This window comes from Antechinus flavipes, chromosome 2 (genome assembly GCF_016432865.1).
Source record: "Antechinus flavipes isolate AdamAnt ecotype Samford, QLD, Australia chromosome 2, AdamAnt_v2, whole genome shotgun sequence".
In the NCBI taxonomy this organism is placed as follows: domain Eukaryota; kingdom Metazoa; phylum Chordata; class Mammalia; order Dasyuromorphia; family Dasyuridae; genus Antechinus; species Antechinus flavipes.
In genome coordinates, this window is record NC_067399.1 from 376,085,638 (window position 1) to 377,072,954 (window position 987,317).

Here is a 987,317-nt window from a genome sequence, read left to right on the forward strand (position 1 = left end):
TAAATTTCTAAATGCGTAGTACTGTGGCTGTTTATCTTGCTTCTGAACACTTCCCCTTCTTTCTGCTTAGCTTTAGGGGGATTGGCTTTCTTAGATATAGGATTAAGGGAGGTGACTAAGAGCACAAACTTTTTTTAGCAAAAGGAAAGAGTGCCTCTCAAATCAGTCTAGACCTAGAGAAAACTGGTCAGTGATTCTAATTATAGAATTTTAGAGATCAAAAAATAAATAAATAAATAAACTTCCTCTAGCCTTAGCCCCTCATTTTATAGGTTAAAAAAAACTTAGGGAACAGAAGTACCTGGCCCAAGGTCACACAAATAATAAATTGAACTTACTATCTCTGACATCAAATTTAGCCTTCTTTCCAATATGCTATAGTTATTCAACCTGTTCCATTGTTTGACTCTGCGACCTCATTTGGAGTTTTTTCTTCAGTATCTTGAAAAAGAGAAGTGGTTTGCCATTTCCTTCTTCAGTTCATTTTATAGATGTGAAAACAAAGGCAAACAGGATTAAGTGATCTGCCTAAGGTCACAATTACACCAGCTCTTTCTAACTCCAGAACCAGTGCTCTATCCACTGTGCCACCTAGCTATCCTTTCCACTATTGTACTATCCCTGTGATGTCTTCAGCTGCTCCTTTCAACAAAGAAATTCCTTGAGCAACGAAACTATGTTGTCTTCCTGTCACTCCCACAGCATTGTCCCACTACTAGCCAAAGCATTATGAATATAGGAGTTTAATCAATTTTCTTTTTGAGGGCTCAGGATAAGATGAGGGAGAGTCTTTGGATACCCTCTGGACTTTGAGACACACACACACACACACACACATACACACACACACACACACACACACACACACACACACTCACTCCTGGCTACTTTCCTGACATTTTCTACCTGAGCAACCTCTGATAAATCACAAATCTTCCTCGGCCTCAGTTTCTTCATATGTAAAGGAGGGAATTAGAGTAAGTAGCTTCTAAAACCCTTTATAACTCTATTATGTCAAAGATCCTCATGAAATTCTTTTTCTTCCATCATTATGGGGGGGAATCAAGGGGTGAGGGGGAAATGAGGAGGCAGAGAGGGATGTGTAAAAGAGACAATTCATGTCTCCAGAGTTATAAATATAGCAAGAAGTAGCTGTCCTTGTTCTTGCACCCACCTTTCTTTCTCCAATGAACTATTTTCCATAGGAGAACTACAAAAGACTCTAAAAAGTGCCATATCCAAACAACTTGCCCAGACAAGGATTACTCTAGGGGAGGAAAGTTGGTGCATGAGTTTTTGTTTGCAGATGATTGTGCACTCAGTGCAGTCTCTGAAGAAGAGATGCAACAAAGTATGGATCACTTTTCTGGGCTTGTGCTAATTTTGGCCTAACAATTAACACCAAGAAAACACAGGTGCTACATTAACCAATACCACACCATCCATATGGAGAGTCATCGGTTACAACAAATGGAGAAATTTTAAATGCTATGGATACATTCACTTATCTTGGCAGTATATTTTCTAGGATGTCCATATAGATGATAAAGGTTATGCACATATTTTCAGAGCTAGCTCAGATTTTGGGAAATTCTGAAGGAAAGAGTGGGAGAGAAGAGGTATTGGAAGCCTACCAAACTGAAGGTCTACAGAGCCATTGTGCTAGTATCATTGTTGTATGCCTGTGAAACTTGAACAGTATATTAGCACCATGCCAAGAAAGTGAATTGCTTCCATTTGTATTGTCTTAATAAAATTCTGATGATTACCTGGCAACATAAGGTACCAGACACTAAGATCCTTTGTTGAGTTAACCTGCCAAGCATTTAAACTCTACTGCAGAGCGTGCAATTCTGATGGACTGGCCATGTTGTTCAAACATCAACTGTATATTTGCCTAAAGACTTTTTTCCACGAACTCACACAAAGTAGGATCACAAGGTGGTCAGAAGAATGATTCAAGGATACTTTCAGTGTCTGCCTGAAGAACTTTAGAATGGATTGCATAACATTGGAGTCACTGACAAAAGACAGCCCAGCAAAACATGCCCACATGACAGAAGGTGCTTTGCTTTATGAGCAAAGCAAAATTACAGTAGCTCAAAAGAAATATGAAATACTCAAATTTAGAGACATCGCCACTCCAAATGCTCAAGTGGACTCTTTGTGTCCAACCTCTGATAGAGCCTTCCCAGGTCATATTGGTCTGATCAGCCATAGTCAGACACATTGTTCCTTGGCCCCAGTGAAATGATGTCATTTTGGTCTTCTTAAGGATAACAGCCAACTTCCTATTACATAGCAAACCAATGTTAGAGCTAGGACTGGATCCCAATCTCTCCTGATGCCCTTGTTAGTGTTTTACTCCCAGACTACTTTGCTTCAACAGGACAGCAAGGTGACATAGAGAATAGGACACTGTGTTTGGAGTCAGAAAGATTCATCTTCCCGAATTCAAATCCCATCTCAACACTAACTAGCTGCATGACCCTGGACAAATCACTTAAACATGTTCCTCATCCACAAAATGAGTTGAAGAAGGACATGATAAACCACTCCAACATCTGTGCCAAGAAAACCCCAAATGGAGTCACAGAGAGCCAACTATGACTGGAACAACAATAACAAACATTTCAACTTACTGAAAGATTCTTCTAGAATTGTTGTTTTATTCTGATTAGTTATTTTTTGTTTATTTTGTTTTTGTTTTTACTACTTTACCCATGTGTTTTGAATAAGGGTTTATTTAAAAATAAAAACTCAGAAATAGTCAGTATATTGTCAACAATATCACCTATATCTTCTTAACTACATCCATGGTCCTGAACAAGGAAATAATGTTCACTATGTTGGCCCAAGGCCTTGCTAGAATGATTGGCAAATATTCTTTCAAATTGTCCCCCCTGTAAAAAGTATCCAGCTTTCACTTTCCATACAGATTAATCAACCATCATTCAGTGTCTCCAACTTACACAGCCTTCTGCTAGGTGAAGTAAAGGACATTAAAAATAGACTTGACCCTTTGCCCTACAGAGGATTTCACTGAAAGTAGAGATACAATCATAATATAGTTTGGCCTTAAATTCTGTAGTACTAAGTGAGATTGGAAACCAAAGAAGAAGGTAATCATCCTAAATCCTAGATCCTAAATACTAGAATAGTTAGGGAAGAAGGAGAAAATGAAACTTAAACTAGGCCTTGAGGAATAAATGAGATTTCTATAAGATAGAAAAGGGGGGAAAGGGAATGTAAGATGAATTACAAGTCTGGAATAGCAATTACAAAATTTAGATTTTAAACAATAATGACAAATAAAAGTTATTATATCTCACGTGGTATAATATAAAATACTAGAGTCAGGAGACCCAGATGTGAATCTCAGCTCCAATATTTAATTGTTGAATCAATCCAGGCAACCTATTCAATTTCTTTGAGTCTCACTTTCTTTATAATACTTATCTCACAAAATTGTTGGGTACAAGTGCTGTAGAAAGGTGAGTTGGGTTGGGGGGGTCAAAGCAGGGAAGAATCACACACAGTTGGGTACAGAAATATATTTCACTATATAGGGAATTAGGAGAGAAAGGGAAGAAGAAAATTAGAGAGAGGATCGCTTGAGAAAGGAATAAATCCCTAAGGGGTAAAAACTTCTAATTAAGGATGTGTAGAAATATTTATAACACATTTTATGGTAGAAAACAATTGGAAACTGAGGACATACTCATCAGTTGTAGAATAGCTGAACAAATTATGGAACATAAATGTGTTATAAGAAATGATGAAAGGGATAGTTACAGAGAAGTCTGGAAGGCACTGGTTGAATTATGCAGAATGAAGAGGAAAGAACTAGAGAACAATTTGTACAAAGACACCAATACAACTTTGAAAGACTTAGAATCCCTGATCATGACCAGTCATGATCAAGAGAACTGAAACATACTTTTGTTGTTGTTCAGTCACTTCAGTCAAATACAACTAATCTATTTAGGGTTTTCTTGGCAAAGATACTGGAGAGGTTTATCATTTCTTTCTCCAACTCATTTGACAGATGAAAAACTGAGGCAAACAGAGTTAACTGACTTGCCCAGGGTCATATAGCTAATTAGTGTCTGAAGTCAGATTTAAATTCAAGAAGAATCTTCTTTAATTCAGGCCCAGAATTCTATTCATTACACCACCTAACTGCCCACTGAAACATACCACCCATCTCCTAATAGAAATGTGAAAGATTCAAAATGAAAAATGAGACCTTTGTTTTGTTTTGTTTTGTTTTGTTTTGGCGATAGGCAATGTGGAAATTTGTTTTGATTGATAATGCATATTCATTATTTACATACAAAGGTTTTGTTTTTCTTTCTTTCTCAATTGGGAGGGGTGATTAGAAGAACATAAAATAGATTTTTGTTGGTAGAAAAAAATAAAATTTAATTTTAAAAAAAAAGGAACATGAGTTGGTATTTAATACCTTAAGTTTTGTGAAACAAATCAGCTTCAAGAAACAAAAATAAGGCCAAGAATGGCTGTCATCCCAGACATGAAGAATGGTAAGAATGAGCACATCATCTATTAGTTCACAAAAATTTGACACAAGAAAACCAATGGGAACAAACATGGTTTGTTGCAACCATGAGTTCAATGGCCATAAGCATGTCAAATACACTCAAGAGAATTATCACTTTATTTGGAGGAAGCTGATGACCAACAACAAGGATTGAGAAATAAGCAATAGTAAGAAGACTTAATTTATTAAAAATATTGAATGTTTCATATTGAAGCAAAATGAAAAAAAAATCTGCTGAAACTGGTTAGTGTTTGGAGAATATTAAAAAAATTTGAAATAAATTTAACAGATTTTATAACCAGTTTAAAACATTTGAACAGAAGGTACCTCAACTGAAGAAGAAATTGGAAAGGCCTTCGTTTATAAGAAATTAAGCAAGCCTAGATAAAAAAGAATTATTAACATATGCTTAAAAAGAAAATGCTAAATTGAAACAGCAAATAAAGAGTGTTGATGCCATAATTCACTTCTCAGCACAGAAAATTGCTGAGAAAAGCATTGCTTGAAGGAAAGTAGAAACTACATAATGAAACCCAATAATTGCCTAGGACTGAACAGAATTAGGGAGGGTTGGGGGGTAGGAATGAACCCAGCAGTAATACCTTTTTGCCTAGAACTTCAGTTGTAGAGTCCCTCGAGGTAAAGAAGCAAGTCATGAAAGTTAAAAATACTAGTAGTGATCCTATTTTATCAACCCACTTAGAAACAAATAATAGAAAGATCAATATGGCAAAATACATTTTAAATCAACCAGCCTATAGTTAGGATTACTATTGTTTTGTTGTTCATTTTTTCAAAGAGGACGCTGTCAGGAAAGGTGATGTTATAACATGCAAGTGAATTGGATTTAAGTGAGGGAGGGCTATGAAAAGTGATCAGCTTTACTTTCTCCTCCAGAGCCATCTGGGTCAAGTGTAAAAATACATATCAGGGCCCAAGGAGATGGTCCTTGTTAGATTGTGATAGTATAGAAGTGATTGTTTTTTAAATTACATATAATTCATTGTTGAATTATACACAGTGCTGTTTTTATACTTTTCAATGTGTTATCCATTATTATTATTCTTTTATTTAACTATAATATTATCACCATTGCTAGTGCTAGTCTAGAGAAAGCAAGGAAGTGCTCCAGGATATTTCATGGCACCCCTTCACATAAATATTTGAAAATATGTGGAAGATATCACATAGTATGGACAGGAATGGATGGGTGTGAATCTATGAGATCAGTGAGATCACCAATATATTAGAATAGTAATAGTGCTAAATTGTTTCTCTCCGTATTTAACCCAGATCACCAACTAGTGCTTTGTATTATAAGCCCATTGCATTTAATATTAATCTGGAATTGATAAACTCAAAAATTATTTTCAGTTGGGGAGACTGTTTCAAATCTCCCCAATGGAGGTTACTAAAATTGTTATGATCTTTAAGAAACCAAGCTTTTTAGCTTTGATTATAGTTATAACTATCATTCTTTTAGATGTTTCTCCATTAGGCTGAGGGAGAGTATTGTGAGTTTAATTTTGACCTAGGAGATAAATTATGGGGGAAAAAAAACAAAAAGGTGAGGAGAAATGTCTTTCTTGTTAGAACCATCTTAACTATAATTTTAGGAACATAGTAGCAAATTTTATAAGTCGTAAATCTGAAAATACTCCATATTAAAGGTGAAGACTTGAGAGATGCTGAAGACATTATTTCCTAACCTGGCTAGAGACAAGTTGGAAATGACAAAAAAGCATCGTTTTTTTATTTCATGAAGCTATTGTTAACTTCTATCCCTAAGATGAAGAGAATACTTATGATGTTTTTATTTGATACTCTAAGTAAACTAACCTGTGTGGGACTATGTTCTTTGATGTGATGAGAAATCATCCATAGTTGCTATGATGGTTTGAGATGACTAACTGTAAATTTTCCCACAGCTAAAATATTGTAAATAATTATTTATGCCTTTTCATTGTTACTATATGTATAATATATTATGTATATTACAAATAAATATAAGTTATATTCTTTATGTTTTTATATTAAGTGATTAATGTATAAATAAGAGTCCCTATTTATAGGAAAGGTAATTTCTCCTATTTATTAAACTAATAATATTTGAACTGGAGTAGGGGTGCTCGGGTTAATTGTAATTGATTGAGAGATGTCAAAATTTAAAGCAATGAAAAAAATATACAAACATTCCTGTTGATTTTTCCAGAACTCAGAATTACAAGATTTAATGTGGGAATGGGTTAGTAGTAGATTGAATGTGAAATACAAGAAAATGTGGGCAACCCCAACTTGTTAAGTTTCTCATTCTGTGAGATGTGACTATTATCTTTATTTTATAGATAAGAAAAATAGGGTCAGAAGTAAAATAACTCATTCAAGATCATATACTTAGTAAACGTTGAAAATCTAATCTATAATTTCTACGTAAATTATGAGACCCACAGAAAGCATCTCTGACAAATACACATCTAGCTGTTGCTTCAATAAGGAAACTCACTGTCCTATCTGAATCTTAAGCATGTATCACCTTAAGGATAAGCATGATATTTGGGAAAGAGTAAGGAGATGAATCTGGTTAGTTTGAATAATATTCTGGAGAGGCCAAACTAAACAGAAGAAAGTTATAAACACCTAGTATGGAATTTTGGAAGTAATGAAATAAGAAACCTTAGTGATTTCTCAAGCAAGAAAACAACATTGTGAAATTAGGAGTATGGTAAAAATTATTTACTATCTATCATTGATGGTCCTATTCAATAAATAAATACAAAAGGCATCAGATATGGCAGAAAGGAAGGGGGAACTGGATTCATGTTCTATCATTAATTGGGTGACTTAGTGAAGCAACTTTTCTCTTTGAGTTTGTTTCTTTATCTGTAAAATGGTGAAGTTGTGACAGACAAATCACAAAAGTTCTTCCAAACGCTAAAACCTATGATCTTTTGAGATATACATATTAATGATCTAAAATAAATTAATCCCATTCTAGGTCTTTTCTCCTCTGAGCCCTCCAAAAATGTGGCCTCTTGTCCAGGTGCTGACAATTGTCAAGCTTTGTCACTCCCACTAAACCTTTCAGAAAGCTTTGAAATGAATTAAGAAATCAGAACATCTGTTCTGAAAAATCCTCTTGGCCAGAGGGGTAAGAAGGAAGCAAACTTCAATCAGTCAAAATGCCATTCCAAGAAAGAATATGGTGGTACCTGTCTGTCTGTTAATAGTAATGGATAGGATCTTATTCTACATGCTTCCATTTTTAAAAAGAGGAGAGAGGAAGAAAATGTTTCATTACATTGAAAAGAGTGGCTTTAGCTGGTGTTGGTGTAATAGGTCACCCGTCTGTCCCTGTCAGAGAGAGTACTTGATTGAAAGAAAGATATTTCATTATGAAGAGAGGTGACCTTTTTGGAAAATTCACACCACTGAGGGCCAAGCCATTAGTGCCTTGTCAAAAAGGGAATAAATACCTCTGACTGATGGCAGGTACCTTCCCTACTAATCATGCTTCTTTGCTCCAGATATTTTCTAACAACATTAGTTAAGCTGCCAGGCAAAAGTAGAGAAGGCTTTCCTGATAAGCTTTCTAAACCTAAATGCTCCTTTGGTTCCTCCAGTTTCCTCCTGTCCCCTACCCAGTGAGTATTTCTTAAGTGCCTGTCTTTAGCCTATATACTCCCTATATACTCCCCAGATCTCATTTTCAGGACTTTAAAGTATCACCTCTGGTTCCCAAATCTTTAACCCTGAGCTATTTCCCAAGTTCCAATTCCACATCTTCAGAGTGTCCTGGACAGCTATCCCTACCTAAATGTCCCACTAGCCCTTGAAATGCAGTGTAGTCAAATGCCTCATCTCCCTCACCAAGAATTCTCCTTCTGAATTTCCTGTTGCTGTTAATAACATTCTTCCAGTCTCCCAGACTCAACCTCTGAGTCATCTTTGATTCCCTCCCTTCACCCCCAACATCTAATCAGTCATCAAGTCCTATTGATTCTGTCCCCAAAATATCCTTTGCATTCATTCTCTCTTCCATTCACAATCACTATCCTGCTTCAAGTCTTATCACCTCTTGTGAGAACAACTGGAATAGTTTCCCTATTAGGGATATTTTTACCTGAAGTCCATCCTTTATCCTGTAGCTGTTGCCAACTAATTGTTCCGAAACAAAAATATTATGGGAAACAGGGTTAGATTCAGAGCCAGAAGACCTGGGTTCAAATATTGGCTCAGCTTCTTAATTCATTTTGTTATCTTGGGCAAGTCACTTTACTTAAATAGTTCTTAATTCAAGTAAAAGAAAGCATTTCTGCTACCTACTTTACAAGGTCATCTTGAAGCTCAAACAAGATCACAGGGGATTAGAGATTTGGAGCTGGATGGGATCTTAATGGTTATCTATTAGAATCCTCTAATTTCATATATTGTAAATGATAAAGTACTAGATAAATATAAATCAATATGATGATGCTGCATTCTTACTCTAGAACCTTCAATAGCTCTTAACTGCCTGGGGTGGGGGGAGATTATTGAACTCCTTAACTAGCATTTGAGACACTTCACAGTCTTCTTCCAGCTTACCTCTCTAGACTTATCAAATATTGTTCCTGACCCATTTACTCAATATTCCAGGCAAATAGCTTGGTTTTGTTGATACTTTTCTAACTCCAAACCTTTGCTATTCCCCATGACTTAAAAGGCTTTCTGCCTTCCTCATCACAGAATTTGGCAAGGGATCATGTTGGAATCTTTACAAACTGCTAACACATTAGAGTTGATAGATTATTGATCTGATCTTACAAGGAGATTCGAATCTCCCAAACTTGTGAATTCCAATGAGAAAAGGTGTAAACACAAGCATTGTATTAATTAGTTCTACTTAGTACCTTGTTTCAGGTTCTGGCCCAAAACATCTTCTTGTAAGATTAGATCAATAATCTATCAACTCTAATGAGTTAGCAGTTTGTAAAGATTCCAACAGGATCAAGGGAATTTTTCAAGCCTAGTAAGTGAATATTTATCCATAGCAGATATTAACTATTTATTTAAAAGCCCCAAAGTCCTCCACCAACAATAAGGCTAGTCTCTTTGGATTTAGCTTGAGACTGTCTTTTTTACTTTGCTAAGGAGGCAGCTAAGTTCAATGACTAGAGCACAGGACCTGCAGTCAGGAGGACCGGAGTCTAAATCCAGCTTTGCTAGATGTGTGACCTTGCACAAGTCACTTTTGTCCAACTTAACTGTAAAATGGGAATTATAATAGCACCAGGATTGTTGTAAGGATCAAATAAGATAATTTTTTAAACTATTTAGCATCAAGTATGGCACATAGTAGGTTGTTATTAAACATTATTATTATTATTATTACTATTATCTACTTACCTTCTCAGTCTCTTCAGTCTCCTCCTTTTCCTCCTCCTCCTCACCATCATCATCATCATCATCATCATCATCATATCATCATCATCATTATTATGATCACCTTTGCAGTCTTATTGCCCTGAACAGAATATATTTCTGGAAGCACAGCTTCAGTATCTCCTGGGCACTTAATATGTTTCCATAAGTAGGTTAAACAAATCCTTACAGAAGAATTGTTTATATTCCAGTTGAGGAAATTAAACTAATAAACATAGAATTAGGTTACTATACAAGGAAGAAAGAAATAAAGTTCGAATAACTGTACCCTGTGGCAAAGATTTTCAAAGTATGAAAGATGTCTGTGGATCTCAAGAAAGACTCTATGGAGGAAATGTGACTTGAGCTAAGGATAAAAAGAATTTGAATTGATGACAAGTGAAGGAGAAGGCACATTTTGGATAGTACTCAAATAAGCAAAGACAGAATTTAGGAATAAGGATGGGAAAGTGACTGCACTATAATGGAATTACTGAGTAATAGTAATACTTCATTGAGTAATAGTTGCAACATGACTCAGAGTGGGTAGAAACCTAGGAAAAGTAGATCATTTAGGAGGTTATTGTGGTCATCCAGGTATAAAAAGGGCAGATAGGTGGCAGAATGGATAGAATGTCAAAACTGGAATCAGGAAGACCTGAATTCAAATCCTGCCTCAGATACATACTAGATGTATGACCCTAAACAAGTCACTTAATCCTGTTTACCTCAGTTTCTTCATCTGTAAAATAAATTTAAAAAGGAAATGGCAAACCACTCCAAGAAAACCCCAAATGAGGTCACAAAGAGTTGAACATGACTGAAAACAATTCAACAACAATAACAAAAATATAAGGGTAAGGAAGGTCTAGATCAGGGTTTCTTAAATTTTTCCCACTCAAAACCTCTTTTCATCCAACAATTTTTTTTATGTGACCCTAGGTATACCGGTGTATAAAACAAGTATACAACCAAGCATCTACTGATAATAAATCATAATTTTGCAACTCCCACATTCAGTTATGAGACTCCATATGGCAATTTAAGAAGCTAGGGTCTAAGCTAGATGTTGTAGCAATAGGAATTAAGAAAGAACAATTATGAGATATTGCAAAAATGGAATTATAGAGTCATAAAACAGTATAACTAGTAGAGAAATATATGAAAATTCATAACTGAAAGCAATATTTGCAATATTAGAAGAAAAACTATAATTCTTATGTCATAAATACCTTTGTGAAATGAAGGGCCCAGATAGATATTGTTGATATATATTTGTTTGTTTGCCCTTACCCAAGTAGAACCTAGGAAACTGGATATATGGCATTCCTCCAATTGTAATGTGTGCATTACAAGCACTCAGGTATACATAAAGCATCAAGCACAAATAAGACTTTAGCCATGGAGAAGGATTCATACCCATACCAACTTAGTTAAGTCTAGACTTTCCTTCTTTCTGGTGGATCAGCTTTGTCCTAATTGCAGAGACCTGTAAGGTTCCTGTGGTTCAAGGATACAAAAGTAAAAACAAATAAGTATCTGCTCTCAAGGAGCTTAACATTCATACAATGCACACATTTAAAAAGACTAATGAAAGGGACTTTAAGGAGTTCAGTCATTTCTAGTTTTATCCAACTCTTCATGATCCTGTTTGAGGTTTTCTTGGCAAAGATACTGGAAAGTTTGCCATTCCCTTTTGCAGCTCATTTTTACATATGAGGAAAATAGAAGTAAACAAGGTTAAATGATTTGCCCCACTCAGTTAGTAAGTGTTTGAGATCAGATTTGAACTCAGGAAGATGAGTCTTCCTTAACTGTCACTCAATCCATTGCACCACCTTGCTGTCCAAATTGAAGGGGGCAACATTGATAATAAGAAAATTAGGAAATGCTTCACAGCATCCATTGCATATCTAATTTGAGCCTAGAAGGAAGAAAAAAATTCTGAGAAATGGAAAGGAATAAGGAGTAATTTCCACACACAAGGAATAGCTTGTCAGGATGTACAGAGGAGAGAGAGGAAACATTGAGTTGGATTATTATTTAGCTTTCCAACTGGTTCACCTCTGGTTGTAGGGATAATTTGCCTGTAGAATCTATCTCAAATATAAGTCCAGTAGGATGGTTGTACTGCTGTCTTGGCTGCCAACATTACAGCTCTTTTCAGCAATATTTAATGTATCTGACAATGTATGCCCTGTTCTCAACCCCTCACATGGACAGCTGTAGGACTGCTCTCTATTTGCCCTGTTCTACCAAATTTCCTTCTTGCTTCTGACCAAAGATAAATCAATCCCACTTATCTAATGACAACCCCAGGACATCAATGATTCCTGCTCAGTCTCTCTAAGTTCTTCTGTAGGTTCATAAAGGTTTCATATTCTTTTCTTTCCTCTGAGGCAACTCTATGTAAATTAACCCTGGCTTCTTCCAGAAAAAGTGAAGGAGAAGGGCAAGAACCAATAACCACCACAGAAGCAGCAATTGTAACCCAGAAGAAGGGAAAGCAACCAATTAACAAACATTTGGGAAGTACTTTCTAAAGGCCAGACATTGGATCAAGTTCTAGGAATAAAGAGACAAAAACAAGTCAGTTCCTGATCTCAAAGAGCTAATATTCTACAGAGAGGACTGGCAAGACTTATATGAACTGATGCTAAGTGAAATGAGCAGAACCAGGAGATCATTATATACCTCAACAAAGATACTGTTTGAGGATATATTCTGATGGAAGTGGTTCTCTTCGATAAAGAGAGCTAATTCAGTTTCAATTGATCAAAGATGGATAGAAGCAGCTACACCCAAAGAAAGAACACTGGGAAATGAATATAAACTGCCTGCATTTTTGTTTTTCTTCCAGGGTTATTTATACCTTCTGAATTCAATTCTCCCTATGCAACAAGAAAACTGTTCGGTTCTGTACACATATATTGTATCTAGGATATACTGTAACTTATTCAACATGTAAAGGACTGCTTTCCATCTGGGGGAGGGGGTGGAGGGAGGAAGGGGAAAAATCAGAACAGAAGTGAATGCAAGTGATAATGATGTAAAAAATTACCCTGGCATGGATTCTATCAATAAAAAGTTATTTTTAAAAAAAGCTAATATTCCAATTGAAGAGATAACATATACATATGATTTATGTGTATAAGTTGTCTTTCTTATTAGAAACATACAAACCAAAAAGTAAAATCAAGAAGCATATAAAACAAACACATGGTGCTTGGGTGGAAAGACAACAGAACTGGAAAGACCCTTAAGGAAAGACAGAAGATGAAAGTTGAAATAATACTTGCAGAAAACTCGAGACTGCTCTTGTGGTAAAGATTCATGTTGTTGCTTTGGATTGTCAGAACTAGAAGGAACTTTTCTGAGGGAGCTCTACAAGACCTTTTTATGGACCACATACTGGAGGGAGATAACTTGTCCAAGGTCACATAGCAAGCTAGTGATGAAGTCATTAACTAAAGTCTGGGACCAGCATCTCCAGAATCAGCAGGTGTGGATGACTGATTGGTTACTGGAAACAAAAGAGAAGGAGCAATTCATTTCGAGCCTGAGCTATTAATGGAAGGCCTGCAATGTCATTCTTCTATAAATACAGAACAACCCTAGAGTACATGGGCCATAATCTGAACCAGTGGAGCTCAATCAAAAATGTTCCCCTCAACTCCCCTCCTCCCCACCCCCACCATCTCACCAGCCATCTGCTGCTTTGGCAACCAGAGATGAAACAGAGCCTGCTGAATGTTCCAGCACCATCTGAAAGGGAACCTTGTAATGTGGAAGGGCAGGGAAGAGTGAATGGAAATATTAACAAATACACCACTCTTTGTTGTATGTGTTCAATTTGAGCAAAGCGAGAGATGAATTTTGTCCCTCTATGGCTGCTCAGCTCCATCTACCTCACAGGGTGAATTCTTTTACTTTCACTTAGTCTTTTGTCAGCAATAAGCATTTATTTATTAAGAACTTACTATGACAGAGACATTGGGCTAGATGCTAGAGATGCAAAGACAAAAATGAAACAATTCCTGTCCTCAAGGAACTTACATATTGGGGGAAGAGAGGAGTGTGTGTGTGTCTATTTATCTATCTATAGATATATATATGTATATATAATATATATATGAGTGTATGTGTATTCATATATATGCATGTGCTTAAATATATGCATATGTGTATGTGTACATATATTATTTGGGGGGATGTATGTAGGGGAGGTGCTAGATGTTTGGAGAAAGACAAGAAAAGTTTCAAATTGAATGCATTACAACTGAAGAAAATTAGGAATTCTAAAAATCAGAGAAGAGAAGGGATTTTTGTCCAAGCATTAAGGGCCTGTTCAAAGGTATGAAGAGAAGAGATGGCATATTCTAATGAAGAATAGCAAGAAAATTAATTTGTTTGCACCACTGAGTGGATGAAAGAGAGTATGGTATAATAACCCTAGAAAGGTAGGTTATGAAGAGCTTTAAATTAAATTTGTATTTGACTCTAGAGTAATTTTAAATAGGGGGATGACATGATTAGAACAAGGCTTTCAGAAAATCATTTTGGCAGCTATATGGAGGACAGATTAGAGAGGTGAGAGACCAGAGTAAGTGATACCAATTGGGAGGTTGTTGCAATAGGCCATGTTAGAGATAATACTAGAGGACCTTGTAGGGACCTTATAAATAGTAACATCTGGATGGGTGTGAGAGATGCTCATAGGAAGAAACTACAAGATTTGGGACTATTTAGGGGGAATGGAGATTGAGGAGTTAAGGATGACTGAGATAATGAACCTGGGTGCCTAGAAGGATGGTCATGCTTTCATTTCAACAGGTAATAGAAAAGTTCAGAAGGAGGAAATGGAGATAAAGTTCCATTTTGGAGATAATTGATTTTGAGATTTTTCTGGAACATCCAGGTTAATACATTGGTACTATGGCACTAGAGCTCAGAAGAGAATATATAGATCTGACAGTCATCTATATAGATATAATTAGTTCTGGCTTGTAGACTAGGGAATGCAGAGTTCATCATGACCTATGATAGCATGAAGTATGGAGATCACTGATAAGATTGTGGATGTGAATATACCTTTATCTATTCTCTACATCATTCCCCCGATTAGATTGTAAGCTGTTTGAGAGCAGCACATTTTCTATATCTATCTTTCTATCTTTAGGATTCAACATGTTTGGTACATAAAAGGTCTCTAGTAACTGTTTAGTAAAATGAATTCTCCACTGAATGACTGAATTAAAGAAAAAAAAAGGTATTTATTAAGTGCATACTGTATGCAAAATACTGGACTAATCTCAGAGAGAAGAATAAAAAAGCAGAGATAGTCACTATTCTCTAAGAGATCACGTTTGAAAGGAGAAAAAAAATACAAAGAAAACACTCAGCTATATCAGATGGAAAAGTCTTTAGTCCTTAGAATTTGGAGGCAAAACAGAATTATGATATATATTCTTTAATGCAATTTTCACTGATTAAAAACCATATTTATATCAGAGTGATAATTTGACAAGGACAAAGACTTTTTAAGAACTTTCTTTCATAGATCTCTACTAAATAAAGCTCCTGAGGAAGCAAGGGCTGTGGCATTTGTCCATTGGTGGCTTTTGGTCAGTAATTGGAGATGGTGGTCAAGGTTTACCTTATCTATCTCTCCCTGAGGATACCTCATTGCTTTTCAGTAGGCTAACTTTTCAAAAAAAATTGTGCTAGATTCTATTTAGTATCACTGTATCAATGGCCAAGAAATTCTACCACTACCACCCCCGGTCTTGGTTTCCATATCTGTCAAATGAGTGGGTTGAATTAAATGATCACTATTACCTTCCTATTATGATATTGTATATCTACAACTTACAATTTAATCCAAGCCAAGTCAACCTGACTTGGTGCTTCAGCTAGGTGAACAGGAGGAAAAGAGCAAGCATTTATTAAATTTCTATTCTGTACTAGTCATTATCTTATGTGCTTAAAATACAAAAAAAGGCAAAAGACAGCCCTTGCCCTTATGGAGTTCAAAGTCTAACAGGAGAGAGAACATGCAAACAATTATGTACAAACAAAATCATATATGGAATCAATTGGAGATAATCTCAGAGGGAAGACACTAAGATATTAATTAGGACTGGAAAAGGCTCTTATAGAAAGTTAAATTTTAGTTAAAACTTGAAGGAAGCCAGAAAATCCAGGAGGTAGAGTTAGTGTTTCCAGACATGGGGAACAGCCAGAGAAAATGTGAAGACTGAAGCGATGATGTCTTGTGAGAGGATTTAGTGTTGCTGGACCACAGAATATATGGGGAAGAAAAGTGAGAAGGAAGGAATAAGGTATCAGAAGACTTTATAGGTAAAAATCGGCCAGGTTATAAAGGTCATTGAAAACCAAATAGATGATGTTATATTTGGAACTGGAGGTAATAGAGAGTTACTGGAGTTGATTTAATGGGGAAATGGTAGTGATAAGATCAGATCTGCACTTTAGGAAGATCAGTTTGACAACTAAATATAGGATAGACAGGAATGAGGAGAGACTTGAGGCCTGAAGACCAAATAAGAGGCTATAACAATAGTTCAGTCATGAGATGAGGAGAACCTATGCTAGGTTGATGGGAATGTCAGAGAAATAGAAGTAAACAAGACATATTATAAAGGAAGAAATGACAGGATTTAACAATTGTTTAGAAAAAAAGAATGAATGACTTGAAGATGACACTGACAATGTGAGGTTGGGTAACAGGAAGGATGATGATACATTTGAAAGTAAAAGAGGAGTTAGAAAGATGTGAGAGTTTGGGAGGAAAGAGGAAAAATATAGTTGAGGACATTTTGAATTTAAGATGTTGATGGGACATCCAGTTTGAGATATTTTTAATTAGTTGGAGATATAAAACTAAAGGTCAAGAAAGAAGTTAAGAATGGATTAGTAACTCTAGGAATCTTTGGCATAAAAATAACAATTAAATCTATGGGGATTGATGAAATGATCAAAGAAAATAGTATATAGGAAGAAGAAATGAGAGCCCAAGACAGAGTCATAGAGGACGCCCACAGTTAATGGACATGACATGGATAAAATTAAGTGAATGAAATTGAAAGCATTGGTCATATTGGAAGGAAAAGAGCCATGAGAGAGCAGTGTCTTAAATACCTAGAAGAAAAAGACAGAAGATAGTGTTAATGAGCATGAAAGACTATAGAAAGGTCAAGAAGGATAAAAATTGAGAAAAAGAATCTTAGATTTGGTGATTAGAAAGTGACTTTGGAGAGAATAGTTTCAATTGAATAATAAGATCAGAAGTCAGTTAAGAAAAAAGTGAGAGCAAAGGAAGTGAAGACAATAGTATACAATTAGCTACAAAAAGCTACCTTTCATGGAGAAAAAGCTTCCTTCAATGTATAATTTTTTTCATTCTTCCTCTCCATTTTTTTACCCTCTCAGTACCTTCCTCTTTCCACCTTTCCATTCTTATTTTGATATCATACAAAATACTAGACTTAAACACAAGTCCTCTGTCTAATTAGACTCCCTCTAATGTGCCTGTGATGATAAAGTTCTAAGGAGTTATATGTATCATCTCCCTATATAAGAATGTAAACAGTTAACTCTGTGTTTAATCCCTTATGCTTTCTCACTATTTACCTTTTTACTTTTCTTTTGAATCTTGTATTTGTATGCCAAGCTCTGGTCTTTTTATCAGGAATACTTGAAAGTTCTCTATTTTATTAAATATTTATTTTTTTCCCTGAAAGTTGTCCTGGATAGGTGATTCCTGGTTGTCATCCAAGATCCTTTGTCTTCTGAAATATCATGTTACAAGCCCTTTATTTCCTTTTAGTAAAAGCTGCTAAATCTCATGTAATCCTGACTATGACTCCATGATATATTAACTATTTCTTTATGGTTGCCTCCAACCTTTTCTCCTTAACCTGGGAGGTCTGGATTTTGGTTATGATACTCCTGGGAGCTTTCATTTAGGGATTTCTTTTAGGAGGTAACTAGTAACTTTTTTTTTCATTTCTACTTTGCCATCTAATTCTAAGATATATGAATAATTTTCCTTTATAGTTTCTTGAAATATGTGTAGGTTCGTTTTTTTTCATTCATGACTTTCAGGTGCTCCAGTGATTTTAAATTATATCTCCTTAATTTATGTTTCAGGTCAGCTATTTTTCCTATTAAATAGTTCACACTTTTCCTTCTATTTTTAAGTTTTTTTGACTTTACTTTATTATTCCTTCATGTTTCAAAAAGTCATTAGTTTTTATTTGATCTCTATTCAAGTTTTCAGCTATTTCATTTATTAAAGTTTTACACCTCTTTTACTAAGTTATTAAATATCTTTTCATAACTCTCTTGCATGTTTCCAATTTTCCCTATGCTATTCTGTTTTGGCTTTTGTTTTTTGTTTTTTGTTTTTGTTTTTTTGCTCTTTTTTAAAATTCTCTTTAAGTCCTAGAAATTTTTGTTGGGCTTACATCCAACTTGCCTTTTTTATTGAGACTTTACTTTTAGATCTTTTTGAATTATTATTTTCTTGTGTTGAGTTTCCCTCCCTAGAGTAATTTTGTATGGTTGAGGTTTTTTTCTTTTTCTTTTTTTTGGATATTCATTTTTCTAGTCTACTTTTTTTTATTTTAGAATTTATGTTAGGATTGAGCTCTACTCACTTCTGAGAGTGGGGATTGTCTGAATCTGCACATCAGTGCTTTTATGTTCTACTTTTATAGCTCATTCTTGGAGGTTGGACATTTTCAGTGATCCTTAAGTAGTATGATGGGGAGAGAAGACTATTCACCTGCTCTCCTAATCTGAACCTGGTAAGACCCAGGTTTGGATCTAATGGCTTGTGTGTATTTAAGTTTCCACAGACTCCTATTAAACTCAATGACTCTTAGCCCATAGGAAGTTCTGTAGATTCTGAGTGACTGAAATGAAATTCTTCATTCAACAATGGTCTCCTGCTTTGATTATTTTGCTTCAGTCATATATGCTGGGGAAAAGAACTCAGTTCTGAGTTCTGAGTTAGAACTCAGTTGCTGCTCTGCTGCTAGACTCAGAAACATATAGCTTCTAAAACTTCCAAGACTTGTTCTGTGTTTAGTAGTCACCTAGGATCCATGCTTGTTCACAATTCTACCTCTCTGCAATCTGCTCTGGAACTGGGCAATGGGCAACAGCACTGCACTGTTCTTGTTCTTAGCACTAGTTCAAGGATTTCTTTCTGCTCAATGCTTCCTATGCTGATGTTCTGTCTCAATTCCCCTTCCTTCTATGAGCATTGGAATGCTCCTCTACTATACCAGCTGTGCTCCTGGCCATTCCCCTAACCACTATTTCAAGAGCTCTTGTCTCTCTGGAAGCTGGCTAGGGCTGGGAGCGGGGCAGGGGAATGACTCACTGTGACTCCTTGACTTTTCCAATCAAAATTCAGTCTGGTGCATTTTCTAGCTTGGAGATGTGCTAAGTGAGATAGGAAAAAAAATACTTCATCTCAGTCTGCCATTTTGATTCTGCCTTCCAGAGCAGAGCTATTGGGAAGATTTGCATTTTAAACCTGAACTCACTAATAGCTAACATTTTGGATAGGGCCAGGAGGATCATTAGACTTCTGAAATAAAGAGCATTCTTGACAGCACTGCTAGCTATAAACAGTGATGCTTTATATACAGATGATTAGAATGGAATTGTGATAAATTGGTCCTTAATTATCTATTTAGAGTATTTCAATATATGTATACACATATGTTTATATGTGTGTGAAGGTGGAGATTGGGTTCTCCAACTGACTCTGAGTGTTGCTTTAAGTTTTCCAAACTCAGTTATTAAGGGAAGTTAAAGTTTGGATTTTCCCAGATTTTCTCCTTATATAGTCGAGGATAGACTAGCAGATTCACCTATTAAGCATAAGAATAATACGGTAGGATAGTAGGAAGAGTTCTGGTTTGAAAAGCTAGAGGCCAAGTCCTTTCCTTAAGTTTGCCTCAATTTCTTTACCAGTAAAATAGGGGGTTTGAACCAAAATATTTCTATTGTCCCATCCAGCTGTGACACTCTGAAGTGTATAATAAATCTCCTCGGACATTCTGGAGTTTATTATAAACCCCCTTAGTTGCCTTACAATAGTTGATCTTTTCATGTGGATTTGTGTTTGTGAGGAAATAGGATGTATTTATGAGTTTTGCAGTGGATGACACTGGATAGTGAGTGTATTAATCTTTGGATGGTATATACTTTATTTATAGTGATTATAAAGCATGGGAAGGAGATTTATAACCACCCCTTATGGAGTAGTTTTCCATTTGTCTGTGATATTAAATGGGTGCATTCTAATGGGCTAAATCCCTGGAACTGAAAACTAGGCAGAGCCAAAGACCTCCCTACTGGCTGAAAAGAATATTATCCTGGCTAGAAAACCTCATAGGCAACTGCTGGGATTCTAATTAGTACATGATTGCAGCTGTGAGCCACTGGGCAACACTAGTGAATTAAATTCAACAAATATTTATTAAACACTTACTGTGAGCAAAGTATTATACTATGTGTTAGGGGAGAGACAAAGTTGATCCTTAGCCCCTGACTCAAGATCCTCAAAGCACCATTTTTAGGGGATGGGGAGACTCAACATTCTCACAAAATCTCTCTGATTTGTTTCTTCACCTAAGAAAAAACCTAGGTCTTTATCCTTTGGCCCTCCCCAAAGGGGTCCTAGGCTCTTTTGCAAGCATTCAAGCTAATAAGATGTCAAATATAGAATAAGTGTTATTGAATCCAAAAACACACAGAACAGGCTTGTATCTGAGCCTTCAAATATCAGTCTCAATTCCTCTGACTAAATCCAGATTTCTTTCTACTTTAGCAGTCTGCTTTGTGCTTTATGATTTTTTGATTCTATATTACGCAATTCTCAGTACTAAGTTTTAGATTCAGTGTAGAACTTGGTAAACAACAAAAAAACCTTTATGGGCCTCAATTTCCTCATCTGCAAATCTGACAAGATTACTCCTTCTAGCATTAAAGATTGTGCTTTCAGCACAAAATCTCAGTTCTTGCTCAGCTAAAGTTCAGTTTAGTACAGAAAAGAGGAGAATGTTTGATGGGCCTTTGTCTGGGGCCACGGCTTCCTGTGAAATGGAAGCCAAATGGTTCCTCTCCATCATTCCACAGAAGGCAGGTTTCCCAGCTTTCAGAAGCCACCCGCCTCTTTATGAGAGCGATGACTCAAAGCCTGAGCCTCCGGCAGAGAATGAAATTCCTCCAGCAAATACTTTATTAAGAAAACAAGTGGAGCTGAGCGTTGCTAGGGACCCATCTGGGGGAATGTGGTTGTATTATCCTTGCGTCTCTCCCCTCCCTCTCCCAAAATGTCCTCTCCCTAAGCAGAGAGGAAGGAGTTGGTGTGTATTTAAAAGAGCATTGGATTTAGAGCTGAAAGAGCCTCAGAAATCATATCATCTCAACCCTTCATTTTACAGTGGCTAAAAATTATGGCCAATTAATTTAGGTGATTTCCCAAGAATACTTTCCTTTAAGTAAGGGGCAGAACAAGGATTTGAATCCAGGACTTTTGATGGCAATTCCAATATTCTCAGGAGTCTTTCCTTGTGTAGATTCTGCCCCTAAACACCTCCACTAAATATATATTGAGCAAGAGGGGAGTGTAGGGGGGTTTGCATAGCATTTACAACCTTTTAGTGAAAGCTACTAGCTGCTGTCTCAGATATTTCTGGAGTGGGCTTATCAATCTTTTGTCCTTGCAATGTGAGGAGGATGTTGATGATGAGTGAAACTGTGAGGGTTACTCTAGAAACTATAGGGCAGAATCCCTGCTTCTGCACAACCTTTATTCTCACATGGTGTAACCACACCATACATCTCTAATATTTATTCATTTTTCTGTACCTCAAACATTTCCTGAAAACCTGCTGTGTACAAGCTTTCCCCAACTATGGGAAACATACAACATGGTCTCTGCCCACTGGAGATTATACTCTAATACGGTTTTGTACTCACTCATTCATTCATCTATTCAACAAATAATTCCTAAGTACCCACTATGCATGTGGTCCTGTAGAAATACTATGAGAAACAAAGACAGTGGCCTTGTAGAAAATACGTGAGGGAATATACATGGTCCCTGCTCTCTAAAACCTATCCTCTGAGGTGTTATTAAACATGTGTTTTCATTCATCTATTCAGAAAATATTTCCTGAACACCTCAATTCAATTTAACAAATATCTATTAAGCACCTGTGTGCCAGACACTATGCCTGGCACATTGAAAATACAAAAGTAAAAATGAAACAGCCCCTGCCTCCCTTATATTCCTGAGGGGAGTGGTGGGAGGAAAGGGAGGAGAGACACAACATGTATACAGGTAAGTAGCTACAAAGTTGGGACCAAATAATGTCAAGAGACGAAGACCAAAGAACTTGAGGTGATGACCTCAAGTATTAGAAACAGTCTTGTGCAGGAAATAGCACCTGAGCTTTCCTGGGTAGGAAACCAGGGATTCCAAAAGTCAGGTGTGTGTATTCTAAAATTGAGAAATTACCTATGCAAAGAAAATTTTAAAAGACATGGAGAAGGGAGATAGAATGGTGTGTATGAGAACAAGTAGGAGATCAGTTTGACAAAGAATAGTGAACAAAAGACTAGGAACATAGACACTAAAGAAAGGGCTTTAAATGTCAGGTGGAAGATTTTCCATTTTATTATACATGCTGTGGAGAATTATTAAAGATTATAAATATGGAGTGACTTGATCAAGCCTGTGTTTTAGGAATCCAAATTTGGCAGGTCTATGAAGGAGGATGGATTGGAAAGGGGGAAATCAAAAAGCAGGAAAACCAATTATGATGCATTTGAAATAACTTAGGGGAGACAGTGATAGAATAGATGGCATGTGAGTGGACAGAAAGGAATGAATTTGTAGTGTTTTAGGCACTGGCACTGTAGACAACACCCACAATTCTTCCTCTATAAGCCAATGTTGAAATGTCAGAGGTCTCTGTCAGTCCAGCATGTCCTGGGAGGAAGATAATGTAGTAAAAGATAGTTTCTGCCCTCAAGGTTTTGTGATTGTTCTTTTAGACTATGTGTACCTTGAGAGTCGCTAGGTGCAATGATAGATAGAGTGCCAGGATGGAGTCAGGCAGACCTGAATTCAAATTCAGCCTCAGACAAACTGTGTGGTACTCTGGATAAGTCACCTGTTTCCTCCTCACTTTACAAATATAATCTCACTTGATCCTCACAACAATCCTAGGAGATAGGGGCTATAATTATTTCCATTTTGCAGTTTACAAAACTGAGGCAGAGTTAAGGGGCTTGACCAGGATCACACAGATATTAACTGTCCTTGCCTGAATTTGAACTCACTGACTTAAGGCCTGGTCTGGCATTCTTTCCACTATGCCACCAGTTGTTCTCAAAGTAGACCGTGACATTAGGGAGGTGATTCCATGACATACAAGTGAATTGGATTTAAGTGATGGAGGACTGTGCAAAATCACCTGCCTCACTTTTTTCCTCCAGAATCACCTGGGTGGCAAGGTATAGATCAAGAAAATTGGAGATGGCTTTGGGTGAAATGAGAGATCTTGGCTTTTCTATACTAAGGTCTTCAACAAGTCTCCTTTTGACTGAAGTTGCACTCATTCATAGTCCCTTCCCCTCATTCATTTATTTATTTAGATTTTTTGGATGAGGTGAAAGAGGAGCTTCTTTGCCTCAATTGCTATCTATCCTTAATCATCGAATGGATGTGGCCTCAGTCAAAAGAAGACCTGTTAAACACTTCAGATATTAATCAGGAGACAGTACCTAATCTGTCCTGGGTAGGAAGCCAAGTATTCCTAAGAACCTTGACACCTGAATTGATCAGTGCTATCTCTGTCTCTTGTGAAATTACTTGGTAGCTACATTTTTATTCTATTCTATTCTATTCTATCTACTATATGGTCCCTTGCTCCCTTCTGCTTCTTCTACATCTTTCTAGCTGTGTCAACCTGGGCAAGTCACTTAATCTCTGCCTAAGTCAGTCTCTTCATTTGCAAAATGGGGATAATAATGGTACCTACTTCCCAGGATGGTTATGAGAATAAAATGAGCTAATATCCATAATGTTCTCTCAAATTTTAAAGAGTTGTATGAATGCTAGCTATTATTATTCATAATATCGCTAGTTTACATATTGCTTTAAGATTTACAAAATGATCTCCCTGCCAAGAACCTTAGGAAATATTTTGACAATGGTATTGTCTGCCCTGGAACAGGTGCAGGCAAAGAAGGAGATGAACTCTTCATACCTGGGTCCCCTCTAGGGTTTCTCAGCTATGGGAGGACAGATGTCTGTTTGTGTGTACATGAATATGCACATATTTGTATTTGTGATGACTTCTGCACAGTATGGGAAACTAAGGGTGACTGCATGTCAAGGAAGAGACCATGTGGTGAGGAAAATGAAAAGGAATGTTACTTATCTAAGAAATCTGAGAAAAGATTTCTCAGAACGAATCTTTCTGTAGTCTGTCAGTCTAAGAGCTAGATGGAAATATTCACTAGTTTCTGCTTCCAAACTTCCTCTTTTCTGTAGAGTGCATTATCCTCTTCTCAGTCACCAGATTAACAACCTCAGAGCAATCCATGGCTCTCTCCCTTCCTCTCCCTAGCCAGGCAATTACTAGTTGCAGTTCGGTGACATTTTTTTTTCTCTTCATTCACATAGGAACCACCATAGATAGTTCCAACTCTTGACACTTCTCATCTGAACTTTAGTGACATTCTCTTAGTTGATATCCTGTTTCCAGTTTCCTCCTTTCTTATCTGTCTTCCAACATTTTTCTCTCTTTTTAATAGTATTTTATTTACTCAAATATATGCAGAAATAGTTTCCAACATTCACCTTTACAAAATCTTGAGTTTCAAATTTTTCTCCCTTTCTTCCTGCCTCCTCCCTCAGCAAGACAGCAAACAATCTGATATAGGTTAAACATATGCAATTCTTCTAAACATATTTCCATATTCATCATGCTGCATAAGAAAAACCTGATCAAAAGGGAAAAACACAAGAAAGAAAAAAACGACAATAAAAAAGGTGAAGATACCATGCTTTGATCCACATTCAGTCTCCATAACTCTCTCTCTCTCTGAATGCAGATGGCACTTCCCACCACATCTATTGGAATTGCCTTGAATCATCTCATTGTTGAAAAGAATCAAGTCCATCACTGTTGATCATCACATACTCTTGTTGTTACTATGTACAATGTTTTCTTGATTCTTGATTCACCTCCCTTAGCATCAATTCATTCCATCATTTTTTGAAGGCATAATTCTATGTCATTCTGGATAGTAATAGCACCTACCTTTCAGAGTTGTGAGGATCAAATGAAATAATAAAATGCTTAACACAATGCCTGGCACATAGTGAGCACTATATTGTTATTATTTGTTTCTTATTGCCACTAAAATAAAGTACCCACTTCTTAGCTTTACATCATTCCCCTTCATATATTATTCATTCCAGCCAAATCAAACATTTCATTTTTGCATTGGAAGAAGGTTTACCCTCATTCCCCCATTCCTGGAATGTACTCCCTTCTCATGACCAGATTCTTGGAATAGGCATAACTCGGGTGCCATCTCCTCCATGCAGTATTTCCTAATGCCTCAAATTGATTATATTCTCCCCTTCTTCAAATCATCTTGCATTTATTTGTATAATCTATATAAATGCCACATCCTCAGTAGGACATAAATTTCTTGAGGTCAAAACTCTCTCTCTCTCTCTCTCTCTCTCTCTCTCTCTCTCTCTCTCTCTCTCTCTCTCTCTCTTTCTCTCTCTCTCTCTCTGTCTCTCTCTCTCTCCCCCTCTTTGTAATCAAAGCACCTAGCATATAGTAAATGCTTAGGAGTGTTTATTGAATTAAAGTGATATTGTAGGAGTATAATTGCACAGGACTGATTTGATGTCCTCTGAGCTCCATTATAGCTCTGAGAATCTGTGATTTGCTAGCTATATAATCTTAGGTCTAACATATTTGAGGTAGAAAGCAAGCAAATTCAACATAAACAAAATTCAGTAGGAAAAGCTAAAAAAACACATTCAGAACCAGTTCTCAGTTATTATAAGTCAATATAAGATTTTTTAAAAGAAACCTGAAAAAGAATGTGTAGTTTAAACCCTTCATTTTATGGCTGCAATGAGAGCACTGGTTAATGGGTGTGCAGTCCTCGGAGAATATGTAGGGGTTGGGTAGGTAGGAGGTGGTCTTCCCACTGCTTACCCCCAAGGTGGGGTTGGAGAGTGTGCTTCTAGAAGTGTCAAGAAACTTATAATGGAGGGGCCCTGCAGTTATTGTAAAAGTATTCAGTAAACATTTCCTGTCTACTTACTGTGGAGTTACAAAAACCCTTTTAAATGACTCTTGTGCCAGATATGAGACTGCATACAGAAAGCTCCTATGGAGAAACTCTCTCTTCCCTGGTAGCAAGCAAGGCAAGAACTTCTATAAGCCTTCTGGGTAGAACCAGCAGGATATTCTCTCCCACCAAGGTAGATAACTAGCTGTGAACATATGGTGCTTCTGTTTCTTCATGTTTCTTCTTTCTTGGTCTTAGGTGAATGAAAATTGAATACAGAAGAAACTAGTCTTTACACTTTTTTAGCTTGAAAGGTGGGAAGAACCACCAGAAGTACAGCAGCTGAACAAGAAGGAACCAGCCCTGACTTATAACCTGCTTTAATCAATCTAGCAGTAGATCAACCAGGTAATAGAAAAGTAGGTTCTTTAAAGCAAGGGAAGGACTTGTTCCTTGTTGATGCCACACTTAAAAATTAATTTAGTGATGGAAATGATTTGTAGTCACTACATTTAAGTTTGAACCTACTCTTCCCAGATAGGAAGGGAAGGATGTGTAAAGGGGAAAGTGTGCTCCTAAGTTCAAAAGTATTTTGGTTCTTGCTGTTTTCTTTTGTTTTTAGTAAATATTTCTTTGTAAAAGTTCATTGATGTCAATTGGTTAACTGATATTGGAATGATAATCACTGGTGATATTGGGAAAGGGGGAAACACACTGTGATGAGGATTTAAGAAGTATTAGAAAGATATTTCAGAACTTCAGGGTTTCTCCCTAAAACTCTTAGAAGGAAACGTGGCATCCCTCTAGCGAACCAATTTCCCATGTCAAATTGGAGTTGGGATAAGGAACCTCTACATTTATATAAGCTACATAGTTGATGGAACTGAGGCCTGGAGAAGGGAAGGAGCTCCCTAGGTCATATAGTAGTGTGTAGCATGGTTAGAACCTGAAGTCAAGTTTTCTCATTTCAAATCCAGAGTACTTTCCATTATATGTAGTATGCAAATTAACTAAGATAACCAGAGATTGACACTCAAGGCTTCTACTGGGGTTAGGAGGGAGCCATGTTCTCGTGCTACAAATGCAGAAATTGCTTTCTGGCTTCATGCTGGGAGACTATGTATCTTAATGCAAGAAGTACAAAAAAGAAACAGGAAAGCTCAGCACAAGTTCTCTGCCACTGGATAATGAAGTGACCTTGAGCAAACCTTTCATTTCTCTTGCTTTTAGTTTTCTCATCTATTAAATATTGATTAAAAAAAACTAACATTGCTTACTTTCTGGGTTTATTTGTAGATCAAATTAGAATGGATGACATTCAGTCAGTGTCAGAGCCATAATCTGAATCCTAATCATCTCCAGATACAGTATGCATGGTAAAAGAAAGGTCACCACACTAGGTTTATGATTTAGGTCTGATACCTATTTATGTGACCTTAGATCAGTCATTTCAACTGCCCAAAGTTCATTTTCCTCATCTGTGCATCAGGGATACTTGCACTTTTTGCAAGCAAAATGGCTTTTAAATTGTAAAGTACTATAGTAAAGTGAATAATAATAAATATATGACCCAACTGAATCCTATCCCAACTAACTCCTTTCTTCCTTAATTCTCAAGCTAAGAATTTGGAATTTCAGACTAACCATCCTTACTCTAACCACAAGATCCTGGAAATTGCCTGGCTAAAAATCAGCAACCTAAGAAAAATAATATTCAATTTAACTTAACTAGCATTTATTGGCCATCTCTTTTATGCCAGGAGGATAGAAGGCTAGCTTTGAATTCAGGAAGAACTCAGTTAAAACTCTGCCTCAGAGTAGACTACAGTTTATGTGGGACAGGTCATGTAATTTCTCCCTGACCCAGGCAGCTATCTGAGACCATATCTTTATTTTTTTTTAAGCTGTAGATGTGCTTTAACCAAAGGAATTTCCCCACCAGAAATTTCAATACACCAGTGAATTCATAGGTCTTGGTAAGAAAAATGAATCAGCCAAAGAGCCAAAAAAAGACAAAAGAAAGTCTCTGGCCTCAAAGAGTTTAAATTCTATTAGGAAAAATACTGAGTATATAAATAAGTCTATATGTAGTCTTGGAAGGTGAAGACTCATAATCGGAAAATGAGGATAAGGCTCCTGTAGAGGAAAGCCAACCTTGAAGGGATCAAATCTAAGGATTCTGTGATGGAGATTGAAGGTGGGCGTTCCATAGCATGCCAGACTCGAAGGGACTTTAGAGATCAGCAATCCCTACTGGGTCATTTACATATGGGGAAACTGAGGCTCATTGAGGGAAGTCACAGAAGAAGTTGGGTCACGACTTGGACTCGAACCCTTAGCACAACGTTTCCTCTTGGTTCTTTCTCCGCCTGCGGTTCTCCCTCGAGCTGCATCCCAGGGAAGAGGACCCGAGCTGGGGTGTCTGTGTAAAGGAAGTCAGGAATGGGGTGGGGGTGGGGCGGTGGTCCAGCCTCTCGCCTGTTCCGTCATGAAGAGTCCGCGCGGGCGCCTCCCAGCCTGGCCGAGCCGGGGCCGCGGCGCCAGCCCCGTACGCGCCTGCTTGGCTGCCTTGCTCTCCGCGGGAGCAAAGCCTCCCCAGCTGCCGCGCCTCGTCCCCGCGGGTCACCATGTGGAGCAGCAGCGGCTGCAGGCGAAGGGCCGGCCGGCTCCCCCGCGCCGTGAGTACCTCTTCATCCCCTCCTTTTCCCTCCCGCTCCCTGTCACCCCCTCCTTTCTCTCCCTCCCCCTTCTCCCCTACCTTATAGTCTTCCTTCCCTCCCTCGTTTCTCCCCTCCCCCTTCCTTCTGTCCCTCCTCTTCTTTCCCTCTCCTCCTTCTCCTACCTCACCCCCTTCTTTCCCATCCCACGTCTCCCTTCAGCTCCCCCTACCCCAGCTTCTGCTGTTCGCCTGCAGTGGTCTCGGGGGACTGCGGAGGGAGGTAGAGGGAACCCGCCACAGGAGCTGTCCAGCCCCCGGCGACTGCAGGACTTCCCCTCGGTTCGCACCACCACCGGCCCCAGCCTAAAGAATCTCCCTTCTGAAAAGCCCCCTTTAGGTTAGCCTGACAAGAATGTTTGGGTTTGGGACAGAGGCGATTCGGTGGTAATTTCCAAAAACCATATGGACGCATTAACCGAATAACGCCTCCGCCTGATTTCTTTCTTGGCTCCCTGGCCCGGGAGTGGCGCCCCGGGTCTTCCCTGGTCACTGCGTGCGTGAAAAGCACCGGGAAGAAAACTGCAGTTATGCTTTTGCAGGGGGAGGAAATATATGTATATACACATATATATAGTTCCCTCCCCGACTGCTTTCGGTCTGAAGAGCATGCATGTTTCAACCTTCAGCTAAATGCCTAGTTGGTTTCGGGATTTTCCTGTACATGCTTAAGGGCTGACTCCCTAATTGAGAGCAACCACCAAGCACTCAGCACCCACCTACCTTGACCCGAAGGTTGCCACCCTCCTCTCCTGCCCCCAGGTCACAATCACAGACTGTTAGAACTTGGAGGAACCTTATTGATCATCTTCTCCAAATTCAACCATCATTTTATAGAGAAGAAAATTGAGTCCCAGAGAGAGAAAGGGATTTGCCTAAGGTCACACAGTTAACTAACTGATGGTAGTGCCAGCACTGAGAACCCCTGTCTTCCAACTCTCATTAGAGTGTTCTTTGCACTTCAGCTCACAACTCCCTTTGCACTTCATTGGGTATGGTCTTGGGGTTCAGAAAGAAGCAGAGGGTCAATATTGCAGGCAAACAGACGCTGCTGCCTTAAATAAGCTCTGGAGATTCAGAGAGAAGAGGGAGTCCCTGGAGCTACAGCAGCTGAGCCAGGTCGCAATAAAGCCTGTTTAGTAAAACCTGTGCTTCCCCATCCTCTGCCCCTGCTGGCGGCTCCAATTCAGTTACTGCACCATGTGACCGTCCCCGCCCCCATCCCCATGCTGAAAGAGTCTCTGGGGAGCCTAAGGTTTTTCAGCACTGGAGGAAAGGAGAACCCTAGGGCAGAGGCCCAAGGTAACAATCAGAGTAGCAGCTCACCTTTCTCTGATGCTTTATGCTTTCCTGGCTATCTGTGTGTGATTCAAGCAATGCCTCAGTTTTAACAGATGAGGAAACTGAGGTCCAAAGGTGAAACAACTTGCCCCAAAGCTCCAGCGATATGATGGATCAAAGCCAGGATTCCTCCCAGGTCATTTGGCTCAAAATCCAGGGTTCATTCTACTGTACCATGCTGACAACGACTTAAGGATCCAGAGATGAAGGTGCCCCCTGGCTCTTTCATCTTTTGTTTCTTTAGCGCTGCTTAAGTAGGCATTAACATTCTAGTTGAATTGAGGCTCAGAGAAGGGAAGGACTCCAGTAGGACTGTCTAGTCCAGTTCCCATAATATCTCCAATAAGTGGTCCTTCTCTGATCAGTCTGGAAGGAAAGGGGGCACATTTTCTAACTGATACTGACAAGCTGAAGGGCACCAAGAGAAATGATTGACAGTGAAAGGATAATATAACAAAGGATTTGTTAAAGCAAGTTGGACTATTTAGCCTGGAAAAGAAAAGAGAACATTATTGATGTCTTCACATGTATGAAGGGCTGTTATGAGAGAAATGATTATTAAATAACCTTTTTAACATTTGGGGAGATTTGGGACTTTTCCCCTTCCTATTTCCTCATTTGGAGATTAGGTCAAAGTTTAGTACTGTAAAGGGTATGACTGATGATGAGATGTAATTTTAGGTGAGACTTAGGAACTAGGAAAGTTTAGGTCTGATAAAAAGGCTAATCTAGGTGAATCCAGACCCATTGTGTTCTGTTCAGACAGGTCTGAGTGAAAGTGGATTTCTTTTGCTTATATTGCCCTAATCTGAATAGTCTAAGTAGATATAAGACTCTGTCCTAGACTGAGAGATCAAAGCCATGTCCCCCAGCCCTCATTAGAACAGGTCTACCTCTTGTTAAAATATTCATTCTTTCATTCTTTTGTTAACAAATCAGAATTAATTTCCATCTATTGGAACACCTACTATTCCAAGGATACATAAATATCAAGAGATACTCCAGAAGAATCTTTGGTTTATGAAAGACACCAAATGACCACTTTTATTAATTATTTGGTAGCCACAAATAATAAAATGACTAATTACACATAAATTATGTCTCCTAAACATTTTATACATTGTGATGTTATATGAAAAGAGATTACGAGATCAAGGGTTAATAAAAGAGGTCAGAAACCTTATGTGGTTAGCCTTCATCCCCATTTTATAGAAGAGAAAACTTAGGCCAGAGAACTTAAGGAACTTTTCTAATGTCACACAGTTAGTATCAGAGGCAGATTCTGAATTCAGTTTTGAGTCCAGAGGCATACTTCTTTCTGCTCTTGTTCTGCTTTGGTATCAGAAGGCAAGAGGAGTAACTAGTTCAGTAAAGCAACAGAACAGGGTGAAGAGGTAGGAATGGAGAGACACTTTGTAACAGTCTATATGTAACAAACTGTCTCAAGAAACATTAAGTTATCTTCAGATCAGTAGAATCTTCAGGCAGAGGTTAAATGACCATTTTTCATATATTTTTAGAGATAAAATCCCTACTTAGGTGCTAGTTGAACCAGTCCCTTTTGGTTTCAAAATTCTATGATGATCCATTTGCCTAGGATTATTCAATACTGTGAGTTTTAAGGAAAATCATCAAGGCCCACAGTTATCAGGAAAGACTTCTTGGAGAGAGTGATATTTGTGAGGGCTCTTGAAGGATAGATAAAATTTGTATTGAAGAATGAGAAGATGTGTCTGGTTGGACCCACCAGAGAAAAAGGATACATGCTGGGCCAAAGGAGGTTGTGAAATTGGGTGGATTGAATGGGGCACCCTAATGGAGGTCATTGAATGGCAAAGTAAGAAAAAAAAGAAGAGCAAAACCAGTTCTGTAATTAGCTACAAATAATAGGGTTAAAATTCTTGATACTTTGAAATGATTAGCCCAGAGAAAGTAACAGAGATTACAAAGAACATAGAATTTAGAGCAACAAGGAGTCTCAGGAAATCATCTAGTAATCCTCTTCTTTAGCAGCAGAGAAAACTAAGGTCTATTAAAGTAAGTGATTCTCTCCTCACCACTTAGGTAAGCAACAAAACTAACATCTGAAGGAGGAAGACCTCTGATTCCAAATTCAGTGCTTATTACAGCATATCCTGGGTTTCACTTCTGGAGAAAAGTGATATCAGTCTTTGTTGATCTAAAATTTAGCAATGTCTCACTGGATTTCTTGATACCCTTGAGTGATGGGAGAGCCCTTTTTCTTCGTGCAGTCAGCTCCCTGTCAGTGAAGTGGAACTAATAATCACTGCCCACCCTTCCTCCTCCTTGGAACTTCCTGAGGGAGATGATCGATGATCAATGATCCTGGGCACCTTTGAGATGATATCACCACTTGCGGTGATGTTACCACTGATGGAGACACAATTCAGATACCTCTAGTTTTACATTTAGTTCCTAAACTAGTCTGAGAGGAAATGCAAGTACAACTTTGCTTTGTCTTTAAAACCTTCAATTTGCCTGAATATTACTATAATCAAGCTGTGCTGGGGGAAGGGAGGAATCTGTTAGGCAATGCATATGGGCTCCTCTCCCTTTGGACTGCACAGCAAGCTGTGTGGAGAGAGAGAGGTAGCATTGCTTAAACCTCATGAGTTATTTTCATGTAGCTATTTATAGATTGTTGTTTGGAGTATTAAGTCCACTGGCAAAAAAAACCTTGTTCACCCCTGGAATATTGAGTGGGCTTCTGGGCTCTTTGCCCAAAGAAGAAATGACTCTATTCAGCTGAGCTGTAATAGAATTTAGAGATGGGGATGGGTTACACTCTCTGTTCTCTGACAACTCCTGGTTATATGATTTTGGATGAGTCATTAGAGTCACTTTGAACCTCAGTTTCCTTCTTTGTAAAATAGGGCTAACAATGCCCATACTACCAGTGTTATGGGGGTAAGATGGAAGTGATGGTGTTTTTGAGAATTGAATGAGATATTGGTTGTAAAGAGCTTTGTAACAAGCTGTGTACATGTCATCTATTATTATTATCCTTTGTTTGATAAATATTCCCTGAGCACTTGCTTTGTATAGGATTCACTATTGAGCACTGTGGTCAAGGATAGATACCAATAAAAAACCACCCCTAGTTCTCACGGAATTCACTCCGTAGGAGAGGAAGATGAGTTATGTCTGATACTTTGTGACTCTATCTTCAGTTTTCTTGGTAAAGCTACTGGAGTATTTTGCCATTTTCTTCTCCTGCTCATTTTACAGATGAGGAAACTGAGGCAAATAAAGTCAAATGACTTGCTTAGGGTCACACAGGTAGTAAGTGTTTGAAACTATATTTGAACTCAGAAGATGAGTCTTCCTGACTACAGATCTAGTACTCTATTCACTTTACTACATGTAACTGAAATATCCAAACATATAACTATAATTCAAGAGTAAAGAATTTTTTTTAAAAAAAGAAGCTCATGTAAAGGTCTTTCAAAGGCAGAGGACAGAAAGATCACTTCCAGTTGGACAGATCAGAGAAGGCTTCCTGGAGGAGTTAGTATCTGAATTAGCTTTGAAGGATGGATTTTGTAGCCATAGACAGAGATGGAGTAGATGGAGAAGGGAAATGTTCCACAAAGAGAGCATAGCATGGACAAAGTTGAAGAGTCCTGTAACTGTGTGTATGAGTCACGTTTCAGAATGTTCAGTTGTCCAATTTGGCTGAAGCATAATAGGAGTCATATCCGAATCATTGATGTAAAATCTTATGCCCCAGAAGTATCAGTGCAGCTTCTAAAGATTCTCAACTTGCAAATAGGCAGTTATTTCTTGCAGGGATTTCTTGCAGGCCATAGCACTGTCTGTGAAGCTGATGAATTATTGCCCCTGAAGGCAGAATCCAGAAGGGCAATTCCCTATCTTGACTCAATGGTTCCTCCACTAACAAGGCAAATATTAGGGCCAGCCAAGCAAAAGATGTGCCCTTGAGGAATACATCTATCCTCCCAAAGATGTTTTAAATGGGGAGGGACACATTACCAAGACATACATGAAGTTCTTATCCAATACTGTCTCCATTATCATCAAAGTATGAAGGAATTTACTTTTATTTCCCTTTTCCAAATGGATTTGCATTGGAAGCAATTTTCTACTTGAGGAATGAAAAGTTTATCTCTTCCCAAAATGAATATCAAGAAATAGGAAGCAGAATCAGGGTTTGAAATTATGAAGAAGAGGCTTTCTCAAAGATTTGGGATCTAATTCCTACCTGAATACTCCTGTATAAAGGCAGGCTTATTTTCAACCTTAACTTTCAAACCCATTACCCAATGGGGAGGACCTGTGTCATGCATTTCTTTTCTTTGTTTTTTTTTTTTTGCTAGTACCTAGAGTATAGCATTTTATTTTTTGGTTTGTTTTTCCTTTTTTATTGTTTTCTTTTTTCTGGTTATATATGTACATTAATTTTTAAAAATACACATTTCTTTATGAATCATGTTGGGAGAAAAGAATCAGAATAAAAGAGGAAAACCAGAAGAGAAAAAAAAAACAGAAGAAAAAAAAGAGGGAAGTGAAAGCATGTGTTGATTTACATTATCTCCTTGGTTCTCTCTCTGGATGTAGATGGCGTTTTCTATCCAAAATTTATTGGGATTGCCTTGGATCACTGAACTGCTGAGAAGAACCAAGTCTTTCATAGTTGATCATTGTATAATCTTGCTGTTACTATGTACAATGTATTCCTGGTTCTACTTGTCTCACTCAGCACTATTTAGTGTAAATTTTTCCAAGCCACTCTAAAATCAGCTTGTTCGTCATTTTTTATAGTGCAATAATATTCCATTACTTTCATATATCAAAACTTATTCAGCCATTTCCAACTAATAGGCATCTATTCATTTTCTAATTCTAATTCTAATTCCACCACAAAAAGAACTGTTATTAACCTTTTTTCATATGTGGGTCCTTTTCCCTCAATGATTTTCTTGGGATACAGACTCAGTAATAGCACTACTGAATCATAGTTTTATAGTCTTTTGAGTATGCTTCCAAATTGCTCTCCAGAATGGTTGGATCATTTCACAACTCCACCAAGAATGCATTAGTGACCCACTTTTCCCACTACCCCTTTAACATTTATCATTATCTTTTCCTGTCATCTTAGCTAATCTGAGAGGTGTGAGTTTATATATCAGAATTGTTTTAATTTGCATTTCTCTAATCAATGGTGATTTGGAGCATCTTTTCATATGACTATAAATGGATTTAATTTCATCATCATGTCATGCATTTCTTAATGAAAAATCATGAATATCATTCTCATCAAGGACTAAAAAGTGGTTCTAGAAGAAAACCCTAAATGGTGAAATATGGAATACAGAGATGAATAGGTAAAATATCATCAATCATAAGATTATATGCTAGAAGGGACATTGGAGATTATCTCGTCAACCCCTCTTCTTTATTGGATAAATTGAAAATATAGATTAAAAGAAGGGAAGAAATTTCCAAAGCCAGTGGCAATTCTCAATTATTAGTGGTAGCAGTGGCAAAATCAGGATCAGAACCCAGGCCTCTTAGTTTTTAGTACTGTGTTCTTTTCACTATACCACAACAATTTCCCCCCTAGGAATCAACCTCTATGTCTTATCTCTTCCCATACCTTGCCTGTGTCAGAACAGCACAATAATAGATGTCTCTGAATTAGGGGGGCCTGTGAAAAAGCTGTGGACTAGAAGAGGGAACTGAATAGGAGATAAAATAAAGAACATCAGAGATTTTGAACTAGGCCTACTGTCATGTCCCAGTATCTCCATAGTCCTCAAATACCTCAGTTTTTTTCTAAAGTTACAATCCTTACCCCAGGCCAGCTATGTGAAATGTGACTGCTTCTTCTCTATTAGAAGATTCCTGTGATTATGAAAGCAACATTGACAAAGGAAAAATTTGGAATAGCTTGGAGTACTCTTAGAGCTTGTGTCATATATTTACCATATTGGGCCTATACTATCAGGAGATCAAAAGAGTGAGCCCTCTATAGTAGTGATAGAAAAATCTAAGGGGCCTGATGTTGATTCCTGATGCCTGATATTTTGAAACATCATTTATCCCAAACTATAGAAATAATCTTGGTTCCTTCTGTTTTTGCATCCTCATTTTTAGCACCCCTTCCAAAGCCCCAAAATAACATGTCTTCAACATCAATTGGCATTTTTGCCTGCATGAGCTTTGGAATGAACTCACTTAGAAATGTCATAAGGTTTTCAATTATGTTTGGAGTCATAATATCATACAATTTAAGAGTTAGAAGGGTTTTCAGTGGTCATTTAGTCAACCCATACATGAAAGAAATCCTCACCTATTATATAGCTAACTGTCATCCATTCTTTCATTGGAGACTCTGAAGGAAAAGGAATCTGCCATCTCTTAAAACAACCCATTTCATTTCTGGAAAGAAGGCATTAACTAATAGGGAGACCACTGAATTTGGAATCAGAAAGCACCCTGGCTTCCATTATCTGTGTGATCTTGAACAAGCCTCTCAAGAAGCCTCGGGCATTTGTTTAGCATTTTTAAAATTCAGAAATTGGTCTGGATGATCTCTAAGGCCCCTTCTAGCACTAAATATTGTGATTTTTACACTCTCTCAGAACCTCATCTATAAAGTAAGCAAAATGATACTTGCATAATTTACCTAACAGAAATGTTGCAAGGAAAGCACTTTACAAGGCTTAAAATGCCCTCTAAATGTAAGGAGTTGTTGTGTTGTAATTTTTTTCTGAATGGGTTTTAAGGGCAGGTTTCTCTAGGGCGGGAACTCATAACCCAGAGAAGTAAACCAGGCCAATTACTTAAGAAAAACCAAGCTTCCCACACAAGCCAAAGACAGCTTACAGTCTAAATCAAAGAAGAAGAGACAGAAGGCATGGCAATGATTTCTTAAGTTATACTGTTAAAGTCCTTTTGCTATCAGCAAAATCCTTCCTGGAAGGAGCTAATGATTCCTGCATAAAAGCCAGGGCACAGGACACACATTTATCTGCTGTTATGGTCCCTTGCATTAGTGTTGGTTGAGGGTTTCTACTGGAAGAGTGGCTGGCTACTGGGATCCCAAAGGAAGTCCATGGATTTCTGGCTCATATGAAATGGCATGGTATGTGATACAAAGACTCCTGGATTTGAAAGCCTAAATTTTAATCTTTGCTTTTATGGTATCTCTGTGACTCTATCAAAATTTCTCATCTTTAAATAGGAATAAGATTACTAAAAACCTCATGTGGCTCAAAAGAACTTAGGTTTAGAACTGAAGGGGAGTTTAGATGACATTGGAGTCTAACCCCTTCCATTTATATATGAGGAACTGGAGATATAGAAACATTACATGACTTTCCTAGGTCAAACAGTTAATAGGTATTTGAGGTTGGTTTGAATTCAGGTCTCCCTGATTCCAAACAATCTTGCTGTTACTTATACAATGTTCTCTTGATTCTGCTAATTTCACTCTTCATTATTTCATACAAGTCTTTCCATGTTTTTCTAAAATAATCAAAGTTATCATTTCTAACAGTACAGTAATATTCTATCATGATCATAGATGACTTGTTCAGATTAGCACTCTGTATCAGTTGTGAGGAAAATTCTTATTAGGTTTTAAAGCCCTATAGAAACATCTGAGATGTTTCATAGTGGAAGTAACCATGGCGAGAGAAAAAATATATAAATATAGGGTTAGGAGCTAGAAGACTTGAATTTGAAGCAAAGTTCTGCCATTTACTTTGTGATAACTTTCCTCTTCTCAGTTTCTCTTTTCCTATCTATGAAAAGGAGAGGATTTACAGATGATCGATTCTAGATATGATGTCAGGGATTCTGATTTGGAAAAAACCCTCCATAGTGCATTCAGTGCTGGGTGTGGAGTCAGGAAGATTCATCTTCCTGAATTCAAATCCATCTTTAGACACTTACTAGATGTATGACTCTGGACAAGTCACCTAATTCTGCCTCAGTTTCTTTATCTGTAAAATGAACTGAAAAAGAAAATAGCAAATCAATTCAGTATCTTTTCAAGAAAACCCTAAATGGGGTCAGGAAGAGTTGGACATAACTAAAATGACCAAACAATAACAATAACAAAAACATTGACTGTTAAACCAAAAATCTTTCCCTCTCTTAGTAGCACTGGTAAAGTGGAAAGAACTCTTTCCCATTTTGGGCCCATTTTGGCCACTTACTGTATGAATTTGGACAAATTACTTATCTGCAAAATGATGGGATTAGACTATTCTCTCCAATCTCTTCTTCTTGGTGATAGGGTACAGAACTGGGGCTTTCCCAAAGGAAAAAGGAAAACAAAGAATCTCAGAGACATAGAAAGGTACTGCACTTAGGCTAAATTATGGGTGAAAAAAGAGGCAATGAAAGGAAGACTTGTGAACACTAGATAGTGGGACAGACATTTGATTCCTTGTGATCTCGTTTATTCAGTCCTTTTAAACTTCTTAACTTATGTTGTTTTCCCCTATAGTGCTGTTTGCAAAAGGCAACCAGATAGTACAGTGGATCGTGTATTGCTCCTAGGGTCAGGAAGCCTTAATTCAAATCTAATCTCAAATACTTCCTGGTCATCTTTATTTAATCTCTGCCTGTTTCTGCATCTGTATATTTGGGATAATAACAGTGTCTACTTCACAAGGTTGTCATAAGGATCAAGTGAGATAATAATTGTAAAGCACCTGGCACATGCCAAGCATTATATAAATGCTGCTGCTGCTACTGCTGCTGCTGCTGCTGCTGATGATGACTGCCAGGTTAAGTATCAGGAAGAAGTGAGTTCAATTCCTGCTCCAAATACTTACTAACTGTATGACCTTCTCAAAGCACTTAATCCCTCTGCACTTCAGTTTTCCCAACTGTTGTTTGTCCTTCATTCTCAAAGAAAAGCATGACACCAGGGAGCTGTGAATTAAAGTGAAGGAAAGCTTGGAAATAAGATAGCACCTACTTCTAAGGGTTGTATTGATAATCAAATGAGATGATATTTGTAAAGCACCCGGCACATATAATAGGTCCATAATAAATGCTTGTTTCCTTTTATCATGACCCACCTCTTTTTCCTCAAAGTGTTTCCTGGCAAAGAACTCTCCTCTTTCATCCCTCCTACCTACTTACTACAGCACTGAATTCATATTATAAAATTCAGCACTTATCTTTCTTCCTATATGATATTGGGCAAATCATCCTTTTGGGACTTAGTTTTTGCTTTAAATGAGGACCTAGATCACAATTATATTGGAGTCATAAGTTTAACACCGGAAAGAACTTGGTAGGTCATTGAGCTCAATCCCCTCATTTCATAGAAGAAAAAGCTTAAAACTGGAAAAGTAAAGTAACTTCCTCAAGATCATATAGATCAGAGCTTCTTAAACTTTTTTTCACTCTTAGGCCCTTTTTGCTTGAGAAATTTTTGCACTACCCTGGGTAATAGGCATATAAAAAAGATATACAAATCAAACATTTATTGATAATGAATCATAATTTTGTGACCCCCCCCCATTCACACAAGATCCCACATGGAGTCAAGGCTCACAGTTTAAGAAACTGGATAATAAATTGCTGGATTTGAATTGACTAAATATATGAAAGGATATTAGAAATAACTTTAAAGTGTTTTTATTTTGTTTTGTTTTGTAAGAATTGTTGGTCTCAGCCAAATAATTAATCCACTAACTGCATGATTTCAACCAAGTATTTTACCTCTTTGGTCCTCAATTCCCCCATCTGTAAAAAGGGTTTTAAGTTCCCACTTAGAAATTCAGCAATTCTAAGGCCTCTTTCAGCTCAGTCTGTTTTCCATGATTGTATGGTTATTTCCAATTCCGTAACTCTTTGACTCCCTAATTCTTAATATTTTTATTACCTAGGATTGTATAATAAGTTGTCTCCCTTCATTTGGGCCAGAGGTGTGTCTGACAAAATACTTGCATAGTGTTAGTATATATTTAATCACAGTGTAGTAGAAGAAAGACTAGTCTCAGAATGAGAGGATCTAGGTTGATTCCTTACTCTGCCATTTGCCTGGAAAGTCACTTAACTTGCTCAGATCTCTGTTTCCTTAGCTAAACAATGAAGATAATGATTCTTGCCCTACCCATCTTACAAAGGTTTTGTAGAAAGTATTTTTCTAATCTTCAAGACCACATCAGCACAAAAAATTTACAAATGTGAACCTGTTGTTATTAATAATAAATAGGAGTGGCACTGTATTAGGAGAGAGAGAGGTGAAGAGAGTGTCAAGCCTTTAGCTTTTCCAGAAGTAATGGAATTATCTTGCCTTAGTTCTTTCCTCTTCCCCATCTCCAGTTCTAGATGGCTCCTTGTTTGCTTCAAGGTATGGGGTCCAAGTAGGACCTCTCCACTACAAAGGGAGATCCCTTCTGAAAAACAGTTCTATCTCCATTGGCGTTAGGCTACAATCAGCACATCGAGCAGCTGTGGAGTGTTGAGATGGGTAATTTGCCATAGTTTGCAATGTTCACTGATTAAGTAAGCATACACCAAAATTTAATTAGAAACATTTACAATTTGGGGAGAAAGAAATCACCTTATATAATAATCAACTATAAGATCCCAGAGTAAATATTTCTCTGGGAAGTATGCTGTTTTTATAAAAAACAAAAAACAAAAAACAAAACCTACGCATTTTAGAAACATTGCTGGCCTAATGGATAGAAATCTGGTCTTGAAGTTAGGGTGACCTGCATTCAAATCCTGATTCTGATTTAACTAGTCTGTGTGAATACAGGCAGTTTTTTCACACTAGGAATTCTCTGCATGAATAAAATCATAGGTTTGTCACTGCAGGCTCCCCATCTTCCCCCAAAAAAAGGATTTTGTTTGTTTATTTTATTGTTTTTGTAAATGTTTATTCTTTTTTTTTTTTAAGCAAAGGTTTTTTCCTCTTTGGGAGTGGCAAAGATTGGAATGAGCCTTCTTTACCAACATAAGCTTTTCCCTAGGGGGCAGCACCTTCAGCTCAAATGTAGGAGATAAAACAAAGTCATCAGTTGAGGACTAAAGTGTCTATAATTGTGATAATAGGGTAGCAAACCTGTCATCCTGGGGGATGTATCATGAGTATAATGGATTTTCTAACCTAGAGATTCATGGGAAAAAAGGTTTTTACACTCATAGGAGAAAGAAGGAAGAAGGTAAAAAAAGGTGGTCATGGGATGCCAAGTGCCCTTGGAAATCTGAGCAAGAAAAACCATTTCATTCTAGCTATTTTGCCCTTTGTGCTATGAATTCTAATGGAAGGGGGCAAGGTCTTTAGAAGCTGAGTCAAACTACTTAGAGAGTGATTAAGTTCAACCTAATTGAGAATAAATATCTTGAGTAGGAATGTAAGGACATTACTGAAATATATTAATAGGATCATTTAAGGGAATGACAAATAACATTACATTTGGTATTAACAATTTTCTATCATTATATAAACAATTTTCTGTCAGAACCAGTCAACCAATTAGCACATCTGTACTGGATGCCAAGACTGCTGAGCTCTAGGGTAGACTGACTCTCGGTGAGACGGTGTTATAAGACATGGGTTTCTCAAAGAGCCTAGAGAGTGATTGAGGAAACAAGTTTCACACAGAGAAGACAATTAGAGAGTAGTATATGATGATGATAAACTGAGATACAGACCATAAATGCTGTAGAAAAGCAGAGAAGTGAGGATAACAGTGTGACTGGGTTAGTCAAAGAATACTGTAGAGGAGGATAATATTCCAGATCTTGAAAGATGAATGGGATTTGTTTGTTTTTTTTTTCAAAATAAAATCTCAAAGTGAAAAAAAAATCCCAGAAGCCATTTAATTTCATCCATTACTGAAAAGAAATTCCCAGCAAGGGATCATTCTGCTGTTACTTGATGACCTTTAGTAATGGGAAACTCACCACCAGTTATCCACAGCACCTTTGAGTACCTCTACATTTTAACATTTTTTTAAACATTAAATTGAAATCTATCTCTGTTTAGAGTCCTCCTATCAGTCCTGGTTCTGTCCTCTAAGGCTAGCCTGAAATTTTATCCTTCTATGTCATTGGCTTTTCCATCTCCCTGGGTATTTTCTTTTTCAGGCTAAATTAGACCACATTTAAAAAAAATAGTTCCTTATAAGTTATCCATGCAGTCATAAAAAACATATTTCCAAAGCAGTCATGAAGGAAGAGAGACCAAAAACAATAACACAACAAGAAAAATAGAGAAAGTTTAAAAAGTATTCTTCAATCTGCTTTGAGACTTTTTTTCAAATTATTCATTGTAGAGAAAGAAGAAGAGAGAAAATAAGTGCTTGTTAGTCAGAAAAACTGGAGCAATCTTCCCACCATACTATTGTCCCATTTCTGGAAAGGCTCCAGTTTCATTTCCCTTCTCTGGACCTCTGAAAAATGAGAGGGTTTTATTAGATTACTGTCTGCTGGAACCAGCAGAAAGAAGACTCAGAATATTCCCTACCAGAATTCTGAAGTCTGAATTGATGTCATTCTTGCTTGAAATCTCTATCTCTTGACAAGTTGACATGTTTACAGCAGTATAGTAACAAACCTGCAAAAGGGCTCCACTTCAAATATACAGCCTTGGGAGAGAGACAAAAATAAATAAAAAGTCTCCTTCCCTCAAGGATTATGTTTCATCATGAGTTCTTAGGACTTGTGGTGAATCATTTTGTTAATTAAAATAAATCAAGTTAAAAGTCTTCACAAGTTTATTATCTTTACAATTTTGTTATATTGTTATCATTATATAAATTGTTCTACTGGTTCTGGTCACTTAACCTTGCAAGAATTCATCCTAGTCTTTCCCAGTTTTTCTGAAACTCTCTCCTTGATCATTTTTTTTTACAATGCAATCTTATTCTATCCCATACATATCCCAGAACTTGTTTGGACATTTCCTAACTGATGGACATCCCCTCAGTTTTTAATTCTTTGCCACCACAAAAAAAGCTGAATATAGGTGTATATGTGTATTATGTATATGTATAAAACTAACATATTGATCCTTTTTTATCTTTCTGGGATATAGATTTAATAGTAGTATTAATAGGTCAAAAAGTATGCACAGTTTAATAGTTTGGGGCATATTTCCACATTGTTTTCCAGAATAGTTCAACTAGTTTGCAGCTTCACCAACAATGGATTAGGGTACATGTTTTTCTCCCATCTTCTCCAGCATTTATTACTTTATTTTTTGTCATTTTAATCAATCTTGTAGGTATGAGATGCTATCAGAATTGTTTTTATTTTTACTTATCTAATTATTAGTGATTAAGAGCATTTTTATGGCTATTAACAACAGATTTCTTCCTCGAAAAAATTGCCTATATATTTCTTTTGACTATTTGTCAGTTGAGGAATAGCTCTTGTTTTTGTAAATTTGACTCAGTTCCCTAGATATCTTAGAAGTGAAATCTTTTTTGGAAAAACCTGCTATAATGATTTTTGTCCTCATTTTCTGTTTTTCCTCTAATTATAGCTATGTTACTTTTACTTGTGTAAAACCTTTAAATTTTATGTAATCAAAATTATCTCTTTTATCTTTCACAAACCTCACTATCTCTTGTCTGGTCATGAACTCTTTTCCTTTTTTTCATGACTACTAACTAATTTGTTTATGTCTATTACTATGGATTTTTCAGAAGCTAGATAGGTAAAAATCATTGTCGTAAAATGCATCTGTATTCAGGTTCAGGATGGACTAGATGGTTTTAGTAATCCCTTCAATTCAACAATTCAATTCTATAAATATTTATTAACCATATGTCATGTTAGTTTCTTTGCTGGACTGATAACACAGTACTCTCCAAGAGTTTACAATCTAAGGAAGAGAAAGATATGAAAGCAAATCACTATGTTACAAAGAAGAGGAAAGCATATAGAGAAGAGGCCAAGAAAAAATGATAGAAGTTAGAAAAGGGAGATTCAATAATTTCTATGAATATTTAAAAGATCTATAATTTTTTTAATGAGGAGGAGTTCCTTGAAGACCACATATAACACTTGTTTTACCCTGTTCAGATACATTTATCTAATTATATCTTAACAATTATCTCTTTTCTAGATTGTAAACTCCATGAGGGCATGGAGTAAATAGTATGCAATCTAAGTTTTTTATTCTTCCTAGACTCTAGTACAGTACTCTGCATGCAGCAAGAGCTTGATAAATGTTTGTTGGATTGAATTAAAATGTACACTCATCCTTATTTCTTGTCCATTTTCTCCATAAATCCTCAAGAGGTAACATATTGGAGGCCTCGTAGTATTTTTAATATCTTGAAGATAATAATAATTTACATATATATTATTGTAAAGATAAAATGTCTGCAAAGAACTTGGCAAACTTTTTAAAGGCTATATGATATCACCTATAATCATCATCATCATGCTACTTTAAGATTTTCAATGTACTTTCTTCACAAGAACCATGTGAATTAAGTTATGTATCATTGCTCTTCTTCTATAGCTAAGGAAACTGAGATTTGAAGAGAGAAGAGATTTGCTAAGTATCATAGCTTTATCAATAGGAGAGTCAAGGTTTGGAGCAAAGTCTATTGCCCTCAATAAGGTTGTCATTTTCTCTATTGCACAGGGTACCATTTGTACCATCTAGATGTTGTCCCTCATTCTTGTTACATGACCAGCCCGTTTGTTTTCCCAATCACTCTTGAGTTTTTTATCCATCCCTTTCTTCACTCACATGGGAAACACTCCAATCCAGACTCATCTTCCCTCCTAGGCAGATAGGTGGCACAATGGATGGTGTGCCAGGACTTACATCAGGAAGACTCATCTTCCTGAGTTCAAATCTGGTCTCAGATATGGGCTAGGTGTGTGAGCTTAGTCAAGTTAGTTAACTTTTTTGCCTCAGTTTCCTCATCTGTAATATGAGCTAGAGAAGGAAATGGTAAACCCCTCCAGTATGAAGTCATAAAGACACAACTGAAAACAAATGAACAATAACAAATCATCTCTCCCCTGAACTATTGCAATTGCTCCCTAATTGATTTCCCTTAATGGCAATATTTTCTGTTTAGCATTTAAACCATTTCATAGCTGAGTTTTAGCCTGTCTTTCCAGATTCATTTCAGTTATTCCCTTCTGCATTTGGGCCAAAGTATTCCCTTCCATTTAGGCCAAAACAGTCCATTTGTTATTCTCTGGACTTGATATGCCATTTCCCATCTCACTACCTTTCCAGAGATTATTTTCCATGCCTTGGAATGAACTTCTGGGTATGAGAAACCTCATTTCTTCAATCTCTTAGAATTTCTAGCTTCTTTTGAGAATCTGTTATAGAGGTCACTTCTCACAGGAAGCCTTTCCTGCTTTTCCCTAATTGGGAGATGTTTTCTTCTTTAAATACATTGTTCTTGTTTATTTATATGAAAGATGTTTCCCTCCTCCCTACACCTAGGATAATGTAAGCTTCTTGAGATCAAATACTGATTTTAATTTTCTCTTTGTAGTCCCAATATCTAGCACAATGCCTTTTACATAATAGGCAATAAACATACACTTGGTGAATTGAATTTTTCCAGGCAACTGAAAAGCCATAACTGAGCATCCCTCATCTGTTAACTCACATTCAGGATTTGAGCTTTGGAAAGGTTCAGTTGACTGTTAATAGCATACAGAGATTATTGGGACCTATCCATGCAGGCAGCAAGAGTGAGTGGGTTATTATGACAGCTGGAAGCTTCCTGATAAAGTAGGCATCTCCAGAAGAGGTACTCATTTTCTGGTCAGAGCTTTTACTGCCAAGAATACTCACACTCAGGGAGAATTCAGAGACTAGCTATTGACAACTCTAGGTTGGATGCCAAGGGAGAATTCTCAGTTATAAAGCCTTGCACAGAGGAAGCTCTCAGTTATTAAATGAGTGAAAGTATGTCTTCTTCAGGCTCTCTTATAGTATCCAGCACAAGATTGGGCATACATTAGGTGCTTGACACAATTTTGTTGGATGAATTAATGAATAAATACCCCAAAAGGTGGAATGGGCTGTTTCACTGATTAGTGAGCTAGCTCTTTATCAATGGAGAGATTCAGACAACCCATTTCCATTCAAATTCATCTTAAGTAGGTACTTCCTATATGAAGCTTATCATGATTTCCCACACACACAACCCAGCTGTTTGTTTCTTCTCTTCACAATCATCTTGTTATTATTATATGTATAATTATATACATGAGATATCCCCCCAATAGAATATAGGATCTTTGAGAGTAGAAGCTGGTTTTCTTTTCTTTTCTTTTTGTCTTAGAATCCTTAGCTTCTCTTCTAATGTCTGACACATAGAAGACAATAATTATTATTATTGAATCATTTCAGTCATGTCTCATTCTTTGTGTCCCCATTTGGAGTTTACTTGGTAAAGATACTGGAGTATTTTGCCATTTCCTTCTTTAGCCCATTTTATAGATGATAAACTGAGGCAAACAGAGAGGGTTAAGTGACTTGTCCAGTGTCACATAACTAGTAAGTGTCTGAGTTCAGATTTGAATTCACATCTTCTGCAGAAAAAAGCATTTGATAAAATACAATACCTATTCCTATCTAAAAAAAAAAAAACACTAGAGAGTATAGGAATAAATGGACTTTTCTTTAAATTGATCAGTAGCTTCAACAAGCATCATATGTAATGAGGACTAACTAGAATCATTCCCAATAAGATCAGGGATGAAACAAGGTTGCCAACTATCATCATTACTATTCAATATTGTATTCAAAATGTTAGCTTTGGCCATGAGAAGAACAAAAGATTAAAGGAATTAGAATAAGTAATGAGGAAACCAAATTATCACTCTGCAGATGATATGATGGTATACTAAGAGAGCCCTAGAGAATCAACTGAATTCACATCTTCCTGACTCCAGGGTCAGTGCTCTATATATACACTGTAATATTGATTGATGTTTCCTCATTTATAAATGAGGCAATTGGACAAAATGATCACTAAAGTCCTCTACAGATCTAAATCTATTATCTTATTTAGGAATAGGAACTGGACCCATAATTTCATTGTTCTAGGGAACTGTTATAGAGAACTCCTCTTACAATTGTAAGTGGAATATAACAGCATCCTCATAGCAACTTAGACTTTTAAAGAGTTGCCTAAATCACTGAGAGACTAAGTTACTTGCTGGGGATTCTTACCTATTTATATGGGAAATTCACCTTATTCCTGGGTTTCTCACATTAGAAGTATTCTCCATACTGAGGTCTCCACTTTTGGTCGGCTACTTCCCCTCAGTACCTCCATTTCTTAAAATAAGTATATCTGAATATAAGTAAGCTAGCTATGGCTTCATTACTTTATAGACTGCATTCCAGACTTTCCATACTTTCACTACCATAACTCTTATAACAGGTATTTTTATCTCTCCCCCCCCACACACACACACACAATACACATACACACACACGCACCCCTTTCATTTTCCTTCTTCTCCTTTTAGAAGATAAGATCTTCACTTGAGTGCAGATATTTTTCTTTTTTGCTTTTCTTTGTTTCACATAGTGGGCACTTAGTGAGCATTTAATAAGTTCTTGTTGACTTGACTTCACTGGATCACACAATCAATATGTCAGAGACAAGATTTGAATCTATTCTTCCTGACTTTGAGACTGGCTTTCTATCTCCTACACAATGTAGTTTCTGCATATTATAGATGACTAGAAAAATAGGTAAAAAAATCATCATTAAAAATGAGGGATGACAGATAACTTAAGGATTTTAGCATAAAATAGTAAAGGAACTACAGGAAGGAGTCTAGCATGTTAAACTATCTGAAAGACATAGACAACCATTGCACAAAAATGGAAATCTTAGAGACCTTGCCAACTGCATTAGCAGAAGGAGCCTCCACTGGATAGAGGACTAGTCCTTTGAAATATTGAAACTCTATGATACCTCTTATAGGCATCATTTTTTCATTCCAACAAATATTTATCAATCTCCTGCTTCATAAAAAGTATTATTCCAGAGTCTAGGAGGAATAAAAAGCTTTGAATTATATGCTATTTAGTCCATGCTCTCATGGAGTTTACAATCTAGAAGAGAGATAATTACAACATATAATATTAAATAAATGTATCTGAACAGGTAAAAACAAAGTGCTACATGTGGTATATATGCTTTTTATAGGACGGGGTTCACAGAAGGTATTCAATAAATGTTCTTTGAAATGAATAAAATGAAATGTACTGGCTTGTGTGAGATGATAAGTGCCATGTCACCATAAGTTTTCAAATAGGAGCTTGATGACTACTTGTCATAAATCCCATAATGGCTATTTCTAAGCAGGAAGAGAGGGTAGACTAAATGCTATAAAATCCAGGCTAGCTTTCTGGAGGATCTCTGAATGGGCCATGGTCTTTAAGTGGAGAAGTGATGAAGGTAGGAGAGACGAAGCTGGTCAAAGATGGAGTCTGGAATCGGGTCTGGAGTCTGAAGTCTTTTCTATGTTTTTGGCTGAGAGACTCTCAGATCCCAGTTCTCTCAGCCTTTAAATATCTCAGTATGATTACGTCACTACAGCAACTGAGTATGTGCCAACTAGAGGGATTATAGCATTACATCATATTAAGTATATGTTTAACTAGAGAACCATTATCCCATCAATCAAACTATAAGCACCCTGCTATCCTTGATTCAAGTACACCTTTCCAGAGTTTCGGCTCTCTACAAAATGCCATCTGAAGGCTTATCTAACTTTGATATCCTGGAACTCTTCTAAGTTTCTGTGATATTAAAAGGAAGAAAATAGAAGGAATAGGGTGTTAAAAACAGAAGATAATCAATACATATTGCTGATTTGGACTTATGAATGCCTAATTTTTAAAAAGCTCCAACCAGTCCTGTTAACATTGTTAAAGGATTACCTTCCTGAATTCCATGTAAGGCAGAGATATCTGAGGCTTCCTCTTTCACTCATTCTAGTGAAATACAACTTTGCCCTCATTATTATTGTCTATTATTCAACTACAGTGGGGAGCATAGAAATAAAAGTGAGATGGGGTGGTGGGCAGGCATATAAAGGCTCTTCCTCTTTTTAAAGAGCTACAGTATAGTATCAGCTAGATAACATAGTGGATAGAGTGCCAGGTCTGAAGTCAGAAGGTCTCATCTTCCTGAGTTCAAATTTGGCCTCAAGACACTTACTAACTGTATAACTGTGGACAAGCCACTTAGCCTTTTTTTACCTCTGTTTTCTCATCTGTCAAATGAGCTGGAGAAGGAAGATTGTTCTAATATCTTTGCAAAAAAGGAAAAACAAGCCCTAAATGGGGTCACAAAGAGTCAGACATGACTAAAACAACTGAATAATAGCAAATTGCAGGGATCTTCAAACTACAGCCCTCAGGCTAGATGTGGCAGCTAAGGATGTTTATCCCCCTCACCGGGGCTATGAAGTTTCTTTATTTAAAGGCCCACAAAACAGAGTTTTTGTTTTTCCTATAGTCTGGCCCTCCAACAGTCTGAGGGACAGTGAACTGGCCCCCTATTTAAAAAGTTTGAGGACCCCTGGATCATAGAGTGCTGGATTTGGGAATTAGGAAACCTGGGTTCATATATTGATTCTAGTATTTGAAAGCCCATACATATACATATACACACAGAGAGCTATGCATATATATACATATCCATGCATATATACATAGATAATATGTGTGTGTGTGTGTGTGTGTCTGTGTCTGTGTGTGTGTGTGTCTGTGTGTGTATTTGGACTGTGACTTCCTTGTGAGGGAATTCTTTCTACCAATGTAGATCACTACCTATTCTGCAATTTGTAGTCTTAGAGAGTCTCCAGGACTTGTCCAATGTCACATAGGCAGCATGCATCAAATATACATTTTGAAATCAGGTTTTCCTGCCTCAGAAGCCAGCTCTCTAGTTACTATTACCAGACTGCCTTTTTTTCTCATCTATGGGATGGATATAATAATTCTCATTAATCACATCAAAGGGAATCACTTTATAGAACATAAGGAACTACAGAAAAATTAGTGATTAATCTTGGCACATCATTGTCCAAACAGAAAGCATGCTGAATTATAAAGATTCAGAGTCATAAAGGTCGTCAGAGGACACCTGATCCAGTTCCTCCTCCAGATGGCAATCCTTTCTGGCATCTCTGACAAGGGATTCTCCAGCTTCTTCTGAAGCCTCCCTAGTGATCTGGAACTCTCCCCGTCATTGTTGAATAGGGGAACTTACTAAGATTTTAGTCCAGCAAACATCTATCAAATGACTACTATATATATGTAGTAGAGGCCCGAGAGATGCAAGGAACAAAACATCAAAATTTCTGCCCTTTGGGAGCTTACAATCTATTATAAAGTTCTTTATATTGAGCTGAATCAAACCATATCAGGAAGTCTTCATTGAATATTTTTGCATGATGCTTCAAGGGAAGCTGGAGGAGAGGCCATACCACTGCTGTGATAAACACATAATCTAGCTGGGGAAACCAAATTTATAAGTAGAAAAATTAGAGAGCATTGTGGATCAATGAACAGCCTGATCCCAAATGATGTGGTTCATACCATTCATAGAATAGGAGCCCAAGAGAAATGGCACATCCTTGATTTAGTGAATGAAAAAAAAAATTGCCCAGATGACATAGATGGACAGGCAGCCCACTAGATTAAACCATCAATATACACATACATATACATACACACACATACATATACACTACCTAACATCCTACTTTTTACCTTACCCTATTGCTTTTAATTCTAGTGCCTTCCCCTTGTTGCTTATATTAAATTTATCCTATATATCACTCACTGATATGTAGTTATTTTCACATGGCCTCCCCAATAAAACTGTGGACAAAGGACAGAGATTGTCTTTGGTACTTTTTTGTTTCTCTCCAGTGCTTAGCTCTGTGCCTGGCAATATAGTAGGTACTTAATGATTATTGATTGATTGTCTCACATATACACATACACACATGTCTTATAGGTACTACAGATCAATGGCTGGGACTACACTTGAGGAGGAAGAAAGACAAGGCTGGAATAAAAATTTTTTAGAATTGGACAGAATATGAGTGCATCTGGTTGGTGATAGTTGTCTTTCTGTTAGAGTTGAGGTACAGTGTGTCCGATTGTGGCTTATCAGATCAATATGAAGTCGGAATGTTCCACCTCAAGCCCAGCACATATGACCATTTAAAGTGGATTTTCTAACTAACTAAATATCTCATGTTTCTTTTGAGCTAATTCAATTCTGCTTTGCTCATAGAGTACAGCTTCTTCTCTGATGAGGGCATGCTACGCTGGACAGTCCTGTGCCAGTGTCTTCTATGTCATTCATTTAATTCTAAAGTTCTTAAAAGAGACCTTGAGAGTGTCTTTGTATTGCTTTTTCTGACCATCTTGTGAGTACTTCCCCTCTGTGAGTTCTTCATAAAATAATCTTTTTGGCAAGTGCACATTTGGCATTCAAACAATGTGGCCAGCCCAACAGAGTTGTGCTCTCTGAGGAGAGTTGGAATGTTTGGCACTTTAGTTCTAGAAAGATTCTCAGTGTCTGGTATCTCATCCTGCCAGGTAATCTTCAGAATCCTCCTAAGAAAATTCAAATGGAAGTGATTAAGTTTCCTAGCATTCGGTCTTGAAAATTTCCAGTGATAGAAAATTCACCACCAATAGAGGCAGACTCAAAAATCAATTTTTGGACAATTTTCTTAAGTTTTTAAATTAAATATATATTTATATTAAATATAAAAATATAAATATATTTTTTTATTATTGAGATAGTTTGGTGTAGTAGAAAGATCACTTCTAGCTCATAGCAATTATAGACCCTCACATATGGTAGGTTTTTTAATATTTGTGAAATTGAATTGAATTCTCAACACATTGGAATAGTACCAATGACAATATGACCTCTGATACACAGTAAAGGTTTTTTTTTTCCTAGTTGCTCAGAAACCAAGGTCCTACTTAGTGAAAATTGATTTGAATTGCCAGAGGTCATCCACCAACTCACCATTAGCTCATCAGTATCGATGGAGGCACGTGGAGCTCTGCAGGGCTTCTTCCACCCTAGCCAATGGATTTATCCTCAGGATTTAGCTGTTCAGCCTGGATAATGAGGATGTGGGATTGATCCACTGGGTAGGAGGAGGGGTCAGGGGGCAATGAGTTGTATCTAATCCTGCAATGCCAATAAAGCAAAGACCAACTTAGATTTCCAGATAGACTCCAGTGACCTTGTGAAGACAAGAGTATGACCTGTGGTTCTGAGTACTACTCATTCTTGCACACTGGAGTTGGTGGGCTGAAAAACATTGAAGATATGTAAGTTGAAATTTAATCCAAGGTCTTCCTCTTGTACTGGGAGGGCTTGTGTCTTTGTTGGGAGTACAGGAAAGCAAGAGAATGGCGGGACAAAGATCTTACTGTTCTTCTCCATTTTCGTGGTCCTCAGAGGCAGGGAGTGAGAAGAGCTATAGTCTTCGGAGGGTCCTTTCTGGGATTCTCTCAAGGAGATTGTTCTCAAAATCAGACAGCTCTAGCAAAAATGATGATGACTCTCCCCCTAGCCCCAGAGCAGGAGTTCAGAGTTTGTTGCAAAGCAGAAGGGAGGGTGAAAGTTGGAGGCTACCTCATCCTCGCAAACATAGTCCTAGAAGGAGTTTTAGATCACGGAGCTTGGAACATCTTATTTCACATCCCATCAAAGGAGGCAAACAGGGATGGGGGCCTCCAGAAGAGGCTGTGGAGAGAACAGGCTCATCCACTTCAGATCTGAGCACAACCAGCAAACACTCATTTGCAGTTATGGACAAGAGACAGGAAACCAAGCAGCAGTTCTCCCAATTCCTGGATGAAGTCACTTTCCAAGTGCTAGATCCCCAGAGCCTGGAAGCATTCAGGGTATCTAAAGTGAAGACTTCTTCCCAAGTCCCAAGACACTATCTGGAAGACCAACACAGCCCTGATTCTGCAATGAGACAAAAGGGAACTGGCCGAGGCCAAGCTGGCTTGCAGAGTGAGAAAGAAGAAAAGAGTCTGGTGGTCAAAAGAAAAAGACACCAGATGTTCAAGTATTTTGCTGCAGATCCTGAGCCTCCCTTTCTCCTGGAGGATGCTATTAGCCCTTTGTGTAGCATGGAGTCAGCCCCAGCAAAGCAAACCACCATTTTCCAAGCCAGCAGTTTTCAGGGAGACTCAAAAACTTCCCTCTACCTGCCTGTTCCTTCGGTGAGTTTTACTAAACCTATATAGCTCTCTTTTAATTCCCTGTAGTCTGGAAACTGGTAGAGGGATATGAGAGGGAGACAAGCCCAGGTTTTACTGTGATCTGGGATTATTAAATGAAATAAAACCTGTTTTGGGAACCCACCTACCTTTTCTTTTCTTTCTCTTATTCCCTATCCCTCCCCCACCCCCAGATTCCTTGCTAGGCCCTCTCTCTCAGGGTCTCTTTCTCAGTTGACTGTCAACTCCTCCCACTAACATATTAGTGGATAAGATTTCAGATGTATAAACAATTTAGAATGATTAAGTAGAAATTAGAAAGATTAAAACCACTCTAACTGTGGAATGTGAAGATTTAGGTACTGAAGAAATTTTAGGACAGAAGTTCTAATTTGAAACCCTTCATAGATATGCTATGTGATACTTTAAATACTGACATAGCTAGAATTGGGATAAGAAGTGTAGCTAAATAGGAAGATCATTGATTTGAGAAATAAGAGTCCAGTATCTACCAATAACTCATTTGTAACCTTTAGAAAGTCAAAATGACCCATAGAATTTAAATCTAGAAGCCAATGAAAAGTCATTGAGTCAAATGTTTTCACTTTTACAGATGAATAAACTGAGGCCCAGAGTGGGGAGATGATTTGCCCATTGTTACATAAGCAGCAGAACCAGGATACCAATCCTGATTATCCAATAACAATATACTTCCTACCATATGATATCTCTTCCTCTTCGAGGAAGTTGAACAGATGGTCCCCATAGTCTTTTTTATCTCTAATATTATATGGTTATATAAATCAACAAGTATTCTAGTTAGATTGGTCCTAGTCAAGTAATGTTTCATGGTAGGAAACCTTTAGGAAGTCAATCCTTTGATAGAATTACATCAGAATCATAAATGTAGAATTGAAAAAGACCTCTGAGGTCACCTAGTCCAATCCCCTCATTTTGTAGATGAGGAAACTGAGGCATTGTAAAATGAATGAACTTTTCTACAGTTACACAGGTAGTAAATGTCAGGTCTGGGATGTGAATTCAAGATCTTTGATACACTAGAGCCAGTAAATTATATGATTCTATGTCCCTGGAAGGGACCTCTGAGATCACCACATCCAATCCAGATTTGAGAAGGAATTTCATTGACAAAATTTGATAAATGGTTATTGCTTTAAAAGTCATTGCTTTAAAACTTAGAGATGAGATCCCCGCTCTTGGATAGTCCATTCTACTTTTAAACATCTCTAATTGTCAGGGCAGCTAGGTGATTCAGTAAATCAAGTGCAAGGCCCGAAGTGAGTAAGCCTGAATTTAAATTTAGCTTTACTGATCAGCTATGTGATCGTGTATAAGTAACTTAAACCTATTTGTCTCAGTTGCCTCATCTGTAAAATGGACTGGAAAAGGAAAAGTCAAACCATTCCAATATTTTTGTCAAGACCCAGATGAGGTCATAAAATGTTGAATACACATGAAATAACTGGATTGTTAAGAAGTTTTCCTCTATATTGGAGCCTAAATATTATCTTATCAGTGACTTCAACCCACTGTTCCTGGTAATGATTTGAGATCAAAGCACATCAAATCTAATTCTTCTTCCATCTGAAGTTCTTCATATAGTAGAAGAGGCCAATTTTGAGACCTCTCTCCTTCCTTCCACACACATACAAGTCTTCTATCCTCCAGCCTAAACAAAGTTCTTTTAATCAATTTTACCAATATTCATGCAGTATGATTTTTAAGTCTTTCCATTGAAATGTTACCTTCCTCTGAATATTCTCTAGCTTGTCACCATCTTTCCAAAGTATAATCACCATATTGAAATACAAATACTTTAGCCTAGGTCTGACCAGGGCAAGGTTCAAAGGAGTAGCCTTTGTCTTGCTAGGGATGTTATTATTTCTGTTAATATAATATAAAATGACATTAACTCTTTTAGCTCCCATGCTACACAATTAACCAATTTGAATTTATAGTTCATCAAAACACCCAGGTCTTTGTTCAGGTTTTTGTTATATTCTAGTCATCCATCCACTACTCTACAATTGGTTTTGTATTTGGTGGGGGGAAGGTGAGCTCAAGTATAAGATTTTATATTTGAAACTTATTCTTTTTTATTTTAGGACCATTAATTTGAAACAAGTAATAAATAAAAGAAGTCATATTTGAATTCAGGTCCACCAACTCCAAATTTAATTCTCCTTCCACTACACTATACTAGTTACCGACTTGTTTCCTTCGGATCACAGTTCAGCTTAAATTTTTTTTAGGAATCCTGATTTTGTCAATGAGCATGTTGTCTCTCCTTCCAGACTCATATCAATTTCAGATTTGACAAGCATGCCTTCATCCCAGTCATTAATAATATGTGGAATAGCACACAGTCAAAGATGGAGCAGGTTTACATCAATCAATTCATTGTCTGATCATTGAACCCATTCCAAATCCACATAACTACATTATCACCTAACCTACATCTCTCATCTTATCCAAAAAGCATAGCACAGGAAACTTTGTTAAATGGTTCACTGAAATCAAGGTATATCTGGCATTTCTCTGATTTACCAGTCTAATAATGTTCCTTCTGGGCTTGGTTGCCATTCAAATTGATGGAGCTGGACCAGTGAGGATTGACTACTGTTTCCTAGGTAACTACTCAAGATGGAAAATTACAGGAGTGAGAGATAATCATTCTATGCACTCCCAGTCAGACCATGTCTAGAATTTTGTGTTCAGTTCTGGACACCACATTTTAGGAAAGATATTTAGCTGAAGAGTGTCCCAAGAAAAACAACCATGGTGACTGGAAATAATATCAGAGGGGGAATCCATTGAAAGAACCAGAAATATTTATCTTGAAGAATAGGAAATTTATAAGGGAGCAAGATACCAGGCTTAAAGTATTTGGAGGGCTCTCATATAGAAGTGGGATTAAATTGATTCTGCTTGACCCTAGCAGGCAGACCTATGAGCAGCCAAGATGCATAATTAGACTTGATATAAGGAAAAAATCCAAAGGATTAGAGCTTTTGCAAAGTGGAATGGGCTATCTTAGGAGACAAAAAGCTCTCCCAAACTGGAGGTTTTCAGTCACCACTTGTCAAAAAAAGCTGTAAAACAGATAAAAGTTTGACTAGGTGCCTTCTGAGTCTCTTCCATCCTTGATATTCAGGGATCACTTCTCCTTGCTTTTTCCTAAGTAAAATGTAGATTCAGCTGCCCTGTTACTATAATACAGTGTTGTCAAACTCAAAAAGAAATGTGGCCACTAAAAAAATCACCTGCATAAGTATCTCTGAAGACCACATGTTTATTTAGAAAAACAGGTATTAACATTACCCTATAGTCTATTATATTTTATTTTGTTAAATATTTCTTAATTACATTTTAATCAGGTTTGGGAAGTACTCTAGAACAAAGCAGGCTGCATGTTTAACCCCTGTGATACAGTGGAAAGAATACTAAATTTGAAATCTATAAAAATGTGTATTTGATTCCAAAAGTTTGGATTTAAATGCCAGCTTTTATTGTGTAACTTTAAACAAGTTACTTATTTTTCTAAGATTTACTTTCATCTCTTAGGCAGGAGAAAGGATGTTAGATGAAATTATTTTTAAAATATTTTTATTCTAAATCTCTTATCCTATGATTTGCTATCCTTTTATTAGAATGTTAGGCCCTGGAAATAATCAGTCCTAAGGTATGTGTATCTTGGCTGCTCATAGGTCTGCCTGCTAGAGTCAAGCAAAACCAATTTAATCCCATTTCTATATGAGAGCCCTTCAAATACTTTAAGCCTGCTATCTTGTTACCTTTTAAATCTACTATTCCTCAAAATAAATATCCCTGGTCTGCAAATGCCAGTGACACAAACTTGAGAGTTTCCATTTCAAGAAATCAAGCATTTACTAAATACTTACTATATGCCAGGCACTGCTTTAAATGCTGAAAATATAAGTGAAAAGAAAGACAATTCCTATCCTCAAGGAGCTTATATACTAATGAAGAAAAACTATACATAAAAGGAAGCTTAAAGGGAAACAAAGGGAGTTGGGAATGGAGGAAGACATGAAAATAGCCAGAGCAGATTCTGGGAGCCAAACAATCAGGGGAAGAGGCTAATGGGGCCAAAGGCACTAATAATGTGAGAAATACAGGGGTATAATGAAATTTCAGAGTTAAGAGATTTCTGTAGTGTTTCTCTAATCTGAGAAAAAAAAGTCCAGACAGTTAGGAGTGCAGCCTGGAATCCTATCTTCATCTTTAATCTGCAATATTCCATCTGTTGGCTTCTTAAGGCCATTAAGTTTTGTTGTATGTGGGTTTTTTTTGGCCACCACAAACCAGTTTCCAGTTTTGCAGATATAGATTTAAAGATAAAAGGTACCTCAGAATTCATCAAGTCCATCCTTCTTATTTTATAAACTGAGACCCAGAAAAACTTAGTAACTTGCTCAGAATCAGAATAGCTAATAACTGTTTGAAAAGAGATTTAAATATAGGTTCTCTTGCTCCAAATCGAGTCTCTTATCCACTACACTGGACTGAGGTTTCAAAGGGCCATTTTCATCCCTGATGGGTAACAAAAACTTTCTGGCAAGGAACAACAAGGCTCATTATCCTAAAAGAGAAGAAGTCATCTTTGACATCTCTCTGGTAGTGATATTTCCCCTGCTTCCTAAGAATCAAGATTATATATCTTTGAGTATGAAACTTCTAAGGGTTTCATGATCGCTAATAGTAAATGTCATATACAGACCTGCCTGAAAGACTAAAAAAGGGTAAAAGTCTGACCATGGATGTAGCTGTTACTGACATTATAATATAAATTTCCTGACTGCTCAGGCTTGAGGAATATGTTGTCTTAAGAGCTCCAGCAATTTGAGGTACCCACTATATAAAACAAATCAACAAGAAACCTCTCTCCAGGGCCAGACACTGCACAAAAGAACACAAAGACATATAGAGAAAACCACATCAGTAACCAAACTCCTCATAGTTATATTATTATTTCACAAAGAGGGCTCATCTGACCCTTTTGACACTTCTGTTTTTTCAGTCATGTCAACTCTACAGTAAAGGAATCAATTTAAAAACATCAGCCCAGAAGCTTGAGCTTCTTTCACCCAACAGATTCAGAAATTACACTTCTTGGTATCTGCTACCTTCCTACCCTCCACATAACTCTCCTTGCTATCCTGATGGGAATAATATAAGCATGAAGACAGCCATGGGAAACCTCCCCAAGAGCCCTGTGGCAAGAGAAATCTGAAAGCACTAGAGACAAAGAATGTATCCTTCACCATTTTATTGAAGGCTGATCCTATTTCACCCCTGTCAAGTTTTTAACCTTCTTTCCAGTGAAATTCCACAGTTAACATCCATTTGATAGTAATATAGTCTTGTTTTGTCTTGTATGGAGTTGTATTTTAAATTACAAGGAAAGGAGATGTTACTATGTCCTCTAATTAGATTTGCTCCAGTGACTACTCTGATTACAGGACAGAAAGTGAAGGGGAAAATGGCTTGAATATACAGTGTAGGCTCTGTTGAGAATCTTGCTAATGTTAGAAGTAAGCAATCTATTTTTTAAAAAAGTATCCCTTAGTGGGATATTATAAGAATCAAAGGTCTCAACTTGAAAAATCTAAGGTAGGCAGAGGACTCTTAAAAGGGAATAAATGGAACAAACATTAAGCACCTATATGTGATGATTACCATTTTACAGTTAAGGAAACAGAGGCAGATAATATTGGATGACACAGCTACTTGAGTATCTGAGGGTGAATTTGAACTTAATTCTTCCCGACTCCAAGCCCAACTCCCTATACACTGACAACCAGTTGTATTTTGTCAAATCATTTTGTGACATTATGAACTTTCCAATTTGGAAGGGACCATATAGATTATCAAATGCAACACCCTTCTTAAAGGTCCCCTAAGGTCTCTGTCAATTCTAAATTCTATGGTTTCTTTATTCCTGACAAATGTTCATTCAGTTCTCCTTGAACAATTACAAGAATGGAGAATTTGATATCTTTAACGTACAGCAATACATTCCATTTTCAGATAGCTGAAATCACTGGAAAGTTCTTCCTTTGAGCAAAAGTTCACTTCCTTGTCATCTCCATTCTTTGGTCCTAATTCTCTCTTTTAAGCTACACAGAACAAATAAATACGAGAAAGAGAGAGAGAGAGAGAGAGAGAGAGAGAGAGAGAGAGAGAGAGAGAGAGAAAGAGAGAGAGAGAGAGAGAGAAAGAGAGAGAGAGAGAGATAGAGAGAGACAGAGAGAGAGAGAGACAGAGACAGAGACACAGAGAGAGAGAGAGAGAGAGAGATGCCCTTCTGGCTTACAAAGCCTTACAACTACTCTGTAAGATATGTAATAATAACTACTCACTTGATAAGTGCATCAAAGTTTATACAGTGTATTCTTCACCACCATCCATATGAGTTAGAATGAATAACTGTTAATGTCTCCATGTTACAGATAGAAGGGCCTACAAGGCTCAGTGTTGTACAATGCTAAAAGTTATACAGCTAATGAATGTAAGAGGGTGTCACAGGATTTAGATTTGGAAGGAATGTTGGAGACCATCCCTTTCGTTTCACAGATGAGGAAACAGACTCAGAGAGGTTAGATTCCAATATCACAGATCTTTGAATTCCATGTGCAAGGAGATCAACTATAGGATGCTCCCTCCTTACCTGTTTCTGAAAATGTTTAATGTAAATGCTATTAGTAAATTGGCTCTGAGTTGAAGTGTACTTCAGATGATGGCTATTTTACAGGTGAAGTTCTCTTATATTTGGACAAAACCAGAGAAGCTGTGTGCCTTAATTATGATTCCCCAGTATATGGATAGCTTTTTATACATTTTTTTACAGGGCTTTCAAAACATTATATCATTTGATCCTCACAACACTTTGATGATATAATTCAGGCAGTTATTATCATTATATTTCTCCATTCTCTGAATCTCATAGCCCTTTGAACTTCTATTATTGGACTCTAACATTCAACCTTGTATTATAGTAACTTGAAGAGAATATAGAACTATAATAGAAAGTCAGAATCAAAATGACCTTAGAATCACAAAACCATAGAATGTTAGAGCTAGAAGAGACTTCAGAATCACATCCTGGGATTGAAACTCAGGTCGTCTGAAATTTTTTGATTGTTTCTCTTACTTTTATCTTCCCTATTAGGCTGCAAATTCCTTAAACACAAGAACCGAATTTTGAATCAATTCAATTCAACAAAGATTTATTGAAGATTTATTACATGGAAAGGAAGCAGAGTTATAAAGCATTGGCCTCAGATCCAGGAAGACTTGGTTTCACCTCTCTGATATATATTGGTCTATAACTATGGGGGAGGTCATTTTTCAATGCAATTCAATAAACATTTATTACATACCTATTATGTTGCAGACACTCTGCTAAGCCCTAGGGATACCAATAAGAAAAAAGGTAAGACCTGCTTTCTAGGAGCTTACAATCTAAGGGAAGTAAACACAAAAGGAAATCCAGTGGGGGAAAGGAAAAGGGTGAAGGAGAGACATTAGGGAATATCTGGCACCACAACATCTTGTCCCAGGGAGATGAAACAAAGTAGAATTGTAGATGGAAAATGGAGTGAACTAGAAGCCCAATTCAAAATCCTTGAAAGACCAGGCTACTCTTTTGAGATTTAAAAATTTGCAGATAAGATGCTGGAATTCATTGGTAGATGAAGTTCCTCATCAGGAGATTCCTATCCTAATGAAATCAAAGAAATGGGAAAAATAACAATAATATCACTGTCTGAGTAAAAGGCTACAAAGAAGAAAAATGACAGTTATTGTCCTCAAGTTGCTTACAGTCTAATAGGAAGGATATGATATATGTAGCATAATGGACTAACCCCCCTCCCAAAACTTGAGCTCACATTAGCAGATTGGGTCTTCCAGAGGAAGGATACTACTTCTTTTTTCCCCAATAGTATATGTAAATAGTATATGTAAAGATAGTTTTCAATATTCATTTTTGTAAGATTATGCATTTTAAACTTTTCTACTTCCCTCTCTTCCTCATCCCTCCTCAAGTCAGCAAGCAATCTGATATAGGTTATACATATACAATCATTTTAAACATTTTCATATTAATCATGTTGTGAAAGAAAAATAAGAACAAAAGGGAAAAACTGTGAGAAAGAAAAAACAAATAAAGAAAAAAAGAAATGAGAATAATATACTTCAATCCACATTCAGTCTCCATTGTTCTCTCTCTGGATGTGAATGGCATTTTCCATCCCAAGTCTATTAGAACTGTTTTGGATCACCATTTTTCTGAGAAGATCTAAATCTATTATAGTTGGTAATCATATAATCTTCTTGTTACTGTGTACAATGTTTTCCTGGTTTTGTTAACTTCCCTCAGCATTAATTCATGTAAGCCTTTCCAGGCTTTTCTGAAATCAGAGGCTACTATTTCTGATTCAAGATTGCACTAAGGATCTGTACACCTAAAACTAAAATTATGAATTCCCATTTGTGTTTATTTTTAATAGTCAGTAGACACAACTCACAGGAAAGAAAAAAATAGTAGTTACAAAATATTTCCCCCCATAAACCTGAGATGCTCTCTCTTGCAAACACGCACAGTCTCAGTGGGAAGAAGAATGGACACAAACTTCAAGTATACTGTGAATGAGGCACATATATTGTTGCTAAGGAACCACATACCTCTGAACTGCAGACTCTGATATCCTTTACCTTTTCAGGGTGTCCTCATGTTGTAGGGCACTTAGTCTCCTGAGGCCCCTCTTTTCTGTATTTTGACTACTTACTGTAAGAGATAATTGTCCTTGGAATGCAAAGTTGCTTCATGTTTTCTCTCTTCTCTCCTTTCTTCTCCTCTTTCCTCTCTCTCCTCTCCTCTCTTCCCTCCTTTTTCCTCTCTCTCTTTCCTCCTTTTTCCTCCTCCTCCTCCTCCTCCTCCTCCTTCTTCTCCTCTTTCTTCTTCTTCTCCTCTTTCTTCTTCTTCTCCTCTTTCTCCTTCTCCTTCTCCTTCTCCTTCTCCTTCTCCTTCTCCTTCTCCTCCTTCTCCTTCTCCTTCTCCTTCTTCTTCTTCTTCTTCTTCTTCTTCTTCTTCTTCTTCTTCTTCTTCTTCTTCTCTTCTTCCTCTTCTTCTTCTTCTTCTTCTTCTTCTTCTTCTTCTTCTTCTTCTTCTTCTTCTTCCTCTTCTTCCTCTTCTTCTTCTTCTTCTCTTCTTCTTCTTCTTCTTCTTCTTCTTCTTCTTCTTTTTCTTCTTCTTCTTCTTCTCTCTCTCTCTTTTTCTCTCTTTCTCTTTCTTAGTCTCTTCCATTTTTCTCTTCATTTTCTCTTTTCTCTCTTCTCCTCTGTCTGTCTCTGTTTCTATCTTCCTCCCTCGTTCTTTCTTTTCCTTGATAGATGTAGTGTAAGCTAGTGGTCAAGGATCTCTACTATAAGATGTCATGGATAAGGCTGGAGGTAGAGGGGAAGCAAATTCACAGAATGTGAGAGAGACAAATGGGAGATCCATACAAAAATATTCTAGAGAACTTTAAGAAGGATATTTGATAGTGTATGAAAGCACAGAAACTACCGTATATACTCGAATATAAGCCGAGTTTGGGCAGAAAATCCCCTCCTCGGCTTATACTCGAGTCACTAGATAAAACATGTGTAAATATCCCTTTGAATGCCCCCCTGCTGTGTAGTATACAGCACGAGTGCCGACTGTGATACAGGGCCGGCCGTTGCTACGGTGATGCGGCTGTTCCTGTAGTATCACAGTCGGTAACCGGACTGTATACTAATGCTGGCAACCACTCTACATACATATACCGGCACCTGCTCTCCTCCTCTGTGGGCACCGGTGCGCTACCTAAACCTACTGATATAATAAGTTTTCCCAGATTTTGGGGTTAAAATTAGGGGCCTCGGCTTATATTCGGGTCGGCTTATACTCGAGTATATACGGTATATGAAGAAGACCTTGGAGTTCATCATGTCCATTTGCTTCATTTTTATAGACATGGAAACTGAAGTTTGTAGAGGATAGGAATTATTAGGATAGTTAGTAGAGCCAGTATTCAAACCCAGGACTTTTAAATCAGAATTAAGTAGCTTTATACCTACTACAGATTTTGAACACATCTCCTGATGTCAGAAGCTGCTGATATCAAGGTAGCTTATTACATTTCTCATTTGGGAAGATGGTTGGGTGAGAGAAAGTTTGTGCAATTGATACTGGTTTGTTTGTTCAGTTGTTTTTCAGTCATGCCCAACTCTTTGTGACCTCAATTGGGGTTTTCTCCACAAAGATATTGGAAAGATGCTTCTCCAGTTCATTTTACAGATGAGGAAACCTTGGCAATTGGAGTTAAGTGATTTGCCTAAACTAGCACTGTATGGTAAAGACACTGGTAAATCATAGGATTTTAAAAGTATAAACCTTGAAGCGAACTGGGTTTGATTCCTAGCTCATCACTTCCTTTCTAGTTCTATGAACTTGGATCCTTCCTTGGACCCCAAAAATGCTTCCTTGTAAAATGATAATCAGAATAACAATTTCACAGGGCTGTTATGAGGTTTAAATGGGATAGGAAATGGGTATAGAGACTGGACATGAAATATCATCATCACAGAGAACTCCCAGATGGAAAAACTCTCCCAGTCAATGGAGGCCAGCACCTTCTTCATGACTGAGTTTTAGAAAATGGCTAATAGCCACTGCAAGTTCAGTAACTTCCCCAGGATCACTCACCAGTATACTACAGAGGCCAGACTTGAAGTCAGTTCTTCCTGGATCTGAAATTGGCTTTCTTTGCCATACTTTGTTGTTGTTGTACAGTTATTTTTCAATCATATCAGACTCTTCATGCCTCATTTGGAGTTTTCTTGGCAGATATCCTGGAATAGTTTAACATTTCTCTCTCCAACTCATTTTACAGATAAGAAAACTGAGGCAAATAGAATTAAGTGACTTGCCCAGGATCACACAGCTAGATAGTTGGCACTGTATGGTAAATGGTAAGGTTCTGAGGCCAGATTTGAATTCATAAAGATGAGTCTTCCTGACTCTAGACTAGGCACACTATTTATCGTATTCATCTATCTGCTCCCTTTGCCATATTCTTCCTTAATAAATTAATTAATAGATGAAAATTCCTCCATAAATCCATGTGGCTATTTTACATAGGTCATTTAAGAAAGAAATCCATGCTATTTTGAGGACCATCCAGAGAAGTGGGACCGACTGTGAGGAGCCAACACTTTGATCAGCCTCTGAGGAAAGGGAAAGAGTTGAATTCCTAAACTCTTAATGGCGTGGAGCATACATCTGTCCTGTGCATAGAGCCAGAGGCTGTAGGATTACCCAGCATGAGCTAGTGTCAGCTTGACAGAGACATAGTGAAGGTGAAAAAGATTATTATGAAAAGAACAACTAAAGGAGATGATATAAAGTTTTTCCAAGAGAAGCTGTGACTGCAGGAATCAGCAATCTCTCTCCCCAGATTTTTACAAAGGAAAAGAAGAAATAAAATGATCCATTTCATCCATCAGTTACTAAAAACAAATTCTTCTATAATGACTTTTATATATTCATCATCATCATCAAGATTAATTTTGTCTTTGTAAGGACCTGGGATTTTTTCAATCCAATAAGAAAATTCTACCAATCTTTTACAAAACTTTACTAATGAAGATCTGCAACTTTTAAATTTAAGAATTTAAATTTAAAGTCATTCAGTGATAGGGTAATTTATTAGAGGAATGTTTAGAAGGCAAGAACCATATCTTAGCTACATGAGAATCTAGAGGCAAAAAAGGAGAGTTGACTTACTCACAGAAACAAAGTGGTAATAGCAAAGTTGAGATTCCAGTTTAGGTTCTCTGATTCCAGATTCTCAGAATCTGGAAATTGGACAAAGGGAGGAAGAAGGAGATAGACAGAGACATCAAGAGAGACAGAAACAGAGAGAAAAATAGAAAATGAGACAGTGACAGAAAAACACAGAGAGCCACAGACAAAGAAGCAAAGAGAGACAGAAATTAAAGACAAAGAAAGATAGAGAGAAACAGAAAATAAGAGACAGAGGCAGATATGGAGAAAGAGATAGAGACAGAGATAAAGAGAAACAGAAATAGAAAGTAAAAGACAAAGACAGAGGTGGAAAGAGAAAGAGGCAGAAAGGGAGAGAAAGAGCAAGAGAGAGAGAAAGAGAGGTGCAATATATTTTATGCATTTTAAAAGCATTATTCTGAGATGGGGCCCATAAATTTCATCAGAGGATTGCACTGAGATATGAATTGACTTGCCCAAGATCTCATAGTTAGTCAGTACATATTAAAAATAGAATTTGTAGTTGTTCTGAATCCAGTATCAGTCCACATTGCCTTATTGAGATTGTTATTAATAATAATAATAGTAATAATAATGAGAAAAATGAGAGTCAAGAGATGAATTGAACAAAAAGTCATTTGGGTAGACCTAGCTAAGAAGGGAGGGCATAGCTGATATGCTTTTGCTACAAAAGACCTCTGTCTCAAACTGATACCTGGTACTTTTGGCTTTTTCTTCTGCAGTATTTCTTGCCCTTTTGATATTTGTACCCTTTCTTTCCCAACTCCGGCTTTGGACCAGTTTGACCTGCTCTCAGTTCAGTCATAGTTTCATAATGTTTAGAGCTGGAATAGCCTTGGAGAACCTGTAGTCCAACTAACTCCCTTTATTTTTTTGTTTCTTAAATTTTTAATTTTTATTAATATATTTTTGTATCAACTATTTCTAAATATAACCTCTCCCCACTTTGCCAACCAGCAAGTCATTCCTTATAACAAAATATAAAGAAGAAGGGGGAATTTCAGCATAACTGATTAACACATTAACTGAGGCTGATAATATATGCAACATTCCACACTCATAGTCTCCCATGTTTAAAAAAAAAAAAGAAAAGAAAAGAAAAATGCCTTTTTTTCAGAAGAGGAAGAGTTGATATCAAAAAAGGAGAGCTGACTTACTCACAGAAACAAAGTGGTAATAGCAAAGTTGAGATTCCAGTTCAGGTTCTCTGATTCCAAATCCAATTAATCTATAGTCACAATATCATCCCTGTCTAAGCCCCTGGATTGATTGTCTCTGTGAATTCTAGGCCTTGACTATGATGTTTATATCATGGATTATTCCAACCCTTTTAATTTTTTAGTTTCTCCTCAATCTCCTCCAATTCCTGTGGGACTGACCAGAAATGAGGTCGAATCTACTATCTCCACTAGACAGATATGGTTCTGAAAGTAAGAGTGGGGACAAGACAAGAAGGCCTTGACAGATTGGACTGAAGAGATAAAATGAGATTGAGGGACGTGAAGGTACTAGGAAGAGGCAACTGAACAATGTTAACTAAGAGAGGTGGCAAGTTATTTGCTGCCAACTTTCCTAGGACTTCGTCCAGCAAGGCCTGGATGCCAACCTCTTTCATACTTCTAGAACAGCCATGTTCTCTTGAGCCCTACACAAGTAGCCAGGAAAAATATCTTAATTGCACTCATTAAAAAGCATATAAGTAAAATGTTAATGAAATGCCAAATTTGGGGGTTGAAGCTATACTGAGTAACAAATAACTTCCTTTGGTCCATATTGCTTTATGGATTTGTTTTGGTTCTACTGGCTAATGAAATGGGCCACAGCCCAGCCTTAAATTACACAAGGAAATTCTTCATCCCACCCTCACAAACACAATCCAAATCATCCTCTGGCATGAAAAGAATTTCATGCTTCACTTCTAATTTCCTCATACAGTAGGTAAAACAGCAGCCCAGTAGTCATTCAGTGGTAGGGTAATTTATTAGAGGAATGTTTAGAAGGCAAGAACCATATCTTAGCTTCATGAGAATCTAGAGGCATTTTTTTGAGTTGGTTATGGGCAATCCTTGCAGTTAGTGACATATGCTTTTTGAAAAAAATCTTGTAATAGTGGTATAGCATCTAACTTCCTAAAGGAGAAGTTAAGAGAGTTGCAAGAAGAAATAGACAGCAAAACTATAATAGTGGGAGATGTCAATCTTGCACTCTCAGAATTAGATAAATCAAACCACAAAACAAATAAGAAAAGATGTTATAAGACAAAACTGCATTAAGTTGAATTTGACTTTTGATAGAAGGCAGTTATGTTTCTCCTTTGGGCAGCTGCCCATGTTAGATAGATGGATAGATTAAATAGAGCATTTATTAAGCACTTACTATGTGCCAACTATAGTGCTAAGTTCAGGGGAAACAAAAACAAGGAAATAAGATAGTTCCAACTCTCAACAAACTTAAATATAATTATGAAAACAAAACTTAAAGGGAAACCAAAAAATTGAGTGAGAAAGAGAGGGGATATGGAGCAGTCTAGATAGAGAGCCAAAAGCAGAGAGTGAACAGCATGATTAGATCCTCTCATGATATGGTGGTTCCAGTCAGGACTCATCAATTATTGAGGGTGGAAATCAAATAGTTTTAATTAAATATCTACTGCATAAAAGACACTGTGCTAGGGACTGGTGGGAAATAGGGAGAGAGAAAAATAGAAAAAACAAAAAGCAGATTCCAAGTTCTAACTGAATTACTACCAGCACTGTATTGAATCAGTCACACATTTATTTTTATGGATAACTCGAAGTATTGTGAAGCATAAAATTAACAAAAATAACAATAGTTTAGCTTTGGAATTGAGTCTTAAAGATCTGAATTCAAATCCTGCCTCAGTTACTAGCCAAGTGTGTATCCATAGGCAAGTCATTTAACCTCTTAGTCTCCATTTCTTTATATGTAAAATGAGGATAATAATAGCACCTATTTCAGTGAATTATTGTGAGAAAGAAATGAGATAATAGATATTGAATGCATTGCAAACATTAAAGTTCTAAGTAAGTTGTAGTAGCTAGGTGGTTACAGTGGATATAACACCAAACCTAAAATCAGGAAGACCTGAATTCAAATCCAGCTTCTGACACTTATGAGTTCTGACTTTAGACAAGTTATGCAAACCCTGTTTGCCTCAATTTTCTCATGTGTAAAATGAAAATAATAATACCTATCTCACAAAGTTATGGGGAGGATCAAATGAGATGATACTTGTAAAATGCCTGGTACATATTAAGTACTATAAATATTATCTATTATTATACCTATAATTATCATCATTATATACAAGCTATCATTATTTTATAGTGCTTTAATGATTACTTTCCACACAATACTCCTGTGAGGTAGGAGTGTTTCCCTTGTTTTTTTTTTGGCAAGAGTGCTGACATTTATAAAGAGAAAGTAACTTGTCCTAGCTAACATGGTTAGTAGTAGCTAGACTTCTTCCCAAATCAGGTCCTGCAATTACTGTTCAGTCCTCCTTCCACTGCACTTCTCTGCCTCCTATCAGAGCAGTTCCAAACTTCTTCAAAGCCACACTTCTTTAAGAGCAAGTGTTGTTGATCCAAATGTAGAAGTCCACAGTTGCCTTCAACTGAGTGTAGGGGATGGGACAAATAAAAGCAAGAAGAATTTATTAAGCACTTACTATGTACCAGGAACTGTACCTAAATGCTGAAGATACAAATACAAGCAAAAATAAAAACAGTCCCTTGTCTCAAGGAACTTAAATTCTAATTGGGGACTGGAAGAGAGATTACTTGCACAAAGATAAGGTGGAGAAGACCAGAGAGTTGAGGGTAGAATCCAGATAGGAATGAAGGAGTGAACCTGGCTGACTTGAACACTTTGTATAAAATGGAAGTTCCTAAAGTAAATAACTAATCAGTGAAAGGACCTTCAAGAATTAAATAGTCTTACAGTGAGAAAGTTTCTGGGGAGGAATTATAATAATAGTTACTAATGTTTAACATTTCTATAGCATGCTTTGCACGTATTTTCTCAACTGATCATGCTGCTCTTGTATGGCACCTATAACATGGCATCTGTTCTAGGAAAGGCCAGACTGAGGTCAATTCCCTGATAATTTAAATTCAATCTTGTAAAAAAAGATTATATGACCATTGACAAAAGGAAACTTAATTAGTGATGGCAAGAAAAGAATATTCATCCAGATATGGAACAAAGCTCTCCTCCCTCTCTTTTGCTCATGGTTATCTGCCAGTCAAGCATGAGGAAGGACCTTGAGACTCTCCTGGCTTTTTGTACTTGGTCAACCTTGAAGCCACATCAGCAGCCTAAACTCAATTTCCCTGAGTTCATTAAGTCTCCAAGATGGTTTCAGTACCTTTAAAGAAAAAACTAGTCTAGCACATGGCAAAGGTACCTCTGTTAAATATTCCCCCTATCATAGCATCAAAAAGGAAATCATTCATTGCAGTTCCATTTCCAAGGCATTATAGCATTAAGAGCTGGAAGGTATATGATAGATCAACTAATGCAACTCTTTTATAGGAAAGGAAATTGTGCTATAGGGCAGGAAGTAACTTAACTAAAGTCACCTAGATTATAAGTAATAGTACTTCTATTGCCTAGGTCATCATAAAGGGAAAGCATATAGGGAAAAAGCGGTTCAGGATAGAGTCCTGGAAGCTAAAACCATTTAGAAGGTAGAATCAGGAATAAACTAAGAAAGCATTGTCAGATAAGAGGACCACAAGAGAGGGATACCGTAGAAAATAAGGAAGGTAAAGAGTATCAGGAAAGATACTCAATAGAATAAAAAGTTTTTGAAGAACAGGGACTGTTCTGGGTTTGTTTTTTCTTTGTTTGTTTGTTTGATTGTTTTTTTTGTTTTTTGTGGGTTTTTTTTTTTTTTGCTTTTTATATGTGCAGCATCCAGAATAATGAGCCTTAAAAAGAGAAACTTAATGAATGTTTGATGATTTGTTGGAGAAAATGATCAATGGTGTCAAATTCTATAAAAAGTTTAAGTAAAGTAAGAAATGAGATAAGAGGGAATTGGATTTGAGAATTAAGGCTATTGGTGATTGTGCTTAGCATAGTGCCTAGCATATAGTAGATGAATGATAAATGCTTATTGACTCACTCACTGACTGACCATAAAAAGCAATATCTTTAGTCAAGTGATGGAACTAAGAGCTAGAAACTAGGAGCTAGAGGTGTGAAAAGTGAGTGAATGGTAAGGAAATAAACAGTGAAGGAAATAGCAATGAAGGAGAGAAGAAAGAAGATGATATTTGCAGAGATATCAAAGAAAAGAGAGAGACCTGAGCATTTCAGAAATAAAGGAGAGAGATTCAATATAAAGGAAAAGATTGAAGATATTTGACAAGTAAGATAATTTGAAGGGAATAGGCATAAACACAAATGTTACCCTTGGCAAGAAAGATAGCTATCCCACACTCTGAGATTGAAGAAGTTGTTATAATGAAGTCATAATGAAATTATATATATAATATATATAGTGAAGTTATATAAAAAAGTTATAATGAAGATTTAAAATTGTGGATCAATGGGAAAGGGGGGTATCATAGTATTATATATCTAGATCTAGAAAAGACTTCTCACACCATCTAATAAATTTCTCAGATTTTATAAGTGAGTAAACTGAGGCCTAAAGAAGTTGTAACATCTACAAATTTATTTAGCATTAGAGTAGAATTTGGATCCAGGTCCTCTATGGAAGGAAATAGTGCTCTTTCTATTGAACTCTGCTGCTTCTAGCTAGGGAAACATGTCACTGAAGGTCTCAAACTTCTCAGTTAAGTAGGGGGGGAAAAGAAGTAGAAAGGATTGAAGTAGAGTTCTAATCTTGAAGAAGGAGGAAAATATTTAGATGAGTCACTGTGGGCAATAAATAAGAAATCAGTCAAATTAATAGTATTGTTATACAATGATGAATACCCAAATAATATTTGATACTACATTTTTAATATTCCTCAAGAAAAATTGGATGACTCAAATAAGAAAAAACTCAAAATAAGATTCAAATAAGAAGCAAATAAGAACAAAAGAACAAAAATGGTAGTTAACAGGCATGACTTGAGTTTCAGAATTGGCAAAGTGGGAATGGCAAAACAAGGAGGCATTCGAAGACAGAAAATGATACACTATTTAAATGACTTCATATAGAATCAAAGATGTAAAGGTAAAGAAGTGAAATCTCAGCAGAGGTAATTGACTTGGAGAACAAAGGGATGGATCAAGGAATCAGATCATAAATTGGTAGGTAACATGAAGGTTGAGAAGTAAAATAGTAGGAGAGGTAGCAGAACAGAAGATTATGAGCAGAGAAATGAACCTCAATTAGGCTTTTGGAGGTAATGGTTTAGTCTAAGAGATTTCTTAATTTTTTCCACTTGTGACTCCTTTTGCCCATGAAATTTTTACAGGACCCCAGGTAGATAGATATATAAAATAAATATACAAATCAATACAAATAGGTATAAATAAATCATGATTTTGTTTTCCCCCTATTCAGCAATGAGACTTAAGAAGCTGGGATCCAAGGTATACTCCATCTATAATATTGGTTGACTTACAGTTCAACAGCCTTATTTTACAGAAGAAATTGAGGCTCAGAGATGAATACAAAAGGCACAGATATGGGAAAACAATGGCATATTAGAGAAATGGTAAGAAGACCAGTCTGGCTCCAAAAAGAAAAAAAGAAGGAAATAAAGCAATTCAGTAGTTGTGAATACCAGTGATTTTAAACATATGTGTCTGTATATATATATATATATATTAAAAACTGACACAGGATTTTAAAACCTATATATGTATATATGTGCGCGCATGCGCGCATACACACACACACACACACACACACACACACACACACACATATATATATATATATACTCTGGAAATTGCAGTCCCATTCTAGGTTTAAAAATGCTGTGTCAGTTGATGGGGAGTGTCTGCATGAGTACTGTGGAAGGAATCCTCAGAGATAGGTACTTTTGTGATGGGTAACTTCTTTTCTGTGAGCTTCAGCTATAAATACCACATTTGAAGCTCATTTAATAATTTAGTGTTTCGTTAAATACATTGTTTTTTTTTTTCCCAACTGTTTGCACATGTGCTAAATTCTATGCCTTTCTCCCATCTCCTACACTCTTCCCCCAAGAATTACTTGCTAGCTAGAAGTAAAGCAGGACTCGATCTTTTTCTGTCTTATAGATTCCATTGGCACTCTGGCCAAATATTATCAGAATATTATTAAATGCACAAAACAAAATACATAGGCTAAAAAGAGAACCAATTACAATTACATCATAATACTTTGAAAAAAATAAATATTTTTTATATTTAAACAAACAAAATCCTAACATCACAGATATCAGTCTAAGAACTCTTGGACTAAAGAATATGTATGCAAATGTTTTCTCTGAATCTTTGAACTCCTTGGAACTAAAACATCTATATTAACCAAACTGATCTCATCCTCATCATATCCTAATCATATTTTATCTTTTCAGCATCTATTTGATTCAGAGCCTCAGGGACCAGTCAGAGAGGGAAAAACTATTGGGGCCTGGAAATTCTGGTTTAGTAATTGCTAAAACTGGGTAGAATCAGGAGCATCTCTGCCAACAGGCTGGTAAAGAAGCTGAGAGGAGCAGGCTATAATGGTTTCTGGTTGTGGAACAGAAAGCATAGCCCTTTGCTAAAGATTCACAGCATAAAACAAATAGGAAGGAGGAAATAAAGCTTTGAGTCTTCATATTGTCAGTGATTCTAACAATGTGGTCTCTCTCCATTAACCTAGATCTTAGCTTTTTCATACATAAACTTTATAAAGTTGCAGTGGATAAAAAGAAAAACAGTGCCCCGATGGCCCAGTACTTGGTGATAAGCCCCCAGATGGCAGGCATGGTGTCTCTTGCCAAGCCTGCACTCCAAGCCCTTCCAGTTTGGGAGAACTTGCCAAAGCTAATGCTCTATTGGCATAGTCTGGTTGAGCCCAAGGTTATCTTCATGCTCCAATGTTATCTTCATGCTCCAAGGACTCACTGGAATTGGATTTTAAGGGAGCAAATAACCTGAGGACAATTTCATAATCCTAGTTGTAAGTGACAATTCCAAATAGAGTTTCTAGGGAGTTAATCAAATTGGATACAAGAGTCTCCTATGTAGAGAAATCACATGGATGCAAAGAGAGTTGATTCACTTCCCTTTCTACTCACTAGCAACATTGAATTGCACAGGGTTACATACACAACTGATGGCAGCTAGACAGTACAGTGAAGAGTATTGAACCTGGAGTCCGACTGAATTCGAATCCAGCCTCAGATCCTTACTAGTTGTGTGACCTTGGGCAAGCAACTTAATTCTATTTGATTCAGTTTCCTCATCTGTAAAATGAGTTGAAGAAGAAAATGGCAAGCCACTCCATTATCTTTACCAAGAAAATACCAAAATAAGTCACAAAGAGTTGGACATGACTGAAAATGACTGAACAACCACAAAACATACATTAGTTGGCTACATCTACATCTTTCCTTTTTTAATTATTTGGGGGGGGGGTTTGTCTTTCCTTTGATCAATGTCTGCCGATGTTCTGACACCTCTCCCTTTCCTAGGTTGCCTTCTCGCCTCTCTTTCTATATAGAAACTACTCAGATCTAGAGTCAGAAAAATTTGAGTTCAAATCCTGTTTCAGACACTTCCTAATGATGTGACCCCCACTAAAGTCTCTCAGTCTTAAGTTTCCACATCTGCAAAATCAGGATAATAATAGCGACTACCTCACCAAACTGTTGTGAGTGTCACATGAAATAATACACATAGAATACTCTGCAAACCTTAAGGCATTATATAAATACTAGCTAGTTGTGATTATTAAAATATTTTTTGTATCATATGCCACAAACTTTTGTGAGTATGATTACAAGTTGGGAAGACATTTTATTCCTGGAAAAGTTCAGCCTCAGCCTGCCCATCAGAAGCCACCCATCAGAAAGTTTCCTTGCCTCAGGTGCCTGTTTAAATGTGTGATTCTCCTGTTATCTTCTTGGAATTGGCATGTAGGGCTCTTTACACCCTTGCAAAGAAACAGCTCATTTCCTACACAAAAACTAGGTGGTTGTGTCATTTCAGTCACCTTCAATCCCATTTGGGGGTTTTCTTGGCAGAAATAGTTTGCCATTTTCTTCTCCAGCTAATTTTACAAGAAACTTAGAGGGTTAAGCAGGATTAAGTGACTTGCCCAGGATCACACAGTTAATAAGTACATGAGGCCAAATTCAAATCCTCCTGATTCCAGTGCTGGAGCCCTACCAACTTTACCACCTAACTACTATAGCAGTGAATAGCAATATCATTCACAAGCATTTATTAGGGACACCTACAGTATATCAGGTACTGTGCTAAGAACTAGGAATATAACAACAACAATAACAACAACAACAAAAAAAAAAAAAAAAAACAGCACCTACCTTCATAAAGCTCATAGTAATAGCCCTTCCTCTGAGTTTAGCCTTGCCCTGATCCACATAACTGGCAATCAGTTAACATTCTTCTTACTCTACCATTGAAAAAAATGGTGGTGTTGTTTTTGTGTGTACATAACTATCATTTCTGGAGATAACCAGTATGGTCATGAACCCTCCGATGTAATAAGCATACCAAAAGAAAAGTTCATCAAAAGCACCATCTGACAGTATACACTATTTTAGCCTATAATCTCCCATCTCTCTGCTGATCTGAGGGAGATATTCTCATTATCTACCCTCTGGGACTAGTGTTAGTTTTTCAGTCACTCAGAAGTCAGATTCTTTTTAATTGGTCAGTCCATTTTTGTTTTCACTTCCTATAGCATTGCCTTAACTCTGCTGAGGTTCTGCAACCTCATTCCCAAAGCAGAATATTGTTAAGAGGTATTATCAAGGACACAGCTATTGTGAAACCAAATTAGCAACAGCAAACCCTTCAGCAATTCACAGCATAGCCTAAGACTTCCCCAGGGACACATAGAACACGGGGGAAACAAACATACAAATAGGGAAAACCCTTAGGATCTCACTAGTCCTCCCCTATTTCCCCTCCTCCCACCAAAGATACTGTTTAGGCTTGGAGCCCTCTGGCTCATTATCTCTTCAGCAACAGATCTGTTAGAGCAGTAGAAAAGGGAAGTGTGACAAAAACAGAGGTTCTGGCTCTCTATGCTTTTATCTTTTTCCTCTGTTCTCCTTGTTAAAGTTCTTGCCCATAACTCCAGTCTTCTTGCTCCATAACTTGATTTCTTGAGTCTGCTAAAAGGTTCATAATTCTGTTCTTTCCTTTATTCTTGTGACCATGTATATCCCTATTACATACCCTTCAACTGACATTCTCTGTACTTTCCAACCCAGCCTGTCTCAGGTCTACATCTCCGAAGATTCTCCTCACTGATCCTGACACAAGAGACCAATGCTGTACTTATTGACTTGTCCTCTGTAATCACAGGCTCATCTTGGTGCATTGGGAAAAAATACCAGCTTTGAAGTCAGAAGTGCTGAGTTCACATGCTGACTCTCCCAGATTACTTGTGTAATCTTGGGCTACCAATCCACAATCACTTATTGATCACCTTCTATAGGCTTTGCACTGGGGATTCAAGGACCAAAAATAACATGGTACCTCCTCTCAAAGGATTCAGATTCCATAGGGAAAAGAAAATATACTTTTATGGGAAATGACAATGAGATTTTTAGGAACCAGACTTTAGTAGCTGGGAAATACACTTTTATGTCTGAAGACCAGCAAGAGGTAGGGAAAGGGGAATAATATTTTGTCAAGAGCCATGAGTTTTCCAAGTTCCCATTGCTAGTAAGTATCTCTGATGAGACTTCAACTTAGTTCTTCCCAATTCCAGATCCATGCTTTCTCTACTGTTCAGCCAGTTGCCTGAGGAATCCCCTTTAGTTGGACTGCAAAGTTTGAAAGGAGATGAGTTGAAGCCAGGGATTAAAATGCCAAATAATGGTGTTTGTATTTGATCCCCCAGATAATGGAGAGACCCAGTTTATGGAACAGAAGAATAATATGGTCACAATTGTATTTTAGGCATATCTCTTTGGCAGAGATACTACTTATGGCAGTGACAGTGGAGGGGATAAACCTAAGGCAGAGAGATTAAATTATAAGGCTATTGTAATAGAACAAATGAAAATTAATGAGGGCTGGCCTGGGGCAATATCCTTATGAGTGGAAAAAAGGGGGATTGATTAGCAGGTGCTTGAACAGGTGGGGGAAGCGAGAGTGAAGTATTAAGGATAACACCAAGGTTGTGAACTTGTGTAATTAGAAGTATGATGATGTCCTTTACAAAAATAGAAAAGCTTGAAATAATATAAGTTATGGGGACAAGAGAATGAATTCTGTTTTGAATATGTCTGAAATGCATATAGGACATCCAGTTCAAAATGTCTAATGGACTATTGGTGATGGAGAACAAGAGTTTGGAAGAGAGCCTAGAGCAAGATGTATAGATCTGGAAATTAACAGCATAAAGGTAATTGAACCCATCAAAATGAATGAGGTCAGTGAAAAAGAATGGAGAGCAAAGAACCAAGAGCAAAGCCTTTTGAGAGGTACATTTGCAGTTAGAAGGTAAAATTTGGTGATCTCTGATCCTCTTTTTTGATATCTATAAAATGAAGGAATTGAAAACTAAAGGCACCTTCAACATCTCTATTGAATTTTTGACTTAGAATTATGTATTACAGAATTCCTTAGTTGACTTCTGTCACTCTATAGATCACATTGATAGCTCCTCCTTTGTAACTCACAGAGCCATTTTAAGTTATGACTATTTCATCCAAGTCCTCCCCCATACAACTCTTAGCCAATTACAGTTCCATCCAAATTTATTTGTCTACCCCTGAATAGAGTATGGCTTCATTCAAATCATTAACCATGAACATTGCCTCATTTCACTTCAAGTTATATCTTTTGGACTCCCCAATATTCTATTGGAAAATGAAAAGTTCTAGCAGTAAGGGGTAGAGTCACAAATGCTCTCCAAAATGACCATTGGGCTGAATTCAATGCATTCTCATAATCTAATATATTCAAGCATTTTTCAAGTTTAGCTATTGCTGAACTTGTTTTGCAGTTAATCTCTGGGTCAGGTCATGCTTGCTGAGTTGGCTTATCACAGTGAACTAACTCTTAGACTAAGAGGAGAAGGGAGAGGTAAAGAAATTGTTAATAATAATGGATATCCAAAACAAGTGAGAAGATAGTGAGAACAAGATCAAGTCACCAGACTAGATCAAACTATATATCAGGCTACAAAAAGAAATGGCTGATGTGATTGCTGAGCTACTATTAATGATCACTTAAAAGAACTTTGGAGAATAGTAGAGGTATTATGGGCCTAAGAGGGACAGATGTTTCAATTTTCAAAGTGGATTAAGTTGATTAGACTATTGATTAATGAGCCTGAAATTTATTCCTGATAAAATTCCAAAATGCATTATTAAAGGGATAACTTCTGAGCACATAAAGATAATCACTAATAATCAGAATGCAATTATCAAAAATAGATGGTAGCAGACAAATTTTTTTTTTCCTTCTCAGGGCCCCTGGACAAATAAATAGTTTCAGAAAATGGACATCATATTTATAGATTTTTGACAAGGCTGTTGATAGAATTTCTCAATATACTTTTATGAATAGGTTTGGGAAATATGGATTGTGTGATAGTAGAACTTGGTGGCCTCTAAAAAGATGGAATAAATAGAATTAATTAGTGTTTACTGGTGGATAAAAATTAAATTGTAGGAAAATTTCTCATAGATTACTGTGAGGATCTGTCCTAGGTGCTGATCTATTTAGTGGTTTTGTTTTGTTTTTTCCCCTTCAATTACTTTTAAGAATATATTGGACAATATGAAATGGAAAGGGATAGCTAATACATTGGATGACAATCAAGATCCAAAATAACTTCACCAGGCTGGAGCAAAGTGTTTAATTTAATAACACTATTTTTCTGTTTGAAAACAAATTTTATTGAAGTGTTTTGTATTTCTTTTATATCATCAAATAGCTTTTCCCCTTTTATATTTCTCTCTCAGAAACCTATTCATATAACAAATAATATTGTAAAGACAAAAAAAGGATAATAGAAAATTCAGTATATCTGATCAATACATTGAAAAAGTCTTTAAATATGTACAATGTGCAATACTTGAAGGCCTCCGTTTCTGCAAGGGAAGCACTTTGCCTTCTCATGTCTCTTTTTTCAAAACATGCTTGTTCTTTATAATTTCATAAAATTCATTTTGGTTTTTTATAGTTGTTTTTACTTTGTTGAGATTATTATATATATTATTTTCTTGGTTCTGCTCAATTCGTTCTGATTCAGTTGATGTAGGTCTTTTCATGCTTCTCTATATTCTTTGTATTTACAACTTCTTACACCACATTACATCCATATACCACAATTTGTTTAGCCATTGCACAACTAATGAGCAACTATTTTACTTTCTTTTCCATAATTCTATAAAAAGTACTACTAGAAATATTTTTATATTTTAGGGAACTTCCTTCTCATCAATGGCTCCTCAGGGCATTAGCCTAGTAAATGGATACTAAAATTAAGTATAATAGAAGTAAATGTCAATCCTATTCTTGGGTTTGAAAAATCAACTCTAATAAGTACAAATTGGGTAAAGTAAATTTAGGCAATGGCTCCTATGAAAGGGACCTGGAGGTCTGTAGTTCAATATGAGTGAACATCATGAAAATGATATTCAAAAAAAAAGAATGCTTGGACTGCATTATTTGAAATGATCTAGAAGGAAGAAATAAATAGCTTGAAGGCTCTTTGCCTTAATCTTACTACATTCAGAGTTGTGTCTAGTTCTGAGCACCATATTTTTAAAAAGACACTGAAAGTTGGACAAACCCAAAGAAAGAGCACCCAGACTTGTGAGGTGAAGCAAAATGAGACCATATTGACTCTATGAAAGGAAAGATCATCATTATGAAGGAAAAAAAAACTTAAACATGAATTCTATCTTCAAATTTTTGAAAAGTTATCATAGGGAAGAATTATTATTCTATGTTGTACCAGAGGGCAGAATTATAAGCAATAGATTTAATTTATAGGGAAACAGATTTAGACTCAATATAAGGAAAACTCCAAATTATTTTAATTTTCCCAAAGGAGGATGAATACTTTGCATGGTAGGGAATTAGTTCTCCATCCCTAGAGGTCTTCTAATGAAGGGTAGATGATCATTTGTCAGGGATGTTATAGATAGAATTCATAATCTTGAACAGGTTAGACTCAAATGATTTCCTAGCTTCCTTTAAATTCAATAATCCCATGTTCCTTTGAAAAAAAAGACACAATCCTTGCACAAGTCTTGAGCATTCAAGATAAGAAATATAATAAATAAATATATGCATATATGTGTATGTATAAGAAATGTGTTCTAGTAACACTGAAGGAATAAAAATATCTCCTATAATCACAGATTGTCTAAGCCAAAAGAAAGCTTAGAAACATAAAAGCTCTCCATAGTGTGGTCAAAGAAGTGCTGGACTTGAAGTTCAGAGAGACTTGTATTCAAATTCTGCCTCTAATAGTAGGTACATGCCCTTGGAAAAATCACTTAATCTCGATGAGTCTTACTTTTCTTGCTTGTAAATGGAAATAAAAATGGCATCTACTTCTAAGAGGAATCCTAATGATCAAATGAGTTAAAAATATATGCAATGCACTTTTCAAACCATAAAACATTGTACAAACATAGTGTCATATAAAACAAAAAACGTCAGAGAGAAAAGGAACTCTAAAGATCATCTAATCTAACCATCTCATCTTATAAATGGAAAATTGAGGCACACAGAAACTTAATAGAACTAGGGTTAGAACCAATCTCCTTATGATACAGTGGAAAGAGTTTTGGACTTGGAAGCAGCAGACCTCAGTTCAAATTCTAGCTTAACCACTTACCACCCATGATCTTGGACAAATCTTCCAATTGAGTCATGAAAATCTAAAGAGGAGAGAGTAAACAAGAGGAGAATATAATGACCAAATAATGTCAAGGATTACAATAGGTCAAGAAAAATTAAGATAGAGGAAAAAATCACTTAGATTTGGATGTTAAGAGATTATCAGTGACTTAGAAAGAATATTTTCAGTTGAATAATGAAGATGGAAGCTGAACTGCAGAGAATTTAGAAGGGAGTAAATGAAGAGGAAGCAAAAACACAATGTAAGTGATTTTTTAAACACAAACACTTAACAAAGAATCAGAAGAAAGATTTTGGAGAATAGAAGAACAATTGGATAAAGTAAGAATTTTTTAAGGGATGACATAAGTGTATTTACAGACAACAAAGAAGGAGCCAGTAGATAGGAAACTATTAAGGAGAGAAGAGATGAGATAAGCTCAGCAAGCAAAGGAGCCACCTCTTCATGAAGAATAGGAGTGAGAAAGAAGATAATGAGAGCAGGAGAGAGAGAGAGAGAGAGAGAGAGTGTGTGTGTGTGTGTGTGAAAGAGACAGAGAGACCAAGAGAGACACAGAAGCTGGCAGCATGGCCCAGCAGAAGGAGCTCTGGATTTGAAGTCAAAAGCTAAGCCATACTATGCCTCAGTTTTTCCACTTGTAAAATAAGGGACTTCAATGGCCTCTAAACATCTATGACCTTTTGAACCACTGTACTCTAATCATCATATGAGTCTCAGACACAAACTGTGGTTGTAAATCAAATAAGTTATCACCAGATACAGCTAGTGTTCAAAATAGGTGATTATGAGGGAACAAGACAAAAACAGAGCAAGAACAAAGAAATAGGAAACCAAGCTGGTAGCTTTGCTACCAGTTGGAAATGGTATCTGGAAATCAGTGAAACAATTTGTTTCACTCTGTTAACCGTGTTTTTCACCCAGTCCTTGCTCTAGTTATAACTGCTAATTCAGACAAGCTGGGAATGTTTACCCCTTTAAGCAAGAAAACCTTTTCATTTTATTTTGAAAGGAAATCTTTCTGTACAGCACATAATTCCCTGCTTTCATAAATAGAGAATAACAAACCTAATCTAGCCTTTTCTCAATGACTCAGAATCATTAGAATCAAGGGATTTACAAAAGTTTTCCATCCATTATTTCATTTTATCCTGATAGCAATCTTGTGAGGTATGCAATGCATACATTATCCTTACTCTGTTCTATAGATAAGGAAACAGAAAACCAGAGAAGTGGCTTCCAATGAAAGAAAGTAGCAGAATTAGTGTTTAAATCCCTACGATATCAAAAAGTCTTTTTCACTATCATTTGTATCCAAGAATCAACAAATTCACAGAAGCAATGTAGTATCTTGATATCAAACTCAAGTAGATATGGGGGGTCCTAAATGTTCATATTGTAGGCCATTACCTAGTGACCTACAAGTAGAGTACTTAGTTTTAAAATGTAATATTATCTATGATCAATTGTATTTTTTTTTGTTTTGCTAAATATTTCCTGATTACATTTTAATCTGGATAGAACCATTCTTGGGAATATAATGGGGCTCATGTACCTGGCAAGTCAAAGATTTGGTGCCTCACGGAAAGAGCATTGGATTTGGGGTCAGAGGAATTGAGTTTGAATAGCCTTTTTGCTACTAAATATGTAGCTAGTTATTTCTATTTGCAAAATCTGTCTCTATAAAATGAAAAGAGTCATCTTCCTACTACCTCATAGCATTTTTATGAAGAAAATGTTTTCCCCTAGTTGGGCTCAATGACCTTTGAGATTTCTTTCAATTCTTGAAATTCTCTGATTTTATATAACATAGTTAAACTGAAGTGCTAGAGAAATGGGATTATGATTATTAATCATAAAGAAGAGGAATTCGATCAGTTCTACTTGCCCTATGAGGATATAATAGCAATATGTAAAAGTTGTAAGGAAGTACATTTGAGTTTGATGCAAATTTTTTCACTATTAGGCAAGGGCTATCCAAAAGCAAAATTAAATGTGTTCCCCTTCCTTGGAAGTCTTTAAGAATATAGTAGAGAATCACCTATTGGGCGTCTAAAGGTATGCTTTCTCCATATGAATTGGACAAGTTCACCTCTAAAATTTTTTTCAAATCTGAAATTCTGAAATCCCACCATTCTGATCTGAGCGCATATTTCCTTGGATGGCAGAATACTCTGGCAACAGTAGGTAGAAATGGAAATCTAGTCCATTTTTAAAAGCCTGCTAGTGAAGGAATTCTAAAATCCCATCCCTCTCCCACCCCTGCCCTAATCAGGAAGTCCTTTATTGTGTCCAGCCTAACTCCTTCTTCACATTGTTTCTTAAGCCTACTCCTTTTACAGATCTCAGTGGAGATGTAAAACAGCTGGTCGCCACCCTCTATATAATAACCCTTCAAACGCTTGAAGACTGTTATTAAGCATAAGAAGGAGGGTTACAATAGATTTCTGAGTTGTGATGCAGCTGGGAGGGAATAAGTTGAAGGTTGGCTATTAACCTATCCTGAGTCTTCATAGAGAATGGAAAATTTTGTGGCTCAGAGATTTTAAGCATGTTCATTACCTCATATCTTTATTTGCTGACTTACCTAATGTTCTGTTTCTGTGTTAATGGGTTAGTTCATTTATTGTGCAGTTTACTCAGAAGCACAGTCTCACTTATAGAATCATAGGATTTAGAGCAAGAAAAGATCTTAAAGGTGAATTATTCCATTCCCCTCATTTTACAAATGGAGAAATTGAGTCTCAGAGGGCAGAGATGTCTCTAGATACTAGAAATTTTTTTTTAATGTCTCTTTTCAGGAAGGTTATATTCTACTGGAAGAAAACAGCATGTATTGAGATAAGTATGCACAAAAATATAAAATGTAACTACCAAATAATTTGGAGGAAAGAGAGGACACTAATAATTAAGGAGGTAGTAAGAAACATTTCTTAATGAAGTGACACCTTAGCTGAGCTTTGAAAGAAACCAGGGACTTGATAAGACTAAAGTGAAAAAGGAAGACATTAAAAGTATGGAGACCCATTTTGCAAAAGGGACAAATTTGTACTTTTTCCTAGAGCTGATAGGAGTCCACATTTGAAGATGTCTGAGCATGGAGTGATATGATCAAGTCAGTGCTAGGTGGAATAATAGCTAGAGTGCTTCAAATACTTTCAAGCCTCATGACATTGGGCAAGTCATTTAATATTAATAAAATTGGGCAAGTTTCCTCAGTTGGAAAATCTAGATGATAATAGGTATCTACCTCATAGTAATAATAATAATAGTTATTGATATTTATGAAAATTTGTTTCAGTTATATCTGATTCTTTGTGATTCTGTCTGGTGTTTTCTTGGCAAAGATAATAGAATCCTTCCTTCACTATCTAATTTTACAGATGAGGAAACTGAGGAAAACAGGGTAAATCATTTACTCAAAATCATTCAGGTAGTAAATGTCTGAGGTTAGATTTGAACTCAGTTCTTCCTGAGTCCAGGTTTAATGCTATGTACACTGCAACACCTAGCAGCTTATAAAATAATAATGCCAAATAATAATAGTACCTACTCCTTATAGGGTTATTGTGAATCAAATGAAATATTCAAAACACTTTGTACAGTGCCTGGCACATAGTAAGTGTGTAATAAATGCTTTTTCCCTTTTCCCCTTCTAAACCCTTGTTCTTTAGGAATATCAGTGTAGTGCAGTCATGGGAAGGATGGATTGAAAGTAAATAAAGTCTGGAGGCTTAGAGACCAATTAGCAGGTTATTGCAATAGTCCAGGTGAGAGGTGAATTATAGCAGTGCCCTTGTGAGTGATATATGAGAGATGTTTGAGGAGGTAGAATCAATAGGAGACATCTGTGAGGTTATAAACCCAGGTGATTAGAAGAATAGTGGTATTCTTGGGGGAAAAAAAGATGTAAAATTAAGAAAAGGGGCAGTTTTGAGAAGAGAAGGAAGATGATGAATTTTCTGCTTTAGATATATCAATCAACAAGCATATAACTATGGCTCAGAGAAATTATCCCTAATAACAATCTACAACTTGGATTTTTCCTCTACTTGAAAAGCTTCAGTGATAGAGAATCTGCAAAGCCTTGAGGCAGCCTCGTCTATTTTGAGACAACTCTAATAGTGAAGACTTTTTTTTTCTTTTGATGTTACTGAAATTGGTCTTCATATACTAGAAGGCATTGGTCATGCCATTCCAAAATCTTTTCTTCTTTAGTTCAAACATCCAGCTTCTTAGCTGGTATTTATCCAATATTTTAAGATTTATTGCCTCATTTGATCTTCCTATATAGGAAATAGGAACATAGGCTCTTACAGTGGAAGAGATTCTAAGCATTTCAAGCTGCTTACAAGACATCTCAACCTTGATTTCCCTCTGATGCTTCAAATTCAATATATCCAAAACTGACTTTTATCTTTAATCTTAACTCAGTTTTTTCATTCTAATTTCATTATTTATGTCTGCTGCACCACCATGTATCCATTCAGCACCAATTGTGTGAGGTAGATACTATTATTATACCCATTTATCAGACAAAAAAAAAACTGAGATGGCAAGAGATTAGGTGACTTGCTCAGGGTTAGGGTTAGGGTTAGGGTTAGGGTTAGGGTTAGGGTTAGTGTCTGTCTCCATTAGTGTCTGTAGCAAGATTTAATCTCAGATCTGCCTGACTCCAAAGTCCAGTCTACCCAATATGCCACTAGTTCCTTTAGCTAATTTAGTTAATCTCTGGTCCCCTCCATCACCTAATTCCAAATCCCATGCTCTATTATATCCTTTTATTGACTTGACCCAAATAATGCACTAATTTTGTTTTATAGTTTATTCTTTCTTCATATACTAGCAACAGTCTGTATTTTCAAAGAAAGTATTTCTATCAGGGAGTCAAAGTGAAATGTAATTTTTTAATGATGTAAGGTTTTCCTATGAATCATGAGCAGCAGAATAATTGTGAGGAGATCTAGAATCTAGTTCTAGTAGTAGAAAGGAGTTGAAAAGATGACCTGATTCCATGATGTGGTAGAGAAAGACTGGAATGCAACCTCAAGAGTATTTCATTTCTAATATTCCATGATTCTATGATTCTCTCCCTTAAGTTCCTACCCCCCTTTTTATTAAGTATTATTCTAGGTGCCAAGTACCTTCTTGCCTTCTTCATCACTTCTTCTCATCAAAACAGGGAGTTATTCTGATGTTGTTTTCTTTTTCAATTATCTCCATTTTTTTCAATGTGATGCCTTTTTAAGAGCTTTCCCCAAATAGGATGAGCTGTCTCTAGAGGGAGTGAGGTCTCCATTACTGGAAGTATTCCAATAAAGACTAGATAACCACCTGTCATGGAAACTACTGAAAGAGTTCTTGCTTTAAGTCTAAATGGTCTCCAAGGATTCTTTAAGCTCTGAGAATCTACAATCCAATTATTCACTAATTTGAGTGAATTGAAGTGCTTTGAATCATCATCTACATGTTCAACTATTATTTCTAATGACAGAAAAGAAGATTCTGTCCCTTTTTTAATCAATTAGTTTTTATTTTATTTTTCCTTAATTACATGTAAATAAAATTTTTTACCATTAAAAAAATTGTTTACAAATTCTCATTTTCTCTCATCCTCTCTTCTTCAAGAGAAGACAAGAAATTTGATATAGAATCTACATGTGCAGTCATGCAAAACATTTCATGTTAACCATGTTGCAAGAGAAAACAAAGACAAACCCCAAGAATGTTAAAGAAAGCAAAAGTAAAAAGTATGATTCAATCTTCACTCAGAGTTCATCATTTTTCTCTGGAGTGGAATAGCACTTTTTATCATGGATCCTTTGACATTTTTTTGGATTACTATCTTGATCAGAATAGCTAAGGCTGATCATTGTTATGATACTGCTATTACTATGTATTGTGTTCTCCTGGTTCTGTTTGAACTTTGAACCAATTCTTCTAAGTCTTTCCAGATTTTCAGAAACTATCCCCCTAATCATTGTTTACAGTACAATAGTATTTAATCATAATCATGTACCATAACTTGTTCTGATATTCCCCAATTTATGGGCTTCCCCTCAATTTCCACCAGCTCTTTTTTAGAACTGTTATAAATATTTTTGTACATATAGGTCCTTTCCCTTGTTCTTTGATATCTCTGGAGTATAAACCTAGTGATGGTATTGTTGGGTCAAAGGTCATGCAGTTTTATGGCCCTTTGGGTACAGTTTCAAATTACTCTCCTGAATGGTTGATCAGTTAACAACAGATCAGTCAACAGCACTACCAACATTGCATTACTGTACCAATTTTTCCACATCTTCTCCAATATTTGTAATTTTCATTTTCTGTCATATTAGTCAATTTGACATATGTTAAATGGTAGTTCAGAATTGTTTTAATTTACATTTCTCTAATCAATATTGATTTACAGAGTTTTTTTTATAAGAATATAGATAGATTTTATTTCTTCATCTGAAAACTGCCTATTCATATCCTTTGACCATTTATGAATTAGGGAATGACTAGTATTCTTATAAATTTGACTCCATTCTCTATATATTTGAGAAATAAAGCCTTTATAAAGTCATCTCTAACATCAATGAGAGTATGATAAGATTTGTGGGGATAAAGTGGTGAAGAGAACCTATAAAATGATTGTTGTCATTCAATTATCAGTTATGTCCAACTTTTTGTGGCCTCACAGACAATAACACACAAGACCCTTCATAAAATCCACTATCTCTCAAAGTCTGTCCAAGTCCAAGTTCATGTTCATTATTTCCATGATACTCTTTACTTTTCCTTTTGTCTTCAATCTTTACCAGCATCAGGTTCTTTTCCAACAAGTCTCATCTCTTATTGAATGGCCAGAGTATTGAAGTTTCAGCTTCTGTATTTAACTTTCCAGTGAATAGCTTGAATTAATTGCTTTAAATATTGATGGAATTGTTCTTCTTGCTGTTCAAGGGACTCTCAAAAGTCTTTTCCAGCACCACGATTCAAAAGCACTGATTCTGTGGCACTCAGCTTTCCTTATAGTCCGGTTTTCACAGACATACATCGCTCCTGAAAAAGCCGTAGTTTTGACTACATGGACTTTTGCTTGTTAAAGTGTTGTTTCTGCTTTTTAGTATGCTTTTCATATTTGTCATAGCTTTTCTTCCAAGGAGCAAGTATCTCAATTTTCATGACTGCAGTCATTGTCTGCAGTGAAATTTGAGTCCAAAATTTAAAATCTGACACTGCTTCCATTTCTTCTCCCTCTATTTGCCAGAAAATGATGCCAAGATCTCATTTTTTTGGATTAGGCTTCAATCTAGCTTTTACATTTTTCTCTTTCACTTTCATCTAGAGGCTACTTAATTTCTCTTTCTTTCTGTCATCAGAGTGATAGAATTATAACTAAGGCCAGCCCTGAAGGTGTATCAAACTTGGTTCTTTTGATTGGGAAATAAGCTCAATGATGGCTATAATAATCACAGTGATAGTCCTTCAAATGTGTGAAGTACTTTACAGTATGCAAAAGATTTTTTGTTTATTTTAGTTCTTTTAATAGTATTTTTTTCTAATTAGATGTCAAGAAATTTTAACATTTTTTATGTAACGTTCCAAAATGGTCTCCTCTTTCCTATTCTTCCCTCTTCCTTAAGTTAAAATTTGATGTAGGTTATATACACACACACACTTACACACACATACACACATACACACACAATATAAATATATATATATACACATATATGTATACACACACACACACACACACATATATATATATACATATATATATATATATATATATATATATATATATATATATATATATATATACAAAATCATGTAAAAACATTTCCAGATTAGTCATATTGTGGAAGAAAGAACAGACCAAAGGCAGAAAAAACATGGAAAAATAAAGTGAAAACAGTATGTTTCGATCTACATTTAGACTCCATCACTTCTTTCTCTGGAGCATTTTTCATCATGAGTCCTTTGGAATTGTCTTAGATCGTTCTATTGCTGAAAAGAACTAAGTTATTCATAATTGATCACTGTACAATATTGCTGTTACTGAGTGTAATTTTCTCTTGTTTCTGCCTACTTCATTTACGCAAAAGGCTTTAACATCTATTATCTCATAGGGACATAGGTCATAGGCTCTTACACTGGAAGGGACTCGAAGCATTTCAAGCTGCCTACAGAACATTTCAATCTCAATTTCCATTGAAACTTCAAATTCAACATGCTCCAAATTGAGTTTATCTTAAATCTTAAATCTGTTTCTCATTCTAATTTCATTATTTATGTCTGCTGCACCATCATTCATCCATTTTCCTATGGTCACAGCCTTAATATTTTCTTTTCTTCTCTTCCTCTATTATTTAAAAATTACCCATTATTGCTGATTTTATAATCTCTCCAAATTTCCCCAGTCAGAATGGTATCATGGATAATGAGCCAGCCTCAAAGTTGGGAAGACTTCAATTCAAATTCTGTCTTTGACATATGCTGTTTATGGTACCCTGAATCAATCACTGAACCTCTGGCAACTGTGTTGTAGAGCAGATGCAAACCTGCATTGCATGAAAAAGGTTTCTCACCCAGAGTCCCTTGTACTATTGAAATTAAAAGTTTGAGAAAAAGCTCAAAAATGTTCCCTTTTCTCTATTTCCTCCACAACCTTCAAAAAAAGACTTTATTACCATTCCCTTGGACTATGATCAAGAGCAAGAGATTTCGTATCTAACCTATTCAATATGTCTTTAATACCACTGCTTGACATGAATAGTTCATGTCACATCTTTGCTCAGAGATCTTCAATGACACTCTTATTGATCAACTTTCAGCTGATTCCCTCTTTCACTACCTATTACTGCTATTTCTTTTTGGGCCTTTCACAATACTCCAATCCAAGCATTCCTATTCCCACCCAAAGATATTATATTCTTTCTCACATATTGGTTCCCTTGCCTATTTAAATTATTTGCAGAGCCAGCAAAGTGGTACAATGTATGTGTACTCAGTATGGAGTAAGGAAGACTTGAGATGATACTGAGCATCAGATACTTACTATGTAACCAACTATGTGTCACTGCTTGTTTCCTTCCTTTCCTCCTTCACTGTACTTAAAAAGTCCTTTAAAGAGAGACTCAAATCTTACCTTCTCTATAAAGCTTTCTTTTCTCTTTCCTTTTTGGATGGTAATAAACTCCTCAAACTTCACATAGCCCTTGAATAGGTTTCTGCTAGACATAAGCTTTTAGCTCATCAATCCCAGCTATTCATGTCCTGTTTTGTCCAACAGCTGTTCACAATCTGACATGCATAATAACATCAACAAAATAAAAAATAAACCCCAATCCCAATGGGACCAACAAGGAGCAACCCACTAATCAGGTAAGATCTGATTTGATCAACAAAAGATGAAATATTTCAATAAAGATTAAAGACAAAAAGAACTTGTTAGAAGACTGATGGTACTTTACAGCTTGGTAACAAATTAATGATACCATTTTTGGGGAAGTGGATTTTTTTCTGCCTAAGTAATCTCAATAAGAATGTTCCAGGGAGTTATAATGATGATTCTTTGGATTACTTACATTTTTTTTTCAATACTAATCTGACTGGGAATGCTTGGAAGGCTATTAAAATGATGACTTTAGGTATTCAGAGATTGCTTTATGAATTTATTTTTGACAGACTTTCAAATCTACCAAAAAAAAAAAGATTAAAATCAATTGCTAGCAGAGTTGCAATGTGGTGGTAGGAAATGACCACAGGATTATAGGATTTATCGCTGGCAATCATTTGATCAATCCTCTTATTTTATAGATGAGGGAAGGGGAGGATGGAGTATAAAGTGACTTTCCTAAGATCTTACAAAGAGGAAGTGACAGGGCCAAGATTCTAATATTGAAGGGAAGGTCAGTTAGAGGATCATTTTTTATAACAATAGTCAAGCTTCCCTGTAAGTCTGCAACCCAACGAAACCTAGACTGAAGGTAATTAGGATGTCTTAATTAGCTTTCTACCTGGGGAGAGAGACAAAGCATATAGCCCAAATGGGCCTTGGGAACTTGGTGTAAGAAACAGGTTGGTCATATCAATAAACTCTTAGCGTTGCTGTAAAAAGAGGGGTTAAAAATATAATTAAGATTTTATGGGATGCAGAGATGGGAGGCAGAAAAAAATTACAAATGTTCTCAGGACATGCAAAATTTCAAAAGGTGAAGTTTGGCATTTCTGCCCTGGCATTCAGTGTCTTGCATAGTTTAGCCCTATCCTACTCATTTAACATTATAACCTGAAGGGACTTAGAATCACAGAAACATAAAATGTTTGACCTTGAAACTTAGAATCATGAAGTTTTATCTGAAACAGACACTAGACATCTCATCCCACTCTTTCATTTTCATACTATCTAGGAATTGGGAATAAAATAAGCAAAGATATGGAGGTAGGAAGATATCTGATATGACCATGAAATAATAAGTAAACTAGTTTGCTTGGAGCATAAATTATATAAGAATAATGGATAAGTGAGGCTGGCAATGGAGTTTGAATTTTACTTCATGATGATAATGAGGTCAAGGATTCTCTTTAAATCAAGCAGGGGCTAGATGACCACCCTATGTTGCAGTGGTGATTCTTGTTCATATATTAGGGATTAGACCAGATGGTCTCTAAAGTCTTTTTCATATTTGACATTCTGTGAATCATTATAGTTTTATAGCAGAAGAATGAAAATTTGGAGCTTTATGATTTTTAAATCCCTTACCTTAAAGCATTCCTGTGAGGTAGACAGTACAAATATTCTTATTTCCATTTTAGAGATGAGGAGCTATCTCTAAATGTTTCAAGAAGTTTGTTATTTGTCCATGGTCAGATAGTTCATTTAAAACATAGGCTACCTATTTCCACAAATCAAAAAAAAACCCAATTATGGTAAGAAGGCTAAAATTGTTATACCTTTGTAAATTATCCTGAATTTCTCATGCTCAAGAATCAGAAATTCTTAAGAGTTGAAAGGGATCTCAGAGGTCATTTAGCTCCACCCCTCCCTAGATGGGAATTCTTTTTACAATATTCCTAAAAAGTAATTATTCACAAAATATATCCTAGGATCAGAACTTCATTAACTTCCAAGGATGTTTCATTTTAGGAAAACTCAGCTTTTCTCATATGTTGAACTCTAGATATTATCAGAGATGCCCAGGAGCAGATCTAGCCATGGTGCTGACTTAGCTCCCTCATCCCTCAGCTATGTTGATATTGATGAATCTTGGGAAAATAATAGGAAATATTCACATTTATCTAACAGTATAGGATTGGTATCAGGCTTTCCATACAAAATTCTATGAGGCATGGAATAAAAAAAATTACTTAGTTAAGTGATAAGTTCAAGATTAGTAACAGAGTTGGAAATTAATCTCAGCATTTATCATTCCAGGGTCAGTGCTTTTTCTGCTACACTAAGCAAATTGCTCATTTTCCAACAAATGTTCATTCCCCTAACATGGCAGTTAATGTTGTTAACTGCTAACATTGAACTGGGGTTCTAGCTATCTTGATCATCATGAATGCAAGTGATGATTTTAATGATCAGTCCATACAAACATGGTTACCTACAATATGTCTGTTGAAAATGAAGAGCTAATATTATTGAAAGTGTGCTTACACTAATTGAAAGATCCTTGTTTGATCCAGTAATCCAAGAATTCCTACCATCAATGTATCTCCTGAGTAAGAGTCCTTCATCCCTGGTATAATGACTTTTGTGTTTCTCTCACCAGCTGATAGCCAAGTGTATGGGTACTATAACAGAGTCATTGAATTTCAGGGTTGAATGGGACTTCAAGAATAATATAGTCCACCCTGTGTCTGGATCAGGAATTCCCTCTAAAGTACCCTGACAAGTGGTTATCCAGTCTCCAATTATAGAATTTCAGTTGCTTAGTAAATAGAATGATAGTGTTTGAGTCAAGAAGATCAGAATTCCTTAAAATCCCTTAGAAGCTGTCCAGTTTTGTTACCTTAGTTGTCACTGAGACTCTCACCCTCATTTTACCTATTTGTAAATATGGATAATAATAGCATCTGTTATAAAGTTCAAAGGGAAAGCACATAGATAAAGCAATCTGTGAACTTTAAAGGACCATATTAATGTTAAATGTTAGTATTGTTAGAATGCATATTATTTATCTATGAAGGCAAAATCTGCCTGATGTCAGCTGTCCGGCTTCTCCCGGAGAGATAGGAGAAGATAAGATGGCACATTCATCACTCTCCATGTACCCCCCCATATGACACTATAAGAACTTCACCAATCCCTGTGCACATTCTTATCTAGCATTTTCATGATTGGTGAACTACCAAAGTATGTGAAGTCTCAGAACATCTGAAAAAATATTCAAACTCCTTTTTTCTTTCTGAGTATAAAACAACTAACTAATTCTGTTATTTGGATCTAGCCTGTGTTATAGAAATATAAAGGATTTCCTGAAACTATATTGCTACTTTACCTTTCAGAGACCAAAATAGAAAGCTGAAAAACTAGATGGCCAATGGAGCTGATTAGTATATTCATCTTTTCATCCTTTTTGTATGTACCACCAATGGTTTAAAATACAATAAAGAAGTCAATAATAAAAACTTATGAACACAAATGTCTATATACAAATGTCAAAAGTTTAAATAGGCAAGAAATAGAGATCCTAACTCATGGAGGAAAATTGCATCTCAAAAGCTTCCTTGAAACTACAATATAACATTCCTGAGCATACCTTATTCAAAGCAGAAGAGATAAAAGGAGGTGAGGTACTCCTGTATATTAAGAAAGTAGAATTATTTAAGGAGATTCAGGAACCAGAAGAGAAAAACATGATTGAAAGCATTTGTATGAAAATAAATGAAATAGAAAAGGAAGTGTTTTTGTATATTATAGACCATCTGACCAGGAAAAAAGATAGATTCGGAGTAAGGACAAAAGATTACAAGTCTGGCCCAGAAGTATTACATAGTAGTAATATGATACCTCAATTATACTGCCATCAGCTAAAACTATTTTTTTTGCCAAAAAACAAAACAGCTAATAGTTTCTTGACCTGCCTACATTATAATTTCCTCCTTATAATGACAGAAGATTCCAAATAGGAGATCTTCTAGTCTTGATATGATTCTGGAAATTTGGGAGGAATGTTCCCCTCCCTGCAGGGACAGGAAGAAATAGTAATTCCCTTCTCAAGGCCTTGATAAGAAGAAGAGGAAAGTCAGATATAGTCTGACACCCTACATTTTGTGAAAGCTGATTTCCTAGGAGAATGATAGGCACAATCCTATGGACCAAAATTCTACAAGGAAAGTTAGTAAATTTTGAAGACATAAAGGGAAACAGTTCTGATAAAGAAGAAAATTAGAATTTCCATGAAGAAACTGATATGATTACAAAATTAACTTACCAACCAAGTTTAATTTTTAGAGGTAATGTTCAGAAGATAGAAGCAAGAGCAGGGAACAGAGGGTTGATATCAGAGCTCCTCTCCTGTAAAAACAGTGTTGGGAATGCTAAAGTTCAGAATAAACTAAAGATGATGAGGAAAGGTAAGGGCAATAAAAAATTAGATTTTCTTAGCTATATTTGTGGAAAGATAAAGAGGAAAGAAGGGATAGGACTACCATTTGGGGAATATTGGATATTTGATAACAAAGAGAAAGAAAAAATTGTCCAATTTGTGTTGTTCTTCCTCTGCCAAAGGGAATGACATTGCTCTTGAAAGGAAAGAACCAAGGTGACTAATAGGGAGTTGTTGCCAAAGGTAAGTATGAAGATAATGAGAGTCTCTAGCTGCCCTTGTTAAATTCAAGTTATCTGGTCCAAGAAACAATATTTTTGGATATTAAAAAAATTGATAGATGTTGTTGCTAAGTCACTGTCAATGATATTTGAAAGACTGGAGAAAGGGACATGTACTATTGAACTGGAAAAGAGCAAATGTCTCAATTTTGGGAAAAAAAGAGAACAATGTCTGCAAATTGTGTATCAATGAACTCTGACTTTGATTACTATGAAGAACAGACCATTTAATAGATGGCTAGTGTACATTTAGGAAGGGAAAATGTGATTATGGAGGACAATCATGGTTTCAAAAAGAACAGGTCATGCCAGATTAACCTTATTTTCATTTTTTGACAGAATTACCATCAGAGGAATGCTGTAGATTTAGTTTACTTAGATTTTATCAAAGCATTTTATCATGTATCTTAAATTACTCTTGTTGAAAAAAATGAAGAGACGTAAGATTAGAAAATGATACCATTAGAAGGATTCATAAGTGACTGAATAATAGTAGTCATCAATGGTTCAAAGTAGGCAAAGTGAAGATCCCCAGTATTTCTGCTTAGTCTTATGCTATTGTATTTTTTAAAAAATCAGTGGCTTGGATAATAGTATGTATGGCACACTTATCAAAGTTGTAAATAACACAAAGCTGAGAGGGAGACTAATATACTGGATGACAGAGTCATCCAATCTAAGAACCAAAAAGATCTAATCAGATCCAATGCAAACACTTACACTTGGGTTCAAAAAAATCAACTTCAGAAGAAATTTGTCTAAATAAGAGCTAGGGCTTTTTGTGGGCAATGAGCTAACTATGCTAATACAGTAATCATCAAGAGGCCAAAATTTAATATGATTTTAGATTGTATTAAAGGAAATATAGTTTCTAAGAATAAGAAAATGAGCTCTTCTGCGCTCTAGTAAGACTAGCTCTGGATTATTCTTTGGTTCTAGGTATCACAGTTTAAGTAACATATTGATAAACTAGAATATCCAAAGGAGAGTAAATAGTGTAATAAAGAACTTTGAGTACGTGCCATATCAAGGTCAAGTAAAGGAGCTGGGGGTGTTTAGTCTAAAGAAGAGAAGATTCAAGGTGGGCATGATTGCTGTCTTCAAATATTTGAACAGCTATCCTATAGAAGAGAAACCAGACTTCTGTCCTCTTAGATCCTAGAATAAAGAATCATCAACAGTAGATAAATGGTGAGAGGCAGGTAGGTGATGCAATGGAAAAAGCACTTGGCCTGGAGTCAGGAAGACCTGAATTCAAATATAGTCTCAGTCACTTACTAACTTTGTGACCTTGTGCAAATCTCTATTTACCTTAGTTTCCTCAACTAGAAAAATGGGACTATAATACCATCTCATATTGAAAGGCTATCATTGGAATCAAATAAGATAAGATGTTTAAAGTGCTTAGCACATTATCTAGAATATAGTAAGCACTATATAAATACTTACTCTTTTCTCTTCTTCCCAAAAGGAAAATTTAAGCTTAATAATTTAAACTTGTTGACAATTAAAGCCCTCCAAAGATAGAATACCTCTAGGGTATGAGATGGATTCCATATCCATACCACTGAGTTCCCTTCGTAAATTTTTAGTCTGTGTATATTAACAACAAACCCTAGATCTGAGTTATGTGACTTTGTTTCTATTCCTGAGTTATATGACTTTGTTTTTATTCCTTAATAATTTATACAGTACTAATTTGATGCCCTTCTGTAATTTTTAGTCATTGTTCCTTCTTTTAACCCCCGGGGCAATAGAACAAAGTTAACCCCTCTTATATAGAACAAACTTTCAAACTCATTGTTCATACTTATTATCCTTACTATAGAACTCTTGGTAAATCATTTTATGTCTCTGAGCCTTAGTTTTCTAATCTACAAAATAGAGATGTTAATAACACCTAACTCACACGATTGTTTGATATGGTCAAATGAGGAAATGGATATAAAGCACTTTGCAAACAAAGGGCTATATAACTGTTAAATATTATTGTTATTAGCTATTCCAGATTTTGAGCATATTCAATGTTTAGCCAAAATCTCTTTTCAGATTAAATATCTTTAGTTCTTTTAACTGTTCCCCAGGTGATATCCTCTGTATGCTTTTTCTCCCATGGGATCTTGATGACCTCTATATTTGCTCATGGATGGGGGACAGCAAAGATAAATTCTGCATTAGTAGAATTACTTCCAAATCATTGGCTGGGATTCCTTCATTCTTATTAGCTAGGAAAGTTGCCTCCCAAGTATTAGACTTCTGCCAGATATAACATCCTGGAGCTCTACCCTCATCCTAGTAGAAGAAATAGACTTGGGGGTTGAAAGATTAGAAATAGCACAACATTTATAATGTATTTTAATGGGTGCAAAGTATTTTATATACATTATCTCACTGGATATTTATAACAACCCTCTGAAGAAGGTAGGTGCTATTATTATTTTTTACAGGCAAGTGAACTGCAATTAATAGAGGTTGTGTGCCTTGTCCTGGTGTCTATAAATAGTAAAAGGTCTCAGACAGGATGTGAACTCAGGTTTTCCTGACTAAAGGCTTAGTTCACTATCATATAGCTGACTGTTAGCAATCCATCTAGTATCCAAAGCTCCACAATGTAGACCTGTAAATACTTTTAGGTCAAAGGCACTCCCAAGTTAGTTGTGATTTAATAAAGAATAGTGGACTTCAATGAATCCACCTTTATCCATCTAGATCTCTAATTTTTCTCTAAAAGTATTTTTTCTTTTGGATCTAAAGTTTGATAGCTTATGCCTTAGGAAAGTGGAGATAGCATTGCCTAAATTCAAATAAGAATTTGGAAAGCACTATATTTTAAAAGATGCCCATGAAGAAGCCATACATATGAATAAGGAAGAAATATAAGGCTTGTGTTGTTTGGCTACAGAGGAGAAAAGTGGGAGAAATGGGCAGTAGTTGCAGAAAGTCAGGTTTCAACTTGATATAAGGGGAAAAAATCCTACCCATTAAAAATATCCCAACATGGAAGGGACTTTCTTGTGAGCTAGTGAATCTCGGCTCCCTAGAGGTCTCTGAGCATGTATACAATGGCATTTCTTCAGGTATGTTATAATAGAGGTCCCTATTTCTTTATAGAGAGACTAGATTTTGCTATATCTTTCCAATCCCTTGGCAGACATTTAAGAAGATATAGACAATATTATAAGGGGCAGTTAGGTGGCACAGTAGATAAAGTGATGGATCTGGAGTCAGAAAGATTTCTTTCCCCAAGTTAAAATCTATGTGATTCTGGGCAAGTCACTTAATCCAGCTTGCCTCAGTTTCCTTATCTGTAAAATGAGTTGAAAAGGGAAATGGCAAACAATTCTAGTACCTTTGCCAAGAAAACCCCAAATGGGATCACAAGGAGTTAGACATGACTGAACAACAGATCATATTATTCAGGAAACTAGCCTGAGTGGAATAGGGAAGATGCATGTCAGGAGACATCTGAAAGATCTCTGTAGAGGTGAGCAGTTTGGATGCTAGGATGACATTTTACTATCAGTTATACTTAGTATCTGACAAACATCCCTCCTAAAGCTTGAGTCCCCATCCATAAAGTCTGCTTTATAGCAAAACCTCAGTGTCCTTTCTATCCCCATTCTCACTATCTGAAACATCCTAAACTGACAGGCTCTGGGGAGGATGTAGGAACAGCTGGAGGCCTCACTCTGTTTACCCTCATTCCCTTTGAAAACTGTAATCTTCTAAGCCCTAAATCCCAGAAGTGTTCTGCATTCCTTTATTCTAATGTCTGTTCCCATTACAATCCATATACCTCCATCCCCAGGAAACAACAGTGACCAGGCAGCCATCCCTCAGGTCCCACTCAATGCTTCATTGGTCTTCATATACCAAATTATCAAAATCCCAAAATCTGCAACAGCATCTAGAACCCACAGTTTGTCCTGCCTCCTATCAGACCCAGCAAGGGAAGCTGAGCCCCTAAACTCAAATTTCTGAACTTAAGGGTCTGCAAGGGTTCTCTCCATCTGTCCCCATTACCCAAAATCAGTCACCTATGCAATCTATATGTAGATGTATGAAGTAAGGATTTTTATAAAATCCCAAAGCTAGAAAGATTTAAAAGAATTTCCTCAACTTCATCCTTGAGGATTATCCAGCCTCAGAATAAAGTCTGTAATATGATACATACTAATAATAACATACATACTAACAATAAAGACAATCAATATTCCATAGCCTTTTAAGGCTTGTAAGGTTTTTTCCATATATTATATCAAAGCTTTTTAAACTGTGAGTAGAGATCCCACATGGGATCACATATCTGAATGCTGAATGAAATTATTATTTATTATCAGTAAATGTTTGATTTGTATACCTATATACCCCATATACATAAAAATTTCTCAGGCAAAAAGAGGTTCTGAGTGGAAAAAGTTTAAAAAGCCCTGCATTATAGGACTGTTCATTCTCTTTATTGTAAAATTGAGGGAAATAAGTCTTAGAAAAGGAAAAGGATTTTCCTTCAATTAGTTTAGTAGTCAAAATGAAGCCAGATTCCAAGTTTCTTTGTTTCAGACAAATTTCCTAATTCTTTTGAGTCAATGGCTTTTTTTCTAATCTAGCGTGATCCTTCCTCTCCATACCCTTTTGAATCTGATCATCATCCCTTGCCCTAGATTTCTTGAAGGACTTCCCCGCAGAAGAAATTTATCTATCATTGGGAGATCACCCTATTACTCTACTCCCACTCTCGAACCCTCTACTGTATCCCATCCCTGCACCTAGGCTTTCAACTCAGAAATTATGTGATTTCACAAGACTAACACATGATTTAACTAAGCTGAAGCATGAACTGATAAGTGATTATCCTTCAATTCTTAAAACCCTACTCAGCTAGATTGGTCACCTCCTGAGAAGAACCCAGGAGATGAGAGAGAGAAGGAAAGCATTTATATTGGTCTTGACAGTATTCAGTGGTTTTCTAAGTATGTATCCAGATAATCTTTCAGACTTTATTACAAGAACTGAATAGATCTCAGGAGCCCTAATGGTCTCCTTCAGTCATTGGGGAAGAGTAAGTTTGGGCAATTAAGAAATGCCTTGACTTCTTAAAGTGCACCTGTTCCTAATAAGACATCATTTGCCTTAAGCCTCTGTGTAACTCCATTGGTCTGTTGACTAAAATCTGAGCTCTACTTCATCTAAAAGGTATTTTTTCTTTTCATTTCTTCTCTATAGCCCAATCCCTGCCCCTCCACCAAATAATAAAATTATGTCATCTTTTTGGTTTTCTATTCATCTGAGCACCTATTGTGTGAAAGACTCTGTGAAGGATACAGAGATAACAAAGATAATTTGTCTGCCCCCAAGAAACTTCTAACCTGGTAGGTAAAAGATAGTATAATGGAAAGAGCATTGGTCTTGAGGTTGAGCGATCTGGATTCAAGTCCTAGCTCAGGTACCTATTAGATTGTATGATACAATTTCTCAATATTTTAATTTCTTTATCTATAAAATGATAATCCTTATATTATCTATTTCATAAGGTAATCATAAAGAAAATATTTTGTAAACATTAAAGTGCTATAGAACTGTGAATTAATATTTAAGGAGCAATAAATCATATACACATAAAGTATAATTTAAAAGTTAAGGCAATACAAAGAATGAGATGATATAATGGGATGAGTACTGAAGCCAATACTGTCTGAATAGCTGTATGATTTGGGGCAAGGTCCTTCACCTTATTGCCTCAGTTTCCTTCCCTTATAAAATGGAGATAACACTCACCGCTCCTTGTCTCCCAGAGTTGGTATGAAAAAAGATCATGGTAAACTTTAAAATGCCCTAGAAGTGGGAGTTGATATTATAATTATAGTCTTTTCTGATGCCATGATTCTGGATGGGGAAATGGAAAGGAGGCTGATCCTAGGTTTTCAGAAGACTCCCAGGGCATAAGTTCTGAAAGGTCCTTTCAAAGGCTTCAGATATTATGTTCAGAAATGGATTCTGGGTTGCTTATCTGAAGATTGTCCTAGCCCAATGCAGAGAAACTCAACCTGAAAAGACTGGCCACAGATGGAATCTTTTTCATTCACAACAATTTAAAATACTCTTTACCAAAAAACGGAGAAGCTGCTATCTCTTTCAATAAGGAGAACACTCACACTGAAAGAGAAGACTCACACTGATTAAATCATGGGTCCTAGGACATTTGCCTAGCACTGAAATATTAATAATTGATTGGGGTGCAGTGAGAGGTGTACACCATAAGAGTGGGAAGGGTTGTCTATAAACTGGATTGGACTAATCAAAAAAGGCTTCCTGGAAGGAACTGCAATAAAGGCAGCTTTGGAGATCCAAGCTGTGGGAATGGAAACAAAGACTTGGAGTCAGTGTTTCCCTTATCCTGTATAGGAGACAAGGAATATTAGTTGCCACTAGAAATTGGGGGGAAGGATACATACTCAGCCAATAAAAGAGCAGAAGATAAGACAGAAAGATTGTAAAATTAGGTCTGAAAAGGATCTTAGGGTTTATTGAGTCCACTCTCCTCATTTCTAAGTTTTTGAGCTTTATGCTGACATAGAAATGCAGATAGATCAACTATACTGCAGAAAGGGAATTTTGATAGATCCTAACATGGTGAAATTAGATTAGGAGCAAAATTTTAGAATTTGGAATTAGATTTGGAGGTCCCACAAGTGCAGTGCTCTATGTCTTGGACCTACTTAGGCATCTAGATAATACAGTGGATAGAGTGCTGGGCCCAAAGATGGGAAAACTTGAGTGCAAATCCAGCCCCAGATACTTATCTGTGAGCCTGGGCAAGTCACTTCACCTCTGTCTGCCTCAGTTACATCAACTGTAAAATTGAAATAATAATAGTGACTATTTCCCAAGATTTTTGTGAGGATCAAGTGAGATTATATTTATAAAGTAATTAGCACAGTGTCTAGCACATAGTAAATGCTTTCTAATTGCTTATTTACTTCCTTCTTTCCTAGCTTCCTCAGTAATAACATTGGCACTTAGGCTCAGATTAAGTATATGATATGAATAGAGGCAAAAAGACCTTGTAAGGGTAAAAGGCATTGCAGTAGGGAAAGTGACTTTGGTCTTTTTCTATTAGTGTCTCTATTGCTGCAAGGTCAGGCTTTTAGCAGTATATGTGATCTATGGTGGTCAAGGGTGATGACATTTTTCCCCCAGAATCCAGAATAAGGGAAGAATTGACAAAGCTGTGTCCCTAGGGATCCAGTCTATAACTGCTTGACTGATTTCATGGACTTTCCTCCTTAATGATTCTTTCCATAAGGATTAGGTATTCATTAAGGGGCATCAGAATGTAATGTATGTCAAAAGAGTGGATGTTGGAGGAGGCAATACCAAATCCAAAAAGTAAGAACCTGTCAGTGAACTGTATACTTGTCCTTCTAGGTTTGTCAAATTAAGTGCAGAGAGGTCCATTACTAAAAAGCTGGCCACATTTTTAAGCCACTATAATTTTCAAATATCAACAACTGAACCATAGAAAGTCTGTGTATCTATGAAAGGAGGACCCAGATTGGTCAGACTGTGGAAATCTGATGTTCATATTCAGCAACAGCACCGCCCATCCCTATCATGATCATCATCATCACCATCACCATCATCATCATCACCATCATTACTATCACCATCATCATCATCATCACTGTCATCATTAGATTTCAAGAACTTGCCACTTAGTGAAATTCTCAAAATTCACCAGGTACTTAGGTTTCTAACTGTTAAGAGCAGGTAGAGACTTTAAATTCATATTACATAGACTCTTGGAGTTCATCAAGTTCAAACCATTTGCTGACCCCACTTTAAAATTAAAAAAAAACAAACACCCAGAGGATCAAAATGAATCAATCAATGCTCCCTTCACAAAGAAGATGACTAGACATTTAAGAACTAGGGAGGGGATCTATAATTTCATTGGAATAGTGAGCAACCAGTAAAGTACTTTCCTCTACCAATGAAGGTCAGAACCTTGGAGAGCTGCCTTCTATACTAAGGAATTTGCCCAGGGTCCCAGAGCCTGTATATATCAGAGGTATAACCTGAATTCAGATTCTCTTCTCCTGAGACCAGCTCTCAACCTCCAATTATGCCAAGCTGCTTCTCTAGGTGTTTAATAATCAAATACAATGGTCTCCTTAGCAACTATCTCTAACAGGAGTAGTAGTTCTTAAAGTACTTACAGTGCTTTATTCTATATTACTTTATTGTATACTCACTATAACTCTGGGAATTGTTAATTGTGTCTAACTCTTTGTGTTCCCATTTGGAATTTTCTTGGCAAATGGTTTGCCATTTCCTTTTCCAGCGTATTTTACAGATGAGGAACCCAAGGAAAACAGGGTAAAGTAACTTGCCCAAAGTCGTACAGCTGGTCTGTGGCTGAATTTGAACTCAGGAGTCTTCCTGACTCCAATACTCTCGCACTATGGCTAGTTGACCATAATCCTGGGACTTAAATGGTATTAAAACTCTTCCTTTATCAGTAAGGAAATTCAGGGTAAGAAAAGATTACATATCCCAAGAAGTGTCTGAATTCATATATCCAAAGAAGTATTAGAATTCAGGTTTTCCTGACCTCAAATCCAAAACACTCTCCACTCTGCTAGGATTCTTTATATATAGATTTGCAGGATCCCTTACTACCTAAAGAACAAAATTGTGGCAAAGCTCAAACAAGGGGATGTCTAGAGAGAATTTGTAGACCTAAAAGGACACTACAAAAATGATCATTGTTATAATGTCATTATGACATCATGAAATCATTATGATGGCATCATGTCATAATTATGATATCATGATACCATTATGACAGTATCTTATGTTATACTATAACATATGTTATACAATTTTTAAACCACAATCAAGTGATTTCACCAAAAGGGCATTCATAGAGCCTAGGCAAATTCTTTGCTGTGTAATTATTTATGATGGAAAAAGTCTGGTTAGGCAGGAGACAGGTAACCAGACTCAGAGGGACCCTAATAACACTGGTGAGGTTAAGTGATTTTCCAGAGCCATTCAGCTTTTAAATATCTGAGGTGGTAGACTTTTAATTCAGGTCTTCCTGACTCCAGTCCAACTTTGTATCCATTGTACCACTTAGTTGCCTAAGTGAATAGCAATACTTCCACAGGTTTGTTGTGATAATAGTGTTTTGTATAACTTAAAGGTATTCCTTCATTGAACTTGGAGTTCCACAAAAGCAGATAATCAGTTTTTTGTAGCCTCCTATAGCTGGCAGCAAAGGACTTAACTTCCTTACCATCTCCCAATACTTCTCCTGTCTCCATGGGAGTTACATAGTCAGGGAGTTAATAATTCAGGTCGTTCCCCAGTATTTAGAGAAGCAGGTAGAGTGAGCATAGGATAATAAAAAGAACACTGGAACTGAAAAGGGAAGCTACTTATAAAAAATATACAACTATTAAGTACTTAAGCTAAAATTCAAATGTCCCTTTCAGTTATGCTGTGCTATCCCACACATTTCCTTCTGATCTATATTTTGCCACTAGACCCAGATTACTTTAAAGGGAAAAGTGAGGCTGGTGACTTTAAACTGCTCTCCCTAACCTAAATACACTTCACTTGCAAATTGTGACATCACCTTACAGATGTTATGGTCCTCTTTGAGAATGAGGGACAAACAAACAAACTATCCCACAGGTCTAACATTTGCAAAGCCTTTTGTAAATTACACTGTCAAAGGAGCCAGAATTATTTAAATAATCTAAATTAATCGTTTCTCTTATTTATCAAATTTTGTAGTTAAAATTCATTTTCCCATTCATTATTTCATTTCATGTTCAATATAGCTCTCTTCTCATTTTATAGATGAGGAAGCTGAGGCTCATAGTGAACAAATGACTTTCTCTAAGTAATTTAAAAATGGTACCTCCAGATCTTCTGGCTCTAATTCCAACAATCTTTCCACTCTCAAAACTCACCTGATTTTCTGCTAGCCAATCAATAAGAACTACATAAAGCCTCTTCACTCCTGACTTTCTCCTGTACTCTTTGTCCTCTTCCCTGACTCTTTTTCTGTCTTCTACCCCAAAAGGCACTTTGGAAAAACAGAGAAGACAGGCATTTAAGAAACTGCCCTTCCAGTTGTCTTTGGGCATAGACTGCCTATTCCAGATGAATAATTCATTTGAGATTATTCATGAAATCTTAATACACTCTAATTAATTTTAGATAAATGTGTGGGCAGTCCAGTCACAGCAGGTTATTAAGGGAAGCCAAAGATTTAAGAGAGGTCTCCCTCCCCTCTTAGGATCATGACTTCTGCCCTTTGGGGCTGTAATTGAGTGGTTCCAGAATTTCATATTTCAAGGACTTTCCTGGTGATTCTAGCCACCTCAGTGGAGTTTTTTTTTAATTACCATATAAGATCTGTATTTTAATTCCAATTCCTCCACTTACTGACTGTGACTTGAGACTTAATCCTTTTTCACCTTCCTAAATTCAGATACGATCTCAAACACTAGCTGTGTGACCCTGGATAAGTCATTTTATCCTATTTGCCTCAGTTTCTTCATCTGTAAAAGTGAAAAGGGATATGTCAAGCCATTCCACTGCCTTTGTCAAGAAAACCCCAAATGGGATCACTAAGAGTCAGACATGATTGAAATTAGTGAACAATGACAACTTTTGGCAAACAACTTCATCTTTCAGAGTCTTAGTTTCTTCTTTTACAAAATTTGGGGTTGGAAAATAGGATCTTTAAGGTCCTTTTCAGATCCAAGATCCTATTATTCTATAGAAATGTTAGTTTCTATTATTGTTTAATTTAACTTCTCTTCCCACCCCAGTCCCATTCCCATCTGCTTAGTGAGTAGTTGAAATTAAAGGAAAGAATTGTGGAATGAACAAATATTCCAAGGTTCTTTTCTGAATGTAAAATTCCTAACAGAATAATTCAGTAATAGCACACCTAATACTCATATGTTGCCTGGAAGAAGGCTTTTACCTACATTGTATCCTATTCAATTCAGGAAACACTTAAATGCCTACTGTTTTCCAGTGCTTCTAGAGATAAATAGGAGAAAAACAGCAGAGTTGCAAACCTGAAAGAATCCACTTCTTTTCAAGTAATCCTCACAATAACCTTTGAGGATTATGCTTCCCATTTCACCGATGTACAAACTGAGACCTTGAGAGGGACTGTGGACTCTTATCCATTAAGTGGTAGAGCTAAGACTGAAACTGTTTGGGTCTCCTGACTCCCAGTCTAGGGGTCTTTACATTTTATCATTTTATTTGATCCTCATAATTGTTCTGGTGGAACAGGGATGATTATTTCTATCTCGGAAGTGGTGAAATTTAAGTGATTTGCCAAAGGTCACAAAAAATTAGTAGCTAGGTTGATACTTGAACCCAACCTTCCTGACTCCCATGCCAATGTTCCTTCTTTTGCCTCCTCTGATATTATACTGATTTTATCCTTCCTGATCTTTTCACTGGGTAGACATAAGTTTCCACAATATACAGAACACTGGACTTGATCCTAAAGGATATGATTAAGCAGATGGACAAATAGGCTTTGAGGAGCTTACTCTCTAAGAAGAAAGATAAAACTCTGTTAAGACTGCTGACTTCTGCTGCTGGGCTTTGGATAGGATTGAGCCTCATCCTCTCAGAATGGAAACCTTTAAGTCTCTGTCCCCTGTGAAGTGAAAAAGTGGGACATCAAGGAATATTAAAAAAAAACAGGAATGGTGTAGTAACCAATAAATATATTGGCAAATTATATACAGTTATGGGGAAGGCCACACCCTGAAATTCCATTTAAAATACTTCCCTACTGCTCACTAGATGGGATTTCAATGCTCCTTAAAATCTAAATGATTCTTATGTCTCAATTTAATGATTTACTTATTCTATATTTTGAGTTAAGTTACTTCTCTCTCTGGGCCTCAGTCTCTACATCCTATAAATGGTTGAGGAGAGAAAACTTTCTGGGGTAGGAAAAAATATTAGATCTCGTCATTAAGTAATAACATTCTGTGATTCAAGTGAGAGATCTTGGCACTGTTGAAATAGCATTGCACTAGAAGCCAGGTGATTAGAATTCTGGCTGTGCCAACTGAGTTGCTGAAGCAAGTCCTTTCCCCTTTCCCATTTGGGTACCAGTTTCCCTATCCATAAAGTGAGGAAGCTGAGATCAATCAATCCAATAATTTATTAAATTTCTACCATGTGTTATGGTAGAGAACCCAGAAAACCTGGGTTCAAATTCAACTCATGACACATACTGCCTGTGTAACTCTGGAAGTAGCAGAGAAAGTGTCTATCTGCTTTGATAGAGGTGATTTCCTCCTCCTGTGGTTCCCTTTACCACAGAAATTAAAGGTCCAGTTCCTGTGTGTTAGATTTACATGTTTTTGCATGGATGATGAAAAGACAAAAAATAAACAGTTAAGGTCACTTCCACTTCTAATAATTTATGGATATGGTTCTGATTTTAAGCCTCCTTTCTGGTGTTAAAATCTGTGAAAAAATAAGGTCCAAATTGCCCTTTATGCAGTGACTGAGAGTGATCTGGGAAGGTAGGGAAGGAAGGAGGCAGGAGTGGGAGAAGACTGAGGAACAGACTCTGAGCCCTTAGAGCAATGGCCCCTTACCCAGGAAGATAATTTCTGAAGAGTTAACAACCACACACCCAACCCTACCCACTCCCCACCCTGATTAGCAGAACTCCCTAGAGCTGGGAAAGAGCGGCTGCTAAAGGGTTAATGGGGCGCAGCTTCTCAGTTGGCTACAACCCGGAGCCTCCACTCCCATTTCGGGGCCTGTTAGAGCGCACGGATGGTAGGGAAGGGGTTAAACGTTAAACAGAGGCTGGCCGCCTTTGGGGCGAGGTCTGGAGAGAGGACTGAGGAACACTCAAAGAAGCAGATTGCAGCCCAGAGCCTCTGTGGGTGCTTTTAACCTAAACCCTGGACATCCCTCTCTATTTTGGGGTTTTTGCTGTTCCTTACGCCTCTGCCTTTTGCTTTTTCAATGTACCTCCGTGTGTATCCCTGTCTCTTGCTCTGTGGGTGTCTCTGTCTTTCTATGTATGTGTCTCAATCACTTTTTCTTTCTTTCTTTGTCTTCGGGTGCCCATCTCCTTTTCTATCTGTCATATCTCTGTCTCACCCAGTGTGTCTCTGTCTCTCTGTGCGCCTCCTTCCACCTCTGTGCAGTTGTGGGTCTTCTTGGTGGGTCTCTGGGTGTTGCGTGTGTGTATGTATGTATGTATGTATGTATGCGCGCGCGAGCGCGCGCGTGTGTCCGTGTGTGCCGCTCTCTGTGCCGCTGTATGCGCCTTGCCTCTGTTATGTGACTGTCTCATTAGTCACACCCTTGCCTCGAAATTGCCCCCCTCCCCCCATGGCGAACTAAGCCTCCAATTCCCTTTAGAATTCAGTAACCTTCCTCCACCTGGCACGTGGGAGTTCGGGCTAGGGGCAGCGGGCAGGTCTCCCGGTCCAGGGCGTCCCAAGCCTTTCAACTTTTTGTCTGGGAGCCAATCAGCGCGGTCACCTGTTACTTGCTTTGGCCGGGCCCTCCTGGGCGCTCCCACTGAGTCATTCGGCAGCGCGGGGCTCTGGAGGGGAGGCGGGCGGGAGGGCGAGCTAAGCGAGCAAGTAAGTGCCTGCAGCCTCCTCCTCCTTCCCAGTCTCCCTCCCCGGCTTCCCCCGGCTTCAGAGCCGTGCGCGGGGCGGCGGCTGCTTCTCGGGATGCGGCCGCTAAGCCGCCGGGCTTCCCCAGCGCGCCGGGCACACCTGCTCGGGAGCCCAGCGCCCGGGATGAGCCCATGCAGCGCGCCGTGGGCTGAGCCCTAGCCTTCCTCCTCTTGAAGCTCTTGTTTGGTTTCTCCCTCCTAGGCCTCTGCCGCAGACATGGAGAAAATCAGGTAAGCTGCACAGCCTTCTTGTCATTCCAGATTTATTTGACAAAATACTATGTTCCTGGGCGCCTGTGGTGGGCAGACAGCAAGGACTGGGGAGGGGGAAGGGGACAGTGCATTTATCCGGGGACGCGGGCCAATGCCCATGGAGGGTTGAAGAGAGAGAGAGAGACAGAGAACCTCCGGGGTCTCAAAAGACAATAGCCAATTTCCCTGGTGCTATTACAGAGTATGGCTTTTGCACACTCCTTTGGGCGGGTCTACACACCCGTGGTGGCGGATATGAAACCAAACGTCCCTCCCCAGCTTCTGGCTCTCCAGAGGTCGTTTTATGAGACCTAAAAGATCCAGTAGTTGCTTGAGGCCCTAAGATTTCCGGACATTCTGGAACTGGAGAGGGGTGGGAGTCATTTCGGCCGGACTGGAGCAGCGGATCGCCCGCGCGGGATTACTCTCTGCCTAGGAGCTCTTAGAAGCCTTCTGGCTCCTCTCTGGTTTTATCAAATCCTGTCATAGCTGGTTGGATCTGCCAGCTCAGGTTTGCATAAAGCAAAGTTGTTGCTGTTTTGATGGGCGTCTGAGTTTATGTGGTCTGATGCTCTAGTATGAGCTTCCCCTCCATTCACTGAGCACTCCATCCAGAGCTTTTCCCATCTCATTCTGCCGTTTCTGACTCCTTGATTTCAGACAGCTAGCCCTGCCCTATTCCCTTCTGTCCCAGGAATGCACTCTCCTCAGCTGCCTCATTCAAATCTTTCTCTTCCATCAAGACTTAATTTAGGTGTTGTCTCCCCCTTGAAGCCTCCTTGATTCCTACTGCCCAACAATCCCGATTGAAAGTGATTTTCCCTCCTAAAGTTTTCTTAAATAACTTTAAATGTATTTGTCCTTTGCCCCTTTCATTTCAAGTATACCTACATCTCCTCCACACACATCAGTAGTGTGTAAGCTTGCGAGAAGGATTGTGTCTTTTCCCCATTTTTCTATCCCCTCTGTTTTTCCCGTAGTAGATACTCAATAACTGTTCTACTTAAATTGTTCTATCGAACTTAATTCTGTGGCGATTGTAAAGCTCTTAGGATGTGGGAAGTGGCTAAGAAAATATCAATTCTAAAGATTAGGCGCCCATTCAGAGTCCTCCTGGTTAAGCCCAGCATATGAAGTATAGCTTTCAACTATCTACTATGTATACTTTGCGTATTTTCTAGTCCTAGGATCAGGCTGATTTAAATATTCGTGGTTCCCCTTTTCTCCTCACCACATCTACTCATTTGCTCAGATAGAAGCCTTCTGGAGTAAGTGCTTGAAGATTGTAAGGAGCGGGAGCTGTTTAGGGTCTCAATGTGGTCTTCCTTGATCAGCGTCAAGAATATATATTCATTCAACTACTATTTATCAAGTATTTGGTTTATGCTTAGTATGTTCTGTACAAGGGATAGATACTAAAATAGTTTAAACACAGGCCATAGAATGTCAAAGCTGGCAAGGGCCTTGTACTTACAAGATGACAGAAGATGGGAACTGGAAGGAATCTCGGAGACCTAGTAAAAATCTCTTCATTTATGGATGAATACATTCAGAAAGATTGTCCAAGGTCATGTGTCCTGGAAATACAATACTTTGTACTTGAATTCAAGTTGCCCAACTCTCAACTGTAATATTTCCACTGCTTTGTAGAAGTGTATCTAAAGTCGTACATAGAAAAGGGAGAATAAAGTACATAAGAAAGATTCAGGCAAAAGGCTGTGGGCAATTTGAGAAGAAAGACATAGCTTTCAACTTGTTTGTTCTGAGAAGGCTTCATGATCATTTTGGCATGATCACACTCGGCATTGATATGAGACATCCCCAGGAAAGCATTGGGGTTGAGAGAAGAGCTATTGTTTCCTGGTGTGCAAATTTTACATGACCCCACAGTATTTCTGGGACAATATTCCTTTACATAACAATCATTTGGTTCAATTTCCTCATTTTTTAGGTAAACAATCTGAGATGAAAGATTTAATAAATACTTGATATGTGCCAGGCATTGTGAGAAGAGTTGTTTTTAGAATGAAAATCTCTCAACTATCAATTGTTAAAAATTCCATTGTGCCAACAGGAGTGAGGATGTGTCTTCTTGGTCTCAAGATGACCTTATTATGCAAGACCTCTTGCTATGGTCTTTTCTCCCCACTCTTCAGTTGCTTCTAAAGGTGATTAGAGATAGCACAATGCAGAAACAAGAAAACTAGACTTGAAATCAGAAGAGCTTGATTGAAGTCTTGTCTTTAACTCTTACTAGGGGCTGCTAAGTGGAGCAGGGGATAGAGTTTAAATTTGATCTCAGACACTTATTAGCTTTATGAACCTGGAAAGGACACTTCACCTCTGTCTCACTTGTGAGTATTGCCTTAGTTTCTGCAATTGTAAAATGGGAATAATAATAGCACCTACTTCCTAGAGTTTAAGGTCAAATACCATAATTTGTAAGGGTCAAATGTCATAATAAAGCACTTATAGCACATTGCCTGGCACGTGGCATATATAAATGTTAGCTGTTTAACTTGGGCACTTATTTCAACTATGAACTATTCAACTTTCTGCAGTTCTGTTACCTCATTTATAAAATGGAGAAAAATAATCCTTGTACTTAAAGAACTGTGAGGAAAGCAACTTATTAACCTCAAAATATTGCTGACATAGGAGTTGCAATTTATTATATGGAAAATTATTCATTGAATCAAGGCTAAAAGGTTTGGAGATATGGCATGTGTAGAATTTCTCATGGAGCTATTGGATTTCTAGATTCTCTGAACATAACCTTGATCTAATTGTCCAGAGGTGCCCCAGACAGCCAAAAGACTCCAGGAGATCAGCTCAGAGATCCAGCTGTGGCATTTCTGTAATACTCCTTGAGGAGTTGACTTGGCCAACAAGTAGTTGTAAGGCATAATGGGTATTTGGAACTAAGACCTTGAAAGGTTTTGAAGCAAAGCCCATACACTTATTTAGAAATTTTGATACAAAGAGGATTCCACACACACACACACACACACACAAAACCTTGTTGGTTTCCCTCTCCCAGAGAACTTAAGCCATTTTGAGGAAACTGGAGATTAGAAAAATGCTTAAGGAGCAAGAACTCAGGCCCTATTATGAGGCTGTAGGGGCAAGTTGTGATCAAAGTAGCTTTGGACTAGGGATGTATAATCTAATCAAGGGAATAAAGGAATTTAGTGTCCTCAATTAATTTCTTGAAGAGACCTTCTAGGTTATCTCATCCAACCTACTCATTTTACAGATTTGGAAACTGAGACCCAAAGTGACTTTCTCAAGATCATAGAGCCCTAAGTAGCAGAGCTGAGAGTCAAATAAAAAATTCAGAACTTTTTCCACTATAGGGAGAGAATAAGTATGTGTGCGTGCACGTGCACACACAATGCACACATGTGCGCACATACACAGCCCACTATGTGACAGTCACTATACTGCTTTTAACAAATATTATCTCACTTATTTGATCCTCACAACAACCCTGGGAGGTAGGTACTGTTATTATTTCCATTTTACAATTGAGAAAACTGAGAAAAATAAAGGTTAAATAACTTGCCCAGTATCATATAGCAAGCCAGGATCTGGGGCCAAATTTGAATTTGGATCTCCCTCACTCTAGACCCAGCATTCAATCAGCTGTGGTTACCAATGCTGCCAGCCCCAAAATCCAATTCTCTTTCCACTGGCTATGTAGTTTCACTTCTAATGCTCTGAGCATGATAGGGTGAGGAAAAGAAATTTTGATATTCATGGTTCATAGGTAAATACTTCCATAAATTTATGTGACCACTAATCCTTTTGCATCCAACAAGGTCAACTAGATATATCATGGGTAGATGCCTACATGAAAGTTGAATTATGATCCTCCAACTTTTTCCTTCCTGAATTTATCTTTAGCCCCAATTCTCTCTTGCACTCTATGTCTGCTTAAATAACTCTTACAACTTTCAAATATTTGTAGATATCCCTATATCTATTTGCTTATTTCTTAGTCAGGCTGTGAGCTGTGTCAGTGCCATTAATCCTCCCCAAATCAATCCTTTCATTCCCTTTAATCTCTCCTTCCCAATCACCAAGGGTTTACCCCTTTTGTCAGTTTTCTACTGAATTCTCTGAGATTCAGCCAAAGACTTCTGCTACTTATTCCAAACCACAGCCTTATCTAGTGCCTGGTTCACCTGCTAGTACAAAGACACATTCATAAACTAATAATGAGAGGCACCGTGGTATAATTAATAGATAGGGCAATGGATTTAGAAAGAGGCTGGTTCTAATCCTGACTCAAACACTTACTAGCTGGATAATTGAGTAGTCTCTTAACCCCCCTGTTCTGGACAGAAACTCTGAGGGTTTCCTCCTCCCAGACCAATTCTTTTGTGAAGGCAAAATAGGACCATATTTTGCCTCAATTCTTAACTAGCGTTTTAATTACTGAATGGATTTTGCCTCAAACAAAATAAGACCTGAGAAAAACCTTAATTTAAAAAGACCAAGGTCTCTCACTGCATCCTGACCTATGTCTTGTGTACCTCTGCCTCACTTTAATTGAAGTCACTTGCAGCATATTAGTCTCCTGATACTATTTGGTCCCCTTTGAAAATGAAGGACAAATTATATCTTTAATGATGTCATTGGTGGATTATACTAGTTTGTTCTCCAAGGTTGCCTCAATTGTCAATCTATAAAAATGTTAGAACTGGTGGAAACTCTTATTACATTGAATTATGGAGCTGAAAAGGACCTTGGGGATAAATTAGTTCAAAATCTTCATTTGTCCAGTGAAGAAACTGAGGACCCCAACAGGACAAATGACTTGTTAAAAGTCATAAAGGCAGCTTCTGAAAAAGCCAGAATCCTAGTCTCCTTGGATGACCATCTCCAATCCAATGACTAGCTCCTGGTCATTGTATCTTTCTGTAATACTTTCCTCCTATACACTCTGGTTTTCAAAGCCCTTTATAATTTATCTGCCTTCTAAGTCCTAGGAAGGTAAATGGACATGGTAGTGTGTGACCTGGAGTCAGAGAGACCTGGGTATAAATTCTGCTTTGGAAGTGTACTTACCTATTTTACTGAAGGGAGATCATTCCCCTCCAGGAATCTTAGTATGTAATGGAGATATAAAGTATCTACCTCACAAGATTGTGGGTGAGGCTCAAAGAAAAGAAAAATATAAATAAAATGCTTTGCAAACTTTAAAGCATTGTATACGGATGTTATTATCATGAGATCATGGCATTAAAATTAGAAGGTAAATTTGAGGTCATTGAGTCCAATCCCCTGAATTTTAGAGATGAGGAAACTGAGAGATTTTCAGTGACTTTGTAGTCTTTGAACCTTGATCTGCCTGAATCCCATTTATTCTTGATTATGTGCTACCCTGCATGTATCATCTGTCTCCCAGCACTCACCTTCCCATTTATACAGCTTAGTTTCACCATTGTGTTCTGCCCTTGATGATACTGAGGAAGCTAAGTGAATAGAGGGTTGAACCCTGAGTCAGTTCTTACACAGCTGTGTGATCTTGGATAAATGTCACTCTCCTTTTCCATCAATTTCCTTATCTATAAAATGGGAATAATGATAGCACTTACCTCACAAGTAAAATGTTTTGTAAACCTTAAAGCTCTACTGCAGAGAGCACAATTCCATTGGGCTGGTCACGTTCAAATGCCAAATGTATACTTGCCAAAAAAAAAAAAAAATCATGGAGAACTCACACAGGGCAAGGGCTTACATGATTGTCAGAAAAAGTGATACAGAGACACACTCAAGGTATCATTTTATGACATAGAAGACACTAGCATAGGACCTTTCAACATGATGTGCTCTCATCAGAGAAGATGCTGTGCTCTATGAGCAAAACAGAATCAAATTACCTCAGAAGTTCAATTTGAGTTGCGTAAAATTAGAGAAGCTTCCCCAAATGTTTACATGACCTGTAGCAGAGCATTCTGAGCTTGATTTGGTCTGATCAATCATAGTCACACACACACACACACACACACACACACACACACACACGCACGCACAATTATAATTTGACTCTTAACATAGTGATGTCATTTTGGTCTTCTTTGAGAAAAAAGGACAACAACCAACCAACCAAAATGTTTTGTAAACCTTAGTCCTATATAAATGTAATCTATTATTTCCCTGTCTAGAATTCACCTTCTCCCTACTCGTACAGCTATTCCTTTCCCCTTTCCCCAATGTCTTTCCAAATCTCCTCCATATCTTTCAGGCCCCAACTTAGCTCACCATACAAACCCAGTTTATTCATTTGTTTCTGTTAACTTAGCTTGCTATCTGAATCAATAAAATATACTTAAATACTTTAATTGTTCTCTAATTATTTCACATGCATTATTCTTATTTTTCACCCCACTCCCCAAGCTAATTAAGAGTAAAAACTGGGTGCTGTAATGTCTTTATCTCATCAAGGACTGAGAGGGCCAGGTATGTAGTATAGAATCAAGGAGTCATAAAGAATCACTATGCACTCAATTTGAATCAGTAAATTTGTATTAGAGTCTCAGTTTTTTCATTTACATATATGAATCAGGGTAGCTGAGTGTCAAAGTAGATAAAAGCACCTGAATTCAAATTCAACTTTAGGCCACTTTACTCTTACTTCAGTTTCCTCAACTGTGAAATAGAGATAATAATATTTTACTTTAAAGTACCTGTCTTAAAGATTGTTAGGATAAAATGAGATTATAATTGCAAAGTACTTAGTATCATGAATAGTACAGAGCAAATGCCATATAAATGTTAGTTATCCTTGCTATTAAAATTCCTGGCCTTTAGATTCCTCACCTGTAAAAATGATGGTGTTAGACTTGATAATATTTAAAGTCTCTTTGAATTAAAAAGAAATTCAAGAGATAATTTTGTATATTCCCTGCCTTATGGAAGATAAGAGATCTATAGCTGGAAGGAACCTCAGAGACTTCAAATTCATTCCCTTCAGTCAGTCAATAAGCACTTATGAAGCACCCACTATGTGCCAGGTATTGGGCTGAATTCTAGGGATACAAAGAAAAGCAAAAGACAGTCTGCTTTTAATAAATTTTGTCTAATGGGGAGAGGCGGAACAGGAAAGACAGCATGCAAACAGCTATGTACATACAAAATATATACAGCATAAATTAGAGATAATCAACAGAAAGAAAATGCAAGCATTAAGAGGATTAGAAAAGGTTTCTTGTGGAAGACGGAGCTTTAGCTGGGACTTGAAGGAAGCTAAGGAGAGCATTTCAGGCATAGAGAGACAGTCAGGGAAAATGTCTAGAATATAGAGATGGTGCTTCTTGTGTGAGGAGTATCACTGGATTTCAGAGTATGTGGAGAAGTCTAAAGTCTAAAAAGAAAAAAGGTGGGGGTGGGAGCCAGGAAGTTTTATACTACTAGAAAGTGAGACCTAAAGAGGATTAGAAATAACCATTTGACAATATTTGAGCATCTGTCCTCTGAGTTCTGAGACAATACTTACGAAGTTACACAGAAGGGAAAAAAAATTTTTTTTGATTGGTTGTATTTTTGTTGTTGTTCAGTTGTTTCAATCATGTCCCACATGTCCCTTTCTTTGTGATCCCATTTTAGGGAGTTTCTTGGCAGGGATACTAGAGTGATTTGTCATTTCCTCATTTTACAGATGGGGCAAATAGGGTTTAATAACTTGCCCAGACAGCTAGTAATTGTCTGGGACTGGATTTGAACTCACGTAGATGAGTTTTTTTGAGTCTAAGTCCAGTGCTGTATCTACTGCGCCACTAGCTGCCCCCAAATTGATTATACATTTAATATCTAATTTGTTGAATAGTTTTCCTAAGATACCAGTGTAAGTAAATTTTCCTCACAAAGAAATGTGCTGCTGCCTTGGGCCTGGCAGTATATGTGGGGTCTCTTAAATCAATTCTGAGCTGCTCACTTCTTACCCTTTGGAGTCGATGAAAGGCATGTCTTGAAGATGAGTTCCCTCTTCTAGTTGAATTCACATCTTTCATTGTCTGATTTACTTCTTCTTTTGAAGGTTCTTTCTCCTCATCCCCACCCCCAGCCTTTTCATGATTCTTTTGAAGAACTGTGCTTTTAACTCCTTGAAGCATTAGGTCCATCTGGGTTTTCACTGGCCTTAGATATGAGAGCTTCCTACATGGCCTTAATTAAACCTGCAAATTCTCATTGGCTTCTCTCCTGTTTCTTCTATTTTACATTGATTTTTTTTCTCCTTGAGGACAGATGCCCAGCTCTGCTGAACAGGCCTTAGCTGACTCTTTCAGAAGGCACTTTAATTTTCAGCTGTCTTTCAAGCAAGACAGCCTCCTTTTTTAATGGAAATGCTTTCCTCTCAGTTACTCTCCTTAACATGGAACCTGAAACTTCTCTAAAATTGAGTTGGGGCTATCCCAAGGGTTCTGTTTCTTCTTCAGTTCAATGAACATCCATTTAGTCTTTACTATGTACAAGGCTGTCAATGACATTCACCTTCTGTCCTATCCCTATTTAAGTGACTCTTACAAGTTTCACTCTGATCTTTGATTCTCAATTTTCTCATTGTAAAACAGGGACTAATATTTTCAGGACCATTGTAAACTTCAGAGTTTTAGAGACATATATGGCCATTAATTGGTCATTATCATGGTTCTACACCAGTAGGACATAAGGTCTTCAGACCTAGCAATGGATTTGTGGCCATTTTTCTAGTACATTTGCTTCTCATGTCACTATTGTGTAATAGAGCTACCTAGGTTTTTTGTCTTAAGCTCTTACTAAATTAAGGACCAGGAATAAATTTATCATTGCCTCTAGTGTTGAGTACAGTGTTTTGCACATGATAGGAGCTTTAAAATATTTGAATGATGAGTCAGCTAAGTATAAAGGTCTGCTTTGACTACCAGATGATTTTTTTTTTGGCCACAGGAATTCAAGAAGAATCTTCAAAGGGGTAGAATAATCTATTTATTCATAACATGCATATTTAAAATTTTTGAGTTCCAAATACTTTTCTTCCAGCTCTGCCTCCACCCATTGAATAGGTAAGCAATAACTCTTGTACATGTGAAGTCATGCAAAACTCACAAGGGCAGTAAGCAACATCAGTGAAAGAGGAAGAACTATTGCAACAAAATGACAGACGTCTTGAAGGATGTACTGTGCTAGGTGCCAATAGAGATACCACTACTAGAGAGTATAGCACTAATGCAAGTAATGGACATAAAACACCACATAAGTAAATAAGAAGATAGGAACAAAAAGCTAGGTGAGGATCAAGAAAGTAAGATGATTTCCAATTGGGGATGTCAGGAAAAGCTGGACTTTGAAGGATAGCTAAGAGTTCTATGCATTGAGATAAGCAAGGAGGGCATGAAAGGCTCAGCGAATAATAAACAAAGGAATTCAAATCCTGCCTCAGACACTGTTTAGTTGTATGATCCTGGGCAAGACCCTCTATTTGTTTCAGTTTTCATTCCTCTAATTTAGAAATAATAGTACCTACATCTCAATGTTGTTAGAATAAAATGAGATTACATTTTTAAACCATTTTGCAAACATTAAAATGCTAGGTAATAATTCTCTCAAAATATCCTTCTTTCCCTAAGTCTTGAAACCCTAAATTTTGATAGATAGACTTGACTGAAAAGTCAGAGTCTGGACTTGATTCAGTAGGCAATGGATAGTAGTATTCTTTTTTTAAAAAGCCAGTTTTCACCAGAAGTCCTTAGAATATTGCTGACCCTGCTACAATGTGGCTTAGGTTGACATAGGACCTTTTTTATAAGCATTTGCAAACTAAAGCTATTCTATCACAAGTATTGACTAAGAAACAATGGAGAAGACTTGAGAGAAAGAAAAGGCAGGACTTGATTCTCTAGTAGCTCTTACATCAATTTGAGAGGTCACATATACATATGTGAAAGAATTAAAGAGCAATACAAGACATGATTCAATCAACCAGTACTTAAAGACCTGCTCTTTCACCTGTGGAGAAAACTAGAAATAAGGAAATATCAGCACTGACCTCATGGGGTTTAATAGTGTGGTAGCAGGAGTAAAACATATTCCTAGAAATATAAATTAACAATACCAGACAGCTATATAAAGGACTGAATGAAGGGTAGACATGTTCTTCTTGGCCCAAAAGGATCACTTAGTCAATAAACATGTATTAAGCATGAAGATGCTTAATATTTATCAGGTATTGTGCTAGGTACTGAGGATATAAGTACAAAAAAAAAAATGTTCCCTAACTTCAATCTTATAATCTAATAGGGGAAGATAACCCATGAAAAGAAACTGAAAGGGGGAAAGCAGAAGGGGGAAGGGGTAGAAGACACCAAATATCAGGGCATGATGGAGAAGTCAAAGGAGTATAGCCAGGTGGGAAATTAAAAGATGACTGGTTTGGGCCCCTAGGCAGAAAGAATTGGTGATAAATAAGGCTCAAGTCTGGGATTAATGAATAGATGTTATGAGAAGGTGAATTTTATGTTGATTTTTTGACATGACAACTCTCTAGAACTACTTCAAAGTGAGTTCCATTTCACTTAGGTTGAGTGACTGATTGTCAGGAATACTGTAGGAGAGATTCTTGTTCATATGGGGAATCAAAGGTTTACCTGTGACAAGATCATAGAGATCCCAGTGAGTCTTAACTATTTTTATGTGTGTGAAGCCTATACAGGACAGCTTGGTGGCTCCATAGTACATAGAGCACTGGGCTTAGAATCCTTTTCTGAATTTAAATCTGGCCTCAGACATTTACCAGGACAAGTCACTTAACCCTGTTTACTTCAGTTTCCTCATCTATCAAATGAGCTAAAGAAGGAAATAGCAAACCCCTCCAGTAGGAAAACCCAAGTGGAGTCATGATTGAATAACAGTAACCAAAAAACAGCCAATTACTTTGAAATATAGTCATCAAAATATTTTTAAAAAAACACAACATCATATGATCAATTCTGATGGACATGGCTCCTTTCAAGAATGAGGTGATTCAGGCCAGTCCCAATGGTCTTGTGTTGGAGAGAGCCATTTGCACCCTGAGAAAAGACTGTGAGGAATAAATATGGTACACAACATAGTATTTTCCCTTTTTTGTTGTTGTTTATTTGCATTTTGTTTTCTTTCTCACTTTCTTCTTCCTTTTTGATCTGATTTTTCTTGTGCAGCATAATAATTGTGAAATATATATAAAAGAATTGCAAATGTTGAACATAGATTGGATTACTTGCTTCTAGGGGAGGAGTGGGGGGAAGAGAGAGAGAAAAAAATTTGGAACATAAGATTTTGCAAGGATGAAGGTTGAAAACTATCTGTGCATGTATTTTGAAAATAAAAAAGCTTTATTTTAAAAAAAAGAAACATCATCATAGACTCCAAGTTAAGAATCCCTGATTTACTTGAGGAAAATTGTTTTCCTTTTTTGTTTTTGTATCCTGAATACACATAATAGAAGTACAATAAATTCTTGTTGAATTGAGGAAACTGAGGTCCAGCTTAGTTGTATAACTTATTATGGGTTTGTAGGTTTAACTATGAAAAATACCTTAAAGATCTTATAAAGATATACACCTCATCACTTTGCAGATTAGAAACTGAGACACAATGGTTCTGATTTGCCCCAAGTCACATACCTAATAAATAATGAAATGGGATTTAGACACACATTCTCTTAACTTCAATGCCAGTGCCCTTTTCATTAATCTATGCTGTCTCTCTTGCCCAGTATCCCGTTGGTGGGATTTGAATGTAGGTCCTCTGACCCCTAAATCTAGTACCTTTTGAATTCTATCAGATAATCTCTTGAGATCCTTTTGAGCCCTGAGCATCTGAATCCATTAGAGAATTTGGTAGGAAGTTTTGTGATGGTTCAGTTTTTTTCAGTCATGTCTGACTATACACTGCACATTACTGTAATTTTTTTTTTAGTAACTTCCACTAATTGCTTTTGTGTTTTTCCTTCCTGGTAGTTAACAAAATGTCTTTAAAAAAAAAAAAAAAAAACTTTGATAATGGCAATAGTAGCTATGCTTTTGTAAGTGTTCTTGGTTAAAGACCATATCTACACATACAAATAAAAAGTACAAAACCCACGTGTAAATTTTTTTTTCTTGAGTAGCTCGTTGGGTAGAAAATTGTTTCCTCTCCTGGCAGAACTTTCAAGCTTTGCAGGATGCCTTGTAATCTCTCATTGAGATTACACCCCCATAATGTGAATGAAGTATCTTCAACATGAAGGTTTTTTTTTTTTCCTGTAGGATTTTCCATGCTGTGGTCAGGCTGTGCCCGGTTTATTAGGGCAACCTGGCTTAGTGTGAAAGAAAGCCAGATTTACATCGAACACCCTGAATTTGTGTCCAGATTTTGATGCTTCTGAATAGAGACCTGGAAGGGACCTTCAAGGTCATCCAGTCAAAATCTTCTCATTTCATAAATAAAGAAATTCAGACCTAGAAAATGTCTGAGGTCACACCAATAGGTGGGCAATAAATAAGAAATTAAGCTTTTCTGAATCCAAACCTAGTGTCCTGTTCTTTTCTCCATGGTGTCTCTACTAACAATATTGCTGGGAGAACGCCTTGTTTTGAGCCTTTCTCCTTTGCAAAGTGAGAATTATATTTGTACTATCTTTCCTAGTTTATTGTGAAAAACAAAAGGGCTTTGTAAACTCTAAGAGGCTCTGTCCATGTGAGTCATTGTTTTGAGGTCATTTACATTCAGGCTGGATACAAGACTTTTATATAAATAGAACTCTAGAAATAGTTATGGAGCCCCCAGTTTCCTCTTCTCTAAAATGAGCAGCACATGTTAGATAATTTCTTGAGTTCATGGATTCCTAGGTCCCTCGTGGATCAGCTTTGATAGTTCTCTGAAAAGATATTAGATTCCAGCACCTGCTGGTCTTAATTCCTAAGTGGAGGCACATCTTCAGGCCTCAGTTTTTTCCTCAGCAAAATGGAGGATTTGACTTAGATGAACACTAAGGTCCCTTTGAACCTATGTAAAAGTGAAGGTTGTAGGGGTCCTTCCAGCAGAGGCTGGGATCCCCATTTGCAGCACTTCTCTAAATGTAGGCTGTCTGACTGGAATGAAGTTGAATAAACATTTATTATGTACTATTATAGTTGTTATTTGTCCTTCATTCTTTAAGAAGACGAGGACATCAGGAAGGCTATGTCATAACATGCAAGTGAATTGACTGAAGTGAGGGAAAGCTGGGCAAGGTCATCAACCTCCCTTTCCCCTCCTGAGCCATCTGGGTCCAGTGGCCAGAAATAGATTAGGAGGACTGGAGATGACCCTGGATGCAGGGGGAGAAAGCTGAGATCTTTAATAAATCTCAGTTTGACTATGGCAATACTCAACTAATGATTAAGGCTAATTTAATCAAAGAATGTTCTCTGTTACCTAGTCAAAAAAAAAATCAGTTTGTGAGGGGAAGACCCTACTAGCAATATTGTTGGGAAAAAGCCTTCTTTTGAGCCTTTCTCCTCTGCAGGGGGTGAGGGAATGTGTATGAAGACTGTGTGAGGCCCCAGTATACAAATAAATATATAAAATGGTCCTCTGCCCTCAAAGAGTCTCCATTTTTTCTGCTGGTATGTATGGATATCATATGTACACAGATAAGTAAGAACTAGGTATATGAGGAGGAGAGAACTCTCTCAACTTGGGGAAATCAAGAAAGGCTTTGAGTAGAAAGTGCTAAGCTAGGAGTAAAAGGGAATTGTAACTTAGGCATGAAAGGAAGAGTTGGAAGATGAAATGTCAAATTCAGGGAATAGTTGGGATGCTATGCCAGAGTGAGTGTGAGAAAGGGAGCACTATGAAATAATCTTGGACAGGGAAGTCAAAAGAATATGAGAGGGAGCAGAGATTAATGCACACAAAGTCAACCTCAAAGCTACAGAAACCTGAGTGCAAGGCCTGTCTTTATAGTTTTGGCTAGCTGTGTAATCCAGGACAAGTCACTTAGCATCTCAATGATCATTCTAGACAACTTTCTAAGAATAAAAGTTTCAGAGAAGATAGTGTCCTGCATTAATAGAAAGAATTTCTTCAATAAAGAGCTCCTCCCATCAAGGATTACCCCTAGCCCTAAGAGGGAGATGTGAAGAAGGGAATAGCTAGATTATAGAGGCTTTTATTTTGGAGGGGAAAGGGGGAAAGATAAATGAAGTTGCCTCTGAGGGAAATTGTCCTAATTGCCTCCAAAATTAAATTTTAAAACAGGGAGGAAAAAAATGATTAAATAATTTGCCTAGGGTCACACAATTAGTAAGTATCTGAAGTCAGATTTGAACTCAGGGCAACTCAACAGCCAGAGCTCTATCCTTTGCACCACCTAGCCGAGGGCTTTTAAATGTGAAAGGTTTGCATTTTATCTCTGAGACATGAGGAAATAAAAATGGGCAGTTTCATCAGGTAATTAACCTCCCTGTCTCTGGATATGCTCAAAAGAAGGCTGAATAGCTTCTTGTCAGTGGTACAGAAGGTGTCAAGCATCAAGCTACTGAATCCCTATGGGCTTATGAAGAGAGATTGTGGTAGATGGAAGTATTTCATCAAAGGAGCTCTATGGAAGAACTTGAGATGGACTTTGAAGAATAGATGAGATTTAGAGAGACAAAGAGGAACAGAGAAGGCATTCCCTGGCAGGGCATACTGCCATAGGGAGTTACATATTACTCCCTATTACATAGGAGAGAAAAGTTGGTGGAGAAGATATTGTGGTAAGTATCATGTTGTATGAGAGAAGGAAAAGGATGATTCAGATTAGCTTATTAAGAACACAGAGACAACAAAACAAGGATATTTAATAAATATTCAAACACTGAATGGATGTCAGAACTGAAGGGGTTGTAGTGACCAAACTTATTCTATAAATGAGGAAACAGACCAGAAAATAGAAATGTTTTGCCCCAAGGTCAAGCAGTGAGTTAGCAATGGAGCTAGGAAAACCACCCAGAAACTCAGTCCTCTCCTCTTTCTACTGAGCCAAGCCAGAACATCATGGTAAATGTATACTAGATGGTCAGCAGATGTGCACCTGAGAACTGAACCTTTGTTTTTCCATCTACAAAATAAAATAACCCATTTAGTTAACCTCTAAAGTTACTCCCAATTTCAGTGTTCTAAGGCCCTTCCAGTTCTGACATTCTATTATTCTAAAGCTCCTCCCAACTCTGACATTCTAAATCTATAGTCTAATTTTTGTTTTTTTCCTTTCCTTACATATCCCCTTTACATCACCATTGCTATTTGAAAGTACTATAACACAAGGTACCTTATATTTAACAGAATGACTGAAGTACATTTTTGTTTGCTTGCTTGTTTTTTCTTTCTCATTTTTTCCGCTTTTGATCTGATTTTTCTTGTGCAGAATGATAAATGTGAAAATATGTTTAGAAGAATTGCACATGTTTACCTAATATTGGATTACTTGCTGTCCAGGGAAATTTGGAACACAAGGCTTTGCAACACTGAATGTTGAAAACTATCTTTGCATGTATTTTGAAAAATAAAAAGCCATTTTTTAAAATACATCACCCACTTCTAATACCTCACAGATCTCAGACAACCATTCATTCTTTGCCACCCACTCTTGTCCACCTTACTCTTTTTCTATCCCTTTCCATCCCTCATCTTATATCTTTTCCCTTACACCGTATTATCAAGTTTTCCATTTTCCATCAATCCAGATTGTCCTGGGCTTAGCAGGTCATACAACCCAGGGATCATTTAGTAAGCTCTGACTCAGGACTCATTGGTGGGTTCTTTAAATTCCTGATGAGAAAACCACTTAGCACATAAGGCATTTCCACTCTGCCATTTCCATCTCTAAATAACTATTTTGCTGCTTGGCAACAGTTGAAACTGTCCTCAGGTGCTGGGGAATGCAGCATGTGCCATTATGGAGCTTGGATTCCTACCACTTTTCCTGGAGGATCTGGAGACCTCCAGGGTCTCCCTGTCATTGCTGTAAGCTGTGTTCTTTCTTTAGTTTTACCTATGGGAGTTTACTCTCTATTTGTAGATGGGTTTAGGCTGCATCCTGTGTGTAACTTTGAGTCTTGCCTCTCTCTTCTTCTCTTCTTTTTTTTCTGTCCTTTCTTCTTTTTTCTCCTCCTTTCTCCTCCCTCCCCTTTTTCTGTCTCTCTGTCTTTTTCTCTCTGTGTCTCTGTTTCTCTCTGAACCTCTCTCTCTCTCTCTCTCTCTCTCTCTCTCTCTCTCTCTCTCTCTCTCTCTCTCTCTCTCCTCCCTCCCTCCCTCCCTCCCTCCCTCCCTCCCTCCCTCTGTGTGTATGTGTGTGTCTCTCTCTCTCTTTCTCACTCACTCTGTGTGTTTATGTTCTTCTGTCTGTCCTCTCTCCCTCTCTTAGACCCAATTCAGTGAGGTTGTTTGTATCCTTTCTCACAATAGGGTATGTGCTTGTGTAAAGTAAGTAAGGTATTAATTTCCCTGAAAATCTCTGGAACCTAGAATGTCAGGGCTGAAAGGAAGAGGAGAATTGACCCATTCAGGATCAAACAAGTTAGGTTGCATCAGAACAGAAAATATAATTTAGTATTCCTTATTTCCAATTAAATACTCTTTCTTTTATCATCTCAGGAATGTTTTTCATTTCCCCAGGTACCAGTTTTTTATGATATATGTAAAATGGTAAGGAGATGAAAGGAAGGGGCAGCTTGGAAACCTAATATCATTTCCCAGTCTAGGAGTGAATTATCTCACTGCAGCTTATCTCTTCCAATGCAAAATCTTGTTTGTTTTTTAATTTTATATTTAAGCATTTGGGATGGAAAGTTTTCTAAAAATGGACTGCACTTATCCCTGCCTTCCCAATTAGAGGATTCAGAACATAATTTAACCTTTTTTCTTGATGATTCAGGTCATGATTATAAATGCCCATTGTTGTACTGTAAAATAATGTATTTCTCTGTCTTTTAAGTTTTTTTTTTTCCTCTCTGCTTCACAAATGTGAGGCTGTTATTTTTCTCTATTTTCTCACAGCTCTCACTTTCTTTAGTCTTTATAGTTTCTTATCTGCTGTGGCCATGTGAGTCAATAACTGATTTTGCTAGAATTGGGTGTTGAGTAAAAGTCAGTCATGCTGAGTGAATGCTCAAGTATAAAGTGGCTGGCAGTATGACATGGCAATCCAAAAAGCTAATGCAATCACAGATAATATTTAGGAGAGACTGTGACCATCACAGTGTCTTCTCTTCCCATGTGAATTAAATGGAATAGTGGAATAGTGTCTCAAGTTGCTTCCCAACATCATTCTCCCCCTTGCTTTTAAAAAATTAAATATTTTACTATGCATTTTTTTTACCTCCTCTCACTTTTTAGTGCATACCCCTCTCCTCTAGCCTCTTACTTGCAACAAAAAGCTATAGTTAAAGAAAACAAACTAACACATTGGTCAGTCAATCAATAAGTATTTGTTAATATATTCTAACTGCTAGAGATACAAAGAAGGGCCAAAGATTGTCCCTGTCCTCAAGAAGCTTACAATCTAAATGGAAAAAAACAACATGTAAAAAGGAGGGGGGAAGAGAGTTTGAGAGGAGCATTCTAATGTTTATCCTCCATCGTCTCCAGTCAGAGGGGAGGGAAGGACCCAAGAGGAAGGGGACATTGAGGAAGTTTCAAAATTGATGTGATCTTGAAGGCAGATAAGTTTCCAGAGACACTGATGAAGTCCAAGTAAACAACTAGGTGGGACATTGGCCATGTCTGATGATATATGCTTCATTCTACACATAAGATTCCATCATCTCTCTGACTAGAAAAGGGAGGTATACTTGAATGCCAGTCCAGATTAATCATTATGTTGATCTAAGCTCTGTTGTCTTTCCATGTTGTTCTCCTTCACCTTATTGTAATCATTGTTTAAATTGTTTTCCTGGTTCTTTTTACTTTGGCCTGTATCAATTCATGTTTCTCCCAGAATTTCTCTAACTTTTTCATATTTGTTGTTTGATGTGGCACAATAAGAACAGGAGAAATAATTTAGGATAGATCTTCATCTAGTATAACTCATTTATATTATAGATGAGATGAGCAAACTGAAGTCCAGAAAGTATTTTGCCCAAAGGTATATAAGTACTAAGTGACTAAGGCAGAATTTGAACCCAAGTCCTCTGACTCTAAAAAGATTCTTTCCACTTTGGTACTCCATAACATTCATGTACCATGATTTAGCCATTCCTCAATTAATTTTCACCCTATGCTTCCAATTATTTGCACCACAAAAAGTGCTGTCAAAAACATTTTTGGATGGGGCATATAGGTAGCATAGTGGCTAGAGTACTGGCCCTGAAAGTCAGGGTGGACCTGAATTCAATATTGCCTCAGAGTTACTTGCTATGTGACCTTGGACAAGTCATTTAACCCTGATTAGAAAGAAAGAAATATTCTTGGGTGTATTCTTTTCTAGGATGAAGGGATTCAAAGCTATTGCCATATGGGAATTAGATGAAAGAACTGGGGATCCTTAGCCTAGGAAAGAGAAGACTTATAATGAATATTCTTTTTTTAAAATTTTTTTTATTATAGCTTTTTATTTACAAGTTATATGCATGGGTAATTTTACAGCATTGACAATTGCCAAACCTTTTGTTCCAATTTTTCCCCTCCTCCCCCTTCCCCCAGATGGCAGGTTGACCAATAATAAATATTCTTTTCAAGTTTTTGGAGGGATATCATGTGAAAAAGGATTTAAACTTAGTCTGCTTGATAATCAAAGGAAAAATCAGGAACAATTGGAAATATGCAGATATTTGCTTAATATAAAGAAAAGTTATCCAATAATTAGAACTGTCCCAAAATGACATGAGAGTAGGAACAGGAAAACCTAAGTTCAAGTCCAGCCTCAGACACTTACTGTGTAACCCTGGGCAAATCACTTGACGCTGTTTGCACCAGTTTCCTCAGCTGTAAAATAAGCTGAAGAAGAAAATGGCAAACTATTTTTCCAAGTAAACTCCAAATGGGGTAACAAAGAGTCAGACAAGTCTGAAAAATGACAACAAAAAATGGAATGATCTGCCTCTGAAGGTCATAGAATTCTCATTACTAGATCACTACTTATCAAGAATAAAGAAGAATTATAGAAAAGATTGTTAGGCTGGACCAATAAATCTTGGAGGTTTCTAGATTCCTAGAGCCTGCAATTTAATGCTTTAACTTTATGACAACTAGCTTAGGTGCTCAAGGGACTTTCCCCTTCATATCTCGATTCAGGAATGTTTTCCTAAGGATTGAGGTTATCCAAGTCTGAATTCTGGATGGGTAAATTATAGCTTGCATTTTTACAGTGCTAATCTTTTTTCAACACATTTTCATTCTGATCTTCATGAAGTCCAGAGACCCAAAGTAATTGCTTAAGATGATACAGAACGTTAGTGATAGAACTGGATCTACAACTTAGGTTCACTATCATTCCAGAGTCTGATTCCTTGTCTGATACCTTTCCATTTCTTTGTGCATGTCACTGCTTTGATGACTGAATCAGATCTCCTATGGCATGCTGTGATCACATTTAATGAATCAAAATATTTATTAGGTACTTTAGGAGAATTTGTCATTTGGGCAACACTGGGACTATGTAAGACCATGGATTTAAAACTGGAAAGCCCTAGAGATGATCTGATTCAATGCCCTCATTTTCCAGATGAAAAAATTGAAACCTAGAAAGGTTCAGTCACTTGCCAGGCTCCCCAGAGGTAATGACAGTATTAAGATTCACACCCAGGTCCTCTGGCTCAAAAAAAAAAAAGAAAAATCCACACCACTCTCCACTGTATCACACTGCCCCTGCTATCCACCATCTTTCTTTTTAGAGAACATCCATCTGACTTAGATTTCTTTCCCTTTGAAGGCAACACTTGATATCCAGATCCAATTCTATCTTTTCTATTATAAACATTGATTTTTCTAGCACTTTAGCATTTTCTTCACAATTACTTTGTTAGGAAGATTGCACAAATATTATTATCATTCTTGAGCAGAAGAGGAAACTGTAAATCAGACTATGACACACATAACAAAGACCTAGCACACTTCTCACTCCATCTCATTCATTCCCCCATTCTACTCCCTAAGCATGGAATGCAGCCTTCTTCACCTCTAATCTACCTTTTAGAATTCTTTGCTTCCTTCAATTATCTGCTCAGTGGCTGGCTTACAGCCTTCCCTGATTTTTCCTCCCCATACTACCTTTTGTTATCATCATTTATGTAATGTGGTATCCTCTCTCTAAACTCCTGGGAAGAATATAAGTAAAGCCTGGAGCTTTTTTATTTCTGAGTTTCTGTCTTTAGCATTCAACACATAGTACCTTGCTTAAGAAATTTTTGTCAAATTTGAATGTTGTAAAATTAATTTTGACTTTATATAATGTATATATACATATATATTTTATATAAAAATGTATGTATACATTGTGTATATATGTAAATGTACATATATACATAATGTATATAATGATTTATGGTTTACAAAGCAACTTCTTATAACTGATCAGTCGACAGGTAAGTAGATTGAGATATTTAGCTCCATTTGACAGATGGTAGAATTGAGGCCCAGAGAAGAGAAATACATCATTTCAAAGTTGCACAAAGTTAGCTAATGCTGTAGCTGATGCTTGAAAGTAAAATGTTAAAGAAGGTCGTCGTGCCAAATCCGGAAAGTCAACAGCCTTCCTGATGAGCCTTCCTTGTAGCCCCTTAGTCAAAGGACTTTTCCTGGCAGCCACCCAGTTTCCCTGTGCAGATGAAGAGCAGATGGCTGTCCCTTTGACTTCTAATAAGCCCCTGTGCACATACAGACACTTATTAAAAGCCATAGAATATTAGATTTGGATAGGGCCTTGCATGTCATCTAGTCCAGCTGGCACTGAACAAGAATTTTCTCTACCAACTACCTGACAATAAGTCATTCAGCCTTGAATTCAAAATTTCCAGGATAGGAGAGTCCCCTACCATTCAAATTAGCCTATTTCACTTTTAGAAGGCTTAAATTATTAGGAAGTCTTTCTTTGCATCTATCTTAAAATCTGCCTTCTTGTTCCATCCACCCATGCTTCTGGTGCTCCTTCTGTGGTCAGCTGAAACAAGTTGAACCTCCTTGCCATAGAATTTTGCAAATTTGAAGACAGCCATCACATTCCCTACCAACTTCTTCAGCTCATTTTCATAAGGCTATTATTCAGCTATATCAGAAATTAAGCATAAACACAGAGGATGGAATCTTATGAGAAGACAAAAGATATCCATCTCCCTAAAGAAGGGACTGCTTGTGTATGGTGATATAGATAAAGGTTTCCTGCTCAAGTATGGGATGGATTAAATGTCTTTGAGATCTCCTTGACCTCTAAAATTCTGTGATTCCATTGGATCATAGAGTAGGCAATGTGGTATGGGGCAGCTAGGGTATGTATTAGATAAAAGCACAGAGTATGGAGTCTGGAAAACCTCAGTTCAAATCTCATTTCAGATTCTTACTAGCTTTGCCACTCTGGACAAATCAGTTTGCCTCAGTTTCCTTACTTATAAAACAGGGTGATAGTAGTACCTCTTTCCTTGAGTTGTTGTGAGGAGCAAATATAACATTTGTTAAAGTTCTAAGCACAGTTCCTGATGCAGTAAGCACTATACAAATGTTAGCTATTCGTAGCAGTGAAAAAAATACAGAACTTAAAACTAGAATGCATCATAGTTCCCTCTCTTAGGGCATATGTTTTGTAATTTTGGGCAATAACCCTCTCTGAGCTTTCATGACCCCATCTGTAAAATATAATAGAAAAATGATGAGTTAAATTATAAATAAAATAATACTATATGTAACATCTATTTTATTGAATGCTTGTAAAGAGAAAGCATTTGTTTAACTCAAAGAATTGTTGTGAAGTCACAGTAGCTTGTTTTCTCTGAGTTTTCATTCACCGTCTTCTCTTCCTGGCTCCTAATTCTTTCGTCCTTATTTCCCCATCCTCTAATAATGCTGATGATTCTCTCTTGGATCCCTTCCAGGGCTGTCTCATCTCTCTTGTTACATAGCCCCAAGCTGGACAAAGGCTCTAATAAGCCATTGACCAGAACCCAGTTTAATGAGTTCATTCCTTTGAGGTTCCAGCAACCTAATGCTTCTCTCCAAGTAGCTCACTATTTCCAGACTTAAAGATTCCCCAAGTGCCCTTGAGAGAGTCCCAGTTTCCTGCCTTATGGAGTCAGGATTAGCCTGCAGGAAAATTAAGAAGTGTTTTCTTCAATGATAGCCCATCTCTCTAATAGAATCTATTCCATTCCCCATGGTCCCTCAGACCAGCTCATTCACAGAATCACAGAATTTCTGAGTTGGAAAAGACAGTAGATTGGCAATAGATTGGTCATACATGAAAGTAATCCATTCTATAAAACACATAACAAGTGGTTATTCAGCCTCTAGTTAACACTTTCATTTAGGGAATCCACTCCATCTTGAGGCAGAACATTCAATGTTCAAACATCTCTAATTGTTAAGAAGCTTTTCCTGGCATTAAATATGCTTCTCTGAAAGTTCTAGCTATAGCATCTGATTTTACCCTCTAGGGCCCAACAAAATAAGTGTAGTCTTTCTTCCACATGATACTATTCATATACTTGAAGATAGATATCATGTTTCTCCTGAGTCTACTAAAATAAGCTAAGTTTTTTCAGACTAATTCTCTTGTAACATAGACTCAAAGCATTTTACAATCTGGTTTGGCTTCCCTTAGATACTCATCAAATTATTAGTATCTTTTTTAGATCATGTTGCCATGTTGAAAGCTATATTCCACATGAGGTCTGACAAGGGCAAAGTACATTGCAACTATTACTTTCATATTCCTGGAAACTGTCCCCAAGATCGCATTAGCTATTTTGGCTATCACATAATGCCGCTGACTCATTCAGAACTTGTGATCCAATAAAAATAAAACCTCAGATCTTTTTTAGAACAATGGGCTAACCATGCGTCCCCCATTTTCAACTTGAAAAGATGATTTTTTTGGTGCCCATGTGCAAGACTTTACATTTATCCCAATTGAATCTTACTAGAATCATCCCAGTATTTTAGCCTGACTCCATAATCCATTGAATTAGCTTTTCTTCCCAGCTTGATGTTAGTTACCAATTTGATGAGCATACATGTTATCTATGCCTTTTTCCATTTCATTGATAAAAATATTAAATAGCATATGGCCAAGGACCTAGCTGTAGAATATTCTTCTGGAGACCACCTGCCATGTTGGCCTTGAACCATTAACAACTATTCTTTGAATCTGGCCCTCCAAGAAGTTTTGAATCCATCTTATTGCATTATTGTCTAGATTATATCTTTTCATCTTCTCCACAAAAATAGTATGACATACTTTGTCAAAAAAAAAAACTTGCTAAAATAAAAGTAGACTATAATCATAATATTCCCTTGATTTATTTGTTTAATAAAAGTACCAAACAAAGGAAATGAGGTGAGTTTAACATGACCTGCTCTTGGTAGAGTCATGCTAACTCTTTTTATTTACCACTTCCTTCCCTTGATGAATACTTATTCAGCAATCATCTCTTAACAACCTACTCTAGAAGTTCCCAAGAACTGAAATTAAGCCTCCTGGCCTATAGTATGCAGACTCTGTTCTCTTTCCTTTTTTGAAAAATTGGACAACATTTGGTCTTCTGAAATATTCTGATACTTCTATTTTCCATAATTTTTAAGTCTTTTAACAGTGTCTCAGCAATCACAAAGTTTTTTTCAGGATCCAAGATATAGTTCATCTGGGTCAGATGACTTGAAATCATCAAGTACAAATGATTGCCCTATATATAATTATATCTCGTGTGTTTGGTATCAACTTCTTAAAACATTTTTGTTCTACCCTTTACATTGTAAAGGTTTTTCTCTTGTGCAGAGGAAATAGAAAAAACCATTTAAATCATCCTATCTTCTCTATTGTCAGTTGTCATCTTTCCACCCTCAAGCTAAGGTCCTATCCTTTTTATCATCCTTTTTCTCCCTGAATATCTAAAATACAAACCTTTTTGTTGTTCTTAGCTTCCTTCAACAGCCTCAGCTCATTTTGAGCTTTAGCATATCTGATGTTATTTTTACAGTACTGTGCCACTCTTATATTCATCCTGTTACTTTGTCTTGCTACCATTTCCTGTGTGTCTCTTTTTAAAATCTAAGTTCCCTATGAATTTACAACAGTTTCTTCAGAAAAAAATATCATTTTTCCTCCTCAATGGAATTGTTTTTCTTTGTGCCTTCAGATTTTTCATTCTTGAGCATTCTTCTATCCTTCTTAAGATGACTTGTTCAAAGCATTTCACTCCATAAGATTTTGTCTTTCCTCTGACTTCTTTGAAATCTGCTTTCTCAAAATCTAGGGTATATGTCAACCTATCCCAATTAACTCACCTTCTCTATTATAAACTTAAGGTGGCATGCTCTTCCCTTTCTCAAAGGGGGAAATTATTTTCTTCATTTCTATTCTAGTACCCAGTTCATTCCCATTACCAAATATCAGATCCAGAATTGAATTTCCTTTTGTTGGAACCTCTGTGTTTTGAAGAATGAAATGATTATATGCGATATAAATAAGTTATTAGCTGTTCTAGTTTTGGCAGGTAGAAAGTTCTAGTAATGTCCAGATCATTAAAATAAAATTATAGCTATACAAGCTTTTTCTCAAAATTTTTATCAGTTTCTTCTTTCAGCCTTGGTGGATTGTAGTATACATCAAGGATGATATTCTTGTCTTCATTTTTGCTGTTTTCCCCAATTAATAATTATAGCTATATAAATAGCAGGTATAGAGTATTTTTATATGTTGTTTTCATTTTATCCTTCTAACAACTTTAGGAGATCTGATGTTATTTTTACAGTACTGTGCCACTCTTATATTCATCCTGTTACTTTGTCTTGCTACCATTTCCTGTGTGTCTCTTTTTAAAATCTAAGTTCCCTATGAATTTACAACAGTTTCTTCAGAAAAAAATATCATTTTTCCTCCTCAATGGAATTGTTTTTCTTTGTGCCTTCAGATTTTTCATTCTTGAGCATTCTTCTATCCTTCTTAAGATGACTTGTTCAAAGCATTTCACTCCATAAGATTTTGTCTTTCCTCTGACTTCTTTGAAATCTGCTTTCTCAAAATCTAGGGTATATGTCAACCTATCCCAATTAACTCACCTTCTCTATTATAAACTTAAGGTGGCATGCTCTTCCTTTCTCAAAGGGGGAAATTATTTTCTTCATTTCTATTCTAGTACCCAGTTCATTCCCATTACCAAATATCAGATCCAGAATTGAATTTCCTTTTGTTGGAACCTCTGTGTTTTGAAGAATGAAATGATTATATGCGATATAAATAAGTTATTAGCTGTTCTAGTTTTGGCAGGTAGAAAGTTCTAGTAATGTCCAGATCATTAAAATAAAATTATAGCTATACAAGCTTTTTCTCAAAATTTTTATCAGTTTCTTCTTTCAGCCTTGGTGGATTGTAGTATACATCAAGGATGATATTCTTGTCTTCATTTTTGCTGTTTTCCCCAATTAATAATTATAGCTATATAAATAGCAGGTATAGAGTATTTTTATATGTTGTTTTCATTTTATCCTTCTAACAACTTTAGGAGATCTGTACTTTTATTAACCTTATTTACAGAATAGGAAACTGAAATTGAGAGAGGTTACTTGTCTTACTCAGTGACACATAGTTGGTAAGTGGCTGAACTTGATTTAGACTCAGGTCTTCCTAAATTCAAGTTCAAGTGCACTTTATTTACTGTACTTCTTAGCTATCCATCTCTGCTCTTTTCTGCCTTTTAAAACCTTATCCACCTTTTAAGATTCAAGTCCCACCTTCTCTAGGTAGTCTTTTTTATATACCTCTGCCATCACTTATTCCTTTTAAATTTTACAGAATTTTATTGTCATCTAATTAAATGATAGCTTGCATTGGCTTTAAGGTTATAAACCATATATAATAGTCTATTGGTAGAAAAAAAAAAACACCTTTGGTTTGGTAGTTTAAATATTATTTTACCCATGTTCTTACTCCCAGCACATCTTTCAGTCAGAAATTGAATTTCAGAAAAGTAACTTGCCCAGTTCACATAACTCATAAGCATTAAAGTTAGAACTTTAGCCCAGATCTTGTAACTCAAAAGTCAGTCTTTTTTTTTTCTACTATATCATTCCATTAGAGCTCAAGAGGACCATAGGGGATCCCTTCCTTACTCTAATCTCCTCATTTTAGCATCATAGAATCTTGTTTGTTTTATTTTTCTTTCATTTATTCAAAATTTGTATAGATATATTTTGTTTGTTATACCACATTTATCTAAATATATCCCAAAAATGGGGTGGAATTCAGCAAAACTAACACATTAACTGAATTTGACACATTATGCCATTATTCCACACTCATTTTCCTCAACTTCTACAATAAGAGAAGGGAAGTACATCTTCCCTGCTCTTTGGGGAAGCTGAGCTTGGTCATCATAGTAGGATCATAGAATATTAAAATTCAAACGAGTTCAACCCCTATCTAAAGCATGTATTATATTATTTATATATGTATATATAAAGTATGTGAGTATATACATAAAACAAATACATGTATGTATGTGTACATGCATGCATATGCATACATGATATTGCATATATATAACTATTGTACCTATATAATACTTGTAATATTATATGTGCCTATGTGCAATGTAATTTGTGTATACAATATACATATATGTTTTGTATATGTTAGCCTTATGTGAATATGCATACATTATATCATATATGCATATTATATATACATAGACATATAATGTGTTTGTGTGTGTGTATAAATATACATATATATGCTCAGCAAGTGGTTATCCAGTTTCTACTTACAGGCTTTATGTATCTTTTTCATTTTTCTCTCCTTCACTAATTATATTCAAGTACTCTTTTTTTTTTTTTTACCCATAGACTATTACAATATCAGTTTGCTGGGCACATCATTGATCTTCCTGTCTCTAATATCTACATAATCCTATATATATTGATAGTCTTCTTTATTAATAACAGTGGTTGTGTGGCTCTTCCATGGCTCCCACTATGTACAGAATAATTTCAGTCCCTCAAGGTACCTTACTACTCCCTTTCACATATCTTCTATTCAGCCACACTGTGCTATTCATCCTCCATGCCATTGGTTAAATCATCTCCACTCCTTGAGGTACAAACTTCCATCTCTATCTTTCTTCCAAGCAGACTGATGGTTGATCACAAAGACATGATCACAAAAATACCTAGTGTGACTTCACCAAGACAGGGTCATGCCAGACAGATTTTTTTAAATAGGATTAATAAATTGGGGAATGTGGAGGTAGAACTTACCTAGAATTCAGCAAAGAATTGACAAATTTTGGTTTCCTTTTCTTGTGGGAAAATGAAGAGAATATGAGCTAAATGATAGTACAATTAGGTAGATTGGGAACTGGTTGAGAAAATGAAGAGAATATGAGCTAAATGATAGTACAATTAGGTAGATTGGGAACTGGTTGAGAAACTCCATTTAAATTAATGATTTGATGTCATCTTAGAAGGAGTATTTGAATGCTCCAGAGAGCTGTACTTGATATTGTGCTATTTAACATTTTATCAATAATTTGAATAAAATATAGATGACATGTTCATTGTATTTTCAAATAATTAGAAAATCTAGAAGGAATAGAAAACAATATGAAGAACATTCAGAGAAGGGCAACCTGAATGGTGAAGGACTTCAATATTTTGCTATATGAAGAGGGAGAAAAATAAGGTTCTTTAGCCTGAAGAAAAGACTTAGGAGAAATGTAAATAGTTATATATTTGAAAAGTTATCACATGGAAAGAGGTAAAACTATTAGCAGTAACTATAAGTCATAGAAAAGGAAAATGTAGTCTGATATGAAAAAAGCTTCCTAACTAAGTATGCCCCAAATGAAATAGATTTCTTTAGGAGATAGTGATACTGCTCAGTGAATGCCTTGCAGTAAAGGCTGGATGACCATGAGTTGGGAATGTTGGAGAAGGGAGGGCAAGCTTCAGCCTTCTCTGTTTCTTGACTTTTCTAAAGTAAGGTAAGTACAGGATAGGTACAATAATACCAGCGGATTCATGGGATCATTAAATTATAGGTATATTAACATGAGGTGATGGAAGAAAGATGGGGGGGCAGGAAAGGCATGTCTATGAAGAACAAAAAGCTAACTCTCTGATCAAGCTCAGAGTGAGTTTGAGTTCTGTTTTTTCCAGAGAAAATAATAGCAAAGATCATTGGTAACAGCTGTCCTTATTTTTAAAATCATAAAGATCCTTCTGCCTCCAATACACATTTTCAGAGAAACCTTTTTATTAGAGACATGAGATGTCTCTAAATAAATAGAATGATTGTACTTTCTGTCAAGGCTGAAATCAGCTGGAAAGTGAGCGTACCCCATTAAATAGAAGCAGAAAATAAAATTTGTCTAGTTTCACAAAGGCAAAGGAGGAATGAACAGGACAGTTTGGATTTTATCCTGTATCCACAGTTGTCTTCACACTAAAGGAAGTCTATTTATTCTGTTGTTGCGAATAGAATCATGAGATGTTAGAGCTAAGAGGGATCTTAGAATAATAGTATAATATATAATATATATGTGTATATATAATATAACAGACCTGGAAGGGTCTTAGAGCTCATCAACATCTCATTTGCCAGTTTAGGAAACTGAGGCCCAGAATAAATTACTGACTTGGTCAAGATCACACAGTTGGCTTTTTTCTCAGGAGACCTTAATGAATACAATTCTAAAGGGAATCTGGCCTTTTAAGTTTAAAAATCCTGAAACATTAGTGCTCTGTTTTATCCTGTCCTTAAGCATTATGTCCTCATAGAATCACAGATTTTAGATTTGGAAGGGACCTCAAAAGCCATTTAGTTTAATATGTGCCTAAAAAGTTTTTCCATCTGCAATATCTCCACCAATTAATCATTCAATCTCCCATTGTTTTAGTGATTGAGTCTACTCTTTAAGGTGTAAACTGTTAAGTTTTTACCTGGTCTTTTCTAAGCTGCTGATTCTCATTCATTTTCTTGAATTCTTTCAAAGTCATTTCAAACATCATATTTCCATCCTTCTTTTATAGCTCTTATGGAATTTCTGAACTACTCTGTAAGTTTTTACCACATTCATGTTACCATATTTATACCATTATCTCTTCTAGGGACCTAATTGTTTTGTGGCCATCTTATTTTTCCCTTAGAAGATTTTCACTTTCTTTTACTTAATTGTTTAATCATTGAATCTCAATTTTATATATTTTTAGAAATATATTGGTATTTTCTGTTTTGCTATCCTCTTCATTTTTAAATATGTCCCTCTCTGCTTCCTACCCCAAGACCAGCCTTGTAGAAAGAAAGAAAGAAAGAAAGAAAGAAAGAAGGAAAAAAAGGAAAGAAAAAAGGAAGGAAGGAAGGAAAAAGAAAATCAACTTGTCAAAATTAATCTGCTCAGTTTGACAATATACCATATCCATGATCCTTTACCTCTGCAAAAAAACGGAGAAAGGTACACTTTTTTGGTTGAGCCCAAGCTTGGGCATTATAATTATATGAAATTCAGCTTCATTTTTGTTGTTATTGTTTCCATTTAAATTGCTGTAACTGTGTATAATGTTTTCCTGGTTCTGCTTAATTCACTTTACATCCATCTGTTCATCTAAATTCACATTTTCTTACAGCATAGTAATATTCCATTACATTCTTGTATCATAATCTGTCTAGATGTTCTCCAATTGATTGGCATATAGTTTATTTCTAATTCTTTGCTACCACAAAGAAAAAGTATGAGTTGGATCTGACTGAAATAACTGAAGAATGAATATTTTGGTGTACATGGAACCTTTTTGATTTTGATTTCTTTTATATTACTAGAAATAGGATCTCCTAGTGGAAGGGTATAGATATTTTAATCAGTTTCTCAGCATAAGTCCAAATTGCTTTCAATAATGATCAGGCATTTTACAGTTCCTGTCTTGCCACAGCCTCTCCAATAATAATTATGTCCCAATTTTTTTAATTACCACCAACTTTCTGGAGTTTAGTTAAAATCTCAGCATTATTTTGATTTTCATTTATTAGTGATTTGTAGCATTTTTTCATATAATTATTAATAGTTTACAATTTTCAAAAATATTTTTATTTTAAATATTTTTACTTCATTGAATATATTTAATTATATTTTAGGTATGTTTTATTGATTTCATTAAGTATTTCCCAATTACATGTAAAATTTTTAAATATTCATTTTTTAAAATTTAAAATTTAAAATTCTATCTTCCCTCCCCCACTTCTTAGGTAGACAAACAATAGATTGAGTATATATGTGAAGTCAGATAAAACAGATTTTCATATTGTCCATGTTGCAAAAGAAAATATATACACACAAACAAGAAAAATTAAGAAAGTAAAAAAAGTATGCTTCAAATTGTTCATCAGTTCTCTCTTTAAAGTTGGATTACATTTTTTATCATGACATCATTTTCTCTTGGAACTGTCTTAATCAAAGTATCAAAATCTTTCACAGTTGATCATCATTACAATACTGTTGTTACTACGTTCAATGTTTTCCTGGTTCTTTTAGCTTCACTTTGCATTAGTTCATATAAGTTTTTCCAGGTTTTTCTAAACCTCCACCCCCACCATTTCTTATGGCACAATAATGTTCCATTACAATCATATATCACAATTTGTTGAATCATTTTCCATTTGATAGGCATCTCCTCAATTTCCATTTCTTTGAATTGCTATGAATATTTTTGACAATATTCATAGCCCTTTTATCTTTTTAAAATGTCTCTTTGAGATGCAGATCTATAGGTGATATTGCCGAGTTAAAGTTTTATAACCAGTTTTATAGCTCTTTGGGTATCATTCCAAATTGTTACTCTGAAACCTTCTAGCATTTGTTATTTTCCTTTTCTGTTATGGTAGCTAATCTGATAGGTGTGAGGTGATATTTCAGAGTTGTTTTAATTTGCATATCTCTAAATCATAATAGATTAGAGCATTTTTATGTGATTAGAGATAGTTTTGATTTCTTTTTTTGAAAACAGCCTGTTCATATTCTTTGACCATTTATAAATTGGGGTATAATTTATAGTTTAATAAGTTTGATTTAGTTTCCTATATGTTTGAGAATTGAGACATTTATCAGAGAAACTTGCTATAATTTTTTTTCTAGTTTAATGGTTTCCTTTTAATTTTGGCTCTGTTTTGTTTGTGCAAAATCTTTTTCATTTAATGTAATGAAAATTATCCATTTTATTTCCTATGATGCTCTTTATCTCTTGTTTAGTCATAAACTCTTCTATCAGTGAATCTAATAGGTATACTTTTGTACACTCTTCTCATTTACTTATGATATCACCCATTGTGTTTAACTCATTTAACTTTTTTGACCTTATCTTTATATATAATATGAGATGTTGGTCCATACCTAGTTTCTTTTAAACTGCTTTTCAATTTCCCCACAATTTTTCTTAAATGTTCTTACCCCCAAAGCTTAGATCTTTGGGTTTATTAAACACTAGATTACTATGGTTGTTTACCCAATCTATTCCATTGATCCATCACTCAATCTCTTAGCTAGTACCAGAATATTTTCATGATTACCACTTTGTAACATAGTCTGAAATCTGGTACTGGTAGACCACTTTCCTTCACATTTGGTTTGCATTGACTTCTTTGATATTTGACCTATTGTTTTTCAGATGAATTTTGATGCTATTTTTTCTATTTCTGTGAAATGATTCTTTGGTAGTTGGATTGGTATGGGTTTATAATTTTTTAAAGATCTCTTTATCTCTATCCTTTGACACATTACACTTTGGGAAATGATTCTTGGTTTCATATTTGCTTTAGTTTACTATGTATTTTGGATAACAGACCCTTATAAGAGATACTTGACACCTTGATTTTTCCCCCTATTGGTACTCTCAATTTCACATGCATCTAAGTGTCATACAATCAGTTAGTCAACATTTATTAAGTAAGTGCCTGCTTTGTGCTAGACATTGTCCTGGGGATAAAAAAAATTTAAGAGATAGTCCCCATCCTCAAGGACAAAATCATCAATTTTTTTCTAAGTTGATAACTTTCCTTTCATATTTGCTTTAGAGCTTTCTCCACTTAACTACAAAAGGTATCTGATTTGCTTCTCTTTCTAATTAAAAGAAAAAGGTGATCTATGTTTAATTTAAATTTCATGTTCATTCTAAACTTATTTTGATAATATTATGTGAGATGTTGGTCACAACCCAATTACTGGCAAACTGCTTTTGAATTTTCTCAGCAGTTTTTGTCTAACAAAATTCTTTGTGTATTGCTTCACTCTTCTTTTCTCCTTGTGAGAGCTTCTTTCTTTTCCCTTTTGATTGGCTTAGTCATGATTTGTTATTTGTTCACCATCTTGTCAGAACTTTTAGAACACCTTTGTCCCTTCTACCTCCAAGGAGGGAAAACCTAATCTTAGATAGCCCATTCTATTCTGAGATAGTTCTAATATTGAATATCTCCCTTATAATTAACCAGCACTAACCCCATTCTCACTTCTACCTGTTGTCTTCATTCTGGCCTCATAGACCAAATAAAACAAGATTAATCCTTCTTCCAAATGGCAGCCCTTCAAATACTTGAGGAGAATTCTCATATTCATTCCTTGTTCCCCATTCATCACCTCCGCTATTCTATGAGAGCTGCTTATAATTCTGATAGGTATTCAGGTACATTGTTATTGTTGCCACCATTATCATTGTTATTAGATAATCATATTAAGAAATGGTTTACAAATGAAGTATTACTCAACTAAAATTGAGTAAAGTTAAAGCAGCATGATTAAAGTACCTGAGTATAAGAATACTTATATGTTTAATGTTTCATAAACATGTTACTACTATCACTTCACCTGACAAAAAGGAGAATGTAGATGAAGAAATTCTGAGAAGCTTGGATGAAAACAGGGTATGGGAGATTTAATTACACAGACATATGTACTATTTTTCTATCTGTTGAAAGTAAAGCTATTATCTTAATGTAATTGTCTAATCATTATCCCATCCAGGCAGGGCCAGATCTCATAGTTGTATATTAAGTAAAGATAATAAAGGTGATAAAGATCACCTGCCAGTTGTGAATCTGCTTCTCTCTTAAAGGTTCCAACAGACTCTAGAAATGTTTATTTCTATAATTTATAAAATTAATAAATAAACATTCCCCATGTTCAGACCCATCTTCTACCCTTCCTTCCAACACTCCAGAATCAGGAGATGAAGCTGTTGTAAAAACAGAGACCCTCTCTTTCTATAGACAAGGTTGTGCTTGTGCTGATGAAGAAATAGTTCTTCTGAATTTGGAGTAGTCGATTAGCCTGTTTTCATCAAGATACACACTTGTTTTTTTTTGTTTTTTTTAATTCTCTCCTTGTCTCCAAGGAGGTGGCCCCTGGTATCTGGATTGGAATTTTATTTTATTGAAGCATTGAATTAGAAACATAGACTTTTCATTTTAGATCTGAAAGGGGTCTTAGTGAGAATTTATTCTAGCTGCTTATTTTACAGATGTGAAAAAATGGAAATCCAGACAGGAGAAAGGGATGTTTGCATATCATAACTACTCACATTTCTTTGAAATGAAGTTGGCATAATGGATAGAGGACCAGTCTTGAAGATTAGAAAACATGGGTTGAGTTTCTAATATACTGGTTATGTAATCATGAACAAGTCACTTAACATTTAATAGCTCCAATTAATATTTTAAGATTCTAAGTTATGGATGAGCAGCCAATCTGCTTCAGTGGAGGTAGTATTCCACACTGGGGCTTCTACATACCAATGAAATCCTACTTGCAAGGAGAGGAAATGATTCTGTAGAACTTTAAAACATAAAACACTTTTTTTTTCAAGAAACCCAAATTTTTATAGTATAGGTGCTGTTATTTTCATTTTGTGGATGAGATATTGTGGGACAGAAGGTGAGAATCGTGTGGGACAGGTTCACATTATCAGTAACAGCACTCAAGCATTCAAGTACTTTCGATCATTTAAGGAAATCAAAAATTCATCAGCTATTCTACTTATGATAGAAAGAAAAATAGTACATATATCTGTGAATTAAATCTCCCATATCCTGTTCCTATCCCAGCTTCTCAAGATTTCATCATCTAAAGTCTCCTTCTTGTCAGATGTGTTGATAGTATATTACTACCATAACATTTTTACACAGTGATTCTTATATCCAAATGTGTTCCACCATGCTGCTACCTTTAGTTGAGAGATTTCTTTGTATGAAAATCATTTCTTAACATGTAATTGATTTTCTTTTCTTATTTTGTTTAATTCTTTCTTTTGAATAAATAATATCTTTATGAAATCATATCCTAAAGGTATAGAACTTTTCACAAAATCTCAGAGATAATCTGGGGTCAATGTTAACATCTTACATTAAAATTGTTCACATTGTTCATTTTAGTTCATTTTAGCAAATGCTTTTGTGCTAGGAATAGAAAGACAAAAATTAAACTTCGACTTTGCTCTCTGTATTAAATCTGGGAGGTAGAAATTGCAGAGGCAGATTTCAATTCAGTTTAAGGAAATTCTTAATAATTGGAACTATACAAAAATGGAATGGGCTATCTTGTGAAGCAGTAGCCTTCCCCTTCTCTGGAGGTCTTCAAACATAAGCAAGATGACTTCTTGTTGCAAATGATGTAGAAGAGATTTTGTTCAGTTATCTGTTGAACCCGTAAGTCTTTGATTTTCTTCCAAATATGGCCTGCCAAATAAAGGCAGCTAGGTGGAACAATAGATAGATAAAAATACCTGAATTCAAATCTTACCTCCGATACTTATTAGCTGTGTGACTCTGGGAAAATTACAGCTTGCTCTAGTTTCCTTATCTGTAATAGTTTGTTATCGTCATTTGTAAAGTGGTAATAAAATAATTGCATCTACTTCCCAAGGATTATTGGAAGGATAAAATGAAATCATGTTTGTAAAGCACTTTGTAAACCTTATATTGATATATAAATACTAAGTGCTGCTGCTGCTGTGGTTTTCATCATCATCATCATCATCATCATCATCATTATTATTATCATTTTCTAATTGTGACTAAGAGAGAGCTTGGATTTCTTTGGGAATTCTTAAGGAAAGACGTAGACTGTTTTCATTTAGTCATGGATAAGTGCAGTCTTTCAAAGCCTCTGGGTCCCTTCCCCCAAACTATAAAACAGTTGATTCTGCAGAGCCAGGGCCCCGTGTCCTCAGATCTCAAAAATCTGATTCTGTGCCTGCATTGTCTCCACCTCACTGGTCTGAATAATAAAGTGTCATTTTGAGAATTTGCTAATTAGACTCTGGTATCCTACAGCTGGCCCTGCTGTTAACATGCTGTTGCATTTCTCAGTGTTGCCTCCTGAATAATTTGGGTTCCCATGAGATTAAATCTCTCCCTGGGTCATTCTTTCTTTTGAATCTTCAAAGCTAGTGACATCCGAGAAATAAAAATTTTCTTCAGACTTCTCAATGAATTCCAAAAATACGGGAGAGCCCCAGGTGACTGAGCTAGATTTATTAGCAGGGTGCAGGCTGTCATAGTGTTCTGATGCTCATCTTCCAAAGAAGCTAGCCTGCAAAAGAGCTCCCCTGGGTTCTTTTTTTTTTTTAATTTTCGTCATTGATTGCAGGGAGCTCTCTTGCTGATATGACAGTGTCAATAGTTCCTGAACTGGCAAATACTTATTAATGACCACAAGTATCATGGAGAGCAATGAGGTCATGGATTTGGGTCCATTGTGACTATTGGATGCTGAAACCTTTAATTTCACAGGATTTGACTATACTGCACAGCAAATAAATAAATAATGAAAAGCAGCTTATCCAAAGATATTTCTATCATTAGCTCACTACAATGCCTGGAAAAAATCTGATTATAGAAAATGTCAGAGCTAGTACAGACTCTAGAGCCGAAAGACACCTTTAAGATAATCTAAACATTTGCTAACTGGATGACCCTGAGCAAGTCACTTGACTATCTTTGAGGGTTGGTTGATCAAAAGATATAATGTGTGTGAAAGATTTTGTAAGTCTCAAAGCATTAACTGGTAGCTATTATCTATTCTAGCCTTTTCATTATACATAGAATGAAATCAAGGCCTATCATCAGAAAGTGACTTGCCCATAGTCAAACAGATAATATGTTCAGAACCAGAACAAAACTCCAATTTCCTAACTCTTTTCTTTCTATTAGTCATTTCCTTTGGTTTAAGGAAAGAATACTTAACTTTTTGGTCAGTCTGGTAAAACCTGTGGACCTTTTCTCAGAACAATGTTTTTAAATGCATAAAATAAACTATGTAGGACTGAAAAAGAAACTAATTATATTGAAATATAGTTATCAAAACATTTTAAAACCTATCAAAGATATTAAGTTAAGAACCTCTTGTTTAAGGATTAGAAGACTTTTTTGAAACAAAAATCTTCACACATAGAAGAATCACAGCAGGAACTGAAAGTGCTGTGTTATAGGTTTGGAAATAACAGATGCAGAAAAGATTATGTTCAGAACTAAGTTCAGGACCACAAAATAAATAGCATAACTGGGATGAGACCCTAGTCAGAGAGTTTGAAGGAATAGAGGCCATCTAGATTTTTACCCTAGATTTGAAGAGACCAGGCTTGGAAAAAGTAGATATATGGCAAAATTCCACCGGGATCTCTTGGTCTTACTGCCATCTTGTTCTGTTTCCACTTTTCCAAAAGGACCAAGTGGAGGAAGAAACTAACACAGAAACTAAAAAGCAAGAAGAGAAAGATGAGGTAGACCCAGATAGCGTGGCCGGGTTGACCACAGCAGACACAAGAACAAAAGTAGAAGCCAGGCTTCCAAGCATACTTGGCAGAGATATCACTCTGTGAAGTATTGTATCAGTTCGGCCCTACCTGATCCACAACTTCTATCTCTAATATCCATAGTGATACAGAGAATAGAATATCAGAGCTGGAGTCAGGAAGAATTTTGAATTCAAACTTGGCCTTTAGACATTTATAGCTGTGTGTCCCTAGGTCAGTCACTTAACCCTGCTTGCCGCAGTTTTCTCATCTGTAAAATGGGCTGGAGTATCACTTTATTATCTTTACCAAAAAAAAAAAAAATCCTCTAAATTGGACCATGAAGAATTAGACATGATTGAACAACAGGAAGAACCCAAAATATCACATAAGTACTTTACTACAATGGACATTACATCTTTTAATGAAAAGTCTGCCTCCCTGAAATCTATTTCCTTAATTATGCACTATGGACAAACCATAACTCTTGTTTTTCTTGGCTGTTTTCTTTTTGGCTAAATGTTGTTGAAGCATTTCAGTCATGTCTCCCTTCCCTTGACTCTATTTGGATCATTTCTTGGCAGAAATTGACATTTCCCTCTCCAACTCGTTTTTCAGATGAAGAACTAAGTCAAATAGGGTTAAAGTGACTTGCCTGGAGTCACACAGCTAGTAAGTATCTGAGACTGGATTTGAATTCAGATCCTCTTGACTCCAGGGCCAATGCTTTATCCACTGTGCAACCTAACTACCCTTGACTGAGTGTAGCACTTATATAATAAATCATATTCATTTGGAGGTTTGGAAAAAATTTCATGGGAGAAATTAGCCCAGAAAAGATAGGAAGTTCCTAATTCTGAAGACATAAGAAGAAAAATTTCTGACCAAAAAAAAAAAAAAAAGTCATTTGTCCTAAGAGACATGTATGTGGACAGGGTGAACACATCTTAAAAAAGATAGCAATGAAAATTAAATGTTGTGAAATTATAATAACTAAGCTTGGCACAAAGAAAAGCTATAAGAGTTTACCTCCCTCCCTTCTTTAGGGGTTTATATCAGACTTGATGATGTTTTGGTTACATTTACTGAACTATCTCTCCTCCTCTTTGTTTTTTGTTCTTTGTTATATGACCTCTAGGAAGGAGAAAAGGAAAGGATACATTAAAAATGTAGATGGTGTAAAAAGAAAAAGTTAATAATAAAAAAGCTTTTTAAAGATGTTAGATATATGAGGGAAGCAAAAGATAAATCACAATAAATACAAACAAGGTCAGGTTCTGTAACAAAGTGTCAAGTGTGTTAAATCTCAGAGGCTGATAAAGGAAAACAAGGATACAAAAAAGTTTGGATTTTTTTTAAATCTACACTTTGGGAGAAGAGAAAGATCAAGGAAAGATCAAGCTGTTTTTTGGGATAGGTGGAACATTGATAACAGATGATGGAAAAAAGCTAAGTTATTTATCTCTTACTTCTCCATCAAAGAAACCAATATTATTGTCATCCAGTTCCAAAAAGGACCCATGATGAAAAATACTATCCACCTGTAGAGACTGAATTGATTAAACTTTAAGTGCATATTGAAGCATACTCCCTCCCTCCCCCCCCCTGCTCCCTCCTCCCCTCCCCCTCGGGACAATTGGTGTTAAGTGACTTGCCCAGGGTCACACAGCTAGAAAATGTTAAGTGTTTAAGACAAGATTTGAACTCAGGTCCTTCTGACTTCAGGGCTGGTGCTCTATCTACTGCGCTACCTAGCTGCCCCAGCATATTTATTTTTTAAAAACTTTACTTTCTTCTATATTTTTGCCTGTGCGTTTGGTTTGTGGTTTTTTTGGGGGAGGGGGGTTGTTTGGGGTCTTTAGCAACATGGTTAATGTGGAAATATATTTAGTATAGCTTCACATGTATGATTGATATTGAATTGCTTACCTTCTCAAGGGGGGAAGGGCAAAAAAAGGGAAAGAATTCAGAACTCAAAATTTAAAAAAAGAATTTTGAAATTTTTACATGTAATTGAAAAATTAAAAAAAATATTTTTAAGAAAACAATCATGTCATTATTAAAAAGGAAATTTTCCTGGTTTTGCTCACTTCATTCTGCATCTTACAAGTCTTCCTAATCTTTTCTAAATCATTATTTCTTATATTACAATAGCATACCATTGTGTCTGGGTACCATGATTTGTTCAGCCTTTTCTCAAATGATAAATGAATGCTTCCCTAGTTTTAGGGATTTTTTTTATTTTTTATTTTTTGCTACAGCAAAGATTGGTACTCTGAATATTTTTGCTCATTTGGGTCTTTTTTGTCTTTCTTTGATATCTTGGACACATGGATAAGCATAATTTAGTGATTTGGGGAATATAATTCTAAAATGCTTTCCAGAATGGTGGAAACAAGCCTTGGCTTTCCCAATGGTTCATTAGTGTGTCTGCCTCCTCAAGTACTCTACCACAATCGTCAATTTCCTTTATTCTCTTTGCCAATCTTAATTCTGCTTTTAGATGAAACCTCAGTTTTTTTTTAAATTTTTCTTACATTATTAGTGATTTAAAGTATTTTTCATACAATTGTTGATAACTTGGGTTTCTTCCTTAAGAACTTACTATTCATATCCTTTGACAATTTATCAACTGAGAGAATAGCTCTTGTTTTTATATATTTGAATCATTTTCTTATGTATCTTAGATATCATAAATTTCTCAGAAAAATTTGCCACCAAGATTTTTTTCCCACCAGTTAACTGTTTCCATTCTAATTTTAATTGCATTGATTTGGTTTGTGTAAAAGCTTTGTGGTTTTATGTAATCAGAATTGTCTATTTTCTCTCTCATACAATCCTCAGTATCCCTTGTTTGTTATAATTACTTCCTATCCATAATTGTGAAAAGCATTTCCATCTCTTCTCTAATTTGTATAGTAGGCAAATTTTATATCTAATTCCCTTATTTATTTGAAACTTAATGTGTAATATTGGGAGATGATGCTCTCCTAATTTCTGCTAACCTGCTTTCTAATTTTTCCATTTTGAATTGTTTAGTCTTTGCCCCAGTAGTTAAAGTCTTTGGGTTTACCGAATACCAGGCAACTATTTTTCATTGCTTTTGTTTCTTATATACTTAATCTATTCCACTAATCAATTTTTCCATTTTTTCTAACCAGAACCAATTAGTTTTGTTGATGATTATAGGTTTGTGATGTAATTGATATCAATTCTTGGCCAGGCTCTTTACTTTCTTATTTTGTTTCAGTATTTCCTTTGAGAGTCTTAACTTATTCTTCATAAAGATAAATCTTATTTTTTTCTAGTTCTCTAAAGTAGTACTTTGATCGATTTATTTGTAATGGCACTGAATAAGTAAATGTAAACAATATTGTCATTTTTATCAAATTGGCATGACCTGAACATGAGCAATTAATATTTGCTCAATTATTTGTCTTTATTTCTTTAAAATGTTTTTATGGATTCATATAATTCTTGTGTGTGTCTTTGAAGGTGAACTCTCAAACATTATATATACCCTGCTATTATTTTGAATGAGATTTCTTTTACTCTTCCTGCTGAGTTTTGTTTGTACTATTTAGAAAAGTTGATTGTTTGTGTGCATTTATTTCATATCCTGCCACTTTGCTGAATTATTTTTTTCAGTTAAGTTTTTAATTGAATTTCTTTGTTTTTTTATTATACTATATTGTCAGTAAGAAAATGATAATTTTGTTTCTTCATTTGCTTGTTTTCTCTATTTCTTTCATTTGTTTGTTTTACTGCTATAGCTGGCATTCCTAGAACCATATTCAATGAAAGTGGTAAAAATGGACATCCTGTTTTTGGTATTATCTGCAAGTGTTTCTTGACCCATGATACACCTTCATGGTATTCAGTTTCTTTTTCTGTTTATTCATGTATCTAGTCTCGACCTTTCATTTGAAACTTTGATCTAAGACTGAACTGTACCTCCTCTTGCAATCTCAAATGAGATGGCTTTTTTGGACCCTGAGCTTCTATCATTGACTTCCATTTCCCTTGGCATATCTTTACTCAGAGTACTGACAGGTTGCAGGACCTCTAGGTATGTTCTGATTCTGATCACTTTAGTCTTTAAGACCCTCTGGAGTGTCAATAAGTCACTTTATGTTGAATTTCCACAGTCAGAATGCTGTGAATTTTGACCTCACTTGAGATTTTTATATCCAAGCATTGCAGGTCCCCCTACTATCTCCTAACAGAGCACTGCAGACAGAAAATATCTCTGAAATATTCCGGGCCAGAGTACTATAATTATGCTCAGCCTGTAGACTCCCTCATCAGAAGTCAGTTGTCAGAATGTTTTAGATTTCCAAGTCCCTATAGTTTTCCCATTCATTCACTCTGGGCTTCCTGCCCTCCAGGTATTGTGCACTGCTCGCTTCAGGGGCCTCATGCTATTATCAGCAGATTATCTCTTTGCTCACTCCTTGGCTATAAAACAATCTCTAAAGTAGTCTTTCTCTGAATGTTGTTTATGCAATCTGGTTCTAGTTCTACAATTTTGCTGGAATACATGTGGGAGAACTGGCTCCTCTATAACCTTCCATGCTGTCATCTGAAAAACCAAAAGGAGCATTGTGGCCTTACCAGTCAATAGAAATTTTGGAAGAGGACTAGACTAGGGAAATGGGAAGGAGGGAGAGTTGAGATAATGTTATGATGTTTAGTGTTGATGACTATCCTTTCCTACTCATCGCTGTTCCTCATTTTCACCCAAAATGGAAAGGGGGCATGAGAGACAGGTTCTTAGTCACCAGTCACTGCCCTGAGCACAGGACCTCTCCTCCCAGGGGGGCCTGACCCATATAGAAAAGGTTCTGGAGGAGAGAGAATAGAAATAGACTTTTCCCAGTGGTACCCAAGGAACTGCTGCTATAGGGGTACCTAGAAGAACCAATTCTGGATTCAGGATAAGAAAGTGGGACCTTGGGGATGATAATAGATCAGGGTACTTGTATTGAGATAAGCCCCCTAATTGACTATTGTAATGAAATGTAGAATGTGATCTTATATTTCCATTCTCCAAATAGTTGATCACACATCCCCCTCTAGTTAGTCACACAGGTTCCCTGGGCAAAGGTTTTTTCCCCAAGCTCCACTTTAGAGATCACAGTTTTAGAAGTAGTAAATACAAAGAACCAGCAAGGCTTCATCAGGGAACAGTACTGCCAGGCTAACTTTCTTTGCTTTCTTTTTTTTAAACAGAATTCCTAGATGAAGTCAGGAATATTGTCAATATCATTTATCAAGATTCAAACTTGGCAATTGTTTCTCCTGTAATTTTGTGAATAGACAATGTAAGTTAGACAATGGTACAATGATGGGAGATTCAGAACTAGTTAAAAGACTGAACACAAAGAACAATAATTAATGATTCAGTGTTGGCTTGGCAGGAGTTCTTCAGTGGAAAGCCCCAGGGATCTGTGGTTGGCCCCATTTTATTTTTTTTTATCACTGAGAAATGTGGCATATTGGATAGAGAATTGGCTTTGCAGCCAAGAAATAGGGTTCAAGATCCATTTCTCACACATACATGTCTTTGTGACTCTGGACAAGTTACTTAACCTTTGGATTACTTAACAAGTTCCTTAATCTTTAGGCCAGTCATTCTCAACATTTTAAAAACTTCTTTCCTCCATGTCTTAATATGCTACTAATAATTTCTGCAATAATTTACTGCTTGAAGTGTCCTTAAATAATTTTAACTTAGATTCTTTAATTTTTTTTCTTGACATCTTTAGACCATGGTCTTGAACTCCACTAAGTGGAAACCATTATTTTAGACTTATTTCTAAAATATAAATTACAGAAATGATGTAAATCTGCATTTTTGAGAGTTTCTCTATTCAATAGCTTGTTATATACCAAGTGAAATCACAGAACCTGTCCCTACCTCTATCCTTTTGTTCATAACTTGGGCAAAGACAAAGTATGCTGATATATTTTTCAAATATTAGAAATTCAATAGGGATTTATAAGACAGAAGATGACAGTGACAATACAGAACATTAGGCCAAACCTAATGAGATTAAATTTCATAGGGATATTTTTAAATGTAAAGTCTTCTTTGGTTGAGTTGTTTTGGTTGTATTTGACTCTTTATGATCCCATTTGAATTAAGAGACTGGAGTTATTTGCCATTTCTTTTTCTAGGTCATTTTATACATGAGAAAACCGAGGCAAGTAGGATCAAGGGACTTGCCCAGTAACACAACCAATAACTGTCTAATATAAGATTTGAACTCAAAAAGATGAGTCTTTGTCTTTCCGAGTCCAGTATTCTACCCATTATGCCAGTTAACTATCCATGTTAAAAAAAAATTAGTGGACTGAGTCTAAGTTAATAGTGGGGGATATGGTGGGGCAGCTAGATGGCACAGTGAATAGAGCACCAGTCGGGAGGACCTGAGTTCAAATGTGACCTCAGATACTTAATACTTCATACCTGTGTGACTCTGGGTAAATCACTTAACTCCAATTGCCTTGCCAAAAAAAAAAAAAAATTAGTGTGATTGTGGCAATAAAGAAATCTTGGAATACATTAAGTAAAGTATAAAATCCAGGATTAGGAAAGTGATAATTTCACCTTGCTTTGCCCAGGTCAGACCACACCTGCAGTTCTGTATTCAGATGTAGGTGCCAAGTCTTAAGAATCACATTGAGAAACTGGAGAACATCCAGGCTAGGACAGCCAGAATAGCAACGAGATTTGAGATCCTGCCATGTAGCTAACATTTACACAGTGCTTTAAAGTTTGCAAAATGTTTTACATATATTACTTAATTCTCATCATAGTCCTATGAAGCAAGGGCTAATTATAAATAGGGAAACGGAGGCTAAGAGAGAATATATGATTTGCCCAGATAAAAATGAAGAAGAGACAGGATTTGAATTCATGTCTTCCTCACTGCAAGTTCAATTCTCTGTTCCCCATAATACCTGACTATCTAAGGAGCAGTTGTAGGAAATGAAAATATTTAGCTTAAAGAAAAGACTCAAAACGGGATATAACAGCTGTCTTCAAGTATTTGAAGGGCTATCCAATGAGAGTTTGAATTTGTCCTTATTGACCTTATAGGGAAAAAGTTAAATAGCAGTAGAAATCATGAAGAGACAAATTAGGTTTGATGGTTAGAGCTATTTAAAAAAAAAAATGGGCTGTCTTAAAAGGGAATGGTTTGCTACTCACATTGGAGTGAATACAGAGGTGGAGTCCCTCTTAAAATCATAGGACCAGATAATATTAAACCTGGCAATTGTGTTTGATCTGAGTTTTATTCAGGTATATTATAAAAGAATTGTTGTTCCCAAATAGTTTGGACTAGATAATCTGTAGAGCAGCTAGGTAGTACAATGGCTAGACACCAAGTTCTAGAAAAATCTTAGTCAAGAAAAATTTGAGTCAAATCCTGCCTCAAAGTCACTTTAACCCTATTTGCCTCAATTTCCTAATCTGTAAAATGAACAGGACAAGGAAATGGTAAACCATTCCAATATCTTTGCCAAGAAAACTACCAATGAGGTCATGAAGAGTTGAACATGACTGAAATCATACTGAAAGTATTTTCTAAGGTTCCTCCCATCACTGAGATTCTAGGAGCTAGTTCTTAATGGCTCCCCTCTAGAACATTCCTAAGAAGCAGATGTCTGTTCTTTGCTTAAAGACTTTCAGTGAAGGAGAACCTACTGCCCTGAGAAGCAGTCCATTATCCATTAAGTAGTTTTATAGAAATCAAATTTTTAGAGCTATCCAACAAATTCTATAGAGAACCTAAAGTACTCTTAAGAAGTCATACCTTTTATCTTCCTGCTAGAGGTGGAAAGGACCTGAGGCCATCTAATGCAACCTGCTAAATTTCACAAATGGGAAAGTTGAGGTCTAATGAGATTAATTAAGGGCCTTGCCTCAGGTCACTTGGTAATTGTGTGGTAACTGTAGAATTTGAATCCAGATCATGGACTCCAAATCCTGTTTGCCTTCTGTTGTCTCACTCCTTTTTCCAAGTTTATCACTTTTAGACACAGCAAGCCTTTAATACTCTAGAAGGAATTAGTTTGTCTGATGATCTTCAGGAGCCCTTGTAGAGATTCCATGGTCAATAATTTAGATCTTAGTTTTCTCATTTGTAGATAAGATGAGTTGTACTTGGATGTTGGTGGATATAGCAAAAAGAGAAATAGACTTAGAGATGGGAAACTGGTTTTGCCGCTTTCTTAAGAGTATAATGTTGGCTTATGTCTCCAGACCTCAGTTTCTTCATCAATAAAATAACTGCAATAATTCTTGTCCTGCCTCCCTTCCTTCTGTGAGTTCTGAAGCAGATCATAGGAATGTCTTCCATGATTGTAAATCTTGTATGATAATGCTGGTATTTTTATCAGATGATCACTAATGTTTCATCCTGCTCTGACATTCTTAGGCTCAGTGGAGAGAAAATAAAAAGAGGAAAGACACTGCCTCATTTTGCTGAGGGTTGACTTTGCTGTAAACAGTCAAGACCCCATAGGATTGAGGAGAATGGAGGCCACTTTCCTTTAGACTCTGAGAAAGAAATTTAGTTCTCTCCTGAGTGGACTTTACCTCTTAATCATTTCTTCATAATATTATGTGAGATAAATGAATAATGTCTTAGTGTATCTCCCTTTCCCAACTATCTAAAGCCACAGCACTCCTGACTAATTGAAGTCATAAAGATACCACTTTTATAGTTTCTGTGACTCTGGGAGTTGCTTGATTTTAAATCAAGATGATTTATTCATTGGCTCAAAACACATAGTTAAGAGCTATAAGAAGGCCCCAGACTGCTCTGGTCACTCGTTGCTTAACAACTGAATGTGGGATTGTAACTTTCAGCTTGCAATTTCATTTGGAAAACGGAGGAAGTAAAAAAGGAATATTTAGTATAATTTTCCTTAAATTATGGCCACAGATGAAAATTTCTGTCTTCCCTTCAGTCTGCATCACTGAATATCTCTCTGACTCTGTGTGTGTGTGTGTGTGTGTGTGTGTGTGTGTGTGTGTCTGTCTCTCTACAGCTATCTCTCTCTATCTCATTTTTTGCCTCTCCAAATTAAGACAAGATCATTTTTTTTTGGCAAGGCAATTGGGGTTAAGTGACTTGCCAGGAGTTACACAAGTAGAAAGTGTTAAATATCTGAAGCCATTTGAACTAAGGTCCTCCTGACTCTAGAGTCAGTGCTCTATTCACAGAACCATCTGACTGCCCCTTACGATAAGATTTTGATAGATAAAACTGTATATTGCAAGGGATGCCAGAACTCCTACCACCACCTAAACTCTAAGGTCTTTTTCTGGCCCTTGTGAATTTCTGAATGGGGAAAGATGAGAGCTCCCTGGCAGCTGTCCCCTCTCAGGAAGTGGTATAATGCAGAGGGAGTCCCACTTTTGGAATTAGGAGACTTATAGAACATAAAATATCAGAACTGGAAGAGAACTTGGAATCATAAAACATTAAATGCTGGGCCTGGAAATGGCTTTAACACCATAGAGCTGTAGAACATCAGTGATGGATTTCCCCAGAAAATAGAAGAACTGGCAAAGTTTCCAGTGCAAGCTCTGCAACTTGCTGCATGACCTTGACCAATTCATTTAATTACGGTAGCTCAGTTTATTCATGTGTAAAATGAAAGTGGTGTAACTATGAGATCTCTAAAATCCCCTTCATGAACAGTAATTTAATGACACAAAGATTACCTGAATTTTTACCCATCACTATAAATTTTCAAACTCAATTCCATTCAAATTTTTATAAGGCCATATCATTGATGGAGGGTGTTAGCTCCAACATTGTCACAACTCATCCACAAATACCCATGCTGGCAATTCTTGTTCCCATAAACTCTTCACAGGTAGTCCACCCATCATAGTAAAGGCTTTCCTTGATTTCTTTTGTTATCACAAGATGCCAATTGAGTGCATAATCTCCCTTACACTCACCTCATTCACCAGCTCATCTTTTTTCATTTGTGCATTTCTTTGATGACACCTTCATGTATTCTTTCAGTTTGCTGTGATGATACTAAAAACTGCTCTGCTTTTCTCTGTCTTCTGTTGCTCTTTTCTGTGTATTTTTTGAAATTTTATTGACTTTGCTTCTTCAATCACTATCATCACCTACACAGTTCTTCCCTAACCTATCTCCCAACAGCCCTCATTTGTAATCATGAAGAAGAGTCAAACAGAAGAAATATTCATACTGGGCATTTTTGATTATATGTCTCAATCTGACCCATCACCTCCTTGTTAGTAATTGCAAAGTTCAATTTGTCATCTCTCTTTTGGTGTTTTATTTGGCAATTGCCTAAATAAAAATCTTTCGAAGTTATTGGGTTTTTTGGTGGGTATGTGTATAATATCATCATCATTGTTGTTTAAATTGGTCTTCTCATTCTATTCCCTTCACTGGGTATTAAATGGTTTGAATTTTCTTAGGTTTCTCAGCTCTATCCCTTTCATCATCTCTTAGGGCACAATGATATTCAATAATACTCATATTCCAGCAATTCCCCAATTGATGATCATTCATTTTGTTTCCAAACCCACTTAGCCACAACAAAAAGTGCTGCTATAAATATTTTTGTACATAGGGAGATTTTCTCTCTGCCTTTGTCCTCTTTGGATACATGCCTAATATTGGTATTGAGGATACAGGAAAAAAAGAGAGATTCTTGGCAATTTTTTCACACTGCTCTGAATTTCAGCCTCAACAACTACTGACTGAAGATCATAAGAGGTCACTAATCTGAACCTCAGTTTCTTCATCTGTAAAATTGGAATAATAATACTTCCCCTTATTTACTTTACAAAGTTATGAAAAAATGCTTTGTAAAACTGAAAGCAGAATAGAAATTTTAATTGTTAGTATTATTATAATTGCAATATAATTATCATAATTCCTTATATCTGAAATAGTTTCTTCACCTCCTCATTATAGTTTCAGTTCCAAATATTGAAATCCTAACCATCATTCAAAACCCAGGTCTAATGCCATCTCCTCCATGAAGACATCTTGATTCCCTCATTCAGAAATAAATCTTTCCTTCCTCATTCTTGATATTGCATTTTGTATTTCTCAAATACAATTTAGCAAATATTATATAAGCACCAGTTCTATACTACTCCTTGTGCTCAGGCTGGTCATGCAAAAATAAATCATGACATTGTCCATGCTCTCAAGGAACTTAATAATTTACCTAAGAGGATAATATGTACACATATAAGCAAATCTAGAGTATTATAAAGATAAATAGAAATCCAGGTGCAATACTTGAGGCAAATTTGAGGAAAGATCTCTTTCAGTTGGATTCAGGTGAAGATTTCATGGAGAAAATGGCATCTGAGTTTGGTCTCTAAGGATGAGAAAGTTTTTAACAGATGAAAAAAATAGATGAAACTGTAACAAACTGAATAACAGAAGAAAATAAGCAAGTTTCAGCCATGATGAGGACAAGCATGTAAATGTTTTTGAAAGAGAGAGAATGGAACACTTGGAACATAGAATACATGTGAGAACCTGGAGCAAAATAAGATGAGAAAAGTAGGCTGGAGATAGGTTGTAAATGGACCCTAATGACCAATCTGAGAAATTTATGTTATTTTTTGAAAATCTCATGAGCAATAACAATTCTTTGAAGATTCTTGAGAAGGGGAAGCATATGGGCAGACTTGTACTTTAGGAAGCACATAGGTTAGACAAGAAAGACTAGACTTTAAAAAAGAGATGGGATGACACAAGGCTACAAAATAGTCCTAATCAGAACCATTTTGATGAACAGCTTGATGAAGAAGGAGTGGCATTTTTTTCTGTTCTGGTATTCTGAATTCTAAGAAGTAAGAAATATTAATACCCCACAAATTTGTATTTGTAAATGCAAAGATAGTACCCTCCAATAAAGCTAGCAAATCACAGCTGTACACAAAGTAGATTCAAAATATGAATGTTTTATTATGCACCAATACTTACATCATTAAAAATGGAAACAATATAGGCAAGGAATATATACTGCTTTTTGTCAATGGCCCTTTCTGTCAGAGATCCTTTCATCTCCAAGCTACATAACAACTTTTTGGAGATCAATCCCTGGGGATAATAACTTATTCCTAAACCTTCATTAATAAATGAGTGGAAATGTTGAACTACTAAACACAAACAAAACAGATAAGGAAAGTAATGCTGATGTTTTGAATAGTTTTGAAAAACAGATGAGCATACTTATAAATGACATTTCAAAAAGTTCTTTTTCATTTTGATATTAATATGGGCATATGTTAATATTATTATTAATATGATATTAATATGCTCAGAAGAACTAGAGTCTGAATGCCTTGAGCTTGAATCAAGAGGTCAAATTAAAGTAACAGATGAAGACAATACTGACAAGTATCTTGCTTTTCTTCAAGCATATTAAAAAACTGAGTAGGTTCTTAAAACTCAAAACTTCATAGGAAGAACATCCCTACAGCGATTGACATCTATACCATATGGGCTTAATTTTTAATTCTGAAATGGCAAAATGAAAGACAGTATAGCTAGAAGGTGTCTAAGCAAAAAGCCTTAAAATATTAATTAAACACAGTAGCACAGGGAATCTATAGAAAAGTTTAAACTTCCTGAGAAAGGATAAAGACAATTGATAGGTATCTTCAAAACACCCTAAAAAAGGTTAACATTTTATAATTCATACTTTTATAGCAACAGACCTTCTTTCATAAAGCAACAGAGATGCTGACAACAGAGATGAAATTGTCTAATGAAATAAAAGTAGTCAATCTTCAGAAAGAACCCTGTGAAAACCACTGAGATCCAGGTGTAGGATCTGAAGGTACTTCACAGGTGACATTCTGCTAGTCAGCAGAGAGGCATTGAACAAAAGGCCACCATGTAGCCTTGGTTTATAGAGTCTGAGGAATTAATTATACTGATTCAAGGTCAGGTCATTGCCACTAGAAATTACAGGAAGTTTATCCTTAAAGAATTTACAGTAATTATTGTTCAACGCAAATTACTCAAGGTGCTGCAAACTTCAAAATCTCTCACTGCAGGATGCAAAAATTTAGCATCCCCAATAGATCTAGAAAGACATGACCAATGCTTAGGACCAATTAGGATATACCAGATGCTTTTTTTGCTTTCTGAAGTTGCAGAGGACAAATTGCAATGTTACAAATGAACATCCCACCCCAAACAGCCTTGAGAATTCAGCAAATAAATTTGAAGTGTCCGGTCGTTTTTCAGTCATCTCTGATTCTTCATGACTCCATTTGGAGTTTTCATGACAAAGAAACTAGAATGGTTTGCCATTTCCTTCTCCAGTTCATTTTACAGCTAAGGAAATTGAGGCAAATGGGATTAAGTGATTTGCCCAGAGTCACACAGCTAATATCTGAGACCAGATTTGAATTCAATCTTCCTGACTCCAGACATAGCAGTCTATCCACTATGCCACCTACCTACCCAAACCATATGGGAACTAGAACATATTACATATAGAACTATTGTGTATAATTACCTGTCTGCATATAGCATTGATCAATAAAAACTAAAGAACCAATTATTTTAATAGATGTTGCTATACTAAATACCATATCTACAAATTACGTGCAATGAAAAACTTTTAAAAAGCCCTAAGAGAAGAAATTAGCACCATTCCAAAACCCCTTGTCATCCCCATCATCCTGTCTATTGCCAGAGTCGTCTCAACACTACTTTCACTGGGTACACAGAAAATGAGCTTATATTCCATACATAATATATGATATTATATATTATAATTATGTATGTGACCATTATTATATTCTGTTGATAATATTTTATATCATACAATTGCAAAAATTAAATCCAATGTGCAATAATCTGCCAAATCTTAGATATAAAAGAATAGTTGGACAATGACTTGTCCTTATATTATTTCTATCTGAACCCTCTTAAAATGAGTCAAAAAGTGCAATAATATCTCACATTTCTTCATGCTTTAAAGTCTATTGCAGCACATTCTTTATAATAACTCTATAAGGCTATTAGTTTGAGTGAAAATGCTATTTAGATACATTTTATAAATTAGGAACCTAAGTTTAGAAATGAAGTGGTTTGTCAGGTTGCTGTTAGTTAAGTTCCAGGCTGAGAATTCAAACTGAGATCTCCTGATTGCTAACACAGTATACTATACTATAGTCTACAAACTTCAGAATACTGTGTATGCCAATATAAGTTTCTGCTGTCTTCCCAATAATATCTCTACCTAAGCCTACTTCTGATGTTTCATCATGGCAAGAAGGTGACCCTAAGTATTACGAGGATATGTCAACAGAGTGGAAACGTGAGGCTGTTACCCCAAAGCCTGTCAGGATGATGACTGTCTGCTAAGGACTAACCCAAGTATGGAAAAGTTTATTACCAATTTGTTGATCACTAAATAAGAGATTCTGGGGCCATGAAGAAAAATACAGCTTTTCAAGCCTTTGCAACACTTTTCTTCTGCCTTAACAGGATAAGAGTGGCAAAGGGAGGGAGTGGGGGATGAAAGAACTAAACATCGCATAGGTTTTAGATTATCTTAACATTCATTAAACTTGGTACTTTAAATTTGAAATCTGTGTTCAACAAGCAAGAATTAAATGTTCTTTTTGGGCAGATAATTCTGTGCTCATTAGTCTCTGAGTAGTTGAATCTCCTCAGGGACACCTAAAGCCACTATGGGGCTGGACTTTGAGGAACAAAGAAGTTTCAAATTCTGCTTCTGACATTGACTAGCTTTGTGACCAAGCTCAGGTCAGTTCCTCTCTCTGAGTTAATATACTACTGGTGAATTTGGGCCACACAAGTATTGATAGCATTACCATAAATAAAATCAGAAAACTAGACAAAAGCTGCAATTAAAAGAAAGGATGGCTCAAAAGTTCATCTTGAAGAGGGAATGCAAGAATTGGTAGATTTGTTATCATCACACCTCTAAAGACAATTTAAAGACATCATTTGATAGAACACTGCTTATTCCTCTTTATAGAGTTCATGATGACTATAATCAAAAAGATCATTAGGAAGACAATTATAGCTTATTAGACAGAGAACTGTGGCAGGAAAATGAAAGGTCTTGGAATATATACAAGTACATGCACAGAGAAGTTTGTATGTGTATACATACATACAGAAAGATAGGCTACATCTATATTGGCTCATAAATATATGATATATCTCCCTTACATGTAATAGATATAATATGTTATAGCCATGTATAGGATTGCATATATATGTATATGTACACATACTTGATCCAATATGTGATCACTCTAAAGATATAGATTCTTCTCTACATATATGTACATGTATGTATATGTGTTTTCTTCAATTAGATTAACTCTAAAATGATAGAGAATTAAAATTAATCCAGCCTTCTTGAATGAGAGATTATATTATATATTAGCTCATATAACTGATATCCTAGCTCATATAAATGATATCCTTATAAGATGTATATATACATGATATTTCCATATATAGGATCACATATATATGTGCATACATGAAAATGTGCATTTATCAAATGTGTATTTATATGATCCAGTGTGATCTCCCTCTAGATATAGATACTTCTCCATAAATGTATGTATATATTTCAGTTAGATCAAGTCTAAGTTGACAGACAGAACTAAAACTAATCCAGTTCTCTTATTTTTTTTAACATATTAAGAAACTGAGCCCCCATCAAAGATTGTGATTTTTTAAAGATCATACAGTAATAAATAACAGAAACAGTTTTTTAACTCAAGCCCTAATTTCAAAGTGTCTATGTTTGTTCCACTATACCATGCTGCCTCTATATAGGTGATCTATAAGAACTTTAGCAAGGTATTCTAAACCAAGTCTGCAATCCCTTTTTTTTCATTTCAAGACATTTTCAGGACAAATGAAGATCCAGGGGAGCATGACAAAAAGCTATATTTTAAAGTAGGTTTTGAGATTAAAAAAAGAAAAAGGACATAGTGTTATAGACTGCTCAGAAGTTCATGCCCATATGTCATAAATGCTGAATTCAAAAAGAGAGTTTAAAGGAAATGAATGTGGTGAACCCCAAACAACATTCTAAAAAAGGAAAGTTGTATCATTCTAATCAGGAAATAACAAGTTATTTCTTGTTTCTGAATTGGCTCCCCATGTACACACTACAAACCAGTTACATCAGATTGTACACCACCAAATTTAAAGAAAAGATAAAAGGTAGAAAGATAGTGTAATGTACTGCAGCAGCTCCTTCCTGATCTATCCATACAAGCTACTGATGACTGTAAAAATAAAAAAGAAATGAAGATAAAAGATATTGATTCATATTCTCATCATTTCTTACATAATGGATGCACAGTAACTGACACAACAAAGGGAGTCAAAGGAACCCCCAAACCACCTTAACAAGCAAATAGTTACCTTTGCTTGCAAAGAATTTGAGCAAAGTTGGCATTTTTTTTAGATTATAAACACATTTGTAAAATATGAAAGAGAATGGTGACATATTATGAGCAGGATCATTTTCAAAAATAGCAAAGTTTGGTAGATGAGAGAGACTGCAGAAAGCTTGATATGAGATTCAACTAAATCAGGTCATCTTAGGACAATTTTACGACAAATTGGAAGGAAAATGGCAGATTTTAAAAATGGAATATTTGCTATCATTTACATAGCAATGTAGTATGATCATCAGTGGCAGTGAAAACAGCAAATTTAGAGTCAATTTGTCACCCCTATATGCATGATATATGAGGAAGTAGAAGTAAGTGTTAAGGTGATGAAACAAAAAGATTATCTAAATTAGACCATATATGTCCAGAGCACATCTTTGCTAGAATGAAGACAATTTCAAGCATTGAAACAACTTTTTCAGATATCTCATGGTGGGAAATGGAGGAACCAAGTGTTGTGAAAAATTAATTGTTAAAAAAGCAAATGAATAAAGAATGTTTCTTGCTCACATCATGAAGTATGACATGAAGTTGGATTTTTAAAATCCATTGAATTAGTCCATATAAGGTTCTATAGATGGACAATGAGATGGACTTAGAATTTGAGAGACTAGTACATCATTTGACAAAAATCAATCCTTTAAAAACCAGCATTCTTCTGGTGATAATATATGACTATGGATCATGGAATATCAGGATCTATGAAGAACAAAAATTTAAGCACCAAAACCATTTGATATTGATTTAAAATTAGAGAAGTAGATGAATGGAACAAACTAGACAAAGGAGAATCAGTAATAATGGAACTCAATAACTCAGCATTCAATAAAAAATATCTTAAGAAAGAACTCTCTTTTTGAAAAGAACTGCAAAAAAAACTGGAAAACATTCTCATGGAAATTAATCTTAGATTGATATCTTATACCATATTCCATAATAAACTCAAATGGGATATACAATCTGAATTTTTAAAGACCATAACAAAAAAATAGAAGAAAAACAGTTCAGATAAACTTTTATCGCTATAGAGAGAAGAGAGCTTCTTAAACAGACTAAGGATAGAGGCAATTACAAAAAGTAAAATAATTTGATTACATTAAGTTAAAAAGCTTCTGACAAACAAAATTAATTTACCTAGGATAAGAAAAGAAGTAGTTAAATGGGGAAAAAAAATCTTTGTAATTTCTTGAATAAAAGTTTGATATTCAATATGTGTAAAAGATAACAAGAAAAACACGTAGTGGACTGCCTGCCATCTAGGGGAAGGGGTGGGGGAAAGGAGGGAAAAAGTTGGAAGAGAAGGTTTTACAAAGATCAGTGATGAAAAATTACCTATGCATATGTTTTGTAAATAAAAGGTTTTAATAATAATTTTTAAAAGCTAAAAAGAAACACTTAAAACTAGAAGCCATTCCCTAATAAATAAGTGGTAAAAGGATATGAAAAGTTTTCAAAATAATTGCAAACTACCTTTGGGAAGAATGCTCAAAATGATTAAGAAATGCAAGTCAAAATAGATTTTAGATTTTATCTTTCATCAACAAATTAGCAAAGATGACAAAAGATGAGAATAGTCAATTTGGGAAGAAATATGGACAGACAGGTACATTAATGCAGTAGTGATAGAACTTTGACCCAGAGTTTCTACTGCTAGGCTTATACCTCATGGAAGTCACTGTGGGGGGGAAAGACCCACAGATACATTAAAATGTTACCAGCCACATTTTTTATGGTAGTAAATATCTTGAAATAAAGTAGATGTTCATCAGTTGGGGAATGGTCTAACAAATTGTGGCACATGAATGTAATACATTATAACATTGTTATAAAATAAATCATGAATATGATAACTATAAAGAAGTATGAAGAAATCTCCATGAAATAATACAAAGTGAACTAATTAGAGCTCCCCTCCAAAAAGATTCACATACAATGACTACAACAATGTAAATGGAGGCAATAACCAAAAGTAAATGTTGCAAAATTAAAGAAAACAAGCATAATTCCAAAGAAGGGATATGAGAAGACACTCTTCCACTCCTTTGCAGAACTGGGAGAGATGTGAAGCATAGCATATATTTTTAGATTTTGTAATGTATCAATCAGTTTTACTGATTTTTCTCTTTTTCTTTTTTTTTTAAAAATAACCTTTGTTTTAGGGGATCATTCTCTGAAAAAGGAGAGGAAAAGAAATACAAGGGAAATTTCAGATGATCAGATAAAAGAAATAAATTTACTTTTAACAAAATAATATCACTTTATATCTCCAAAAAATTAACACAAAAAATGAGGCTATAGAATCAAAGATTTAAAGACAGAAAGAACCTTGGAAGCCATCTAATCTAATGATTTCCATACTTTTTTGATCTTGACTCCTTTGCCCTCTTAAAAATAATATTGAAAACCTTCTTCAAAAGATTTTTATGTAGATTATATCAATTGACATTTACCATGTTAGCAATTTACCATATTAGAAAATATCTTTGTATATTAACAGAAATGCAAATAATGAGGTAAATTATGTCATTGAAGGAGTGTATAATCAGAAAAAGGAAGGGATGGTCTGGCCATGTTGTGAGAAGCAAGGAAAACAGGACAGTTCCTCTGGTATCTGGAGGATACTAGTTAGTTCTTCTCTGAATGGTAGAGGGGCAAGGAAGGAGGCCAAGGGAGAAATTATGGGATTATATAGACCAAGGTTGTATGGGATGTGAAAGAATGGAAAGATTGTGAATGGCATTCTGGATCCATTGAAGAACTGAAACCTACTCTCTATTGACATATTCCCCCAGTGTCTCATTTTAGCAGGGACATGTACTAGATTCTTAAAGGTTATGCCTACAGAATAGGAGTGCTGGCAGGTGTTATCAAACAAGGAAAGCTTTGTGAATGGGTCAGTCCAGTGAAGACTTATATGTTGGTCTCTGAAAAACCAGGACTTGTCATCAGAAATTTTGTCAGTGGCCAATGCATTTTTCTGGCCATAAACAAAAAGGCAAACAGAAAGGCCATTGTAGGGTTAGGATTTTAATGGACCCATGTTAATGAAATGACTGATTCTTTAAGCATTAAATATCCCTCTACAAAGAGATCATGTCTTGTTGACCACTTGTGAGTCACAAAGTCATATTTCAGAATTAGGGAGGATTTCAAAGGTCATCTTGTCCAGCTTATACACTAACAAGAGTCTCTATATAAAATATCCAACAAGTAGTCATCTAGCTTTTTCTAGAAGGACATCTGGTGGGAAATAAATCCACCATCTCCTGTGGTGACCCATTCTATTTCTGGATAGCCTAACTTGGGGCAAGTTTTTAATTCTATGGAGCTGAAATCTGCCTTTTCTTTGCCTCAACTGCTACCTAACAATCACTGAATGAATATGGCCTCAGTCAAACTGAGATTTGTTAAAGATCTGAGCTTTAAAAGGCCAAGATCTCCCATTGCATCCAGGGCCATCTCCAAAGGTCCTGACCTATATTTGGCCACTGGCTCAAGATTATCCTGGAGGGGAAAGTGAGGCAGGTGACCTTGCCCAGCCCTCCCTCACCATAGTCCTCTTCGAAAATGAAGTTTTACAAACAACAAACACCCAATGCTTCTAATTTTGCCCTCTGGGACTAAAGAGAAGGATGCTAAACCTACTAATAAATTAGAACCCTTCTAACCACTTGATGACAACTATCAAATTTTTCCTCACACTTCACCTTTCTCTTTTCCAAATTAAATATCTCCAGTTACTTCAACACACCCTCTTATGGTACTGTTTTAAGACTCTTGATTGATCCAGGCCAGCCCAAAAAGCATTTATTAAGCACTAGATGTGTGGAAGATGTGGGATTTTTCTTGAAGAAAAATCTAGTTTCAGTAATCCTAATGTTGTAAAGGGAATTCTTCATTAGGTTCAAGTAAGTAGCCTCTTTGGTCCCTTCTACCTCAGAGATTTTGTGATCATTACCAAGCTTTCTGGTTCTGAAGCTTTTAACGCTTTCTTCTTCGATTCTTATTGAACAATGTTCTCCAGAGTGCATATCAGAGCCATCTGTTTTGCCCCATGGCAAACTAGAGAGTTGGGGTTAGCAGAGAGTACTGAATGCAGAGTTCCTATGAAGAAAGATCAGGGTCATATGTTTCCCTTCTTCCTCCAGAGTGGGATCACAGTCAGAAAGTCTTTGAAAGAACGATGTCTATGATGTGCTAATGTCTGCAAAAGGTTTCATGTATGAATGGCTCCACCTTCAAAGAAAGAGTTGTGGGCTTTGTTTCATACATTGTAGAGTAACTTTGTTTACACTATGTGTTGCCTTTTGTAGTGGAAATAATACAGGATTTGAAGTCTCAGGCCCCATATTCAGATAACCTGGATGGCCTTGAGTTAAATCCCTTCCCTTTTTTCCAGGGCTTCAATTTTCTCTTCAGTAAAATGAGATTAAGTCACAGCAGTAGTTCTCAAATAATAGACCAAGGAATTCTGGGAATCCCAAGATCTTTGTTGGAGGTCCACCAGGTCAAAATTATTTTCTTAATAATACAGAGATGTTTTCTAATATGGTAAATATCAATTTATATAATCAAAATAAAGTAAAGTTCTTCTGAGATAGGTCCTCAATATTTTTTTAAGAAGGTAAAGGATTCCTAAGATCAAAAAGTTTAAAAGCCATTAGATTGGATGGTTTTTAAGGTTCCCTTCTGTTTCTAAATCTTTGATCCTATAGTCTCACTTATTGTGTTACTTTTCTTACCACAGTGATATTATAGAGAATAGTGATGGAAAGAGGGCAAAGCTATGAATCTGAAGATCTGAGTTGAAATGCTTCAAATTTCTAACATACTAAGTACATGACCTTAGGCAAATGGCTCAAAATCCTTTAGCCTTGGTTTCTTTATCTTTGAAATGGAAGAAGGAAAAAGATTATGCTTATACAAATATCTCACTTATAGAATGGTTGAGGGGACTGCTTTGGGTAAACATTATTGTTATTATCATATTACCAAAGCAGAGAGGAGCAAATCCCAAGTTTTCAGTCTGGTTCAAACTGTAAGAAAAATAGAATATGGAAATTCCTCACACAGTCCTTGTAGCTATAGCCAGCACTGCAACTATAGCTGAAGCCAGAAAAGAAGACAGTTCCCATGTAGGTATACTAGTGATGCAATGGATTGAGTGCAAGACCTGAAGTCAGGAAGACCTGAGTTCCAACTTCAGACACTAGTTGTGTGACCCTGGTCAAATAACTTAATCCTGTTTGCTCAATTTCCTCATCTATAAAAGTTGGAGTTGGAGTGGAGACTTGGAGAAGGAAATGAAAAATCACTCTAATTCCCTTGTCAAAAAAAAAAATCCCCAATGGGGTTATGAAGAGTCAGACACAACTGGAATAACTGAACAACAAAAAGTTCCCATGTGAAATTGAGTGAATGCCCCTCAGTTGGGGAATGACTAAATAAGTTATGGAATATGAATGAAATGGGAAATTATTGTTCCATAAGAAATGAACTGACACTGAATGAAGTGAGCAGAACCAAAAGAACATTGTATACAGTAACAAGTTTATGTGATGATCAACTGTAATGGACTTAATTCTTTTCCCAATGAGGTGATTCAAGGCAATTCCAAAAGATTTGTGATGGAAAGAGCCATTTGATTCCAGAAAGAGAACTATGGAACTTAAATATGGATCAAAGGATAGTGTTTTCACCTTTTGTTGTTGATGTTGTTTATTGTTTGCTTGTTTAGAAAAATTGTACATGCATATATCAGATTGCTTGCTGTCTTAGGGAGGGAGGTTGGAAAGGGAGAAAAAAATGGAATACAAGGTTTTACAAAGATAAATGTTGAAAACTATTTTTGCATGTATTTGGCAATATAAAATACTATTAAAAAGAAAAAGAAAATTTTAAAAAGTTACCATGTGCTTAAAAACTGATTTTCATAAGATTACAAATTTAGAACTTGAAGGTTATTTACTCTTATACTCTACTCCCATATATATTATGATTCTATGATGCTGGTTTCCATACAGTTCACCATCCAAAACATTGTATCTCCCATTTCCACGTATTTTCAGTAGCCATCTCCCATGCCTGCAATGATTACCCTCCTTTTCTGTGCCTTCTGGTTTCCCTGACTTTCTTCAAATCTTAGACAAAATCTTATCTTCTACAATAAATTTTCCTGTTTCTCCTTAGTGTTAGTTCCTTCCCTCTGAGCTACCCAAATTTATCCTTATGTTGTTGTGCATCATTATATGTTGTCTCCCAAATTCCTTGAAAATAGGAATTGTTTACATTTCTTTGTATCCGCAGTATTTAGCACTGTGTCTGGCATATAATGAGGCTTAATGAATGTTTCTTGATTTTTTGACTTGTTGACTGAGAGGTGATCTAATCATCAAACAGCTAAGTATTTCAATAGCTAGAGTGCTGAGTTTAGAGTCAGGAAGACCAGAATTCAAATCTAGCCTCCAACACTTATACCATCCTTCAAAAAGAGCCTTGTGAGATAAATAATATTGTGAGATAAATATATAAAATGGAATCATCCTCATTTTATAGAAGAGGAACAAAATCCTCCCCAATTATGTCATTGTAACATGGAGGTGACCTTGGGTTTTCCAAGGCCATGTTGGAAGAGTGCAAGCCCTATTAGAGCCCCCAAAGATAGAAATGGAGTATGGGCCTGGAAATATTCTGTCTTGTTTAACAATCTGTCAAGGTAAATGTGAAATTTTTCACTAATAAAGGATTGAACATTAGCAATTTAATCACAAGAACACTCATGGAACATGGGAGAGTGGGAGGTGTGATCTTTATAGATGGAAGGAATACCCGGACTGACTAAATCACAGGTTATTTAGTTTAGCCAAAGGTGGAAACTTGACTCACAAACAGTAGAAGTGACTTGCCTGAATCTCTCTCTGGCTCAAGTGTAGGTTCCAGCACTTATGTTCACATCTTCTGATCTCCAGAACTTGTAAGAACTATATTTAACACCACTACCTTGAATAGGAATTTAATTCATCTAGTGACTTACAAGATTGACACTTTGATGTTCTCCAAGTGAGGAATAGAGTAGTCTGCCTAATCAAATGCCTTTGGAACTAGTGAGTAATTCTTTATATAAGAAAATCCTAGGTAGTGAGAGTAATGTTATTCTGGGTTTGATGTGGACTAACAAGGAAAAATTAGTTACTTGAGTAAAAATTATAGAAACCTTAGAAAGAAAATAACTATTCTTCTTTCCCTTGGAAAGTCTGCTAGAGAAGGAGATAAAGTCCATTCATAATTTGATATGCACATGAATTCTTGAAAGAATAGATTTTAAAAAGTTCTACAAAAAGAGAGGTAGAAAAAGACCAATGAGGAAGATATGCTATGGTAGAAGTATATCAACCTCCGGATAGAGAAGTAATGGATTCAAGATATAAAATGGGATATATATATATATATATTTTTGGATATGACAATATGAGGACTTGATTTGCTTGACTATGCATATTTGTTATTGGGCTTAGTTGTTCCTTGTTGTTTTTTTCCCAAGTGGAAGTGGTGGGAGGGAGAGAGTTAATGCTTGTTTATTTAAAAAAAATTTTTTTTAAGAATTTTCTTTATTTTTTTAAAGAATAAGCAGATAAAAGATGTCATAGCTTAAAATTCCACATAAAAGTCAACCAGGAAGGGAAGGGAAGCTTTCAAGAATGAAATTTTATGACAATAATAAGAAGAAAAAAACTTTGAAAGACTTAAGAACTCTCACCAATGTAATGCTCATTCATGATCCCAGAGGATAAATGATGAAGCATGTCAAGCACCTCTTGACAGAGAGGTAATTAAAGCAAGTTACAAAATCAGACATACCTGTTTTGAAAATATTTGTTTTGTTCGACTATGCATATTTGTTACAAGTGTTTTTCTTTTCTTTTTGGAAGAGAAGTAGGAGAGGAGAGGAAGAGGAGGAAAAGGAGTACAGTTCCCTCTCCAAACTGAAAAGAGAACAGAAGGAATTCCAGACCAGCAGTATAGCTTTGAAAGTTACATAGTAAATGTATCATACTGAAAAAGAAAAACAAATGCTATATGATATATAGAAAATCTATTTCATATACAATCTCTTCTACATTGTATATGGAAATGCTCACTTTATTTAGAGTTTGTTAGGTTCAGAATTTTTAAAATGAAATTCTGAAAACTCCAAGAGAAACCATTCAGATCAAATAGGAAGCAGCATGGTATAATGAAAAGAGCTACAATAATATGACTGAGAGATGATGATGCCTTGAACTAGGGCTGTGTAAGTAGTAAAGAGAAGATTTATGTGCTAGATATAAATATGTGAAAAGAGACATTACAGAGTTTGGCAACTGATTGGATATGTGAATATGTGTCAGTGAGTAGTCAAAAATGTCACTAACATTATGAATCCTTGTGACTCAGAAGAACAAAAATCCAGTGAAAAGAAGTATGTCTTGAAAAGCAGAACTAGTCAAATGGAAAAAGATGTACAAAAGATAACTGAAGAGAAGAACTCTTTAAGAAGTAGAATTGGAAAGATGAAAAAGGAGGTACAAAAGATCACTGAAGAAAATAATTCTTTAAAAGCTAAAATTGGCTAACCAAAAGGTAATGGCTTTATCAGACATCAAGAAATAATCAAATATAATCAAAAAAATGAAAAAATAGAATAAAATGTGAAATATTTCATTGGAAAAACAACTGTCCTAGAAAAGAAATCCAAAAGAGATAATTTAAGAATTATTGGACTATTTGAAAGTCATGATTTAAAAAAAAAAAACAGCTTAGACATCATCTTTCAATAAATTGTCAAGGAAAATGCTCCTTATAGTCAAACTAGAGGATAAAATAGAAATTGAAAGAATGCACCAAAGAGATCCCAAAATTAAAGCTCCAAAGAATATTGTAGCCAAATTCTAGACCTTCTAATCAAGAAGAAAATGTGCAAGCAGCCAAAAAAATTTCAAATGTCATGGAGTCAGTCAAGATAACACAAGATTTCTACATTAAAGAATCAGAGGGTTTAGAATATGATATTCCAGAAGGCAAAAGAGCTAGGATTACAGCCAAGATTCATCTACCCAAAAAATGGGAGGGGAAGGAAATTAAATTCACTGAAATAGAGGACTTTCAAGCATCTTGATGGAAAGACCAGAACTGAACAGAAAATTTGAATTTTAAATACAAGATACAAAATAATCATAAAAAGGTAAACAGGAAAGAGAAATTATAAGAGATTCAATAAGGTTATTTATATTTGTGTTTTATATTCCTTTCCTGGGAAAATGACATTACACCTAAAAACTTTTTCATTATTAGGTCACTTAGGAGTATACATAGACAGAAAGAAGAAGTATGAATTGATTGTGGTGGTATTATTATCTAAAAAATAAACAAAATTAAGGGATGAGAAAGAAGAATTCCCTGGGAGAAGGGGAAAGGGAGAGGTAGAATGGAATAAATTATCTGACATAAAAGAGGTCTGAAAGAAATTTTACAGTAGAAGGGGAAATGGGAGAAGCAGAAAGGGGAACAAATGAGCCTTAACTCTCACTGGAATTGACTCAAAAGAGGGAATAATATATACACTTAGTTTGGTATAGAAATCTATCTTACCATACAGCAAAATAGGAAAGGAATGAGATAAAAGGAGGTGCCGATAGAAGGGAAGGCATTTGGGGAGGGAGAGGTAAAAGTCAAAAGCAAAATGCTTTTGAGAATGAACAGGATAAAAGGAGGGGGAGATAAATGGGAAAAATCAAATAGAGGGAAATACATAATTGGTGAAATCATTACTGTGAAAAAATATTTTATAGTGAATTTTTCTGATAAAGACTTCATTTCTCAAACATAGAAAATGAGTCAAATTTATAGAAATAAGAGCCATTACTCAATTGATAAAATGGGCAAAGGTAGTTTTTAAACACAGTAATGAAAGCTATCTATAGTCATATATGAAAATTCTCTAAATCACTATTGATAAGAGAAATGCATATTAAAACAACTCCGAGCTGCTCCCTCACACTTATCAGATTGGCTAATAGAAAAGGAAAATGACAAATATTGGAGGTTATGTGGGAAAATTAAAATATTAATGTACTATTGATGAAGTTGTATACTGATTCAGCTATCTTGGAGAGCAATTTGGGATTATGCCCAAAGGATTATAAAACCATACATACCCTTTGACCAACCAACACTACTGCTAGGTCTGTCTTCCAAAAAGATTTTTTTTTAAAGGAAAAGGACCTACATGTACAAAGTATTAATAACTACTCTTTTAGTGGCAAAGAATTGGAAATTGAGAGGATCATAAATTGGGGCATGAATGAACAAGTTGATGTATATTATTGTGATGTAATACTGTTGTGCTTTAAAAAATGATAAGCAAGATGCTCTCAGAAAAACATGCAAAGACTTACATGAACTGATACAAAGTGGAATGAGCAGAACCAGGAAAACATTGTACATAGTAATAGAAATATTATATGAGATCTACTATGAATGATATGACTATTCTTAGAGGTGCAGTGATCTAGGACAATTCTGTAACGACTTAGGATGAGTGCTGCTGACTTTCTCCAAGCAGAGAACTTTTGGGTCCTGAATCCCAATAATCAATAATACTTTTTTTTTTCCTTTCTTTTTTTTTTTTTTTTGGCTGAGGCAATTGGGGTTAGGTGACTTGCCCAAGGTCACACAGCTAGGAAGTATTAAGTGTCTGAGGGCAGATTTGAACTCAGTTCCTCCTTGTTGCAATACACAGGAGAACTGTTGGAATACACAGGAGCCACCTGACAGTGGCTGCTGGAAATCCAACCCAGAATGGATCTCCTCTTGTTCTCACAAGGAGACTGAGAGGCAGCAACACCTGTGTCAGGAAAGGCTGCCCTGCAACTCCTTCAGATGTTATGATCCATAGCTGTGGAGGCTCTTGGAGAATTGATCTGTCCCATAACACTCCTGACTTCAGGGTTGATGCTTTATCCACTGCGCTGCCTAGCTGCTCCCAATAATACTTTTTCTTTATTTTTCTTGAGGGTTTTTTATCTGAATTTTCTTTTACAGAATGACTTATGTGAGAGGTTTTGCATGACTGACTGTTCATATATAACCTGTGTCAAATTGTTTACCTTTTCAATAGGGAAAGGGAAAGGAGAAGAGAAAATTTGGAATTCAAAATTTGAAAAGAAAGAATATTAATATTGTTTTTGCATGTGATGTTACATGAGAAAAAATAAAACATTAAATAAGATTTTTTAAAATGTGAGGACTGAGAAGAGACCATTAGGTGTAACATTTAATTAAAGGATGTCAGTAACTTTTGGGAAAACCATTTCAGTTGAACAATGATTCCTGAAGTCAGATCATAGAAAGTTTAGAAGAGAATGAGGAGAAAAACTAAGTGGTTTTAGGAAAATTGGAAAAAAACAGGGTATGGGGGGAGATAATAAGAAAGTGCCTTGATGCTCTCAGTGAGTTCCTCACTGAGCATGACCAAATGAAGTTTAGGGTACAGTGGTAACTGATGTAAGTGGTTACTGAGACACTGACAGGGCATGGCTTTGAAGTCATGAAGAAAAGGAGAAATAGTATAGGACTGGTAAGAGGCCAAATGTCCCAGTTTTAAGAAAAGTAAGAAGAGTTTGGTTGGAGAAGTATAGCTTACACTGAAGCAGGAATGATCACTGCTTCCTTTTCTAGATGTTCAGAAACCATCTCTGTTAAATTTTGCTATATATCAAAGATTACAAAGAGCACTAACATTACTTGAAGAAGAATAAATTATGTCAAGCTAGCCTTATTTCCCTTTTTGATGCGTTTGCTAGATTACTAAATCAGAGGAATGCAGTGGACTGACTATACTTGGATTTCAACATAGCATCGGACAAAATTTCTCAGGCTATTTAGGTGAAAAAGTTGAAGATATGTGGCCTGGATAATATTATAGTTGAATGTATTTTGAGCTAGTTGAATAATGGGATTCAAAGACTAATCTTCAAAGACTTAAACCTTAAAGAAAAAGATTCAATACCTCAGAGATCTATCCATAGCCTTGTCGGCTATTTCTATTAGCCTTTTCTCTCTGCTCTGCATCATCTTCAAGTTAGATAAGAAGTCTTCTCTACTTTCATCCAAGTCATTGAAAAAATTACTAGTGTCCAATAGAGAGGGCAAAGAGGAGAATGGCTTATCTAGAAGTCATACCTTACAAGGAACAGTTTGAAGGAGCTTGGATAGTTTAGCCAAAGGAAGAAACTTTAATGAACACCTTATAGCAGGTTTGCAAATCAAATGGAAGAGAGATGGATTCCTTTTGTTCACCCTGGCCCAGAGGTCAGAGATCAAGATAATGGTTTGAAATTGCCGGTCAGATTTAGTCTTGAGAATTAGGAAAAGGTTCCTAACAAGTAGAGCTATTCAGAAGAGGAATTAGCTACCTTGAAAAGTAGCTGCTTTCCCCTTATTAATGGCCTCTGAGGTCCCCACCACTTCTAGAGCAATGATCCTATTGTTGCCTGTTGCTATTGTTGGGTTTTTTGTTTGTTTTCATTGTAGCTCCTCTCATATTGTTTAAATTAATTCCAGAATTCCAGAATTATCTATGGGATCATTTGCCTAAAAGTTTAATTTTTTTAAGGAGAGATGGCACTCTTCCAGGGGATAGAAGCCTTTTAGGATTTATATTCAAAAAAAATTTTAAATTGTAGAATCCCAGGGTTGAAAGAAATTATATCATCTACTCTAATCCCTATCTGAAGCAGGTTTACTAGTTAATAGGGGTTCCTTACATTTTTGTAGCATAAACCCCTTTGGCAGTCTGATGAAACCTATAGATTTCTTCTCAAAACTATGTTTTATAATGCATAAAATAAAATATGTAGGATTATAAAGGTAATCTCATTGAAAATATTAAAAGTTCTAAGTTCATGGACTCATCCCTTGAAATCTATCCAAGGATCTCTTGTGGGACACATGTTGTGGACCCCAGGTTAAGAACCCCTGTTCTGTGATAACTCTCACAAATAGTTGAAAATGCTAAGCCCATGGATGGAAGGAAGAGAGAAGTGAGAAGACTGCAGCTACATGGCCATCTAATTTCTGATTTTGGTGATAAAGATAACTTGACCTGTTATGCTTCTTGAAAAGTAGAAGTAACATATATCTCAATATATCTCAAATTTTGGATTTGGATGCCAGCTTGTGTTATGGGGGAGGAGTGGTGAGTGACAGTTGATAGTAAAAAATAATAATAATAATAAAGAATGAATGTGATTTTTGAGGGTTCAGTGAGTGATTGCTTATCTCTGCTCACAGACCAGTTAAATTACCATTATGATTCCTTCTTTAGACCTCAGTTTTCTCTTCTATAAAATGAGGGAGTTAGTCTGGATCAATAGTAAAATTTGTCTGCTCTAATGTTCTATGTATGGTTTTATGTTAGTAGAAATGCCAAACAATGACTGAGACATGTAATAGTCTTTTCTCTCTGGTTACCCATAAGTGGGGGTTGCCTCTCCCTTTTATTTGTTCCAATCATCATTGTACTACTCATCAAATCAAAATTCCTATTTACTCCAGTGAGGAAAACAATATTTCAACATTTCAAAGATCTGTAATTTCTCATGAAATTACAGGAAATTACAAGAAAACAAATTTGTCAAATATCTCACAATAGGCACTCAAAATATCCTCTGTATCTTATTATTTTGAAGATACAGGCAACTTCATCTGATTTACAAAGGTCAGAGACCAGAGATACACAAAGAATGACTTATCTATCAGTCAGTATATTTGTACTGAGTACCTTTGGTGTGAAGATCGTGAACTGGGTGTCAACTGAAGATAGATAGGAATCCCACACAGTCCCCCTTCTCATACGGAAACAAGTCACATGTTGGGAAACAAGACATAAACACATGAAAAGTTAATTAATGATACAGGAGTTGAATAGCAATTACTTAAGAGATGTGTCATAAGGCAGTTTGTGTTGAAGTGCCAAAAGTAGGGTACAGAATGTGTTAATGTAGGAAATTCAGGGGAGGAAGAATTTCAAACGTAGGAGGGGCTCTAGAATGATAGAATTAAATGATGATTGAGCTGGCAGAGACCTTAAAATCAAAGACAATAGTTTGTCATTTCTGGAAGGGACTAAATGTTAGAACTGAAAGAGACCTAAGAGATCACCTAATGTAGATTCTTCATTTTATGTAATAAAACTAATGATCCTACTGTGGGCTGAGATGATATTTTGTTGTTATTGTTATTATTAAGAAATAGAGTTTGTTTCGGGATTTAAATAGATGAATAGGAACAGAGGCATGCTGGTAAATGTTTAACAACCAGCTTTTAGAGGAGGAGAAGGGGAAAGGAAATATATGCATGACACATTTTTAAAGTATAATATCCATCATTATTTATTCAACATCACTTTCTTATCTCTAGAGGCAACAAAATAAATTAAGCCTTGATTGGTAGTGTTTGCAAATTTCTGAGATACAAAAATAGGACCAAAAAAAAAAATCTAGCCCTTGCCTTCATGGATCTTACAGTTTACTTGGGGAGCAATGGAAGAGCGATATGTACATTGGGAAGTAATGAATGTGATATAAATGCAGAGAATTGTGAAGAAGAAGGAGGAAAAGGAGAATAAGTTTCATGCATTCACTGCTTCATGTGGATTATATCTACATTAGCAGTTCTGAAGTTCTATAAGTTCAAGCTAACATTCTGTGTTTTTTACAAAGAATCATGTGGGCCAGTGAGGAAAACTTTTCCAATTTGACCAGCTTTATGAGACCTGACACTCTTCTGATACAGTCTTTGAGACACCATTATAAGATATTAGCATAAAACTTGAGTGGGATGTGGTTGGACTACCTATTTCATTTTAATGAGGGAAAAAATGTAGTTAATTCCAAAAGACCATTGTTAGGTGATAGAAACAGAAATATTTGGACAGATTTACTGGAGAAAATGATTCTGCTTTCTCTCCAGATGTGTCCCTCTTCCCCTGCAGACAATTGCCTGTACACCTGAGTGAATTCTCCCAGGCGCCAGCAATGAGGGAGTATAATTACCTTTTAGGAAGGGGTTGTATGCCTTAATCATCCTGTTATTTCACATTAACTTTATGATCCTTGGCTAAGCCAAAAAGGCCCCTCTCACATTGTTTAAATTAATTCCAATTGCCCACCTCTGTTTACAATTGGAAGCTGGAGTGGTTTGGTCCAATTAGTTAAATAAACAACAGCTCATTTCCAGACAGCATAAGTGAAAAAACAGAAGTGTTTAATTGGAGAATGTGCCACACCTGTTCATTCTAATAGGCATTCACTCTTGGCCATTTAAAGGAAGGAATGAGCTAGATAACTTTTTTATTTTTCATAGAATGTGATAAATGCTGTGATTAGGGAAGGCAGCCCTGCCCTTCAGATACTCTTGATACTGGGGAAATGAGACACATGCTAGATATTAGTTAATTATTATGTTTAAGGCCTTGCTCTGAATCCTATGGGGAATAAAAAGAAAAATAGCATATAGTCCCTGCCTCTTGGGGGATTGTGGTTTGGAATAAAACTCCTAGAAAAATGGTTAATAAATAAGGAATTAGACTTGTTCTTTGGCTCAAAGGAAAGAAGTGGAATCAATGAATGGAAGTTTTAGTGTTTCAGTTTGTTGTTGTTATTGTTGTTTAAATTTTAGTTTGATATAATAAACAACAAAAACAAAAACAAAAAATCTTCCTGAAGCTGCTAGATGGTACAGAGATCAGAGCATTGGCCCTAGGATTAAGAAGACCTGATTTCAATTCTGGTTTCAGGAGCTTGACCCTTGCTGGCTATGTGATCCTGGGCAAGTTTTTAACCTGAATGTCCTTGCCAAAAAGAAAAAAACAAAATAAAACAAAACTTATCCAAGCTAAGAAGCAATAAACAGGTAAAGGAAATTTTTTAAAATAAAAAACTTCCCACTGATTCAAACAAAAGTAGAATGAGCAGTTGAGGAAATAAAGAATTCCCCATCATGGATGTATTTAAGCAGAAAGCAGAAGACCCCCTGTCAATAGAAGACCCCTTGTCATACATATTATGTAAAGGGATTCCTTTCTTTCTTTTTTTTTTTCTTTCTGAAATTTTTGTCTTTTTTTTTCATGCCACTACAATTTCCCCTCGGTATTTTCTCTCTCCCATGTAACAAATTATATCTTAAAGACAAAAAAGAAAAAAAAGCATAACTGATCAATAGTGAAAAAGTCTGATAGTATATACAGAATATCATACCAATGAAACTCTCACCTCTGCAGAGATCTTCTTTGGAGCCAGGATTTGTTCTATGCAACTTTCCAACAGTCACTTATTTTTATATGTGGGGTAGGTATTTCAAATTACATTATTGCAGTCATTTTGTATGTTAAGTTCTGCTACATGCAGGAGATTTCTCCTGGGATATGGATTGAACTAGGGATTTCTCAGCTGATTTACAGCATTGAAATGGTAGGTTTCCCAGATTTCTAGTATTTCAGATTTGGAAGAAATCTTAGAATCTTATAACAATTGCATTTTAGAGATAGAAGGGACTAATGCAATAATCTAATCAAATACCCTCATGTTACAGAAGAGTAAACAAACCCAGAGAGGAAAAAATACTTCGTACAAGGTCTCTAACCTCACAACTGACAACTAACGCCCTATGCAGATTGCTGTAATCATACTAATTATATTTGATTCTCACAACAACCCTGTGAGAGAGGAGATGTTTATATTATGAGAATTATAATTCAACATTACTGAGTTTCAACGAAGGCAAGTACCATAGGGACTCAGAGAAAGGAAAAAAAAATCTGGGCGAAGGTAGCCAGAGAAGAATGGGATGATGGGAGCAAAAATCACCTCAAGTCTCAGATGCCTCAACTGTAAAATAAAGGGATTGGACTAGATGTTCTCCTAGTTTTTTTCAGTTCCAAAATACCCATTTAACAGATGAAAAACTTGAGTCTTCTAACAGTGAAATTATTTGCCTGAGGTAAAGTAGGATTTGAACTCATCTTTTACTTCCAAGTTCAGTTCACCACACTATGCAGAATGTAGTGGAAGCTTTATACAATTTTGGTAGAGAAGGATGGGCATAAAGTATTTTAAATCACAAAATGTTCCCATTCAGATACTGGCCCATTCAGATGTTGTTGACAAAGGTCATCTGAGCTGGAAATGTTCAAGGTTTGATAGCTAGATTTATTTGTGCACACAGAACAGACCAGTGTCCAGGGATTGAAGGTAATTGTTTTTCTCTCCCTCCTTCTCAATGTGTGTATTAAGGCAGATGGCAAGAAATAAAATGGGAAATTTGATTTTTTTTTCAGCTTGGAGCTCAATAATCTACAAAGGTGCCAGGTACAAATATGTATATATTCGAATTGGGGTTTTAGAATGTAAATGAATGGATCTGATGTGTATGTGCATATATATATATATATATACACACACACACATATTTTTAACTATTATTTTTCCAGTTAACCAAAATCTACTTTTTCTTCCTCCCACTTTCTTTGACAATTTCCTCAATTGAAAACAACATCAGCAACAAAGTAAGTCTTTGTGACAAATATGGATAGTCAAACAAAACAAACTTCTTCAAGTTAGCCATGGTTGATCTATTTTTAATTTGTAAGTGAAAAGACCAGGGGCTCAAAATTCAAAGATTCTAGAATCTGGATCTGGAAGGAACCTCATAAATCATCCAACCACTTGTTTTATGGATGAAGTCAGAATCATACAGATGACAATCAACACTGTTCTTGCTCTGAGACCAAATTGAGTTATTTTCCCACTATTCCACTTTAGAATAATAGGATCTCAGAACTGGAAAGGATCCCGAGGCCTTCTCCCAAGTTGTATCTTAACAAGAATCCCCTCTATAGTCACCCTTGACAAATGATCATTTAGTCTTTTCTTTAAAACCTCCAATGATGGGGGACTCACTATCTCTAAGGGCAGCTCACATCACAGTTGGTTAGCTCTAATTATTAAGAATTTTTTCCTTCCATAAGAAGAAACTAAGGAACAAACAAAAACAAGGAATTATGGAATAAACTATGGAACAGAACTAGGTCTATTTACATTTTCTAACCACTGTTCCTAGTTCTGTTCTCTGGGACCAAATAGAAAAAAAAAAAAAAAAAAAAAAACAGCACTTCAAATACTTGAAGACAGTATATCTCCCCTAAATCTTCTGTGATCCAAACTTAACATCCCCAGTTTTCTCCACCAGTCCTTGTATGACAGGAACTTGAAGCCTTTCACTGATCTGATTGTCCTTCTTTAGCCATTGTCTGGTTCATCAAACATTGATCCCATAAATTAACATAATATTCTGGATGTGATTTGACCACAATAGAGTGAAGTGGGGTTATTCCTGCATTCTCTATCTTATTGCAATTTAGCATTGCTTTAGCTTTTTTTTTTAACCACACTGTTGATTCATATTGAACTTCAAATCTGCTTAAAGCCCCAAAATATTTTAGCTGCACACTCCCCATTTTGCACTATGAAGTTGATTTCTTTAAATCCAAGTGTGAGACTTTTATTTTGATTACATTTCCTCTTATTAGATTATATAAACTGTCTACAGTTTCCTCATCTGTCAAAAAGAACTGACACTTCATGCTTTATGTCTAATTTACAAAATCTAGTGACTTTCATGTGTTTGATCAAGAGACTAGCTTGTGGTTTTTCTTGGCAAATAGGCCTCAATCAAGCTCATTCTTATCAGCCAATATGTACTGTTGCATTCTAAGTATATTTTCCATTCCTTGTAACAAGGAGGTAACTATGGGTTCTCAAAGACTTTAAGAGATCATATCAAGCAGAGAAGGCTTCAAGCAGTGGCCCAATGATAGTAATCCAAAGCTTGCGAAGACTCTATTACCTCCTTCCACTATAGCACAATGTCTATCTTGTTAGGGAAGCAAAACTACCCTACATTATCTTTTTATAAATGTTATCTCATTTCTATAAATATTTCCATTTTACAGATGGGGAAACTGAGGCAGCAGAAGTTAAGTGTCATGCCCAGAGTCACACTGCTATTGTTTGAGGCTGAATTTCAAATCAGGTCTTCCTGATTCCAAATCATGTTATATGTATTAGAATTCAAATTCAGTAGATATCACATCACCATGGGCTGGGATATCTTGAGGAGACAAGACCTGAATTAGACTTTGAAAGATATTTGGGATCTGGAGAAGCAAAGATCAGGGTAAAGTAAAGCCATTTTGGAGCTCTGGAGTTGGCTTCAGATTGAAAACAAATTTGGTAATTAATATATCCCTGCCAAGGTGGTCAGTGCATACTTTTATGGATGATTCATTGATAGTGGAGGAAGTGGTAGGCATGAGAGTTCCATATGTTGTTGTGGTAGTAAACAGCTTTTCTTTCATCAGTTTGGCAAACTCTCAGGAACAGGAGGCATTTTCAAGAGCTGAATTCGAGGAGAGAAACATAATCAATGTTGGAGTCTGGCCATACAACTCTTATGCCTTGGGGAGGGAGTGTTTTAGTTCATCTTCAGATCTCTTGCACAGAGTAGGTCTTTTATGAAAGAATAAAAATTTTCAAAGTTCTAGCTGTGACTCATTCAATGCTGCTTGACTTTGGATAGTTCACTTAAACTCTGGGTATCATTCATAAAATGGGGACTGGGTATACAAGATGAACATCTCTTCCCTTTCTCCATAGAAGTTCCTTGAGCTTTTTGAACCCTGTCCCAGTGCTTTGTACATGATGGGGATTAAGCATTTTTTTATGCTTGCTGAATTGAATTGAATGATCCCTAAGGTTCCTTCCAACTTCAATATTTTATAATCCTATTTCTGCTGCACTGAACTAGGTGGTTGTTTTTTTTTTTTAATAACATTCATCTTATGAAAATCAGAACTCTTTTAGCCACTCAGAGCTAATCCCTGGTACTCTCAAACTCCACAATCAAGTGAATCGGATTAGCTCCAACTTCAGCTGTTCTCAAGCCAAAAAAACAAATATTCAGAAAGCAAACCCAGATTCAGACCTGCTGAAAATGTCAGGGAACTAAGGGAAAGGTGGCCCATCTGGGTTTGGGTGAATCAAGCTTTTGAAGCAGCTTTTATTTGGTCTACATTGATAGCCACTGTAGTGATGTGGGAATTCATCAGACTTAGAAGCTCTCCCGTGATGTATCCAGTCTCTGCCATTAGTTGGCTAAATAGCATTAGGCTGATCATTTTGCCCCTTATCTCCTCAGTTTCTTCAGCTATAAAATGGGGAGTAATCAGCCCCATATTGCTAATCTCCTCAGCATTCTCAGGGGAAAGAAAAGTTCAGAGTCTTTCATTTTTCTGCCTGATGAATCCTCAATGGTTCACAGCTGTGGTCAACAAGGTAAAATATGAGCCTCTCAACTTTTGTATTTAAGATTCTTCATGACCTGAATCCTACCTACTTTTCTTTCTTCAGTATTCTCAAAAGTTATGATTGTTTATTACTTGCCAGTCTAGACCTATGATTTCCTAGGTGTAGAGAATTCTTAGTTTGGAAATCCTTCCATCAATGCAAAAGTCAACTCATCAGTTGGAGGCTACCCTGGAGCACAGAGACATTAAGTGATTTGTTCAGAGCCAGCTTTGGCAGCTGCTTCTTTTATTTTTCATTGATCCAGCTTAGTGAGGTTTTTTATGCTTTTAAAAAGTTTTATTGATGCCTTTTGGATTTTTTTTTAATAGCACAGCCACTTCCTGATATGACCTCCAAATCTCTTGACCTTTTCCTTGTACCCAATTTTATTTTACTTTATTCTTCCTCAATTCTCTGTTTCAATTAAAGGGATATATAAAGTATTTTGCTTTCCTTTGTGGCTATTGAAATCCTATCTATCTTCAATAATTGCTTCCTAACGTCTTCCCTGATCTCCTCTACTCACCCACCAGAAGTGGTCTTAGCCAGAAGTGATCTTCCTTCTCTGTAATTCCTCATAGCATTGTGTTTGTACCTCTCTTATAGCCCTTAGAATATTTTACTTATATGGTGATTATATAGGTCTATCCTCAAGGACAGTTAATATGTCTTTGTCCTCAAGGACAATGTAATATATGTGTATATGTGTGTGTTGCATATATATATTATAATGTATACTATATGCTATTATTTATGCATATGCAACATAGATGCATATATATTATACTATGTATATAATATACATATGTATATATAGTAAATACTCTAGTATATATAGATAGATCAATATAGGTAGGTAGATATTACACATAGTAAATATTCTCTGTATCCAGTATATAGACAGATATTCTAGAGTATATATGCGTAAATACAATATACTATAGACTATATATGCATATATATTATATATTTCTCTTATAGATCTGAGAAGATGGAGGGACAGAAGTGGGGGGGGAGAGAGAGAGAGAGAGAGAAGAGAGAGAGAGAGAGAGAGAGAGAAACTTAGAGTCAATCAGCATTTATTAAGTGCCTGCTAGGCTGTGTGCTAAGTGGTAAGAATATGAAGAAAGAAAGAAAAAAACAGTCTCTGATCTCAACCTCCTCAGTCTAATGGAGGAGACAACACAAACATTTATGTGTATGTAGTGTGTGTGAACTATGTATATAAATTGGGGGTAGTCTCAAAGTAAAAGCATTAAGGAGGACTGTGAAAAGGTTTCTTGCAGAAGTGGGTCTTTAATGGAAACTTAAAGGAAGCCAGGAGGAATCTAAAAGGAATCTAGGAGGCAGAGATGAGGAAGAAGAGTTTCAAGCATGTGGGACAGCCAGTGAAAACATGGGCGGGAGAACACAAGAGTCATTATGGGGATGGGAAGATATGGGGGGAAATAATGAGAAGAACACAGAAGGAAGAGAAGATGAGAAGTCAAGGGAGTTTGAGACCCTGAAAAAAAACTTCTGGGGCCTCTCAATTTTATCAAGAGGATATGATGGGATGAACTTGATGAAAGAGGCTAAATGAGCTCTCCTGCAAGGGAGAGATAAGAACCAATAGAGGAGAGGAGGAGACAAGCAGGAGCGTGATGCTGGTAGATTTCCAAAGTGGTTTTCTGCTCTACAAGCTCAATTGTGACACTTTTGCCAGTCAAATTATAACAGACGTGGAGTAATCAAATTGCAGAATCTACTGTACTTTAAGCATTCATCTCATGGAAGAAAAACACAGAACTGTGTGGGGAACAAGTTTAGGAATGGAGGAGTTGTTTAGGTCATCCCCTGCTCTGGGTAGGAGATTCTGTCCTTTGTTCCTCCTGGGACAAATATTACCAGGACTAATCAATAAGTCTGTATTGAGCATGAGCAATTATAACAACTGTATTTATATAGTCTTTCAGATTTAAAGAGTACTTTTGTAGCCAGGTTTGTGTTAGCATATTGAAGTTTGTAGAAGACATTCACCCAGGAGATATTCACATTTTTATCAGGAAAAAAGTTCACATTTTATCATAGACACACAAATACAGACACACACACACATGCACATGCACATCCCACAGAATTTTTCTCACTTAATAACATTTTTTCCAATTATATGTAATGATAGTTTTCAACAATTATTTTTGTAAGATTTTGAATTCCAAATTTTTCTCCTTCCCTCTCTCTTCCCCAATACAGCAAGCAATCTAATATAATTTAACATGTAAAATCATATTAAACATATTTTCACATTAGTCATGGTGTGAAAAAAAAAGAATCAGAGCAAAAGGGAAAAGCCACGAGAAGAAAAAACAAAAAAGTAAAAATTGTATGCTTTGATCTGCATTCAGATTCCACAGTTCTTTCTCTGGCTGTGGATAGCATTTTTCATCATGAATCTTTCAGAACTATCTTGGATCATTGTATGCCTGAGAAGAGCTGAGTGTATTATAGTTGATCACACAGCGTTGTTGTTACTCTGTACAGTGTTCTCTTGGTTCTGTTCACATCATTTTGCATCAGTTCACATGAGTCTTTCCAGGTTTTTTCGAAATATACTTGCTTATCATTTCCTACAGCAAAATAAAATTCCATTACAGTCAAATACCACAACTTGTTCAGTCATTCCTCAATTGATTGGCATCCTCTTGATTTCCAGTTCCTTGCCACCATGAAAAAAAACTGCTATAAATATTTTTGTATATGTGAGTCCTCCATTTTTTATAAGCTCTTCGGGATATAAATCTAGTAGTGGATCAAAGGGTATGCAGTTTTATAGTTCTTTGGTCATAGCTCCAAATGGCTCAGAGAGTATTTAAGTACAAAAATATCTTATTCTGACTCAAAAACTTATCAGAATTCAGAAAAGTGAGAAAACAAAGTGGGCTAGAGTAATCCAAGGAAGCCTCACAGAAGCATTATATTATAACAACTACACCTTGAAGGAATTTTGTGGTGAAAAATTTAAATTAGCATCTTTTTCCCCAACCCTTCTTCTCTTTTGTCTTCTCTCTCAGGAATTTGTCCATGTTAGCTGAATTCATGTTCAAGACACAAACTCACAGACCAAGAGATAAATGTGGTCTCTGCTCTTTCTGATGGTCAATATTCGGCTGACCAGAATGCCTACCAGTGACCCTTATTTTATGTTTTCATTCAGACTTTGTTCTAAGCCTGAACTGTTTCTCAGAATTCTTTGAGATTTAACTTACTTATGGGTTACTAATTATGTCAAATTTCCTAACAATATGTGACAAGACAGTCCAAAGAAATAATACGGTGTGAGGTGAGGTGATTTCCTTTTGCATTTTCATCCTTTTCCTCACTTAAGTTCTGAAACCCAGCTGCCTAGATGAGTTACAATGGCCAAAGCTGGTCATTCCCTGGTGCCCATTCCTCCAGTAATGAACTCCTCCATAGTTAGAAGTCTAGTTCTCAGATGACAGACACATAATCCGTTACTAGGCTTGTATTAAAAAAAAAATCTTTCCAACTTGGTAGAATCTGATAGCTTTAGAGAGCCTACGGCTACCTTCATACCAATTGGAGACCTCAGAGGATTACTTTACCAGAGGTCCTGACTTTTCTAGGTTCAGAGAATTTTAGTAGGCATGGGTCCAGGGAAACAGATTTAAGTACTTTCAAAAGAATAGATGACTCAGACTAAGATAATTCACACTAAAAAAAAAAAAAATAGGCACCAAAAGAATTGGCCAACTATAAAATCCAGATTTGAGTCAAGAGGAGTCTTGTCCTCCTCTATCTAGTCTGATCAGAGACTTTGGGAAGAAGCAGACTCCAGAGATAAGGATCTCAGCTTTGTGGTCTCCTTACCAGAGTGCACCTCAGGGCCCAGCTGCCCCACCAACTCAGGAAGCTTCAAGAAGAGCAGAAAATCTTCTCTAAAACTGTGGAAGGACGCAGAGTATAAACAAGACAACCCTACCCAAGAATGCTAAAGAAGATGAGGTCATCATTTTTGGCAGAAGAAAGAGCCTACCATGTTCTCAGGTCTACTGTATCATCAAACCTAATGGACAGCTAGAGCACAGAGATAAATTATCTAAGTTTAGCCTTCCTACTTAGGACCACCATCTCTACCATGTTGTTCCCATCAACGAAAGAGCACGTGACCAAGAAACCATTTTCATCCAGACTTGCTGGCTGCCTCATTCTAGGTCTAATACTGATAGTTTACACACCCCGCTCCCACTAGATCTCATAGTGATGGACCCCAAAATTACATGGATAAAAGAAGTTTACAAGAAATATCAAGTAACCTTTGCAAGCCATTCCTAGAAGAGAACTTGAAGAAATGACCTTACAAAAGAAAGGTCTATACTACACTAAAGAAAGAATATGGGTTAAGAGAATCCCAAGATAAAATTTCAGAATAAAATAGTTCTATATAAATTACAAACATAACTCTGATAGAGAGAAAGTGACTTGGCCACAAGGACTTGAAGAACAGTTGGAAGAAATGGAGGAAGAATTCAATCAGATAATAAAGAATGACATTAGAGCTCAGTTTCAGTTCTAAGCTGTTTGTCCTTCCAAGTAACAGACAACTGACCTGAAAAACAGGACAAGGAGAGAGAATTTAATAACCCAAAGGAAAAGGACTCATATATATAAAATATTTATAGTAGTACTCTTTGTCCAGTAAAGAATTGGAAAGTAATTAGAGGGTAACTGGATAATTCATAATGTGTGAATGTAATGGAATGTTGTTGCATTGTTGGAAATGGCAAATATGATGGATTCAGAGAAACACAGAAAGACTTATATGAACTTATGCTACATGAATTGAGCAGAGCCTTGAGAATAAGCTATACAATAACTACAATAATGTGAAGGGAAAATAACTTTGAAAGACTTAAGGATTTCTGTAATGTAAACAGTTGTGACTTCAGAAGACTAATAATGAAGCATTTTTTCCACCTCTTGACAGAAAGATAGCACACTACAGCTATAAAATGAGACATACATGGCCAAAATATGGATTTATTTTGCCCAACTATACCTACATGTTACAAGGTAGATATTGAGAAAGAAGTGGAGGACATGGAAGAGTTGGATAGTGATAGTAATTTTTAAAAAGAAAAGAAATAAAAGCACATAAGTGAAACATTTTTTAAAAATCTAAAAAAGCAGGAGCAACTTCAGAAGAGAAAATAGACAAGCAGGAAAATTTTGTTAACAATTCAAATTCAATTTTTTTACTAATAAAATTAATTTTTTAATGTAATAAAGACTCACAAATTAGATTTTAATTTTATTTTTCTGTATGTTGAAATGACTGATATTTAAGTTCATAATAAAAAAAATAGAAAACAGTTTAAGTACTTCCACTTTTGAAAAGTGTTCTCTGTTAAGCTTGAAACCAGTTTTTCTCCATTGTCTGTTGCTGGAATTTTTCTGATTTTTCTGTAGTGACCCATAAATTGTTTTACTTTTCTGTTTACTTTACTTCAGAAAAGTACTACCTATTGTAGAAGCCACTTAAATGACCATTAGGTGGCCCTTAGGTACTTCAAAAATTGTTTGTTCTTTTCCATTGAGCTCTCCCAAGATGTGACAATTCTGAAAACTCAGAAAATTCTGAACTAGAAAAGCTACTTTGCTGCTACCCAAACAACACTCTCCTCCCCACACACAAATTCTTTGTTTTTCCCTTTTCTTTTTTATTGATGGATGAAGATACCCAAAACAAGTTTCCTAATGGGACTAGCCCTCAAATGATCATTTCTTTATAAGATTTTGAGCAGTCCACCTTGCCTACCTGACAGTGATCTTTATTCCACAATAAAACAAAATAATAGTCACTGACTTTACTAAAAAACCATAATGAAACAAGAACAAAACAAAACAAAAAATAACCCTAAATTTCAAAAAAGTGAAAAGCACAATTTCTAGGGAACATAGTGAAAAGAGAATCCACAGATCACTCCTTGAAAGAAACCCTAAGTTTAATACACTTCAAAACATGATTCACCAAACTCCAGAGCTTCCAAGACAAAGAAAAAATACTAGATAAAATACCAATAAACTAGAATTAGGATCACACAAGATTGTACAACAAATAGAGGAAAAGAAAGGATTCCACTTATACCAATAAAACAAAAGGAGGAAAAATGACCCAAAAGTGAGACCTTAGGGAATGTTTATAGTCCAATTTGGTTCTTGTACTGTTTATGTGAAAGAATTATGGGAAGAGAGGATCTTGGGATGGAGAAGGCTCTCCATGATCTGTATGGCATTCCATGTCAGCTAAGAAATTTAATTTTATTCTCTGTAGGATTTCTGAGCAAAGAAGTGACTTTGTTAAAGCATTAAAAAGACAATTTGAGTAACATATATTATAGCATGAATGGAGGGGGAAAGAATTACTTTGAAGACTATTATAATGATACATAATAGCACATTTTAGTTCAACTTTAAGATTTTCATTTTTAAATTCTCCCCTTTCCTTTCCTCACCCATTGAGAATTCATATATGTCATATAAAGCTTTTTGACATGATAAAGGAGTGGATTAGAACAGGGAACTAGACAAGAAATAGAAAAGTAATGAACCAAAAAGAGAAACAAGCTTGTTAATTTATAAATAAACTTAACAAGTTAAGTTTATTACAACAAAAACCTTCCTAACAATTAAGAGTTCTCCCAAAGCTAAATGATTTGCCTCTGGAGATGATTTCTCATCCCTGGAAGTGTTGAGATAAAATCTACATGACCACTGAAGGGATTCAGTAGAAAGGATTCTCATTCAGTTAAGTTTAGACTAGATATCTAAATTGTATAACCTATATCTATAATCAAATCTAAAATTCCATAACCTAAAATATGAATTTGGCAACTGCTAGTGCCTTTTTTTTATTATTTTAGCAGTTTATAGTGCTTATGATATGAGTGGAGGTTGGGGAAAGGAAAAGAGAGAAGAACTAAAAGTCAAATGGGTCCATTTCAGGTAGTGATTTGAGAGCTGGCAGAGTCCCCATTTGGATGCTTTTCAGAGTTACTCAGAACATTGAAATGGGAGACCTCATTTAGGCTGTCATTTTCAGGGCTGTCCCTGAGGAGGGATTGCTACATTTTCAATAGCTCTATATGGTCTGGGGAAAATCATATCTAGCAGAAGTTTTATTGAATTCAATTTATTGAATCATGTCTGATTTGTATATTATACTGACAACCTATGGTCTGGGATAATCCATTCTGAGGAGTTTCCCTGGTCTTCAATACAAAAGGGTTGTGAACTCCTATCGTGAGCCGTCATCTGAATTAGTTCCTTAGGAACAGAATAATAGACCTGGATGTCATCATAGATATGATGATGATGACATTAATTAGCTTTTATGTGTTGCTTTAAGTTTTGCAAAGTGCTTTGTAGATATCCCATCTTATTCTTACACAACACTTAGAGATATATGTGATGATACCCATTTTACAGATAAGATATTGGAGACAACAGAGGTTAAGTGCTTTGCCCAAGATTACACAGCTCTGTAAGTGTCTAAGATTGGATTTCAATCCAGTTCTTAAGTCCATATCATCTAATCATTGTGGCACTTAGCTATCCAGGTATCATTTAGTCCGATCTCTTTATATTACAGATGAAAAAACTAAGGTCAAAGGAACCTAAATTTAGGACTTGATTGTACTTGAAAGAGCTTGAATCTGGCCCAATCCTTTCACATTTTTAGAAAAGGAAATAGGATCCAAAAGATTAAGAAAAGAAAATTAGGATTTTAATTCAGGCCCTCTTATTACAAATTCAGTTTCCTCTATAGTATGCTGTCAACTGACTTTAAAAAAAAAAAAAAGAAAAGAATTTGATCCAAGGTTATACAAGAATGAGACAGCAGAATTTGAGAATCCTATTGTTGTTCAGCTATTTCTGTCATGGCTGACTTTGTGACTTCATTTGGAGTTTTCTTGGCAAAGGATACTGTAGTAGTTTACCATTTCCTTTTCCAACTCATTTTATAGATAGGGAAACTGAGGCAAACAGGGCTAAGTGACTTGCCCACGGTTACACAACTATTAAGTGCCTGGATTTAAACTCAGGTCTTACTAATTCTAGGCCCAGCACACCATACATTATGGCATTGTCTAACTGTCCCTTTAAAGAAAACTTAAAATCATAGGTTCCCAAAGATGGAAGGAACTTTAGACATTATTTGGCCCAGCTTCTTCCTTTTCCAGACAAGACAAGAAAATAACAATAGAAGTACATAGAGATTAGGCTTCTAGCAGGGCCATAACTAGGGTGAGTTGGCTGGGGCTTTGCCTCATTGTTTACACTTCTATCCCAAAAAGCCCAGAAGCTCCTTCCTTGTGGTCCAGAGACTGACTTCTTTACTCAGCTGCCAGACCATCTTCTCTTTCATAAGGATTCTGAGCCTATGGTACCTTCTTCTGGGACCTATTTCTCTCTCACTGGCCCCCTCCCCAAATCTGCCCAGTAAAGAGGATAGTCTGACAAGAAGGACACAGCATATAATCCAATAGCATAGTATACAACACCACTCTGGGTACACTTGTACCTGGAGAAAAAGTGTCTATAGATTTGTACTCTGCCAGTGTGTATCCCAATCCCTTCCCTTTCCCCTCCTCCTACTTCTATCCCCCACCCCCTAAAAATGTTTTTAATATAGGTTAAAAAATTTCTTGCTTTCAGTTCCTTTTTTTTTTGAAGAATTATGGCTCTGATCCCTTGTATTATAGTTAAATAATCTTTTTACTCCTCTATGAGGTAATATATCAACTCTCCTTTTGGGGAGAAAAGATAAATGTATATGACACCAAGCATTTATTAAGCACCTCTTCTATGCTAGCTGTTGTGCTAAGTACCAGAAACATTACTCTTTGCCTATGCTACAAGAGATACTCATTTGATTGCTCTAGAAAATAAACCATATAGCAGGAAGTTCAGGAAAGAAATAGTTCTTTGGAGCCTGGGCAGTCAGAAAAGTTTTAATGGAGAAAAAAATGACTTGAAAAGGACTTTAAAGAATGGAAGGATTGGAAGGGAGGAATCATCCTTGGGCAAGGAATTTAGCACAGCAAAAACAGAGACCAGTATCCCAATACCTGCCATTTATTTTATTGTGAAAGTCCAAGTGAAGAAGGGTAATATAACTCCTAAGTAATCTGAGGGTCATCTACTCATAGAACTCAGACCAGAATTGCCCAAGAAAAGATGGTGAACTTCACTGGAATCAATAGGTTTTCCCAGATTCATAAAATCATTTATTTAAGCTGTAAGAGACTTTTGTGGTAATCTTATCTAATTCATCTTCATTTTAAAGATCAGGAAACTGAGGCCCACATAGGGTTGAATAATTTACCTAACGTTATAAAGGTAGTAAGTGGTGATGTCAGCATTTAAGTCCATTTCCTCTAATTTCAAATCCAGCAGGCTTTCTACTAATCAAATTTAGTTCAACTATTATATGCTTGTTTTCTCTCAAAAAATTTTACTCTGTTCTTCATTGTGGCATAGAAGTGATCTTGGGCTGTCAAATGCAATGCCAAAAAGTTCATTTCTATTTTGTAAATTCTATTTTTCTGGAAACTACTTTTTCCTTGTTATTCAGAGTCTGGTTCAAAATAACAGATTGCATCCCCAAACTCCAGCCTGAGTATGGAATGTCTCTTCACTAAATTATTACACTCTTAACTATAACTACCATAAAAAAAAGTTATAATGTATCTCAGTCTTGTGTGCCACCTTTTCATTTCCATAGTGATGTTGGTAGAGAGATAAGAGGAGGGATCAGTAGTTGCTAAGGATCCTATAAACCCTCTATAAACATGAACATATTTATTGATGATTGTAAATGTGAGAACTTGTCAGATGATCAGCAAATCAATGCATTGTTGGAAAGAGAGAATAACATCATTTTGCCAATTTTGCAACAAATGAAACTGAAAGACAAAGGGAATGGCAGCTAAATGGAAGGATGGCTAACAATTTCTCATAGAAAAAGGCAAAGGAATTTTTACAGCATGGTACAACGCAAAGAGAGCTGAATTTGGAATTAGAGGACTTGAGTTCTACTTCTGTCCAGGCAAACTGAGACATGTCATTTAAACTCTCTAGACCTTAGTTGCATCTTCTGAAAAATTAGGAGATTCGATTATATTACCTCTAAGGTTTTCTTCCAATTTTAAATCTGAGATGTGTGATGCATACACCAAAGACAGCAAGAATCATTTCATAATCATCTCATTTTACAGTGATCTTGTAATAGAACACAAATACGAAGATATTTAAAGTTTATGCATAAAGAACTAGTACAGACAGATGAAGAAGGAAAAAAATTCTAGAAAGAATTTGGCAAAATTCTCCAAGGCTATATATACACTCTGATACTTGAGTTCAGTGTGAAGGTGGGCACGGGAGGATGCCAAAAAGTATGTTGGGTAATATCATCACTCAGGTTTAAGAAATAAGAGATTTGTGAACTACTTAGAAGCTCTCCATTTTTATGTCATAATTTTCTGCCAGGAAAAAGTCCAAGAACATTGGACATGGTATACTCTATATGACTTGATTAAAAAAAGAAAGAAAGAAATAGATTGCATTTTAACAGACAGGAAATGTTTTCTCATGAGGTTATCCTATTACCATCCACTAGCCATATGAAGTCAAAAAACAACTAGCTAAAACAGATGTCAAAATCAACTTAAATCTTTTTAAGTTAAAGAGAAACCATTGTGTCTAATTGCATCAATTGAAACATGACCTGTTTAAATAAAATGTTTCCCTTTCCCCTCACCCCAAGAAAAAGACAAATGAAAAAGGCACTAAAAAATTAAATCACCATTTTTCTGCAAAAGTTTAACTAATGTAAAGGCACTAAAAAGTAGTCACCATTTTTCTGCAAAAGTTTACCTAATATATGGCAGTCACTACAATGAGGAGGCCAAAAAGTGTCAGCAAACACTTGTGCCTGCCAATCATAGGCAGATGGCAGCTAAAGGCAACACAAGTTTAGAATAAAAATGTATTTTTTACCCTACCAAAAAGAATGGGAGAGAGTTATAAATAGTATCTCCTCATAAAATAGTAAAAAATCAGTAGAAGTTAAAGTTTTCAGAAAATTTGACATTAAACCCAAATTAGTTATACTATCCCAATATAAAGTCATACATACATGAAATGGACAGGAAATCTAACAAATGGATGAAAATTGGAACAGATTTGAAATGTTTGCTTCATCAAAGATAGTAGAACCAACACACTTAGACTCTAACATCTCTGGTCCCATTGTATTATATATTAGGAAATAGAAATGGCACTTGGCAATCAAATCGGGGGAAATGTTTGAACTGTCTTAGGTAGTTAGTTATTAGGGAAATCCAATTTTTTCTATTTTTATATTTTTTCCCTTTGGCATTGCTTTAATTATTTGTGGAGGAAAACCTACTCTATTTCCACATATCCCTGATCAAACTTTCTTTGTTAACAAAGGAAAACAAATGAACTAAAATAACAAATACAGTGACCACATCAGACAATATGTAGATTATTCTTTCCCAAAAGTCATTTGTCTTTCAGGGATGGGAAGGTATTTGTCTTTCACTATCATTTCTCCAGGAGTATCACTTGTTTTACATTTACTCAATCTGGTTTCCTTTCTGTGATCTTTTCATGTATGTTGCTTTTGTCATTGAGTTATGATATTCTCTTGGTTCTGCTCATTTCATTCTGCATCAGTTCATTCAAATTAAGTTCAGAACTGAGGAGGAAGAGAACAAACTGGATTGCATTTGGGAAATTGTTCTGTGATTTCAACATTTCTAAGCAGCTTTCTGACAATGAAATTCTTTTTAATATGAAAGTTTTCCCAGTGAAGCTATGAAGTTGTGTATCTCAGAAAGCCACTATCTAAAAAGAACCAGAATTGTAGGTGACCTCAAGGGTAATAGAGAGATGTGTTAGTGGCAAGTCAGCTGCAATATATTTCCAAAGATGATTTGAGCACAAGAAATATCATAAGAAAAATCAGCAAGCAAATCTTTGATAAGAAAAGAAGGCTGGTCAGTCATGTGGGAAAAGCAAAGATAAAATAAGGACATTTAACAATTATGGTGCTCACAAAAAAGTAAAAATATATGTAGAAAAAGAAAGTTTCCTGCACTATTGTATATCCTTTATAGAAAACCTGTGGGAGAAGGTGGATCAGCATCACACAAGGCAGAAGCAGCTAATTAGTGCGGTGAATGGCCCTAGAGTCAGAAAGATCTGTGTTCAAATGTGGCCTCAGATACTTACTGTGTGATCCTGGGCAAGTCACTCAACCTTGATTGCATCCCTAAAAAATAGAATTACAAAGAGTGAAGAGCTATGATTAGATTGTAGTCTGTCAATGGAGGGAATTCTTACATAGATGAAATCACAGATCCATTAAACTTTTGAGGGAATTTCAGCTTAATTTTTGGTTTCTTTTTTTTAAAGCCGGGTCTTCCATCCTGCCCAGGCTACAAGTATAGCAACCACTTAAAGTCCCAATTCCAATAATAATTGGCACATAAACTTTAATCTGTCCCATTTCTCCGACCTGCACTAATTCATTCTTCTTTAGGTATTATTGTAGCTCTTCATTCCTGGGGGCTTACCATATTGGGTCAGACTTAGTGCAGGCTCCTGATTGACTTACTGCAGCTCAGAACTCCAGAACTCAAATGATCCACCAACCTTACCCTCCCCATCAATAGAGATTTCAAGGTACACCATCACAGATAACTACTAAAATATGAACATATATGCCAAGTCCTGTGTTGGGCATTAAATGATAAGGGAATCAAAGAGTGAGAAATCATGGTCTCTACTTTTAAAGAGTTGCAGAAATAGAATCCTTGTCCAAAGATAGCTGGGGACTGTCTTCAGAGAATATAGGCTTGCTCCAAATAATATATGTTTTAAGGTTTGCAAAGCATGTCACACGCATCAACTTATTTGAATTGTCCTGTTACCCTTCCCCAGTTCATCATCATCACCCTCTCTTTCAGAGAAGCAAGATTCCATTCATCAAATGCTTATATATGTGTTTGGCATTTAAAACTGATACTCAATCAAGTTTTTTAGGTGATTAAAAAAAACTTTTTAAACCATATATGTGTGTGTGACACATATAGATATATGTATATATAGAGACACATAATTTATTGCTTTCTTCATTCATGTCTTCTTCTGTCAAATCCTTATGTTGGGGAATAGTTCCAACCAAGGGGTGGAAAATCACCAATTCTCCCCTCCCACAGTTTCAGCCCAGAAATATGGTATATGATTTAGAGTTGTTCTTATCACCCAATCACTAATTGTTTTCTGTCTGCCTTTCTGCCTAGGTCAGTTTTGGTCTTTCATTCTTGATGTTCAGCAATAATTACTTTGTTTTTCAAAGGATCAGGCTGTAGTTAGAGACACTGGGCTGGAAAGAATTTTCATCAGAAACCCAGCTTTTAGTGACTTTTCTGGTGCCATCCATGGCTGTGTTAAGCATTTGGCAGCTTTGAGATACTCTCCTGGAATGTGTGGCAGAGTCTCAGAGCTGTGCTCTCTAATGAACTTAAGCTTAGGTTAGGGGTGGGAGTGGGATTTCTGAGGAACCTTAGCAGGATGTCTTGTGCCAAATTCACTGTACTGCTTCTTGGTGACACTACTTAACCTTATTGGCCTACCCCCCAAACACAGCCAGGGCTCTTACCGACTCATGACTAGTCTTATACCAAGGCAAATACTAGCTCAATACTAGCTATGTGACTGAGGAGGTCACTTTAACTTCCTGAGCCTCAGCTTGTCCTCTATTCACACTACAGGGTGCGCAATTCCTGGGTACCCGCTTGTCTGTGGCAGCCTCGAATTCTCCAGGGCAGGCTGGCCAAGTCTTCCCCCGCTCTCTGGGACAGGTAATAAACCCTTGATATTTGCTCTCCCCAGATCCCTCCATTCTCACTTTTTTTTCTCTGTTCCATTCCATCTTGTTTTAAACCTCCTCCCAAGGCCCCTCTAAACTGCTCCCCAAATGTGTGCTTCAAAAATCAGAAATGGATTTAGGAGTATTTCTAGAGTAAAATAATTGAATCCTGGAGTGTCATAACAAGAACAGACCTTAGATTCATGGAACCATAGAAGCTGAAAAGTAGAAGGGCCCTTAGAACTAAAAAACTGAAGAGCAGAAAGATATATAAAAGCCATCTACTGCTATATTAGGGGTTCTTAAGCTGGGGACCTTGAATTTTTTTAAAGAATTTTAATAACTGTATTTCAATATAATTATTTCCTTGGCAATCCAGAAATTTTATTTTATGGATTTAAAAATATTATTCTGAGGAGTCCATTGAGGATAAAAGTTAAGAACCTTTGGTCTCCTCCAGCCTTCCTCATTTTCTAGAGGAAGAAATGAAAGTCCAGATATATCCAATACAATGAGTTAGTGGTGGAGCTAGAATTGAGATCCAGGTTTCTATGCTCTAAGGGTTTTCACAACCTCATGATAGATGGTCTTCTATGATACCACCTAAGAAATATGAATCCCACCATCACCCATCTTTCTAGATTTATAACTTAGCTCTATTAAATCCTTGTTATCTCTATGCAATAAAAATTCAGGGAGAATTAAGACCACAAGAGAAAAATAAACTTCCCAGAACCCACCCTGACTTAGAGGCAAACTCAGGAGTAGAGGCCAGGAACCCTTGTGTGCTTTTTCAGGGTTCTTTCCACTTCACCAGGATACTTCAGACATAAGTACATTCCAGATAGCTTCCTTTCTATGCTCTCTTTTCCTTCCATGTACTTTTGACATCTATTTTCTTTAATCTTCCAAGAAAAAAATTGATATAGTTGCCAGGACAATGTTTTCCATTATGTGAAGGTCAAAGGGAACAAAGAGCAGGGTTTTTTCCATTGGCCCTTAGAATACAGAAGTAGAAGCAGTTGGAGGGAGATGGGGAAGGTGAGGTGAGAGTTAACAGGGAGGACGATTTTGGCTCATTTTAAGAAGTTCAGAATGAGTTGTCCAGTACTGCTATGGAGATAGTATTTCTGAATTTTCATGAGCCATTCGACAAAGTCACAATACTTTTTTGTATGAGATGAAGAGATATAAGTTTGACAACAGTGCATTCAGTTGAGGATATTTCAGCTGCAGATGAGGAGAAGGCTTGAGCAGGAATCTTAGAAATGATGAGCTGTCTGAAAACATTTGAAGTATTCTCCTGTGGAAGTCATTTTCTGTTTGGTCCTAGAAAGGAGAGCGAGGAGTAATGAGTAATGATTACTGAGGCTTTTTTTTGGATTCCACAAATTGAAGAATTTCTTAATAATTTGAGCTTTCAAGAAATGAAGTGCAGGACCTCCTGAGAATAGTGAGTTATCCCTTACTGAGATTTTCAAGCAGTCAATAGATATATATGTTTCAAGATATTTTATAAATGAGAGTTGAACTTCTGATAGGGATTACATTAGATGGCTACTAAGTATTTCCTGGTTCTGTCACCCTGTAATCTTTAACTATTTTATTTCATTTTTAAAACTGGGTTTTGGTATTTTGTCAGGCATTCTAGCCTGAATGCTGAGGTCACTCATGGGCCCAATTTCATTACTGATTATCATGAAAGTTTTGGCCTCCTCCCTTTCCAACCTAGGCTAATTTTTCTCTAATTTAGACCAAAGCTTCTTAAACTGTGGGTCATGACCCTATGTCGGAGTGCATAACTGAATGTGGGGGTCATGAAATTATCATTTATTGTCAATAAAACCTGTTCTGCTGACCTAAAAATCTATTTTATATACTTATATATTTGGGGTTGTATAAAAATGGTCTAACCAAGGCAAGGTATTGTATTTGTGAAATTAAATCTTTTTAACCCAAGTGCAAAGCTTTACACTCCTCCCTTACTAAATTTCATCTTATCCCTACTAAATTTCATCTTATTTGACTGAAGCTATAATTCTAGCCAATAAAAAATCTTTGGATTATTACTTTAATATTCAGTGTGTTAGCTCTCCTTCCAAGCTTTATATCATTTGCAAATTTGATAGATTATCATCTATGTCAAGTCATTGATTAAAATGTTAAGCAGCACAAGGTCATCTTTAGAGTTCTAAAAGCTACACAGTAGGCCTCCTCCTGATTTATTCAATCAGGCAAATCAGTAGGCATCTATGAAGCACTAACTATGTGCTAAGTTCTGTTCTAACTGCTGAAGATACAAATACAAGGAATGAAATAATTCCTAATCTCAATGAATTTATTTACATACTAATGGGTAAGACAAGTGTATAAACATATACAAAACAAGTAATTGATAGTAATAATAATAACCTACATTTTCAAAGTACTTTACGATTTACAAAGTTTTTTATAAATATTTTTCTACCCTGAGAGGTAGATGCTATTATCACTTCATTTTGCAAATGAGGAAATAAAGGAGATAAGAGTTTAAGTGACTTGCTTATGGACTTCCAGGTAGTAAATATCTGAAGTTGGATTTGAACTGAGATTTTTCTAACTCCATTGTACCACCTAATAGTTAAAAATATGGTAGTTCCCAGTGAGAAGGCACTAGCAGTTAGAGGAATGAGAAAAGGCTTCATGAACAAATTGTTGCTTGAACTGTGTCTAAAAGAAAGAGAGAGTTTCTATGAGGCAGAAATGAGGAAGGAGTACATACCAGGGCTGGAGAAAGGTCGGTGCAAAAGTATGAGAAGTGAAAAAGAGTGCTATGTGTGAAGAAGAGTAAGAAGAGCTGTTTGGCTAAATCTGAGTGTGTTGGAGGAGATCTAATGCACAATAAGGCTAAGGAAAAAAGTTTGTGCCAGCTTGTGTTAAGGGTGTTAAAAGCTAAACAGAGTAATTTAAATTTGATTCTGAGGCAATAGGGAGCCCCTAGAGTTTGTTGAGTAGAGGAGTAATATAAGCTCTCCACTTAAGAAAAAACATTGCTTGCTGTCTTGGGCATGCTGGAGGGGGAGGAGAGGGACAAAATTCTGAAACATAAGGTTTTGCACAAGTAAATGTTGAAAACTATTTTTGCATGTATTTGGCAATATAAAATACTATTAAAATATTTTTAAATATTCCATATTAAAAAAGAAAAATCATTTGGGCAGCTGTGTAAACTATAAGCTGGAAAGAGATGAGGTAGGAAGATAATTAGGAAACTGTTGTGACATTCTAGGCAAGAGATGATGAGTATTTGGATTGAGGCCATAGCAGTGTAAATCAGGAGCAAGACTTGGAAGTTAGAGATATGAAGAGGGAAGCGGCAAAATTTTACAACTGATTGACTATTTGAAGGTGAGGGAAACTGTGCGATCAAGGGTGATGTCAAGACTGTAAATTTGGGAGGTTGAAAGAATAGTGGTGCTTTCAATAGAAAGAGGAAAGATTAGAAAAGGAGAGGGCTTGGGGTTTAGTTTTGAATCGGACGAATTTGACAAATCTTGGAGATATCCAGTTTCAAATGTTCAACAGGTGACTGGTAATATGGGCCTGAAACTCAGGTAAAAAACTGTGCATGTACATACAGATCAGAGTCATATTGACATAAAGATGATAAACCCCTGAGAAAAATAGACAGAGAGGGAGATATCAAGAGATAGCACCTAGGACAGCGCCTTGGGAAAGGGTCATAGTTAGAGTGTATGACGGAAATGATAGCCAGTAAAAGAGACTAAAAGGAAGCAGTCAGACAGGATAAGAGGAGAACCAGAAAGGAGTAATATCATAAAACTTAGAAAAAAGAAAACCTCAAGGAAAAAGTGAGTAACGATTTCAAATGCAACAGATAGGTCCAAGAAACAAGAGAACTAAGATAAGACCCTCAGATTGCTTCATATGACTTTTTTATGATTTCCTTTTACTTTCTACTTAATGGTCCTATTATACATTTTCCCCTTTTGGACACAAAGATAACAAGGACACCTAGATGGCTCAGTGGACAGTGTGTTAGACCTGAAATCAAGAAGATCTGAGTTCAAATCCAGCCTCAGACATTTACTAACTATGGAGTCCAAGCAAATCATTTAATCTGTGTGTGCCTTAATTATAAAATGTGAATAATAATAGCATCTAACTCTCAGGGTGATCATGAAGATGAAATGAGATAATAGTCATAAAATGCTTAGTACAGTTTATTTCCTTCCTTCCATCATAGATTTTCAATGTTTTCTTGAAATCTGGATAACCTCTGTATAACATTTATCTGATTTATTAATGTGGTAACTCTAACGGAATGACAATACAATTCGTCTATCATGATCTATTCTTTTTTTTTTTTTGGCAAGGGAAGACTTGCCCAGGGTCACACAATTAGTAGAGTGTTAAGTGAGTGAAGCTGGATTTGAACTCAGGTTCAAATCCTCCTGATATCAAGGCTGGTGCTCCATCCCTGTATCATCTAGATGCCCCATAACCTATTCTTAATGAAGCCATGCTGGCTGTAATTGATCACTACTTCTTTTTCTACATGCTCACTAACCATCCCTTTAACATGCTCTAGAAATTTTTTTAGTAATTGAATTTAAGTTTATGTTTCCTCTCTGCCACTTTTTAAAAGTTCAGGTTAAAGTGGCATTTCTTATCCAAGGTTTCTATCTTTTCTTTTTCAACCAGTTCGTTTTTATTAACCATAATTTAGTCTAGAATAGCAGGTTTACTTAAAAATTTGAAATACTTTCTCTGCCTTTGAAAGGAGCAATTATCTTTAAAGCAAGCCAAAAAATTGTTAGCTTCACACACATACACACAAACACATACAGACACACACACACACACACACACACACTTTTAGCAAAGAGAGTGCTTCAACCAATGATCACAGAGTTGAAGTCCCCTGTCACTACCATAATATACATCTTGGCCAGGACTTAAATTTATCACTCTACTTTATATGCACAATTGCTCTTCCTGGTTTCAACTTTGCAGAACATGATGCCTCTGCCAGGACAAGCTCCTTACTTCTAATCTGATCACCTTGCTGCTAACTCAGATCTTGATTGACCATATGTCTCTCAGCCTCTTTTTTTCCTCTGATTGGAGGATTGAATTGGAGGGCAAAATACCAAATTCTTCCCAATACCTTCCTTTATAAATGGCAAAGCCTAGACTCAGATCACTTTACTTTGCATCTACTGCTATTCCTGGTTTCAACTCCATGAACAAGATGCTCCTATAGAGAATACTCTTTGCCTCTTCATTCCTGCCTCCTTTAATGTATTGTCTCCTCCCTTTAAATTGCAAGCTCCTTGAGGACAGGGATTGTCTTTCTTCTTTATTCATTGTACCCCTGGAGTTTAACACAGTGTCTGGAATATAGTAGGTGTTTAACAGATTGGATTAGATTGTTATCTAAATTCTTATTTATTGCCTCCTTCTAATGATGATATCATTTGTTTCTCCCTCTGTTGATCTCCATCCAATATTTGCCACCATGCTTTCTCCCTGTTTCTAGATTTCCTCATGAATCCATTGTCCAGTGCTTTTATTCTCTCCTTCCCAAAACATGTACTTTTAAAATCTGTTCTCTTATTTTTAGTAAGATGTAAACTTTTCAGAACTCTATTCTAGTCATATGTTTTTTGCTCTGCCCTTTTTTGGACACTTTTCTGGTACAGGTCTGGATCTACAATTTCATCAGGATAAGAAATTGTAAATGGAGAAACCCTTCCACCAAAGCAGATTAACAGCTATCCTGTAACTTAGAATCTTTAAATATAGCTTGGAGGCAATGAGAATCATCCAGGATTGAGCTAACAGTATTCACTAAGACTTGAACTCTTGACTTGAATCTAGTCAACTCAAAACTAATGACAGCTAGTTGTCATTGTAGCATCGCACTGTATTTAGAGATTCAGTCTCTGTTTTAGGTTCTTTACCACTTATTTCCCACTCATTGTACTTTTGTTGATAAATATCTGAATCTATGGGTTCACTTCCTATATTTTTCCACTGGTTCGCTTCGTATATTTTTGTCTCTTTTGAATTACTGCCCAATTCTACTGAGATTCTTCTTCCTTCTTTATAACTCATAGTTTCTGTTTGGGAAATAGATACAGGCATTTTTTTATCCTCTTTCCCCTCCCTTTTCAGTTTCTTCTTAAAAGATTTTTGAGGACCTAGACAAGTATATCTTACCATCCCTCTTTAGGTTCACTCCTTCCCTGGCCAAGAAGAGCTCATAATTTCTACATTTTAAAAATATCTGTTGAATAAATCTGAATTTTCTTCTCAGTCTGTTAGCTAGCCATTCACTTTCAACATTCACCTTTCTTATCTGAATCCCCTACTTAAATTGGCTAAAGGGGAAAGAATAAAGTACACTTGTGCCCCTAAAGCCTTAATTTTTTTCAATGAGGATTTCATCAACCCTGGCAAGGCTTCCCAGATTCTTCCTGGCAATCGCATTTGTCGCCACATGAATCATCAAAAGTAGGTAATTGTCATCATTTTTGACAAGTCCTTGGGAGACTTTCCATCACATTGTTGATGTAAGTCCTAGAAATACAGCAGATCTCTTTATTGTTAATGTCAAGTTGACAAATAGCTACCTTGATACCCCTCAGCAGGAAGTCACCAACCACCACGATTTTTTTTTCCTCATATCTTCCCCAGATGACTTTTTCCTGTGCTAGCAAGAGATACACATTCATCATACCTTGGAATACAGAGAGCTACTTATTCCTTAAAGGGACTAACTCCCCCTCCACTACCCACACTCCCTACCCCTATCACTTTAAAATAAGAACATTATTTCTATTACTTAGCTTCAAGTACTTGGTTATCTTTTCTTCTTTCCCTCTTCCAGCATCACATTTTTCTACCCTCTCACTTCTTGATGTAGGTCAGCATTCTGTTCAGATCCTTTTTCTTCAGAGTTTTCCCCTTGATGCCTTTCTTTCATATTTTCCCCCAAGGAACATTTCATTCTCTCTGTCTTGGGGTTTCTGCTGTGAAAATAGACAAAGGAAGGTTTGGAAAGGATTTCTAGTTCCCCAGAGAAAGGTAGCAATTCAGCTGCTCCTTAGATTATTATTTTACCAAATACCATTGGCCATGAAAAACTTTTCCAGCATTTTAGGAGAAGCACAAAGCCAGAAAGAAATCTATCTGTCATTCCAAAAAAATGCTTCAAAATAATTGGAGGTCTGGAACAGCAGAAAGGGTAAAGGTAAACCTTGGTCTCATATGATATTCCAGATGTGTTCAGAAATGCCTTCTAATTGAACCCTAATTCACTAAGACTGTGTCTAACATGCAGAGATTGAATACAAATCCACTCATTTGTTTGCTTTCCAGCTTTGCTTGCATCTAATAAATAACTACAATCTTACCATTTTCAATTAAAATATTTTCTGGAATTTGGTACTAGAAAGAATGTCCTTCATATGTAGCAATAACATAATTGTTTTCTTGCATCCAGACAGATGGCATAAAAGCCCATTCTTTTTAGCTATTAGCATGTGTCTTAATAATAATAATAATTACATTACTCTCTTACAGGTGAGAAAATGAAATTCAGAGAAAGGAAATAATTTACACAAGGTTAAATAATTAGGAAACAGGAGATTTGAGACTTAAAATTTGGTTTTCTGGAAAGTTATTATAAAATGAGAATCAGTAGGGATAGGATTCAGGAGAGCTGGATTCTAGTCTCAGGCTCTGCCAGTAACAACAGGCATTAAGTTCTCAATTTATGCCACAAACTGTTCTAGGCACTTAAGATACAAATATAAAGGATTAAATAATTCCTTCTGGGACTTAGTTTTCTCATCTCCATTAGGAAGGAACCTTTTCTCTGTAAGTTTCCTTGACTCTGCTGACTTTTTCTTTGAAGCTACCCTAAGTCCTCCTGAATGTTGCTCTCTTCCACCAACCTACTAACTCCTTCAAGTTCTTTCTCCTCTGTTTCGGTTAGGGAAGAAAATACTTGATTGAATTAAAGTCTCTAAGTTCCCTCTTCCAAGGGACCCAAACTGAACCCTCGAGAGGAAAGGTTTGGTTCATTTCATCTCAAATTTCAGAGAGCAAAGGGAGAAGAAGGGTCTCAAGTAGGAAATGTAACCCCTTCCAGTTTGGGTCAGAATACCTACAGGGATAATTTCCATGAAGATAGAATTTTAGTTTTAAGACTTTCCCTCTGTGGGATCCCTAACTTGTTTTCTTCACCTTCAAAAAGGTTACTTCTTCTCCCTCATTAAGATTCATTTTCTTTACCCTCCATGAGATTCCTATCCCACTTTTTTTCTTTCTGTGGAATCCCTTTATGGGGTTCAATTCTAAGGGCTAATACTTGATGAAAATTCCATTTAACAATGATGGTCAATTTACTTTCACTAAATATTGATTTACTTTCAACAGAATTAATTTCCAGTGCTGCCAATGGGCAGTAGATGGGACTTAGGCATTGATTTTTATTAAAACACAAGTACCTTATAACAAGAGAATAAAACCACAATCCTGGAAGGTTCTGATGACTGTTTAAGTGATTCATTTCTATGTCTTCCCCTGGGTACCTGGAATAGAGAAAAATATATAAAAATAAAAAAGTCATATGCTCAGCAAAGATGAGTTCCACAATAATAGCAAATGTTTATATGTTATTGGGTGCCACATACCATGATTTACAATTATTTCATTTGATCCTCACAACAACCCTGGGAGGTAGATGCTGTTATCACTCCCATTTTACAGAGGAAGAAACTGAGGTTAAATGTCCTACCCAAGGATACATAGCTAGTAAGTATCAGATTTTTGTCAGATTTAAATCAGTTCTTCCTTAATACAGACCCAGTACTCTATTCTTGTGCCACCCAGCTGCTCCCTGGGGAGGTTTGAATTTCAGAGGCAAATGCTTCATCAGGATAAAAGTTCTGTCTAAAAGATTATAGACATATCTCTTTTATCTTCCTTTAGATTCTAGGAGTTCCATTCCTTTATTTGTGTTCAGATAAGTCTTTGCTTTCACTTGGGAAGATAAGACCCAAACTTATTGTTGACTCAGCTATTCCAAAAGGTCAGCCTTCTCCCAGCAAAGCCAATGTTTCTGTCCTCCCTGTGCCCCTTCTGAAGACCAAGTTTAGACAAGAATCTCAGTGGAGACTGTGGGGGAGGGGAAGCAGTCCTCTCTTACCCAGCGTTCTCACAGTCAGCTGCGCTCTGGAGTTAATCAGGGCATCCAGGGCGCATGTATCCCAACAAAGCCCTGGGCTGCCCTCCATGCTCAATCGACCAAGCTATTTTTAGGCTTCTGCTTTGTGAATAAATCACCCTCATTATTTCTTACACGTTCTAAGCAAGAACCTCAATTAAGAATTCTTGGACTTCTGCCCAGGTTTGTATTGGGAAAAGGAATCACTTTTTTTTTTATTTCACAACTTCAAAAAAGTATAGGACCAATGCTTTCTGACATTGGCAAGAAAGGACATTATCTTCTCAAAAATTTCCTAGAGTACTAATAATTTTTGCCTTTGTCATATATCATAAGTATATGTGTGTGTGATATCCCCTCATTTGATTATAAACTCCCTGTGGACAAGGAATGTATCATTTTTTAATTTTGTAACCACAGCATAGGAAGGATCTTGCATATAGCAAAGGCTTAATCAATGTTCATTGAATGAATGGTAAGAATGGAAAGAGATTAATGAACATGAAAACCTATTCTTCATCTTGGGAAAAGCAAGTTAGACTGTTTGCTCCTACTGGTCCCACTGCTGAGAAAATTTTCTTGTTGTTGATTCATTTTTTTCCAGTCACATCTAACACTTACTATGTACTAGACATATGATAAATGCTTTAAAATTATTATCTCATCTGATCTTCACAACATTAGAAATAGGTATTATCATTATCCCTACTTTACAGATAAGGAAACTGAAGTAGCTATTAAGTTATTTGCCCATGGTTACATAACTACTGAGTATCTAATGTTACATTTGACTCTATCTCCAAAACTCCAAATATTGCACTACCTCCTTTTAAAGAAAGTACTGTAATGTCAAGTTGATAGGTCAATTAGGACCCCATTGAGAAGGGCCTAATGCCAGGATAAGTAATTGGGACTTGATTTTTATAGGAAGATGTCTTTTAATGTGAAAGTATCACGATCAGAACCAAACTGAAAAAATTAATCCTTTTAAAAGAAAATTCTAAATCATTATCACTTCAAAATGATCTTTTCCCCTAATAGAAACCTCCCTTGTAATAGAGAATCATGATCAAAAAAACATGTATCTCAATGGGATATCCTTCACTGTGCCAGTCCTCCGAAGTCAAGACTGGTGAATGTGTTAATCAGAATTACATGCTGTTTTCATTTTTACAGTTGCAATCAATGTATATGTTGTTCTCCGTTTACTCTGCATTGGTTTAATGTTTTCCTGAACTTATCTAAATTCTTCCCATTGGTCAATTCTTACAGTACAATTACATTTCAGTAATTACAGTACAATTATATTTTTGTCTACTACAAATTATACAATCAAATTAGTTCAAATTTCATGCCTTCTGTGGAATGGATAAGAGAATCCCTTCTATGATATCATGGCAGGTGACCCTCTAAGCCTTTGTTTGAACATCTCTAGTTTCAAGGAGCATACTATCTTTCCAGGTTTTCATTGTTATAAGCTATAAGTCTTCTTTATATTTGGTCAAAAATTCCCTTCGACCCTCTAGACCTTTGGTTTTGCCAAACAAGCTAATCCCTCTTCCCCATTAGAGCCCTTCATATTTTTCTTTTCTTCTCCAAACAGCCCCCATCTTTCACCTATTCAAAATAAAGACCACTGCTGTGTTATATATATAGCACTAGGTTAGGCAGAAAATGTCATCTAATTAAAACTTGAGTGAAGAAGAAATAAAAGGAATACACCCCTGCCCTTATTTACCTTTTTTGAGCATCACAGCATTCTTAGAGTTGTTGCCATTAGGAAATTGGATGTGGTAAAAAGAGAACTTGTTTTTGATTAAGGAGGATCTGACTTAATTTTGGCAGGAATCTCTTTTTATGAGCCTCAGTTTTCTCATCTATAAGAGGGTGGATAGTAATACTCATGCGCCTGCTACCATTGGACTTTGTAAATTCAAAAGTTCCATACAAGTGTGAACTACTTATAGTTCATCGCATTATGTATAATTTCATTTGATCCTCAAATCATCCTTGTATTTTGGCTGATGGTCAGATAACATCACCTTCATTTTTGTATTAAAAACTTGAGAGAATTGGCTGACTTTTGTCTTTTGCAGAAAAATCTAGGAATAGACTCCAGGTCTCCTACATCTCAGCCCCAGCGCTATTTCTCTAAGACCAAACTAAAGTTCCTGATCTGCTGAATCCCCTTCCTTTTTTGTCCCTCTTCCCAGACCATTACAGGCAGTTTTGCTTCCACTGTCAGATTTGATGACCAGGTCTTCCTGAGATTGTGGCAGGGCTTCATGCCTTGGTATTATTAATTATCTAGTAAATGCCCAGTAACTTAGTATATGTCTGACTCCTGGGTTTGTTTTTTAGTATTTTATATAGTTTTTTTTTTCAGTTTCTATTTCCTGAAAAATTGATGCACTTGGGGTTTGGGGGTGGGAGTGGGAGGGAAATAGTGCATCCTCTGCAGGAATGGCTAAATTAAGCTATATTTGGTCTCATGAGCACATCTGCTCCAGCTGAATGGGGGACATGATTGATGAAAACTGTCTTAGAAGATTGTGGGCACACAGGATTGTAAAGAGGGCTTTGCCTCCTGTGGCCATTTATTCCATATTTCTTATTCTTTCTTCTCTTTCCTTCTCTCTCCCCATCATAAAATCAATTAGCAGATTCTATCACTTGATTGCCTGAGATGAGCTAAAAGATAATGTGGTTTAATGCAAAAAACCCTTAAACATGGAGGCAGACAACCTGAATTCTAGGCCCACATGTACAACTTATTAGCTGTGTCTACCTGAGCAAGTCATTTTATATTCTAAATAAGGATAATCTTACTTGTGCTATTCCCTCCATAAGCCATTATCATTTTGGTTTTGACAGCCCTTTCACATACAAGTCTCATTTGATATAGTTTCAATCTTCACAACAACCTTGTGAGGATTGAATAGATAATATATATTAAAGAATCATTATCGTCATCATCATCATCATCATCATCATTAGGAAAAGTCCAAATAATTATTGGCCTATAGGATACCAGAGATCTAGAAGCATAGAACACAGAGTATTCTTTTTAAAAGGCCCAGCAATTCTAATGGACTGATGGAAAGGGTCACCTACATCTAGAGAGAGGACTATGGGGACTGAATGTGGATCACAGCTTAGTATTTTCATCTTTTTGTTGTTGTTTGTATGCTTGCTTTTTTCCCCTCATTTTTTTCCTTTTTCTTGTGCAGCATGATAAATGTGGAAATATCTTTAGAGGAATTGTACATGTTTAACCTGTATTGTATTGTTTGCTGTCTAGGAGAGGGAAAGAGAGGATTTTTCAAGGGCGAATGGTGAAGACTATCTTTGCATGTATTTTGAAAATAAAAATTTATTATTAAAAAATCTTAATAAAAATTTTAAAAATCATATTAAATAAAAATTTTTAAAGACCTAGGACAGGATCTAATCCAGGGATTCTTAACTTGGAATCTGTGGACCCCTTTGTGAGTAGATTTGATCTTCATTGGGGAAAAGTTACATTTTAATTTTCATTAATCTCCAACTGAAATTTAGTTATCTTTAATTATCTAAAAACATTATTCCAAGAGAATATTTATGGGCTTCATTAAGCTGTGAAAGAGGTGAATGATAAATTTTTTTAAAAGTTAGGAACTCCTGATCTACTCCAACTTCTTCATTTTATTGATGAGAAAATAGAGGACCAAAAAGCAGAAGTGACACAGCCATGGTTACATGATGAGGTAGGGAAACTGAGTCACATAGAGACCTTTTTCACTCAATGTAGTCAAGTAACAAGTTATTTAAAGCTTCAAAGTGAGTACCTATTTCAGGGGATACAAGAAAATAAGACAAGGACTAACTCATAAGATCTAAATTGAAATTTGAAGAGAAATGGGCACAACTGGATGTGGAAAGTTTGACAGTTTTGCTTAGAATTTCATTATATTTAGGCCTTTCTGGGAATCATTAAAACTGATAAGAATCTACCACATATACTAATAGCTCAAATTTATATAATGCTTTAAGCTTTGTAAAGCATTTTACCTATATTGTCTTATTTGGGGAGTTGTAAAGGATATAGATATGGCTATAACATAGTGCCTGCCTTCATGAAGTTCATAGTCAAATAGGAATAATGAAACCCATATCCATGTAGCAATATAAGATCCATATCCATGTAATAGTAGAAGACCTATGTCCATGTAGCAGTAAAAGACCCGATGAATGATAAAGTGCTACAAGGGCTTCTAGGAAGGAGAGATGACTGGGCTGGGATATTCAGGGAAAGCTTCTTGGAGGTGGGACTCAGGCTGAGCACTGAAGAATGGAGAAGTTTTATAAAAAGAAATTGGGGGGAAAATCTAGAAGAGGAAAATGGAATGTAGATTTCAGGCATTAAGATAGTGTACCCTTGGTGGCTCTGAGACATGGAGAAATGCCTGATGAAAGATGGAATTCTGTGGCATATTGGACATAATTGCTTGGGTTATTGAGACTAGGATGGGCATCAGAATACGTGGAAGAAAATAGATTTGGTGCATATGTTTGAATGGCATGCCATTATCATTGGTGAGATTCAAAGAGAATTTAACAAGTTAGAGTGGGAAGAAGGAATGAATGGAGGCTGGATTGAGGGGCTGTTCACTGGGTTATTGAGTAGCCACTGTTTCCACCAGTTCATTCCCACTGAAGAAATGTGTGGTTGGAATGAAGTGAGAATAGTTTTCTTTGGGAGATATGAGAAAGATGAAGTACTTTTAACACTCCGTTTCTTTCTCCCTTTGTCCACAGATAGGGAAGAGATATAGTGGATAAAATACTAGTTCTGGAGTAAGACTATTTTCAAACTGAGCTAGAGCTACCTCATACAAGCTCAGGAAATCCCATTGTTTAATTTTTGGTGTCACACAGAAATTGGCAAAAACCACAAATCAGGGCTTGATTTATTGTTTAGTTGATTGTCTAGACAAGAGAGTGATAGAGAAAATGTTAATAGTCCATATTAAACATAAAAGTGTCCATAGAGGAGACTAGGTGGCACAGTGAATAGAATATTAACCCTGGAGTTAGAAGGACTGAATTAAAATCTGGCCTCAGATATTTATTAACTCTATGACCTTGGTCAAGTCACTTAACTCCAATTACTTCTGCTACCCCCAAAGAAAAGTGTCTTGTATATTTTTGGGGGGAAGGCAGCTAGTTATTTACCAGCACACTACTGGTTCAACCAGAACTCCCCACTTTATAGCTCTGTTACCTGAAACAAGTTGTTTAAACTCTGTAGATCTGTCTCCTTACTTGTGAAATAAAGGAATTAGACTTAATGACATATAAGGTCCCTTTTGGCTCTGACTCTATGATTCTATAATAGCAAACTTTTATTCCAAAGTTTATATGTTCTTTAAGATTGTACAAAATTTCTAATTTCTTAATTGTTAATTTTGTTTTTTAATTCTAGAATTTATAAATTCTAATTTAGTACTTTCAAGATGGTTTGCCAATCAAAGTTATGATTGACCATAATTGCTTTTATCTGTATTTTATCTGGGGTTGCTAAAGGGAGAAGTAATATTTGTTGTCTCTTTATAAAGAGAGACAGACAACAGCTTTTTGTCTAAGAAAAAAAGTGGGGAAGGAGAGTTCTTCCTCCCCCCCACCAGACTAGGATTTTGTTGTGCAGTCATGTCTAACTCTTTATGACCCATAACATGCCAGGCCCTTCTTTCCTTCACTATCTCTCAAAGTCTGTCTTGTTCATGTTTGTTGTTTCTGTGACACTACCTATCCATCTCTTCCTCTGCCATACTATTTTTCTTTTGACTTTAATCTTTTCCAACATCAGGGGCTTTTCTAGTGAGTCCCATCTTCTCATATAAAATCTGATATTGCTTCCATTTTTTCCCTCTCTATTTACCAAGAAGTGATGAAACTAGTTGCAGGAACTTAATTGGGCTTTTTGTTGTTTTGTCTTGTTTTTTATGTTAACTTTGAGCTAGCTTTTATACTCCTCTTTCACCATCATCAAGAGGCTTCTTAATTGCTCTTAACAAAACTGGATGCTCAACATCTAAATGAGAGAAAGTGATTTTGATATATTAATTTTTATAATGTTCCCAAACCAATCCTGTTTTTTTTTTCTTTCATTTATTCACAGATAGATTTATTTGTTAATTGTTGTTATCTGATAAAAGGTATGGGGATGTTGAATCAAGATGTTCCTCTCATCATTTTCACTCTTTCCCCAATATTCTCAGAAGATAACTCTTTTTAGGAGTGGAGTGAGAGTAATGACCAAGGAGTAGATCCAGCTTTGTGAGAGGAGAAAAGAAATAGCTAAAAATTCCTAGCCCACACACATTTCAAGGGTAGAGGCCAGCCTCTCCAAAAAGTGTAGAAAGATTTTCTTCAATTCACTTTATCACCAATCTTGACAGGCAGCACACTTGGTAAATGATTTCCTGTGGCTCATATCCTACCATTGTTTTTCAATTTTCCTATTTGAAAAATCTTGGGGTTGGATTAGATCATTTTTAAGGTTCTGTCCAGTTCTACCATTCTATGTTTTAGGATTCTAAAGCTCATTATAAGTCTGACATTCTATGTTCTGGAATATAAACTCCCTTCTTACTCTGATGTTCTGTTTTTCATAATCTAGAGTTCCTTTCCAAATCAGGCTTTCTATTATTCTTAATACAATCTGTCTTAGTCCTTTCCTTTCTTTAGGTTTTGGTGTGAAAATAGACCAGGCTTGAGAGAAACTCTGGACTGATACCTGTTTGTTTAGGAGTTATCTGCATACCAGCTTAGTAATTTTCTAACTTATTATTAATGAAAGCTTTTGATATGGCTATGTTAATGTTACTTAATAGAACAAATAGAAGGAGGACAAAGAATTCTCTCTGTCATTTCCTTATCCTTAACCCAATCCTTTCATATCTTTATGCTCCTCTGGTCCTCCTTGAAAGTGAATTTGGTAATCAGGAAAATACATCTCAATGGGAAAGGGGAGGAAAATCCACTGTTACCTGCTGTCAAACTTGCCATTCTAAATGTGAAAAATGACTGGTCCCAAGGACTCCTCCTTCTCCAGCTTCTTCCTCTCCATCTTCCATTTGATGATGAATTGCTTAGAATAGCTTCATAATATATGTTTGTAGGCAGATTAATCACAGTCCCTGAGTTCTCAACCAAAGAACAACAATTTTGCCCCAGGGCCCAATTTTCAACATGGAAAGAACTAGACTGCAGCAGCCCGAGTATCTGATGCCTTTACTAGAAACTGTTCATTTCTGTCATTATCTTGTCCAGCCTCCTAACCAAATCAGGAATTCTGCCTCTACATCATCTCCGATGAAGGTCACAAATCCAGTGACAGGAGGATTATCCTATCCCACATTTTGACAACTTTGATCATTAAATCTCTCTTAGGAATTTCCACCCATTGGTCCTATCATTTCCAGAATGATTCAACTTATCTTTCCTAAGTCTACTCAAATATGTATTTCAGAAAAATAATCCTTCACTTGAAGATTTACACTGTTAGAGTATTAATTTCCCTCCACTAGGTACCTCATTTCATGACTGAACAAATCTAAATGGGTGTCTTATCCAAATGTTGTATCCCCTGAACTCTCCTAATACACTCTCTAACACAATGTTCTGTACGCAATTTATGCTATTAAATTATTTGTTAAATAGTATTTTTTTAATTAGGCTATTAAAATCTATACACAATTTATGCTATTAAATTATTTGTTAAATAGTATTTTTTAAATTAGGCAGCTAAAATCAAAATCAGTCTTCTTATAACTTCATCCCATTCATCTCATCTTTCCCCCTAATCTCTACATTCTTCTTGTTAAGGAAGCCACTATTCTTTTGATCAATCAGATTTAAAACATATTCCCCTTATCCCAACAATCATTTGTCAAGGCACCTTGATTTTCCCATCACAGCATACCATCACATTTGTCTTCGCTCTCCACTCCTATCACCACCTTCCTGGTTCATGATTTATCACCTCTTGCCTAGACACTAAAATAGCTCCCTAAATGGTCTCTCTGCCTCCATTCTCCCTGTATAGTCCATCTTCCATACTTAAATTCTCTTAAAACACAAATCTGACCATGTTACTAGCTTGCCCAAGAAACTCAAGTGACTCTTCCTTCCATTTAAAATAAAATATAAATCTCTGTTTGCCTTTTATGATGTCTTCACAATTTAGCTACAGCCCACATTTCTAGGAAAGTTGTCTATTACTCTCCTCATACTTAAAAGCTCAACCAAACCAATCTACTTGCTATTCCCTCTAAATCATTTTCTTTCTTTTATATCCTACCTTTGTATAGACTGTCCCTCTTATCTGTAAAATTCCAGTTTCTTTTAAAACTCAGCCTGAGATACACTTTCTATGAGAAGTCTATCCTGATCGTCCCAATTACTAATACCCTTCCCCTCTAAATTATTTTTAGTTTAGATTGTTAAGATAACAATTAACTTATAATTATTAATTCAATATTTATGATTAATAACAAGGTCTGGCATTTACATAGCATTTTAAGATTTATAAAGCATGAGGTACTATCTTATTTAATCCTTGCTAAAGTCCTGAGAGGTATATAATATTATTAATCCTCATTTTACAGCTAAGAAAACAGAAACAGACAGAAATGACTTATTTAAGTCACACAAGTAGAAAGTGTCTGAAGCATGATTTGAACTCAGAGCTTCTTGAATCCAGGCCTAGTTCTCTATCCACTGCACCACCTAGTTGCCTAGAATTAATATTCTTTGCATAGAAAGTTAGCTTCTTGAGAGTAGAGATGGTATAGTTATTTTTTGTCTTTGAATCCTTAGTGCCTAGCAGAATTCCTGATAGTTGATACTTAATAAATACTTGTTAAGTGGAGCTAAATTGAATTAATCCTAGTTAGAATCATAAAATCATGGCATCTTAGAGTTGAAAGGAATTTCAGAAAGCATCCAATTCATTTTGATGCATGAAAGATGAATTTCCTCTACAGCACCTTTTTTAAAGTAGCCATTAATTGTCTGTGTATATATTTTAAATGATAGGGAAGCTCAATAGCCACACAAAGCAACCCCATTCCATTATTGAACAGTTTTAATGGTCAATCAGTTGAGTCAGAATCTTTCTCCCTAGACCAAAGGTATCATATTGCTCTTCCAGGCTTTCTTTTCTCTTGGTTATAACATCCCCAATCCTTCAACAGATCCTTAGATGACATATTCCTCTCCATCCAGGCTATCCTTCTCTGTTTTCATCCCAGCTTCTAAAACCTAGTGTCCAGAAATGAATGAAATGAACTTGGTACTCCAGATGTCTGAATAAGGCAGAGTACAACAAAATAGTTTTTTTTTCTTCTTCTTCTAAATGCATTAGTGTATCTTGAAATCAAATGAACTTTTCTGATTTTCATGTCTCACTCTAGACTCATAGCGAATTTCATTGAAGTGGAGGGAAAGAACTGAGAGGGTGAGAGAGGTAAGATTAGTATACTCATTAGAGTGCAGATGGCATACACTGCTGACTTACAGTTTAGTGGCAAAGTTGCTCAGTTTATCTACCCATTTTCCTCTGTTCATTGGCCATTCAAAGTCACAAATATCAGAATCTTCCTATATTAGGCCAGATCACACATATAAGTTTGGACCTTAAAAAACAAGAATAGCACTGCAGGAAGGGATCGTTTGTTTTATTTTTCTCAATATGGACATATATCTGGGAAAATAAAGTAATCCTGAATCAGCTTTGTTCTTTTCTGGGAAAATTCATTTGAAAGGGGAGATTGAGTCCATATGTACATCTGCTTACTTGATGGACATAGCTAGGAGATATCATCATACTCAGGAGCCATTTTCCTGGAAAAGGTTGACTAAAGGAATTCCTCTAACTCAAAATCAGATAACGTCATACTTTCAGCCATTTTAATTGGTTAGAATTTCTTTTAAAATGACATTTATTTCTTATCCTTTTTTTATTTTAGTCTGTTTCTTATTGTCATTGTTCAGTCTTTTCAGTTTTGTTTATTAGTCACTTCATTTGGGGTTTTCTTAATCAAGGTACCAGAGTGGTATACTATTTCATTTTCCAGCTCATTTTACAGAGGAGGAAACTGAGGCAAACAGGGTAAAGTGACATGACCCTGGACAAATTACAGCTAGTTACAGCTAGTAAATGTCTATGACTGGATTTGAACTCAGATCTTCTTGACTCTAGGTCCATTACTCTATCAACTGTACCACTTAGCTGCCATAGCCTATTTCTAGATTCTTCTAGGTTTAGAATTAGGACATCAGAACTCTAGTATTAGTTTTGATACTTATAGCTGTGAGAACACATCCCATTTTCATCAGATGGAAGATAAGGATAATAATACTTATATTAGCTACTTTACAAAAGGGCTTCATAAAACTATAGAAATGTATGTTGTATGTACACTGCATGTGGAATAAAAAGTCCAAAGTTCAAGTTTTTACTGTACCACTTATTACCTTGTGTGATCCGATCACGTTATTTCATCTTTATAGACGGTTCCTAAAGTGAAAAAATTAGAATAGATGACTTCTAAGGTTGTTGGTCTGTGATTCTTGTCATTATTATTTTTATTGTTATTAGGTTAGGCGTTGTCTACTATTGCTAGAGAATAGAAAATGACATGATAAATTGACCCTGACTCTTTCAGAAGAGAAAAATTAAAGACATGGGGCTCTTTCCTAGGGTGATGATTTTGACTATGTACATATCTAGATGGCTTTGTGGTTTTAAAAGTGTTTTCTTTTTGTGGTAGAAATTGTAATTATTATCATCTCCATTTTACAGATTAGGAAACTGGAAAAATTTCTAATCTGGTACTTTTCCCTTACACACTTATGCTCACTTTGTAATGTGAATGCTAAACTTGGAAGCAAAAATAACTTAAGTTTGATTCCTGCTTCTGACATTTACTAAGTGTTATGACAATAACTTTAAGCTTCAGTTTTCCTTAATTACAAAACTTTAAAATATTTTAAATGAAATATACATAATCATTTAAATATAAAAATGCTCATACCTAGTTCACTGAGTTTTTGTGAGGACCAAATTAGATGATAAATATGAAAATATTTTTTAGCCTTAAATAGTTTTTATATTGGAATATGTATTCATTCAGTCACCAATAAGACTTTGAATACTTGGTATGAGTGTGCCAATGTACTTGCCATGGATGAAATACCATCTTTATCAGCTAATTGGTACAACGTATTGTCCAGAGCATTGTACTGAATTCAAATGTGCCTGCCGACACATTTCTATCTGTGTGACTCTAGGCAAGTCACTTAACTTCTGTGTTCCTCAATTTCCTCATCTGTAAATGGGAATAATAATAGCACTTATTTCTCAGAGATGTTGAGGACCAAATAAGATAATATTTGTAAAGTGCTTTTTAAACCTTAAAGTACCATGTCAGGAGTCCTCAAACTTTTTAAATAGGGTGCCAGTTCACTGTCCCTCAGACTGTTGGAGGGCTGGACTATAGTAAAAACAAAAACTTTGTTTTGTGGGCCTTTAAATAAACTTCATAGCCCTGGGTGAGGGGGGTTAAACATCCTCAGCTGCTGCATCTGGCCCATGTATTGTAGCTTGAGGACCCCTGAATTTGTAGATGCTAGCTATTTTTATTCCTGTCAGCTAAAGGAATTTGTTTCATTAGGGAAACAAGGCATAGAAGCATGGAACAACTGGAAAATGACTTAAGCCCACATTAACTCAAGGATTCAATTATTTGCACTTTGTTTTCTCCCATGCTCAGTCAACAAACATTTTATAAAGCATCTACTATATGCTAAGTTCTGGCCTAGCATAGCAGGCATTGAATAGGCAGATAGACAAAGAATCGAACTAATAAAGATATTCTGCACTTGGAATTAGAAAAAAATCTACCCAGGTATGTATGGGATGGACAAAGCTGGAGAGTATTTATTCAGAAAAATATCTGGATGTTTTAGTGACCCACAGGCTCAATATGAAAAACTTGGAATGTGGAAGTTAAAAAATCCAGTACCATCTTAGGCTACATTAATAGAGACATAGTGACCAACATAGTGAAATTATCACCCTGTCTGCTCTTTTGATGTATAAATGCATTTTTTCAATTGAATGGAGTCAGACCATAATTGGAATATTCTGTCCAGTAATGGATATAACATTTTAGGAAAGTCATTCACAAATAAAATGTTCTTTAAAGGAGAATGTTCTGAACAGTGAGAAGATATGAGATTGTGCCAAATGAAGATCTCTTGAAGGAAATGGAGCTATTTAGCCTGGAGTAGGGAAGAGCTGGATGTAATGGAATAGTATGGTTCTAGAATTTGAAAAATTTGTCCTCTTGAAAAGGGTTTAGAATTGCCCTGCCTGGCCCCAGAGGGCATGTACTAAATCTTATTTGCTTCAGAAAAATATGCTAGTACTCTCTTTTTTCTGAGAAATGAAAAGGTCAACATAGGGAAAGATTGACAAACTGTGGAGTGGCCAGTGACCAAGGGAAGAGATCAAGAATAGCCCAGAGAGTCAGGATGACTCTCTTCCATAGAAAATCAGTTCCTGAAAGATGAATGTGTCTCAGAATGGTTTCCCCAAGCTGCAGCCCATCAGTAAGAGGGGTGACTCAGCTATAGTTCTGTCCCAGCCAATAGTCAATCTCTACTATAACAAACATCCTAGTTATTAAATTGAGCTAGGTTTTCTGTCTGTTCAAAGAGGGTATTAACTTGATCTTTACAGTTCTTAATAGCATTTCAGTTCCCTCTAAATATAGACATTCACGAAACCCAAAAGGAAGCTGAAAGGAAAAAGGAAAGGTAACGTGTATATTTCTTTTCCTTGGCTGAGTGCAGAAAAGTCAGATAGTATAATAGAAAACTGTCTTTATATAGTGAGAGCTGTCTAAACGTGGAATGGGCTATTTTATTCCTAGAGATGTTTAAGTGAAATCTGAATGACAAGGATGTCACAGAAGAGATTCCTATATAGTTCTGGGTTGATTCTCCTTCTGAGTCTGGAAAGGAAAAAGAAGCTATAGAGCAATTCCTAAGGGTCCTTGTCATTGACTCTGGTAAAGGATTAGGTGAATAAGTGTTAGAGCTCATAAATTGATCTCTTTAGAGTTCTACAAAAGCAAACCCTTTCCTTAAAAATATTACCATCCAGTTCAGAAAGAGCGCAGCTCCCTGTGTTTCTAGAATTGTAATCCCAGAGATACTAATAATTCACTGAATGAACTGGCAAATCACTTTTCCCACTCCACACTTCTGTTTTTTTTTCTGTAAAGTGAAGGATTTAGATGTGGACATTTTAAGATCCCTTTTAAAATTCTATATTCTATAATTCTATGACATTCTATGAAATCTGACCAAGAGTATGATGGTTAATAGTTAACAACTGGCTTCCCAAAATGCATGACTCCAATCTTAAATTTAATCTGCATTAATATTTTCTTCATCACTTTCACAAGAATAGACAGTCAGCAAACTAACAAATCAAACCCTGATGTGTATGTAGCCTTTTTGGGGTGTATATTTTCTCATTGAAAAATTAATAAGAATTGGCTCTAACACATCTTTGCATTTAACTCTTTATTAAGGGCTGTATTGCCTTCAGAAAATAAGGAAACACAGGTCTTTCCTCTTTCATCTCCCATTGGAACAGTATTTTAAAACTAGCCACAGAAACTCTTCCTAAGGCTCATAGTTGGTTCTCTGTTTTTTGTGGTCCCTCCCAGCACTCTACAGGAACAGAAAGGAGAATTGCGGAAACGTCTCTCCTACACCACCCACAAGCTGGAAAAACTTGAAACTGAGTTTGATTCCACTAGGCACTACTTGGAAATAGAACTGCGGCGGGCACAGGAGGAACTGGAGAAAGTCACTGAGAAACTGAGAAGGTGAGTATCAAACTCAAGAATGAGAAAGAGACATAGAAACAGAGAGAGAGAGAGAGAGAGAGAGAGAGGGAGAGAGAGAGGGAGGGAGGGAGGAGGGAGGGAGGAAGGAAGGAAGGAAGGAAGGAAGGAAGGAAGGAAGGAAGGAAGGAAGGAAGGAAGGAAGGAAGGAAGGAAGGAAGGAAGGAAGGAAGGAAGGAAAGGGGAAGGAGAGGGTGAGAAACAGAGAGACAGAACATCTGTGAGTGTCACTCCATTCTCAAGTATGAAAGGCAGGAAAACAGTCTAGGTGCACAGGGTTTTCATTGGGGGAAAGCAAATTTGAGTCAAGTATTTCTTGTTTCTGAAATATTGAAATACAGACAATATATGTTTATATAAATACCCTGTGTGACCCAACTAACCAGTTGCTTTATATAACCTGCATTTCCTTTATATGAAGATTTATTTAATCTCAAAGGGCACCTTTCAGGTAATGAACTATGTGAGGGCCCTGTGACCTCTACCCAGAAGAAAGGAAGGACCTCTATGGTGTTACCAAGAATATATTTGTTGCTGACCTTGTAATACAGAATCTTCACTCCTCCACTCTTTGGTGTATAGTTGTTTAAAATCTCCAGCAGTTTATAGCACAACTTGTAGAATCTGATTAGGAATTAGGATTAATTCATTTCCTAGTCTGTTCAATTTTACTGAAATTCAGTTTAACTTATTCAATTTTATTCGACCCTGGAATCACTACCTACTGTAACCTACTACTTTCAGTGAATTTCTGTGTTATTATTTTCTTCTTATTATTTTTCTTCCAGCACTGCCATCCTTCCATTAGCCCTCATTTTTTTGACATGCTTGCCATTTTTCTATATTGACCTCTTCCCATTTTTGTTGCTTATACAAACTAGCCTCCAGACCATTCTCCTAATTTTCCCATCAATTTTAGAACCTGACTCACAATCTCCAACCCATCTCATATCAGTAGCAATAGTCATGCTGCCCATTCCTCTAAAAATCTTACTTCTCAATTTCTCTATCATCTTCACTCCTTCTCTGTTCTACTTCAGCTGCAGACCAACACAATCACACTTTGGGTCTCACCAACTAAAGAACTCAGAACTCTGAACTCCCACAATGTCCCATCCTTCCACTTCTACTCCACAATTCACCAAAATAAAACTTGTTTTTTTGCTTTTACTGTTACCTCTGTTCAATGGAAGAAGCTCTGGATTTAGAATCAAGAAAGAGCTTGAGTTAAAAGTTTTTCTAAGTTTCTATATCCAACAAATAAGTGCAATCATAATACTCACACCATCCATTTCATCATGTTGTAAAGATCAAAAAAAGATTTTACACATATACACACACACACACACATGCACAAGCTTTGCCCTTCCTTCTTTTCCTCTTATTAGAGAATAAATCCCATAAAGATAGGAATTGTCATCTATTCTTTTTATCTCTTCTAGACCTCTGAAGAGTTTTTTTTGCAGAATTTTGCATTCATAAGGCATATAATGTTTGTTGATTTTAATAAATCCTCAATTAACTAGAATGTTTGGGTACTGGAAAGTTTTAACTATTAGGTTACTTTCATGTATTTGAGCTTCATAATGGTCCTATAAGGATGTAAGGCAGAAATTTCTCTCTCTACCTTATAGATGGGGCTAATGGAGGCATTTACAAGAGCAAATGGTTAATAAGTGGTAGAAATAAATCTGTTTCCTGCCTTTACTTTTTTCTCAACTTTAAAGACATCATTCTCCTTGTTCTTTCTCATACCATTATTGTCATCCCACATCTGGCTCTTCATTCTTATATATGTCCTTTTACTTTGGTTGTTTCTTTGTCTTCAGTCCTGACTTTTGAGCTCACACCCACATTTCCAGTGCCTAGAGAAATTGCTACCTGGATGTCCCAACAGCAGTTTTCACTCAGTCCAATCAAAATGGCTATGTATTTTTCCCTTCTCCTTCCATTTTATTCCTTCCATCTTTGGCCCAACTATTTAGTTTGTCTTCCATATTCCTTAAAGTAAACAATGACTTTTCCCTCTCTTTTACCTCATTTCCTCATTACTATCTGCCTGAACTATTACAATAGCCTCTTTATGGGGTTTTTGCTTTTTTAAGTTCTACCATCAAATTGATCTTCACAATACTGCCAGAGTATTTTTAATCTTATAGATCTATTTGTTACTCCTCTGCTCAAAATTTTTCATTAGCCCCCTATTGCTTAACAAATAAAGTTCATTTTTTTTTTGCTCATCATTCAAGACCCCCTAGAATTTGCCATAAGTCTAACTCTTTAGTTTCTGGATTTTTTCCTTATGTTATTCCCCTTCATATGCTCTTCTCCATATAGTGTGGTTAACTCTCGGAACACAGATGTTGCTCTTCTGTTTCCATGCTTTTATTTAGAATGCCCTTTTGTCAAAAACTTTCCTTTCTTCCAAACTATAGTTATTGAATTCTTACACAGAATTACAGAATATTAGATTTGGAAATGCCTTCCAACAAAGGCCATCAAGTTTAAGCTATATCGAAAAAGAATCCTTACTATACCATTCCTGAAAAGTCATCATCCAGCCTCTGCTTGGAGAACTCCAAGGAAGGGGAAGCCACTACCTCTTGAGACATCCCATTTCACTCTGAAACAACTCTATTTAGGAAATGTTTCCTGTCATCAAATCTAAATTAACTTTTTTATAACTTCTTCCTACTGCTTTGGATTCTGTTCACTAGGGCCCAATATACCAAGTTCAATCTTTCTTCCATTTGACAGCCCTTCAGATCCTTGAATACAGATCTAGTCTCTCACCTGCTTTTTTTTATTTCCCCAGAACAGACATTTCCAGATCCTTGAACAGATGCTCTGATGACATAAACTCAGGGCCCTTCACCATGCTGGTTCCTTTCCTGTAGATCTAGATAATCAGTGGCCTCCCTAAACTATGGTACCTAGAACTAAACCCAGTACTCCAGATGTGGCTTACCCCAAGCAGAATAGTGATTTACATGTAACTTCCTTATTCTGGGAGCCATACCTTTCAATGCAGAAAAGATGGCATGAGCCTTTTTGGCTGCTGCATCACATTGGTGACTCCTATTGAATTTACAGACGCCTAAGATGCTCAGACCTTTTTCAGATGAGCTACTGTTCAATGAGGCTTCTCCCATACTATACTTTTTTCCCTTTTATTTTTTTATTAAAGCTTTTTATTTACAAAGCATATGCATGGGTAATTTTTCTAACATTGACCTTTACAAAACCTTTTGTTCCAAATTTTCCCCTTCTTTCCCCCACTTCCTCCTCTAGCTGTCAGGCAGTTCAATACATGTTAAATGTGTTGAAATACATGTTAAATCCAATATATGTATACATATTTATACAGTTCTCTTGCTGCACAAGAAAAATCAGATCAAAAAGGTAAAAGAAAAGAAAAACTAAGAAAGAAACCAAAATACAAGCAAATAGCAACAGAGAGAGTGAGAATGTTATATTGTGTTCCATACTCTATTTCTAGGGTTCTCTCTCTGGGTGTAGATGGCTCTCTTCATCACTGAACAAGTGGAACTGGTTTGAATCATCTCAATGTTGAAGAGAGCCACATCTGTCAGAATTGATCATCATATAATCTTGTTGTTGCCTTATATAATGATCTGCTGATTCTGCTCATTTCACTTAGCATCAATTCATGTAAGTCTCTCCAGGCCTCTCTGAAATCATTCTGCTAGTTGTTTCTTATAGAACAATAATATTCCATAATATTCATATATCATAATTTATTCAGTCATTTTCCAATTGATGGGTATTCATTCAACTTCCAGTTTCTTGCCATTACAAAGAGGGCTGCCACAAACTTTTTTGCACATGTGGGTCTCTTTCCCTCTTTTAAGATCTCTTTGGGATATAATCCCAGTAGAAACACTGATGGATCAAAGGCGATGCACAGTTTGATAACTTTTTGAGCATAGTTCCAAACTGCTCTTAGGAATGGTTGGATTCATTCACAGTTCCACCAACAATGTATCAGTATCCCAGTTTTTTCACATCCCTTCCAACATTCATCATTATCTTTTCCTGTCATCTTAGCCAATCTGACAGGTATATAGTGGTATCTCAGAATTGTCTTAATTTACATTTCTCTGATCAGTAGTGATTTGGAGCATCTTTTCATGTGGCTACAAATAGTTCCAATTTCTTCATCTGAAAATTTTTCATATCCTTTGACAATTTATCAACTGAAGAATGGCTTGAACTAGTATAAATTTGAGTCAGTTCTCTATATATTTTAGAAATGAGGCCTTTATCAGATCCTTTGGATATAAAAATGTTTCCCCAGTTTATTGCTTCTCTTCTAATCTTGTCTGCATTAGTTTTGTTTGTACAAACACTTTTTAACTTAATATAATCAAAATTATCTATTTTGTGATCATTAATGATCTCTAGTTCTTCTTTGGTCACAAATTCCTTCCTCCTCCACAAATCTGAGAGGTAAACTATCCTATGTTCTTCTAATTTGTTTATAATATCATTCTTTATGTTTAGATCATGAACCCATTTCGACTTTATCTTGGTACAGCAGGGGTCCTCAAACTACAGCCCGTGGACCAGAAGTGGCAGCTGAGGATGATTATCTCCCTCACCCCGGGCTATTTCTTTATTTAAAGGCCCACAAAACAAAGTTTTTGTTTTTACTATAGTCTAGCCCTCCAACAGTCTGAGGGACAGTGAACTGGCCCCCTATTTAAAAAGTTTGAAGATCCCTGGTATACAGTGTTAGGTGTAGGTCAATGCCTAGTTTCTGCCATGCTAGTTTCCAATTTTCCCAGTAGTTTTTGTCAAATAGTGAATTCTTATTCCAAAAGCTGGGGCCTTTGGGTTTGTCAAATATTAGATTGCTATAGTTATTGATTATTTTGTCCTGTGAACCTAACCTATTCCACTGATCAATTTCTCTATTTTTTAGCCAGTATCAAATGGTTTTGATGACTGCTGCTTTATAATATAGTTTTAGATCTGGTACAGCTAGGCCACCTTCATTTGCTTTTCTCTTCATTAATTCCTTTGAAATTCTTGACCTTTTGTTCTTCTAGATGAATTTTGTTATTTTTTTTTAGGTCAGTAAAATAATTTCTTAGGAGTCTGATTGGTATAGCACTAAATAAATAGATTAGTTTAGGGAGTATTGTCATCTTTATTATATTTGGTTGACCTATCCCAAGAGCATTTGATATTTTTCCAATTGCTTAGATCTGACTTTATTTGTGGAAAGTGCTTTGTAGTTTTGCTTATATAGTTCCTGATTTTCCCTTGGCAGATAGATTCCCAAATATTTTATACTATTGACAGTTATTTTAAAATGGAATTTCTCTTTGTATCTCTTGCTGTTGGATTTTGTTAGTGATATATAAGAATGCTGATGATTTATGTGGATTTATTTTGTGTCCTGCAACTTTACTAAAGTTGTAGATTGCTTCCAATAAGTTTTTAGTTGATTCTCTAGGTTCTCTAAGTATACCATCATATCATCTGCAAAAAAGTGATAATTTGGTTTCCTTATTACCTACTCCCATCCTATACTTTTAAGGTTGGTTTTCTAACTCATGTAAAACTTCAGTTACTCCTACTGAATTGCATCTATTTTGATTCAGCTTGACATAAGAACAATTCCATCCATTGTGTTATCCTTCCTTCTAAGCTTTGTATCATTTATAGATTTTATAAGCATTTAATCTATATCCTTATCTAAAACACTGATGAAAAATATTAAGTACCAAACAGCTAAGCATAAATCCGTGGGGCAATGGAGAGATGCCAAGTTGACTTTGAACCATTCATGGCAACTCCTTTGAGTTTGGCTAGTTCAGATGAATTCATCTTATTCATAAGAATATTAGGAAATAGTTTATCAAATGCTTTTGTAAAATCTCAGTATCAATAGTGCCCCCTCTTCAATATAGCTTTCCTGAAATCCCCTATCAGAAAAGACTTTTCTCTGCAACTTATAACATCTGTCTGTGGCAGGGGATATATGCCTTACTTCCTTCCTAGCTTGACTTCCTCCATAGCTATTACAACTCTGAATATAAAAGCATTGGCCTGGGAATCTGGAAACTGAATTTGAGACTTATTTCTACCACTATTGGCCATGTGCCCTTGTGAAAGTTATTTCATTGAACTTCCATTTGCCTCAGCTATAAAGTAGAGAGAGTAATCCCTGCCCAACCATCCCCACAGGATCACTATGAGGGTCAAATGCATGAAAGTAATATAATTGTTAAAACTTCCTGGTACCCAATATTAATTCAATTGATTGATTAATTCAATTCAAAGTAAGTGAATATTAAAATCAGCAAACATTATCTGCCTTCTGCATGCAAAGTATTCTATAGGATTCTAGAAGGGATAAAAAAGATTAGATGACAGTCCCTGTCTTTATGGGATATATTCTCTAATAAGGTACTATGATGCTCAATATGTAGATAACTATAATATATACTAATGTCCAGTAAGAAGAGAACAGAAAGCAATTATGGGAAGTCTGAAGAAACCTCTTTCAGATAAGAGTTAGCTTGGTATAGTAGAAAGAATGTGGGACCTGGATTTGGAAGTGATTTGGATTTGAATCCCATCTCTGGTACTGAGTAGCCATGTCACCAGGGATAAATCACTTCATTTATGCAAACCTCAGTTTTCTTATCTGTAAATTAGAAATAATAATACCCATCTTTTGAGGGCTATTGTGAGGCTCAGATTAAATACTGAATGTGATGTGCTTTTTGCAAACCTTTAAGCAGGATATAAATGTCAGCTATCATTATCATCCTTTCAGATTGGGAGAAGGAAAGGCTCTGTAAGCAGGTGGCATTTCAGCTGGGTCATTGTGTGGGTGAGGGTATTTAGAATGGGCATAATATTTCCACTCTGCTTCACAGGGTTGTTGTGAGAAAAAGGCTTTGTAAACCATAAAGCATTAACAAAATGAGAGGAGTGGTTATTATCATCATACTCCCACTTCTCTATGGCACTGTGTATTTCATGCATGATTTGCTCTGCTTTTCCCACTTGATGTGCATTGCCAATCCTCCCAAGAAAGCAGCAAAAACTGAAAGGCTAACTCAAGGCTGACGTGGCACTAAAGACTTAAGTTTTACTTTTCAGAAATGTGGAGCCATGAGCTGAGTAATAGCCAAGACCTTTCAGCAAGTCTTTTTTTCACATATAGTTTCCATTACTCAGGAAAATGTTTACAGAACAAAAAGATAGAGGCTTCCTTCTTCTCAACCTTCCAAGTCTCACTGAGAAATAGTAGCCAATCCTGTCTTTGGATGGTCAGAGACCTGAAGGCAGTGCAGAACAGTAGCAATTGATGTTGAGTTTTAAAATAGTGAGGACCTGAATTCAGATTTCAGCTCTACTATTGATTACCTATGTGAACCTGATCAAGGATTTTAATGTCTTTGAGACTCTTGTTTCTACATCTATCAAATAAGAAGGGTAATAAATAAAAAGTGAAACATGATTTCTGAATAATTAATAATCAATTTCATCAGTGATAGCTGGCAGATAACAAAATGATGATCATTTGGCATTCTTTTGTAAATCAAAGATGAATCATGGAGGCCATTCAGTGATTATATACTCTTGGAAGAATGGCTCTTCCCAATAGGCAAAATCAACTTAGTTAACAATTAATAAGGAAATGAATATTATAATGAAAGGTGGGCCTATTCTAATGAGGGGCTTAGTATGTGACTCTGATCATATCATTCATGGACAAAGAGAAAAAAAGCCAATTCACTCCTCCTCAATACAAAAAAGATTTGTCCTCCATTCAGTCAGTGAACTGTGGTAGGATAAGAATAAAATGTTCTGGGTGGGGCGAATTTTTTGGTTAAAGTCAGACATGTCCTAAAGAGGCTTAGATTTTTGAATGAGGAAATGGGGAAAAAAAAAAAAAACCTCTACTCCCTTCCTCCATGTTAATTGGTTATTAATATGAGAGAAATAATAATTTCTTTTAAAGGGTTAGAACACATGACTTCTAAGGGCCTTTCCATTTTTAAGTCCATGGTAGTCTATGTGTCCCACACTGCACACAGTGCACACAGATTATGTGATGTTGAAAATATTTAAATCATTTCCACTCAAAATCCCAGTTTCCTCCTATGTGAGAAGAGGGGGTTGGCAAGGAGAGGAAGTAAAAGATTTTGGAAATTCCCTTCTGAAATAATGAAAACAACAAACAAAACCTTTGTAACCATTAGAGTTATCTAAAAGTAAAATAGGTTGACTTGGTACATAGTGAAGGCTTCCAAGATTCTAGAAATCTTATTGCAATTTTACCAACTTTGAAGCTAGTTACAACTCTTATTGAATGACATCTCTATATCCCTATAGAAATCCTGGAGCTGCCACATCTAATAGCATCTAATTAGATGTGGAATCTAATCTACTCTGTAACTTGACAGGTAAAAACTAGACACCCTGTATCTTCCTAGGCTATAGTTCTTGAAAAAATAATAATTCTAGTAATAACTGACATTTATCTAGCACTTTACAATATGCAAAACATTTGGTATACATTATCTTGGCCCACTCAGCATAGTTAAACCAGAGAACAGTCTTACCTCACTAGCTCCAGTGTGAAATCATGAATATTGTCCAGAAATAGAGGAGAAATCAGCTGGAGAAGGAGGTAGGTTAATTGCCATGGCTCCAGGCATGGTTAGGCTCAGCAATTGTAAAGCCCTCTATAAATGACAAAAGATTGTGGTTTACAAAACCATTTACAAAGTCCTTTATGGTTTACAGAGGCCAGAGAACACTGATACTGAAGAACATCTAAACAATCAATCTTGATAAGATGAAATTTAATAGGGTTAAATAAGTTGATTATTAATGATAATTAAATAAGTTGAGTCCTATGCCTTTGTTCTAAAAAATTAACATCACAAGTATAAGATAAAGGGAGATATAATTGCAAAATAGTTAATTAGTTAATTTTTTTAAAAAAGAGATCTGATTTGGAACACAAGGTTTTGTAATGGTGAATATTGAAGGTTATAGATAAAAAGCTATTAGTAAATTAGTAAAAAATAAAGAGAGATCTGAGGAATTTTAGTAGATGGTAAACTCAGCATGAATCATGAATGTGATAAAATGGCAATCAACAACAAAGATTGCATTAAGGAAGGTACACTATCCAGAACTATTAACCATACTATTTAGGGGGTCAGACTACATGTGAATACTGTGTACAGTTCTACACATCATTTGTTTATTGAATGGGAGCAGGTGAAGATTTCTCAAAAAGTCTATGAGATAGAGTGAGTCAGACCTTAGGCCTAAATTGCAGGAAATCAGAGAGCTGTAGGGCAGAAAAGGACTATAGGACTAAGCTTCAGAAGTTACTGACCCACAGGAAGTAGACAGCATTGCTGACCATTGGTCAATGGTTACTTCCTTTTCAGTCTACCCAATAAACCCAATAATAAATAAATAAATAATAAACTCAAGTCTTTTGCTATTTAATCAATTCATTGTTTTTTGGCCCAGGGCCAACTGAGACTGGAGCTCTCAGCTCTGGGTCTACTCAGCTAGTATTCTTGGAGCTCTCCTTGAAGGATTGAATAAATGCTTTCTCTTTGTATCTGAAGATGCTGAGGAGTTAATTTGGATAAGCACTTATAAGCACCATAAGCATCTAGCACCCATAGCACACGTTTATCATATTGATAAATAAGTGTGCTCAGAATCAGGGTAACCAGGTAAGGACATTTGAGTTCATTCCATGTAAAGTTTGAAGACCCATGTAAAAATTTGAAGAAACTGAATATTTTACTTGGAGAATTTACTTAGAGAAGAGAAGACTTAACATGGCTGATATGATAGCTTACTTCAAGTCTTTGAAGGACACAGATGATAAATTACATTTCTTCTATTTGATTTTGGGTGCAAAAGCAATAGAAATATATACAAATTATAATGAGCCAAATTTTAGAGTTCACATAACAAAAAATGTCCTAACAATTTTAGTTATCCAAAAGGAGAAGAGGCTGACTTGGTTGGTCGTAGGTTTCAGGACCCTAGAGGCTGAGTGACCTTTTCTTAATTGTGCTGGAAAGGGGATTTTTGTTTGAGTAAAGATGGGTTGGATCATATAACCACTATGGTCCTTTCTAACTCTTAGATTCTGAGACTCTGTGATAGAACTCAAAGATTTACAGTGAGTAATAAATGCTTACTAATTGACTGCCTTATTGACAAAGTTTTATATATATATATCATTCCATTTGAGCCTCTGAAATGATTAGTACAAGTATAGTTATCCTTACTTTATATATAAGGAAAGGGAAAACTAGGAAGTTAAGTGACTTAATTCAATTATTTAGCAAGTGAATAGTCAATTGAGTTTGGGATCCAGATATTTTGAATTCGAAGTCAATATTTTCACCATACTACTTACTCTCTGCTTATTATTCTTATCTCCCCACCACCACCACCAGCATTGCTGGATTTTGTTGCTGGGCTCATCCAGTGCCTGGCACATTTCAGGCCAATAATAATACTTTGAATTTATATAGCGCTCCTTTTATCTTAAGGAAGAACAAAGTAAAACAAGTATAAATATCCCAATCTGGAGAAATTGAAACTAAAGGAAATGAATGACTTACCCAATGCCACAATCTGACAAGTCAGAGAACCACTTGAATCCACTTTTTATTCAAAAGAATATATTCCTTTAAGTCAGACAATGTTTTATTTTTCTCTAAGTTTCTAGGGCCCACTGCAGTGCTTTGAATTTGTTTAATAAACACTTAACAAATGTGTTTTGAATTGAATCAACCACACTAAGTCAAGACCCTGGATTTGAATCAGGTCACCACTGTCAGTTCCCTGCTCTTTCTTCTCCTTAAGATCCACTGTTTACATTAGAGACATATGGCTATGTTGTGTTTTGACCATGCACTTTGGCTCAGTGACCATAGCACAAGACTGGAAACTTAAAAACCGCAGGTATTATAAGAATCCCAGAGGTGAAAGGAACCACAGTGGTGGTTCCAAAAAATCACTTCCTAAGTACAAGATGCTAAATGTGAGTCAAAGTATAAATTTTAACTTTTTTAATGCACAGATTTTAGTGGAATTGAATTCATAGAATCACAGATTTAGAGCCAGAAAGTGAAATTGTTGAAAGGTGAGGATACCCTAACAGCAGTGGGGGACCCCATGCTGGTGCGGGTTTGCAAAAGAATTCACAGTCCCAATCTGCAAGCAATGTTTTTGGCAAAATGGGTTCATTTCACTGAGAAACTATTTCTTTTATTGGCCCACTTCCTGATTAGGAAGATAGCAAAGTTTGGGATACAGTCTTGATATTTATTTAGCCTTCTATGGTTTGGGGCTAGGGAATAATTAGGAGCTAATTTCCAAATCAATAAGGATGGTGATTGTTTCCCAGACCAAAGTGATTCCCAGATCAATTGGAGGTGGGAGCTTCCCACGGGAAGTTTTCCAGAGCCGGGAGATTCAAGTGAGTGGGGATCATGGTTAGGAATTTCCCCAGGCCAGGTAGCCTACTTCCCCCAAAGATCAAGGGTACACAGTTCTATTACATCATTCCCCCCTTCAAGCAATCACCCCAAATTCATTTGGGGCAAAGGGATGAAGGTCTCATCTTCTGGAGCTGCTTCAAGCTGACAAGGACCTTAGAGCTACTCAATGGGGTTCAGGCCAGGATGGGAAGTGCAAGATCTAAAGATGGCAGTAGCAATGTCTAGAGGATGTTGAGTGTTCAAGTCATTTCCCATAGTTTCCCATGATCTTCAGAATGAATGAATGGTTGGAAGTTCATAGCTTGGAGTCTGGAGGAAACAAATCTCACGCATCCAGGGTAGAGATGGTGACATTTGGGAATGGGGCTTTGCAAATAATGTATCAGTCCCATCTGTGGGCTGCCCTGAAGATGCTGATGGCCCACCCAATAATCCTGAATGCCCCCACTGCCCACAGAAAAAGTTCCCAGCTGAAAAGTTAAGGAGTTAATTAATGGCAGGGGCCATTGAATGATATCAAGAAAAACCAGAGAGAGGATTCTAGGAGCAAAGTTCTCTTCCTTGGAGTGGGAAAAAGTAAGGAAGAAAAGAGAGTAAGAGAGAAAAAAGAATATAGATAATTTCACCCTTCTTTCTCCAGAGTGTTTTCAGGAGTCATGCATAAAAGTAGCTTCAGGTCCTCTATGGGTTTACAGGAATGTTCTGAAATATTTGAAGGAGAAGTAACAGAAGCAGCATTTTTAATCCTAGAAACATGAGTCCAGCTGGGGAATCCTTCCAGTTAGACTGACATTGGAGTAGTCAGAATGACCTTTTTTGGTCCTTTCCACTTTACACCTAGGGGGGCAGCACCTTGAGGCTTCCAAGATTTCAAGTACCCATGTCCCCTGGATTTACAGGGGAGACAGTCTGAGCATGAGCATCTGTAGGTTTGGGGAGATGCTCGTTTGCAAATTCTGGACCGCACCAAGCAGTGTGGCAAACTGGGTGACCAGATGCTGTTCTGGATCTACAAGAATGTCAGTGGTTAGGAAGGGTCCTCTATACAGAAGTTCAAAGGGGCTCAGCTTAATGTTCTCCCAAGGTGCAATGTGGATTCTAAGAAGCCCTAATGGGAGATTCTTCACCCAATGCTCTCGAGTCTCTAAGCACAGTTTAGTAAGGACTTGCTTGAGGGTGTGAGGGTGTGAGGGAGGATTTTCTCCACCTTCCCAGAAGCCTGAGGACCCCAGGCAGAGTGGAGGTGATTTTAATCGCCTTGGATATGCTTTGAGTTACCTGAGAAGTAAAAGCTGGACCACTCTTCAAGGAGCTGGGCAGGCCAAAGACAGGTATGATCTCTTTTAGCAAGCACTTTGATACCTCCTGAGCTTTCTCAGTCCTGCAGGGAAAAGCTTCTACTCAGTTAGGAAAGATGTCAGCAAAGACCAAAAACAACTTGTAACCTCTACAGAGGGTATATATGTAAAATCTAATTGCCAACCTCCCTAGGTGTGTGGTCTTTCTCTGAACAGGCTTCAGGAGTGGGGGGAGGAGGTTTAACAACTCCTTCAGGATTTACTTGGGCACAAACTGGGCAGACATGGCAGACCTGCCTGATCGTTTCGCCCAGCTTGTGACCAGTGAAAATGTGTTTCACAGGGGATTGAAGAGCATTTCTTCCCAAGTGGGTAGCTTGGTGAAGACCAAAAATAAGTTTCCACTGGCTTGCCTCTAGGATTAAAAGCTGGCCTGAGGGTGTTGGAAACCAGCCAGAAGGGGAAAGGGTGTATCCCCTTTCTTCTGAAAGGACTTGTTCCTGTGAGCTATATGGAGGGGTGTAAGAATTAGGGAGCCGGAGGATTAAAGGTGCCATAGTCAGGGATGAATGGGCAGCAGCTCGAGCAGCTGAATCTGCAAACCTATTCCCCGTGGCCTGAAATGAATCTCCCTTCTGGCTTCCTTTACAAAATATGAATGAAACCTCTCTGGGGTCATAGACAGCTTGCAATATTGTAGAATTTCCTCTGCATATTTAATAGGATAATTCTTTGCTGTCAAAAGTCCCCTTTCTTTCCATATAGCCCCATGAATGTGCAGAATATGAAAAACATATTTAGAGTCTGTATAGATGCTCACTCTCATTCCCTTCCCCAGTTCCAAGGCTCTGGTTAGAACAATGAGTTCAGCTTTCTGGGCAGAAGTCCCAGGAGGCAGTGGCTTAGATTCTAGGGCGCCATTGAGGGTCACTACAGAATAACCTGCCTTTCTTTCCCCATTTTCAAGAAAATAAGACCCATCTGTAAACCATTCACCATCTGGATTGTCAAGAGGAATGTCCCTCAAGTCAGGTCAGCTGGAGTAGACAGAATCTAAAGCTTCCTTACAATTATGAATGATGTCTCCGGACTGAATGTTGTCAGGGAGCAGAGTGGCAGGGTTAAGGGTGTGACACACCTGGAGAGTCAGGTCGGGGTTGTCTAGCAGGAGAGCCTGATAACTAGTGAGCCTCCCACTAATGAGCCACTGATGCCCTTTGGCTTCTAAAATGCTCTGAACCTGGTGGGAGGTTAGGTTATGGCCCAAATGTTTGACAGACTGGCAAACAACCCTGTAGCCCCTAGAGGCCAGAAAATTAAGAGTTTTTATGGCTGCATCTAGAGAAACCTTTCAGATGGGGCTGCAGATCAAGATATCATCCACATAGTGGATGAGACTGCTGTTAAGCAGCTCCAAATCCCTTAAATATATAGTCAATGCTAAAAATTTATGCTTAAGAAATTTCTCAATCAGGAGTTGCAATCCCTCCCTAGCTTCTGGCTTTATTGGATATTGGTGTTTATGGGGGAATGCACTCGGATCCTGCAGCCTGACTAAGGTTGGGGTGGTGTGAGTGACTATTCCAGGGATTCCTTGGTCCCAGACAAGGAATCTATTTTCTCTCGGATTTCAGAGGCAATATAGGAGAGGTTTGAAAGAAGCACAAAAAGGTCACCTGGAGTTGGAGAAGAGAGAATTGGGTCCCCAATTTCACCATTAAATCATGCCCCAATAAGGGAGCGGGACAGGAGGGAATAATAAGAAAGGAGTGTTTAAACAACAGGTCACGAAACTGGCAGGGCAGAGGGAAGGTCTCAAAACAGTTCTTAAGTTAAGGGAGTGAGACCAGTGTTAACATGTGATAGAGAGTCCCCCATAGCAAAAAGAAATTTAATGGTCTTCCTGGCCACATCCAAGGATACCCAGGGTTCATTCGGCTTCATGATGGAGCAAGGGGGAGTTTGGATTCTATAGCTCCTGTCCTCTCAGGTGTCCCTAGAGAGGGAGAGAGGTGACAGAAGTTCCCTGGTTAAGGTTACTTCTGCTAACAGATGCAGAAATTCTGAATCTAGGCATCCCTAGTCAAAGAAGTCTGCTGAGCATAGAGCTCCTGACAGCCCCAAACTTTCCCAGGTGTTTGGGTTGTCATTTGCTATAGAACAGAGACAACAGAGGCAAGAGGAGGCTTACCTTGGCCCAGAGATGTACAATTTCAGGGATCCCTATAGTGGGCCAACAAAGGTCAAGGGGTAAGGATACCCTAACAACAATGTGGGTCCCCAGGTCAGTGTCAAAGGTTTTGTGAAAGAATTCGCAGTCCCAGTCTGCAAGTGACTGCAAAAAGTGCAATTTTTATCAAAATGGGTTTATTTCACTGAGAAACTCTTTCCCTCAATGGGCTACTTCCTGATTAGGAAGATAGCAAAATTTGGGGTATAGAGTCTTGATTTTTATTTAGCCTTCAATGGTTTGGGGCTAGGGAGTGATTAGGGGCTAATTTCCAAATCAAAATAGTAAGTGGTGATTATTTCCCAGACCAAAGTGATTCCCAGATCAATTAGAGGTGGGAGCTTCCTGTGGGAACCAGGTAGGAGAGTGGGGATGGGTTGAGATTCAGGTGGGGATCATTTTTAGGAATTTCCTGTGGAAACCAGGTAGTTTTCCCAGATTCAGGGTTTTTCTAATCCAGGTCACCACCCCCCAAAAATCAGGGCGACACAATTCTATTACATCAAAATAAAGAGCATTTATTTAGCTGTTTTCTATTTTATATGCCTGTATTCTAGGCATTATGCCTTAGCATTCTTTACAAATATCCCATCTGATCCTCACAAAATATCTTAAAAGCAGTCTAGTCTAACGAACTAATTTTACAGAGAAGGAGTGGAGGCCCATAGAAGTCAGGTGATTGATTCAAGATCACACAATAATTGATTTGTACCCAGATCCACTAAATACAAACCTCACATTCTTTCCACTGCACCTGAATTTACATTACGAAGTAATAGAAAGTAGACAAAAAATACAAGGTAAATATCAATTAATGATAGAAGTTAATGCTAAACTATGGCAACCATTTTTTAAGATGTGATGTGTAGAGCTTGAGTGGTGATAATCTCAATGTCTTGAGCTGACTCCCATCTGTAATATTATGTAGTAATAATAATAATAATATTGAGGAAAAGGGTTGGTCTTCAGGAGTTTTCCTTAAGGTGGGTGGCCAAGCTAATAAGGGGATGAAGCAAATAGAGATGCCATGTCTTAAAAAGACTTGGGAGGAGACCTGATAACTTATCTTTGAGCATTGGAACATGGAAGAAGAGTTAGATTTGCTATTTGGTGAAACAAGGAACACTAACTAGAAAATGCAGATTAAACGTGTGATGAATTAGAGCTGTCCTAGACAGTGAAATGGGCTGCCTTGGGAGATGGTTATTTCCCTTCATACCTCACTGGAAATTAGTGTGGAGAAGGAACAGTCAAGAAGGGGTGAAATTAATTGTTCAGGTATAAATTGAACTAGAAAGCGTTTCCTTCTGCCTCTCAAATTCTGCATCTGAGATTCTGTCATCTGCCTCTACATCTCCTTTACAATGTCCCTGGTGGGTGATCATCCAGCCTCTGAAGGCCTCCAGTGATGGGAAACATTACATACTGACGTAGCCCATTCCATTTTTGGACAACTCTAATTGTTAGGAAAGTTTGGGTTTTTTTTTCCTTTATATCAAGCTAAAATTGGCTTCTCTGCAACTGTTGTCCTTTTTCCTTTTTCCTGCTCTGTTTGACCAAGAAGTACAATACTCCTTTAGTTATTTAAAGACAGCAGTCATGATCCCCACCATGTCCTCTCCACTCCTACAGTCTTCTGTTCTCAAGGTTAAAATAACCCCTATTCTTAAAGCGACTCTTATGATGGCATAGTTCCTAGTTTACTCCTGACTTTCCTAAAATGGGGGTACCAAGAACTGAAAACAGTACTCTATAGGTGGTTTGACTAGCACAAAAGACAGTGGGATCACCACCTGCTTCATTCTAAGCCCTAGACTGCTATCAATGCAATTTAAGTTTGAACGGAGTTTTTAGCTGTCATATCACACTAGTGATTAATACCCAACTTTTGGTCTATTAAAAACTGCCATGGTATAATCCTATCTCCCCCATCCTGTGACTTCTCCAGTCAGGTTTTGGATCTTAAGTAGACTGCCCAATCTCTGGTACATAAACCATTTTAAAATTTATTAGTCATTTTGTTTTGACCCACAATAATGATCAACATCCAAACAAGCCCCCCATTTCCCAAATATGTTTCTTTGTCTAAAAAAATATTGTTAATAATCAAGTTTTAGCAGAATAGAGGGAGGTGTCCTTTAATATTGGTAGCATGGTGCTAATATTCACCATGAGAGTTTTTATAAATTTCTGATGTATTTTTGATCAGAAATCAAATAGCCCAACAAATCCACATCAAGAGAAAGAATTGATGCAGAGCAAGTATACTATTTGTAACTTTTTATTTTTTAATAGTTTTTTCTTTTTATTCTATTTATTTTTTTACAACATGACTAATATGGAAATATATTTTACATCATTACACATATATCACCAAAATTAAATTGCTTACTGTCTTAGAGAGGAGGGAAGGGAAGGAGGGAAGGAATTCAATCTTATTGTTAAAAAAAAGTTAAAATTTATCTCTACATGTAATTGAAAAAATAAAATACCATTTAAAAACAAACCCCCCAAAAAAATGTCCAGACAACTTTAGCTTTAAGTGTTGGCCTTGTGAAAGACAATGTCATCTCCAGGATATGAATATAAATATAAATATAAAATCCTCTATATGACGTTTAAAGCCCTTCATGACCTGGGCTTCTTCTACCTGTTCAAGCTTGTTATACCTTATTCTCCTCACTCCCAAGTACTCTGCAGTCCTGTTCCCCATACCTAGAAAAAGATCTTTCCTCACCTCTGCCTCTAGGCTTTCCTGGCTTCCTTCAAGTCCCAGCTATAATATCCACCTTCTACAAAAAACATTTCCTGATTACCTTGAATGCTAGTGTTTTTTCTCTGCTGATTATCTTCAATTTACCCTGACAAGATCTTGTTTGAACATACTTGTTTACATATTATCTATCCCATTTGGCAATGAACTCCTCAAAGGCAGGGACTGTCTCATGCCTTTCTTTGCATTCTCAGTGTCTAGCACACAGCAGATGTTTACCAAATGCATATTGATCAACACTTGTCTTGTCCTAGGACCAACCTAGCTGATCACTCATTTGGCCAAATGCAATGAATTTTTTGGCCATCTCTCAGAGAGAAGTTGTAACTTGAAATGGTGAAGGGCATCCCCACAATCAGGGTATCATGAACTAATTGTCACTTAACTCCTAAGGTTATGGGTGAGGAAAGCACTTGCCCCTTATGTTCCCTTAAACATAGGAGTTACTATTATTGATCTAGTTATCAAGGAGTAAGTTCTGCATAGGGAGGAGAGAGACATGTTTTCATCAGTGAAACAAAATAATATGGTATTCTGAATTCTAATTCTGAGACGATATTTTTTTTAAAGTGTTGTCATTTGTGTCTTTAAGGAAAGAAAAACTGTTATTGAGCACTAAGAAAATTGGCAAACTTGATTTAATGCATTCTTTATACAGAGTACATATAATCAAGAACTCTCAAAGAAGGGCATTTCCAATAATGGAGAATTTAAATCAGAGAACTTTAACCTATTTTATATCATGAACACTTCTGGCAATCTGGTGAAACCAAAGGACACCTCAAAATAATGTTTTTAAGGCATAAAATAAAATACATAGGATTACAAAGGAAAACAATTATATTGAAATATAACTATCATTATTTTTAATAGGATTTTTCTCCAAATACATATAAAGATAGTTTTCAACATTCATTTTTGTAAAGATTTTGTGTTCCAAATTTTTCTTTCTTTCTACCTTACCTCCCCCCAAAAAAAATCAAGCAATCTGATATGTTATACATGTATGATAGTTTTAAACATATTTCCATATTTGTCATGTATCAGCATATTTTTTTAAAAACAAGTTTGTGGAATTCAAGCTAAGAACTCCTGATTTAAACCTTTAGGCATCAACATTTTAAAATGGTACTGATATAGGTGACAACATCTGTGAATCACACATTTCCCTGCCTTCTTAAATAGGGGATGTGTAATTTAATTTCCTTTAGTATTAAGTCCAAAAAAGACCTTAGGGAAGAAGATAGTGTTTTATCATTGCTATTTATCAAAAGGAAGAGTTTGAGAAGAGCAAGGCACATCTAAGAAATGACCAGCTATTCTCAGTGTAACTACTTCTAGCAGTCCTACATAATTTGCTACTTCTAAATTTCTGTGATCTGGGAAACTAGGTAACCAAACTTGGTAGAAATAGGTGTGAAAAAGAAATCAATAGGCCCTGAGTGGCAACAAAGGCACTTCTGTGAATCAAGTTCATGAGCTTTCAATTCTGGGCTTTGTACAATGATCAGGGATACTCAAGAGTCTTTCTTACTACTTTCCTAACTTTCAACTGTTGTTCTGCAGATGAGTTAACTACATTGATAGGCAGAAGACAGAAATAGGATCACTAAGAAAATATTATAAGATCAGTTGTGATTGATTAAAGGGAAGGTTTCCTAACAAGCAAAAGTGGATTGAGCTGCTGCTATAGGCAATATGCCTGCCATCACTAGAAGAATTCAGAAAATTCAATTTAATTCAACAAGCCTGACCACCGAGTCTATAAAGCAAAACACTAAAATAGTTCCTGCACTTGGGAAACTTGCATCCTGCTAGGGCTTGGGTGGAGGACACAGCAGGTACACAAATAAATAAATTCAAGGTAAGAGAAGGGAAAGACTGAGAGCTGGGGTAAGTGAGAGAAGCTTTCAAGTGGAGATGGCATCTGAGCCATATAAAGATATGGATTCTGAGAAATGTATGTAAGAGAGTACAGGCAAGGACAGAAGGGCAGCCCATATGAAGTCATAGCATGAAGGTATGCAATTGAATATGAAGTTTGGGAAATGACAAAGTAATCCATCTTTCCTGGAGTACAGAATCTGTTTGAAAATAGTAAGGTGGAATCAGGTTGAGAAGATGGGAGTGGGGATAGTTAAATGCTAAACTGAAGAGTTTCTGCTTTATCCTAAATTTGTCAGCAGGAAACTGGCAGGGTCAGATAAGTATCTTATGAAGATTGTTTTGGCAGCTATGTGGCTATGTGGGGAGGAGAAACTATTATCAAGGAAACTATTATCAAGGTTATGGGGTTCTGAATTAGAATAATGATTGTAAGTAGAAAGAAGGGAATGTATGTGACATGTGGATGTGAAGCAAACAATTTGGCTATGGATTGAAACAAGGAGTAAAAGAAAGGAAAGCATCATGTTAATTTCAAGGTTGTTCAAGATGGTCATTAGTCATCAAGGTGGTGATGACCAAATTTGGATGCATTATATAGCTTTGGTACGCATCAGCATAGAGATGATAGAATTCATATATTTGAGAATATATGAGATCATCCAGGAAAAGAATGTGGAAAATGAAGAAAAGGTATAAATAAAGCACTCTTGGAGATTAACACTTAGGAAATAAGCAGAGAATACTGACAAAGACAGGTAAGAAGAGAATCATGAGAGAGCATGGTGATGAAAACGAAGATAGGAGAGAGTATCCAGGAAGAGCAGAAGTTAAATTATGGTATATGAGGATTGAGACAAGACCATTAAATACAAAGAATGTTGCTAACTTTAGAGAGAAGAGTTTTGGAGCAGAGTGGTGTTCTAAGAATATAGACCACAAAGATGAATTATCTGTTTTGAGGAGGAGGTCAGTCAGTTAATAACCATTTGTTAAGTGCCTTCTATATACCAGCACTGTGCTAAGTGGTTATGATATAACGGAGGCAAAAGCCAGTCCCTGCTCCTAAGGAATTCATAATCTAATGGGAGAGGCAACAAGCAAATAAATATGTACAAACAAGCTATGTACAGGGGGAGGCACTAGAATTAAGATAGATTGGGAAAGTCTTCATATAGAAAATGGAATTTTAGGTGAAACTTGAAGGGAGCCAGTAGGTGAAAATAAAGAAAGATATTCTTTATTCATACCTTTCAGACATGGGAAATAGTCAGAGAAAATGGATGTCATACTGGCTAGGAATAACTACACTATGAGCTCATGAAATCAACTATCTGGGTTTTATCTAAATATTCCCTCCCTCCCCCCAACTCCTGCAGCCAGCATAATTTTCTGCAGTGTAAGTACCAAATCAGTGTTTGTTGATGGATGGATTGGTTGTTGGAGAAAGCAAATGAATTAGATGATCTCTGAAGTCCCTCCCACCCCTGAGATTCTGTGATTTGGGCATGAATAAAAGTATAATAGAGCAGCAACAATAATTATAGTTCCCACTGCTATAACACTTTTAAGGGGGAAGGAAATAAATATTTATTAAGTCCTACTATGTGCCAAACACTGTGCAAAACTTAAAATATTTACTACTATATGTATATACTACTTAATATATTTACACATATTAGCTCATTTAATCCTTACAATAACCCTCTGAGGTGCTATTATCCCCATTTTATTTTTTTATAATAGCTTTTTATTTTTTGAAATACACACAAAGATTGTTTTCAATTTATCCCTTCCAAAACATTGTGTTCCAAATTTTTCTCCTTCCCTCCCTAACTCCCCCATCCCTAGATAGCAAGTAATCCAATATATTAAATATGTGCAATTCTTCAAATCATATTTCCAAATTTAAGTCAGTATCCCCATTTTGTAGATGAAGAAACTGAGATATACTGAACTTAAATTATTTGCCCAGAGTCACATAGCTAGTCAGTGTCTGAGACCAGCTTAACTTGTCTCTGAGTTTATAAAGTATATGCTTGGGGATAACTATGTGAAAGCATAATTTTCTCTATTTACCAGAAATTCAAGAAAGATTCAGAAAGCTAACATGACTTGTTCCATATCATACAACTAGTTAGGGCTAGTGTATAGATTCCAGCCCATATCTCCCAACTCCAGGTTCATCTCCCTTGCCATTAAACCATGTTGTACATAACAGGCACGTGAATTCACAATGGAAAGATTCAGCTGTGTATGTACATCTAATACAGATGAATGGCCTAAATGCTATTTTATAATCCTATATTTTACCTTCTCTCATGGTGTTTTATTTCATGCTGAGCCACCTTGTGTTTGGGGAAATGGAGAATTTATTGAATAAGTGATCAAGAGCCTTTGGGGTAAAAGGGTGAGCAAGTAAGATGGGTATCATCTGGAAAGCTTTCCTGGAAGAGAACATCATGAGTGAAAAGCTTGTGTGTGTGTGTGTGTGTGTGTGTTTGACTTTGAAGTCTGATTCTTTAGCAGTAATGTATAACTTGTTTCCTCTCCCTGTCCTTAGGACTCTGGTGAGGGGTCAGTGATCCTAATGACATAGTATTATCTTTTCTTTCAGAATACAGAACAACTACTTAGCTTTACAGAGGATTAACCAGGAGCTAGAAGACAAGTTATATCGAATGGTAAGTTCTCTACCAGGCCCTACATGGATGATCTTGGGCTTGTGGTCTTTAGATAGCTGGGTAAACATGAGCATTAAGAAGAGGCATCCTATCTCAGAAGTTGCTACATGACTATTCAGCATTAACCTCTTATGCCCTATTAGAAAGATTTCTGCCACTGAATCTCTTTGTAAGCCTGGCCATGAAAGATCCTATGTAGGAAGCCTAGGATGGAAAATATTCTCTCCTTTTTTCTAAGGCCAAGTTAAAATGGATCAAATAGAACTTAGAATTTAGAAATCTAGAAATTGCTTCAGGTGGCATCCTTGTGGCTATATTGTTCAAAGTGAATATAGGAACAGCAGGCCACTCATAGCAACTCTCTATGCTTTTGATCTCCAATGAAGATTTCTTATCCAGGTCTTTAAAAGGTTCTCCTAACAGCCCCTCCCTTTATTCCTTGTCAGAAAACACAACCTAAATAAAATCTTACAGATGGAAATGACATAAGAATCATAGAATGTCAGAGCTGCAAAGGGACTTAGAATCACAGAACAGAGAATGTCAGAAATGCAAGGAGACCTTAAAATTATTAAATATATTTAAATTGTTCACATGTAAGCTATATTAATTTGCTTATTGTCTTAGGGAGGAGGGAGGCAAATGAGGGAAGGAAAAAATTTGGAATTCAAAATTTTATTTTAAAAATAAATGTTAAAAATTGTCCATGTATAATTCAAAAGATAAAATATTATTTAAAAGAGAAAAAATTTAGAATATTTAAAATGCATAAGGCTTTCAAGTCAAAAAAGATAATGCATTAGAGCTGCACAGGGCTTTAAAATCATAGAGCATATACTACTGGATCTGTATCCCAAAGAAATTATAAAAAAGAGAAAAGGATCGACATGTGCAAAAATGTTTGAAGTAGCTCTTTTTGTGGTGGCACAGAATTGGAAAATGAATGGATGCCCATCAATTGGGGGGGTGGCTGAATTAGTTATGGTATATGAAAGTACTGGAATATCATTGTTCAATAAAAAATGATGAACAGGCTGATTTCAGTAAAGCCTGCAAAGATTTATATGAGCTGATACTATAAAGCAAGCAAAACCAGACCAACATTGTACATAGCAACAGCAAGATTGTGTGATGATCAACTATCATAGATTTAACTCTTCTCAGTAATTCAATGATCCAAGGTAAATCCAATAAACAATAAAATGTCATCTGCATCCAGAAGACAAACCTACAGAGACTGAATGCATATCAGAGCATACTAGTTCCACCTTTTTTTCTTTTGTTTTTTTTTTTCTTGTAACTTTTCCCTTTTATTCTATTTTTTTTCCAACGTGACTCATATGGAAATTTTTTAAATGAATGTACACCTTTTTAAAAAATCATAGAACAGAAATGTTACAACTCAATAGGACTTTTGAACATAGAATTAAGAATGCTGGAGTTTCTAAATCACTGTTGATTAGAGAAATTCAAATTAAAACAAATCTGAGGTACTATTTCACACCTCTCAGGTTAGCTAAGATAACAGAAAAAGGTAATGATAAATGTTGGAAGGGATGTGGGAAAACTGGGACGTTAATACATTGTTAGTAGAGTTGTGAAGTGATCCAACCATTCTGGATAGCGATTTGGAAGTATGCCCAAAGGGCTATCAAACTCTGCATACCCTTTGATCCAGGAATGTCTCCACTGGGTCTTTATCCCAAAGAGATCATTAAAAAAGGGAAAAGGACACAAATTTGCAAAAATGTTTGTAGCAGTCCTTTTTGTAGTGACGAGAGAACTGGGAATTGGAAATGGATGTCCATCATTTGGAGATTGCCTGAATGAGTTATGGTGTATAAATATTATGGAATATTATTGTTCTATAAGAAATGATCAGCAGGATGATTTCAGAAGTGCCTGGAGAGACTTACATGAACTGATGCTAAGTGAAGTAAGTAGAACCAAGAGAACATTGTACACAGTAACAAGATTATGTGATGATCAACTATGATGGACTTAGCTCTTTTCAACAATGAGGTGATAAAGGCCAATTCTAGTAGACTTGTAATGAAGAGAGCCTTCTGCATCCAGAGAGAGTTCTAGGGGGACTGAATATGGATCACAACATAGATTTTTGCTTTTTGTTGTTCTTGTTGTTTGTTTTTTTCTTTTTCATTTCCCCCTATTGATCTGATTTTTCTTGTGCATCATGATAAATGTGGAAATAATGTTTAAATGAATTACACATGTTTAACCTATATTGGCTCGTTTGTTATCTAGGAGAAGGGAAAGGGAGGGAAAGGAGGGAGAGAGAAAAATTTAGAACACAAGATTTTGCAAGGATGAAAGTTGAAAACTATCTTTCCATGTATTCTGAAAAAAAAAGCTATTATTTAAAAAAAAAAAGAATGCTAGAGCTTGAAGGGATCTTAGAATCAAAGGACACAAAATTTCAGAGATGGAAAGCACCTTAGAGAACTCATTCTCCTTACTTTACAAAGTAGAAAACAAAAGTCAAGAAAAGTTGTCATATTCATGACATGGTGCGTGGAATTAGTAATCTGTTGAATGATGCATAAATGAATGACTGGAGTAAGTTTGCCAGAAATTAAAAGACCTTAGTCAGGAACAATTGTTCCAAAACACACATTTTTTAAGACTCTAAAAACTGTTAATGTATTTTTTATTTTTATCCCAGTATATCTTTCTCTTCCCCCTCTCCAGAGATCTATCCCTTATAAGAAAAGATTAAAAAGAAAGGAAAAACCTAACCAATATGTCAACCAAGTCTGAGGTTCTGTATCCATTGTCCTGCCCCATTGCCAAAAAAAAAAAAAAAGATTAGTTTCCTCTTATATCTCTTCTTTGGGACTAAGTTTGATCATCATAATTTCACAGCATTTGGTTTCCATTTGCTTTATCTGTTATTTTTCAATTTGCTTTGCAGTCATTGTGTGTGTTGTTTTCCTTGTTCTGTTTGCTTCATATTGCCTTGATTCCTATAAGTCATCCTATGCCTATATGATCCTACAAGATGATTGCTGAAGGTTTCATGGAGTCTTCTTTTCACCTGAAACTCCGTAGCAGTGAGCAGGAGGAATATTTGAAGGAAGATAGAGATTGAGACCCGGAATTAGCAGTGCTGGTGACAGTTGATTAGACATTTATAAGATAGTGTCTAGAAAGAGAGCTACTGAGGTAGCTGCAGAGATAGATGGGGTAGTATAGTCCTTAGCATCTAAAGGAACCTGAAAAGGAAGTATAGTGAGACAGAAGGAACAAGAGTCTCAGCTCTGTTACCTCAGTCTTATGACCTCAGTCAAGTCAGTTAATTTCCATGTAAAATAAGAGATTTGGAATACATACATTTGAGATTCCTTATAACCTTCAGGATGTAAAATTAAGAAGCCTCCCAGACAAGAGCTCTCAAATCTTAGCAGATGAACTCATCAAGTATTATCCTCCACTCTTTCCAAGAGCAGTCTCCTCCCTGTCTCCTGAAAGGGGGTCTCATTTTTAATTCCCCTTGCTTGTAACATATACCATTGTCTATCTCAGTCTCCTTTGTTTGACCTTCTCCTGTTGAGTTCCTGTGTTTCACAGATAGAAGAATGCTCAAAAACCATTCGTTGTCCTTCTCTCTTTAGAATCCAAAGGGAAATATTTCATCAACTCCTTTGTGGTCTGGTACCTTCTTGAGCCCCACCAAATGACAATATATTATTGACTGGTTGGTAGCCTTCAAGAACTACCCATGAAATATTTTTGAACTGTTTCCTTTTTTATTCTTAGAAAAAATATGGTTAAATGATTCTGGTAACACTTTTTTAAATTTTATTTTAAGTTTACAAAGTGATTTCCTTGCAGAACTCTCTGAGTCAGCTATAATTTTCCCTATTGTACTACTTAGAAAATGAATGATCAAAAGTCCATAGAACTTATTTCAATATCAGGGGCATAATCTTTGCTAAGTTACCTGATGTTACATCATTCCTGTATGTATTATTCATTCATTTGAACCAGGATACAAGTCCATAGATTCCAACTATAAATCCCATATTCTTTCCATCACAGATTGTTAGGGAATGACATTGATGTAGTCCAGTCCTATTTCTCTTCTTTGTGGTCCCAATGTAGTTAGAGGCAGCCAGAGAATAGAATTAGGATTGTTGTCAGAGGAGAATCACTGTGGCAGGACAGGAATCAAGGAACAGGGGAGTTAAGTATTCTATACAAGTAGATACTAGACAAAGACATTAGTAAGCTAGAAACAGAAATGAATGATACACACATGTTGGGGGTGGGAATCAAGGAAAGGCAAAAGGGCAAGAAACTAAGCAAGTAGTTCTAATACAAATGAAATCTTGAAATAAAAATAACCAATGCTTATATAGTACTTTATATTTTAGAATGCATTTTATATACATTATTACACTTGAGCTTCCTAACAAGCCTTAAAGGCAAGTACCAGAGCTAATATTCCCATTTTATAGATGATACAAATTAAATCTTAGAAAGGCTAAGTAATTCGCCCATGGTTACATAGCTACAAAGTATCAGAGACAAGATTTTTATGCAAGTCTTCCTAACTTAAAATACAGCACACTATTTTCTATGCCAAACTTATTCTCTAAGCAAAACCTACTTCAGACATTAAATTATAAGATCATGGATCATAGATCTAGACCTTGAAGAGACCTTGGAAGACATCTATCTAGTCTGCCTCTTCTATTTTACAATGAAGGAGGAAACTGCTTCTTTTTATGATTCCTACTGGGAGTGGAATCAATCCCAGGATGTATCTCATCCAAGGGCTTCAAGATGGAAGCAAACCACAGCACTGAGCCTGAAATAAGAAGAATATGGTTCAAATACCAACATTATACTTCCTACTTGGATAAGTCATAGGCTCAGTTTTGTAGGACTTAAGTTTCCTTATCTGTAATATAAATCGGTTGGATTAGATGAACTTTAAGATCCCTTCCAGCTCTAAATCTATATATAGTCCTATAGTGTCTGAGGTCTTTTCCAACTCTAAAATTTTATGATATGAATTTTTTGAATGAATGAATAATATATACAGGAATGATGAATACAGGTAACTGAGGAAAGATACTGCCCCAATATTGAAACTAGACTTCTTCAGTGCCATATCTCATTCCTTTGAACCTGGTAGAAAATGTGAAGTTATTGTCTGTTTCCATGAAGCCACTGGATATGGGAGAGCAAATCATGAGGTCAGTACCAACTTGCTTTACAGAACAGCCTAGCTAATGAGACAAGAAGCTGCCCATGGAGAGAGAGCTCCAGGAAAGGACCAAACAACTCAGGCTGGCACTGTGCTGCCAACCCTGCTGGAGGCAAGGTTAGTCAAGCCAGTTAGTTCTTCTAATTGGAAACAGATAAGAAACACCTTGTGCCTGGGAGTTAGAATAGAGAGAGTGAGAACATATCTGAAAGACATGGATGACTTAGTAAAAGATGGAAAATTCTTTTCCCTCTGTCTTCAGATGAAGTAGATTAAATACAAATCCTATTAAAAAAAAAAAAAAAGAAAGAAGGAAAGTTAGGGCCTTACAGTTTTTTGGGGAAAGGAGATTGTTTTCAATTATTCTGTCTAGTTAACCAACACATCCATCTGTCCTTTCCTCTATATCACTGGGATTGTCTGCCCTCCTACAGTCCAGGACCTTAATGCCTTCTTCCCTTGTCTTTTGGAATAATCTACTGATGATCCATTTGCCTCCAGTTTCTTCCCTTCCCACTTTCAAACATAGACATCAATCTTCCTAAAACATAGTTATGATTTTGTCACCTCCTGAATCCAAAAACTACAGTGATTCATGACTTTACTGTTAGCTTGCATTCAAGAGCTTTACAATTTGACTCCCACCTACATCTCACTGACTAAAGGATTTGCTATATAAACTTATGAGCTCTTTCTACAGTTGAGGTTTATTGGTTCAAGTAGTATATCTAGTTCATGAGTCCATGCCACATACAATAGGCATAAGTTTCAACTAGACATTGCCCCAGTGGATGCCACAAATTTTCTAAATTGAGACAACATGAAGATGTAGCAGCAGGAACAATGGGTTTGGGAATTCAGATCACCTGTTTTCCAGACAGCTCTTCTTCTTACTACCTATGTGATCCTGGTTGAATAAAATCATTCCTCAGGGTCTTAGCTTCCTCTTCTGTCAAATGAGGATGAGAAGTGATGTCTCTGCCTTTCTCAAGCCTTCATTTTCCTATCGCTCTCTTTCCTCCTTTCTTTCCTTCTATACATGTTTCAAAACCAATCACTATCTCTGCTCCATCATGCTTTTTCCCTGACTGCTGAGCAATCTTTCTACATGAAGTCATCTCTTTCATCCCAATTCCTGTAGTACTCACTTATTATGTTAAACCTGACTTGGCCTTCATTGGTCTGGCCCTATAGTGATATCATTTATGTTTCCACCTTACGTCTGCCTCAATTCCCCTCACACAATAGACTATAAATTCCTCTCTGCATAAAACTTTACAAATAGTAGAGCCAGGGTTTTAATATGCCCTTTAGTTGCCCAAGTAGACTACAGTGTCTTGATATCCTACCACTTTATATTTCACTTTACACATTATCATACTTTGAATCTTATAACAAACTATCAAGTGTAAGTACTAGAACTATTACTCCCATTTTATGGTTATCAAAATTAATATCTAGAAAAGAAAGGGAAATATTCATGTCCATATAGCTATTAAGTGTCAAGAGGCAAAATCTTTAGCTAAGTCTTCTTGACTTAAAGTCTAGCCTCCTTTTTGCTTTGCCAAATAACTTTTTCTCCAAACAAAATCTATTTTAGGCATTAAATTATAATATCATGGGATCATAAATCTGCAATTGCAAGGGACCTTTAAGGCCATCCAGTCCAACTCTCTCATTTTGCAGATGAAGAAATCACCTCTTAGAGAAAAAGGTAGAGTTGTTTCTCCATTTAGATTGTTATTTGGTAGGAGGAGGTTGAGGGAGTTTTGGAGGAAATCAGGAATTGAGTAACTTGTCCAGGGTCAAACATCTACTAAGTGAGAGCAGATTTGAACTCAGATCTTCCTAATACTAGGCTTAGTGCTGTACCCACTGTCACCTAGCTGCCTAGTAGACAGCTACTAACTAGGCAGCTAGTTAGTAAATCCCCTTGCCTGTAATATATACCATTGTCTATCTCGGTCTCCTTTGTTGACCTTCTCCTGTTAACTTCCTGTGTTTCACAGATAGAAGAATGCTCAAAAACCATTCATGGTCCTTCTCTCTTTAGAATCCAAAGGGATTGAAGGATTTAAAGTTAGAAGTGCCCATTTAACCTATCTCCTTGCTTTACTAATTTCTTCTTACTTTAACCTTCTTTTTCCCCCTGAGGCAATTAGGGTTAAGTGACTTGCCCCGGCATAAAGCTAGTAAGTGTTAAGTGTCTGAAGCCAGATTTGAAATCAGGTCCTCCTGACTTCAGGGCTGGTTCTATATTCACTGCACCATCTAGCTGCCCCCTTACCTTAACTTTCATAGAGCATTTTGTCTGTATCTCTCCTTTGCCTAAGTCACATTCTACTGTAAATCATATTTATTTGTCAAAAATATCATCCCCTCCCTGAGTAGAGAGTAAGCAGCCTGAGGATCAAAACTGTGCTTAGCCATGTTCAAAGTGGTTATCCCACTTCCACAAACATTTTTGAGTACCTACTATCATCAATGAAGATACAAAGCTACAACCAAAAAAGTCCCTGCCTTCAATGAGTTTACATTCTACTAAGGAATCTAACATATATGCTAATAAGTATAATATATGGTAATTTAAGAAGGAAGAAATCCTAACACCTAAGAGGATCAACAAACATTCTGTGAATAATATGGGCCCTGAGCCAAACCTTAAAAGAAGATAAATGTTTCTGATATTGAATTTAGTTTAATTGAATTGAGTTATTGACTAAGTAATGGCTGAGTGCAAAATCTTCTTAGAATGACCAGAAATCAAATTAGGGTATAAGATATGTGAATTTAAAAGTGGTTTAGACTGATTTTCTAGAGAGAAGGAAGGAAAAATGATTGATGGCCCAATGTTCCATTGAGGAGAAAGAAAACCATGGGAAGGAATCCAAAGGCAATTCTAAGTCCAGTGTTGATTTTTTGTTTTGTCTTTTGTAAAATTGCCAGGTTCTCTAGCCTGTTGATTGTGGACTTGGGAGAAATAAATAATATTGGGGTTCAGAGAGATGGAATAAATCCATGGGACACTGAGCAGAAAAAAAATCAAATAGCACTTGAAATAATTTTGGATCTTTGATTTGTTATTTAGTGGGTTAGCTACTTATCTATTCCATCTCTGTGTTATTCACAAATTTAATAAGCATGCTTGTGATTTAAAATGCTGAACACACAACAGAGCCAAGAACACAGTGCATAACCACATTTTTAAAAGCCTTCTATTAATCAGGATGTTTGTCTGAACAACCATAAATCTATCTGACTGTCCTATCATCGACTCTACATCTCACCATCTTGTCCATGAAGATCCTATGAGTTAGGAAAGAGCCTATAAATAAGCTCATGAAAATAAATAATATGGTGCTCTATCCACTGCACCACCTAGCTTCCCATCTAGAGCACCAGTCCTGAAGTCAGGAGAACCTGAATTCAAATGGGCCTCAAGACACTTAACACTTCCTAGCTATGTGACTCTGGGCAAGTATTTAACCCCAATTGCCTCAGCAAAAAAGCAAGAAAAAAATCTAGAGCATAGAATGTCAGCGCTGAAAGGAATATTAGAGATCATCTAGTCCAAACACAATCACTTCTGGACATGGGGAAACTGAGGCCTAGAGACTGCTACATTGTAAATTCTGACCAAGTCTTCTATAACTTTGATTCGTATGTAGTTCCTAGTGTAATATAACACCCATTAATTTAATTTCCAAAAGGAATGCACCAAATCAGAGGCAGCCCCAGATCTACAGACTGTTATTTTTAAAGGTAGGATTGTAATTAGATTGAGGGAGGAGCCCAGTCTGGCTCTTCTCTTCTGAACCTTGTGGAAAGTAGCAAGATGGAATGAATGAGTAAGTTTGATTTCATTACATGCTCCTTGGGAATAAGTATCACTCCATTATCCAACAAGTGATTGGTGCTTCCAAACTGACTTCCTTGAAGAGCATGTCAGTCCCTCCACAAGTGTAAGATTAATAATTATTTTATAATTATCCAAGGAGCAAATGGAAAATAAGAATAAGAAACTCCTCACAAAATTAGCTCCAATTTCTCCCCAGGCAGTAAAGAGTAGTGTGTATGTGATCAGCTAGTATTCCTAGGCATAAGGTTCCTAGGTTGAAAACTGATATAAAATGGGAGCTTAGATCTCCAGCTAGAAAGATGAACTAGAGCATGGAGAGAGCAAAGGCAGTGGGGAAGGAAGGGAAGAAAATGTTTGAATATGTTTGGAGGGGAGAATTTGGCTGTAAGAAAAAGATATGAATGGATGAAGCATTTATTAAGGTTTTATTAGTTGCAAAGCATGATGTTAAATGCTGAGTATACAAATAGAAAAGTAAGCCAGTTTCTGTTCTAAAGTTCAAGATCTTAAGAGTTAGAACTGGAAAAACAGACATTATCTAGTGCACTATCCTCTCTTCTCCTCATTTTATAGATAAGGAAACTGTAAAACATGTAACTGAGAATGAAAAAGCATGTATTAGGCACTTACTGTGTCAAGGTTCTGCACTAATAACTAAGGATGCAAATTAGAAAAATAAGATGGGAAATTAGTATAAATAAGAGGGATCAGCAGAAAATCAGATAGAATGACCCAGTGGCAAAGTAATTAGTCAACATTTATTAAGCACCTACTATGTACTAGGCACTTTGCTAAGCACCAGGGCAAAAGACAGTCCCTGGTTTCAAGAAGCTTATAATCTAACAGGAAAGACAACATTCAAACAAATATATTCAAAGCTACAAACAGGATAAATAGAAGATAATTAACAGAGGGAAGATACTGTAATTAAGAGGGATTAGGAAAGACTCTATATTAAGTGAGATTTTAGTTGGGACTTAAAAAAAGCTAGGAAAGTCAGTAATTAGAGGAGGGAGAACGTTCCAAATATAGAGAAAAACCAGAGATACGTGTCCAGAGCAGAACAATGGAGTCTCTTGTTCGTGGAACAGCCAAGAAGCCAGTATCACTGGATCAGAGAGTATGTTTTGGGAATAAAGTATAAGAAGGCTAGAAAGGAAGGAAGGACTTTGAATGCCAAACAGAGCATTTTGTATTTACTCCTGGAGGTAGGTGATAATGCATATTCTTTCATGTTATTTCCACTGATAAAACTTTCTTATGTTGGATTTAGTTATGGTGATGAGAACTTTCTTTTCCTTATCTTCACTAGTTGTGGCTACTGGGGGAGCAGAGTCTATAATGCCTGTTCTATCTTTTCCAAATTATCAGGAGAGTTTTCTAGAATTGGGGATATGGACTAATATCTTCCAAAGCACTCTCATCTGACTTGTTAAAAGGAACAAGTACTTGACTAGAGAAAGCATATTACAAAGGATGAATCAAGAGAGTCCCCAATCAAATATGGACCACAGGGAACTTCATATTGGTTTACTAAGTAGCAGTTGCTGTCCTTATGACATGTAAAAGTACAATAGAAATCTTCTGGGACTGGCAGCTCTTGAGGACTTATTCTTTATACTTTGCAGCAAGAAATAGGGGAAGCAGATTTCTCTCTCTTACCTCCAGACTACCTCAGAAGTTCATGTTGTGTGCAACTCAGCTAAAATTTCACTTTCTACAAGAAGCTTTTCATGATTCACTTGAGGCTAGTGTCTTCCCGCTAATTTATCCTGTCTATTTTTTCTTCACATATAATTGTATGTTTCTTCCTTTAGACTTTGAGCTCCTTGATAGAAAGGACTATTGTCTTTCTTTTCATTCCCAATACTTAACACAGTTGCAGGCCATTTAATAAATGTTTGTTGATAGAGTGACTGACCAATTGCCATCAATGGGTAGATGAATACAGGAACCCTGGAAGTTAACCTGCAAAAGTGGTTGCCTGCTCACATCTCAATAATTATTGAAGGCTTGGGTCTGGGGTGGGGGAGTGGGGGAGAAAGGGGAAGAGAGAGGAGAAAGAGGGGAATTCTGAAATTAGGGACCAATGTTCTTAAAGGTGCTCTCATTCCAACGACTTTGGGGTCCTATATTCTTCACTATCTCCCCCAAAGTCCAAAGGAAGTTGTTGCTGCTGCTTTGACTCATCTGGCACATGCCACCTTCCTGACTTTTTCTTGTTGCTTCAGCTAAGCTGGTTTGCCAGCCTATTAGTCACATTTAGTAGGCAGTTGCTGATGGTGTCTAGGATGATGAATCTCTTTTTCTTGGGTTTGTTCCCCTGAAGCCCTTGGTACAGGGATCATACCAGAAATAGGAAAGATGGTAAGGGGGAAATCATTATTTCTGGAACTTGAGGTGTCCACCAGAGTGTATGGGAAAGTGGTATTGGAAAGGCACATACTGTCTCCTGTCTTTTTGTCAAGATTCCTTGGAGTTTCAGTAGGTTCCTTGCCTCCTTCTGGGCACCAAGATGACCCTTAGAAATTACATAGTCCAGTTCTATCATTTTACAGATGAGAATGTTTCCCAAAGAAGGAAAGTAATTTGACCAAAATAATAGAAAGATTTAATGGCAGAACCAAGACTAGGAGCCATGTGTCCTGCCTGTAGTATCCATGTAGTTCATGCTATAGTCACTTCCTAATAGGCCATCTCCAAACTGATAGAATTCTGTTTTCTTGGATGTTGGGTGAGTTTTTGTAAAAACAGAGGGTCAACAAACCATGGAGATTTAGATACTTTAAAGTACCACTTCACTGAGAGACAGGAACCCATTTGGAATCCCATTATCTCAAGTTAGAAAAAATTAGCATAATTAAAATGAAACTGAAGATGCCAGTAGAAATGGAGATCTCAAACTTGGGGATCCAGAATACCTGGAGAAGTAGAAATAGTAGACACAGTGCATGCATTGATTTGGTTTTCTTTAAGAGATTGATGATTTGTGGTTCTATTTTAATGATCCTTGTTCTGTGACCACCTTAGTATATAAACTCAGTTTTCACCTTTGTAAAATGGGCATAATAATTCCTCCCTTTCCTCCCTCAAACAGCTATTGAGAATCAAAAGACATAATGAATGAGAAAGTACTTTGTAAACTGTAAATTTGTCAGGGATTATTATATGAATGTGAAGGATGATTATTATTAGTCTAACACCTAAAAGCTGTCTAACACCTAAAAGCTGAGAACCATGAACTGTCAAAACTGGAGGCGCCTTGTGAATGAACATGGCTAGATTTGCTGAGATGAACTTGTTCCATAGTCTGACAGCTGCAAAGCTTCCTTCTTTCAGACCCCAAACATTCCAGGAAAAAAGAAGGAGGAGAGGAGTAAAGATGAACTAGACAAAATCAAAACAGAGACTATATACCATTCTTTCTTTTATTCAATTACTCATTCAAGCATCTTGTAAATCCCAAAGTTCTATGGACATGTGAATCATTGTTAATCAGCTAGTATTTATTAAGTGCCTCTTTTGTAATAATAATTCAAGCATTCACTTTTTAGTAATTGTTTTTCTCAGAGACTCCCTCATAAAATCAATGGCCCAGCTACAATGGAAACTTCAGTATCTGGTACACCCCCAGGTTTTAGCCATGAACTTCCTTTATAAGCATCCAGGTTCACAAGGCTTCAAAATATGGAATTTATACAGTAAAAGTAAATAAATAAACTCATCTCAGAGCCCAAGAGATGTATTCGATACCTCCACCTGAGCCATTTTCCCAACCATCCAAATACCTACAGAATCTTCATTTACTTAAGTCCCAGACCCACACTTAACACCGTACACCAAGATAAGGTCAAAATGGGTTCATGATCTAGGCATAAAGAGTGAGATTACAAATAAATTGGAAGAGCATAGGATAATTTACCTCTAAGACCTGTGAAAGACGAAGGAATTTATGATAAAAGAAGAACTAGAGATCATTATTGATCACAAAATAGAAAATTTTGATTATATCAATTGAAAAGTTTTTGTACAAACAAAACTAATGCAGACAAGATTAGAAGGGAAGCAATAAACTGGGAAAACATTTTTACAGTCAAAGGTTCTGATAAAGGCCTCATTTCCAAAAGATATAGAGAATTGACTCTAATTTATAAGAAATCAAGCCATTTTCCAATTGATAAATGGTCAAAGGATATGAACAGACAATTCTCAGAAGAAGAAATTGAACCTATTTCTAGCCATATGAAAAGATGCTCCAAGTCATTATTAATCAGACAAATGCAAATTAAGACAACTCTGAGATACCACTACACACCTGTCAGATTGGCTAGAATGACAGGGAAAGATAATGCAGAATGTTAGAGGGGATGTAGGAAAACAGGGACACTAATACATTGTTGGTGGAATTGTGAATACATCCAACCATTCTGGAGAGGAATTTGGAACTATGCTCAAAAAGTTATCAAACTTTGACCTAGCAGTGTTACTACTGGGCTTATATCCCAAAGAAATCTTAAAGAAGGCAAAGGGACCTACATGTCCACAGATGTTTGTGGCAGGTCTCTTTGTAGTGGCCAGAAACTGGAAACTGAATGGATGCCCATCAATTGGAGAATGGCTGAATAAACTGTGCTATATGAATATTATGGAATATTATTGTTCTGTAAGAAATGACCAGCAGGATGATTTCAGAAAGGCCTGGAGAGACTTACATGAACTGAAGCTAAGTGAAATGAGCAGGACCAGGAGATCATTATACACTTCAACAACAATACTATATGATGATCAATTCTGATGGACGTGACCATCTCCAGCAATGAGATGAACCAAATCAGCTCCAATACAGCCGAATGAATTGAACCAGCTACACCCAGCAAAGAACTCTGGGAGATGACTATGAACCATTACATAGAATTCCCAGTCCCTCTATTTTTGTCCGCCTGCATTTTTGATTTCCTTCACAGGCTAATAGTACACTATTTCAAAGTCCGATTCTTTTTGTACAGCAAAATAACTGTTTAGACATGTATACTTATATTGTATTTAATTTATCCTCTAATGTATTTAACATGTATTTGTCAACCTGCCATCTTGGGGAGGGGATGGGGGGAAGGAGGGGAAAAACTGGAACAAAAGGTTTAGCAATTATCAATGCTTAAAATTACCCATGCATATAACTTGTAAATAAAAAGCTACAATTAATAAATAAATAACTTAAGTCCCAGCAAGGGAAAAGTGTAGGGCTCACTCTTCCATGTCAGTGCTTTGGGCTTTTTTACCAGCAGCTGTACTCTCATGGTATTCCCCTGCCATTGCCATTATCTTCTACTTCCTGTAAAGGGGTACATCTTTTTCTCAGGACTATAATTATGCCTTGTTGCTCTCCACCATTAAGCTCTCCTGTAATATGGCAGCTCTCAAGTACTCAGACAATGAAAGAAACATACTGGATTTTTAGCTGATATAGCTGCATATATAACTGACATAGTTGCAGCTTATTCCCATTCTGAAGTACCAAAAGTCTCTATTTAAACCTGTTGCCTTCTTAGTCCTTCTACATAAAATATATTTTCATGATATTGTGGGAATGTTCCTTTCCTAGATTATTCAAACAGGTTCCTGTTCCATGTTAGCTTATGGCAACTTCATTTAACTTCTAATAAATAAGTGAATTTCTAATTGTTAGAGTTTAAAGGAGGAAAGGGAATGAGAAAAGTGAGATTTGAAAGTTTATAAATTTAAAAGGTCACTGCCTATTCTCTATTTGTCTTTCATTTTTCTCTGGGACAATTGGGTCAAGTTATACAAATTGCCACTGTCTGTTTCTTCAAAGAAGAAAAGGAGGGGCCCTATTCAATAGCTACCATTAGAATATGTGCCTGTGGCTGAAAGAAAGGACAGTTCCTTGCCACATTCTTATTTATCAATAAAGTGTTTTTTGGATAAATATGATTTGCTGGTAGTATGCTTTGTGGACCACGTGTCTGTTGAATCCAGTGGGCCCATTCCCCTCCACACAAGTATTTCTCTACAATCTAACTTCTTCTTCCTATGGCTTTGGTTCATCAGAAGTAAGAATCATAACCCTAACTTTGCAAATTGCTGGCTACCTATCTCTGTTCTTGGCTATTGGCAAATTGAGGAATAGCTATGGGTTCCCTGATTTCTGACTGGTTTTGCAACTGTTTTTATCTTCTTTTTTCCTCTTCCTTTTCCCTCTTTCCTTTCTTTCCCCCCTTTTTTCCTTTCCTTTTCTTGGAAAGCTAATATGTAAAACTGAACATGAGTTTAATTATATGTAAATGACTTCCAAATCTACATATTCTAACCTAACCTTTCTGCTGAATTTCCTGCTGGAATCATCCCCTAGATATTCTGTAGCCATCCGAAATGCAATATGATCAAAAAACAATTCATTATGTCCTACTTTAATCCTACCGTCCTCCAAATTTCTCTGTCTCTGTGGTTGGTACCACTATTTTCTAGTCACGCAGACCTATATCCTCATAGTTATCCTTGACTCTTCCCTCCCTTTACCCTATCCATTTTCTGTCAGATAGATCAAGCATATTAAGTGCTACATGCCAAACATTGTGCTAAGTAGTCAAGACACAAATACAAAAAAAAATAGTTCCTGGTCTCAAAGGAACTTATATTTTAATGAGGGAAAACAACATATAAAAAAGAGCCTGAACAGATAGGATATAGTATGATCATAATAACATAACATGAAGATGGCCAAGAAATGCAGAGGAGACCTGGACCCCAGCAAGATAAGGCAAAAAGTCACTTATCATATCATCCTCTCTAGATTTCCATCTATCAGAAGGAGAGACCATATTTATTGTGGAGAGGAGATAGAAATGATCATCTGAATAGAGGAAATATAATGTGTGGAGATAGCCAGAGAGTTAAGTTACCAAATGTTTACTGTTTCTTATGTGCCAGGCGCTGTCCTAAGTGCTGAAGATATGTAGAAAAAAAAAATAGCCATTAAGCTTAGGTTCTAATGGGGAAGCAACATGCACATCAGTAATTAAATAGTAGATGTATCTGACCTGGCCCTGAAGAAGGTCACTGTCTGGGAGACAAGAGTGAGGTATGGGTGGGGTGAGTGGAGGAAAGATTATGCTAAGCATATGGAAGTTGAAGTGCCACATAGAAGGATCAGGAAGTGAATCAGTATATATTATGAAGTGTGTTGAAGGGATTAAAGTTTAAAACTGATAAAGTACAAAAGAGCCAAACTAGTTGACCATTTGTCAGAGATGTCTTAGAATAGATGATTATATGGACATAGATTAATCTAAATGACTGATGGGACTCTGCAATTCTGTATTATTCTGCAAAAGTATCTCTCTGCATGTGGATGTACAAATAAATTTTTCCCCCTGGGGAAACTAGCTGTGTGATAACATTTTTAGTAATGACAGTGCTGAATTATATTATCACACTCCAATCTTTGGATGCAGCTGGAGTCTAGATGTTTCCCAAACAGAAAGAAACTAACACATTTTTTAAAAGGAAACATTATTCTAAATGTGGCTTGACCTGGAAAAACTCACAAGAAAATGAACATTCAACTCACCAGCTCTCTCACTTTGTTATAATTCATAAAAATTAAATAAATGAATAAATAAAAGGAAAGATAAGCCTTGTGCTACATAGTATTTCTAAGTTGACACAAATCAAGAGGCCAACTTGCTATGTTCATAATAATTATTCTTGATTATGTATGAGATGGAAGGGACTGGCACCAAGATAGGAAAAGAGAAGAAACTCCCTCTCTTGTGGAATTAAGCAAACAAAGCAAACAGCAAAGTACCAAACCACAATTTGGTCTCGGTATCTTAAAAATTAGACTTTTTCATTGGTATAATAAGGACAGAAAGAGTGTTCAGCCTGGAAAAAACGGCCCACAGCCCTGGAACTGGGCATTCTTGATTTCAGTCCTGTGTCTATCACATAATAGCTGTGTGACTATGGGCAGATTACTTATCCATTTTCTAAGCCTAGACATTACACAAGATTTGCTGACCTATATCAGTAGAAAAATTTCCATTTGATGAATTCATCACAGCTATTAAATTGTAATTTCTGAACCAAAAAAGTATAAATGTAGAACCTTGGAATAGCCATATTATAATGGGAGGTCATTGGGTAGCATAGTGGATAGAGCTCTGGACCTGGAGTCAAGAAGATCTGTGTTCAAACCCAACCACAGACATTCACTGTATAGCTCTGAACAAGTCATTTAACTTCTATTGGAAGTTTCTTCACTTGTAAGATAAGAATAAGTATACCTACTTCCCAAAGTTCTTGTAAGGGTAAAAGGAGATCATATTTGTAAAAAGCGTGGGATAGTGCCAGGTAAATAGTAAGCATTTAATAAATTGCTTGTTTTCATCCTTCCTCAAGGACAAGATTATATTGAGAGGTTGGAAGTTGTTTTTAATGTCCCCACCCTATCCATAACCTATACTTTTTAGCTTTTTTCTTTTTTCTCCATACCTACTATAAATGTCCAAGGTGTTTATGCTATCCAATGTCTCTTTTATTGTGAAGGAAATATCTTTATTACAAATTCATTTATACTGAATTGTAACTCAATCATACTCTCTTCTTTAACCAATGGAGATAGAGTATATAATTTTCTTTTTAAAAAGAATCACAGGGACAGTGATAATGAATACTTCAAATAATTATTAATTCAAATTTCTAATAATGGAATTTTAAATCTCAATATAAATGAGACTTGTTTGGAGTTGAGAAGAAAAGTGAGCTTCCCAGAGTCCTTTATATCCTACCATGCATAAGCTTGACCTTGCTCAGGATTGTCAAATGATCAAAAAGAGAGAGAGAGAGAGAGAGAGAGAGAGAGAGAGAGAGAGAGAGAGAGAGAGAGAGAGAGAGAGAGAGAGAGAGAGAGAGAGAGAGAAAGAAAGAAAGAAATGCTGCTTGATCTCTACTTGATGAATAGTTTGTGCTCTGTAAAAGTTATTTCACTTTACCTTGGTCTAGATGGCCATATATATTTTATTCTCCTACTATACCCTGAAATTATTATTTTTATTATTATACTAAGCAATTATAAGTGGAGAAAAAGGAAAACCACATTTACCAGCATGACTTAGATGGAAGTATAGAGATGGGTACCCAAAAATTACTCCTGCCACATCCACCATGAAACTTCACATATAAGCTTGCTATTAGTGAGTGGCCAAGGGAAGTAAATTAGATTTTTCTTAAGAGGAACAAGAAGTTTCACAAATGTGATACTACTGTAAAAGAACAGATTCTTCTGCCCACTGTGCCAAATATGAAAACTGTCCTGCCATAATTGTGCAAATTATGTCAATGCTACTAATATACCAAAGAAAGAGAGTCTCATAGTTTGGTTATTAATAGATTTTATTAAGGTTAATTAGATTGATTGGTTGGAATAAGGAACTTAATTCACAAGAAGCCAGTCACTGCAGGCAACAGCAAATTAAAGTAACACCATGGATCCCCATATCTATCCCAGGTCAAATCAAGTATTCTATAGAAACAGATTAAAGAAAGCATAGTGCCAGGATGGTTCGTTTTCCCATTGGACAGTTAGAGCTTCTTTTGCTGTTTACATTCACTTAAGGTAGTTGATATTCCCTGTAAGACTCGAGGGAATATTTCTAGGCTCTGGCTAACTTCTTAGAGCTAACTGGTAGAAAGGAGAAAGTCCTGAGTCTTATGTCAACAATGTCACTTGTTGTGGGATTCTGAGTGAGTCATTTTCTTATTCTCTATCCTGTTTTCTTCTCTATAAAATGGAGAGAGATTTTGAAGTAGCATGGATAGAGAGCTGACCTCAGATTCAAGAAGACTGAATTCAAGTCCCTGCTCTGACACACAATGGCTATGTGTCCCTAGACAAGCATCCTCTCAATATTCTACACAACACTCAAGACTAGAAGCTGTAGAAAAGGTGGCTCCTCTTAAGATCCACAGAATAAGGCAACCTACCTTGGCAGAGGGATTTTGCTAATTCATCAAATTCTTTATTTCAATGAACTCAAAGGCCTAGTCCTTGTCCCTAAAAAAGGGAACAATTATTCATATGCATAGTGACTCAGTATCTACAGTCTTTTCTTCATAATCATGTGACTTTTGCAAGCACAATTATTCCCATTTTACTGATGAGGGAATAAGCTCAGAAGTATTTGCTTGGTCAGCCGCTTCTAGAAAACATTAGTCAGAGCTGGGATTTGAATCTAGATCTCTCCTGTCTTGGCTTGGTATTCTTTCTCCACTGTATCACTTTGCTTCCTCAGTAATAATCCTTAGCAGTCTGTCTCCCAGGATGATTGTGAAGGTGAAATAAAATGAGATAATGGATGTAAAGTACTTTGTTAATTGTACAGAAATATGAGTTGTTATTAATTAGTAGTTAATAAATGAGGACAGAGCAGTAGAAAATGCACTTGCTAAGATGAATTCAGTAAATGTTTATTAGTTTACTGTGGGAGAGGGAGAGAGAAGACATGTTCCCTATCCTCATGGAGTTTTCCATCTAGGAAAGGATAGGAAACAGATAGCTAGAAAACAAATGCAGTTATCTATCCATCAGTGCACACAGAGTACTATATGAAGTCTGACAGTGTTTTTACTAAAAGGAGGTATCAAGGAAAGATTCCAAGAGGAAATGGTAGACTTTTTTCTTTCTCCACCACTGACAGAAGAGTGACAATGGAAAGTACTTCCCTGATTGAATATCATGACAGAATATTGTCTAGATTTTCGGATGCAGCCACTTAGAGAGAATGAAGGCCCAATCTTAGTCTAGGCCTCTATTTTCATATCTGTCAAAAGGGACTAATCACTAACCTTCCTCAATGATGTAAAAAGTTAGATGCAATTTATAAATGCTTTGAAAATGTGACTGTTACTGTTTTAAAATATATTTTAAATATGTTTTTGTGTCTTTTGTATTTATATCACTATGGCTACAGATCAAATTCTCCCTTGGGATAAAACAATTAAACAAAACACCTGTTAGAATGTCTGCATTTGACAGACTAAATAATATTCTGTCTTCATAGTCCTCTGCCTCTTTGCCACAAATAGATAAAACAGAATGCTATTCAATTAATAATCTTGGCTCATATTTATTTTAAAAAGAACTTTATCCAAAACAATCCTGTGGAGTAGCCAATTCTACAGATGAAGAAACTAACGTTCAGAGAGAAGTGATTTGACCCCAAGTCACACAGTTATGAGAGTCAATAATTGAACGCAGGTCTCTAGACTCCCTACCCAGTGCTAGTCTTTCTAGGGCATTCTGTCTCCAAGATGATCTTAATAAACTTATACAGGACCACTAATGAATTCAATTGCCCAAGATCAAGGACTACATTTTAATGTATCTTGCCAATGGTGCCAAACACAGGACCTTAAACATAAGAAATATTCAGGAAATATTCGCTGAATTAATATTAGAGCTAAAATGCCTTTTGGCTATTCCATATTTTTATCTCCCTCAAAAAGTAGATATGTAAAATGCTTCAAAGCCCAAGTTAGTGAAGAAATTCATCTTCATGAGACTTTTCTATTCTTTCCCTGCTACAATCCAGACATCTTCCTTATTTCTTGCTCAGAAACTTGCACTAGCTCATGACTCTCTAAACAAATAAGCTTAATTCTTTTTGCCCAAAAGATGATAAAATCTGACATTGATCATACTATTCTCCTGTACATTCCATTTTCCAACCAAATTGGATGATTTGTTTACCTGTGTACTTTCCTGCTTCCATGTCTTTTGCCTAAGTAATTCTCTAAGCCTGGAATGCCTTCCCTTTGGTGAATTTCCATGCATCCTTCAAAGCCCAGTTGAATTGTTAACTGCCCCAGGAAGCAATTCTCATATTCGCAGTAATAATAGTTTTTCCCCTATTGGACTTCATAGAGCTTTCTTTATATATCTCTAATCAATCATTATTCAGTACCTTTTGACTGTGCTAGGTGATAAAAAAACTCAGACAAAAATTAAAGATTCTTGCCTTCAAGAAGTTTATATTCTATCAGGAGACAAAAAATAGGTGAGTTTGTATAAGCATATCCAAAATACACATATAATAAAAGTATTAGGAGGTAGAAATACTAGAAGTTAGTGTGACCAGATGGGATTTATGTGGCCCTTTCCTTTGAAAAAGGAATTCTAAGATCAGAATGGAGGAGAGAATGCATTCCAAGAATGGAGTCACTTCCTACAGAGGGACAGGAATGGGAAATGGAGAATTGAGTGTAAGGAACATTATGAAGGCTAGTTGGGTAGGATGTAGAGAGTTAGAAGGTAAATAAAGAATAATGAGAGTGGATATATAAGTTGGAGTCAGGTTGTAAAGGCTTTTAAAGCCAGACTGTTTTTTTTAATCCTAGAGGTAACAGATTGCTGCTGAAGTTTATTAAATGAAGAAAGACATACTTAGACACACTGCTTTAGAAATATTGCCTTGACAGCTATGTAAGGGATGATTAAGGAGAGAAGAAATTCAAAACAGAAATCATTTAGGAGGCTATTGCAAAAGTTTAGCAAAAAGGTGATACAGATATTATTTTGTATTGTGGTTATGTGGATATGTGCCATATCCCTTTATTAGAATGTTAGTTCTGTGAACATGGGGACTATGTCTTATCTAAGTTTTATGGCCCCAAATAGCTGGCGTACTATCTTACAAACAGTAAGAAGGCACCTGATAAGCATTTGTTAAATTGAATTAGCTCATGCATTAATGTCAGAGCAAATTTTTAGACATCTCTGGCTGCCATGGTTCCCCTACACAGCAAATCCCCTCAGGCTCAGTGTGGGTAGGAGAGGAGTTCATAGAAAGCTGAGCTTCCCTGAGTAGTCTCTGCTGAGATTTGGGATGTTTACTGACTCTGGAGGATTACACTTTGTCTGTGATGCTGGTGAAAGTAGATAGAGACTGGCTGCTTCCTTACAGGTCAGAAGGTCCTAGATCCTGAACCCTAGGCAAAGACGCAGGGAATTCCTTCTCTTACTTTGGCTAAAAATGAAAAATTTAATAGCCAAACAATCATAGGAATATGATACAATGTAGTGCTGGAAGGGAACTAACAGATAATTTAATCCAGTTGCCTCATTTTTGGAGAAAACAGGTCCATAGAGGTTAAGTGACTTGCCATTCAAATCATGTCAGCAATAAACAGCAAATTCAATTTTGAATGCAGGCAAAACAAACAAAAAAAATTCTTCTCCATGTACTTCATTAGTTTGTTGGATATCCTCATTCTCTCTTTTTCTGTGGCCAAATTTAAATAAAAGAACTTGCCCCCTTATAAATCTAGAATTAAACAGGATTTGATAAATTAATTAGATTTATAGCAGGTTTTTTTGTAGTGGTAAAGAACTGGAAGCTAAGGGGGTGCACAGAAGGCAGGAAATGACTGAATAAGTTATGGTATATGAACATGATGGAATACTATTGGCCTATTAGAAGTGAGGAAGGAGAGGATTTCAAAGAAATCAGTCAAAACTTGTGTGAACTGATGCAGAATTCAGAACCAGGAGAATAATTTATAAAATAAAAACAACATTGTACAAACACCTTTGAAAGACTTAAGAATTTTAATCAATGCAATAAGCAATCACAATTTCAAAGGACTCATACAACTCACTTCCTGACAAAAAGATGATGGATTCTGAGTGAAGATTGAAACATTTATTTTTTGGATATAATCAGTGTAGAAATTTGATTCACTGTGCTATGTATTTTTGTTACTAGGATATTGTTTTTCTTTTTGGGGGAAAGAGAGGAAGGAGATAAGGTGAGTTTTTATTCATTAAATAAATAAATACTTTTTTCTAAAAACAAGTAGCCTAACCCAACCACTTGCCTTAAATAGTTGAATGTCTCAACAAACTATACAATATTAGTCATCATCATCCTTCAGGATTTCCTCAAGATTTCATAGCATTCTTTGCCAAATATCATAAAAATTGTTCTTTATATCTTATTTTCTTTTGTTCCTTGCTATATTTCCTGCTTTCATTTATGTTCCCTTCCTATTAGGCATGTGATCAACACCCCTTTATAAAATAATTCACATTGTTATGGGGGTAAATGTTCAAAAAGTGTTTTGCTTGCCAAAACCCTTTTAGATTATAGAAGTTCTAAATACTATTTATTTTACAAATAAAGAAACTGAGACCCAGAGAAGTGAAGTGATATAGCTAAGTAGCAGAATCAAGTCTCAAACCCAGTCTTCTAGATTGGATCTAGTTGGCCCTGTCCATTTTGCTACATCCTCCCCCTCCCCTTACACACACATCTAATTTTCTATGCTATGGTCTTTAATCTTTTCTGAGCCAAGGAATTTATATTCCTTAAATTGACATTTCCAGCTTTTCATCATTTCCAAAGCTCTTCTCCAGTCCTTCTCTAGCACTGCCCCAGTTTTTTTCAAAGCTCAGTGACCATGAGACCTGAGCCTATGAGATGTTCAAGATGAAAGGGACATTAGAGAACATTTTGTCCAATACCTTCACTTATAAAAGAGGAAATTTAGGTCCAAAAAGATAGACTAATAAGTGGAACAATTATTATATGGATTACTATATAGTGTGTTGTTAAAAAGTGAAGAGAGTACTTATAATGTTGTTTAGTAATTTTTGGTCATATCCAACTTTTCATGACCCCATTTGGAGTTTTCTTGGCAAGAATACTTAAGTGGTTTGCATTTACTTTTCCAACTCATTTTACAGATAAGTAAACTGCAGCAAACAGGGTTAAGTGACTTGTCCAGGGTCACACAGCTAGTATATATCTGAGATAGGATATGAACTTGGATCCTCCTCCCTCTGGGCCTGTCACTCCATCCACTATACCACTTGTCTTGAAGGTACCTGTATTACTTTGTATCTATTTTCACATGATTTTTTATGGCCCTAGGATTCCCAGTATAGTTCTTAATCTCCATCATGATGAAAATATTTTTAGCCCTTTCTTCTGAAATAGGTTTATTTGTAACAATCTTCCATCCTTTATTCTAAGGGTTATCCTTTTAGAACCAGGAGCTTGATAAAATGAAAACAACATTGTATTTGGACTCAGAGGACCTGATTTTAAATTCTCATATGTCTTTATAGGCCTTTGCTGTCCGGTTTAAAAATTGAAAGGCTTGAATTTTAAATCTTCATTCTAGTTCTAAACTGTATAATCCTATATTCCCATGGTCATCTGAATTACAGAATGAAAAGGGCACAAAATTGAGCATTGTTACATCTTAAGTCTGATCCTGGTTCTGTGGTTAACTTATTTTCTGAACTTGGTCAAGTTACTTTAATTCCCTGGACCTCAGTTTCCCCACCTGTAAAAATCAAACAACAAATATTTGTTAGTCACCTGTTATGGATCAGACACTGTGCTAAGTGCTAGGCAAACAAATACAACTAAGGAAACAATCTCTATCACATGGAGCCTACATTCTGTAGAAGGAGACAAAATGTACATCTATCCGTCTAGCTACATATTTATACACATACATATATGCAGAATAAATATGAGGAGAATAAATACAAATAAAAAGCAGACCATTAGGTATTTTGAAAGGACAGAAGTCTTAGAAGATCACTAAGCCTAACATTCTATACTTTATGATTTTAAAGTCCTTTCTAACACTAACATTCTTTGTTCTTTAATTCTAAATTCCTTTCCAATTCTGACATTTTTTGGTTCCATGAATGTAAGGTCTCTTATATATCTAACATTCCCTGTTCTAAAATTCTAATATTCTGTGTCATAAGGTACCTTTTGCTTCTAAATAAATGGTTAAAAAAAATAGCTCCTGACCACCTTATCTTCCCTTAGTTGTGATGGAATCACTGTCAGATCCCCAGCTGTCTGGTCTCTTGGAGCTCTGCCCACTGGTCAGGCACAGTAGTAATTAATTGGACCTAATTGACCATCCTACTTGGAGGACTCAGAGTACTGGCCAAGAATTCCAATAGCTAGTGGGGAATTTTCTAAGCAGCAGAATAGCTCATCCCATTAATGTGACAGCAGCATTCTCCCTCTACAGAGGGGATTAGAGTGTTGTCTTCAGGGCTTCTACAACCTAATTTGAATTGCTGGGATAAACAGCTATTGGATTAAGTTGCCACTAATGGAAACATTTAGAAAATCAATAATTCAGTCCATTCCTTTCATGAGAATGAAAGTTAACTTCACATCTTTGATGAACCTCCAGATCAATATTGGTTTCCAGAGAAAGATTTTCAGTTAATTGCTGAGCAGTGTCCTCTTCTTATCATAACAGTATCTATTAAATTCACCCAAGATTGTCACAGCACAACTGTGACAATGGAGATGGAACAGATGTGTAGAAGTAGTCAATCAGACATATATCATTGGGGAAATCCTTGGGTTCCTAAGATTAGGAGACCTTGATTTTATCTTGACTTTATCTCTGGCTTCCTTATTTTTATTCCCTGAGCTCATTTTTCTCATATGTTAGAAAATATGGTTTTAAAAGAATAAGAAATAAGAGAGACCAAAAATGTATATACTACATGGAAGACTCATACCTATATAAGCTGTCCTGAAAGTCTTAGTGAGACTCAAAACTGCATTTTAGATTTGTGGGATACATTTTACTTCACAGATACTTTGAAAAAAAAATCAAAAATACCAACTTGAAGATCAAATAACATCACAAAAATACAATTGATTATATTTTATCAGATAGGAAAAGGTTCATTATTGTGGTGGCAGTCATTCCTGAATTAACTATTCATATATAATCTGATCATTTTGTTAGATCAAAGATAAAAATTAATAAGCTACAAGAAAGAATTAAAATGAGAAAAAAATCTAATATTATTTTAAAACAACTGCAGCCTTACCTTTTTAAATAATATATTAACTTCAGAAAATGAGGGAAGAATGGAGGACATCAACATCAATCGGTATTAATTTCATATAGAAGAATAACTGACATAAATCAATTGACAAAACAAGGAGGCCAAGAGAGACTTTAAAAAACCCCAAACACCTGATTTATTTGCCAAATGGAGAGATGACTGCCAAAGATAATGTTTTTTAGAACAAGATGTCTCGTGAAATGATGTTTTTGTCTTTGTCATTGCTGTTGTTCCAATCATTTCTTTGTGACCCCATTTGGGATTTTCTTGGCAAAGATACTGGAGTTTTCCTTCTCCAGTTCATTTTTACAGATGAGAAAACTAAAACAAACAGGATTAAGTAACTTGTCTGGAGTCACATAGCTAGTAAGTATCTGGGGTTAGATTTAAACTCAGGCCCTCCCGACTACAGATTTGGCATTCTATCCACTGTGCCGTCTTTAGGTACATGATAAAACCAACTGCAAAATCTTCTTACTTTTTCAAGGAGAATTTGTGAGCCATTCTTCCATACAGATTCAGTTTTCTTCTTTTTTCTGGTTATGGTTATAGTGAGAATATCAAGTTTGAAATAATTCATCTTCTCAGTAGTATGTCCATATGTTAGGCATTGGACAAGAATCTCACATTTAGGAGATTGAATTGGTTATCAGAGTAGTATAAATGAGGTTTTCTTTCTCCCTTCCACTAAGGTTTATGTCAAGCCCCACCTCTCTCAAAAACCTTTCCTAATGCAATCCCCCTTTCTCAAGTTTCTCTCAAGATTTCACTTTGCTCTCCTATCTCAGCTTGTTTATATCAGTTATGTTATTTTCCCCTCTCCGGAGCCATTTGATTGCAAGCAAAACAAAGGCAGCCTATGTAATAGTTGTGTTTGTGCAAATAAATGGCCTTGAAAATAGTTAACAAACATTACCAAAAGTTTATTGAATTTAGTATTTCTGTTCTTGGGAGAAGGCCCTGAAGCAATTCTGGTTTGCACAGAGTACAATAGATAGGTATAAGAAGCACTGGATTTGGAGATACAGACCCCAATTCAAATTCTGTTTCTGAAACTTGCCACATATATGACCTTAAGCCAACTCACTTCTTCAAGAGGGGTCGCAATGTCTTCCTCTATTGGATAACCACTGAACTCTCCTTCAACTGTAATAGCCTATGATTCTATAACCTGGATTTGTGAAATGTGAGTTAGGCAACTCTATTTGTACCATCTACTTCACAGAGTTATTGTGATGAAATAATGTCTATAAATGTTGTCCCAAAATGTTGGGAAAATGTTTTCCCAAGGAAAAAATACAGCCCAAACACATCTTTTTGGTGATGCAGCCATAGGCTGCCATTTTAAAAGCACACTCTGAAAATACACAATTGTGGGTCACCTAAAGGAAAGTGCAGAGTTATATGGCGGGTGCAATACAAGACAACATCCTATCAATAATAATTAACATCAAAAAAATGAAGAGATAGTATCCAAGCAATGTGTGCCCAGAAAAAGAAATGGGCCAAACATAGAACAAGAATAAGGGCTAACAGATGGATAGTCTACATGATACACTGGTATCCACCTAGATTTCTGCAATCTACAGTAATTTTCCCCCTAAAACTTTCTATAGAAAAGACATCGAGTTAACAAAAGCTTTTCTTTGTTCATAACCCTATAGACACACTGGCATGGAATGGCAAGCAAGAAGGAAAAATGAAGCAAGGGAAACAGATCTTTCAGGATCAGTTTGTATATATATCCCTTGTTTGGATTTGTTACATAGGAGCCTTCAGGGATTTCTTCTTTTAGGAGAGAGGGAAAGCATAACATGATTGTTGTTGCTTTATAAAAGGATGAAAATTCCAAAGCAGCCTATTGCTGTGTGAACAGCTGAAATATTTCAGGGAGTAGATAATTACCCTGGTCATGGTCCTATATAGCTTTTTAAGGACTTCCTTTAAAACATCCTTGTGATGTAGGAAGTGCAAATAGGTTTTTTGTTTTGGTTTGGTGTGGGTTTTTTTTTTAACTTAGACTTCCACAAAAGTGTTGGGAGTTCCCAGGAAAGAATTAGCTCACAATCAATGTAGATCAGCATCTTGGCAATTTAATATCTTAGAGAGTTATTGGGGAATAGAGAGTAGAAGCAGAGAAAATTTGTGATTTTGCCTTTCTTTGTATCCTCATTGCTTAGCATAGTGCCTAGCACACAGTAGTCATTTAATAAATGTTGATTGTGCTCTGTGTGGGAGAGAACAGAGCATTAGAATTAGACTACTAGACTAGCTCTGCCAGGCACTATTCTTTTTTTTTTTTTTTAATTTTTATTTAATAATTACTTTATATTGACACTCGTTTCTGTTCCAATTTTTTTTCCCTCCCTCCCTCCACCCCCTCCCCTAGATGGCAAGCAGTCCTTTATATGTTGGATATGTTGCAGTATATCCTAGATACAATATATGTTTGCAGAACCGAACAGTTCTCTTGTTGCATAGGGAGAATTGGATTCAGAAGGTATAAATAACCCGGGAAGAAAAACAAAAATGCAGATAGTTCACATTCGTTTCCCAGTGTTCTTTCTTTGGGTGTAGCTGCTTTTGTCCGTCATTTATCAATTGAAACTCAGATCTCTTTGTCAAAGAAATCCCCTTCCATCAAAATATGTCCTCATACAATATCGTTGTCGAAGTGTATAATGATCTCCTGGTTCTGCTCATTTCACTTAGCATCAGTTCATGTAAGTCTCACCAGTCCTCTCTGTATTCATCCTGCTGGTCATTTCTTACAGAACAATAATATTCCATAACATTCATATACCATAATTTACCCAGCCATTCTCCAATTGATGGGCATCCATTCATTTTCCAGTTTCTAGCCACTACAAACAGGGCTGCTACAAACATTTTGGCACATACAGGTCCCTTTCCCTTCTTTAGTATTTCTTTGGGATATAAGCCCAATAGAAACACTGCTGGATCAAAGGGTATGCACAATTTGATAATTTTTTGGGCATAATTCCAGATTGCTCTCCAGAATGGTTGGATTCGTTCACAACTCCACCAACAATGCAATAGTGTCCCAGTTTTCCCGCATCCCCTCCAACATTCATCATTATTTTTTCCTGTCATCTTAACCAATCTGACAGGTGTGTAGTGGTATCTCAGAGTTGTCTTAATTTGCATTTCTCTGATCAATAATGATTTGGAACACTCTTTCATATGAGTGGTAATAGTTTCAATTTCATCCTCTGAAAATTGTCTGTTCATATCCTTTGACCATTTATCAATTGGAGAATGGCTTGATTTCTTATAAATTTGAGTCAGTTCTCTATATATTTTGGAAATGAGGCCTTTATCAGGACCTTTAACTGTGAAAATGTTTTCCCAGTTTGTTGCTTCCCTTCTAATCTTGTTTGCATTAGTTTTATTTGTACAAAGGCTTTTTAATTTGATGTAATCGAAATTTTATATTTTGTGATCAGTAATGGTCTCTAGTTCATCTTTGGTCACAAATTTCTTTCTCTTCCACAAGTCTGAGAGATAAACTATTCTATGTTCCTCTAATTTATTTATAATCTCGTTCTTTATGCCTAGGTCATAGACCCATTTTGATCTTATCTTGGTATATGGTGTTAAGTGTGGGTCCATGGCCAGGCACTATTCTCTGCTTCTTTTTCCTAAACCTATAAGTAATCTCCACTATGACATACTTGATAGTCACCTATCCTTTACTTGAATACCTCCAAGAAGAAGTCATTCCCCAAACCTTTCAAGGAACCTCATTCTGCTTTTGAGTAGCTCTAATTATTGGGAAATTTTTCCTGACATCAAACGTACATTTGCCCCTTTACAATATCTCTTTTAGGTGGTACAATGAACAGAGTACTGACCATGGAGTTAGGAAGACCTGAGTTAAAATCCAGACTCAAATACTTCCTAGCTGTGTGACCTTGGACAGGTCTCTTAACCCTATTTGCTTGGTTTCCTCATCTATAAAATGAGCTGGAGAAGAAAATGGCAAAACTACTCCAGTATTTCTGCCAAGAAAATTCAAATGGGGTCTTGAACAACAGTTGGACACAACTGAAATGCTAGACTACAAAATATCTACCACTTGGCCCACTGAAGCCAAATAAAACATGTCCAGGATCAGAAGTCTAAAGTTGGAAAAGACCTCAGAGACCATCTAGTCCAACTCCCTCATTTTATAATTGAAGAAACAGAAATGTTAAATGATTTGGCCAAAGTTACAAAGGTTGTATGGATTTGTACCCATCCTCTGATTCCAGAGTCAGTACTCCTTCCATCATAGTGTGTTGCCTTGCTTTCAATACTTCTAATTCCTCTTCTATCCTTTCAAATACTCAAACACAGCTCACAACACCCTTCTTCCCCAACCAATTCTTCTCGTCTCTAGTCTAAGCATCCCTGGCTCTTTAACTGAGCCATATATAACATGGACTGAAGACCCCTTCACCATCTTGAATGCTTTCCTCTGGACACTTTCGGCTTCTTAGTTTGTGGTGTCCAGAACTGAACATATGTGGTCTAAGGTAGGGTTTTGTTGTTCAGTCATTCATCAGTTATTTCTGACTTTTCATGACTCCATTTGAAGTTTTCTTGGCAAAGATACTGGAGAAGTTTGTCATTTTCTTCTCTAGCTCATTTTGCAGATGAGGAAACTGAGGCAAACAAGGTTAAGTGACCTACTAAAATCACACTGCTGCAAGTGTCTGAGTCCACATTTGAATTCAGGTCTCCTAACTCCATGACCAAGACTCTATCTATTGAACTACCTATCTGCCCCCAAGGCAGAGTATAAAGGGACTATTGCCTTCTTATTTCTTGAAGCTATTCTACTCAAAACAGATCCCGGATCTCATTAGCATTTTTGGCTCCCACTTCACTATGCTGATTCATATTGAATTTACAATCCAATAAAACCCATTTCTCAACCTGCTACAATCTGACTTCTGATCTTACCACTCAACTAACACTTCTCTCTCAACCCAGCAATCATCAAGTTATAAATCGAGTGACCTTTTCTCAGTCTTTAGCCTTTTTGACCTCTTTGCAGCATTTAACATTGTTAATTACCCTCCCATGTAGACTCTCTCACTTTGCTGGGGGTTTCTTTTGAAACTGTTTTCTCCCAGTTCTTCTCTTATGGCTCTGACCATTTCTACTCAGTCTTATTTGTTGCTTTATCCATTTTCTTCCTAAGTGTCTCTCAAGGCTCTGTACTAGCTCCCTTCTCTTCAGAGCTTCAGGGAGTAGATAACTACCCTGGTCATGGTCCTATATAGCTTTTTAAGGACTTCCTTTAAAACATCTTTGTGATGTAGGAAGTGCAAATAGTTTTTTTGTTCTGGTTTGGTGTGAGTTTTTTTTTTAATTTGGACTTCCACAAAAGTTCTTCAGTTTCTCTCTCCTTCTCTCTCTCTCCTCTTCTTCTTCTCTCTCTCTCCCTTCTCGGCTCTCTCTCTCTCTCTCTCTCTCTCTCTCTCTCTCTCTCTCTCTCTCTCTCTCATTTGCTCCCATGCCGAAGCTCCCAACTTCAGTTATCAATTCATATAGATAAATTAATCTCTCTCTCTCTCTCTCTCTCTCTCTCTCTCTCTCTCTCTCTCTCTCTCTCTCTCTCTCTCTCTCTCTCATTTGCTTTCATGCTGAAGCTCCCAACTTCAATTATCAGTCAATGTAGATGAATTAGTCTCAGCTTCTCTTCGGAGTGCTAGCCCCAAATTATCCATCTAGATACCCTGTAGGCATCTCAGACTCAACATATCCAGAACTCATTATTTTGCTCCCAAAAGCCCCCCCTTTCAAATTTCCCCATTTCTATTGAGAGTATCCTTCCTGGAACTCAGATTCACAATTTTGGTTGCATCTTTGTTCCATATTCCTCACTTAACATCTTCAAGGATGATTAATAATGATAACCTACATTTATATAACAATTGCTATGTGCCAGTCACTATACTAAGTACTTTACAATCATAACTCATTTAATTCTCACAACATCTCTGTGAGGAAGGTACTGTTATCTACCTGATGAGGAAATTGAGATGGTGGGGTAAAATTTGCCTGTGGTCCTACAGTTCATACAGGAAGTGTATGAGACTGGCTTTGAACTTGCATCTTCTTGACTCTATCCACTGCTGCCCAGGACATCAAGTCTTCTCAATTCTTCTTTTTACATCATTTTCTGTATCTATTCTTTCTTCACCAAGCTAACCCCTAGTTCAAGCCTCATCATCATTTCTTTCACCTAGATCATGGCAACTGCTTACCTGTTTTCAGCTTCTCTCCTAAGACACCCTCCAGGGAGCTGCCAAAACAATTTTCCTCAAGCCTAAGATTCACCACACCTGTCTCTCTCCATACTCAAGAGTCTTCAGTAGCTCTCTGTTACTGGAGAAGCAAGAAGATGGAACACACTTGTTGGTGGTACAATAATAGACATTAATAAAGCAGCCCATTGTTCCATGAGCAGCTGGATTATTCCAGATGGCAGATAACTGTCCTGCTCATAGTGCTTTAAGGCTTATCAAGGTCTTTCTTTAAAAATAGCTTTGTGAGATAAAGAGTGGAAGTTTTTTTTTGTTTGTTTGTTTAGTGTTGGGTTTTTGGGACAGGACTTCTAATTTCAAAAAGAGTGTTTTCCCAGGGAACTAGCTCAACAGTCCAGATTGTCTTTTTGGCAACTTAGTCTCTTGGAGAATTGCCTGTGAAATTAAAAGATTTACCCAAAGCCCCACAGCCAGTATGGGACAGAAATGGGACTTGAACTTAGGCTGGCATAGGGAGCAGCTCTGACTCCTAGGCCATGCTCCCTGTCAGTATTAAAATATTATTATTCCATTTTACAGGTGAGGAAAATAAAAATTATAGAGGGCTGGCTACCTTGTACCAACAGTAAATCAGTCACTAAATGATAAACAGACAATGCTCAAACCTAGCTCTCCTGACTCCAAACCAGGAGTTTTTTCACTTTACCCCATTCCTTCCCACAGTGTCTCATCTCTCAGATCGCTAACTCTCCCTTTCCAATGACTGTTCTAGAAGCCAGACTCAAATTTTAAATTGTTTGCTTGACAGGAAGATTGTCTTGTCAAAGCCTCAGCCTCTGCATGGCTAAGACTGCACTTCTCTACTCCCTTTGCTAAGCCTATCCCTCTTTGTATCCCCATCTCAGTTGATGGCAAATGCTATCCTCCAAGTCATAGAAACTGAAAATCTTGGCATAGTCTTTGACTCTTCCTTCACCCTCACCTAATCAATCCCTATAATGTCAGAGCCACCTCCACAATGTCCCTCTCCTTTTATTTTCCCACTTCCACCCTCCCATCATAGGAACTTCATCACCTCTCACATGGGCTGCTACAATAATTCTCTAACTGGGCTCTGTGCTTCTAATCAAAGAATCTCAGGTAGAAGAGCAGAAATCATCATGTTACACTTATATCTGAATGGATTGCTCTTTGCAATATCCATGACCAGTGGTCATCTTGTCTCTGCTTGAATAAATATAATAGTATTGATAGATAGCAATCAAAATAATAGCTAACATAGGGCCACTTGGAGTAAGTATCTGAGGCTGCATTTAAACTCAGGTCTCCTTGGTTCCAGGCTTTGTGCTTTATTCACCTAGTATTCATCGTACTTACCTCGTAGGTGAAGTTAAAGGAATGAAGTCAATGAAAACTTCTAGTAATAGAGATCCCAACATGATACTTCATTCTACTCTAACAAAAAGTTTTTCCTGATAGAGAACCAAAATCTACTTCTCTCGTAAATCAGCAACTGTTCTTAGTTCTTTTTCTGAAGCAAATAATGAATAAATGAATGAATAGTATTTATAAAGCACTTGTTATGAGCTAATCTCTATCTTAACCAGTAACAAAAATAGCTGTGCCTTCAAAAAGTGTATCATTTATTGGGGAGACAACACACGTAAAAGAATGGTAGCCATGGAGAAACACTTGACAGGGGTGTTGAGTGAAGTTATTAAAGAAAAAATGGTCACAACCCATTGATGACCAGGGACAGAGCTGATTTGATCCTAATTGTGGCTGGAGTTGGAGTTGGGAAAATTTGAGTTCAAATCCAACTTTAAACACTTGCTGTAGGGCCCTTTGTTCATCACTTAAACTCTCAAGGCCTTAATTCTTCATCTGTAAAATGAGAAATTTGAACTTAACCCTTGAGTTCTCTTTCAGCTGCAAATCCATGATCCTGTGAACTGGGAAGTAGGAGAAAACTGGAGAAGGAATGGATATCTGTGAAACATCAAGGAGATTATGGGGATCAAGGAGGGAGCTAGAGAGGAAGAAGTCCACTATCTCTCAAGCCTCATGGAATCACACAGATACAAAGTCAGAAGGGACATCTCTTTCTCTCCCCCTCATTTTACAGATAAGGAAAGAGAATCAGAGAGATTAAGTGCCTTGTGGGTTGACATATAGGTAATAAGTTGAATAGCTGAGAATTGAACCCAGGACAGGAGCAGAGATATGTCAAGCTGAAAGGGACTTTGAACCAATCAGCTCTTCCAACCTCCTTGTTTTGTAGATGAGAGAACAGAGACCCAGAAACAGAAAGTGAGCTGTCCAAGTGACTCTGGCAGCATCACAGAAGATAAAACTGAGGTCCTGTGACTTCCTTTCACCACAATCCCTGCTGACACCTTTAACTCCAGACATAGTCTTCTTTATGCCAGGCCAGGTTACCTTCTCTAGGCTCAACATTAGCTTTAATCTTCCCTCCTCCTGCCATCTTGGTCGCCCTCCCCTGGGCATGTTCTGGAACCAAACTTATCTTTTCCTGCCTCAGGAGACAGTATCAAGAAGTTTCAGTCTTGGTTATAGCTTTTGAGCTCTTTAATTCTGACAGTTTTGTTGTTATATAGTCAATTAGTCATGTTCGAGTCTTTGTGATCCCATTTTAGGTTAACCATTTTCTTCTCTAGTTTATTTTATAGATGAGGAAACTGAGAGAAAAAGAGTTAAGTGACTTGGCCAGGGTCACACAGCTAGTAAGTATCTGAGGCTACAGTTGACCTTAAGTTTTCCTGACCCCAGACTCAGAGTTCTAACCACTGCCCATTTTAACAGCATATTCCACCAAAAGAGCTAGGATGGCATGTAGAACTGAGTTGGTTTTACATTCAGGAAGAGATCCAGCCAGCCAACTAAGGGCAAGGTAAAAACAAGGATGGTCTGGACCTTGGCAAAAACAATGACTGAACAACCCACTCTCCAACCTGCCACTTATTTCTCCCTTCTAACCATGCAGGAAGGAGAGTGTTGAAGGAATATTTTGATCAAAGCTGACTGTCACCCTGTAGTTTATTTACAACAATGAAGTGTTTCACTCATGTACTATCAACCTTCACACTCTATGTGTGAGGCAGATGGTCTTGTTCCCCAGTTTACAGCTTTAAAAACTAAAGCACAGAAGAGAATTGACTTGCATAAGACTATAGAACATCGATGACAGAGCTTGGAAGAAAACCCAGTTCTTCCCAAACCTTCATGTTGTTCAGTTTCATCAAACCAGAAGTTTTTAAATATCAACCACCACACAGCAAAGAATAATGGGAAAGAGAACTGGGCCTGAAGTTAGGAGAGATATAACATCATAGGTTTAGAGCTAGCAGAAACTGATCTAGACCAATTTATTCCCCTTACACAGAGAGGCCCTCATGCTCAGAGACATTGGGACTTACTTTAGGTCACAAAGTGGGAAATGTCAGAGATGGGTTGCCACCTAGTTCAGCGCTCTATTCATATACACCACTTACTAACTGTGTGAGGGCAAACATTGGGTGGACTTCTCTTACCTGTAAAATGGATTAATGCACCTCCTCCATCACAGGGCTGTTATAAGAAATTAATGAAGTCTGGCATGTTAACTAAGAATTACCATTGCCTAGGGCTATATTGTCTGTTTTTGTACCTCCTGGCCATAGTCAACCTCTGATATCTATGGCTATGTGGAAAAAAAAATCACAGAATGTTACTGCTACAAGAGTTCCAAAATTATTCCATATAATAAAGATAGAGTTAAATATATAGATATATACCATAGAGGAATAGGAAGCCCAGGTGGGGAGAAGGTAGATTTGCATAAGAGATGTAACTTTAATCTAGTTTTTGCATTCTGTAAGATTAATGTTCCTAAAGCCTGTTTCTCATAATGCAATCATCATACAAAGCAATGAAATAAAAATAATACTGGACCTAGAGTCAAAAGATGTGGATTTGAATCTCCTTTCCTACAGTTACTAGCTGTGTGATCTAAGTCAAATTACTTAATCTCACTGAGCTTTGGTTTATTAATTAAAAAATAATAATAGCTAACTTTTATATAGTATTTTAGGGTTTCTTTATCACAACCCTGGAAAGTAGGTGCTATCATTTTCTCCATTTTGCAGAGCAAGAAATTGAGGCAGACAAAGGTTGAGTGATTTACCCAAAATCACTATGCTAGTGTCTGAAGAATTCAGATTTTCTTGACTCCTGATACAGCAATCTATCTAATAAAATGGTGCTCGTATTGCTTTGACATTTTTACATGTTTGTGTGAAGATAATCAATTAATGGATAAGCATGTATTAAATTCCAAGAAGGAGAGAATTCCAGGCTTGGGGGACAGCTTGTGAAAACATTCAATCAGCATATTGTGTGAGGAATAATAACAATATACTTTTCTATAATACATCTAAGGTTTTACAATGCTGTTTCCTGTACCTGGAATACTTTCCTTCCTCATGTGCCCATAGTGGCTTTGCCAGCTTCCTTTAAATTCTAATTTAAAATCCCACCTTCTACAGAAAGCCTTCCCCAAGTCCCTTTAATTCTAATGCCTTCCCTCTGTTAATTATTCCCCATTATCCTATCTATAGTTTGTATATATTTGTTTGTTTGTTGCATCCTCCATTAGGCAAGCTCCTTGAAGAGTCTCCTTGGACTCTTTTTGTCTCATTAGCACTTAGTACAGTACCTGACACATTAACAAATATTTGATTTGACTTGATCTGACTTCTCTAAGCTTCCATTTTCTCATCTATAAAATGGCTACATGAAGTCTAAGAACTCTTTTAGTTCTTTGTGATTTCTTTGCTCTGGTTTAGCATCTCCCCAGCTCTATGTAGCTCTTCAGGAAGTCAGTCTCCACAAAGGGAAGTCTACCATTAAATCATCACTTCACCAGTCCACCTGGTTGCTTCTCTGAATACTCGACTATCTCCAGCTATCTGGCCCTGAAGTAGTGCAGGGCGTGGGGTAATTATATTCCATTCTACCCTGGGAAGATCTCTGCATCGGTATTCTCCCCCTTCCCCCGCCTCTCCCAGTCAAATAATAATGCACAAAAAATATTAGCTAGTCCTGCCTAGGTGAGGTGATGTCCAAGCTTCCCACTGTGTATGTTGGCTGACTATTAGTTTCCCTGTTCAGAAGATGCACTCATTGTAGGAGAAATAGGTTGTGTTTTCTCAAAAGGTTCTCTGTTGCAACTAAAAATAGCCAGCTAGGGAGCATGCTCATTTGAGAAGCAGGGAATTTGGGATTACAGGAAAGAAGGAACATCCTCACTGCTCTTTTAAAAAGAATGTTTGAAGAGGAGTCCTCCCTTAACTCTTCTACCTGATGCTAATTATAAGTGCCTGCTACATTTGCATGTCAACTGACTTCTGATTCATATTAATAACAGAGCTATTTAAATTCAGCTGGGCTAGGCTGTGGCCTCTGTTCTAGAGTCTCAGAATGTCAGAGATGAAAAGGGCCTTAGAATCCTGGAATATTGCTTGTCAAAGCAGGAATGAGACTTAGAATCCCAAAATATAAAACATTAGAGCTGGAAGGAGTCTTGGAATCCTGGAACATAGAATGTCAGAGGTGAGAAAATCTTTGAAATAATCTAGTCCAGTCTTCTCATTTTACACATGAAATGAGAAACAGCCACCATCTCAGAATGAGCTTACAGTCTGTAAACACCTCTGTCAGGATGAGTTGCTGTGTCAGCTATCCAGTTTACACATCCTTTCTCTTTCAGAAGACCTGGCAGTAATGAGCTGACATTTCCATATCACAGTCCCTCAGCGTCTTGAACTTCCTAACACAGATTCACAGGATTGTCCAAATACAGGTAGCTAATTGTTCCATGTCTTAGCATTCTCTGGAGCTTTTTATGGATGAAAAGGGCCTGACTTATATGACTATATAGTTCTAGGGACCTTAGAATGTTTTTTTTTTTTTTTCAAAAATAACTGAAATCCTTTCCCTGGCCTGGGACAGAACCTTTCAGTGGTTAGGTGGACAATTTATCACTTATTTTGATTAGGTGAAAGAGGCCATTCTTTACCTCAATTTCTACCTAGCCTTAATCACTGAGTGAGTATGGCTTCAGTCAAAGTGAGACCTATTAAAGACCTTGACTTAAAAAGGCCAAGGTCCCCCATCTCCAATAGTAGACCACTGAAGCCATTGTACCCAGATGTCTCTGGAGGGGAAAGTGAGTTTGGTGACCTTGCCCAGCACTCCTTCACCTAAATCCAATTCACTTGCATGTCACTGTGGCTTCACCTCCCTGATGTGCTGGTCCTCTTCGAGAAGCACAAACAACAAGCTATCATAGGAGTCTTAGTCTCAGATTTATTGGTCTCATAAGGACTTGGTCTCAGATTTCTTCTCTTAGAGAGGAATTTGGTGTAGTGGGGCTGGGAAGGTGGGATCTGGCTCAGGAGTGAGTGTTCATCTTCTTTTGTCATGATGTCCATGTGTCACCTGGAACCAAAGTATGTACTCTCTAGCCTTCATTTTCCCCATTTGTACAATGAAGAAATTAGATTAAGCTTTCAAAGATTCTGTGTCCTGATTCTCCATCTCTGTCGAGGGTACCAACATTCTCAAGTCACTTAGTCTGGACTCCTCAGAGTCACCTTTGACTCTTCCCTTTCCAGGCAGCTCACCTGCATTCAATAACTCCCAGGTCCTGTCAAGTCAAAAAATGATAATAGCAATAATCTTAGAGCTAGCAAACCTGTGGCATACATTAAGCATATAATAAATGTTTGTTGACTAAGTTTAAATCTTGGTCCTGGTTCTCACTAGCTAATCTGGTCATCCTGAGTCTTTATTTCTTCATCTGGAAATAGGGATAATACCACCTGTGTCACAGTAAACTATCACATTTGTGAGGAAAGCACCCACTGTAAGCCACAAAATGCTTAAGAAATGGGAGTTAATGTTATTAGACGAATGGTCGACTTTAAATATAATTTCTAAGAAGGATCATCCAATAAGAAAAGCTGTGAAGGATCAATAGAGAGCTGCACCTTGAGGGCTCCAAACTAGCCAGTGTTTTGAATGATTCTTTTTTTTTTTTTAACTGAAAAAGTTTAGCTATGGCAAGCACTTCCTTCCCAGCCATCTTCACTACACATACACACATTCTCTCTTTCTCTTTACCTTTCCACTTCATTTCCTTCAGTCTACCTTTTCTTCCTCTTTTTATCCCTTCTTCTCCCCTTCCTTTCTTTTCTCCTTCCTTCTTCCCTTCTTTCCCTTTTTTCCTGTCTTTCTCTCCTCTCCTACTTTTTCCTTTCCCCTTCTTTCTCAATTTTCCCTTCTCTTCCTTCTTTTCTCCCTCCTACCCTGCTCTCCCTCTTCCCCTTTCCCTTTCTCTACCCTTTCTTTTCTTCCCCTCCCATCCCTCTCCTCCTGCCTCCCCCTCCTCTCCTATCTCTTCTTTTCTCTTTTCTTATTTTCTTTCCATCTTCCCTTACTTTTTCTTTCCCCTTCTTCTTTCTTTTCTCTTTCCATCCATTCCCTTCCCTCTCCCCCTCTTTCCCCTTCTCTTCCTTCTCTCCCTTTTTTTCCCTTCTCTTTCTCCCCTTCTCTACTCTATCATTCCCTATATTCCTCCCTCCCTTTTTTCCCTCTCCCCCTACCTCCTTTTCTCTCTCCCTCTCCCTCAGACCCAGGGAAACTCAGATACACTTACATGTTCCCAAATACACAGCTATACAAAGATTTGGATTCACAGAGCAATTCACATGTTCACTCACATATACAAAAACACCCAGAGCAAGATTCACACATACAAAGAGACAGAGAGATAAAGACGTAGAGAGATGAGGGGGAGGGGGTGTTACACTGAGAATATACATAACCCTTATAATAAGCATCTCTTCCTGGCTTCTCCAGAATATGACACAGCTTGGCTGTACACATATGAGAACAAGACTCCCCATACAGGAAAAAAAAAAATTAGCAATGGCAATGTGATGACAGCTGCTTCCAGGTGAGATTGTTCTTTTTCCCCAGTTTATCCTAGATGAACCAAGTATTTTAGCTTTTCTCAGGTTGTGATCTGTCAATCATTTGATAAATATTTACAGGAGACTCCCTGGAAGTGGGAAGAAGGGTAGTGTTAGGTTGCACAGTGCTAAGCCTAGAGTCCTGAAAGATCTTAGTTCGAATTCAAATACTTAGTAGTTGCATGACCCTGGGCAAGTTACTTAGCCTTGTTTGCCTCAGTTTTCTCATCTGTCAAATAAGCTGGAAAAAGAATTGGCAGACCACTACGGTATCTTTGCTAAGAAAACCTCAAATAGGGCCACGGAGAGTGACACATAACTGAAATAACTGAATCACAACAACGACATTCTGTATACACAATTATGTGTTAGGTGATTATATTGTAAGGAAGACAGAAGGATGTTGGATAGTATCAGATAATAGGCTTTGAAAATCAGGCAGAAGAATTTAAGCTTGATGAGATTGAAAATAAGGAGCCACAATATGCTCTTGAGCCAAGATTTAAGTAATTAAGAATGTTACTAAGGAAAAATTCATCTTGAAACTATAAAAGGTAGGTAGAAAGGGAAGAGTCTGGAGACAAGGTAAGGGATGAGGGGGTCCTTCAAATCCAAAATAAATCTATTTTAGACTGCATTAATGACCAGAGCAAGGGACAGTAAAAGAGTTCCATTGTTTTCTGTTGTGATCAAAGTACATCTAGAAAATTATATTTTCTAGATGCCACATTTTAGAAAGAACATTAACAAAATGTAGGTGGGCCAAGAAGGGAAGTGGAAGCGATGATATATAAGGACTGGTTGTGGAAATCAGAAATGTTCTTACTTATAGGAGAGATTTAGTGAGGACATGATTACTGCCTTTAAGTTTGTGACTATTTAAGTCTTGAGATGGAAAATCTCATCTGCATCCTGAGAAAGAATTGGGAGACTGAATGTGGATCAAAGCATAGTATTTGTGCCTTTGTTGTTGTTTGCTTTTTTCCTTCTTTTTCATGTTTTTTTCCCTATTGATCTGATTTTTCTTGTACAACAGGACAAATATGGACAAAGGCTTAAAAGAATTGCACATATTTAACCTATATCAGATTGCTTATTGTTATAGGAAGAGAGGAGGTAAGGGAAGAAAGGAGAAACATTTGGAACATAAAGTTTTATAAAAATGAATTTTGAAAACTATACATGTGTTTTGGAAAATAAAATACTATTAGAAAATTTTATGACTACTTAAAGGGTCTGTCACATGAAAAAGTCTAAACGTGTTTGACTTGCCTGCAGATGACAGATGACAACCATAAGGAAAAGTTTTGGAGAATTTTTTATTAGTAAAGAAGGAAAAGCTTCCTAACAATCATAGCTATATAAAACTAAAATTGACTAAATTGGGAAAGAGTGAGCTTCTCATTGCTGGAGGACTAGATAAATGTAGATGACTCCTTCTAAGAAAGGGAGGCAGCATGGTATAATAAAATAATATTGACTCTAAGTAAGAGGATATGAGCCCAAATCCCATCCTTGAAATTCATGGTCTAAATAGTCTTGGGCAGGTCACTTGAGCCTTAGTTTCCCCATCTGTAGGAGGGTTAGATTAGATTGGCCTCTAAGGTCTCTTTATAGATTTCTGTTCAGATGTAAGTTGCCCTAAATGACCTTTAAGGTCAAATCAAAAAGCATTTATTAAGCATCTATTATATATTGGATGTTCTGCTAAATCCTTTGGATACAAGACCCCTTTTAGCTCTAAAATACTATTATCCTAGTCCATAAAGGGCTTATATCTCTTAAGTCACTTGATCCTCACAATGTAAAGCAGATAATGTAGGTATTCTTTTTCTCATTTTAGAGATAAAGTGCCCAGAGAGAGGGAGTGGTTTACCTAAAGTCACAAATCTCAAGCTTCTGGCTCCCAAGTCAACATTCCTGTACAACACAAAGATTTCTCTATAGTACCTATAACTATGATTGAAAATGTCTAACAAAAAAGTCTACATTGATGCCCGTGAAAGAAAGAGGAGGGATGGACAGGAAACAAGCATGGAAATCTGATAGCTTTTTTCAGCAATGACCCTGGAGTCCCATAAATTGAAGACAGTAGGGGAAGGCAGAGAAGAGGTATCCCTTTTGGGAACCTCCCTCACACAAGGTTCCCACCCACCTTCACTCTCTTCCAATGCTTATCAGTTTCCATGGGAACACCAGTGTATCAGTTGTCAGAGCATTCTTTGCTGAGCCTGAGTCTGAAGGCTTTTCATAGGTCCCTGGGGACATCTTAGGACCAGCACTTCTGAGGTCTGAACTTCCCCAGTGCCAAACAGAAGGGTTTGTGGCACAGCAGAAACAAGGCTAGATTTGGAGTCAGATAATGTACTAAATCCTGGGTCTCAGTCTTTCACTTTTTGTGAATTTGAGCACAATGTTTTTAAGCTTCAGTTTTCTCATCTATAACAAGGACATTGGACTAAATGATCTCTGAGGTCCCTTCCAGCCCTAATCTATGGTCTAATGTTCTCCCATCTGTAATATTTTGTTATTCTGATTATACCTATTCCAAATAAGAAGTGATAACTCATTCAGGAAGAAGCAGCTCTGAGAGGATTAAATATGTGACTCCCAACACTCCTGCAGAATTCAGAACCAAATTAAAATGTAATTGGGAAATATTTAACAAAAAATACAGAAATTTAAAAAGTGATCCCTCATGCCCCAAGAAAGAGGAGAATCCCATCCCTAATGCTCTGAACCTCCTTTATTTACTTATATTTGATTTTGCATTATAGTTATCCATGTATTTGCCTTATCTCCTGTTGTGCAAAGCACACAGCAAATGTAGAATAAAAATCAATTTAAAAAGTAATTATTAATTCCTCTTCTATGTTAAATACTGTGTTAGGTACTGGCCTATAGTCTTTAAAGAATTGGCCCAACTTCCTCATTTTATAGAAGAGGAAAATCAGGCCCAAAGAACTAGAATGGCTTAGTCCAAGCCATATAGCAAATGAGCCACAGAATAGATTGAAAATCAAAACTCCTAGGTCCTGACACAGTGTTCTACCCTCTCCACCAATCATATTTTCGTGACTACCTTAAGAATCCCCAAGGGCAAGCCCTATCCCTAATACTGCTCTATATTTTCTATTACACATAGTTAAGGGCTATCTCTCTCACCCCCCCACCCCCCCATGAAGCTCAGTATAAACTTGCTAGCTGATTTGATTTTCCTAAGCAGCAACAACAATAATGATTGAAGCAGCTCAGTGGGCACCAGGAGTGCAGAACTGAAGTCCTAAGACTACTTTTAATGTAATGACTAAGGTACAGTGGGAAAAGTCAGAAGACCTAAGTTGAAATCCTGCTTTCCCTCTTCTCACCTGTATGACCTTAGACAAGTTGAATTTTGCTTTCCTTGTCTATAAAATGAGGGGATTGGATTGAGTGATCTCTAAGATCACTCCAGGTTTTAGAAATGTGAAGGAGGTTAGTTTTTTTTTTTTTTTTTACTGAGCTTACATGACCTGGCAAAAAGCCAGTCTGGCAGTCCCCAGTATTTCTGCCTCCTATGTGGCTTCTCCTTTCTTCAGTATAATATTGGGGGAAGAAGCCCTGGACAAGAGTCAGCATAGTTCAAGTTCTGGCTCTTAACAAAAACTCACTGGGTGAACATATGCAATTGATCTGAGCTCTTTGAGCTTCTGGTTCCTCTGTCAAGTGACTATTGAACCACTTGGTCTAGTACCTTGCAGCTTTAATGTTTTTATTTTTATTTTGCATATGAGTCCTGTGACAGGAAACTCAGCAGCCTGAAGAATAGAGAATTCTCTATTCAAAGCAGAAAGGGCCCTCTGGCCAAAAGCTGATTATCAAATTATGTCTTCCAAGCTTTGAAAGAAATGTGTATATTTTATGCTCATAAATTCTCCAGCTCAGGCTGTGCAGACGGTAGCATTGCCTGTGGCTTTGGCATTTGGGAGAGGGTAAATTGCTGTAAACAAGATCTCTAATGCAAAGTTGCTGTGATAAACCTTTAATTACTCTTCCCAATCATTGGCACGCAGAATCTTAGAATTGGAAGTTATCTCAAAGGCTGTTTGTCCAAATTATGCCTAAATATGAATCTCCTCTTCAATATATTTGGCTTCAACTTGAAGACCTCCAATGAGAGTGAGCCAGCTGTACGCCAAGGCAACCCGTTTCACTTTAAGGAAGCTTTTCTTTCCTAAAACTTGCCCCAGAGTGCCCAGTTCTGCCCTCTGGGGTCAAGCCGAGCAAGTCTCATCTCTACACGTGATAAATTTGAAGTTCTTCCTGAAGAGGAGGAAGCTCAAATGTAAGAAGTAGTACTTGTCCTCCAAGAAATGACAGAGTAGAACCACAGAGTTCATCCAGAAAGGGTAAGAAGAATAGGAATGATTAACAACTTCTTGCTTAAAGGTCCTGAGGTACCTATGTGTCAACCTGATAGCAATAGAGGTGTTTTCTAAGTTATGTAGATAAGACAAATAGCCAAGATGTAACAACAGATCCTCCTACAATTTGCCAATATGGCTAATTAGTATCCACTTCTTTGATTTGTGCGATCACATATGATACTTCCAGAAAAAACCCAGAAAGTATTGCCAAAATTGACGGTCTTAGACAATAAACTGAAGGCCATAAAGTTGTATTGTATTGTAAAGTATTGAAGGACAATAGGTTATTGATTTTTTCCCCCTCACTACTGCCCATTAAAAGTAAAAGATCAAAATTTGTAACTCAGAAGTAAAAATGAATGCTAAAAACCATCTTTATATATAATTGGGGGGAAAATAAAACATACTATTTAAAAAGACAAGAGATCTGAAAAAAACAGATTAATTTAGGCAGTAAACATCTGGATAATAAGGTGAGACCTGAGAATAATATTTAGATTTTTGAACCACGAATTAAAAATATAGGAATATATATACATATATGAATATATATGTGAATAGATGACATTTCAATGGGAATAGAAAATAAAACTTGTCTGAAAACAACTCTAGTTTTCTCTAGAGGTTGTAGGAGTCCCAGGACAATAGGAACTACAGTGTCTTAGGAAAAATAACTTTTTTTGAAGGAGGAAGTTCATGTTTCCAGCAGCAGGTGAAATCCTTAGCAAAGCTCCTACAAAATAGCAATATTCCTTGGAGAAGGCTGACAGTCTGATTTCTATGGATTTCTCCTCCTTCTAAGTAAAACCAGTGCATTATTTATACAGTGCAAGCCCAGTAAAGAGAGATTTGCTCAGCAAGTTCCAAAGCAAGTTACCTCACCAGTAAATCTAAACCATAGGATGGTTATGTCCAAGACTTGAAGAGACTGGGAGACTGAGATTGAGAAGGACTAACTCTAATGGTAGAGGAATGCCCTGAGAGCATCCCTAGTTTTCTTCTTAGAGATGAGATAGAGAACTATTTGAGCCCTCTGTGTTCCCATATTAGTTTAGAAGCTTCTCAGAGATCTTAGGATCATAGGCATTTTTTTTGTGTGAAATAAAAGCTATCCCATACTTAATATTCAAATTGAACACTGAATATGTATACTGAAATGTGGAATCACATTTGGGGAAACCTTAGTTTTAAGTCATTTGTAAGCTTTGTTTCAGAGATTTATTTAGAGGTTTGGTTTGGGGTTTTTTTTAGAATTTTTATTTATTTAGCGTTTTATTTACTCTGGGCTATGGGCAGAGACAAAGAAAGTAAAACTGAGTTCATGTGAGCCCAGATTTTGTAAAGGTCCTTGAACCATGTACAATATGAGCAATTAGAGATTAGTCAGGGCCTACAAGGAATATCTAAAACCAAATCAGATTGAGGTTTCTGACAGAGATCTTGTCTTTAGTAAGCAGGAAGTTGGCTTAAAAATAGACTAAAATTTGAGGGCTCTACTTATTTTGTTGGTTGTTCTGTGAGCCTGTTTCCTTGGAAGATTGGATTTTGATGGTTGTAGTGAGGGATCTCCTTCTGGAGAAGAAATGTTTGTTACAATAATTGTTCTGAGAACTCATAGACTCTTTACAAGTGAAAGGAGAAAAGTCAATCTCATAAAGTGTTTTTCTCAAGTCTAGTGACAAATTATATGATGTCTTTGCCTTTCTGAAAGAGATAAATGTTAAGCCTCTGAAGTTTCAGCTAAAAGAAAGATGGCAGAGCTTGCCATTTCTATCATGGGGAAGAGGCAGTATCTCAGCTGTTGAGTCCAGCTAAAGCCAAAGTAATTTCCCCAGTGAAAACATACTGGGCAGCATCCAGCAGTGACCACAGACCAGCAGAACACTGTCAAGCATGAGTCTCAGAAGACCAGCTGGAAACAATACCTAGAAGAGACCAGATTGCATGCCCATACTCAGAGGCTACTGCCTGGAAGAAACCACTGGGCTTCAGGTCTAGTGAAAGAAGAATGAAGACACAGCCCAGAGACTTCACTGGTACTGTCATACCAAAGTCTCCAACAGTGCACTTTGGCCATGGGTTCCCTATTTGTGTGTCCTGGATACATGAGTTTCCTAAGTGTGTGCTCCTCCATATTGCACGTCGATTTGTCCCACTGATGGCATGTACATTTGAGGGAAAATATATTCCAGGTTCATCGACATACGTGGTTTGACTTTTCTTATTGTAATAGTACTTAAATTTCTTCTATTGAAATAGATGAGTAACTGTTCTTTAACTTAAAATTTTGTAGTTTCATTAGGGAAATTTAGAACGGATCACCTAGCCAAGGTATTGAACTCAAGTGACTTTGATTGAGATGAACTTTTTTCCACTGGGTCAATTTCTTCTCAGAACTAAACATGTACAACTGTGAGATTTTATCTTTTATCCCTAATCAGTTTTGGCTTGACCATAACTTTTCAGAATCTGATTATTTCATATAACATCATGTTATTCATTCCTGCCGTTTTATGTACTTGGCAAATTTGATTATCTGTGCCTACATCATTTTGCATTTCAGCTGGGGACTGAGCCACAGGATTCCCTTAACCTCTTGGAAATTATGTTCTTGGGATTTTCCCCTCCTAAGCAATGAAGCCCTGGGCATAGATAGCACTCTTCCTCAGTGTTTCTCCTCCCCATCCGCCACGAGCAGGAGGGAGCTCTAAGCAGCAGCCCCTCTCCTGAAGCAACCCTACTGACCACAGCTCCCTTTCTGTGCCCAGGGTCAACACTATGAAGAGGAGAAAAGGGCCTTGAGCCATGAGATTGTGGCGCTCAACAACCACCTCCTAGAAGCCAAGGTGACAATAGATAAGTTGTCAGAGGACAATGTAAGTATTGATTTGGGAACCATTCCCGAGCTACCCAAAGTGCTTGTGGGGAAGAACATTCATTGTATTTACTCCTCCCACATAGATATTCTTTCATGCTTGACTAAGTTTGCCTAGTCCTTGCAAGGTGAAAAAATTCAGAGAAGGGAGCTCAAGATTTTGGCTGTAGAAGAAAGTTTCTAACTCTCAAGAACATTGAGGAAATTCTCCTTTGGTAAAGTTTCATGGCCTCTCATGAAGCATGAAAGAGTTAACTATCACAGGAATACATCTAGAACATGGCAGAAAATGTTCTCATTACAGATATTCTATCTAGTTTGGGGGATATGGTCCCAGAGCATCTAGATCCTAAAGTGAGGGAAAGAAAAAAAGTTTGAAGTTTAGAGGGGGAAATATTAATTGAAATAGAATGGTTTTTCAAACTATAAAATGATTGCTATAAATCAGAGCTGGCCTTGTCCATGAGTGGAATAGACAAGTAACTCTCTACAGAATTATTTCAGGGATACCAATAATGTCCTGATAGCCAAAAAAATCTCTTCCTGTCTGCTAAGAGGTGTCCAAAAATCTGCCATTAAGACTTCATCCTTTTAACTGGAGACTTGGACCCTTGTTACAGGGATGCCCTATGTTGTATTCATAGTATTTGAAGGAAGTACATGAAATGTTAGAACTGAAAGCAACTTTAGAGCTCATCTAGTTCTAGTTTGACAGAAAAGAATGAGAGGCCTGAGGAGATAAAATGGCATTGAACCTAAGTCCTCTGAATCTAAATTGAATTCTATCGCATAATGTTTTCAGGGAACTTGCTGTAATCTCTTTTTAGTTTTTGATATTTGAGTGTACATGATCTAGGAGCAGATTTGAATTGAAGTGGGGGTGAAGATAATAGTGGACAAAGGAGTCAACTTTCACCAGCTATGTGGGGGGAAGGGAGAAGAAAAACGGTATATGGACAGGTGAGATAGCCTCAACACAACAATGTGGCTGTTTGGCAGTACTGACAAGGGATAATATGTGATGGATACCCTGATTCTCCAAGGGTTAAATCTGGCATGTAAAGTCCAGTGCCCTCTGGACTATGCTGGGACCATCCAGCCTTGAAATAAGGAATGAGTTTTGGATGGAGTTTGTTCCCATAGCAACTATGGGGTTGTTGAACCATCACTAAGGGTGGCTTTCCATCCAAGCCCATCATACAGCTATGTGAGAGTAATAGCAAAAACTATGTGCACATGCAACAGAGATTTTTAAATCTATAAATTTAATAGTTGGTGTTCCTACTGTTTGCATCTGTTTTCCCAGCACCCAAAAGGTTGATAGTAACATATAGGTTCATCAGCTTAGATTGGGGTGACATTAAAGCCAATTCCCTGCCCCCCCATTCATTTCCTTCCCAATATTCTCTTCTGTCACTTTTATATGGTAAAATATAATAGAAATAAAGTAATAGTTCATATTTCTATAGTACTTCCTGGTATAAAAAATGCTTTCTTCACAACAGATCTGTCAGGCACAGGTCTATTAGGTTGTCCAAGTATTATTTCATCCTTTTTACAGAGGAGGAAATAGAGACTCAGAGAGGTGTTGATTTACCCAAAACTATTTACGGTAAGTAAATATCATTGTCAGGACTTGAAACCATGGCCTTCTGAAGTCCAAGTCCAATGTTCTTTCCTTATACCACTAACTTCTAGGACGTGATTTCCCTGGCATAGAGTAGTATGAAACATGAATAGGAAGTGATCCCTCACTCAACACAATGGTATTCCTAAGTCCTCCAATAACAGAAGAGGTCATCTCTCAGAGAAACACAAACACATCTGGCTCTTTTCCCTTCCCATAGTGTTTCTGCTGACCATATTCCTCAAGTCATTTTTAGAAAGAACCCAGAATAATTTGGAAACATCACATTCTCTATCCCATCTATCCCCAGAACCAAGAGGAAAAAATACCTCATTCTTGAGAATTTGTTAGCCAGACTTGTGTGAAACAAGAATGTTGTTGAGAGGAACTTGGCATAGAAATTAAACTGGACCTCCGAGGTCACTTCCAAATTGGAGATTGTGAGTCTGAGATTTGAAAGTTTGGAAAGAAATATGTTTCTGTGGCCCATAGCAGGGCCTTTAAATGCAGGGAATTTAGACCTTTGTTGTCTAGACTTGAGCAGAGGACCTGCCAGACTGACCTAAAAGGTCAAGAGAATCTAGGGAGGGATTTAGGGAGGGACAGATGCTCCTTTTGGTGAGATAGAAGGAGTAACAGTGAGGTGCCTCGATTCCAGAGAGATCGGTAAAAGACATATGTCAGCCTACAAAGGGATTCCAGGAGGCAGTCCCAAGCTGCCCCTTGGTCCTCTGGCTGGAATGAGTTGGTCTCCTGTCTCCATTCCCCGCCATGTACTTCATTTTCTGCTGCTTCTGCTAGGTGCCCCTAGTCTTAGATATATCATTGCAATGCAATGGCTTTTCTGGGTCTCTTGGTCTTTGTGCCTTATTTGACTATCCTTTGGAAACCATGCGATATAGTAGGAAAATGCGCTGTACTTGGCATCAGAGGACCTGGGTTCAAATCGAAGTTTTCCTCCTTTTTCCTTGTATAACCATGGGCACTTCCCCTCCCATGGCCTCAATTTCCTCATCTATAAAATGAAGAATGGGACCATAAGACCTCTGAGATCCCTTGTAGTTCTAAATGGTAACTTCCTTCTGAATCCTTTTCAGAACATATAAGTTCAGAATTCAGAGGAATTTTAGAACCAAAATATTCAGAGGTCATAAAAGTTCTAAGTTTAAAGAGACATTAGAATATAAAATGTTAAAGCTCAAAGGACCTCCTTCATTGGACAAAATTAAGAACTGTAAGTAAAGGACTTGCCTTGTCTCACATATGTAGTAGAAGATAAAAGTGTTGTATTTTTTTCTGTGTTAAAACCTTCCCATTATTAATCATGTTGCTTTCCTTTAAAAAAAAATTATACTATAAATTATTCCCCTATGCTCTAGGGAAGCCAGGTTCAAGTGCTGAACCCAAGAGCAGAAGAAAATGGTCTGTTCACTTCCCAGGAGCCTTACTCTGGTCACTACCAACAGTGAGCCATCTTGAGCCCCCTGTGCCAATCAGCCTTCTCTTGTTTTTTAGGAACTCTATAGGAAGGACTGCAATCTAGCTGCTCAGCTGCTTCAGTGCAGCAAGACCTACGACAGGTCCCACACAGTGTCAGAGGTAATGTGACCAACCTTTGTGCCTTTGCCAAGAAACCGTGTTGACTGGGCTGTGGGCACTGTGTGGTAACTCCCAGGGCTCTTATCCTAACAAGAGCTGGCATCTGGTGGGGGGAGTTATGAGAGGGGAGTTTAGATAGAGCAGGCTGCCGTGTAGAGGGTGGGCAGGCTAGGGAGCTGAGGACAGGGAACCTTTCAGGTGGGAAGCTTTAAGGGTTCTGATTCTCCTTTTCCTTAACTGATACCAATACACTAAAGACAGGAAAAACTGTGAAAGTCAAAGCCCAAGTATAATTCCAGATCTCTTAAAAGACCTTTATTGACCCTATATGGGGACTAAGACTTCCCCTGAAATCAAGCTTCCTGCAAAATCTTTTTATCTAAGTATATTAAATTCCTAATCCAATTGGTCTCAAATAACCAAGACTAGGGCAGACAGACCCTGAAGCAGTTACCATTTGTTATTTCTATTATAAGTATTTCATTATTAGAATCATTATTAATGGTCTAGAACAGATGTGTTAAATTCACAGCAGACTGCTGAATGTAGCCAAAATTATATTAAAATTGGGAAATGTTTAACAAAATAAATAAAAATACAACATAGATAATGTTCATTTGTTGTTTTCTAAGTCAATATATAATCTTCAGAGACCATTTCTATCTGAGTTTGATACCACTGGCCTGGGAAAGGACCATTAGAAACAAACACAGCAATTAAAAGTCTTCATATGCCTCCCTGTGCTGAGGAGTTATTCCTGGGTCCCCCGGAATTTCTGGGGGAGAATTAGCTCCTGGGCTATGATATTGGAACTAGTGAGCTCCAAGTGCCAAGTGAGTGCCAAAATGAAAAGACTTCCATTATGGCTTTAATGTTCACCTTGGATTGAATTGCGCCCAAAGAAGGAGACTCTTCTGAAATAGCCCAATAACTCTTCTACAGGCAGCTCTGGGCCTTTCTCCCCTCACACTGTTTCTTCTTCAGCCTTTTGTATTAACTAAGTAAGTATAAATATAGGATCATAAGTAGCCTGATTCTTGAAAATTAAGAAGTCACTTTGACCAAAGAGGCCTGTTCAGTGGCCTCTCCCTCCCTGCTTATGTCTCAAGCATTCACTTTCTAGGAAACTTCTCACCCATTCCTTATTCATCCCACTTCTTCTCTTTCCCTCTCAGTCTTCTTGTCATCTTATTCCCTTCCCACAAATCTACTACATCTTTGTTTTTTTATTCTTTTCCCTATTATCTCCTTCTTTTACTATCCTCTAACTTAATCCAGACAAAGCCCTATAGAAGTAATTCTCCACTTTTGAGAATGACATATTCAAATTTCTAAGAGTCAACAAACAAATCACACATTTTAAAAATTTTCATTATTATTATTACCTCTTCATTAAAGGGACATCATGACATAATAAATGGCCTCCAAGCCAAGGAAGCTTGGGTTTTGCTCCAGCCTCTGACACATATTGGTTCTGTGACTTTAAGCAAATCTCTTAATCCAGTGATTCTCAAACTTTTGTTCTCAGTAGCTTTATACTGTTAACAATTATCGAGGATCTGCCCAAAGAGTTTTTATTTGGATTATTTTAATAGTAATTTACCTTATTAGAAATAAAAATTAACTTTGAATTTGTAGACTCTCTGAAAGGATTTCAAAGAACCCCCTGGGATTTTCTGGCCCATACTTTGAGAACCACTGTCTTAACCTCTCAGTACTCTTTGCAGAAGCTCTGCAGAATAAAGATTTGCAGAAAAGTTAGTAACCTGCCCTGGTACAGGGAATTCCTTCATCAGTGAGTTCTTTGTTCCAGTGATACTCTAGTCCTCATCATCAGAAGAATAGTCCTTTTTTTTTTTTTTTTTTTTTTTTTTTGGACTAAGGCAACTCTTTTAACTGCCAACTATAAGGTATTGAATAGATTGTAGTCTCTGTCAAAGAAGGAAGTCACAAACCTTGAAGTAAAAAGCAACTGCTTACACTTCTTTTTAACACTTTTAGCTTTACAAAGTACTTTCTTCATAATAACCCTGTGGGGCAGGGTGATGCCCATTTTGCAGATTATAAGCCCAAGGCTCATTGAAGATTGACCCAAGGACACCCCACTGATACACAGCAGAGCCTGGATTCAAACCCTCATGTCACAAACATCTGCTTAGTGTTCTGATAAAACAAGTTGTTTGGAATATCTTGGAAGGAGCACACACAAAGCACTGACAAATAGATCAAACAGTAGTGTGATAATTGTAGAGTGCCTGCCCCAGATCTCTCTCTCTCTCTCTCTCACACACACACACACACACACACACACACACACACACACACACACACACACCTGGGATACTGGAGGCACAATTCTCTTGATTTTGTCCTTGGTGGTAAGGCCATCAGTCTCATTTTACTTGCCTTTCTTCTTCAATCTTTGTTGCATCTGTAGCTGCTGTATCTAATATTGCTGCTGGCAGAGCCTGCCTCTGGCTATGGTGTCAGCAATATTACCTGCCTTATTTCAGGTGGTGGTGACTGAGGGAAGGGAATGCAGAGTATAGGAATGGAATGAGAGTTTGGTTTAGGGGCTGCCTGAGAGTTGGGGGATGAGGTATGTCTAGCAAAGAGCTGGGGGCAGTGAATAGAGAGGAATCTTAAAATTTCTCTGTGTTTAGAAAGGCAAAAAAAGCCTTCTTGGCTGAAGTCCTCAATCTGGAATTCTATTGAGATGCCCCAGTTATGGTGGGGCAGAGAAAAAGTAAGGAAGATGAAGGAGTGAATAAAAAAGCACTTTTTATTGAGCTGCAGAAAAAGACTAGATTTTGTACATTAATAGAATTTAGAGTTATCAAAGCTGGAAGGTCTTCAAGATCATCTAGTCATCAACTGTCATTTTAAAGACGGCAAAACGAAGACTCGAAAAAGAGAAGAAACAAGGTCTCCCAGCAAGTCCCTGGCAGAATCCCGACATTTATGTTCCTGTCCCCAATATTTCCATGCTATTTGTAAAGGTTGGACTCCTCTTTGGGTAGGGGGATGAAAGGGAGACAAAGTGGAAGGAACTTTTTCTTGAAATCTAGGTCTAGTTCCAGAGCATCCCAGAAATATCCAAAGGTTTTTTCGTTTTAGATTGTATTCCTCCACAGTCCCTCACTAGGCCCCCAGGCTGTTTTATGAGCACTCTGTGGAAATCTGTATCGTGCTCACATTGGTCTGGTTGGAGGCTGAGACTGACTTTGACCCTTTTCTTTTCTCTCTCTCTCTCTCTCTCTCTCCTCCTTCCCACTTTACCTCCCTGTGTTCCAGCTGCCATCTGACTTTCAGGAGCGGGTCAGCCTCCATATGGAAAAGCATGGCTGTGGCCTGCCGGCCCCCCTCTGCCACCCATCCTTTGCTGACACCATCCCCACGTGCGTCATTTCCCAGGTCCTGGAGAAGCCTGAACCCAGCAGCCTGTCCTCCCACCTGTCCAATGCCTCAGCCAGGGACCTGGCCTTCCGGGATGCGGCCGAGAAAGTCAGCCCTCGGGCTCAGTTCAAGTCCGACATCTACTGCAGTGACACGGCCCTATACTGCCCCGAGGAACGCCGGAGGGACCGGCGGCCGAGCATGGACATGCAGGTAAAGGACGTGGGCTTTCTGCGGTCCCAGCACTCCACGGACAGCACGGCGGAGGAAGACGGCTTCCACTCAAGCTTCTCCCACGAGGCCTTCCCCGAGTACGTGGCCTCCCTGCCCACCTCCAGCTCCTACTCCAGCTTCAGTGTAACCTCCGAAGAAAAGGAACATGCCCAGGCCAGCACGCTGACAGCTTCTCAACAGGCAATCTATCTGAATAGCCGGGACGAGCTCTTCAACCGACAGGCAACTGCCGCCTACGAGCGGCCCTGCAGCCCGTGCTTTGCCACGGTCCAGCCCCAGCCGCACGTGGAACTAGGCCCGGAGGGTCAGGCCACACCCCCCTTTGTCAGGACGCTGTCCCCCTATGCTGGGGACCCCTTCCGCTTCCCTGTCACGATGGAGGCGCAGCAAGCCCTGGTGGCCCAGAAGCTTCGGAGTGAAAGCCGAGGCGCCCACCGCTCGGATGAGGAGCTGCCGGGCCGGTGGCGGTCTCTGACGGTGGAGGACATTGGGGCGTACTCCTACCCTGAGGCTGGCCGCATCTCCCCCCACAGCTTCCCTGAGCAGTACTTTACCGGCAGTCCCGGCAAGAAGGCAGACAGCCGAGCCAGCCCCATCTACCCGAGCTACAAGGCGGACAGTTTCTCAGAGGGAGACGACCTCTCCCAGGGCCAGCTGGTAGACTCCTGCTTCCTGCCCCAGGACAGCAACATGAATCTGAACATAAGCCCCGGCCGCCCACCAGACCAACTGCCTGCCTACGCCCCCAGTGAGGCCGGCAGTGAGAGGCTCACGGTTCAGATGTGTGGGGACGGCAGGGTAAGCCCCGCCCCTGAGGGAAGTCCCAGACTGGGGGGCAGCTACGCCAATGTGAGCCCGGCGAGTTCAGCCGGCTCCCTCGAGCCGAGTTCCATGGAAGCGTCCCCAGAAATCCACCTGTCTTCTAAGGAACCAGGCCTCCACCCATCCATCCACAGCAAACAGCCACAGTTCCAACGGACTCCGAGTACCGGCCTGAGCCGGAAGGACAGTCTGACCAAAGCACAGTTCTACGGGACCCTCCTCAACTAAGCCTCCCCCCGAATGCAATAAGGATCACGTATGTAGTGCTTGGATCACCCGTCCCAAAGTCCAGCAAGAAAGAGAGAGAGAGAGAGAATGAGCGAGAGGGAAAAAGGCCGAGAACATTTTCTCCTCTTCCCCACCCCTACTCATTTGCCCCTGGGGATAAAAAGTTTGCAGCACCAAGAGCATTTTTTTCACACAAACATCTTTTCCACCTATGAGATGAACCCCCTTTTATAGATCTAAACTATTTTTATAAAGAAAAGTGGTATTTATTAATACACAGCCTCCAGCTCTCTGGACAGTGAGCTGTCTTTTCCCTTTGAGTGCATTTTCAAACAAAAATTTCCTTTATTTTTCTGCATGAGGGCCACTTGTGCCTACCTCTTGGAGGGAAAGGATGGAGCCACTGCAGTAGAGAAACACATACACACACACACTAGATAGAAATTTCCACAAACCACAGAACAAAGCAATCCCAGGAACTGTCCTGAGTAAAACTTGAAAGGAAAGGGAATTGAAAAAGGGCAGGGCAGGGGGGAGGGGAGAGTCTATTTTTAAAAGTATAAAAGAGACAAGCCCCAAGGTCTTTCATAATATTCTATTTCTGAGTAAAACCTGACTGCACACAGTGAGGCAGGTATTTTGTTCTCCTAGCCCATCGTGTTTCTGCTTTCCTACTCTCAGTTGTCTTCTACCTCAAACATAATTGAGGTGTTCTTTGTCACCTATTTTCTGTAGGCTTGCCTTTATATCGTCCATGATGCATGCAATGTCCCAATTAGTACTGTATTTTGCATTACTTAATAAAAGAAATTGGTGGACATAGTTTGAGGAGTCTGGTTTTTGACCTCATGAAAAGTTTTTCCCAGAAAAATGAGATTATTAGCATTGTTTTATCCAACTTCTTTCCCTCAAAAACAACAATAAGGATCTGACAGGAAGAGAGAGAGAGCACTATGTTAGATGGGATAGGCAAGAAAACTGCTTCCTAATGAAAACTGAGCCCAAAGGCAGATTGGGGGTGGGGATTCTGAACACAGAGGGTAAAGACTTGTTCATTTTACAGATGTTTATTAAGTATTTACTATATGCAGCTAAATGTTATAATAGATCTGGGTTTTTCATACTTTTTCCATTTGTGATCCTTTTTTGCTTGAGAAATTTTTTTTCAACCCCAAGTGTGTAGGTATATAAAATAGGTATACAAATCAAGCATTTACTGAAAATAAATCATAAAGAAATTTGTTTTAAAACAACTCTTTGTTATACATATAATTTTACCATTTATTAAACACAAAAGTAAATTTGCATACTAACAAGATGAATGTGATTGTTTATTTTTACATAAAGAAGTAAATCTTGGCAGAATATTTGATACTGCAGAATGTGGAGCATTCAAAACACTTAACTGTTGCCAAAGTTTTCACAACTTCCACATTCAGTTACATGACCCCATATGATCACGTTGACCATTATTTGAGAAGCTTTATGATAGAAAGAATACTGGTCCTAAAGTCAGGAAAACTCATCATTTTGAGTTCAGTTATGACCTCAGACACTAACTGTATGACCCTCAGCATATCGCTTAAGCCCATTTCTCTCAGTTTCCTCATCTGTAAAATGAGCTAGAACAGGAAATGGCAAATCACTCCAGTGTCTTGGTCAAGAAAACTCCAGATGGAGTTTGGAGATGGGCATGGTTGAAACTATTGAATAACAAAAAATTTGCAGACCACCATATCAGCCACCGGGGAATTCCAAAGTTTAGATTATTCATGGTTCCTGTCCTCATGGACAAGATAAAACAAAATCACCAGGTTTTGGTATACTGTTGTTTGGTCAATATATTAGGTGCAAATAAAGTATTAATTGAGAACTGAGGGGGAAGACCATCTCAGTTAACAGGCATAGACACTGGATTTGGAGCCAGAGAACCCAGTTCAAATCCTGCACATGCATATGTCACCTGTGTAACTTCAAGTTATCATTAAAGGCTCCATAGTGGCATTTGATTTGGGTTTATAAAGATCCTGGGCGGGCTCCAACCTAGTGATCCAGGTTTCTGGGGGTTCCGAAGACACTGCTGACAATGAATTTCATAGTAAACCCTATTGTAGACAGTGGTCCTTAAAGAATACAGAGTGAGTATTTATATGTCCTAGTCTCTGCCTTGAAGGATGATAATACCTTACATTTGTTAAAGCTGAATGTAATTTCTAGGAGTTGCCACACACATGATCCCATTTGATCCTTATTAAAATCCTGGGAGGAAAGCAGGGCAGGTATTATTCAGATGATGAAACAGACCAAGTGACTTCCAAAAGAGTTCATGGCAGAGCTGGGACTTGAAATCAAGCCTTTTGACTCTTGTCTGCCATGCCCAAACCTCATGCTTACCTTAGCATATCACACTTTCCCCAGGAAGCACATCCTCTTTGCTCAAGTCATATATATATCATGGAATTGTAAGATTTACAGCTTAGAGATTATCTCACAAGTCAGAAACCTGAGAAAATTCAGTGACTTGTATCTTATCCCAGCTCAGAAATCAGGTAGCATTTTTGCTTGAACTATGGATTCTAGCACTTACTATTTAATCTTGCTTTATAGTATCATTAGCAATAAACATTACTATTGTCTATAATATATAAATATGCTATGTTAATACTGAGGGTTTGTGATTTGGTCAGCATGAGTTTTTTTTTCCACTAATGGGGACTGTACTTTTTCTCTAGCTTTAAGAGATGGTCTTCATGAGTCAATGTGACCAAAAATTTCATTGCTGTAAGGCTGACCTGGTGGTAAGTCTCTCTGAGCTTAATTGGTCTAGTCTCTAGAAGCCAAATTATTGCTGAGGCTATTTAAGGGCTTTCCAGCTTGGCAGGAATGCTTTCAAGCCAGCAAGTGCCCTGATGGATTCCTTATTATGGTTTGTGGTGTTTTGGGTGGTTTCATGCAATCGTGTTAGAGGACCAGAAGAGATGGAAGTCTTTTTGTAGAACTCTTACCATCCCTTGAGAATGAATTGTCTATTAGATCAGGCTGCTTTGAAGAGACTCCATTTGGTATGATGCCTAAAGGACCTGAATTCATAAATTGGATTTTCTTTTTTAACTCTTTCTCTTAAAAGCAAAGCTTGTAAGAACAGCTTTCAAGTGTTTTAGTTTCAAGACCTACTCAGGTAAATTCATAGAATTAAAATTTAGACCTAGAAGGGAACTTATCACCTGGCCCAAATTTTTCATTTAACTGATGAGGAAACTGAGCCCAAATGAAGAAGACAATTACTTAAAATACCACAGATATTAAACAACAACAATAATAATAGCTATATAAAAAAGAGGGCATCCAGGTGGTCCAATGGAGAGAATGCCAAGTCTGAGTTTAAATACAGCTTCAGACCTTTATCAGTTAGGTAAGCACTTCATCCTGTTTGCCTTAGTTTCCTCATATTTAAATGAGCTAGAGAAGGAAATGGCAAACTGCTCCAGTATCTCTTCCAAGAAAACCCCAAATAGGATCACAAAAAGATTCACACAACTGAAAAACAACTAAACAACAATGATAGTTGACATTTTATTGTTTACAAAGTGTCTTACAGATACCTTTTCATGATCTATGAAGTGTTACAGATACCATTAACCTCATCTTATGTTTCAGGAAACTGAAGTTTAGGGAGATTGGAACTGCCTGCTATCGACATAGGTAATATGCTGGGTTTCAAGCCCAGTCATAGTATCATCATAAATTAAGAGCTGAAGAAGAGCTCCTTGATGTCTCTCTTAGATAAGTGATTTGTCTTGAACTTGCACAGGTGACATGTGACTGAAGCAGGGCTTGAACTGTGTTCTCTGACTCCAAATCCAGAATGTCTGTGCTGGTCAACTGAGGTCTTGCTGTAGATGGTGTTTGTGTGTAGCATGATTGTGTGCAACTTGGGTGTATGCAAGTATGTGTTCTGTTTTTTATCTGACCGTGAAAGAAAAGACACCATTATTCTCATTAATAATAATATCTCGCCATTCCAGTTTAAGGCTTCCAAGGTACTTTCCTCACAACACCCCTGTGAAGTAGGTAGTGTAAATATCTGAAGCTCCATCTTAAAGGAAATTGAATACAGGTTTAGAATGTAAATTCTTTGAGGTAAGAGACTGTTTTTGTTATTGTCTCTGTGTCTTCAGAATCTAGTACAGTAGCTTGCATTTAATACACATTAACAAATGTTTGTTGAACCTAACTGAATGATATTCTACCCTGTATTTTACTTATCTATGTACATGCCATTGTCATTCATCCAGTAGTTTGGAAAATAGAGAACATGGACTGCCATTCTTTTATTTTTTTCCCCTAATGTCTAGTGCAAGTGGTTTGCATTACAGATGCAAAATAAACATATATGTAATTTGAATTTAAATTTGGTATGACTTACATATGGTCATATATGCAAGTTTTAAGTACTTATAGAGCATTACTTTGGGAGATAATAAGTTTCCCATCATTGGAGGTATTCAAGTAAAGGATGAATCACTATTTGTTGAGGGTGACAGACAAAATTCAGGTTGGACTAGTGTCTGTTTACAGATAAAATTCAGTTTGGACTAGTAGACCTTACAGGTCTTTTTCCAGCTTTAAAATTCTCTAATTTCTGTGTTGACTTATCAGAATGAAAAAATGGATTTTGCTTGATTAGGATAGAGACAGAGAAAAAAATTCAATTCTATTAAATGTTACTGTGATCTAGATAATATACTTGCTCTAGAGATAAAAGTTAATACAACACAGCCCCATAGGAATATGTTACAACTCATGAACCAAACTCCAGGACCTGTGATTAGAGTCCATGTCATGAAATCACATCTACCTGGGACCACTTTGTGATTCCCTGTGGGTTTAAAAAAAGAGGGAATCTCTTATGATGTTATATATTCCTTCTCTTCAAACTGGGCACAGTAGCCTTTTCTTTTCCTGTGGACCCTTTATATATTTGTCTTGCTGGAAGGTTTATTCCCTAACTTATTAATAACCCAGCCCAGAGATACCAATTTTTTCTACCAATTCAATTCAATTTACCAGATGCCATTGTAGGTCAAATTCAGCATTGAAGATCTAAAGACTGAAAAATTATAGTCGAGTTTAAATCTAGTGAAGAATAAGATGTATTTATACAAATAACTGTGATACAAGATTGACGGTGTGACTAAGGTAAAGAAGAGATCCAGACAAAGTACTCAAGGGAAAACTTGAGGAATTATTTCTTGAATCTAACCTAAATTAATCCAAGTATGGATGAGATTTATAATTGAAAAAACCCTAAAGGTCACCTAGATCATCATATCACTTTCTCATTTTATAAATGAAGACATTAAAATCTAAGGTCACACAGGTTGTAAGTTGAATGGACAGGAGTTGAATCGAAGTCCATCCACTAACTTCAAATCTTACTTGCAGAAGGGGCAACATGCTAGCTCTCTTGATGCAAATTCCTAGTTTTGGAGAGAAGCTTTGGCCCAGAGGATATCCTCCTTCAAGCCAGCTTGCAAAGTATGAATGCAAGTATATGTCCTGACTTTGTTGGGACAAGGAATTGTATGTGTGTCTGTGCTGTGCTGTGTTTGTATATGAATCTCAAGTCCTCAGTGATGAGAATGACAATGTCTCTCATCCCAAAAAATAGTAGGCTCAGGGTTATTGCTGACCATTGATGCCATCTCATTTGGCCTTAAATTTCCTTACTTCACCCATCTTTGTACTTTTGTCTATAGTTCTTACCAAAGAGAAGTCACATAAGGTGGGCAGTAGTACTTGGGGCTTCACTCAGACTTGTTCCGAAATGTCCTGTCATGAGTTGTCATATGTATCAATGAGGGAAGTTGCTTTCAGAATTTAATACTATTTCTGCCCCCACAAGGCTCAACTGGCAAGACTTTTCCCCTCTATAGGCCATAGTTTTCCCATGTGGAGATTGGACTCAATCACCAAGGTTGCTCCCAATTCTAAAATCCTTTTTCAAATTCTAAGGAACAACTAAGTGGCAAAACTATAGAGTATCAAGCCTAGAGTCAGAAAGACTCATCTTCCTGAGTTCAAATCTAGCCTCAGACAACCTACAAGTTGTGTGACCCTGGGCAAGTCACTTAATCCTATTTATCTCAGTTTCCTCAACCGTAAAATGAGCTGGAGAAGAAAATGGCAAACCATTCCAGTAGCGTTGCTAAGAAAACCACAAATGGTGTCATGAAGAGTTGAAGACAATTCCTTTATCAAAGAATAAAAAGAAAAACCTGTAAGAGCATTGTTGATGATTCTATCTAAAGCTCCTTTCAACTCTAAATCCTGTACTTCTATCTGCCTGTTGCTTTTTATTATCTTTACAACACAGAATGTACTTTGCTACTACAGTTTGTGAAGGCAAGAATTCAATCCAGTTCAATTAATAAAAGCAGTTATTAAGCACTGGCCACTGTGATGGATTCTGAAAATACAAATGTAATCAATGAGACAATGAATCTTATACTTCACAAGGATCATGCATTATATAACAAATAGAAACATACAAAGTATGGTTCAAGAAGCAGAGATATTGGAGTGGCAATGGGAGATCAGAGAAAATCAGCAAAGTATGAGAAGAATTATTTTATATTAATATAAATATATTTAATTTATATATTTTATATGTATATGTATATATGTATACATATGTGTGTGGGTGTGCCTAATGGTAGCCATCTCCAGGACAGGGAAGCTTGACAAGAAAAAAAAAAAGAAAGAAAAAATATAATCTCTATAAAATGTAAACTCTTAGAGAAAGATAATTTTATTTTTAGCTTTGTTTCTCTATTTCACAGATGAAGAAACTGAGGCTCAATCAATAAATTTCAGTTGCTCCCTGTACTTCTGAGATAAATGTACATATTCTTTTGTTTGACATTTTTAAAAAGCTCTTCCCAAGCTGGCCCCTCCTTCCCTTTCCAGTTATTTACACATTATTCTTGGTCCAGCTATATTGTCTGGCTTGCTTTTTCTCAAAAATGATACTTCATTTCCCATCTCCATGCCTCTACAATGGCTGTGTTCCATGCTTGGAATGTCTTCCTTTCATTCTTCTATTTTCTGGAATCTGGCTTTCTTTAACACTCAGTGCAAGCACCACATACTTCAAGAGGTCCTTTCCCAGTGTCCTCAAGTACCTTCTCTTCCAAAATTACTTTGTGTTTTATTTGTATGTGTTTTGCATGTGTAGAATTACATTTTACAGGGGTTATAAGCAAGGTATAGATAAACAGAAAATAGTTTCAAGAAACAGAGTACTAATAATTGAGGGAAGTATATGTGGGAGAAGGTGGTGTCAGAAAGGCCTCTTGTAGGAAATTGGCCCCAATTGTTTGAAGAAAGATAGAAAATCCTCAAAATGCTGGTGAACCTACCATCCTTATAGAGCAGTGATGAGTATGAAGCACGCATACACTGAGCATCCTTTCCCACCTCATTTTTGTTCATACTGTTCTCTGAGTGTTGAAAGTCTCCCCTTAGCCTCTTCCATATGCCCATTCTTCAAAACCCTGTTCCAAAGTAGCTTCCTTGGGGTAGCTAGATGGTGCAGTGAATAGAGCAGTGCTCTGTCCACTGTACTGGTCTTAGGGTCAGAAGAACCTGAGTTCAAATTTAGCCTCAGGTACTTAACACTTCTAGTTGTATGACCAGAAGTCACTTAACCTCAATTGCCTCACATAGGAAAAAAAAATTTTTTTTTTAATCAAAAGTAGCTTCCTCTAGGAATCCCACTAAATCATAATAAATGACCGTTTTTTCCTTGGACCACAAAGGTCACTGACTCTTTTCTCAAGTTATATTTATTCAGTTCAGAATCTTATCTTAAAAACAGGGACTAGACTTGTAATGTGGTTGCTTTAGGAAACTCTCCTTTGTTTGCTGCATGCTACAACTTTTAGTTTCAGAATTTCCTAGAACCCTGGAAGGTTCAGTAATTTGCCAGTATGTATCAAAACTTAAGTATTTCTGGCTAGAAGGCCAGCTTTCTATCCAAAATATTAAGCTAACTTACCTGTCTTCCTTTTTTTTTTTTTTTTTTAAACTAAATTGTGAATTCTGGGACTTCCCTCCCTCTCAGAGCTAAGCTCAGTATCAGGAAGAAAGTAGGGGTTAAAGAAACATTCCAGAAATATTTATTTTGGAGTCAGAGGTGACCTTCTAGCCATTATGAATAGAAAAACAATAGTACCCTATCTTTTTGCTCTGGGAAGAGGCATTCAAAAAATCCAACTCTGAAAATCCTTGGTGGCAGGGACTATGTCATCTTTATATTCCCAAACTCTGTGCAGACAGCCTCAAGCATGAAAAGCTATGATCAGGTAAGGCAGACTCATGCTGCACATATGAAGACAGATCACTAGCCTCAGCTCCATGCAGCCAGGGACCATTTTCTTTGGTAAGCTTCCCCTACTCCAGCACTCAGAATGCAATTAAGAATTTGCTGAATGGAATCAAATACTTCATGGCTTCATAGAATGCTGAATGTCAGAATAGGAAGGAACTAAAATCCAGGTCATATATGGACTAATTAAGTGCACTTTTAAATTCACTAAATTATTTTAATTCTCTAAATTTTCTAATTTAATTCTAAATTAAGTGTTCATTTTAGTGCTATTTTCATTATAATTTAATTCATAAATTATTCATAGTAAACCCAGTAGAAATGTACAGTTCCCATTTTAACAAATGGAGTCAAAGTGAAAATGGGTTGCCTCAGATGATAGACAACTTGGAGTTGTCACAGAGGCAGAGGTAGAAGGGACTACCTGTCAGATATATTGGAGAGGGGACTCCTCTTATGACTCTACTGGTTGGCCTCTAAGGTCCCTTCACCTTTGAAGGCTCTGTGGGGACTCCACAGGCATTCATTTTCTGTCTTTTACAATGCACTTAACATATAGTACTTTGTTGTCAATACTTTCTCGGATGCTTTATCCTAGCACAGAGAAGGCCCTGTTCTTAAAGACTAAACCAGTGGAGGATAAGGTCAAAGCAAATACTCCCAAGTTGAGAAAGCCTTTAAGCATAGGCCTGGCAAAACATTAGGGGAAAGTTCATCACCTTAGAGATGGGTTTCTTTGACAACAGCAACTCATAAAGTTGAGGTTGCACGAAGGAAAAGCCCACACTTATGAATCTTTTGGAGTTTCAAAGAAAAGCATATTTCATTTTTTCAATTATATATTTCTTAAGAACAAGGACTTCTTTATCCCTCACAACTCTAAGTACAAGGGCTGGCTCAGGTGCTGAAGAATTGTTTGTTCAACAAATGAATGGATGACTATGGCAGGGAAATGTCAGTGCTATAGAGATTCCATATCAAAGAAGGCTGTTGAGTTCCTTGGAGACAGATCTTGTGGCTTCATTAACCTCCTCCCTCCCCCCAACCCAAGTCAAATATTGCAGCATGATGGAAAGAGTCCTAGATAGACTGACTAGGTCTGAGTGAGAGTTTTTTGTTTTGTTTTTTTAAAGGTGCTTATCAAATGCCCTGGGGATATAATACAAACTAGTTAATCCCTGCCCTCAAAGAGCTTACATTCTAATAGGGGTAGACTGCACATTTGAGGAGGAGGAGAGGGGAGAGCTCATCACACCTTCACATCATGAAGAAGGCTAGAAAGTGCCTTATTGGGCCTGTAACCAGAATGTATAAACAAAGAGGACAAGTAAAAAATTCACCATCAGATTAGTCCCAGAGTCCCAGAGGTCACAGGGATGGGAGTCTAAGAATCAAGAGAGTTAGTGTTTATTCTTAGTTGTGTCACTAACTGCCTGCTTTGTCCTAGGCAAGTTGTTTTCCCTGAAAATGGGTGGGGTGGGGTGGAGGATAGATGTTCTCTAAAGTCCCACCTAATTCTTAACATTAGTTCAGAATTTTATAACTTTTATATAAGCTAAATATAGCACAAATAATTTCACAATTCTATATGTAAATAGATTTTTATAATTCAAATACCTCTTTCAGCTATGATATCCTTTATTCTAAAGATCTTTTTTGGTTAATTATGTGGTTCAGAGTTGGCTCTGTGGCTGTGTCTCAATAAAGATAAGTATGTGGAGGAAGTATTGTCCAGTTATTCATTTTAATTACAGAAAGTTAGACTCATTGGGGGAGGAGGAGAGGGGCACAAGACATGGAGGGAAAGGAAGAAAGGAAGTGGAAAGGGAGTAAGAAAAGAATATTCTGAAGGCTGGCCCCAAGGAGATTTTATAAAAGCCCAACTCTAAATGCCTTGCCAACAAAAAGGGAAATAGTAGGCTGCAGATGTGTTATATTTGAGAAAGTGTACATCAATCTCCTAAACATAACAGCTCTCTCAAAAATAGGATCTGCATATCAGCTTCCTCTGGAATTGAGGATGTTAGATTGCTATTGCCTTAAGGCATGTAGATCCCTAGTATCTTAAGATCCTAAATTGTGGATATCTCTCTTTTTTTGGCGGGGTTTGATGTGATTTATTATTCTTATTTTTGCCCATTCAGTAGCTCTTAGCAGCTAAAAATAGAAGAGCTCATTATCTTTCTACATCCACACATTAGGTCCCTAAAACTGAGGGCTGTTGGCTATGCAAACCTCCTGTCTATGTTAATAGCAAGCTGCTCAGAACATATCTCAGGCATCCAATCATCCCATTTAACTTCAATGTTTGCTCTCCAGAATTAAAGGGGAGAGGAAAGGAGGAGGTATGAGAAATGACAAGATAGAAGCATTTTACACACTATGTGCATTTCAATGTGAATCTACACTCTTAGAATTCTAGTTAAAGTTTTTAAAGGGGGAAGGGGAATCTTAAAAATCATTTTGGCCAATTCTTTTTTTTTTTTAATGAATGAAGAGGCTTAAGACCCAGAAAAGTCATGTGGGGCAGGTAATAAACATCAGAGTTGGGATTTGACCCTAGGTCTTCAGACTCCAAATGTGATGTTCTTTTCCTACACTGTGAAGCCTCTCCAGACTTGTTAGGGCTGGAAGAATATTAGAGATCATTTAGTTCATTTTAAAGAAAGAAGAGGAAAGTGGGATTTAGAGAAGGAAAGTAATTTGTCCAAGGTCACACAAATTTAGATTTAAGAAAAAAATCCCTATTAATTTGTTATCCAGAAGTAGAATGGGAGCCTTGGGAGGCAGTGATTTCCCCTAGATGTCTTAAAGCAAAGACTAGATGGCTACTTGTAGATTGTTATAGAAAGGATTCTATTTTTTTTCCAAGTATATATTTGAGCAGGTTGCTTTCAACTCTAAAACTGTGATTCTATGAATCAAATTCGAGGTAGGAACACCAATTAGGAAATTATTACTTTTAGGAAATAGCCACCTAATAATTAATTTGGGTCTTTGTCTTTTTTTTTAATCAAAGAATCTAATGACTAGAAAGAACCTCAGAGAACATTTAATCCAATCTTTCCCTGAATAATAATCCTCTCTACAGTTTCAATGATGAGATACTTAAATGAAGGAATGAATGATGGATAAATGAAAGAATGAAGGAATGAATACTACTCATGGCAATTGTAATGTCAACCAACAATCACATGGAAAATGTCCCAAAAAATGACAAAGCATTTCCTATTGAGTGGTATGGGGTTCCCCAGAGGTAGCGAGCAGCTAAGGAAAATTTTTGCAGGTGATGGCAAGTCTCCCACAATCGTGACAGGCCACAAAACTCAAACAGACATAAGAGGAAAGAAGGTTAATGCCTTCAGCACAACTTTCAATTATAGGCATTTCCCATCAGTAATGGTACCACTGCCCCCTGGGCAGACATTGCTCTGGTAAAGACAAACAGAGTTTTCTTCTTGATGAATGTTATCTTTTGACCCAGAGTCAGACTCAGACTCAGAGTCAGAGTCAATTATTCAATTCAACAAACATTGATTACATGCCTACTATGTGCCTTGCATTGTGCTGCATGTTTAGGAAAAAGAGGTTAAAGGAGATGTACACAACTAAGTCTGATATAAGCTGTGATAATACAAAGCAAAGAACTATACAAAGCACTTTAAGAAAATGTGAGGAAAACAGGGTTGTCTGGGGTAGGATCAGGAAAGTGTTAGTTCTTGAAAAGTCCTTTGAAGAAAGAGAAAGATTTCATCAGACAGAAATTGAATTCAAGTTAACAAACATTTATTAAGCACTTCTTACATTCTAGTTTCTGTACTAGAGGCTAGCGATACAAAAACAAAGATATACTCAGGTACTTAAACACAAAAAACCCTCACAAAATAATGTAGAGAGAAGAGCACTAGGGCAGGGGAAGTAAGAAGAGAACACTAACAATTGGGGGAAAAAAAGGAAAGATCTTCAATAAAAGTAGTAGGGGAACAATTAGAATAGTTTTCCTGGAATGTGTCATATATAATGATGAGGAGAAAATGTGAACTAAATCTGGAAATTTAGACTGTAGCTTGACTGAAAAGGGCTTTAAATGCCAAACAGATAAACCTATATTTTATCTTAGAGGCAACAAGAAGCCTCTGATGCTTCATGAAAGAAGAGTGTCATGGTCAGTCCATAGGAATGTCACTTTGGTAACTATGGGGAGTATAAATTGGAAAGGGGAGAGACTGGAGACAGAAAGATCATTTAGAAGTCCCAAATTAAGAGAAGAAAGACTTTCAATTGCCTTATCATATCCTTACTATATAAAGAAAATTTTTGACAGACTTTTTTCCCCTAAATCCCTGAGTACATTTATATGTGTTGTTAACCTACGCTTTTATTTGCATCACTAGTACAATAGAAAAAAGCTTGGATTTGAAGTTAACCTGGAATTGAATCCTAACTCTACAACTTGCCATTCAAATGACTTTGGACAAGTCACCTAACCTGGGCCTTCAATTCATTCTATATAAAATGAGATTAGATAATTTTTTAGGTTCCTTCTAGATCTAAATTCCATCATGCTGTATTTGAGAGACAGTATGGATAGTATAGGTTAGATGGAGAGGGGCAGAGAAAAGGAGAGAAGAGAGGAGGTAAGGTCAATGGCAAGAATTAATAGATGAGGTATTAGAAAATCCAGGTTCAAATATTGATTTTACTACATGTGATCATGGACAAGTCATTGAAAATCATAAAATTTCAAAGCTGGGAGACATTTCAAAAGACATCTAGATGCAATTTTGTCTGAATCACAAACCCCCTCAACAACACCTCCAACAATTAGTTATCAATGAATCTTCTTGAAGACTTCCAGTTAGAGAGAATGCAACACTTCCTGATGTAGTCTGCTCCACTTATTGCATGTGTCCAAGCCTTAGTTTCTTTATCTAAAAAAAAATAATAATAAGGAAAATGACCCTTCCTTTTTAGCCTCGTAGAACTAATGAATAGCCAAATGAGATGTTGGATATGAAAGTACTTAGTGATGTAAAGAGTGATATAAAAAGAATTTACTCAAATTGAGATCTTTTGATGACTGCCCAAAACACATATAGTTGTGACTGAAATCAGCTCAGTGAGGTAGTTATGTCCCCAAGTTTAGAGAGGCCAATCTTTTCATTTTAAAAAAAAGTCTTTATTTCCTTTTTTTCTTTAACATTAATTTTGAGGGTGTAGAGTTTTAAATTATTTTTAATATCTTTTGTTTTGCATCATTTTTATTTTTAAATATATTCCTCTACCTACTCTACTAACTCAGTGGTCATTCCATGTAACAAACTAAAAATAATTCAATAAAATCAGCCAGTCAATACACCAACCATTTCTAACATTATATGTGATATGTCCCCAATCAATCAATAAATAAGCCCCAAACTAGGTACTAGAGGAACAAAAATAATGAAATAATCACTACTCCCAAGGAGCTTACATCCAAATGGTTAGTTATTACGCATGGTCCCCTACCTTGGCAAAGAAAAGAAGGAGGTACATTTTCATGACTCTTCTCTGAAGGCATATCTCAACCAGATCATATTGTAAAAAATATAAAACCCAGAAATGTTTAATGAATTGTAAATAATAATTAAAGAAAGAATAATAATTAAGCTCATAAAATAATAGCACAGTCAGGACTAGATAAGAAGTCCACTAAATCTCATATCCAGGACTCTTCCCATAATACCACTTTAACTGGAGGTTTTTCCTTTCCTGCCTCATTATTTGCTGACTAAAACACTCTTATAATAATAATAGTTCTAACTTGCATTTCCATCATTCATAGAAGACTTTATATACAACAACCTCATCAGACAGGTAATATAATTATAAAGATCTCCATTTTACAAATTAAGAAATTAAAGTCCAGAATGTACTCTAGGACATTCTATAGCATATCATTATTTTTTTTCTTTTTGGTTAAGACAATTAGGGTTAAGTGACTTGCCCAGGATCACCCAGCTAGGACGTGTTAAGTATCTGAGGCCAGATTTGAACCCAGGTCCTCCTGACTTCAGGACTGGTGCTCTATCCATTGCACCACCTAATGGCCCCTTATCATGCCATTCTTAGTTGTCCTCCCCCCACAAAATAAAACACAACACCTTTCATCTTCTCTCCTGTACAACTTGTTTCCCTTTACCAGAAAAGCCCTCTTTTCCCTTATTTGATCCTATTTGTGTACTTCTCACAAGAACAAAAAATCCTTGAGAACAAAAAGGATGCCAATTTTCCTTTTTCTTTCCTCAGCACCAAGAACAGGACCCTGCATATCAGGTGTTAAAAACAGATGGTAGTTAAATTGAACTCAAATGACTTGTCCAATGTCTGTGGCTAGTAAATGGAACAATTGAAATTCAGCCCATATCTTCTGACTCCAACAAATATTTACTCATTAATTATTCAAAAAGAAAAAAATAAAAACCTCATAATACTGTAACATTCCCATGAGATAACCACAGTGTTCCACAGCCCCCAGAAACTTGACCAGCTTTTAAAAAAAAAAAAAAAATCACACACACACACAAAGATATCACTTTACTGCCAGACTTTAATCTTCCCACTCCAGTCACATGTTGCGAGAACAGAGGGAAGAACTGGGTGAAATGTAGCGCCAACACATGGATGACTATGTGCAGAAAAAGAACAAATGATCTTTGAGTTATAATAATTGTAGAAAAAGACATTGCCATCAGCACTGCCAGACACTAAAACTGCCCCATCCGGAGAACACTCACAGGTCACAGCATAGCCTTCTACCTGCATGATTAGGAAAGAAAGAATAATGTGAGCTGACAAGGAATATAATGAAATTTAGAGTGATGGCCCAGTTCAAAATACATTGGATTTATAATGCTAATAACAGCTAGCATTTACATAAGGCTTTGAGGTTTGAAAAGTGCATTATAAATATCATAATTTACTTTATCCTCAACAACAACTCAACAACTTTTTTTTTGGAAGTTGTGTTAATATTATCCCTGTTTTACAAATGAGGCAAAGGAAGCTAAGTGGCATGCCCAAGGTTAAACTGCTAGTAAGTATCTTGGGCCAGATGTGAACTCTGGTGTTTCCCGACTTCAGGGCCAGTGCTCTAACCACTGTGGCAGAAGTCAATTCTTCTGAATTCAATTCAAATTGTCAGTAGTCAGATAGGACTCTCATTCTCTGTGTGATGTGAGATGAGTTACAATTTCTCTGAGTCTCAGTTTCCTCATTGGTAAAATGAATATGGACCTGTAATTTACAAAATGGTTGTTGTAATGAAAGTGCTTTGTGAACTTAAAACTCTGCAGATCATGAATTAGTAGTAGTGATAGTAATACCATATAGGAAATAGCCACCTTTCTCACTAATGTCATTAAAAAATATATTACTGATGCCTTTTGTCATTTTTTAATATTTTCCAATGTATTCACCTCTATTGAATTCTCTCTCATAAGATGATCAATATAAATTTACAGCAACATCATTAATACATTAAGTGCAAACCCCATTTAACATCTAAAAATTCCTTTGTAACTTTATTCAGCCAAACGTCTGAGATATGAATCGTACATTTGCCAATGGTTGAGCTGTTCCCCTAAGAACCAGTCTGCTTACCATCCCATTTATAATATTATTCCATGAGAAAAACTGCCCCCAAAATACTGTGTTTATCTGAGATTATTTGATATATGACTGACAAGTAGGCACCATGTCATAGTGGAGAGAGTAATAAATTTTAAGTCAGATGACTTGGATTTAAGTTCTGGCTCTGGCAGTTATTATCTTCTGTGACTCAAACAAAAACCCCCATAAAAACTTTGTTTTTTAATCTGTAAAATCTGTAAAGTGGGCATAGTGATATTATTAACATCATAGAGAAGATGAGCCCTTAGAAATTATGTAAATTTGATTATGACCTTCATTGCATTATGATCCATTAAAAAATGTGTTTACTATTTCTGCCTTTTTACATTTACTTGCAGTATTTCTAAGCTCTAGTACATGATCAATTTTTATAAAAGTTCCATGTGGTGCTGAGGAATGTGTATATTACTTAGCAGTCCCTTTTAGAAGATGCTATAAGTCTTTTTGCTCTAGTTTCTTGTGCAACATGTTCAATTCTATATTTTTTCCCCTTGTCTTTCTGCTAGATTAGCCTAAAATTTAGAAAGGAACATTTAAATCTTCTGACACTATTATTTTGCAGTTTTAATTTCCTTGTGATTCAATGTTACCTAAATCAATCTATAGATTTTGTGTCCTACTAAATTATCAAAGGGTTATTTCATAGACCTGGAAAAAAAAATCATCTGAAAACTGAATCTTAAGGGAAATAATCTAAAATGAAAAAATAATGGGAAAGTGGGAAAGCAGCATTATATCTCATACTGTTAACAAAGCAGTGGTTAGTTAAACTATATGATACTGGTTTTAAAAAATGGAAAAGTTGGTCAATGGAACAACTAGGGACTGAAGTCCCAGAAGCAATTGAACATCCTGGCATAATGCTCAATAATAAAAGTAAGTACACCAACTTCTGTATTAAAGATACACTATTCAATAAAAGCTTTTGGGAAAACTACAAATCAGAAATTAGGCTTATACCAAAATATCATACTACATACACTAATGATATAAAATAGATTATAGTAATATACAAGATTATAATATTTAAAAATTAGAAGAGAAGGAAATACCTATTCACAGATATGGAAAGGAAATAGTTTTTGACAACCGAGATGAAATAGATCATAAAAGATAAATGGATCATTTTGACTTGTAAAACTGAAGTTTTTCCACAAAGCCATTGTAGATTTAATTAGAAGAGAAATAGTTAAAAAAAATTTCTGCAGCAAATTTCTCTGAAAAAAGTCTAATATCTTAATATACATACATATAATATGAATAAGGAATTGATGCAAATGAAAAAGAAAAAGAGTAACCTATCTTCCAATAGGTAAATGCTACAATATATGAATGCACAAAAAAAAGAAAGACCATCAAAAGTCATATGAAAAAATGTTTCAAAGAAATGCTAAATAAAATAATTCAAGATTATTCCTTATCACATTAACAAAGCTGATCAAAAAAGGAGAAATGACAGTCATTGGAGGAATTATGGGATGACAGCAATGTTTAGAGGAGTTAATCTATAAATGTTATCTCCTCTTTTATGACCTATAAAGGTCATAGCTCATTGTGGTATATAGTATAAGATTTTCAATGCCCTTCAGATAAAGCTAGGAAGTGGTTCAACTATTCTGAAAAGCAATTTGGAATTAGACCAAAAAAGTAATTAATTCTTTGTCTCAATGATACCACTAATAGGTATATTTTAAGATTAATACAGTATTTTAAGGTTTGCAAAGTACTTTATAAATAGCACCTTTTGTCCTCTTACAACAACTCTATAAGGTGGTTACTATTATTATACCCATTTTATACATAAAGAAACTGAGGGTGACAGAGATTAACTGATTTGCCCTGGCATCACATAAGTAGTGTTTGAGGTAAAATTCAAACTCAGATCTTCCTGATTTCAAGCTTCTCATCTACTAAGTCACCAAAGAAAAAAGAGAAAGCAATCACATGAACAAAAATATTTATAGGGTGCCCAATTAAGAAATAACTGGATAAATTACAGTTTCTGAATATAATAGAATATTATAAAGCCAAGAGAAATGACAAAGGGGGCAAAGTGGGAAATCAAGAAGATTTTTATGAACTGAGAAAATGACATTTACAGAACCAAGAGGTCAATTTATGTAGTGATTACAACATTATAATGATTTAAGAATCTGGATCAATGTATGACCCATCAGGATGGCAAAAACCTTATTTAACCATGTTTCCTACTTTAAGGCAAAGATAGCAAGGCCTGTAGGTGCTAAGTGAATTGTACATTCTCAGACGTAATCTATGAATGAATTTGTTTTGCTTGACTATACTATACTAATTATTGCAAGGGAAGCTTTTTTTATTTTTGGCAAGGAAAGAGAAAGAGTTGTGAGAAGTAGTAAAGCGTGATAATAGTGATAGCAGAAAAAAAAGAAAGAAAGAAAAAAGAAAAAAAAGAACACATGCAGAAGAGAGCAGGATGACATTCAAAGAGGGCACAGAAAGCAAAGCAATGTTGTTACTAATGTGTTAAATCTGACATGTACTTTAAAAGAACTATACGTAATAGAAAATCAGTATTCCACAATTCTCTTTTTTTTGTTCTTTGTATTGGAAATGTTCATGTTTACTGATTGTAGTCAATTTTATAATTTCTTTAAAAAGTTTGAAAAAAGAAAATATTTATAATTAATAATTAATGCTAGTGGCTTTATGAGCTACAATATGACATCATAATTAGGATGAATTATGTAACAAATCATTTGGGAAAGTGATTCTGATGGTTCACTAAGGAGAATATGGGGAGAAATTAATAAATACCTTATGTCCTTCATAACGTTTCCTTTTATTAATCCGGTACGGCCTCAGTGATGAAAACAATGCCATATAGTTTCCATTTGTCTGGGCCACAAAAGCAGATTCTCTTGGGTGTAAAGTGAGGCTAGGACAGGTAAACCGCTCCTAAAAATGAACAGGGAATAGTAAGAGAGAAAAATGTTTTACATTGTTTGCAGATCACACAATTCAGTAATAATCATGTGTTTCCTATGACTCATGTTTTTGCAACACTTTGAGCTCCCTGAACTCAAGGACTAGGTGCCTTTTTATCTGTTTCCCATAATACTAAACACAAGAGCAGGCAAATGGCAAATGCTTAACAAATATCTCCTTAAGTAATCCAATCCCAAGAGCACTGACATTGGAGTTCAACTCTGCTGAGCCTCTTACTAGCTAACTAGTACTGCCACATAATCTCAATCCAACCCTTAGTCAGAGGATAATACTTGTCCAGCCATTCTCAGGTGAGAATCACTCTGTAAATTATATGTATTATCATTATAATTCATGAACAAAACATTTTACAGTTTACATGACTCACCCACCATCTCATTTGATAAGCTATCAAGCAATGAGTGCAGGATAATAAAGATTATTCCCATCTTAAAGATGAAGTAAGAGGTTCAATGTGGGAAAGGACATACAGATATTAGAAGTTAATTTCAAACCCAAGTCTTTTATGAATCTATTGCTCCTTTTCCACTACATGCTATCCTTTTGGCCACTTCAGTGGGATCACCATGGGGATGTCGTAGAGCAGAGTCACACTTCAGACTGCAGTTCAGCTAGATGACATCTGAGATGTCTTCTGGCTATAAAATTCTATGTGACCCAGTCTATCAGTCAATAAGCAGCAAAACAAAGACATGGACCCAAATCTCCTGATTCCAAGGCCAGTCCTCTGAGTGAAATGATTACTTTATTCTTGTATCAATAACTAGTTATTAAATCAGAACCAAATCCCCTTTTCTACTGCCTCATCCAGAAATCAATTAGTATGGAAAATCTTTCTCAAAGACTTACCCAGAGTAAAGATCTAATCAAAAAGAGTAAAAGAAATTCTCCATTTGGGTTAATGGGTGTATTCCTGCTCATTGTGTTTACTCTGACATTGTGTGATTTTATAGGGAAATGTGGAGTTTCCCTTTTTTTGGACAGGTGATAGGAAAATCGATAAGTCTTTTTGACCAAGACTTGAGTGATCCAAATTACATACCCTAAGATCCTCATAGGAATAAAACCGACCTTTCACTATAATATTCATTTTCTCATTAACTGTTAATCAATCAGAATTGATTGCTGCTCTTAGGAATATCTTCCATGGGCATATAATCTGTGAGCCCATCATCATGAGGGATGTTTGGCATTTGAGAGTGTCACTGACTTCTTTTATAAATAATAAGCTAACCTTATTAATAAAGTAAGATACCCAGAAACTATATGTCTTGAATTTTTAAAATGTATTTCTAGCATACTATATTGGTAAAGGGCTGCTTTAGCCCTACACAGTTGTGAAACTTAAAAGTTTTAAGACAATGTGATTTCCTTATCCATCAGGCCTCTATGGCTATTTAAGTACTGGAAGAGAGTGTGATGAATAGAAGACATAAATTTCTCTCTGGCAATTCTAGATGAGAAGCAGCAGCAAGATAAAATGAACTAAGAATCAAGAGACATATACTGTAATCTTGTCCCTGTACTAATTCATGATATGACTTTGGGTCTACCTATACACTTCTGGAATGAAGTTTATTTTTTAAGTAAAATGAGGACCATATATTAAATAGACTGATATTCTTTCTACATCTGAAATTTTATTTTCCATAATCCCTTCTGTATTCATATCAGGAATTTACTTACTATCCTCTGCCACTCATTATGTATTTGATGTTTGAGCTTTCTGGATTATGACAAATAATTATTTTTAAAATGTATAACAAATAATTATTTTTTTAAATAAGGACAACATACTCAGCAAAACTGATCAGTACACACACACACACACACACACACATACACACACACACACAAAACCCTCACTGATATTATATGTAATATTCCCCACTCAGGAATGTCGGCTTTCCCTATCTCTTTTCTTTTCCCATCTAACTATGCAAGGGGAAGTGTCTTCTCATATCATTCTCCAGGGCTAAGTTTGTTTTTTGTAATTTGCAGCATTTACTTGCTATTATTTTGTGATCACATTTGAAAGGTAAGGGTTCTGAGCTAGACCATCTCTCAGATTTCTGCTTGCTCTAAACCCCAAAATCCTACTCTGCTATGATTCTACTTCCTTCCTGCTCTGACATTATATGACTTTGTTAGTCAAAGTAGATAGCAATCAGCAGCATACAATTTCCCAAATGCCCGTGCTATTGGTAAAATATTTCAGAAACTAGGCTGAATGATATTGCCACTTATAGTCATTAGACCATTGAAAACTTTTTTAAAAAAATCACTCTTTCCATTGTATGTCATTTCTCTGACACAAATGGAATGTCCCAAAGTCCTTTATTAAAGTCAACACATTAACAGTTTCATATTTCACTGGGAATAAGTTAAAACTATAGTTATGAATTAACAAACCGCCAATTGCAAAAGTATACACTCCTAGGATCAGAATTTTGGAACAGGAGATGGCATTAGAGATCACTCAGTCTAGTCTCTTCATCTCAAAGATGAGAAAATTGAGATTTAGATAGGAAAAATGACTTGCCAAAGACTACACAAACAGTAGGCCAGGTCTTCCTAAGTTCAGCACTCCTGTCCACTTTGCCACTGCTTTGTCTGCTCTGACATCATGCTATCTACTCTGACACCATCCCATACACTTTGCCACACTGTCTTATCCATTCTGACACACCACTCTATTCTGTCACTATCCTATCTAATCTGGCACCATCCTATCCACTTTGCCACTGTCCAATTAACTCTGCTACACTACCCTAGTCAGTCTGCCACAGACCTGATTTAAGAAAATACTATTTAAAAGTATTTCTTTATCATAGAAAGATTTACATGAACTGGTACAAAATAAGCAGAGCCTATAAAACAATACACAATGACTACAATAACATAAATGGAAACTTACACAAAATAACAGAAGATAAATGTTGCAAATTACAAAAATCAAACTTGGCCCTGAAGAAATTATATGAGAAGACACTTCCCCCTGCATAGTTAGATGAGAAAGGAAAAGGAAGAAGGAAAGCTGACATACATGAGTGGGAAACATTACATAGAAGATCAATGGTTTTTTTTTTTTATGTACTGATCAGTTTTGCTGAATTTCTTATCCTCTTTTTACAAAATAATTATTTGTTATACATTAAAAAAAAACTATTTATTACAAGTTCTTTAGGAGAGGAAAAGGGAAGGCATATAGAACATGTTAAAACAAAATAGATTAATACAAGTCTATCATTTTTCAAGGCATTTGCTTAAGCTGTTCCTTACACTCCCAAAGTGGCTCCATTTTTACCTTTTGATATCCTACCTATTCTTCAAAGTCCAACTCAAAATCCATCTTTTTTAGATGCTTTACACTCCTAGATCAAAGTTAGTTCTCTTTCAACAGATCTCACATCTTTTGTTACTCTTTTTTTTTTATCATATTTAATTATCATAATCTAATTTTCATTATACTTATCTCATTTCCCCAACTGGCCTGAGAGTTCCTTGAGCAAAGGAACAAATCTTATTTATCCTAAAACCACAGCCCAGCACTGATACAGGGCATCAAATACAAATAGGCATTTAATAAACATTTATTTTATGTCTAAATTCATAGGTATTCAGTTAATTGAAAAGCTCATTCTCATTCTTAATCTGCATTCTACTCATTCTTCTATTTATACTTAATCTACATTCTAATCTATTCAACAAATATTGTAATAGCCTTTACAGTGTGCAATGTACTATATTCAGTGCAGAGAAGGCAAAGATAAAGGGGTACCCTATCTCAAAGCCTAATAGCAGGATATGATACACACACAAATAACAATGACACATAATAAATGCACATAAAGTAAGTGCTGAATGAAACATGACAAAAAAGTATTACCAAATGGGAGATTTGGGAAGAGACAACATTTGAACTGAGCTTCAAGGTACTGAAAAGAACGCTACAGACAAAAAGGAAGTAAAAGATGAAAAGTGTAAGAAACCACATAAAATAAGATATAGTCAGGAGAGTCATGGTCGTATTTGGGAGAATCAAAGTCTTCGAGATGAAAAATGCCCACTTGACTTACATGAAAGATCTGATTAGAGACTCTGGCAGCACTGTGGAGGTCCCACGCAATGATGGTGCGGTCGGCAGAATCGCGGCTTACAGAGTCTGTGCTGCTCAGGAACTCTTTTCCATTATGAAGAAAGAGGATATCTAAAGTTTGTTGGATTGAAGCTTTGTAGACTTTGATGACCTGTCAAATACAAATACAAGTTACATTCAGGTTTCCAGAGAGAGGGGAGGATACTAAAAAGAAATTTCACTAAAGTAAGTAGATTCACTCTTCATCCTCCACCTCTTGCCAAAATGTCAGTCTCCTTCCAAAATACCTGTTGTATCAGTATCCTCTGTACCACTCCCACTGCCACCATTCTGGCTCAGACCCTCATCACTTCTTATTTGAGTTATGCCAATTATATATTAACAAGTGATTACTTCCATTCTATAGTCCTCTAATCCTTCCTTCTTATTCATACAATTTAATGTCTACTTTATTCATTTAAAGTGATCAATTTCTGAAACTATTTCTAGCCACATGAAAAGATGCTCCAAGTCATTATTAATCAGAGAAATGTAAATTAAGACAACTCTGAGATACATTCTGTCATACAGTCTGACACATTTGTCAGATTGGCTAGAATGAAAGGGAAAGATAATGTAGAATGTTGGAGGGGATGTGGGAAAACTGGGACACTGATACATTATTGGTGGAATTGTGAATAAATCCGGCCATTCTGCAGAGCAATTTAGAACTATGCTCAAAAAGTTATCAGACTGTGCATACCCTTTAATCCAGCAGTGTTACTATTGGGCTTATACCCCAAAGAGATACTAGAGAAGGGAAAGGGACCTGTATGTGCAAGAATGTTTGTGGCAGCCCTGTTTGTAGTGGCCAGAAACTAGAAACTGAGTGGATGCCCATCAATTGGAGAATGGCTGAATAAATTGTGGTATATGAATATTAGAGAATATTATTGTTCGGTAAGAAATGACCAACAGGATGATTTCAGAAAGGCCTGGAGAAAACGTATATGAACTGATGATGAATGAAATGAGCAGGACCAGGAGATCATTATATACTTCAACAACAATACTATATGATTATCAATTCTGATGGACCTGGCCATCTTCAGCAATGAGATGAAACAAATCAGTTCTAATGGAGCAGTAATGAACTGAACCAGCTACACCCAGAGAAAGAACTCTGAGAGATGACTAAGAATCATTACATAGAATTCCCAATCCCTCTATTTTTGTCCGCCTGCATTTTTGATTTCCTTCACAAGCTAATTGTACACTATTTCAGAGTCTGATTCTTTTTGTACAGCAAAATAATGGTTTGGACATGTATACTTATTTTGTATTTAATTTCTACTTTAACATGTTTAACATGTATTGGTCATCCTGCCATCTAGGAGAGGGGGAAGGGGGAAGGAGGGGAAAAATTGGAACAAAAGATTTGGCAATAGTCAATGCTATAAAATTACCCATGCATATAACTTCTAAATAAAAAGCTATTTTTAAAAAAGTGATCACTTTCCACCCTTCATAAAATATTTATGTGCTTTTTATACTTTTGTTCAGAAAATTTTACTTATTTGGAAATTATACCTCTATGTGTTCATGCATGGTACATGTTATGTTGAATGAAATAACCTATAAAAGACCTTTCCAACATTAGGATTTTTATGAAATATTACTATGGTAAGCATAATTGACTTCCTTATTAGCTGGGTGATAAAAAAATTGCTATTCATTATTTTTTAAAATTTCAATAATTTTTGAAAATTTCTTCCAATGCTGATGTATACATCTCTGATAGGTCCTCTTCTTTCTTCTGACACGACCACTACCCCAGCTCAAGAACTTATCACAAAACAACTACACTATTGCAGTAATCAAGTTGATTGGTCTCCCGACCTCAAATCTTTTCCCCACACAGTCTATCTTCCACTTAGCTATCCACATGATCTTCCTAAACAAAAAAAACAAACAAACAAAAAAAAAAAAAAAAACAGGTCATCCCCCCATATAATAATAATAAACTCCAGTGTCTCCCTATTTCCTTCTTAATCAAATATGAAATCCTCTTTTTGGGTTTTAAAAATCTCTTCATAACCTGGCCTCTCCCTATCTTTCCTGTCTTAGACATTATTTCTTTCCTTATACAATGTGATACAGTGACATTGATCTCCTTTCTGCTCTTTAAAAGCACTGAAACAACACTTTATTTCCCAGTTCTGCATATTTTTCACTGGCTATCTCCCACGTCTGGAATTCTTTCCCTCTTTATCTTCAACTTCTAGATTCCCTGGTTGCTTCCTTTAAGTATCAGTTAAAGTTTGACTTTAAGTTTTTTCAAGTCCTCCTTAACTTTAGTGCTTTCCCTCTAAGATTATCTCCAATTTATCCTATATATATCTCACTTATATATAGTTGTTTTGCATGTTATCTCTCCCATTAGATTGTGAAGTCCTTAGAGACTGCTTTTGACTCTTTTGCCATCTCAGTACATTACCTAACACACACTAATCACATCATAAATGTTTATTAATCTGTTGACATTCTATATTCAATAAATGTCCTTTTTCCATACACCAAAAAAAAAAATTAGAGCCACTCATTTTTGTGATAGTAAAAAACTAAAAACAAATAAATATTCATCAAATGAAAATAGCTAAACAAGCTATAGTACATAAGGTATCTGTAAGAAATAATAAGAAGAATGCATACAGGGGAAGTCTCAGATAAACTAATGCAAAATACAATGATGAAAACCAAGAAAATAATATTCACAATGATTACAACAATGTAAACTGAAAAAATGACAATTTAAAAAAATACTATGAAATAAGAATGACCAAGCATGATCTTAAAGACAAGATATGAAATGCATCCCACTTTCCTTGTAGAAATGAGAGACTATGAGAGTTAAATATTCCATATAATGTTGGACTTGGATGATGTTTAGGTTAGTTTTGTAAAATTGTTGTTACTTTCTTGTTTTTATTCTTTGTTATAAGGAATGACCTTCCCGGAAGAACAGGAGGATGGAACAATAACATTCTAGGAAATGTAGGTATTGTTAAAACAAGAGATATTCTTAAAACATTTTTAAAAGAAATGATCCTTTAGTAAATTAAGGATATTTGGTATACTGCCTTCAGAGAGCATAGATTTCTATGAAAGAATAAGCACCACATTTAAAATTTAATAGTAATAAAAGCAAGTAAAGAAAAAACAATTTTTGTTTCATGTTTCTAGTCTATGAAATCGATATATGACAAATCTCACTAAGCATCAATGGGCTATCGAACTAACTGCAGCAAGGTTTATAATGCAGAGCATTTATTTGGCTTTTTTTTTTCTCCTCACAAGATAAAATCCCAGGCAGAGGTACCTGCCAGCTCTCTTTTTACACAATTCCATGACTCTTCCCATTTACTAATTTAATTTGACTGTTAGCAAACATCCTGATAGGAAGGGCACTGGTACTATTCTATTAATGAGGTGCTGATGGCAAACTTCTCAGAGGGATGAAACTAGAGGAGCCAAATTAAGTGCACCATGGGAATAATAGTGTTCTTTAGAGGTAGAATCATTTAGCTGGAGTTTACCATTCCTGTATCATTCTATGGAAATTAATAATATGAAGATCATAACAATAGTTTATTCTTTAGCTACTGCTACTTAAACATGAGTTGTTTTTTTTTGTTGTTGTTTTTTTTTGTCCACTGACTAAGAAGAGAACATACTGCTTTGGGATTTTTAATTTTTTTGGACTCCCTTTAGCAGTTTGATGAAGTTTGTGGACTCCTCAGAATAACATTTTTAAATCTATAAAACAAAATATACAAGATTGCAAAGGAAACTAATGAAATGCCACTCATTTTTTTCTCCATTAAGATCCCCTACACTAGAGAACTGAATCATATTAATCTTGCCCTTCTCATTATAAATGAAACCAAAAAAACAAAGGAAGTTGCAACAAAATGGAAGAATGGTTCACAGATTCTCCTTAGAAGGCACAAAGGAGATGGCAAAATAGGTTTTATCATGTACTCAAAGGCATTTCATAAGATATTGATCATTTCAGATTATTATGTTTATGATATTCATTTCAGAAAGACCACTATGAAGATAGTTGAATATTATGCATCACCACTGAGTACAGAGGATAAAAGGTAGAGACATTCTATGAAGAACTGAATAAGATAATAGAAATTAAGTCATAAGATATTGTAATTATTGGCTATTTGTATCAGAGCAACTGAGTTTTGAGATTCAGCAGAGCTGAAGTTAATCAATCAGCCACACTATGTTTGGAACAAGTATGGTAAGCTCCTAGGAGAGGAGGGGCACAGGCTATTTAAGGAGGGGTGAACTGGACCATATTGGAAAAATAGACAGTTAAAACTTCTATGCTGATTGGGATTGAGATTGAGACTGGGAAGAGAAATAATGGAAGAAGTTGAAGGAGAAGGAGGAAAAAAGGAAGAGAAAGGGAAGGGAAAGGAAGAGAGAAGGGGAAGGAGAAGGAAAAAGGAAAGGGGGAAGGGAAAATAGGAAGAGAAAATGGGAAGGGAAAAGGGGAAGGGGAAGGGAATTATACTCAGAGAAATTCTAAAACACATAGAGGAGATGGCTTTTGAGAATCAGAATGATCATTCATTAAGATTAGGTCACAGCAAGGCTGAGTGATTTAATGAATAGAGAATAAATACAGTCTTAAAGGCAGCTGGTTAGCTAAATGAATAGAGTTACTGGGCCTGGCATCAAGAAGACCTGTATTCAAATCTGACCTCAGATATCTACTAGTTTTGTGATTGAGCAAGTCGTTTAGCCTCTGTTTGCCTTAATTTACCAGAAAAGGAAATGGCAACCAAACCAGTATTTTTGCCAAGAAATTCCATTTATAGTATGGTCCATATAGTCATCAAAAACCATACACCATTCAACAACAATACAATTAGAATCTTGCCATACCTCTGTTTGAATCCTTCCTCTGACAATAGTTTTAAAAGGGGGGAAGGGAGGAGAAGAGAGGGAGGCCAAAAATGCATTAATTTTTACAATTATCTGAGAGACAACATGGCATAGTAGATAGGAGCATGGCTTAATGTCAGGAAAACCTAGGTTTAATTCTTATTTCTGAACAAGTCAATCTCCGTTCTCTCAAAGTAACTTTAGAGTAAGTGCCAATCTACATTGGTAGAAGAACTTTTCTCCCTGGAAGTTTCCCATATCAATAAAATCATAGGTCTGTTCTCAAAAAACAACAAAAAAAGATGAACTTCATTTTCTTTTTGACATAGTAACTTATCTAATAAATCAGGAAACTGCAATAGATACTATATACTTAAGTTTTAGGAAAGAATTTGAGAGTGTCTCAAGAGAACACTCAATGAACCATAAAAATTAATGGAGATATATTAGCTAGTGATTAGTACAGTTAAGTGGATTCAAAACTGAAAGACTAAGCCCAAAGAATGACCTTTATTGGGTTGATAACAATTTGAAAGGGGTATCCTTGTGGGCCCACGGATGTATCCTAGGCTCTGGTTTTTTTTGTTTTTGTTTTTGTTTTTGTTTTTGTTTTTAATATAGATGGCATGCTTTTAGAATTTATATGTGACACAAAATGGAACAGGCATCTTACAGGTTGGATAATGAGAAGCAAAAGCATGAACAGAACACTAGGTTGGGAGTCAAGAAGACCAGAGCTTGAATGTAGCTTCACTTAGCAAATATAGGACACTTTTGTTGCAAGGATTAAATGAAACAGTGTGTGCAATGCACTTTGCACACCTTAAAATGCTATTTGTGTGAGCTACTGTTATTTTTATGATGATTGTCAGGATCCAAAAGGATCTCATCAGGTCAGAACAAACCATTAAATCAAATGAAATGAGATTCAATGGGGATAACTTCTACATAGACATGGATATAAAATCAAGTTCACAATAACAAGACGAGGAAAACAAGGCTAGATAACTTTAAATGAAAAGATTTGAGGGTTTTAGTAGAGTGCAGACTCTATATAAGTCATTAGACTGACCTGGCAGCCAAAGAATAGTTAATGATAGCTGGACCACACTAAGAAACAGAATGAGGGATGACTCTGACCTGGTCACACCACTTTTGAAGCACTGTAGTCAGTTCTAGGTGTCACATTTTGGAAAAGACATAGACTAGTTGAACATCTTAAAGAAGGGCACCAAAATCATAAGACTGGAGACCATATCACACAGAGATAAAGTGAAGGAATTCAATTGTAAAAGAAAAGATATAAGGATGCATAAGAACAGAAAGTGAATGAAAGAGAGATTTAGGTTCAATATAAAGAAAAACTTCCAGGCAATTAGAGTTGCTCAAAGGTAAAACTGGTTACCTCACTTCAGGACTTATAGCCAATTATCATATGACTGATATGATATGATATGATATGATCATTTGTCAGGGATTCTGTAGAAGGGACTCTTAGGTTAGGATTTGATGTGAAGGCTTCCAAAGATTCTTCCAACTCTGAAATTTAATGATCCTGAATAAATAAAGAATTTCTCCCTCAGCTCCAAGTATAGATTCATATTCAGATAAAAGATACTGACATCATGAGACTGCCACGTTCATTGAGAAGTTATTATTGTTTAACAAGATTCCTCATGATCATATGTTCCAAAGCTAAAAGGTCATCTAATTCAAGTCCCTCATCATACACATGAAGAAAGTTAGTCCTAGAGAAAAGAAATCATGTGCCAAAGTCACATGGATTTGGGTCTTAAAATCAAGCATTCTGTCTCCAAACCCACTGCTTTATTGGCTCTGCAGTGCTGCTGGGAGACAAAGCAAATGATGTCACTGTTGAAGCTTCCCCATTAACTTGTAGATTAAAGTTCCAACTTCTCAGCCTGACATTTGAGGCTATCACCTTTCATCAAACAACAATTCTGAGGAAAGCAGCAAAGACTGTAGGGTGCTTGGGCCTTTCCTGATCCTTCCCTCTAGTTGTTAGTACCAGATTTACTTTTTTAATATTTTGCATTTTCTTATTTGTGTACATAATTTTCCCCAATTAGAATGCAAGTCCTTTGAAAGAGACTAACTTTTGTTTATTTCCACACTATGTAGGATAGTATCTAATGCTTAGTAGGTGTTAACAATAAATGCCTGTTGAATTAAATTTCTGATCTTATTTCATATGATACCCTTTCAAAAATTCCATGACAGAGCATGTTCTCAAAGTGCTTGTGATTGCTCCTCCCTTCACATACAACTGTCCACCTAAGCTGGAATAGTCTTCCTACACATTTTGCTACTGAATTTTTTTTCTTTCTTCTCTTCAAGGGTCAGCATATATACCATATCTTCCATGAAACCTTTCTTGTTCTTCTTCACTATTCCTTCCTCTCTGACTTGTGACATTTTATCATTTCCCATCTTGTATTGTTTTTACATATACATATGACTCTAATAGACTATACCCTCAAGGACAAGAATCATGTTACATTTATTTTTGTATTACCACTGCTGAACACAGGAGCACATCAAACAGGCACAATAAATGTTTGCTGAACAAATGGATAAAAGTCAGGGTTGTGAGCAGCAGAGACATGTCCTACAGCAAGTGGTCAAGTCGAGTTTCAAAATCAACCAATAAAGTGTGATATATTTGTTAGGATCCACTGCCATAGTAAATTTGCTAAAGTAATAATATGCATAGAATTATAGGACTTCAAAGTTTGAAGAATTACTAGATATCATCTCATTCAACCATCTCAATTTACAAAGCAGCACACCAAGTCCAAGAGATATTAAAAGTTACTTGTTCAAAAAAAAAAAGTGATTTGTTCAAGATCACACAATAAGTAGCTGAGTCTGGATTCAATCAAACATGGTCATTCTGAATCTAAAGACATTGCCTGTCCTTCATAGAATATTATCTGCCAATACTACTAATAATATTTTACAGAATAGTTAAATATTATTCATAACAATAATAAATTAATCTATAGCTCAAATAACATATTAATTATTTATTTTCAAGTTAGGTCTTCCTATTTCACTCAGATTGGAATTGCAGTGGCTACTCACAGAAATGATCAGTATAAAAACTTTACCTTGCTGGGTTTATGGATTTTTTTTTCCATCTTGGGCTTACCTCTCCTTAGGCAGTGGTGACCCTCCCTTGGAAAGATGGGGAGTGGGAATGTGCAGACACGTGATTGAGTTTAGTCCTTCTGCAGTTCAGAACTTTAAGGGTGTTCTTTCCCTTTCTCATCACTTCCCTGAAGCAGGAATTACATGCTTATATTGCATTGTACTTTGTCTTTCTAAAGTATTTTACAATGATTTCATACTAAGGAGTACAAGTGTTATCATCTCCAACTTAAAAATGCTGTGACTTGCTCAAGGTCACAAAGCTAGATGGTAGCAAAACCAAAAGGTGAAGGCAGGACTTCTGTCTACAAATGCAGCATCTTTTTCTCTATACAACATTTTTGGCTGAATAGCCACTTTTAAAAGCTGTCTCCTGGGAAAGCTGAAGCAGGCAAGGATGAGCCTGTGGCTGGAGGAAATGTTACTATGGTTGCATAAGTGAAAATAATTGAAGTACCTCATCAGTATACTTGGTGCTGGTTGGTGCTGGTAGTTTCTATAGAAACTAGAGGAGAATGATATCTCTGAAAGCAGTGCATATCTCCACTGGTCTACACTGCCTTTGTTCACATTCACGCATCAACATACAAGAATGAATATATCAAATTCTTTGAGCAGTCATAGGTATAGAAGCTCATAAAGCAAATGTTCTCCACATGTTTCCAAGGAAACAGAGAGAGACCCAGTGTTTCCCGCCCTCTCAAAATTCATTTGCATTTACAATTCACTAATGAGGTGGAAAGATAGAATGCTTTAGCAAGCACATGTAAGAGAATTCCTTTAACCTTTATATTTAGTGATAACTGGTAGTTTGAATCTTCATCCAAAGGGATAACTATAAGTTATCTCCACATCTTCATTAAAGGGCTGTTCCTCCAAGGGTTACCAAAGTGTGTATGCTTTAGAAAGAATTCCACTAACTCTAAAATCTAATACTGGTGACAAATAATAATCATAATATTAGCTCACTATTTGGGGGGATTTAAGATACACAGAAGCAGGTAGTATGTATATATGATTTCTATATTACAGATAAGTAAATGGGCAGTGATTGGCTAGCTCATTCCATAAGCACTCTTGCATTAAACCCAGGGTCTCCCCCCACTTCAAATGAACTACTAAGAAATATGTTTCTGCTCTTTCTGATGGTTTCCATGGTAATAGGCCTTCCTAGAAATATGGAACTAAGCAAGTCCCTTTAAGACAAGAGAATTAAGGACACAGCTAGTGAGAGTAAGGACCAAGATTCAAACCCAGCTCTCCTAAAGCAAAATTTAACACTCTTCATACTTCCCTCATCTTACAAATTACATGGTTCACTGAGTGTTTTGTCACAATGTAAAGACATCAATGACAGAAAAATACATAATACTAAAATCAACATCCCCTGAAAGCAGACAAAATGGTACAATGAAAAGAGTGATGAGTTGGGAACCAGAAACTCTAAGTTCATAACATCCACTGAAAGATGGAAAGAAGTTCAAGGGTCATCTAGTCCATCCTCAACTCAAATCATGACTGTTATCTACAGTAATTCCAGCAACTAGTAATCTGGCATTTGCCTAAAGACCTCCAGTGATGGGAGGATTCATTCTCATCAGAGAGGAGTCCATCCTACTTTTGGACAACTCTAATTGCTATCAAATTTTTATATGGAATCAAGATCTACCTTACAGTATCTTCCACCCAAACCCCCAAATCTACCCTCCGAATCCAAGCAGAAAAAGTCTAGTCCCTCTCCAAGTTATAGCCATTCTGATATTTAAAGATGGCAATTATTTCCTATTCATCTTTTCTTGTCCAGATGAAATATCCCTAATTTCTTCAATTATCTCTACACACATTCCAGAAACCTAAGTATCTGCTACTAGGCTAGGCAATGGGGAGAAGTGCAAAGTCAGCTAAGATATGGTCCATGGTCTGGTGGATCTTATGACAGAAATTTTATCTTGCATGCTTTTAAATTCTGCTAATGATCCTAGTGATAATCCCTTGACAAGCTCTAGCTTGTCAATGTCCCTTTTGATAGAGAGCACTAAGAAGTTTACAGACTATAAATCAAACAGATTATAAGTTCCTTCATTCAACTACTATTTGTAGCCTAAGATGTTAGGGTTTGGGGGAGGATTGTTTGGGTTTTGGGGGATAGGTAGCTCTTTTAGTCTTGTTCTGTCACTAACTAGAGGTAGGATCTTGAGCAAATCACTTCTCATCTCAGATTCAGCTTCCTTATCAGTAAAATAAGATGAATTTCTAATATTTCTATAAGGCTTTAAGGTTTGCAAAGTACTTTATCCATATAATCTTGTTTGTTTCTCACAGTAACTTGTGGAGCAGGTGTTATTATAATCCCCATTTAGATGGAGAAACTGAGGCTGAGAGGTTAAGTGACTTGCTAGTCACCCAATTAATTTATATCTAAGAACTTGATGTAAATTCAAGTGTTATTGACAAGTTTGGCATTCTATTTTAAGGGCAGCATTGCCCTTTTGCCCTATTGTGGATAGACTTGTAGTCAGAAAGGCCTAAGTTTAAATGTGGCCGTAAGCCACTTTATAGTTGTGTGAACCTTGACAGGTCACTTAATTACTATCACTGTCATCTCCTGTAGAATGGAGGTAACAATAACAGCACCCACCTCCCAGGGTGTTTGTGAGAACCAATGAGATAATAATTGTAAAGGGCTCAGCATGATGCTTGGTACATGGTAAGCGCTATAAGTTATTATTATTTTTAATTTTAGATAGCACCTAAGATAGTGCCTAAATGAAGGAACTGAATTAAATGTTCTCTAAGGTCCTTTCTTCTCTAAACAACCTATGTTCTATGATTATATGGTCCTTTTTACCTTTGACATTTTGTGTTCTCAGTCTGATATTCTGTGGTTTTTAACATTCTAAATTTTATTCTAGTTCTTAATGCCATTATTCTAAAGGACTCTCAGCTATATGAGAAGGAAGTAGCTGCTATCACTTGGAGAAATAAAGTTATGAATCCATACTTATTATTGCAAAACAGGCTATCCTGAGTGGGTCAGAAAAAAAAGAAGTCAGTTGTAGTGATTGTGATCCCCTGACAATGGAAGTCATGTGCTGATTTAATATTAATAAAAAGGGATCTGCTGTTTTTCTATTCTTTTCTTTCTTTTTTTTTCTTTTCTTTTTTTTCCTTTTCTTGTTGTTGTTGTTGTTGTTGTTGTTGTTGTTGTTGTTGAGGTAATTGGGGTTAAGTAACTTGTCCAGGGTTACACAGCTAGGGAGTGTTAAGTGTCTGAGGCCAGATTTGAATTCAGGTCCTCCTGACTTCAGGACTGGTGCTCTATAGGGTCTGCTATTTTCCTAGCATGTATATCTCATATTATCCAAACTGTTGATTACTACCTACTTTTACTGATTACACAAATGCTACTGACATAAAGAACCCAGAAAGCATTACTCAAGGATTATTAATTCTTGGGCAAGAATTGAAGTCTTTGGGGGCACAGATGGTGTTTTATCACTACTGCCAATGGAAGACAAAAGCTTCAGGAAACAAAGGAAGACATGGGAAGGAAATAAGTGGTTTAAAATATTATGTTTGAGAATGTAATTCGAATTTCTGGACTGTGGCTTAAAATATGGAATGATATTCTTGTCTGATGAGGTTCATTTAACAAGAGATTATAAAAGTACATTTGCCTGGAGTCTTGAAAATCTAATCAACAGGGTGTTAAAATAAAAAGAATGGAAGGGAAAAGGAAATGACAAGAGAAAACTGCTGATTTGGGTGCCAGAATAAGCAGCTACAATGTAGGAAAAAGAATATCAAGTAGAGATAACTACAAATTCATAAGAGATGAAAACTAAGAAAGGAGTTAGAAATAAAATCTGTGGTTTCAGGTACCTATACATAAGTGTATAAAATATGAACGACAAGCAATGGGAATCAGAGTTTCTCATGCAAGGAGAGAATTTTTACTTCATGTGTGTGCATATATATATTATACATTTTTATATATAATGAGTATATATATGTGTGTGTGTGTATTAATACATATGACAATTTGTAGAGTGGGACCCATGACTGGAACAAAATACTTCTTTCTAGATGCTGGAAGGTATATATATTTTATTTAAAAGCAAAAGGTATTTCCACATGAGAAGATCCAGAAGAATAGAAAAGCATGTTGAAAATTAAGGGAGAAATAGGAGAATTGTCATTGAAGGACACACCACATATCTCAAGAACAGAAGTTAATGGGGATGATAGGATCAAGTGAGAATTTTTTTAAGGATGGGAGAGGGGTAGTACTGTTTGTTGGCATCAGAGAAAAAGCTATCACAGATGGAGAGACTGAAGATTAGCTTAAAAACAAAAAAGAGGACAAGGAACTGAAATGGTCGAAGAATCCATAAAGAAATTTCCCTGGCAAGAAGAAAGGCAATATCTTCATATGAGATAGAGAAGGAGATAGTGGGAGACTATATCTGAATCATGTGAAAGGAGGGGAAAAGAAAGAGCTCTTGGTGAATAGCTTCAATTTTTTGGTGAAGTAATTGCCATGGTTATTTTAGGGGCAAAGGGAAGAGGACACTACAAGAGACATGAGGAAGGATAAAAAAGGTTTAGAAAAAAAATCTGCCACATGACTTAATGAATTGATTAAAAAGGTATAAAAGGATTGCTTTGATACAGTAAGAGCCCAGTTAAGATTATGTAAAACCCACAACTGTCTAACATGCACCCGAGATTTGGGAAAAGCAAATTAAACCTATTCCAAAATGAAATGGATTGCCTTAAAATGCAATGGGATTTCCCTCGCCTGCTTGGAAGTCTTCAAGCAAAAAGCAGGATAATCATTCCTAGACAAGGGATGAAACAGCTTCTTTTTAAATTTTTAATGATAAATTTTATTTGTATATCATCTTCATGTCTGAATATTCCCCATTCCCCTACTATGTGAGTCATCTCCTATGACAAAAAAAAAAAAAAATTAAAAGAATTTTTTTAAAAAGAATCCAATAAAACTAAATAACAAATCAACCAATTCCATATCCCTAGTCCTCCACTTCAATCAATCAACAAGCATTTATTAATCATATATTATATATTAGGCATTGTGGTATACACTTTTTTAAACAGGGGAGAGAGGTGCATTTTCTCATGTTTGCTTCATGGTTGATCTTGGTCATTACAATTACACAAAATTTGTCTCCTTTTTAATCTATCTATATTGTTGTAACAATTGTTTATATTGCTTTCTAGTTTCTGCTTAGTTTATTCTCTAACCCATAAGTTCTTGTAAGTCTTCCCACATTTCTCTGAATTTTTCATATTTGTCATTTCTTATAATGATAATATAATACCTTCACATTCATACATCATGATTTTTTTAGTCATTCCTCAATTAATGGTCTCTACTTTGTTTCCAGGTTTTTGTCATATAAAAGGGATTCTTGCTTATCAATGGGTTTGATTAGAAAGCTTTTGAAATCTTGTATGATTCTGAGATCCTGTGTATCTTCTTCCAAGTATGTAAAAGAATTAAAGAAAGTCAAAGGTGAGTCAAGCATATCTTAAAATTCTTTATCATGCTCTAATGAAGAAGAAAGAGGAAAATAAGAAGACAAAACACAAAGGGTATTAACTGAACAGGTGGGAGAACTTGGTTAAGGGTCATTAAAATGATTAAATGTACTTACAAGGACAGTTGCTAAACGTCTTTCCTTAAGAGAGCTTTAAGAGTAGGATGGACTACCATCTGTCTAGGATGGTATGTAGGAGAGGCGTGGGCCAGGCTTAGATGAAGCAAACAGGAAAGTTCCCATGCAGATGTACACACTGTCCCTTTAGTAGGTACTTATTGGCCTCAGCTCCATTCATTTTCACTGGGCATCAATAGAAACAGCATCAAAATGAATTAACCCTTTAAATTCAAATCAAAACATCATCAAATCTCTACAGGCTACTCAAATGCATCCTTGTAAGAATAAAACTGAAGAAAATCAACCAAAAGACCTATTTTTGAGGATGTGACAATTGGAGGATAATTTTAAAAACTGCCTACAGAAGAAAACTCTCCTCTGCTTCACTAATAAAACCTAATCAACCATTTTAAAACAAGAGAGGATTCTAGTCATTCTGAAAAGGAATTTGAAACCATGCCCAAACTATGCACATCCTTTGATCCAACAATACTACTACTAAGCCTATATGCTAAAGACACCAAAGAAAAAAAGAAAGGGGCTATTTAAAAAATAAGGGAATGCCCATCTATTGGGAAATGGTAATGCTAATTATGGTATGTTAGTATAATAGCATATTGTTTCACCAAAAGAAATGATGAAAAGTATAATTTCATAAAAACCTATAAAGAATGGTATGAAATGGTGCAGACTGAAGGAAGCAGGACCTGGAGAATAATTCATACATTAACAACACTGTAAGAACAAATAACTTGGAAAGATTTTAAAAATCTAATTAATTCGATGACCAACTACAACTCCAGAGGAGGGATGAAGAAGCATGCTATCTATCTCCATAAAAAATGGGAGGAAGGAAGGAAGGAAGGAAGGAAGGAAGGAAGGAAGGAAGGAAGGAAGGAAGGAAGGAAGGAAGGAAGGAAGGAAGGAAGGAAGGAAGGGAGGGAGGGAGAAAGAAGGATGGAAGGAAGGAAGGAAAGAAAGAAGGGAGAAAGAAGGATGGAAAGAAAGAAGGGAGAAAGAAGGATGGAAAGAAAGAAGGGAGAAAGAAGGATGGAAGGAAGGAAGGAAGGAAGGAAGGAAGGAAGAAGGAAGGAGGGAAGGAAGGGAGAAAGAAGGATGGAAGGAAGGAAGGAAGGAAGGAAGGAAGGAAGGAAGGAAGGAAGGAAGGAGGGAAGGAAGGAAGAAAAAAGGATGGAAGGAAGGAAGGAGGGAAGGAAGGAAGGAAGGAAGGAAGGAGGGAAAGAAGGAAGGAAGGAAGGAAGGAAGGAAGGAAGGAAGGAAGGAAGGAAGGAGGGAAGGAAGGGAGAAAGAAGGATGGAAGGAAGGAAGGAAGGAAAGAGGGAAGGAAGAGAGAACGAAGGATGGAAGGAAGGAAGGAAGGAAGGAGGGAAGGAAGGAAGGAAGGAAGGAAGGAGGGAAGGAAGGAGGGAAGGAAGGAGGGAAGGAAGGAGGGAAGGAAGGAAGGAAGGAAGGAGGGAAGGAAGGAGGGAAGGAAGGAAGGAGGGAAGGAAGGAAGGAAGGAAGGAAAGAAGGAAAGAAGGAAGGAAGGAAGGAAGGAAGGAAGAAGGAAGGAAGGAAGGAAGGAAGAGGAAGGAAGGAAGGAAGGAGGGAGGAAGAAAGGAAAGAAGGAAGGAAGAAAGGAAAGAAGGAAGGAAGAAAGGAAAGAAGGAAGGAAGGAGGGAAGGAAGGAGGGAAGGAAGGAAGGAAGGAAGGAAGGAAGGAAGGAAGGAAGGAAGGAAGGAGGGAAGGAAGAAAGGAAAGAAGGAAGGAAGAAAGGAAAGAAGGAAGGAAGGAAGGAAGGAGGAAGGAAGGAGGGAAGGAAGGAGGGAAGGAGGAAGGAAGGAAGGAGGGAAGGAAGAAGGAAGGAAGGAGGGAAGGAAGGAAGGAAGGAGGGAAGGAAGGAAGGAAGGAAAGAAGGAAGGAAGGAAGGAGGGAAGGAAGGAAGGAAGGAGGGAAGGAAGGAAGGAAGGAGGAAGGAAGGAAGGAAGGAGGGAAGGAAGGAAGGAAGGAAAGAAGGAAGGAAGGAAGGAGGGAAGAAGGAGGAAGGAGGGAAGGAAGGAAGGAAGGGGGAAGGAAGGAAGGAAGGAAGGAAGAAGAAGGAAGGAAGGAGGAAGGAGGGAAGGAAGGAAGGAAGGAAGGAGGAGGAAGGAAGGAAGGGGGAAGGAAGGAAGGAAGGGGGAAGGAAGGAAGGAAGGAAGGAAGGAGGGAAGGAAGGAAGGAAGGAAGGAGGGAAGGAAGGAAGGAAGGAAGGAGGGAGGAAGGAAGGAGGAGGAAGGAAGGAGGAAGGAGGGAAGGAAGGAAGGAAGGAAAGAAGGAAGAAGGAAGGAAGGAAGGAAAAAAGGAAGGAAGGAAGAAGGAAGGAGGAAGGAAGGAGGGAAGGAAGGAGGGAAGGAAGGAAGGAGGGAAGAAGGAAGGAGGAAGGAGGGAAGGAAGGAGGAAGGAAGGAAGGAAGGAGGGAAGGAAGGAGGGAGGAAGGAAGGAGGGAGGAAGGAAGGAAGGAAGGAAGGAAGGAGGGAAGGAAGGGAGGGAGGGAAAGAAGGAAGGAAGGAAGGAGGGAAGGAAGGAGGGAAAGAAGGAAGGAAGGGAGGGAGGGAAAGAAGGAAGGAAGGAGGGAAGAGAGGGAGGGAGGGAAAGAAGGAAGGAAGGAAGGAAGGAAGGGAGGGAGGGAGGGAAAGAAGGAAGGAAGGAGAGAAGGGAGGGAGGGAGGGAGAGGTAGAGGGAGGAAAGGTCTAAAAATATTTTTTTTAATATACAAAAGAAAATAGAAGGCTGAACAAAAGTAATCACAGATAAGCAGTATAAAATTAAACTTACATGATGAATTTTTATATTCTGAAAAAGAAGCAGCAATCTGTACATAATAAAGATTCACAGTTTCACATACAATCCTTTTTATGTTCTCCTATGTATATGGAAGTGCTCATTTTAGTTGGCATTTATGGAAAAACACCTCAGAAGTGTTTTTTAAAAGAACAAAAACAAGGAAAAATCAAACCAAAAGAAGTTTAATTCTAAACTTGAATTAACATACATTAGTCCCTAGATCAAAAGACCCTGATCATAGATTTAGAGCAATAAGGGACCTCATATGTTATCTAGATCAACTCCCTCATTTTACAGATGAAAGAACTAAGGCTGTTACTTGCTACAGTCATAATTAGTAGTTATAGGATTTGAACTTAGATCCAGTGACTCCAAGTTTGTCACTCTTTAGTACACATTGCTTCTCAAGGACTAAGCCTTATAGGCAAATAAATCCCTTGATTTCTCATAGATGAAATATCAGCTCTGTCAAAACTAGATAACCATAGGAGCAGCCCTTCCCAACAGATCGATCTCAATCAACCAGAAGGACATACATCATTCACTCAGCTACATTCTCCTAACTTCTTCCTGAACTCCATTATAGTAAGTATTATGCTTGAAGCTCTCAGATATATGCTGAAGTTGATGGGGCAGAAATTCAGACAATAGCCATGAGATGCAGTCTCAGCTGTCTCAAGAAAGTCGCATTATCACAGACTCTCTTTAATATTGTAAATAGACACTACAGCTTTTAAAGAGAAGGGAAATACAAGATAACCAGAGGCAAAGAAAATAATCACACACATGTTTGCCCTGTCCATCTTTTAAGAGTCAGCTTCTCGGGAAAGACACACACAGGGACATAGTCAGATCAAAGAATGTTCCTAGGAATCCTGACAATGTGGCTACATTGTTCCTAAATAATAAAAGCTCATCTACCTCCACAATGCTCTCCTGACACCAAATTTATCACAAAGCTCCATCCAATCTATTAGTACCAGAACTAAGGTCTGTTTTCTTCTTCATTAATTTCTTTATCATGCTGTCCTTGGTATACCCCCAAATGATAGAATCTTACCACAAGAGGTTCTATGATGTCCTTCAGATAATGCTAATCCAACCAGATTCTTAAGTTTCTTACTGCCCCTGGCCATGGTTCTGAAAGGTGGCCAGGACCAGATCCTTTTGAGAAATAAACTAGAGCAATACTATCAGGAGTACAACTAAGATAATAAAGGTCCTTCAGAGGATTTCACACAAGAATTGACTAAAGTAACTAGAAACATTCAGTCTGCAGAAGAGAAGACTTAGGGGGATATGGTGCTCTCTTCTAGTTCCTGGCGGTATTTATATAGTAGAGAGATTTGATTTTTTTTTTTTTTTCTGGTTGCTCCAGAGGGCAGAACTAGCATCAGTGGGTAAAAATTGCAAAGAAAAAAATTTCAGTCTGATATATGAAAAAAACAACTTAAAACTGTCTAGAAGTGGAAGGGGCAGCCTCAGGAGACAGTGAATTGGTTATCCATTAGTCAGTCAGTCAACAAGCATTCATTAGGTGTTTACTATATACCAGGTATCGTGCTAAGTACTGGGAATAACAACAACAACAACAAAAAGTGGAGAAGGAATGTGGGGAGGCAAAAATTCTTTCTCTCTCTCTCTCTCCCCCCCCCCAACATAAACTATAAGCTTTATAAGGGTAGGACTAAGGGTGTCTATCTTTAGAATTTGTTTAATCCCAAGTATAGAGCTCTGCCTACACTGAATGTTAATTTGCTAAATTCCCTTACCTCTCAGCTAGATCTCTCTCTGCCTTTCCTTTCATTCAAGTAGTAATCAATAATTTAGCAAACATTTATTGACTATCTATTATGTTCAATGCACTGTACTGGGTTTTAGAGACACAAAGATGAAAAACAAAAACATGCCCATTCTACATGGCATGCATACAAATGAGAACTATGCAAATGGTAGATAATGATAGAAACAAATAAACAATAAAAACAAATACTCTAAGAGAATTTGAGGATGGGAGGATATCTATTTAATTCACTGGGAGAACAGGAGAGGGAAGGCAGGACTACATGAGCTAGACCTGGATGGAAAAGAAAGATTTGAGTATACTAAAGAAAACATGGGGAGATGACATATATAAATGCCCAGAGGTTAAGAAAACAGCAAGATAAGGTCAGAAAAAGTTCTATGTTCAGTTTCCTAGAACATAAGATTATTATTCACTATTTGACTATTACATGGTGGTTCTCTTCTTACCTGTCTGACCATTCATTCTCAGAAATCTTGGTTAAGATCATCATGGTTTTCCTGTCTAATAAAGTGGTCACCCTTCAAGGTAAGCCCTCTACTCTTCCTTCTTTTTATTTAGAGATCTCACTAGTTCCCAGGCATACAATTATTAGGGACATCTGGGAAGTAAAGGGAATAAAGTGTTGAACTTGGAGAGAGAATGACTTGAATTGGAATACTGCCTCAGATATTAGAATACTGGGCAAGCCACATAACTAATCTCAGCCTTAGTTTTCTTATCTGTTAATTGGGGATAATAATAGCACCTATCTCACAGGGTTGTTCAAATGAGATAATATTTAAAGTTTAAGAAGTATATAATTGAAAGCTATTAGTATTATTATCAATATTAATATCACCATGCAAATGATTCCTAAATCCTTTTACTTGGCTTTAATCTTTCTCCTGAACTGTGCCCAGGTGTGAGGATGATATCCACTTGGATCCACTTCCTCCAAAGCACAGCTCAGAACCACCTCCCACTGAGGCCCCTTCTGACTCCATAGTTGTTAGAGTTCTCTCCCTCCCAAAAGATTTTTGTATAACTTTACATACACTTTATATAGACCCATCTGTGTACATATTTTACCCCCCACTTTTGAATGTAAAGTCTTTGTTCCTTTTTTGTCTTTTATTCATAGTTGGTACTTCAGTATCTTACAAATAGTAGAAGAGCAATAAATACCTATTTATTTGAACTAAATTGAATAACATAACTTGTTCGAATGGTGAAATCCGACCTGCTCTCTAAGAAATTCTATTTTAGGTTGGAGAGGTTAAGTGAAAGAAGGTGACAGAGGTAAACAGTGAAAAGCATAGTTTGGGGCTAAACCTGATCAAACTCAAAAAATAAAAAGCAAAGGGAGAAAAAAAAGTAAAATGATATAAAAGAGATGGAATAGGAAAATCAAACACATATTGGGGCAACTATCTAGGATATCATTGACACAGCAACCAAGGCTGGAGCACACTCAGAAAAAGCAGGGAAATTTTATTATAGAATAATCCAAACAGATGTAATCATAAGAATGCAAGCTTCAAAGGGAAAATGATTGCTCAAGCCAAAAACATTTAGGATTAACATTTTGGAAACACCATCATAAAGAAAGTCTTTCTGCCCTCAAATATCTTCCTTCTCCAAATTTCCTTTACAGAGATGTCAAAATAAATCTACAAGGTCACTTCTCTTCTCAAAAACCTTGAATGGGTTTTTCTTGCCTTTCAAGATAAAATGCAAAGTTTCTAGTCTGGCATTCAAAATTTTCCACAATCTGATACCAATTGACCTTTCCAGCCTTATTCTAAAATATGCCCTACTCATGTTTTCTTTTAAAGTCAAAAGGAACAACTAATCTTCCCTGATATGTCTGCTCTCTCTTTTGTCTATTACACACATTCACACTAGCCAGTCTGCCCTACTTAGAATACACACCCTCCACATCTCTGCTTGCTGAGATATCTCTCTATTTTGTAGTCCTTGGGTCAAGTGATACATCCTCCAATGAAGCCTTCCCTGATCCCTCTCCCACCTTCTCTTTTTCCTCAAATTTTCTTAAAATACTTTTCTGATTCTCTCTTGTACCTTCTTCATAATCTATATTGTAGCATGTTTCATGTTGATATTATATTCCATAAAAGATCGCATCCCCCAATGTCCAAAACAATGCCATGCATCCAGTAATTAGTGCTTAATAAATGTTTATAGCATTCAAATGAGTTGAAACTCAGCAACACTAAGCACTTTCCATTTGTTTAAAAATTTCATCTAACTTGATTCAGCTAGTCTGAAAAATAATAATGATGATCATGATAACTAATAGTTTAGGGTGCTTTGTCTGTGCTAGGCACTGTGCTATAAATGCTTTCCAAATAACATCTCAATTGATCCTCACAACAACCTGAGAGCAGGTGCTATTATTATCCCTATTTTACAGATAAGGAAATTTATGCAAATAGATGTCAAGCTCTTGTCTAAAGTCACAGAACTAGAAAGTGTTTGAGACTAAACTTGAACTCAAGTTTTCTTGACTCCAAACCTGATGCTCTATCAACTGAATCACTTGGCTAACCCTACCCAATAAACATATTGGTACAGCTTTTAATCAGCATCTGAGGCCTTGAGAAATGAAGGGCATACAGCACCAGAGTTGGCCAAATTTTTTTTTTCTTCCTTGTGAATATTAACTGATGTTTGGCTTTTGGGCATAACAAGGAAAATCCCACTTGTAATGAAGGTCTGACTTACCTACTCTAAGATTAATTCATTTGATATATCCCTTTAACAAACATTTGGTTATTAACTATCTATTTGCAGAGAACTGGACTAGACTTGAGAAAGATATAATGTAAATACAACTCATTTGAGCATCAGAGAATACACAGTTTAATAAGGAAAAAGACATACATAAATACCATAAACCATACCAATGTTAAGTAGGCAGGTAGGTCGTACAGTAGATAGAGAACTGATTTTGGAATCAGGAAGATTCATTTTCATGGGTTCAGCTCTAGCCTCAGACACTTCCTAGCTATGGGAACCCGAGAAAGTCACTTAACCCTATTGACTTCAGTTTCCCATCTGTAAAATGAGCTGGAGAAGGAAATGACCAATCACTCCAGTATCTCTGCCAAAAAAACTCCAAATGAAATCACAAAGAGTCAGAAATCAGACACAACTAAAGGGACTTAATAAAAATGTAAGTACATTTTATTAAAACAAAATGTTATTATGTAAGGTCTAAGGATACCAGACAATAAAAACAAAATAATCAGGAAACCACAGAATAGACTTTGAACACTTTTCCATCCTTCAAATAAGCTAACAGACACTTTTAAGCAATTAAGATTTTTACCAGAGAGAAGCTGCGATTAGAATGAAACAATTGTTGGATTTGGAATAAGAAGACCTGACCAAGTCTCATCTCTGATACCTAGTAACTCTATAACTTTGGGCAAAGCTTTTTAACTCTGAACTTCAGCTATTTCTTTGGCTATTAAATCAGCTTAATAATTTCTACTCCACTATCTAATGAAGCTGTTGTAAAATTCACCTAATATACATAAATTGCATCTAATTTTTTTAATCTGACTTTTTATTTCATTAGTATAAGGAATTCTCAGATAAGGAACTCCAACATAGATCAGCAACTGCTCTCCAATTTATAACCATAGAAAGTTGCTTTTTTGCATGCTGGGAAGTTAAGTGACTATTCAAGCTTATATAGTTAACATATGTCAGAGACTGGGCTTTTAACCCAAGAAATGCAAGTAAGTTCTCTAGCCACTACAAAAGGAATGCCTCTTCATAATATACTCCATAAACATAAATTATGATTGTTGTTGCTTTTATTGTTGTTACTGTTCTATTCCCTCTGCATGTAAGAAAATATAACTTAATAAATATGGAATCACAAGACCTTAAAATATGATATCAAGAAACCAAGAATTTAAGAATTAAAGATGTCACTGAAATTTTTCCAAAAAAGTTCTATAAACCAAGTATTAAGGATGACTGAGCTTTGTAAAATCCATACCAGTGTGTGTGTCTAGAAAGTGAATTGTTATGTCAATGTCAATTTTATTATAAAAATCCTATCATGCATAGTAAAATATTATACTCAAAAAACCAATAGGAAGGCCTGGAAAGCATGTAACAGGGTATGAAGCAGAAAATATAAGGAAAGGGAAAGGAAGACTGAAGAAGACAACAGTAAGCACATCAAAGGCAACAGTTCAGGATTCAGCCTGACAAATATCACTCTTAGCTCACAAAGAATAAAAACAAATTGTGGTAGAAAGAGAAAAGAATTTATGATTGAAGGATGGTCACTTGCTATCTTTGTTACCTTTCAATTCTCTTCCTCTTTCTGAGCTTCAATTTCCTCATTTTTTTTTTTAAGTAAAAGATTAGATTTTTTTAGGGTGCCTTCCAACTTCAACACTAAACCCCATAATTACTGTTACTGCTATTAATAGGTTATCTAAATTTTATTTCTTGATGACTGAGTTTCTCAAGGCTGGATTCCAAGTTAGTTTTTCAGTGTTTCCTATAGAATCCTATTGAGGCTCTTACATATATCAACTATTCAATCAATACTATATTGGACTCATTTTAGGCTTTGCACCTAAAAATCAGAACTCTTTGAGGGAAAAAATTATGGAAAATTGGAGAGGAAAATTACTGTATAAATTATATTTTTTATAATTCTTTTAAATCAAATAAAAACAATTCATTACTTTTCAACATCAGTATTCTACTTGTCTTTTTCACTCTAATTGTCATTTCCTTCCTAAGTTCAATCAGATTTTCCACAGCAAATATCAGGGAAGAAACATGTTGCTTATGGTTTAACTACTGGCTAGAAAAACCCTCGCTTTTTGGTTGTTGTTGGCACTTAGTAATGCCAAGAGTATGAGATACCACTTTGGTTCAAGGGTATTGTCAGGTTATTTTAATGTATCTGTACTATTATTTTAAGAGTAATTTATCATCATCTATGATATACATGGGAAGAGGAAAAGGAGAAGCTGCAACTAAATTCTAGCTATGTTACAGGGCACCTATGTAATTAAATGACTTTATTAGCTTTTGGAAAAACTGGTCAAACCTTATATACAAGACTTTTGAACAATGCTTTTGTTCTTTTTGTGTGTAATTCCCAATTGTTTTGCAAAATGGCTTTATCTATGCAGCTGCACCATCAATGCATCAATGGGCTTATTTTTCCACAACCTCTACCCCATCTATTCTTTTTTCTTTGTCATCTTTTTCAATCTGATGAGTGTGAGGTAGAATCTTGTAACTGAACTTCCCTAATCAGTAATCATTTAGAGCATTTTTTTCATATGATTGTTGACAGCCAGGATTAATAAACCTTTGGGTTCATATTTTTATACCACTTATCAATTGGGGAATGGCTCTAAGTCTTGTAAATTTGTAGTTGCTTAAATATTTCGGAAATAAGAACTTTATCAGAGAAAAGTGCTTCAAAAATTTTCCCCTGGCAATTTGTTTCCCTTTTAGTCTTAGTTTTTATTGGATTTGTTTGTGAAAAAAAATAATAATGTTGTTATTGAAATTATCCTTTTATGTTCTATTCTTTCTTTGGTCATCAATTTCCCTCCTATTTACAGACCTAATGTAATTTTTTTTCTATGCTTCTCTAATTTATTTATGATGTGACATTTTATATCTAGATCATTTATCCATTTGAGTAGTTAATAAACAGTCTATGCCCTTTGACTAGCTCTATCAATGCTATACTCAAAAGAGACCAAAGGTCCTGAATATACAGAAATATTTATAGCAGGGTTTTTTGGTTGTTGTTGGCAAAAAAAAAAAAAAAAAAAAAAAAAAGCCCTGAAAACTGAAGTAATCACCTATTAAGGAATAGCTGAATTAGTTGCGATATATGAATGTGATAGAGTTACACTGTGGCAGGAGAAACAAGGAAATAAATGGTTTCAAAGAAACATGAATAACTAATATGAACTGAAACAGTAAAATATGCAGAATCAGAAGAAAAATGTATGCAACATAACTTTAATATTGTAAAAAAAATTTTTAAGACATAAAATGAAGACCAATATGAGCAAAATCCTAAAAATAATTTTGAAACAACTCTGAAAGCTATAAAAATTATTATCAATACAATGACCTTCCATGATTCCAGAAAATCAAGAATGAAACATGTTGTGCATCTGTAGAGTGGTAACAGATTTAAGGTACAGAATGACACATATATTTTTACATATAGCCAATCAAGGAATCTGTTTTGCCTAACTGAATGTTTTTTACAAAAATGTGGTTTGTTTTTCTTCTTTTTGTTTTCAATGGAGTTGAAGGTGAATGAGAGCAAACAGATTTCTGTTCATTTTTTTTTTTTAATTAAAAATAGAGAAAGAAAGTGCTACAGATGTGGAATGTTGTTTACACTTTCAGATGAAATTACTGTTTTGCTTTACTGTTTTACTTTTTAAAAAAAGACTTCTCAAGGGTCAAGACAATCCATAAATGCTTCTACTCTAAAACAAAAATACATCCATAATACTTAAAAATTTTTAAGAGAGGTATTCTATATAAACATTTACTGAATGGATGGATACATGATGAATGAATGAATGAATGAATAAATATTAAGGTGAGTATTATTGCCTTTGGTTGACATATCATTCTGAGCCTGACATGATATAATGTCACTGTTGTTTCTCTGAATATTTTATAAATCTCATGGGGCTCAGACGGGGGAAGGATCTTAGAACTGTAGAATACAAAAGCCAGAGGGACTACAAGGTCACCCATCCCTGAACACTTTAGGATTTCCACAGATGAAGATACCTACATCCTGAGGCAGTCCATTGATTAGCTCTCTGATTTGGGGGGAATTTTTTTCTTTATACTAAGTCAACACTCTCATCTTGTAAAGTAAAAACCAAGACCCAGAGCCCAAATTAACAGAGATATATAAAAGAGTTGTATTTTTAACCCAGATCCTCAGTCTCCACATCTAGCATTTCTCTTACAGTGTGAGCTGCTGGAGCCAGTGCCCCATTGTTATTTGCCTCACCAGCAGCAAGCACAGGACTGGCCCATAGGCAGCGGTCTAGGAGCACTACCAATATATTGACATAACTAGTAAGTGCTTATGGGACATGGGGAATGACATGGAGGACAGAGGTTGGGATGGACACTCATTGTCATTGATACAAAAGTCTATTTGACAGAGGTAACTTACAGGCCATATAGACTATGCCAGTATCCATCACAGGAACATCTGTTTCCAATCTAACACCCTTCTGAGTCGTCATCATTAGTGTCTGCCTTAGGACAGAGTCTGGTATTTTTAACAGACTGCTTAATCAGATGCTGAGTAATTTCTTACGTGTTTTATCTTCAAGGCTAAAAACAGTCTAAGCACCTTTAATTGATGAGGCTGTCAGAAGGAATGGATGACAAGAAATCTCTCTTTTCACTAGAGCTAACATGATGAGGCATTTCACACTTTTAAAACAGTTTCAAAAAAACCAATGAGGAATTCTGACTCCCCCCCCCTTTTTTTTAGTTTCCTCTCTTAGACTATTAATTTTCCTCACTCCCCACATATAACCAGTTCCTAAATCTTGTTCCTAGCTCTGTAACATCTCTTGCGCTCATCCCTATATCTCCATTTATTCTGCTATCACCCTAGTTAAAAGATTTTTATTGTCTCTCTCCTGTTTTAGCTCTGTAATAGGTCTACCTACCTTTACTCTCTCTCCACTTCAATCCATCCTTGATGAAGCTACCAAATCATCTTCTATTTAATGTGCAGACTTAATGAACTGCATGTTATATTAACTCCTGTTTCTAAGTGCTTTCAGGTTTACAAAGTGAATTCCTTGCAAAAACATGAGGAGGCAGATAATTTAAGTGTTACTGTTCCCATTTTAGAGCTGAAAAAATTAAGGCTCAGAGAGACTATTTTTAATTACAAAAAGTATTTTCACAGACATGCATTTATCTAAAGAATACTTCACTAGAGTAGACTATTGATTATAAATGTATGAAAAGGTTTTCTTTCTCTCTGAAACTCTACTCAAAAATGTGTATAGTCCCCCTTTGGCTCAAACCTACTATAGTCTAGCTTTATTCCACTCTACATTCTAAGCAAAAGGAACTACTTGTCCAATATTTATCTGATTATGCCCACCTTCAATCTCAATACATTTTCCATGTCTAGAATTCATGAGGAATAGCTTGTACTAGGAACTGGAAACTGAGTGGATGCTCACCATTTGGGGAATGACTGAATAAATTATGGTATATGAATGTAATAGAATATTAGTGTTCTATAAGAAATGATCAGCAGACTGATTTCAGAGAGGCCTGGAGAGATTTACATGGTCTGATAATAAGTTTAGTTAGCAGAACCAAGAAAACATTGTACACAGTGACAAGACTGTGTCACGATTGATTCTGATAGACTTGGTTCTTTTCAGCAATGAGGTGATTCAATGCAACTCCATTAGACTTAGGATGGAAAGGATCCATCTAGAGAAGGACTAGGGAGACTAAATGTGAATCAATGAAAAGTATTTTCACCTTTTTGTTGTTTTTTTGTTTGCTTGTTTTTCTTTCTCATCATTTTTTCCCCTTTTGAAGTGGGAAAGATTCTTATCTTTGATTCCCAACCCCCCCTTAGTTAATATAATTACCCTTTAACTCACAAATCCTGGTCCCTTTGTATTCCAATAGAAGATCCGGGCCTGTCCCAGCCCCACCTCGATCTGAGCCAACTTTGGGGTTAACCCAAAAGCCCCTCGAGCTAAATCTCTCATTACAAAAGAGACATGCTGGGACCCCCTCTTTCCAGAGGTCCCAAACATGCTAGCCATGTGAGGACCCTCTATCCACTGGACCCTCTGTCTGGTGCCCTCCTTATCTCTACCTTCACCTATCTCCTTACTTCCAAACCCAATAATAAACCTCTTTTATCAATATAGCTCTCAGGCCAATAAATGCCTTTATTGGGGACTCGCCCTGCTACTAGACTTCATTTACCACTATATCCTTGTATTGAATACAAGGGGATTGCAGGGGAGCCCTGTTTGACTCCCTGTACCGCAAACCTGCCACTAGAGCTCAACTAAACCCCAATTTCATTTAGGTACCTCAAATCTAGATCTCATCACTTTGGTCTGATTTTTTTTTATTTACACAGTATGACAAATATGGAAATATGTTAAGAAGAACTGCACATATTTAACTTATATCAGATAGCTTATTATCTTGGAGAGGGATGGAGGGAGGAAGCGAGAAAAATTTGGAAAACAAGGTTTTACAGAGGTGAATGCTGAAAATCATCTTTGCATGTATTTGAAAAAATAAAACACTACTGAAAAATAATAATACTTAGGTAGAATTTAAAAAAAAAAAAGGAATAGTTTGCACTGATGTATGAAAGTAGTGCTACCAACTTACCATGTAACATAAGGATCACTTCACCTTTCATAGTCTAAACTGTAAAATCAGGATCATATCCATACTCCCTTTCTCACAAAGTCATTAGGAGAATAAAGAAAACAATCTATTAAAATCCTTTTCAAATTCCAGTTAAATTTCTATCTTTTCTTTGAGTACTCCTCTAATCCATGTCCCATACCTCCCATCTTTAACTGGTCTTGATGGGAACAAAAAGACTACGTCCTTGGTAACTAGGTCGGCCATAGAAGAAGCATTGATTAGGAGAAGCCTTTATTAAATTTAAATATCCTTAAATGGGCCTTTGTTGAAGTGGGCCTTAGCTGAATTCTTTACATTGAGGGGATCTTGACCCACAGTTACTGTATCCAATCTGGAACTCAAGCTATAGATATCAACCCCTGAGGTTTTTCTTTCACTATATAAGGCCTTATCCTCTCACTTCATCAGGAACTTGCCCACCTAATGGCATCTTTCCCTTTGTTAATGACTAATTCATTAGGAACTTAGGCTGTTTACAAAGCATCATAATCACTAGTTCATTAGGAATTTAGTCTCTCTTATGGCAGTAAGTTATTCCTGTTTTTCCCTCTTGATAATAGTGAACACTAACTCCTTTTTTGGAACTTAGCCTACCAATCAATGGCATAATCCTCCACTTCTTTGCAAAGCTCCCTTATGGAACTTAGTCTTCTGCCAACAGTGTAATAAAAGCTTTGCCTCTTGATTTGGAGATGGTCTGAGCCCACAAATTCTTTTGAGACACCTCATGACACTAGCCACAAACTCCAGTATATTTTTGGGATTCAACCCCCATACTCCATCAGTATCCCTCCTGAACTTTTCTTAGAGCACTTTGTCTAGTTCTTCTTTTTGCCATTATAGATGAATATGTATCTCACACACTTCTCTTCATCATATAAATTCTTTTTATTACTTGACAGCAGGAGTTTGCACTATATCGTATCCTTATATCCCCTGAATCTAGAATCTAATCAGTCAGTTAACTGGCAAATATTAAGTGTTTTCTATGTGTCATGCACATAAACATATATATGTGTATATATATATGTATATATATGTACATATCTATACATACATACACATAATAATATAATAAACATGCATAAATATATATAAGGAGCTTTTATATGTGTATATATAAAAGCTCCTTATATAAGAAACTGGAGCTCAGAGAGGCTATTTTCAAGAAATACCACTGTTACAGACATGCATTTGTCTAAAGAATATTGCCCTAGAATGGGATGTTGATTATAAATATATGAAAAAGTTTTCTCATTTTCTCATTCTCTCCCTCTGTCTCTCTCATAACTTCCATTTAATTGCACCTTTTATTTCTTTGAAACCCAAGCATGTTTCAATGTAATGTTCTAAGACCAATTTAATAAAAACAATAGTGCTCATTTATTCAGTATTTTATAAATACAAAGCATGATAAGTGCTTAAAATACATAAAAAAGACAGTCCCTACCCAGAAGGAGCTTACATTCTAATGGGAAAAATATAGCTTAATAAATATGTGTGGCTGTTAGTTAAGAAATATTCATTCTCTTAGTTATAATCATTTTAAGGAAGTTACTAGTTTTGACAAAATTCTTTTCTTTTGAAAACAAGACCTTGAACAAGTCAATTCCTTTTTTCATGCCTTGATTTCCTCTTTTGTATGATGAAAAAATTGAAACAAATGCTAAAGCTTAAAAAAAAAAAAAAACAGGTTTTAAGCCTAGCATCTAGGGGAAAGTGCCCCAGCTCTTATAAGTTCCCCTCAAAAAATGGTATTCCTATGTCAATAGCTGCTTGAAAAAAATAACTTGTCTGGAATATTACTAATTTGGTTATGTGCTATGCTTTAATATTAATTTAGATTACTAATCTAAACTCTGGTAGATTTGAGTCTCCTTGCTCAGAGTTCATCACACCTCCTGACTGATTTCTGAATTAAAGAGAAAATTCAGCTATCATCAATAGAATCTGAATTCATAATAATTTTACTCTATTATTATTATTATTATAAACATTCTTAAAATCTGTATTTTCCTCATTCTTTTCCTCAAAAAGACAAGGATGATAAAAGAGGAGGCACTGAGACACTACAACCAAAAGCAAGTCTTTTTTTCCTCCAAGGAAATTAAATTTGGAAAGGATTTTGCTCACAATAAATAACTCCCTGGGAATAGTGCAAGTACAACTCTCTCCATTTTATAGAATCAGAAATGGAATCTTCAGAGAAGAAAACTTATTTGTCCAGGGTAGAATAACTAATAAGTATCAGAGACAGAAGTCAAAGCACTTTCCCTTCAAGAACTCCATAAGGTATAATTTAAATGTCATTGTCCTCATTTTAGAGTTAGAAAAACTGAGGCTCTGAAAGGCTATTTTCAACAAGGAAAAAGTATTATCAGACACACATGTGTCTAAAGAATAGTGCTCAAGGGTGAACTGTTTACTATAAACATATGGAAAGGTTTTCTCTCTCTCTAAAAGGAGGATAAGACCAATTAACGGTACCTTTTTTCCTTTGAAACCCCGTTTTATTTCAACACAATTGTGTTGTCTAAGATCAATTTAACAATAACAGTAATTCAGATTTATGGGTGTGTCAATGATTGAAAAATAATTCATAGACTCATTAATTTTGTGGATCCTTCCAACAACTCTGGGATAAAAGTAATTTTAACGTTACTTCTATTTTATAGCTTAGAAAGGTAAAGAATTGGGATCAGAACCCAAGCATCCTGACTCCTGAGTCTAGTGTACTTTGAACTATATCAATTACCCATATGTCAAACATTACTTATAATACACATGTCACTGATTATTAGTATTATCTCAGTCTTCTCATCAAATGGGATTGTTGTGAAATTCTTGTGAGGCTCTGATAATATTGTACAGCAATATTAGTGGCTAACACATAGTCGATGCTATATAAATGCTTATCTCCTTCCCTTACGTGGCCTATCCAGAGTCAATGAACTAGTAAGTGTCTGAGGCAGGATTCAAACCGAAGTCTTTCTGGCTCCAAGCACCTTAGCTGACTAGCATACACTGAAGAAGAAAAAATAGTCTCAACCTAACTAATGTAAACATGTGATTTTAAAAACAATCCATTCAATTTAAGACTCATTTTTAGGGGCAGCTAGGTGGCGCAATGGATAGAGCACCAAACCTGATCAGGAGGACCTGAGTTCAAATCTGTTCTCAGACATTTACCACTTCCTAGCTATGTGACCCTGAGCAAGTCACTTAACCCTAAATGCCTCAGCAAAATAAATAAAATTAAAAAAAAAAAAAAAAAAAGAATCATTTTTTGAAGCACCTATCAAGGCTCTTTTTGAAAAAGATGCAGGGATGAATAAGGCCAAGTCTGTGCCCACAAAGAATAACTACAAAATAAGATAGAATATGATAAGAACCATGAGGGAAGTTCAAACTGGGGGAAAGAAGCAATGAGAGGGAGGCAAATGGTCAGGGATGAGGTCCAGGCTCTGCCATTTTTTAATACTTGATTGTGTGAGCCAAGCACAGTTACTTTTCTGGGCTTTAGTTTTCTCACCTATAACTTGAGAGGCTTTAGCTCAATGATCTTAGAGGTCCCTCCCAGTTCCAAATCTACATTGTATAAACTTGACCTGGATTGATATCCTGGCTCTTCCCACTCACTACAACTCAACAACACTTCTAAAATGAGTTATGTCAAAGGTCCTTCCCAGCTGTGTAATCTCTTTCCCTGTGAAGAAAGAACATTTCTGGCTGAATGGAATCTAAAAATCTAAAATGGAATATATGAACTTTCAAAACATGAAAAGAACATCTAAAAACATACTTCCCACTGATTAAAAACTAAGTGCTAATTATTCTACCTCAAGAGCTCTATATATAGCTGATGAGTTCCAAATTTACTCAAGTGACACAAGCAATATGTCCCCTAGAAAGGCCAAATAAGGAAGAAGTGTTTTACCTTGCAACTCCTTGTATCCCAAGCTTTAATGTCTGGACTGAATCCTCCACAAAGAAAAATATTAGGCTCATCTCGATTAAATTTCACAGTGCTGATTCTAAATTCATTTTTACAGCTAAACAACTGTGTTCCTATAATAGAAAAAAAGAGATGAAAATGGATTAAAAACATTTAAACCAAAAAATAAATGTTCCCAAGAAGTAATAGTGAATGAATGAATGAAAACATGAAAACATGAATGACTGTGAAACATCACAACCTGAGTAAGTAATGAGTTTCCTTTTCCAAAAGATATTAAAACAGAGATCTGATTATGTTCAGTAATACTAACAGAGTGAGGTTCAGATATAAAGCTGGGCAATAGACTAAATGATCTCAAATTTCTGAGATTTTGTGATTCTACTGGTAAGATCATAGGAATGAGAGGAGCTGCCCTGTAAGGGTCCAAGGTCAGGCAAGAGCAATTGACCCTTACACCGCCTTATAGGAATTTTAGGAATGAGACAGAAAACATAACAAGGAAATATCCATTGGTTCTTTGTTAATCACATATGTACTGATAACATATGATTTCCCTTTATAGGAACTTAAGTATTTTCATTTATTAATTTGATAAACATTTCTTGAATTCATAAAATCAATGATGGAAGGTCAGAACCAAAAAAGGCTTCTGGTCATTTCAGGAATCTTTCTTGAATTCATCATCACAACATCAATCACTCCACAAACATTTCTCAAACACTAACTGATTATATAGCATTATTTATTAAGTGCCTACTTTGTGCCAGGCACTGTGCTATGAAACAAGGCAAAAAAAAGTCCTTGCTTTCAGGGAGTGCTCATTATAATGGAGAAGCCAATAAAATGCCAATAATTACTTATATATATAAAATACATACAGAATAGGTGGAAAAGCATCTCAGAGGGAAGACATTAGCAATGGAAGGAATGAGAAAAGGCTTCTTATAAAAGTTGGGAATTGAGTTAAGTCTTGACAGAAGCCAAGAGGTTAGGAAGAACATTCCAGAGATAAAAAATATGAAAAATCAGTATCAGAAGATGAAATATTATAGGTAAAGAACATCAAAACAGCAAGGAGGGGTCACTAGATTATGGTGTAAAAAACTGGGACGGTAGAAAGAGGGTAGGTGGTAAAGAGCTTTAAAGACCAAATAAGGATCTTAAATCTCATGCTGGAGCTAAGAGGGAATCGAGGGAGTTTACTGTGGTAGGTAGGGATTAGGGGAAAAGGACATGGTCAGACGGTCTGACTTTTGACTTTGAAGACACTTTGGCGATTGATTGGAAGATGGCCTCACTCAGGGAGACTTGAGGCAGGGGTTTCAGACAGTAGACTATACTATAGTCTTGGTGTAAGGTGAAAAGAAGTTGCACCAGGATGACAGGTATGTCAATGAAGAAAAAGACAAATATGAGACATTGTGAAGGTAAAAATGACAAGACTTGATAACAGACCAGATATGTGGGAAAAATGCAAGTGAAGAATCCAGAATGAGAACAAAGTTTCATTCCTGGGTGACTAGGAAAATGATAGTACTCAATAATAAGAAAGTTTGGAAGAATAAAGAGCTTGGGGAAAAAGATAATGAGTTGTTTTATACATATTAGATTGAGACATTATTATGCCAGATACTGGAAAAGGTATACAATTTTGCTAAGATGCATGGTTTTTGTCTATGTACAGCTTACAATCTAAAAGGAGATAGGGGTGGAATGAGGTAGTACAATAAATGTTATACAAAATAGAACCTATATAAAATAGTTATAAGTAAAATGCTATGTAATATCTGAGGGCAGAGGAGTCACCTCCTATTCTTTTGGCGGGAGTAATACTTAAGAAAGGCTTTAAGTCAGAAGGACATTTGAGCTGGGCTGAAATAGTTAATTAGAATTTCAATTAATACATGTGGATATAATCATTTAACAATTAAATAGGCCCTACTTACATAGAAGGTCCTAAGTTCTGTATTGTGGTTCCAAAGGCAAAAGTGGGCACAGTCCTTCTAGTTATGAAGTATGCAATTTCTATGGAAGATAAGGTACATAGTACATACATGCATAAAATTTATACAAGGTAGAATGCGATAGGAAAAAAGGACAGTTCTAGATAAAGTGTCTTTGGAAAATGTCAGACAGGAGAGATGACTCTCAGCTGGGAGGATGTGGGGAATAATACTTCACCAAAAAAAAGCAGTACTTAAGTTGGGCCTTGAGGGGAGAAAAGGATTTCTAGAAGCAGAGTTGAAGAGGGAGTATTCCCAGGCAAAAATGATGACTCATATAAATGCATGGAAATGGGAGAAAGACAGGAGATGATTGAAGAATCATTAAGAGTCAAGTTTAGCTAGAGAATACGGTGCATAAAGAAGAGTTTTAGTGGTAAAATAGGCTGAAGCCAATCTGTGGAGGGCCTAAATGCCAGGACCAAGAGTTTATAGTTTATTTTATAAGCAAGAGGGAGTCACTGATGAGTTTTGACCAGAGAAGTGACATAGTCAAAATTAGGCAAAAAGATTATTTTGGTAGCTGTCTGAAAGCAGATTAGAAAAGAAGAGAAACCAGGAGAAGTGAGAATAATTACTAAGGCTAGAGTGATGACAAGAAGTGAGGGTCTGAATTTGGGTGGTCACTTGTGAAAGTAAAGAAGATGTGAGATGTGAGATGTTGTAATGCTAGATTCTATAAGATATAATCTGATTGGATGTTAGGGTAAAGAAAAGAATCAAAGTCAATGCCAAAGCATTTGCAAAGATAGGAAAACTGCTCAAAAATGAGAACTATGACTGCAAAATATTCTGAAAGAAAGATTAATAATGAAAGCAACCAAAACAGCAACATATAACTAATTCATGTTTTAATAATGATTCTACAACTGAGAGCAGCTTATATTTATAAAATAATTTATACTTTTTTATATGTTTTCTCATATATCCCTCATGATAGCTCTATGCAGTCAAGTTTGTTTTGTTGGGAGGAAGGAGGGAGAGGAGAGGATCATTACTTGTGAGTCCATCAATGTGGGCATTTCCTCGTGTGAAAAAACCTCCACCAACACAGATCAGCAATTTCTCTATAGCTTATGGTCTTAGAGAATTGCTTGAAATATTCTTTTTTTTTTTTTTTTTTTTGCTGAGGCAATTGGGGTTAAGTGACTTGTCCAGAGTCACACAGCTGGGAAGTGTTAAGTATCTGAGACCAGATCTGAACTCAGGTCTTCCTGACTTCAGGGCTAATGTTCTATCCACTGCACCACCTAGCTGCCCCAAATTGCTTGAGATATTAAAAAGAAAGATGCCTTTCACTTTGTGGATATTCATTGAATTTGTTGATTAAAGTGCCTTCTTAAGCTGATAAATATTTCCTAACTGGACTCTGCTTTAAATACTTCCAGATACTAGATAAATGTCAGAGTTTTCCCCAGAGTTGCTTCTCTTTATATAGTCTATATTCTACTCAACCAAATCTATCTTGTGATAGAAACTATAATCAATTCATAAGATAGAACTTGAATTGAACCAAAAAAATTACCATTCAAAAGAATTGTAAACAGAACCCTAATTCATGAACTCCCTAATTGTTTTTCCTTGGAAAATGGAAGGAATGAGAAAAGGCTTCTTATAAAAGTTGGGAATTGAGCTAAATTAAGTTTGGTTCCTTTAAGAAAGGGGTTAGCTAATAAATGGAAAAGCTGTATAAAGAAACCTCAAATGAAATTTTTTCTTATAGTTGACTTTTCTCTCCTTTTCCTGAAGCTTCATGCTAGAACCCATCTTCTCTTTCTCCTTTTATGCAGGCTAGCTGGTGGCCACATACAGAAAAAGATGTGCCCAATTACTGAACTCTCCCACGGAGGGGGGAAAATATATGAAGTGTTTCATCCTATATTCTTTCTGACAACATGGATTCAAACAACCCAGGATCAATTAGCTTCCTGCTCTCTAGAAGCAGGAAATGGGTCATATTTCCAACTAAGTAAAGGATCTCCAGAAGGTTATTTTTACTAAAAAAGTAATAACAATCTAGTCAGAAACATGAATTGGAGCCATAAAATCATGGAAACATAGAATGCTAAAGAAAGAAGAGATCCATAGGATGTTAGAATTGAAAAGCTATAAAATTATGCTATGTGACCTGTACTACTTCTAGACACATATTCTTGAATTCATTAGTAGAGAGAAAAATTACCCACCAAAGAAAATTCAAGCCTGGTATTCAAGGTCTTTTTTTCAAGATTCAGCTCCAATCTCTTTATTCAATCTTATCTCTCTATGCCCCATCTTGTACTCTCAGGAATTCAAGCCAAATTGGAAAGTGTTTTGCTCTATGCACTCCCAACTTGTACCTTTGGCCAGAGATTTCCTATTCCAGAAATTCTAACTTCCTCACTCCCTTCTTATCTAGCTCATAATATGGAAAAAAGTTTTGTATAACTTCACATCTAAAATTGATATCATATTAATAGCCATCTCAAGGAATGTGGGAGGGGCAAGAGGAAGGAGAGAATTTGGAACTAAAATTTTTTAAAAATTAAATGTTAAAAAAATTTCCCAATTACATTGGGAAATATTTAATGATATAAATAAAATTATGTTTTCAAAAAAATAAGCATAGTTTCCAAAAATAAAAAAGTGAAAGAAGAAAATCTAGCTTAAAAATATTTTGTTGAAGCATTTTTAACAGCAATTCCAGCAAGTCTTGTTGCCTTTTGAGGATGGCTTAAAGTCCTGAAAAATCTTTGGCAGTATATTCCTTCCCAACTCAAGAAAAAAAAAATATTGAAATATTGATATGAGTTTTTTTCTGCTACAATGAGAGTTTTAAATTTCCCTAAAGGACATGGAAAAGAAGCTAGGGATTTGGGAGAAGTAAATGAATCTCTAGAACTGACCTTGAAACAATCAAAAGTATTTGGGCAACACGCAAAAGGAGAAGAAAAAATACAGCTGAGGTACAGCCGAGAGGAGAGAGATCAAGGAGTTCAACCACTGACCCTATAGCTTTCTCACAGAAAGAAGACTCATGCTAAAGCAACCAGTTGGAGCTACTTCTTCCAATACTGGGGGAATTTTCAAAGAAAGGTTTGCTTTTTCCCCACTTTACCCCAGTAAGTGTCTTATCTATTAATAGATACTGCTCACTTATTTACTCAACTGTTTTCCTGTAACCTGAATTTTGCTTCATCCATAAAGAAGTTAAGATTAGCTAGAGATAATCATAAATTTAAGTTGATACAGAAAACCAAACCTTTGCCTAAATGTTAAGAATCTTCTCAATTGAGGGCTCTGAACATTGTAACTGCTTCTAATTTTTGGGTTGCCATCAATTTTGTAAGGCAGTGGTTCAAGGGAAGGATAATATCACATGAGACATTGGTGAACAAGACTCTAATATTACTCACAAATAGTTGAAAAGGAGACAATATCCAGTTATATAGATGTAGTTCCTGTGGCCCCTGCAGCCCCAGGGTTACATATAGGGAAAAAATTTGAAAGGGAAAAGGAATCAGACATGCAGAAGGTTGTTCAATCAGTTCAAAGGCCCAGAGCCACCTACATAGAGCCCTTAGGCAAAGAGCTGATTTGGCACAAACCAATGCTCTATTTTCCAGTGGGTTAATATGATTAGAAAATATTCTCTAAGTTGATTTAAAAAAAAAAAGCAAGGAAAACCAAGAATCACAATTTTAATTATGACCCAAGACACCAAACAAAAAAGTAAAGATTAAAAACTGCACCACAGCAAGCAAATGGATGGGGATCAGTCACTTAACAATAAAAATGGTGTATATACCATAAGCCATAGTGGGGACTGGACTGAACCAATTCAAACTGGCTCCTGACAGCTCACAAAACTCTATAATCCATTGAAGGAAAGGAATATGTGGAATGGAGGGGCCACTGTACTATCCCCCACATCCCTTCTGCTGCATATACCTGAATGTTACCAGCTGAAAGTTAGCCCCATAGAACCAGAGAAGTCCAGAAGTGTTATCAAGTAATTCTCTATCAGAATAAGAATCTCCTTTACATCTTCCCTAAGTAGTCATACTTAAGTAGTCATACATCCAGTCTTTGCCTGAAGTTTAGTGAGGGGGAAAATTATTACCTCCAGAGACAATCTATCTCACTTTTGGATAACTCTAGTTTTAGGAAGGACTTTAGGGTAATTTTAATTTATAGGGTATCTATATAAATTTTTCAATAATTTTCACCCCTTATTGTAGTCCTGCCTTCTGCAGCAGAGCAGAACAAGCCCAATTCCCTGTGCACAAAAAACTACTATGACCCTCCCCACAATTTTCTCTCTCCATGCTAAATAGTTCCAATTTCATTAACTGATATACATATATATATATATATATATATATATATATATATATACATATATAACATGATCTCAAGGTCTTTCACCAGCATAGTCTCTTAGAGACTCCTGGACTCTCCCTTTTATTAACTGCCTTACTAAAATGAGGCACCTAGCTCCAAATCACTATTGATCAGAGAAATGCAAATTAAGACAACTCTGAGATAGCACTACAGACCTCTTAGATTGGCTAAGATGACAGGAAAAGACAAATGTTGGAGGGATGTGGAAAAACTGAGACACTGATACATTGTTGGCAGAGTTGTGGATGGATTCAGCGATTCTGGAGAGCAGTTTGGAACTATGTTCAAAAAGTTATCAAACTGTGCACATCCTTCGATCTAGCTGTGTTTCTACTCGGTTTATATCCCAAAGAGATCTTAAAGGAGGGAAAGGGACACCCATGTACAAAAATGTTTGTGGCAGCCCTTTTTGTAGTGGCCAGAAACTGGAAACTGAGTGGATGCCCATCAATTGGAGAATGGCTGAATAAATTATGGCATATGAATATTATGGAATATTATTGTTCTGTAAGAAATGACCAGCAGGATGATTTCAGAGAGTCTTGGAGAAACTTACATAAACTGATGCTGAGTGAAATAAGCAGAACCAGGAGATCATTATACATGGCACCAAGAAGACTATATGATGATCAGTTCTGATGGACGTGACTCTCTTCAACAATGAGATGATTCAAACCAGTTCCAGTTGTCCAGTGATGAAGAGAGCAATCTACACCCAGAGAGAGGACTGTGGGAACTGAATGTGATTCACTACATAGTATTTTCATTCTTTTTGCTGTTGTTTACTTGCATTTTATTCTGCTTCTTTTATTTTTTTTAACTGGTTTGATTTGGTTTTTCTTGTGCAGCATAATAACTGTATAAATACATATGCATATATTGGATTTAACATATATTTCTACCATGCTTAACATACATTGGACTACTTGCCATCTAGGGGAGGGCATGGGGGAAGGGAGAGAAAATTAGAACACAAGGTTTTGCAAGTGCTAATGTTAAAGAATTATCCACGCATATGTATTGAAAAAATAAAAAGCTTTAATAAAAAAATAAAATAATTACATAAAGTATAAAATTAAAAATTTTTTAAAAAATAAAACTATTTTCACACAAAATTCCAGGTACAGTCTGACTCTGGCAAAATATCTGAACCCTCACATCCCTCATTCTGACAATATCCAATTAAAAGAAGACTGGCTTAGGAATGAAAGAATCTTTAGAATTGAATTTGAATCTTGTTTCTTGCACTTGATACTTGTGTGATCTTAGGCAAATCATTAATTTCACTGGGGTTCAGTTTCCCCATTTGCAGAATAAGGAAGCTTTAAAAGCACAGAAGGCTAAGATGGTATCTGAACAAGCAAGTTTCAAAGACATTTTAGGAAGAAATCACATTCCAAAAATGATATGTTTGGGAAAAGCATCTTGAATTTAATCTTTCCAAGGTTCTTTCTCATATGATTTAAACATGCTTAAGTCTATCAAATGCTTTTTTGAAATTTTTATTTTATATTTAATATTTTATTTCTCCAACTACATGTAAAGATAGCCATAAGATTTTGAGTTCCAAATTTCTTTTTCTCTCTCCCTTTCCTACCTCCTTCTTCCCCAAGCAATCTGATATAAATTACACATGTACAATCATTTTAAACATATTTCCATGTTAGTCATGTTGTAAAAGAAAAATCAGAAAAGAAGGGAATAATCCTAAGAAAGAAAAAGCATATAATTTTTTTTAAAAAGGTAAAGATAATATAGTTCTGGTTCTCCTATTCCAAAATAATACTCCTGGGGAGAATTACAGTGATTTGTTTTACCTATCCCTTTCTGTGAGGGAATCTATCAGCCACTTGTCCCAGCACTGGAAATCACTCAGTTTGCTTCTCTTGGCAGGGTGAAAGCTTCCAAAGCTTAGGGACCTTATCAGTATGTATAAGTCTGGAATGTATCTGAGGAAAGCTCTACAAATTTATCAAGGAGGGACATACCCCAAGAAAACCTTGGATGGTATTTTGAAGGCAGCATTTTTAGGCCTACTTTGCCTAGGAACTGGGAGGGCACCTATACACTGGTACAATTGGCTATTCTTTTTACCCTAGTATTCAAAGAAGAAATTAAGACTGGTTTAGGAAAAGTAAGCCAATAGGAATGCCTGATGAATTCAAAGTTAGAAATCAAGTGGCCTCTGGATTTGAAACATTCCTATTCTGGTGGGTCCTGTGTCAGATTTGTGCAGAGGTTAAGAGACTAATCTGAGGAAGGTAAGAACAGGAAAACATATAAAGAGGGAAGAAAAAAGTATTAGACAAATTTAAGGGACTAGAAAAGGATGTGGAAACCAAATTATGAATAAAAAAGGGGAAGATATGAGAATTGAATGGGGTTTAGTTTCCACAGTTATTAAAAATTAAATTAAAGGAATACAGAAAAATTAAACTAGAAAATTGAAACCTAAGAAAGGGAGGCTAGGAGAACTAGGAAATAAAAATTTAAAAAGGAAAATATAATCAGGGATGGGGGATTCAGAAACAAAAATTAAAAAAGAAAAAGTAATCAAGGTTAGAAATTTAGAATAAGAAACACTGTTGTTATGAGAAGTAGAGAACCACTGGGGGCGGGGGGGGGGGGGGGGGCGGGGGGAAGGGGGAGGAGAGGAAAGGGAACGGATGTAATGATGTGATTAGAGGAGGAAACTTAGACTCAGATGGGTGAAATGGACTCCTCAGATAGGATAGTACCTAGCCAATAAGGAATAAGGGAAAGGCCTGAACTATGTCTAAATAAGGTGAACATCAAGGGAGAAATAATGATATATGGATGGAAACTCACATTCACATGGGAGAATAACATACTCCTCATAAGTTGTGCTCTCTGGTACTCAGCCAAAACAGCATGAAGGGAGAACCCTGAGTTTCAGGTATAAAAAAGGAGAACTACTGATTCCAAGGGTTCTTATTCTATAGGATACCCACTTCTGCAGTTGTGTAATTAAAGGCTTTTAACTTAAAAAAAAAAAAAAAGGGGGGAGGGGGGGAAAGGAAGAAACACTATGCTTCTCTCCACATTCAGTCTCCATAGTTCTCTCTCTGAATGTGGATAGCATTTTCCATCCCAAGTTTATTAGAATTGTCTTGGATCACAGCATTGCTGAGAAGACTAAATCTATCATAGTTGATCATCACAATCTTGCTGTGACTGTGTATAATATTCTCGTGGTTCTGCTCATTTCATTCAGCATCAGTTCATATAGGTCTTTCTAGACTTTTCTGAAATCATCCTGCTCATCATTTCTTATAGAACAATAATTTTCCATTAATATTCTCATACAATTCCCCAGGTGTTGGGCTTCCATCAATTTCTAGTTCCTTGCCACCACAAATAGAACTACTCCAAAGTTCTTGCATATGTGGGTCCTTTCCCCTCTCTTTTGATCTCTTTGGGATATTGACCTAGTAGTGACACTGCTGGATCAAAGAATATACAGTTTTAAAGTCCTTTGTATATAGTTCCAAATGGCTCTCCAAGATGGCTTGGATAAGTTCACAACTCCACCAACAATGAATTAGTGTTCCAGTTCTGTCACATCTTCTCCATCATTCACCATGACCTTTTCCTGTTATCTTAGTCAATCTTATAGGTATGTAGTGGTACCTCAGAATTGTTTGAACTTGCATTTCTCTAATCAATAATGATTTAGAGTACGTTTTCATATGACTATAAATGGCTTTAATTTCTTCATGTGAAAATTGGCTGTTCGTATCCTTTGAGTATTTGGGGAATAACTTGTATTCTTATAAATTTGACTTAGTTCTCTGTATATTTTAGAAATGAGGCCTTCATTAGAAACACTTGTCATAAAAAAAATTTCCTCCCAGATTTCTGCTTCCTTTCTAATTTTGGCTGCATTAATTTTGTTGGTGCATTTTTTTTTTATTTAATGTAATCAAAATTATCTATTTTGCATTTCATAATGTTTTCTAGTTCTCTGGCCATAAGAGCTGCATAAAAAGGGGAAAAGAACCCAGATGTATACAAATGTTTGCAGCAGCTCTTTTTGTAGTGGCAAGGAACTAGAAACTGAGTAGATGCCCATCAGTTGGGGAACAGCTGAATAAGTTACAGTTTATGGATGTAATAGAATATTATTGTTCTATACAAAATGATGCACAGGCTGATTTCAGAAAAGCCTGGATAGACTTATATGAACTGATGCTAAGTGAACTGAGTGGGACCAAGAGAACATTGTCCATAGTAACAAGAGGATTATGTGATGATCAACTGTGATGAACTTGGCTCTTTTAAATAATGAAGTGATTCGAGGCAATTCCAAGAAACTTGTAATGGAAAGAATCATCTACATCCAGAGAGAGAACTGTGGAGACTGAATGTGGGAAAAAGCATACTATTTTTACCTTTGTTGTTGTTGCTTGTTTGCTTGGGTTTTTTTCTTTCTCATTTTTTTCCCATTTGATCTGGTTTTTTCTTACATAACATGCTATACATGGAAATATGTTTAGAAGAATTGCATATGTGTAATCTATATTGGAGAAAGGGTGAAAATTTTAGAATACAAGGTTTGCAAGGGTGGATGTTGAAAACTATCTTTGAATTTATTGTGAAAAGTAAAAAGTTATTATTATTTAAAAAAAAAAAAAAAAAAAAAAAAAAAAAAAAAAAAAAGCTCTGACAGGTAAACTATCCCTCACTCTCCTAATTTATCAAATACTTAAAAAAAATTTTTTTTAAGAATTTTCCATAGACCATTAATGGTATATCCATCCCTTTTCTCTCCTGTACTTCATATCAATCTTTTTTGAAAAACCCATCCAGTGCTCCCATTAGATTCTCTCAACTCCTTGAAATTGGGTTTCTGTCCCCTAACCACTTTACTAAAAACATCAATCAACCAACCAACCTATTAGGTCAGGCACTGTTCAAAACACTGGGGACACAAAATAAAAGAAAAACAGTCCCTGTTCTCAAGGAACTTATATTTTATGGGAGAGACAAATATATATATTGTACTTATAAGATATTTATAGAGTAAATGGACAGTAGTTTTGGTGACGAAGACACTAGCAACTGGGCCAGAAAAACTTACTAAAGAAAGTGGTAATCAATTTATGTCATAAAGAAAGCAAGGAATTCTAAGGGGCAGAGAACCTGGCCTCTTCTTACTTTTCTAGTCTTCTTGCCCTATGCACACAATAATCCAGACACATAAATGTCCTTGCTGTTTTGCATCCCCTGGAATCCCTATTCTCTTCTCTGTGTCTTTACATATCTGTCCCCCAGATCTCTTAATTTTTTCCCTGCTCACTCTTACTCTTAGCTCCAATCCCACCTTCTTCTTCAGGAGGCCTTTCCTGGTCTATCCAGCTTTTTATGCCTTCCCCTCTAAGATTACCTTCCATTTACTCTGTATATATCTTTTAAGAACCCAGTTTTTACGTTTGCTTTCCCCTTCAGAATATGAGGGGAATGCAGCTTTTAGAATATAAGTTACTTGAAGATCTCCCACTTTCCAGATGGAATACTGAATTCACCTTGGGTTTGAAACTCAAGCTCCCTTGAAATGATTTGCTTTCCCATTCTTCCTATTCAATGTTTTGTCTTTTCTCTAAAAGCATTAATCTGCTCCTACCAATCTTGATATATCAGTAGGGAAATACAATTCAATAAAGTCCTATTTTCTGAATTTGAGATAAATAGCACTTTGGAGACTAGAGGGTTATTACTCCTCACTTCACTTCATGGAGAAGAACCCAAGAGAGAAAAATTACAAAAGAATCAGGGAAGAATGGGGAGAGGAGTCCTATGGAAGTAGAAAGAAGCACACCCAGCCTTAAGTATGGAAAGGAAAACTAGAAAACATAGGATCTAGGAAGAAATATAAACTACACAGAAAGGGCATTTGAACAGGAAAAAAAACCTTCCTTAAACCTCATTATCCCACTGAGCTATTGTCCTCTATCTCTCTTCTTAACATCTTCCCTTACTATTACCTATTCATTCCTCAATGCTTTTGCAGTTAGCCTTTCAATCCTATTCTTCTACTAAGATATTTTTCTCAAAAGTTGCTAAGAATATTAACTGTGAAATCTATGGTCCTGTTCTCAGTCCTCATTCTTTATGAGAGCAGGTAGGTGGCCCAGAAGACCTGTGTTCAAATCCAGTCTCAGATACTTTCTAGTTCTGTGACCTTGGGCAAATCACTTAATCCCATTTCCTCAATTTCCTCATCGATAAAATGAGCTGGAGAAGGAAATGGCAAACCAATCTTTGCCAAGAAAACCCCAAACTGGATCATGAAGAATCAGATATAAATGAAATGACTGAACAACAACATTATGATTGCGGCAGTCAGTTTTTCATACTACTAAACACTCGCTTCCCTTATTCTGGGTACTTGGTTAATGTTAACTTTAAAGACACTGTATTCTCTTGGTTCTCTTACCTACCTGACTATTCCTCAATCTCTTTTGCTGATTCTTCATCAAAATTCCATGGTTTGAGTGTCCTCCTAAAATGCAATCCTTTCTCTTTTTACCTTCCAGCTCAGAATATCTGATTCAATTGTTATACACAGATTACCCAAAAATCTGTATCTGTGATCTCTCTTTTATTCCTAAACTCCAGCCTAGTATGTCTACCTATATCCCCTAAGGGTACCTGAAATTCAACATATCCAAAACTTAAATAATCAACTTTCTCCCTAAATTTGCCTCTCCTCTAACTCTGATTTCTCTTAAAGATGCAACCTTAACCCCCTTAATCATTCATATTCAAAACCTCTTAATCCTTCCATAATAACAGTCTCGATTTAACAAGGGCTTTAAAGACCATTCTAAGCTTACTGTAGACCTGCCTGAGGATCTCTTCTACAACATTCCCAGACATCCCTGTGGCCACCCAGAATCTGCTGGAAAAGCTCCAGAAGAAGCACCACTGCTCTCAGAGGCAGACCGGGCCACCTTTACATAGCTGACAATGTTAGAGAGCTTTTATTTAGACTGAATTGAAATCTGCCTCTTTGCAGCTTCCATCTATATTGCTCCTGGATCTGCCCTCTGGGGTCAATTCTCTTCCATCTTTCAGATCTATATTTTTTCTTTTCCAAGATCTGCTCTTTTCCAAGCTAAACACCCTTAAGTCCTTCAAATGATTGTCTATAGCTTGATCTCAAGGCCTTTATGCCATCCAGGTCCACTTCCACACACTCTCCAGTTTATCAACACCTACCTAAAATGTGGTCAAGGTTTTCACTTTACATAAGCGGGACATTCCCAGACTTGTATACAGAATGATTTTTATGTGATGTGAATTTGCCCATGGGGAAGGGAGAAAAGAGTGGCAGGAAGGAGGCTATGTAACCATGGCGAGAAGGAGCAGGCACACAGATCGTGGATACTTGGGGATCAGGAACAGAGAACCAAGAGAGAAAAGGAGCATGCTTGGGTATTGGGGACACATACGTGAGAATTCAAGCACTGGTAGACAGAAGACAGATATCTAGGAATAAGATTGAGATCACAGATTCAGTGAGGAATTGGACATGTGGGCAGGTGAGTAGAATGGAACAAGGTTTCAAGGTCTCAATACAATCTTCTATGAACCAGGAATAGTGGTCACAAGCTCTCTACTCATCCTTTTTCTGCTTTCACTTGAGGAATAGTTTTTTCTAAGATTATTTTTTAGGGGGAGGAGGAGTCTACAGAGTACCAAGCAATGGAGCAGAAGTGGAGACACAGAGAGGGAGGGAAGTACTGAAGTTGTGATCCCTTTAAGAAACTATTTCCTATTGATTCATGATTCCTTTCAGATTCCCAGCCCCTCCTGGCTGAGGCATATCCTCTCCAGAAAAAGTTGTCTTTCCTGAAAGCCAGGGTCTTTGATTCACAAATCCTGGTCAAAAGCATCCAAAGAATTCCAATAGGAGATCCGGGCTTGTCCCAGCCCCCACTGGATCTGAGCCAACTTGGTCTCTCCCAGCCCCCACTGGTTCTGATCTGCTCTGGTTGTCCCAGTCCCCATTCTGACTTGCTTGGATAGCCCAGCCCCCACTGGTTCTGATGTCCCAATTCCCACCAAGACAATCAATATAATGAACTTCTATCAACTAGGATCTTTGCAGATGGACCTTGGCATTTCCCTTTACTACCAGGTCTTTCTGCCCACTGAGAACTTCATTCTCAGTGCAAAACTTCATTTTCCAGAGATCTGCCTGCTGGAATAATAATCTTTTCCAGTATTATCCTCTCCTTACCCTCACCTATTTCCCTAACCAGACTTTATGCCTCTCTGCCAGGATTTCTAATTTTACTTCCAATTCCTATAATAAACTTCTTTTATCAATCTAAGATTTCAGGTCCGTAAATTCCTTTACAGAGAATCTCTGCACCACCAGAAGAGAGTCCCCAAAACTCCCTACCCTTGCGCTGAATCCCAAATGGGAGCAGGGGAGCCAAACCTCTCCATTTGGTTCCCTGAATCCCAAACCTGCCACTAGACCTTATCATTTAACTCCCTGACCACCAGAAACCCTAATTTCATTTTGGTTCCCTGAATCTAAACCTCATCAGTACTACTGAGTAAAGTTTGGACAGGTGTTTTGGTTTTTGGTTTTGGGTTTTTTTGGGTTTTTTTGGTTTGTTTTTTTTTTGGGGGGGGGTGATGGAATGCAGATTTCTTTTAGAATGCTTCATATAATGTCAAATTTGTATAATACAAATTTACATAAAATGAAAATTGTCTCCACTTCAATTAATATAGCTTAAAAATCATGTTAGGTTTTGTTTGTTTATTTGTTTTTGGTTTTGATTTATGTTGCTCTCATCACCATTCAGAACTTACAATAGCATAGAACTTTAGAACTTGACTAAATCAAACCTCTTATTTTACAGATAAGGAAACCAAGGATCAGTGAAATTAATTGATTTGTTCAATCAAGATTTGTTCAAATTCTAGCAAGACTAGAATTTGAAGTCCACATAGGTAAGTCTAAATCACAAATTATTTTCAATTATATCACATTTTATTAATATTGTTGAAAAAGAAGCAATTATTTTTTGTTAATAACATTACCAAATTATAGTACCATAAAAAAAAATCAAACAATTATAACCTTAAATGTAAAAGTACTGCACTCTCCTATTTGAAAAAGCTATTGAATGTTTTTACATACACACATACAAATTCAAGAAACATATGCATTTAAAAAAAATAAACAAAACTAAAATTTATGTTATTTCAACTGATTTTAGAAAAATTCTTAGAAAATATTGAGATGAGAAACAATGGTACTATCACACACTGATAAAGGATTACTGATAATAAAAGAATAGAAATATCACATTTTTAGTTATATTGAGTTTATACTCTCCTCAAATGTCCAGATAGTTTTCAAAAGAACTATCCAGATATACCTTTTCCATGTTGTATTCATGAATCTGATTTTTCACTCTAATATAAGACTTAGATAACTTATCCATACATTAAATTTCATCTTAATATATTTAGCTAAAAGACCTTTTTAAATGAGATCACCCAATGTATTACTTATCTTTCTTAGTTTTGAGTCATCTAAAAATTTAATAAGCAGGTCATCTATTCCTTTATTTATACATTTATTACTGTTAACTACTCTTTCCTCTTATATACCTTCTTCTTGATGGGTTTTTGTGATTTGGTACTCATTTCTGATTGAATGCTCATTCTTTGTCTGGATCTTCCTTCATATCTCACTCCATATTTATAAGTGTAACCTGAGTCTTCTTTATATTCTTTCTCTTTATGACCCCAACAACTTCCATGGGTTCAACTACTATTTCTATATACAACAATTCCTATATTATATATCCAATCCCACCTAATCTCTCTCAAGGTTTAGACTCACATCACAAAATATCTATTAGATGTTTCAAACTGAATGCCATTAGGTATTTCAAGTCACATAATCAGAACAGAACTCATTTTTTCTTCAAATATCCCTCTTTTCTCATAAGGGAATTCCATCCTTATTTTCCAAAATTACAACTTCAAAGAAATCTTTAATTCCTCCTTCTCCTTCCATCTGCATATGACAAGACCAATTACCATATTTTATCAATTCTACCTCCACAAAGTAGAATTCTCTTGAATCTATCCCCTTCTTTCCATTTACAAGGCTACCTCTCTGATTTGGGCTCTGATTACCTCTCACTTAAATTACTGAAATAAGCTTCTCCTTGGTTTCCCTACCTCAAGTTGGTCATTCCATGCAGTTGCCAACACAATATTCCTAAAACATGAATCTGAATATTGCTCCCATGTTCAAGAAGCTTCAGTCAGTTGTTCCCTAACGTCTCTAGAATAAAACACAATTCTTCTGTTTGATTTTTATGACACTTCATGATCTAAATGCAGCCTACCTTTCTAGGCTGATTTCATATTAACTTTGACTCTGCCCTCACCTTTTCCCTTGACATTTAATCAGTTGCCAAGTATTATCAATTCTACAATACATCTAACAGCCATCTCCTCTCCACTGAAATAGCCACAGTCTCATTCAGGCCCTCCTCACCTCCTATATGAATTACTGCAATAGCCTAAGTGGTTTTCCAAATTCTAGCCTCTCTCTGCTGTAATTCACATCCTACAGAGCTGCCAACTTGACATTTCTAAAACACAGATCTGACTATATCATTCCTTTAAGAACCGCCAGTGTCTCTCTCTTACCTATAGAATAAAGTACAAACTCCTCTGTTTGGCTTTGAAAATTCTGGGTCTAATGAACATTACTTTCTGTGTTCTACCCTCAAGGCTTGATTGCTATCCCTATACAAGACATTCTAACTTTAGTCTCCATCCTTTGCAAAGGCTGTCCTCTAGCCTGGGCATATGTCTTCTTTACCTTCTCTTTCTCCTACAATCTCTACCTTCCTTCAAAGCTAGGTGTAAGACTTTTGTTCATATGGTATATATATGCATGACATATGTATAACTCAGTTAATATGTATTACATGTAATATATATGATTTTATATATCCATATATATTTGTGTGTGCATAGATATGGAATCACTTCTGTCTAAGGAAGATTCTGAAGATCATCCAGTAGGATAAAATACCAGATACTGTGGTCCTTTCTCAAACAAAGCATTCCAACTCTACTGCAGAGAACACAACTCCACTGGACTAACTACATTGTTTGAATATCATATGTACTCTTGCCAAAAAACTTATTTTATGGAGAACTCACACAGGGCAAGTACTCACAAAATGGTCAGGAAAAGTGATACAAGGATGCTCTCAAGGTATCTCTTAACTTTAGAATCAATCGTATGACATGGAAGACACTGACACAGGACCACCCATCATCAGAGAAGGTGCTGTCCTCTATGAGCAAAACAGAATTGAATTGGCCCAAAGGAAATGCAAGATACATAAAAATAGAGAAGCTACTCCAAATGTTCATAGGGACTATTTGTGTCTGACCTGGGGCACAGCATTCCGAGCTCATACTGACCTGATCAGCCACAGGGGGACATACTGTAACAAGGCTCTAATGTAGTGATGTGATTTTGGTCCTCTTCAAGAGCAAAGGACAACAACTAACCAATGTAGATATATAACATTTTCCTCAATCATATATAAGCTTGTTGAAAACTATTTCATTTTTGCCTTTGTATCTCAAGCTCCTAGAATGGTGCCTGTCATGTGATCCCTTAGTCAATATCTGCTGAATGAATGAGCATAGATTAGAATGCATTTTTTGAGTAAAATTTTATAGAAGAAGTAAAAATTGAGGTTGAGATGAAAAATGAATGGGATTCAGATTACTGCAGTGGAACAGAAAGATACCTTAGGAAGTAGATTTAAAACTTTAAAATAAGTTTTAGTTGTACTACACTCCATTTGAGCCTAATAAAATTGTCTTGGTGAATTCCTTTGTCCAAAAGTATCACCTGACAGACACAATCTATAATCAGGCCTGAATCCAAAAAGCCTTTTTAGTTTGGGTGGCCCTGCCAGCGCTTCTATCCTGCCAATGAGAACTCAAGTTATCTTCATTCTTGAAGAGGCAATGTCAGATAATGCAAACAGAAGCATCACCATGGGCCAAGGCAGGGAGGAAATCACATAACCAATGATTTAGAGCTGGGTATATTCAAAGTCCAGTATCATAGGATCATATGCCAGAAAATAATCCAGATTTTCCGTAAGGTGAATGAGAAATAAAGATGAATTGGAAGACTGGGTCATTAGATATCACGCTATCACTATCTTTTAAATAAGAAGATACTGCTATTAAGAAATTAGTGCCTTTTGGGAGATGGGCAGAGGCTAGCATGACAGCTGAAACTTAAGTGGGACTGGAAGCCAGTTTTATTCATTAAAAAAAAAATCTTTTAAGTATCTACCCTGTACAATACACTGGACAAGCACTGGAGATAATACAACTGCTATTGATAAAACTTGGATTTTTTGGAGACATTTCTTCTAAAACTGTTATCTCCCCAAATATCGGCCCATCAGTCACTGTGATAAGCCAGGTCATTTTATCTGCTGACAGTCACCATCCCCCAGAGCTACAGTGTGGCTAGAGCTGAGATTCAGCAGAATGGTGTTAGAAGCAGAGGTCAGGATCACCTAAGGAAAACTTGACAGTTTTCTCACAAGCCAGTACTGACAGGAACTGTTACTTTTGTATTAGATTAGTCTGGTGTCTGGAACTAGCATTTGAGAGAAAATAAGGATTATCTGCCCAGCAATAGGATCATTAAATCAAAAAAAGAAAAAAAGATGAGCTTTAGCAGAGATTACATCAGTCAACAATCATGCATTAAATGCTTTCTATATTGTCACATATTATGCCAAGCACTGGGGAGACCAAAAAAGCAAAAAGCAATCCCTAGCCTCAAAAGAGGACATTAATTAATATGGGAAATCAAATATAATCAAATATATATATATGTATATATATTATATATACATATATATATTTTTTTTTTAAACAAGAATCAGCTCTACAATATCCCCAGCAAGTGGTTTCCTAGCCTCCACATAACTTCCTTTAAGAGGCAGAGATACTGCATGTTAACCTAGTCTTCTGAACCCAAATCCAACCTCCATTCTGCAGCACCATTTTGTTTCTAATATTTCATTGTTGCAAGAGCCACAAGTAGTCTTCCATACCCTTCCATACCTTGGTAAATGGTTTCATAACAATTTATATTCATATCATGTTTGGGGTATAATTCTGGAAGAAAGGTAATATGAGGATCCATTTTATAGATGAGGGAACTGAGAATAAAAAAAGCTTAGTGATTTACCAAAAGTTACACAGCTAAGAAGTGTTGGAGCCTGGATTCCAGCCCAAGTCTCCTGATTCCATATCTAGCATTCATTCCATGCCATATGAATTGTTGTGGACAAAAAAAAATCATGACCAGGTGGCAGCCATCTGGCAATAAGCATCTCTGCAATTTATTAGGCTAGTCCTCCAACTGGTCTATTAATGGGTCCATACTTAGCTAAAAGCAGGGCCTCTGAAAATATTCATGTCCCATCACTAGTCCCATGCTTGAAGATTTTCCAGCTTGGCATGTCCTGCCAAGAACATATGCTGTATAAACACAGCTTCATAGAATCTAAGATGACCTTAATATCCAGAGGATGCACTGGAGAAGGACTTAGAGATAGAAAGTAGTACAGAATCATAGAACTTAGATTTATGAGATTCCTTAAATCAACCATACAATCACTAAGCATTTCATAAGGATTATCAAGTCAGTTCCCTCATTTTTCAGATTAGAAAACTGAGGCACAAAAAATTGAAGTGGTTTGCCCGATTTGACACAAGCCAAGTGCCTGATGATTTGCTGAAGCTTGTTTTTATTGCAGTTTTCCCCCTAAAAAAGTTCTTGTATCCAGTAGCAAAGCTGAGATCCAAACTTTAAAACTGAACTCGCCTTTTCTTAAAACCTTTTCTGTTCCAAATTCCCCCATTTCAATTAAAAGTATCATTCAGATTCATAACCTCAACTCTTCTTTCTCTTTCACTCCATGAATCTAATCAATTGCCAAATGATGTCATTTCTATCTTTACAGCAAAACCCCATCTCTCTACACACACTCTCTACACAACTATTGCCTTAATCTAGGTCCTTATTGCTTCTCACCAACATAAATGGCCTTCTAAGACAGACCTCCTAATTAATTAATCTCTTGACCTCAAGTTTCTGACAATTTTAGTCCATTCTACACTTGCTGCCAAAGTAATTTTCCTTGAGTTCAGACGTTACCATGTGATTATTCTTCCTACTGACATTAGAAGAAAATATAAATTCTTCTGTAACTTTTAAAACCCTTCCTGACTTGACCATAACTTACTTCTTCAGCCAGACTGGACTGTACTCTGCAATCTAGACAATTTGGCATTCACTCTGTTCCTCATTAACAACCTTCCATCTCCAATTTCCATGCCTTTCCACTGAGCAGTTCCCATTTCTGGAATAAATCCTTCCTTAACCTCCACTTTAGAGTCCCTCTCTTCCTTTAAGATGCCTTTCAGATACCATCTTCTACATGAAGCCTTTCCTAATCCTTCCAAAAGCTAGTGTGCCTTCTCTCCCATAGTATTCTGTGTGCAGGTGTATATATATCTGGGTGTGTGTGGGTGTGTGTGTATACATACACAGATATACACACATATTTTACATATTTGGTAACTTTCAATTTATGCTGTAGATCAGGGATCCTCAAACTATGGCCCGCGGGCCATATGTGGCAGCTGAGGAATTTATCTTCCTCACCCAGGGCTATGAAGTTTCTTTATTTAAAGACCCACAAAACAAAGATTTTGTTTTTACTATAGTCAGGCCCTCCAACAGTCTGAGGGACAGTGAACTGGCCCCCTATTTAAAAAGTTTGAGGACTCCTGCGATGTTTTTATATGTACTGATTGTCTCCTTAATTGTAAAGATGAATTTCATTCTTTGTAATTGTATTTCCAGCTCCTAACATAGTGTCTGGCACATCACAGAGGCTTCACAAATACTTGCCAATTGACTATTTCTTAATTAAAACTCAGATTTTCTGACTCTAGGTTCAGTGATCTTTCCCTTTTACCATGCTGTAGTAACCAATCAAATCCAGGTTACCTTCCTAGGCTAAGAGGCTCCCCTTCCTTTTGGTCCTAAAGGCCAATCTGATAACAATAACTAAGTGAAGTGGAAAGTGATTGTTTCATTCTCTCTCCACAGAAGATTCAAGTTTTCCCTGTTGAAGAAGATTATTCATGATGCTCACATGAATCTAAAAATAAAGGCGGCGGACATTTTGCCCTCTCTGGGCCACTTCTCTAACATTCTTCTTTTGTAGACAGTAAAGAAGTCATCCATGACATCTTGCTTAGAAGAACAGTGAGCTATTACTATGTACCCCTTGTTGCTAAAGAACAGTATGAAAAGAAAGGGCCTGATTCAGGCCCAAATATTTCCCAGGAGGACTCAGCAAGAGTCAGATACCACTTTAGAAACTTAGTCAATAGAACAAAATTTTCATTCCTCTCATTCTTTTTCAAATGACTGGAAATTTGCTGAAGCTTGTTTTTATTGGGTTGTTTTGCTGTTTGTTTTTTGTTTTTGTTTTTGTTTTTGTTTTTCAAGAATTTCTTACTTATCTTGATCCAGGAGCTTAACAAAAATGTCAAGGATCTGCCAGGGATAAACTGTTTTCCCTAGTAGGACAGCCATCATCACTAACATAAGAAGTACTTCAGTACTTTAAATAGAATAATCTGCCCAGATCAGGACACATCTAGAATACTGTGTTCAGGGTTGGCTGGATGCCATGTTGTAAGAAAAGCATAGAAAAGCATAAAGCAAAGAACACCCAAGAGTAGGAAATAAAAGGAGAATTTACAAAGCTTCTGATAAGGGCTTGCTGGAGAGAGAGGGAGAAAGAAAGAGAGGAAGGGAAGGAAAAGAAGGAAAGGAAGGAAAGAAGGGAAAGAAAAGAAGGAAGGAAGGAAGGAAGGAAGGAAGGAAGGAAGGAAGGAAGGAAGGAAGGAAGGAAGGAAGGAAGGAAGGAAGGAAGGAAGGAAGGAAGGAAGGAAGAATCAGTAAAAGGTCAGTTAAGCCCAGGCCCCAATTAAGGTAAGAAGTGCTGAAGAAGCTTAGCACTTCCTGAACTAAATTAACTCATCACTCAAATAATGAAAAAGCATTCTATTATCTTTGTGCTAAGTATCGGTGATGCAAATAGAAAAGCAAGATAATCCTTGCTCTCAAGGAGTTCACATTCTAATAGAAAGAGGCAATATGTATGAAAGATTTCAGCTACAAGTCAAATGAAAAGGTTCCATGGTTCTTAGAATGCCATAGCAAAGTAGATGGCAATACTTCTTTAATGCTATTTCCACTGATAAAACCATATGCATTTCTGATGTTGAACTACTTGACAAGACTCTAATGTCAAGAACTTTCTTTTCCAAGCTTTCAGTACCTGTGGCTAAAGATGCAGGAGCTGCAGAGCTTGAAAAAGCAGTTGCTAGGTTACATCACCACAAGGATGATTCTCCAGATGATGGTTTGGGGAGCTAAGCTGAAAGCAGCACTGGTGTTCTTGCAGGAGACAGCCATCTTGAGGTTCTTGGGCTCAAGATCCTGGCCAGCAAGGGGAAATGGATGCTGAGCATATACATATGAATATGAGAATATAGCATTCTCCCATTCATACTATGGCTAGCACCTGTTTTGTTTTCTCTTGTGCTTATGTGTCCCACTTTTCTATGTAATCCTGGTTGGGCACCATTCAAATAAAGTCAATATAGCATCACCAATGAGATGAGAACACAGCCCCTTTGCACTCCATCATTTAGGAGACAACTTCATGCCAATGCCCTGTTTGTTAAATTCTATTTTGGGGTGAAATGACACCCAAAAGTCACTGAATAGTTAAAAAGTGGTTGACAGTGCAAAGATATGCAACAATGACAGTGACATAGCTTCTAAAGACATGGACCTCTTTTTCTCCTTTTGGAAAGTCATCCCTTCAGATGAGCAGGATGTATTGACTCCTGAAAAACATCTTTCTTTAGAAGGATGACTTTAATATCCACCAAATTGAAGGGACTCTATAATTCCATGAATGAGAATCTTTATGCATTAGGTGACCACGGAGTTGCATCAAGGGAGGAAGGAGCCAATCAGGTCCTAAGAACCTGTTGTTCTTTTGGGAAAACTAATCCCTTGAGCAAGAGATGGAAAGGAGGGGAAAGCCTGGTTCTATCACATAAAACCCAAATAATTGGTAAACAATTCCAAGAACAATTAGTGAGGCAGGACAGCTGGGCTATGATAACAGGAAGGAAAATGCTGAGTGAACTAGTCCTAACAAGAACTCTTTGAGGAGATCCATAAGAGAATGAAAATTGAAAGCACAAAGAATGAGCATTCTGTAGCAGAGAAATGTATGTAGCTCTTGCAAGTCTGGTTATTTATATGGTTTAATTATGTATATGTGTTGGTGTTCTCCCCAGGTCATACAGATAAATGAATATAGTATGAAATACTGGGTTGTACTATAGATGCTTAGAAACTTAAGAATTAGATCCCAAGCCAGTGGCTCAGTTAGAGATAAATTTGTGTCACAAAGTCTTCAACAAGTACATATTGCCCTTGACAACCCCCTCTGAGCTTTCCCCCATTCTCTTCAAAGAGAACCTCTGGAAAAAAACGAGATCCTTGCAAAAATACCTTCACACTTCACAACTTAGAAAACACATTCAAATCAATTTTATATCCTCTGACATCTAGCATAGAACCTTTTGACACGACAGGTACTTAATGTTGTTTAGATGAAATGTTAAGGCAAGAAGGTAGAAGCAGTGCTCCAGGAAAAGTTTTCCAGTCCACTGAGCTTCTATGTCATGTTACTCTTTCCCTTCCCTTTCCTTCCCTTCCCTAAACTACCAAACATCTGAAAGCTCTCTTCTTATCTTTACTTCCTCACCACTGTTTCTTTAGTCCTTTGAGGTCTGGGAGTCCACTCTACTAAAATCACTCTAAGCTAACCACTAATCTCCTCAGCACCCTATTCAAAGCCCCTTCCATTCTGTTGTAACCTTATTTAACCTGCATGTTATTTGATTTCTTTCAGAGATCCCTGTTCTTTTCACTGATGTCTTGAGGTGGGAATTTTCCAAGTTTTCATCTCAATTTTTCTTTATGTATATTTTATTCATGGACACTTTCACTGACTCCCTTGGCTTCAACTGTCAACTCTGCACAGATGACTTCTAAATCTCTATCTCTAATTCTGACCTCTTTCTAAGCTACAGATTCTTATCTCTAATTGACTTTAGAGTACCTCCACCCACATATCCTGTCAGCACCTCAAACTCAAAATACACAGAATTAAATTCATTTTCAATTCCTTTAATTTTATTTGTTCTGGATTTGCTATTTCTGTCCATAACACCATCATTCATCCTATCTGCTGTGTCAAAATTATCGTTTACTAAACTCTTGACTCTTCATTCTATCCCTTATCTATTCAATTGCCACTCCCTACTGGATCTATTGACAGACATAATAGATTTCACCCACATTAGCAGAGGCCCTCATTACTACCTACCTGGATCACTGAAACAACTATAAGGCACTAAAACTAAAACCAAAACTAATTCAGCTATGATCCAATTCAGATACATATTATATCAAATCTGATTCTATAATTCTCATAACTGCTTGTTCCCCTTTAAAATGTACTGTATGGTAACATTAAAACATAAAACACAAAAACTACAATTAAAAGTAAAAATCTAGGAAAATATGCATACTTACTTATTCCAATGACAAGAGAAGGGAAGGAAACTAAAGGTAATTATCATGACATTCCTGCTATAGAATTCCCAGCTTGTTCTGCTCCTTCCTGGCACTTAATTCTCCCTTGCTAAGTAGTACAGAACCAATCATAACTAATGACTTTCCAAAGATGCTCTTACACTTTGCACATCATGGCTGGTCCCTTCATCTGCCACCTTCCACTAGATACTGGCAATATGTTTTTTTTCTAGGAATCCTAAGTACCCTACTGTGGAAGTGCAAACAATTCATTCCCTCCCATGATATTCCAAAATGTGACAGCTGTGGAAGAAATTTTCCTATATGAACACCAACATCTGCATCTGTCTTCTCCATCCCAGTTATACTTATATTCTAATCCCTTGACAGTCAAATGTCTTCCGAGTTCCATTCTCTCCTCATTCTAAACCACACATAATAATATATACATAGATATGTATATGTATGTGTGTGTGTGTGTGCATGATATGTTTTAGTCTTCTTCAACACAAAAGCCTGTAGTACTTCACAAGGACCTAAAAAGTAAAATTCCTACTCTTGATTCTGGAGTGTCACTACCTACCTTTCTTTTCTTATTTCATACTACTTCCCTAATTCTGTCTGTTAATGTCTTATGTAGCCTTCTCATCAGCTAAAAGATATTGTCCTATAGACTTCATATAAATACTCTACTTTGCATCTCTTGTTTGCATTTTGTTTTGCATTTTTCATGTAATATTTTGTATCATAATTATCTTGTTATAATGGCATATAGAAATATAATCATCTTTATAAATTCTACATGTATGTTTACATAAATATACTGAATATTATTTTAAGTATATTATGCATATAGGTAGATCACATTATAATATCATCTCACTCTAAAAAGCTAAAACACTCTAAAAGCTAACAGGCCTGGGACTGTCTTATCTAAACTTTATACCATCCCTCAACTTTCTAAAATAGCGCTCTAATACCACTACACACCTGTCAGATTGGCTAAGATGACAGGAAAAAATAATGATGAATGTTGGAGGGAATGCGGGAAAACTGGGACACTAATGCATTGTTGGTGGAGTTGTGAACGAATCCAACCATTCTGGAGAGCAATCTGGAATTATGCCCAAAAAATTATCAAATTGTGCATACCCTTTGATCCAGCAGTGTTTCTATTGGGCTTATATCCCAAAGAAATACTAAAGAAGGGAAAGGGACCTGTATGTGCCAAAATGTTTGTAGCAGCCCTATTTGTAGTGGCTAGAAACTGGAAAATGAATGGATGCCCATCAATTGGAGAATGGCTGGGTAAATTGTGGTATATGAATGTTATGGAATATTATTGTTCTGTAAGAAATGACCAGCAGGATGAATACAGAGAGGACTGGCGAGACTTACATGAACTGATGCTAAGTGAAATGAGCAGAACCAGGAGATCATTATACACTTCGACAATGATATTGTATGAGGACATATTTTGATGGAAGTGGATTTCTTTGACAAAGAGACCTAACTGAGTTTCAATTGATAAATGATGGACAAAAGCAGCTACACCCAAAGAAAGAACACTGGGAAACGAATGTGAACTATCTGCATTTTTGTTTTTCTTCCCGGTTATTTATACCTTCTGAATCCAATTCTCCCTATGCAACAAGAGAACTGTTCGGTTCTGCAAACATATATTGTATCTAGGATATACTGCAACATATCCAACATATAAAGGACTGCTTGCCATCTAGGGGAGGGGGTGGAAGGAGGGAGGGGAAAAAAATCAGAACAGAAACGAGTGCAAGGGATAATGTAAAAAAAATTACCCTGGCATGGATTCTGTCAATATAAAGTAATTATTAAATAAAAATTAAAAAGAAAAAAAAAAAAAGAAAAGATAGCAATGCGGGGCAGCTAGGTGATACAGTGGATAGAGCACCAGCCCTGAAGTCAGAAGGACCTGAGTTCAAATCTAGCCTCCGACACTTAACATTTCTTAGTTGTGTGACCCTGGGCAAGTCATTTAACCCCAACTGCCTCAAGAGAAAAAAAGATAGCAATGATAATAAGACAAAGATATAAAACAAAACTATTCTTATTTGCTGTGATGATTTATTTAGAAAACCGTTGTGTCCTGCTTTCTACAGCCCCCAAGTTGGGGTAACAAAAGATATCGTGTTTTCTAGAGACCCCACACAGGGGTGATTAAAATATACCCTCTTAGTAGAGGAGTGATGAGGCGGGACTCCTGAGGATGGTGGAAAAATGGAGTCCATTTATTTCAAGGACTTTCCCCTTTTTATACCCTCATCCTCTTATGTAACAAAAACAATGGGTATGCATCAAGTATATACTGGGCACATAGAACCACATAAACAACTTGCTATTGTACACAGTTTGCCCCGGCTATCACTCTGCTTCAATCACAACACAGGTTGTCACCGCCCTCTGACTTCTCAGGAAGGCCAAGAGCCCTTAGGGGAGATGGGAAGCTGAATCAGACATTGCTAGCCGGTTTCCTCTGGGCTAAAAGGTCTTATACCTTAAACTACTGTCTGTGACCCTGGACAGAAAACCTCAGAGAGTCAACAAAGAAAAGGAGAAAAATACTAACTTCAATTAGATAAACAACTGCATATAATATAACAGCATTTCAACATAGCAATAACAAAATACAGGGAAAAAAATAATAGAAAGGGAAGTCCCTCTGAAAATAACTACAAATCAAAAACTACCTGAAAGTTCATGTATAGAGAGACACTTAAAACTTACATAAATGCAATTAACACCACTCTCTAAAGAAATAAAGAATGACTAAAATAATTGCAAGGGTATATATCGTTCAAGATTGGACTGTAACAAGATAATATAAAGTGATACTACCAAAATTAATTTAGAGATTTATAATAATAAAATTTGCTTGGAGAAACAAAAAATGTAGAATATAATGGAAAAACAATGGAATGGAAAAAAAATGAATAAAAGCAATGTAGCAAGAGAATTGAAGGGAACCCTTAATGAATGGCTGACTCCTCAGGTCCATGTGATGAGATTATATGGTGGAAACTTTGGTTAGATTGTAACATCTCCAATAGAACTGGACAGGCAACCTCCAAAAGTCCATATCATTTAATCTGAATACATAAAGGAGAAAACAGGAAAAGCCACCAAATCAATCTCCCTATCACTGCTGCTACATAAAAATGAAGAGGATTGATATTTTCAGATCTCAAATTATATCATAAAACAGTAATCATCAAAACAATGTTAATATCAGTTTTTTTTAATCAATGTAGATTAACTCAACAGACACATAAGAAAGAATCAGAAACAATTAAATTCAGTAATTTAGTGTTCAATAAATTTGAAAACATAAATTATCTGGGGAAGAATTCCCTTTTTAAACAGTACTGGGAAAACTGAAAAGTAGAAATTCAGTCTACAACAACATCTTAACCATATATACACTCAAAATGAAACACATCATCTGAATTTTTATGATCATACTATAAAAAATTAGAACTGGGTCACATATCTATCATAGATATGGCTGATAAACAGTTTTTTAAAAGAAAAGATGCATATGCAAAAGATAAGATAGATAATTTTTCATCAACAAACCAATACTACTAAAAAAAGAAAGGAAATAATACCTTGTATCAACTATCTCTGATAAGGATCAGACCTGCAAAAATATAAAGGCCATGAACACAAACATAAGACTAAGAGTCATTCTCCAACGGATAAACAGTTAAAAGTTCTCAAGAGCAGAAATTATAAAAACTATTAGCAACTATGGAAAGTTTGGAATTTCTAATAATGAGAGAAATGCAAATAAATACAACTCTTGTGGTTGTTTCAATAAATACCTCACACCCAGTAAATTGTTAATGATGACAAAAAACAGGAATGGTCAATGTTGAAAGGTTGTAGAAAGAGAGGTGTTGTTAAAACTATAAATGGGTCCAATCATTATGGTAAGTAATATGGAACTATGTCAGGGAAAATTATCTAAGTGTCTTTGTATCAAGTATCTAAATATCAAAGTACCTTTGAAGCAGAGATTCCACTATTAAGCATTTGGCCTAAGGAGGTCAAAGAAAAAGAAAGAAAGGCCCCCTAAATGCCAAAATATTTATAGCAGCACTCTCTGCAGAGCAAAGAATTGGAAACAATTTAGATGCCTACTGAGAAAGAAATGGGTAAACAAATTGTATTGCATGGACATAATGGAATATTATTATACCATAAGAAAGTATAAATATGAAGAATACAGAAAAACATAGGAAGACAACATAATACAAAGTAAAGAAAACAGAATCCAGGAACATAATATATACCATACCTACAACTATGTAAACAGAAAGAACACTGTTAAAAGGCTACTGTGAAGTGTATAATTACAAAGACTAAAGTAGAGACAGGAAAATGTACTTTTTTTCACAGAGATAAGGGACAATGGGTATTCATTACTGCAATCAATTCCAGAATACTTCCAGATTCCATTGATGTATTGATTGGTTTTGCTCAGCTACTTTTTTCCTCTTTTTTAAAAAAATAGTTTGATATAAGAGTGACTCTCTAGATCAGGTACAAAGAAAAGATATATTAGTAAGTTAGTCAATAAACATTTATTATCAACTATGTGCCAGGCACTATGCTAAAGCACCAGAGTTACAAAGCAAAACAGAAGACAGACCTTACCTATAGAGTTCATGGAAAATAAAAGTGATATAAAAACATGTAACTTAAAAAATTTAAAGCATCAAACACACATAGAAAATAAATCATTAATCCTCACTGTTTAAAAATGGGAGAGCAGGAAGGGAAAGAATAAAGCAGATAAGATGAAGCAGAAAGAAGACATAAAAGAAAGAGAAAAGGAATATAAAAAGGGATTGAAGGAAGGAGAAAAGAAGAAAAAAAAAGAATGGAAATGGAAAGATGGGGGATTGAAAGAGTAGAAGAAAGGGGGAAAAAGATAAAGATAAGGAAGAGGATAAAGAGTAGAGATCAAAAGGAATAAAAAGAGGAGAAGGTGGTAAAAGGGAGGAAGGAGAAAGAACAAAGATAAGGAAGAAGAGGGGAATAAAAGAGAAGAGTTGATTTTCATTTACAATTTACAAAGATATTTCTAGCTCATATGAACTTGGTCACAAAAATATTTTTATCTCCACATAACAGCTGGCTAAACTGAGGCTTGCAGAAGTGAAAATTAGGCATACAATTAGAATTTAAAGAAAGCAAGTAGCCCAGGTTTACTGACTCTATATTCACTATACCAATACTCTCTTGCCAGGAACCCCCAGCTGCAGCTATCAGAGAAAGGCCTAACATATGACCACTTCCAAATCATAGCAGCATCAAATGCAAAATAATAGTGATATCCCATGGCAACACTGTGGGATATGACTGATTTCTATCCCTTTGTTCAGCAATAAAATCACTCCCTTGTCTTTGTAAGGGTAGGAGCAATTTAAAACAAATGAAAGGGGGAACCAATTAGAAATAGAGAATCTATATTTGGCAAGTTTAGCAAGCCAGTTAATCAAGAATGCAGAGAAGTTAATTCAGAAAACAAGAAACAGTTAGGGGTCCTTGGGGCAGACCACTATTCCACTGAGATAGCCCTGGATGAAAGCACTGTTGATGCTGAATTGGGAAGATTACAGGCTGAGACAAGCACACTAAAAATAATTAATCTGTGAGAAACTTTTATTTAAATTCTGATTCATGGTAGCTCTCTAAGTCAAATAACCACTCAGTGCTATAAATTAAGCAGATAAAATATGGCTTTATGAGGTGAGCACAGCTTGTTTCAGACTCTTATATTGACATTTATAATGTACAGATTTTTAACAGTATTGATTTTGAACTCCAGGATAAATGTCCTCACTTCCAAATCCCCATTAATGATAACAGATACTACATGGATAACCCCCTGGATACTGCTGGAAAGCAAAACCCATTACTTTAAATTGTTGGTGTGTTTCTGTTAGGTTGTGGGGAGGGGAGCAAACCTGGTGGAGGGAAAGAAAGTAGAGACAGGAAGAAGGGTAGTAATGGGGGAGTAAAGAGGGAAAGCAGACACAAAAAGAAGATTGCAGAGTATAAACAAACTCCCGATCAAACCTCGGCAGAGGGAGGAGAAAAGACACTAAAGCTCATGACACCACTGCCTCCAGTACATGCCACTGCTCTGTAAGAGTTCATGTTTCTCTATCCCAGTGAAGTAGGTAATGTTATTCTCTACACATAACAGATAAGGAAGCTAAGGCTCCGAGGCTTCGACATGCCTAACACAGAGCAAGTTAGGGGCAGGTCTGGGCCTGTAATCTATGTCTTCTGACTCCATACTGCCTTACATGAGCTTCAGATGATCAGGTGAACCTATCTTCCCAGAAATCCTCACACTTGGTGGCATTGAAGCACCTAGAAGGAGGCTAAAAGATGCATGAAAGAGAAGGCCTGAGTTCCTGTCCCTGCTGTTACCACTTGCCAAATATGTGACAAATTGTGAAGTTTCAATTTCTTTGTCTAGAAAAAGGGATCACAGCACTTGTTTGGTCTGCCTCACAGGTAAGGTAAGGGAAAGCACTTTGTAAACTCTGTGATATGGGAATAGGGAATTCCTACAGGAATAGGAACTGTTGTTACAAACTGTTAAGGGAGCAGTTCCTACATCTCCCTTTGTGCTTGCATCTAAAATTAAGTAAGCAAGAAAAGTGGGAGAAAGGGAGGAAATGTTCTCTTTCTCTTTGCCCCCTCTGGCTAACTTCGTTCCTCACTTCTTGGATAGAAAAGAGAAATGAAACAGGGAGGGCATGAAGGGGGTGCACTCCAACTCAGAGTAATTTGCCATCACAAAAAAAAGATAGTCTGAATACCAGGCAAAGAAGACTCCTGTATGACTGCAAATGACTGCTTTTTACTTGTTTCCTGATTCAATCAATTCAATAAACCTTTATTAAGCACCTCCAGCACTGCTTGACATGGCCAGAATAATGAAGATTAATAAAATGCCATCTCTACCCTCATGGAGCCAAGGGGGACAATTAGCAGTCCCCTGGCCTGGGACACTGTTATTTCATAAGTGTGGCCTGAGGACAGCAGAAGCTTGTTTGGCAGCCCCATCACCCTGTTCCTATTTCTTAAGCCTACAGACCATTAAAACTTCTCATACCTTTAACACATGAACTGCTTTTCAGATTTCTTGGCCTATAACTTCTGCAGCTAATTTTTTGGATCCAAATGTAGGCTTCATTTGAGCTTCAAAGCATGTCTTAGGAAATAGTTTCTTCATTTATAAATAAAGACATTGGCTAAAGAATGGTGCAATTGTGAATTCTCTGATCTTCTGATTCTATAAAAGGTGGAACAGTATGGGTAGGGCACCTCAGAGATCATTATCATCATCATCATCATCATCATTATTATTAGAGCCAAATCAGCATCATCATTGCTAGCATATATATAGTACATTAGAGTTTGCAAGATACTTTATAAATAGTATCTCATTTAATCCTCACAATTATTTATATCTCCAGTTTTCTGATGAAAAAATTGAGGCAAACAGAGATTAAGTGACCTACTTGCCCAATCACACAGAGAATAAGTTTCTGAAGCCAAATTTGAACTCAGGTCTTCCTGACTAGGTTCAGCAATCTATTTATTCACTGAATGGCATAGCAGCCTGCAGGCATTAGAATTGGGTAAACAAAGAAAAGCTCCAGATACTAAAATGACTCTGATCTTTATTCTTTACAAAGATATAGAGCACAAACCATTCATGTCCTTCCTTAAGTTTGCCAATCAATGTGCTGGGGGCCTGCCTCAATTTCCCAATTTCTTTTGAAATTAAGAGGATGCCAACAGTGCTCACAGTCTGTCCTTCCATTACTCACACCACATGATTGGCTCATCTTTCAAAAAAAATCATTGTCTTAAGGTCTAGACAGCATGCTCATCAAATGATGTGACAGTGAGCTAGAAGGACAACTAACATACCAGATGGCAGGATCAGGACCCAAAAGCATCTTGGTTTAATCTAAGAAAATGAAATGCAAAAGGGATAAATGTCTTATACTTAAATCAGCTCCACAAGTACACAGTGACGAGGCATGGTTAGATAGCAATTTGCCTGGAAAAAAAATGTATACATAACATACACACACACACACACGTATGTATGCATATATTTAGGTATTTTTGAGGACTGAGAATTCAACATAAGTCATCAGGATGATATGATAACTTTACTTCTCTCTCAATTTCTTGCTGCCTCAGCAATGGTACTATCTTGCATATGCTCTTAGATCCAGTCAAACTGTACTAACTGTCCTATGTGGACTCCCTAACTATAATGTAATCTCCATGAGGGTAATATATCAATTGATAAGTATCTAATTAGCACCTTCTATATGCTAGAGCTGAGGATAAAAATATTAAGACTAAAATGGTCCCTTCTCAAAATGAGCAACAAGCTGATTAATTTCTTTTTTCATTTACATATACAATGTATAGTACAGCTCCTGAAACATAGTAGGTGCTCAAAATTTTTTTATGAAGTTACTACCTTGTTTTCATAGTTCTATTATTGTTCTTGGGGTTCCCTGAGTACTACAAGATAAAGGTGGATGGGGGAGGGGCATATGCATCAGGGGAGAATAGTTTCAATCTTAATTGGTTATTATTTACTATTCAATTATTAGTCATTAAAAGATTTTAAGTAAAACAGCAGATAGAATCAGATAGCAAAGATTACAACATAATGAAAATTACTTTGGCAGAAGTATAAAAGGAGCTGAGAAGACTTATTAAGAAAGAATAGCCCACGTTGGTGCTGATGGGGTCTTCTCCCAGGATGGTGGCAATAGAAATAAGTAAAGCAGAGGGAAAGATTAAGAGCATATGGAAAGATAGAATTGGAAAGATTTAAGAGGCAGCCCAAAGCAGTGGAAAGAGCAATGAATTTGGAGTCAGAAGCCTTGAGTTAAAAATCCATCTAGTACAAGTTGAACTTCACTTTTCTTATCTATAAAAAGAAGGAGGAAGGATTGAATGACCTTTGATATCCTTTTTGTGCCTACATTTACAAGCCCATTTATGTCTGGAGATGAAAAGTAAGGAAGAAAAAAGGGACAAAGATAGCCGTTAACAGAAATAGGGAAGTGAAAAGGAAAAAATAGGAAAGATAATTCCTCCTGACCAATTGGAATCAAAAACACTCAAAATTTTTAATTAACAGTTTGTGTAAGTTACACTCTAGAGTAAAGTAAATCAATGCAAGTTAAAGGAAAGTACATTGCTTCTAGAGTTTAGATATTTGGGTTCAAGTCCTTGGACAAGAAGGGAGTAGGTTCTGTGTAAAATCTTTTAAGATATATTTCAGATCTGACATTCTTTTTTAAGGAAAAGCACTGGGCTCAGAACAAAGTAAATATCTCAGTTATACTATTTACTATCACAGTCCTCAGTTTTCTTTTCTGTAAAATGAGGCAGCTAGAATGGATAATCTAAGGTTCCTTCCAGCTCTAATTCTATGATCCAGTTCTATGATTCTTATATTACTGATATACTATAAGAATCCAATCCATTCACTCACCCTCTGTGAGCTGTCCTTTTCTTCCATTTCTTTTGGCTAGAATCCCAGTATTGCTAAATTGGGCAGCTCCCTTCTCAGCCAATGGCCCTGAGGATTTATCCAGACACAAATCCATCTCACCAGAATGCCTTTTCAATTTGGGGCATTAAAGCTCAACTCTTTCCTCATGGGCCAGAATTATTTTTTATTGCCTTTCAAAAATGTAAAGTTACAGAAATGCTAAACGGATTCTCCACAAACGATGCTGTAATAAAGTTAAATCCATTTTAGTACAAATGAAGTGTCAAAGGTTTATTAAAAATCCATCCCTTTATCAGGCCCTGTAGTAACATAAAATGAAGAGGCTTGGCAGAAACTAAGCTTATAATATCTATTCTCTGGGGTTGGATGGGAAGCCTGTCATGGGGCTGGCTTTATGGCATCCTGAAACTAGAATGGCATTTATCTCAAAGAAATTTTTTAAGTCAGAACAGAGTGTATTATAGAGAGAATCACAATATAGAAAGCATAGGTCATACCCTCAGTTCTGGGGCAGTCCAAACTGGAATGAAATCCAAGAGTTTCATCACAACACACAAAACTGTACCTGTTTCAACATCTGTCAAATGAAGCTGAGAATCAAAGCCACCACTGAGGATCTGTCTTCCACAAGAGGACCACTGCACAGCACGGACAGCACCACTGTGAGAGGAATAGGTGTTCAAACAGCGACCTGTGTCTACAGCATTCCATACCTTTAGAGCAAAAGACAGACAAGCAATTCAAAGTGACAAAATCTCTTATTTCTTAATGTTTAGTCACTTTTTTCCACACAAAAACCTTGTGGGTCAGACAATGAAAGTTTTAGTAGCTCTCTTTTATGGATGAAGAAACTATAATTTAGAAGAAGAAATTTCTGTGAGGTCTCATGAATAAGAGGTGAGATTCAAATCCAGATCACTCCTAATTCCCAACACCTCATTTTTCCCACTGAGACAAGCTGACTCTCCTGAAACAAATGACCTTTCTTTTCACAGATTTCACAAAGCGTGTTGTTTATACTTCTCTCTTGTAATGTACTGCTGCATGTTATGTTAATGATGAATTATAGATCACATTTTACTACTAGAGATCCAGTGATGGATCATAGATTCATAACTAGAAGGAACCTTAAGAATCATCAGGTTCTGTCCTCTAATTGAGCCCCAGAGAGGCTGTGACCTTCCTAAGGACAAGTAGTGAGAGAGACAAAATCTGAACCCATGCCCTGTGATTCCAAATATACCATGAAAAGGGAGGTCATTATCTTCTGATGCAACCCATTATATTTTTGAACAGCTTTAGTTATTAGAGCTTCTTTTCCCCAGGTGGCACATTAGAGAGAATGTAGAATCTAAAATCAAAAAGACCTGAGTTCAAATCTGTCAGCAGACACTAACTGGGTGACTGTAGGAAAGTCACTTAAGCTCTATCTGCCGTAGTTTCCTCAATTGTAAAACAGGAATGATAATAACAGCACTTAGATTTCGGAGCTTTTGTGAGAATCAAATAGATAATATATATAAAGTGCTTAATATAATATCTGGTAGGTAATATAAGCAATATAAGCTTGTTCTCTTCCCTTTCCTCCCTTTCCCTCACAAGTAAGACAAATCTACCTTTTTGAAATTTTTACCCCATTTGTTCTAGTTCTTCTATCCTCTAGGAAGTCGAATAAGGCTAGTACCTCTTTCATATGCCAAAACTTTATATTAGGAAGACAGTATCATACTTTCTACCATTTCTTATCTCCCCTCCCACCCTCAATTCCCTTCCTCAGGTTAAACATTGCCATTTCCTTCAGCTTATCCTTCACATGGTCTCCAGTCCCCATCAAACTGTGTCCTTCCGAAAATGTGATTCCCATCAGCTATTTTAAGTTCTGTGTGACCAGATTTGAGGATATCAGGATTATTATCTTCTTCAGTACACTAGGGAGGACACTAAAGCTTCTGGGCTGTTTTCATAATGCACCACTTTCTAGTTCCTCCCTCTCCTGCTCCCTTCTATCCTGTAAGTGCTTAGCTGGTTTTTTTCATATCCAAGTGCAGAACATTTATGGCTGTTAAGTTTCTTCTCATCAGATTCAATACAGTGTTCCAGACCAATAAGATCTTTTGGGATCTCATTTTGACTAGTCCAGCTTAATATTATCCATAAATTTGATAACCATGCCATCTATAGCATCATTAAAGTCATTAATTAAAATGTTGGATGCTATTAAGTTAACAGTACTGAATACTATTTAAAGGAATTTATTAAGCACTAGAGCAGATGCTGCAGGAGACCAGGTTAACATATACATTCTTTGCCATCCAAGAATTTTAGCTGTATAATATAAAACAGAACAAATGTACAACAAATCTATATATAGCTAACAGTCAAAACATAGACACATTGGATACACAAATGCACGCATGTGCACACACACAGAGCAAGTCCATTCTTTCTGAATAAGAACTTGATTTCTAGTATCTCACACTGCTGCACTCTGTGATGGGGAAAGGGAGCCTACTGTATACATCTTGATTTAAAATGTGCTTTAAATCTACCATATCTAAAAAGTGTAAGATGAAGACAATGATCTACATGTTTAGAGATTGGACAAGAAGTAAAAATTTAAAAACGTGGCAAGTAGTGATTTGTGAATGAATTTTTATCAACTTAAAAAGAAAAATCACAGCCCCAATGATGGCCAAGTCATTCAAAAATCTACAGCTGAAATGAACCACAAAGTTCATTTAGTCCAAATCCATCATTTTACAGATGAAGAAATTAATGTAAATGTAGATATATGTATACATAGGTGTATAGATATAGATACAGATATATAGATTATATATAGTAGATTATATAGATTACATATAGTAGGTTTGTGGGTATATATGTGTATGTATGTATGCCATAAGTAAAAATGCTAAGAGACAAAGTTTTCAAGTATTAATAATCAATTTCTTAACTAGTTAGCCAATAGTCAACAAATTGTTGGTCCTTGGTTTCTCTCAGTAACCAAAGATCCCAAGGGAGACTATGAAACAGCTTAAGTCAGATATGTTGTTTTTGACAGGACACTCCTCTGACAAATTAAATTCAATTGTGATTTGGCAGACATTTAATGAGAAAGTAGGCTAGAAATTCCCAGTCCCTCCCAATTACCACATTGTAAGATCAGGAGACATCATCTGAGAATGTGGCCTGGTTTTGAGCTCCATCTAGCAATCTGGGCATCCAATCATGTTCTCTTTATTTAGGTTTCTCCTTTATGAACTAAGGTTGCCCTAAACTCTACTGAAAGAGATCAAGGACAGGAATTCTTTTGCCCAGGAACAGAACTCAAAGCCAGAATGGATTTTTTTAATATTCTAAACAGAAATCAGATCTTCCAGTTAGGTAGGGTTCTCTCTCGCTCCACTCTCCCTCTCTCCCCTCTATGCTTTGAATAGAGCTGAAATGCTTCTGACCTTCTCTAGAAGGGGATAAGGAAATATTACAAATTATTCTTAATAATCAAATGGTACAACATTTAATTCACACACACACACACACACACACACACACACACACACACACACACGAAATTACTTGCCCAAGGTCACACAAACAATAAGTACCAAAGGCAGGACTCAAACCTAAGTCTTCTGAATTCAAATCCAGAGCCCTTTCCATCGCACTATACCTAGAGTATAGAACTAGAAAACAAGAGGAATTGACTCCTTCCAATATCTAAACACCTCAAATTCTCCAAAAATGGAATGCCCTTCTTTGGTGGGTAGCAAACTTCCCAGCACTGAAGGATAACTAGGAGTTATTTAATAATCATTTAATAAGCATTCCTTTTAGAAGATAATGTTGATATGAGAGTAAAAAAAAAAAAAAAACAAAACCTAGATTCAAATCCTAACTATATTATTACTATTTGTAAGAAACAAGTTTTAATCAGAACTCTTTCAAATAGAATTTGTGACTTTTACCAAGTCACAATTTCTTTGTGCATGAGTTTCCTCAAAGACAAAATAGATACCAAAGGCCCTTGTGCCATGATGGATAGAATGGACCACCGGTGAAGCCAAGAAGATCAGGGGTCAAGTTTCACCTTGACCACTGCAGTCCTGGACAAATGGCTTAGTCTCTCAGTGTGCCAGGCATTTCCCTAAGACTATAAGTCGCAGAAATGCACTAGAAGAGGTAATTTTCTTATGGAAGATTGCCTAGATCAATAAAGTCAAAGGTATAGACATAAAAAAAAAAAGTACCCAACAATTTAATTCAAGAAATATTATCAAGGATTGTAATGCCGGAGAAACTGAGGCAGGAGAGAGATTAGAGAGTTTTTAATATTTTATTAATGGGAGAGTATGATTGACTGGACAGGACTCTTGTCTCAAATTATCCAATCAGACAGAGATAAAGATATACTGGGACCAAGGAATCCATGTTGGTCCCAGGGCTGGAGGAGACTGTCATCTCAAAGAATCCAGCATCCAGCATCCAGCCGCCATCCTCCAGCAATGAATGGAGGAACCCCAACTTCTGAAATACCTTTTCTCTAAACAAAGGAAAGGGTAAGAAGCTGTTAGGATGGGGGAGGCCATAAATCCTAAAAAAAAAAAAAAAAAAAAAAACCACAAACCCCAGAGACAGGATGTCTGAATACACAGAGATATCTTGGAATATTTTAGAGGGACATTGTAAATTCTTGAAGACAGAAAAGAGTCAGGAGGTCTACTCTCTTGTTTATCTTGCTTGGGCTAACCATTTATAACCTTAGAGTAATTGGTCCTCAGTAATGGGGAGGTTTACAACTTAGGGGATTGACAAAGAACAGTTAAAGAAATTGAGACAAGGGAAACTAGTGCAGGGAAACTGAGTCAGGACAGTTAAAGAGAACTGTGGCATAACAGGATCTACCAGTGTAAGACATTGTGCTAAGCCCTGGGGCTTAGAGAACAAGAGCCCTAGGGCTCTTTAGCCCTGGGACTAAAGAGAACAAGATGAAAAAGATTCTTCCTTCAAGGAACTTAAATACAACTAGGTGGATACAAATGCACATACATAAGGTAGGGAGGAAGGAAACAAACATTTATTAAGTTGCCTACTATGGGCCAGGTGTTAACACTAAGCACTTCATAAATATTAGCTCCAACAACCCTGGGAGGAAAAGATTATTATTATCCCCATTTATATAGGAAACTGATAACAAAAGCAAAATTACTTGACCAGTAAGTGTTTCAGGGTCAAATTTGAAGTCAGATCCTCCTGTTTCCAAGTCAAAAACTCTATCCACAATCACCTTTTTGTTTTATATTTAGTATTTATATAGACTTTTAAGGTTTACAAAGTACTTTACAAACATTAGCTCATTTTATCCTCACAACACTCTGTGAAGTGGTTATAAATTCAAAGTATATACAAAGCAATTCTAGGAATAAAGAGCATTAATATATGAAGGGATCGGGAAAGGGATTAGAATATGAAACTGGAGCTGAGTATTGAAGGCGGATGAGAAGCTAAAGTGAGGACCCCAGAGGTAGAGTTTTTATGAATGGCAGCAGAAAGAACAGCTTAGCTGTAACCATGCATGAGAAGGGGTCATGATATAAAACAAATCTAGGAAACTGGGTGAATGATCAGAACCAAAGAGAAGACATTAAGACCTGTAAGAAACCACTTTGAAGGGAGGACTCCCTAGGGAATTAATTGGCTTTGACCTTGTATTATTTAATATTTTTATTGGTGATGTAATTAAATAAATAGATTGCATCTTTATGCAGATGACACAAAGCTAAGGATAGTTAGCACAATGGATAACAGTCAGGACTCAAAAAAAGTATAGCATGATAGAATATTAGGTGAAATCAAGATGAAATTTAACAGGGATGCATGTTGTCTTCTGTCTTATACTTGAATTCAAAAAATCAATTTCACAACTAAAAAATGGTGGAGACATGGGTAGATTGCAGTTTGCTGAAAGGATCTGGGGATTTTAAAGATATGAATATTTAATGTGTCAATAATTTAATATGGCAGCTAAGAAAGCCAATGCAAACTCATATTGAGGGAAGGAATAAGATAATCATTTCATTGTTTCCTTCTTTGCTAATAGTAAAAGATAGGAGCACTGTGCTCAGTTCTAGACACCACATTGTAAGCTATCAATAGACAGGAGAGCATCCAGAGGAGGGTAAACAGAAAGGTGAAGGATCATAGAAGGCCAGGATGAAGGAAATGGAGATTGGTCTAAAGGGAGAACTTGAGAACATGTGATAGTTGTAGGCTGGCTCAAGGCAGAATGAAGAAAAATAGAGGAAAGAAGATGCACAGAGAGAAATTTAGACTTGCTATAAGAAAAAACTAACAATTGGAGCCATCAAAAGAGAGAATCAAATAATCAATCAATCAATAAGCATTTATAAAAAGTCTGCTGTCTGCTTAGGGATACTAAGAAAAAATATTTTCATGTTCTCAAGGAGCTTATGTTCTATTCCAGGAGAAAATACATACATATATAGCACATATTGGATAAATACAAAATAAATATAAAGAAGTTTGAAAATAAGGTAGTTAAATAAGGTAGTTAAAATGAAAATTAGTAGTTGCAGGAATCCAAAGAGGCAGTGGGGATTAAGCTGAGTCTCTAGATAAAAAGCTGGTGATTAGAGGGTGGCCATCAGGCTAATCTAGAAAAAAGAAATTTTTTCCAGGCCTTTGTGGGAAAAGAGTACTTTCTAGACCTGGAGAAAAAGACATAAAGATGGAAAGACTGCTATGTGAAAAGAAGAGAAAGAGAGCCAGTTTGGTTCCACTACAAAGTGAAACACATACTTAGGTTGAAAAGATAGATCTAGACCAAAACAAGCAAGTCATTTATATTTTATTCTGAAGACAAGAGGGAACCAGTGGGTTTACTCTTTGATCCAAAGAAAAAGACCCTCCAACTCTCCCTTCCACACATTTTTTTCTGGCTGTTTCCTTTGCCAGAAAAGCCATCCCTTCCTTTGCTCTGACCACTGAACTCCATGGTTTCCTTTGGGTTTCAACTAAAATCCCACCTACTACAAGATTAGAAGGGAAGCAATAAATTGGGAAAACATTTTTACAGTTAAAGGTTCTGATAATGGCCTCATTTCCAAAATACATAGAGAACTGACTATATAAGAAATCAAGCCATTCTCCAATTGATAAATGGTCAAAGGACATTGTTGGAATCCTTACAAAGTGTTAACTCATTAGAGTTGATAGACAATAATTATCTAATTTAGCATGGTTCAATATGATTGATCTGATCTTATAAGGAGATATTATGGGCCAGAAGAAACAAGGTACTAAGTGGAACTGATAGAAACAATGCTTGTGTTCACACCTTTAGAGAGCTCATATAAGCAAGAAGCTCTTAGGGCTAGAGAGCACTCTGGCACAGACATAGAGGCATTCTAGGACAGACACGGAGCACTCTGGGAGAGCCAGAAGCCCTCTCTTGGAGGCAAGACAGATTCATTCCAACTTTCACCTTGGTGCTGGCTGGAGATATTTGGAATGGTGGCTGGCATCCTACACTTCCCCCACTGAGACCAAGGCTGGTCTGAAAGGCTCTCCAGAAAGCTGCTCAGCCCCAGGCAAAGAGACAAGAGATTCACTCCATTTTCCACCTTTGTGCTGGCTGGAGGCTGAAGGACAAACCTTTGGATTTGGAGACATTCGGAGGGAGCTCTTAGAACCAAGCAGAAAGATAGGCCTTTAAGAAAAACTAACCGGGCTATTTTAGAGGAAGCAATAAAAGATTGAACTTTTAACACCTGGCTGCATTTGGGTGATTATTACTTTTAACTGAAACTAAGGCTGCCTCCAGAAAACCTCCCCAAGAAACCTGCTCTCAGAGAGAACCATTATATTATTTTAAAGAAGAAAAACATCACAGGATATGAACAGACAATTTTCAGATGAAGAAATTAAAACTATTTCTACTCATATGAAAAGAAAGGCGTTCCAAATCATTATAGATCAGAGAAATGCAAATTAAGACAACTCTGAGATACCATTACACACCTCTCAGATTGGCTAAGATGACAGGAAAAAATAATGATGAATGTTGGAGGGGATGTGGGAAAACTAGGACACTGATGCATTGATGGTGGAGTTGTGAATGGATCCAACCATTCTGGAGAACAATTTGGAACTATGCTCAAAAAATTATCAAACTGTGCATACCCTTTAATCCAGCAGTGTTACTACTGGGCTTATATCCCAAAGGCATCTTAAAGGAGGGAAAGGAACTTACATGTGCAAAAATGTTTGTGGTAGCCCTTTTTGTAGTGGCTAAAAACTGGAAATTGAATGAATGCCCATCAATTGGAGATTGGCTAAGTAAATTATGGTATATGAATGTTATGGAATATTATTGTTCTGTAAGAAATGACCAGCAGATCAAACTGTGCATACCCTTTGACCTAGCAGTGTTACTACTGTGCTTATATCCCAAAAAGATTTAAAGGAGCCTGTATATGCACGAATGTTTGTAGCAGCTCTCTTTGTAGTGTCCAGAAACTGGAAACTGAGTGGATGCCCATCAACTGGAGAATGGCTGAATAAATTGTGGTATATGAATATTATAGAATATTATTATTCTGTAAGAAATGACCAACAGGATGATTTCAGAAAGGCCTGGAGAGACTTACATGAACTGATGCTGAGTGAAATGAGCAGGGCCAGGAGATCCTTACATACTTCAACAACAATACTATATGATGATTAATTCTGATGGACGGAGCCCTCTTCAACAATGAAGATGAACCAAATCAGTTCCAATAGAGCAGTAAAGAACTGAACCAGCTACACCCAGCAAAAGAACTCTGGGAGATGACTATGAACCATTACATAGAATTTCCAATCCCTTTATTTTTGTCTGCCTACATTTTTTATTTCCTTCACAAATAATTGTACATTATTTCAAAGTCTGATTCTTTTTACACAGCAAATTAATTGTTTGGACATGTATACATATATTGCATTTAACTTATACTTTAACATATTTAATATGTATTGGTCAACCTGCCATCCGGGGGAAGGGGTGGGGGGAAGAAGAGAAAAAGTTGGAACAAAAGGATTTGCAAGTATCAATGCTGAAAAATTACCTATGCATATATCTTGCAAATAAAAAGCTATAATTAAAAAAAAAAAAAGAAAGAAAGAAATGACCAGAAGGATGAATACAGAGAGGTTTGGAGAGACTTACATGAACTGATGCTAAGTGAGATGAACAGAACCAGGAGATCATTATACACTTCAACAACAATGCTATATGAGGCTCAATTCTGATGGAAGTGGCTATCTTCAACAATGAGAGGATCCAAATCAGTTCCAATTGATCAGTAATGAACAGAACCAGCTACACTCAGCAAAAGAACACTGGGAAATTAGTGTGGACTACAACATAGCATTTCTACTCTTTCTGTTATTGTTTGCTTGCATTTTTGTTTTTCTTCCCAGGTTATTTTTACCTTCTTTCTAAATCCAATTTTTCTTGTGTAACAAGATAACTGTATAAATATGTATACATATATTGTATTTAACATATACTTTAACATATTTAACATGTATGGGACTGCCTGCCATCTAGGGGAAAGCTAGAACAGAAGTTTTTACAATTACCCATGCATGTTTTGTCAGTAAAAAGCTATAATAAAAAAAAAATCCCACCTACTATAGGAAGTCTTTTCTAATTCCTCTTAATTCTAATGCCTTCTCTTTTTAAAAGTATTCCCTATTAATCCTGTATATAGCTTGTTTTCCATATGTGTTTGAGCATTGTCTTCCCCATTAGATTCAGAGCTTCTTGAGGTCTTTTTGAATTCCCAGCACCTTCCCATGCTGTTTGGCACAGAGATGCTTAATTAATGTTTATTGACTGACTAATTGACTGATTACTGAATAAGGGAGTGAGAAGATCAGAATTTTCTGGCAGCTAAATAAAGGATGAATTGGAATGTGGAGAGATGAATCAGGGAGACCAATTTAGAGGTCAATTATAAAACTGACACACTGGAAGAGTAATGACACCCCAGATAGGGTATCCATAGATATCCAACTCACTTCACAGGGTTACTATAAGTATTAAATGAGGTAGTGGATATATAGTGCTTTGTAAAGCAAAAAGGGTTATATAAATAAATGGCACTTTTAATCATGGTTATTTATAATAATATTAATAAAAATAATTGTAAAGGAAATTCCTTTGTGGGATAAAGGATTCTAATAGACATCCTTTAAGTATCCTTCCAAAATTGGCATTATATGGGTCTTTTTCATATATTATGACTTAAAATAATATTTTCAATGACAAGAACTTCCTGACTTGATTTTCACTGTACCAGTAAGTGTGAGGGTGCTTTTTTGTTGTTGTTTTTAATGAACTCAGTAGTCTTCAAAAAGCAAAGGAAAAAAAAGTAAACAGTGACCACACCATGAACAGCGATCTGTAAATGAAATTCCCCATGGAGATGAAAAATCTCATTTTGGCAAAAATGGATGGAGCTCAAACTTCAGAGGATTCAGATGCTAAAAAAGGACTGTTCCCTTAGAAAAAATGTTTTTGTAATGTCAGGAGGAAAATATTTCAATTGCTAGTTTTAAAAATTCAAATTTATTTGGGTAATATTAACAAAAACATAAGGATATAAGTGTTCCCTTCCTTAAAGGTTTATGAACTGAAAGAGTGAAAGAATTATTGTCCTCATTTTATAGAAGATAAACTTTAAGGTTCAAAGTTCACTTGGCTAGATGAGACTCAAGTCATAAACCCTGGTTTTCTGATGGCTTATTTCAATTCTTTTATGTTGCTTATATTTAATTCAATTCAATAATTTAATTTAATTCAATAAACATTTATTAAGCACCTGCTATGTGAACATCTCTGTGCTGAATAATGGAGAGATACTGAAAAGATAATTTCAGAGGCCCTCAAAAATCTTAGGTTGGGAAGATAGAGAAGTGCAGTAGACAAAATATACACATCTAAGTATAATACAAGATGACGTAAAGTACTAACAAGGGTGAGGAAAGATTCAGAGAAGCATTCCTGGATGAAGTGGGACTGAAGCTTGTGAGAAGGGAATGAATGGGGAGGAGCCCATTAAAGCAAAGTTGACTCAGAAGATAAGGTAACAAGGTAAGGAAATAGCCACTAATAAAGTATAGTCGGAACATAGAATTTATGAAATAAGGCCTAGAAAAGACAGCTATAGTCAAATTATGAAAGAACTTAAGGTGAAGAATTTATATTTTATGCAAAATGAAACAATCCTGAGGTATTACCTCATTCTTCTCAGAATGGTTACTATTACAGAAAAGGAAAATGATAAATGTTAGAGAGGGTGAAAATTTAGGACACTAATGCATTGTTGATGGAGTTGTGAACTGATTCAACCATTCAGAAGAGAGATTTGGAACTATGCCCAAAGGACAATCAAATTGTGCATACCCTTTTATCTAACTATATCATTATTAATATTTATCCCAAAGAGATTTAAAAAAAAAAAAAAGGAGGAAGGGACCTACCTGTACAAAAATATTTATAGTAGCTCTTTGATATAGTAGTAAAGAATTAGAAATTGAAGGAATGCCTGTCAATTGAGATATGGCTGAACAAATTGTGGTATATGAATGTAATGGAATACTACTGTGTTGTAAGAAATAATAAGCAAGCTGATTTTAGAAAAACATGGAAAGATTTACATGAACTGATGTTGGGTGAGAACAGTATACATGGTAACAGCAACATTGTGTGATGATCAACTATGATTGATTTAACTCTTCTCAATACAATGATCCAAGACAATTCCAAAAGACTCATGACAGAAAATGCCATCCACATCTAGAGAAAGAAGTATGGAGTCTAAATGCAGCTTAACGCATACTTTTTCACTTTTTTTGTTGTTTTGTCCTTTTTTGTGACTTTTTTCTTTTGTCCTCTTTATTCTTTCACAACATGATTAATGTGGAAATGTTTATATGATTGCATGTGTATAACCTATAGCAGACTTGTTAGCTGTCTTGAAAAGGTGGGGATGAGTGGAGAGGAGAAAAAAATTGGAACTTAAAATCTTGTAAAAAAAAAAAAGTAAAAAACTACATGTAATTGGAAAAAATAAAATACTACTTTAAAGGATTTATATTTTTATCCTAGAGCCAATTAAGAGTCATTCAAGGTTTTACATTTACAAGATAATTTATATACTTAATTTTATTTACTGAGTAATATACTTTATCTCATTTGATAGTCATAGCTATCTGGGAAAAAGATAAAGAGGAGAAAAAGGAGAGAAGAGAGGGGGAGAAAAAGATAGAGGGAGGAGAAACACAGAGAGAGACAAAAAGAAAAGAGACAGGTAAAGAGGGAAAGAAGAGAGGATAAGGGTGAGGGGGAGAGACAGAGACAGAATTTTTAAAATGCAGAGGGAATGGCTTACATGGTATGGTTTAGGAAAAGAAGTGTGTTAGAAGCCTGAATAATGGTGAGATAAAGTAAAACACCTAGAAGAGCTTCTTTCACCTAGAAAAGCTAGTAGTATTGAGATGGAGACCAAGTTGTTTTTTTGTTTTGTTTTGTTTTTTTCTGGTGGGAAGAGGAGAAAGAATGGTCCAAGTGAAGAAAGCATGGTGTGAAAATGATTGGGGGACAGCTAGGGGATGCAGTGAATAGAGCTGGACCTAGAGTCAGGAAGGTCTGCTCAAATTCAGCCTCAGATATTTACTAATTTTGTGGCCCAGAGCAATTCATTTAAATTGTTTGCCTCAGTTTTTTCATCTGTAAAATGGGGACAATAATAGCACCTACCTCTACAGGTTGTCTTGGGGATTCAATGAGAAAATAATTGTAAAGCACTTAACATAATTCCCAGAAGATAGTAAGTATCATACAAATGTTAGCTATTATTATTGGCATAGTAAACCCTCTCTCCACAGAGGGACAACTGAAGTAAAAGCAGGGGTGCTCCTTTTGCCCTTAGGGCCCAGCAGAAACTGCTGATGAAAGCAGCAGATATACCATCCTTAAACTTGAGGAGAGAGGAAAAAAAAGTGACTCATCATAAGTCAGCTTGTGAGTTTCATGAAGAAGAGGTCCCCTTGTACCCTTCTAATCACTCCTCCAGTTCTGAGGTGACATTTGGATCTATGGAAGTCACCTACAAAAGAAGGCATAAGGATAATAAAAAAGAGAACAAGGGGAGGATAAGTTATTAAAAAAACTCTCAGAGATTTGTCTCCATAAGGACTAGGTTAAACAGTTGGTCACTTGGGAAAGGATATTAAGTCCCAAGTGCTAGAGCAGTGCTAGAGCCAACTATAAAGAAGAAGGAGAGAGCAGCAGCAGAGGGCACTCAGACCACCAGCTCCCTAGCGGGCTAAGGGCTGAGAGCAGAACCCAAGAAGGTACACAACAACAAAGGCCACCTCCTGGGAAAAAGGGGAAACAGCTGAACCACAGAGGCCAGCTGCAGAAGCTGTAAACACAGAGCAGAACTGGGAGAATAGGGGATTAGTGGCCAAAAAAAGCAGGAACTACCTGGGCAGCAGGTAATCAGTACTTGTGGGAGCTCAGGAGAACCGCGACCACAGATCAGTGGAGGAAAAAATTGGACAGCAACATCAGGAGGAAAGAGCAACATGCAATACCTTGCCACAAGAGGCAAGGCTGCCTACAGTGAGTGGCAGGGGAGACAGTTAAGGACAGGAGCACCAAGACCCAGCAAATACGATCCTCAACTCCACATTATAACTTTATTCAGCCCCAGGTTATGAAATAACTACCAAAACAGTAGAGGGTTGGGAAAGGGCTACTATGAGATAGCATTGCTTCCTATGGACTCAAGCACAAAACGCAGGCTCATAACTTTATAAATACAATTTTGTATTTTAAAACTATATGTTTACATATTGTATTACAAACCATTCTAATATCTTTGTCAAGTTTTCTTTCTAGAGGAAGGGATAGAAGGAAGAGAGGTCAGAACACAAGATTTTGGAATGGTGAATGTTGAAAATTGTATGCATATATTTTGAAAATAAAGCTTTAATAAGAAAAAAAAGTTAAGAAAAGAAAACTAATCTATAAGAGGACTAGATAATCTCTATGGTCCCTTCTAGGACTAAAATTTTAAATTAGTTATATCTAAATTTCCTTAAAATTTTGAAATTCCCAGGATTCTAAGAATTCTAATTGAATTCAATTCTAGATTTGAATATAAAAGATATTCAATAAAAGGTAGATGTTCAATTAAAAAAAAAAGATTACATGTTTATAAGAAGAGTTTATAAGTATATAAGAGCGTATGGTAACTTCTCTTGGGAATGTCAATGAAGTTACTAGATCACATGGATGGGAGCAATAAGCCAGAGAAGGTAGAAGCATAGCTTTATGTAAAATGGGAGCCTTTGACTAAATGGATTACATAGTAAAGTACTATGTAAATGAGTTATTAGGGGCATCTAGTTAACACAGTGGATAGAGTACTGAGCCTGCAATCAAGATGATTCATCTTCCTGAATTCAAATCTGATCTATGATACCTACAAACTCTGTAATCCTGGGCAAGTCACTTAATACCGTATGCCTCAGTTTCTTCATCTGTAAAATGAGCTGGAGAAGGAAATGGCAAACCACTCTAATATCTTTACCAAGAAAACCTCAAATGGAAACACAAAGAATTAAACAGGACAGAAAAAGACTGAAGAACAAAATTGAATTATTACAATAATTATCATTATTGTTTCATTATTATGCTCCAGTTGTGGTAACTAGGTTATAGTCTTATCTTTTGGTTGCCTGAGACTCTGTCCTGGCTCCCTGTTCTGATTTTATTTTTAAACAAGGCTGAGATGATATCCACATGTCTCCTTTCTGTAGTTTCTACAACAGGGCCCTGATTTTACTTCTAGTGTCAAAGTTTATCTTTCTGCCTCAGTATTAGTTTTTATTCTACTGAAGATGAAAACAGGCTCAGAATGCAATAGAGTTACATCTTGGGAATGGGCTGGTTTTCAGAGTCTGGAATAAAAATCTCATGAACCATCACAAGCCCAACTTGATCATATGATACACACATAAATAAGACAAAACAGGTCCCTTCTTCCTTTATCATCACTACCATCATCAATTACAATTCAGTTAGCCCCATAATAATCTTAAAAAACATATTACAAATTCTTTTTGCCCCATTTTAAAGATGAGAAAATTGAGATAATGAGAAGTTACATGAGAGGATTCAAACAGGTTTTCTGACTCTAAATATAGTATATCTTCTTCCTGCAATATTATGTCACTTTAAAAAGAAAGATGGTCTTCTACTTTTAGTGAACAACAAATAGCAGACAATACTGGTGCTGCAGGAGGAGCAAGAGTCCAGGGTGACTTCCATGTTGGCTTCAGCAATGGGAGCCATGGTGACTGTCAGGCAATGGTCCAAGTCAGTAGTGGCTGTGGGGGCCCAGGAAGGAAAGATTAAAGACAAGGAGTGGGTTCCTGTCACTAAGCTGGGCTGGCTAATAAAGGACATAAAGATCAAGTTTTTGAAAAAGATAAATCTTTTCTCCATTCCTATCAAGCAGTGAGATCATAAACTTCTTCCTAGGATCTTTGTTGAAATATGAAGTTTTGAAGATCTTAACTATGCAGAAACAAACTAGAGCTAGACAAAAAACCAGGTTCAAGGCTTTTTGGTCACTGACAACTACAAAGGCCACGTTGGCAAGCGTTTCAAGTGCTCCAAGGAAGCAGGCCCGGCTATTCATGGTGCCATCATTCTGGCCAAATTGTCCCTCATTCCTGTGAGATGTGGCTACTAGGGGAACAAGACTCGCAAGTCCCACCCAGTGCCATGCAAGGTCACTGGGCATTGTGGATCAGTTTTCATTCCTGCTCCTAAAAATACTGGCATTGTCTCATCTCCTGTGCCTAAGAAACTCCTGATGATGTCTGGAATTGATGACTGCTACTCTTCTGCAAGAACTGACTCAAATTTATAAGAAATCAAGCCATTCTCCAATTGATAAATGGTCAAAGGATATGAACAGACAATTTTCAGAGGATGAAATTGAAACTATTACCACTCATATGAAAGAGTGTTCCAAATCATTATTGATCAGAGAAATGCAAATTAAGACAACTCTGAGATACCACTACACACCTGTCAGATTGGCTAAGATGACAGGAAAAAATAATGATGAATGTTGGAGGGGACGCGGGAAAACTGGGACACTGATGCATTGTTGGTGGAGTTGTGAACGAATCCAACCATTCTGGAGAGCAATCTGGAATTATGCCCAAAAAATTATCAAATTGTGCATACCCTTTGATCCAGCAGTGTTTCTATTGGGCTTATATCCCAAAGAAATACTAAAGAAGGGAAAGGGACCTATATGTGCCAAAATGTTTGTAGCAGCCCTGTTTGTAGTGGCTAGAAACTGGAAAATGAATGGATGCCCATCAATTGGAGAATGGCTGGGTAAATTGTGGTATATGAATGTTATGGAATATTATTGTTCTGTAAGAAATGACCAGCAGGATGAATACAGAGAGGACTGGCGAGACTTACATGAACTGATGCTAAGTGAAATGAGCAGAACCAGGAGATCATTATACACTTCGACAACGATATTGTATGAGGACATATTTTGATGGAAGTGGATTTCTTTGACAAAGAGACCTGAGTTTCAATTGATAAATGACGGACAAAAGCAGCTACATCCAAAGAAAGAACACTGGGAAACGAATGTGAACTATCTGCATTTTTGTTTTTCTTCCCGGGCTATTTATACCTTCTGAATCCAATTCTCCCTATGCAACAAGAGAATTGTTCGGTTCTGCAAACATATATTGTATCTAGGATATACTGCAACATATCCAACATATAAAGGACTGCTTGCCATCTAGGGGAGGGGGTGGAGGGAGGGAGGGAAAAAAAAAATTGGAACAGAAACGAGTGTCAATATAAAGTAATTATTAAATAAAAATTAAAAAAAAAAAAGAACTAGGATTCCCTTCTCTCCCATATTGCCATTGTTCAGTCACTTTAGTTGTGTCCAATTCTTCATGACTCTACTTTGAGATTTTATTGGCAAAGATACAATTTTTTTGTCATTCCTTATATATTTTAGAGAAAAGGTACTGAGGCAAACAGGGTTAAGTTATTTGCCAGGTCCATATAACTAGTAAATATCTGAAGCCAGATTTGAACTCAGAAAGATGAATCTTTCTGGTTCCAAGCCCAGGATTCTATCCACTGTACCATCTAGTTGTGCATCCTCTCCCATATACCCACACACATCCTCTTAGATGGTGTGATCAAACCATATTTGATCCTAACCTCATTTTCCTGTGCTTTTTTCATTGTTTCTATCTTCTCTTTCATGTTTGTGCCTGAAGTATTGGAAGATTCCAGGCTTCTCAAACACATCTCAGGTCACAGTGTGTATGTGGACTTCTGACTCCCTTGGGATATCCTGGCCAGAATGCTGACTCCTGGCTCCTGGGGACAAAGTATTTCAGGTTCTGTAACATCTATGTCTTCTATGTGCAGTATGTTTACTCAGAACTAAATGGGATAGTCTCAAGGTCATCAGTATTAACCACTGCTCTAACACTGTTACACCGCTAAATACTTGATGGGAAAGGATTTGAATGTACCAAGTGCTTGGTCAGCTACTTTTGAGCTTGTTTCCCAAAACCTGCTTCCTAGCTTGAACCCATAACCAGGGAGGGTAGAAGATGGGAAGAGGGAGGAAACCTTGTCTTTTTCATAAAGCTTAAGCTGATGGTATTCTCTTTGTCATTGTGCTCAGAAGAAAAAAAGGCTGCCACCAGCAAACTCACTCCCCCTTAACTGCTGATCTTTTCACTGCCAAAGAAAACTTGGCTCCCAAAAGTTCCTGCTGCTACTTGCCTTATTTTATTTTAGAAGCATTTCCCCCTTCTGTTTGCCTGCTGTGCCCCCTGCTACTACTCTGGCTTTAAGGAAGCACTTCCCATCCTCCTCCTACTGCCTCTCTCAACCATCACTGGTCCAGATGTAAACCACGAGAGTCCTCCCAACAGCAGCAGGGTTCATTCTTATGGCTAGTCAGCTGTTCAGTAGCCTGTCAGGAGGTATCTGAAGTATAATGGAAAGAGTGCTAGATTTAGAGCCAGGAGACGAGCTCACATTCCAACTCCCCACGTGACCCAAAACAATTCATTTCACCTCTCTCCATCTCATCTGTAACATGGGGATAATAGAAATGAATATTAATATAAAGTCAATTACTTGCAAGCCAGGATTTAGGAAATCTTATGTTAATGGAACTCTAGAAATAATTGTGGACCCCTTGAGTTTCTTTCTTGTAAAATGAGCAATTGAGATTAGATGGTCTCTAAAGTCCCTTAGTCACTCTGACAATCTATGATTCTAGAATTCTAAAATCACTTTCAGTTCTGATATTCTTTGGTGAGTGACGTCCTAAAAAAATATTGGGTTCTTTCTCTTCACTTCATGCCCTTTGCTAGTCCTGTAATTTTGGGCAAATCATTTAGCCTCCATTTTCTCACCTGTAGCAGGAATTGTGACTTGATTGTTAATCACTACTCACATGATCTTGAACAAATCATATAAACTTTGTGGAGTTCAACTTGCTCCTTTGTCCAATGATGAATCTGTATTATAATCCCTTAAGGTTCCTCCCAGATCCAAATAATGTAAGCAATTTGAGAAAGACCTTCCAAAAGGCATCTGCCATTACCAAATGGGGGTAATTCCCAAATTTAAAAAATGACTGAGTGGACTGTCTTGGTAAGTGTTCAGCTCCCCATCTCTTGAAGTATTCAAGGCCACTTACTGGTATCACTATAGCAAGAATTCATGTATCAGACACACTCAAACTAGATTAAGTCTCAAATTGTTTCTAATATAAAGAATCTATTGTTGTTGTTCAGTGATGTTTCAATGATGTCTGACTCTTTGCTATCCCATTTGGGATTTTCTTGGCAAAGATACTAGAGTGGTTTTGCCATTTCCTTCTTCTATTCATTTTATAGCTAAGGAAACTGAGACAAACAGGGTTAAGTGAGTTGTCCAAGGTCACACAACTAATAATTATCTGAAGGCAGATTTGAATTCAGGTCTTTCTGACTCTAGGCCCAGTACTCTATCTACTGTGCCATCTAGCTGCTCATCTACTACTTTTACCTAAAGGAAGCTGAATATATATGTGTCGTAGCAACTTGATATATTATTAGCAGTAATAATAAAACTATTGATCTGAGTTAAAGTTTTCTTTCGAGACTGAACTATGAGAATGAAAAACTATATACTGAAAAAAGTGACCATACTTTTTGAATCCTAGATCTCAATTTATATATAAATATAGCTTTATAACTAAAGAGGTCAAAGACAGAAAAAAAAAAAGATGACAAATGCACCAAAATATTCAGAGTAGCCCTTTATTTGTGGTAGCAAAAACACTCTTAAGGGCTTCCTTCAGAGATCTACATAAAGCCTTTCCTGCTTCCCAGAGATTAATATCTTCTGAAAAATTATCCTATTCCTATTTGGCATATATCTTGTAAATACTTATCTATGTACATGCTGTCTCTCCTCACTAGATTATAGTTTCCATAAGGGCAGGAATTATTTCACTTTTGTCATATTCCCAGTGCCTGGCATGCAGTAGGCATTTAAATATTTGTTGACTAACTGGAACAAATTAGATATCCATAAACTAGAGAATGGATAAACAAATTATGGCACAAAAATATTTTCCCCCATCTTTTCTTTTCATTTTTTAAAAAACTTATTTATTTAAAACAAATACAAAAGAAAAAGAAAAAAAAAAATTGCCATGTGCCCAGCAGAATATCAGAGAATTTGAAGTATGTAGCAAATCATTTCCATTTCAAAAAAGCATATATAATAAAGAAAACATATTCATGACCGTTGATCCAATGTAAGTTTTCAGAACTACCATCCACCTTCTTCATCCATCTAATGTCTGTCTCTATGTCAGTTCTTCCTCATTCATTAAATATAATTACTATTTTTACCTTTTCCTAGATAGTTTTGTTTTTTAGAGTTAGATTATACTCAGCTTTGCTCCAACCATTCTTTGGACTATCCAATTACTGATGTCAATCTTAGACATATGGTTTACATTTCCACATATAAAACATAAATGGTTTAGTTTAGTTGAAATTAGTCTTTAATGTTGGCTCTTATATGTTAATTTTTCTATTGAGTTCAATGGTTGAGACAAAATCCTGAAAATATGAAAGTTCATTTAATTTCCTTTTTTTTCATTCAATATTATACTTAATTTTGCTGGATATAATATTTTCTGGCTTAATTAATCTGGCTTAATTCTTTTGATTATCAATATATAATATCCCAGGATTTGCAATTTTTTTATTGGAGCTGTTGATAAATCTTGTACAATTCTAATTGTAGCTCCAAAATATTTGAAATGGGTTTTCTAGTTGTTTCTTCTAAAATTTTCTCTTTGATATTAGGGGTTTGAAATTTAGTAATAATGTTCCTATGTGTTTTTCTTGTAGGATTCCTTTGAGGTGGTGATCAATAGATTTTTTTTCTATTTCTATTTTCCCCACATGTTCTATCACTTTACAATAATTTTCTTTGATTATTTCTTCTATTGTTGTGCTAAGGTTCTTTTTTGGTAACATATTTCAGTTATTTTTGTTTTCTCTTATGTTTTCCAGATCTGTTGTTTTTCTTATATTTCATATTCTCTTCTATTTTTTTCATTCTTTATATTTTGTTTTGTTATTTCTTGAGCTCTTATAGCTTCACTGGCTTCCCTTGTCCAATTCTAATTTTCAAAGAATTACTTTCTTCTTTAAGACTCTGGATCTCCTATTCTAGTTGACTGATTTTTTTTTTTCATAATCTTCTTGTTTTTCTTGGACAGTTCTTATTTATTTTAGTTTTTCTTCAATCCCTCTCATTTGACTTTTAAAATCTTTTTTGAGTTCTTCTATAAATTTTCTGGACAAATAGCCATTTAATATTACTCTGGGATAGGACAAGGTTTTTTTGTTTTTTGGTTTTTTTTTGTTTTTTTGGACTTACTATTCCCATAGTAAGTTTCTATGGTTGAGTTCTTTCTTCCTTGCCTCCTCACTTTTTTTTCTTTTAATGAAAACTTATCAGTATAACCTCTCTAATCTTGGGATAGAAGAGATGGTAACTTTGGCTTTGTTTGGTTTTCTCACTGGCCTGGAACCCAAAATCAAGAACTCCACTTCCACTGCCCACAGCCAGCAGCTTCCCTGCTCTCATGCTTCTACACTTACCAGGCGTGTTGGTTCCTTCTCCACTAGGGCCTTATCTCAACAACACACCTGAGCTTCCTATCAGCCAGGTTCCCTCAGTCTTCCCAGATTCAAATTGTACTGTCCATGCTGTCCAGGAGGTAAAAGTTCCTGTGGTTTGGATTGAGGCTACTTTTAAATCCAGCTAGTCCTAGAACTTCCCCCTTGTTTCTGGGGAGCTAGCCTGGAGATGTTTACACTTCACACAGGTTAAAGCTCTGACTTTGGGTTTCTCTTAGGTCTTCTCAGGTTGTTCCAGGAGGACCCCTGTTCTGCCTTTAGTCTTACTTCTCACTAGTCAGTTAACCCTGAGACACAATTTTGTTTTGTTTGTGAAGGAAATCTGAAGAGCTTGAAATTTTTTGACCTTCTCTGTCATCTTCCCAGAATCCTCTGGCAGAAGAACTTAATAGAATATTACTTTGATGTAAGAAATACATATAAGTAATTCAGAAAAGCATGGAAGGACTACTATGAGCTGGTGCAAAATGAAATAAGCAGAACCAGGTCTGGGATCAGGACATCAGGGTCTTACTTATGCCTCCTTCATTCTAAAATCTTTAAACTACTCCTTTTAAGTATTCTTAGCTACACAGTGGAGACAATAATCTCCTTCCCAGAGTTGGTTGTTGGTTTTTGTTCAGAACCTGTGATTTCATCAGTATATCCAGCTGCCAGAGAAGGAAACCACTCTACCAATTTAGCTCTGCATGTTATAGTCTTAGAAAGGTCCTTGGGTCACTAAAAGAGACATGAACCTAAATACTATTGATAGGGCAGTTTGCACTGTTAGTAGTTGAAATTCCAAGTCATCCATGTACCTTTTAAGCTGACTGAGAGCTCTTACTTGGGCCCTAGGCAAGAAAAATTCACAGACCCCTAATCTACCAACATACTACTTGGCACCCAACATGTTCTCATTCTGAAGCTGGTCTCCTCATTTCAAGCCCAACTCCTGGGGGAGGAAAGTTTGCTGAGGTCTATTCTTAGGTTGTTTTCTTTAATGTGTTCGACCAAATCCCTACATCATTTCTACAGTCCTCCTCTAACTCTCAATTGCTCTGAACATCTTTCTTCCTTAAGTCTCAAGCTGCTAGTATGATCAGCTCTAACCCAACCACATGGGTAGGCAAATTTTCACAGGCCTAGTTCCAGTAATCTCCTCTTACTTCCTTTACTCTCTTTAGTCCAGCAACTGGAAAGACAAGTGTGGAGAAGTTTAACAATTAATCCTATTTCTTAGGTCTGTTCCAATAGTCTCACCTTCAAGTTCACTCATTTTCTAACTACTCTTCCCCAAAAATTGCTGCTCTCATCAGCTCCAAGCCAGCCCCTATAGAAGACAAATTTGTAAAGAACTGTTCTTCAGACCTACTCCACTCATCAGTACCACCAACTTCCCCTAACTTGCTGCAATGAACTAACCTACTCTTCAAATGCATGCTTCTCATAAGACTTCATTTCTTGCAAGCCCTGATTCAGCAACTAGAAAAGCAAGTTTTCAGAGATTTTTCCAACATTTTCCCTCTCCAAATTCTAATTACTCTTTCCTCTTTAACAACCATCCCTCTCCCTTTAAATATGCTTTACCAGCCCTCCCCTTAATGCATTCTCATTTCCTTAGCTCTAGCCCAACATATTAAGAACTAAGTTTGCAGACACCCACTAAAGGACACATAAGAAATCTAATCCCCCTTCACATTCTTGAGTTCAGCTACGACATAGTACCCCTCTGTTTTTTTCTTCTCTAGAGTAATTTCAGTTTCTTGAGATGACACTTTTGCTTATGGCATGGTTTCCAATTACTGCATAATTTTTTTCAGATCAGAACTATGGTTTCATTGTTGAGAATTACCATGATGGAAACTTTATCAAAGACTAGCACCAGTTCTGCAAGAATTAGAGAATTGCCTTGGGTAATGAGACATTAAATGACAAAACCAGTGGAGGTAAGCCTTGAATTTAGGCCTTCCCAATTCTGAGGCCATCTCTCTATTTACTATATCATAGATACCTCTTACAAAATATTGACATTATTGAAGGCATCTATTTCATGTGCCTTATACACCAAGTATAGTATTTTTGTCTATATAATAAATTCTGCTACAATGTTTATTTTGAAATTGCTAATTTGTTCATATTCTAACTAATATTTTAAGAAACAATTAGAGCAAAATGCAAATTTTGCTTTTCCTTACAAGCAATTTCATACATGAGAAACAGTGAGAAAAGAGAAAAATCCACCATTTCACAATAACTCACAAGCCACAACCCTAATGACACTCATTTCACCAGATTAGAACATACTATATGTTTTCCATCACTATATAGATATGTTATTATATATATGTAACATATATTAATTATATTATATGTGTGTGTATATATATACACATATACAGTTATACAGCTTGGACAAACAGTGGGAAATGGACAAATTGGACCTAGAATTAAAGAGTAGAAGGAGAATTGAATGGATTGCTCTTTTTTTGTAACCTCAAACTGCTTTCATAAAACAAAGACCTACACTTGGTAATGACAGCTTTTCATCAATTTTTAAATGACTATAAGTCCTTAGAGACCATAACCTTGGAAGAATTTTAAAAGTGTATCAGTAAGATGATAATGAGAGGCACACAGTGAATATGAATATACTACAAAACACAAAAAATAAGTAGCCACGAAGAAAAAAAATGGGATAAAATATGTCATCACACTAATCTGTGATCAAAAAAGGAAGTCATGTAGTCTGATGATAAAAGCAATGGATAACTGAAAGGCAACAATCAGGAAAAAGTGAGGAATTAGCTAGACCACTTATGATGAACTTATGGGATAACATGATCAAGATTGGGAAGGCATGGATGAGCTGTTTTTGGAGGGAACATTTACGATGTCTATATCAGAATTTTATACCTATATCAGAAATTTAGCAGAGAATTGGCATACCAAAAATGCAAAGGTCCTGATCCTAGGGCTTTTTTGAAATTTGTAAATGAAAACTTTGATGCACGAAATCATAGACTCATGGAACATGTGACTTGGAATAAACCTAAAAAGCATAGATCAAAATATCATTACTGGGAGGAAATTTATAATCATGGAACCATAAGATGTCAGAAGGGACCCTAGCAATTATCAAATCCCACCCCAGTAATTTTAGAGGGGAAATAACTTTCCTCAAAGGGAAGGTGACTTGCCCCAAGTGACACAGCAAAGCCATGAAAATCAAAAACTAAAACTCAACCCTCTTCTTACTGCATCACAATTTATATATTTTTGAGTGAAACAAAATATATAGTACTATCCAATTGACACCTAAAAATTTAGCATTAGTCTTTCTTTTGCTACTGTTAGCACCAACAAATCAAGATGTATTATTTAGTCTGTGACTGTTAAAATTCCCTAAATTGGCTTGATAAGTAGTTATTTCATAAATTTACCAATCTATAGAATTCCTGAATATTCTTTCTAGAATTAAAAGTGTCTACTCTGGTTGAAATATAAATAACAGCCAAGTCAAAGTAAATGTGAAGAAATCAAAATTCTTCCAAAAATGAAACAGAAAAATTTTTTCTTCAAAAATAATATTTGCAAAATAACTACATAGATTACTTTCCACATTTTAAAATAATTATTAAATTATAAGATTATTTTTAACATACCAAAACAGCCTAAAGTTTATAGCATTTAAAATTAATCAAACTTCTGCATTCTCAAGATTCATTATTTGATTCAAACATTTAACAAATATTTGTTGAGCATCTACCACACGCAAAAACATTCTGTTAAGCTGTGGAAGATAAAGATGCAAACAAGAGCCTGAATTCCCTTAGAACTTTTATATTCATTTTGCACAATCAGGAAGGTAAAGTAATTAAGTTATGAGGACAAGAAGGCAACATAAATCTAAAAGGCCAGATAAGGTGAGTCTCTTCTACTCTAAAGATGCTTTGAAGAAGCAAGAAGACAACTGTGCTAGTGTTTCCTAAATTGGCCCTTATACTGTATTTTAAGATGGTTTGTCTTGATAAAAAGTAAAAGAAGAGAGCAAGATAAAACCTTGTAACAAGAGAGCAATGAGGTAGTAGGAGTACCTCATTATCTGAATAGCTTTCTCTAGGTCTGCCATTTATGGTTTCCTAAACCTGGGGAAATTTTGTGTGACAAGTTATAATGCAACTATTTGAGGTCCTGGGAACAGAAAATGCTGGAGATTTTGAACCATGATGACTCTGTGCCATAAGGTCAGTAATAAATCCCTGAAAATATCTTCTGAGCTCTACTTATTCTACAGGGCATGCCTGTGTCAAAAGTCATAGGATTCTGACATGTTCCATTTTGTATTCATGTAATATCCCCCACAAGTAGAGGGTGATTTCAATATCTTCTTTATACATCCCATAGCCTAGCCTAGTCTCTAAAAAGGGTCCTGTATATAGAAAAATGACCAATAAATATTTGTGGAATCAATGAGCACTGAATTTATTCTCATTAAATTTCATTCTGTTGGTCTGGGTAAAAGGATCTTAGAGTTAATGACTGTTTGGGATACTGAGTTTGCCTGTCAAAGTATTCCAAACTTTGAGTTTTCTGTAAAATGATCAGTTTAATCTTATATCTTTGACCATGCCAGGGATTAAATATCCCTGATAATACATTAATTCATCTAAGCAACACTTCTGGGGACTGATGATTCAATAAACTTTAATATTATATATAAATTATGCCACAATTTCCCTATTTTTTTCCACATCATGTGAGTTAGCATGTTAAAATATCTTACTAAAATCAAGATATATTATGTCTATAGCATTCCCTTGATGGACCAATCTATTAAGTATCCCAAAATGAAATTATGTTCATAAAGAACTCATGCTAGTTTCTTGTGGATATTGATTTCTTAAGTACTCATAAACTAACAGTTTTAGAATTCATGCTAGAATATTTCTTAACATTATGTCATTAACCCATCTATCACTTCAAAAATCTAACTTCTTTCCTGCCTCCCTCTATGCTTTCAATAATTGGAAAAACATTTGTCCCTCTCCATAGTTTTCTCCCATTCTCCAGCCTTTCCCATTTTGCATAATTTCTTAAAGATCATCAACAGTGGTTTTTTAAATCACATCTGCAAGTACAGCATGCAAGGATATAATTCCAATAAGCCTGAAAAATTAAATCCATTTAAAGAGTCAAGGTGCTCTTTTATTAACATTTTAGTCACTCAATAAGTATTTATTAAGTCCTTATTCTGTATTAAGCACTGAGAATACTACTGCTGTTATTACCTACTAATCAGTGCTTAAGTTATTATTTTGTAGATTGTCGAGACTTTAAACAACATGGATTAAATGTTAGTAATGCAGACTAAACTTAAAAGTCTATATTGTATATTGGGAGGAGTCGGGGCCTGTTAAATACTTAGTAACACACTTTCGGATAAACAGACCTTAGAATAATTATATATGAATTATATGAAGATATACTGAGAGGAGAATAAGGGGGAAGGATAATAAACTATATATTATAGACTGTTCTTTTAAGGAGGTTAGCCACACAAGAAACTGGGCTCATTATTGGAGAATGGCTGAATAAGTTATGGTATATGAATGTTATGTAATATTATTGTTCAATAAGAAATGATCATTAGGATGATTTCAGAGAGGCCTGGAAAAAATTCTATGATCTGATACTAAGTGAAATGAGTAGAAGCAGATCAATGTAATGGCAACAAGATTATGTGATGATCACTTCTGATGAACGTGACTCTTTTTCCAACAATGAGATGATTCAGACTAGTTCCAATGATCTTGTGAAGAAAGTCATCTAAACCCAGAGAGAGGACTGTGGGAACTAAATGTGGATCACAACATAGCATTTTCACTCTTTTTGTTGTTTGCTTGCATTTTGTTTTCTTACTCATTTTCTTTCCTTTTTGATCTGATTTTTCTTGTGCCACAAGATAATCCTATAAATATATTTACATATATTGGATTTAACATATATTTTAACATTTATAAAATATGTTGGATTGCTTCCCATCTAAGGAAGGGAGTGGGGGTAGGAGGGGAAAATTTGGAACACAAGGCTATGCAAGGGTCAATGTTAAAAAATTATCCATGCATAAGTTTTGAAAATAAAAAGCTTTAATCTAAAAAAAAAAAAAAAAAAAAAAGGAGATTAGCCATAAAAGTGAGGAAAATAAAAGGATGATAGCCAGTAGGGATGAATGGATTAAGTGATTTTTTTTTTAAGGATGGTATGATAAAGAAGATATTGAAGGAAGGCATCTGAGTGACATGAGGACAAGTAAAAGAGAGGAAGTGCTCAGCAAATAGCTTTAATTTTTCCAGTAATATAATTGGCAAAGTTCTAAGGTTAGGTAGGAAAGAAGACTTGCCTTGGTGAGTGTAAAAACCTTTGGAAAAGTTACTATGAAGACTAGGATAATAAGCTGATAAGGGAGTTGTAAAAGATTTTCTATTCTTGCAGTGAAAATCCAGTTGATATTACATACCTTAAATCTACTGTAAATCTAATCTTCATCAGCCTGCTTTGGGGTTTTCTCTAGCTCCTTTCATCAGCACATTAATAAGAGCAATACCAATGGATGATAGGAGTAATTCAAGGTTGGCACCTTGACAGGATAAGGAGGCAAGGGATTGGAGAGTAGAGGACAGTGTGGTATTGAATTGGTTCATCAAGGGGTCAAGATGGGGAAAGAGGGAGACTGTAAGTAGTGCAAGGGGTGATGGCCTGAGAAAGAACTAAATGATGGAACTAAATGTGGATGATAGGAAGATTAATCTATGCTTTCTAATCATTCTTTTTACTGAAGAAAATGAAACAAAAGTCCAATAATCCCATTTCCTATCTATAATTGCTTACCATGCCATATGCCCTTTAAAGAAATGGGCCTGCTTTTTGCTATAAACACAATCTTGACTTTCTGCCCATTATTTCTCCACAGAATTAGCCCCTTCTTTGAAAACATAGGACAGGTTTTCTTTTTGCTGAGATTGTTTAGGTGAACTATGTAATATAAAGAGCACTGGTTTATCTCTTAGTTCTGCTAACTACCTGTATAATCTTGGATAAATCACTTTACCTCTCTCAGATTCAGTCGCTACATTTTCAAATAATTAATAACAGCTCTTTTTGTAGTGGCAAAGAACTAGAAACCAAAAGAATGCTTATCATTTAGGAAATGGCTGATCAAATTATGGCATATCAATACCAAATGACATACAATGTAATAGAATATTATTTACTTTTCTTAAAAATTATGAAGACAATAATTTCATTGAAACCTGGGGAAGCTTTGTATAAAATGATGCAAAACAAAGTAAGCAGAACTAAGAGAACAATCTATGTAAGGATAACAACATTATAAGAACAATATTTAAAAACAATGAAACTCTGATAGATAAAATGATTGTCAGTGATTTCAATGACATCATTGTGAAGTATATTACCAACCCCCTAAAGAAGAGGTGATAGCCTCAAGATACATAGTGATAGTGACCTTGGAAGCAACTACAATAGCAATAATAACAGCTTTAGGAGCTTGCAATCCAGAAAGGGGAGCAAACAATTGGTCAGAAGAAGATTACAGGGGCCTCTAAGCAGACATCGGGCACAAGATCAGCTACTGTTTGACAACTCTTACTCAGAGTGTTTGCAGTCAGTCACAAAAAAAGCACAGGCCCTGGTCACATTTCCGGGGCTTAGAGGAGCACCTTTTCTTAAATTTTTCAATAGCATTTTATTTTCCAAATACATGTAAAGATAGTTTTCAACATTCATTTTTGTGAGATTTGTGTTCCAAATTTCTCTCCCTTCCTCCCTCCCTTACTTCCCTTCTCTCCAAGAGAGAAAGTAATATGATTAAGATTAATATGTGCAATTCTTTTAAACATATTTTCATATTTGTCATATTGAAAACACCAGTTTTCAGCTGTAAGAGAACAAGGACTCTTCCTGAGAAAAGACCAGAACATAAATCAAGAGAAAAGTAACCATATCTCTCCCTGCATTACACTATCTTGAAAGTACTGAAAACTTACAGACCACCAGAACTTGCTCAAAAATGTCCCAGGAATTCAGAACTCCATGTCAAGGAGAAAATATTGCAAGCGGCCAGAAAGAAATCACTAGCTCTGTCACACAAGATATATCAGCTTCCCCAGTAGAATAGCAGAGAGCTTGGAATATTATAATCTGGAAGGCAAAGGAGCTAAGATTACAATAAATAATCATCCAATCCAGAAAAACTGAGTATAAACCTTCAGGAGAAAAAAAAAAGATATTTAATAAAATAGAGGACTTCCAAGCATTCCTAACAAAAAGATAAGAACTTAATAGAAAAGTTGGCATTCTATCACAAATCTTAAGAGAAACATAAAAAGGTAAATATGAAGGAGAAATAATAAGGGACTTAAATAAGATTAAACTATTTCCATCCTTATAAGGGAAGGTGATACATATAATTCCTAAGTACTTTATCATTATTTAGGCAATTAGAAAGAGCCTACATAAACAGAGGGCAGATGTGTAAATTGATTCTATTGATATGATCTCAAAAAAAAAAAAAAAAGGAAAAAGAAGAAGAAAAGAAGAAGGAGGAGGAGGAGGAAGAAGAGGAGGAGGAAGAGGAGAAGGACTATATGCTAGGATATACTAGGCTAAGGGATAAGAGAAAGAAAAATGGGAAATTTTAACATAAAAGAAGCACATAAGGAAGAGCTTTTATCAAAGAGAAGAAGTTGGGAGTGCCTTAAAGCATGAAGAGCAATGCTTGAATATCATTCTCATCAAAACTGTTTCAATTGGGCATAGAAATCTATATTACCAACAAGTAAGTAGGAGATAAAGAGAATAAGAGAAAGGAGGGAATAGGTATTAAAAGGGAGAGTGGATTAAAGGAAGTGGTGATCATAAGCAAAACAGACTTTTGAGGAGGAAAAGGGTAAAGAAAGAAAGAAAGGATAAACAGAAGAAAATATAGATAGATAGATAGAGGGAAATAAATAGTTATTAATTATAACCATGAATATGAATAAGATAAACTCGTCCATAAAATGGAAGCAGACAGCAGAATCCAATGATTTGTTGTTGATAAGGGATACACTTAACATTGAAAGACACTGAGTTAAATTAAGGAGCTGGAGCAGATTCTATTATGTGTCAACTGAAGTAAAAAAAGCAGAAGTAGTGATCATGATCTCAGACAAAAAAACCAAAAGTACACTTAATTAAAAGAAATGAGGGAAATAACATTTTACTAAAAAATACCATAGACAATGAAGATTAAAAATTTTTATAGCAAGTTCTGTGATAAAGACTTTATTTTTCAAATATATAGGAAACTGAATCAAGTTTATAAAAATTAGGCATTCTATAATTGATAAATGGTCAAAGGACATGAACATCCAGTTTTCAGATGAAGAAATCAAAATTATCAATAGTCAAAATGTGAAAAAATGCTCTAAATCACTATTAATGAAAGAAATGCAAATTAAAACAACTGAGGTGTCATCTCATAACTATCACAGTAGCTAATTTGACAGAAAAAGAAAACAACAAATGCTAGAGGAGATGTAGAAAAATTGGGACACTAATACACTGCTAGTGGAGTATGAACTAGTCCACCCATTTAGGAAAACAATTTGTAACTATATATAAAGGGCTATAAAACTCTGCATACCTTTTAATCCAGCAACATCACTACTGGGTCACTATTACAAAGAGATTACAAAGAAAAAAAGGAAAAGGATGTATAAATACCAGATATTTAAAGCAGCTCTTTTTGTGACTGCAAAGAATTAGAAATTGAGGGGAAGTCCATCAGTTGTATTATATGATTGTGATGGAATACTATTATGCTATAAGAAATGACAAGGAAGGTGGTTTCAGAAAAACCTGAGATGACTTATATGAATTGATATAAAATGAAGTGAGTATAGTAAAGAGATCATTGTATACTGTAACAGCAATATTACAACAATGATCAACTGTGAAACACTTCGCTAACTCTTATGTAGCTACACTGTACTGGGATAATTCTGAAGGATTCATGATGAAAAATACTATCTTCTTCCAGAGAGGGAATTGATGAATTCTGAGTGCAACTGAGATATAATTATTTCATTTTCTTTATTTTGTTTTTTATTTTTTTATAACATGGCTAATACAAAAATATGTTTTGAATGATTTCACAGGTACAATTTCAGGGAAGGCTTCATGAGGTAGATGTAGCAGCTAAGTTGTGCTTTAAAGGAGGGGTAGAAACCTAATGGCTCAGGGCCTGTTCACACTGGGCAAAGGGTAGTTCAGTTTGGCTAAAGAGTAAAGTATGTATAAAAGGAATAACATATGCTAAAGCTGGAAAGCAGGCTGACAAGAGATTGTGAAGGATCTTGAGTGGTTTCTTATATCTCAATTTGATTCAATTCTACAAGTTTAATCAATATATCAGGTTTTGTTGATACAAACACAAAAATGAAAATCTCTACCCTCCAAGAACTTACATTTTACTTTAAAGCTTGTATTCAATAGTTTAAATTTTTTGTACAATACCAAGATGTCAAAAACCACATAAGAAGCTGAAAAACAATGTAAGAAAGATTACTACATTATATGTAGAGACTGTTCATATTCCCACAAAATTGACATAACTCTGTTATTTAGCTCTCATGTCAAATTCATTAGAAAATACCTTTGGGATTTAGTCATTATTGGTTTTGAAAAAAATAATTATAAATTTACATTTCCATATTCCATCTCTTAGAAATTGCTCCTAAATGGATGAATACAGAGAGGCTTGGAGAGACTTACATGAACTGATGCTAAGTGAAATAAGCAGAACCAGGAGATCATTATATACTTCAACAACAATACTGTATGAAGATGTATACTGATGGAAGTGGATTTCTTTGACAAAGAGACCTAACTCAGTTTCAATTGATCAATGATGGACAGAAGCAGCCACCCAAAGAAAGAACACTGGGAAATGAATGTAAACTGTTTGCATTTCTGTTTTTCTTCCTGGGTTATTTCTACCTTCTGAATCCAATTCTTCCTGTGCAACAAGAGAACTGTTCATATATAGGACTGCTTGCCATCTAGGAGAGGGGAGGGGAGGGGAGGGAGAGAGGGGAAAATTGGAACAGAAGTGAGTGCAAGGAATAATGTTGTAAAAAATTACCCTGGCATGGGTTCTGTCGAGAAAATTTTATTATAATAAAAAAAAAAGAAAGAAATTGCTCCTGAATCGAACTTACTTCTAAAAATGACAATTAAGGCTCATTTAAAGTTTCTGAGCATAGGATATGATATTTAAGCCTAGTGTTTTGGGTTTGTTTTTGCTGTTGTTTTCACTAAAAGTACATTAATCTTTATAACTAACTCTGACTTTAAGGCCTTAAATGGTTTTATAAATGGAGCTGAAAGTGCTCTAAAGATATAGCATTAATCTGGATAATTATATTACTTCAATGAACATAAAGTAATTTTTACTTATAAAGATTTAACAAGCTATTTCAAGGGAAGCATTATGTTATGTTATAATAATGATGCTTTTGTCACACTTAAGTTGAAAATTCCTACATGTAATAAGTATATTTCTGATTCATTTTGGATGTGAATATGAATATGGAACCCAATTTGAGAACTGCTGCTTTAATTTTTACCCATTATTCTTTCACTAGTTGTGATCCTGGTGATGCAGAGTAACTTGGACTCACAGAAGATGAAAAGTATCACGTAACTTTATTCCCACGTTATGTACAAAAGGACCAAAGAAGACAGTTCTAAGACAGAGCAAAAGGTAAGCCCAGCTTCCTCAAAAAGACAGCTCTTTTTAATCTCATTTAGCATTACCCTGAAATTTACCTTCATCTAGAAATGTTCTTCCAGTGATCATGTGCTATATAACACAACATAATATGGACATCTTTTATCTTCTACTCAACTCAAAATAGCAGAAAAATACAATAGCAGAATGTCCCCTGAATGGATGATAGGATAACTCCAGAAGTGGATTGACGTTTCTGAAACTATAGGTCATGAAACTCCCCACTAGCATATATACCTTAACAGGTAGCCAGGGGGCGCAATTAATTCCAAGCATTAATTGTGGTATATGAATGTTATGGAATATTATTGTTCTGTAAGAAATGACCAGCAGGATGAATACAGAGAGGACTGGCGAGACTTACATGAACTGATGCTAAGTGAAATGAGCAGAACCAGGAGATCATTATACACTTCGACAACGATATTGTATGAGGACATATTTTGATGGAAGTGGATTTCTTTGACAAAGAGACCTGAGTTTCAATTGATAAATGACGGACAAAAGCAGCTACACCCAAAGAAAGAACACTGGGAAACGAATGTAAACTATCTGCATTTTTGTTTTTCTTCCCGGACTATTTATACCTTCTGAATCCAATTCTCCCTACGCAACAAGAGAACTGTTCGGTTCTGCAAACATCTATTGTATCTAGGATATACTGCAACATATCCAACATATAAAGGACTGCTTGCCATCTAGGGGAGGGGGTGGAGGGAGGGAGGGGGAAAAAAATCGGAATAGAAACGAGTGTCAATATAATGTAATTATTAAATAAAAAATTTAAAAAAAAAAAAAACAAATAATATGAATTTAAATAACTCAAAAAAAAAAATAATAATTCCAAGCATTTACTAAAACGGCAAATGCATATTTTGTCTGGAAAAAGTCATAACAAAAGCTTCTATTTTAAACCTGATTCTAATCAATAAAATGGAACTGATTACTTTAGTCCCATAGCACCTGCCACCTACTAAACATTTAAATGAATACTCCACAGGCATCTCAAACTCCACATGTCCAAAACAGAACTCATTTTTACCACCATTCCCCAAACCTACCACTCTTTCAAATTTCCTATTACTGCCAAGGGCACCATTATAATCTCATTCACAAAGATTTACAACCTTAGAAAGTCATCCTTGGTTTCTGACTTTCACCTAACATATAGAATCAGTTACCAAGTTGTGTTTTCCATTTTTACATCTCTCACATAAGTATTTGTTTCCAAGCTCACAGAGGCATACTACCTTAATTGTCTAGACTATTGCAAGAGTTTCCTACTTGATCTCCCTGCCTCAAGTCTCTCCCTATTCCAATTCATTCTCCACTGCCTAATGGATTTTCATAAAGTATGATTAAATTACTCTGCTACTCAATAAGCTCCAATGACATCCAGAATCAACTATATACTCCCACTGTCAAACTTTTCACAATCTGGCTCCAACCTGAATTTTCAGGCTTATTAAACATTACTTCCGTAGTCAAAATGGCTTTCTTACTGTTGCTCAAACATAGGACTTAATTTCCTACCTCCAGGCTTTTTTGCATTCCTAATTCCCTCAGGCCCAGAATGTACTTCTTAGTCTACTTTTTAGTATTCTGAAGGATTCAGTCTAAGCACTACCTTTTACATTAAGCCTTTTTTAATCCTACCTGCCAGTGGCCAGGAAGTATTTCTAGGGGCCAGGACAGTGCCTGGTACACAGCAGGCATTTAACAAATGTTTATTTACTGATTAGTTTCATGAAGTAGCCTGCTGTAATAAATAGTATCAGACTTCAAGGACAGAAAATCTGAATTCAAATTTCAATCTGGGTCTCAGACTCCTCATCTGAAACAAGTTAATATAGGTAAAACTGGCTTGCTAGGTTGTTGCGAAGCTTAAATAATAAGATAATAAATATAAAATATTTTAACAATGTAAACTAATGACTAACAATGACAACAATGTTGATCTGATGACTCTAAGAATCCACCTTCTATAGACATTTCCCAGATCTATATATCCAGTCCTAGTCTCTCTCCTGAGCTCATCCCACATGAAAAACTCCCTTTTGGACTCAAACTGGATGTCCCACAAGCATCTCAAATTCAACATACCCACAATAGAAGTCTTTATCTTTCTTCATAAACTTTCCCTTAATTCTAAAGGACACCAACTTCTTCCCAGTCACCAGACTTGTAATCTCCAGACTGGACTCATCACTGTCACTTGCTTCATATAACCAATCTGGGTGTCAAATCTTGTTCTTTTTACATTTACAATATCTTTTCCTTATCTTTCTCTCACAGGTCCCCTTCTTTCCACTAACACAACTTCAGCCCTATTTCAGGATTTCATAGACTTTCCTCTGGACTTAGCTATGACCTTCTAACCTGACTCCCTGCCTCAAGTCTCTCTCTATTCCATTCCATCCTCCTCCACTCAGCTGTTATGGTAAATTTTCTAAAGTGCATTTCTAACTATGTCACTTCCTGATTAAAGAGGTCTAATAGCTCCCTATTACCTCTGGGATCAAATATAAACTCCTTTATTTAGCTTGAAGCTCTTCCAAATGTGGCCCCTTCCTATATTTCCAGTCTTCTTACACTTTACTTTTCAACATATATTCTGTGTTTCTAGGAACATTGGCCTCTTGCAGCCCTTCAAAGACAACATCCCATTTCCTATGTTTTCCCTGTCCCTCATTTCTAAAATGCTCTATACCCTTCCTTCTGCCTCTTAATTTTCAATTCAAGACTCAGCTCAAACACTACCTGCTCCAGGAAGCCTTTCTGGACCCATTCTTTCCCTAACCCCATATCCCACTCCTCTCAATTGCTAATGTTTCCATTTAACTGTACTGATCCTTCTATCTATTCTATATATATCTCATATCTACCTAATAGAATGCATGTTGTCTCCCCAATTAAACTATAAGTTCCTTGAAGGCAGAGGTAGTTTACTTTTTTATTGTTGTTGTTATGCCCAGAGCGTAACACATTGTGTGATACAGAGTTAAGTCCTTAATTAAGTATTAGTTGACTTAATGTGATTTAATGATGATGAAGAAAAGGCAGGTGGACAACTAGATGGTAGATTGTATGGAGCACTGGATCTGGAGTCAGAAGACTCATCTTTCTAAGTTCAAATGTGGTTTTAGACACTAGCTGTTTGATTGCAGGCAAATCATTTAATCAAGTTTGCCTCCATTTTCTCATCTGTAAAATGAACTGAAGAAGAAAATGACAAACTACTCAAGTATCTTTGCCAAGAAAACCCAAATGAAGTCACAGAGAGTCAGACATAACTGAAACAACTGAACAACAAGCAAAACAAAAACAGATATTAAACTGTTATTTTATTTCTGGTTCTAAGATGATAATCACAGAAGCTGAAGGAACAGAATAAAAGAGGCTAAAAGCTGGAGCTGAAGCTCCAGAAACTAAGGAGGTATTGAAATCACTAGGCTCAAGTGAACTACAACTCGTGATAATGAAAGAATTAGTAGATTGTCCCATATTATTGCTGAGTTACTACCCACAATTTCTGAAAAATCACAGAGAAATAAAAAAGTGACAAAGAACTGGATGTGTACAAATATGGATTTAGTTGTCAAATGGGGAAGAAGTTAATGTTTTTTTTTTTTTTTAATATAGGTTAGTTAAAGCTTGACTTCAATTCCTAATTAATTTATTTCATCTATAATCAAAGGGGCAGTTAATAAAAAAAATGTGGAAAAGGAGATTGGAATCACCAGTATAGCTTCATCAAAAAAATTTTAATTCCAAATCCAGAACTCTTCCCATTATAACAAGGAGTAGGGGAATGCTAGAAAAACTGCTGATAAAAATGGATATAGTACTGGACTTGAAATCAAATAAAATTGAGTTCAAATTCTGTTCTTGACACTCCATGTATAGTCATATATAAATCCTCAATCCCTCTAAACCTCAATTTCTTGATATGTAAAATGGAAACAATACCAATAGTTTTTATTTCATATCAAATTAAATAATATATGTAAAGCATTTTTAAAATTTTAAATCTTTGTAAATGTCAATTATTACAATTTGGGGTGAAGGGAATACCTCTGAAAGGTAATTATGCTTTGGTAAAGAAGTAAAGGGGAGTTAGGGTAAGTAAATTTGGTTATCATGGAAATTTTCTCTAAATTGGAAACACAGTCATGAGGAATTCACAATATGGTATGCCTCTAAAATTTCTTTTTTCTAGAGAAAAAGTCAAGTTGGAGGGAAGAGAGAGGTCATACAGGAAAAATTCTCTCCTAAGCAAACAAGTATTAGGGTTATGATCAGTAGAACATACCAATGACATTCTGTGAGTAAATTTTTTTCACATTTGAAGAAATAGCAAAAGTGTCCACAAATGGCAAGCAGAACTAGGACATGAGCTCAGATCTCCTGATTTCTAGTGGTATCTTCTTTTTAACCCACTATAATATCGGTCTTATAGGGCCTGGAATAAATTCCTCTACAGGATAACTCCACAAACTCAAAAATAATTTAAAAAATCAAAACTGTTGGCAGATTTCATCATTTCATTAAGTATTTTTTAAAGTGTATTATTTATCATGATATTTTTTAGCTTGCAATATGTAGTCATGACATTCTTTGGATTGCAAAATATATATTATGCTAGTTGATAATGCAAATTAACATATATAGATAAGCAATAAACCTAGTACAACCAAGCTACTATATATAGAGAGAGACTTTTTTCCCTTGGAAACCTAGCAAAACAAACTGTTACTTATGATATTTTTTTCCACACATGTTTATTAATGGGTAGCATATTCAGGACAAGTGGGAAGTATCATTTAAGTGACCAAGTTGTATATAAACATTCATCATTCAAGAACAGGAAAAACAATAAGGATGGCCAATGATGGAGCTTTCATTTAGAAGGTAGGACATGAGTTGGATCTTAAATAATTAGAATTCAATTAAAAATAATGAGAAAGAATTATATTCAGCACACATTTGTTTAACTCCTGTGTGCTTAGAACTGAGGCTATACAAAGATGAAGAAAGCAACCAAATCTGCCAATAACAAGAAAAACTAGTACAGGCACAGGTTTTGGAAGAAAGTTCTGTTCAGTTTTAGACAAACTGAGTTTGAAGTATCATGAGGAGGTCAACAAGCAATTAGAAATTGGTGGTCAGAAGCTCAAGACTAAAAGCATAATTTTGGAAATCAACTGTATAGAGATGTGAATTGAAGAAATGGAAGTGGATAAGGCTATCAAAGAAGAGGAGGGAAAAAAAGAAGACAGATACTTTAAGGATGCTTAGGATTTACCTAAAGGTAAAATAGACTTAAAAACTATGAGAAAAACTCAAGGGAGAATAGTGTCATGGAAGCCATAGGAAGGGGGCAGGAGTAGGAGTTAAGAGCATCAAAGGAGAAAGGTTAATCAGAGGAATGACAGAGGATTTTTTTATATGTATTTATATCATTTTTTGTATCATAGTTTTATTTCTGTGCAACCTTCCATACTATATAAGACTGACCAGAGGCCATTTTATTCATTAAATTTAAAGTCCCTGGTGAGAAAATATGGTACAGCCAGAAAAACTGGATTTGAAGTTAGAGGGCATGATCTTGGATTTGTAAAGTTTTCATCTCTCTCAATTTTAGTTTCCCTCATTTTAAAATGATGTATTTGGACTTGATGACCTCGAAAATATCTTCTAGCTCTCAATCTGCGATCCTATGGAATAAGAAGCCCTAGATTCAAATTGCAAATAAATGCTATTTATTACCATGTGAGCTTTCAATAAGCCTTCATGTCCATAACTGGTGGAATGTAGGGGTAGGAGTGAGTGTCAAACTGGATTAGCTTTAGGCTCACTTTCAACTATAAATCTCATGACCTTGAAAAGAATAAAGTAATAGGAAAAAATGCTAGATTGAATCAAGTGCTATGAAATTGGAGGCAGTGAGCAGACAAAAGACAGAATAACGGCTTAAAGGGGAGCTGGGATCAAAGTAAAGATTTTGTTGTTTTGTTTTAAGATTAGGAAGATGAGAAATAATTGTGGGCACATCTATTTGATGTGTTAAGAGTTATGAACTAGGAGAGATAATTGATAGAACAAAGTCTCAGAGAAGATGGAATTACAGACATAAGTAAAGAGTGATTTACTCGAGCAAGAACAAGAGTAATCTCTTTTCTTTTAAGAAAAGAGAAATAAGAGGGGAAAAATAAGAGAAGAAACAGGAAGGTTATGAAGCATAGAGGAGAGAAAGAAGAGAATTCACTTTTTTTTTTTGTTAACCTGATTTTATTTTATTTTTATTAGCTTTTTATTTTTCAAAACATATTCATGGACAATTTTCAATATTAGCCCTTGCAAAATCCTGTGTTCCAATTTCTCCGTTCCCTTCCCCCTCTTGTGCCACAGTTTCCTTTTATTGTCCTGCCTCAGTTTCCCTAATTGTCCTGCCTCAGTTTCCCTAATTGCTCTGCCTCAATCCCCTTAGTTGCAATGCTCCCCCCTTTTGGTTCATTAAGACTGATATAACTCAGGGCTACTTATTCTATGGTTACAAATTGTTAATGTGTAAACTCAAGACAAGGGGAAGTCTAGGGAGTCTAAGTCAACTGGCCATCTAAGTCATCAAGAATTTATGGTCCTATCCCCTATCCTGTCATTGTTCTTCTTTATCCTAACTTATCAGAATGTCCCGTGCCTCCCCGCACCCTGTCAGAACTGGATTGATAGTCTGTCCCCACTCTCAGTGCTCTGATTCCGCCCTTGCTCTGTATGTGTGTGTGTGTGTGTGTGTGTGTGTGTGTGTGTGTGTATATATATATATGTATCATTGAGAACTTTAGATTGATTGCTGGATGCTTTGGACATCAGCATCCCTGGGGGCAGCATGTCCCCAACACAATCTCTCCCTTTCAAATAAAATATTAAAAACTTTTAATCTCTATCTTGCCTCAGTTTCTCCGGCATTACACCCCATACCTTCTCCTAGATGGCAAGTATTCCAATATATGCTAAACATGGTAGAAATATATGCTAAATCCAATATGTGTATACATATTTATACAATTATCATGCTGCACAAGAAAAAAAGAGAAACAAAATAAAATGCAAGCAAACAACAACAAAAATGCTATGAATGAAAATGCTATGTTGTGAACCACACTCAGAGAACTCACATCTAATGCAAAGTGATGAAAGTCTGCATGGGTTAGAGTAAGAGCAGTGAGAATTGAGAATAGTACAGGAACAAAGATCTGGCTTGCCTGGCTTATCTCTAGTCACCTGGGCTTTACTTCATTCAATAGACATTTGAAGAAAATTTATTTCGTGTTTGTTTTTCTATGATAGATTTCCTTTTCCCACAAGTAAAAAGAGAACTAAAATAATACTCAATATGAACCTTTCAACAATGAAAAAAGAACAAAAGTCTCAAGTTTCACATTTATGAATTACAATTCTTATAATGCTATTCAATTAAATTGAACAATTACTAAAAGTGACTACTAGGCACATTCTTGGTGCTAGAAAGACAAATAGAATCCCTGTCTTTAAGAAGATTACAATTCAGTTTCCCTAATTGTTCTCAGTTTCTAGTATAAAACATACATACAAATAACTATGATTGACTAATACATAAATATATTTTGCATGACTATATATATAACCTGCATAAAATTGCTAGTCTTCTCAGTGATTGAGGAGTTGAGGAAAGAAATGTGGGAAAGTGTGATGATCACATATTTAAAATCAGCCGAAGTCAGGAATTCAGGTTAAGGGAAAAATCTTCAATCTTTATTGAAGTGAAGCCAGCTAGCAGAGGGAGATCTGAACTGAAGGGCCGTCGCAATGGCAATCCGAGCAGCTGTGTCAGGACGCCAGCCAGTAGTCTCTCCTTCTGCTTCCCTTTCCACTCTCTTGCCTCCACCCACCAAAAACGTCATTTCCTATACAATACATCAGGACTTGCACAAAGAGTGGGCAGGGGCCATTCTTTCTCCAAGCATATATATTAATAGAGTGTGGTCCAATTACTATTTAGCCTCATGTGCTTGGGACCTCAGTGCATCAACTCGAGCCTCAGCCCATTACAGGAGAGAATTTAGAATTCAAAAATTTTAAAAATAAATGTTAAAAATTGTTTTTATGTATAATTGGGGGGGAAATAAAATATTAAATATTAAGTATAAAAATTAAATATAAAAATTAAGAAAAGTAGTATAAAAAGAGAATGCTGAGGGAAAAGAAGAGTAAGACAAAATTCTTTAAGAAAATTTGAGGAAGGAGATATAAAGTCAAGACAACTAGAATATATTAAGGACTTAACTGTGTATCAATAACTGTGCTAAGTTCTGGGGATAGAGAAAAGATAAAAAATACTGCCCCCAGGGATAGCTAGTTGGTATACTGGATAGAGCACCAGCCCTGAAGTCAGGAAGACTAGAGTTCAAATCTGACCTCAGACATTTAACACTTCCTAGCTGTGTGACCCTGGTCAAGTCACTTAACCCCAATTGCCTCAGGGAAAAAAAATACTGCCCTGTCCTTAAAGGATTTACTGTTCAAAGAGAGGAAGTAAGTAATCAATTAGATAAATACAAGATATAGATAGAGATCTATAGATCTATAAAATAGATCTATAAATACTGCCCTGTCCTTAAAGGATTTACTGTTCAAAGAGAGGAAGTAATCAATTAGGTAAATACAAGATATAGATAGAGATCTATAGATCTATAAATAGAGATAGATATATCTATTTATATCTATATAGATCTATTTATCTACATAAATATATAGATCTATATAGATTTTATATATATATGGGAAGAGAGAGAGAATTAGATAGAAGGGGTCAGTAAAGTTAAATGGAAAGCATTAGCAATTGAAAGAGAAGAGAGGATAATTTAGGAAGGTTTACTAGAGCAGATCAGATTTGAACTAAATTGAGAAGAGGAAATTTAGGGACAGAAATGAGAGGGTAGAGCATTCCAGGCATAGGAGACTGTGGTGTTCTCTTCTTTTTTATAATATATAATCGTTCTCTGGGAGCTGTTTCTTGGGGGGGTTTTCTGAAGGCAGCCTTAGTTTCAGTTCCAAAGAATAATCATCTGAAATGCAACCAGGAGTTAAAATCCAATCTTTTATTGTCTCTTCCAAAATAGTCCAGTTAGCTTTCTTTGGTTCCGAGAGCTCTCGTTGCTAGTTTTTTGCTTCTGCCAGCTTCTGCCTCCAGCTCAACTCCGACTCTTGGCAATCTTCTGAACTGACTGACTGACTGAAGTTCTAAGAGCTTCTTATATATGATCTCTTAAAGGTGTGAACCCAAAGGTTGACTCCTCCTCTGAGAGAATGGGATTGTGGGTTTCTGACTTGTGAATCTCCCAAACTTGTGAACTCCAATGTATGAGCTAATGTATGAACTCTCAAAGGTGTGAGCTCTAATGTGTGAATTTTCCCAAAGATGTAAATCCTAAGCACAAAGCATTGTTTCCATCAACTCATCAACTTAATACTTTGTAAGGATTCCAAGAGGAGACAGCCAGTGAAAACATAGGAGATGGGAGTGTTATAAATAAAATGTTGCCAGAAACACAGAGAACATGGAGCATGGAGAAAAATAAAGTGTCAGAAGACTAGAAAGATAGGAAGGGACCACATCTGAAGGGGTTTTAAGTGTCAAACAAGGAAGTTTATATTTGATCTTAGAAGTAATAAGGACCTCCTGGAGCTCATTGAGCGGAAAATTATATGATCAGATCTACACTTTTAAAAATTTACCTTGGCAGCTGAATGAAGGATGAAATGGAATAAGGACAGACTTGAAGAAGGCAAACAGGCTAGAAGGCCATTTCCGAATTCAGGGGAGAGTTGATGAAATCCTGGAGTAGGGTAAGGTTATATGAACAGAAAAAAGGGGAGTTAGGAGAGAAAGATGAAGGAAGAGATATTGTAAAGGTAAAAAGGACAGATTTGACAACAGATTGGTTAAGTGGAGCAAGTGACACTGAGGAATCAAGGATGATACTGAGATTACAAGTCTGATGACTGGGAAGATGTTGGTGCCCTCTAGAATGAAGGGAAACTGGGAAGAAGGGAAAAGTTATAGGGAAAGATATAGAGTTTTGTTGAGGGGATGTTGCATGTTAAGTGTCCAAGAAGAAGGAGAGAGGTTAGCACTAGATATAGAGGTTGGGAATCACTTGAATAGAGATGACAACTGAACCCACAAGGATCACCAAATGAAATAGTGTAGTATCAAAGGGTCTAGGACAAAACCCTAAAGGACATTCTCAGTTAGGGAACAAAACACGGACAAAGAAACCTGAAAAGGGACAGTCAGTCAAAAAGGAGAAGGTCCAGAAGGTAGCAGTGTCTTGAAAACCTAGAAAAGTTAAGAGTGTCCAGAAAGAGGAAATGAGCAACAGTGTCAAATGCTGAAGGAAGTCAAGAAAGATCAAGATTTAGAAAAGGAATTAAGAGATTACTGATGACAAAGGATATAAACAAATAGTTTTTAAAAGAAGAAAAGCAAACTATTAATAACTATATGACAGAATACTCCAAAACAACAATATGAAAAATGAACATCAAAACAACCCTGAGGTTTATTAACTAACAATTGGGAAGGATGACATAAAGTGGAAAAAGTCAATATTAGAGGGGTTGTAGGAAGACAGCTACACTATTACATTGTTGGTAGAGCTGTGAATCAGTATAACAATTTAGGAAAGCATTTGACTTTCAAACCACTTGGAATTGTACAAATAAAAACTGTTTAAAATATCCATGTGTTTTTACTCAGCAATTTCATTACTAGTCTTATGCCTCAATGAGCCTTTGATAAGAAGAAAGTGCCCATATACACCAAAATGTTTATAACAGTACTTTTATGATAGCAAATAGGAAACAAAGTAGATGTTTGTCAATTAGGGAATGTTCATTTAATTAATGTAATGAATTATTACTGTGCTATAAGAAATTATAAATGTGATAAATACAAGAAAGCAGGGAAAGATCTTCGTGAACTCATGTAGTGAAGTCAAGTGAGCAGAATCAATGTTTATTGAAAACAACATACAGAATGATTACAACAATATAAATAAAAGAGAAACTTTAATATATTTAACATGTATTGGTCAACCTGCCATCTGGGAGAAGGGAAGGGGGGAAGGAGGGGAAAAATTGGAACAAAAGGTTTTGCAATTGTCAATGCTGAAAAATTACCCATGCATATATATTGTGAATAAAAAGCTATAATTTAAAAATCTTTTAAAGAGTAAAAAAAAACATAATGGAAAATTTCATGACAGACATGAATCAATAATGCATGCAGACATAGTACAGAAAAAACTGCTGAGGAAACTAGAAAGCAGTTGGTAGAAAATGGGATTAGACCAACTTCTTAAGCTGTAATAAGTTTGGATACATGATGAATATAAAAGGTTATATTGTTTAAAAAAAAAACTAGAAGAGAATAGAAGGTAGTCTTTCAAACTCTGGCTAACAGTAGAATTCTTAAACAAAGAAATGAAGTGTTGATAAAAAAAGATAAAAAAGAAAATTTTATTTATATGAATTAAAAAGACGTTTACCTAAACAAATCAATTTAGAAGCAGTATCAATAAAAGTTGTTGGATGGGAAAGCAGGTTGGCAATAAATATTTCTAATAAAAATTCTGATATTCAAGTATATGACTGGTTGAAAAATAATAACTTTAGCAAAGTTGTAAGATATAAAATAAAAATACATAAACCATAAAAATTTTTACATATAACCAAATAAAACAATGAATGAAAAGAGAAATTCCATTTAAAATAACTATAATATTATCCATTAAAAATAAAATATTTGGATATTTACTTTCCAAGATACAGAAAGGAACGCTATGAAAATAATCACAAAATAGTGTTTACAGAAGTAAAGTAAGGCCTAAATGACTGCATAACTATTAACTGTTCATAGCTAACTGAACCAACACAATAAAAATGACAATACTACTTAAATTAACTTACCTATTTGGTACCATGCCAATGAAACTCTCAAAAGACAGAATAGGAGAAATAATAATGAAATTCATTTAGAGGAACAAAAGGTCAATAATTTCAAAGGAAATAATGGGAAAAAAATAAGTGGGAAGGAAGGAAGACTAGCAGTACCTAAACTCATAATCATATAACTATTTGGTAACAGATTAAAAAAGAGAGGTAGCCCAGTAGAACAGATAGAGTATTCAGTATAATAAGGAAAACAAACTAATAGTATTTAATATATTCAAAGACTTCAGCTAATAGGGTAATTATGTACTGTTTTTTTTTTTTAATGTTAGGAAAACTGGACAGCAATCTGACAGAAATTAAGTTTAGACCAATATCTTATACCATATTCTAAAATAAGCTCCAAATGCCCACATGACTTAATTATAAATGCCAAATCATGAACAATTTAAAGTAACAAGGAAAAAATTATCTGGCAGATCTAAGATTAAGAAAAAAGTCCAAAAACAAAACATTATAGAAGATAATATGGATAATTTTGATAATGTAAAATTGTAGTTTTTACACGAACAAATCCAACAAAGTTAAAAATAAAAATTTTACAATAAGTTTTTCCAATAAAGGCCATATTTCCTGCAAATTAAAACAACTCTGAGATACCACTACACACCTCTCAGATTGGCTGAGATGACAGGAAAAGACAATGATGAATATTGGAGAGGATGTGGGAAAACTGGGACACATAAATTGTTGGTGGAACTGTGAATGGATCAAACCATTCTGGAGAGCAATTTGGAACTATGTTTTAAAAGTTATCAAACTATGTATACCCTTTGTTCCAGCAATGTTTCTACTGGGCTTATATCCCAAAAAGACCTTAAAGGAAGGAAAGGGACCCACATGTGCAAAAATGTTTGTGGCAGTCCTTTTCATAGTGGCAAGAAACTGGAAACTGAGTGGATGCTCATCAGTTGGAAAATGGCTGAATAAGTTATGGTATATGAATGTTATGGAATATTATTGTTCTATAAGAAATGATCAAGAGGATGATATTAGAGAGGCCTAGAGAGACTTACATGAACTGATGCTAAATAAAATGAGGAGATCATTGTACACAGCAACATCAATATTATGCAACAATCAATTCTGATGAACATGATTCCAACAATGAGATGATTGATACCAGTTCCAACGATCTTGTGATGAAGAGAGCCATATAGGAAGTGGATCTCTTCGATAAAGAGATCTAATTCAGTTTCAATTGATCAAGGATGGACAGAAGCAGCTATATCCAAAGAAAGAACACTGGGTAATGAATATAAACTGCTTGCATTTTTGTTTTTCTTCCTGCGTTACTTATACCTTCTGAATCCAATTCTCCCTGTGCAACAAGAGAACTGTTCGGTTCTACACACATATATTGTATCTAGGATATACTGTAACCTATTTAACATGTAGCTTGCCATCTGAGGGAGGGGGTGAAGGGAGGGAGGGAAAAAATCGGAACAGAAGTGAGTGCAAGGGATAATGTTGTAAAAAAAATTACCCTGGCATGGGTTCTGTCAATAAAAAGTTATTTAAAAATAAAAAATAAATAAAATTTTTTTTAAAAAGAGAGAGAGCCATCTATACCCAAAGAGAGGACTGTGGGAACTGAATGTATATCATAACATAACATTCTCACTCTTTTTGTTGATGTTCCCTTGCCTTTTGTTTTCTTACTCATTTACTTTCTTTTTTTGATCTGATTTTCTTGTGCAGCAAGAGAATTGTATAAAAATGTTTATACATATTGGATTTAACACATTTAACATATATTTCATTGCTTGCCATCTAGGGGAGGGAATGGGAGGAAGGAGAGGAAAATGTGAAAAACAAGGCTATGCAAGAGTCAATGTCAAATTATCCGTGCATATCTTTTGAAAATAAAAACCTTTAAAAATTAAAAACATTTTTTAAAAGGGTCACATTTCCAAGATATATAAGGAACTAATCCACATTCATTAAGCATAAGAGCTATTCCCCTTTATAAGTGAGTTAACTGAGGTGAGTTTGTTAAGTGACTTTTTCAGCTAGTTAAGTGTCAGAAGTTACATATGAACTCAGATCTTTCTGACTCAAGGCCCAACATTCTATTCACCATGCCCTATAGCTGACACAGAGAAAGTGGAGACTAAGAAACATTTTTTTTTTTTTTTTGGCATAGCCAATTATAGGAGTTTGTTTGGCTTAATAATGCATATTCATTATAAATGGGTTTTTTCCTTTTTTTTAATTCAGTAGATGAAAGGAAAAGGAAAATATTTAATACTTGAATAAAAAACAAAATTTGTTAAGAATATAAAGAAAATATAGATAGGTTGGTCATTTAATGAAAATGAAAGACATGGATTTAACCAAGTGGTATACTGCTACCTCCCAAGATTCTTTAAAAAAAAAAAAAAAAAACAAGAAGTGGTTAAGAATGGAAATAATTTCTCCAATGCATTAGGCAAATTGACTTTAGAAGATATATAAGAAAATATGGATAAAAAAATCACATAAAATGAAAATATGTGGAGGAATTGCAATATGGTAATGAAGACAAGTATACACACCAATGAAACTGAAGAGGTGTGAGAAAGTGGCAAGGCCTGAGAAAGCCTAAGGCTACCTGACCTTGGGAATGCTATTAAAAATGCTTGGCCAAAGCAATAATTCAATACGCATTCTATTAGTCTGTAAGTTGGAGAACTCAACAATGAGAACTACCACACTCTTACCATTCCTCAACTGTACTTCTAAACTATAATAGTAGTATATCAACCTAATCTTTGGTTCTCTTTCCCATAAAGTTATCTTCTTGATTCTAAATCTGCTAGATTCCCTTAGAATTTTAGTACAGTTCAAATGGCATCACAATTATCTCCTTCCTTCTCTTTACTAAACTCCCTTTGTTAAACTCCTTTGGAAATTAGCCTGTTGTCAAGCAGTGCAATAAAACTGAGTGTGCGAATTCTTTTACCAAACCCACATCAAGCAGGGGGACCCTAATCTTGTTGAGGTGTCTTTCTCCTCAACAAAACCACAAACTTCAACAAAACAACAAAAATAAGTCATTATACTATAAAATTGTTTCTCTCTCTCCATTTATGATATATGTGCATCTTTTTTTCCTTCCCATCTTGGCCATTGAAACCATCATTTCATTGAGGCAATTTAAGGTAAAAGAAAGACTACCAGACTTATAATAAAGTTACCCGGACTTGATTATCAGCTCTATTGCATACTTGAACAAAAATCCCTTCTCTCTGAGACTTAGTTCCTTCTAATATAAGATGGGAATAATAACACTTTTACTACCTACTTCAAAGAATTGTTCTAAGAAAAGTAATGTATATAAATCCCAATTGTGGTTTTTACTACTCAATTTCACCAATTTAGTGTTGCTACATTCAGCTAGAAAAATTTCATGAACTTTTAAGGCAAAGGGATTCTCCAAGATCAAGCCACACACTTCATACAATCTTTTTCTATTGATAGGAGAATCACTTAGGTTGCATGCATTTCCCAACTTAACTCATTTAAAACCAGCTAGAGCTCCCTCAATTAATCAAAGAACAGATTACAGTATCATTAGTTTGGCTTAATTCTGTAATTAAGGAATTTTAAGACCTGATGGGCACCAAATAATTAATATTTCTGCAACATAAATATTCAGCTCTATGTAGAAAAGGAAGCCAAAGGAAAAGACAACAGTTCTGTGGAAGTACAATGATTCCTATTGCCAAATAGACAAGAAAAAAACCTGCAATTGAGGAAAATAATTTACATTTTAATTAAGAAAACTTAATGGATAGAAGACTTTGCCTACACGTCAGAAAGGTCTGGCTTAAAGTCCTTTCTTTGGACATGTCACTTTAACTTCTCAATGGACAAGCACAGTTTTTAAGACTATTCATTCTAAATGAGTGGTCAATTTATATCAGTGGAAAGTTTCAATACCAGGTGTTCACCATATTAAGGAAAGTTTTCCTTCATCTGCCAAAAAAGCTCTTGCTAGTAAGTGCTAGAGGAAGAGAGAGATGGAATGGTAGATACAGTGTTGAATTTGGAATCAGGAAAACCTAACTCAAACTGTTAGTGTCAATCTCCTCCTCTTTGAAAGTGGAATTGAATTAGACAACATAATTGAAAGCCCCTTGCAAATGCTAAACTTGTTGTGGCACAGTTCCCTTTTATTGTTCTGACTCAATTTCCCTAATTGTCCAGACTAGGTAGGATAATTTCCTAAACTGTCCTGCATCAATTTCCGTGAATTGTTCTGCCTCAGTTCCTAATAGTTCTGCTCAATCCTGCAATACTACCCCTCTCTCCTAATCATCATGATCCAGATAAGGAAAAAGACTTTCTATCTTAGACATCATTAGAATGTTGGGGCCTCTCCCCATCCCAACTTATCAGAATGTCCTGTGCCTCCCCCCATCCTGTCAGAACAGGATTGATAGTCCGTTCCCACTCTCAGTGCTCTGACTCTGCCCCTGCCTCAGTCTACTCCTTTAGCTGAGTCATGTGTGTATATATACTTCCTGGGAAGCACACATTAGTGACTGGATGCTTTGGACATCTGCCCTGCACAATGTCTCCCTTTCAAATAAATTATAAAAAACTCTCTAATCTCTATCTTGCCTCAATTTCTCCAGCATTACAAATTGAATTATAAATTTTATCTCTTGTTATTACCAGATGAGAAAAGTTTGCAATCAGTTGGGTAACCCAGATAAAACCAAGAACTGGTGAGGGGAGGAGAGATTCTGCCAAAAACTGGTAAAAATATCTGGATTATTGGGATTGGATTTGAAAGAATTTAGGAATTAGAAGGCTCTCATTTTTCTTTGATATTGAGGAAATCCTAGGTGGTTTAGTCAAGGATTTCCCTATTTTGCTTTGGTAAGATCAGGTGATTCTCTCTATTAGAGAAGACAAGATACTGTGAATCATGGGAAAGGAACAATCTAAGGAAAGTAGCCTTCCAGATAATAGCCTTAAGAACTGGGACAAAATACCAAAATATACAGGAAAGGACAAAAAAAAAAAAAATGATTAAATGTCATTTTGTTTGGGCAGGTGCCCCACTGGGAGGAAAAGTCTTCTGGCCAAGATACTATCTTCTGAGGTCTGGATGTGTCAAAAATTGAATCAGCATGTAAATTTAAAGAAAACTGTTAATTCTGAAGAGAGTGAATATGCAGCCTAGTGGTTGCCGACTGTGAGGACAATCTGTTTTGAAGGAAGAGGTAGAGGAGCCAGAGAAATTCTATCCTTGAGACCCTGCCTTGACTAGCTTGTTCTGACTTAGAGAGGTCCCACTTTCCCAACGAGGAATCGGGTTTGTAAATGCTCCCTTGAGTAGCATGGAGGTATGAAACTTTAAAAAAGAGATGAAAGTTCTTTTAGAAGATCCTTCCCAGTTAGAGAAATAGTCTGACCACTTCCTTGGTCCAAATGATGGAATATAGTTTCTAAGGGAGAAAGCAATAATTTTAAGGTCCCCAAACCTTAGGGTCCTTCTGTTCTAATAAACTGTCAATGATTCTAAATCTTCTGGCTTTGGAATCTGTGTTCCTGAGGCCCTCTGATCTAAGAATGATATTTTTCTGTCAATGATTGGAAAAGTCTTCTGGCCTAGGAATATAATAATATTTTTCCCTTAAACTTTAGGGAAGATATATTAATGATCCTGAGACTCTCTAACCATAGGATGCTATTGTTCTAACAATCTTATCTGTCAATGATTCTAAAGTCTCCTGGCTTTAGGATAATCCTAGGTCTGCTGGTCAGTGATAATCAAATTCCAAAGACCACTCCTTAGTTCTACTTCTAGGCCATAAAAATGAGCATGCCAATGACATGAAGAGCTAGATAAATATGTCTCCTTGCTTCTGGTGCTTTGCTAAATTTCAGTCTGTATCAACTGGCATTTCAATTACAATAAGCTTTGCCCCTTGACTTGAATATAAGTTCAAGCCTGCAAATTCTTTACAGATACCTTGCAACACTGGTCTGTGACCCCAACCTTTTGGGGTCCCTTCCTAACTTCACCTCTAACATTTACACCTGGCCAGAATTTATGTCAATCTTAGATATCCTCTTCAATGGAGAAGAGAAGGGGCAGATTAGAAGAGCTGCAATGAGGACTTCGGATAATGCCCAATTCCCCTGGAAGAACACAGGGAAAAACAAAAATTCCCCCTTCAGGATTCCAATTGAGATCATAACAATACAGCTCATAAAGAAAGGATGAGGGACCTAAGACAGATGATTGTTCAGGGTATTGGAAATGTGGTCCCTCTAAGTTAAAAATATATGAATATTGAGGTTGAAAAGGGACCCCAAAAGGTTGGAGTTTGAAGACTGATGTCATGAGGTGTCTCAAAAGAATTTACAAGCTTGAACCCATATCCATGAAAAAGAGCAAATTTTATAGTAATTGTAACACCAATTGAAATGGGCTAAATTCAAAAAGAATTTAGCAAAGAAGCAGAAGCAAGAAGACACATTTATCTAATTCTTCATGTCATTGATATGCTAATTTTGTGGCTTAGAGGTAGAACTGAGGGGTGGTCTCAGGAATTTAATTATCACTGACCAGCAGACCTAGGTTATCCTAAAGATTGTCAGAACAATAGTAGTCTAAGTATTCTAAGGTTAGAGAGTCTCAGGATCACTAATATATCTTTCCTAAAGTCTAAGAAAAGAAACATTATTATATTCCTAGGCCAGAAGACTTTTACAGTCATTGACAGAGACATAGCACTCTTAGATCCAAGGGCCTCAGGATCATAGATTCCAAAGCCAGAAGATTTAGAATCACTGACAGAATCTGTCCTAAGGTCATTCTAAGGTCAGGGGACCTTAAAATTATTGCTATCCCCTCCAGAAGCTATATTCCATCATGAAAAAAGTAACAGAATTTAAACAAGAAAAGGAAAAGACCTTCTCAGCCTTTTTAAATAGACTCAAAAAACCTATGAGGAAATATTTAAGGTTAGGAGAAAACGATGCTATGGTGCAAAGTCTTCTTTCGGCATACTTTTTCACCAGTTCATGGCCAGATATAAACAAAAAGCTCCAAAAGCAAGAGGGGTGGCTGATCAAGCCCTTGGATGAATTATTAGATGGCCCAGAAGATATATGTAGCCAAAGGGACTGAGGAGAAAAAAGATAAATTATGTTATAGTACCTCAAACAGAAAGAGCACACTAAAATTATGCTTCAGATGGTGCGAGCAGTTGCCAAGTTTGTAATGAAAAATCAAGGGCAACCTGGTAGAGGCAGAAGAAGAAGGGCTTTTTACCCTAATCCCAACCAGCAAGAAATTCAGAAAGAAGAAGGGGAGTGGAATACCCAGTTTGGATTCCATTAATTTGTTTCAATTGTGGACTAGAAGGACTTAGGAAGGGATTGCTCACAGGGGAAGAGGGAACAAAAGATCTACTCTCTCATTTAAGGGGGGAAAAAAAGGTTGTGAAGGGTTCATTAAAAGAACCCATCCAGAGCCCTTGATAAATTTAAGGGTGATACCAGGTAAAGAGGAATTGGTTTTCTTGATACAGGGGCTTCTAGATCTTCTATAATTCAATTGCCCCAGGAGTCCAGATTGTCCAAAGAAACTCTTAATTTCTGGTGTAAAAGGAAAAAATTTTATTGTATTTCTAACTAAGATTTTGGAATTAGAATATGTTGGGGTGTTGACCTTGGGGAAATTCCTGCTAATTCCAGAGGTGGGTGTAAATTTGTTAGGAAGAGATTTAATTAACAAATTGTCTATCCAATTGATACCACAGGGGACTCAGATTATACCAGTCAGAAGAATGTTGTTATTGAGAAAAGAGTAAGAAAATAGAATTAATCCTGAGGCTTGGGCTCAACCTCATTGTTGTGCCCTGTTTTCTAGAGCCCCTAAGTTGGGATGACAAGACATATTGTTGCTTTCTAGAGCCCCCATGCCAGGTGATTTAAATATACCTTCCTAGTGGAGAAGTGATGAGGAGGGACTCCAGAGGATGATGGAAAAATGGAGTCCATTTATTTTAAGGGCTTTCCCCTTTACATAAGGCAACAAAAATAACACTATGCATGTGGGACCACATAAACAACTTGCTATTGTACATATGTCCCTTGGTATCACTCTTCCACCTACTATCACTCTGCTTCAATCACAGCACAGGTTGTCACTGCCCCGACTTCTCAGGAAAGAAGAGCCCTTAGGGGAGATGGGGAGATGAACCAGACATTGTTAGCAAGTCTTCTGCTGGGCTGAAGAGTCTTATACCTAACCCAGAGTTTCCCCACTGACTGACCCTCTTCACCCCATAACAGAGTCCAAGTAAATATAAGCCTCCCAAAAATTAGATTGAAGGACCCAAATATGGTGGTTAGGGTCAGACAATATCCCATTCTTTTGGAGGGAAAAAGAGAACTACAACCAGTGGTCCAAGGATCAGTAACAGATAAATTGCTAGAATCCTGTATTTCTCCCTTTAATATCCCAGTTTAAAAGGAAGAGGTGCAACTTATAATTTGGTGCAGGATTTGAGAGAAGTTAATAAAATAGTCTTCTCTTCTCATCCAGTAGTACTATATCCATATACAACAGTGGGAAAAAATGTTGAAACCAGTAAGTGGTTTAGTGTTATAGACTTTAAAAATGCCCTCTGGCTTTGTTCCTAGATCCTAAAAGCAGAGATATCTTTGCCTTTGAATAGGAGGGATTTTTCTTCCCATTGGAGAAAATAGCAGTATAAATGGATATTGGGATATCCATAAAAGGGCAGGGATATTGAATCCCCTAATATGTATGGACTAATACTAGAAATTTAGAAAATTTAGAAATATTATGCATTTAGAATTCCCTGTGCCCAGATTTTGCAATTTGTGGTTGAAAAAAAGGAGGTCAGTGAGGTCTCCATTGAATTGCTTAACTACGTCAGGAAGGAGGGGTTCAGAATCTCAAAAAGAAAGCTAAAGGAAAGGGAAATAAAATACTTGAGATACCTAAGTAATGGAGCAAACTTTATGTGCTCAATCAAGCCCTGAAATTATTGGATAAGAAGGAAGGGAATATTAATACTGATTCTAAGTATGCCTGTCCCCCTTCTACCCCCCCCCCCCACAAAAGGGGTGTGTGTATTTAGAAAAATTTGGGAACAAAGGGGTATGGTCAAAAACCTCTTACTGCCTGAGACCACTGCCATTGTACATGTAAAAGGGCACGCACGAACTTGGTCAGTTTTTTGAAGCTAGAGGAAGCCGAGCAAGAAAGGCATGGAATGAGGAACCTGGAACCTGAATGGCTGACCCTCTGTTGGTCCTAATCCCTTCCTTTGCCCCAAGTCTAGCTCCACCTTTGTCAGAACAAAAGAAAGAGACAAGTCCAGAGTTGGGAGCCCAGGAGAATTATAATGGTAAATAGTACCTTCCTGACGAGGGTAAGTGCTTTGAATAAGGCAAGTATGAGACAGACTTTGTTACAAGGCAGAGACGTGAAGACATCCAAAACCTACATGACACAGTCTTTACCAGTTCATATCTTCTGACCTATATACCTTTGCACGCCACCTAGTGAATGGTTGCCTTATTTATTAAAGGATAAATAAGTCTGCCTGAGCCAGGCCCCAGCAGGAGGAAAGCTCTTGGGGAAGTGGACCTTTTCTGAGCGGACTTTACTGAGCTGCTTTTGGTGGGTCACCTCAGATATCTGCTTGTCATAAAAGACCATCTGACCTCTTGGATAGATGTCTTGCAGGTGACCCAAACTACTGCTTGGGCTGTTAGATCTTATTAGAACAAAAACATCCCTTGGATATGGGGTGGTGGGATAGACACAGACAAGGGGACGCATTTTACCTCTAAAGTTTTCCAGTCCTTGGCAAAGGTCTTAGTTATTACCTGGGAGATTCATACTCCTAGACACCCTCCTTCTTTGAGTAAGGTGAAAAGAATGAATCAGGAGATCAAAAGGCAGCTCACTAAATTAGCCTCCTTCTGAAACTCCTCAGAATTAGGACCAAACCCTGGAGGGATATTGGATCAGTAAATGTTTGATTTCTATACCTATAATATCCAGGGTCAAATAAAAATTTCTTGGGTGAAAAAGGGTCACGAGTGGAAAAGTTTAAGAAGCCTTGATCTAGACTAATAGTGTCAAACTTAGGAAACCAGAAAGTAACATTATGTTGTACTGTATTTTTATTTTGTTAAAAAAAAAATCTCAATTATGTATTAGTGAATTTTCTGAGATCTCATTGATGCACTGGACCTTGTATTTGACATCTCTGATTTAGCCCATGTTTATTAAAAACCTCTAATGATAGAGAATTCACTAGGGCTGAACAAATCTGATTATTTCCTTACATTGAGCCATAAGAAGCTAAGGCATAATGACCCTTTCCTCCTCCCTATATCAAATGACTCAGATTTACCTGGTGATTCCAGAAGGATTGTTTTCCTTCTTTTTTTTTAATCTTATTTATTTATTTGAAATTTTTCCCCTGTTAACATTCAAAACAATTTTTTTACATTTGTTTTAAGATTTTTGTATTCTAAGTTCTTTCCCTTATCCCCATTCACAATTAAGAAACCACATGTGAAATTCTGCAAAACATTTTTATAAAAGTCAAATTGTGAAAGAAAGCATAGATCTCCCACCCTAATGAAAATAAAGATCTTTAAGAAAAATTAGGTTAAAAAGAAAGAGAGAGAGAGAAAGAAACAGAGAATGTTTCAATCTGTATTTGACGAGAGGAGCCCTGAAACTCTCTTTCCTTCTCTCTCTGACTTTGGGAATGAGCCATGAGGTAGAGCATTTGAGAAGCTCCTTCAAGGAGAAATTCTTCTTGAATCTTGCTCCTATGAGACCCATCCCAAGGAACCAAAATAAAGTAGTTTATCTTGGTGGGAAGAGTTGAAGTACTCAAATATTTTCTACCCCTATTGTTGGCTCAAAACCACTCCCAGTAAGTGGTCTCATCTAGGCCTGGAGGCAGTGATAGCATTGAGGGAAACTCATTCAATTGAAACTTCTGTCTCAGATTTCCTTATAAAAATGGCAATTTTAAACTCACTCCTTGCAGAGGACCTAACACATCATGCCATGCCATGCTATGCTATGCTATGCCATGCTATGCCAAGGAAACCTCTGCCCACTGAAATAATATTCTCTTTCGGCATTACCTCGTTTTATCCCCCTCACCTATTTCCCTAACAAGACTTCATATCTCTCTGTCGGGACATTGTCACTAAGGAATTCAGCCTTTCTATTCATGCACAGCAAAGGCTGACTTCCCAATGTCTACAATAAACCTCTTTTTATCAGTTTAGCTTTTCAGGTTCATAAATTCCTTTACAAAGGACCTCTGCGCCATCAGAAGAGGATTTCCACAACTCCCTACCTTGTGCTGATTCCAAAGGGGATTTAGGGGAGCCAAACCTCTTCATTTGGTTCCCTGAACCCAAAACCTGCCACTAACCTCATCAGTTAATTTCGTGATCACCCGGAACCCTAATCTCATCATTTTGGTTCTCTGAATCTAATCTCATCATATTCAGATCAAATCAGTTCTTTCTCTGGATATGGATTGGATTTTTCATCATCAGTCCTTCAGAGCAGTTGTAGATGCTTGTACTACAGAGAATTGCAAAGTCATTCATAGCTGGTCATCCCAGAACACTGCTATTACTTTGTGTACAATATATTTTATTTTTGTTCATGAAGGACTTTTTAGGTTTTATTGTTTTTCTTTTTCCTGAAAGTATCCTGCTCATCATTTCTCAGAGAACAATAATATTCCATCACAAATACATATCATGGTTTATTGAATCATTCCCCAATTTAAGGGCATCTCCTCAATTAATAATTTTTTTGTACTGAGAAGAGAGTCGTATGAATTTTTTTGCACATGTAGATCATTTTCCTTTTTTTCTTGTTTTTTTCCCCAAATAATTTTTTTTTTTTGCCTAGTAGTGGTGTTGTTAGGTCAAAGGATATGCATGAATTTGTAGCCCTTTGGGCAGATATAACTTTTGATCATTTACCAATTGGGCCAAGAGTCTTATTTTTTAAAATAAATTTGACTCAGTTTCCTCTGTGTTTGAGAAATGAGGTCTTATCAGAGAAATCTGCTTTGAAAATTTTTTTGTAATTACTATTGCTAATTTTATTTCTCCCATTTATTCTATCCTTTCACTCTGTCCCTCCTCAAAAGCACTCCCTCCCCAAATATGCCCTCTCTTTTATTACCTTTCCCCCCAACTTTCCCATATCCCATTGTCCTCCTATTTTCCTGCAGGGTAACATAGATTTCTACACTTCTATTGAGTATATCTACCATTTCTTATTTGAGTCAATTCCAATGAGAGTAAGGTTCACTCACTCTCCCTTTCCTCCTCTTCTTCCCCTTCACTATAAAAGATTTTCTTGCTTCTTTTTTTATGGCAGATAATTTGAGCCATTCCACTTCGCCTTTTCCCTTTTTCCCAGGACATTTCTCTCTCACCACTTAGTTTCATCATTAAAAAAAAAAAAAAACACATTATCAACTCACAACCATGTCCTTTGTCTATATATATATATATATATATATACTCCTTCTAACTGCCATAATAATGAGAATATTCTAAGGAGTTACAAAAGTATCATCCTCCCATGTAGGAATATAAACAGGTAAACCTTATAAATATAAATGTGATATCACTTTCCCAATTACTTACTTATGCTTCTTCAAAGTCCTGTATTTGGAAATCAAAATTTCCATTCAGTTCTGGTCTTTTCATTACAAATACTTGAAAATCCTCTGTTTCATTGAATGACCATCTTTTCCTCTAAAGAATTATACTAGTTTTGTTGGGTAGGTGATTCTTGGTTGCAATCCTAGCCAAGAAAATCATTTTCTATCAAAATTTCAAGAGTATGTTCCATTAAACAATCATAGTTTATTGGCCATTGCTAAGGCCACTGAGACAGTGATTTCTAACAACATCCATCAACTGAACTATACATGTTATACTGTCATAATCCTAGTGCCTAAGTATTGAGTAGCAAAATAACAGAGGTCGTTCTTCCACAGGATATCATTTCAAATATATGGGTTCTATAATAATAATGGTTTTGAGTTACAAAAGTTATATTAGAGATAAAGACTAACATTATTAGAATTAAAGTCTTCATCTTACAAAGAAAAAACATAAGGGAAATGACTTATACAAAGTCACATAGCTAGTAAGCGGAAGAACTAGATCAAATCCCAAATCCAGGGTTCCTTCCTCCACTAAACCAAAATGCCATAACAAGAGATGCCAGAAAGTTTTATGCAGGAAATAAATAAAAATCTATTTATTGATCCAACAAAACACTTTGTCAGTCAGTCAATAAACATTTCCTGAGCACTTGTGTATCAGATGCTGTGCTAAATGATGGTGATAAAAAGAAAGATAAAAAAATAGTACTTATTCTCAAGAAGTTCAGAGTGGTTCAGGAGATAACTATGTATAAACAATGATATAGAATAAATTGAAAAAATAAACAGGAGGAAAAACTAGGAATTGGAAACACTAGGAATGGTTCTTGTAGAATTCTTTTAGGGATTTTATCTGGGACTAGAAAAAAGCAAGGGAAGCCAGAAGATAGAGATGAGGAGAAAGAGAATTCTGGGCATGAAGTTAGCTGACAAATGCCCAAAATCTAAAGATGGAATGTTTGGTTTGAATAATGACAAGGAGGCCAATGACTATAACAATCTAGTATTTGACAAACCCAAAGGCCCCAGCTTTTGGGATAAAAATTCACTATTTGACAAAAACTGCTGGGAAAATTGAAAACTACTATGGCAGAAAGTAGGCATAGATCCACACTTAACACCGCATACCAAGACTACCCTGCCAGCTATGGGAGGGAGCAGGGAAAGACGGGGGAAAAATTGGATCAAAAGGTTTTGCAAAGGTCAATGTTGAAAAATTACCTATGCAAATGCTTTGTAAATAAAAAGCTTTAATTTTTAAAAAATTAAAAAAAGAAAAAGAAAAATGACAAAGAGGTCAATCACTGGATTGAAAAGTATAAATTGGAAAGAAATAGGCCATAAAGCATAAAAAGCCTGAAAAGACTGTGGGAGACAGACAATGATTTTATATTTGATCCTGAAGAGATAGGGAGCCACTAGAGTTTTTTTGAGGGAGTTGCAGAATGATTACAGGGTCAGAATGAACTTAAGGAAGATCACTTTGACAACTACATAGAGGATGAACTGAAGAGGGGACAGATGTGGCAGGCTTGTGGCCCACAATGGTACCACAGCAACTGAGACAGGGGCATGTTTAACACAATAATGCCATCAAAGGAAGTTGACCTGGGCAGACACCACGAGGGAGAAAAATCCTCATCTGCCAATTCTACAGCATTTTTGGCCTGTTAACCTCTCTTTCCTCCCTCCTACACTATATTTTCTATTTCACCACTGCTATCTCTCCCCCTAGAATGGCTTACCCCCAGAAACTCTCTAGCTTTCTCTGGAACAGCAATGTGATTATTTTGCAGCATTGTGCAGACTGTGTTCCATTATTTATTATTATTTGTAGTAGTAGTAATAACAATAGTAATTCACATTTCTATAGCACTTTTAAGGTTTATAAAAAAGCACTTTTCCTCACCATGATGCTAAAGGTCAGGTAATGCAATTGACGAATTATTATCCTCACTTTACAAATGAAGAAAGCTAAAAGAATACATTACAGAGAAAAGGATTTAAAATTTGAAGTCAATAGACCTGACATTCAAAGTTCAGCTCTACAATTTACTATCTGTGTGACCCATGATCCTGGAAAAGTTACCGAATATCCTGAATCAATTTCTCATCTATAACAGAGGTGTATTAAATATCTCTAAGTTTCCACGTTATTTAGTCCTAAGCAAGTAATCTCTAAAACAGTCAACAAGCATTTTATTAAACATATTAAACATAACATATTAAATGATGTGAGAAGAGACTAGAATTTACATGCCAGTTAGTTCTAAATCCTTTGTGATTCCTATTACATACTCTCTACTACCTTTCCTCTTATTCTTTTCTCTTTCTTCAATTCCCCATCAATTTTCTTCTTCTGGGCTTATTAACTATCCTAATCACTGGAACTATCAGTTCCTCTGGCTGAGACCCAAATGTCTGGGTACCTAACAGGAAATTCATCAGTAATTTCTCTAATCATTTTAGGACAAATTGAAAAAGTCAATTGCTTTTGCCATTAAAGATATCCCAGGAGCATAATCCCACTCTACATGCAATATCTGATCTATCACCTGATAGTCACACATTCTTCCAGCAACCTTTCTGTTGGATTAATGTAGCTGGCGAGTTCCCAGAGATCACTCATTCATAAATAATAAATTTTAATAACTATCTCATGAATAATTGTAATCTAAGATACATGTCCAGATGCTATTTTGATCCTATACCAAAACAAAAAACAAAAAAATGGAACAATATTTTAAATCCACTAGGATGTAAAAATGCTCATCAGCTCCTTCTGAAGTGATAATAGAAGAATCATAGCTAAAGGTTGTGTACATGGGGACCAATTACAACTAAATAATTTCTGGTCCCTTTCCTCCACAACAGCATAGAATGGCTTTAGCCCTTCCTCTATTGGCTAGAGACTGCTGACCCACATCACATGCCAGAAAAACCTGGCAAGACCTTTAAAAGGTTTCAAAAGGCTGCCAAGGCACAGAACTCTGTAGTGTCTGGGGATTCAAACAGCCTAAATGTGAGCTGGAAATGGGCCATCACCAACAAGTTATAAACAGTCTAAAAGGTTCTTGCAGTACCCTAGGGATGATTTCCTTGTGCCAAAGTTTGGGATTATTATAATAAGTGATCCCCTCCAAAATGAAAATAAGAACTATCAAAAAATAAAATTAATTTTAAGGATGAAAATTTCAACTGGCTTCATCAATCTAACTTTCTATACACATGGATCCCAGGAACCAGAACTATGGTAGTGTATTTGAGTAGCTCAGAGGCTAGCTAATCCAAGTAAATCAGTTTTATAATCAGAAATCAGCCCCACAATAACGTCTTCTAAAACCCATGACTTCTTTTTTTGTTTGTTTTTATTGTTTTATTTTACTATATTTAAAAAGTAAATGGATGACAAAGTACTAATACATGTTTCTTTTTTTTTTAATTATTATAGCTTTTTATTTACAAGATATATGCATGGGTAATTTTTCAGCATTGACAATTGCAAAACCTTTTGTTCCAATTTTTCCCCTTATTCCCCCCACACTCTCCTTGAGATGGCAGGTTAACCAATACATGTTAAATATGTTAAAGTTTAAGTTAAACAAAATATATATATACATGTACATGCTGTACAAAAAGAGTTGGACTTTGAAATAGTGTACAATTAACCTGTGAAGGAAATCAAAAATGCAGGCGGACAAAAATAGAGGGATTGGGAATTCTACGTAGTAAACCCATGACTTCTTAACAGAGCATTGTGCCTTAAGGAACTTGATTGAGATTGATCTTCTAAGTTCTAAATCCTCCATTCTTCAGCAGATTTCCTAAGAGGTGTGGTCCCCAAAACTTTCATCACCCATCAGCCAGCCTTTTCATGATGAATCTATTTATACTTAGCAATACTGACTTTAAAATGACAGATGCCTAACGAACCTGGCTCAAAGCTTTCTTTTTTAATGGGACCGTCAAGGAATTATATTCTATTGATGTAGCCATCAAATTTTTTTTTGAATGATCCATGAACATTTCTTTACCATGAGAAGACATCAGAGAATAACCTGGGTGGAAATTAGATATCTAAAGAAAAAACAAACAAACAAAAACAACTTCTAGAGAACATCTAAAAGAGAATAGAGCACCCAAAGGGTTGGGCATTCCTGGGGTAAACAATATTAAGACTCCAACATAGGACTCCATTCCTAAGTATGATGAATTTAGTAGACAATATAATTAGCTTCTTAAAAAATAAGACCACATAAAGGATTATTCTTAAAAAAAAAAAAAAAAAAAAAAGAATTCAGAAGTACAAAGGGTTAAGAAGCAATGAGACAGGGAACAGCTAAGTGGTGCAATGGTAAAACACTACAGTCAAGAAGACCTGAATTCAAATGCAGGCTCAAACACAATATTCCTGGTCAAATCACTTACTCCTGATTGAGGAGAAAGAGGAAGAGAATGTAAAAAAAAAAAAAAAAAAAAAAAAAGGAAGAAGAGGAAGAGGAAGAAGAGCAGGAGGTGAAGCAATGTGATAGAAATGAAAGACTTTATGACCTTGATAATTGTTCTCAACTTTAGCTTTTATATCTGTAAAATGCTTATAAATCCTTTTTTATTTCACAGGGCTATTTTAAAGGAAAGTGGTAAAAATACAGGGAGCTGTATAAATGTAAGTTATTATTACTGTCATAACTGAGTGGTTGAGTGGACTCCCATGAAGAATTTATGGGAAGACATACACAGAGATGACACAGGGCATTGATTAGATGCAAGGTGCCGGACTACAAGGAGTATCTACAGATACAAACAGATGGATTGAAGACTTGAAGTGGGGCTGGGAGGTGTGTGATGGGGGGAAGAGGGTATAGGTAAATGATATTTGCCTCTATTAGATCAAAACAAGAACACTCACGGAAAACAATCCTAGAGTATAATTACCTCCTCTAGTTAATATGATAGAGCTGTGGAAAGACAAGCACTCTAGTTAATTACCTCAACCATGTTGAAAAGTAACTAGAAATGATGGCAAATAAAGTTACTAAAATATCTATATCTTTTTTTTTTTTTGAGCCAATTGGGGGTAAGTGACTTGCCCAGGGCCACAAAGCTATGAAGTGTTAAGTGTCTGACGTAAGATTTGAACTCAGGTCCTCCTGACTGCAGGGCTGGTGCTCTATCCAATGTGCCACCTAGTTGCCCCAATGTCTATATCTTTTGACCCAGAGATTGCATTACCAGGTATATACCCCAAGGAGTTATATTAATAAGAAGAAAGTCCCATATACAAAATATCTATAACAACAACAATAACAATAGATCATATTTATATAGTGCTTACCATGTGTCAGGCACTGTGATAAGCACTTTATAGTTATGATCTCATTTTATCCTCTCAACATCTCTGACAGACAGGTATTATTATTAACTCCATTTTATAGATGAAGAAACTGAGAAAACAGAAGTTAAGTGAGTTGCCCAGAATCATACAGTTTGTACATGGCTGAGGTTGGATTACTTCTTCCTAATGAGATTGTCTTCCTAATGGAATGCCTAAGGTTCTATTCATTGTGCCCACCAGCTGCTTCATCTATTTTGTTATTATGGAGAACATGTACTTTCCAATTCTCAAACATAAAACATTCAAGAGGAAAACACTTTACTGATTTGACTATTATTTAATATTTAAAATAAAGGAGTCATTTTGGAGTGGAAGAAAGAAATCATGTCTTTTAATTCTAGTAGTTAACAAATCATTAAAATAATTAAAATTATAAAATTCTGCTAAATAAAAGTTTATTCTTTATACAAAGATTCAGAGACCAGTTTTTAAAAAATTACTTCTTTCAAGCAAATATAAAAAATTTTTCCCATATGGATTTTTTTAAATAATGTATGCCTGATACAATTTAATCATTTATAATATCAGCACAATAAATCAAATTTATTTCATTTTCAGGGAAACAAAATCATACTATTAAGGATCTGTTTCTAGCTTCCAGGCTATATTCTAGCTCTGCTAAAACTCAATTTGCCCAAAGACCACTTTCCAGTATTTTGGGTTGCTTTTTAAAAAACAGATCTTATTGTATTAACATCCTGAGCTATCAAACACCCTAGAGATGGATGGAGCCTTAGATATCAACATACATTTATATAGCAGCTTAAAGTCTATAAAAGGATTCCTCACATTTGTTCAAGTAGAGAGTATATAACTCAACATTTTACAAATGACAAAGCTGAGCCTCTGAGAGACAAATGGCTTGGCCAAAGTCAGGGTGAGAACTGAAATTACAACTCCTATACTCACATCACTCTGGGTCTTCCCGTTTGGCCAATCATAAGTTCTGGCCTCATTCACTCAATGTTTGGGTTTTGATGGCTCAGAGTATAGCCCTCATTTCTATTTTCCTCTTCCAGACTGATGTTTTTGAATTTGGGCCATCTTTTGCCTCAAATTTTACTTAGCTTTAAATCACTGAATGGTATTGCCTGACTGAGGTAAACTGAGACGCAGGAAAGACCTTAGCTTAAAAAAGGCCAAGATTTTCCACTAGGCCAGAGGCCCTTGCTAGTCCTCCTAAATATGTCTTACCACTGGACTTCAATGACTGGAGGAGAAAATGAGGCTGAGACTTTGCACACCCCTGCCTCATTTAAATCCAATTCACTTATAACTCAAAATATCACTCTCCTGAAGTCATCAATCCTCTTTGAGATTGAAGGTCAAACTACTACCACAGTAAAAACTATCTCTCTTTAGTATCTTCCTTTTGGGGAATTGATCCCCTGCTTCAGGGAAGGTACGACATTAGTTGCAGTACATCTTACTCTACAGTGCAGGCTTTAGGCATTTTCTCTGGCCATTCAACATGGATAGTGTGCTCTCCTTCCTCAGTGGAGACTACTGACTTCCTTACTTCTTTTAAGTCCCCACCAAAATCCCACCTTCAACAGAAAGCATTCTCTAACACCTCTTAATTCCAGTGCTTTAGTTCTTATTTATCCTTTATAAAACTGGTTTTGTATGTATTTACTTGCACTTTGTTCCCACACATACACACTCATTAGATAGTGTTCCTTGAGGACTGGGACTGTCTCTTGCAGTTGCACTTAAATGTTTTTACTCAATTGAATTGAACTGAGTATCACAATTACCCCCTCTCCCTGCACAATTACCCGCAGGGTTTAAATATATCAGCAGAGCATACAAAATACAGAGGAAAAGGAAAACTGAGAATTTCCCACCTATCTGCAGCTATGCCCATTCCCATTCAACAGGACTTATTTGGGTTGGTTCATCTCTTCACTGATAAACCAATTCTTCACAAAGGCCATTTTCATATTTCCTGCCAATATTAACTACCTGATAGTCTCCTTAAATAATTGTTTTTGTTTGCATTGCTACTTGGGCACCTAAATACTTTGTTCCCATGGGAAAATAGCTGTTCAGTTGTAAGAAAACATATTTACATTAGATTCTCAAGACCTCACAACACTTACTATTTCAATGAGTTTTATTTTGAATTGAAAAAATAGTTTTTGTAGATAACCAAATATTAGTTATTTCCTTTGGGACCTTCAAGTCACTAAACCTTCCAAGATGACATTTAAAGTTTCTTGCATATCTAAATCCTGCGATCCTAATTAACTTCACAAGATCATAATCATAATAACAGTTGACATTTATATATGACTTTAAGGTTTGCAAAGCTTTCTTATATACATTACATCACTTGATCCTTTTAACAACCCTGTGGATTTGAGTTTCATAAGCATCATTCATCAGGCTTTCCCAAATAATATTCTATAGCAAATAATTGAATGGAAGGAACTACTTTGTAGTAGAAGATTCCATTGTATTTATTGTTTGCTGATTATAATACAGCTCTTTAGTAGAGAAAACTGACAGCTAAAAGGTAATCCTCCAACAAAACATATTGTATGTATATGCTAAAATGATATAAGATTGCTTCATAAGAAAATACAGAAATAACTTCAATAACCCTCTGATCTATAGCAAATGAGACAAAAACAGGGGAATATAGGCTCATAACAAAAGGTGTCCATAATATAATAGAAGATGTCCAGTATAGAGTACAACTCAAAGAGAGATTTCCTAAAGACAGCAAGTCTTCTAGATGTTCCTGTGTACAGGTGGCACTGCTAACTCCATCAAATAACAGAATATTGAAGAGATTCCTAAATAAAATCCAATTTTACTTATAAAAGCTCATTTTGGGGCAGCTAGGTGGTACAGTAGGTAGAGCACTAACCCTGAAATCAGGAAGACCCAAGTTCAAACCTGGACTAAGACACTTAACACTTCCTAGCTGTGTGGCCGTGGGCAAGTCACAAGACTTCAACTGCTTCAGCAAAAAAAATTTTAAAATAAAATAAAAGCTTATTTTAGGAAGTACACATTCACAACTATATGAGTGAAGAATGTCTAGTGTTTATGTTGTGATATGCATTTGCTATGAACAATCCACAGAACTGGTTCATTAGTACTTTTACCTTAATCATTGCAGATGAATAATGAACCACAACTGAAGAGGAGGAAAACACATTAGAATAAATTTGGAAATCTACATAATACCATTTAAGACCCCAAAGTTTCCCTTGGAAAAAAAAAGGGCCCATTTAAAAAAGAATACTATTCTTCCAACAATCCCATATGGTTATGAAAAGAGAATATTACAGTCTTTGAAGATTCAAATTTTTGTTCAACCAAAGAACAATGATAACATATGATGGGCATATATAGCATAAAACAGTGGTATTGAACTCAAATAGAAATGGGGTCATACATAAAAATTCCTTTATTCAGTTGTGTCTGATCCTTGGTACTCCTATAGACCATAGCATGTCAATACTATTTATGGGATTTTCTTGGCAACAATACTGGACTGGTTTGCCATATCCTTCTCCAGTGGATTAAGGAAACCCACAATTAACCAGGAGGAAGCCATTAACATGGCAAGTTCCAATGAATCCTAGACTCTATTAAGCAGGCTAACACTAAAAAAGTTTTAGGAAGTTAGTTAATTAATGAGGTACAGGTAGGTTCTTTTATAAGGAAAAAATAACCTTGGGGGTTGACATCATATTTTGGCTTTCTGTTTGGATATAGCAACTGTAGAATTATGAAGGTTTTGGCAATGCAAAGAATTCAAATAAGAATTCAACCAGAAGCTTCTTCCTGGGGTGGGACTCTAATAAAGGTCCACTCAAAAGACAAAAGACTCAATTAAGATCAAAAGGTCAAGATAATTAGTACTTCTTCCTGCTTTCCTCAGGAAGCAGCTTAGGCTCTAAAATTTAGGCTACTCATTGCTATCAAATATCATTCTCTCCACCAGCACCAGTAAGATTTTTGTTTGTTTGTTTGCTGAGACAATTGGGGTTAAGTGACTGACCCAAGGTCACATAGCTAGGACATGTTAAGTGTCTGAGGTCAAATTTGAACTCAGGTCCTCCTGACTTCAGGGCTAGTGCGCTATCCACTGTACCACCTAGCTGTGGTGCATCATCACAGTATTTGAGGCCTCATCAGTAAGTATTTGAGGCCAGTTTTGAACTGAGGTCTTCCTGACTCCAGACTCAGATTTCTATCCATTGAGCCAACTATCTGTGTTACATATTGATAATTATATCAATTATAGAAAATGTACATTTATATATGTTATAATATATGTTATATTATATATATTATAGTGTTTATGTTGGAGGAGGAGTTTAGCAGACAATCCAGAATTAGCTATAGTAAGAAGAAAGATATATAATATGTATATATAATATATATTATAGAAAATACTTAGAAAATGTATATTCACATTACCTATGTCCTATTGTAGTTTTATTTATTTGGTTAAATATTTTCCAATTACATTTTTATCTAATTCAGCTATACTAAAGATTGCATATCCAAAGTCATGTGTTTGGCACTTCTATAAAGGATATAACAATCACAGAGATGTATGAATGCAAAAATAGTTGACTAATCATATAAAAAAGTTAATGATTTACAGATCATCCTTGTGCTCCTATGATATCCAATCAATGTCAACAGATCTAAAGAAAGGTCCCCAATGTTAAAAAAAAAAAAAAAAAAAAGACTTCTATGGAGAATTTACAGGATGATGAAGACAAAAATTGAATGGGATATTGGATGGGTTGATTGCCCTGACAGGAGAAGGTACCCATATTCATGAGAATGAATATAAATCCCACAAAGTAGTTGTAACACTGGACTGTAATACTAAAAATTAGCCTAACGAATTGAAATTCAACAGGTATAGATCTAGTCGTAATTTTGCATTCAAAAAAACTTTAGAAGTATAAGATCGAAGAGACATTATTTAGACACAAGTTTGTCTAAAGATGATGCCGGGGTAAATAACAAATTCAATATGACTCAGCAGTGTGGAGTAGCAGTCACACAAAAAGAGAGAGAGAGAATCCAATCTTGAGCTGTATTTAAAAAGACATTTCCATTTCCAGAAAAGAGAAGATGACAATCCCACTAAGGAGGTTGGGATAGCAATTCCTAGTTCAAAATAAACATAACAAATTCACAATGGCCATTCTCTTTGCCAAAAGGTAGGTTTATTTAGGGGAAGATGTTACAGACAAAATAAGAGGTAAAATAGGCACCAGGAATGGCAAATATAAAATAGAGTTGGGAGAGCATGTAGTTAGCAAGGGAAAAACAAGTTCCCTAGGAGAACTCACAATTAACTAGGAGAAAGGAAATATTCCATGAAATAGGAATATCTGGCAGCTTAGACCCACAGAGGAATTTAGCAGACAATCCAAAGTTAGCTATAGTAAGAAGAAAAATGCCATCAAAAGGAAGGCACTATGTGGAGAGAGAGAGTAACTTCACAGTTAGTAAAGATTTTCATCATGATCATCATGAGCAGATTTTTTACAGGAAAAACATAGCCTTGGAAGGTTTCTTAGCAAAACAGAGAAGTAGAGGGAGGGTTCAAGGAGGAGCCAGATAAAATGTACAGGTTTTTACATTTTACATTACATTAGACCAGGTGCCAGACCTGTCTAAAGATATGCTAATCAATATCTCAAAGGTTGTTTAAAGATGCACAGAGGTGGGGGGATAGACAATGAAGAATGATTTCTTAATCTTAAATCTAAAGTTCCATCTCACAATCAATCTAGACAAACAGAATAGTTTGGGACTTGGTTATGCCTGATAATAGCTGGTTGGGCTTCTTCCTAACAAGGGAAGAGAGAAAGTCCAAATCACCATTGCATTCTTCCCTGGTCAGACAACATCTAGAATACTCTTGACATAATCTATAATGTGAGGTTTCTCATCAAAAGTTGAATCAGGTGATTCATGATCATGTGAAGAATTCACAAAGGCTATTCTCTTTGGTGAAAGATAATTGTATTTAGAGGAATAGGTTACATGACAAAATGGAGAGATACAATAGACATCAGAAATAGTAAATATGAAATACAGAGGGAGAGCATATGAAAGACAAGTTCCTCAGTGGAACTCATAATTACCCAGAAAAAAAGGGAACACCCCATGAGGTTGGAGCATGCCCTTAGAGAGTGGATCTCAGGAGTTGGATTTCAGACTGGATCACCTCCCTAAAAGGTGGGACCACTGAATTAAACTGATCTTTATCAGTGCCTTCTCCCTGCTTGCCTTAAGACCAATTCTTTAGTTTCTCTTGGTCCAAAACACCATTCAGGACCTCATCATTATTATTCCACATAACTATGATCAGTCACAGACAAAACAATGCATAAGCATATCATACTAAGGTCTCAGCTATGTTATAAAAGGGCAACTAGATAGCATAATAGATAAGAATGTAGAATTTAGAATCAGGAAGACTCTTCTTAAATTCATATCTGGTCTCAGATTCTTATTAGATGTGAGATCCCAGGCAAGTCACTTAACTCTGCTTCAGTTACCTCATTTGGAAAATGAATTGAAAAAAGAAATGACAAACCATTTCAATATCTTTGCTAAGAAAATCCCAAATAGAATCAGACATGACTGAAAAATGACTAAACAGCAGCAGTAATAAAAATTAAGAAATAATATTATGATATCTGAAGTTTTAGGTATCACATGAATTATCTAATAAATCTTTCTTACACAGAAGACTTAACAAATTTCAGCTTATCTTATTTATTGAAATCAAACTGAATAAAAATGTCTCCCATTCTTCCTAGGACACTTAACTAGCTATGTGACCCAGAAAGTCTGAACCACTATCAGCCTCAGTTTCCTCAGTGAAATGAGAATAATAACCCTACCTGATAGGGTTGTTGTAAGAACTAAATAAGATCTGTTCAAAGTATTACACAAATGGTGGCTGCACAAATTACTATTTTTGTTTAAACCATTAAAAAAAAATCTGTTAACCTTGTAAGGAAAATGAGAAGATGGGTTTCAACAGATACTGTCAAAAACAGCATGAATGGGAGGAGTCAAATATCTCACAAAGATATTTCCAGCCAATCACCCTATGAAGCAGGGAAATGGTTAAACAACAAAGTTCTGGACAAAGGGGCTCAGGCTTAAACCTTCCCATACTGGCTAGGATAAATGACTGCAACACAAACCTTTTAAATCTAAGCTAATTGTCATTAGGATGGTAAATCCGACCAATTGGAACTAATCCTGACTGTAAATCCAACCAATCTAAACCTTGAAGGGAGGAATAAGGAACTAAACCAACAGTATAAAGCTTATTCCCGCTTAGGTATTTCATGTGTCTCATCCATGATTATACCATCTTCTCATGAGAATCATTCAAAAAAAAATTCTTCTTTCACTTTAAAAGAGCACTGGTTGTAACACTACTCCTGGACTAGCTTGCAACTGGGGAAGCAGTGGGCAGCAGCAGCTCATTCCAGACTTACTCCTCAGCCCTGTTGAGTTTCAGAGTATTCACATAACAACCTTTGACCAGATTAAAAGGGATTTAATTAAACAGAGAGAAATTGATTCCAAGAAGATATTTCCACCAAGAGTGTCTGTCATTAACATCATTTTTGTTGCATTTAGTTAATCAAAACCCTAAATTCTACATCCTTCAAAAATTTTTGCTATGGAATTTTGTCATGTTTCATGATTTCCAGAGAATATAAATTGTAAATTACTTCAGTTAGAGAGTAAATTAGTAAATGCAATTCTACTCATCTGAATCTCTAAGCTGAAATGCTTATATGCTAATAAACTGTTTCTTGGCAAATTTTGGATAAAACATAGAGAATCGATTGTGGGTTACACACACACACACACACACACACACACACACACACACACACACACACCAGTTTAGGAAAAATACTGATTGTCTGGAGTCTCTCTAGAGATGACCAAACAAAATCATGATGGAGCCACAAATCCACATCATATGAAGATTAGTTGAAAGAACTGTGGATAATTATTTTGAAGAAAAGAAATCATGATAGCTGTGTTCAAATATGTGAATCAATGTCATAAAGAATTAGTTTTGTTCAGTGTGTCCCCAGAAAGTAGATTCCAGATAAAACAAGATATGAAATTTGTTGCATATATGGGGTTGGGAAGAAAGAATAATCAAAGATGAGTTTATAAATCAAGGTTACTAGAAGGATTGTGGTACACTCAAGAGAAACAGCAAAATTTAGAAGAGAATTTTTGGGAAAATGAGTTCCATTTATATAACAATTTTAAGATGCTTATAGAACATACGGGGCACAGGGGCAGCTGGTGGTTGATAATGCAGAATTATATTTCAGAAGATAAAGCTTAATATGTAGATTTGAGACTCATCTATATAAAGAAGATAATTAAATCTATGAAAGTTGATGTGTTCACTGAGAGCAAATAGAAATCAAAAAGGGGGCCCAGAATGTCTCCCACATCCCCTCCCATTTTTTCAGCTTCCTTTTTTATGTTGTCTTTCCCATTACAAAGAAAACTCCTTTATATGTGTATCCACAATGTTAGCACAGGGTGAGCTCAGAGTAAGCACTTAATAAATGTTTATGGACCACTGATGATATCAATTTCCCGTTTTAACTTGCTGAGAAACATTCCAACTTTCTGAAAGAAAATTTCTCTTTGCATTCATTCTGATCTCTATTCACAATGTCTTCAATTAGCATACCTTATACACTTTGTTGGTGGCCATCTGTTTGAGGAAATGCAAATATCTAATGAGCTCTCTCCAAGCTAAAGATAGATTTATTCATAATCTGGAGAATGGAGGAAACACAAATGATCTAAACTAAAAACCCAAATCCCTATGAAGCCTCTGCATTTTATAATAACAGCAATATCACCTTACTGGAGAAATACAGCAGATAGCGCTAAATACACTCAAGTTAAAATTTGAAGACTTGTGTCCACCACTAAACTGCAAGGCCTTAGGCAAGTCCTAACACCTCAAAGCTTCATTTTCTTTATCTGTGAAATGAGATAAATGTGGAATTGCAGAAAAATCTTGTGGTCATAAAACAAAAATATATCTATACATTCATGCTAATCTAGATATAAATAAATAGCAACATCATAAAATAAGGGGAACATAGACTCATCCAAATTCCCTATCAACTTTGAATTGTTTAGCTTTCACTGAAGTGGGGGTTTTTTTTGCATGTTATTCAGTTTTGTAAGATAGACAGGGAAGTTATTATTATTTCAATGGCTTATACAAATAAAGTGACTTGAGTTCCTACTTCTGCTAATCTAGATATAAATAAATAGTTAGCGACATAGTAAAATAAGGGGAACATAGACTCATCCAAATTCCCTATCAACTCTGAATTGTTTAGCTTTCACTGAAGTGGGGATTTTTTGCATGTTATTCAGTTTTGTAAGATAGGCAGGGAAGTTATTATTATTTCAATGGCTTATACAAATAAAGTGACTTGAGTTCCTACTTCGATTCTGCCGGTGACTAGCAGCTAAACAGCTGGACATGCCACTTTACTTCTCCCCACCCAACTCTTTATGTATCAAAGGAAAAAATTAGAACAGAGCATGTATAAGGTCCCTCCTAATTTTAAAATTCTGTGATTCTATGATCTGCACAATACCTATGATAAATAGATGGCATCATTTCTGCTTCAAGTCAGATTTATAGGATCTATCTCCTTTAAGAAACTGTTTCTAAATGGCAAAACCAAAAATATAACCCAGGTCTTCCTACTCTTTAGGTCAGCATTCTTTCCATTGCCATCACACTGCAGACAAAAACATTTTTATATTCAATGACAATATTTTTTTAAAGTATCTCTTGAATTTCTTGAAGTGGTTACAAAGTAAATCTTCACAGGAAAAAAAAATGAAGTGGCTTATGGAACAACAAAATACCTGGAAGGATTTTTTTTTTTTTTAATGAAAAGAATTCTTTAAAAAAAAAAAGAAAAGAAAAGAAAAGAAAAAAGAAAAGAATTCAAGAATCCTTGACTTTATTTCAACTTATTTAGCAGTGGCAGAACAAAGGAAAGCATTTAGTATTTGTATCCATATTTCTTTGCATCTAAAAGTTAAGCTTCATTATTAAAGGTAGGAAATGAGAAATTAATAACAAATGGTATAGTAGAAGTAAAATTTTTGTTTAAATTGAGAAGGTCTGGGTTTGAATCCATATACTAGCTGATGATATTGAAGTCTGGCACCAAATGAGGTTTGGCACCAAATTGAACAGGATAAACTAAGTGAAGACCTCTCATGGAAATGTGACTTTGAATTAACAAATTGAGCTACAGCTAAAAAGTTGCAAGTGTTCGATTGTCTTGGATGAACATTTCTCCTCCTGTTTTTCCCCACCTCTTAATTAGTATTTGAGTACTTCTTTTAAAGGTGATGATAGCTTTGGGAATTCAGGTAACAGTTCTCTCATCCAAGAATATCTGCTTGTATAGCAGTTCTCTAGGGAAATTTGAATTAAGAGTTTGTTATTTATTCTTTTGTTCTGGGATAGATTTCCATATTTAGAGTATAAACCTGGACTCCCCTGGACAATGGGAGAAAAAGTGGAGTGAGGAGGAGCTTCTGCGTTTTACTCTTGTATTTTGCAGTTTGTGCTTTGCACTCCTCTACTGACATCTTGTTAGAGGAGTTGCCCTTTCTTTCGATTGTAATAATTTTTTTTTTTTAACCTCAGGAATCTCTGTTTGTTTTAGTGGTCACTACTGTCCCACATAATTTTGAGGGTTCATTCTGAGACATTTCCTGTTCATGAGAGGTCTCTCCCAAACCGAATTTTTTAGCAGGCACCCTCTGGAGAGTTATCTGGTAGTCCTTGGACTCAGCTCAGAAACGCCTGCTCTAATCGGGTAAACTCCCAAAGAGAGACTCAAGAAAAAGCAAAAACAAAAGTAGGCTAGCAAAGATAATAGATTAATTCGGCCCAGGAGATAAGCCAGCTGAGCAAAGGTTTGAAATCAGTTGCGTGAGTACACAACCCAGGAAGCTCAAGCAACTGGTGAGGGGGGAGGGAAAAAAGGAAGGGGAGGGCTTAGACTCTAAGCTGTTCAAGTCCATAAGATGGTTTTCCCTTTGCCAAGAACTGGTGAGCCACCTGGGTGTCTGGAATTGGGACTGGGAGAATTTAAGGCTCCCATTTCCCTTTGAAAACTCTGAGCAGTTCAAGTCTGTAAAGGTTCTCTCATTTTCCTTTGGTAAGATCAGGTGAGTCCTCCATAAAGAAGATAAGATACTGTGAACTTTGGGAAAGGAACAATCTAGCTGGCTCTAAAAAACTATCTGGTGTCCCAGGAAGATAGCACTGTAAGAAGAAATGAAGTACCAAAATGTATAGGGATTAAATACTGTTGTTTTGTTGATGTGGAGGAACAGTCCATCACTCAAGGGCTGGGTAGACAACTCCACAGCTCCTCTCCTGATTTCCATCCCAACAGAACCTTGATGTAGAAAAGCAGTTTGTATTTATGTGTCTGTGTGAACCTGTGTTTTGTCTTCTGCATTTTTCTCAATCAGCCAAATTACAAAAGAAAAAAGATCTGGCTATTTGGGATTTAGAAGTATTTGTTTTAGCTAGAGAGGAAGGACTAGTTCTGAGATGGGGAAAGTTTTTAACTGCTATACCAAAAAGGAAAAAAAAAATTGACATATTTCTGTGAACCTAGAACTGGTTGGAAGAAATAATTAAAATTATAGAACTGGTAAAACATTTTAGCAGATTCTGGGTTTTTTTGAGACTACATTTTAAGTTGAAGTAGGCCTTATTTCTGAGGACCTGAACCTGAGGCTTATAGAAAAACTGCAAAAGGAGGAGAAAAAAAAAAAAAAAAAAGCACCACCTTTTCTGGGATTTTCCATGCTTCTTTCCCTTGGAAAGGCTTGTAGAATCTGTCCTGGGAAGGCTGGCATCCCTTGCTGGCCTGGATTCTTCTGGGGTTTGCACTGGTGTCCCAACATCTTCAACATGACTCTCCAGCACTTCTGGCATGGAGTTTAGGCTAGTCATTGGGCCACAGACCTGCTTCTGGACACTTAGGTCCAAATTTCTTCAACTCTCTCCTCCAGGTCCTAAAGTCTGATAATTTCTTAAAGCCCAGTAGACAAACTTGAAAGGGCAGTTTTCTGCCATTTTAAATTTGGAGACTGTGGGTGTCACATTGAAATTCTGAAACTGTATGAAATAATTACCTACTAACTAGTGTACACTAAAATTGTGAACTTGTTTATCTGGTACATGATTTTAGAAATATGTGTGCATTATTGGTACTTTGCAATTAGGAATGTTTTGGTGGAAGGGGAGATTAATTGTGTTTAGAGGAATTTTAACAATATTGGTCTTAAACCTGTTATTTATATTTCCAGAAAAGTTTATAGATACTCCTCAACTGGAAGAAGTTGGATTAACATTTTTTAGAAAATGAAGAAATGATTGATGATAATTCTGATAGGGTTCTTTAATGTGAAATCAGGACAGTATATTCTATATTCTATGTGAGTTTTAATTAGTTGTGCTGAATCATTTTAAAGCTATTCCTTCCCATTGTTCAGGGAAATTCTGAGAACAGTGTCTATGTCTTTGTCCCTCTGAATATGGTTAATACCTGAACATGTTTTGATATTGAATTGAAAACCACCTACTTAGATATGAAGATAAGCTGTGAACTAAGATGAATCCCTTACTGTTATCATTGTAAGATCATATCAATACTTACTTAGGATATTTGATTCTTGAGAGCTAAATTTGATTAATGAGACTTGGTATTTGAGATAAAATCTCTTGGAACTATAGCTGATATTATTTGGAGTTTTGAATTCAGGTATGATTATCTGATGGAACATCAAGCCAATATAACCTACCATCTGAAAGGAATATGCCACAAGCTACTCAGAGGAATGTGATCTTGAATTATTACAGGGAGCTATTAGTATCTGGGTAAGAGCTGGGAGGACGATCTTGGCCTCCACTTAAGGTGGGATCTTTCTGACTCAGTTCCCAGTGGTGTTTCTTTGAATAAGAACCCACCTGATTATTCCTAAGTCCAGCAATAAGTTAGAATTGTTATTGAATACAATTAGCTAAGAAGGGATTATCCTGTCATGAATGAGCTCTCAGGCTAAGGCCTGAGGGAATATAATCATGTCCCTGACTTTTCCTCTTATGGCAAATTTCTACAATCAGGCTAGGTGTTCAGTAGAAGCTACAAGCACAATTCAAGTATCTGAAAATATGTGGTCATTATATCCTAAATAAGTAGTTAAATGAGTATTTAGTTTAGTCATCTATGTGTTGCTAGATGTATATATTTGTCTGTTTCTTTTAGCATTTTTGTTGCTGCTGACTTTCGTGATAGGCATTTTTGTTTGTGAAAGGTTATCTACTCCAATTACTAGGGACACAAATGGTTGGGGTGAGAAATGGAACCAGATGGGAGTTGGGGGAAGAGAACCCCAATTTGTGTATTGAATAGGCTAATCAGACTCCAGACCATGGTTGAAATAATTACTAACCAGATGACAAAGACACTGGATTTGTTAGCAGACCAGGCTGTTTAGACTAGAAAAGCAGTACTCCAGCATAAGTTGGTATTAGACTACTTGTTGATTGAAGAAGGTAGGGTTTGTGAGAAATTAAATTCTTGCTGTCTAAAAATTTATGATAATGGACATGTATTGAAGGAAACTGCCAAAGACATCAGAAAATTGGCCCATGTCCCATTCCAGACCTAGTCCTCACTGATGTGACCTATGGTATGGAGTCTGTCACCAAATGATGGCAGGCACCAGAAGTTGGAGATCAGTCATTTGAGGAGTTTGCAATGGCCATTCTCTTTGGCAAAGGGTAGATTTATCTGGGGAAATGAGTTACAGACAAAGTACGGGGATACAGTGGACATTGGGAATGGTGGGAATTGGGAGAGCATTGAAAGACAAGTTCTCTCTTGAGGTGGGAGATAGCCATTGTTTGGCAGACTGACCTGAGTTAACTAGAGGGAAGGTACTGTGAGGGACAGAGAGTATCTTATACTAGGTTTGGTCCTAAAGAGAATTTGGCAAAGATTTTCATCATAAGCAGATCTTTTATGGGGGAGAGATAGCCTTGGGGGTTGCTAAGATGCACACTGAAGACTTTTCATGAAAATGTGGTCTTGAACTAACAAGCTGAGCTATAGCTAAAAAAAACCTGCAGGTGATCTATTGTCTTGGATGAAAATTTTCTCTCCAGTTGTCATCACCACCACCTCTTAATTAGCATTTAAGTACTTCTTTTACAGGCGATGATGGTTTTGGGAATTCGGTAACAGAATTCTCTCATCCAAGAATATCTGCTTGTATAGCAATTCTCTAGAGAAATTTGAATTAAGAGTTGTATTTATTCTTTTGTTTCTGGGATAGATTTCCATTTTAGAGTATAAGTCTTGATTCCCCCAGACAATGGAAGGAAAAAAATCAGGAGGTGGGACTTCTGCATTTAGGGTCAATTTAAGCATATGTTTTGTAATTTTTGCTTTGCATTCCTCTACTGACACTTTATCTGTTAGAAGTTGTCCTTTTACCCCAAATCGCAATAAATCCTTCCCCGCCCCCACCTTGAAAGTCTTTGATTGTTTTAGTGGGTCACTACTATTCCACACACAATGATGGAGTTTAGATTGCAATCCCTAGTTCAAATAGGATGCACAAGGCTTAAAACACATGTGAAGAATTCACAATGGCTTTCTCGCTGCCAAAAAGTATTTTCATTTATGAAAAGACATTACAGACAAAGTGAAGAGGTAAAATAGAAACTAGGAGTGGTAAATATAAAATAGATTTGGGAAAGCATAGGAAAGGTTTTTGTTGTTGTTGTTGTTGTTCCCTCGTGGAACTCACAATTAACCAAGAGAAAGGGAATAGACCATGAGACAGGAGTATGCCATTGGCTGAAAGGCTAAATCCATAGAGGATTTCAGCACTTCTAAAAGTTAGTTAGGTCTAACAAGAAAGCATGGGGAAGGAATAAGGAGAAAGACACAATGAGGCAGAATGCTGTGATATGCTAACCCAAATCATCAAAGATGGTGGAGGCTATGGACAGATTTTTCAGGGAAATTTAACTTTGGGGGTTTGATATCATAACTTGGCTTTCTGATTGGATATAAATAAGATGGTATTTCCTCAGACCTTCACAAGGGAGTAGAACTGTAAAGTTTAGCTGATCTCCAATCATGCCCTTTCCTCAGGGAGTAATCTTATCAGTAGTTCAGGCTTTGTCTACCAGCCCTGCCTAGTTACCCTCATCACTAGTCATGTGACCTAAAGTAAGTCACTTCAAATCTTTTTAGGCCTCAACTTCCTAAGATGTAAAATAATGAATTATAGGATACCTTTTAGCTCTAAATTCTTTCATCCTCTATGGACTTTAGTTATATGTAATTTAAAATTTTTTCACAAATAAATCCAATGAAACTTAGAATAAAAAGGAAATAGTTTAGCAGGGAAGGAAATCTTTGTAGTACATTTTGTATATTTTCCAAGATGGGTAAAGAACTCATTCAAATTTTTAAGACTAAGAGCCATTTGTCTAATAGATAAATCATCAAATGATATGACAAGCAGTTCTCAGGATAAGAAGAAACCCAAAATATTTGTGGCCATCTAAAGAAATGCTTCAAATCACTAATAATTAGAGAAATGCATATTAAAGTAATACTGAGATTCCATCTGATATGGCAAGGTTGACAATAAAAGGAAAGTGACAAATGTTGACAAAGCTTTGAGAAAATATGCTCATGGTTACACTACTGTTAGAACTGTGAATTGGTACATTCATTCTAGAAAGTAATTTTTAATCATGCCTCCAAAATTACTAAACTGTGCACACCCTTTGAGCCAGTGATATTATTACAAATTGTGTCCGTCTTGACTTTTGGGGGTAAACTCTGAAACTTTCCTCTGACAGAGACCCACCCTTCAGGGTAGTTTCATTCTGTTGGAAAGCTATTGAATAGCTGTACACTCTACTGAGTTGAAGATTAGCCCAGGATCACTCCTAGTAGCTCGAACTTAAGTGGTCTCATTCAGTTGGAGATCTCAATCTGATATTTCTATTGAGTAGCTTGAAACTCTAAGATAAGTAGTTTCTTTTCAACTGGAAACCTAGGCCTGAGGGAATTAAATAGAAGCCCCAGTTTCAGACTTCTTATAAAAAGGCAATTTTGAACTCCAAATCTCTGCAGAAGTCCAAAGCAAGATTATGTTTGCCAAGGGACCTCTCTTTTTGGCACAGCTACCTGCCAGGACTCCTGCCCGCTGTGAAGATATCCTCTTCTCAGTGTTAACCTTTATTTCCCTAACAAGACCTCTTGCCACTAGGGAGTCTGGCTTCTCAGTGCCAATAAAAAAAATCCCTTTTCTTGCCACATTCAGATTTCAGATTTGTGAATTCTTTCACATTGGACCTGCACTGACCAGAGATTGGGATTCTCATACCCCAATTCTCTACTACTAGAACCATATCAATATCACTAATAATTCTGTCCCAAAGACATTAAGGAAAGATGAAAACAACCTACATGCACAAAAAATATCTATAGAAGCTCCTTCTGTGGTATCAAAGAACTGGAAAGTAATAAAGTATCTATCTGCTAGGGATAGGCTGAACAAATTATGGCTTAAGAATGTTACCGTGCTATAAAAAAGATTATTGAAAAAATTGTTTCATGAGCAGGGCCAGGAGATCATTATACTTCAACAACAATACTATATGATGACCAATTCTGATGGACCTGGCCATCCTCAGCAATGAGATGAACCAAATCAGTTCCAATGGAGCAGTAATGAACTGAACCAGCTACGCCCAGCAAAAGAACTCTGGGAGATGACTAAGAACCATTACATTGAATTCCCAATCCCTATATCTTTGCACACCGGCATTTTTGAGTTCCTTCACAGGCTAATTGTACAATATTTCAGAGTCCGATTCTTTTTGTACAGCAAAAAAACGGTTTGGTCATATATACTTATTGTGTATCTAATTTAACATCTACTGGTCATCCTGCCATCTAGGGGAGGGGGTGAGGGGAAGAAGAGGTAAAACTGGAATAAGAGGTTTGGCAATTGTCAGTGCTGTAAAGTTACCCAGTTAACCTGTAAATAAAAGGCTATTAAATAAATAAATAAAAAGAAAAAAAGAAAAAAAACTGTTTCAAAGAAACTTGGGAAGATGTATATGAACTGATGTTAAGTGAGCAGAACCAGCAGAATCAGAAAAACTAACAATTCTGAGTCTTAAAAATTCTGGTTATTAATAATAAATATTTATAGGATGCTTACTATATGCTAGATATTATGCTAAACACTTTGTAATTATTTCATTTGATCCTCCCAATGCATTATTATTCCCATTTTGCAGATGAGAAAACTAAAGCAGACAGAGGTGATGTGACTCACCCAAAGTCACATGGCTAATAAACTTCAGAGATTGGATTTGAACTCTGGACTTCCTGATTCAAGGTCCAGTGCTCTATTATCCACTGCTCCACCTAGCTGCCTCTAATGCAATGATCAAACAAGATTTCAAAAGATGGATGATGACAAATGCCACTCTATCTCCTAGCAGCAGATAGACACATACTTGGGTAAAGCCAAAACAGGAATTTGTTCTGCTTGAATATGCAAATTTGTTACAAGTATTTTAGTTTGTCCCTACTGGGGAAGAGGGGAAGAGAGGTGGAATGAAAGAAATAATGTTCGATAATTGGGGGAAAAAATTGTTTTTAGTGTCTAAAAGTTATTTAAAATAAATAAATCCTATGATTCTAAAATAAATGTGCCACAATGCTCTGAAGCATTTCCACAATTTCCAGAATAATCCTACTACAAATTCCAGTTCCAAAGCCTCTTGTGGTATGGTGGTAAATCTGAGTTATAATTTATCCCAAGATAGCTGTCTCTGATAGATTCTCCCAACCTGGCAAAACTTGAAATTCTCAAAAGATAATTCCAAACTCAGTATGGAGAAGTTCATCACCAAGCTGGACATATTAAAAAAAAAAATTTTTTTTTTCTGCAATAGAAAATCTCAAAGTTATAGGCGCTTAAAGATTAGCACCAGTGAAAGGATTATACAGAGAAATCATACATCTTTGAAATAATGACTGGGCAACTAGATGGTACAGTGAATAGAGCACCATCCCTGAAGTCAAGAGGACCTGAGTTCAAATCTGGTCTCAGACAATTAACACTTCCTAGCTGTGTGACCCTAGGCAAATCACTTAACCCCAATTACCTCAGGGGGAAAAAAAAAAAAACAATGAAAAAATATCCTTCTGTTGTGTAAACATACCTATCATACTTCAAAAACAAAATGTCTGTTGACCATTTATTAAGTATAAGATTTTGTCCTAGGTACCAAGTATACAAATGTTAAAAACCAAAGCATTTCCTGGTTTCAAAGAAAATACTTTCTCCTGGGAGAATATTTGTAAGCAGAAAGGTGCTAGAATTAAATCATACCAGCTAGCTACAGCTATGGTTAAAATGTTGGTCTGAGCATTTACAAACTAAAAATCAAGGCTTGCTGTATAATTTTGTTGATTGCTTAGACAAGAAAATGATGGAGTAAATATTAATAACAAATTAAAATTAAAACTATGTCTTGCATACAGTTTTCTTCATAAAACTGACTATTAAACATTTACCAGCACATCCCTACATAAATAAAATACAAAATAATTTGAAGAGGGAAAAAAGGATTATCAAATTGAAGGATGAAGAAAGTCTTCAACAAAGAGACTACTTCTGAATTGAGACTTGAATGAAACTAAATATTCTGAGAAAGGAGTGGGGTAAAAGAGTAAGGGTTATAGTTTCTAGAAAGGGAAAAAAAAACCCAGAATGCCAAATTTGAGGAACAATTAGTATGCGGTTTGGTTGGAATTTAAAGTCTACATGAGGAAGTAAAATAAAACACAAAGAACAATAGATAGGGGCCATATCATGTAGGGCTTTAAATGTTGAACATAGGAGTTTGCATTTTCCTTTAGGAAATAGGAAGTCATTGATTATTTTTGAAGAAGGAAATGACATGCCCATCTTAGAAAGACTGTTCTGTCACCTTTGTGGAAGATAAATGGAAAAGGCAGGAATTTGAATCAAAAATATTGATTAGAAGGCTATTATAATATAAGTAAGAGGTGACAAGAACCAGGACTACAGAAATAACTGTGTAAGAGGTAGGCAGAAAATGAATGGGAGAGAGAATTGTTGTAGAGTAAAAAGCAACAAGCAACAAAACCTGGTAAATGATTGGATATGATAGATGACTTGGGGGGGGAGGGGAAGGGGAAGGGAAGGGCGCGAGGGGGAAGAAGAGTCAAGGATGAATTAAAGTTTGGTAATGAAAGGATAAAAGAGCCTTCAGCAGAAATAGGAAAATTTAGAGGAAGGTCAGGTTGTCAAAAAGGATGAAGCATGAAAGAAACTAGAGAAATGGAAGACAGAAAAAGAGAAATGATCAAAAAGACAAGTTCCCTGAGAAGAGTGAGAGAGATGAGACCAAGCACTCAAATTACAAAGTTGACTCTAGCAAAGAAAAAGGCTACTGCTTCTTCAAAGACTGTTGCAAAAGTATAATAGAATAGAAGACAATGCAAAGAGATTTAAAGGTATAAAACGGAAGTTTAAACACCATTGGTTTTTCTAAATAAAGAAGGAAGCATATAAATATGTCCTCAACTGTAGTTTGGGAGGGAGATGGGAAGCTGAGAGAAAGGGGGGAAATGAAGTAAAAAGTGCATAACAGAGAACAAAAGAAAATCCATAAGGAGGAGGGAAAAAATGGACAGTTTTGAACACAGTGTGTTGCATTTATTATATGAGCTTTCTTGAGGTGGAAATTTATTTTTTATTCATTATTTATTTATTTATTTTGTTGAGACAATTGGGGTTAAGTGACTTGCCCAGGGTCACACAGGAAATGGAAATTTATTGTTTTATATTTTGAATCTTCTCATGTTCTGCTGGGCACATAGAAACTTTTTTCTTTTCCTATTTTATATTTAAGTTTTAAATAAGTTAATTAAAATAAAAAATAAAGAAGGAAACAATGTTTTCTTGAGAGGAAAAGGGAAGGAATCAATATTGGGAATATTAAGGGGTGGACTGAAAAGAAAGTGAGATAAGAACAAAAGAATTGTTTCTAGCAGTAAAAGATAGAGTAAAAAGTAAAAAGCAATAAAACAGAAAGCATGAAAATGCTATGTTGTGGTCCACACTCAGTTCTCACGGTTCTGGGTATAGATGGCTCTCTTCATCACTGCACAAGTGGAACTAGTTTAAATCATCTCATTGTTGAAAAAAGCCACGTCCATCAGAATTGATCATTGTATAGTCTTGTTGTTGCCATGTATAATGATCTCCTGGTTCTGCTCATTTCACTTAGCATCAGTTTGATGAGGTACGAGAATTGAGGGTAAGAGATCCCCTCTGGTCGATGTCACAGAAAGAAGTGTGTGGCAAAAAGGGATTTATTTATACTAAGAAAACAGCCCACTGGGAAGACATCTTTCTTAATGTGCAAGATCCCTTCAAGACTATTGCAAAGATGGGTTTGCACTGAGAAGAAAATATCTTCATCAGTGGGCAAAATCCTGTCAGGACTTCTGCAAAGATGTCTGGACATACAGAGCTAGATATATTGGGGCTGCTTTGATCTTTGGCTCCAAGCAAGGGGCCAACTCCAAATGAATCTGAGACTGATTTTCAATTCAATTCAATTCAATTCAATTCACAATTGAATGAGATTACTTATCTGAGTGTTGCCCTTATGGACAGAAGGGTGTACCTCTTCTAGAAGAGGGTTTGAGACCCTGAATCACCCTTCCACCACAGATTAAAGGGGACACAGTTTACATCAAGTTCATGTAAGTCTCTCCAGGCCTCTCTAAAATCATCCTGCTGGTCTGGTCGTTTCTTATAGAACAATAATATTCCATAACATTCATATACCATAACTTATTCAGCCATTCTCCAACTGATGGGCACCCACTCGGTTTCCAGTTTCATGCCACTATAAAAAAAGGTTGCCACAAACATTTTTGCACATGTGGGTTAGATAACAAATTTGTAATGAATCTAGTCAACATGATTATGAGTCTTCCTCCTTCAGTATTCAATAGCACCCATAAAGGAAAAGAGCAGGGCAAATGATGGGAATATGCAGGTGCAGTTTGAGTAATGATAAGACAAAGGGGTAAGGACTACAAGAGTAATACAGTGGAACAAGATAATAGAGCCCATGAAGAGAAAAAGAAGTGTCAACTTGGAAAAACATAGAGGAATAGAAGGAGGTTCATAGTGAAAATAAAGAATGAATTTAGGAGAAGCAAGCCTAAAGAAGAAATTGGACAGAAATTTATAGTTATTATCAAAAGACCCTGTGGAACTTAATCCACAGGGATTAAGGGATCAGGGAGTAAGCCCGGGAGGAGCTGCCACTGCCCAGTGTTTTCCTGGTTGTAAACTAGTTCAGAAGAAGTGTTACAAACAACACTCTATAAGAGTAAAAGAAGAATTTTTACTTGATTCTCCTGAGAAACAGGTATACTCCAAGGAGGACACACCAAAGACAGAATCAGAAGCAAGCTTTATATTGTTAGTTTGGTTGCTTACCTCTTCTTTCCTGGATTGGTCAGATTTACGTTCAGTTAGTTACAATTGGTCAGCTTTACAATCTAAATTACAATTATGTTGGATTTACAATCAGAGTTTCTTTAGAATCATCTTTATTTGTCCATTTGGAAAAGGAGTAAGAAAAAGAATGACAATATTTTGAAGGAATATAAACATAAATCCCAAAATATTAGGGCAAAAGTGGGAATGGAATGGAGAAAACTGAGTATCAAGTACTGAACCTTTTAAGAAAACGGGGAAATAAGAAGATGACAAAAACAAGTATTTTGATTGAGTGATAAAGGCAAATGGAATGAATCTCAAAGAACAGACTGCTGAATAATGAAAGTAGGAGGGTCTGGAAATGACAGTGAGAAATAAGAAGCATGCCTATGATTCTTCCCAGCTATGAAGGGTTGGTACAGAGAAAGGAGTCATGAGAAAAAGGGTATTTAGTACTGGAAAAGGTGGTCAAGGATACATCTTCTAGAAAATAAAGAACCAAGCAGGGGTCACCACCTCACCTGAAAACAAAAGGAGGAGTTTAATTCTAAAACAAAGCCCAAATTCAGGAACTTAAACAAGAGGACTCAGTAAATAAAATAAATACCAACAAGTATTTTTAAAAAATAATCATTCCAAATCTAATTCAAAGCAAATTGAAAATTGAAAATAGAGACGTATGGGGAAAAAATAGAGTTTCAAAAGAGTTTTGTGAATACCTATAAGAAATGAAGCAAGGGATAAATTAAATTAAATAAAATAAAAACGAGAGGAAAGAAACAGAAGGAGAAAAAAAATGATGTATTTACCCAAGCAGTGGCCTCCCTTAACAGAAATCAAGGACATGAGTAAGAAATATTAGAAAAGAACTTTTAAATTTATAAAAATAGAAGAAAATATGTAATCTAATATTTTTAAATGACTTTAAAAAGAGATAAGGGAAAGAAAATTTAAAAATCCTTGAGCTCCCTGAAAAGCATGATAAAAAAGGAGGAAAGATTAATATATTTCCCCCCAAAAAAAAAAAATCACAAAAGTAAACCACCAAGATCTATTTGAACTAGTAAGCAAAAAAAAAAAAAAATAGTAATACATAAATATCAAAAAGAATCTACTAATCACCTACTGAAAAGAACCCTGAAGAGGAAAAAATCTAGGAATATAATAAAAATCTAAAACTCTCAAGTCAAATAAAAACACCATCCACATTTAAAAAGAAGCAGTTCAAACATGATCATCAGTCATGATCATAAAAAATTTGGTAGCAACTACTTAAAACCAAAAATCGTGGAATACAACATTCTAAAAGGCAAAAAAAAAGATTTGTGACCAAGAATAATTTATCTGAGAAGGTGAATATAATCCTATAAGATAAATGTATCTTTAATAAAATGGAAATCTTTTAAAAACTGAGCTAAGTAGAAACTTAGAAATACAATGCAAAATTTCAGAGAGACTTAGAAAGACAAATTAATGTAAGAAAATGAAAGGAGTTAAATGATGTGATGTTAAAATTCAACTAGAGAAAATTAAATATGTGTTCTTTCATATTTATAATATTTTCAAACATTGAAGAGGGAACTAAATAAAAATAGAGGTTCTGGAGTGCACTGCTTACATTCTAAGGCTTTGCACAAGGAAAAAAGAATAGAGTACAAAAGGAGGAGTACATTAATGAAGAAAGGAGGAAGAGAGAGGGATTGTTATTTTTTTCAAGGCTGAGATATATAAAAAGTATATAAAAATAGAGGTAAGGGTGGAAGGAGTACATTACACTCATGTAACTTATTTACCTATTCTCCAATTGTAAAAAAAAATCTGTAATTTGTTTCTATTATTTTTATAAAACTGTTTATTACTATAGCTTCTTTTTATAGCTTCTATTATGTTATGTATTCTATTATGTTATATATGAACATTTTTATAGTAGTAGGTTCTTTCCATTTTATTTATTTATGTTATTTATTCTAGCATAAAATTTTAGCAATAGAATTATTAAGCTAAAAAGTATGAACTGCTTTTGAGAATCCTATTGCACAAAACTCTATTAGTGTCAAAAAGTTTGAACTAATCACCAAAATATGTCTCTTATCTCCACAATTCTGGCACCACTGGATTTTATCATGATTTTGCTATTTTTGCCATTTAGTAGATGTAAGATCCTCCCTTATGATTTTAATTTGCATTTTTCTGATGCCTAGGGAATGTGAATATTTTTCATGAAGTTATTAACAGTATGCATTTCCTCTCTCAAAATGATCAGTTTATGTCTTTAGACCACAGTTCATACGTGAAATCTGTATCATAAATCTTATACATATGCATTCTTTCCTTAGATATTCTGAAAGTCAGACCTTTATCTGATACATTTACTACAAATATGTTCAACAAGAAGTTTCTTTCCTTTTCATTTTAGAGAAATTAAGTTTTTGTTATTTTTTAAAAATTGTTCTAAGTTTACATAATTCAATAATTTTGTCTCTAATAATTTCTTATATTTATTTGCTTGACAAAATGGGTCCTTCTTTGTAATTGGGACAAACATATTATTCCTTTACTTCTGAGCTTCTGTAAGCATCTTTTCATTCCAAAGATTGATCTCCTGTGGTGATTTTTTACTTTCCTCGAGCTCTTCTTTTCTGTGACCTTGTGATTTTCTTACCAGGGCCAAAACTCACTTATTTCTTCTAATATAACATTTATTTATTGGAAGATATCTCTTGAGTTACCCTCTATTGTTAATTTTCCCCAATTCTGTTGCTTCCAGTATCAACTTTTCTATGGTGTTTTTTTACAGTACTGGCATTCTTTGATTGTTTTGTCTTAAATTTTGGTTGATATTTATTTTCTAGCGTGCCTTTAAACTCTTTTTCTTCTCTTTGGTATTTTTTTGGGGGGTGAAAAAACTTGATTTCTTTGATCCTCTTTAATATCTTAGTGTTCAGTCAAGAAGCATTTATTAAATACCTATTATGTGTTAGATCTATAAATGTATACAGTACAACATATAAAATCAACATATAGAGAATATGAATGAAGACAAAAGATATTTTTGAGAGGGAGGGCACAAATTAGTAGGAATCAAGAAAGGTTTCATGTAGAAGGTAATGAGGGCACACAAAAGAGAGTGTGGGACTTTGAGTCAGGAAGACTTATCTTGTAGAATTAAAATCCAACCTGAAACACTTACTAGCTGTGTGATCTTGGACAAGCCACTTCATCCTTTTTGCCTCAGTTTCCTCATCTGTAAAATGAGCTGAAGAAGGAAATGACACAACACTCCATTACCTTTGCTAAGAAAATTCCAAATGGGATCACAAATAGTTGGACACAACTGAACAACAACAACAAAAACGTCATACTTGAGGTAAGCCTTAAAGGAACAAAGATTCCAGAAGTCAAAAGTAGGGAAGAAGTGCATCTATGGCCTTTTGGACAGCCTGTGAAAAAGATCAGCAACAAGAGATGGATGATTGTATGGAAAATAGTGAGGGGGGAAAGAGGATTGAAACATAAAGTTCATAAAAGGGAGTAATGTGTCAAAAGAGTGAAAAGATGCAAAGGGACTGCCTTGTTTGAATGACAAAGAGAGTTTGCTGCTGCTGCTGCTGCTGTGGTTGTTTACATATTTGATTCTAGAGGTAATAAGATGAGGCACTTAAGCTTATCAAGTAGAGAAGGTAACAAGGTCAGACTTGCACTTTTAGAAAAACCATTTATTGGTTTTGGAGAGAATGAGTTCGAATGGGAAGATTTGCCTCAAGACAACTATTACAATAGTCTAAATGAAAGTTGCTAAGAGCCTGAATCAGGGTGATGACTACAGGAATAGACAAAACTGTTCGGTTCTGCAAACATATATTGTATCTAGGAGATACTGCAACATATCTAACATATATAGGACTGCTTGCCATCTAGGGGAGGGGGTGGAGGGAGGGAGAGGAAAAATTGAAACAGAAGCAAGTGCAAGGGATAATGTAAAAAATTACCCTGGCATGGATTCTGTCAATATAAAGTTATTATTAAATAAAATAAAATTAAAAAAAAAAAAGAAATGTTGTAGAGGCAAAAAAGTTAATATTTGGTAACTGGTGGATACATAGGATGTGAAGGATAATTCTTAGGTTGTAAACATGATTGACTAGAATGATAGTAGTGCCCTAAACAATAATAGGGATTCCAAAAGAGGAGTAGACTTTTGAACAGATTCGGTTTGTGATTCCCATGGAACATCTGTTTAAAAATGTTCAATAGAAAATTGTTGAGACTGGAGCTTAAGAGAAACTAGACCTGGATATATACACTGGGAGTTATATGCATAGAGATGGTAACTGAATGCATGGGAGCTGATGAAATCACCAAATTTAAAAATATGCCCCAGGACAAAACATTGGGATATACCATGGCTTTTTGGGTCTTAAAATGTTCTATAAATGTGAGTTATTCTTATTACATTACAATGAAAAGTCAATAGTCACATACTAAACATTTACTATATACTACGCATTGTACAAGAACTGAAAAACAAAGAAAGATAAAAATTCTCTTCCCCCAAAGGTGCTTAAGGCAAGGCAATCAACTGGTATAATATTACAAGGGTATGATAATAAGGGCCTGGCACTATGATAGTGGCAATAACTGAAGAAAGAAGAGGCATATGCAAGAACTGTAATGAGGCCAAGGACTTCTTTGATCACTTCTTATTAAGAAGCTTACAGATTACTAAACTGTAAATTTGCTGAGGGCAGGAGCAGTATCTTATTTTCATCTTTAATATTCAACACAGAAAACCTGCAAATATTTCAATACTTTAGCAGATACATGATTTTGTTATAATTGAGATTAAAGTAAACTGGGGCACAAAGTTCCAAGTATGTTCAATTTTATTGGTAATATTATCAATTACTAATAAAAAGGGTCTTTGGCTCCTCAGCAAGAAAAAAAGACCCAAGAGATCATTTTTACAGACAAAAGGAGGTACATCAAAATATTAGAAAACAGGATCACAGATGGAGAAAACAATATGATTGGTTAGAAATGTGGAATGCAGGACTAGCAACAAACCTTCCTTCCCTTTTATCACTATGGAAGCTCATTGGTGGTGTCCATCTGCATAGCTAATTAGTGTCACAGTAATAGCAGAGCAAACTGTTTTGAAGGATAGTCAGTGTTCCAGGGATAACAGACCAGATTCCCTGGCTTCTACTCATATCCTTCAAGAGTAACAGATTTCCTTGACACAAAAATAGAGCAGTAATTAGCAGAAAAAGTGAACCTCTAAACTTAATTTGGAGAGGAAATCTAAACTCGTAAATTTAACTCTGAGACAAAGAAACATTACTTAGGTCATATATAAAGTGTCACCAATGATACAGAAAAGAATCAATTACAAAATAAAATCAATTTGATTTTCTCAATTTCAACAATGCAGGATATATATATATATATATATCCTTCCCAAAGTATCTGCCCAATGTACTAGAAAGTCTCTCTCTTGGATGAGACTAAATCAAACTTTTTCTATAACCCATAATCTTAAAAAGTTGTCTGAAGTTCTCCATTGTCAAATGACTTACCTTCTCATAATTAAATAGCCAGGTCTTCCTAACCCCATGCCCAGCACTTTATCTATTACACTATGTTGTCATTCATAGTAATATTATGGGTTAGAAATACAACAGAGTATAGGGAAATGTCATTCATGTGTAATATTTATAGCAACTTTTTATAGTAACAAATAACTATAACAATTGAATAGGTAGAGAAACTGGTATAAGAATATAAAGAAATAGTGCTTGTTGTACTATAAGAATAAAGATGGAATATGGGAAAACTTCAGAAAACTTGAAAAGACCTCTTCTGAGAAAAAAGCCAAATCAACAAAAAATGTATTCAATTTCCCCTGTAATGAAAGGAAAAACAACTCCGAGAGACTTCAAAACTTGTCAATGCAGTGACAATTCATGACTCTAGTGAACTGCTGAAGTTTACTTCTTCCTCTCTTCATTAGGATAGAGGTATAGAATGAAGCACATGTCAAGAATGGTATATGTGTTGATTTTTTTTTTCTTAGCTATACTTTGGTATTGTGAGGGAAGGCCTTAAAATAGAATGATTAGGAAGTATCAATCACACAGAAGCATGTATTAATTAGACATTTATTTATTGTTTTTAAAAATTAAAAAATTCAGGCAGCTAAATGGAGCAGTGCATAGAGCACCAGCTCTGGAGTCAGACGGATTTGAGTTCAAATCCAGCCTCATTCACTTAATATTCACTGGCTTGTGTGAGTGTAGGCAAAGCACTTAATCCCCCCAAAATTGCTGTGTCCCTCCAAAAAAACATTTTTTAATTATCTAAATTAGCATATTATTTTTCCTCCCTGGGCACCCCAAAAACAAAATTGAATTATTGACTTTCTAAATTCTTACAATGTTCCTCATGGCATCACTTATGAAAAAAAGGGCACAGAATAGGCTATGCTCCTGTTACCTGGAGATCACTCGAGATAAAGTTTAGAAACGTTGATCACCAGAATGATGGATATCAAATAACAGCTTTTCTTGACCATAGCAATTTATAAAAACCACCTAGAAAGGCAAAGATGGGGGTAAGTTGGAATGACTTTTAAAATCACACTTATCAAATCACTGGTCTATTGAAGTATTGGAGTTGACTACTTTATATAGCTTTATTTGAATATTTGCTCTCAATGTGAATGGGAGCTTAGTCAACAATTCATTGATAAATGAATACTTTAAATACAAGTCTTCAGAGGCCTTGTAATGATGCCATTGCTCTCCATTATGAAGTAAAGTTATGATGGCAAAATGATTTCCCTGGAAATCCATGGAGATGCTATTAAGAAGCCATTAAAATGCAATTAAAACTTGTGATCTCAGTGTAAAACTAGTCCATTGAAAATTATATTGCTATAAAACAAATAAAGGCAACAAAGCCCTAAATACATTAAATGGGTATTAAAAGAGAATTGTAGCCTTTTATCTAAAGTTTAAAAAAAATTATAAGCAAATAAACCACAACATCCTCAGATTAAATGGCAGGGAAGTCACCCAGTAAGGAAAGTTAATAGATTAAATCTATTACAAAGAAATAAAAGACACTGCCTCACTTACTTTTTTTTTTTAATAGCTTTTCATTTACAAAACATATGCATGGGTAGTTTTTCAGCATTAACCCTTGCAAAATCTTCTGTTCCAACTTTTCCCCTCCTTCCTTACACCCCTCCCCTAGATGGCAGATAATCCAATACATGTTGTATATGTTAAATACAATATATGTATACATATTTATACAGTTATCTTGCTGCTCAAAAAAGATCAGATCTAGAAAGAAGGTAAAATACCTGAGAAGGAAAATAAAAATGCAAGCAAACAATAACAGAAGAGTGGAAATGCTATGTTATGGTCCACACTCATTTCCCATGGTTCTCTCTCTAGCTGTAGCTGATTCTCTTCATTACTTTTTAAGAGAGCCACATCCATCACGTGAGCATCATATAGTATTGCTGTTGAAGTGTATAAGGATCTCCTGGTTCTGCTCATTTCACTTAGCATCAGTTCATGTAAGTCTCTCTAGTCTTCTCTGAAATCATCCTACTGGTCATTTCTTACAGAACAATAATATTCCATTATAATATATACCATAACTTATTCAGCCATTCTCAAACTAATGGGCCCAATTTCATGTGTGGCTAAACTCCTTGAAAGAATAGTCTACAATTTATTCAGCCATTCTTCAATTGATGGACATCCATTCAATTTCCAGTTTCTAGCCACTACAAAAAGGACTGCCACAAACATTTTTGCACATACTTTCCCTTCTTTAAGATCTCTTTGGGATATAAGCCCAGTAGTAACACTGCTGGATCAAAGGGTATGCACAGTTTGATAACTTTTTGAGCATAGATCCATATTGCTCTCCAGAATGGTTGGATCTGTTCACAATTCCACCAACAATGCATCACTGTCCCAGTTTTCCCATACCCCCTCCAACATTCATCATTATCTTTTCCTGTCATCTTAGCCAATCTGACAGGTGTGTAGTGGTATCTCAGAGTTGTCTTAATTTGCATTTCTCTGATCAATAGTGATTTGGAACACTCTTTCATATGAGTGGAGATAGTTTCAATGACTATTATTGTTCTAGAAGAAATGATGAGCAAGCTAATTGCAGAAAAGTCTTGAAAGACCTATATGAACTGATACTAAGTAAACTGAGCAGAACCAGGAAAACATTGTATACAGTAACAATAAGATTATGTAATGATCAACTGTGATGGACAATGTTGGTGATTCAAGGCAATTCCAATAGACTTGGGACGGAAAATGCCATCTGCATCCAGAGAGACTATGGAAACTATGAATTGGAGGGAAGCAGAGTATTTTCATTTTTTTTTAATTTGTTTGTTTTCTTTCTCGTGGAGTTTTTTTTCCTTTTGGTCTGATTTTTCTTGCACAACATTACAAATATGTAAATATGTTTTAAAGGATTGTACATATTTTATTTTTATTTAGCTTTATTGAAAACTGAGTAAATCTGAGTTTATTGCAAATTTATTTTCCAGAGACAAACTGACTTTTTAAAATAAATATTACTAATATAGCTGTATAAAAATGCTGAGAAAACGAATTGAATGATTTATTTCAACTTTAAGACCAAATATCATTAATAACGACCTGGATTATCACAAAAATCAAGTCTTTCCACCTCTTTCCCCCTACAATCTACCCTTAATACTACCATCAAAGTGTTTTCTTCAGATGTATAAATATGTTCGTGTAATTGCTCTGTTCAATGCTTGCTGTCTTGGGGAGGGAGGAAGTTAAGAGTAAGGAAAAAAAAATTTAGAAATGCAAAGTTTTATAAAACTGAATGTTGAAAACTATCTTTATATGAATTTGGAAAAATAAAATACTATTAAAAAAGAAATGAGACAATGGATCATAAATCTGATTAACCAATGGAAAAATAATTCTGTTTCTTCAAATACATACTGTGTAACATGAGGAAATTTCATTTATTCTATCACTTCCCTATAAATAGGCATCATTTAACTTTGAGAACTCCTTGTGGAAATAAGCATCATGCAGGGCTCATTCAAAGGGCTGGATAATTATCATTATCAGAACAAAGCTAATGGAAAAGAATGTCAATATATTTCTCTAGCCTGGTTTTTAATGTCCACTCGGTGGCTCAATTGCTTGTGGTGTCAGTGTCTATCATAGGTTGCTATAATGGGTACAGCTCCAGGATTAACATGTTACTTATCTTCCTAAAACCCCCAAGTTCAAAAAAACCAAGTTATCATAATGAACAAATCTAACCTGATGGCTTTTCTCATCAAATTCGAAAAGCACTTCAGACTGAAAAAGACCTTTATTATGAATTTCCAAATTGTGTCCCCAGAGTGAAATTGTGGATCCTTTTTAAATTTTAATCTAATTCAGTCTGAACAGGAAGATTGCTGTTTGCTTGAGAATATTATCTTCTTTCTCTTTAATAAGAAAGCTGAAGTTTCTTATCTATATTAGAACTGGAGCTTCTGACTTGGATATCAGACCTCATTTGTATTTGCTATGTTACCTCTCAACACTATAACCAGACTTTAGCAATAAAGCTTCTCCTCATTTAAACTAGGAATGATTATTTGTATCATGGGAATCTTCTTTTGTGCTTTATTGAAAACTGGGTGAATCTGAGTGAATTGTAAATTTATTTTCCAGAGACAAATTGACTTTTTAAATAAATATCACTGATGTAGCTGTATAAAAATTGCTGGAAAAAGGAAATGAATGATTTATTTCAACTTTAAGACTGAATATAATAAATATATACATGGATTATCACAAAAATCAAGTCTTTCCACCTTTTCCACCATTCTAATATGTACTTCATAATACTATAAAAAGTATTTTCTTCATTTGTATAAATATGTTCATGTAATTGCTCTGTTCAAATACCTTGGTTAGCTACCCATTGCCTACTAAGTCAAGTTCAATCTTCTGACTGATATTCAGGACTATTCAAAAAATAGTCCTCTAGCATCATTCGATCTTTACACTGCTTCCCTCTATCACATAGTCAAACCAACAACTACAGAATTCTAATACCTCCATTCCTTTACTTAAGACAGTTACAATACTACAACACTCCATTCTGTTTGCCTGATTAATTCAATGAATCAAAAAAGTTGAGAATGTGAAGGTCATCTAGTCTAGACTACATACAAAAGAAACTCCCATTATAATATCCAAAATTTGGTCATCTAGTCTCTTCTTGGAGACTTCCAAAGATGGAAAACCTCTTACTTTTTATTTTTTTTTTATTATAGCTTTTTACTTACAAGATATATGCATGGGTAATTTTTTACCTTTAATAACTGCAAAACCTTTTGTTCCAATTTTTTCCCTCCTTCCCCCCACCCCCATCCCCAGATGGCAGGTTGACCAATATATGTAAAATATATTAAAGTATAAGTTAAATACAATATATGTAAAATATGTTAAAGTATAAGTTAAATACAATATATGTATACATCCATACAGTTATTTTGCTGTACAAAAAGAATCAGACTTTGAAATAGTATACAATTAACCTGTGAAGAAAATCAAAAATGCAAGAGGTCAAAAATAGAAGGATTGGGAATTCTATGTAGTGAACCTCTTACTTTTAGACAGATCAAAGCTTAGGAACACTTTTCCCCATAATATCCAGACTAAACTTATGTCTAGAAACTTCCCACACACTGTTCCTAGTTCAGCAATCTGGGACCAAGCAAATTAAGTCTAATCCTTCCCATAAATGTCAGTCATTCAATTGCTTAAAAACTGCTATTATGTACCCCATCTTTTCCTCTCCAAGTGAAATTCCCAATTCCTTCAGCAGATCCTCATGGGTAATTAACTTTAGGCACTTCACCATCCTAGTCAACCTCCTTTAGAAGATGTCAAGTTTATCAATATCTTTTTAAAATTATAAACTGAACAAGTAAACACAAAATTCCAGAAAAGATCTGATGAAAGCAGAGTTACAATAGGAAGTATTCCACTTCCATTCATGAAATTGTTTTATCTGATCTTACTTTTATGATTCCATCTTTCCCAATGCTTTATAACTCTGCTCTTCAATCTCTTCATGACCTCCAATACCTCAGTTCTTTCCCAAGATCCAAAATTTCCTTGATTCTCCATTTAACCTATGAAAAACTGGTTCAGTTCTACATTATCTTCTACACTGGAATCCTTTTCCTCCAATCCTAGCACCTATCAAACTTTGCCAAATTCTAATCTTGTATTATTCCCATATTCTACTACCTAAACTCTATTTAATGCTAAATGAAAGAGGAAAAATCATGAAACTATAATCACTGTATTCATCTAAATTTCTGTCATATAAATTCAATTGTTCCCTCACTGTAGCAAAGCAATCCTTTTACAACTCCTGACTCTATTCATTATCTCACTCATCACAGTAGCCTTTCCAAATCTTTTCATCTCCCCTCAAACCTCCCATTGCTATTTCTGCTCCTAATATCTCAGCTGAGAATCTTGTCTCTTATGTCATTGAAAAATATTTAGATCATTCATCAAGAGCTCCTTCTTCTCTTCTTATCTCACATCATTCAGATGTTTTTCCCTATTATCTCCACCCCAGTTTCACATGAAGAAGTGGCCCTTCCAAACCACACTATATATACACATAATGCTACCATTCCATCCAGTTCTTCTCTAGAAGATTGCCACCTCTATCATCCCCATTCTAATTAATCTTTAATCTCTCCCTGTCTACTGGCTATGTCCTTGCTGCATATAAACATGTCCACATCTCTTACATCCTTAAAAAATCTACACTAGATCTATACATACTGATAGCTATTATCCTATTTTTCTAGATAGATAGATAAAGATAGATTCAAGTTAGCCTCTCTCCTGAGCTTTAATCCTACATTATCAACTGCCTTTGGACTTTTCTTGAGTTGGGTATCCCATGGACATATTAGAGTCAACATATCCCAAACAGAATTCATTACTTCCCCCCAAATCCTCTCTTTTAGGACATCACCAAAGGCTGAGTCAACCATTTTCATAATTTTAGTATTTTCTTTTAATTCTTTATTTACATTCACTTTACATATCTAATTTGTAGTCAAGTCTTATTGTTTCTACCTCTTCCCAGGACCATCACAGTATTAGCCCTAATCATTAGGTCATACCCAAAATGCTGAAATTGACCTCAAAACCTTCCCTACTATAGTTCATCCTCTCTTAATCTGTCAAAATGGCTTTTCTAGAGCACAGGTTTGATTCTACTGGTTCCTTATTATCTTCAGAATCAGAGGTAAAAACCCTTTGCATTTAAAACCCTTTAAAAGCTGGCCCCTTTTTGTAAATTTACATCTTACACTTCACTCCCCTCCATGTATTCTATAATCTAGCTACACAACTGCCTTTGGACTTTTCTTGAGTTGGGTATCCCATGGACATATTAGAGTCAACATATCCCAAACAGAATTCATTACTTCCCCCCAAATCCTCTCTTTTAGGACATCACCAAAGGCTGAGTCAACCATTTTCATAATTTTAGTATTTTCTTTTAATTCCTCACACACCAGCTCTCAGGTCTTTTCACTGGCTGTCCTTCATGTCTAGAATGTTCCCCCTCCTCACCTCCATCTCCTTCAAAATTCAACTCAAATCCCTTTAGGAGGCTTTTCCCAGCCTTCCCTATTATCAGTCTTCCCTCTGAGAGAATCTTAAGGAGTATGAGAAGGATCCTACTCAAAGTACCACAAGCAAAGCAATTTATTCCTCACAGGCAAGTAAACATAAGTGGTTCCCTGTGGCTCAGGCATAGGACTACAGCAAACTGCATAACCTGATCAAAAGCCCAGATCTCCTGCCTTTATATACGATTATTGTTGGTGGCCAGATTCACAGGGACTGAGTGGGAGTGGACTTAGGAGCTGTCAATTATCATGTAATCTGAACATCATCAACCCCACTTTTATCAACCACAAGATTACTATGATCAGTAAAATTTTCTAACATTACATACCTGGATAAACAAAGTACTAAGACAACAGCTTGCTGTTTTTGCATTCCTAACCCAAAATGTAACTAATCAAGCCAGTTATTGGAAACATGGGAACTTCCCAGTATATAAGTAAGTCAATCAAATCACTCTGTCAATCACAGAATAGCAATAGCCCAATATCCACATGTTCATGCAGATGCACATACAGGGTATATATATATACATATTTACAAATGTATATATAGACATCTAATTTATATATAATTATGTTCATGTTGCTTCTCTCATTATAATGTGAGCTCTGTGAGGGCATGGGTCATATTTTTGTCTTTATTTCTATCCCCAATGCTCAGTGATATACCTGTGTCATGTTAATAAATGCTTTTTTGACTGACTAAGACTTAAAGTAAGTGAAACTTAGAAAAAGAACACAGGGTCTGCATAGTCACAGTGGGTAGCAACCTGGATCTGGGGTGAAGAAGTTTTACATATTGGAGCAGGTCAGGAAATAAAATGATTATGCCCAAGTCGTCATATGTGTTGTTAATAATAACATGGTTGTAACTGGTAGAATATTATGTAAATCCCTCTATATTAAATTGCTCTATATTAAATTTAAAGAATTGCCTATCCTAATTCCCTCTGCTAGAATTACCCTTTTCAATTTCTATGTGTCAGTTGTTGTTGTTTATATTATTAGCATGGTCATTTTTTTTAACCTGGTTGCAGTTTAATAATGATATTGTATTATGCTTGAAATTAGCACACACTAAATGGTTACAGATAGAGAGTACTCCCTTGCTTATTACTGCATGATCCAGATAACCAACTAATTTTCCACTTAGTTATTCCTATAAAATTAGAAAAAACTAAGAGTATTGTAACCACATAATTTCTGATGATAATTTTTAAATGATACTCATTTTTGAATACTACTGAAAGAAAAAAAAACTGTGCTAGCCAACTCTTTTTCATTTACCCTAATTTGTTTTAGTATTTTCTAAGTATATCTTACCACCCCTTCTAGATAGCAAATTCCTGTAGAGGAAAAAAAAATTCTCTTTTCATCCTATATCTATAGAGTCTAGCACAGTGATTTGTATGTAGTAATAATTCAATCCAATAAATATCTATTAAATATCTCTGTATTGGGTGCTGATTACACAGTCCCTGCCCTCAAGAACTTAATAATATGATGCCAGTGAGACACAAGATGTATCATGTGGCACATGTACACATCTAATATAAAATGGGAGGGGCAACATAACATTGAATGTGGAAAGGCTTCATGAAAGAGGGCCACCTAAGCTGGGCTTTCAAAAAGGAAAAGGATACTGAAAGGCAAAATCAAGGAAAAATGGAGTACATACTTGGAAGATAGCTTGTACTAGTGCACAATAGCAGAAAAAAAATTTCAAATTCAGAAAACAGTCCAGTTTTGCTAGTACATACAAGAATAAGAAAAACAGGACAATATCATAATCATCAACAAAAATTTATTAAGCACTAACTTTGCACAAGATACTATGTTAAATGTTAGGATTACAAATAAAAGGAAAAACAGAGCTTCTGCCCTCAAAGAGCTCAGATTCACTTTTTATCTCTTGCTTCATTTCTTCAAACCCTAATTCTTATTTTTTTGACTTTAAGTTTCTGCTTATAGTTGTTAAGAGTTAGGTTTACAATAATGTTTTATAATGGATTTTTTTTTTTAGTTATTCATATCTCCAGCCTTAGTTCCTGAATTAGGGCTTTGTGGCACAGTCAGACTTCCTCTACTATTACACTTTGGGATAGGGTAATAGATTTTGCTTGGTATCAGTCTATGTTCCCTGGGTTCCTGCACTGGAAATCCCTACTGGAATTTGGCCATCTTTAAGGTTCAGAGAGTTACATCTCAGGACTCGAGATTTTAAATGCCTCAGAGCCCCTGAGGCTGATCTAGCATGATCTGACCACTTCAGCAGCATGCTGATCTGTCCTGTGCTCCCTAACTAGAGCTGCTCCCTGAAAAAGTTCCCATTTGGGAAGATAAGTTCCCAATCCTAGAGTTCTCTAATTGCCCCACGATTGAAGAACCCTCCACTCTTGCTACCTACATACAGAAAATGTAACCCTGCATTGGCTCTTTAATAAGACCTTAGAAGATTTTTTGTATAGTTCTGAAGTAGAAGACACTTAATTGTAGTTTGTCCCTGGGTTTCTGGATCATTATTAGGGTGCAAAATTCAGGATTTTATTGAAATAGGAATATAAGTGATGTAGTTTACCTCCCATTCAATTGGCCATCTTGGCAATACCTGAAGTCCAAAGAAAAGAAGTAACTTTTTCAAGGTTTGGTAGGATCTATCGTCAACCCCAGGTCTTCTGATTCTTAGGACCCTAGCTCTTCCCATTATACCTGCCATCTCACAGATAGCCAGTCATGTTATTCTTCTGCTCAGATCCCTCCCTACAGTAGCTCCCTACTGCTCCTTGATCTTATATCTGGAATATTCTCTAAAAAGACACTGCTTTACCTTTCCAAGCTCACTTCAAATTAATCTCTTTCAAATACTACATAATATAGTCAAATTGTATTACTTGCAATTCTCCTTTCCACCATGTTCCTTTAAATGCATTTTGATGGATCCTCACCTCCTCCAAGAAATGTTCCTAATATTCCCAGTTAGTTACGGTTTTTTTCTCCCTTTTCTCACATAGCACATTCCTCTGTTACATATTTATATAACTATGTTGTATTAAAGAAGGCTACCTTTATATTTTGTTCCCCTATTGCAAGATCCATGAAGACAGGTACCACATTTTGTTTAAACTTTGTATCTTCCCAGAACTTAGTTCATATAATGCTCTGCACACAGCATAGTAACTGAGTGCTGAATTACTGAAGACAATAAATATTATTTTTGCAGTACACTTCATTTTAAAATAATGACAAAACCAATAGGAAATAAAAAGTTAGACTATATATTTTTTAACAAGTCTCCCAATTCTTAATTTTCTATGAGAAAAGAAAAATACATTTGGATAAATTTTACAAAAAAGTGCTATTAATTAGGGAGAAACATTTGGGGGACTGAATTGCTCTTTTCAACCTCCAAAAATATTTATTGCTGATTTCTATCATGATTACCTCAATGCATTATTTCAGATCCCTAAATCATCTAACTTTTACATAGAGAACTATACATGTAACAAAAGCACATCTAGCATCTTAGAGCTAAAATACAGAGATTTTCTAAGTCCAAGCTCTCCGTTTTTACAGATAAAAACATTGAGGTCCAAAGTGGGAGTGTGACTCACTTAGAATCACACACAGTCAATATGTTTATTTGTTTTGCTTTATTATCCATTTGGAAAAAAGGGAATTGATAGATGAAGGAGGAAAAGGGGGAGGGAAAGGAAGGAGAAGGGAAAAGAGAAAAAGGAGGAAAAGAAAGGGAAGGAAGAGAAGACAAAGGAGAAGGAAGAAGAGGAAAAGGAGAAGAGGAGGAAGAGGAAGAGAAATAAAATGAAAAAGAAAGGAGGAATAATAGCATTGATGCCAAATTTTAAAATATATGGAAGAGATCAGAGAGAAATTATGAAGGAACATAGACAAGCAAGGTAGTCATGTTCATGTTCAATGAAATATACATTTATTTAAAAGAACAAATTGTTTATTTCATGAGCAATCCTCTTTTCCATTCCTATACATTGAAAAAGAATGTTTGCTAAAGTTTAAGTTCAAAAGAAAAGAAGAATGTATATGTGTAAATACATACACACATACATATATGTACACATAATAATATACATATTTTCATAGATATGTTTCAAAGTCAGAGGAAAAAGAGCTAGGGTTTCAACACAGATCTTCTGTCTATAGAGTTCCAAGATAAGATACTTTAAATAGCAACTTCCTCAACTGAAAAACTTCAAATTATGCCAAATTTATACAAGAAAAAAAATTCCTTTGCTTAATTTTTTTCATCATATATTCCTAAGGTGGCTTTTAGAAATTCAGGGTATTGACACAGCTATTCCTTTTAATTCAACAACTATCTATTGATGATACTAATTTATTATTTGAATATTCTTTCATATGGAAGACTACATAGAGTAGTGGGAAGAATACTAAACAAATAAATACATTCATAAATAAGCATTTATCAAATACTTAAATACATACTAGGCACCATGCTAAGAACCAAAGATATAAATATAAAAAGTAAGCATCTGCTTTCAAGCAGTTTACATTATAATGGAGAAGATAAACATATAGTGGAAGTGGCAGCCACAAGTGTCTGGGAGTTAAAGGAATGGCTTGTAGATTCATAAGGAAACTGATTAACATATCCTTTCAAGAAATAATAGTATTGATTTAAGTCCCATTAACAGAAGAAGACAGAAGGAGAGGAGCCAGAGATAGCCCAGGAATATGAATATTTTATCATATTATGGTTAACTCTAATCAACCAGGAGTATATAGCACCAGGGCCAGAGTGACAAAGAAAGGTAGCGAGTAGCACAAAGTAACATGACAAGATGGTAGTAATAATTGACTTGGGTTCAAGTCCCAGCTCTGACACTAAATTGCTATTTATTCTTTAATACATTTGAGATTATCTAGTCAAACCTATACACAAAAGGTATCCCTACCATAAGATACCCAACAAATCATCCAGTCTCTACTTGAAGACTTCTAATCAGGGGGGACTCATCTTTTCTAAGGTAACTTATCCATTTGACGGCTTTGACCGTTGAGAAGCTTTGGGGAGAGGAAGAGTTATTTGTTTTGTTTGTTTTACATCAAACCTAAACTGGACTCATCTACATCTACTTATTATTCCAGCTTCTGTCCTCTGGGTCAAACAGAACAAGTCTAATCCTAATTCTATAATGATAGCTCATTTTTTTTAAAAAGCCATCATTAAAGAAAGCCCTGAATCTTTTCTTCTCCAAGATAACTATTCCTTCAACCTTTAACCAATCTGTATATGAGATAGACTCAAGGACTATCCTGGATGATATCTTCTAGAAAGTATCTTGTCAGTGAGCTTCCCAGTATTGTACCCCCAATTGAACAGAGTCCTCTGGATTTGTCCAGACCAGGACCAAGTACAGCAGCATAACCTTCTTTGTTGCTAATTCAATGAATTTGTCAACAGATCTTTTTGAGATCTGTCCATGTTTCTACTGTCCTATAATTGTGAAAATGACATTCTGAAAAATAAGACATTAAATTCAGTTCAATGCTATTACTTTCTTTATGACTCAGTTTTCTTACCTAAAAATGGACAATGCTCTATAAGACATTTTCCAGTTATTTCTATGAAATTAATGAAATGTTTGGGAAACCCTGCATCAGCATCAAATAAGTGTATATTTTGGGAAACAACTTTAATAATGAAATCAAACATCTGCTAAAGTCCTCTTCTGATATGACACTGTAGCCCAGGCCCTGCCATAGTGAAAAAGGTTCAATTATGGTCCCAGTCATGGACTGTATGTCTGATGTCTAAGGATTTACCTAGACTTGCCTGTCTAAGTCTAAGTCCAAGGCAGAAAAAAAAAGCCATTGCCACAGGATTATCTACAAAGTGGCAATCTTTTTTGGTCACAGCAACTAACAAAAAAAAAAAATCTACTAAAGCAAAATCAAACACATAGCCAGAGGCAGCTGTCAAACCCTGAGTTCAGCCAGTACCAGGTTAAAATTTAATTGGGAAATATTTAACAAAACAAATAGAAATGCAATAGAAAATTTGATAATGTTGATATGTGGTTTTCTAAGTCAATATGCAGAATCCCCAATTTTATTTGAGTTTGACTCCACTACACTAAATATTATAGAATTAGAAATCTTCACTATTGGAGGGTGTACCTTACACCAATGAAAACATGGACTTTTTGAAGAATATAAATAATGAAATCCATGCTTCATTACAAATACTTATAGCCTGCTCACATTTGAAATGCAGCCCACTGAAATTACCATTTGCCTAAGGAATACATTTTTAATAAGACTTCAATGGGAAATACTCACTCATGCAGGTAACACAAAAGCCCTGGGGCTAAAACAGAACTCTCCTATACATAGGAGTGCTATTACACTGTCTTATCCAGTACTTCAATGCTGATCAGTTGAGTCCCTTCAGTGAAGCTTAAACATCCTAAGTGCTTTGAAAAGATTTAATGAGTCACTAAAAATGTTCTGTGGTTGTTAACCACATAAATGACTATTATACAGTCTTTAGTAACCCCCAAATGGTACCTTTTCTTATGCAATTTTCAAATATTTAGTCAAACCTTTGAAGATATTACACGTACAACCTATTTTTGATAATTAAAAAATATTACGGGCATATCAGAAAATGTTATCCCAACCAATATCATTTTACAGTAACTCCTAGTACATTATATTCAAACCATATTTTTACTAATCCACCAGAAACACACATCAGATGATCAGCAATAGTCCCATGGACCAGACATTGCCAAATAACACAATATCTTCCCAGCTTTCCATTCCCCTATACCTATCCCTAATACCTTGCTTGCTGCATCCAGACATTAGACTTTGGGAGCATTTGACTGATGAAGACAAGTATGTACAGTAGTTAAATCCTCCATCCTATTCCCTGGATAAATGTACTACTAATGTACAGCATTGATATGCTCCCCCCAAAATCCAACTCTACTACTCCTAAAGACAGAAAATCCCCAGGATTCCTTAATCTGTTAATGAGCAGATGATTTCCTCAAAAAGAAATGCCCCTCTGAGTAATCACAGCCTGGATGATAACAGTAATCTGCCATCTAAGGATAACTATTCCACAGGACTTATCTTGCTGATAGGCAAATAATGTATACTTCAATTTAAGAAAAAAAACTAACAATTAAAATTGCTTGCAAATGGAACAGATAAACTCAGGAAACAATGAATTCCCTGTCACTAAAGATCTTCCAAGAAAAATTGACTAAATACCTAGTAGAAATTTTGTAGAGTGGATTCCATCTTCAATAATTCAACAAAAAAATTATTAAGCATACAAGTCAATGTGTTAGGTGCTAAAGACAAATGAACAAAAGAAAAAAAAAAAGTCCTTTACTCTAAGGAGATTACATTATACTGGATATAAAATATGCAGAGATAAGTAAATACAAGGAAATTTGAAGAGATCATGAAAGGCTACATGACGAAAGAATACTAAAAGGTTAATCTACTGGAGAAATCTTTTTTTTTCATTAGTAGTCTCAGACAAACAGTATGTGTATGTGTATGTATATACATACACATACATATCTATACACATATACACACAAACATCCTTAATCTTCTAAATATAAACAGCAAAGTTACTGTAACATGGTATAAAATGTTGATCTAAACCCAATTTCTGCCAGATCAAAGAACTCTTAAACAAAGAGGAGATATAGGTGAACATGACAAATAAAATGGGCAATTTCAAAAACATAAAAATTTTAAAGTTTTTGCAAGACCAAAAAAAAAAAAAAATGGTATCAATTAAGAATTTGAAGTGAAGTTGATAACTGAGTACATATAAGGTGACCTGATAAATATTTTCTTTTCTTTTTCGGAGGAAGCTAAGGTTCTCCTGTGTTATGGGCCAGAACTTGAAACAAGGGGCTAAGTCAGTGGAATTGATAGAAAGGATGGTTATTAGCATGATTCTTAACAGTTCTCTAGTTCAGTACCAGAGACTCAAAGTGAGGAGAGGGGAGGAATAGATTTTCCAGAAAGATTACATAAAGACCTATAGCAAAAGAAAAGATTTTTTTTTTAATGAAATAGAAGATCAGGAAGAAAGAATTAGAAGGAGAATAAGGAGTTTAGAGAAAAATGTGGTAAACCATACCCAAAAAATAGATTCCTTGAAAATCAGAATAAATCAAAGAAGAATCAAAGACTCCATGAGAAAGCAAGAAATACTAGATAAAAATCAAAAAACTGACAAATGGAAGAAAATGTAAGATAGCTATTTTTTTTAATTGCTCTAGAAAAACAGGCAAGGAGATAGTTTAAATAGCACTGGATTCCCTGAAGACCACGATTTAGGGGAAAAAAATAGCTTGAATATTATATTTCAAGCAACTATAAATGAAAGGTGATCTATTCAAGTCAGAGGGCAAAGTAAAGATTCAAAGAATCCATTCAGTACTTCTTGAAAGAAAATTGAGAGGGAAAAGTGCAAAGAATATTACAACCAACATGTAGAAAGAACACTTTCTTGAAAGAAAAATATTGGAAGTTTCTAAATGCTTTTGTAATTTAGAACAAGAACTAGCAGTTTCTACTAAAACTAAAAGGAAATTTTGGAATATGGTATTTCAAGAGACAAAAGACAGACGCTTACAACCTAAAATAACAAGTAAAGATGACTATAAGCCTATAAGAGGAAAATGGCTCTTCAAATATTTCTGAAGAAAAGACAGAACTAAATAGGAACTTTGAAATACAAGCATAAAAATTCAGAAAAACATGGATAGGTAAATTTATTTAAGCAATTAAAAGGAACTATATAATAATACAGTCGTTTAAAAAATTCCCAATGGGGAGAAGAAACAAGTGTCTTGTCAGAATCTTAATATCCTTCAAAAGATATTGAGGGAGTTAAACAGGAAAAATTAGTTCTATTCTGAGAATTTGAAGAGGTTGAAAGAAAAGAGAGGGTTAAAAGAGGTACAAACAAAAAAGTGAAGGGGAGAAAAAGATTTGCTATTTCTCATAACTGAGAGGAGTAAAAATAAAGGAGTAAAAAGAGTGAGCATTAAATGTGTCACATTTAAGTGAAACAGAAAAGAGTTGAATACATACACAGAACACAGACACAAACATCATATACATACACACACACACACACACACACACACACATATACACACACAGAGAGTTTGGTGTAGAAATACATCGGATTTAACAGAAAGAAAGAGGGAGGAAGAAGGGGAAAGCTAGTTAAGAAAGAGGATAGCAATGAGAAGAAATAGTGACAAGCAAAACAAACTTCCTGATCCTGAAGAGGAATATAAAAGGGAGAGGAGGAAAGTGGAAAAAAAAAAAAAAAAAACAATTTCAGTCTAAAAATTGCCTCTAAGACAGTTGGGGAATGGCTTAACAAATTATGGTATATGAATACAATGAAATATCACTGCACCAGAAAAAACAATAAAAGATATCTGAGAATCCTAAGTAGGATGAATTGATAACAGAATTAAAGGAGCAAATGAAGAAAACAAATCAGATATAAGAACAGAAACATTTTTAAAAAAACAACTCTGATAAATGCAATGGCCAACCATATCTTCAAAGATTCTAGAATATTACTTATCTCCTGCAAGAGAGATGAAAGACACAAGGTACAGAGACATACGTTTTTGGACATAGTCACTGTGTGAACATGTTTTGTTTGACTATGTTTATGTATTATGAGGATTCTTTTTGTTGTTGTTGTTGTTGTGGCAATTGGGGTTAAGTGACTTATCCAGAGGCACACAACTAGGAAGTGTTAAGTGAATTGAACTCAGGTCCTCCTAACTTCAGGACTGCGCCACCTAGCTGCCCCGAGGATTCTTTTTTTTTTTTTTTTCATTTTCTTGGTTTTTAATAAGGAATGGGAGAGGACAGAATTATTGTCACTATAGGTAACAGAAGCAAATAGTTGTAGACATTGGTTTTGGATCAGTTGAAGGAAGGAAGAGCCGGAGGGATGGAAAGAGGGAGGGAGGGAAAGAAGGAGGGAAGGAAGGAAGAGAGGGGAAAGAGGGAAGGAGAGAAGGAAGGAAGGAAAGAGAAAGGGAGAGAAGAAGGGAAGGAAGGAGGGAGACATCACACATTTAATATATGAAAAACACTGTGCTATTTTAGCACTAAGATGCAAAGAGAAAAGATAGTCCATGCTCTCCAACAGCTCACATTCTAATTAGAGAGACCATATATATAGTTTTTAGGTGCATGTTGAATAAGAAGGTTTGATGATCCTTAAGTTATATTGGCAAAAGACAGGATAATGCATCTTCTTTAAATGATTTCCACTGATGAAATCATATCAGTTTCCAATAGTGAACCATAGATAATACCAAGGACTTTGGTTGCAAGAACTTTTTTATCTTTAGTAATTCTGGCTTCACAAAAGCACCAGGCTAAGTTTCCAAAGGGGTTGCTTTCTGGAATTACGGCTTTGGGCACTGAGCTAGAAGCAGTGTTGTCATTCTCAGATTTTTTTGTACTGGTGGTGAAGAAGGTAGGATCTTTTCTATAGAAATAAGTTTCTTTGATTGATAGTGTTTTGGCTTGTTCTGGAAGCAGAACCAGTGTGGGGAGGAAGGACTGCTATTCTCAAAGTTCTCGGGTTCAAGATTCTGAGGTATAAATTCTGAGCTCAGCATATCTTTAGTACCTTCCAAAATATGAAGACTAAAGTTTTCATTTAGTAAACTACAAGCCAATTGCATATCATATTTGGATGTGTTTTTCATCTTTTTAAATTTTATCCAATCAAATTATATTTTACATTAATTTATAATTTCAGAGATTCTGCATCTTAATGTTTTATCTTTAGTTGGCAGTTCCTATTACTCTTACTTAAAAATTCTCAACTTAGTTAGAGAACATTAGTAAATCTATAAGAAATACTTAGCTGCATTAAAAAAAAACTCATAATTTTCCAGAACTCTGTCATGGATTCATTTGTGAAGGAAATTATTCTTTGTAATATGCATTCATCCCCTAATTTATTTATTCTGCAAATTCAGGCATAGAAAAAATGAATTATCTTAAAGTAGGGTTTTATCTATTAGAGAAAGTTTTATAAATATAGCATTTTGTGTGCAATATGAATGATATTAGATTTCCAGGCAAACTAAAAAGTTTCAGTAACTACTATTCTTCCTTTAATAATGCTTTATTTCAATATTTGTGAGGACAAATTTTGAAATATTGAAAATCCTTTCCAAACTTAATTTAGTAAAAAATTTTACAAGGATATCTAATAATCTGCTCACTTCTAAAGCTTGTAAAAAAGTACATAAATATTAATTAATATGTGCTCACATTCGTAAAAGAAGCCTTTCATGGTGTAAACAGCTGTTTATGTCTACATATTCATACATGCGCACAAGCAAATTATATTTTACTTTGCACATATTTCATATACTTTTATATGTATATCCACATTTCCCCAAAAGAATATAAGCTTCTTGAGAATTGGAACTATTTCATTTTTATCATTATATTCAAGTACCTAGTATAGTGCCTGGCCCACTAAATGCTTAATAAATGTTTATTTGCATGCATTAAGAGATATGATATTTTATGAGTTACCAATTCTATATCAAATAATGCTAGATATGGAGGAAGGGGAGGCAGTGTAATAGAGATCACCTAATTTATTTACAGATGAGGAAAAATGAGGCCTAAGAAGATAAAGACAGTTATTAGAATCCAGGTGTCCTAACCCCCAATCTATTGTTACTTCTTCTAAATCACTCATTATTTGTCTTCTCAACTATTTATAATGGCGGGGGGAAGAGATATTATCCAGTTATTGATTACTACATATTAACCATTTTCTTGCAAGGCAAAAGCAAGGGGGGGAATAAAAAATATATATATATTATTTCAAATAAGTAAAAGTCTTACAGAAAAGATGGATAAAGAACTTTTGATTTTCAAGCACAATTTTATGATACCATGAGTCCTTCACACGGTGAGAAAACAAGGATAATCATTGCCCTATATAAAAGAGCTAATGGAAAAAAATTACAAAAAGAATCCCCTCATTCCTATATAAGGGGTAGAATCATTTTCCCACACACACATATACATGTGGTCATGTCATTGCTCTACTCAAAATCTTTTACAGTTATCTACTATCAGGTAAAATTCCTTTGCCTAGCATTCAAGGCTCTCATGAGCTTATTAAATGCTTACTTATTTAACATTTCTCTCCACAGACTGGACATTTGTGTCTTTGTGCAGCTTCTTTAGCTGTCCACTATGCTTAGAATATCCTCTCTGCTTCCATTCTTTGTGGTCTTACTCAAATGCTACTTCATCAATGAAACCTTTCCTCAACTCATTAAAACCCTGCCCCCACCTCATAAAGCATTTTGCTTTACAATTATTATATTTGTAATACTAGGGGTTACATTTACCTCTATTTGTGCCTTATTTCCTTCTACTAGACTATTATCAATGATACCATGATACTCCATGATACCACTTGCTATTTCATATCTAAATGAATCAACAAAAAAAAAAAGTGTTTGTTAAGTACTTATTGAAAATTGAGAGCTCTGTTAAATAAAACACTAGGGACAAAAAATATAAAATCAAAGATTGTCTCTTCCCTCAGTGAATTTACATTCTAATGGAGGAAATAACATACATAGGAAACTAGTGACCAAAAAGTGAGCCAGGTCAGACACTGAACAATGAGGGGGAAGAGTGATGAAGGTTGGAGAAGTAGGTAGGAGAGTAAGGAGTAAAGTGACATATGACTGGGGCTTTCCTGAAATAGTGAGCAAAGTGAGGCATTCGCCAAATGTATCTTTTCTAGCATCTAACTCAGAAGATATTTAATTTTTTTTATGAATGAATAAATAAATGGATATTAAGTAATAACCTTATATGAATTATCAAAGTCAAAAGCAAAATTGGAATTTTTTTTCATCTGGGACAAAAATATTTGGGGGGAAAGGGAAAAGTAGACTCGGTTAGGGAGAAGTAGTGGTACATGGATTTGAAGGCATAGTCTGAGCCAGTGAATCAATATAGGGCATGATGTAGAGACAATGGTATTTGTGGGAGAAGGGATCCCCACCCAGAAAACCAATGCTAATTATGAATAATGAATAATGAACAATAATGAAATCATGCTGAAAACAAGGTTGAAGATGAGATTTTGAATATACTGCCCCACAAGGGGCAGGTATGTATAATGATCACAGTGACAACATAAGCCTGAACCATCAAGAGGCTACAGATATAATAGTAGCTATTAGCCTGTGTTCTCATTTCCTCCTGGGTAGCAGAATTAGCTAAAAGAAAAAGGGAATGGTAGCAGCTAATAATAATGTCAGGATTAACCCATCTTCTATGACTTTCCTGACCCAATCAATAGTCCTTTGCAAAAGTCTTTATCACAGAGTCAGATGACTTGGACCTACATGGGCTTTATTCTCCAAATAATATCACTAAAAGAAGAAAAAGAAATAGTCAATAAAAAAGAAGGACATGATAGACATAAAGGTATCTACCCAAGTCTTCCCTCACCATGTCTTCATTGCAGTTGCTCACCAGCTGACTGAACAACCAGTCCTCATTAACAGAACTATGGGAATCTATACGTATATTGTTTCTGATACCGAGCATAGGATGACTGAAACCTTTGTAACAACCAGCTATGGTAAAGGTTGTACATTATCTAAAGCAAAATCTCAATATAATTGATGTGAGCATTGTTCCACATTGCTTCACCTAAACTGGTTGTGAAAGAGGCTCTGGAATCATATAAAAGCAATATAGATATTGTGAATAGCCATGATGCTAGAATTAGCAAGAAAGTCATTAAACTGGGACTGACTACAGTTATCAAATGCTACTATCTCTACTGGGCACACTTGAGACCAGTGATGTAGAGGTAAATTGAAGGGCTCTTCAAATGTTTAATTTACTGACCAATCTAATTCAAAGAGTTCCACTGTAAATTTTCCATTTGAAAATGACTGAGAGAGGGGATGCTCCTTTAATTATCCAGCATAGTGAAGATGCATTATGATAGAAGCCACATTATCTCATTTATAGCTTACAGGCCCCTACTAGAATATTTACCTTTAATAATCAATTAGTAGACACAATTATTCAAGACATTAAAGAATGGCTGGGGCAGCTAGATGGAACAATGGATAGAGCATCAGCCCTGAAGTCAGAAGGACGTGAGTTCAAATCCATCCTCAAACACTTAACACTTACCAGCTGTATAACCCTAGGCAAGTCACTTAACCACACAAAAAGCCTCACACACACACACACACATAAAAAAAAAAAAAAAAAAAAAAAAAAAAAAAAAAAAAAAGGAAGAAGAAAAAGTAACTACAAAACATTCCCTTCATAAATTTAGGGCATACTTTCCTACAAATACATATACTGACAGTGGGAAGAGTGAGCACAGAGTAGATTGGTAGTGAAACACACACAAGAGGAATGTATGTGGCCAAATGACACAGGCTCCCAGTTCTACAGGGCCTTTCTGTCCTTTCCTCTAGCGCCTTCACACTACACCCCCTTGAATCCAGAATCTCTGCTCAGACTACTTGTCTGGGTTTCTCTGTTATTTTTTCCTTTAACCTTTTGATTGTCAAGACTAGTTCATATGATAGAATATGATTAGGTTTCTTTTGCCACAAGTCACATTCTTTAAAGTTGCTTCCTAACTAGAATGTTAAACTATGTATATTTCTCCAAAGAAAGTACTTAGTTATTGTGCCTTGAACTCTAATTGTTCCCTATCAGTAGTAGGTTGTCTCTTATGGGGCAGACTGCCTCATAATAAGACCAGAGTTAAAGTCACAATCCACAGAGCTGTAGCCTTTTTTCCCCACCTGGAACTCTTAAAGCAAGGGCTACCCAGAACATGAGCAATCTTCTCTCAGTCAATGACCAGCTTTTCCTTCCAAAAGAGAGAACTTGTTCACACTTCACAAAGGAATAATGCCCCCACACACAACTCTGTTACTTGCCACTCATTTTCTGTGACTATGTTAACTAATTAGGGGGAATGGGAAAGGGAAGAAAATAGTCCTCTTTCACCCCATTCTAACCCCAACTAGACAGATAGATAGATGATAGATAATGTCATCTGGGATAGAAATAGGGACTAGAACTATGATTTCATTGGTAAATTTCTACCATTAGAATTTTAGATTAGAATTAGAATTATCATTAAATCTTCATGGGAGTTTTTTAAATAAAAGAAAATTCATACTCAAAAAAGACATTCAGTAATAAATAAACCATCAGTGAATGAAAATAAGCTCATTTAGTTATTCTGACAGAAGTAATTTATTGCAGGTTTCTACCAATGCAAATTGAAGTCTCCTCTGTATATTGTCTTACCAGTGTTGACCAAAGCACATAAGTTTATGACATTCCCTGGATTCTACAGCCAATCATTTTATGCAAGAATTAAGACTTGAACTCAGGTTTCAAGGCCAGGTTATTATCCAACATAATAATATTATAATTATAATCTACACCAAAAACAAATTTGAAAAGAGAGGTCAGTGTAAACTGAAGATATGGAGAATGATAAAAAGGACAGGGAGGATTTAATCTGGGCCTTAAAGATTAGATACAACAGAGACAGTTAAATGGTGCAATGCACAGAGCACTGGCCTGCCTTAGAGTCAGGAGGACCTGAGTTCAAATCAAAATTAAGAACACTTAACACTTCCTAGCTGTATGCCCCTGGGCAAGTCACTTAACCTCACAATTGCCTTACCAAAAAAAGAAGGAAGGAGAGGAAGTGGAACAGAAGGAAGGAGAAGAGGAGGGACAGGGAAGGAAAGAGAAAAATTAGGTAAAACCACAGAAAGGCTGGGAGGAAAGGGGAGGCTATTAAAGGATAGAAAGTGATTGCAGCATGAGTATCTGATAACTTACCAAAAGCTGGGTGAAATTACTGCAAGGGAAAAAAAACTGAATTATGAAACCTACAAGCAATAATTAGTTAAATTACTACTTCTATCTGAATAACTAAATGAGCTTATTTTCATTCACTGATGGTTTATTCATTACTGAATGTCTTTTCTAAAAATTTTTAAGTATGAATTTTCTTTTATTTAAAAAACTCCCATGAAGATTTACTAAGCTAATTTCAAACAATCTTCTGAAATCGAAAAATTCCCTAGTTGAACAACATTAGTTACTACACATGTGGTCCATTACCAACTTTAATCAGAGAAATTGTGGGGAGACACTGTAGGTAGTTGTGAATTTATTCACAGAATAAAACTACCTCATCTAAAAATTCAGTACAGAAAGGAGGACATTTAAATAAGCACCAAGTGATTATGAAAATAAAAGGCCACAATCCGAGATAGTTTTACACTTCTATTGCAAAAAGCTTCTTACTAAAAGAATGTAAACCTATTAGCATATAAAAATGTTTACACTTCTACAAGTGTTTGCATTTCACAATTCTAACATTTTATACCAAGCAATCAGGCTACTCAATATTTTCATTTAACAAGAATAGTAACAGAGACATGAAGTTTTAGGCAAATAATTACCTTTCGGAAAAATTATAAATTTAAATTCACTACTCTTAAACTTTCCTTATGCTGAATTAGCTAGGTAGATACAAATTCTAGTTATTGTTAAGACTTTACAACTTCTCCTACTAAGGGTGCCCCAACTTTTACTATAGATACACCCTAAGGGAAAAAGAAAATTCAGAACACAATTTCTAATAATATTATAAACCAAATTAATTTACTTTATATTCATATATTTTCTGGGCCAGGGGGGGCAAGCTTCAGGCAATCTCAAAGGACCAGGGAAATATACCAATGGTTACCAAAGGAAAAAAGGGAAAGGAAAAATTATTTATTAAGCACCTACTATATGGAAGGCACTCTGTTTTATAAATATGTCACAATCTTCTGGGATATAGTTATTATTATTATTTCCATTTTATAATTGAGGAAATTGAAGTAGACAAAGGGTGTTATCTATAGTCTTTCTTACCCAAAGTCATATATCTAGTAAGTATCTTGGGGTTGGATTTGAACTCAGATATTCCTGACTTCAGACCCACCACTTTATTCACTAGGTCATGTAGCAGTCAACAGAGGCAGTCAATTATATCTAATCCCTTTAAATACATACCTATGCAAGGATGAGGTCCTCCTCCTTTCCTCTTTCTGAGTTTCTTAATGCACAATGATAAGGGTTTGTTGCCAAACACTAGCACTGGAAACCCTGCCTAAATGTGCTGTTTGAATGAATATTTGGCATGAAGCCAAAGCTGATGTACTTTTCAGAGCTACTCACTACAGTTACTGACTTTTTACACCAAGGAATTCAAATGCACTTTTTTTCATCATCACTAAATTAGTACCAGAAATTACCAGCATGTCACAAATTTAAATAATACCTTTTTAAGTCTAATTAATGTGTGAACTCTTTCCATTAGTTAAGAAAAAAAAATTATTTCATTAGAGTGGTCCTTACTCCAATAATACAGATCACCTAATCCCTTATACTTCCAGAGACAACAGTGATGTAGTTGCTATGGTTGAAAAAAGTCCTCAGCTGGAAGTCCAGCCTCTGGTAAAGATAAACTTCTCCAGATTGAGCAGGGCTACTCAAGAAAAATATGCACTCAACTTCTACTATTGAGTTTTATAGGAAATGCTGGAGCTTACATTCCTTTGGCACAATTGTGGAGAACCCAGAGATATCTCTCCATCACAATAAAGCACCGAAGAAATGATGGGGTTCTAGTGGCAGTCAGAGAGTTGTGGGAATCCCCTTTTAGTCAGCGCAGGTTCTTCCTGAAAGAATTCACAAACCCAAAATATTAATGGCAAAAAGGCAGAGGTCAGCTTTGCTAGGAGACTGACTTCCTCAGTGGCAAAGAAATAACAAAGGTTTTTCGCTGAAAAGAGAATGTCTTCACAGCGGGCAGGGGTCCAGACAGGCCTTTCTATACCAAGGCACGAGGCATAGTCCTGCTTTGGACATTCTGCAAAGAAATGAGTGAACAGAAACATACTTTATGAGCAGATCTTGGCAGGGGGCTGGTAGCAGTTTGAGCTGATTTTCAGACCAAGACCTTTTTCAGGAACCTGGAATTTCCTGAAAAAGTGGCACCCACAAAAGATCAATGGAGTGTTTTTTACCAAGATTTCCAATTGAATAATGCTGTTTAACTTGTTTGGGAAGATATGCTCTCTCTCAGACTCTTGAGAGGCCAAGAATCAAATGGGACAGAATTTCAGAGTATTAATTTTACAGATCAAAACGGAACACAGTTTTACATCCCCATCAGAAAGACACTGGGCAAGGGAATATAAAGATTAATTAGTCAATACTAACCAGGTTCAATTTCACACAGCATAGATATCAACTTTGATGTCTAAGGATGAGAACAAACATCTGAATCCTAATTGGTTTAAGCACTGTATCTATTTTAACTAGTGTGTTTTAATTTACATTATCCAATTTAATGGGATCATTCATCAAATTTGAGGAAAATCATTTTATTTTCTTTCTGGCTTTCAGATCTCTGATTGTGGCTTCATGCTTCCAAAAGTATGTTTTCTCATACTGGAACTTCCTCTTAGCTTCTAGAATATTCTTTTCCTGAACCATCTAATCATTCCTGGGGCCTTTTCAACATGGAACATTCCTCAGAAAGATCTATTTCTCCTGGAGCCTCCATTTTGTGTAGGTTGGCTTTCATTCCCTCTCCACCTTATTGGCTTCCAGACCTCAAAATCATGCCCCTCACCGGGCATTTTCATGCCTTCCCCTCCCCATTTCAATTTCCTTTTGTGTATTGTCTTCCCTCATTACAATATCTCTCATAATTTTTGAGGGCACCTCCCCTCTTTCTTTTTGTGCATTTATATCTCCAATGTTTAACACAGTTTCTGGCACATTGTAAGTGATTAATAACTGTTTGTATCTTTCCTTTCCTTCCATTTACCACATTTTTTAAGTCTTAAGTTTCAAATTTTTATATATACAAAACAACTTTTTTTACTCTATAATCTGTTTGTACTTTATAAAAAGAATTCTGAGGTAATATTGGTAGAGGCTTACCTAATACTAGAATCCTGTGTATTTCAAATAATTTTCTTTATGGGTAACCAAAGTGGAGCAAACTCTTCATAGGTTTCTGTTTCCGTGGCAACAGCTTTACTGTCCCAGGGAAGAAAAAAAAAGGAAACTGAAGACCAGAGGGGAAGGGAATGAAGGGGAATTAAAAGAAGGCAGGGAGAGGAAGCGGAAATAGTAGGAGTATTAGACATGCATAAAGACATCTTAGCTCCTCCCTTTTCAAAAGACCTTTACTAGTCCAAGTTCAGCAGGGCAGCTGCTTTTGTGTAAGAGGGAACAAACCTATGAGCCATGAATGATAGACATAGAAAACAACATGGAACTAAGCATACCAGAACAAAGAGGTAGCAAATCAAGAACAGAAAGGAAGCCTCACTATATGGACCTGGAGGCAGAAGTAGTAGAGAGAATGAGTCAGTGCTGAACAGAGATGTCAAACTGTAGGAAAGGCCTTGCACCAACAGATCCCCTAGAAGCAGCAGAATGAAAGGGGCTGAAGTTGCGGGGCGGGGAGAGGGAGAAAAGAAAAAGCATATGCGGCAAAAAACTAAAGACCACAGAGAGTACCAAATATGAGGTGCAAGCCACAAGATGAAGTAACAAACTCATTCATGGAACCAGCAAAGAGAGGGAAAGATGGGAAAGAGTGAGGGGTGACCCTAGTATGGAAGGAAAGAGGAGAAGTTATCTTTACAATTTGTGGATTTGGGTCTATATCATTTCCCCCTGTGTATTGTGTAAGTAAAACCTTTTCTCTTTCTAACATCCCTACTGGCCTGAATACTAATAGGTAAATTCAGAATTTTTTTGTGGGAAACAAAGGGAACCCAGTGCTTAAGTTCCCAAGGTATCCCCCAGTGGGGATATGGGCCAGATAAATTATATATATTTCCCTCATGTCAGGGAGGGAAACTGACGTATTCCAAGGTTACAAACGCAAGAGATTAAAAATGAAAAAGGTAGAGGAAAAAAGTGATCAAACAGAAAGAATAAGAGGGAAAGAAAAAAGAACAAAAGGGAAGACATAACAGAAGAATAGTAGGAAGAAAAATCACAATCAAGATTTTGTAAAATAATCACCTGGAAAGTCTACATATACTAGTAATAATGGAATATATTTTGTTTTACTTAAAGAACCATAATAGTTAATTAGGAAGATGAAACCTAGGAAACTATCCAGTATAATTCATTTTATAAAGGGAGGAAACTAAACACTAGGAAAGGGTTAGTTACTTGCCCCTGTTCACATAAGTTAAGAAGCAGAGCCAATATTAAAATCTATTTTCTCTGGCTTCAACAATCTTTTTAATACACAATTTCAATTGCAAATTACTTTTTTACTTAGCACTATGTCTTGAACATAGTAAACATTTACTAAATATTTGATGAATCAAATTTTATGAGTATGGGTGTTACCTATTCCAAAGAACAGCATAACCCTCTATGATTGAAGAGTCAATGTAGTTGTAGCCAACAAAGATTATCCAGAGCCCAACATCCAGTGATGAGCTTCTGCATCTTTAAGCAGGCTAGTCTGCACTTGCTTTAGTGCCTGGTTTGTACTTATGTCTTTCCATCTTGGCAGAACATGCCAAAATTTGTGTTTTGCTGCTATAACCTTGAAAAAGGAGTGAAACTAGTGGCAGAGCCCAGATCTGGTATTCAGTCGAATATTCCTTCCATTACATCATACTGTTTTCCTCTCTTCTCCTAATTTAACAATCAGAAAATTTCAATGTAGCTACTTGTTTAAATGTCTCAATAACATAACACTTTCTTGCAGTAAAGTAGATTGTAACTCAAAGCATTCCAGCAACACCTCTATGCCTCTGAGTATAGTATGTTAACATCTCCTGAGTGTTATGTTACTGAGCAAAGAGTCTAAAATATATCTATTTGTTCTTTAAACATTTGAGAGAGAGCCTCTTTTTCTATTCTTTTTTTAAAAAGAAAACCATTTTTTCCTCAGAATTCATCAGTCTAACAGCTCTTACACACAGTGTGTACACACAGAAGCAATCCCTAAAAAGGAAAATACCAACAGGACCCTTTGATCTTACACTAAAAGGTCAAGAAGTTTCTATTTATAGACACAAAAGGACACAATCTCTTTTAAAAGAAATGGATTTTGATGCAAAATAATGTGTCTGTTTCCACAGCCAAGATAAATACTATCCAAGTAATCTCTTCCAACCAGGGAATCTGAAGAAGTAGAACAAGCTTTTTCAAAGATTATGGTTTCCTTGACAACAACATTGCCTGAGACAAGCAGGAAAATAATTAAAAAGTAAATCGTCTTTGTTTCTAAAATCTGTAAACGTATGTTAGCAGTAATGAACAAGGTTTTAAAGAAACAACAGGGATTTGATCAGACCCTGAAGACACCAAAGGAAGAAAATAAAAGACCACCACAATGTAATGTACTTTGTAGAGATACCTAATTACCTTTATAGAGGGCTTGGGTTATTTTTGATAAAAAGTAGAAGAGAAATTTAGACCCACATAATATTTACTATCTTAAAAAAAATAAAAATTCATAGTTATATTCTTCCACATTGTATTCCCTGAAATAATTGACTCTATTTTCCCTTTAAAATATAAAGTGTCAGAATATGGAGATGGCCATTCCCCACTGAAACCAGATATTTAAAGTCAGTAATATGATAAGAAAAGTGTAAGAAAATACTTTCTTCATTCAGGTCTTATGACAGTATGCTTGAAATTTTAATATTTGAGTCATTTCTTTTGTTTTAAGCATTTTCTCGTCCTGTAGTACCTAAAATCAAATCCTCCTAGAAGTAGTAGCATAGTTATAAGAGGCTAGATATATAGAGCTTTGAACCTGCAGTCAAAAGACCAGGGTTTGAGTCATAATTTAGATGCTGGCTAGCTATATGAATCTCCCTGAAGGATATAATATCAGCCTAAGGGTCCTAAGAGATCCACATTATTTTAGTCTTCTTGCCTCTTATCTCCAGTGTCTCTCCTCTCCAATCAATCCTTCATAAAACTGTTTCCATAATAGTCCTAAAAGCTCACCTCTGATATCTTTTGTCTTTTTTGCATAAGTTTTCAGTGACTTCCCACTGCCTATATATTTGAGTCCTCTATAATCTTGGCCCAATTATCTTTCTAGCTTTATTTCAGTGGATTCCTGTTATCTCCAGGATTAAATATAAAATCTTCTGTTTGAATTAGCGATAGTAATTGTAAAAAAAAAAAAAAAAAAAAAAATTGAAGCAAGTTTATCTAATGGAATATTACTGTTCTCTGGGAAATGATGAGCAGGATGCTCTCAGAAAAAAAAAAAAAAACTGGAAAGTCCTTTATAAACAAAGTGGAATATACTGTATACAAAATAATAGCAATGTTCTGGGATGACCAGCTGTAAATGACTGTGTTATTCTCAGTAGTATAATCATCCACAACTACTCTGAAAGATTTATAATGAAAAATTCTATCCATATCCAGAGAAGGGATTGACTCTGAATATAGATTAAAGCATTCTCTCTCTCTTTCTTTCTCTCTCTCTCTCTCTCTCTTTTTTATTTTTCACTTAATATTTTTTAAGGGTTTTTATTTTATTTTCCTTAGGGTGGGAGATCTAGGTTTTATTTCACAACTTGACTTTTATACAAATGTTTTGCATAACTTCACATATGGCTTCTTAATTGTGGATGGGCCTAAGGGAGAAAACTTAAAACTAAAAAATCTTAAAAATAAATGTAAAAGCATTATTTTGAATGTAATTGAGAAAAATACTAAATAAGTAAATAAATGGGGAAAATCCCCTGCTTGATTTTTAATGCCCATCATAACCTTACCCATTTCTAACTTCCCAGTCTACTTAATATTTTACCCCCTATCCTCCCTATACTTTTCAATTAAATAATTGCTAACAGGCTATGGATTCTTCCTTCCATATTTGACCTCCAAACTTGATATATTTTCATTGACTGTCCCCCATGCCTAAAATGTTCCTCTGGATTCCTTCAAATCTAATCCAAAATCTTCCTTCTTCAACAAATTCTTCTCAGTTCCCCTCAGGGATAGTGCTTTTTGCTCTGAAATTAGCCTCCTCACACACTCTGTATTTTTCTTGTATATACATAGCTATTTGCATGTTGTCTCCATTAGAATGTGAGCTCAAGGACAATATGTTTCTGCATTTCTTTTTATGCTTAGCACATAATACGGTGTATGGCACATAGAATAAATGATAACAATAATAAATTCTTGTTGACTGAATAAGACAATTGCCTGTCACATTATATAGTTTTAATTAAACTATATTTCATATTGCCTATTTTCATCCTGCCCATTTCTTCCTAATCAAATTAGACAGGCTAAGTATGTAAAGCATTTTGAAAACTTTAAAGTGAAAATATTAGCTATTCTTATATATATGTTACATATATAGCATATGTTTTATATATATAACAATATATATTTAGTCTTTGTTATTTCTTTTGTTATTCTCTGCTCTTTCCATTGTTATTCATGTGAATTTTCCTGAAAGCTAACATGTGGTCAAAGATTTTTATTAAGAATTTTAGATCAGAAAGAGGATAGATAACGCTGCTATCTCAACTGCACATGCTCAAACATTCTATTGTGTTAGGGCACTCAAAACTCAATTTCAAATAGAAGTATCTTTTACCTATATTTGACTATAAATTCCACAAGAATCACTATTAGATTAGAAACTAATCACATAACTCAGAATATTTTTTTAAGAGTTATATAAGATCTAAGGTAACGAGAGGCTTATAAAGAAAGAAAACCAAAGATCAGAAAATAAAAAAATAAAAGAATCTATGAAAAAAAAAAAAAAAGGAAAGAGAAGAGGGGGAGGGGGAAGCGGAAGACCATATGAGAAAAAAAGGCAGGAGAAGAAAGTTAACAAAAGAATGATCACTTTTATATGGAGGGAGGGAAAGTTTGCCTGAGAAGATAGCACCTGGATTAGTTGACACCTCAGAAGAATAATATGAGTATGGCCCTAGAAACAGCATTATTTTCTATGGTAAACAGTGACTTGGAGGATTATCATAAAGGGTTTAGAGCTATAGGAGGGAAGAGATCATTTAGTTCAACTCTCTAGTATTTTAGATGAGAAAACTTAGAAAGGGGAATGACGTGTTTATTGATATATATATGCATTAAGTAGCTGAGTCTTCAACCCAAACTGTCAGACGCCAAATGCAGGCTCTTGCCAGTACAAGGTGAATTGAGGATATATTCAATAAAATGGTGAGAGTAGAATTATCAAAAGAGCAGAAGTGAAGAACAAAATTCAACTGGAACCTAAGTAAAACGCAATCTAGGTAGCATGCTTAAAAATAAGTCAGTCCTTCAAGTTCTGATATGACCAATTAGATACCTATCTGAACTAAACAACAACTAAAAACGCCTGACTGGATGGGAAAATCAATCATCACAAAAACTATCAACTATCAAAACTACTTGGTGTTCGATAAATAGAATAAATTATAGAAGGAAGAACTAAAGCAAACATGCACAGTAGCCTAAAGTTCAATAAACAAAGAACACAAAAATTAATCAATGAGAATTTTGACTAAGCTCCTATTATATATTGGGGAAGGGCAACTAGAAAGTTCAGTGGACAGAGTAACAGAAGACTCATTTTCCTGAGTTCAAATCTGGTCTCAGACAATTATTGTGTGACCTTGGGCAAGTCACTTATATCTGTTTGCCTCAGTTTCCTATCTAAAATGAGCTGGAGAAGGAAATGGCAAACCATTCCAGCATCTTTGTCAAGATAACCCCAATGGAGTCATGAAAAATTGGTCACAACTGAAAAACAATTGACCCATAAGAAAAATATATCAGGCAATTGGGATACAAAGAATCTTCATTTGAAAAGAACAGCTGACATTTTCTATAGAAAGCAGGTTAGTAGAAAATATGTTTAAACTAGTATCTTATCCCATGTATCAAAATAAATTCCAAGTAGATAAAACCTAAAAAGAACCAAACTATTTTTAAAAAATTTAAAACAGAATAAAAAGTCATTGTTTTATAACTTTGGATAGAAAAATTCACAAAGAAAGGATAGAGAATATTACAAGGATAAAACAATTTTAACAAATAAAATTAAGGTTTTTCCACAAAATCAAAGCATCCATAATAAGAAAATATATGAATTTAGAAAAAACTTGACAGCAAAAATCTTGGATAAATATCTAGTAGTCAAAATTAGCGAGAATTAACAAAATCTATAACGTTATGAGACACACTCCAAAAAACAAACTGTCAAAGCAAAAGAATACTTTTCAAAAGATATAAAAATATATATGAAAATTATCCCCAAATTATTAATAATAGAGAATTGTTCATTAAAAGCACTTAAATACAGGCACATTATTTCACTACTAGTGGGGCTAGAAATTGGTTTAGTCATTATACAAGAAAACTTAATAAATTACTAAATTATTCATGATCTTTGTTCATCCCACTACTGGGCTTATAATTGGAAAAGATGAATTACAGGACAAAAGCCTTACATGCACTAACAGCACTGCCTTTTATACTAAAATATGGAAACTAGTTTATGTATGTGTTCAGTAATTGAAAAATGTTAGAACTAATTGTAGTATATTAATATAATGTGCCATAAGGAACAACAAAGGTAAAGAATTCAGAGAAATGTTTACATGTATAAATATATTTACAATAGCTTTTTTTGTTGTAGAAAAGAACAGGAAACTTAAGGGGTGCCCACCAATTGGGGATTAGCTGAATAAGTTATTATATATGAATGTGTAAGAAATCTCTGTATATGTTATAATGTATATAAGAATCTGTAAGAAAAGATCAAGGCTATGATTTCAGAGAATCATGGGAAGACTGATACAAACTGATGTAAGTGAAGTGAGCAGAATAAGAACAATTTATAAAAAGACAAGCAACTTTGAAAGACTTGTCAACCTGTTCAACATAATAGTTATCAACTATAATTGAAAAACTCAGGGTGAAACATTACCCACCTCCTGATAGAGAGGCAATGGATTCAAACTGCAGACTGAGACTTTACCTTTTTAGATGTGGCCAATACAGGCATTTGTTTACCTTCATTATATGTGTTTGTAACAAAATCTTTATTTTTCTTACTTTTTTGATGGGAAAGAGGGAATTAGAAAGGAGAGAATGTGCATCTGAAAATAAAATCTAACTTAATTTTTAAAAAATTAAATGGGACAGCTAGATATTGCAGTGAAGATATAGCCTTGGTGCAGAATTAGAAGGACCTAAGTTCAAACCTACCTCAGATAATACTAGCTATGTCACCCTAAGGAAGTAACAACTCCAATTGCTTTCCAAAACAAAGAAACAAACAAACCTTAATTTTTTTAAATTCTGAGAAACATGGATAGTCTTATATGACGTAGTGCAGAGTAAAGAAAGCAGAATCAAAAGAACATACATAATATGACTACAACAACAATGTTGATACTAAATAAGGAAAGTTAAAACACATATACATTCCATAAATAGCCAGCAAACTATAAAACTTATAAGTAACATAAACTATGATTCAGTTACTATATTAAGAAATTTTGCTTAATTGTTTTTAATAAAAAACTATTATATAAGTCGAGAAGCCAGCCTCACAATTTATCAGCCAAACGTTTCTGTAAGAGGAAAAAAGTAGAATAAGATTAAAAATACACATTTCTATGTTATTTTAAGGTGAATTATTCATAATCACACTATGAAGAGGAGAGTGTTAAATATCATCATATTATCTATGAGGAAACTGAGGCTAATAGGGTCTGACTCAGTCATGATCAAAATCATAAAATCTTAAGAGTTGGAAGGAACTTAAGAGGCCACCTGGTCCAATCTATACATAAATAAGAATCTTCTCTATCACATCTATGACACATGATCTACTAAAAAAATCTCCACTGAGTAGGAACTCACTACTTCTAAGACTGTTAACTTTTGGAAAGCTCAAATTGTTGGGAAATTGTTCTTTGCATCAAATTGAAATCTTCCTCTCAAGAACTTTATTCATCAGCCCTAGTTCTATCCTACAGGAGTATCATCTGTTAGAATGTAACTTCCTTGAGGACAGGGATTGTGCTGTTTTTCTTTGTGTGCCCCAGATCCTAGCTTAATATAGCTTTATCTAATAATTTATTGATCTGGATCAAAACAGAATAAGATTAATGCCTATTCTATATAAAAGAAGCTAACAAACTGGTAATATATAATAGTTAATATATGAATCACAATATAAACTTTCTCTTTTTATCGTAGTGTATCATGGTTTCCAATCTTAGTTTGAAATTCTAAGATCACTATGAGTCTATATATAGCAAGATCTCCAGTGTTCAAGAAGAAAGTGAGGACATCTAGCCAGGGCCACATAAAGACTAACCAATACAATACATAGTCTTATAATTGGAAAATGAAAAGTTAGTGATGCCCTGAAAGGTCTCACATATCCCTAAAACAAATGAAGTTGTCCAGGGTTATGAACTGAATTGAGATCATAAAATATATACTAAACTACAGAAAGAACAAAGTATACTTATATAGTTCTGGGTAAGACTGTGCCCTCATTCTGTTCACAAAAAAAAAAAAAAAAAAAAAAAAAAGCACTCCAGTAACCTGGCATACAAAAGTTGTGAACTCCCACCATAATAAGCACAGAATACTGTTCTATTTTATATGTTGCACAGTCAAGTTCTTATTTCTACTGCAATATGAGATTTGTATATAAAGTAAAAATTTTAAAAACTAGTTCAACACACACATAAAGCCTGAAAAATGTTTTGTTTTTTTTTTAACCTTGAATCCACAGCAGCCTTTACATGAGCAAAGGGAGCAAAAAGAAATTTTGTGCCCACAAAAATCTGATTCTATCTCAATAGTTCCCATCGTGTGTTCTGCAGGCAGAGTGTCTTCCGCCCATTTGAAACTCCCCCACATTCCCCACCCTTGCACGTTTACATAATTATGAATATACACACCAAGAAAAATATTCAGATTAGAAGAACATAATAGGCGTGGGAATGAGGAAAGAGAGAAGCATGCTGTCCTGGTTTTTCTTAATCTTTAGAACAGTTTCTTATACAAACTATGATTTCACCTAATTCCTTCCTATGTTGTATCAAAGCACATATTTCCCTTCTGTTTTCCTCTTAAGATTTCATCTCTCTTAGGATTTTGTGCTATAAGGGTTCCTTTATTTTACAAATGAGAAAACTGAAACTTAGAGGAGAATAAAAATAATACACATTTTTATATCACTTTAAGATTTACTAAGTATTATCTTCACAAAAGCCCTGTAAGAAAGGCTCTATAATCCTCATTTTATAGGTAAAAAAACTGAGACTCTGTGACTTAGGTGACTTGCCCAAGATCACATATCTAAGAAGTTTATGAAACAGGATTCAAACTCAGGTCTTCTGAATTCAAAGCCAGTTTTTCCCATACCTCACTGATGTCAAGCAATTGAAATACATACATATATATATATATATATATATATAATCACTTAGGACTTACAGTCAAGATAGGTAGCTGAACAGAGCCAGCTCCCAACTCTCACATATCTACCCCAGTAAAAACATGAAATTCATACCAAATAATGATCAAGAAGGCCAATGAGAAGCTACAACAAGTGGCTTCTTCCGCTCCAGAATTATACAAAATGTCAGCCAGAAGCCCATGTATAACAGAAAATAGGTCTGCCAGCAAAGTCAGTGCCACACACAAACAAGATGATAACCTTGTAGTACGACCAGACATGCCAGAGATGTAATAGAGTTCGAGGCCCTCTGTTTAAAGGCATTGGAACAGAGGGTTCCAAAGAAAGCCCCAGGGGGTTCAGAAATCAGCTACAGCCGTTCTTAATTTTAGAAGGCCCCCCAAATGTGAATGCAATGAAATATCATCATGGGATATGAAATAATAGAAGAAGTGATTTCAGAGAATTCTGAGTAATTAATAATTAATGCAGATTGAAAGAAGAACCAAGAGAATAATATATACAAGGACAATAATACACTTTGAAGAAAAAGACCTTTGAAAGACTCCAGAACTCGGATCTGAACAATAACTAACCACAGGTCCTGAAAACTTAGGTCAAAACATGTTGTATACTCCTGAAAAAAAAGGTGATAGCCTCAAAGCACAAAAGGAGACACATTTTTTTTTTTTAATGGTCATTGTACAACTAAGCTTATTTGTTATGGTTATGAGTGTTTGGTTTTTTCCTCCTTGATTTTTAATTGGGGAGATCAAGGTAAGATAAAGGGAGATTAGCAATAGTGATGTTTAATTTAAAAAAAAAAAAAGAGCAATTGTAATTTTTTTTTAACTGAATAGAACAGAAGTAAATTCAGGAGTAAGGCCAGCCAGAATAATTCTGAAAGTTGCATGTGGATTTTATTATATGCTTCCTTTTGTAAAAACAACTAAGACAAAATGAAATATGACAAATGCTACAAAATATAAGGTTAAAGATTATTCAGCCTATCTAAAATATACCATGTGCAATTATATGTTAACAATAGAAGTGACCGTGCCTTAAGGTTATGGCCAGTGAAGCACATGCAAGAAAGGCCTTGAAGACAGGCTCTCATCTCCAAGTTAGTCACAAGGTGATGATTTTGTACAGGGCTATAAACTGAGACCAAAGAAAAAAGACATTACTAACATAAGGAAGTAAATTCAATTCAATTCAATTCAGATTTATTCAGTCTAATGGTTCATTTTGAGGAAACAAAGAGAGTAGCACACATTTGATTTTTTATAAATAAGACAGGCTGAGGGATTTTTTTTCTCCCCATTCGGGAAAAAATACCACTCTTGAACCTTAACCAATTCCAATTGTACTTATTGAGAAGGTAAAAATGGCATTGAGGTTGCAGGTAGATGGCACAGTGGATAAAAGATTCAAGTTTCCTATGAAAGCAAAAGCTTATCTTTTTATTACCAACATTCTACTAGCACTGCTATGGAAAAGACAAGGAAATCTTCAAAGAATTAAAGCACAGAAGAAACTAGGCATTGATCCACACTTAACACCGTACACCAAGATAAGGTCAAAATGGGTTCATGACCTAGGCATAAAGAATGAGATTATAAATAAATTGGAAAAGCATAGGATAGTTTACCTCTCAGACCTGTGGAAGAGGGAGAAATTTATGACCAAAGAAGAACTAGAGATCACTGTTGGCCACAAAATAGAAAATTTTGATTATATCAAATTGAAAAGTTTTTATACAAACAAAACAAATGCAGACAAGATTAGAAGGGAAACAATAAACTGGGAAAACATTTTTACAGTCAAAGGTTCTGATAAAGGCCTCATTTCCAAAATATATAGAGAATTGACTCTAATTTATAAGAAATCAAACCATTCTCCAATTGATAAATGGTCAAAGGATAGGAACAGACAATTCTCAGACGAAGAAACTGAAACTATTTATAGACATATGAAAATATGCTCCAAATCATTATTAATCAGAGAAATGCAAATTAAGACAACTCTGAGATACCACTACACACCTATCAGATTGGCTAGAGTGACAGGGAAAGATAATGGGGAATGTTGGAGGGGATGTGGGAAAACAGGGACACTGATACATTGTTGGTGGAATTGTAAACACATCCAGCCATTCTGGAGAGCAATTTGGAACTATGCTCAAAAAGTTATCAAACTGTGCATACCCTTTGATCCAACAGTGTTTCTACTGGGCTTATATCCCAAAGAGATACTAAAGAAGGGAAAGGGACCTGTATATGCCAAAATGTTTGTGGCAGCCCTGTTTGTAGTGGCTAGAAGCTGGGAAATGAATGGATGCCCATCAATTGGAGAATGGTTGAGTAAATTGTGGTATATGAACGTTATGGAATATTATTGTTCTGTAAGGAATGACCAGCGGGATGAATACAGAGAAGACTGGCAAGACTTACATGAACTGATGCTAAGTGAAATGAGCAGAACTAGGAGATCATTATATACCTCAAAAATGATACTGTTTGAGGATGTATTCTGATGGAAGTGGATCTCTTCAATAAAGAGAGCTAATTCAGTTTCAATTGATGAAGGATGAACAGAAGCAGCTACCCCCAAAGAAAGAACACTGGGAAATGAATATAAACTGCTTGCATGTTTGTTTTTCTTCCCGGGTTATTTATACCTTCTGAATCCAATTCTCCCTATGCAACAAGAAAACTGTTCAGTTCTGCACACATATATTGTATCTAGGATATACTGTAACCTATTCAACATGTAAAGGACTGCTTGCCATCTGGGGAAGGGGGTAAAGAGAGGGAGGGGAAAAGTCGGAACAGAAGTGAGTGCAAGGGATAATGCTGTAAAAAATTACCCTGGCATGGATTCTGTCAATAAAAAGTTATTTTAAAAAAAAAAAAAAAAAAAGAATTAAAGGACAGAGGGCAAAGGAGAGTCTTATGGTGAGTATTAACAGGATGCAACTACGACCACTGAAGAATTTCAAAAAACACAAGTAAAAGTCATTACCCTGGAAAGATTTAATAAGAAAAGAAAATAGTATTACTATATGAGTAGATAGTTCCCCTGAAAACCTCACAATTCCAGGGAAAAAAATAAAACAGTCCTTCAACACAATGGATAGGCTCTGAAGCAAACTTAAGGGAATTTGTGAAAAAGAGTTACAAAGGATGGAGAAGCATAACCAAATTTCAATCTGCATCACTGAAAGGAATTCCCAAATTAATGAGATCAAAGATCCATTTGGGTATCTGAGCATGAGAGAAAGTATTTTTTCGAAGGGGAAAAAAAAATGTGATCAAAAACTTAGAATGGTAAACTAGCTCTAGGCATGAGAACTAGAGCAAAATAATTTCCTCTCCCTGATCCTTAATTTCTTCTTCTATAAATGAAGTGGTTAAATGAAAGGGGTTTTTGTGACCGATGACCTTTTTGGTGATCAGATGAAGCCTATGGACTCCTCAGAATAATGTTTTTAAATATATAAAATACACAAGATTACAAAAGAAACTAACTATATCAAAATACAGTTATCTAAATACCACAAAAAACAAGTTCATGGGCCCCAGGTCTCTCAATTATGAAGCCTAGATTCTATGTAATGAGTAAGACCCTTCATTCTTGATCTAATGGTGCCATCCAGTGGTCAGAGAGAGATATGCATTCAAGACATATTACTATACATCAATTTTTAAAAGGTTCATGATCATTTTTAGTAAAAATATAAACAATTCAGGTACAATCTGATTCATTTAAAATACTTGCAATCCACCTCCAGCTGCAGTCTTTTCTAGGCTCTACAGGGACCATCAGTGAGAGTATTCTGTAATATCTCTGTATGCAGATATAGATCTCTGACGTTTAGTCAAAAACTTCTGTTTAAAAGTTGTCTGGTCACTTCCTGGTCACTTTTCTTCCCAGCCTACCTTAATGTCAATCAGCAACAAATCTCAAGCAGATGCAAGTCCCAGACTAGACATCTAGATCTGGACATTCTGAAATCCTAAATAAAGGAAGGACCTTAGCTTGAAAAGTCAACAGAAATTCCATATTTTTCACTGGATCTAAAGTAAAGGAATTAAAAAGTCCTTCTATAAGAAAATAACAACCGTATCTTGGTTGATACTTATATCTTTCCTTTATGGAAGACCATCAGTTATGGTATTTTGATCTCCTATCAGAATCCCAGAGTGGCTTCTAATATCTTCTACCTGTCCAAACCCTCCCACTTGGAACAGAAATGAGCCAGAACAAGAAGATGGTGAGCCTTGACTATGAGATAGTGGGCAGAGGGCCTACAGCAACCTTACTAGTTGCTCAGCCAAATGTAGTACTGTAAGTGATAATGGTGATGTGTTTATGATAAATAAATCCACCCTTCTTACAAAACTGTGGACTATAAGTGAAGTAATATAAAGAAGGAGCTTAAGATTAATGTCATCCCCTTTTAAATTTCCCAGAAAGAGAACTTCCCTTGAAAACCACATAAACCTAGCCTCTGAACAGAGTCTGAAGGAATGAAACCTCTCTAAAGCTCAAGATGGACTGAAAAAAAACTTCAAGAAAGGACAGTCTCACTGGGTGGGGTAAAAAGAGTGTTCAGCCCAGATTAGACAGACTCTGGGAAAGCTGGTGAGAGGGCAAATCACAGCAAATCAGAAACTAAGACCTCAGTTCTGGCTCAGTAGAGGAGCAGATCAGAAACATTTTCTAGTCCCAGTTCAGAAGGCAAACTCTGGGAAACCAGGCTGTTTCCTGAAAAGAACAGGCAAAGCTACCCCTGCAAACACAAAATTGGAAGTGAGCAAGTAGAAGTTGATGATTCTATGAAATATGAAATGCAAAATGGATAATTTTGACTACATTAAATTAAAAAGACCTTACACAAACAAAGCCAATGCAATAAAGATTAGAAAGGAATCAGGAAGCTAGGACAATTTTTATAGCCAGTGTTTCTGATAAAGACCACATTTCCCAAATACATAAGAGAACTGTGTCAAATTTATAAGAATACAAGTCATTCCCCAATTGGTAAATTGTCAAAGGATATCAACAAGAACTTTTCAGATGAAGAAATTCAAGTTATCTATATAGTATAAAAAAATACTCTAAATCATTATTTATTAGAAAAATATGAATTAAAATAACTCTGAGTTACTACCTCTCACCAATCAGACTGGCTAATATAATAGAAAAGGAAAAGGACATATATTGAAGAGGATATGGAAAAACTAGAATACTAATACATTGTTGGTGGAGCTGTAAACTAATCCAACATTCTGGAAACAAATTTGGAACTATGCCCAATGAGTGATAAACTCTGTATACCCTTTGATCTAGCAATACTACTACTAGATCGGTATCCCAAAGAAATTATTTTAAAAAGGGGAAAAGAACTATGTATGAAAATGTTTATAGAAGCTTTCTTTATAGTATCAAGGAATTAAAAATTGAGGAGATGACCATGAATTGGGGAATGGCTAAACAAATTGTGTATATGAATATAATGGAATACTATAGTCTTTTGTTTGTTTGTTTGTTTTAAGAAATGATGAGTAGGTAGATTTCAGAAAAATCTGGAAAGACTGCCATGAAATGATACTAATGAAATGAGCAGAATTAGGAGTAACAGCAATTTTGTGCAATGATAAACTTTGATACTTAGTTCTTCTTAGCAATACAATGATCTAAGACAATTTCAAAAAACTCATGAAGGAAAATACTATCCACATCCAGAGAAAAAACTCTGGAGTCTGAATACAGATTTCACTGTGGGGTTGTTGTATTTTTTTTCCTCGTGGTTTTTCCCTTTTGTTCTGAATCTTCTTTTACAAAATAACTAATATGGAAATATGTTTAATATGATTGTACAAATACAAGTGTTTGCTGTTTTAGGGAGAGAGGAGGGAAGAGAAGCAAGGAGAGAGAAAAAATAGAAATCAAAATTTTATGAAAATAAAAAGTTGAAAATTAAAAAGAAAAAAGTATACAAATAAAAAGAAAATATTAGAGAATCAACTAAAAAAACTACCTGAAATTAACAATTTTAGCAAACTTGCAGCATACAAAATACACAAAAAATTATCAGCATTCCTATATAATACCCAAAAAGTCCAGCAGCAAGAGAAAGAAAGAGACATTTCATTTAAAATAACTGTAGACAATATAAAATACTTGGGAGTCTACTGCCAAGACAAACCCAGGAACTATATAAACACAACTATAAAACATTTCCCTACCTCATCCTGGATAGAAGTGCATCAATTACTCATGGGTCTATCCCATTACTGAACAGAACTAAAACCCTGATCTACTGCTTCTTTTTTGTATCTCTCTTTGGGCAGCCTGGTGGTCACCCACACCAGAGGGCTCACCATAGATGACCTGGACAAAACATATACACCTAACTGAATTTAGCCTACTCCAGCTGAGAACTCCCAAATTCAATTAATCCACCTGCCTTGATTTCCCCCAGTAGTGGGGACTACAAGCATTCATCACATCCAGTCAGAACAAATCTTCATAGGAAAATTACCATATGTCTTGTTATAACCCCAAATATAAGAACATCAATTCGGGAAACACAGTTCAAGGACACCATAGCCCTACTAGAACAAACTCTACAATTATGTCTACTCACCCTTTATCAATGGAGTTCTACCTATTGATAAGTGTAATAACAACAATAATAATAATACCTGGCATTTAAATAGAAGTGGAAGGTCTACAGGATAATTCATTCCATGGGCACTACATGACAAACTTAATAGATGGAAGTAAAGCAAGGAGTAATTTGCCAGAACTAATGACAGAAGAAGGATTTAAACATCTCTTTGGAAACATCTAATCTCTTTTCTTCTTTTAACTAGGCTCATCAGCTGCTTGTGATTGTAAATTGTAAGAGTGTAGGGGAACTGTGTCTTATGGATCTTTTTAGAGTGTTTACCATAACTTACAGTGTTTTTAATGATAATGGAATCAGATTATCTAAATATAAGTCTAGGCTCCAAAATAAATTAGAGACCACTAAACATGTTAGTTATATCTAAAACCTTCTCATCTGTAAAAAAAAAAAAGGTGATAATCATACAATATCTACCTCATATAGTAGTGAAGATAGCTTTCTGAACTATAAAAACTTAAGATATTACATTAATGATGAAAATTATAACTGTCAGATTCAGAAATCTGGCTATAAGCCAGTAATATTAAAATTCTAATTATTCAAGAGATGACCTACTGACAATAACTCAAATAATTAAGACTGAAAAAAATATTCCTTTACTCAACTTGTCCACTTAATTATAGCCATAGGGTGTCACCTTTTAACCCTGTACAAATGTCTTTTTCATTAATTTGCTGTTTTGCAACATCAAAAAAGGGGGAAAACTTCCACTAACATTCTCTGTTGACGGCTCATCATAGCATGGGGGTGAACCTGGGTTCAAAGGCTTTAGCTAAGGAATAAAAGCTGAAATTTAAAGTAAGGACCAGTTATAAACTGTGGATCTGCCATACATAGACCAGTCTATCTAAATGCAGATAGGCTCAATCACCAGAAGTTTGGCCATTATTTTACATCAGGAACAGCAACTCAAAGACATCTGCTAAGGTACAATGAGGAGAGGAAAGAGGAAGGGGGAAAAAGTGGGATACACAGAAGTGAAAGCAGCCTCACATGGAATAAATACGATGTTTAAGATACTGAAATCTTTTAAAATAGGAAGATATTTTACATGTCCAATACTAGATTTACTATGTGATACTAAATACATGTTTAAAAAAAAAAAAAAGCCAGCTCAATTTCTTCATCAATAATCATATAATGAGGTTTCTAATCTCCCTCACCATCTAAATTTATTATTTTAATGCACAAAATGTTATCATAATAATATCTCACAAAATGATAGCAAGCAGTGAAGGTAAAAAGCTCAGAAAACTTGGCAGTAGACCAAACTAGGCCAGAGCAAACCAAGACCATTTACTGATGAAATTGGGTGGATAACAGGGATAAAATACTAAATATTTGTAAGCATTTCTAAAGTAATCCATTTTTAAAATCATGTCAAGGCAAACACCACATTTGCCCTCTAACACTTCATTACTTGATGATATGAGGAAGAAGGAATAGCACTTAGGAAAATATAAAAGGGAAGAACAGGTACACGAAGAAGAAATCTGTAATGAAGGTTAAAAAAAAGTTTTCAAGGCTCTCAAATGTCCAGAAAGGGGAAAACACCAAAAGAATGGAAAATATCTCAAAAAAGGCTATGGAGAAGTCATTAGCAACTTTTCCCTGATTTCCAATAAAAATGGTAGTGTAAAAGGTCATAAAGGAGCCTCAGACATATAAGCCAGGAAAGGTCTGAAAAGAACATGAAATGAAATCATGATCAAGATATTCAAACTAAAAAAAACTCCTTTATCTAGACCAAGACTTCATAAAAAGATAGCCAGAAACAAAAGTTTAAGACCTCTCTGATAAATAAATCAGAATAAACACAAGTTTTTAAAAAAAAAAAAGACCCAGAAGTACTCTGATTAATTAGAGACCCAACAGAACACAATGAAGTCCATAACGATATGTTCCAAGTCAGGAGCTAAGCATTCAGTTGAAAAATCTCCAACAAGGTCAGAAACAGGCAGAGATCTGAGGAAAAAGCAATCTGACAATCTCACTGGATTGATGATAGGAGGCCAAAAAGTCCACAGTCATCTGACTTAAATGGCTTCAGAGGGCCCTGATATTCATGGTACTCTGACCCCAGATGACCTGAGGGGCCAAAAACCTGCCAGTACTTTGAGTACAAATATACTACAGAAGCAAAAGTCCAGAAAATTGAGATAAGGTCCAAACAAAGCCTGATAACACATCCAAGAGTATGGGAGAAGACAGAGTCTTATGTACAAAATGCCAAATTAAGAACTAAGATTGACAATACTAATAACTAGAAGATACCAGACACTAGGAAGAAATAGTAAGGATCAAGAGAAGAAGCACAAGAGGCTAGGCCAAAAAAAGAGTGGCTTCAAAACAAATACTAGCAGAGTCTCAGAGGTGGAAAAATGGTTTAGTCTCAAGGAAGAAATAAAGAGGGGAAAACAAAATGAAATAACAAGTGACATAAGAATTGGGAGGAAGAAAGGAAGAAAGTCTAAAAGAAAAAAAAATTTACCCAGCCAGAGAAGCAAGGATAAATAGACAAGTAGTTAAATAAGAAACAGCTTCATGTGTACAGATCTATCTGAATTGAACAATGACATCAAATCCTGCAGCCCAGAATTAAGTTAATCAGAACACATAGGTTTTCCTTCCTCATATACATCTCTACCTGATTTTTTGATTATCCTCTCAGATACAGAGTAAATTAATGAGTACGACTCAGGTTTCTCTGGGGATTATGATATATCACATTATCCAAATATTTGCCGAATTTATGAAAACTTCTGATATCATTCCTTTTTTCTACCTTGTTGCTAAGCAAAGGCTTTATGTTTCAGATCTAAAACCATCATAATTGTGAGTACCTAATTGGTATTAATAGAAACATAATGGTGGAGGCTAAAACAGTATATAACACAATCACATCCCTTACAAAATAATTACCTTACAGATTTTAGTTTTGATTGCATGGTAGTAGTCCTTCTCCAGGAACCCAGACTGCCAATGTAAAGGTTAGTTAGTAATGGAGTCAGCCCAGAGAGTAAATGGGTTTTCATATGCCTAAATGAAAAATATGAGACATTAGAATGGAGTGGCCATTCCACATAGGAAGAATTACACCTAAAAAATTAAATATATTGGAGCACTCAGAAGGTGGTAAAGTTCAGAAATTCTTAACATAGGAAGAACTTTTTTTTAAACACTTTGATAACAGCATTTCAAAATGCTTGATTTTCTTTGTAATTCTATGCATTCAAAAACATTATCCTGAGGGTTCATAGACTTCACCAGATTGCCCAAAATTTTATGCATTCAAAAGCATTATCCTGAGGGTTCATAGGCTTCATCAGATTACCCAAAAGGTGTATAACACTAAGCATCCCTAAACTAAATGATAAAAGTATTTATATTCCAATAAAGGGAGGGAAAAAAGTATACCTTCAAAGTGCTAATGAATTCAAGAATCATAGGGGGTGTTTAATATGACCGAGGGTCCAGGAGGGGTTGGTTCTATTTTGATGATCTTAAAAGATGAAATAAAAGAGAAGGGGAAAGAATAAACCAGGAATTAGGAAAAAAGGACTAGAACTTATTTCTCATAAATGGAGTGTGTTACAAAGATAGTATAAACATAGAGAAAGAGGTGGAGGCAGAATGGATATCACTTGAATCTCACTTTTACTTCAACTACATGAAGAAGGATGAGAGAAATAGCAACAGAGACAGAGACACAGAGAGACAGTGAGACAGAGACAGTTAATTGGAGAATATATTAAACTCAAAAGGGAAATGGACTGGGAGAGAGGAAAAAGGTATTTAAGTGAGAGGGTAAGGTCAAGAAAGAAACAATCACAAGAAAGTTCATCTTCAGAAACCAGAGTATAAAAAAAGGAATTAAAAGAAAAAAAAGTGATAGTGACATCAAAAATGGAAAGGAAAAAAAAAAAAAAAAACGAAGCATTTAAAAGAAAGAAGAGAAGAGAACATTAGAAGGTTCAAAGGGAGACAAACAAGCAGAAAAGCTTTGGAAGCAATGTGTTGAATTTATTAGAGACTTTTAAAAAGGAACCAGGTTGAACATAATACAGACTTCTAACTTCATATACAATTCTTTTTTTGTGTGGAAATGTTTGTTATTATTTGTCAAGTTTACAATAACAAAAAATTTAAATTAAAAAACTACTGGTGGCTATGTCTACTTTCTCTCTAAAAAATGTGAAACTATTCCATGCAGTATATCAAAGGTAGTTGGGGAATGGAGAGGGGAAGAAATGTGTTTGTGTGTGTCTGAAAGACAGACAAAGAAGAGGGAAGGGGAGAACAGACAGAGGGGGGATAGTCAAGTTTTCATAAACTTTCTACAGAAAACAGCTTCATAATTCTAAACTAACTGAAAATTATAACAAATACCAGATCCCAACTGTGTGTGATTAGAGAAAAAAAAGGACCTAACTCAATGGAATACAAAGCAACTTTAAAGGCTCTCTTCCAAAAAGGAATCTTCCATGTATATATCATTATTATTTAAGAATCCTTGAGAGAAGCATGACTCAAATGAAGATACAAAAGGACACCCCCAACCCACTCCTTCTTAGAGAGAGGAGGTCCACAAATGTTACAAAGTACAATTTTTCCATCAGGTGCACTGATTTTTTTTTTCCTTTTTAAAAAACACCATTTGTTATACAGCATAACTCTCTGGGAAGGACAGGAGAAGGGACACCGGAGATAAAAAAGACATAAATGAAAACTTATTTTTAAAAGATTTCTTGATAGGTACAACCACAGAGGTAATTTACTTCAATGATCCTTGATTATGGATATCAAGTGAAGCAACATAAAGATGTTCACTACCATCACAGAATGGGGCAAAAGTTAGCTAGGTAGCACAGTGTATATAATACTGAGCCTGGATTCAAGAAGACTTGAGTTCAAATTCAGTCTCGAACACTGTGTGATTCGAGTCACTTAATCTATGTCTACCTCAGTTTCCTTATCTGTAAAATGGGGATAACAATAGCACCTGCCTACCAGCATTATTGTGAAAATAAAATTATATAGTATTTGTAAAATACTTCATAAACCTCAAAGCATTATATTAATGTTATCTATTAGGTTATGCCTGGAAAAAGGGATTCCCTATAGATAGTAAAGTCCTCCAAATACTTATATTTATAAATTACATTTTCCCTGTTGCATCAAATCCTGAGATATTAAAGGACTTCTGATCAAGATCAACACACAAAATAGCCTAAAATATACCAGAATAAAGACCAAGTGTCTAGTGAATACCTATAGTCCAGATTAAGGTATGCAGTTGCATAAATGGCCATTCATTCATTTGCATTTTCTCTCAAACAGACGTCATAACTGGCTTGGACTTGGGAAAGTGAGCTTGACACAGCCCTTCCAAAGATTCCTAATTGATAACACACACACACACACACACACACACACACACACACACACACACAAACACAAAATCACCTTAATAAGACCAGTATTCTTCTGATGACACTGGTAAGTATCACATGGAACACAGCAAAAGGTAAAGCTTGCAAACTACAGGTGACCCACAAAGCAATAAAAACTGCACACTGCACACTGAGTATTAGTAGCCTACAGTATGTCACTAGTAGTGACTGCAATGGCTGTATCAATTGGTTTAGCTTAATTGTTTCTCTGTGACAAGGGAGAGTTCTACTAGTAGAAGAACCTCATGTATTTTCTTTCACATTAAAAAATATCAATAAAACTTTAAAAAAGGAAAATCATAAAAGTCAAGAAAATGAACAACTGAAAAAGTCACCTCACTTGACAAAGAGCAACAATGAAGATGATACCTACCTGCTCAATGATTAGCAAACTCCCATTTCATTATATTCACTCCATCATCAGTGATCCTGAAGCCCAGCAGCTGAGTGGCTAACATACAATCCTAGTTCCCATCCTAAACTCAAAATTCCTTCAGGATCCCCAAGGTTCCACTCCAGATCTGCCCACACTCTGGAGTGCATGCTCCATAATTAATAAATTTCCTTTAATGTAAAATCTCTTTCTTCTTCACTCTTTCCATCTCCTAATATTTGCTGAGATATGGGGTCTCTCAAAACATCCCTATTCTTTTTATTATTGGCTACATGTTTATTTAGTAATAACTCCCTCTCAAGAAACTGGTAATAATGGAACTGGAATATTCCTTGCTCCCAATTGCCATCTGCAGTCCTCCCTCAACTACCTTGACTTAGCAACCTTTCTTTCTTAGAGGCTTATGCCATCCAATTTAACAGCCAATCTAAATCTTTGTGGCTATTATCTTTATCCTAGAACACTCTTCTTCCTACTTCAATGAGTTCAGTGCCTGACTCACAATCTTTCTTCCCCACCTCTATGATCATGAACTCTGAAATTCCTTTGATCACAATCTTTTATCATTCCATCTTTCCTTATGAATGAACTAATAAATGACTTTAACCCTGTTCTTCATCTTCATTGTGGTCTCCATTCCCTCTATCTCCTCTGTTCTTCCCCAGACTATATTCTCTGCCCTGGTTATACTCTTTCTCTCTTGATTACTTGGGAAATCAGTTCAATTCTACATTCGTTATACTCTTTCTCTCTTGATTACTTGGGAAATCAGTTCAATTCTACATTCAAATCCCTAGCTTTCTTGTCCTATCATACCTTGCCAAACCCCATTCTTGAATTATTCCACCATTTATATCCTTTGTTCCTATTCACAGGCTGTTAAAGGGAGCTAGAGAAAATCACCATACCAAGTTGGTTTGGCATGGTACAAATTTGTGTCATATAATCCCAATCAGGTCCTTCCTCCAGCAAGACAAGCCTTCTATTCTTCCCACAACTGATTTGCTAGCTAAGTATCCAGAGGGGTACTCCAAACTTTTTCATGTCTTCAGGTTCCTATTATACAGTCTGTATATATCCTCTCAGCCATAAACCTTACATCAGATTTCAAGTTATTTACATATACTAGAGATAATAAGATGAAAATTTTTATTTCAAACCAAAACTATAATTTCTACTCACAATTACTAGCATTTAAAGTACATTTGTATGTATGTGTATGTATATATATATGAAATTATAGTAAAATGATTTTTTAAATTCTCCTATTGATTAACATGTTTGGTCATTCTGGGATTACAAAATGATCTTTTCTTAATCCTGATCCACCTTAATCTATCTGTAGCATTTAACAATATTGATCCCCTTCTCCTCCTAGCTTTTGTCTCTTCTAGATTTTCATGACATTATTCTCTACTGCTTTTCCTCCTATCTTTTCTAACTATTCTTTTTCAATTTCCTTTGCTGCTTCTTCATCCATGTCAACTCCTCTAATGACAGATAAGCAAGCACAGCTCTGTACTTGGCCTTCTTCTCTACTAGCTCATTGCCAATATTATCAGCTCCATTAGATTCAACATTTATTTCTATACAGATGATTCCTAGCCCTAGTCTCTCGACTAAGCTAGTTACATGTTATTAATTTCTTCAACCTCTCATTCATCCCACATACCCAGTCTGTTGCAAAGTCCTATAATTTCTTCCTTCACAACATCTCTAGAACATATTCTCTCGTCTCCACATCTAAATAGTCAAAACCATGGCTCAAGAGTTCATCATCTCTTTTCTGGATTTTTGCAATACCCCATTGTGTGGTCTTCCTTCCCAAATCTCTCCCCACTCCAAATCACCCACCAAAAGTAAAGGTTATCTTTCTAAAGCTTAGGTCTAATTATGTCATCCTCTGCTCAAGATGCTCCAGTGATTCCTTATTACTTCCAAGACCAAATATAAACTTCTCTACTTGATGTAAAAGTTCTTCATAACCTGGCTCCTTCCAGCCTTTCCTATGAAAAGATTAAATTGATTCCGTATTTTTTAAATTAATCCTATTTTGCAATTAACTGATTTTGTTCCATAACTACTAAAGCCATGGCTCTTCGTCTCTGAATTTAGTTGCAGAAATTCTGTTGTCCAATAATGAATTAAGTTTAGAAATCAAATTCTTCTATTATTCACTGTTCTAGTCTTGCCTCAACAAAATTCATTGTTCTTAAGGGATACAGGTGGACTTGAGGGAATCTGGTCTAGTATCTTTACACCACCAACCCATCCTTCAAAAATGTCTAATTTGCTATCCCAAAAAGTCTGAGTCACTATGTCTAATTTTGCCAAACAATAAACCTTTTCACAGATAGAAAGGAGAGGATTATTGCTAGCCCCTCATTCCCAACTTCTGGCCAATCAACTTTTCCCCACACTTCAACTATGCAACCAATCATGTTGTCCCCAACCCCATGCCAACTCTATACCCAATTGTATTTTTTACTTATCTACCCTGTTCTGTTCTTTATTTTGTACTTCCCAAAAACTATAATAGGGGAGGTATCCTACTAGGGTTCTTTGGCTTAAATGAGGCAGCCATTCACTCATTCTGTTGGTAGGTAACATCCCTGTTAGTAAAACATTATCTTGCTCAAAGAAAATGTACCTCAGTGTATCTTTGTGAATTTGTCTTTCATGACACCTGCCTTCTTATCCCTTACTACTCTCTATAACTGTTATATGTCAGCAACAAGTTTCTTTAATGTGAAAAACTATCTTGTCTCCACACTGGCTGGTCACAAGGCCTAGAATGATCTATCTGTCCTCTGATTTCCACCTCTTAACTTCTCTGGCTTCCCTCAGGTCTCAGTTCAACTTTCACCTTCTAAAGAAAGCCTTTCTTGTTTCCCCCAATTTCTAATGCACTCCCTTCTCAGATTACTTTCATAAAATCTAGATATGCCTTGTATTACCTAGATATTCATATGTTGTCTCCACCATTAGAATGTGAAATCCTTGAGGGCAAGGACTATGGAGTTTGAATTTGAGGGGGGGGGGGGGGGGGTGGGAGGGGGAAGGGGAGATTTGTTTTGTTTTAAAAGATTTGACAATTCAGAGCTTAATTCAATAACTGCCACATAGTAAGCACTTAGCAAATATTCATTGACTATTTTGAAAATCTCCTTTACACATGACCGGTTTACCTGTTATTTGACAAACATACTTCATACTTACCCTTGTCAAACTCTACCAGAGGGCATTCCTTCTGCTCAACATCTCTGCTAACTAAAATATTTTTTAAGACCCAGCTGCAATATTTGCCTCCTAAGTGGAATTCTAATTTCCATAGCCAGAAGTTTCCTCTCTCTTATAAACTCTAAAAGTTCTATAAACTATTCATATCTCTCTCATATATCCTGATATATACTTTATAGATTTGTGTACTAGTCTTCTCCTCCACAGTCTCACTCTAAAGTACCAAAAGTCCCTTGAGAGAACTCATGTCTTATTAATCTTTATATAATAACAACCACTCATATTTATGCAACACTTTAATGTTTGAATAGTGTTTTCCTGACAGTAACTTTGCCAGAAAGGAATTATTAGAATCATCATCTCCATTTTACAGATTAAGAAATTGAAACTCAGTCTGGGAAAATCACTTGCCCACAGTCACAAAGGCGGCAAATGGCAGAACCTGAACCAGCATTAGATCTTCTAATGCCAAATCCCAAGTTCTTTGCACTACTTACTACTGCCTCTCTCTATTTCCCATAAGGCCAAATGCAGAACCTTGAAGACAAGAAGTATTTAAATAATAATGAATGAAATCTTATGAGACTTTTTTTTTTTAATTAAGGAATGTTACCTTGAAAGTTTTATCCATAGAAGCCGAAAGAAGCATGTGACTGTATTGTAAAACTGGACACCACTGGACACTGTTGACTGGTCCTTCATGCTCAGACATCTGAAAGACTGACTTCTTTGGAATTGCTGTTGATTTATACTCTGCTTCTAAATATGGTTTAATAAAATCAGAAATCACTATAGCTGTGCATTTTCTCATAGGGCATCCTTCCAACAAGGATGGACAATCCATTTTCTGGTTTTGTTGCCCAGATTTCTCTCTCTTATTAGTTTGTGCAGTTAACGTTTGTGTTTGTCTCAGTCTTTTGGGGATGTAAGGCTTAATTCCTCTTTCAACAAAATCCTTGTTCTCCCGTCTTCTTTTTTCCAAAAGGCTTCTATGTTGACCCGTGGTTTCCAAAGACATTAAAGTACAGGAAGATGAGTTGGGGACTCTGAAGGCTTCATATGAAGGTCTCATTTTATTAACAGATAGACCTGCTACTTCCCTATTGCCTGATGATATAGAGTTGGGAGATGTGGAGTAATCTGAAGGGATGAATGTGTAGGGTTTCTCTTGGACCTCTGTGGTAGGCCACTGGCATCTAGGCTCTGGACAAGACTTCCAAGTTTTTCTCTCTGCCTGAGGTTCTAGAAGACCACATATCCCAGAATATTCCTGAATAATGCCCGAACCAGTATTTAGGTTGTTGCATCTAGGTTGTGGGTTGTTTTCACACTTTGTAGCTAATGTGTCAGGTGGTAAAAGCTGACCAAGGTTTCTGATGCTCTTTTTTTGGCAAGAACCATTAGAATTGTCGACCTCTGTCTCAGAGTCAGAGTCATCATAAGCTACCAAGGAAGCCATCGAAGGATCAAAAAGCTTTTGAAATCTTCCCTAGGAGTATAAAATACCTAAAATTATTTAAAAAAAAAAAGTTATCAGAAAATATTGTGATGAAAAATTTTCAGAGGACCATAAATTTACATATAGTATAAAATGAGCTGTATGAATAATAGCTATCTATGTCTGTGTAGTGCTTAATGAACCAAGCAAGGTCTTTCCACCATAAAATATTTATTAAGAATAATCATCACATCAATTCTGATGGATGTGGCCATTTTCAGCAATGAGATGAACCAAACCCATTCCAATAGAGCAGTAAGGAACTGAACCAGCTACACCCAGCAAAAGAACTCTGGGAGATGACTATGAACCATTACATAGAATTCCCAGTCCCTCTATTTTTGTCCGCCTGCATTTTTTATTTCTTTCACAGGCTAATTGTATACTATTTCAAAGTCCGATTCTTTTTGTACAGCAAAATAACTGTTTGGACATGTATACTTATATTGTATTTAATTTATACTTTAACATATTTAACATGTATTGGTCAACCTGCCATCTTGGGGAGGGGATGGGGGAAAGGAGGAGGAAAATTGGAACAAAAGGTTTGGCAATTGTCAATGCTGTAAAATTACCTATGCATATAACTTGTAAATAAAAAGCTATTTAAAAAAAAAGAATAATCATCACAACTCACATGAAATTCAATACTAATATCACTCAAGAAATCCCAAATGTTTCTGGGTCACCTTCCTTAATAGTCAGTTGCCATGTACTGAAAAAATCCAAACTCATTTAAATACTATTCTAAACAAGAAAGGAAGATATTTGATGAAAACATTTTTATATCTTTATTTATATCTCATCTTATTTGTAGAGTCTTTGAGGGTAAGAATGATGCCATCTTAACTTTTGTATAACAATGGCAAGTATAAACAAATATCTATAATTCCCATTTGCCTTTGGAATACATTTTCAACACTTTTACAAAATATTTCAAAAGCAAAAAATGATAACTTTTTAATGATTCAATGTTCTTGAACTCAATTCTATTCATAAAAATTAAGGACCTACTATGTGCAAGGTATTGATGATTCAAAATGAAAAAGCAACATAGATCCTTGAGTAATTTCTAATCTAATATAGAGGGGTAAGGAGAGAGGAAAGAAATAAAATTAAGTATGATCCAAAGTAGAATATGATATGGGTAAGAAAGAATATTCTACATAAAAGCCCATCAAAGATAACAGGGGAAAATTCAAATTAAAGTATCAAGGCTCCAGCCACTCCTAAATCTGTAAAACAGAGTTTTATCTGCTCATCCCTCAAGTGCATCCTTGTCTAAAACCTCAATCAAGACTTAAAGCACAAGATTTTCCCTGTGAATAAGCAAAACATAAAAGAAAGTCATCCAGATAATCAGACCCCCTAGAGATTACCTGCTTTGATACAAATTCTCTAGTTCTCCTTACTAAGAAACCACTTCTTAATATAATTGGCCAATATATTTGCATCCCAAAGGCCTGAGTTCTCCTGATTTATATTCTATCTATACATAGGTTATGAATAAGAGGAACACTGGGCTCCTGGAAATGGCTGTTGCCTTCCTGCTGCATCGATTGATCAATCAACAAGCATCTTATTGTGCCAGTCATTGTGCTGGATCCTGGAAATACAAAGACAAAAGCAAAAGAGTTTCTGCCCTTATAAATCTAGCTTATAAAAAGCTTATAATCTAGTCTAAGAGATAAAATGAATATATAAAGATATGCAAAATAAATATATGATAATTTGGGGTGAAACACACTGAGGTAGAGGAGTAGGAAAAGTTGCCTATAGAATATGTGCTTAAGCCATACCTTGGAGGAAATCAGAGATTCTAAGAGTCAAAGTTGAGGAAGAAGAGCATTCTACACAGTTGAGACAGCCCTGGTAAAGACTAGTAGGATGAGGGATGCACATGTTCAAATCAGTGTTTTAGGAAAAGTACTTTGGTGGATGTAGAGAGAGATATGTAGCATGGCCACTAATGATAAAGCTATTCCAATAGTGCAGATGAAAGCTAAGAAGGGCCTAAACTAGAGTGATGATTGTGCGAGTCAAGAGATGGGACATGATTCAACAAGATTTAACAATTAATAATATGTTAGTTGAATCAGAATTAGGAGTTGAAGATAGCATCAATGATGTGAACCCAGATGACTAGAAAGATAGCAATGTTTTTGAAAGAAAAAATGAAGATGAATGAAGGATGCATTTGGAAGGAAAGTTAATGACTTTCTGAATACATCAATTTTCCTGTTTACAATAAAGAGACAACAAAGAGATCCTAACAAGGTACTAGGAACAAATAGGAGAACATCACTTTCAGCTTGGAAAGGAGGGGAAGAATCAGAAAAGGTTTCCTGAAAGAAATAGGCCTCAAAGGAAGAGGATGATTTAACAAATGAAAATGAAAAAAATAAAAAGGTAATATTTCAGAGATAAGGGATGGATAGACTATGTGCATGCACAGAGATGAAAAAGGGAAAAATTAGATCAGAAATAGGTAAGCAGTTTGGTTTGTCTGGGACAGAATGTATAATCGATCAATCAATAAACAAGTATTTCAATCTCTAGTCTCAGAGTTGAGTCTAAATATGAAGTTAATTTAATGCATATCAATAAAATAGCCATTTTTTGAGTCACGAAATATAATGCCAAAAAATAAGCTAGAACTAGATTGTGGAGAGTCTTGAAATCATAAGTTTGTTCTGGAGAAGCAGAGGCAGTTTACAAGGGAGATAAAAATTAAGAAAGTGAGATAGTTTAGGATTGGCTAACAAAAAAATTTGAAGGAGAAAATTACCCAAAGTATGATAATTAAAAACAGTAAACATCTATTAGGTACTTGTAGTAGTCTAATAACTGTAGCAGTTCAATGTTACAGCAGTTAATAATAAATGTTACAGCATTTATATAGCACCTCATGGTTTGGAAAGCACTTAAAAATATTAAGTCATTTGATCTTCAGAAAAACCCTCTGAAGGAGATGCTACTGTTATTCCCATTTTACAGAAAAGGAAATTGATTTGCCCACCTTTATATAGCTACAAAATATCTGAGGCAGGATTTGACTTCAGATCCAGAGTTTGGCCCACTATGCTATTTAGTAACCAATTCTAGTACAATTTCTGGTACATCTTATATAGCTTCTGCTATAGCTCAAAAGAAGCAATCTTTATTCTATTGATGACAGTTTGTATCTTATTATGATAATAATATGAATTATATAAATATAAAAATAATATGATAATAACTTGGAAACAAACATGCAAAATTGCTCAGCCCCACCTGATGCAGGCAGTTATGGAGATCTATCCAAAAGGATTCCTTAGGCTTCTCAGATATTTTTGTATCTACTTTAATTTAGGTTTAGGAAAAAGACATATAACCTATTCCCTGTCATCTTAAAAGTTTCCTACCTCCATGATGATCCTTTAAGGGAGTGTTATGTAATAAATTTAAAATACATACATAATGTAAAATATCACCCGTTTTATCAGGTGATAGCAATTATTTAACTGATAGGTTTCAAGATATCTGTGATAATCTCATATTTTAAGATCTAGGATAAGTTTTAGCTTTTAAATGGATAAAAAGGCCTTTGGAAGTAAGAGGCAGCATGTTTTTCTAAATCATTAGTAACTAATCTTAGGTTGAAACCCAAATTAGGGTTACAAAGTATTTGAATCCAGAAATCAGGATACTTAAGTCCCTTCATCTATTCTACTACGTCTTTCTCTTTCAAGTGAAGTCAGTAATTACTAGAACTCTGTGGGGTAGATCTCCATAAACAGCTGAAGATGAAGCTGAGCAGTGATGAAAGGTAGTCTTCAACTTATTATCATAGTAAGGTAATATGAGTGGAAGGAACAAAGATTGTTTCTTTTGAGCTCTGATAGAAAATAGACAAGTACAAGAAGATGCACTAAAACTGACCACTAGATGGCACAGTGGACCAAGCGCTGGATCTGAAGTCAAATCCTATTCAGACTTTAGCTGTGTTATTTCCTTATCTAAAAAATGAGACTCAGAATAGTATATATCTCACAGGGTTGCAAAACTTAAAATGCTAAATAAATGCTAGTTGTTGCTATTATCACTATACAATTATTAGTACATTACTATAATTAGTATTATATTATTATTATTATTATTATTATTATTATTATTATTATTATTATTATTATTAGGGGTAGCTAGGTGGCACAGTAGATAGAATGCCAAGTCTGAAGTCAGGAAGACTCAATTTTCTTTTCTTTTCTTTTCTTTTTTTTTTTTTTAATGGAACTGTTTTTTTTTTTTTTTTTAATATTTTGTTTTATTTTATTTAATAATAATTTTATATTGACAGAATCCATGCCAGGGTAATTTTTTTTACAACATTATCCCTTGCACTCATTTCTGTTCCGATTTTTCCCCTACCTCCCTCTACCCCCTCCCCTAGATGGCAAGCAGTCCTATATATGTTAGATATGTTGCATTATATCCTAGATACAATATATGTTTGCAGAACCGAACAGTTCTCTTGTTGCACAGGGAGAATTGGATTCAGAAGATAAAAATAACCCGGGAAGAAAAACAAAAATGCAAATAGTTCACATTCATTTCCCAGTGTTCTTTCTTTGAGTGTAGCTGCTTCTGTCCATCATTTATCAATTGAAACTCAGTTAGGTCTCTTTGTCAAAGAAATCCACTTCCATCAGAATACATCCTCCTACAATATCGTTGTCGAAGTGTATAATGATCTCCTGGTTCTGCTCATTTCACTTAGTATCAGTTCATGTAAGTCTCTCCAAGCCTCTCTGTATTCATCCTGCTGGTCATTTCTTACAGAACAATAATATTCCATAACATTCATATACCACAATTTACCCGGCCATTCTCCAATTGATGGGCATCCCATTCAATTTCCAGTTTTTAGCCACTACAAACAGGGCTGCCACAAACATAAGACTCAATTTTCTAGTTCAAATCTGGACTTAGTAGCTATGTGACCCTGGTCAAGTTACTTAAAAATCTTGTTTGACTAGATTTACTCATCTGTCAAATGATCTGGAGAAGAAAATGGCACACCACTTCAGTATCTTTGCCAAGAAAATCCCAAATGGGGTCATGAAGAGCTAAACACAACTGAAATGCCAGCAATAAATTATTATTTCATCAGTCAGCTATCATAGTTGTTAGACTACTACAATGGACCCAATAAGATGTTTGCTTAGTTTTTAATTTTTATCATATCCCAGGTCAAGACCCAGATTTTCAATTTCTGCTTCTGAGTCCAATTATATAGCCAGTCCCAGACAATCTCATGTTCTTGTTTTTTTCCCCTCCTGAATTACCTCTTGTTTCTCCAGAACAGGCATATGAGTTCAAGGCTCTCCACAATCTAATTATATATACATATATGTATATGTGTACAAAAATGTGTGTATATAGACATATGTATATATAGACACACATGTATTTACTTATTAGTTCCATATTTAGACTATATACATATATATATTTTTAGATATATTTATTAACTCTCCCATTAAGATGTAAGTTCTTTGCAACCAGGGAATATTTCATTATTTGTATTTGTGTCCTCAGTGCCTATAACATAAGTGCCTAAAAAATACTTGTTTACTGATTGATTGATTGATTGATTGATTACACATTCTACACTAGATAAACTAACCATTTTCTGATATAATTCTTCCCCCTTTCTCCTCCATGCATTCACACAGGCCATCCTCCTATGGAGGATCTATTACTTTCTCATCTTCATTTATTAAAATCATCCTTTTCCTCTAAGGCCTACTTTTTCCAGGAAGCTTCCTCTGATTTCCCACATCCAAAGGAAAGCGATGTTCTCCTGCTCATATTTGCTAAAAGTACTTTATTGAGATGTCTGTATTACAATAATATTATAAAGGCTACAAGGATCATATAGCTGTAAAACAGAAGCAATCTGTGGCCTTGTTCATTCAAACCTCCATGGTCTGGGCTAATAAAGTCCTCAGGATCACTATATACCTATGTTGTACAAGGTTTTATGACCTTAAGATACAAAGACAGATAACTGTCACAACAATTCATATTTTATGGCATTTCATAGCTTATAAAACACTTCCCTTGCAACAATAAAGTTCAAGTTTTATCCCTGATTGCTAAGCATATACCCCAAGGTCAAAAATAGAAAGGATGATCCCATATAAATCAAAACATACATAGCAGCATTTCTATGGTAGGAAAGAATTCAAAACAAAGTAGATTATTATATATTATTGTGCCATAATGTAAACATGAAGAATTCAGAGAAGCATAGGAAGACATAGGAAAGGATGCAGTTAAGAAAAACACAATCAGAATAACAATATACACAACTACAAAAATGTAAATAAAAAGGAAAATGAATGCTGTGTAATTATAACTAAGCTTTACACAGAAGAGTTAAGAAATAATAGCAGCAGCATATTGTTAAGAGTAACATACTGCAATATAATGTCAAACTCAGCTGATCTGTTTGTTTTGAAAAGAATTTTTTTCTCTTTCTTATTGTTACAAGGAATAACTTGTTGGGAGATTGAAGAGTAAGATATATTTAAAAACGGAAATGACTGGAAAAAATATCACAAACAAATTCCTTACCCCTGTTTTGTTGATGTGAAAACTACGGTTCAGAGATGTTAAGTCATTTACCTATAACCATATGGGTAATAATGATCAGAAGCAAGATTCAAGCCCCTATCTCTAAATTCCCTCTCCAGCATTATTTATCCACTCCAGCTATCCATCCTTGTTTATAGAAGGGCTCTGATGTTTCTAACAAATGCCATGTAAATAAAAATAGTATTTTTAATACAATGACACATTAGCACAGAAAGAAGTCATTTCTGTTTAGAGGAGAATCTAAGAGGAAAATGTTAACTGAGTTTAGGATTATTTCCTGTGGCATACATTACTACAAAAGACAATACTAATGTGTACATCATGAATAATCTATTTAATCTATGTCTATGTTTCATCCCCTAAATTACAAACTCCAAGAGGCAAAATACATGTCTTATCTGAACTTTATATATTCCCCAAGATCGAGCTTAGTTAGGTGTGTTTTTTTGATATTATTTTAGGATTTGTAAAATAAGGTAGGTGTCAGGAAGGAATGTTGTTGTTTGTCCTTAATTTTCTAAGATCATAACAGGGAGTTGATGCCATGATATGCAAGTGAATTTTATTTAAGTGAGGGAGGGCTGTGCAAAGTCATCAGTTTGCTTTCTCCAGGGCCATTTGGGTCCAATGGTAAGAATCAGACCAGGCTGACCAAAGATGATCCTGGATGTTAGGAAGGAATATATTTGATAACAAAGAGGGTGGGGAAAGAGAGTGAGAATTCAGCTTCAATTAAACATGCTTATATGAAAAGGGAAAATGAGATAAAGTTTAGAAAGATAGGATTTAGGCCAAATATATATATATATATATGTATGTATATATGTATATACTACCAAGTGTCAAGAAGAGAATCAGCTCAGATACAATAAACCTTTGGTTCATACTACATAGAATTCCCAATCCCTCTATTTTTGTCCCCCTGCATTTTTTATTTCCTTCACAGGTTAATTGTATACTATTTCAAAGTCCCATTCTTTTTGTACAGCAAAATAATTGTAGGGATATGTATACATATATTGTATTTAACGTATATTTTAACATATTTAACATGTATTGGTCAATGTGCCATCTGGGGGAGGAGGTGGAGGGAAGGAGGGGAAAAATTGGAACAAAAGGTTTTGCAATTGTCAATGCTGAAAAATTACCCATGCATATATCTTGTAAATAAAAACCTATAACAAAATAAATAAATAAATAAAGTTAAAAAATAAATCTTTTGTTCATCTCCACTGGTCTACTCAAAGGAAAAAAACCAAACTATAACTGATTAATCATATAATACATTCATTCTCCCTTCCTGACAAGGAATATAGAAAGAACAATGATGGAGATGGGGAAAACATCTACAGAATGGTATCGTTTTAGAACCATTCTCAGGGGAGAACTTTTAGCTTCCTCAATTTTAATGGGATCATAATAGAATCATCAGACATATATTCCCCTAAACAGAATGGCTCTGCACAAATATAAAATGCAATATATAAATTGGATACATTTTTAGATGTTTAAATAATGTCAAAAGGAAGATTAAAGTGGCCTATTTTTTCCCTCTGAGATAAAAGTCAGCTAATATGCTATTCTTGGTAGTTTCAGCTTATTGCTGGGGGGGGGGGGGGGGGAGATGGGGGAGGAGAAAGGGAGAGAGGAATCTGCAATTCTGAGCTAACACTTAACCATAAATCTTTTATTAATATCTTGTCCCTAGAATAAAGATCATCACAAGTAGGACCATAAAATAAGAATTGTATTTCAATCTGATATCACAATCCATTTTCTTTTGATTAAATTTATGAAAAGAAAAATAAAGGGAAGGGAAAGGAAAAATATGAAGCATCTAACCCCCTAGAGCAGGAAACAACTTTTTTTCATTACCAAGGACTACTCCCTTCTGCCACAACCAAGCAGTCTGGTGAAGCCTTAGGAACACTTTCTCAAAATAAAGATCTTTTAAAGATGCACAATTGAAAGTTAGCAAAAATAACCATGTAATTTTTTTTTTCCCAATTCAACTTCATAGACGTCCTGTAATCTTAACCCCAGGTTAGGGATCCCCGCACTAGGAAGTAACTGAATTATATTTCCTCAACATTAAGGGACTGAATTAAATGAATACAGGTAAAATTTGGGTCAAAGCTTCAAACCCCTTGACAAACCTTTTCACATTATTTCATTCCCTTTCTTCTTCTTTCCCTTTCTTCCTCTCCTCAGTCTTCTTCTCCATCCTATCCTCTACTACCATCATCAGTGATTTCAATATTTATCAATAACCTCCTAATCTCCTGAATATAGAAGTCCTCAACTTCAAATCAAAATACTTTCTTCATATATCATAATCTCATGTAGTAGGCAATACAAGTACAACTAACCTCATTTGTCAATCAGCTACTATTTATTAAGCATCCACTATATACCAGGTACTTTGTTTAGCAATGGGAAAACAAAAAAAAGCAAAAAGCAGCCCCTGCTTTCAAGGAGCTCATGGTCTAATAGATGAAACAACATGCATACAGGTAGGAACAAACATTATAACAGAATAAATTGGGGACAGTCTTAAAAGGAAGGCACTAAGATTAAGGAGAACTGGGAAAGACTGATTGAGGGAGATAGGATTTTAGTTTACCACTTGAAGAAAGACAGGTGGGTACTAGGAGGTAGAAACAAGAAAGGACAAAGTTCTAGACATTAAAGAGGTCAAGCTATGGAGTCTCCTATTAAAGGAATAGCAAGAAATCCAGTGTCACTATATCAATGAATAAGTGGAAGACAGGAAGCTGTAAAAAGATGAGAAAAGTGCAAATGGATCAAGTTAAAAAGGCAAAAATAGCCAAACAAAGGACTTTACATTTGAACTTGGAGGTAATAGGGGGTCATAAAAGGTAGAAACAATAGGACTCAACAAATGATTGGTTTAGGGAAGAGTGGAGAGTGAAGATAAAAAATAAGATTGCAAGCCTAGATGACCAGAAGGATGGTAGCTTTCTACTACAGAGGAGAAGTTAAGAAGAGGGAAAGGTTTAGGAGGTAAGATGAGTTCAGTTTTGGACATGCTGAGTTTAAGATGTTTACAAATATGCAGCTGGAGATGTGAGAATGGTGATGGGGAGAAAGATCAGAGCTCAATAAGTAAATCTGAGAGGCGTTTGCATAGATGATTACATAGATTGCACAGAGAACTGAATTAGTCTACAGCAAATAGTAGAAAAGAAGAAGAGGCACAGGACAAAGACTTGTGAACTCTTAAATTCAGCAAAGGAGACAGAAGAGCAACAAGACAGGAGAGTAATGTCATAAAAACCTAGATAAAAGAAAATATCAAGGAGAAGAAAGTGAGCCACAGCATCCAAAGTTGCAAAGAGCTCAAGAAGGAAATGGACTGGAAAAAGGCCACTGTATTTTTCCATTAAGAGATCAGAGACTGACTGAATGAAACCAATCTCCAGCTCAAGATAGACTGGAAAAACTTCAAGAAAGGTCATTCTAACTGGGGTGAAAAGAGTGTTCAACCTAAGTCAGACAGACTCTGGGAAAGCTGGTGAGAGAGGCTTAACCACAGAAGATCAACAAATAAGATCTTCGGTCCTGGCTCAGTAGAGGAGCAGATCACAGAAGGCAAACTTTAGAAAACCAGGCCATTTCCTGCACAGAAGAAGCAAAGCTATCCCCTGAAAACACAAGGGGCTCCTGGGCTCAAAGCCAAAGTTCAGAGCTGCACAGAAACTTGGGACAATGCTCTCTTTATCGCAGGAACAGAGCTCAAACCTAAAAGTAAAAAAAAAGAGGAAATAGCAAAAGAAAAAAGAAAGAAAACAAGCAAGAAACAGAAAAGAACCTTGATGATATAAAACTATTATGGTGACAGGGAAGACCAAAACAAACTCAGACGAAGACAGAATGTCCACATAAGAAACCTCAAAGAGTGAGATAAATTGGTATCAAGCTCAAAGAGGCTTCTTGGAAATGCTCATAAAAGACTTCAAAAGGTAAATAAGAGAGGTAGAAGAAAAAATGAGAAAAGAAATCAGAGGTATACATGAAAGAGTCAACAGTTTGGAAAAGGAAGGGAAAAAATTGTCTAAAGAAAACAACTCCTTAAAAAGAGAATAAACCAAATGGAAAAAAGAGATACAAAAGATAACTAAAAAAATCACATTAAAAACTAGAACAGGGCAAAGGAAAGCTAACGACTTTGTAAGACATCAAGAATCAAACAAACTAAAAAAAATGAAAAAATGAAAGAAAATATGAAATACCTCATTGGCAAAACACCAGACCTGGAAAATAGATCCAGAAGACAATTTAAAAATTATTGGCCTGAAGGCCATGACCAAAAAATGGACTTGGATAGCATTCTACAATAAGTTATTAAGGAAAACTGGTCCAATATTAGAATATGTATTTCTAGAGAAACAGGGGGAGAAATAATCATTGAAAGAATCCATCACTCACCTCTACAAAGAGATCCAACAAGGAAAACTCCCAAGGAACTTTGTTGCCAAACTCTAAAACTATATCTTCAAAGAAAAAATACTGCAAGCTGCCAGACAAAAAACAATTCAAATATCAAGGAGCAACAATCAGGATTATCCAGGTTCTGGCAGCTTCTATAATAAAGGCTCAGAAGGCCTAGAATACCATATTCCAGAAGGCAAAGAACCTGGGGTTACAATCAAGAATTATCTACCTAGAGAGACTCAGAATCATCTTTCAGGGGAGAAGACAGATTTTAATGAAGTAAGAGATTTTCAATCATTTCTATTGGGGGGGAAAAAAACAGAACTAAACAGGAAATTCAATCTACAAACAAAGGACTAGAACCATAGAAAGGTAAACAGGGGAAAATATATGTATATTTGAAAGTTAAACTGTTTACATCACTAGATAGGAAAATAATATCTGTAATATTAAGAATTATCTGACAGGAAGGTAGACAAAGGGAGACATCACATGGACTGAAGGTGTGATTGTGAATGGACTTTGATGTGATGACATCAAAGAAAAAGACATTAAGGGATGGGAAACATTCTGTACTGGAAAAAGAGGAAAGGCAAGGTATAACGCAACAATTAATTCATATGAAGAGATGCAAAAAATCTATTACAATGGAGGGAAAGGAGGGGGATGAGCATTGTCTGAAGCCTGATCTCATCAGTTTTGGCTTTAAGAGGGAATAACTTAATCATTCCGTTGGGTATAGAAATTTATCTAACCCTATAAAGAAGTATAGGAGGAGAAAAAGGAAAAGAAAAGGGAGGAACAGGATAGAAGGGAGGGCAGAAATACTAGGGGAAAAGGTAAGAGAAGGGGGAAAAGGTTGATAAAAGATAAGTTAGTAGGTGGAGTGGGTTAAAAAAACTAAGAACAGGCTGAAAGAGAGAACAAAAGTATATACAGGGGAGAAAATACAATGGAAAGCTGGTAATCAAAATTGTTAATGTGAATGGCATGAACTCTCCCATAAAACAGAAGCAAATATCAGAGTAGATTAAAAAATAATCCTAAAATATGTTGTTTATAAGAAACACATTTGACACAGAAGACACATATAGAGTAAAGATAAAAGGCTGGGAACAGAATTTATTATGTTTCAATTAAAATAAAAAAAGCAGAGGTAGCAATTCTGATCTCAAATAAAGCAAAAATAAAAAGAGTGCTTATTAAAAGCGATAAGGAGAGAAAGTACACCTTGTGTGTATGCACCAAATGGTAAAGCAGGCAAATCTCTAGAGAAGATTTTAAGTCATTTACAGGAAGAATCAGATAGCAAAACTATTCTAATGGGGGACCTCAAATTTATACTCTAAGAATCAGACAAATCTAACCACAAAATAAACAAGAAACTAGGGAGGTTAATAGAATGCTAGAAAACCTAAATATGATAAACCTCTGGAGAACACTGAATAGGGACAAAAAGGAATACACCTTTTTCTTGGCAGTACTTACACAAAAATTGACCATGTATTAGGGTATAAAAACCTCACAATCAAATGCAAAAAGGCAGAAATAGTAAATGCTTCCTTTTCAGACCACAATGCAATAAAAATTATATTCAATAAAGAGCCAGGGAAAGATAGACTAAAAACCAATTGGAAATTAAATAATCTAATTCTAAAGAACAGGTTGGTCAAACAACAAATCATTGAAACAATCCATAATTTCATCCAAGAAAATGATAATGATGAGACAACACACCAAAACCTATGGGATGCAGTCAAAGCAGTTCTTAGGGGAAATTTTATATCTCTACATAGCTACATAAATAAAATAGAGAAAGAAGAGATCAATGAATTAAGCATGCAACTGAAAAAATTTAGAAAAAGAACAAATTAAAAACCCCCAATTAAATACCAAATTAGGAATTTTGAAACTCAAAGGAGAGATTAGTAAAATAGAAACTAAGAAAACTATTAAACTAATAAACACAACTAAGAGTTGGTTTTATGGGGGAAAAAATTAACAAAATAGATAAACTTTGATTAATCTGATCAAGAAATGAAAAGAAAACAACCAAATCACCAGCACCAAAAAGGAAAGGGGGAGACTTACTATCAATAAAAAAGAAATTAAATAATTAGGAGATTTTTGCCTAACTCTATGGCAGCAATTTTGAATGTCTAGCTAACATGCATGAATATTTACAAAAGTATAAACTTCCCAGATTAACAGAAGAGGAAATAAAATACTTAAATAGTCCTGTTTTAGAGAAAAAAATATTGAACAAGTCATCAATGAACTCTCTAAGAAAAAATCTCCAAGGCCAGATGCATTCACAAGTGAATTCTACCAAACATTTTAAGAACAATTAATTCCAATACTATGTAAATTTTTTGAAAAAATAGTTAAAGAAGGAGTACTGACAAATTCCTTCTATGGCATAAATATGGCACTTATAACTGTGGTGTTCTCTTCTTTAAAATATAATGGTTCTCTCTGGGAGTGGCTTTCTCGGGGAGGTTTTCTGGAGGCAGCCTTACTTTCGGTTCAGAATAATAATCACTTCAAATGCAGCCAGGTGTTAAAGTTCAGATCTTTTATTGCTTCCTCCAAAATAGTCCGGTTAGTTTTCTTGGTGGCCTATCTCTCTGCTTGGTTCCAAGAGCTCCCTCTGAATGTCTCCAAATCCAAAGGTTTGTCCTTCAGCCTCCAGCCAGCACAAAGGTAGAAAATGGAATGAATCTGATTTCACCCCCAAGAGTGGGCTTGTGGGCTTCTGTATCTCCCAGAGTGCTCCTGGCTCTCAGTCTTTTCAATTGAACTAACTCCCCTGAAGCTCTGAGAGCTTCTTTATATATGATCTCCCAAAGGTTGACTCCTCCCCCGGAGGGAGGGATTAAAGGAGGTGTGAATTCACAAAATTACAAAGTTAACTTTGTCAATCTTCTATACTTGTGAACTTCAATAAGTACTTAAATACATTAGTGAGTTAGAGGATTTGCTAAGTACCATGCTAAATTAGGCAACTGACTGACCACTTTGTAAGGATTCGATCTTAAGGTGTGACCAATAAGCATTGTATCAATTCCATTGAGTTAACACTAGGATTCTAAAATCTCCCTTGAGTTATCACCTTGTTTCAAGTTCTGGTCATAACAGATACCTAAACCAGGAAGGACCAAAACAGAAAAAGAAAATTACAGACTAATCTCCCTAATGAATATTGATGCAAAAATTTTAAATAAAATATTAGGAAAGAAATTATAGCAACTTATCAGCAGAATAATACACTATGACCAAGTGAGTTTTTTTAACCAGGAATGCAAAGTTGGTTCAATAACAGTAAAACTATTGCCATAACCAACCATATCAATAACAAAACCAATAAAAATTATATGATAATCTCAATAGATGCAGAAAAAGCTTTTGACAAAATACAGCACCTATTCCTATTAAAAACATTAGAGAGAATAGGAATAAAGGGAGCTTTCCTTAAAATAATAAGCAGTATCTAAAACCTACAGTAGATATTATTTGTAGTGGATGCATTCCCAAAAAGATCAAGAGTGAAACAAGGATGCCCATTATCACCACTATTATTCAATATTGTACTAGAAATGTTGGCTTTAGCAATAAGAAAAGAAAATGAAATTAAAGGAATTAGATTAGGCAATGAGGAAATAAAACTATTACTCTTTGCAGATGATATGATGATATATTTAAGAGAATCCTAGAAAATCATCCAAAAATCTACTGAAACAATTCACAGATTTAGCAAAATTGCAGGATATAAAATAAACCCACACAAATCATCAACATTTCTATATATTACTGGCAAAGCCCATGAGCAAGGGATAGAAAGAGAAATTCCATTTAAAATTACTATAGACAAAATAAAATACTTGGAGGTCTATCTGCCAATACAAACCCAAGAACTATATGAACATAATTATAAAATACTTCTCATACAAATAAAATCAGATCTAAACAATTGGAAAAATATATAAATTGTTCATGGCTAGGCTAGTATAAAACAAATGACAATTCCACCTAAATTGGTCTACTTGTTCACTGACATATCAAGCAAACTGCCAAAATATTTTTTTCTAGTTCTATAAAATAATAATAACAAAATTCATCTGGAAAAACAAAAGGTGAAGAATATCAAGGAAATTAATGAAAAGAAAAATATAAAGGATGGTGGTTTAGTAGTATCAAACCAAAAATTATATTATAAAGCAGCAGTCATCAAAACCATTTGGTACTGGCTAAGAAATAAAGTGGTGGATTAGTGGAATAGATTAGATACATACAATACAATAAGCAAGGCCTATCGCAATCTAGTATTTGATAAACCCCCAAACTCCAGCTTCTGGATTAAGAACTCACTATTTAACAAAAATTGCTGGGAAACTGGAAAATAATGTCAATAATTCAGCATAGATATACATTTCACACTCCATTCCAAAATAAAAGTCAAAATGGACTCATGATTTGGGCATAAATATGATTCCATAAACAAAGTAGGAAAACAAGAGATAATTTATCTATCAGATCTTTGGAGAAGGGAAGAATTTATGACCAAAGAAGAACCGCCTATGAAAGGCAAAATGAACAACTAGGTACATTAAATTAAAAAGGTTTTGCATAAACAAGATTAAAAAGGAAGAACAAAGCTGGGGAAACATCTTTACAGCCAGTATTTCTGACAAAGGTCTCATTTCTAAAATATATAAAGAACTCTGACAAATTTATAAGAATACATGTCATTCGCCAATTGATAAATGTTCAAAGGATATGAACAGACAATTTTAATAATGAAATTAAATAATGATAATGAAATTAAAGCCATCTATAGTTATATGAAAAAATGTTCTAAATCACTATTGATTAGAGAAATGCAAATTAAAACAACTCTGAGGTACCACTTCACACCTCTCAGATTGGCTAAAATGCAAGAAAGAATAATAATAAATGTTGGAGGGAATATGTGAAAACTGGGACATTAATGAATTGTTGGTGGAGTTGTGAAATGATCCAACCATTCTGGAAAGCAATCTGGAACTATCCCCAAAGGGCTATCAAACTATATAAATACTTTGACCCAGCAATGCCATGACTGGGTCTATATCCTAAGGAAATTTTAAAGAAGAGAAAAGGACACACATGTGAAAAAATGTTTGTAGCTGCTCTTTTGTGGTAGCAAAGAATTGGAAAAGGAGTGGATGTCATCAATTGGGGAATGGCTGAACAAGGGGAATGGTACATGAAGGTAATGGAATGTTATTGTATATTGTATATTGTATAAAAAACAATGAACAAGCTGATTATAGAAAGATTTGGAAAGATTTATATGAATTGATGCTGAGTAAAACAAGCAGAACCAGGAATACATTGTACACAATAACAACAAGAATGTGCAATGATCAACCATGAAAGGCTTGGCTTTTCTCAGTGGTTCAATTATCCAAAGCAACCCTAATAGTTTTTGGACAGAAAATGCTATCTGCAACCAGAGAAAGAACTAAGGAGAATGAAGGTAAATCAATATATGCTATTTTCACTTCCTTTTTGTTGTTGTTTCATCTCTCCCATGGTTTTCCCCTTTTGCTTTGATTTTTTTCTCTCAAAACAATTCATAAAACAATGTGTATTAAAAATAAAAAATTGAAATTAAAAAAAAAGAGATCATTAGTAACTTTGGAGAGACCATAATGAGGTCAGAAAACAGATCGCAAAGAGAAAAAAGGAAGCAGAGGCACTTGATATAAATGGTCTTCTCAGGGAGTTTAGCCACAAAAGGGAAGAGAAATAAAGAACTATAGCTTGTGAGGACACAGATGAGGAAGAAGATTAAAAGATGTAATTACTTGCCTATGGTTACATAGCTACTAAGTATAAAAAACAATTTAACTCAGGTCTTTTGACTCTAAATGAAGTACCCCTTTCACTATATCATGACTGCTCCTCCCCCAACTCTGGCCACACACCAACATGGTCACATTCTAGGCCTCCCTATCTTAAAGAACTAAACTATTTCACCTCTGCAAAACCTTGTGTAAAACTGAATTATAAATCCCAATTTCTTATACCTTACTATCTCCTTCCATGTTTTTTACATTCTTTGTAATTTCTCCATCTTTTTATCCTTTCTAATTCCCCTAGTCTTATCTTCCCAACCCCACCCTCATTTGTCTCCATGTCCAGTCTTGACTTGTATTGCCTTCTCACTCTATTAGCCACCTTCCACAGTTCCTGATCAACTACTATTCAATCCTAGTACAGAAAGTATAAAAATTAAGATGATTTCATCCACTATGAGTTTATAATGGGCATTCACTGGTATTAGGCAATCCTACTTTACATTTTTCTGACTCCCTTATTTCATTCTCTACAATGATTTCCACACCTTTTCTTCTCAAGCCACCAACAATATTTAATGCAGATAAACTGTCTCTAACTTCACTGAAATAGACATTGTCCAACAGAAATTCTCTCAACTGCTTTCTTCTATTCAATACATAGAGGTAACATTCACTACTTCTTCCTATATTTTTACCTTAGAGGAAAAAGTCAGCCTTCCTAAACCTAATTCCTCTTTCTGTGACCTTGAACTCATCTCCTCTAGTCATCCTAAGACCAAATTCCAGCATTCCTCCTCTCTCCTACATCTCTCCTTTTCTAATGATTATTTTCCCACATACCTACAAACATGCTTGGGTAACTCCAGTCTCCAAAAGATTAGAATTGTCTTTGTCAGGATCCAAAAGTGCTCCCTCAGCTCCCTCATGGAACTACTACCATCTTCTCCCTCCTTCCCTACTAAACCACTTGAATTAATAATCCCATACTTCAAAGATATTGACATTGTCTCCTCTATTCTTTACAATCTAACTTCTAGACCTGCTACTCTACTAAAGCTGCTCATTGCCCTCCTAATTAAAGTTCAAAAGCCTTTTTTTTTTCCTAACATCATCCTCCTTAGCTTTCTATGGCCTGTATCCGAAGCTTCATTTTCCTTCTTCAGCTTCTCTGCTTGTCCACTGAATATATGTGCAGCCCAAGATAATGTCCTTCACCATCTTTTGTTTGCCCATCCCATTTACTCTATCAGGGTCAACCATAACTCATACAGAGAACTTCCGTATTATATCTCTGGTCCTAACCTCTCTTCAGAGCTACAGATTTATATTTCTATTTGCTCACAGAACATCTGCACCTAGATATTCCACTAGGACATGAAACTCAACTTGTCTAGTTTTTGATGATTATCTCCTTAACATAATCTTCCTTCTTACTTCACTATTTCTAAGATATGCTCTCTCCCATTTACAAAACATTGGTATTATCTTTAAATTTCCCCTCTTACTTAACTCTTACATACAATTACTACATTTTATGAATGAGACCTCTAGAATATCTTTGGAATTCACTCCTTCCTTTCTATTCTCTATAGCACTGCCCTAATATAAGCTTTCATTATCACCTCCCTAGACTATAGTGAACTCCTAATATTTTCTCTTCAACCCATTCCACAGACTATTGGATTTGTCTTCAACCTACCCAAGTCACTCTTGAATGACTCTTGCCAAAAATCTTTTATTAAAAGCTCCCTACATGTTCCTCTAGATTCCTCATACTCATGCAGCACTTTCTCACTTCTGTGGCTTTGCTCATCATATTCCCTAAATTTATAATGCCTTACCTTTCATTTCTGCCTACTGTAATTCTCATCATGTTTTAAACCTGGCTCAAATGATACATCCTTACTTCTTTGGTAATGCCTCTAATATTTTTATGGTTGTTCAGCCATGTCCGATTCTTCATGATCCTGTGGACCATACTGTCCACGGGGTTTTCTTGACAAAGATATGGGAGTTGTTTCTCATTTTGTTCTCCAGTGAATAAAGGCAAATAAGTATTTTTCCTCAGATATTTTTAGGTACTTTCCTCAGGGTCACAAAGCTAGTAAGTGTCTAAGGCCAAATTTGAATTTAGGTCTTCCTGATTCTGGCCCCAGAGTTTTATTCACTGAGCCACCTAGCTGCTCCTTGTATTTTAGTAAACTGGATCAGATTCTCTATAAAGTCTTACTCAGATGCCTCATCATAGAGTGAAAATTATTCTCTTTCTCAAACTGAGGTTACATTAATGGGAGAAGGTTCTGCCAAACTGGAAAGGCTTTGAGTTCACTGTCTGAAGACCAACTTATCCAAGCACAGAGAGACTTACCAGTCCACCAATATGTGACAAATTATTTGACCATGACAAACTATGCAGTAAAGAAAAATATAAATGGCCCTCAGAATTGTGCAGCCCTCTTCTCCCCTGTAATGACAGTGGTAGAACAACAGAAAAGAAATCAGAGAATGAAATCATAATGACCCAAGATGGATACACCAAGGTCACAAAATAGTTCTCATGATAATCTTTACTAAAGAAGTAGCAAAAAGGATGCTTGGCACTCAGGAAATGTATGATGTGAAAGAGAGTGGGTCAAGTGGTTAATAAGAAGAAATAAGAAAAATTATGCGATTATACACACACACACACACACACACACACACACACACACACACACACTTATACAATGCAGAGCCTAAGACTGAAAAGGCCAACAGCACACAAGGAGTTCCTCTGTAGATCTATGAGAGTATATGGAAAAAAAAAAGTCAAGCTCAAAAAAGAAACATATGAACAAGAATTTTCATAAGATTAAAAAGACATGGGTAAATTCCAGTTTATACTAATATAGAAGATACTAACATTGATGAGACCAGATCTGATTAAGTTTGATTCTCTTACTAGTTTCTAAGCTCCTTGAGAATAGGGAATAAATCTTATCTAAAATGTGTATCTCCCCTAGTATATAGCACAGTATTCTGTACATAAAAAGAGCCTAATAAACATTAGTTGAATGCACTCTTTATCAATTTTGGGTCCTTTACTCTAACACCTCCCCCAAATACTAATTCCTCCATTGATTTTTCCTTTATTGATTTACAAAAGTGACAGCTTCCAAAACATTTCCATATCTTCATATAAAATTTCCATAATAGGCCACCCATCAATCCTTAACAATTTCCATTACCCATAGCATACTTTCAATGTAAATATATATTTTGTTTGGTGCATATTACTCAATTGTCTGCTAATCTTCAAAATATTTTGCCATATCAGTATTATTTGAGTAAATTCAAAGCAAGGCAATATTTATTAAGTGCCTCCAATATAGACCAAAAGGTATATTTACCCTCTGGTAAATTGGGGATATACTGATAAAATAAGACACAATTTTTGGCCTCATGGAATTCAGAATCTAGTAAAGAAAATAAAACAAGTATAGGAAAAAAGTATAGAAAAAATGAGAATACAAGTATAAAAGGGGTGATCCAAGCAAAATGTTATGAAAAATATACGGAGAGATTATGTCAATTTAACTACAACAAATATTTATTAATCACCCATGAAAAGCATGATGCTAGGCAAGATACAAAGTTTGAATAAGTCATAATCTCTGACCCCAAGGGTTTACACTCTAATACAAATGCAAAGATGGATTAATATTAGGAAGTAACTGTAATTAATTACTTATTTCAGTATTTGAGGATCCATGATTTCAATGATTTGTGTTCTTCCTCCAAAGTTTCCCAACCCCTACATGTCTTGGGAGATGGTCTTTGTGAATTGCTGAGGACAAAAAAAAAAAAAAAAAAAAATCACCAACTGGTGGCTAACCATAATGATTTTCTCCTGTCCTCTTTAGTTAATCAACATTTATGAAGCACAATTTATGGCTTTGGTGCTGTATTAGGCACTTGAGACACACAAAAGACAGAAACAAAACCCATGTCTTCAGAGAGCTTGCCTTCTATTACAGGAAACAATATGTACAAATAATTAGATATAAGACATATACAAAGTAAATATGAGATAATTTCAGGGAAGGAGAGAGGTAGTAGTTATTGAGGGGGATCATTAAGGTCTTATGTAGGAAGTAGCACTTGAAAGGCTAAGGGAACAGAAGGCTTTCCAGGCTTGAGAGACAGCCTATGATGCAAAGGCACAGACAGAATATCATGTATAAGGCATAGCAAGAAGGCCAGCCAGTTTGGCTGCAATATAGCAATTCATGGGAGAGTAATGTTCATTTAAAAAAAAAAAAAAGTATGGCTCTCACTCTATAAAACACTATTATGGCATCTCCCCAGCAATTCTTATCAAACCAACTTAAAAAACAATCCCTCACCTACTTATATATGTGGCTTTAAAAGAACATACAAGATTCCTGAGTTTCAGGAGTTTACTGTCTGAGACACATATAGTTTAATTAGAATAATAACTCATATCTACATTACACATCACAGTGTTTTCCTAACTACAACTTTGTATGGGACATTTATTTATTTATTTATTTATTCGTTTATTTGTATTTCAATAATCTATCACCTTAATAGTGGGCACTCCCTCACAAGCACAAATCAGAAGATGGTCTTGGAGAATTGCTATGGATGAAAAATGTATCATTCTGCAGATAATCGGAAGATGAGCCTCTCTGAACTAGAATGATATTCCATTGACAGTGTCCACACTAGGGCCAAAGCAAGTACATAATCAATTAATAAGTATTTATTAAGCACCTACTATGTGCCAGGCATTGTGGTACACACTGAAGATACACATATAAAAAGTGAAATAAACACTACTCTCAAATTTATATTCCATTGGTAAAACATCATTATGATATACATGTATACAGAATAAATACAAAGTAATTAAAGAGAAAACACTACCAGTTAAGAAAGAAAAGAAAGTCTTGAGCAGTATTTTGAAGGAAGGATCTGATGAGGTGGCACAGAAAGAATACTTTTTAGGTAGTAGGGACAGGAAATAGAAGAGCTGTGAGATGAAGTGAATGCCTTGAGAAACAGAAAGGCTAGTGAGCCAATTGATAAAGAGTATGAAAAGATGAATAATGTAGAAAGAAGTCTGAAAGATAAATTGTAGAGAAGCTGTAAAGGGATTTGAAAGACAAACAGAGCTTATACTGCAGACAATATGAAGGCATTCGAGTTTATGGTACTAGGGAGTAACTCAATCATTTTTGCACTTACAGAAAATCACTTTGATAAATAAGTGTGTGCAACAGTGAACTGGACTGGGATGATGAAGTAAGGAGTATGATTAGGAAGTCATTGCAACAGTTCAGGATAGAAGTAATGAGGACCTGAGAAATATTGTTAAAATAGAACGGCAAAATTTAGGAATAGATTGGATAAGAGGGTGAAAGGAATAGAAGATGAAACCATAGACTACAAAACTGGAACACTTGAAGACGTAGTAATTGCAAGTATTCTTGCCATAAATAATAAAATTAAGTAAAGAGAAGGATAGGAGGAGGGATGGCGACAGGTTGTGGGTAAGGAAGATTGTTTTGGACATTTAATTTGAATTCTCTCTAAAACAGAAGTCAGCAAATTAAGACCCTTCAGTCAAAATGCCACCCTATCTTTTCATTAATCAAGAGCTAAAAATAGTTTTTACACTTTTCTAGATTTGGTTCTCAGGCCATAGTTTGCTGATCCCTGTTCTATACATCCAGGATGAGAGACATCCAATAAGCAGCTGGTACTATGGAACTCAAGCTTAGGAGACAAACTAAGACTGGATATACAGTTAGTATAGTAATAACATTTCTGATGAAGCAGGTTAGGGCAGGAGATATAGCAAGCAGAGAAAAGAAGGCCCAGGCCACAATCAAAAATAAGGTACAAAGTATGGATGATAAACTAGCAAAGGAGACTGAAAAAGACCTGTAACTATTATTACCCCCATTTTATTTATGAAGAATTAGACTCAGAGAGGGGACATGATTGGCTAAGGTCATTTAGTTAAGTGACTAAACCCATTAACTACTGCTTTTATCTTATTTATACACTAAGTGGACTGGTAAGGGGGAGAAAAGCAAGGAAGGAGAATGGCGTAATTGTCAAAAGGACAAGAAGTGGACAAAAGAAGCAAGGAAAAAGAAGGAACATTGAAAATGGAGAAGAAAAGAAATAAAGAGGGAATCAAATGAGCGGGAAATGTAAATAGGGGAAAAGGAAAGAGATGAGAATAAGGAATCTAGGTATGGAAAAAAGTAGGAGTGGCATTTATGTTGCCCTTTTAAGTTTGCAAAGGATTTTACAATCATGTTTGTTTCATTTGCCCTTCACAATAATCCTGAGATATCTATCCCCACCCATTTTACAGATGAGAAAATTGAGGCCGGGCAGAGGCTCCGTGACTTGTGCAGGATCACGCAGCTATAGGTGTCTGAGGGAGGATTTGAACTGCGGTCCCCACGTTGATGAGGCCACAGAACGGAGAAAAGAGAAGCAAGTGGCCAGGAAAGGAAAAACGCTGCAGTCCTGGAGGCAGGAGCTGAACTGGTAAGAGAAACTGGGTCGAGGGGAAGCGAGAGAAAAGGGAATTAGAAAGGGGTCCGAAAAGCAAGGGACAAGAGGCTGGGTGGGAAAGGGACCCAATGTCGGCGCTGCCACCCCCTCTCTCACCCTCACCTTAGCCCCCAGCCTCAGTCCCAAGGCCCGGAGCCGGATCTCCACTCGACCGGAAGTGCTGTGTCCTCGAGATCCGAGTACAACCCTTATTCTGGAAAGGCCCGTTCCGTCACTCCACGAGGGTGCCACCTACCCAGGTAGGAGCAGATGGTGGATGGAAGATGACAGAAGCCTTCCCGAGGCCACGGAACCTCCCTCTGTAAGCCCCGCCCCCATGCCAAGCCAATCCCCGGCCGAGCAGCCCCGGAAACTGTTTCTGTACGGACCGCAGTGCTGCTGCACGCCCGGGTGCCGATGCACGCCCGGCCTCCGCTGCCTGTGAGGCAGGCGACAGCTGCTGCAGCGCTGGGACCACGAGACAGAAAAGGCTGAGTGAGTCGTGGCGGGAGGGCACGGGGAGGCCCGGCCTGGATAAAGGGCCGGGTGCTGCTGGGGTTCCCCCACTACCGGCCCCACCAGGGCCCCGGGGGAGTAACGGAAGGGGACCTTCTAGCCGTAGCCACCGCCTAACCCTTGGGGAGCCCGGACCCCCACTACTCTTCCTCTGACATCCCCGGCCTTGCACTCTCCTCACTGTCGCCTCCTGTCCCTGCTCTTGTTGCTGCAGCTTCTTCCTCATCCTATGGGATGATAGATGAAAGGCGCTGTTGAAATGACAGCTGATAGGATTCCTCATCCACACCTCCAGCCCAACCCTTGAATTTCATCATCTCGTAACGTGATGCAGTAGAAAGAGGACTTATCTGGGATCAGAGGGCCTGGGTTCAAATATTGCCTTTGTCACTTACTACCTTGGTCCCTGCATAAGTCACTTTACTTTTTCAAGTTTCCATTTCCTCAACTACAAAATTTAGGGTGTTGGACCTCATGTGCTCTTTTTTAGCTCTAAATCGGTAATCATCCGGTCCCCTTTAGGTTATTTCATTCCTTTCCCCTTCCCCCACCTTTTCAGTCGCCTTATTCTCTACTTGTCCAAGCCAAATGTTTCCACTGTTATCATTACTGGGGCAGATAGGCAGGGTAATGGATAGTGGACATTTCTCTTTGAGCAGTTGGAAAGAGCTATATACTAATGTAGTTATAGAAAGAAATTAGTATATAATAATGGAGTCAGTATTGGAATTTTATCTCAGATACTAGAACTTAGCTGAGTGCCTAGGACATAGTAGGTCCTTAGTAAAGGCTTCTTTGCCTGACCCTAAACAAGTCCCCTTAATTTGTATCTGTTTCCTTATTTGAAGATAATGGAAGTAATAATAGCTCCTTCCTCACCCATAAAGTGATATACAAACTAAATATAAATGTTAATTATTGTCCTCAATTATCATCATTATCATTGTTATTTTTTTCTCCATACTAGTCCAAGAATTTATAATAATCATTTTCTCCTGATCAAAGTCTGGAATTTTATAACAGTGTAACAGTATCAAAGGCCCTTTCAACTCTTGATTTTCTGACCTTCCATTCACCCCACCTACCTTTTTTTTCCTCTTTCTCTTTCTTTTTCTCTTCAGGTCCTGGAAGTTTATCATGCTCTCTCATCATATCCTGGAACTTCATCTATTGTCTTCCATGTCTGTTTCTCCCTAGTCCCTGGATCTTCATCATCACTTTCCCTTTGACCATTATCACCTTTACAACAACAAGTAATTTACTTAACTCTCATGGTGAGTCTGGCACCCTTGTATAGAACTAGAGAAATGTGACTAATAGGCGACCCAATGGGTAGAGTACTAGGTCTGGCAGGGCCGTAATCAAGAACTGATTTCAAATCGAGCCTCAGACTAGTTGTGTGACTGAACCAGTCACTGTCTTCAGCTGTAAAAATAAGAGATAATAAATAACACTTTGTAAGAGTATGATGAACATCAAATAAATTATTTGCAATTTGTTACACTGCCTGATACATAATAGGTGCTATATAAATGTTTATTCTCTTCTCCTTTATGACGGAAAACTTTCTAACACATAGAACTATCTAAGAAGGGAATTAATCACCTTAGTAATAAGTTCCTTATGATTGGCAGATTTTCCAATGAGAACTATTTTAAGGAATATTGAAGATTCCTTGTCAATTAAGCTCAACAATTCAGTCATTGATTAAGTCCTGAACAAGGTGCTCTGAAGTTGATCCTGACCTTAAAGCACTTGCATTCTCTAGAATCTCCTCTAGGAGATGCTAAGTAACTTCCAGAAAGAAAAATTGTTTAATCAGGTGTTCCTGATTAAAGGTGCCACCTGAACTGAGCCTTCAAGAAAACCCAGTGTTCTCAGAGATGGAAAGAGGAGGGAATATATTCCAGGCAAACAAGACAGCCTTAGCAAAGGCACAGAACTAAGAAGTAGCTTGTTCTGGCAGCAGGGTAGCACGGTGGAAAGAACATTAGCTCTGGAGTCAAGGATCTGGATTCAAATCCTGTCTTTAACATTTACTATCTGGGTTTCCTCATCTATAAATTAAGGGAGTTGGATTGTATGCTAATCTGTCTTCTAAAGATATATCAAATCCAGTTATCCAGAGTAGATTTTTTTATCTTTATCTTGCTAATCCTCTTTTTTCCCCCTGAGGCAATTGGGGTTAAGTGACTTGCCCAGCTTGGAAATGTTAAATATCTGAGGCCACATTTGCACTCAGGTCCTCCTGATTAGTTGTGCTCTAACCACTGCACCACCTAGCTTTCTACTAATTCTACTTCTAATTCTAATTCTAATTCTAATTCTAATTTCTACTAATCCTCTTGTAAAGTCCCTTCCAATTCCAAATCTATGATCTTGCATCAATTTGGAGATCTTTATAGGAGATTAACTTGTCTGTTAGATAGAATAAATAAAAGGGTCATTTATTATCTTTATGCAGATGACCTTCAAATCTGTATCTCCAGTCTAAGTCTCCTGAACTTCAAGCCCACACTGACAACTTCTAGACATTCCTGCTGGATGCTCCATTAGTTACTAAATTTAAAATATATTCACAAGAATCTAGAGGAACCAAAAGAGGGACAGATACATTTCTCTTTGAGCAGTTGGAAAGAGCTATATACTAATGTAGTTCCAAAAAGAAATTAGTATATAATAACAACTAACACTTATATAGCACCTTAATGTCAACAAAATATTTTATAGATGTTACCACATTTGTTCCTGATAACAACTCAAGAAAGATGCTAGTATTATCCTCATTTTATTGGTGAGGAAACTGAGGCAATCGGAGCTTAAGTGGTTTGCTCTGTGTCACAGAACTAATAGATATCTGAGATTATATTTGAACTCAAGTCTTCCTATCTTCAAATCCTACACTCTGTGCATTAGAGGGGCCACCTAGTTCATCTCTTCAGAACTTTAATGTCTTCAAAAATCATTGAAAAAAAACAAAAGTCTTAAGATACGGATTGATTCTATTCTGACAGTTTCAATAGAGGATACAGAAAGTATCCTGGGTAAAAGGAAGAATATACTAATGTAGAAAAGAGGAAGTAAAGTGGGAAGGCTTCCTATTTTTTGTAACTGAGGTCTGTGCGAATATGTAAACATGGAAGGAGTGGACATCAGATGATTCTTTGAAATGAATTCACACAGCTTGGTATAAAACTATAATAAACTCAATGGGAAAACAAACAAGATTAAGGAACAGGGAGGGGGTCAAGAAAGAGATGTATTCCAGAAAGAGAATAATTGCAAGCAAAAAAAATTCCTGATTCTGAAGAAGGGACAAAAAGGCATGGGGAGGGGAGTCTAGAATCCAAGAGAGTACCTTGGAGTGACTTTTAGACAATTAGGAAATGTCTGCATAAACTGTGACCGATGAATATAATGAAGCATTCTTCTATAAGATATTATAAAAGAGATTATTTCAGAGAACCATAACTAGGGTGAATGATTAAGAGTGAAGTGAGCAGAACCAGAACAGTTTATACAAGGACATTGTTATGTGGCAAAGAAAAACAACTTTGAAAGATTTAAGAAATATGATAAACTAATGACCAAATTATATCTCCAGAAAATTTGATAAAACATGTGTAACCTATCTCCTGACATACTGAAAACAAGGTAAAGAAAGAAACATGTATTGGACATAGCCATTACTTAGATTCATTTTTGATTATGCTTTGTGACAAAGGTTTTTTTTGTTCTCCAGTTAATAGGAGGAAGGGGGAGAATGCTGAGAAAGGTGGAGGAAGGAAGGGAGGGAAATAGGAGAAGACCATTCAAACAAGATTTTTATTTATTTGTTTCTGTTAATGAATAAATGAGTACAGAAATTGAAACAGTACAGACAAGCAAGTCAGTTTTTCAAAGTAATGGGTTAAGATTAGGCAAGATGGGACTGCCAGTAGGACAAGGAAGCAAGGATTCAGAAAATAGTGTGTTTATTTGAGCTGTATAGTCATAAGATCAAGATAATAATGAAAGGGAAAATGAAAGCAAAGTAGGGGTAATAAAGACTTAGAAAAGGGAGTTATGGCATAAATAAGGTCTTAGAAAATGGGGTTTAGAGGTAAGAGAGAAATGAAAATGTATTTTCTAACTGAAGAGAAGAATTTCAGGGTTCTACATCTTGGAGGGAGCACAAGGTTATACCCATCCCTATGGACAGCTAAGGTGAACTGAAGGTGTCATTCATGTTTGATGATGAACCTTAATTTATATATTTGTCAAACAGTGTAGGTATAGCAACAGTGGTGAGGCACAACAGCAACAATAAGGCAGAGTTATTTAGTAACAAAGTCTGTCCACAGTAGGGCTTCATGTGAGCCTGTTGGTGCTTGCCTGGGCTCAGGCACCATCAGTTCTGTGATTTAGTTGTAGCAGTGTTCATCCAGAGATTAAGTACAAAGGGTTGTTATGCTAAACTCAGAGCTCAGTTTGTTTGCTGGACCTTAGCTCTGGAAAACAGGATGTCTCCTAACATCTTGACAGACAGCAGGGTTGAGGGAAGAGGAAAGTTGTTAACCCAGTTATTGGGGTCCTTTGTGTCAGGGAATAAGTGTCTGTTATGTACCGGGCATTGTCCTAAGCACTGGGGATACAAAGAGAGGCCTGCTCTCAAGGAGTTCATAGATTTAATGGGGGAAACTGTGTAAACAACTGTGCTTATTTGTACACATAAGCTATACACATAATAAATTAGAAATAATTAGCAGAGACAAGGCAGTACTATTAAGAGAGATTAAGAAAGCTTCCTGTAGAAGGTGTGATTTTAACTAGGACTTGAAGCAAACTAAGAGGTGGAGATGAGGAGGAAGAGCAATCCAGGCATGGGATACAGCCAAAAGAAATGCCTGGAACAGAGATCTGGAGTGTCCAGTTTGTGGAACAACTTATAAGCCAGTGTTCCCAGATCTAAAAATATGTGGAAAAGTGGAAGCCATAAGACAGGACAGAAGTTGGGACAAGAAAGGACACTGAGGAGGGAGTTCTCTAAAGGACTTTGAATACCAAGAATTTTGTATCTAGTCTTAGAAGTGACAGGAAGCCACTAGAGTTTATGGAGTAGGAAAGTGACATGGTCAGACCTCTGCTTTAGGACTGACTTTGGCAACTGATTGGAAGATAAATTGGAGTGGGAAGAGACTTGAGGGAGGCAGCAGGCTATTGGAAGAGTCCAGGGATGAGGTGATAAGGACCTGCACTAGAGTGATGGCAGGGTCAGAGAAAAGAAATAGAATATTTGAAAGTTATTGTGAAGGTGAATGGCATGTCTTAGCAACAGCTTGGATATGAGGAATAGGAGAAAAGATGAGAACAAAAGAAATCTAGGTGGTGAGCCAGGCTGACTGAGAGGGTTGTTGCACCCAGTGGAAGAAAGAAAGTAGGGAATTTAGGGGGGGAAGAGGTACAAAGGGTTTAGAGGAAAAGATAATTTCAGTTTTAGAAATGTTGAGTTTGAGATGACTACAGGACATTAATGTCCAAATGTTCAAAATATCTGAAAGGCAATTGGAGATTAGAAGTTAGCACCAGATAGGTAGGTTTGAATTTTATCAGTTTAGAAATAATAATTAACTCCATGGGAGTTGATAAGGTCATCAAGTGACATAGTGTCAAAGGAGAAGAAAAGAAGGTCCTAGACTTCTGAGAAAAACCTTTGGTTAGAGGGTGTGATCTGGAGAGGAATCCAGCAGAGACTGAGAAGAGCTGTCTGACAGGTAAGAGGAGAACCAGAAGAAAGTAATGTCCTGAAAACCAAGAGGGAAGAAAGTGTCAAGGAGAAGAGTGATCAGCAGTGTCAGAAGCTGCAGAGAGGTCACAGAAGATTGGAAAAAGACCATTGGATGTGGCAACCAATGGTAACTTTAGAGAAAGTAATTTTGGTGTAATGGTGAGATCAAAAGCCAGACTCAAAGGAGTTAAAGAGAGAAGAGTAAGTTGAGACACCTATTGTGTATGACTTTCTCTAAGAGTTTAGCCATAAATGGGCAGAAGAGATAAGGACAGAAATGGGGATGAAATCATCAAGTGATGGATTCTCCTCACTCCCAAGGGGGAAAAAGAGAAAGAGCCAGTAGAGAGGGAGAGATTGAGTGGTGATGAAAGAAAGGACAATCGACTGAAAGAAATAGGATGGCCAGAGACTGCATGTACAGGGAGAGGGGGTTATCCTTGACAAGAAGGAGTCCATCTCTTCATGTGAGAGAAAAGGAGTGGCAAAAGGCATTTGAAGACAGAAAATGAAGAGGAAGAAAGAAATATTCAGGTATAGGTGAGACTAGATAACTTGTGAGGTTCTTTATAACCTTGATGTTCTATAATTCCTAATGCTTCCCTCCCTTTCTATCTCTCCATCTTACATACATGAGACACTGGTGGTGAAAACGGGAGAAAAGTATAAGATTTAGGATAAGGATTGCATTTCAGTAATACTTTAAGGTTTTATAAAAGACTTTACCCATTTATCTACTTTATCCAGATAGATAACATTATTTTCTCATTTTATGTATGAGAAAACTAAGAGATTATATTTTATATTTTATTATATATTTTATGAGATTATAAAATGCTAAGTCTTGAATTGCATGAGCCAATCCTCTAAGAAATGTAATCATCCCTATTTCATCAGCCATGCTAGATTAGATTGTCATCAGGAAGGGCAGCTGATTGCTTTCGGTTTTGTTAAGTATTCTCAGATATAGAGTAGTTTCCAGTAACCTACTTCTGACCCAAGTGGAAAGAAGGCGGGGTTCAGGAGAGAGTTTAAATTAGGAACAGGGAAGAGATTTGTAGAATATCTCTTGCTGAAGCCTGTGTGTGAAGAATCTTCTCTTCTGCTGGGGTCTGTATTAACATCCTTAATTTTAGCTTTTTTTTATTGTATATAATTACCTTTTATCAAAGTATAAGAGAACTTAAAGAAGATAGAATATGTTGAGGGGAATAGTCAGGAACAGGAGCATGTCAGCTTTTTGCACCTTCAAATAACTCATCAATAAGGAAAATTCAGAAATTAGTATAACATTACTGTGAATCAATATATAGTGTCTTTGTTTCTAAGATTTTGGACTGGAGAGGGAAGTGTTCTACTTCATTTCTGTGTGGTCTGAGTGGGCAGAACTTGAGGAAGGAATCATTTTTTAAATTGGATTTTATTTATTTCAATTAACATATTGAACCATTCCATGAAAAGAAAGGAAACAACTTTGTATCAAATGTGCATAGTAAAGCAAAATCAGTTCCTGCATTGGATATATCTAAAAAGATATATCTTATTCTGCATCTGAGTCCATAATCTCTGTCAAGAGAGACTAGATGCTTCATCATTGATCTGGAATCATGGTCAGATGCAGATCATTCACTGATCGGTTGTTTTGTTTTTAGTGTTGGAAAGGGTAGAAGTTTTAGGGAGATACATTTCAGCTCAATGGAAGGAAAAACTCCACCTAACAATTATCAGGAAAACAGATCTGTAATGAAAAACTTGCCAGGAATATTGTGGACATTTGTATCTTGGGGTTGAATGTGATCTTGAAATTCCAGGAATGTCTAAATATTTTGAGTGAGAAACCCAAATTCTCTAATTTTTTTCCCTGATTCTGCCTCTTTAATAAGGAAAATTTGTGCAGTATTATCTTTCCATGCTATTGCATGAATGTGTTGTTACATTACCTCCCAATTATTGTGAATAAATCACTTATCTACCCTATTTAAAGCATATTTTTATGACATGGAGAAAAACCTATGTGAAAAGAGAACTCTTTTCCTTTTAGTTGAAAAATGACTTTTTGCTAAATTGATATGGGATAATAGAATGTGCATAGTCTTCCCAGCAGAAGACTCGGGCTTCTGTGCTTAACTAGTTTTATGATTTCTTCAGTTTCTCTGAGTTCATATGTAAAATGCAGATAATAATCCTTGCACTAGCACAGGAATGGGACAATAAAAGTTTTGTAAAATTTAAAGTCTTACAGAAAAGTAATCAATACAGAAACATAATTCTAGAAATGTTAATCATCTTCATCACTACTAGGAAGATTTGATGCCTCACTGTATTCTTTTCTTGGTGGTAATCTGTAATAAAAAGAAGCAGGGAATTGTGACTCCATTTATCTTTGTGAAAGACAAGCTCTTTATTAGGTTGATGTTATAAACAAGTTCCCCATGCTAAAATCCGGAAGTTAGTGGGGCTTGTTTAAGACAGGTTTGTGTTTGGGTGGTTTTTTGTGCGAAAAGTCTCTTTGCACTGCCTTTGATTCCACAGGGAGACTGGGATGGCATCAAGAAGCCTAATATATATATATTCACAACTCAACAATTTCCCTGTTTTCTTAAATAGTACTTTGTTCTAGGCACTAGAGATGATAAGGTCAAAGTTAGGTGTGGTTAGCAAAGGAATTGATAAAAATAATTTAAAAAATAATCCCTTAGGTGAGCAGGAAGAAGGCTCTGATAATGAAGATAGCATAGTTCCTTATCTTATCCTCTAAAGGTAATTCAGTCAGAAATGCCAGTTGTATCAAGACCCTGTGACTATTAAACAACTTTTGGCCATGGCTTTGCTGCTGCCCTCCTTTGGGTCAGCTCATCACAGCACTCTGCCTTGTGGTGTCTTTCCCTTCCCCCATGCCACATGGCATCTCCCCTAACCTCCACTATATTTCCCAACCTCACTTCTCCTTACATCTAACTCACTCTTTTAGAGTGCTGAGTCCCCTTCAAGATTTAGCCTGCCAGCTAAGGTCTTGCCCCAACCTCATGGGAAGCTCTCTTTCTACTGGGAAATTTGCACTGAGGAATTATCTTTCAGGTGCTCTCCCAACTCTATTTCATATTTATCATTCCCGGTGTCTGTGGTATCTCCATTTTTGTCTGTGACCCCTTCCTAAATAAGTCTACCTTTTGCCAAAAAGAATGGCCATTGTGAATTCTTCACATGGCCGAACCCCAACTTTTGATACCTGCCATTATTTGGTGTCAAACCCCACATCATAGATTGCATCAGAGATAGAGCCTCTACTCCAAGAGCTTACATGTTACTAGAAGGAAGACAGCAAGTGAATTCAAAATATTTCTGAGAGAAATCAGGAAGTGTTTCTTGTGGAAGATGGCACTTGGACTGAATCTTGATGAGAGCTAGGAATTCTAAAAGGTGGAGGTGGGAAAGAGGAGCGAGCATTTGTGGCCTCAGAGGAGTAGCGAAGGCAAGGACTCAGGAGATGGAATGTCATGTCTGCCTACTGCTAGGCAAGTTTGGCTGGAAGGTAGCTTGTGTAAAGGAAACTAATACATAATCAGTCTGAAAAGATAGGTTGGAGTTCTTTAGTGCTGGGCTTTAATTCCCAAACTAGAGTTTATATTTTAGCCTCAAGGCAAGAGGAAACTGGAAGCTTCTTGAGCTGGGAAGTGACTTGATCAACATTTAGCATTTAGGTCATTGTGAAAGAATTCTGATTTAACCCTTCCTGCTCTGAATTTGAACCACTGCCATCATCCCTATTGTTGCCCTCTCCATAAAACTAAAAGGTTGTTTGGCAGCTGTGTTCCTGAGGAATTGGGGAAGGGAAAGACTTAATGCAAGGAAACCATTTAGAAACATTTGCAATAACATAGGCAAGAGGGGTTAGGGATGCTTTTTAAACTATCAAAACTTTCATTGGAAGAGGATTTTTAATTCAGATAAGAGTATTATAGTTATATTATTTTAGATAGCAATATTAAACTATCCTTTGGAGGAGGTCAAGAAACTACTTTAGGACTATTAGAAGCATTTATTTATTAAATTCTCAAGAAGAAAATAATCAGGGCAGAAGAAAAGGAAGAGAACTAAGTAGGAAAAAAAAAGAAACAAGAAGAGAAGAAAGAAAAAGTGAGAACAAGTAAAAACTTTATTTACTTGTAATTGCATTAGTTAATCACCTTATTTTCCCTATCTCAGTTAAGAGAAAGTGAAAATACCCTTTCTGGCTTTTTTCTCCTGGGCTAGGCTCCGCTCACCAGGTAATCAGTTTGTATGTAAAACGGGTTTACTACGGTTCATGACTCCAGGGAATTTCTAAGACAAAAGGGAAAGAAAAATAATTGGGCAGCTACCCATGCACTCAAAATAGATGTCCACATATTCTTTCTTTATAACTAAAGAAAGGACTTATGAGAAACCGAAAGTTAATTTCTCAGAAAGATCCCAGCTCTTGAACAAAGGAGAATAGATCCCTGAAGGGACTGGGTTTCAGACAGTTGAATTTCCTTAACCAACACTGGACTTTAAAAAGAAATTCAAAGGGACTGAGAACTCTTGTGGATTTTCTTGACAAAAATTTTATTGTGAAAGGGTTTGGAAATTGGCCCGTTATTTTAATTTTGTTTATTGACATTTGGGAATGGATAAATCTGCTCTCTCCTGTTGCCTTACTGAATACCCCTCCAATCACAGCCTACTCTCAGTCTAGAAAATAGAGGGAAGCCAGAAGTCCATCCTTTAGCATGGCTAACTTTCCATAAAGAAGGTCATGATTTTTAGCTAACATTTTCAAATTTAAGAAGGAAATAATGACAAATATACAGAGACATTTTAAAAAGGTACAAAATTAAAATAGGCAGACTTAATAATAAGAATTACATATAGACCCCCATTAATTTAACTTTTGTCACCTGTAAACCTTCAACTGCCTGGGAATATTACAGCTGGCTAGCAAAGGACACCAAATGGTTGTTTTGTAACTTCAGAAATGTAAGAAATTGAAACTGAGCATATATGATTGTAGAAAGCTTAAATTTACTAAAGTATCATATTAATTTGTTGTACCTAGAAAAAGTAAACATGTATCTAGAAAAATAACTAGTATGCAGAATATTCTTTTGGAAACTAATATTTGGATTTTCATACAATTTAAAACTAGGATTTTTAATTAGAGTCCAAGTATGTACAAGTATTATTATGACAATGCACATTAGCAAAATTTTTAAATCTCCCAGGAGATGTTACTAAAATTAATTATATATTGTTAAAACCTACTTTGATTTCCAAAATATGATATTGTACAACTAAAAACAGTTGTTGTTTATTTGCATGGGCCATTTGATTTCAATAATAGACTTAGAGGGTTGGTCCTATAGAGGCCAAAGTACACCAGCCTCATTTTTACAAATCAGAAAACTTGAGTAGCACTTCTTCCCCGTCACTCCTCCAAAAAAAATGTATAAAATGATGTATAAATTTTATTAGCTTTTATAAATAAATTATATAATTTTCAAAACCCATTTCATGGTATTGTCTATCAATGATTTCCATACATCTAGCTTATTAGCCTCAAGTTAGGGTAAAATTCTCTTCTGTCCATCTTAGTTCACTAGTCATCCATATTTTCAGTTACTTTTATGGAAAAGTGAATTTGAAGTAAGCTGAATCTTATGAACCTAGGAAACTAAATGGATAACTTGAACAGTCAATCATTTCTAAATGTTTTGAATGGTTTTATTTGGCTTACATATTTCTATTAATATAATTTAACATTTGAGTATGAGTCATGGTAGATGCTCAAAACAGTTAAATAAAAAGTTTGCCAATTTTTTTCCTCTTGAGTATTTCTTGTGGGATTTAGACTTGAAAGAAGCCTTAGAGATTGTCTAATTTAACCCACTCTCCACCTTGCTTGAAGATAAATATTGGAACTCCTTATTACCATTCTTTGACTTATCAAGAGATTAATAGATAAAAACACTAGCAGGCTCTGTTCACATTATACAGAAAAAGTAAAAATGCTACAGTTTAGATACCTCTGGAATTTTTCCAGTGTCACAGATTTGTAATTTTTGAAACCTTCCATTTCTAAGAATATATTTCTTATGTAGTTGTTTCAAGCAAACTCAAGATATTATAACTTTTAAAGGCCTAGGATTTTTTTTTTTCAATAATAGACCAGCTCTTTACTCCTGCAGCTACAAATATGTCTCTACTACTTTTTCCTCTACCACTGTCATTCATGAAGAGATGGCCTTTTTCCTTGCCTGGGCAAACCTCTTTTACATGCATCTTTGATCTTTTGTTTTTTCTGCAGCAGATTTCCCTGTCAGTCATGCTCACTCTATCTAGTCTTCAGCCTCTTCCCAACAAGTGGTTCCTTCCTTGCTACCTACAACAGGCCCATTACTATTCTATCCTAAAAATTCCCTCAGTTGTTCTTACCTTGCTTGCTAATTATCATTCTATATCTCTCCTCCCCTTCTTAACCAAACTCCTCGAGAAAAAGCATCTACATTTACTGACCATCACACCAAGCCACACCATTAATCCTGATAGCCCTTTGATGTTAAACAGTTCCATTCTGCCACCTATCTAGTGATAAGAGATGTAATGATAGGTATAACGCAAGACTTGACCTTAATTAACAATCTAATAAAGAAGAGATCCAAGTATAAAGATAATTATGGTAAAAGAGAAAGTATGAGGTAAGTGCAAATGAGAGATACAGGAAAATAAAATACTGTGAGAAATTGGAGGAGGGAAAAATTCTTTTGGGAGAGAGGGGGAAGAAGTATCATATGAGTTGGAAAGGAAGGAACTTCAATAGACAGTTATGACAATGAGTTGCACATTTCAGAGATGAAGTATGGTATAAAGCAGTTGGATTAGATAACCTTAAAGGTTTCTTCCAACTTTAATATTATACATTTGATGTGCTTTAATATCTGAATAGACCAGAAATTTGAAATGCAGTTATTAAGCTGACAACAGTGAATAATAGCTTTTATGCCTTCTCTCTTTTTTCTAGGCCTCTGTTTTATTCTTCTGACTTATTGAGTACAATCAGCTATTATCCTGAACCATTGCAGCGTCACACTTCTAAGCTGTAGAAAATGGCCGATGTTCTGAATGGTAAACCTTATCCTTCCACTCCACAGGAGCTATTCAAAAGTATAACAGCACAAGGAGAAATTGTCCGATCATTAAAAGCAGAAAAAGCACCAAAGGTACTTTGGAATTCTTTGCCTATTAATCTTAGTTTCTAAAAACAACAACAATAACAACAACAAAAAACAATTAGTTTCTTTCTAGTTGTTCAATTTCTATACATAAATTGAAATATATATATGAGTCAGGAATGATTTGATCCCCTACAATTAACTCTTTCAAAACAGGAGAATACTGCTTAATATGCTAGAAGCAGCCATGGTTTTTTGACTTCTCTTACCAGTGACTGCTTCTATAGGTACTTAGTTTTTTCATTTTTATTCTTATTAAATACTTATAAGGAAGAAGTCACTTTGTATCAGGAAGACAGTGACAAACAGTTCTTTCCTTTGGAGAGTTTACATTCTGCTAGTGGGAAACAGTATGTACAAGATAAGGAAGTCAAAGGTTATTTGAGAAAGGAAGGTATACTAACAACTGAGGAGATTGGAAAAGGCTTCAGTAAGAGGAATTATTGGAGATGAACCTTGAAGGAAAATAAGGAGTCTGAGAGGCTAAATTAATGCAAGAAGGCCATTCCAAAAATGAGGACTAGTTTGGGCAATGCACAGAGACAAGAGAATGGTGAATTGAGGGAACAACTACTAAATCTAGGCTGGAAAGAAGGGATATGAGTGAAGAGTAATAATAATATAAAATAAGATTGGCAGTATAGTTTGGAACTAGATTGTCAAAGACCAAAATACCTTTTTTCAGCATCAGGACTGAGTTATTTCATCATTGTGAGGAATTTCCAAGTTAAGGAAAACTCCTATCAATACCTATCTGCCACTAACAAAACCCAACAGAGTTACAAAGAAAAATTCCATTTAAAGTAACTACTGATTGTGTAAAATATTTAGGAATCTATCTGCCAAGGGAAAATCAGAAACTTTATGAGCAAAACTACAAAACACTTTCCACATAAATTAAGTCTCATCTAACCAACTGGAAAAATATTAAATGCTCTTGGATTGAACAAGCAAATATAATAAAGATGACAGTACTATCTAAACTAATCTATTTATTTAGCACTATACCAATCAGACACCCAAAAAACTACTTTGAAGACCTAGAAAAAATAACAACGAAGTTCATATGGAAAAACAAAAAGTCAAGAATTTCAAGGGAATTAATGGGAAAAAAAATCAAATGAAGGTGGCCTAGCTGTACCAGATCTAAAATTATATTATAAAGCAGCAGTTACTAAAACCATCTGGTATTGGCTAAGAAATAGACTAGTTGATCAATGGAATAGGTTAGGTTCAAAGGACAAAACAGCCAATAACTTTAATAATATAGTGTTTGACAAACCCAAAGATCCCAGTTTTTGGCATAAGAACGCACTATTTGCCAAAAATTGCTGGGGAAAATTGGAAATTAGTATGGCAGAAACTAGGCATTGACCCACACTTAACACCGTACACCAAGATAAGGTCAAAATGGGCTCATGACCTAGGCATAAAGAATGAGATTATAAATAAATTGGAAGAGCATAGGATAGTTTACCTCTCAGACCTGTGGAAGAGAGAGGAATTTATGACCAAAGAAGAACTAGAGATCACTATTGACCACAAAATAGAAAATTTTGATTATATCAAATTGAAAAGTTTTTGTACAAACAAAACAAATGCAGATAAGATTAGAAGGGAAACAATAAACTGGGAAAACATTTTTACAGTCAAAGGTTCTGATAAAGGCCTCATTTCCAAAATATATAGAGAATTGACTCTAATTTATAAGAAATCAAGCCATTCTCCAATTGATAAATGGTCAAAGGATATGAACAGACAATTCTCAGATGAAGAAATTGAAACTATTTATAGATATATGAAAATATGTTCCAAATCATTATTAATTAGAGAAATGCAAATTAAGACACCTCTGAGATACCATGACACACTTGTCAGATCGGCTAGAATGACAGGGAAAGATAATGCGGAATGTTGGAGGGGATGTGGGAAAACAGGGACACTGATACATTGTTGGTAGAATTGTGAACACATCCAGCCATTCTGGAGAGCAATTTGGAACTATGCTCAAAAAATTATCAAACTGTGCATACCCTTTGATCCAGCAGTGTTTCTACTAGGCTTATACCCCAAAGAGAAACTAAAGAAAGGAAAGGGACCTATATGTGCCAAAATGTGTGTGGCAGCCCTGTTTGTAGTGGCTAGAAGCTGAAAAATGAATGGATGCCCATCAATTGGAGAATGGTTGAGTAAATTGTGGTATATGAATGTTATGGAATATTATTGTTCTGGAAGGAATAACCAGCAGGATGAATATGGAGAGGACTGGCAAGACTTACATGAACTGATGCTAAGTGAAATGAGCAGAACCAGAAGATCATTATATACCTCAACAACAATACTGTTTGAGGATGTATTCTGATGGAAGTGGATCTCTTCAATAAAGAGAGCTAATTCAGTTTCAATTGATCAAGGACAGAAGCAGCTACACCCAAAGAAAGAATACTGGGAAATGAATATAAACTGCTTGCATTTTTGTTTTTCTTCCCAGGTTATTTATATCTTCTGAATCCAATTCTCCCTATGCAACAAGAAAACTGTTCAGTTCTGCACACATATATTGTATCTAGATTATACTGTAACCTATTTAACATGTAAAGGACTGCTTGCCATCTGAGGGACGGGGTGGAGGGAAGGAGGGGAAAAATCAGAACAGAAGTGAGTGCAAGGGATAATGCTGTAAAAAATTACCCTGGCATGGGTTCTGTCAATAAAAAGTTATTTTAAAAAATAGAAAAAATAAATAAATAAAATACCCATCTGCCATTTTGCTCAGGGACAACTTAAGACTCTTGGAGAATTGGTCCAAAGCGTGGTCCAAGGACCCCTAACAATATGCTAAAGGTGAAAACTGTTTTCACTCATGATCACTTCCTTCTGCACAGCAGAATGTCAATATCATCCCAAAACACAAATTGGACAATTATTAATAAATTGAGCCAGAACCTATATCCCCACAACATTAACTATCATGAGTGTCAGTCAGTCACATTACTGTCTCATTTGTAGCATTTTTAACACAATTGCCTCATTAATCGGGATATGCTATGGTTTGTTGCTTATGGACCATTGTACTCAATTCATAGCACACAATATTTTTCTTAAATTTAAAAAGCTTTTTTTTTGGTAACTTTTATTTAATATTTTTATTTTCCCCTAGTTATATTTAAAACATTTTTTGCATTTGTTTTATGTAACTTTTCTAAAAAATTTGAGTTCCAAATTCTCTCCCTATTACTTCTCCCCTCCCTGAGATAGCAATTAGATAATTATATATATAGTCATGCAAAACATTACCATACTTGCCATTTTGCAAAAGAAAACAGACGAAAAAACCAAAAAATGTTTTTAAAAAGTATGCTTCAATCTGTATTCAGATTCCATAAGTTATTTCTCAGAAGATAAATAGCATTTTTCATCATAAGTCCTTTAGAATTGTTTTACATCATATATTACTGAAAATAGTTAAGTTATTCACAAATGATCAGCGTGCAATATTACTATTATTGTATACAATGTTCTAGTTCTGTTCACTTTATTTTGCTTCAGTTCATGTCTTTCCAGGTGTTTCTGAAAGCATCTTGCTTAACAAGCTTTTATTAATACTACTTGTAGGATACTGATTTAGGTACCAGGAGTGATATATGGATCTTTCCTCATGTATCTTACAGTTTAGTAGGAAAAGGTGATTCATTTGTAAATCAGTGTAATTCAAAATAATACATTTTTAGTACATATGAGAGATGCAGAGTTCTGTGTGAGGTCAGAGGAAAGAAGGTTGTTACCCACTTGGGGAAGCAGGAAAAAACTGATATTGAGCAGATTGATCTTTAAAATCAGAATTTAACAGGTAGAGATAGAGAGGGAAGAATGATTAGAGATAAGAATAAGGAAAAGCAGGTAGGTTCAAAGCTCATTCTGTGAATCATGAGTCCAGCAAACATCAGGGGACATAAAATGTAGACTCAAAAATCCCAGGATGTAAGTCATTTCTAATAGTATTTCACAGAATAAGTTTATGAGTTCACTCTTTATCTTCAATAAGTTGCTCTTTATCTTCAATGAGTTTATAATCTATCTAGTAGATGAGATAAGACATATGCACATATAATGTCAATACTAGTTAAAAGTGCTATCATAACAGAGAAGATGAGACACTTAGTCTTAATAGCCAACTTAATAGCTATAAAAATAGCAACAGATACAAAAGATAATTTTCCTTTTCTATTTTCTCCTCAAAATTAACAGAGTACTAATTTATGCTGCTAGTTATCCAACACAGAAATTAATGGAGCCCTATTAAGGAGATTGATTGTGAATTTCCCTAGTAGTCAGCAGTTTTGAAATGTCTGCAAATCATTAATACTGCCCTAAACATCTTTACAGTGTGTGGCCCGATGATAGTCAGCATATCATTATGACACTGGATAAAATATATTGCAGCATGGATTTAAGCTCTTCTTTGTAAAGCAGATGGTTTCAGCAAAGTTCAAGCATTCACCGTCTCCTGAAACAATTCTTATTTAAATTTAAGCCTTTGTTGATCATACTAATTCCTGAGAGTTTTCCTTCATTTGTTAGACTTACAAAAACAGTCCCATTTTTCAGTATTCCTTATTAGATTGGACTTGAATCTATTTCAGCTGTTTATTTAACATCTACATCTAGGACAGCTATGTAATATAATAAATAGAGGACTAGACCTGGGATCAGGAAGATCTGAGTTCAACTCCAGTTTGTTCACAAGATCATGAAGAGTCAGACATGACTGAATAACAACAATAACAATCACTAGATCCCTTAAGGCAAACCGGAAATACAAATAAAATCCAGGCCTTACCTTTAAATTGCTCATACAGGATAAGACACATGCACAAATAATTATTAGACAAAATAATAATGTAAGTTCATAAGAGAAATCAAAACAAAGTAGCATAGGAGGTCCAAGGAGAAAAGTTTATTATCAACTATGGAATTTGGCTTCAAATAGCTGTGTGACCCTGGAGAAGTCATTTAACTGCTATATCAGTTTCCTCCTCGCAAAGTAGGAATAATCACATCTTCCTTTCAGTGTTGTAAGGACAAAATGAGGTAAGATTTATAAAGCACTTTGCAAACCTTAAAGTGTTAAATGTCAGCGATGGCTATTATTGTTATTATTATTATATGGGCAGACTTTCTGGAGAAAGTGGCACTTGAATGTTATTAAAGAATGGATCAGAAGTCCAACATAATTGGCCTTCCAGATTAAGAACTTGAATAAAGACAGGAATGCATATAAAGTTCTTAGAAACAGCAAATAATGAAAAAGTATCAATGATGGTTATTGTGGTATTCTCTTCTTTTTTATAATATAATGATTCTCTGTGAGCAGGTTTCTTGGGGAGGTTTCTGGAGGCAGCCTTAGTTTTGGTTCAAAATAATAATCACCTCAAAAGCAACTAGGCATTAAAGTACAATATTTTATTGTTTCTTCCAAAATAGCCTGATTAATTTTCTTAGAGGCCTATCTCTCTGCTTGGTTCCAAGAGCTCTTGCAGCTTGTCCTTTGTCTCTTCCAGCTTCTGCCTCTAGTTCAACTCCGACTCATGGCTTCTCAACCTCCAACTGATACTCCCCTCTCAGTCTTTTCAATTGAACTCTCCTGACTGAGCTCAGCTGTTTTTATGCTCTTTTAGAGGTATAAACTCAAAAGATTGACTCCTCCTCCTCTGGGATTATAGAAGGTGTGAATTTGGCTATCTCATACTGAACCCTGAAGTCTCCCAAAGATGTGAACTAATGTGTGAACTCTCAAAGATGTTAACTTAAGCATTGTTTCTATCGATATTAGTGACTTAACACCTTGTAAGGATTTGCTCTAATGTGTGAACCAATAAGCATTGTATCAATTCCATTGAGTTAACACTAGGATTCTAACAGGTTATGAAGAATGTCACAGAGAACATTGTATTGATTTCTATTCTAGGTGCTGGGAGAGATAAAAAGATGTTCCCCAGTTGACTTCCACTTATGTTAAAAGAGGCCATCTTTATGTAGAACATATTGGCAATTAAAATGTTTTGGGTTTTTTTTTTTTTCCATTTCCTTTTTTTCAGGATGAAATTGATTCTGCTGTAAAACAGCTGTTGTCACTAAAAGTAAACTACAAAGAAGTGACAGGACAGGATTATAATGCTGATTCTCCTCCCACAAACTCCAAACCTGATGAGAGTGGGGAGCCTGGGACTACTGAAGGCGAAGAGGATTTTGTAGATCCCTGGACTGTACAGACCAGCAGTGCCAAAGGCATCGACTATGACAAGCTCATAGGTACCCTCCATTCTGCTTTGTGTGGCCCCATCCTACTTCCTGTCCCTACTATCCTTTCTTTTTTTGTCTACTTCAAGAGTACAAAAGTTTTTTTTTTTTTTTTTTAATTAAGTTCCTAATATTGCTTCAAATTCACAAAGATAATTTTCAAGTTCTAGTAGTCAGGAAGACTGAGGAAATGGACCAAACTGCCTTTTGTTATTCCGTGTCAAGTTTCCACTTCTTTTATTACCTTAGAGAGGCATTAAGATGTTCCTATTTGCAAAGCTAAAATATTAATAGTGTACATTTCCATGTATTTACAAAGCATTTTCTTCACCACAGCCCTGGAAGTAGTTAGTATAAATGTTATCTCCATTTTGCTAGGGAAAGAAGCAAGCATTTATATAGGACCTAGCTTGTGCCGGGCATGGTGCTTAGTGCTTTTTATTAATGTTATCTCATTTGCTACTCACAGCATACCTAAGAAATAGGTATTACTATGATTCTCATTTTATAGTTTAGAAAACTAAGGCAAACAGAGGTTAAATGATTAGCCCCAAATCACCCAGCTAATAAATGTCTGATGTGAGATTTGAACTAGGGTCTTCCTGAGCTTACTGCACTCTCAACTGAGCCACCAGTTTGCCTAAGAGGAAACTTGACCATCAGAAAGATTTAGTCCATTGGCACACAGCTAGTAAGTGTCAAAGTCCAGATTTGAACTCGGCCAGGTGGAGTCTTCTTTCCATTGTGCCATGGTGCTCTGTACTTTTGGGATGCAGCCTCCACAGGTCCTGCTTAATACAGAGGCTCCAAGACAGACCATGCCAGCTAGAAACAGCAGGTTTTTGATCTCCTCAGTCCAAGGTTGGGTACATGTGATGAATTGTTTTGTTTTGTTTTTTAAATTAAGCAATTTACCAAGCCTTTTTCGTAGGTGTGGAAAGGCTGTGGTATCCATCTGTTTATTCTCTGGAAGAAGAAACCTTCATGCTGATGAAGTATCTTGTGTCCCCAAAGTATTGAGAGGTCTAAAGTACCAAATGAATGGTAGACAATAGGCAATCTAAATTTATATGAATTCACCTGAACCGTTCTGAGTTTGGACAAAGGGTGATTATTTTTAGTGTAGCATGTCAGCAGTTCTCCCTTTTCCTTCATTTCTTCGAAGCAGAATGATGTGTCATCTAATCTCTGGGTCTCTCATCCTGTGGAAACAGAGCTGCAGTAGATCTGCCTCATGAGATTGGAAAGAAGCAAGGGAGTAATCCATAGACATAGTTAAAGCCATTTTCTGGAACTCCTAAAGAAGGTTAGAGAACAATTAAAAAGAAATTATTTTTCAGGAAAAGGACCACTCAGGAACAACTGATGATCTTTACTTTGACCAGGTCATTCCTCCCTTAAGCCTCAGGTTTCTCATCTATAAAAATTTTTTTTGGTTGAACAACAACAAATACAATTTTATTATAAAGCTAGGATATTAAGCTACCCATATGGTATAATTTGAAGAGTTTTGAGAGCTAGCTAAATATCTACCCCCTATTGATCAACTATTATTGCCCGAAATTCTCCTTATTAGAGTTTTATTCTTTTAGAAGAGGGAAGTCTCTTCCAAAATATAAATCCTTCTTTCTTCTAATTCTATATTTTTTTTATTTTGAAAAAAATTTCTTTACAACATTATCCCTTGCACTTACTTCTGTTCTGACTTTATCCCTCCCTCCCTCAACCCCCTCCCCCAGATGGCAAGCAGTCCTATACATGTTAAATATCTCATCTATAAAATTAAAGATGATAATACATGTGCTATGTTTGTCATAGAGGTTTTTGTGAGGATACAAATTTTGTAAACTCTTTACCTCTATTTGCAGTGTAAGACTGTAAGAGCCCAAGATAGTTTTTAATTATTTAAAAAAAAAAAATCATCAATATTTTTTCCAAATGTCATTCTCCATACTGTAACTCCAATCTGTATGGAAGTTCCAGTTAGGAAAACAGACTGCCAGTAAGAGTTTTTACTCATGTATTGATAACATACTTATAGTCAACCAGCAGTATCCTTTAAAAAAAAAAAAAAAACACCACTACCACCACTTAGGATTCTGAAAGGAGCAAACTTGAAATGGATGGATTCTAGATAACGAAACATAGAAATACTCTAGATTAGGGTTTCTTAAACTTTTCCTCTTTCAATTCCTTTTCACCTGAAAATTTTTATGTAACCCCAAGTATATAGTTACATAAAATAGTTATACAAATCAAACATTTACCGATAATAAACCATAATTTTTCTATTCCTACATTCAGTTACATATGGAATCATAATTCACCGTCTTATAATCTCTGCTCTAGATAGATTTCATATTTCAATCAAAATCATTTTTAACACATAGTTTATTTTTTACTATTTGATCTCTATTCTTATAGACACAAACCATTTACTAAAAGACAACCCCTTTTGCAAGCTGGAAAAAAAGTGATATAAACTACCGACAGGCAGAGTCCTCTTTTTGTTCATTGCTGATGGCAGGAAATTTGGGTGAAATCAGGTTATGGGAAGAAAACAAGTAGGTCCTAGGCCTGATCTTTATGGCACCTGGAGTCTACCAACCTATACCTTCTTAGCTTTATATTATTTCTTTTACACAATCTACATTTCTACAAAACTGACATACTCATACTACAATATTCAATGCCTGCTCTCCTCTAACTCCATGTATTTGTACCCATTGTACTACCTAGAATTTCCTACTTTTCTTCCTCAGGAAGAGAATATTTCTCATTTTAACTTTCATCGTGATTATTCATGTTACTCATTCGGCTTATTGATTCTATGACTCATGCTCTAACAGAATTGCAAGTTTCTTGAAGATAAGGATAGTATTATTTTTAATTTTTCTGTCATCAGTACCTTTTATATAACATAAGTTAAACTGAAATGGCTTAATTTAATTTTTAGGCACAATGTTAGCTAAGGAGGGTATTTCTATTAGTTTTACTCATTTTTCTGCTTTTTTTTTTTCCCCCAGTCCGGTTCGGAAGCAGCAAGATTGACAAAGCACTGATAGATCGAATTGAGAAAGTCATAGGACAAAAACCTCATCATTTCCTTCGTAGAGGCATCTTCTTTTCTCACCGGTGAGATTTTATTTTCCCATGTACCTCTTCATTCTGTCCTCTCCTGCAGAAGGACAAGTGCATAAAATATGTCATTGCCCATATTTAGAATTTCCCATATATCTAACTCTAGCTATAATAATTAGAATAAAAAATGTGGGGAAAAGGGGGAACAGAAATTTCATGAAGCTAACACAGTGGAAAAAAGGAAGTATTTTGATTATTGTTACTTAAGTGATACTAATTTAAAGATTACTTTTCACCCAACATGCTACTGTGGTAGAATCCACAACGCTTGCCTTAAAAAATCCCCAAATTCCTGGGTAAGAAGAGAATTTTTTATGAAGATGGTATGGTATATTTAAAACATTGAACCTAGATAACATTGTTATTTCTCAGTACTGTACTCTCACCATTATATAGTCAGTATGATGTAATTTTTTTAAAATATTGAACCAAATCACTAGAGATCCAAAAACTGTAGCATCATGCACATCTCTCAGGTTTTAAGACCCAACCCACCAAAGAGATCAGAAGACCTGCACTACCAGGAATTTTAGAGTTAGATCTTATCCCACATATAGAATCATTCCTGGAAGTGTCTCATTCCCACTACTTTGAAATAAGGTTATAGAAATGGCAATGACTGTGAGCTTACTTTAGCCAGATAAAATCAGCCATCTGATATTCACTAACCCAGATACCTAGCCAGAATGCCCTTTCATCTCAATATCTACATTAATATTTGAATTGACAAGCCACCGGTCTCTTAATGCTACATGTAGTCATCATGGGACCTTCTAGGATAGAATCTTCATCAGCTGATTCTTTCCCCATCCTATGATTTAAACTCACATTCAGGGCTTCACTTGTGCCTGTGATTCATAATCCCAATCAACAATCCCAACAGTGTTGTCTTACAAAAGTCCTATTCTGATGCCTCTTCATGGTGTGGAGTGGACCTGAGGTTCTCAATGACCACTATCAGAGTTATAAGATCTTTATATATTCTCCCAAGCTAGAAAGACCACATGCCTAGCCATAGATGGTATTAAATTTTTGTTATCACCAAATTGACTTTAAGATGATATAGTTTTCCAATTAAAAACTATTCCTTAAACTGCAAAAACCATTAGAAAGATTTCAACCTATATAAATGAAAGTAGCCATCCTCACAATCCCAGATCTTTGAAGCATTATAGTGATTTATATGTGTTTGTGTTATTTCTTCCTACTAAACTATAAACTAGAACACATTAGGTGAACAATAAAAGTTCATTGGATTGAATAGTAAATGAAGAAGGTGTTCAATCTGATTTGAAAATATAAGGAATTAATGATTTTAAAGAATGTCAACTGTATCAGTTTTTAGAAACATTAAAAACTATGTCTTAAATCATTCTTTTTTAAGAATTAATTAGAAAGGAAGCAATTTAATTAGAAACTAATATTCATTTATTTGCTTGATTTTTTTTTTTTCACTTTCAGATGCAAATTTGTTTAGTTGCCTTTCTTTCATATTTTTCCAAGAAAATCACACTGTTTTTCTGTTCTTTTCTCACTTAGGGATATGAACAACATTCTTGATGCATATGAAAATAAGAAGCCATTCTATCTTTATACAGGCAGAGGGCCCTCTTCTGAAGCAATGCATGTAGGTCATCTCATCCCATTTATTTTCACAAAGTAAGTTGCACTATGTTCCAAAGGTTTTAAAAATTACCTCTACTATACTTCTTTTCATAATTATTATATTTCTTACATAATAAAAATAAATTATAATTACATCTTTTATTACAATTTTAATTATTAAGTTCAAACAATATATGTGAATGTATATAGAGAGAGATATAGATAATATGTGCATGGATGGATGAATAGATAGCCAGAACATGGTATATGTTTAGAAATAGATGTGACAATATTATTTTTAATTATTTATTTTTGCTGAGGCAGTTGGGGTTAAGTGACTTGCCCAGGGTCACACAGCCAGGACGTGTTAAGTGTCTGAGGCCAGATTTGAATTCAGATCCTCTTGACTTCAGGGCTGGTGCTCTATTTCCTGCACCACCTAGCTGACCCCGACAGTATTATTTTGTAAACTCTCATGGCAACCAAATTGTTAGATACTTAAAAATATAGAATCAAAAGCTAGTTGAAGCCTAAAATCTTAGAGACAGAGGGACACAATCATGAAACCATATGAAATCTAAGTTGAATAGCATCTCAGAATCATAGAATATGAACTAAAGTGAACCTTATAGAATATCTAGATTAACCCTTATCTGAAGCACAATCTACTCATTAGCATCTCCCCAAATGTTTGTTCTACCCTTGCTTAAATCTCTAGTGATAATGAACTCACTGTCTTCATTTTTCAATTTCCTTTTTTTTACTTCACGTCTTCTCAGGCTTGTTTTAAAGAAATAAATGTCTTTGTAATTGATCTTAAGATAAAGATTATACAGCTCTATAGGTAAAGCAATCTTAATGTTGTCATTCAGAATATTCATTGAAAAGTAAAATACTGATGGCTAAAGTTTAAATACTTTGGCTACATAAATGAGAAGACAGAACTCATTGGAAAAGACCCTGATTATAGGAAAGATTGAAGGTAAAAAGAGAAGGGGATGGCAGAGGATGAGATGAATAGTGTAGTGGAATCGAAAAACATGAGCTTGGACAGACTAGAGGAAGATAGGAAGTCCTGATGTGCTATGGTCCTTGGGGTTACAAAGAGTCAGACCCAACTGAAGAACAACAACAAGATTCTGTGTGAAGAAACTGTTTGGTAGGAAAGATTGTAATGATTTGGGGTCTGGATTTTTTAGGTGGCTGCAGGATGTATTCAATGTTCCCCTGGTTATCCAGATGACTGATGATGAAAAATACCTATGGAAAGAGCTAACACTTGAGCAAGCATATGGCTATACAATAGAAAATGCAAAGGATATCATAGCCTGTGGTTTTGATATAAATAAAACGTTCATCTTTTCTGACTTGGAGTACATGGGGTAAGTATAAAATCCTTCACTCTCTTTTTGATAACCACCTAGTCTTAACAGTTTACTCAGGGGTAAATACTTAAAACACTTGGGGCAACATATTAAGGTCCAAGTCCTGGCTTTGGTTCTTACAAGTCCCTTCACTCTCTTCCTCCTCAGCATCTTGCCTCAAAGGGATATTCTGGGAATCGTGCTTTATAAAAACATTAGAAACCAGAGCTCTCACTATTACTGTTATTAGTGTTCTTTTATAAAGAGATCTTATGTTAGAACTGAAATTAGATCTTTTCATTTTGAAAAGACTAGAAGGTCATTTAGAAAACTAACACCTATTTTTCTGAAATAATTTTTCACCTTTTAAAAAATTTGTATTTTCTTCCCTTTTTTTGATATTTGACTTCAAATCTCCATTCTTAAAACTTTTTTATCTTAACAAATCAGTCCCTTTTTGCTGGTTTTTATTTTTAAATCTCATTATAACAAAAGTTTGGAGAACATCCAAATAGCTTTTAGTAGAAATTTTGTTTAAAAACTTTATTCCAAAAATCCAGGACAATCATGTCTAGTAGGAGCAGAGGAAAGACCCAACTCCCTGTAAAGAACTAAGAAATCTTCAGTACCAGTAAGAAAAAGCAGATAGTTTAAAATACATAGCTGATTCCTCCCTCTTTTCTCCTTATTTTCCTAGATCCAAATTTGGGAATTCAGGTGAATTTTTCAGAAGGAAAGGACTGGGTTTGTATAATCTGAGGTCCTAGGTCAGAATCTCAGCTTGGCTACTTACTACTTGTGTGACTGTAGGCAAGTCACACAATTTCTTCATCTGTATAATGAAGAGAGGTTGGCAGCAAACCAAAAAATGTTTGAAGAACCTTCTGGCTTTTTTCTGTGATCCTATGAGAAAAAGTTTGCCCACGTTCATGTAGCTAGTACGAGCCAAGTTATTGTCGGAGTAATGATCTTAATTAAATTCATTTCTTAAGTTTACCCATTTTTTGTGAGTCTTAGAGGAATTGAGGTAAAAGAGAGAGAACTCTGGATTTAGTCAAAGGTCTTGAATTCAGATCTTGGTTCTGCCACTTAGTACTTGGATAAATTGGTTAATCTCTCTGAGACATTTCCTTGTCTCTATAAATATCAAATTTGGAGCAGCCAGATGGTGCAATGGATAGTTCACAGCCCTGGAGTCAGGAGGACCCGAGTTCAAATCCAGCCTCAGATGCTTAACACTTCCTAGCTGTGTGATCCTGGACAAGTCACTTAACACCAATTGCCTCAGAGGGGAAAAAATGAACAAGCAAAAAAGCTAGATGTTAGAAATAAATAAATAAAGAGCAGATTGGACCAGATTGCCAAGAAGACCCCTTCCAGCTCTAAATCTATTCTCAGTCCTATTAACAGAATGGTTTAGGCTGTATCATTGAGTGTCTGCTGGCCTCATTTTAGGTGCTGTGAGGGAATACTACTATGAAAACTGAAAAGCAACTCAGTATTCACATGTTATGGTACAAACAATACTGTTAGAAATCTAGAGACCAGGGACTTGCCTGGCTCTACCCACACATTCCTGTATATTTGAATTGTGCCTCGTCATTTCTCCTTCCGGACCTCAGTGTACCCAAATGTCATATGGTTTGGACCAATGATCTCTCTTTAAGGACCTTTCCAGTTTGTTTGTTTTTTTCCTATCCCTATTATGCAGCACAATGTATAATCAGTCATCTTCATTATAAAAAGTAATTGTTAACTTGATAGAACAAAGTAAGGATTTGTCACATAGGGTTCAAAGTGTGATCTGCACTGTTTGCATTTTAGTTTGGCAGCCACTGATCTGTAACAGGAAGCCCTATGCTTGGCATTGGGTTTACAATATAGGTTCAACTCTTCCAAGTCTAATACAGGAAAGAACACATACACATATAACTGTGCTACCAAGGAAAATAAGTTAAGGCTCATGTAAAATACTAGGAGAAGCCTGGGAGAGAAAAAGTTTTAGAAAAAGCACTAGATCTGGGCTTTCAGGGCTGGGACCTGGATCCTGGTTTTCCTACTTATTATCCTATGTGACTTTGAACAATTCATGGCTTCTCAATGAACAATTCATGGCTTCTCTTGAGATCTCCCACTACAAAATGAGAACATCGTATTAGTTCCCTCAAAGATCACTTCCAATTCTAACACCTATAATCTTAGCAATTTTCTCTAGGTATTATTCGTGTTCTGTATTCAAAAGGGTATAACTGGAATGCCCCATATTTGAGAAGGTGTTCATCACATCGGCATGCAGTGTTCCTCCTTGGTCTGTGCAGTAGGTTTTAAGGACAGCTGTTAATGGGTTCCTTCCCCCCAAATCTCCCTTCCTTTTTCACTAAGAATGGAGAGCCAGCTTGTTGCAAAGCCCTTGGTATTTTTTTAAATTACCCTAATTGAGTGTCAAAAATTCTGTTTGTTTCCCTTTAGTATTTTTCATCTCTTTTGCCCAGTTTCCCTTTTGGCCATCAGGTTCCTCATCTGTGAAAGGAGGACATAGGTTATTACAAAGGACCCTAACATCCTGTCCAGCTCTAAAATTCTGTGATTCCAAAGTCCCTTCCTTGCCTGCAGTTCAGGTCTTCCTATCATGACCTTAGACATTTCCCAGGACTTTTGGATATTTCTAAACTAAGTTTTTTTTTTGTTGTTTACGAGAAGTAGGGCAATATTATGAATGTGTATCACCTGCGCATTCTCATCTTCCCTGCCACTATTCTAGACCAGACCCTCATAACATCATATTTTATCCATAAGAGTAGTTTAAAAATGGATATTATATTGTGCTTTAGAGTTCACAAAATGTTTTTCTTAACTGATGATGAAGCATGCCACCAACCTCTTATAAGAAAGGTAAAGCCTTAGAGTTATGGAATGAGACATACATTCTCAGACATGACCAGAATGTGCTCGACTGTGCTCATTGGTACAAAAGAAGGCTTTCAAGGTGTGAGGAATGAAGAGTGGGTAGTGATAGAAATGCTAAAGAGAAGAGAAAATGAGAGAATATCAACATAACATTTTTTAAAACAGAAGAAAACAAATAAGGAAACACAAACAGTGGGGACATTTTATTAAATTTGAATTTCTATTAAATGTATTTTTAAAACTATTCAACAAGTTCTTGATTTCCTATACAATCAGTCTTCTTTTGTTGGTCTTCATATATTGAAATATTCCTGCTTGGTCAACAGTCAGTCAACAGTCAAAAAGCAGATATTAAATACTTAATTCTGTGCCAGGAAGTGTGCTGTGTTTCAGGAGCACAAAGACACACGAAAACAGTTCCTGTGTTTAAGGACCTCACATTTTAAACAGGGAAACAACATGCAGATACCTGGATATACATGTATAGAACAGAGAAAACTCATACGAATGAAGCTCTGGCGGGGGAAGGGGGGGGCAGAGGATGATGTGCTCTTATCATTCTGCTCCATAGAAACTGTGAGTGACTGCCCACTCTGAGACAACCAGGTATTAGGGAATAGAGTGTTAGGCCTGGAGTCACAAAGACTTCATTTCAAATCTGACCTTGGACACTTACCAGCTGTGTGATCCTGGCCAAGTCATATAATCTTCTTTGCCTCAATTTCCTTAACTATAAAATCAATATACTAACAGCAGAACTTAACTCAGACGTCTTTAGACAATAAATATACAGTCAATTATTGGACTCATACACAAAGTCTTTTCAGCTTTATGAGACCTGCCAGAACACAAGTTCTGCTGACATAGACTTCAAAAAGCCCAGGGTCTCTTCCATGTCATGACAAGGCATCAGAGTTACCGAATCAGTCAGCCATGTGTCTCACATGATCAATCCTGCAAACCCAAAATTGATCTAGGATCAAACTTCATGTTTGCTTCTTGTTGATACTTTTTAGACATCAATTTCTCATCCTGAGCAACCCCAAGACCAGAATTTTATTTTTGATTCTTCTTTGCAGGTCGAGTCCAAGTTTCTACAAGAATGTGGTCAAAATCCAAAAGCATGTCACATTTAATCAAGTAAAGGGCATCTTTGGCTTCTCTGACAGTGATTGCATTGGTAAGATCAAATTCAGCTGTTCTGGAATCATCTATTTTTAGCTAAAAGATAATCTAATTATGCAAATCATTTATATTCTATACTAAGTGCTGTTCTCTTTGTGGAGACGCCAGACAAGCACTAGAATAGCAGCTTAGACAACAGGATAATGTATGTAATTTAGGAGAATAAATAAGAAGGTATTTGGTGCCTGCCTCAGGGAATAGGGATTCTTTCTGAAATTTCTACCATGTCAGTTTATCTCATTAAACACAAGGATGAGTAATTCTAAAGCACAAACAGCTGGTATAATATCTTCAATCAGGTTTATTTATCCTTATGTGAAATTTTATTTCATTTTGAATATTTATTTGTTGATCTTCTAGAAGTTTCTTTTTGTTGTGTTGTTAAGAAAGAAAATTGAGTGGTTGTCTAGTTTCCTTTTGTTTATTATAGGATCAGTGAGGTATTATGTATGTAGAAAATAAATTGTAAATGGAACTTTCTATCATTAAAATCCTAGGGCAGGGATGAGCTTGGGAGCTGTCCATAGAATTATGGACAGGTAAAGCTAGAAGGAATTATGAATTCATAGAACATAACTGGAGGTGGCCTTTGAACCTTGGAATATCAGATGAGAAAGATTTTAGACATTCTTTTCATTTTACACAAGCAGAAACTGAGACGTAGTAAATGAAAGTGGCCTGCACAGAAATTATCTGGGTTTTCATCTCAAGTCTTTGAATCCCAGCATCAGTTAACTCCACTGTTTTCCTATCCATTAAAATTTTCACATTTTTATAAAAACTAGAACTGCTGTTTATAATCTGTAATTATCAATAGATGGCTCCAGCCTGTATGACCTATTCCTTCACTTAAAGTTGAATAAATGAAATGAGCAGATATCTTTCATGAGTATGGAAGGAGTAGCTGATGCACTATGTTTTTAATCATATATCCTCCAGTTAGCTCATGCACTTGATCAGCTATCTTAAAGGCAAGCAATTTTAAGATCAAGGCATCAGAGAGTTTTACAGTTGGAAGGAACTTCAGAAGTCTTCTGCTTTAGTAAACATTCATTCACAAGAAAATTTGTTCCTGGTGATTTAAATAATGTGAAACCAATTAAAATGATTGTGAAACCAATTCCGTTACAAGGAATTTGAAGTCATTTTATTTGGCTTAGAAGCCCAGATATTTTCTATCAAGCAGAATAGTCAATCTTGAATTTAAGTTTTGATTATATACCGCTCCACTTTTTAAAACATAGTGCAAAGACTGGGAGTTGAAGGGCATTTGGGATAAAGTCCTGGCTTTGCCACTAACTGGCTGTGTGATCCCAAGATCACACGTGATTTCTTTTCTTTGGGCTTCAGTTTCCTCCTTAATCAGCTGTGGGAAGGATAGGCTGGGTGATTGCTTTTGGAGCAGATCAAAAAAAATATTACAAAGGTGGAATACTAAGTAAGAAAGATAGCTTGAATGGTAAGGAAAATCATTTTGTAGGGGAAAAAAATTACTTTGATAAGAAATCAAAGATATTGAAAACATAAAAAATGCTCTAAATCACTATAAATTAGAGAAATTCAAATTAAAACAATTCTGAGGTACTTCCTCACATCTATCAGATTGGCTAACATGACAGAAGAGGAAAATGACAAATGCTGGAGAAGGTATAGAAAAAGTGAAACAATAATACACTGTTAGTGAAGTTATGAACCACCCAGCCATTCTGAAGAGCAATTTGAAACTACACCAAAGGTTTATAAAACTGTGTAGACTCTTTGACCCAGCCTGAACACTACTAGGTTTATATTCCAAAGAGATAAGGGAAAGGGGCCTATATGTACAAAAGTATTTATAACATTCTCCTTCTGGTAGCAAAGACTTGGAAGTTGAGGGGATGCCCTTTTATTGGGGAATGGCTGAACATATTCTATATGACTGTATTAAATACTCTTGTGATATAATACATTATGAAGGCGATGGTTTCATAAAAACCTGGAAAAATTTATATAGGAAGTTATATAAACAGGTACAAGATAAAGTAAGCAGAACTAGGAGAACATTGTATACAATAATAATGTTACAATGATCAGCTGTGAAAGATTTATCTACTCTGATCAATACGATCTAAGACAGTTCTATGGGATTCATGTTGAAAAATATTGTCTACCTCCAGAAAGAGAACCAGTGAACTCTATGTGAAAATTAAAGCATATTTTTTTCTTCTTTATTTTTCTTGCTTTTTTTTTGAGGGGGGGGGAGGAGGGGAGGGGGACAATGACTAATATATAGAAATACGTTTTGTTTGATTTAATATGGTAAAATGGGTATCATACTACTTATATTCTCAATGATGGGGAAGAGGCTGGGGAAAGAATTTGAAACTCAAAATTTTTTTAAATAAATGTTAAAAGAAAATATACTAAAGTTAAAGAAAAAAGAAAGAAAATAATAACTTGTAATAGCATCCCAACTTGATGCTTTAACTATAGAATTTTAAATGAAGAAATGGCTGCTGCTTCTTTCAAATATAACTTAGAGCAGAATTTGATTAGCTAGGATCTCGTGGCTTACTATGAGCTAGTCTGTAATTACTGATTTGCCAAAGCTTAAGTATCAAGACTAGTGAGTAGAGATTCATAGCAGAATTAGCTAATAGCAGTAGGAGTTGTCCTAAATTGAAAAAAAAAATGTATTTTGTCGTTTTTTTCCTCTTTCAGGAAAGATTAGTTTTCCTGCTATTCAAGCTGCCCCATCCTTCAGCAACTCATTTCCACAGATTTTCAAAGACAGGACAGATATTCAGTGTCTTATTCCATGTGCCATAGACCAGGTGAGAAACTATTTACATCTTAATTGGAGCAGATTTAGTTTCTTTATACTGTTAAGATTTTGATTGGAGTATTATCACTTTGTATTATTCATTTATTAAGATCTGGACCTAAACATGGGAAATCTTCTATAATTGATGCAAAGTGAAGTAAACAGACCCAAGGAAAGAATATACTTAATGGCTATAACAGCATAAAAACCAAAACAAAAAAATCCAGGATTAAATGATTAGGTTGGGCCTAGGAAAAGAATTGAGAAAATGGTTCCTATTCCACAAAAGGTACTGTGAATGTACTGTCAGATTCAGTTTGGGCTTTGATTACTTTTGTTACTTTATTTTTATTTTTTCTTTGTCAAAAAGATTAAGAAGAATAGAACAATAACTTTAAAAATGAAGGTGATATAAAACAAAGGGTATTTTTTTAAATCTGATGTTAAAATAGAATAGAAAATAATCAACAGCCCAATTGAGCAGGAAGAGTCTTGGTCTTGAACATAGGAGACCCAGATTTGAATCCCAGCTTCCACATTCTGTGTTCTAGACCAGAGACAATTTTTCCAGTAGAAAGTGTTTTGGTCTAGAAAACCAAATATTCGAATCTAGGTCCAGGGTGACTTTGGGCATGTATGTTTACTTGCCTGAGCCTAATCATCTCTAAGGAATAATAATATTTGTACTCTTTCCATCAAGAATTGTAAATTATTATATATAAATTAAATTTGTAAAAAATCAAATTACATATGAATTATAAGGAAAGAGCTTTGTGTAATCCTTAAAGCACTATCTAAAAATTATTCCAGTTTCTACCTCCTTTCATCACTGATTCTTTTTTTGTAGGATCCTTATTTTAGAATGACCAGAGATGTGGCTCCAAAGATTGGCTATCCCAAACCAGCCTTGCTTCATTCAAGCTTCTTCCCAGCTCTGCAGGGAGCCCAGACTAAAATGAGTGCCAGTGACCCCAACTCTTCTATCTTCCTTACTGACACAGCCAAGCAGATTAAGAACAAGGTAAAAGACCTCCCTCAGCAGAAAAACAACTTGCAAAAGGAAGCTTGTACACGTATTGGTCTACTTGCCATCTAGGGGAGGGGGTGGGGAGAAGGAGGGGAAAAGTTGGAACAGAAGGTTTTGCAAGGGTCAATGCTGAAAAATTACCCATGTATATATCTTGTAAATAAAAAGCCATTTAAAAAAAAAAGGCAGCTTGTAGATGTGGGTAGATAGTGGAGTCAGGAAGATCTCAAATGCTTACTAGCTTTGTGATTCTGGGCAAGTCACTTAGTCTGTGTTTTCATTAATCCCCTGGAGAAGGAATTATCAAACCACTCTAGTATCAATGGTCTGTGGGATCACAAAGACTTAGATACAACCGAATAACAGTGTTTTAGAGAAACATTCACTTTTCCTTCTGGTGAATACTTGTTAAACTCTTTAAGCATTCACCATTGTAGCAATTTATATACTACTAGAATACTTATCACTATAAGTTGCTCTACCTATTTGGTTTGAAATATTAGGTACTATTTTTTGAAACCAGCCTGACCATATCAACACTCATATCCAAAAGTGTTTGGAGTGTAACAAAGTGTGGTGTAGGTTCCCCATCGTCTTTAGTTGTCTTATAGGATTCTCTTCCTGCTTCTTTTTTTATGACTCCCTTTTGTAAGTAGGTTCACAAACTCTTCAATGTTTAAAGGAAACTAAAGAGATGATTCCAGGGGCTCACAGTTATGTGAAAAAAAGTCCACATTTAGACTCTTAACAACCTGGAAAGGTAATAGGCATGGAGAATGTATCTGGCCCGACACTGTATATATTTGTCATCCAAGAACCAGACAACCAAGACCAGAGAGATCATCATCAAATGGAAAAAAAAAAATGTTTTAGTTATGAAAACCATCACTTACCCCACCATCAATCGCCAAAGGAATGTAGCTCCTTAAGGAAAATAATTGTTTTGTTTTGGTTTTAGATTCAGTTGACTCTGAAAGAATACATCCTTCAGAAGTGGGTCTGAGACTTTTCTTGGAGAAATCCCTTTGTCAGTCAAATCTTAGATCTTGAAATGTTGAAATAGCATTGATGGATATTCATGGATACTGCTGTTTTTATATTTTCTGTTGGCTTATTTGTTTGAGGCGGGGTCTCCCTATCTCAACCCAGTCCAGAAATGTGTCAGGCACTCACAGATCCATTAATTGATATAGAAGCTTTCACATGCCTCATTTTCCCACCCTAGCCCAGTCTACCCTTCCTTACACAGGGGTCACACCTGGTTGTCTATAGTCCCCATCATATCTCAAAATTCTCATCCTTGTGGAACAGAGACTCTGGCATGAGTCACCACTCTTGCTTCATTCTTTTTATATAAAAATATTCATTTATTCAAATTAGCACAAATTATGTTTTCATTAATTTTGTTCTGCAGGTCAACAAACACGCATTTTCTGGAGGTAAAGACACCGTAGAGGAACACAGACAGTTTGGAGGCAACTGTGACATTGATGTATCTTTCATGTATCTTACCTTCTTTCTGGAGGATGATGATAAACTCGAGCAGATAAGACAGGTATTTCTAAGGGCATAATGGAGCACTGCATGCATTCTTTATCAGACTTTGTGAGTAGCTAAAAAGCAGATTTACACTACATTAAAATATTTCAAATAAATGAGCCAAGATACTTGTTCTCTTCTCTCTCAAGAATTGAATTTTGCTAATTTGGCTTCAATTAAAGTTTGATTATGTCTGAATTTAGTTAATAATATAGTTAATATTATATTTTTGATAAATGTTTTTAGAACACCTATTGCCATAGATGTGACATAAACAGGGATATAGAGGGGTGGGAGAGAGCACAAGTCATACTGGATTGTCTACAAATAGGGCAAGGTAGCACCAGATTTGAGAGAGCCTTAAAAAACAGGATAAGAAGTTTGAAGCATACTTAATAGAAATCCTTAAGCTGGAATTAACTAACTTTTTTTTAAAAGTATATGTTAATAACCATATTTCAAAAATAACTGATTTCCTTTGTATCTATGTATTAGATTTTGTGCATTTAAAAATATTGTTCTGAAAAAGATCCATTGGTTTTCATCCCATTGTCAAAGAGATCTGGAGCTAAGAACTACTTTAAATATTTAGATTTTGAGTTTGAGTGTATTTGCAGTAATGTGTCCCAACAAAGTTTTGCATTCAGATTTTTTTGATTTTTGGTTTTTGTTTCGTTAAAATATGTAAAAGGAATAAAGACACATTGTACCTCACATTATCCTTCTACTCTGACAGATAAGAATGATTGGTCCTTTTCCGAGGCTATTCACTAATCACCTGGACAAAGAGTTTAAGAATATGTATTTTTGAACATTTTGCTAAGTTCCATAGTTTGGTGATAGAAACAGTGTCAGACCACAATGGGATATAGTGTAAAAAAACATTGGTCATGATGCCAAAAAACCTGGATTTAAGTCCCAGCTCTGTCACTTCCAAACAGTCTTCCTGCTTCACATTCTTCATCTGTAAAAAGGGGGTCTTATACTAGATGCTTCACAGAGTTGTGAAGATCAGTTATGAAAGCGCTACAGAGAGATGAAGCACTTTGTAACTTTAAAGCATCTCAGAAATGTGATTTATTTTTTTTAACCTGAATATCAGGCAGCCAGGTCTATTACAGACAAACTGTATGACTTGGAACAAGTTGATTGTGCCTGCATTTCTTTGTATCTATGGTCCAAGTTGAAAGTTTTGTCAGATTAACCAAGAGAGCAGGTTTTAGTAGACTTTACCCATTATACAAGAGTTGGAAGGGATCAAAAATACCATGTAGCTTGACTCATCTAGGAAAATGAATCTGTCCCACAATATATCTAATAACTTGTCATCTTACTTCTGCTTGAAAGCCTCCATTGAGAGGAAACCTACTGCTCCCAAAACAACCCATCTCAATTTTGGATATCTGTGATTGTTAGGAAATGTTTCCTTATAGCTACATTCAGTCAAATTTTATAAATCTCATAATTTCACACATCAATTCAACATCTTAAGTTCTTTTTTTAATTTAGAAATTTTTATGCACAAAATTGTTATAGCCTTTTTAAAAGCAAAAATAACAATAAAACTAGTAAAATGAAATGGTGAAAACATGACAGTATCCAAAATTAAAACAGTTTTTAAAAGCAAACGAGCTCCGAAAGTTCAGTCTACCAACTGGAGGAACCCTACCAAGACAAGAATGATGAATGGGGCAATGATATTTCACAAACAGAATTTTATGTAATTGAAGGAACCTTTCTGGGATATAACTGTCCTCACAAGCAATTGGGGGAGGGAAGGTGAGGAGTAGGAAAAGATAGGAAAAAATGAAATTCTAATGTTCCAAATAAACTATGCCAAGATAAAAGGGATGTGTGAGTGACCTTCAGAAAGCTTCCGGTACACCGAGGGTGTACACAGATAGTCAACTGATGAACTAGCATTTTGGCCTAGAGACCACAGTAGCCTACTGAACCTTTTTGGGCAAGAAGGCGATCTGGTTGAAGCTTTGCTTCAGGGGGATTGTTTTGGCAGCCTGGAAAGAACAGTTTGAAGAGAGGCGAGACAGAAGGCGGAGACACCATTTATGAAGTGGTCGTCGTAATGGTCTGGGTAAAAGGTAACAAGGCCAGAATTAGTGTGGTGCATTGAGAGTGGAGCAGAAGGAGGGACATGAGATGTACATTATGGTAGAACTGGTGGTAAAAAGGACCTAATTCTCTATGGAATTATCTTTCAACATTGTGTAAATGCAATTTAGCAGTAGGGATGCTGGTAGCATAGACTGGCAGATGTGGACTCATTGTGTCCTAGGCTTGTTACTAATCCCCTCTGTGACTTGAAACAAAATGATTGTTTCCCTTTCTGCTACATATCTGCAATTTAGATAATTCCCATAATTTCGACCACTCATCAGAGATATTATTAAGAAGAGTCTTGCTTCAACTTTGGGTTGAATTTGGTGCCTTCTACAGAAGTCTCTTCCAGAATCTCAGAACTAAAAGGAACTTCAGGAGTCACCAAATCCAACTCATACTGGAACAGGAATCTCCTCCCTCTCCACCATTCCTGACAATGAGCATGTGAATTTCAGAGAATGGTAATTTTTTTGATGATTTTGTTCTCTCTCTGGCAGGATTACACAAGTGGAGCTATGCTCACTGGAGAGCTAAAGAAGACACTCATTGAAGTGCTACAGCCCTTGATTGCTAATCACCAGGCCCGGCGCAAAGAGATTACAGAGGACATTGTGAAGCAGTTTATGACTCCAAGGAAGCTATTCTATGACTTTCAGTGACATAGATTACATAGACATCTGTGTTTACATGCAGACAAATTCATAAGTAAATATCCATCTGGTTGGATTGCTATCACCCATAGTCATCCAACAATTGCTAATTATCATAGTCAACTGGGAGTTGGAAGGGAACCTCTCTCAAATTCTGTCTACAGCATCCCTGATGAGTGATGATTTTATCTTACTTTATTATCTGTAAGCCATATGTTACCATGTTTCTTCCTGTGGATTAGCGTGTACCAGCTTAATGTAGACAAAAATAATGTGGAAAAGCCCATGCCATGTAATAGTGTGTAGGCAAAATAAAGAATTCTAGAAGTTTACTCTCTACTACAAAATAAATGAAAGATTCTGGGTCCAATGTTTGAAGAAAGTTGATCATCCATTACTTGGTAATTCAAACCCTTAAATTCTCAGCAAGTTGAGAAAAATAGAGTATAAGTAGACAGAATCTCATGTTTTTTAACCTAAAATATATTAATCTGTGCTTATGATTTGGTACAAATTCTGAAAATGTTCTTTTTCAATCTTCCTCAGTATTCTGAATCTGTTGTTTTACATCCACCTTTGAGCAAAAATGTAAACTAATGTATAGCTAGAATCAAAATGCCATTCCTGTGGTATTAAAAATACTGCTTAGGAAATTGATATTGGCATTTAGTGAGTTTAACTTTGGTGCATGCTGCCTTTTCCTAGTACTGAGGAAAAACTTCATGATAAGTTTTACTAGAACATCCTCTCTCAGATGACTCAAGAGCAAACCTTGACACAGTTCTGGTATTAAGGATGATGCTTCAATATAATGTAACCAATTCTTATGAAATTATCAAGTTCTCTATTGGCAGATTTTTCTATTTAGTTTCCTACACTGCTTTCTGCTCCCCCTGCCCATGGCCCTTTCTCAGAAATCATGCTTTCTTAACTATGATTTTCCATTATTTCTAAACCAAAGAATCAAAGAAATTTCACACTCCATTTATGACAAAGGAATTTTGAAATGATTTTGTCATTTTGTTTTTCATACATAAAATGCTGAAAAAATATCTTGCCTTTTCAAATCATTGTCTCACTGCTTGACTGACTTAGAAATGCAAGACAGGAAATTTCTCTTAACTGTTTCTGAATTCTTAAGGACAATAAAAATAGCCAGAAAGAAAGTGCTGACTGTGCCAGGTTGATAATATGACCCTGAAAACTCATCTGAAAATTATATAAAATAACTTTATAGTGAGTGAAATTGGCCTATATCAACTTAGGTCAACTCCTGTGGTTTTCTACTCCCAGATTCCAGAGTGGGGGTAATAATTCCTAGTGGAATCTTTGTTTAATCTTTCTAGAAGAAAACACTTCCCTTCCTTCCATATTCCCCTTGGCAAACAACTGTGAATTTTTGGAAGGATCTTCCTTGATTTAAGAGCACTCAAGATGAATCAATAAGAAAGTGATTGAGAAATTTTCAATTCATACAAAGATTTCAGGACCCCGATATGAGCATTTGGTATCAATGGAGCCCCATGAGGAGGTCATACTTCCTTTCTCCTTCCATCACTGTCACTGGCTTATTGGACTGCCCTTTGCACCACACCAACCAACAATAGGGTTGGTTGGTTGCAAAACCAGTCATGCAATTGTTTGACCAAGAGGCAGCCTGGTGTAGGAGTAATAGTCTTAGACTTGGATTCATGAAATTGGGTTTGACTACAGACTCTCTTATGGGACCTCTCCAAGCGTTAGTTCCCCAATCTGTGAAATGAATGGGTTGGACTAGACAATTTCTCAGTTCCCTTTCAGTCTAGGACCTTAGGGTCCTAAAACACAGAATATTAGCATTTCAAGAGAAGTTGCATATTATCTGGATCTAGAGAATCATCAGTCCTCTATTTTATTGGTGAAGAAACCCAGAGAGAAATTGTGTCCAAGGTAATTAAGCTAGTAAGGCATTGAGTTGAAATTTTAATTCCATATTCTTGAATTCCCCCTTGGCGTGGCAACACAGGATTCTTTAGGGGATTGACTACTCCAGGAATAGTCCTTTTTGGCTACTATACATTACTCTTCCACACCCTTACCCCCTATTGTCAGGGTTGCCCAGCTGGGAAGTCTTGAAGTTAAAATTTAAACTCAAACATACAGGTCAAATCAACAACTTTCCACTTTCTGGTCCATTCCATTTCTAAGAGACCTAGACTTTGACAGGCTTGTGTCCAAAAGCCTGGATCCCTGCTAGAGTCACATACCAATTATCTCTAAAAAAGAAAAATTTAAGACTTTTATTTCTATGGTGTTTTAAGGTTTTGCAAAACACATTCACAACAATATTGTCCTCATCTTGCTATTTTATAGAGAAGAAAAAAATACAGGTTGAGATTCATCCATAAGTATACAACTAAAACATTTTTAAGGCAAGATTTGACTACAGGCTCCCCACTTCACAGACTCCTTGCACTCTAACCACTATACTACATTCCCTTTCAAATCAGGCAAAAAGAAGCAGCTTTTCAAACTCTGTCACTTTTGAATGTAGGTTATTTTGTTGTTTTTTCAACATGAGTCATTGTTCTAGGGAGGCTAAATTAATTAAACTTGCTTATCCCATTTGATCTGAAACTCTTATTTGCAAAAGAGACCTCAGACTAATTACTTGCTAGACCTCAGCTTTTTCTTGATATCTAAAGTCTCTACCAGCTCTAAATCCTATACCAATAATAATAATAATCTATGTTCATGAACTCTGAAATTCCTTAATCAGGACATCTTTTAGGAATATTCTATATTCCCTCCTATCTTATGGCCCTTAACCATTTTTTTCATCCTCACTGGAACCTCTACCCATCTTTCCTGTGCTGGATACACTCTCCTCCCTACTCACTTTTGGGCCCTTGATGAATTAATTCAAGCCCACACCAGCCTCTATATCCAAATCCTTTCCCTCCCTATCCTATTGCCAATCATGCCTTGACTTACTTTCACCATTTATTACCTTTACTCCTATTCATGTGCTACTGTGTAGAGCTAAAGAAACAGACACAATTGTAATGACCAAGTCCACAACTAAACTATGTTATATAATTACAACTTGGTCCTCACTGCAACAAGGCAATCCTTTTAGACCTCCCTAATCAGTTTAGTCCAGAATCTTCCATCCCTTTTCAAATTTTCCATAGCACTCAAGCCAGACTCTTAGATGAGAACCTTATTTCATAATTCACTGGAAATTTTATCTATTCACTCAGACCTCCCTCTTCTCCCCTCCTCAATGTTTATCCTTCAGCATTTCTCCCATAGTGTCTTCCTTCACCACTGACTTGCATGAAGTAGACATTCTTTTTTTTAATATATATTTTTATTGAAGCTTTTTATTTTCAAAATTATGCAAGGAAAATTTTTCAACATTGATCCTTGCAAAACCTTGTGTTCCAGTTTCCTCCCTGTTGCCCCACTCCCTCCCCTAGATGGCAAATAATCCAATGGTATGTTAAACATGATGAAAATATATGTTAATCCAATATAAGCATATGTACTTATACAATTATCTTGCTACACAAGAAAAATCAGATCAAAAGGAAAAAATTGAGAAAGAAAAATTCAAGCAAACAACAACAAAAGAGTGAAAATGCTATGTTGTGATCCACACTCACTTCTCACAGATCTCTCTCTCTTGGGAGTAGATGATCCAATGATCATTGGAACTGGCATCAATCATCTCTGTTGAAGAGAGCCGTGTCTACCAGAATTGATCATCATATAATAGTGATGTTGCATGTACAATGATCTCCTGGTTTTGCTCACTTCACTTAGCATCAGTTCAAGTAAGTCTCTCCAGGCCTCTCTGAAATCATCCTCGTGATCTTTTCTTATAGAACAATAATATTCCATAACATTCATATACCAGAACTTATTTAGCCATTCTCCAACTAATGGACATCTACTTAGTCTCCAGTTTTCTTGCCAATACAAAAAGAGGCAGCCATTCTTGCAAAGGAAAGCCCATCTAGATGCACCTTTGTTCCACTGCTTTCTATCTTTTTCAGCAGATTGCCCCCTTCTGTTATCATTTCCTTTCACTTTCAGTCTTTCTCTGTGTTTAGCTATTTTTTTCCTTTTCTGTATTTTCATGTTTCTCCCATTCTTAATAAATAAAGAAAATTTAAAACCCTCAGTAGGAGCCAAACCCAGAGAATATTGTATACAATAACAGCAATATTGTATAATGATCAACTGTGAATGACTTAGCTATTCTCAATAATACAATGATCTAAGAATTTCAAAGATCCGTGATGAAATATGCCATCCACCTTCAGAGAGAGAACTGATGAACTCTGAGTGCAGATTGAAACACATTTTTTTAAAAAATCTTCTTTATTGGGCTTTTGTGTGTGTGTTTTCTTTTTCGGCATGGCTAATAGAGAATATTTTTTGCTTGACTTCACATGTATAATTGATATCATTTTGCCTTCTCAAGGAGTCAGGGAGGGAAGGAAGGAAAAAAATTTGAAAGAAAAATTTTTTAAACGAATGTTAAAAATGTTTGTGCAATAATTGGGAAAAATTTAGCCAAATGAATAAAAATAAAAATTTTTAAACTCTCTCATTAGGTCCAGTCATTCTGTCTTTCCCCATTTTTGAGGTAAAACTCCTTGAGAAATCTATTTACAATCGATGCTTCCACTTCCTCTCCTCTTAACTCTCTTCTGCTTTCTGATTTCTATCTTTATCATTCAACTGAAACCTCTCTCCATTGTTATTGATCATTTCTTCATTTCCATACCTAATGGGCTTTTTTCAAGTCTCATCTTTCTTGCCTTCTCTGCAGACTTTGACATAATTAGTCACCCTTTTTGGCATTCTCTCTTTCTGTCTCTGTCTCTGTCTGTATGGGTGTGGGTGTGTGTATGTGTGTCTGTCTGTCTCTCTGGCTCTCTATCTCTTGCTGTCTCTTTCTTTGTCTCTGTCTCTCTTTAATGATGTAATTTATTTTTTCCTAATAAATTTATTTATTTATTTTATTATTATAACTTTTTATTGACAGAACATATGCCTGGTAATTTTTTTTGCAACATTATCCCTTGCACTCACTTCTGTTTCGACTTTTCCCTTCCCTCCCTCCAGCCCCTCCCCTAGATGGCGAGCAGTCTTATACATGTTAAATATGTTACAGTATATCCTAGATACAATATATGTGTACAGAACCGAACAGTTCTCTTGTTGCACAGGGAGAATTGGATTCAGAAGGTAACAATAACCTGGGAAGAAAAACAAAAATGCAAGTAGTTTACACTCATTTCTCAGTGTTTCTTCTCTGGGTGTAGCTGCTTCTGTCCATCATCGATTGGTTGGAACTGAGTTAGAGCTTCTCTTTGTCGAAGAAATCCACTTCTGACAAAATATGTCCTCATACAGTATCGTTGTTGAAGTACATAATGATCTCCTGGTTCTGCTCATTTCACTTAGCATCAGTTCATGTAAGTCTCGCCAGTCCTCTCTGTATTCATCCTGCTGGTCATTTCTTAAAGAACAATAATATTCCATAACATTCATATACCACAATTTACCCAGCCATTCTCCAATTGATGGGCATCCATTCATTTTCCAGTTTCTAGTCACTACAAACAGGGCTGCCACAAACATTTTGGCACATACAGGTCCCTTTCCCTTCTTTAGTATTTCTTTGGGATATAAGCCCAATAGAAACACTGCTGAATCAAAGGGTATGCACAATTTGATAACTTTTGGGGCATAATTCCAGATTGCTCTCCAGAATGGTTGGATTCGTTCACATCTCCACCAACAATGCATGTGTCCCAGTTTTCCCACATCCCCTCCAACATTTATCATTTTATCCTGTTATCTTAGCCAATCTGATAAGTGTGTAGTGGTATCTCAGAGTTGTCTTAATTTGCATTTCTCTGATCAATAGTGATTTGGAACACTCTTTCTTATGAGTGGAAATAGTTTCAATTTCATCATCTGAAAATTGTCTGTTCATATCCTTTGACCATTTATCAATTGGAGAATGGTTTGATTTCTTATAAATAAGAGTCAATTCTCTATATATTTTGGAAATGAGGCCTTTATCAGAATCTTTAACTGTAAAAATGTTTTCCCAGTTTGTTGTTTCCCTTCTAATTTTGTTTGCATTAGTTTTGTTTGTACAAAAGCTTTTTAATTTGATGTAATCAAAATTTTCTATTTCGTGAACAATAATGATCTCTAGTTCTTCTTTGGTCACAAATTCCTTCCTCCTCCACAAGTCTGAGAGGTAAACTATTCTATGTTCCTCTAATTTATTTATGATTTCGTTCTTTATGCCTAAATCATGGACCCATTTTGATCTTATCTTGGTATACGGTGTTAAGTGTGGATCCATGCCTAATTTCTGCCATACTAATTTCCAGTTTTCCCAGCAGTTTTTGTCAAATAATCAATTCTTATCCCAAAAGTTAGGATCTTTGGGTTTGTCAAACACTAGATTGCTATAGTTATTAACTATTTTGTCTTGTGAACCTAACCTATTCCACTGATTAACCAATCTATTTCTTAGGCAATACCAAATGGTTTTGGTAACTGCTGCTTTATAATATAGTTTTAGATCAGGTACAGCTAGACCATCTTCATTTTTTTTTTCATTAATTCCCTTGAAATTCTTGACCTTTTGTTCTTCCATATGAATTTTGTTGTTATTTTTTCTAGGTCATTAAAATAGTTTCTTGGGAAATTTATTTATTTCTAATACACATTACTTTATGACTCATATTGAGAGAGAGAAATCAGAGTAAAAGGGAAAAACCATGAGAAATTTAAAAAAAAAAAAAACAGAACAAAGAAGTGAACATAACACGTGTTGATTTATAGTCAGCCTCAATAGATCTTTTTTTTTGTATGCAGATGGTATTTGCTGTTTAGAGTCTATTGGGATTGCTTTGGATCACTGAACTAGTAAGAAGAACTACACCTTTCATAGTTTATTGTTGCACATTCTTGCTGTTATTGTGTACAATGTATTCCTGGTTCTGACCGTTTTGTTCAGCATCAGTTCCTGTAAAACTTTCCAGGCCTTTCTATAATCAGCTTGTTCATCAATTTTACACAACAATAATATTCCATTACCTTCATGTCCCACAACTTATTCAGCAATTCCCCAACTGATGGGTATCTACTCATTTTCCAATTCTTTGCTGCCACAAAAAGAACAACTACCAACATTTTTGGTGAACTCTCTCATCTCAAGGCTTTCCTACCCCCTTCTCTACTGATTCCCTTTCTGTCTGACCACTCCTTAATGATCTGTGTGGCTTTTTCATCCAACTTGCCTAATAGAAAAAGAAACCCCAACAAATGACTGACTCATATGGATTTGTTTGTGGAATCAGGGGTTTATCAAGGCCAGTTCATCACCACCAGAAATTACAGAAAGGTTATTCTTAGGGAGACAAGCAGCCTAGCATAATAGAGAGCCAGCAAGAAGACCTGGTTTCAAGTCCTAATAAATACAATGATTGAGCAAGTGAGTAATTTCTCAGTGCTATATGCCAGCAGAGACAAATGTAACCATATGTGGCCCAGAACTTTCCTGGGTTGGCCAACCGAGATTTAAAAGTAATTGGGGAGTGGAGCCAAGATGGCAGAGTAGTCAGGAAGCTTCTCAAGCTCTCCCATTTTCCCTAGAAAACCACATGAAACCAAGCATCTGAACAGAGACTGACTGAATGGAACCCCCCCTCTAGCTCAAATTAGACTGGAAAAACTGTAAGAAAGGTCATTCTCACTGGGATGAAAAGGATGTTCGGTGGAGCCCAACATGGGGGCAGCTTCCAGTCTCAGCTCAGAAGGCAAACTCTTGAATACCAGGCTATTTCTGTCCAGAGCAGGCAAAACCTTCCAAGTTCCCTCTCTTGCCTTGTAAATTGGACTCCATCTCCAGCTGCACCTTTCCTAATCTGCATTCTTCAGAGGGAAGAGGAATAGTGTAGTTGCTTTTCCTATCTGACTATCTTATCTGATCATGTTTCCCCTCCTCTCAAATATACTTGCCTCCAACCAGATCTCTATCCTTCCTTGGGAAGTGCAATGGTGCCTTTTACTCAGTTATAAACAATTCTCATACTTGTACCCTTCATATTCCCAGGGATTCTGAACTACTATAGCTCATCATTCAAACCCCATTTCCACCTCTTGATTTCTTATGCTTATCCTCCTCAACCCTCCCATCCCAAAGCTTAAATATCATGAGTCTTTCCATTGTGTCCTGTGGAATGCCTGTTCCATACATATCAAACTTCCCTTTATTCTAAATCTTTTCCCCGCCCATTTCTTCCTTTTACTAGTACTATTGAAACATATTTCCTCTCTGATGATAGTCTCCCTATCCATCCTTTCTAATACAAGCTGTACCTCCACTCATTTTCCTTGTCTCACTGGTTGAAGCAAGGGATTTGGAATCTTCCTTGCTTTCCATTGCAATGTCCAGGTTTTCCCCCTATTTCCATCACTTAGTAACCTCTCCTTTGATATTCATGTTGTTCATAACTACCACACAATCAAAATCCTAATAACTGGTCTACAAATTCATTTCCCCTTCTTCCTCAATGAGTACAAGAGGTTCCTGACTCACAGTTTTTCTCTTCTCCCCAACTAATGTCCTCATACTAATGGACTTCAACGTACATCTTTTTTTTTTAATTGCTATCAATTGTTTTATATCAATTTGGAAGGAGATTCCTAGTAGGATGCTTACTTTGTAATATTTTAAATTTTTATCAATTTTCCCCCTATTTTATAGAAGCTTTTCATTTTCAAAACATATGCAAGGCTAATTTTTCAACACTAACCCTTGCAAAACTTTGTGTTCCAATTTTTCCCCTTCTTCCCCCTATCCTTCCCTTAGTTGGCAAGTAATCCATGTAAAACATGGTAAAAATATATGTAGATCCAATATAGGCACACATATTTATACAATTATTTTGCTGCACAAGAAAAATCATGTCAAAAAGGGAAAAAAATGAGTAAGAAAATAAAATTCAAGCAAACAACAGCAAAAGAAGTGAAAATGCTATCTTGTGATTCATACTTGGTTTCCACAGTCTGAGTACAGTTGGCTTTCATCATCATAAGGTCATTGGAATTGTCCTGGATCATCTTATTGCCTCAACATATATCTTGTCTCAAATACTCAGTTCCTTGACCTACTTATTTCCCATGATCTCTTCTACCCTATCTCAAACACACACAAGATGTTTTTATCCTCAATCCTACTATAACCAAAAAATGCATCTCTTCCAAATTCAAGAATTCTGAAATCCCCCTCACTGACCATAATTTATTAGCTTTTAATGTCTCTCTCTGCCTTCTCTTAAGCCCTTCTCCTCATCTGTACCATGACTTCCAATTCCTTAACACTTCAATTCTACCCCTGTATTAGCCATTCTCTCCTGTTTTCCCCAGCTTAACCTCTTGGTGAACCAGTTAAATTCCGCATTGTTCTTTATTGGATCCCTAACCTCCTTATCATATCATTCATTATACCCAATCAAGCCACAAACTTGGATTTCTCTCACAATTCCTAAATCACACAGTTCTTTTGACTCAGTTTAAGACAAATTTATATTACACAGCCTCTAGTTAGACTAGGTAATTTTACTATACTTCCTTTATCAATTCACTATCTCATTCTCCAAAGCAATTCCTCAAACTTCCTATGGTAACAATTCTCCTTATCTTCTCAATTGAAAATTTCATCTCATTTTATAGATTTTTGGGGGGTGGGGCTGAGGCTGAGGGTTAAGTGATTTGCTCAGGGTCACACAGCTAGGAAGTGTTAAATGTCTGAGGTCAAATTTGAACTCAAGCCTTCTTAACTTCAGAGGTGATACTCTATCCACTGTACCACCTAACTGCTCCTTATAGATAAAATTGAGACCATTTGTCCTCCCCTTTTTCTCATTCCCTATCTCTTAGAGACCATCTACCCCTATTTCTTCCTTCACCCTTGTCCTACACAAAGACGTTGCCATAATTCTTACTAAAGCAAACCCTTCTACCAGCAGAACCCTTTCTATTCTATCTCCTCCAACAACAAGTGCCTCTATTTCCAATTTTCTCACTCTCTTCTTAATCCTTTTCAATCTGGTTTTCAACTTCATCATTCCACCAAAACTCTAATGTTACCTGTGATCTCTTAATTGCTAGATCCAAAAACCTTTTCCAATCTTCATCTTTCATGCCCTTTCTGCAGCCTTTCACACTAGAGATCATACCCTCTTCTCCTTGATATCTACCCTTCAGGTTTTTAGGACACAACTTTCTTCTGGTTCTCCTTCAACCTATCTAAGCTCTTCATCTTTCTCTATTGTATTCTCATCCAGATCATAGCTGTAAATATGACACAAGGTTCTGTCCAGGGTCCTCTTCTCTTCTCCCTCTATATTCCTTCTCTTGGTTTTCTCAACAGCTTCCAAGGATTTAATTGTAATCACTATGCAAACGATTCTCAAATCTAACAATCCTGTTCTAACATCTCTGCTGGCCTCCAATCTCACCACAAAGGCTCAATCTTACATTTCAAATATCTTGAACTAGATGTCTAGTAAGTATCTCAAGCTCAACATGTCTAAAATTAAATTCATTATCTTCCCCCCTCCCCAATTCCCTATTATTATAGAGTGCAACACCATCCTACCAAGCCTTCAACCTAAAAATCATTCTGGACTCCTCACTATTTCTCACTCCTGTCCTCCACTCCCCCTATTTAAGCTATTCCTGAACCCTGTCAAATTCACCTTTGAAAACATGTCTTGAATATTTCCCCTTCTCTTGTCTGATACTTCCACCATGCTGGTACAGATTATCCTTACCTCAGACTCAAACTACTGAATTAGCTTGCTGGTGGTTCTGTTTCCCACAGAACTCCACTCTTAATAGCCAGTCATTTTCTTTTTAATTTTTATAGTATTTTATTTTTCCAATTACATGTAAAGATAGTTTTTAACATTCATTTTGTAAGATTTTGAGTTCCAAATTTTTTTTCTCCCTCCCTCCCCAAGGTAGCAAACAATCTGATATACATATACAATCTTTTAAAATTTATTTCCATATTAGTCATGTTGTGAAAGAAAAATTAGAAAAAAAAAAAGAGGAAAACCATGAAAAAAAGAAAGAAAAGAGAAAGGTGAAAATAGTATGTTTTGATCTGCATTTAGTCTCCATATTTCTCTCTCTGGATGAGGATGGCATCCCAAATCTATTGAAATTGTCTCAGATCATCACATTGCTGAAAAAGCTAAATCTATCATATCACATAATCTTTCTGTTACAATGTTCTCCTGCTTCTGTTCACTTCACTCAGCATTAATCTATGTAAGTCTTTTTTAGACTTTTTTGAAATCAGCCTGCTCATCATTTCTTATAGAACAATAATATTCCATTCTATTCATCTACCATAACTTATTCAGCCATTCCCCAGTTGATGGATATCCAATCAATTCTCAGTTCCTTGCCACCACAAAAAGAGCTGCTTCAAACATTTTTTACACATGTGAGTCCTTTTCCCTCATTTATGAACTATCGAGGATACTCTTTGCTGAATATAGACAATTTTATAGCCCTTTGAACATAGTTCCAAATTGCTCTCCAGAATGACTGGATCAGTTTACAACTCTACTAACAAGGCATCAGTGTTCCACTTTTTTTACATTCCTTCCAACATTTATCATTATTTTTCCCTGTCATTTTAGTCAATCAAAGGGATGTGAGGTGGTACCTCAGAGCTGTTTTAATTTGCATTTCTCCGATCAGTAATGATTTAGAGCATTTTTTTCATATGACTAAGGTAGTTTTAATTTCTTCATCTGAAAATAGTCAGCTCATATCCTTTGACCATTTATCAATTAGGCAATGACAAGATCAGTTTTCTAACGCACAAATCTAACCATATCACCCATCTATTCAATAAACTCCAGTAGCTCTTTATTGCCATTAGGATCAAAGACAAAATTCTTTGTCTTCCCAAGTCCTTCATAATTTACCCCTTGTCCTACCTTTCTAGTAGTCTTACACCTTACACCAAGTACAAGTGGCCTTTGGTGTTTAACAATCTCTTGGTTCTGAGCATTTTCTTTGGCTGCTTGCCACCCTCCTGCTTGAAATGTTCTTCCTCATCTTCTTATTCTGGCTTTCCTGACTTCAAATAATAATTAAAATACTACCTTCTACAAGAAGCCTTTTTCAAACCCTCTTTCTTCTAGTGTCTTCCTTCTATAAATTATTTCCCATTTATCTTATAATTAGCTGTCTGTACATATTTGCTTATTGTCTCCCTCAATTAGATTGTGAGCTCCTCCAGGGCAGGGACAATCTACTGTCTCTATTTGTATCATTATCCTTAGCAAAGTGCACGACACACAGTAAGTGCTTTAGTGGCTATTAATAAATATTATCACCCCCATTTTATGTATAAAAAAACTGAGATTCAGAGAGGCTAAATGACAGCCTCATGATCATAATATTATATATGCTAGACAACATTCTCTGAAATTAATGCCAGCTCTATCAATGAGAGTCTGGGCTAAGTCATGTATGTAGGAGATAAGAATATTAAATTTGTAAACAGGAAACGATTTTCAGGCCTGGCTCTGATTTTTACTGATCTGGAGAACTTAAAATTTATTTTTCCCTTTGAAGCTTTGATTTTTCTCATAGAATGTACTTGAACTGTTTATGCAGTCTTGAGAATCAATGAAATAATATCCATAAAAAAAAACTTTGTAAATATGAGCTATATAGGTGGCATTGGAGATAGTTCTCAGAGCACTAAAAAAAAAGTTGAATCTGATCCTACTACTGACTAGTTCTAAGATGTTGAGCAAGCCATTTACTCTGTCCCATCCTCATTTGCTTCATCTGTGAAGTGGGTATAATAATACTTTCATTACCGATCTCTCAGTGTTGTTTAAGACAAACTTCTTGATCTGCGAAGCTCTGTTGACAAGTGAACTATTATCATATCATGATGGAGAGTTCATAGGAAATATAATAATAACTCTAGAGCTGGATGGGAGTTCAGAGGCCAGCTTCAACCCACTTATTTTACAGATGAGGAAACTAAGGTCTGAAGAGGCTCCCTGTTACTAAAAGTCTCCAAGTGGAAGTTGGATGCTCACAGGTGAAAAATTTTGTGGCGTTAGGTACAATTTGGCCTTGAAGATTCCTTCAATCCTGCAAACCACGAGAATGTCAAGTATTTTTCCTTCTTAGCATTCTTAGTACAAGCAACCAGAATCTTATCTAGGGCAGATCAGGGTTTTGCCTCAAGGCACTAAAATTTAAAGAACTCTGATAACACTTTCACTCCTTTTGCCTCATGGAAACAAAGGAATTTAGCACCTTGTGAACAAAAATAATTAGTTTTAAAAAGGAAGCTACTAGATGAGCAAACAGGCTCCCACTCATCCATGAGACCCCAGGTGACCTCCTTCTTCTCAGTTCACACCTTAGGAGACTTCATGGAAAACTCAGGTCTCAATCTCCTCACCTTCTCCTCATGGAAAAGTGCCCCAGGGTCTCCCCTTTCCCTCAGCTAAATTTGTCTTAGAAAACTGATTGAAGGACATGCTTCTTGCTACTTGCCTAGGTGCCAAGATTGACAGTCAAACTGCCTACAGAATACAGTGACAGCAACATTGTGTGATGATTAACTGTGATGGATTTGGCTGTTCTCAGCAATGAAGTGGTTCAAGACAATTCCAATAAACATGGGATGGAAAATCGAAGCATAGTATTTTCATCTTTGTTTGCTTTTTTCCTTCTCATCATTTTTTCCCTTTTGGTCTGATTTTTCTTGCACAATATGACAAATATGAAAATATATTCAAAAGGATGGCGCATGTTAAACCTATATGAGATTGCTTGCTGTCTTGGGGAAAGAGGAAGGGAGAGAGAAAAAAACTTGGAACACAAAGTTTTATAAAAATGAATGTTGAAAATTATCTTTACTATATATGCCTATATTGGATTTACATATATTTTTACCTTGTTTAACATATATTAGATTATTTGCCATCTAGGGGAGGGAGTGGGGGAAAGGGAACACAAGGTTTTGCAAGGATCAGTGGTGAAAAATTATCCTTACATATGTTTTGAAAATAAAAAGCTTCAATAAAAAAAAGAAAAGAAAAAACTATCTTTACATTATTTGGAAAAATAAAATATTATTGAAGAAAAAAGAGAAAGAAAATAGTTCAACTTTTGTAAAGGAAAGTAGTTTCTACTACTCTCATTTTCAATTAAATAACAGGCAAAAAATAAAAAATAAAAAACAAACTGCCCACAGAACTTTTCCTAATTGTGGCATTGTATTCTGAGCCAATATGCCGAGTCAATTATTTCTTTTAAAATCAGTACCATTTTCATAGACCATAAATAAGCAAATAATGCTTATTTATATATGCGTTTAAAAAAAAATTTATCTGGACTTGTGATTTCATCATTGTAAAGAATTCATGTTGGGAGAACACTCTCCAAATCCTTGATCACGATCATATGATTATTATGTCACTCAGGGAGAGAGAGGCAACATGAAGAATAGAGCACTAAACTTGGGTCATGAAGACCTGAATTCATATTCTGCTTTAGATATTTATGAGCCATGTGATCCTGAGCAAATCACTCAACCAGTTTTCTCATCTTAACCTACCTCTTACGTTAGCTATGAGGATCAAATAAAACGATATATGTAGGGCTCCCATACCTTCAAATGCTTTATGCATGTTAACTGTTATTATTCACTCATTTTAAAGAATAGCCTGGGTTACTTAAAGGTGATGTGAATGGCCTGAAATCACACAGGTGATTTGTCAGGGCTAGACCCTAAAACCAGTTCTCTACCCACTAATCATCTCATACAAGTCTTTTCCCTCCAGATTTGATTACTATTGAAGATGGCAGCTCTTTCACTTTCTTTTTTTTTTTTCTTTTTCTTTTTCTTTTTCTTTTTTTTTTTTTTTTTTTTTTTTGTCCTATTTTAAAGATTTTTTATTTTATTTTTTTCTTTATTAAAGCTTTCAAAACATAGGTGTGGACAATTCTTCACCATCAGCTCTTGCAAAACTTTGTGTTCCAATTTTCCCCCCTTCCCCTCACCCCTTTTCTCCCTTTCACTTTCTAAAAAGAAAAACTGGGGGGGGTAGGGGGAGAACTTCTCTCTGATTAAAGTGGGACTTTAGAAATTGTATCTGAGACCAAGAGGAAAAAAATCACAATGAACTCCAACTCTATGCCTAGAATATGCTAAATTAAAGAAATTCAAGGGCAATTACTCCGTGGGCAGATGTTATTTTCTGAGACCCTAGTCTTGCTGAAGCACATACATAGTTCATTAACAGGAAACTCAAAACTGAACCATAGTAACCACAGTATCCATTCTCTAATGATCATAACTACTGCTATTTATAACATTTAACAAAGCACTTTACACATTTATCTTGTTTAATCCCCATAACAATCTTTTGAGGTAGACACGGTAGGATGAATTTTCCCCTTTGTACTGAGCCAGAGAAAGGGAAAGAAATGTTTCAGGTGACCCAGCTTGTGTCAGAGCCAACATGCAAGTCCATCAGAAGAACAGAGAATATTAAGATGGAGAAGATCCTTCATTTTACAGATATATTAAAGGAGCCTTAAAAAGACATAGGAAATTGATATAGATATAGACAGAGATAGAGATAGAAATTAAATGATTTATCCAACACCTGAACAATGCTTGAAATCTATTTTCTCCGTACAAATCTAGAATCCTTCCCAGCAACCCCCAAATGTGTGCTGTAAACTAGGAAGGAGGTCGGGATCACAACCAGGAAACAGGAGTGATAGCAAGTTGAAAGTAGATGAATAATGTTTATAGCTGAAGATAGGAATCTCCATGTACTGTTCCAGTTTGTGGAAGACCAGCAGGGAGAGATATTGAAAGTAATTCTATAAACTACATATCTGGACCAAGCACTATAAATTCAATCCCATCACAAATGAGATTTCACCATAAATGCAATTCCACAAATAGGTTTTATGAGCCTACTCTGTGCAAAGTCTTGTGAACTGCAATGGTGATACAAGAATAGAGAAGGGGCCCAGCTTTAAAGAAGCTTATAATTTGGGGGGTCTTGGAGGGGCGGTTTAAAGGTAGAAGATCAACGCAAATAAGCATGATACAAAGCAGAATGAAATGAATAATTGGAGGAGAGATCACTGTCAGTAGGAAAAACACTTGAGTGAAGGATCATAGGAGTGGAGTCTTGAAAGCTTACAGGTGTCCTCAAACTACAGCCTGGAGGTCAGATGTGGCTGCTGAGGATGATTATTCCCCTCACCCAGGGCTATGAAGTTTCTTTATTTAAAGGCCCACAAAACAAAGTTTTTGTTTTTACTATAGTCCGGCCCTCCAACAGTCTGAGGGACAGTGAACTGGTCCCTTATTTAAAAAGTTTGAGGATCCCTGAAAGAGTTGGGGTAGTGAGTGAAGGGAGGGGTGGTAAAGTTTATGGATATATGATATATGGATGATCAAAGTCACATAGATAAAGAAAAGTCAATGTGAGAATCAGAAGGAAGTCTAGCTTGACTGACTTGTGAAGGATAGTTAATTATATGACAGCTGACATATCATACCTACATGCATACGTTACATCTGACCCTCATTAACAACTCAATACCATAAATAGTACAGGTGTTATGAACCTCATTTTACAGATGAGGAAATTATGATTCACTTCCGTGTGCTGTCCAAGGTCACATAACTCGTGTCAGAGCTAAGATTTTGAACTGCAGAAGCATATACTAAAAACTTCCTTTTTAGCAAAAATAAAAATTAAGAAATAAGAATTTCCTCTAACATTCTTAGAAAAGTTGGAGAGAAAATAACACATAAAAGAGAGCTGAACAGTCACTTAACCCTATTTGCTTCAATTTCTTCATCTGTAAAATGAGCTGGGGAAAGAAATAGCAAACTATTCCTGTATCTTTGCCAAGAAAATTCCAAATGAGGTTACAAGGAGTCAAACATAACTAATCAGCCAAAGAGAGAGCGATTTAATAGATTTTATATATAATCTATACGCTTATTTTATAAATATAATTAAATTATCTGTACAGTGCCTGTTATATATTTATGTGTCTGTATGTAGACATATGTATGTGTATATATTTATATATATGTGTGTGTATATACACATACACACATATGAAGAAAGAGAGGGAAAGAGCCTACTATAAGAGACACAGTTCTAAGTGCTTTACATATTATCTCATTTGTTCTTCACAACAACAATTATTATCCCTATTTTATGTGTATATAAAGGAAAGGTTTATATTCTATCCATGCACCACTTTCTAGAGATCTTTGTTCTTGTCATTCAGTCACATCTATGTCTCTTTGTGATCCCATTTGGAGTTTTCTTGGCAAAGATATTGGAGTGTTTTGTCATTTTCTTCTTCAGCTCATTTAATAGATGAGGAAACTGAGGCAAGCCATGTTAAGTGACTTGTTCAGAACCACATAACTAGTAAGTGTTTGAGGCTAAATTTTATTTCCGGTTTTCTTTCTTCTTGCCCCGCCCTCTATCCACGGATTCTAGTTGCCTGAAATTCTTTGGTAGAAAAAGAGTTATCTCAAAGATGAGGGATCATACCAGTCTGAATCTCTTTTCAGGCTAGAAATGGTTTGAATATAGATTATGCCAAATTAAATAAATTTGCATTTGAGCCTTAAGAAAAAAATAAATATTTCTATTAATGTTTTTCTTCAGCAGAACCCAGATTATTTTTTACTCCAAGTATAATACTTTCAACTAAACCATACTGCTACTCTTGTTATATGAGACAAAGCTGGATGGGAATATTGGAGACAGATTGTGGAAAACATATAATGCCAGAATGAATTTATACTTTGTTCAGTAAGCAATAAGAAACCAGAAAACCTTTCTGATCTGATATAATATTATGACCAGCAGATGTTGCTACAAAGCAAGACTGTCTGAGGATTACATTTGCTTCCCAATATGGGAATGTGGATAAAAAAGATTCTTCCCAAACCATAATTTTCTTTTTCTTTTGGATGACTTAGGAGATATGACTTCCTAGGAAGACACCCGTATATATAGAGCACCTGGCTGTGGCTCACCTTAGGGACTTAGTTATTTGGTTCTTTCTCTGCCATTTAGAAGCTTAGAAAAATTGTTTATAAATCACTGAGATTTTTCTCAGCCTAGTTCCATGCATTCAGTTAGGGAACAGCCAAATGTTCTAGAAAGATATTTAAACCCCTGACCTATTCAGTCCTGTGTATCCGGCATCCTCCATTGCACTACTCTTCTAAAATTGATCAACCAACAAACATGAGTGACAGATTGGTTTTTTTTTTCAATCACAGTTTTCTGTCAGTCAACAAGCAATTAGTGAGCGCTTAGTATATGCCAGTAACTATACTAGGCACAGGGAATACAAAGGAAGTTATAAAATAACAAGCAGTCTCTGCTCTCAAAAAGCTCACAATCTAGGGGCAGCTAGATGGTGCAGTGGATAGAGCATCAGCCTTGGAGAAAGAAGGACCTGAGTTCAAATCTGGTCTCAGACACAACACTTCCTGGCTGTATGACCCTGGGCAAGTCACTTATCCCCAGTTGCCTCCGCAAAAAAAAAAAAAAAAAAAAAAGAGAGAGAGAGAAAGAAAGAAAGACAAAACAACAACCTCACAATCTAGAGACAAATAGCTACATACAAACTAAATATAATTAATATAAATTGGAGATAATCAACAGAGGGCAGACACTACCATTAAGGGAGATCAGAAAAGGCTTGAGATTTTAGCTGAAACATGAATAAAGTCAGAGAAATTAGAGAGTAGGAAGATGAGGAGGGAGAAATAGCCAATGAAAATATCCAGTGTCTAGAGATGGAGTGTCTTGTGCAAGGAACAGCAAGGAATCTAATGTGGCAGGATCACATATAGGAAGGGAAAAAAGGGAAGAGAGCCATTAGGGTTTATTGAATAAGGAAGGGAACAGGGTAAGAATTGCACTACAAAAAGATCAGTTTGATATCTGAGAAGAGGAATGATTTGAATAAGAAGACTCCAGAGGAAGGGAACCCAAACAGAAGGTTACTGCAATTTTCTACGGATGAGGTGAGAATAAGCTCATGGTGGTCATTGGATAGTGGTGTCAGGGGAGGAAATTAGGGTATTTATAGGAAACATTATGAAAGTAGAATACTTTCTAAAAAGTAGAAACAAGGCATGGTAACAGATTGAATATGGAGATAAGAGTGTTAGGAAATGAGGGTCACCTAGTTTTTGAGCCTAGGTGCTTAGAAGAGTAAGAGAATGTCCAGTACAATAATAATAAAATTAGGAAGAAGGGAAGATCTGAGGGGAATGATAAAAGACTTCAGTCTGGGACCTGTTGAGTTTAAGATGTTTATAAAACATCCAGGTCAAGATGAGACAAAAATCAAGAATTAGAAAAAGCACAACTAGCATAGAAAATTATGAATTGGTGGCTTTAGAAAAATATGGATTCAACAATGAGAAGATTCAGGCCAGTTCCTGTTGGAATCCTAGTGTTAACTCAACTTGAAACAAGGTAATAACTCAAGACAGATGTTAGAATCCTAATGTTAACTCAATGGAATTGATACAATGCTTGTGTTCACACCTTTAGAGAACTCATATAATCAAGAAGTATTTAAATACTCATTGGATTTTTCTTATGCAGCATGATCTTTGTGGAAATATGTATAGAAAAATTGCACATGTTTAACATAGATTACTTGCTGTTTAGGGAAGAGGGTGAAGGGAAGGGAGGGAAAAAAATTTTAAACACAAGATTTTGTAAAGGTGAATGTTGAAAATTATCCATGTACATATTTTGAAAATAAAAAGCTTTAATTTAAAAAAAAAAGAAAGAAAAATATGGAAAGATTTGTGATGAGGTTTCACTTTGGGGTACCCAAATAAAATTAGCGTTTCTGGTGGTCAAAGAGTTAAATGAGGTCTAGTGGCGGGTTCAGGGTTCAAGGAGTCAAATGGCGCTCCCCTACAACCCCTTTGGATTCAGCACAAGGGTAGGGAATTTTGGGGAACTCTCTTCTGGCGGTGCAGAGGTTCCCTGAAAAGGAATTTACAGATCCAAAAAACCTAGATTGATAAAAGAGGTTTATTATGGGGATTGGAAGTAAGGCTAAAGTCTGGTTAAGGAAATAGGTGAGGGTAAAGAAAAGATAGCACTGGAAACAGTATTCCAGGGGCAGAGACCCTTGGCATGCCAAGCATAGGGCTGGCATGTTTGGAACCTCTGCAAAAAGAGGGTTTTAGTTTGGCTCTTTTTATAATGAGAGATTTAGCTAAAGAGGCCCCTGGGTGGAGTTCCAAGTTGACTCAGATCAGGTGAGGGCTGTGAAAGCCCAAGTTGGCTCAGATAAGTAGGGGCTGGGACAAGCCCATATCTCCTATTGGAATTCAAAGGGGTGCTTTTGACTAGGATTTGTGAATCAAAGGTCCTAGCTTCCTGAATTGATAATGCATCAGCCAGGAGGGGTTGGGAATCAGAAAGGAATAAATCAATATGAAAGGAATCACAAATGTAGTTTCTTAAAGGGACCATAACCCTTTTCATTTGGACCTAAGATGGATGATATATAACTTCAGAGAAACAGAGAACAAAGATAGTACAACCCTACAAAGAGGTATATGAATATATATGTGTACATATGTATATAATTATAGGTATCTATATAGATGTATTGTGTATGTTTATATACATATGTACATATGTGTATTGTGTATATACATATATACATAAATATATCTGTGTTTAACTGTAGCCAGTAAGAATAAGTATAAAGTAACAAAAAGAATAAAGTAAAAAGTGCAGAGCACAGAACAAAAGAAAATCTACAAGGAAACAAGGAAAAGATGGAGAGTTCTGAATACAATGTGTTCTATTGCTATATACACATTCTTGAAATAGATTTATTGTTACATATTTTGAGTCCTCTCTTATGTTCTGCTATTCACATGGCAATGTATTTTTTCTATTTTGCATTTGTTTTAAATAATTAAATATATTTTAAAAGAACTAGAAAAGCTAAAAAAAAATTATATAAAAACACAGACTGATTGTAAGTATAGAGAATAGAAATAAAAGAAGTTAAATCTTCATTGTCCTTTGGCTGAGCTCCATGAGTGCCAAAAGCCAATTTTACCAGTTCTTTCCCCTCACATAGTTCTTCTCTAGGATTTTTTTAAAGTTAACTTACCAGCAAACAAAGAAGACAACTCTAGCTATATCATCATCATCTCTCAAGATTAGTTTCCAAAACCAATAGTCCTCTCCTATCTTGGTGCTCATTCCAGGAATGAGAGTCCATTCTACCATCTGGAGCTTGTGGTCCAAACAAAAGGAACCAACGTTGTCTTTTCTGTAGCCTGCTTATGTTCAGCTCATTTTTCTTTTTTTAAATCAACATTTTTGTAAAGTTTTTTGGATATCTTTTGTTTTTTAAACACAATTATTTCCTAACAGGCAATCAAATGCACATGTCTCTAGAAGCCAGTCTTTGAGCACTGAAGATTTGAGTCCATGTGACTCTGGGCAAATCACTTAATCTCTGATAGCCCAGAAAACTCCCTAAAACTGTCTTTCAGAGTAGTTACTAATTCGCATTGGTAAAAGTAGTCTTTCACAAGTCCATATATTTTTTTAAAATTCATTTCCTGATACACCCCCTTCCCCACTTTCCCAACTTCTTGCAACAGAGAAACAGTTAAGCAAAACCAGAGCACAATAGCCTTATCTATTAGTCAGTGTACACATTTGGCACAGTGAATAGAGTGTCAAATCTGGAGTCAGGAAGACTCATTGTCTGGCCTCAGATGCTTACCAGCTATATGACCTTGAACAAGTCACTTAGCCCTGTCTGCCTCAGTTACCTCAACTGCAAAATGAGCTGGAAAAGAAAATGGCAAACCACTCTGAAATCTTTGCCAAGATTTTTATCATAGTCGATATGACTGAAAATGACTATACCATAACAGTCCTCATTCTCTCTATCCAACAGACCCATTTCTGTGGAAGATAACACTATTCTTCCAATCATCTGAGTTCTCAACCTTAGAGTCAATCCTGACTTTTCTTTCTCCCTCATTCTCCATGGACAATCACTTCCCTAGTCACTAAGATTTCTACTGTTATGCCACAGTTCTCTTTTATTGTCCTGACTCAGTTTCCCTAATTGTTTCCCCAAATTGTCCTGCCTCGGTTTCCCTAATTGTTCTACCTCAGTGTATAATTGTTCTGCTCAATCCTGCAAAACCTCCCCTCTCTCTTAATCAGAATATTTGATAAGAATAAAAGATCTTATATTTTAGAATATCAGATTGCCTCTCCCCATCCCAAGCTATCAGAATGTCAGATACCATCTTATCAAGATGTCTCTCCCCATCTCCAGGGTGCCTTCCCCTTTTATGTCATCCCCCTCTCCAGAGGCTCATCCACCCTATCAGAATCCCATTCCTGCTCTCAGCACCCTGATTCCACCCCTGCCTCAGTCTACCCCCTGTACCTGAGCCATGTGTATATATATCATTGAGAACTTACATTGTTTGCTAGATTCTTGGAGACAATAGTCTCATCCATCCCTGGGACCAAACCATGGATCCATTTGGTCCCAATAAACCTCTCCCTTTTAAATAAATTATTAAATACTCTCTAATCTCTATCTTGCCTCAGTTTCTCCAACATTACACTACTTCTATAATAACATGGAGATTCTTTGAACTTTACTCACTGCCTCCAATTAGGGAATATCCTAATTTCTAAATTGATATTTAAACCCCTGATCTATTCAGTCCTGTGTATACAAAGCTAGTATTTCTTTTAGTATTCTTCATTGCATTCTCCTCCTGAATACTAATTTGCTGAGATAGGTGAGTCACAGATTTCTTTTTCTCAGTTATTGTTTTCTAGCAGTCACCCTACTTCTCTATACCTCTTGGCCATTGTAGATCCTTAATAGATGTTTGTTGAATTACAATAAATTGAGGTGTATTTCAGTGCCTCTGGAAAATTGACAATTGTATTTAACCCGAGTTCAACTGCCATTCAGTATTGTTCTTATGTCATTTTAATCAATGCATATACTCTTTTCCTGGTTCTTTTTGTTTGTTTTGCATCAATTTACATGCTTCTGAATTTTGGTCTAGGTCAGTTCTTACAGCATTGACATTCTTCTCCCCAGTTTGGGCAGCCATTTCCCCCATCTCAGGCAGGTTTTTTTCTTCCCAATTTTTTTTAACAGCTCCATTTTTGCAATACTTGACTGTTGACAAAGCACTAGAAAACTGTGAATTTCAGGACTGAAGAAATCACATGGGGTCATATAACTGAATATGGAGATTGTGGAAAATTTAGCAACAGGAAAAGGTATCAAATATTTCTCCAAGATTAATTTTTTATGTAAAAATAAACATACATATCTAATTCAATATGCAATTTTGAGTTCATCTTTAATAAATGGTGAAATGTATATGTACCAAAGAACTGATTTAAAATAAATTTCTTCAATCAGCAGGATGATGTAGGAGAGGCCTGGAGAGACTTCCATGAACTGATGCTAAGTGAAGTGAGCAGAACCAGGAGATCATTGTACATGGCAACAAGAAGATTATACTATGATCAACTGTGATGTGTGGGGCACTTTTCAGCAATGAGATGATGCAAGCCTGTTTCAATGATCTTGTGAAGATGAGAGCCTTCTATACCCAGAGAGAGGACTGTGAGAACTAAGTATGGATTACACTATAACATTTCACTCTTTTTGTTGTGGTTTGCTTGAATTTTATTTTCGTTCTCAATTTTTTTTTTTACTTTTTGATCTGATTTTTCTTGTGCAGCAAGATAATTGTATAAATATGTATGCCTCTTTTGGATTTAACATATATTTTTATCATGTTTAATATATATTAAATTATATAGGGGAAGGAGTGGAGTAAAGGAGAAAAAAATTGAAACACAAGGTTTTTCAAAGATCAATGCTGAAAAAATTATCTTTGCATATGTTTTGAAAATAAAAAACTTCAATAAAAATAATAAAATAAATTTCTTTATGATTTATTACTACTGTTTGATTTGTATATTGATTTTATATACCTGTAGACCCAGAGTCACATAAGAAACTTTCAGGATCAAATTGGTCATGAGTAGAAAAAGTTTAAAAAGTCCTTGTCTAAACTTTGTGTCTTTCCTAGGATCCAGCATAGACCTCTGTATGAATTATCTCATTTGATTTTCACAACTCTGTGATATAGGAAGTACAAGAATTGTTATAACTAATATGCAGAAAAGCAAACGAAATTCAGAGAAGGGAAATCATTTGGTCAGTGTCACACAATTACTAGGTAAAGATTCAAAGCCAGATCTCCTAATGCCAAAATTCTTTCCACTGCACTACAATATTTCTCTGCCAAGAAAAAAACCTCAGAGACAGAGAGGTGTGTTTGGCTGTATCCTAGTCAATTGTAATCTCAGGAGTGGAGGAACAGGTTTGTGGAAAGAGAACATAGGTTTCACTAGGCATCTATTGGTCATCTGTGCAGATAATGTACTCTCCTAGTGCAGGATGACCTTGGAAGCCTCTTTTATAGGAGGACAGAGCATTTGTTCATTGATCAGCTGATCTTCTGGAAAATAGGAGTCCATGCAAATTCATGTGGAGCCAAATTAGTTGCCAGGTAACTTTTTGTTTTTTGATTATGATCTTGAAAACAGTCTGGACTTCTTTTCTTCTTGGTCCAGCAACTACACTGGCTCCATAAGGTCATAAAATCAGTGCCAGTGTTAGAAGAGAGCCCAGCAAAAAGTGCTGCTGAAACTAGGAATCTACTTCAATTCCCTGAAGGTGATTATCCATCCTCAATCTGTTGCTCAAGAGCCTCCAGCTATAGGGAATGCATTATATCAGTATGCTGTCATAAAAAAATTCAGAAACTTGGATTTAGGAGACCTAGATTCAAATCCAGAATGTTCTAATTGTTGTTTCCCCTTAGGTTAGTCACTCAATATTTCTTAGTCTCCATTTCTTCAGTGATAAAATAGGAATAGTACTTTGAGTACCTATCTCTCTGTAGTTGGGGAAAGTGCTTTGCAATCCTTAAAACTCTAAGCTCCATTTACTATTATTGATTCTGTCTGAGTGGTCTAGATTAGTGGCTATAAGAGAATTGTTAAAAATCCCCTTTAAATTGGCTTCAGGTTTTAGGAGTGAAAGAATTCACTCATTCCCAAATTATTAGTTGCAAAATGAAAGTTTATTGTTGAATAGAAATCCTCATATTTTATAGAAAAAATTAAGAGGGGCAACTAGATAGCACAATGACTAGAGCAACAGCCCTGGAGTCAGGAAGACCTAAGTTCAAATCTGGCCTCCAATATTTAGCAATTCCTGTGTAATCCAGACAAGTCACTTAACCCCTATTGCTTTGCAAAAAAAAAAAAAAAAAAATTGAGAACTCCCTCCTCTCCTCTTTTCTTCATCTTCAGATGCTTTTTGCTATGATTTCCTCCTTCACTATTTCACATGATGGAGTATTCTTACTTCCTACCAAGGCTAACTCTATTGAAATGATTCCTTTCCATGCTTTTTACTCCAATAATTTCCTCCTCTGTCATCCCTACTCTCACTTATTAATCTGTCCCTCTCTACTGATTCATTTCTTACTGCCTACAAACATATCCTTGTCTCTCTCATCCTGAAAAAAAAAAAAAAAAACTCATTTGATCCTTTTATCCCTACTATTTGTCCTCCTATATCTCTTTAGCCTTTTGTAGCTAAACTCCCTGAAAGTCTTTCATAGTTGCCTGCAGTTTCTTTCTTCTTTATCTTTTTTTAATCCTTAACTCTCTGGCTTCTCCTTCTTTTAATCCCATAGTAACTAATGATCTCTTAGTTGCCAAATCCCAAGGTCTTTTGTTACTCCTCCTCCTTGAGCTCTATGGAGTCTGAAACTATTGATCACCTTCTCTTTGATACTCTCCTCTCTCTAGGTTTTCAGGATATCTTTCCTGGTCTCCCTCCTATCTATCTGACAGTTCCTTCTCTTTGCCAGAAGGATCCTTGCTAGATCCTTCTCCAAATCATTCCTCACTACCATAGATTCCATCCTAGACCATTTGGTCTTCTCCCTCTATACTTCTTCACTGGATGATCTCATCAGCTCCCATGGATTTAATTACTATCTTCATGCTAATGATTCTCAAATCTACCTTTCCTACCCCAATCTCTCTGCTGACCTCCAGTCTCACATCTCCAACTGCCTTTCAGACGTTTCAAACTAGATGTCCAATAGATACCTTAAATGTCATATGTCCAAAACAGAATTCTTTTTCCCCTTAAATTTCCCCCTAATTTTTTCCTACTTCCCAACTTCCCTTTTATTGTAAAGAGCAAAACCATCCTTCCAAATTCAGGGTCATCCTGGGTTCCTTACTATCTCACCTCCATCATATCCAATCTGTTGCTAAAAATCTGTGAATTTCTCCTTAGCAAGATCTCTTGAAAAAGTCCACTATTCTCCTCTGACACTGCCACCATTCTGGTGCAAGTCTTTATCACCTCACACCTTGATTACCTGGTGTGTATAACCTGGTGGTGGACCTACCTGCCTCTAGGCTCTTCCCACTCCAATCTATACTTCATTCATTTTCTTAAAAAGGAGATTCTGTGATACACAGAGACCTGGAGAGACTTCCATGAACTGATGCTAAATGAAATGAGCAGAACCAGGGATCATTATACATTTCCACAACAATACTGTATGAGGATATATTCTGATGGAAGTGAATATCTTTGGCAATGAGAAGTTCCAATTCAGTTCCAATTGATCAATGATGGACAGAATCAGCTACACTCAGAGAAAGAATACTGGGAAATGAATGTGGACTGCTTGCATTTTTGTTTTTCTTCCCAGGTTAATTTTACCTTTCTGAATCCGATTTTTTCTTGTGCAACAAGAGAACTGTACAGATGTGTACACATATATTGCATTTAAGAAATACTTTAACATGTTTAACATGTATGAGACTGCCTGCCATCTAAGGGAGGGAAGGAAAAAGTTGGAACAGAAGTGATTGCAAGGAACAGTGTTGAAAAATTACCCATGCATATGTTCTGTCAATAAAAAGCTATTAAAAAAAAAAAAAGTAAATTCTATCCCTTGCCCAGTAAACTCCAATGGCTCCCTATTGCCTTCAATGATAAATACATTTGGAGTTCAATTTCAAAAATTTGCTAAATTTTTTCTTTCATAATCTCGCCCCTTCCTATCTTTCCAGTCTTCTTACTGCTTCCTCTCTGACCCATAATCTTCAATTAAATGACGTTGGCCTTTTGGGTTGTTCAACTAACAGACATGCTGTCTCTTGTCTTTGAGCATTTTCTCTGCCTGTTTCTCATGTTTTCAAGGTTCTCCCTCCTCTATTCCAATTACTGACTACCTTTAAGTCCCAATTGTAATCCCACTTTCTACAGAAAGCCTTCCCCCAACCCCTCTTATTCCAGGTTCTTCCCTTTTAATTATTTCCTATTTATCCTGTATATAGCTTGTTGTGCATATATTTGTTTACATGTTGGCTTCCCCATTAGATCTAAGCTCCTTACTATGCCCAAAGGGCTATATACCCTTTGATCCCACAGTGTTTCTGCTGTAAAAGATATTGCTCTATCACAAAGAGTTCATAAAAGAAGGAAAGGACCCACATGCACAAAAATGTTTGTAGCAGTTCTTTTTGCAGTGGCAAAGAACTGAAAATCAAGTGGAAATTGTGCAGCATGATGAATATGGAAATATGTTTAAAAGAATTGCATATGTTTAACTTATATCAGATTGCTTGCTGTCTTGGGGAGGATGGGAGGAGGAAGAGAGCGAGAAAATTCGGGAACACAAGGTTTTGCAAAGGTGAATGCTAAAAACTATCTTTGCATGTATTTGGAAAAATAAAATACTATTAGGAAAAAAAAAGGATCTAAGCTCTTTGAGGAGAGGAACTCTCTCCCTCACCCTTTTTTTTTTTTTTTTTTTTTTTTGCATCTCCACCAGTTTAGCACAATACCTGCCTCTTTATAGATGCTTAATCAATGTTTATGATTAATTAATTGAAAAAGATTAAGTGACTTGCCCACATTTCTGAAACACATTCAGCAAGTATCACTCCAAAACTCTGTTCACTAAGCCAATTGAGGCTTCAATTTCTTTATCTCTCACCACATGACAGCTCTGCAAATATCAACGATAACTGGCATATCCTCCTTTAGTTTTTTTCTTCTTCAACCTATATATCCTCTGTTCCTTTCATTAATTCCCACATGGCATAGTTTTCCTGTTTTTCTAACATTTTTTCAATAGTATTTTATTTTTCCAAATATATAAAAAGATAGTTTTCAACAGCAAAATTTTGAGTTCTAAATTTTTTCCTCTCCCTCTCTTATTTTCTCCTTCCCCAAGACAGTAAGCAATCTGATGTAGGTTAAATATGTGCAATCCTTTTAAACACACTTCCATATTTATCATGTTTTGCAAGAAAAATCAGTTGGTCTCCTTTGGTAGCCACATTTGTCCTTCTTAAATAAAAGTACCCAGACCTGCATTCAATACAGCAGTTGTGATCCAGCCAAGACAGAGGACATCAGAACTATTACCTCCTTTGTTCTGAACATTCTGCAGCTAATAAAGAAGCCTTAGATAACATTAGCTTTTATTAGCTATGATATCATGATGACTCATAATGGCCTTGAGGTCTAGGAAAGTTTTATCAGATGATGACGATAATAATAATAATAAGGACTAGCACTTAGAACTTCTCTTTACATTTGGTCTTCACAATTCCAGGAAGCCAGCAGAAAATAGCATATCCAGTAGATGCTGTTATTATCCCAATTTTACAGATAAGGAAACTGAGGCTTACAGAGACTAATTGGCTTGCTTAGAGTCACACAACTAGTGAGTCTAGGGCCATATTTGAACTTAGGTCTACCGAATTCCAATTCTAGCATTCTTACTTTTTCCTGCTATACTAAGACTCAAAACAAAAGCCATCCAAAACATTCCTTTTATTTATATGTAATTTAAAAAACCTCTGAAAGGTTGCACTCATGACCTTTGCGAAGAGCATCTGAAAGTGGGACACGTCATCAGTATGTACATCCTGAAGAACCAAGCCATCCTTCTCAGAAGCTTTAGAAGAGATAGGTGAGGTAGGCAGGCCCTATCTATAAACAGGGCAATGCTGAAGTCCCAGAAGGTAGATATGGAGAACTCATTTAGTGACCTGTAACCTAACCGCCCACTTTGGGCTGAAATCAGTCCCTGGATCAATCTTCGGTGAGGAGGTAGAACCTGTCCCGAGAGCAGTCCTGAGACGCCGCGGGGAAGCAGGGGATGGGAAGCCGCCTGCACCTTGTATCTTGCAGCCCCAACAGCCAATGACTGAGATGTTGCTGCTTAGAGACCTATTACCCCGAGCCCGAAAGGCTGGAATTTAAGTCCTTTCCGCCCCGGCTTCTAAGTCCGGTTTGGTTTGCTTCCACACATGGAGCCATCTTCGTGTTGGATAGAATGAAACGAGTCAGTTAAGTCATGAAACTCCGGGTGAGTTTCAGGACCGCTTCATAGGAGACAAAAACCACCATGTTCACAGGAAAGGCTCTACAACAGTTCAGAGCTAGCCCTTTAAACAAGACCCTCACTCCTTCTTCCTTCACGCTCTGGGTGATGCAGTGGATGAATCCTCGGTAGCGCTGCTGGCCCAGCCCATCGACCTGAAGACGAGACTTGATCACATCCATGGGGGTGGCCACAGCCCAGGCCAGGACGCCGGCACAACCCCCGGAGAACAGCACACCCAGGATGTCTGCGGAGGAGAGATGGAGAGACGCTCAGCACAGGCTCGTTAAGGAGAAGGGAACACTCCAGGTCAGAGTCTCGGGCCACTGCAGTAGCCTCCTACTTTGGTCTGGCTCCTTTTTCCAAATCAGCTACCATCATTACCAAAATAATCTTCCTGACTAGGTCACATACACTCTGATCAGAAATCTTTGGTAGTTTCCTATTGTATGCAGAATAAAATTCAGGCTCATCGACCTGGCGTTTAGAGTCCCCCCCTCCCTCTTTTTCCCCAATGACGGCTGTCTTTCTAGACATTTCCTATAATTCCCCTTCATTCGTTCTCCTTCCATCCAAACCGATCTATTCTGAGTTCGATGACCCCACAGGCAATTTTCTTCCACGTCTGGAAGGCTTTTCCTCCACATCTGGAAGGCTCTTCCTCCATACTCCCACCCCTGAAATTCTTAGCCCTTCAAGGTTTAATTCAGTTACCACCTCATAATTGAAGTTCTTCTTAAGCCCCTACTCATTACTGCTAGGTGACATGGAGGACATTGGATCTGGAGTCTAGAAAAGCCTTAGTTCAAATCCAGTCTCAGACACTATGTAACCCTGGGAAAATCACTTAATCTCTGTCTGCCTCAGTTTTTTGATCTTCAAAACAAGAGACAATCACAGCATCTGCCTGCCAGGGTTGTGGTACTTGTGATAATAAAATGAGAAGAGCTTTGTAATCGCTTTGCAAACATTAAAACAATATGTAAATGCGAGCTATTGTTGCAGTTCTCCAAAAATGTCAGCTCTTTGAGGGCATCTGAGGGGTGATCTGACATCAGAACCCAGGCCAGTGTCTGGCACTGCTAAAGCACTTGGTCAGTCTTTGTTCCGTGGGTGCTAGCCTTACCTGGCTTACTCTGCCCCGCTGGAGTGAGCCATTCACAGATGATGGAGTAGGAGAGGAAGTAGGTGGCAAAGGAATTGCAGTCTCGGAACATCAGGGCCAAGCTGCCCTTGTAGAGGCCGCCCAAGCCTTCCTCCTTAGCCACAGTCCTCAGGCAGTGCAGGGGACCCTGGTACTTGAGTGGAGGGAGGAGACCACTGGGAGACGAAGACGTAATCGAGGGGCGCTGCTTCTGGGTCTGCAACCGAATTTTGGCCACTTCCGTGGGGGACGTCAGTGTGACCTAGGAAAGCAAAGGAGCGGTCAAGAATCAAACCGCGACTGGTCATTGGAGGGCAGTGAAAAGGCTGCTGGGAGTCAGAGAAGCCAACCCAATCCCTAAACCAGGATCTGAAAATTATCTGAGTAACCCTGTGTAAGTCAATTAACCTCTTAGCTTCAGTTTCTCCATCTGTAAAATGGAAATACCCTCTCCCCCTCTCTCTCCTCTCTTCCTCTCTGTCTCTCTTCTGTATGTGTGTCTCTCTCTGTCTGTTTCTCTCTTTCTCACACATAAAGACACACACACACATCTAATGCAGAAATTTGTTTTGCATGATTAAGCATTTGTTACAAAAGTTTTTCTTTTTTTCTTTTTCCCAGTAAGGGGAAGTTATTGGCATAGGTAACTGATTTTTGTTAATTTTTTAAAGTTTCTTTTTAAAATCTCAGTCTTACAGAATTGTTGAGAAAAGCATTTTGTAAACTCTAAAAGCATAACAGAAATCGTTGCTGTTACACTATTGTCATATGGATTTGCTCATTTTCAATCAGATTCTCAGAGAAGTTAATTGACTTTGCTCTAGATTATACACCAAAGACATATTTAACGGCAGGGTCAACAATAGAGCATCATGGGGACCTTCAGCCTCTCAGTTTAAGGACTATCAGAGTTTATTCTAGAGGCCTTGATAAGATTAAGTCATTCCAAAAGTGAGCAGCTTTCTGAAACCACTAAGAGATCCAATGTATCTCTCTCCACCACATCCAATTCCTCTTCTTGGAGCTACTTATTAAAGCCCAATCTAATGGTAAAAAGCCCTGAGCTGTGTAACTAATCTAACCTTAGGCAAGTTCATAGGACTCTCTGAATTTCAGATTTTTCTTTAGTAAAACAGGGAAAATAATACTTTTTACTTCCCAGGAGTGTTGTAAGGAAAGGAATTTATTAATAAATAAATAAATAATCTTTTATTCCCTGGGTGGATGAAAGATCATAGACATTAGAAAGGACCTTAAAGGTCCTTTCATGTCTTCATTTCACAGTTAAGGGTTTTTTGGAAAGGAATATAATATTTTAAAAAAGAATCTGCTTACTAAAATGTTTTACTTTAAGCACTAGGGGAATGGGAACTGCTATATAAAGGTCTTACTGTGGGTAATATGAAGTTCATATTCTGCTTGGTGAAATTAATTGTCCATTATACATTTATGTTATGGTTTTCCAATTAGACTGTAAGTATTTCAGTACAGGACAAAGGATTAGAGTCTGTCCCAGAGATCTGTCTGACTGGTTGGAGAAGAAAAACTATGCCCATTGGGGCAGCTACATAGTACAGTGGACAGAGCACCAGCCTTGAAGTCAGGAGAACCTGAGTTCAAATATGGACTTAGACACTTAACACCTCCTAGTTGTGTGACTCTGGAGAAGTCATTCTGCCCCAGTTGTCTCATCAAAGAAAGAGAAAGAAAGGAAGAAAAGGAAAAAAAAAGAAAAACTGTGTCTATTTGACGTTTTACTGAAGTGGGCCCTTTATCCCAAGCTTTTCTCTAAATCCTGCCAAGCTCAGAAAACTGTCAGTCATTCCATGAGTCAGAAAGATTTCTCAATTAAAGAGACAGAGCTCAGTGGGAAGAGGAAGGAAGGAAACAAGCACAGTGCCAAATGTTTTACAACAGCAATCTCATGTGATCCTCACTACAATCCTGGAAGGAACCTCAGTGGAGGTTCAGTATCCCCCCTGCCTTTTTGGTTATATAGAGGCATTTCAGCTGGGTGGCACTTCCCAACCCAGGAAGATCTGAGTTTAAATTCAACCTCAGATACAACTATCTGTGTGACCCTGAGCAAATCACTTATGTCTACTTCGGTTTCCTCAATTTTGAAATGAAAATAATAATTACACCCACCTTCTAGGGCTATTGTGAGGATCAAATAAGAAAATATTTGTAGTCTGTTATTTGGCACATGGATAATAGATACTTGTTTCCTTCCTTCTTTTTTTATTCTCTCTTTCCCTCCTTGCTTCCTTCCTTTTCATTCCTTCCTTCCTTCTTTCTTTTGTCTATCTTTCTTCTTTTTCCTTCCTTCCTTCCTACCTATCTGCTTTCTTTCCTAATAGGGTAAACTGGAGTAGGGGACTCTAGATCCCGGACCCTTTCAGTCTTCTAAACCATCTGCAATCTGCTTTCCAATCTTATTTTTCAATGAAACTGTTCTCTTTAAAATTATCAATGATCTCTTAATTACCAAATATGTCAATCTTCCTTCTTGACTCTTTCACATTATCTCTCTTTTCTAGATTTCTCTAATATACTATTCTCTCCTGGTTCTCTTCCCATCTAAATTGTTCTTTCTCAGTCTCCTTGCTTGCTCTTTATCCACATAGTGCTTAATAAACATAGAGATCCCCTAAAGCTCTATCCCTGACCCGCTTTTTTTTTTTAGTAGATATCTTCTCACTTGACAATCACATTGGACCTCATAGGTCGAATTGTCATCTCTATATAGATGACTCCCAGATCTATATGTCTAACCCTAGTCTTGGTCTTGAGTTCTGATTCCACAATGTGAACTGCCTTTTGGACATCTCAAATTGGATGTCTTATGAGACTTAACATATCTAAAACTGAATTTGTTATCTTCCCCTTCACCCTCAAAAAAAAAAAGTCCTTTCCACTTGCATGAATTGTTGCTAAGTGAAATGAGAAGAATCAGGAAAACATTGTACAAAGTAAAAACAAAATTATGTGATGATCAATTATGATAGACTTAACTCTTCTCAGTAATGTCATGATCCAAGACAATTTCAACAGACTTGGAATGGAAAATGTCATATGCAACCAGAGAGAGAACTATAGAAGCTGAATGTGGCCAAAGCATATTTTTACTTTTTTGTTTTGTCTTTTTTGTGGTTTTTCCCTTTTGTTCTTTCTTTCATAACATGACTAAAATGGAAATAGATTTTAAAGGTTTGTACATGTATAACCTATATCAGATTGCTTGCTGTTTGGGGGAAAGGGAAGAAAAGAGAAAAAAAATTGAACTCAAAATCTTATAAAAGTGGATGTTGAAGACTATCTTTAAATTACACATATTTAACCTATACTAGATTGTTTGCTGTCTGGGAAAAGGAAGAGGTAAAGGAAGGAGGAAGAATCCAGGGAAGATTGGTATGTATGGCCCTAGCGATCAGTAGCCCAAGAGTGGGAGAGGTTACAGAACACAAAGTTGAAAACTATCTTCACATGTATTTGGAAAAATAAAATACTACCAAGGGGAGGGGGGAAAAAAAAGTTCTTTCCCTCTTCTGAATTCTTCTTTTATTGTTGAGGGCACAACCATTCTCCAGTCATCCAGGCTTGCAAGTTCAGTATCAATCTCAATTCCTCACTCTCACTCACCCCATATATACAATCAATTCTCGAATCTTGTTTTTTCCTTCACAATTCCTCTCATATATGTCTCTTCTACTCTCCACTCACACAGCTATTACCTTAGCAAAGTCTCTTAGCACTTCTAGAGCCTGGGCAACTACAAAAGCTCACTATTTAGTCTCAGCTTCAAGACTCCTTGCACTTCATTTAGTTATCCAAGAGATTTTCTTAAAGTTCTGAACATGTCACACCATTTTCTCAATAAATCAAAATAGCTAAGTGTTACTTACAGGATAAAATGTAAATTCCTCTGTTTGGCATTTTATTATTTGGCTCTTTATAATCTGTCCCCATTCTGCCTTCCTAGTCTTCTCACACACTCCTCCTCTACACACTTTATGATCCAGACACACACAACACTCCAATTCCAACCCAAGCTTTGCTGACTCTCTCTCATGCCTGCAAAGTTCTCCTTCACCTCACTTTGCCACAATTCCCCTGGCTTTCTTTCTTAAAGACTCATCTCAAATATCACTTCTGCAGGTGGCTTTTCAGCCCCTTCCCCAACCCCAAAATTAACTTCCATCTATTCTGTGTATATTTTTATGCACCTAGTTGTTGACACATCTCTCATTAGAATATGAGCTCCTCATGACAGACTGTTTTTTGCATATTTCTGTAACCCAGGACCTGGCACAAAGTAAATGTTTAATAAATGCTTCTTAAATGATTGACTGTCAGGTCAACAAGTCCACCCCCTATTTTAGGCAGGATTGTATCCACTCAATGGAAAAGATCTTCCTAATCATTTTTCCATGTCTTACTTCATGAGAATTTGTGCCTGATTAAAGTAGTAAGGACTCAAGGAGGTAGCCTTCCATCTAACCCTATCCCTATCACTAATTCTGGGGATGACTCAGATTTCCCTTCCCTGAACCTCAGTTTCTCACCTGTATAATGAGAGTGAGCTCTGTTGGTTTCTAAGGCCCTTTCCAAGTATCCATTCTATGATCCCACAACCTCATTGCTTGCTAGAAGCTGCAAATACCAGGGAGATCCTTTTCTGTGGGATTCTAAATCTCCATGGATTTATTTCCTCCACTTTAATCAGGATTCCCAAGAACAAAGTATCCTTCCTTACCCTGACAATGCCAGAGGCACATCCTGAAAGAGTGATGTCCATTTTGGAGGGCTTTACATCCATGTTGCCATATTTGAGCTTGCAGATGTGAGACAGGCAGTATCTGTAGGTGCCAAAGGAGATTGAGGAGACCAGAGACACTGTACACACGGGCAAGGAGAGCCCCCTGTAGAACCCTGAGAGCTGGGGTCAGGAAACCCGCCGAAAGAGAAGAAAAAAGAGATTGAGAGATCATTAGAAAAGAGAATAGTATCAGTCACAATTTGGAAGATCTAGTTACCAGGTAAAATATCTTTCATGAAACCTTCCCTGATTTTTCTTAGTCCATTGAGATCTTTCCCTGAGCTAACCTCTAAGAGCATTTTAATGTCTGTATCTCCTCCATCAATTCTTGTTCTTATCAATGAATAAAACAACTAAGTGCCTTCTATGTAGTAGGCACTGTGCTAAGCCCTGGAGAATCAAAAAGAGGCTAAAGGCAATTCCTGCCCTCAAGGAGCTTACAGTTTGACAGGGGAGATAACCTATCATACCAAGAGATCTCTTATTGTTCTTAGGTTTTCTTTGAGTTAATGTGTCCACAGGCACAAAATGTCTTCTGTCTTCTGCAGAGTTCAATCTAGCATAAGAACCCAATATGTATTTAATAAAATAAGATAATTCAACAGAAGGAATAACAGAAGACAAAAGTGGGATATAGTAGAAAGAGACTGAAGACTACTATTACCACAGGAACAGGGACTGGACCTCTGATTTTATTATTATGGTGAACTTCCAGGTGACAAAGTCAGTTTGCTTGTTGCCTCTCCCATTTGCCTCTTTCTATATCCCCAGTGCTTAGTTCAGTGCCTGGCACAGAGTAAATGCTTAATAAATTTTTATTAAATGAATGATTAAAATATCTGCTCCAACCAGAACTGGGTTACAATGGGATTGAACGCTCTTCCTGTGGCATTAACTCAGGGTCTTGGCTGTAGTCTGTACTATAAAAAGATAGGTGATTTTAAATAAAGGAAAGATTGTGGGCTATTATAAGGGCTATATATAATCTCCATTAGTGGAGATGCTGTTATAAAGGCTGAATGACTCCTCCTACCTCCAACAGAGATGTGGTGGACAGTAAGTATTCCTTTGATTGAGAGGTTGAACAAGGGGATGGATAAAGCTCTTAACACTACAATTCTCCCAATTGAATTGATTTTAGAGAGGTAACACTGCTGACAGATTAAAGTACCTGTCTCAATCCTATCTCAGGTACTTATTGTTTGTGTGACTGGGCTTTCTGGACCTCAATCTGCAAAAGGGGAGTGATAAGAGCATACAGGGCTCTCTGCAGGATCAAATGGGATGATTTAGTTAATGAATTGATTATTTTTAGTTAAATTTTTTTTATAATTTATAAAATTTGTATATATTTTATATATGTATATAAATTACAAATTATTTTAATTTTTAAATCCTGACTCTAGCCCTAACTATCCACTGAATCATCTAGCTGTCTCTGCTATTATTATTCATCTCAGAAGGAAAAAATATTGAGTTCAATTCTATACTCATCAAAAAAAAATACTTATAATTTATTTGAATTTTAAAATGAGTCTGGCAAACTATCCTTTGGTCAGAAAATGGAGGAGACTAGAAGGCAGTGTCCTTCCCAAATATTAATATTTGCCCCCTGGCTGAAATAAACTTCTAAATGAAATGTTTATATTAACCAAGGGTATAGCCTTACCTTTTCTGCTTTGTATAATTCTCGAACACAGTGCCAGATACTAGTATACTTCTTCTCAGTTTGGATTCTGACCTGTAAAAAAGGAGATAATTTAGAGCTTGGCTAAACTCAAGGCAGCAATTATAAACTTTCTTAGGGATTCCCCTAAGGTATCTTATAAATTCTGTTTCTAAATCAGTGAAACCAGGTGGAAAGAAATAGAAGGTCATGGAATTATCAAGCTGCCAAGTTTTTTAGGATAGAAGAAAACAGGAACACAAGGAGAGCATTATGGAAAAGCCCTAGAAGTCTTGAATAATGAAATGACATCCTCATCAGTTGACAAAATGAGATAACATGTAAAATATTTTGAAAATCATTAAGTGTTATAAAATACTAGTTATTATTATTATCATTATTATTATTATTATAACCCACAAATGGGAGATATAAAAGAACTAGTAATTCTTTAATTTTATTCTATTTTCAGTTTCAAATCCTAAGAAAGAATTTTTAAAGGCTAGAAATTTCCACTGTTCCCTCACAGATCTGGTGCTTTATGCACAGGTCTGGGTGATACATTTTATTGAGGACATTATCAAAATAGAACATGTCCAAAGACAAACAAAATCGTGAGGAGACTCTCCAGGACACTGGAGATGGAGGCAGGATTGTGGATAAAGTGCTGGACAGTCAGCCTAGGTTTAAATTCCACTCTAGACATATATTAGCTGTTATCCTGGGCAAATCATTTAGCCTCTCTTGAGTCTCAGTTTCCTCACCTGTAAAATAAGAGTGGACTGAATGATCTGAATGATCTCTAAGGTTCCTTCCAGTTCTAAATCCATAATGCTATGTTCAACCTAGAGAAGTGTTGACTTAAACAGAGAATAGTCTTCAACTATCTGAAAGATTGAAGTAGGAAAGAGAATAGACTGATTCTGAATATTTCAAGAAGTCATAGCTAGAGACAATGGATGTGTATTCCAAAAAGATTGACTTCAGCTCATTAGAAGAAGGAACACTCTAATAATAAGATAATGACTTTCCAGTCACCAGAAATGTTCAACTCAAGGCTGAATGAATGACTAGGGGGAGGGAGAGTGGGGGTACATTCTGACACGCTAAAGTTCCATCTGGCTCTAAGATTCCATAATTTTATAAATGAGTTGGTTTAAGTTATCAAAAGGGGCTAGTCTGTACAAGTGAATAAAAATTATTGTTAAGAACTGAAAGTAGGTAATAGAATACTCAGAAGATCAAACTGAAAAAAGTACAAGAGTACACTGATGAAATCAAGGTCCCTCTGAAGTAATACCCCCATTGGACCATTCTCTCAATGAAGGAGTCATTCTCACATGGTTGGAAACCCAGAATGTAGCTTCTACCTTAGGGGTAACCTTGGTAAGATGTATGATAGCTTGCAAGCCATTGTTGGTATGTTTCTTTTTAAACAATTAGTCAACTGATAGAATTAGTAATTAGAAAAGGACTCATAAACATTGATTTGAATCTCAGCTCTGATCTTTATTATTTGAGGAATACTGGTCAAATCACTTCACCTCTAAGGAGCTCAGTTTTCTTTTTTCCTCTATGAAATGAAGATCTCTAAGGTTTTTTTTTCATTTCTCAATCCTACAATCATATGCCAGTAAGCCAAGTTAATAAATGGTGATTATTACTGAGATAAATACATTGAAGATAGAGAGGGAAAGAGGAAGAGAAGAAAAGAAGAAAGAGCAATGGAATAAAAATTCTGGGCAATTGTAGAGCAAAAATCAAAATACCTTCACTGTGTCCAGGGGGTAACCCACAGCAACACCACAGACACCTGAAAGAAACAGACAGTTTGCAGATAAATGGCACATCATTCCTTAATCTATTAACTATTTTAGAGGAATTTATTAAAGAGATGAGAGGACTTTCAAAGAATGAGAGGCCCCTATCACAGTCAAGACTAATGCTCTATTTTAGGCAGTCTTTCCCAATGATTTGGTCCAGTTCAGACACCCTCCTACTTGGCAGTTTCCTAGGTTGGATCTGTGGGTTACATTATTACCACTCCAACTCCTTGTGTCCTGTCTCCCAAGCACTATGGACTCTAATTATGGGCCACATAAGACTACCAGAGGAACACAGTCATAGAACTCTAGTTTGAGGAACAAAAACATTAAGGAAGATAATCAGGAAAAACCCAGGACCACCACAGTTGAGCCACAGCAAGCACTGGATAGAGTACAAAGCCTGGCGTCAGAAAGACCTATATCCAAATCTTATCTCAGACATTTACTAGCTAAGTGGCCAATGGCAAGTCACATAAGCCTTTGCCTAAGCTTTCTAATCTGTAAAATGGGGATATTAATAGTATCTATTTCCCCTGGAGTTGTTGTGAGGATCAAATGAAATAATATTTGTAAAGCAGTACAATAGTACAATAGGTAGAACAGTATCTGACTCTACAATAGATGTTGTATAAATGCTAGCAATTATTTTGTAGTGATTAGCACAATACCTGGCAAATAGTTAACACTATACAAATATTAGCAATAAATTATCAATTAACTGCTATTCACCTTCTCACTCTCTCCTACACACGATCTAGGACTTATAAGCTCTCCAGAGTTAGGAGAGCTTGAACAAGACTCCTTTATAATATCTAACCAGGTATTATCCAGATTTGGCTTTGAAGACTCTGAGTGAGTGGGAGGCTACTGCTACCAGAGACATCCCGTTCTGTGGCTGAGACTGTTATGTACTTTATCTAAACACTAGCGCTCCACAACTTCCACCCATTGTTCCTAATAATACCTTCTGGGTAAAGTTACCAGCAGAATGAGGTTGCGTTATGGTCTAACTTGCTGGAGAATTGGGGCCATGTATGCATAAAATCAAGATAAGCCTGCAAGGAAGGTACTGAAGGCCAACATAAATTCTTTGCTGACTGGAGCAGAGTTTCTAATGATTTGTGGTACAAAGCCTTCTTATTCCCTTCTTTTTTTGCTAACATTCTGATGTTCATTTCTGGTACCCATTCTCAGCAGTATGCTGCTTATTAACATCAGCAGTCTTACACAGTGGATATAGGCTGAAGGTCAACAGAAATGGTATAAGATTGAGATTAGTGAGAGCTTCTGGCCTGTTTTATATAAGGGAAATAATCAGTCTTTTGTTCAAACTTAAATCTCTCTAAGCCTCAGTTTTCTTATCAATAAAATGAAGATGATGATGATAAAGCACATTATCCACTTTACTGAGTAGCTTTAAGGAATGAGCTATATGGACCTTAAAATGCTGTATGAATGAGTTATGATCATGCTTTTTTAAAATTAGGGTCAAAAAAGATTCAAAGAAATCTGGGTGTACAGAGAAAGGAATGACAACTTTGGGGTAGGGAAAGAGATCAAGAAAAGTTTCTTGTAGGAAGGTGTTTATTGTTATATGCTCCCTCTCTGAATTAAGAGGGATAATTCACACTACTTAGTCAGTGTCTTTAAAAGCATGAAGAAAAAAGGGGGGAAGAAAGGAAAGGAAGAGAGAAAGGGAGGGAGAGAGGGAAAGAGGAAGGAAGGGAGGAAGTAAGGGAGAGAGGGATGAAGGAAAGAAGAGAGAGAAGAAAGGAGGGAAGAAGGAAGGAAGAAAGGAGAAAGGGAGGGAGAGAGGGAAGGAAGAATGAAAGAAAGAAGGAAGGAAGTAAATTAAAAAGAAAAAGGAAGAGAATGGAAATAAAGAAAAAAGGAAAGGGAAAAGGGAAAAGAAAAGAAAAGGGGGAAGGGAAGAGAGCTAGTTTGTATAAATCCAGAGCTTTAGTTCTGGGTCATAGGTTACAACTCTATTCTTTCTCTTAATTCCATTGGTACCCTCCTTTTATATCTCACTGAGGTGCCAATGTGTATCAAGGCTCTTAAAGGCTATGTCAATGGAGCACAAACTGGCAGTTCCTACAAAGTTGGAAAGGCTTCAAGTAAGGGCCCAGACTTTGAAGTTCAGAAAGACATAACAAGAATTATCTGCTAGATCATGAAACGTTTTGGCCACAATTCACAAAGACTATATAAAAAGACATAGAGGGACTATGACCTTCAGACATGGAGGAAGTGAACACAGTAGTGAGCATTGAGGTATAATACTTCACTGGACTACTAGGAAGACACTTACATAGGCTGAAAACTTAGAAGATATCTTTTAAGGTTAATCCTGGTGATTTGTACTTAGGTCACAAGCCCTTATCAATGTGCTTCTTTTTAAACAGTCAGACAACTGATATATTAACTCTTAGTAAAGGCATTTACTTACTAAGATGCATAGTTAAACTAATAGCTATAAAATATCTCCCCTTCTCCAAAAGATGCACTCTTACTGACATATACAACTGTATTCTAGGAAAAACCAAGCACAAACTGAGAATATCACAGAAGGAAGAACACATATAGGGAATAGATTTTGCCAAAGTAGTTCACAATTACTGGTACTGCAGAACATAAAAGTCCTTTTTCCTTTTGTGGAGTCCTCTAGAAACTTTCCTTTATGTTCAGAAACTCTGCTGGGCAGTTTGCTCAGTTGGGTTCCCAGGGTATGCTCCTTTCCATAGTTTGATTGATAGGACCAGAATCACCTTTCTTTGCTGCCAGGGTCACATTGTTCAAAGCTCTTTCCTCCCTGGAATAACTGCTTTTCTACATCTGTTTCTGTCTGTAGTATATTTCTTTACTCCCTCAAGTATACTTCCAAGTTTCTCAAACTGATGAATTTTTGAACTGCTAGAGGGAACATTCAAATTGCTGATAGAGGTCATGGCCAGTGGGAAGAGGAGAAAGAAATCTCTTTGTGTACCTCTCCCAGAAGTCTCCCTTAACTCACAGGTCACCATGACTGATAGAAAATGCAATCAATGGAATTCCCCTTCTGATCTACTCAAAGGTATCACATCTCAAACAAAAACACCTTATTAATAAATTATGACTTCACTATGTATGAGTAAATTGTTTTAATTGAGAATTACATCTCCCACCATTATAGGAAGAAATATAATTCTTTGTTCTTTCTCAACAATTCTAGCCCCCAAGTACACAGCCTACTGTATTAAAGACATAACTAGAGGGAAATCAATTTCCCAGGAATAATTTTGAAGATACTTAAAAAAAAATTTTATCTCTAACTTTAGAACAGAAAAGGGACTTTAAAGCCTGATTTGTATAACTGATTAAACTGAAGCTCAAAAAGAAAAAAGTGATTTGAAAAAAAAGAGAGAGAGAGAAAGTAATTTTTCCAAAGTTACAGAATGAGTCATCAGCAGAGTTGTGCTGAGGACTACTTTCTCCAACCAGGTTTCTTTATTCAAAGTCATTTCACTATATCACACTGTCATCACCCTGACCTAAGGACTATTCCTGGCAACTTTCCAGAGATATCCTCATCTAAGATCATAGATCACTAACATTTGGAATCATTGCCCTTTCTCCTCCATTGCCCTCCTTCTCCACAAACTCCAGTGTCCTGAAAAACATCAATTTGTTATTTCACAAGGTAAATATTGACCTGATATGACACCATTTCTTTTGCTTAAAATAGAATTGTCAGAACAAGGTTAGCAGCTCTATTTGGCATTAATTTTGAACCATATTACTCAATGCTGATCTTTAACCCTCTGTATCACAGTTCTGCAACTTGTCTTTTCATTGTATGGGGTAGGGGGAATCAGAAGGGGGGCACACAAAAATACCAAAATTTTGAATAGATTAAAATTTAGCCTTTGTATGATCTCAGTTTTTTTAATCTATCACACAAACTCAGAGTCAGAAGAGACCAGAGAACTAATCAAACCAACATTTACTCAAAGAGGAATCTTCTTTAGATGCTTTACAGGTAATTACCTAACAATTCTCTTTTTTGAAGATTTCAAGTGACAGAAAATTTATTGTCTGTGGTCCAAGAAAATAAAAGCTCATGGAGGGTATGAACTGTTTCATTTTTGTCTTTGGATCTGTAGTACTAAGTTATACATATATATATAGTAACTTAGTATTAAATATGACACATAGTTGGGATTTAATCAATGTCTATTGCTTGATTAATTATCTGATGAAACAAACCAATACATTGTTGGCTACCTCCTATTGTTAGGACATTTTCCCTTCTATTGAGCAGAAATCCCTGTGATTTTTTCCCCATTGGTCATTGTTCTACTACCTGGGCTCCAAATAGAGTAAATCCATTCACTTTTCTGTTTAATAACCCTTCACATACTTGAAGACAGACATTATATCCTCTTTTAGTCTTTTTTATCAACTGAACATTCTAAATTACTTTAATTTATCCTCATATGCCATGGTTTTTGAGACTTCCTTATCATCCTGGTCACATTTTCTGGACATGGTCCTCTTGGCAATGTCTCTTTCCAAATATGATGGCCCAAAATAAATGTGAAACTGCAGAGTGATCAGGGTAGAGAACAGCCTGACTATCACTTTCCTCATTTTCCTCATTTTCAACATTGAGTTCCTATTAATGTGGCCCCAGATGACATTAGCTTTTTTTGATTGCCATGTCAAATTGCTGACTCATTTTGAGCAGTCTATTAAAATCCCTAGGTCTCCTTCAAATGGTTTGTTGTAAGGATAATTTTTTTTTAATGAAATTTTTTTAAAAAGTGCTTTGTAAACACTGGAACACTTTGAAAACTATACAGCACTATATCAGATATCATCATCATTACCACCATTACTAATGCTATACACTGTTAAAGAAGTTCAGTCTCACTTCATTTTTTATGCTTAGGAAATAAGGATATATGTTCCTGTCTTTTCTCCTTCTTTTACTTGTCTTAGCAAGGTTATAGAAAATTGCTATGGATAGAAGATGTGGTTTGTTTTTGTTTTTCAGTCATTTCAGTCATGTCCAATTCTTCATGATACTATTTGGGATTTTTTTGACCAAGATACTAGAATGATGTGCCATTTTTTTTCCTCTAGATCATTTTGTAGATGAAGAAGTAAAGCAAACAGAGTTAAGTGACTTGTCTAGGGTTATAGAACTAATAAGTGTCTTGAAGTCAGATTTTAATTCAGGGAGATGAGTCTTCCTGATTTCAAGCTAGACACTCTATCCACTATCATCTAGCTATTGTAGGATTCAAGAAAGATGTTATTTGAATTGTTGGAGGGGCTCTGGGAGGATAGGCACATTGAAATCTTGTTGATAGAACTATGAATTGGTTGCACTCTTTTAGAAAGTGATTTTCCCCTTTTCTCAGTTCTCCTGAAGCAAGGGATAGGCAATTGGGCTCAAAACACACATGAATCACTGTTGTAATGTCCCCCCTCCCACCCCTTGGGTGAAGATGGGATTTCTGTTTAAATCACAATTATTGATGGACATTCTTTATTTGTCTCTTCTATCCAGATTTCAGGGTCAACAGGCACATTTAAACCACAATTGTCCATGCCATCAAGTCAATTTTTAGTAGTTGACAGGCAAATAAAGATGGCAGATAGCTATATGAGGGCAGTACCAACTATTATTTATCCATCTGCCCCCTGGAGCTTTACACAATGTTCTGCATACTGTAAGCCCTAAAATACCTATTAATTTGAATTTAATTACTAATTTACATAGGCCATAGTTGTAATCTAAGGAAAGGTTTGGGTTTTAAGAATGCCCTACTAGAATTTTAATGAAGAAAAAGAAATTTATTTTTATATACAAATTAAATTCATGCCAATTGTATTTTGTTAAATGTATTATTCAATTAAATGGCCTTAATAAAGTCTTTTAAGAAGAAAGTGATTTGATATTATATTTCAAAACTCACTAAATTCTGCATATCCTTTGAACTACATAGTAATACTACTACTGATAGTTATGCTACTATGAGACATGTACCCACTAAAGAGATCAAAGAAAGGGCCCATATGTACAAAAACATCTATAACAGCATTTTTTCTTATGCCAAAAAAACCTGGAAATAGGAAATGATTTTCCTATGAGTCTTGGCAAACTGAGGAATAGTGGAACAAACCATGGCGAAACAACACAATAGAATATTAGTGTGTTTTAAGAAATGACCAAAAATGAAGATTCAAAGAAATCTTTGAAAATTTGTATGAACCCATGCAGAGTAAAGTGAGCAAAATCAGTAGAACAAACTTTGCAAGACTTCAGAACTTGATCAAGCAATAATCAATCATGACTACAGAAGAATGATGATGAAACATTCCTTCTCAACCCTCAGCAAAGTGGAGGTGATAAACTACAGGTCTGGATTTAAGACATAGACAACAAGGCTCTGTGTGCACTAGAATGTTAAATGTCATATATTCTTAAGCGTGTATGTAAGCGTGTAAGTATGTCTCACTTCCTCAATTCCTTGATCTAAATTAAATCTACAAGCACTAAGGTCCCTTCTACTCCAAAATTCTAGCTCTAACATTCTATATTTTGTGATTTCCAAAGTATTTTCTAATTCTGAAAATCTATATTCTATATTTCTAAGTCAGATAAAAAGCATTTATTAAATATCAACTACATGTCAAGCACTGTGCCATATTCTGAGAAAGCAAAGAAAGACAAAACTCTCAAAGAGTTTAGTCTAATGGGAAAGAAAATATGCAAACAACTAGTACAGACAAACTATAAACAAGATAAACTGGAAATAATCAGCAGAGCAAAGAATTAAGAAACTAGGGAAGTCTTCCCACACAAGGTGGGATTTTAGCTAGGAGTTGAAGGAAGTCCAGAGGACAGAAATGAGGGAGAGCTTTCCAGGCCTCTTTAATCTCTGACATTGTATATTATATGATTCTAAAATAAAGCTCAAACAAGTTGCTGGACATGATGATTTTCCTGTGAGTCTTGGCAAACTGAAATATCAGATTAACTCTTTGGATCTTAATTTTCTCCATATAATCCAACACTTTCCATGCAAATACTGTTCAGGACTCTACCTAACAGATGGTTTTTAATCATTCCTAACACAACTCTTTTTTTTCCCTATCTCTCATTTCTTTCTTTTTTCTTTCTTTCTTCCTTTTCTTTCTCTCTCTTTTTCCTTTGTTTCTTTTTCTTTCTTTCTTTCTTCCTTCATTTCTTTCTCTCTCTGTCTCTGTCTCTCTTTACCTCCAATGGCTCCAGCAACGAAATCCATCTGCAATCTAGAAGATTGTCTTGTATTTCCTGTTCAGAAGTGTAGAAAGAGATCCTTTTAGTTGGCCAGGAATGAGGTCCTCTTTTCTCTACTTCCCTTCAGGATTTATATACAGAAAGGAGGGTGTTTGCACTGTGGCACTTCATGAATGGTGGGTGGGAAAGGAGAAACAGAAACAATTCCAGGAACATAGTCAATGAGTAATCCCCATGAGAAGAGCAGCCAAAAGTTCACCAGAGACTTTCTGCATCCACTGCTCTTCCTGCCCCCAGAGAACTGAAAAATAATATAAAAGGTCAAATCAGTCAATCAGTCCTTACTACCTCTTCCTTCCCCTGTACCCCACCTCCTCTGCCAACCTTATTATGTATTTTATAACTATTGCAAATACTTTATTCCTTCTGGAAAATTATATGATTTGGAGTCCAATTCTCCCATTTTACTGATGAGAAAACTGAGTGACTTGTCCAAGATCACTCAAGTAGTAAGGAAAAAGAAAAGCATTAATCATATCCATGTTCTCTGACTGCAACTCTAATGTTCTCCACCCCCAGAAGCCATCCAAGAAGTCCTTTAAAATTCTAATTAGAATTCTAGATCCTCTAATTCTGACATATATTTTATCATCTAAGAGTCCTTCTAATTAAACATTATGTTCTATGTTTTAGAAGTCCTCCAAGAATTAACATTGTTTTAGCATCCATTGTTTTATGAACCTTTTGAACTCTGACATTATATGTATGTATGGTTCGTTGTGTGGTTCAATGCATAAAGAACCACAATTGTGCTCAGAAGATAAGTCAGACGGATGTGATATGTTAAGACTCCCTTTAAAGTCTTACATTTGATGATTTTATATCTGGAATAAAATAAATTGAATCTAAGGCTCAACTATCACTTTGGAATCATTTCAAACATGAAATTCTGGCCGCTGCTCTCAGGGTTAGTCCTAGATAAAATCTTCAGTAGGGAACTCATTGGGGCACTTAGATATTTTTTAAAAAGATACATGATAAAAGGAAGAACAGGTACAATTAGGTGAATGTGAAAGCACACCATGGTCCTAGAAATGTAATATCAGTTGGAGCTGAAAGCATTGGCAAGAAAAGCTGAGAATAACAAATATACCAATGTCAGGAAGAAGAAGACCAAAGAAGGAATAGATAGGACTATTGCTTGGAGTGAATGGGAAAATGATGAAAAACAATGGAAAGAAGGCAGGACTTCTCAACTTTTAGTTTGTTACTATTTTTTTTTCTGCCAAAAAGAATGGGCTTTGTACTTGAAAGAATAGAATAAAAATGACTAGAGAGTTGAAACCCAGGGAAGGGGTACAGTAATAAGACAAAAGCTGGTTGTCTTCAGTGGATGCAAGCTAATGGGGCAAGATAAAACTACATGCAGGGAGGCTAACAGAACTGACAAGTGTGATGGCTGAGCCCGATGAGAATTGGATGAGGATTTAGTTTCCACAGTTACTTAAATTAACTTAATTAGTTAGTTAGAGAAATCCAGAGAAATGAAACAAATCAAAGAAATGAAACTAAAACCTAAAGTTACAAAACTTATAAAGGGAAGCCATAAATCAGAATAAGAAACACTATGAGGTGTAATCAGAGTGGGGACTCACACTCAAATCGGGGAATTAGGTTCTCCAGATCGACTGTATCCTCTGTAGTAAACAGTCAATGAAGAATCAGGATAGAACCTTGCATTTTGAGGACAGGATATAAAAAGGTATGTCTTATTGATTTTAAGCAAGCCTAGGACCTTAGATGTCCACTCTTGTAGAAATGTAAAATAAATTCTACAATTATCTTGATTTCAGCAAAGCATTTAATAAAGTTTTTAATGTTGTGGACAAGATGAGGAAATGTAGACTAGGTAATATATAGTATGGTAGATTCAGAACTGATCAAAGACTACTGCAGACAGCAACTGCAGCTCAAAATTAAAAGACACTAGCTCCTTGGAAAAAAAGTTTTGGCAAATCTGGACAACATACATGAAGAGACATCACTTTGCCAACAAAGGTCCATATAGTCAGAACAATGTTTTTTCCAGTAGCAAGATATGGTTGCTGAAAACTGATCTATCAAAAGCCAAGCATTACAGAATTAATCTTTTTGAATTGTGGTATTACAGAAGACTCATAGGAGTCCCTTGAACAGCAAGGAGATCAGTTAATATTTAAAGAAATTAATTCAGGCTATTTACTGGAAGGTCAAATGCTAAAGTTGAAACTTAAATACTTTGGTCACATAATTAGAAAATAGACCCTGATGTTAGGAAAAATTGAAGGCAAAAAGAAAAGATGGCAGAGGATGAGATGGATAGGTAGTATCATGGATAGACTTCAATAAATTGTGGAGGACAGAAGAATCTGGTATGCTATGGTTCATGGAGTCCCAAAAGGTAAGACACGACTGAATGATTGAATAACATAACAACAAAATAATCCTTAGTGACTGAATGTCACCTTCAAGGGATGTCTCTAATAGAGTGACAAAGGGATCTGATCTGTTTAACCTTTTTTATGAATGATTTGGATGAACTCATAGATTGCAACCTTATCAACTTTTCAGATGGCACAAAGCTTGAAAGGATAGTTAACATTTGGAATGATAGAATTAAAATCCAAAAAAAAGTTCAATAAGTCCATGTTGGATCAAATCTAATAAAATTACATAATTATGTAATACATAATAATATTGTTCTTTACTAAAATAGAACTATTGTTCCTAATGAAGTAATGGTTTCATTGTACCATGACCTGGTCAAACAATGATTTGTACCTACTATATGACAGATAGGATTATAAGATTACACCTAGACTACTATGTTTAATTCTAGGTATCATATTTTGTAAATAAACAGGAAGCTATAAAGTGTACTGAAAAAGTAAGTTGAAGTAGCTGGACAGGAATGTATTAGTAAATATTTAGTAACCAGCTTTCTAGAAAAAAAAATTATGGACATGACAATTATAAGTTTAGTCTGAACTGTAACATTTTCTCCATCACTTTCTTAAATCTAGACAATCAACAAAACAATAAATCAGATCCTGATTTTTGGCATTTGCTAATTTCTGAGATGTGAATGTTCAAGCTGAAAATTTAACAATCAGCTCTTCCAAGCTAGTTGTGCTGAGCTAGCTCTAAGACATTCTTGGAGTTAAGGATATCTAACCTGAGAAGAGAAAACTTAGGGATGACACGATAATAGTCTTCTAGTATTTGGAAAGCTGACATATAGGGATTAGATGTTCTGCTTCAGAAGGAAGAACTTACAGAGAAGTTGCGTTATCAGATGCACAAATTCTTCATCCTAACTAGAGCCCCTCGTGGGTAAAGATCGTATTTTAAATATAGTTTGCAATAAGGGGCTTTGGCTAGGTAATCATTCTATCAGCGATTCTTTCTGTAGTAGTGATGCGGGAAAGATTCCTTTCTAGATTCCCACTCTTTCCTAGTTAATAATGTAAATTGCCCTTTAACTCACAAATCCTGGTCCCTTTGAATTTCAATAGAAGATCTGACCTGTTCCCAGCCCCACCCGGATATGAGCCAACTTTGGGGCTACACCCGAAAGCCCCTCGAGCTAAGTCTCCTATTATAAAAAGGCCACGCTGGGAACCCCTCTTTGCAGAGATTCCAAACATGGCTACCATGTGAGGACCCTCTGTCCACTGGACCCTCTATCCAGTGCCCTCCTTATCTCTTCCTTCTCCTATACTTTAACTTTGCTTATCAAATAATAAATCTCTTTTATCAATCTAGCTCTCTGGGCCAATAAATGCTTTTATTGGGAACTCGCGCCGCTACTAGACCCCCTTGTGCCGAATCTGTACCCCAAACCTGCCACTAGACCTTAACCCTAATTTCATTTAGGTACCCCAAAGCTAGATCTCAACAGTAGCACTAGAGAGCAATAGATAGAACAATGGATTTGCTAAGAAGAATACTTTTCAGGTACTTTCTAGTTGATTGACTCTGGACAAGACACTTGGGTTTCTCTAAATCTCAGTCTTCTCATCTATAAAATGGGAAAAATAATAGTACCTACCTCCCAGAGTGGTGAGTCTCGGTTGGGATAGTACATATGAAGTATTTGGCAAACCTTAAAGTACTATATAAATATCAGCTTTTATGATGAAAGTGACATGAAGAGTTTAAATACACTTTGAGTTCTTTCTCTCTTGGTTCACAGCCCCAGCCTAGGAAACATGGGACAAAATATTCATGGGACACTTAAGATGTAATGCTAGATTCCCTATTTCTAATACATAATATAATAAAGAGAGAAACAAAAGAGAAATCCTTCGGAGTCCCAAGAAGGAAAATTCCACTGGCAAAGGCCCTATCTTACACCTATGGCACTCTGACTATGGAAAGGGGAGAGATGATGGTGGTATCTTTCTCTCTCTCTCTCTCTCTTTCTCTCTCTCTCTCTCTCTCTCTTTCCCCCCTATCTGTCTCTGTCTCTGTCTTTCTATCTCTTGGTCTCTCTGTCTCTCTCTCTCCCCTCCTCTGTTTCTCTGTCTTCTGTCTGTGTCTGTCTGTCTCCCTCTCTCCTACTTCTCTATCTCTGTCTCCTTCCCTCCCTCCTTCTATCTTTCTCTGTCTCTGTCTCTGTCTCTCTCCTTCTTCCTCTTTTTCTCCCTTTCCCTTTCCCTCTCCTTCTTTCCTTTTCTGCCTTCCTCTTCTCTCTAATATCATAATAATCCATAAATTTCTCCAGAACTGATAAGGTTCTAAAGGCTCTAGAATTTACACAGCCTTCTAACCCTCCTGTACCATTCCTTCCCCTCCCACTGCCATTGGTTTCTTTCTTCTCCTTCCTTTTGTTTCTAGTCCCTCTTTACATACAGATGATGGAAGGCTAGGATAGATGAAGCTGTATGTGAATTCCCTCTGGGCATATTGCTCTTAGAGGAGCATTGAATTTAATAAATGCTAGCTAAATTTGAATTGAATTACTCTTCTTTGTTTTCCCCCATGCCTAACCCAGGATCTCTAATTAGGCTCAGGAACAGATGGCTGCTGATTATGGCAATAATGGTGATCTGAAAACCCAGACACACAGCTTTGCAGACTAGGTAGTAGTGAGAGGAGGGGGGGGAAAGAATTTCAGTCAAAAAAATTATATTCTCATTGTTGTTTGAAATCAGGAAAGGGGTGGTTTAAAAAATTAATTTCATTGTCTTTTGAATTATTGTTTATTTAATCAAGTGCTTTTTTAAAGCGATGATTTCAGCATTATTAAAGTTAATATAAATTTAAGATTTTTTTTACATTACTAGGCCTTATATATAGTGGTACTTAAATGTTTGATGATTGAATTGTTACCTTTACTGGCTTTTGAGACCTAAATCAATCTTTTTTTTTTCTGTTATTGCTCCCCCCGCCCCCAATAATCTACTTTTCGATTGTGCTTTTTAGGCATATGAACTAAGAGACATTGATGAAATTAGTTCTTAATATATACTAATAGAACAGAAAAAAGGGCACAGATAACATAAAATATTGGTTCATCTAAAAATCATCTATCTTTTGCCAATCATTCTGGCAAGCATATAATTTTTCTTCCCTGTGACTGACCCAATACTTCAATACCAGAGGCAGGATACTGTATCGGAAAAACATTGGATATCTTAAACCTTAAATTCAAAATGATTACATAATCTAAATATTAAGAGTCTTACCGAGAAGTCTATACCTTTCATAGCTATAGATGAGATGAAATCTTAAGAAATGGAATAAATGAATATTTAATTTTTCTTTATATGTAATTGGAAAAATAAAATACTATTTAAAGAAAAATGAAATGAGAAACAAAGGCAACTATAAAAGATAAAATAGATGGATGTAAATATAACCCCAATCCCTTAGCCCATCAGTAAGGGACTGTCCCTTCACTGGTGGAAATGAATTACATGCTTGGCAAAAATGAAAGAGAGAGAGAAGGGAGAGACAGAGACAGAGACAGAAAGACACACACACACAGAGAAAGACAAAGAGACAGAGAGCCATACAGAGACAGACAGACAGGAATAGTCAGTTTCAGACAGGAACACTGAGGCAATGCAGATGGACCTATATAATCATTCTGGAAAGAAATTTGGAAATGTGCAAATAAAAGAAAAAATTTCAATACCCTTGGATTCAAAGAGTTCACTGCTAGGCATATATACTGCAAGGGCATCATTGACAAAAAGAACAACTCTCTCTATATTTCAATATTTATAGTAGAAAAGAAGTGGAAACAAAGTAAATGTCAATTGATTGGGAAATGGCCAAACTGTGGTACATACATATAATAAAATATAACTATACAAAAGAAAATGTCATGAAAATAGTGAAGCATGGAAAGACCTCCCTGAAATAATGCAAAGTGAAGTAAGAAGAGCCAGGAAAACAGTATACTTCATGACAACAATAATGGAGAAGAAAACAATAGTAACTGCAAGATAAAGAAACCTAAATGTTGTGAAATTAGAAAGGTTGGTCCCAACAACTAAATAGCAGAAGATACCACCCACTTCCCTCTTTTACAATGATGGGGATTCACAAGAATGGAACATTATGTGTGACATCAGACTTTTTTGATATGCTGATCATTTTTGTTAAAATAATAATAATAATGATGTTTTCATCTTTAAAAAAGAAATCTTTGTTGCAAAGGGGGTAGAATGAAGGAAAAGGATATGAGAGGGAATCTAAGATATAGAAAAATAAAATATGTCAATTAAAATCCACTTTAAAAAAAGCAAAGAATATTCATTCTAGATTGAGGAGATCTGAGTTCTCACTCAAGCATTTAGTACATGTATAACCTTGGCTTAGTCACTTAATTTTTCCTCACATCAGTTTCCTTAACTGAAATGTAGTCATGTTAATTTCTTTCTTGATATTTTCTTAATGTTGGAATGAAAAATTAAAGCATATTTCCAATCATTTGTCAGTATTATTAATTCTATCTCCACAATATTTCTGACGTTCGTCCTCTCTCCCTAGTTCTATTACCATTATTCTAGTACAAGCCCTTATTGCTACCAATCTTGATAACTGTAATAACTTCCTAGCAGGGCTCACTTTTACTTTCTCCTGCCTCAATTCCATCCCTTCAAGAGCTGCCAGATACCTTCCTTATGGATAGAATTCTGCTAAAAGATGTTCAGTTGCCTGCATAGTACATTTCAGATAAAACATTTGTTGAATGTTGAAATTCTTCCACATGTCTTTCAGGGTCTTGTATGATCTGAAGCTACCCTATTACTTCATATTATTGCTTCCCATATACAGGGTATCCCTCAAAGTCAATAAATTATATCATAGATTTTAGACTAAATGCAGAGAAATACTTAAAACTGGAGAGGAATTCCATAGGAAGCGTTTGAAATAGACTAAGAAGATTTGATCATGCCCTAGGAGTTGTCTATAAATTATCAAGCAGGTTGAAAACCAGTCATTCCAGAAAATGCAACCAGCATAGTGTTACAGATTACTAAGGGGTCCCCAAACTTGTCTTTAAGAGTTGCCACATTTTTCAGAGCATGCAGGAGACCTTAAGCATGTCAGAGATGACATGCCCCACATACCCCAACTGACATAATTTGTTATTTGTAACACAAGCTGGATTCCCTGTGTGTCCTTGGGAGGCAAGACAGGTGCCAGCCAGTCTGTGCCAGGTTGGAAATAATGCTTGTGCAGCTGGGGTCCTTTGTAGATAAGCGGACCCTTCTATCTTCAGAGTCAAGTGGTTCCGGAGGGAAAAGAATGTGGCTTTTGCCATTGCCTTGCTCCTCTCCTTAAATCAGATTTACTGCATCTTTCCATTCCAATGCCTTTTCCTATTTTCTCCTTCTCCTGTTGTACTTCCATAAATATGCAAACTTCTGTAAGGATTGTAAACTCTTTGGGTTCCACATGCATGTTACATTTCTCCTGTAATAACCTGGTTTTCACATAAGTCTCATGATATTGTATTGCCCATTGACACACAGCATTCCAGTATTTCTCAGTAATTGGAGGGGGGAGGATAAAGAGGGTTTGGTCTTGACTTAGATCCCCTTCTCCCTCTTCCCCAACTTTTGGCCAGAGGAGGATCTTGCAAACTTTGAAGAATCTAGGTGTGAAGGATTTGGGATCTCTCATCTTTCCATCAGTATCCTAGCAGTGTCTCAAGTTCAATTGATGGCAATGCCTACATGGAGAGCCAAGGACAGAGATCCATGGTTTCACAAGGTATCCAGCAAAAGAACTATATTATGGCTAAAGAAACTTTCTTGAACTTACTATGATGGGAAGAAAAGGACTTCCCCTAACCAGGAACTATCAATTACCCCTTTGCCATATATATTTTCTAAGCTTGAACCTATTTTTCCCAGGCTCTATATGTAATTGTGTGAGAGTGTTATATATTTTGGGGGACAGTTTTATAACAACTCTTCTTTATGTTCACCTTAGGAAATATCCCTTCCTAAAAAGGAATTGAAATTGACTGACTAGATGTTTATCAACCCATAATCCTAGGGAAGATATGGGTGATAAAATTAATAATATTAGAGAACCACCCCTTATTTCTAGAATCCTGAGTGGAAATGTAACTCTTACTCTAGAATCCAAAACATCTGTGAGAGTGAGCGTTGGGATAAGGACTCTTAGAGTTTACATAGGTCCATATAAGACACATACAAAGCAGACAGTATAATCTTGGATGGAAAGACACTGGTAGCTAAGGAGAACAGGCAGGTCCTCACACAGAAAACAAAGCTTGAAGTGAGTCCTGAATCTCCAGGGATTATAAGTAATAATGGCAGGAAAGAGCACTCCAGAAATGGGGGATGAGGGTTGTGGTGATAGAGTGCAAAGGCATACTGTGTGAAAAATATAACATACTGCACATAGGACAATATGATTGGGCTGTAGAGAACACAGAGACGAATATGTAAAAAGACTAGATTAAAATGGATGAAACCAGGCTATAAAAAGCTTTAAATGTTAAATTTGCCCTAAAAGTATTGGGGAGCCACTGGGATTTGTTGATTTGAAGGGCAGAATGGTTAAACTGTGCCTTTGGAAGAGAACTTTGGTATAGTTATGTGGAATTTAAGACTGAAATAGTGAGACACTTAAGGTGATAGAACAATTAGGAAGCTATTGCAATAATCCAGGCAAGAGGTAATAAGGACCTGAACTGGTGATGGCCATATAAGTGGAGAGAATAAAGCAAATATGAGAGATATTGTGGAAATTTTAATAAAAAAGATTTGCAATTTTATTCAGTAAGTGAGGTGTTAGTAAACCAATAAATGTTTATTACTATGTGCCAGGGTAGTATGTTAAGCGTGGAGATACAAAAAGAAGGAAAGTCCTTTTCCTCAAAGAACCAATGGGAGAGACAATAAACAAACAAGTCAAATACAGGATAAACAGAAAATAATTATGAAAGGGAAGGCACTAGAATTAAAAGGGATTGGGAAAGGCTTCCTATAAAAGGTGGGTTTTTAGCGGGGAATTAAAGCAAGTCAGGGAAGCCAGGAAGCAGAGATGAGGGAGAGCATTCCAGGCATGGGGGACAGTCAGAAAAATGCCTGAAGTCAAGGGATAGAACATCTTGCTTATGTTACAGAAGAAAGACTGGACTGAAGAGTATGTGGCAGAGAATAAAGTATAAGACTGGAAAGGTAAGAGAGAGATAGATTATGTCATGAACATAGATTAGAGTTAGAACATGGCATTTTATATTTGATGCTGGAGGGAACAAGAAGTTATTCTTCATTTAGAAGTGGAGGAAGAAAGGTTGACATGATAAGAACTGTGTGCTTTAGAAAAATCACTTTGGCCATACTAATTAAACTCCCAAGAAATTATCTTACAGAACTAGAAAAAATAATAACAAAGTCCATCTAGAAGAACAAAAGGCCAAGAATTTCAAAGGAATTAATGAAAATGCAAATGAAAGTGGTCTGGCTGTACCAGACCTAAAACTATATTATAAAGCAGTGGTCATCAAAACCATTTGGTACTGGCTAAGAAATAGACTAGTTGATTAACGGAATAAATCAGGTTCACAATATACAGTAGTCAATGTCTACAGTAATCTTGTGTTTGATAAATCCAAAGATCCCAGCTTCTGGGATAAGAACTCACTAATTGACAAAAATTGTTGGGAAAATTGGAAATTTGTATAGTAGAAACTAGATATTCACCCATACCTAACACTCTATACCAAGATAAAGTCAAAATGGGTTCATGATTCAGACATAGTGCTACAATAAGCAAATTAGAATAACAAAGAACAGTCCATTTCTCAGCTTTATAAAGAAAGGAATTTGTGACCAAAGAAGAACTAGAGTACATTATGGAAGGCAAAATGGATAATTTTGATTATGTTAAATTTAAAAGGTTTTGTACAAACAAAACCAATGCAAACAAGATTAGAAGGGAAACAGAAAACTGGGGGGAAAATTATATCCAAGGGTTCTGATAAAGGCCTCATTTTAAAAATATAGAGAATTTGTTCAAATTTATAAGAATACAAGCCATTCTCCCACTGATAAATCATCAAAGGATTTGAACAATTTTCAGATGAAGAAATTAAAATCATTTCTAGTCATATGAAAAAATGCTCTAAATCACAATTGGTTAGAAAAATGAAAATTAAGACAACTCTGAAGTAGCACTACATATCTCTCAGACTGATTAAAATAACAGGAAAAGATAATGACGAATGTTAGAGGGGGTGTGGGAAAACTAGGACAAAGATACATTGTTAGTGGAGTCATGAACTGATCCAACCAATCTAGAGATCAATATGGAACTGTTAAAGTGCTATCTAATTGTGCATTACCCTTTCACCCAGCAATGTTTCTACTGGGCTTATATTCCAAAGAGTTTATAAAGGAGTGAAAGGGACCCACATGTACAAAAATGTTTGTGGCAGCCCTCTTTGTAGTGGCCAGAAACTGGAAACTGAGTGGATGCCCAGCAGTTGGAGAATGACTGAACAATGTTATGGAATATTATTGTTCTATAAGAAACAATGATCAGTAGGGCCCAAAAAGCCTGGAGTAGAAGAAGTGAGTAGATCCAAAAGATCATTGTACACAGCAATAAGATTATGTGATGATCAAATCTGGACAGAATTCAACAATGAGATGACTCAGGCCAGTTCCAATGGACTTGTGATGAAGAGAGCCATCTACACCCAGAGAGAGGAATGTGGGGACTGAAGGTGGATCACAACATAGCATTTTCACTTTTTATATTGTCTGCTTGCATTCTGTTTTCTTTCTCATTTTTTTTCCCTTTCTGATCTGATTTTTTCTTATGCACCATGATAATTGTGGAAACATGTATAGAAGAAGTGCATGTTTAATGTATAGAAGAAGGAATGTTTTATTGGATTACTTGCCATCTAGGGGAGGGAGGGAGAGGAAGAAGGAAGGGAGAAAAAAATCGGAATACAAGGTTTTGCAAGGGTGAATGTTGAAAAGTATTTATGCATATGTTTTGAAAATAAAAAGCATTAAAAAAAAAAGAAAAATCACTGTAAGGAATCAAGAATAATATTTACAGAAGTGATTATTTCTCTCTTTTATGAATAACTAATTGTTGAATCAGAAACAAGGTTTTCCCCTTTTCTACTTCCTCATTCATGCAGTGTGGAAAATCTTAGGCAAAGACTGAGCATTGTTATTCATTGTATTTACTCAGACAGGTCTGGGAAAATGTGGATTGTCCCTTTTGTCAGACAGGTGATATGGAAATTGATAAGTCTCTTTGACCAAGATTTAGATGATTCAACTCGCGTCCATCAAGACCCTCATTGTAATATAGTTCACCTTTCCATGTAATATTAATTTTATCATTAATTATTAACCAATTAGAGTTGATTGCCATCCTCAGGAACACCCACTCTTCCATAAGCATATAAACTGTGAACCCATCAACATGAAGGGTCTTTGGCATTCAAGAGTGTTGCTGACCACTTTTTATTAATAAACATTCTAGACTTTTTAATAAAAATGATTAAATTGTCTCTCAGACTTTTAAAATATTACAATGTAAAGGTTGCAAACCTGGATAACTACAAAGATAATATTGTCCTTTATAGAACAGGGAAGTTCATAAGCAGAGTGAATTTGAGGGATAAAACAATGAGTTCTGTTTTGAATGTGTGGAGTTTAATAAACTTATTGAAAATTCACTTTGAGACCTGAAAAGAAAACAGAAGTGTGGAACTAGAGGTCAGTAGAGCTATTGGGTCAGGAGAGGTAGATTTGAAAGTCAGTAAGGAGATAATTAAATCTATGGGAGCTGGTGAGATCATAAAATGAAATAGTATATTAGGGGAAGAGAAGGGCTGGAACAGAAGCCTATAGAACATCTACAATTAGTGGGCAAAAAAGAGAGAGAAGGAGGGGTCAGATAGATAGGAGGAAAACCCCCAGGAGAGAATAGTGTCCAAAAACCTAGAGAAAAGAGTAGTCAACAGTGTCAAAGGCTTCCAAGGGAATGAGGATGGAGAAAAGCCATTGGATTTGGAAATGAGGGAACCATTCCCTCTACCTGTATCCTATCTCCTCCCAGGACTTTCATGACATTTCATGACATCCTACCCATCTGAACATCCTTTCTCAGCCTCCTTTGCTTGATCATCATTTCATGACCTTTCTCCCTTTACATGCTTTCTTAGAGATGTCATTAACTCCTATAAACTCTATTGTCTCTATGCAGATTACTCCCTGGAGAAGCCTAACTGCTTTTCTATTGCCTTTAAAAATAAAATATAAATGCCTTTTCCTAGAATTAAAAGCCCTTCCCAATCTGGATCTACTTTATCTTTCCAGAAATTTTAAACCTCTTCTCTTCATATATTATTACATCCCAGCTAAACTAGCTTACTGTTCCCCCTTCATATCATATTTTGTCTTTACTCTCTGTGCCTTTGCATATATTTTCCTTCTGCCGTTTGTTAATTCCTAGCTCTCTTAATAGCTCAGCTCAAATGGTTCCTTGCACATGAGGCATTTTCATATTCTTTGAGTTGCTAAGGCTCTCCAATTCCTGAAATTAATTCTTATTATCTTTGTATTTAGTTCTCTGTGTACATGCTGTTTGTTCCCAGTAAAATGTAATTATATTCCTTAAAGGCAGAAATTGTTCCGTTGTTGTTTTTTTACCTCCTGTACCTCTCAGAGTGCCTGGCAAATAGCAACAAATTAATAAATTATAGTGGAGTTGTTGAATTGAATCAATGAAACAGGAAGGATGATGGAGTCAGGATCCAAATAGATCTTGGGAGCTTAGACTGATGAGCCAAATTAAAAATAAAAAGATGAAATTTCATAAGGAAAAAAAAAATGTAAATTCTTCAAGTATTTGAACTTAAAAAAAAAAAAAAACAGTCATTCAATTGCAAAAAGGGAAAATAGTGCTAGACAAAAATTTCCATAGAAAAAATCTGGGAGTTTTAGTGGATTGCAACTACAATATAATACAATCATGGGTATAGCAAACAAAAAGAATGTGATTTGAGAACATATTAAAAGTGGGACTACTAGGATCCAGAATAAGGAAGATGATAGTCTTCTAGCCTATGTCCTTACCTACATAGCTTGACTTTGTACTTTATCAGATCCCATCTTAAATAATAGGCTCAAATACTCAAAGGCCACATTTTGAGAAATATCTTATTGCTCTCCACATACTCTATGAGTATAGAGCATACACAGCTATGTGTATATATATGTAATATATTCATAATTATATATACACAAATATATGTGTATGATATTTCTTACTATGTCTTTTTTTTTTTTTTTTTTTTTTTTTGCTGAGGCAATTGGGGTTAAGTGACTTGCCCAGGATCACACAGCTAGAAATTGTTAAGGGTCTGAGGCCAGATTTGAACTCTGGTCCTCCTGACTTCAGGGCTGGTGCTCTATCCACTGTGCCATCTAGCTGCCCTGATATTTCTTACTATGTCTTGAAGAAAATCCTTCTTACAACTCCATGCATTTTTATTCACTATTCCCCTTCCTAGGAATTTTCTCCCTCCTTGTCTTCTGTCTCCTTGTTTTCTGGCATCCAAGTATGAGGTAAAACCCCACCTTCTAAAGAAACTTTTCCTGATTCTACTTAATATTTGTCTCTCTTCTTTATACCTTTCTTAATTTATCCTGTGTATATCTTATATAGACAATTGTTTTCATGTTGTCCTCCTAATTAGAACGTGGGCTCCTTGAGTTGTTTTTGCTTTTATACTCCTAACCTTTAGCACAGTTCCTAACACATAGTAATCAATTAATATTTACTTATTGACTTAATATCAAGAGGCTGTCATCCACAGAAAGGTAACCAGAAATTGAGAAGATGTGAAGATCAAATGAAGAAAATAAAGACATTTAGCAATGACCAAAGAAAATATAGGAAGGATAAGGACAGTCCTTAAAACTGTCATATGGAAAGACTTGTTTTGCTTAATTTCAAAAGTCAGAAGTAGGAGCAATGGGTAAAAATTACAGAAGGGCAGATTACAGCTCCAAAGAAGAATAAGAGCTGTCCACAAATGGGACATTTCTATCTTAGACAGGAGTTGTCTATTACTAGGTCCCTTCAAGTAGAGATGGGACTCTTGTTTGTGCATCTCCATTTCCAATTCAAGATTCTGTGATCTTCTTAAAGCCAAAAAAGGCAATGTCCCTAAACATGAGACAAACATGAGTACAGGGTTTGGACTTGGCCCCATCTAGAAGGTGCCCGCTGTTGTGGCAGCTGGCACTATCTCTCTTGCTTGATACTTTGCCTCTGAAACCAATAGGCAGGCCAGTGACTGGGCCACCCCCTCAATCAATAGCCAGACAAAGGTCACTCTGTCCTGCCACAGGCCAGCCAGCCCATGCTTGAAAAACAATCCCTGGGAATACGTTTCTGACCCGCTTCCCTAGACTGACCTTCCCTGAGAGCCTAAGAATAAACCATAAAACAAATAATCACTTCTTCAAATAGGAAATTAATGATTATCATCCTGACCAAATAGGAGAAGGAAGACTCATCTATGGGATAGAGAGATGATGAAGGTATCATAGAATTCCCATCTTTCCCCACCCCCACTTCTTGTAGAGACAGCCAACTCCTAATTTCTCTTTTGTACCCTATCAAATAACTTAGAATTTTCAGTCATGGAGAACACATAGGGAACCTGAGTCTCATCCCAGATCTAGCTAGATAAGAGAAATTAGGAGGTGGCTGTCTCTATATGGACCCTGTTTTTCTCAGCTATAAAATATAACATTTGGGATCATAAAGTCCCTTTATGATTCTCCTATTCTGTGCTTTATTATTACAAGAGCTCTGACTCAAAAAAAAAAAAAAGTGGACTAATAGCTTTTCCCAATCTTGTCTTGAACTATCCTGGAATATACTACCTCTTCATCTCATCACTGCCTACTGAAATGCCAAGCTCAAGTGCCACCTTTTCCTTAAAATCTTCTAGTTTCCATCCCTATCCCATCCCCTAAGTCATACTCTTATATAAGCCATTTCTCCCTTTTCAAATCTTCCCAGGACATTCTTGGTTTTCTCCTTTGCTCCTATCACATTCTATTTTTTATCATGAACATTTGTGCACTCTACCACTGAGCAAATAAGTTGCTTTGATTCTGTGATCCCTTTCCAAGTTTATCAGAAATTCTGATACCTTTGACCTTTTTTTCCTTCTTTCTTTTTTCGATTTTTTTTTTTTGTTTACAAAATCTGGATTGAATAGATAATAGTTTTATATTATGAAGCACATCATCTAGCATAAATAGCAAAATATAATCCTTCTTAGAAAAGTTGTGAAAAGCCAAACATGTGAATTGGTTCAACTATTCAAGAAGAAATTTGGAATCATACATATATTTTTTAATTATGTTTTTATTTCCTGAAATATTTTTAATCATATTTTTAAAGTTTTTAACATTCACTTTTGAAAATTTTGACTTTCCAAATTTTCTCCCTTATTCTCCCTTTCACTACCTGTTGAGAAAGCAACCAGCATGCTATCAGTGAGATATAGATATAGATATGAAGTCATATAAAATATATTTCCATATTAACCACATTACAATATATATACACATAAAAAAACAAGAAAAATATAAAAGTTCTTTTAAAAAGTATGCTTTACAGTAATAGTTCATTAATTCTCTCATTGGAAGTAGATATTTTTTTCATCTTGGGTCTTTTGGAATTGCTTGGGATCATTGTCTTAACCAGAATAGTTAAGTCTTTCAGTTGATCATTGTTACAATATTGCTATTATTGTATATGATGTTCTCCTGATTCTGCTCTCTTCATTTTATACCCATCTTCCCAGTTTTTTTTTCCCTAGAATCATCTTCTTCATAGTTTCTTATAGCACAATATATTTCATTACAATCATTTACCATAACTTGTTCAGCCATTCCCCAATGAATGGGCATACTCCCAATTTCCAACTATTTGCCACCAAAAGAGCTGCTATAAATATTTCTGTACAATTATGTCCTTTTTCCTTTCATTTGATCTCTTTGGGATATAGACTTAATAGTGGTATTGTGAGAACTGGTCACAACTCCACCAACGATGCATTAGTGTCCCAATTTTTACGAATATGCAAGGTAGTATGTCAAAGTTGTTTTAATTTGCATCACTCTAACAAATAGTGATTTAGGGCATTTTTATATGACTATAGTTAGCTTTGATTTCTTTATCTGAAAACTGCCAATTTATATCCTTTGATTGTTGGGGAATATGTATTCCTTCAATCAATTACTCCCAAAAAAGGTCCCATAGTCATAAAAAATATTTATAATGGCTCTTTTTATAGTATTAAAGAAATGGAAACAAATTAGATACCACATAGTGGGGTGTGGTAGGATGATTAAATAAATTGTTGTACATGACTATAATGGAATATTACTATGCTCTAAATAACAATAAACTAATAAATACAGAGAAGCACATGAAGAGAAAGACAATAATAAATGCAAAGTAAAACAAGCAGAACAAGGAAAACAATATCTATAGCTACAATAATATAAATGGAAAGTATAATAACCAAAACAATACAAATTAAATGCTACAGAATCCTAATGAACAACCTTGGTACTACAGAAAAGATATAAGAAGATACCTTCCCTTACTTTTTGCAGAGGTGGGGAAACTATGATTGTGCAATACTGTATATAAAATCAAAATTTTGGATATGCTGATTAGTTTTGTTTTACTTTTCTTCTTCCTTTTCATAATTCATTAACATGTTGAATTTATTCAGTAGTTATATACAGTAGCATTATTTTATACATATTATAATTGATAGCTCTATGAAGGGATGAAGAGGGGAATTGGGAATTGGAGACAATATAACAAGAAAAGATATCAATAAATTCTTTTTAAAAAGACACATTATCTAACTCTGGGCACAATAGCATTATAAAATAGTGCTAATAATAATAAATCATGTGACAAAATCAAAAGATATCATATTAAAAATTATTTGAGGAATTAAGTCCATGATTTATAAGGTATTACATATAAAGAACTCTTATTAAGGAAACTCCCTCTATCCATGCAAATTATACTCTGATGTTTATAATCTTAAAGCATTTCCTGGCATACTGAGAAATTAAAAGTGACTTATCCATGATCATATAGCCAATATGAATCAGAAGTAGGACTTGAACCTAGTTCCTTTTAAGATCAGCTTTCTGTTTACTGTGTCACATTATTTCTCATCATTATCATCATCTCTCCATTCCTTTACTTTTCTCTCCTCCCCCTTCTCTGCTACCTCCTTTTTTTTCCTCTTATTTTTTAACTGGGAAATTACAAAGAAAGGAAGATTTTTGGAGGAAAGAAAGTGAGTTCTTTTGTGGCTGTGTTGATTTTAAGATACCCATAGATCATTCAATTGATAATGTCCAATTGATAGTTGGTGATGTGGGGTTGGAAATCTGAAAAGAGATTAGGGACAACATATATATATGCTTCTGGATATAACTACTGGATAAATTCAACAGGAACTCCCTTCTACAAAGTACTAACAATCTTCTAAATGCTAAATACGATGTCCTTTTTTTAGTCTTCATCTTTCTTGATTTGTCCACCATTTAGAAACTGCTAACTATACTTTCTTTTTGATACTCTTTTATGAGTTATCACCACATAGTTATTTTTTTAGTTTTCCTCCTACCTCATCTGACTACTCTTTCTTGGTCTTCTTTGCTGTATTAACTTAATTTTATCTGCCCATTGTTAGTATTCCCCATGTCTCTGCCCTAGAACCTCTTCTCTTCACTACATTATTTAGCTTGATGACTTCATCAGCTCTAATGAGGTTAAACAGAATAGCTATATATCTGACTCCCACATCCACACTACATATCCATCCTTACTCTCTTATCCTTGACCTCTAGTCTCACATTGTTGTTCAGCTGTTCAGTTATGTCCTACTCTTTGTGACCATATGGACTATATCAAAGGGTTTTCTTGGCAAGGATACTGGATTTGTTTGTCATTTTCTTCTCCAGTGGATTAACCCAAACAGAGGTCTAGTGATTTTCCCAGAATCACATAGCTATTAAAAATCTGAGGTTGGATTTGAACTTAGATCTTCCTAATTTCAGATCCAGTGTTCTATCCACTGAGCAATTTCATATTACCAACTGCCTATTGAACATTTTGAACCACATGTTTTGTAGACATCTCAAACTCAACATGTCCAAAACAGAATTCATTATTTACCTTTTTTCTTTAAAAAAAAAATTAAATATGATTAGAAAAATTGAACATGTTTAACCTATATCCACGAGCTAGCTGTCTTGTGAATGGGGGGAGGAGAAGAAGGAAAAAATTTGGAACACAAGGTTTTTCAAAGGTGAATTTGTTCATTTGTTTGTTCTCTATATTTTTCTACTTATTTAACATTTCCCTCAGTTACATTTAAAACATTTTTTACATTTGTTTTTTAAAACTTTTCAATTCCAGATTCTCTCCCAATAAGGGAGATATCCTTAAGGGGGACAACCCACTCCCAGCCCCCCTTAAAAATCATGTTTTGGCAAAAAACTTAGATATCCCCAACTAAAAAGACCCTCAAGAAAAATGAAATTTAAAATTTGAGAGAGAAAGAAAGAGAGAGAGCATGCTTCAGTTTATTTTCTCTGGGTATGGATAGGATTTTTCATGTATTGCTGAGATCATCCCAGAATATTTCTATTACTTTGTACACAATACATTTCATTTTGCTTGAGTTTATAGACGACTTTCCAGGTTTTTCTGAGAGCAAGCTACTCAGCATCTACCAGAGAATAATAATATTCATCATAATCATATACCACAATTTATTCAGCCATTTCCCAATTGATAGGCATCCTCTCAATTTCCAATTGTTTGCCTTGAAAACAGAGCTGCTGTACATATTTTTATACATATAGGTCCTTTTCCTTTTTTAAAAAAAATTCTCCTTTGGGATTCATGTCTAGTAGTATATTGTTAGGGCAAAAAATACATATTTTAGCCCTTTGGGCATAGATCATATCTTTTGATCATTTATTAATTGGCGCATGGATCTTATTTTTTTTTAATATTTGACTCAGTTTCTTTTATGTTTGAGAAATGAAGCCTTATCAAGCTTTATCATTTTGTTTCAAAATTCTTTTTACAATTACTTTTGCTAACTATATTTCTCCACATTTTTTTCTATTTTCTCTCTCCTTTCACTGCATGCCTCCTCAAAAGTGTTTTGCTACTGACTATTCTCTCCTCCAATATGTCCTTTCTTCTATCACCCTTTTCTTTTCCTATATCCCATTTCCCTCCTATTTTCTGTGGGATAAAATAAATTTCTATATCCATATTGAATGTGTATGCTATCTCCTCTTTGAACCATTTCTGAAGAGAGTAAGGTTCACTCACTCATTCTCTCCTCCCCTTTATCCCCACCATTGTAAAAGCTTTTTCTTGCCTCTTTTTATGGTAGATAATTTACACTGTTCTACTTCTCTCTTTCTTTTTTTCCTAGTACATTCCTCTCTCATCCCTTAATTTCATGTTTTAGATATTGTTCCTTCATATTCAATTCACATTTGTGCCCTCTATATATAATCCCTCTAACTGCTATAGTAATCAGAAAGTTCTAATAAGTTACAAGTATCATTTTCCCATGTAGGAATGTAAACAAATAAACTTTATTAAGTCCCTTATGATATCACTTTGCTGATTATCTCCTTAAACTTCTCCTGAGTCCTGTATTTGAAAATCAAATTTTCCATTTCCTTCTGGTCTTTTCATCACAAAGGCTTGAAAATCTATTTCATTGAATATCCACTTTTCTTCTGAAGTATTATATTCAGTTTTGCTGGATAGGTAATTCTTGCTTGTAATTCTAGCTCTAATTATCTCCAGAATATCATATTCCAAGCCCTCCTGTACTTTAATGTAGAAACTGCTAAATTTTATGTTATCCTGACTATGACTCTATTATACTTGAATTGTTTCTTTCTGAATGCTTGCAATATTTTCTCCTTGTCCTGGGAGTTCCAGAATTTGGGAAATTTCATTTTGGGATTTCTTTCTAGAGATTCAAGGCAGTTTTCCTTGATTTCTTGATAATTTCTTGCAAGATGATGTCAAGGCTCCTTTTTTGATCATTACTTTTGGGTAGACCAATAATTTTTTAAATTATCTCTCTTGGTTCTATTTAAAGGTCAGATGTTTTTCCAGTGAGATATTTCACATTTTTTCTTTCTTTTTTTTTTTTGTTTTGCTTTATTGTATCTTGACTTATCATGAAGGTATTAGCTTCTATTTGCTCAATTCTAATTTTTTCCCCTAAGGCAAAAAAAAAAAAACAAAAACATTCCCTGGGGTTAAGTGACTTGCCCAGAGTCACACAGCTAGGAAGTGTTAAGTGTTTGAGGCCAGATTTGAACTCAGGTCCTTCTGACTTCAGGGCTGGTGCTCTATCCACTAGGCCACCTAGCTGCCCCTCAATTCTAATTTTTAAGGATTTATTTTCCTCAGTGAGCTTTTGAACCTTCTTTCCTATTTGGCCAATTTTGCTTTTTAAGGAATTCTTTTCCTCATTAACTTTTTGTATTTCATTTTGCACTATTCTCAATTCTCCTAATTTTTCCTCTATCTCTCTTATTTGATTTCAAAATCCCTATTATCTCTTCCATAACCTGAGATCAATTCTTATTTTTCTCAGAGGCTTTGGATGTAGGAACTTTAACTTTGTCATACTCTTCTGAGTGTGTGTTTTGAATTTCCTTGTCATCATAATAACTTTCTATGGTCAGGAACTTTTTCTGTTGTCTGCTTATTTTCCTAGTTTATTACTTGGCTTTTAATTCTGCATGATTTATCTTTGACATTGGTAGTTGAGTTCAGAGCATCAGAACACTCAAAAAGAAAGAGTAAAACATTTTCCAGTCAAAGACAACTTAAAAGATCAACAGAAAAGGTCTGTGAGACCAGGGTGGTTCTGGTGCAAGCCATATTAGTTGGTCTTCTTTGAGAGTGACATATTATACATAAAGGAATTTAGAAGAAAGCTATGTCTCTCTACATCAAGAGAGTTACTGATACCTTGAAACTAAACCTCAATGTGAAGAAAATGATTAAAGTAATTAACACATTTCTAATATTACTTGTAACATACAATTTTGGTGAAATAAAATGGGGGAAAAATGAAAACATTCAAACTAAAACCTGGCTAATGTTAAGGACGCACAGGATCCATTGCCCCAAAGCAAGTACAGGAATAATTTATTCAGAGTCATTACTTAAAGAAATTTGGAGCCATTTGGGGGAGTGGTTGGTGAGTTCCTGCCTTTACTCCACCATCTTGGCTTCACCTCTATACAAAAGTGAATATTGAAAATGTTTGCATGTATTTGGAAAAATAAAATAGTATTTTTTTTTTAATCTTAACAACAAACATCAACCAAAATGAGTTTCCGTACACAGTTGAATAAAAAAGAGTTGTACATAAAACCATGAGTCTCAATTACATGTAGTTTGATTTTTTTAAGTGTAACATATTTATTATTAAGTATGGCATGTGCTTATTCTTTTAAAGTCTAATAAATTCAACATGTTACTTTCAAAGCTATCCTGCTTATGTATGATTCCTTCTGGCCTTCCTTCTGTTCTCTTAGTATATTTCAAAAATATATTTTAACAAACCTCATTTGTTTCTTTTTTTTCCTTCTTTTTGTTTGATGATCTATTTCTAGTTTCCTTCTCTCTCCCCAAACTAAGAATAAATATAAATACATACATACATACATATGTGTGTATGCATGTGTGTATCTATAATCTTGGTAACAAATACATATATCTATATAAGTAAGCAAAACTAATTTCCACTTTAGCTACAATTTAAAATGTGCCACTCTGCCATTTCAACCTATTACCTCCCTGCCAGGAGGTAGATAACAGACTTTTATCAGAGGTCATCTTGTATGATGATTGCTCATTGCATTGATCAGAGTAGAACTTATCATTTTCTTGAAACCCTTTCCTCAATTTTCTTTTTAATCTGAAGATCATCATCATTTTATTCTTGGGATCACCTTCAGTTTCTGAATCTTTCCCCATAGATTCAATAATTTGCCAGATCTTGCCATTCCTACCTCCAAATTAGCTTTTAAATCCATCTTCTTTTGTCCATTCACACAACTACCAATTTAGTTTAGACTCATATTATCTCATAAAAGCTTAGAAAGTAACATGTTATGTTCAACTTATATCATATTGCTTGCTGGTTTTTGGAGAGGGAGAGGGAGGAGGGAAAGGGAGAAAAAATTGGAACACAAGGTTTTACAAACGAATGTAGAAAATTATATTTGCATGTATTTGGAAAAATAAAATACTATTAAAATAATAATAATAAAGAAAGTAATATATTAAATTTATTATGTACTAAAAAGTAAAAGCAAGATGAATGTAGTAGAGATCCATAGGTTCATATACAGTATTCTTTTTCTGTTCTAGTTTGCACATGGAAGTGTTCCTTTTGTTTTTTAAATTTAGAATTAAAAAAAAATTTTAAGATGACCTTTCTGCTATTTTTGGTGTCTGGCCCTTGTTCTTGTAAAAATATCGGTATGACTCACCTGTTGACATTGGTGGTGGAGTTCATATAGCTGTTACCCAAGCAGAGTCTTTTGAATCCACTCTTGGACCTTTGCCACTTCATAGAATCCATCTAGAATTGAATAGTAGTTATATGAGAGATTAAGCATTCTTATGGCTTGTGCCTATTGTCAGCATTTACTACTATTGCATTGTTCCATGAAACTGGCTGTTCTAGCAGTATTTTGTAAGTTACCTGCTTATCTCTTGATCTGAGAACATCTAAAAATACTTTCCTCCTTTCTGCAAGGAAGTGTTGTTCTTTTTATAGTTGCCTTGGAGCAATGCACGCTGTGTTTCCTTAATATTAGACAGATTTTGGGTTGAATATTTTCTAAATCCTAACATATATATTTTAACATGTTTAACATTTATTAGATTACTTGCTATCTAGGGGAAGGAATAAGAAGGGGAGAAAATTTGGAACATAAGGTTTTGCAAGGGTCAATACTGAAAAACTATCCATGCATGTGTTTTGAAAATAAAAAGCTAAAAAAATAAAGAATATTTTCTAAATCCATTTTTCATCCATTTTAATTTACCAAAATTGCATGTTAATAGTGTTAGAAATGCATTAACTACTTTAATCATGTTCTTCTCATTGAGGTGTAGTTTCAAAATATCAGTAACATTCTTGATGTAGACATTTTTCTTAATTTCTTTATGCATAATATGTCATGCTCAAAAAAGATCAAAGTAATTATAAATTTTGCTTTTATTCCTTAGCTTTATTTGACATTTGGATTTGAACTCAGGGCTTTCATTTTCTATTTTTCTATTATATACCTTAAGAATTTTTTGCTTAGAATTTATGTGATATTTTGATAAGATAAAGTTTCAGTGAAATGAAGACATTTCATAATTCATTTTTTGTGAAGCCAGTTATTGGATGTTACTTGTATACATATGAAAATTAATATGATGATGTTTGGTTTGGCTTTCTCTTTCACTTGGATGTCATACTCATTTATACTCAGGACAGATGACATGTTTATAATTATCATTAGTAGAAATAGTAGGAATTCATTTTTTTAAATCTTTCTTGATGGAAACTGACCAAGAACAAGTCAATATTGGCTTTCAATTTTTTTTTTAATTTTTCAATAGTATTTTATTTTACCAAATACATATAAAGATAGTTCTCAACATTCATTTTTATAAGATTTTGTGTTCCAAATTTTTCTCCTTCCCTTTTTTACCTCCCTTCTCCACAAAAAGAAAACAATGTGATACAGGTTAAATATGTGAGACTCTTTTAAATATATTTCCATGTTTGTCATGTTGTGCAAGAAAAATCAAACCAAAAGGGAAAAAAGAGAAAGAAAACAAAGGTGAAAATACTATGTTCCATCCACATTCAGTTTCCGTAGTTCTCTCTCTAGACACAGATGGCATTTTTCATCCTAAATCTATTGGAATTGTCTTGAAAATCACCTCATTGTTAAGAAGAGCCAAGTCATTCACATTTGATCATCACACAATCTTGCTGTTACTGTATACAATGTTCTCTTGCTTCTGCTCACTTCACTTAGCTTTAATTCATGAAAATCTTTCCAGGCTTTTCTGAAATCAGCCTGCTTTTCTTTCATATTTAAGGTTTGGCAACTATTATTCATTTATTCAGACTTATCTGACTCTGTGATCCATAGAATTCCAATACTGTGCACAGGGTTTGTTTTTTGTTTTTTTTTGTTTTTGGCAAAGATACTAGAGTGGTTTGCTATTTCCTTCTCCAATGGATTAAGGCAAACAGAGATTGAATGACTTGTCCAAGATCACACAGTATCTGAGGCCATATTTGAATGCAAGACTTCCTGATTCAAGACCCTGTTCTCAATTTACTGAGCCTCCCAATTACCTGTATCCAAATTCTTTAATGAACTTTTACACAAATAAATAAAATGCCAGCTTTTTATAAATGAAGCTCATCTTCCATAGATTGATGTAAAGAATCTTGTTATAAGCTCACTAGAAGATAGTGCTAAGTGAATGATATTACCTCATTTTATTCCTGTGTGTTTTTAATTTCTTCTGAGAAATCTCTATGTACATGGCTAATGTGGAAATATGTTTTTCATGATTTCATATATATTAATAGATATTGTATTTCTTGCCTCCTCATTGGGTTAAGAAGGAGCTGTAGAGAGGAAGAAAATAATTTTTTTTAATTAAAAAAAAGGTCTCTATGTACTTTGGATATTACAATTATTCAGAATGAAGACATCTATTTAACTTCTTATTCTTATTATTGTTATTATTATTCAAGGTCACATAAATACAAGGGCAGGTCAGTGGCTCAGTAGATAGAATGATAGGCCTCGAGTCAAAAAGACCTGAGTTCAAATCCACTTCATTTATTAGCTGTGTGACCCTGGACAAGTCACTTAATCCTGAGGCAAACAGGGCATGAAATAAAATGAGTAAGGAAACAGCAAACCACTCGAATACCTCTGCCCAATGGGTCACATGGGTAGTAGGGCCACAATTCCATAGCCTCATTCTTTATGAGCCCCTAGAATTGTAAAGTTGAAAAGGATATCAGAGAATTATCTGGTTTTCAATCACTGCTTTTAGGCAAGAATGCTGCTGTTACTTTGAACAGAAGGCTACATTTTTCTCTTGAGCACCTCTTTTGTAACAATTCAGTTCATAAAATGTAAGATTTAGAGCTTTCAGAGATCCCACTCCGACCCCTTCATTTTACATAGAAATCAATAAAGTCAGACACTTGCAGTGACATTCTTAAAGCTTCACAGGTAAATCAAAGGCAGAACCAAGATTTGAATCCAAGTTGTCTGACTCCAAATCAAGTATGCTTTAGCCTACACTCTTCTCAAATCAAATTAACAAGCATTTATTGAGCACCTACTGTGGACAAGGCACTGTGCTAAGTACTGAAGATACAGAATAAAAGTCCCTGTTCTCAAAGAGCTCATAGTCTAAAAAAGGCAATAACACTGTAGAAATTTATGATAATTTTAAAGTTGTTCATTGCGCTCAATCTCATTAACATATGCATCCATCCCTGTGCTAGATACTATAGGGAATAAAAGAAATGTAATTTCCTGTCCTTGAGTCATAACTTCCCTGAAGAGTCAAAATTCCTAGTCATGTCACTCATGACTTTCTCCACCTATTTTTCCAACCTTATCTTAAATTAATCTGTTTCATTGACTACATGCTATGAACCTATTAGTGCCTGTTCCTGTACTCATTTTGACTACTCCTACCTGCATATCTTTGCTAATCTTGAGCCCATTCCTGTTAGAAAATTCAATGCAGACAAGATTAGAAGGGAAGCAGTAAATTGGGAAAAATATTTTACATCCAAGAGTTCTGATATAGGCCTCATTTCTAAAATGTATAAAGAATTGACTCAAATGTTAAGAATATAAGCCATTCTCCCATTAATAAATAGTCAAAGAATATGAACAGACAATTTCCAGATGAAGAAATTGAAACTATTTCTAGTCATGAAAAAATGCTCTAAATCACTATTGGTCATAGAAATGCAAATTAAGACAACTTTGAAGTACCAGTACACACCTCTCAAATTGGCTAAAATGACAAGAAAAGATAATGACAAATGTTGGAGGGAATGTGGGAAAACTGAGACTCATACATTATTGATGGAGCTGTGAATTGATCCAACTATTCTGGGGAGCAATTTGGAATTCTGACTAAAGGGCTATCAAACTGTGCATACCTTTCAATCCAGCAGTATCACTACCAGGTCTGTATCTCAAAGATATCTTAAAGGAGGGAAAGGAACCCACATGTGCAAAAATGTTTGTGGCAGCCTTTTTTGTAGTGGCAAGAAACTGGAAATTGAGTAGCTGCCCATTAGTTGGAGAATGGTTGGGTAAATTATGATATCTGAATGTTATGGAATATTATTGTTTTGTAAGAAATGACCAGCAGGATGAATACAGAGAGGCCTGGAGAGACTTACATGAACTGATGCTAAGGGAAATGAGCAGAACCAGGATATCATTGTACACAGCAACAGCAAGAGTATACAATGATCAATTCTAATGAATGTGACTTTTCAACAGTGAGATGATTCAAGCCTGTTCCAATGGTCTTGTGCTGGAGAGTCATCTACATCCAGAGAGAGAACTGTGGGAACTGAGTATGAATCACAACATAGTATTTTAATTTTGTTGATGTCATTTCCTTTTTTTTGTTTGTTTTCTTTCTCATTTTTTTCTTTTTGATTTGATTTTTCTTGTGCAGCATGATATTTGCGGAAATATGTATAGAGGAACTGTACATATTAGGGGCAGCTAGGTGATGCAGTGGATAGAGCACCAGCCCTATCATCTTTGGCTGATTTTCTAGCCAAATCAGGAGGACCTGAATTCAAATGTGGCCTCAGATACTTAACACTTCCTAGCTGTGTGACCTTGAGCAAGTCACTTAACTCCAATTGCCTCAGGGGGAAAAAAGAAGAAGATTGCACGTATTTAACATATATTGGATTATTTGCTATGCACATATTTTCAAAATAAAAAGTTTAAAAAAAGAAATTCTTCCTTTTAAGTCCTCATTTAGTTAACATCTTTTCCATGAAAAAATTCCTCAATCTTCCCAAAGAGAAGGGATCACTCCCTTTTCACACATGCTATTTAGATCTCTCTAATACATCATAGCATAACTTATGTAATGCCGGAGAAACTGAGGCAGGAGAGAGATTAGAGAGTTTTTAATATTTTATTAATGGGAGAGTAAGATTGACTGGACAGGACTCTCGTCTCAGATTATCCAGTCAGACAGAGATAAGTATACTGGGACCAAGGAATCCATATTGGTCCCAGGGCTGGAGGACCCAAAGAATCCAGCGTCCAGCATACAGCTGCCAGCCGCCATTCTCCAGAAATGAATGGAGGAACAACAACTTCTTAAATACCTTTTTGGAGACAAAGAAGAGAAAGGGAGGGAAAGTTTTTTTATCAGGGAGGGGAAGCCATAAAACCTAAAAATTCCAGAGACAAAGAAGTAAAGATATCATGGGTTGGTCTTGGAATATTCTAAAGGAATATTGTAAATCCATAAAAGAATCAGGAGATCTACTCTTTTATCTTGCTAATTCATAACCCAAGAGCGAATAATCCTTAGTTTTACTGGGTCAGAGACAGAACAGTTAAGGAAACTGAGACAGGGAAACTGAGTCAGGACAGTTAAAGAAAACTGTGGCATAACACTTACAGCCATTTGTATGTTCGTATTTTTGTATTTACTATATTCTAAACTCCTTGACTTTTCTTTTTCTTTCATGCAATGTGCATGAATCAAAATACAATAGCCAGAGCAGTCATTATGTTGAGGTCTAGATTTGGGGGACCTAAATGAAATTAGGGTTAAGGTCTAGTGGCAGGTTTGGGGTACAGATTCGGCACAAGGGGGTCTAGTAGCGGCGTGAGTTCCCAATAAAAGCATTTATTGGCCCAGAGAGCTAGATTGATAAAAGAGGTTTATTATTGGATAAGCAAAGTTAAAGTATAGGCGAAGGTAGAGATAAGGAGAGCATTGGACAGAAGGTCCAGTGGACAGAGCGTCCTCACATGGTAGCCATGTTTGGAATCTCTGCAAAGAGGGGTTCCGAGCGTGGACTTTTTATAATAGGAGACTTATCTCGAGGGGCTTTCGGGTGTAGCCCCAAAGTTGGCTCAGATCCGGGTGGGGCTGGGAACAGGTCAGATCTTCTATTGGAATTCAAAAGGACCAGGATTTGTGAATTAAAGGGCAATTTACATTATTAACTAGGAGAGGGTGGGAATCTAGAAAGGAATCTTTCCCGCATCAATTAGTGTGGGATGAACAGGTATTAGTAATTAGAAGGTCATGAGATGCACAAGTCTTCAATACTAAATGGCCAAAGCTGTTGCTGTTTCCAACTCCACCCACTACAAAATTATATCACATAATCTCAGCTGAACCTCCAGTACTTCCAGGGCTATATTATTACCTTAGTAATCATTGGGCCAAGAGGCCTACAAAAAATTTAAAAGTTTGCAACAAAAATCTTTCTAATTGTATGATAAAAACTCTGACAGAATTATTCTTGAATATAGCTATTCTCTATCCCATATATATATACATACATACACACACACACATATATATATACACACACAGATATATATGTGTATGTATATATGTTTGTATTTAATCCAAGTTCTGTTCTCTTTTCCCCACCCTGAGAAGCACAGCAGAAAAGTATATTTGAGATTCTAAAATTTAAGAGACTTTATAGTAAGGTATCTGATAGAAAATCTATAAAAAGAAAGTGACTTAGAAGTATTTTAAAATGATCGAGAATACTAATTGACAATCTTCTCTACGTGGGTCTTTTGTATTTTTTCCCTTGTTAATCACTAAACTCCCTTTTGGAATTTAGGCTGCTGCCAACAGCATAATAAAATCTTTCCTCTTGATTTGAAGATGTCTAAACCTACAAATTCTTCTGAGACACTTTATGACATTGACCTGAAACCTCAAGGGGTTTCAACCCCTGCCCTCCATCAAAGAAAACTCATATGACCCAAGTGAGCGATTTCCTCTTCTCCAAGCTAAACAGCTCCAGTTCCTTCCGTCAATTCTCAGATGGTATTGTTGAGGTTGGGAAGGATCCCAAAAGGTTCGGGTCACAGACCAATGTCTAAAGAATTTGCAAGCTTGAACCCATATCTAAATCAAGGGACAAAGTTTATTATAATTGTACCTCCATTTGAAGTGGACTAAAGTCCAAAGATTTTAGCAAAGAACCTGGAGCAAGGAGACACATTAATCCAGTTCTTCATGTCATTGATATGCTAATTTTATGGCCTAGAGGTAGAACTGAGGAGGTGTCTCAGTAGACCTAGAACTATCTAAAGCCAGAAGATTTGGAATCATTGACAGACAGATTGTCAGAACTATAGCACTGTAAGATCAGAGAGTATCAAGATCACTAATATAGCTTCCCTAAAGTTTATGGGAAGAAATATAATTATATTCCTAAACCAGAAGACTTTTACAATCATTGACAGAACAATAGCACTCTTAGATCAGAGAGCTTCAGGATCAAAGATTTCAAAGCCAGAAGATTTAGAGTCACTGACACTTGTTAGAACAGAAGCCCCCTAAAGATCAGGAGACCTTAAAATTATTGCTGTCTCCCCTAGACGCTATATTCCATCATATGATCTTGAGAATCTTCACCATCTTGCATGTTTTCTAACTTATCAATAATGCTTTCCAAAACATGACACCAAGAACATGAGAGAGTCTGACCTGAGTATCATTTATGTAAAAATTTTGCACTGCAGTATAAAACTTGACAGTTTTCACCTCCCTATTAGCCATTTTTGTTCCACATATTCTAGTCCAAATATCATTTTGTTTGGCAAAGAAAAAAGAACAAATGTCAGAGCTGAATGTTCTTTCTCTGTTGTTAATTATCAACATTCCATCTGCATCTGAACAATAGTTTTATCTGTCCCTTTTTTTGATCCTCTTCTTTTCCTCAATATCGTTTTTATAAAATTGGTCCTTATATACCAAATAAACTGATTCATTTTCTTTCCATGAAAAATGTTACCTCCCTTATATATATCTTTGTTCATATTGTCTCTCATACATGTAAAAGTGCTGCCTCCTTTTCTTTACCTTTTGATCCCTGCCCATTCTTTTAAAAACACAACCAATACAACTTGTTCTATGGAACTTTTCCATCTTTTCTCTGATAAACAATATATTTTCTAATCAGGCAATGTAACATTTTTAATCTTCATAAATATTATTGCCTCATACTCCTCGTATAATGTATATTATAATTAACTGTGACTGTGACATAACTTGAATTATACATAAATTATTATATATAAATTTGATAGTGACTCCATCAGGGAAAGAGTTATGTCTTAATTAAAATTACCCTTATACTTAAAAGTGCTCTTCAATGATGTAAACAAAAATTACTTTTTGTTTAAAGTTTGGTACCACTCAATTCATTTCCTTAAGAAAATCTTTTTGTCCAAAATACTTTTCTATGAATTTTGCAAAGGGCTTTAGAGGAATATATCATTCTTTAATATTCTAAAAGAGGGTGGATTTTCTTTTAATGCTTGCATGGAATTTAGGAGTCATTACTGATAACTTTCCAAACAGAAGCAAAGCAGCCAGTTCCCTATCCCTCAGGGCAGCAGGTCAGGTACAGGAAGGAAGGGAAGTCCATAAACAAAGAAGGTTAAATGTCTTGACTACTAAAGGAATTGACATTATTTCTCCATGAGTCACTTCTGGGATTTTCATAAATATTTGCCTATGCCAACTCTCTCATACTCTCAAGGATGGGAGCCAGAAAATAATTTGAAATCTCCATGAAGTTATATCTGGGTGTTTTACTATGTATGAGAAATGGTGATCTAAGCAATGAGATCATCCACCGTGTGGTGGAAGAGAACGAGTGATAAACTTTGAAATCTATATTTAATCCCAACTCTGATGCTTACTAAGCTATATTCCTTGAATGTTAATTACAAAAATTTTCATTTCTATAAGCAGTTTGCTCATCTATAAAGTGGGGATAATTATACTTAAACTACTCTCTGACAAAGCTGCTATGAGAAAAGTGAAACTGTTGTTATTCATGAGTCAGTTATTTTCTACTTTCTGTGACCCCATTTGGGATTTTCTTGGCAAAGATACTGGAGGGCTTTGCCATTTCCTTCTCGAGCTCATTTTATAGATGAGGAAACTGAGGCAAACAGCATTAAGGAAATTGCTCAGGATCACACAGTGAATAAATTTTTGAGACTGGATTTGAACTCATCAAGATGAGTTTTTTTGATTCCAAGACAGTGCTTGATCTACTGTACCACCTAGTTGTCCCTTTCTTAACTGTAAAATAATATAAAAATGTGAATTGATTTCGTTCCCAAATATACATCTTTTGATTCTGCTCTAAGAATCTCTTCTCTTCCATTCTTCCAAGTCCATTTCTATCTTGGTATCTTTGCTCATTTTTTTCCAAAATACATGCAAAGATAGTTTTCAACATTCACACTTGCAGAACCTTGTTTTCCAAATTTTTCTCCCTCCCTCCTCACCAATCTCCTGCCCTTGAGGAGGAAGTAAAATCAGATCAAAAGGGGAAAAAATGAGAAAGAATGAAAAATAAGCAATATAACAAAAAAGGTGAAAATACTATGTTGTGATCCACACTCTGTCCCCATAGTCCTCTTTGCTGAAACAAAGGCTGGTCCCAAGACCTCCAGAAAACTAACCAGAATATTACAGGAACTGGGTGCAGTTGGCCCTTTCTATCACAAGTCTATTTGAATTGACCTGAATCATTTCATTGTTGAAGAGCTAAATCCATCACAGTTAATCATCACATAATCTTACTGTTGCCATGTACAACAATCTCCTGGTTCTGCTCATTTCACTTAGCATCAGTTCTACATGAACAGAGGTCTCTCTAAGCCTCTCCGAAATCATGCTGCTGGTCATTTCTTACAGAACAATAATATTCCATTACATTCACATACCACAACTTATCCAGCCATTCTCCAACTGATGGGCATGAATTTCCAGTTTCTAGTCACTAAAAAAAAGGGCTGACACAAACGTTTTTCACTTGTGGGTCCTTTTCCCTTTTTTTGGATCTCTTTGGGATACAAGCCCAGTAGAAACACTGCTAGAGCAAAGGAAATGCACCATATGATAGCCCTTTGGACATAGCTCCAAATTGCTCTCCAGAATAGTTGAATTGATGCATATTTCCACATCATTTAAAGTATTTTCCTCATAGAATCTCTTGTATGTAGCCCTTCTCTCTGATATGGTCACTACTCTGATGTAGGCTCTCACTAGCACTCCTGGACTACTATGATAGACTAGTGTTTCTCTGACTCATCTCTCCCCACTTCCGTCTATCTTCTATTTAGCCATCAAAGTGATCTTTCTAAAACACAGGTCTTAATCTATTCCCTCAGTCTTAGTGTATCCCTCTTCTATTCAATATACTCCAGGTGTTGTGGCCCAGTTTCCTCTGCCTCAGTTTCCCTGAATTGTTTTGCCTCAGTTTCCCTAAATTGTTCTGCCTCAGTTTCCCTTAATTGTTCTGCCTCAATCTCCTTGGTTACAACCCCCCTTTCCTATTCATTAGGACTGAGATAATTAGGGCTGTGGAGATCTGGCCACACACTCTGGCATTCCAAAAAGAGTCATAAAATTCCAGAGATTCTATCTCAGATACTTAATTGGCATCCTCTACCTCTATCTCTCCAGACTTTCTGTCTCTAGTGAATACCTCCTTCATTCCCAATTTATCAGAATTTATGGTCCTTCCCCCATCCCCACCTGTCCATTCCTGAAAATTCCCTTTCACCAGTGTTTGGACTCCACCCCTTGCCTTTTTTCCCCCCGTTCACTAGAACCCTATAAAAATCATTGGAATCTCATTAGATGTTAAATTCTTTGAGACAAAAGTGCAATTAAGCCCTGGGGGGACAAATGGATTCTGCTCTTCCCCCAGACAATCTCTCCCTCTCAGAAATTCAAATAAAATATTAAAAACTCTCTAATCTCTATCTTGCCTGACTTTCTCTGACATTACAAAGGAGCTTTCTGTTATGTCCAAGATCAACTATAAAATTTACTGCTTGTAAATACAAGCCCTTTATAACCTATCCCCCTCTTATCTTTATCTCCTCCAAGTAATATGTAACCTTCATTTCCAGACTGACTGGTCCTCCAAGACTAGAATTTTCTTTACCTTTATCTCTTTCTCCCAGCTTTATTGGATTCCTTCAAGTTCCAGCTAAAATCCTACCTTTTTATATGAGATCTTGGGGCAGCTAGGTGGCACAATGGATAGAGCAGCAGCCCTGAAGTCAGAAGGACCTGAGCTCAAATCCAATTTCAGACACTTAATACTTCCTAACTGTGTGACCCTGGCAAGTCACTTAATTCCAATTGCCTCAGAAAAGAAAAAAGGAAATCTTTCCCAAATTGGAAATTAGTATGGCAGAAATTAGGCATTGACCTACACCTAACACTCTATACTAAAAGAGTAGATTCACGATGTAGACATAAAGAGTGATACTATATATATTTTTCCAGTTTATTTTTTTAATTCAAAGGAATTATACATATATCCACATAGTTTTCAATATTCATTCCTGCAAAACTCTGTGTTTCAAAATTTTTTCTTCTACCTTTATATGTTAAACATGCAATTCTTCTATACATATTTTTACAATTATCATGTTGTATAGAAAAATCAGGAAAAAATGAGAATGAAAACAAAATGCAAACAACAACAACAACAAAGTGAAAACATTATGTTATGATTCACTTTCCCACAGTCTTCCCTCTGAATGCAGATGTTTCTCTCCATCACAAGACCATCAGAACAGGCCTGAATCACCTCACTTTTGAAAAGAGCCAAGTCCATCAGAATTGATCATCACATAATCTTGTTGTTGCTGTGTACATCATTCTCTTAGTTCTACTCAAGAGTAATACAATAAGCAAATTAGAAAAACAAAGGGTAGTCTACTTCTCAGATCTGTGAGAAGGAAGGAATTTGTGGCCAAAGAAGAACTAGAATACATTGTGGAATGCAAAATGCATAATTTTGATTATATTAAGTTTAAAAGTTTTTGTACAAACAAAACCAATGCAGACAAGATTAAAATGGAAACAGTAAACTTGGGGAAAAAATTACATCCAATAGTTCCATTAAAGGCCTAATTTCTAAAATATATAAAAAAATTTATAAGAATTTAAGCCATTCTCCAATTAATAAATGACCAAAGGATATGAACAGATAATTTTCAGATGAAGAAATTAAAAACCATTTCTAGTCATATGAAAAAAATGCTCTAAATCTCTATTAGTCAAAGAAGTACAAATTAAGACAACTCTGAGGTACTACTACACACCTTTTAGATTGGCTAAGATGAATGGAAAAGATAATGAAGAATGTTGGAGAGGATGTGGAAAAACTGGGACACTAATATATTGTTGGTGGAGTTGTGAAATGATCCAACCATTCTGGAGAGAATTTGGAACAATGCCCAAAGGGTTATCAAACTGTGCATACCCTTTGATCTAGTAGTGTCTCTACTGGGTCTATAGCCAAAAGAGATCATAAAAAAGAGAAAAGGATCCTCATGTACAAAGGTGTTTCTAGTAGTTCTTTTTGTAGAGGCAAGGAACTGGAAACTGAATGGATGCCCATCAGTTGAGGAATGGCTGAATAAGTTATGGCATATGAATGTAATGAAATATTATTGTTCTGTAAGAAACGACCAGCAGGATGATTTCAGAAAGACCTGTTGAGACTTACATGAACTGATTCTAAGTGAAATGAGCAGAACCAGGAGATCACTATACACGGCAACAAGACTATGTGATGACCAATTCTGATGCGTGTGGCTCTCTTCAACATTGAGATGATTCAAACCAGTTCCACTTGTGCAGTGATGAAGAGAGCCATATACACCAGAAAAAGGACTGTGGGAACTGAGTGTGGATCACAACATAGTATTTTCACTTTTTCTTGCTGTTGTTGTGTGCTTGAATTTTGTTTTCTTTCTCATTTCCCCCCTTTTGATTTGATTTTTCTTGTGCAGCTTGATAATTCTGGAAATATATGTAAAAGAATTGTACATGTTTAACATATATTGGATTACTTGCTATCTAGAGGAAGGGGTGGGAGGAAAGAAGGGAAAAATTTGGAACACAATGTCTTGCAAAGATGAATGTTGAAAATTATCTGCATATATTTTGAAAATAAAAAGATTTTTTGTTTTTTTAAAAAGTCTTTCCCAATATCTATTAATGCTGGTGTCTCTACCTTGTTGATTATCTTAAATATATCCTGTCTATATCTCAGTTTGGACATAGCTGGTCATCTGTTGTCTCCTCCATTAGACTGTGAGTTCCTGCAGGCAGGAACTTTTTTTGCCTTTCTTGGCTTACCTAGTGCTTACCACAGTGCCTGGAACACCGTTTTTCCTCCCTTTTTTTGAAGAGGACCAATGGCATCATGGGGTGATAGCTTTACTCATGTCTGAATTGGATTTAAGTGGGGCAGAGTTGCACAAAGTCATCGGCCTTTCTCTTCTAGAGTCACCAAAGTTCAGTAGCCAAATAAAAATCATCACCCCTGGCAACTATCTGTGAGCTGGTGGATGATTTTGGTATCTTCCATGTCTGACCAAACTCTAAGAGCTTGGCAGTCTTCATGGCCACTGGAACAAATTGCTCGTCATCCACTCATTCCAGCAGGGGAAGTCTTCATGGGCATAAGGTAGACATTTTCCTAATTCACCAATGGGTTTGAGGCCTTTTGGTTGCTCTCGATCTTGTTTAACCCATCTGTTGATACAGTTTTACCAGGATGTCTACCGTTCATGCTACAGCTTCTTGTAACCATGGGTGAGAGGTGAGTGACAGGTAGACAACAAAAGTGTCTACTTTTCAGCCTTCCTGAAAAGGGCTTGACAAGTCCCTACACCAGAGGTACTAGTTCTTCCTAATTACTCCATATGCCCCTGACACATAATAAGCATTTAATAAATACTTATTACTGACTGACTGTCTGAAAGTCCTTTGAGGAAAGCTACTATTTTGGATGGATTTTGATGTATTACTATCCCTATTTTTCAGATGAGGAAATTCATTCTCAGATAAATTTAAGTGACTTGCTCAAAGCTATCCATATAGTGCTACAAGCAGCTACCAAAGTCAGCCCCTCTTATTCCATCCCAGGACAAAGAACATGTAAAGATTCTGTGATTTCCTCAATGAGGGTTTTCCCTCTGTCAACATAGACCCCAGACAGTGCTTCCAAGTCTCTTTATCTGTCATCTATATCTTAATATAAACTCAGAGCATCCACTCAGCATGGTAGAAGTTTCATTGCATCATTACATCAAGGGTACTAATGTGATTCTTGAAATGCACATTTCAACTGCATCACCATAGTTATCCCAAAGTCAGGTAAATGACTCACTGGTTAGAACTCCAGGACTGAGTCAGGAAGCCTCATCTTCCTGATTTCAAATCTGGCCTCAAACACTTCCTAGATATGTGAGCCTGCCTATGCAAGCCACTTAACCCTGTTTGTCTCAGTTTCCTCATCTATAAAATGAGCTGGAGAAGGAAATGCTGAACCACTGCAGCATCTTTGACAGAAAAATTCCAAATAGAGTCATTAAGAGTTGCGCAAAATTAAAATGACTGAACAATAACAACAAATTATAAAACAAATGTAGGTAGAGGGAGTTTTCTCACTTGGAATTCTGCATATTGATGAAATCAGAGGTTAGACAAAAGCAACAACAAAAACAAACTAAAATGTTCAAAATAAAAGACTAGTCTTTTCTTGTCCAGGTCACATAAGAAGTATTATCTTCAGTTTGGGAGATGGCCAAGAGGTTATTGATATGTTGAAGTTAATCAGTTATACATTATATATGCTAAATTCCCCAAAAAGGATGTACTATTTTGCCTTTGATACTTGTATCTCTAATAATCAGCAAGCCACTTAGCACCTAATAAGTGCTGACTAAATAGTTTTTATTCATTCAGTCATCTAGAGAAATATAACCAGGATGATGAAAAGTAGGCACTTAATAAATGTTGATCAGACTGAATTATTGAATTGAATATTACATGCCGAGCATTGTGTTGTGTTAGGGATACAATTAAGAAAAAGAAAGACAGTTCTTGCACTCAAAGAACTCAGAATTGGGGTGAAGAAAGACACAACAAAAAGGAGACTGGAAAGGAAGTTGGATGGGGACAGGTGGTGGGGTGGGAACGACAGGGAGAATGGTTCTCAGCAATTGGAACCAGGCAGAGCAGCATTTGCCATTTATTTAATTTGTCTGCCACTGCATATTTGTGAGTGTTCATTTTACAGTTCATTTCTATGCCAGAAATAAATACCTGTCTAATACTTGATTTATGTTGTACATTGAATAACTTTCTATTTCAATGTCTAAAGAAAATGAAGCAAACCTAAATGAAACCAATCTAAACTTTAAGTAATTTTTTCCTTAGGGTACTGAGATAGAGAGGTAACAAACCAACTAATGTTCAAAAAGAACTCCTTTTTTTAGGAGTTTTCAAATTCCTCCCAGAACAAATTCAGTCCAAGTGCTTAGATCCCAAACAAAAGTGTCCTTTTGTAGAGAGGCTACTGCATCCCTGCCCTAATAAAGAAGGAAACTGGTGGGCAGAGAAGTGATAGAATTTAGGATTAGAGTGATCATAGATATTGGTAGAAGGAACTCTGGAGCTATCTATTTTGAATCATTTTATGAATCAGCTAAGCAGTACAATAGATGGAGCTAGTATGGGACCTGGAATTTAGCACCTGTCTGAGGACACATTTGAGCTCAGATTTTTCTGGTTTTAGGCCCAAAGTGCTACCCACAAAACTATCTAACTACCTTCTAGAGCCAGGAAGATCTGAGTTCAAATCCAGACATAGACAACTTAGTCTTTTTCTGCCTCAGTTTCCTCATCTACAAAATGAGAATAATCATAGTATCTAACCCTCACAGTTATTGTCAGGATCAAATGGGACAATATTTGTAAAGCCCTTTGCAAAAAATTTTTAAATTATATGAATGCTGGCTTTTAGCATTATTAATGAGGAAGCTGAAGTTCAGATTCAATTCAATTCAATTAAGTACCAGTAGGTACTTAATTTTTTTGAAATTGTTATACATTCTAGAGATGATTAGATCTATTTATTCAATGCTATTTATTAAGCACCTACTATTTTTTTGAAATTGTTACATATTCTAGAGATGATTAGACAAAAATTAGCAATCCCAATGATCTTAATAGAGTGGATTAAATTTATAGCCATAGTTTCTCTACAGCACTTAATAGAGAGCAGGGCCTAGAGGAAACTTAGGAAATGTTTGCTGTTTGTAGAATGGATTGTTAAAACATAACTTTGAGAACAACATGAAGAGAAAGGCTGAACTCAGCATGCAATGGAATTTCCAATTAGGTGGAGGGTGAGTGACCTGAACCTGGCCAGGAGGAAGAGGATTGACTTCTCACCTACTTTGCTGTGACTGCTGAAAGGTCGCCCTTCTTCCAAAACATTTTTGGGAAAAGACTTTCAGGGAATGAGTCACTGACATGCACTAAGTCAATTGGGGAAATATAAAAGTTGTCCACAGTCACATAGCTAGGAAGGAACATATCTAGAATTATTTAACATGAAACCCAATGCTCTTTCCACTCTAACAAAAGCTATACTAGCTCATTTAGCCAACTTATACCTGAGCAGAAACCTTAGTGACCATTCTCTGACAGATGGTCATCTAAGTCTCCACTTGAATATTTCTTATAATGGAAAGCTCAAGACCACCTAGTGAGATGTAAGCTCCTTGAGGGCTAGAAGGATTTCAGTTTTTTTTTGTTGTTGTTGTTGGGTTTTTTTGCATCCCCAATACTAAGAACAGAGACTTACTGGGATCATTTTGTTGTTGTTCAGTGTCTGACTCTTCTTGACCCCATTTGGGACTTTCTTGACAGAGATATTAAAGTGATTTATCATTTCCTTCTCCAGCAACTCACATATGATTGAACCAGAGCATCTCATTGTTCAGCTGTGATTTTTTTTGAAACTTCTTCCATATACTGCACTGAAAATTCTTCCTTAACATTATAACTACTCCCTCAAGGAACCGTAAAGTCCTATCCTGCACTATATCCTGTGTTCTCTCTTTGCTGTAAGAGAATTATCTTACCTTAAGCACCTCACCCCCCATTCTCAAGGTGTCAATTTCACACAGAATTCTCAGACAGAATAAATAATAATTAATATAAACTAATAATTAATATTTACTTAATGACTACTGTATTCAGTACCTCTTCTCCCCTGTATTCAGTCTCTTCTTTCTCAGAGAAGGCAAAGGAAAATCATTTTTGCACTAAAAATAAATAATAATTCTTTCGAAGAACCCCCAAGTAGATGCAATGGAAGTAATCTAGTGGAGAGAGCAATGGATTTGTTTTTTTGTTTTTTAAAGAGTTTAAATTTTGTCTCTACTATTCATTATCTTTATTACATGGAACAAGTCACTTTTGTTTTGTTGCTGTTGCACATCTATCTGAAGTCATGTTTGAATCTTTGTGTCTCCATTTGGAGTTTTCTTGACAGAGATGTTGGCGTGGTTTACACTTCATTCTCCAACTCATTTTGCAGATTATGTTTGAGAATGGCAAGTCCAATGTCACTGAAGAGTGGAGCATCTGGAGAAGATTAAAATGTAAGAAAGGGCCAGATTATGAAGGACTTTAAAAGTCAGAGGATCTTATAATCGAGTCAAATAAGGAGCCACTATAATGTACTGAGTAGGGGTGATGTGGTTAGGGAACCAAATGATGCAGTTATTGGCAGTGCATAGAGTAGTGGTTGGCGCAGATCCAACGTGAAAGAATTCATGAACCCGAAATATTAGACTGGCAAAAGGAAATTTATTGTTGGCATTATAGAAGCCAGTTAGTTTTGCTAGGAGTCTGACTTCTTCAGTGGCAAGGTCCTGGCAGAGAGATAAAGGTCCTAGCAAAGAAATCCTGGCAGAGAGATAACAAAAGGTTTATCACTGAGAAAAGAATGTCTCTTCACAGCTGGCTGGGGTCCTGGTAGACATCTGTGCCAAGGGGAGAGAGATCCCTTGACATGGCATGATTCCTACTTCAGGCCTCTGCAAATTATGAGTTTAAAATTGTGTGTTTTTATAAGGAATCTGAGACTGAGGTTTCAATTGAGTGAGATTCTCTCAATGCTGTCACTGTCCCCAGGCCTAGATTTCCAGTTGAATGGGATCACTTACTGGGAGTGGTCCTAAGCCAATTTTCAGCTCAACAGAGGGTGCAGCTAATCCCACCAAGATAACAGAATGAAAACACTTTATTTTGGTTCCCTGAGGTGGGCCTGTCACAGAGGAGAGTTTCTCAGAGTTCAAGGAGAGTTCCCCGCCCCCCTCCACCAAAGTCAGGACAGTTTCGGAGTTCCCCCCATCAGGGGGGAAATTTTTTTTTAATTACTGAATAAGATAGTAATATAATCATATCTGCCCTATAGAAAGATCACTTGGGAAGCAGAGTGGAAGATTGGAGAAGAGTAAGGAGAGATTTGTAAAAGACAGAGCAACCAAAAGACTGATGTCATAGGACTCTGTTCCCCTGATATTTGCAGGGTGGGCCTGGGTTGGAAAAATCCTGAATCTCAAATTCCTAAAACGATCCCCACCTTCCTACCTGGTTCCCATGGGAAACTCACACCTCCAACTGAGCTGGGAATCAGCTTCGCTCCCTAGTCTCAAGCCATAGAAAGCTAAATAAAACCAAAACTCTGTACCCCAATCTTTGCTATTAGAAGGGGCCCACTGAGAGAAAGAACTCAGTGAAAATAAACTCATTTTTGCCAAATCTCGCTTGGAGACTGGGACTGAGAATTCTTTCTCAAAACCAGCGGCACTGGCTTGGAGACCCCCATCGCTGTAAGGGTATCTCACCCCTCAACAAGGCCACTGCGATTCCCTAGGCAAGAGGTGGTTGCTCCAGGGCTTGCTCCAGGGTTCAAACTATCAGAAGAAAGGAGGGGACACATGAAAAATATTATGAAGTAAAAATTGTATGACTTGCCAATGGATTGGATTTGGAAAATGAGAAGTGAGGGAAAAGGATTGGGAACTTAGACAAGCTGCAGAGTGGTAGTATTTTAAATTACTATTATTACTATAAGGAGTTTAGAAGAAAGGAAATAATGGAGGGAGGGACAGAATAAGATCATTAATTCCATTTTAAACTTGTTGAGTTTAAGATGTCTACTGAAAGCTGGGATCATGTAACTGAATGTGGGGATTGTGAAAAATTGAGCAAAAGTAAAATGCATTACATATTCTGCAGTGATTTAATTCTTTAGGTAGAAATTAAACACATCCATCTCATTAGAATTTTGTCTTTAATAAATGATAAAATTATGTGTATAAGAAGAATTGTTTTAAAATAAATTTCTTTATGATTTATTATCAGTAAGTGTTTGATTTGCATACCTATTTTATTTACCCAAGGTCATGTAAAAATCTCTCTGGCAAAAAAAGATCATGAGTGGAAAAACGTTTAAGAAACCCTGGTCTATGGGATATCCAATCAGTCAATCAAACACTCATTAAGTGCCTGTTGTGTTCCAGGCACTATGCTAAGTGCTAGTGATAGAGGGAAAGAGAAACGATAGTTCTGTTCTCGAGGAACTCACAATTTCCTGGTGGAGACAATATACAATCAACTGTGCGCAAATAAAGGCAGCTAAGAGGTAGCATAGATAGAGTGATAAGTCTGGAATCAGGAAGATTTCTCTTCCTGGATTCAAATCTGGCCTTAGACATTAACTAGCTGTGTGACAAGTCACTTAACCCTGTCTGTCTCAGTTTCCTCATCTATAAAATTAGCTGGAGAAGGAAATGGCAAACCACTTTAGCATCTTTGACAAAATCTTTGTTATAAATTCAGACATGACTGAAAATAAAAGGATAAATGAAAGGATAACTATGGAACAAGTATTGCAAGGGGCACAGTTGAAGGAGAAGGAAGATAGATCTAGAGTGGAATAATGTGGGAGAATTGAGGCAGATGAGGATAAAGGAGCAGGCAATGGGGAAAAGGGAATAGGGATTATAATGACATCCTAGGGTTTAAAATCATTGATATCGGGAGGATATGATCAGATGGGAATCTGCCAACCACATGTAGATTTCCAGTGGTTAGAGACAAGTCCATTGAGAGACCCAACTCCCAGGAGGCCAGAACAGGTAAAGATACAGCCTTGGAAAGTCCAATAAAGAAGCAGAAGTTGGCAATTTGCAGTGGGTCTGATCTGGAAACTGCCTCCAGAGGACTGGGACAAAGATAGAAGCCAAAGACCCAAAACTGGGGTTCATAAATACTCCCTGGAAAGGTTTAAGAGGAAGGAGGGCACAAGCACATAAATGAACTGAATCTGGAACTAAGGAAGGACACCTTCAGAAGCTCTATCCCAACAGTGAAGTAATGGATCCAAAATGCTGGATGAAACATATGTTAGAACAGAGATGATAATGGGATTTTGTTTGCTTAACTAAACACATTTGTTGTAAAGATTTTGTTTTATTTTTTTCTTTCCTTTCATTTGCCACATTGGGAAGACCAAGTAGGAAGTAAAGAAAACAAAATTTTATTCATTGAAAAAAATAAATTAAAAAAAAAAAAGACTGATGCTAAGGTTCAATAAGAAAAGATAGAAAATGGCACAGTCCTTCTCTCCAATTATCTGTAGTCCCTCCACCACTACCTAATCTCAGTTTGTTTCTCCAACTTTGACTTTATTCTAGAAAACTCTTATAGATCAGAACAAGTGATATTTGGTCCAAATAAATAATCTGGGTCCAAATAAATAACAGTGTCACTTTTCCCTGAACATTTGTAGGCACCCTGCGTCAATATATTATTTGCAAATTGCACAAGTTAGTTGCCTGGCTTAGTGATAAATTAGGCAGAATCCCAAATGTGTGCTGCCAGTTGAGTGACTGTATGCCTTTGCTATATTACATAACAATTACACAACAATCTCAGCCTATGGTTTCATAAATATAGCAAAAATCCTATGTAGAAACACTTTACACCAATGTGATTTGCAAATTGTCATCTTAGAGAGTTGCTTCATAGCTAGTAAGTGTCAGAAGTAGGACTAGAGGAGGTTTTCCTCATCTCAAGGAAATTCTTCTATTCATATTGATAATTAATTTTAATAAAATTCCAATTAATCTAATAAAACATACTACTACAATAATGATTCTCTGGCCTCCCACTGTCTTGCATTTCATCCCACTTATCATAATGGGCTTGAAATGTCTCTCTCATTTCTGCCATTGACTAGAGTCCCTTCCCCTATGTTGTTCTCCCAATTTTAGGACATCAAGGGACCCCACTTTTATTTAACTACTTAATAGATTAGCTTTTACAGAAAAATAGTAACTTTAAAGGTATATCAAGAGTAAAAATGCAAATATTTTCTTATCATTTGGGGGGCATAATTCCTCCCTATATTACTTTATTATTTATGTGGGTATTATCATTGACTGAGATAACTGTCAGAACAATAATTTGTGAGGACAAAGATTAAAATGTATAAAAATCAGAAGAAAAATGAGAAAAAAGATATGGTATAGTTGAAGCAATTTAAGATTGAATTGTCTAAATAAGTAATAGGCAATAATAAATGGGAACTAAGAATGAGAAGTTACATCAGAGGATGGATATGCAAAAATAATAATAACTATATAAAGGACTTTCATCATTATAAATCTATTGCCACAATGAGTAGAGCAAAAAAGTCCAGAAAGAACTTTAGTCAACAAATATTTTATTTGCCAAACAGACAAAGATAGTGACCAATGCCAATATTGGTCTAAATCAAACAAATAAACCAAACCTGTTTGTAATCTTTTACAAAGGAAAAAAAATGATCATAAACAGCAGCATTTTTTAATGCAAAAGGAAGTGTGGAGAGTTAAATCAGCTAAAAGAAAATTTGGCAAAAGAACCAAATAATCAAAGTCATCCTACAGACATTTATGGATAAAAACAAAAGGATCACAAATAAATATAATTTTTTAGAAGAAAAGAAAAAATCTGCAAAAATTATCATAGCAAACTTTTCACCATCAAGGACAGTGGAACTACCACATGTGGACCCTGACATTAAAGTAATTAATGGGCTCTTAGAGGAGGGGTTATTAAAGAAAAAAAAGATAGGAAAAACAGCTTCATGAAGCCAAGAGAGTAGAATCACATTGGAAAAGACACAATTCTAAAGATGCTGAGGATAGATAGAAGTAAGATAAGTTACTAAAAGATATAAAAAATACTTTTTAAAAATCTTACTAATATTTTTAAATGGTACAGCAACAATTAATCACCTATGAGCCTAATAACATGAGTCAAAAGCATCTTCAAAAAGAGTATGTTTAGAAAACAAACAAGCTTTTGCAAGGTTCAACATTGGAACCTACCTTTACCATGTTTGAGTTTACTGAAAGATATAAAGAATATACAATGCAATTGTATTTATTATTTCTTGATTAAAAAAAAAAAAAAGGTACTTAATTCAGTGGGACAAAATGTTCGTTAGAAACTTTTTCTCCACAAGGTGTCTCCCATCCATAAATCAAAAATATTCAAGATTTTTTGAAAGACATAAGTGAAATATCCCTGATTAATGATTCTGATAGCAAATATCAGGCAAGGAATAAAAAAGAAGTTTAGTACCATGATGAAGATAACTATTGCAGTGTTCAAGTTGAAAAGATTTTCTCTGTGAATAGTATATATTTCTGTTTGTGGGGGTCAGTGTTGCAAAGCTTGCAATCCAAAATGAAATGTTGCAGAATCACCTATAACCAATCAAAATTATTTGGCCTGATCATTCATACCAAATGGATAAAGAATATTTGTTGCCCAATTCTGTCATTAAATTAACATTAAATTAAATTGAGTGAAAAAAAAAAAAAAAACTATAGGATTTGTCCTAAGTATCTTTAGCTCTGTTTATTTTGAAAATCCAAATTTGTGAATTGGAAAATGATTGGATGCCACAAATTTGGGAATGGTTGAATAAATTATGGTATATGAAAGTAACAAAATGTTACTGTTTTTTATGATGAAATGACTTACAGATTGATTTCAGAAAAACCTGGAAAGACTTAACATGAACTGATGCTGAGTGAAGCAAGCAGAATTGGGAAAACATTGTACACAGCAACAGCAAGATTGTGTGATGATCGACTATGATAGATTTAACACTTCTCAGCAATTCAGTGATTCAAGCCAATTCCAATAAAATTTGGATGGAATATGTCATTAGTATCCAGCGAAAACCATGGAACCTGAATTTGAAACAAAGCATAATGTTTTCACTTTTTTTCTTCTTTTGTTTCTTTTTCATGTTTTTCCCTTTTGTTCTGTTTTCTCTCCCAATATGACTCATATGGAAATGTTTTTTAAAAAATGAATAAACATGTATAACCTAAAATAAAAAAAAATCAAATAAAAAACTGCAGAATTGTTCCAACACAACTGATATATTAGGGACCAATTTGAACATAATACAAATTTCAGTTTGCTTGTGTACAATTTCTTTTCCAAGAAACAATGAAAATGTAGAATTATACCACTTCACAAAAATTCACAAGCTGCTACAGTTCCAATGCCAAGGCAACTTCAAGTCTTTGTCAACATACAATGCCATATTTGTCATATATGTTCTAGTGCAGTAGAAGCTGTAGAAAAAAGAGAGTTGATCCATTCATAATGATCTCTGACCCTGTCAAGAGACTCCTCAGTCCAGGTCCAGTAGAAATGGGGACAGTAGCAGAGCCTGCAATTGTAACCACTATTTGTCATAGTATTTCTATATTTCTTAACCATAACATTTATGAAACTGCTACCATTTTTATTAGGTTTCCATCTTTTTTTTTAATGTCCCTAGTGAAGTTTTTGAGCATTTTTTCCCCAGTCCCATTTTTCCTCATAAGTCCTATAGTTTTTATTGCATAATATGGCATGGTGTTATGTTTTTGGGGAATACATATATTTAGAGCAAACATGCATATACACCTAAATATGAGTATCTTTACATATAAATATATATATATATGTACATATACACATATGTATGTGTATATAACATATGCGAGATAGGAACAGCTAGGTGGAATAATAGAGTGCCAGGTCACCTTCCTGATGATGTGATCTATGATGGGGGTTTGTCACCAGATGATAGGACATCAAAAGTTGGGGTTCAGTCATGTGAAGAATTCACAATGTCCATTCTCTCTGGCAAAAGGTAGATTTATTTAGGAATGGGTTACAGACAAAATGGAGGGATATAAAAGACACTGGGAATGGTAAACATGAAACAGAGGGAAAGCATATGAAAGTCAAGCTCCTCAGTGGAACTCACAATTACCCAGCAGCAAGGGAGCTCCCCTTGAGGTTGGGGTATGCTGTTAGCTGGCAAGTTAAATCCTGAAAGGGACTGAGCAACATAAAGGAGTTAGTTATCTGTGAGGAGGTAAAGTGGGGTTGGGAAGCATTTAGTATTTCTACATTTCTTAACCATTTAAAGAGGGGAAAAGGAAGGGGAAAGACACCACAAGGCAGAGTGCTGTGGTGGGCTGACCCAAAGAAGGGCAGTCACTATGGAATGAGCCATAAATTGTCTTATAGGGAGACTTTAGCTTCAGGGACATGATATAATTTAGATTTCTGACTGGATTACCTCCAGTGGGAACTAAACTGATCTTGATTATCAGAGTCTTCTTCCTAGCTGCTCCAGGGAATAATTTTATCAGTTCCTCAGTTTCTCTCTGCCCACCACACCTACCATTCAGGACTCTCTCACTAAGTTTAAATTTGGATGAAGACAGATATATATATCCCTGGACAAGTCACTTAACCCTGTTTACCTGTTTCCTGTAAAATGAGCTGGAGCAGGAAATAGCAAATCACTCCTGTATCTTCAACAAGAAAACCCCTATAGGGTCATGAAGAGTCAAATATAACTGAAAAATAACTGAATGATAACATGTGAAAGAGCTATATATATTTTAAATAAATGTGTATATGTATGAAAATACACAATATTCATTTCTAACAATGAGACAATGAGGCTGATGGATTCTGGGGCTAGGGTTATACATGTTCTCTTTTCATTTAATGGAAATGAATGCTCTGCCTGTGTGAGAGATGAGAATGGAATTGGTAATTGGTAAGACAAGGAGAGAAGAGGGTCTTTCCAATTTTCTTGAGCTCTCTTCAAGTTTTGAAAGGCTTTGGGGACTTCTGGCTTTAAGTTTCAAGAGAAAGATGGAAGTGATGGGATAGAATGGGCATTGGAAGTGGTAAATAGGAATAGCTTCAGAAGAGCAATAAATTAAAAAAAAAGAATATAATATAGAAATATCATAATAGAGATTCAGTTCATGACATGGAATAACTATGACAAGATCTCCATCACATAGTATAGTTTCACTATTTATTATATGAATTAACAAGAGGAAAGAAGAGTTTGCTAGTAGAACTCACAATTATCCAGCAGAAAGATGCTATGAGATGGAGTATGCTTCATAGGGGACTTATTCTGGGAAAGAATTCAATAAAAATCTTTATCATATAATTTATACTTTAACATATTTAACATGTATTGGTCATCCTGATATCTAGGGGAGGGAGTGGGAGGAAGGAGGGGAAAAATTGGAACAAAAGGTTTGGCAATTGTCAATGCTGTAAAATTACCCATGCATATAACTGGTAAATAAAAAGCTATTAAAATTTTTTTTAATAAAAACAATCTTTATCATAAGCATATTTTTATAAGGGAAATATAGCATTGGAATTTCTCAGGGAAGAAGGGAAAATAAAGCAGGAATAAGGATATAGAGAGAGATATTGAGACTGCCTTGAAGATACTAACAAAGGCAATCTGAGAAAATCTAGGTTCCCATCTTAAGTATCTTAAAGATGTTATTCAAGGCTGTCTAGGTATATTGCGGTTGCTTTAACTATGATAAGATAGTCTGGGAAACTAAGTTCCCAGGATGAGCATTTCAGCATTTCCTGACTAGGGAGAGAATAAGCTGGTTTCAGAATTCACATCAAAATTGCTAAACTAAACTTCAGGTTCCTGAAGGAAAATACTCTGGTAAATCCTGAAAGACACTGGTAGTTTCTATCATGTCCCTATTCCCAGCTTGTTACACTAGAAACTTCAGGGAGTTTCCCTTTGAGTAAGATCCAGGACTTTCTCTCTTGGTTGAAACTAGTTATCTTGCTCCCAGTAGGAGAGTTTATTTACTCTGTGTTGTCTCTATATATTTTTCTATGCATAGCTTCTTTGATTTCTGTCTTGCTATCAATTTTAATAAGTGGACTTCCTTGCCATTCATTAGGTGTATTAACTGTGAAACTGGGTGTGGGAGAGAGGTAATGGAGGGGAGTGATAGTGGTAAGAGAATTAAGCCTTGTATACAAAGCTTCGGGTCCTATTTCCTCCCAACAATGAAAATAGCAATCAAAAATTAAATTGAACCTGAAAATAATATACCCCCTAGACTTAAAATATTTAAAGTAGTATTCAGATATAATACTAGTTCAATATTCCTGTGTGGAATAGCATTCCTTACCCAAATTAAAATCAGAGATTCTCAAGGTAAAAAGCAAAAAAGAATTTATTACAATCTTGCAAGAAAGGGCAACTCCTAACAGAAAGGAGTACAAAGCACAAACTGCAAAACACAAGATTATATAGACTCTAATACAGAATCCCCAACAGCCTTCTGAACTTTTCTCCCATTGACAAGGGAGTCCAGGAAATCTACTCCAGAGAGAAAGAATATTAGTTAATAATAAATAATACTCTTTACTGTATTAGGTACTTAAATGCTAATGAAAAGATGTCAAGGATGAAGGGAAAGAAAGGAAGGAGGGGAGACAAGAGGGAATGTAAGTTTATCTAAAATAATCAAATACCTGTGGCTTTAGGCTACAGCACAACTTGTTATTGCAAAGTCTTAGATCACAATTAGAATATAGATCGAGGCCATATTTTATGAGCACTTCTCTCAGTTTATCCCATTCAATTCCTCCTCTTATTTATTAACCTTTGAAGACCTCTCATACTGTTCTTGATCTCACCTCAACCATCTCACTTTCAGTCTCCAATCCCTCTGGCCCTAGTCTGCTAACAAATCCAATACCTTAATTATTTTAACCACAGCCTGGAGTCTACTGACCCTATTCAGCATAATATATATATTAATATAATTAATTATATATATATATTTATATAATTAATATAATTAATATATATCAATATAACATATTGATATAATTAATATAATAATTAATAATTAGGGATCTGTAGCTCCAGCTCCCATCTGGGGCTACCTATCACCCCAACCATTTGCATCCCCAGTAACTGGAGTAGGTAACCCTTCACAAATAAAGATGTCCATCATAAAAGTCAGCAACAACAGAAATGCTAAAAAAGCAAACAGATATGTGCATCTAGCAAAAGAAAGATTACTACCCCTGTAATGACCAAGTATTTAAAATCAGCCGGAGTCAGGAATTCAGGTTAAGGAGAAAATCTTCAATATTTATTGAAGTGAAGAGGTGAAAAAGGATTGCGATAGCAATATGGGCAAGAAGGATTGCGATAGAAATATGGGCAGCTGTGACAGGAAGCCAGCTAGTAGAGAGAGACCTGAGCTGAAGGGCCATTGCAATGGCAATGCAAGCAGTCTCTCCTTCCGCTTCCCTTCCCACTCCCCTGCCTCCACCCACCAAAATCATCATTTCCTATACAACACATCAGGACTTGCACAAAGAGTGGGCGGGGCCATTCTTTCTCCAAGCTTATATATTAATGGAGTATGGTCCAATTACTATTTAGCCTCATGTGCTTGGGACCTCAGTGCATCAACTCAAGCCTCAGCCCATTACATACCCCAAACATTCCCTTACCTACTTATTTAGGAGATAATGAGTACATATTTTCAGATAGGAAACTGCAAAATTTTACATACTGGAATTGTGCTCATGGACTGACCACTTGCCCTGATTATAGAAATTTGTATAAGAGGAAAAAGCAGGGATATGATTATAATCAAAAACTGGTCCTTCAGGCCTCTGCCTGAGAGCACATACATGACAGGATAAAGCATCCTTAGTTAAGTTTGACTTTAGGGAACTGGATTCAGTAACAATTCCACCTTACAGCCAGACTCAGTAACAATCAGGTGAGTTGTTATTCAAAGGAACACTCCTGGGAAACTGAATCAGAAGGACTCAAGCAAAGGCTAGGGTTGTCCTCTCAACTCTTGCCCAGATACTAACCTCCACCAGTAACAATTCAGGATCACATTCCTCTGAGTGGCTTGTGGCATATTTCTTTCAGATGGAAGATTACTGGCTTTATGATCTATCAGACAATCATAGATGAATTCAAAACATCAAATAATATCAGCTGCAATCCCAAGAGAATTTATCTCAAATAACAAGTTTTGTTAATCAAAGCATCAGGTAAATTTAGCTCTCTTGAGAGCTAAATATCTTAAATAATAATATATCTTAAATAAATATTGATTATACCTACTTACATTAATAACAGTAAAAGATTCATCCTAGAAAGTTCACAATTTATTTTCATATCTAAGAATGTTTTAAATTTAACATTACACAAATTATTTTACTTTAAAGATGTTCAATAACCCAACCTATATCAAGAAATGTTCAGGTATTAATCATGTTAAGAGGCACAAAGACATAGATCACTGTTCTCAGAATCCCCCTAAACAAGGGGCACAGCTTTAAGATGAGTCAATACATGGGGCAGCTAGATGGTGCAGTGGATAGAGTACTAGCACTGAAGTCAGAAGGACCTGAGTTCAAATCTGGTCTCAGACACTTAACACTTCCTAGCTGTGTAACCCTGGGCAAGTCAAAAAAAAAAAAAAAAAAGATTCAGTACAACCAATTAAAACTCACATAGAATATAGAAATGGGAGGGACTGTCTTAATTTCACATTAAAGAATCTCTGATAATTAACATTAATAATTTCTTCATTTGGAAAAAGGTTAATTCAACTTCCTCCAATTGAGGAGTCCCTATAAAGTTTTCTAAGAATATAAATAACAGGTACAACATCAATATTGTTAAAATTCCTCTAAACACAATTAATCTTCCTTCCTACCAAAACATTCCTAATTGCCCTGGTACAAAGTCCTATTCATCTATCCTTGCAGCAAGTTGTGAGCATAATGGGACTTGGAGAGAGAAAGAAACTTTCTCTTTAAAATCTTCAATCTTATCAATTGCTTTTCCAAACAATCTTTGTTGTTTCAAACCGTCTTTTTCCTACAGAATTTTATATATTCTATCCTTTACGTATAAAAGGAGAAAGCAAAACATACCTTCAAGATTCAGAATATAGATAATATCTAAATAACTTTGTACCAAATTTCACACAATTTATACCTTATGTCCAGCAAAACTGACAAAATTTTAAAGCATAGCTCATATAATTTTTACAAACTGCCCAACATGCAATTTAATAAGCAATATAGTATCTTAAATGTATTTCACCTAATTAGGAAATACAAATATGTGTTCTCTTTAGATAAGTTACCAGAGAACTTTGTTTTAATACCCGATTTTTCTACTTAAAATCAAATCAAATACAGATTCAAATTTCTAGTAGCAATATTTGAACATCAGTGCACCACATATTTCTAAAATCTTATTCCCAAATGCATCAATTGAAAGGAATTCTAATTATATAAAATTTAAATTTTAATTTCAACACAAATTTAGGTCACATTTTTTGGAAGAAAACCCCTCTTCCCCCTCAAAAATTTTACCAACTTATATTCCTATAATCTTTACAATAAGTCCTATCTTCTGCCCAAAATTTATACTCTTCCCTCAACCCATGTGATAGGGAAGGGGGAAAGATTTTATTTCCCTAGATTTTCCCAAGCCACATAGGGATAGACCATACTTTTAAATCTCATATGGCCAGATCTTTTCCTTCGCTATTCAGCTGATTGAAAGAAACATAGAAGACAAAAATACAGGCTCACACACAGAGAGACAAACACAAACTGATTTTTTAAATCAATCAAGCTCCTGTTCTCGGCTCCTCCTTGGGGTGGAAGTGAGGAAGGGAGTTCCAGAACCATAGTCTTAGGAGCAGTGGCTGGCTAGATATTAAAAGCTCCTTTAAATTTACATTCAGTCTTTGGGAGATCAACAGTTCCTTCAAGCAGAGAGCCTGTCCAAAATATATATATATATATAAAATCATTTTCTTTTTGTCCTTTCCGGTAAATTTTGGCATTTCATCCCACTTCTTCCTAAAAGGCAACCTTCCAGGTGTTTATAGTCAGCCAGGCCAGATTGTACCTTTCTCATGGTTCACAGTATCTTGTTTCCTTTGATGGAGGACTCATCCCATCTTACTAAAGGGAAATAGGAGCATTCTTATGGATTTTAAAAGCTTAAAGTCTGCCAGGAGGTTGTTCAGTTCTTGTCAAAGGGAAAGTGCTCTTATGGACTCTAACCACTTAGAGTCTCTTCCCTTCTCACCTGTTTTTTGCTTCCTGGGTTGTGTCCACAACTTACCTGACTGATTCCAAACTTTTCTCCTCTGGCTTATCTCCTGAGCCAAATTAATCCCTTATCTTCTCTAGCCACTTACTTCTGTTTTTGCTTTCTCTGAGTGTCTCTCTTTGGGAATTTACCTGATTGGAGTGGGAGTTTACAAGCCCAGTCCAAAGACCACCAGAGAACTATCTGCTGCCTGCCCAAGGATTCACTGTGGGAGAAACCCTTCATGAACAGGGAATATTTTGGACAAGCCCCCAAAACTGTGTGGGATAGGAATCCTTATCCAAATTAAAATCAAACACTCAAAGTAAAAAACAAAAAAGGATTTATTATGATCGCCTGAGAAAGGGCAACTTCTAAGAGAGAGCACAAATTGCATAACACAAGATTGCATAGATACTAACACAGAAGCCCCCATTCCCTCTTCTGACAATTTCTGCCATTGGCTAGCAGAATCCATGATTACATCCTAACATGAAAATCTACCTCAAAAACAAAGAATACTAGTCAATAACATACTTTTTAAAAAAATGATATTAGGCACTTAAATGCTAATAAAAAGGTGAGGGGGAGTGAACAGGAGGGGAATGTAAATTTATCTAAGATAATCAAACACCTACTGCTTTAAGTTATAGTACAACTTGTTTATTTATTTATTTATTTATTTATTTTCAAGTAATTTTTTGGGGGGTAATAATAGCTTTTTTTTTTTTCAGAATACATGCAAAGATAGTTTTTAACATTCACCCTTACAAAAACCTTGTGTTCTAAATTTTTCTCCTTTTTTCCTATTTCTTCCTTTCCCTAGATAGCAAGTAATCCAATCCAGGTTAAACATATACAATTCTTCCAAATATATTTCCATATTCATTATGTTATTACAACTTATTATTGCAAAGTCTCAGGTCATAATTAGGGCAAAGGTTGAGGCCACGTTCTTTTGAGAGATCTTTACTCAGTTTATTCCATTCATTCCCTCTCTCTAAGAAGAGAAAAGTAATCAATCTTTTGGCCCCAATCTCCTGCTTCCCTTCCTGGCAGAAAAAAAAAATCTCTCTTGAAGAAAGGAGGGAGGAAGGTGAAAAGCTTAGAGATATCTATTCTACCTCTCATCAAGTCATATACCGATATCCCCCATACTACATGTGGGGTTTTCCCTCACATGAATGTAGTCATACATATATGCACAGAGAAACAGAATACAGAGAGACAACAGATTGGGTCTGGAGTGGAACAATAGAAGAGGACTGTGGGGGGGAAATCACAAAATTCCTTTACTGGACTGAAGCTTCACATGAAAGCAAATCTTTTTTTAATACCAGCACTCAAAAAAAAAAAAAAATACCAGCACTCTATCAGTATTGCTATTGGACAAAAGACATGGAATATAACAGTCTCTGAAGAATTAAAAATTAATATTATATGGAAGGCAATGGAGATGTGAGCAGTTTGCAACATATAACTAAGTGAATCATCCAATATAAACCAATATAACCAATGTAACATTGAAGACAAAAGATCAGAACAATTATCAAAGAAATATATGATAAGAAGAGAAGATGAGTTGGTTATGTGGCAAGGGAGAGGTATGAGAAGTGGACCGCTGAGGTGTTCCACCCGCATTATGAGTGTATTATGCAATGTCAGAAAGAAGTCCAAAAAGCTTCCAGTAGGTTGGATAGACCCCTTGTGGTGACTATAAGGGAAGACAGGACTCATACAGGCTAGGCTGGCATGGGTGGTTCGGGACTACATTGTTGTCAGAAGTTAACAAATTAATGAGATCCCCGATCCATTTAAGCATTTAAGGAATATAACCTCCTCAGTGAAAGTCTGTCTAGTACCTCATCCTGCTGTGGAGCTTCTTTTATTTCCTATTTATACTGACTCCATATATAAAAATAAATATTCAACAAAGATTTGCACTCCTGTTTATCCTTTTGGGTCACCTGCAACCATAGTTCCCTTTGGTCAAGTGATTTAAGTGCCGCCACACCCAAACCTGCAAAAGAACAGCTTGCTTATCAAATCAATATATTAATTAGCCAGTTAGGGAGCTGAACCTAAAGTAACCACCAGATGGCAGACTAATCGAGCCTTATGTCACAACAGACTTTTTCTAGTCCTCGAAGAGAATTTTATGACTTCAGCAAGTCATTTAAAAATAATAATAATAATAGCTTTTTACTTTTCAAAATACATGCAAAGATAGTTTTCGACATTCACTCTTTTTTTTCCAGTGTCCTTTTTTTAATAACTTTTTTTTGATAGAACCCATGCCAGCGTAATTTTTTACAGCATTATCCCTTGCATTCACTTCTGTTCCAATTTTTCCCCTCCCTCCCTCCACCCCCTCCCCCAGATGGCAAGCAGTCCTTTACATGTTGAATAGGTTACAGTATATCCTAGATACAATATATGTGTGCAGAACCAAACAATTTTCTTGTTCAACATTCACTCTTTTTTTTTTTTTAATTTTATTTTATTTAATAATAACTTTGTATTGACAGAATCCATGCCAGGATAATTTTTACACAGCATTATCCCTTGCAATCACTTATGTTTCACTTTTTCCCCTCCCTCCCTCCTCCCCCCCCCCCCAAGATGGCAAGCAGTCCTATATATGTTAAATATTCAACATTCACTCTTGCAAAAGCTTGTATTCCGAATTTTTCTCCCTCTCTTTCCCTCCCACCACTTTCCCCTGGACAGCAAGTAATCCAATATAGATTAAACATTAGCAATTCTTCTAAACATATTTCCACTTTTATCATACTGCACAAGAAAAAATCAGATCAAAACAGGGAAAAATGAGAAAAAAACTGGTAAAAAAAAAAACAATAAAAAAGGTGAAAATACAATAATTTGATTCACATTTAATCTTCATAGTTCTCTGGATGGGGATGGCTATTGGAATTGCTGTAAATCACCTCATTGTTAAAAAGAGTTGGACAAGTCATTTAACTTCTTTGTGTCCTCGGCAACTTTCCAAAACTATAAAATGCAATGCAATTGCTGAACTGCATAGGTAAAAGAAGTTTCTCATTAGCAGTGGCAAAATGGGAAATTTCTGCACCACTCTTGTCCAAAGGTTATAGAAAAGATGGAAGGAAAAAGTGTATTTTGAGAACTCTCTCTGCATCATGAACTGAAATAAATGGAAGTAGGAGAGAAGAATGATGAGAAAGCCTTAATGCCAGGATAGCAGCTACTCATGCCATCACTTACATGGGAATCTGGAAATTCAATTTTTCAAGGCAACAGAAAGAAAATAAAAGCGGGAGCCAAAACTGGAAAATTTAAGACAAATACATCATACATACATGCATGTATACATACATAACCCACATATGTATGCATATAATTTATATAATAGTCTGACCCTACATCTAGAAAAAAGTCATATACTGTAGAGCCAGTGTGGTTTCAAAGGATTCTTCCTAGAATCTAGCATAAAGTAATTTTGTATAACATAGACACTTAATAGGTGTCTTCTGAATAATAAATAATGGGGCTTGTGGTCAAGATCTAGGCCCACCCAACTGCCATGAGGAATATTTATTAACAATGCATCAATAGCATTTTTAAGCATCTGTTATGAAGCAGTAGTGACACAAAGAACAAAATAATTCCTATTTACTGGGACTATACATACTTTTTTTTTTTTTTGGAAGTTTTTTATTTTCAAAACATATGCAAGGATAACTTTTTCAACAATAACTCTTGAAAAACCTTGTGGTCCAAATAAAGTCAGATCTAATTAGTTGGGAAAATATCAAGAGCTCATGAGTAGGCCAAGCAAATATAATAAAAATGACAATACTAACTAAATTAATCTACTTATTTAGTGCCATACCAAACTCCCAAAAATTACTTTACAAAGTTAGAAAAATTAATAAAATGAGTAAGAAAACAAAATGCAAGCAAACAACAAAAAGAGTGAGAATGTTATGTTGTGATTCATATTTAATTCCCACAGTCCTCTCCTCTATTCATTACAAGATCATTGGAACTGGCCTCCATCAGCTCATTGTTGGAAAGAGTCCGTCCATCAGAATTGGAATTGTTCATCTGGAAGAACAAAAGATCAATAATTTCAAGGGAATTAATGAAAAAAAAAAATGCCAGTGAAGGAAATCCAGATCTAAAATTATATTATAAAGCAGCGGTCATCAAAACCATTTGGTACTAAGAAATAGGGTAGTCAATCAGTGAAATAAGTTAGGATCACAGGACAAAATAGTCTATAACTATAGCAATCTATTGACCCCAGTTTTTGGGATAAGAACTCACTACTTTTGCGGGGAAAATTCGAAACTAGTATGGCAGAAACAAGACATTGACCCACATTTAACACCACATGCCAAGATAAAATCTAAATGGGTTCATGATTTAGACATAAAGAGTGACATTATAAGCAAATTAGAAGAACATAGGATAATTATCCCTCAGATCTATGGAGAAGGAAGGAATTTGTGTCCAAAGAAGAGCTGGAATTCATAATTGAATACCAAATAGATAATTTTGATTATATTAAGTTAAAAAGGTTTTGTACAAACAAAACGAAGGCAGGCAAAATTAGAAGGGAAACAATAAATTGGGAAAACATTTTTACATTTAAGAATTCTGATAAAGGCCTCATTTCTTAAATACATAGATAATTGATGCAAATTTATAAGAATTTAAGCTATTCTCCAATGGTCAAAAGATATAAACAGACCATTCAGATGAAGAAATTAAGACTTTCTAATCATATGAAAAGATGCTCTAAATCACTATTGATTAAAAAAATGCAAATTAAGACAACTCTGAGACACTATTGGCTCTCTCAGATTGGCTAAAATAACAGGAAAAAATAATGACGAATGTTGGAGGGGATGTGGGAAAACTGGGACACTGATGCATCGTTGTGTTGTGAACACATCCAGCCATTCTGGAGAGCAATTTGGAACTATGCTCAAAAAGTTATCAAACTGTGCATACCCTTTGATCCAGCAGGGCTACTACTGGGCTTATACTCCAAAGAGATACTAAAGAAGCGAAAAGGACCTGTATGTGCAAGAATGTTTGTGACAACCTTCTTTGTAGTGGCCAGAAACTGGAAACTGAGTGGATGCTCATTAGTTAAGGAATGGCTGAATAAATTGTAGTATATTAATGTTATGGAATATTATTGTTCTGTAAGAAATGACCAAAAGGATGATTTCAGAGAGGCCTGGAGAGACTTACATGAACTGATACTGAGTGAAATGAGCAGAACCAGATCATTGTACATGGCAACAGCAGGATTATAGGATGATCAATGAGGATCATTGATGGAGGCCAGTTCCAATGATCTTGTAATGAATAGAGGAGAGGACTGTGGGAATTAAATATGAATCACAACATAACATTCTCACTCTTTTTGTTGTTCGCTTGCATTTTGTTTTCTTACTCATTTTGTTTCCTTTTTGAGCTGATTTTTCTTGTGCAGCAAGATTCTCTTGTATAAATATGTTTACACATATTGGATTTAACATAAATTTTAACATGTATAACATATATTGGACTGCTTGCCATCTAGGAGAGGGAGTGGGGGGAAGGAAGGGGAAATCTGAAACACAAGGCTATGCAAGGGTCAATGTTGAAAAATTATCAATGCATATGTTTTGAAAATAAAAATCTTGGGAAAAAAAAAAAAAAGAAAAACCTTGTGTTCCAATTTTCCTCCTTTCTCCCCACCTCCTTCCCTAGATGCCATATAATCCAATATATGTTAAACATGGTAAAATATGTGTTAAATCCAAAATAGATATATATATTTATACAATTCTCTTGCTGCACAAGAAAAATCAGATCAAAAAGGTTTTTTTTAAATGAGAAAGAAAATAAAATTCAAGCAAACCACAACAAAAAGAATGAAATGTTATGTTATAATGGGAGTTCACATTCTAATGAGGAAAATAGTAAAGATCCATGTAAGTACATTCAGAATAAACATGAATAAAAGTAAATACAAAGTAGTTAATTATGAAATAGAGTAAGAGGACACTAGTAGTTGGGGAGAATCAGGAAAAAGCATGTAGTAGATAGCACCAAACGAAATTCTGCAAACAAAGTAAAATACCAATTAGCTGTCTCTTAAAAGACTGAAAAGATTGCTCCGGGTAAGAGGGGAAGGAAAGGGGAGGGAGAGGGGAACGGAGGACAACGCACCCAGAAGGTCATTCTAAAGCCCCCTGTGGTGGAGCTTCTCCAGGGGCCAAGGCTAGGGTAGGCTTGAAATCCCAGACCTGGAATAGATCGGGCAACAGGTGGGGCCAGAAACCAAGACGTCAGTGATGTTCTAACGCACCATTACTAAAACAAATGACCCAAGAGGGATCGCTCCAGTTTCAGGTAGCAAGACCCGCAGCCCCAGCTCTCGCGGGAAATTGACAAGCCCAGCGCAGCGACCTAGGGAAGCTCTGCAGGTGAGAAAGAAGCTGTAGATTTCAGACCGCATAGCGTGCTCTTGTCCCAGGCTAATGCCGTGGCAGGAGGCAAGAACTGGAGCCAGGGAAACTCCCATCCACGCGTCTCCTAGAGGAAGGAGAACCCGGCCCCTGCGCCACTTTATCCGTCCCTTGCAAAAACTGCAGTGGGGTACGGCTAACCTCGTCATTCCTCTAACAGTATGCAGAAATGCAAGTGAGGACAAGGTGGGGAGGAGAGAGGGGCTAAATCCTATCTTTTTACTAACAATGAAAAATACTAGGGGCAGCTAGGGGGCGCAGTGGAGAGAGCGCCAGCCCTGAAGTCAGGAGGACCTGAGTTCAAATGTGACTTAACACTTCCCAGCTGTGTGACCCTGGGCAAGTCACTTAACCCCAATTGCCTTAGCAATAAATAAATGAATGAATGGATAAATAAACACTTAACCCCAATTGCCTTAGCAATAAATAAATGAATGAATGGATAAATAAATAAAAATACTATGGATTAAAAGAATTGCAATATGCTGTTAACAGAAAATATACATGAAGCAAAGATTCTATCTTTGCTAGACCTAAAGAGATTGAGGAAAGAGAAAAAGGACTCATACTTGCATCAATATTTACAATAGCTCTTTTTATAATTGAAAAAATTAGAAAGTAAGGGGATGTTGACTAACTAGGGAATGGATAAATTATGGTATATGGATATGATGGAATATATTAGTGCCATAAGAAATTACCAATCAATGAATCATTAAATATTTATTAACTGCTTCCTATTGATAAAGTCCTGGGTCACTGGGTTTGGCAGAGAAAGCTTGAAATACTGATAAAAAGTACTCACACAAACAGGAAGAGCGCTGATAGATCAGCTCAACCTTACAATTGTCCCATCGTCTATGGAGGTTGTAGGTAGCTCTACCTTGCTGTGTCCAGTCAGAAATCCAAATTATCTCAAACCTCTGAGGTAAATTTCCCATACATAACTGTCCATGGCCCACACCATCTTTGCTGAATCCCAAATCTATTTCATGTTTACCACTCCCAGTGTCTATTGTATCTCTCCATTTTGTCTGTAACTTCTCCTAAATAAACTCACCTTTTGTCAAAGAGAAGGGCCATTGTGAATTCTTCACACAACTGAACTCCAACATGTAATACCTATGTCAATCTCATCATTTGGTGCCATAGCTCAAACACATCACTATGTTCCAGACATTCTGCTACCAAAGGTGTACATTCAAAGAATGATGGAAATACTTACATGAACCGCACAGTGAAATGTGTGCCAGAAGAATGATTTATGCAATAATAACAGCATCATAAAGACAAATAACTTTGAAATGCTCACAATCTCAGATTCATGCAGTGACAAATTATTCCTCAGGACTGATGATGAATGATCTATCTTACCTAGTTCCTAGCAGAGAGGTGATTGATTCAAGATGCAGAATAAAACATACATTTTGGGGGGATATGAACAATGAATTTGTTTTGCTTTACGATATGTACTTGTTAAAAGTTTTCTTTTTTTTTTTTTCCCCCTTTTAACTGGGATGAGAATAGGAGAGAGAAAAATAGATGCTTGTTAATTCAAAAAGAAAAAAAAATTTAAAAAGGATTTACATAGTTAAAATGAGGGATGAAAGAGAATCTATAAGACCCTATTTGAATTTTTAAAAAACAAGAGTAAGTAACTTCAAGTAAGGTAACAATAAAAATAGGCATGGTAAAAAGAGATAATAGGGAAACTGCATTAAAGGAAACAATTATGAATTAATATGAATATACAGAACAATTAAATAATATGAAAGTAATTTCTGTTACCAAATTCCTTTTAAGAAATAAACATGGTGCTCAAGTTCAAACTGTAGAAGAATAAATCAGAGAAAGTTAACTAAAAAATACTCTTTTTAAAATTATTTATTAGTTTTTGACTTTTACTCTTATAAGATTTTGATTTCCTTTTTTTTTTTTTCTCCCTTACTTTCCTCACCATTCCTTAAAATGGTAGTCAATCTGATATAGGTTATACTTGTACAATCATATTAAACATATTTATGTTAGTCATGTCATGAAAGAAGAATCAGAACAAAAGGGAAAAACCAAGAGAAAGAAAAAAAAGCAACAGTCAAAATAGTATGGTTCAATCTAAATTCAGACTCCCTAGTTGTTTCTCTGGATGTGGATAGGAGTTTCCATCATGAGTCTTGGAATTTTCTTAGATCATTGTATTGCTGAAAAGAGCAAAGCATCAAAATTGATCAAATGCCCAATGTTGCTATAATGGTATTTTGCATATTTCATTCAACATCAGTTCATGTAAGTCTTTTCAGGTTTTTCTGAAATCCTTCTGACCGTCATTTCTTATAGAATAATAGTATTCCATTACATTCATATACCATAATCTGTTCTATCATTACTCAATTAATAGGCCTTTACTCAATTTCCAATTCTTTGCTACCACAAAGAGAGATGCTATAAACGTTTTTATACATGTGGATCTTTTCTCATTTTTTATGATCTCTTTGGGATATTACTATTTGGGGTATTACTGGATCAAAGGGTATGCACAGTTTGATTGTTTTTTGGGCATAATTCCAAATTGCTCTCCAGAATAGTCAGATCACTTTACAATTCCACCAATGCACTAGTGTTCCAATTTTCTCTCATTTTCTCCAACATGCATCTTTTTTTTTTCTTTTCTTTCATATTAGCCAATCTGATAAGTGGGAGATGGTACTTCAGAGTTGTTTACATTTGCATTTTTCTAATCAATAATTGTAAAGGGTTGAAACTCTTAAAAGGTATGTTTGAATCAGACAACCCAGCACTTAAGGCTAATTACATATTTGACAATGACTCTATTAGCATATGTTTGGAAAAATGACCCTTCTCACTGATCAGTGCTGACTCAATCTTTGGTATATACAGATAATCTTAGGCAAGGATTAAAGGATGGAGTGAGACAAGCTAGACTCATTTGGCAGCAGGACAAGGAGGAGAAAGGTGCAGATTCTGGACTCCAGAATCAAGAAGAGATCTTTGGCTAAATTCCTGGCAGATGGCCTGCTTGTCCCCCTAAGACCAAAGATTTTTACTTATCCTGATTTTGGCTGATCCTGAGGCCTTCAGGGAGTCAGCCCAGACTTAACATTTTGGCACCCAATGTGTGAACTAAGGACCCTAATTTCACTGAAGAAGGCCCCAGTGACCAGGAATTAGGGTGAGTATTTTTTTTTTTTTAAATAACTTTTTATTGATAGAACGCATGCCAGGGTAATTTTTTACAGCATTATCCCTTGCTTTCACTTCTGTTCCGATTTTTTCCCTCCCTCCCTCCACCCCTTCCCCCAGATGGCAAGAGTCCTTTACATGTTGAATGGGTTGCAGTATATCCTAGATACAATATATTTGTGCAGAACCGAACAATTTTCTTGTTGCACAGGGAGAATTGAATTCAGAAGGTATAAATAACCCGGGAGGAAAAACATAAATGCAAGCAGTTTATATTCATTTCCCAGTGTTCTTTCTCTGGGTGTAGCTGCTTCTGTCCATTTTTGATCAATTAAGGCTCTCTTTATGGAAGAGATCCACTTCCATCAGAATACATCCTCAAACAGTATCGTTGTTGAGGTATATAATGATTTCTTGGTTCTGCTCATTTCACTCAGCATCAGTTCATGTAAGTCTCGCCAGTCCTCTCTGTATTCATCCTGCTGGTAATTTCTTATAGAACAATAATATTCCATAACATTCATATACCACAATTTACTCAACCATTCTCCAATTGCTGGACATCCTTTCATTTTCCAGCTTCTAACCACTACAAAAAGACCTGCCACAAACATTTTGGCACCTACAGGTTCCTTTCCCTTCTTTAATATCTTTTTGGAGTATAAGCCCAGTAGAAACACTGCTGGATCAAAGGGTATGCACAGTTTGATAACTTTTTGAGCATAGTTCCAAATTGCTCTCCAGAATGGCTGGATGTGTTCACAATTCCACCAACAATGTATCAGTGTCCCTGTTTTCCCACATCCCCTCCAACATTCCGCATTATCTTTCCCTGTCACTCTAGCCAATCTGACAGGTGTGTAGTGGTATCTCAGAGTTGTCTTAATTTGCATTTCTCTGATTAATAATGATTTGGAGCATATTTTCATATGTCTATAAATAGTTTCAATTTCTTCGTCTGAGAATTGTCTGTTCATATCCTTTGACCATTCATCAATTGGAGAATGGTTTGATTTCTTATAAATTAGAGTCAATTCTCTATATATTTTGGAAATGAGGCCTTTATCAGAACCTTTGACTGTAAAAATGTTTTCCCAGTTTATTGTTTCCCTTCTAATCTTGTCTGCATTTGTTTTGTTTGTATAAAAACTTTTCAATTTGATATAATCAAAATTTTCTATTTTGTGGCCAACAGTGATCTCTAGTTCTTCTTTGGTCATAAATTCCTCCCTCTTCCACAGGTCTGAGAGGTAAACTATCCTATGCTCTTCCAATTTATTTATAATCTCATTCTTTATGCCTAGGTCATGAACCCATTTTGACCTTATCTTGGTGTACGGTGTTAAGTGTGGATCAATGCCTAGTTTCTTCTGTGCTTTAATTCTTTGAAGATTTCCTTGTCTTTTCCATAGCAGTGCTAGTAGAATGTTGGTAATAAAAAGATAAGCTTTTGCTTTCATAGGAAACTTGAATCTTTTATCCACTGTGCCATTTACCTGCAACCTCAATGCCATTTTTACCTTCTCAATAAGTACAAGTGGAATTGGTCAAGGTTCAAGAGTGGTATTTTTTCCCGAATGGGGAGAAAAAAAATCCCTCAGCCTGTCTTATTTATAAAAAATCAAATGTGTGCTACTCTCTTTGTTTCCTCAAAATGAACCATTAGACTGAATAAATCTGAATTGAATTGAATTGAATTTACTTCCTTATGTTAGTAATGTCTTTTTTCTTTGGTCTCAGTTTATAGCCCTGTACAAAATCATCATCTTGTGACTAACTTGGAGATGAGAGCCTGTCTTCAAGGCCTTTCTCGCATGTGCTTCACTGGCCATAACCTTAAGGCACAGTCACTTCTATTGTTAACATATAATTGCACATGGCATATTTTAGATAGGCTGAATAATCTTTAACCTTATATTTTGTAACATTTGTCATATTTCATTTTGTCTTTGTTGTTTTTACAAAAGGAAGCATATAATAAAATCCACATGCAACTTTCAGAATTATTCTGGCTGGCCTTACTCCTGAATTTACTTCTGTTCTATTCAATTTAAAAAAAATTACTATCCTATGCTCTTCCAATTTATTTATCATCTCATTCTTTATGCCTAGGTCATGAACCCATTTTGACCTTATCGTGGTGTACGGTGTTAAGTGTGGGTCAATGCCTAGTTTCTGCCATACTGATTTCCAATTTTCCCAGCAATTTTTGTCAAATAATGCATTCTTATCCCAGAAACTGGTGTCTTTGGGTTTGTCAAACACTATATTATTAAAGTTATTGGCTGTTTTGTCCTTTGAACCTAACCTATTCCATTGATCAACTAGTCTATTTCTTAGCCAATACCAAATGGTTTTAGTAACTGCTGCTTTATAATTTTAGATCTGGTACAGCTAGACCACCTTCATTTGATTTTTTTTTCATTAATTTAGGGTGAGTATTTTAAAAGACAAACAGGAAACTTTGTTAAGAGCTAAACTAGTAACTCTCATTTTCTAGCTGAAATGGGGCAGATATTAGGAAAAGATTCTCCCCCATCCCCAACCCCAACCCTACCCAGAGGGAGATCTACAGGAAACATACTCAGATTCATAAAGAGACAGGGTTTGACTGTAATTTGGGAGCAGTTAGAATGTATGTCCCTTTGGTTCTTCCAGGAAGAAGAAATAGAGGCAGATAATTGGAAACTAGGAGATCAACTATGTGAATATTACAGTGATAATGGTCCTGATTCAATTTCTAAGGAAACATTCTATATGTACAACTTAAAAACATTCTATATGTACAACTTAATACAATTGGTTTTAAAGAATCCTGCAAGTTATAGAAAAAAGAAAAGTTTTAAGAACAGCCAGATGAGGAAGTGTGAAGAAAAAGAGGAAGAGACTGGAGAGGGTAATGCAAATATTTCCAGAGGGCATGGGGAACTTAAAAGAATGTGATTCCCACTCTCACAGTCCAGATTCAACTCTACCTATAACGGAGCAGGTTCTTGACCCTTCCCCATCAACTTCACCTTATTGGGTGGAGGGAGGAGGAGGAATGGACGGGGCAGTGATATCACCAGCACCTCTCCCACCTCTTCCCCCCCTCCCCCCCCCAGCAATCACCCCCTCCTATGACTCAGTTACAAAAGGCATGATTTAAAACCACAGAGGAAGGACAGAATACAGCTGATTTGAGAAAAGAAATGGATCCTGTAATTAAACAGCTTGACTCTTCAGGTCAAGAAAGCAGAAAATTCACTCCTTTTGATCTAGAAATCATCAAAGACTAAAAAAGGCTTGCACTCTTTATGGGGCTACATCATCTTAAGATGTTATTACAGAATTTGGCTTATGAAATTTTAAATCCTAGTGACTGGAAATTCCCCAGTATTTGTTGTAAGAAAGAAATCTGGAAAATGGAGGATGTTGACTGATTTAAGAAAAGTAAATGAACAGATGGAAACTATGGGAACTCTTCAGCCTGGACTTCCATCTCCTACTCAATTGTCTAGAGAATGGCCTCTTTGGGTTATAGATTAAGGATTGTTTCTATTCTATCCCTCTAGATAGGGAAGATATGAAAAGATTTTCCTTTTCAGTACCCAGTGTTAATTTACCTGAGCCTTATAAAAGATATGAATGGACAGTTTTGCCACAGGAAATTAAAAACAGCCCTACTATGTGTCAAATGTATGTTGCTGCTGCTCTTACTCCAGTAAGAAAAGCATTTCCAAAAGTTTTGTTATTACATTACATGGATGATATATTGCACATGCACCTGAGGAACAAATGTTAGAAGCATGTCTGCAAAAGACCATAAAAACACTAAGGAACTGCAAATTGCATATAGCTCCAGAAAAAATTCAAAAGCATGTTCCTTTTCACTATTTCAGATATGAAGTATACCCTAAAGTGCTTACAGTAGAAAAACTTTCCTTAAGAACAGAGAAGCTAAAAACCTTAAATGAATTTCAGAAATTGATAGGAGATATCCAATGGATGCATCCAGTGTTAGGCTTGACTACAATTGCAACCATTATATGGCATTTTAAGGGGAGACAGTGCTTTAAACTCACCATGCCAGCTTACAAAAAAAGTTCAAGAGGCTTTGAGAGAAGTTGAACTGGCTTTATCCAATGTGGTTGAAGGAGTCACTCAAAAACCCTTGGAAATATCAGTTTTTTTCTGCAAAATAGGCACCCACAACAGTTCTTCATCAAGGAGACAGTGTGATAGAGTGGATGAACTTCCCAGCACACCCAGACCAAAGTCTTACTCCTTACCCAATGCTTACCCAGGGCTAGAATTTTATTAAAGGCCATTAAGCAAGCAGTACAATTATCTGGGATAAGACCTGACAAGATATGCACCTTTTATACTAATGCACAAATTAATGTATGCTGTGAAACTATCCCAGATTAGCAAATTTTATTGGCCATGGCTCCAAATTTTGCACATGGGTCTCCATTAAAGATAACCTGACTATTACATAATTGGCAATGGATTCTTGATAAAAAGTTTTCTAAAGTTCCTCTTAAAGAACCAACTCTCTTTACAGATGCATCCAAACATAATATTTGTGCTGTATACTCTCGTGACTTAACTATAAAGAGAGTAGTCAGAACTCCTTTTCAGTCCACTCAGCAGAATGAATTGTATGCAATCATTCTAGCTCTTACTTATTATCCAGGAGATATAAATATAATATCTGATTTGGCCTATTCAATAGATATGGTACAAAGAATTGCCACAGCCCAAATAAAATTTATAGCTTCCAATATATATCAGCTCTTTAAGGAACTTTAAGAGCAAGTGAGAAAGAGTCCAGTTAAGATTTATATTTTGCATGTCCACTCTCATAGAGGACTTCTAGGTCCTATTTTTGATGATAATCCAAAGGCAGATAGCCTTCTAACTATGTTGGCCAATACTCCTTTATTTCAGGAAGCCCAAGAATCTCATTCTAAATATCATCAGACTGCTTGAGCTTTACGTTTACAATTTGGAATAACAAGAGGAAGCTAGGAGTATAGTAAAAGCCTGTACAGCTTGCCTTCCTTTCCACATGCCTATACTGCCTCCAGGGAAGAACCCTCATGGTTTGAGACCCAATGAAATCTGGCAAATGGATGTGACCCATTATAAATGTTTTGGTCATCATTCTTTTATCCATATTGTAGTAAACACCTTTTCAGGATTCACTTTTGCAATACCAGCAGCAAAAGAGACAGTCCGAGTGGTCATTAAATTCCTTATACAAGCATTTGCAATTATGGGTGTGCCACAAGCAATAAAAACAGATAATGGACCTGCATATACTTCTAAACATTTTGCACACTTTTGTGCACAGTTTAAGATTTTACACACCACTGGCATACCCTTTAATCCTCAAGGACAGGCAATAGTAGAGAGGAGAAACAAGGACATTAAGACACTCCTCCAAAAACAAAAGAAAGGAGAAGCCACAGGTAACCCTAGAGAGCTTCTAAATCTAGCCCTTTATACTATTAACTTCTTGATTTTTGACAAAGATGCACTGGCTCCGGCAAACAGGTTTTATAACCCACCGGAAGGGCAGTGTCCAGTGCGAGCAGCTCCCCTATTTTTAGATAATCACCAGGTGATGTGGAGAGACCCAGAAAGTGGTAAATGGAAGGGACCAGATAGGCTAACTGCTTGGGGGAGAGGGTTTGCTTGTATCTCTACAGATGGAGAAGGGATCAGATAGGTGCCAAGGAGCCAATTTGCCTTGCTCATTGGAGAGAGACTGAATAGACCTTTGAAACGAAGGAGAAGAACCAAGAAACATCGGGGGTTCTGTCACTGATTGTGCTCACCAATGAAAGAGCATGGCAGTTATGAAATTTGACTCATGGATTGTAATGTTCTTCTCTGAAATATAATGTTCTCTGGGAGCAGGTTTCTTGGGGAGCTTCTGGGAGTAGCCTTCCTTTCAGTTCAAAGTAATAATCACCTCAAATGCAGCCAGGAGTTAAAGTCCAATTCTTTTATTTTCTCTTTCAAGTATTGTCTTCTTCCTTGGGCCCAATTAGCTTTCTTAGAGGCCTATCTCTTTCCTTGGTTTCCAGAGCTCTTGCTAATAGTCCTTTGCCTCTGCCAGCTTCAGCCTCTCCTCCTCCAAATGTCTCCAGCCAGCAAAAAGGTAGAAGTTGGAATGAATCTGACTCTGCCTCTGAGAGTGGGCTTGTGCATTTTTTTTTATGGGCTTGTGGAGCTCCCCCTTATATATGCTCTCTTAAAGGTGTGAATCTTGTGGAATTGTAGTAAGCTAACAATATCTGGCTTGACTCCTCACTTCCCTTTGGTGTTTTTCATCTTTCTTCCTGAGATCTAGAGAACTGTTAAACACCCTGCTAAACAACCATTGTCTCTATCAATTCCACTGACTTAGCACCTTGAAAGACTAACAATGGACGTCAAAAATTGTTGGACTTCAAAACCCTCAGGAATCATTGGATTCTCTGAGACATGATAAGACTGTTGCAGGACTTGAAAACCTCAGGATTCATTAGATTCCCTGATAAATGATAAGACTACTCAAACTTCAAAATCTGCAGAAATAATTGGATTCCCTAACACATAAAAAGACTGTTGCAGGACTTCAAAAACTTGCAGGGATCATTGGATTCCTTGACACATGAAGCAATGGAAAATAGATTGGTTTTGGACTATCTCTTGGCTGCTGAAGTCCTCCTTCTAGGACTTCTGGAAATCTTTTACAACACCAGGTTGCTTTATACTGTTTGTTATATCACTGCTTGCCTGTACAATTCATGTTTGTTACACTACATTAAGCCTGCACTGGTTGTGGGGAGAGTCATCCCTGATAGCCTGTGCTGTATTGCTATGTGCTTGTGTAATACCTCTCATGTGGATGGATTTGTGTATACCTGTTTTTAGTAAGACCTTTCAGCCCAGAAAACCACTAACAATATCTGGCTTGACTCCTCACTTCTCTTTGGTGTTTTTCATCTTTCTTCTTGAGAAGTCAGGGAGGATGTGTGCAGAACCTAATAGTTCTTTTGTTGCACAGGAAGAATTGGATTCAGAAGGTAAAAATAACCTGGGAAGAAAAACAGAAATGCAAACAGTTTACACTCATTTCCCAGTGTTCCTTCTCTGGGTGTAGCTGCTTCTGTCCATCATTGATCAATTGGAACTGAATTAGATCTTCTCTTTGTCAAAGATATCCACTTCCATCAGAATACATCCTCATACAGTATGTTGTTGAAGTATATAATGATCTCCTGGCTCTTCTCACTTCACTTAGCATCAGTTCATGTAAATCTTTCCAAGCCTCTCTGTATTCATCCTGCTGGTCATTTCTTACAGAACAATAATATTCCATAACATTCATATACCACAATTTACTCAGCCATTCTCCAACTGATGGGCATCCATTCATTTTCCAGTTTCTAGCCACTACAAAAAGGGCTGCCACAAACATTTTGGCACATTATGCTTATAAATTTGACTTGGTACTCTATGTATTTAGAAATAAGACTTTTATCAAAAACATTGACTATAAAAATTATTTCCCAGCTTTCTGCTTCCCTTCTAATTTTGGCTGCATTGGCTTTGTTTGTTAAAAAAAACTTTTTAAAATTTATTATAATCAAAATTATCTTGCATTTCTTAATGTTTTCTATCTTCTATTTGAGCATAAATTCTTCCCTTCTCAACACAGATCTCTGATAAGTTAACTATTCCTTTCTCTTCTAATTTGCTACCTTTTTCATCTAAATCACATGTCCATTTTGACTTATCTTGGTATGGGGTATAGGTATGAGTTATTAGTCAAATGCCTATTTTCTGCCATCCTATTTTTCAAGTTTTCCTAGCAGTTTCTGTCAAATAGTGATTTCTTATCCTAGAAGTTGGAGTCTTTAGGTTTATCAAACAGTACATCACTACAGTCATTGACCACTGTATCCTGAGTACCTAATCTATTCCATTGATCCACCACTTTATTTCTTAGTGTACCAATTAGTTTTGATAATTGCTGCTTTATAATATAGTTTTGAGATGTGGTGTGATTAGACCACCTTCCTTTGCATTTTTAAAATTACTTTCCTTGATATTCTTGACTTTTTGATCTTCCAGATGAATTTTGTTATTTTTTCCAGCTCTAAAAAATAATTTTTGGCAGTTTGATTGATATGGCACTGAATAAGTATATTAATTTACCTAGAATTGTCATTTTTAATGTATTAGCTCAGTCTACCCATGAGCAATTGATATTTTCTCACTTATTTAGATCTAACCTTATTTATGTAAAATGTGTTTTTTAACTGGGTTAATATAGTTCCTGTGTTTGTCTTGGCAGGTAGAGTCCCAAATATTTTGTATTGTGTACAGCTATTTTAAATGGAATTTCTCTATCTCTTTCTGCTGGGCTTTGTTGGTAATGTATAGAAGTATTGATGATTTATATGGATTAATTTGACATCCTACAACTTTTCTAAAGTTGTTAATAATTTCAAGTAATTTTTTTAAGTTAATTCTCTAAGAACATCATCATCATCTGCCAAAAATGACAGTTTTTATCAAACTGTACATATCCTTTGACCCAGCCCTGTTTCTGTTGGGCCTATATCCCAAATAGATCTTAAAGGAGGGAAAGGGACCCACATGTGCAAAAATGTTTATGGCAGCCCTTTTTGTAGTGGCAAGAAACTGGAAACTGAGTGGATGCCCATCAGTTGTAGAATGGCTGAATATGTTATGGTATATGAATGCTATGGAATATTATTGTTCTATAAGAAACAATCAGCAGGATGATTTCAGAGAGGTTTGGAGAGACTTACATGAACTGATGCTGAATGAAATGAGCAGGACCAGGAGATCATTATATACTTCAACAACAATACTATATGATGATTAATTCTGACGGTCGTGGTTCTCTTCAACAATGAGATGATCCAAATCAGTTACAATTGTTCAATGATAAAGAAAGCCATATATACCCAGAGAGAGGACTGTGAGAACTGAGTATCTGAGTATGAAACACAACGTGGCATTTTCACGCTTTCTGTTGATGTTTGCTTGCATTTTGTTTTCCTTCTCAGGTTTTTTTTTTCCTCTAGATTGGATTTTTCTTGTGCAGCAAAATAATTGTATAAATATGTGTGTGTGTAGGATTTAACATATATTTTAACATATTTAACATGTATTAGATTACCTGCCATCTAGGAGAGGGGGTGGGGGAAAGGAAAGAAAACAGTTTACACTCATTTCCCAGTGTTCCTTCTCTGGGTGTAGCTGCTTCTGTCCATCATTGATCAATTGGAATGGAAAGTTTTGCAAGAGTCAGTGTTGAAAAATTAACCATGCAGATGCTTTGTAAATAAAAATTTTAATTTTTTAAATTTAATTTTTAAAATTTTTAATAAAAAAAAAACAATAAAAAGACCTTTAAAAAGTGACTTTTATTTCTTCATTATCTATTCTAATTCTTTCCATTTCTTTTTCTTCTCTCATTGCTAAAGCTACACTAATAGTTCTATATTATTAATGATAATGGTGATAATGGGCATCCTTGTTTTACCCCATCTTATTGGAAAGGCTTCTAGCTTATCCCTATTACATATAATGCTTACTGATAGTTTTAGAGACTGCTTATCATTTTAAGGAAAAGTCCATTTATTCCTATTCTCTGTAGTGTTTTTAATGGGAATGGGTACTATATATTATCAAAGGATTTTTCTGTGTCTTTTGAGATAATCATATGATTTCTCTTGGTTTTGTTATTGATATGATCAATTATGCTAGGGAATATATACATATATATTTTACTAATATTGAACCAGTTCTACATTCCTGGTATAAATCCCTGTGGCCATAGCATATTATCCTAGTGATAAATTGCTGTAATCTCTTGCAATTTTTTTCATCAATATTCATTAAGAAGATTGGTCTGCAATTTTCTTTCTCTGTTGTGGCCCTTCCTGTTTGAGGCATCACCACCATATTTGTGTCATTATAAAAATTTGGTAGAACTCCTTCACCTATTTTTTCAAATAAGTTATATAATGTTGTAATTAATTGTTCTTTAAATGTTTAGTAGAATTCAGCTGTGAATCTATTTGGCCCTGGGGATATTTCTTAAGGACAAAAATATCTTTAATGAATATTGATGCAAAAGTATTGAATAAAAAGTTAACAATTGGGCTATAGTGACATATTATTTTTAAATATATTTTTATTTCTTTAAATATTTCCCAATAACCTTTTACTCATTCATTTTCTAAAAATTTAACTTCTAAATTCTCTTCCTCCCACCCCTTGGGAAAGCAAGCAATTTGATATTAATTATATATATGACATCATAGAAAATGCATTTCCATGTTAGACATGTTGCAAACTTTCCCCCAAAAAAAGAAATCAGGAAAAAGGGTGTGTGTGTATGTATGTGTATGCATGCATGCATGTGTATGTGTGTGCATGTATGGGTGTGCTTAAGCATGCTTCAATCTGTACTCAAATTTTAACAGTTCTCTCTGGAGATAGAATTTTTCTTCATGAGTCTTTTGGAATTGTCTTAGATCATTGTTTTAATCAGAGAAGATAAATCTTTCACAGTTGGTCATCTTTACAATAGTGCTATTATTATGTATAATGTTTTTCTGGTTTTGCTTACTTCTCCTTATATCCATTTATATAGATTTTCAGGTTTTCTAATGACTCTACTAGTCATTTCTTATAATATGATAGTATTCCATCACAACATATACTACAATTCATTCAATCATTTCAATTGATAGGCATCCCCTCAATTTTCACTTCTTTGACACCACAAAAAGAGTGGCTATAAATATTTTTGTACAAATAGTACAGCAAAATATTTTTTAAAAGATTATCCATTATGGTCACATTGATTTGTATCAGGAAAATGTAAGAACATTATATATAATAAACAATTTAAATAATAAAAACAATAAGAATCACATGATTAATATTAATAAGCTCAGTAGAAGTTTTGAAAAACATAAAACTCCTTAAAAAAAAAACAACACTGGAAAACATAGTAAAAAGTTGGCCTCTCCTTAAATCAGTAAACAACATTTATTAAAAACCAAGAACTAACATTATTAGTAATTGAAAACATTACTGGCCTTTCTAATGAGGTCAGGATTAACACTAAAACTGTCACTGTTATGATGACATATAGTTCTAGGACCCCTAACTATAACAATAACAACAGGAAAAAAAAATTGGGAATATAAAGAAGAAAACAAAAATTTTCGTTTTTACAAATGTGACATTTAACCTTGGGAATTCTAGAATATCAACTAAAGACTTGATTGATAGTCTCTCCTTTTCTTTTCTGTGCTGTACCTATAGTCACGATTATTGTTCAGAAGAGACTTGCCTGCAGTATCCTTCAGTTGAGAAAGATGAAGAGATAGTCTCACCCCAGTAAACTCAGTAAATTTGGAATCTAATATAAGATGAACTAATCATCTTCAGACTTGTTAATGTCTAATATTATACCCATTGCCAGGAAGAAAAAAAAAAAAGCTCTGTCTGGAAGAACAAGAATGCTGGTATACCTAGTGCTCATATGCCTAAGGTGATTTGGATATGAAGAATGGAGATTCTATTCCATTTACTCAATGATACTTCAACTAACAGCTTTTTAAAAAGTATTAACATAGCCCATGGGCAATTAGGTGGCAGAATAGATAGAGCACTGGGCCTGGAATCAAGAAGACTTATCTTTCTGAGTTCAAATCTGACCTCAGATATTTACTACCTGCGTGTCCCTAGGCAAGTCACTTAACCCTATTTACCTTAGTTTCCTCACCTGTAAAATGAGTTGGAGAAGGAAATGGCAAATACCCCCAGAATATTTCCCAAGAAAACCCCAAAGGGGCTCACAAAGAATTGAACATGATGGAAAGTGACTGAACAAAAACAATATAGCACAGCCTGTAATTGAAGATGATGGGAAATGTGTTCAAGGACAAGCCTATTCTCAGGAAATACTTTTATCATCTGAAAGTAGTCAAGGCCCACAGAAGCTCTTGGATGATCAAGCTGAGGTCCATAGATTCAAAATCAAGGAAGCACAAAAGCACTAGGAAGAATTTTATAGGCCAAAAGAAAGATTATCAATACTTTGTCCAAATCTCAGAGACCAAGAAATGAATCTTCTCTCATCTGCTCAGTATCCATCTACAAAGCTCATTCAATAAAACTTATCAATCTACCAAAAATTTTAAATGAAAACTTCATTAAAGTCCCAACACAAATCATCAGTTTATTTATATATTAACAACAAAATTGAGAAGAGACTGAAAAAGAAATTCTATTCAAAATAACTACAGAATAGATAAAATATTTGAAAATCCACCTACCAAGCACATACATCAACACTCTCTATAAAAACAAGACAGAGTAAAATAGAGATATGAATTTCATGATTGTTCTATAATCAATGTAATAAAAACACAATATTGCCTACATTAATTTACTTTTTTCAATACCATACCAACTTCCAACAAACAACAAATCCCAGAATTCATCTGTGTTATGGGCCAAAACTCTGAACTTGAAACAAGGATGCTTACAAGGTACTAAGTGGAATTGAGGAGACAATCGTTATCTAGTTTAGTATGGTTCGGTATGACTGATTTAATCCTACAATAAATAATGGTTTCCTAGTGATGTAATGATTGGTGTATACTCAGTGTAGAGCACGTAAACTAGGAGTCTCAGCCAGGATTCATTCTGAAAGATTCAGAGGGCAGAGAAGACAGGCGGGAGCTCAAGTTCTGGGAACCAAGGAGAGAGATAGGCCTCTAAGAAAGCTAACTGGGCTCCAGGAAAGGAGTTATCTCTTTGAAAGAGATAATAAAGGATTTGAACTTTAATCCCTGGGGACTCGTGTGGTGATTACTGAACTGAAACAAAGGCTGCTTCCAGAGACCCCAAGAAAACCAAATAAAAGAACATTGCAATCTGGAAGAATAAAAGATCACAAATCTCAAGGGAAATAATGAAAAAAAGGTGGAATGGAAGAGAGTCTAATAGTATTAGGTCTTGACAGAGATGATTTTAATTAGACTCCTACTTCCAATCAGTATGATTCTATAAGGGATAAATAATGATTAATGTTGTACTTATCTAATAATAGTAATACACATTTAGTTAGACTAATCATCTATATTAATTTGAGGAATTATATGTTTCATATATATTATATTTAGGGGTAATTAGATGAACTGGATTCTTTCTTTTAATGGGCCATAAACTTTAGATTACAAACTAAAGCCTCACTTTGCCTAAAGTTCACTTGCTTAAGAACAAAAGTGCTAACTAGAAGACTGTCATCCTTTTGGGTGATGAGTATGGAATCAAGTCTATTATCAGATGGATGTCTTGATGTAATATGAAAAGTCCCCCAATTATTTTTTGTATCTTCAGAGCATTCTTTCTGCCTAACATGAGGAGTAAACCATCTCATGACCACTTAATGGAAATGACCCTTACCTTGCCCATCCTATTTCATCCTTTCTGGTCCTCCTAGAGAGTCAAAATCAAACTCTATTAATTAATGAGACTCAATCTTTTGCTTTGCCTCTTCTGTGTGTCTGTGTATTAAGTATTATTAAAGTAAGGCTCTAGAAAATGGGGCATCTCAGATCATGAGAGAGAGAGCTGAGGTTCCTTTTCTTGAAGAGATATGGTTCTTTTAATAAATGATATTGGCTCAGAGCTCTGACTCAGTTTCTTTTATTAGTAGTATTGGATAATTTTGGATTCCACAATCTCAAGCTATTATATGCAAGTAATTATCAAAATAATTTGATATTACTGTGACATATTTAACATGTATAGGACTGCTTGCCATCTAGGGGAGGGGGTGGAGGGAGGGAGGGGAAAAGTCAGAGCAGAAGTGAGTGCAAGGGATAATGTAAAAAATTACCCAGGCATGGGTTCTGTCAATAAAAAGTTATAATTATTTAAAAAAACAAAAACAAATAATATACAATCAAGCAAAACAAAAAATAAAAAAAAGTTTTTTAAAGATAATTTGATACTGATTTAAAAAGTTAAAAGTTCAGCAGTGGAAGAGATTAGGTATATGACATATAAAAGCAAATGAACATAGTTACATAGCATTTAATGAATCCAAAGACTTCTTTTACTGTTATAAGAACTTATTGAAAGAATATGAAAGGATTCACAAAAATTACTGGGAAACATAGAAAGAATTCTGCTGGAATTAGATTCAAAACAACATTTCACTCATTTTTTTTGATAAGATTAATATCCTCTTGGGTTTTCCTCCACCTTTCCATAACATGAATTAAACTAGATTTTTCTTAAAATTCTGAAGGGTTGGAACAAAACTCAAGTTACATTTCCTTTGATGCAGCTTCCTTCTGATCTCTAACTATCCTAATCTGGTTTCCTGGGTCCTTACAGACACAGAAAGAACCATGCAAGTGGGTTCTGTGCCCTTTAGACTTGGTTTATGCCCTAATGTAGAGAATTTCCAGGAAGCTAGAAACTTCAGTAACTGGGATGTTCCCCTCCTCCTAAGATTAATCAAGGGTGAATTTAAGCTTGAAATCATGAGAAAACAGAAGGTCCTGGCATAATTACTGGGGCAGAAGATTGAGTCCCTAGAAAATAACAATATGCTTCAGAGAATTAGATCATAGAAAACAGAAACCAGGGTTGATCACACAACACTGCCTTTCATAATAATATATAGTTTTAAGATATATAAGCAGCATGATTTCTCTTAATAAATGGCTCTGTTGGATTATCAGCAATCCCATCCCCTTATTTTCAACCATCATTAGCCCATTTGTGTTGTGCTGGCCACATCCTAACCCCACTCAAACTACTATACCTCATCTTAACTGACCAGATAAGTTTCCATATGGAGACAAGGTGGGTAGGACTACTCAGGCTAAGTACTATTGTTTCATTGTTGAATAACTCTTTTACATTAAGGCTAAATCAACTTTCTTTATTAAATTGTTCAATAATGTATGAGTGTCTCATGATTCGGCACTGAACCTGAATTAATAGGGCCCTGACTTGAGTCAGGTTTGCCCCCAAAATATCTTATACAAGATATATAAGGAACTGACTCCAATTTATAAAAATAAGAATTATTCCCCAAATGAGATAATTCTCAAAGACATCTGAGCCATCAATAATCATATTTTTAAATGCTTCAAGACATTACTAAAGAAATATAAGTGAACAATTCAGAGATTCTACCCCATGTTTCCCATTAGTAAAGATGACAGAGAAGGGAAATTACAATTGTTGAAGGATATAAGGAAAGATAGATTACTATAAAGTAGTCCAGTCATGATGAAAAATAATTTGGAACAATATCCCAAAAGTCACTAAATGATGTTCTTTGGCCTACTGATATTATTATACTATACTATTTCCCAAGGAAACCAATCAAGGACAGATAGAAACACTTATAACAACTCTTTGTGTAGTAGTAATATAAACAAAATAAATGGTTATCCATTGGGAAATGGTTGAATCAAATTATGGTATATGAATGTCTTGATATTTTGATGTATCATAAGAAATGAGGAACAAAACTAATTCAGAAAAAGATAAAAAGACTTTCAAAAACTTGTAAAGAAAGGGTGGAATGAACAAAACAGAGAATTTAATTGATGACCACAGTACTAATAAATAATAAGAGGGAAACAACTCTGAGGGACCTCTAGACCATTTATAGCCTGAAAATACTGATGATAAAACATACCTTCCACCTCTTGGACTTACTACAAGACTTCTTAAACTGTAGGTTGTGACCCCATATGGAATCATGTAACTGAATCTAGGGGTCACAAAATTGTGGTTTATTATCAATAAATGTTTGATCTGTATACTTATTTTATATACATATATACGTGGGATCACATAAAAATTTCTCAGGTGAAAAGAGTCACAAATGAAAAAAAATTTAAGAAGCCCTGGTCCAGCAGACTTGATGAGGTACAGAACCAGACACTTATCCTGAGACATGGATGGGCTGGTTTTACTTGCCTTTGTTTCCTACTGTGGACAAATCACTTCCTTTTAATTTTTGCATCCATAAAATGAGGATCAACCCATATAAAGACAATGTGAATGACCATTTTAGCTTGAGCTCTTTCCCTTTTATGTAGATGAATTGGTCCTGAGCCATCTACATTCTTACCAATTTTGCAAGATGTAGGTCAGAGTAAAGGGAAGAGGGGACAGTCTATAGATTAAATAGAAATTCTCTTGCAGAATTAAGCAGCTTTTTCTGTTCATAAACCCCTTTGGAAAGTTGGCTGATATATGTATGGGTACTGGAGATGGGATCAGCATGAAGGAAGATATAACGACATGGTTTCACTCATACATGGTCAACTTACAATTACAAGAGCAAGAGTAGTGCAGTGACTTTGCTTTCTCTCTCAGGACTTTTACCTTATGTTTCTTCTTAAACTCTTCTGATCCCTGAAATTTCATAGTGCTTGGGTTTAAAGGTTAAGCTTGTCTAATCCCTAATTTTCTTCCTACCATCACCATCATTACCACTGACTGCCATCTGTTACTACTGTAACCAGATATTTCCATTTGTATATTCTTTATCTTTTACAACCCATATTTAAAATAACTGGTGTATTCCTTTTTTAGCTTTTTAATTTCAAAATATATGCATAGTTTTTAACATTCAACATCCCCTCCATCATTCATCATTATCTTCTCCTGTCATCTTAGCCAATCTGAAAGGTGTGTAGTAGAATCTTAGAGTTGTCTTAATTTGTATTTCTCTGATCAATAGTGATTTGGAACACTCTTTCATATGACTAGAAATAGTTTCAGTTTCTTCATCTGAAAATTGTCTGTTCATATCCTTTGACCATTATTAACTGGAGAATGGCTTGATTTCTTATAAATTTGAGTCAATTCTCTATATATTTTAGAAATGAGGCCTTTATCAGAATCTTTGAATGTAAAATGTTTTCCCAGTTCAACATTCATTCTCCTCCCCTCCCCCGAGGCAATTGGGGTTAAGTGACTTGCCCAGGGTCACACAATTAGGAAATTTTAAGTGTCTGAGGTCAGATTTGAACTCAGGTCCTTCTGAGGTCAAGGCTGATACTCTATCCACTACACCACCTAGCTGCCCCTCAACATTCATTCTTGCAAAATATTGTGTTCCAAATTTTTCTCCCTCCCTTTTCCCTCCCCCCCCACCTTCCTCTAGACAGCAAGCAATCCATTATAGGTTAAATATGTTCAATTCTTCTAAACATATTTTCACATTTATCATGCTGCACAAGAAAAAATAGATCAAAAAGAAGAAAAATGAGAAAGAAAAAAAAGCAAGCAAACAACAAAAATGGTAAAAAAAAACAAACAAACAACAAAAAAAAACCTATATTTTGATTCACATTAATCACCATGGTTTCTCTTTCTGGAAGTAGATGGCTTTCTCCCACTGGGCTAGCAGAACAATTTGACCAATTTCTGGGCCCTAATCTCTTTACTTGGGGAGAACTTATGTCTATTTTAAATGCCCTCTTCTCACAAGAAGAGACAGGACTAATTAAAGGAACAGTTATGAAGGAGTGGGACAGGAGACACCCTCCAGTGGCAGGAATAGTCCCAGCTGACCAGAAATATCCTTTAGTAGATCTGAATTGGGATCACAATAACCCAATATATGGGGAAAGTATAAGGGATCTTAGAGAACTGATAATTACAGGAATTTGAAATGTAGTGCCAAAGGCACAGAACATGAAAAAGGCCTTTGGGATGACTGGGGGAAGCACGAGTCACCAGCTGAATATCTGAATAGACTAAAGCTAGCATGAGGAGGTACTCTGGATTTGATCCTGACGACCTAGGAGTAGAAGATACCTTGAAATTACACTTTGTGACCCATGCATGGCCAGATATCGGTAGAAAGTTACAGAAAGTAGAAGGATGGAATAATAAGAGCCTTTCCAATCTATTGGAAGAGGCCACCAAGACATATGTTAGAAGAAATGATGAGAAACAAAAGTAGAAAGCCAAAATCTTAATTCAGACAGTACAGGGAATTGCAAGGAATGCAGAAAAGCAAGCCCCAAGGAAAGGAGACAGGGATATTCGGTAAGGAACTGGTGGCTTGTCGTTCCTGCCAGCAGAAAGCCTTTGAGATGTTGGGGATGTCAAAAAGTAGGGCATACACAAGAAGATTGCCCCCAGCAGAGGATGGAACAGCAAATATGTTCCCTTGTTGAGCTTGATGAAGATCTGGAACCCTTGGTAAATTTAAGGGTGGGACCCCACCAGGAGACTGTTGTGTTCTTAGGAGACACAGGGGCATCGAAATCTTCAATGACCTGTTTGTCTGAGGGGGTTAAATTTAGTGATTTCTGGGATTAAAGGAGAAAATTTTCTCGTACCTATGACCATGCCCTATAAAATTTCTATGGGAAAAAGAGAAACATTGGGCAGCTTTCAGCTCATCTCAGAAGCAGGAGTAAACTTGCAGAGGAAAGATTTAATAATTAAACTAGAAATCATGTTGATTCCACATTTTCCCAGTATATACCCCATTAGAATAGCACTAATGAATGAAGAAGAGCGGAGTAGGATAAACTCTTAAGGTTTGGGCAGGACCTGACAATCCAGACAAAGCAGACATAATCTCAGTAAAAATCACATTGAAAAACCCGAAAGAGATGGTAAGAGTCAAACAATACCCAATTTCACTAGAAGGAAGGAGAGATTTACAGCCTGTGATACAAGGCTTATTGAGAAATGGACTAATATAACCCTGCATTTCACCCTTCAATACACCCATATTTCCTGTCAAGAAGAAGGACAGGAAATACAGGTTAGTTCAGGATTTGAGGGAGATCAACAAGATTTTGTTACCATCCCACCCTGTGGTTCTGAACAGTATACCATTCTGGGCTGGATTCCCAGCTCTGCCAAGTGGTTCAGTGCATTCTGGAGGATGCTTTTTGGAGCTGCCCTTTAGAGGAGAGTAGTAGAAACCTTTTTGCTTTTGAATGGGAAGATTCAAAGACTGGAAGAAAACAGCAATTTAGATGGTGTGTTTTACCCCAAGACTCTACTGAGTCCCGGAGTTTGTTTGGTCAAATCCTTGAAAACTGCATGGGAGACTTCATCCAGTAATGGGAACTTGGGTGTTGCAGAAGTAGATAATCTATTAATAGTGGAGGATACAAGGGAACACACCAGTAGTTGTTGAGCTATTAAACTTCTTAGGAGAATGGGGATTTAGAATATCAAAAGAGAAATTGCAGTTTGTGGAGAGGGAGGTGAAATATTTAGGGCATTTGATTAGTGAAGGCAGCAAGAGATTGAAAACTGCCAGAATCGAGGGAATATTACACATACCCGAACCTAAGACGAAGAAAGAGCTACGCAAATTTCTGGGGTTAGTAGGATATTGCTGGACATGGAAAGATTCTTACAATGCTATCACTAAACCCTTGTATAAACACCTGCTGGAGGAAAGTCCAAATTCTATCATGTGGGATAAAAAAAAATGATCAGAAATTTGAGAACTTAAGACATTTGTTAATTTCACCATCTGTACTGGCTCTCCCCACCTTAGAAAAACCTTTCCACCTGTTTGTCAATATTGAGGGAGGGGTGGCTCTGAGAGTTCTTGCACAAATAAGAGGGGGGCAGGGAAGACCAGTGGCTTTCCTTTCTAAGATATTAGATTCAAAATATTGGCCAAGGGAAGGCCGACCTGTGTACAGGCAGTAGCTGCTACCATCCTATTGGTAGAAGAGAGTAGGAAGCTCACCTTTGGAGGCAGTCTTATAGTAAGTGTCCCACACCAAGTAAGAACAATATTAAATCAGAGGGCTGGGAAATGGCTCATAGATTTAAATTAAAATTAAATAAAAATTAAAATTCTGAAATTTTAAAATATGAGGCAATAGTATTAGAAAAGGATAATCTAGTAATCGCCCAAGACCATAATCTTAACCCTGCCTCCTTTTTGTCCTCTGGATCAGGACATGGTCCTGAAGAGTAACCTTGTTGCTTAGAATTAATTGATTATCAGACAAAAGTAAGAGAGGATTTACAAGAATCCCCAATACTTGGGGGAGCAAATTGGTTTATAGATGGTTCTTCTAGGATGGTAGATGGGAAAAGGAAAAATGGATTTGCTATTGTTGATGGAGATAAAATTTCCACTATTACCAAGGGCAATAGTGGGCAGTCTACCTGCCCATTGGTCAGTTCAGACTTGTGTATTTACATGTGTATGAAAAACAGGGAAATATTCCCAGTTCAACCAAGGAGTCACAACTTTAGGGGGCCTCTGGAGCATGTCTAGACATGGGAAACTCTTGGTTCCCTACCACATGGGTAGAAGTAACCTTTGATTGGCTATTTGACTCTTTAAAACTAGTGAGAAAAAATGGTTTTGTTCTCTTTTCAGCGGCTCTCAACTGCTGTATACAGAGGGTGCAAATCCTGCCCTTAAATAAACTGATGGGAAGGGAAGGACTTTCTTTTCCGTGCTTCCTCTCTTTTACCCTGTTTTCAGAAAACTGGCCTTGAGGGTGCTTGTTTCTGTTTTGTTTTGTTTGTTCTCCTGTTTTAGGTGCTGGAGGTGATCTCCACAGGACCAGGAGTAGTGACCTTGGAACCAGGAGTGCAGGTGAAATAATGCAACCAGCCAGCCAGTCAGCCTAGCATGGAAGCCCAGAGAAGCCAGAGGTCCAGGGACTGGAGCTCAAGGATTGCAATTGGGATAAACTAAACTTAATTCCCTACCCAGAGGCTTAAATGGTATAAAGCAAGGAGAAGGATCATTCCTCACACAGGTTGGAGAGTGAGTTTGTGTATTTATAATTATTCCTTTGGAAATAAATATTTCTGTGTAAAGGCTAATCTGACTATTAGTGGCTAAGTGGAACTGTGGTGCTATAATTGAAGAAATACCATCAGTAGTGCCTGGAGTCACTTGCAGAGAGCCTAGATAACCTTCTGTCTCCTTAAGGATATCACAGAAGTGGGTGGGGAGAAGAGAAGGGTAAAAATCGAATACGCCTGGCCTTCAGGCAATGGAGGCCGAGGTTAAGAGACAGAGGCAAAGAGAGAATGACAAAAACACAGAGTGACACAGGCAGAGAGACTACACACATATATGTAAGGAGTTTATTTTATGTGTATGTATACACATACATATGCATACATGTGGAGTTGTTATATATGTATATATACATGTGTGTATAAGTATGTACATATATAGATAAATTGATGGATGGATGGATAAGTAGGTAGGCAGGTGAATGGATGCATGGATGGATGGAGGATGGATAGATAGACAGGCAGATAGATAGGCAGACAGACTGATCGGTAGGTAAGTAGATAGACAGACAGATAGCTAGGCAGACAAATAGATAGTGTATATATCTAAAATATGAAGTCACCCAATCTTACAACCTAGTTATCTTCAACTTTCTCTCTCTCTGTGTGTCTCTCTGTCTCTGTCTCTGTCTCTCTCCCTCTCTCACATACACACACACACACACACACACACACACACACACACATCCCACTGTTGATCTTCATAATATCTCTAGCATATACTCTATTTTCTCCTCCGACACTACCACCACCTTGGTGCAGGCCTTCATCACCTCACATCTGAACTATTGCAAAAGTCTTCTGGCTGCTCTCCTTATCTTAAACCTCTCCCTACTCTACACTATATTCCACTCCGTTGTCAAATTGACCTTCCTAAAGTGACCATATCTTTATTCAACCAATTCTAGTCAGTTTCCTATCACCTTTACCATCAAATACAAAGTCCTTTTTGGCATTATAACCCTTTCATTAACCTGTTTCCTTCTACCTTTGCAGTCTTATTATACCTTATTCCTTTTCATGTGCTGACTTGACACTGGTCTCTTTGATTTCCGTCAAAGAAACTACTCTATACGGTGAATCTGGATGTTTTTAAATGGGACTATGATTCTCTTCTTACCTAGGAGTTTTAAAATGGGGAGAAACTAATAATTTCTCCTCATTTTAAAACTCCTAGAACACAGTGAGGCCCCCTTCCAATTGCTTCAGTGAGTGGCCCTAATTTAATAGCCACAGAAATTCACCTACTTGAGCTTCATGGATTAAATTAATAGGTTTTTAAGTAGTTAGAAACATCCTGATTGAATAACTAGGTAACTAACTGGTCTTCACTCTACCTACGGGAAAAACAAGGGAAAACAAACATAAATAAGAATAAATTCCATCACTTCCAAAGAAGAATAATTCAGCAGCACATAGGTCATCTCCAAAGTTCATAAGAGATACCATTATTCTTTACATGGTACATCACAAAACCCTCAGGGGAGATTTCCATTCACTCTGGACAATTTCTATGTGTAGATTAAGTGAGATGGTAAAAGTCTGGAAGAGTTGGCAAATAGAACAAGACGATTTGTTAGTATAGTAGATATATACAAGAGGAGCCAAACCCAGAATTACATTTCCCATGATCCTTAGGACTGGAGAATATCACTTACTGGGAGAATTATCAGGCAACTCTCCATTTCTAAGGAGACCCTGTTAGGCTCAGGGTAAATGTGTCATAACTGTAACCAACCCCTACTTCATTCTGCCTCTCATTCAGCTATGGAGCAGTGAATAATCCAATGAGGAAGAATCCTAAAACCAGTTTAGGTTGATATTAACTATCTGTCTGATAGTTCTGATATTAGGAGGTTTTTTTTTTTTTTCAGAGATGGAGATTTGTCAAGAGTAACTACAAAGGGCAGCCCTCTTTGTAGTGGCCAGAAATTGGACACTGAGTGGATGCCTATCAATTGGAGAATGGCTGAATAAATTGTGGTATATGAACGTTATGGAATATTATTGTTCTGTAAGAACTGTAAGAAATGACCAGCAGGAAGATTTCAGAAAGGCCTGGAGAGACTTACATGAACTGATGCTGAATGAAATGAGCAGGATCAGGAGATCATTGTACATGGCAACAACAATACTATATAATGATCAATTCTGATGGACCTGGCCCTCTCTAGCAATGAGGTGAACCCAATCAGTTCCAATAGAGCAGTAATGAATTGAACCAGCTACACCCAGCAAAAGAACTTAGGAAAATGAGTATGAACCACTACATAGACTTCCCAATCCCTCTATTCTTGTCCGCCTGTACATGTTAATTGTACACTATTTCAAAGTCTGAATCTTTTTGTGCAGCAAAATAACTGTATGGACATGTATATATATATATTGTATTTAATATACACTGTAACATATTTAACATGTTTTGGACTACCTGCCATATGGGGGAGAAGGTGGGAAGAAGGAGGGGAAAAATTGGAACAAAAGGTTTTGTAATTGTCAATACTGAAAAATTACCCATGCATATACTTCTAAATAAAAAGCTATTAAAAAAAAAAAAAAAAAGAGTAATTACAAAGGAGCTGATAGAGTGAAACTGCAAATGGGTCACCAGACTCCAAAACCGCCCAGACAGGCTTGAATAGACTCTCCACTCAACTGTCTTGAGAAAAGAGAGTAGCCAGAATCCTAAAGTGGCAAGGGGCAGTTTCCTAGCAGCAGCACCATCAGACAGGATAAAGTGAAGGCTGAGGTCTCAGATTAGACACCACAGAGATAAAGGCAGGAGTAGAACCATGTGGGAGGAGAGATAAAGGCCCAAAGACTTCCCTCCACTTCCCCTTCTCCCCCCAGAAGCTCACCACCCTCCTCCCTGGAACACTGCCAGGTAGAAGATTGGCAGCTGCTTTCTGTACCCTCAAAGTTCTGCTTTAGAAGCTAATCAAAAGGCTCATCTTCATGAGTGAAGCAGCCAGGAAACAATCCCCATGTATGTTTTCAGGTATTGCACTGGCAGCTAGGTAGCCCAGTAGATAGGACAATGAGCCTAGAATCTGAGACACTTCTGAGCTATGTAACCCTGATTATCTCAGTTTCCTCATCTGTAAAAACAAGCCGGAGAAAGAAATGTCAAACTGCTCTAGTACCATTGCCAAGAGAATCCCAAATGGGGTCACAAAGGGACAGGACTGAACAATGACAATAACAAAATGTTGCATAAACTCTGGTCAGTGGATCCTAATCCCACATTCTCTGTGGGGCCTCTGTGGGAGGGAGAGAGCTTAGCAGGATGAAGCTGGTGCCATCTGCACAGATTAGATAGAGGGATGGACGTAGATAGAGATATCTTTATGGATACAGCTATATCTATTTATCTAGATCTAGAGATTTATGTAGCTCTAAGCTGGATCTGTCCACAGCTTCATTTTCACTCCTATCTCTCAAGTTTGGGCACACTCTTCACACAGGTTCCAGTTAAACTGGTCCAAGTTGTTCCAAATACCCAACATTCTACCTCCTGCCTTCTTGCCTCTGCATGTTTTTCCCTCATAGCAGGAATGCACTCCTGATTCATCTATGCCTTTTAGAATCTTTAGCCTCCTTCACAATCTTGCTCAAGTACCCCCCATCTACAAAAAGTCTTTCCTGATTCCTTCCCAACTATTAGCACCTTCTCCACCTTAAATTTTATTTTATATTATTTTCTATATACTTTGTGTTTAGTCATTTCTGTTGCACTCCTTCCTCCCAGGAAAATGTAAGCACCTTCAAGTCTCAGTTTTTGTCTTTATATTTTTCCCAGAACCTAGCATTGTAGCTTTTGGTACTTGGTGCTTGTTAAACTGACCACTCAATTCAATCAACCACTCAATCAAACCCTGCAAAATAAAACAGATAGAAAGTTTGCATCTTTCCAGTCTTACCAAGTGACTCCTTAGCAAACATTCATATGGACTTTTTCACATGTATCTTTCTCCCTGTTTCCACAGCTAAGTTAAAAGAGCCATTATCTCTATTAACCAGGTCTAACACCAAACCACTTCCTTCCTATTTTGGAGGGAAGTGGAAAGGAAGGGAGTAGAGAGAGAGAAGTAATAAGCATTTATATAGCACTTACTAAACGCTAGGGACCATGCTGCTGTTTTTTGGTTTTGTTTTGTTTTGCTTTTTTACAAATGTTATATCATTCAATCCTCATAACAATCCTGCAAGATAGGTGCTATTATCATTCCCATTTTATAATTGAGGAAACCGAGGCAACCTGAGTTTAAGTGACTTGCCCAGCTAGTGTCTGAATCTAGGTCTTCCTGACTCCAGAACCAGTGTTCTATCCACCCTTTTCTACCAACTCTCTCCCAGTATAGTACTCTCATACTGATATATATTTCAGAGCTCATAATGCTAGATCTTACAGAAGCAGAAGAGAATAATGATGAAGATGTTTACTCAGTAAGGTGGAGTGAGAGGAGCAGATTACTTTGTCAGGTCAGGTTCAAAACCCTGACACAGGTTTTGAAGAGAGTTATAGGAAAGGTTTGTTAAGAACAGGGATGTCACTGACTTTGGGATGATTTGGTTATCTAAACACTGGGTCATTGGGAGTCTTATGTGCTGTAAGAGTTCCACAAGACTACAATACACTGCAGCAACATATACAACCAGCACGAGAGCACAAAGGAGACTCCTACAGAAAGTCTGTACAGAGGTCTGTCTCTCTCTCACCTGGTTCCTCACGACGACACAATCAGTTTAGACTTAGGAGAGCCATTTTAGGAAACCCCAGCTCTGAAGTCTGGGCCAGCTTTGCTTATGTAAGCAGGCAACCACAGAAGGGAAGAGAAGCTGGTTGACGGTCAACAGCTGCTGGTTTTGTTTGACAAAGCCTTAATGCTTTATTATCATCTCGGAAAGGATTTCTGGACATTTAACTTGGAGAAGAATTGCAATGGAGATGATAGCTTGTCTTCAATACTCAACGGAATGCTCAGAGACTTGTTGGGGGTGTTTTAGAGGGGATTCTGGTTCAAGAATCTAGCCCTGTTAGAGAAGATGATCTCTAAAATCCTTTTAAAAACAGATTCTGGGGATTCTTTGAAGTTAGTTGCCCTGCTTCTCTGACTGTGGTAATAGGCCTCTTCCTCTAAATTCTATTACAAATATATGAAGAATCCTTATTCTTCTCAAAGTAGGGGCATAGCTCCTCTTAGTATATAAATCCTAAGAAGTTATATGAAGTATATATAAGTTTAAAAGTCATCACTAACAAGTAGTCCATGTCTTTCTGACACTCCATCCATTTGGATTACATCTAACTAGCTAAGGAAAACTCCCTAGAGAAGGCAGAAGACTATAATGGACAATCCCCCACTCCAATCTTGACTCCACAGCATGAAAATGAGGTGAAATGTTGCAGCACATTCACATGTGGTTTCTTAATGAGGACAGGAGATGGGGATAAGGGAAAGAATCTGGAACTTAAAAGTTTAAAAAAACAAATGTAAAAAATTGTTTTAAATATTACTGAGGGAAAATAGTAAATAAATACATTTTTTTAAAAGGAAAAAGAGAAAAATAATCCAGTGTTCCCTAATAATGATCCCATAGATAAAGTTTCCATCTGATACAAAGTATTTCCACTGGAGTGCATTCTATCACAAATACCCATAGCTTCATGGGAATGGCAGGGTCTAACTTTAGCTATTTTCTTGTTAAGTTTCACTTTTGAAGAGCCCCAATAACATCATGAGGTGATATTTTCACTCATAGATGAATTGTATTTAAGTGAGACAAGAGTTGAGCAAAATCATAGCCTCACTCTCTCTTCCTAAATTATCAAAGTCCAGTGTCAGGATCCAAAGTCCAGTGTCAGGATCCAAAGTCAGGATGACTGGCGATGGCCTGAGATGCAGTAGATGACCTTGGTTGTCTTCAATTTCTGACCAGCACCTGCTCCAACTGCCTTCATGGCTATCCTGTTTAGTTAGCATCTTTAAAGACATTCACAACTGTTAACTTTAAGACAACCTTGTTGGCATAGTGTCTTACTACCATAAGTTAATTCAGCTATAAACTCAATCATAATTGCATACAAAAAGAAAGTTAGCATTCCCAGACTATCTTTAGACAGGTCTGGGAATTGGTTTTCCGGTGCATTTCATCCAGCTCTCTGTCCCTCCTTCTTGAGCTCATACCTTTGCACTTGAGAAACTCCAAGATATGATTCCCATATAAAAGATCTGGTTAAAATGAAGATCTTTCCTAGGTTCCTCTCAGAATTAAGCCCACTATGAGGTACTCTCTCCATCATAATGCCTTGCCTGTCTCCTTACTCTGGCTGATTGATTATTCTGCTAAACTCCTTTATAGATTTAACCTGCCAGTCAATGGAATGCTTAAGTCTCACAGCACATTGCTTTAATGGATTCTTCCAAATTCCTTTCTTTTCTAACTATGTGCTCTCCCAACTCTATTTCATATTTGCCACTCCTGGTGCCTATTTTATCTTTTATTTTGTTTGTTGGCAAAGAGAATAGTCATTGTGAATTTGTCTCATTTTTATTTTGAATTAGGTCTTGCTACTTTGACCACATCATCTCTGCTTTGTGGACCACTCATCCAGGCTCCCAAGGTCTTCTCTTTTCTTCAAGTCATATGCAGCAATTCCTTTTTTTTTTTTAACAGTGGTTCATGCTCCCTGAAGCTGCTTCCTCCCTTGGATTATTGTCTCTCTCTCTCTCTCTGTCTGTCCTAAGGGCTTTGCCCCTGCTCGCAGCTGAATGCATTTTCTTCTCTTAATTCAAAAACTCTAATGACATGGCTGATGGTGAAGGAGAAGGGAAAATCCCTCTTCACCTTGTTGCCCTCTCTCCAGATGCAGAATTAGTCTTTTATAACTGCCTCCAACTTTTGAACTGGAATTTTGAACTTCTTCCTGCTATTTAAAGCTTCAAGAGGCATGATTATCTTATTTACTCAATCAATTGATTGCTGTTTCCTTGACATCATAAAAGAAACATCATAAAGTGTAACTACAACTTGTTTACATTATTAAACTATCATCACATACGACTACATTCTATGATTATATCTCCTGAGGTTGAGAGAGAAATTCTCTCTATTCCACATGTATATAGTCTATAGAAAGCAATATTAGTTCATTTCATACCCCAGAAGGAGGAAAGATAGCTCTAAAAGTTACAAAAATTTTAAGAAACGAAGCGAAAGTTTTATATACATAATAAAAAATGGGTAGAAAACCACAAACACCAGACAATATGGGAAAAAATTGGAGAAATTAAAGTTTTATTGGCCCAGCCACAATATTCCCTTCAATAATGCAGATTACAACTCATCCATGCCTGCTAAAGAGAACAGAATGTCTTTTACAGGGAAAAGCATGGAGGTCACTTTGGTTGGAACACCAAGTGCTTGAAGAATAATATGCAACAATTCTGGAAAGGTGTCTTAGAACTAGACTGAGAAGGGTTTTAAAAGCCAAACCAGAGAAGTTTGTATTTTATCCTGTGGTTAAGAGAGAGTGCTGTTTCTGTAGCAGAGAAGTGACATGTTCTGAGGTACATTTGAAGTATTTTTTTTTTTTTTAGACATCTCTTTGTAGCTTAGATTTGAAAGAAGAGACACCAATAGCTATCAGAAATTCTCTAGAGAATTAGAAGGCTACTTGAATAAGTGATAGGAAATAAGGGCATGAACTAGAGTGGTGAGAAGGGGATAGATACAAGAATGTTCAGGTAGAATACATAAATGTTGGCAACTGATTTGATATAAGGAATGAAGAAGGAAGAATTAAATATTTTATTGAGGCTGAGTACCAATAATTGAAAAGATGGTGGTTTCTCAAAAAAAAAAAAAAAAGGTAGACAAATTAGGAAGAGAATGGAGTTGTTAGTTTTTTCTTTGTGATAGAGGAAGGAATAATAATTCTCTTTTGAGCACTGAGGACTGAACATAAAGATCTGGAAGTCATCTACACAGAACAAATTTTTTGGAACCCTTCAAATGCTTTGAAGAGAGAAGAGCCCAGAGGAATAATCATACAAAGGACTTGGGGCATTGAAGAAAAGATAATTCAACAAAAGAAAGGAGAGGTTAGATAGATATGGGGCTGGGAGGTGGGACTGGAGTGGGGGTGAGGGTGTAGGAAATCAGTGGCAGAAAAAAACCTGAGAGAAGAGAAACTATCCAAGAGAAGGAGGCCCATCCATTTTCCCTAAGGAATTCTCAATTTCAGATCTTTGGAGACTAGAGTTCAATGATTCTCAGCCATATAATACCAAAATAAGAAATGCCAGTATTAATAATCAATGTAAATAATCAATCACAACTCCAGAAAACTAATGAGGAAACCACTATGCTTCCCAAAAATTGACAGAGAGTAAATGGTATTGAGGCTTTTACAATGAGACATACATTTCCAGATATGGACAATGGGTAAATTTGTTTGGCTTAATTATGCTTATTTCTTATGAGAGAGTCTTTTAGGAGAAACTTAGAAGGGGAAGAAAAAAGCTAAAGATAATGATGCCAAATAAAGGAGGAAAAGAAAAATAGAAGCCTTGATAAGATATTTTTAAAAATATATAACAGAGAACAGGAGTTTCAAAGGAATAAACAGCTAAACATTAAAGTGCTTAAAAGGCATAGGACTAATCTGATTAGACTATTACAGAGATGGATAGATAGATGGATAGATAGATAAACGATAGATGCAGATATAGAAAAACACTATAAAACAAATTAGAAATAGCAGAAATTGAGGCTTTCATAGGCAATCCTCTTTCAGTTGCTTCTATATGGAAATGCTCACATTTGATAGTGTTTGTGAAATTCAGAATAACAAAAAAAATTTTTTTAAAGAATATTGGTATCAAATGATGGGGCTTTGTTTCATGGAATTCTGAGAAATGCTACTCATAATAAGATAGAGCTATTCAGCTGAAAATCATTCAAGGGAAATTCTTCATCAAGGTGACCTTATGCACTGTCATAAACATTTATTAGCCAATAAGAAACTGAGACTACAAACCTTCTGGACCCCTACACTGAACTCAGATGGATGTTGTCCTTATACTATTGAATTCTTCTCCCTGACCTGAAGCCCTAGCTCTTTCCTTGCACACTGAATTCTGGGGTCTGATTGTGCTTCTGATTTCCTACTTCTGACCCCTTAGCTCAAAAACCTGTATTCCTGCTAACTGTAGCCCACATTGTACATGATTAACGATGCTTCTAGCACTCCTTGAGTGAGGGCCAAACAGCTACAACTTTTCTTCTTGTTAATCAGTTTGGGAAATCCTATGCTATGGAAGAATCCCAGCCTAGATAGGATCCATACTTGGATCAGATCTATGAGAAATAGTATACTTTTAAAAAGATTTAAAAGAATTTTCTGTGTACCACACATAAAAAATTAATTGCAATGACATCTCTGGAGGAAAATGAATTAGTATTTAAAAATAGTGATTCTAGCATGTCATCCCATGCTTGGAAATTTTATATTTGTAATGAGAATGTGGTACCCTTGATCACTGAATCCTCCTAATTCACCAAGATAATGGAGATATAAGGGCAACTATTTCAGACTTTGAAATAGCCCATTTGTACCTTATAAAGGGAATGTGTATCCTTTTTAAACTTTGACTCACTTGTGAATAGGAGTGTCAGGAAACTTGGCTGAGAATTAGCAGAGACAACAGACCTGCTTATAAACAGAGCTAGCCTTGGTGGGGATTGAAAAGGAAGGGAACAGATGAGTTTCTTAGTCATTTGAGAAGAGGGCCAGCCATGGAAGAAAGTCTCAGCTGTTAAGAGGTTTATTCTTCGCCTTAACCTTTTCTTTCTCTGAAGTGCAGCAAACTAAGTAGAAAGGAGATTTCTCTGTCTTCTCCCTTTCTACAATGGCAACAACATCTGGAAATAAGCACATGGCACAGTCTAGCTGCAGAGTTGAGGTGAGTCAGGGAAAGGATGTGGACTGGCACCTGGAGCTGGGATCCTACTCAGGAGATGGCAGGCCTGGGAGGCCACACTCCTGCTGGTTCTAGGATATGGGTTGTGGCTTTTTTTTTTAATTTTTTATTTAATAATTACTTTATATTGACACTCGTTTCTGTTCCGATTTTTTTTTCCCCTCCCTTCCTCCACCCCCTCCCCTAGATGGCAAGCAGTCCTTTATATGTTGGATATGTTGTAGTATATCCTAGATACAATATATGTTTGCAGAACCGAACAGTTCTCTTGTTGCATAGGGAGAATTGGATTCAGAAGGTATAAATAACCCGGGAAGAAAAACAAAAATGCAGATAGTTCACATTCGTTTCCCAGTGTTCTTTCTTTGGGTGTAGCTGCTTTTGTCCGTCATTTATCAATTGAAACTCAGGTCTCTTTATCAAAGAAATCCACTTCCATCAAAATATGTCCTCATACAATATCGTTGTTGAAGTGTATAATGATCTCCTGGTTCTGCTCATTTCACTTAGCATCAGTTCATGTAAGTCTCGCCAGTCCTCTCTGTATTCATCCTGCTGGTCATTTCTTACAGAACAATAATATTCCATAACATTCATATACCACAATTTACCCAGCCATTCTCCAATTGATGGGCATCCATTCATTTTCCAGTTTCTGGCCACTACAAACAGGGCTGCTACAAACATTTTGGCACATACAGGTCCCTTTCCCTTCTTTAGTATCTCTTTGGGGTATAAGCCCAATAGAAACACTGCTGGATCAAAGAGTATGCACAGTTTGATAATTTTTTGGGCATAATTCCAGATTGCTCTCCAGAATGGTTGGATTCGTTCACAACTCCACCAACAATGCATTAGTGTCTATGGGTTGTGGCTTATTCCCAAAGTGCTTATCAGTCTCCTGAGTCAGGATTTCAGATGAACCTGACTTGGAACATGGAAGAGACTATGAGGAAGTTTTAGAATCAGGCGTTCAGCTTCTGAACAGACCCCAGGAACCCAGAACAGCAATAGGGATGGCCCATTCCATGAGGAGTAATGAACAATATCAGGGCCTTGACACACTGAAGTTGTAAACAGCAGCTCCTTGCATAAGGAAACATGTTTCCTATACCTCCATGTTTGTCATTGTCTTTGATAACCCTGGGTACTTTTGTGGGAGACTGTAGCTCAGGTTTATAGGGAGAGCTCTGTTTTCTTATTATGACAATTTAGTAAATATCTTTGCTTTGAACTAGTTGTGTCAAGTGACTGATTACTGATGATAAGCCCTTTGATGAGAATTCAAGAGATTTAGTAGTAAAAGCCTACACAATACCTTAAAGCTGAAATAATCATCCTTTGCAGTACCTAATTAATGAGTACAAATTGGAGCAGGGAGTAATCCATTAGAAACTGAATTATATTTGCTGTATGTCAAATTCTGTCATTTCTACTTCTGATAGATGTAGCCCAGAGTCACATTTTGGGCCCACACAGATAAGGTCCAATCCTGGAGGCTGACCCGATTATTTGCTCTCTCATTATTTCATTATTCTCTTTCACATTTAAGAAGTGTTATGGCTCAATGGAAAGAACAATGAAATTGGTATCGGGGATATGTTCAAATCCTACATATGTACTTTCTTGGACAAATCATTCAACTTTTATGCTTATGCTTTAATTTTCTTATATATAGAAAAAGTTTAGGCTATATGGCTCTGAGGTCCCTTCCAGTTCTTTTCCAGATTTATTATCTCCTACTCTGTGGAAAATATCAGGAAATAATTCATGAATAGCTCATGTCTAGATTAATACAGAAATGAGTGTATTCTTCTGTATCTTGAAGTGGCCCATTTGCATCTTGTAAAGGGTATGTGTGTATGTGTGTGTATGGTTGTCTTTCTCAAACTTTAACTCATTTACATATAAAAGGAAACTTGGCAGGGAATTAGCAGCAGTTATTTTAGGGAAAAAAATTCTTTTAAATATATTTATACAAGTATTATGTTTCTCATCAATAAACATCCAGAAAAAGAACTCTGGAGTTTGAATGCAGACTGAAGTATACTATTTTCTTTTTTAAATAATATTTTATTTTTCCAAATACATACAAAGATAGTTTTTAAGCATCACCTTTACAAAACCTTGTGTTTCAAATTTTTTCTTCCTCTCTCCCTCCCTCCCCACTCCCTAAGATAATAAGTAATCCAATATAGATTAAATATACGCAGTTCTTCTTAACATTTGTTGAAGTAGTTTTACGTACACAATCTATATCAGATTACTTGCTGTTTTCGGGACGAGGGACAAGAGGCAGGAAGGAAAAAAAAATTGGAACTCAAAAGTTTATAAATGTTGAAAACCATCTTTATATATAATTAGAAAAAATAAAATACTATTAAGTGTGAGGGGAAAAGAAGACAAGTTTCTTCAGGGCAGATACAATGCCTAGCATAGAGTTATTTTGTTCATCCTTTTTTTTTTTTTTTTTTTTCTTTTGAATTAGCTGATCCCCTTTTATTGATTGGTTTAAATCCAGAAGTCACTAACTACTAAAGACATTGTATGGGGAAGGGAAGAAATTAAATTTCATCATTAAACATGGGTTTTCAAGTCTTAAATGTTTTCAAATTAGCTGAAAATGTTCAACTGCTTTCGTAAATCATGATTGGAACAAGACAGAACCAATTCATCGGGCTCCTGGCATTTGAACCAACCTCCACTTGGGCTCTGGGTGCTGGAGTCAATAAGGGAGCTGGTTCAAGATTCACTTCCGAGAAGAGGACTTAAGAAGGCCAGAAAATCCATCATCCTTTGTTTTTGAAAAGGACCAGTGACATCACAAGATGGTGCCATGACTGGCACATGCAATTCGGATTTCAGGGAGGCAGAGTTGCACAAAATTTACCCTCTCTTCCAGAGTCATTGAAATCCAGTGGCAGGTCAAAAGTCAGGATAACTGATTGGATGTAGTGGATGACCTTGGTATATTCAATGTTTGACCAAGGATTAAGCGCTGGACAACTCCTGCTTTGGCTGCCTTCGTGACTATTAGAACAAATTGTTCTAATCTATCCATTCCAACAAAGGAATTTATTTAGGCGAATTTGTTTAGCATCTATTCTGTGCTAAGTAAAGCATGTTGATTTACTGAATATCCAGCAAAGGCTGTGCTGCTACAGATATGTTTTATTTAGAGATAGTCAGGTTAAGTGACTTGCCCAGGGTCACACAGCGAGTATATATCTAAGGTAGGATTTAAATTTACGTCCTCCTACCTCCAGGTCTGGCAGCTATCCACAATACTACCTAGCTACCCCTGCTATAAGTACTTGATAAACATTTATTGAGTTGAGTAGAAACTCATTACTTTAGTAATAAAGGGAAACTTTGAATTAAAGATTGGTTTTGAGTTTATTAATTTAGAGCCCCATAGTGAAGGACTTACCTCTACCAATGGAAGCTGGAAAACCTTTGCAAACAAAAAAATTGCCTAGTGCAGTGAGAGGTTAAGTTTATTGGTCTGGATTACATAGCAGAAGGAAGACTTGAATTTAGTTCTTCTTGACTTTCAAGTCCTCTCTCTAGCCACTATACCAAAAGGTATCTCTCTTCAGCTGAATAGCTAGATTTTGTTTATCCAATTATTTCAATAATAGATATTTGTTTGAATTTACCCATTTATTTCTAAAATAAGGGGTTATCAGACTGATTCACGAGGTTATTTTCAAAATAACCAGTAGTTGCATTAAATTGACCCAATTAAAAAACAGATGCCTATTTGTTTGAATGAATTCATCTGATTATTTCCAAACCAGTTGGCAAAAGTAGCTACAAACTCGGTAAAGGCACTCTCTCCTTAGATTTCCTACACTTCAATACCTCACAGTGTTTCTCCTTCTCAACTCTATTTTTACCAGGACAAACATTTGACATGTGTCTATTTATAAACTTTGCTCCTTCTTGTGATTCTTGTCCCAGTTGTATAATCCACATCATGTAGCTTTTTGTGGCTTCAGATCTCAAGGCTATAGACTCCTAGTTGCTAGAGATGTCTGAGAATTATCTTATTAACACTTATTTTTTAATGGCCATATGTTGAGGGAAATGTTTTTTGTTATGGCCCCAAAGAGAAGAAATCAAGACTTTTTTTTTTAATGTTGCTACTAAATTTGGAGTTTTACTTTATTCTGTAGCAAGCTTATTAAAATCAATTAAATTCAGTCCAGACAATATTTTTGGTCTCTATAACACCCAATAATAGGAATTCTGCAACATATACCCAAGAGAAGAGAGACAGGCTCGGTAGTGTCATCAAGGACACAGCTGTCACAGCCTTGTGATCCAGCTAGATAGCTGGCCAGACCATTAATGTATTCTGTGTCTAGGGCTTTCTAAGGGATACACATGACATGGAGGATTGCAAACAAGGGGAAAAGCACCTACTTATTTCTTTATTAAGCATTTATTGTCTATTGTGTGTCAGGTAACCAGGGCCCACTCTATTCTACTCTATCACAAAGAGTTACTGAATCTCTTGATCCTTTTTCTTAGAACTTTCATATTATATCAGGCCAGCTTAAAAGTGGATTAGAGCCTCTGCTTCTCCTGGCTCTCATTTATTACCTCTTGTTAAAGACCTTAGCTTAAAAAGGCCAAGATCTCTCACCGTATCCTGGACCATCTCCAGTCATCCTGATCATATGTGGCCACTGGACTCATAATTCTGGAGGACAAAGTGAGACTGGAGACTTTGTGCAGCTTTCCTTCACTTAAATCCAATTTCCTTGCACATCATGGTATCAACTCCCTGATGTCCTGGTTGTCTTGACAAACAACAACCTAAGGAGTAGAAATTGTCAGCATCTGTCATGTTTCATAGGTCTATTCCCTGTTTGTAGAAAATAAATCTTCCCTTACCCTCATATAGAAAATAATATACTGTCTCATCTTGCAATATGGTAGATTATTTTGCCCAAGTCTTATTTCCCAACTATCCTTTTATCTCCATAGGAGCACTGTTCCTGTTAATAGTGTGACACAGAAATTCACTTGAATTCAGACTGAATTAACATAATAACTGGATTATTATGTGATGATAAGCATGAGAGAGGACCATTCTGTTGTTGTTGTTGTTGACCAGGTAGTCAAGCTTCATCTAGAGCACTCTTTGGAGTCCTGGAAACCTGGGTCATGTCCTGTGCTAATGATCCTGAGGTTTTGCCAGAGTATATAAAAATTTATTCTAAAATAATCTGTTGAAGGATCTAGAGATGTTTTGCTTAGCTGAGACAAAAAAAAGACTTAAAAGAGACATGGTTGTTAGCGCCGAGCCTTTGAAAGACTAGTTAGTGAAAAAGGTAATAGTATAGAAAAGCAGGTTACATTTCATTGTAAAGATAACTTTCCTAATCTATTAGCATTCATTAAATAACTGCTATGTGCTAGGAGCCAGTAATATAAAGATAAGAATGAAATAGTTTCTGACCTCAAGGAACTTATATTCTATTAGGAGAACCAACATGTATACAGGTACACATATGAGGAAACTGGGTCACTTAGTAGATAGAGTGCTGGGTCTGGAGGCAGGAAGACCTCAATTCAAATCCATCCTTTCAGACATATTAGCTGTGTGACCCTAGGCAAGTCACTTGGTCACCCCTGACTCAATTCCCTCAACTGGTAAAATGAGAATAATAATAGTACATAACTCCCAGAATTGTTGTGAAGATTAAATGAGATAATATTTGTAAGGTACTCAACATAGTACTTGGCATATAGTAGGCACTATTAAATGCTTATTTCCTTCCCTAAGTGCCTACTAAGTCCCTAAGTTATATCATGCAGAGGAGGACTATCCCCAAGTTCAAGGCACTCTGTATCTGAGCTCCCAAAACTATAGTGCACAAGTCTGCCTCGATATTTGCTTTTTTCCATTGTAGGTAAAAGAATGGAAGGTGAGACACTCATGAATTTCAGAAGGACATGAGAATGAGTGTAGAGGTATTCTACTACCCCAAAGTTTAGGTTTTGTAGCCAGCTTAACATCAGTGGTCTAAGGAGCAAGGAGTTAACTTTGGGAGTAGTCTTCAGGACTTATTTTGGTGGTAGCTAAAACAAAGAGTCATTCTTTAGCATCTTCATTATGTTAAAGATGGTAATATCATTGTTTCCAAACTTTTGGATAACCCCACCTGATCTTTATCTACTGTTTTGATAACTAAGTTGTCCCTTTTGAGTATTAGCTAGAAATAATATTTCCCAATATGCTAAATTTTTTTTACTCAGTCTTTCTTCTATAATTGCGTGTAAATCTGTTTCTAAGATTTTTGAGTATTTGTTATTAGTGGGACCTCTCACCTTTGATCAGCAGTAGACAATGCTCTACCGTAGCACAGATAAAATCTCAGACACTTGTCATTTGTAACCCATTTTCTTATGAAGGATAGCTTTTTTTTTTTTGAACAGAAATAAAGTTTTCCAAGGACAAAAAGATAAATAAATAAAATAAAAGAAAGAGTCATCTGTCATCAAGGTTCATTTGGATGTGAAGTTGGTGGGATTAATGTCATGTAGGAAATGAGCTAAGTTTGAGCCTACTGTCTCCAAAGACTGTAGTGGGGTAGAGGAAAGTGTATTCCTAAAGTGTTTTGTTTCTTCAAAGTAAATATCTTTCTGTAATAGCTCATCAATGGAATGGGCTAAATGGAACTGGTGTGCTAACAAGTTTCCAACAATTCAGGAGAACACAACCAGTGGGGGCTTGAGCCAATGGCAGTAGAGAAAAATAATTTTAAATATTGTAAAGTACTCTTAACACCCTGAGGATGAGATATAACTAGCTTTACTCTAGGCCAATGAACAAGAGAATAAAAGTCAGACAAATATGCAAAGCAAAGCAAAACAAATTCCTTCATTGTTTTTGTTCAGTCATTTCCCACTCTTCTCCACTCAGGAGACCATACTGCTCTTGGAGTTTTATTGGCAAAGCTATCGGAGTGGTGTGCCATTTCCTTCTTCAGTGCATTAAGGCAAACAGAATTTAAGTAATTTATATAGGGTCCTACAGCTAGTAAGTGTCTAAATCCTAATTTGAATTCAGGTCTTTTTAATTTCAGGCTCAGGACTCTATCCACTGAGCTGCCTAATTGCTCTTTAGCCATGTCCAAACTTTGAGTCAATTCCATCTTTCAAGAGATGGATAGCATTCTTCATTACTGTTTAACTAGAATCTGGTTGGTCATTGCAATGATCAAAAGTGAACATTGTCAATTTTAACAATGTTTAGCTACTGTATACATGGTCTTCCTGGTTCTGCTTACTTCACTCTGCATCAGTTCATGAAAGTTTTCCCAGGTTTCTCTGAAACTGTTGCCTTTATCATTTCTTAACTACTCTATATTCATTTATATGTATTATATATTTTGATTTCCTTCTTTCCTCTGTTAGAATGTAAGTTCTTCTGATCCAACCATTCAGGAGAGCAATTTGGAACTATGCCCAAAGGGCTATAAAACTGTGCACACCCTTTGATCCAGCTGTGTCTCTACTAGGCCTGTATCCCAAAGAGATCATAAAGGAGGGAAAGCAAACCACATGTGCAAAAATGTTTGTGGCAGCCCTCTTGGTAGTGGCCAGAAACTGGAAACTGAATGGATGCCTATCAGTTGGAAAATGGCTGAATAAATTGTGATATATGAATGTTGTGGAATACTATTGTTCTATAAGAAACAGTCAACAGGATGATTTCAGAAAAGCCTGGAAAGATGTACATGTACTAATGCTAAGTTAAGTGAGTAGGACCAAGAAAACACTGTACATGGCAACAAGATTATGTGATGATCAACTTTGATGGACACAGTTCTTTTCAATAATGAGGTGACTCAAGCAATTCCAATAGACTTGCGATGGAGAGAACCATCTGAATCCAGAAAAAGGACAGAATGTGAATCACAGCATAGTATTTTCACTTTTCTGTTGTTGTCTGCTTGCTTTTGTTTTCTTTCTCCTTTTTTTTTTCCTTTTTAATCTGATTTTTCTTGTGTAACATGATAATTGTGGAAATATGTATAGAAGAACTGCACATGTTTATCATATATTGCATTATCTGTTGTCTAGGAGAGGGAGTGGGGGGATAGAAGAGAGAAAAATTGAATATTGAAAACTATCTTTGCATGTATTTTGAAAATTATAAAGCTATTATTTAAAAAAATAATAAGTAGAATGGAGAAATGTTTAAAAAGTGTAAGTTCTTCGTAAGATTTTGTAAAGGTGAATGTTGAAAAGTATCTTTGCATATATTTGGAAAAATAAAATACTATTTATACCTGAAAAAAAATCAACTCAAAAAGAAAAAAAAAAAAGAATGTAAGTTCTTTGGAAGTAGGGATCATTTCATGCATTGTGTTTGCAAACACCTAAGACAGTTCTTGGCAGAGGAGGTATTTAATAAATGTGTATAGATGAACTGATTGATTTAATATGAACTTTGTGGTACCATAGTCCTCCTATATCCCCTACTTAAAGTTTATTTTTCAGATCTAAGAATTGAAGTTTACATTAATACTATTACGTTTTTATTGTTATAGAATATATAGAGAGAAAGATAAAGAGAATCCCCCCCCCCAAAAAAAAATGACAAAGTAAAAAGAATAGAAGAAAAATACAAGGGAAAAGTGGGGGAAGTTGTTAATGACACCAAGGAAGCTTCCAAACCAACAATATCTCCCCTAATACTCTGAAGCTATGGATAAAATTCTACAATTAGTGATTTATTCCTCTTTTGTCCCAAGTGGTTTCACTTTAAAATGCAAATAATTTTTTCTCTTTCCTTCCCCCATCCCCAACCAATAGTAAAAGTTATTCTGTTATTACTCACATTCAACATAAAAGAGTTTATCAGATTGAATTTAGTCTTTTCTCTCACATATCTGGGAAATGTTCTTTGAGCCTAGGAGAACTCTGAGAAAGTGAAGACAAGAGGTCATTTCAAGCCTTAGAAAGAAGCGGCCAGGAGTTCAGAAAAGTGAGCTTATAGAGGAATAAAGTAAGGAGAGGGAGTGATTATGTCACCAGATCACAAGAGTTCATTTAAGCAACTGTCATTTTTACAGATAAGGAAAGTTAAGGTCAGGACCCAGGAAATAACTTGCCCAGTTCCAATACTGCAGCCCAAGTTTGAACTCCCAAATATTCTTTTTCCTGTTATCCTGCCTCAACAGGTTTAGAGCAAAGAAAAACTTACCATCTCATCATTTCCCATATGATTGTTTTCATCAACCATAGTCCTGTCGAACTGGATTACTCTCCACTCTATTGCTACAGGGTCTTTTCTCAGCGTCCACCTTGTCTATGCTGGATTTCTATGCTTGAAATAGACTCCTTTTCTCTCCTCCTCCCAACTATACAGGTAAAGATCTGGGAAAGACCTCCAGTACTCACTAGTTCAACTTCCCATTATGATGTAAGCTTCTCCAGGGCTCAGCAGTTTGTGATTGTTCCTCAGTTATTTCAGTCATATTCAGTTCACTCAGTTCTCGACTCCCATTTGGGGTCTTCTCAGCAAAGAAACTGAGGTGGTTTGCCATTTCCTTTTCTGGCTCATTTTACAGATGAGGAAACTGAGGCAAATTGGATTAAGTGACTTGCCCAGTGTCGCATACCTAGAAGTATCTGAGGCTGAATTTGAACTCAGGAAGATGAGATTTCCTGACTTCAGTCCTGGCACTCTATTCATTACACCATGTAGCTGCCCCTGGTATATAATAGCTATTTAAAATGCTTATCGATTGATTTTTACTGGTTAGAAAATTAAGGGCTGAAGAAATGAAGCCACTGGCCTGAGTTCACAAAGGAAAGATGTATGGAAGGCATCCCACTTTCCATGAGCTTAGATGTTCTGTTTCAACTGTCCCATGCTAATATCCCCAAGCCTCTTGAGAATCTCTCTCTTCAAGGTCCAACTTAGGCATCACTTTAACCTAGCAGAAGTGGAAACCTCTCTACTCAAATGTCTCCAAGTCTTTCAGGGCAGGTAGATGACACAGTGCATAGAGCTGTGGAGTCAGAAAGACCCAAATTCAAACCCAGCTTTAGATAGTCCTTGGTTGGATGACTCTGGAAAAGTCCTTGTTAAATGTGTACCTTTCTTTCCTTAACTGTAAAATGGAGATAATTACTACTAATAACTACTTTGCAGGTTTGTTGTAAGGATGAAATGAAGAAATATTTGTAAATCACTTCGTACAATGTCTGGCACATAATTGGTACTATATGAATGCTATTTCCTTCCCTTCTTTGCATATCTCTCCTTTTTCCTACTTATTTATAAATGAATTTTTATGTCCTATAGAATTATAAGTTCCTTGAGAGCAGCATTTATGTCCTATCTATTTTTGTGTCCACCCAAATCTCACCTGTGGCTCCAAGAAGTGATACAGCAAAACACACATCAGTAAAACTGTCTTAGCAGATGGGTCAAAAGCATTTGATAAATGCTAATTGAGTAATAGAATTGAAATTATATTAGCTACTTTTTATAGAGTATTTTTTTCTGGTCATGGAACTCATTTATGCAAGGTAAATACATTCTATGATCCTTTTATTTATAAATATATAGGCAGAAACTTTAATAGCTCTATGAAAAAGAAAGCCTAAATACAGTGTAATAGATTCTGATGTAAAATTTAGCATATAGCTACACCCAAGATTGCTAATCCAAGGCCATAAATCATAAAGAGCATTGTCAGAGTTGAATTAGTCTTTGCTTTATATCTAGGATTTTTTTGTCTCTGCTATTCAATGGAAACCTCTCTTTCTCTTGCTTTTTCTTTGGATGAATCTCATGTTTAAAAATATGGTAAAATGTGAACTCATGCTAACTGAAGTGAGTAGAACCAAGAGAAGATTGTGCACAGCAACAGCAAGATTATGTGATGATCAATTCTAATGGACACGGATCTTTTCAAAGGCTAGGTGATTCAGGCCAGTTCCAATGGTCTTGTGATGGAGAGAACCATCTGCATACAAAGAAAGGACTGTGGGGACTAAGTGTGAATCACAACGTAGCATTTTCACTTTTTTTGTTGTTGTTTGCTTGCATTTTCTTTTCTTTTTCTTTTTTTTCCTTTTTGATCTGATTTTTTTTGTGCAACATGATAATTGTGGAAATATGTATAGAAGAATTGTATATGTTTAACATATATTGGATTACTTACTTAGGGAAGGGGGTAGGTAAGAGAAAGGAAAGGAGAAAAAAATTTGGAACACAAGATTTGGCAAAGGTGAATGTTGAAAAATTATGCCTGTTTTGAAAATAAAAAGTGTTTTGAAAATACATGGTAAAACTCATCAGGCATGTCAGTTTTCTACCTTAACCAATTAATATTTTAAATTAATAATTCATTTTCTTTTTTTTCTTTTTTTTTAAATAACTTTTATTGACAGAACCCATGCCAGGGTAATTTTTTTTACAGCATTATCCCTTGCACTCACTTTTTTCCCCTCCCTCCCTCCATCCCCTCCCCCAGATGACAAGCAGTCCTTTACATGTTAAATAGGTTACAGTATATCCTAGATACAATATATGTGTGCAGAACTGAACAGTTTTCTTGTTGCACAGGGAGAATTGGATTCAGAAGATATAAATAACCTGGGAAGAAAAACAAAAATGCAAGCAGTTTATATTCATTTCCCAGTGTTCTTTCTTTGGGTGTAGCTGCTTCTGTCCATCCTTGATCAATTGAAACTTAATTAGCTCTCTTTATCGAAGAGATCCACTTCCATCAGAATACATCCTCAAACAGTATCGTTGTTGAAGTATATAATGATCTCCTGGTTCTGCTCATTTCACTTAGCATCAGTTCATGTAAGTCTCGCCAGTCCTCTCTGTATTCATCCTGCTGGTCATTCCTTACAGAACAATAATATTCCATAACATTCATATACCACAATTTACTCAACCATTCTCCAATTGATGGGCATCCATTCATTTTCCAGCTTCTAGCCACTACAAACAGGGCTGCCACAAACATTTTGGCACATACAGGTCCCTTTCCCTTTTTTAGTATCTCTTTGGGGTATAAGCCCAGTAGAAACACTGTTGGATCAAAGGGTATGCACAGTTTGATAACTTTTTGAGCATAGTTCCAAATTGTTCTCCAGAATGGCTGGATGTGTTCACAATTCCATCAACAATGTATCAGTGTCCCTGTTTTCCCACATCCCCTCCAAATTAATTCATTTTCAATATATATTGCTTTATGAATCATGTTGGGGGAGAAAAATCTGAACAAAAGGGAAAAACCATAGGAGAGGAAAAAAAAAAAAACAGAAAAAAAGAAGTGACATAGCATGTGTTGAAATACATTCAATCTCCATAGTTCCGTTTTTGGATGCAAATGGCATTTTCTGTCCAAAGTTTATTGGGATTGCTTTGGTTCATTGAACCAACACTGAACCAAACTGTACAATTCTCACTGTACAATTTAGGAAACTGAGGTTGAACGTTCAGTGACTTGGGTCAAAGAATAATAAGTGACTATGATAGGCACTGATGAACTTGATTGTTTCTAACTCCAAGATCATTGTACTACCTGGCTGCCCAATTACAAAGGAAATCTAAGGATGTCAAAATATATGATCCAAGACAAACCCAAAGAGTTCATGATGAAAAATGCTATCTATCTCCAGAGGAAAAAAAAACTGGTAGTATCTGAATATAGACTGAGCATACTATTTTTTTAAAAAAGTTAAAAGTAAAATATCAAAACTTGAAAAAAAAATTTAAGAACTCCTGGACTAAAAGTTGCCTTCACTAGGCCCTATTCCTTATTTTCCACAAATTACCCTGTGATTGGAAAAAAAATAAAATACTGTTAAGTGAAAAACAACAACAAAGAAATTTCCCCAATCACCTAATTCTGCATATTCAATTCTCTTATATTTGTCACTAGACCTAATATGAGCTGCTAAAAATGATCTGTCAACACTACTGGAGTAGCTATGTAATTGATCCTCCTATTTCCGCTCTCTCCTTCTTCCCAACCAGCTTTCATACAGTTTCTTCTGTTTTTTAAGAATAGTTTTTTTGTTTATTTTCAAAATACATACAAAGATAGTTTTAACATTCACTCTTGCAAAAGGTTGTGTTCCAAATTTTTCTCCATCCCTCTCCCTATTCCCCTATCCTAAACAGTAAATAATCCAATATAAATTAATCATGTGCATTCTTCTAAACATATTTCCACATTTATCATGCTGCACAAGAAAAATCAGATCAAATGGGAAATGAGAAAGAAAAAAAAATCAAGCAAAAAACAAAAAAGATGAAAATGCTATGTTGGACTCAACATTCAGTCCCCACAGTCCTCTTTCTGGATGCAAATAGCAATCTCCATCACAAGATAACTTTCATACAGTTTCAAAAGTCATTTTCCCAATGCATAAATTATCTTTTCATGTTTGCTCAAATGCCTTTACTTGGATTGTAAGCTCCAGGAGGACAAACATGGCATCTTATCTAAACTCTGAATTTCCTCCAATACCTAGAGCTGTGCTATTCTCATCACATTTTGGTTTTATACCATCAAATTGGACTGCTCCATCTCCCAAACAAATTCTGTTCCATAGGCCTGAAATGTTCTCTGAGTCTTTTGTGTATTGCATTCCTTCCTTTTTTTTTTTTTTTCTCCCAGTCACAAACGAAGTCCTGTAGATTTAATTAATCTTAGACTTTTGGGGGAGGGATGACCAGGGACCAGCTCAATTACCTATTATTCTGGATACCTAGGGGGAGGTCAACTGGGTGAGTCAGAAAGATGGACCTGGGTTCCTTTGTAGGGAGTGGGGCTGTAGTTTCAAGCCACTTGTTCCTGAGGTCAGAAGTAGGAACTGTTTGAACTGGTCAATCTTCCTAGGGCATGGGAGGAGCTTATCAAGGCTTCTTCTGCATTTCATTCAGTATCCAGACCCAGAAACCTCAGGTTGGTATTTGGCCAGAGCACAGTGTTCCATGACTCCAGACACAAGATCCTAAGGGCTCTATTTCACTTCAATGAGCCTCTGGAGTCATCCTGGCAGTTCTCTCCACTTTTGGGGTCCCTGGTACAGACCATGCCCACAGTGATGGCCTTTTTTATTTATTTATTTATTTATTTTTTAAATTTTATTTTATTTAATAATAACTTTGTATTGACAGAATCCATGATGCCAGGGTAATTTTTTACAACATTATCCCTTGCACTCGCTTATATTTCGTTTTTTCCCCTCCCTCCCTCCACCCTCCCCCCAAGATGGCAAGCAGTCCTATCTATATATGTTAAATGTGTTGCAGTATATCCTAGATATAATACATATTTGCAGAACCAAACAGTTCTCCTGTTGCACAAGGAGAATTGGATTCAGAAGGTAAAAATAACTCGGGAAGAAAATCAAAAATGCAAATAGTTCACATTCGTTTCCCAGTGTTCCTTCTTTGGGTGTAGCTGTTTCTGTCCATCATTTATCCATTGAAACCCAGGTCTCTTTGTTATAGAAATCCACTTCCATCAGAATACATCCTCATACAATATTGTTGTCGAAGTGTATAATGATCCCCTGGTTCTGCTCATCTCACTTAGCATCAGTCCATGTAGGTCTCTCCAAGCCTTTCTGTATTCATCCTGTTGGTCATTTCTTACAGAACAATAATATTCCATAACATTCATATACCACAATTTACCCAGCCATTCTCCAGTTGATGGGCATCCATTCATTTCCAGTTTCTAGCCACTACAAACAGGGCTGCTACAAACATTTTGGCACATACAGGTCCCTTTCCTTTTTTTAGTATCTCTTTGGGGTATAAGCCCAATAGAAACACTGCTGGATCAAAGAGTATGCACAGTTTAATAACTTTTTGGGCATAATTCCAGATTGCTCTCCAGAATGGTTGGATTCGTTCACAACTCCACCAACAATGCAAGTGATGGCCTTTTGATAAGCATTTCTGTATTCTTCTGAAGATGATGATTCTGATTTTTGATCACTGGAGGGTGCTGGGATATTTGACAAAATGATTGGAAATAGTTCCCCAGCCAAGCTTGTCACAGCTATTGGAGTATGTCTATCTTCTGACAAATACAAATTCCAAGAATGCAGGAATTTTGTCTCAGCTAAATGTTATTTAACCTACCCCAATCGGCTCTGCATACAGTAGGTACTTGATGTTTATTTTTTATTTTAATTTATTTTATTCTGAACTTAAGAAATAAAACAAGTATTTCTATAACAGAAGAATAGAAAAAAAAAGGATTGCATATGAAACTGTAAATCTATTATATACAACTTGCTATTTCTTTTAAATACATAATAAAGTTATTGTGTAACTTTCTTTTTTTCTTCCCTTCCCCCTAAAAAGGATATATATATGTATGTATATTATATATATGTGTGTGTGTGTGTGTGTGTGTGTATATAAAATCATTCTACACATGCTTCTATTTGTCAGTTCTTTCTTTGGATGCAGATAGTGTCTTCATAGGTCTTTTGTAGTTAATTTTGTTCTCAAAATGATATTGTTATTGTAAGTAACATTTTCTTGGTTCTGTTCATTTCATTCTTCCTTATTTCATGTAAGTATATCTATGTTTTTCTAAGATTATTGAGTTCATCATTTCTTATAGCACAGGAGTATTCCAAAATGATTATATATCACAACTGTAGAGTCTGAATGCTGCTCAAAGCATACAATTTTCACATTTGTTGTTGTTTTTTCTTTCTTTTGGTTTTTCCTTTTGTTATGATTCTTTTTTCCCAACATGACTAATACTTAATATGACTGCACATTTAGAATCTATGTCAAATTGTTTGCCATCTTGAGGAGGGGAAATAGTAGGAAGAGAAGGAAAAAAAATTAGAACTCAAAATTTTATAAAAGTGACTGTTGACTCAACAACGATACTGTTTGAGGATGTATTCTGATAGAAGTGGATCTCTTCAATAAAGAGAGCCTTAATTGATCAAAGATGGACAGAAGCAGCTACACCCAGAGAAAGAACACTGGGAAATGAATATAAACTGCTTGCATTTTTGTTTTTCTTCCCGGGTTATTTATACCTTCTGAATTCAATTCTCCCTGTGCAACAAGAAAACTGTTCGGTTCTGCACATATATATTGCATCTAGGATATACTGCAACCCATTCAACATGTAAAGGACTGCTTGCCATCTGGGGGAAGGGGTGGAGGGAGGGAGGGGGAAAATCGGAACAGAAGTGAATGCAAGGGATAATGCTGTAAAAAATTACCCTGGCATGCGTTCTATCAATAAAAAGTTATTAAAAAAAAAAGTGAATGTTGAAAACCATCTTTACATGTAATTTGAAAAGATAATATACTTTTACCTGGGGGAAATGGTTGGGTCAGCTTGCAATTCTACCAACAGTGAATTAGTGTTCCAATTTTTCACATCACTTCCAACATTTGTTGCTTTTCCTTTCAATCATTTTAGCCAATCTGATAGGTGTAGAATGATATATCAAGATGGTTTTAATTTTAATTTCCTTAATCAATAATGATTTAGAGTATTTTTTCATATGAGTATATATAAATTGCTTTAATTTCTTTCATTGGAAAACTGCCTAGTTATATCCTTTGACCATTTATCAATTGGGGAATAACTCATATTATTATAGATCTAACAAAGTTCTTTATATAAAAACCTTTATATATCTATCTATAAATCTCCTCCCCCCAATTTTCTGCTTTCTTTCTGACCTTGGCCGCATTTGTCTTATTTGTACAAATCCTTTTTAAGTTAATGGAATCTAAATTATCCATTATATACCTTATGTTGTTCTCTATCTCTTGATTGTTAATAAATTGTTCTCCTAGCCATAAATCTTGATAAATATTTGTTTGACTGAATTGGTCCTTTCCAGCTGGAAACTTAATATCCTATGAACTGATTTTGTCAGCCACTCCCTAGACAGAATATTCTAATCCGGAAAGGGAAGGTGAAGTTTAGCAGCAGTTTCTAGACCAGCTTCTGCCTGTGAAACTACCATATCAATAAGCTTTTATTAAGCTTCAAGGAAGCTCAAGTTAGCCTAGTTCTAAATTGTAGGCAAGAGGACTTAAGGAGGGAGTTCAGAAGTAAGAGTTGATTCAATCTCCTAGGATGATTCTTAGAACTCAATCCTATCCTCCCACCCTGGAGCAAGAAAAATTTTGCAATCCAGGATTAACTTTCACTTTCAAATGAAGAAAAACCATCTTGGGTGAATTTAAATGGTCACTCTCACCTCCACAGCTCAGAAAACTGGTAGTGCTCTGGGATTCCAGGAGTAGTTTTTCTCTCTCATCCTTATGAAACTCCAGTGTTTTATCCACTGCTCTATCTAGCTGTCTGCTCTCTAGCACTTGGAAAGCTTTCCTCTACATTTACTAAGTTTTCCCCAAGAAAGAAATATGGTTCTTTTTTGGACACAATCTGACAAAGCTGGAATTTTGCTCCAAATGATATTCTTAGTCAATGAGAATCAATTAACACCCTGATCCTGGGGAAAATTGGCATGCCTACTTTTCTTTTTATAGGTTTTGAGAATACAAGAAATAGAATAGGACACCTGCATCCTTACAGGAAAGTCTAACTCAATACCCACTGGCTCTTAGAAGCTTTCCTCTACTTCTCCAGACCATCCATCTCTCTTCCTCTCCCCCCAAGTCATGAATGTCCATTCTTGTTTTTTTTTTTTTTTTTTAATAAATTATTATTTTGTGATTTAACTTCCTCTAGTTAGGGAGGGAGGGAACCTATTATCTCAGTTCTACTCTTTACCAGCTGTGTGACCTTCATCAAGTCACTTCTAAATCTCTCTAGTATATGGATACTAGAGATGTCTTCTCTTTCATGACACTGCCACCATTACTAGGTCATGTCTAGATTATTGCAATAATTTACTGGTTGATTATTGCAATATCTTCTTTGCCTCAAGTCTCTCCATACCCCAGTCTATTCTCCCCAATGAAACACATGTTTACTCAACAATATCCAATGGTTCCCTATCACCTCCAGAATCAAATATAACTCCCTGTTTGGTTTTTAAAACCCTTCATAACTCTTCCTACCATTCCAATCTTCTTATACTTTACTTACATCATTTCACTGGCAATAGGGGGATACTACATCTGTGGGAACAAGTGCCATGAAAGAGCTAAGTTCATCTTAGTTGATCATCAAATAATCTTGTTATTGTATACAATGTTCTTCTGGTTCTGTTCACTTCACTTTGTATCAGTTCATATAAGTATATCCAGGCCTTTCTGAAATCATCCTGTTGATCTTTTCTTATAGAACAATAATATTCCATTGCATTCATATACCATAACTTATTCAACCATTCTCCAACTGATGAGCATCCGGTTTCCAGTTTCTTGCCACTACAAAAAAGGCTGTCAGACATTTTTGCACATGTGGGTCCCATCTCATCTTTACCAGAAGATTGCCCCCTCCATCATTGCTACTCTCTTTATTTATCTTCAGTCTCCATCTAGGTGGCTGCCTACAAAGAGGTCCACATCTCCATTAAAAAAAAAAGAACACAAACACAAACTTCACTTAATCTATCCATGTCTCCTAACTATCATCCTCATATCTTTTCTCTCTTTTCTGGCCAGTCTCCTAGAGAAAGAAATTTACAATCAATACCTCTACTTCTTTTCTTCTCCCTCCCTTCTTATCTCTGCAGTTTATTTTCCAACCTCATCCTCATTTAACTTAAAATGCTTTCTCTAAAGTTAACTATTAAGTTAACTTAATTGCCAAATCTAAAAGCCTCTTCTCAGTCTTAAGCCTTATTGATTTCCCTGAAGCCTTATACTGTGCAGCAGCTTTTTCTCCTAGATATCCTCTTTTCTTTAGATTTTTGAGAAACTGTCTCTTGGTTCTCCTCCTGCCATTTTGATTATTCCTTCTCAATCTTCTAGATTATCCAAGACACACCCAGGTAACCTTGAGTGTTCCCCAAGCCTTTGTCTCTTTTCTCTTCTCCCTCTATACTATTTCAATTGGTAATCTCAATTATCATCTCTATGCAAATGATTCTGGGATTTACTTATCCAGTCCTAACATCCTTGGAGTTACAGTAGATAGAGCAATGGACTTGGAATAAAAAAGACAATTTCATGAGTTCAAATCCAGCTTCAGTTATTTGCTAGTTGTATGACCCTATACAAGTCACTAATTACTGTTTGCCTCAGTTCCTCAGTGTAAAATGTTTTGGAGGAGGCAACTGGCAAACCACTTCAGTAATCTTTGCTAAGAAAACTTCACATGGGTTCATAAAAAGTCAGACACAACTGAACAAACAACAAACTGCTTTCCTGACATCCAGTATCTTATCTACTGTTGAACATTTCAGACTTCTTAAACTCAACATGTCCAAAAATGAACTTGCTATATCCCTCCCCACACTTTCCCTTCTTCCTATTAAGATGGAAGGTTTTGTTGAGGGATGACACTCAAACAGGGTTTGGGGATCATCAGCTCGGTGTTGCAGGTATGGGGAAAGAATTTGCAGATCTAGTTTCCAAGTTAAGTGGCAAAGGGTTTACTGATGCTGAAAACAGCAGGCTAGATTCCAGACTGGATAGCATTGAGGGGTGGTCTCCAGAATTTGATTATCACTGACCAGATTATCAGTCAACAAAGTGTTATGCCACAGTTCTCTTTAACTGTCCTGACTCAGTTTCCCTGTCTCAGTTTCCTTAACTGTTCTGTCTCTGAACCAGTAAAACTAAGGATTATTCGCTCTCGGGTTATAAATTAGCAAGATAAAAGAGTAGATCTCCTGACTCTTTTATGGATTTACAATATTCCTTTAGAATATTCCAAGATAACCCACGATATCTTTACTTCTTTGTCTCTGGATTTTTTAGGGTTTTATGGCTTCCCCTCCCTGATAAAAACTTTCCCTCCCTTTCTCTTCTTTGTCTCCAAAAAGGTATTTAAGAAGTTGGGGTTCCTCCATTCATTGCTGGAGAATGGTGTCTGGCAGCTGTATGCTGGACGCTGGATTCTTTGGGTCCTCCAGCCCTGGGACCAATATGGATTCCTTGGTCCCAGTGTACTTATCTCTGTCTGACTGGATAATCTGAGACGAGAGTCCTGTCCAGTCAATCTTACTCTCCCATTAATAAAAATATTAAAACTCTCTAATCTCTCTCCTGCCTCAGTTTCTCCGGCATTACAAAAGAACTGAAGAGGAGCTTGGTTCCCACTGACCAATGGGATCAATGAATTAGGAAATAGTCTATTCAGTATTAAACAAATTGAGTATGGGAGTTTCCTGAGGCAGACTCCAAAACCAAAAGATTTAGGATTTCCTGACTTATTGTTAGAACAGAAGCCCCGCTAAAATCTGGGGATCACAAAATCACATTACATCATTTTCTTCCCTCAAGCAGTCATCCCCAAATTCATTTGAGATAAAGAGACAAGAGGTCTCATCTTATGAAATAGCTTCATGCTGATCAGGAGCACAGAGCTGTCCCTACTCAGTAGGGGTTCAGATTGGGAGGGAAGGCATGTGACTTGAATATGACAATAGCAACATCTAGGGGATGTTGAGTGTCCAAATCAGTTAGTCCATGATGTTCAGATTGAATGAGTAATTGGAAGTTCATAGCTTGGAGTGTGGGGGAAACAAATCTCACAAGTAGTTTAAAAATGCAGGGGCCAAATATAAGTAAAAAAGAATTTTTAAAAGTGGAGTTAGTGTAGGGGTTAGTAGAGACCATAGCCAGGACCCCCACCCAGAGGAAGATTTGGGGTGTGAGATGAGATTTCCATGAATGTCTCACACCCACCCAGCTTTCTCTAAGATTCTCTCAGTACGGAGAAGCTCCAAGGAAGATGCTGTGGAAGCATTATGAATGAGTTTGCCAGGATAATCTTAGAATGGAAACCCAACAGTTATTTTATAGCTAGTTCTTGACCCACCTGTGCAGCTGGTACAGGTTGCCAAGGTGAAATTGCGGCAAGTGAAGGGAGTTACACTCGCTTGCACCAACAGTATTGGTGGTACAAGTCAGTGTCCTCACATCAGGGATGTAAATTTGGCCAATATGGGCCACGGTGACCTCTATTGTCCCTGTGATATAGGCATTGAGATATGTGGGTAAGAGATCCTTTCCATCAAGAAAACAGGGGATAATCAGGTAGTTCCCCTGGGGGGTAGTTAGTACAAGTGAGGTAGTGTTCAGGGTGGAGATGACGACATTTGGGAAGGGGACTTTTGCAAAAAATACATTAGGTCCCATCTGTGGGCCACCTTGGGCATGTTGATGGCACACCCAGCAATCTTGAATGCCCCCATTACCCACAGAGTTCCCTAGTCTGAGATTGTCTCTCCACTGGTGGGGTCCCACAGAGGAATACCAAGAGAGCTGGAGAGAAAATACTAGGAGCAAAGCTCTCATCCTTGGAGTGTTGTTAAAGATGCACCTGGAAAAAGTGGAAAATAACAAGAAAGAGAGAAGGACACAGGTAATATCACCCTTCTTTCTCCAGAATGTTTTTAAGAGTCCTGCAGAAGAATAGCTCCAGGTCCTCTATGGATTCACAGAAATAGTCAGAAATACCTGCCACATCCAAAGGTGCCCCGATTTGGCCATAATGATGGAGTAAGGCAGGGCCTGGCCGAACCCTGGGACCCATCATTCCTGGTCTTGAGACTGGAGGACAGGGAATTGAGGGGGGGAGTGGCAGCTCTACCCCTCAACTATGGCAGTTTCTCTTCCAGTGCCCCTTCTGATTGCAACTGGGGCAAGGGCCTAGGGGTTTCCTCCAAAAACAGATGAGAGCCCAGTGGTCCTGGCCATGACAGCTGAAGCATGAACCCCAATGGTTCCCTGATATGGCAGCAGCAAAAAATTGAGCCTGTTCTTTGTTTCTTGTTCTGACTCTGTGGTCTTCCTCCTCTGCTGCAGTTTGGTCCCTACCACAACAGCTGAGTCTGGGAAGTTTAAGGGCCCAGGGTTAATTTCTGCAGCTTCCTCTGTATATCTGGGGCAGATTGGTTAATAAAATGCATGCTGAGGACAGTGGTCCCCTCTGGAGAAGTGGGCTCCAGCTTAGTGTATTTTCTTAGAGAGGGCAGGATTTTTCTCAGCTCCTTGGGTGATCTCCCTAAGTTTGTCATAATTAGCCTGCTTCTTAATTCCCTTCTTTATGCCTTCAGTGAAGCAGGTTAAAAAGTGATCCCTTTTCTCTCTATCACTACTTCCCTCCAGGTAGTTCCACAGTGGAGTCTGAGACAGGCACAGCAACAGCCCCTGGGGGTATGTACCAAAAGAGAAGGATGCAGCCATGTCATCCCCAAACTTTTGGGTCAGATCCCAGATTCTCTTTTTCTTCTCTATGGTACAACAGGAGAAGATAATATTAATATATCCCCAGGAAAGATCAAATTGGAGGGCAATGGCCTTAAATCCCTTAATATACTTGGTGGAGTCCTCAGAATAACAGCCAAGTTTTTCCTTAATCTGGAAAAGGTCTGACATTGAAAAAGGCACCTGTTCCCTGAATGTACCTCCCTGAGAGTCTGCTACTTCTCTTAGTGGGTAGAGGTTAGAAAGGGTGGCTGAATCAGGATCCTGAGGAGAAAAAGGGGTCCCACTCCTTGTATGAGAGGGACTGAGGAGTTGGGGTTGGGAAGTCTTAGGATCTGGTTCAGGAAGTAAGGGGGACTGAGTTAAAGAAATATTGTTGAACATAAGGCCCTGACTTTGATATAGGGGATGGTTCTGGAAGGGATTCACAAGCCTCCTGATAAGGACTACATGGGGTTGCAGAGGAGGAATCCCATATCCCTGGAGGAGTGGAAAGGAGGGGGTCATCTAGGAGATCAGTATCTATTTTCAGTTTCTCTCAGTAAATTTTACTAACAGCATTCTGCAGTGCTGTCTTAATGTAGGATCTTGAGACAAGGCCATAACGGCTTGGCTATGGCAAAACAAGTCAAGCTGCTGGATAGTGCCATAGTTAATTGATCCCTAAATGGGCCATTTTTCCTAGTTCCCCAAGATATAGCAAGGCCAGGCAGTATTGCAAAAGAAAATAAGTTTCTTAGTTTTGAGATCTTTCAGACCAAATTTGTCTCTTGTTTTTTTAAGAGATAGCCTAAGGGAGAATCCTTAGGGATAGAGACAGAAATGGATTGTCCCATCTTTGCCATAAGCAAAGTTAACTTTGTGAACTCCCATACTTGTGAACTACAATGAGTAAAGGTGTGAACACAAGCATTGTATCAATTAGTTCTACTTAGTACCTTGTTTCAGGTTCTGGCCCAAAACATCTTCTTGTAAGATCAGATCAATAATCTATCAACTCTAATGAGTTAGCAGTTTGTAAAGATTCCAACATCTCCCCCTTTCTTTTGTTTTAGAACATAGGGTGGTCATGACCTCCCTGACTTCTCAAGGAGGTGAGAACCCCCCAAAAAAGGTGATCACGCCTTCCCTGACACCTCAGGAAGGGAGATGAAAACACCAAAGGAAATAGGAAGTCAAATCAGATTAGTGGGTTTCTGAAGGGGCTCACTTGAAACAGGTATACATAAATCCATCAATATGGGAGGCATTACACATAATTTATATAAGCACATAGCAATATAACACAGGCTAGTAGTAATGCAACAACATGCATCAACATGAAAATTTAACTACTGCAATAGTCTCATCAACAATTTTTCATCTCAAGAAATCCAATGATTCTTGCAATTACATAAAATACATAAGCACATAGCAATATAACACAGGCTAGTAGTAATGTAACAAATAACATGAATCAACCTGAAAATTTATACGTGTACATAAGTCCTAGAAATAGTCCAAAAGGAATCCATTGTCCATTAGTTCATGTGCCAGGAATCCAATAGTTCCTGTAAGCTCTGAAGTACTGCAATAGTCTCATCAACAATTTTTTCATCTCAAAGAATCCAATGATTCTTGCTGGCTTTTCAAGAACTAAACGAGTCTCATCTTGTGTTAGGGAATCCAATGATTTATGAAGATTTTAAAGTTCTTTTAACAGTCTCATTGTCAGCCATGCTTTTTCAGTGTCAGATGCTTGTTAGATTTTTCCTAGTTCTCTAGCACCCATCTTCTTCAGGACTTCCAGAGAAGGTGAAAGGTAACAGATGTTCCCTAGTTAAAGATACTTCTGTCAAGAAGTGTAGGAACTTGAAAGTCTAGGCATCCCCAGTCAAGAAAGTCTGCTGAGTATGAACTTCCTGACAATCCCGCAAGCCTTCTTAAGTGTTTGGGTTGTCCCAGCTATAGAATAGGGGCAAAAAAAGGATTTACCTTAACAAGGAAGATGTAAAATCTTAGGGATCCCCATGCAGGCCACCAAATGTTGAGGGATAAAGACACTTTAACAACGTTTGGGGGTCCTCAGGTCAGTGTCACAGGTATGGCAAAGAATTTGCAGACCCAGTCTCCAAATTAAGTGGCAAAGGTTTATTGACACTGAGAACAGCAGGCTAGATTCCAAATTGGAATAGCAGAGAACAGAGGGCAGTTTTATACTGCCTTCTACCTTTGGCATGTTAATTCTATGGCCCAAGAATGGGACAAAAGAGTAGTCTCCGGATGAATTGAGGAGTGGTTTCCAGAATTTGATTATCACTGACCAGATCATCAGTCATCAATGAATTCGGAAATAGTCTATGCAGAATGAGACAGCTTGAGTATGGGAGTTTCCTGAGGCAGACTCCAACACCAAAATAGTTAGGATTTCCTGACGTATTGTTAGAACAGAAGCCCTCCTAAAATCAGGGGTCCTCAAAATCCTATTACATCGATTTCACAATCTTCCAAATCATCTGGACTTGAAATAGATGTTATCGTTAATTCCTCTCACTGTGCCTCATCATATCCAACAAGTTGACAAGTTTTGTCATTTCTGCTTTCAAAACATCTCTCACATATATCCTCTTCTTTCCTTTGACACTGACATAACCCTGGTACAGACTCCTATTCCAATTCATCTTCCATTCAGCTGTCAAAATGATCTTAAAGATTTACATCTGACCATGTTTTTTACTCAATTTGCCCTTTTATTTCTCTTTTGCTTCCAATATGTATATAAATATAGGTATGCATATATGTATCTATCTTCCTACTTGTAAGCATCCATCAGTCTTATCTGTCTTTCTCTGTCCCAACCTTCACCCCCTCCAGCTACCTACCTCCGCCCCACTCCAACACTTTCCTAGCTATATGCCTTTCTCAAGTCAAGTAACCTTTCTGAATTTGTTTCCTCTTCCATAAAATAGGCATAAGAATACTTATTCTGCCTACTGCCCAAGGTTAGTGGTTTCTGCACTTTAAAAACAAACCTTAAAGTCCCGGGAAAACCTGTTTTCTAAAATGCACTTTCCATTTCTGGACCTTGAAGTGACAACCTCCCCCTATCTTCATCTACCCTTCTCCCTCCTCCCTCCATCCCCCCCCACACCCAGAGCAAGTGGGCTCCGGGACGCTCTGTTCAGGTTCAGCATATCCTCACAGGCCAGGCAGCCGCCCACCAGCACAAAGCCGTTCCTTTGTCTGCAAGCTCAGTAGCTTGCCGCCCCCCGTCCCCCGCCTCCATCCGCGCCCGCCACGTCCACCTCTCGCCTTCTCCAGCCGTGAGTCCGTCCAGCCAATCGGGCCTCGGAGCTCCAGGCCCGGCCTGGGGTGTTGTCCGCACTTTGCCGGCTGATTGGCTGGGATTTCCCCTCCCCGCCGGGCCTGTAGAGCAGGACTGGAGAAAGCTCGGCACCCGGGCTCTCTTTCTCCCTCTTTAGAATCTGTCTCCGGCGCGAGCAGAGCTGCGCCCACCAGAGGCTGGGCAGGGCGTGCGGGGTAGGGCCGGAGCCCCGGGGAAGGCGGAGGGCGCTCGCTGCTTTATCTGCCTCTGCCTCCGGAGCAGAGCTGACGAGGGAACGCCGAGCAGCAAGAAAGGAGCGAGCGCGAGCGGAGGCTCCATCTGGAGCTGGGGGGAGGGCGGCCCGGGGCTTAGGTGGCGCATCTCCTACCCCCTCCGGCCTTTGACAAGCCCAGCACCCGGAACCGGGCGGGTGGGGCGGGCGGATCAGGGAACCGCGGGTGGGAGGTGGCCCGGGGGGGCGCAGGAGGAGAGACCGCGTTGCACCTGGCACCGGGAGAGAAGCCGGCGATGGCGCTCGACTTCTTGGCAGGATGCGTTGGGGGTGAGTAGGGGAAGTGGGGCCGGCATACGCGACGGCGTACAACCTGGGGCAGAGGGTGGATGTGTGCATTCCCTGATACTTGACAAGGCCCCCGGCTTCCACGTGTACCCTACTCTTCCGGTCTTGTTGGGGTCGGGGTGAAGCTGGAGAGCGCGCTTGGGATTCACGCAGCCCCGTGAATTGGGCCTTGGCGCCGGCGGGAGCCGGGGAGCTCTCGGCAAACAATGGGCGACGAAGGGAGGCGGCGGCGCTGCAGCAGCGCCTCGCCCCCTCCCCCTTGCATTCCGAGCATCCTCGGCTTGGGGCTAGCAAGCAGTACCTGGGAGGTGGGGACTGTCCCACTTTTATCTCACACTTCATCTCTTAGTCCCTGCCCGGAATGGAACCGGTGGAGTGGGGGTGGGCGAGCAGAAGGAGGAAATCACCCCAGGCTGCTGGACCTCTCTGCTTGGATTCTTCATCCTTTTTTTTTTCTCTCATCTCGAAGCATTTGGGTCGCACCCTTGGGAGGATCTCCCGTGGCCCTAGGCTTAGTTCCCCAGAGTTGAATAAACAACCCTCTTCTCCCTGCCCCCACTCGCCCTCAATCTCCTTAAAACTCTTATTAACTTACTGTGAATTTTCTCAGTTCTTGTTTTGACTTAGAAGGGGGAGGATAAGTGCATTCATTGTCAAGCTGGGATTTCTTTCTCTCCAGACCCCATAGATACAAGATACAAGATACTTCATTTAAATTCCTTTGTCTCATTTTTTCTTCCAGTGAAATGAGGGGACATTGGACTAGAAAATTCTAAGGCTTTTTAACGTGGGAAGATCACCTAGGTTGAATTTTAATTTTCATTACAATTAAGAGTCCCAGGCCCTTTTAGGTACCCGCCAAATACTTCTGGATGCCTTTGTGAAAACTCCTTTCTTTAACTGTTATTCATCCTATTCTCTCTTAATTTTGTAGCTAGTCTTAGAAAATTCCTTGAGGTCTGACAAATGACTTTAAAAAATGAATTCAAACTTAGTTCCTATACCGTCAATAACTCTTTTTCCCTAAGTTTTCTGAAGCAATATGGTACTGTACTAATAGCAGCCTCCCTGTGTCATCCCTCTGAGCTTTCAGCCGGCAGTATGTTAATCAAAAGACCCAGTGAAATCAAGACTTGAAGAATCCTCGGTTTTAGAGCTTGGAGAGGTGGGGGAAGGGGAAAGGAGGAGGAAAAAGGCTGGGTTTCTGACTGTAGATCACATGAATAAATAACTTCCTGTCTTCAGGTTTCTCAATTCTAACTGAGTTAGACTCCCTGACTAATGCTCCAGAACTTTCTACAGACATAACTGGTTTCCTCCATCCCCCCAAAAAGTCATCCTCTTTCTCCTCCCTGATGTGAATTGAGGAGATAACAATCAGCCTCCCATGACTTCAAACATTTTCAGCAGGAGTAAGGGGGGAGGAAAGTGGCAAGGAAAAGGAAGTCAAATAAAATGGCTGGTGGCAGATGATTTAGAATTGAAAAGCATCTCAGAGATAACTTCTTTTTTGCCTAAGATATGAAGGAACTTAAATTAAGGCCACACAAGTCCCTTCCCAATCAGCCTCTTTTCAGCCCTGACATTTCAAAGTTAGCATTATGCCTTATTTAAAAAAGGCAAATTATAATTGCAGCTAGAACATGGAAGAATTGGCAGAGGAAGCCAGGATTTAGTCTTTGCAGGAGAGCCACGTGATACTTCTCAGTTCAGGCTGGTATTTGCAGGCTTTGGACAGTGACCTTATTATGTCTTTCAGAATTGTTTTTTTATTTTCTCAGGCGCCTCCTTGGTGAGCCACAGACCAAGCATTGATTTACCAGTGAATTTGCCTTCAAGGAGAAAGTAGGGAGTTGTCTCTTTCCACTTGCTGGCATTTGGTCTGTTGTTCAGCCTGGTTTTTGGCCCTTCTCCTACAATGGCAGTGAGCATACGGTTTCACCAGCTTAGCCACATGGCTTGTTCTTTACCAAAAACACTCTGCTTCTGGATCCTCAGAATGCCATATATCAAATGATCAAGACTGTAGCAGTTTCTGGGAGTCTAGGACACTGAGGTAACAGACTCACAGCCCAAAGCAAGTGTCAATTTCACTGGCCAAGAGAAGACAACTAATGGTGGAGATGGTAGCTAACCAAGAGTAGTCCTCTGAGCTAGAGAAGACAGCTATGAGTGGAAATGAGGTCAGTGGGAAAGTAGCCAAGAAGTCAAAACTGCAATATGCTGTCTCCTTCACTCTGAGCCTAATACTGTTTCTTCTATGTATGCTTCTACTTTTAGTTTAAACAATTATGTCTTGGAAGGGACTAATAGTTAACTTTTAAATTGTTGAAGGAAGAAAAGAGTGTGGTATAATGAATTGTTGAAGGAGACTTGGACACTTGAGACCAGTTTCTGATGTACCACTAACTTTAAGATTCTTGGACAATCACTTCCATTTTTGATCCTCATTTTTCTCAACTGTTCAATTGTTAGGGTGTAGATTTTTTAATCTCCCACATTACCCAGGCTGCTGGTAAAATCAGAAGAACTGGTATGCTCTGGAAATTCAAAATGCTATACCTCTATAGGAGGAGTATATATAGAAGTGTGTGTGTATATATATTTTTACATATATACATATATATTTACATATATGCATATACATATATACATATTTAGTATCTTAAATTTAAAAATTATAACAAAAACTGCCATTTGGAGATTGCTGAAGGTTGCATGATATCACAAGAGCCTTGGTCTAGAAGTTAGGAAACTTGGCTTCTTGTTGGACTTGGTTGACTCTGGGTTTTTGTGGACAAATGATTTGTCATCTTCGGATCTTAGGTATCCCATCTGTCAAATAATAATAGCTAACATTTGGTATTTTAATATTTAAAATTTCTTTTCTGACAAGCAACATTGTGTAGTTAGTGCTGATGTTATGCTCATTTTGTTTAAAAGAAGCAATATTACTCAGTGGAATTTGTCTAAATTCATACAGCTAGTAAGAATCCTTGCTGAACTGCAACCCAAATAGACCACTTCTTGTCCAAGTCTCCTGCCTCAGATTCTTTCTATATACTAACTGGATCTGAATTTTAACTTGTTAAAGGTTTTCTAAAAAATCCCTTCAGCTGTTATAATTTATGACCTGTAATTCTAAGGTCTATTCCTAACTTTGACATATTGTCCCAACTGCTATTTCTTTCAAGTGCCAGTTTGATGTTTTCAAGAAAGTTTAATAATAAACTAGAGTAGATAAGAGTGCTAGGTCTGGAATCTGGAAGACTTTATCTTCTTGAGTTCAAATCTAGCCTCAGACACTTAGTTGTGTGATTCTGGGCAAATCACTTAACCACATTTGCCTCAATTCTTCATCTGTAAAATGAACGGGAGAAGGAAATGGCAAACCACTCCAGTATCTTTGCCAAGAAAACCCCAAATGGGGTCACAAAGACTCAGACACAATTGAACAACAAAAAGTAGAAAGTTTTTCCTTCTACATAAACACACTATATGGGGCAGTGATGTATCTGCTGGCACAGATGGTTTAAAAGGAGGAACAGGGAGTAGGTCCAAGACAAACTGTAAGCCCTAAGGGTCCTAACCAGCCAATGAAGTTCATGGGCTGAGTCAGGCTGCAAGGAAGAAATACAAAGAAGAGATGAGTCAGACAGAATCTTGTTCTTTACCAGAAACACTCTGCTTCTGGATCCCCAGAATGCCATACATCAAAGGATCAAGACTTTAGCAGTTTCTGGAAGTCTAGGACACTAGACTCACTCTCTCTCTTTTTAAATTTTCAATAGTATTTTATTTTTTCCAAATACATTTAACGATTGTTTTCAACATTCATTTTTGTAAGACTTTGTGTTTCAAAATTTTCTCCTTTATCTCCCCCTTTTTCAATACAGCAAGTAATCATATATAGGTTAAATATGTGCAGTTCTTTTAAACATATTTCCATAGTTGTCATGTTGTACAAGAAAAATCAAACCAGAAGGGAAAAACCATGAGAAAGAAAAAAACAAAACAAAACAAAAAAGGTGTAAATACTATGCTTTGATCCACATTCAGTCTCCACAGTTTTTTTTCTAGGTGCGGATGGTATTTTCTATACCAAGTCTCTTGGAATGGCCTGGAATGGCCGAATTGTTGAGAAGCTTGCCTCTTTTAATTTTTGCCTTCTTAGATTAGATTTTAACTAATCTATGAGAATTTGGGTTATGTCATTTGACTTTTTACTGGACCTCAGTTTTTTTATTTGCCAAATTAAGGAGTTATATTAAATGGCCACCAGCTCTAAATCTAGGATTTTAGGTTGTCCCAAATGACTAACATCAGTTTTTCCCTCAAAACACACATACACCACCGCCACCACCAACAACAACAATAACAACTAAAAAACATACAACTACTGTTTTTGGAATTAAAAAAAAAATATGTGGGACAGGTAGAACAAGTATTTCTAGTTCTTATCCAGCAGAACCAAAATGATATATGGGGGGTAGGGGGAAAGTAATAAAGAAAATACACATTAATGTTAGTGGGCATGTGAATAAGTACAATCATTTGGGAAAGCAATTTGGATTTGGACAGAAAAAATGACAAGATAATGATCCTTTAGCTTATCTATACTACTACTAGGCCTTTAATCCATTCCCTCATCACCTCAAAAAACTAGGGAAAGTTCTTATATGTGTACAAATATTTATAATCTCTTTTTGTGATGGGGAAAAAAAATGAAACTAATCAGACGCCCATCAATTGAGGAATAGCTGGATATTATATGATATACAAATGTAATGTAGTAGTATATAGTAATAAAGAGAAAATAGATGGTTTCAAAGAGATATGGATTTATATGAATTGGTATAGTTAAGTAAGAAGTATCAGAACTTATACTAAAACATCAATATGTAAAAGTAAACAAGTTGGAAGACTTTAAACTGATAAAAAGAATGAATTGAACAAAACCAAGAGAACTATTTGTATGGTGACTACAACAATATAAAGCTGTGGTAGTATTCAGTGATCATCTATATCCAGAGGATTAGTACTTTTTACCTCCCGACAGAAAGGTGATAGATTTAGGGTGTAGAATCACACATACATATGTACACACAGAGAAATCTGCTTTGAATATTAATATATATATATTTTTTGCTAGACTATTTGTTACAAGGAATTTTTTCTTTTTCAAATGGATGTGGGGGAGTAAAAAGATAAAATTGATTTCTGTTATTTTTAGGAATGATGCTTTTACACAAAGTCACTACTGTTAGCTGGACTTTGTTTTGTTACAAGAGAGAGGGTGATCTGTAAATGTGAGTAATATGACAACAAACATATTAATGCAACTTTTAAAAAATAAACAAAAAATTTGAGCTTTAGACTTTGAAACTTTGGTCCAGGGCAAGATGCTTCCATTTTCTGAACCTTAGTTTCTTCTATTACAAAACAAGAATAATTTAAGTTTTTGCTAATATTAAATTATTAGTTACCTACCTCAACATCATCCTTTTAAGGTTAAATTAGGAGCAGTTAGAATAGTGGAGAGTATTGGCCCTGGGTCAGGAAGACCTGAAGTTCCAAGTATGATCCTGGGCAAATCACTTAATCTCATTACCTTCCTACTCCCCATCCCTCCTACCGAAAAAGGTTAAATTAGTACTAGAGTAGTAGAGTTTTGGACTTGGAAAGAGAAGAGATCTAGATTAAAATTCTACTTCTAACATAAGAGGTATGTGCATAAGCAAGTCATTTGTCTACTCACATTTCTTCATCTCTTAAAAAGAAATAGTAAAATTTATTCTGTGTACCCACTTCACAGGGTTCTTGTGAGAAGGGCAAATGAGATAATGTATTTAAAGCACCTTATAAATCATAATTCTTGTTATTATTCCTATTGAATGGATGATGAAACTGAGGTTTGGAGAATTAAAGTGTCTTCCTTAAGGTCACATAGAGAAAGATCTATAACCCAGATCCCACTTTATAATTGTTATTTTGAGATGAGACAACTTTGCTATTCAGTGAAAACCATTGACTGTCAGCCTTACATATGTTGGCACTTCCATTGGTTTTTAAGAATTTTTTTTTTCTCTTTCATCAACTATTCTCTCTATGGCAAGGACATAACATATACCCTGTATCCCATGCTGGATTAGATACCAGTTGCTTTACAGTGTTCAAAATTCCTATTACCTCATAGGATTCTTCTAATAAGTCTGTAAATAACTAGATTTGTACTACAGAGAACTCTAGAATATTTATAGGAGACAGTATGGTAATAAGAGTAATAAGTGGAATGGGAACCTCATTTGCTCTCTATCTTAATTTTCTCCTCTACAAAATTATAGGGTTGGAAGAGGTGACCTCAGAGGTCCTTTCAGTGCTCAAATTACCTACCATTCAGGGATTATTATTGTTGTTACTGAAAGCATTCATGGATAGAAGGATGGTATTAGAATCAGGAAGGAAATGTGAGTTGGAATCCAACTTCAGTACTTGCTGTGTGACAAGAATAAATAAAAAAGCATTTAAGACTTGTGTTAGGCGGAAAAGACAGTGTCTTACCCCTAATGAGTTTACAGTCTAATAAAGAAAATGATTATGTAGGAGAGAGTTATACAGGGAATGTTGTTCAGGGAACTCTCATAGAGTGACTGTCATATCTTTTCTGAGAAAGATAATATTGATTTAATTACAGTTACCAGAACTAGAGATGGAGGGAGTGGGAAAAGGTCTTAAGTTCAATGGAATGAATGAATATGGCTAGAGAAAAAGAGGCATTTGGGTTCATTAGAAATGGTGAAAATTAGCCAATTGGAAACCCAGGTTCTAAGGACAGTAGGTGAAGTATATACGAGTTTATGGGTAATGTATTTAAACCTCTAAACTTCAGTTTCTTCATCTATAAGATGGAGATTATAACTGATAATAATAAGATGCCTTACACAATTGTGAAAATCAAATGAAATAATATATATAAAATGCTTTGCACCCTTTTACAGCTTTATATAAACATGAGTTATTAGTGCCTAATGTTCTGTTCTGTGTATGTATAGTAGTGGAGAGATTTGGAGATGGGATTCAGTCTCTTCCCTCAAGGAGTTACTTTCATACATTAAAAAGTCTGGTTTTGTTGGTTTTGGCACTCCCACTGATGATGCACATAAAATCAAGAGAATTTTGGAGGGGGAGGAGACCATCCTACAATCTAGTCCAAATGATACACCCAAAAAAATCCTCCATGATAAAATACCAGTTAGTAGTCATCAGCCTCTGCTTGAAAAGCACCAAGAATCAGGAAGCCTACCTTTAAATGCAATTTACTCTACTCATAGACAGTTGTAATTATTAATGATACCAAGCCTAAACTTACCCCTTTGCTTCATCTACCCATTGCTTCAAGATCTTTGGGCCCAGAAAGAATAATATAGGTGACACAGTGAGTAGAACACCAAATTCGGCCTCAGACACTTTCTAGTTGTGTGAAGTCACTGGGGCAAGTCACTTAATGCTAATTGTCCCCCCAAAGAACAATATTACATATAATATATAATATAACAAATATATATTATATATATTAGTAATGTATGTATATTATATAAAATATAACAAAATTATAGTAATACTATTACCAATAATAACTACAGTGGTTATACAGTTTCATATTTGCAGAGGATATTTTAGATATTCTCAAAATGATTCTGGGAGGTAGGTGCTATTATTTTAGTTTTACAGATGAGGAAAATGAGGAAAGAAGGAAATAGACAGTTAATAAGTGCCTGCAATGTGCCAGGGATTATCTCATTTCACTCCCACAACAACCTTGAGGCTGTTATCCTCCTTTTTACATTAAAAGAAACTGAGGTGAACAGGTTAAATTACTGCCTGGGGACACGTGTAGTATCTGAGGTTGGATTTGGACTTGGGTTGCCTCAGTTTTTAATCATTATTGGCACCCCTACTCAAGAAGTTTCTTAGCTTAGGCAGCAGGGACCCCTGGTGTATAGACTTGCTCTTCTTTAACCCCAAATACTGCTGCTCCTTGTAACCAGGCCCAGTGGCTCTAACTGCTGCAAGCCCACCAGAAACTTATTCATTCTCTACTTGGTAGTCAGAGGATATTGACTTCAAAATGCATAATAAGGAGAAAATGCCAGATTGAGAACTGAGTAGTATTTAAGTAGTTCTGTGCTAGTACTTAAGTTCAGTACTTAAGTAGTTCTGTGTAGCAGTTAAGAACTGAGTCCCCTGGTAGGGTGATAGTCATCTACATTTTACTATCAGGCATCTAGGTGGCAGTGTGGAGCTGCATTTGCAGTCTCCACTAAGTTCAAGGGTGCCCTTGGAGATTTAGTCCCGTGTGAGCCTAGGGCAAGTTAGTGAGTTCCTGTAATCCAGCCTTAGATTTCCCATCTGTGAAATGGGAATGATAAAAATAGCACCTGCTTGCCAAGATTGTGAAGATGGAAGGAAACTGTCAAGTGCCAAGTACTGTGTAAACCTTGAAGCAGCATCCAGATGCTGTTATATCTGCTGTAACCCATGGGAAGATCCATGGGACAGCAGGAAGCAGTGACATTCCTTACTGAAATTTTGGGAATGTTTTTTATATTCTTGTCATTTCCCAATGACTCCCTCACCAGGAACACAGAAATAAAGTTAATCAAACCAAGTACATGGAGAATTTTTCACATTCCAATCTTGCTTCAACCCCCTTGCTGTACTTTGCCTCTGTTAATTATTTCTCATTTATTCTAGTCTTGTATATATATTTTTTCATGTTGTCTCCCCTATTTAGATGGTAAGTTTTTTGAGAGGAGGCCGTCTTCAACTTTTTTTTTTTATCCTCAGCACTTTATTTCTGGCACAGAGTAGGTGCTTAATTAGTAGGCTGATTTATAGTTAATGGCACAGAGAAAGAAATGCCAAACCTTTACAATATCTTTGCCAAGAAAACAGTGTCAAGAAGATAGTTGAGCAACAGCAAAAATAAGAAGCAGTTCTGACCTAATAAGATATGGTAAGAATAATGGAGTATAAGTTTATGTAATCATAGGATTTCGAGCTGGAAGTGCCCTTAGAGAATATTTAGGCTCTAGCTCCATCATTTACAGATGAGGAAACAAGTACAAAGAAAGATCACTTGAAATGGACAATAACAATAAACAAATGACAAACTCACAATGGCTGTTCTCTTTGTCAAAAGGAAGATTTATTTAGGAGTAGAGTTTACAGACAAAATTGATAAAATGGGCACCACGAGTGGCAAATAGAGTTGGAAGAGCATATAGTTAGCAAGGTAAAGAAAGGCAAGTTTCCTGAGGGAACTCACAATTAACCAGGAGAAAGGAAATACTCGTTGACGTGGAAGTAAGCCATTGACTGGCAGTTTAGATCCACAGAGGAATTTGACAGACTAGCAAGGAAAAGGCACATAAGGAGGGAGAGAATAATCTCATAGTGAGCTTAGTCTTGAAGAGAAAATTTAGCAAAGATCTTCCTCATAAATAGATCATTTATTGGGGAAATATAGTCTTGAGGGTTTCCCCAGTTTTAAAGGCCCAGAATCAAGAAAGGGGGAATCATGGAGTAGAAATGCCAGGGAATCCCAGGGAAATCAAGGAGCAAAATTGAATGCATCTGTCTTAAGATAGGCTAATCATATCTTTAAAGATGCACAGAGGTTTGAGAGATGGACAAAGGTGTTCCATCCTCACAATCACTCTATATTTACAAATAGTCTGATAAATGCCAGGGGAAGATAGTTCACATCATAGTGACTAGTCAGTAATAATAGAACAGACATTTCTATAGTGCCTACTATTTGCCAATCACTGCCAAGTGCTTTACAAATCACTCATTTTATCGAAATAAATGCAAGGTAGGTGCTGTTTTGATGAACATTTTTACAGATAAAGAAACTGAGGCAAACAGGTGAAATGACTTGGTAGGATCTCACAGCTAATAAGTTTCTGAGGTGAAAATTAACCTTGCTAAACCTGCTGGCCACTTGAGTCACAAGTTAGGTTACTTCTCCACAATTACCAGTGAAAAAGTTTTGGACTAGAATAAACTTCTGGCTATCCTCTCAAACCCCCACCCACCATTGGTTTTGTAGGGCCTGCATATAATAACAAACCAAGTCACAGAAAGATTTGACCCCCCAGGCAGGCTGGAACTTGCTGACTCCTGGACTTGGTGGGATGCCAAGGTCTCTTCCAATTCTGACTTCAGTGTTTTGTTATTCTATAACAAGCATCTTGTGAAAATTTTCATGTCTGGAGCTTTGTAGGTAAAAAAATAAATGTACTAATATCCCAAACAACTCATTGTCACCCTGCCCTACACAACAGCCTTCCTTCTTTCCTGACCTCACTGTTACTTTTGAAGGCTCCTCTCCCTATCATCCAGCCTCACAACCTCTGGATCTTTTTATTCAGTGTTTTTTTTTTTTTTTGCATTTGATCAATTGTGTTTAAGGGGAATTGATTTCTTCAGTGGATTTTTTTTTTCAATTCCTCATAACTGAATTTGTCAACTGATTTGACATAGCCAGTCAAATCAGTTGACAAATTCAGTTATTTCTAGCTTTGTAATATTTGTAATATAGCAGATAAGTGACTCAATGGATAGAGAGCTGGGATTAGAATTAGTAAGACTTGAGTCCTGGGAAATTCACTTAACCCTGCTTGCCTTACTCTACGGAGAAGGAAATTGCAAACCATTCAAGTGTCTTTGTCAAGAAAATCCCTTGAACAGTACTGGCATCCTATGGTCCATGAGGTCATAAAGAGTTGGACATGGCTGAATGAATAACAATAAAAAATACCTCTAGTATTTATACTAGTAATATATACTATATACTAATATATATACACCTCCTGCTTTCCATTGATTCTGCCTTTACATTGGTACAGATGTTCATTTTCTTATACCTAAATCTGAGTTCAAATCTAGCCTCAGATGCTTGTGTGATCCTGGACAAATCACCTTAAATGAAAATATTTGCATAAAGTGCTTGGCAAATCTTAATACATATAAAGTACATATAAATGCTAGTTGTTGTTATAATACCTGGACTATCACAATCAAATCCTAATTGCTCTACCTGCATCTGGTGTCTTCCCATTCTAATTAGTTTTCCATTCAGCTCTCAAAAGTGCATGCCCCCTCCCATTCAATAAATTTGAATTGGCACTCCTATCATCTCCAGAATGAAATATAAAACTTTGTTAGGCTTTTTTAGCCTTCATAACCTATCCCCTCCCTCCCCTTCTTGATTTCTTACCTTACTCTGTCCCATTCCAAGTACTCTAAAATCCAGTGATTCAGGCTTTCCTAATTGTTCTTTCCTGATCCATCTTTTTCCAGACTTCCCACAAGCTTTACTTTGATCTTCAGGTCTCAACTAAAATTGAACGTACAGTTATTGTGTCCCTCATCAGAAGATGAGTCTCTCGAGCAATGTTTTTGGCTTTCTTTGTATTCCTAGTAGTTAGCACAATATTTGGAAAACATTTGTTGACTGATCATTGGGTGCTAGAGTTGTACAGATATTATTAAGAGTGTGAGGAAGGGGTGGTGGAATATAAATTGGAACTTGAAGGGTGCCTAGAATCTCCTTCAAAGGGGTGAGGTAGAGAAGGCATTGCTGGAAATTATGTCTATGAATATATCTACATATATGTAGAGCGAGATAGAATGGGGGGAAAGAGGAGAAAGAGAAATGGATATATAGTAGGTACACAGTAGGCTCTTAACAAATATATATTGGTTTATTGACAAATCATGGGTAGAAGAATCACATTCTACTAGATAGAATAAATAAGCCTGGATTTGTCTCACTCACCAACAACTACAGATAGTCACAAAGTATCCAGATACAATTGATCAACAATTAAGCTGATCAGTTGTATCTGGATACTTTGTGACTGTCTGACTTCTGTTTTAAGCTTGAATGAGATCATCAACATAATTTGTAAAGCATCCCCTTCCTCTTGCAGTATAAGGAATTATAAAAATGAATTTATGTGTGAAATTATATACTTAAGACAGCAGTCATGGTGAGCGGAGTTGTGAGGGAACTTCACTGCTCTGAAGAGACCCTTTAGTAATATTTGTTATAATAATTGATACTTTGTTTTTCTTCAATACACAAGAATTTGATCATTATAGTATTTTTATGGGTTCCTTATCTCTTTGACACAGTAGAACTTAAGATATGGGTTTTTCTTCCAAAGTAATGAGAGTCATTCCCCTCAAAGCCATACGTTCCCTTGGAAGTTGGCCACGATTGCTTACAGCATTTCAGAAGCTCCTCTTTGGAAAATTCAGGTGTTTTGATAACATGCTTTGAACACTTCCTGTACTAACAAATCTTTGTCTTCTGAGGATGAATTTGACTTTTAGAAATAGACAAGAGTCACATAATAGCTACCCTGTGGCCAAACTGGACTTTTTTTGTCCCTCAGATGTGTATTTTACTTTTCTACCTTACAAATTAATTTTATAATCCTGACTCCAGAGACCTTTCCTAAAGATATCTCCACAATCAGCAAATATGTATTGACTGTTTAGCAATGAAATAAAATGTTGTGCCAAGTGAATGTACTGTGTACACAGTATTAGCAGTGTTGTGGGATGATCAGCTGTGAATAATAACTTTGCTATTCTGAGCAATACAATGATCTAAAACAACTCTGAAGGATTTTAGATGAAAAACGCTATCTGTACCCAGAGATTGATTGAATTGTACTGATTGAAACATGCTTTTTTTTAAACTTTATTTTTCTTTAGTTTTTTTTTTTTTTGAGGGGGGGAGGATATCTGTATTTTCTTTTGCAACATGACTTTTATAGAAATGTTTTGCATAACTTCACATGTGCCTTCTCAATGTGGGGGAGGTGAGGAGAGAGGAAGAGAGAAAATCTGGAATTCAAAAGTTTTGGGACTTTTAAAAATAGTATTTTATTTTTCAAAATATATGCAAAGAATGTTTTCAGCATCACTTTTGCAAAACTTTGATCCAAATCCCCCCCCCCCCCCCTCCGGCAACAAGCAATCCAATATATATTTTTATAAACATATTTCCATATTCATCATGGTGTGCAAGAAAAATCCGGCAGCTAGGTGGCAGTGGATAGAGCACCAGCCCTGAAGTCAGAAGGACCCAAGTTCGAATTTGACCTCAGAAACTGAACACTTCCTAGCTGTGTGATCCTGGGCAAGTCATTTAATTGCCTCAGCAAAAACAAAAAAAAACAAAAAACAAAAAAAAAAAAACTAAAACCAAAACAAAAAGAAAAGAAAAGAAAAATCAGATCAAAAGGGGGAAAAACCACAAGAAAGGGAAAAAAAAAAACAAGCAAATAATAACAAAAGGTAAAAATACTATGCTGTGATCTACATTCAGTCTCCATTGTTCTCTCTCTGGATGTGGATGAAACTCACATTAAAAAGTTTTTTTAAAAATGTTTAAAAATTATTTTGCATGTAACTGAAAAAAAATAAACTAAATGGGGGGAAAAAAAGAATGAAATGTTGGAGGAGATGCCCCGTTTAAGTTCTTGCTCTTTATAGTCTAGGGGTGAGGTTGACAAACATAGATACAGTATTATATAAAACCAAATGTTATTTGAAGCTGAAGGGAAGTGAGGAAAAGTCTGGAGGGATCGTGAGAGCAGGCCTTTTGAGGGAGAAGGGAATGAGCATTTATATAGCACTTTGTGCTAGACACTAAGTGTTTTATAAATTTTTCGAGTGATCTTCCCAACATCTGTAAGGTGGGTGCATTTTATTATCCCCATTTTGTAGTTGAAGAAACTGAGGCAGACAAGTGACTTATTCAGGGTTACACTGTTAATAAATGTCTGATTCTGGATTTGAACTTTGTGACTCCAGACCCAGCACACTATTCACTAGGCAATTTAGCTGCCTCTGAGCTTGAAGGAGAAAGCATGGAGTTCACCTTTAAAGGATGAGTAGGAATTTGACAGATAGAGGTCCTAGATAGAGAAGTCTGGGTTAAGGGGAAAGGCTGTGCTTGAATGGGACCTCAGGCAACTGAATGACCCCCCCACCCCCACCCCTGATTTCAGAACTTGTGGTTTTTCCAGTGCATCTGTTGATGGGAAAGAGTTGGGGCAAGTAGAAAAGATAAGTGTTGACAGTTGATTGGGGCAGCTGGGAAAATTGCCAGTTTCATCATCAGGATTCTTCATACCTCTCCCCTTTGGGGCAGCCAAGTGCATAGAGACCTGGGCTTGGAGTTGGCAAGACTTTTGGGCCTAGACATGTACCAGCTGTGCAACCCTGGGCAAGTCCCTTATCCAAGTTTGCCTCAGTTTCCTTATCTATATAAAATGACCCGAAGAAGGAAATGGCACAGAACTCCAATATTTTTCTAAAAACCCCCAACAAAAAAATGAAGGACACAACTGGACTCAAGCCCACCTCTTCCAATTATATTTTACTAACAATTCTTTCCTTCCACCATCCTCATTTGATTTAAAAAAAAAAGTCTTTTTATCAACCTTGGGAATTAGAAATGGGAGTGTGGAGAGTCATTACATGTCTGCCCACATGACTGTTCCAAATTTTTTATAATCCTCATAGGTGCTGCAGGTGTGCTGGTGGGACATCCCTTTGACACTGTCAAGGTGAGGTTTTTTTCCACAGGTTTAATTATAAAATGAATTTGCATAGAAGAAAAAGCCCCACTGAAAAAAAGGAACTGGGAAAGATGGGGACAACATTTCAGGGGAATTTTTGTAGCTTTTTTTTTTTTTTTTCATTTTTACTTGAAATGCATGAAAGTGCTTTCTGGGTATCTTCTGAGAGGTATCAAGTGTATACCTGGAGAAACCATTTTATTCAGATGTTAAATCTAAAACATAGGAGCAAGTCATTTATAAATTCTCATTTGAAATAGTTCTGAGGTCCTAAATACTTAGAAAAACTTGAGTGCATGTTGCTGGAAAGATTTCTGAGCTGTGCCTTTTGGGAAGAACTGACTGACTTGATCAGTTGCTGTTTAAGCCCTTTCTAAAAGAGCTTTGATGTTTCCCAGGAACCTCTCCAAGGCCACAAGACTTTCTTTGACGCACTTTTCAGGAAGATAAAAACCTGTAAATGCAGTTTCAGCCAAGTTTTATTTTTGTTCTTGGGAAGAAGGGGAGTCTAAATGCTTAAATGGGTTACCCTCTGATTTGGCTGAGCCCCCCATATCTGACCAGTCTAGGATCCAAGAAAAACTTTGGGGAAAATAATAAAACCTTAAAGTGTAATTCCATATCTCTTTTATTGCCTGACTGTGTCAATCCCTTCCTCCCCTACCCAGCACTACTCACTTAGGAGGAGCCAAGTGCCTTAGGGAAAGGAAGAAAATGTGTCAAATAGTTACAAGCTAAAACTAAGAATTCCTGGCTTCATTTCTGCCAAACTAATAAGAAACTAAAGCATAAGATGTTTGGGTTTTTTTTGTTTGTTTGGCTTAAAAATATGTTGTATTTCCTAATTTTGGTCCAAGGCCTACCAGGTGTTAGGTAATCATTATTTCTGAAACTTTTTTGCAAGTCAGATCCATACAGATTCCATACATTTATTAAATGTATGGAAGTGAGACGTTTCCCAAAAGACCCCAGGGGAATACTTTAACCTAGACAAGAGGCAGCTCAGTATTCATCCTGTTACATAAATTCAGATTCACTTTATAAAAGCATACCTGCATAGCCTGGAATGAAGTGTAAATAGTTTATTTCTAATCCTGAATTAGCATTAGCTTTGACTCCCAGATTGCTGCTAGAAAGCAGGAAATGTCCCACAGTCCTAGCCCCTCTCCTGTGGAGGAGGAGAAAAGGGAATTTTTATTTTTCTTTTGCTTAAAGCTTTACAGAATGATTTCTTCTCAGTTTACAACATCCTTCCTTACCTGATAAGTGGTACAAATATTACAAATATTATTCTCATTTTACAGAATAGGAAACCGAGGCTTAGTGTTAGAACTAGGTTTTGAATTTGCAAGCTCTGTAGCATTTTTTGATTGCTGAATGGGATATTTTGTTGCTGCAATTCATTTTTCAGTCTTGGGAATTTTGTTTTTTTAAAGAAAATTAGAACTATTACTTTGATTACATGAGGTCCTTACAGAGAAAGGAGTCGCAGTATTTATTTGTCCCAGGTCTCCTCAAATAATCTTCCATTGCTTTGTAGCATCCTTTCAGACTAAATCAAGCAACTTGTTACTCATAGTGGGGATGGAAGGGAACTATTTCTTCAACTCCCGTTTTAAAGAGTCATTTAATATGAATTTTTCCTTTAAGTAAAGGGAATTTTCCTGTTTTTTTATTATGAAGCATAGTTATAGGAAAATTCTAAGGGGAGACCTGTAACTAGCTCCTAAAGCCTGATAAAATTGGGTTCCTCAATAAATCGGAATGCTAATGAAGTTGCCCCACTTTTTTTTCTGGATAATTTCTTTCCACCAACATGCTAACTCATTTCAAATAAGTTTTTAAGGCTTACTAAGTGATTTGCTCCCCAAAGACCCCCATGAAGTAGGTAGTGTAAGTGTTGCCACTCCCATTTTACAGATGAGGAAACTGAGCAAGTCTGAGTCTGAACCTAGGTCAAAATATACTTCCTTTTTACTTGTAGGGTAAGTCTTGGATCTCTAGTAATAGCCATTAACTATCTAGTGAAGATAATAGAGCATTATCCTCGCCTTTGGCTCACAGGAGCACAGATCGTAGCCATTTAGGGCTGGAAGAGAATTTAGACATCACTTTTTTCGGCCTCTTAGTTTTACATATCGGGGAATTAAAACATTAAATGTTTTGATCCTTAATATTAGAGTCTGAATTTGAAGCCAGTTTCCAGGATCCACAAGTTGTGTTCTCCCAGCTAATCCTGGGCCTAGGTAGGCTTAATTAAATTTTTGTGTTTCTCTCCGGATCACCTGATGTCTAATCTGTAAACAAATACTTAAAATACACCCTTTGGGGATGTGGAGAGTTTGGCTTGGGTCCTTCCCCCTCCCCTCCCCCCGTGCCCTCAAGGGGTCCAGGGCCTAACTCCCTGCGGGGGGCCATGGATTTTCTCATTCTAGGATAAAAGATTGGATATGGGGTCTACCCCACCCCTGCTTCCCACTCACTCCCCCACTTCCCTCCCTACCCCTTTGTGTTTGATGTGATGTTGAAAAATTTGTTCTGTTGCTTTTTAACTGCCTTTACTTTCTGAGCCCAGGGCTGTCTTCATTATAACAGCAAAAGTGTTACTTTGTTGTAGATGAGAGATAAGCCTCATCACTGGAGAGTTACCTAGTAAGTACAGACCAGGTGAACCTTCTGTTTCTCTCAGTCTGAATTTCTCCCAGAATGTTTGATTCATGCCGAGAATGGACCTAGAACCCCCTGGAGTCTTTCTTCCCGGCATCCCCAAGCCCTGACTAGTGATTGTGGGTGGAGGGTTGTGGGTAGGGAGAGGATCCCAGCCTGGCTAGAAACCCAATGACCAGCCCAGTTTTCCGTGGCTTCTCCCCTAAAAAAAAAAAAAAAAATGTATATATATGTATATATGTATATATATATGTATATATATATATATATATATATATATATATATATATATATGTAATTCCTGGGGAATTAGCAGCACTATCACCACCAGTACAACTAGACCTGCCTTCCGTGCACCCATTATTCAGAGGGCTTAAATTGTATTTCCTCTGATGCTTGAGATTTGTTTTTCCAATTTTTTCCCTCCTGTCCAGAACTGGGATGAGCATAAGTAGGATTCATTAGGAACTGGAAGAAGGGGATCATTTGGAGTGGAGGGAGTGTGGGGATGGGAGGAATGAAACTCAAGGCTGCTTTCTGGAGAAAGGCTAGTTTGTTTCACCGAGCTGAGGTTTTTCTACCCAATTTTAAAGTCAGCTTGAACTGTCAGTCCGGCTGTCATCAGGTTCTGATTTGAGAATGATCAAGGCTTGGGAGCCTCCTCCCTGTGGTGTTTCTAAGCCTTCTCTCTAAGAAGGAACAGAACAGCATGTTCTCGTTCACAGGAGTTTAATTAAAATAACTTTCTAAATGTTAGGGGCAAAAAGCACCCCACAGAAAATCCCGTTGTGTTTCAAAACCAACACATAAGTAAAACCCAGCTCTTTTATTTTATTTTTAAAATTTGAGCCATGCAGCTCAGAGTGATCCTTTCTTAAGATGCATTTGACCAATCATTTTCAGAGAATCTAACCTTTGTTATTTGATGTTTGGTATGACCCAGGTGGGCATTTCCTCTGGACATTATCCCTATGTGCAGTCATACTTTTTTCATGGAGGTATTAACCTGCTGAGGTACTTTGGGGAATCAGGAGGTGTTGAGGTTAAAAAAAGCATTTTTAAAAAATTTATTCTCATTCCCCTGCCCCCCTCCCCCTCACTAGTGTCATGTAATGTCTTCCCTTAAAAGTAGAGTTAGGAGAATTTCCATTTTGAGGTTCTATTGGGGCTCTTAGCCCCAAAGGTTCAGGATAAAGGACCCATCCTTCCCCTGGCTAAGGACTTATTATATCTTCTAGTCCTTCCAGGGAAGATAGGATAGATGGCCTTCCCTTACTGATTTCAGAACCAAGAGCTAATGTCGACTCTTCAGGTTTTAATGTTAGGAAAAGATCTAGTCAGAGCAAATTAAAGGAATATTCAAAAGAAACAAACAATTAACCAAGTAAAGATGATAGGATTTAGAGTTGGGGGAGCTTAACTCATTTTACAGAGGAGGAAACTGAGGATAAGAAGCACAATATTTGAAGCTTAGGTTGAAGGCTGAGTACTCTCTACTTCAGTCACATACAAGTAAAGCTTAGGGGAAATCCCTATCTCTGCAACTTTAAAAACATATCAAGAGTAAAGATAAGCCCCAGAGTTATAAGAATTGTATTGTCTGTGGAGGAACCTCCTCCTCATCTCCCAGTTGATATCTTTAGTCTAAAGCCCCAAGGATACTGCCCTCCTTATAGCAAAGAACTACTTGCTGATTGGACAGTATGAAATGTGGTCCGGACCTGAAACTGCTGTCCTTAAAAATAATAAAAGTTTATTTTAGCTGAGTTGAGAGTTTGATGTCTATTTTAAGAGTTCCTGACTCAACCAAACTGAGCATAGAAGAAAGAGAAATTGTGCTAAATTAACTTCCTAACCTCTACCCCTCCCTTTAAAAATAGAGGTGAGGGGAAAGCATCATTTTGGTCCTTGTAATGAAGACAGTAAATAAACCTGAGAGGCAGATATTGTCTTAGGTCTCTCTGGTGACTTAATGGTCACCAATGGATATCAGCAACTCATTCTTCTAATGGGAACTCTTTAACTGGGGCCCAACCATCTAGTAGCTCACTAGAGAACATGAGGGTTTCCATGAACCCTTCAGATCTTGATTTTGGACTCATTTAGGGGTAATCACACACTCCCACTCCTAGCCCCAATCAGAGCCACAGATATAAAGGGAGGGCTGTGCTTTCACCACCGTACATTATTTACTCCCTTCTCATTCAAGCCCCATGAAATGTTTTGTGCATCCCTCCATTCCCCCACCAACGCTGTTTAAATAAAATAATCCACCTAGTGCATATCACCACTTCCTGTTCTCTGATGGCCACCTAGTGCTGTTGTAGATGTTAACTACTGAGGATAAATAAACTGTGGGTTTCCTTGGGCTTATCAAACTTTTTCACTGTGAATTTTTGTTCTAGGTTCGCCTCCAGGTTCAAAGCGTAGAGAAGCCTCTCTACCGAGGGACTTTCCACTGCTTTCAGTCCATTATCAAGCAAGAAAGTGTAAGTAATACTAATTCATATTTCTGTAGTGCTTTGTGGTTAATTGTAGACACTTTTACAGTAGTCCTCAGAAATTAGGTAATTTAAAAATTGTTATCTGATTTAGAAGCAAAATCACTGGATTATGGTCCCATTTACTAGCTCTGTGACTTACTTAACCTTGTTTGCTCCAGTTTCCTCATCTCTAAAATGAACTGAAGAAGGAAATGGCAAGTCACTCCAGTAGCTTTGCTAAAGTCACATGTGACTGAAAAAAACTAAACAACTGAGTTGAATCTTGAGTGGGACACTTAACACTTATCTATAGAGTAGAAGGCTTGGGCTTAAATTTTAATGGAAGATAGGACATTTACATAGATAAGTAGATTCCAGGTAATTTGGAGAGACAGATTTGCACTAGTCTGCAGCTGAAGCTTTGTGGAAGGGGCAATAGTAACCTTAGGTGAGGCTTAAAGAAAGTCATGGATTTTGAGAAACAGATGAGGAAAGTTCGAGGGAGAAGCTAGGAACAGAGACAGAACTCATTCAACAATTGTTATATTGACTGCCTCCTGGGTGGTTAGTGCTATAGGAAGGGTAGTACCTCCTCATCATCCTTGGCTTTTAAGTTTCTGAAATAATAATAACAATGACTAACATTCACATAGCACTATATGCCAGGCAAAGTGCAAATCATTTTATAATGATGATCTTATTTGATCCTCACTGAAGTAGGGATTATTATGGTCCCCATTTTAATAGAGGAGGAAATGGAAGCAGAGTTGAATTGCCTTGCCCCGGGTCACAGCCTCACCCCTCTTCCAGTCAGCCCTATAGATATTTCCGAATAACAACCATGTGTCCCACAAGTCTTTCCCCTGTGTCTACCTCCTCTGGTGGGATCATCTTCTACATAGACAGCACCAAAGAGGCTGGGCTGCTTGTTCTGTCACATAGAAAGTTGTAAAGCTAGAATTTATATCTCCGTCTCCGGCTCTTTTAATCCGGAGGTCCTAATACAGTACCACTCTGTTAGCCAAATTTTGAAAACATGGCTGGTCTTTTAATTACAGCTTGCCTCTAATAATAATTTGATATGATCTGTGTCGTGAGTGTTAGAGGGACACTGTTTTTGCCTTTTGTGTATTCATGGCTACAGAGAGCAACCTGAATTCTACTAACACTGAGTTAATGCAAGCACCCCTCCCCCCCACTCCACATCATTGATTCCCCCCTCCTTTCTATTTTGTTCATAGGTATTTGGCCTGTATAAAGGGATTGGGTCCCCCATGATGGGCCTGACCTTTATCAACGCCCTTGTGTTTGGGGTCCAAGGCAACACGATCCGAGCCCTGGGGAAGGACACGCCCATGAACCAGTTCCTGGCAGGCTCGGCCGCAGGCGCCATCCAGTGCGTGATCTGCTGCCCCATGGAGCTGGCCAAGACACGGATGCAACTCCAAGGTACAGGCGAGTACAAACTGAAGACTAGGACCTACAAAAACTCCCTGGACTGTTTGGTGAAGATCTACCAGCAGGAGGGCCTGCGCGGCATCAACAAAGGCATGGTGTCCACCCTGATCCGGGAGACGCCCAGCTTCGGCTTCTACTTCCTGACCTACGACTGCCTTACACGCTCCCTGGGCTGTGAACCCGAGGACAGCTTTGTGGTGCCCAAGCTGCTGCTGGCGGGCGGCATATCCGGGATTGTGTCCTGGCTCTCCACCTACCCCATGGACGTGATTAAGTCTCGAATACAGGCTGATGGCGTGCGGGGCGTGCAACAGTACAGCGGCATCCTCGACTGTGTGCGCAAGAGTTATCAGGTGGAAGGCTGGCGGGTGTTCACCCGGGGGCTCACATCCACCCTGCTGCGGGCCTTCCCGGTCAATGCAGCCACTTTTGCCACCGTCACCATCTTCCTCATGTACATGAGGTCAGAGGAAGTGATGACGGAATGTGAGGCAGCCCTCCCTCAGCCTTCCAGCTTGTAAGGATTTGTCCCCAGCCCCAGGATGTCTCCTGTTGACATTCCCGTGCCCTTCTTCCCCCAGACCTGGACTTGGCCGTCACATTTTTGTAAATGCCCACCCTTGTAGAGTAACATGCAAACAAACTCTAAGCTGTTTCATCTGACTTGGCCTGGGTATTGCCCCCTGGTGGCACAGACTCTCCTTGGAAACGCTTCTTGGGAAGGTGGCCAATCTTTGTTCTGACCCCTGGGATCTGAGGGCACACTGGGGATCATCTTCCCGATGCCAGCTTTCTGACAGATTTTCTGGATTTTAATCAACCCAGCCCTTTGTTTCAAGGGGTCAAATCTACAATGCTTTTGAATAACTTGGAGGCCATTTGTCCTTGGACCTGGTCACATTTTACTTTTTTATATTTGACTCATTTGATTTTTCTGAGGCTTAGTAGATTCAGAGAGTTTTCATGTGGTCAAAGGATTTGGGGTCAGGCCTGACTTTGAATGTCACCTTTCTTACTGTGCGACTTTGGACAAATGACTTCTTCCTTGGGATGCAGTTTCCCTTATTATATTAGAATCGGTAATCCCTGTGGTCTTTTCCAGTCAATCTGTAGGCAAAGGGTGTTGTTGGCTTTTTGTTCTCCCAGTCTTCCTATCCCAGAGAATTAGTCTTGGCTCTCCAGGTTAACAAACATCTCCAGTTCTGAGTGAGCAATCATTTTATTCAGGAGTAGAACTGCAGCTGGGGGTACAGAGAGGCCCTGCGCATCACTGCCCAGCAAGATGGTACCTTTGTCATTTTTCCTCAGTAACAGAAAGTCTGATTGTGGCATTTTATAGATAATGAAGTCAACTAACATTTTTATCATGTTAAACTCAGGACAGGGAGTATTAATGGAGTCAGACAGCAGCACCATACTCTCCTGTCGCCCACCCCTGTGCCGCACATTTTGGATTTCAGGCCATAACCTTCTGTGACGTAGGCAAATGTATTTTTGGCATATTGAGGAATGTATAGTATCAAATGTGGACTCTGGGAATCTTTGTATTTGTTGCCATCAGAATGGTATTCTCATTTTTGAGGATCTAAGCCTTGTTAATGCAAATATTTTGATAATAGGGAATGAGCTGCAGATAATAGTGAATGGAGCCATTCACCATATTGTTTCCTGGGAAACAAGGAAATGGTGACTGATGCAGGGGTCCCTGGGCAGGTTTAGGGAATTCAGGGATTGGGTCCGTTCTACGTTATATTTTAAGAAAATGTAATTAAGAGCATTTTGCATTGTCAGAAATTATTCAGGTAACACTTCCTTTCTGGACCCAAATATTTGTTTGTTAGAAGGTAGAGAAGAGTAGTATTGTGGCCATTTTTAAACTGCCACTGAGGTTCACCCTGAATGTGAAATGTGTCACCTACAGTTCATGTATACAAGTTAATAATATCTTTGTAAGATATTCTGTAATTATTGTACAGACTCAATAAAAAAAATTTTTTTTAAATCAACAAAAAAATTTATTGATGCTTTTTTTTTTTTTTTTACATCAGTGAATTCTGGATATACATGCCATCACATTTCCAATTCCAAACTCTCTATTTAACCTTCTTTGATAACAAAATAGTTAAACAAAAACAATGATGCTGAGATTGTATCTGACAAGGCATTACAACATCCTGCCTCCTGAATCTCTCCTTAAGAGAATGAGTTATGTTTCATTTTTTATTTGGGACCAGTTGGATTTTTCAGTCTTCCTTTACTTTTTATAATAGGAAGGAGGTAGTATCCAATATGGTCATTCAACAAACAATTCGATACTTGTCTTCTGCAGAGAGCTGTTCTGTTGGATTCAGGGGACCATTCAAAGATGAGAAATGATATATTTCTAAATATATTCCTAACTGCTCTTAAGCCCAGAGAAATATCCCTTACGTTAAACAAGGAATTAATTTTTTTTTTTAAAGAGAGGAAACCATTCAGCAAGCTAATCATATCAGCTGGATATGACTACATGAAACATGGGATATTTTACCCCCATAGCTCTCAAGATAAGGATGGGGAGTGGAGGAACATTTCTCTCATCTGAGCAATTTTCTTGCATTTTCTTAGAGCATTTTGCATTTGACAAGTCCTTCCTTTGTACTACCTTGGGAATTAAAATAAAGCCTGGTGTTTAAAGGCAATGAAATGACTTCTTGAAACTCAGCTAGTTAGTGACAGATCTGAGACTTAACCACAAATCTTTGGAAATTTAATGTTTCTTACATTCCACTGTGTGGCTTTAGACTGGTTTTATCACTTCTTTTCTTTAGATTCCTTATCTGAAAAGTAAAGTAAACATGATAAAATAGTTGGAAGTTCCCTCCCTGGATCTTATTTCATAAGATTTAGAGGAGAGGGCATTATCTACTGGACAGTCTCACCTGGATTATACATACTCTCAAGATGCTGCAGTAAAGTTTTTCATTTAGGGATCACTGTAGAAGCTTTATCCTCCTTTTACAGATGACACAAGCTTCAGGAGAATTTCAACTATCAGTGTAAGCTCCCACAGCCAGGCTGCAGAGTAGGTCTTGACTGCAGTGTGGTTAGTTTGGTATATGCTGCTCCAAGTTCCTAGGCTGAAGCATCTACTTGAGTGGGTACAAGAATTCCAAAAACAGACAGTAATTAACTAGGTTTCAAATGCTGAATTTGGAGTCAGAAAGACCTGAGTTCAGATTTAGCCCCAGGTTTTCTTCACTGTATAATGCTAAAGTCTCTCAGTTTACACATCTATAAAATGGAGATGGTAGCTAGGTAGCACTCCTGCGGTGAAATTCAAATTCAGACACATACCCTTAGCTGTATAGCCCTGGGCAAGTAACTTAACCCTGTTTGTCTCAGTTTTCATGTGTAAAATGAGTAGGAGAAGGAAATGGCAAACTATTCCTAATCATTGCCCAGTAAAATCCAAATTAGATTACCTAGAGTCGGACACTGCTGAAAGAAGGAGATAATGGAACCTCCCTCTCAGATCAAATGAGATATTTGTAAGACACTTCACAAATCTTATAATACTACTGCTACAAAAAGGACTGGAGAACACTGAAGTCAGCCAAAGAACAGGACTGACATTCATGATTTTCCATATATGTTCTATCTGCTTCCTAAAGAACATCTACCACTCTAAGAAGTCTGGACAAATCTATATCAGTAATTAGGTAGATTAAAAAGCACTGGATTTAAAAAGGCAGATTGAATAATCAATCCACAAGGCATTTATTAAAAGCTTAATATATGCCAGGCTTACAGGTAAGCTAGGTACTAGGGATCCAAAAATAACCCCTGCTCTCAAAAGGGTTCATAAGCACACACAAATGAGATGTACAAAGTAGATTCAAAGTGACCTTACAAGGAGAAGGTCCTAGCTGCTAAAGGAACAAGGAAAGACTGGCACATGAACAGACATTTGCAGGAAATCAGAGACTAGGCAGGAAGGAAAAGAGTACTCCAAGCAGTTAATGCAGACAAACTGGTTTGGAGTTTTGACTATGACACTTAGTACCTGCATGATCTTAGGAAAGGGAATTAATGTTTATGAATTTCCTTTTCTTCTGCTATGGAGGGGTTTGAATTAGATGCCCTCTAAAGTATCTTCTGGTTGTAAAGTAAAGGACAGTAACTGAAGGCATTGGGGTAAGTTTTATGAAGATATACTGAGGTTATATAGTGCTAAAGTATGATGAGGGTAGCTAGGTGGCCCTGTGGAAAAAAACATTGGACCTTAAATCTTTCTGAGTTCAAATTTGACCTCAGACATTTAGCTCTGTGTGACTGTGGGCAACTCACTTAACCCTTTTTGCTTCATGATCAGAAGAAGAAAATGACAAACTCTTCCTGTATCTTTGCCAATAAAACCTTAAATGAGGTCACAAAGAGTTGGAAAAAATGAACACCAACTCCAAAACTCATAAATATCCCTGAGAAGTGACCATCCAATATAAGGAATTAATTCAAATTTACAGGAATAAGATACTTATTTCCCAGTCGAAAATGGCCAAAGATTAATCAAGATAATTTTAAAAGATAGATCATACAAACTATCCAAAAACTGTGAAAAATGCTTCAAATCACTAACAGAGGAATGCATATTAGAGCAATGCTGAGATTCTACCTGTTGTTGCTGTTTTTCAGTCATGTCTAACTCTTTGTGATCCCATTTGGGATTTTCTTAGCAAAGGAATCTGAAGAAAAGTGTTAAGATCATTTAGGAGCAATTTGCCCCTTACTTTTCTAGTTTATTTTACAAATCAGGAAACTGAGGCAAAGAGGGTTCAGTGATTTGTCCAGTGAGTACTTGAGGACAGTTTGAACTCAGGAAGATGAGCCTTACTCCAGGCTCAGTACTCTATTCTAGCCTAGCTAGCTGCCTCATACCCATGAGATTGACAAAGATGATCAAATTGGAAAATGACAAAGACTGAAGTAGCTATGGGGGGAAAGGTCTCAACTGGTAGAACCATGAATCATCTAGCTATTCTGGAAAGCAATTGGCAAGTGTTCCCTCCCCACAAAGTCACTAAATGTACATTCTTTGACTCAGCAATAATCCTAGGCCTATATATTTAAAAAAATAATAAAATGTAACAAAATATTTATAGCAGTTCTTTTTCTAGTAGCAAAGACCCAGAGGCTAAGTGGGTGTCTCTTAACTAAGTAATGAATGATGGAACAAGTTATGATATATGAATAAAATGGAATGATATTTTGCTATAAGAAATGGGTTTAAAAAAACCTGGGAAAACTCTCACAGGTGTAATATGAAGTAAATAGAACCAGGAAGACAATTATACAGTAAAAATATCATAAAGGCAAACAACTTTGAAAGGCTTGAGCTCTCTAATCAAATCAATACAGTGATCAGTTATGATACCGGGGATCTAATGATAAGCTAGCCTTATCTTCTTATCACCTTAGGTGATGGGTAGTGTAAGGCATGTAACCACCTAACTGCCTCGAAGGAAGATCTGTTATATATGTTTCACTTCAGAGAGCTCAATGGGGGGAGCTTTGGAAAGGTAATTTGTCAATCAATCAACATTTATTAAATTTCAATATTGTGTGCCAGACACATGCTAAGTAAGCTCGGGATATAAAAGAGGCAAAAGCTTATAACTCAATAGGACAGATAATATGCAAACAAATATATACAAAACAAGTTCTATACAGGATAAACAAAGAATTAAGAGGGGCTGGAGAAGGGTTCCAGTAAAAGATAGGATCTTAATTAAGACTTAAAGAAGCAAATGAGATCATTCTTCAAAAGGGAACAAAGGTTCCAAGTGTGCAGCATGTTACTGCAATAAAACAACTTTGAGGTTATGAAGACCTGGCCTAGATGGCAATGTCAGAGAAGAGGGGATACATGAGAGAAGTGTTAAGAGACAGAGAGGGAGAAGAGGAGAGGGAGAAAGAGACTGGGAGAGAGAGAGAGTGAAAAAGAGAGGCAGAGACAAGAGATAGTAGAGAAAGGGAGGGAGGGAGAGAGAGACAGAGGCAGGGAGGGAAAAGAGAAGAAGAAATACAAAAAGAGAGAGAGAGAGAGAGAGAGAGAGAGAGAGAGAGAGAGAGATCGAGATCCAATTTAAGAACTCTAAAAGGCAACTGGAGATAGATTAGAGATCAAATGATCAAATGTTTGGGGCAGCATAAGTAGATTTAAGGATCATCAGCATAGAGATAGAAATTATATCCATGAGAGCTGATGAGATCTCCAAATGAAGTAGTTTAGAGGGAGAAGAGGACCTAGGATAGAACCCTGAGGGACCAGAGGATGACATTCCAGAAAACCAAACAAAGAAGTAATCATATAGGTAGGCTGGAAACCAGGAGAAAGTGTTGTCTTGAAAATCTAGTGTGAAGAGAGTATCAAAGAGAAAGGAATCAACAGTGTCAAAGGCTGCAGAGGTCAAGGAGAATGAGAATTAAGAAAAGAACATTGAGTTTGGCAACTAAGTGATCATTAGTAACTTTGGAGAGTAGTGGGATGTCAGAAGCCATTTTTTGTTTACCTATAAAGGACAGAAGAAATAAAGGGCAAAATAGTGGGGATGGAAGGTCAAGTGAGGGTTTTTTCGGGATGGGATAGACATGGGTATGTGCTTTCTAATTTAACAACAGGATTTATTAAAAAGTATGCCATGAATTAAGACAACTCTGAGATACCACTACACTCCTCAGATTGGCTAAGATGATAGGAAAAGATAATGATGAATGTTGGAGGAGATGTGGGAAAACTGGAACACTAATTGTTGGAGTTGTGAACGGATCCAACCATTCTGGAGAGCAGTTTGAAACTACATCCAAAGAGTTATCAAACTGTGCATACCCTTTGCAGTGTTTCTACTGGGCTTATATCTCATAGAGATCTTAAAAGAGGGAAAGGGACCCACATGTGCAAAAATGTTTGTGGCAGCCCTCTTTGTAATGGCTAGAAACTGGAAATTGAATGGATACCCATCAATTGGAGAATGGCTGAATAAATTGTGGTATATGAACGTTATGGAATATTATTGTTCTGTAAGAAACGACCAAGAGGATGGTTTCAGAAAGGCCTGGAGAGACTTACATGAATTGATGATCAGTGAAATGAACAGAACCGGAGATCATTATACACATCAACAACAATAATATATGAGGATCAATTCTGATGGATGTGGCTCTCTTCAATAATGAAAAGATCCAAATCAGTTCCAATTATTCTGTAATGAAGAAAATTAGCTACACCCAGAGAAAAAACACTGGTAAATGAGTGTGGACCAAACATAGCATTTTCACTCTTTCTGTTAGTATTTGCTTGCATTTTTGTTTTTCTTCTCAGGTTATTTTTACTTTCTTTTTAAATCAGATTTTTCTTATGTAGCAAAATAACTGTATAAATATGTATACGTATATTGTATTTAACATATACTTAAACATATTTAACATGTATGGGACTACCTGCCATGTAGGGGAAAGGATGGAGGGGAAAAGTTGGAACAGAAGTTTTTGCAAGGGTCAATGTTGAAAAACTACCCATGCATGTTTTGTCAATAAAAAGCTATTTAAAAAAAAAAGTATGCCATGATAAATGTGGAGATACGTTTAGAAGAATTGCACATGCTTAACCTATATTGGATTATTTACCTGGGAGATAGGGGGAGGGAGAAAGAGAAAAATTTGGAACACAAGGTTTTGCAAGGGTGAATGTTGAAAACTATCTTTGCATATATTTTGAAAAAAAAAAGGCTATTATTAAAAAAAGAAAATAAACTTCCATATATATATAAAGTATGCCAATCACTAGGTATCTACCTAAAGCAATTCTAATTCTATCTTTACCTGCAACCCTAGTTATGTTTTTAAACTAAGCCATTGGGATCTGTTGCATTACCATGACATGTTAGTTACCTTGAAGCATGGAATAAGAAGTCTTACTGTCCTACTGTGGACTTTTTCTCCCCACCATTGCTTGAAAACCATCCTTCCTAAGGTTCCCTGATTCCTTTCCTATTTCTTTTTTCTAAGTTCTGCTATGGAGGCACTGGACCTTGTCCCGGTGACAGGAAAGTCAGGGAACTTTTCTAGTTTGTAGGATTGAGTTCCATTTTGAGAAGGCTACAGGGGCTGTGCTAAATTGGAGGTATTTATGGGTCTGACCTTACTTAGTAGGGATTAATATGCCCTGGTAACTGCCTTTCTAGGTCTATGCCTTGCTTGCTTTGGGTGACTCCAATTAAGATCCATGTTCTTTTTTAGACCTTCCTTTTAATAAGCCATATAAACAGGCCTATTGCTTTCAGCACCTCTTACTTCTAGTCTCTTAATTTTTATGTAAAGGCACTTCTGTGCTAGCAATGGGCAAGGGATACATCCCAAGGGGATCAAAGATAAAAAGAGAGATCCTACACATATGAAAATATTCATTGTTAAGGGAACCTAGGTGATATAATGGGTAGAGAGAGAGCTAGGCCTGGAGTTAGGAAATCCTGAGTTCAGAGCTATCCATTTAGCTTTAGTAGCTGTGAAACAATGGACAAATTATTTAACTTCTAATTAGCTCAGTTTCCTTAACTGTAAAATGGTAATTATAAGAATACCTATCTCCAGGGTTATTGTGAGGATCAAATAAGAGAACATTTGTAAAGCGCTTATTACAGTGCCTGTAACAGTTATGTACAATACTACAGAAATGCTCATTATTCCCTTTTTTCTCTTCATAGATTCATAGTAGCATCTTGTGTGGTAGGCAAAACTCTAGCAACAAAATAAGTGCCTATCAACTGAGGAAGAGCTGCACAAATTGTGCTGAGTGAATCTAATGGAATGACATTGCAAGAAATGATAAATATGAGGAATTTAGAGAAACTCAGGAACAACTGATGCAGAATCAAAGGCAGAATCAGAATAAAAACGATGATAACAATACAAATAACAATAGTAAAAGGCAGAGGAACTCTGGTTAAATAGAATGACCCATCTTAGTCTTAGTTCCTTTTAGGAACGATGTGGTAGATAATGGACACGAAATGAGTTATGATATACTTTGGGATCAAGCTGCTATACCTGTACAATAAAGAGAAAATTGTAATAGGGATAGAAAAGTAAAGGGTAAACGATAATGATATAAAAACAAAAGACATCAATAAAGCTTTTTCTTTTTTTAAAAATGAGTTTTCCAGATTGGAAAATTGATAGTTTAAAAACTATTACTGACCAGAATTCTTCTGATCAAAGAATTAACTTTAGAATAAACTAAGGCTTAGAAAATGGCAGCAGGATAGAGAGGATAGAGGATAGAGAAAAAGCTGGGAAAAAAGAAGATCAGAATTCAAATCCAGTGTATGATTCTGGGCAAGTCAGTTCACACTATTCGCCTCAGTTTCCTCATCTGTAAAATGAGCTAGAGAAGGAAACTTCCTGAGCCAAGAAAACTCCAAGTAGGGTCATGAAGATGCTGACAAGATTGAACAAGAAGGTAAAATTGAAAGGTCCCAGGTTACAGACTGTTATGAACCAAGCCATCTAACTCTATCCAGTGATTTTTTTTTCCTATCCCATCTCCTTCTCCCAGAAGTATGATGTCAGAATCCTTTGCCACAATGGATTATATTCTACTGAACACATATCCCCCAAAAATTAAAGACACAACGATCTACAATATATTCATATATCCCTAACAGCATTCTTAACATTTATTAAGTGCCAAGTAGGTGCCAGGCACTTCGAAGGCATTGGACATGAAAAACCAAAAGTGAAGAAGTTCCTGCCCTCAATGAGCTTACATTCTAATGGGAGAGACATCTGACATACAACATATAAAAACCAGATACAAACAAAAGTAAAATAACATTGGAAACCACAAAGAACTACTACCAGGAAGGACTGGGAAATGTCTTACACAGAAGGAAGAACTTGTCCTGTATCTTAGCATCCAAGAGTTGGAGGTAAGGGGGAAAGTACAATTCCAGGTATGGGAGGAAACCCTAAAAGTCCAGAGACCAATGGAGTGAAGTATATGATGAAAAGTAAAAAGTTCATTTTGGCTGGACCATAGAGAGGGAATATTGGAAAGACAGTAGTAGGGCAGGCTTGTAGAGTTTTAAATGCCATGTGGAGAATGTATACATTTGGTTATATTTGTCACAATGGATTTATGTAATTTATATTGTGTATTTGTATACACATATCTGTATAGCTGTGTGTGCAATATGTGAACAATTTTAATTTAAAAAAATTTGTTTTTCTGACAAACACCAACAAACATGAAAATTTCAATATGCAAAGAATATAATTGAGTCTCCAATGCAAGTTTGTTTGAAAGAATTTTATATTTGATGTTACAAGTTTGTAAGGAGAGCCACAAGAGTTTATTGATAGAGGGATGACTCTATTACTTTCAGTGTGGAGATAGATGGATTGGAGGTAGGAGGGACTTGAGGCAAGGATAGCAATTAGGAAGCTACTGAAATAGTTCAGGTGAGAAGTTATATGGGGCTAAATTAGAATGGGGAGCTGTGCAAATAGAAAAGGGGCTGTATATGTTATCTTGTAGAGGTAGAAATGACAAGTTGGTCAATTAATTAGATATGTGGGGTGAGGGAATCTGAGAAATGAAAGACAATATTGAGATTGTGAACTTGTTTTACTGGAAGGATGTTGCTTCTCTTGATAGAGAAGCTGGCTGAGATGGGGAGCGAATTTGTGGGGAAAGTTAATGAGTTGTTTTGGACTTGTTGAGTTTTGAGATATCTATAAGAACATTCAATTTGAAATGCTCAATAGGCAATTAGTGATAGGAAACTGAAGCTCTGGAGAGAGGAGATATAGTTTAATTGAAGGTACAAAAACTGATGAGAAGAGACAGAGACAAACACAAAAGGGAAAAGAGGCTACACTATAGAGACTTGGGGTCCATCTATAGTTGGAGAATATGACATGGATGATGATCAGCAAAGGAGATTGAAGTAGTCAAAAAAGTTGGAGAAGAGAGAATTACCAAGAAAAGATATTCAAGAGTCAGATGAGATAGAGGTGAAGAATCAAGAAGGTCTTAGATTTATTAATTAAGAGGTTACTAGTAATTGAAAATAACATTGAATTGAATGATGAAGAAGTGAGAAAGAGCCAACAAATGCAGAATTTCTTTTAACAGGAATTTGGTTGTGAAAAGGAAAATTATAGGATCACAACTTGTGGGGATACTGGAGTCCAGTGAGGTTTTTTCTTCCCCTTTGTTTAAGTATTTATTTGTCATTCATTCATTTAAGGATTATGAGACTTCAGAGTGGCCTGAAGATTAAAGAGATGGAGAATGACAGTGGGAGCAACTGAGTCATCTCTTCATCAGAGACTAGCACAGAGATCAAGAAGGGCAGAAGGAATATTTAAGACTTGAAATGAGAAAACAAGACAAAATCAATGGTCTTGATTTTCTCAGCACAAGAATTAATTCTTTGTGATAGAAATGATCTGGAAACAAGTGGGTACCTATCAATTTGGGGAATAGTTAAAAAACAAAAACTATGGCTAAAATGTAATGGAACATTACTGGCAACTAGGTGGCATAGTGGATAGAGCTGACAGATTCAAGGAGACCTGAGTTTCAATCTTATTTAGATACTTTAATAGTTGTGTGACTTTGGTTTGACATTAGTCTGATCACAAGTGTGAAAATGGCACCTACCTCAAAGGTTTGTTGTAGAAACAGTACTATGAAAGCTACTGTTGTGTAGTAAGGAATGACAGATGAGAATCATTGCTTAAGATCTGAAAGGGACAAAAGACATACACAATGTTAGTGAAGGTATGTGTCTTCCCTAGTAAGGGGAAAAACTTAAGTGCCCTAATATAAAGAGAATTTGCATTCTTCATATCCACTGGTTTTGCTTAGATTTTTCTTCATTTCAAAAGAAGGCTCACTAGATTTGGAGATGGTGAGAGGACAGAATGAAGATGTCTTCAGAAATGACAAAATGACTTAAATAAAGTAGTAGTAAAAGCATTCCCCTTTGACCCAATTTTATGAACTTAATCTATACTCTTCAGGGATTACAAAATGAGCACAAAAGATTCTGAACCCTATAATCAATCAATCAACATTTACGAAGTGCCTATTAACTGTTAGGCACTAAATTTAGTGAGCCAAAAATCATCACTTTTTAAAATTGTTGATTTATTTGATTTTAAATTATTTGTTTTGAATCTACAATCTACAAAATCTACAATTTTCCTTCCTATTATCTTGCCCTTCCCTCCCTGGGGATTGGGAGGGCTGGGGGAATGTATTGGTATAGGTATAATAAGCAAAACAAATCCACACATTGGCCAAGTCAAAAAAAAAAAAAAGTGCTTTCCCAGTATACAGAGTTCATCATTTCTCTGTCAGGAAATGGCCAACATTCTTCACATTCAGTATTCTAGAATTATGGTGTTCTTAACTTTTTATGTGGCCTTTGAAGTTGCCATCAGTTGTAAATGACACCAGATAACTGATCAGGCCTTTAATACAAGGTACACATTTTGGAGGGGAACATGATTTCCTCCTGCCTTGCTCCATAACCGAGCCTTATGCTGCTTGGCAAGACCTTCTCCATTTCTATTTTCACCTGACCTTGAGCCACCATTTCTGAATGTTCTGTGCTGTCCAAGATGCAGTCTGGGCCCATTTTCCCATATTGTCATGACTGTCCTTACCCTGAGTAAACTGAATTATGTCACCTAGCCTGGGAATCTAGAACATGATCATAGCATGATTAGTGACAATGCTAGTACTAAATTTTCAGTTATGATTCTGGCCAACTTTGCCCAAAAAACCTCAGCATTATTGTTCTTTTGAAAGATGAGCTTTTCAACTCCTGGTGGTTTGAAATTTCTGGACAATAGGGGCCAACCTTCTCAGCAGGCCCGTCAATAAATGGGTTCTCTCTACTTGTAAATACTCAAAAATCCACATAAAAACATTCTGAAAATATATGGCATCAGGGGCAGCTAGGAGGAGCAGTGGATAGAGCACCAGCCCCTTAGTCAGGAGGATCCGAGTACAAATGTGGTCTCAGACACTTAACTCTTCCTAGTCGTGTGACCCTGGGCAAGTCACTTAATCCAATTGCCTCAGGAGGGGAAATAAACACACACACACTGAATCAGGGCATAAAGATTGCTCTCCAGTGCTAATAAAGGAGGAAATCCTCAAAAACCAAATATTACATGATTTTGATGTTATCAGAGTCAGAGTTTTTTCATGTCTAATTAGCTAAAAGTATCCCTAGGGTGCTTGCAATTCCCAAAGATATCTAAAGACTTAAAAGTAACTATGTAATTGAAAAAGTGAACTCATTCTTCAGTGTCATATAATGGTGACTAAATATTTTATTACTTTTTTGGAGATTGGATCTTTTTATTTCTCCCAGGCTTTAAGTTCAGTGTCCTTTATGATCTGAAAGCTTTGACCTGCTGTTTCTAATTTAGGCCAATTCACTACTAAAACAGCTAGGTAGTTCCACCATCCTCCTACTCTTAGGAACCCACTTCCATTGTTGTAGGACTTAATATAGATACTTGATACTTTAGACTGTTCTAACTGCAAGAGTCCTAATAGACCACAAACTACAGAATGCATGCCTAAATAGATGAACTTAGCATTTTTTTGTTGAATAAACAAAAGTAACACAATTTTAGATGGAAGGGACCTTAAAAATCATTTTGACTAAGTTCACTATTTTACAGAGGAAACGGAACCTCACAGAATTGGTGACTAAATTCAATCCTGACTTCCAAGTTATACCGTTGGGATCAAATACTCACTTATGATACCATCTATGTAATCTGGAGTCAATAATTCTTGCCCTGTTTCTTTAGGATCAAATGAAATAAAACTATAAAACATAAGAGATTAAACTACTGATTTTAGATTAGTTAATGTAAATGGAGAGAAAGGGAACAGTTTGTCCAAGGCAATACAGTAAGGTAGTAATAGAGATAGATTAGGCTGAGCAGCTAAAATTAGGCCTGAAGTTGGGAAGATTCATGTTCCTATATTCAAATCCAGCCTCTCAGACAATTACTAGTTGTATGACACTTGGACAAGTCTTGAAACCCTATTTGCCTCATCTGTCAAGTGAGCAGAAAAGGGAAATGGCAAAGCACTGCAGTACCTTTTGTCAAGAAAATCCCAAATGGGGTCAGAGTCTTTGACAAAAATGAAAAAAGACTGAATGACAAAAACATGCCTTTGCTTTATATCCCTCTGTATCCTTAAGAGATGTACTACATAAAGGTGGTATAGCTATATTACATCTTCCCCAAAGGAATCCAAATATGTACCAATTATTTTTAAAAATAACGTATTTCCTAGGCAACACCATCAAAGATTTTGATTCATAGTAAAGTTACTTATATGCTTTGTTACATTTGCTACCTTAGCAACTCCTTTACTTGATGAATCTATTAAAATAATACAAAGGAAAAGCAATTACTAATAAGAGTTGGTATTTAAAAAACATTTTTGTTTCTGTCCAAGACAGACACTGATGGAACATCAAAGTGTCAGGATTTGAGTTGAGGAAAATACCTCAGAGATTTCAAATACATTAAAATTAATTCATCTCATCAATAATTGGCTCTACAATATGCTTAAAACTAAAAAAATGGTTGCACTGGTCTGGAATATCCCTACTTTTCCACCACACCTCAGGAAATATATTGGGGAAACTCCATCATCCTGCAAAATGTCACCATCAGTATCCTCAGCCCCTCAAATTAAAGCGTGAAGACATATACTCCAAATCCATTTAAAGGGAAAGCTCAGCTCTGAACTCATTTCTTGTCTGATTACTCTGGGTATCTCTAACTTCTCTATCATATTCCTCCTCTCTGTAGTTTTTTGTGTATCATTTTCTATTAGATTGTAAGATTCTTGATGGAAGGGAGGCTTAAAATATTTGGAACCCTCTGGCAGATTATATACTGGAGTACATAGAGACAGTAAAATTCATCTTCCTTACTAGCTTGTGACCCTAAAGCAAGTCACAACCATTTGTCTCAGGTTCCTTATCTATAAAACAAGCTGAATGACAAACCATTTTAGTATCTTTGGCAAGAAAACCCCAAATAGGATCATGAAGTCACACATGACTGAAAAAACCAATCAGTCTCTAACATAGTAGGTGCTTAATGTTTATTGACTATAATTGTTACCCAGCATTTTCCTAATCTTCTATTTAAGGGAAGGAGGTACTCTGGAGGTAACCTCTTACTTCTGGGTTTGTTTAGATATGTTTTGCCTCTCTGGCAATTCATGACTGTTTCTGCTACTCTAAAACTTGTAGTTCGGCTGTTGAGGGCCAAGCAGAACAAATCCAAGGGTTCTTCTTCCAGGATGGCACTTTTAAATAATGATTTTTAACTAGGCTAAACATTTTCAAGTTCAGAAGGCTAGAAGGTTATCGTTATCATCCTGTCTTCCAAAGTATTCTCCAATTCAGCAACTCCATTCCTAAAACAACCCAAAGTAAAGAAAAAAAATTCAGGAGATGATAGTTGAACTACAATTGGATCCTACAGTGGTACTAATGGTTCTTTCAATTCTGAACACCTCCACATCTTAATGAATTCTGATTGCCTTAGTTTTCTCAGGTGTCATGTTACTATAGATTTATGATGAGCTTGGAGACCAACAATAACGCTCATTTTTTATATAATCCCAAATTAAAAGATTACAGGTACAGCTCTAGCTCCAGATATTAAAACTTTTAGCTATGTAAGTAAGCCTAGCAGTGAAACTCATTTTACTTTTTGAATGATTAATTTTCCTTTTAACCCAAGATGCAACAGGATTGGTTTAGATTGGCCACAAAAAATATATTCTGAAGTGAGAAATTGAAAAAGAAAATCTGGCTTGAATTTGTTAACGCAAATTAAAATCACCTTAAATTAAGACACTGGTCTGAAAAATTGTAGGGTGACATGTTTGGAAGAGACTAATAAAATAATTAATTTGGGTTTAAATTCTGGCTCTCCCCTTTTTCTTGCAACCTTGGATAAGTTCACTGAATATTTTGAAAATAAGGAAATTGACTTGGAAATATGAAGTAGATGAGATTAACTTTTCAGTTCAGGACACTTGTCCTTATATTCCATATTCCTTTTGGGGGCAGATTTGGGCTTCATAGGAGAAAATTCTTAACACTTTGAAACTTTCTAAAAAGTTGAGTGAAATAATGGAAGTTCCCCAACCCAGAAGGCCTTCAAACAGAAATTGAACGACACCTCTCAGGAAACCTTATAAATGAAATTCCTGAGTGGACCACAAGTCCCTTCAAGCACTTGTATCCACAAAATCTCACCAAAAGAATTTAAATAAGCAAATGAACAGGTTGATTAAAGAACAAATGAGAATTACAGGCCTTAAAAATCTTAACATTCTTTATTGTACTTTATAGGGCCAGGTTTACATGCTTGATGCTTAAAACTGAGTCATAGCTAAATGCTTCTCTTGATGCAAAGTCATCTGAATGCTTGATGCAGATGTTTCAAATATAGTATTTCTGCAGCTACAATCTATGAGCTAATGACAAACCAAGGAAAATTCCAGAAATGGCTTAAAAGGAAAAATGCACAGGAGATGCACCGCTCAAGTCCTTGAATTGTGGCCTGTAGTAGTCACCAGAAAGTGGATAAAAATGGAATTTTTCCGTGACCTGTTTTAACTAATCAAACCATTACTATTTTTCCAGATGATAAAAGCCTCCAGATTTTGAAGAAAAAAAAAAATCAGTCGAATGATTCAGTAGTTACCCTTCCCTCAGTAATGAAAAAGTGCATTCCTTGATCCTGACACATCATGTGGCACTCACAAATGTCATCCAATAGAAATTAATGAAGATCCTACTCAACATTCAAATGCTGTCTTTTACAGATTTGACCTGTAATTTTTCTTCTATACAGAATGAAATGTAGTCAACAAAGGAGAAACCTTTTAGGCTGTGGGGAAAAAAAAAATCAGTCATTTTTTTTTCCTGGTTCAAAATTCGATGATTTAAAGCTTCAAGGTAATTAGACATGCAACTACATTTGTTATTTGCATATCATTAAGTTTTAAAACAGTAACAGAACTGCTACATTGGTTCTAGACAAGTTGTTTTCCAGAATTATCCCATATTGGACAAACCAAATTTGAGTTGTAGTGTTCTATTTTTTGATGATTAGTTCTCTTAATATGATGAATTGTCATCCTAATGTGAATAAAAAAAAAATAAGTAGGAAATGTAAAAAAAAAATTCATTTCAAACCCCCAAACCCCATTGAACTCCACCCCACCAAACCCAAACCTTAAACTCCCTACGGCATGTTTATATATTATTTAATATAATTTTATGCAGCTAAATTTTAGTCTTTCACTAAAAGTCCTCTTGTAATACCTTATGGTACAGGATTTTTTTTTCTTTTTGGGGGGTCTCAGACCAGTGTTAATTGTCTGATAACAGCCTAAGTGCATTCTTATCTCCAGGTTTGCCAAAACAGGTGATTGCCCTTTTGGCATAGAACAGCTCCTAAAGATCTGGGGCTACATGATCTGTTATGTGTGGAAGTAAAAGGATAACAACTCATTTACATTACATTTTAAGGTTTACAAAGTACTTTCCTCACAACAACCCTGTGAGGTAGGTTGTGCAAATACCCCCATTTTACAAATAAGTTTGTCTAATGTCACACAATTATTAAGTGTGGAATAGGATTCAAACACAAGTCTTCTTAGCCTAAGCCGGGTCCACTCTCTTTTTGATACAATGATACCTGAAACTGGATGGCTGAAATCACAGATGTTTTGAGGCATTCATTAGTGTATACTTACTTATATTCTTCCTTTCAAAGAAGTATTATTTTAGGTAACACATGAGTTATTCTCAGGGAGATTATTTTTAGAGAATACGTATATGAAATTGACCAGCTTCAAGAGAGACTGAAGAATTTAATAATTGCTAATCAAGCTCTTAAAATTAAGGTCAGGGCAGGTAAGTCAGGTTTTGTATCCAGGCCTTTTACCTCCAGATGCAAGGATCCTTCCAATAAGTTTTACATGCCTGAAGCTTGCTGAATGATCCCCTAACTACTAAGGAATCCTACTTTATTTTGATGTAATTGGCATTAAAGACCTTTAAAGCCTAAGTTCAGGCCTGTTTAAAAAACAAACACAAGGTCAGTTTCTAAATCTAGTACATTCTTCTCTGTTCTCTACAAAACTACAGAAAGACATAGTGCTTTCATTTTGACTTCCCTTATGGATACCACCTTGAATTTTGAACAGTGAAATACCTTAAGGCTTGTGTACTCATCCTTTCCCTTCCGAATATTTTCCCTTTTACTACTTTCTTTAAGCACAAACCTAATCATGTCACTGGTCACTTGTCTAGATCTCATCCTAGCATTCAAGAGTCCTTCCCTTTCCAGCCTCACTTCAAACACTCCTTTCTAATGTGTTTTCAGTCAGAATTGACTTCTTTGTATTACTTGTAGACCCTTCCTCACCACTCCTACACCTTGGTTAATGCTATCCTTTCTACAGTCCCTTCTGCTGAAAGTTCCTTACACTTTAAGCCAGCTAACAAAATATTGCCTCCTTTAGGAATTCTTAAGATGCTCCCAACCCTAAATAATTCCTATAAAAGGACTTTGTACCTGTATTGTCTCTTTTATCTTACACTATATGGTTTTTATATAGAAATGCATGTTTATGACTTGTCTCCTGCTAGAACTCTACAATGTGGAGATAAGAATTTGGAGTCAAGAGGATTTGGGTTCAAATCTCAGCTCTTTACCCATGTAACTAGGGGGAAAAAAATTTCACCTCTACCTTATTTTCATGGGTTTTGGGAGTCCCATTAATCCAAAGTGAGCAGTATAAAAACAGCTTTCCATAATTAAAAAAAAAAAGGGGTCAAATAAGATGTACTTTTAATTTTCTCTTACAGCCTATTTCTCCTGCAGTACATACATGGTAGATGCTTTAATAGTTATTGAATATTTAAATTCCCTGTGACTTGGAAAGTGCTGGCAAAGGGAGACTCAAAACTTTTGGCCAACCTAGATTGTGCACCACTCTTGTTTCTGTAAAAGTCTGGACAGGAACATAGGCATGCAGCCTTTCCTTGTTCTGCTGCTGGGGGAACTAGAAGGAAAAGTCTATTTTATTATAAAAAAGTTCCCCAGGCTGAAGTAGCATCTTAGAAAAGTAGCTCAGTTCTTTGACACTTGTTAAATATTTTTTTACTTATGGCCTCTGAGTTCCATTTTTCTTTATTACTTTTTTCCAATGGGGGTCAACAGAGATGAATTTCCAGGTATTGCACAAAAGATCATAAAAACTGGGCTACTGCCACCTCCCTACAACCCAAGGGAACATGATAGGACAGGAAGTAGTTACGAGCAGTAAAAACTTGTAAATTCAGAAATGTATTCAAAGTGACCTGTCTCAAACCTATTAGGAAATATTCTGCAAATCCTATTATACCCGGAATGTTATAGACCTGGGCATGTTGGGTTGAAGATCACCTTTATTATACCTGGATCTACAAATACCAAGCTATTTAGTTAACTGGGAAAAAACCCCCAAAACCCAGAGAAAATATTTAAACTCTTAAACTGTTTAACAGACCTTTCCCACATTTTATTTAGTAGCTCTTTATTTTCCTCTTAGGCACTTTTCATATTTTAATTTGTACTCTTTTGTGTACCCATTTACTCTTCACAATAAACTAAGCTTTTGGATGATAGGGACACAGCCTTAATAATTGTTGTATTGCTAGCAGGCTTAGAACGGTATACCACACCGATTAGGTATATTAGGATTTAGTGAGCATAGAATATTTCTATGCTCACTAAAGTATGCTCAAAAAGTATTTCAGCAGAATCACTTGCATACAAATTAATTTGCTAATCAAATTCTTATGTATACATTTAGGAAATAAAACCTCTAACTAGTCATGCTTTGTAGACCAATATAGTCATTTCATTCAAAACTGCTTGCAATTTTATTTTTTGCAATAAGATAGGCCCATCTTATTATTCCAGTTTAAAAACTTCTATAAAAGGGCCAAATTACAGATCAATAGTTTTCTTGAATTCCTCAAGTTTGGGGGTCTGGTCATCTGAAGTTTAATGTCACCTTGTAAGAGGCTAATTCTCTGGAATGACAAGACTTCCCAAATGTCCAAAAACTAACCAGAAATTCAAGAATATAAATATCTGATGAAACACATAGTCTAGAAATGTGCATTTATATCTGCTTACAGATAAAAAAATAAATGGGAGTTATCATAAATCAAGTCATATCTTTAAATCTACTATTGGAAGCCCTTTTAACAATTTTAGTATTTTTAGCAAAATTATGTTTCAACACAAGCAGCACAATTCAAGATAAACAAAGTTAAAGAACTACTACTTTTTCAAGGTTGTCAATTACTTTCTAAATGTTGCTGTAATCCCTTTATAAAGAACTTGTATATTATTTCTACTAATCTCCATATGAAACTTCCATAAAAAAGAAAAACAAACCAAAAACCAAACTTTTCATATTGATAAAATTTTAATATAGTGTGGAAAGGAAGCTATAAGACTAAGGAGGGTCAGTTGGAAAAGATGGTTCAAGACATGCCCAGGGGTTAACAAGGCACAGAGGAAAAAAAGATCTACCTTAAGAGATTTGTTTTATAAATATGGGCCTGTCTTGGATCCCCTTTCCCAGGAGCTCTAATGAGTATAATTGGCAGATGGATCTCTGTAACATGATCTCACAATCATTGTAAGATTCCAGTGTTTCACAGGACTGATGAATGGAAAATGTAACTATAACTTTAGAATAAAGTAAACCAGTGGCTCAGTTGGAATTCTGATAACATCACACAGACACAAATAAGCCTTAGGATAGTCGTATGAACCATTTTATATTATATTAATAAATTGGACTCTGTGCCTCAGGTCTGATCAAAGCATAGTATAATGTGTGCCAGCACACAGTTTTAAGAAATCCATCCAAGGGCTTACTTCTTACACACACTGCCAAATACAGTAAAGTCCTATATATCTCAAAAGGCTGAGGAATGGGATTATGGAATACAGAACTCCAAAGCTAGAAAAAACCTAGAACACCAAAGTTCTAATTTTCTTATCTTGTAGAGGGAGAATCTCAAGTTCAGAAAGCACAAGTGATATCCTTAAGATCACATAGTAAAATGACAAAACCAGGAGTAGCACACACACATCTCTGGACTCACAGCCCAACATTTTTCCATTGCATTAACTGAATAACATCAAACTTTTACCTGTATAGAACTATGCAACCTAAAGTTGCCTAAGATTTTTATCCTCCCTCTTCACCCCCCCCCCCAAAAAAAAAAAAAAGTGGAGAGAACATTGGGCTAAGAGATGAAGAGAAAATGTCATGGATCTTGGGGAAGTCATTTCTCTTTGGGCCTCAATTTCCTCATCTATAAAATAAGTGGATTGAAATAGATTTCCAAAATTCTAGTTCTCACCAATCATCTCTAGCTAGCATGAACCCTATAAAATGACCCCCAAATAAATACTGTGATAGTAGGCTTGGATCAATTAATGATTGTAAATGAAGCAAAATGATAATTACATAATTAAATCCATTTAGTCCAGTTATTATATATCACCAAAATTCTAAAATCAACCTAATCTTAACGTTTCAGAAGGCACTTATGATGACCCTGAGGCCCTGCAGAAAGTCTAAGTGATGATTATTGTATGGGACAACACATGTAGAAAGTTTAGGAGACGGGATAAATGGGCTGAATCTATTAACCCTGATATAGCCTAAAAATTATTTTTCAATAAAGAAATCACTGATAACAGCTACTTTACTTGTTTCAGTCTTTCATAAAAGCACTGACTTATAGAAAAAAGCATCTGGCTGTTTGGATAAGGAATTTACTGTATTGTGGCAGTTTGTAAAAAATATTTTCAATGTGTCTGATACTTAATTTTATTCCTTGAATAAAAATTCCAAGATTATAATCATACCTACAACATGAGAGGTAAAATATTCCCTGAGTACAATTTTGTAACAGTCTAATGATAGTCACCTTGCAAAATTGCACTCACTGTCTATTCAGAAGTATGCAGGTCACCAGTTTTTCAGACTTTTTTTTACTGGTACCAATGGAGAAACTAGCACTGAAAGACTGGAGAGAGGAACAAAGGCTTAGAAACAGCCACTTCCTCTACAGGAGAAACAAACACATTAAGGGGAAGGCTCAAAGGCTCATTTGATGACCTTAAAGGCAACTTCAAGGCTGTAAGTAAAGTTTGGATAATACAACCTCACTGGAATAATGAGTAACCCAAGCTCTTCTGTGCACTGTCTCACCTCCCTCCCCCAAACCCTCTGCAGCCCCCAAATGCCACTGGGAATATCTTACCTCAACAAAGTACATAAAGATGGTCACTGTCAACACAGCTTCATTGAGTGGCTTTGCCATGGCAGGGGTAGGTGCTGAAAGAACAAATGCATCACCAGCAAAAATTCAACCACCCTGAATTGAGGAGCTCTCAAGCATTCCTAACCCAGGATGTCCATTACCTATTCTGACTTTAGGCAGATCTTAAATATACAATGGTCTGTAATTTTCAGTTACCACTTTCGTCACAAATCACTGTAATTGAATGCAAAAGTAAAGAAAACTTGAGTAGCTTTATTTAGCTTCTAATTTCTGGGAGGCTTAAGAATTATTATTTTGGACAACCAAAAAATAAAAAATAAAATAAAGACTGTGCTTACAGATCATTTTCTGCCATTTTCTTTCTTTAGGACCACTATTTTATTGTTGCCCTTTCTATTACACGGGATGTACATACTGGGTGTTAATAAAAAGTCAATGCCTGTACAATACATTCTACAACTGAGCACCACTTTCTGTAACTGAACAGGCAAAGAGAAATTACACGGAACATCGGCATCTGGCAGTATTTTTCCAAAAAAAGTGACTAAAATGGGTTTAAATTGATTAACACTATTAAATCACATCTAATATTTGATACTACATGATTTCAATACAGCTATACGATACAATTATACAAAATGTGTTAACATCAAAGAATACAACCAAAATTAAGATAGCAAACAAAACCTATATAACTTTTTTTTTTTTACAGGAAAATACTTTTGAAGTATGCATGTAACTGCCCATTCTTTTAAAGAAAATCTACTGCAAGCAAAGTTATCAACCTCCGGAAAAAATCACACATAGCATTACTAAGCATATCCCCAAGAAGTGTACAATATGCACACTTGGAAAATACAAAATTAAAAAAATTGTAAGCAACAGGTGAGCTTCATATTTATAAGAATGTGAAAAGAAGTCCAATTTTTAGCACTGTCGTATAAAGAATTGTCTTTGATGCAAGTTCATGAATTAGCCTCCTATTGGGGCTGCACTTTACAAAACACCGTGTTCTTGAAACTGGGCTACAGAGCAAGATAGAGCATCTTAGCAATGTCATCTTAAAAGGTTTTTTTTTTGTTGTTTTTTTTTCTTTTCTTTTGTTTTTTTTTTTGTTGTTTTTTTTTTTTTTTTGGTTTTTATTTTTACTACTTTATCAAAACATGTCCTTTAGGTGTGTAGGATTCAATTTTTTTTTTTAAAAATTCTTTCCTAGAAACAATATACAAAGGAGAGGCATATTTATTTCCAATCATACTCCTGTAAGAGGCTTCTCAAGTTCGAGAACATTCTTCCCTCTTCTTTTCACTGGTTGTTTTTGGCCTTAGCATGTGTTAAGATGTGAGATTTCAGGTTAGTTGACTGAGCAAACTTCTTATTACAGCCGTCGAAGGGGCACACATAGGGCCTGTCTCCAGTATGAATTCGCACATGTGTGCGTAAATTGAAGTCCAGTGAAAAGCGCTTCCCACAGCCTTCGAACGTGCACTGTCAGAGGAAAGACCACATATATCAAAACTGTTCAGCAACTTTGACAGTTACCTGGGAGATGGGCTAGCAAAACTTTTGCTTCTCTCAGGGGATGGTTCGCTCTCCCTTAAAGAAATTAGATATCTTTATAGCCCACTTATACACAGTTACTCTTTAGTGAGATTATATAATCCTTGGACAGGGACTACACTGACCTGACCTGTTTTATATTGTATACAGTAGCCAAATTTGAATGTTAATTCAAAATACAATCTGAATATTTGGCAAGCCAGCAAGTCTTATTGAATTACCTAGCTCCCTAAAACTAAATCGTATCAGGTTCCTTAGCAGTTGTATAAATTTTTAATGCTGAAATCCTGTCTTTTACTCCAAAAAACATTCATCAGCTTCTTATTTTGTGTAAGTTTTATATAAAACTCAAGTTTATATAAAACTTCAAGTAAACAAAAATTAGGTTTACTGCTATATATTAATGTACAAAGGTATATACATTATATGCCCATTTAATTATTTTTTCCGATCCTAATAACATAGCAGAAAAGAATTCTTAAATAGTATCTCAAAAAGTTTTTAAATATTCCTAACCCATAGCACAAAGACAAAACTATAGATTTCCTCTCACAAAAGATCGCCATTTTCTGCTCTAGCAATCCTTTCCCCAAATAGCTAGCCAAATGTAATGAGATAACTATATATGGAGTCAAAGGGGGAGGGTGGAAGGGGAAACAAACCAAAAAACTAAGATCACCCTTATAATTGATAAATGCTAAAAACAAAACAAAAAACCCCATGATTCATTTCAGACATATACAATATACTGATGATGCTATTATCCAGCCCATATATGACTACATAAAGCAAACAGAAGAAAGAATTTGCTGTATATACCTGAAAGGGCTTCTCTCCAGTATGAACCAGTTGATGCCGTTTTAGTTTTGAACTCTCAACAAAAGCCTTTCCACATTCTGCACATACGTGGACTCTAGGGCCATGGGTGTGCAGATGTTTTCTCATGGCAGAGTTATCCCTGAACATCTTTGTGCATCCCTTAAAGCAGAGAGAAAAACTTCATTATTTTTGCCTCAAATTCTTTTAACTATTTAAATTCTATTAGAAGTTACTATCATTTTAGGAAAAAAAAAATAACCCCTGCCCCAAACCGAAATGACAAGCATAACATAAAACTTCCTTCAAATTGTCTGTTCACTTCTTCCAACCCACAACTCTTACATTACTTAAAAATATCTGTAAAATTTACTGGTTTCAAAAACTCACTTCTCCTAATGGGAAATGTGGTAAATATTTCAAAATAAAATTTCAGAATGTTTAAAAAAAAAAAAAAGGCTATCATGCAATAGAACCCTTTAACTTTACAAATGAGGAAACTGGGGCCCAGAAGGGAAGTGACTCGCTCAAGGTAACTTGGCTCTCATCTGTGGCAGAACTGGGACTAGAACCCAGGTCTCCCAATTCTCAATTTAGTCTACTTTCTTCATTTCTCCCAAATCTGCTGTCCACAAAAATATTAATAGAAAGCAGCACTGATAAAGAAATGGAGTTAAAAATGATGGCAGTCCACCACTACCTTTGGTGGGCCCCATAGTCTTTGGTGCAAGTATGGTCTGTCATTCTCCATCTCCTTACTTCCCTCTTTCTTCTCTCTTTGCCTCTTTCCCCTTCTTGACAGAGAAAGAAGCAAGAGGGTCTCCAAGGAATGGCAACTACAGAAGAAATTGATTCTGTGAGACACGAGGAAGAGAGAAGCAAACAAACTGACTACCAATGCAATGCATGTTAAGGCTGATGGATATGTGGTGTTTTACAAGCGTGTCAATAACAATTTCTTCTGCAGTTGTTGCCAAATAATGGAGTGGTTGGAAAAATGATAAAACAGGATGACAGAAGGATAGAATAAATAACTGTTAAAATAGTTCCAGACAAAAAGGGTGGTATATGGTGAAAGAGTTGAGGTTAGGGATTTGGAGGAACCAAAGCCATTTTACTTTGGTTGCTAAATAGCTATTTGTGAAATTAAGAGTTTTAAAAAATCTTTGGAAGAAATGAGAGATGATAGAAACATAGCACCATTATTTTCTGATCCCAACTAAAGTATTTTCTCTCTTATAAATATTAATATATCAATTCAGTGAATTCAGACTGGCAAACAAACTACGAATACTGTTTTAAAATACATGATTTTATTGAAGCTAAATTACGCATCTTTACTCCCTATCTTGTGACTTCTTGGCCTTTTTGTTTACCTCATTCCCTTTACCAACTTCTGTGCCTTAGTCAAAATTCAGATTTCTTCCTAGCAGTTTTAAAACGTTTAATTTGTACCATTTTCTTTTTCTACAGTAGCCACGAAAAAAAATTGTTCATTGTTAATCAGATCTTTCATACTTGAATTAAGTTTGAAAATGTTTCTATTATATAAGAAATACATATGTACCTGGAAAAGTTATGAATCTGCTACTAACATACATATCTTTTGCCATTCCTGAGGCATGGAATCTGAACTTAAGTTTTCAAAAGATAGGCCAGGAGGAGGTAGTTAACTTTGAACAGGATCTACTGCGAGCTAGAAAGGCTTTGATCACAGGCCAAGTGTCAGACTATTTTTCTGTCCTATGAATCTAACATAGTAGGGAAGTTCATGTCAAGTGAAATCTCTTAAAGATTGTGATCTGTCACTGAAAATCATGAGCCTGGGAAGAACAAGCCCAGGGTCCCAGTAATTCATCAGAAATTTGAGGGAAAGATAGAATATTAGCTTAGTGCCATTTGAAAAATTTTCCAATATTGATAAAATGTTTGACAAGAAAAATACTTAATATAACAAGTAATAAAAGGACTGAAGGCCACAATGCAATCCCCTTTGATTAAAATGGCCTTTCAGGGAAAAAAAGAGCTACTCAAAAAGAGAATATCTAATTCAGAGATTACTGGAATTTCCTTATTTTAAGAACTTGAGGGACAAAGTGTTGTCAAGAGGAAGATGGAAAAACATATATTTTAAAAAAATAAACATTCTACAATGTAATGACAGTTATCACCAAACTCCCATAAATCCCCTAGCCATTACTTACTTTATGAGGGCAAGCTATTGTTCGTGGAGCATCATCTTCTTTAATTTTTCTTGGCTTCATTCTTACAAAAGAGAGAGAGACAGGCATTTGCAGGAGTGGGTAGACTCAACTGAAATAAATCATATTCCCTGAAATGTTATCCTAATATAGAAATCATAGAGCTACCACATCTCAGAGTAGGAGAGCCTCAGAAGATGTCTACCTAGTCCAACCTGGACAAAATTCTCTAACAGCCCTGATAAAAACTCCAGAGCTAAGTCAACTCACTATTAAGGCAGCTCATTCTACTTTTTGCCAACTCTAAGGGTTTGAAAAAGATTGTATTAAAAATATATCAAGTAAAAATCTATAAAAAAAACTCATTTTTTTGAATCAACAGAATATATATAATTTTTCTTCCTACATGACTTTGTAGAAAAAATAATGACCATTTTCCACTCTACTCACCCCTCTTCCTAGGCCTTCTCTCTGAGTCCAAACCATTGTCAATTCCTTCATATGATCTCCATGAGATGGTATCTAGTCCCTTCACCAGCCTGGTTACACACTTTTGAACACTCACCAGATGGCTAATTGTAGTAGGCATACTAATTCCAGTTAAGTCAAGCATTATAAAATAAGGCTTTATTGACTGATAATGGGCGTGATTTTTATCTCTTTTCTGAGTTAAACTAAGGATATTACTACACAGATAAACTGGATCAAAAATCTGAAATACTTTAAGCTAAGCATTCATATTGTAGACCAGAACAGAAAGAATCTAGGAGTTGTGTTGAAGAAATTCTCTCTAATTACGACTTGCCACTATAAATCTTCGGTCAACAGGGAGAGAACCAGAAAAGAACCAAAAGAAGTGTGGACTTTGGGAGAAAAAATGGTACAGGAACAAGTTATTTCCCACAGTGCTATCTATAGTTTACTGACAAAGTCTCTTTCCCTGTCAGTGCAAGTAATATTATTTCCATTTTTATATAATGTTACAGAGGTTCTGAGAAGGGAAGCAATTTGATAAAGTTACATGTTACATGTGTTTTCTATTCCATATACAGAGTACTATACTAATAAAGAAAAGCCACAACAATGATAAAGCAACTCAAGGTTGGGCAATTTTATAAAATATAAAACTGAACTTCCAAAGCTTATCAGCTGATACAATGGGGATTCTAATCGCCAAATAAGGTAAACAGAAACAGACCAAAGGATCATCATAGCCTCCTATAAGGGGCAGGTAGTAAGAACTCTCAGTTCTTTGATGTAAGGCTGGTTACTAAATTATCCCCTGACTTACCTGGCATTTTCACTGACCTAAAATTTGGTCTTTTGGCAAGGATGTCAAAAAATTTTCCCTTTAATTTCTCCCTTAGGATCTATGTAGAGTAGAATGGAAAGAATTAGATAAGTTTTTGGACTGAGCAGTCTAAACAACCCTGGGGGGGAATATTATACTTAAGATATTTTTACCTTACAAACAGAGGAGATACGAGTAGGTGTCTAAGAAATGGCTTAAAAGTTTTGATAACTGAATTATCTCTATAATTAATAAATGTTTCCTAAGTACTGTACTAGGCTTTGTTATATAACCCAGCTTCATAAATCTCTGTGTTTGGGTCTGTATCCACATCAAAAAAATTAAGAAGGCTATACAAGATTTTTGGTTATACTACTCCATCTGGAGATTGGATATGGATTTGCTCCTAATTCTTAAAAAGCAGTGCAAATAGTTTCAAATTAAAAATACAATTTTTTTTAAACTCAAATACAAACGGAACAAACTTGAAATTTGGTAAAAGCCAAATTTTTAAAGTTCCTGTTTTAATGAGGATTCCTAGCCTCTTTGAATTAGCAAAAATATCAAATATAAGCATGTTTATTTTTCAGTTTAGAAGAGTAAAATAGGCATAGCATGGCTACCAGAAAACTTTAACCAAGAGTCATTCCTTTTTAGTTAGCTTATGAGAGAATGAATTTCAGTATGAAATATATATTAAAATATACCCTTAGATTCACATATAAGCCTACTTTTGAAGCATCATAGTAATTAAAAAACAAAAACAAAAACACATCGAGAACTGAATAAAAAGTAAAGAAAAAAAAATTCATTTTCTGAAAAGGGGCGATTTTTCATTTTTAAAATGCTGTCAGATTCAAAGCAAATAATCCAACTCAGAATATCTACTTTGCTTTCAATGATGTTTTTATGAAGGATCTTTTCCTATCTAGAAAGCAATTAAAATTGAATACCAGACAACAGATTCTTGGTCTCATGCGAAACAATTGTCCAGAATAATCTGTAAGTACAAACCATTACTACTTTAAGATCTAAAGTCTAGACAGAAGAAACAAGGAAGCATAAAAGACATTTATTAAGTAGATTTGTAATCTGCTACATAAAATCAGGAGAGGGAAATCCAACCATCAGAATTAAAAAAAACAAAACAACCTCAAAATGTAACATTGAGAATTCCATGAAATAAAATGTTTGGGAAAGTCAGTTTCCTGAAGACATGTAGTTAGTGCTGCAAAAGGACCATTTTAGTGCCAGGGAAATGAACAAAATTTAATTCAGACTGCAAGTTTCTGCGGCAGTCTAGAGTTACAACATTATGAGAAGGAATTTTAGAAGTTCAAGCCTGGGAAAGAAACAAGGAGTTAGTGGGAATATCACTATTCAATATCTTTTGATTATGCTTTCACATGCTATCATTGGTTCGAAGTCTCATTCTGCTTATTTTAGAAGACTAACAGGAATAATAGTGGAATATATGAGGAATTCAACTTTTTTCAAGCCACTGTAGACCTTCCCCAACAATCTGAAATGTATATAGAAGTACAATGGCTGTGTTTTGATTGGGCAAGTTTTGAATATTAGAATTCAAGGAAAGGTAACAAGGCTGTCTGGTGGGGATGTCAAGTAATTCATGCTTCAGGTCATACACTAGACTAGATTCAATCTAACAAAGCAACGATTAAGTGCCTATCAAAAGTAAGAAACCAGTAACATAAAAGATAAAAATTAGTTTCTGCCCTTAAGAAGCTTATATTCTATATTAAATTAGATGACTTCTACAAATCCTCTTAACCCTGAGATTCTATGAATATTATGGGGTCCAAGGCCAAAGCCCTTGATTGCCATTGATTTATGAAAAGAATGGCACTGCTTTTGATGAAATATTTGTTACAAAGGGCCTAATATGATCAAATTATTCCAGAAACCAGAATATGTAGTAAAACATACCCTTAAATTTTTTTTTTTACTAGAAAGCTGTTCCTGTTCAAGGTATGTCAATTTAGATCCTATTGGTCAGAAATTTATCAATATGAGCCACTTAATTAGATCATTTGACTATTTTCTTTTTGGCTCAAAGAAAATGAGTCTTAAATACACAACCCCTCCGCCCCCATTTCCCCTCAACTCCAATCAAAAAAACAAAAGACAATTTTGGAGCATGGGTAGTTTATGGAAAGCAACATGGTGTGCCAAAGCACAAAGGCACTACACAGCAGGTGGTAGAGATGGAGGATGGGGTGGAAAAGGGAGGTGGAATGGGGCCAAATAAATTTGCTGTCTGACAGTTTTGCCTAAAATGTGAAATTCAGTCTCAATGCTATTTTCTACCACTGATCAGATACCTTCATATGTCTCTATGATAATACTGTCGTAATTTAGAGCATCAGATTTAGAATTGATTCACCATTTTGTGCCTTAAGTTTCCTCATTTGTAAAATGGGTAACATTTGTTCTACCTTCCCACAGATGATTTTAAAGAAAACCAATTTGTAAGCTGTGTTATAGAAATGTAGGGATTACTATTGTTCTCAGAATAGGTCTCTTAAAACATCATAATTACTTTCCTTGGGTCATGAATAGGACAATTCCAAATGCTAGTCATCTGCCATTATCATTTGAGCTCTAAGGGTGACCCCCTGACTTAGAATCTAAAGCTCCAAGCAAGGAATGTTTCTTCCATCAATTTACCTGGATTAATTAGTAACTGCTTTCTATTCCCCAAGGCATTACCAACTTTCATGCTTTATTTAATTATTGCTAATTTTTTTTTTTTTTTGGGCTGAGGCAATTGGGGTTAAGTGACTTGCCCAAGATCACACAGCTAGGAAGTATTAAGTGTCTGAGACCAGATTTGAACTCAGGTCCTCCTGACTTCAGGGCTGGTGCTCTATCACTACACCACCTAGCTGCCCCTACCAACTGTTTAAAAATGTATCTAGATAATTGTAATATATAAATACATGATTCCAACAAAAATTTATTAAGCTATTATCATAAGCAAGTCCTACTTCCTAAGGGAGATATGTACATCATATACATCATAAGGGAGATAGTTTACATCATATTAAGTGGAGAAAAACAGACATCAGAAAACAAACAGGGTACAGATATACAATCAAAGAACTATTCTGAAATTTTCCAGAGGGGAATATCACTTTTAACCAGGAGTATTAAGGAAGGTTCCATAAACCAATCTAGAAAAAATAATAGCCTCTTCCTCTTACTGCTTTCCCCCAAAAGTTAAAGGAAATGTTTTCAGATGTCTTTACAATGGATTAACTCTAAACTTGTTTTGAACCTATCTACTATCATAATGTGGAAGAAAAATATTTGCAGAATTCTGAACAAAGAAACCAGTACACCTTAATACATACTATACCACCAGTGTTTTTCAATAGTATCTTGCTGCAAGGTATTTTATTTGATGATCACTGGTTAAGGTAAGTCAGGTCAACTTACCTGATGATGCTTGTAGAAGGACTCAAGGCACACATCACCATCACCATATGTTAACAACAATACTTTCTAGTCCCCTAAGAATCAATTAGTCAAACCTTGGCTACCTATTCATTGGGGTGAGAGAAAATGCTCAAGCATATCACTAAATCACAGTAAAGGCTAACAGGTTTCATGATCAATTCTGAAGCCCAAATAACTTCTGAAAATACTATGCCTTTTTGCCCCATGAAGCTTCTTCAGAGCTAAATTTAATTACCAATATGTATGTACCCTTAAAACACTTACAAAGCACATAAGTTAGACTGTCTCATGATAATTCTTTAAAGTAGATGTGGCAAGTTATTATCTTTACAAGTTCAGTGAGTATTAAGAAGACTAGGTCTTGACTCCACATACAGTACTCTCTCCATTCTCCAATTATTCCTAAATACCCTTTATGTAATATTTACAATTTGCAAAATACTTTACAGGTTATCTTATCATTTGATCTACACAACAACTCCAAAAAGCAGGTGCCATTGTTCTCATTTTATAGGTAAGGAAATTAATGCTGAGAAGCCATGTAATTAAATCCAGGGTCACAAAGGCAGGTAAGCACCTGGTTTATGGACCAGATCTCTCCTATACTTTCATCAGTTACTGACCAAGATTCCTAGTCAACTGCTTATGTTGTTAGGGATGAAGACATGTCTATTTACTGATTTGACCCAAACACTACAGAATTTGATTTATGTCTTACTGAGGCACAGAATGGTTGAATAAATCCCTAGAATCAGTCAAGATAGAGGACTTACAATCCAAGACTCCTAAATCCTAGTGTATTATACTTTCAAAATTCCAAATTAAATCAGCAGAGTTAATATGGTAAAGGTTTGATGTTTTGGTTTCTATAAGGAATTAATTTCTCCCCATTCTATGGCCTCTAAGGATCCAACATGCTGCCATATTTAATAGCTCACTTGCTTAAAATACATATAACTGACCACACTTTTGTTTTAAAAGTCTCCCATAAAATAATACAATGGTGACTAAGGCACAGTAAACAATCATGGCCGGCTAAACCTGAGAATATTTTCTAAATTAAAAAAAAAAAAAGGGGGGGGGGAGGGATGGGTTGGGGAGAGAGGGGACAGGACAATTCTTTCGACTTACCTAGCAAATTCAGCCAGTTGCTTAGGATCTGAGAGGTCAATGCCAGGTATTCCTCCAGGAGGAAGTTTCTTGCCTGTCATGTACTCAGAATAATCAGGAGGTGAATTCTCTCCAATGATCTGTTCTTCCACCACTGTCTCATGGTCAATATCTTTTTTATCATCTGAAACACATTATGAAATTACCCTAGGATTTATAACGATGTGCAGATTCAATGAAAACTGCTTTAACTTCTCAAAGTGAAAGCATCCAAGTAATCTAGACTTTAACAGAAAGTCTGTTTAATAGAAACTCTTGTAGTTATCTCTCTCCTCTATTGAAACTGCACTACTTCCCCCCCAATCAGATTATCATTTCTTTTTTTCTCCCCATCCCAACAGCCTTCATTCTCTTTATCTCAGTGGTTCCTAAACACACTGATTTTTAAAATATCTGCCTCTTAATCCTGATGTCCATTTCTTCTCCTCTTTAAAAATTCCCTTTAGTCCTACTGCTAAATTATCTTCTTGACTTTTTATATTAATAATGTATTAACTTATCATTACACATAAGGCACTGTAATACCAACTGTGTGGGATGTAAAGATCAGCAAAATAAAAATCCCTGCTCTCAAAAAGCTTATAGATACCCAGAGATGACTGGGAGCGGGGGAGAGTGAATAGGAATGATTGTATGTATGTGGGTATATACACATAAACATACACACATAAATATACACACATACACAATGATTACAACTTAAACCATATTTTAGTCTATGAGAAACAATTCAGGCTTAAGGGTGGAAAAGGAAGGTTCTTTTCTATTTCCTTTTAACTATCATAACTCAATCCAGATTGATCAATTGCTTGTAGGACATCTGCTTGTGGAGTATCTCTCCAATTTAAATCTAACATTCAAAACCCTTTCCTCCCCATTATTTCCTATGCCCAGCCACCAAGTCTTGGACAATTCTCTCATATACATATTTTTCCTCTCCTTTCTGGAAAGTAACTACAAGATCAAGTTCTACAAAAATATTTTCCTTAATAATCTTTAGAACAAAACAAAAAATATATCTACTTCCCTGTTTTTTAAATGGGGACAAAGATTGGACCTAGGATTTCATAAATTATAGGGAACTATTGAAATTCATTCTATCAATTTAGGTCAGTCAACAGCTTTTGAATTTAAGAAAGTAGACTAGACCATGGCTTCTTAAACTTTCCCCATTTTTGACTTCTTTTCATCTGAGAAATTTTTATTTGGTTACATAGGTATATAAAAAAGATATACAAATCAAAATTTTATGGATAAAAAGATGATACTTTTGTAATAACCCCTCCCCCCCAATTCAGTTACAGCATACAGGAATTGGACCTATGGTTTAAGAAGCTGGGGCTTAGAGCACTGAAAGTTTAGTTACTTTCCCAGGGTCATAAAGTCAGGACATTTCAAAGACCAGACTCAAATCTTCTTGGGTTTGGAGGTATTCTCTGTATCCATTATGATCTATGATGCCTTAAAAGATTACCAAGCAAAAATCAATCTCCAAAGGCTCCCTACCTGGAGTGTGGCCCCATCCTATTTATCCAATCCAAAATGTCTTCTGCATCTTCCAAGGAGCTCTTGTATTTGAAATAAGGTTATGCCTGCTAATGTGGCATGTAACCACATTACATGTCATGTTGGCCTTTTTTTCTGATTACCCTCCTTACAATACTTATTCATAAATTGATCTTTTCTGTTTCCAAACTTGCCCTTCCTAACTTCTCTTTTATTGTTGTTGCATTATCATCCTTATCCAGAGGCCCTCAGTTATTTCTAACTTTTCCCTCTCCCTCCATTTATATCCAAATGTGAAATCTTTCAAATCCTCTTTTGTGTTCAACATTTCTCTATTGATTGTAACAGTATCTTAAAAGCCTCCTCTTCCCTTCAAGTCTTACATTAGTCGATACATCTTTCACATAGCTAACAAAATAATCTAATAATTTCTGAGTAGTAGAAACGTCAGTGATATCGAAAAAAAAAAAGTTCACAATTCAGTCTGCCAATCAAAACGACCCAAAAATCTAGTTTTAATCCATTTTTTTTTTTTAACCCTTCTCTTCATGTATTCTATAGGCTACCACAATGCTGGTAACTCTGTGCCTTTATCTACACTTTTATGCTCCTTTTCCCTAGAATATTCTGCTCCACAAACCTACAGACAGCTTTTCTTTCAAAGTCCTTAGCTTAAAAATAGTCTCAAAGCAAAGCAATTTTCCTCAATAGAAATGACACTCCTGAAATTACTGCACTGCATTTGACCTGGCTTATGCCCCTTAAAAAAAAAAAAAAAAAATCACACACAGCCCCAAGTTTGTCCTTTTGCTGCCAAGGGATAATAATAATAAAATCAAGCTGTGTATAGATCCTTGCATAAAAAAATTATTCAAAGAGTTTAAAGAACAATAAAAGTTTCCATTTATATAGCACAAAGTTTAGAAAGCTTTTTACCTCATAGGAGGAATAAAGGTATTATCCCCAGTTTACAGATAAGAAACACTGAGGCCAAGAAAACTTAAGTTGAACAAAATTAAGTAAAAAATTCCTGAATGTAAACATACCTTTCCAAGTTCCCTTTATACTATGCTACATTGTTTATCATGTACAAGTTGGCTTATAGGAAATTCCCCAATAATATTAGGTAATAGTTCAAAATGCTACTTTTGGTGTCTCCTTCCTTTTTTACTTCCATTCTAAGTAATGAAACCAACTCATCTGTATTATACACATAAATTTAATTATTTTAGTTCCTAATAAATGCAATTGCAACTCACAAAAAACAAAACAAACAAAAAACAAAGTGCATTCTGAACTCTAATCTTGGGGAAGAGCCCAAGTGTGGAGTAGAAAGAGCCAGGACAATGGCTATCAACACTTACCTCTCCTCATATGGACTCATCCTTACTGTGGAATTTGAGAAAACAATAACCAAATTTTTTCAACTTTTTTCACTTCCCTCCTTCTCATCTTCCTCCCCACCCTGCCCATTGGCTTATAGGACTCCTTCTAGAGAGTCTCTAACTAGAGACTAACTCTCACTAGAGAACCCATGAACTACTGAAATAAAAAGAATAGTTAAGATAAACCTCAAATTATTTTCAGCATTTGTTAGGTAATCACTATGACCATATGCTCCTAAAATAGAAGTAGACATGGAGAAATATGGGAGGTCAATGAAAAGTGCAACACTAAGATGAGTATGAAAATAAAAAATGGACTAAATAAAGACTAGCCCCAAACACCTCAGTTTTCTCATGTGTACAATGAGGTGATAAATATATGAATCTAGCTGTGCCACAGAATTTAGATCCAAATGAGGTTAAGTACTTTTACAAACCATGGAACAATACATAAATATATAAACTAAGAAAACGACAAAAAAAAATAATCTAGATAATTTGAAATATTAAAGGTTAAAGAAGGAATTGATTGAACATTTAATATGGGTACTGTATAAGAAACTGGATTAAATAGCTTTGATGCTTTTTATTTGATATTTCCTGACAAATCTTAAAGAAACTGGTTGCCAAGGTAAAGAAATGAATTTTCAATAGGTATATAATAGGCTAACACTATCTAAAATGGTTTAAACTCCCAACTAGATGAAGGAACCATTACATTCATATTTCATATAGTCAGTCAAAAAATTTCCAATTCTTTTCCATTCCATAATTTTCCCTTCTTTCTTTCTAGTTCACAATTTCCCAAAGTGAAAATTAGATGCACTAATGTACTTACTGTTAATGAACACAGTATTTTGCATGTTCTATTAGAAGGGAAGCAGAAAGCTAGGAAACATATTTTTACAATCACTTTTTAATAAAGGCTTTATTTCTAAAATATACAGAGAAACAAGTTAAATTTGTAAGAATACTTGTGATTCCCCAATTGACAGTCGAAGGATATGAACAGATGAAGAAATTAAAGCCATTTATAGAAATAAGAAAAAAATGCTCTAAATCTCTATTGATTAGAGAAATGCAAATTAAAATAATTCTGAAGTACTGCTTCATATCTATCAAATTGGCTAAGATGACAGGAATAGGTAACCATAAATGTTGAAGATATGAGAAAAATGGGACATCAATGCATTGTTGGTGGAGCTGTATGAATTGATCCTATTTATCTGGAGAATAATTTGGAATTATGCCCAAAAGGCTATCAAACTGTGCATACCATTTGAGCCAACTGGGTTTGTTATCTCAAACAGGGAAAAGGAACCACATATGCAAAAATATTTAGGGCAGCCCTTTTTACAGTGGCAAGGAATTGGAAAGTGAGTGAAGTGAGCAGAACTAGGAGAACATTGTACACAGCAACAAGATTATGCAATGATCGATTCTGATAGATTTAGGACTTTTATTTTCTTAATGTTACCCGCATCCAAAGAACAATGAAGACTAAATGAGGATCAAAGCATACTATTTTTTCACCGTTTTCATGGTTTTTCCCTTTTGTTGTGATTTTTCTTTCATAACATGACTAATATGGAAATGTTTAAAATGATTATACTTTCGTGCATATGTTTTAAAAATAAAAAGCTTTGAAAAAATGATTACACATCTTACAACCTCTATCATATATCACTTGCTGTCTTGGGAAAAAGGAGGGGTCTAACAAAAGTGAATGTTGAAAACTAACCTTCCAATTATATGATTGGAAAAATAAAATGCTGTTGTGAAATTTTTAATATAACCTAATTTTGAGGAATTTATAGAATTTTTAAGTTTTAGAAAAAAACAGGATATACATTTTTAAGGTTTAATAAATCTGAATTAAAAAGAAATGTTAATGTCTATTGTCAGATTAAAATAAGTACTTCTAAGGTCTATCAAACTCTAAAGCTAAACAAATTCACAGAAAAATCAAATGGGAATGAATTGGGTTATTTGGTGATATAATTCTTACAATCCAACATGGGTAAATGGAATTTGATTGGAATCATTAGAAGGAACATATCCACAATGAGACCTACCACAAACTGATCTGAGTATTTTAACATCTTTCTAGAAAGAATATATAGAAATATAACAGTAAATACCAAGGCTATAGATGAAAAATTCCTCTACCAAAAAAGTTTGTATTTACACCAACGCTAAAAATACACAAATAGGATCCAAAAAACTTTTATAGATAGGGAAATAAAGTGATTTACCTAATAAATTTCTCCAAACTATTAAGCTGGGCCAACATTCTGGATAAAATCTCTGGTACAGGGAGATGTTTTTATCAGGCAAAATCAAGGAGACATTATACATCTAAAACATGATGGGCACAGTGCTAAAAACTGGCAAACTCTCAACAACTCTTGGTTTAAATTAGTTTACATTCTAAAAGGTAAACTATACTATATACATAGCAAAAAACAAACCAAACTTTTTTTGGAGGGGAGGGATGAAGAAAGGAGAGAAGGGAAGAAAGGCCTCACACCTCCCAGAGTAGATGGTTTCTGAAATGAGCTAAGAGTTTCTAAAAGGTGAAGCCAAGGAGGGAGTTCATTATATGCATGAGGGACAGCCTACACAAAGACATAATGGTGTGTATATAAAGAATAGTTTGTATGTAAAGGACAGCAAGTAGGCTGTTGGCTGGATTGCAGGGTGATTGAAAGGGAATAATGTATAACAAGCTTGAAGAGAGAGGCTTTGTATTTGATCTCAGAGGAAAAAGAAAATCATTGGAAATTCTTGAGCAGGAGTGAAAGATTATGCTCACAATACAACTTTTAAGAATCATTTTGCTATCAGGGGTCAACTTTGTGGAAGAGGAACCAAGTAGAAAAGAAATAGGGAGAAAGATGAGAAAAGCTATTGTAGTAGTTCAGACAAATGGTACTATGGGTCTCCTCCAGCCTTAACAAGAGACAAGACCTAAAGTTGGCTAAGCTAATTTTGATTTTGTTACCTCAATTACCTTCCCATCCTTCAAGAGCTAACTCTTTCAATTTTGATCCTGGCTTCTAAAGTCCTCCACAATGTTGATTCAAATCCACCATTCCTGATTTCTGATACTATTCAATCCAGTTAAACTACTCCAATGATCTTTTTCAGGACCTGATCACCTGTCTCCACCATTTTTGCTTAAAATGTTTTTCTTCGTGAGTAGTCAGGAAAATCTGTCTTCAAATTCTACTTCAAAAATTAAGTGACAATGAGCAAATTACCTTTTCTAGACTCTAGAAGCACTTCTATAAAATAAGGATAATATCCACATTAAGAAATAGTCATGGCACAGAGGAAAGAGAGTCACTAATAAAAAAGCCAGAAAGACTTGAATTCAAGTGCTACCCCCTGATATCAACTTCTGCATAGTTTTTTTTTTTTTTTGTTTTGTTTTGTTTTTTTGTTTTTTGTTTTGTTTTTTAAAGGGTGGGTGGATTTGTTTTTCAGGAGCTTTCTAAGTCACCAAACTGCAGATTAGCTGCACTAGTATGAGCTTTCCTGACCAGGGAGTTCCCCTACATCAATAAAAGGACAGGTTGAAGGTTTATCTCTATTCTCCTTACTACCTGCAGGAATTATAACAATGTGCAAATTACTTGGGACAAGCAATAATTTCGATAAAGCTTCATTTTTTAAAAAAAATTGTTGCTGAGGCAATTGGGATTAAGTGACTTGCCAATGCACCAACCAACTGCTGAGAAATTAGATTTCTCAAGTACTTTTTTTTTCCCTCTGAGATAATTGGGGTTAAGTGATATGCCCGGGATCATATAGCTCCTAAATATTAACTGTCTGAGACTAAATTTGAATTCAGTGCCTCCTGACTTCAGGGCTGATGCTCCAATCACTGTGCCACCTAGCTGCCCCTAAAGCTTCATTTTTTTGGACAGTTAACTGTCACATTTACTGACATCGGAATGACTAAAATCATCTGATTTAATCATATGAATGTGGACTAGCATCTGTGTAACTAAAATTTTTGGTCATTTGAATGCTAGATTCAGTGCTATACACGTTTCATTATACTCTTCTATTGTGCTGTTATTTTTTTTTCCCTACATTACCTCAAGGAAATGTGCAAAAGTTATTTAGTTCTTAAATAGTACAGTTCAATGACTGTTAGAGGTATTGTGGCAGCTATTGGTATGAGGAAGTCAATGGTTTCAAAAATATCACTCAAGCCCAGAAATTAAATAGGATCTACCAGTTACTCTGAAGCACAAAGGCCTATGGTAACACACCAAGCACTGACAAATTTTATTGTTACAAAAGAATCTAACTGATCCTCAGAAAACAAGCAAAGACCTTCAAAGGGACTGGACAGATGGAACAGTTATTGATTCCTCTCTTATATGGTGTTGACTTCTGTAAGTTAGAAGAGCATTAAAAAGAGCAGTAATCAAACAACTGCACACCTCAGCAATGAAGAAAAATACTTGTAAGACAATACAAAACCTGGAATACCATAGAATGAAAAAATATTTAACTGACAAAACTCAGTTTTTCATTTCAAGTTATACTAAAACCGTTGACCAGAAGTTGTCTAGGTGAATGAACCTGAATCACTTTGTCATCTTCAGACTAGAAAACATTCATATAAAAAATGTTCTGGGGAATTGTTAGTGAACCTCAAAGTCTTATTGCTACTGAATGATAATCTGATAAACATATTGCTATATTCAGAAGCAGAATTCTCAAATAAAGATGGAATACTACAACCAACTTTATATCATGTGATGTGTGTTATTTACCTGATATGGGAGATAAACATGTTTTGACAACACCATGTTCAAAATAAAAAATCTCATGATGAAGAATTAAATAATTAAATGATAATCTTGTGAACTCAATGTAAAGGAATTTAATGCAGTAAAAGTATTAATGAACAATACAAATTTTACATTTAACACTTCCTAGTTGTGTGACTCTGGGCAAGTCACTTAACCAAAACTGACTCAGCACAAGGAAAAAAAAGATGTTGTAAGGCTTGCATATCAACAAAATTATTTTGCTTTGTCCCAGTTAATTTGTACATCCCACCTTAAGGAATATATTGTAAGGACGTATGAAGTACTTTGTAAACTACAAAGCATTATATAAAAATAAATCATTTTTTGAAACATTTTCTTTCAACAACTACTTCAGATATCACCATCTCTATGTAAAGAGATTTCTATCCATCATCAAATCTTTTCTTAGTATTACCTTTCTCTTCATAAAAAACCAAGTACAGTAATAACTATCTACCTACATTATTTTTTCCTTTCATTAAAGATTATGAGCATCTTATAAATTGTAGTTAGGCTTGTTCTGGCATTTCTTTTCTTCTGCAAGGGAGGGCTGAATATGCAATCATTTAACGACTACAGAATAATAAGCATCAATAAAATTTTAGAAAAGAAAAAAGTATAAAGTTCTTGAGGACAAGGCCTTTTATCTACTTGTGCTAACATTGTGTTCAGTTAATGGAATAGCAAGAGCTAGTTGTATGCCTAAAGTGTTCTTAGTTGATATTAAATTTTGAACCTGTCAATCGTTCACTTAAATATCAATGATAACTTGTACGTGTTGACAAAAGAATATTGGCTTTACTTATTAGACGCTTGTTATGCTGCCTTGTTGGAAAATGATTTAAAATGTTATGTGAGCTATTTTTATCGTAAACAGGAATAGAACATTTTCCCAAATCCATGTTAACTCCTGATTTCTTTTTCTCTCCAACACAGAATCAGTTTACACATCATTCTTAACAGTAAATATATATTATAAGAGAAGGAAGAATCTACAAAAGCACATGCTTTAGGATAATATTCCATGTATGAAAGGGACCTAAAGATCATCATCTAAATGAGATTCTTCACTTTAATGTAAGAAAGACTCAGGGAAGCCAAGTAACTTGTACAAGCTAAACATGTAGCATCAGTATTTGAACCCAGGCCTTTCTTCTGGCCCTAAAACCAGGGTTTATTACATTAAACCATGCTAACAACCAATTATATGATTTTCTAAGCCACAATCAGAAACCCCAAGTCCTCTCTCACCTATCCTCATTCTGTTTTATTTGCAGTATTCACTTAATTTCATTTTGAATAGGGTTGTATTACTCTTATACTTTGAGAAACTTTGTTTCCTTTCAACTTTTTTAAAAAATGTATTATTATTTTACCTTCTAGCTGATAATTGCAAGCTAACTTCCCTTATCAATGAGACACTTAGCTGGACAATTAAGGCTAAGAATCTTTATCAGATTATCTTAATTCAAATTTAAAGTCCCTTTTAAAGACATTTAACAGTAATAAGTAACTTCCACGAATTATTTCTAGGCACACACTAAGCAGTTATCTATTTTTGTTAACACAATGAAAAGAAAAAAATCACTGCAAAAAAAATTGTATAGGCAAGCAAAATAAATTCCCACATTGCCTATGTCCAAAAATGCAAATTTCATTCTGCTTATTTGTCTATCACCTGTCAGTAGGGAAGTAGCATTCTAATCCACAGGTCCTTTGGAATCACAGATAATCATTTCAATGAAATGTTTTGAATTTTTCAAAATTATTTTTCACATTTTAAAAAGCATTACAAAGTATTCTTCTGGTTCTTTACTGAATTCAAAATGAAGTTTAGCATTTGACTGATTATAAAGATTTCTACCTGCACTCTTATATAAACAGTTATGTGGTATGTTTCTTCCTATTGTACACCGCGCCCCCCTTTAGGATGAAAACATAAAATTACTCCCAATCCATCTTGCCTAACTCCATTGACTTCTCCTGACATTTGTTTTTAGAGAATGCTTGTATTATCATTAGAATGCAGACACTTGAGTTTTTTCCTATTTGCTTACTTGTATTTATCTTTTTATATTTCTCTTTATTTTCAAGCTTTGTATGCAACTTTGGTCTTTTCATTCAGAATGTCTTGGAAGTCACCTCATTGAAGATCCATTTTCCCCGCTTCAGGATAATATTAAATTTTTCTGGTTAATTTATTCTTGGCAATAAACTAGGTGGTGTATTAGAGAGAATATTGGGCCCAGACTCAAAAAGATCTAAGAACAAATCCAGGACCAGAAATTCCTTAGCTGTATAACCCTGGACAAGTCATTTAAAACTGTTTGCCTCAATTTCTTATTTGTAAATGGGAATAACCAAGGATCAAATAATAATTGCAAAGCATTTAATACAGTGTCTGGCACAGAGTGCTATGTAAATGTGTTGCTATTATTATTATTATATCTTTTGCCTTTTAAAATAATTTATTCCATGCTTTCTGCTCTTTTACTGTTGTAACTACTAAATCTTGCAAGATCTACACTATGTTCCTTAGTACTTGACATCTTTTTTTCCTGGCTGCTTACAATTAAAAAAAAAAAATTCACCTGGAAAGCTCTGGATGTTGAGATTTCTTTCAAGAGGCTACAGAATTCTATTTTTATAGTTTCTAGAAATATATCTTGAGCTCTCTTTTTTTCTTTTGGTTCCAGCTTTTAGGTAATACAATGATTCTTAAATTACCTCTCTTTGAAGATGTTTTCCAAGTCAGGTGTTTTTGCTCTGAATATACTTATTTTCTTCTATTACTATCAGCCTTTTGACTTTACCATGTTTTAATGACTTACAGAATAATCAACTTCAATTTAGTTCACACTTTAATGTTCAGAGAATCTGTATTTGGAACAAGTTTTTGAACTTCTTGTGTCAAGCTGTTGATTCTCACCCCATCTCTCACTACCCTCACAATCTCATATATATATATATAAAAGTAAAAACCATTTATAACATGTATTAAGTCTTTTAGGAATTCAAATTGGCCTTGTGGCCAAGTATATTTTTCTTGGGGATTTATAGCTTGATAATCACTTTTGCATGCTTGTGTGTGTTGGGAAAGGTGAGGGGGTGGGGAGAGAGATTAAGCGAGTTTAGTTATTCTTCCAGTCACCTACTCTTGGCAACTCTAGTGTTGCTGACTTGAGATCTCTGACTCTAATCCACTGTTACACAGTTCCTACCCTGGTCACTTGATTAGTAGGTAGAACTTTAAAGAGGACTCACTGTAGAATTCTTGATTACTATTCAATTTGACATTCTTTTTAGAATTGTACTAGAATGGTGTTAGTGGAAGAATATAATGGATTTAAGCTTTCTATACAGCTTCTTCCTTCCTACCATCTTGGCTAGTCTACTACAGTAAGGCCCAGAGAGTATTACTACTCGTGATGACCTTGTGATAAGTTATTTTGCCTCTCCTACTACAGTTTCCTTAATTTATAGAGCACATTTGACAAACTTGGGATAGAATAAATAAGTTTTCCTTTTTCAGTCTATCAACAACCATAAAAAAGACAGTATGACACCCAGCCATTCTGGAGAGCAATTTGCAACTATGCTCAAAAAGTTATCAAACTGTGCATACCCTTTGAATAGCAGTGTTTCTACTGGGCTTTTTATCCCAAAGAAATCTTAAAGAAGGGAAAGGGACCTGTATGTCCACAGATGTTTGTGGCAGGTCTTTTTGTAGTGGCCAGAAACTGGAAACTGAGTGGATGCCCATCAATTGGAGAATGGCTGAATAAATTGTGGCATATGAATATTACGGAATATTATTGTTCAGTAAGAAATGACCAACAGAATGATTTCAGAAAGGCCTGGAGAAACGTACATGAACTGATGATGAGTGAAATGAGCAGGACCAGGAGATCATTATATACTTCAACAACAATATTATATGATGATCAATTCTGATGGATGTGGCCATCTCCAGCAATGAGATGAACTAAATCATTTCCAATAGAGCAGTAATGAATGGAACCAGCTACACCCAGCAAAGAACTCTGGGAGATGACTATGAACCATTACATAGAATTCCCAATTCCTATATTTTTATCCACCTGCATTTTTGATTTCCTTCACAGGCTAATAGAACACTATTGCAAAGTCCAATTCTTTTTGTACAGTAAAATAATTGTTAGGACATGTATACTTAAATTGTGTTTAATTTATACTTTAACATATTTAATATGTATTGGTCAACCTGCCATTGGGGGGACCGGATGGGGGAAGGATGGGGGAAACAAAAGGTTTGGCAATTGTCAATACTGTAAAATTACCCACGCATATAACTTGTAAATAAAAAGGTATAATTAAAAAAAAAAGGCAATAATCAGGCATTTGACTTCTCCCAGTTTTATGGCTGGCAACAAAGGATAAGAATTCAAATTTTTTGATGGCAAATGGAAAAGGGTAATAAATATAAAGATAAGGGCAGCTCACATTTTATACAATACTTTTTGGTCTACAAAACACTTGCCTAAATAACAAGAACCATTATCTTTGTTTTACAAGAGTCCATCATGGGGTACGTTTGGAGTCAGTACTTGAACCACTGTCTCCAATCTATCTTGTTTCTACCATACCATACCATGGATATCAATATCCTTGTCCTGCTGGAATCAGACCAGTGTGCTTAAATGAATATATCTTCACATTTAATAGAAAATCATTTAGATCACTTTTGATTCAACACAACGAAGAAAACAGAACATATGGAGTCCCTTTAATAATGTTGATAGATTTCACAAACTCATCTACACTGTTACATTTTTGAGAGACTCTCTTAATGGCTTGTAGTCATGAACAATTTGTTCTCTGTAGCTGGCATCAGCAATAGGTTATTATAATCTATGGCCAAACTACCAATGGTCAATTAAATTACTGAAAAGGAAGTAGGGCAAATAAAGTAGATATAAATTGACAATCCATTTCTAATCTTCATATATTCATACTGACCCTACACATATATTTTCCCACATTGAATTTACTCCCTTCTGTTCTATTTCCTCAGCTAACACCCCCACCATATTAAACTAACACCACAACTTCAGAATTATACCTTCTCACTTTTGTATACTGCCAAATTAGCCAAAAACAAAAAGTGGAATATAATATAACTCACCTATTCAGACATCTTTAATGATGGCTCTCTACCTCCCCACATCCAACACAATAAAGCACAACCGTATCTCAGGCATCCAAAACCTTAAGAAACCTGCTCAACTCCCAAATAACTTTCTAGTCTTACTTCTTCATACATACCAAGCCATACTCTAATGAAACTGCAGCTGCTTATAGTTCTCTCTATTCTTATCCTCTCTTTGAAATTACTCCTCATGAGTATAAAGTATACAAACATTTGGAGTAGGGATTCTGCTATTTATTGTGAAGTCTCAAATAAATCAGCTAATTTTTTTGGAGGCGGGGAATGTTTTGATGCAATTTTTAATTTTGCACCGAGTCAGTTCATATCACCCCCTTGTCTCCTTTATAATAAATTAGTTTTTAATTTATTTTTAATTATTTTTAATTTAATTTTATAATTAATTTTTAACTTAACAATTACATTTGCCCCATTTTGCTCTGCTGGTCTATTGCAGCTAAGTGGCACAATGACTACAGTACAAGTTCGAAGTCAAAAGACATCTTCCGGAATTCAAATTTGGCTTCAGACACTTACTAGCTGTGTGATCCTGAGCAAAAAAGGCACTTCACCTTTAGACTCAATTCCTATAAAAATAACCTACAGAAGAACTCTTTCCCAATCTTCACCTGTTAAAATCCTTTCACTCATTCACAAAGCTTGTACACTTCCAAATGTCCATTTTCTTTTGACCAAGAGATCTCATTACTAACAGTATTAAGCCAAAGAGATTAAGGATTAAGGACTGTAATCACAATATTGAGAGTATTTTTTTGCTGCAGCAAAAAAAGGGAAACAAAGCAGATACTCATCAACTGAGAAATGGTTAAATAAACTGTTGTACACAAATGTAACGGACAATTACTGAGGTGACAGAAACAATGTATGTGAAAGAACATAGAAGTAGGGGAAGACTATATAAACTGATGCAAAGTGGAGTAAAAGTAGAAACAAGAGAATGAAAATATCTCAAAAGTGTAAATGGAAAAGCTAATAGCAAATAAATAAATAAAATCAAGTGCTTAGTTCTCAAAGTATGAAAATGCCTCCCTCCTTTCTTTTAAAAAGTGTATGTGTGTGGGAGTTTATGTGTGAAATACTTCATATATGCTGAACCTAGTATATTTTTAAAATTCTTTTAAGGGAGACATTTAGAGAAATTAATATATTATTCAAATCTGTGCAATCATGGCTCAGTTCTGGTGTCAACCTCCCTCCAAAAAATTTTCCCTATTCCACTTCTCCTAGGAGTGATCTTTCTCTCCTTCAATGAATCTCTTATAACACTGTCATTCTATTTGTAATCCTTAGAGGATTTTAAGTTCTTTTAGAACAGCAATTATACATTTCTTTTGATAAAATTTTAATTGATTTTTGTTCATATAACTAACCTCATTCCCCTAATCAAAAAAATTACCTTTTCTCTTTCATTCTGTTTATCAAAACCCAATCTCCTCTCCTTGGAGAAGTTTTTGCTGACAATCACTAAACAGCAATCTTTCCTCTGAAGTCCTTTTGGCACTTCCAGTTTGCACTTCCTGGCAAATGGAAATCTCTACTCTTCGTCCCTATGTTTATCCTGTTAAAAGTTATTTTCGTGAGGACCTGGTTCATTTAGGGTAGTGAATTACTGTGTGAAGACTCCAAATAGCTAGAGAAAACTTGTCTATAACAAAACTATAATAAGGAATTGCCTGGGATACTTCATTCAATAACTATTTCATAAAAGCCTATTTTATGTACAAAGCTGAAGATATAAAGATAAATGAACATAGTCCATAGTCTCTAATGAACTCTCATTCTATGTACTAGATAAAAATGTGCAGTGCAATTAAACCTATACCAAAAAAAAAAAAAAAAAAAAAAAAAAAAAGTAAAAAAAATTAAGAGGAGTTCCAAAAGATTTCTGGTAAAAGTTACACTTATTTGCTGAGCTTTGAAGCAAACTAGTGATTCCATGAGGCAGAGGTGAGGGGCTGTTACATGCCAAGCCTAGCATGTAGACATGTTTGTGCAAAGACACAACCAAGAGATGGATAGGGAAAAAGTAGGTCAATTTGGCTGAACTATAGAGTATCAAGTATGATGTGAAATTAATCCACAAAGATAGCTTAGAGCAAGATTATAAAGGGCTTTAAATCGGACAAATCTTTTATTTTTTTCTTTAAAAAAAAGGGGGGGGAGGGAAAGCAGCTACTTAATCTACATTAACAGGAAGTGTGTATATGTATGTTTTTGGCTGCCTTTTTTCTTAAAAAAACAAATTTAGCACTTGGGTTAAAAATATAGATTGGAGAAGGGAGAGATTGGATACACAGATTATGGCTTCAGGTGAGAGTTGACAAGGGCTTGAATCTGGATGGCAGATATATGAACGAAGAGGACAGATGCAAGAACCAAAATGACAAAATGATTTTGGAGATTGGAGAGACTGAAGAGTTAAAGATGACTAAAAGATTGTAAAGTTGGGTGACTCTGGAAAGACAGTCTCCTTGACAAAAAAGAGGATTAGGATGAGGCATGGAAGGCATGGAGGAAGAAGAAAATGAGGTTAAATGACTTGCTTATGGGCAGATTGTCAGTATGTGTCAGAATTAGAACTTGAATTCAGTCTGATCTTCATGACTCCAACACTAGTCCTCTCTCTTGTATCCTAAAATAATACCTCTCACTTGAAGAAAATTCTCAGAATAGGTGAATATTCTGTTAAATTTCAGAATATTCAAGTGCAAATACTTTTTCTGATACGGGTCTATGTAAGAAAAGCAAAAGGACATGAAAACCATTCTCAAAGAAGAACTGTAAACTATAACCATCTCACATACAGAAAATTGTCAAAAACAACAATGAATAGAAACAAGTAATGTTGAATGGGCTGTAAAAATAGAGAGCAAGTAACAGAGTTGACCGAGTTGTAAATCTGTCCAAACCATTCTGGAAAGCAATGTGAAATTAACCTAAAAAATTACTAACATGTTTATCAATTGGAGAATGGTTAAACAAAATGTAATGGGATCATGATGGATTATTACTGTGGCATAAGAAACAATGAATATGAAAATTTAGAGATGCTTGCCAAGACCTATATGAACTCATCAGAGTGAAACTAGATGGCTTTTAAGATCCCTTCCAGATCTAGATGTATGGTCCTCCATAACATAAAGAAATAAGAACCAGGAAAACAATATACACAATGACAATAATATAAATGGAAAGAACAAAAAGATGGAACTGCTGCATAATAGGCTTGGCCCTTAAAAAAAAAAAAAAAAAGATAAGGAAATTTATCTCCCTCTCCTTTTTGGTAAAGGTGGGGGAGACTAAAGCTTACATGTTGCACATTTCAATTTGATTGTTGGTTAATATTTTGCTGAACTGCTTTCCCACTTCCCCTTTCCCCTTTATTCTTTGTTTCAAGGATTAGCTGGTAGGAAAGAAGGATATATTTGGAAACAAAGGTGATGTAAAAACAAAAGACATCAATAAAATTTTTTTAAAACGTGCAAACAAATATGAAACCCAATTTCAAAATCAAGCAATTTTTGAATTACCCTAATTTTTCTTTCTCTCTATTAATAAACTGACAATATTCTTATAGGACACAATTTATTAATGTTAAAACTACCTGTGTGGTTTCTGGTATGTATATTTGTTAACACTTGTATTGTTAATTACATTGAATTTGTCTCTCCAAATAGATTTAAGTTCTGAGAGAGATAATATCTTTTCTCTGTCTTTGCATCTCCCACAGTGGCTAACAGTGCCATGCAGCAAAAAATTAAAGATTTTCTATACAATCATCAACTGATGTTTATAAACATTTAAGACAATGATTAAATTTAGTCTTATCTTACACTAATAACTTGAAAACAAATTACTGTGGCAAATGTTTTGTGACAAACTAATGCCACAAAATTTCTAAAAGCTATGCAAACAGCTGAAGTAAGATTTTTTATCTTTTTTGAACAATTTGAAAGAGAATAAAATACTGTATTTCTGTTCTTACTAGCTAATTCAAGGCAAAAATGTGTTAAGTGTGTAGGAGAGATCACTTCTAGCTATAGACAGGGGGAGGGGGAAGGTGGGTAGAGAAAACAAGAAAGACTTCACGGAAGGAGTTGACAACCAGACCTGAGTCTTGAAGGAAGAGAAGGATTTCAGCAGACGGAGATGTGGAGGGAGTCTGTTCCAGGCATGGGGTATGGCCTGTGCAAATGAAGAGGTGGAAAAGGGCAAGATGAGACCATGAAATGGCTGTTAGTCCAGTTTGGCTGGAACATAGAGTACATGAAGAATAATAGTGTGATATAAGGCTAGAAACTAAGCGTGGGGCCATTTTATGGTGCACTGTGAGACTAGCATAAAATGTTTACATTTTATCCTAAAAGCAACAAGGAGCCAATGAACAGATTTGAGTAAGGGAGTATAGCAATCAGGTCTACACATTAGAAACACTACTTTGGTAGGGACCTAAGGTAAGGATTGAAGGTGGGGGAGACTTGTAAGGGTATTATAATAGACCAGGCAAAAAGGACTGCTCAGTTCTGAAGGTCACATTTTAACAATGATTAAGTTGCAAAGCATTCAAAAAAAGGTAACTTAAATGGTAAAGGGTATCAAGAATATGTTACATAAGGATTATTAGCTGAAGTAATTGGGGATATTTAGCCAGGAGATGAGAAGTTTCAGGAGAAATATGATAGTTATCTTCAAGTATGTGAGGAGCTGTATTGCTGAAGAGGGATTAGACTTATTTCTGCTTGGATCCAGAGGGCATAAAACTCCAAGCAATTTAGGTTAGATGTAAAGAAAAGCATCCAACAATTAGAAATATTGTCAAGTATAACTGGATTGCATTGGAATATAACAGGTTTTTTTTCACTATATATCTTTTAATCCCTCAATTGTTAGTGCTCCCATCAATTAAAATCATTAGCTCCTGCTGGGACAGGGGACAGCTTTGTCTGTCTCCAGTAACTAACAAAGTGCTTTGCGGTATTTATTAAGTGCTTGTTGAAAATGGGATGAGCATACTGGTCAGATATATTGTGAAGGAGATCCCTGTTAAAGTAAGGATAGGACCTTTAGAAAATCTTCTGAGGTCGTTTCCAATTGGTTTATGAAAGAGTGAGCCCTGGTCCCCAGCTGAAAATTCTTTCTTCTTTTTCATTCCTTTCCTTTCCTTGATCCTCTCTTTTGTACTTCTCAAATTCTTATATATATATATATATATACATATATATATATATGAATATGTGTGATCTATACACACCCTCTCTCCTACTCCCATTAAATTACAAATCTATCTTTGTATTCCTAGCAATAACCACTCCTTGCATGATATATATTTATTAAATTAAATTAATGGGGGGCAGCTAAGTGGCACGGTGGGTAAGAGTCCAGCCTTGAAGTCAGGAGGACCAGAGTTCAAATCTGCCCTCAGACCCGTCCTAGTTGTGTGATTCTGGGCAAGTCACTTAATCCCAACTGCCTCAGCAAAAATAAATAAATAACAAATTGATTAACGAGTTAAATTAATGGACTTGATAGAAACAAAAATAGGTTTTTGCATTAATCATTTAATTGCCCCGTCTTTTTTAGTGACCAAGAACACAATATAACATTCAAGTCATTCAGAGAATTAACCAGGGGAAAAAAAAAAAACAAACAACAAACCAAAGTCAAAAGCTGGGTAACAGAGTGAGATCAGGAAGCATAATTATCAAGTTGAATAAAAAATAGTTTCTACTTTTCTCACTACCTGTAGTTAAATGTACTTGTATATGTGTTCTCCCAGATTATATGGTCTTAAGGGTTCTAGAATCCTCTCCCTCTAAACCAATTAGAAGCTCCTAGGAAGAATTTAAAATTTAACCTAATAATAGTCCTCTCAATATTTTGGTCAAATCATGCTGTTATGTACTTAGAGAGGGGTTGGGGGACTGAGTCTCATTTTTAACAAATTGAATGTTAACAATCTGCTATCTTCACTTAATATTTTAAATTATCATCACCTCAAAAACTCAATAACCTTAATTTATAGAGAAGAACTAAGATCTCAAAAGGTTAAATAACCTCTTTAAGGTCACACAAATTCTAAGAGAGGGCCACAGAACCCAATGCCGACTTCTGTCAGCACTGGGTTTTTCCTGAAGTGAAGAGGTAATGATTATATCAATACATTTCAAATATATCCATGTTAAGTACCCAGATATTTAAAAAAAACAACAACAACAAAAAGAGAAACAGAAAAATTACAAGTGGGGGGGGGACGGGGACGGGGACGAAAGCTGTGGGTTGTAATGCCACTTATCAGTACAATATTTTTAGAGCCAAAAGGGTCCATATAGTTCTGATGGCCTCATTTTATAGGTAAGGAAACTGAAGCTAAGAAGTTAAGTGACTTGCTGAAGATCATACACAGGTGCTATGTGACAGGGGGAATTTAAATTCAAGTCTCAGACACAAGTTCCACTCTATTTCCATCCAATTATTTGTTTTCATTCATTACCCCTCCAAAAATGCCTTTCCCTTGTTGTATGAATGGGTTTCTTCAGGTTAATATTTGGTTCAATTAAAGTTATAATTATTCTAAAGGCTATTTCAGATTTATATCCGATAACGTACATTATAAAATTGGGAGATTAAGGAATCAAATTTAGAGGCCATCTATAATATCGTTTACTTTTACAAAGAAAAGGAGCCCCAGAAAGATTGCGTGACCTGCCCAAGGTCATACAGGCAGCAGAGCCAATATATGATTCCAAGTTTAATGCTTTTCCTAGGGTACCACGCTGCTTTCCAAAGAAAATTCAATAAATAAATAATAAAGGACTTTTAAAGATCTGATTTATAGCACTAGATATGTATCATCTTAAATCCTAGGAAGTCAACTTTCTTGCCCTCAGACCCAACCAATTATGCAACTCAACCTAATGAAGTGACAACTTATTTTAAACATTCAATTAAAGACCTGTTTATTCTTCCAGTTACCTAAATTTTCAGTGTTTAAAGTTACAAAGCTTTATTTTTCAGTATTATTTTTCTTAGGAAGTGAAACTGATCTTTTAATATCATCCATCTAAAAGAGTGGCTCAGAAGGACTTTAGTCCTAAAATTTACTTTGCCAATGACTTGCTAAATCCATTTGTACTAAGGTCTGAAATGCCAGTCCTAAACCAAAAACTTTGGAGAAGGGTAAGCAGTAATTCTGGGCAAGTGGGTTAGATATCAAATACCCTAACTCCTTTATTATCTAGGGAATGCTTTTTAAAATGGTTTTTTAAAAAATCTATATTTTGTAGTTGATTGCTTTTCTTCTAGAAGTCATTTTTGAATAGATATATACAAGAACTAAAAACTCTGGGCATAAGTGAACACTGGTATTCACATAGCTTGATGATACATAGCTTACCTAAGTGAAAAGGAAACCATAAGGAGTATAAAAAATAAAGAATAATAAATGAATGCTGAAATGATTAGCCTTCCCCCCTCATGGGATGATGTGTCACATTAATTTTCCTGTATTGCTTTACTAAATACTCAAAATTTTTCCCTGTTGATGTTAAGGGAGGTCAAATTTAATTTGCTTTCAAAAAACATGAAGTCAACAGTAGCAGTTTTTTCCTTTACAAAACATTTGACCTCAGGTATTTTCATTTGAAAATTTAAAGTCTAATTTACTCGATTGACCTCTTGCACATGTGCTCAGTCACAAAGGGACAGAGAAATGAACTGAGAAAAAATTGACCATGCAATTTCATTTGAAATTATGTGGAACATCCTTCATATTAATTTATATTTACTTAATCTAAAAACCAGAGGTATGGTTATCTCATTTTCAACCTTTTCATACATACACACACACACACACACACACACACACACACTTTCTCTCTCTCTCTCTCTCTCTCTCTGCAAAGGATTTGGTTCTAGCTATGTAATATTAAATAGTTACTTGGAGTATTCACTTTCACCAATATAATTAAGGATTGGATTATATTAGTGATGCTTAATCTGAGGTTAGTAAATTTGCTTTTAAAAATATTTTGATAATTTGGTTTCTTTTGTAATTCTAATATATTTTATGCATTTAAAAATATTCTGAAGAATGCTGAGACTTCACCTCACTGCCAAAAGAATCCACAACAAAAGTTAAGAAATAAATTAACCTCAAACACAAAGCACTTCCACATCCTGCTTGAAAGGTAACACAGTCCCTCAAATAAAGGTATAGTGATTCTATTACACTTACAGGATTTCCAGTTCTCATTAAGCCAATGGTTCAATATTTACCACAAAAAGAATACTGGAGAATCCCAATATAAAAGAGTTCTAAATCTGCTAACATCAGAATATTTGTTTTAATTATCCATGAGTGTCAAAAGCAATGTGTATAATATGCTACTTTGAACTATGATTAAGAACTGTTAATTTTTAAAAAGGCCAATCGAATAAAAAGGTCAACCACCACAACAAAAAATACCCGCCACAATGTTGAAGCTGGTTCATTTGCCCAAAACACAAAACTCTAGTGTGTTCTTAAAAAGAATAAGAAACCACTAAGTCCTAACAGGCTCTACTCATTCCCTGATTTCATTCAAAAGATGATCATCATTGAGGGTGAGTTCTAGATCAACTGCAATAATGTAAGTAATTGTAGGAAAAGACTGACTCCTTTAGTCAGTTGTGAGCCTGAGCAAGTTAAACTCAGCTCTGACCAAGGTAAAGTGGATTTCTGAATTGGTAATATATTTTGGGGTCTTCTAGCTCAAAAGATTTCATGATTCTTTCCCTTCTCTTACTAAAAGGCAGAGAGATGGCAGCAGCAAACAGGTTGAGATAAGAATTAACAACACACAACGTGGATTATCAATTCCTAAATACTGGATAGATTTCTATTATAAGTGACATTCTGCTGTATTTGACAATATTAAAACTGGGACTCTCTTCTTCACCAATTAAAATTTTGATTTAGAAGATAAGTCAGAGATTCATTTAGTCCAATCTTTTCATTTTACAAATGAAGACAAAGGTAAAGCAGAAAGGTTAAGTGACTTGTTCAAGGTCACATAGGCACTAAATTTAGATTCTGACTTTTCACCATTCTTATTCATGTGACAAGGATCCTTTTCCATGGTTAATTCTTCATGGATAGCAGGAGTTCTTACATCTTTTTTTATGTCATAGGCCCCACTGGCAGTCTGGTGAAGCCTATAAACTTTTTTTTTTTTTTTAATGTTTTCAAATAAATTGGTGAATCCAAATAAAAATGAAAACATTTTCCCCCATTCAAATTAACAGCCTTTCCCTCCCCCCCAACTCCATGGACCCCAACTTAAAAATCTACTGAGCTACATGATAAAATAACATGCCCTATATCTCCTTGGGACTTTTATGAGTCCAGTGCTTTGTAAACCTTCAAAAAGTTTAGGCAATGCCAATTCAGAATATTATGCTACAAGTGTAGTCATTTTTAAAAATTCAAAATCCAAGGTTTAATATTTTGTCTACATTTAATGAAACAATGGAAATGTTTTAATCATTCCCTCACTCATGTTTCTACTTCAAGCTATTCCACTTCTAAGAAAACCATATTATGAACTGAAACTTAGGACATGCCCTACTGACCACAAACCATTTAGCTTTTCTTCTATAAAATGCCCTCAACCACAAAAGGCAGAGGGAAAGGGGATAGTCTACCACAAAACATGTTAGTAGAAGGAAAATGCCACTTATTCTCATCTTCTAATACTACCTTAATGTAGTATTACTTAAAGTCAGTATGCTTGCTTGTTACAAGCCCACCCCTTTGGTAATTTACCTTAAAATAAATTCTAAGTTGTAAAACAGTGTGCACCTACAGAAGGAAAATTAGTTTTACATGCTGATAATCTATTTCTAATTACTTAAGACACTTAAAAATTCTGAACTCTTTTGCAGATTGATTTTTGGTTATGCACCATTGGACCTGTTTCAGCTACCTCTGACTTCACCTTACCACCTATAAAAATTAGAATGCTGGATTTAGGAGTCAGAGAGTTGGGTATGAATACAAGTTTTGATACTTTGTATCTAGCCAATTCAGTCCCTTTAGAGCCTTAGGGTCCTCATTTGCAAAACAAGGACAAAATTCACAATATTTCATGGGATGTCTTGGGGGTTAAGTATTTAACACAGAAAACTAAACCAGTGTTACAAAGAAGAAGCTAAGACTGCGTTATCTGTCAGTAGGTTGAGGGCCGAGCCTGCAAGCAGGAAGATGTGGGCTTAAATTCAACCTTAGTCATTAGCATTGTGACCTAGAGCAAGTCAATTAGTTTTGGTTTGTCTCAGTTTTCTTTATTGCAAGATGGGGATAGAAGCATTTCCCTCCTGCAAGGGTAGTTGTGAGAATTAAATGAGAATATATATGTAAAGTACTTGGAACATAAAATGCCATATGCATGCTATAAGTTATCGTTACTTTAAAGTTTACATAGTACTTTTTGGATTTCACAACCACCCTAATAAGGTATCATTCCCATTTTACAGGAGAAAGTATAGATTAGATTAGTTTGAGTGACTTGTTTAGTCACAGTCAATATCAGGTCAAACTTGAACTTGGTTTTCGTGACTCCAAGTCCACTTTGTAACAGCCATTATATCTCCTCAAACCTTAATTTTTGTATAGGTTTCTAGACATTTATGTATAATCAATGTCTTTGAAATACATAAGCATAACTTCAGAATTACACATTTTAGAATTTATTTCAATTATGTACATTTTGTCTATCAGCAAATAATTTTGATTGGTAAAATTCAATAGAAAAAAAATGAAAATCTGCAACCCTTCTTATTATAATCCAAATTTCTTACAGCTCATTAAGTCCCTAAATTAAAATTTTAAAACACCTGTTAGTAGCAAGAGAATCCTGATTGAATAAGAAAAAGCAACTTTTGATAAGCACAATACTTAAGTTTCTACAAATTTACATAGTCCCATACAATTGGGACTATGAATTCAATGTTTCTAGGTGCAGGTCAATACACATTAAAAGATTTTGGCAGAGTCGTTTGTTCAATGGTCTCGAATCACATAGCTACACTTAGATTCAATTATAATGTCAATGGACAGGCTTAAATCAGCTTCATGTTCTCATTCAGTATGCTCTTTTTTGGTTTTAATAACAAAAAAATTCAAAAGTTAAAATGTGGGCAATTTAAAATTACTGCTTTGAAAGAGTTTTTGGGGGTGGGAGAAGATAGGAAAAGGACTCAGCAAAACAAATTTAGTGTCAACCTTGAAACTTCAGATGAATAATTACTATTTTCAGTTTTAGTCATCTTAATTTAATATTCTCCAATTTACCAGATGAAGAACTATGCAATATTGCTACATGAAAATCATTAAGTGAATTTTTTTTGAAATTACAATTTCTTCAGATAGAAATCAAAACCCATAGTTAAAACTAAAGCTATATTGAATTAAAAAAATTAAAATATTTGCTTATGCAATTAATGAGAAAAGTTTTGTTAATATTTTATTAGTTTCCATTACTAAACCTAATTTCAAGTCAAAATCAGTTTCTCAGTTTGTATTTCTACTACAAAAAATGAAAACATTAATAGTGAAAAAAGGCTGAAAATATAAAATGCTGCAAAAATGATTTAAAAGCACAATTTTCATTAAATAGTTCAGCCTAGAATTAGTTGAGAGAAACTTAAGACAAAGTAAAAAGAAACAAAACTTCCCTCGCCTTTTTTGAAAAAGGCCTTCTTTGGAAAAAAGGGGGCGAAACGGGAAGAAAACAGTGTTTTGCCCCCAAACCCGAGGTGGGATTGGGAGACAGACTCAGGGCGTGAACGCTGTAATCTGTTCATTAAGAAAACCTAAACTCGATCGGGGCCTTCCTCAGCAAGTACTAAGTCTTTACCAGCCGAAGAATCCTCCTGCCCTCCAGCACTTCCTCCTCCAATTCCCACTCCTAAACGGACCGAGGAAAAGCGCCGGGTCAGGAAGATCCCCCACCCCCGTCCTCCACGGGGTCGCCCCCGGGGTTGAAGCGAGGTCCGCTGGGGTAAAAGGCCGGGAAGACAGCACTCCACTCCATTCCCCCACCCCCGCAGGAGAAGGGCGGGAGGGGAGGAGGAGAAAGCGGAGCCTCGAGCTGCGGCTAGAACAATGCAGCGGTTCCACACACACCCCCCCCTCCGGGGTAACGGTGACCCGGGGAGGCCCGCTCCACCCCCACCCCCGCCCGACGCAGCAGGGACGCAGGGAGGGAAGGGGTTGGAGCAGCCGGACTGGGAGGGCGCGTGGCGGGAGGAGCGGAGGGAGGACGGGCAGGAGAGGGGGAGGGGGTGGAGCGAAGGTGGGGGCGCGTGGAGAATGGAGCAGGCGGTAGCGTGGAGGCAGAGGCTGCGAGACACCCCCGCCCCACCCCCCTCACCAGAGCCTGGCCCCACCCCCCCCGCCTCCACTCCTCCCGTCCTGTCCCCCTCCCCCTCTCCTCCGAGGCCGCTTCCCCCTCTCGGAGAAACTACGCCATTGCGGCCTAGTTGTGTAGCCGGCGCGCCTCCCGCCCCCCCTTAACACCACCCCTCCCCCACGTCCCCTCCACACCGCCAGCGCCGCCATCTTCCTTTCCCCCCGGACGGGTCCCAGCAGCCCCGCCGCCCCCGCCGCCGCACAGGCCCCGCCATCTTTTGGGGCCGCCATACTTGCCCTGGCGAAGAAGATGGCGGCGCCCATCACACACATAAAACATGGCTTCCCTTCAAAACAAAAACATCCCCGGGGCCGGGGGAGCCGGGGACGTGTCGCCCTGGCCGCGTCCCGTCTCCCCTCGCCTTCCTCGGCCTGGCGCCGCTCACCTGAGGCCCACATGGTGACGGAGAACTCCCCCTCCAGGGTCTTGATCTGCACCTGCTTCTGCTCCCACTTCCTGCCGCTCGGCTCGGCCCCGCCGCCTCCGCCACCACCGCCTGCCCCTCCGCCGCTGCCGCTCAGGTAACTCTTCTTGCCGCTCTTCTTGCCCCCGCCACCGCCCTTCTTCATCCGGCCGCCGCCCGACGACGACGAGCCGCCGCCGCTCTTGCCGGCCGCGGCGGCCGTAACCAGCGTCTGCTCGATGTAGTCCTCCTCGCCGCCGGCCGGCGCGGGCACGGGAATGAGGATCTGGTCCTCGAAGCCGTCCTCGGCCCGCAGGCCGTCCGAGTCGTCGCCGCCCACCACCTCCTCGCGGGTCTGCACCAGGATCACCTCCTGGTGGTGGTGGACCTGGCTGGGGTCATCAGTAACAAGCGGCTGCAGGGCGATCATGGGCGGGTGGTGGTGGTGGTGGTGGTGGTGGTGGTGATGGTGGTGGCCGCTGTGGCCGCCGCCCCCCCCGCCGCCGCCTCCCGCGCCGTCCTCGTCATCCTCCTCATCGTCTTCCTCCTCGCCCACCACGGTGGTCTCGATGGTCTCCACGGGAATGGTCTCCACCTCGATCTCGTGCAGCTCCACGATTTCGGCCGGCATCTCCGAGCCGTCCGTGGCGATGTACAGGGTGTCGCCCGAGGCCATGGCTGAAGCCTCTCCCGCCGCTGCCTGCCCCGGCCGCTGCCGCTGTTCTCCACCTCCTCGTCCGCGTCCTCCTCCGCTGCGGGCGGGCAAGGCGGCCGGTCGTGGGGAAGGGAAGGGAGCGAGCGAGAGAGGGGAGGGGGGGAATCTGGGGAAGGGGGAGGGAGGGTAAGGGGGAGGGGGCGGGCAAGCAGGCGGGCGGGCTGTCGGTGCTCTGTCCCCCTTCTCTCTCCGCGCTCGCTCAGGCTTCTCAGTCCGGGCTGGAGAGGCTGCTGCCCCCCCCTCCCCTCCCACCCCACCCTTCGGGCCGGGTCTCCGGGCTTTCCCCCCCTCTTCCTCCTCTCCTCCTCCGCCTCCTCCTTCAACACAAATACCAACTCCTCAGCCCGACTGCAAATCTCGCCGCCGCCACACTCGCTCCGGTATCGCCTCGCGAGACTTCCGCTCTTTCCTCTCCCTCCCTCTGCGCGTCTCTCACTCACTCTCGCTGGCTCCTCCCTCCCCCCCAACCGACCTCGCCGTTTGCTGTGACAGGCTGTCGTGATTTAGACCCCGCCCACACCTCCCAACTCCGCTCGGATTGGGGGAGGTAAACGAGATCGCCCCGCCTCCCGTCTGCGCGCGACGTCATCACGTTGACGTCGCCGCCTCCGTTTCGTCGCACTGTCTCCTCCCTCTTCTCCCCCCGCCCCGCAACGGTTGGAACTGCCGGTGTATGTGCAGCCTCGGATTCCCAGGCTGCGCTCGGTTACCGGGGCGTTGTTGCACCGCGGGCTGAGCGGCTTACCTTTCCGCATTCCCGTTCTCTCCCCAGCCATCAGCCATGGAAACGCCGTTCGCCGCGCATCTCCACTCCTTCTTCTGCTGCCTTTGATGCGGAGAAGTGGGCCTGGGCAAGGTTTGGTATGGAGCTCTCAGGGCAGGAGCTCAGTCTACTGCGGGAAGCGGGAAGGCCCGGGGAAGATGGAAGGGGGTGAGTAGGTAGCTTCGTGGCTGGAGGACCTGACACCGTGAAATGAGAGCGTGAATTCGTCAGGGATATGCCGTAAGGGAGCTCGATCTGGCTGGAGCGCCCACCCTGGTATCGATGCCTCTTTTTTGGGGGGAGGAGGGGGGTTTACAGGAGGTAGGGAGAGTGGGGAAGGAAAGCTATGGAAAAGTTTGTCTTCGCCATAGGACGGCTTGTTGGCTCAGCAGAGTTCATTGCTGAGCTTTTGAATTGATTCTTGCCCAGCTCCCATCAGCAGGGAATCCACATAAGGATTTAATCTGAAACAGCGATGATGGACCCATACAGGTTATGGCTGCTCACAAAGCCTCACATCCTTCGTAGGTGCCTTAGGCTTCCGCAGTGAGCTGAGAGCAGCTGAATCATGGTGGGAGGAGGGCGGAGTGAGAAGAAAGCCACTTAAAAAACTGTCGTAAACATTTTAGACTACATTCTGTAAAAGCTTGGTAGCTGTAGACTTTCATTCCCCTCTCCAGTGACTTGCAAATATTTTTGTGATAATGGGACACGAATGTATGGTTAAGAGATTTTTAAAATCAGGAACTCTATTTTAACAGTTATGGAAGATTAAAGAATACTGGATTTGGAATCAGATCCTAGGTTCGAATTCAGACTTTCCCTCTTTAATAATATGTGACCTTGGGCTAGCGTATTAACCGATCTGTACCAGATTCCATATCTATAAAATAGTTTATGTTATATAATACATAAACATCGTTTGCAAATCTAAAACCTGTAAATTGAGAATTAAACTGATCAACTAGTTCTCTTCATTCTACTTTTATTTTTGTTCCCAACTATAAACATCTTCCACTAAAATGTCCTTTTTTTGCAACTATATGTAAAGCAGGATAATGGGTTTTTGAAAACTGCCTTAATATTTCCATTATAGCTTGGGCCATTTGGAAAGTTCAAGCATTAGCCCAAGTTTGAAGAGGCCTGTTCACCAAAAGATTGGCACCACATATGTTGTTTTATTGTTTTGTGACCCCAGTTCAAGCAGCCTTTTGCTAAGGGGGAATGCAGTAGTTGCTCATTGCATGAATTGAAAGGAGAGAACAAAAATAATAAGGGTAGTAATCACAGAGAAATTAAAGGGAATAGGAAATTTAGAGATTGGTTTAATTCAACTTCCTCAATTTTTAGATGAGGAAAATGAGGCCCAAAGAGTTAGGTAAAGTGCCTATTTTTTGCAGTCACAATCGTGAGCAATGACATGGATGGATAATATCTAATATGAGCATAAACAACTGATACAAATTTAACAAATGAGAGAATTCTAGAGTGGTTCAAGACATCTGAAGGAAAGAATTTGCCTAATGGTGGTCTTGTTTTTTTCAGAGGGCTTTTAGAAAGGAAGAGGACTTGAATGTCAGAAGAGACATTCTCCAAGAACAGTTTAAAATAATTGAAAATTGACTGCTATTTGATTGGTTCTAAAAAGCCTCACAGTAAAAAAAAAAAAAAGTCAGACAGGCCTACAGCAACAAGAGACATCCCCCTCTTCTAGAATAAAGTTTATAGGTTATAATGAGCTATTGTAGACAGAGCAACGGATTTGGAATAAAGAACTGGATTTGACTCTTGGCTCTGTCATTTACTACTTATCTCATCCCCCTTATCTAAAATCCCCCCTCAGCTTTTCTGTGCCTCTGATTCTCATTTTTAAAAGAAAGGATTGGGTTGGATGGCATTCCTAAAATTCCTTGTAGCTTTAAATCTAATTCTCTGGTTTTGGTTTCTTGGATTATCTTGACTGCTGAAATTTCATTTGGAATGTAGAAAGGTCCTTAAGAGTATCAATGCTGTAATGATATTTAAATCATCAAAGATTGGAACTGGATATGAAACCGGTCTATTTCTCATTCAAGTAAATATAGTAGTGAAGACTGAAATCAACATTATTGCATTATGAACCTTAATTTTTAGTGAAATCAGTGAAAAGCTTGGCTTGCCACTTAATGGTTAAATTTATAAAAACACTTAAAAGGTTTCTAAATAATTTAATATGTATTATCTTTTTAAAAAAAAAAAAAGAGGTTTTTTGTTTTTAGAAAATAAGCATAGTCTGGTTAAGTGAACTGCCCCGGTATCACACAACCAGTAACTGGTATTCCTGACTCCCCAGTGTAATGCTCTTGTCCATTGTGCCATCTTATCTTACCTGGAACTTTTTAGGCATGAAAAATACATGGTTGAGTTTGGTCCATTTCTTGCAAACAATGCATATCATAAACTTACTAGATCTTGGAAATCCTTATTGTATGAAATAAATGTATGTGGTCTGCAAAGTAAACATTAACTTTGTATGACTTGAGTGAATAATTTAGAATTCTGATTTTAAATTAGGTCATTGATGTGCTAATCGATTTTTTTTTTTTTTAGTTTAAACATTTTCTAATTTAAAAATCATTAATTAAAAAAGTGTTTTCCTAGGCAGTAACTATAAATTCAACTAGTAAATGTAGCAGAAAGATAGAATAGCCAAAATGGCAAATGACATGGCAGGTAACAACTTTAGAGAAGTATATTTAAAATATTCACATACTATATACATTCACTGAAACTTATTGGCCATAGTACATTTTACTGTTAAAGTAGATGTTTTGTGTGTGTCTTGTGTTGTTTTAAAGTGCCTTAACCAAATGTTTTAATCATTCTTATGTGTTAGGATTCTATCATTAATATTTTTGCTCACGTTCACAATATTAACAGTGAAAAAGGTAAGATAGCTGCCACTTTTTGGAGGAAAATATAGGAATTCAAAAGTCTATTGTTATATAAGGTCTTTGGGATCACTTAAGTTAGTTCTATAAGACCAGAAAGATCCTTCAGGATTCACAAGTGTATATGTAAATCTTTATATCTGTCACAATTTTTTTAAAAGTCTGAGAAAATATAGTTTGAAGTTGAGTTCAAAGCAGCTTTCTGGTACAAGTACAGGTGGTTGAATAAAAGAATAATAAAGTGATCCTGATGCAGCAGCATTGATTATTTTTATGATTAAAGGCCGTTGAACCCAATTTGAAAAGACCAGGCATGCATTTAGGTGCCTTGGGAAAAAGTCGTCTGAAAGTGTAAAATTTATGATTAACACTGCAATATTAAGAAGATAAACATTTATTTTTTCTGCCAAGTATAACAAGCCATCATCTAAGACAAAATTATTCTTCATAAATATGGAAGCAGTGTTAATCGATGTCTTTGAGCTTAATGGTAATTAATTAGCTATGTGGAAGAAAGATAATTTTCATAACTGAATAAAACTAGCATTTACTTAGCATTGTAAGATGTTTTCAAAAAAATGTTATTCAATTGCTTCTCATAACACTGTGAGGTGTTAGTAACTCATTTTATAGAAGGGAAACTGAAGAGACTGATTAAGCATAAATGACATGTCCAGGATCCCACAGCAAACATTTGAAACAAAACTTAAACTCAATTCTTCCTGTCTCCCAAGTTCAGCATTTTTTTGGCTTTGCTATCTAGGTGCCTTGTCCAGAAGTGAGCTATGGACAGAGTTCAACAAGAAAAGTTCACTGTCTTAACCTGTATGGCTATAAATAATGGGAAACTTTATAGCTTGTCATTTGACACCAACAATGACTTTTTTCCAGGATTTTTTGAGATCACTGTTCTGTACAGCATAGAGAAAGTGCCTCTTCCCTCAGTAAGTCCTAAAATGTCAACTACATACTAGTTTAGAAATAGATAATTTATTTTTATCTTTTCATTGAAACAGTACTCATTTTCGGTTAATGTTATGAGGCTTATTGAACTATGAGGCTTATTGCTCCTCTGACCTTGCCGTTCACATAAAATGTACTTCACTAAGAAATATCCCATTGCATTTTTCATTTGAGTACTTCAGTTTGTCCTTTTTTACGCCATACTTCTCAGAATAGAGATGTGAGTTACAATAGGTTGCAACAGCAGCAGTTTCTAAGTTTGTACTAAAAAAAAAATCTGGAAATTTTAAGAGGACAAGGTGGTAGTGGTATAGATCAACCCTTTCCCCATCATCTAAAGACAAGGTAAATTAAATTTCGACTATTCCACTGGATTTCTTGAATTGTTGCCTTAATTAAGAATTAATGTTTTAGAGACAATGAAAAGTCTTCCTACCCACACTCACTTTCATGTTACTGGAATTCTTTAAAATGTAAACTTCTTTGATCAGGGATTCTTGTTTTTTAATTATGATGAAGAATATAATTCCTGGTATAGCAATGAGTAGTTATCTTTTTTGAAAAATGAAAAGTCAGCAACATCATAATAATTGGCCTATGTGTTATATGTATGTTTATCCCTAATTCAGTTTTATACATTTTCCAAATATATTCTTAGACCGGTAGCTAAAAATTAAATTTGCTATCTCAATTGTTCCTTACTCTTTTTGTGTTATAGCCAATAAAGTACAGTTAATGACCCCCTTTAAACATTAATTCAGCAGCATTAATGCCATATGTTTGTGGTAGTAGGAATTAAAGGTCACAAGGATATCAGCTTTCTTTTCCAGACACAATGAAAGAAATTACATTTGATTTATCCTGAATTTCTCTTCTGCAGCAATCTAGTTTGGTGGGTAGCTCACTTGTGTGGTTTGTGCTTATCTGGTTAATCAACTTCATTGTAAACAGAAGACATGTAGAAATCAAAGGTAATACAACCACTCTAAATCTATTTTTTTTAAAAGTATGCAGGTTTTTTTGGAGTTTGGGGAATCTTTTCTAACTCATACACATTCTTATCCTTAACTGAAAAAGCAGTATGTACTTTTGTACAGTGATTACTTTTATTCAGATCCTATTCTTAAGTAGAAACTTAAAGTTTTAGAATTCTTGATTTCAAAGGAGCTAAGGCCAGGGATTCACATTAAAATTTTAAATTAAGATATTCTTAATACATTCAAATACAGCCTATGTTTAGATCTTGTGGGAGATTTTAAAAGATGAGAAAGAAAAGTACTGTTAATTAAACTTGAGTTTTCAAAGTTGAATCCTTTATTTAAATTTTAACAAATTCCCTTCTGTATTCTGTACCCACTCAATTTGTCAAGCTCAAATTGTGAATGAAATCAGCTATACTATAATTTGTAAATTTTGCTTAAATATTTCACAGATAAAATTTACAAGTGGCTAAATGAAAATTCTTTTTTTTTTTTTTTTTTTAAATAATAACTTTGTATTGACAGAATCCATGCCAGGATAATTTTTACACAGCATTATCTATCCCTTGCAATCACTTATGTTTCGTTTTTTCCCCTCCCTCCCTTCCCCCCCCCCAAGATGGCAAGCAGTCCTATATATGTTAAATATGTTGCAGTATATCCTAGACACAATACATATTTGCATAACCGAACAGTTCTCCCGCTGCACAGGGAGAATTGGATTCAGAAGGTAAAAATAACTCGGGAAGAAAATCAAAAATCAAATAGTTCACATTCATTTCCCAGTATTCCTTCTTTGGGTGTAGCTGTTTCTGTCCATCACTAAATGAAAATTCTGAGTGATTTTTCCAAATGCAAATCTCCCTCTCCCCTCCCTAAAATTTTGAGCCATTCTTCTACTATAGTCACTTGGGTTCAAATTATGGGTCTGTTACTCTGACAAAGGCATTCTTTCTTGGCCTCAATTTCCTCATCTATAAAATGGGAGCATTAAACTCCGTAAAGTTTAAATTTTTTTCTCAGTACATAGCTGTAATTGAGGAGGCGGGGGGAGATAAAATTTTCTTTGAAAATATTTACCTCATCTGATACTAATATCTGTATCTGGTATGATACCAATACCTGGTATGGACATACTCAAATTGTTGATGCAAAATGTTGGCTGAAAATGCATCTCAAGCCCATATCCATACTTGTTCTTGGCTTTGTGGCCTTAAATTATTTCACTATTCCCTATTCTGAATAAATGGGAATAATACTGACGGTACCTATCTAAATAATGATCAGTCTGAGACAAGGGAAAAAATTGTTTGATGATCACTGTCATCACCTTGTCACAGTTAATAGACATGTCATGAAATAATCTTGACTTGTGGGTCTTGTGGAAAGTATTTTCATATTCTGTATTACAAAGGGAGTCTTACATAGAAGAAAAAGGTAAGTTGTAAAGTTAGTCAAGGAGGATATGAATGTGTACTACTTCTATAGGCTAAGATAATTGATCTGATGTCTTTTTCTTACTTTCCTTTGACAAGTTCATTTACTCCCAGGGCTTCAACTACCATGCAGATGCCTTTCAAAGCATATCTCCAGTTCAGAGTTCCAGTCACCTTCAGCTGCCTACGAGACCTCTTTCTTCACCTGAATGTCCTTTTGGCACCTCAGTTTAGTCATATCCAAAGCTAAACTTAATTTTTGTTTTTCTGGTCTTATATCTACACTTCCTTCAAATTGAACTATTTCTGTCAATGGCATCACCATTCATTCTGTCCAGAGTGTTTATAACTTGGTCCTTCACTTTCATTCAAATAGTCGCCGGATCCTATTGATTCCATTTCTATCTACAACAGCTCTCATTTCTCTCCCTCCTTGAATTTCCCCTTCTCCCACAATAGTACAACTTGTCTAGCATTTTGAAATAACTTTTGTATGTTTCTTCATTTTCTCTTCCCTTCTTCTAGCCCATCCTTTACACCATTTTCAAGTAATCTGGTGGGCAGTTTTAGTTATGACTACTTTTCTTAAAAATCTCACTGGATTCCCATTTCCAACTAGTGAAGTTTTTTAAATTTTGAAGTGGTGTTCAAGCCACTATGCAGTTATATGTCCTAATATTCAGGTTTCTCATTTCTTTCCTTTGCACACTTGAAATAGACACATTTGACATGAGTCAAGATGTGACATCCCAAACATACACTATTTATACCTGGAATGCTCTTCCTTCCTTTTGAAACTGCTTAAATAGCACTTCCTACATTCTGATGGTTTGGTAACAAATTTACTTTCAAACAATGTAACACTATTTTGTAACTCTACTGTATCTGTGTCACAATTTTGTTTTTCTAATAGTAAATTCTTGGGTGACAGACAGTATCTTATCTAAATTGTGTTACTTCCCTGCCCCCTCCGGAGTGTTTTGAGTGTAGTAGACCATGTCATATTATATGACTTACTAAGAATGTAAGCTCCATGAGGGCAGGGACTATGTCTTGTCTAAATTTTGGAACTTCCACACTGACTGGTTTAATACTTTGCTCACATTAGTCACTTAAATGTATGTATGAACTGAACTGTCTACTGATCTTTTGCAGCATATATTTTCTGTCTTTTATTTTACAGTGATGAATTGCTTTAAGAGATATAATTTGTATGGAAATTATTTAATGTATCCTTTGTTACTAAGTTATATCACTAAAAATTTTCTGGGATGTAGATTTGTATTTTTATAGTAGTTTAACCTACAGAAAGACTCAGAAAAGGCTCTGATATTTTTATTTGTTGGTGACAAAAAAGCATTTGACTTAGTGTAACAAAATATAACCATAAAAGGACCTTTCCGCTTAGTTAATATTAAGATCATTTTTTAAAAGAAGACCAGATTGAAGATTGTGTAAATTGACCTTCTAGTGCAAGAAAAAACAACAGGATTTGGAGAAAGGGTAACCTAGTTTAGAACTTCTCTTTACTAAAATGTTAAGCATATCTGATTAATATTGTGCGAAGTACTGCAGGTCCATAAGGGAAAGTAAGACACACCCTCCTCTTTGAATTTACATTTTACTAGGATACAACACAGTCTCAGCTATCAATCAATCCTTTAATGCTCTTGAGACCTGTGGATTTGGGTACTGTCATCTGACGATGCATTTCCTGGAGTTAAAGCCTGGTATCTGCCTCTGCAGCTGACCTTATGTATTTGTTATCCCTACCCTCCATTCTCCTAATTAGATTTTGATGTTGAGATAGAAGTGATTTGGTTTTCTTTTTGTTTTCCCAGTATTTACAGTACTTGGCAATAGTAAATAATAAATTAATTTTTTGGTCATTAGTTAATGCTTTGGGGCCCAGATCGTTCATTATAATTTCACTGCCTTCAGTTGTTTTATTATTTCAACTTACATTGTTGTAGTAATTGCTCATATTATTTTTCTTGTTCTGCTTCAGTTTATATCAGTTCTTATGTATTTTTCTATGTCTATATTCATGTTCACTGTTTTATTACCAAAAAAGTTCCATTATATTTCACAATTTGTTTTTGCCATTCCCTAAATCCATGGATTATCTGATTTGTTTGAAGTTTTAACAAATTGTAGCAATATAATTAATAAATATTTCTTGAAAACATTTTAAATGTTTGATATTCTACTTTTTGATTAGTTCTTAAATTCTGACTCTTTAATGAGTGATTTAGAGCAATTAATCTCTCACAGTAGATAACATTTTAGATTTAACCAGGGTTTCCAAAAAAGAAAAAATTTGAGATGGGTTTGGTTTACATGGCAAGAGATTAATTCTGAAGGTGAGAACTGAACTTTAACCTAGATAATTCAGATTCAGTGCCCTCTTAAACAGGATAACAGTTTTTGCTCGTAAATCTCAACTGTGATTAGATTTGAGTTCACACCTAACATCTTAGTGCTATCCTACCTGCATATGTTAGGTAAGATTTTGTATAAAGTTGGTAAATTTAACACATTTATCTAAAGTGGTTAATAATATACCAAATCATAGATTTAGAGTTCAAGGAGACCTCAGGATTCTCAGGGATTCCAACTACCCTCTGGTTAGTTTCCCTTTTTTGAGGCTAAGTGATTTATTACAATTATTGATCTAATTAAGAGTCTAAGAATACACACAGGCTACCACAGAATTTCCTAACCCCAAGTAAAAACCTCTCCAAAAATAATAATCCTTTTTCCCTCAGAACTTGTTCCGGAACTTGTATTTCTCAGAAGCACTGATATTTACTTAAATTTTACAATTTGTTGAAATCTGTCAGTATACATAGTATAATTGTAGGCAAAATGGGGTGGTGTGGATTAGGCAACAGACTCAAAATGGGTTGAAGTGAGTGGTTTCAAACTCAAAAAAAGCTCTGCAGCCCTGTATTTTTCTTAGAAAACCGCAAATTGATATCAATTTCACTTTTTTATTTTTTGCTAAATACTCCCCAGTTAAGTTTTAAAATAGTTTGGCTGCTTTGGAAATTTTGCTGGCAACTTACTGCATTAGATGACTAAACCCAAAATTAGTAATATGTTGATAGTAACATGGAGAGGTATCTGTAGTAGATATCAACTAGATAGTTATTCTTTGATCTTCAGTATTTTCATTAACCATTTGGATGATACCATGCTCATTATATTTGTGGTTAATAGAGTTTGTCTAAATAGCTGACATGGCAAAAGCAAGATACCAAAAACCTTGATGTGACAGTGCACTGAAAGCATGATTACAGAACTAAATGTAGAAAAAGAAGGGAGTGGAATATGAAAGGTAGAATAAATCATCTGAGATGGTAGTTAAGAGAACTAATACTAATACTCTTGTCTCAGGATATATGCCTGTGTGCCCCTTTTTATTAAATATATTGATCCTAAGCAGTGATGTCAATCTCAAATAGAAACAAGAGACCACTACTCTCAGATAAAAGTTCCTTGCCTGCTATGTGTAGACTTTAAAAACTACAGATTAACATGCTTTATTGTATTTGTTTTGCTAAATATTTCCCAGTTACATTTTGATCTGGTTCAATCTGTGTGTGTGTGTGTATATATATATATATATATATTTTTTTTTTTTTTTTTTGGCTGAGGCAATTGGGGTTAATGACTTGCCCAAGGTCACATGGCTAGGAAGTGTTAAGTGTCTAAGGCCAAATTTGAACTCGGGTCCTCCTGACTTCAGGACTGGTACTCTGTCCACTTCACTACCTAGCTGCCCCAATCTGTATATATTCTTCAGAGGGCTACTAGGAATGGTGAGTTCTAGTGATTGACTCTGATCAGTTGAAGACACTGAGAATTCCTGGCTTGAACTTGAAAATGTGTCTGTTTTGCTAAGGAAATAACAGGTTTTGTTTTGTAAATTCCCTTCTCTCCTCTAGCCTTTGATCTCTAAGCCTTCATTCTCTCCTTTGTTCCTCTCTAGCTTCATTCAAGACTCAGTTTGGATGCTTACCCTAAGGGTGGCCCTGCATGAACTCTTAATTGTGTTTGCTCTCCCATCAAATTACCTTGTATGTACTTCTCTGTTTACATGTAAAAACCAGTAAAATGAAAGCGTCTTGAAGGGAAACACTTTTTCATTTTATTCTTTTTATATTCTGCCTAACCTAATTCCATTCACTTAGTGTAGATACCTGTTGAATTGAAGGGATAAAGTGATTCTTTTTAAGTGTTTGAAGGATTGCCATGAAAAGCAGGGACTAAATAGTGTTCTGCTTGGCCTCACACAGCTTTAGCTATGGGAAAGTAGCAAAGAATTAGATTTCGTTTTGATTTAAAAATTAAAATTTTCTTTTAACAATTATCTAAAAAATGAAACGGGCCATCTAGAAAGATAGTGAGCTCCCCATCACAAAAGATCTTCAAAATATACTTGTCAGTGCATTTCTAACATGCTATAAAGGTGATCCCACCCAGTTCTGAAGATTGTGATAGCAGACTGTAGGATAGGAATTGGAATTTGAACTGGCTAGGATTTTGGCAGGTGGGAAAAAGGGGCAAGTAGAGTATTTCAGATTTAGGGAATAAATAGTATGAACAGGATAGAAAGATGCAGGAAATGTAGGAACAGTCAGAGTACAGTTTGGCAAGAGTGAATGTATGAAGCAGGAGAAAAGACTTGAAGGTATATGTGAATTAGAGTATGATAAAGTCTTAAATGCTAAGCTAAGGAGACTGGATTTTATTTGACAAGTGTGCGGGGATGAGAAGTGGAGTGGAAAGTGGGATATTAAGAATTTTTGAGGAATGGAGTGATAATTGGCACTGCTTTTAAGAAAATTAGGCAGCTGTGAAGTAAGAATGCAATTAGAAAAGATTAGTCCATTGCAGACTGAGTATAGTAGTACAGGTAATAAGGGACTAGTCTACTGTCAATAAAGTGCAAAAGATAAGAGGAACAAATCACAGAGATGATTTATAGTAAAATAAAAGACTTGGCAGCTAATTGGATACAGGATGTTAGGGAAAGAGAGGGTCGGAGTTGCCTGAAGTTTCTTGCATATGTGATCAGGAGAATAACTGCCATTAGCATCAAGAGAGAAGCCACAATTATAGGAGCAGATTTTGGAAGAAGAGTATAATTTTGGACAGGTTGCAATGCTTGGTGGGATAAATGTAGGAGATTTTGGAAATCTTCATTGAGTTCAGTTGAAAGAGGTTGGATAGGAGATAAATATTAAAGGTAATACATTTCCTTTGTTAATTATCTCCCATTTTGTCTATATTTTACTTGAACTTAGTTATTTGAGTGTTACCTTCCTCTTTCGATTGTGAGCTCCTTGAAAGCAAGGACTGTCTTTTTTTACTTTTTTTATCCCCAGCCTAATACATCATAGTTGCTTAATGAATGTTATTGTGACTATGAATTTGGAAGTCATCTGCAGAGGTCATAAATGAAGTAATGGAAATGGATTAGAAATATAGACACAGAGGAAGCTTTAGGAAATACCTATATTAAGATGATACAAGAAGATCCTTAAGAAACATTCACAGTGTCGGAATGAACCAGGAGAGTACAATCCTATAAGGAGGAAAAATGGGGGAGATGATCGTGAGGAATTAACAATTGTGTCAGATGCTTCATACAGCAAAGAAATTGAGAATTTTGAAAACATAATTGGATATGGCATCTAGGGGCTAGTCTAGGGTTGCGTGGAAGATGTGGAAACATTAAGAGTACAATATTCCAAGAAGTTTACCTGTGGAAGAGAATTGAAGAATTGTTAGCTGTAGTGATTAGGACATTTCATCAGTAGTTTTGGTATAGGAAGTGAACATGTTTGTAGCCAAGTTGGGTAAAGGGAGAAACTGAAGATGTCCTAGAATATATGGGATTAATGAGGGCTCGGAAGACAGAGTTAGCTTTGAAGATGAAAGGAGGCATAAAAAGGTTTTTGACCTGTTTTTTATGTTGTTGAACACCCTTTGGAATTGGGTGCATTTCTCTTATCTATCTCTCCATGACAAAATCTCAAAATTCTTTGGTTTTCCTACCTATTTTTTCCTTTCTGTTTCTCCATCCACTTTTTTTCCCCCAAATACTTGCAAAGATAGTTTTCAACATTCACCTTTGCAAAACCTTGTGTTTCAAATTTTTCTCCCTTCTCTCCCATCCTCAAGACAGCAAGCAATCTGATATAGTTTAAATATATGCAATTCTTCTAAACAATTCTACATTTGTTGTGCTGTGTAAGAAAAATCAGATCAAAAGGGAAAAAAAAAAGCTGAAAATATTTTGATCCACATTCAGTCCCCATAGTACTTTCTGAATATGAATGGCATTTTCTGTCGCAAATCTATTAATCCATTTACTTTTACAGATAGTTTGGAGTTCTTTGTTTAAAAAATATCAGTAATCTATTATCTAAATACATACCAATGAGTTGTTAATTTACAACTTGTGATCTCTAAGATTCAAGTAATAAAGTTCTGACTCAATGTATTGAGTCACCTATGATGTTTGGGTCCTTCTCAAGTTTCCTTTTTAGAGTCATTTGGTATATATCTTGACCTAAAAGCCTTGTGGCTTTTTCTATATTCTCTCTTGGATGAATTCATCAGCTTCCATTAATTAAATTATTTTTATACCCTGTTTTTTTCTCTCTTGACTCTCAGCTCTCTTTGCCAAGTTTAGTCTCACATCACCAATTATTTATAGGGTATTTTGAATTAGTTATTCATAGATAGCTTACATTTACTGTACCTAAAATATAACTTACTATCTTTCCACCAAAGCCCATCCTTCCTGCTAGTGTGTTTCTTTTTGAGGGCATCATCATCCTTCCAATCATTTCTGTTCAAAACTTTAAAGTTGCCTTAACTTTTCATATCCAATCAATTGATAAATTCTGCTAATTTCACCTCTACATCATCCTTTGTGCTCATTTCCTCTTCACTCACATCACAAACACCCTAGTTCAGACCCTTACCACTTTCTGTCTATATTGGTCTATCTTTAGTCTCCCTATGCATCCTCAGCACAACTTGAAATTCATCTTCATGCACAGGTGTAATTATGTCATTCCTCTGTTCAAGAAACTCCCTGTTGTCTCTAGGATAAAATATAATCTTCTGTTTCATCTCAAAAACTATTCACATTTGTTCTCTAGCCTACTTTTCCAGGCTTTTATTGCTCATTACTTTTCCCTCACGCATTCTCTGCTCTGGCCTAACTGGCATGTTTGCTTTTCCCTAATGCTCCATTCCATCACCCACCTCTGCTTTTGCACAGCAGCTCTCCCATGCCTGAAATTCATTCCCTCTTTTGCCCTGCCTCTTAAAATTGAGGACTTATCCGATTCTCTTTAGCATACAGTAGTGACTGATGATCTGGCCTTGAAGTCAGGACATGAATTCTAGGGGTAGCTCTAATTTGCTGCCTCTGCACTGAATAACTTAACTTCCCAACGTGGGAGACTGGAGGTGTCAGAGGACCACACCCTATGTGGGCTCAAACAGATTCAACTTAACTGGGAAATGTTTAACAAGACAATTAAAAATACAGTCAACATACAATAATGTTAATTTGTGGTTTTCTAAGTAAATATGCAGCTATGGGGATCAGTTTCTATTTGTTTGATATTACTGCTTTAGACAACTCTTAGGACTGTACGATGCAGAGGTGGTGGCAACTTCCATTAGTAGAGGGTACTTCCCTCAACTTGAAGTACCTTATATAACAAGGAAATCATAGGCTTAAGTTCCTATCCTTTATATTTTATATTTACTTATATGTGTATACCCATAGAATGTAGACTTATTGAGGTCAGGGATTTTTTCATTTATGTCTTTGTGTCTCTGGAACCTTAAAATAATGCCTGCTAAGTAGTAAGTTTTGTTTGTTTATCAAGTTTTTTATTTTCAGAACATAAGCACTTGTAATTTGACAACATTGACCCTTGCATAGCTTTGTGTTTCAGATTTTCTCCTCCCTCCCACTGCCTCCCCTAGATGGCAAGCAATCCAATATATGTTAAACATGTTAAAATATATGTTAAATCCAATATGTATAAACATCTTTATATAATTCTCTTGCTGTATAAAAAAAAAAAGATCAAAAAAGCAAATGAGTAAGAACAAAATGCAAGAGAACAACAAAAGAGTGAGAATGTTATGTTGTGATCCACATTCAGTTCCTACAGTTCTCTCTCTGGGTGTAGAAGGCTCTCCATCACAAGACCATTGGAACTGGCATCAATCATCTCATTGTCAGAAAGTCATGTTCATCAGAATTGATGATCATATAATATTGATGTTGCATGTACACTGATCTCCTGGTTCTGCTCGCTTCACTTAGCATCAGTTCATGTAAGTCTCTCTAGGCATTTTTGAAATTATCCTGCTGATCATTTCTTATAGAGCAACAATATTCCATAACATTCATATACCATAATTTACTCAGCCATTCTCCAATTGATGGGCATCCATTCAGTTTCCAGTTTCTGGCCACTACAAAGAGGGCTGCCACAAACATTTTTGCTCATGTGGGTCCCTTTCTCTCCTTTAAGATTTCTTTGGGATATAAGTCTAGTAGAAACACTGCTAAGTATGCACAATTTGATGACTTTTTGAGCATAGTTCCAAATTGCTCTCCAGAATGGTTGGATGCATTCACAGTTCCACCAACAATGCATCAGTGTCCCAGTTTTCCTGCATCCCCTCCAACATTTGTCATAATCTTTTCCTGTCATCTTAGTCAATCTGAGAGGTGTGTAGTGATATCTCAGACTTGTCCTAATTTGCATTTCTCCGGTCTATAGTGACTTAGAGCACCTTCTCATATGATTAGAAATGGTTTTAGTTTGTTCTTCTGAAAATTGTCTATTCATATCCTTTGACTATTTATCAATTGGAGAATGGCTTGAATTCTTATAAATTTGAGTCAATTATATATTTTAGAAATGAGGCCTATATCAGAACCCTTAAATGTAAAAATAATTTCCTAACTTATTCTTCCCTTCTGATTTTGTCTGCATTAGTTTTTAACTTGAATATTATCAAAATTATCAAGTGTTCAGTTATGAGTTCCAGTTTTTCTTTGGACACAAATTCCTTCTCCACAAATCTGAGAGGTAAACTATCCTATGTTCTTCTAATTTGCTTATAATATCACTCTTTATGTTTAAATCATGAATCCATTTAGATCTTATCTTGGTATGTGGTGTTACATGTAGTAGTATGGTTTTAATAAATGTGGATTAATTGAAATGTGTAGGAGAAATGTTGAACTCTATTCTCAGAAAAGTATCTTGATAGAAATGACGGTAAATTGAGGCATAAAGTTCCTAGGACATTCAGCTTATAAAATTAAAAGGCAAAGTGCACTCCATAGTGAGGTAGAGTCATCAGAAAACAGCAAAGTATTGTCAACAGTACCACTGTCATTGAATAAAAATTTACTTATGCTTCTGGCTATATTACATCAATGTGGATCTTCTCTACATTGGCACAGATAAGTCCTTTATTCATAGTAGAAAATTTTTATCTTTGCCTTTTCTTAAATCCTTCATTAAAAAAAAAATACCCCAAATTTTGGAAGTCTTTCAGCTGAATAGCACATATTTCAAAATGTGACTGAGACACTTTGTTTCCTAAAACATTTAGCACACTGTATTCCACTTGTTGAATTACAAAACTGTGATAAATTGACCTGTTAAAATGTTTATCATGTGGTGCACAGGTTTATCCTATTTTGTCCTTATTTCCTATCTGTAAAATGAATAGTTTGAACCTCTTTAAGTCTAGTTCTTAAGAGTCTAGAAATTTGTAGATCTTTAAGACAAATCTATAGCACTCAACATAGGAGGATTTTTAATTTTCATATTGAAATTTTTCATATTGAAAAAGTTAACCTGTTCAGTAAATGAAATGCAACTACATTTTTAAAATGGCAGAATTTATTGAACCTTAATTTATAGGAGTTCTGAGAAATTTGTTCACAGTGTCTATAGTTTTGTTTGTTTGTTTTTTTGTCAGTAGGAATGTGTAATTTAGTCATTATGAGATTCCTTTACACAGAAAGCATTTTAAAATAATACATGGCAGGTACTGGAAAAGTCCTTATCTTCAAAGGACTTATATTTTATTAGAGAAGAAAAAGTACATATAGGTATATGTAAAATACAACATAGTTTTTGGGAGAGGGAGGGGACAGAGAAGGGGTGGTCACAGAAGGAAGAGGAAAACCAAAGTTGCATTTGTATCTCCATGGTGACACAACATAATCAAAGTGCTCAATACATGTCTGTTGATTGAGTCAGAACTTTAGTACTGGAAGGAACCTTGTAGTTCACAAATTGTAAATAAAGAACTCATAGGAATGTTTTAGACAAGAGATTGACTACCATTCTCTTTTTAACTTTTTAACTAAAAAACAAAGGAACAAACAGCTATCTGTAAGATTGAATAGATTGATAAACAAGAAGAGGAGCAAAAATTTTGGTTTGCAATGTCACTGTAAGGGGAAGGTAGAGGTGAAGTATAGGGGTGGTTATTGGGTCTCATTTTCCTCCTCTGCAGAGGATAGGATTTGTTGAACTCTCAGGTCCAAATGGTGACAAGAAAGGTTCCCATCTAATCAATATATAAAAAAGACACCAAACTAAAAAATGTTCAAGAAGCCTAAAGGGAAACAAAAGTAATCTGCGAAGGTTTTTATGGGGTATGTTTGTTTTTTTGTTTGGGGGACAATTGGGGTTAAGTGACTTGCCCAAGGTTACATAGCTAGTATGTTTCAAGTGTCTGTGGCTGGATTTTGACCTCAGATCCTCCTGACTCCAGGGTTGGTGTTTTATCCAGACACCATCTAGTTGCCCTTTGTGCTTTGCTTTTCTTAATCTTTTTTCCATTTTCCAGTGGCTTATACTTCCTCAGGAAAGTGTCTAAACTTAACTTGGTCTCCCATAGGGCCTATTATCCTTCTTTGCTAATAGCTTTTATGACATTTTCAGCCTCTGTAATCCATGAGTATCATCTTGTTTATCCTTAAATCATAAAACCATAGAAAATCAAGAGTTTGAAGGTCATCTAGTCCAACATCTCATTTCTCTGATCCCCAGAGAATGGAAGTGACTCCTTCAAGGATATACAGCTAAATGGCAGAATTGAGGGTTGAAGCCAGATTTGATCTAGTTCAAATCTAGTTCTGCTTCACCATGCTAGCTTTGTCTACCATTACATATTGACTATAATCACTCTCCTTAATAAATTATTTGCCAAAACCAACATTGTTAGCTTCTTAAAGGAATGGAGTTTTTGATCATTTAAATCACATTTAGGCAGAGACAGGATAATTAACTTTAGATATCTAGAAAAAAGAATAGACTAAGATAAACTTGAAAAGTTGGTTTACAGAAGGCAGTTTTTTGGCTCACAGCATAAAGAACTTTCTAGCAGAGCTGCCCATAGTCAGATGAGTTGCTTCATGAAGTTGTGAATATATGGCCCTTGGAGCTTATAAAAGATGGGTACTGGAAGATGATGTAGAAGAAAGCCCTGAATTAGGTAATAAATTAGATTGGATGATCGTGTCTCAATCTATAATTAATATTCCAGCTAAGATAGAGCTATATATACTATACTGACTTTAACATTTAATAATGATTATTTTTGACTTTAATAACAAGGAAAAGGGGAGTGGGAGGAATTTGTTACTCAACAGTGAAGACTGGCCGAAAGGAAGTCTTTCAATAACAAGACTGCAGAGTTACTGAATGTTATTGAGTTTAATTTCACCTTGGATGTCCTTACAAGCCTCTGAAAGAAATAAATTTGTACTTTTGAAAGCAAATAAAAGTATATCCTGGCTAGAATTTGGATGCTATTTTAAATTATTCATATAAATGCAGTGATAAATCTTCACTAATAGAGGAGTTTGTGTAGAAAAGAAAATGAAGAATCATATTCACAATTCCCAGAGGGATATTTTGCTCTCTCCAACTGCAAGGAAGTGATAACTATATTTTTTCTGTTTGTCAAAAGTACAGCTAAAGACAGTTGAAGCCCAAGGAAGTCTTTAATAGATTTGATTTATGGGGATAATCCTGTTTTGACATGCCCAGTCAAAACTGATAAAAGGTTTCATTCAGTCTTCAGAAAGCTCTCTTTAAATAAATGCTATTACAATAAAATCCCTTTACAAAGAATAGCTTAATAAAGCCTCACACTGAAAAACAGAGCATCCTATTTTTCACCAAAATATTACTTCATTGATGTGGTTACAGTTTGGCTTTTTTTTTTTTTTTTTTTTAAACAAAATTTGAGAGTTTAAAGGGATTTCAGCAACTATCTAGTTTCTCTCATATCTAAGAGGAATCCCTATTGTAACATGCTTTATTAAGTCATCTCTCTTCTTCTTGAAGATAGATGATAAAACTGAGGTTGACCAGTTTAAGTGACTTGTCCAGAGTCACAGCCATTAGTCAAGAATCTGAGCCAGGATTCAAGATCAAACTTTGCTGATTGCAAATTCAGTGTTGTATCCAATATGCCACCTCACTGCCCTGGCTTTTTATCATTAGTCACTGTATCAAAAACAGAATTATCTTCATAAATCATATTTAACAAAGACTTCCTTAAGTATCAGTGCTCATCTTTGGTTATACTTTCGAGAAACAGCAAGAAAAATATAATTTCTTGCAGTTGGAATTGTTTCCTTGTGTAAAATTCACAGAAATTTATTCTTGAGCATTTCATCCCTCCTGAGCTGACTCTTCCTTAACATTTTAAACAGTATGATTCTACCTATCCTCTTTCCGAACTATTTAAAATGTGCTTTATCAAAATCTATGGCATATATCAACTAATCTGACATAAGTGAGGAAATCTTCCCCTCTATTGCATACTCTCTAAAGGAGTGGTCATTTTTTTTCAGAGTTCAGTCATTTTTATATAAACTATTAGTTTCTCACTGTTGGTGAGAATCAGATATAGAATAAGATCGTTTTCTTATTAATTCCTCCAATGTTTGAAGGATGAATAGAATTATTACTGTCAAGGTAAAAAGTATTAATATGAAATTTTTGCTTAGAAATGGTGATATGAAAGGTTAGAGTAGCCTTACTCTTCCTTAAATATTCCCTTATGAAGATATGAAAACAGCACTAGATTGAAAAATGTTCATGAAGCCTAAAAAGAACAGTAAGCTTTCTAGTCTAGTTCAGGGCTTCATGAAAAGACAGTTATGGATACTGAGAAAGGAGTCTCACTAGGGAAGCCTAAGTTGGAAGGCCTGAAAGTTTATAGTTTTTGAATTCTCTGGAGATTGAGGGCATGAGATATCTGCAGTGTCTTAGAGGATAAGGGAGAAAAGGTGATAGGGGAATGCTTTGGAATCCCAAAGGACTCTGCCCATCTTGGAGGACCCTGAAGGCTGTAGTGCTACATACTTGGGAAAGTATTTTCCAATGACAAGCGCACCAGAAACTAAATAGCTTGACCATGCTACTCAGGAGTATGCAAGGGGACAGAGCCAGGTCCCTGTCACAAAAGTTTCAAACCAAATAGAAGAAAATATTGAATGCAATGAGTAATGTCTTTTCCACAAAAATATCTTGAGACATTTATGTATGTTTGTATTTTATATTTTATTTTTGCTCTGGTTAACTTTTTTTTTCCAACTACCTAGCGTGTATTTTCTTTTTTCATCTCCCCTAGTATTAGAAAAGGGGGACAAAAAAGAAAAATTCCTTGTAATAATTATGCATTATCAAGCAGAACAATTGCCTATATTGACTATTTCAAAAAAAAGTAAATTTTACATCTTGAGTTCTTTATCTGTCTGCAGTATGGCATTCTTCATTCCAGTCCTCTGAAATTGTTGATCATTGCACTGATTAGTGTTAAGTTTTTTTTAAAAGTTTCTTATCTTACAGTGTTATATAAATTGTTCTTTTTGATCTGCTCATTTTCCTCTGTATCAGTTCATGCAAGCCTTCGCAGTTTTCTCTGAAGTCATGCTTTTTCATTTTTGCTTAGAGTACCATAGTATTATGTTATATTCATATATCATAATTGAGTCATTCTCTATTTGATGAGCACCCTCTTTACTTCCCGTTCTTTGTCACAACAAAAGAATACTACAAATCACAATGGGCACCTAGGAGGTGCAGTGGATAGTACACTGGAGTCAGAAAGATTTGAGTTCAAATCTGGCCTCAGACTAGCTATGTGATGTTGTATTTAAGTAAGTTGTGGGTGATGGCAATATCAAGGGTAAGACTCTCTATGTGCAGTTGAGGTGGAAGGTGATGGCCAAGAGGACCAAGGAATTTGAAGAACCGAATGATCCAGATTACTGAGTGTCAATATATACGATATATCACCCCCTAGTGTGATACACCTTAACACTGTTTGCCTTAATTTCCTCATGTGTAAAAAATGAACTGCAGAAGGAAATGGAAAACTGTTTCAGCATCTTTGTCAAGAAAACTCTTAAGTGAAATCATGAAAGGGTTACTGAACAACAAAACATTTATGTATTATGGTTTGTTCCAGACTATGGGCACCTTTTTTACTTCCTGTTCTTTGCCACTACAAAAAGAAGTGCTATAAATAATTTTCTACAGATGAATCCTTTTCCTCTTTCTCTGATAAGAAGTATAGACCTACTATTGCTAGAAATACTATAGTTTGAGATACCCAAGAGAAACTCAGATGAGACAAATTTCCCAAGTACCAAGAGAAACTCAGAAGCAAATTGCTTAACCATAAAAACTTTAAAAAGTACTTGGAAATGAAGCAAGAGTTTAAAAAAAGAAGAAAAGTTCTGGAGGAAAAATTTGAATAGAAGGCAGAAAATCTTACCCATGTACCTGATCATCCTGAAAAACAGACTGGATCAGATAGAACTTAATGATTATGAAAGATAAGAAATATAGAAGTCCAAAGACCAAAAAAAAAAAGGAACATAAGCTATGTTCAATACGCCTTTGTCTAAGTTAGTTGAGTGAGGTTCTTAATATGCCTACTGTCTTCACTTTATTTTTTGGATTTTGTGTAGTCTTTTGGTACACCTCTGAAATAGCCTTGTATCAAGGCTTTCCCAAGGAGACTTGCTTCAGCCCTAGAAATAGTCCACCTTTAGCCCTGGAACTAGTCCACCTTCTTTCTCATAACTTTGTTCTAGAGTTTTCTTAGGGAGTCCCATGTCAGCCCTACATTGAAGCCATTCATTTCCCAGCCTCTTTATTCACCTTAAGGCTTCCTTCATTGCTGTGGAAGCACTTTGTGTATCAGACTCATTTGCAGCTGCCATATCCTGTCTTCTATCTGTACTCCCTCAAGCTGTGTCTTTGCTTATTTTTGTTTTTGTGAGGCAGATCTCCTGGATTTCCTATGGCACAATTTTGCCACCTGCCATGAAAATGGACCTCAAGGGAGGGTTTTGAACAGTTTAATCATTTGTTATTTCTCTCTTGCCCTTGACAGTCTACCGGACTTATTCATCAGAGGCTGGCATACTTCATATGCGCCCTATCCCAGTGATTCAGAACCCCTAACTGTCATTGAACAACTCCCTTTTTCCCTTCCTCCACTGTCTCTCATTTCTATCTCCCTCAACCCCTCCTTTTCCCTTCACCCACATGTTATTTTCCAGATCTCAATGGTCTATTCACTGTATTCTGGAGTGCCAGCTCTGTAGTTAACAATATTCCTTTCATCTTTAAACTTTTACTTTTTCATACTCTCCATCTCTTGATCCTCACTAAGACCTCACTAAGGCAACCTACTTAATAACATCACATTTCTAGCCATCCTTTCCAGTAATGATTATGCTTTCCCCTCATTACTCTGACACTAGTTGGTGGAAGTCACAATATTCATTACTACTTCCTATCATCTCTTTCAGACTCTTAATATCTCTCTCTACTGGGGTTCATTCAATCCAAATTTATCATACTTTTAAGAATTTGAGGGCCATTATGAATTTATATTCCTTTTTTCCTTAATGAGAGCCTCATTAGGGAAGCCTGGCTCAGACTTTCTATTCCAACTGCAACCTTTTATACTAGAGGGTAATATATCGTATATGTTGACACTCAGTTATCTGGATCATTCGATTTTTCAAATTCCTTGGTCCTCTTGGCCACCTCCTTCTACCTCAACTACACATAGAGAGTCTTACCCTTGATTTTGCCATCACCCACAAGTATCACATTTCCAAGTTCATGAGCTTCCCAAATGCCTTTATCTGATGATAATCTTTTATCTTTCATCTTTCCCTAAACCCTGACCTTGTTTTTCATTTTTACTCTGATCTCTAATCTCTTAACTTTTTAGTTTTCCATATCTTAGCACTATCTGCACTTTTCCCTTTGTGGTCTTTATCATTTCAACTCCATCCTATTATCTTGTAGAATCAAATCCCTTGCCCCTCTTGTGCTATTGCCATTCATCCCTTGCCAAATTCCAACCTTTGATATTATCTATTATAAAATTATGCTCTGTAGGGTATCCCAAAAGTTTTAGTTCAGTTTTAAGATTTGTCTCTTCAGCTTTTAGTTTATGAATTGGGGCTTTGTGCTAGGACCTAGTATTACCCATTGCTGTGCTTTTGCATAAAGTAGTTGATCCTCCTTGGTCTTTCCCTAGATTCTTTAGGTTGCCTTCTTGGGATTAGTCTTTCTTGAATCAGAGAGCTACATTTTAAGGGTTTTGTATATTGTCCTACAGATGTACTACATCTGTACTACAGATGTCAGAGTGTCAGGGCCTGGGCTATTTCAGTCTGTTCACTGCAGCAACAGCTGGCTGCTGCCTATGCCTGTGACCACTCCTTAGCACTCCCAGGGTTCCCATTACAGAGATTTTTGACCTTATTGGTTCTTTTTTGGGGGGTAGATAGGGAGAACCTCTTGCTGCCTTACAGAATCCACCTACATTTTGCCAGTTGCTGATGATTCTGGGAGTATGCTACTTTGTACTGGCTTTGTTGGCAATCCTCTTTTCTAATGCTCGTGAGTATCTGGCTGACTTTTTTTCATTTCCAAAGTAGAATAAGTCATTGTATGTATTTCTTGTTGGATTTCTTGATCATTATTCAGTCTTGTGTGAATTTAGCTTACTTTGGCCAGAATTCTTGCAATTATCACCTTGTTGGTCTTTAAGTTAATGTAAGGATTTCAAGGTGAGTTGACCAAAGAAATAACCTCTGATACTCGCTTTTTCTTCCTTAGAAGAATGTTCTTTTTAAAGCTACACCTTCAGCTTTAATTTCAGAACTGGGACTTTGGACCACCTTTAGCTTCTACCCCATCCAGTCTTGATTGGTTTCTTCCTAAGTCTTGTATTGACCTCCATCCCCTGAGTAGAATACTTTAAATCTATGAGTTCCAGAGGGCAGAAAGTTGTCCAGTTTTATTTAGAGTGAGAATATAACATTACATAAAAATGTCACAGAGTACTGCAAGTACAGTTAATGTTTTTAAATAATTTAAAAAGCATGTGCTTTTCAACACTCTCTGGATTCTGTATTTGTTACTATGATTTGAATCAGGCTTTCTGAATTCCTTTCACCCTTACTCTTAGTGTCAGGGACTTTATTCATTTACAAGTAATGCTGATCTCAGCTAGTCCTGTATAATTTCCTTTCACTCTCTTGGCAGCCCTGTATAGAATAGAAACTACTGGGAGATCTTCAGGAAATGTTCAATTCAGATAACTGATAAGAGAACATATCTTATCTGTTTCTCATCATTGGGTTTCTCTGCTGCTCTGTGGGAGAAGTCAGACTCAGATTACTGAGACTCTCAGACTAAAGCTCAATATCTAGCTGGGCCATACCCATCCTCTTTATTTGGCTTTCTTTTTCTCTCTCTTCTTTTAGCCTTCTTTTTCCTTCCCTCTTAACTTCCTCCCTCTCTTCTACCTATCCTAGTTTTATATTTGTATGTCTTCTTCCCATTGTCCCTCTGTCTCTATGTCTATATATTCATTTCTCCCTCCCTCTCTCCTCTTTTCCCTCTCTCTATCTCTCTGTCTCTGTCTTTTTCTCTCCCTCTCTCTCTCTCTCCCCCCTCCTTTATTTCCTTCCCTCCCTTTCTCTCTTTCTCATCTCTTTATCTCTTGTCTCTAATTCTCTTTCTCTACCTGGATTCTCCCTTGGCCCACATAGCTTTATCCCTTTTGCTAACAGTATTCTGGCTTTTAATACTTAAGAGTGGAAGCCAACCATACTGGACAGAAACCTATTTTTAATTGTCATCTACTTTTTGTGGTTGCCATGGACAAAGATTCTTTAGCCCTGTCTGCTGGTGGTAAGCTTCTGTTCACATTTAGCTTGACTGGTCCTGGAACAACAGATAGTCTGTCTCTGACTCCTCAAAACCTTTCAAGCTTTGTAGTCCTTACCAGAGCTTCAACTCCATAGCCTTAGCCTTTCAGAAATCCAAATTCACCTTCACCCTGTGATGAGAATATACATAGGAGAACTCCTCAGTGTTCTTTTTTTTTTTTTTTTTTTTTTTAACCCCACTTGGATTAAGTCCTCTTCTCTCTATCCAAATCACTCAGGCTCCAAAAGTAATCAAGTAAGCACCTATCAGTACCATGCCTTCTATTAGGTACTAAGTATGCAAATCAATCAATCAATCAATCCCTGCTCTAGGGTTTTTTATTTTTGGATCAGGGATGAATTTCAGGAGGATGAGAAAAAAAAGTGACATGTCAATTTTCACTGACCTCTAACTGAAATTTATTTCCTAAAGTTATTTAAAAACATTTTGAGAAAAGCTCTATAGTTTTCCCCAGATGCCCAAAGGAGTCTATACTACCAAAAAAAAAAAAAGGTTATCAAGTGTTCATAACTTACTCTTAAGAGAACTTACATTTTAATGGGGAGACAAATACATATATAAGTATATACAGATTCAGCAAATAGAAGGGAATAAATAGAAATAAATATAAGGTAGTTAAGTATATTATATATAAGGTAGTTTGGGACGGAGGATACTAGTATTTAGGAATCTGGAAAGGTTGTATTTGAGTTATCTCACATTAGAATAACTCCCTGAGGGAAGGAAATGGGATTTTTTTATATCTTTCTATTCTCCCATTCACCAAGTACTAGGTTCTTAAAAATGTGTTGAATAAGTGAATTAACAAAGGAATGAACTTAAGTCCATATCTACATTCATATAGTTATAAAAGTACAAATTTGATTAACAATCTAGGGATATCTACAATTGGCAGTGAGATTGCAGATTCACTGAAAATATTTATCTTCCAGTTTCTTGTAGATCATGTTCCAAGAGTTTTCAATGAGGGCTCAAATTGATTGTACCTATTAGGTTAAGAATGGGAAATCCTTAGCCCAGCCTCCAGTTTGTTAATCCAGTTTATCTAATCTCCATTTAACTTTTTTCCTTTTAATATTTTTTTAGTGACTAAATTCTAAATTTTGGTGCTTATTGCCAGTACCCTTCAATTCATATGCTCATTTTTTATGAACGTTTGTATTTTTGCTTATATCTTTTTTCTTTGATTAGATTATAAGCTCCTTGAGGATTGAAACCATGGGAGGGGGGCAAATTTATATGTAAATGAGTCTTATAGTTACTGATTGTGGTAGTGATAATACTAATGATGATTAATTATACATATATTACGACAAAAGTCTGGTTTAGGCTGTACTTGGGAGTAGTATAGAGCACAGTGTTTCTGACACCTCTGGCTTAGTCTAATGCCTACCCAAAACATAAATTCTAGTTTTCTTTATCCTCTATGCTTCTAACTTATCCCTTCATCTTTCTCTTTTCCCTCCTATTTTCTCCTTATCCCTCTCCTTTTTTGAGTTTAAACTTTTCCTCTCTTCTCTTCCCTTCTATGTCAATTTCTTTTCTACTATTCTTCTTCTATTCTTTTCTCTTGCTTGATTTCTATTTTCTATCTCTTCATCTCTCTATGATTTCTCCTGTGTCTTTTGTTTTCCTTCCGTGAGATGGAAAACTCATAAATTACTTTTGGTATTTAACTTTAGATTTTTGTTGTTGTTGTTCCCATAGCCCATTGATCATTGTATAGAAAAATGGTTCCCTACTGTTATATTAGGTATAAATATGTACAAGGAAAAATAGTTCATTGCATGAACCACATTAATACCTTCAAGGTTTATGATAGCAGATTCATGGGCAATGGATAGCAATGCATGATCTTTATGTAGGTGAAACTGATTTAAGTAGACAGCAGCTAATTAACTTACTGCCTTTTTCCCCAGCCAAAATTTCTGATGAGATTTTAAGACTTTATTTTCTGAGAATGTAGACTATCAACTTTCATCCAGGAAAGGAGGAATCATGTATTACTCATTGACTTTTTTGTTGTTGTTGTTTTGCACCTGATAAGCCTAATATATGCCTAAAGGTATAAGCAGTGGTACTCTGTTTCCAAACTGAGAATATCTGGGCCAGAAGGGGCCATTGACTCATACAACAAAATGTAAGAGCTGGAAGAATGCATAGAATGTAGAACGTTGGTTTTGGAGGGGAACTTTAGAAAATAACAAGGCTGGAAGATTCTTCACCTTATTAGTATCCTTCATGTCTCCTTCAGTCTGGTGAAACCTTTTTAAAATAATGTATTAAATACATAAAATGAAATATGTAGAATCACAAAGGAAACCGATTTTATTGAAATTCATTATAAAATAAATATTTTTAAAAATATAAACTCAAGAATAAAAACCCTTGATCTAGTCCAGGTGCTTTTTACAAAAAAAAGGAAACAGGCCCTTATATAGAAAATGACTTGTTAAAAGCCATACAGATAGTTACATACAAGTTAGACTAAAATGTAGGTTTTTTATTCTTTTCCTAACCTTACTGTGTCGTCTTCCTACCGTAAACAGAGCTATTTGGGACTTCCTTTCTGTAGATTGTATGATGTCTACTAGAGCCTATATGCTGTATTTCTCCAGTAGAATATCTGTTCTGAAGATAAATAGTCCAGGTGTTAAGTTTGAATGTTTCTCAGAATGAGCAGCAGAAGACTGAGGAGTTGGCAGTGAGGGAGAAAACCAACTTTGTATATAAGAACAGAGATTTAGATACCATGGATGTGAGTTTATATAATTAATTGATTACTTTGTATAGATTTGGTGTGAATTTATCCTGTATCCAGAACATGTGCTATTAAAAGGGACAAACTGTCTTGTGCCTATAATACGCTCATGATTTGTAACCCTTGGCTTACTACTGAAATTCTAGGCTAACAGACCAAGTTCAGTCTCAAAAGTTACTGAACAGTTCTATGGTTTCTTCCTAGGAACGCTAAAATTTGAATCTTTTTTTTTTTTTTTCCAAAAAAAAAAAAAAAAGAGAGGAAAAAAAGCCCAAAGCTCACTTTTATTAGACTAACAAGATACTGAATGTAAGACAGGTTTTATTTAACTTGAGGGGAAATACCTTTAAGTATCTGTAAACAAGCCCTAAAATAGATGCATTGGGGCATGAGGAGTGGGGAAAATTGCCATCTGCTACATTGGGGTATCTCCCATGAAACTGGGTAAGCATTCTCTTTATCTGTGGGAAGACTTGTACTAGGACAAATCCCTTATTGTTCCCTATGATTAGGGGCTTGTATCAAAGATGATTGGTAGCTGGAAGAAGAAGGGACTTGAGGCATTCTTAGCACTCCATCCCTAATAATGGAGGCCTCTCCCAGCTCCCCTTTCTTTCTTAGCTGCTTCCTGATCTCCCACAAACGAGGCCAAAGGGCCTCTGTGACCACCTTCTCTCATTCCTGCTCACAGCCATTACCTGATGTCACTACCTTCCTCCCCACCTTGGGGTTCCAGCTGTTTTGTCAACTGCACAGATCCCCTGACTTCTGGGAACACTGTATTTGCCCTGGAGAAGATGGCAGTGCTCATCATCCACATCAAAAATGGCTTCCTTTCTAAATTAAAAAAACAAAACAAAACAAACCATGTCCTAAGGCAGCCAGCAAGATGTTACTTTGGTTAGGTCTTACTTACCTTTACCTGAGATACACTGATAACAGAAATTTCCCCCTTTACTTGCTTTTGTTCCTTTCTTATATTCCTTGGCCTGATCCTTCTTCTACTGGCACATCTTCTGTTGCTGCCTCTCTTTCCCCTCCACCTGTTCTGATGTTGCCCAGGTAGCTTTTCTTGCTGCCCCCTCCTACCTTTAAAGCCATTGTGACAATAGCACATGATGATAAGAATATGTGCTTGCCTATGAGCATAAAGTGGAATCTTGAACCCTGGATGATGCTGTTTCTGCTTTGTGTTCTGTTCTCTAAACATTATACAGATGATAGAATAGTGATCCTGAGAGATGATTCTGGGCCAGTACAGTGATAAAGGAACTAAAGATTTGTGGATCACAACATGTAATAATTTACTATATCAGTGAGAGCTCTGATGCACTTTGGGAATACCAGCCCCTTATAAGTGGGCTTATGTTCCTAGTTCCCTGGACCACCCAAATCTCAAGGATTGCCTTCTTGCCCCCTTAAAGGGAAACCATATTAGCTTATGTGAAATGAATGTTATCCCTACCACACCCCAGCCTTCAACAGCAAAGCCCCCTAAATCTCCCAGAGAATCACTCCTACTTAAAACAGTTATAACCTCAGGAAGAAACCTAGCACAAATAGCACTGGAGGAAAAGGGAGTTAATACAAATAATAAAAATATTTTTAAAATTAAATTCTCTCAAAAGCACAGCTCTAGACAGTGAAACATGAAAAGGAGATCTGTGTTAGTAAAACTATCTGAGAAAAGGATTGTAAAGGTCCTTCATAGGACCATTTCATAAAGGTCCTGCCATATCCACATTTAAAGCATCCCAGAAAGCAACCACCTCATTTGTTTTTTGCAATAAGTTTTTTGTATCCAAACTTGAGGGACTCTTGGAATACGTGTCCTTGGGGCAAGAACGGATATTTTTTCTGGATTGGATTGTTAAAACATCCATAGGCTATGTACCTAAATCAGAGTGACTTGGAAACATTGCTGGATTGGGTTCAAATATAAGGGGCTTCTAGATGTTGGTAGCCAGGCATTATATCCGGGGACTTTCTTAGTTTGGGGCTTACCTTCCCTTATGCAACACGCCTCCTTTCCTCTTCTTTCTCTGGAGACTGGTAAGGGTAGAAATTGCCCAGGATAAGTTTTATTTCTTCCCTCCCTAAAATTAATACCATTATCAGAGAAGTGCGAGATTGAAGCTCAGGTCATTGGTTCACTGGTCCACAGATTTCACATGTCACCATTTGCTTGTTGTTTTGGGGAGTTTTATTAACACAGATTAATAATGAAATAATTCTGACTAGAGTGATTTCTAGTCCCCATGTCATAGAGAGCAACCTATAAAGATCCATGAATTCAGATAATCACTTCCATGGGTTTCCTCATAAGAGAATAGTCTTATTCTCCCTAGCAAGATTTTCATTAAACTAGCAGTGAACAAAAACTTTGAATAGCTCAGGTTTAGTCCTTGTGCAAGCATAGTTCCCATAAAAGTACATTGAGTATTATAAAGACTGATACACAGACTATTACAAAAACCTAAGTTAACTGTAAAGAACTTAGATTATCCAGAGAACTGATAAACAGATGTATACAATAACAACACACACACGTATATTTGTGTCTAGTGGGAGCCATGTAAATGGCAGGGAGGGGGAGGAAGGGGAAAAAAACTTAAATGATAATTTTGTTGCATATTTTTAAAATTCGTGCATAGTAGAGTTGAAGTTTCACATGCAGATTTTTTTATTGTACTATATTATGGAAATACTTGATTCATTCCATAAATTAAAAACAATTAAAATGTTTAAAAATACATTGGCAATTTGTACAAACAGAACGAATGCAAACAAGATTAGTAGATAAGCAACAAACTGGGAAAACATCTTTACAATTAAAGGTTCTGATAAAGGCCTCATTTCCAAAATATATAGAGAACTGACTCAAATTTATAAAAAATCAAGCCATTCTCCAATTGATAAATGGTCAAAGGATATGAACAGACAATTTTCAGATGATGAAATTGAAACTATTACCACTCACATGAAACAGTGTTCCATATCACTATTGATCAGAGAAATGCAAATTAAGACAACTCTGAGATATCACTACACACCTGTCAGATTGGCTAAGATGACAGGAAAAAATAATGATGAATGTTGGAGGGGATGCGGGAAAACGGGGACACTGATGCATTGTTGGTGGAGTTGTGAACGAATCCAACCATTCTGGAGAGCAATATGGAATTATGCCCAAAAAGTTATCAAACTGTGCATACCCTTTAATCCAGCAGTGTTTCTATTGGGCTTATACCCCAAAGAGATACTAAAAAAGGGATAGGGATCTGTATGTGCCAAAATGTTTGTAGCAGCCCTGTTTGTAGTGGCTAGAAACTGGAAAATGAATGGATGCCCATCAATTGGAGAATGGCTGGGTAAATTGTGGTATATGAATGTTATGGAATATTATTGCTCTGTAAGGAATGACCAGCAGGATGAATACAGAGAGGCTTGGAGAGACCTACATGGACTGATGCTAAGTGAGATGAGCAGAACCAGGAGATCATTATACACTTCGACAACTATATGGTATGAGGATGTATTCTGATGGAAGTGGATTTCTATGATAAAGAGACCTAACTGAGTTTCAATGGATAAATGATGGACAGAAACAGCTACACCCAAAGAAGGAACACTGGGAAACGAATGTGAACTATTTTCATTTTTGATTTTCTTCCCGAGTTATTTTTACCTTCTGAATCCAAGTCTCCCTGTGCAACAGGAGAATTGTTCGGTTCTGCAAATATGTATTGTATCTAGGATATACTGCAACATATTTAACATATATAGGACTGCTTGCCATCTTGGGGGGGGGTGGAGGGAGGGAGGGGAAAAAAGGAAACATAAGCGAGTGCAAGGGATAATGTTATAAAAAATTACCCTGGCATGGATTCTGTCAATACAAAGTTATTATTAACTAAAATAAAATTTAAATTAAAAAAAATACATTGGCAAATTACTACTGGCTACATGTGGAATCACTTTTCCAGATTGTTGTAGAGAATAAGCTAGTCTGGCTGGTATTTTGGGGCTCACTGTCCTTTCTACTCCTATTTCTGAAGTGAGCTGATTTTTGGCATGAGTTGATCTTTGTCATTTGAGACATCTATTGATTTGCATATCTAAATATGAACTTGTTGGTGGCCCAGCATTTCTAGATTATATAGATTGTCTGTGTAGTATTTTATTTATTTGTTGTTTTTTTGCTGAGACAGTTGGGGTTAAGTGACTTGCCCAGGTTCACACAGCCAGGAAGTGTTAAGTGTCTGAGTTCAGATTTGAACTCAGGTCCTCCTCACTTCAGGGCTAGTGCTCTGTCTACTGCACCACCTAGCTGCCCCAGTCTATAGTATTAAAATTCTAGGCATGGAAGAGGCTGCCTCTTGAGTTCAGTTGCTTCTTCCTCTCCTGTCTTGAGTAATTTGCTATGTTTCATTCAGTCCTTTCAGTCATGTCCAACTCTTCATGAGGTCTCTTCATGGGGTTTTCTTGCAAAGATAACTAGAGTGCCATTTCTTTCTCCTGCTTGTTTTATAGATGAGGAAACTGAGGCAAACAGGGTGAAGTGGCTTGCCCAGAGTCATAATAAGTGTCTGAGATTAGATTTCAATCAAGAAGATGAATCTGTTCTTACATATTTGTGTCACCACATCTAACAGGTCCTTCTGGGGATGCTAGTCCCAAACTGCTAGTCAAGTCAACATTATTGGTGAGGTAAGGTATAAGATGAGGCTGAGTTAAGGAAGTCTCATTCAGATGGGGTAGGTGGTTCCAGGAACAGGCCTTTTTCTTTTAATCCCTTTAATTCATTAGTGGCAGATCAAGCCAAATGGTTGTGAACCTATTAGAGACTGGAGGGGAGGGGAATAGTCTCAGTGCTATCAGTTTGGAATCCCACTCAAGTATGGCCCAATAAAGGTTTCTTTCTTTCCCCAGGAAATAGACAAGAGTCACTATATTGGGGCACCTGTTTTGGGAAAGATTGACACATAGTAGGCCAAAATCAATTTACTTCAGTGGGAAGGCCTTCATATCACCTTGGTGCTGTTCCATGACACTTTCAGTCTATCTACCTATTGCCCAGATATTATAGATAATGACCTGGCTGCTTTTTCCCTTTGTTCGTATATTGAAGTGATGCTGACCATCTGGTATTTGTACAGCTTGATGGCAGAAGTCAATGAGTCTTAGTGCTTCCATAGCTTTCATTTGAGTACTCTGTAATTCCAATTTATGAAGTAAAAGCCATGCAGTTCAGTTGGAGACCAGAATAAGCTACTGTTTCAGAGTATATTAAATCTTGAGTGTCATGGGCTTTATCTTTAGGCTTTTGTGATCTACATGAACCCCTGAGAATGAAGGCTTGATTTGCAGGCCTCCCAGGAGTATCGTGGATAGATTTCAGGGAGTCTGTGAACTTGAAGGGGGAAAAAAATTTATAACTGTTTTTTTCACTAACCTTTGGTTTCCATTGTAATCTTACGTGTTTTATGCCTTTAAAAACATTGTTCTGAGAAGAATCCATAGGCTTCACCAGATTGCCAGAGGGATCTGTGGCACCAGAAAATAAGATTAAAACCACTATGAGTTTAATGAATAAGTAAATTGTCTACAAAGGAAACTATTGCTGAACATGATCTACAACCTTTAGCTTTAGGCTAAACCACCCTTTAATAAACATTTCATGCCTTTAGTAAACATTTCATATATTCATATATGCTTTCATGTATGTAGGCTCTCCTTCCATGAACTTAGATGGTGGCCCCTCTGCACCTCACCAGATAATTGATCCTCATGAATTGTTGTGGCAGAAAAAAGTGATCACTTGGTGGTCTGTCTTCTGGTAAGAAGCTTTGTTTTTTATTGCATCTGAGGATGGTCCTCAGATAAGAACAGTATGGCGGTTCATCATGGAGCCTTTCCCCAGTATCATCCTCTATCAAGAAAAAAGGAGATAAAACAAAGGAATTGAATCAATATTAGTAACCCATAATTGGAGTGCTCTTATCCTTTCTTATTCTCTTGTTAGGAATCCTTTCACTGATTCTTAATCTTAAATTTTCATTTTCCTCTTTTAATCCCCCCCTTTTATCAGTCCTCTGTAGATGGTTTGTTTTGCTTGTGAATATTCCATTCCCAATTCTTACCTCTTAATTCTCTCCTTTCCTTCCCTCTTTTCATCCATTTTTCTGTTGAATTTAATGTATAGAAATACATTAATATAGAAATACTATAAAATATAATATATAGAAATATAGAAATAATAAACTCTTTATGAATGTTCAGTTTCTTTTCAATTTTCTTTTGCCTTGTTCAGATATAGTTGAACAATATTAATGAAACTTCAAAATGTATTTATTCTTCTAATACTAACAATTCTTGTTGTTTAGTCATTCAATCATCTCTGATTCTTTGTGACCTCTTAAATCCTCATCCTCCTTTATCCTCCATTATCTCCCCAAATCTGTTCAAGTTCATGTTCATTGTTTATCCTCTAGTATATTCCTTTTCTCCTTTCTTTTATTTTTATTATTTTCCTTCTTGAAAGACTAGGTCTTCTTATTTTGTTTATGCATTTTGCATAATTTGCATATTTGCATAGTTGGGAAGTCCAGGGGCTACTTATAGGCCTACTTGCCACTGATTGATACTGCCCTGTTTCCAACCTGAGCCAACTTGCCATTCTTTAGACCCAGTAAGCCCTCTGCTCTGTGAGGCTTATCAGGACTAAACTTAATGTGGCTATGACCAATCTCAGCCTCTCTACCTGGTATTACAGATGTGTACCAACATGCGTGGCCCTTTTTTTTTTTTTCCTCAAAACAAATCACATTTATTTTTCTTTGCTTCCTCTTTGACATTTGAAGACAATGGAATTCTGGATGGACAATTTTTTCTTCTGCTCTTTCTAGGATATAAGCATTTGAACATCAACTTATCTTTCTAGGTTTTCCTATTTTGAAAAGGGTGCCCATTTCAAGTTTTCTTGTTAGGAATTCTTGAAAATCCTCTCTTTGATTAAAGTTCCATTCGGGTTTTGTACAATGTGTAATTCTTGGTTGTATATCCTTCTCTTCTGTTTTTGATAGGTCATATTCCAAGATTTTCTTCCAATTATGTAATTGCTGCATAATTTTACATGAATTTGTGGTTCACATAAATCTGTGGTTTCTTGATATATAATTTCTTTTTTCCACTTAACTGCTTTTGACCTGAAATTTCTAAATATTGGCAATAATATTTCTGGGTCTTTTCAATTTAAAGGCCTTCCCCCTCCTCCCCCCCCAAGAAATGACATTGATTTTTTTTTTTCCCCATTGCCCTTTTTTTTATTTCAAATTTTTGTTGTTTAGTTGTTTGTCATGTCTTACTCTTTGGCAAAGATAATGGAGAGGTTTGTTATATCCTTCTCCACTTCATTTTTCAGATTAGGAAACTGAGGCAAGTAGATTAAGTGACTTACCACACAGCTATTAAGTAGGTGAGGCCAGATTTGAATTCAGGAAACTGCCCTTTCAATTTCACATAGTTTTGGGTAATTTTCTCATGGTAGTTATCTTGAAATATTGTATCCACTTTTTTTGTTTGGCTCTGGTTTTCTTTTTTTCTTTTTTCTCAATATTAGTTTATTTTTCCTAATACTTGTAAAGATAGTTTTCAGCATTAATTTTTGAAAGATTTTTGTTAAATGGTCCTTGTTTTCTTGCATTCAGTCTTGTAATCCTCTTGGAAAATCCATTCATTTTTCAGGGGTTCTATAATTTTCTTCTTCTGGGATTTTTTTCTTGGATCTTTCTTTTTATTTGGATTTTAGAACACATAGAATTTCTTCATTGTACTCAGAAGGGTTTCACTGTTTATTCCTGTTTTCAATTTCATTTCCTGGACTGGGACTTTGTACTTTCTAAGCCCTGTGTCTTTCTATATTTCTGAATGGAAAGGCTAAAGCTGGATTCTGTCTCTCTAGTTGAAGTGTTAGTGGGAAACTGTCATAGTGTATTATATCTAGCCTTTTTTGTAACCAAGATGCCCCTACTCACTTGCTTTTGGATGAGGTTGGTCCTAGTTCTGCCTTCCCTCCTATAATCCACAATTAAGAGATTGCCTAGAATCAGACCCTGACTCCTTTCAGAACTCTGGCCTCTGATCTGAAGGTCTATACATTATTGCAATCCATTTTGGTACTGTTTGGTCTCAGCTTGTTTCCTAGCGTAGTCCCAAGAGAAGGATGAAATTATCTAACCTTCAGGTCTCGCTGCCCCTTGTTACATTGGTTTCATTCCTTCTCCTGATAGTTTCCTATCCTGGTGTTGTTGGTATTAGCATATACTTGTTGGATCCCTTAACCATCTGGATTATATCTGTCCGTCTCTTGGCACATAGAAATTGAGTCAGCTCAGCTTTTGGAACCCAGACTTTTATACTGAGATTTTTATTTTTATTATTTTTTTGCTTTTGGCCCCTAGATACTGAGTAGTCAGCCTGGCTTCTCCAGCATTGGGTCAGAAGTTTCAGTCTAGAAAGCTTCAGGTCTTTTTTTCCTTGTCTGTCCTTTTCCCAAAGCCTCTTGTTCATGGAAATCTTAAAGTCTTCTTTCCCACTGGCTCACACTACTGCTGGCTTTGACCATGGCTAATCACTCCATTTGCTTTTCCTGCTGGATTGGAGGACTTCAGGAATTATCCTGGATGGATTGGAAAAGTTTAGTGGTTTTTCTGGCCTATTTGATATTGTCTGATAATCTGTTCTAATCATTTTGGAATTCTTTAGGGAATTTAGGCTTTGTTAGAACCTCTCAAGTCACCATTTTTATTGTAAGCTCTTGGTAGTTATTTTTCAGGGATATTTTAAAAGATAATTTTGCATTGAAAGGGAGGCTGGATTAAGATGGGCCTTCTACACTTTGAGATTCTGTACTGCTAAGTTTGAAATAAACTGATAAAAAGAGTGGGGAGAATGAAAGAATCCTGGAACATGTACTATTTAGGCCTTGAAGCACTCTGTTGTGGAGGAGTAACATAGATAGGGAATAGGACTTGTTGAAAGTTGCAAAGTAAATCAGTGTCAGAGATGTGAGAACTGAGGTCTCTCAAACTGGTGTTATTGTCATTAGGTTTTGCAGCTAAGCAGTTTTTCTTAATTTCTACCTAGTTCTATGTAACACATCTAGAGAGAATTATAATGGATTTAGTCATTAGACAGTAAGCAGTTAGTTTCTGGTGATCTCGCTTAAGGAGAGGGTATAATCTAGGAGAAAAAAAGCATATGGTAAAATGAAGCTAGATGTTGAAAATTTCTAAACCAACTTTCTCTCTTTGACATTCTATACTATGTGATTCTTAAATCTCTTCCAGTTCCGGTATTTTTAAAACTTATTTTTCCTCTTATTCATTCATTTATTCACTTATTTGTTTGTTTGTTTGTTGTTAGATTTGATTTTTATTCTGATATTAAGCACCAAATAAAATTACTTAGCAAAATGGAGAAAACATTATCCACAAAATTGACAAATCACTTTATATATACATATGTAATCTTTCCTTTTAAATAACAATTATAAATTCAACATGTAACTTTCAGAGCTGTCCTGCTTGTGATAACCTATCTTCCTTTTGTTCTTATTTGTGTAACAACAACCAAAAAATGTCATTATTCTCATTTCTTTCTCTTTATTCTTTTGGGGGTACCCCTATTATTTTTTCGCCAACCTCCTTGCCCTTCTCAAAAAAAAAAAAAGAAAAGAAAATTCTTGTCACAAATATGAACTGTCACACAAGGTAATTCTCACATTGGTTGAGTCAAAAAAAAAAAATATATATATATATCATCATCATCTTTCTATCAGGAGGTGGATAACACACTTTCACCATTTGCCTACTAGAATTGTAGTTGCTTATTAAATTAAAGTTGTTTGTCTTAATACTGTTTTTTCTGTGGTATAAATCTTCCTAGTTTGATTTCACTTCACATTGTATCATTTCATATTTCTTTCCAAGTTTGTTTGAAACTATGTCATCATTTTTTTTCCTTCTGTTCAGTCATTTCAGTTGAGTCCATTTCTTGTGACTCCTTTTGGGTTTTGTTGGTAAAGATGTGGAGTGGTTTGTCATTTCCTTTCCCAGCTCCTTTTATAGATAAGGAAACTGAGACAGAGTTAAGTGACACCACTAACAAGTAGTTAAGGTCAGATTTGAAAAAAATCTACGGACTCAGCAAAAAGAAGTTGCAGGCCCAGTGCTCTATCCAATACGCCTTCTAGTGGTAGTTTTAAAAGCTACAATTAACCTATATAGGATTGTTTTCTGTCTTGGGGACGAAGGAGAGAGAGAGAGAAGAAAAATTTGGAACACAAGATTTTGCAAAAGTGAATGTTGAAAACTATCTTTACATGCATTTGGAAAAAATAAAATACTATTTAAAAATAAAAATAAACTTACTCTTATAAAAAAAAGCACAATTCTCCATTGTATTCATATCTTACAATTTTTCCATTCGTTCTCCAAGTAATAGGCACTACCACCATAGTTTCCAGTTCTTTACTATAGAAAAAAAGAGCTGCTATAATTTTAAATATTTGGATCCTTTTATTCTTTCTTTGATCTCTTTTGTGTAACAAGTCCAGGAGCAGTATGTACAATTTAGTGACTTGGGAAATAGTTCCTAATTCCCAGAATGGATGAACCAATTCACAGCTTCACCAAGAGTCCTGAAGCCCCTCTAACAACTGTTATTTTCCTTTTTAAATCGTCTTTGCCTGTCTGATTGGTGGAAGATAGAGAACTTCCAAATAGTTTTAATTTATTGTTTTATTAGTGATTTGAAACATTTTTCATTTAGTTGTTCATGTCTGAATGTCTTCCTTTGAAAATTACCTATTCCTGTCTTTTGATCATTTAGCTACTATTTGTTCTTATAAATTTGAATTGTTTTCTTTTATCTTTTAGATATGAGAACTTTATCAGGAAAAATTGTTGCAAAAATTTTTCCCCAATTTTTTGCCTCCTAATTTTAAATACCTTAATTTTGTTTTTGCAAAAAAACTTTTTAAAAAATTGTCTCTTTTATCTTCTGTGACCTTTCTATCTCTTGTTTGTTCATGATATCTTTATAGTTAGGAAAAGATATTTTCTTCCTTGCTTGTCTTAATTTGTTTATGATGTTGCCTTTTACAGCCAAATTATATATCACAGTGATTCTTTACATTTAACCAAGGCTTTGTTGCATATGCCCATATCGCTTAAGATGTAGGAACCCATGTGAAAGATAGCATCCCTACCCCATATAGGAGGGGAAGGCAGAATATCTTCCCAAAATTAGGTCCCTCATATCTCCCACATGAGTTCTTCCATTTAAAGTGATCTGGATATGTGTAACAAATCCTCAATTACATGTAAGAAAAAAGATCATTTGGAATCCATTCTTTGTTGATTGAAGTAATAGGAAAATGGATCAGTACCAAGAAAGCCAATTTTGAGGAATATGGTCCTAGATTATGTCTCCTTTATGAGATAAGAAATAGTTCCAGGGTCTTAAAATAGGATTCCTTTTTTCCCCTTATAAAATGATAAGTATTCAGTTATGTATTGTAAAGTATTTGGAGAGGTTTGGGAGGGATGTTAGGCAAACTCCCCGCCTTTCTTTACTCTGCCCTCTTGGTTCTGCTTCCTTAAGTGCTTGTGCCTTCTTTATCCTGCAGACAGATGCAACGTTAGCCCAGCAGGTTGAAGAGCAATAGAGAGAGCTTGTGTAGTACAGGAAAGAGGACTTTGATAAACATACAGGCAAGGCTGCTTTTTGGAGTTGGAACAGCGGAAAGCTGCTGTGTGATATACTTACTCCACCCTGTGGCCATGTCTAGTAATAACACCTTCCCCAATTTCCTGAACTCCTGACAATGATCATCCCAAGAGACAAGTGCTCCCTAAGTTCTCTTCACTGCTATCTTCTCACCCATTTTTTCCTAACGGTCTCTTAGCTTGCAAACTCTGGATGGGAGCTTTACTTAAACAGGGGAGGAATCAAGTCACATTTGGATTGGGGGATCCTCGTTCTGACTATCCTTTATTAGATTTGTGACAAATTTTCCCCTTCCTCTTGTAGGTCTTGCTTTCCTCATTATAAAAAATTGGGATAATAATTTCTGTCCTTCCTTCTATGTCGTCATGGGTGATCTATAAATCTTTGTACAAGTAAAAGGAGAGGCTATTATTGTTGGTACTAGTGCAACTTTTCTGACCATTCTTGAGGAACATATAATTATAACAACAACCATACATAGCATTTATATAGCATTTTAAGGTTTGCAAAGCACATGTTATCTCATTTGAGATTCACAACAATCTTATGAATAGGTACTGTTACCATTTTTAAAAAGTGGATCTTGAGGTCAAGAAAGTTAAATGACTTGCCCAATGTTGTTCAGTTTTAAGTGCCTTTGTTGAGATAAGAATTCATTTCTTCCTGACTTCCCAGGTCCAGTTCTCTTAACCCATATGCTACCACTTAGCTGCCCCCAACAAGCCTCTTATTATCATAAGTGAAACACAGAGAATACACCTTCCCAATTTAAGTGATAGTTTTGTTGTTTAACTGGATAGGAAGTTTACAAAAATGTAGGATGTAGGATGAAGGCTAATTCACATTTCAGTAATGTTTTAGGTTATTTAAATACCTTCTCAAAAATAGAAAAAGAGTCAAGGAACAAAAAAGTTTTCTAAAGAAAAAGTGCTGTTTATCAGCATAAATAAAGTTCCCTATCAGTCATGAAAATGCAAATTAAACTTCTGACTTTCTATCTTATATCCTCAGATTTGACAAGGTGACAAAAGGAGAAAATTGCAATTATTGGAGGGTTTTGGAGAGGATAGATTGGCACACTAATGATCTCTAAATATAGTAGTCCAATCTTTTTTTTTTTTTTTACTGAGGCAACTGAGGTTAAGTGACTTGCCTGAGGGTCACACAATCAGAAAGTGTTAAGTGTCTGAGACCAGATTTGAATTCAGATCTCCTGATGTCAGTACTAGTGCTCTATCCACTGTGCCACCTAGCTGCCTCTGTTCAGTCATTTTTTTTAATAGCTTTTTATTTACAAGATATATGCATGGGTAATTTTTCAACATTGACCCTTGCAAAACCTTCTGTTCCAACTTTTCCTCTCTTTCCCCCCCACCCCTCCCCTAGATGGCAAGTAGACCAATACATATTAAATATGTTAAAGTATATGTTAAATACAATATATGTATACATATCTATACAGTTATTTTGCTACACAAGAAAAATCGGATTTAGAAAGAAGGTAAAAATAACCTGAGAAGGAAAACAAAAATGCAAGCAAGCAATAACAGAAAGAATGGAAATGCTGTGTTGTGGTTCACACTCATTTCCCATAGTTCTTTCGCTGGGTGTCGCTGGTTCTCTTCATTACTAGAACAATTCTAACTGATTTGTCCCATCATTTAAAAAAATTAAATGTTTTCATGAAGATCTGATTTCTCTCCCTCTCATCTCCCCTACCCTACTGAGAAAGCAAGAAAAACAAAAATTCTCTGTTTACAAACATCTTTTATCAAGCAAAACAAATTCCCATAGTGTCCATGTCATACACACACACGCACACACACACATATATGGTTTAATCTGTGCTCTAGGGCAGCGAGGTTGTACAGTGGATAGTGTCAGGCCTAGAGTCAGGAAGACTCATTTTCTGACTTCAATCTGGTTCCATACATGTATTAGCTGTGTGACCCTAAACAAGTTATTTAACTCTATTAGCCTCAAGTTTCCTCATTTGTAAAATGACCTGAAGAAGGAAATGGCAAACCACTTCAGTATCTTTGCCAAGAAAATGGGGTCACAAGGAATCACAGAGGACTGAACAACAATATGTATTCTGAGTCTATCACCTCTCTATTCAATGTGGGTAGTATTTGATCATGAGTCATCCAGAATTGTTGTTGATCATATCATTGATCAGGGCTCCTAAACCTTTCAAAGTTGTTTGTCTTTACAATATTATTATTGTTATACAAATTGTTCTTATAGTTCTTATCACTTTACTGTGCTTTAGTTTCTCTGAAACAATCCCTTTCATAATTTCTTACATTACAATAAAATTTCGTTCAATTTATTTATGTACCATAACTTGTTCAGCTTTTCCCTAATTAGTGGAAAATTGAATGGGGAAATCCCTTCAGTTTTTAGTTCTTTGACACTACAGAATGAGCTGTTCTACCTATTTTTGTTCAAATATGTTCTTTTTCTTTTTCTTTGATCACTTTAGGGGTATAGACCTACTAATGGGTTAAAAGGTATGCACAGTGTAAAGGCTTTTTGTGCATAGTTCCAGACTGCTTTCAGCAGTAGCTGGACCAGTTTGGTCCAAATGTACTCAACTATTACATGTACTAAGCATGTACCCTAAAGAGAGATATGTATGTGTGTGTGTGTGTGTGTGTGTATGTGTGTGTGTGTGTGTGTGTGTGTGTGTGTGTAGCCAAGAACTAAAGAAAAGTATCCATCATTTGGAGAATAGATGAAAAAATTATGTTATGTGAATATAATGGAACATTATTGAACTATAAGAAATGAAGAATATGAAAAATTTGGAGAAACCTAGGAAGCCTTGTACAAACTGATGTAGAGTGACGTGAATGGAACTAAGAGAGCAATTTATATGATGACCACATTGTAAAGGAAAAAAGTTTTAAAAGATTGTAATCAATATACCAGTAACTAATCAAAAGACTTGTGATGAATCATGCTTCCCACCTTTTAAAGAAAGGTGATGGACAAAATATGCAGAAAAACACTTGTGTTTCTAGATAAAACAATGTATGAATTGGTTTTCCTTGATTATACTTATTTGTTACGAGGAAGGGCTTGGGGTGAGGAGGAAGACTATGTAATAATGATGATTTTTTAAAAATAAAATGACATCAATAAACATTTTTTTAAAAATGAGATGAGAGAAGGAAGGGCACATAGACAGGCAGAGCAGTTTTGTTAGTATGATGTTTTGTTGTTCACTCATCTCCAACTCTTGTGACTTGAATGGACTGAAGCAGAATGAAATGAGAAGAACTAGGAGAAAATTTGTGTCATAACAACAGTATTGTAAAGACAAACAACTTTGAAAGATTTAGGAATTTTGATCATTGCAATGATGAATAATTCTGGAGGACTCATGATGAAACATACTCCTACTCCAGATAGCTGATAGAGTCATAGTATATATTGTTATTGTTGTTCAGTCATAACCTACTCTTCGTGACCCCATTTGGCATTTTCTTGGCAAAGATACTAAAGTGGTTTGCCATTTCCTTCTCCAGTTTATTTTACAAATGAGTAAACTGGGACAAACAGGATTAAGTGACTTGCTTATGGTCACATAGATAGTAAGTGTCTGAGAACTAAATTTGAACACTACAATCCCATTGTTTTCTTTATTCTGCTACCTAGCTGCCCCTTAATGTTAAATATAGTGTATGCATTCAAAAATTGTACATAACAAGTTAATAGTTTCACATCTAGTTCTCTCTTCTCTCTGTTACATATTAAAATGTTCATGTTTCTCTCTATATTTAGGTTTATGACAAAAAATGAAAATCTCTTAAAAAGAAAAAGAAACTGTGAGGTAGGTGCCAATTTTTTTCTGTTATTATTTCTTTTTAACAGATGAGGAAACTGAGGCTCAAAAGTGGTGAAATAATTTGCCCTTAGTCACAAACTAATAATTGTCACAGCCAAGATTTGAACCCACATTTGCTGAATTCAAGTGAATATTCATCTTATATTACAGATAATGACTATTTTTTTAGTAATTATTGATTTCACTTCTCATTCAATATCTAGAAATTTATCTTTGGTTCTGGACATTATAGATCTAGAAGAGGAGAGGTAGGGTGAGAAGTGAAACGCAAGGATTAATTGAAGGAACTGAAGATGTTTAACCTGAAAGATTCAAGATTGAGTACGAGTGTAATTGCCACCTTCCATCTGAAAGAATGCCAGAGTAGAATGTATTAGATTTGTTCCATTTTACCCTACAGTAGTGCTCTTTAAACTTTTTGTATAATGCACCTATATCCATAAAAACATCTTGAGCATTTACATATATGTAAACACACAACACACCTATATAAAGATGTATATACATATGAATAGGTAATGTCAATATGTGTTGACAAACACATATAGGAGGTATATATGGGGGTATGACACCGATTTTATATATATACCTGCACATGTAGACTGAAGATACATGATGAACATATGTATGCATACATGTTTAGATATAAAATTACATATATGCATTTTTACAAATAATATGTTGATCCAATAGTCCTATGTTCTCTAAATTTAAAAACATGCATAATAAAAATGAAAACATAATTGAGAAAAAGATGAAAATCTTAATTTTAATATGTAATTTTTGATGACAGTCATAGCTGGGAGGAAAAAAATCAGTGAATCAAAAAATATCTGCCATGTGACAGCAGTATTCTCAGTGCTGGGAATACAAAAAAAGAGTCAAAAAAGATAGTTCCTACCCTCAAGGAACTTAAAATCTAATGGAGGAGACAGCACATAAACAAATATTTACAAAGTGAGCTATATATAGAATAAATAGGAAATAATTAACTAAAAGAAGGCACTGGAATTAAGAGGGATTAGAAAAGGCTTCCAATAAAAGATGAGATTTTAGTTGAGACTTAAAAGGTAGCAGGAAGATTGGTAGTGGGATCATGTTCTAGGTGTGGGTGACAGCCAGAGAAAATGCCCAGAGCCAAGAAATGGAAGGTCTTCTTTATAAAAACTGCCTCACAAAGCTACCTAGGCCCAAATGGAAGTGTATTATTAAATCAGGCTACTGCTTTTCCTCAGGCTCACACTGATTATACAAACATTTTTGTTAAAAATGTGTCAGTAAATTTCTGACTTTGCTTTTGTCAGGAGAGGGGCCTGGTCATTGGAGGTTGGGTCCAAGGCCTGGAAAGGGAGACTGCAGTCCATAGCAGGGCACTTGGCAAAATAGGCCTATTTTCCAGGTACCAGATGATCTTCTTCACTTGTTTCTAAGCTTTCCAGTGGCTATGGGAAGAAATCTAGGAAGCCTTGTACAAACGGATATAGAATGAAGTGAATAGAACTAAAGAGAGCAATTTATATGATGACCACATTGTAAAGGAAAAAAACTTTTAAAAGATTGTAATCAATATACCAGTAACTAATCAAAAGACTTGTGATGAATCATGTTTCATCTTAATGGAAGTCTTGGGAGTCAGACTGCAGGTCTGAGTAAGTTCTAGACTTAGTTTCTCCAGTGGCCAGCTCAGTGGATAGTGTCAGCTGCCTCCGCAGTCCTGCTTATGTATTCCTGCTGTTCTCTGGTTCTCTTTTGCAGTACTTCCTTGGCCTGTCATAAGCCTGACTTTTATTATTCTAGGGTGTGGAGGATGAAGAGCCTGAGCAGTCAGCAAGATATGCTGCTCAGGGGATATGGGGGAGAGGGGTGGAGGGAGAAAAAGAGCAGCAGTGATAGGTAACTCAATGACAGATACCTGCTTTAAGAAAACAAAAGGGTTACATTTTTTTAAAAATAGCTTTTGGAACTGGGCAAAGTATGAAGCCCTTGAAATACAAAATCAAATGGCGAAAATGGTTACAAAATGGTTACAAAGACTGGCAAAACAATTTGGTGGTATTGCAACACTTTGACAAACATGCTAAATTCATTTAGTTTACCATTAATCTTAAAACTATTTGTCTTCATATCTATGGATAGTTTCAGAAGACAACAGAGCTGTTTAGTTGTATTTTACATGGAAAGATACTGGAGTGGTTTGCCATTTCTAGGTCATTTTACAGAAGGAGAAACTGAGGTAAATAGGATTATATGTCCAGGATCATGTGGCTAGTAAGTATCTGAGGCTGGATTTGAATTCAGATCTTCCTGATTCCAGACCCACACTTTTGTCTACTGCACCATCCAGGGGTCCCAACATCAAAGAAAAGTGCAGTAAAACTTAAGGAAGCAGATGAGGCTAGTTTGGCATTAGTGTGTGAATATATAACACAAAGATCTGAAGGTACTGTTAGCCGGTCTTGAACTAAAACAGAAGCAGTCAGATGATGATCAGTTACTACCAAGAGTTATCACTTTGAGAATTATTTCATATCTGCAAAGATAATTCTAACTTGAGCAAACTCAAGTTGGATTGGTTTCAAAATATCACTATTCACTCAGCTTTGAAAGCAAGCACTTTCAAAAACACCTACTAAGAAAGACTATTGAGAGCAAGTAAGTAGCACAATGGATAGAATGCCAGCCCTGAATCAGTAGGATTTAAGTTCAAATCTGGCTTCAAACATTAAATAGGTGACCCTGGACCAGTAACTTAACCTGGATTACCTCCCCCTAAAAAGTAAGTAATGACATTTTTCTTGAGGAAGGGGAAAGAGGGAGAAAAATTTGAACCATGACATTTTATAAAAAAATGAATGTTGAAAATTATCTTTATATGTTATTGGGAAATAAAAAACTATTTAAAAGAGAAAGAGAAATGTTAACTGTGGACAACAGACCTGTTCTGCTTGGAGAAGAAAAGTATCAGAGGATCAGAGGATGCAAGGACACCATCAACAGAGAGCAGATGAAAAGAGTAGAATAATCTTCGGCTTACATATATGCAGGTGAGATCACCACACATATGTTGAATGCATTTGAGAAGTGAATAGAAATTTGCCTACACAATCAGCATTGGGACATAAAAGATGAAGACATTACTCTGAATGAATGTTAACAGGTTTTCCCCTTAGGGCATGTGCTAGGCAATAAGTGGTTTTTAAGTATTAGATTTATGAAACGGCTATTTCCATATCTCTTTGTCAAAAGGCAGACAAAAGACAACCCAGCTTTGATCTGACCCACTGGATTTTTAATGCTTTTGAGTGTGTATCTCAAGAAGTGGCAGGGGCATTTGCCATTTTTCAGTGGCCCATAGAGAAAATAGTTGGAGACATCAACTACTTGTATATCTGGATGACCTCATTTTCTTGGAATACTGGGAAAACATAAAAGACTGATGGAAATATTGACTTGGATAGAGGAAGCAGGTCTGACAGACAAATGCTAGTTCTGCAGAAGTTTTACCACATACCTGGGTCTCACAGTATTTTAGCAAAGAGTCAACGTTGAACCAGAGAAGATAAAAATGCTCATCCACTAACTACATTGAAAGAACTTTGGATAATTATAAACAGGACTAGCAATTGCTCTAAAAAAAAAAAAAAGATCTGAGGACTTTAGTTATCCTCAAGTTCTAAAAGAGTCAATGGTGTGACATGGCACCCCATCTACTCCCAAAAAAAACTGCAATGAAATTTATACTCTATTGTGAGGCAGGTTATCCATCATAAGGGAATTTGATAGCCCTACAATATTCTGTTCTGGTTAGACATAGTATTTTGGAAATCACATTTCAGGAAGGGTATTGAAAATCTATAGGGTATCAAGAGGACAGGAACTAGAATGGGGAAAGGCTATGAATCTATGTTCTTTGAGAATTGCTTGGGGACCACTAGATGGCATAGGGGATAGAGCAACAGTCTTGGAATTAGGAGGAGTTGAGTTTAAGTGCAGCCTCATACACTTAACATTTACTAGCTGTGTAACCCTGGGCAAGTCACTTAATCCCAGTTGCTTCACGGGGGGAAAAAAGTTGGCTAAGGGAAGTATGAATGTTATGTCTGGATAAGAGAAGACTGGAGGTAGGAAAAAGGGAGAATGAAATTTCTAATTTTGAAAAAATTTTAACATTTGCAAGTGTAAAATGGATTAAATTTATCGTGCTTGAAAGAAGAAACAGATTTAAGTAAACTATAAGGAGAAATGACTAACCTTTAGTTGTTCTTGTTATTTAGTCATGTCTAACTTTAAATGACTCCATTTGGAGTTTTATTGGCAAAGATACTGAAGTAGTTTGCCATTTCCTTCTTCAGCTCACTTTGCAGATGAGGAAACTGAGGCAAATAGGTTTACGTGACCTGACCATGATCACCCAGATATTAAGTGTCTGGGACTGGATTTGAACTCATGAATGTGAGCCTTTTAATCCTAAGTCTAGGGCTCTATCCATTTCACTACCTAGCTTACCAAAGAGACTCTAAGAGAGAAAAAGACTTTTAATTCTTCTTGGGAGGAGGCGATAGTCTTCCTTCCCCTCACTAGAAGTCTTCAAATAAGACCTTAAAACTCATTTAACACAATTCCTGTTTAAAGTGTGAGTTTGTTCTACTACCTTTCCAGTGAGTGATTATCCAGCCTTTGTTGGAATAGCTTGAGAAAATGAAACTCCTTTTTAATAGTCACATAGGCTGAATATTGTTATTATACTTTGAGGTGGGGGGAAGAATAGACTCTTGATAAGTGAGAGTCAACCAGCATCTTTGACAGCTTATGAGAGGCGTTCATGAGGGGAGATTTTTTTTCCTGAGGAAACCCAGAGAATTAACTGGAGAAAAGAACTTATAAGAGATTGTGAGAATAAACTGTCTTTTTTCAGAGATATTGGAAAGACATTCTGAGAAAATTGAATTTAATTTTTCTTATGTGGAGGAGACATCCTGAAGATTCTGGAGAAGCTTAAGCTGCTATGAGAGAACTGAATTGTTAGATAGTGATTCCAATCTTCCATCTTTCATGAAGGAATCAATTGGTTGTTGAGATCCTTTGTAATATTTATTGCTGTAAATATTAGTAACAAAGTTGTCTAAATTAGCTGCTTACTACTGATAGAAGAGAAAAAGGCTTTGGGAAAATAAATTTTTTTTAAATGTATAAGCTGTAACTAATTTAGTTCATGAAATAGGGTTTTTTTTTGGGGGGGGTTTATAAATTTGAGATAATTTTAGATCATATCTCTGACTGTCTTTGAACAAGGTGTAATAGAATTAATAAGTTCAGAGCTGGGGAGGTGGATACATATGTTCATCTAGAGAACATTTGAGAGATATTTCTATCACCTTGCAACACATCAACACTTTGCATTTCACATCTGCAATGGAATTGCTACAGGAAGGTTAATAAAAAACTTGTGACATGTAGAGTGCACAAAATGCCTGAGATGGTAGAGGCCCAACAGAGAGAGGAGAATGTTATGGGTCAGAACTCTATACTTGAAACAAGGATTCTTACAAGGTGTTAAGTCAGTGGAATGATAATACAATGGTTATCTACTTTAACATGGTAATTAATAGTTCTCTAGTTCAGTATGATTGATTTAATCTTACCACAAATAATGATTCCCTAGTGATAGAATGGTTAAGTATACTGCATATAAACTGGGACAAACTCAGCCAAAGAAGGGCTCAGAGACAGATTCAGAGAAGATGGAGGACTGGAGGCAGGAGCTCAAGCTCTCGGACTGAGACAGACTTCAAGACAGAGACTGTCATGGTGGTCCTCCTGCCTCTCCCACAGAAATCAAGACATTTTCGGGAGAACTTCAAGAAAGCTAGATGAAGCCCCAGGCAAAGAGACAAGACTTTGAAGGAGATAGTAAAGAATTTGGACTTTAACACCCGACTATTTTCGGGGTGATTACTCTGTTGAAACAAAGGCTGGTCCAGAGACCTCCAGAAAACCAACCAGAACAGTTGATTTAATGGTTTATGGACTTCCCATATGTACAAAAATATTTACAGGAACTTTTTGCAATGGCAAAAAATTGGAAATTGAGACATAGGGAAATGGCTATAAAATAGGGGAATGGCTAAAAAAGTTACTGCATATGAATGTAATGAAACTTGGGAAGACATGATGCAGAGTGAAATAAGCAGAATCAGGGGAACAATTTATACCAAACAACAATATAAAGATAGCTTTGAATGACTTAGGGACTCTGACCAATATAGAAATCAACCATGATTGCAGAGGACTTATGACATGCTACTACTCTTCCTGATAAGAGTGCAAATTAAGACATATCTCTGTAGAGATCCATATCAAAAAATATATAAATATATATTATCCATATAAAATTTGGAACAATGCATGATGGTAGGGAATAAACTTTCTACAATACTATGTGTTAGACACTGTGCTAAGCCCTTAATACAAATTTTATTTCATTTGATCCTCTCAGCAACTCTGGGAGTTTGGTGCTATAATGTCCATTTTGCCAATTAGGAAACTGAGACAGAGATTGTCACATACCTAAGGAAGTTACTGAGGATAAGTTTGAGCTCAGGTTTTCCCGACTCCAGACCCAGTGCTCTATCCATTATACTACCTGGTATAGCTGTCTAGCTGAGGATTAGGGAAAACCTGCCATGGCTTTTCCAGACTGAAGGATCTCTCCATAGATTGTGGAGTCAGGATAGGGAAGAAGGGGTCAAAATGGTTCTGGAAGTCACAATAGGGGAAAAGGGATAAGGATAGCTCTGGGAATGCTCTTTTTCCTGCCCACTCCTTGAGATATAGTAATTGAGGCAACCTATAGAGAAAATGATAAACAGTTAAATGGTATAGTAGATAAGAGTGCTAAGCCTGAAGACTAGTCAAATCCAGTGTCAGACACTTGGTAGCTGTGTGACCCTGGGCAAGTCACTTCACCCTGTTTTCCCTCAATTTATTCATCTATAAAAAGAAGGAAATGGCAAATCAATTAAGTGTCATTGCCAAGAAAAGATGGGGAAAGTATTGAACACAACTAAAAAAAAAAGATTCAGTAGGGCTTAGAAACAGTAATAGTCAAATTGGGTTTTCCATGAACTTAGCAATGAGATTCTAGGGCACAGGGAGTGAGGCTACCAAGGCTGAGCAGTGAGTTAGCACAAAGACCTTACTTGTAATTGGGTTTTATGACATACTCTGAGGGTGAATGTTATTGGAAATTGTACATATAATATCCATTGATGGGGAATGTATGTGTGTTTTGTATATAACCTCATCATATGATATGTATTGCATATGATTTCAATTTTATGACCCCAATATGTCATATAACATGCAACTTTTGTATATTTTATGTTCCATATTGCATTATGTTTCTGATGTGACTCATTTGTCTAATCTGCTACTTAAAACAGTAATGTATTTGTAATGTTCTATGTAAATGCTTATCTTTCTCTACTGTAAGTCAGTTAATGAAAATTTATGGTGTTTGTTACCAGATCCTTATCATCTTTATGATTTTAGTAATTCGCTTAACCCCCATAGACCTCAGTTTTCTCATCTGCAAGATGAAAATTGTATTATTAGATGTTTACAGCTCTACATCTATGATCCAGTGTACCTATGCATATGGGAAAATTTTCAGGTTTTGCAAATTTTTATTGGGGAAAGGATATGAAAGTGTCTCTCATGCTACATTGGCCAGAAGATTTGGATCAGAAAAAGCCCTTATGAGCCTGTATGCCTGGTGATGGTCTTGGTGCATATCCTCATTGGATAGGGCAGCTTCTTACAAATGGTGGAGCTGAGAAAGCCAAAGAAGGGAGGGAAAAACGTGTTAGCAGCAAGACCCAGAACTGTATTTGAGGAGATGATCATGTGTTGTAGTAAAGTAACTATTTTGTCCTGAATCTCCAGTGTCCTCTCTGGGTGCTGATGACTCCAAAACTGATATGAGCTTTAAGCTTTTTTATTCTGCTATGAGACAGCCTCAAAGAATCAGACCAATAACCTCTATTAGGATATATAAGCACAAGGTAGCTTATGACTACCTGCTTTGCTGGGGAGTCACACTGATGGTTCAGTCTGGAGGTGCAGATCTGTATCTCTCTATATTTGGCCACAGAGTAGAGAGATACAGAGTACTTCTCTTGCTACTGATTTAGTGATTTTATTTTTTTCCTGCCCAATTTCTGGGTTTTTCATATCCAGCAATAGAAGGCTTACCCAGACCCACTAAGGATCCACATCTAAAGTTTAGACAAGACACTGCCCACACAGAGCTTATGTCCTGATAGGGAGTTAAAAAAGATAATTATATTATATCATAGATGCTTCCAGAAATTACAAAACCCAGAATGAGGATTATAAGTATAGGAAGTATTCAAGATTTTCCAAGAGATTCCTTTGAAAAGGTTAACATGGATAAAATTTTTGTTATGGGATTGATTGTTTTCTTCCATTTTCATTGCTCTGGATTTTTGTTATTTTACATCTTATCAAGGATAACTAACATGACCAGCACATAACCAAATTTAAGTTTGGGGATTTAGCCTTTAAAAGGAGGTCTGGAGAACAGGAAACGGCATTCACCTGGCAGCAGTGGGTACAGACAGGCTTTGGCTCTTGCTACTGGGAAGCTTTGTGACCTTGTGGTTCTACGGCCCCTCCAGGGAACCACGTGCATCAGGGAACTACGTGGCCCCAGGAGAGGATGGAACCACATGGCTCCAGAGATGGCAGCAGGCAGAGCAAAATGAGTATTTCCAGGACGACGCTGGGAGCTGAAGTACAATGATGGAGCAGGAACAGTGGATTGATGGTGGGTTTCATGCACCAAACCTCTTGGATTCAGAGGAGGGCTTCCCAGAGAATCCTGAGATTCTGGATCAGGCAAAGGAGCTCTTGGCCCAAACATGAGCAGCAAATGATGTCACCATGATATAGAGCAGAGGTGTCAGACACTCAACCTACAAGCTGCATGTGGCCCACAATACTCTGGAGTGTTACCTGAAACAGATTAAAATATAAATGAGATACATTTAAATAACTTTTTTTTTTAATGGATGTTAAAATTTTAAAACATGTGATTTGGAATTTAAAGGATGAGTAGGGTTCAACACATAAAGAAAGGAAGAAGGGCATTCTAGGTATAGAGAACAGGGTGAGCAAAGGTATGGGTGAATAACCCAGTTTGAGATCAGAGCACACTTGACTGGAAAAGCAAGGGGTTACCAAATAGTGGAAAGCCAAGAAAAAAGTGTATATTTTACATTGATGAGACAATAGGGAGGGGCAGAGGAAAGATAACAAATTCATTTTGGGTTTTGTACAGAGAAGGTAGGGTATTGAGGGTATCGCAATATTTCAGATCAATATAAACAATAGTAAAAGAGTGCAGATGTCAGTGTTATGGCGGTAGAGTTATCACCACAACTTATTAACCTTTTTGTTTAGTCATTTCAGCAGTATCCAACTTTTGGGGGCCACATTGGGGTTTTCTTGGGGGAGATACTGGAATGGTTTACCATTTCCTCCTTCAGCTTATTTTGCGGCTGAAGAAACTGAGGCAGACAAGATTGAGTAATTTAGCCAGGCTTACATAGCTAGGAAGTGCCTGAAGCCAAATTTTAACTCTACTCTTCCTGACATCGGGCTCACAGCTCTTTCCACTGCAACACCTTGCTGCCCACATCAATCCATAAGCACTGCTTATGTGGCAAATACTTTGCTGAGGTCTTTCCTCTTAGGAAAGTCTCTTAGGCAAAATAATGTCTGCACCAATAATTACATGTGAAGTAAATCTACTTTGAGATTAACTGATGAAGTATTAGGAAAATGTGTGAGATAGGCTTTAAGAGAAACTCTTTTAACAGAAGAGGAAATACATTTCAAGCATAGGGAAAAGCTTGGAGAAAGGGACAGAGAATCTTGAGGAAGTTCCATTGGAAGGAATAGGGAAGCCCAGACAAGAGTAGTTAGAAAGGAAGGAAAACCAGAAGAGCTGTGGTATTTTTGAAAGATCAAGAAAGATGACAAAAAGTTACTGGGTTTGACAGGAAGTCATTGGTGACTTTTGGGAGAATACGTCAGTGATGAGACAGAATTAGATTGCAAAGGATTGAGAGTAGTGAAGAGGAAGGTAGAGAAGTTTACAAATGAGAGGGGATAGCTAGGTGGTGCAGTGGATAGATAGCACACTGGATCCGAAATTAAGATGAGTTCAGATCCTACCACAAATACCAGCTATGTGATCTGATTGACTCAAAAAAAAAAAAAAAAAGAATGAAAATTTGGGCAAATTTGTAGGTAGAGGGTGAGGAGTCAGAGGTGAGAGCATGAGAAAGACCGCATGGCTTCTGGAGCAAAGTGACCTGGTTCAGGTTCTTAGGCCATCATCTTGATGACTCATTCACAAGGTAACTCCCCCTCCCATCTCCTGCAAGCCCTTGCCCTGAAATACTAAAAGTAAATAGTTATAGAAATACTCATAACTTCTACTCACTTCTGGATGAGTACTATCACACATTCAGAGAAATATAGTATGTTTTTCAGACAGGAGTCTAGACTTAATTTTTTAAAAAAAGATTAGTCTTTCATCAGTTTATTTCTGAATTCTTTTAACAGTGTAAATAGAAAACACTGTGGATACAGATTCATAAAGGACAAAGTACCAGCTACATGAATGTGAGCTATTACCATTATTACATTTTTGTCATTCTTACATAGAATTCAACCACACTAATCAAACAGGCCTTTCTAGTTTTTTTTTTTCTTTTAAAAGTTCTAAATAGTCTTAATTACTTAAAGGTTCATTGGATTCTCCAGGCCAATGAATACAGAGCATTCAGATTATATTTCTATCCAAAGCTCAGTGAGTTTGAAAAAATTTTAAATGTGCAGTGAAGGATATTTTCCATCCTCCTAGATGCCAAAACTTTGAAAGTGACTTAAAGATAATTAGGCCACAAAATAGTCATTAGACCTATTTTTGGTAGTCTAAAATATTGACATTTTGAATGCATATAGAATACAATGCACAGGCTGTGGCCTGAGTTTATCATGTTTACTGAAAATTCTTGTAGAGTCAAGTCCTTATTTTGAAGAAAACAATTTAGAGTGTGTTACTGAATTATTTGTGGCTCTTTAAAAAAATAAAAGGAGTATAATGGTATCCTAGGCAGAGAATCAAGGTTCAAATTCTACTAATTACAACTTTGTGACCTTTCCATAAGTCTCTTTATGTCTCTGGATCTTAGTTTTCCTCATCTACAAAGTGGGGATAGTAAGACTTATTTTACCTATATGATTAAATTGTGTCTTAATCTGGAATCTCTGACAACTCTCCAAGTCAGTATAGTAGGGAATTAATATAGCAGGAAATAAGATTGCAAAGGGTAACCTGGAAGTCATCTACAAATCATCCCAAAGATAAAAGAAGAATGATTTATAAATAACCAAAATTCACATTCTGGTAGTATGTGTTAGATCAGTAGAAACCATCTGAATGTTGCTATTAGGACCTTCTTGTCCTATGATGTATAAATCTCAGACAAGTTCCAGATCTCCACAGTAAGGCCAGCAGAGTAAAAAGTGCTGATCATTTTAAGATGTGGACATAGTGGATGAATTAACCCCCAAGATAGCAAATAGGAGCTGTCTTCCCCTCAAAACCCTTATAAAAATGGGACTTCAAATTCCTCCTCCCCTCCACGCTCTATCTCCATTGGGTCCATGCTGCTGAGTACTCCAAATCTATGGTTATATGAGTGGTGGTTTGCCTCTTCTCCCTTTGCTCTTCCTTAGGGTGCCCATCTCCTTTTACTGTTCCATCCCTTGTCCCCTTACCATCTGCCTCGGTACCTTTTGCCTCTTGTTTGTGTACCCTTCTGTGCCTTCCTAAAATAGGATTGCAGCCCCAATTCCTAGTGCTATCATCGGCTTTTCCAGCAAGTATTCAAAGAACCATTCCTGTCCCCATTTCAACCCACCTCATAAGTTAGGAATATCGTATAAACAATGAAGTAGTATAGGGTTGGCAGAGAGAATGGGCAGGTATTCTCATACAAGAGACACGATGACTCATTGTTAAAAGGACTTGGTATTTTAATGTTATGAAAAACTTGATTCCTTGATTGTCTTCTCCCTTCCCAGAACAAGGGATATTGAGTTTCTGCCTGACAGTTTCTTGACCATATCTCTCTAGGTGGCCAGATAGTATTCTTAGGAAAGGGTGGAGAAAGAAAGGGTCTTTTTCTTGTTCCAGTCCCACAGGCTGGCTTGTATGGGATTCCTCCTGCTAGCTTTCATCTTTTTTGCATTTCTTTCCCTTTAATTGGTGTCCATGAGAGAATGTCTGCAGAGTTCTGTGAGTGGGGTTAGTACTGTCTACCAGAAGAGAGCCGGTTACAGCAGGAACTGAGAGCTAGCTGGCAGCAGGGGAGCTAGTGCACTGCAGACTGGCCTGTCAATGAGTCACCATATATGGCTGGAAGTGGCCCTAAAATTGCTGTATGGACTGGAAGTAAGCAGATAATTAGTAGGAGATAGATGATAAAAAGAAATGGATATTGATTGATTGATAGGTAAATAGAGTAAGCAAACAGTAAGTATATGCCAGGCACTGCAAAGCACTGACATGCAAATAAGAACTCTTCCTGTCAAGTAGGTAATAAGTGGAAAGAATTTTAAATAGAGTATCATTTTCTTGGGATGATTATATATTGACAAAATATCCTTTATTCTGTTAAGTTTGGAAAAGGACTTCAGACAGGGGTACCAAGATTTTAATATTTTTTTTCCTTTTGCTGAGGCAATTGGGATTAAGTGACTTTCCCAGGGTCACACAGCTAGGAAGTGTTAAGTGTCAGAGGGCAAATTTGAACTCAGATACTCCTGACTTCGGGCTGGTGCTCTATACACTGTGCCACCTCACTGCTCCGAAAGTATTTTACTATTTCTATAAGAGTTCATAGGCTTCCATAGTGCAAATCCATATTAAACTCATTGGTAAGAATGATTTTGAACAACTATTTCCCAGTAGTTAAAGGGTCTCAAAAGAATTTGCATACTATTAACTACTTGAAAAAATGTTCTAAAAAAGACAGATATAGATCAAAACAACTATGAAGTTTCACCTCATATCCAACAAATTGGCAAAGATGACAAAATATAGAAGGAAGCAATTTTGGAGAGAAGTTGTAAAAAAGAGGTCACATTAATATGTTGCTGGTGCAGCTGTTACAGCCATCTTGGAAAACAGTTTGAAATTGTGTAAAGTGACTAAAATGTCTATACTCTTAGACCTCTAGGTTCCACTGCTTGCCAATACTTCAATGTAGTGGGTGAATGACAGAAATTCATACTAAAACATTTATAGCCAAACTTTGGGGTAGGAAAGAACTAGAAACAAGTAGATGCCCATCAGCTCGGGGAATAGTTAACAAATTGTGATGCATGAATGTGATTGGATATTACAGTGTTTTAAGAGTTGATGAATACAGGCAGGAGCTGAAAGATATGAACTGGTATAAAATGAAGTTAGCAGAACTAGGAAAATAATGTGCCCAAGTACAGTAGGGCAAATAGGACAAAACAATTGAAACTGAATGTTGTGAAATCATATTGGCCAAACTTGACTCCAAAGAAAAGATGAAAAGACATGCCCTCCTTGCTTGCTTTTACAGCTGTGGTTTTTCAGGCATGGAACATTGCATAAAATATCTTTTACTAATGTGTTGGTTGGTTTTAATGATTTTTTCCCTTCATTTTAATTCTCTGTTACAAGAGATAGTTCTCTGGAAGGGAGTGGAGAAAAAGATACTAAGGAAATTGCAGGTGATGTAAAAAACAAAAGATATCACTTAAGATCTAAATTTTTTTGAAAGACCCAAATATTTCTCTGATTGTCTATCAAACCATACTTTCATTTATTCAAACCAGTCTTGTGAAGATGCCATATTTCATGTTATCTTAAAATGTCAGAGCTGGGATCTCTTAGCACATTTCCTTCATGGCAGCACTCATTTTAGCTTTTCCACAAGCCTCAAAGTAACTCACCATGGGGAAATGTTATCATCTTGCAATATTCAATCATACTTATTTTTCACATCTCTTCAGCAGAGGGTACCAGACTGACATCTCTTTTCTCAAGTAGAACTCATTTTAAATTCTCCACACTTTCTCTTCCGTCCCCTCACAAAGGACTTTTCCTTATCTTTCATTTTTAGCTTTCCTTTGTACATTGTCTTCCCTCATTATATTATAAGTTCCCTGAGGGCAGGGACTGATTGTTGAGCTTTTGGAGGGAGGTTGTTTTTTTGTATTTATATCCCAAGCACTTTAGCATAGTATTTGGCATATAGTAGGTACTTTTATTAAGTTTGTTAGCTAAATTGGTATCTCATTTTTATAACACCTTGAGGTTTAAAATAGGCTATCTTATAAGGTAGGCAGTATTATAATCCTATCATTTTATAAATGGGAAAACCAAGTGCTCATTGAGTATAAAGCATCCCAGTCAGAGTTAGTTGTTTGTTTTGGAGACAAGACTTGAAACCAGTCTTTCTGAGTCCAACTTTACTATGTCAAATGTTCTTAACACTAGGGTGCCTCTGAAAGGGACTTTAAACTACAAAGACTCAGGAATAATCAAAACTGTAGTAGATAATGCCTTGCAGAAAATGAGTGAAATAGCTCCTTTTGGAGGGGAGAGGAGTTGAGGGAAGGAGGAGAGACATGAAAGCTGTTTTCAGTTATGTGAAGGATTGTGATATGGAAGAAGTTATTAGACTTATTAGAACTCAGAAGTTAGAGAATTAAATATACTTGTGGGTGAGCTTTCTTTTGTTTTACTAAAGCAGTTGGCATTAAGTGACTTGCCCAGGGTCACAGCTAGGAAGTGTTAAGTGTCTGAGGTCACATTTGAACTCAGGTTCTCCTGACTACAGGGCTGGTATTCTATCCACTGCACCACCTACCTGCCCCAGTGGTAAGCTTTTGAATGGCATTTGGGATTCTTCATATGGATTATAGTAGAACTCTTGGCGACTCCTGAAAGATGAACTTTATTTATGCTGGCCAGATTGCCTGTGACTCTTGTGGCACTAACTCTTGAGATAGAAGTGCCCCCTATGGGGAGAAGTTCTCAATAGAAGGGAACTTCCAGATCTCTAGTGGACCCCCACTCCATCTATTCCCAAGATCCTGAGTGTAAAGAATGGTTCTAGATTATTATTTAAGGTATTTTAAGAAATCTTTGTTTTTAATTTGTGAAATAAAACAAACATTTCCATAACATCATAAAATGGAAAAAAAGATGATTGCACATGAAATTGCAAATCTGTTACGTACAACTGTTTCTTTTAACTATATAATAAAGTTATAATATAAATTTCTTTTTTCTCTTTTTTCTTCTTCTCGAACCCTAGAGATAACTACCATCACACACATACACATACACACACACACACACACACACACATGTGTGTGCATGTATAAAATTACTTTATATATACTTCTATTTATTTTTCTCTGGATGCAGATAGATACTTTCATATGCCCTTTGTGTTTAACTTGAGTATAATATCAAAATGACTTAGTTGCTCAAAAGTGTTCTTAAAACAATATTGCTGTTAGTATATCTCTTGGTTCTACCATTTCACTCTTCACTTTATGCAAATTTATTCACATTTTTCTGAAATCAATAGTTCTGTGTATTAGTGCTGTAGTCTCAGTAATCCCATTTATTTAAACACTATCACTTTTTGGTTGGTGTAGGGAAGCATCTTCATTGCAGCAATTGCAATTGCATGGATTACTGTGTTGTGTCACCTACTGCCCTTCCTCTTCCTTGGGGCAAAAGACAGGTGAACCAGCCTAGAAACTACTATTGTACATATGACTAAGGGGAAAGCAGAAATCAGAAACCTAAAGATAGACGTTCTTACCCCAAAGATGGCAGCAGGCAGGGCACTTGTAGAGTATTGGGAGTTCCTGGTCTGCCCCCTTTGCAAATGGTAGGCTTCTTGTGAAAGAAGTGATGGCTTTCCTGAGCACTACTAGCCTTGTGGGTTGCTTAATTAGTGCCCTATTGCTCACTGACATAGTAACAGCCAAGTTAGTTTTGGCCTTATAGCCCTAATCTCTTTGCCAACAGTTCTTGGCTGGCAGAGTGCTCATTCCTTCGAGGAGTCCCTCCCACTCTCTAGGAGGCCTACATGAGTCTATTAGTTGTACTGCTGGTACCCACATTCCTGTAGATGGTCATTTGAGGATCTCCCTCCCTTCCCCAGCCCATTTTCTAAGAATCCTACAACGATGCCATTTGTTACAGATCGGGAGACCAAAGTGCCCAATTGTATCTAAAGGAATTCTTCACACAAATTCAGGGTGATTAGTCCATGCAGAACATATGACAGAAGTCTATGCAGAGATTTTGTTCTTAAGATATTTATGAGTTTTTATTTAAACTGCTTAAGGAATAAGTGGGCTGAAACATTATAGTATATGGGAGTGTGTGATCAAAATAAATAGGACCTGTAGATGTTCAGCCAAGATGGAGCTGGCTGCTAAACATACAAATATTTGACCTAGCAAGAATGAGTTTTTCGTTGCTAATTGCATCCAATAATCTGTTTAAACCACAATCCTCCTAACTGCATTCATGATCCATTAAACTCTCAAAAAGGTTTAAGTGATTTGTTCATGGCCTCACAGCTATTAACTGTCTGAAGCCAGATTTGAATTCAGTCTACAGCACTGGGGTTGAGGTAGGACTGGGGGCCATTTGACAATTTCATTGCCTGTTACTCAGTTCTGGATTGAGAAGAGTTGTGGTCATGTGAGAGTGGAGCTCCTACCTAGGTAGAGACTAGCATATAGATAGCAGTGAACATACCTCTCTCCAGATCACAACATCTTGGACACATCAAAAACATATGGCTGCAGAACCAGCTGTGAAAATAGCAGGACATAAAAGCCTAAAGCTTGGGACAATCACTTGTACCTCAGAGGTAAGCAGATCCCAATAAAATTGAAAAGTAAAAAATAGGGGAAATGAGCAAATAATAAAAATCTGACTTTCTAAAGCTGCTGTGGTCACAGGGAAACAGACATAAACTCAAAAGACAATGATTTGAAAGTTTAAAAAAAAATGAATATTGGGCATAAGCTCAACAAGAATGCCCCAAAGAGCTAATGGTTTTTAGAAAGGCAAAAAAATTTTTAAAAAATAAGCTATAGAAAAAAAATTGGAAAAGAAGAGCTAGGCAAGAAAATCATTTAAAAGATTACCTTTGTAAAAGGCAAAAAAAAAAAAAATACTTAAGAAAATAACTCCTTAAAAATTAAAATTAGTCAAGTGGTAGCTAATGAGACATCAAGAAATAAAACAGTCAAAATGAAAAACTAGAAGACTTGAAAAATTTAATAGAAATATCTGAGTAATAGATTAGTGGATCAGTGGAAAAGGCTAGGCTCACAAGACAGAATAGTCAATTACAGCAATCTAGTGTTTGACAAACCCAAAGCCCCTAACTTCTGGGAAAAGAATTCATTATTTGATAAAAACTGCTGGGATAATTGGAAATTAGTATGGCAGAAATTAGGCATGGACCCACACTTAACACCATATACCAAGATAAGTTCAAAATGGGTCTATGACCTAGGCATAAAGAACAAGATTATAAATAAATTAGAGGAACATAGAATAGTTTATCTCTCAGACTTGTGGAGGAGAAAGAAATTTGTGACCAAAGATGAACTAGAGACCATTACTGATCACAAAATAGAAAATTTTGATTACATCAAATTAAAAAGCCTTTGTACAAATAAAACTAATGCAAACAAGATTAGAAGGGAAGCAACAAACTGGGAAAACATTTTCACAGTTAAAGGTTCTGATAAAGGCCTCATTTCCAAAATATATAGAGAACTGACTCAAATTTATAAGAAATCAAGCCATTCTCCAATTGATAAATGGTCAAAGGATATGAACAGACAATTTTCGGAGGATGAAATTGAAACTATTACCACTCATATGAAAGAGTGTTCCAAATCATTATTGATCAGAGAAATGCAAATTAAGACAACTCTGAGATACCATTACACACCTGTCAGATTGGCTAAGATGACAGGAAAAAATAATGATGAATGTTGGAGGGGATGCGGGAAAACTGGGACACTAATGCATTGTTGGTGGAGTTGTGAACGAATCCAACCATTCTGGAGAGCAATCTGGAATTATGCCCAAAAAATTATCAAATTGTGCATACCCTTTGATCCAGCAGTGTTTCTATTGGGCTTATATCCCAAAGAAATACTAAAGAAGGGAAAGGGACCTGTATGTGCCAAAATGTTTGTAGCAGCCCTGTTTGTAGTGGCCAGGAACTGGAAAATGAATGGATGCCCATCAATTGGAGAATGGCTGGGTAAATTGTGGTATATGAATGTTATGGAATATTATTATTCTGTAAGAAATGACCAGCAGGATGAATACAGAGAGGACTGGCGAGACTTACATGAACTGATGCTAAGTGAAATGAGCAGAACCAGGAGATCATTATACACTTCGACAACGATATTGTATGAGGACATATTTTGATGGAAGTGGATTTCTTTGACAAAGAGACCTGAGTTTCAATTGATAAATGACGGACAAAAGCAGCTACACCCAAAGAAAGAACACTGGGAAACGAATGTGAACTATCTGCATTTTTGTTTTTCTTCCCGGGTTATTTATACCTTCTGAATCCAATTCTCCCTATGCAACAAGAGAACTGTTCGGTTCTGCAAACATATATTGTATCTAGGATATACTGCAACATATCCAACATATAAAGGACTGCTTGCCATCTAGGGGAGGGGGTGGAGGGAGGGAGGGGAAAAAAAATCGGAACAGAAACGAGTGTCAATATAAAGTAATTATTAAATAAAAAATTAAAAAAAAAAAAGAAATATCTGAGTTGGAAAATAGATGGAGAGAAGAAAAGGGGAGGGCAGAGGATAAAATGGATAGATCTTGGAAATAATGAACATGATCTTGGACAGATCTAAGGAGATAGTGCTATAGTCAGAGGTATATGGGACAGTGACCTCTACCCAAATTTGGTAAAAAGCAAAAAGGACTTCATAATCTTTGGAGAAAGGGCAACTCCCAATAAACAAGGTGTCCTCAATTGAGTTTAAAGCACAAGCTGCAAGCACAGGATTATATAGTTCCTAACAAGGAAACTCCCACTCGCTTCTGACCTTTTTTCCCATTGGCCAGGGAGTCCAGACTCCCATCATTAATTATGGCAAAAAGGGCAGGGGTAACAAAGGGGAAATGTATGATAAGTAAGATTAATAACACCAGCTTTTTGGCTATAGTACTAATAGGGTATAGGTAGAGGTGACATTCTTATGAGAGATCTTCACACAGTTTATCCCATTCAGAGAGGTCACAGTCATAATGAGTACCTGAATAACACATTTCATCTTCAGTCTGGTAATATTAGCATCTTTTAATCAACAAACATTAAGTGCCTACAGTGTGCCAAACACTGCTAATTTCTCATGGTACAAAAGTGAAATGGCTGCCCTCAAGGAACAACAGGGAAGACAACATGCAGATATCTAAGTATGTATAGGATACAATTAAAATACGAGGTCATCTTCAAAGGGAAAGCATTGGGTGGTCAGGAAAGGCCTTCTGATGCCTGAAGGACAGCAGGATAAAAAAAACCAAATAATCCTCAGAGTGTTGTGAGAAAGTGCTTCTTGAACTTTAAAGACTTCTGAAAATATGGAAAATGATGAGCTAGGTTTTGGTCAAGATGTAGGAACTATAGAGTTAGTCCATAATGTTTATTAAATTTCTCCTACAAACTTTTATACCATCCATGTTGGTGATAGAATATCTATCAATCAACAAACATTAAGCCCTTCTATGTGGCAGACATTTTAGTAGACCCTAGGAATACAAATATTAAAAAGCACCCTCTACATTCATTGAACTTACATTTTAATAGGGGAAATATTTGTTTAAATATATACAGAATAAATATTAAACCAATACAAAGGAGGTAGAGAAAAAGGAAGGCTGTAGTAATTAGATCAGGAAAGAGTGCTCGGAGAAATCTTTAGCAAAGGGGATATTAAAGAGGAGACCATATTCTTCATCCCACCAGAGGTCAATCTTGGCATCTTAATTTTGTTTTAGCTGCTTGTTATAATCAAAATCTAGTCTTAAAGTGTGGGGAATAATGCCCCAAGCTTCAGGTGCTTCTTACTGTTCATTTTCTGAATTCTGTTCCAGGGCCCAGCCTTAGGCACTTTCTCTTAAGTAGTGTCCCTCCTCACTGTCCCACAAATGCTCTACTACCTTGTGGGAGCTGCAAACTTCAATTGTCCTCTCAGCTCTGAAACTGAAAGCAGGAACTCTTATCTCCCACAGCCAGCAGATTCTCTGCCCTCTGCTATTCCACTCACTAGGTTTGTGCAAGCCTTCCCCACTGTGGCTGCAGCTCTGGACTTCCATTTGGTCAGCACACAGGTCTGCTTGGCATCCCTTCACAGGGGAAGGTCCTTCAGTCTTCTCCTTAGAGGCTGACTCCTACTCAGCTGTCCCCAAGCTTGTTCTTTCCTTGTTTTGTGGCAGTAGGCCTGGGGCTGCTAGCACATTATTCAGGCCAAAGAGATTGGCCTTTCCTGGAATCTTGTTTTTAGGAGAATAACCACTTCTGTTTATTTCTGCTTCTCTGTGGTTCCCTCTAAGCTGATATTGTCTTTTTTTGTGGAAGAAAATTGGGGAGACTAAAGTGTTCTGACCTACTCTATCTTTCCGGAGTCTTTTCTGAACATACAAAAGTTTGAGTGTTTACTCATTTTCCTGCCATTTTTCAAAACTGCATACTGTAAGCTCCAGTAGGAGTGGTTAGAGGCAAGCTGGTAGCTCACGGCACCCTGAGTATAAAGTACCTCTGTTGTTTTTTTGGCGGTTCTTTTCGGGCCCAGTATACAGGCAATTCGGAAGATCCATCAAAGCTGAGAGATTCTGCTGTTAACAGGTGTGTCAGTAGCAAAGTCTGTCAGAGGGTAGTGGCCAAGAGAAGTGTTTGAGGCTGGAGGGCCCTAGCTTTAGAGACCAGGAACCCACTGACTCTGATAAATATTATGGACTCATGATCCAAGGCCGAAGGACTCAGGATATGTATTTGTCATCTGTCTCCTTGCAGAGAGGTTCATGCCCCTTTCTGGTCACCAAAAGAGGAATTCTTTCAGATCCTGAGTGGAGGGATTATGTCCCAGTTTGGTGGAGGGAGTGTTGGGGTTCAAAGGTTGAAGCTCCAGACTAGTGTCATAAGGTGTCTCAAAAGAATTTGGACCCATCTCCAAGTCAAGGGTCAAAGTTATCATAATTGTAATGCCAATTACAGCTGACTAAGTTCCAAAAGAATTTAGCAAAGAACCAGGAGCAAGAAGATAGATTTATAGGGGAAAAGATCAGTTGCTTCGGGTCACTGATATGCTAATTTTGTGGCTTTGAGGTAGAACTGAGGAGTGGTCTGGTATTGGATTCTATGGCTTAAAGGTGGAGTGGAGGAGTGGTCTTGTATACAGCATTGTCTCAGAAACTTTATTATTGACATATTGTTATCTGACAGTCAGATGGCTTTAGGATTAAGGTCAGGTATCCTTAAAGTTGTTGCTATAGCCTCCTTAGGAGCTACACCAAATCAGGAGGATCCAAGCTGATCAAATCGTGGATCCTTGAAGCACAAATTGAGTGAAGACACTGTCATGAGAATATAGCCTTAAACTATACCTTAATTGTGACTTGAGACTTTAAAATAACAAGTAAAGGTGTAGATAAAAAAAAGTTGCAAGTATTCCTCCCCTCCACTTTCCTACCATCTCTTAATTAGCATTTAAGTACCTCTTTTATTTTTGGGATGGATTTCTGAGGTTAGACTATAAACCTAACTCCCCCAAATAATGGGAGAAAAGGTCAGGCAGGGGGATGGAGGGATTCTGTGTTTAGCCTATTTAACCTTGTGTTTTGCAGTTTTTACTTTGCACTCCTTTTACCGATAAACATCTTATCAGATAGAGATCTTCATAAACCCCTTTTTGCTTTCTTACTCTGAGAATTTTTGTGGTTACATACGGAGAGGAAAGAGCACAGGATGTAGTCAAGAATCCTGAGATCATAGGATATGGAACTGGAAGGATCTTAGGGACCAATTCTCATATTACAGGGAAAAAAAAACTGGCCAGAAGTCAAATGACTCTACTAAGGTCACACAGTAACTAATTAGCAAAATTCAAAAATATTCCTTGACTCCCAAACAAGTATTCTTTCCACAGTGTTTACCCCTGCCCTCTCTGTGCTCTATAATTCATAACTAGATGATCATTTTCACTTTTCTGGAACTCAAAATGTTAGAATAAATTCCATCTTTTTTTTTTCCAGTGGAGCTGTTTTCACCATATCCAGGAAATGTTACTCTTGACGTATTCAATTACCAGAATTAAGAAAACCTTTTTTTAGATTTGTTGTTTTTGACATATGTTTATTCATCACTCACCAGAATTAAGAAAACCTCTTTTTAGAGGTTTTTTGTTTTGTTTTGTTTTTTGTTTTTGGCAAGGGAAGGAGTTTCCTCCTAAGGTTGTGCATCACACACTTAATGAGATTTTAATGAGGTATGAAAGAGATGAGTCTAAGATGTGATCCCTTTATGAAGTGCAAACCTGTTTGATTCAGATCAAGAAGGAAATATCTCATTTGACTAATCAAATGAACTGGTTATACCCCTGAGGGTTTTACATACCTAGATGACTTTTAATAGTTTTAGTTCTAGAGTTAATGAACACAGTCTGAGGAGTGCTTGGTGGGGAAGATACCTAGAGCGGGGTGGGAGAAAGGGAACTTTCTCTCCTTTCCTCCTGCCACTGGAACAACTGGACTAATAAGAGACAATGCATTCATCTGGGAATAAGAGACATACACACACCCAAGGAAAGAACAACCACAGACACAGAGAGATTCTAGTTGCTCAAAAGAAAAGACAGTTTCACTGAGCTTTTGCTATTTCAAGCTTCTTTCAACATTTATCCAAGTGCTTCCTATGAGTATTATTATCCCCTTATTACAGATGAGAAAACTGAGGACAAAGAGGGGAAATGATTTGTTTTCCATCACGCAACTAATATTAGGAGTGGATATATATACAATTCTGGAGCTAGGTGGCGCTGTGGGCATAATGCCGAGCCTAGCGTCAGAAAAAAATCTTAGTTCAAATCTGGTCTCAGACACTAGCTGTGTGAACCCAGCCAAGTTACTTAACTATTTCAAGGGCATGTGGTTAAGTGTCATCGTGTAATGGAGCAAATACATATGCCCAGACAACCTAAAAGTTGCCCCGAGGAAGACTTAACATTTAAGGTTTAAGAGTCCTTAATCATAATATGGTAAGGGGGAAGGCCTGAGGGGGGACCCCTCTCGAGTCATGTGAAGTTTAGGTTTGGGTCTTATTTCTTTCCTTTTTGGTTCTAGCTGCAGGGACTGGAATGCCTTTTCTTAGCAAAGATACTGGGGTATTTTCCATTTCCTTCTCTAGCTCATTTTAGAGATGAGGAAACAGGTATCAGAGTTAAGTTATTTGCCTGGAGTCACACAGCTAACAGGAAAGTCATGGGAATCCCAGAGTCCAACATTCCAGGCCAGATGTAGTAGCCAGACCAGTAGGGAGTTCTTGAACAATGGTCCTAGTGGGGCTTTGGACTTGAATTTTGTGGAAGTAATATAGGAACTGAGCTAAGTTATGAGTTGAACACAGCTCTAGGAGGTGATGGGAGTGGGAAGGATATACCTCCAAAGTGTTGAGAGGAAATTTTTATGTTTGTTCTTGTTAATCTTTGAAGTAAATATTACTTTGTAAAAATTGATATGCTGTTAAGTGGTCAAATGGAACTGGAGGGCTGGTCAATGGGCCACTACAAATGAGGGGAAACACAGTCAGTGGAGGCTTGAACAAATGGCAGAAAGGCAAGACAAACCCTTGAATCCCCTCTGGATACTAGACTTCCAGAAGAGGGTTATAGGTTTGAGGAATATAGGGAGCAGCAAAATGCAAAGGACTTGACTCCTGTGAAAGGAGGACCAAAGAATCCATGTTAAATAGAATCTGATTTATAGCCGGGAGTGACTTCTGAGATCATTTATGTTTAACTTCTTCATGTGGTAGGTGAGGAAAACTAATTCATTTTTCAAAGTTCAAATCTGGCCTGAGACACTTTTTAACTCTCTGGGCAAGTAACTTAACCTGGTTTGCCTCAGTTTCCTCATCTGTAAAATGGGTTGGAAACAGAAATGGCAAACCACTTCAGGATCTTTGCCCAGAAAACCCCAAATAGCATACCGAAGAGTCAGAAATAGCAGAACAGCAAAGAAGTCAGAGATTGGGTAATTTAAAAAGTCTCTTTCTCCTACACATTGTAGCTATTTAAATTATTTATTAAATAGAATTGAATTTAAAGAGGAGGAAAGCAAAAATTATGTGGAGAGGAGAAAATGAGATGAAAATAGGAGAGAGGAGAGGAAGAGAAGAGGAGAGGGAGAGGGAGAGAGAAAAAGAGAGGGAGAGGGAAAAAAAGAGGGAGAGGGAGAGGAAGAGGAAAAGACTAGAGGTTGCAGTATGCAGAGCTCTCTAGGGTTTGACATCTCAAGGATTCCTTGATTGCTTGATGTGATAAGACCAAAATTTACCCAGGTCTAGGCCATGTAGATTAGACTAATGATTTCTTTAAAAAGCATGGAAGTTGTTCCTAAGACTTGACTGGTCCAGGGGGCTAATCCTCAAGCTAGTTCATCTTTGACAAGGTTTGATTGAGTGACAAGGTCACTTATGGGAAAAGGAGGCTTATTCACATAGAAAAGTCACAACTACTTGTTCTGCTAAATAGGTGTTTCTAAATGGATATATGGGAGCATGTTTCTATTATGAATAAATGGTTTATTTTTGTGGAGAATCCTTTTCATGCTATGGTTAATAAATCATTCATTCTTATCTTGGATCTGAACTACTATATTGGCAGATGCATCAAACCTACTACCCTTCTCTCTTTCTATTAGGGGTGCTGCCATTCTTCTAGTTACATAGGTTTATAACCTGAGTAATCCTTGACTCCTCTGCAACCCTCATTCTTCATATTCATCACATTATTCTCCTTTATGCCCTAGCCATTTCTTGAACTTGATATTCCATATCATATTATTTTCCATTATATTTCATTGATATGGAATGTGCTTTTTCTTTAATGATTCCTAGATTCCTTGAGGTTTCAACTCAAGTTTCACCTTCTCCATGAAACCATTCCTAATCCATTAGCATCCTCTCCCTCCTCAAATCACGGTCTATTACTTTATATAAATGTTATATTCGTTTCCTTTTACTCCTCCTTCCTCAAATCATGGCCTATTTATTTATCAATATAAAATGTTACATTCCTTTCCCTTTACTCCTCCCCAGAAGAATGAAACTCTTGGAAGACAGGGATTTTTTTTTTTTTTTTTGTCTTTCTTTCCCCAGGACCTAGAACCCTGTCTCCCCCCCTCCCCCCTTTGGAAGATGCTTTGTGAACAGAACAATAGATTACCATCATAAGAACGACTTTTTTTTTTGGGGGGGGGGAGGGCAATTTCATTTACAAGCATTCTTTTTTTTAATAGTTACCAATTACCAGGTACTGACCTAAGTTTTGGAAACCAGAGTAAGAGTTGAGAGATTCCTCGTCAATTAAGCCTCAGTCACAACTCTTAAAAGTCTAAAGGTATGGAAACACTGAGATTTAATGATGTGATTATCCAGGACTTCCTCGTTCTGCCGAGAAAATAAATCTTTCCGAATCTTAGTTCCTTCAGTTATGTAAAGCTAAAAACAAAATAAAACAAAACAAACAAACCATCTCGGCACCAAAAACAAAACCCAGAGACAAAAACAAAAGCCGATGATTATTTCTTAAATTAACACAAAGATCATTCCCATATCCCATATCATACCTGTGAACCCCCTCATCAAAATAGGAGCACAATTTTTACTCTTTTAAGAATTTTTATTTCAGTTCATTGAAATAATCAGTGAAATAAAACTTGTTAAAAACTCCCACCTGCAGTCTCCGGAAATTCAAAAACTGGTCCCAGCGAACTTGGGGACGCGGAACAAGGATGCAAACTCATAGAAAGTCAGAGCTCAAAACATAGGATAGCCCTGGAAGAGGTCCTTAGAGATCGGCTTGTCCAATCCGCTCCTTTTACTGAGAAGACAGATCCGAAAAGTGACTTGATTTCCTCCTTCTTGGCCAGTCGGTGAACAAGTCCTAGTCCATGTACTGAGGCGCGGAGCTTTCCTCCCTTCATTCCGGGGGGAAGGGAAGGGGCGGTACCTCACCCCTCCCTGCAGTCACCCAAGCTTACTCCCAGTGAGGTCCCAAAGCCTTCGCTCGAGCTTCCTGGACAGCTGCAGGAGCTGGCCCCGCCTCGGCCCTCTCCGGCCCCGCCCCGACAGGTGTGCTCAGATCTTAAAAGAACTGGGCTGCCCACTAGTGCCCAAGGTATATGTAAACTGGTCTTCTTTTCCCATACCCCAGCCGGAGACACAAGCTAGCACTCTAGTTAGCTTCTCCTCCTCACCTTCCCTAACAGCCATGGGCAACAGGGTCACCCGGGGAAACTTCGAGTGGGTTTACACAGATCAGCCCCACACCCAGAGGCGCAAGGAGATCTTGGGTAGGTACCTGGCTGGCCAAGGGGGAGGGGTCTCCCACGCTGGGCCAGAGTCTGGGGAGAAGAGGGAAGTAGGGGGCATATATGTTGAGTGGAATGTTCCAACAGATCCCTGGGGTAAAACTCCATGGCAGAGTTAACTGGAGTCTGGCGATGTCACCCAAAGATATCTGGTGGGTGGGTAGAGAGTTGGTAGGGGAAAACCTACAACCTGGCGCGGTGTTGAGATGGACCCGGACTTGGGCAAGTTTTACTAAATGATTTCGGTTGCTCATTTCGCTCGGTCTCCGTTTCCCTCTCCGTAAAATGAAAGAGTTAGACCAGATGAATTCTAGAGTCCTTTTCTAGCTAAACAACTTCGGAACCGAAGTGTCTAACTGGGGCTTTGGTCTTTTATCCCGCTTTCCCAGTGGCTGGAGTATGTCTCTGACTCCGTGTCTTCTCAGTCCGTACCTCCGACTCTGTCTCTTTCTCTCTATGTTTTTCTATCTCTCCTTTTTTCTTTTTCTCTTTCTTCTCCCCACCCCACCCCCCTTCCCCTCATCCTCATCCGTCCCATCCCCACCCCTCCGGACCAGTACTGAATGGAAAGTCAGGGGAGCTAAAGAAGTCCTGATCATCCTTTCTTCCTTTCCTTCCCTGCCCCACCCCATCTGCTGAGCCGATACCGACTGGCTGGGTTGGTCATCCTCGTCCGTCACCCTTTTCACTGAGCAGGAGCAGCAGCCAGGAATTTCCTCACTCCGAGTCATCGGATCTCGAGGCAAAGGAGGCTAGGAAGGGCCAGGATTGACCTGATCCGCTCAGCTCTCAGCCCGGGACAGCATGTTTTTCACTACCCAGGGCTCAGAACTGAAGGCAGGCAATCAGTTTGCTGCCCAAGAAACTTTAGCGAAGTGACTAGACATCCGTATGTCTCCAAGACTAGAGCGGCACCCCCGTGACTTCTTGCATTTCTATTCTCTTTGTTTTTTGTTGGCACCTGAGGAGAGTTTGGGGTCAATCTGCGGAGAGGTCTAGGTGGCATCCCGGTACTTATTGGGATCTGAAAATTAGATCAGTATATTTCAATAGGGTTCTGGTGGAGGGTAGTGGTGGTGGTAGGTTCAGGACACAGCGCTGGCGTGTTTGTTTTTATGCACGGATGCATTTGAAAGGGCCGTATGGGCCTGTGACTTTGGTGTGTTGGGATGGGAGCACGGCACCAGGTGGGCCTGGACTTTTATAACCGTGTACAGCGTGGGGCTGGGGGAGCTATGTGTGTTTCTCTTTCCCGTGTCTCTTCCCTTTTCTGCCACATTCCTTCCTCCTACGGCACCAAATTCACTCAGATCTGTAAACACTTGGTAGAACAATGACCAGAAATCGGAAAGAATAGGAAAACTTGAAACGCAGCCTTATTATTATTTTTTTAATTTGAAAGGCTTTCATGGGTGTGTTTGCTTGGAGAGGGTGAGGAAGTACAGTTTCTAGGGTATTTTTATTTCTAACATTTGAAGAAAGGCTGTAATATATTTATATTTGTCCAGCGCTGACTGAGAGCTATACTTTGAGACGCTTTGTCTTCTCTGCTTGCCAAAGCACCTTTTAATAAGATGCCCGAGAATTGATAATTAGGTGATATAGTCTCAGTTTTGCTGCGTGTGAATTTTGTGCAAACATCATTTCTTTGTAACTGCTGCCTTTAAAAACAAAATCCCAGTGTTTTATGTTTAGAGTTCTTGGTAACCTTTTGATCTCATTTTATGTGTTTATTTTAATTATATAATAATGGTGCCTGATACAGTGTTTTAAGGTTTATAAAGTGCTTCCTCTCAGCAATTCTCTGTGATAGGTGGTAGGGCAGATATACTTATCTTCATCTTACAGAAGAAACAGTTTCAGAAAAGTCCTTTTTTACTTTTTTACTCACAATTACATATCTAGAAAACATTAGAGCTAAGGCATGAATGTTTCCTGACTCCCAACTCCAGTATTTATTCCACTTGAAAGTCTTTTTAAATTAAGGTTTTTTTTTTTTTAATGAACAAAACTTAATCCATCAACCATTGAAAAAACAAAAATCATTGTAAGAAATATGCAAAATCAAGCAAAATAAATTTCTGGTTTGGCCATATCCAAAAACATATATTATTCAGCATTCTACATCTATTCACCTTTCGGTTATAAAAGAAGTAGCATGCTTTGAAATGGACAGACTCGAGATAGACGGCTCAGACCAGATTATTTAATTTAAAGCATCCTTTAATAGCTGGCCAGCCAGGACTGACCTCCACTATAGAGGTTAGAAGAGATCAGCCCTGAACCTTTAGCGAGGTACACTTTTAAGTACAGCCTTGCCGTTACAGATTTCGGAAAGCATTGACACAGTTTCTCGTTTACAATGGGGAAATATCTGAATAGGAATGAGCACACAACGAAACTGTCCACACGTTTTGCAATGTTGTCTAGGGGTCTCATGAACTGGGGGAATGGGGCCCAGTCTGAACATAACACTTCCCTTAATTTAGTTTGAACAACGTCTGCCCGTAAGTCTTAGGCCCCTTGACCCAGGGATGAGGGGGCCAGTCTTTTGTCCATTTCAGCTTCACCTTGATCCACTGGCTTCGTGATTGGTATATGTTCATCAGAATTCTTAAGTCTCTTGAAATTTATTATTACAATGTTTTTATCATTATACATGATATGTGCCAAAAATAAAACTATTAGTAACAAACTTAAAAAAAAAAAGTCACTTTGTCTTTCCAGGTACCTGTAGTGCCTTTTTTACAAAATTCTTATAAATTTTGGATGGAATAATTTATTCCATGTACTTTGCAAAGAATTATTGTTGTTGGTTATTATTGTTGTTTTTGTCATTTTTGTCATTGCTCCTTTTCCTCGTGTTTTGCTTTTACTTCAAAGGTGAATTCTGTTGAGAATAATAAGTATTTGGGGGAGATAGATTGAAGGAAGATTTCTTGGTTTAGGAATCATGGGAAGTGTTCTTGATATAGATCTAACCCCTAGAATACTTAAATGTGAGAGTTAGAAGAGTTTGTACTTCAGTCTCTTCCTTCCTTCTCTTGACATGTATTAAGCACTTGCTGGGGACTTTGAGGTACTAAATAAAAGAGTTATTCACTGCTCTATTGTCGGAGATAGAAAGTTAAAAGGTGGTGATGAACTGTGGAAGAGGGCATTGCATGTCAAGGAAAAAAGTATAAATTTATTTTACAAATAAGGAAAGTGAGGGCTAAAGATGAGACTCAAGGAATCTAGGTCAATTAGTGGTCTTAGCAAATTAGTGATAGAGCTTAGGCTTTCACTCCACTACCGTTTCCTATTTTGGGGTGTAGAGGACAGTTTATCAAAGCCTAACATGTGGAGTGGTCCTTACTGAAGATAAAAATCTCTTGGAGTCCAATATAAGGGAAGTACTTGCTTCTTATCCTGTTTTGTATTTGTCAAGATTTTAAAAAGAATTCTGAGTCAGACTGATGTTACTTGATTGGCAGGGAACAGAGAAGGGAGAATAACTGGCCACTTCCATATTGTACACAGACCGTCTCCTGCATCCAACCAGGCTGTGTTCCAAGCTTTCATTTGGGAGTGCACCTTTTGGAATTTGGAACGCCTTTCCTTACAGAGACAATGTAAGAGGGATGTCTGCTTCCAGACCCGGCCTCAAAAGCCAACTTAAACACACACACACACACACTCACACACTCCAACAAAAAACTTGAAATTCAAGGATTTTCACAGTCTGACTACTAGTTTGTAACCTCTGGGTTCAGGAATTGTTTTCTTTTTTAATAATAGTTTTTTAAGGTGGCGCAGTGGATAGAGCACCAGCCCTGAAGTCAGGAAGACCTGAGTTCAGATCTAGTCTCAGACACATAACACTTCCTGGCTGTGTGACCCAAGGCAAGTCACTTAGCCCCAATTGCCTCAGCAAAAAATAATAATAGCTTTAAAAAAAAAAAGCTTCCTATTTTCAAAATATATGCAAAGATAATTTTCAACATTCACCCTTGCAAAATATTGTGTTCCAAATTTTTCTCCCTTCATTCCTCCCACCTCCTCCCCTAAAAAGCAAGTAACCCAATATATGTTAAACATGTGCAATTATTCTATACATATTTCCACAGTTATCATGCTGTACAAGAAAAATCAGATTAAAAAGAAAAAGAAAGCAAGCAAGCAAAAAGCAAACAAACAATAACAAAAAGGTGAAAATATGATGCTGTAATTCATATTCAGTCCCCATAGTCCTTTCTGTGGATATAGATGGCTCTCTCCATCACAAGAATCTTAGAAATGCCCTGAATCACCTCATTGTTGAAAAGAGCCAAGTCTATCAGTATTGATCTTCACACAGTCTTGCTATTGCTGTTAAGAATATTCTCTTGGTTCTGTTCATTTCGCTAGCATCAATTCATGTAAGTCTCTCCAGGCTTCTCTGAAATCAACCTGCTGATCGTTTCTTAAAGAGCAATAATATTCCATAACATACATATATCATAACTTACTCAGTCATTCCCCAATGAGGGGTGTCCATTCAGATTCCAGTGCTTTGCCACCATAAAAAGAGCTGCTACCAACATTTTTGCACATGTGAGTCCTTTTCTTTTTTTTATGATCTCTTTGGAAAACAGATCCAATAGAGACCCTGCTGGATCAAAGGGTATATGTGTACAGTTTGATAGCCCTTTGGGCATAGAGGAACTATTTTCTCTATAGCATCATTGAGCACAAGTCAGCACACAGGAGGACTTAATTGTGAATGGATGAAAGATTCCACTCCAGTTCTCCAGATTTAACTGTGTTACATTGGGAAGAACTCAGGACTGAAGTCAGAAGACCTAGGTCTGGTTCTTGCATATACTATTAGTTGCATGGCAAATTATTCATCTCTGAGCCCATTTCTTCCTATGATGTGAAGAGTTTGGGTTGGGTGATTCCTAAAGTCCATTTGAGATCTAAACTCTGATGTTACATGATTTCACCTTAGGTACATGTTATCAGCCAAACTAAATTACTCTATCAGCTTTGCTTACCTTGCCTTTCCCTCTTTCTGCCTCTTTGTTCATGTGCCTAGGCAGTCATGTGAACTGAAGTCTCCCCTTCTCTCACGCCACCTCTTCTAAGAAACCTTCCCAGAACATCACAACATAATTCCCCTCTTCCCTGCCATGAAAGTGCCTTAAATTTCTCATCTAATTTTTTGATCTCCCTCATATACTTATCTCACTGTCCTTTATATCATACTTATTTGTGTATCCCTACCCCATAGTGTGCCCTTGCCTTTAGATGAGACGCTCCCTGAAAACATGTCTTCCTATCACATCAGCTATTTAATTATTGTTTGCTGAATCAAATTAAACATAATTTATTTGGTCCTGAGAAGGAAAAGCAGATCATGGCATCATTAGTGTAGAGTTGGAAAGGATCTCAAAAGCAGTCAAGTCTAAATTCCTTATTTTACAGCTGAGGAAACTGAGGCACAAGGAAGTTAAATGGCTGCATAGGATTATAAAGCTAGCAAGTGTTTCAGATTAGATTTGAACTTGCTTCTTCTCGATTTGAGGTCCAGGGCTCTATTCAATATGTTACCTACTTTTGGAACAAAAAGTCCCCTGACTTGCCCAGGTTAATGTGTCTACTAAGAATCAGAGACATTTAGAGATTGATGACCTTTTAATTAATTTATTTATTTTTTAAATGTAAATTTAGTTTTATTTCCAGGTTTTACATCTTCCTTTTCTTTGGTGCAGATATGCCACTAGCACATTAGTGATCACTTAGTACGGGATAATTTTTATTGTTGTCTCACATATCAAACTTTTAAAAATTTATTTTTGTGTGTGTGTTTTTTATTTTTAATAATAGCTTTTTATTTTTAAAATAGATGCTAAGATAGTTTTCAGCATTCACCTTTCTAAACCTTGTGTTCCAAATTTTTCTCACTCTCTTCCCCCACTTTCCTCCCTTAGTAAGTAATCCAATTTGGTTAAACATGCAATTCTTCTAAACATATTTTCACATTTATCATGTTGCACAAGAAAAATCAGATCAAAAAGGGGAAAAACCGAGAAAGAAAAAAAGCAAGCAAACAACAAAAAAGATGAAAATGCTGTGTTGTGATTCACATTCAATCCCGATAGCCCTCTTTTTTGGATGCAGATGGTTCTCTCCATTATAAGTCTATTAGAATTGCCCTGAATAATAAGTAAATAATAATCTTCATTGTTGAAGAGCCAAGTCCATTACAGTTAACCATCACATAATCTTGTTGTTGCTATATAAAATGTTCTCTTAGCTCCACTTACTTCACTCAGCATCAGTTCATGTAAGTCTCTCCAGATCTCTCTGAAATCATCCTGCTCATCCTTTGTTATAGAACAATAATATTCCGTTACATTCATACATTATAACTTAATTAACTATTTCCCAACTGATGGGTACCCATTCAGTTTCCATTTCCTTGTCACTACAAAAAGGGCTGCTACAAACATTTTTGTACATCACACATAGAATGGAGAGAGATTTTTTGTTGTGTTTTGTTTGAGGCAAGAGTATGAGTTGGAAGATAAAAGAAGAAAAAAAAGGAGTGAAGGAAATTACATAAGTACTTTAAATATAAAACAGAAAGAAGGGGAAAGAAACTAGAGTAATTCTCTCATGTGGAATTTGTATTTAAGTCAAGTGAACAAGCATTTAAAATATTTTTTTTTACATTTTCACTTATTTTGTTAAAAAATTTTCAATTATGTGCAAAATTTATTTTTACATTTATTTTTCAAAAATTTCAGTTCTAAATTCCCTCCCTCCTACCTGCCCCTCCCCAACTCCTTGAGAAGGGAAGCAATATTAGAGTTAATTATACATATGCTGTCATGTAATACATTTCCATATTAGCCATGTCAACAAGCATGTATTATGCCTCTTCTGCATACCAAATTAAATGTTGAGGGAAACAAGAAAAGACAAAGTGCTCATTCTTAAGATCAAGTGTAATGAGACTATGAGCTTTGAGAAACTGAAGCAAAAACTGAAAACTGGAGGTGATCTTTGGAGTTAGATGACATAGTTCATGGATCAAGACACCTTGGTTGTTAACTAGAGCAACTGAGTGTCAAGTCAGGGTGGACCTGAAACATAAGGGTGTGAAAGGGATTAATTTGAAATAATTCTGGATTCATTGATAGGACATGTGGAAAACCTTAAATGCTAAGTTGATATTTTGTAATTTTATCCTGGAGGCGATAGAGAACACTCCATGTTTTAGAGCTTGGGAATGATACAAGGCTTGTGCCTTAGGTGTGTCTTGGCTGCTGATGTTTTCAAATTGGTGACTAATTATGGGTTATTGCAATATTCCAGGCCTTGTACCAGAATAGATGACTGTATGAATTAAGAAAAGAGTTTCAATGCAAGAGATGTGGTAGTATGGCAACCCCTGAAAGCTGATCAGATGAGGAAGGATTAAGGATGACTCTGAAGTTATAAACATGAGTTACTGAAAGAAATATGGTAGCCTCAAAAAAAAAAAATAGAGAAGTTTGGAGAAATGATAGGGCAATGGATTCTGTTTTGGAAATGTTTGTTTGAGAGACCTATGAAACATCCAAATAGAGCTGTCCAGAAGTTGGTACAAGATGAGAGACTAATAATCATTGATCAGATTTTTCTCTCTCTTTAGTTTTGGGAAAAAGTTATGAATAATAAGTAAATAATAAATATTTTAGAAGGGAGTGTTTTACTAGCACAGAGTGGACAAATGACTTTTGAATTCTTTTCTAGCCCAAAATTAAAGTGATTTTGATTGTGGGAATGACTAAGAAAAGAAGGTATCATGAAATCAACAATAAATCCAAGCATTTTTTCCTTTTAATTCAGCAATACAGAGAACTAACTATATTCTTGCTGTACCATGGCTAAAGTGATCTTAGCTCTACCTAATCAGCATGAGGTGGAGTTCAGTTTTGGGGGGAAAGTCAATTCCTCCATTTGCCAGTGGAAGAAGAACCTGAAGGTTGAATATTAAGCTTTGGTGGCCAGGAGACTCCCCGGAAAATCCCTGCTTAAGAAGAGAGCATTCCCTTACTTACTGGTCCTATGCTTTAGGAAAGAATTGAAGCTTAGAGACAAATTAAGTGCTGGGGATGGCTCTGTGAACTTCCAAGTCTTCAATGAAGTTTCACATGGTTATTCATTGTGACTACCTTTCAGTTTGCCCATGAGGACCATTTTCAGCTGTGTGTGAAGGGGTAGATTGTTAATGTAGTAGTCTTTGTAAATCTTGCCTCACATAAATCCAGTTTGCTTTACAAGACAACACTTACATGACGTCATTGGGGCTCTTTGAGAGTGAAGGACTAACAATAGTAACAAGACTGTTAATGTGTCTTAGAAGTAGTAGGTAGTATCTTAGAAGGCTATGTTCTTGATGCTGAGTGAAATGAGCAGAACCAGGAGATCATTATATACCTCAACAACGATACTGTTTGAGGATGTATTCTGATGGAAGTGGATCTCTTCGATAAAGAGAGTCTTAATTGATCAAAGATGGACAGAAGCAGCTACACCCAGAGAAAGAACACTGGGAAGTGAATATAAACTGCTTGCATTTTTGTTTTTCTTCCCGGGTTATTTATACCTTCTGAATTCAGTTCTCCCTGTGCAACAAGAAAACTGTTTGGTTCTGCACACATATATTGTATCTAGGATATACTGCAACCCATTCAACATATAAAGGACTCTTGCCATCTGGGGGAAGGGGTGGAGGGAGGGAGGGGAAAAATCAGAACAGAAGTGAATGCAAGGGGATAATGCTGTAAAAAATTACCCTGGCATGCGTTCTATCAATAAAAAGTTATTAAAAAAAAAAAAAGAAGGCTATGTTCTTTATGGGGGGAAGAATGGGGAGGGAGCAGCAGAGTCCCAAGCCTGGAAATTGGGTTGGCTCTGGTGAGTTCCCTTTCCAGTCACCTTTCCTCTCAGGCATGATAAACAATCCAGTTACCTCCCTCCCTTCCAGGTTTGTTGTGGTGAGGTGCTGTTAACATGGGAGTCATTGTATTTGGTGATAAAAGGCTTTTGCTTCCTGAGTGTGCAATGGTTTCTTGGCCAATCATCTAGTTTCTATTCTAAGGATAGAGAATAAGGGAAGAAAGGAAATAAGCAATTATTTAGCACTTACTATGTGCCAGGCACTGCATTGAGTATTTTTGTAAATATGCAAAATATCACAAAAACTTTGTGAGGTAAATAATAATAGTACCCCTCCCCCTCAAAAAATAGAGATGATTTTTTTTTGCCCTTGCTTTGGGTGCAGGAGACTTCCATTCTATGCTTGACTTTGTCACTGCCTGACTCCTTTGTATGATTCTGGATTAATCAAACCATCAATCAACAAACACATATTAAATATCTCTTATATGCCAGGTACAATACTAGGCAGCAGAGGATACTAAAAAGAGCAACATTCCTTACTCTTACATTTTAATGGAGGAAAAACAAATACATATATGTAAAACATATTAGGTAGCCTTGGAAAGAAGGATAAAAGAAGTAATGGCTGGTGGGGAGAGAAATGGGAGAAGACCAGGAATATAAAACACAGCACAGGGGCTGAGTCTTGAAAAAACCAGGAAGCCCAAGAAGCTGGAGTGGGATAGAAAAACATCCTATGTATGAGGGATAGTCCATGCAGAGGTTTGGAGATGGAAGATGGATTGTCACGTATGGGAGAAGCCAATTCAAATGGACCACAGTATGCACGAAAGAGAATGGTATACAAAAATATGGAAAAATTAGGTTGGGATCAAGTTGTAAAGAGCTCTAAATGCTGAACAGAGTGTCTTTGATCATAGTAATGAGAGTTATTGAGATTTAATGAATGTGTGTGAGGGCCAAGGTGTGGGAGAATGAAGTGACATGATTAGAACTTTTATTTGAGAAAATTACTTTGGTTTTTGGGTGGAAAATGGATGAAGTGGAAAGAGACAAAGTAGAGAGACCATTTAGGAGGCTAATGGAGTAGTTCAAATTAATAAGGATTTGCAATTGATTGGTTCTTTTGGGTGAGTTGTGAATCTAGGTGACTATGAAAGGATGGTGATACCCTCAACAGTAAAAGGGAAGTTCATAAGAGGGGAGATTTTAAGGGAAAGGTAATGAGTTTTGTAATTGGACATGTTGAGTTGGAGTTCAAAATATCTGACAGGCAATTGGTGATCTGGGGCTGCATTTATAGATCTCTTTTTTCCTTTGATCTTCAGTTCTCTCTGTAAAATAAGAGACTTAGTATTAAGATATAGTGGAAAGAAAATTGGCACAGGTTAAATTATGTCACCTCTAAGGACATATTCTAGTACTAAGTGATTTAAACATTTTTACAAATATTTTGGTTTCAATGATTTAGTTGCAAAGCAAACTTTCTTTATAACTCATACAAAGTTAAACTTCAGCCCAGCCTGTCCCAATGATCTGACTTAAACAGCTCCAAATGAAAGAGCTGTACAGAGCTAACAACTTCTGGCAGAGGGGCCAAGGTAAAACTCAATAAATTCTAGTTGCTCCTTATTATCTCCAAGATCATATATAAAATCCCCTGTTTGGTATTCAAAGTCCTTCACAACCTACAGCCCCACCTTTCTAGTCTTACACCCTATCCCACTTCCCTGTAACAATATGCCTGTCCCTCCCTTCTGCCTTTCTGCGACACTGACTTCTTGGCTGTTCCTCTCTCAAGCCAGCCTATCTCCCTATCTCCCAACTTTGGGGATTTTCTTTTTCACTGGCTGTGATACTGTGCCTGGAATATTTCCTTCCTCATCTCTACCTCCTAGCTTTCTTCAAATCCTATCTCTTACAGGCAGCATTTTTTTTTTTTAACTTATAGTAGGTACTTTATTTCTTTTTATTATAGCTTTTTACATACAAAGCATATGCATGGGTAATTTTTCAACATTGACTCTTGCAAAAACTTCTGTTTCAACTTTTCCCCTCCTTCCCTCCATCCGCTCTCCTAGATGGCAGGTAGTCCCATACATATTAAATATGTTAAAATATATGTTAACTGCAATATATGTATACATATTTATACAGTTATCTTGTTGCATAAGAAAGAGCGGATTTAGAAAGAGGATAAAAATAACCTGAGAAGAAAAAACAAAAATGCAAGCAAACAATAACAGAAAGAGTGGAAATGTTATGTTGTGGTCCATACTCATTTCCCAGTGTTTTTTCTTTAGGTGTAGCTGGTTTTGTTCATTACAGATCAATTGGAACTGATTTGGATCCTCTCATTGTTGAAGAGAGCCACGTCCATCAGAATTAATCAACATATAGTATTGTTGTTGAAGTGTATAATGATCTCCTGGCTCATTTCACTCAGCATCAGTTCAAGCCTCTCTGTATTCATCTTGCTGGTTATTTCTTATAGAACAATAATATTCCGTAACATTCATATACCACAGTTTATTCAGCCATTCCTCAACTGATGGGCATCCATTCAATTTCCAGTTTCTAGCCACTATGAAAAGGGCTCAGGCAGCCTTTTTCAATCCCTCTTAATTCTAGTGATTTCCCTCTGTTAATTATTTCCAGCTCATCTCCTCTCTCTCTCTCTCTCTCTCGTGTGTGTGTGTGTGTGTATATATATATATATATATATATATATATATATATAATTTGCATGTTATCTCTTCTGTCCAGTGAGGTCTTCACTGGAAATTGAATGGATGCCCATCAGTTGAAGAATGACTGAATAAGTTTATAATATATGAATGTAATGTTCTATAAGAAATGTTGTGCAAGCTGATTTCAGAAAAGCCTGGAGATACTTAAATTAACTGATGCTGAGTGAAGTGAGCAGAACCAGGGGGACATTGTACACAGTAACAAGATTATGTGATCATCAACTGTGATGGATTTGGCTCTTTTGAACAATGTGGTGACTAAAGGCAATTCCAAAAGACTTGAGATGGAAAATGCCATCTACAATTATGGAGACTGAATGAAGATCAAAGTAAAGTATTTTCACCCTTTTTGTTGTTGTTATTGTTTGTTTACTTGTTTTTTTTTTTTCTTTTTATCTCATTTTTCTTGTACAACATGACATGCACAACAATATATGGAAATATGTTTAAAAGAATTGCACATATTTAACCTGTATCAGATTGCTTACTGTCTTGGGGAGAGGAAAGGTAAGGGATGGAGGGAGAAATATTTGGAACACAAAGTTTTACAGAAATGAATGTTAAAAAATATCTTTACATATATTTGGAAAAATAAAATACTATTGAAGGGAAAAAAAAATGTGAGCTCCTCTGGAACAGAGTCTCTCTTTTATCTTTTTCTGTACTCTCAGCATTTAGCAGAGTGCCTGGCACACAACAAACAGTTGATACATGTTTTTTGGCCAACTGATTGGCTCTGGGATCAGAGGTCTTTGGATCCAATCCTGGCTCTGTCACTCACTATGTGATTTTGAGACAATTATTTAACTCTATGAACCTCAATTTTCTCATCTTTAAAAGTGGAGGTTGGATTAGATGGTTATACTTATTCTTTCCTTCTTTATCTATATTATTTTTCACTGATCTCTTAAGCCCCTTCTAATTCTAATGTAGTTCCATGATTTTAACAAAGATGGTGATTTGTTAGCCTTAAGTCAGGAAGACTTCACCTTGTCTTGTCTTTAACATATGTGACCCTGGATAAGTCATTTATTCTTTAAGTGATCCAGGAAACTTTGTAATAAAATGGTATAGATTCATTGCCAATCTGCACGAATGGAGGAGATTTCCACACTAGTAGTTCACTCATTGATGAGAATCATAGGTCTGGTTGGAACAGCTAGATGGCACAGTAGATCAAACACTAGCCCTGAAGTCAGGAGGACCTGAGTTCAAAGCCATCCTCAGAAACCTAATGCTTATTAACTGTGTGACCCTAGGCAAATCACTTAACCCTAATTGCCTCTTACAGCAAACAAAAACTTTTTTATGGAGAAAATGGCAAGCCACTCCAGTATCTTTGCCAAGAAAACCCTAAATGGAATCCCAAAGAGTTGAGTGTGACCAAAATGACTCAACAACAATAAAAAGTTTCTTCTAACTTTGATATTTTAGATTTCTCTGATACTAAGATCTTCTCTAACTGTGAAGTTCTATGGCTTCGTAAGAGAATATATTTCTAGAAAATTAGAATCATAAACATGTTTGATGTCTAGGCTGCTATGGGGACACTTCTCTCTGCCTCTTACAGTATTCCTTGGCTAAGCATAATAAGGAAGGAAAATCAGAAAGCAAGTCTATTTTATGGCTTCTACTAAAGCTGAATGATTTTTTGATTCCTTTTTGCTTTTTAAAAAAATTCCATGCCTAGACTCAAGGATTGTTGGGGTTTGTCAGGATCTTAGAATCACAGAACAATAGGATTTCAGAGTTCACTTAAAATAGGAAACAGTCCAGAAACCTGAAAGTTTCTGCTGACCTAAACCCAGGTGTTCTGGCCTCCATCTTGGGTCCTTTTAAACACCTAACTGCTTCTTCTCATTTGGCAGATGAAAATTCAGATTTGAGCAATGATCTTTTGAATTCATGAGCAAATTTAGTTAATTGAGTAATATTTTTTAAATTTTGCTTTGTACAAAGCATAGTTCTAGGCACTAGAGAACAAAGGAAATAATAAAGAACTTCAATCCCTGCCCTTAAGATGAAAATAAGCCACAAACCTGGATGACTGTAATCATGTGAAAATGCATCACAATCATACCCAATAAAATTCTGTGGAAGATTATAAGGAGAAGGAATAGCATTTCACCTGTCTCCTTTCTCTTATCCTCTAAAAATCTTGTCTTTTCCAGGCTCCAACTGATCTTCATATAGCACAATTGTGAGACCCATTACCATCCAGATTATTATCTTCCTGAAGCACATCAGTTTATCAGTTTTCTTCCTAATAATTAGAGTTTTCTAAATGTAGTCTAGTCTCTCCCTAGAGGTCTTTAAACATGGGTGTTATAAAGGAGATTCCTATTTGCATATAGTATAGACTATGTGGCCGCTTGAGATTTTTTTCATATTCTGAATGAATTAGAAATCCATACTAACTAGATCCTACCAGTCCTGCTAGGTATCATCCTGTATTTCCTCCACTTTTCAGCTAAACTCCTTTAAAAAGGCCTTTGTGCTGTGCCTTTTCCCCCCTCTCCTTTGTGCTCCTCTTATTCTTTTGCAATCTTTCATCAATTCAGTTGAAATGATTTTCTTCATATTTACTAATGACCCCTTAATTGCCAAATGAAATGATCTTTTTTTCAACCCCTAATCTTTTTGAGAGGAATTATGAAGCCTCTTGGTAAAGGAGAAATAGAAGAGTATAAAAGCTGGTTTGAAATTTAACTTAAAAAAAAACAAAAACCAAACCTCAAATGGCCTGGCTACCAGTACCATCACTTCCCCACAAATAAAGGGAGAAGAAATGGAAGCAGAATCAGGATTTTGTCTTCTTATGCTCAAAGATCATTACAAATGGGGCCAGCATCCATGAAATTAAAAGATTTTTGCTCTTTGGAAGGAAATCTATGGTAAATCTGAACAGCAGAGCCGTCACTTTATTGATAAAGTTGTGGTTTTTCCAGTAGTAACATATGGCTGTGACAATTAGATTATGAGGGAAACTAAGAACCACTTTTTTGGTGCTCGAGAAATCCTTTGAGAATCCCTTGGAAAGCAAGGAGATCAAATCAGTCAAGACTTAAAGAAATTAATTCAGGCTTTTCACTGAAAGGTCAAGTACTGAAATTGAAGCTTAAATACTTTAGCCACATCAGGGAAAGGTGAGACTCATTGGAAAGTGTAGTGTTCTCTCATTCGGTTTTCTTGGGGTTTTTGGGAGCAGCTTTCATTTCAGTTCAGTAATCACCACAAGAGTAGTAAAGTAAAGTAAAAGTCCAAATCCTTTATTATGTCTTTCCAAGTCTTGTCTCCTTTCCTAGGGCCTGGTTAGCTTTCTTAGAGACCAATCTCTCTCCTTGAGTTCTGAGAGCTTGAACTCCCACCTGTCTTCTCTGCCCTCTGAATCTCTCAGAATGAATCCTGGCCAAGGCTCCTAGTTTATATGCTCTACACTGAGTATACACCAATCATTATATCACTGGGAAATGATGTTGTGGGATTAAATCAATGCTGAATTAGATTTTTTTTAATATTTTATTTTATGATAACTTTACATTGACAGAATCCATGCCAGGGTAATTTTTTTAATAACATTATCCCTTGCACTTGTTTCTGTTCCAATTTTTCCCCTCCCTCTCTCCACCTCCTCCCCTAGATGGCAAGCAGTCCTATATATGTTAGATATGTTGCAGTATATCCAAGATACAATATATGTTTGCAGAACTGAACAGTTCTCTTGTTGCACAGGGAGAATTGGATTCAGAAGGTAAAAATAACCCGGGAAGAAAAACAAAAATGCAGATAGTTCACATTCGTTTCCCAGTGTTCTTTCTTTGGGTGTCGCTGCTTCTGTCCATCATTTATCAATTGAAACTCAGTTAGGTCTTTTTGTCAAAGAAATCTACTTCCATCAAAATATGTCCTTATACAATATCGTTGTCGAAGTGTATAATGATTTCCTGGTTCTGCTCATTTCACTCAGCATCAGTTCATGTAAGTCTCTCCAAGCCTCTCTGTATTCATCCTGCTGGTCATTTCTTTTCTTTTCTTTTTTTTTTTTTTATTTAATGGGCATTTATTAAATTCCCGCTGTATATAGAGCATTGAGTAAATTACTGAGGAAAAGCAAAATTTAGAAAGATATGATTCTTTCCTTCATCAATACTGTCTTTTTTTTTTAATTTAAATTTTATTTTATTTAATAATAACTTTGTATTGACAGAATCCATGCCAGGGTAATTTTTTACAACATTATCCCTTGCAGTCGCTTATGTTTCGTTTTTTTCCCCTCCCTCCCTCCACCCCACCCCAAGATGGCAAGCAGTCCTATATATGTTAAATATGTTGCAGTATATCCTAGATACAATACATATTTGCAGAACCAAACAGTTCTCCTGTTGCACAGGGAGAATTGGATTCAGAAGGTATAAATAACTCGGGAAGAAAATCAAGAATGCAAATAGTTCACATTCGTTTCCCAGTGTTCCTTCTCTGGGTGTAGCTGTCTCTGTCCATCATTTATCCATTGAAACTCAGGTCTCTTTGTCATAGAAATCCACTTCCATCAGAATACATCCTCATACAATATCGTTGTTGAAGTGTATAATGATCTCCTGGTTCTGCTCATCTCACTTAGCATCAGTCCATGTAGGTCTCTCCAAGCCTCTCTGTATTCATCCTGCTGGTCATTCCTTACAGAGCAATAATATTCCATAACATTCATATACTACAATTTACCCAGCCATTCTCCAATTGATGGGCATCCATTCATTTTCCAGTTTCTAGCCACTACAAACAGGGCTGCTACAAACATTTTGGCACATACAGGTCCCTTTCCCTTCTTTAGTATTTCTTTGGGATATAAGCCCAATAGAAACACTGCTGGATCAAAGGGTATGCTCAGTTTGATAACTTTTTGGGCATAATTCCAGATTGCTCTCCAGAATGGTTGGATTCGTTCACAACTCCACCAACAATGCATCAGTGTCCCCGTTTTCCTGCATCCCCTCCAACATTTATCATTATTTTTTCCTGTCATCTTAGCCAATCTGACAGGTGTGTAGTAGTATCTCAGAGTTGTCTTAATTTGCATTTCTCTGATCAATAGTGATTTGGAACAATCTTTCATATGAGTGGTAATAGTTTCAATTTCATCATCTGAAAATTGTCTGTTCATATCCTTTGACCATTTATCAATTGGAGAATGGCTTGATTTTTTATAAATTTGAGTCAGTTCTCTATATATTTTGGAAATGAGGCCTTTATCAGAACCTTTAATTGTAAAGATGTTTTCCCAGTTTGTTGCTTTCCTACTAATCTTGTTTGCATTCGTTCTGTTTGTACAAAGGCTTTTTAATTTGATATAATCAAAATTTTCAATTTTGTGATCAATAATGGTCTCTAGTTCATCTTTGGTCACGAATTTCTTTCTCCTCCACAAGTCTGAGAGATAAACTATCCTATGTTCCTCTAATTTATTTATAATCTCATTCTTTATGCCTAGGTCATGGACCCATTTTGATCTTATCTTGGTATATGGTGTTAAGTGTGGGTCCATGCCTAATTTCTGCCATACTAATTTCCAATTATCCCCTGCTGGTCATTTCTTATGGAACAATAATATTCCATAACATTCATGTACCACAATTTACCCAGCCATTCTCCAATTGATGGGCATCCATTCAATTTCCACTTTCTAATGCTGAATTAGATTTAACCATTGTCTCTATCAGTTCCACTTAGTACCTTGTAAGCATCCTTTGTTTCAAGTTCAGAGTTCTGGCCCATAACAGGAAAGAATCTGATGTTGCGAAAGATGGAAAGTAAAAGGAAAAAGTGATAGTCAAAGATGAAATTGATAGATAGTGTTATGGAAACAATGAACGTGAACTTGGACAGACTTTGACAGACAATGGAGACTAGAAGGGTCTGGGGGTCCTGAAGAGTTGGACAAGACCAAACAATTAAACAACACACCCTTTTTGGTTTCTTTCCAGTCTTTGACGCCATTGACCATTCTCTCCTCTCTGAGGTTTGGTTCATCAAATTCATAATTCCTATCTCCCCACCAAACCCCTCCCCCAACTCAAAACAAAACCGTTTTTGAATTTCCCAATCTCTTGAGGGCTATCTTTCAAATACAACCTTGGTGTCATTTTGATTCAGTTCAATAAACATTTTTTAACCACTTACTAAGTGTCAGGCACGATTATTATTAAATGCTGGGATTCAAATAGAGGCAAAAGACTCTCCTCAAGGAACTTAGAATCTAATGGGAGAAACAACATGCAAATAAATATATACAAGGTAAGCTACAAATAGGATAAATAAGAAACAATTAAAAAATGAAAGCCATTGGAATTAAGAAGGGTTAGAAAAGTCTTCCTGTAGAAGATTGGGATTTAAGGAAGTGAGGGTGGTCAGGAGTCAGAGCAGAGGAGAAAAGATGTTCCAGACACGGAAAAGCTGAGAGATGGAAGATTTTGTCTGTGGAATGGCTAGTGTTGTTAGATCAAAGAGCATATGCTGGGAATGAGACATGAGAGGAAAGATTAGGAAGAGCTTTGAATACCAAGCATTTTGTATTTCTTCCCAGAGATGACAGGAAGCCACTGGAGTTTAATGAATAGGGGAGGGGAGAGTATGACATGATCAGATTTGCATTTTAGGAAAAGCACTTTGGTGGCTGAATGGAGTATAGATTGGGTGGGTAAAAATTTCAGCCAGGCATTCCATGGATCCAATCAAAGGCCAAATTTTGTCATTTCTACCTCCAGGACATCTCTTATATGTCTCCATTCATCCAGCCATCATCCTAGTTCAGGCCCTCTTCCCTGTATTGTTGTAATAACTTCTTAATTAGTTTTCCTGTTTCAATTCTTATTCTTTCCCACTATGTCTTTCACAGAGATACCAAATGATTTTCCTAAAACTCAATCCTGGCCCCTCTTCCCTTCATACCTTTCTAGTCTTCTATGTATTCTACAATCCTGTTGAAGTGACCTAATTTGCTGTTTCTATCTAATTTCAGTGCCTTTACACTGGGTTGCAGAAAAATTACTCATTTGTAATTAGAAGAACTACTTTCATATTTCTGGTTCATCATCTTGTGTGATGATGGGCAAGTTATTTCCCTGACCCTTAATTTCCTCATCTGTAAAATGATAAAGTTGAAATAGATAATCATTAATGTCCTTTATATCTACTAGGTACTAGCTATGTGATTTGGGATTAGTCACTTAATCTCTGGATTAGTTTTACTGGAGAAGGAAATGGCGCTTCAGTATTTTTGCCAAGAAAACTCACGAAGTGTGTCTGATATGAATGAAAAATGTCTGAACAACAATATTTATCTCCTAAGGCTGTTGTGAAGATAAAAGGAGATAATATTTGTAAAGTGCCTTGCAAATATTAAAGAGTTATATGAAGGATATTATTATTATTATAGAGAATATATTAAGAATATAATACAGTAGATCCAAACAGACTTCTTGGGACCAAGGGCATGATAAGCCCTGCTGGGATAGAGAGGTTTTCTGTTTGAACTCTTCCCTCTACTGAATATCCTTCTCTAAAGGTGACATCCTTAATATGCATATAATATAATAACTTACATATGCCATTTGCAGGTACCAGTCAGCTTTTGTGTTACACAACATTCCACCATTCCTGAATATTCAGATTTTTGCTATTTTAGATGCTGGTCTGAAATTAGAAGGTCCCTTAAAAATCATTTAGTACTCTTTCATTTGACAGAGGAGGAAACTGAGGTCCTGAGAAAGAAGTTGGAAATAGCATCCTATTCGGGAAACTCCACCTTTTGTCAATACTGAGTGTCCAAAGTGCTTTTATAAATATTATCTCTTTTGATCTATATAACATAACAACCCTGAGAAAGGCAGAAATTTTTGTCTTCTTTCCAAGATAAGGAAAGGAGTCCAAAGGAGAAGAGATTTGTCCTGAGTCACACAGCTCTAGTAGTAACTCCAGGGCTTCTGCCTCCTGAAATACTATTTTACATAACCTCTACCTTTTCCCATTTTGCTCACTGAACCAGCAGCACACTTAGCCTCTCCCAACTGATGGATTGTGCAAAACCCAACCTACTTACCAAGAGATAGACAAGGACAGAACTGTCTCCATAACAAAAATAAAATAAAATAAAATTACTGGAACTTGTTTTTCAGTTGTTTTAGTCATGTATGACTCTGTGATCCCATTTGGGTTTTTTTCCTTTCTTTTTTTTAAAACATGTGCAATTCTTCTAAACATTTCTATTTTTGCCATGCTGTACAAGAAAAAAAAAGCTCAAAAGGGAAAAAAAAAACACGAGAAAGAAAAAACAACAAGCAACAACAACAACAAAGATGAAAATATTATGCTTTGATCTGCATTCAGTCTCCATCTGGATGCAGATGGCATTTTCCATCACAAGACTTTAGGAATTGCCTTGAATTTGCTCATTGTTGAAAAGAACCAAGTTTATCTCTGTAGATCATCACATAATCTTGTTATTTCTATGTACAATGTTCTCCTGGTTCTACTCCCTTCACTTAGTATCAGTTCAAGTCTTTCTAGACTTTCTGAAATCAGCCTGCTTATCTTTCGTTTATAATAATAATATTCCATTACATTCATATACCATAACTTATTCATCCATTTCCCAAATAATCGATATCCACTCAATTTCCAGGGTTTTTTTGCCACTACAAAAAGGGCTGCTACAAATATTTTTGCACATGTGAGTCTTTTTTACCTCTTTTATCATTTCTTTGAGATTACAAACCCAACAGGGACACTGCTGAGTCAAAGGGTATATGAAATTTTATAGTTCCCATCTGGGGGTTTTCTTGGTTAAGATACGAGAATGGTTTGCCATTTCTTTCACCAGATCATTTTACAAATGAGGAAACTGAGGCAAACAGAATTAAGCAATTTACCCAGGGTTATATGGTTTCTTTAAAAACTACAATGCTTATTCCACCAATAGATTTGGGTTGGAAAATGCCATCTGCATCCAGAAAGAAAAGTATGGAGACTTATTATGGATGGAAGGATAGTATTTTCACTTTGTTTTGTTTTGTTTTGTTCTTTTCTTTCTCTTTTTTTTTCCTTTTGGCCTGATTTTTCTTACACAAAATGACAAATATGTAAATATGTTTAAAAGAATTGCATACACTTAACCTATATCAGATTACTTGAAATCTTGGAGGGCAGAAGGAAAAGAGAAAAATGTGGAACACTAGTTAAATATATATATAATGTCTTATTTCCATTAAGTGCAAAGACAATATAGTTCAGGGCCATGCAATTATGCTCCTAGCTTTTATAGTTAGAGTGCATTTTTGTCTGTACTAATTTACTAATTATAAAACATTCATTGCAATAATTAATTAATAAATTACTAATTTGTTTAATTGTCATGTCCAATTTGGAAAAAAAAGTTTTCTGTTGCCTTTCCCTAAAAAACATTTATCATGTTTAATGCTTACACTCAGACTCAATCATGGTAGTATTGGAAAGACATTTAAAGATTGTCGTGTAACAATTCCTTCATTTTTTAGAGAATAAAATTAGCGCTTCAATAAGAGGGATGACCTAAGGGAAAAGTTGGAACTAGAACCCAGATCTCTTGGGTCCCTTATCCAGGCATCTGTGGATTGTCAGGGTGTTTTGAATCAATAAGAATATAAAAGGAAGATGTTTCCAAAGGATCATAAAACCTTCCTGCTTGTGCACATATGTTCTATCTGCCAGCAGTGGTCCTGATGGACTTGGAATATGAATTAGCAATCAAAGCAACTGGAAAATACAGCTGTAATGCTGCTTATAGGCCCAACTTTTTAGTGCATGTGAAGTCCTGTAGAGTACAGAAGGCTTAGAGTTTACATTGATTCTTAATTACAGCTTATAACTTTCAGGTCAGAAAGCAATGTTCACTTGATAAGGAATCTGGAAGAAGCCAGCCCCTTTCAGCTCAAATCATCAAACATTTTTTAAGCATCTTGTATGTGCTGGGCACTGTGCAAAATGCTAGGGATAGAAAGGGAGAGCTCCCAGTCTAATAGAGAAGACGGCATGCAAACAACTGCATACAAACAAGACTTTTATAAAATTCAATGGCTAATTGGACGACATACATAATTTAACCTCCTGGGGCTTAGCTTCTTGGCCATGGAATAACACTAAATTGTCTCTTAGATCCCCTGGGGTGCTGACATTTTGTGTCCATTCTAATTCCTTCTAGTTCAGAATCTTCTAATCTTAGAACTGTGAAAGGGTCTCCAGAGATCACAGAATCTAAGTTGGAAGTGACCTTAGAAGCCATTTGATCCAAATTGTTCCTGAACAGAGATCTGTTTACAAGAGGAATTGCTATACTTCCCAGAAGGCAGCTGATGGCTCCAGGGCCTGGGTTCTGGAAGAGCCTGGTTCTAGTGTGCCTCAGACACCTGCTAGCTATAGGACTCTGGGCTTAATTCTGATTGCCCCAAAACACCAAACTAAAACAACAAAACAAAAAAAAACCCAAACCCAATATTAAGTAGTGTATTCTGGAGACAGATTTGTTCACTGTCCTCGTGGGACACAGATAAGGGTCCTGGCTCCTTGGGCCCCTGTACCTCTGAGAATTGGAGCTACCATAAAGACAAAAATGATCAGTCTCTACCTTCCATGAGTTTATAGTTTAGGGGGGAGGCAAGTGGAAGGGAACCAAACAGATGCAGATAAGCAAATTTAAAATATATATACAAAGAAGTTTCTAGGGATTGGCATAAATGGGTGAGGGGTATAAGAAAATCAGGAAGGCCTTATATGTAAGGTGGCACTTTAAACCTTCAGTTGAGCTAGGAATTCCAAGAGAAGTGAGACAAGAAGACATTCTCATAAGGAGCCTAAAATCCACCTCTATCCAAATTCTGACTGTTGTTCTGAGGATTACTCTATGGAGTCAATCAGATCAATCTCTTTTCTACCTATGTACTTTTCAAGTGCTTCAAGACTTATGGCACAAATTCCACTTGTACCAGTCCCTCTCCCAAGTTTTTTCTCCAGGATAAACATCCCCAGTTCTTTCATCTAATCCTTATACAACAGCCTCTTGTCCCTCCACATTTCTGGTGACCTTCCTTAGCAAGGTCCTTACATTTAAGTTGAGCAAGCTTCTAAAATGTGATACCTAGAACTGTGCTCCAAATGTGGTCTGACTAGGAAGGGAAACAGCAGGGCTATAGTCATCTTAGACCTAAGTGTTTGAGGTTTCTCAGTGCAGCCTATAAGTATATTTGTTATAATTCAGTAGTAAATTGTGCTAATATATTTACTTAAAGCTTTTTTTCCCCCTGGGGTAAAAAAAAAAAAACAAAACAAAACTACCTATACACCTTCCCTGAATTGAACGAAAAAAAACTCAGGAGTTAAGATTTTCACCTTTATTCTTATTAAATCTCATCTTATTAGAACTGACTCAACATTTGATCCTTTCAAGGTATGTTTTAATCTCTGTTATCCAATATTAGCTACTTATTGACTCCTCCCCCTTACCATTTTGTATTATTTAACACTAGTAGTAATATGTATCTATCTATCTATACATGTATAAATGCATGTGTATGTATACATATATATACATACATATATATGTCTGCCAATCAAATTTGAGGTAACATTTAGAGTAAATCATACATACACACATGTTTGTATATATGTCTATTTGTGTGTGTACATATGTGTCTCTGTATATACATACTGTATACATATATACTATATATGTGTACATAAATACACACACACATACATAGTACTTTAAGGACAGCAGAACAATTTGCTCAGTTGTCTTTCAAATGTGTCTGACAAGTATTTTCATCTCATTTTCTTTCCCCTTCTTCAATTCCATTCAATAAACCCTTAAGTAATTATAATGTGTAGAGCCCTATAGCCTTGGGAGATAGACTTAAAATGACATTATCTCTGACTTCTTTGTTGTTCAGCCTTTTCAATTTGTGACCCCATTTGAAGTTTTCTCAGCAAAGATACTGGAGTAATTTGCCATTTCCTTCTCCTGCTCACTTTACAGATGAGAAAACTGAGGTAATAAACAGGATTAAGTGACTTGTCCAAGTCCACATAGCCAGTGTCTGAGGTTAGATTCAAATTCAGGAATATGAATATTCCTGACTCCAGGCCCAACTCTATTCACTGTACCATCTAGTGCCCATAACAATTCATAGGCACTACAAAAATCAGCCAGCCAGTCAGAGCTCTCATTTAACAGAATGGGAACCTGAGGCTTAGAGGGGTAGATCAGTGTCCCTCGGGCAAGTACCCTGGCAGAGCTCTTATTTGGCCCCATGACTTTAGAACCCTCACTCTTTCTCACTCCATAATCCTCACACAGATCAGGTTGATATTGGTCCATAAATTGAGTCTCCTCTTTGGGTCTGGCCACTCAGACAGTTCTGAATTGACCTCCTTGTGGTACTATCTAGTTTTTTTCTAGTCTACAAGACTGGCATGAGAGCCAACTATGTATAACATTCCTTGATCTACCAGTTTAGTAACCTTGTTAAATAATGGAAATGAAGTTACTCTGGCATGACTTGTTTTTGATAAAATCATGTTGACAAAGCCTTTTGGGAGTCTTTTTTTTTTTTTTTTTTTGCTGATGCAATTAGGATTAAGTGACTTGCCCAGGGTCCCATAGCTAGTGTCTGAGATCAGATTTGAACCCAGGTCCTCCTGACTTCAGGGCTGGTGCTCTCTCCACTGCACTACCTTGCTGCCCCTGGAGTCTTTTTCCAGTAGGAAACCTCCATTGCAAAAGCTCATCTTAGAATGGTACCTTTAGAGCTGGAAGTGACCATATGGCTCACTTATAATGGAGCTTAGTGGGAAAGGCACTGGATGTAGCCTTTGAGGGTCCTAGCATTAGCATCCATTCTCTGTGTAACTTGGGCATCTAGGTAGTGCAGTGGATAGAGTGCTGGACCTAGAGCCATGGAGACTCCTCTTCCTCAATTCATTTCTGGCCTCAGACACTTACTAGCTGTGTGGCCCTGGGCAAGTCATTTAACCCTGTTTGCCTCAATTTCCTCATCTGTAAAATGAGCTGGAGAAGGAAATGGAAACCACTCCAGTATCTTTGTCAAGAAAACTCTAAATGGGATCACAAAGAATCAGAAACAATTTTAACCAACAACAATAAAAAAAATAATAATAGACAAGTCTTTCTTTGAGTTTCTGTCTCCTCATATGGAGAATGAGATTAGGATGGTAATATTGGCTTTAATTTCCTTATTGGATTGTAGTTACTATGATCTAAATTCTCTGCATATTATTTTCCCAGTTTAAAAAAAAGGAGGATATTTTGAACAAATGAATTTTTTTGAATAAATCTCTTTGTATGTGAATTATTATCAAGAGGCAATATGGTCATGTAGATTGGAGAGCAAGCCTAAGAAGCAGAAAGCTCGGGGATTCAGTCCTGACTGGGACACATATTAATTTGGTGACTCTATGCAAGAAACTTAATCTTTCAATGACTCTCACAGTTGCAGAATGGTTGACAAACTACACAAGTAGAAAAAATTTCACTGGGATTTTTCCACACCATTGAAATTATAGATCTAGTTAAAAAACAAAAAAAATTAGTACTTTATCCCTAAGCTGATTTAAGAAAAGTCTGGAAAGATTTACTTGAACTGATGATGAGTGAAACAAGCAGAACCAGGAAGACATTGTACATAGTAACAGCAAGATCAACTATAGCAGCCTTGGTTTTTCTCAGTCATTCAGTGATCCAAGGCAATACTAATAAATTTTGGATGGAAAAAGCCATCTACATCCAGAGAGAAAACTATGGAGACTGAATGTAAAACAACACATGCTATGTTTACTTTTTTTTCTATATATTGTTTCCTTTCATGGTTTTTCCCTTTTGTATTCTATTTTTCTCTCCCAACATGATTCATAAGGAAATATATATATATATGAATGTGCATGTATGACCCAAAAAAGTACTTTATCCCATAATTATAGCCTGTTAATCTATTGGAATCTTAGTTTCATCATTCAATATTAGCATATAATACATTGGAAAGACAAATTATTTATTGAATCATTGATTCAAGAAATAGGACTGTATCAGTGAATGCCCTCTTGTTTCATACTACTTGTCTCTGCTGAGTTATGAAGAGATACTGCCTTATTTTACCTCATTTAGAACTTTGATAGCATGCCATTTATTCCTTCATCAAAGTCCTTGTTAAAAATGCTTAATGGCACAGGACCAAGGCAGTTGACTTGAAATATTTTTTCACTGATCCCTTTATCTCCACATTTTATATCTAGTCCAATTCTTATTTGGCCAAACTCTACCATCACCCAGTATGAAAGGAAATATGGTATAGTAGAAATATTGGTAGACTTAGGATATCAGGGTTCAAATCCTCTCACTGAGGTCTGTTTCTTCATCTGCAAAATGAGAAAAAGGACTCTTGTTATCTTGTTGATAGATTTCTATGAGAAAAGTACTTTATAAACCTGAAAATGATAAATAAATGGGTTATTGCTACATTTCTTCAATAATAGGTTCTAGAAATTTCTAGATTTACAATGAAATAAAGTATTTTATTTTGCATATGCTGAAGAATGTTCTCCATAACACTATTCTCAAACATATGCTCTCAATCAATGTCCTAAAACTGTTAATAATCATCAAATGTTTATGGAATGCCAACTGTGTATGTGGGTGTTTCACTCAAGAGTGCTAGGTCAGGAAAACCTGAGTTCAAATGCTTACTCTGACACGCATTAGCTGTGTGATGCTGGACAAGTTATTTAACTTTCTTTTACTTCCATTTCCTCTTCTGTAAAGAGAGGATTGGGCTTGATAAACTCTAAGGTCCTTTCTAGCTCTAAATCTATGATCTTATACTTAGAAGATATTCTGCTTTAGTTGTGGATACAACATATATTAAATGTTAAATTTAAATGTTAAAATATGACCCCAAATTATTTTTTTGGGATCAGTGAAAAAAGACCCCCCTCAGTAAATCTCAAGAATCTCGTCTATCTATCTGCAAAGACACCCTCTAGGTAGTCTTAAGGTCTTGTAATGATAAAATTATGATTTTTGTTCATATATTTTAGACACATCACTTGAAGAAATAACATCTCTTATTTTGCTTTTTCATTAAAAAAAAACTAAGCAAACTCAGCTAATATAGTGATTGAAACCAATAGTACACATAATTTTTCACATTCTTTAGTTTATCAGCCTGTAATCAAAAAGAAAGCTGTGTGTTTAAATCTCAGTAACCTGGCACCAATATTAGCCATTGTATTTGACCTGAATTCTGTCATCATTTATTATCTTTATTTTTATTTGGGTCATTATGTCTATTGTTCTTTTGACTCTGTTTTGTTTGCTCAACATCAGAACATAAACCTGTAGATTTATTATTGGAAACATCCTTGAATGCCTAATCCTCTAATTTTGCAGATAAGGAAACTGAGGTTTAGAGACATTAAATAACTTGTGCGCCTAGTTACATTAGGATGCAATAATATTTCATCACATTCATAGATCCCTATTTAGCTATTTCCCATTCTTTGGCTATATGGTTGTTTCTAGCTTTTTGTGATTGCAAAGCCAACTTTAATTTTGTGAATCAATCATCAAACATTTAATAAGTACCTGTTTTAGTATCTGGGCAAACAAAAACAAAAGCTAAACAATTTTCCCCCACAGAAGCCTATATTCTAGTAAGTAGGAGAAAGAGCTATTGACTGAAGATTCAAGCTATGACTTTGACTCTGATTGACTTCAGACATTTCCCTCACTAAGCCTCAGTTTCCCCATCTGTAAAATGAGGAGTTGGGCTGACTGATCTCTAAGACCACACAATTTTTTCCATCATTTATTCAATAAGGTAGTTGGGCTAAATCAGCATTTCTCAAGTGTTGGGTCTCAAGATCTCTTTCCACTCTTAAAAAATATTGAGAACTCCAAAGAATTTTATTTTTGTGGATTATGTCTATCAATATTTACCATATTAGAAATTAAAACAGATAATTTTTTATCAATCCCTTTAGAAATAATAAATCAATTACCTGTTAATATAAATGATATTTTATGAAAAAATAGCTATTTTTCAAAACAAAAAAGTTAATGAGAAGAGTTGCATTATTTTACATATTTTTACAACTCTTTGTCATGTGGCTTAATTTAAGACAGCTGGATTCTTCTATCTGCTGCTGCATTTAATCTGTTGTACAATGTTGTTTTGGTTGAAGTATATGAAGAGAATCCAACCTCACAAGATATAAAAAAGGGAAAGAACATTTTAATAGTCAAATAGACCTGAAGTCAAGAAAATGTGTGCTCAAATGTGACCTCTGACATTAGCTGTGTAATCCCAAGCAAATCACTTAACCTCTGTCTTCCTCAGTCTCTTTATCTTGTAAAATTACAATAATAATAGCATTTACTTCTCAGGGTTATTGTGAAAATGAAATAATATTTATAAAGCTTTAGGAAATCTTTTAGTATTATATAAATGCTAGCTATAATAATGATGATGATGATGATGATAGTTTTGATCTTACAGACCCTTGGGTTCAGCATCACTTGGGTTCAAGGATAATATTTAGAGAGTATCAGGGCTACGTAACACAAAAGAGATATATTCTTTGCTCTAAGGTCCCTTTCAGTTTTGAAGTCCTAGGCTTCTAGACTCTAATCAAGGTGAATACTGAAGACTATTACTTATTTTGCCTAAGTTGCCTAAGTATTCTTTATACTGATAAGAATCTGAAGTACCCAGAAATTAATTATTTTGCTATGAGTCACAGAAGTAGTAAGTTGCAAGGCCAGGATTTGAATTCAGATGTTTTGACTGCATGTTCTTTCTGTGATATCATATATTAAGCAAACATATCAGCAAAAAATAAACATTTTTACTAGTTTTGTCTGTCTTCATCAGTAGTTCCCTATGTAACCGGAGAAATAACTTTCCTGCTTTGAGGAATTATCTGTAAAATAAAGGAGTGAATCATATGACCTCTAAAGTATCTTCAAGCTCCACTAGCCCCGTGTGTTCACTTTCTCATTTCAGGAATCAAGGTCTATATTATTCTATATTATTTTTCCAACTGCATGCAAAGATAGTTTTCAACACTCACTTTTGTGAACGTTGCATCCCAAATTTTTCTCCCTCTTTCCCACCCCCATCAAGGCAGCAAGCAATCTTGATATAGGTTAAACATGAGTAATTCTTCTAAACATATTTCCATATTCATCATGTTGTACAAGAAAAATCAGATCAAAAGGGAAAAAAAAAACATGAGAAAACAACAAAAGGTATAAATATTATGCTTTGATTCACATTGAGTCTCAATAGTTCTGTCTCTGTGTATGGATGGCACTTTCCATGACAAGTCTATTGGAATTGCCTTATCAAAGGGATCTGGAATTATTTTACACGGTTTTTGCCCCTTAAATAGTGCTAATGAATTTTTTTAGATGTAGAATTTCACTTTTCAATAAACATCCAACAATTCTCACATCTTGTAAAGAAGCAAATAAAAACTGATTGAACAAATCAAGTTCTTTACTTATATTTTACTATTTCCTCACAAAGAGGAAATGAGTGTATTTTAATATCCATCACTTTGTATTTGATTTGAATTATGTTGTCTCCATTTACATATTGTAGTCATATATGTTTTCCTAGTTCTACTGAGCATAAGTTTAAACAAGTCTTTTTTTGTTTCTGAATTCATAATTATTACTGTTCCTTGTAGTCCTATAATACGCCACAATTTATTTAGCCATTTCCCAATTGGGTACATTTTCCCAGTGGGTACATACTTTGCTCAGACTACATGTTCATAATTATAGAGTTGACAGAGGTACAGAAATATAGGATTTCACTCTTTCCATTGATTATGAAAAAGCAGTGGTGTCAACAAAGTAAATGATGATGATAATTGCTAACATCTATTTAATAGCACTTTGAAGTCTACAAAATACTTTTTCATAATCTCATTTGGACCCTTCTAATAGTCCTGTAGAGTAGGTACATTGCATTTTCCAGATGAGTAAACTGAGGCTGAAAAGATTAAGTGGCTGTACATACAGCTAGTAAATGTCTGAGGCATTGTACTCTGAATTTGCTAAATTCTAGTTCAGAACTCTTATTTACAACACTATCCAATTGCTTCTAACAAAGTATGTTAAAATAAGTATCTTCCAGGAGTGTTAGATAGCACCATGGTGCAATGGACAGAATGCTGTTAAAAACACCCAATCTGACCTCACATACTTGCTAGCTACGTTACTTAATCCCTGTTTCCCTAAGTTTCCTGCTCTCCCTTCCCCTCTTCTCTCCTCCCCTCCTCTTTCCTTCCCCTTTCCCCCATCCTACTCCTCAAGATCATCCAGCCTGCTGGGTATCCATAAATAACTTTTTTCTTATAAAACATTTTGGTTATGTATTTTAAATAGTATGTATTTTGAAATACATACTATTAATTTATTTAAGATAACATTTTACATATGTAGTTTAAAATTATGAGTAACCATAATAATAAACAGTTAATCAATTTTTATAAAAATTATGTTAAAACTTTCAGAAATTTTCTGTATACTTTATTATTGTTATGGACTAACATTGTGACAGTGATATAAGACATCTGGCAATAAGTTGAGTAGTTTCCTTTATTTTTCTTAAAACATTTCAAATATTCTTTATACTCTTCTTTCGTTGTTATTTGTTGTTTAGTTGATTTCAATTCTTCAAGATGCCATATAGTGTTTTCTTGGCAAAAATACTACAGAGGTTTGCCATTTCCTTCTCCAGTGTGTTAAAGCAAATGACTTGCTCAGGATCATTCAGATAGTATCAGCTATATTTGAACTCACGTCTTCTAGCCTCAGTTCTCTATCACTGAACTCCTAGGGTTCCCAGACCACACCTTGAGAACTGCTGTGGTTTTTTGCCTTTTGGTGTAATGGATCCCTATGGCCATCTGTTTGAAGTCTATGACCTCTTTTTCAGAATAATGATTTAAATGCATAAAATAAAATACAGAGGATTATAAAGAAAGCAATTCTCAAAATATTTTTATAAAAGTTCATGGACTCTAAGTTAAAAGCTCCTGTTCTGTCTTTGGTCCTAACCATTTATCCTGGGGTTTTTTCCCCCTTTTCTTTAGAAACTTTTGTTTGTTTGTATTTTTGGTAATGCTTTTAAAATTATTATTTTACTTTATTTTAGTAGCAGTTTGTTCCTTACTTTCAGCTTGAAAAAAAATTCTCCCTCCACCTCTGGAACATTTGGCTTGAATAAGCAATTGGACAAAAGTTAGGAGAACACAGATCATATTCACTGTATTTGACGTCAGAGAGTCCAATGCCGATTTAACTGGTCATGATATTGAAATTTTCATGTTATAATTCTGGATATATTGATAATGAAGAGATTCCATTTGACCTTGGATGGCAGAACTGTGAATGATAGATGAAAGATGCAAAAAAGAGGCAACATTCAATTTGATGACAGGGAAAAAACTCCCTAACATTTAAAGCTGTCTAAAAGGAGATGGACTAAGTTGTTATTAGAGGTCTTTTAGCAGAGGGGTTCATCACACTTCTTGGGCATATTATTCTGCGAATTTACTTTTAGCAAGGGTTAGAGGGACACTAAGGTCCCTTTCAATCCTGAAATTCTATGAGTTGGCACATCAATGGGAGTACCTATAATGGAGAGATCACAGCTCCCTTAGAGAATTCCAAGAAATTGCCCAGAGCTTGTATTTTATGAGTCTAAGGTACTTTCTGATTTGAGTATTCTGACTGAAATATTCGGATTTTCATTTCATCTTTTCTCTGCACTTGGTCCCTGAGCCATGCATATCTGAGCCTTTTAAGTTTCTTTCTCTCATCTTTCCTCCTCTTCTCTTCCTCTTTTCCCCCTCCCCCCCCTTTCTTCCTCTTTTTTTTTTCTCTTCTCTCCTTTTCTCTCCTTCCTTTCCATCTTGATGGGGAAATAGTTTTTTTCATGGGCTTGGTCTTGGGGAAGGACCTTCAGGTTTCAAATGGGATGGGAATATTGAGTTTTTTCATGTCTGCCAAAATTGTTTCCTCACCACTTTGCAGTGGATTGCTGCTCTCACAATAATGTACTTTGACATACAGTATTTGGCTAGGACAGGGGATTCAGAAGTCTTGTCCTTGGAGATATTTTTGAGGGTCAGCCCATCTCTACCACCTGTAATTCTTATGGGCTTTACTCAGTAATCTGTCACCTGTGCAGTAAGCATCATCTCTTGATGTTTAATAGATTGTTAGTGATTGAGGGTCTTCTCATTCCAGATCAATTAATTTTTTTTTGGGGGGGGGGAAGGTAAAAAATGCCATTCTTTACCTCATTTCTTACCTAGTCTTAATCACTGAATGGTCATTGCCTCAGTCAAACTGAGACTTGTTGAAGGCCTAGCTTAAAAAGGGCAAGGTCTCCCACTGCATCCCTGGCCACCTTCAGTCCTCCTGATCTCTATCTCACCATTGGATCCACATGGTCTGGAGGAGAAAGTGAGGTAATCTTGCTCACCCTTCCCTCCCTTAAACCCAATTCACTTGCATATTCTGGCATTTCCTCCCAGATATCATAGTCTTCTTCAAGAGTGATGAAGGACAAACAACAACCACAAGTGACCGAAGGGAACTTGTAGAACTTAGTCTCCATTATTGATTTACAAGGAACTAAAGGAAGGAACTAAATCCCATTATTTACAAATAAAGAAACTAAGTTAATTATCTTATTCAAGATTTCACTCTATTTGTATTTTAATCTCATCCCCTGAATTGGGAGCTCAAGTACCTCATATCTTTTCTGGCTGCTATTTTCTTCATGTCATTTGTCTCTCAGATCTGGGCACATAGTATTTAATAAATATTTGACATGATCTCATGATCTCATGATATAATTTTGAATGATGGCTTTGTGTAATGTCCGGACTAGCTCTCTGGAGGTCCTGCAGCAGAATAATCACCACAAGAATAGTCTGGTATAAAGTCCAAAATCTTTTTATCTCCTTCACAGTCTATCTCCTTCGCCTGGGGTTGGGATAGCTTTCTGGGGGTAAGATGGGCCTTGGTCTTGTTAGTGGAGGAATGCAGGAGGCAGGAGAGCCACCATCCTGATGGGAGATGGAATATCTTTCTTCCAGTCCTAGTTGACTCATAGACCTTATTTTAAATACATCATGATAGGTGTCAATCTTGTAGAATAGGTGTCAATTTGTAGAATTATACTAAGTAAGTGTAAACTAGAGAATTGTTATCTTAATTCCACTGAGTTAATTCCATTCCCTCTCCTCAAGGACACAGGCCAATCTTGTTGTAGGATTAACTCAATCATACTGAGCTTAAAGTATACCTTTTCAAAGTTCCTGCCCTTTATAGCTTTGTTTTTTTTTTTTCCCCAATTTCCTTTCCCCAAAGAAAGTTGTTCCTGAATTTTCCTAGATATATTCTTTGCTAGAATTTGCCCCACAGGACCCCTGATAGAGAATCATCCAGATTTTATTTAGAAATTTTCTATGATGGAAAGCTTACTTCCCCCCAAAAGCAGTATATATTACTTTTGGACAACTCTGATTGTTAGGAAGTTATTGTTTATCTTGAGATATGTCTTTAATTGTTTTCCCTTCTTTCCTATTCAGTTCCCTCATTTTACACACAAGGAAAATAATACACATAAAGGGGAAATAATTTGCTTTAGGTTGACTTTTTACCATATAATAATGGTTGAAAACAATGATATATTTTTGGAAGTTGAGGATGGGGTTTGTCATCACATTCTAACATTGCATGAAAATTAGGCTCTCTTCAAACTGTTCTTTTCTCCCCTAATTTCCCACCTCTTATCAGAGGCAGGATCCTGGTCTAGAATCTGAATCAGCAAATATAGTTATCCCTTCCACTTGGAAACTTTCCCTCATAATGGTTCTAATATATCAGGGGTAAGCATAAAAAATTAAATGGGAATCTGAGGGTAGTTTTTAGAAACTCCCGACAACATATAAAGGCCAATAGAAACCACAGAGCCAATACTTAATCCAAATTGTAGAATAAGGTATTGTAAATGTCCCATAAAGAAGAAAAAACTCAAACTTCTCTGATAAGAATGGAGGGCCAAAATTTTTTATGAAGATTTTCCCAGATCATGGGATGGGGGCACTGCACCCCTAATCCCCAAACTGTGGAAGGAATAATCATATACATTGAGACATTAGTTTGTGTCTATGTTGTAGGAAATGAAAGACACTACAGACTTATTAGAATAATAGAGTTTTGAAGTACCTGAAAAGATTTAGTCAAGCCTATTACTTGAAGTCCTTTTAACATCATTCTTGACTCCTAGCTTTTGTTTTAATACCTCTTGTGTTTATGTTGGTAAATTTCCTACCTAATGAGGGAACCTCTTTAAAAATTACAAGTTAGAAAAGCTTCCCTCAGGGAACTTATAACTTAGCTTATGATGACTTATGCTACAACTATAGAGTACTTAAATGTAAAAAGTATGTGGTTCTGACTGATTTAGGAGATCTGACACAGAAGAGTTTAGGATGACCTGGAGTGCTTTGGGAGGTGAGACTTGAGCTAGAACCTTTATTGTATAAAAATGGCTATATAGTAATCAGGGAAGAGACTCCAAACAGAAATTATCTTGTCCATAAAATACCAGTTAGAAATTATGAGATCTGACACAGAAGAATTTAGGGTGGCCTGGAGTGCTTTGGGAGGTGGGGCTTGAGCTAGAACCTTTATTATATAAAAATGACTATATAGTCATCAGGGTAGAGACTCCAAACAGAAATTATCCTGCCCATAAAATCTCAGTTAGAAATTATGAGATCTGAACAGAAGAATTTAGGGTGGCCTGGAATGTTTTGGGAGGTGGGGCTTGAGCTAGAACCTTTATTATATAAAAATGACTATATAGTCATCAGAATAGACTCCAAACAAATTATCTTGCCCATAAAATCCCAGTTAGAAATTATGATCTCAAAGGGCTTTTAGACCAACCTTTCTTCCAATGATGGAATTTTCTTTACAGGCCCCGTAATAGAGGGTTATACAGTTTCTATTTGAAAACCTTCTGGAATGGGGAACTCACTTCTTTTAAAGGTAGTGTATTTTTATCTTTAATAGCTCTGCTGTTAGGAAATTATTCTTTCTCTTGTTTCCTTCTAGTATTCCTTCCTTTGTCTCTCCTTCCTTCTATTCCTCCCCCTCCTCCTTCCCTTCCTCTTTCCTTCCCTCCCTTTTCCCTTCTTTTTCTCCCTCCCTTTCTTGTTCCCTTCCTCTCTTCCTTCCTTTCACCTTCTTCCCCCTTTCCCTTTCTCCCCATTTTCCCCTTTTCCCCCTCTCTTTCCCCTTTCCTTCCCTCTTTCCCTCTTTTCTTCCTTCTTTCCATTTTTGCTTTTTTTCCTCTTTCCTTCCTTCCCTTCTTTCTTCCTTCCTTCCTGCCTTCCTTTTTCCTTTCTTTTCCCTCCATCTTTCCTCCTCCTCTCTCCCTCTTTTCCCCCTTCTCTCTTTTTTCCTTCTCTTCTTTTTTCTCCTTCCTTTCCATCTTGATGGACAAGCAGTTTTTTTCATGGACTTGGTCTTGGGGAAGGACCCTCAGATTTCAAGTAGGGTGGTGGTGTTGAATCTTTTCATGTCTACCAGAATTGTTTCCTCACCACTTTGTAGTGGATTGCAGCTCTCACAGTAATATACTTGCACATACAGTATTTGGCCAGGACAGGGGAGTCAGAGGTGTTGTCCTTGGAGAGGTTTCTGAGGGTCATGGCATCCATAGTCTGCATGACAAACTTCTGCATGGCCTTTTCCTTGGACATGCTTTGGGCACAGTTGGAGCACTGGATGTGGTGGCAGACTTTCTTGATGTACTTTATATTCCTCTTCTTGATCTAAGACTATAGGGCAGAGCATTATAGGACAGGGGAACATCTTCTACTCATCCCTCCTTACTCTAACTCTCCTCCCTCTGGTCAACCATCATGAGCTTTTAGCTCAGAGCTTCTTTACCTCTGGAACCTGTCCAGTCTCTCTACTCCCTCTCCTCAACGACACAGGTCAGGTAACCCTCTCTTCCCTCCTATTCCAAAACTTCCCAACCACACGCATGACATTATCTGTGAGCCACGGGAAAGCACCAGCTCATCTCTCAGGTATTTCAAAGCAGAAGGGATTCTTCCAACTCTGAGCTGGACCCAATGAGCCATGGAACTCAATTCACCTGGAGAGGGCACAGATAAGCTTTCCATTGTACGAGCATCTCACATCAAGAGTCAGTCTCTAAAAGGGAAGAGATAATATGTATTTCTTTCTATTGGATTTGTCTTATTCAAGAAAACATGGTTTGAATAAGAGATTATGTAATGACAGCTAAGAGTATTAACAAATTCTGATAATTCTAGAGAACATTCTGAGCCCTATTAAAGACGGAGACAAATAGCTCAGCAAAATCCCTGACAATTCTTTTTTTTTTCCTGACATTTCTATAGGACACTTTGAATCCTGGCAAAGACAGAGACAAGTAGTTCTTGCAAAAGACCTGGCTGTGGGAAAGTCTTGAGGCTGTAGTCTCCTTTAGGGTCTGAGAAAACATTGGAAAAGTCATTCACTTAGATTAGCTAGAAGAAAGAAGGAAATTGTATTTGGAGAATTATAGGAAAAGCAATGGATTGGCTGTTGAGAGATAGAAGTTTCCATCTTGCCTTTGTTTTCTTTGTAACTTTGAGAAATTTTTTCCTCTTCTAGAGCCCATCTGTAAAATGATGGGGTTGGGATATAATATCTTAAAAGTCCCATCCAGGTTTATGGCCCAAGATCTTTGAAATGTCTCCCCATAAGAAGTTGCTTATAGGATTTTTGTTGTTCCATTGACCTGCTGTTTCCATCTTTGGATTCAACCTCAGAGGATGAGCTGGTATGTCCATAATAAGCTCATTGAATGTTTGTTTAATGGCTCATGAAAGTCCTGGGAAGCATCCTGGGATGCTTACTTCATCAAGAAGTAAGGATGAAAGACTGAAAATGTTCCTATTACGATAACATTTATCTTCTGGAAATGAACAGTAAGGAAGGTTCTGGGCAACTTATTCTACTCCCAAACAATCTCCTCAGAAAATAATTTTTATCTTACATTTATATCCTATAGCAGAAGAAGCACTGGCCAGGTAGAAGACCTGGACTCTAGTTCTGGCTCTGCCACAAACTTGCCATGAGACCTTGGATAGGCCAATTCCTTTTCCTGGATATCACTTTCTTTCTTTCTTTTCTTTTCTTTTCTTTTTTTTTTTTTAATTTAAGATTTAAGTTTTAAATTTTATTAAAATCATTTAAATTTAAATTTTTTTTAGTTTTTGGAAGCAGTATTAAGTAACTTGCCCAGGGTCACACAGATGCTAAGTGTTTGAGGTTGGATTTGAACTCAAATTCTCCTGATTCCAGGACTGATGCTCTATCCACTGGGCTGCCTAGCTGTCACAATATTTTATTCTTGCCCTCCCCTTCCCCCTGCCTCAATTATATGTAAAAACAATTTTAAACATTTATTTTTAAAATTTTTTGAGTTCCAAGTTCTCTCTATTCCCTTCCCCCTCCATGAGAAGGCAAGAAATGTGGGCAAAGTTATACATCATAGAGTTAGGCAAAACATGTCAATGTTAGTCATTTTATGAAAGAGGGCACAAACAAAAAATCTCAAGAAAAATAACGAAAGTTAAAAAAAAAAAACAAAGTAAACTTAAATCTGCATTCTTTCTCTGAAGATATATAGTATTTTTATCATAAGTGTAGTGTTCTCTTTAGTTCGGTTTCTTTGGGGGTCTCTGGGAGCAGCTTTCCTTTCAGTTCAGTAATCACCACAAGTGCAGCCAGGTGTTAAAAGTCCAAATTCTTTATTATCTTTTTCAAAGTCTTGTCTCCTTTCCTGGGCCCAATTAGCTTTCTTAAAGGCCTATTTCTCTCTTTAGTTCTGAGAGCTTGAGCTCCCACCTGTCTTCTCTGAGTTCTGAATTTCCCGAATTGAATCCTGGCTAAGGTTCCTAGCTTATATGCTCTATATGGAGTATAAACCAATCATTATATCACTAGGAAACTATTATTTGTTGTAAGGATTAAATCAATCATACTGAACCATGTTAAACTAGATAACCATTGTCTCATCAATTCCTCTTAGTACCTTGTAAGCATTCTTGTTTCAAGTTCAGAGTTCTGGCCCATAATACATAAGTCTTTCAGAATTATGTTGAGTCACCATTGTATTGCTAAGAATTGCTAAGTCATTCACAGATGATCATCATATAATATAGCTGTTACTATATACAGTGGTTTCCTGATTCTGCTCATTTCATTTTGCATCAGTTTATGTGTCTTCCCAGATTTTTTCTGAAAGCGTCCTGCTCATCATTTCTATAATAATCATATATTATAATTTGTTCAGTCATTCCCCAATTAATGGATGTCCCCTCAATTTCTAATTCTGTGCCATCACTAAAAGAGCTACTATAAATATTTTTGTACATATAGATCCTTTTCCCTTTTGTTTTTATGCTATTTCCTAGTGAAAAGTTTTGCATGGTTTTTATACCCTTTGGAGCATGGTCAATTGGGCAAATTGTGGAGGTCACTTTCTCTATCTGCAAAATGGGGAGCTGCTTTTGGATATTTTCCCAGCTCTTCTGACCCATTTTCCATTGATTTGCCATCTTATTTGGTCTTTGCTCATCCTCACTGTGAGATAAGCAAGGGGTTTTGTAAGGGCCATATGAGATATTATTGAATCAGTTTGCAAAACTCAGTCCTCAGTCAGTTAAGAAACATTTATTAAGCACCTATTATGTGGCAGAGTGTTGTGCTAAGTAATAGAAATGGACAAATATTATGTAGATAAGATAAAAAAGCACTATATCCTAGAATGCTTAAAGTTTAAGGCTACTCAAGAACTCCCCTCCCCTCCACTCTCAAATATGAGAGTACAGTTTAACTATTACTTTACTCTTGAAGATAAGAGACTCAGAGTATTAAATGATTTGTTGATATTTTTCTTATTGCTCCATCATGCCTGACTCTTCCTGATCCCATTTGGGATTTTCTTGGCAAAGACATTGAAGTAGTTTGTCATTTCCTTCTCCACCTTATTTTATAGATGAGAAAACTGAGACAAACAGGCTTAAGTGACTTGCTCAGGGTCACACATACAGTAAGTGTCTGAGATTGGATTTCTTGAGGATGTCTTTCTGATTCCAGACTCTATCTATCTACTGTGCCATCTAGCTGCCTTTATTTGTTGATTCTTACATGGTTAGTACCAAGTGTCAGATCTAGTCTTTGGATTTGTATCTTCAGACCTTAAGCTCTTTTTAAAATGAGGACATTGAAAGTCAGAGATGAAAAAGGACTCCTTCAGCTCTTGAGAATGTCTCAGTTGATTTGAGTGTCTGAGATTTTTTTTTTTTTAATCATTAAACTCTATTGCTAGTTGCCATTCTGGAAGATACAAAGTGAGACCCATGGAAAAGATGTGTCCATAACAAGCTGAGGATCAATGTCATGGAGCAGCTGCCTTAACTCATTAAACTCAGTCAGACAATAATTTTTAGTTAGAACTTCTAATTTGTGTCTGGGCCTGGGCTCAGCACAGTAGGAAGCATTTCAGAGGGAGATATAAAGATGATACACTTTCCTGTTCAAATTCTAGCAGGGAAGGAGACTTAATGCACATCTATGTTTATGTTTAGAGATTTAATTTTTTGAGAAGGTTCACCTGCATTAAGTAAAAAAAGTCCTCTGAATAGGAAAAGGAGATAATTCATTTACTAATTCTATGTGACTATATGTCTGGCATATTACTAAGTAGAGGAGATAACATTTTTTGGTAGGACTTTATTAAAATTTACAAACTACTTTAGAGGCATGATTTCATTTGATCCATATAATGACCCTACTTTACAGATAAGGAAATTGAGGCTGAAAAAGGAGAATTAATTTGCTTAGGGTCTTGGAGCTAGAAATCAGTTTAAAGTAGGATTGAAATTCTGCTTATTGATGGACTGAAGGTACTGAGATAGATCAGGAATACAGAGACAAAAACTCAATTAACTCCTGTTTTTGTCAAGAAATTCATATTCTGTCAGAGTTTAAAACACATGCCTTCTCTATCAAAGGCTTTCAAAACCCATGCCAGCAGAAGACAAGCTCTAGCAGGTCCTATCAATCTGAAATATCTTCAATTACTCACCTAGCAATGGACTGTCTGTCTCTTAGTTGTTTTGAGCACCAATCAACTTAAGGTTTGAAGTACTCATCATCTGGGCTTCAGTCTGATGAATTGCTCATTCATAAAGAACTATTAAGTCTCCCCAGCTGATAAACAATAAAAGGATATGAACAGACAATTTTCAGATGAAGAAATTGAAGCTATCTATAATTATCTGAAAAAAATGCTTTAAATCACTATTGATTAGAGAAATGCAAATTAAAACAACTCAGAAGATAGCCTTATACCTCTCATATTGGCTAAGATGACAGGAAAAGATAATGATAAATATCTGATGCGATGTGGGAAAACTGGGACACTGATGCATTGTTGGTGGAGTTGTGAATGGATTCAATCATCCTGGAAAGCAATTTGGAACTATGCCCAAAGGGCTATCAAACTGTGCATATCCTTTGGTCCAGCAGTGCTATTACTGGGCCTATATCCCCAAATTAAAAAGACCCATATGTACAAAAAATGTTTGTAGCAGCCCTTTTTGTACTGTCAAAGAATTCAAAAATGAGTGGATGCCCATCAATTAGGGAATAGCTAAATAAGTAATGGAATATTAATTGTTCTATAAAAAGTGATGAATAGGCTGATTTTAGAAGGGCCTGGAAAGATTTACACAAACTGATACTGAGTGAAACAAGCAAAACCAGGAATACATTGTACACAGTAACAGCAAGATTGTGTGATGAATCAACTATGAAAGTCTTGGATCTTCTCAGCGATTCAGTGATTCAAGGCAATCCCAATAAACTTTAGATGGATAATGCCATCCGCATACAGAGACAGAATTGTAGAAACTAAATCACCCCATGCTATGTTCACTTTTTTTCCTTGTGGTTTTTCTCTTTTATTATGATTTTTCTTTCCCAACATAATTTATATGGAAATATGTAAAAAAAAAAAAAGAATTAATAGATATTACCAAAAAAAAAGGTTATTTTCCATATAACTTAGGAAAATTAAAGAAAAAAAGATCTACAAAGTCATATTAGGATCTGTGTTAGTGGGGGAAGTATTCAATTTGGAACAATGACAAATCCTTAAAAGTCTTGAGGTATTCTATATGGCCTTCTAAGGTTATTAATCATTTCCCTCGTAACAACTCTGTGAGATAGATAATATAAATGTTATTTGGAGGCACCTAGAATGCTAGGCCTGGAATCAGGAAGAACTGAGTTTAAATCCAGACTCAAACATTTACTAGTTATGTAACCATGGGCAATTTACATAATACTCTGCTTGCCTCAGTTTCCTTGATCATAAAACTGAATATAATACTAGGATCTACCTTCTGGAATTGTGAGGATCAAATATAATAATCTGTAAAGTGCTTAGCACAGTGCCTGAACATAGGTGCTTAATAAATGCTTGTTCTCTCCCTACTCCTGCTCCTACCATTTTACAGATTAAGAAACAAAAGCTTGAGAAATTGCTTTGCTCGTGGTCATGCATGTTCAGCTTATGAATCACAGAATTTTGATCCTTAAGATTGAGTATCAGTTTGCTTGTTTCTTTTGGGGTTTTTTTGTTTGTTTGTTTATTTGTTTTTGTTGTTGTTGTTATCTCAAGTGTTTATCAGACTGCCTGACACAAAGTAGGCATTTAATAAATACTTATTGACTTGAGTTGGAAAACTCACTGCTATCTGATCCAAACTTTACCTAAAAAATAATCTTTTCTACAATGTATCCAACAAATGGTCATATAACTTTTGTTGCCTCCTGAGGCAGCTCCTTTTCACTTTTGAATAGTTAGGAAACCATTTCTGACATTAAGCCCAAATTATCTCTTTGGATCCAAAAGTCAAAACTAAGAGCAAGGAAAGAAACAGAAGTCTCATCCCTGTTCCATTCTGAAACTCTGAAGCATGAAGACTATTAGCATTCCTTCCCCTCTACTTCCTAGCCCTCCTTACCCCATCCATTATCTCTAGTTACTCATACCAATTGGTGGAGCAAGAATTTGAAGCCACTCTCCTGATTCTTAATTATTTATGTATTTTTTTCCCCCATTTATATGTGAAACAATTTTTTTACCTTTGTTTTTAAAACTTTGAGTTTCAGATTCTCTCCCTTCCTCTCCATCCTCACATCCCATTAAGAAGGCACATGTGAAGTTATGAAAAACATTTCCATAAATGTTCCATAAAACGTTTTTTAAACTTTTATTTTATTCACAATTATATGTAAAAACATATTTTTAATTTTTTTATTATAACTTCTTATTTACAAAATATATGCATAGGTAATTTTTCAGCATTGACAATTGCAAAACCGTTTTTCCAATTTTTCCCCTCCTTTCCCCCACCCTCTCCCCCAGATGGCAAGTAACCAATACATGTTAAATATGTTAAAGTATATATTAAATACAATATATGTATACATATCCATTACAATTATTTTGCTGCACAAGAAGAATCAGACTTTATCATTCTTTTAAAAAAAAATTGAGTTTGAAATTCTCTCTCCTTCCTTTTTCATTGAGAAGGCAAACATTTTGATATAGGTTATATATGTAGAATCATGTTGTAAAAGAAAAGAGATTTCCCCTATCCTCCCAAAAAAAAACCCTCAAGAAAAATAAAGCTTTTTTTTTTTTAAGAGTTCTCTTGACTCTTAAAGCAATTTACTTTCTTTTATTTTTCCTTTTTAGATTCCCTTATCTCCTCCATTAGATTGAGCTCCTTGAGAGCAGGATTGTTTTTACCTTTCTTTTATATCCCCCAGAACTTAGTACATAGCAGGTGTTTAAGGAATACTTGTCCCCTCACAGACAAAACAAACAAACAAAACAATAAGAAAAATACAGTAAAAAGAAAAAAGAATTCAGATTCCATCAGTTCTGCTTCTGGAGGTGGATTGTATTTTTCATCATGTCTTTAAATTATCTTGTATCATTGTGATTGTGCTGAGAATAAGGAAATCATTTAGAGGTGATTATCATACCATATATCAAAATATATTCCATTACAATTACATATCACAATTACATCATTCCTCAATTAATGGGCATCCCCTTAATTTCCAATTGTTTGCCACCACAAAAATAGTTGCTATAAATAAATAAATGGAAATATATGTACATATACATCCTTATCCTTTTCCTTTAAAAAAAAAAGTTATCTCTTTGAGATGCCTATCTGCTAGTATTGCTAGGTCAAAGAGTATGCATGATTTTATAGTCCTTTGGGCATAGTTCCATATGGTTGAATCAATTTACAACTCCATCAATGGTTCTTTAGTGTCCCAATTTTCCCTCAAATCTTCCATTTGTCATTTTCCTTTTCTGTCATATTGACCATTCTAAAAGATCTGAAGTTAGCAATTTGCCTTTCTTTAAGTGGTGATGATTTAGAGCATTTTTTTCATAAAACTATGAATTATTTTGATTTCTTTATTGGAAAACTGTTCATTGTCTTTGATCATTTGTCAATCATTTTTATTCTTATAAATTTGACTCAATTCTCTATCACTAAGGCTTCATTTTTCTTAAAGACCACTAATAATGAGGAATTTGAAAGAATGAATGAACAACAATTACTATATATCAGGCATTGTATTAAATGCAGAGTTTACAGATACAAAAAACAAAACTGTCCCTGCAAACCCAAAAAGACCTTGCATTTTAATAGGGGAAAACAACACTTATAGGGATGTGGATGAGAATGATGAGTGGAACTATAAGGCAATTGATTGGCATGTCCTTTCTAGAAAAAGGTAATAATGGCTTGATTATTTTTCCCAAAGGTAGAAACTAGAGAGAAGAGTATACCCTGTGGCATAGCATAACTAGGTAGAGAGTCTGATGATGGATCTAGATGGAGCTAGATCAAGGATTCTTAACGTTTTTTGTGTCATGGAAGGACCTGCTGTGTTCCATACACTGTGCTGAGTGTTTCACAAATATCTCATTTCATCCTCAAAACAACTCTGGGAGGTAGATACTATTATAACTCCCATTTTACAGTTAAGGAAACTGAGGCAGATAGAGGTTAAGTGACCTGCCCAGAGTCATATAGTGATGTTTGTGGTGGGATTTAAATTCAGGTCTGTGTTTTTTTTTTTTTTTTAGCTTTTTATTTTCAAAATATATGCATTGTTTTCAACATATACCCTTGCAAAATTTTGTATTCCAATTTTTTCCTCCCTTTCTTCCTCCCACCTCCTCCTTTAGACAGCAAATGATTCAATATATGTTTAAAATGTGCAATTCCTCTATACATATTTCCATAAATACCATGCTACACAAGAAAAATCATGATCTGATTTTTTTTTTTGGTAGGGGTTTTGTAGGAGTGAATGTTGAAAATTATCCATGTATATATTTTGAAAATAAAAAGCTGTATTTTTTTTTTAAAAAAAGGAAAAAAATCAGATATATAAGGGAAAAATGAGAAAGAAAACAAAAAACAAGCAAACTACAAATACTATGTTGTGATCCAATCTCAGTTCCTACAATCCTCTTTCTGGATGCAGATGGCTCTATCACAAGTCTATTGGAATTGGCCTGAATTACCTCAGGAGAGCTTGAGACAGGCTCATGGGAAAATGATTATTGCTCATATTTGAAAAGGTGGGAAGCAGCAGTGACCGGCAGCCCTGGGAATAGACTTTGTCCGCCAAGGTTGGAAAGACTAATCCTCCTGTGTTCTCACTACTTGGGAAAGGGGCCCAGGGCTTTTTTGTTTTCTCTACGAGTTGGCATCAGTAATAGTAGGTGTCTGTGTTAGTTTGCATTCAATATCAATGGCGATTTTTCTACTTCATTATTAACTATAGCACACCTGCTCGGTCTCCCAGAGGTTTGCTGGCCAAGGGTATTTTGCTTGCTCTAATCCTTCTAGTATTAGGAAGTTCAATGACCTCTGGCTTCTTTCCAAGGGAAAGTTTACACTTACTTTGTTAGAATCAGTTAGTACCTGCTAAAGTTGGTTTTCTCAATCACTGAAGAAGCATTTATTAATCTCCTATGATATGCCAGGCACTGGAGACACAAAAACAAACATGAAAGTCCTTATCTTCAAAGAACATAAATGTGTTCTATGGAGGGAGACAACATGCACATGTTGTTGTTCAGTCATGTCCCACTGTTTCTAATCTCATTTGGAGTTTTTGTTGGCAAAGATACAGGAGTGGTTAGCCATTTCCTTCTCCAATGCCCATGTTATAAGTATACAAAATAAATGATTTCATTTTATTTTTCTGTGTCTGGAAGGCATTGGGAGGGAGAGAGGAAAATAAGGAAAGATCTATTGGAGCTGAGCAGCGTTCTAAGACAGGGAAGTGAAAGGAATTTATTTGAGGCAGGGGAAAGGACATGAAAGGTCAATTTGGCTAGTTCAAAGAGTGCATTGAGGGGAGTAACGTCTAAAAGGTCTAAAACAGTACATTGGAGTCAAGTTATAGAGATTTTAAATGTCAAAAGAGGATTCATGTCTCTTCCTGTAGGTATTGGGGCCCCTGGAGTTATATGTGCTTAGGACACAGGAAACTGTGTAAGAGATGAGTTTGAAAGGGAAGAAACCTTAATTAAGAGTCTATTCTATGTTATGGAATATTATTGTTCTGTAAGAAACGACCAACAGAATGATCTCAGAGAGACTTGGAGAGACTTACATGAACTGATGCTAAGTGAAATGAGCAGAACCAGGAGCTCATTGTACATGACAATAACAAGAAAATAACAAGACCATACGATGATCAATTCTGATGGACGTGGCTTTCTTCAACAATGAGATGATTCAAATCAGTTCCAATAATCTTGTGATGAACAGAGCCGACTACACCCAGAGAGAGGACTGTGGGAACTGAGTATGGATCATAACATAACATTCTGACTCTTTTTGTTGTTGTTCACTTGCATTTTGTTTTCTTTCTCAGTTTTTTTCTCTTCCTTCGTGATCTGATTTTTCTTGTGCAGCTGATAATTGCATAAATATATAAACATATACTGAATTTAACATATATTTTAACATATATTGGATTACCTGCCAACTGGGGAGAGGGTTGCAGGGGGGAGGGGGGAAAGAGGGGAAAATTTGGACCACAAGATTTTGCAAGAGTCAATTTTGAAACATTACCCATGCATATGTTTTGTAAGTAAAAAGCTTTAATTAAAAAAAAACCAATTCATGCAAAAAAGAAAAAGGAAAGGAAGTTAGTGACTTGAGACTAGAATTCAAGACCAATGACAGAGAAATCCTTTTTCAGTACTGGAACTCTGTGGTGACATTTAGAAATGGATGGTGATGGGGAGATGCCAAATATACATGTATTTGACATAAGGTTTATATAAACTTGTGTATCTGTATTTGTGTTTATTAATTCAGGCTATTCACTGAAAGTCAACTACTGAAACTTAAATTTAAATACTTTGTCTGCATAATGAGAAAACTGGACTCTTGGAAAAGACCCTGATGTTGGAAAAAAAAAAATAAAGGAAAAAGGGATGGCAGAAGATGAGATGATAGATAGTGTCATGAAAACAACAAACATAAACTCAGACAGACTTTGAGAGCTAAAGGAAGATAACAGGACCTGGTGTACTATAGTTCATTGGGACACCACGAGTCAGACGAGATTGAATAGCAATAGCATCAAACTTGAATTTCCAAGCTGTTCTAGCTTGTTTTATTCCTTTTTTCTCTGTTCCATTTTGCTTTTTCACATATTGTTGAGCAGGGAGTGCTCTATCAGAAAGATCCTTATCACAAGGAGTGATTGTTGGGGTGGTTGACAGGCAAGCCAGGAACACTGGGGAACATTGAAGTGTGGACCAAAGTTCAATGAAGACTACACTAACTGCTTCTACCTCACATTTGCTCAACATTTAATTTTTTTTTTTTGTAAATAGAATTCTATTTTTCTAATTACATGTAAAGATATTTTTCAACATTTATTTTTAAAATAAGATTTTGAGTTCCAAATTTTTTCTTTTCCCCTTCTCCAAGATGGCAAGCAAATTGATAGAGGCTATATACCAGCATTTAATTTTTTTTTCCTGAAACTATTGGGGTTAAGTGACTTGCCCAGGGTCATACAGCTCATACAGCTAGGATGTGTTTAGTGTCTAAGTTCAGATTTGAAATTGGGTCCTTCTGACTTCAGGGCTGGTGCTCTATCCACTGCACCACTTAGCTGCCCATAGCATTTAATTTTTTAATCAAATTTTTATTGATACCTTTGTCTTAACAATACTTTTATTTCATAATATTCCTTCCCCTCCAGTTACAGCAAGCCATTTCTTATAAAGGATTTTTTAAAATTTAGTAAAAATGACTAAATGTATGCATTATAGAAATAAATGAAATAGGCTATACCCATAGTCTCTCACCTCAGAGAAAGGAGGGACGATGCATAGCATTTTAAAATCATTTTCCAAAATCACGGAATCACAAAAACCCAACGTTGGAAGGAACCTCAACAGATTACCATATAACCACTTACTCTACATCTCCTTCACAAGGAATCATCAATTTCCCATGATGGAGGGATCTACTGCTTCCCTAGACAGTCTATTTGACTGTGACTAAGTTTTTCCTTTCATCTCCCCTCTCCCCAAAATAGCAATCAATCTGATATAGGTTATACATGTACAGTCATTTAAAACAATTTCCAAATAATGTTATTCAAAGAAAAATCAGAACGGATGCATCTCTTATGTGTTTAATCAATTTCAATATACCATGTTTTTCAGTCTTCTCACTTTTTCAGGAGGGGCTCTGGTTTGGGACTGTCCTTATATATCTAGCATAGAAAATCAGGTCCATAACTAAATAAGTTACTTGGGTAGAATATAGTAGGACCACTACTTCTTACTTTGAATACTGTGCCTCATTCTTGTGGCTTTGGATATTATTATATAATATCTATATTATCTACATATATAATTTTTTTGAGGAATTTATCATATACTACTGACTCATGTTGCTTTTGCAGTTTACAAAACTCTTCAGATTTTTTTCCCCACAGGAACTGTGGTCTTTGCCACACTTTTCTCCTTTTGAAAATGCAGGTGATTTTTTCTTTTTTTTTAGACCAAGGTAGGACTTGACATTTAAACTACTTTCATTTCATCCTGTTATATTACTCATTATCCCATTGTGTCCCAATATGCATGCTTTTCTTTCCAGTGCTTTGTCATCTGCCGATTGCAGAAGCTGTTATCTGAACCTTTGATGAATAGACAAATGCTGGTCAAATGTCAGATCTTTGAGCAATTTCTTTAGGCCTCTCTCTTTAGGTTGACATCCATTAAAGTCTAAGCCTTGCTTCTGACCACTTGACCAGTTTCAGAATTTACTTACCTCTATTGATTCAGTTAATGGCTGTATATTATCAAGGAGAGTAGGAGAGACTTTGCCAAAAGGCAAACATACCTTTCTTGCACCAAAGTGCACACATTTTACCTGTTCTCTTCAATTTCATAAAAATGAAAAATGTCCATTTTGAGGGGACTTCGGAATTTCCCGAATATCAGAATTGAAAAGGACGTTATAGGACATTTGTTTTAATTTATTTCAAAAAGAAGATTGTAAGATCCTAAAGGAGGGAATAGCTACAAGTGGAAGAAACAAATAATGATTTCCACTAGGATAATGGATTAATTTGGGATGTTTAGCTGAAGAAGAGTTGATGATGATGATGATGTGACAAATGCCATCTAGCATTGGAAGAACTCTTTTAAGTAGAAAAGTGATTAGTTTTATTCTGTTCACTCCAGGGAGAACAAGGAAAATTAGGAAGAAATTAAGGGTGTTAATTTCTCCATTAAAGGAAAAACTTCCTACTAGCAAAGTAGAATAGACTATAGAGTGGATATTGATGCAATGAAGACTTTTTGTTGTGTGATTTATTATAAGTTTGTGTTGTTCTTTGTGTGTGTGTATGTATGAATACATACACTTAAATTTTATATATTATTGATGGGGTTGGGAGTAGAATTTCTAGTCAGAAATATGAGGCACAAAGAACAAAGCACATGACACATGTAAAGAATTCACAATGGGGTTCTCTTTGCCAAAAGGTACCTTTATTTATAAGAAGAGGTTATGGACAAAATGAAAAGTTAAAATAGATACTGTGAGTAGTAAATATAAAATAGATTCAGGAGAACAATAGAAAAGTGAGAGTTAGCAGGGAAAGGGATTCTAACAATTAACAACAGAAAAGACAAGCTTCCCGGTGGAATTTACAATTAACTAGAAAGAAATACACCATGAGTGGGAATATACTGGTGACTGATACAGAGTTTAGCAGACCAAAGCTAAAAGGGGTTAGCAAGGGAAGGGAATTACACCACTGATTGGCTAACCCTAAAAGAGATTAAGCACCCTAAAAGAGTTAGCTATGTAACAAAGAGAAAAACACACCTTGAGGCAGGACACCATAGTGGGCAAACCAGTGAAAGGATTTTTGGCAAAGGTGGTATACACCATGGGCAGACTTATGGGGGAAATTTAATCTCAGGGGTTTTACATCACAACGAGGCTTTCTGATTGAATACAGCAAGGTGGGGCTGCAAGGCTGAACTGATCCCATCAGTGTTTTTTCTTGCTTGTATGTATACACATACATACACACACACACACACATATGTTCTGTAGTCATCCACAAATGTATAAAGAGCATGTCCTATCTACAAAGTTCTGTACTCTGTACATGGCACTGTGGGATATACAAAGCAAAATAAAGCATGATCCCTGTCTTTAAGGAGTTTACCATTTAGTAGAGAGCATAAGCTATTACAAAGATAAAATTAAGTGCATTCAAAGCTATGGAGAATAGTGAAAAGAGTACTGGCCAGGTCAGGAGATGAGGGTTCTAAACCTAACTTGGCCAAGAACAATCATTGTGAAATTGGGAAATTTGGATTCTTCACCCAAGCATGTCCTTGGAGAATCACTAGGTACAAAGTTCAAATTACTCTGATAGGAGCACAGTGGAGAGAATACAATCTCCTCTCTCAGGGAATCCATCACCTCAGAGAAAATGGACACAGATAACAAACAAAATATCACAGAGGTGCTTGATATGTTGTGAAACCTTTGATGTGTTATTGCAAATAAAAGAAACTTTATGAGTTAATTGGTTTAATATAAGTGTTATTTTCCCAGCAGATGTAAGTAAGGCATAATATTTGCATAAATGAAGTTTGCTTATTGCGTGTACATCCTAACCTCAAAACAAGTCAGACTTTGTATTTTCAAAGAAATTAACCCAAACAGTTGCCTTTATTGAAGGAAAAATATGCAAGGGTGTCTCCTGACCCTCCTGGATCGTTGCCAATTTAAGTGTTCAGGGCCATTGGGGAAAAAAAAAAAAAAGGCAGAAATAAGTATTTATTGAGTGTTTATTATATGCCAGGCAATATCCTAAGTGTTTAGGGTACAAAAAAAGATAAAAATATGTAATCTGTCCTCAGTGAATTCAATTCCCATAGAGGAGATAATCTTTAAAACTTTTACATGCTGGATAGCTGTCTTTTTCTATATATATATATATATATATATATATATATATATGTGTGTGTGTGTGTGTGTGTATTTATGAGTATATATGTAGATATTGGTGTATATGTGTTCATATGTATACATGTGCATGTGGGTAGCAGGGTATACATACATGTACATATTGTGTGTTTATGAGCACATATGTGGATGTTGGTGTGTGGTCATATGTATGCCTGTGTACATATAGGTATCAAGGTATACATACATGTACATATGTGTGTTTGTGGGTGTATATAGATAGATATCTGTGTTTGTGTATCTGTGTGCATATGCATATATATTTGTATTTATACGTATATATAGAATTATACATAGAGATAATTTCAGAGGGAAAGCACTTGAGGAGGGGACAAGAAACTCTTTTTAGAACTGGGAGATACCATGTCATCTATGAGGACTAATAGCAAGGAGGGGGATGTTGCTGCATGGTAAAATACACAGAGAAGTGTAAAGTTAGAGATCCGCTTCTGTAGACACTTAAATGCTTGAATGAAAGGTTTTGTCATTCTCAGATCCCTTTCAATTCTAATGTTCTCTTATTCTAAGGTAAATGAGTGTATTAAATTTGCACTGTGTTTGGGGACTCATTCAAAAACTTACTAACCGCAGAGTAAAATAAATTGGTTATTCTTGCCTTGAAAATGTTTCTCTGTCTTCTCCTTTAGCTAAGTATCCAGCCATCAAATCTCTGATGGGCCCAGATCCACACTTGAAATGGATTGTGTCGTGCATGGTGCTGACCCAGTTCTGCGCTTGTTACCTGGTCAAAGACTTGTCTTGGCGATGGGTTTTCTTCTGGGCCTATGCCTTTGGGGGCTGTGTGAATCACTCCTTGACCCTGGCCATCCATGACATCTCCCATAACGTGGCCTTTGGGAACAAATTTAGTCGGCGGAACCGCTGGTTTGCAGTCTTCGCCAATCTCCCCATTGGTGTGCCATACTCTGCCTCCTTCAAGAAGTATCACGTTGATCACCATCGCTACCTGGGTGGGGACAAACTAGATGTGGACATCCCCACAGACTTTGAGTGTTGGTTCTTCTGCACTCCCATGAGGAAGCTCCTCTGGCTCTTCTTGCAACCAGTGTTTTATGCCTTTCGACCCTTATTTGTAAATCCTCTGGCTATCACGCAGATGGAGATCTACAATGCACTGACCCAGCTTGCAGTCAACATTATGATCTATAGACTGTGGGGGCTGAAGCCGATTGTGTACTTGATTGCAGGCACTGTCCTCTGTACAGGAATACATCCTTTCTCTGGTCACTTCATTGCCGAGCATTATCTGTTTTTGAAGGGCTATGAGACCTATTCCTACTATGGGCCCCTCAACTGGATGACCTTTAATGTGGGCTACCACATGGAGCACCATGACTTTCCCAGTATCTCAGGCTTCAAGCTGCCCATGGTAGGTGGGACACCTTTAGGATAACTTTCTCACTTTCACTGTACCGAGTATGGGTAGGGGACCAGCTTCAACTTGTACAACTTACTAAGCACTGGACAAATCCTTTGTTTGGTAGATGTGATGATTCCAGTTTTCAGGGAATGAAAGTGAGACAGAGATTAACTGATAGGACTTCAGGAACAGTGCTCTAATCCTAGTGATAGCCAATGCCAAATGCCTCTAGGATTTATGAATGATAGCCAACTGGAATAAAGATTAAACAGGTTAAAACTTCAACTTCCACAAAAATTTATTAGATTTATTACTTATTTATCACATTTATCAATTTAATTAATTATTATTACGTCAACCACTGTGATAGGGCCTATAAATAATTATAATCATAAGCTGTAATAACATTTGTAATAACCATGTTAATGCTTAAGATCAGTATAGTATATAATTATATTGATAGTTTATATATAATGAAGCACCATGATAGTAATACAAGGCTCTCTGTTATGAACAAACTGCTGATCTTATCAGTGAAAGGAGCTTCCACACCAAGAATTCCCCATACTGATAAAATTATAGGTCCAGATTTTTTTTTTTAAAGACTAGTAGTAATTACAATTATATAGCAATTGTATATTTATAAGGTACTTTCTTTATAATGTCCCAGTGAGGTAGATGGTACTTTACTCATTTTGCAACATTACCAATTCTGCTATTTTCATGACATGGTACTGCCTCAGAAGATATGTTCCCTATTTTAACCAAATAGAAATATATGACATCTAAACCAACAAGTAATATTACTGGACCTGGCATTGAAAACTTAGTTTTATATCCTAGCTGTATTACCTTGGCAAGTCATTGAAACTCTCTAGTTCTCCATTTATTTGCACAATGAGGGAACTAAATAATCTATAAGATGTCTTTCACACCTAAATTTGTGAACTGCAATGCAAAGTAAACTGTAATATGATCAGAGAAAAGGTAACTGGCAAACTGCTATAGGAACAGGAAAATTTGAGGAAGAAAGTATTTAGCAAATAGGAAAATATGAAGAAGAAAGCATTTATGGTAGAATCAAGAAAAGAAAGCATTTTCATGTCTTAAAGAGAAACATCTCAATAGAGATGAGGGGAGTATATTAGAAGCTGACTGTGAATGAGTAGAGGGAAGAGGGATATTGCTAGCAGTCTAGTTTGCTTGGAGCATAGGACTCTTGATGGGGTGGAAAACATTTCGTAATCACCTACTCTAAGCTATTTCTCAGCTGTCATGGTGGCTAGAATGCTGGGCCTGGAGTCAGGAATATCTGAATAATTATATGACCCTAGGCAAGTCACTTAATCCTATTTACCTCAGTTTCTCATCTGCAAAATGAGCTGGAGAAGAAAATGGTAAGTTTCTTTGCCAAGCAATCCCCAAATGTGGTCACAAAAAGTCAGACCACTGAAATAATCAAACAGCAACAATGGCAATAACAAATGCACTTTACAAATCCCTTATTTATTTGGTATATACTATTATGATTCCAATTTTCAGGGAATGAAACTGAGACAGATTAATTGATGTGATTTCAGGGCTAGTACTCTAATTCTAGTGATACCTAACTACTTCTAGGATTCATGAATGATAATCAAATGGAATTAAACAGGTTTAAAAGGGTGATTGTGAAAGGCCTTAAATCCTAGATTTATTTTACAAGCAATAGGGAATCCCTGAAGACTTGTGAGAAGGCCTTGATATGCTCAGGTTTGTGTCTTAAGGAGATTACTGTGCAATATCAAGAATAGATTGGAGCAGTGGTGTGGGATGGGGAGAAAAGAGAATGCTAAAAGCAGGAACACCAAGGAGAAAGTTATTATCATAATCCAAGAGAAAAGGAGGGCCTGTGGAAAAGGAGATGAGGAGGATAAAAATGTGGCCTTGCAGAGTTAGACACTAGAGAGGCTAGCGTTGTTAGGGATCTGTTTTTTTATTTTTTTCTTTTTCTTTTTGGTTTTCAATCTAATGCTGGCATTGGATTGAGAGCTGAAAGGAACTCCAGTCAGTCAGTCATTTAGTTCAGCTTCTTAATTTTATGGATGAGGAGTGACTTGCCCAATGTTAGGCTATTCTGGAATGGAAGAGAGACAGAATTTGAATTCACTTTTCTCCAGTTCCAGACCTGTCCTTTTCATTGGATTGTGATGATAGCTCAGGGTTACTTCCATGCTATAATTTTTTTTTTTGGTAGGTAGGAAGTCAGAGTGAATAAGGTGCTTATCTAGAGTCATACAACTGAATTTGAACTCAAAATTCTAGGGTCGGTGCTGTATTTACTGTGTCACTTCATTAAAACATCCATATTATGATTAATAGATTTGAAGAGGGTGATGATAATGGTCCAGTTTTACTTATAACTAGCTCATCAATTATCTTTTATTTTCAGTCAGAGAGGTTCATCTCTGACAACCTGGTGATAAAATTTTTTTAGCCACAGCAATTCATTAAGCTCACTAAATACATTGATAGAAATCATAGCTTCTTCTTATTATATATTTATATATTATTAATGTAATTTAAAATTTTTTATGTCAAGTTTTTTTTTTATTTAAAAAGCTTTATGAAAATCTCACCAATTACCAAAAATGAATGAATGAATTTAAAAAACACATTTATTAAGTGGTAGCTGAATGCCAGGTGTTGTGCTAAGTGTTGGGGCGTATAAATAGTGAAGGAGAACAGTTCCTATACTCCAGGGGGAGAAAATCTGTGATGAAGGTTTCAGCTGCACTTCAGATGGAAAGGCCTCATAGTTCTCATGGTGCCATTTCCATTGATAAAGTTGTATCCTTTTCTGATGTTGAACTAGTTGATATGGCCAAGGGTTTGGGTAATAAGGACTCTCTTTTCTGGGTTTTCAGGAGCTGTTTTGTTTCCTTGGATGACGGGTTAAGGTTGGGGGGTAGGAAGCAGGGTCAGTGGTTTGGAATGGGGAGCTTCCATTCCTTGAGCTCTTGGGATTACTTGTCCAGTGGTTGTTTTTAGTGAGAAAGATGGTGCTCCCCTTTCTCACATGGGGTTACTTTCCTCACAGCTGAAGAGCCTGGGCTGGAAGCAGACTCTAATACCTCTCTCTCTACTCCTCAGTGGCTTTTCTTTGTTTTAATGAAGAAGAGACAGAGGTTCAGAGTGGAGAAATGATTTACTTGAGATCATGTAGCAAGCAGGACTAGAACCCAGATCTCCTGGCTCCCAGATCAGGAATTCTTTCTCTGGTTGCCAATTATTTTGAGTCGTTTGATCTGGAGCTAGAAGAAACAAATTTGTACTGGGGAGTAGCACTTTGGCAAATTTCTCTTGGATTTCCCTTTCACCCTTTGCTTTTTTCATGGTGCACCTGAGAATTTTGCCCCAAACCATGGCTGCTTCCTGAAACATGCATGTTTCCTGAAAGCTTGCCTTCTAATATTCATTATCCCTTTCCCCTTTCCCATGGCATTCTCCCTCCCTCCCCCACACCTTACTAAGCTTTATCCTGCTCCTTTTGAGGACAAGTGAGTTACTCATTAAACCTGGGCTGGGTTTTTCTCCTACGGGACCTGAAACCTGTTGACCAGCTTTGGCACCTGTCATCTGCCAGGGGGTCCTATAGGAGGTAGGTTGTGCATTATTAGGATAGAGAAATCCTGTGAGTCAGTGACTGAATAAATCAAGAATCTGTTCTCATCTAGCAAGGGGGAAAGTTCATCATTCTTTATCCTCTGCCATGGCCTTGCCCCTATGCTATTTCCCTTTTTTAGCATTATATTCATAAAGTACATAGAACAGGTACTTAATAAACTTGTACCCAGAATTATGTGGAATTGGGCACTTAAAAATATACTGGAGCATATACTGTAGATATAGCTCTCCCAGCTATGTCAACATGAAGTTCAATAGGACCAAGCCTGCATCCTTATTCCTTGTATTGTATAATATCCCATGTCTCTTTACACCAGTGCCTCAGTTATAAGTCAATAAAAGCTGGATAGAATGTAAAAGATTATCTGACACCTCCCACTTACTTTACACAAGGAGAGGCCATGAATATGTACAAAGTCACAATGGTAAATGTGGAATTTTCAACTCTGAGTCCAGACCTATCTGAATGGTTACCGTCTTGAGCCATTCTAAAGTTGTTAGTGTATTTCTATGAAGTAACTTATCTGTGCTGAATGTTAGCATAAAAACTTAAAATTCTCTCAGTTCACTGGTGAAGTCAAAGTAACATTTGTGATTTTTTTTTTTTTTTACAAAGCAATCTACATTTCAACTAATTGGGCTGCAAGTAAGAGCAATAGAGACAAGGAGACTGCAGTTCAATTTTTTAATCTTAATAAAATCAGTTGGCACAGCACAGGCAGTGCTAACATCAAAACTAATTTAATAATCTTATAGCACCTAGCAATTTTTACATTCAGCAAATTTAAATCCTTTTTTGCATGTGACTTTTGAATACTTATGAACTAAAATTATTGCTGGCTGATAAAACTTGTGAAAATGTTAATACTGAATGTGCAAGTTACTGATTATACCAATAAAACAAAGATAAACCTGTTTCAGCATGAAAAACACACACACACACCCCTAAACAAAATTCATGAAAAAAGTCTGAGAATCTGGATTCTTCACAGATGTATTTGGAAGTATTTCATTAATATAAGACAAGTATATCAAAACTTTTCTTGTTGTTTTTGTTTAGTCATTTTTCAGTCATGTCCAACTCTTGTGATCCAATTTGTAGTTTTCTCGGCAAAAATAGTAGAATAGTTTGCCAATTCCTTCTCTAGCTTATTGTATAGACGAGGAAATTGAAGTAAACAGGTTTAAACAACCCACCTAGAATCACATAACTAGAAACTATCTAAAGCCATATTTGAATTCAGGAAGATGAGTCTTTCTGACTCCTGGCCTGGCACTCTGCCACCTTGGCATATTTTAATTTCAAGTTGCCATTTTTGTATTACTAACATTAGAAAGTTATGGCTACCCTGACAATGTGAGTCTGCTCTCCCACATAATCTATCTTCTAGGCAAACTGGATTGTTCTCTATGCCCTACCCTGGCTGGCATTTATACTTTTATTCACAATATTTTCTATGTTGAGAGGGTCCTTCCTCTTCCCCCTTTTAACCTCTACTAATCCTGTGAAAGCCTAATGCCATTACTGCAGAGTCACCTCTGATCTTCCCCCTCCCCTCCACCATCACCATTCATTGGCTAACTCTAACACCTCCAAGTCAATCTTTCCACCTGGACTTGGAGTGGTATTTTGTTTTGAATTTCTCTGATACCCTTATATAGTTATATACAGAGCTAACTTGGAGTCACCTAGAGGTCAAAAAAAAAATTTGGAGCTAATTGGGGTTAAATGGGTCACCCAACTAGTATATGTTAAGTGACTGATGTTGATTTGAACTCAGGTCCTCCTTACTCCAGGGCAGATGCTCTATCTACTACCCCATCTTGCTGCCCAAGAGGTCAAACACTTATTATCTATATGACTCTGAGCAAGTCTCAGTTTCCTCATCTGTGAACTGGGGATATTAATAGCAATTATTGCACAGAATTGTAAGGACTGAATGAGATAACATATGTAAAATGCTTTGCTAACATATATAATATACACATACAACCTAAAATGTTATAGGGATGCTATTATTATAATATATTGTATTGCTAATGTCCCAATTGACTATAAGAAAAAACTTCCTAACATATACATTTGGGGACAAATGAAGTCATTAGATCCCTGCAGGGCTCAATAGGAACGGAACAGTCAATTGATAAGTCTTCATTAAGTGTTCCTATGTGCTGGAGGGATAGCTAGGTGGTTCAGTAGTTATTTGGCCTGTAGTCAGAAAGATCTGAGTTCAAATTCAGCTTCAGACACTAGCTATGTAATCCTTGAGAAGTCACTTAAATTTGTTTGCCTTAATCTACTGGAGAAGGAAATGGCAAATCATTTCAGTATTCTTTGCCAAGAAAATGCCATGGAAGTATTGGCTGAACAGCAAATAGTCTGTTCTGCATTACTGGGGATATAGACGTGATGAATGAAACAGTCCCTACTTATGTTCTGACAAGGAGACAAGCACATTTAAAAATGTATATAAATGTATATATGAATTACCTTAATGTAGTTTAGAAGGGAATTTGGGGGGAGGAGGAAGGCTCCCTACAGAGGAAGGTACTTGAGCTATATCTTGAAGGGAGGGAAAGGGACTCTGGGAGGGAGAAGTGAGATACACACATATGTATAAAAACCTATGTATCTGTATACTTCTCTACAGAGGAATATGCATAAAGAATGCTAGTTAATTATATTTTAATATATTTAACATGTATGGGACTACCTGCCATCTAGGGGAGGGGATGGGGGAAAGAAGGGGAAAAGTTGGAACAGAAGGTTTTGCAAGGGTCAATGTTGAAAAATTACCCATGCATATGTTTTGTAAATAAAAAGCTTTAATTAAAAAAAAATGGTGGTTTAAATCATCCAATCTAATGAGAGTCTGGTTGACAGATGATCCAGAGCCCAAGGGTTCAAATGAACAGTCTTTTCAAGGACAAAATCAGATCAAAAGGCTTTAAAGGCTGATGCCATTTTACCTGTGCCTTAGCTTTAAAATTCTTCATTGCTTAATCCAGCTAATTCTATTGCTTATAGAATCAACCTTTCCAAGGACAGGAGAAATTGAGTAAGGAATAAAATGGTTGCTGTTTCCAACTCTTTGTAATACTATTTTATCAGTTGTAATTGATTCTTAGTGATTTCTTGGCAAAATATTGAGTGGTTTGCCATTTCCTTTCTCCAGCTTATTTTATACCATCTAGTTGCCCATCCTTGTTTAATTTAAGAGTTTCAGTGGTCCTTGGCTTCTTCTCAATGCTCCTCTTTTTCTATTAAATTCTTCCTAATGTGTGGAGGAATTGCAAGAACATTGAACTTAGAGCCATAAACCCAGCGTGCCTATCCTGCCTCTTCCATTTGTATAGAACCACTTCTTTCTTCTGAGTCTCAATTTCTTCCTTTATAGAATGAAGGGGTTGGAGTTCTAAGGTTCCTTTTAACTCCTAATCCTCTGATTGCCCATCCCAGCTCTGCCACTTATTATTACCTTTTGTGACTTTGGGTAACTTCACCTTGTTCTAGGTATTACCTTCATCTATTTTCCCAGCTCTCAGTCTACCATTCTTTTCTGTGAATCCTCTGTCCATCCTTTAGAGAATCATAGAACCTCTTAATTGGAAGGGATCCCAGTGGTTTCTTGTTCAACCAATAACTAAACTCCTCTATAACATCACTAACAGGTGATCATCCAACTTCCACTTAAAGGCTTGCAGTGATGGGAAGGTCAGTACTAAGTTTTCCTGTGTCTCCCCTTTCTCCTTCTCTGCGCCCTCCCCCCCAATTTCCTTTTGTTTGAGTCCCATGCTTTTGGGTTAGCTTAGAAATGGGTTGGTTGTAGGTTCCTTGAAATCCTGCCCTTTCCCATCCCAGTTATAGATACTATGTTTGGAGCCAGATCTGTTATTTATAGTTTCCATACTGGGAATGTGAGCTCTCTTGCCACTCTCACTTCAAATCTGGCTTCAGCTGTGTATTATCTATATGATCCTGAGCAAGTCATTTAAACCTGTTTGCTTCAGTTTCCTCATCTGTAAAGTGAGCTAAAGAAGGAAATGACAAACATTCCAGTATCTCAACCAAGGAAATCCCAAGAGTTGGACATGACTGAAAAATGACTCTACAACAGCACCAAAAAACCAGCTTTTTCACATCTCATGATGCATTTCTTCATTACTCCGCAGCCGTTAAAAAAAAATTTATTTTTTCAAAGGCAATCTGCCCCATTCTCTTTGCTGTTTATTTCTTGTGTATTTGTAGTGCCTATCCAAGATACTGACAAATAAGCATTATATTTACTTCTTTTCAAATTATTGTTTTTGCTTACTCGGTCATGTGACCCCCCATTTGGGGATTTCTTGGCAGAGATATTGGAGTGGTTAGCCATTTCCTTCTCTAGCTCATTTAACAGTTGAGGAACTGAGGCAAATAGGGTTAATTGGCTTGACTAGTAGCATACAGTTATAGGAAGTGCCTGAGACCATATTTGAACTCAGGTTCTCCTGAATTCACTGAATTTATCTAGCTGTCCCTCACTTTTCAACATAGACAAGTAAAATAGTGATACAAAAGATTATTATTGGGGAATTACATGTCTTCATCTATAATCAGACTAATTTACTTGGGGATGGAGTGGTAATGAGAACTTATTGGTATATCGAGTTCTTCCAAATGTTAGTTTGGAAATTATAGGCTACCCTTGTATAGTTTTATGAACCTTAATTCTTTGACTAATGATTTGATTCTGAGTAAAGTTAGGACCCAGAATTAGAAATACATTCACTATGTTTTCAGGCTAAGCCTTCTATAATAAATATTCTTGCAGCCAACCAGTGGGGGCTTCCCTGATTCTCAAGGAAAGAAAATAATGGGTTTTTTGGATAAGTTCAAATACTGCCTTTGTGAGATTACTTCTCTAAACTTTCTCAGTGTTTCAATTATCTTCAGGATGTCTATTAATAAGTCTTCCATTATGCAGTCCGCTAAGAAAAGCCAGGGTCCTGAAGTATGATTCTAAGTGGTAGAGTTATGTCTTGAACCCAGTGTTCTTTCTACTGACCCAGCCTGCTTCTGAACACTTCAGAGGGAAATGGGCCAAGGGAACTCCTCAAGTTTTCTTCTCTTGGAAGAAGCCAATGAAGCTCATAAAATTTATAGTTCCTGTCTTAGAGAAAGAGAAAATCCATGGGCAGAAGCGAAATACCTTACACTGTGGATTGGATACCTTCCAGTTCTGACATTCCATGTTGTAAGTTCTGAGACTCTTGGAGCCAGTGGGAGATAAGTAATGATTCTCATCCTTCTGTCTTGTTTGGCTCCCAGACTAGCCTCACTAGGAAAGAACACATTGCTTATTTGAGCAGTAGAATTTCTCTCTGATGTCCCCCCTGCTCCACCTCTATCTGTCACAGATTGATGGGGCATCTTAAGTACTTAAATACTTCTAGCCTAGGGAGCTGAACTTCAGATCCTGCCAAAATTGAATTGAATCTGAAGGTTTCCTTCCTAACTTGCTCACTTGGAAATAGTGGACCTTTTGTTTGTTTATGGGGCTGTATTTTAAGTTAGGTGGGGGTGGGGAGAGATTTCTAGAAAAGTTTTTTTGGTTGGTTTAGCTGGACCAATGTACAAAGTCTTCTCTTGTAAACATCTGAACTTGAAGAAACAGAGTATTGGGAAGAGAGCCATTGTTTGGCACTATTGAGGTATATTGCATATACCTCCCTTCTCTTCTTATCTCCCAGAGCAGAAATTTCTTTTAGGAACTGAGGATACTTCTCATTTTTGTTTGGTGGCTGATTAAAATTCAGAAAAATAGGATTAGTCTTCCAAAACAGAGAGCCATTCATCACCCCCATTCCCCCAGCAGCTCATACAAGGGTATAATTAGATAAAATAAAATGATGGTAGTTGTAAGAATAATTGATGCTTCTGATTTATATTTCTTTTCATCTTCAGAGCAGTCCTGGGAAAGAAGCATGATAGGGGAGTGATTGCCAGTCCCATTTTATAGATGAAGAAACTGTAGCCCAGAAAGAGGAAAAAACTTGCTCAAGGTCATACAGGAAATTAATAACTAGAAGAAGAACCAGGTCTCTTAGATCTTAGGTCTGGGCTCTAAACAGAAGTCTTTGGCTGAGTCAGCTGTAAGACTTGGGATTAATTGGTTTCTACAATCGTAATCTTTTTTCTCCCCCATTTATATTAAATTTATCACAGCCTCACTCTTTACCTATTTTCGCTACAGGGAAGAATTGGGACTAATACCTGAGGTAAGAGACTGGGGCATATGAATAAGATCACAAGTGTAACATACACACTATGCTTATTGAGAACCCTTTCTAAAGAGAATAAATTAGATAAATTGAGGTAAAAGCTGTGAGCCAGGTACTAAGCTTATCAAGGAGGAGGAAGAATGACGGAATGACTTGGAGGGTCACAGATGAAAAAATAAAAATCTGCATTCAGGATGCAGTGAATTTCCAAGAAAGAAAAGGTAGCTGTGGTTGTTTATCCATCTTTCTCAAAGAGGACCAATGACATCACAGGGAGATGTCCAGTGAAGTGGATTTAAGTGAGACAGCCTCATTCTCTCCTCCATCATTGAAGTCCAATGGTGTGACAAATACTGGTGAAGGCCTGAAATGCAGTGGTGACCTTGACCAGTGATTCCAGTCATTAAACCTTGAGGAGTTGCTTTTTATTAAATGTCCTCTTGACCCTAAGAGGAGGAATGACAAAATCTTTTCTCTCTTCACTTTATCCTCCCCTGAAAAAGGGGGCACTTGGATCCTCAAGAAGTGCTTGGGTTGACACTTAAAGGTTGACATTTGACAAGGTCTCAAGCTGAGATCCAATCAGTCAATAAACATTTATTAAATACCTACTGTGTGCCAGACACTACGTTGAGTACTAAGGATAAAAAAAAGGAGACAAAAGACATTCCTTGCCTTAAGGAGCTTACAAATTAAGGAGAGACCATATGCAAACAATATATACAAAACAAGCTGTATATAAGAAAAATAGGAAATAACAGAGGGAAGGCACTGTAATTATAGGAGTTGAGAAAGACTTCCTGCAAAAAAGTAGAATTTTAATTGGAACCTAAAGGAAGCCAGCAAATAGTATGAGTTCAGAAGGGATAGTATTCCAGATTTAGGGGAGAGACAGGAAAAAAAAAAAAAAAAAAAAAGCTTGGAGCCAAGAGATGGAATGTCTTATTTGAGTTTAGCCAGGAATTACTAATATATGTCAGGGAGTAAGGTGTAAGAAGCCTGGAAAAGGAGGAGGGGCATAGGTCATGGAAAGTTTTGAATGCCAAACAGAGGATCTCCTAGAGGATCTCCAAGACTTTATTTTTTAAATGCTGAGGCAATTGGGGTTAAGTGACTTGCCCAGGATCACACAGCTAGGAAGTGTTTAGTGTCTGAGATCAGATTTGAACTCAGGTCCTCCAGACTTCAGGGTTGGTACTCTATCCACTGTACCACCTAGCTGTCCCCTTTTGACTTTTTTTTTATCCTTTTAGAGCAGGGTGCTACTTTTTTCCCATATAAAATTTCATCTTTTAAACCCATTGCTTTGACCTATTGAAATCTTTTTGCCATTGAATACATTAGTTATCTTCTTTTAGCTTCGGGCCACCTTTATCAAAGTCACTGATAAAAATTTTGACTATTTAGAGCAAGGTATTTTTCTGGAGACTTTTCTTAGGTTGATGAACTATTAGCATAAATCCTACTTGTTCCAAGCCTGCCTAACTGCAAACATGACCAGGTAATAGCTCATATGAAGAAGTTGAAGATTTCAATGACATAAACATTCAATCTGGTTCACCAGTAAAATGCAGCAGCCAGAAAACCAAATGCTATCATGGGTTGGGCTAATACAAATGTAGAGTTCAGATTGATAAAGGTGTTAACCCAGATGTTCTTTGCCCTGGTCAGATCACATCTGGAGTATTGGAATTCACTTATAGGCATCTCATTTTACAATGGAGATCGATAAGCTGGAACATACCTAGACTTGGATAAAGACATAAATGGCACGCTTATCAAATTGGCTGATGACAGACACCAACATAGAATGGATAGCTAACATGATGGATGTAAAATCTTAATGGTTGGATTAAAAGAGATCTTGGGCAGGTACAAGATGGGAAGACTTGACCAGAATATGGTTTACCTAGAAGATTTGTGGGTTTTAATGGACTGCAAGGTCAATACGACTCAGCAGCGTGCTTTAGCCAACAACAACAACAACAAAAAAAAAAACAACTCAGTGTCATCTGCAGCAGCATTAAGGGAACAAGGAAGTGAACTCTAATCCTTTAGAACATATTAGTGGATACCTATTAGCATCAGCTTCTCTCATGAATAACTGAAATCCTGGCCATCCCTAGGCTGTGCTCTTTTGCTTTCTTTTTTTCAATAGAACTTTTTGGTTATCAAATTCATCTTAAACTTAGCTCTCTTCCTCTCATGGATGCTTGCTTCTGGTGTTCACTCCTTCAAACCACTTTTCTTCTTTTAATTCCTGACACATAGGGCAAGGAAGAGGAATTGGCAAGCACTATGTAGCCACTGTTCATTCTTCATCTCTCAACAGAGATCTGGGAAAAACCTTAATTTGGAAAGGTCAAGGTCACCACTGCATTTCAGGCCTTCACCAGTATTTGTCACACCATTGGACTTCAATGATGGAGGAGAGAATGAGGCTGTCTCACTTAAATCCACTTCACTGGACATCTCCCTGTGATGTCATTGGTCCTCTTTGAGAAAGATGGATAAACAACCACAGCTACCTTTTCTTTCTTGGAAATTCACTGCATCCTGAATGCAGATTTTTATTTTTTCATCTGTGACCCTCCAAGTCATTCCGTCATTCTTCCTCCTCCTTGATAAGCTTAGTACCTGGCTCACAGCTTTTACCTCAAGCCCTGTCCCCTTTAATACCATATTCTCCCAAGTTCCTCATCTTTCTCAACTTCGGTGACCACTGTCCGCAATCACCCGCAGGAATGGTCAGACTTTAGACACTGATTCTCTTTCACCCTTTCTCCCTTTTACCTGAATTTTCTCAGATAGCCAGAATTCATCATTATGGCATAGCAACCTGATTACTTATCTAGAATATTATAGAGTGGGTCCTTCACTATTATAATATCCAGTCTCCATCTCTCCATCTCATTTACAAATATATTCAGAGACCTTTTGCCTAATGCTTTAGATAAATTACAATTTCCCTAAGACTTCAGTTTCCTCTTCTGCAAAATGAGGAAGTTGAATTTAAAAAATTTGTTTTTTGTTTCCAGCCCATAGATTCTTCTTATCTGTGAAATATTTATTGTTCTGTGCCTAGCCCTAGGCTAGGTAGTAACTTGGGGGGAAGGGAAGAGTCAGGACAAAGATGACTACAGTGTAGTCCTCAGTGATCTCTCAAATCTCCTTCCAGTTGTTATGAAATTCTGTGTTCTATAGAATGCAGAATTTTCCTTTTAAATTTACTTCTAGCTGAATTATTTCAGTTGTCCAAAAAAAGTTGTCAATCTAAGTAAGTAACAATAGCCCCGGGGGATTACATTGGTTTCTGCACTGGGGCAGAACAAGCTGGGGATACACCTACTGAAACCTCAGAAAGCTTGGAAGGGCCAGAAACAAGCCAGGGAACTGACTCCCTGACCGCAATCCCAGTTTCCCTTGAGGTCCAGGAGCAAAAAAAGGTGGTTCTTTGGAATGCTCTTTAGGAGTGTAGGATTGGGAGGAGCTTAAATCTGGAAGGGTGATTGTTCTTGGTAAAAGGGAATTTAGCCATCCTTTCGGATTCTGAGCTAGAAAAGGACCTCGAATGTCCTTTCATTTTACTCTTGAGGAATTTGAGGCACTTAGATATAAAATGACTTGTTTATGGTCAAATAGGTAGTAAGTAGCACTTCTATACAGAGTGTTTTTACAGTTTACAAAGGACTTATAACAACCTTAGAGGAGGGTGTGCAAGTTTTGTTCTGGTTTTTTTTTTTAAACCCAAGATCACACAATTAGTATATGTCAGATCTAGGAACTAAAATCCAGAGCTTAAAATGCACAACTACACACACACACACACACACACACACACCATACATACCACAGTCATTGCTCAGTAATTGGACAAATCACACAGTAGCATTCCATATCCTTATCATGCCTCTTTCTCACCGGAAGAGATTGGATTGGAATCAAGATCGGTATTGATGTTGATAGGGTTGGGGAGAGGGGTAGGGAAGTGCTGAACCCCCGAAATTTAGAGATTTCAGGACTCTCTAGTATGGTCCATCAAATATTGGGGAGAGGTTTTAGATCCCAAAAGTCTATTAGGATTATGGGTTATTGTCACAAGGAGCCTCAAAAGAATTTGTAGATTTAGACTATCTTTCAATCAAGAGACAAAGATTTTTTTATACTGCTTAATGGTGAGCTAAATTCCGTGCGGGGCTTTTTGCAAAGAAAGGGGTTTTAGCAATTAACAAAGGGAAAGATAAGATTTCCTTTCCGGAACTCACAATTAATCCGAGGGAAGACACCATTAAGGAGGAAGATGCTATTAAGGCATGCAAATACCTAATGAAAGTCATAAAGTGAGCTAACTTCCTAAAAAAGAAAGGAGGAGGGGAGGGAGAGAGGGATTATAGTACTACACTGGGGAGATTTTTTTTATAGGTAAAAAATAACCCTGGGGACTGACAAAACTTGACTTTTAGTTTGGAAACAATAAACTGTGAAGTCATATTGATTTTAGTCCACGTAAGGAATTGACAATGCCCAAAAAGCCTATTTTAACAACAAAAAGCTCACTTAAAAGATAATCCTGTCAATTGTTCCTTCCTGCTTTCCTCTGGGAGTAGCTAGATAGGCTTCCAGATTGTTTATAGTAATTCACCCTTTCTACATCTACACCCTCTTAGCTACCTAGAACTAAGGACCTCAGCAGTTACTATTAGCAAATACTTTTGTTTAGCCTCTATCCTGCGACTCCAAGTCCAATGTTTTGTTTTGTTTTTCTCTAAACCATTTGCTTTCTTTGGAAGAACTTAGGTTTTAATTACTCCCAAATCCTCAATGATGTTATTTAGGGAAGGATATTGGATTTGGAAATTAGGAGACTTTGGTTTGAATTCTGATGTTAGTTATTCAAATACTTGCATAGGGAATGTCTTTCTACTTCTTGGAACCTCAATTTCCCCACCTAAAAATGGGGATAATAATAGCATCACAAGGCCGCTAATAGAATCAGGAAGACCTCAGATACTCACTAGCTGTGTGACTGTAGGCAAATCACTTAACCCTGTTTGCCTCAGTTTCCTCATCTGTAAAATGCTGGAGAAGGAAATGATAAGCCAGTCCAGTGTCTTTTCCATGAAAACCCCAAATAGGGTCACAAAGGTTGGACTTGACTGAAAAAAAAAAAACTGAACCACCACAAATACTATCACATTTTAAAATGGTGTTTTAAGGAAAGAGTTTTGTAAATCTTAAAAAGTGCGATGTGATGTGAAATTGCTGTTATTGGTATGGTTCAGAGGAAGAAACAGATCTTAAGATAATCGTCTAAACTCTCCTAAATAACAAAGCTGATTTCAAACCCAGATTCTCCGAATCCAACCTTCTTATCACTATATGACATCATAAGATATTCTAAATGCAATGTAATTCAAGATTTTTTGTAGGTTTGGGCCAGTGAATTAGGTATCGCTTGGACATTCAGATCCCTTGGAGACCTCTCTGTGCTATAGATGGAGGGTGGAGGTAATGTTCTTAGATTCTAAAAGTCACAAAAAAGGAAGGATGAGTGGGCCAAACCTCCTATTCAGAGGTCGTTTGAAGCACAAATCCCTTAAAGGGCACATAAGTTCATGGAGCTAGAGTTGGAAGAGATCTCAGATGCCCTCTTGTCCAATCTTCTTATGTGACATATGGGGAAACTGAGTCTCAGGAAGATTAAGTGACCTATCCTGGGTTACATAGGTGAACTTCATCAGAGGTAGAATTAAAATCCAAGTACTATGACTAAAAGATAGGTGCTAATTATGCTCTATCACATGGCCTACAGGATCTACAGTGGATTATTTCCAGTGTTGTATAAAATATTAGAGACGAGTCACCTTGCTTTAAGAACAGGTTGTCATCATAGTTCATAGAGTCGGGTAAAATACGTAAGAAATTAGGACTTTAGGGTTGAAATGGACCTCAGAGATCAACTTATACCTGAATAAGAATTCCCCCTACACAGCCCAGTTTCCATGACTAGTAGTGATAGAGGGAATCTGCTATGTCCCAAGGCACACCCTTTTACTTCGAGGCTAACTCTATCTTTTACATTAAACCTTTTTGCAACTCCTATCCACTGTTTATTGCTTTGCCTTTTGGACTTAAGTAGGGCAAATCCAATCCCTATTTCACCTGGCAGACCCTGAAGTACTTAAGACTTTTCTCATCCCACCCATATTCCATCCCATTGCTCTCCCAAAGTCTTGTTTTTTGCTTGTGCAATAAAAAAGAAGAATGCTATAGGGGGAGGGGGAGACTGGTAGCTCCATGCACAATTTTTGCCATCTTTGCTTTCAAGGGCTTTGGACTAACAATCAAGGAACCCAGTTCTATCCTCAGTTTGGTTGCTGTCTTGCCAATGTTACCTTGGACAGGTAAAGTGAGGGTGTTGGATCTAGATTCTGTTGTTTCCTCATAAGTATGAGAGGCCTGGACATAGGGAGATGGTTCATTCTAATCTCCCTTCATGTATGATATACACCTGTATTTAGGTTCAAAGTATAATAAAAATAATTATAATAATAGCAGTTGACATTTGTAGAGTGTTTTAATATTTAAGCATTTTTCCTTGCAGCATTTCCCCAAGTAGATGAAGAAATTAAGGTTCCTACTGAGGACCTGGTTGGTTGCCAAAGTAAATTGAGTCTCTCAGAAGTCACCTGGGGAACATAGTGGCAGAAATGATACAAAAAGGAGACCTATGTTTAGTTCTCACTCTGCTCCTGGCTGTATATGACCTTGGGTCTCATCTCTAAAATGGTGACCTGGACCACCAATATAATCTTTTTTGGCTCTAAATACCATTCAGCTCTAGCTTTCTATGACTCTGAATCTCTCTCTCTTTTCTCCAGGTGCGGAAAATTGCCCCTGAGTATTATGACAACCTCCCCCAGCACCATTCCTGGGTCCAAGTTCTCTGGGATTTTGTTTTCAAAGACACCATGGGGCCTGCCTCAAGGACAAAGAGGATCTACAAGAAGGACTTGAAAGCCTTTTAACCTGCCTTCCATTTACTTGCTGGGGCCAATTTGGGCCAGATTTGGGGAACTAACTTGCTTGGGGGGAGTGGGGAAGATTGGCCCAGAACTTCACAATGTGAATTGTAGAACCTGAGTTGTTTTTTTGGAACGGTCAAAGTATTGGAATGTGTTCTTGTTTAAATAGAGCAGAAACAACAAACCCCACCTATGCCTATCCTGCCTCCTGGAAGCTGCCATTATATTCTGAGCAGGGGGCCAAATATCATGACCTGCTGAACTTTTTGCTTCGGTCCTGAAAAACAGAATTCTCCCTTTGCACTGATTTAGCTACAAAAGAACTTTAATTTTGTTTCAGAAGATCTGGGTTTCATTGCTGATTCTACTACTTTTATTGTATTCTGGACCAGAGTTGGTCTGATAAAATTGGACTAAATGGATGATGTCAATGGTTCCTTCCGGTTCTAAATTCTGTGATCCAGTATCCTGAAAGTGGCAGGGAGGAGAAGAAGGGATAGGACAGTAACTTTCCTCTGAGGTGATCTGGAGCTTCTTGCTGAAGGACCTCAAGAGTGGTCCTTTTGCTTTTCTTGAATTATTAATATTTTTCTGTATCATGCAAATTTGGGTCCATCCAGAAGAACTGGTTCTTCAGCATTTTCACTCCCCCAGTGCCTTTTGGCTTATTGTTTCTGAACACATCACAGCTGGTCTCTGGGGCAGAAGATTAATGCTTGGAAGGGACCTTAGATTCATCCAGTATAGGATATCAGAGGCATTAGAGGGAAGAAGATGAGAACAGCCCTTAGAGATAATCTAGGATTCATTTTTTTGGTAAAGAAACTGAGGCTCAAGAGAATATAGGCACTAAATTTGCTTGTCTGGTAGATTTGATACCAGTATACCCCCAAATCCTTTGCCAATGTTTTTCTGCTTCATCACATTGTTTCCTGGGAGTATCTTTAATTGAATAGGGGCTTTTTTTTTTTTTTTTTTAAGACTCCAAGGAATGAAGTTATAATAGAAATGTAATAGGCACTCAGTGGAGAACATGTTTGAGTTAGGGTCACTGTATCATATCACTTAACTTATGGACCCTAAGGCTGGTGGATGAGGCTCCACACTAGGTCACTCCTGGTAGCTCAGTGGTCATAGACATCAGCCCACTTCTTGGGACAAAGGCTTCTTTGCACCTTAACCCCTGCAAATTGCATCTCCTGGCAAGTTTATCTGTGAAGGAACGCTGGACGGGATTGTTTTAAGTCCAGTGAAAGGTGATGTGGAAAGAGCATTGGGGTCAAAGGCCAGAGTCTGATTTCCTATACTGCCTCCAGAACCTTGTATGATCTTGAACAAGTCATTTTTCCTCATTGAATCTTAGGTTTCCTCATGTATAAAATTAAATGATCCGAATAGATTATCTCTAAGGCCTTTTTCAGCACTGACATTCTAGGGATTCTTATGGCTCCAACATTCTACAATTCATGAGTCCAAGCTCCCTTCCATGTTTGATATTTTATGAGCCTAATTGTTCTCTTTTATGCTTTTCACAACTTCCCAAATTTTTTTGGAGCTCATTCTTAGGGTTACTAACCATGAATGGGTAAGGAAAATATCCACGAATTGGCCTATGGGCCACTCCACTGGATGCTTCCTCTGACCTGTGAGGACATTGCCTAGAGTTGTCCTGTGAGAAACAAATGCAATGAATGTTTGAAACTTGTATTTCTTAAAGATATCCAGACTTAAAATAAAACAAAATAACTAAATCCAGTCTTGGTCTTTCTTTGTCTGTGAATATGTTTAAAAGGAGAATGGGATGAGGAGGGGATGGTCTTGAGGCTTTGTTTCCAACCTAAAGTGAACAGTTATGGTCCTTGTGTTCTTTTACAGGTCTGGAATTCTCCTACCCTACATCTCAGACTGGAATGGGAGTAAAGATAAGGAGGGTTTTGTGTAAGAATTTGTTACTTATAAGATCATAAAAATCTAGAAGAAGGAGACCACCCGTCTCTCCTTTTCCACCAAATGCAAATAGTACACCTAGCCCTAATCAGACCATTAGCCCATGACAGAAGAATCAGAAACACACATTTGGTTTATTCCTCTTCCTTCTGATTCAACACAAGAATAAAATCCCAGGCAGTTATTTGAGCATCCAAACTGAGCACTGCTCCTCTGAAGACTCAGTAATCCTCAGACAGCTGCTGTTCTTTCCTCACTGCATTAGACATTATTATCTATCTTATGTAAGAATAAATTGAAAAATTGGGGAGTTTGGAGAAAACTTGAGAGGTACAAACATCACTGTCTTTACATATTTGAAGGTTTGGTTGTTTTGTGGAAGGAGGATTAAAGTTGTTTTGCTTGATGTAGGGGATGGAAAGTCCAGTTCAGTATTTCAACTCAATAGAAGAAAGACAATAGATCTATCCAGCAATATAGATTGAATCTTGAGACTCTTGATTTCTATATTTGGAAATGTTTAAACAATGACTGAAATGTATGTAGAGGGGAATTTTTATATAAGAAAGGGCTGAATTTTTAAGACCTCTTATGGCTTTAACCTCCATTCTTTAAAATATTTGACTCCATTCTTTAATTTTAAGAGCTCTTCCAGGTCAAATATTACATATTCTAAGGTTCTTTCCTAGCTCTATGTACCATGGACTTTTCTCAATTCTCATTCTTTTTGATCCCTCTGCATCTTTTGACACAATTGATTACTTTCTTCTTTCCAGGTTTTGAAGGCACTGCTCTCTTCCTGGTTCTCCTTCAACCTGAGTGTTTCTTCTTGTTCCATTTGGTCTGGTCATTCTCTAGGCCTTGGCTAATAACCATGGGTGTCCCTTGAGGCTCTCTCCTGTATCCTCTTCTCTTTTCTTTCTATGTTTTTGTTTAGTGATCTCATCGACTGCCATGGATTCAATGATAAATAGTGATAATAGGGATGATCAGTCTTACTTATCTAACCCTATCTTATGTCAGGTCTTACATCTCCAATAGCCTATTGGCTATCTCTATCTGGATTCAGCATGTCACAAACTTATCTCCTCTTTTCCCTCTAAATCCTCCTCTTTCCTCTTATTGAGGGTATTATCATCCTTCTAGTCATCCAGTCTTAAAACCTAGCCGATCCCTCATTCTCTCGTATTCCCCAGCATCCTATGTGCTTCCAAGTTCTACTGATCATCTTGGTTATATGCCTTTTTCCCTCTTTTTAAATTGCTGACATCCAGGTGCAGGCCTTCATCACCTCATGTCTAGACTATTATAATAGCCTGCTGCTTGATAACCCTCTGCCTCAAACCTCTTCCCCATTTTATCCCATCCCTGACTCAGCTGTCAAAATAATCTTAAGGGCAGCAGGATGGCACAGTGGATAAAGTACCAGGCTTGGAGTCAGGAAAACCTGAATTCAAATCTGACCTCAGACACTTACTAGCCAGATGATCCTGGGCAAGCCACTTAGCTCTGTTTACCTCAGTTTACTCTTCTGTAAAATAATCTAGAGAAGAAAATGGCAACTCACTCCCTGCCAAGAAAACCCCAAAGGGGACCGGGAAGAGTTGAATTCAGACACGACTTAAAATTTCTGAACAAACAAGAAAGATGGTGGAGAAAATGTTAGTAGAGCAAATTAAATTTAAAATCTTGCTTTTTGGATAGCTGGATGTTAACCATTTACCATTACCCCACTTCCTTGTAGCACTCGTCCCTTTTCACCAGTCCTGGTGTTGCAGCATTGGGCCCCTAGGGAGAGTGGGGCAGGCTTTATTCTGAGCCAGCTAGCATGTGTTCCTGTTTCCAGTCTCCCATCTCCCAGACTCTATCCCTAGATTACCTCGAAATCCTACCATTATTAACTTACTTTTGTCTTTAAATATTATTTTCCTCAGGCTCCGAAGCCCTGGACAGGGATTAGACTGATAAGACTGAGATCTCAGCTTTATTTATTGGTCTTGCATTTTTGAAGAGGTCTAGTGACATTATGGGTGATGATTTGTGTGTGAATTGGATTTAAGCCAGACAGAGTTGCACAAAGTTAACAGCCTTGCTTCCTCTTTCTAGAGTCTTCTGAATCCAGGGCAGGATAAAAGTCCCAGGGACTGTCCATGTCCAAGGATACAGTAGATGCATCCTTGCAGGATACAAAGATTAGCATCTTTGTCCGATGTAGGTGCCTCCTCCAGTCACCTTCACAGGCCTGTTGAAGCAAATTGTTCCCCTCTGCCTGCTCCACTCAAAGAAGTCTGGAGCTTTGGGGAAGATATTCCCCTAATGCGCCAATAGGTTGGAAACTTCTTGATAACTCTCACCCTCGGATTATTCCATTTTTTGGGTATGATTTCTGTGTGTGCTACAGCTTCTTGGAGAATCCCAAGTGAGAACTGAGTGACAAGTAGACACTAAAGGTGAATGAGCATCCCTCTGAATACCCTATTACACTCCTAATTTGAATTAGTAGTTAAGAGTGTCGGATTTAGAGAAAGAAAATTCTAGTTCACTCGTGTTATCTTTGCAAAATAAGATGCTATTCCAATGTTTGGGTGCTATTATCATGACTTAACTTTCCATTAAAGCTAGCTGACACTAAAGAGCTGAGGAAAGGAAAGATTTGCTTTAATAGGAGTGAAGTTGGTGGTGAAAAAAAGAAATGCGGTGGGACATAACAGAACAATAGTGGGGGGGGGGGGGGGAGGAGATAGGCAGCTAGAGAAAGTACCGAATTTGAAATCAGAAAGACAAGAGTTCAGTTTTGCAGCAGACACTCATTAGTATGACCTTGGGCAAATTGTTGAGTCTTTTTTTTGCCTCAGTTTTTTCATCTGTAAAATGAGGATAATAATAGCAACTATCTCCCAGGGTTCATGAGCAAGGATAGACATTATTATTGTCATTGATCTTCCTTGAAAATGAAAGATGAACTGTAACAAGTGTGAGAATTAAATGAGATCATTATGTAAAGTGCTTCACAAACTTCAGAATGCCATATAAATGCTATGATGATGATGTCTGGTGTTATGAAAAAGAACACTTTTTGGGAGGGTAGTTTAGGCATTTTGGATTCAACTGCCTCTCTTGCCTTGGACAAATTATTTCTCCTCTTCCTAACTTAGTCCCTCTTTAGAAAAAGTTGGACCAGTTGATGTTTAAGATCTCTTGCAAATCTGGCATTCTATATTCTATGGATAATCATTTCAGATAGGGAATCACTGGGGAAGTAGGAGTTATTGGGAAATTCTTATTTAGGGATAGAAGAAACAGGAATTACCAAGAATCTTTCTAAAAGTAATAAAAGAATAAAAGTAATAGAATAGGAGGCAGCTAGGTGGTGCAGTGAGAAGAGCAGGGGAATGAGGAGGACCTGAATTTGAATTTGGTTTTAGAAACTTACTTGCTATTTGATGCTGGGGCAAATATTTTCAACTGCCTTTCTTTTCTCTCCCAAATAATAAAAAATAAGATAGTAATTAGTATATATTAATATACAGTATATTATTAGTAAATAGTATTACTAAGTACTATTTACTAATAATAGTAATAAAAGTAAGAATAAGTAAAAGAAGATATGGCATGACCCTTGTCAGGTATGATTCACATTCTTTTCCAAACAGCTTTTTCATATAGAATCAAACCTCAAATGATCCCAAGAATAAAGAAAAGGCAGGATCTATGGTTTTATCTAACTGAAGGAAGAAAGAATAGAAATAAGCATTTATTAAATACTTATTGTGTGGCAGGCACTATGCTAAAAGCTTTACCAATATTATCTTATTTGGTCCTCATAAAGTCCCTGAGAGGTAGGATTTATTTTGATTCCCATTTTACAGTTAGGGAAACTGAGGCAGAAGTTAACTGATTTTCTTAAGGTTAAGAGCTTATCTGGAAGTCAAATTTGAACTCAGGTCTCAGTGATTCCACACATCTGTTATACCATTTAGCTGCTTCAACGGGCTTTGGATAGAAAGACCCCTTTTTTTGGGGGGTCACAATGGCTATTTATCTCTGACAAGGACCCATCCTCATAGGGAACCTTTATCTAGACTGATAAGTGTTTTGTAGGGATCTGTAGCTGGGTCAGATCTCTTTCTAAGTAATGTTTAAAAGCCCATTTGTCCGAGGCTCAAATAAGGAAGACAGGATTCCTTGGAGACATTCTGTGCTTGGTATTGAGAGTGAAAAAACCCCCCAACAAAACCCACTTCTATAATCTTTGAAGTGTTAGTTCCAACCAAAGGTATTTCTAGGAATCTTTATACAGTTCTCTCTTCCACATGTAGGATTAGGGGCATGGCATCTCCTGCAATCTGGAAAATTTCTAACTTTTAGATTCTCTCTTTGTACCAGAGAAGTCTGCATAATTTTTCTTTTATGGGGTGCTGGTTTTATGCAATATAAATACATTTTATGCATTTTTAAGTTTCTAAACTTTTTGTTTATTGTCTGCTGGCCTTCCTACATCATCTATAGTTGTCACAAAATTCACCCAAAATTTCCATTTAATTTCTTATGCTTACTCGCAATATAGCAAAACTATGCTGGGCAAAGTCATGATGCAGAAGGGTAACTACTCAGGACAAGTCCTGGAAGCCACAAACAGGATAAGCAGGGGGAAGTGCACCCTCAGGTAGAGTGAGGGTATCATTGAGACTGTTCAGTCCGTTCCTACTCAGGAACTGAACAGGGGAGGAATAGAATTCAGCCCACCACATGCCAGATTAACTCATCATGAATACTCTCTAGATGCTGAACTCTAGGGTAGGCTGCTAGAAGATGGCAGGTGTTCTCAGGCCCTATTAATTTGGCATCTTAGGCAAAGCTTGTGGGGCTCCATCCTATTTATGGCTCTGCCCCTAGGAAACCTTCTGTGATCATCTTTATTCCCAGTCAATGTTCGTTTCTGACCTAGAATCCCAGACTTGGAAATTGAGAGTTTTTGTTCTTCAGCCATTTGTTATGCCTTCATGACCCCATTTGGGACTTTCATGGCAAAGAATGGTTTACCATTTCCTCCTCCAACTCATTTTCCAGATGAGGAAATTGAGGCAAATAGGATTAAGTGACTTGCCCAGGGTCCCATAGCCAGTAAGTGTCTGAGGCTGGATTTAAACTCAGGAAAATAACTCCCAGCCCAGTATTCTATCCACCCCACCTAGCTACCTCCTGTTCCAGAGGCAGGGGTTCAAATCCTAGTGCTACACATAATTAGTTTGACTGACTACGGGCAAGCTACTTCCTGTTTCTGAGCTTTAGTCTTTGTAAATTGGGGAAGATAATACACATAGAGCTTCTTAATCTCTTTTGGGATCATGGACTTTTTGGGTTCTCTGATAAAGCCTATGGACTCTTTTTTAGAATGATGTTTTTAAATGCACAAAATATACAAAGGAACCATTTACGCTGAAATAAAGATGTACTTCTTTCCACTTTCTCATCTAAGTTCAGGGAACCACTGAATCTATCCATGGACTTCGCTTAAGAATTCTTGAACCAAGTAAATATGTGATGATGTGAAAATCACTTTACCTGAGTCTCAATTCCCTCATTTGTAAAAGAACAGTTATTAATAACAGCTAGTTTATAATAGCAAGTTGTTTTTTTTTTCCCCTGAGATGATGACCTCTAAACTCATAATCCACACTTCTATAAATGATGATAGGTTTATCATGAGGAAATGTATTTTGTTGACCTTAAAAGTATATTAGAAACATTAAGGGTTTTTTTTTCCTTTCCTTTATTTCTA

General features: G+C 36.3%; 7 protein-coding genes and 4 long non-coding RNA genes across 26 annotated transcripts; 5 read left to right on the plus strand and 6 right to left on the minus strand.

The window, feature by feature from the left end:
• The first annotated feature begins 28,765 nt into the window (after positions 1–28,765).
• BEGAIN (brain enriched guanylate kinase associated) lies at positions 28,766–298,139 on the plus strand. Of its 7 annotated transcripts, none has more exons than XM_051978364.1 (8): positions 28,890–29,016; positions 108,312–108,340; positions 196,105–196,194; positions 219,228–219,389; positions 241,747–241,813; positions 289,309–289,416; positions 292,558–292,641; positions 295,936–298,139. In XM_051978364.1, the coding sequence occupies exons 1-8, from the start codon at positions 28,966–28,968 to the stop codon at positions 297,319–297,321; spliced, it is 1,977 nt and encodes a 658-aa protein (XP_051834324.1). In that variant the 5' UTR covers positions 28,890–28,965; the 3' UTR covers positions 297,322–298,139. The 7 variants fall into 7 exon arrangements, with proteins under 7 accessions (XP_051834323.1, XP_051834325.1, XP_051834326.1 ...); XM_051978369.1 differs by lacking the exon at positions 28,890–29,016 and adding an exon at positions 107,268–107,356; XM_051978366.1 differs by lacking the exon at positions 196,105–196,194 and having other exon boundaries at positions 28,884–29,016.
• A 14,142-nt stretch (positions 298,140–312,281) lies between these two features.
• On the minus strand, positions 312,282–554,784 carry WDR25 (WD repeat domain 25). 2 transcript variants are annotated; one of them, XM_051978370.1, is made up of 8 exons: positions 554,577–554,784; positions 551,605–551,703; positions 530,056–530,948; positions 387,726–387,873; positions 352,312–352,442; positions 320,446–320,616; positions 316,175–316,315; positions 312,282–312,508 (listed from the first exon to the last, which is right to left on the minus strand). In XM_051978370.1, the coding sequence occupies exons 3-8, from the start codon at positions 530,899–530,901 to the stop codon at positions 312,287–312,289; spliced, it is 1,659 nt and encodes a 552-aa protein (XP_051834330.1). In that variant the 5' UTR covers positions 530,902–530,948; positions 551,605–551,703; positions 554,577–554,784; the 3' UTR covers positions 312,282–312,286. The 2 variants fall into 2 exon arrangements, with proteins under 2 accessions (XP_051834330.1, XP_051834331.1); XM_051978371.1 differs by lacking the exon at positions 551,605–551,703 and having other exon boundaries at positions 554,577–554,743.
• A 65-nt stretch (positions 554,785–554,849) lies between these two features.
• Positions 554,850–593,677, plus strand: WARS1 (tryptophanyl-tRNA synthetase 1). 3 transcript variants are annotated; one of them, XM_051978372.1, is made up of 12 exons: positions 554,850–554,948; positions 556,091–556,243; positions 567,776–567,974; positions 574,085–574,298; positions 577,313–577,421; positions 578,967–579,086; positions 580,232–580,414; positions 584,383–584,483; positions 587,189–587,301; positions 588,139–588,312; positions 589,733–589,873; positions 592,473–593,677. In XM_051978372.1, exons 3-12 carry the CDS (start codon positions 567,861–567,863, stop codon positions 592,632–592,634), a joined length of 1,431 nt encoding a protein of 476 aa, XP_051834332.1. In that variant the 5' UTR covers positions 554,850–554,948; positions 556,091–556,243; positions 567,776–567,860; the 3' UTR covers positions 592,635–593,677. The 3 variants fall into 3 exon arrangements, with proteins under 3 accessions (XP_051834332.1, XP_051834334.1, XP_051834333.1); XM_051978374.1 differs by lacking the exon at positions 556,091–556,243; XM_051978373.1 differs by lacking the exons at positions 554,850–554,948; positions 556,091–556,243 and adding an exon at positions 561,744–561,846.
• Positions 593,678–621,761: 28,084 nt separating this feature from the next.
• Positions 621,762–632,273, minus strand: SLC25A47 (solute carrier family 25 member 47). The gene is made up of 5 exons (XM_051978375.1): positions 631,728–632,273; positions 629,962–630,033; positions 628,230–628,412; positions 623,456–623,735; positions 621,762–622,576 (listed from the first exon to the last, which is right to left on the minus strand). Exons 1-5 carry the CDS (start codon positions 631,809–631,811, stop codon positions 622,296–622,298), a joined length of 900 nt encoding a protein of 299 aa, XP_051834335.1. The 5' UTR covers positions 631,812–632,273; the 3' UTR covers positions 621,762–622,295.
• Positions 632,274–636,801: 4,528 nt separating this feature from the next.
• On the minus strand, positions 636,802–662,343 carry LOC127549908 (uncharacterized). Its single transcript, XR_007950746.1, has 2 exons — positions 662,235–662,343; positions 636,802–639,355 (listed from the first exon to the last, which is right to left on the minus strand). It is a non-coding gene; the product is annotated as an uncharacterized LOC127549908 (long non-coding RNA).
• Positions 662,344–696,439: 34,096 nt separating this feature from the next.
• On the minus strand, positions 696,440–698,901 carry LOC127546443 (uncharacterized). The gene is made up of 2 exons (XR_007950031.1): positions 698,687–698,901; positions 696,440–696,562 (listed from the first exon to the last, which is right to left on the minus strand). It is a non-coding gene; the product is annotated as an uncharacterized LOC127546443 (long non-coding RNA).
• A 59,934-nt stretch (positions 698,902–758,835) lies between these two features.
• SLC25A29 (solute carrier family 25 member 29) lies at positions 758,836–782,581 on the plus strand. Its single transcript, XM_051978384.1, has 4 exons — positions 758,836–759,275; positions 773,904–773,947; positions 779,032–779,115; positions 780,351–782,581. The coding sequence occupies exons 1-4, from the start codon at positions 759,242–759,244 to the stop codon at positions 781,086–781,088; spliced, it is 900 nt and encodes a 299-aa protein (XP_051834344.1). The 5' UTR covers positions 758,836–759,241; the 3' UTR covers positions 781,089–782,581.
• A 14,411-nt stretch (positions 782,582–796,992) lies between these two features.
• On the minus strand, positions 796,993–840,307 carry YY1 (YY1 transcription factor). Of its 2 annotated transcripts, XM_051978376.1 has the most exons (7): positions 839,330–840,307; positions 830,606–830,680; positions 813,528–813,690; positions 807,629–807,689; positions 805,428–805,586; positions 803,028–804,536; positions 796,993–797,568 (listed from the first exon to the last, which is right to left on the minus strand). In XM_051978376.1, the coding sequence occupies exons 1-6, from the start codon at positions 840,021–840,023 to the stop codon at positions 804,354–804,356; spliced, it is 1,335 nt and encodes a 444-aa protein (XP_051834336.1). In that variant the 5' UTR covers positions 840,024–840,307; the 3' UTR covers positions 796,993–797,568; positions 803,028–804,353. The 2 variants fall into 2 exon arrangements, with proteins under 2 accessions (XP_051834336.1, XP_051834337.1); XM_051978377.1 differs by lacking the exons at positions 796,993–797,568; positions 830,606–830,680 and having other exon boundaries at positions 803,281–804,536; positions 839,330–840,304.
• On the plus strand, positions 839,368–981,343 carry DEGS2 (delta 4-desaturase, sphingolipid 2). 6 transcript variants are annotated; one of them, XM_051978383.1, is made up of 4 exons: positions 839,368–839,465; positions 883,843–883,891; positions 961,900–962,642; positions 979,445–981,343. In XM_051978383.1, exons 3-4 carry the CDS (start codon positions 961,926–961,928, stop codon positions 979,589–979,591), a joined length of 864 nt encoding a protein of 287 aa, XP_051834343.1. In that variant the 5' UTR covers positions 839,368–839,465; positions 883,843–883,891; positions 961,900–961,925; the 3' UTR covers positions 979,592–981,343. The 6 variants fall into 6 exon arrangements, with proteins under 6 accessions (XP_051834343.1, XP_051834340.1, XP_051834341.1 ...); XM_051978380.1 differs by lacking the exon at positions 839,368–839,465 and adding an exon at positions 840,822–840,918; XM_051978381.1 differs by lacking the exon at positions 839,368–839,465 and adding an exon at positions 840,825–840,923.
• On the plus strand, positions 886,691–899,324 carry LOC127549913 (uncharacterized). Its single transcript, XR_007950748.1, has 2 exons — positions 886,691–886,950; positions 892,606–899,324. It is a non-coding gene; the product is annotated as an uncharacterized LOC127549913 (long non-coding RNA).
• LOC127549912 (uncharacterized) lies at positions 892,467–910,412 on the minus strand. Its single transcript, XR_007950747.1, has 2 exons — positions 910,085–910,412; positions 892,467–892,942 (listed from the first exon to the last, which is right to left on the minus strand). It is a non-coding gene; the product is annotated as an uncharacterized LOC127549912 (long non-coding RNA).
• Positions 981,344–987,317: the final 5,974 nt, after the last annotated feature.

Bases quoted from the DNA above. Each gene is read 5' to 3' on its own strand.
- BEGAIN (XM_051978363.1), top strand. From the start codon at position 28,781: ATGGGGTGGGGGTGGGGCGGTGGTCCAGCCTCTCGCCTGTTCCGTCAT. The intron at 29,017-219,227 runs GTGAGTACCTCT...GGTCCCTCCCAG, and splicing joins CCGGCCGGCTCCCCCGCGCC to CACTCTACAGGAACAGAAAG. The intron at 289,417-292,557 runs GTAAGTATTGAT...CTTGTTTTTTAG, and splicing joins ATAAGTTGTCAGAGGACAAT to GAACTCTATAGGAAGGACTG.
- WDR25 (XM_051978370.1), bottom strand. From the start codon at position 530,901: ATGGCTTCCTTGGTAGCTTATGATGACTCTGACTCTGAGACAGAGGTC. The intron at 352,443-387,725 runs GTACAGTTTTGT...TTTCTATTATAG, and splicing joins TTTGACAGATGTTGAAACAG to GAACACAGTTGTTTAGCTGT. The intron at 320,617-352,311 runs GTAAAACACTTC...TGTATTTGACAG, and splicing joins GGGATACAAGGAGTTGCAAG to GTCATCAAAGTCTACAAAGC.
- WARS1 (XM_051978372.1), top strand. From the start codon at position 567,861: ATGGCCGATGTTCTGAATGGTAAACCTTATCCTTCCACTCCACAGGAG. The intron at 574,299-577,312 runs GTACCCTCCATT...TTTTTCCCCCAG, and splicing joins CGACTATGACAAGCTCATAG to TCCGGTTCGGAAGCAGCAAG. The intron at 588,313-589,732 runs GTAAAAGACCTC...TTTGTTCTGCAG, and splicing joins CCAAGCAGATTAAGAACAAG to GTCAACAAACACGCATTTTC.
- SLC25A47 (XM_051978375.1), bottom strand. From the start codon at position 631,811: ATGATGTGCCATTTATCTGCAAACTGTCTGTTTCTTTCAGGTGTCTGT. The intron at 630,034-631,727 runs GTATTTTGATTT...CCTTTTTTACAG, and splicing joins ACCCCCTGGACACAGTGAAG to GTCAGAATCCAAACTGAGAA. The intron at 622,577-623,455 runs GTAAGGCTAGCA...TCTCCTCCGCAG, and splicing joins AGCGGGGCAGAGTAAGCCAG to ACATCCTGGGTGTGCTGTTC.
- SLC25A29 (XM_051978384.1), top strand. From the start codon at position 759,242: ATGGCGCTCGACTTCTTGGCAGGATGCGTTGGGG. The intron at 759,276-773,903 runs GTGAGTAGGGGA...TAATCCTCATAG, and splicing joins CTTGGCAGGATGCGTTGGGG to GTGCTGCAGGTGTGCTGGTG. The intron at 773,948-779,031 runs GTGAGGTTTTTT...TTTTTGTTCTAG, and splicing joins ATCCCTTTGACACTGTCAAG to GTTCGCCTCCAGGTTCAAAG.
- YY1 (XM_051978376.1), bottom strand. From the start codon at position 840,023: ATGGCCTCGGGCGACACCCTGTACATCGCCACGGACGGCTCGGAGATG. The intron at 830,681-839,329 runs GTGAGCGGCGCC...TCATTTGCACAG, and splicing joins CGTCACCATGTGGGCCTCAG to GCCATACCCCATGCCTGGAA. The intron at 813,691-830,605 runs GTCTGGTTGTCA...AATGTGTTTCAG, and splicing joins TCTCTTCCTTCAAGACTCAG to ATGATAAAAAAGATATTGAC.
- DEGS2 (XM_051978378.1), top strand. From the start codon at position 840,894: ATGCGGAGAAGTGGGCCTGGGCAAGGTTTGGTATGGAGCTCTCAGGGC. The intron at 840,994-961,899 runs GTGAGTAGGTAG...CTTCTCCTTTAG, and splicing joins CCCGGGGAAGATGGAAGGGG to CTAAGTATCCAGCCATCAAA. The intron at 962,643-979,444 runs GTAGGTGGGACA...TCTTTTCTCCAG, and splicing joins CAGGCTTCAAGCTGCCCATG to GTGCGGAAAATTGCCCCTGA.